This window comes from Canis lupus, chromosome 3, assembly GCF_011100685.1.
Source record: "Canis lupus familiaris isolate Mischka breed German Shepherd chromosome 3, alternate assembly UU_Cfam_GSD_1.0, whole genome shotgun sequence".
NCBI lineage: Eukaryota > Metazoa > Chordata > Mammalia > Carnivora > Canidae > Canis > Canis lupus.
The window spans coordinates 7,863,152-8,939,681 of record NC_049224.1 but is presented as its reverse complement, the minus strand read 5'-3'; the positions used below and the strand labels follow the sequence as shown (position 1 = coordinate 8,939,681).

The 1,076,530-nt window shown below is 38.0% G+C and overlaps 8 protein-coding genes, 6 long non-coding RNA genes and 1 other non-coding gene across 72 annotated transcripts; 7 read left to right on the top strand and 8 right to left on the bottom strand.

Moving 5' to 3' along the window:
* Positions 1–104,570: 104,570 nt before the first annotated feature.
* On the bottom strand, positions 104,571–180,724 carry SLCO4C1 (solute carrier organic anion transporter family member 4C1). Its single transcript, XM_038532243.1, has 13 exons — positions 180,406–180,724; positions 176,489–176,752; positions 137,054–137,236; positions 132,511–132,607; positions 130,062–130,183; positions 128,616–128,734; positions 126,430–126,574; positions 125,832–126,027; positions 120,734–120,887; positions 118,181–118,371; positions 116,848–116,912; positions 114,828–114,965; positions 104,571–106,605 (listed from the first exon to the last, which is right to left on the bottom strand). The coding sequence occupies exons 1-13, from the start codon at positions 180,722–180,724 to the stop codon at positions 106,445–106,447; spliced, it is 2,154 nt and encodes a 717-aa protein (XP_038388171.1). The 3' UTR covers positions 104,571–106,444.
* A 26,103-nt stretch (positions 180,725–206,827) lies between these two features.
* SLCO6A1 (solute carrier organic anion transporter family member 6A1) lies at positions 206,828–301,011 on the bottom strand. 4 transcript variants are annotated; one of them, XM_038532241.1, is made up of 13 exons: positions 300,486–301,011; positions 288,470–288,730; positions 285,778–285,960; positions 283,415–283,511; positions 279,149–279,270; positions 278,207–278,316; positions 265,383–265,527; positions 252,135–252,179; positions 237,511–237,545; positions 228,671–228,858; positions 212,287–212,351; positions 209,837–209,974; positions 206,828–207,086 (listed from the first exon to the last, which is right to left on the bottom strand). In XM_038532241.1, the coding sequence occupies exons 1-13, from the start codon at positions 300,796–300,798 to the stop codon at positions 206,950–206,952; spliced, it is 1,839 nt and encodes a 612-aa protein (XP_038388169.1). In that variant the 5' UTR covers positions 300,799–301,011; the 3' UTR covers positions 206,828–206,949. The 4 variants fall into 4 exon arrangements, with proteins under 4 accessions (XP_038388169.1, XP_038388167.1, XP_038388170.1 ...); XM_038532239.1 differs by having other exon boundaries at positions 237,511–237,664; positions 251,984–252,179; positions 300,486–301,010; XM_038532242.1 differs by lacking the exon at positions 252,135–252,179.
* LOC111095116 lies at positions 300,171–335,702 on the top strand. Of its 3 annotated transcripts, none has more exons than XR_005356604.1 (5): positions 300,171–300,274; positions 307,771–307,934; positions 311,650–311,813; positions 334,025–334,301; positions 334,890–335,702. It is a non-coding gene; the product is annotated as an uncharacterized LOC111095116 (long non-coding RNA). The 3 variants fall into 3 exon arrangements; XR_005356605.1 differs by lacking the exons at positions 334,025–334,301; positions 334,890–335,702 and adding exons at positions 325,238–325,321; positions 325,939–327,257; XR_005356603.1 differs by having other exon boundaries at positions 334,025–335,702.
* A 46,438-nt stretch (positions 335,703–382,140) lies between these two features.
* Positions 382,141–436,574, bottom strand: LOC111095346. The gene is made up of 4 exons (XR_005356606.1): positions 436,443–436,574; positions 383,754–383,891; positions 383,202–383,423; positions 382,141–383,081 (listed from the first exon to the last, which is right to left on the bottom strand). It is a non-coding gene; the product is annotated as an uncharacterized LOC111095346 (long non-coding RNA).
* Positions 436,575–436,836: 262 nt separating this feature from the next.
* LOC111095345 lies at positions 436,837–437,890 on the bottom strand. Its single transcript, XR_005356284.1, has 2 exons — positions 437,445–437,890; positions 436,837–437,080 (listed from the first exon to the last, which is right to left on the bottom strand). It is a non-coding gene; the product is annotated as an uncharacterized LOC111095345 (long non-coding RNA).
* Positions 437,891–455,609: 17,719 nt separating this feature from the next.
* Positions 455,610–488,007, top strand: LOC119870733. Its single transcript, XR_005356283.1, has 4 exons — positions 455,610–456,588; positions 459,669–459,718; positions 484,657–484,757; positions 486,850–488,007. It is a non-coding gene; the product is annotated as an uncharacterized LOC119870733 (long non-coding RNA).
* Positions 488,008–492,118: 4,111 nt separating this feature from the next.
* Positions 492,119–515,144, bottom strand: LOC111095344. Its single transcript, XR_005356602.1, has 5 exons — positions 514,696–515,144; positions 513,078–513,271; positions 499,343–499,409; positions 498,252–498,416; positions 492,119–493,532 (listed from the first exon to the last, which is right to left on the bottom strand). It is a non-coding gene; the product is annotated as an uncharacterized LOC111095344 (long non-coding RNA).
* Positions 514,653–640,469, top strand: LOC119871051 (collagen alpha-2(IV) chain-like). 5 transcript variants are annotated; one of them, XR_005356601.1, is made up of 4 exons: positions 516,138–516,198; positions 523,891–524,180; positions 561,636–561,742; positions 640,355–640,469. XR_005356601.1 is itself a non-coding variant. In XM_038532238.1 (2 exons), exons 1-2 carry the CDS (start codon positions 514,879–514,881, stop codon positions 640,413–640,415), a joined length of 504 nt encoding a protein of 167 aa, XP_038388166.1. In that variant the 5' UTR covers positions 514,653–514,878; the 3' UTR covers positions 640,416–640,465. The 5 variants fall into 5 exon arrangements, 1 of the variants encoding a protein (XP_038388166.1); XR_005356599.1 differs by lacking the exons at positions 516,138–516,198; positions 523,891–524,180; positions 640,355–640,469 and adding exons at positions 514,658–515,321; positions 588,366–588,469; XR_005356598.1 differs by lacking the exons at positions 516,138–516,198; positions 523,891–524,180 and adding an exon at positions 514,665–515,321.
* LOC119871404 lies at positions 600,563–600,669 on the bottom strand. The gene has a single exon (XR_005357500.1). It is a non-coding gene; the product is annotated as a U6 spliceosomal RNA (small nuclear RNA).
* Positions 640,470–640,507: 38 nt separating the features above from the next.
* PAM (peptidylglycine alpha-amidating monooxygenase) lies at positions 640,508–790,855 on the top strand. Of its 11 annotated transcripts, none has more exons than XM_038532228.1 (25): positions 640,508–640,618; positions 642,269–642,389; positions 674,953–675,010; positions 686,096–686,183; positions 698,110–698,195; positions 699,950–700,033; positions 724,678–724,726; positions 726,043–726,110; positions 727,159–727,239; positions 727,530–727,606; positions 727,946–728,049; positions 734,887–735,071; positions 736,166–736,234; positions 747,493–747,816; positions 757,741–757,870; positions 767,113–767,229; positions 769,207–769,279; positions 770,210–770,420; positions 770,843–771,043; positions 773,044–773,159; positions 778,106–778,205; positions 780,464–780,517; positions 785,969–786,172; positions 789,106–789,159; positions 789,824–790,855. In XM_038532228.1, exons 1-25 carry the CDS (start codon positions 640,515–640,517, stop codon positions 790,003–790,005), a joined length of 2,940 nt encoding a protein of 979 aa, XP_038388156.1. In that variant the 5' UTR covers positions 640,508–640,514; the 3' UTR covers positions 790,006–790,855. The 11 variants fall into 11 exon arrangements, with proteins under 11 accessions (XP_038388156.1, XP_038388155.1, XP_038388157.1 ...); XM_038532227.1 differs by having other exon boundaries at positions 789,103–789,159; XM_038532229.1 differs by lacking the exon at positions 789,106–789,159.
* Positions 790,856–815,929: 25,074 nt separating this feature from the next.
* Positions 815,930–843,706, bottom strand: GIN1 (gypsy retrotransposon integrase 1). Of its 5 annotated transcripts, none has more exons than XM_038532222.1 (9): positions 843,552–843,692; positions 841,698–841,956; positions 833,463–833,608; positions 831,861–832,054; positions 829,838–830,143; positions 823,784–823,975; positions 823,513–823,689; positions 822,751–823,036; positions 815,930–816,615 (listed from the first exon to the last, which is right to left on the bottom strand). In XM_038532222.1, exons 3-9 carry the CDS (start codon positions 833,602–833,604, stop codon positions 816,341–816,343), a joined length of 1,572 nt encoding a protein of 523 aa, XP_038388150.1. In that variant the 5' UTR covers positions 833,605–833,608; positions 841,698–841,956; positions 843,552–843,692; the 3' UTR covers positions 815,930–816,340. The 5 variants fall into 5 exon arrangements, with proteins under 5 accessions (XP_038388150.1, XP_038388152.1, XP_038388151.1 ...); XM_038532224.1 differs by having other exon boundaries at positions 841,729–841,956; XM_038532223.1 differs by lacking the exon at positions 841,698–841,956 and having other exon boundaries at positions 843,552–843,706.
* Positions 843,707–843,813: 107 nt separating this feature from the next.
* PPIP5K2 (diphosphoinositol pentakisphosphate kinase 2) lies at positions 843,814–942,449 on the top strand. 29 transcript variants are annotated; one of them, XM_038532195.1, is made up of 33 exons: positions 843,814–843,969; positions 849,285–849,641; positions 854,051–854,246; positions 856,567–856,657; positions 858,266–858,351; positions 859,644–859,798; positions 861,024–861,125; positions 862,674–862,835; positions 864,553–864,674; positions 866,358–866,459; positions 867,613–867,699; positions 868,435–868,510; positions 868,706–868,815; positions 869,755–869,840; positions 871,784–871,909; positions 872,050–872,171; positions 872,459–872,641; positions 880,108–880,249; positions 881,009–881,232; positions 886,960–887,087; positions 887,668–887,782; positions 892,915–893,022; positions 893,110–893,226; positions 896,665–896,832; positions 898,321–898,437; positions 899,097–899,270; positions 900,558–900,630; positions 902,177–902,296; positions 903,159–903,221; positions 904,995–905,054; positions 906,688–906,828; positions 910,548–910,673; positions 941,910–942,449. In XM_038532195.1, the coding sequence occupies exons 2-33, from the start codon at positions 849,528–849,530 to the stop codon at positions 941,978–941,980; spliced, it is 3,867 nt and encodes a 1,288-aa protein (XP_038388123.1). In that variant the 5' UTR covers positions 843,814–843,969; positions 849,285–849,527; the 3' UTR covers positions 941,981–942,449. The 29 variants fall into 29 exon arrangements, with proteins under 29 accessions (XP_038388123.1, XP_038388122.1, XP_038388121.1 ...); XM_038532194.1 differs by lacking the exon at positions 941,910–942,449 and adding an exon at positions 916,820–918,575 and having other exon boundaries at positions 872,053–872,171; XM_038532193.1 differs by lacking the exon at positions 941,910–942,449 and adding an exon at positions 916,820–918,575.
* An 11,594-nt stretch (positions 942,450–954,043) lies between these two features.
* On the bottom strand, positions 954,044–958,808 carry LOC119876118. The gene is made up of 4 exons (XM_038532129.1): positions 958,735–958,808; positions 956,195–956,603; positions 955,712–955,771; positions 954,044–954,303 (listed from the first exon to the last, which is right to left on the bottom strand). Exons 1-4 carry the CDS (start codon positions 958,806–958,808, stop codon positions 954,193–954,195), a joined length of 654 nt encoding a protein of 217 aa, XP_038388057.1. The 3' UTR covers positions 954,044–954,192.
* Positions 956,258–975,536, top strand: MACIR (macrophage immunometabolism regulator). Of its 6 annotated transcripts, none has more exons than XM_038532190.1 (3): positions 956,258–956,297; positions 964,414–964,504; positions 972,747–975,536. In XM_038532190.1, the coding sequence occupies exon 3, from the start codon at positions 972,770–972,772 to the stop codon at positions 973,385–973,387; it is 618 nt and encodes a 205-aa protein (XP_038388118.1). In that variant the 5' UTR covers positions 956,258–956,297; positions 964,414–964,504; positions 972,747–972,769; the 3' UTR covers positions 973,388–975,536. The 6 variants fall into 6 exon arrangements, with proteins under 6 accessions (XP_038388118.1, XP_038388115.1, XP_038388117.1 ...); XM_038532187.1 differs by lacking the exon at positions 956,258–956,297 and adding an exon at positions 957,047–957,120; XM_038532189.1 differs by lacking the exon at positions 956,258–956,297 and adding an exon at positions 957,411–957,462.
* A 6,143-nt stretch (positions 975,537–981,679) lies between these two features.
* Positions 981,680–990,569, top strand: LOC106558536. 2 transcript variants are annotated; one of them, XR_005356281.1, is made up of 4 exons: positions 981,680–981,807; positions 983,747–983,837; positions 989,770–989,933; positions 990,106–990,569. It is a non-coding gene; the product is annotated as an uncharacterized LOC106558536 (long non-coding RNA). The 2 variants fall into 2 exon arrangements; XR_005356282.1 differs by lacking the exons at positions 989,770–989,933; positions 990,106–990,569 and adding exons at positions 987,149–987,243; positions 988,638–988,961.
* Positions 990,570–1,076,530: the final 85,961 nt, after the last annotated feature.

The window sequence follows — 1,076,530 nt, the reverse complement described above, 5'->3', positions numbered from 1 at the left end:
TTGATCAGAGCTTTATTCATATTTGCCCAAATGTGGAATCAACAAAGGTGTCCTTTAGTAAATAAGTGGATAAATATCTGTGGTACATCCATGTAATGGAATATTATTCCACACGAAAAAGAAATGAGCTATCAAGCTCTTAAGGTTATGGAGGAAACTGAAGTGCATATTACTAAGGGAAGGAAGTCCATCTGAAAAAGCTACATACTATATGAATCAACCATATGACATTTGGGATAAGACAAAACTATGGAGACAGTAGAAAGATCAGTGGTTGCTGAGAGAGAGAGAGAGAGAGAGAGAAGGATGGATAGACTAAGCACAAAAGATTTCTAGGGCCATGAAACTACTCTGTGTGGTGCTCTAATGGTGGACATATGCCATTATACATTTGTCCCAATCCATAGAATGCACAATACAAGGAGTGAATCCTAATGTGAACTATGGGCTTTTAGTGATATTGATACATCAATTAGTGATAATTGATACATCAATTATCTGATACATCAGATAATTCATCAACAATAAATTAATAAGTTCATTAATTTCAACAAATTCACCACTCTGGTAACAGATGTTACTAGGAAAGGCTGTGGATTTGTGGGGAGAAGAGCAGGGCATGTGTGGCAAATCTCTATACGTTCCATGAACCTGAGATTGCCTTGGAAAAATAGTCTATTTAAAAAAAAAAAAAAAAAAAAGGTCATTCAAGAGGCACAGAATAAAATTTTAATTGGAAGGAAATTGTATGTTATTAAACACGGGCTCTTAGTAGTAATTATAAGAAACAGAGAATATATTTTACAATTTTTATAAAACACATTTAAGCCACTATTTATATTTCATTACCCAGTGTCACTTGGTGATGCCCCACCTAAGAGTTTTGTTTCTAACTAGGTTATCGAGAAACGCTAATCTCCTTAGCAATAGTGGTACGCTGACTGGTAAGATCTGGCCTGGTAAGACCCTTCCTAACTGGTGGCTAAGTCACAGTCCAAGGTGATAATCACAATAATGATATTAGTCTCTCAGACTTTCAGCATTTTACTTCGCTATTTTACGTCCTTAGCTTATTAGTTTAACTTTAGGAAAAAAGGAAGTGTTGAAAATTGGCAGTTTTATTAACTTGGTATTCACTATTTTTGCATTAGTATAAAAATCTTAATTAGAAGGTATGCCTTTATGACAATATGAGAAATAACACTATTGTTTACTGTGAGATTCTGCACATAGAACAGGGTTTACTTTTATCCACATTTGAAAATATTAATATGTTAAGGCTTCATCTAGTTAAAATTTATTTATTTCCAGTGTTTCCAAATTAATTACAGCATTATTAAAAAATTGCTATCCTAGGGTTACAAGAAAGTTATATAGGTGTGGGGGAAAAAAAATCCGTGGCCTCCATTCTTGCATCGTTTTTCAACTGGACATTCTTGGACCTTAAACCACTACCATAAAAATAAAGCTCATCATTTTCTTTTATATCTTATGTGAGAGACCATTATGAACATATCAGGTTTAAGACAGAAACATCTAAAGCCATGTGACATTAGTTTTCCGGTCTCTGTATAATATCCAGTGGACAGATGTCAATATGTCATAATCACTGCTGTCATTAATAATAGGCCTCAAGTAGGGATGATGAACCAGGTGAATCTGCAAAGTGAAACCCAGGGTGAAAGCTATAGCCATTAATTCTGTTTTATGATGTTCTATTTTTCACTATATTTGATGTTTAGAATGAGTTTGCTTCCACAGTATCAGCTTGTGGCAATAGGGGAGGTTAGTTTGTCCCAGGAGCCTGGAAAACACACTCAAAAAAATAATAATAAATAATCAAAATGTTTACTTAAATCTTAAAAATAGAGTTATAAACAAACAAGTCAATTCACCAAGGACCTGAGCTGAAGGGTGTTGGCGGCATTAAAAGGGCTTGAAAATAGTTCTTCCCTAAGAATTTGGTAAAAGTGCCTTATAAATTGTGAGGGATCACAATCCTACAGGAAGAGTCTGCCTCGGTATACCACTTGGAACCACTAACCGGGAGCTTTAGAGACTAAAGTTTCCAAGCAGAGGACAGAAAAAATATGGTATTACCTAATGTCAATTTTCTTTCGCTTTTTCTTTTTTTGAGGAATATCTGATTTTCCCTAGTTTATTGAGACATAATTGACATACAGCATTATTTTAAGGTGTACAACATAATCGTTTGTTGTGTGTGTGTATTGGAAAATAATTACTGCAGTGAATTTAGTTAACAAGCAAGTCATTTAGGTGTGGGGGAAAAAATGGAGAAACCTCCATTTTTACACTATTTTTCAACTGGGCATTCTTGGACGTTTAATCTCATATAGTTACCATCTGTTTCCTGGGATGAGGACTTTTAAGATCTGTTATCTCAGTATCTTTCAGATACGCAGCATTGCTAATTATAGTCACCATGATGTACATTACATCTGCAAAACTTGATCTTATAACTGAAGTTGGTGCCTTTGGATCATCATTACTCATTTCCCTCACCCCTCAACTCTCGCCTCTGGCAACCACCCATCTGTTCTGTTTCTATGAGTTCTGAGTGAGTGTGTTGTTTAGGATTCCACATGTCAGACCATAGAGTATTTGTCTTTCTCTGACTTATTGCATTTAGTGTAATGCCTTTAAGGTCCATCTCTGTTGCTGCAAATGGCAAGATTCCCTTCTTTTTAGAGCTGAATAATATTCTGTAGTATCATGATATAATAAATTTATGTTATATATGTCATATATGTAGTATCGTATGTTCTATATATCTATATATCTAATAATATATCCCATTTGTTTTATAGATTCATCCATTGATTGACACTTAGGTTGTTCCCATGTCTTGTCTATTATTAACAACACTGCAGAGATCATGGAGTGCAGAGATCTCTTCAAAATAGTGATCCTTCACTATTTTGCATCCTTCACATATATACATCCAGAAGTGGAATTGCTAGATCATATGGTAGTTCTGTTATTATTTTTTTAAGGATCTTCCATACTGTTTTCCATAATGGCTATACCAATTTACATTCCCACCTATATAAGAATGTTCCCTTTTCTCCACGTTCTCACTAAGGCTTCTTGGCTACTTGTTTTTCCAAAGAAAACAAAGATGGTCAACATCTAGTCAGTTCTTCTGCTCATGTTCTAATTGGATTTTTTTTCTGTTGAGTTATAAAAATTCTTTACGTATTTTGAGTTAACCTCTTATCAGATACATGATTTGAAAATGTTCTTTTCCCCATTTATTAGGTTGCCTTTTATTTTATTGGTTTCCTTTGCTGTGCAAACCAGTCACACTGGTTTGTGTTTGCTCCTTGTCTTTGTTTTGTGTCAGATACAAAAAAATCTTTCAAGACCAGTGTTAAGGAGCTAATCTCATTTTTTTTAAAATAAGTTTTATGGTTTTGGGTCTTACATTCAAGCTGTTAATCCACTTAGAATTTTTTGTATGGTGTAAGATAGGAGTTTCATTCTTTTGCATGTGGGTACTCAGTATTCCCACCATAACTTACTGAAAAAACCATCCTTTCCTCATTGTAAATTCCTGGCTCCTCTGTCATAAACTGATCGACCACATAAATGTAGGTTTGTTTCTAAGCTTTCTATTCTGTTCCATTCATCTGTTTTTATAACAATAACATATTGCTTTTATTACTATAGCTCCATAACACAGTTTGAATTTAGGAAATGTAATGCCTCCAACTTTGTTCCTCTTAAGAGTACTTTGGTTATTCACGGCCTTTCCATACAAATTTGAGACTTGTATTTTTGTATTTTTGTGAAAAATGCCATTAGAATTTTGATAGGGATTGTGTTAAATCTATACACTATTTTCAGTAGTGTGAATGCTTTAATATGAATTGTAATCCATAAGCATAGATCTTTCCGTTTATTTGTGTATTCTTCAGTTTCTTTCATAAATGTCTTAGAGTTTTCAGTCTACAGGTATTTTACCTCCTTGGTTAAATATATCCCTAGGTATTTTATTTTAAAGCAAATGTAAATGAGTCTTCTTCATTTCTCTGACAGTTCATCATTATTGCTCTGAAAAGAACTGATTTTTTTATTGATTTATACACCCTGCAACTTTACTGAATTTATTGGTTCTGAGTCTTTGCGGTTTTCTCTATATAATATTGAGCCATTTGCAAATAGAGCCAATCTTACTTCTGTCCAACATGGATGTTTCTTATTTCTTTTCCTTGTCTAAGTGTTCCAGTACCATGTTGAATAAAAATGGCCGGAGTGAGCATACTAGTCTTATTTCTTTTTTTTTTTAATTTATTTTTTATTGGTGTTCAATTTACTAACATACAGAATAACCCCCAGTGCCCGTCACCCATTCACTCCCACCCCCCGCCCTTCTCCCCTTCTACCACCCCTAGTTCGTTTCCCAGAGTTAGCAGTCTTTACGTTCTGTCTCCCTTTCTGATATTTCCCACACATTTCTTCTCCCTTCCCTTATATTCCCTTTCACTATTATTTATATTCCCCAAATGAATGAGAACATATAATGTTTGTCCTTCACCGACTGACTTACTTCACTCAGCATAATACCCTCCAGTTCCATCCACGTTGAAGCAAATGGTGGGTATTTGTCATTTCTAATAGCTGAGTAATATTCCATTGTATACATAAACCACATCTTCTTTATCCATTCATCTTTCGTTGGACACCGAGGCTCCTTCCACGTTTAATGCAATCCCTATCAAAATACCATGGACTTTCTTCAGAGAGTTAGAACAAATTATTTTAAGATTTGTGTGGAATCAGAAAAGACCCCGAATAGCCAGGGGAATTTTAAAAAAGAAAACCATATCTGGGGGCATCACAATGCCAGATTTCAGGTTGTACTACAAAGCTGTGGTCATCAAGACAGTGTGGTACTGGCACAAAAACAGACACATAGATCAGTGGAACAGAATAGAGAACCCAGAAGTGGACCCTGAACTTTATGGGCAACTAATATTCGATAAAGGAGGAAAGACTATCCATTGGAAGAAAGACAGTCTCTTCAATAAATGGTGCTGGGAAAATTGGACATCCACATGCAGAAGAATGAAACTAGACCACTCTCTTTCACCAGACACAAAGATAAACTCAAAATGGATGAAAGATCTAAATGTGAGACAAGATTCCATCAAAATCCTAGAGAAGAACACAGGCAACACCCTTTTTGAACTCGGCCATAGTAACTTCTTGCAAGATACACCACGAAGGCAAAAGAAACAAAAGCAAAAATGAACTATTGGGACTTCATCAAGATAAGAAGCTTTTGCACAGCAAAGGATACAGTTATTTCTGATCTTAGTTTTCACCACTGCATTTGATGTTAGTTGTGGGCTTGTCATATATGCCCCCTTATTATGTGGAGTTCTGTTTCCTCTATACTTAGTATATGCCTATTTTTAAAATAAACATAGACCATTGAATATAATTCATTTCAATTGTATAAATTTGACATTAACAAATGTTCAATAGTTTCCTAGACCCAATGACAGTATCATATAGTGTTTTTTTTTCTCCATCTGGACAATTTATGACAATATAAACATAATGGTTGTTAGAAGTCCGTTATCTGTCCTCTGAAAGATTTTAGCACTAAAGCTGAATACAATCTACGTTGAGTTCCCACACATTCTAGGAAAGGGTATTATACATGCCACTACAAATTTGAATAAAAAGTGTCCAAGATGGTTCAATGAGTGCCACTCTACCCAGACTAAATAAGAGATGCCAGATATCCAGCAGAACAAAAGAGGATGCTTTCAAGTTTTTGTGGAAGTAGAGAATGCTAGGGTCAATATAAGCTTGTTGTGACTGCACCAAGCCGCTGTTCCGAAGAGACATGGGTATTTTCTTCCAACTCAAATATTTGCTGAGTTGCAGAAATGAGTGACACTATAGTTGAATACAATGAGAGCGAGCTTAGAAAAGCTGTCACAGTTCTTTAGGATTTTGAAGAACATCGAAGACTGAGAATGGAGACTTTCCTGAACTCTGAAGAAGAGGAGCTGGCTAGAGCTTCCCATATCACAGGACAGGAAAGAGGACATCAGTGGGAGTGACTTACATTTCCAGGTCTGGCTGGAGCAATAATGAATGAATTCCGGGGGTATTGAATAGTTTTGTAAAGACTGGGCCCACAATATTTTTCTTCCAGATCTAGGTACTCCAGTAGAAAGAACAGAAGCATAGAAGCTTGGAAGGAAATACAAAAGGCTATGCAAAAGGTATCATTAACTACAGAAAAGAATAGTACGAGAGAGAAGGATTTTTTTTTTAAGAACATACTAAAGAACTTCCTGAAAAAGAGAACAAGAATCTGGCCACCAAGGAGAGCCCACTGATAACCAGATTAAGTCAGCCACAGACCAGGAACATCTTTATAATTCTCCCTGATCCACCCCTCCCTTTATCCTCTAGGGAGAAGCCAGAGATAGCAATGAGATAGCATGGGGAATTGGAACAGGAACCTAAGACAGACCTGTGTCTTTTCCCCAGTATAACTCTAAGAATTCTAGGAGGTACATTGGGAGAGCAGGTTTGAGTTGGTTAAAAGATTAAAATTTTTATTTAGGCTGGACAGAACAGAAAGATGGAGTTGCTTTAACATCTGAAAAAATCACTGAAAGTACAAGAGATAGTCTTGAAATGCTGCCAAGAGACATAAGGGGATCTGGGAGACAGATTGTGCAAGTGACATTGGGGGAAAAGGGGGTAAAGCTATTTCCATATTGTATTTATGGAGACCAGGTTATTATATAAATGAGACATGTAAGTGAGGAAAATAGTAACAGAGCCAGTCTTGTTTAAGTATTTGGTATTCCTGGCCCCCAAAGCCCTCTGTTCCCACCTAAGCTTCTAATCATTCCCTAGGCTATAAAATAACTCACATTTAAAAGCACCTATGTGTGTCAACAGTCTACAATACCCAACCACAGACCAGCATCAGTCCCTCATAAGGGTTTTATTGGGTCCACCAGAAAAAATAAAGAGGCTATGGTATGCTTTATTTATTTATTTTTAATTTTTATTAATTTATGATAGTCACACAGAGAGAGAGAGAGAGAGAGGCAGAGACACAGGCAGAGGGAGAAGCAGGCTCCATGCACCGGGAGCCCGATGTGGGATTCGATCCCGGGTCTCCAGGATCGCACCCTGGGCCAAAGGCAGGCACCAAACCGCTGCGCCACCCAGGGATCCCCGGTATGCTTTATTTAAAGGACTATACTATATTCTCCTTTCCACTCATTTTAAAATACCAATTATTTTACAAAATGATGACATGGAAGAGTAAGAGGGAGTTTTTGCTTGTTTCTTTAGTAATAGTTTTTGGTAAAAATTAAAAACTGACATTTCTATATCTAATACCATGCCATTTTATTGTTGTTTCACAAAAACCACCTACTAAGCCTAAAATCCTCTACTTAACATTTTTCTATTCTTATTTTGTTGATTTAATACACACATACACACTCAATGTGGTGATATAAACCTGAAAAAAAAAGAGCATGAAACTATGCTAACAGATTTCAAAGGTAACACAAATAGGCCATGACTTATCTTCAAGCGATAAGCCTGAAGATCAATCTCACCGTGCAGTAAACTTATGTTCATTCTGTTTATTTCCTCTTCCTCAAGATTCCCAACTTTAGTTGAACTATGCTCTAATACTCCGTAACAGAATTCTTGGTAGCATATTTACACTCCATTTTTACATTTAACGTTACCAGGTGGGTGAGTACCTAATACCATGGTTAGAACGATCCAGTTCTCATTCCACAAAAACCATTTTACTTCAAGGAGAAATTCAGGTTTAACATTCCTAGGTCACTCTCCTACAACACATTACATCTTACCTTCATTTCCCAGATACCATGACATTTTTGTTCTTTGAGCACAAGCTAGATAATTGATTATTGCAGAGAAAACTGAATCATACGGCGTTGAATGAGTCACTTTCAAAAACAAACACCAATTAGCTACAACTCTCATTTTTCTTTCTACCATCATTTCATAACCCGGTGATTAATGCCATTATACATACCTTGTTTATGATGCCGCAGTGGGGATAGAGGATCAAAAAAATTTTTCAATTAAATTGACATATGTAAATGCACAGTCTTTAATCAAATCTCCTTGTCCCTATTGTCCCATGGGTACATTATATACTGTGCATTGCCTCATTATTTTCCTAAAGGATAGGATTTCTCTTCTTCCAGCCTCCAACTATAATTTCCACCTTGAATGACGAACTCCAGATTTCTTTTAAAAAGCTATCTTTGGGGGCACCTGGGTGGCTCAGTCCGTTAAGGGTCTACCTCTGTTCTCAGGTCATGATCCCAGCATCCTGGGATGGAACCCCATGTTGGGCTCCCAGCTCAGCAGAGAGTCTGCTTCTCCCTCTTTCTACTCCTGTGCTCTTACTCATACTCTCTCTCACTGCATGTCTCAAATAAAATCTTTTTTTTAAAAAAAGCTATCTCTGTCTATTCTAATGTTCACTACCTACCTGTCTTTAATTCTTCAGCATTTGCAATTTGTGCCACCCGTAGATCTATAGTCATCAGGGACTACTTTAGGCGTGTTTGTGGGTTATCTCCACAACAACAAGGTCAGGCTTTATTTTGAGGTTCTGTTTGTTTGGACAGAGAGTGAAATATTTTCTTAATCCCCCTAATAAGGCGGTTCAGCAGAGTAGTAAGGACACAGGTTCTACAGTCAGCCTGCCAAAATCTGGATTCTGCCCAAAACAAAGGCTAACTGTGTGGTTTCAGACAAGTCACTTGACCTTTCTAAATCTCATGTTCTTTTCCTGTAAGATGAGAGCTAACTTAATTTCTACTTCTTAGGTGTGAAGTTTAAATAAACAAATTGACTAAAACAAGGGAGAGTACCTGACATCTAATCTTCACCCCCACCAAAGGCTGCTTCTTTGTTTTCCTCTTTCATCCCATAGAGCTTAACATAATATTGATGACTTAAGAGTTATGTGGTAATTACTGAATTCCATATTTTATAAAGAGTCTATAGTATTTCACCCATTTATTCAGTTTTCCCCACCCCACTCCCACTCCACCCCCATCAGACCACCGCTATCTCCACTTTGGTTTGAATTTGAGCTCAACCTTCATTCATCCACTCTGTTGCTGTGAGTATATATTTCTTATCTCTCATCAAAAAGTTCAATCTGTTCCCCTCTACCTCGTTTTAAAAAGTTGGTGTTTGTGCCAGCTATTGATTTATTATCTTTCAACTCCTGATTCACCCCCTTTTAGCTTCTTCAGTGAAGTGGATATTGACTCTTCAAATACTTTTTTCCTTTATCCCCTGGCACCAAAGCTTTAACAACAGAAGACACTGGGTGGGCATCACAGTCCCTAAGGGCTTTGCTTCCTAGTCCCCATGCACCTCCTCCACACACACCAAACCCAGCTCTTGTAGGGAACAGAGGCCAGAGGCATGCAGCTGCCAGCAGCTTTCCCTAGCATTCACTGGGGGGACATTCCAAGTGGAGTCAATCAATAAGACAATTCCCTGTGAAAAGCATCCCCAGTTACCCACAGGGTAGGTTTCCAGCATCCTTTGCTATAAATAAATTATCAGCCAACCAGTGAGCCTGGGCTGTGCTTTCCTCCATTTGGGTCTAGATCTTATCACTTTCAGAGGAGAGAGTGTGGGGCTCTCTCTCAGCCCTAAATTTAGTGACTGTTCCTTAGAGGTTCTTGGTAGCGAACCCTTCATTGTTTCACTGTTATTATAAGTAATAATACTTTATATTAAACTTCCCTTTTTCAAACTGTTGTTTCTGTCTCCAGTTGGACCAAGACTGTCACAGTCCACCATATTTTAATTTACCAACTTATTCCAAATCATCTTTGCTTTTTCAATGATATAAAATCATTAATGACAAATATGAGATACTATACACACAATATACACAAAATTGATATTTTCAAATGTTAAGAGAAAGACAATTCTCCAAAAGAAAATGATAGTCACTACGAAAGCAGTTTAGTTCTGAAATATGTAGCTCATTCAAAGGATAAAATAACCACCTCCAATCTTGTATTTTCTATCATGAGTAGTCACTTATTTTTTGAACATTTTACCACTTGTGATTTTTTTTAATAAATTCACACCACCTTTTAAGCAGAAGTTCAATTTTTTAATAAAAAATTCCAAGTGATATACTATACTTCTAGTCAACCAAAGTAAAGAAATCAGATTCCAGGTGCAAATGAATTCACAAACCTAGATTTCCTGGGTGCAAGGTGGAAAGAAAAGGAGGAAGAAGAGGCAGAGGAAGAGCAGGAGGAGAAAAGTAAAGAGAACTGGGTTTCCTATTCTCAGACAAGTGCTATCTGTTGATCAGAGCATTTCTTTGTTTCCATGCTCCTTGTATCTTGTTTTCTACAGTTTATTTAAAAGTCCTTTCAAATAGGGTTTTTCATCCTAACAATACATAATGTAGTGCTTTTTTGAAACTTCTGAAGTAAAATTATATGTAAGGAAAACACCTGCTTTCATCTTTTTTTCTTGTGTGTTTAATTTAAAAGAGCAGCAGGCACAAAGTATGGGTTGCAGTGCTTTGTTGTTTTGTCTTTTGCCATCCATCATATGCCACAGCAGCTCTCCAGAAAGCATATTCTTTGGTTTCTAAGTGTCCTTTTTTGGAACCCATTGGCTTTAATGCAATGTGTTCATGCTTCTTTATCAAACAGTCTTCTAAGTGCCAGGAAACGGTAGGTAACTACTGTCAGGCAAAAGTGCTCCTAAGGTCAGGAAAAAGAGGTTAAAGTGCAAAGTGGGCAATCTCATCTTCTCTTGGAGGAAATGTGTATTTCTTTTCAGAGACAGAGCTGTTCCAGTAAATATGCTACCATATATATATATGAGAGAGAGAGAGAGAGAAAGAGAGAGAAAATCTTCCCTCAAAGCACAAAATATGCAGGGCCAACTCCTGGAACAAATTCACCAACTGACTACGTATTGGTATATTCAGATGGTTCTGCATATTCACTATCATATGTCTTTTAAATCCAACAGAATTCCGCTTTCACACAAGAGATCTTAGCTTTTATAAGGAAGAATGGACATACACACAAAACAGGCCAGATCAGTAGGATGATAATAATGCCATTCCTAATAAATCTATGTCCACCCTCAGGATTTAAATCTCTTTAGTAATCTAGAGATACAGAATTACCTTTTAAAGCTTCAGGATTTAATGAACTCATGAAACAAAACAAGAAGAAAATGATAGATATTTAAAAGAAAAGAAAAAAATACCCAGAAAGCCCTCTCCTTACTTTACTCTGATACCTAGGCTTTCAAACAGTGAAAAAGCACCTGACAGGAGTCCTCGTATCATGTACATGGTTCCCACTGTCTTGGGGAAACGTACTGTTAGAACAAAAGGATCTGCCAGGAAGTGTAATGGTCATTCCCCAACATAAAGAGGCACTAAAGATTCTGGTAGAAATGCTGAAAATATTAATTAAGCAGTAAGTACTAAAAAATGTCCTTTAAAAAGTGTTGATTTGAAACTCAAACTTTTATCTTTAAACAGTACCCCAAGGAGAATAATTCTATTCACAAGACAACTTAACACTTTTCTGCTCATGGCATTTTAACCTAACTTTGCAGATCAAGTGAGTCCCTACACCCTACAGCCACACCCACAGACAATGTATGTTGCTCATTTTAATGGATGTATTCAAATATATCTTAAAATATCTCCAACTGGTGAAGATACTAGTGCCAAGTTAATATACAAATAGTATTTGAACTTAATTAACGGAGCCAGCTGTTATTATGATTAAATATTTTTGCCAGACCACATGAAATTAAATTGGAACAGAAGCCCAAAATAATAAAAAAACACTTTGGAATTTCAAAAATATACATTATCGATTATCTGTTTGCTAGTTTTTTTTCTGCTTCTGTTGTTACTTTCCTGCTTCTCTGAATTTTAATGCCAGAATTATTTCATGAATATTCATCAGGATTATTTCCAGAATCGTATTTGCCTACTCAGGTACCTGACAATAAAACAGAGGGTTCAAGTCAGGCCCCTTACTGGTCAGACTCAAATTCAAACATGGCTTGTTCCAATATGTAGTAACTTTGAATAAAGGCAGGTATCTGTTAGGAATATACTAAAATCCGAAATTTGTATGAGCTACCCTGATGGTCAGCTATTTATAAGCCCCTACTACCCTGTAGTAAGTTGTAAAGCTATAGATTGATACAAAAATGAACAATGCAGTTTTGTGTTTAATTTCCACGTCCTCAAGTAGATTCGACTTGTGACAGTGACTGGCATGTAAATAGACAACAGTAACAGTGCCATGAGGTATGGGATGGGAAGTAGCAACCTGTCTACGCAGAGGACATCTGAGTTGGGCATGCACATATATGTAGGAGCCAACCTGGCAAGGAAGGGGGGGTTCAGGCCAAAAGGAACAAGTATAAAAAGCCCTAAAACAAGTTCAAGAATTCAAGTGACTACCACAAGTTAGGTACCTAGGACAGGGGTGTAGGGAGCGCAGTAATAAGACACAGACATGAGGTGGGAGAAGGCGAGGCAAGGATAATATCACAAAAGCCCTGAAAGGGAAAAGCTAACCATTATTGGCAGGGGCCACCAACAGATCACTCAGGCAGTCAGTGACAATTGGATAAGCATGTTAAAATTAGCTAATTCAGACTTCACAGTGTTTACAGAATGAAGAAAGTCAAGGAGGGCGGTCTGGAAGCTCTCCTATAATCTTGGGGCAAAATGTTGAGAGTTTAAATTGGCACAGTGGCTGATTATTAAAGTCAGTGACACAAGAGACATCAACCCAAATTAATTTCCACTCTCTTAATGAACTAAGTATCCCAATGTCACAGATTTACGAACTCAGACAAACAAATGGGAAAGAAAAAGGACATGAAAACTCAAAGAAAATATGACGACGATACTGAATGTATGATATGTTTCACTCCTACTTGGCATTCGTATAAATTCCTAATACAAACTAAGAATCCATGTGTGCTACTTCTAACCCCACCAGTTTTCTGAAAGGGTCAGTAACCTCCCTCTAGATTATTTTTCCCCACAATTAAAACCAAATCTTGATGAAATTCACAAAGCAATGTAATAGAAAAAAAATTTTAAAGTACTCTAATTCTGGTTCTTAATTAGTCATCAGTTCATTCAAAAGAAGAGCACATATTTCTAACACAAAATTGTCTCCCAGAGTTAGGAGTCTTTAGGTTCTGTCTCCCTCTCTGATATTTCCTACCCATTTCTTCTCCCTTCCCTTCTATTCCCTTTCACTATTATTTATATTCCCCAAATGAATCCTAACTCTGGGAAATGAACTAGGGGTGGTAGGGATCCCTGGGTGGCGCAGTGGTTTGGCGCCTGCCTTTGGCCCAGGGCGCGATCCTGGAGACCCGGGATCGAATCCCACATCAGGCTCCCAGTGCATGGAGCCTGCTTCTCCCTCTGCCTGTGTTTCTGCCTCTCTCTCTCTCTCTCTCTCTCTCTGTGACTATCATAAATAAATAAAAAATTAAAAATTAAAAAAAATTTAAAAAAATGTACTAGGGGTGGTAGAAGGGGAGGAGAGCAGGGGGTGGGGGTGAATGGGTGACGGGCACTGAGGGGGGGCACTTGATGGAATGAGCACTGGGTGTTATTCTGTATGTTGGCAAATTGAACACCAATAAAAAATAAATTTATTATTAAAAAAATAAAATAAATTAGACCCCCTCCAAAAAATTGTCTACATACAGGATACATTGTGTGTTAGATTGTTTAAATTTTAATATCAGATTTAAAATATTCCCACTGAGTTACATCACTTTTTGTCACATTCAGCTTTCCTCTTGATTTGTTGATGAGTAATGAAAGATTGCTTCTCAGAAATAAAGAGCTATTGAATCCGCAGACCATTTTATTTTTTCCCATCTTTCCCTCCATCATACAGAAATCATTTAAATAAGCTACATCTATAATGAGAACTGCCAATCAGGATTAAAGCCATTTAACCACCAGGTTACAGAAATTTAAAATCTACCAACCAAAGCCCAATATCCCGGTTAATGGGATTCAAACTGTCTTATACTATAATTGGGAATGTGCGAGGGCTATTTACTGAGAAATAAAAAAATGAGCGTCTTGTGAATTAAGTTAAATATGATTATAAATCTGCATCACTGAGAAAGTCTGTCCTTGTGTCAATACTTTGACACAGAGTATAGACCTCTACAGTAGCCTATGTTTTAGATGGGGAATTCATATAGGATACCAATGTAAACACTATCCTATTTTCAAAATGATGTCACTTTTCATTGCTCATCTTTTGATAATTGCCTGTCATGTTCTAGCTTTTGAAGATGTAATATTTATGACATTTTAAACATTTTCTCTTTAAAATAAGTGCATTTTTTTAACTGAAGTATAGTTGACAGGTTACATTAGTTTCAAGTGTACAACATAGTTTGTACATTATGCTGTGGCCACCAGGTGCCACTAATACCACTGACTATACTCCCTATCGCATATCTTTTATCCCTGTGACTTATTCATTCTATAGCAGAAAGCCTCTATTTTCCACTACCCTTCACCCATTTTACCCATCCCCCAAGCTCTCCTCCCTTTCAGCAACCACCAGTTCTCCTTATTTATGGGTCCATTCTGCTTTTCATTTCTAAATGGGTTTTTAATATTCAAATGATCAAAGGACTTTTCTACGAGTACCACACCCATCACCACCAACAAATTTTCTGATTTTCTTCTGTCATTGTTTTGTATTTTAAAGCAAGTACCTGAGTTTGATAAAATGTATTGAGGCTGGGGCAGGGCTATACTTAAGTCCTTTGTATGTGTATCCCTATGTGTATCCCTGTAAGTTCACAGTAAGAGCTCTCCAAAGAAAACCAGCGTAAAATGAAAAATTCAAGAGTCTAGCATAGTGTCTCTTACTTGTATAACATATATAAAATCACTATTTTCCCACAATCATAAAAATGTGTTTGCTCAGATACGATTCTATTAAAAAATGACAAACATAAGAATCTAAGAACAGCAGACTACCAGACCTCCTATATGTTTACAAAATACAGAATGTTTTAGTTCTTTCCGTGGGGCAAAAATTAGTCAAAATAACTTTTCCACTTTCTATGAAGGAAGAACTTAAGAAATCAGAGGATAACATTTATGAGTGGTATTTGGGTTGTCCATTTAAAATTTACTGAGAGAAACACTGTCAAGTAATGTAGAGGCCCATTTAATGAGCATCTACTCAGGAAGAAAACAAAAAGTTCTCAGTACAATGACTCTAAAGTTATTTTTTAACAAGGTATAGAGCATAGAGAATATAATTTTCTTCTGTACAACCCTACTTTTACTATGGAAAAAATAAAAATGTTTGTGTGTAGGACTTTTTTGCTCTTAGGAAAGTAGAAAAACAGCTAAAGTCTTGGAACAATCTCTATTGTTCTACCTATTTGTAATCAGATGCATCCTCCAATGAACTCTCAGTCAGGAAAAGCCTAAACTCATATTGGCCTAAAGCCTAATGCATTGGGATTTTCGAGAAGAAACCCAAGTCTGAAATCTCTTTCTTGTGTGAGAAGTAGTTTCCTAAGTGAGAGGTGACATAGGACGCTGAGGGAGAAGAATGAATTGAATTAAGGTAATGGAGAAAGCCATCAAAATTAAGTTACAGTGCAAATTCTAAGGCTGTCCATCCCTTAACTCCTTCTTATAAGGAAGCATACTTACCAGTTAGTGTCAGTCCTATCCTATAATGCCTTTAAGTTGCTCCCCTGTCAAGTAAAGGGAACACCCAACACCCGCCAAGGCTCCCCATGATGTCAGACTAGGGAAGACAGAGTGCAATGCCATTTCAATGACAGAACCCATTACTTATTGATTTGGTAGAGTGCAAGTGGGGCTTACAAGGAGCACTACGCCAAGGTCACTGCAGACCAGTAGGCAAGTCCCTGAGCATGAGAGGTCACAGGACCAATCCTCATCTTTCCCAATGACCTATCCTGTATCATGGAACAACCTATTCATCCTACCACTGGCCCTGGGTCAGAAAGGATAGAGGTAGTTCCTTGATGTCTTCCCTGGAAAATACAAACACTAATTTTACCCTTAGCATCCTTCTTTATCTCTGTGAGGGGTGAATGTTTAAGGAAAACTGGGTGAAAAAAAGGTCACCTTGATTTTTTCTAAACTCTACTAAAATATTTTCCTGAGGCCATGCTTTTCCCTGCAGTACATGTGTTTTCATTATTAAAAACATATGTCTTAGTGGGAGGGGGTATTTTCACGAATGCCATATCTACCCAAGAAAGGAAAGGATAGTGTTCCTTAGAAAATTTCCATGAGGATTATTTACTTTTGTAAAATTTTTCCTGAGATGATGCTTCCTTCAGCCATTATATTGGTGACTCTAGATCATATACTTGAACATTTCCAACATCCAATGGCAGCAAAATGGACAATAGGAACATCCTCCCTCTAGATACACAAAGCTAAGAATTCCAGGCAGCATTATTTGTAAGGGTTCTATTTTAAAAGTGCTCTATATTTAGCTAGGTATAAAAATATGTATCAAAGATAAAAGTACTTTAGTGGATGATTTCTTGTATTCCTTTGCAAGCTAATGTATAGTGTGATGCTGCAAGAAAGACAAATGGTATGCCATATTCCCCAAATGCACATGGCTCCAGAAACTTGTTTTGGATCAGGTGATGAATGAGTGTTTACCTTTTTTTAACAGATGTAGAAAAGAGTAATAGTTGAGGAAATATAGTTTAGGTAAAATAATCCTGGGAGAGGGATCAAAAGATGTGGATGTCTATTCTAGGAAAGATATCCAGGCTCCAATGCTGGAAAGAGTCCATAAATGAAATAAAAACTAACCCAGTGAGGTAAACTCACACTCATTAGAATAGCTATTCTCAAAGGCAAGAAATATCAAATATTGGCAACAATGTGGAAAAAAGGGAATGCTTTGTGCACAGTTGATGGCAATATAAATTGGTATGGCCACAAAGAAAAAAAAGGAGGATTCTCAGAAAATAAAACATGGAATTACCATATGATCTAGCAATTCCTGGTATTTACCCAAAGGAAATGAAAACGCTGACTGGAAAACATGCATATGCCTCTATGTTCACTACAGGATTATTTATTATAGCCAAGACGTGGAATCAACCTAAGTGTCCACAGATCGAAGAATGCATTAAGAATAGAAAGAAAATGTATATAAACACAATGGAATACTATTTAGCCATAAAAAGGAAATCTTGCCATTTGCAAAAACAATGATGGACTTTGAGGGCATTATGCTAAGTGAAACAAATCTGACAGAGAAAGACTTTCTAATCATCTCACTTATATGTGGGATCTTAAAACAAATAGACAAAACTCCTAAATCATAGATATAGAGAACAGGCTGGTGGTTGCCAGAGGCAAGGGGTGAGAGGTAGGCAAAATGAATGAAGGTGGTCAAAAGGTATGAGCTTCCAGTTACAAAATAAACACCAAAGAGATTTACTGTATAGTACGGTGACAATAGTTAATAATGCTATATTGTCTATTTTAAAGTTGCTGAGACTGTCTTACAAGTTCTAATTACAAGAAAAAAACAAATGAAAAGTTACATCATCTCCCAACATAATGGGATTCAATTACATTCCCACTTTGCAGAGGATGTAATTGGGCCTAGTTTTTGCTATGGGATTTACAGGCCTAGTTTTGGGGCTCTTGCTGAATATTTTTCTTTTGGCTTTACTGTTGATTTTATAACTGAGGCAGTGCTGCTTTGGTTTAAAATCATTAAGGTCAAAATCCAATTTGGCAAACCTGAGTTGTGATGTTGTCTTTATAGGATCCATACCTTAGCATGAGCTATAATAGAGCTAAGAAGGATTCATTCAAAAGCATTGCTACAGATTTTAAAAATAAAGGCTGTGATTATTTATTGTTGGGGTGTGTAAAACTGTTGGCCATACCTGGATCTTTCCAATCCTAACTGCCACATGGTGGTCCTGAGACTCCTAAGAGTGGAAACAGAAACCTGTTGCTTAGGAACCATTATCAGCCTCCTATGAGAAAGCAAATTTGAGAAATGAATTCAGTTGTGACACATTTCTAACCCTGCTTTAATGTGGATGCCCTTCCAGCACACTGCTTTCTACACTCACAGAATTACACGGAAACGATGAACACAGCAGAGATACCGCTCTCATGGAAACAGACCTGGAGCATGAGAGGGCATAATTTGCTAAAGAAAAGTTAAGTGACCAAATCACAGAAAGTATTCAAAACATTTTTGTACCTGATTGCCAGGCCTTCGATTTTATTCCAGTATGACAAGAATCACATTTTTCCAGGTTTGGAAACTTAGATCTCATTTAAGTATATTGCCATTTATATTCTCAAAACTGGCAAGTGCTCCATAAAAATAAATAAAAAAATAAATAAATAAATAAATAAACAAACAAACAAACAAACAAACTGATGTGGAAAAAAAAAACCACAAAGCTTGCTAGATACAGCAAGAGGGGGACAGATCACAGAAATTAAGCCCAACACTATGGTTATTTCTGGGGTGTGTTGAGAAAGCAAGGGAATAACTTGGAAGCAATGTAGGGGGTGGGGCAGTGCTAGGTAAAATAGACGTTTGTATAAGCAGGATTATTAGCAATGGAAATTCCTGGTCTAGAATCTGGGCTCAGTATTTAGGGCTGTTTCCACCACTGGCAGGTTAGGTCACTGGGTCACGCAGGCTATGGGCTGCACTAAAGCACCCATGAGGTATGATGAATGCGATTTCACCTACAGTCTACTTACTGGGCAAAGCACTCTGGCTTAAGTTACATACCCAGGGGGGAAATTGGAAGTTTTGTCTTACACACACACACACACACACACACACTCAGAGTTCTGCTATCGACAAGACATACTTGTGTGGGGATCCATCTGTCCTCCAAGGAGAACCATATTATAGCTTACACAAAGGTTCATCAATGCCAACAAAGGCCTTGAAACTATTTGGGTGGCCCTGAGTTCCTTCTAAATGTTAAAATTCTAGAATTTTAACATAAGCTTGGTATAGGTCCAACTGGGTCTGTAGCAATAATTTGTAAAGCACTGAAATCAGTTACTAGATATGGATCCCATCACCACAAATCACTCCAACGCTCAGTCCTCTCATCAGCAACATAATGAAGCTGCCTATTTACCTACCACAACAGGTAAACATATGCCTCAAACGAGATAAAGTAATCACGTCACAAGCTACAGAGTACAAAGGAATGTAATACATGGGTGAAATGGGAGAAGTAAACCTGGAGAAGTAAAGACAACCTCTGCCTAGATACTATTTAGGCATCAGCAGAGTAAGATTTGTTTCCCCAGTAAAAAGAAAAATCTACAGCAAAGCAAAAAGCCTTTAGGTTCCCCACATTCCCCAAACTTCAATGATTCAAAACCAGAAACTGACTTGTGAACAGTCTTGGATGGAGGCTTGAAGAGTCAGGCCAAGTGAAGGCGTTTCCTTCTTACGTTTAGGGCCTCATCATATATATTCTGAAATTAATGAGCCCTCAAGAAAAAGAACAAGAACAAGAGAGAAGAATTTAAAAGGTATGGGAAATGTCCTGATGCCCTCAATGAGCACAGACTTCATAGTGAGCTTAAACAGTAAGATATAAATTGCTTTTGTTCCAATGTTCTTCTCTTAGTATAAGCACCTCACCAGAAGGAGTAAAGATTTAGAGATGCGTATGGCAGCTACTTAGTTGATGCTCAAAAAAAAAACAATAACAAAAACTACCCAGTGTTCTTCAAACTTAGGGTTAAACACAAATCTGCTGGATTCTGTGCTCAAATGTGAACAAAAGGAAGAATATTCCAGAGCAATGTTTATTATTTGAATTGTACTTTTTGCATTTTAGAATTTAAATCAGAAATTTTGATTTCAGTCTTACATTAAATAATTCTAAACACTATTGGAATGGGTTCCTAACTAATCTCCCCTGGTTCTAACCTTGGCCCTTCTCAACTAACCCTTGAACAGCTACCAAAGTGATCTTTCTAAAATGAAAATAAGATCATCTGTCTCCCCTGATTAAAATCTTTCCCAATAAAGTTTTATTACCAAGAGTAAATGCCAAGTTACTTAGTTAGACATAAAAGGTTCCCCTTGATTTGACCCCTAACTGTTCATTTTCAGCTCATTGCACCAACCATTCCAAGCTAACACTCAATACTCCAACCAGACTGAACAGCTTATCGTTTGTTCTAGACATTTATATACACAAGCTTTTCTCAATGTCTCTAATACTTCCACACCTTCTTTTTCATCTGCGAAACTATTCTTCATCTTTCAAAAATCATCTCCATATCACCTTGCTTAGAAAATCCTGCAGGGGCCCCCAGCAAAATTTAAACTTTCTCTTATCTGTGCTTCATTTATACATTTGCATACTTGTAGCATTTTTTTAGTCCTACACTAATAGCATTTACTAGACTGAGAATTTCTCAAAAGTGAGAGTTATATCTCTACTTTTCCAGGGCCTGTTACAAAAGTTGATTCACAGAAGGTACTCCATAAATCGTGTATAAGTGAATCAATAAAGTGCTACTACATTAGCATCTCAGTTTGAATCCCAGTGCCAACTAAATCCCTTTACCATTTTTTTTCTCCTCTACGGTCAGAATACCTTTGCTTGTTCTCACTCTTAATTCAAGATTCTCCATAATTTCTCCTCCAAACCTAATCCCTGTCAAGTTGATTTACTTGAGTCCCTAGAACTGATTCTATTATTGCAGGATGTTCTGTATTTGTTAACTTTGTAACAAAGTTTACAATCTAAGTGGCTCAGGACAACACCCGTTATTCCCCTCTCACACTAAAGGAGAGCTGCAGGTTGACTATAGGACAGAGACCTGCTCCATCTTCTAATTACAGGATATAAGCAGAAGGGGCAGCCCCTATCTGGTACATTCTGTTCTCTGGTAGGTAGAAGAGACAATAAAAAGAGACAATATATGAAGTGCAAAAACACATTCAAAGTTTGTGCTTAAATCCACTCCCAGGCCACTGCAAAAAATGAGTCATCTATCCTAGTCTGATGGACAATAGGGCAGGGAAAGATCCTCTTTTCTATCTACAAGGAGGCATGGCAAAAGCAAAGATGAATAAAACTTCTACATGGAAGAGAACAATTGGTCACAATAAAATAATTTTCTGCAGAATCTTTGTAACATGTCATACCCTTTTGATGAAATTTGACCGGATCATGGACTATCAAATGACAATCAGACTATATTCAACCCACTTCTTGGCCCCCAAAACTCTAACTTATATGGATTGAATATGGACAGTAACAGTGCCCACAAAGCATAAGGAACCTCCTTCTGTTGAATTTGGGCAGATAGGGCAAAAAGGCTAAAGGAAAAGAAAGCACCAAAAAAATCAAGTTTATAAATTCCCAGCAAGGAGACCTCTTTAATATCTTCTTTTCAAATATTTGACCTCAGGAATGGTCAACAAAGAGAATAATCACTGTCAAATGGTTCCTTTTTGAAAGTATATCCTAAGAAGAGCTCTAATTTTTTTTAATCAGGTCTTTATATAACTAGAACAAGTAAAATGGTCTCAACTACATTTGTCCTGCACTGAGAGTACACAGTGCTGTTTCCTTGTCCTTGCAAAACGAAGAGGGGCACCAGCAAGATACCTATTTCTAAAACTTGCTTTCCTCATGCAGGAGAGCTTTACTATAATTGCAGCCTCTTTTTATTTAGCAGTAAAATCTTTTATCCCTATCTAAAATTGTATCCATATCAACAAAAGCTAATTAAAAATGACTATGAATCAAACTTGTTAGAACAGAGAACTCCTTCCACTCACTAAATCCGATTTAAAGCACTTGTCCACGATGAACTAACAAATGGGAAAGAGATGGACCACCTACGCCTCAATGGCAAGAGTCATCACATCGAATGGTGAGTATTTAGAGGGGATACAATGTGTGATTTTTATTAAATATGTCAACTGGTTGGCATAGAAGTCTGGAATTTTTCTTTCCCGTATAACATAAGCTAACTAAGTTGGAAAATCCTCCTCTGCTACTAGATAAATGGCTCCCTTGATGATATTTCAGATCAGTTCTATTAAGGTTCAGGCCCTTTCAGTTAAGAAAACAGAATGTGTTCATATATATTCTTAGAATTTATAACATATCTGATTAAATATGTATATACTTTGATACGGCCTAGACTTATTACCCTACTGGCTTGGTGTAAAGGTGTGTTGTCTTCACTCCTTCATCCCTCCATCCATCTTAACTGGCCTTAGGGTCTAATATTAGGTGAAGTGGGGAAGAGGCAAAGGGGAAATGAAATTCATTTATGTAAATGCCCAAGAAAAGTTTGCTTTCTTTTTTATGTTGACATCACCACTAAGCTAGATCCAGTGGCAATCACAAGAAACTACCCTAATCAAGACTTCATGTCTTCAAGATAAACCATAATGCCCCAAACCCACCCCTCCCACCCACACAGAGACACATCTCAAACTCACAAAGCATTCTTCTGGCACGTGTACTTCCTTGCTCTGCTGTTGTGAGTCCCAGCAATCCCACCGCTACTCTCTTATTTAACATCTGTGAAACATACCTGTGAAACATAGTGAAAGTCATCCTTCATAGTCTGTAGGGCCAGGAATTCAAGGGGGAGTCTCCGTACTCTCACCACCAGGCCCATTGCCACACGTATTACCCTGGTATCTTTTCCAAGTATTTTTTCTCCAGTTCTGGGTATGAGTCACATAGACATGTTTATCACCCAAGCATTGATTCAGCAAAGAAAAGAGCTCTGTCTCCTCATCTTGAATATAACCACAAATTTTCTGAACAATTCTTTACCTACCCCATTCCCTTAATTTTGGAGATGAGAACCAATATCATAGCAGATCTTCTCCCCTTTCCCACAAAAGAGGAAAAAGAGGCGACTGTTGACTTCCTTAAACCATGTACTCCATAAAAATGATCTGTCCTATCTCTCAGTACTTTTTTTTCCCCCACATTAAGGAGGAAAAAAAGGTTATTTTGACTTATTTACAAGCTAGGAAATCATCAACTTCAAAAACTGGACCTTCTTTAAAACAGCCTTTGGAGAATTTAGTAACTGCTTTTATAAGGCATTTCTGCTATAATTGCCCTAAATAATTTGGTAATTTTAGATAAACTCTCTACCAGTGACCTATCATATTGTTAGGTGACGCCTTATGAGGTGGCATTCTGTAAATTATTAAATGTGAATTTAAATGCACACACTGTACACCGTATCCTCTTGGCAAGGGAGCCACTTTTCCACAGGAAAAGTCCTGTAGTTGAAATTCCTCTTGTCATTTGGTTTCAAAAGCAGCACCAGGTTTATTAATATCATGACTTCAGTGCAGTAGTTGCACATTTAGAGAAAAGAAATGATTCCCCTGACATAGCAATTAGAACTTACCACTTCTTGGATATTCTCATAAGTTGTGTTCCACAGAAGAGATGCCAGAGAACCACATGAAAAAAGAAAACAATTAGTAATGAGGAATGTAATTTTGACCGAGCATGAGCTCTATTCAACAGTAGCAACAGAAAGCATATGTATTACAGGCTTGTTTCAAATTAAGGAGACTGAGGCATAGAGAGCCATTCATCACTAGCATGATTTGCACTGAGAAATTAAGTGCCTAGAAGGCATGGTTTTAGAGAAGCTCAGAATGGGGCATAACAACAGATTTATAGTCACTATTTTAACCTTTAAATCAGTACTTGATTACTAAAAGCTCTATAGGAAGTACTTATAGAATATTCAAATAGCATTTAGGAATTTATAGCAAAAAATTCCATGCATATTTTCAAGTCATAAACAATATTCTCATCACCAGCTTTAAGTGAGAACATGTCCATGCATAATATTCAGTAGTAGATCCTAAAAATTTTTTATAAGCAGTAAGTTATTTTATTTTCTAATTTCCTCTGAAATTAAATGCTGATTGTTTCCCTGAATCACAGCTCTTAAGAGCAAGCCTAGAAACCACTGTCAGCATGTTTATTGCCCCATGATCTCGTAAGAAAAATGAGCATCCCCAGAATATACACATTCGGAAGTACTTTTGTTAAAGCTAAATAGAGTTTCATAATAAAACAAATAAGTAAATCTACCAAATGAGACAACATGCCTGGAGAGTGCTCAGGATAATCTTCAGTTACTCAACATCACAACTTCCCTTACCCTCAAAACTTCACAGCAAGACATGAAGAAAAATCAGAGCATCACAATGGATGATGTATTAGAGTTTTCTCAAAGTCTGACATCATGGGCATCAAGTAACTTTAACATAATTCTGAACTATATCTTGAAAAATATACACTCCTTGTTCAGTTTTCCACATAAGAAAAACTTTACTGGCATTTTTAATTGTGGTTTAATACGATTCTCTTTAAAAACAAAAACAAAAAAAAACTTCATTGAGGTTTAAGTGACTTTCTATTTTCCCTCTCAGTTTTGATTTAAAGATTTACAAGTTTTTTTATTAGTTAATTTAGAGTTGTTAGGTCTTCTAATAAAGTGTCCCTTTTATCATTATGAAATGGCACACTTTACCGCATTTAATATTCCTTGTCTTAAAATCTGTTTCCAGTAGCAATATACCATGTTTTTTTGTTTGGTTGTTTGAGCTCAGCCAGACCTAAGTTTTACATGGTACATGGTTTACCTGCTCTTAATTTTAGTCTATTTGTATCTTTATATTTGAAGAGCATGTTTTGCAGACAACATATATTTGGGTCTTGTTTTATATCCAGCCAAACGATTGCTGCCTCTTAATATATGTAGTGAGTGATGTGCCTGGGTTGATGTCTACCATCTTGTCATTGCACATTCTCCATTTCTTCCTATCATATTTCATTTCCTTTTTGGGGACAATACAGTATTATTTCAGATTACATTCATTCTCTTACCAAAGTTTATAATTAGTCTTCATTTCATTAATTCATATTTCATACTTCTTGCCTCTCATTTTATACTTCACATCTCAAAATGTGATAACCTTAAAAAAGTATAATTCCATGACCTGCATTTGTCCCTTACACTATTTTATCATTACTTATCTGTCTATATATTACAATAATCCAACTTAAAATATTATTTTAGCTTTATGTAATTTTGTGGCTTTTAAACAAATTATAAGAAAAGTATTTTGCATTTACCTACATATTAATTACCTTTATTACTGCTTGTAGATCTGTCAATGTAAATGGTAGGTGTTCAGCCTTTTTGATGGCTGAGTAATATTCCATAGTGTGTGTGTGTGTGTGTGTGTGTGTGTGTGTGTACACCACATCTTCTTTATCCGTTCATCAGTCAAAAAAACATCTTGGCCCCTCTCAGTTTGTCTGTGGACAAATCATGGACATTGCTGCTATGAACATTGGGGTGCAGGTGTCCCATCATTTCACTACATCTGTATTTGACAAAGCAAGAAAGAATATCCAATGGAAAAAAAATCTCTTCAATAAATGGTGCTGAGAAAATTGGACAGCCACATGCAGAAAAATGAAACAAGACCATTCTCTTACACCACACACAAAGATAAACTCAAAATGGTTGAAAAAACCCAAATGTGAGACAAGAATCCATCAAAATCCTGGAGGAGAACATAGGCAACACCCTTTTTGAACTCGGCCACAGTAACTTCTTGCAAGGTACATCTACGTAGACAAGGGAAAAAAAGCAAAAATGAACCATTGGGACTTCATCAAGGTGAAAAGTTTCTGCACAGCAAAAGAAAGTCAACAAAACCAAAAGACCAAAAGACAACCTACAGAATGGGACAAGATATTTGCAAATGACGTATCAGATAAAGGGCTAGTATCCAAGATCTATAAAGAACTTATTAAACTCAATAGCAAAGAAAAAAACAATCCAATCATGAAATGGGCAGAAGACATGAACAGACATCTCTCCAAGGAAGACATAGACATGGCCAACAAGCACATGAGAAAATGCTCCACATCACCTGCTGTCAGGGAAATACAAATCCAAACCACAATGAGATCCCACCTCACACCAGTGACAGTGGTCAAAGTTAACAAGACAGGAAACAACAAATGTTGGAGAGGGTGTGGAGAAAGGGGAACCCTCTTGCACTGTTGGTGGGGTTGCCATTATTTCTGATGAGAAGTTTAGTCATTAATTACGTAATTCTTATATGTGTGCGGGGTCTCTCCATATTTCTGAATCAACAGCTCAAATCACTTTAGAATTTTAAATATTATGTCTTTAATTTCTTCATTAAAAATAGATGGGCCACATACAAAGAAAAAGCTGATGGTTATAAATCTTAGAATCTTTTATAGTAAAGACATAAATAATTGGAAAAATGTATGAAAGCCTCTTAGAAGTTAAGTCAATTAAACTAGATAGGTTAAAAAAAAAAACAGGTTGTCCCTCACCTATGTATATTTATAAAAGAAAGCTAACTGGGGCTAAGTCAATTATTAAAGAAATATGGTGGCTTGTTTTTTTATTTGAGATTTTGGTTTCTTTAGGAAACATAGGAATGGATTCCCATTTTCTTCATCCACAAAATGGTTAAGTAAAGCCAACAGAAGAATTTTTTTTAAAAAACATAATGTGTGGTGGGGATATCAATTCAGGGGTCAAAAAGCACTCAATGATTTTCTGTAGCTTCTGACTTGTTATGGAAAGCAGAAGTGATTGTGTGGGATCTGGTATATTTTACATACAAAGTGTTTTGTTACATGATGTTCTCCCGTATGAATTGGTCTAAAGAGGAGGGATTAAAGAAAGATAATCTGCAATATTTTTAGATATTTCAAGATAAAAATGTAAGTTTCCCTTCTTGATTGCAACCAGAGTGGATCTAAGTAATTACCTGTATACAAAAAGAAAATGCAGTGGTAAATATGAACTATGGAAAAAAAAAGTTGTTAGAGTGTTTATCTTTTGATTATCAATTTCAAGATTTTAGATGAAGTGAAAGTACACAGAATAGTCATATATAAATCATCAACAATTACAAAGCATGGGTAAACCATATTGTCTATATAGCTCCTCTAATTCCCTGGCATTTGGAAGAGAACTCAATATAGTATGTATTGAAAAAATCATTAGAAGATAACTAAACCAAATTCAACTCTATATGCTACTTTCAAAAAATTACCATTGCCTCAGGTATTTTGGGAATTTAACAGAAATGTCTGAATTCTATTATTGTCAGCCTCAATTTCTACTTTGCTTTAAAAAAAAAGGGGGGGGGCAATATATCCACCCACTGGTCACCTACCTTTTTTCTACCCTTTACAACTGATTTGTCAATACTTTACGCCCATGTCATTTTATTTCTGTATCTTTGACACTAAACATGGTATTTAGATTACAACAGCTTTTGATAATTACTGGACACAAATGCATATTTTTTCCTTATCCTATCCTTCCTAAGGCTGTAACAAATTACCATTGATTAAGATGATGTGCTTTGAACTGTAGACCTTGAATAACCTATAAAGTTTTTTACTAGTTATATCTTAACTTTTCATTTGTTTTATAAGGAAGCTGGTCTGGAAGTATCATTTAGGTAATGGTTCTTCTTGTTGGAGTTTATGGGGAGAAAAGGTGTTCAATGGAAAAATTGCACGCTACTTAAAGTATTAAATATTGTTAAGATATCTCAGAACAAGCCAAATTCAGCATTTGCCTACTGGTAATTACCATTACAGATTGAAGAAACATTTGTATCATACAAAAGACTTAATGGAATCTCAGCAGGGAAATGCTCTGTTTATAGTAAGACTCCCCAAAGGGTTTTTTTTGTTTGTTTTGAAATTTTACTTGAGACAGAGTGAAAGACAGAGAGCATGAACGGGGGTGGGGGAATGAGAAGCAGACTCCCTGTGAGTGGGAAGCCTAATGTGGAGCTCAATCCCAGGACTCTAGGATCATGACCTAAGCCAAAGGCAGGAACTTAACCAACTGAGCTGTCCAGGCACCCCTTCACAAAGGTTTTCTAACTATTAACTTCCTTCACATCACATTTACTGACAAAAATTGTTATGTAGAAACATATAAATAACTTGTATGTTATTTAATAAGTATGGTTTTGTTCATGCTAGATAAATTCTAAAGAATGGTGTGCAAATGAACACACTCATCAAATTGCACACATCAAGTATGTAGTCATTTTACATCAACCTCAGATATTATAATAATTTGCAAACACCTCACAGTGCAAATACTTTCAAAAGTTATTTCACAAACTCTTTTATAACATTGTAAATTATAAGTGACATATTTCATTCAACAAAACCCTAAAACAACCTCAATGATTTTACAAATGTATCTAACAGTAATGTGATTTTTTCTCTAATATTTCTCACTTTTACTATGATGTGTTTGAGTGCATGTATACACACACTCATATTGACCTTAAATGTTTTTACTCCATAATAAATTTCCTCAATACTTCCACCTACGAAACTATCAGAGTATTATACAACAAATGAAGTCTCTATGGCAATGACCACAGAACTGAAATGATTAAACTCATTAATATGGATCAAAATTCTCATGATTTTCTTCCCAGACACTTTTATAGGTCATACTTCCTTTAGCAGGCAGGAAAGAACTATTTTTTTTTATATGTTCCTAAGAAAGCAGAAGGTAAAAAACAAACAAACAAACAAAAACAAAAAAACAAAAAAAAAAAACAAAAAAAAAACAACATGAAAAATAAAAAGGAACCAGGTTCCTGTGAAGGAAGTCTTGGTGCAAGGAGGTCAAAATCAGCACTGCCATTTAGGTCCTGTAAATATTCAACAGATATTTTCTAGGTGAATGAGGCAACGAGTGTGTCAGTTTTAACAATCCATTTATTTAATCACAGCAAAAGTTTACAGATGAAAACAATGGTAATGTATTTATGGTTCTGTGGGTTTACTAATTCTGCTCCTTGTCCATTTTCTGGGGTCAGTAACGTGATCATGTTAGTGTGACTGACGCCATCTCAGTTCTACACGTATTTTCCCTGCCTTTCTTCTTCCACTCAATTTTCTCTCCCCTCCTGGGGGCGCCTTCTTGTGGCTTCTGTCTACAGTTCTACAGCTTGGGCTTCCTTAGAGTAGGGAAGCTGTATTTCACTGGACTACGGCACGAACAAAGTGATTACTCAGGGATGTTTACAAACAGATTTTTAAATTATTAAATGTTTGTATGGGGATTAATCAACTAATATCCAAAAATACATTGCATTTCGAAAAGACAGGCACAACACCAAGGTATGCCACAATGGTAGGGGTAAGACATACTATTTAGCTATTTATTCTGACCCATTATAAATTTGAAGTGCCTATATTTTTAAAGGTTTTTATTGTGGTAAAATATATTTAGCACAAAATTTGCCATTTTAACTATTCTTCAGTTTACAATTCAATGGCGCTCAGTATATTCACAACTTTATGGTAATCATCACCACAATCTATTTCTGAAAACTTTCATCACCCCAGAGAGACACTCTGTCTCCATTATGTAACAACTCCACATTGCTTCTTATTCTCAGTCCTTGGTCACCTCTAATCTAGTTTTTTTCTATAATTTTGCCTGTTCTAGGTATTTCTTGTAAGTGGACTCGTGCCCTATGTGTCCTTCGGTTTCTGGTTTCTCTTAGTATTAGATTTCCAAGATTGATTGTCATTGTGGCATTTACCAGCACTAATTCCTTCCTGTGGATGAATAAAATTTCACTACATGTTTACCACAACGTATGTAACCAAACCTTTTGGCTATGGTGAATAAGGCCGTAATGAGCACTGGCATACGTGCAATGTTCCAATCCTTCATTTTCTATTATTTTGGGTATATACCTAGGAGTAGATTTTCTGGGTCATATGGTAATTCTGTGCTTAACTTTTTGAGGTGCCTATTTCATAGTACATCCAATAGTCTTTCCATTTAAACACATTCGTACAAGTTTTGTGTGTGTTTTTTCCTTTAAAAAATGTGTGGTTTTCATCCATACATATATTCACTGCCACAGATGTTTTCTGCTGTGCTTTTGTTCTTTGACTTACTTTTTATTTAATAAGTAAATAAAACTTTATCACACAGTTGAGAACACAGCAGTATACATTTCCTTTCACTTGACTATCTTCAGCCATCCCCCAAACTGGTTGGAGTGCTTAAGATCTCTTTTGTCTTTACCTCCATCCATCCCTAAACCTAAGCAGCCTGTTATCCTCTGCAACTTGTTGCCTCTAGTCACATAGGCTCCTCTAATAGAGTTTTTATACCCAAATTATGGTACCTGAATTGAGATGTCTCACAAATACAAATAGCAGTATTTTATCATTCCTTTAAGGTAACATTTCCTTATATTACTCTTAAGTAGTCTGAATCCATTGCCACTTGTTTATTAGTAAATGCAATCAAATGGAAAAATGAATAAGTATCTAAGGAACAAAGCAGAAAAGTCAGAAGAGTTTATACATATAAAATATATATACTTTTGATCTATATATAAAACATTTTTTAAAAATGTATAAATATATATACATATATAAAATATATATTTTACATATTCATTTCTATTGACATGGTGTGCTGAGTACTTATGTGTATGATTTTTATTAAGATATATAATGTATTTTGCCCAAAAAAATTAAATTCACGTCTAAATGCTAAAACTCAACCCATGTTTCACCCAGAGCTCCTTGACTTCCAGAACCCCACACTTGAACATACCTCAAAGCCCTGAACTTGGAACATTAAAATCATTATGACTCTTGACTATCTGGCAATTCATAAGATCAAGGAAAATGCCATCAGAGAATAATTGGAGAGCAGGAAGGAGACAAATCAGCAGAGCAAATCCATATGCCAAATGCAGAGTCACTTGCAGCCACCCAAGACTGAGACATTCAGGCAGTGTTATAGGACAACTTTTTTTTTTTTTTTTTTTTTTGGCTCTGTTACATGTTAAAAGACATCTTAATGAAAGAGAAATGATTAATGAGCAGCCATGCAAGACCTCTGCTAGGATTAATAAATGGGAAACCCCTCTCACCAACCCCATCTAAGGAGGCACTGATCATAACTTGTCATCTTAATAACATTTTAATGCCAACTTTAGATTCATTGCATTTTTATGGAAATTTAAATCATGCCCAAGTGTGGAACACCTCCAATAATGAGCATGAAAATGCAAAGAGATTTTGATTAATATCAGCTACTGAAAAACCAGAAAATTTTGTGGGGAGCTGAGGGGCTTCACAAAATGTTTTGAGGGTGTTTTAATGACATCAGTTCAGGAAAAGTTACTATATTTATGGTATTTATGTGCATTAGGCTCTGAATCTGTGAATATTATTTTTTAAAACTAAGATTTAAGACAGGATTTTTTTTCTAATTATGAACAGTTCTTGTCATGAAGCATTCTAAGAAGCTTTATTCAACAGCACATTTTGCACATATAGGAAATTACTCCTATAGCTGCACAGAGTGGAATACAGCACAAAACTTCTCAACTTCAGATTATGGAAGGCAAGAAGGAGATGAACTATGGTAGTCTTACTTGAAAAATTACATCAGAATGTACATATGAGATATCTTCAGGATCTGGCCTCCAAGCTACATGACTATCATTTAGAATACACACCAACATGGCATCGCTAAACAAGTTATATCACACTGACACTCTGAGGCACTGGAAACATGAATATTCTCAGTATTTTACAAAACAATGTATAACAGAAAGGTCAGAAAATAGACCGGGCCTTTTGGCATCCCTGAAGCAGAAAGGACCTGGAATGAGTAACATCTACTTTACAGATGACAAAGTCTAAGTAATATGTGGAATTTTTATGACCAGAATACATTTTCCCTTTTTCTTAGCATACATCTATAGAAAGTTTGCCAATACTTTTAAAAACAATATTAATCTTGTATTTATGCTTAGGTAAATTCCAAATGAAACAATATGGAATTAACTTTAAAAACTAAAAATACTATTTCTAACTTCTTAGCTATTATCAGGCATATGACCCTTATACAGTATTAAATAATTTCACAGTGTGAATAAAGTGGTCAGACAGGTCTTTGCTTGATGGAATCCATGTCAGCTGCAAGGGCACAAACTTCATCTCTCTCTCTCTCTTCCCAGCAACACTGCCATCACGGCTCTACTCCACACTCCAGCCACACCAACCTCTTTCTTCTCCTTTCTCACCCGTTTTATTAATTTTAAATATTAAGATGCAATGCATAGGGCTAAAAGCTGGGTCTTCAAAAATGATCAAGCCCGAAATGACCACTACCATCATGAAAGTACTGAAGTGTTTCCAGATTTTTGGATGTGTACTTTCCTCTTTTTGGAATACTCTCCTCCTTTAGCTCCTGCATAAATTACTTCTACTCTTCATTATCATCCAGGTCAGGCAGAGATTTTCTTTGAAGCCTTTCTTACTCCTTCTCCAAGAAAGACTAAACATTCTTTCTTCAAAACTCTCATTACTTCTGTTACTTTCCTAACTCTGCTCCTTGCTCCTATTCATAGGGAGTATTTCTGTCCATCTTCCACCGGAATGTAAGCTTCTTATGAGCAGGAACCATGACTAACTCACCATAGTACTTAGTGCAATCAGTATTCAATAAATCAGTTGGTTTGATGAAGGAATAAGAATGAAAAAGCTTCTTTCATTTACCATTTTTCCCTAAAAAGTTTGTTGTTCTGTATCTTCAAATATCTTTCCAACTCATAGGTACATATTTAACATCTTGATACGGGCCAAGATTTTCTAAATTATGGAAAATGCCACAAAATATATTTTACTATAGAAATACTAAAAAAAAAATGTAAGAAAATATCACCAAAAATGTAAAAGATAAATGATGAGTCAAAGAATTGATTCCATAGAACGTGATAAGTAGTCAACTTCACTAAGAATCATTAATCAATGGAATGTCAACTACAATAAGATAGAATCCATCTTCCAATAGAGAAGATTTTTTTTATGCCACTGAGAATGTAGCCAAACAGAAACTTGCATACGTGAAGAGTAGAAGTATACTTTCTATAAAGCAGAAGTGAAAAAAATGTCAATCATTTTACCTCTGCAGATTCTTTCACATTTCTCTCATTGAATATATCTTTATAAGTTATCTGAAAGTAAGATTACATAGAAAGATTCTATAGACTTAATATTTTATAACCTTTTAAAACGCTTACAGTATTTGCAATGATAATATAACCAATAGTTATCAAAAGGGAATTCTCTCATTCTGAAAGTTAAACTATGACTTTTCTCTGACATGAATGCCACCATTCAAAATGACACAAATAGACATCCCAATCTCATGGATAATAATAAGTATTGTTAAAATGTTTATACTACCCAAAGCAATCTACACATTTTATGCAGTCCCTATCAAAATACCAACAGCACTTTTCACAGAACTAGAACAAACAATCCTAAAATTTGTAGGGAATTGCAAAAGACCCCAAACAGCCAAAGAACTTCAAAAGAGAAAAAGTAAAGCTGGAAATATCACAATTCCAGACTTCAAGTTACATTACAAAGCTGTAATGATCAAATCATAATGCTACTGGCACAAAAATGGACACATAGGGATCCCTGGGTGGCGCAGCGGTTTGGCGCCTGCCTTTGGCCCAGGGCGCGATCCTGGAGACCCGGGATCGAATCCCACGTCGGGCTCCCGGGGCATGGAGCCTGCTTCTCCCTCTGCCTTTGTCTCTGCCTCTCTCTCTCTCTCTCTCTGTGACTATCATAAATAAATAAAAAAATTTAAAAAAAAAATGGACACATAGATCTATAGAACAGAAACCCAAATATGACCCATAATTATGTGATCAATTAATCTTTGACAAAGAAGGCAAAAACAGGCAATGGGAAAAAGTCTCTTCAATAAATGATGCTGGAAAAACTCGAGAGCTGCATGCAAAAGAATATAACTGGACCACTTTCTCACACTGAATACAAAATAAACTCCAAATGGATTAAACATCTCAATGTGAGACTCGATACCATAAAAATCCTAGAAGAGAGAATAGGCAGTAACTTCTATGACATTAGACATATTAACATCTTTCTAGGTATGTCTCCTGATACAAGGGAAACAAAAACAAAAATTAACTATTAGTGGCTACATCAGAATCAGCTTCTGAACATCAAAGGAAACAATCACCATAACTAAAAGACAAATTATGGAATGGGAGAAGATATCTGCAAATAATATGTCCAACAAAGAGTTAGTGTCCAAAATATATGAAGAGCTTACACAACAACAATAATAAATAATAAAAATACAATTAAAAACTGGCCAGAGGACACGAACAGATATTTCTCCAAAAAGACATACAAGTGCCCAGGAGATACATGAAAAGATGCTCAACATCACTCATCATCAGGGAAATACAAGTCGAAACCACAATGGGATATCGCCTCACAGCTGTCAGAATGAATGGCTAAAATCAGAAATTCAGGGAACAGCAGGTGTTGGTAAGGATGTTGAGAAAAAAATGAACCCTTTTGCACTGTTAGTGAGAATGCAATCTGGTGTAACCAGTGGTGTAACCCATTATAGAGGTTCCTCAAAAACAAAAATAGAACTACCCCATGATTCAGTAACTGCACTACTGGGGATTTACCTAAAAAATACAAAAACACTAATTCAAAGCGATACATGCACCCCTCTGTTTATTGCAGCATTATTCACAATAGCCAAATTATGGAAGGAGCCGTGTCTACTGATAGATAAATGGATAAAGCAGAGTGATATATGTGTACACACAGAAGCCATACATACATTATTGCTACTATACATTATTACTATTACTACCACTATATGTAATATTACTCAGGCATAGAAGAGAAATCAATCTCCTCATTTGCAAACACATGGATGCATCTAGAGAGTTCAATGCTAAGCAAAGTAAGTCAAATGAAGACAAATGTCATATTGTTTCACTCATATGTAAAATTTAAGAAATCAAACCAAGGGAGAAGAAGAGACTAACAAAAACAAAAACAAAAACAAAAACAAAAAAAACAGGCTTTGCTCTACAGAGAATAGATGGTTACCAGAAGGGCGTGGGTTGGAGGACAGATGAAATAGGTGAAGGGCATTAAAGAGTATACTTACCATGAGTATTGAGTAGTGTATAGAACTGTTGAATCACTATATTGTACACCTGAAACAGAACTGTGTATGAATACTGAAATTAAAATTAAAATATGTCTATCTTTCTGCAGCTTGTGATAAAAAAAAAAAAATCTTGGAAGCTGACTAGTACCCTGGCTTTCTTTGTGACACCATAGAAGTAAATAAAGGTATTAAATTCTATTTGTTGTCAGTTGTTTACTTTCTAGCAGTACAGGAATAAATTCTGTCCCCCAAGGTGATATGTTGAAATTCTAACTTAAAGCACCTTTGAATGTGACCTTATTTGGAATTAGGGTCTATGTAAATGTGACTAAGTTAAAATAAGGTCATCAGTGTAGTCCTTCATCCAATATGGCTGGTACCCTTTTAAGTACAAAATAGGAAGCAGAGAAAATTATGAGAAAATAATGAGAAAATTACAATTTGGTTAGACCATTGGTCGAAAACAGTTGCTCATTGAGCTGAAAACCAGGTATCAGTGACACCATTTGTACCTCTTTCCTTCTATGTCCGTATTTTAACCATATTCATCTTCCCTACTAAAACCTCCTCTTAAACACTGTCATATCAAATGGGAGCAGTTGGAGTCAAGTTGCAATCTAACAAAGGCCAGTTGGCTTTAACTGCTAGCAAAGAAGCTTGGTAATACTTTTTCTTTCCCCTGAGATACTAACACATTTACTAAATGCTAGCGGTACGTTATGTTTACCTGATTTTTCTTATTGAAGTATAATTAATACACAGTGTGATTTAGTGTCAGGTGTACAACATACTGATACAACAATTCTGTACATTAAGCTATGCTCACCAGGGTAAGTGGAGTCACCATCTGTCACCACATATTATTTGCAATATCATGGACTATATTCCCTGTGCTGTGCTTTTGGTCTCCATGGATTTATTTTATAACCAGAAGTTTGTACCTCTTCTTTATCTATTTCACCCATCCTGCCCATCTACCCCAGTTTGTTCTACTTAAAAGCCTGCTTTTTGTTTTTGTTTTGTATTTTAGATTCCACAGATAAGCGAAATCTTATGGTATTTTCTTTCTCTGACTTACCTCATTTAGTCTAACAACTTCTAAGTCCATCCATGCTGTTGCAAATGGTAGTATCTTTTTTTTTGCACCTGAGCAATATTTTTTTTACATATTTATATATCAAGTATTTATATACAATCTTTTATATCTCTATTCATTCACGCACTGTTGGACACTTTCCTGTTTCTGTATCTTGGCTATTGTAAATAATGCTGCAGTAAGTGTAGGGTTGTATATATCTTCTTGTATTAGAATTTTTTTTTCTTTTGATAAATAATCCAGTAGAAGTAATAGGTCATAAGTATTCCTATTTTTAGTTTTTTGAGGAATTGCCATAGTTTTCCAAAGTGGCTGCACCAAGTTACATTCCCACCACCAAGAGAATTGCACAAGGTTTCTCTTTTCTCCACGTCCTCACCAACACTTGTTATTTCTTATGTTTTTGACTTGAGCCATTCTGACAGATGTGAGGTAATCTTTCACTGTGGTCTTGATTTGCATTTCCCTGATGATGGTTAGCCCTATTTACCTCTCATTTTAAGAAAATGCAAAGAAAATCACAAACTCTAATCATATATAAATCCTAAAAGCTTTGAGATATAAATCATACCACAAATTAAAACCACAATGATTTTCTAAAAATGTAGTATCATATTCTTATATATGAATACACATTTTGGATTAATTCCTTAAATCATTTAGTAGACTAGTCGTTCTTCTGATATATTAATGAACTACCATCATTCTGGTTCCAATAAAAGTTTTGCCATAGTAGATCTCAGTAAGGAATAACTTTGGCTGATTTTGGATAAATTCAACTGAAGTTATTACCATTCAACACTAAAAAAAATAGTTTGGGCAAGAACTTCTTCTCATTGTACACATTTTATCTAAAGCAAAGCCATCTACTACTTCTGCCTCAATCTTCATCTGTGCTTACGATTCTTTACATCTACTTGTTAGCCTATACCTGCCTTTGAATTTTAGGCCTATAAAAACAAATACTGGATGTTTCCATGTACAGATCTAATAATTCAGATTTATCATATGTAAAATCAAATATTTCATCTCTCTACCATCATTGCTTCTTTTTCTTTCCCTGTTCCAGGAACTCGCATGACCTACATGCAGATGTTCACATCAGAAACCGGGACCTAGACTTGCCCAATTCATAGCCCTTATCCAAGTATTAGTTAAGTCTTAAAGATTTTGTTTAGCATGTTTCTAAAATTTTACTTTCTCCCCATTTTTCCTATTAATTAGCCAGTCTGGATCCTCATCACCAAAATTCTGGCTTATTGCAACAGTCTCATAATTGATCTCCTAGCCTCCACTTCTGCTCCTCTGTAATTCACGGCTACATATGGACTTACCTAAAGCAAAAATACTGAGGTCAATCCTCAAGCTCTTTTTTACATCTATCAAAAGCCCTCACTATTGAGCACACAATAAAAATTAAAATCCTTATATGATTTATAAACCTTTGATGGTCTACCTCTTTGATTAACCCTTCAGTCATCTCTACCACCACTCCTCTCCCTTGACTTCTACAACCCCACTCACACTTCCCCATTTCTTCTTTAAAAAACATGGCTAGATTTTATTTTGCTTCTTCCTCTAAGCTTCTGTATATATCCTTTACTTCACAAAAAAAAAAAAAAATTTTCTCCCTTCTCTATTCTTTCCCTAGTTAGCTCCTATTGTTCTAAGTTAGCTTAGCCAAGTCTTTCTCATTACTTTTACCAACCATTATTTACTTGCTGGGTCAGAAACTCCAGTTCTGACCTCATCACAGTTCCCCAACTGTGTGGTCAATGCCTATGTATTACCTTTTTCCCCCTTGTATGCGAGCTCTGTGTGGGACAAAAATCTATTTTGCTTGACTTTATTATCTCTATCCCTTGGGAGATCACATGACAGATTTTTAATAAATACAGTATAAAGCATTTCATGTTCATATATGGGCATTATCTTCTCAGCAGCCCATATCCTGTGGTTGAACGGCTTCTCCCAAGTAGCTCAATAGGTACTTATGTTGACAGATTTGAGATGGAACCTTGAAACTTCTAGAGCAGCCCTAGTCACAGAGCTAGGAAGGAAAGGGGAAATTTCAAGCAACATCAGTTAAGATTTTATAGTCTATTCTGTCATAGATGGTCTCTGAAGGTACAGCTCCATGTCTTCTATTTGTAGTTCCTTCTATTTACAAAGTGATCATCTGCCTTTGTGACTGTCCCTCAAGAAAAAGCCCTATAAAGATCTGCTTTTTAGAAGGATGATAGGCTGGTGTTTCTCAAATGAAGAAAATCTATAGATTAAAATTTTATTAAAAAAGAACACAACCAATAGCTGCTAGTACCCACCAACTCTATCTGGTTCCAGCTTATTTTGGTAAGGGCCATGCAGTACAGCAGTTAAATGTCATTAGATAGTCTCCTCATCCCAATTTTCACTGAAGATCCCAGGCAATCATGGTAATAAATTGAATGGTCAAATTTGACACACCTTCCTACCTCTACTCCTCTGAATTCTTCTTTAGCTCTCTTCTTGTCCTCTCAACATAGAGATGAATGGATGGATAGGTAATTAGGAAAACAGATATATAAATAGCTAAAAGTGAATAAATGAAGGCAGAGAAGCTGATAGAAACAAGATACTTCTGGGGCACATGCATGGCTCAGTCAGTTAGGCATCCAACTCTTGTCTTCAGCTCAGGTCATGATCTCATGGTCTTGAGATGGAGTCCCATGTGGGACTCTGCCCTCAGCGTGGGGTCTGCTTGAGATTGTCCCTCTCCCTTAGCGCCCCTCCCCATTTGTGTGTACTCTTTCTCTCAAAATAAATAAAATCTAAAGAAAAATGCTTCTAATGATGCAGATAACCTGAGAAAATAGTTTTGTAGTATTTCAAAATGTCACTGGGCCCGCCTCACGTTTGTTAATGATAACATGAGGTACAAGGACTCATACTTTTTTCCTTTCCAGACAAATTATAGTACTCTTTATACTACCCTGAGGAGTACCTAGAATGTACAGTGCATTGACTTAAGGATTTCCAAAACAGCATTTGTAATTGAACAGGAGATTATGGCCACAGATTTCACGATTGATTGATTGATTATTTGAGAGACAGAGTGAGCACGAGTGGAGGGAGGAACAGAGAGAGAAAATCTCAAGCAGGCTCCATACCCAGCACAGAAACCCATGTGGGGGTCCATCTTATGGCTCACAAGATCACAACCTGAGCCAAAACCAAGAGTCAGACACTTCACTGATTGCAACACCCAGGTGCCCCTCACAATTATAATTTAGATGCTATGTTGGTAATCGTGGTGAAATATTATTATGCGACAGAACAACAAAGAAGAGACGAAGGGAAACAGATACTCTTGTTGGTATCATTTTTAAGATCTTATGGGGGAACATAACAGATTCTGTGCAGCAATATACATTTTTCTTACAAAGACAATCTCCTGGACAGCTTTCTCTTTTATTTTGCCATCAGGAACTTCACTAAGGCAGCGCAATAAAAATGGTAGCAGTGAGTTGGGTCCCTTGCTTATCCGCCACTGTGGTAGTTCGAGCCTCTGTGTCATCTCGTTCATGGTATTCACAATATCAACTCAAACTAGTCTTTTAAAGAATCATTTCTATACACTAAGAAATTCACATGTATTCCTACATTAAATCATCCTAATCTGGAAACTATTATCTTCATTTTACAGATAAGGAAACAAGGGCTTAAAATAATGATCTTCCCCAAAGAGATTAGTAAGTGATAGGCACAGAATCAAGCTTATTATCTCTGACTCCCAAGTCCAGTTTCCTTTAAAGAAAAATCTTAGCTTTAGAATATTCTGAAAACCAGGATGAGACAAAAAGGGACTGAAGCAAGGAGTGAAACATTAAAGCCAGCAACGTCAAAGACCCTCTATTTAGAAGGTATCCAGTAACAGTGTTTTAGGAAGACATTTTTGTTAACGATCATCCATTTTCAGAAAGTACATAATTGTTTTCATTACAGAAGTCTCTGCTATGATCTGCCCTCCCTGTGGATGCTGCGATTATTCTGGTAACAAATTATTGCCCGAGAATGCCACAGTGGCCTACGTATACTACACACACGGCAGCAATTGCCCTTAGGACAACTTCTAGAAACTTCAAATGATCAATGATTTATATAACAATTTGTCTATTTTGATTGTTTCACTGGGACTGAGGTTCAGAAACTTTCTCCTAAAAACTGCAGCCCCCATACTTTTCTTTTTAATGCAAAGTCTTAGTAGTTTTTTGTACAGAAATATGCACAATGTTTTTTTCAGATTTTTCACTGAGGTACAATTTTAATGCAATATGATGCATAGATCTTAAGTATTCAGGATAATGGGCTTAGACAGCTGTATTTTACTTGTGTAACCACTACACAAGATAAAACAATTTCTTACATCTATCACCACAGGTCAATTAGCATAGGATTGGTTTCTTTTGCTCAGCATAATGTTTGGGAGATTTGTCCAAGTTGTTGCATTTGCACTTAACATTTTAATCTCTGACTTTTTGGATTTATTGAGGAAAAATTGAACTTCACATTGTTACTCAGGGAACAATAAATATTTCTTTGGCAAGATCATGAATTATTCTTTCTGAATGAACCCAAAACATCTACATTTGAATAAGCGGGTATTTCCAAGCACAGTGATAACTTTGGGAGAAACAGCATCAGGACAGGAATAATAGGCCAGTTATTGGCATCAAGGATACTTAATTCAGGCTAAACTTTGGAAAACATTCAGACTTCACTAGATCCTTTAGTACAGTATATTCAGCAAGGCTACTTAATTTTCTTCTCTGTCTTATAATAAACCAGTGCTCCCAAATACAATATTCAGTAGGAGTTTACCTCTACTATTGGAAAACACAGTGATCTTCAGAAGACTTTCATTTTACTCACACAGTCACAATTTAAGTACTGATTTCTGTGACCCGCAAGAAGATCCTTTTCTTCTCTCACTGGGTGCAGCCATCTACCCACAATCCCCACTATAACATATATATTTTTAAATACAAAGTGTTAAGAAGCACCAAAAACTCTATTTCACTTACATCAACCAAGGACGCTTTAAGACCTTGACTACCTCTGTAACATTGGCATAAGTAGCTGAAAATGCATTCGTGTGATGATGTAAAATATGTCAAGAGTTACAGAGATGATCATCCCCTTGATATATGTGGTCCTTTAGGTATAAAGCTATCAAGAGCAAGTTGATATAAAGTACAGGGTCTACAGCAAGGTATGCATACACTATTTCTCATTTTTTAAGGAGGTAGCAAAATGTATTTTAAAGCAAGCTCATTGCTAAGGACTCAAGAGTTCAGCTGAGGTTTGAATCCTTTATCAAAAGCCATGGGAGAATCATCCAACGTCTGACTGCAGAGGACCTTAGTATTCTAAATGTCTCATTGTACTGATAAATAAATCAAGTCCTTTAGGTCATGCTGTTGGTCAATGGCAGAGCCTACAGTTGAAGTCTCCTGATCCCCGATCCTCTGCTTTTGCTAGGACAGTATATGGCATTTCTCTGAAAATTCTTCTACAACTACCAACTCCCACAAAGTTTACTTTGATCCTTATTCTTATTCCTTTTAAAAATGTAGTGACTGTTTCCTGGGCTCTTTGGGTTAGAGAATTGTAGGTAAAACCCCTTCCAGAGAAAAAGAAAACCAGCATTTTTTCTTGAGCCCCAAATAATAAAACTGGAATCTCCAGCTGTTTACCATCCACTCCAGCCACTAGCCAGTGTTATTTCTGATAACTTTAAGATGCAAAAAAAAATTATTTTAAAAAGATAGGGGGGACGAGAATGGTTATTTCAAAGAGCCATTACTAGAGATGTAAACTGTGCAGGTATCTTCTGCTATTCCATTAGCTTTGACCCCAGTGCATTTTACAGCCAACACCAATGCTACACGCATACCAACCAAGGTGTATTTATCAGATCAAGTTTCCGGTCTTCACTGCCTTACTATTGCCAAAGCTAATATCATGCTGCTGACTTAACAGTGTAAACACAGCTCCTTATGCATGTGGGCATGGGCTTCTGGGATTTGAGATGAATCTAGATCAAATGTACAGGACCCCTGTCCCAGGCTAGGGAATCAATATCTTACTGGTTTCTCTTTTTTTCCATCTTCACGATAGTGATGACATCACAAAGGCTCGTGTTTGTTAATAGGCTCTTCTATCTCTGTGCATTGTCAAGACCCTTACTTTTAACTGGAATTCCTAGTTTTTAAGGAGCTCTAAGCTCACAACTCCTGTAATATTATACACCTCTCAGACTAATAGTAATAGATCATATCAACCAGGAACTCAAAGAATAAATTAACTACTATACTACATTCAAGCAACAAAACAAAGTCACTTACTTTGCCACTGAAAATTTAGTTTCAATATTTTAGTGCAGGCTAATCTCTGGATCTGATGATTCACCAAAACTGTGGCATATATACTTCACAAATATCAACAGCTTTTCAAACCTTAGACAAAATGTTCATTCAGTCTGCAGATATTTATAGAGTGTCTACTCTAGCGCTAAAGCTAGAGTCAGGACTTAGCATAGGAGGTCACAAGCAAGAGAGGCAAACCAGAAGTTTTGAAACAATCTAAGGATCCAGTTTTGTCCCATCAGACATAACTGATTTCAGTAAATGATTTTTCAAAGGTAAAGGAATCCTACCAAATTAAAGGTGGTAAGAATAAAAATCTTACAATATTGTGAAAGATGATAATATTAACAACAAAAGCACAAACCAACATAGAAAAATCATTGTCTTTCAGGCATTCAATACAATCAAAATTAAATTTTTAAGTCAATATGAGAAATTAAATTTTGTTAGATAGCACTTTCTAGAATAGATTGAACCAGCCACTTTAAATTCCTTTTTAAGAAAGAAGAGAGACATGTTTCTTTAAAGTTTATTTTATATTAAACTTTTATTGTTGTGCTGCTCTTTTGCACTCAAATAATTTTTACTATTTGTCTAAACAAAAATATTGCCTTTCCATGGATCCATCTGACTTGACAGCATAATCTTTCTCACTATAACAATCAAGCTGGAGCTTGATTTTACCACTTAAGTGGAAATTGGTTTCCTAATGGAAAAATGCATCAAAATTGTGTCAGTGTAATTTCTGTGCAAAGTCATTTAACAATGCAAGATTCAACACCAACTCTTCATTTTGTAGAATTCCTCTACAAATTGTTTCTCAGGACATCAACCACTCTGTTTCTCTTTTTTTATTTATCTGTTTTTTTTTTGTTTGTTTGTTTGTTTTGTTTTTAACTAGCTAGTGTCTTGTTAGTTCATTCTAGGAAACTGGACCTGGCTATTCAATGTAAGTACTAGTAAAACTGAGCCCTGATAATAGAAAATGTTTCATTTTTTAATATTTCAATTTTTTAGTTTTTTTAAATTACAGTTAGTTAACATGCAATAGTAATTTCAGGTGTACAATATAGTGATTCAGCACTTCCATACAACACCCGGCGGTCATCATAAGTGCCCTCCTTAATCCTTATCACCTGTTTAACCAATCCCCCCACCTCCTTCCTCTATAGTAACCATCAATTTGTTTTCAATAGTTAAGAGTCTGCTCCGTGGTTTACCTCTCTTCTTTTTCCCTTTGCTCATTTGTTAACAAATAAACATTTTATTTATCTATTCATCAGTCAATGGACACTTGAACTGTTGCCATAATTTGGCTATTGTAGATAATGGTGTTATAAACACTTTTTTTTCAAGTATCACAATGTTTATTGATAGATACAAGTATATAAAATCAGGGCATGAACATGACTTGATAAATTAAGTAGACTTAATTTCAATACTATAATAAGAGGGACCAATTCAAATTCTCACCATTTGTTTCACACCCACAAAACCACTTCAAGGGCATTAACAATCTCTCAAAACTGATCAGTTTTGTGCAAGTAAACCATGTTTCTTTTAAAAAGACATGTGCACTTGCCCAGGCTCAAGGATATTAAAATCTAGCACATAAAGCCCATTACTAGAGGTAGAAATACAGGCAATATACTATTACGACAACAACCATCAATTACAGTTAAGAATTTTTCTGTAACAACCAAATGGATAATCAAATATTGCAACTTTAGCATCTATCCCTCTGAATTAGTATTTTTGTATTCGTTAGGTAAATATCAGTAGTGCAATTGCTGGATCGTAGGGTAGTTCTATTTTTTTCAGGGTAGTTTTATTTTTAACTTTTGAGGAACCTCCATACTGTTTTCTACAGTGGCTGCACCAGTTTGCATTCCCACCAACACCACGATAGGGTTCCCCTTTCTCTGCAGCCTCACCAACACCTGCTGTGTCCTGTGCTGTTGTGTTCAGCCATTCTGACAGATAGGAGGGCCTCATTTAAATTTTGATTTGCTTTTCCCTGATGAGGAGTGTTTGTTGAGCCTCTTTTCTTATGTCCGTTGGCCATCTGGATGTCTTCCTTGAAAAAATGTCTATTCCTGTCTTCTGCCCATTTTTTATTATTTTTTATAATAAATTTATTTTTTATTGGTGTTCAAATTACCAACATACAGAATAACACCCAGTGCTCATCCCGTCAAGGGCCCCCCTCAGTGCCCATCACCCATTCACCCCCACCCCCCGCCCTCCTTCCCTTCCACCACCGCTAGGAGTCTCTCATGTTCTGTCTCCCTTTCTGATATTTCCCCACACATTTCTTCTCCTTTCCCCTTTATTCCCTTCCACTATTATTTATATTCCCCAAATGAATGAGAACATATAATGTTTGTCCTTCTCCGATTGACTTACTTCACTCAGCATAATACCCTCCAGGTCCATCCACTTCGAAGCAAATGGTGGGTATTTGTCGTTTCTAATGGCTGAGGAATATTCCATTGTATACATAAACCACATCTTCTTTATCCATTCATCTTTCGATGGACACCGAGGCTCCTTCCACAGTTTGGCTATTGTGGACATTGCTGCTAGAAACATCGGGGTGCAGGTGTCCCGGCGTTTCATTGCATCTGTATCTTTGGGGTAAATCCCCCAGCAGTGCAATTGCTGGGTCGTAGGGCAGGTCTATTTTTTTTTTTTTTTTTTTTTTTTTTTTTTTTTTTAATTTTTTTTTTTATTGGTGTTCAATTTACTAACATACAGAATAACACCCAGTGCCCGTCACCCATTCACTCCCACCCCCCGCCCTCCTCCCCTTCTACCACCCCTAGTTCGTTTCCCAGAGTTAGCAGTCTTTATGTTCTGTCTCCCTTTCTGATGGCAGGTCTATTTTTAACTCTTTGAGGAACCTCCACACAGTTTTCCAGAGTGGCTGCACCAGCTCCCATTCCCACCAACAGTGTAAGAGGGTTCCCTTTTCTCCGCATCCTCTCTGCCCATTTTTTAATTGGATTATTCACTCTTTGGGTATAGAATTTGTTAAGTTCTTTACAGATTTTGGATAGTAGCCATTTATCAGCTATATCATTTGCAAATACCTTTTCCCATTCCATAGGTTGCCTTTTATAGTTTTATTGATTATTTCCTTTTTAACATAGTACTGGAAATCCTAGCCATAGCAGTCAGAAACCAAAAACAAATAAAAGGCATCAAAATCAACAAAGAAAAAGCAAAATTTTTACTATTTGCAGGTGACATGATATGCTATATAAAGACCCAAAAAATTTCACCACAAAAACTGCTAGAACTGATACACAAATTCAGTAAAGTCACAGAACACAAGATCAATATACAAAAATCAATTGCATTTCTATACACCATTAATCAAACAGAAAGAGAAATAAACAATTTCTATTTGCAAATGCATCAAAAACAATAAGATACTTAGGAAAAAACTGAACCAAAGAGGTAACAGATCTGTACTCTGAAAACTATAAGACCCTTGTGAAAGAAATTGAAAACACAAAGAAATGGAAAAACATTCCATGCTTATGGGTTGAAAGAACAAATATTATTAAAATGTCTATACTACTCAGCAGCACTTGGGTGATACAGTTGGCTGGGGGTCCAGCTCTTGGTTTTAGCTCAGATTATGATCTCGGGGTCATGAGATTGAGCACCGTGTCAGGCTCTGCACTCAGTGCAGAGTCTGCTTAGAGCTCTCTCTCTCTGTCCCTTTTAAAATAAAAATAAGTAAATCTTAAAAAAAAAAAAGTCTATATTACCCAAAGCAAACTACATATCAATGCAATTCCTATCAAAATACCAATAGCATTTTTTTTTTTTTTACAGAACTAGAACAAACAATCCTAAAATTTGTAGGGAACCACAAAAGACTCCAAAGTGTCAAAGCAACCTTATAAAAGAAAAGTAAAGCTGGAAGTGTCACAATTCTGGACTTTAAGTTATATTACAAGGCTCTAGTGATCAAAACGGTGTGGTATGGGCAGAAGACATAGACACATAGGTCAATAGAACCAAACTGAAAACCCAGAAATAGACCCACAGCTATATGGTCAGTTAATCTTCAATAAAGCAGGAAAAAATATCCAATAGGAACAAGTCTCTTCAACAAATTGTTTTGGGAAAATTCGACAGCCACCTGCAGAAGAATGAAACTGGGCCATTCCCTCACACCACACCCAAAAATAGATTCAAAATGGATGAAATACCTAAATGAGAGACCTGAAATGATAAAAATCCTGGAGAACACAAGGAGTAACTTCTCTGACACTAGCCATAGCAACTTCCTTCTAGATATTCTCCTGAGGCCAGAGAAACAAAAACAAAAACTATTGGAACTCCATCAAAAAGTATTTCTGTTCTGAAACTAACCATGTATACTTCTGACATAAAGGAGTATGTTACCTCTAGTAAAGCTGAGGCACTTTGTTGGCAAACATCATTAGTAATTCCAAAGAATTCCAAGGGGAAAACACTTCATCTTTTTTTTTCCTGTGAAATTTTTGCTTCTTCTACATTTTCATATTTTCAGGTACTTGACAGTTTGACAGAAAATCAAAAGCACTGAAACTCAAATTCTGCACTTTCCTAGTTGTGTATTAAGTTAGGCACGCATGTGCTCTCTAAAATGCCTTAAAAAAATTCAAAGTTATCCTGTTCATCAGCTAAGATTTCAAGTTGTTCACTGGGTATAAAGAGAAATTTTTGCAGAAACAGTACCATAGATATTATACAACCAAAGACGCTCAAGTTAACCAATATTTAGTGATCTAGAATTATTTCTCAGAAACCTTAAATTCTTAATGAAGTTTTACAAATGCCAGGAGAGTCTTCATTAAATTAAGGAGAAACGCACTCCACCTTATAAGGAACTTCCACAAACCATGAGAGACGGCTCATTCTAACATTGTTAATAAAGGGTTTTCAAAGTTTCCATGCGAGGTCTTCCTATCCCAATATTGTTTTTCAAATCCAAAGAGATAAAAACTACAACAAAAAATTCTTATTTATGTTAATTTAATATCGGAAAAAATGGTTCCCCTCTTAAAGGATGAGGACTTCATGTAGAGTCACATGCAGTTACATTTTAGAAAATGTTTATCAGCTTGCTCTTCAAGGGGAAGGAGGGAGCCTTGATCCGTATAATTTGCTGATTTCTCTGAATTCCCCCCATGGGTCAAATGGCTCACTAGAATGCTTACTCTGAATGAAAAGTTAGAAAAAGATAAGCAGTATCACACTATTACATGATATTGCCATCATACAAATATAATGGATACAAACAACTTCAAAAGCACAGATAATAAAATGTAGTAAGATGATTGATAGGGCTTAAATATTTAAGTTTCTTAATTTATGTTTTTATACTAATTTTTAATAATGGCCCTGATTGGAAAAACATTCCTGAAAATTTAACAGTTGGCTCCAAAGAAGAAGTGTCAGCTCCAGCACACCATGGTTTGCGAAGAAAGAGGGAGGATGTTAGATTACCAGGACAGAGGCTCAAGAGAAGAAATTTTTCCAAGCACGCTTATGTAACCCAGCTAAATATATTAACAGTTAAAGACTAGGAAACTGGAAATTTAAGGAAACAATAATGACTGAATCTACATTTCCCAAATTATTTATGGCAGAGCAATTGTCTAATGAGATAGTCCATTAAATAGAAGTTCCATAATTAGGTACAGGCTTTAGTTTCTCCTGCTGGCAGGGTATACATTCGGTGGCAAAAATACTGAGATCGGCCTTGGTGAGTCAGATCCCATAGTGTCAGGTCCATAAATGGTCTCCATTCCAGCAACAACCACCACCATAGTAGCTATATGCTTCTGATACTAGAAAATGCGATGGCCTTTGACAAGGGCCGACTGACATACACCTGCTGAGTTATCTAACCCACTTAGTTCTAATGCCGCTGCTCTAATGAACACACTCCAGGGGGGTATTATCATAAGATACAAAGATCTTTAAGTTGTCTTCCTTAACTGAGGCAGTAACATTTGCCACCGGCCAGTAGTCCACACATTTTCTTACTTTGAGATACTCTCTATACAAAAATGAATGACCAGGCCTGGCCCCAGAGCTCTGCCTATCTTGAGGATTTTATGTCCTTTTATGTCCTTATTTCTACCCTCTACCAAGGGCACCACTACATGGTGCGCTTTAACTCAGTTAACTTCCATTTACAATTTATACTCACATATTCAGCCAACCCATTCACAACCAAAGCTTAGGCTTGATCCTGTCCCATCAGCTAGTCTAAGAGATTTCCCAGATGGTGTTCTATGTGACTTGAGGGAGGTTCAGGGTCTGAGATGCTAGAGAAGCAAAGGGACCAAAAGCCTAAAGCTTTGGAATTTAGCAACCACCCAAGAAGTGAAAGCTACAACTTTAATGACTTATCACATCAGGGTCAGGACTTGAGGAGAGTCAGGACTCAGATTAAGCAGGGAAGTTGCAAAAAGGGATACACTGGCTTACTAACTAGCACTTCCACACGTATGAATGGACCTCAGACATGACTGGATCTAGGCTTTCCAACAAGGTCATCAAGAATCTGTTTCTTCCCTCGCCCCCATCTGTCACTTCTTTTTCCCCTCCTACATCTTCTTTATTTTGAAGTGTGTTCTTTCCCCTTTGGTGACAAGTATTTGTCATCATAAGAACTTTGTTAAATCAACGTTTCCAAAAATGACTGGATTCACCTGGCTTAGGTCACGAGCCCATTCTTCAATCAGACCTTGTGGATAGACAATGTGAGAGATTCTTACAGAGAGACCTAAGAGCGCTAGGAGACAGTCATCATCAAAGCAGGGAAAAAGGAGTTGCCCATGAAATACAGGTGTCCCATTATTTCAACAACAACAAAAAAATATCTGATGGATTAAAATGAACAAAGGGGATTACATATATTTTTGGGAATTTTGTCACCACTTCTCCCAGTTTGTATCACATTCTTAGGCTCTGCTGAGGGATGTAAGGGTCACAAAGTGTCTCACATTTTCTCCTAAGCCTCTTTTATCTCTTAATATGCAACCCCTGGTAGCCAATTTTCCTCCAAGAATGAGCATGTCGGGGCACCTGGGTGGCTCAGTCCATTAAGCACCTGCCTTCAGCTCAAGTCATGATCCCAGGGTGCTGGTGGTTCTTCTCCCTCTGCCTGGGTCTCTGTCTCTACCTCCCACTCAGGCTCTCTCCCTTGCTCTATCTCAAATAAATAAAACCTTTAAAAAAACGAGCATGCCAATAAAATTTTTCTTCTCCAGATAAACTGTAGCTTGAATTTTCTACCTTACTCATTATCAGTTTTCTGTACAAGTGCCCTACAGCAGATACAGAAGTAAACATAGAAAAATTACTGACTGTAATTGTAGTCCTCATATGAGTTACTTGATTGGCAATTTGTTTGCTCTTTTCTATACGATTTCAAATATCCGGACAATACTGTCAGAAGCACTTACTGCCCTTTCTCTTTCTTGGCCTCGCTGCTAAGCTGCTGCTTCTGGTTTTATGTTAATGTTTGCATGTTCACTGGAAAGTTTTCATTTTGGCCACCACTGGCAGTGTCACTACCTTATTGCATAGCAGCTCCCTAAAGTGGCCTGGAAGGCCTTACTTCTCAGTTATAATAAAAGAGGTAAAGTAACTTTGGCATTTCATATAATCCAATTTACCAAGACACTTAGTTCGGCAAATCCTTAATGATACAACCATTAACAAGATTTAAGGAAGACATTCATTATACCATTTTAAACTGGTGCCTCAATATTGGACCACACTGACTAGAGTGACTGCAATTAATATTCTTATACTGCGAGTAACAACTCCACTAGAGTCCATTATATGCAAGGGAATTATAAGATGTGTATATTAAAGAATATTTGTATATTAAAGGTGTTATTTTATTAGTTTTGTTTAACCAATCACAATTTTTAAATTATGATTAGCAATTCTTCATTTTTTAAAAAAGATTTATTTGACAAAGAGAGGAAGCACAAGTAGGCAGAGCTGCAGGCAGAGAAAGAGGGAGAAGCAGGCCCTCCACTGAATGGAGAGCCCAATGCCAGGCTCGATCCCAGGACCCTGGTGCTTAACCAACTGAGCTATCCAGATGCCCTGCAGTTCTTTTTTAATAATCCTTTTTTTTTCAATAATTTAAGATTTTCAGCGAAGACATGGAGTAGACAATTCACATATGCCACTCGTGTAGTTTCAAGACTTTCTTCTGTAGGCTGAGGTTCAGACTTGGAGAGCTTGATATAGACCTACACAGTGGGGACAACAGAACCCTTAAGCAACAGAGACCAGATGCTGCCCTGTAGTCCTCAGAAGCCATGTAGTTTTACAAGAACAGGCAAGGTCAGCAGGAATAGAGGGATTACATGATGATGACTAACGGAATCTGAGGTCTCCAATATATGGGAAACCAACAAGGATATACATCTACAGGCATCATCAAGACAAAAAGGGGTAGTCAGGAGGCTAAAGGTAGGTCACCCCAATAAAAGATCTTCAATTTTCATACCAGTCTGTTTTCAGATGTGGACCTACTGACTAAAGGAGAGGCCAGTTTCTCAGGAAGCAGCAGCTATCAAGACCCTGGTCAATGTTTATTATAATAATTTCCCCAATCCTTCTTCAAGGAGACCTGCGATCACTTACTGAAGGAACTAAACACTCAGGGAAGACCATGCAAACATATTGAGGATTGTTAGATGCAGGATTCAAACCAGTATTTGCGTATCGATGCACACAGGGCTCAGATCTGAACTCAGAAGCCTCATTCCAGAGGGGTCTGCTCTTAACTGTTACCCTGTATGGATTTTTTGCCAATTGAGCAAAGAATTCTCTGTCCTTTCCTGTCCTTGTTCTTCCCTCTTGTTTTCTCACCGTTTTTTTAGCACCTTGCTCTCATTCTCCTTGATCCTGGATTAAGCGGCCATGTGGAGAACAGAGAAACTATCAGGCTTGAATAGTGATCTTGCTTCAAGTGCGGTCTTGGGTATTTTTGTATATATTATTTAACTTTATATCCATTTATTGAGGTATAGGTTGTTTACTCCACTGCATAAAAGAACTACAGATCACAGTTAAGGGTTGAGCCAAGCTTTATGGGCTCAAATCTTAGCACTGTACCTTTTCTCTCAATAGAAATAATGGCCCCAAAGCCTGGGCACTTTGGGATTCATTATTCCCATTTTCTAAGTCGTCTTCTTTTTTGAATATATACTTCATCCTAAATGCTTTATTTAAAATAAAGGTAGACTGAAACGTTGCTCTTTCACTGCTTTGCCCAGAGCTGTGACCATCAATACCAATAGCGGATCTTTGAGGTATTGTCCTCCTTGGTTCAAAGCATGAGGAAGACCGAAAAATGGCCCTATAGATGTCCATATCCACATTCCTGAAATTTGCGAATATCTCACCTTACACGTTCATACTTGCCTGTGTTATTAGGGGTACAAAATTTGAGAGATTACTCTAGGTTATCTAGGTAGGCCCTAAAGGAGTTCTAAAATTCAGAGAACCTTTCCTGTGGAATGCAGGTAGCCTCTAGAAGGTGGAAGTGACAAGAAAATGAACTCTCCACTAGAGTCTCTAGAAGTCTACCAAGGCTCTGACTTTAACCCCATGAGACCAATGTTGGATTTCCAATCTACAGGACTGTAAGAAAATAAGTGTGTACTCTTTTAAGCCACTAAATGTTTGCTAGTTTGTTATAGCAATGATAGACAAAGAATACAAAAGTTAAAAGGAAAGGTACAACTTCCAAGTTCACAGCACTGCCAGCAGTAATCACAGGTAGAAAAGGACTCCTTTTTTTTTGTTTACCTTTAGAATAAACCAAAGCCAAAGAAGAAAATCTTACCAGCTAAGAAAGGGCATTAAGCGCATCTATTTATATCTGTATAATTATTGCTCCTTAATTCCATTGTGGAGAAGAATCCATTTCGTGCTAAGGGTTCAGCTATCATTATCTTTTAAATTTGTCAAGGTTTGGATAGATTTAAAAAACTGCAAGCAGGGTATCTCTGGGTGGCTCAGTGGTTTAGCGCCTGCCTTTGGCCCAGGGTGTGATCCTGGGGTCCCGGGATCTAGTCGGGCTCCCTGCGTGGAGCCTGCTTCTCCCTCTGCCTGCGTCTCTGCGTGTGTGTGTGTGTCTCTCTCTCTCGGTCATAAATAAATAAATAAATAAATAAATAAATAAATAAATAAATAAATAAATCTTTAAAAAAAACTGGAAGCATTATTCTTTAATTTTTATAATAAGAAACATCAGGATTTGTTTTTAAATCAACTTCCAAAGCTGCTTGCTAACTGTATAAAGTTACTCAAAATACAGTAATGTTACCAGGAGGAATTTCGACATGCATGGACACATTTATTAGCCATTTACCATTATTCGACTCTGATCTCTTTGAGTGTAATAGCCTTCTGCTGTCCTGATGGGAATGGATCCAATTGTACAGAGTATGTGTCAGGTCATTAGAGAAGCACTTACTTTAGCAAATTTTAGTGTGCTCTGCACTCCATTTCAAGCAAAAACTAAATATGCATAAACACAATTTTGTTCTTTATGGAAGCTTTTATATGATCATTATTAAAGTTTCTAGTTAAGGCCTCCTTAGGCTCTATAGTCAAAAAAATTCACTTCAGTAATTTGTATGTCGATGTTATAACAACTTGAAAATAATGACAATGTATAGTCTCCCTCTGTTAATTAACAAACCAGTTTCATAAAAACAGCTCTTCTCTAGGGAAAACAAAACAAAACCTCATCCAGTATTTATACTAATTATAACTTTTTAAAACTGAAAGAAATCACATGCAATAAAAGACAAAAACACCTTTTTTATTTTCCCTTATATGTGTATGTTTTTCATTTCCTTTAAAAATGTTAGAATAAATTTTTATCCACAAAAGAGAAAATAGAAGAAATCTTGATGGTAGAATCTTAAAATTTAGATCTTCCAGAGTTATCAGCAGATGGAGATGAGAAAATTGCAGAAAATTGCAGCTTTTAAAAAATAGATAATTCTAAGAGTTTCAATTTACTGATCACCTACTTTGCTCCAGTGTATTTTAGTCCTTTAATTTCATTTTAGTTACTTTTTTTTTTTTTTTTTTTAGAACACAAAAAGTTAGGTGAAACTATATCCAGCTTACGAATTAGGAAACTGAGGTAGGATGTTGTAAAACATGACTCAGGGTCACCAATCAAGTATTTCAATTGTACACTGAACATGCGAAGATACACTCCAGATCTACTTGACAGCAAACACAATGTGCTTCGCACCATAAAACAGGAGAGCACTTCCTAGCAGTTTATGTTATGGTCCTTTTCTGTTATTTGGCAAGAGACAGACATTGTGCTAGAGTGATATAAAGTCTCCTTTTAAATAAATCTTTTAAAATACGTAAGATTTTTTTAATAAAATTTACAGAGCAAACAGGAACATAGGAGATATGCAGATATGGTCAAAATTATGATCGTGAAACTCAAGAAATCTGGGTCACACTTCAATATGTGGAGCCATTCAAAGCACCCCAGACCCTTTAACATCCAGTGCTCTACACCAATCATAGTTATATGAAGTCTAAGATGGGGCCTGGCCTCTAACATGAGACACTTCAGCATCAGACAACTTCACACCAAAATTAACTCCTGACTTGTGTTGACACAAGACATCTTTGAAAAACTGAATGTGTCTTAAGTTTATAAAATTGTTCAGGACACTACTGCCGACATTCAAAGAAATCAAACTCTGTTCTACCATTTGATATTTCTGCAGACTAGAAATTTACAGCATTTTTTTTGGAGATCCAGCATTCATGCTCTGCATTTCTATACTGTTCTAAACCATGGAATCCATAGAGGTCATGGACTTTAGATCATGGGACCCTCCTCTTTTCATTTTAAGAAAAATAGATGAATTTCTTTTTCAGGGAAGGGAAACGGTGTATTCTTTTGATAAATATGATATTAAATATCAACTGACCCTTACATACACTTGGGTTATGGTGTTAGAGTGCCTATCAGAGCTACTCAAAAAAAAAAAAAAATCAAAATAAGTCTTCAAGCCTTCCTAGGGTTACTTATAGTTTCGCATAAAATGCAAAAACTCTTGTGGGTTTTCCTCATCCACTAGAGAATATACTCTGTGGCCCTCAATGCCACCAACGTGAGGCACACACTGTTAAATAAAGTTGTTCACAATAAGCTCAGTGACTCATCTACCACTGGGGGATTTGCCTGTTGAGTACCTAAGGAACCATGACTTTCAGCCTGAATCTTCTCACTGGAACATCACCTGAAAGTGTTCCTTAGTCACAAATTTGCCTGGGATACTGATAATTCAATCTTAAATTATAGGCTTCTATTATGAAGTCAAGAATCTTTAGTTTTTTTGAGAAGCACCCTTAATAGTCCCAAATGCACACCATAAACAGAAATAATAATTACTTCCTCTCTATTTCTCTCTCTTCCTTTCCCCCTCTCTCTCTTTCTCACATATACACACACATATGTACTTACCCCTGGAAGAAATAACTTCTAACAACCATGATAAGGAAATCTGATGCCAGGGTTTAAAATGTTCATTTTTCTAGAAGTTGATCACTTGACACCATTTAGTAAAATGATACATGCATATTTTAAATTGTACCTTCAGATTAAAAAAAAAATCAATAAATTACCAAAGTACAGCATTTCTTCCATAGAGTCAGTGAGCAGTACGATAATCCCTTATCTTAACAGCTAAGTATACAAATAGGACATCCCTGAGGCTGACTGGATCGTGTAACACCCAAGTTTCTGAAACCTTTGGAAAGACCAGAGGGAACGAGGAGATGTGATCTAGGGAAATCAAATAATTTCAGTTTCTAAGTGACTATTTTTGAGTAAATGTAGGCAAAGTATTAGTATGACCATAGATGAACTAGACCAACTTTCTGTCTTGCTTGCCTTTGCCACAAGTCTTCAGTGACTAAAGGGAATACTTGGAGATGCACAGGCCATTAAGATTTAGTGAAGCCTAAAAATACCTATGTTTCTTCCTCTAAAACTAAATTTATCATTTATATAAATCCTATTATGGGAAAGATACATTCAAGTTCCACCACACATTCCATAGTCCCACTGTTGTCATAAAATACTTTCATTAATCTAGGATGTAATATAAAAGTAGTGTGTTACGATTTCTGGGAATTTACTACTTTGAATATTAGTATATAAAATCTATTTTTTCCTCATTAAATGATCACTGAAAAATCTTCAGCTAAAATTACTAATTGGCCTCACAGGATGCACCCATCTCTTTATTACAGCAAGAATAACAAGACACAGAATGTAAGTTTCAATTAAGACTACCAAAAACATTTCCTATTTTTAAACAATCTCAAATTTTTAACACCCCAAAAATGTTTATACTGTTTTAGTTGACATGCTACTCTTCCCCAAATACTTAAGTGTGCTCCTCACCTATGAAGACTTTTTTTTAAACATGTTCCAATATGGAAAGTGAAGAAGGAAATTAACAATTATGTATAACTGATGCTATGTCCTTTACTTTGCATCCTATCCAGAGTCTCAGGATTTAAAATTGTCCCATCATTTATAATGCTCACTTTGATCATTTTATTAAAATAGTGTTTGCCAGGAGTCACTGGGTAGCCTTCGGCTCAGGTCATGATCTCATGGTCCTGGGATTAACTGTAAAAATCCCATTCTAATCAAACACTCAAATTACTAGCTTGCTTATATCAGTAGGAGCATAAGGATACCTATTTTACTCAATAGGTCATGATCCTTATTTTTACTATTTAAGTCTCAAATTTTTCCAGTTTTGACCTTTAGAAACCCATCAAAGCCAGCTCTCATGTACTTTCAATATATTCCCATTGTTCTTAAACACTTATTTTTATGGTTAAAAACAAAGTCCCAGTCTCCTCTGGTTTATCTCCTACCCAGCCCTGGCACTTCTTCATGGTACTTTGGTTCCTTTCTGGTGGAGTGATGTTTAGAAATCAAGGATACTATGTTACTAATTGTCATTGAGGTGAAGTTGTAGTCAGTCATTTTCAGGGATAAGAACTAGGGAACATAGGCAGGCGAAGACCTATACATGCATTTGTATACCTGTACATGCAAACATACATATACATATTTCCACATCCCATATTGTGCTTTTGTCATCATTACTTTCACATATCCTATAAAAACCAAAGTATTGTTACTTCGTCTTTTTGCTTTACTCATTTACTTTTTATAGCAATTAAGAACAAGGACATTACTTGTTCTTTTATCTCTGCCTCATTGCCAGCAGGCAGTATGGTCAGATTTTTTTTTTTTGTCATACCAATAAGCACATAAGATCTCACTGCCACTTTAATTTCAAATTTTTCAAATGATACTGTTGAACATCTTTTCATATGCACACTTGCCATTCATATATCTTCTATTGTGTTCAAGCCTTTTGCTCATTTTCTAAAAATTAGGTCATTTTCTTGAGTTTTAAGAGTTCTTTACATGTTGTGGTTATGAATCTTTTAACAGGTGATTTACAAATACTGCTCCTACTCTTGTCACGTCATGCTTGCAACAGTTGTTTTTTTCACAGCATTTTTTTTATTTGATAAAGTCCAATTACCTTTCTCTCTCTCTCTCTCTCTGACAACACATTTTAATTTGAGGTCTAAAATTGATCTTTACTTGTGCCCTTGAGGGTTGCATGTCTGCTTTTCTCTCAGAAACTAAAGCTTTCATTTCACGAGGGAGTGGAAGCCCCTAAAGCCTTTCACACAGTGCTGGTTGTTCTTTTCAGGACTTCATCACAGAGGCGGGCTTTCCTTAGTCTGCCCTCCTACCTGCAACCATTCTTAGGCGTACCTGTTGGAGCCCATAGGTAAGATCCTGAGAGTGGGTACAAATATTCCTTTTGTTTTCAGTATGAGAATGGGTTATCTTCTCACTGGTTGTCTACATTTAGCCTCTAGCAATTTGTTTCAAAGTTTAAGTGGATTCTTACATAACTTTAAAGTGTCCAGGATCTCCCCCTCCCATACTGTGTACAGTTAAGACTATTCTTGGATCCTATATCTCTAGAGGGACGTGGGATTTTTGTTTGTTTTTGTTTATTGTGGGGTTTTGGTATCAGGTAATTTTTCCTGTGACAAAAAAAGTTGTGACTTTTTAGGTTTCTTTTTAGCTTGTTCTTATATTTTGTTGAAAGTAACCCACTGTTTCAAACTTTCTATACCCCAAGCAGTAGCAAAACTCTGAATCTTTTATTTTTTTTTTGGATTTTTATTTTTATTTATTATTTTTTTTAATTTATTTTTTATTGGTGTTCAATTTACTAACATACAGAATAACCCCCAGTGCCCGTCACTCCCACCCCCCGCCCTCCTCCCCTTCCACCACCCCTAGTTCGTTTCCCAGAGTTAGGAGTCTTTACGTTCTGTCTCCCTTTCTGATATTTCCCACACATTTCTTCCCCCTTCCCTTATATTCCCTTTCACTATTATTTATATTCCCCAAATGAATGAGAACATATAATGTTTGTCCTTCTCCGACTGACTTACTTCACTCAGCATAATACCCTCCAGTTCCATCCACGTTGAAGCAAATGGTGGGTATTTGTCATTTCTAATAGCTGAGTAATATTCCATTGTATACATAAACCACATCTTCTTTATCCATTCATCTTTCCTTGGACACCGAGGCTCCTTCCACAGTTTGGCTATCGTGGCCATTGCTGCTATAAACATCGGGGTGCAGGTGTCCCGGCGTTTCATTGCATTTGTATCTTTGGGGTAAATCCCCAACAGTGCAATTGCTGGGTTGTAGGGCAGGTATATTTTTAACTGTTTGAGGAACCTCCACACAGTTTTCCAGAGTGGCTGCACCAGTTCACATTCCCACCAACAGTGTATGAGGGTCCCCTTTTCTCCGCATCCTCTCCAACATTTGTGGTTTCCTGCCTTGTTAATTTTCCCCATTCTCACTGGTGTGAGGTGGTATCTCATTGTGGTTTTGATTTGTATTTCCCTGATGGCAAGTGATGCAGAGAATTTTCCCATGTGCATGTTGGCCATGTCTATGTCTTCCTCTGTGAGATTTCTGTTCATGTCTTTTGCCCATTTCATGATTGGATTGTTTGTTTCTTTGGTGTTGAGTTTGATAAGTTCTTTATAGATCTTGGAAACTAGCCCTTTATCTGATATGTCATTTGCAAATATCTTCTCCCATTCTGTAGGTTGTCTTTGAGTTTTGTTGACTGTATCCTTTGCTGTGCAAAAGCTTCTTATCTTGATGAAGTCCCAATAGTTCATTTTTGCTTTTGTTTCTTTTGCCTTCGTGGATGTATCTTGCAAGAAGTTACTATGGCCGAGTTCAAAAAGGGTGTTGCCTGTGTTCTTCTCTAGGATTTTGATGGAATCTTGTCTCACATTTAGATCTTTCATCCATTTTGAGTTTATCTTTGTGTATGGTGCAAGAGAGTGGTCTAGTTTCATTCTTCTGCATGTGGATGTCCAATTTTCCCAGCACCATTTATTGAAAAGACTGTCTTTCTTCCAATGGATAGTCTTTCCTCCTTTATCGAATATTAGTTGCCCATAAAGTTCAGGGTCCACTTCTGGATTCTCTATTCTGTTCCACTGATCTATGTGTCTGTTTTGTGCCAGTACCACACTGTCTTGATGACCACAGCTTTGTAGTACAACCTGAAATCTGGCATTGTGATCCCCCCAGATATGGTTTTCTTTTTTAAAATTCCCCTGGCTATTCGGGGTCTTTTCTGATTCCACACAAATCTTAAAATAATTTGTTCTAACTCTCTGAAGAAAGTCCATGGTATTTTGATAGGGATTGCATTAAACGTGTATATTGCCCTGGGTAACATTGACATTTTCACAATATTAATTCTGCCAATCCATGAGCATGGAATATTTTTCCATCTCTTTGTGTCTTCCTCAATTTCTTTCAGAAGTGTTCTATAGTTTTGAGGATATAGATCCTTTACATCTTTGGTTAGGTTTATTCCTAGGTATCTTATGCTTTTGGGTGCAATTGTAAATGGGATTGACTCCTTAATTTCTCTTTCTTCAGTCTCATTGTTAGTGTATAGAAATGCCACTGACTTCTGGGCATTGATTTTGTATCCTGCCACGCTACCGAATTGCTGTATGAGTTCTAGCAATCTTGGGGTGGAGACTTTTGGGTTTTCTATGTAGAGTATCATGTCATCGGCGAAGAGGGAGAGTTTGACTTGTCTTTTCATTAAAAATCCAGCAATAAAGTCCTCAAAGGACCAAGTGTGCTATATAGGTGTTTGTATATGTATACATATGTATACATGAAAACGAGAAAAGTTTCCATTTTATTCTTACAGTAAGTTACAAAAAGGTTAATGAAGATCTTCAAAAACTCTAAAGTGTAATGCAATTTATTACACAATTTAAGCTAATTTCATAGTTGATTTATACATTGGCATTTTATATTAGATGCCAGTGAGCATAATGAGATATAAAATTACGAGACTGCATAAAGCTTGTGAAGAGGACAGGAATATATATCAAATATAAGTTACTGTTCAAGGAATTGCTGATTACCTGTCCTTTACCCTGGGCTATTAAAGATTAACGTTTTCAAGCATAACCTCAGAAAAATATAGTCTGGGGATCCCATCTCTGCTTGCTCTATATACTAAATGAACAAATAGCAATACTTAATGAATTTTGCTCTTCATTGTGCTTTCAGTATTTTGCCTCATAGCATAAATTTTATAGCTTTACCTAAGCCAACTACTGAAATAGAACCTCCCTCCAGAAACAAAATTCTTTTAAAAACACACCAAAAACCCATAAAGAAATTAAAAAAAAATAAAAATTATGGTGTCATCTCCTTGAAAATGCAGTCAATGATAACGTCAACACAGCATTGGCTATAGATGGCAGACCAGCAATGGGACTGCCCACTGCTCATATGCCAAGTAGAAAACCCAGTGAGAAAGACCTAACCATCAGAATAGATTGAAAGGTAAAATAAAGAGTAACATGAGCACTCAAACTTCCTACGTGAAGAATACAATATAGTAAAGGCATGCTTTGGGGTCTTGAATCATTCCTCACACAGATCAGTGGGATTCCAGCCTGACTTCCAGTGACAGCTGTATAACACATTCCATCGGCTAAAATAAGTTGTTCATCAGATCTATTTCATAGCTAACAACTCTTCATTGTGACCCCTCCATAAAACGCCAGTTTAAGTCATGAGAGAAAAACCAGCATCTTACCTCATCACAAAGAACTTTTAAGTATGGAAAAGTATGTGGATTTAGGATTATACAACAGTTTATCCAGGGTGACAAAGATCCATATACAAAACCCACTGAAGGAGAGCTTCATTCTTCAACTCTCTTAAGTTACATAGAATTCATGAAATTTAACCTTTATTTTTCCAGTTTAGTTCCTATCAATCCTGTTTCTTTCAAAAAGAACACCTTTTGTCCAACTCTATCTTTTTTATTCCAACTCTATCTTTTAAACGGTCTCAATTTTCAAACTTTTTAGAGTCTATCAGTAGACTCGTCATCGTCATTCACTGAGTTAATCCTTTCTCATCAGACGTGCATCTTCTCCCCGTTGGGCTGCTGTCTTCTTTAGATGTTCCCTTTCTTAGAATCAAACTTTTGTTTTCCTCTTAACTCCCTAGATTCTCTATTGTCTGCCTCTTTTGCCTATCTATCCAAAGATGCTGATGTTTGAAACTGGAATGAAGTGTAGCCTAGATCACTGCTGAATAAATAGGAAAGAAAAATTTTCCTGAAAGTTAAAGAGTTGAGGACTAGGATGGAAAGGCAGCCCTTATGGAGACCTTAGACTCAGGGATTGAGTTTACTTTGGTTCAATGATGGATATTTAATCTATTTTTCTCAAACCAGAGGACTTCAATCTTATTACATTGCTAATCAAATAAAATTATTCATAAATTGTAGTATTCACCAATTAGGCTATTGTAGCTTTAAATTCAACCCAGAGAAAAATCCTGTATTACTATTATAGCAAGTTTACAGACACTAAGAAGTCGCCTTATTTTCCTGCAAACCCTGCCTTCAAACACACTGTTTAACCCCTATCCCGTTTCATATATCTTCCAGGACTTTTTTTTTAAATAATAAATTTATTTTTTATTGGTGTTCAATTTACCAACATACAGAATAACCCCCAGTGCCCGTCACCCAGCCACTCCCACCCCCCACTCTCCTCCCCTTCTACCACCCCTAGTTCGTTTCCCAGAGTTAGCAGTCTTTATGTTCTGTCTCCCTTTCTGATATTTCCCACACATTTCTTCTCCCTTCCCTTATATTCCCTTTCACTATTATTTATATTCCCCAAATGAATGGGAACATACAATGTTTGTCCTTCTCCGATTGACTTATTTCACTCAGCATAATACCCTCCAGTTCCATCCACGTTGAAGCAAATGGTGGGTATTTGTCGTTTCTAATGGCTGAGGAATATTCCATTGTATACATAAACCACATCTTCTTTATCCCTTCATCTTTCGATGGACACCGAGGCTCCTTCCACAGTTTGGCTATTGTGGATATTGCTGCTAGAAACATCGGGGTGCAGGTGTCCCTGCATTTCATTGCATCTCTTCCAGGACTTCTGAGTCATTTTAGGGAATCAAAATCCACATTCAGCAACTAAGATTCACCTTCAGGTACTAAAAATCTTCATCTGGTCTAAATGAAAACTTTAACCTCCCATTCAATCCGAAACTTTCCTCCTCCAGCACAAACCTGAACTATTGTTCATATCCGTAGTGGGAGACATACAATCATCTTTCACTTCCACTGCACTCCTTTCCCCTTTTTCTGGCTTTTCTAGCGCCAATGAGAAACTTGAGAAACCAGATACAATTTTATATTTACACTTCTCTGACTCCTACTGGATGACCTCCAATATTCCAAATGGTAGATAAAGAACTTAGTCTTTTTTGTGCAGGATGGATAAAGTTCCTTAAAAGTTCCATGAGGACTTGGGCCTTTCACTTTTTCTAGGTATAGGCTATCACACTTGACGTGAAGTCTTATGATCCATCCCTGTTTGACACTTGCAGAAGCATGTGATACAAACTACTTTTGGACTGTCTGTGACCCTGCAGGTTACCATCTATGGCTTTTAAAGGACTATCTTTGCCAGAAAGATTAAAGGATGAGGCAGTCCTTTTCCATTATGCCACTCAATTCAAGTGGATTCCTGGTTTTTAAGCTTCATGGTAGGTCTTGAATAAATTTGTTTATTAAAGATTCTCTTATGTGAATCTGGTTATTAAAGATTCTCTCATGTTGGGCTCCTGGGTAGCTCAGTTGGTTAAGCATCTGCCTTCAGCTCAGGTCATGTTCCCAGGGCCCTGGGATGAGTGCAGCATCAGATTCCCTGCTCAGAGGGAGTCTGCTTCTCCCTTTCCCTTCCCCTGCTTGTGTTCTCCCTCTCTTTCTCTCACCTTCTCTCTCAAAAATCTTTGGGGGAAAAAAAAAGATTTGCTCATGTAAAGAAAGTACGATGATAAAAAAGGATTGATACTGGCATATTCTAAAGACGCAAAAATTGGTTATTCTCAAATATACCACTGTAGTAAATAAATGCATCATTGAACAGAGTCCGCCCCCTTTTCTTTTCTTTGAAAGTATTTTATTAATGTTCATCTGTAAAACATCTAGAAAGATTGAAGTCTTCAGCTCTTTACAATCTAGATCTATCCTTCCAGGATACTGAAAACACTACCAATGTCAAGGAGAGTCTTCTTTGACAGTATTAAATGTAAATACACAATCACAAATTCCCCTTACCTAAATTTACCCTCCTTGTAATTTTTATATATTTTACTTTGTAACTTACCAGCCGAGACCTTGAATGTCAATTGTATTCAGAATAATGAATTTGAAATTGCCAGTGACAAAAGTTCCCACTGTCAACTTCTATTTACATACCAAAAAAATAGAGGGTGGTGAATTTTACAGACCTGACACGGAAGCTTTTTTTTTATTGCAGACTCACAGCATCGTACAAAGCAAAAATGCCAAATAATTCACACATGGGCAAATATACGCCGCAATAAGAGAAAACAAAATCTATTCATGCAACCATTTTCTACTTAAATGCTTCTTTGCACATGCTGGAGTTTGCCTGAAGTGCCAGACTCCACAACACCAGGTAAATATATAAATGCAATTTGTATACTAGATTGAATACAGTTAACCAATATTTAGCTTTGTGTTATTCTATTTGTTTGTAAAATGCTTACTTCAAAGAAAAGAAGGTCTTAAAAAAAAAAAAAAGAAAAAAAGGAGGATGTGGTCCAGGGCTGCTTCTAAGGCAGAAATGACAAAGGGTGGAAAAACAAAATCCCAATATAGTAGTTCTTCTCCCCATCCACACTACCCAAGTTGAAACAAACACTACATACGTTTTGGAAAGGATAAACACATGCACACACATAGAGAGAAGTGCCTGGGGGTTTCCTGGCATTCTCTATACCTCTTGTATGCTCCTGCCAGTTAACTCTCCAAACTTCTGTACTAGGTCTTTTTGGTCCAGGATGAGCATCTGAATAGAAAGCATCATAAACACTGCCCCCCATGCCTTCTGCCCTTTTGTTTGGTTGGGCTAACTGAGAACCCAGTGGGACACTGAAGGGAAGGATAGAGCAGAGAGGTGGAAGTGTAGTCAGGATATTTATTCTTCAGCTCGCTCTCTGAGAAATCACCACAGATTGGCAAGATCTTCCACCCCCCACTGAAGGTCACAGCTTCACTCAAGGTGGCTCCCCTCCACAAGGTGGTCTTCTTCCAGGTTGTAGAAACCATTCCCTTTCCTTGTTTCTCTAAGTCAAGAGTGACAACATCTGTTACTCCAGGATACAACCTTCAACCACTTTTAAAAATATTCCTTTTATTAAGCCATTATTGAATCATCCAATTTGGGATGTGTCACGGTTTCCTGCTGGAACCCTGGCTGCCAGACATGCGGGTAATCATTATAGCTGCTTCATTCTCCATCATACGCTAAGTTGTAGGAACAATGCATGACAAGGGCACATAGGAATTGTCTAAATCAAGAAAGGAAAGAAGGAAGAAAAGGAACTAGAGAGAGAAGAAAGAAGAAACCTGGATTTACGTTTACATTTAAGATTAACAATGGAAAGACTTACCTGCTTTTATGTTCCCTCTTTTAGTTATTACCTGGGAAGAGCATCCAGACTAATTTAGTGAGTCTCTGTCTTAAATCTTTCCTCCAATATCTCACCTGGACTCTTAAGATAGCTTTGACTGCTTTCTCCTTTTTGACTTTAGATCTACAATTCATTCTCTGTATAGCAATTGGGTTGGTTTCCCTAAAAATGCATACTTTACCCCTGCAGCTTTCAAGCTACTCCAAGGCTTGTAGGTCAAGTCTAAACTCTTGAATGTGCCACATAAAATTTGCTCTCTCTAGTTCCTACCATCCACCTTAGATTTATCAAATTATTGTCAACCCTCAAACCTTGTTCCAGGATACAAAAGATACCACATGAAACAGCAAATGTCCACTGAAATTATATTTAGTCATTTTTCTTAAACAGGAAGTCCAAACAAACAAAAAGTACATATACTAGTAAGAAAGATTAGGGACTTTAAAATGTGGGCCATAGAAATAAGCTGAGGTTGAAGAAGGACTAAAAGAATAATTTAAGAATGTCTTTTGGATCACAAAATCCCATTATTCCAGATACAAGTTACATACCAAAACTAAAATTTCCTTGCATGCTTAAATTTTTATAGTATAAAATACAGTTCCAATTTTAGGGGATTATTTTTTCATTTAAATATTTTAAAATTACTTTTCTTCTCCCCCCTCTGTAGTTACCTATTTCAGTGGAGGAACCCAGCTAATCCAAGGGGAAGCCCAATGGCATGAATTTGATATACCAAAAAAAAAAAAAAAAGTTATTAAAGGAACTGTTTAGAAAAACAATTAATCAACAGAGTAGGACACACTTATTGTGTTGTTCTTATCGTGATGTTCAAGCTAAACACTGTGCTTTTTGTTGCTATTTCACATATCTTGCAGAACATAATTATAGAATTATAGACTATCTACTCAGGATGGAGGTCTAATCTCCAACAGATCACATACATCTTGTCCCATTTGTTTTGCTCCCCTTTCATATCCATTACAATGACTGTCAGTTTGACACAATTTTAGAACAAAGATTATAAGATTATACCTGGTTATCTATCACCCACAGAAGGAAAATGCAATGTTTCTCATCTCTATTATACTAGCCTTTTTCCATCCGCCTTCAACATTTATAGCTAAGGAAAGGAGGTGCCAAATTGATAAGGTCCTGTCAGTGAATACCACAATAAGACAGCTGCACACTTCCATGTATAAGCTCCTCATCTATTGGTTGTACTTAGGATCTTCTTGACTATAAGCCAATTCACACAATCTCAAGTCAAAAGGCAATTGCTCACTGTAAGAATGTTGAGCATGACTTTGCATTTTGCCATCAAATCGTTGACTAGGACCCCAAATGAAAATCAGATGCTTTAAACATTCCCCATTTTCCTACAATTGACCCAATTATTCGTCAATGTTAGAGGTTCAGTTCTCCCAGAAAGTAGATTCTGAGACAGAGTTCAGCACACAAGGTATTTAGAAAAGATCACTGCCAGGATCTCCAAATGTGGAAGCCAGATGAAGAATCAGAATTGAGCAGAGGAAGAGATCAGATTGCCATACAGGTTTTAGAGGCTCACCAGACCCAAGAGTCAACTAGAGCTAAAGGGATTCTTCAGAGTAACCCTGCTTTGGGAACAAAACAAGCGAGCCTTTATACCTCTGTCTCCATCACTTACTGCATGTAAATGGACCCTGAAAGGATATGCCTTTGGGTGAGACACCTCTACAGCTGAGACTCAACCTATGCTAGATTCCCCCTCACAGCTCCTACCTCTGCTGGTCTCCAGGGCTTATCTGGAGACAGGACCCAAACTCTCATTCCAAAGCAGATTAGGCCCCAAATTGGCATGCTGTTTTCAAACTAGAATTACTGTAACTGTTCATTTACAGTTAAAACAAAAACAATAAACAACAACAAAAACACCACACAAGGCAAGGCAACAGGAATATATTAATCTGTTCAGGCCTTCCTAAAAGACTGTCACAGACCAGGTTTGAACAATAGATTTCATTTCCTATAGTTCTGAAGGCTGGAAACCTAAGATCAAAGTCCAGTAGGGTTGATTGATGGTGAGGCCTTTCTTCCTGGCTTGCAGACAGCCACCTCCTCACCAGGGCTTCACATGGCCTTTCCTCTTTACATGTACAGAGACAATACATACTCTGGTAGCACAGCTCTTCCTCTTCTAAGGATACCAGTCTTGTTGGGTCAGGGCTCTTCTTAGGGGCTCACTTAACCTTAATTGCCTCTGAGTACTCTTTCTCCAAGTGTAGTCATATTGAGCATTAGGGCTTCAACATAAGCCTCGGGGGAAGGAATACAATTCAATCCATAAGGAGGAAGACCCAAGGAGTACCTAAAGACTTTACATTGCCCAGCCCAATTGTGTATCAAAAGCCCTACTTCCTTCTGATGGTCAGGATTATTCCTGCCAAGATGTTATCTCCACCTCTTATCTATTAGTCTCTGGACATAAAAGTCCAAAGTGCCCAGCTGCCTGATGTAGATTGCAATCCATTTGGAACCAGGCAATTACTGCTCACCAAGGGGACAAGGATATCCAGCCCTGAAGTCTAGAGTTGCACGGGTAGGAAGCACCCAGCCTCACTCAGGTAATTATGAGTAACAGTAACTGAGATCACTCCTGCTTCTGCTCTTTGTTTCTGTCAAAAATAAACATAGCTAAGCATTGGTTAAAGTGGTGAAAACAGACTGTACTCAGTGACGAGTGACAGGAGGATAAAGGGTTGAGCACAATTCTGATTTGCACAAAGGTACTTTGGGCATCCTAAGTGAGAATGAGGGAGGGAGAAGACATTATGCATATAAAACACATTTTAAAATTTTAGTCATGGGGTTGGGTGGCTCAGTGGTTGAGTGTCTACCTTTGGCTCAGATCATGATCCAGGGTCCCAGAATCGAGTCCCAAATCAGGCTCCTCACAGGGATCCTGCTTCTCTCTCTGCCTAGGTCTCTGCCTCTGTGTCTTTCATGAATAAATCAATAAAATCTTTCAAAAAATAAAAAACATACCTGCATATCTCAAACTGCATGGTCCTAAATATATTCAATATTTCTCTGTAATGAATCCCACGTTCTACAATGCAGATTCAAGCACCTAAAAAATAAATTTTTCATAAAGTAAAGCTCACCATGTATTCTCTCACTGAGAAAAACAATGAGCTTTTGATGAATTGTTAAATGACTTAGCTATAAAAGAACAAGATTCATTGCCCTACAAAAGCTAACTCCTTGATGGAATTTACTCTGTCTTCATTTCACAGAAAGAAAAATAAAATCAAAGTGTCTGCTATTGTCCTTCAGTACCTGTCAATGTCATTTGAAACCTCCTCATTACTGTGTAAAGGCCAAATGCATGGGGTTGCATCAACCATTACACTAAAGTATGTCAGAGGAGAAGAGACAAAATGTGTGGTTACAGAATCCTATATTGCCCTAGCTTTCATCACTCTGGTCGGAAGTCATCCATCTCCTGAACCATGGCACAAATATTAATATGTTGAGGGATATAGTTTCTAGTTCAACTTAAGCATTTGCTTAAAGTGGATTCTGGGATCTCTAAAATTCTCTGAACTCAGTAAAATAAACCTCAATAATTTTTTAGTTTAAATTGTTGCATTGCCCTCTTGTACCTGCAGAAGAAGAAATTGATGATCCCTGGGAGCCTCTCCCTCTGCTTGGAACTTGGGTTATAACCACCCCCCTGACTTATGTGAGGATGAAAGGGCTCTGTTGCTGACTGGCAACCATTGGACCTGATAGAGGACAGAAATATAAACTGGGGATGTGACTGCTGAACAGGAAAAAAAAAAAAAAAAAAAAAAAGCATCTCCTAAATTAAGGGTAAAAGTAGAAACCAAGTGAAAATCTGAAAGGGTCTTGGTATGAAGGATCATGCAGTGCTCCATAGAAGACAAGGAAGTCACATTTGCTCAGGAGCCTCTACTGTTTTCTCTAACTTGAGCAATTTCAGAATGAATGCTTTCAATAGCGTAACAGATTGAACATCCAATTCATGCAGTTAGATATCAACTTTAAGCAGAAACCACTGTGAGCAAAGGGTCCCTGTGTGGCTGATTTGAGAGCTCCACTAAGGCCTGCATCAAGGCAACTACTACCTATTAGCTGCTCCACATATATGGTATTTATTTCCAAAATTCTGTTCATCATGGAAAAATGCTACTGATGAAATAGTTCTTGCTCCCTTCAGCTAGTCCCAACCAAACTGTGGAAAACACCTGAATTGCTTATTAGCTTCAAAGTACCATTTTCCACTTCCTTTAAATCCCTAAATGTCTATAGATCTTAAAAATGCTACATATTTTCTTACTACAATCTCCCACTGGCTTGAGATATGTGGATTTTTATAAACAGCCGAAATGTAGGTCTAGCTCCACTTCAATAAAAGATATCTACCCCCCTGTATTTATTTTATTGCCTGTTAACGGGTAGGTATTCAAGATTACTATTTGGGGAAAATGCACTGTCCTTATACACATGGATGCTCACTTTAGATGCTAGCAGAGCCATCACTCCATCTCAGATAATGGTCTACATTTGAATCATCTGTAATTGCAGAGTGGTCAGCAGATCTCTACAGACATTTGGAAATGCACTTACAAAATTGCCTTGCTCTTGAAATAGAAGGAAACAATAAAGAGAAATCATTTTCATAGGAATCAAGATTGTACTCAATTATCAATCCTCTGAATACTGATTTTAAGGAATCCTTGTAGAGACAAATATCATTTCAGGAATTTTTAACTCAAGGAAATAGAAAATAATTTATAAAGAAGAGCTACGTGGCAAGTCAAAACCTTGGTTTCAATTTTAATTGACACCTTTACTCAGGTGCAAGGATTGATGAAAGCAACAAACTCTGGTGAGACTACTGGGTCACTGTAAAACTTGCAGTATAAAAAAAAATCTACAAAATGCCAGCTTGGGTCAAAGTTTAAGAAGCATTTGTGCACATTTCTGTTATTGTGTTGCAGAGGACCCAGCTTGAGTCTTTTGCTAGAAATCAGAGTTAACCAGGCCTGATAGAAGTTTCCTGAAGGAGGTGTGCAAGCAGGTTAACTTTTGCACCCTGCACAAATCTTTAAGAGACACAGATGCATGAAGTCTTAGTCTATTCTGAGACTGGAAACTGGGCCAAATGGTAGGCGAGGCTGCAGGCATGTGTAATTGAGCTATTGTCACGACATACTAGACTTGGTACTAGTCCTAAGAAAACAGAAGCTTGAATGAGAAGATGAACATTCTCGGCCGCTCTGCTAAATACTCATCAAAGCTCTGCAGGCTGTAGCACCTGCCACCTGGGTCCCATTTTGGAAAGGATCAGAATCCAGGCTCTGGCATAGACACTGGCATTGTCAAGGGGGGGCATCAGCTCTAGTGATAGACACATACCCATGCTTTTCACAACCAACAGCCACCACAGAAAGGGCCAGAGCCACTGAGGAAGAATACAGCAGATCTTCACAAGGTAATTGGAGAGAGATGAGCCCGCTACCTTTTCTGCCCTCTCTTCCTCTTCTGAAGGGTTGGCATGAGCACCATAACGAAGAGCAAGGCTTCTAACATATAGCAGTAGCCTTTGGTTATCTGTTAAGGTAAAAATCCAGGCCAGAGAAATCCCCTTACTACCAACCCATAGTCTGTTCCCTCTTAACTGCCTTATAAAGGTATAGAGCAGTTGTGTGCAAGTTGTTCACCTCAAGTCTTTACCGAGAGAAGATGGAGTATCGCCAAGCCAGACTAGCCTTTTGTGTTCTAATCTTTATGTATCAGCATAATTGAAAACTTATTCAGACTTCAGGATTTTTATTGTTGGTGATATGTATTAATTTGAAAGCATGCAGCTTGATTTTGTGATAATCAGTTGATCTCAAAGTACAGGCTCCGAAAAAAAGAATATGCATTTAATGTGACAGCACAATTGATGTGAAAATTATAATTGGTTAATGAATACAGAACACTTGGATAATATTCATTTTTCTGACTACCTTCATGGGTTTCCTTCAATTATGTTTACTATCACATACTCCTTTTCATTTTTAACTTCCATTTACCACAATAGGAAAATATGCACATTAACTGGAACAAACCTCAGAATAACAGGAGAATATACACCCACAAGTGTCCTGGACAACAATGAGCATGGGGGGTATTGTTCCTCAAGGCCAACATTCTTGAAGCCTTAAGAGAACCAGATCAGAAATAAGGTCACTCTGACAGCTCCGAGAAAATCCTAAAGCCTCATCAATTTCTAGCTCTAACTCTAGCATCTTGCTTGTACTCTCTTGTACTCTCATGTTGCCTTTCCTTCAGCAGCAGCCTGAATTGGCCTGGCACGTGAAACAGTAAATACAGGAAGAATAATGAAGACAAGATTTGTCAGGAAGACAATAGAGTCAAAGAAATTTGGCCTTTACTTCAGGGAACCACTAAACTAACATGCAAAGGCATGTGTGATTGAAGATTAAGAGTGATTCACCTATCCCAGGAAAGCTACAGAAACCTATGAAACTCTCAGTCTCTCCACTCTGGTCTGAAAGAACAGTCTCTTCCCCTCTATCCTCTCCACAAGGCTTAGTAGGCCACCTCATGCTTTCCAAATTCCACATGAGCTAGCCCAACACTTTTTTTTTCCTCCAAATTTCACTCAAGATATACTGTATTTCAGTAAGAACCATCCAACCAAATAGTTCAAGGAAGTAGGGGAAAAAATCTGAGCCTGGAAATTATCTCAGACTGTCTAAACATATAGACTGAAAGAAATATAAACTGAATTACAACAAAAAAGCCGATTTGGTTTCCATGATTACAACAAAAAAAAGCAGAAACACTTTCTCATTTACATCTAATATAAAGAATATACTTTTTTTTCCCCAATTAGATTTTCCTTATCTTTTTTGATAATACATTTCCCCTGGTTATTAAGAATAACAAGTAGTTTTGAAGACATCTGTAGCTCCTGAACATAATTAAAACTATCATTTCACAATGATTCTTGCTGCATTTTGTTATCCATGTTTATTTTATATCCATGCTTTTATTTTAATTGAATTCAGTTAACTACATCTGTCATTGTTACCCACTACTTTTTCAAAATCTCTTGATGGCAAACGCCATGTTGTTGAGTCACACTGGTTTCATATAATCAAATCTGGAACTCTTCATCATTAAGCACAAATATTTAGACTACTCTTATCTCCATAATTAGATTAGAATTGATGTCAGTTTCCTATTTATTACTTTCTACTTCACATACTCAAGACAGTGTCACACTTTGTCCTGAATGATGCACTAGAACATATTTCTATTTTTATCATTCTTTAAAAAGAAAATATCCTAGATTGCTTTGCTAAGATTTTAAAACATAGTTCACAAATATTTTTAATAAGTGATGCATATTTATAGTCTAAGAAAAGTTACTTGTAATTTACTTTTATTAATGGCTACTATCAAGAATTAAACTTGAAATGAACACTGGGTGTTCTATGCAACTGATAAATTATTGAACACTACATCTGAAGCTAATAATGTACTATATGTTGGCTAATTGAATCTAAATTAAAAAGAAACTGCTCTGGCACATATTATAATAGATCAACAGAAAAAAAAGATCAACAGAAATAATGTGTTGAACTCAGGCTAGCTAAATTTAAGACTGATTTGCCTTATTGTTGATCTCCATCTTTGGAAAATAATTTCATATTCATAGAAAAAACCATTAGCATTAGTATGATAGAGAACTCTACCTTCTGTCTTTCTTGGTGTTTACCATAGTTTTTTAAATATAAATTCATCTATCTAGTCATGCTATTGGAAATAGATCATTTTATCTTCATTCCCCAATTATATCCTATTTCTCTCATACAACAATGATTGCCATGTTCACTTTACTGCTCCGTTTCTATTTGATTAGGCAGCTGTTGCTAAATTATCCTAATTCTCACATTCATCCTACACAAAGGAAATCAAAAGTCTTTTGAACTTCATTTCAAATGGCTGATACCATGTATAGTCCTATGGTTGAGGAGTCTATCTTTTCCAAAAGTGCAAATAATCTTTCCACTATTAAAATTTTAAAAATGACGATCAGCCTTACAAAGTCCCTGAGCAGACAAAACCAATTTAGTCACACAAAGCTTTATTTAGCTTATTTTACAAGATCAACTTTGACCTACATCATTGCTTGTTTATGCCTCTAGAAATTATAAGCAAAACTCAGACTGTTTCCCAAGACTGAAACGAGGTAACCACGAACCAATTTTCTATCATTTAAGAAAATTCTAATATTAGATCCAATCACTGGAGTATCACCACTGCTTTCTCACCATATAACCTGCTTTATAACAATATACACCTGAGCCTCATTCCATGTTTTGGTTTCAGGGCTTCTGGTTGTGAACTATTTTCTTGTCATCCGCACAATAAATTCTTACGATTATGACTTCACTTATTCTTTTTTTTTTCTTGAACTTGTGATACCACCTCCTTCAAAAATTCAGGTTTTAAAAATATCACTATAGGATATCTACATCTAGAGAAGGAGAATTGGATTGTACCAAACCAACCTTCCTAATAAAAACAAGTCAAAACTATGAAGAAAAAAAAATTTATTCTATTTGACGACATGAAGGACCTACAAAAGCTTTAAGGTATTTGTGGTAGATGAATTTCCAACATGTCCTCAGTTCTCCACTCCTCCCTCCCTTGGGCGCCCACCCTCTTTGCAATTTGAGTTAATAGATCAAAGATGGGATCTCTTCCAAAGATGGTGTCCCCGCATACAGGTGGATCTGTGACTTGCTTTTAGCCAATAGAATGTACATAGTAGGTTGTTCCAGGCTTCAACTTTTTCTCTTTTCCCTCATGGATCCCTACCAATGCCAAGTGAACAGGGCTAGTGAATGAGACACCCAGATTTAGAGCCAACCAAACTTCAGGAAGAGAACCATTTAGTTACTTGTTCTTGGTTTAAGATAAATGAAGAAACCCAACTGAAACAAAAGAAGTCCTCCGCAGCATCCAGACTAATGTACAAATCTACAAAATCAAAGTTACATAAATGTTTGTTATTCGATGCTGCTCATTTGCAGAGTGGCTTGCTTTACACAAGGGGCTAAAATATCCCAAGAAAGAAAAGTACCACAAACTCAGATCCAGTGACTCCATCCCTCAACAAATAAAGGAGGAATAAAGACATTCTCAAACAAAGGAAGATCAAAAGAATTTGTCGCTAGACCTACCGTTGAAGAATGGCTAGGTGCACCTGTCCTCTGCTTGCACTCCAGCTGCCACCGCATGCCCACCCCAGGCCCTCCGCATCAAGAGCCTGGGTTACCTGTGCACCATGGCCTCCCCCGTCAAGGTGACCAGAGTTGCCTCTCTCCTGTCCTCCCGGATGCCAGTGAGTAGCTTCTGCTCGCAGGCCCTGTCCCCCGGCAATGTGCCTCTGTGGCCCCCCTGCAGTTTGGTCCTCTGGCTGGGCCTGGCCTGCACTGCGAGCCGCCTCCCGTATAAGATCATCTGCATCAACGAGGGGCAGCTGCAGGGGCTCGAGGACCTCTCTGCCCCATGGACCTCAAGAAGTTGTACCAGCTGGAGATGCAGAGCATTGCAGTTGGCCTCTAAGGAAAACTCTGAGAAAGGGGAAAGTTTTGAAGAAATATTGGAGATAGCAACATCTACTGAGGAAACAGGAATCAAACATAAATGAAAAAAAATTTTCAAGCCAAAAAATATAGAATTCTGTTGCCAAATAATAATAATAATAATAATAATAATAATAATAATACCTAAGAGGGAATAATATGCATTGGGCTTAGTAAACAGACTACTCCTGAACCAAAACACCTGTCACCACTGTAAAATGGCTTCAAGGCTTCAGTCCCATATTTCACACTGAATACTTCACTTTCTCTAATGAGAAAATATACCGTAGGTTGGCGCTAACTGCAGTCCTAGAGCAATCTCAGGGAAGATATCTAAGGATGTTGCTTTCTCATCTAAAGCTCAGGTCTCACAGCCGTAGATGAATCAAGTACTGGGGAAGTACAAAGTAAGTTGCTAAATTGTGATCATGGTCATTTGCTGTGAATCGAAATTAAAACCTGATTTTGACCCATGACCCATGACCCATGACCCAGCTAAAGAATCCCACTCTAGACACATCAAACATAAGATCACTGCCAAAGAGAAACCAAAGGTCCAGAGGTGAAGCTAGAACTGCTTCACAAATGATAGGTGTCTATTTAATGGACACTTTCCCTCCCATTCTCCTCAATTCCATTATCCTCTTCTTCCATTCAGGAAAATAAACAAGCGATTAGTGTAGTTTTCTTCCTCTTTAAACACATTTAATTTCTTCTCAAAAGAACTTGCCCCCCTTTATCTCTTTTTGCTTAATAAATATAATTAGAGGGATCCCTGGGTGGCGCAGCGGTTTGGCGCCTGCCTTTGGCCCAGGGCGCGATCCTGGAGACCCGGGATCGAATCCCACGTCGGGCTCCCGGTGCATGGAGCCTGCTTCTCCCTCTGCCTGTGTCTCTGCCTCTCTCTCTCTCTCTCTCTCTCTCTATCGTAAATAAATAAAAATTAAAAAATATAATCTTTAAAAAATAAATAAATAAATATAATTAGATACACGTTGACCATTTCTATGACCACACTATTAACTTCCTCCTGCCCATTTCATACTTCTAATTCTGTAGGCTTAAAAAAAAATGGCAGCTATAAATTTTAAAGGTTACTCCCAACAAATAAAATCATGAAAAGAGTTTCTAGATTTTAGGCTTACAATTTATCCAAATCCATTTAATTAGGAAAAAAAAACTACTTTTTTTTACAATGTAACATTAATTTTTGCCTTAACCATAGAAGCTCAAGAGTAGTTATCCCATATTATGATTTAGCTGACCTTAGGTTGAGTAGCGTAAACTAGAAGTGAGTATTTGTATGAATGGAAAATGGTGTAACTTATAATCCAATCAAAAATATCAAATATCTATGAATTAAACAATGAAAGATCTATAACACCTCTATGCATAAAGTTACAAACCATCACTGAGTAGAATTAAGACATAAATAAGTGGAGAGATAAAACACTTGTGAATCAGAAAACCCAATGCTGTGAATATATTATGTCTCTATTCGTTGATTTGTAGATTCAATGTCATACCAATCAGAATCCAGGCAGGTCTTTTGATGGAAATCGTACTGAAATATTTTATTGTCAATATGTCAATAAAGCCAAATGACACACATATTCTCAGTCTCCCTTCTATGAGACAACTCATTTTTAGTTATGGAAACTGAATTCACATTAAGCACTAAATAAGCATGTATCTACTAGCTTTTTAAGAAACCCATTGACAGAAAGAAATGAAGTCAATGCAGAGATTCCTGATCTCAACCCCTTTGGATGGCTTTGTTGATTTTATAATTGTTTTAAATTTGAGAGTTTGTATGTTTGTATGTTGTTGTGTTTCTGCGTGGCCTTAGGCAAAGAATTAGAATCTGCAGGCCATTTATCCCTCTTTTGTGTGTGGTTTTAAAGCCAAGAGTATAAAATATACTTGGTATTTTGCTTTTCATAATGAAGAGAGGTGCAATCTGTGCTGAAAGGGTTAAGTTCAGGGCACATTTCACTACAGATTATAAAGCACTTATGGGATAATAACCATTTCAATTATATCCAGTCAAGGAATAATACTCAAAAATTATTTTAGTAAAATCTCATTTCTATTCTTCCAAATAAGCAACTCTTTCCTTCTAAAGCCATGTTTTTCAAAGTGGAGTCAAAACTGTCCATGAACATATGAGCTTTTGCCAAGGCACAGAACTCTGAGGCAGGCCTGTATCCTCAATTTATCAACAATTTGTATTCTTTCTGTCTTCTCATTTTGCATTGCTCTCATAGATATCTTTGTTGCTTTGCTTTTTTTTTTTTTTTTTTTTTTAGTTTCTCCTTCTCTCTTCTTTTATTGGTATTGCCTTACTATCTTTTCTCTGCCTTCCTTCTTGTCCTTCTCTCTACTCCCTCTCTTCTTCACATATAGCCACAAGTGTTATTTCCCTCATTTCTCTTCCCCAGAGCCATTCTTCAGGATGGTTGTTCCACTGATACAGTGAGATGTTGGGAGCAAAAGGAAGCTACTCACGAACAAATAATGATAATTTTGCAGCAACAGCAGTTCTTATTATCCAGATAATTTGTGGTGAGCAGATATGGGCTAATATGCACATGGCTGGGCCCATAAGAACGTCTCACTCTGCAGTTCAAACAGGGCCAAGTGTTGGACAAGGTACGTGGACCAGACTATATGGAATCTGGTGATTTTTATGTTGCTGTTAATGGAAAAGACCTTATACCTCTCTCAGGATGTTCACTAGACAAAACTCCAGAGATACTCAGGACCATGAAGTCTTGAGGCTCTTAAAGTCTTCACCTGATTGGATGAGGCTCATTTACATGATGATGAGTGTTCTGCTTTCATTAAAGCCTACTGGTTGTAAATATTAATCATATTTTAAAAATACTTTCCTGGCAACATCTGGACTAAGGTATAACCACAAAATTGGGCATCATTGCATTGTCCAGTTGACATATAATATTAACCATTGCAAAAGGATGTGAACAACTGTTTACAGATGATTTTAGTTAAGACATTGATAAACTTTCTGAAATAGCTATTTGTATCATGTTTTAATGTGACTTAAAGAAGCATAACTGAAATACTAAATCCATGATATTAAACATATTATCACAAAGAATAATTCCAAGGTTATTTAAAGTAAAAATAAATGTATTTATTAAGTAATAGTACAAGTTGCATGCATCAAAAATTTGAAGGTAGGACTAAAATGACTGAAGTTTGGAAAATCCTGGCCTAAGAAGACCTGGTACCATTACAGATGAAAATATCCTTTAATGTTAATAAAACTTGGGAAGCCTGAGTGGCTCAGTGGTTGAGCGTCTGCCTTTGGCTCAAGTTGTGATATCAGGGTCCTAGGATCAAGTCCCTCATCAGGCTCCCTGTGGGGAGCCTGCTTTTCCCTCTGCCTATGCCTCTGCTTCTCTCTCTCTCTCTTTCTGTCTCTCTTGAATAACTAAATAAAATCTTTAAAAAATAATGTTAACAAAACTAGTAGATATTTTCCAAAGAGTAAATTTTGATCAATGAAAGCCATATGCTAAAGATAACATAGGAGATACATTCTTTGCAGTTAGAAATGACCAATGAGGTAAAAACAGAGATTGGGTATGGCTTCTGGGAAATATTTTGCCCTTTGCCCTTCCTCTTTTCTATAGCTTAGAAAAAGGCTACAACCTCAACAGCCATACTGTTCTACAAGTCAAGCATAGGATGAAAGCTACATGTTAAGGGTGGCAAAATAGAAAGACAGAAGTAACCAGGGGCCCTGTTGTTCTTGACACCAACATACTATTCTGTGACTGCCCACCTCTAATTTCTTATACATAAAGAAAGAAATAAACCTTCCCCTTATTGAAGCCACTTTAAATGGATTGCTGCTCTGGCTGCTGACTGCATCCTAACTGCTACAGGAAGGTCTTTCAGGAAATTGAAGAAGGAAAAACGCTTAACCAGCTGGAAAGTTAGAATGAGATGTTAGAAACAGGACATGAAAACAACTGCTAAAATCAGTTCTAAAACTGACAATAGCTCAGGTAAGAAACTGACAATTTTTGAAGTATTTAAGACTAGTTGACAATGTTATCATGGTATTTTTTTTCCATTTTAAGATTTAATCCTTCTTGAGTCTTGTTTTAGTTGTACTGTGGTATAGAAATGTGAGTATGGCCCCCTCACAATCAATAAGCTTCAATGTTGCACAGTTCTGGGTAGGGACAAGCCAAGACTGACAAACTGCAAAAGGAAACATCAGAGGGTCTATATGAGCTAAAGGATTAAAATGCAAATTATGAGGACACAGTAAAAAAACTAAAGAAAAAGATCACTAAAGAAAAATGAACACTATTCTTCCAGTTTATGGATAATTTAATAATTGTTAACCTTTCATGGTCTTTACCATTATGTTAAATTCAGAATAATAAAATCTGAATTCGGGCAGCCTGGGTGGCTCAGTGGTTTAGCGCCACCTTCAGCCCAGGGCCTATTCCTAGTGACCCAGGATTGAGTCCCACATCCGGCTCCCTGAATGGAGCTTGCTTCTCCTTCTGCCTGTGTCTCTGTCTCTGTCTCTGTCTCTCTCTCCCTGTCTCTCATGAATAAATATTTAAAAAAATAAAAAAAATCTGAATTCACCAAATAGGCTTATTTATATTTTCCTAATGACTTCTTCACTTTCCATAATAAATTATTATGAATACTTTAATAATGAAATTTTCTTGTGTATGGAATATCAAACAAAATAAGTAAAATGAAATAATTTTTAAATAAGTACCCACTGGACAATTGAAGAGTACAATACTTTACTACACACAGAGTGATTATAAGCAGTTTCTTAGTTGGAAATAAGATACGAGGTTAAGATAACGACTCTATAAATGGTAACAGCTATGAGGACAAGCTATTTCAATACTAAAACTTCCTCCTCTTTAGTTTTTTTTTTTTTTTTTTTTTTTTTTTTAATTTTTATTTATTTATGATAGTCACAGAGAGAGAGAGAGAGAGGCAGAGACAAAGGCAGAGGGAGAAGCAGGCTCCATGCACCGGGAGCCCGACGTGGGATTCGATCCCGGGTCTCCAGGATCGCGCCCCGGGCCAAAGGCAGGCGCCAAACCGCTGCGCCACCCAGGGATCCCTCCTCTTTAGTTTTTAAAGCAAAATATGTCCTCCTTTTTGAAGAGATTTTATTTATTTTTTGAGAGAGAGAGAAAGCATGAGCAGGGGGCAGGGGTGGAGGGAAAGGAAGAAGCAGACTCTCTGCTGAGCAGGGAGCCCTATGCAGGGCTCTATCCCAGAACTCTTGGATTGTGATCTGAGCTGAAGGCAGGCACTTAACCAACCAAACCACCCAGGCACCCTTCTCCTCGTTTTCTATAATGTTTGAGATACTATCTTGCTGCCCGGGATTCAGTGCTTATCCTATACCCTGTTTCTCAGTTTTCTTTCTTTCTGTCTGGTTGCTTCTCAGGTTCTAACCTAAGGAGGTCAAGGAGAAATACTTGAGAAATGAAGGAGTTTTAAGTGAGATGTATCATTTAAAATTATAGGAATAAAGAAAGTCAAAGTTCTTAGCACAGAGCTCTCAAAGAGGACCATATGCCTGGAAGGAATTGAGAGTAGTGGAGACATCTTCAGAAGCTCTCTTTCATGGATTTCTTCACCACTGCCTGGGGCCAGATATCAAGATGATTCACCTCAATGATTCAAAACCTCATCAGAGATGGATTATCCTAACTTGTTTCTAGTGGAAAAACAGATCATTCAGGATAAATCGGAATGTGTGAAAGTACAAGAAAGTACAAGAATGTGTGAAAGTACAAGAAAATACTTACCCAAAGTAAGTAGATTGGATCAGAATCACTATTGCCATCAGAAGGGAGCCTGGTGTATCAGAGCTTTTCATGAAATGTAGACACAGCATCCTGGGAGTAATTGCGTGAAGCATTTGTCCTTATAGTGGGAAAGTTATCCTAGAGAAGTAAAAATGTATTGATTAAATATATATATTAATTGCTCACACTTCACATAAACTTTAAAGTGATGCCCCACCTTCACATCTTACTTGTCATATTTAAGTCCAGAAACCTTTTCTTCCTAAATGTAGCATAAACAATGTAGTATTTTTCCCCTCAACTCTATAACTTAAATCACTTGGAACACTGAAAATTATTATTGAATGGAATTTCTGTCTTAAATCCTACTAGGGTTTGTAGGAGGGTGTGTAATACCCTAAATCTAAAGTTATTCAAGTCATAAAAAATAAACTTTCATCCTGAGTTCTCATATATATAACATCAGAAGTTAATAAGTATCGTCACAAATGACCCTGTCCCCTCCATGTTTATTTTTCCGCTTTGCCTTACTCATACATCTTCTCCTAGTTAGCTGAGTTACCTAAAGTTCTTGTGGCACATTAACTGACTTTGGCTGAAGCTGCTACAGTACTCAGGTGAGAGGCTATGTGGCTTAGGCCAACATGGCAGCAGTGGAAGAAAAATTGGGAGTTAATCAAGTTCAGGGTATCATTTTGAAGATCGAGATGACTTCATCGCTCATAGTTTGGTTGTGAAATACAAGGTATCACTGATGGTGACTGAGGGATTCTCAGGTTTGTGGTGGGGGGAAAGGGTTAGAATAATGGAATTTAATAAAGAGATCTATTACACATTCAAGTATAAAAGTCAAGCAAGCATTTGATTACTGAAACCTGAGTTCAAGAACACAATCCGTATTTGAGATACAAAGTGGGGGATTACAGGTATAGCTCTGAGATTAGATCAAATCGCCCAGGATGTGAGTCTGAATAGAAAAAGAAAAAGAAAGTTGTGCAGAGAAGCACCAAGTGCTCCAAGATTTAGTGATTCAAAAGAGAAGCATAAAGTGTATGCAGTATACTACACGAGTGGCAAGTCTTTCAAATCACCATGGGTCTCTGGCCTGATAAGTAGAGTTTGACAGTAGTACTTGCTACAAGTTTAAAAAAAAAAAAAAAAAAAAAAGGAGAAGAAACCAGAGAAGTCTGAAAAGGAGCAATCCATGAAGTAAGAGGAAAAGTGTGCAGGGTTCTGAAGAGTTGTACTCCAGAAGTCAAGTACAGAAAGTATTTCAAAAAGGTAAGATAAATCAATGGTGTTAAACATTAGCTCTAGAAGAGCACTCTGTGGATTGTCCGTTGGGCTTTGGAGATAGATATCTTATGATATCTTTATACAAGAATAATTTCAGTGAAGCAGTAGAAATGAAGCTGATTAGAGTGGGTTGAAGAGAGACTAGGAAATGAGTAAACAGAGAGAATGAGTATAAAAAAAGAGACTCAGTATCTGTAGATAGTGGTTTTGATCCTCACTATAGCATCAAATTATAAATTACAGTGAAAAATAAGTACATATTGTGGCTACTGGAAAAACCTCATTCAGATCTTTCCTAAATGATCTGAGTCACAAACAGGCATAAATAAAGATATTTACTACCCTCTCAGCACTGAAGTCTGTTATAGTATTCTATATAAATCACCCGAAATGTAATTGAATGTCTACTCCCAAATTGTGTGGTACTATACAATTTAGAGTTGAGAGATAGAAATAGAGATAAAATAGATATATATCCGAAAGTGTGAAGAATGGAAAGAGAAGAGCTGAAGGAACTCCATGTGTGGCAGACACACAGTTTTAGCATTCCACACGGTTGCCCATATCACAGTGTTAATTCTTAAAGTGTCTTTCTTGTTTTTCACTTATCTAGATCATTCAGACTCATGATGTTTTACTTAATTTATTTGAGAAAGGGAGAAAGAATATTCATGTGAATATTTTAGCATTACTAGGAAAAACAAAATGCCAATCTACTCTTTTTTCAAGGGCCTATTTATTGGCATTTATTTATACAAGTAGGAAAATAAAAGCAGGCCATGTGTAACAAGTACCACATTTATTGAATATCTCCTGATTTCTATTCTTCTCTTCATAAGCTTTCTTCTCCTCCCAATCTCTACCTACCACCGTAAGAGAAAAGAAGCAGGACAAATATCATTACAGAAAGGAAACGCTGACTTGATTTCTCTAAGCTTAGATAATTAGAATATTGTGTAAAATGAAAAGAAAGGATCCCTGGATCCCCAAAGTTATGGGTAACTAATAGTGTATGAAAGGATAGGGACAAATAGTCAAAACAAAGAATGAATGCCATATTATTATTATTATTATTACAAAGAATATCATATGATTATGGTAATTAATACCATATTTAATAACATAAATCCATATTTTTTCTCACAATTTCTAATTGAAGGGAAGGCAAGCAGCGTGCAAGCATCCAGGTTCTCATCTTCAGATACTCTTAACAAATCCTTTAAATCTCACCATTAAATAAAGGATGATAACTACACTTAAGAGCTCCTTTTATTTATGGACATAGTTAATTAAAAATAAAAGGGTGCATTAATTGAGGATTCCATTTCCTAACATTTATTCCTACCTAATTCCACAGAGCATAATGTGTCTAATCATGAGGGGAAAAAAGAGAAATCAGCAGAACTTTATTTTTCAGTTTGAATTTGTATTTTCAAGCAACTTTGTTCTCATACATAAGGAAACACAGGTGAGAATATTTGTGTTGTCTATAGTTTACCCTTTTCAATTTCAAGGCTTTACCCAGCTCTTCAGTATTTTCTCACTAAAAGAGTTTTGCACGGCAGGAAAACGAAATCTTCTTGAAGCCAAGTCTTTGTTCTATCCTTTGAAGATCATTAGTCTAGTAGAAAGATTATTTTAAGTGTGATGGGGTTGGGGGGGTGGGTTGGAAAAGCCAAATCTTCCAGAGGTTACAACCCTCCATACAGGGAAGTAAACCAAAGGTAAAAGGAATCAAAATAATGCAATTTTCTTCCTCCTGAGAGGACAGAAATCCTGAAGAGTATTTTAAGCATTTTTCAACATTTCCCACCTCTTCATATTTGCCAGTAGTGATAAAAGCCAAGAGAATGGATTGAGAGGGTGGTAAGAAGGTCAATTGGAGATTAGAGGAAGATAAAGAGGCATCTAGGGGGGAAAGGAGCGTTTCTATTTCCATTCGAAATTCCTTGCCAGTGGCAGCCCTGGCCTGGTAATCCTTGACGTGATATAACTTCGTTTCTGATTTATTTTGTGAAGAGAAGTAAAAGTCATAAAAGGTAAATAGTGATTAGAATTGATTTATTTATACAGCTGTTTCTTTCATTTGATTTATCAGGGGCAAAAAGGTCAAATGTCAAACGAGCTAGATGATTTCCTATGGTCCTCCACTTACCCAGGGTTTCTGTTAGCATTCAGAAAATTTAAGATTCATTCTATTATTTCTAAGTATTGAAACTCATTTCCTGGACCATGTTTACTTACAGGCTGTTCAGAACAATTATTTACCGGATCCAAGGCTGCCTCATAAAGATACTTTCTGCATCTGCTTTGTGCAGGGAAGAGAGGGTGCGCTTTCATGTTACTGTCCCTAAAGTGTATCCTTCATCATTTTTTAGTGGTTAATTTGAATAACAAACAGTCACTTAATCTTCTCAAATCTCCATTTCCTCATCTATTAAACCCACCTGAAAAGGTTATGTGGCCTCAAGAATTTAACATATGTGAAGACATTTGGACTGGTTTTAGGAACATAGCGGGTTCTGAATACATCTGAAATGTATTGATTTCATTAAGTGCCAACTAGGAGATTAAGTGATTTGAATTCGTGCCTGTCCTGGACTCTAAATTTCTGAGGCACATTGAAGCTTAGGTCAGTAGCAGACCAATACAGCACAACCAATAAGCTTTTTACATATTAGGATTCTGTCCCTGACAATGACTTAGGAGAGGTGCCTTACGTTCTTGTTCTTCCTGTCTGGGCTATCGGCAGCCTTTCTACCAGGAGCACGGAATTCTTTCAGCACTTTCTGGTCAGCACACCAGCACTGTTGGTAATACAGGAAGGACCGGGGGTCACTGGGCTAGAAGTCTGCGTCGGCACCGTGGATCCAATCCCCCATGCTCTCTTCTCCCCAGCCATGGTGCTCTGTCATCACTTAGTCATGACCTTGCTCTGTTGCTTAGGGAAAAATTAGTAACAGGTCACACATAAGCCTCAGGGAAAGTAGCAGGCTCATAATAAATATATCATGGAGCAAAATGACTGGCATATAATGCCCTGGTATGGGAACTAGGTGGATAGGGGACACATTCACTAGATTTGTGTGACAAGGAATGCAATTTTTATGATTTGTTTAAGGCAGAGATTTCCACATCTTCTTTAAAAGAATAGGCAATATGATAAAAGAAATGTATGTTTTATGCTAGCACTATGAGGACACGTTGACATTTCTTTCCATTTTCTGACAGCTGTTTTTGCAAGTTTCTCTATAATACTTCCATAAATCAGTAGCCGAGTATATAAAATTATGCGGTCTCCATAAAACCACAGAAAACCTTCTTTAGGCGACTAACTTCAATATTTTCAAAGTCTTTGTTTTATACATTTTAAATGTTAGTTTAAAATGTTGGTTTAAATTATGAGCAGTCAAAAAAAAATTATGAGCAGTCAACTTCCTGGTACTTTCAGCCTGCTCCATATATGGACCAAACCTGCTCCCATGATCAGAGACTTCCCTCATGATGCCAGCAAGTAGGGCAAAAGTCTGTGAATCAGAAACCTAGAATGTGCTGAAGGGATGTAGCTGGGCATCAGCATATCTTCGCACAGTAAGAAATGCTAGAGTCCAAAAGACTTAAGATGATTTGAATTTGTGTGATTTACAGGCAAGGAACAGAATAAGTATAGTCAACAAGAAGAGCAATGTGTAGACTGTAAATCCAGTTTTGGTAGCACTGAGTATGTGATTTTAGTAGGAGAATCAGAAATGTGTGTCTGGGACTTGAGAACTGATTCAGGCAACTTGTATGCAACATAAACAAGAAGACAGGTTGGGAACAGAGAAGAAGTGACATCCAGGAATCAAGAAGAAAAGCCAAAAAATAAAAAAACAATAATAATAATAAAAATAAACTTAAAAGTTTGAGGAAGAACCAGATGTTTAATGGAATGTTATTTTTATTGGCATTGCGCTAGCTTTGCAATATTAGAATTTTTTTATCCAAGATAATTTTCCTCTCACATTAATTTGCCAAAAGTTTATGGAATATTTGGTTTTCCGATAATAAGTTTCATCCATCAATGCTTTAGGGGTGGCTGTATGAGGAAATTTACAAACTAATATTCACAAAAATAGATATATATTCCAAGACCTTAGTTATCAAATATTGCTGAATAAATTCTTTGGCTTTCAGACAAAATACCCTCAGAAAAGCCTGAGAACAAATGTCAAAAAGCTTAAGTCAAAACTAGGTTTTATTTCAGTTAATTCCTAGTGATTGAAAACAAGATTTCATTGAAAACTAGTTTGTAACCTCAGTTATTTGTATCCACTATCATATACCCCACTCTAGTCCTTTGGTCCAAATGACTTTCCCTTGCCTTTGTTTAATAGAAAAGCTGTTTCAATAGTCACTAATTCAGAAGTAACCCGGAATAACACTGCCACTACAAAGTTTGCCATTGTTGGGATTGCAAGTGTTGCTCTTCTAAGCAGTGTCATACTTCAGGTCCGGGAGCCTTGTATTTTGTGAGTAAAGAAAATATGATGTAGTAAAGGCATGTCAGAAATGTCCTAGCAGGAGGAAAGAGAAAAAAGACTGTGAGGTCTTTTTTGGGAGATTCTTCAGGCTTGTCATCTCTCGTGGTTGTTCCTTAGCAACAAAATGAACCATTTTTCTTTTAGTTGAATGTTAAAGCTTTGATATCTAGATATTAAATGAATTCAGCAGGTGATTTCTCATTTTCTCCATCTTAAAGCTTAAGACTTGATAAAATGAAGGAGATTTTCAACTTTTAATGTGTGTGGGCCCTGACTATGGGGTCCCAGAGAAACCACACTTTTACATTTACCAGAGTCCGCAAAACCTCACTGAAGGTGAAGCATCTGCTTCAGTAACAAATAACCTAAAAAGAGACATTCAGAACATAAAGATCAGAGTAAAGACTCCGTAGTTCCCCTAAGATTGGAATCAAACCGTTGGGTACCTGCTACAAGCTTAAGATAAGGTCTGTAACTTTCTGCAAGGTCTTTTGTCATGATGATTTGTAACTCTTCATGTAAAAAGGGTGTGTGACCCTGTCCTAAATGGTCCTTCCCAGAAATACTTTGCGAAGACTGTATACCCTGGGCAGCTGTCCTAACTTGGGCTTGAATTAAACTCTTTTCCTTTTTCTTTAAAGTTTTTGAAAAAGGTGCTCATTTGCATAACGCTTAAGACACACATTAACCTGAGATGTGTTCCACGTGAACAAATCATAGAGTCTTGCCTTTCTGACCGAGTCTAATTGCTTGTATGCCGGCAGCTGCCAATATTCACTTTTCAACAAGAATACTTTTATTGCTGTGGTCAAAAAACTTTTCTTAAAATTCAAGATTTGATGTTTCCTAGAAAAAAAAAAAAAGAATGAGTGTGTGTGCACCCACACAAAAACTTGGAGTTATATATAACCATTCCATAGCAAATGTATCTAAAATACTTTTCTATAAACTCTGGAAACCACTGAGTTTGTATCCATACAAGATGAGAAAAACTTGGCGATGAATCAAAAAAGACTTTTTGCATTGCCCTGACTGCCTTCTTCACTTTTTAGCTAATTATTCTGGCAACATGCACAGACATAGAGTCAGTATATATTCCATATTTACAGACAAATCCCAAATCTCAGATGTCAGGACTTTGAACAAAGTTCTCCAGCAGTGTGCTTCCTCTTGAGATGTATCAATTCCTGGGCATCTTTTTCATAAGCACATGGTTGGAGTTGCGTGAAACAGGATATGCTATCAAAGCTGTTTCAAAATTTAAGAAATTGTAACTGAAGGAGAATTTTAGGCATTCCACTAAAATACCCACAAAACCTTTTGTAAGTCAGTGTTTTTTTTTCCTGAAAGTAAAAAGTTTCCCTGCATAAATCAAGAAAGTTTTAACTTTAATTGAACCACACACACACATGCACACACACAAACACACACAGTTTGAAATGTCAAATAGTTCTGAGAGCTTAATAAACACACTAGTTTCTGCTAACACTGACCTCCTTCCCCTACTCCCCAGACCCGTATGCCAATCTACTGACCAGAGGTAACTATCTTCAAGTCTGTTTTCTGTTCTTTCTTATTTATTTACTTCTTTGTTACTAAATAATACTATTTGTTGTAAATTCGTTGTCAATTTTAGACGGTATCGATTAACTTCTTATGTAGGCAGATGGAAATATCACATGACTTTTGTTGCAGTGACATTGAAACCAGGGTTACATTGGTTTCAGGGGTACAGCATAGTGATTCCACAAATCCATATGTTGTGCCGTGCTCCCCATAAGTGTGGCTACCATCTGTCACCACAATGTGACAACACCATTGCCTATGTTCTCTATGCTGTGCCTTTCACCTTCATGACTTAATTCATTCCATAACTGTGTACCTCCCACTCCCCCTCACTCATTTTGCCCACCCCACCCCAAAGTATTATATATTTTTTTTAAATATTATATTTCTTATAATGCGTTTTGCCCTACACTCATTACCCACTGTAATAATTTTTCTTCGGCCTCTATTCAGTCATTTATTATTTGTATTATCACATGTTTCTAAATCAAGTTTTATAATTATGTTTCTATCTATATCAATACTTGTGATGGTGGTATTTTTCTGGCAGTTATCTCCTCTTCTTTCCTTTTCTTTTTATTTGTATGTTGCTTATTTCTCAATCTTGGGCTGTTTTATCCATCACTGTGTCCATCAGGGTCTAAAACACATTATTAGATTTTATATGCCAGGCTCATATTTTTCAGTTCCAGTCTCACAAGTTAACTATGCTGAATTTTGTATGTTTGTTTCCTTATCTTCAGCTCAGCTCCTCATCTCTGCCTTCCTCTTTGACTAGTTAGGATCTTCTCTGGTTAAATTTCTCTGGAGAATATACCTCCCTTATTCTGATTATTTTTGAAATACCTAGTTGAGGCTATTAGAACCTACTGTAACAGAATTTTGAAACAAGTCAGGAAATGTAAACAATTCAGTTAATCAATTTAGAGGAGTCAATTTCTCAAAAGCCTGCTTGATATTCTGTGGGAGAGAATGGAAGGAATTTGTTGGACATGCTCAGCTGTATAAATAATAACAATGATAGTATCTTTCTCTTTAGTTCTAAAATGTACTACCAAACACCATGGTAAGCACTTTTCAGGAAGTAGAATTGGGTTAAAAAGCCATCTGTTCTGAATAAACATTAGGGTCCTCATTTAAATTAACAGGTCTAGGAATAAATCTCAGACACAGCATTTTATATATCATCAGGAAAATCTAATGTACGAACCAGGTATGGAATTTGAGACCACAAGAACCTGGATGTGGATATCAGTTCTATGACTTAATTGCTGTATGACGTGCTTAAATTGTTTTAGTTCTTTCATCCATTAGAAAATTATATTAATTACATCTTTGAGTAATTTAAGAATCATATCTGAAATACAAAATAATGATTACTATTTATTGAGGATAAACATGTGCCAGGCACTGAACTAAGTAGTTTTACATTTAGCTTTTAATATACATCCCAACAGTAAATGGCAGATATCTATCTGATTCAAATTTAAAAAATAGAAGTTTAGAGATGTTGAAGGTGTGACCCAAGATCACACAAATAGTATTTTGAGAAATAGTCTCCAAACACTGCTCTTATCACTGTAGAACTTAAATTCTTAGGTACTACATTGGCGGTAATAGGCACTAAATAAGTACTGGCTATTTTTATTTTATTTAAAGAAGTTAATTGGATTATTGGGATCTTCGGCTAATTTGTCACCCTCCTAGAAAGAGAACGCCCTGGAAACGTCCTCTATTCCAAAAAAAATAAAGGGACCTCCTGTTACACTAGCAGTGTGTCCCCCAGAGGACTCCCCTGCCAACTATTGAAGCTTCTGGCTAAGATTGGATTATCCTTACTGTTAAGCTTCAGAATGACCAGTTCCTCAGTCAAGTTCTTAAATGTAAAGCACTAGAAGTGATCTGAATCACTCCTAATGGAGCAAGTCATCTAAACTCTCGGAGCCCGAATTTAAAAGAAAATTTTAAAATAAGGTTTGCCTAAACGATTTTACTTACACAAAATCTCCATCAAGTTGCATGATTTTCTATCATTTGTATATTTTCTTTTGTCTTACTTAAAAAAAAAAAAAGTATGCCTCACAGAAAGTGTAGAAGTTGGATCAGAGATCCCTTGGCGCCTACGTGTTGGCGTTCAGTTGATGCATTGGGGCATAACATTGACTTATCTACCCTCAGGTTGATGCACTTCGTAATAGACTGAGTCATACACTTATATTATTTCACTGTTCTTCAGTGCAATTTAAAAATATCTTTAACTTTTATACTGCACGAAATAATTTGTCATAGACAAGTGATTGAAAGAAGAAAGTTCTAAATGAAAAACAATTTCATAACTTTTTTTCATAGCTAAAAATTTAAATCACACCTGCAAAATAAAACCACCTATAATACTTCCAAGTGATGATAAACAATTTGACATTATTTTAATTCTAGAATCAATTGGGATGTAAGACATCTGAGGTTAAAAAATACATTATTTTGGAGTAGTTCAATTCAAGAGTAACCCAAAATGAAAAAACCCACAAATTTTTGTGTTCTGATTACTATGCCATACCTGCTTATAACTGAAGTTTTACATTGTATTTCAATAAAAATGGAATATGGAAATGAATTGGTTATTCCTAAGGAACTATTACAATATTTATTCAATAAGAAAAGTTAATAGTATCTCTTTGTTCCAGAACCTACCTTGTAAATGAATTCCTGCATATTACAAACTTTAAAAACCCAGAAGTTTTTTTCTCACATAACTTTTTTTTTCTCCCATAACTTTTAAAAGACATGAAAATCATGTGCACTTTTTTAAAAACTTAAAATTTTCTGTGTCATATTTGGATGTAGTTTAACATTTCAAACAATTTGTTTTATTTTCAGTTTTGTAAAGATACATGATTCAAGTTATACAATTTCTTTCAAAATTAGGGGGATCCCTGGGTGGCGCAGTGGTTTAGCGCCTGCCTTTGGCCCAGGGCGTGATCCTGGAGACCCGGGATCGAATCCCACGTCGGGCTCCCGGTGCATGGAGCCTGCTTCTCCATCTGCCTGTGTCTCTGCCTCTCTCTCTCTATGTCTATCGTAAGTCAATAAATCTTAAAAAAAAATTATACAATTTTGAAAGTTATACAATTACTTTATACAATTTCTTTCGAAATTATACAATTATACAATTTCTTTCAAAATTTGTCTAAGAGATCTTTTCCTATTTACTGACTACCTTAAACTCATGTGTCTCTTGGTATTCTATCTATATGTTATTTTTTATTATTTATTTTTCAAGTTATTTAAATTCTAGTTAGTTATATATAATGTAATACTGGTTTTGGGAATAGAATTTGGAGATTGATCTAATGCTCATCACGAGTACTCTTCTTAATGTTCATCACTCATTTAGCCCATCCCCCACCCACCTTCCTCAATCAATGCTGTTTGTTCTCTATAGTTAAGAATCTGTTATAGTTTGCTTCCTCTTTTTTCCTTTCCTCTATGTTCATTTGTTTTGCTTCTTAAATTCCACAAATGAGTGAAATCATATGGTATTTGTCTTTCTCTGACTTATTTCACTTAGCATTATATATTCTAGCTTCATCCATGGCATTGCAAATGGCAAGATTTCATTTTGATGACTAATATTCCATAATATATATATATATATATATATATACATGAACATTTTGAACTCTTCCCATAATTTGACTGTTTCCATATAGTTGATAATGTTGCTATAAACATCAAGGTGCATGTGGCCCTTCAAATCTGTATTTTTCTATCCTTTGTATAAATACCTATCAGTGTAATTGCTGGATCATAGGGTATAGGTCTATTTTTAACTTTTTGAGGAACCTCCATACTGTTTTCCGGAGTGGCTGCACCAGTTTGCATTCCCACCAGCGATATAAGAGGGTTCCCCTTTATCCACACCCTTGCCAACATCTGTGTTTCCTGTATTGTTAATTTTAGCCATTCTGACAGGTTGTGAGGCAGTTTCTCATCATGGTTTGATCTATATTACCTTGATGATGAGTAATGTTGAACAACTTTTCTTGTGTCTGTTAGCCATCTGAATGTCTTTTTTGGAAATTTGTCTATTTAAGTCCTCTGCCCATGTCTTAACTGTATTATATGTTTTTTAGGTGTTGAGTTTTGTAAGTTTTTAATCTTTATTTATTCATTCATGAGAGACACAGAGAGAGAGAGGCAGAGACACAGACAGAGGGAGAAGCAGGCTCCATGCAGGGAGCCCGATGTGGGACTCCATCCTGGGACTCCAGGATCACGCCCCAAGCTGAAGGCAGACGCTGAACTGCTGAGCCACCCAGGTTTCCCGTTTTTTTTAAGTTCTTTATCAGATATGTCATTTGCAAGTATCTTCTTCCATTCCATAGGCTGCCTTTTAGTCTTGTTGATAGTTTCCTTTACTGTGCAGAAGCTTTTTATCTTGACAAGGTTCCAATAGTTCATTTTTGCTTTTGTTCTGTTCCCTCAGGAGACATGTCTAATAAGAAGTTGCTATTCCCTATGTCAAAGAGGTTACTGCCTTTACAATTTTGATGATTTCCTGTCTCACATTTAGCTTTTTCATCCATTTTGAATTTATTTTTTTGTGTATGGTGTAAGAAAGTGGTCCAGTTTCATTCTTTTGCTTGTAGCTGTCCAGTTTTTCCAACACCATTTGTTGAAGAGACTGTCTTTTTTCCAGCGGATATCCTTTCCTGCTTTGTTGAAGATGAGTTGACCCTATAGTTGTGCATTCATTTCAGAGTTTTCTGTTCTGTTCCATTGATCTATGTGTCTGTTTCTGTGCCAGTGTCATACTGTCTTGATGATCACAGCTTTGTAATACAGCTTGAAGTCTGGAATTGTGACACCTTCAGCTTTGCTTTTCTTTTTCAAAATTGCTTTGGTTATTCGGGAGCTTTTGTGGTTCCATACGCATTTTAGGATAGTTTGTTCTAGTTTCGTGGAAAGTGCTGGTGGTGTTTTGATAGGTATTGCATTAAATGTGTAGATTCCTTTGGGTATCATAGACATTTTAATAATATTTTTTCTTCCAATCCATGAGCATGGAATGTATTCCCATTTCTTTGGGTCGTCTTCAATTTCTTTCATAACCATCTTATAGCTTTCAGAGTATAGATCTTTTACCTCTTTTGTTAGATTTATCCCTAGGTATATTATGGGTTTGGGTAAAGTCGTCAATGGGATTGAGTCTTGATTTCTCTTTCTTCTACTTCATTATTGGTGTATAGAAATGCAGCAGATTTCTGTATGTTGATTTTGCATCCTGCAACTTGGCTGAATTCGTTTATCAGTTCCAGCAATTTTTTTTGGGAGAGTCTTTGGGTTTTCTACATAGAGTATCATGTTGTCTGCATTTAGTGAAAGTTTTACTTCTTTGTCGATTTGTATGCCTTTTATTTCTTTTTGTTTTCTGGTCACTGAGGCTAGGACTTCTAGTACTATATTAAGTAGCAATGGTGAGAGTAAACATCCCTGTCTTGTTCCTGACCTTAGAGGAACAACTCTCAGTTTTTCCCCACTGAAGCTGATATTGGTTCTGAGTCTTGTATATATGGTCTTTATAATGTTGAGATATCTCCCTCTATCCCTAGTTTGTTTAGGATTTTTATCAAGAACGGATGCTGGACTTCATCAAATACTTTTTTTTTTTAATCTATTGAGAGGATCATATGATTTTTATCATTTCTTGTACTAATGTGGTGTATTTTGTTGACACAGACAGGGTGAAGGCAGGGATCTGATAAACACCTGGGATACATGAGGGGAGATTGTTCGCTCTTCTACAAGGGATTCCCGGACAGGGGCCGGCATGAACTCCCCTCTCCAGGGATGAGGGAGGGGCTGGCACCATTTTTCTCCACCACATCAGCACAGACTGAGTTCAGAGAGCAGAACAGCACCAACAGTGGAGGCCTCACCTGCTTACACCAAGTCCCACCCTCCTGTGCTCCACAGGTGCTTCTTCACTAGGGTGAGCATGCCGAGAGTCAGTGGGGTCTTTGGTTTTTATCTGCAATCAGGATAATACTGGCCTTGTAGAATGAGTTTGGAAGTTTTTATTCAATTTCTATTTCTTGGAACAGTTTGAAAAGACTAGGTATTAACTCTTTAAATGTTTGGTAGGATCCCCCTGGGAAGCCATCTGGCCCTGGACTTTGTTGAGAGATTTTTGATTCCTGATTCCATTTCTTTACTGGTTATGAGTCTTTTTAAATTATCTGTTTCTTTCTGTTTCTGTTTTGGTAGTTTGCATGTTTCTAGGAATTTGCCCATTCCTTTCAGATTGCCCAATTTGTTGGTATATAAATTTTTGTAATATTCTTCTATCATTGTATTTCTGCGGTGTTGGTCATGATCTCTCTTCTTTCATTCCTAATTTTATTTTGGGGATCCCTTCTTTTTTCTTTTTTGATAAAACTGGCTAGGAGTTTATCAATTTTGTTAATTTTCTCAAAGAACCCACTCCTATTTTTATTGATCTGTTCTACTGTTGTTGTTTTTTTCTGACCATATAAACACAATCTTATTCTCTTCGTGTTATGCTCAAAATGCGTTATTCCTTTGAAATTTTTCTAAGATACCAATCTCAGATCTATGAAGGTGAATGACATGGTTTTAAAAATATTGACAAAGAAAACTGTTTATCTATTCTTTCAATTTCTTTCTAAAATCACTTTATGTCCTAAAGTATCAAATCTATCAGGAAGATCATGTTATATACCACCGTGTAAAATTGTTTAGTCTTCAGGTAACTGATAGACTCATCAAATTCATATCCTATATGACTAGAACTACATTCAAACCTAATTAAAGGTATTGGCCTGCCATAAGGAATGGTAAATCAATCATCATAGTCATACATTGGAAATCTATGAGGATGTCTAAATGCTGGGTTAGATATACCTAGAGAGACAGTGACTATGCCCATGACATAATAAATGAAAGGGGAGAAAAAGAAGTGGTATAAAATTCTGTGTAACACAATTGTGTTTCCTAGTTTTAGAAAATGAAATAAGCAAAGATTGAGAAAGGACTAAAGGGATGGTAGGATTATTTGATTTGTTTCAAAAGTCATATAACAATGTTATACTTTTAACTAATATGAAAAAATATCAATAAACTATAATCTCCTGAAAGGAAACTTCCAGAACATTACTTGAACATAATTTTTTAAGTATTACAACTTTTAACACTTAATTATGAGTTTTTTCTCATAATTTAACCATATTTCTTTTTTATCAATCATTTACATTTTTTTTCTTCTTTTGTAAGGCTATGGAAAGTACAATGAGATATTGAAATTTAGGTGAATTTGACTCTCTGGGAAATCACATACTCTATGTTTGTTAAGTAATGTAAAAAAAAAAAAAAAGTATCATACCTACCCTAGGTACTAACATTGGCATTTTCCTGGCATGCCACATAATCCCTGTTAGATTGTTCTTCATCTCTAAAATAAATTTTTAAAAATGAGTGTGATACCTGCAGTCTGACTTTTAGAAGGTTATGGTAATGTTATGGAATACAAATCATTTATTCAACCTATAAAAAAGTGAAAATGTCTTTAAGTGTAAATCTATAATGATCATAATTTATAATATTTGAATAGGTCAAAATTTGGAGGAAACTTGTGTCTGGGATCATACTCTAAAACAAAGGCCAAAGCTTCAGGAAATATAATTAAAAACAGAATCTCCTCTCAATAGGAGGAGACAGAAAGAAACTACAATTACAAATTTTCTAAAGTAACTGCTCAAAGAAAACAGAGAAAAGAAATTATTTCCCTTGTTTTCCACAGGAAGCATTAAGCCTTTTATTTTCAACTTGTATTTGCCTTTATATATATCTCAGTAGGCCATAACAAATTCACAAAGGTCCTGTGGAATATTTAAAAAAAATTTTAAGTTTATCTTTTAACAATCTCTACAATGTGGGCCTCGAACTCGCATCCCCAAGATCAAGAGTCAAACATAGCAATACTCAGTATCGTATTCTATATAAACTGCTAACTTGAGGAACTCAAAATCTTAACATTTGACTACACTATATTCCTTGAGATGATGTCATATATTTGCAATGGTAAGTTTTCAGCAATCACTACAATAAAAAGTAAATACCTATGAAAATCATTTTGAGATGAGAAAGAAAAGGATGACTGTCCAATCTGATTCAAAGGTTTGAGAAGTTGTGCAATGTCCAAAAGGTGCATAATTATGTTAATGTGATTAACAATGAAATAAAAATAAAAGTTTTCCTTCAATATATGTGCTGTTTCTTTCAAGTAACTATTAAACTTTTCAGAATAAATATTTATTAAATTTTTGGGCCATTTAACTAACATTGCTGGCCACTTCTTTGAGTCTAGATGTGCCATGAAAAAATTACTGAGACACTAAGTTCATTGTGAACTAAGAAAGTTTGGGAACCCCTCCCCTGGACCAATACTTAATTTCTGCAAAACTACTGTGCAATATAGGAATGCAGTAAACTCACTTCAGCCTGTGCCTCTTATCTTCATTACCTTAATGATAGAAAGATATTTGCTCCCTCCCACCACTTAAGTGGATACTCATTAGAATGAGAATGATTCCAATACTTTTTATCTGGGATTGCACCAGATTTAGGTTTTCTTTTTTTTTTTTTATTTTAATTTTTATTTATTTATGATGGTCACAGAGAGAGAGAGAGAGAGAGAGGCAGAGACACAGGCAGAGGGAGAAGCAGGCTCCATGCACCGGGAGCCCGATGTGGGATTTGATCCCAGGTCTCTAGGATCGCGCCCTGGGCCAAAGGCAGGCGCCAAACCGCTGCGCCACCCAGGGATCCCGGTTTTCTTTCCTCTCCCTATCTTCAGAATCCAATGATGTCTTGTCATAGGAATAATAGGAATCATTATTATAATGGGAATAAGCATTTTGTTCAGTTATGAGAGCATGAGAATGAATTTGCCACCAAAATGGAAGCATCTGCTCCATAAAGGGCCAGACTTCCTGGACTTCGAATTCACTGAAAATTGGGAAAATGCTGGCAATACCTCCTTCATTTAAACAATTATTAATGTATAAGTCCAAGCAGGTGTGTGACTGGCAAAGAAGATGACATTGGAAAAGCCTTGTCTTCAACTAGATAAGCACAGCCTATTGCATCTCCATTCTTTTAGTTTCCATATATATAGATTGTGTATTTGCAGTGTAGCTCATTATCTAGGCATTAAAGAGAAAGGGAGAAAAAGGCCAAAAGGAGTTAACCTGTATGCCATTGTATGCGTCTGTGTTCTCTTATAAATACTGGATTCATGAACCATTGCCAATGAAGGTCATTCACTTTAACTGGAATGAAACACAATAGCAATGTAATTTCCTTAATCTCCTGTATGACTTTCCTTCCATGCATTACATTTCCATCCCTCATTTCTTTTGTCTCATTTCATGTCTTCTATTATAGTGGCTTTAATATGCTTACTCCCCAGTCTCTTATTGGCCCACATTCAAACCATTTACTGTAGGTAATTAGCTTTAGTGTGTCTGAGCCTGTGTTATCTCTGCCTGTTCCGTTCACAGCAGCCTTTTATGAGTATTCTTCTTATATCAGAATTTAAAAGAGTCAAAATAGGATCAATGTCTATTGAGGACACTGTGGCTTACTTTTTCACAGTTTCTAACAACTAATTGTTCTGTTATACTCTTTTGAGTAAGAACACAAATCATTGACAGATGCACTGTTTAATTAAAAAAAAATAATAGGATAAGTCAGATCAAATTTAAGAAGGGCTACTTTATTACAAAGTCTCTAAATCCAAAATCAAATACCAAGCAACCACAAAGATATGCAATATAATAAATGTGCTCAGAGAGGCTCCAGGGCAAATTGAAATGAAATCAAAGAATTTGCATCCCCTTGACCACGACAGCCTTAACATTTTTCTCAGCTTAACTAAACATTAGGAAATCTTCCTGACTCTGGGCCCCTGCCTTTACGTTACTGAGAACATTGAGAATACTGGTCATTAAACTTTCTCCTGGCCCCTATGAAATGTAAATAGTTTTAGAAGCTTGCCTATTTCACAACCTAAGAGTGTCTTTCTCAAGACTTGGGAGCCATCCCTTTGAAATATAGTTATCTAGAAAGATAGCACCCCTATCCCCACCATTTCTGTGGAAGGATGGAAGTAGGCTCCCTGATCTGAGTTGTAAAACTTCCTCCTGTTGTGAACATATGATTTCACTTATATGTGGAATCTAAAAAACAAAAACAAATGAACAAACAACAAAAACCTAGAAACAGAGTCATAAATACAGAGGATAAACCAGAGGTTGCCAGAGGTGAGGGTAGGGGAGCATGGCAAAAAGGTGAAGGGGATTAAGAGTACAAATTTTGAGTTATAAAGTAAATAAATTACAGGGATGAAAAGTAGAGCACAGGGAATATAGTGAATAATACTGTAATAACATTGTGTGCTGACAGATGATGACTACTTATCCTAGTGAATATAACTTAATATATAGAACTGTCCAATCACTATGTTGTAAATATGAAACTAGTCTGACACTGTCAACTATACTTCAACTTAAAAAAAGAGAGAGAAAGTTTACTTTTCCTTTGGTGAAAACCGGGTGGCAAACACAGATGGCCTATGAGCTTTCTCTCCCCCCCACCTTTTAAAAACCATACTGTCTTTTGTTTCTACAGAGTTGAGTTCAGACTGAGCTCTGGTCTCTCTTCCTTATTAGAACAACCTGAACAAAGTCTTCCTTTTCTGTGAAACTTTGCCCAGTGCAATTTTTGCTTTGCCACACTAATGCTTGATAGAATTATTTTTTAAAATATACAAAACCAGGCAGCCCAGGTGGCTCAGGAGTTTAGCGCCGCCTTCAGCCCAGGGCCTGATCCTGGAGACCTGGGATTGAGTCCCACGTCGGGCTTCCTGCATGGAGCCTGCTTCTCCCTCTGCCTGTGTCTCTGCCTGCCTCTCTCTCTCTCTCTCTCTCTCTCTCTCTCTCTGTCTGTCTCTCATGGACAAATAAATTAAAAATCTTAAAAAAATAAAATATACAAAACCATCAATCTAATCTCACAGGTTTTCCTAGGGCTTGTTCTGGTCAATGAATTGGTATTCTAAAACTGGAAAAGAAGAATTCAAGAAAATAAGCATTTTCCTTTTCCAGTTTGTATCAGCAAGTTACTCACCTCGGATTATTAAATTACCATAGACTCATGAAAGAATGTTTGAAAATAAAAATTAAGCCAGGAAATGAAATGTAATATTTTATCACTCTTGATTTTTTTCCTCAATTCAATTGCTTCTTGACAATAAACAATGGTAATGGAGAAATAAAAAGGTCATCTAGATCTAGACATGACATTATGTTGATTCTGCTCTCATGTAATACAACCCAATACATATTTACTGAAGAAATTTAAAACTATGCTTACATGTTACCTTTTCGTTGAAATTATAGCCATTGTATATAATATTTGTTGCTGGTTTATAGTCAATCATCAACAAGGGGATTGTTCATGGGTTTGGAGTAGGATAGCTGATGGGCTTGGAACACAAAGGCAGGGGAGGCTGGTCAGCTGGGTACAGACATTCATCAAAATGGAGAAACAAGAGTGGGAAGAAAAGAAGTGGAAGAGGGCTGGGGCAGAAGGGTACGTGGTGAGTTCAATTACTGACAAATTGAGTTTTGACGCCTGTGATTTAGCCCAAGAAAGATGTCCACCGTGAACCTGAATATGGCGAGGCCGATCAGGGCTGGTGCTGGGCATTTGGAAGGCATGAGGGAACAGAAAGAATTTTCTACAGAAGGAAGAACCGTGAACTCTTTAGATGTGAAAGGCATGAAAGAGAGCAGAGATTAATATATTCTACAGAACAGAAGGAAATTGATTGAGCAAGATCCTGAGAAAGATCAGGGGGGTTGGGAATGGATGAAGGAACCAGGTTGGTAGTTCACCTTGAAGAATGAAGATGTCTTTCCCACTGAGTTGAGATGAAAGACAGACACGAGTTAATTTGTAAGCAGGATGTAAAGAGATGTGAATAGAAGCTGAGAATAGTCTTATTCAATAATCTCCCTCTTCTCTGTAAAGTATGAAAGCAGTATTACCTGTGGAAAATGAGGTTAGGTGCATAATCAGGGCTTCTAAACGTCTGTTCCATTACAGAGGGAGCTCTGACTAAACCAGTTTGAGCGTGAGCTGTGCAAGTCATTTGTGATCCAGCATTGCTTTGTAACATCACGTCAATTCATCACTTTCTGAACCACTAACACAGCTGTCACCCTCCTGCAGTAAAATCCCAGATAGAGTTGTTGAGTCACTTCCATTGTGTGTTCTGGAAACAATTTGAACCCTCCATATTATATTTCTTTGTAGATTTACTAACTGTAAGCGCTGGTCTGAGAAGTGGACAGGAGGGGAGGGACTATATTTCCATAATAATGATCAGTGCTATGCTTGACGCCAGCTCCTCTACGAAAGAAAAATAAAATGTCTGAGGATAAAATCAAACTGTATTTTAATAAAACTGATTAAATACAGTTCTATTTACAAAAGTCCATGAGTCTCTGAAGAATACAGAGTGCCGCTCACTCTGTGTCCTCTGTGTCTCCCTATCTCTTTTGTCTCCTCATTGTCACCCAATTTTTGGACCTCAAACGCCTGGCATTAAGTAAAGGATCAATACATGTTTCTGAAGGCTGAATGTTTTGACATTTTGTTTAAATATTGAATTGCTTTATTCATTAACTTTTCATATACTTATGCTCTACTTTGTCAATTAGATACTAAGTTTTTGAGGAGAGTAATTCTAGTCACAACAGGGCATATTAAAGCCCCAAATGACTTAAAAAGAAAACTCTAAGAAAGGCAGTTTTGTAAGAAAACTAGCAAATGGGTTTGGGAATTATACAGTTGAGGTCTCCTTTTAATAGATTTTTAATAATTTTAATCTATTTTGGTCTTAGGGAGACGGATGGGAGGAAACTAATATAAGAGTGAACAATGTTAATCGTTTTAATATGCAAAAAATTCATGCTTAACAATGGAAAGAGAAACCTGGTCAAAATTTTGAAATTTATTTTTTCACATTTCTTTTCTTTTTGAAGGATCAATACTTTTTTGAAAGGTAACTTTAATAGCTGCTTGCTCTTTAAAAATAAAATATAGGTTAATATGAAAAATCCACTCTTGGTCAATATCTAGAGAGGAAACCCATGGAATCAGAAATATGTATCACCCTGTTTCTAAACGAGAAAAGACATCAAAATAGCAAAGGCTGAATCCACCAAATGATTCTCATTAGTTACCAGTTTCTCTTCTAACAGGAGATCTTTCCAATGATCTGCAATGAGAAAATAATTCTGGAAAAAATACGTAAAGGATATGAAAAACGATAATGAAAAAAATGCAAATGAAATTTTTACCAAAGAGCCAGAAATCCTCCTCCAACAACAAAAAAAAAAAGTGAAAAGGCTCCTAAAGCAACACTTTCACATTGGTAGTAAAACCAATACCGCCACCTGCTGGTAAAAATATAAATTGTAACCCTGGAAAGTAATTGTAACACTTTTTCTTAACAGAGAAGAGCACATTTTTGTCTAGTGCGCCTCAAATTTACTACCCATTAGCTATAACTCCAGAAAAGATAATTTTTAGAATTGAAAGAGATAGTATAATCCCTATAAACAAAAATTGTGTTTTGGGTTTAAAAAATATACCTATATAGTTAAGCTCAGCAAATTCCAGTAAAAACAAGAATAAGCATGAGTTTTGGGAGCCACGGACACCCAGATTCAAGTTCCAGTTCTGACACTACTCTCCTTCTGGCCTTGAAAACTTATTTCCCTTGGCTTTAGTCGTCTCATGTAAGAAACAACTGGTAGGATTGTAATGAGCATGAACATGTAATATCATCTAGCACATTTCCTCATACCAAGCAGATTAGCAAAAAGCAGTATTTTCACTAGAATTACCTGGTCTTTGCTTTTTTTTTTTTTTTTTTTTTTTTTTTTTTTTTTTTTTTTTTTAATTCTGAAGCGTTTTGCAAGCAGGATTACCCAACTGGTTTTGCTGTTTATGATTTTCAGACTTCCAAATTGCCTGTCAAAGACATATGGTACTGTCTTCACAGCATTTACTCATGTAAAAGGAAAGCCAACAATAGATTGATCTAATCTAACCAATGCAGAAGCAGGATGATTTTATAAGACAGAAAAAGAGAGAGAGAGAAGTGGAAAAAAGAGCAGACATGTTTGATACAGTGATTCATTTGTTCCTTTCCTTCCGCAAGCTTCTGCTTTGCTGACAATTAGCAGAGACAAGCTATTCTATCATTGGGAAGCCAGATGGGTGAGCTGTTTCCACGTTCTTTGGAAGACCTCAAGAACATGGCTGAGGAGCATGTACCAGGATGTCTTTGTTTTATGTCTGTGTCTTCAGCATCTCCACTAAGCTATGTCAATTCTGCTCTATTTTCCTTATTAGAATTTCTCACGTTACAGTAACACAAGATGCCGTGCATTCAGCGCAACTACTGTTGGCTCTCTCCATGCAATAACCCTGTAGTGGGTATTACATGGACATCATTACTGACATAGCTGACCCATGCAGGAAAAGAATCTAGGAGTGTTCTCTGATGTTTTGCATCTGAAATTAAGAGCCGTACGAAAAATTTAAGAACAAGTAAATTTCTTACCATTGCTTTCTGCCCCCCCCCCCCCACTCTCCCAACTCACTTTACTCCATCCAGAGACATACTTCTAGAAGAAGCCCCAGTAGTATGGGCTCAACCCTCAAAATTACCCCATTATTCGTTTTCAAGCCAAAATCTCCTTCTCTAAGAGATCAAAATTGGAAATCAGGAAACATAACTGAATCACTGACAACAAAATGTGATTTCACGTCCTTCACCCACCTTCTTCAATGTGTTAGTTTATATCAGCAGTTTCCAGTCCTGATTTCACTTTAGAAAAACCTAGGAAATTTTTAACAAAGCAAATTTCATTGGTCCTGGATGAGGTTGAACATTGTTGATCACAAAGGTCTCATTTCTCATGCTCCCACGCGTGCCCATGGAGTAAAGGAAGAGGAAGACAGGTAAAAACCCTTCACCACCTGGACCTACATATTTTTTTCTTGACTGATACTGACCTCCATGCCATCCATTACAGCAGGACTCCAAAAGCTGGCTTAATCATGGGGTGCAATTGTGGGTTCATATTGACTTCTTAACTGATCAATTCCCAGAAAGATTGATGCTCTCTTGAGTTGGTTTCTTACTGACCTACCCACCTTGGTTGCTGACACTATCTAGCAGGACCTCACAGAAGGCAGATGCATGGACAGAGTCCCACCAACACTGCTCTAGAATGTCACGTTTTGTGGCACAGAAATTCTCATCTTCAGATGTTATGATTGAAGCTATTCCTCGGAGGCGTCCTTGCTCTGTATTTTGGACCCTGGGCTTAAGCCAGAAATCTAATTCTGGTTCCTTTCCCCCCTCACCGTAATGGGGGTACATACTCCATTCTGTTGGGACGGAACTGAGAAAACATTCAATTAGGGAGGAAACACCAGCCTACTTTCTTAGCAACATCCTCAACACTAGCAAGATCCTCTTAGGGCATTCTCATTAGACTTGGAAGGACCCAGCAACAGTCGCCTTCAAACGCTGTTTCTAATACCATTTCTTTTTACAAATCAACTATCCCAGGGCCTAAGTTACATATAGTAAAATGCACCATTTTAAAATATACAATTCAACAATTAAAACAAAGGTAGGCTGACATCACAGAAAATGTGATGCCCTTTTGCAGAGGTGGTATTAACTATTTCTTTAATGCTAATTTGCCGGTTTAGATCATTTTTCTATGGATGTTTGATATGTTAACATTAGAGAAGTGGGTAAAGCTTACAGAAGTATTGTGTGTACTATTCTTACAACTTTTTATTAAGTCTAAAATCATTATAGAGTTTTAAAAAGAAAGTCAAACTAAAGCTAGAAAGAAAAAATTAAAATGCCATTTCTTTGAGGATGATTTTTATAAGCTGTGAATTTCAGTAAAAAACACTAAAATGTTTTGGTCCAATTTACCCATGCAGTTTTTAAAAACAGATTGTCTTTTATGTCTGGTCACTTTCATATAATGTGTAAGTTAATGTTTATTGCTTTGGGTACAAAAACAGCTGAAGAAGCTTAAAATATGTTGTACTGGGGGTAAGGGGAATTGCCTCTAAAATTAATGTACAAACTGATTTCCTTAAAAATATTGTCATAAGTGTTTTGATAACCCAAGGACTTAAATATAACCTTTCCAAAACACATTACTTTCACAGTATCATATTTTTGACAACCAACTATCTATAACTGTATCCTACTCATATAAATCTTGTCTATCCTTCAGTCATACATGATAACTATTGTACGGAACAATTTTAGTATATATTTCATAGTGAAGGTGGTTTATATTGAATTAAACACATATGTTGAGATACCAGAAATCACTGAATTAAATTACATTCACCAAGTTCAAAAGTACACTGATTTTCCCTTTCCCAACCACCAAGTGTGTGTGTGTATTCATAAACAGATACAAATCCTATTGAAAATCTGTGCCATTTAATAAGGTTAAACATTTAACAATCTAGTACAAATATTCTCATTTTTAAAAAGATACACATATGCATTTTATACAATTGTTTAAATTAAATACTAAAGGACAATACAGCTAAAATTTTCCTTATATTTTTCAATTTACAGAATCAAATCAATTGTATACAGTTATTTCCATGTATAAGAATTTTACATTTGTATGTCCTACAATTAAGAAAATCTAAATCTTAAAAATAAGTTTTAAGACATATATCCAATTATGTACAAAAATCACTGCAATTTATAGATTCAAGCTTACTTTAAAAATCATATAAATCGTGAAAAAATATACTATGAAAAATTTTGTTCTTAAAGTAGGATATCAATACATATAACCTAGTTGATCCAAAAGTATAAATAATGTTTATAAATTATAGTAGTGTCTACACTGCCCTGTCATGAAAGGAGGTATTCTTTGTAAATATGTATGAGTCTGACTTCCTTCAAGTGTTGAAATTATTTTCACTTTACCTATTTTCATTAAGTTTGTAAAAATGTATCATCTTATAAAATTGAGTACACTGACTACAATGAAACTTTTCATAACTAAAAAACATTATGAAATGAATGCCAATTATTAAGCAACTTGCTCATTAAACTATTTGTATATATAGGGTGATTTTTTTTCTTCCCTCTAAATTAAATATGAACTTAACACTTCTCTTATTCAGTAAAATTCTTGACCAAGTAGAAGCTTTTTGTTGTTGTTCACTGATCTATTTCTTCCACATTCTGAGTCAACAACATTGGCTTAAATCTGAGCTAAAGAAACAGGAGTGTTATGTTATCCGATATGAGAAATACTTTATCTTTCAAATAAATGGATCAATTAAAGAGTTCCGTAACACTAATACATGCCTATCATGAGCAAAGCACTCTTTTAGATACTATTAATAACATACTAGGTGGCAAATTTTTAAAATGAGAAAAACTAAATTACTGAGTATATAAACACTGATCAACAGTTCATTAAGAAATCTTTCAAAGAAAACCAATAAAATGCACCTAAGCCATTAAAAAAAAAATCTTTTCATATGTAATTGGCACTTTACTGAATCTGGTACTTTGTCCTGGAGGATGTATAATTGAATAATACTGTCTTGGAATCATTAAAAGAAAGTGTTAAAAATAAGCAAGATCAGCAAATTACCTCCTGGAATTCTTGAGTAAAGTGAAAATACGCATATACAACGCTATTTCTGAATTCACTATAGATTGGGACACAAAGAAGATGATTATATTTTAATTGTTCTGTAAACCTTTTGTAATAAAGGACAGACTAAGTGTATATAAATTTAAAAACAAAATGTCTAGTTTTAAAGTCATGAGTTTTCAGTAATAGTTCTCAAAAATCATCACGTAAATTTAATTAGTTTACATTTTTATACCAGATATTTTCTAAATAAGCTCAAACTACTGGCAATGATAAGTAAAATAAAACAAGTTGCAAGAAGAATAGAAATATGATTATTTTTAAAATGTAAACTTTTAACTAATAATTGGCTTTTTTTCTAATTTAGTTTATTAGTTTGTTATTTCATACTTGGACAATGGGAAACGTGTGTGTATGTGTGCACATGCATGCACATGCATGAATGCATGTGTATTCTGAGGTTTTCGGTGGGCTCTGAAGGCACAAGTCTGTTTCTTACATTAAAACAAAACAAGTCCATAAATGTACAGAAAACACATTTAATTATAAAATGACAACTTTTAAAATATGATTGTCCATATTGGGTAGATAATGCTGCAATGGCAATGTGCACTCTTGGAAATGATGGCCAATTTCCCAGCTGTAAAACAATCTCCTTTTTCTATTTCATCCTTCATTTCCTGCATTGTTGAGATCACATTCTACTGAAACAGTACTCACAACTGTATTCTGATTTTGAAATGATACATCTGTGTCTAATGGTGGAGGCTTATACAAAAAGACTGCAAACCCATTGAAGAAAATGGTGATAGTTTTACAAGTAACACCTAAATATAAAAACAAAAATTAATCATGCATTTAGGCCTTTAAGTATCACAAAAATTAATTCTGAGAAATTCTTCGCAGAAACCCACTTTAAAGAGCAGTAGTAGATAGGCATTATAGATCTATGTTTTAAATTTTTAAAATTTTAGAAAGGTGGTATTCTTCAGTAAAACATTTCTATACAACCCAATGAAGCAGGCTTTAATTTTCTTTCCAAACATTAAAAATGTACAATAATTACTCTTTTCTTGGTTATGATTGTACATTCTAATAAAATAAGTATTGCATACAATTAAATAAATCTATGTTCCACTTCTAATTTTATTAACACATCATATGTATAAAAGTTGTAAGAAATGAAGTCAATGACAAAATAAAATAGCTTATAATATCCTTGAACCTAAAAAATTAGTTGTGGAATGATCAAGTCCATGATGGAAAATAATTCTAAAAATTAAAAGGCTTTGGGGTTCTTAGGAGAAAGCCTCCACAAAATGTATCACATTGAGTACTCAACCAAATTTAAATATTGACTAAAAATGTGAACCAATGAGATTCACTTCACAAGCTTTGTTTTCAAAGGACTGTGATTTTGAGCTTGGCTTTATGAAATCTGGCCAGAGTATAAGCATTTAAGTGACAGCTGAATAAACTAAATGGCCTTGCAGTATAGTTTCTGCAGTACCTAATTTGTGTTACCATTAGTATTTTACTCAAAATGTGTATTTGAAAAAACAGGAATTCTCATTGAACTAAGGCATCTATAGATTTACAGGAAAATTAGTTACATAGGTACTATCATGACAATGTTTTTAGAAAATTTAAAGGCATATATGATTTAGGGGAAAAAAATCTCACATTCATCACAGAGTAGGAAAAGGAACAATTCATTATCTCTATCTTTTGGTCAAAAAGTATACACAAAACCAATTAATTTTTAAATTCAAAAACACAGTGAATAAAGAGTGTTTCATATGTAAAAGCGTTAGAAAGATTAATTTTGCCTATTCTAGTCAATTTTTTCCCTCCAATTATATTTTTGGATTTACATATTTATTTCTTCAGTGGGTATTTCATTATTCTATCATCAAAAATTCCGACATCATTCTCTGGGTTGAAACACATTAAGATTAATAAGCTATCTTGATACATATGCCAAAATACAATCATAATCACCATGAAAATCACACATTAAGTAATAATACATACATGTATGTTTGTGTGTATGTTTATTTAGAACATCTGTTTTTTTTCTTGAATTATAATTGGTGTATAATTTATATTAGTTTCAGATGTACAAGAGTATTTTGATATTTTTAAACATTATGAAATGATCACCATAATAGGTCTAGTGACCACCTGTCTCCATTCAAAGTCCTTACAATATTACCATTTTTCATCTAAATTTTATCTTATTTTTTTAAAGAGAGAGCATGGGGGTGGGACTGAGAGAGAGGGAGAGAGGGAAACTCCAGCAAGTTTCAGAATCAGTGCAGAGCCCAACAGGGAGTTCGATTTCATAACCTTGAGATCATGACTTGTGCCAAAATCAAGAGTTAGATGCTTAACTGATGGAGGCGCCCCTACAATTTTACTGACTATACATCTTATGCTATAGGTTACATCACTGTGACCTATTTTATGACTGGAAATTTGCACCTTTTGTTCCCTTTCATCTATTTTGCCCGTCGGCTCAATCATGCCCCTCTGTCAACCACCAGGTTGTTCTCTGTATCCATCAGTCTGTTTTGTTTTGTTTCATTTCTTTGGCTTTTTTTAAATTCCATTTATAAATGAAATCATATATGACTTGTCTTTCTCTACTTGACTTATGTCACTTAGCATAATACCATCTAGGTCCATTTATGGAATCACAAATAGTAAGATTTCATTCTTTTTATTGCTGAGTAATGTTCCACTGTATATATAAACCACATTTTCTTTATCCATCCATCTACCAGTGGACACTTAGATTACTTTCAGATATTATTATAAATAATGCAGCAGTGAACACAGGGGTACATACATATATTTTTGGATTAGTGTTTTTGTTTTTATCAGATAAATTCCCAGAAACATCCAGATGTAGAATTACTAGATCGTATGGTAGTTCTATTTTTAATTTTTTGAGGAACCTCCACACTGTTTTCCATTCCTACAGTGGATGAGAGAGATTCTTTTTCTCCAAATCTTTGCCAATACTCATTTGTTCTTTTTGATAATAGCCATTCTGACTGGTGTGAGGTGGCACCTCATTGTGGTTTTGATTTGCATCTCCCTGATGATGAGGGGTGGGGAGCATCTTTTCATGCGACTGTTGGCCCTCTGGAGGTCTTCTTTGGAAAAATGTCTATCAGATCCTCTGCCCTACTTTTAATCAGGTTGTTCACTTTTGTTGTTGTTGTTATTGAGTTGTGTAAGTTCTTAATAGAGTGTGGATATTAACCCTTTATTGGCCATCTCATTTCCAAGTTTGCCTTTTCATTTGTTGATGATTTCCTTCACTGTACAAAAAAGCTTTTTAGTTTGATGTGGACCCTTTGTCTATTTTTGCTTTGGTTTCCCTTGCCTGAAGAGACATATACAAAGAAATATTGTTAAGGTCACTGTCAAAGAGCTTACTGTCTATGTTTTCTTCTAGGAGTTTTATGGTTTCAGGTCTTGCAGTTAAGTTTTTAACATATGTCAAGTTTATTGTTGTGTACGGTGTAAGAAAGGGGTCCAATTTCATTCTTTTGCATGTAGCTGCCCAGTTTTCCCAGCACCCCATTTATTGAAGAGACTGTCTTTGCTCCATTGAATGTTCTTGCCTCCTTTACTGTGGATTAACTGAGCATATAAATGTGGGTTTACTACTGGGCTCTCTTTGGTGCAATTGTAAAAGGAATTGTCTTAATCTCTCTTTCTCATATTGTGCTGTTAATGTAGAGAAATGCAAACATTTCTGCATATTAATTTTGTATCCTGCAACCTTACTGAATTAATTTTTTAGTTGCAACAATTTTTTTTGGTGGATTTCAAACTTTATGTTGAATAAAAGTAGCGAGAGGGAACATCCCTGTCATGTTCCTAATCTTGGAAGAAAAGCCTTTAGATTTTTACTGTTGAGTATTATGTTAGCTATAGGTTTGTCATATATGGTCTTTATTATGTTGAGGTATATTCTCTCTATACCTACTTCAGTAAGAGTTTTTATTACAAATGGATGTTGACTTTTTAACAATGTTTTTCCTTCAATTTCTAAGATTGAATTCTTTAAAATGTTGAGTTTTTAAAGATGTTTTTCCTTTGAATTCTGAGAAAAAACATATGTATTTTTTATCCTTCATTTTGTTAATGTCATGTGTCACGTTGACTGGTTTGTGAGTGTTGAACAAACCTTGCATCCCTGGAATGAATCCCACTTAGTCACATTGTAAGATCCTTATAATACGTTGCTGAATTAATTTTGATATTTTGTTGAGGACTTTTGCATCTGCATTCATTGGGATACTGGCCTCTATTTTCTCTTTTGTAGTATCTTTGTCTGGTTTTAATATAAGGGTAATGCTGGGCTCACCAAATAAGTTTGGAAGTGTTCCTTCCTCTTCAATTTCCTTGGAATAATTTGATAAGGATCCACATTAATTATTTAAATCCTTGGTAAAATTCACCTGTGAAGCCATCTGGAACTGGACCTTTGTTTGGCAGTTTTTTGATTATTGATTTAATTTCATCACCAGCAACTGGCCTATTTTCTATTCAGATTTTCTACTTCTTCAAGATTCAGCCTTGAAGATTATATGTTTCTAGGAATTTATCCATTACTTCTGGGTTGACTAATTTGATAGTGTATAATCATTCATAATATTCTCTTACGATCCTTTGTATTTCTGTGGTGTCCATTGTAATTTTTCTTCTATCATTTCTGATTTTCTCTGTTGGGCTCTCTCTCTTTTTTCTGATGAGTCTAGTTAAAAGCCTGTTGATTTTGTTGATTTTTTCTAAGAACCAGCTCTTAATTTCACTGATCATTTATATTGCTTTTTTAGTCTTTATTTCATTTATTTTTGTCTTGATCTTTATTATTTTCTTCCTTCTAGGAAGAAAGCCAAACTTTGGGCTTTGTTTTTTCTTCTTTTTCTAGTTCCCTTAAATGTAAAATTAGATTGTTTGAGATTTTTATTGTTTCTTAATGTAGGCCTGTATCTGTATGACTACAAACTTCCCCTTTATAACTGTGTTGCATTCCAAATATTCTGGAACATTGTATTTCCATTTTTATTTTTCTCCAGCTATTTTTTAAATTTTTCTTTTGATTTTTTTCTTTGATCCGCTGGTTGTTCGGTAGCATGTTTTTAAATCTTCACATATTAGTGTATTTTCTAGTTTTCTTCTTGTAACTGATTTCTAGTTCTATATTTTTTGTCAGAAAATATGCCTGATATAATTTGAATCTTCTCAAATTTATTAAGACTCATTTGTGACCTTGCATATGATCTATTCTGGAGACTGTCCCATGTGCACTTGAAAAGAATGTGTATTGTGCTGTTTTGGAATGGAATATTCTCTATATATTTATTAGGTCCATCTGATCCAGATAAGGCTATAGTTATCTTATTGATTTTTTTTTATTTGGATGATCTATCCATTGATATAAGTGAGGTATTAAAGGCCCTACTATTATTGTATTACTGCCTAGATCTCCGCTGACTACTGTTTTGCTTTATGTATTTATGTATTACTATGTTGGGTTTATAAGTGCTGTTACGTTGATCCCTTTATCATTATGTAATGCCCTTTTTTGTCTTTTCTTACCATCTTTGTTTTAAAGTCTATTTTATCTGAGTAAGTATTACTATTCCAGCTTTGTTTTCATTTTCATTTTCATGGAATGTCTTTTTCTATCCCTTCACTTTCAGTCTTTCACCAGCTTTAGACTGTGAGTCTCTTCCAGGTAGCATATACAAGGGTCTTGTTTTTTAATCCATTCAGCCACTCTGTCTTCTGATTATAGAATTTAGTTCATTTATATTTAAAGCAATTATTGATAGGTATGTACTTATTGCCATTTTGTTAACTGTTTTCTGGCTGTTTTGTAGTTCCTCTATGATCCTTTTCTTATTCTCTTTCTCTCTTCTCCTGTGGTTTATTTTCTTTATTGTTATGTTTACATTTCCTTTTCATTTTCTTCTTGAATTTACTATAATTATTTTATGTGTGTGGTTATTATGAAGTTCACATACAACATGTATTTAACAATCTCTTTTAAGCTGATAATTTTGAACACAAAAGTCTGATACTTTCACTTGTACCCCCCATGTTTTAGATTTTTGATGACACATTTTATATATTTTTTAAGTTCCCTTAACTAATTATTGTATTTTAAACTAACTTTACTAATTTTGTCTTTTACCCTTATAATTTGCTTTATAAGAGGCTGATCTACTACCTTTATTATTTATTTACCTTAACTGCTGAGATTTTTATTTTCATGTGTTATTAGATGCCTTTCTTTTTTAGCTTAGAGAAGTCCCTTCGTTTCTTATAAGGTCAGGGGTGATAAACTTTCTCCTTAGCTTTTGCTTACATGGAAGACTCTTTCATCTCTCTTTCAATTCTGAATGATAACCTTGCTGGGTAGAGTATTCTTGTTAATTTTTTTTTCCTTTCAGTGTTCTGAATGTGCTATTCCACTTCTTTCTGGCCTATGCAGTTTCTGCTGAAAAATCTTCTGATAGCCTTATTGGGTTTCCCATATATGTAATTTTTTCTGCTTGCTGCTTTTTAGATTCTCTCTTTATCATTTTAATTATGATTGGTCTTGGTATATTTCTCTTTGGGTTCATCTTATTTAGAACTCTCTGGGATTTCTGGACCTGGATGTCTGTTTCCTTCTCCAGATTAGGGAAGTTTTCAGTCATTATTTCTTCAAATAATTTTTGTAGCCCTTTTCTCCCACTTCTCCTTATGGGGCCCCTAGAATGCAAATGTTATTCCACCTGATGCTGTTCCAGAAGTTCCTTAAGGTATCTCATCTTTTAATTCTATTTTCATTTTGCTGTTGTTTTTCATTACTGTCTTATAGCTCACTAATTCATGCCTCTAATTCATCTATTCTACCATTGAACCCCCTAGATTGTTTTTTAGTTCAGTTATAACTTATGTTTGGTACTTTCTTTTTTTTTTAATTTTTATTTATTTATGATAGTCACCCACAGAGAGAGAGAGAGAGGCAGAGACACAGGCAGAGGGAGAAGCAGGCTCCATGCACCGGAAACCCAATGTGGGATTCAATCCTGGATCTCCAGGATCGCGCCCTGGGCCAAAGACAGGCACTAAACCGCTGTGCCACCCAGGGATCCCTGTTTGGTACTTTCTTATATTTTCTACCTTTTTTTTTAAGGTCTCACTGTGTTCATCCATTCTTTTCCCAAAATTGGTAAGCATATTTATGACCATTGTTGAACTCTTTATCAAGTAGATTGCTTATCACCATTTCCTTAAGGTTTTTTTTTTTTTTTTCTGAGATTTGCTTTGTTCTTTGGTTTGGAATCTGCCTTCTCATTTTGCCTGTCCTCTCTGTCTATATGTATTAGGTATAATGACTACCTCTTTCAGTCTTGAGATAGTGGACTTTTGTAAGACCCATTTCATGTTGCCCAAAACCGCAAGATCCCCTGGTTACAGAGCCAGGCTCTCTATGGATGATATCCCTCATGTAGTCTGCATGTCCTAGCTACCTATAATAGGGACACAGCTGCTGTGTGGGGTAGGTGGGGCTCAGGGTGCTCAGCCAGCCCCCAGGGTACTCAGTTTCAGCTTGGTGGGGTTGGGGTGTTCACCTGACCCAGTTGCAGCTTGTCTGCTACATTGGGAGGGTGGAGCTCAGGGAACCTACCCATCTGTTTGCATCTTGGCTGCTGAATGAGGATGGGGCTCAGGAAGCTTCCCCATACTAGTTGTGAGGTAGGTGAGCTACAGATTATTTGCCCAGCCTACTTATAGTATAGGGTAGACAGAGGATGCCCTCTGGTGCTATCAGGCAAAAGAAGTGCATGGAAAATGGCAGTCATTGATTCTGACACCATAAGTTAGGATGAGACTGTAAAAATGGTGCAAATCAGGGCTTCTGTCTCTGGATAGAGTCCCTGTAGGCTCCTGCCTCTCTAGTAGTCACTTTAAAATTAGTAAATGGGTCTTCTGTCTCATGATCTGGATGTTTTTCATTCTATTACTTTTGTGCTGGATCTCAGGATAAGTGGGTTTGCACATGAACCCTTTAAGAGCGGGACCTCTGTTCCCTATAGTTCTGCGTTTCTCTTGGTATTAATTCCTATTGATTTTCAAACCCAGATGTTTGGAGATCTTGTATTTCTAGTGTCAGTCCTTTGGGTCAGGGTGCCTGTTGTGGGACTCAAACCTTTCATTCACTGAGGAAGTGCTCTTTATTTTTGGGATCCCTCTCAATTGTGGAGTTATGTCTAGGGCAAAATGGTACACAAAGCCATGTCTCTGCCTTTCCTACTTCAGTGTGGGGTTTTTTTGTCCTTGGTTATGGGGTGCTGTGTCCAATGTTGAGATCCTTTTCTTTAGAAATTATTCTATATATAGTTATAAATATGTTGCCCATGAGAGGAGATGAGTTCTGGGTTCTCCTGTGCCACTGTCTTGAAACCTCTACTTATATTTCAATTGAAATATATTAATTCTTTAGGTTGTTTTAAATTTTTAGATATTAACTTTTACAAAATAGATACATTGGTCTACTTCCTCAATTTTCATTGTCATTTATTGCTTAACCAAGACTATCCAAGACAGACCACGAAGGCAAAAAGGGTTAAACATCACAGCTAACCTGTTAAGATATAAAATAATTTCTTACAACACACTTTAGAGCCAAAGGGTACTTCTCTACCTCAGCTCTAAGTGCCTTCCAAAGCCCAGGTAACTAGATGACAATCATTCCAGAGAGTTTCTCAGGATTGTCTTTTAAATTTTTGTAGAAGTTCAAAAAAATTTTTGAAAGAGGTTGTTAAAAAAAGTGTATGTGATTTAATGAAAGCTAAAATGTTATTCTCTTCTACTTTAGACTGAGCCTTATAACTCATTAAAGCCTTTCATAACTTGTTGTGATAACTGATTTCTGCTTCAGAATTATAGGATAGCATGGACTCAACATTACAAAACTTAAAAGTACTTAAGTATTTCATCAATCTAAATTTATCAAGAAATCACCACTTACTTATAGCTACTAGCATATGGGCCATCTTGATGTTATTATAAATCCAGCAAGCTCCTTTAGCTCCACATTCATTAATATCCCACAGAATACATGTGCTGTCTATTGTGACACCAAATATAATTGGTCCAGGTATTGTGCCTAGAAGAATTATATGTGACATAAACAATCAGTAAAGATTATAGTCTATAGTTAACAGGTTGTTATACACATAGTTATACATATATCTTATAAAAATAAGACTAGGAATTAATCTGCCCATATACAAATCGATCAGGTTATATACAAATAAAAGAGATAAGAAGAAATACAGATAAAACACTCTAAATAATTATATAATTACTATATACTTCTAATCAATTCAAAGTTATTTTAATAAAAAAATTGGCATATATTGGGTTAACACTTAGCTAAGTAAATATTTTAATCCGCTGTTTTTCTAATTTAATGAATGTGCCTTTGAAATTAGCTATTCTCCTTTTTTTTTGAGATTTATTTATTTTAAAAAAGAGAAAGAGAGTGAATGCAGGGATGGGGAGAGGGAGAGAGAAACTTTAGCAGACTCTTCATTGAGCTCAGAGCCTGACATGGGGCTTGACCTCATGACCCTGAGATTAGGACCTGAGCCAAAAACAAGAGTTGGATGCTTAGCTGACTGAGCCACTCAGGGGCACTAACTATTCTACTTTTAAAATATCAAAAGTATTGATGTATAATATAAGTGCTGAACTACAGCATATATGTGTATGTGCATGTGAATGCATGAGAGTGTACATGTGTATGCACACATGTACACACAATCATACTAACATATCTGGGAATATATCTTAAATCACACATCCTTTCCCTCACATGAAGTCATGAGGCACTAAACTTTAACATATTTAAAGAGTTTCCAACTGTTACAAGTCAAATATATTTCTTAGACAAAGATTTTAACTACTGGAGCACCTGGGTAGCTCAGTTGATTAAGCGTCTGCCTTTTGCTCAGGTCATGATCCCAGGATCCTGGGAACTAGCCCCACATCCGGCTCCCTGCTCAGTGGAGAGCCTGTTTCTCCCTCTCCCCTTGTTATCCCCTCTGCTTGTGTACTTGCTCTCATGCTCTCTGTCAAATAAATAAAGAAAATCTTAAAAAAAAAAAAAAAAAAGGGTTTCAACTACCTCCAGCATGACCTGCAGCATGATAGTGTCAAAAGAGCACTGGTGAGATTAAGGATATCATTTCCTAGTCTCATTTTCACCAAGAATTGTGTACCTATGGGGAAATCTCTAAATCTCTCAGAGCCTTAATTTATTCATCTGAAAATGGAGAAGTTGGTCCAGATGATCTCTAATGCTCCTGCTTTTGGTTTTCGTTTTTATAAATGATCTCAATATTATGTGTATAATATTGTAGGTATAATTATATAATTTTATGTATAATACAGTATTTCTGTCCTTCTATTTCTTCCTACATCTGGAACCTTATAATTTTTTTCCATAAAAATCTTCCATCAATTCTCAACTAGCCATAATATCTATACCAAATTTTCATTAAAATATTTCAACTCACTAATTTTCATTGTTACAATATAATTATGTCCCAAATGGAGATAAATGCTGGGAGAAAAGGAATTACCATAGTTATAAATAAGATTTCATCATAATTTATGTTGGTAATAGGTTTTACATGAATAGAAAAGATTTATGTATTTTACTATGCTCTATTAAACAAATGTTCATGATCTTATGTTGTATTTTAAATAAATATGATATACTCTTTAAAGTTATGTTTGTAACATAATTGAAAACAATAGTTAACCAATCAGGTAGGTGAAAAGTAAAGTCATTATTTTCTTATGTGATACATAAATAATACATCTTGAATATTAGAAAACAGCTTTCTTCAGTGACAATTATGTAGTTTTCCATGACATTTAAATTAATTATTTTCTTGGCATACACCATAAATGAGTAAACCAATAACACTAATGGACAAAAATAACCAACATTCACCAACGAATTAAGAAAAATGGCATACCTAATAATCGAAGCAGCATAAACTGTATTCCCAATGCTAGGGACCGTTGCTTGTGATGAACACACCTGGAGATATCAAATACATATTAAACCAAAAGCGGCCGTATAGTATATTTGCTCTTTGAGCAAATTTATTTCTATGACAGCTTAGCATTTCTACATTAAAGTAAATGTTATGTCCATTAAATAAACTATTTGTAACAGCTTATATACAGTTCAACCTTTCTGGAATTGTAAAAGAAGAAAAATGTTATGTGACCTAACACACTACAAATAATACCGAAAAATAGTCAGATAAAGTTTAACAAATATATTGAACATGTATGGATTGTAATATGTAAAAAAGAAAAGACATTTATTAATAAGACTTATTTTTTACTATCCTTTAAGTCACAAGCAAATAATTCCTATTCTAACTTACTGACTTTGAGACAGAGATCATATCTATGATATAAGGTACAAATTTGGGTCAGTGCAAAACAGTTGCTGAGGCTTAATCTGATTCAACAAGGATTCTTTAAGTAATGATTATCAAAGATGAATGCTACATGATGCTGGCACACAAGAGTTAGGAGATAAAAGAGATCAACATGCAGTTGAAAGGTGATGTAGATAATTTTTCATAAACAAAGTTTTAAAAAAGCATTTTCTCAATTCTCTAAATAACTTGTATGTCCATGTAGGATAATATTAACAGACTATTTAATACTTTTGGACAGAATTTCTATAATTTCTATTTGACAAAAAAGTATGTGAAAAGGTAGTGTAAGGGAACGAAAACTGAAGAATAAAAAAGCTAGAGTTTGTTAGGAAAGACAGATAGGCTGATGACCTTACGAAAAGGCAGACAAAATATTTTTATCAAGTGATGTAGAAGGAGAAAGAGCAATTTGAAAGCTTAAAACACTGCTCAGAGCCAGGAGGCAGTTAGCTTCTCATCTAGTAGATCACTGTTTACAGGAAGGCTGAATAAAATTCTGTCATTCTGACTCTGACACATGTGGAATGCACTTTATTTCCATCATGCTTAAATACAGTCAAACAGCTTAAACTGAAGCCTCATGAAAGTGGCAGAGAAACTAAAATCAGGCATATTCCATGTAGGCAATATTAAGACATTTTCATATGATCATATTTAAACCTCATTCACCTAGGGTTCAATGAAGTAGAACTTCATTAGGGTAGAGTCCAATGCCATAGAACTAGTGACCTTATAAGAACCAAATTACGATTGGAACCAATGGTCAGTAATAAACCCCAAATGAATCCTTGAGTCCATTTTCTATTCACCCAACATGTCTTAGGAATGGCAATTTTCACAATATAATATATACCTTAGGATGGACACAGTTATAGGAGTACCAGCCATAAATGTAAAAACAATTGTAGCAAACAAAATGCCAAGGAATATAGGCAAGTTTGCACAGCGATTTTCACATTTTCCAGCTTTAGCTTCAAAATCAAAACTTGCCAAAGTAGGTGTTATTTCTACATTCCTCTCAATACAGGAACAGTTGTGATATACCTAGAAATAGTAGACAAGAAAATATTGAAAGTACTTATCTTGAAAACATATATTTTTAAAATATTTATTTATGTTAGAGAAAGAGAGTGTGAAAGGGGGAAGGGAAAGAGTGAGAAGGAGAGAGAGAATCCTCAAGCAGACTCCTCACTGAGCACAAAGCCCAACATGGGGCTTAATCCCAGAACCCTGGGATCATGACCTGAGGTGAAATCCAGAGTCAGTAATTTAACAGATTGAGCCATCTAGGTGCCCCTCTTGAAAATATATTTTATCATTTTAAGTGATCTCTATACATGGCAAACACTTTACATAGTCTTGATCTATACATAATAAATAATGCTGGGAAGGAATAATTAACACTTAAAAATTAAGCAAGTGAAAATAAGGGGTCATATTTTATGGCCCGTATTTGAGTTTTGTGTTCATTGTCTCAAGTTGTAACCTATTATTGACTCTTGACTTATGAAATAAATTGACAAGAATAAAAAATTATCAGGTCTCACATTCTAAACTACTTTTAATGGATCATAATTGTTCAAATAGTTTTCCATTATAGAAGACAAAGAAGCAGGGAGAGTGACAATCTATCTACACTAGTTTCAAAGGACAAACACTGTAATTTTAACAAGTGCACAGTAAAATAGACTAATACATCATAATTCTCTGGGGGGAAAAAAGTCCTACTTTCAACTAAATCACTATAACTTTCTGAACTTTTTGTAACTGCTTTACTAAAAGCAAACTGTATGTCTTCTAGGATGACACTTATGACAATCAAAAACTTGAAGTTATTACTTCATTATCCAAAAGGTTATTTTATATATAAGCATAAAATATTAACTATTTAATACATACATATTTAATTAATAATATAAAGTGTTAGAAGGAAACATGTAAAAAGATCACAAGTATAACTTTCAAAGGAAAAGAACTGAGAGTTTAAGTTCATTAGGCATAACTATTTTTTAAAGATTTTTTATATCTCAATTCTATCCTTACTATAAATATTTTTACAAGTCTAACTCCTCAATAAAAGTCATACTAAAGCCAAAGAAGTCAAAGGAAATCATTCCTTTATTATTCTGAAGGCCAGAAATCTTTTTTTTTTTTTTTTTTAGTGCTAAAGTCAGTCTAGGGTCCTGGGATCGAGTCCCGCATCAGGCTCCCTGCGTGGAGCCTGCTTCTCCCTCTGCCTGTGTCTCTGCCCCTCTTTCTTTTTTTTTTTTTTTTTTTTAAGATTTTATTTATTTATTCATAGAGACACAGAGAGAGAGATCTGCCCCTCTTTCTCTCTCTGTGTCTCTCATGAATAAATAAATAAAATCTTGTAAAAATAATAAAAATCTGTAAGTTAAGTAATATGAAAAAATGTACATTGTTTCTCATATTCTCACACCTGCAGGAAGGAGTGACGAATATAGTAGGAGTACCTAACTGTATTTATTGCACATAAAATCATTAAAGATATGTGTATATGTGTACACACATACACACATAGATTTATGTGTGTATGTATGAACATGCAAACGTGTATAACCACACGTTGTAACCCACAAATATATCCATGTTGGTTTTAGAAGAAATCTAATTTTATGGATCATTCCAATTATCTATTTATACTTATTTACATAGAAATCTTTTCCTGCAATCTCAAACTTCTCTTTGTATGGGAAAAGGAATGCGGTTTCATGATTCTACATTTCAAATAGTCAAGATTGTGCTCTTTTGTCATGTATTTCTTATTTATCTTATTCATTGTGATCCCTTACACTATAGCATGTATGTATTTCCCTCAGGCCTTCTCAAAGTTAACACATTATCTATTAATGTATAACATTATGTGCTACCGATAATTTGAATGCCATTTTTCCCCAAAATTCTTAAATTTAGCTAACATGAAATCTTTAGATTGTAGATGTAGTACAATAAAATTCTATTGGACTCTCTTAAACCATTTCATTTTTTAAAAAATCCTATGTAGGTAAACTAATATGCATTCTAATCTAGAATTAAAAGTAAATTTGTATTTGAGAATTAATTAATTTGGCTGAGAAAAAATAAAATATAAAAAGGTAAATAATATTTCACTCTTATTTCACTCCACTTTGCCTGAGCTCTACCCTCTTAACCAATTTAAAGCATTCAATACATTATTGTTGACAATAGGCACAATGTTGTACAGCAGATCTCTAGAGTTTATTCATCTAACTTGACTGAAACTTTATGTCTGGCTTCTGAATGGCCCCTCCTGGGCAGCAAGGAAGAACTAGAACCACTAAATTCCACTAGAGGGATAAAGATGGTCGTCCATAAATATACAAAGACACTGCCTCATTAAAGTAAAGCAGAAGACACGAGTTACCTTTGGATGTCTTTTTGAAGTAGAATTTGCACAACCTGCAAAGCAGGGAGAAAAATACTGGATTCCATCTCCTCCGCAGATAGGATAATAATATGATCTCAAGCAGTGACAATTGCTATTACAAGGAGCGGTCAAGTTTCCCAGATTTCCTGTCCTGTTAACAAGAAATTAAATGAGGGCAAATTATCTGTATTGTAACTTTTAATGAACAGTTCAGAAGCCTTGCTACATCTTCCATTCAGTCATTTATTTACTCACTTAACACATATTTAATTACTGAATGAGTAAAACAAATAAAATGTCTGTCTTTTCACACAGAATTTAATTTCTTATGGGAGAGAGAGGAAGTATGAGCAATACTTGTATAATGCGTGCCAGTGATTAGAAAAACAGGCAGAGAAAGCAAATAAAGCAAGGTTTCTCATTTGGTACATTACTCTTTTTTTTTTTTTTTTTTGTACATTACTCTTTCAAGGGGTGGTAGGGAGGAGAGTGCTGATTTTGTGGATTGTAGGATGCTTAGCAGCATCCCTGGTCTCTACCCACTAGATGCCAGTAACACTCCCTCAGTTATGACAACCAAAATTTCTACAGACGTTGCCTAATTTCCCTGGGGTGTAGGCAAAATTTTAAGTCTAGAAGGATGAATAAAATAATGGTATTCAGCATACTCATTTTATCAGTGGGAAAACTAGGGCCCAGAGAGATTAAATCACTTTTCCTGTCTTTGCCAAATATTCCTGGTTCCCAGGCTCAGTTGTGTTCCAGACTGCCTCTTATTAGGATGCAATATGTTTGTTAATATAAAGGGTTACCCTAATCAAAGATACTTCTCGAGTCCCTATTTATTCATTCATTCAACCAATAAACTGAGCAAATGCTAGACTGTATGCTAGGTATCAGGAATACAAAGCTGAGTAAGGCAGTTGCTGTCCTCAAAGATTTCACAGTCTAGGAGTAGAGATGGACACAGATAATTATACACTAATATGGTGAGTGATTAAAAGCTTTTGCAAAATACACTTTAGAAGCATGGAAGAAAGAAAGGCAAAATTTGAGTGAGACTCTTTAGGAGCAAGGCACCTGGGTGGCTCAGGGTTGAGCATCTGCCTTTGGCTCAGGGTGTGATCCCGGGGTCCAGGGATCGAGTCCTGCATCAGGCTCCCTGCAGGGGCTTGCTTCTCCCTCTGCCTGTGTCTCTGCTTTTCTCTCTGTGTCTCTCATGAACAAATAAATAAAATCTTTTAAAAGAGAAAAGAAATAAAGAGATAGAGACAAAGACATAGAGAAAGGAAGGGAGGGAAGGAGGGAAAGGGAGGAAGAAGAAAAGGTGGGGGCAGGGGGAGCAGAGCGAAAGGGATAATAAAACCCCTCCTCATAGTAACCATGAAGCTAACACTCCTGCACTGGGAGGTCAAAATCAGTAAATGAGTGATTTATCTAAAGATTAGAAGATAATAACCACTATGTTGGAAAATGATGATATTTAAGGGGTTGGTGGAGAATCAGGAGCTCATTCATGAAAGAAATAGACTGAAGGATAGAAAAAAAAATGGAAACAAATCAGTCCAAGTTTGAAGGAAAGGTGATCAGAGTGTAAAATGTAAGTAATTTGTCACTCTGCCTGGAGTCTCTTCTAATCTATTCCATAGGCTGCTGCTCAATTTCTTTATCAAGCACTGTTTTACTCGCAAAAGAAAGCATTCTGAACTACCTATACCTAGCTTACAATATAGATATAGGAGTACAGTGACTAGAAAAATACTACCCCTTCAATTCCAGAAACAGCCTCTACACGGTTTTTAATTTAAATTTTCCAATATATAATTCTCATACTCTCAATAAGTGACTATTTCATTTTAAAACATGAAAACATTATGATACAAACTTCTCTTCAAGAAACAAAGAAACAAAGAAATATAGCATATATCCCTTATTATCAAGCCCATATATGCCACTTAAGCCTATATATTTTATAAACCTTTACTGCAAAAGGTAAAGGAAACTATTATTAGGAAAATAGCCAAAGCTTGCAAAGTATATTAAATGGACTTAATATATAGTATTTTAAAAATGAATAAGTATTTTAAATTTTAAAATTTTTGAATATTTAAAAAATAGATATATGCACACATCTGTCTATATGAGCAACATGTGTATGACAAATAGAATTTAAATGCTGATTTCTTATTTGAATCCAAACTACTCTATAATTATGCCTCTACCATAAGCAAAGATTTCCCTAAATGTATTACAACATCCTAATAGGTATGCTTCTTTAAGGTGCTGTTTCAGATAAGAAAAGAAATTCTAGCTATAGACCAGATAGAGAAAAAATATTGTGTGTACTTGGTACAGTATTTCATATTTTATGAGATGCTAAGTATAAAGTAAAACACAAATCACCATTATTAGCACTGATTAACAAAACAGACTCAAATTGCCTATATTGTCAAGGCAGTAAAAGAACCATAGGGATTTTTAATAACTAATAGACTTTTAGAAATGACAGTCTCCTTTCAATTGTTGTGCCCACATTAAACATTTAAGAATTAATTCATGTAACATATTATAAATATTATTAATATCCACTAAAATAATCAGTATTGTTGTTCTTAAGTTTTTTATGTATATCGTTTAACAGGGTTTTAATTAAACTTATCAATAAGCCTCACTAAATAATTCATAGTCAAAAAAGCTGTTTCTAACCACCTGTGATTACATGGCATGGGGAAAGCCTACAGCAATCTACTAAAAATGTTCCATTTTCATAACTTCTTTCACTAACAAGTTATTTCTTGAGCTTCTTTTTTTTAAGATTTTATTTATTTATTCATGAGAGACACAGAGAGAGAGGCAGGGACACAGGTAGAGGGAGAAGCAGGCTCCCCACAGGGAGCCCGATATGGGGCTTGATCCCAGAACCCTGGGATCATCATCTGAGCCAAAAGCAGATGCTCAATCACTGAGCCAGCCAGGAGCCCCATATTTCTTGAGCTTCTTAGTCTATTCTTTATTCCATATACTACTTTTTCTTATACACGTTTTTTTTTTTAAGATTTTATTTATTTATTCATGAGAGACACACAGAGAGAAGCAGAGACACAGGCAGAGGGAGAAGCAGGCTCCATGCAGGGAGCCCGATGTGGGACTCGATCCCAGGACCCTGGGATCAGGCTCTGAGTCAAAGGCAGATGCTCAACCGCTGAGCCACCTAGGCATCCCAATACACGTTTCTTGAATGAGGCTACCCATAATATGTACATTTTAATATGCAGCACACAGAGCTAAAACTGAAAATTTGGGGCCACATACCGCTCAAACTAACACCTTCTCACTTGTCTTCCTTCCTGTCCATAGACTAAGGACAATTTATCTGGTAGTAACTCTTGTTTAAGGTAAAACAAAACAAAACAAAAAAATAGATTCACATCTACATTATTCATTTTTCACGAAGATTAACAAGTGTTAACCTATCCAGAACTTTCTGTTCTTCTAAAAGGAACATAAAAAAAAAAAAAAAAAAAAGTAGTTCCTCGGGATATGTTTGGGTGAAGTTTGTAGATATTAAAGTTAGGTCTGCAGAGCTTACCTCTACCTACTTTTCAGCATCTCCAGAAACTCTGATTTACAGTTACATAACCTAAGTCTCATTCAAACTGGTTCCTGAACCTAGCCTTTACTTTCTAGCATTTATGGCTAACATATTCCCCCTCAGCCTTTCTCTCTTCCCAAAACTCTTTGTATCCTTAAAGGATATGTAAGCCCATACTCTTCTGAATCTAATTAAAGGAAACTGAAAAGCCCTCCTTTTGAATTTCATAGCCTTTTGAATGTCTCTCATTACCTAATGCATTGTTCATTTACCTTTTTGTTTCCCCCATCTCTCCTGCTACATTGTAAACTCCTTTAGAGCAGGGATTTTGTCATAAAAGTCAGCCAGAAGATGTAGTCAACAAATGTTGAATAAATGTAATAGAAATGAACTTAGCATTGCTTCAGAATGCTCAGCATCTCATTAATGTAAAAGAATGACAGAAATGAACAGCAATTGCAAATCATAATTGTTACTGGCAAACTCATGCAAACAAAGTACATTCTATTTAGGTTACCTGAATGTCATATTCTAAAAAACCGTGGAGTCCTTGACCTGGATGGAGTACTAGCTCCCTCATCTGCCTCAAACACATGCAATGAAACAATGAAAGCAGCAATACAGGCTATAAATGCATCTCAGTGCAATGCCAACCTGCCTGATCACCTAACTCACAGTTTGGGATTTCAAAACCAAACAAGGCAAAGAAAGATAAAATGATCACATCAGTTACAGGTAAAAATATGCTTATGGGTCAGAACAACAAGAAGGCATTTCTTTCTCTCCAATAAACATGAGCTTCTAAAATAGAAAAAAAATAATAAACAAAAAAATAGAGTAGAAACAATAATAATTAGTATAACCTAGGACTAGTTTCATTTAATTTCTCTCCTAGATTATTTTCAACCCACCTAATACATGAATTTCACCATAGGGAATCACCTCTATTTTTCAAGACTTTCAATAGCAACATCAGATAAGAAATTCCCCCCTAGGATGTGAATCCCTTCAGCACAAAGATTCCGTTATACTAATCTTTGTATCCCTCAACACGGTATCCAGGATAGAACAGATGTCCCTTAATTACTCTCTGAATAAATATCCAACATTTAATAAGATGTCAGTTATTTAAACTACAAAACAAGGGACACCTGGGTGGCTCATTGGTTGAGCCTCTGTCTTCGGCTAAGGGTGTGATCCCGGGTCCTGGGATTGAGTCCTACGTCAGATTCCCTGTGGGAAGCCTGCTTCTCCCTCTGCCTATGTTTCCACCTCTCTCTGTGTGTCTCTCATAGATAAATAAAATCTTTAAAAATAAATAAACAAGCAAACTAACTAAAATAAAAAAAACAACCTATATATCCTTACATAGGAGAAAGCCTTCCAATTTAAAAAAAAAAAAAGCCAATCTTTCATTAATTTACTCAAGAAAGCGTGTACTCTGAAATATACACATAGTTTATTACCCTTACATTAATATCAAAAGCACTGAAATATATTTACCCATTATATGATTCAGACACACCAGCAAATGGCTCATTTTCACAGTTGGCATAAACAAATACAAAACTCAGAGCAAATGCAACTAAAGATGTAAGCAAAGCAAACTTCATTGTGTTTTTACATGTCATTTTGAGTTTTGAAACAAGGACACCACCTAAAATCTGACCAAGAGCAGCTCCAGGAATTAAAACAGCCCCTGATGAGAAAGAAGACACAGAGAGTGAGAAAACATACATGCGTACTCAATTACTCATATGAGAATTGGAAAACATCAAAAACAAGCACAGTATTAACATATGAATATTATTTAGCCATTTAGAAACACCTGAATAAATGATATAATGGTTATATCAAGAGGTTAATAAAATTAATGTTTTGAATATTAAGATTGACAAATATGCTCTTTAGCTCTACAGCTTCTGTATTTCTCATTCATAAAACAGACTGTCAAATGTCAGAAAATTAGAAACTTGTATCAAACTAATATAGTAAATTTTAAAAAGAGGGCTATCAAAAATGATACACTATTCTGATAAGCATTTAATGTGGTAAAGTAAAATTATTAGATTAAATTCGAACAAAGAAGAAAATGGTTTACCTGCAAGGGTGGCTGCAAAGCTGGAAGACAATCCAAACTGATTTTCTATAAATTTAGGTAAAAATGTAGCAAACCCAGTAGTAATTAAGGCTTCTGAAGAAGTTGAAAGAACTAAACACATAAAGACAGTATTCCCCATCAAATTCTAAAGAAAAAATATAGTTCACCAAATGAATAACTATGCTTATATTACAAAATGTAGCATTAGAATCAGCAGCATGATGAAATGGCAAATTTTTAATAAATACAATATAATTATAAATTTCAGCATTTTCTCCAGTACCAAAGCATAAGTACAGAATACTAATAGCTTTATATATACTACAACGAGAACATTTATACATGCAGCACCCAGAGAATTGATAGGTGATTCATCAAGAGGGTGACTGTGCCTTATCATATGCAGCGACTGGGTAAAGAAGGTAAAAGCCAGCTTGGAAAGTTTCCCTTTCCCAGTCGATTATAAATCTCCATACATTAAATCTATCCCTTGCCTGATTTGTTTTAGTGTGCTCTGAATCTCCATGTCTAGTAAGCGAAGAACTCAATTACAAGTACAGATGAGAATGGTCTCTAAGTATCAAATCTGTAGTGTTCCATGGGTAAAGGACTCAATAGTTAAGAACCTTAGGTAGTAATAATTTTAAAGAGAGGTCCACATTGCTTGGTCTTTGAGAAAAGATTCTCAGAATCTTTTTTAATCTATTGGGGGAGAGAATAGAGATTAATTAGGTCAATTTAATCTAACCATAAAGTGAAAATCAAATTATAGTGCTGGAATATTAAGTGCAAAAGAAATTTCATTAAATCAAACAAAATACACACATGCACAGACCCACATAGATGAGTCACAAAAGGGCAAGATAAGAGAGTTTTAAATCAGATTCAGATGATCTAACATAAGAATAACAATAATGACAAAAGGAGAAAAAGTACCCAAATGAAAACATTCAATACTTTTTAAAAAGGATAATAGCAGAAAGTATTTAAATCATCAGATTAAAAAAATAATGGATTCCTAGAAAGGATTAATGAAAAAAATCACCTGACAAGGATTAATGAAAAAACACATACATAGAGGCATAACCTAACAAATTGACTGAAATTGCAAATAAATGAAAAAAAATGTATAAATTTGCAGATGGAGATGAAAAAGAATCACACTAACATGGAACTTCTTAACTACAATACAATTAACCAGAAAAGAGCAAGGTAACACCCACAGATTTCTGGGACTAAAAGAATGTGATCCAAAAGTGTCCATCCAGTCAGAAGTATCATTCAGTATTCAAGGATACTTAGATGGCATCTTGTCTGAGGAAAACTAGCAATATAATACTCTACCCAGAGGGTTCTGAATCAGAATCAAGACCATGAAGCATGAAACCTTGAAGCAGGAATTTTAAAAAGCAGTGGTGAGTTAACCCTTGATAGTAATACACACAAGAATTTATAAAAGAAAACAGAAGTTGGAATTAAAAATCATGAACAATCTCAGCAAAACACAAGATTGTGCCTACCTGGGAGAAAACAGAGAGTTGAAAAGTAGGATAAATGGAAATAAGAACATTTCAGGCTTTCATTTGAGGAGGAAAATGAAAATAATTGAAAGGTAAATAATTTTCAAATCTTGAAAAGGTGAAATTAGAGACTCCTGTATGTACAAAATTTTTATGATGCTATATGGGAAGAATGTCATTCTTAGGAGTACGACAGAATAGACCATACCATTGTTTCTTTAACCTCAAATTCAAACCAAGTAACCACTAACTGCCACTTCTTTCACAAGGGAAAAATATCGGTTTGACATTCTCAAATAGGTATTAACAATTCAGTGATAACCAATTGATTCCACTACATTAGGGAAATGGCATAGAATAATGATTGGCTGCAGTCCTAAGGAGGAACCACTGAATATTGATATTGCCAAGAAGATAACTCATGTTCTTTCAACCATTTTACCCTGGAATAGCTCTCATTTACTCCAAGCATAATAAAATTAAATCTGAAGAGTTATTTATTTATAAAAGCTAGAACCATAGTAAATAGGCAAATGAAAATGAATTGTGAAATATTTGTCTGTGAATATGTATATATTTACTCGTGTTTATGTAATACATATATATATCTACCTATTTAAATGTGGAGGGTGTGCGTGTGTCTATGCATACACAGTGTTATTTTACCTTTAGAGCAGTTGGAAAATCTTTCAAACTTGTTCCAAAATTCTCCTCTGTGTCTTTTAAGGAACTACTCTTTTCCTTATGAGTCTGGCAAGTTCTTTCACTATGAAGTTTTGCTGTACCTAAAAAAAAAGTAAATGTACTTGTTCTATCACTTCATTTTTCACTTTTTATTTTTTCATTATCTTTTAAATTTTTTTCATTCTCATTTTTTAAATGCTTACTTTTTAACTGACACGTATTTCTACAAATATACAAATTCTGTAACGTAAGAAGCCAGTTTCTCTGTCAACAAAATTGCACAAATATCTATGTATGTAATTTGTCTGTCCTGAGAGCTAGTATTATTCCTATTGGCTAAGGAGGTTCCAGCAAGTCTAAATATTAAGATGAGACATTTTTGTTCCAATGACATATTCATTCCCTTTATTTAAAAATATCTCTTAAATTCTCTTCTTCCTCTAGAATGGATCTCTTTTTTTCATCCATTATATATGAAACAAAGTATGTTTGAGGCTTTTTCCCTTTACTCTCTTTAATATACTTTGCAGATGAAACATTTACCATGTATTACCATATCCCTTTGATTTTTAATAATGGCACCCTGAATAAATCTGAGAAAAAAGCCAATATATGGAATTATAAGTTGGATGGTCTAGGGTAGAAAAAAAAAAAATCAATGAATTCACCTACTTCTACTCTGCTAACTTTTCTTTTGCCCATTCCGAAAAATTAATCATCTATCCTTCTGCATATGACAACAGAAAGAACTATTTAACCTTCTGCCTAGAGAAAAATATTTCAACAGATAATGTATTTGAACTATATGATTATATAGAAGCAAAATTTTACAAAGAAAGGAATGGATATTCTTTTCTATTAACCTTTTCTTTTTAGGAAACTAATATTGAAATATGGTGATAATGAGTATACTACAGTATTACTTTGATGACAAATGAAAAAAAAGGTACTGGTACTCTCATCAACAAATATCAATGATTTAAGGCAGATTGACTATTGGTGAGTGAGGAACTGAACGCAAACTAATAGTTTGAAAGATCTCGTATCTTGCATATACATAAAGCAAGATTCCAGAAAACACACAGGAAACAAATTTATTATTAAGTATATTTATAATGATATATTATTACTCATATTACATATTATTATAGTATTATATATGTTATTACTATGTTATTAATATATATTATTAAGTATATAAATATAATAAGAAAGTGAATACATATAGTTTTATTGCTTTTATTAATTGGAAATAAAGGAAAACCATGAGTATTTCGATAGCTACCCAGTATTTCCTAAAGACAAAAATATCCAAAAGTTTGCATAGGCAGACAAATGAAATTCTATAAAACAATGAATTTTCTAGGTATCTTACAAATTATAAGCAACCCTTGGCCTAACAATTGGTTTTAAAGAAGATATGTTTACCTGGTAAATGTTTTGGAAAACATAAAAAAGGTATTATCAAAGACCAAGCAAAGATCCAACACAGAAGAAATCCGATCCACCATGCCCCCAGCCATCGTGGATCATCTTCAGAGATACCTATGCTATGTGATAGAAAAACAAAATATATAAAAAAAAAGAAAAACAAAATATAAAAGTTAACTCTACCTTGTTCATTAAAATGCAGTTATGATAAGTATATACTTTGCAATTCAGCATATATATAGGGGAATAGTATTATAATATCCGACATTTAAACTGAGTCATTGCAATGAATCAGACAACAGACAGCAGGCATAAATGAGAGCTATAATGGCTTACAAAGCATTTCAAATGGCAATGTGACATAGAAATATAAAATATTTAATAGTAAATATAAGTATGCTAAATATCTGGAAGCATACATAGAATTTCTGAACATTCTTTACCTAACTTTGGCTAAGTTTTTCTTCTCTACTATACTGAATACATCTTATAGCAAATCACTGATCTGTGTTAAAAGTCCGTACACTGTGCTTCAATTAAGGCATTCATTTAAGCGTAAAATTTCTTTATTTAATTAATGTATTTATTAAAGTATAACTGACATACAATATTATATTAGTCTCAGGTATGTAATACAATGATGCATTATTTCTATATATCACGTTATGTATTTCTATATATTACAAAATGACCAACACATTACCTGTCACTGTATTTATAGAACTGTTTTTCTTGTTTTGAGAATTTGTAAGATTTACTCTAAACAACTTTCAAAAATGCAGTCCGATATTACTAACTATAGTTTCCATGTTGTATATTATACCCCATGACTTAATTATTTTAAAATTAGAAATTCGTAACTTTTGACTCCCATTACTCATTTCACCCATTCCCCTACCTACGGTAACCACAAATTTATTCTCTGTATCAATGAGCTTGTTTTTTGTTGTTGTTCACATGCTTTTTTAGATTCCACATACACATGAAATCATATAGTATTTGTCTTTCTCTGACTATAAAGTTCTTCTTAAAATAATTTATTAACAGTGTTGTACAATGATTCCCATATTTGTATATCAACCGGTTTCTCCCCAAACACACCAACCCTAAAACTCATGTAATTCTCCACTGAAATTAAAAACTTTTCTTAAAAACCCAGCTCTCTGTTTCAAGGACTTCCTTCATACATCTTTTATATACTATCTAAAATAGTAAACTGGGACTAACAGCTCAAAGAACAAATCACATATCTATAAACACATTTTCAGGGTGCCTGGGTGGCTCAGTAGGTTAAGCGTCTGACTTTGGCTCAGGTCATGGTCCCATAGTCTCGAGACGGAGCTCCACAGGGGGCTCCCTGCTCCATGGGGAGTCTGCTTCTCCCTTTCCCTCTGTCCCCCTCATTCCTAGGCTCTCTCTCTCAAATAAATAAAATATTTTTAAAAAATAAAGTATAACCACATTTTCTTATTCATTATGCCCAATCACATAGGAGTGTACAGTTTTAATTCCTAGTGGTAAAATGAAAAAATATGGTTTCACCAAAAGTTACTAACTTCTCTATATTCAGGAAAAAGAGAAGGTAACTTAGTGGTTAAAAGGAGGATTTTGTAGTCAAAAAGACCTGCTTGAATTCATGTCTTAGGCGACTTACTAACCTCTGTGTATCAATTACCTTATTGGATTATTAAAAGGATTAAGTTAAGGGGTATGTAAATTACGTAACATACAAAACCTATGTTATCTAGAAAATAGCATGGGATAAGTAAACATTACCTATTATTATCCTCTATGGCTACAGTTAAAACCATACACCTGTGATTCCTATGACCATATCAGAACTACTACAGAACTTAATCTGAGAATCATAGACTCTTGAGACTTTTCAGACTAGCCATACCCAGTTAATCTACTAAAAGCACAACTAATTTTATTTATTTTTTTTTTTAATTTTTATTTATTTATGATAGTCACACAGAGAGAGAGAGGCGCAGAGACAGAGGCAGAGGGAGAAGCAGGCTCCATGCACCAGGAGCCCGATATGGGATTCGATCCCGGGTCTCCAGGATCGCGCCCTGGGCCAAAGGCAGGCGCTAAACCGCTGCACCACCCTGGGATCCCTGGGTGGCGCAGCGGTTTAGCACAACTAATTTTAATTAAATTCTTCTTTCTGAAAAATGCATGGGATCCTAGATGTGTATTTTGAAAAATTTCACAGGTGACTTTTAATCATTCTTATTTATGAATAAATGCATTATACTAGGGGGTGGTATGGCATTAATTCATGAAGTAGTGCAGCTGAAACATTATGTAAAAATTGTGTGTGTTCAGTTTTGTTTCCTGAAAAACCCTCATTCTATCTGAAGAAATACTTTGAAAATGTTCTATGATATTAACATTATTAAAATAAAATAAATTTAAATAAAAGAAAAAGATATTGCCTTGCCTTTTTCCCATATCCACATCAATATACAAGGTTAGCAGCTGTCCTCCCAACACATAGCCAATAGCAGGGCCTAATATTGACATAGAATAGCCAATTCCTAGAAGAACAAAGACATTGAAAATGGTCAACTGTACAACTTCGTTATGAATGTCTTACAGTAGTGAAGAAATATTTTACTGTAGAAAAATTGAAATGATTAGAATTACAACAAAATTACACATATTTTCAATAAAAAATACAATTTGGTACCATTTGTTAAGTAAGGAGCTTAAAAATATTTTTAAAAACAAATATAACTATAAAATATATTTTAAATGTAAATATATATGTAATTCAATGTAAAAGTTGTTAGACTATAATAATAATTGCAATAAATCCAACAATTACATATTCATGGAAAGTTACATATGTTAAATAGCAACAGAAGTAGTACATCTGCTATTACCCTTCAGGGATGATGATAATAATTACTTTTTACAATTGTTATGTAAGAAAATAATGTGAAATGAGAAGTCTTTTCTACTCTGTACACATTCCAAATGCAATATGTATTTTGCACTACAGCAGCTGATTTTAAAACCTGGATGTGATGATTAGCCTGTTTCATAAAAGTAAGCCATTAATTTAAAGTCCCATACTTAGTGAATCTTCCATTTCCACTTGCAGCAGAATTAAATTGACCTTATTTCTCTCAGATATTTAAAATTTTGCCATGCGTTGTAACATTCAAATTTTTGCAAAAAATTATGCATATGTTAGTATCTTCATATATTACCACCTTCTGAATTTTTTATTAACTACTAAGATTTTCATTCACATACACAAAAGAATGAATATCATATCCAAAGCTAAGCATATGTCAACGGCAGAAATGATTTATGTCCTTGACTAAGTCTCCAATGTAGAGCTCATGCAAAATGATCTGAAAACATAAGAACTTTTGAAGGACCACGGAGTCAAAATTCTGAGGAGAAAGATCTAAAGAACTGGGACTGGTATTTTTCCTGAGTGTATTTGCTGATTCTACAAAATACACTGGGAAGGTTAGCAATCCTTGCTAGTCTCCAGGAAAGTAGGGAAACCAAAGTTACAGCCCAGGGTCTCTAACTTGGAAGTTATACCTTATAGACTTTGCCCACCTTACATTTTATGTTGGTACCAGGAGGCCATACTCTAAAAGTAACAGTGAGTTAGAAGTTAGACTTGCCCACAGAGTACGTACAGCTTTGCTTCAAATAAACTCAATCTGTGAAGTTAGATAAAGGGAATCTCAGATTCCAGGGTTCCCCAAATACATCAGAGATAGGGAATTTATGAAAAAACAAAAAGGAGGGTTTGGAGAAATACTGTCAAATAAAACACCTTTGTCAAAGTTAACATGAAAGATACATAGCAGATTACTCAGGACTAAATTGAGGATTACCAAACTGGAAAATCAATTAAGTCAGTATATATTTACCGAGAAGCACAAAAAAATAAAAACAAAGGATAAAAAAATACAGAAAAGAGTAATATATGAAGAATACATTTTTCAAAAAAAGGCTTAGCATACATGCAATGGGAGTCCTAAGAGAGGAGATAATAGGAAGATGTTATATTTGAATAAATAATCATAGGAAATATCCTAAAGTCAATAAAAATGTCAAAAAATATATTTATGAAGTCATATAAAATCCACAAAAGGTTAAATAAAAGGAATTTTGCACCTATACACGTGATACAAACTAAACTGATGAAAATCAAATGCAAAGAGAAAAATCTTAAAATGGCAAACATATAAGAAACAGTGGAAGTGAAAAGACAAAGGAAAAGTATTTTTAAAGTACTGAAAAAAAAAAATCACTGGCCAGCTAGTCATATGCCTAGTGAAAATATTCATCAGGGAAAGGGGTTAAAAAGAACATTTTTAGTTAAAGGATCCTAGAACATTTGTGATGATCAAGTATGTGGTAAAAGTACTGATTAACATTAGAATTTCATAAAATCATGTTTACGTATAAGGTCATTAGCAGATGAGAAGTAAAAGAGTATATACCCAGGAAGTTAATAGAGAGAAGAAATGAAATAATATTAAATTAGCCAAAAGAAAGAAAAAAAAGAGCAAGAAATAAGGACATAGAGTAAATAGAAAGCATAGGAAGCACATGTTAAGATGAAAGATTTAAACACAAAATGACATTAAATGAATTAAAAAGTTCAATGAAAGAAAAAAGATTGTTAACCCAAGGAAAGCATCAAAGAAGTAGAGGAATAAAGAGTGACTGCCTGGAAACATTTGTGAGGATAGAGATGTTGCATTAACCACTTTTTAAAATTTATTCTAAAAGGTAGCAAATTTTGACCTTTTTCATTTTGCCCATTTTTGCATTGTTATGAATACAGTGTATCTCATAGAAGAATGTATGCCACCAGTAATAGACACTGTTTTAAAAGAAAGAAAGAATGGAGGAAACATTTTGAAAGTGAGGGAAATAAAAATATATAAAAAGGAAGGATTTTGTGCAATAAAACCTAAATATCTGGTGAAAAACAGTAGTTATCTGAAAGTGAAAAAAATAAACGTATATAAGATACTCTGTTTGTATCTTCCTTAACAGAAAAATAAAATTAAGATAAGTTTCCCAGTTTTGTTACTTTTTTTGCCCTTTACTCTCAAAAACTACCATTTGATGACTTCCTACAGGATGGGAAAGAGTTAACACAGGCCTGTGACTGCTAACTTCAGAAAGACCTGTTGGCAAGGTTGGCCCTTAGCTGGCATTTGGGATTTATTGAACTGCCCAGAGGGAGGCCACCATTCCATAACTAATAAGGTTAGGGTGCCTACACTGTACAATGTGCTTTTGCTGACCCCTTGTATTCCTTTTAAGAATCTAGAACTTTGATATATGCAAGGCACAGGGTCCCTATATGATCAACCTCCAGTGAAATCCTTGGTCACTGAATCTCTAATGAACTTGTAGAAAATATTCCAAACTCATTGCTGGCAGGATCAATTGCTAGCTGTATGGCTCCACTAGGAGGAGCTAAATCTTGGAAGCTTGCACCCAGTTTTTGGCTGTACTTTGCCTAATGCACCTTATCCCCTGGCTGATTTTGCTTGGTATCATTTTGCTATAATAAATCATAGCTATGACCAAGATAATATCTAAGTCAGTCCTCCTACAGATTTATGGAATCTGGGATGGTCCTATGGGCCTCTACCCCACCAACTGTGTTTAAATAATTTTTGAGAAACTTCCTATTTTTGTGCTACTATGTTTTAGACAATTAGACAATTTTAGAATTGGAAAAAAAAAGCACTCTTAAATTAGTAAATACAAGAAAAATTGTACAGATTAGCTGTAACTTACAGGGAGAGGGAATCAGACCTTGCAGAGAGACTAAGGCAAAACGAGTAGAGAAAACAAGTAGAAGTGTAGTGGTTTTCACATTACAGAAGAGTCTAGGTAGATCTAGTGGTCTCTATTAGGGCTACATTGAACATATTTGACTTCCAGAGACTATGGCAATAATCCTTACTACAGACTGAATGCTTGTGTCCTCCCAAAATTCCATTGTTGAAACCTAATCCCTAATTGATGGTAGGAGGTGGGACCTTTGGAACTGATGACATCATGAGAGTGGAGACTTCATTAAATGAGATTAGTGTCCTTATAAGAAGATGCCCCAGAAAGTCCTCTCTTCCCATCTGTCATATGAGGACACAGGAAAAAAGATGAATGATTATGAAGTAGTAAGTGGGCCTCACCAGACAATGATCTGTGGGTAGATACCCTGATCTTGGACTTCTCAGTCTCCAGAGCTGTGAGAAATAAATGTCTGTTGTTTATAAGCCAAGCGGTCTACAATATTCTGTTAGAGAAGACTGGAGGAACTAAGACAGTCCTCTACATTAGAATAATAAACTATTAAAATGAAAACTGATAAAATGAAATGTGAAACACATTGATTTAACGGAAGGCCATGCATAACCTAGTGAGCTCTACCTCGCAAGAGTATTAGAGAAGGAATTTAAGAGAAACTAGAAACTTAGGTTACCAAACATTAGATTCCCTCCCCACCACAAGAATTGAGCCATATATAAAAAGAATTCATCTGAAATGAAAAACTCCACAGAATTTCTGGGTGGTTTATTTTGTTGACTCTAGTCAGGTCCATGTAGGATGTGGTAAATCAGGCGGAGTGGCACAGCTCGATCTCCCCACCCTGTGTAAATTAGCCTAGAATTCAAGTAATCTGGACAGCCTACTGCTTGGATGGCACTGCCAAGAAGGCTAGCATGCCCAGAACAGGAAACAGAGCAGGGTGTCAACCAAACTCATAACCACATTCAACTGAAGGACATGTGTCAGTAAATAATGAAACACAATGAAGAATATTGCTAGACCGAATATTTACTGGGAATCTAATGGAAATACCTAGGAAATTACAACTAACTTTTCAATAAGCATGCATTATGCTATGCTTTTACGTATAAATTAAAAAGCAATAAAATGAAATGATCCTGAAACATTGATACGTTAGGAAAGAGAAAACTTACCTATGTAGAGCGAAGACTTGTGTGTGGGCACAGAATCATCAATAAAAGCTGTTCCCAGAGTATAGAGAGGAGTTCCCCCAGTTCCCAGCAACAGTTGACCCAAGATGAAGACATACAAGTAGTTAGAAAGCGAAGAATTTGAAGAGGTACAACTGCTTCTATCCCTTGTTGTTATGCAAGTATCTTTGGGGGGGAAAAAAAGTAAATTGTGAATTTACAGAAATTTAGGTAACAATTGAAATATCTATTTTTATGAATTATACTTGCCTAACAGAACCTTATATTTCCTTCAATCATTTCTCTTTGATTAAACTATTCTTAAAACATAGACATTACTAAAGAAAATTTTAGAAATATTACCATGTTAAAATTTAGACAATGGAGAACAAAATTGAGAAACATTACTTTAACAATCAAAATTAACAAGTTTTGAGGATAAACTAACACAAACACGATTTGCTAGGGAAGGAGTTTTCAGATTGAGGGGAAAAAATCCAAAAAGTAGCCTTTATTTTTCTTTCCAAGTCATAAATATAGCATGACTACCATACCAAATTTATCAACCAATACCTTGAACACATGTGAAAAGTTTACTTAGGTTATAGGATATTTTGGTTAAAACAGTAATTTCTTAATATTCACTACAAAGCCATCATACTTGAAGTTCTGTCTAGTTATTTTTTGAAGTCAAATTATTTTATTAAGTTTATTTTTGAAGCAACCTTTGACTCTATATTCTTCCGAATATCATCAAAAGAAAAATGGTAATTTTTAGGTTTTTATTAAAATCTTTTTAAAAACCACACCCGAAGGCTAAATATTATAGTAAACCCATATTGCCTCAATTCACCTGATAATATTAATGAATAAAGATGCTTGTAAAATATATATTCACAGACCTTTCCCTTTGAAGCTAGAGTTTCCAGGAAACTGAATTTTAACAATAGCTTTAGCTGATTCAATTTTCATTTCCTTAATATCAGATCAAGATTTATTACTTCCTGAATGATGAGACGAGTAAGACCTCAAAGCACAAATCCTGAAGACTCTTAACTGGTCCATTGGTCATGCAATTTTTAGATGCAAATTTTATGCATATTTTTTTATTTAAAAACTTAAAATATGCCCTCTAATTTTGTACATATTCATATTAAAAGAGGTTGATGAATATTTTAGCAGATAATTTGTATTTATAACTGGGCTAAGTCTGTATTATTTGTCTTACACACCCAGCCATGTCAGACATTTGAATTGCAATTTTTAGCTTCAATATTCACTTTTTTGGAGGTAGTAGATTAGATTAAGAATTATCTCTTATTATTTGATATGTTGCAAAATTAAACATACTTACATGCATTTCTTTTTTTATTTCTTTTTTTTTAATAAAAGATTAATATCTTTTTGTAGTAATCCAGGAAATATCTTGACCATGTGAATATTCTGTGGGGTTTTGATGTTTATTGTTTCCCAAGGGAAGTAATCCATGGAGTAAATTTTAAATAGCACAGAACAAGAGAAATATAAAACTCAACTTTCCTCCTTCTTGTCTTCTCTACATGTTCTCCATGTAACTCAGATGGGGGTAATGACCACTGTTAACACTTCCTTTTATTTTTTTTCAGACATGTCACGCATTTACATGTTTTATATCCATTTACTTTTTTTACACAAGCATGGTCATACTGATGTAGGAATGAGTTAGGGGTGGGCAGGGCTAGACAGGGAAAGATAAGGGAAAGGCCCCAGAGTCAGGCTCCTACCCATCCCAGGAAAACAGAGATAAGACAATAAAAACAGAAAAAATAAATAAATAAATAAACTGGCTCCCTAGCTCCAAAATGTTAGGGAGTATCCTCCTTTAGTGGCTCCTAAGTAATCACAGAAATCCCAGATATGGGAAATATTATGGAGGAGATATTAACTCAGAGAGAAGGGAGCACCTTGTTTGGGTTCATGATATGTAGAAGGACATCTTGTATGTTACTATGAGAGTTACCAGTCCACCATGTTTGTTCTAAATATCCACCCTGATATTGACAGAAATTTACCAAGTTCCCCGAACAGTTTCCTATAAAAGACAGACCATAAAAGCCCTCAATGGCCACCCTGTCGGGACCCCTCTCACACCTGAGACCTTTCTCTGTATCTCTGCTTAATAAACTTCTATCACTTTGCTCTCTGTTGTCCATGAGATTCATTCTTCGACTCCATGAGACAAGAACCAAGCTCTCCAGTATCATTTTGTTTCCCAAACCCAGGACCACTCCCATCAAACTCTTTTAGTAACACACAGCAAAACCCGACGACACCTGTTGGTCAGCTTAAAGGTGAACAGCAGGGCTGCAGTCTTAAGACTCAGGTGAGAGGCTTCTGGAGAAAGGTTTGGTCAATCCTCCTTCCCCAAAGGAAGGGAATGTTGGCCTAACCCTAATCAGTTCCACTTTTCATTTTCTGGCTTTCTGAATCGGCTTTTCCCCACCTCAAGGACTTTGCTTACTGTGGGGCCATGCTTACCAATGGGATCTCAGGTATTGGAATAGAAATGTAGCAAAGGTGAGACAAGGAAAACTGAAATTGGCCAATGATCAGCCTGACTGATGAGGCACCCTGGGGCTAGAGATGCAAAGGAATCTACATGACCTATGGATGAGGGCTCATGCAACAGAGGTCTGAAGAGTAAGGTCATCTATAGGATTCCCTGCTAGCCTGATGTTCATCCCAACGGCACACATAAGGACTGGCAATCCAGCAAACGGAGCTGCCCTTCGGTTACCACTGGTGGCCTTGGAGTCGCTGAGACAGGTAAAAGGATGGAGACCGGCCCTGGGGGGGGGTCACACCCCGAGGGAAGCCTCATTCACAAGCAACACACGTGTCCCACTGACAGACTCTCAGTGTTTTGCTTGCTTCCTCAGCCTTCTAAAAGGAATATAACCAATCATCATATGGTTTCACTTATATGGGGAATATAAGAAATAGTGAAAGGGATTATAAGGGAAAGGAGGGAAAGTGAGTGGGGAAAAATTAGAGAGGGAGACAAACCATGAGAGACTCCTAACTCTGGGAAATGAACAAAGGGTTGCAGAGGGGAGGTGGGTGGGGAGATGGGATGACTGGGTGACGGGTACTGAGGAGGGTACTTGATGGGATGAGCACTGGGTGTTGTACTATATGCTGGCAAATCGAACCTCAATAAAAACAAATTTAAAAAATAAAAATATTTTAAAATTTCAAGTGAAAATATTTTAAATCCATATGATCCTGTTATTTTATATATATATATATATATATATATATATATATATATATATATAGTCATCCCTGTCCCTCTCAAAAAAATAAATAAAATAAAAAGAATATCATCATTTAAATGATTTACCTCGCTAAGTTCTATGATTAGGTCAGGTTTTTTTCCCAGAAGATCCAGAGAAGGCAGGAGGATTAGGTGGCAGGTGGGTAAAAGTGGTCACTCCTGCTGGCCTGATCCCTCTTTATCCCAAGCCATTAGGCCACTCTATCGCCTTGGGTAGGCAGCAAACAAGGGACACGTTGGTTTAGGTAAGAGCTGACTTGTATGGACGGCTTCAGTGGTCACCTCTCTGTAACAGATTCAGGGTAAGAGATTCCAACCAGGATTCCAAGATGGGAAACAACCCATCCTCAGCAGAGACGCCTCTGGATTGTGCTCTGAAAAATCAGGAACGATTTTCACCTGACGCTGAAAACGAGAGGTATGGGGTAAAAGACTCCTGCCAGGATCGCAAGATGGGAAACAAACCATCCTCCGCAGGGACTTCTGTAGATCGGTATTGCAAAATTGATTGTTTTCCCCTTGTAAAAGTGTTCTAATGTTTTCCACGGGTTAAAGTCGGCAGGTTCCTCAACGCAAGCTAAAATAAGGTGTGACCTTCACAGCAAGGCATGGTCTCTTCTTCAGTTCCCAAGGACTCTCTCCCTTGGGTCCTTGCCTTTTAACTCACTAGAAACAATTTGGATTGCAAAATTTAAGGAAGGACTGATCTCCTGTTGCACTTGCATGGCCTCAGTGGTACCCATCAGCTAGATCTTCGGGCAGGCACCAGGACCCCCACCTAAGGGCCTCTAGCAGAATGTGTTTGCCTGGGCATGTGGCTAGCAAACTGCCTCCTGACATGTTGGATAATTATCTAAATAGGTCCCCGAATAAACCCAGGCCACTGGAGGAAACACAGGCCCTCCCTCCAGAGGGGATGCTGACTCCCTCACTGCTCCTCCCAATATAGGCTACTCTTAGGGGTACATGGGGAGCTCCTCCCTCATACATTTCCCAGGTTAATGGTGATAACAGGAGCTACCTGTGGTTAGTCTACCTCAGGACGGGGACTTTAAGGAATATTCCCAAGCAGATGCCAAAACTCTCTCTGTTTTGGGGAAATTCCCGGTCTTCTCTGGCCTCACATGGACCACCTCATTCCACTTGGTGGAAAATCATGGCGTTGGCTCATCTATCCAAATGGATGAGCTTTAGAACTGGGAATCCTTTTCCTCAGCTCAGCCTTCTAGCTGCACTTTGCCTCTTCTGTCCCCCCTCCCTCTGCTCCTGTTTCTATGCTCCTGGCCTGCATACACCACTCACTTCAGATTTCCCCACCAGTGTCACAGGTAAAACCTGCCCATGGGGTCGCACTGACTTTAAGTGTGGGCCCTGGTGAAACATATTCAGTTTTTAAAGCTAAAGTTCGTTGGGTTTAAAATAGGCATCTTTAAAGTTATCAGTATTAAGTATGAAACTTTTATTCTATCAAGGTTTGATAAAGGTCACATAAGCTCGGGTTATGTGTTGCAATTTGTCAGCAAAAGATAACTTAAAATGATGGTTTTCATGGGTAATTGTTAAGATAGCTTTCAAAGGTTTTGGTAACCTACTACTTTAAAGTTTTGCTTTTATGGTAAATGAGATTGAATTCATTGGACATTTAGGTCTTTTCAAAATAGGATATAGTGCTAACACTTTAGTTACTAAACACAGGTTTGTGCTTTTGACTTATTGCAGAGAAATTAAGGATATTTGAATCTGTTGGTAAATGTGCTTTGTGCTTGATAAGTTCATTAGTTTGTCTTAGTTTTGGTATAACAGTTCAAGTGGTTACTACTTAGTTTTCACTGGAAACTAAGGTTTCTGCTAAATGTAATTAAGACTGATGGAAAATAAAGGAAAATCTCTGTATGTAGAAAGGTTGGAGAAATGTAAGAAACATATAAGAGATGGGAACGCGTTTTTGAGAAAGGTAAAGGAAGGTAATTTTGTCCTAAATAAGACTGGTTGTTTGAGAAGAAATAACTTGGGACAAAATCTGTATGCACAAGAAAGTTGTAGGTTTATGAAGGGTAATCTTTGGAAAGGAATTTTAAGTGCGGATAAGATTGAAATTGAATTGAATTTTAAGTGTGGATAAGATTGAAATGAATGGTTTTAAAAGTACACAGGTATAAGATAAAGTGCTTTCTCTCTGTTAAAAAGACAAGTTTTCTTAAATTGCTCAGCTCTTGATAAGAAAATGTAAGCAGTTGTTTTCTCTTTGCCAACCCAGAAACACCAGTTTCTATGTTTTGCCTCTATCAGCACTTTAACATCCCTAATCCTATTCAGGCATGTGCTTTAAAACTTTCTAAGGTTTTAACAAATGTCCCAAGATTTAAATTGGAAATGGAATCTTTTACTCATTAGGCCTTTTATTTGATATGTTAAGTTACTCTGAAAGTAACTGTTAAACCAATCATAAGCCTTAGGTTATATTTGGGCAAATGCTCTAACTATTCCAGAGATGCAATTCCTACAGTTTTAATATGTTTTAATATAAGGTCATCCCATGATATTTAGACCATTGAAGTGTTATATGTTACAATTAACTTGAGTTTCCTTGTCAAGTGCATCATGACTATTAACTATGTCCATTTCTAAGTTTTTGTCATTTATCATTGTTCTCATGCTCTTGGAAAATGAATTTCATCTTCAAGGAGGTTCATATAAAGGATCTTTAGGATGAATATACATTTTAATACCTTTAAGATCAAAGCTGAAATGGCTAAGGATTTCCAGAACTAAAATTGCACTCAAATTAAACAAGAATAGTAACATGGGACTAAATAAACCAAAAGGATGATTATAGTTTTGTGACTCTTGTTTGAAACACTACTGGTTCTCTAATGTTTGCTCTCCTAGTTTAAAACTTTCCCTTAAGATATCTGATTTACATAAATATGAGAAAGTATTTATTTGTAAACATTCAAGTGTTAACTTTTCTCTCTACGTGAACCCTCTGAAATCCAAAAGGTCTCCGTAAGTATTCTTTCTTCCATGGCAACATAGTCATTTTAAGTTCAATAAGAATCTGTTTTTGTAACAGGACACCTTTGGAAGTATTGGTTATTTTACCAAGGCTTTGACTGGAATGTCATATTTGAGAGACAAACATAGACTCAAATATGACTAAACAGCTCTAGGGAACTGAGGTTGACTTCATGAAACCTGAAGCCATAAAACTACTTGGAAATGTTGGCCGGGTACCTTGCTTACGGAGTTACCAGCAGCCTCACCAGGTGAGTAAAGAATGTCACTCCCTGGAAGGTGCAGGAACCTCAGGATACTTTGGGGACCTCACGAAGAGGAATCTGCCCAAATCTACAGGTATTGTAGGTAGGTCTGATGGCAAGTACTTGGCTTGGCTTCTGGCCTTGGAGGACTACTAAAAATTCAACCTAAAGATTCCTTATAAAAAATTCCAGCAAAGCAGATTCTAAAAGATCGGTACGATCAATCATTATTCTGCTGAGCTTATGTAAATAATTAAGCAAGTCTGTTAAAACTGCTCTTGTTTTGCAGACAGGTCAGTCCTGACATGGCTACTTCTGATTAAAAATGAAGGTTATTAGAGAGAGAAACTGTCTCAATAACACATCTCTGGATGTTCAATTATAACTCTGATCATTTTAAGTGAATGTTTGCCAAAGCTAGACTACTTGAGGTAAACTTCAGAGAAATAGCTTTTCTATTTCTGCACAATAGCTCAGGTGTAGATAATCTTTATGGCTTTTATTCTATGGGAATACTAGGATCCCATGGGTTTATGATTAAACAAAAATGGAATCCCTGGGGCGGCCCTGGTGACGCAGTGATTTAGTGCCGCCTGCAGCCCGGGGTGTGATCCTGGAGACCCAGGATCGAGTCCCACGTGGGGCTTCCTGCATGGAGCCTGCTTCTCCCTCTGCCTGTGTCTCTGCCTCTCTCTCTCTCTGTCGCTCATGAATAAATAAAATCTTTTAAAAAATCTTTAAAAAAAATGGAATCTCTCAGCAATTGTATATACAGCTAGCACTTTGACCAATTATATATGGCTGGGATGACAAAATCGTTCCTTTAAAGCCAGAACATACTGCACTGCATGGGGTTAACTATGGACTTGTGAAGATAATGGATGATCTCACTTTATGACTGGATTGGATGATGTACTTGGGGATGCCTTTATTTCTTGACAAGTGTTCTCCTACTTGCAAGTGATTCGTTGTAATTATAATACTGTTCAGGCTAGACCTCAAATCAAGAGGGCTTTTTGATGGTTTTCTCCTTTAGTCATATTTATCCTAGAAGCCACCTCTACTGAGATACAACTGCAAACAAGGGATATAGCCAAGCATACAATGGCCCTCCTGGTAAAAAGAACCTCAAAGCTCACTATGGGACTTGCAGGACTTTAAATAGGAGGACTGCAATATAAAATAAGCAAAACTTATTTTGCTTGCTAAGCAGGGCTCTAAATAATACTTGCCAGGCACTGGATACACTCAACCAAAAATTAAATGAAGTCAGTGAAGGACTTCTCAAGGACCACACTACTATTGACTGTCTATCGCTACACCATTTGGGGTGTGAGGAGTTTCCTCACATGTTGTTTTAAAATTACAGATAACTCTTCCAAGGTGTTCCAATTAATTGGGGGACATTTGTGATACATTAAAAGGATAAAAAGTATCTACTTTTTTGTTGATCTCTTCAACAAAATTGGTAATTGAAGATCTTAAGTAACGTAATCATAACTTGTTTTATGTTTATCCTTTTGCAAGTGGTGAATTGTTGGATTTTATCTTTTCCTCTGTGTTTGTTGGTGCCTATGTCACTTCATGCCTTCTAACATCTCTCAAGAGCCATTCTGTGGACCTCTTGACCAACCCCTGAGAATAACTCCCGTCTATGCCACCCCTTTTCAGCCTGAAGCGGCCAGAGCGGTCATCATCCCATTCCCTAAGGACAGTGAGGGTTACTATTCCAGGGGGAGGAATAATGTAGGAAGGAGTTAGGGGTAGATGGGGCTAAGCAGGGAAAGATAAGGGAAAGGTCCCACAGTCAGGCTCCTACCCATCCCAGGAAAACAGAGATAAGACAGTAAAAACAGAAAAAATAAACCTGGCTCCATAGCTCCAAAGTGTTAGGAAGTATCCCCCTTTAGTGGCTCCTAAGTAATCACAAAAATCCTAGATGTAGAGAAATATTATGGAGGAGATGTTACCCAGAGAAAAGGGAGCACCTTGTTTGGGCTCATGATATTCAGAAGGACATCTTGTTATTCTGAGAGTTACCAGTCCACCAAGTTTGTTCTAGATATCCATCCTGATATTAACAGAAATTTACCAAGTTCCTTGGTCACTTTCCTACAAAAGACCATAAAAGCCCTCAGTGGCCACCCTGTCGGGACCCCTCTCACGCCTGAGACCTTTCTCTGTATCTCTGCTTAATAAACTTCTATCGCTTTGCTCACTCTCTGTTGTCTACGAGATTCATTCTTCGACTCCGTGAGACAAGAACCAAGCTCTCCCATATCAATACTAAACATACTATCCTTAAACCCAACAACTTCCAGTTTTCACTGTGTCCTGAACATCTTTGATGTTGGAATTTCACTGTATTTCAATTTCTTTCTTGGCACCGCCATACATTTCACAGCAAAAATGTCTTATGATTTACTTATTAATACACAACTTATATTTGATCATTAATATCATAAGGTTTATCATTATCATATGTACATATATTTAGGTCATTACAAACATGTTGTGATAAGAACTTTTAAAATTTCCTTAGTATATTTATGCAAGCTTATCTATGGTACAATTTCTAAAAAGTGGAACCAATGGGTCAAAGTGTATAAATATTTATATTTTGTTCCTGCCAGACTGCCTTATTAATAAGCTAAACAACTATGCAATCACACCAGGAACACAGAACTCTGCATAATTAAATTAAATTACTTCTAATCACTCTGGTTCAAAATATAGGCACACTCATGTGTACATTCATATGAGCATTTTTTTTAATTCAAGTTTTTAGGGTCATGAATACAATTAAGCATTTCTTATGTGTTTATTGCCACTTACATATACTTTCTGTTAATTTTTCAGATTTACTTCATAGGTTCTGATTTTGATATCTGACTTACAAAAGTCTTCCCTTCTCCAAGATTACATATAAATTAACATGATTTTATAAAAACATTTTTCTTACTTTACAAATGCTCCTAGAACAATGAAAGAGTTGGGGTGCCAATCCCTGCACAGTCGAAAATACATGTATAACTTTTGTCTCCCCTAAAACTGAACTACTTATAACCTGCTTTTGACAAGAATCCTTACTGATAAACAGCTGGTTAACAGCTGGTTTTTTTGTATGTTACGTGTATTATATAATACATTTTTACAATAAAGTAAGCTAGAGAAAAGAAAATGTTAAAGTCACAAAGAAAATATATTTGCAGTACTGTACTATATCGGGGAAAAAATCTGTATATATAAGTTGACCCACACAACTCAAACTCATGTTTTTGTTTTTCAACTGTATGTTTAATTCATATGTAATATAGTTTAGTGGGAAAACACTGGGATGCAGCCTTCTGTTGGATTAACCAAAGAGCATCTTTTATTAAATTTCTTGAGCATGAGTTTATTTTTGGGTATTCAGTCATATGTCATTGATCTTTATAGTCCTTCTCTGGCTCAAATCTCTTGTAATTACTTATAACAGTTAACACCATATCATTTTTCCCAAGTAAACAAGGCCTAAGATCTACTTATGAAAACTACTGTATCCAATATATTACTCTGTGTATTATTTCTGAGTAATTTCTTTCTATTGCTTTTCTTAGAATTGATCAAAAGAAATAACATATCAAGCCACAGAAAGGCTCGGGTGAACCTTAAATATATATTACTAAGTGAAAGAATCCAGCCTGGGGAGGTGGGGTTAAGACCACATAGTAGGAGGAGGACCCTATGCTTGCCTCCTCCCTGGGACACAGCTAGATAAATATCAATTCTGAATACCCAAGAAATCAATCTGAGGACTGAGAGAATGAACTGTACAACTAAAGGGAGAGAAGAGGCCACAAGGTGGAAGATAGGAGGTTCAGAGATGAGACCTGAGCTGGGGATGAAAAGGATCACAGGTGTTGCACAGGGGAGGGAGCCCTGATCATGGAGAATGAAGGGTGGGGGGGAGAGACAGTGCAAGTGCACACAGCATTCGGGGGATCACACTTCCCCAAAAACAATAACTGAGAAAATGAGAGGGGCTAATCATTGTGAGTTTTTACAATGAGTGGAACTCAAAAACTGGAATTTTAGAAATCCTTGCTATGGTCAGTGTAGACTGGGGCAGGCATAGTGGTGCTCCTGTGGGAGAGGGCAGGGGCCTGGGAGCAGACAGCATGAAATGGGGATCCCCTGGGACACAGTGGACACAGTCCCCCTCTCAGGGGACAAAGGAGCTGGTGGGCACCATTGTGCTGCCCAGTTCCTTAGCATAGGGGCAGAGACATGCCTGCTGAAAGCAGCTAACCTGAATACCAGCCTTTTGCTGTGCTTTACTCTGAACTCCAAGTTCCTGTGAATTGGTGTGACCGCCCTTCTGGGACAAACTGACACCAGCCACAGGATGGTAAGACCCTCGCTCAGAAGCCCAGCATGGTCTGTGCTGAGTCAGGTCCCTAAAGTTTGGACTTTTGAAATGCAGCTGGCATGCCTGAGATAAAACACAAGTGCACTGTGCTGCTGGGAGGGCAGACAGTCTGGACACAGGCAGGATGGAGGCAGGGATCTGAGAGATGCCTGGGACACATGAGGGGAGATTGTTCACTCTTTTGTGAGGACTTCCTGAACAGCACTGGGCACAAACTCTCCTCCGGAGACCAGGGAGGGGGCTGGCTCCGTTCCCCTACCTCCACCCCACCTCTGTCAGCTCAGACTGACCTCAGTGAGCAGAACAGATCCAACAGTGAAGGTCTCAGCCCCTTACACCAAGCCCTACCCCCCTGTGCTCTGCAGGTGCTTCTTTACTAAAGCAAGTGTGCCTGAGAACCAGAGCCACGTGAACCTAGCACCTCTCCCCGAGAAGACCACCAAGAACCTCCCATAGGCACAAAGTCTACTGATCAAAGAGTGCCACAAGGCCTCAGCTCTAGTGGAAATAGGATCTGGTCTCTTTCAAAACCTTCGGGATGCAGCAAAAGCAGTCCTAAGAAGGAAGTGTACAGCAATACAGGCCTACCTCAGGAAGCCAGAAAAATCTCAAATACACAACCTAACCTTACATGTAAAGGAGCTACAAAGTGAACAGCAAATGAATCCAAAGCCAGCAGAAGGGAAATAATAAAGATTATAGCAGAAATAAATAATACAGAAACAAACAAACAAAAAAAGAATAGTAGATCAATGCAACTAGGAGCTGGCTCTTTGAAGGAATTAATAAAATTGATAAACTGCTAGCCAGACTTATCAAAAAGAAAAGAGAAAGAACCCAAGTAAATACAATCACAAATGAGAGAGGAGAGATCAAAACTAACACTACAGAAATACAAACAATAATAAGAGAATATCATGAAAAATAAATGCCAACAAATGGAGCAATCTGGAATAAATGGACCAATTCCAGAAACATAAACTACCAAAATCAAAACAGGAAGAAATAAAAAATTTTGAATAGATCTATAACCAGCAACAAAACTGAATTACTAATCAAAAATTTTTCCAACAAACAAAAGTCCAGGGCCAGATGTCTTCTCAGGGGAGTTCTACCAAACACTTAAAGAAGAAGAGTTAATACCTATCCTTCTGAAACTGTTCAAAAAAAAAAAAAAAAACCGGAAATGGAAGCAAAACTTCCAAACTCATTCTATGAGGCCAGCATTACCTTGATTCCAAAACCAGACAAAGACCCCACTTTTTAAAAAGGGAATTACAGGCCAGTATCCCTGATGAACATGGATGCAAAAATTCTGAATAAGATCCCAGAAAACTGAATCCAAGTTTTAACATAAAAATAACTATTCAACCATGATCAAGTGGGATTTATTCTTGGGCTGCAAGGGTGGATCAATATTCACAAATCAATCAACATGACGTACCAAATTAATAAAATGAAAGGATAAGAACCATATGATCCTCTCAATGGATACAGAAAAAGCATTCGACAAAGTACAGCATCCATTGATAAAAAACACTCCACAAATCAGAGATAGAAGGAACATACCTCAACATAATAAAGGCCATATATAAAAGACCCATAGCAAATATCACCCTCAATGGGGAAAAACTGAAAGCTTTTCCTCTAAGGTCAGGAAGAAGACAGGGATGCCCACTCTCACCACTGTTAGTTAACATAGTACTAGAAGTCCTTGCCTTAGCAATCAGACAACAAAAAGAAATAAATCGACAAGGAAGGAGTGAAAATCAATTCAAATCGACAAGGAAGGAATAAAATGTTCACTCTTTGCAGATGACATGATATTATATGTAGAAAACCCAGAGTCTCCCCCAAAAAATTGCTAGAACTGATAAACAAATTTAGCAAAGTCACAGGATAGAAAATCAACATACAGAAATCTGCTGCATTTCTAGACACCTATAATGAAGCAGAAGAAAAATTAATCAAGGAATTGATCCCATTTACAACTATACCAAAAACCATAAGATATCTAGGAATAAACCTAACCAAAGAGGTAAAAGATCTATACTCTAAAAACTATAGAACAGTTGTGAAAGAAATTTAAGAGGACACAAAGAAATGGAAAAACATTCCACGCCAATGAATTGGAAGAACAAACATTATTAAAACATCTATACTACTCAAGGCAATCTACAAATTTAATGCAATCCGTATCAAAATGCCAGCAGCATTTTTCACAGAGCTGGAACAACCCTAACATTTATATGGAACCACAAAAGACCCTGAATAGCCAAAGCAATCTTGAAAAAGAAAAGCAAAGCTGGTGGCATCACAATTCTGGATTTCAAACTCTATTACAAAGCTGTAGTCATCAAGACAGTATGACACTGGCACAGAAACAGACATGTAGATCAATGGAACAGAACAGAAAACCTGAAATGGACCCACAACTACAGCGTCAACTCATCTTCGATAAAGCAGGAAAGAATATTAAGTGGGAAAAAAAAGTCTCTTCAAAAATACTGTTGGGAAAACTGGAGGACAACATGCAGAAGAATGAAACTGGACCATCTTCTTACATCATACACAAAAATATATTCAAATGGGTCAAAGATCTAAATGTGACACAGGAAACCATCAAAATTCTAGAGGAGAACATAGGGTGGCAACCTCTTTGACCTCGGCCACAGCAACTTCTTACTAAACACATCTCCAGAGGCAAGGGACACAAAAGTATCAATGAACTATTGGGGCTTCATCAAGATAAAAAGCGTCAGCACAGCAAAGGAAACAATCAACGAAACTAAAAGTCTACAAAATGGGAGAAGATATTTGCAAATGACATATCTGATAAAGGGTTAGTATCCAAAATTTACAAAGAACTTATCAAAATCAACACCCCAAAAAAACAAATAATCCAGCTAAGAAATGGGCAGAAGACATGAATAGACATTTTTCCAAAGAAGACATCTAGATGCCTGAGAGACACATGAAAAGATGCTCAACATCAGTCATCATCAGAGAAATACATATCAAAACTACAATGACAAAAAAAAAAACTACAATGACCTCATACTTGTTAGAATGGCTGAAGTAAACAACACCAGAAAAAACAGATGTTGGCGAGTATGCAGAAAAGGGGAACCCTCTTACACTGTTGGTGGGAATGCAAACTGGTGCAGTCACTCTGGAAAACAGTATGGAGGTTTCTCAAAAAGTTAAGAACAGAACTACCCTAAAATCTCACAATTGCTCTCCTAGGTATTTACCCAAAGGATGTAGAGATACTGATTTGAAGGCACACATGCCCTCTGATATTTACAGCAGCAGTTTCAACAACAGCCAAATTATGGAAAGAGCCCAAATGTCCATTGATTGACAAATGGAGAAAGAAGATGTTGTATACATATACAATGAGATATTACTCAGCCATCAAAAAGAATGAAATTTTATCATTTGCAGTGTTGTGGGTGTAGCTACATGTATTATGCTAAGCAAAAGAGAAATGCTTAGCTTATGCTATGCTAAATCAGAGAAAGAAATATTGTGTGATTTCACTCATCTGTGAAATTTAAGAAACAAAACAGATGAACATGGAGAAAAAATAGAGAGACAAACCATAAGAAACTTGTAACTATAGAGAACAAACTGAGGGCTGCTGGAGGGGTGGTGGGTGGAGGGATGGGGTAAAAGGGTGATGGGTATTAAGGAGGGCTCTTGTGGTGAGCACTGGGTGTTTTATGATAAGTGATGAATCACTGATTTCTAGTACTGAAACTAAAATTACATCATACATTAAACATAATTTAAATAAAAACTTGAAACATTAAAAAAAAATCCTGCCTGAAAAGGATGCATACTTTATGACTTCAAGTATATGCCAATCTGGAAACGCAAAACCATACGCATAGTAGAGACAAGGGGTTCAGACGGAGGGGATGAAGCTGAATAGAAGAAGCACAGAGGATATTTTTAGGGTGGTGAAATTATTCTAGATGATAGTTTAATTGCTGATATATGACATGAAGCATTTGTCAAAATCCAATGAACTTTGCAGCACAAAGGTTGAATATATACAATTTTTTGAATAATTCAAGAAAATCAAAACTGTCCAGAATGAAATGGAGAGTGTGACAAAAAGATCTGACTACAATACAAACGTATGAAACCACCTCACTAAAGAAGGCAGAGGGAAAGATGCTGACCTATGTACTATTGAAATGAGTGGAGACTGCAAGACTGAAGGCAATAGAAACTGAACATAATCACTGTATTCTAGATGATAAGGTTTTTTTTCCCATTTTCTAATGAAAGAAACCAAGGACCCTTGGAGAAATGGTTGATTCTAGAACTGGAGCAGGAAATATACAGAATAAGCCTGGAGCATTTCATAATGTCAGAAAGTATTAAACTGCTCAAAACAAACAAACAAACAAAAAAACCCCACAATAATGGAAGTTTGTCAAAGGGATATAGGAGCCAAATGAAAGAACTCCAGGTAACAAAAGCTGGAATAATTTGAGCACCAAAATTAAGTAGCACTGGATTATAACCTCAACTATAAAAGGCATGCTTATCCATTTGCACTGAAAAAAAATTATTAAGTAAGTAAATGTGGGAGAAGAGACAAGTTTCTATTGCAAAATTCCAAGGAATTTATATAGATAGTGCACCTTCAGAGGTGGGGCATCACAACCCTCTTCTGAAGTGTGGGGTGCATCATGACCTTCCCCCAAAGAGTACAGGATGGAAAGTTGGAATAAAAAGAGTGAGTACACATTGGGTTAACCCGACAAACACTACCTCAAGGTAATCAAGGTCATCATCGCAAGTGGTACGTGATGTTGATAGTGTGTACCTTGATATGCTGTGATGAAAACGGCATTTTTCCTGTGTGGTCTTCCCTCCCAAACACCAATAAGCCCAGCCTAATCATAGGAAAAGCATTAGTTAAATTCAGTTGAGGCATATTCTACAAAATATTTCACCAGTACTCCTCAAAACTTCCAGTCATAAAGAGAGAGAAAGAAAGAAGTCGAGACATTGTCGTAGCCAACAGGAGCCAAGGCAGCATGACAACTAAATGTAATGGGACATTCTGGATCAGATACTGGAACAGAAAAAGGGCGTTAGAAAAAAGTTAAGGCATCTAAGTGAAGCATGCATTTCAACTAATAAATATAAGAAAAAATAGATGATATACCAATATTAGTTCATTAATTATAAAAAATGTAGCATACAAAGTAAGATCTTAATAATAGGGGGATATGGTTGTAGTATATATGGAAACTCTCTAAACTCTCTAAAACCTTCACAATTTTTCTGTAAATATAAAATTGTTCTAAATATCAGGTTTAGTAAAAAAAAAACTTAACTACAGAATAAAACAAACAACTAAAGCCTTAAACTTTCATAAAAATTAAAAATAAATTAAAAATAAAAATGTATAGCAACAATTTTAATTAAGTGATACTACTCGAGACATAAGAACAGACAGAAAGGGGCACCTGGGTGGTTCAGTCGGTTGAGCATCCAACTCTTGATTTCAGCTCAGATCATGCATGATCTTGGGGTCTTGGGATCAAACCTCGAGTAGGTCCAGGTTCACCAGGGAGTCTGCTCAAGATTCTCCCTTTCCCTGTGCCCCTCCTTCTCCCTGTGTCCCTCCTTCTCCCTCCTCTATTTCTCTCTCTCTCTCTCTCTCCCTCTCTCAGAATGAATAAATAAATCTTAAAAAAATAAACAGAAAAACTTAGAACATGAGACTTCAATTTTCATCTTTCTCACTCCAAAAGAGCAAATTATTAAAAGTAAACAAGGATAAATAAGACCTACACAGTATTATTAAAGAGATTTGTGTTTAGGAAAATATGTCAAATTTTATTCTCTGATTAAACTATGCCTTCCATTTTTAAGAACCAAGGAAAATTTTTTTTAAAAACTTGACCATATATTATGCTTCTAAAATATCTACAACATAGTCCAAAGACTAAATATTAATAACATTCTATGACCAAAATTAAATAAAACTGGAACTTAATAACACAACAGAAAATGAAAATGAACACAACACAACCTAGAAAAAAATGGAATTCAAAACACTGAAACTATTAAGTCATTTTGGATAAAAAATTTTGGAATTATGAAAATTTTCAGAAATGATGACACTCGAAAGAATACGCATCAAAAGTCATAAGCTATAATTAAAGTAGTACTTATAGGAAAGTATCTCATTTAAACAGAAAGGAAATAAAAATTAAAAATATATAAAAATAAATCACGCATTAGTTACCCCAACACTCACATAACTGGAGTAAGATGAACTTAGGATAGAATATCTGGATATTCTAAGGATAGGAAATAACATGTAAAAAATCTAGAAAAAAACACTGAAGAGAGTAAACAATGAAGAGGCCTCTTTAATTATAACAATAAAGAATTAATGAATAGAAATCTGATTAATGAAATAAAAAATAAAGTGAATAAAATGTAAATACCTTGAAATAATCAGTAAAATAAACCACTAACATATTGAAAAAGTAGAAATCCCATCAGCATAAATAATAAATGAAAAAAAAAAGGAAATGAACTATAAAGTGATGACTATTTTTTAAAATTCACAAGAGACTAATTTAGGGCAGATTTCTAGCAAATAAATTTGAAAATCAAAAATGATTCATTCTCAAAACCAGATAATTTCAGAGATGAATTTTACCAAAACTTGAAATATTAAATAATTATAATAATGACAATAGCTATAATAATAATGTATCTAATGCTACTTAAAATATTCCAGAATATAGAAAAATGATTAGAAATTATAATATTTCTATAAATTGAGTACAAATGGATACCACCACGAAACAAACTCATAGACCAATCTCATATCTGAATATCAATGCAAAAAAATAATATAGTGACAAAATCCAGCAACATATTTATGAAATATAGGACAACTTTTTAAAGATGCATGGTAGGAAATCTATTCAGAAAATTTAACATATTTGATCTAACTAGAAAAGTCAAACAATCACTTTCACAGATTTTAAGTAGACATATGACAAATGTCAACAACAAATCATATAATCAACATAAGATTGTAATAGATATTTCTCTAACATGATCAAATATATGGGCATATGGCCATAAATATATGGGCATGTATGTATAAAGTGTACATGTGTACAAATATGCACACAAACATACTGCTAAAGTCAGAAGTAAGATAAGGATGCTCACCGTCTTTGCAACTTTTCAGCATTGTTTTAGAGAGGGGGAAAGAAACTTAAGGCCCACAAATCAGAATCAAGAGGTAAAACCATCTCTATATGCAGAAATCGCAACTGTCTCTGGGACAATGAAAAAAATCAATGGAAACACTATTAAAACGGTAAGAAAACAAGTAATAATTTATAAATATAAAATTAATAAATAAAAGATCAGTAGGCATCACATATACAAGTTAGATGATGAGATGGAAGGAAAGAAAACAACTTACAATAGGAAAAATAAATTGAAGACACTTAGACATAAATGTGAACATCCGATGGGAAGCTTACGGTCTACCTAGTATCACAGCGAAGCAAGTGCAGTGAGGCTGAACAAAAAATACAGCTTGTCACAGAGGTGAAGTGCCAGGGAAAGAGTCTACCTACATTTGAACAGCAAGCTCTGGGTGTGGGAAGAAATTAAAAACTACATCATGATGAACATCCATCTGCAGCAGAGAGAATCCCGACTTGTCCAGAACAGGGTGCCAGTCCCTATGCTGCATTAATATTATATGAGAACTCCAAGGTGGTCCCCGAGATCCCCCATCCTAATTCACTTTTGATTCTGTTACTGTGGCGAAGAGTTTCCACACGGAAAGTAATCAGGTAATCAGGTAACTTAATCAGATCAGTAATCAGGTAACTTAATGAGAAGGGAGATTATCTGGTTGTGTTCAATCCAATCCTACGAGCCCCTTAAGGCGTGGAGGTTTTCTTGCTCTCGCAGGAGCATCAGTCATTAAAGTCTGAAGCCAAGGAGGGATTCTGTGAGCTGTTGCTGGTTTTAAACATGGAGAAGACCACGTGCCAAGGAATGTGAGGAGCTTCTAGAAGCTGACAGCCACACTCAATGATGATCATCAAGGAAACGGAGATCCCAGTTAAACAACCCCAGAAAACCATCACTTCCAACAGTTTAATGAGCCTGGCAAAAGGATTCTTCTCTAGAGAGAGCCGCAAATGGGAATGTAGCCAGTGACACCCCAAGTTGCAGACTCCGAGCAGAAAGCTCAGCTGAGCTATGCCTGCCTCCTGACCCACGGACACAGTAAGATACCTGCGCTGTTTCAAGTTAAGTTCGCATAATATGTTATGCAGCAATAGAAAACTAATAAAGCATCTTACAAAAAGTTAACCAAGACATCTTACAAAAAGCTGCCTCATTCGAAGGTGAATAATAACCAAAAAGGAAAAGCAAAACACATGGCAGCGCGGTCTCCAGAAAAATGACACTATGATGTTGATTTAAAAATTACCATATTGCCATAGTTTAAAAGTGATGACAACAATCGCTTCTTAAAATCAAAGACTGAAAACAGGGGATCCTTGGGTGACTCAGGGGTTGAGCGCCTGCCTTCAGCCCAGGCGGTGATCCTGGGGACCCGGGATCGAGTCCCACGTCGGGCTCCCTACATGGGGCCTGCTTCTCCCTCTGCCTGTGTCTCTGACTCTCTCTCTCTCTCTCTCTCTCTCTTTCTCGGTCTCTCATGCATAAATAAATAAAATCTTTAAAAGAGAAAGAAATGAAGGCTGATCAATAATTTAAAAAGGCAAAGAAAAAAAAGGCAAAGAGCATCTCAGGAAAAAATTTGATGCAGAACTTTCAAGACTATTCTCTTATAAGGTTATTGGATTTTAAAGATGAAGAAGACTTATTTGTATGTTCTAGAAAAAAGACAATCACTTATTAGAGGAAGTAAAAAAAAAAAAACAGGCGGCGTCAGACTTCTCTAGAACAACATTAATCTTATAAAGCAAAGGAATGATTTAAAGAAAGGAATCAATGAAAGATAAGGTGACTCATAAATCTTATACTCAAACTATCATTCAAGTATTTAGACAGACGACAAATATTTAAACATATTACAAATCTCATGGAATTAACCTTTCCTGAAGACAAAAACTACTAGAGGGTTCATTTCAGCCTATCAAGAAATACTTCCTTCTGAGATGCCACGGAGACCTGAAGGAGACCATTCATCGTAAGTAATGTTAAATTATAATTTATTAATTTGCACCTGTCATAAAACAGATTTTTAAACAGCTAGGCTTACCTATTACGTGCATTCTGCAGTATCATTAGTTGAGGAAAGTAAGTGAACCTAGAATTTCAACATCTAATGAGAAATCTAAAAATTCTGGACAAAATACTTCCCACACTGATTTAAAAGCATGTGATTTGACAATACACCACAAGAGGGAGCGCCTACGCTGTTCGTAAACGGAGTGTTTCCACTAAAACTAATGCTCAGAACTTGACGTAAAGGACAACCAGGGTCCAGACCTACCCACTACCATGTGCAGAGACTAAAGGCAAAAGGGAAAATGAAAAATCTCTATACCTAGCTATTTATAAGTTAAAGATAAAGCTCAGCCCAACCCACCTTCCCCCTTCAGAGGCCCAGCGCCTACTCCTTCCCAGGCTTTTACCTTCAAAACCTACAAGTTAAGAGACCATGGTTTCCTCTGGGCCCATCCTCTGCCAAGGGCAGGTCAGAAGGCTGTAGTCTGCAACGAGATTTCACTCCCCCAGTCACACTTTTTTTTTCTTTTTGAATTTCTAGGAGGTACCCACATCTCCTGAGAAGCAGCATGATTTTCTAAGGAACCCAGTCTGCATAAGTACCTGCGCCAGGTACTCTGAGGTGGCTAACATGAAACAAAAACAGCTTCTCTACCTCCCTTCCCAGGGAATGACTAATTTTCTTCCCCCCATGCCCCCCACCTCATCCCCTAGTGACTGCCCTGAAGGAGAAAGGGAAGTTGCTTTTCTTTCAACTTGGCCAGGCCCGAGTCTAAGCAGCATCTTTTGGCCTAGAGAGTATATAGTTCATCCCCACATCCCCCTCCTACAACTTCTCTTCACTAATCTTGTTACCAAACTTTCCACAACCCTTTTTTTTAAGTTTCTTTAAAGAGAAAATCAAGTTATGTTTGAGTTTCGGTGTCTGTGGCGGGGGGGGGGGGGGGGGGGGGGGGTTCTCTCTCTGCACGTGGCTCAGGGCAGGGCCTTCTTGCCCAGGGCTAAGGGCAGCTGGTAACAGAAGATCAGAGAAAGGAGCAAGACAAATACTCTTCCTGAACGTGAGGAGCCACACTCTCAGGTGCACATTTACCTTGCCTGCCACAAGTGATATAGGAACAGGATGTGAGCCAGGTGATAGAGGGACTTCTTGGGCTGCTGCTGTTCATAAAAATTGAGGGTTGAGGGGGTAGCAAGATGTTGCCCAAGGAATCCCAGACAATTCAGGACTCTATCTTTGTGGGAGATGAAAAGATCAACCTGCCTAGGATGCTAGCCTGCTCACTCACCTCCTATGGGGAACCGGAGTCAAGACAATGATTCTCTAAAAGAGCTGTAACAGCATCTATGTAAAGATGCTGGAAGCGAAAAGAGCAACCAGGCATATAGTATAGAAATGAGGAAAGTGAGAGAAGTAAATGATAAACACAGGAAATTTTAATCACATAAGGTGGTTGAAGGAGATAATTTAAGTTTCTAAAGAAAAGACTCTAACATCATGGAATAAAATACTCAAAGATTTAATTTTTAAAAATGGGGATACCTGGGTGGCTCAGCGGCTGAATGTCTGCCTCCGGCTCAGGGCGTGATCCTGGAGCCTCGGGATCGAGTCCCCCATCGGGCTCCCCGCAGGGAGCCTGCTTCTCCCTCTGCCTGTGTCTCTCATGAATAAATAAATAAAATCTTCTAAAAATAATAATAATTTAGAAAATGCCCCTAACATCGAAAAATATGTATGGAAATCTATATACTTCAATCTCCATAACTGGGTGCCAAGAAAGCATGGCATCAACAGTTGTCACCAACATATAACTTGGACTGGACTTCGAAGAGACACTCCAAATTGCACAGACCTATGGACTTTTGGCAATATTCTTTGTAGAGAATTCCAACACTATAATATACAAAGTGTTACAAGGACTTGGAAATGACTTCAGAATACACAGGTGGCCAGAGGTTACCTGTGTACTATGGGATGGATACGAAATTCCAAAAATGTTAGTGAGCAACTTATGAATACACAAAAGGGAAACAACTGGAGTTACAAATATGAATAACACCTTCTGACAATATGCTAACCTTTCACTAAATATATCCTTATTTATTCAGACTGTATTGTTCAGGAGAGAAAAAAAACTATATAAACAAATACCGTTATACTTTCTGGTGCTTCTCAACACTCAAGGCTTTCACAATCATTTCCTAACCTAATCTTCACAACAACTTTCTTTAATCATTTTTAAATGAGGAAACTGAAGCTCAAAGTCACTGCTGTGCACAGGTAGGTTTTTCTAACGTAACCCAATAATCCGATTCCTAGTCTTCTAATCCCCCAGTGTACGCTCCATGATCTCTGAGCCACAATTCAAGGAGCTGAACTATCACCCAGGGAGCTATAAAGCAAGATTTCCCCAAGTATATTTTATGGAACCCTAGGCTTTTGAGCATCTCCGTGAACTCTGGGCTTCTATGTCAAATTAGCGAAGGCAATAAATACCTATACTCTTTATTATTCCCTCCTCTTAGAAAGTAATAAGCATACATTTATACATAATATGATAGAGTTTTCACAACATATCATATATTTAAGTTACCTTTTTTTTTCTCCATCAATGTGCAATATCTAGTAGAACAGGCTTATAAAACACACTTTGGAAGAATACTGGTTTCAAGTATGGTAAAGGGGGATCCCTGGGTGGCGCAGCGGTTTGGCGCCTGGCTTTGGCCCAGGGCGCGATCCTGGGGACCCGGGATCGAATCCCACGTCGGGCTCCCGGTGCGTGGAGCCTGCTTCTCCCTCTGCCTGTGTCTCTGCCTCTCTCTCTCTCTCTGTGACTATCATAAATGAATGAAAGTTAAAAAAAAAAAAATCAAGTATGGTAAAGGGGCCAAGGGAAACAAAAAAACCTTAAGTAATTAAAATGTCTTTAATTTAACCCTGGCATGGATAGACTTAAAACTTACAGAGTCAGTTTTATCAGTGATCTCTTAATGATTCCTATTGCCAAGATTTAGGATTTTGCCTTTCACCCTCTCTCATTTCTTCTCACCTTTGGGATGAACATCCACTATCACAAATGTAGAAACTGAGAAGATGAGATGCCTGGGTGGCTCAGTGGTTGAGCATCTGCCTTTAGCTCAGGGTGTGATCCCAGGGTCCTGGCATTGAATCCCACATCGGGCTCCCCACATGGAGCCTGCTTTTCCCTCTACCTATATTTCTGTCTCTCTCTGTATGTCTCTCATGAATAAATAAATAAAATCTTTAAAAAAAAAAAAAAGAAGAAGAAACTGGGAAGATGACTCCCATTATCAATTTTAAACTTCCAGTGTCTCTCACGCTACAGAACTATATTTCTGATGTCAAACTTCTACCTCAAATGTCTAAAATAAAACTCATCATCATTCTCAAAACACCACCTTCTTTGATTTCCCAATATCTGTTTATACCATCTGTTTTCTAGTCATCAAGCTTATAACATAAGAATCATTCAACATTGTATTCCTTGCCTAAAAGGAATATGGCCACATCATATGCTTTTCCTAATCATACCCACTGTTCAAGTCCAGCTCAAATTCCACTTCCCCTGAGACGCTCAAGGGAAAAGCTTTCTTCACTTACTACTATCCTTCTCCAGTCTGTGACTATGTACTCTGAAGTTCTAACTGCCTCAATGACTCACCAGGTTCTCACTAATCATGCCTTACTTATATTTGATCCTCATTTATGTTAATAGCAATAACAGTAATATTTACTGAGTGATCATCTTATGCAAGATCCTTCCCTATCATGTATAATCTAATCCCTAGAAACGACCTATGAAGGAAGTACCATTACTTTTCACATTTTACAAATGAGCAAAATCAGGATTAGATTAACTGCTTCCAAAATCTCTAAGACTAAAGAGCCTAATCTTTTAACAGATTCATCACATGGTTAATGGTGACATAAAGCGAATTGGTTACTTAGATCTTTGGAATGAAAATTCAAAAGATTTCTATAAGGGATTCTATTAAGATGAAATAAAAAGACAAAAACTTTTAATATAATTTCTAACAGTCTACTTATCTTATCTAAGATAAGTAGATTGCATCTAAGATTGTATCTAGGATACAAACCCCTAACCTAAGTGGCCACAACTCACAAGATAAGAAAAGTAGAATCCAACATACTGTGGAAGTAATAGGAATGACCACAAATGCATAAAACCTTTTTTAAAACATTAGAATATCCTATGTATAATCTCATACCAAGAAATTAGAAAATGTCTTAAAATAAAAATATTGATTTAAACTTATATATAAAATTTGTATGAATCCATGACTGAAATAAATTGAAATGGAAAGCAAAAGTCTACTTCTAAATGTCTTTTCTGGAGAATTGACATCAAAGCTCAATCAAAAATAATCAACCCTGTGTGTTAAACGGTTTCAATATAGAGAGGAAAATATAAAGCTTCCCCAGTTGTTATAAAGTACTAGCACTAATTCATTTCAAAACAGCAGTCATTTGGGGGCACCTGGGTGACTCGGTTGGGGTCAAACTCTTGGTTTCAGCTTGTGTTTTGGTCTCAAAGTGGTGAGACTGAGTGCTTGGCCATGAAGGTCCGCTTGGGATTCTCTCCCTGTGCCCCTCCCCCTGTTCTCTCCCTCTCTCTCTCTCTCTCTCTCTCTCTCAAATAAATAAAACCTTTAAAAAAAATAGCAGTCAGTTATAAGGAAAAACTTTAAGTCAAAATATTTTTTAAAGACAAATGCTAGAAAATATATATGGACTATTTTTTATGTATCAGCTAAGATTACAGTAGAAGACAGACAAAAGGGATAACTGACGGAAATTTAACATTTTTTTTTTTTCTAAAAGAGAGTTAAAGGAACAAACAGTAGGTGCCAGTATCCCTAGGCAATTACCAAAACAGTGCAAAAACTGTAGTGTAGGTAAAGGCACAGCGACTTCTGCACCAACTCTAGTGGGGAACAGAGCAGGGAAATAAGCTTCACAACCTCTTTCTTTCCAATAGGCAAACTCTCATTGGCTAAACCCAACTAGAAGCCAGGTGGCAAAAGTGCCAAGGCAATACAGTCCATGGGGTTTATTCTATTAAACAGGTTGATAAAACAAGATGATAAAATGATTGACAGACCTGAAAGGACAAACAGATCATATCCAGCATTGTCCATTTTTTTGTTTTTCTGGTAGCTTAGCATTCATTTTTAATCTTTGTCCAGATTGAAAACATCTCCAACACAAGAAATCCACAAGAACCTATCACCAAAACATCACCCTGGGGTAATGTCAATCCAGTTACTCTGCCACCTGAACCCAACGCTGAAATGTTGGTCATCACCAGTGGTCTTCATATAATGGGCAGAGGAAGACAAGAACAATGGGACAATTAACAAGCTCTGCAGTGCTTCCTTCCGTAGCTGGTCAGAAAGCCTGAGTTGACAAACATCGCTTGTTTCCCATCATCCAGGTTGTGTACCCTTTAGTACCTGCCTGTACCTCAACTGATCTGGGACTTTACACAGCATCTGCAAGTCTTCAGCTGCTTTATCTCTCTCTGGTTGCCATAGTTATCCTTTTAACAAGTACTATTGGGTGTGAGAGTGTTAAGAAGCACCCAAATGAATTCCCTCAGTCCAAAACACATTTTTTTTTTTTTTTTGGATACTGTATAGAAAGAAAGAACGCAATATCCCTTTAGTAATCTAATTTCAGCCAGTTCAGTGACCATCTTCTCTTCCTGTTGAGTATTTAAATAGTTCTTTAAAAATATAATTAGAGTCGTCTCAGCTTTAAGGGAATAATGACTGAGTTATCTGATGGAAGCTTTCATCCTGTGGGGACTAGGACTCAACAAGATCAAGGCAGAAAGCCAAAATTCTATAAATTTCTAAAAATTTCAATACAGAAGGAAGAGGCACTAGTCCCTTGCCACTTCCTAGCTCCTTACTCTATGCATTATAACTATAAAGGATGCAGAGTGGTTTCTGTCTTATTTAACATATATACCATGTTCTATAGGGAAGAGAATTTTATGCTGCAAATTATAATACAATGGACATCATTCCAACAAGTCAGTAGTTTCTGGGTTTAGGGCACACAGTAAGACACACAGATGAATTTCATAAAAAAGGACTTTCTTACTATACTTCTTTTGCTGCATGTAAGTTTCTTGGTCAGAAGTGATGTTGTATAGGATATAATAATGATGAATAGAGCATTTTGTAAGGCAAACAGTGTTGAGTGTTGGTAGAGGCTTTGGGGGCAATGAAAAGAAATTCACATCTGGAATATACAATTGAGTCAGGAGGATAATTTGCAACCAGGAAAGATACATTTTAACTGCCTTTGGGAATATTTGTTGCCCTGGAGAATACTGGCATATCAGAAGCTCTCAGAACTGGCCCCTATGGTTAAAAAATAAATCAGTCAATCTGTAGTGGGAATAGCTAGCGTAGTCTTGAGGAGGGAAAGGCATGTTTTTGAATCCATGCTTATGTCATTATGGCCACTTTTGACATGGTACAATTCCACAAGACACTGAGTGACATTCACTATCCAGACCATCTTTTCTTCCTGAGAACTTCTTCCACAAAGGATATACTCAAGTGAGCATTAACAAGTTGCAAAAACATCTTTACATTCATATACAAGGCAAGCAGAACAAGGAGCATGCAAATCTGAGATGCTTGCCTACCTAATTACTTGTGCTTTCCAAACCTACTTGTGGGGGGCTTTGGTTTCTGTCCATGGGACTTAGAATTTCCCCATTTATAACATGTCAACTCGGTCTCTGAAACTTACTTGGCAACCTTGCCTCTGAAGGGTAGCACAGCCACGTAGTTTCTATCCAGTACAAATTATATCCTACAAGTCTTTTTGAATTTGCAAAAAATAAGGGTTACCATAAGAATGTAAGATTCGGCACATGCGTGTGACTCAGTCCGTTAAGCGTCCAATTCTTGGTTTGGGCTCAGGTCATGATCTTGGGATTATGAGATCAAGCCCCGTACCAGGCTCCATACTCCACGCAGAGTCTGCTGGCGATTCTTTCCCTCTTCCTCTCCCTTTGCCCCCTCCCCACCTCACTCTCCGTGTATTACTTTCAAATAAATATATAAATAAATACATAAAATCTTTTTTTTAAGAGTATATGATGAATTAAATTTCATAGCAAAATATCCTGGATGTTAATTCAATTCATAAAAAAAAAAAAATGAAAAAGTAGCTACTGAAAATGATGAACAAATTATAACCCTGCATTCCTCCCCCAAAAATCAGTCTCATGTAGTAATAGTAGTACATAATATAAAAATTAAAATTAAAACCTGACAAATACAAAATATATATGCACTAAATATTATAGTAATAAAAATTTTTAAAGAAATTAAGAATAAGTGCCAAAAATGAATTTGAAATGTCAGAATATAACAGATTAATATGAAAAACAATGGACAGAAATCATAGACTAAAAACAGTAATAAATGAAATTTAAATGCTACATGAGGTCTACAAAATATGTTTCAGTTTGCAGTAACCAGAACTCTGTCACAAAAAACTGTATCCTGGAAAATTTCATATTTAGCAAATGTAATATATTTAGTTATTATGTCCTCTTCTTAATACCACGGAGTCTCTTAAAAACTCAAGCAGGTAAAATACTTTTTATTATAACAATTAACTGCTTTTACAACACTGAAATTGGAAACATGACCAGCTTGATAACAAAATGGAGATAATAGGAAATATAATCTACAAAAAAAAAAATGGCATGGCTACAGATAATTGTTCAAGAAATAAATGTTTTTCACATTATTCCCAGAGACTCCATGAGCAATTCAGTATTACTCAAGATCCTCAGAATTATTTCAATGAAGAAATCCTGTAAGTTTGTTTTTTTATTAACTTTTTGAAACAGTTCCTTCTTCCCATCTGCCCTCTTTTATGTGATGGGCTCTTCTGTGCCTTAGAGAGTGTCCCTCTCTATTCAACAAGTATCTACCAACTGTCTACCCAATGCCAGATAATATGCTGAACAATGATGCATTATCTCAACGCTGAAACTCTTTTTTTAAATAATACATTTTAACATGCTACAGAGCTTTATGGGACATTGCCTTTCTGACCTCTTCCAATAACTCAAATAACAGACAGTAATGACATTGTGAGTGGCCAGTGGGTCTGTGCAAAGTATTCTGGATGGAATGAAAGGGGATAGGATGATTAGAACTTTAGAGGTGGAAGAGACAACTGCTTCTCATCCAAATCATATAAAAGATAAAATTCAGAAGTCTTCTCTGAGCAACAAAGGTCAATTAAAACATACTGTGGCATGGAGAAAAACAAGGCTCTGGCCATACTCATTGTTAATACCCATTAAATGAATTAAGACGGTACCAAGCAAATACTTTTAATTGGAAAATGTAGCTTAGAGAGAAGTACCTAAGGGTATGGCTCTCCCATTAGTCCAATATGCTTAATTAAGTCCAGAGAGAGTCATGAGGTTAAGAAAGATAAGACATACAACAAAACTAGGAGTGTGGTAATTGGCACATATACCTGAAACAATTAGATAACAAGCTGGTTTTTAAAACAGTTATACTACCAAATGAACCACTAGCCTCTTCTCAGGAGAATATGACTGAATGAGTATGAAAATGACCATTAGCTCCCAAATTTCTATAGGTAAGAAATAGGCTACTACAGATTCTAACCATCCAAGGAGTATATTCTCCATTTGCCCTCTTCAAATATAGCCAAAGCCGATAAAAAAGTACCAACAGAGAACACTGAGACCCTCCCAAGAAGCAGGTTTACTCAAGGAACAAGCATAACATCTTCCTAGTGGGATCTCAGGATTTCTCTGAACTAGTGACTGCTATGTATTTTCCCCTTTCCAATCAGTCTGATTATTGTGACAAATACATTTCTTATGTGTTTGGATTATTAAAGGAAAAAAATTAGTGCTAGTACTAACAGGAATATAAAGAGAGTCAAAATTCAAAATATATCACAGATGAAAAACTTATTAACATTTAAAAAAATAGAAACCCATTAGGATCTAGTACTAGGTATAGAATTCTCAGACTTGACAACAAAAATGAAATCCATCAAAGGAAAAATTGATAAACTGAACTTCAAAATTAAAACTTTTGGTCTTGTGAAAAAACCCTGTTAAAAGTAAGATAAGCTACATATTAGATGAAAATATTTGCAAATCATCTATCTGACAAAGATCTAGGACTTAGAATACACAAGCAGCTTTCGAAATTCAACAGTAAAAATTAAACAATCTGGTTAGGAAATGGGCAAAAAACATGAACAGACATTACATCAAGGTTAAACAGATGGCAAATGAACACGAGCAAAGATGCTCAACATCATCAGATATCAGGAAAATGCAAGTTGAAGCCACAGTGAGATTTCTTTGCAATCTATCAGAATGGCTAAAATAAAAAATAATGACAGCACCAAAGGATGGCAAGGATGGGATCACTCATACTTTGCTGGTGGGCTATAAAATGGTATAGTCCCTCTGGAAAATAGTTTAACTGTTCTCAAAACAAAAACAAAAACAAAAACAAAAAAAACTGAACTATTACATGACCCAGTTGTTTTACTCCTGAGCATCCAACCTAGAGAAATGAGAACTATGTTCACACAAAAATCTGTACAAATGTGCATAACTTTATTTGTAACAGCCAAACAACAGATCAGCTAAGATGTCCTTTCATAGGTGAATTGTTAAACAAACCATGCATAATACATCCATAAAATGAACTACTTAGTAATTAGCAATAAAAAGGAATGAATAATTGATAAATACAACTCCGATGAGTTTTTAGAGAATTATTCTGAGTGAAAAAGCCAATTACAAAATGTTATATACTGCCCAATTACCAAAATATAGTAAAATCTTTAAATGTAACAATGTTAGCATGAGGTAATTTACAATAAAAAACTTTTTAAATATAAATACTCAACTTTATGAGAATGGTTAAAGTTTAAAATGGAATGTTATGCAAGAATAAGAATGCTCAAAGGTTACAAATTATACAAAATATTATATTAACTCTATAAGAAATAGGCATACTAAAAACATTAACAGTCTCAACATTGCTTTCCTTGAGAAAAAATAATGAATTGCTTTTTTCTCTATTTCTTAGTATTATCCAAATTGTCCGCAATGATCCATATGTCTTCTCCAACCAGAAAAATGTGTTAATAAAAACACAACAAAAGAGGGCTGATTAAATAGGCTATGTATAAAATGAATATAAAAGCATAAATATTTTGAAACTGTTTTTTAACATATAACCATGTCCAATATATATTCTTAAACAAAAAGTAGGTATCTAAAAATTCAAAATGATGTTTCCTTAGAATGTATATTTAAATGCATAATGTAAAAAAATAAATAAATGCATAATGTATAAATGTGATGTAAGATGTATAAATGTTGGTAAGAGTATGTGGATGTGAGTGTGCATGAGTATGTGTTAATGACTGTGTAATTTAAGTGTGTGTATAATATGTGACTATGAATATGTATATAAACATATATATACATTAAGAAGGCTAAACAATATCAGCAGTGGGTAATCCTAACTTGTGTTAGGAAAATTTACTTCCTTCCTTTCTAGTTGCATTTATGCCATTTTTCCCCTTTTATCCCATTTCTTTTTGGTTTTGTTTGGTTTTAATCTTCTGAAGGGCTTGCAAAGGATGTGCCATGTTTAAAAATAGATAAGAAATTAAGGATAAAGAAGCACTTTGACTACTTAAAAAATAATATTTTAGTATAGTATTTTGAGTAGATTCATTTAAGCTGAGCTATACCAAATTTTCTTACCACCTAAGAATATAGCTAAAACACTCCCTAAATATATTATTTTGGAAGTGTTGAGCCAGACTTTAGAGATTTACCAATATCAAGTGAAACTGACCAAAAAAAAAAAAGTATCATTTTGAAAAATTTTTAGTTGTTCATATGATTTTGTAACTATCACTGCTAATAACTAAACAAAACCAAGATAGTTTTTTGCTATCTTAAACAGTTCTCAAAAAAAAAAAAAAATTTTGAACCATTACATGACCCAGTTGTTTTACTCCTGTGCATCCAACGTAGAGAAATGAGAACTATGTTCACACAAAAATCTCCATTACTTAAATAGCCATTACTTAATAATCATGAGATTATTATTATTCATTGCTACCATTTAATGAGCATTTACCATGCACCAGGCACTACTTTATCACTGTATGTGTACAGTCTCCTATGAGGTAGGGGTTATTATCATCATCATAATTTATAGTAAAGCTTGTCCAGGGCCACATAGCTCTATCACACCGCATTCAAGTAAAAATTTAAATTCAGCTTTGTCTGACCCTAATATCCCTGCTCAACTGCTGCATACTTTTACTCAATGTGATGTGCTCATAGTATTAAAATAAAGGGAAAAATACATTAAAACACACAATGGCTAACTGATGCATTTTTAAGAACAGTGACTTAGAAAATAGAATTTCCTCATTTCTTTCTTGCCACAAACCACATTCTTACCAACCTTTCTGAGGAAGCGACAAAAAGCATTGCTTAATAATTACCTCCCATACAGTATACCAGTAAGACACAACTATGCCTCTGGTCGACTTGAATGCCTTATCAGAGCATTTCCTTTTATTTTATACATGAAAGCAAATAAAGGTAATCACTATCACTCTGCCATTTTAGCATCACCTTAGAAGCATGGTAGCTACACAGCGAAATCAACAGTTTAGCAAGCAATTAAGACAAAAAACAAAAGTAGAGTATCAAAGCATTGTGTTACTATTTCTGAATATGCTTCTCGTTTTAGCTTCCTTTTTCCACACTGCAAATTTTTCAGATCCCAAATCTCACCCATAAAGACCGTCAATGCTTTGCCTCTGATACCTCTGATAACACAATTCCCCCCAATTCAGTGGCCAATGAAAGAAAGAAAAAAAGAAAGAAGAAAAGAAAGAAAGAAAAAGAAAAAGAAAAAAAAGAAGGAAAAAGAAAAAGAAAAAGAAAAAAAAAAACTCCCCATTACTCTTTAGGCCCAGTTTATATTAAAATGTGAACAGAGCATCCAAACTGCCTCTATCTGACATTAACTACTCTACTGCCTTCTGTGGAAGGGAAGTCATTAGACTCCTACTATGCTTTCGCTGAAAGGATCCATTCATTCATTAATATATTTGACAACTCAACAAACCTTTGTTGAACACCTGCCATCAATCACAGGCTGTGCTAATGCTGGCCATAATGAAGTTTCTAAATTCAACACAGCCTTTCAAAACGACATAAGACAGCATGGAACAGAATTCCCAAAGCCTGTTCTCCAAAACACTTCTTTGGAGCAGAAAACATAAAGTGAGCAGTAGAAGCAGAGTAAAAGAGGCAAGTGTTAACAGTGGGGTCTTTTGGTACATATCACATCCTCTAGCTAAAGATTCACAAACTGCATCAACTTTTACAGAGATGCATCAGAGACACTTAACTTCCATTTTCCCAAACTCATTGAACCATGGAACATATTTTTAATATATGTTTAATAGCTTCAGAAAATGTGCTCTGCAGATCATACTTGGGAAATGCTGAGACATTATATTCCTTTGCTCAAGGGCATGCACTTATAAATCTCTATCTACAAATTATAGCTCTGAGCAGAAATGAGTTTGTGCTAACAAGTCACTGACACATGCTTTCCTACTTAATTTTCTCTCTTAGTTTCCTCTATTTTAGAAGCGTGGTCATTTGAAGTCCAACAAAACTGGCTACATTAAAGTATCTAGTATTCCATGACAGTTGTGAGACTTCTATTTTAAAGGAATTTATAAAGCAATAATCTTAAAATGAAAAGTAACCTCTTATGTGTCCACAGCTGAGACTTTACAAAAATAATTAAGCACCAATTTGGACATATGTTTCCTCAAATGGACTGATAAGATAACCTGGGTAGCTTTAAAAAAAATAATAAAATCCTGAGTCCTCCAGATTTGCTGAATCAGGATCCCCAAGGGGCATTAAATGATGGTAGCAAGCATCCAGGGTAACTCATATAATCCAGGAAATTTGGGGAAGACGAAAGTGCCTTGAATATTAAAAACTGTGCTAGTTTCATCTGGAGCACTGACTACCCCTAAAACTTAATTCTAGCTCTTTTATTGTATGTACAGAATTTATAACTCTTTTGAATCATTTGTTTTATTACATCATTGTATCTCTAAGATATCTTTTTGCTTTTTATTCATTTGTTATAATAAAATTGAAATATAAGAAAAATAAAACTGATTTTTTATAAGGAAGAAGTAATATTAAGCAAGAAGAACACTCAGAGGCTCAGTGAAATTAAAGTGCACTGTATTAAGTTAGCGATTGTAAAATTAGAAGATTCTTGGCCCTATGTCTTCTCCAATCTAGGCACGTATTCCATATTAAAAAAAATCCTTATGAAAGAAGATAAAATACAAAATAGTAACTAAAATTAAATCACATATTGAATCCCAAGCTAATTATTTTCCTAGCTCAACATTTTAATAGTCACCTTGCTTAGCAAACATCCTTTGGTACAGAATTCTTCCTGAAATACCAATCTAAAACATTAGAAATTTAATGTTGAAGCAAATGGAAAGTGTTGAGAGCTATCTTTTCCTAAGGGGAAGGAATGGAAAAGAGAAACGTGAAAATAATACAACTTAGGAAAAGTTATCCAATTATTGGTCAATAGGGAAAAAGAGTTTCACTGGACTTAGTAATTACTTCTCCATAATTTCTAAGTATTTACTAATGATCCCCACCCTCTCAAAGTCTCAAAGAGACAAAAAGATTATTGTCCATAACACCATTAAATTAACACTCATTTACAAGGAATTAAAAAGTGGTTGGATGAAAACAAAATGTTATGTGGTAAAGATCTACTTTTACATGTTTACAATACCTGAAAGTTATATTAAAACATGTTAAAACAAATTGATATATCAAAAGTGAATGTCAAATATTATTTACTTGAAAATATTTTATGACACTATTCTATTTTCAGGCTACCATATATAAAAATTAGTCCTGAGAAGCATTTCTCTCAATTTTAATTCTTCCTCTTTTTTGTAACCAATAACCACCAAAACTTCCTTTGATAACTGTTATTATCTCCAAAGTTAATCACCCCAACCCTTAGGTCATCATAAAAGTTTCCCTTAAAACAATACTTTCCTGAACCTACTTAAATTTATTTTTTACAGAATAGAAAATTCAAGCTATTTCAAACACACTTTTCTACCTTTTGCTGACTCTTGACCTCCTTTTGTGTTTTTCTCACACCTGTGGAAGTTATACATGCTTATCATATTTCACATTTTGTTTTCCTCTACTTACCAACTATATTATATTACCTTGATCTCCTCTTACAGAGATTTCATACAAACTGAGCCCTGACTTTTCTCAAGTTTAAACAACAACAAAAAAGCACATAAAGGAAAACACTCTCTCAATGTCCTTTTCAAATTAAATTACATGTACGATTTCAACTAATAAAATGATTTGTTAGTGTGAGGCTCTTTGGGTTATTTATTTTATATTACCTAACAAGATTGTACATGCCCTTGTTTCTAATTTATTTACAGAAAGTTTTCAACTCCTTTGTTTCCTTTTCCCACTGATCTCCAGTTTTCTTACACACTCTTCTTAGACTTGAACAAATCACTAAGAATTTTAGTTATAGAGTCTAAAATATGCAAAGGTGGATTAAGTTTTTGAACAGACAAGTTATTATTATTTTTAAAGATTTTATTTATGTATTTGAGAAAGAGAGTTGAGGGGGAGGGAGTAGAGAGGGAGAGGGGCAGAGGAAGAAGTACACTCTCTACTGAGCAAGGAGTTGGATGTGGGGCTAGATCTCAGGATTCTGGGATCATGACCTGAGCTGAAGGCAGACGCTTAACCGACTGAGCCACGCAGGCATCCCATGTAATTATGTTTTTAAGAAAAGTACAGATTATTATAATGGCTATTTAAAATTGGGGGAAATGGTTTAAATTCATAAAAAAATCATGCAATATGTAAACACTTCAAAATGAATAAATTCATAAAAATATTGAAACTGTTCAATGTAGTTAATAAACCTATGAGAAATAAAAATTTAAAAACATTAAACAAAGCATAAAAACTACAGTTAGTTTTAGCTATTATTGAACTCTCTATGAAATCAGTATGAATCATTCACTTCACCGCTTGTCCTAAGGTTCTACATTGTAAAAGCAGGTATTTATGATATTTAGGATTCCTTCTGTTTCCAAATACCTGGGTTCCTTTCCTTTAGATATGTAATGTGGTTTCAGTCCTGAGTTTTGTATCTACTACATTGTAAATACCTACATATTAAAGAAAACCTTCAAGGGAAAAAAATGCAAAAATTCAAAACAGCAACAAGGCATTTTTACATATTGACTCTGAGAGTACCATCGCTTCCTAAAAGTCAATGTGGCATTATCTACCAAAAATTAGAATGAGGAAGCCCTTCAAACCCAATTTGAGCGCTTCTAGGAATGAAAACTAAAGAGTAACTCGCACACTTATATAAACATGTTATGTTCAAAAACATATATTATAACATATATATAATACGCAGTTCACACTAATTCCAAACCTGATTTCTCAACTTCCACCACTAATGCCATTCTTCTACATTCTAGTGAATGGCCCCAGCTGGTCAAGCCAAAGACCAAGGAGTCATTAATCACTCCTCTTCTGTAATCAATCTACCAAAAAGTCCTATCTCTTTGTCCTTGAAAATATATTGAGAATCAGTCACTCCTTTAGATCCATACTGATACCAACCCAGTCTAACCACCTTTATCTCTCACCTGGACTCTAGTAAAAAAAAAAAAAAAAAAAAAAAAAAAACCTCCTAGCTGATTTTCTTCCATTTACTCTCATTCTTCAGAACAAAAGAAGCTAAAATGATCATTCTGAAACATAAGATCATGCACTTTCCTATGGAAAACTTTCTCTTTCTCTGGGCTCCTGGGCGGCTCAGTTCATTAAGTATCTGCCTTCTGCTCAGGTCATGATCTTGGGGTCCTGGGAAGAGCCCTGCATAGTAGTAGTCAGTAGTTGAGCTCCCTGTTCAGTGGGGAGTCTGCTTCTCCCTCTCCCTCGGCCCACTCTCCACACACACACACACACCCACCGCCGATCATGTGCTTCCTGCCCTCTCTCAAATAAAAAAAATCTTTTTTAAAAAATAAAAGGAAAACTTTCTCATGACTTCCCACTGCACTTGAAAATCTTAATCCCTCATGCTGGTGTCTACCTATCTCTCTAAATTCATCTCATGCCGTGTCGTCCCTTTGCTTTGGTCATGCTGGCCAAAGTGATGATTCCTAAAACCTACCAAGCTCTTTCCTCCTCCAAGGCCCTATATTATGTTTTTCTCCAGCCTGGAAAGCATCTTTGAAAAGTGGGTCCTCGTTATCCAGTTATTATCACAACGGCCTTCCTTTGTCTATGTATCTTCCCTTTTATACCCTATTACTCCATATTATTTGTTCCCTTAATCTTCAAATATCTTGTTTATTTGCTTATCAACTTTGTATTTCTTCCCACTACTGCATAAAATCCTAATGGCATGGAACTGTTTTATTAATTTGTTTTATTACACATGTACGGTCTGTATCAATAAATATTCATTGCATGAGTTTTGATTTCCATTTGCCGATGATAAGCTATTATTTAAATTATGAGTCTAATGTAGACTAAAAACCTCACATATTAGCCAATCCCTCTATCTAATCTACTTCAAGTAAAATAATAAAAAATATCACTAAGACATATCAAATGGAACTTGATGAAAACTTGCAGAGTACACCATAATGTACTAAAAGTTTGTGACCTGGTTTTAGCAATCTTCTTGGCTTTATCTCTAGCCCCCTCCCACACACCTTAATTTGTGGTCATTTCCCATTGGGAAATAGAAATTGTTCAGATTAGCTGCAATTCAAAGTGTGTACAGCAAAGACATGAAGCTAGGAAGATTGCTGAAGGAAGATCAGCTTTAGTACTCGAACAGGTGTTATGTTCTTGGTTAGAGAGTCAGAGATTTTATCAAAGCTCATATAGTTAAAGAACAAGTAGGGCATCTGATCAACTGCAAGAGTGAGGACTTTGATTTAGTACAAAGATTACCACGTAAATGCTACAAACACGGTATTTTCGCTATTATGGAATTGGTATCATGTTTCTTATGTGACAGACTCAAGTTTAGATTTTACTTTACTGTTGAATTCCAGAGGTGTCTTACTAAAACCTAGTGTGCCTTGTTCCTAAAACTACCTCCAGTGAAATTATGTGACATTGGCCTGACACTGGCCTTATCTAAGATCTTGTCGATCTTAGATAATGTACTAGAATCTATAGAAGTGATCTTTCCACTGATAACATACTTTCCTTATCTCATGTACTCCAAAGTCTACCACACTTTGAAAACACCCTCTATTGGAAAATAAATAAATAAATAAATAAATAAATAAATAAATAAACCTCTATTGGTCCTATTTGCTTGCATATTCTATTTCTATTTCCAAAATAAAGTCAGCTTACTTAATAAGCATACTCCCAAAACCACGCTGCATAATTGTTAAAAATATTATTGTTAAGTTGTTAAAAATATTTTCCTATTTGTTGTCATTCTATAATTTGGAAGTTGGTCTTAGGAATGTTAACACTTTAGGGGCACCTGGGCATCTGCCTTTGGCTCAGGTCGTGATCCCATGATCCCAGGGTCCTGGGATCAAGTCCCACATCAGGCTCCTCCCAGGGAACCTGCTTTTCCCTCTGCCCATGTCTCTGCCACTCTTTCTGTCTCTCTCATGAGTAAATAAATAAAATCTTTAAATAAAAAGGAATGTTAACACATTAATATGTGGAGGCCAAGAAAAATTAAGGCCATCCCACCTAAAGTTTAGCATTAGCACAAGTACAGCCATCTTAGGCCCCTGTGAATAAGAGCTGAACTTTAAGGGGAAAAAGTGCAGAATGTCCTCAATGTCCTCGGCAGGTAATCCCTTATCAGAAAGACAACAGAGCCCAGGCCCATGGTAGAAAGTCCCATCTTAGAATTCTTCCATCCCTTCTGGAAATCCCCTAGACCAGGCTATAAAAAACCCAGCTGTAACCCACTTCGGGGTCCAACTCCCTGCTCCGCTGTGTCGGATATACTTGGACCCAAGCTCGAGCTTGTAAATAAACCCTCGTGTGTTTGCATCGGTGTCGGCTCCTTGGTGGTTTCTCGGATTTGCGATCTTGGGCACAACAAATATTAATTTTCAATATTAAAACTCACAAATGTAACAACCTTAACCTTTTAAAAAGAATGCCTATATTGCGGCAGGCCTCAATTCTCCTTTCTTCTTACCCTAAGCCTTTTTCTTCACTTACCTAACTCCTGAAAAGTTCATTTTATAGCTCTCTTTTTCTCAATATTTGCTATTAATAGTCCCAGGAAAGACAATAAAAATGTTAAGGACTTCATTAGCATATCTCTCTGGCTCTATGTAATTGTTTTCCCATTAAAAATGATTCTTTGGCAGGGAGGAGGAGTAGAAATACAGTCAAATTTCCTTTTGAGCCTTTGAATAATGTACTTCTCAACTAACCAGAGCAACACATTAGATAACTCATGAAGTTCTGAGTCTCTAAACTACAGTCATAAGTACAGCTAGCTTCAGTTCCTAGAGAAAGCTTCAGTTCTCCTATAAATTTCACCTCTCTTTAACTCAGGAATCAGGAATCAACATGTCCAGGGGCAGACCTGTAAGCTCAGCAAATAAAACCACAAAGGGGAAGTCTATAGGTCTTAGAACCCCAATGAGGTTACAAGCACAAACAAAATCGATCATTGCTTTTTGAGGAGGACTGCGTAATTTGGGGAGTGAGTATCAAAGGATTAATAATGCGAATAAATTCTGAATAATGAATTCTCTGTAATCTCCTATTTTACACAATTCACATCAAAACAAAGCAGTAAGCAGTGGAGGAGACGAAATCCGTACCCTACTTACCTGTACAAAGTAGTTGGAATACAGAGTTAAAAGCCTTATTTTACAATACTTCTTAAATTAAAACAAAAACACAACAGGAACTTACCTTCAAAAAAGGACCCCAATTGGTATCTTCCACTAAAAAATTTTGGCATTGAAAATACAAGGGCTCCCAGTCCTATCATAAAGGATGCAAATGCAAGCCATCTTGGTTTGTGTCCTCTTTCACCAAAGAATGACACAAATAAAGATAACAAACAGAACGAGATATCATAGCTTGATGATATCAGGCCCGTCAGAGAACTCTTCATTTCATAGCGCTTCTCAATAGTGGAAATGCTAATATTTACGAGGCCGTTTACTACAACACCTAAAAAGAGAGAAAAGAAAACATAAGTGGGTGATTTTTATTAACTTTATCATATGGGTTACAATTTTTAACACAGCATACTAACGTTTGGTTGCGACTGAAGTTTGGCTATGAATTTATTTTGACTTTTTTTGTTGTTAATGTACCAATTCTGAAAGTCTCAAAGTTTCAAGGCTAGCAATGCAAACATACTTCCTTAAAAATCAGTTTGCTTTTAAATGGTATACTTGTGAATTTTCAAGTGTCCATAAAATCGACGCTTACCACATACTAAATTGTAGCTAAGTTCATTTTTTCTCTATATGACAAATAAAAAATCATGAAGCCAGTTCACTAGAGAGACTCCAAGAGTAGCATACTCTCATAGACCTCACCCAGAAGAGTATAAAAAGTTCAAGGGACTCAAGAGGTCATTAAAGTAATGCCCAATTGTGTCCCAGGTTGTTCAATTATTTTAAACAATTTTTTTTAATTATTTATTTATTTATGATAGTCACGCAGAGAGAGAGAGAGAGAGGCAGAGAGAGAAGCAGGCTCCATGCACTGGGAGCCTGACGTGGGATTCGATCCCGGGTCTCCAGGATCGCGCCCTGGGCCAAAGGCAGGCGCCAAACCACTGCGCCACCCAGGGATCCCAGGTTGTTCAATTATTAAACATGTTTATATATAACTAGAAATGCTTCACTTAGTCTTATGAAAGGTGAAATTGAGCTCTCACACCTCTTTTCCTCTAACACTTTTATAGACATGAAAATTATAGTTTAAAAGATCTGAGAGCAAAAATAAACACACGCTATCTAAGAGTCATTTCAACCACTGGCAGTCTAAATCATATGCAAAAAAAATTTAAAAATATACACTTCATTGCTAATTACAACTCTGATGGAAAATACAAGGTACACAAGAAAAAGCTGGAAATCTAATTGTGAGTGGCTTAACAAAAATATCTCCTCCATTAAATTTACAGGAGTTTAAACATCATTATAAATTGAAAATAAAAAGCATTGGATCAAAATACAGTTTTTAACTAGTTACCCATTTACTTAAGAAGATATCATGCATTTTCATTCATTCCTTAACAGAGTACACACAAGCCATGATTTCTACATCCTCTTTAAACTTTGCTTTATCAAGATTGTAACTGGAAATATATGTCAAGAAAATTGATATAATAAATTCTAAAAGTCCTAACATGATTTTACTTTTTTTTTCATGATTTTACTTGTATGCCAGTTTAATAAGTCAAAAGCCAATTTGCAATTCTTGAGATTTAAAAGTGTCTAATGTACCTGGGAATGGCATGCTTATGAGATAAATTTACCTAAGATTATGAAAATTTTCCCATCCAAAAATCACCTCCTCCCCCCCCAAAAAAAAATCAACTCTCCAACACACTTGCTATACTGATTAAAGGTCCGTCATGAAAAACTCAGTTATGATAAAACTTCTCTAAGTAAACTTATAAACTCTTGGTGGGGGGGGGGGGATAGCATTATAAGCCTAAGCATACCACTCTGAATTCTATGTTACAGAAGTTCTAAGAACTCTCCCTTTTAAAAAGGAATTTCATGAAATATTGCATACTACATGTCTCTATTGTACATATATGAAAATAGGACGCACGTTAGAAGGTAAGGTGCTAAGAGAAATCCTGTTTATCTTTGAGAAATTCTGAGTTAAGTAAACTACCCTGACACGTTTGGGGTTTTTGTTTTTCCCCAATCAAATGCTTCTTAATATACCATGGAAATGGACCTCCCAAGGATCATGTCTGAGAAACGTGGTAATGATCCAAACTTAAATGGTAATAATTCAACTTTAAACTGAAACAAGAACTTATTGGGTCACCTTCATCTAGGATTATGCTTCTTAAATTGGGAGCCTCTGGGTAGATGCAGCTAGTGGCTAAGGGGCACAGTTTTCTAGGAGTGCCAATAACCTTTGCTAATAATCTTATTTTATATTACATGGAAGTGCTCTGGAACAAATCATGTATTCTGGAACACAGAAATTTCAGAATATGTTTTAAGGTAAGACAAAGTTTACTTGTGTCCAACTTCTTTGAAATTTGCATTCCTTTGGCACTGAAATGTCTCACCACAGATTTTGGACAACTAAGACCAAGGCATTGAGAGAAGGCGAACTTGCGTGGGGACCAAAGAGGTGGAAAGGGAAATAACTTCTTGGCTCAAAGCAATTGTTGGCAGAAGAGCTGCAGTTGACTTGCAACCAACGTTAACTTCCTTAACACCTATATGTGCAATAGCGAGGGGCCCTGAGTAAGGGGAGCAGGAATAAGAAGAGAGAGAATGTATTTAGATTTACTCTTCTGTTAATCTTTTAAAAAGAGCGTCTCCAAAAAATAATAAAATAAAATAAAATAAAATAATGAAATAAAATATAAAGTAAAATAAAATAAAATAATAAAATATAAAATAAAATAAAATAAAATAAAATAAAATAAAATAAAATAAAATAAAATAAAATAAAATAAAATAAAATAAAAAAATAAAATAAAATGGGCATCTCCAACTCCTCCCTCTCCCCAAAACTATTTCCCGGATGACTTTTCTTCCAATCGGCTCTGGGTAGCCTCTTTAACCAAATACTTTGAAACTAGGATTCCACTGACCCAAGAAAACCTACAGGCCATCAGATTCTGAGTTGCAGCATTTATTTCCTTCAGGGTGCTCCATCTGGTACCCCCTCTCCTCGGGTCTGTCACCTTAGGCCAACTGCCCATTTCTTTCTTTGATCCCGTGCATCAGGCAACTCAGCAACACCTGCACCTTCTCCAGGCTTTCTTTCCCGGGAGCCGCTCCTCCTCTACCACTCACTCCTCCAAACCCAGGTGTAGACCGCAAACTCCCAAGGGTATAAACGTGGACTTTATCCGTCACTCCCAAGGGACCCTAAGGAGCTCCCGGAACAAAACAGATCCTGCCCGGCTCCTCCGCGTTTCAGAAGCCTCGCCTTTCCGCGAGGTCTGCAGCCTCTGCTTGAACATCCCGGGGCTGCACCTGCACCTGCACCTGCACCTGCACCTACGCTCACGCCTCAACCTAAACACACTCGCGAAGCACGAACGCTGCCCCCGAGCCCCTTCCCCAACTACCCTACGCCCCCTGCAAATTGACCCTTCCTTTCCAGAAACAATAGATTTACACACACACCCAAAATAAGTAAATAAACGAATATCCCTTTAGCGAGGAGTTTTAGCTAAATCGATAGGCGGCCGTCGCACAGAACGGTTACCCCAAGTGTAAACCGACCATTCCCAAGCCGAGGCTCCGGTAATTTCGACCTTCCTGGAAGGAATCGAATCGGGGAAACTGAGGTAGAACAGAAACGCAAAAAGGGGAAAAAAAAAAAAAAAAAAGTCGTACGGCCAGTGTGAAAAGTCGCTACTGAGGAAGAGCTGCCCCGCTGGCGCCCCGCCCGCTGCACTTCGGTGGCCGGCGGCCGCAGGTCCCCAGTCGGGGCTGCCGCGCACCTGCCCCCTCCCCGCGCACCTGCCCCCCGTGCACCTGCCCCCCGCCCCCGCGCACCTGCCGCGCGCCCCGCACCTGCCCCGCGCTCCTGCCCTCGCGGACCTGCGCCCCGCGCGCCCCCTCGCCCCGCCGCGCCCCTCGCCCCGCCGGCGCCCGCACCACCTTGCGTGAGGGCCAGGAGGCAGTAGTAGAGCAGGAAGCCCGGAGGCGTGTTGCAGCGCTGGAGGCTCCGCGGCTGCAAGTCCCCGCACCCGCACGGCCCCTCCTCAAACTCGGCCGGCGGCTCGGGCCCGGGCGCCTCTCGGGAGGCACGGGGGCCGGCGGCCGGCGACGGGGGCCCCGGGGGCGGCGCGGTCGGCGGCCGGGCGGTGGGCGACAGGTCCGACACCTCCACGTGGGAGGGCGACGCCAGCGGGCGGCGCGGGGGCTCCGGGCTGGAGGCGACGAAAGCCGGGTTCTCGATGCCTCCGCCGCCCTGCATGGTCGCGCCGCGCTCTCCGCGGCCCCGCGCGTCGGGGCGCCCGAGACACCGGGCCGCTGGCTCCGCCCCCGCGCAGGTGGCAGCGCCCCCCTGCGGGCCCCGCCCCGCCCCCAGGCCCCGCCCCCCGACCTAGGCCCCGCCCCAGGCCCCGCCCCCGACCTAGGCCCCGCCCCCGCCCCGAGCTCGGCCCCGCCCCCGTCCCCCGCCCGCAGTCCGCGGGCCTCCAGAGCCCCCTCCGGTGCCGCCGTTGCCCCGGGAGGTCCTTCCAGAAGCTGTCCCGCGGGTCCTCTTGGCGGGCCACCGAGCCGGACTGGCGCTGCGCCGCCCGGAATCCCGCGCCCCGGCTGCAGTGCTGGGGACTGGGAGGGAGCTCCCCCGTCATCCTCCCTGGAAACAGAAATCCCCACCCGCCACCTCGCATTCCCGGGGTCCCGGACCTCGCAGCGTCGGCCGGTCTGACGTGACTACCCCGAAACTGAAGATCCAGAAATTCTGAATCTCCAAAAGCCCCACGTACAGGGTATGCTTTCGGATGTAGACTGCATAGCTTAAGGTCAGCAAAGCTGATGTTCATGTGATCATGGCTACCTGTGGACTATATTTAAAAACACACGCTGGGAACAACCTAACACCGTTAGGCAGTAGTTACAATTCACTCGTTCTTTCACTCATTCATTCATCAAAAAATGGTAGATCAGGGAGGGGCGCCTGGGTGGCTCAGTCCTGGGGTGGGCCTTTGGACTCAGGTCATGATGTCAGGGTCCTGGAATCAAGCCTCAGGTCGGGCTCCCTCCCTGCCCGGCGGGAAGTCCGCTCCTCCCTCTCCCTCTTGTGCTCTCCGGCTCTCTCTAATAAAAAAATAAATAAATTTTTTAGATGATGGTCAGGAAAAGCCTCATTGAGTTTGAGCAAAAACCTCAAGGGGATAAAGGGGGGAGTCCCATGTGCAGAACAGAGTGGCTGGGGTGAATGAAATGGTTGGAGAGCAATAGCAGTTGAGGCAGGGGGAGGCATGCTGTTGGTGAAGAAGTGACTGGGGGTAAACCTCGGAGGCCGTCATAAGGACTTTGGCTTCCATGGCCAGTGGAACAGGAAGGTTTGAAACCAAGGACTGACATGATCATGACATGATCAGGCTTTCAAAGGACCCACGCTCTTTGTTTTCTAAAGATATACCAATATATTTAAATATATTAAATACTAAAGTAATATATTTTAAACGAAGACATTTTTAAAACTGCATCAATATCTCAAGATGTTGATCTTACCCTAAATGAAATGTTGATTGCAATAAGGGACATAATATAAAGTCACATAAATCTCCTTTTTGCTGGGTAATCAGGGCTACACACGCAAAGCTCTTATGTTTCATAAGACTGCAGAGTATTAAGGAAGCTACTTCCTCAAACCTAATTATTGATTATAAAAGGAACTTCAAAACAATGTGTCTGGACTACCTTTAGCAAAGTGGAGAGGTCTCAGATGCTCCTAGATACTTTACATGCTGAATTATATTGTTTTCAATACATAATACTATTATTCATTTATAAGGGTCCCTTCATTAAAAGATGGAATGAGGCTACCCCTCATCCTAAACCAGGATGTGCTTATTTCTTTTTACTTTAGTCCCTAACCTTGTTTAAAATAGTCTAGAGGAAGGCTTTCAAGCACCATCACTTAGTTATGAGATAGACTAGAATTCAGAAGAAAATACACAGTGCATGATACATGATATCTACTATTTTGTGAAAATTGTATTTCAATTATATCTGTTTTATTTACTGAGCTCAGGGATCAAGATAAAAATTACATGTATCTTACTTTGAACAGACATACATCCTGTCCCTAGATCCCTGACAGTCTAGACTGGCCAAGAACATAGAGATGGAGTAGAAGTAGGAACTATTATTTTTTAAATTTCTTCTCTATATTCCATTATGTTTTTAAAGATTTATTTATTTATTTATTCATAATAGACAGAGAGACAGAGAGAGGAAGAGACCCAGGTAGAGGGAGAAGCAGGCTCCATGCCTGGAGCCCGATGTGGGACTTGATTCCGGGACTCCAGGATCACGCCCTGGGCCAAAGGCAGGCGCTAAACCACTGAGCCACCCAGAGATCCCCTCTATATTCCATTATTAATCCTTACTAGAGCAATACCTATTATCAACATGTTACATATTAAAGAATCTATACTTCCAGAGAGGATTGGTAACTCTCCTAAAGTTATACAGCTAGTAAATGGCCTGACACTTGTGCAGTTCTCTCAGTCAGATATCCTCCCTCAACCTTGCATTTTCTCTCTTTGAATTGCTATAGCCTATCACTGTCTGGTAGATTTTTTTCTAACAGTTCTAAGAGATCAACAGTCATGTGATCTGATGTTGATAAGGATTGGAAGACTAAGTCTGCTCTGAACTGCAGATATTCAGATTTTGCAGATATGCAAATTAGGCTTGATATGGAATCTCCATAGCCTTCTATTGTAAAAAGTTTCCACAGAAATGGACTTAGAGTGATGCCTAAATGTGTAAATATATGTATTATCACCATTTCATCTATGAAGTAATTTAAACAACCAGCAAATTTTGCTTTGACGAAATATGATTAAACACAGCCATGGCTTAAGAACTCTTTTGCAGCTTTGAATTAACAAATTCAAATACACTACCAAAATCAAAGTAGCATAATCATCGTGCACTTAAATTCATCCTGAGTAAGGAGAAATCTGCACTCTTGCAGCGCTAGAGAGTAGAACTTTATTTAAAGATTAGTGAAAGTGCTGTTGCTTCATCTTAAATACTTCTTGCTCTTACTGAAAGTGTTATCAACACCACTTTCCTGTTCCCTTACATCTTTTGTGCTGCAATGATGGAAGGAAGGGGGTTCATGTTTGCCACAAAGACAAAACGAAGCAAAATAAGTTTGTATTGATTTTTTTCCTTATAATTCTGTGGATAGTTGTTTTTTAATTCTTTGGTCAATATAGGGTAAAGTCAAAATACACCATGTTAAATTTCAGAAGGTAATTAATAAATTTCTATTCTTTTACTGGATTTCATTTGCTGAATTCTTAAAGGGTAGAGAATGGAATAAAGAATAGTATCCAAATTTTATGGTAAAGCTTCAACACTGTACACAAGAGCAGATGTCCTTGCCTAGGGACCATTCTCTGGAATGTGCCATAGGTCTTTCCCTTCAGGAATTGGATAACAACAAGATAAAGTGGCTTCATGACAGAAGCTATCAAGATTATTCACTAACTCCCCTTGCCCTGATTCCATGCCTAAAAGAAATCTTATCATTATATGTTGGCCTTCCAGGTAGATATACCTATAGGATGGAAATATACTAATATGCCTATCTTGAGCACTTTACCATTTTTCTTTCTGTGTGCTTTTAATAGTCCATTAGTTCCCTTCCAATTGTAAACTGGATGTAAATCCTTTAGTAGTAAAACACTATGATGCTCACAGAATATTAAAATTATAGGACCTTGAGAGAGCCTGAATACAAAGATGGTCAAGTGCAGATTTTACTGAGGTGATTAAAAATCCCACTATTAAGGACTTATTAATACCACTGGATCTTATATTTATTAAATAAAAGAAATTGCACAATCTAAGAGATCTTCTTAGTATTATTCATTTGTCTTTTTTATTTTAAATGCCCTGTAAAATGCATAATTAAAATAAATCATATCTAAGAAAAAATTTAATGCTGAACTAGATTATTTTTAAGACTTTCTGATTGCAGTCACACAGAAAGATACATTTATGTTTCAAAAATATTACAATTATATTTTCTTTAGTAATAGTAATCATAAATCTATGGAAAGATGAATATCCGTAAACATGTATGATTATAATTTTAAAAAGGAAAACATGTAAACATTTTATACTATAATCCCATAAGAAAGATAACCCAGTAGGCAGTGAAAAACGCATACTAGTGTAAACTTTACTGTACAGTATCGTTAAGCTTTTTACTGATAAGTGATTATTATTATAATTTACTCAAAACACTGGGAATTTTATAGGAGGATATTTATGATACAAATATCACATTCGGTATAGTGATAATGGCATAGTTGGGTTTATATATAAATCAAGAAATGCTTTAAACTGAAGAAATTATCCTATAGCAAATGAACAATTAGGGTAATATTATAAATTATATTTCTTTGCTACCCAAGATCTGATTTTGATGCCAGGAAAACAGTCTTCAATATTATCATTTTATATAATTTGCATAATCACAATGTCATGATCATGACAAAATACCAGCTTTACCAAATAGAAAAACAGCCATGCTGCCTCTCTAATCCCATCATTCCTATAATTTTACCACTACTGTTTCTTAACAAAGTAGATGATGGTGGTTATTAGAATTTAGATTTATGGAACTACAAGGGACATCAAGATGTTGTTTGTTCCAGCAGCCTATTTCTAGGCAGATTAATGTTAAATGCGCCTAAAAGCTCAATGCAATCAGAAGCAGGAAAAAGGCCATTAACAGGTGGAGTGATAGTGCTGAGTGAAGATATTCTTTCATAGTAGTCTTTTTACAATTTGTTGGTAGTTGGTAGAGGTCTAGTATGAGGTTGAGAGAGTTAGCAGGCTACTGTTAATTGATAAAATAATGTAAATACAAATAAGAGCTTTAATGAACAGAGCTCAAGTTGTAGACATGAATAAAACAAAGCAAAACCTTATTTAAAAACCTTTACATTTCTACTTTATAGCTTGTGAAAGCTCTCAGAGCATGTTCCTAAAGGACAAGGACAAAGATTTTATACCCTACACAAGAGATAAGAATATAGAAAATTTCTTAAGTGGGCATCAGAGAAAATTCCCAGAATCAAAGTGTCTTCTTTGATTGAAGAGAAGACACAAAGATCTCCATACTTCAACTTATCAGAGGAGAGGAAATTTTGCTAGACTAGAAAGAGAAAAGAATACTAAAGAACTGCAGGAAGTAAAACTTCTGAGGCAGTGGTGAAACAAAGGCATATTTGCAAGAAAAAAAATTTAAATGGGCATTAAAAGTACAGCCAGGGGAGGGACTTCCATTTCCAGACAAGATAGAATAATAGCAGAGACCAGATTTAACTTCTATTTGAAATACTTAAAAGAAGAAAAAAGTAGATGAAGGAAAAAAAGTTTCAAGACACTTAGATTTCAAGTAATAGAAAAAGTAGTCTTTAAGAGACAGGAAGTGAACTAAGTGAGCAATTTACTGCCTTGAGCAAGTTTTCAAGTGACAGTGTGGGAAGGGTGGGGCTGGACGTGAAATGTGCAGAAAACCCAGCAGATTCTGAGTTGAGGAGACAAAATTGAAGGTTCAGAGTCACCAAGATGGCTAAAATGTGCAAAACAATACTAGAGAGGAGAAAGTTGCAGAGTTGCTATGCAGAGTGTTCCCTCAAATATTCAGCACAGTACAGATAGCATCTTCATATGTAGAAAGCATCCTAGACCACGGAGAGATTCATATGAAGGGGTTAGCGAGACAGTGGCCAATGTTCAGAAAAGAAGGTAAAATAATGAAGTTTTCAGACATTAAAAGCAAAAAAAGAAAAGCAAACTGGAATAATGTAATACCCAGACCCCCCACATACATACACACACGTTAAAAGAAGTCCTTCAGGCAGATGGAAAATGATACTCTGTGTAAATAATGATTTATAAATCATACAAAGGAATAAAGAGCACCAGAAACGAAATGTAGTTCAAGATCGATAACATATGTGATTTTTAAAATTATCTCTGTCTCTTTAAAAGATAAATTGCTTAAACAAAAAATTTAAAGCATTGTGGTATTCTTAAGTTATGTAAAGCTAAAATGTATGACAGGGGTTCAAAGGCCAGGTAAAGAGAAATGGAAATACATACATACATACATACATATATGGAAGGATATTATTATAAATATTTTATATCTGAAATGACATATTTATACATTTATATGTGCACTAATATGTCAAAGGTAGAATATTAAAATGACTTGTAAGTCCTAGAGCAACTTCTAAAATAGCAACAATAAAAGAGCCGATAAGGGGATAAAGTGGAGTGATAAAAAATATTCCATTAATCCAAAAGAAGGCTGAAAAGTGGAACAAAGGGAACAAAAATGGATAAGACAGAAAGAAAACATGGAACAAGGTGATGATTTAGGCCAAACTATATTAATAATTACATTAAATGGAAATAGGATAAATGTTCTACTTCAAAGGAAAAGATGATCAGATGTCACATAAAAAGCAAGAGCCAATTACATACTGTCTACAAGAAATACACTTCAAATGTAAATGCTAATAGGCTGAAAGTAAAAAATTGAAAATGATATGTTTACGCTAATCAAAAGAAAGCTGGAATTACTGCATTAATAGCACTCCAAGTGGACGTCAGAGCAAAGATTATTATCTGAAATAAAGAAGGTTTGCTTTGGCCAAGCAAATGATTGGACCGTGTTGTATTTTAACTGGAACATTCATGAGTTCACTGACTAAGATGTTTGTTGGTTAGAACTACTTTCCTTTCTTAAAACTCCTTGACTGAATAGACTAAAGATTTCTCAGGCTTCTGATATACTGTTTGGCTAAACTCTTGTTCTCCACAAGTGTCTAAGGCATTGAAAGTACATGTTTGCAAAGAAAGAAAGATTCAGTTCTGGGATGTGGGTGGAAAGTGAGAAAACAAGAATGTAGCCAGATGAGGAGACTACCTGCTTTTGAGGTCATTCAGGGAGTGGGATGAATCATAAAACAGTAAGGCATACACAATTGTACACCAACAAATACTCTCCCAAATAATGTACCTGAATATAAAAGGTAGATTGAACAAATGCCGCGCAACATTTACCAAAGGATAATAAAACAGTAAGTGTGGTATGCTAAAAACATGAAGATACTGTAAGCATAAACATTATTTGGTTACTATAATGCATGTGTTATGACATCCAAGCATCATAGTTGGTATCAAAGCTTTGGAATCATTTACGCATTCTTTTATAATGTCCATGGTTCTGAAAATTATACCTGTATTTCCTTGTCAAAAAAGAATTAAAAAGTCAAGAGTAAAGGCAAACATCCTAAGCTAAAACTCAACCAGCAAATAAAATTGCTTGTGGGACACTTGGAGTGACACAAGACAATAGAAGACGATCAGGAAAATAGTTTCCCATTGGCCAATAGGTACCAATCTGTGGCTGTCCTAAACATAAACACTACAGACAATTTTAATAGTTCTCCCCCAACATTTTTTTCAGTTATTATCTAAAAATTTAAAGAGAATGGGATCTAATTATTATTATTATTTCCGGTTCTTATATAATAGGATAGAAATACTGTCTCTTTTTTTTTTTTGAATCCTAGAAAAGTAAAGGCCAGTATACCATGTTAGATGTTTTGAATAAAATAGATTTGATCAGAAAAATACAAAGCTGGCATTGTCATATAATTTTCACCTCATGTGAAGGGTGTATGGAATTTCCTTGCACTACTCTTGCAAGGTTTCTATAATTTTGCAGTTAGACCAAAATTTGTAAAAATAAGATCTTTTTATTACCTTTCATAAAACTCTCCAATACTTTCCATCATACTTAGAGTAAAATGATGTTCTTCGCATGGCCTACAAGGTCCTATTTATTTTAGCCCCTGCCTACCTCCAACATTAGTCCACGGCACTTTATCCCTTGCTAAATATGCTTTAGTCATGAGGTTCTCCTATTTCCTTCACATAGCAAACTCTTCTCCACCTTGTGGCTCTCGAACTTGCTTTTCTCTCTTCCTGGGATGTTACTTTCCAGGATCTTGTAAAGCTGATGTTTTCTGAGCATTCAATCTCAGCATAAATGTCATCTCAGGAAGGCTTTTTCTGTTTGACTGAAGTAGTCATCAGGCATGCACACAGATACACATTCTGTGTTGCCTTGTCCTGATTGCTTTCCTTATATCATTTGTTATCATTCACAAATATTCCCTTTAACCTGTTTATTATTATCCTCCAAAACCAGAGTTTTGTATTTCCAGTTCTAGCCTAGTAAGAGTTCCACGAACATTTGTTGAATGAGTCAACTTGAGAGCCACAAAACAATTATTGTAATAATTATCATAATAGCTACCTTTCATCTTGACAGAAACATGTTGCGTCATTTATGTACATTATTGCATCCTTACCTTACCCACTACATCCTTACCTTACCTACAACTGTATGCCTGCATTTCCTTTCATAGTATGATGTGCGGTTTCTGAAATTGCTCTCAATGAACCCTGTCTTCTGGTACTTAGGCCATTATGTCATCCCCTTCCCTTGTGTGTACTGGCTAAAAGTAACAACTTGTCTCCAACATACAAAATATTCCAAAAATGGCAGGGGTGAAATGATAAAAAAAGGAACTTTGCTGGACTGAAACCTGGTTTATACAAACTTGACCAAATCATCAAGGTTAACAATACTAGTGATGTATAATGACATCATGTATCCATGATATGATCCAAAGCAAAGGGAAGATCACCTCTGTGTGAAATCTTTCCCATAATGTAAAACTTCAGCATAATCATGAAACAATATCAATTAAACCCAAATTAAGGGACATTCTACCAAAAACCACCAGTTATTCTAAAAAAAATGTCAAGTTCATGAAACGCAAGGATAGAATGATCACAGATCAAGGAGACTAAGGAGGCATGACAAAACACAATGTGACATATCGAATTAGGTCCTAAAATAGAAGCATATGGGTGGGAAAACTTGTGATATCAGAATAAAGTTATAGTTTAACTTTTTAAAAAAGTATTGAGATATGGGGTGCCTGGGTGGTTCAGTCAGTTAAGCATCTGACTCTGGGTCATGATCTCAGAGTCATGATCTCAAGGTCCTGAGATCACCCTCATGTGGGTTCCAAACTCAGCAGGGAGTCTGCTTGAGATTCTCTCCCTCTCCCTCTCTCTGCCCTTCACCTTCTGTTCGCTCTCTCTCTCTCTCTCTAAAATAAATTTAAAATGTTTAAATTTTTTTAAATGATGTTGCCTTTCAGCCAGAAACACCATCTTCCAGTAAGTCACCAAGATGACTAACACAAAGGGAAAGAGGAGAGGTGCCCATTGTATGTTCTCTAGCCCTTTTAGGAAACACTTAGTTGTTCCTTTGGCTTCATATATATGAATCCACGAGAAAGGTGATATTGTAGACATCAAGGGAGTAGACACTGTTCAAAAAGGAACACTCCACAATGTTACCATGGCAAACGTTACCATGTACAGTGTTACCCAGCATGATTTTGGCATTGTTGTAAACAAGTTAAAGGCGAGATTCTTGTCAAGGGAATTAACGTACATATCAAGTGTATTAAGCACTCAAAGAGCCAAGATTGCTTCTTGAAGTGTGTGAAGGAAAGTGACCAGAAAAAGAAGGAAGCAAAAAAAGTATTTGGGTTCAACTGAAGTGCCAACCTGCTCCACCCAGAGCCGCATACTTGGTGAGAACCAATGGAAAGGAGCCTGAGCTGATGGAATCCATTTCCTATGAATTAATGGCAAAATAAGTGTAAAAATTAAGACTTCAAGACTACAAAAAAAAAAAAAAAAACAACCCTGATGTGATGTCCATTCTGAGACTAGGCTATAGAAAACTATTTTGCTTGTACTTACTCTGTGGCTCTTTTAGCTTGCTGCTCTAATGAAGCAAGGTCTATAATGTGAGCCCACACGGACAGGCCCACATGACAAGGAACTGAGAGTTGCATCTAGTCAAAAGTTAGTGAGTCACTGAGGCCCTTGGTCAAACCTCCCTCAAAAAACTGAATCCTAACGACAACCATATGATAGATAGGTGATATCACTCAACAGCTGAGCAGGAAGTCTGGATCACAGAGCTCCACAGGGCAGCAGTAGCTTGCAATGTTTTATACCTACAGAGTGTAATTATGGCAAGACGTAGTTTTCCATGATATGCAAAGCAAACCAGCTCAGAATGAATAAAAATATGTTTACTTGGGCTATGCTAAAAACATTGGATGTGTAAAAATTTTAGTTTGGCACCTAGTGGTCTTTGGGTTGATAAGCTCCCGGGCTCTGTGAAGAAATATACAACCTATGGTCCACCTTCAGTTAATTTACATAACAAATTCACACTGAAGTTCTTCTATAATTAACTGGATCAAACAGCAACAACTTGCCTTTAAAAACTTCCAGGCTAAGATAAAGTCATAACTCTTGGTTTTTAGAGAACTCTTAACTTCTAAAGAAATAGTTGTTCAGGCATATGAGAGGCTTAAAGCTCTTTAAGAAAAATGCTGGGTCATCGCCAGGCATTACAATAGACCCTGGTTCAGGCACTTTCATGAAAAGATGGGATTACCTCTAAGCAAAAATAAAACACCATCTTTAATGTGAATAACTGCATCTTATTCTGCTACTGACCACGACCACCATTCATAAAGAAGGTATGGCTTTTTTTTTTTTTTTTTTTTTAAGTTTTTTCAGGAAGATACCCGGTCTTCCTTTTAGTCTGTAGCCAGAGAGCACAATTTGGAATTGGAAATCTTGTGCTAAAACTGTAGATAGGATGTAATAGACCATGTAGATAGGATTTAAAAGACCATCTTTTAAATACTGTAAACTCTATCTTTAAGCCAGAATTGTAGAAATCAGAGAAACTTAGTCCCTGATCTTTACTAAGCTATAACTTGGTATCTGTATTTTTTTAAAGGATGAACTATGTCCTATTGCAGAAACAAATTGCCACTCCAATTGTGGGGGCTTAACATAATAAAAAGTTTTTGTGTAGCTTCACTATATGTTCAATAAGGATTTGAGAGTGGTTGCTCTACGTATACACTCTGTGGCCCCGGGGTGATCAAGAACCTACCACTTTAGTTGTACCATCTGAACCATACAAGCAGAAGAAAATAATCTGATCTGAAAGAGACCCATTGCACTTTTTCTCACATTTCATTGGCCAGAATGAGTAACATCTAACTTCGAGGTGACCGGAAAATGTCAGCGAGGGGAGGAAATACAATATTTGACGAACATTATATCTATGATAGTGTCATTCCTTTAAGTGTTTTTGAAGGCTGATATGGATAGGTGTGATTAGTTTCCTATAGCTGCTTTAACAAATTACCACAACTAGTGACTTTAAGACAATAAAAATCGATTATTTTACAATGTGAAGGTCAGAAATGCAAAAGAGGCCTTGCTGGATTATAATTAAGGTGTTGGCAATCTTTGTCTCATAGCCCCCCCTCCCTCCTATCTTCAAAGCAAGAAATAGGCAGTTCGGTGTTTATCACATCACATCATTCTGACTGATTCTCCTGCTTCTCTCTTCCACATTTCAGGATCCTTGTGATTACATTTATCTTAGAAAATCCAGGATAATCCCTCTATGTTAAGGTCACCTAATTAGAACCGTAATTCCATCTTCAGCCTCCAGAGATCAGGAGATAGATGTTTTGGAGGAGCCATCATTTTGCCTACACAATAGGATATGAAAAACACTTGTGCAGCTTTAACATACCTGCTATTTAAAATAATGCTTATTATATTATGCAATGACTTTTATATAAAATTCACATTTGAAAACTTTAAGAACATACTTTCTTTTATTAGTTCATGAGAATGAAGTAACATAAGATGTTTTCTTTTTAGTCTTAGAGACAAGGAAGAAATAACTCAGTAATACTCATTTCAGTATCAGTTTCCAGAACAAGTAAATCCTGTTTTCCTAAGGAGTCCTATAAGTTTTTTCTCCTTAAAAGAGAAAATGCTACTGGCTGTCTCCAATGCTTTTAGAAGCAAGAAGTGCTAAAAATCACATTAATCAAAAAATAGTAATGATGTCAGCATTGCTGAAGAAAAATTATAGAATACAGAATACAAGTGAAAGGGAAAATAATATTGAACGTTATTCTGAAGAGTAAACATTTTCTTATATTTTATTTACAAACAGAGAGAGAGCAAGGCATCTATGTACTTGGAAGAAAGAAAATTTAAAGGAATAAAAGAGAACCCCTTCCCTTAAGGAGTATGACATTTACTTAGAGTGGCAAAGTCATACACATGAAGACAAAACTAGCTACACCCAGCATGAAATGAGTCAGGAAGAAAAGGAGGGGGAAATGAGTAATTATATGGGAAAAAATAGTCTTATATGTCAGGAGTAAATTCTTTATAATAGATTTTATTTTTTAGGGCTGTGTTTTAGGTTTATCACAAAAAAATGAGAGGAAGCACAAGATTTTCCATGTAAACCCTAGCCCCTGTCCTACATTCACATGCGTAGCCTCCTCCATTATCAACATCCCTCAGCAGATTAGCACATTTGTTACAAGTGATGAAACTACACTGACAAATTATTATCACTCAAAGACCATAAATTACTTTAGGTTTACTCTTGATGTATATTTCATGGATTTGAACAAATTTCTAATGATATGTATCCACCATTATAATGTCATACAGTGTCATTGCCCTAAGAATTATCTGTGCTCTGCCTATGCACACTTCCCTCCCCGTTAGCCTCTGGCAACTATTCACACTAGTAATATTTCCACAGTTTTACCTTTCCTGGGATGTCATAGTTGAAACCATATGGTTTATAGCCTTTTCACATTGGCTTCTTTCACTTACTAATGTATATTTGAATATACCTATAAATATAAAATATAAATATATAAATATATTTAATAATATATATTTAATTTCCTCCATATATCTTTTCATGGCATGATAGCTCATTTTTTTTTGGCACTGAATAATATTCCGTTGTCTGGATGTACCAGTTTATTTATCCATAAGCTTGTTTGCTTCCAAGATAATTAACTCTGGATAATCTGCTGTAAACTTACGTGTACAGGCTTTTGTGCAGATACAAATTTTTGACTCCTTTGAGTAAAAACCGATGAGTATGATTGCTGAATCTTATAAGAGTATGATTACTCTTCTAAGAAACTGCCAAACTATCTTCCAACCTGGCTGTGCAATTTGGAATTCCCACCAGTAATTTCTTTTAAAGACTTTATTTATGTATTCATGAGAGACACAGAGAGAGAGAGGCAGAGACACAGGCAGAGGGAGAAGCAGGCTCCCTGCAGGGAGCTCAATGTGGGACTCATCCTGGGACTCCAGGATCACGGCCCTAGGTTGAAGGCGGCGCTAAACCGCTGAGCCACCGGGGCTGCCCCCACCAGTATTTAATGAGAATTCCTGTTGCTTTCATTCTCTCAGAATTTGGTTTGTCAGTACTACAAATTTTTGACCTTCTAATAGGTATATAGTGGTTTCTCATTTTAATTTGTATTTTCCTGATGACAAATGATGTGGAACATCTTTTCATAGGCTTATTTACCATTGTATATCTTTTTTGGTGAGATATCTGTCAAAGTTTTGGCTCATTAAACCAGGTTGTTTCCTTATTGTTGAGTTTTAAGGGTTCTTTTATATTTTGGATATCAGTACTTTATCAGTCCTTTTGCAAATATCTTCTTCCAGTCTGTGGTTCATCTTTTCATTGTCTTTTACAGAGCAGAAAGTTTTAATTTTAATTAAATCCAGCTTATCAATTATTGCCTTCACGGATTGTACCTTTGATATTTAATCTAATCTTAAAAGTCAACAATATACCCAAGATAATCTAGGTATCCTTTATGAGTTTTGTAGGTTTGCATTTTACATTTAGGTCTGTGATTCATTTAAAGTTAATTTTCATAAAGGTTATTTAGTCTGTGTCTAGATTAATTTCTTTGCATGAGGATGTTCAGTTGTTCTAGCACCGTTATTTGAAGAGATTATCTTTGCTCCATTATACTACATTCGCTCCTTTGTCAAAAATAAATTTATGTAGCTCTACTTCTGGGCTATTATGTTCCACTAATCTTTTGTCTATTCTTTCACCAATACCACACTATCTTGATTACTTTAGTTTTATATTGTCTTGAAATCAGATAGCATCAGTCCTGCAACTTTGTTCTTCTCCTTCAAAGATTCATTGGCAAGTCTGAGTCTTTTTGCTCTCCATGTAAACTTTAGATTCTGTCTGTAAGATCCATAAAATAGTTTGTTGAAATTATATTTAATCTAAGGATTAACTTGGGAGGAACTGCAATATTGATAATGTTGGGTCTCCTTATCCATGTACATGGGATATATCTCAGTTTGTTCTTTCATCAGAGTTTTGCAGTTTTCCTCATATGGACATTATACATATCTTGTTAGCTTTATACCATAGAGTTTCTTTTCTTTTTCTTGGTAACATACATAGTATTGTGTTTTTAACTTCAGATACCACTTGTTCATTGTTGGTATATAGAAAACTGATAAACTTTTGCATATTAACCATATTCTGTAACCTTGCTATAATTGCTTATTAGTTCTGAGAGCTTGTCAATTCTTTTGGATTGTCTACATAAATGAGTACATCATCTGTGAATAAAGACACCTTTATTTCTTCCTTCCCAATCTGTATACTTTTTACTTCTTTTTCTTGTCTTATTGTATTAGCTAGAACTTGCAGTATAATGTTGAAAAGCAGTGGTGAGCCTTTCCACTTTGCAAGAAAAATACATCCCTAATTGGCATTGTTGTTGTTATAGTCACGATTCCCTGACTCTTTCATTTCATGATCATATACATCCTATGTTCTCTGTAGTGAAATTCCACTTACAGAAAATGGGCTCCAGGCTTTACTTCCAGCTAGACCAGATGTTTTCAGTTATTTCACAGAAGAGCCTATATATAGTAAGTAGTTGTCCTAAATCAGGTTTCTAAATTCACTGTTCCCAAATTCTTGTTTGAGATTGATACTCCCAAGGACATCCATAACCCTTAAGACATTACAAAAGGTTTTAAGAAATGTCTGTTAAACTGTGGTGCTGTTTCTCTTACCTATTCTTTTCCAGTTCAAACTCTTATCTAACTTTCTTGATTCAAATCCCTAGGATAAAATTAGCCATTAATTGTCTTAAATATAAAATGAGAAACCAAAAAAAAAAAATGAGAAACCATAAAACTCCCACAAGAAAACATAGGGAGAAAGCTCTTTGACAGTGATCTTAGCAATGATTTTATGGATATGACACCAAAACCTTAAGCAACAAGAGTGCAACTACATCAAACTAAAAAGCTTCTGCACAGTGAAAGTAATCAAAAAAAAATGAAAAGGCCGCCTACAAATGAACAAAAAAATTTGCAATCCATACATCTGATAAGAGATTAATATACAAGATAGATAAGAAATTCATACAACTTAATAGCAAAAAAAGCAAATAATCTGATTTTAAAATGAGCAAGATGACCTAAATAGTTATTTTTCCAAAGAGGATATTTAAGTGACGAACAGGTACATGAAAAGGTGCTCAACGTTACTAACCATCAGGAAATGCAAATCAAAACCACAATGAGTCATCTCAAACTTGTTAGAATAGTTATTATTAAAGAGATAAGAAATATGAGGATGTGGAGAACCCTTGTGCGTTGCAGACAGGAATGTATGTAAATTGACACAACTACGATGGAAAACAGTATGGAGCTTCCTCAAAAAATTAAAAATAAAACTACTTTATGAACTAGCAATCCCACTTCTGGGTATATGTATATATCCAAAGGAAATGAAACCACTACAGGTCTTCCGCAATTTATGATGAGGTTACCTCCGCATAAACTCATTATAAGTTAGAAATATCCTAAGTCAAAACTCTGTTTATGACACCTAGTTTACATCATAATTTATCTAGCCTACCTTAAACATGCTTAGAAACCTATATTTGTTACATTAGAACTACATTTGGGCAAAATTATCTAATGCAAAGCTTATTTTATAATTATGTGCTGAATATCTCATATAATGTATTGAATACTGTACTGAAAGTAAAAAACAATGGTTGTCACTGTATGGGTTGTTCAACTTTATGATGGCATGGCTTACTGGGAGCTATAGCTCACTGCCACAGCCCAGCAGCATAAGAGAGTGATACTACATATCACTAGCCAGGAAAGATAAAAATCCAAAGTATGGTATTTATTTTATTTTATTTTATTGTAGTTTCAAGTTTTTATTTGAATTCCAGTGAGTGAACATATAGTGTGATATTAGATTTAGGAATAGAATCTAGTGATTCTCCACAGTGAAGGAAACAATCAACACAACTGAAAGTCAGCCTTCAGAATGGGAGAAGATATTTGCAAATGACATATCTGATAAAGGGTTAGTATCTTAAATCTTTGAAGTGTAGTTTTTATTGAATGTATATTTTGCACCATAACAAAGCAGAAAAAGTCAAACCATTGCAAGTCAGAGACTGTATATTCAAGAGGTATCTGCATTTCTATGTTTATTGCATCATTACTTACCATAGCCAAGATATGAAAACAACTATTCACCAATGGAAGAAAAAATAAAGAAAATGTGATATATTTGTATTATTATTTTATATATTTATATGCATATATATTAACTCATACATATTTTTATATATAATGGAATTTTAATTTACTCGCAAAAATGAAGGAAATTCTGTCAGGGAATATGCTAAGTGAAAAAAGTCAAAGACCAATACTGTATGATCTCACTTACATGTGGAATCTAAAATAATACAACTCAGAGATGCAGAGAACAGATTACATTTTTACCTACTTTAAAATGATAAAATATGAGCAGCCCAGGTGGCTCAGTGGTTTAGCACCACCTTCAGTCCAGGGTGTGGTCCTGGAGTCCCGGGATCGGGTCCCACATCGGGCTTCCTGCATGGAGCCTGCTTCTCCCTCTGCCTGTGTCTCTGCCTCTCTCTCTCTCTCTCTCTCTCATGAATAAATAAAAAAAATATTTAAAAAGCAAAATTATATATTAAAAATAGTATATGACAATAATCACTTTAGATAATTCAGCACCATATATTGTAAGATGAATTAACTTGTAATACTTTATAGTAAGTGAAAAACCAGAAACCATATCTCTTGTTGGTCTTTATTATCCTTAATTGCCTTGGTTCATATCACATGACTAAATTTAACAGTGATTTCATTTGCCAGCTCATGACATAAAAGTTCAATTTATATTCATTCTTTTGAAACGATTTTGCATACATTGAAATATACCCATTAAAACTTAGTTAAAAAGTTAGGTGTTTGTTCTAATACAATCCCAAATGTTTACTACTGAAAAAAGGATTACATTTTTACATATTTTAAATTGATAAAATATCTTTAAAGAAATACTAACGTGCCCTTTTATTGTCTTTAGGTTCAATAAAAGTAAGACAGACATACCTTTGTAGTTTGAAAACAAACTCTCATGGAAGGGTTCTTTTGTTTTGTTTTGTTTTTGTTTTTGTTTTTTTGTAAGCTTCCATAGTGAAGTAGTTTGAAGGTCAGAGGTTTCACAGTTTTATTATCTTATGACTCTAATGAAATCATATAACATGGAGACTACATTGTAAAATTTCTTTGTGAGGTCCATGACTGGTGGCAGATCTTTCCCACCACGTACTTAGTTGTAGTTTCCTGAGTTTTAAACATAGCAATTTAAACAGATTAATTGGAACAACAACATTGAAATAAAAAAGAAAGTCATAGAGGAAAATTTTAAAAATTAAAAAAAGCCCAGAGCCTTGGGATTAGTGCATTTTTGTTCTAAAGATAATAAAGTTATTGCAGTGTTGTTGTTTGAACTTTATGTTGTAATAGGAAAGAATATCTCCCTGGATGGATGAGTGAGAAACTTTCATTCAAGAAGTGCAAAGACTTACCTAAGTTGGAAGTTTCATAAGATTCCTGAAATAAATCTAATCAAGAAAAATAGAAAAATTATATATATATATATAGTATATTAGATTCCTAGGGCTGTCATAACAATGTACCACAAACTGGGTAGCTAAAACAACATAATTTCTCTCACAATTCTAAAGGCTAGAAGTTCAAAATCAAGGTATCAGGAAGGCCATGTCCCTCTGGAGGCGGTAGGGAAGAAGTTTTCCTACCTACGCTTGGTGTTCCTTGGCTTTTGGATGTATCACTCCAATCTCTCCCTTATTCATAGAGTGTTCTCCCCTGTGTGTTCTGTGCCCAAATCTCCCTTTTCTTAGAAGGATGCCAGTCATTGGATTGGGGCCCACCTTAATCCAGTACAATTTCAACAATTTCATTTTAACTTGATTCCATCTTCGAAGACTCTATTTCCCAGGATGCCTGGTGGGCTCAGTCAGAAGAGCATGTGACTCTTGGGATGCCTGAGTGGCTCAGCATCTGCCTTCGACTCAGGGCGTGGTCCTGGAGTCCAAAGATAGAGTCCCACATGGAGCTCCCTGCATGGAATCTGCTTGTCCCTCTGCTTGTGTCTCTGCCCCCTCTCTGTGTCTCTCATTAATAAATAAATAAAATCTTAAAAAAAAAAAAAAAGAAGAGCATGTAACTCTTGATCTCAAGATCATAACATAAGTTAGAGTCCCACATTGGGTGTAGAGATTACTTAAATAAAACAAAAAAATTTTTAAAAAGGTCTTCTTTCCCAGGAAGGTCAGATTTACAGGTACTACAGGTTGGGACTCAAATATACCTTTTGTGGAGGCACAATTCAACCTAAAACTCAATAAACTTTGCTGAAATAGGCTTTTAAATAGAAAGTGAGGGAGACTTGAGCAAGTGGGGAAGTGGCTTTGAAATGAAGTCCTTCATATCTTAACTGTGAATTCTCAAAGTCCTGCAGATTTTTTTTAAGATTTTATTTATTTATTCGTGAGACACACCAAGAGAAGTAGAGACATAGGCAGAAAATAAGCAGGCTCCACTCAGGGAGCCCGATGTGGGACTTGATCCCAAAATTCCAGAATCACACCCAAAACTCCAGCTGAAGGCAGACGCCCAACCCCTGAGCCACCCAGGTGTCCCACCCACAGAAGATTTTATACTTGTATTCAGCAATCTATCTTTCTGATAATCTCAATAAAAGACAAACACTTTAGTGCCAATGGCATTAGAGATAAAGTCACCAGCCATTTATTCACCCAACTAATATCTTTTGAACATTCATTACATAAAAAAAGTCTGAGAACAGAGTAATGAACGACTCAATACTTCCCTTCATAGTCTCCTTATCTAGAAAAGAGCCAGGCACGTAAACAATTACAACTCATTGCATAACATGATCAGACTGACATTTTAAAAAGACTCCTTTCACAACAGGGAAGAGAGTGTGTTGGAAGAAGAAAAAAAAACAAGAGACTAGTTAGAGAGGTATCATGCTGTTTATGTAACAGAACATAGGTTGCAAAGGTTAGATCATGAGGAAATGATTGTAAGGAGAGGAGACACATTCAGAAGATTGCACGAGCTCAAGTTCCAGCCATCAAATCTACAAAATTACCCACAGTTGCACCCATCCCTTCCTTTGTGCCCTCTGTCGCAAAGGAAGAATTCTTTTCTCTTTACTAAAGCTAATCCTTTGTCCTGTGCTTTGTAACCCATCCCACCCCCTCCTTAGTGATCTTGCTCTACTAACTAAATTCTTGTTCTTAGACCCCAATCTCTTCCTATCAGCTTTTGAACATGCTCCAGCCATCCGTCACAACGCTTATAGCAACAATTACTTCATCGGCCACCCTCAACAAACCTGAGCACTGCAGCCAACTACAGGCTTGTATCTTCTGTTCACAGCTATACTTTTTTTTTCACAGCTAAACTTACAGATCTTATTTACATTTGATGTGTCCAATTGCTCATCTCCAACACATTTCTTACCCTATTGCCATCTGACTTCTGCTCCTATAATTCTCTGAAATTTCTCTCATTGTACTTTCCAACAAACTCTTGGTTGCTAAATCCAGTAAACATTATCATTACTTCCCTTGAATTCTCAGCAACATGTGGCAATTTTGACAGCTCCCATCATCTTCATATGCCCTCTATCCTTGCCTTTATTGTACTGACTTCAGCTCTGGTTTTCTTCTTGCGTTTCCTTCTTAGTCTCTTCCTCTAGACATTTATTACATGTTATATTCTTCAAAATTCCTCAGTTTGTAGTAGACAAATTTTTGAGCAAATTTTTTGAGCAAATTTATCTTTTTGAGCAAATTTATCTTTTTTTTTTCCCATGGATCAAATAATTATTGTTGTATTGATGATCCCTAAATATGACTCCAATTGAGATCTCTCTCCTTAGCTTTACATCTTTATCTTCAACTGCCAAATGGCATTTGGCTGTCTCATTGGTACCTCAAAATCAATATGTTCAAAATTGAACTCATCTCCTTTTCTAAATCCTCCATTCCTCCTATGCTTCACTTATTAATGTTAACACCCTAAATAAAAGCGTACAAGCTAACTACAAGGGTACCAAGTTTAATCTCCCTCCCTCCCTCTCTCTCTCCATCTCCCCATCCACCTCAATTCTTTCTTTCTTCCCCTTCTCTCACTCCCTCACCTCTCATCCCTCACCATTCACCTTGTATCCATAATCCATTACTACTATAGTCTTGGTCACTGTAACACTTAATGCCTCTCCCAAATTTCCTGTGGACCTGGAGAAGCTGATTTCACATTCAATTCCAGGGCTAGGGCGTGATTAAATCATATAATCATAGCAATTATATTCACCTTGGAAAATAATTTAGGAGCTCAAATTTAAGTCAGTCTGGTTATTATTACCTTTGCAACTGTTACTGTTCCAGGTGTGGGCATAGAACTAAAATCTGTCCAACCGGACTAAAGCAAGTCAGGTTGAGCTTTTTTTTATATTATTTTTCAAATTTGAGGAAAAAGTTTATTTTGCTCCCACTAGATAAGCAATGCAGCATGTTAACTTTGCTGCTAAATCTGATGTTTTATCATTCCTTTAAATTTTTTATAAGTCTATTACAGATGTATATGCCCATAAGTAATACTGAATATTATAAATATACATATATAGTCTGCAATTTGGCAGTTTTGACAAAATTTTGTAAGGCTTATTCATTTTGATAGCAACACATCAATTTCATTCATTTTCATAGTAGTATGGTTTCTATTACAAAATCATTAAAAAGTTCAAAATAATGGTCATAAAGATGCACACTGAGGTCAGGAGAACCATCCATACAGTATGGTGCTGCTATAACTACAAACACATAGACTAATGGAACATAATCAAGCACCCAGAAATAAACCTATGCATAAATGATCAATTAATATTTGACAAAGAGTTCAAGAATACGCAATGGACAAATGAGTATTTCTCCTCATTTCATCATTTAATGATGCTGAGAAAATTGGATATTCACATATAAAAAAATGAAACTAGATCTCTACTTAACACCACTTTTAAAAATTAACTTAGAATGGGTTAAAGACTTGAATGTAAATCCAGAAACTATAAAACCCTTAGAAGAAAACATAGAAAAAAAGTTCCTTGAGATAGGTCTTGGCAATGATTTTATTGCATGTGTAACCTAGAGCATAAGCAACAATATTAAAAATTAAAAAGTGGGACTACATCAAATTAGAAATCTTTTGCACAGCAAAAGAAATGATCAACAGAATGAAAAGACAATTTACCATTTGGAAAGATATTTGCAAATTATATAATTAACTGATAAGGGATTAATATTCAAAATATAAAAAGAACTCATACAACTCAATAGCCAAACAAACATTCCAATTTAAAAATGGGCGGAGTATCTGAATAGACATTTTTCCAAAGAAGATGTACGGATAGCAAACAGATACATGAAAACATGTGCAACATCATTAACTATCAGGGAAGTGCAAATTGAAACCACACTGAGGTATCACTTCATGCTTCTTGGAATGGCTATCGTCAAAAGATAAGAGGTAACAAATGCTGATGAGTTTGTGGGGAAAAGAAACCCTCGTTCACATTAGTACAATTATAAATTGGTACACCTACTATGGAAAACAGTATGAAGGTCACTCAAAACTTAAAATAGAACTACCAGATGATCCATAATTCCACTCCTGGAAACATATCCAAAATAAGTAAATACACTCTCAAAGAGGTATCTGCTCTCCTGTGTTCATAGCATTATTATTTCTAACAGTCAAAGCATGGAAACAAGTGTCCATCAATGATACAGAGGCTGTGTATGCACAATAGAATATTATTCAGCCACAAAAAAGGATAGCAATCCTTTCATTTGTGATAACATGGGTAGACCTGGAGAGCATTAGGCTAAGTGAAATAAGACAGAGAAAGACAAATTCTTTTTTTAAGATTTTATTAATTTTTAGAGAGAGGAGGGGGGGGAAAGGGAAAGGCAGAAGAGGGAAAGCGAGGGAGAAAGAATCTCAGGCGGACTCCACACTGAGCACAGAGCCTAACGTGGGGCTCAGTCCTATAACCACAAGACCATGACCTGGACTGAAACCAAGAGTTGGGCACTCGACCAGCTGAGCCACTCAGGCGCCTCTGAGAAAAACAAATTCTTTATAATCTCATTTATGTGTGAAATATAAAACAAACAACAACAACAAAAGCCACCATCCTGGGCACCGGAATAGCTCAGTTGGTTGAGCCTCAGCCTTAGGCTCAGATGGGATCCTGAGACCCTAGGATCAAGCCTCATGTCAGGCTCCTTGTTCCAAGGGACATCTGCTTCTTCCTCTTCCTCTGCCTCTGCCCAACTCATGTGCGCTCTCTCTCTCTCTTTCTCTCTCTCTTAAATAAATTTTTTTAAAAAACAAAACAAACAAAAAAACCCCCACAATACTCATAGGAGGAGAGATTAGGTTTGTGCTTACCATAAATGGGGGAGGGGTATGGAAATCTGACAAAAATGGTCAAATATACAAACTTCCAGCTGTAAGATAAGGAAGTACTGGGGAAATAATCTACAACACGATGACTACAGTTAATACTGCTCATAGGATATTTGAAAGTTAGGAGATACTAAGAGTTCTCATCATGAGACAAAAAACATTGCTTTCCTTTCTTTTTTTTTTTTTTTTTTTTGTATTTATACGAGATGATGGATGTTAACTAAACTTATTTTGGTAATCATTTCACAGTATATATAAATCCAGTCATGCTGTATACCGTAAACTTATACAATGCTGTATATCAATTATGTCTTAACAGAGATTGGGGAAAATGAGTAAATTCTTGTGCTGAGAAGGGAAATATGCCATTAATAAATCAAAACTTGATACTTTTCTAGACTACATATGGAAGATTGCTAGATGTTAAAGCAGGAAATCTTCAATATTAATAAGAATTAATTTTTTAAAAGATTGAGGAACTAGGATTTTCATGGTAATTATCCTAAGATTTTGGAGAACATGCAATTTGCAGCTCTCGATTCTAAAAATATTAGCATTTCTGCTATGATATCACGTGCATATTCCTTTAAAACATCCCTTTAGGCAAAATCAAACACCAGAAATAACTAGTCTTCTGGAGAAAACAATGTAGAGTAAACCACTACAACTTTGTAATCAGAGTTCTAACAAAAACAACCACAATTCTAATACATTTTAGCACAATTAAATCCACACTAGGTTTTCACTCAGTACTGCGATACCTTTCCTATATTTAAACACAGAGCTCACCTTCTTCTATTAAGATATCGCTCTTTGAGGACAAAAATTCCCAATACAGATCAGTCTCATTTAAAAAAAAATAGAAATATCTTTGCAGCATCTTCACCTGAACTTGCAGCCTCACTGGATATGTTAACATTGTAAAAAGCATAATGATTCTTGATAACATTAAACTATTCAAAACTGATTTCAAAGGAAGTTGCTCCTGTATGATTTTTAGCTGTTTTTTCTTAAGATTTTATTTAATGATAAGATCTTTTCTTTAATAGTAAGAAAGATTCCCCTGATGGTTTCAAAAGCTGCTAACTGGGGATCCCTGGGTGGCTCAGCAGTTTGGCACCTGCCTTCGGCCCAGGGTGTGATCCTGGAGACCTGGGATCGGGTCCCACGTCGGGCTCCCTGCATGGAGCCTGCTTCTCCCTCTGCCTGTGTCTCTGCCTCTCTCTCTTTCTGTGTCTCTCATGAATAAATAAATAAAATCTAAAAAAAAAAAAAAAAAAAAAAAAAAAAAAACGCTGCTAACTTGGTGTTAACCAGTGAAACTTCTGGGTTATAACTTGTATCATTTTTCTATTTACCAATCCATTATAAACTAGCTTGTGACAGAAACAAATGTTCTGTAGTATCAAGAAGCTATAATCAAATTTAAAGTCTTAACACTACTCCCCAAATTATTATGATTTTTGTTTTACCTTTGTTTTTTGAAAAAAGACAGATATATAGATAATATATACATACACACACATGTGCAACAAGCACTTGCAAAATGGATCTGAGTATTATTGTTTTACCCTATTTTCCTGGTTGTATAAATTTTCAGTCAGTATCTTTAGACAAAACAATTAAAATTTAAAAATTTTAAAAAATCTTTACACAGAGAATATTAAGCTTATGAATAACTCAAAATTATTAAACTTTAATTTTCCTAGAAAAAACTGTTATTCACTGATATTTGAAATCCTATACACTTTAAGAACATGAGAAATGCTTCCTAAGAAGGTATTCTGAAAATGCAGATCACCATAGATACATTTCTACTACTTAGGTAAACATCATGTGTGGGGTTTTTTGTTTGTTTTTTCTGAATGTAGGGCACAGCAGTAGATCCTTGAGAATCTTTCAAGGAGAAACTCCTGTTTTCGCACTCTGATCAACAGATATCCTGCAATCATACTGGTCCCAACAGAGAAGAGTCAAGCAGCCAAGCAGAATTTCACATAAAGACTAGTTTATAGGTTTTCATAAGTGCACGTTGAAGTTAAGAAAGAAATATATATAGTAAAATACGAATACTCACTGCTTCACCTTTTCTCTGACAGCCAATACCATGAATAGGCCCTTTGTAGTGACATGGATGAGGCTTGAAAGTATTATGGTAAGCAAAATAACCTGAAACTAATATTACACTGTATGTTAACTAACTGGAAATTAATTTAAAAATTTGGAGAAATTAAAAAAAAAAAAGAATAGAGCAATGTCTATCTACCCTTACATGCAGGGTCAGTGACTAATGTACATAATAAAGGAGAAATTTTGTCAGTTGTTTCTTCTCCCAAGAGAACAACAGAAACAATGTAGAGAAGTTTTTGTTTTATAACAATCTGATTTTTATTCCAGTATTTAGAAAATTGCTATATAATTTGGATGGATGTACAATGATTTATGAAATAATTGTAATAAAAACTCTCTAGAGAAACACATTTAAGCTTAAGAAAAATTCCACAAATAGTTGACAGTTTCTACATTTAAATTTGAGTATCTTTTCACATGAAATAATTATAATTATCATACAATGAAATATAAAAGCACAAAAATGGAACTCAGTTCAGGTATCAGATAGTCTTTATCAATAAAACTCAAGTCATAGTAAAAATATATGATCATACTGAATCTTGCATCTGATAAAATTAAAGGAGCATAAAAATATGTATTGCACATTGGCCAGCTGACCAGAGAAAGTTTCCAAAGAAACCTCTCCATGGTGAAATAAAAGATAAAGAAAATGGTAATTTTTAAAAGGTTTAAAGCTGTCTTCTTTTGGAGAAATAAATAGGACATTAATTTCTCCTTATATGAATCAAATTGATAAATCTAATGTTATCTTGAAAAATTACTGAGTTTATAAATAAACATCCACAGCCCAAATGAAAAGTAGTACGAATAAACTATATGAAACCTAAGTAGTCCTATATAAACAAAGGCTAATAATTATTACATATTTTTGTAGTCATAATTAACTTATGTGTATTTTCCCACTTCTGCTTCATCTTTTTTTTTCATAGTATTGTCTTTCTATTTAAAGTATTAAATGTGGGGACAACTGGGTGGCTCAGTGGTTGAGCGCCTGCCTTTGGCTCAGGTTGTGATCCCAGGGTCCTGGAATCAAGTCCCACATCATTCTCCCTCTGCCTATGTCTCTGCCTCTCTCTTTCTCTCTGTGTCTTTCATGAATAAATAAAATCTTAAAAAAAAAAAAGAAAGTATTAAATGTGTATTTTACAATATCTTTTAAAAATCCAAACACAGAGACCATATTATTATACTTGTACTCAAATTATAATAAAACTTACGGGGTCATATGAATCACATTCATTTATTAAACATGTAACTATATTGTAATTATTTCAAATTTTATTAATATAGCATTCCATTGATGGACTGACAGTGTATAATTCTTCATTTCGATCCAGTTATAAATTAGTTCTTTCCCTTTCTTTTTACTTTTAGATTCTTCACAGGTATATGCAGCGTGTCACTGTTTTCCTCTGATAAACATTTATATAGGCAAAATGCAATAGCAGTGAAGAAGATAGTGATTAATTTGCAAATAGAACCTGAATTAAAAAAAAAAATACAAGCATCAGATGTGTCAATCTATTTAGAGCAAAATTGTTTGTAGAGAATGACATATACCAAAGAAAAGGTAAGTATATTTCCTTGCTATAAAATATCAATTTTCCAATTGTAATATGTAATTAGTATCATAAATTTATATTACTCAAAGGAGATATTTTTAATGTTTACAAAAACTTAGATTTCTTGAAGATATATCCCAAGAAAATGCAAGGTGTGTTATTATTTCATAGAATGAATTAATTCTAAAGCTTAAAAGTATATTTCTGCTTTCAAAATTTAAATATCAATAGGGACTGGAACCTATATAATTCATTTCATGTAGTCTTTTTGAAATATATACCATTTTCCAAATGCAAACAAATATGTTAGAAAAAGTAGTTGATTACGTAGGGTTTTTATTCATTTTCAAGTTTCAGAAAATTAATGTATTACAAGCATTATATAAAAGTACTTGAGCTTAGGATGAAAATAACCCTGAAAATTAAAATAAAAATTATTTTAGGGGAACATCAGTTATCTGACAATATCAATTATAATGGTTAAAAAAGATAAAGTAAGAAACATTAATTAATCTGCCATTTATAAGAACACCATTTTCACACATTTAGAATAGCCCAACACTGAGAATGGATAAATTGTAATATATTCACAAAATGAAGTAGTATTCAGAAATTATTAAGAGCACAAACTACTGCTATGGAATAATACAGCTGAATCTCCCCCAAAGCATAGTAAGCAACACAGAAAAAAAGCAATAACAACAGTATATACTGCATTCCATTTGCATAAATTGCTAGAACATGCAGAACCAACATAATAGAAATCTGAAAGAGATTTATCTGGAAATTGACTGAAAAGAGACACAGGGGAAATTTCTGCTTGGACGAGGTGCTGATTCCACAGGTGCACTGAATTATGAAAGGCCATGAAACCAAACACTGAGATCTATGCTAATTGTATCTTAATTACATCTCAATTTTTTAAAGGGTACTGTTCGATAAATTTTTCACCAACTAAACACAGTGTGACCAGCATCTGAATCAAGAATGAAACACCATCAACACCCAGAAAGCCTTCCTTCGTGTTTTCTCAGTAACTAACCCAAGGGTTAGTTCTGTTTGCTTCTGAAGTATATTTAAAACAGGTCAAAACTATGTAAGTGGAATCACACGCTGCATAATCATTTGTTTCTTCTTGCTTTCCTTCAACATTATGTTTGTAGGATTAGCTCATTATTTATGCAACTGTGTAGCTTTCATTTTCATTGTTGTATACTCTTCCATTGCTGATTTTATCACAATTTATCCAAGCCATTGTTTATTGACTGTTCCATTATCCACTTTTGTGAAGAGTTCCTTCAAGTCTTTGGTCTATTTTTCCATTGTCAATCCTTTCCCTATTACTGATTTATGGGAGTTCTTTATATATTTTGAACATTGATTCTTTTTCACATTTTACCTTCTACACTGTGGCTATCTTTCAATTATTTCTTTTGATGATTAGAACTTTAAAATGGACTAGTTTACACTAACTGCCACAAAAGCATATTCCTATTGCAGTTTCCTCTACCTTTTCTGACATAATTCCTTATTTTTTTTATTATTGCTATCTCCTTTTAGGAGCTCCTTAGCAGGATCCCCAGCAGTTCACCAGCTTTCTCAATTATGTGCTGTGTTTGAAAATAGATAAGCATGTTACAGTTGTATCTAAAATAAAATTTAAAAGACTCAGCAGTGTCTTAAGAGGACTTCGTCATGAACAAGCCTAGTTTTGTTGAACTATCTCTGATAAATTAATTTTGACTACTTAAATGTCATCTTTTTACTTTTTTAATAGTTTTTTTTTAATTTTACTTTATTCAAGTGTCAGTAGACTTGCTGGATAATTGACTTTTGGATTACAAGGAACCACTGTACGATATGTCACAGAGGTGTTTGTTACTATTAAATATTAGCATCTATTATTATGTGTTTCTTTGAATGAACACACTCATTAAAGTCACAAAACATATAAACACTTAAATATTTATCACACCAACATCTATACAATAAAATCATTAAATGTTAGTACTGATTAAAATTTCAGAAATTGTGTAGTCCAACATCCTCACCTTACAGATGAATAAATTGAGATCCAGAAAAATCTAGTGAACTTTCCAAAGTAATACAAGAATATTTAGACTTTCTCAACACTGACCATAACTCATACCACCATAGTATCCTAATTCCCTGTATCTCTTATTTATTCAACAAATAATGAATGCTTGCTATGTAGATTGTTATATCATTAAGCAAAAAAAATAAAATAAAATAAAATAAAATAAGTGAAACTTAATGAAAGTAGGGTAAGAATATCTTGATGCTTTTTAGGGGTGTGAAAAAATATTTTTAATTATCTAATCCTTTACTATGAAATGGAAACGGGCATAAGGTCAAGCAACTTGTTTGTGTTTGTATATGGACAAAATTGATTTCTAAATTGAAACTTTGCTAATTACCACCCTTTATTCAAGACTAACATGAAACAATTGTGTACTTAATGCAGTGACTCAAATACTCAAGTGAATACTATAATACTTACATTTCTAAAATATTTTCTATATAAGGCTTCTTTAATCATCAAGGTATCCATTTGTCCACAATTTATTATTCTTGCACATTACCGTAAACAACTATACATTTTTAAAACAATTATACTTTTCTATATTCCTTCAATAGGTGTCACTTACATATTCCTACCATAAGGTAGGCCATTTTTAACTTATTATAGATCCAACAATTTCCTTTGTTTCCACAGTATTCAGTCACCCGAAAGATACAAGAAGTGTCTCCTGCCATTCTAAAAAGTATTGGTCCAGGTATAGTCCCTGTGAAAAATGCATTAATTGTAAATTCTCCATAAAAACACTACAAGTAAGGATAAGAATGCTTTTATTCTAAAATTAAACATAAATTTAGTCATCATCACATTTAAATATATCATTTAAAATTAGCTATGAATTTATTTATAGGATTATTAATAACGAAGCAATGACTGTATTTTTAAAAATCCTTATCTCTGTAGGTATAAAAAATTAGTTACTTTCATATTTTTAGAATGGTGTACATGTTATTTGATATCTCAAAACTTTTGTTAATTTTTCAGATAAAAATTTAGGAGGAAGTATTTAAAACAGATATTAAATATTATTTTTGTGAATTCAGTGTGCCTCCAAAGATTTCAAATTGTGTCATTTTCAATCAATGAATAGTTTTGTATTGCAGTGTACATCTGTTATCAAGATATTGAGAGAAATACCTGAAAATGAAAATGCTTTGGTATGTTTGTAAGCACCCTTAGATTCAGAGGACCTCAAATCTAGAGGAACAGTTGTACACTGCCTGAGGGAAATCTTTATATACTCCCAGAGACAACATCTACTCAGCAACAATTTCAGCTAAAAGTGAATTACAACTGATTTTTTTAAAAAAGCCACTCAGGTGCCTGGTTGGCTCAGTCATTGGAGCATGTGACTCTTGATCTTAGGGTTGTGAGTTTGAGCCCCACTTTGGGTATGGGGCTTACTTAGAAATAAAATCTTAGGGAAAAAAAATCCCAAAGGCATTAGAAAAGAGGCCCTAGAACTAACATGTCTTAACCACCTTCCTTCTGTCAGGACCCTCATGCTTTACGACTTTTGATTCCTGCCAAAGATCACTATCCATTACTGATTTCCCCAATTTCATTGAGTGCTGGCACTCTGTTTATAACTGCTCAAGGTGACACATTTATATGTACTATTCATGTTTTTCTGTTTTCCATCATATTTTTCCAATCCATGATAAATCTTTGTGACACTAACTCCAAACATATCTTGGATATGTTGATTTCTCTGTGTCTTTTACAAGTTCCAGAATCCAATTTAATATAATTCCCACTTAGACTTCAACAGAAGCCTTTTTTCCCTCCCCACATTTATCTTCTATAAGCATTTCTCCCTCAGAAGCAGAGTTATCTTTTAAATGTAAATCAGATAATCTCTATCTTCTGCTTCAAATTCTCTGTTGGCAAAATCCAGTTGGATATAGACCCAGTCTCTATCTAAAATATCATATTCCACCCTTTTCCATCAAAAATGTATTAGTCTCACTGGCTTCCTTTCTGATGCAGATACTGTTAATAATACTTGCTGTTTCTTATGTTCCTTCTTGCATTATAAATCTGTTCTTGGGGATGCCAGACTGGCTCAGTTAAGCATCTGCCATTCCCTCAGGTCATGATCCCGGGACCCTAGCATCAAACCCCCATGAAGTCCCTCTCAGCAGACAGCCTGCTTCTCCTTCTCCCTCTATCCCTCCCCCGGCTCATGCTCCCTCTCTCTCTCAAATAAATAAACAATTTTTTAAAAATCTCTCCTTTCTATTGGGTCATTATTCACATAAAAATATGCTCTAATTTTTCCTTATTAAGAAAGCTAATTTCAACCTACATATTGATCTAGATATAGAATTATTATTTCTCTGATTCCCATCAAAGCCACGCTTAAATTTTTCTACATTCTTGACTCTATCATATGTCTTTCAATCTCCAATCCAGTTCAATCTAGTTTCTTGCTCCATCAATATTTTAATCAACTTTTGAAAAAAAAAAAATAAAAAAAAAAAAAAAAAAACTTTTGAATCAGGGGTGCTAATATAATGTAGGTTTGAAAGCTAATTTTTGCTATTTTAAGAAAGCCTGAAATACACAGTGCATTATTCTCAGCAAGACCAATTTGTTCTTTGAGTATAAACTCTTAAAAACAGATTTAGAGTCTTTGAAAATGAAAATGTTTAAAAGCACTAGTTTAAGTTAGTGACTTCTCAAATGTGCAAGCAATGCTATGGTTATGTGTTTTGTTTCAGCTTATGAAACTAGTTGTGTAAGCTTGATGAATATATCTCTAATCAAATAGATTGTCCCATCTAATCAAATTTAATATTAGTGCATATTTTATATGATAGTTAGGATAGGCTTTGCATTAGGTATTGTCTTTTTACATAAATATTGTCTCCTAAATTCTGCAAAGTAGCTCCCCCATTTGCTTGTTTTGTGTCAGTTAACCATTATTATTTATCTGAAATTCCAAATATGCATGTAGACACACATATCAAAAAATGAACAATTCATTGTAATAAAAGATTGCCAAAAGTTCCATACCAAATATTCTCAAAATCACATAGGTCAGACCCAAGGCCAAATAACGCTGATTGTCTGGTACAATCCTGCAAGCAAATAGTAATGATATTACCAAAACATCATTATTATTAGCTATAGAGAATTTATGTTAGGTTCAAGGTTATTTTTTTTCCTATGCATCAATTAAACTAAGAATCTTTAGACAGTTGACAAAGTTAAATCTGAGTGAATAAAAGAAGTACAACTATTTCAATTTCTTCATATCCTGCCCCTTGGCAACTGATCCCAAAGCTTCTAGCTCTTCACAAGGAGGAAGCATTTAGGGACCAAACCCTCTGGCCCAACCTATTTTTCCTTTGCTGAAAAAGACTTAGCACTAACTCTCACACCTACCTTTTTCCATTTTGACGTGCATACCCACTGTTTTAGATTTTTCCCTTTTGCCCTTGGGAGATCCACTCCCTGCATTTCTCTATATATCTCTGTCATGGGAGGCTGACCTAAATGTAGTACATTAATAGGCTCTCTTGCTTTCTGCCTTCTAGTTAGGGTTTGTGAATTGGGTGCTCCAGAGTTAGGAAGAAAAGTGAAGTCAAGGTGTTCATGCCTAGACTCTCCCTGCAGAGTTATATCAGGTTGCCTGGGCCCCTAGGCAAAGCAGTTACCTCTACAGGTCTCTCTCCTTCCTACCTCTCTTTTCTTTTTCTTTTGGTCAAAAACAGACGGAGATACACTACCACATGATTCCTTATACTCCACCCACATTTTAAATAGCCATTTTCTTCAACCTTGCTCAAATTGTCCTAACTGGGGAGAAGACTTCTCTTTCTTACTGGACCTCTGACTGTTCCTCTCACTATTCAAAACGAAAAATAAACAAAAAATAACTTTCCCAAATATTAAAAAAAAATGAACCTTTCTGTACTTCCTATTGGTCAAAGCAAGTATTTGTTCAAAAAAATGCATAATGGAGGGTATTATGCTGAGTGAAATAAGTCAATCAGAGAAGGACAAACATTATATGGTCTCATTCATTTGGGGAATATAAAAAATAGTGAAAGGGAATAAAGAGGAAAAGAGAAAAAATAAGTGGGAAATATCAGAAAGGTAGACAGAACATGAAAGACTCCTAACTCTGGGAAACAAACTAGGGATGGTGGTAGGGGAGGTGGGAGGGGGGTGGGGGTGACTGGATGACGGGCACTAAGGTGGGCACTTGACAGGATGAGCTCTGGGTGTTATTCTGTATGTTGGTAAATTGAACACCAATAAAAAATAAATTAATTTAAAAAAGCATAATGCCACATATTAGTAGTTTGGAAAATAAATTGAAAAATACAATAAAAAATAATCAAGCTTTGAACATTTTAGAAAGTAAAAAAATAAGAGCTACATTTTATTTTATTTTAAATAAACTCTAGGCTTAGCCTTTGTTTCCTTATTCTAGAATTTGAACAATAAACTAGTATGACCAATATTTTCATCCAAACTGACTCAATTTACTAAAATGTAGCATATGTACAATATTTTGTGACTATTTTGCAAAAAGTGAGATAATTCTACCCATATCAACCTGATAAAAATATATATTCTTTCCTCAAATGTTTACTACTAGGAAAATGAAAATAAATTAACCAATCTTCAAAAGATAATGATACCTTTAAATAAAAAAACAATTTACACTTCTATAATGACCAGATTCTTAAGGTAAGAAAAAGGAAGTATCACATCTGAGAACCACACTTTAGCATAGGTCTTGGCATAATATGGAAATAGTAATGATATACCTAACTATAATTTGAACGTTCTGCTTCATTTAGTACATGTAGTTTTCTTACATGGATTATCATTGCTTTCTGAAGCATAAATAGAGCTGACCATAACTCAAAAGTATAATCCTTAAGATGTATTTATGTATCTTCAGTTTGATTATAACCATCTTTCTGATATACAAAACAAGATGAAAAAAGTAATGATTCCCAGGATTTTCCATAATGTTAAATGAACAGCACAAAATAAAAAAAGATATTTATTAAAATATTTAATGAAAAATGAATGTATTTTAACAACAAAGTGAATATTTTTGTATATTGCCTAATAAGTCTATGAGAGGCTGATTTAAGAATTTCATGGAATAAACAAAAAATTTGTTAGTAGTCTTCCAAATTGTAAAAAAGCAGCTTCTACTGTCTTATGACTTCTAAATTTATGTTTTTCACTCCAAATATTTCTTAAAAGACATCATTTCTACACTTAAGTTCCTGTTTTGCACAAAAGCTGCTCTTTCCCTAGTGTTCCCTGTCACAAGAAGTAGAAATGCCATGCACCATCATGCAATGCTCAGGCCCAAAATGTGAAAAGAGGCATCATTGATACCATCCTTTTCCTCTTTGACTGGAATTAATAACCAAAGACTGTGATTTTTTTTTTTAAGTATAGCTTTTTCATATCTCTTTCTCTGTTTTTTTTTTTAATTGTTTATCTCTAATTCCACTGGCCTATTGCAAGGTTGTGTCTTGCTCCTTAAAAAAATGAAATGACTACATATTTTACCTCCCAAAATCTATCCTTATACTTTCAATCCACTCTCCACAAAGTGATATTTTTTTACTGTAAAATTATGGTTATTTCACTGTCCCCTTGTTCTTATGATAAAATCTAGAATTGCAGAAAACTTTACAAGGGTCAGCCTGATTGAATCAGTCTCTTTGCATGCCATCTCACACCTCATTTTTGCCTTTATCATCCTCCTTGTTCATGACATTCTATAACACAACAATCTTATGAAGCTGCTTCCCCTACTCAGAATCTTTGCATATGTTGCTCCCACTGTGTGAAATACTCAGCCCCCAACCTTTAGGACTCAGGTTAAATGTCAGTTCTTCAAGAATGCCCTCTCTGAATCCTTGGACTGAGTTAGATTGTCCTATAATTTTCTCGTTGTATTTGCCTGCATTTTCTTTGTACTGTGTTTTAATATTATAATTGAATACTTATTAGTAGAAACACTTTTTTTTGCTGTTTTTCTTGCCATTCTCCAACACCCACCAGTATAGGAGGAAACTGACACTTTTAGCTTTTATTCCACTAGTGCTCATCTAACTTCTTGCTTGAATCTATGATGACTATCACGATTGAGAAGACATAAACATTTTTCTAAATGATGGCTGGGAGGAAAGAAACTAAAGAACTAGTCTTTCTTAATGAGCACCTTGATGGAGAGAGAAAGACAAGTCATGATACTTTTTGTTCAGACTTCAGCCCACACAGCATCAAATTTCAACAAATTTCTCCAGAGAAACAATAATTTTGTTAGTGAGTCTCGCAGTCTCACTTAGTCCTATGTGATCACCAAAACCTCTGCCAGTTTACTTGCCCTCAGTAGTGATCCTCTACTTTGACCTAGTCCAGACTGTCAGTACCTAGCCTTCATCAAGAATTGGCAAGAATCTCAGGGACACCTTGAGATCTCCAAATCACCTCTAAAAACATCTGCTCTCTCTGAAATTTTAATCCCTATAGTCCTCTTGTCATTTTCTGCCTTTAAATACATGGTTTAAAAATAAATAAATAAATAAATAAATAAATAAATAAATAAATAAATAAATAGTTTTTTATCATTTAACACAGCTTTTCTAGTTGCCTCGTGTGGGACCATTGCCCTGCTACAAATTACTTCATCCCACACCTCTTCCTTGACTTTATCATTTATTTGCCTAAGATTTCACAATTTGTGTCTCTGGCCTTGAGTCTTATCGTAGTTTTTAAATTAAACTTTATTTGTTGAATTTGTAGTATAAAATCATGCTTTGGAAAGCAAAACAAAATAAATTATGAGAATATGCTGGAGAAACTTGCTTGCTTCTACTTCTGCCTTCATCTACCTCTATTTCTACCCCATTCCTTTAGGCTACCTTTAGATTACCATTTTAATTACTTTCTTGGTTATACCTGGTGTTCCTTTACACAAATACAAGTAACTGTAAATGCATATCTATTACTTTCTTTCTTCATAGGACGTAGTATACTATGTTCACTGTTCTGTATCTGATTTTTTTTTCATGTAACCATATGCTCTTAAGATCCTTTCCTACATGAATGTAGAGCTCCTCCCTATTCATTTTTTTCAGTTGCATTATATCTCTTTGTACAGAAATGCAATAATTTATTCAATCAGTCTGTTGCTCCTTCACACTTAGGTTTTTACCAGCGTTTTGTTATAGATAAATAGATATGGAGATGGGTATATATACCCTCATGTTATATATATACGATATAGGTAATCATACAGATGTAAATTTATCTGCTTGCAGGATATCTACAATAAGTATTTCAAGAGGTTTAAGTGCTGGCATAAAGGATAAGCACATCTGCAAATTTTTTAAGTTTTAACAATATGTACCTTCCATAGGAGATGTACTATTTTGTGCTCTTTCAAGAAATATTATTAAAGTACTTGTTCCTACACAGCCACATAAGCAGATTCTACAATTAAAGCTTTATTCCAGTCACCAGACATATGAGAAATATTATCACATTAAAATGCTAATTTCTATGTCCCTTATTATGAATGAGACTGAACACCCTTTCATATTTGTATTTGTGCTTTTTCTTTGATACTTTTCTACTTTTCTGTAGGGCTATTAATGTTAAGAGAGTTTCACTTATTAGAGGGATTAATCTTTTTAAAGGATATGAGTTGCTTATATTTACTGTTGCTTGACTTTTGACTTTGGTTATTATTTCTAACTTTATGAAGTAAATTTTATCAATGTTTCCCACTTTTAGATTTTGAGTCATAGTTGGAAATACCTTGCTCTTTTAAAGATCTTAATGAAATTGGTGAATTTGTTTTTCTAGCACTTGTTTAATTTTTTTACATTTATATCTTTGTTCCATCTTAGGTTTTCCTGGTATGTTGTGTGGGCTCTGGATATATTTTCCCCCCTGAAGTATATTTCATTATACTCAAACCACTTTCTAAAAGATCTTTGATTCACCTATTTAAGATTTCACCTTCATTTTATATTAAATTCCCACATGAGTTAAAATCTATTTCTAGACTTACTGCTATTCTATTTATAAATCAATACTATATTGTTTTAATAATTGAAACGTATGGTACATTTTAGCTTATAAGGCCAAGGCTCCATTATTGTGTTTCTTTGCTTAAGATTCCCAAACTACTCTTGTTTGTTATTCTTCCCTAAGAACTTTAGAGTCAGATTTTAAATTTCAATAATTGGTATTTTCATCATCATGTTAGAATTATCAATTAACTTAAGGAGAACTGATATATTGGTGATGTTAGGTCTTCTATCTATAATATGGGATATATCTTTCCCAAATGTTTTTTTGGGAAAGTCAGTCTGCTTTTGTGACATTCATATATGTGTGTTTCATTTTGTTTTTTACTTTTTATTTTGAAATTATTTATTTTTGAAACTCACAGGTGGTTGTAAAACTAGTACAAAATACCATGTGCTTCTTTGCCCAGCATCCTTCAATGATGAAATCTTACATGACTATTACATAATATTAAAACCAGGAATATGACATTGATTTATTTCTATTGACCAGACTACTGAACTTAATCTGGTTTTTATTTTTCAGTTAATTCAGGTTAAAAAAAATATTTTTAACTGGATATGTATGTGTGTGTGTGTGTGTGTGTGTCCATGAGTGTGTGTAGCTCTAGGTGTATGTTATTTTTTATATCCTGGAGGTTACTGAATTTTTATCTAAATGTGTTAGCTATTATTTTCCAATACAACATAAAGAGAACTGGTAATATTTTTCTTGGAAGTTATATTTTAACTGAAAGATAAACACTGGAGTTCAAATCTCACCAAGAATGAAGGATCCTATGTTTAACATACCTTTCTTCCAATCAAGACTCCTTGAAAGACTATGCCCTAGGATAAAGGGCAATTTGGAAACTGATAAGGTCTTTTAGAGGCTTAAACTTATCCTCTAACTAAGTTTTTGTCTGGATTACAGTGAACTGTCTCAATTCTGTACATCTTAATAAAGCTATTGTAAAAAATTTTGGAGTTATTAAGGTCTATAGCCTCTATTGTTGATATACAAAAATCTCACATATGATTAAAGATAACTACAGGAATTATAAAAGACAGAGACAAAGGAAAAATACAATATAATAATTCTACAGAATATTCAGATACTAGATGCCTGACATAGATTTTAAATATGGGGAATTAATATATCCAAGAAAGCAAATGATTAAACAGAGAACTTTATCAGAGAACTAGAATCTATTAAAAAGAAATGAAATTCTGTAACTGAAAAAATACACTACTTAGAATTAAGAACTCAATAGATTAATTTAATAACTAAGTAGAAACAGATGAAGAAATTATTAGTAAACTAGAATATAGCTCTAGAAAAGCAGATGGAGATAAAAATACATCAAAAATTAGAAAAGTGAAGAAACCTTTAGTCTAAAGCACAGAGCATAAAAACAAATAGAAATAGAAAGCAAAAGACAATGATAGATACATGGACACAGCAAAAAGGGTATGATATGTATAATTAATATCCCAAAGATGAGTAAAGAAAGAATAGAGCAGAAGGAATATTTGAAGAAATACTTAAAATTTTTCCTAAATCAATGAAAGGTATTGTGGTAGGTAATCACCCAAATTGGCAAGCATCAATTACTTTTTTTTTCTTTTCTGTGCATGCTAGTTGCTCCTGACATCAAAAACCTAATAACCCTCTTCTTGACACATAATGACTTTTTTAGCAAATAGAATACAGAAAAGTGACATTCTTGGACTTCTAGCCTAGGTCAAATAAAGCCTGGCTGCTTATGCTTCTGTCTCTTGGAACACTAGGACTGGGGACATTCCCTTTCAGACCTCTTGTACTTTGTTAGCAGAAGTACAAGTCACATAAGGAGGCTACTTATGTTCTATCAGCCTCAACTAGGCTCCCAGCAAAAAGTTAGCCTAAATTGTCAGTGGTCTGGGAAATCCAGCCCAGTCATGCTATCAGAAGACTATGAGTGTCATGTGGAATCTGACCACAAGCTCATGAGAAACCCCAATTAAGAACTATCCTATTGAGCTCAGCCAACTCAGAGCTATGAGAAAGAAAATAAAGTGTGATAAATTTAGGGGTTTTTTTGTTTTTGTTTTTTACTGCTATGGGCTGAATTGTGTCCATGGCAGCCTAGCAAACTAATACACTTACCATCATAAAAGATAACAGGAGAAGACAATAAGCCTATCTTTAAAAGCTACAAGAAAAATTACATCTCCTTGCAACATAAACACAAACAAAATCATATGAAGAAATATCATAGTAAAATTGCTGACAACCAAAGACAAGAAAAATCTTAAAAGCATCTAGAGAAAAAGGCATATTATTCAAAGGAATAATAGAATGTTCTCAATAGAGGTCAGGAAAACAGTTAAATATTTTTTTGTAAAATACTAAAATTGCCACCAAACTTGAATGAAATTCCATACACAGCCAAAGTAGAATTTTATAAAAAAGGTGAATTAAAGATATATTTATAAATTTTTTTAAAGCTATATTTAAACAAAAAGAACAAAATTCATTTCCATTAGACCCACAGTATAACAATTTTTTAAATGAATGGTTTATTTATTTTTTATTTATTTATTTATTTATTTATTTATTTATTTATTTATTTATTTATGATAGTCACACAGAGAGAGAGAGAGAGGCAGAGACACAGGCAGAGGGAGAAGCAGGCTCCATGCACCGGGAGCCCGACGTGGGACTCGATCCCCGGTCTCCAGGATCGCGCCCTGGGCCAAAGGCAGGCGCCAAACTGCTGCGCCACCCAGGGATCCCCAACAATTTTTTTTTTAAGAGGAAATGATCTCTGAAGAAAGCAAGGAGACAAAAGTTCAGGAAGATATAAAGAGAATCTGATGATATGATATTAAATATACATAAAATTATATCACTTAGGTTATAAAATTTGTCTAACATCAAAATCTATGGCAACACTAACAAAAGTATGGGAGAGTTTTAATGGAGTTAAAGTATTCTCAGGCCATTGAAGTGGCAAAAGTACTAATTTAATATGACTCTAGTGAACCATATATTTTCTTATAATGTCTTGACTACTACAAGAAGAAAAAATAATAATAATTAGCAAAATAATAAAAGTTAATTCCAAAACTAAAAATAATCAATGCAGAAGAAGGACTAAAAGAACAAGTAGAAAATATTTTATTTTTTTTTAAAGTTTTTTTTTTAATTTTTTTTTTTTTATTTATTTATGATAGTCACAGAGAGAGAGAGAGAGAGAGAGAGGCAGAGACACACAGGCAGAGGGAGAAGCAGGCTCCATGCACCGGGAGCCCGACGTGGGATTCGATCCCGGGTCTCCAGGATTGCGCCCTGGGCCAAAGGCAGGCGCTAAACCGCTGCGCCACCCAGGGATCCCTAGAAAATATTTTAAAGCAAATACTAAAATGAGACAAAAATCTAAACATATCGACAGTTATTTTTATTTTTTATATTTTTATTGGATTTCAATCTGCCAACATATAGCATAACACCCAGTGCTCATCCCACCAAGTGCCCCCCTCAGTGCCCATCACCTAGTCACCCTATCCCCAGCCCACCTCCCCTTCCACTACCCCTTGTTCATTTCCCAGAGTTAGGTGTCTCTCATGTTTTGTCACCCTCACTGATATTTTCACTCATTTTCCCTCCTTTCCCTTTATTCCCTTTCACTAATTTTTATATTCCCCAAATGAATGAGACCATATAATTTTTAGTTATTTTTAATTTAATAGTCTGTACTCTAGTTTAAAAACTGGAGTATATATACTTTAAATATATATAATCAATGAATGATTGAAAGTAATAGAATGGAAAAGTATATATTATGCTAATAGAAATATAGCTGATAAAAATATTAAAGTGAGAAAAAGTATAAGAAAAGTAGTTACTAAAGATAAAAAAGATTTCAAGGGATAAAGAGTCATAAAGCAACAAATTGTAGCAATTCTAAATTTGTTTTCAACTAATATAGCCCTAAAATATATATAGCAAAAATGACAGAAATAATGGACAAATGCACCATAATAAAGATTTTAAATAATTTGTAAGTCTAAATAATTTTTCAAGGAAAAATCAAAACATGTTCCCTGAATACAGTGGACTCCATCTAAAAATAAGTGGAATATTAATTATGTTTATATTATATATGATATAAAAAAGAAAATTTCCAAATGTTTAGAAATTAAACTATACACCTCTAAATATATGGCTAAAATTTTAAAAAATACATTGAAAGACATATTTGAATTGAAAATGAGAAAAATACATATTAATACTTTTGTATTATAGCTATATACATATTTGGATAGAAAATGAATATATATCAATATACAGAAGATATATGTGAATAAAATAAAAATATAATGACAGAACATGGAAGACTCCTAACTCTGGGAAACGAACTAGGGGTGGTGGAAGGGGACGAGGGCGGGGGGTGGGGGTGACTGGGTGGTGGGCACTGAGGTGGGCACTTGACAGGATGAGCATTGGGTGTTATTCTGTATGTTGGTAAATTGAACACCAATAAAAAATAAATTTATTATTAAAAAATGAACATAAAAGTAAAATAATGGAAATTATAAATTAAAATAAAAAAGATTAGCTTCTTTCTCTTTGTTTCTCTCTCTCTCTCAAACACACACACACACACACACACATACACAGGTATTCCATTTTTAATTTAAAACCTCACAAAGAAATTTCCAAGGCCAGGTGGCATCACAAGTAATTTCTTCCAAAGATTTAATTAAGAAAATATAACCACACCTTCATAAAATAGTCCAGATACAAAGAAGACAGATGTAAAAATACTAAACAAAATATTAGCCTACTGAATCAAGCAACTAACCAAGTCCAATTTATAAAGTAGAAATATGATACTGTGATCTCAATACATCATCAAATGTATTTGATAAATTTCAAAATGTATTCATTAAAAAAGTGAAAGCAAAAGTCTTAGTGAATGAGGAATGAAAGAAAACTGGCTTATTCTGATAGATGGTATCCTTCAGATATCAATTTCATATCTCACAATGAAACGTCAAAAGCCATCATCATGATGAGCGTAAAAAACAAGGAGAGTAACTATCACTACTTCTATTCAGCATTGTAAAGGAAAACTTAAGCAAGGGAAAAAAGATTAAGGCTTAGAAAAGAATAAAAATCATTATTTGCAGATCATGATTATGTACATAGAACATCTCAAGTTAAATTACCAACCAACCACTAGTAATTCATCTAAGTATTGTCACAAATACAAACCCAAGGCACAAAAAGAATAAATTGCATTCTTCATACCAGCAAAAACTATATTATACACGTTATACTAAGTATCAAAAATATTAATTACCTAGGAATGAATCTAATGAAGGAGCTATAAAACCTCCATCTTGAAAGTGCAAATTATGAAAAATTATTGAATAAATGAGGATTTAAATAAATGAAGGAATTATATCTCATTGATTGATCAAGAAATTCAGCACATAGGTATAGCAATTCTCTCAAATAGATTCAAACGTATTCTGATCAAGATCTCAGGACGTTAGGGGCATCTGGGTGGCTCAGTTGGCTAAGCATCCAATTGTTGGTTTGGCTCAGGTCATGATCTCATGGGGTGAGATCCCCCTCAGGTCAGGCTTCCTGCTCAGCGGGAAGTCTGCTTGAGGATTCTCTTCCTCTGCCCCTCCCCCTGCTAGCTCTCTCTCTCTTTCTTGCTCTCTCAAATAAATAAATCTTTAAAAAAAAATCTCATCATGCTACTATGAACATTGATTAGTTTGATTTCAATCACCTCAAAATAGAAGAATGGCCAAGAAAAATCTCGAAGATGGACTCATGACAAAAGACTGATACAAATATTCACAATAATTATACAGCAATTAAGACAGAGTAATACTCCTGCAAGGATGCATAAATAAACCAATGGAACAGAAAAGAGTACAGAAATAGATCCACTTATATAGTCTATTGTGCACTGCTCTAGAGCAAGTGTAGCCTTTAAGTAAATTGTGGGGAGTCTCTTAGTATTCATATAAAAAAAACTGGATCCCTACATTATATTAAAAAAGCATTTCCAGCTGAATTACTGATTTTATAATTTTTATTAAAGTTATGTAGTAAATGTCCTCATGATTCTGCTTTGGGAAATATTTCTTAAATAGTACATTAAAACTAAAAATTTATTTCACTCTAAAGATGACATTATCACAGCTGAAAAAGCAAGCCACTGAGCTGAAGAAGATATTTGTTATGAATATATATGACAAGTGACTCCTGACTTAGGGTATGTAAACAAAATAGAAAGAAGTCCTGCTGCAAATCAATAATAAACAGACAATCCGATGCAAAAATAGACATAGGAATCAAACAGATATTTGACAAAATTGCATATTCATATAGCTAATAAGAAAAATATGTCCAATAACATCAGTCCTCTGAATAAGGAAATTAAAAACAGGATGAAATAAATATTAACATGCACACCCATCAAAATTGCTCAAGTTAAAAAAACAATAACAGACTGTTAGAAAGATGAATTTGTGCAAATACTTTCAAAATTAAAAAGCTTAATGTATGTAAACATTATGACCCAGCAATTCTGCTATTTCTTTATCCATGTCTTTCCCAAAAGAGAAAAATGTTCATAGAAACAGCAATTCTAACCTGGAAACAATAACTGTAGAAAAAAAGGACAAATTTTAGTATATTCATACAATGGACTACTATACACTATGGTATACAATATGGTAGCCATTAGCCATATGTGCCTACTTAAATTTAAGTCAATTAAAACTAAATAAAAATTAAAGTTCAGTGCCTCATTCACACTTAACTGCATTTCAAATATTGACATGCACATGTGGCGAGAGACAACCATTTTGGACAGCAAATATATAAAACATTTCATTATTTTAGAAAATATGATTGGACAGCACTGCTACTATAGGGCAATGAAAATGAATTTCTTTTATATGCAACAATGACTCCTATAAGCACACTGTTGAGCAACACAACACAAACACAAATGACTACATGCCATAATCTCCTAATACATAAAGTACAAACAGTACAAATTTCCAGAACAAATTACCACTTCTATTCAGCAGAGAAGTCAGGATAGTGGTAATCTTAAGGGATGAAGGGCTTAACAAAAAAGGAGTTTGTGGAAGGACTTTGGGAATACTTGTAATGACTGATTTTTTTTTTAACTAGACTGTGGTTATGCTGGTGTCTTCACTTTATAAAAATCCATCATACTGTACACTAGTGAGATGCACACTCTTCTGAATATATATTATACTTCAGTAAATTGTCTAGAAAGATGATTTCCCTGACTCCCCATTTATTATCTATTAGGCATCCAACAAGTTTGTCCTTTTGCTCTGTTGTCTTCTCCCATTTTTGCTAGTTGTGTAATTTCTACTTCATCAAAGCGTATCACATTGCATTCTGCTTTGTCACCTTTAGGCTCAGCATATTTGTCTTAGTTCTAGCATAAAATTAATTATATTTAGAAAATATAATAGTTAAATATAAGTAGTTAAATCAGTTTCGTTTAGCTTATCCAATGCTCACCAACAGACCTTTTATCAAAATTTTCCCTATCTTATTCTGGCTAGTTACAACCTGTTTTGCTGCCAGTTCTTAAGAAGTATCTCATAACAGCATCTCCTGGGTTCTGTTACATCAAAACTGTTTATAATTGTGGGGCAGTTTGTTGATACAATCATTAGCTCACATTTTCTTCCTCAGAAATCTTTTAAGTGCCTCTCTAGTTTTCCAGAGGAATGTTGCTGTACAGAAATCTGGTGCCAAGCTTTTGCTTTCCTCTTTTTTTAGATGACAAAAAGACAATTTCTTCACCTTTAAATATAACAATTTGACTATTACATATCTGACTGTTGATTGTTTTGGGTCAATTTCCTTAGGTGCTCGATGTGCCATTGCAATATGTAAATACAAATCAATCATACTTCAGTATTTATTCATTATTTATTATTATTGCTTATTATTTCAGTGTTTATTAAATATTATTTCAGTAAAGTTTTACTCAAAATTTAGATATTTGTAGTGGGAATGTTTTGGTTTTGTTCTTTGGGGACTTCAATTATGTTTATGTTGGATCTTCACTTATCTTCTTTTTTTGTCCCTTTTCTCTAATACTTTTTTCTCATTTTTATTCTATATTCTCTATTTCTCCATCCCTCTCTGTTTCTCTTACTTTTATGCCCCACACTTGGTTTTTATGTTGTCTTTTCTTCTCTGTTTGCTTTATAATTTAGTTTTCATTTCTGAATTTTTTCCTTTTAATTTCTTTCCTGAGTTTTCTTAGTTTACATTCCATAGCCTCTTTCATCTAGCTATTTTTCTCATGTTGTGGCCATAATTATTTAACTTTTTTTAGCTTAAACTTACATATAGCTACATTTGTATTTTTATCTGGTTCATGGTGACAATTTTCTATTGAGTTTTCAATGTGTGTAATAAAGTAATGCTCAAGAACTTTCATTTCTTTTACTATAGTAATTTTGTATGTAGGCATAACCTTTTCCTTTCTCACTTACTCATATTTTAATGACATGAACTTTCTTAAATTAGAGGTAAGTTATGAGAATGGAACATAAACCAGGATTTCCATGCTTCAAAACTGAAGTTAACTCCTCTGTTGATATAGAGGAGGACGTAACTATAATTCCCATGTGTGGTTCTACCTCCTATGCCTCTCCAATTCCGGTGTGCTTTCTTTTTTTCTTTTTTTTTTCTTTTTTTTTTTTTTTTTCTTTTTCTGGTGTGCTTTAAAAGAACTTCAGCAAGCTATGGGCTTCTGAGATCTCTTTACATTTCTTGCTTTTCATGGTTATGTATTCAATTATAAGATGTATATTTTGCTGGCACTTTTTGAGATCTGCCATGTCTTGACCTCCTGGGCATTTTCCAAGTCTTTTCTCTCATTTTTTCTGGAGGGAGTCTACCCTGACTTATCCACCTATGTTTGTTCCCAAAACTTCCATTATAAGGTGGGGCCCCCACCTTCTGAGCGGAAATACATGCTGGCAACACAGGAGATCTGCCAATCCTGAAATCCTTTCCATATTTCATGTCAGTCTTTGTAATATCTCTGTGATAGCTAGCTTCCAGTTCTGCTTCAATTTTGGGAACATTTACATGCAATTTCAACTTTGTGATTTTTAAATCTATTTCATAATTACATGGAAACTATAACATACATGCACACATGCACATGTGTTTTCCTTTTCTTATTTATTTTATTTATTTTCCTATTGTTCTGTATAGTTACTAGAAGTGAGAAAACTCAGAACTAAACTTCTGGAATATTACTATCTGTCTCACCTCACTGCTGGAAATATTTGTTTGGGTGTTTTACATGAACTTTACATAAGGTATGTTTAACATTGTACTGATTATCTTTGACCTAAGCATTCTCTTCTTGAATTTCTTATCTCAGTTAATGGACTGTCAGGCATTTAGTTCCCTAGACTGGAAACCTGCACATAATCCTAATTCTTTTTATATTCTGTATGAGGAACATCAAAGTAATAATCTTGCCCTTATATCCAAACTAAATGTTTCTCAAATATATTCTATCACCTCTATCCCTAAATACCACTATTAAGTTCAAAGATGGAATCCTAAATATCTACCTTTTTTCTGGTTTTCCCCCCAGCTTAATCTTTTACAGTATCTTCAAAGTACTCTATCTAACATGCATAGCTGGTCACTTTTAATTCTTTTTTTTTTAAGATTTTATTTATTCATGAGAGACAGAGACAGAGAGAGAGAGAGGCAGAGACACAGGCAGAGACACAGGCAGAGGGAGAAGCAGGCTCTGTTCAGGGAACCCAACGTGGGACTTGATCCTGGGACTCCAGGATCACGCCCTGGACCGAAGGCAGGAGCCAAACCACTGAGCCACCCAGGGATCCCCCCACTTTTAATTCTGAGGTTTATTGTTTTCAACGGCCTCCAGGTGCACACATTATAAAATCATTCAGGTTAATATGGCAAAGAAATCTTGCCATGATCAGGCTCTGATGGAATCCAAATCTTCCTGTCCCTTTTACTATCATGCTACTCTGGTCATAACAAACTCTTTGCCAAGATATTTCACACATTTTGGCCTCTACTTTTACTGCTCAGTTTTCCTGCTAAGAATGTTTCCCTAACCTGCTTGTATTATGACAAATCACTTATCTTCATAACTCAGTTCAAGAACCATGCCTTCTATAAGCATTTCCAAATCATCCTATCTAGATAAAAATTACCATTTCTTCCACCTTTTCCTGGGTCAATGTCCAAGCTTTAACTAAGGCACTTCTAAGTATCCACTCTACTTCTTATGTGTTTTTCTCACCCTTTTATACTCCAAGCAACTTGAAGACAATATACATATCTTATTGGTCCCTGTAATTTTAGTCCAGACACAGATGAATGAATAAAAAAAGCTGCTTCATTGTAGTGATATATGCAACTTTTGCTCCCATCTGAATTGCAAATTAATTGAAAGCATAAACTACATGTTCCCAAGTTCTCAGAATTGTTTTTGCATATATATGTATTCATGTTTTCCACTCTGCTTTCCTAGGGGACAACAAATTACTTCTCACAACTTAAAGTTTTATGCTAGCCTCCTGAAAAACAATAAAAAATAATAACCAACTATTTTGCTACTACAAAAAAAGAAATATTAAATATATTTCACACATTCAGAAAGAACAAATAAATAGCAAATGTTGCCTTAATTTAGAGTAAACTTGTGTACTGATTTTCTAATAGTTTTTAAGTTTTCATGTTCCTTCATTAGTGACACATGTTTTTTCATAGTCAAATTGGTTAGTATACAAGCAAATATTCTATAAATATCTGTAACTAATGAATCAACATGATAATCACATTTGTGTTATAATTAAGAATTTTCCTATATTTATGAATTTTCCAGGTGTATTAAATTAAAAATTTAGTTTTAAAGTTAAGCTAAATGTGATATCTATATGTTTTATGTAAATAAATTAAATGAGAGCAAATTAAACATATAGATGAATTTTGACAACGTAACAATTTTCCTGTATATGAAGGTACCAAATTGTAAGTTAAATTTAATTAAAACTAAATGTGATAGTTACAAACTTTAAGCAAATAAAATTAGTTAAATCATAGAAATAAACAAATATATGAATTTTAACAATACAGCAATTTCCCATCTTATAGTTGCTACCTTGAAACAAAAGAGAAAATCATTTATAGCAATATTCTAAAATCTTCCTTAAATTGACTTTCTCATATATTAAATGAACAACGATTTTGAATAATGTATACATACCGAAGGATGGTCAGGGTGCTTGGTATCCGAGAAAAAATAGAAAATAAAATCGTAGAGAAGATAAAAGCAACAAACAAAGGTAATTTATAGCACTTTGTATCACATGTCCCAGGTCTAGCATCAATAAAATCACCTTGATCATCTGAGGTTGTTAATCCTTCTTGAATGCAAGAACAATTGTAGTATGCCTACGAAAATGAAGATAAGAAAACAATCTTGTAGAAATATAAAGCAAAAACTCGTTATTGTAAAATAAAACAAAATCAACAACTGCAGGGACACGAGCTAGCTTTATTAGTCAATATTCTTACATTAAATCCGCCATTCATTATTTAGAAATGAAATATTAATGATAAACCCTAAGTTTTTGATGTAACAAAATATGTTTATGTGTTACTAGAGTGACTTAGGATAAATTCTATTAATTAAAAAAATTTCACCAAAAATATTTACATTCAATTGCACAAATAATTGTTAGAGAGTAGAATAAATTGAGGACAATTAAGATAATGAATAAAGTGGATTTTTAGCTGGGATTGGAAAAATGGACAGTTACCCAACTGTAGAAGGTGTTAGAATCATGAGATGATGACAGGGCTGTTATCTATTAGGCAGAGTAGGCACAATGCATAGGGCTCATAATACTTTAAGGGCCCCCTAAAATGTTTTAGTTTTAGTGTCTCCTAAAATTAAAGGAAAAATGAATATGATAATAATTAATCCAGCTGGATCAACTTGTTTTCATAACAAAGAAGTTCTATACTAATTTTTTTTAAGTGAGGAAAAGGGCTTACAATGGCAAAAGAATCTAAAGCCAATTACAGTCACAATGCAGCTCCAAATGAAAATTTTGGGTTGTTCTTGTCGGGTTGATAAATCAAAGAAGATGAATAAGTAATATTTTCTAAGAAGAACTAAACAGAGTTTAGAGATATAGAGACCAGTTAGCAACTTATTAATCTACTGAAACTATTCTAACTTTAAAAAAAATAATAAACTCGACAGAAATATGGTACTAGGTTACTAGTTAAAGGATAAGAAGAAATGGAGATGACTTGAATTTGAATGATTCATAAAATCGTGATCCAAAAATCATGTCTGCTTCTTTGAGGTAGTTGTTATGTGATTACTGGATCTATTAAATAACAAATGGAAATATTCAAATATCCGAATTGCACTTAATTCATTCCACCATAGTCTTTTTAGTATCTATGTGCCAAACACCATTCTAAGTGCTAGGAAAGCACAGTAAGCAATACAATAGAAATCCCTGACATCATGTCAATAACTCAGATAAAACAGGTAATTTAAGAAAAACACTTTATAATGAAACACATGGTGACAAATACTTTGGGAAGAAAATTAATGAAAAATAGAGGGATTATAGAAGTAACTTTAGCATGATCTGGGAATGCCTCAGGGATACAGTGATATTTGAGCAGAGATTAGAAGAAGGCAAGGAAGTGAGCCATGTGGTTATCTGAAAGAAGTATATTCCAGGTAGGAAAAAAAAAAACAGAAATTGAAAAGCCATGGGATTAGAGGTTGCTTGATAAGCTCAAAGAAAAAAGCTCCCCATTTTTCTGATTTTCTACTAGGATTTCTTATTATCTTAATCCATCCAGAAGCTAAGGAAGCTCTCATCCCCTTGTTCAGTCTCCTTGAACAATGAGGACTGTAGAGAACAGTGCCAAGTGGACCTGGAGGTCAGACAAAAGATAAATGCACAATAAATGGTTGCAGACAATAGAAACTAGGCTGACCCAGGGGGAAATGAAAATATGAAGAAGGTTTAGTGAGCAAATGGTAGAATTACAAGATATAAGGCCCAGGAAGGGTTGAAAGACAGTGGAGTTATACTCTATAATATAATCAAAATGCCAAAAATTACCTTAATATGAAATAGTAAAATATATTCAATTCAAATAATAAACAAGAAGGTAGATCTAACTCACTATATCAATAAGTACAATAAATTTATATAGCTAAAAACTCCAATTAAAAGAGATTAGCAGATAGGCACCTAGGTGGCTCAGTTGGTTAAGCGTCCAACTCTTGATTTCACAAGAAATTGAAATTGGTGGCTCAGGTTATGGTCTCAGGGTCATGAGATGGAAAACCTTGTCAGATTCCTCACTCAGTGGGGAGGCTGCTTGAGATTTTCTCCCCCTCTTCCCGTGCCCCTTCCCCCACTTGCACATGCTCTCTTTCACAAGAAATTGAATTGAATTCTTTTCTCTCTCTCAATAAATAAGTACATCTGTTTAAAAAGAGAGATCAATAGAATTGAAGAAAAAGCAAAACCATATTACATGCTGGCTACAAGAAACACTTCAAATGTTAGTCACAAATAGTTGGAACATAAAATGATAGAAATAAGATAACACATGGAAACAGTCAGCAAGAGAAAGCTAAAGTGACTATTTAAAATATAGATGTTAAGACAAAACTATTAGCACAGATGGAAAAAGACACTTTATAAAGATAAAAGGAACTCAGCAATAAGATATGACAATTATCAATGTGTATACACATAATGGCCTAAAAATACATGAAGCTGAAATGAAGAGAAATAGACAACTGTAAAATTTTATTGGGAGATAAAATAATTGGCTTATGATTAAGAAAAAACCAAGTAAGACTCCTAGATGATCCACATATTGCACCTAAAAGCAAGAACTTTAAAATAGTGATGATTAATAATTTCCAAGAAATAGAAGGGAAAAGGGACAAAATATTTTAAATGATGTGGAATTTCACCATGGGTTTGGATCCTACAAAAATATAAATGTTAGAACTGAAAAACATGTTGAATAGACAGTGGAAAAGCCTCTTTGTAGTTGTTGTGAGGCAGAAGTCTAAGATGCCACCTAAGATTTCCACTCTCTCTTCCATAAGCCTGCATGATTCTGAGGACTATGAAATGATGAAATTTTCTCCCCTTACTAAATTATGTTATATCCAGATGACTTTACAAAAGAGAAGCTAAGAGGACACCTGGGTTGCTCAGTGGTTGAGCAATGATGGCCTTTGGCTCAGTGTGTGATCCTGGAGTTCCAGGATCCAGAGGAGCCTGCTTCTCTTTCTGCCTATGTCTCTGCCTCTCTGTGTCTCTCATGAATAAATAAAATCTTAAAAAAAAAAAAAAAGAAAGAAAGAAAGAAAGAAAGAAAGAAAGAGAAGCTAAATGTCACCTAACTAGGTGAGCCTTAAAAGGTATTTCATTTTTTTCTGAAATTAGAGATTCAAAGCATGTGGCCTACTAGTGATTATCTGCTACCAGCCTTGAAGACAGAGGGAGCCCTGCAGTAAAGAATGGGAGTGGCCTTTAAGAGCTAAAATTGGTCTTTGGCTGACAGGTAGGTTCCTTGCTAGGAAACACAGATCTCATTTTTTTACATCCCAAAGCAACTGAATGGCCAAATAACCCCAATGAACTTGGAAGATTCTTCCCCAGAGCCTCCAGAAAAAAGCACAATGCAGCCAACTCCCTGACTTCAGCATGTGACACTCAACAGAGGACCCAGTCATGGTGTCTGGGCTCATGACCTTAGAACTGTGAAATACAGGGATCCCTGGGTGGCGCAGCGGTTTAGCGCCTGCCTTTGGCCCAGGGCGCGATCCTGGAGACCCGGGATCGAATCCCACGTCGGGCTCCCAGTGCATGGAGCCTGCTTCTCCCTCTGCCTATGTCTCTGCCTCTCTCTCTCTCTCTCTGTGTGACTATTATAAATAAATAAAATTAAAAATAAAAAGAACTGTGAAATACATAAAATTATTTAAAGACACTAATCCTGTGGTAATTTGTTAGGTAGCAATAGTAAACTAATATGTGGTTACCCACCCCCCTTCAAAAAAGAGGAGAGTAAATGAGAAACAACAGCTGAGAATTTTCAAATAGATACACAAAAATCTACAGACTAAAGATGTCCTGTGAAAACCAAGAAAAATAAATGTAATGAAAATCCAATCTAGGCCTATCAAAGTAAAACTGCTGAAAACTAAGAACAAAGAGAAAAATCTTAAGAGCCACCAAGCAGTAAGAGATGTAAGGCAATCAAATGGCGTCTTTTACATGCCGGGGTGGCAGGGTTGAGGGTGGATAGGTCACTGTCAATATAGAATTCCAGGCCCACTGACATAGTTTTTTCCAAAAATGAAGGTGAAATATGGTTCTTCAGGAAAATAGAAAATAATGTCATATGAAAACATAGAAATGCAAGGAAATGAAGAAATCTAAGTGTGTATTGCCTTTAAAAAACAATAATAGTACATGTCATTTAAAATACATGAAGAGGGATCCCTGGGTGGCGCAGTGGTTTGGCGCCTGCCTTTGGCCCAGGGCACGATCCTGGGGACCCGGGATCGAATCCCACATCAGGCTCCCAGTGCATGGAGCCTGCTTCTCCCTCTGCCTGTGTCTCTGCCTCTCTCTCTCTCTCTCTCTCTGACTATCATAAATAAATAAAAATTTAAAAAATTAAAAAAAATAAAAAATAAAATAAATAAAAAAAATAAAATACATGAAGAAATACAACATATGGTAAAAACAACACAAAGGTGAGGAGTACATGAAATTAAAATATTTTAAGGATGTGTCAATGGAAGGAGACCTTGAAGCCTGGCTTCTTACAATCCTTAATGTGTTATGTGAGATTAATATCCCCTTCCACAGATAATTAGAGTGAGTCTCCTATTGTAATAGGGCAACCTCTGGAAAATCACCATGATCCTATGATTTTATATGAAGTCTCTATCAGCTGGAAATGGATTAGTCTCAATGACAAAATCATGAAGAAAAGCCCAAGATTTCTTTGTTATCTATATTAAGGAAATTGGAAGATCTCTGGTAGCACAGATAGGAAAAATGCATGTGGGTCTCAATGAGGCAAAACTCCCCAGGAATATTATCAATACAAAGAACAGATAGCAATTTTCAGCTTTCAAAAAGCTCTAATTTTCTATAGAAACTATTTTTTCTAATTTTCTATAGAAACTAAGAGTAGAGAGTTTCTAAGAGTAGAAACTTAGAAATCTTCAGAGATACAATATTTTCTACCACTCAAACTTTCACATTAAGTGTAATTGAAGAGCATCCATTTCTGATCCCTTTGACTCTGATGTTTTAAATATAAACATTTAATTAGAATTATTTCAGAGCAAAAAAATTCTTTTAACTAGGCTCTACCTTCGGGGTGAAGCTCAACACAGGGCATGAACTCACAATCCTGAGATAGAGACCTGAGCTTGATTAAGAGTGGGACTGTTAACCTACTGAGCCACCCAGCTGCCTCTTAATCAGAATTGTTTCCAAGTTGACATATTTTCATTGAAAAAAATATTTTGGTGCCACTTAAAAGGAAGAAGCTAGGAGTGCTAGGGTGGCTCAGTCTGTCAAGTGTCTGCCTTCGGTTCAGCTCATGATCCCAGGATCCTGGGATGGAACCCAGTGTTGGAGCCCTCTGTCGGATTCACTGCTCAGGAGAGATTCTGCTTCTCCCTCTCCCTCTACTATTCCCTTCCCCCTGCTTGGGCTCTCTTGCTCTCCCTGTCAAATAAATAAAATCCTTAAAATTAAAAAAAAAAAAAAGGAAGATGCTGAAGTTATAGTGCTTTATTTAGCCAAAAGCAGATTAAGACATAAGAAAATTAACATGAAGTCAAATAAGAGTAGTCAACTGTATCTGACAAAATAAGAAAATTTGTCTGGAGGTTGGTAAAAGGGAAATAAAGAATTCTGAAGGTTATGGCCAACATATGAGCAAATATGGGAATTTTAAACTGAGTCCTCATAGATACAAACGACAAAAGACAAAGAGGGGTAAGTCATTCAATTGTAAGTCATTTGTATTGCTGTTTTCTATGTGTAGTGTCATGTCACCTGCACATTGTGAAAATTTTACTTCCTCCTTAACAATTTGGGTGACTTTTATTTCTTTTCCTTGTCTGATTGCTGTGGCTGAACTTCCAGTACTATGCTGAATACAAGTGGTGGAAGTGGATATCTTTGTCTTGTTCTTGATCTTAGGGGGAAAGCTTTCAGTTTTCCCCTTTGAATATGATGCTAGCTGTGGGTTTTTCATATATGGCCTTTATTATATTGAGCTATGTTCACTTTAAATCTACTTTGTTGAGGGTTTTTTTTTTTTTATCATGAATGGACATTGTACTCTGTCAAATGTTTTTCTCCATCTATTGAGATGATCATATGGTTTTTAACCTTTCTCTTATTGATGTGATGTATCACATTGAAGTGTGAATACTGAATCACCTTTGCAACCCAGCAATAAATCCCAGTTGATTGTAGTGAATGATTTTTGTAATGTTTTGTTGTGTTTGATTTACCAATATTTTGTTCAGGATTTTTGCTTCTGTGTTCATCAGAGATAATAGCCTATTGGACTGACTCACTCTCTGTCTCTCTCTTTCTCTCTCTCGGTAGTATTTTTATCTGGTTTTGGTATCAGGGTAATATTGTACACATAGAACGAATCTGGAAGATTTCCTTCCTCTTGTTTTTCAGAAAAGTTTGCGAAGAATGGGCATTCACCCTTCTGTAAATTAGTAGAATTCACTGATGGAGTCATCTGGTCCTGGTCTTTTGTTTCTTGGAAGTTTCTTTTTTTTTCCTAGTTTTTATTTAAGTTGCAGTTAGTTAACATACAGTGTAATATTTGTTTCAGGTGTAGAATTTAGTGATTCAATACTTACATACAATGCCCAGTGCTGATTACAAGTGCCTTTCTTATCCCCATCACCTACCCAACCCATCCCCCTGCCCACCTCTCCTCTGGTAACCATCAGTTTGTTCTCCATATAATTACTGATTAGATTGTATTACCAGTAATTGGTCTGTTCTAACTTTGTATTTTTTCCTGACAAGGTTTTGAGAGGTGATATGTTTCTATGAATTTATCCATTTCTTCAAGGTTATCCAATTTGTTGGCCTATAATTTTTATAATATTCTCTTATAACCCTTTGTGGTGTAAAATTTCTTACAATTTCTATGATGTTAGTTGTTATTTCTTTTGTTTCATTTCTGATTTTGAGTCTTCTTTTTTTTTGATGACTCTGGATAAAGGTTTATCAATTTTCTTGATCTTTTCAAAAAACTAGTTTCATTGATCTGTTCTGTGGTTTCTTTAATCTCTATTTTATTTATTTATAATCTTTATAATTTCCTTTCTTCTACTGACTTTGGGTTTTATTCTTTTTCTAGCTCCTTTAGGTGTAAGGTTAGGTTGTTTACTTGGGATTTTTCTTGCTTCTTGAAGTAGGCCTTTGTTGCTATGATCTTCCCTCTTACAACAGTTTTTACTGCATACCAAAGATTTTGGACCATTGTGTTTTCATTTTCATTTGCCTCCATGTAATTTTTTATTTCCTCTTTGATTTCTTGGTTGACTCATTCATTGTTCAGTAGCATATTATTTAATCATCATGTATTTGTATTCTTTCCAGATTTTTTCTTGTAATTGATTTCTAGTTTTACACTGTTGTAGTCAGAAAAGATGCATGGTATGACTTAGGTCTTTTTGAATTTGTCGAGATTGTTTTGTGGCCTAATACATGTTCTATTCTAGAGAATGTTCCAGGATGAAAAGAATGTATATTCTGCTGTTTTATAATGGAATGTTCTGAATATATCTGTTCGGTCTATCTGTTCCAATGTGTCATTTTAGCCCGTGTCCTTTGTTAATTTTTTGTCAGGTCTATCCATTGATTTAAGTGGATGTTAAAGCCCCCTAATATTATTGTATTACTATTGATTTCTGCTTTTATTATGTCTGTTAATAGTTGCTTTATGTATTTGGGTTCTCACATGTTGAATGCATAAATATTCGCAATTTTTTATGTTCTTGTTGGATTGTTTTATCATTATGTAGTGTCCTTCTTTGTTCCTTGCTATAGTCTTAAAGTATATTTTAAAGTATATTTTTTCTGATATAAACTCTTCCTATCCTAGCTTTCTTTTTGCTCCATTTGCATGACAAATGTTTTCCTATCTCTTCACTTTCAATCTGCATGTGTCTCTGAGGTGAGTCTCTTGTAGGCTACATATTGATGGGTCTTGCTTTTTTAATTCAGTCACCCTATGTCTTTCAATTGGCATTTAGTCTTCCTACAGGTAAAGCAATTATTGATAGGTGTGCCTTTTGTTACTTACTGCCATTTTGTTATCTTTTTTTTAAATAGTTGTTTTTGCAGTTCTCCATTCCTTTCTTCTCTTGCTCTCTTTCTTCTGTGGTTTTTTGGCTATCTTTAGTGATATCCTTTAATTCCTGCCTCTTTTGTTTAGTTTTTTTATTTGTTTGATTAGGTTCATATATAACATCCTATATATATACTCATCAATATTAAGTTGATGGCTAAGTTTGACCTGTTCTAAAAGCATCACATTTGTTTTTCCCCTCCCCCATTTTATGTATATGATACCATATTTTATACCCTTTTATTTGTGAATCCCTTGACTGATTGTTATAGATCTAAGTGGTATTTCACTGCTTTTGTGCTTTAATCTCCATCCTGGTTTTATAAGTGACTAATCTAATACTTTTATTATGTTTTTATTTACCAATGAGTTTTTTCCTTTCATAATTTTCTTACTTACTGAGGCATGTTTTAATGTAGAAGAATTTTTTTCCACTGCCAATTCCCATAAGCCCTTAGTATCATGGCCACATAAGACAAATACTCTTTTTCTGTTCCTTTTTTTTTTTTTTTTTTTTTACTTTATGAGGAAAAAAGCTTTTATAGGGAGCTAGGAGTAAAATGTAAACAGCATCTACAATTTGAACATCTTATTAGAGAGAGAGAATCATAGTGAAATAATAATTACCTTGTGATAATTAAATGTTTTGGATTGTGTACAGCCTGCAAAGCAAGGAGAAAAATATGCAATATTATCTCTTCCACAGACAGCAGAATAAAATGAAGATGAGCATTTACAATGAGAATTGCAAGGAGCTGTCAGGTTTCCCAAGTGTCCTGTTCTGTAAAAAAAAAAAAAAAAAAAAAAAAGAATTAATGTAATTATACCACAGTATTATACTTATAATGTATATATCAGGATATCAATGAAATCCATAAAAATATGATTATTGAAATAATTTCTTTTTAACAGGTATATTAAGGACTAACTCAATATGTACAATGAACATATACAATCTGAAATTTTTTGATATATGTATACACTTGTGAAATCATCACCACCCATCACCACAATCATGTTAACAAATGATCATCACCTCCAAAATTTCATTGTGCCCCTTTGTAATACCTCTGCCCCTGCTTCCAGCATCTGCTGGTTTCTGTCATAATTCATTAATATGAATTTTAAAGCATTTTATGAAATGGAATCATACAGTATGTACACTGTCTGTCTGGCTTCTTTCATATAGTTATTCTTTATATGATCTTTGTATGGTGATATGTCTCCATGTCTCAGTAAATACTAAGGTGGAGGAGTCATACAGTAGGTGTTCATATAACTTTTTGAGAAACTGCCACTTTTCCAATTTGGTTGTGTTATTTTATATTTCCACCAGCAGTGTATAAGGGTTTCAGTCACTTTCAACATTCCTCATCAACACTTAGTATAATGAGTCTTTTTAAATTTAGACATTCTTACAAGGATATAGTAGTTCATATTATGGTTTTTAATATTACCTTCCCTGATGAATAAAGATGTTGTCCATCTTTCCATATGCTTGTTTCTCATCTGTATATATTTGGTTAAATATCTGTTCAAACCTTTTGCCTGCTCTTATTATTTTCTTTTATTAAGCATTTAAATTTCTTTATATATTCTAGAAGCAAGTCCTTCATCAGATTTATGATTTTCTTTTGTTTTAGATTTATGACTTTCAAATATCTTCTCACAATCTATGGCTTGTTTTTTTCATTCCCTTTAACAGAGACTTTCAAAGAGCAGAAATACTTTACTTTGATGTAGACCAATTAATCAATATATTTCTTTATGGATCATGTATTTGGTACCATATTTAAGAAAACTCAGCTGAACCCAAGTTCACAAAACATTTTCCTATATTCTTGATATTTTATATTTTATATTCAATCTACAATCCATTTTAACTATTTAATCTACTAAATGATATAGACCAAAGTTCATATGTTAACATATAGATATCTAATTGTTCCATCATAGTTTGTTAAAATGACATATGTTCTCTACTAAATTGTATATGCATCCTGTCAAAAATCAATTATCCATTTATATATAGGCCTATTTCTGGACTTTCTATTCTTTACACTGATATATTTGTCTGTATTTACAAAAAATACTATTTTCCTTATTATATTAGCTAAAACTCTTGAAATCAAATTGTGTTGGCCCTCCACTTCTACTCATCAGAATTGCTTTTTTTTTTTTTTCTAGGTCCTTTGTATATCATATGAGTTTAAGTTACTTATATAATATCTAAAAGAGAAAGCCTGTTGGGATTTTTTACTGTGATCACATTGAATACATACATCAATTTGAGGAGGATTAACTTCTTAATATATTGAGTCTTCCAACTCATAAACATGGGATATCTCTCTAAAAATTTAGGCTTTTAACTTAGCTCAGGAATATTTTTTAGTAATTGTGAATTGGACTATCATATCTGATGTTTATCATTAAGTATTTCTGCTTCTTGATACTACTACTAATGGCGTTTTTATGTATTATCAATTTCCAGTTATTGGTAGGTAGTATATAAAAACACCATAAATTCTTGTATAATGATCTTTTCTTCTACAGTATTTCTTTTTGCCTAATACTGTTAGAACTGGGGGAGGGGGGGTTGACACTAATTTCTGCTTATTTCTAGGTTGTCTGTAGAAATACTCTGAATTCTTGCATATTGACCTTGTGTCCTACAAACTTGCTAAGCTCATTTTTTCAGTTATAGTGGGTTTTGGATTTTCCATATAGACAATTGTGTCACCTTCAAATAAATACAATTTTACTTCCAATTTTCTTATTGGGATGACTTTTCTTTCGCTTACAGTATTACAACGGTTAGAATATCCACAATAGTGTTAATATAGAAGTGCTGAAAGTAGATATTCTTATTATACTCCTGGTCATTCAATGTTTCACCATTGTCTTTGCTCAGGCTGCTGTAGCAAAACATCATAGATTGAATTAAACAACAAACGTTTATTTCCCACAGTGTCTGTGTGAGCTCTCTTCCCAGATTGCAGACCATCACCTTCTCTGTGTATCCCCACATGGCAAATTGAGGGAAGTCTTTGGTTTATTCCCCTCTCTTACAAGGACACTAATCTCCATCATTATGGGGAGGTTGGTCTACCTTCATGACCTTATCTACACCTAATGATCTCCTTAATCCTAATCCTACCACAGTGGAGACTAAGACTTCAACATACTATTTTGGTAGGAGGGGAAGCATATTCATTCCATAATAATCACTAAGTATAGTGTTAACTATATTTTTCATAGTTCCCTTCCATTCCTAGTTTCCTACTTTATCAGGAATAGATGTTGTACTTTATCATGGGCCTTTTTGGCATCTATTATGATAATGGGCTTTTTTAGTTTATTAATATGGTGGATTATACCAACTGATTTTCAAATATTAAAGCAACCTTGCATTCTTTTTCTTTTTATAATTTTATTTATTTGACAGAGAGAAAGCGAAAAAGAAAGTACAAACAGGGGAAGTGGCAGGCAGAGGGAGAGGGAGGAGCAGGCTCCCCGCAGAGCAAGGAGCCCAATGCAGAACTCAATCCCATGACCTGAGCCAAAGGCAGACACTTAAGTGACTGAGCCACCCAGGCGGCCACCTTGCATTCCTTTCATAAGTATTGCTTGATCATAATTTATTTTAATATGGAGGAGGTTTCAATTTGCCAGAATTTTAAGAGTTCTTGTATTTATGTTCATGAGAGAAATAGGTTTATAGTTCTCTTTTCTTATAATGTCTTTGTCCAGGTTTGATGTAAAGATAATGCCAGTTTCATAGAATAAGTTGGAAAGTATGTACTCCCTTTTAATTTTCTAGAAATTGTGCAAAATCAGATATTGTTTAAATATTTGGTTTAGTTCTTCAGTAAAACCATTTGGGCCTGGAACTTTCTTTGTCAGAAACTGTTTAAGTACAAATTTGATTTATTTATTAGAGACATATTATTTTTTTCTTAAATGAGTTTGTGTCTTTTGAGGGATTTCCCTATTTCATGGAAGCTGTCAGATTTATGGGCATAAAATTGTTCATAATATTACCTTACTATCTCTTTAATATTGGTGGAATCTATAAAAATATCACATCAGATCTCTAACTCTTGATATCAGTAGTTTTCTCTATCTAGAGGTTGAACAATTTTATCAATCTCCTCAAAATGTGACCTGATTATAATTCTTCCATGTTTTTTCATCTCTATTTCATTAATTTCTATTCTAATTTCTGTTGTTTCCATCCTTTTACTTACTTTGGGATCATTATACTTTGATGTTTCTAGTTTTTTAAGGTAGAAGCAAGTGTCATTGGATTGATACTTTTTTCTTTTCTGATATTAGGCAATATACATTTTCTCCTAAGTACTGTCTTAGCAACACTCCATAAATTTTGTTACATGTATTTTCATTTTCATTCACTTCAAAATACTTTACAATTTTTCTTTTGAAAAAATTATTTGAACACAAGTTATTTAAAAGTTTGTTATTCAGTTTCCAAATATTTGGGACTTTTCCAGAAATCTTTTTTTATTCATGTAGTTCTAATTTAATTTGATCATGGTCAGAAAATTCCATTATATGATTTAGTCATTTAAATTTATTGATACTTGCTTTACAGAATATGGTTTACTTTGGGTTTCCAGTGCTTTTAAAAAGAAATGTATTCTTCTTTGACAGGTAAAATTTCTACAAATGTCAATCATGTCAAGTTGGCTGTGTTATTCAAATCTTTTGTATGATCACTGAGTTTTTTTGGCCTACTTCTATTATTAAGAAAATCAAAATATCTGATCACATTCAGGAATTTCTATATTTCTACTTGCAGCTTTTGCTTCACATACTTTAAAGCTCATTCATGAGGTTCACAAAGATTAAGACTTGCTTGAATTCTTAATGAATTGACCATTCTAGCATAACATAATCACCTTTTTTTATTCCTAATAGTATTTGCTCTCAAATCTACTTGGTATAATATCATACTCCAGCTTTCTTTAGATTTCTGTTAATGTGATACATCTTTCCCCATCCTTTTACATATAATCTACTTGTGTCTATAGTTGAAGACATTTCTTTTATACAACATTGATAGCTGGGTCTTGCTTTTTTTAAAAAATCAAATTATACAATCTCTGCCTTTCAATTGAAATATTACAACATTTACATTTTATGTGATTACTATAATTGGTTTGAATCTATCCTTTCTGTTTTTCTCTTTTTATCCCTTCTTTGTTCTCTTTCTTTTTTTGCCTAATTTGAGATTAAACAAATGTTTTTGTAAAATTCTATTTTAATTCATGTGTCAGTTGGGCTTATTAATAACTGTGACTGTTATTTTAGTGGTGCTTCAAAGTTTATATTATACATATTTAACTTAACACAATCTACCAATGTGTGATATAATGGCTCTTCAAGTAAATCCATATTATATATTTATCTGTTTTAAACAATTATTTTTAAAGGGATTTAAATAAGAAAAAAATACCTAGATAATTACCATTTCCTTTGGTCTTCTTTGCTTTTTGTAGTTCTTATCTGGTATCATTTTATTTCAGCCAGAAAGACTTTTAGACATTTCATGAGGTGTAAGTCTATTGTTCAAATATTATTTACATTTTTAATGTGTAAAATTATTTCTCCATTTTTTTTATTTTTTCATTTTTTATAGACATTCTGACTTGGTACAAAATGTTGTTAATTTTTTTCTTTCAATACTTCTAAAATATTTTCCTACTGTCCTCTTATCTGCATTGTTTCTGATATAAACTATACTCTTAGTCTTATCTTTGGTCATTTGTATATAAAGTATCACCCCACACACACTACTTTTAAGATTTTTTTCTTTACACTTGAGAGATTTATTATGTAGTATGGTGTAATTTTCTTCATGTTTCTTGTTCTGAGGGTTTGCTAGGTTTCCTAGGTCTGTAGGTTTACAGTTTACATGAAGTTTTTAAAATTTTTACATTTCTTCAAATATTTTTCTTTCTCCAAGGCCTCTCCTCTGGAGATTCCAACTATATATATATGGTCAGCCACCTGAAGTTGTCCAACATATTGATGTTTTGTTTTGTTAATTTTCTTGTCTCTGTATTTTCCATTGGATGTTTATTGTTATCGATTTCAAGTTTATTTAATCTTCTGCAAATGTCTGTCATTAATCTCATACGTAGTATTTTTCTCAAACTTCATGGCTTTCATTTCTATATGCTCAATTTGGGTTTTTAAAAATAGCTTTTACTTAACTTTCTGAACATATGGAATACTTATATAATAACTATTAACTCTGGCAATATTAGCATCTACTTGCAGCTTTTGCTTCACACATTCTAAAGCTCATTCATGAGGTTTACAAACATTAAGACTGATCAATTGATTTAGCTTCTTACTCTGAGTTGTATTTTTCTGCTTCTTAAAACATTTTACTGGATATTGAACTTTATAAGTTTCAATCTTGGATGTAGAATATTTTTTTTTAATTTTTTATTTATTTATTCATGAGAAACAGAGAGACAGAGACACAAGCAGAGGAGAAGCCGGTTCCATGCAGGGATCCCAACATGGGACTCGATCCCAGGATCATCCCTGGGCCAAAGGCGGTGCTAAACCGCTGAGCCACCCAGGCTGCCTGAATGTCGAATATTTTTGTATTTTCATGAGTATTTTTAAGCTTTATTCTGTAATGCAGCTAATTTACTTGGAACACTCTAATCTTTTTTAGTTTGATAGCCATATTTGATAGGAAGGGCCAGAGTTTAGAATTAATCATTAACCACTGTTGAGACAAGATCCCTCTGTATACTTTATGTACTGTGATTTTTGAGGTTTCATAGTTTGACGAGAATGGAAATTATTCCCAATCCTGTGTGAATGGTGTATACTATAATTCTAATTCTCTTGATGGATTTAGACTCAATAACTTTCTTCACACATATCCTAGTTACTACTTTGCTGAATACTTGAGGTCTTCTGTATATTTGTCCTCTAGTACACAATCTTGTGAATTCTAGCTGTATTGGTCTCTCAGAACTCTCAGCTCCATTCCCTCAACTCAGAGAACCAGCCAGAATCTGTTTCATTCCCATTCCCTGTGCTTTGATCTTAAAACTGTGGAAGCAGTAAGCTGGAGGAACTGCAGGCTCACCTTGAATGCTTCTCTCATGTACCACTGCCCTTCACTGACTGATTCCAATGTCTTGAAAGCCACCATTTCTATTTTTGTTGAATTTTTGGTTGTTTTGGTAGGAAAGGAAATCTGCTATTCCATCTTGGCTGGAAGTGAAAGCCCAGAACAATTTCCAAATATAAATTTAGAATGAAGCCAAAGGGTCTTATTTTATATTACTAATCATTTGGAAAAGTACCTATAGTTCAAAATCATTTTAGATTATTATATTCTGATTTATAAACTATATATTTGAGCAACTTTAGGTTTACAGAATAATTGAACATAAAGAGAGTTACCATATACCTCTTCTCCCTCTACACACAGTTTCAGCTATTATTAGTAAATTCCTTAGTGTGATATATTTTTTACGATTGATCTTATCATATCAGTTATTACATCAGTATTCCATATGTTCAAAAGGCTAAGCAGAAGATATTTCTAAAAATTCAAATCAAATATGCAATGTTGCCAATAATTTTGCCTTATCCAGAATGTCATATAGATGGAATCATACAATATATAACCTGCAAAATGGCTTCTTTCGCTTAGCAATATATTCATTTAAGCTTCCTCCACATCTTTTTGTGGCTTGATGGCTGATTTCTTTTTATCACTAATAATAGTCTATGTATGGTATACTACAGTTTACCTATACACCTACTGAAGGGTGTGTTGAGTGGTTCAAATTTTAGCCATTATGAATGAAGGTGCTGTCAACATTCACTGACAGGTTTTGTTATTCAGTTCATTTGATTAAATACCTAAAACCACAATTGCTGAATTGCATGGCAAAACTATGTTTAGCTATATAAGAAACTGCCAAAATGTCCAAGTGACTTACCATTTTATATTACTAATTGCCGCAAATGTCTTTGTTACTCCACATACTCACTAGCATTTGGGTTTGTCAGGTTTTTGGATTTCAGACATTTCAATAAATGTTCTGTGGTATCTCATTGTTGTTTTAAGTTGCTGCTCCTTGATGGCCTATAATACTGAACATATTTTCATATGCTTATCAGTATCTGTACAGCTTCCTTAGTGAGGTGTCTGTTTAGACCTTTTGGCCATTTTAATTGGGCTGTTTCTCTATAAATTGATGACTTTTAAGAGTTCTTCAAATATTTTGGATATATACTGTACCAAATATGTATTTTTCTCATGCTCACTTTGGCAGCATATAAACTAAAATATGAATTTTTCTCCCAATTTGGGCATTGACTTTTAATTCTATGAACAGTGTCTTTCACAGAGAAAGGTTTTAATTTTAATAACATTTAACATGTCATTTTTTTTTTTTTGCACCTGAAATGTCATCACAAAGCCAAGGTTACCTGAATTTTATCCTATGTTATCTTTCCGAAGTTTTTTAGTTTTGTGTTTTATATTCAAGTCTATATCCATTTTTAGTTCATTTTGATTTAATTTTCGTGAAGGCTGAAAGTCTGTTCTGTCTGTAGATTTTTTCTTTTCTTTCTTTTGTTTTGTTTTTTCATGTGCATATTCATTTTTCTAGCACCATTTCTTGAAAAGACTATCTTGGTTGCAGTCCAAGATGGTGACATAGGTGCCTCCAGAACTCATCTCCTCCCAAGGACACACCAAATCTACAGCCACACAGAGAAATTCCCTCTGAAAGAAATCCAAAAACTAGCTGAGTAAATCCTACACATTGGGCAAATGAGAAAATACCATCACCCACACTGAAATAGATAGGAAAGCTTGAAACACAATTTTACCATAAACCATACCCTAGGCACAGTGCCTAATAATCAGGAAGGACCTCCCAACTAACAACTTCTCCCTAAGGAGTAAAGAGTATGGACACCACATCTAGTGTGCCAACTTTTAAGACTCACACCTGAGTGTTGGGTGCCCAAAAACACTTAGCTCAAAAAACCAACAGGCTTGTATCCAAAAACAGGACTGTAGTAAAGAAGAAACATTTAATGGGCTCTGCAGATTCACCATGGCTATCCTCCCAAGGCTCAACACAGAAAGAGAAGGCAAAACATGTCCATCTGTATCTTTGCCTGAAAGAGGCTATTTGCATACTTTAAAAATCACTACCTGAGGGTCAGACTTCTAATTTAATACATATCCAGGAACTCATCACAATCCTCCCAGGGAAAGAGCCCCTTGATGGTCTGACTCATAACCAACAGGGCTTGCAGAGTTGCATAGTACTGAAACAAACAAAGAAATGGTTCTAAATCAGCTATTCCCACAGGGCTCAGTGCAGAGGGAGCAGGACCTACCAACATTTACAGAACATTGCATCCATAACAGGAGAATACATATTCTTCTCAAGTACATAGGGAACATTTTCCAGAATAGATCATATAGAAGTCTACAAAATAAGTCTTATTACATGTAAGAAGACTGGAATCATATCAAGCATCTTTTTCAACAATAGTATGGAACTAGAAATCAATGTCAACAAGAAAACTAGAAAATTCACAAATACGTGGAGATTTAAAAACATGCTACTGAACAACCAATAAATCAAAGAAGAAATCATAAAAGAGATTTTAAAAATACTTTGAGATAAATAAGGTGGATATTGAACATACCAAAATCTATGGGATGCAGCAAAGGAAATTCTGAGAGAAGTTCACAGTGATAGATGCCTACATTATGAAAAAGGAAAGATCTCAACTAAATAACCTAACTTTACACTTCAAGGAACTAGGAAAACAACAAACTAAGCCCAAAGTTAATAGGAGGAAGGAAATAACAAAGATCAGAAGAGAAATAAATGAAATAAAGACTAATAAAACAATAGAAAAGATCAATGAAACCAAGAGCTGTTTTTGTTTTGTTCTGTTTTTTTAAGATTTATTAATTCCTGAGAGACAGAGAGAGAGAGAGAGAGAGAGAGAGAGAGAGAGGCACAGGCAGAGGGAGAAGTAGGCTCCTTGCAGAGAGTCAGATTCAGGACTCGATCCCAGATCCCGGGATCACACCCTGAGCCAAAGGCAGATGCTCAACCACTGAGCCACCCAGGAATCCCAAGAGCTGTTTTTTTTTTTTTTTTTTTTTTTTTAAGATAAATGAAATAGACAAACTTTCAGCTAAACTTGCCAAGAAAAGAAAAAACAAGAGTCAAACAAATGAATTATGAATGGAAGAGGAGACATCACAAATGACACAACACAAATACAAATCATAAAACATGACTATAAACAATTACATGCCAATGAGTTGTTCTTTCTTGCTTTCATCTTTTCCTCTTTTTTTTTTTTTTTTGTTTTTGTTTTTTTGTTTTTTGTTTGCTTCCTCTGGGTTTATTTTATGACATTCCATTTTCTCTCATCTGTTAGCATAGCAATTATACTTTTTATTATTTTTTACAGATTTATTCACTTGAGACAGAGAGGGAGAGAATGTGCATGCACAGGGGAGAGGAGCTGTGCAGAGGAAGAGAGAGCACCTCCAAGCAGACTGTCTGCCAAACACAGAGCCCGACAGGAGGCTCAATCCCAGGATTCCGAGATCATGACCTAAGCCAAAGTCAAGAGTCAGACACTCAGTCGACTGAGCTACCCAGGTGTCACAGCAATTATATTTCTTAAAAATGTTTTAGGGGACACCTGGGTGGCTCAGTGGTTGAGCATCTTCCTTTGGCTCAGGGCATGATCCCAGTTCAAGGATTGAGTCCCACTTCGGGCTCCTTGCATGGAAACTGCTTCTCTCTCTGCCTGTGTCTCTGCTTCTCTCTGTGCCTCTCAGTAATAAATAAATAAAATATACTTTTTTAATGTTTTAAGTTTCCCTAGAATTCCCAGAATACAAGCAGGTTAAGTCTGCTTTCAAATAACACTATACCACATCATGGGTAGTGCAGGTACCTCAGAAGAGAGAATTTTCAATTTCTCTCTCATCTTTTATAAGGTTTCTGTTATCCATTTCACTATACAGCAACTATAAACATTTAACATCTTATCACCATTATTATTTTGAACACAAGTTCTCTATTACACCAACTAAAAATAAAAAATGAATAATTATACCTTCATTTATTCATTCTCTGGTGTTCTTTTTTCTTTATATAACTCAAATTTCTAACTCATGTAATTTTTCTTTTTTCTGAAGAACTTTCTTAAACATTTCTTGCAAAGCAGGTTTACAATCCCCATATATTTTTGTTTATCTCAGAGTATCTTTATTTCTACTTCAGTTTTGAAAGACAGTTTGATTGCATACAGCATTCTAGGTTAATGATTTTTTTCAGTCCTTTAAATATTTCATTCCACACTCTTCTTGTTTGTATGGTTTGTAAGATAAGTCTGCAATAAATAATCTTCAATCCTCTACCAGTGAGGTTCTTTCTTCTGGCTTCTTTCAGGATTTTGTCATTATTTTCTGATTCTATAGGTTGAATATGCTATGCCTAGTTGTAATTTGGGGGGTATTTCTCTTTCTTGGTGTTCTCAGAGCTTCCTGGATCTGTAGTTTGGTGCTTGCAAATTTTAGAAAATTCTGTCATTATTACTTCTATTCTCTCTTCTTCTACTTCTAGTGTTTATGTCATATATTTGTTATACCTTTATAATTACGGCACAGTTCTTGCATATTATATTCCAGGCCGGGTTTTTGTTTGTTTGTTTTATTTTGTTTTTTTGTTTTTTCCCTCTTTTTCTCTGTATTTTTCAGTTTGAGAAGTTTCTGCTGATCTATCTTCACAGTCACTGATGCTTTCCTCGGTTCTCTCTAGTCTACTGATGGGCCCATAAAGGGATTCTTCATCTCTCTTAAAGAGTTTTTGCTCCCTTAAACTTACTTTTTTGTTTGTTTTTTCTTAGAATTTTTCTCTTACTTACATTTACCTATTTTTGCTTTCATGTTGTCTACTTTTTTTCCATTGGAGCCCTTAGCGTATTAATCATAGCTATTTTTATATTCCTAGTCGGATCATTCCCAAACCTCTGCTATATCTAAGTTTGGTTCTAATGCTTTCTGTGTTTTTCAGTCCGCATATTTTCTTGCCCTTAGAATACCCTGTACTGTGTGGTTGAAAATCAGACAGTATATATCAGGTTTTAAAAAAAGAGGTAAATAGGCTTTTATGTATGAGGTTTTTATGTTTATCTGTCTAGGAGTTAGGCTGTGTTTAAAGATTGTTGTAGCTATAGGCGACAAAGGCCTCAGTTTCCCATGGTATCCTCATTCCGTCTTCCCAGTTATCTTTGGGTTTCCCTAGAATCTTTTTACTAAATAGAGTGTGCCTTGCAGCTCTCTCAGTTGTGCTTCACTGTTATAAAACTAAATACCTATTGATGTGGTGGTAAAATATTGTTGAGGGAAAGCACTCTAAAATCATATGATTAAATCTTAGATTTTGTGTCTTTTCCACCCCAGTGGGCCTGATCTCTAAGCTGTCAACTTCAGAAGTTTCTTAGCCTTTTTTATCCCTCCCTATGTGAGAAAGGAAAGTTAGAAAAGAAATGACTTGTCTGATTATCTTCCTTTTTAAAGTTTGATGGGAAAATTCTGGAAAGTAGTTTCCTACAGGATAGGCTTTTGTTACAGACAGCAGACTTCTCTTGGGCATATTTCAAATGGTTATTTTCCCTCTCCTGCCCAAAACACAGGACAATTTTTTCCCCTGCTTCCACTCTGAAAACCTAGTAGAGCACCTGGATGTAAACGACATAAAAGTGTGTGGAGTCCTACAACTGGGTCGCCAGGAGATTTCAACTCTCAAGTTATCCCATGTTCCACCTCCAGTAATTAATCAAGTACTGTTTAATACTCAGTTCCAATGGCTTCTGCTCCCAGTAAACAATTCTATCTATTTGCCTATCTCTCCATTTAGGGGGACAGCACTTTGCCTGCTCTGCCTCTGCTCTTAATTTTTTGTTGTTGTTCAACTCTTTTCTTATTGTGAGGATAGGAGTGATGACTTACAAGCTCTTACATATTGGAGTAGAAACCATAAGTCCTACTGTTCTTTATTGTAACTATAAGTCCTACTGTTCTTTATTGTTTTTCACAATACTTAATAATATAAAAACAATCTTAGTATGCAGACCATATAAACACAGGAAACATAGATAGATATGTACCTAAAGTATATATACATACTTACTTTTCTACTTTGAGCTGATATTTTACCACTCTATTTAAATTGTATAAGTCTTATAAACACAGAGGTCCTGTATATAGATATAGATATAGATATAGATCTTTGAAAAACTATACCAATGTTATATTTCTTTGCTTTCAATAGTTACTTATATTTTAAACTTAAGATGAAAAATTAGTCTACTTACTAGTGTATTTATTACTTCTTTTACTCTTCCTCTATCCTTCAAGTTTTCCTCTAGGATTGTTTTGCTTCAGACTTAAAAAATACTTAATAATTTCTTTTAGTGCTAATAATAAATTATTAGTTATCCTTCACCTGAGAATATCTTTACTTCATTTATATTCTTAAAGGATATTTTCACTGGATAATAACTTATGAGTCATCAGTTTGTTTTGTTTCATTTTTGTCTTTCAGAATTGTAAAGATATTGTTTTACTCTGTTCTGAACACATGCTTTCTGAAGAGAAATTCACAGTCATTTGTGTTATTGCTCATATCAAAATTGTTTTAACATTCTTACTTGATAATGATGATATCTGGATCCCCCAAGGTCTGTTCTATTATTTGTTTTGTCTCACAATTTTTGGTATTATCTTTTTTTTAGAGTGTTGGGTCTTTCTGCTGCTGGGTAAAGTGCTGGATGACCAAATTCATCTAATTAGTGGCCAAATTAACTCCTGGCTAGGTTACAGTATGTTTGGAATGCCCTCCAACGTCTTAGCCTTACGTCTTAGCCTTACGTCTTAGCCTTAAAGAGATATCAGTTGAGAATACCTAGTGTCCATCATGGTTCCTCTCTTCACTGTATCCTAAACTCACTCTTATCTACAGAGTATCACAATAGTGCTAGAATTTTCCTCTACTTTTTTTAAGATTTCTGCTTGATTTCAGCCTCTTACAAATGTATTCAGCCTCAACAAATGTATTGAGTGAAAACCCAAGAGCGTTGTCTCATTTGTCTCTCTCTCTCTTCTGATATCCTGCTCGACCCTGTTTTCAACTCTAGGTTGACACATCAGTCACAAATGTATGCTGATTTCTTGTCATCTAAGTAGGTGATTTTTGTCCAGACCTTTGCCCAAATTCTCAGCTTCTTGGCTAGTATTGAGAATTAGCAAATATCTTTAAAAGTATCCAACTGCAGAAAGATACTTCTTAAGGGTCTGCCTCATTCCAGAATTTTGGCCTTTGAATTCCTATTTGCCTAAACAATCCTCTGATGCCTTTAGACAGGTCTTTAAACTTGACTCAGTATTTTTATAGTTGATCTCAGTGGGCCTATAGACCTGCCACAAGCTACTCCATTGAAGATAGAACTGAAAATCTTATTCCCCTTACTTATTTTACTTGCTCAGTCCTAAGGTTTTCTATTTGAATTCTGTTCCCCTGTATTAAATATCAATCTCTGCCAAGTTCTTTGAATTTTTGCATGGTTACCTTAAAGGAGACATTACTAATACCATACTTTCAGATGTACTTCATTTCTATTCTTTGATGTCTATAAAAAGGCAGACATACCAATTCAGGAACACAAGGTAAGGCTTTGTATAGATAGTATTGTCTCCTAGTTGTTAGCCACTTTAATACAGAATATTATTTCTAGGTTCTGAACCATTTCAGTGCTTTTTTTTATTAGTACTTTATGAATACATAAGCAACCATATCACAAGCTAACATCATGATATTTCTGCCGTTATTATGAAAGGTGAAAGTATGCTTTATATTTCTTTTACATGTTGAATAATTCCAAGAATGGTATAAACATATTGGGTTACTAGATAAATAATTATTAACTGAGAAATACATTGTTTGTTTAAATGTAAAAATCAAATATACAAAATAATATTTACCCGTCATAATCTTCATTGATCCCAGCAAGTGGTACTGGACCACAGTGTACAAAAATTACAAACCCAAAGAATATAAGTGATATAACAGATGTAACCATTACAAATCTCATAAGGGCTTTACAAGACATGTGTAACATGGAAGCAATGATACCTCCCAGAAGTTGGCCAAGTGCACCTCCTAGAAGTAAAACAAATCCTAAAAGAAAGGAGGAGGAGGAGAAGAAAACAGTTAAAAAAAATAGTCAGCTAAAGATAGTACAGAAAATTCATATGTTGATGCAATCCCTCTGCTCTAAACAACATAGATTTAAATTAAAAGACAATGAAAATTTAAAGGCATGATAAATACCTCAATGAACCTGAACCTTAAAAGAGGTACTAATTTGGGAATAGGGTTGAAGCTAGAGGCCTAATGGAATGATGGAGAAATTTTGCTCCTTTGTGGTAATGGCATCTAAGATAAACCCAGAACTTAATCCATGCAAAACAGAAGACAAGAACTGTCTTATTCAGAACTATTATTGGATAGCTGCCTGGATTTATAGTTTATAGCAAGAGACATGCCCATGTCTCCATGGCATGGCCCATGATAAGAGTTCAGAAACAGATTCATTACAAAGAATTAAACTAAGCCACCCACTGGTTCTGTGAATGGGTGTACAATATTAGAAATCTCACAACAAAGTGGGATTTCAGAATAGTCATTATGAGAAATAGTTTTCTTTTCAATCAAGCATAAAGGGTTAGATAGAGGCAAGCAGGAGGAGTAAGAGGAGGATGTGGAGGAAGAAGAAATATAATTGGAAAATATTCAATCATATGAAGGTAGCACAGTGAATGCATATATCAATGTAATCTCCTTTGCTCTAAACATAAAGTGGTAGATTTACATAGTAAAATAGCAAAAGAAATATAAGGCAAAAAAAAAGAGTCCTATTAACAGATTAAATTGATATCATTGAGAGTCTATGGGAGACTTGTAAATACTAATTTTAGGATGCTCAAAAAGATAAATGACAGTATAACTTCCATAAAAATGAAAAATAAATAAAAAGTCAAAGGAATTAAATAAGAGCATATGAACAAAAAACAGTAAATCTAGACATTTAAAAATATAATTGTTAAAATAAAAATGGAAGTCCCAGACCAGAGACATTTGAAAAGCTTATAAATTGGATAAGAACATCATTATTCATCCCCTATGTAATAAAAGAGAGAGAGAGAGAGAGAGAGAGAGAGAGAGAAACAAAAGAGAATAACCAAAACAAGTAGTTAAAAGACAATGAATATAGTGGAGAATATGGTAAACATGACTCAGTTGAACAAGGTCAAATTCCAAAGTAATAAGCCATGGTGATAATATGCACCCTTGAAAAGATTTGGTGAAAATGTCATTTTACTTCTGTGATCTTCCTTCTAAAATCCATAACCAGGGGCAGCCCTGGTGGCTCAGCAGTTTAGCCCTGCCTTCAGCCCAGGGCCTGATCCTGGACACCCAGAATCCAGTCCCACATCGGGCTCCCTGCAGGGAGCCTGCTTCTCCCTCTGCCTCTCTCTCTCTCTCTCTCTCTCTGTCTCTCGTGAATAAATAAATAAAATCTTTTAAAAAAAAATCCATAACCAGGGCGCCTGGAAATTTTAAAAAATAAATAAAACCCATAACCACTGTCTAATCACAGGGTGGGGAAAAATCAGGCAATTCCCAAAAAAGGAACATTCTAAAAAATACCGGACCAGCATTCCTCAAACCAGCCAATGTCATAAAAAACAATGGAAGACTTAGAAGCTGTCAAGCCCAATAGAATTCTAAGTGACATGACAACTAAAGATAATGTATCCTGAGTGAGATCCTCGAATAGAAAAAAGGACATTTTGTAAAAGCTAAGGAAATAAAAATATTGACTTTACTTAGTATTATATTGGTTCATTAATTATAACAAAACTACTATACTAATGTAAGATGTTAATAAAAGGGGAGACCATGACTCAATGGTTGAGCATCTGTCTTCGGCTCAGGGCATGATCCTGGATCATGGGTTGGGAGATCCAGCCCAACATTGGGCTCCCTGCAAGGAGTTTGCTTCTCCCTCTGCCTGTGTCTCTGTCTCTGAATCTCTCATGAATAAATAAATAAAATCTTAAGAAAGAAAGAAGAAAGAAAGAAAGAAAGAAAGAAAGAAAGAAAGAAAGAAAGAAAGAAAGAAAGAAAGAAGAAAGCAAGCTATGGAAACTAATACTCAATGTGAACAGTTATCTAAAAAGAGAAACAAAACCATATATTTAGAAACTAAAAGCTTTTCTCAATAAATATGGCTTAAATGAAAAAATGATAGTTATAATTTAAAAATACTTAGAACAGAAAAATAATGAAAATTATACCTAAGTGGATGAGGTGCTACTAAGGACAATCTGTAAATAATTATACAACCATGATAAGGTTATTAGAATTAAGTGAGTCAATATTTAAACATAGAAAAGTATCTGGCCACAAAGCAAATATATGAGTATTTGATAAAAGGTAGACATTTACAAACAAATTCTTTAGAAAGCAAAAAAGTACAAATAAATAGAGTGGAGACAGTATTTATCAAGAAAATTGTAGGAATTGGAACTGAGTCAGCAGACTTCAGAGAAGTAAGCCTGTGGGTAAGGAAATCAAGAAGTAAACCACATTTTACCCTAGAGTCTCAGAAATTAAGGGCAATGAGCTACCACTAAAAAGAAGGGGGATAAAGGTAAAACAAGGGGAATGGATGGCAGTCTATATAAAATGTTAGCTCCAAGTCCTATCTCCATCTCTACGCCATATAACTGACCCAGGAAAAGACCTTTGGTTTATTCAACTTGAACCAAACAACTATCAGATTTGGGGAAACCAAGCACATTTGTGAGCAGAAAACTGAGAACGTAACTCAGCTAAGAAAATATTGGCTGTCAGGCCAATTGCACTGGGCAATAAGAAAATCCGGATGCAGAGATTTCAACAACTAAATGGCCAGCTCTTTGAAGCCTCTCCCAAAAGGAAACTAAACAGTTGAAAAATCAACCAATGCACAGAACCTCCAATCAACTTTTTACGTAAAGATTTCACTGGTATATAGAAAAGTACACAAATCACAATTGTACATACTTATGAGTTTTCAAAGAGAATGTTCCTATGAAACCACAACCCATATAGAAAATCCAACATTGCCAGAAGATTAGAGGTTCTTTCATGCACTTAGAGGATTTTATAAAATATGGATCGTAAAGTCTAAGTACATTAAAGCTTCTTTTATTTGGTATGATCGTTGAAAAATTCACCCACATTTTTATATATGACAATAGATGATACCTTCTCATTGCTAAATAGCATTCTAGAATATATATACACCACAATTTACTCACTGTGATATTGTGAATTGTGATGCAACTTTAAAAATTCACGTACATGTCCTTATTTAAAATTATGCATTTCTTCTAGGTATGTTCTTAAGAGACAAACTTATGTTTGGTATATAACTAGGAGTGGAATTCCTGAATGAGGGAATATGTATATGTTCAGATTTTTGTGATATTGCCAAACAGATTTATAAAATGATTAAGCCATTTACACTTTTACCAGTAGTGGATAAAATGCCACCACTCCAAATCCATACCAACGTGTATTTCTCTTTTTCATTTTAGCCATTGTGGTGAATGAATAATGGTATTGCCTTGTGGTTTTAATATGTGTTTCCTTAAAAACCAATGAAAGTGAACCCACTTTCATATGAATAATGTCCAGTGGATATCATCTTCTATAGAATACTTTTGTCCATCTTTATTGGATTACTTGACTCACTACTGATAGATACTTTTACATATTATAGACTTAAGTTCTTTGTAGAATATTTCTATTGAAAAGATTGTCTGCTTTCATTTTTACTCCTTATGCTGACATTTGATGAACACAATTCTTAAATTTTAATTTAATGCCATTTTTTCCCTTTATGGTTATTATGTGGTTTCTGTCCTATATAAAAATTTTTTATATAAAAATTCTTTGTCTTCTCTAAGGCCATTAAATAATTTCCTATATTTTATTCTAAAAAGCTTTATAGTCTTACCATATACATTTAGATCTACAATACATCTAGAATTGATACTTGTGTTTGTAGTGAGGTAGAGGTCAAGATTTACCTTTTGCATAAGGATACCTAATTGACTCAATGTCATCAAAATCTAAGTGATCTATTTGTTTTATTTATCTTAAATCTACATTGTTGAGGGTATGCCCATGTATAACTGTTTCATCTGCCTCACTGGCTGACTGTCCTGTCATTATAAATGATCTTTTCATAACAAGTAATGCCTCTTGCATTGGAGAATATGTTATTTAAAATTTCTATAGTTATACCATCTTTCCTTCTGGTTAGCATTCACATACTAGAACTTTTTCTATCCTGGACTTTCTACCTTTTCATTTCCTCATATTTAAGGAGTATCTCTTGCAGGTAACATACTGAATTGTCAGACTAATCTGAAAATCTTTATTCCTATGTAATATAATTACTATTATATTTATCAGGCAGCAATTCTCCATGTATCTCATGTTTATCTATATCTAGCAAGCAGAATCTCTGATCGATCTTTGTTCTATCTTTTCAAGGATATGGGTATAGTGAAAAAACAGCCTTGGATAATAGAGATAGTGTTCTCCTCAAGAGAAGAAGGCAAGTTTGCTCATAGTTTTGGAAAACAGATTATCGTGTCCCTCCTAGAATTAAGAGAAGATACATTTACTGTCAAGTATAACAAAGATAATGTTTTCTTCTGGATCAAAAGGTGAGCATGATTACTGTCTATTATAAGATTATGTTCCCCCAGAGTTGTACCCACATTCATTACCTAACTTGCTTACACCATGCCTTGAACCCCTAGACTTCAGCGGATCCACCCTTTCCAGTCATATTTACCTCAGTCCCAGGGCTGCAGGTCCCTTTCTCCAGAAGACTGGTACAAATCTTGACAACACCATACCTTCTAACTCATATGTTTTAAGGGCCTCAGCTCTAGCAAGAGGAGTAGGCCCTGTGGAAGCCTGAGGTGTACCTAGTTAAAACTGTTCCCCACCTCGACTGGGGACTGTACACTGCACACAACAGGCAAAGAGAGCCTCTGCACTTGACTAAACTGAAGGGAAAATTAGCCAGGACACAATAGCTGAGTACATGCAACACACACAAGAAGCACTCCTGAAGTGCCAGGTTCTGGTCAACATAAAAGGACTGTGCACTGCAGAGCACTACAGGACCTCTTCTTCATAAAGCCATTACTTTCAAAACTAGGGGGCAGACATAGAGAAACAGACACAGAGAGTTAGACAAAATGAGGAGACAGAGAAATATGCCCCAAATGAAAGAAGAGGAAAAAACAAAACCACAGCAAGATATCTAAGTGAAACAGATACAAGTATATGCCTGATAGAGAATTTAAAATAATGATCATAAAGATACTCCCTGGATTTGAATAAACAGTGGAGAATATCAATGACACCCTTCAAAAGTGATAGAAAACACAAAGAAAGAACCAATTAGAGATGAAGAACACAACAAATTAAATTAAAAATACACTAGATGGAATAAATAGCAGGCTAGAAGAAGTGGCAGAACAAATTAGAGACTTGAAGAACAGAATAATGGAAAGTAACCAAGCTGAGCAGGTGAGGTAAAAGAAATCATGCAAAACGAGAATAGACTTAGGGTACTCAGTTACTCCAACAGGCATAGTAACATTCACATTATAGTGATTCTAGAAGAATAAAGAATAGTTGAATATTCCCTAATCTGGGAAAGGAGTCAGTTATCCAGATCCAGGAGGCACAGAAATTCCAAAAAAAAAAAAAAAAAAAACTACTCAAGATGGCCACATCAAGACACACAGTAATTAAAAATGCAAGAAACAGTGATAAAAAGAGTATTTTTAAAAGCAGTAAGAAGGGGCAAGGGGAAGCAGTAGGAGAAAAGAAGACAGTTACACACAAGGAAAGCACCATAAGGCTATCAGCAGATTTTTCAGCATAAACTTTGCAGGCCAGAAGAAAGTGGCATGAAAGGAAAAAATCTACAGTCAAGAATACTCCATCTAGCAAAGCTAACATTCATAGTAGAAGGAGAGATAAAGGGAATCGCTGGGTGGCTCAGCAGTTAAGCACCTGCCTTCAGCCCAGGGCATGATCCTGGAGTCCTGGGACCAAGTCCCCCATCAGGTTTCCTGCATGGAGCCTGCTTTTCCCTCTGCCTGTGTCCCTACCTCTCTCTCTCTCTCTGTCTCTCTCATGAATAAATAAATAAAATCTTTTTTTAAAAAAAGGAGAGATAAAGAGTTTCCAGACAAACCAAAGCTAAAAGAATTCATAATCACTAAGCCAGCCCTACAAGAAATGTAAAGGAGATTTTGTGAGAGAAAAACAAAAACAATAAGAGTAAGAAAAACAGGAAGTGTAAAAAGCAGTGAAAATAAACATATCTGTAAAAATCAGTCAAGGAACACACAAAATATAGAGATGTAAATTATGATACCTTACCAAAAACATGGGGGGGAGGAGAGGATGAAGAGTAAAGAAGAAGCTCAAACTTATGTGACCATCAACTTAATATAAACTGCTATATGCAGAAGACGTTATATACAAACCTAATGGTAACCACAATCAAAACCCATTAATATGAAAAAAAATAAAGAGAAAAGAACCCAAGTACGAACTGTGAGAGGAGAGAGCAAAAAAGAGAACTGATCAGATGAGAAATACAAGAAAAACCACAAAACAAGTAATAAAATGGTGATAAATTTATATCTATCAATAATTACTTTAAATGTAAATGGACTAAATACTCCAATCAAAAGACTCATCTATATTCTGCTTACAAAGACTCAGGTATCAGATGGGTATCAGATGTAAAGATACTCACAGATTGAATGTCAGGGGATAGAGAAATATTTATCATGCAAATGGGTGTGAAAAGAAAGCTGGGGTAGCAATACTTTTTTTGGACAAAATAGACTTTAACCTGTAACAAGAGACAAAGAAGGACACTCTATAATAATAAAAAGTAAAGTCCAACAAGACCTAACAATTGTAAATATTTATGCATCCCACATGAAAGCAGTCAAATAAATACCTAAAAGGTTAATAAAAAACATACGGGAAATAAGCGATAGTAATATGGTAATAGTAGGACACTTTAACACCCCACTTACAGCCCTGGACAGATCCTACAAACAGAAAACCAACAAGGAAACAATGGATTTGAATAACCTGCTGGGCCAGGTAGAGTTAACAGATATGTTCAGAATATTCCCTCCTAAAACACCAAATTATAATTTTTTTTCAAGTACACATGGAACATTCTCCAAAAGAAATCACATATTAGGCCACGAAACAATCTCAACAAATTCAAAAAGACTTAAGTCATACCATGTATCTTTTCTGACCATAATGCTATGAAACTAGAAATCAACTACAAGAAAAAAATGTGGAAAGACCATAATACATGGAGGCTAAATAACACACTACTCAACAATTAATGGGTCAAGTAAGACATCAAAAAACAAATCAAAAATTACATAGAGAAAAACAAAAATGAAAACACAATAGTCTAAAATCTTTGGGAGGCAGCAAAAGCAAATTTAAGAGAAGAGTTCATAGTAATAAAGGCCTACATCAAGTAGCAAGAAAAATCTCAAATTAACTCCCTAACCTTACACCTAAAGAAGCTAGAAAAGAACAGCAAACAAAACCTCAAACCAGCAGAAGGAGGGAAATAATAAAGATAAGAACAGAAATAAATGATACAGAAACTAGAAAAAAAAAAAAAACAAGAGAACAGATCAATGAAACCAGAAGCTGGTCTTTTGGAAAGATAAACCAAATTGACAAACTTTTAGTCAGATGCAACAAAAAAAGGACTCAAATAAAATCACAAATAAAAGAGGAAAAATAACAACCAACACCACAGAAATACAAAGGATTGTAAGAGAATCTTATGAAAAATTCTATGCCAACAAATCATACAACTTATACAGGAAGGACCAATTCCTAGAAACATACTCTAACAAAACTGAAACAAGAAGAAAAAGAAAACTTGAACAGACTGATTACCAGCAATGAATCTGAATCAGTAACCAAAATACTCCCAAGAAACAAAAGTCCATGGCAGGATGACTTCACAGGTGAATTCTACCCAACATTTAAAGAGTGAATACTTGTTCTCAAAATTTTCCCAAAAAAATAGAAGAGGAAAGAAAACTTCCAAATTCATTCTATGCAGCCAGAATTACCCTGATACTAAAACCAGGTAAAGAACTATGAAAAAAGAGAACAAAAGGCTAACATCCCTGATAATATAGATGCAAAAATACTAAACAAAATATTGGCAAACTGAATTCAACAATAAATCAAAAAATTATTCACCACAATCCAGTGGGATTTACTGCCAGGCTGCAAAGATGATTTGATACTCACAATTCAATCAAGGTGGTAATCACATCAATGAGAAAGGATAAAAACCATATGATCAAAAAATAAATTAAAAAACCATATGATCATTTCAATAAATGAGGAAAAAGTATTTGACAAAGTACAACATCCATTCATGATAAAAGCCCTCAACGATGTAGATTTAGAGTGAACATATCTCAACATAATAACAGCCTTAAATGAAAAACTCATGGCTAACATCACCTGCAATGGGGAAAAACTGAGAGCTTTTCCCCCAAGGTCAGGAATAAGACATGGATACCCACTTTCACCACTTTTATTCAATATAGTATTGGAAGTCCCAGTCATAGTAATCGACAACAAAAAGAAATAAAAGGCATCCAAATTGGTGAGGAAGAGGTAAAACTTTTCCTATGTGCATATGACATGATACTATATATAGAAAACCCTAAAGACTCTACCAAAAAATTATTGGAACTGATAAATTCAGTAGTCGTGATATATAAAACCAATCTACAGAAATCTGTTGCATTTCAATACACAAATAACAAAGCAGCATAAAGAGAAGTTAAGAAAATAACTTAATAAAATAAAATAAATAAATAAATTGCCATTCCAATTGCACCAAAAATAATAAAATACTAGGAATAATTTTAAATAAAGAGGTAAAAGACCTGTAGTCTAAAAACTATAAAACTTTGATGAAAGAAATTGAAGATGACACAAAGAAATGGAAAGACATTCCATGATCATGGATTGGAAGAACAAATATGGTCAAAATGTCCATATTACCCAAAGCAAACTACATATCTAAAGCGATCCCTGTCAAAATACCAACAGCATTTTTCACAGAGCTAGAATGAACAATCCTAAAATTTGCATGGAACCATAAAAGATCCCAAATAGCCAAAGTGACCTTAAAAAATAAAAGCAATGTTGGAGGTATCACAATTCCAGACTTCAAGTTACATTAGAAAGCTGTAAACAGTATGGCACTGGCACAAAAATCAATATATAGACCAGAAGAGAATAGAAAACCCAGAAATAAACCCAAAACTATTTGGTTAATTAATCTTCAACAAAGTAGCAAAGAATATGCAATGGGAAAAAGATGACAGTCTCTTCAACAAATGGTGTCGGGAAGACTGGACATGGATGTGCAAAAATATGAAATTGGGCCACTCCCTTATACTATACAAAAATAAACTCAAAATGGATTAAGGGCTTAAATATGAGATCTGAAACCATAAAAATCTCAGGTCTGCCCATTGTAACAAACCGGTCATAGATGGACTGCCTGTGGGCTCGATTCCTCCTACAGTCTATTATGCCAAACCTGGATCTATTCTAAGACAAAAGTAAAACATCTCAGGGTTGTTTTGCTATAACATTGTCACCCTCTCAGCAAGATACTCTAAGAAAGACATTTTCCTGTGTAAAATCATAGATGAGGCACTACAGACTTTGGATTCTTAAAATGCCTCTGAAAAGGAGGCAAAGTGACCTTGTATGTGAGGATTTGGACAATTTCAATGTGCTTTTGCTATTGCTTCAATATACTAATTATGTGGCTTTCAATTGTATGTTCAATTCTAAAAGGTATAATTGGTAATTACACTTAAAAACTTGTACTATACATGCTCCTAAACTTCAAAAGTAAAGATGAAATACATTAAATTGAAATACCCAAAACTGTGCCCCTGTCTCTTCTTGCCTAACAAAAGTAACATAGAATCCTAGGATGGGAAAGAAAAATCCCAGGCTTACTTATGGACTTAAAGGAAGCAGGGCTAGTAAGAGAGTAAGAATTGGGCAAGAACTCAATTCAACAGACCTTATGCCACTGAAAACGGTTATCAGAGAATTGAGATTAACAGATTAACCACCAATTCAATTTAGTTGTTACTCCTATATCCCTTGAAGTTCCAGATATTGTGAAGTAACTAAATTTATGGCACACATGAATGGCACTTTGAGACGCTGTCTTGGACATTGTCAAAACCTTCTTTTGAATCCCATTAGCAACCAAAGACAAAGACCAATTCTCATTCACGCTATAAGGCCACGAATAATAAATCTGCAGTATTCCCTAAACTCCCCTAACATTTCCTACTACAAAGAGGTAGGTCAGGATTTATTGTGAGTACATCACCCACCAATGCCAAAAGTTTTCAATGATAGATAAATATCTGGTTGGATGGAAGGTCAGAAGTCTCAGCCTCAAATTAATTCATTAATTACTTTGGTGTAACCATATCTTCATCAGCAAATATGACTGATAAAGCTCAACAAAATCCAGAAGACAGCTCATCAAGTTTTGGGGGACCAATGCAGACAGATTCAAAATGCTCAACCGCTCTGGCAATTAGGGACAAATTATTGTCCTTCTTCCCCTCAACCACAAGGTCACAGGGCATCACTTTGGACTCTTGAGTATTACAGAGAATAGATGACTCATATGGATACTCTATTTCAGTGGTCTTTTCTCTCAGCTAACCTGCAATGGGTGTAATCCGGACCTACATTTAAAGCCAAGCAACAGGCTATGGCATACTTCTTGCTTTGAGGTACACAAACCTAATGACCCATTTGAGCTCCAAGTCTCTATAACTGATGATTTAGTGTACTAGAGCCTCTGGAAGAGGGAGCCAGCCTCAGTTCAGAAGCATTCCCTGGGATTCACTGACTCCCTAAAACAGCTAAGTTGGAAAAACAACTCTTAGCTTACTACTAGCCTCTTGTCAGAACTGAAGCCCTGATGCAAGCAGGCTTTGTGACTCTGTGGACTGATATTCTCATTTTGGGATACACCAAACCAGATTCACAACTATTTGACCAGTCTTACTTACTCGTCAAGTGAAAATGGTATATTCAGGCCATAGGGATATTCATATTCATAATTCATAAGTGCTTAAAGAAACACCAACCAAATAGTTACATAAAGCAACTAGTTACATAGAAGGGAAACCCTGTAAGGTTATCTCCTGATTTTTCAGTAGAAAATTTATAGGCCCTAAGGGAGTAGCCTAAATATTCAAAGTGCTGAAAGAAGAAAACTACAACCAAGAATACTCTACCCAGAAAGCTTATCATTCAGAATTGATGCGAGAAAAAGAATTTCCCAGACAGAAGTTAAGAATTCATCACCATTAAACCAGCCTTATAAGAAAGGTTAAAAAGACTTCTTTAAGTGGAAAATAAAAAGCCATAGCTAGAAGAAATTATAAAAGGAAAATTTCCACTGGTAAAAGCAAATATATAGTAAAGCTAGTAGATCACTAATAAAGCTTGCATGAAGGTTAAAGGACAAAAGTAGTAAAAATCAACTACATCTAAAAATTAGTTAAGGGTTTCATAAAATTTAAAAATGCAAAAGCACTATATAAAACTTGGAGGGTAGAGAATGAAAATAGAAAGCTTTTAAAATGCGTTCAAACTAAAGCAACCATCAATCAAATATGGATTGTCACATACTTAGGATATTATATATAAACTTCATGGTAACCACAAACCAAAAACCTATAATGACATATAAAAGATAAAGTGAAAGCAATCCAAAGATTAAAAAAAAGTCATTTTTTACACTAAAGAAAGTCATTAATTACAAGAGAAGAAGAAACAGAAGAATTACAAAAATAGACAGAAAACAATAAACTTCATGGCAATAAATATGTACCTGTCGATAATTCCTTTAAATGTCAATAGTATAAATGTTCCCGTCAAAAGACATAGGGTGACTGAATGAATTAAAAATAACATGTATGTCTTTCTCTAAAAAAATAAATAAATAAATAAAAATTAAAAAAAAAAAGCAAGGGTAAGGGGGTCACTTGGATGGTTCATTTGGTTAAGCATCCAACTCTTTATTTGGGCTCAGGTCATGATCTGAGTCATGTTGTCAAGCCCCATGTCAGTTTCCATGAAGGGCATGGAGCCTGAAAGATATTCTTTCTCTCTCTCTCTCTCTCTCTCTCTCTGCCTGTCTCTCTTTCTCCCTCTCTCTTTCTCTCTCAGCCTCAGTCCCTCTCCCCACCTCTCTCTCTCTCTCTCTCAAATAAATAAATAGCATTTATATGCTGCCTACAAGAAACACATTTTAGACACATGGAAAGATATTCAACATCACTCATTACCAGGGAAATGCAAATCAAAACCACAATCAGGTATCACCACGCCTGTCAGAATGGCTAAAATCAAAAACAGAAGAAACAGGGTTGGCAAAGATGTGGAGAGAGAGGAACGCTTGTGCACCCACTGGTGGGAATAGAAACTGGTACAACAACTGTGGAAAACAGTGTAGAAAAAAATTTAAAATAAAATTACTTTATGGTCAAGTAATTCCACTACTAGGAATTTATCCAAAGAATACAACAACACTAACTTGGAGGAGAAATATGCCTCCCTACGTTTGTTGCAGCATTATTTACAAAGCCAAATTATAGAAGTAGCTGAAGGGTCCATTGATAGGTGAATGGATAAAGACAATGTGGAATATATAAACAATGTAATATTACTCAGCCATAAAAAAGAACTTAATCTTGCCATTCACAACAGCGTGGATGGTCTTAGAGGGTATAATGCTGAGTGAAATAAGTCAGAAAAAATAAATACCATATGATTTCACTCATATGTGGAATATGAGAAACAAAACAAACAAAGAAAAAAAGGGACAAATACCCCAACTCTAAATACAAATAATAAGCTGGTGGTTGTCAGAGGCGAGGTAGGTGGGGAAGTCGGTAAAATAAAGGGGATTAAGAGTATATTTTATTGTGATGAGTACTGAGTAATATATGGAATCACTTTAAAATAACGATAAAATAAAAGTTGAGTAAATGCTCTCACTCCTACTTTATGCTTATTTGAAATATTTCATAGATGCATACAAGAAAATTTTACATAAAAACTTCAAAATAAGTACAATGAGCAGAAAAGGTCTACCTGCAATTTTAGTAGCTGTAGAGTGTGTTAATATAAACTGATTTTCTATATATATAGGCAAAAATTCAGAAGCTCCAATATAAACTAAAGATTCTGAAGCTTTGGTCAGAGCTAGGCATATAAATAGTGGACTCTTCAACAGAACCTGAAATAGAAATAAGTTATACTCAAATTATTTTGTTAGGCAAAGAAGAGATTTTTTTTTTCATTCACATAGTAATGACCAATCAGCAAAACTTTTACCTCTCCCAATCTAAACTGAAAATGCACATATATAGATAGATGATAGATATAGATATAGATATATAAATCAAAACCAAAATTTGCAATTCACCAATATATAAATACTGTTAAAGACATGTATTAGAACCATTTTTAGGGGCAGCCCAGATGGCTCATCAGTTTAGCACCGCCTTCGGCTCAGGGCATGATCCTGGAGTCCTGGGATCAAGTCCCACGTCGGGCTCCCTGCATGGAGCCTGCTTCTCCCTCTGCCTCTGTCTCTGCCTCTCTCTCCCTCTGTGTCTCTCATGAATAAATACATAAAATCTTTAAAATACAAAACCATTTTTATTTGTAATTTGACCTCCATACCACCTATAATTTTTATTTGTAAGTCTGGCAGTTTTCCGGAAAACTTAAGGAAAAAAAAAGATATCATTAACCAGGTGTCTAGAATGTCCTTTTACTTTAGTTAATCTATTTTTTTCTTAATAAATCTTTTTACCTAAATAAAAAAACAAAGATAAGCAACATTCAAGGAAAATCACTAGTATTACTATTAAGATTCTACAACATTTTACTCCTGGGAATTCCATATAGAGTGAAGTCATTTACATTTTGCATTTTAGTCAATTTTTTTTAACTAATTCAGAAGCCTTAGCAAGGATGTATAGTGATGCTGTACTATTACCTATTATACTATTACACTATACATAGTAATTAACATGACAGTAATTGACATGAAAATATTAACTTTTTAACGGCTTTCTCTATTTTCTATATACCTATATATCTTTGAAAATTTCAGTGGTGCTTTATGTTTGTATATACTGTTAAATTAATTTTTTTCTAGTCCTAAATACCATTTTGAAAATTCTAAACAAATTCTCTATATTGATCTAATTCATCTTCTGAGGGTTGTCTAACTCCCACAGGGTTAAATGCTCAGACTCACTTCAACTCCCATTGTTACAAACAAGGCCATCTTAAACATCCCTGTATGTGCACCGTTACGGACTAGGGTCAACTGTCTTTGGAACTATATATCCATACAAGGATTGCTGGGCCATTAGGATCTACTATATACCTCCTTCCACTATTTCTCTAGATTTTTTTCCCCAAATGTATCAGTTTACAATCGGACCATAACGTAGGAGAGTTACATATTCTTCATGGAGCAACTTATACTTTATAAAGTTCATCACAAGCAGTATTTTCCATTCCACATTCCCTTCCAGAACTTTGCCATGCTCCCGTCAGGAGGCATTGACCTTGGAAAGTCCTTTATGACTGTCGCAACAAAGCAAGAGATGCTGCATGACATCTGACGTTGGGTCATAAAACGACAGTACGACTCCTGCTGTATATTCTCACTCTCTCAGGACTTTGGCTTTGAGAATCTTTCTGCATGTTGTAAGAAAGTCCAGGCCATATGGAAGTCCAGGCCATGCATGGGTATTCCAGCAAACAGTTTCAAAAGCTAGTATTTGAGTAAACAAGCCTTCAGGTTATTTTATTCTCCAGACTTCACTTTAGTTGACAAGTAGAGCTGAGCAGAGCAAGCCCTGACAAAACTGCAGATTAATGAGCAAAATTGTGTTCTATTATTTTAAGCTACTAGGTTTGGGGATGGTTTGTCACATAGCAATAGATATGTGGTAAACCCCCACATAATCACAAATCCTTGATATTATTAGCTGGCTTTTAAAATTTTGCCATGCTGATGGATGTACAATCATACCACACATGCTTTGCTTGGCACTTTTCTAAATTCAGATCCAACTGAGCACTTCTTCACGTCACTCATAGCTATTTCAGGTTAGTTATTATGTGTGAACTGCTTTTCGTATTTTTATTAGGCTTCCTGAAATTCCTATAGAGATTTTTCAAGACTTCCTTGTTTATTCTAAATACTAATCTCTTGTTAGACTAAGAGATCTCTTACTCCTCTTTTAACATAGTCTGCAGTTTCCTTCACAGAACAGAAATCTTGATTGTAATCTAGCCCATTAATTTTTACTTCATATTTTCACATTTGCAAACTTGTTTAACCTTTCCTACCTTTATGTCACAAGATATTTCTTTCCTGGTTTAGCATTAACTGTGCTAGCATTTTTCTTTTTTTTTTTTTTATTTTTATTTTTTATTTATTTTTTATTGGTGTTCAATTTGCTAACATACAGAATAACCCCCAGTGCCCGTCACCCATTCACTCCCACCCCCCGCCCTCCTCCCCTTCTACCACCCCTAGTTCGCTTCCCAGAGTTAGCAGTCTTTACGTTCTGTCTCCCTTTCTGATATTTTGTGCTAGCATTTTTCTAATCACATTACATTAACCTAGAAATCACCTTTGTATGAGAGGCCCAACTTCATTTCACCATAGAGAGAATCAAATTTGTTCTCACACTTACTGAGCAGCTATCCTTGCAGAGCCTTCTCTATCATATAGCAAGATTTTATATGCATTAACCTGTTGCTGAGCTCTGTAGCTTTTGTCCCATTGGTCTATACCATGATTTTATATGAAATGGCAGTCTGTATTAGATACAGCAGGGATCCCTGGGTGGCGCAGCGGTTTGGCGCCTGCCTTTGGCCCAGGGCGCGATCCTGGAGACCCGGGATTGAATCCCACATCGGGCTCCCGGTGCATGGAGCCTGCTTCTCCCTCTGCCTGTGTCTCTGACTCTCTCTCTCTCTCTCTCTGTGACTATCATAAATAAATAAAAATTAAAAAAAAATAGATACTACAGGCAGAATGAGGAACAGAAAACCTAGCTTTTTCCTCCTTTCTGCAACTGATTTTTGGAACAACAACTAGTAAATCACATCTCTACATATCCTATTTTTTAGGCAGTATTAATAGTAGACAAGGTAATTATGTTAGAGTCAGTCACATGAGATATTTTTATATTGTTAACCTCAATTAAGCCACCTATATGTGTATGTGTGCGTGTGCCTGTGTGCACATCCAAAGATACACGTGTCTTTGGAAAAATTACTCATTTTATTTCTTTACTCGTCCTCTTTAAATTACTGGTTCATCATCTGTAAGATAGAAATTACAATATCTGTATCTCCAGGTGATCATGAAAATGCAATATATGCAATAATTTGGTTTCTGGCATATAGAAGGTACCTAGGAAAGCATACACATCATTTTCATAATTTATAAAATAAGAGGGTCACGCTAGATTATCAGATTTGTTGGTTGCAAACTCTAGTGTGCTTTGAATCATTTGAACGGTGTAAAACACAGACTGCCCGGTCTTACTTTCAGAGTTTCTGATTTAGCAGGTCTGGAGTAGGGCCCGAGAATTTGAATTTTTAACAAATTCCCAGGTGATGATGATGATGATGATGATGATGATGATGATGATAATGATGGCCTGGGAGCCACACTGAGAACCACAGCACTAGATAATTTTTGTGTTTGGACTCTTTAGAATTAAAATGAATAGATTCAAAGGTTAATCCAGTTGATGTTACTCAGTAAAGTAAGAAAGCCAAAAACATTTTCCAAGTAGCTGAATAATTCAGCACTCATAAAGAAACAGAACATGATTCAGAATCAAATGGCAGCTTTGGTGTCTGCTCCCTAGTGAGCATTCCACTGCTTTCTCTTAACTGTTTCAAAGGCCCAGATATTCGGCTTCTTTCTATCAGCTTGTTGTGTCTATATCTACGTCTATTACGGCCTCTGACTACATTGTCTCTCCATTTGCTCCTCTTTCTCAACAGCCTTTGCACATTCGTTCTATGTCAGTTTATTAAGGCTGTGTTGTTTGAGTTTCCCAGACTTTCTCCTATTTATACTCTCCCAAGAAAGAGAAATTATCAAGTCAGTTTTTAACAAGTGTCCCTATTGGGTATTTTCTCAAGCTATTTAAGAGGTTTTTGGGAAATCTAAGAGTTACTATCTGGGTTCAAGTGCTGATCCCAGACCTAGTTTTAAGTAGGACAGTTGAACTACATCCCATAGAGCATGGCAACTAATGCATAAGGAACCACTTCTGGGCACTTTATTCAGAAAGAAACTGTAGGGACACCTGGGTGGCTCAGTGGTTGAGGCTCAGGGTGTGACCCTGGGGTCCCGGGAATGAGTTCAGCTTTGGGCTCCCCATATGGAGCTTGTTTCTCCCTCTGCCTGTGTCTGCCTCTCTCTGTGTGTCTCTCGTGAATAAATAAATATTTTTTAAAAAGAAACTGTAACCATAACACTCAGAATACAACAGACCTTTCTAATAGAATGTCCAGGCTCTCTTCTTTAAAAAAAAATCTATTTTTAAAGGGATTTCATGTAATGAAATCAGGCTGAATTATGGTAGGTTGAATTATGATAGGTGTAAATGTACCAAAGGAGAAATCAAATTAGGTCTTCACAGTAGCAGATAAATTTAAGCAACAGCGTGTAGCACTGTGGCTCTTAGCCCTAGTCAATCACAGGGTTTGTCTAAAACCAAGATCTTTGGACACACCAGAGGAGGCTCGTGGTGGTCTGGGAGGTATGGTTTCAAGCCAGACTAGGTACTCCTGCAGGTACTTACTTAGTATGAGTGTGAAATAAGAACAGGATCAGCAAATATCAGCAAAATATAAAGTAAATTATCTAGTGAACACAGACAAGTAGACTAAGATTCAGGACAGGTCTCGAGTAGCAGCAGGAAACAAATGTTAATAAGGGAGCTATTGCATGAACCAAGGTTCATTGAATATGGGATGTGTAGTGTCCCAATTAATTGCAGAACTTTTTCTTTTATGTGGGAGAAGCATCCATCTACTTCCTACCCTAAGCAAGGTAGCATAACAGGAGACAATGACCTTGCCAGTAAAAGGTAAAAGGCCTTAGTGTCTATAGACAAATAGGAGGAAAATATAAGTTGAAGAGGAGACCAATAAGCTCCTTTGAATATTCCAAGTGTTTTACTTGATCATTTAACTTCTCCCTTTCTCTGGTCTTGGTTCCTCATGAAGAACATGTATAATTAGCCACAGAAAATAAGTAATGGTTATCTTCATTAAATCTGTCAAGATGAATAAAAGACCTCACCGAGAAAATGTTGCTTGTTCAAGCTGAAAAATGTTTCAGCCATATATCCTGAAACCTCCTCACTTACTCTGCTTCTACAAATATCAATTTATTCCACCAAACCTAGGAGACAATTCAGAGACCGAAACTAGTACACGTCATCCTGATATAAATACAAATGATAAATATATTTTTTAAAGAATCATGTTCCAAAAAAAATAAATAAATAAAAAAATAAAGAATCATGTTACTTGTGTCAAATGTACATTGATTGATTCTAGTTTCTATGATAGCAATTTACCTGCTTTCAAAGAACATTAATATTTTGACCACTCAGAGTGTAATATCTAAATAATGTGGACACTAGCCTTTTTTTATGTACTCTGTCATCCATTTCTAGCCACACAGGCAACGAATAATGCTTTATATTCATTTGGTTCTACAGAACCAAGTTCTGTAGTTCAAAAAGTTCTTTCATATCAAAATAGCTTTGATCTTTTGATTTGAAATTTTAAATTTCTTTTCTTTGTTCACTGGAATTCTAGTATATAAATGTCTTCCCCACTGATAAGGTATGAGACTTAAGGCAGGAGATGAAGAAAAACGAGGTAAAAGTGTTCATCTCTCTGATCCATACATTTAAAAACAGTTTTCTCTTATAAAATTTTATTCCTTATCTGCTTCTCGCCAGTGCTAATTTCATTGTTTTTTCTTTTCCCTAATTTATTTCCCTAACTCCCAAGCTTTCTATTTTTACTCTTTTAAAATATACTTCTAATTGATTATATTCTGATAGCTATAGTTATTCATTGTTCTACTTTCTATTCTTAGCTTAAACCCATAGACATTTATAACTTTTTGCCTCATGGATTTTATAACTTATTTTTTACTTGTTTATTTTTTTCTTCAAATTTTTATTTAAAGTCTAGTTAGTTAAAATATAGTGCAATATTGGTTCAGGAATAGAATTTGGTGATTCATCACTTATATACAACACCCAGAGCTCATTGTAACAAGTGCCCTCCTTAACCCCATCACCCATCTAGCCCATCGCCCACCCACCTTCCTTCATCAATCCTGTTCTTATCACTAACAGTCTCTTATGATTTGTTTCCTTGTCTTTTTCCCCCTTCCCATATGTTCATCTATTTTGTTTCTTAAACTCCACATATGGTTTTTGTCTTTCTCTGACTTATTTCACTTAGCATGATATACTGTAGCTCCATCCACATCATTGCAAATGGCAAGACGTTGTTTTTGATGGCTGAGAATATTTCAGTGTGTGTGTGTGTATACACATCATCTTCTTTATCCATTCACCAGTAGATGGACATTTGACTTCTTTTCCATATTTTGGCTATTGGTGATTATGCTGCTAAAAACACCGGGGTGCATGCACCAAATTGAATCTATATTTTTGTGTCCCCTTTGGGTAATACCCAAGAGTGCAATTGTTGAATTTTAGTGTAGTTATATTTTTAACTTTTTAAAAAAGATTTATTTACTTATTTATTTGAGGGAGAGAGTGTGTGAGCAGAGGGAAAGGGAGAGGGAGACAAGCGACTCCCCGCTGAGCAGGGAGACTGAAGAGGGACTTGACTCATGACCTGAGCCGAAATCAAGAGTTGGATGCTTAACCAAATGAGCCACCCAGGTTCCTCTATTTTCAACTTTTTGAGGAGCCTCCATACTGTCTTCCACAGTGGCTGCACTAGTTTGCATTCCCACCAACAGTACAAGAGGGTTCCTCTTTCTCTGCATCCTCACCAATAACTGGTATTTCTTGTGTTTTTAATTTCAGCCACTCAGACAGGTGTGAGGTGGTATCTCATCATGGTTTTGATTAGTATTTTCCTGATGATGAGAGATGTTGAGCATCTTTTCATGTGTCTGTTAGCCATCTGGATGTCTTCTTTGGGGAAAAAAAAAATCTATTCACTTCTTCTGCCCATTTCTTAACTGGATTATTTGAGTTTTGGTTGTTGAGTTTGATACGTTCTTTATAGATTTTTGGATATTAACCCTTTATTAGATATATCATTTGCAAATATCTTCTCCCATTCTATAGATTGCCTTCTAATTTTGTTTCCTTTGCTGTGCAGAAGCTTTTTATCTTGATGAAGTCCCAATAGTTCATTTCTGCTTTTGTATTCCTTGCCTTTAGTGATATGTCCAGTGAGAAGTCGCTACGGTTAATGCCAAAGAGTTGCTGCCTGTGTTCTCCTCTAGGATTTTGACGGTTTCCTGTCTCAGATTTTTAAATCATTCATCCATTTTTAATTTATTTTTGTGTATGGTGTAAGAAAGCGGTCCAGTTTCATTCTTCTGCATGCTGCTGTCCAGTTTTCCCATCACCATTTGTTGAAGAGACTGTCCTTTTTCCAGTGGATATTCTTTCCTGCTTTATTGAAGATTAGTTGACCAGATAGTTGTGGGTCCATTTCGGGGTTTTCTGTTCTGTTCCACCGACCTATGTTGTCTGTTTTTGTGCTAGTACCATACTGTCTTGATCACTACAGCTTTGTAATATAGCTTGAAGTCCAAAACTGTGACATCTCTAGCTTTTTCTTTTTCAAGAAAAATACTTGCTTTGGTTATTTGGGGGCTTTTGTTGTTCTGTACATATTTTAGGATATTCTAGTTCTGTTAAAAATACTGTTTTTTTTTAAATGCTGGCATTTTGATGGGGATTATGTTAAATATGTAGATTGCTTTGGGTAGTATAGACATTTTAGTGTTTTTTCTTCCAATCCATAGGCATAGAATGCTTTTCTACTTATTTGTGGAAATAAATAATTTGATTTCTTACATCAGTGTTTTATAGTTTATATTTTTTACCTCTTTGGTTAGGTTTATTTCCAGGTAGTTTATGGTTTTTGATGCTATTGTAAATGGGACTGATTCCTTGATTTCTCTTTCTCCTGCTTCATTATTGGTGTATAGAAATGCAGCAGATTTCTGTACACTAATTTTGTATTCCGCAAATTTGCTGAATTCATGTATCAGTTCTAGCAATTTTTTGTGGAGTCTTTTGGGTTTTCTGCATAAAGTATCATATCCTCTACAAATAGTGAAAGTTTACTTCTTCCTTGTTGACTTGGACACTTTTCATTTCTTTTTGTTGTCTGATTGCTGAGGCTAAAACTTGCAGTACTATGTTAAATAGTAAGGGTGAGAATAGACATCCTTGTCTTGTTCCCAACCATACAGGAAAAGCTCTCAGTTTTTCCCCATTGAAGATGATATTAGTTGTGGATCTTTCATATATGGCCTTTATAATGTTGAGATAAGTTTTATCTATACCTACTTTGTTGAGGGTTTTTATCAAGAATAGATGCTATATTTTGTCAAATGTTTTTGCTGCACCTATTGAGAGGATCATAGATTCTTATCATTTTTTTGATTAATGTAGTATATCATGTTGATTGTTTTACAAATATTGAACCACTCTTGCAGCCCAGGAATAAATCCCACTCAATTGCAATGAATAATTCTTTTAATGTACTATTGGATTGGATTTGCTAATATCTTGTTAGAATTTTTGCAAATGATAGTATAATTTTATAAATATGTTAAATATTTTGTTTCTGTTTTGGCTTTTTATCTTTTCTTTATTTCCATCTTACCTATTTTAGAATTAAAATTATCTTTACTGACATTTGGGTAAAACTCTTTTCTTTCCTTAATTGATGAATTTTCTAAAATATATAAATAAGGACCAGAAAGAAATATGGTAACAGTAGAGAGAATAACATTCTAAAAACAGCTACTTCCCTGGCTCCTTTTAATAAAAATTGATGACAAGAAGACTCTTTAAAAAAATCTATGCTTAAAAGATCAGATGTGTTTTTTAACTAGCTATTAGTCAGCAAGTCTTATAATGACGGTGATAATTTTACCAACTGGAATAATTTGCTTGTTGGAATGATTTTATGTCAGTCCTTACATCAGGAGTTTGTGAACTAGACATTGAACCTCAAACAATATCAATTAAGTGTCATGAACCAGGAGGTACTGAACTATAGAGTTAGTAGTATAGGAAGACAATAGATCTTTCTTTATTCAATCAAATTCTTCACACTAGTCTTTTAAATTTATCTTCTAGTTGATAACCCACTCTTCTTATCAAGATAAAAGGAAAATCTTATGAATTTTTCCCCTATTTTTTATATACTTCCCCTCCCTAATCTAAAAGTAGAAATATCTCTCAAGTAGGTATTCATATTAATTATGTATTTATTGAGTTTTTACCATGGGATATGCAGTAATCTATACACCCTACATTCCCATGAGGAAGATACCATTACTGTACCAATTTCTTATTTGAAGAAAGTGAGCAGACAGGCTAAAACACCATTATTTCGTTTAATATAAAATACAATCAACAGTAAGAAACACCATCATTTTATGTACCACTAAGAAAAAAAACACTGCAACTGACATAATGAGATAATGCTCTAAGGAAAGTCCTATACTATGTAGGTATTAGTCTCACCAGCTTTTGAAATACATTAGATCTATTAAGAAGGACTTGCCAATTTCTCCTGACTCAGCTGTACACCTTAACATGTGGTAGGTATCCTTTTAAAGGTATCTCAATAAAAGAACAATAAAGCTATCTCTACTTGTGGGACTCCTTTACTTAAGTTTCATAAAATGCCTGGATGTTACTTTACAAGAAAATGTGAACTAGTGGTCATTCCTTCAACATCAAATATTTGCATATATGTATTTATATTATACATATACATATGTATATGTATAATACATATATAAAAACTTTATAATCCCATGCTTGAATACTGCATTCATCTTTTTTGAAAAATTAACCCAGCAATCGCACTCAATAGGGACAGCACCACTAAAGTATGTAATGTAAAGTAATGATAATATGAACAGCCATGACCAGTTTACCCATACTCAGGCATTATCTACTATGTCACAATTACATCCTCCTTTACAGTTATTTCAAGACTCCATCAAATTAATACTAACCCAAGTTTAAGGATGTTAAAATGTGAATAAAAAAAGTATGTCTCAGAATCAAAGAAATATGGAAGTTTGCATAATGTATCACCTATAGGGAGGGCTATATAATGTCCCTGATGGGTAGGCCTACTCACAGTTAGGCCTGCTAACAGATCAGAATCTATGGATAGAGAGAGGGAGCTGATGCATCATTAGCCTTTTACCCCTTGGATAACCACAGAGCACAAAGAGAAGGCTAGAGCTTGCTCTCTTTAAAACTTTTTACCAAAGAAAAAAAGGAAGCTACTCTTGGGTGGCCAGTCTCTAGCACATAGTCTCACTTTTGGCCTTGGGCAAAAAGTAACAAACCCTTACAAAGAAAATTTTTCTGCCTGTGAGATCTACCACAGAGAAGCATAAACTTACCCTTAGTTCCACTTTCTACTCATTCCCAGAAAGTCATAGCATCTCTAGCTCTTACCTGATGAGGGATTATAACCATTACTCACTGCTCAGCTCCATTCTTCCTTGCATGAATTCTTTAATAGCATTGCTAAACTGACTCACAAGTAACCATCAACGTAGTAGAAAACACGGGCTGACTCCCTTATCATTGGAGAAGACATGCTCAACTTAAATTTTGTCAACATTAAAAATAAAACAAAGTAAAATAAAATAATTTCACCAACATGGCTCAGTAGATATACTTTACTGAGAAATTCAGCTTTGGCAGGTGCTAAGCCATGAAACAAGGCAAACAGTGGGAATTTTTCTAATCTAGAAGGTTCCCTAATGTATGGCCCACTATCCCTCTCTTTTCTTTCTGAACTCAGCCTGCTAATTGTTAAAGTCAAGAGTGTAGATACATAAGCTTTCTAGTGGTTCTTAATATTATATGTCTGTGTATAGACTTTAGAACATTTGCTTCCCCACATCTTAGGTTTTAATTTATTTTCTTTCTTTTTTAAGGCTCCAGAAGCTCAAATAATGTTGCCATGTGAAAGGTTTACTTTTTCCTTCTTGGAAAAATCATTGTTCATAGCTCTGAACTTTATAAATGCCAAGTAATTCTTTAATTGGTTCTTGCAACTTGGTCTCATATACTACAGCTGAATAAAAAAATAACTATTTATAATACCCAGAGAAAATTCCCTGTAATAACACCCAAATCATACCGCCTTTTCAATTCTTACCCTACTCTAATCCATTTTTTACAAAGTCATGTTTTAAAGTTCTTAAAACATCATTTTATTATTTAGATTGACTTCCTATTGCATTCAAAACAAACTCTAAAGTTCTCACCATGTCCCACAAGGACCTTCATGAGCTAGCCTTTGCTTGTGTTTCCAACCAAGTGTTCTTTCACTCTCCTCTCCAAGCAACTTTGCTTGAAACGCACAAGTCTTCTCTAAATTGAACATACCCAAAACTTCACTGTCTCAAGATGTTTCCGCATGTGTCTCTTATGCCCAGAATTTTCTTCACGACCATTCATCAAATGGATAATTCCTTCTTTTGCTTTAGGGTTTTCCATTTAAATGCTCTCTGTTCAGTGATGCTTCCTTTTACCCCATATCTAAACTACATTTTACATGGAATTTTCTCTACACAATTGTTAATCCGTTTTTTTTTTTAATCTCTGCACTTTTTAAGACCTGAGATCCACGCAAGAATATAGCTCCATAAAGGCATAGGTGTTAGAATTATATCTTCAATACAGTTCTGCCCACAATGTACAGGAAAAGGAGAAGAGAAAGCAAATTGAATATAGAATCACTTAGGAGCTGGAGGTATTTTTAGGGCACCTGGAAGGCTCAGTTGGTTGAGCTTCTGACTCTTGCTTTCAGCTTAGGTCATGATCTTAGGGTCATGGGATTGAACCTCATGTCTAGTTCCATGCTAAGCAAGGAATAGGTTTGAGATTCTTTCCTTCTCCTTTCCTCTTTCTACTTCTCCCCCTCTGCTCCCATCCCACCCCCACTTTCTCTATCTAATAAATAAATACAATCTTAAAAAAAATTTAAATAGTTGAATTTTTTAACCCCACTATGTCTTTTTTGTAGGCCATGTTTCTCAGAGGAGCAAAGAATTCTTTTCCATTTGATATTGAGAGAGTTTCCATAAAATATGATGTTTGAGAGAATATTTGTTAACTTCTAGAGTTCTCTGCTAAGTCATTTAAGCATAATAAAAAGATGTTATTCTGTATGTTAGTAAATTGAACACCAATAAAAAATAAATTAAAAAATAAAAAATAAAAATAAAAAATAAAAAGATGTTAACACCTGTAAGCCTTCTCATTAAATGTCTTATTTATTTCTTCAGGGAAAGAACAAACACAAAGTAAAATAAAAGAAATAGAAGGAAAACACTAGTACCATCCTCTGACATTAGCCTGTTTCTGTAAATGCCACTTAGGTAAGGATGGGTCCTATTTTCCATTATCTATAAAATGAATAAGTTAATTAAGACTTCAAAAATCTCCCTCAGATTTTTTTAATCCCTCTCAGATTTAAGTTGGACACTTTATGGTTATTTTCTTAAATCCATTGTTAGAAAAGTATACAGGTCAACTTATTTGGCTTGTTCATGTAAAATATTACTTTACCCAAATAGTAGAAAATAAATCCTTGAGACTGGTTCCAAATTCCTGATCTTTAATTTTTAATTTGAATGGATTAGGCTGTTTACGCTTCTCAGCTTTTATCTTTGCTGTACCTATATGATAACAAGTAAAAAAATCTTATGACATGTTTAAATAATTAAAACATATATACAAACATATGCACATATCTTAATAAACCCAATTTTTCTTTAAATGATAAGTGAGCTATTTGTGAACAAACTAAAGCCAGTCTAATTAAGCAAAAAGCACATTCTCCCAAAACAGTGCTGTCAAAAAGAACATTCCATGATAATGAAAATTGTCCATATCTGTACTGTCTCATATTGTAACCATGAGTTATATGTGGCTATTAAATACTAGAAATGTAGCTCCTATGACTAAGTGTTTCTAATTTTCATTTAATTTGAAATTTAAATATCCACATGCTGCAAGTGACTAGTATTTGACAGCAAAGCCCTAAAATGTAAAAGACTAATCTTTGACACTGCTAAAAATATGCTGTGCCAGTAAAATGTACTGCCATTAGGAGAGTGTTTGATTTCTCTAATGTTGCATGTTAATTTTTTAGTGTTTCCAAAAGAATTTTAATAGTTATTATTTATCTTACAATAATTCTTTCAGAAAGTACATGTATTAAATAATGCTAGGTAAATAGATTTAAACATGTTTCATTTTAAAGAAAACTTATGAACTCTAGCACTTAAAAAATGACAAGAAGCAAAGATACATACTAATGAAAGCCTGGCACATAAATAAAATATTTGGCCACATGCAGCTTCATTTATTCAAATAACATTAGCATATCTCCCCATATCTCCATGACAAAAATAAATGTAGTTCAGCCATATTCTGACAATGGGAGATGGGGGTGAGGACAAGGAATCTACCATCTTTTAATTTAATGAATTATATTTTTATAGTCACCTCGTATACTGTGTGGAAAGCATGACAATGGTATTAATGTAGACCATGCAATAAGTGAGACCAAACCAAAATAAATCCACCATTTCTGCATCCATCTTTGATCACCATCAGTGTCTTCACCACTTAAACAGAGAAAAATTAAAAATTTCAACTTTGTGTATCCCATTACAAATAAAGCCATAATCAGAGAGAAAAACAGAGAGAAGCATTTTTCTGTTAATTTGTCCCTATTGTTTGTTTTGCTGATTGTAAGTCCTCCAATCACGTAGTTTTCTTTTATCCTGCAGGATTCTAAATTTTTCCCTTTTCTTTCTTTTCCCACGTCTACTCAGGTAGCAAAAGTAATTCTTTGTTCTTCTTTTTTTTTTTTTCTTTGTTCTTCTTAATTTTTTTTTCTCCAGCAGAAGTCATGTATTTGGAAGACTACCTGTTTAAACCTCACCTATTCTTTACAATCATTTTTGCTCCTTTAAATCATGCACACCTTTTAGGGTGACTCTTGTCATTTAAGATGCACAACCAACCCTTTATCTGGCATCTGACTCTTTAAATCACCTATGTTTGGATATCTCTTTCTTATAGTTCCTTCTCTGACTCAACTCAGATGGAGGGGTAATTAATTACCCTTCTAGTGACCACCTAATGACCCATAGGACCCTTTGTTAGGCTTTGTCTTCCATCTTCGCTGTAGTTTTCCTTGGTCTGCCTTTGCAGACTTTGCGGTGAATGGGGTGGGATAGGAATGTGAAGGATCCTGTGCTGGATTTGATGATTTTCTCTTTTTACTCACTGTTCATTTTGCAGTTTCAACATTCTTTGTCTTTAGTCATGCTAAGGCCATTATCTTGGAAAAGTTTCCATAGTTGTGAAGTTACTTTGTATCATTTAGGGAGAAGATTTGAGGGAGTTCATTACCATATAGTTACCACTGTCTTTAGTTCCACAGGCATGTAAGACCTTGTCCAACCACCTGTTGTGGGAAAATATCCACATACTCAAGAACCACAGTTTTGAAGGTACTGGTTTCTCACAGGCAATTCTGTTGTCAACAGAGACCTGATGAGGAGCTTGCATATAGACCTTGCCTTTCATAGAAGGTGGAGAATATTCCCAGTTTTATTCATTTATGAGACAACTCCTCATCCATTGCTACATTATTCAGGGATACTAGTTCTAACTTGCAATGCTACAAGGTTGCAATCTTGAGTTCCATTATCCAATAGGTATATATATCTGGACACGCTATGCACAAGGAGTTTCAACTCTAGATTGTCACTAGGGTTATGTGTTTCCTCACTGATTATAATATTTAGAAATTTTCTTTTCTCTTTTTGTTTTTTAATCCAGCTAAGTACTATAACCATATGCATTATGCTACATACAATTGTTACATATGTGTAAATAATTGATAACCAAGAAGAATGAGGAAAATAAACTAAAAGTGTAAGCAAAGAACAAAGAAAAAACAAAGAGCAAGCAAAGAATCTCCTTCTACTAGAAATAATTAGAAAGTGTAATAATATAAAGATTCCATGCACAATACTAACAAAGAACTTTAAATTACTAGGAATAAGCTTAATGGAATAGTCCCAATAAAGAAAATTATAAAACTTTTTTTGAAGGGCATAAAAGAAGAAGAGCGAACACAGAGCAACATATACCATATTCTTGCATAGAAAGATGACAATTATTCCCAACTTGATACATTAAGTTCAAGTATTTCAAATCAGAATGTTTTAATTATAACCTGAGATTATTATATTTATCTGAACGAGTAATGTTGCACAAATAACCTCTGCTCTTTGGTAAATCATTTTGAGGAAGGATTTATCCAATCAATGCTACAATCATATGGAAAGGTGTACTTATTTAAAAATTGTAGTATTGGAATGAGAATAGAGAGATAGATCAGACAACAGATTAGAGAGACAAGAGATAAGAAGGAAATCCACGTATATAAGAAATTTATGATATAGATAATGTATAATATCAGTAAAACATAAATTAATTTTAAAAAATGGAATGATCCATAAGTGTCATCAGTAGAATGAGATATCCCTTTGAGGGGGAAAATGTAAGCTTGATTCATTTGTCATATAAAAAAATAAATGGAAACTGGACATTGCATTTAAGTGCACAACTAAAACCAGACAAGGATATTATAAGAAAATTATAAGCCAATATCCCTGATGAGCAAAAATCCTCAACAAAATATTAGGAAACCAATTTTAACAATACATTAAAAGGATCATAAACCACAATCAAGAGGGATTTATTCCAAGCACACAAGGATGGTTCAATATCTGCATATCAATTAATGTGATATACCGCATAAGCATAAAAGATAAAAATCCTTTGATCATGTAGAAACATCATTTGCCAAAAGAATAAAAACTTACAACAAATTAAGTTTATAGGGAATATACATCAACATAATAAAGACCATATATGACAAAGTAAGATCAGGAGCAAGGCAAAGATACCTACTTTTAGTCGACACAGCGCTAGATATACTAGCCTGATTAATTAGGCAAGAAAAAGAATAAAGACATTCAAATCAGAAAGGAATGAGTAAAATTATCTCTGAAGACGATATGACCCTAAATAAAGAACTGTTGAGGGTACCAAGTCATGACATCATTCTATCAAGTCAGCTATTTCTGAATAATAGGGGACAGAGAAATCTATAGTTGTCATACTGTCATTCTTTATTGTCTTATCAGATGTTCCCTAGTCAGAGGCAATACTGTATGAGAAACCACAGGGATGAATATGGCATCTGTGTCTTTGAATGCTGTTGCTAGAAGAAGCACTATATGTAGATAACTAAATGTTTAGACATTTCCCCAAAGAAGACATACAAATAGGCAAAAGTAAATGAAAAGGTGCTCAACATCACTGATCATCAGTGAAATGAAAATCAAAACCGCAATGAAGCTTTCACTTTATAACTGTCAGGATGCCTATTTTTAAAAAAAGGAGAAAGAGAAAGAAGAAGAAAGAAGATAGAAGAGGTGGGGAAGAGGAAGAAGAAGAAAGAAAATAACAAGTGTTAGCAAAGATGTTGAGAAATTAGAACCCTTGTGTACTACTAGTAGGAATGTAAACGGTACAACCATATATGGAAAGTAGCATGGAACTTCCTCAAAAGTATCAAAAATAGATGATTTAACAATCCCACTTCTGGGTATATATATCCAAAAGAAGTTAAAATAGAATTTTTTTAGATTATTTATTTATTGGAAATATTTATTTATGTATTTATTTATAAACATATTTAAAAATATATTATTTCAATATTTGTTTATTTCAATAGATAGATAGATGATAGATAGATAGATATTTGTTATTTATTTGAAAAGAGAGCACAAGCAAGAGGGAGAGGGAGAAGCAGGCTCCACACCAAGCAGGGAGCCCGATGTGCAACTAGATCCCAGGACACAGGGATCATGACCTGAGTCAAAGGCAGATGCTTAACCAACTGAGCCACCCTGGCACCCCTGAAAATAGAATTTCAAAAAAAAATATTTGCTCACCCATGTTAATTGTATTATTATTCACACTAGACAAGGGGTAGACATGTTATGTCCAAGGGGTGGACAAAATAAGTTAAATCCACATAGACAGATAAATGAATAAAGAAGTATATACATACAATGGAATATTATTTAGCCTTAAAAAGGAAGAAAATACTAGCATATGCTACAACATGGGTTAACCTTAAGGACATTATGCTAAATGAAATAAGACAGTTATAAAAAGACAAACTGCATGATTCTGCTTATATGATGTATAAAATAGAGTCATAGAAAGCAGAATGGTGGCTTTCAGAGATTGAGGAGAAGCAGATAAATGGAATTTACTGTGTGATGAATATAGAGCTTAGTTTTGCAAGATGAAAAATTTCTAGCGATCTGTTGCACAACAATGTACACATGGTTAACACTCCTGTGCTATACACTTAAAAGTGATTAAGGTGTAAATTTTAAGTCATGTGTTTTCTCCACAATTTTTCAAAAACATATATGCAGAATTAGTAATAAGGTTGTCATTATAGTGTTTTTAAAATTATATTTCAAACAGTAAAAATCAAAGTGTACATTCTAGATTTACATGTACCCACATGTGCATATCAGTTACATTACATATTTTTCCTATAAATATGGTTATTAAAAATTAAATATATGTGTTTATAGGTACAGTATCTATCCAATAAATATTTTATACAATGTGAACAACAACAGATAAGGAAATAAAATGGCTTACCTAAATGCAAAAGTACTGTTCTCAGTGTCCTTAATAAGGAGTGCTACTATCATATAACTCAAAGAATATCCAAGCACTACTGAAGATTCAATTAAGCCTGTAAAATGAATACTGATTATAAAACAACTACATAAGCTAGTTTTGTCACGATAAAAATTATATCACTGAAATAGATTACTTCTGAAAGCCTCATAGCATACTTTATCATATGAGTCAGGGTCCTCCTGAGAAACAGAACCAATAGGATATTGAGAGAGATTGTTAAGGAATTGTCTCATGCAATTTATTGGCAAGTCCAAATTTGTAGGGCAGGTTGGCAGGCTTGAAATCCAGGTAAGAGTTAAAGTTACAATATTGAGTCCATAATGAAGCTTAAAATCCACAAGGTCACCCAGAAGGATGGGAAAACTGAGGCAGAGTTTCTATGTAGCAGTCTGGAGAAAGAATTGCTTCTCTTTTGGGAAACCTCAATTTTTGCTATGAAAGCCTTCAGCTGATTAGATAAGGCTCACTCACATAATGTAATCTGCTTTTTTTTCTAAAGATTTTTTTTAATTTTTATTTATTTATGATAGTCACACAGAGAGAGAGAAGGAGAGAGAGAGAGAGAGAGAGTCAGAGACACAGGCAGAGGGAGAAGCAGGCTCCATGCACCGGGAGCCCGACGTGGGATTCGATCTCGGGTCTCCAGGATCACGCCCTGCGCCAAAGGCAGGCGCTAAAACGCTGCGCCACCCAGGGATCCCCTGTAATCTGCTTTAAACAAAATCTACTAATTGTGTTACTCAGATCTAAAAAAAGTATAGCAGAAACATCTAAACTGATGTTTGACCAAACAAATCTAAAGAAGTTAACACATAAAATCAACCATCATATGTATCATCCAATGCACGTATTAAAGAAACTTAGATAAGGCAACTATACAAATCACTGTATCTCATTTAATCTGTATATTTAATGTAATATAAATATATTTTCATTTAATATAAATATAAATTCAATATACCCAATTTCACTTTAATTTGTGGAAGCTTTGTTTACTTCACCTTAGCTGCCATAGTGGCAGGGGGAGGCAATAAAGTAGATTTCTTTTTGCAGTGTGTAGATGTGCATTTTAATTACCATGCAGTAGAACCAAAAGAAAAACAGATTTGTTGCCACCCTCAGCTAACACTAATAAATCACTACAAATTTTTTTCTAAAAGCAGACATAAATATGAATATCATCTATTTTAATTTATTGACATAACTTTCCTTATTTCTGGTGGAAAAAATATTATTTTGGGGCCACATGCTATTTACTCTTGTCATCTTCACAATACTTTAAAAAATTTAATTATAAAAACATGATAGATAACTCTGTACAGATAAATGATCTACCAAGACCAGGGCTATTGTAACATAAAGAAATACAGATCATTGTGAGATACGCCCCTGGCTAACTTACTGTAGGATATCATGGCATAAAACACTGGAAACAGAGGGTACTACACTGCAGTTAATTAAACAGCCTATCACTTCTCTACTTGATAGGATGAACAAGATTATACTTTCATTAACTTCAAAATATCTGAGCTCCTCAAAAAGATGAAGCGAGTTAATGTACATAAAGGGCTTAGTACAAGGATGATGATGATTTCAATACCACACTGAATCAAGTACTGAGGAGGCATGAAACAATACTTCTATCCCCTTATGAACATGATGGCAGCAACTTCCCAACTATGTTCCCACTTTAAACATATGACTATTCAGGCAATTCAAACAATTTGAGACTTTTTCCTAGAGAAATGAAATGTGGCGTGTACAGTTTGATATGAAAACATATGTATAAATGTTATGTGTATTATATACTAGACACATATAGAGAGAGAGAAAGACTATAGTTTTTATTACTTAAGAAAGTATGTATTTGGGATGCCTCGGTGGCTCAGTGGTTGAGCGCCTGCTTTCTGCCCAGGGCGTGATCCTGGAGTCCCGGGATCAAGTCCTGCATTGGTCTCCCTGCCTGGACCCTGCTTCTCTCTCTGCCTATGTCTCTGCTTCTCTGTGTGTGTCTCTCATGAATAAATGAAAAATCTTTAATAAAAAAATATTTATTTTTCCTATTTCCCTTTATCTCTTTAATGACTTTCAGATGACTTGTCTACAATTCCAAAACTTCAAGAAGTTCCTCAGAATTAGGTAGTCCAATGTGATTCTGAAGTCAAACATACCAGTTATCATTTATTATAATTATTATAGGGCCCTTATAGGGCCAGCAATTAGCATTTGCGTATCAGTTTAGATAGGTGCACCAAGGTATAAAAGCTCAATAAAAAATCAAAATAGGCCAATCATATTAGAGAGGAAAATAAACTTACCTATATAAATACCAGCTGAGTGTGTGGCAACACTATTGCCAATAAAGACTACTCCAAGGACATAAAGAGGCATTCCTGCTATTCCCTGCACAGTCTGCCCCAGGATGAAGGAAGCTATATATTTTGTTGAGAATGATGAGGATTTCTTGCAAATCTTGGAAGTCTTCATTTCTTGGCAAATATCTTTTGAAAAGATAATTACTTTTTTGTTAAATGAGTCAAAAGTCAAACATACAAGAAATATGCAATATCTCTCATGAAATATTTTACCTTTTACAAAGCTATTTCCACCTTATTTTTTTTTAAGTTAACATTTCATTTATACTCAATGTAGCAGTTCTAAAATCAACCATCACATTCTCAGAAAAAAAAGTTATGAAAGGAAATTTGTGGGAATACTGGAAAATATGAACATATTATAAACCAAATATAAGTGTATGCACAATAACGTATATACACAATGATGTGTGCATACCTATGCATACATATATATATATACACATATATTGTGTATATACACACACACGTTTCTCTTAAATTTGGCATCTGGCACCCCTGACTTTTGACACCCAGGGAAAAAATATTTCTAATGTTCTATATTATATGTATTATCAGATTATCAAATTCTGCATTATCAGTTTAGTTCTATATCTACTTTTTCAGCCATCTTCACATTAACTTTGTGTCACTCTGTTTAAATAATTTACCTTTTCAGACCCACTAACTTCTTGAACATGGGTTCATAAGGAGAAGGCATTATACAACAAAAATTTATTTCTGTTAGTCATTACATAGTAATTCACGAGATTTTAAATTCGTTTAGGTGGCAGTCTATTTCTTATGCTTTTCCTATTCACATGCTTGTAAAACAGTAGTAAATGACTATTTCTTAGAATTGCATTTGTTATTAGATTGGTAGATCCAGGCAATGCTTTTAGATCATTCTGAATGTGTTCATTTTGATTGGAATTTAACAAATGCTCTTAAAATATTTTCATGGAAAACTGGCTAGAATGCACACAGCAAAATAGTATGCTAATGGAAATTTTCGTCTGGTTCAGTATCCATATCGAATGCTAGTTGACGCTATGTCAAGTGGGAGGAGGTTTTAGAATTGTGATTCAAAATACTGAGGATTCAATTTTACACAGATACATTAAACTTGTGGTGACATCAGTATAAATGTGATAGTTTAAATTCCCTGATCTCTTAGTCCCTTGAATTCTTCTCCTCCCAAATATATGTGTTCCACTTAATTCTAAACTTTCAAAACCAACAACTACAAACCCTTCTTAATTGCAATTTCAAGCATTCCACATTCAAAACACCCCTATCTTTCTGGATCACTTCTAGTAACCAATTCCAACAATCCTTACAACCCACTAGGGTTTTGATCCTGCTCCTTTTCACCATCCTAACTAATGTCCTCTCATGTCCTTAATTTCTCCCATTGACATCTTAGCACTTTTAAATCCTTTGCCCTCTTATCATGCAATCCCTTGGTAAAATTGCAACCTTCATCAAATTAAATTCTTCTCCCAGCTTCACTATTACACTTATAAAGCTGAATGTGGCTGGAGGAAAATAAACAACGATGCAAATCTCACTTTCAATTCATAATTATGAAACTCAAGGGTGTCATTCAGCCTTCTGATAATCAAATATGTCCCTAGTGTGCTACTCTTGACTTCTCCTATAAAATTCAATTTGTGTGTTTCCCTTCTCCTAGTGATCAAAGTCCTGAAATCCCCTGCTGTCCAACATCTGAAAACAAATGTTTTCCACCAAGGGAACAAAACATTATAAATGTATGTGAATATAATATAGTTCATATTTTGATGATATATCAACATACTGTTTAATATATGAATTATATAGCACACAAATATATAAATGCATTTAATATGAACTATTTACTTATATTGTGAGCACACATCATAAGCATACTTTTAAATATCATAAGCATGTATATACACATATATACACACATTGACTTTTTCCACCATGTCTTGCTAAAGTCCAGTTTAAAGTTGCCAAAATGGTTAAATACATTTTAACATTGTTATGACCTATACATAGCAAGAAAGAAGCCAACACAACCAGAGTCAGAAATAGTTCTGTGAAACTTCAAAATAGCCTTTAACTACAAGCAATAGCAAAAAGAGTGTGGAATAATTTTTTTTAAATGAACAAAGTGAAGAAGCCACTAATATTTTTAAATTCCAAGCCCTATGCCAAAGTGCAGCTCCCATTTTGAAATGGTAGGAGTCTGATCTTTCTTTTTCTGTGTGTTTGTTTACGTATTTATTTGTGCTTTTATGTATGTGTGTTGAGGTCAAAATAAAGGATTAGGGAAAATATACTGTGGGAGATATAAGGAATTACCAAAGTTCTCAAGAGGTTTATAATACATATGAAAACTGACAAAAGAAAAACAATTTTATAAAACAATTATCCCAAAATATTCTTTCTTCTTCCTATGCCTATCTCTTACTTGAAAGTATATATGATCATGAGAAGATGAGAGAAGGGCATACATATGTTAGTAGGGAGCTACAATTAATTATCTTAATAAACTTGGTAATATACATAGGTACAGATGGGTAGATGTACAGACCGATATTATAAATTAGTTTAAGTTCCTAAGCCAATGGTTTAAATGAATAATAAGATGTACCTTTTATAATCTTACCTTCAATGTTTATACTTGATTGATAATTTCCATCACTAAAGTATGGAAAAGCAAATAAAAGTGATCCAAATCCTACCAAAAAGGAGGAAAACGTAATCCATCTTGGTATGTTTCCTTTTCCTCCATAGTATGATATAAACACTACTATCAGGCAAGATGAAATATCATAAGTCAAAGATAACAATAAATTCTCAACATTGCTCAGATGATAGGCCTTCTGAAAAGTATCAATGCTTAGATCTATGAGACCAAACACAATACCTAAAATATAAAAAGAAAATAAAAAGAAAGCAATATGCATTTTAAGAAACAAAACAGAACACCATGATACTCATTACAAACCAAAACAATTTGCATTGATTTAAGTTTATTTTACAGTATTCTGACTGTTTAAGATCTATAAGCACACAATTTGACTTCTAAAACACTAATAGGCCTTAATCAATAATAATATTTGCTAATTGAATTTTTGTACCAATTTTGTATTTATTTATTGAAAAATACTGATCTTTTTTAGTCATCTTACTTAGTATTCATCTTTATTTTAATGTATTATATTTCAATCATAAAAATGAATAAATAGCAATCTAATGAATATTTATCTACAAACCAGAACAGGAAATAAAACATCAAAATATTTGAAGCCTATCATGTGTTCCCCAAACACATTCCCCTCTCTCTCTGTAACCCATATCCTATATTTGAAGTTTATCATTTCTGACCCTTTTAAATGCTTTTTTTGGACAATGTGTATATCCTTGAACAATATAGAGAGTTTTCATGTTCTAAACATTAAGTAAATGATATCATATACCTGTATCTCTATCCCTCTCTAACCAACTAGGAAAAAAAATAATCACACTAAATATTTGAAACATAAAGAATTTAATATAGACATTGGTTACAAAAGTAGTACGTTTGTTGGAGTGAAAAGGGAAAAGAGTTACTCATCAAAACTTACACATTTGCAGAGCCAGAGCCATAAGCCTTGGCTGCTGAAGCACCCACTGCTGCTGCTGATGGAGCTGTTACAGTGATGCCTGAGCATAAATCCAGGAGTTCTTATTCACCTGCATTGGGCTATTGCCAAAAACATCACCAGAGACAGGAAAAAACAAAAAAGAGGCTTTCCTTTGCCCCTTTTTCAAATCTATTGCCATAGCCTCTCAATGGCAACGCCTAAGTGGAAGCCAGTGAGAAAGACTGGGAAATGTAGTTTATAGGCCCCTTGGCCCCTTGTAAAGAAGAATAAGTCCAGATCATGAATAATGAAGTTTATGGCCAAAAAAAAAAGTAAATTGCTGAGTTCAGCCTTTAGACTACTCAGGACTCATTTTCACCCTTCTTCCTCTATTTCATCAACTAGCATACCAAACTAATAGCAACATTGTCATGCTTCTAACATTGCATGATTCTCATTCTTATAAAAATATTCTTACTCTTTCAAAAAAAGAATAAAAACAAGGACACAGAGTCCAGTCATCATAACCATCTCAACGTAATATTAACCCATCATCTAGGTTAATCATAAATCTGAATGGATTTTCTTAATATAAAAAGTAAATTGCACAGGTATAAATTGTATAAAAAGTATAAAAGGTAAAAACAAATAACTTCTCAAACATATCATAGACCTAACCAAATTGGTAAGGGAATTTTACTGAAAAAGAAACTGTAAGTCAGACTTGGAGCAACAACAGTCTGACAGATCAAGACCAGCAGGAAACAACATATAAAAACTTTGCTGCATCAAAAAGAAGAATTTTCTTCAACTCTCATTTTAGATGTGGCCAAGAAGAACAATGGCCAAAGCAAGAAACGTCCTGTCAGCTAAATTCAAATCCTTCAATAGTTACTCTGAATGTGAATGGGCTAAGTGATCCCATCAAAAGACTCAGGGTGTCAGACTGGATAAAAAAGCAAAAGCCATCTATATGGTGTCTACAAGAGACTCATTTTATACCTAAGAACACCTCCAGCCTGAAAATGAAAGGGTGGAGAACTATTTACCATTTAAATGGTCCTCTAAAGAAAGCTGGGGTAGTTATCCTCATATCAGATAAATTAGAGTCTACCAAAGACTGTAATAAGAGATGACGAGGGATACTATATAATACTTAAAGGGTCTATCTAACAATTATGAATATTTATGCCTCTGATGTGAGAGCTGTCAAATATATCAATCAATTAATAATAGCCAAAGTAAAGACATAGATAATAATACACTAATAGTATAAGACTTCAACACAGCACTCTCAGCAAAAGACATATCTTCTAAGCAGAACATCAACAATGAAGGGCCTTGAATGATACACTGGACCAAAAAGATTTCACAGACATAAACAGAATATTCCATCCCAATGCAACTGAATACACATTCTTCTCAAGTGCACACGGTCTCCAGAAGAGACCACATACTGGGTCACAAATCAGGTCTCAACTGAGACCAAAAGATTGGGATTGTCATCTGCCTCAAACTACAATTCTTTGAAACTAGAAATCAATCACAAAATGAAATCTGGAAGAAACTCAAGCACATGGAGCTTAAAGACCATCCTACTAAAAGATGAATGAGTCAACCAGGAAATTAGAAAAGAATTTAAAAGATTCATGGAAACTAATGAAAATGAATATACAACCAATCAGAATCTTGGGGATACAGCTAAAGCAGTCCTAAGAGGGAAATACATCACAATACAAGCCTCCCTCAAAAAATTGGAAAAATTCAACACAAGCTAACTTTGCACCTAAAGGAACTGGAGAAAGAACAGAAAATAAAACCTAAACCAAGCAGAAGAAGAGAGATAATAAAGATTAGAGCAAAACTCAATGAAATAGAGACCAGAAGAACTGTAGAACAGATCAACAAAACCAGGAGCTGGTTCTTTGAAAGAATTAATAAGATAGATAAGCCATTAGCCAGTCTTATTAAAAACAAAAGAGAAAAGACTCAAATTAATAAAATCATGAATGAAAGAGGAGAGATCACAACAAATACCAAGGAAATAAAAATGATTTTAAAAACATAAAAACATATTATGAGCAACCATATGTCAACAAATTAGGCAATCTAGAAGAAATGGACACACTTCTGGAAAACCACAAATTACCAAAATGGAACAGGAAGAAATAGAAAACCTGAATAGGCCAATAACCAGTGAGAAAATTGAAGCAGTCATCAAAAATCTCCCAAGACACAAAAGTCGAGGGCCAGATGGCTTCCCAGGAGAATTCTACCAAATGTTTAATGAAAGAATAATACATATTCTACTAAACCTGTTTCGAAGGATACAAAGGGAGGGAACACTTCCAAACTCCTTTTATGAGGCCAGCATTACTTGATCTCAAAACCAAAGACTCCACCAAAAAGGAAAATTATAGACCAATATCCCTGAATGAATACGGGTGCAAAAATTCTCACCAAGATACTAGCCAATAGGATCCAACAGTACATTAAGAAGATTATTCACCATGACAAGTGGGATTGATCCCCGGGATGCAAGGTTGGTTCAACAGTCATAAAACAATCAATGTGATAGACCACATCAACAATAGAAAAAACAAGAACCATGTGATCCTCTCAACAGATGCAGAAGAAGCATTTGACAAAATACAGCATCCATTCCTGATCAAAACTCTTCAGAGTGTAGGGATAGAGGGAACATTCCTCAGCATCTTGAAAGCCATCTACGAAAACCCCACAGCAAATATCATTCTCAACGGGGAAATACTGGGAGCCTTTCCCCTAAGATCAGGAACAGGACAGGGATGTCCACTCTCACCACTGCTATTCAACATAGTACTAGAAGTCCTAGCCTCAGCAATCAGACAACAAAAAGAAATAAAAGGCATTCACATTGGCAAAGAAGAAGTCAAACTCTCCCTCTTCACAGATGACATGATACTGTACATAGAAAACCCGAAAGACTCCACCCCAAGACTGCTAGAACTCATACAGCAATGCGGCAGTGTGGCAGGATAATCAATGCCCAGAAATCAGTGGCATTTCTATACACTAACAATAAGACTGAAGAAAGAGAAGTTAATGTGTCAATCCCATTTACAATTGCACCATAAACATAAAATACCTAGGAATAAACCTAACCAAAGAGGTAAAGGATCTATACCCTAAAAACTACAGAACACTTCTGAAAGAAATTGAGGAAAACATAGAGATGGAAAAACACTGGAAGAATAAATATTGTGAAAATGTCTATGCTACCCAGGGCAATTTACACACTCAATGCAATCTCTATCAAAATACCATGAACTTTCTTCACAGAGTTGGAACAAATCATCTTAAGATTTGCATGAAATCAGTAATGATCCTGAATAGTCAGGGGAATATTGAAAAAGATAACCAGAACCGGGGGCATCACAATGCTGGATTTCAAGTTGTACTACAAAGCTGTGATCATCAAGACGGTGTGGTACTGGCACAAAAACAGACACATAGATCCATGGAACAGAATACAGAACCCAGAAATGGGCCCTGAACTCTATGATCAACTAATATTCGACAAAGTAGGAAAGACTATCCACTGGAAAAAGGACGGTCTCTTCAATAAATGGTGCTGGGAAAATTGGACAGCCATGTGCAGAAGAATGAAACTGGACCATTCTCTTACACCAGACACAAAGATAAACTCAAAATGGATGAAAGATCTAAATGTGAGACAAGAATCCATCAAAAATCCTAGGGGAGAACACAGGCAACACCCTTTTTGAACTTGGCCACAGCAACTTCTTGCAAGACACATCTATGAAGGCAAGGGAAACAAAAGCAAAAATCAACTATTGGGACTTAATCAGGATAAAAAGCTTCTGCACAGCGAGGGAAACAGTCAACAAAACTACAAGACAACCTACAGAATGGGAGAAGATATTTGCAAACGACATATCAGATAAAGGCCTAGTCTCCAAGATCTATAAAGAACTTATTAAACTCAACACCCAAGAAACAAACAATCCAGTCATGAAATGGGCAAAAGATATGAACAGACATTTCACCAAAGAAGACCTACACATGGCCAACAAGCACATGAGAAAATGCTCCGCATCACTTGCCATCAGGGAAATACAAACCAAAACCACAATGAGATACCACCTCACACCAGTGAGAATGGGGAAAATTAGCAAGATGGGAAACAACAAATGTTGGAGAGGGTGTGGAGAAAGGGGAACCCTCCTGCACTGTTGGTGCGAATGGGAACTGGTGCAGCCACTCTAGAAAACAGGGTGGAGGTTCCTCAAAGAGTTAAAAATAGACCTGCCCTACGACCCAGCAATTGCCCTGCCAGGGATTTACCCCAAAGATAAGATGCAGTGAAATGGCAGGACACCTGCACCCCGATGTTTCTAGCAGCAATGTCCACAATAGCCAAACTGTGGAAGGAGCCTCAGTGTCCATTGACAGATGAATGGATAAAGAAGATGTGGTCTATGTATACAATGGAATATTCCTCAGCCATCAGAAGAGATGAATACTCACCATTTGCTTTGACATGGATGGAACTGGAAGGTATTATGCTGAGTGAAGTAAGTCAATTGGAGAAGGACAATCATCACATGGTTTCACTCATATGGGGAATATAAGAAACCATGAAAGGGATTATAAGGGAAAGGAGGGAAACTGAGTGGGAAAAATTAAAGAGGGAGACAAACCATGAGATATTCCTAACTCTGGGAAACGAACAAAGGGTGGCAGAACAGGAGGTGGATGGGAGGATGGGATAACTGGGTGATGCACACTGAGGAGGGCACTTGAGGGTGTTATGTTGTATGTTGGCAAATTGAATTTAAATTTTAAAAAATGTTTAACAAAAAAAATAATAAATCTCCTGTCAGTAACTATGTCTATCTCTGGGGTTGGGATATTAAATTCCTCTTCTCAGGGTCATTTTGTAACCCAGAGGTGGATTTGTAACAATATATCCCACAATATTCTTTTATCAAACAGTAAGGGAGAAAGAAAAAAATTAAATACACACACACAAATGTGTATATGTGTGTGTGTGTGTACACATGAAACAAATGCTAGAAAAATTCATAGTTGCTGCAGTTTTAAATGGTTATGGAAACACAATTGCTATTTACAGCCTTCTTTCACTGTTCAACCCCTCTTCTACTTCTTGATCACACATGACATATGCAGGTTTCTATCTCAAAGCATATGCCTCACCTTACAGAAAAGCATTCACAATTTTTTTAATTGTTCTCTCCTAACTGGGCCTTACCTGAGTCTTCAGCAGGACATCATAATTTTCTATAAAGCCAAGAGTTTCTGGTTATTGAGATATGTGGTAAGACCATGATGAATATGAACTTCCGGATGACACTTTTTCTCTAATAAAATGAACTCCTTCATTTAAAGCAATGTGATAATAAATAAGACAACCATGATGGTGTGTGTATAAGGTATTTAATAAGTACAATAGCCACACCAGCAGTGGTAAAAATAAATCCAGGCCTTCAGTTCTTGCCTAACCTCCGTTCCTGATGGGATTGTCACTGTAAATATGAGCTCGCTGAACAAGACATACAATGACTGGGGGAAGATGCTAATTTCACAGGATGACTACTTATCTCATCGAAAGCTTCCACTGTGATGTTTTTCTTTTAGTGAATATCCACATAGGATAACTCTGCCTATTGAAAGGAACATGCCACTCACCCAGTTCTCCTAGTCATCAAATGGTCAAACCATTGGGCAGTTGCAACATGGTATTGAGGCAATCTGGACCATCAGACGTATTGCTCGATGGTCTGCCCACTAGGAAGATTTCCTTTACCTCTATTTTTTCAGAGCTGCTCCTCAGTGAAGCTATAGTGCTACCATAACACACTTCTACTTTCAAAAACCCACAACTTCACTGAAGATTATGCTTAACAGTGAGTAAAACAAGAAACTTTTCCTTCATTTTAGAAGAGATAGCCCTCATACTCGAAGCCAATTGTTCCTAGAAATATCACTGAAGTGGCAGGCAAATTTGTGGTGTAGAGTATCTCCCAGGATAGATTTTATGTTAGTCATTCTGGGAAGGCTGGGATCTAATTATAGTTATAAGTCTAGCGGCAATAAGGGTTGGTGGGGTGCATCATAAGGGCAATCAGCACTCCCTTAACTTGGGTGAGGTCAGTTTGGTGTCTTCAAGAAAGGAATTGCTCTCTTTAGAAATAGTTGCTCCTACCGAGAGAGGAGGTTTAGGATTTGGGGACTTATGGTCCTCAGATTCATTGAATTCCAGCCAAATGCCCTTACCCCAATTCTTACAGTTCCACTCTTCTCCAGTCAATATCTCAACTCTAGCAAAACTGGTCTGGTGAATCTGTGCATTGAGCTTAGGTTGTAATTCTGGGTTGGAACTGTTCAAGACATGCAGTGTGTGGCTAAAAATGATGAGAATCTCATAGAACCATCAGAGAAGCTCACACATTTCCCTGACCATGCCCTAACCTTCTTATTATCTTTCTGTAAACTTCCCAGGGAAGTTGGAAGCAGTCAATCAACCCCCGAACCCTTCTAGTCAAAAATCCTACCAAAGAAGTCAGTTGAAGAAGCTATTCATCTCCCATAGTATTGCCTTCAATAAGAACTTCATTCTAGGCAACATTTTAAATAACTCTTATTACTACATGACATAAACCTCAAGTATACCTTTTTCACGGGCACAAATACTGCTTTTTTTCATTGCTTTCAAGCCTAATCACACCAGATAACCAACTTTAGATTCTATCTTTGATGGTTTGTTCTTTTCCTGGTTCAATGCCTGTTATGTAGTAGTATATTTAAAAATCATATAATTTTTGTAATTTATAGGCAAATTAGTTATATTACATTAATGAAGCTAAGTTTATTCAAAAACTTTTCAAACACCTTTATATTATATAACTTTTTAAAAATATGATTCTTGATATGTACTCACATATCTTAATTTCTTAGCCATATTTATTGCTAATAAAATGTTATTCATACTTTTTTCTGAAATATATTCTAAAAGTATACTTTTAATATGAGCTTTTTTCTAATTGTTCTCATCATATTAGCTGCAAGTCATCCAAGTGGCTTTGTGTAGTTTTGCAGCAAAGCATTACTTCAGCAGGCCTTGATGCTCAAAGAATCCCTATCTTCAAGACTGGCCTTTGGTTGGTTCCTGGAAGATAACTCTGAGCCCTTGGAATATTCTGCTTGAGGCCTTGGACCACACAGAACCCTCTGATCTAACCGTTTATATTAAACAAGTGATTCAAGGTGAACATGTGTTGTTGTATGACTGAGGCCTTGGGCCACGTATCAGTGTGATCACATAATTTATGCTAATAATATGATTTCTGGTGAATGTATTCTTTGTTGTGCGTGCAAGAGTGGGGTAATGGTGTCTGAATAGCTGAGGTCAATCACACAGATGCTACATGCTTAAGTGACTGATCAAAAAAAAAAAAAAAAAAAAGCCCTAGACACCAAGACTCACATAGTCTTCCTTGTTTGGTAACTGTTTGCATCTGTTAACACACGTTGCTGCTGGAAAAATCAAGCATGTCCATGCAATTCCACTGAGAAAGGATACATGGAAGTGTGTGCCTGATTTCTTCTGGATTTTGTCCCATGGGCCTTTTCTCTTTACTTATTTTAATCTGTATCCTTTTGTTGTAATAAGTCATAGCCATGAGTATAACATCTTCCTGAGTCCCATATCCTTCTAGTTAATCATTCAGCCAGAATGAGGAAGTGGTACGGATCTCCAATTATATAGTTAATAAATGTGAAGCCCCAAATGACTCTTCACTGTAGGTCACATTTTAATTGAGAAATCACTCTCTAGGGGTTTATAAATATCTAGTAAGCTTAAGGAAACACTACTAAATAAGTTTTTTTGTATTGAAATATTTCTGCCAAAATACTCTCAGAGAATTTTTGACAAGTACCTTGTTGAAAGACAAAACTCTTCAAATAAGTTGCCTCTGTTTACAATTATTTTGAATGTTTCACCAAATTTAAAAGTGCAAAAGCCATGGGGCTTCTTAATTTCATACCAAAATATGAAAACAAATCAATGTAATTCATTATATTAATACAATAAAGGAATGCCAAAACAACAACAACAACAAAAAAGCAATTAACAAAACCCACCACATTTTCTTAATAAAAATACTCAGTAGAAATGGAAGGCAACTTCCTCACACTAATAAAACACATATATGAAAAATTTACACACTTAAAAAGTGAATCATAGTCACCATAGGACCCAGCAATTCCACTCCTGGGTATAAAAATCACTTCTCTAAATGAAAATATGTGTCCACACAAACACTTATATACTGTTCCAGTTCTACATGTAAGGAGCTCAGAAGTCACCACCCTGGCCTAATACACAACAAACTTAATGGACTAAAAAAAAATTAATAACTCTTTTTGGATACTTAACAGAAGACAAGATGCAAGACAAACTTGACTAGATTGTGCATTCAAATGCCATTATAACTCATCAACCCATACGCTTAAATTTGTGTTTGATTTCCAAAAATATAAGCTCTATGGTTAAAAGAAATGAGAACTTCTTTTAGGGCTGTGAGGGGGGCTCCAGCATTCTCAGACTTGAGCTGAGAGTTAGCAGAACTGAATTTGTCATTTTCTCCTCATAAGAACATTCAAAAGATTCCATCCATCACCAGCACCCTTACTTACAGTCATTACCACTACCAGAAGGTAAAGGGTAGAGCCAATTGGGCTTCTAAGATACATGTTTCCACCTGTACCTCATCGCAATCAAACACAAGTGGTAGCTTGATTCGTTACAATGCTACTACATGCCAAAAATGACTACCCATCTCTCCCACGGCCCAAACGGCTCAGAACCTCAAGACTAAAGGCATAATAAAACCAATCCTAAAATCCCACCTTTATGGCTATATCTTCTGGCATTATGCCCGACACCAATTTCATTATAGTCTGGATGCAATCAGGCAGGCATGCCCCGAGTCTGGTCATAAGGACACATCAAACTATACCCAGGTTGAAATTCAACATACAGAATGAAAGACCCATATACCTTAAGATTTGCATGGGCATAAGAAACAGGGGGGAAAGCGAGGAACTGCTACAGATTAAAGTCTAAAATATTACAGCTAAATCCAATGTGTGTTCCTGGATAGAACTTGGGACCAGAAAGGAAAATGAGATAATAGTGAGGCAGCTGGCAGTATCTGAGTGGGGCCACCAATTCCTAATTTGATGGTAGTGTTGCACTGATATTCCTGTCTGAAAAGTGGTTAGTGAGAAAAGTGTCCTCACTTTGGGAGAACACACCCTGGAATCTTTAGCAGCAATGGGCACCATGTCTGAAAAAGTCTGTACGTATTATGGTGAAGGAACAAATGTGGTAAAATGCAGACAACTGGAGGATGCGGGTGAGGGGCCACCTGTATTCTTTGTATCACCTTTGCACCCTTTCTGTATGTTTGAAATTACTTCAAAATTGTTTAAAAAGTAACAATAAATAATAAATAGATCAACGGATAGGATAAGTATACATGAAGAGATATATTGTTTTTATGAATAGAAGGCTCAACGTCATACCCAAACTGAGCTAATGATCTATATGAAGTCCGTTAATAAGTAGTGGAGCTAAAAACATTCACTGCAAACCACTTCTTCAAAAACCTTCAATGGCTCCTCATTACCAACCTAGTGAAGGGATTATATTTAGTGAGATAATACCTGTAAAGCACCTTACTCATCACCCAGTACATTAGTGAGGTGAACACCTTTTAGTATCCTCTCAAAATTTTCGGACTGGTATTTATTTATAGACCTTCATAATATGCTGAAAATTTGTCTTTTCCTTCTTTTGTATTCACTTATGCATTCAATACATACTTAATTGAGTGTCTTAGTCACTGTAATTGGAGAGACACGATGAACAAAACAGATATAATTACTCTTTTTGGTGCTTAGGTGAAACCATCATCCAAGCCAAAGTCATCACTCACCATTCTGAAACAAGGCTTTCCTGTAACTGAGTGGTTTTTTATCCAAACATTCATTCATTCATTCATTCATTCATTTCCTTTTACAGTAAATACTCCTTATCTACATTCCAGCTATTACAATTGTACCCTATTAATTAGGGTATAATTAAGATGCCCCTTCCCCAAGAAAGTTCCTCTTTAAAATCAAGATAAACTGATCATTATTTATGCATTCTTCTCATATGGTTCTTATCACATACAGCCTTTTTTTTTTTTGTACTTATTTAGAAATAACATTTTAGAGCAAAACCAGATCATGCTTGGCAAACTTCAATACCATCAGTGTAAACAGCATAGTAAAGGATTCTACGTGTAATGGGAGTGGTAAGGGCTGTGGCCAAGTAAAGAATGAATACCCTCTCTAAAGGCATTCAAATTCACAATCTTTGTTTAACTGTGTGGACAAGGATAAACACCTTCCAGTTTGACGTCTCTAACATGGGTTGTTTGAGGTTCCACTTCACCTCCTCAACTCATACACAAGGATGCCAAATCCAGGCGGGGAGCAGCTTGGCCAGCATGTCTCCAATTTGTGAGCAGAAGTAGAAACAAATGGGTGGTCACAGACACCATATTCAATTTTATTTTAATCCCCCGAATAATTTAACCTTGAACTTCCCAGGGTTGGTGACCAAACAATGTTAAATGACTCAACACCACCCTCCCTCCGGCTGCTCTCTGGAGGCCAAGCCCATCTATGGCCTCACACTCCCTAGGGTGGACTGGCTCCCTCAGGCACCTGCTGAAGTGAAGCGATGACAGGTGCACAAACCCGAGGTAATGGCCCATTTTTAATCTGTTTTGATTCCAGGTAGACCTTGAGAACCTTGAGAACGTGAGAGTACAGCTGCTTCAAGCTGGGGCACCCCAAGGAGTCCTCCACTCAGGCCTCATCCCTCTCCTGGCCTCCTCCTCCACCAGGTAGCAACCCCAAGGGTCCCTGAGGGCTGCCCTCACCAGAATGACAGCCACTCCCACTCAGGCTCACCTTGAGAGGTGACCAGGAGGCAGTAGAAAATCATGAAACAATAGATGTTGTTTAAACGCTGGCAGCAGGGAATAACCATGCAACCCAAGCCGCAGCGTCCCTCCAAACTTTCATTCCGTTCTCGATTCTTCTTCAGATTGGCCTCAGGCTGACCTCTCCCTTTTTGGAAAGCATGGAACTTGATCAGGCTAGTGGGAACTGTCCTTATACGCCAGACTCGCTTCTGGTCCTTCCTGTCCTCCTCGCCCTGAGCATTCTCAGCAAGCTGGGCCGGCGCCACCTCGGGCTCCACTTCTGCTAGGGCGTCCTGCATGGTGGGGGGCTGGGGTCACACGGGGGCGGCGGCCGAGGGAGGTGGGCCCTGCTGCTCCCAGGGGCCTCCCGCTCCCCCCGCTCCACCGAAGAGCCAGCAGGCCCGGACGTCAGCCAACCGGTGGCCACCAGAGGCCCAAGCCTCCAGAGGGAGCCTTTCTCCTTGAGCAGAAAGCAAACGTCCCTGCAAGGTTGACAGTTGCCCAAAGAGAACTTCCAAGGCTGCTTCCTTCTCTGCTTCCACGTGGGGAAGAGGAGTGGGGGTGGGGAGGGAGGGAAGCTAATACTACTGGATTCTAGCTGGAGTAACCCTAATGGAAGTCAGAAGATGCTAGATTTAATAGTTTTTGCTAGGACGCAACGAAAGACAACTGTGCAGCGAGGCGACAGTGGAACTGTCCCCCAGTTTCCCCACACTTATCCTAATTTTTTTTTTTGACCTGGATGATCTCACTGTAAACAACCCGAAAATTGCTGAAGGACCCGGGAGAAATCAGAGACATGAAAAGAAGACATTTCTGCCATATTTGGAGAAAAATCAAACAAAAAGATGGTAAAACCAATATCCCAATGAATGCTCTTATGTGAAGTGTTTCCCAAAAAGAAATTATTATCAGAGAAACTATCCTAGACCAAAAATAGAAAGGATTATTCTTTTTCTCTCTAAAGAGGGGGATGGGACCTAGGGTGTGATTTACTTTCTCAGGTACAAAAAAAGTTTACTGAACATAAAGAATTTAGGAGAACAATAAGAGAACATGAAATGTGTATATTTTTATGGTAAAAACTCACCTTCCTTTCGGCTTTTTTTTCTCAGACAGAAATATAAGTTATTCAGGCCCTATATACAGGCTAGATGTTTTTACAGGAGAAATGAAACTATCTTCCTTCCAGTGGATGAGACATTGTGTTTCCACAAACAATCCAGATCTTCAACAAAATTTTGTGCAGCCAGCAAGTGCTAGGCCTGGTAGACCAGGAGAAAAACCACTGAGAAGAGCTGGGGAGAAGGATATCACAGACTCCACCTTCAACCTGAGCCTTTAGCTTGCCTTACTATATGCCCATCAGGGAGTGGAAAAGTCATTTGCCTCTATTAAGAGACCTAGTTTGCCAAATATATGGTCACTACGTAAATAGAAAAAATGCCCTAGTTTTTCCATATTCATCATACTCAACTAGGATACCCATTCACAGGGCTTCATGACATTAATAAGCATAAATGAAATAGGATGCCTAGGAGGAAGGAAAGTAGAAGGACTCTGATTCTTGTGCCATGGTACCCAACTGGGCACTACATGAGAGCAAAGGGAAAAATATGGGTCTATTCAAAAGAAATTATTCTAAGACTTTTGCTTCTACTCAGAATATAGAAAGCCAAACAGAATGTTACCTGGCTCTAACAACTATAACCAAAAAAAAAAAAAAAAAAGAAAACCTGGATAATATAAAAAAGAATCACTTTTTAAGCCCATTGGAGAGCTACATTTGCAAAGCAGCCAGGTGAATTGCTTCCAAACTCCTAGGAAGAAGGATAGGACACAGACTCTTTCATCTTTTGTTGAACACAGAAGGAAGAGATAGCAACAATAAAATAAGATTAAAAGAAAACATTTGAAATATTAATTCTTAAAGGACAAGTGAGGGCTAGCATAATAGTTTAGAAATCCTAGGAACCTCAGAGACAAGGGGAATCCATACCCACGTATCAGATCTCTGCCATTTGACAGAGCAAGAGAACCCTCCTTAACGAGGAACACATTGGGTGATGATAAACTGATGCTGAGAGAGAAGCAGGGATCCTTGCTTACCTTCCTACTCCAAAGTGTTATGTTCCTGGGCCTTTGAACAAGCAAAGCCAAAGTAGTTCTTCCCTGGCATTGAGGCAGGAAACTCTCCTGCCCCCTAATCACTGCAAAGCAAGATGAACAGAACAAAAGCCATGTATCATTAAGAGGTGGGAAAACATTCTGTTCTGTGGCCCACCTGAAGGTTGGCTACCACCAGAGGGAAGGGTAGAAATACAAATCATCTGACAAAGCGAGAGGGGCAGGAGCAGCATCTTTCCAAGACTTGCCACCAAAACAAGGCAAAGTCCAACCATTGAGGCTCAGATCCTCAGGGCCTAAGTAAGGCTAGGGCTGTCCAGGAGAACCTCTCCTCTGTTTCCATTTTGAGCTTTGCATGAATACAAAGTCAATGGCACCACACCAATATAAGTGGTTCAAGAGAGCAGAGAGAGACCCCCTCTGTAGTTACAGGCATACTAGACCTGCTGAAAGCTGAGAGTGGAGTAGTTACACTGACAAAAGACTCTCAAGGTTTCAGACAAAGCATAAGGAAGTTTCAATCCCCATTAGAAGAATTTTAAGCCTGTGGTGCACTAAAGAGAAATAGAGCAAAAACAATATCCAAATCCATCTCTATTCCTATTGACACTGACACATCTACCCTAACAGTCAGATAGAAGAATCATCAATCCCAGGTATAAATACATTGGTATGAAATATATTTTCATATACAACATCTGAACATTAGCATTGAGTGGTCTGACACATGTATAACTGAGGTACCGGAGAGAGACAATGAGGTAGAAGAATTATTTGAAGATAGAAGGGTCACAAATTTTACAAAACTAATGAAAAATGTAGAAACACATAAGCAACAATCTCAGAAAATGCCAAGCAAGATAAATACAAAGAAAAATACACTTAAACATATCCCAGTCAAGTTGCTAAAAATCAAGCCCTATTAGAGAAGTTTGAAGGAAATGAGAGAAAAAAGAAATATAATTTATGGAAAAACAAATTTTTAAAGTAAATTACACTAAAAATACTTTAAAAAATAAATCAGGGGTGCCTGGATGGCTCAGCGGTTGAGCATCTGCCTTCGGCTCGGGCCATGATCCTGGGGTCTCGGGATCGAGTCCCACATCGGGCTCCCTGCAAGGAGCCTGCTTCTCCCTCTGCCTGTATCTCTGCCTCTCTCTCTGTATTTCTCATGAATAAATAAATAAAATCTATAAATAAATAAATAAATAAATAAATAAATAAATAAATAAATAAATAAAAGTGAATTATACTATGAGAAACTATGCAGTCCAGAATATAATAAAACTATATCTTTAAAGTATAAAAGTCTCCGACCAAGAACTCTTTGTCCATCAAAATGTCTTTCAAAAAGATGTCAGGAATTGTAAAAAAAAAAAAAAAAAAAAAAAGAAAAGAAATCCTCAAAATGTTAGCAAATCAAATCCAACAACATATAAAAAGAAGTATATTCCATGATCAAGTGGAATTTATTCCAGGAATACAAGGTTGGTTTAACATTTGAAGATCATTTAATGCAATTCACCAGATTAACAAAAGGAAAATCGATCTGCTCATTTTAATAGACGCAGAAAAAGCATTTGAAAATACTCATCACCCTTTCATGATACAAATCACAAGAAATTTAGGAAACAAGGGAACCACCCCGAACTGATAAACGGCATCAGACCCATTGACCTTTAACTTGTTGCCAGGGTTAGTTGAGGAATCCTCTGTGCAAGAAACAACTGTGTGAATGTGTAGCCATATTTTCAATAGCATTTAAAATACCCATCGAGAAAAATATGATTTGGCCCTTTAAGAAAGTAAGTCTGGAAATCACTACTGGAAGCATCAGATGACAGTCCTAAAAAGATATGTCCTTTTCACTTTAACAGAGAGCATGCGCTGGAAGGTCAGGGCAGCCACACCTGTAGTGATGTTTACTAACATAATTGCAAGCTAATAGAAAGACAAGGTTCTAGAAGCAGTTCTGCCCATGGCCATTTGGCTTTTTTATGGTGGTTGTTTTGATCCCAAAATTTTTAAAGTCCAAAGGAGTGTGAAAATGAAATACTAAGTGGTGCCTTACTAATTTCGTTTTAGTTTCAGCCAGAAATGAGGCCCTTGAAGTTTTTGAGTCTTTAAGAGACCAAAGCAACAGAAGAGTACTATACAATAGAAATAAAATGTCAGCACATATATAATTTCTAGTCCCGACCACAAAAAAATAAAAAATAAAAAGAGACAGGCAAAATTGAATTGAGTAATATTTTTTAACCTAATATGTCCTAGATATTAGCATTTCAACATATAATTAATATTTTTTTAATTTTTTTTTATTTTATTTATTTATGATAGTCACATAGAGAGAGAGAGAGAGAGGCAGAGACACAGGCAGAGGGAGAAGCAGGCTCCATGCACCGGGAGCCCGACGTGGGATTCGATCCCGGGTCTCCAGGATCGCGCCCTGGGCCAAAGGCAGGCGCCAAACCGCTGCGCCACCCAGGGATCCCTGTAATTAATATTTTTGAAATCATCAATTATTGATGGAATATTTTCTATTCTTTTATTTCCGCTAAATCTTTAGTATTTAGTTTGTATTTCATACTTACAAGACATCTCAGTTTGGACTGGCCACATGGCAAATGCTCAATAGCCATATACGGCCAGGGGCTACCACAATGGAGAATGTGATCATAGAGGATCGTTTTCAGTTCGTAGAAGTTAAGCATATAAGTTATGTGGGGGCTAAAATTTGTTTAAATCACAGAATTAATAGCAATTATTTTAAAGCTAGCTAAATGATTTCATTCTGTCTTTTTTTAATAACAGCATTTATTTGAGTGGAGAAATGTCTCATCACAAGGTTTTTATTGTATATAGAGGGCACTGCCATCCAGCTACAAGGATTGTAGCCTAAGTATTTAAGAAGAAATAACAGATCGTTGTTCGCCTTGTACATTTAACCTTAGTAAACATCACACCAAACAATCCATGGTGGCTATATTTATATGATGGTGCAATGTTTGCACAGAATCCCATTGTATAGATTTACTACAAGTTAGCCACTCCCATATTGATAGTATGGATTATTTCTAATTTTTGCTTTGACAATACTGAAACGGACATCTTCACATGTAGAGTATTTTTCTGAAAGTCAGATGTAAAACTTTTCATAGAAAATGTAGACCACCATTTGCTTCAACGTGGATGGAACTGGAGGGTATTATGCTAAGTGAAGTAAGTCAGTCGGAGAAGGACAAACATTATATGTTCTCATTCATTTGGGGAATATAAATAATAGTGAAAGGGAATATAAGGGAAGGGAGAAGAAATGTGTGGGAAATATCAGAAAGGGAGACAGAACGTAAAGACTGCTAACTCTGGGAAACGAACTAGGGGTGGTAGAAGGGGAGGAGGGCAGGGGGTGGGAGTGAATGGGTGACGGGCAATGGGGGTTATTCTGTATGTTAGTAAATTGAACACCAATAAAAAATAAATTAAAAAAAAAGAAAATGTAAACAAAGTTATAAGACACATCCCAATTTTGGAAATACCAAGTGTAGGAAAAACTGTCTTTGAATTTGCAAACAAATTTGTAAACAAAAAAATAATTTTGCATGGTTTCTGGAAGTTAACAAGTGACTGTCACATAAAATTTCAATATGGGCAGTGAAATATATCTACCAACTAAAGCAGTCCCTGAGAAATTAACCAATTCAAGGGCTTAAGATATTTCAAGAGATGAGTTTTAATTAAGCAATGAATGTTTATGAGATACTGTGAAATATCCTCCATATAATATCTATTTCAGCTAAAACCTCTAAACATATATGTAGAAAGAACAAATCACTAAAGTAACCTATTGAGGGTATTTCATTGAACTCTTTCTGGCAAGTGAGTCAATAAAGCAAAAAAAAAAAAAAAACCATGATGGTACAAATTACTATAACGTAGCTGAATACAGGGGTGACTTTCCTATTAATAAATACAGAAGACTTTTCAGAAGTGAATCCTATATTAAGGAATGTAGAACTTCCCTTTAGTAAATGGCTCTGGTTTGCTTAGTTGCCCTGGTGAATGATTCTAGATTCCTCTCTGATTGAATGTAGTGACAGTTTCTAATGTTGCTTCCCATAATTACACAAACTTATTACATATTCTGCACTAACTATAAGATCTACAGGCGGTAGGCTGAAAGGGACTGCAATCGATTGCTAAAAATATTAAGTATATGGGTACCGAAAGTAGTAGTTCTCTCAACGATTACAAATATTTTACTTTATTTTATCTATTTATTTTTTGGCTTCCCGTGAGCCTCCAGTTTCTGAGGTTAAAAGTCTAACTGCTAGATAAATGAAATGCTGAGTGATTTTTAAACTCAGAGGAAAACAAACATGGGGGCATGAAGGAAGCATTATAAATGGAGAATTAAACCTAGACTTTAGACCCAGATCTTCTGCTTAGTTACTATGTCATGTTGGAGAATTTTTTAAAACATTCTTACCCTTAACTCTTCATTTGTAAAATGAAAATAATAGTTAACTCATTTGTAAGAGAATTGTGAGGGTTAGAAGCAATATGCTAAAAGTATCTAGCATGGCTCCTGGTATATAGTAGATACTTAAACAATGATGATTATTTATCAAATTGTTACAATTATAAACTGTATATTAAAAAGTACCTACTATGCATAGCCCTCTATAAGTCAGACCCTCAAGCAATGGGTAGCACTTGAGGGCAAAATATATCAGTGTATGACCTCACCAAAGGCCACAGTGAGAGGACAACACTTGAGAGCATCCTTAATAAACTTGAATAAGTGATGGTTTGTAAGAAATATAACATCCAAAATCAATGTTTACTATGAAGTACATTAGACATGAGGCTGAAAACACTTAGAGATAAATTTAAAAGCAGTAACAAAGAGTTTTTAGGCTTCCTGAGGCAACTTTCCAACAATAAATGACTCAGAAAGGGAATGAGCTGAGAAGAAAGGAGGTAGAGGAGAAAGAAGAAAGAAGAAGTTGTCATCCAGGAACGACTTCCTGACTGACATCTTTGTAGAAAGAGGGGGCACTCAGAAGTATCTGGGAGAGCTGAGTTCTACGATTTAGAATGTGTGATGTTGAAATAAACATAAAGTAATTTTTACTCATTAGCTAATGAAGCCTAGGAATTCAGTGTGCAAATGGCTGAGAGGATTGAAGTTGGAGACAGTAGAAGATTATTTAGGAGGTCAATCAATGAAGTAAGAAGCAGCTGAATGAGAAGATAGATGGTGAAGATCTTTGGAAATGAATTCATGTCGGAGATAATGCACTTTGTAAGTAACCCCAGATTTAAAATCATTCAGAATGATTGCTAGATTACACGTTAAAGTTTTAAAAACAAATAAAACATTAAAAAAACAAACAAATTATTAAAGAGAAGTGATTCTGACACTTGTTAAAACATAAAGGAAGACTTGGCAGGATGCCTGGGTGGCACAGTTGGTTGGGCATTCGACTCCTGGTTTTGGCTCAGGTCGTAATGTCGAGCTCTGTAATGGGCTCCACACTTGGAGAGGGTTCTGCTTGGGATTATCCCTCTCTCTCTTCCCCTCCCACTCATGCTCTCTTTCTCTGTCTCTGTCTCTCTATCTCTCGAATAAGAAGATCTTGATTTAAAAAAAAAAAAGGCTTTGCAATAACGGTGAGAAATTGTGCTCAACTCCAAATACAGCAAAGCAAGTGGGAATTTACAGCTAAAGAGCAGACTGCAGGGGTCAGTAGATAGAAAATAATTAAGAGGAAAGAGACTTAAAGCATGACGGGATTCTTGCTAACAGGACTCTTGCTAAAAGCAAGCCAAGGACTTCTATATCAAAGATGGGGACAGAGAACTTGATCAGATATGGAGGGTGATCTGATATCAAGGGTAGGAAGATGATGTCTTAGCAGGATTCTTTGATAAGACTGGTTTAGACTAGTTGAAAAGAAGGCTCAGGGGAATCTGTCTAAAGTTTGGTCAAGGAGAAAGTCTTTGGAAGGATATTTGGTGCTTTGCTTCTGCTATGTGGATAAGACTCAATTTCTGCTACCTAAAACACATCTATTTTACTTGTTAAGTAGGCTCCATGCTAGGCATGGAGGCCCAACACAGAGCTTGAACTCGCAACCCTGAGATCAAGACCTGAGCTGAGATCCGAGAGTTGGATGTTTAACTGACTGAGCCACCCAGGCGGCCCGTAACATAAATCTATTTTAATATGAGGGGTATTTTAAAGATTATCCCTTAACAAGTTTGAAAATAGCATGTATCATTGTTGTATTAAAGCTCATAATCAACACAACCAGGAACACCTCTACAAACCTCACACCTTTGTGCATCTAACCCCTCTAGCAAGACTGAATAGCGAAGGAAGGAGGCAGGAAAGGAAAGGTACGGAAAGGGTTGGATGCTAGATTAGTCACAAGACTGGTCAGAATTTGTAAATTAGGTGAGTGTCTGTCACAGTCGATGATTGCATTTTCAGAACTCGTCAGACTGGAGGGAATTAGTTTGTCTGTGGTGTGATCTTAGGACATTATCTATGCGTCCAAAGGAATTGATATTGAAAGAGCTTGACTGTAGGAGGCCAATGTAGATAGTCTATAATCACAATTTGCTTGATAGTTTTTATGATTTGCTAGTGTATTTTGCAAGTCATGGTTTCTGCCTAAATTCCCAGTTCCCAGTTCCCGTCTGCCAACTTAATGATCAGCTCCTTAAAACCGGTGGTTTTAAAAGATTTAATTTGCCGCCATCTAGTGGGGGTATCCTTTCATTTTTCTATTAAATCTAAAAGAAATGGATTTAGACATTTTAAAATAGAGTTCACAGTGTGGTTTTGATTTGTATTTCCCTGATGGCAAGTGATGCAGAGCATCTTCTCATATGCATGTTGGCCATATCTATGTCTTCCTCTGTGAGATTTCTGTTCATGTCTTTTGCCCATTTCATGATTGGATTGTTTGTTTCTTTGGTGTTGAGTTTAATAAGTTCTTTATAGATCTTGGAAACTAGCCCTTTATCTGATATGTCATTTGCAAATATCTTCTCCCATTCTGTAGGTTGTCTTTGAGTATGCTGAGTGAAGTAAGTCAGTCGGAGAAGGACAAACATTATATGTTCTCATTCATTTGGGGAATATAAATAATAGTGAAAGGGAAAATAAGGGAAGGGAGAAGAAATGGGTGGGAAATATCAGAAAGGGAGACAGAACGTAAAGACTGCTAACTCTGGGAAACGAACTAGGGGTGGTAGAAGGGGAGGAGGGCAGGGGGTGGGAGTGAATGGGTGACGGGCACTGGGGGTTATTCTGTATGTTAGTAAATTGAACACCAATAAAAAATAAATTAAAAAAAAAAGAAAATGTAAACAAAGTTATAAGACACATCCCAATTTTGGAAATACCAAGTGTAGGAAAAACTGTCTTTGAATTTGCAAACAAATTTGTAAACAAAAAAATAATTTTGCATGGTTTCTGGAAGTTAACAAGTGACTGTCACATAAAATTTCAATATGGGCAGTGAAATATATCTACCAACTAAAGCAGTCCCTGAGAAATTAACCAATTCAAGGGCTTAAGATATTTCAAGAGATGAGTTTTAATTAAGCAATGAATGTTTATGAGATACTGTGAAATATCCTCCATATAATATCTATTTCAGCTAAAACCTCTAAACATATATGTAGAAAGAACAAATCACTAAAGTAACCTATTGAGGGTATTTCATTGAACTCTTTCTGGCAAGTGAGTCAATAAAGCAAAAAAAAAAAAAAACCATGATGGTACAAATTACTATAACGTAGCTGAATACAGGGGTGACTTTCCTATTAATAAATACAGAAGACTTTTCAGAAGTGAATCCTATATTAAGGAATGTAGAACTTCCCTTTAGTAAATGGCTCTGGTTTGCTTAGTTGCCCTGGTGAATGATTCTAGATTCCTCTCTGATTGAATGTAGTGACAGTTTCTAATGTTGCTTCCCATAATTACACAAACTTATTACATATTCTGCACTAACTATAAGATCTACAGGCGGTAGGCTGAAAGGGACTGCAATCGATTGCTAAAAATATTAAGTATATGGGTACCGAAAGTAGTAGTTCTCTCAACGATTACAAATATTTTACTTTATTTTATCTATTTATTTTTTGGCTTCCCGTGAGCCTCCAGTTTCTGAGGTTAAAAGTCTAACTGCTAGATAAATGAAATGCTGAGTGATTTTTAAACTCAGAGGAAAACAAACATGGGGGCATGAAGGAAGCATTATAAATGGAGAATTAAACCTAGACTTTAGACCCAGATCTTCTGCTTAGTTACTATGTCATGTTGGAGAATTTTTTAAAACATTCTTACCCTTAACTCTTCATTTGTAAAATGAAAATAATAGTTAACTCATTTGTAAGAGAATTGTGAGGGTTAGAAGCAATATGCTAAAAGTATCTAGCATGGCTCCTGGTATATAGTAGATACTTAAACAATGATGATTATTTATCAAATTGTTACAATTATAAACTGTATATTAAAAAGTACCTACTATGCATAGCCCTCTATAAGTCAGACCCTCAAGCAATGGGTAGCACTTGAGGGCAAAATATATCAGTGTATGACCTCACCAAAGGCCACAGTGAGAGGACAACACTTGAGAGCATCCTTAATAAACTTGAATAAGTGATGGTTTGTAAGAAATATAACATCCAAAATCAATGTTTACTATGAAGTACATTAGACATGAGGCTGAAAACACTTAGAGATAAATTTAAAAGCAGTAACAAAGAGTTTTTAGGCTTCCTGAGGCAACTTTCCAACAATAAATGACTCAGAAAGGGAATGAGCTGAGAAGAAAGGAGGTAGAGGAGAAAGAAGAAAGAAGAAGTTGTCATCCAGGAACGACTTCCTGACTGACATCTTTGTAGAAAGAGGGGGCACTCAGAAGTATCTGGGAGAGCTGAGTTCTACGATTTAGAATGTGTGATGTTGAAATAAACATAAAGTAATTTTTACTCATTAGCTAATGAAGCCTAGGAATTCAGTGTGCAAATGGCTGAGAGGATTGAAGTTGGAGACAGTAGAAGATTATTTAGGAGGTCAATCAATGAAGTAAGAAGCAGCTGAATGAGAAGATAGATGGTGAAGATCTTTGGAAATGAATTCATGTCGGAGATAATGCACTTTGTAAGTAACCCCAGATTTAAAATCATTCAGAATGATTGCTAGATTACACGTTAAAGTTTTAAAAACAAATAAAACATTAAAAAAACAAACAAATTATTAAAGAGAAGTGATTCTGACACTTGTTAAAACATAAAGGAAGACTTGGCAGGATGCCTGGGTGGCACAGTTGGTTGGGCATTCGACTCCTGGTTTTGGCTCAGGTCGTAATGTCGAGCTCTGTAATGGGCTCCACACTTGGAGAGGGTTCTGCTTGGGATTATCCCTCTCTCTCTTCCCCTCCCACTCATGCTCTCTTTCTCTGTCTCTGTCTCTCTATCTCTCGAATAAGAAGATCTTGATTTAAAAAAAAAAAGGCTTTGCAATAACGGTGAGAAATTGTGCTCAACTCCAAATACAGCAAAGCAAGTGGGAATTTACAGCTAAAGAGCAGACTGCAGGGGTCAGTAGATAGAAAATAATTAAGAGGAAAGAGACTTAAAGCATGACGGGATTCTTGCTAACAGGACTCTTGCTAAAAGCAAGCCAAGGACTTCTATATCAAAGATGGGGACAGAGAACTTGATCAGATATGGAGGGTGATCTGATATCAAGGGTAGGAAGATGATGTCTTAGCAGGATTCTTTGATAAGACTGGTTTAGACTAGTTGAAAAGAAGGCTCAGGGGAATCTGTCTAAAGTTTGGTCAAGGAGAAAGTCTTTGGAAGGATATTTGGTGCTTTGCTTCTGCTATGTGGATAAGACTCAATTTCTGCTACCTAAAACACATCTATTTTACTTGTTAAGTAGGCTCCATGCTAGGCATGGAGGCCCAACACAGAGCTTGAACTCGCAACCCTGAGATCAAGACCTGAGCTGAGATCCGAGAGTTGGATGTTTAACTGACTGAGCCACCCAGGCGGCCCGTAACATAAATCTATTTTAATATGAGGGGTATTTTAAAGATTATCCCTTAACAAGTTTGAAAATAGCATGTATCATTGTATTAAAGCTCATAATCAACACAACCAGGAACACCTCTACAAACCTCACACCTTTGTGCATCTAACCCCTCTAGCAAGACTGAATAGCGAAGGAAGGAGGCAGGAAAGGAAAGGTACGGAAAGGGTTGGATGCTAGATTAGTCACAAGACTGGTCAGAATTTGTAAATTAGGTGAGTGTCTGTCACAGTCGATGATTGCATTTTCAGAACTCGTCAGACTGGAGGGAATTAGTTTGTCTGTGGTGTGATCTTAGGACATTATCTATGCGTCCAAAGGAATTGATATTGAAAGAGCTTGACTGTAGGAGGCCAATGTAGATAGTCTATAATCACAATTTGCTTGATAGTTTTTATGATTTGCTAGTGTATTTTGCAAGTCATGGTTTCTGCCTAAATTCCCAGTTCCCAGTTCCCGTCTGCCAACTTAATGATCAGCTCCTTAAAACCGGTGGTTTTAAAAGATTTAATTTGCCGCCATCTAGTGGGGGTATCCTTTCATTTTTCTATTAAATCTAAAAGAAATGGATTTAGACATTTTAAAATAGAGTTCACAGTGTGGTTTTGATTTGTATTTCCCTGATGGCAAGTGATGCAGAGCATCTTCTCATATGCATGTTGGCCATATCTATGTCTTCCTCTGTGAGATTTCTGTTCATGTCTTTTGCCCATTTCATGATTGGATTGTTTGTTTCTTTGGTGTTGAGTTTAATAAGTTCTTTATAGATCTTGGAAACTAGCCCTTTATCTGATATGTCATTTGCAAATATCTTCTCCCATTCTGTAGGTTGTCTTTGAGTATGCTGAGTGAAGTAAGTCAGTCGGAGAAGGACAAACATTATATGTTCTCATTCATTTGGGGAATATAAATAATAGTGAAAGGGAATATAAGGGAAGGGAGAAGAAATGTGTGGGAAGTATCAGAAAGGGAGACAGAACGTAAAGACTGCTAACTCTGGGAAACGAACTAGGGGTGGTGGAAGGGGAGGAGGGCGGGGGGTGGGAGTGAATGGGTGACGGGCACTGGGGGTTATTCTGTATGTTAGTAAATTGAACACCAATAAAAAATAAATTAAAAAAATAAAAAATAAAATAAATAAAATAGAGTTCACAGGCTGTTACATTTGGTACTTACATTTTCCTTCAGGAAAATATTCTCGGTTATCAGCTACAGAATTATTTATGTTTCCAGGACTCTGTGAGAGTTGGAGTTACTATATTCGGTGTGCAGTAGTTTTTGTTTGTGCTTTGGTTTATGTTGTGCTTACTTTCACAGCAGTGCATAATATATTTATAAAACAAGTTCCAACACAGAAGGGTTTTTTTTTGTGTGTTTTTTTTTTCTTTTTTTATTCATGAGAGACAGAGACAGAGAGGCAGAGACACAGGCAGAGGGAGAAGCAGCTCCATGCAGGGAGCCTGATGTGGAACTAGATCCTGGGACTCCAGGATCATGCCCTGAGCTAATGTCAGGCACTAAACCGCTGAGCCACCCTATTTGTGTGATCAGTACTAATTACAGCAGTTCTACTTCTGCTATCGCTGCCTAGTACAGCTATGGATTCGTTCGTAATTAGAGTTAGCTAAGCAGAATAGTATTGATGATGTTAAACCATGGGCAACTATTAGCCGAGGGATCCCCCCCAACACAGAAGTTTTAAGGAAAAATGTTAAACTTTAAATCAGATGGTAAAATTTTCTTAACTAGGCATCAGGAATGCCTGATTTCCAAGCTTTTGAGGCTGGGATTGATTACACACAAATCGGGAACCAGGAGGGGGTGGTTAAACTGGCCCATAGACAGTTTTAGCAGATTGACTGACATTTTATGTAGGTAGTAATTTGACGGAGAGGGACATCTACTTCTCTCATTTCTGCAAGGCAAGAGGCCTTCTCCTATGTTACCCAGAAAGGCACACTGGGGACTCTTTCTGGTCACCCCATCTACCTCATCCCCAGGAGGGACTGATTTATCAAATTGGTGAAAGTGGTCAGGATCGAGCATGTGGACCCCAGGCCCACAAGTTATCTGTGCTCTTTACCTATGACAACGTGGTAAGTCTGATTCAGTGGGAGGAAATGTATTATTTCAGCTCCAAGCGCCAGCTGTGCTCTTCCATCTAGCCTTGCCAGCAGTACAGCCGATATTTTACTCCTCACCTTAAATGTTTTCAGAACTCAAAGGCACAAAGGGGGTTTAATTAGTATCACCATGGACCCCAGTATTTTTGCATATGGATACGTGAAAAGGACAATTGAATTAGAAGTAAAATAAACAGTGAAAGGTCCGGGGGGGGGGGTGCTTTGTGGGACTTGGGGATTTATCATAAATGGAGAACGAATAAATAAATAAATAAATAAAATAAATGGAGAATGAACGTGTTGGAGGGTCAGGCAAAAGAGAGAGATACTAAAAAGGTATCGAAGTAAATACAGGGGCTGAGGGAGTGACTGCTTACTTAGCTTGACCAAGTTGATTTTCTTCAAAGTGGGGTAGTTTCAAGAAACTCAGAGCAGGACACCTGTTTGTATTCATAGATGTTTCTACGTAATTCAGGTCCTGGGGCATATTATAAAAGCACTTTGTGGAGTGCTTGGGTGGCTCAGGCGGTTAAGCGTCCTACTCTTGGTTTTGGCTCAGGTCATGATCTCCTGGGTTGTGAGATCCAGCCCTAGTTGGTCTCCAAAGAGCAATTTGCTAGAGATGCTCTCCCTCTGCCCCTCCCCACATATGGGCACCCACTTGCAGGTGTTCAATTGTATGTGCAAGCGCGCAAGCATGCACACTCTCTCTCAAATAAATCAATCTGTGGGTGGAAAAGCCTACCTTTCTTTACATCTCTAGTAATCAGATAAAGAATCTAAATGACCAATGAAATTGAAAACTGGAAGAAGTGGGAATTTAACATTTATTGATCTACTGTGGGTCCCACTAAATAATGCATGTATATTTGGTGCACCTCTTATCCTCCTTCACTCTTCTGCTGTTCTTTTCTCCTCTCAAAGGGGCTGGCCCTGCAGGCTGCAGTTCCCAGGCTTTGTAAGCAACAGCTCCCTGTTAGATTGGCCAGTGGGAAGGTGGAAAGGTGGAAGAAATCAGGGTGTTTCTCTCCCTCTTTTTGTCATGGCAGCTTCTCTACCAACAGATCCATCTTCCACATGGATCCATTTCCTGCCATTCAACACCAGCCAGTGAGCTTCAGGAACACTGCCTTCTCTTTCTGTGTCCATCCAGCAGGAATGGTGGAGCAGTTTCTTGCTCTTGCTAATTTCTGGAGGGCCTCACTGTTCCCTACTTGGTTTTTCAATCTTTCCATTATCTATTACCAATTCCTGGTATTAACTTCTTTTTGTAAAACCATGTACAGTGGTCTCTGGTTTTGTTTTCCTCTTAGGACCCTGACAATATATACAAAATACATATATATGTGTACATATAGTTCGATTCTGATTCTGATTCCATCTCCAACTCCTTCCTAGGAAAGCGTCTTTGGCAAGACAGAGGGAAGTGACGCAGACTCTTTTAGGAGCACTATGTTATGTGATATAATTGAGCTTTAAGAAGAGGTCTATATTAGTAAGAGAAAGTGTTGACTTACGGTTGCTTTGGTTTGAGTGCTCTGAAGACCTGCCCTACCTAGATAGCACCATAGCATCACTAATAGAAGTCTCTAAGAGGGGAGACTTGTAGGTGGGGAGAAAGATGAAGTCCTGAGGGGGCTGGCAGGGAGGATGGGGAGACAGGAAGGTCTCCTCACTCTAGGAACAACTGATCTCTTATCTATAATCTCATGTTCATTGTCTCCTCAGCCCTGGGATTGAGAGAGAGGATGTGGGAAACCCAGACTTTTTTACTTGGAGGTTCTCTCCTTCCAAGAATTTTTTGGGATATTTCTTAGCACATTCTACAAATCTCTACTGTCAAAGTATGATTTTTATGATGAAATATAAAGTGAAAATGTTGAAAATATTGCTCACCCAAATGAAGTTAGCAGTATCAAATATTTAGTTATCTCATTAATAAGGGAACCAGCAAGATGGTGACACTGGTTCAAAAAACGAATTGCAAAAAATCAAAGTGTTTATAGTGGCTTAAAGGTAGGAGAGTAGAATAAGAATAGTAATTAAAATATAAAACTTGTTAATATTCTGCAGGGCACTAAAACTGCAACCCCTGGGGTTCATCTCTTTCTATCAGACAGAAATCATTTCATCTCTTGAACAAAATTCATTTGTACTGCTATCAGAAAATAATTATGCATATCAGCTTCTACAAGTTAATAACAACCTTTATAGAGACATGAGTTATCATTATCATTCTTAAAATAACAAGTCAAGCCAAAGTACTCACCTCTAGAGAATTAGATAATATTTCTGTGAACTTCAGTACCTACCATGACACTGAAGTGAAGCCCAGTAATCTCTTTTGCCTATTTCAAAGATTTGGATACCTCTTCTGAACATTTGCTTGAAACCTGAACTGACCTCTGATTCGAGTATGGCCCATCTCTTACGAAGGTTGCCACTGACTGACCTGAAGCCAGCTTTCCCCAAGCTGTCACACTTCTCTCCCAACAAGTTAACCTCCAATGTTGATTCCAGCTACAGTGACCAATCATCCAGATTCTCCTGGGTCTGAAAGATTTCCTGAAATATGGGAACCTCAGGAGTAGAACCAGAAAATTCTGGGCAAACCAGGACAAGTTGGTTATCCTCACATATCCTCACAAAAGCCCATTCCCAATTCCACAAAAAAAAAAAAAAAAAAAAAAAAAAAAGATAATATAAACCAAAATTCTACTGTAGTCTTCAGCGTATTAGAAGACAGAGTTAGTAAAACAAAACAACAAAAAATTCTCAAAACTAGACATTACAAATAACCGTTCCAAGAATCCCCACCAAACTATTCCAACATAACTGCCTGTGAACTTCTCTACCCTTAGTTCCCAGCATCCTGCCATATTATATTTAGCTCCTACTCATATGAGTCTCCTTCAGCATGACTGTCCTGCTCAGAATTCAGGACCAGGACTCCCCCAAGGACTCCATAAGAAGTTAAAATGGAGAGTTTTTCATTTTGAAAGGGAACAAACTTCAGAGATGTGGCTCCATTTCTTAGTAGGAAAAACCTTTATTTATAATGCAGAGTAATTTCCCTCCTCACTATACTATATTCCTTCATTTCAGGATGGAATATTGGCTTACCATAGGAAAAGCCCTACTAAACTGTTTAGATTTCTCCCCTAAAACAAAAGAAATAGCTGATCTCAAATCTTCCCCATTTATAGAAACAACAACAACAAAAAAAAAAACTGCTTGTAAATTTAAAATTGTAGGATTTTCCCTTCTCACAATATGTAGTATTTTATATTTTTCAAAGATGGTTGCAATAATACATACCACCCAACAAACTCTATCACAATGTGTCATTGGCAGCTCTTCACCGAGAGGTGGGATCTATGTATCTTCCCCCTTGAATGTGAGTGGGCTTTGGACTACATCCAGAGTGAAGCCTGCTACCTTCTGAGACTGGATCCTAAAGCAACTTGATACCTACCATCCCCAATACAAAAACAAAACAAAACAAATATACATCTATATCATATAAATATATATATGTACAAAATAAATATATAAATACATTAAAATAATTTTTAAATGTTGACCAGGTACACATAACAAGCTAAAGAACTTGTTCACATATAGAGGTAGATAGGGATGCAGAATCAATCCTCTCATCATCCTTAATTATTTCTAATGATCGATCAGCTGAAAACTTAATTAAGTCCTCCTTCAATTCTGTTGAAAGTAAAGAATGAGAAATTACCAGACTTGCAGAAAAACATAATTTAACTCGTTAGTGTCACTCATCATCTCAACACTGACAACCCTGTTTTAGATAGTCACTTTATTTGGCACTGGAGAATTTCCCTCAAATAAGGAATGACCACTTTACTTACACTTCATCAGCTCTAATTTATTGCTTTTTCTTAATCTTGCAACAGAAGTTTTTATTAACTACTTCAGAAAGAATCCATTAAAAGTGTCAATAATCCTTAGAATATTTGAGTAGTTAAACTAAACTAAGTTTCCACTGAGAGTATTTTTTTGTCTATTTTATAGTAAAAGACAAGCTGGCTTTTGGCTTTTGGAATTGTGCTCTTTCGGTTCATGCTTCCATTAATTTCTGAATCTGTGTTTTGATTCATGAATTTTTAAGAGGGTGTTGAGAGAAAGAAACCAGAACCTTGCCTGAAACCATGCCATAAATCTAGGGTATTCCACAGTGAAACAGCACCTCTGGGGAAATCTTCTTACTACAAATAATATTAACCTTCAGGAAACGCCATTTTCTACAGTCTTGAGGACAGCAGGTTTAACCACCGTCTATTGCATGTCATAGTAATTCAAAGGGGTATTGCAAAATTTTGCTAGAAATCAGTTCTCAGAGTTGCAGTAAAGACCCACTTGTCCAAAATAATGGGGAAAAAATGTACAGTCATGGTGGTATGAGCCACAAAGAGGGAGGTATTGCTGGTACAATCAGCCTGTCTTCTTGGCATTTCAGGCCATGGCCATGCCTGGACAAAGGGAGGGAGAGAGTACCGGTAGGTGGGAAAGAGACAGAAACATTTTGAGCGGGAAGTGGGGAAATGTTAAAAGTTTAGTGAGTTAAGGGGTGCCTGGGTGGTTCAGTCAGTTAAGCAGTTAGGTGTCTACCTTTGGCTCAGGTCATGATCCTAGAGTCTCAGGATCCAGTCCTGCCTCAGGCTCCCTGCTCTGCAGGGAGTCTGTGTCTTCCTCTGCCCCTCCCCTGCACCTGCATCTGCTTGCTCACACACTCTCTCAAGTAAATAAAATCTTAAAAAAAAAAAAAAAAAAAAAAAAGTTTAGTGATTTACATGAAGAAAGAATTAGGCGCATTATTGTGTTACTTTAAGATTTGAGGTACTGTTGGTCATTGATGTGTCCAAAAGGGCAATAAGTCTCTTTGTCTACAGACAATGTAAATAGAAACTTCTATTCATTGAATTTCTTTTTTGTCTTTTTATATTTATACCTTTGTCCTAGCTTGTTACAGCATTAATCTTGTCAGTAAAAATTCCTGCCCTGACAATATAAATATTTAACATCTCTGAACTTCCATTTCTTTATTTGTAAAATATGGAGATTAATGCCTAATTCGGTACAAGGTAAAAATTAAAATTATGGGTATTAAAACCTACTACAGCCCAAACACACTGTAGGTGTTTGGTAATTGATGAAAACAATGGTCATTATTAGGGTCAACTAGAAATTCGTAGGCAAAATCCCTCATGCAGTACATAACACAAAAAGTTGGAATTCATAAGGAGTTATTATCCCCGGGCAGAGTACTTCTTGTTCAAGTTATTTCAGTTGAACGCATAAGCTACACATGAACCCATGTGTAGGTAAGCATTGTTCGTTGTTGTTGTTGTTGTTGTTGTTGTTTAGCATTGTTCTTTTGTGAGGGGAAAAAAGGCAATTCTACTCTCCCACCTTGCCAGTCCTCTACTACTCACATTCCTACACATGGGCAGATCACCAGAACCAGGCCTACATCTCTCACCATGAAGACAGGAGTAATGGTGTGATTAAGGCAAGGTTTAGGAGGAGTCCTGTAAATATAAACCAGGAAAGGTAGGTGGTGAACAGAATTGTGACGATTTCTTCCCTCAAAGGAAACTTGGTTGGGAGTGTAGGAAAGGCCTATCAATAATATTAACAGTTCAGGTCTGAAGAGTTGCTTCAGCTCTAAAACCTAGCACTAAAAATACCACTTGACATTAGTGATCTTTCTGACCATTGGCTTCTAGATACAGGCTCTGTTGAGTTTGGGGAATTTGTCAAATGGTAATATTGTAATTTTGGAGGGTTGATATGAGCTCAAGTTGGAGGACTTTAAGATTCCCATCAATGTCTGCGTGCATTAGGATCAGGTCTTCCAAGTCTGTGTTAATTTTCTAGGGCTGTTGTAACAAAGTGCCACAAACTGGATGGCTTAAGCAACAGAGATTTATTGTCTCACAGTGCTGAAGACTAGAAATCTAACACTAGAAGTTTGTCAGCAGACTTGATCCCTTCTGAAGGTTGTGGAAAAGAATCGATGCTACCAGTCTCTCCTAGCTTCTGATGGTTTGCTGACAATCTATGGCCTTTTCTGAATTGTACCAGAAGCCTCAACCCTATCTCTGCCTTCACTTTCACATGGCATTGTTCTGTGTGCATATCTGTGTCTAAATCTCCCATTTTTAAAAGGGCTCCAATCATAGATTAGCGGCCACACTACTTCAGTATGAACTTATCTAAACTAATTACATGCACAATGACTCTATTCCCTCTAAGGTTACATTCTGAGGCGCCAAGGGTCAGGACTTGAACATATAAATTTTGAGGGTGTAAAATTCAGCCCTCAATAGGATCCTTTTAATTATCATCTGTAGCTGTAGTCTCCTAGACAAACCCGTGTCATTATAGAGAAAGGAGTGAAAGGCCACTGAAATAGGAATATGTGAGTACACTGCAGACAGCCAGCACCAGTTTATTTTTCCGTGGGGTGAACTAGTCAAAATAATAAGGGATTCATTGGAGAAAAGAGTCGCGAGGGTTAGGAGACAATTATTCATGAGTCTTTCTCATTACTCTGTATCTTATGTAAAGTGAACAAACTGAAGAGGGCGTAAATGTTGAGGAGTTTTAACGTGTTAAGGATTTAGAAACATGATTCTGAAGACCTGATGTTAAGTATTTTATGAAGATGGTGAAAAAAGTACCCAAGACAAAGGTAAAATTATTTTTCCATGACTATTTATTTGCAATTGATCCCCAAATATATAATATGGAAAGTCAAAAATAGTGATTTGCCTAAAGAATAAAGGACAGGCGATGAAGTGCTTGGTAGTGAATAATGGAATTGAAGGGACAAAGATTCATCAGGTAATTGGCAGAGTTCAGATAAAAATAGAAACATTTAGTATTATCTTGGGAGAGACCAATAAATTGGAATGAATAATGACCTTTTAAATGAGGAGATTAAATTTGACATTCTATAAAGATACTTGTTACATGGGTATCCGAGAAGGTTCTCCTGGATATGGAATATAGTGAGACTACTTTGCTATTTGGAGTCTAAAACCTATTAATTTTCAGAAACAAATTCTGCTCCTGCAGAGACCATTGGATTGCTCTTAAGAATTGTTTGGCATTGTAGGTTTGGTTTGGCTTTGCATGGTTCCATCAACTCTTCTTTATTTCCCCTCCCCATCTTATCATTATCCAATACATTCAAAGTGGTTGCCTTCAAAGTTAGGGCTATTTAGGCAAAAGTACACGTGGCCAGTTGTCAGTAGTTAGCTATATATCACACCTCACTAAACACGGCTGAATTTCCAATCAAAGCAGTTACTGATTCAGCAGCACTATCAGAAGCCTTTGCCCTGACATGTCAAAGGACACATATGAAGTGACATTTTGTGAAAGAAAAAAATAAATGCATGTATGTTACATAAGCTTGACTCTTGCCTCAAGGAAAAAATTAAATATTAAATGCATATACTGAATTTACAGGTCATCCTAGAAAAGTGGTTGTGTGTGTGCACATGTGTCTGCACTTGTATGTTAAATCAAATGCTTTGATTCTAATAGATCGAATTTTTCTCCAAGAAACAAATCTTGCTCCACAAAAATACCTCACATTATTCTAAAAGCTCTGATCAATCAACATTGCGTTCACACAATGTGGAAGGATTGGCTTCTCTGTTTCTTTTTCAGTGAATCTAATAACAGTTTTGTTTTTCTTATTTTTTTAAATTTTAACTCATTTTTTCTAGTCAGTTGTGGCATAGTATTAGGGCTAGTTTTCAATAACCATTAATCCATTCGCTCAATAAGCATCCTGAGTGAGAGAAAATAGAGTGATTAAAAATATGCGTTTGGACACTAATCTTGACTCCATCATGATCCAACTCTGAAATGTTTCAGTGCCTTGGTTTCCTCAAATGTAATTTAAGAATAACAATACTACCTCTCTCATAGAGAGGTTGCTGTATTAATTGAGACATGCATATTCCCTAGTCTAAAAAGCTATTGCTGGAGCAGTGGGGTGGGAATAAGGAGTTAGGTCAATGCAAGGCTCTAAGGACTGCAGACGGAGTAGATTTCCTTAGAATCAAGAGTATGTTTGGCAGATAAGGACTGACACTGCAGTAAGAGAACAGCACATAAATGCATGCCAATATATAAAATGAGAGCACATTTGGGGAAATTCAATACATTTTCCTGGCTAGAATAAAAGTGAGTCTAAAGAAAGAGTGAAAAAAAAAAAATAAGCATGGAGAAGGGGTGAGCTCACTTATCTTTAGGCATGTTTTATATACAGTATAATATATGTTGCAATAAGGTTATATTATACTATTTTAACTTTAAACAGCTTACTTATATTGATCACCTGAAACAAATTAAGACTCATCATAAATAACCAAAAAAACATGTTTTTATTTTGCTCCTTTAATGAAGATGATAATGAACAGGTTAACTACTGTTCCTCTTCACTATCTTGCTTTCTGGAAAAATAAGAAAATAGGGTCCAGCAATATCTATTGCAGTTACCATTGTCATGAAATACCTGAAAGTACCTGAAGATTTTGGAATTTCAAACAACTGTGACTTATGAGGGACACACATTGCTTTTCCTCCTCTGGCAGCTGAATCCTCTGTTTCTTGGGGGAATTGCATGGTCACCCACTTGATGTGATTCCAACCACGTGTAAATCCCAACCAACCCAGGTTGGTCAAGCAAGCACCACAGTCCTCTGGAATTAATGATTATTCCAGGAGCAGACACTCGACCCAAGCAGAGCACTTAGTTCTTTTCTGGCAATTAATATGAACCCTGGATGATAGGAGCTCTCCTTCCAATTATACAACTCTGCTGTCTCCAAGGTCAACATTGACACCACATATAGAAAGCCTGCCTGAAGGGAAAAATAGAGAAGAGCAGAGACAAGAGATGGAGAAAAAAAAAATGTCCAGCATAGAATCAAGTCCTAAACCAGCACCAATCATTCGGATTATCAGTTATATTTGCCAATAAACTTACTTTTTGTTAAACCAATTTAATCTGGGCAGCCCTGGTGGCTCAGCAGGTTTAGCGCCGCCTTAAGCCCAGGGCCTGATCCTGGAGACCCAGGATCGAGTCCCACGTTGGGCTCCCTGCATGGAGCCTGCTTCTCCCTCTGCCTATGTTTCTGCAACACTCTCTTTCTCTGTGTGTCTCTCATACATAAATAAATAAATCTTTTTTAAAAAAAAATTAATCAAACTTCTGACCCTAGCAAAAAAACAATTTAATCGAACTTCTGACCCTAGCAACCCAAAGACAATATAGATGATCTAAAATATGAAAATTTTTATCAGGACAACTGAATAGATAAAATAAAACAGGCATCTCAGAATATTTTATCTGTAGTAGCCCATTTCATGTATCTTATTAAACATATCAATAAAAAGTTCTACTATATACACTTACTTAAAGGAGTCTTGGGAGAATCCAACAAAGAAAAGCCCATCCCTAATTGGAATCACCTGTGCTTAGTAAACTCAATAGGAACTCTGATATTTTTCTTTCAGAATTCACCTAAGGCAAGGTGATTAAGGGTAAAGATTTTAAAGCCCTACCACAAAGTTTTGCCACTTACTAGCTATGTGACCCTCACCAAGTCAATTAACCTCTTTGTACCTCGGTTTCCTCTTTCATAAAATGGGTATAATAATTGTTCCTATCTCAGGGCACCTGGGTGTCTCAGTAAGTTAAGCATCTGACTCTTGATTTCAGCTCAGGTCATGACCTCAGGGTTGTGAGATCAAGCCCCATGTCAGGCTCTGAACTCAGTGGGAAGTCTGCTTGAAATTCTCTCTCTGTCTCTCTCTCTGTCTCTCTCTCTGTCTCTCTCTCTCTCAAAACAAACAAATAATAATCATTCCTTTTTCAGAAGGCTATTATAAAGATTAAACAAGTTAGTATACATAAGATTCTTAGAGCAGGGCTGGGCATATAATAAACAAAATGTTTAAAAAGAAGATGATGCTACTTGTTAAGCTGTGGTATAGAACTGCAAAGCACTTTTTAAATGAATACAAAGAATAGTCTTCATAAAATTAATATATTCACTAACATTCCTGTTGAATGGTGAATTTTAGATTAATGAAGTTTATATATCTCTGTTTCTCTTTCAATTATTACCTGTTTTGTATACTTTTTTGTTACTGAGGTAGTCCAAAAATTAACATCTAAATTTGCGTACTTAATCTGAATCATTTAACAACTAAATTGCTTCCTAAGAACTTAATTTAAGGCAGACTATAGGAATCGTTAACTCAATTAAGATCCAAAAGTCAGTGGAAGTAATTACACTGGTCCTTCCATAGTGAACTCTGGCATGGGAAAATCACTTGGCAAGGCCCTGCCCTATTCTCAACACTGGACAGGGAAGGAGCTACTCACCAAGTTCAGTAAGTAAACAGATATTAGTCCACTGTAGTTAAGCCTTGAGCTATAAATTGTATTTGTAAGTAAATTATAATTGGCAAATTATAGGCCAATTTAGCAGTTTTAATATTTACTAAAAACTTTTTAAAAAGCAACACAAAACTAAACACTTAAAGAGGCAGAAAACCAGCATTGTCACTTACTAGGTAAGAGACTTTAGTCAAATCATATAATCTCACTGTGTCTCAAGGTCCTTATGAAATAAATACAATCCTCACCCGTAGTCAAAGCAATGACTGCTGTATGGTTCAACAGAAATAATTTTGATCAGCTTTTTTAAAGCTACGTGATGCGATTGCAAACCAGCTCTTCTACGTGACTTAGAATCTTCCAGGCAATTTTAGCGGTGCTAATAAGCAGCTCCGTTGCTCTGACACACACACAGAACTATTTCCATTTTACAATGAGTAAACTGAGACATAACAATGATAAAGAATGGTTCCAAAATGACTCACAGAGCAAGTTAGGAGTCCAGATTCAAATCCAGTTTGAACTGTCATAAAAATGTTGTTTGCCAAAAAAAAAAAAAAAAAAAAAGTGTTGTTTGCCTAACCCAGATGCCTTCTCTCGTTTTCTTCAGGCCTCACCACTAATTCCAGCCATGGCTCTGGTGATCAGTTAAGGATTTATTTGACTCACTCATGTTGACAACACCTTGCCTCAAGCAACACCCCCCCCCCCCCCAGAGCCTTCCAATTCTGTGCCCTTAGAGTCCTGCAGGATCAGCACACACCCAAGTGCAACTGGGGAGTAGTTAACCCCCAATTACCCTCCATCAGTGCAGTATGAGAGCAAAGGGCAAAGGCTTTGTCCTGTGCACCCTCAGGTAGACAGTGCTGGGATAGTCTACACTTCCTGGGAAGGATGGAGCCCTTGGGACCTCAGCCAATGGCCATCTCAGTAACTCAGCTTTGTCTCAGCCTTCCCTGCCTCCCTGTTTGGTGTCACCCTCACTGCTATCATTCTGCCTCCCAAACAACCACGGACACACAAACCCTTTCCTCAGACTCTGCTTTTTTAGGAGATGTCAAATTAAGATATGGATTAACTGAGGAATTATAGATCAAATTTCAACCAAATTAAGAACACTAATACCAGGCACTAATAATAATATAAAAAATGAGCCTTATTATTTTAGGTGTAGTACATAAAACAAAGAAAGACAGACTTGGCAGAAAGGACTCACAGTTCTGGTCACAGGAGAATGGATTTCGCCATCTGGATATTCTTACTCAGGGTGGATGGGATAGTGATGAATATTACAATCATGAGCCTCTTAGGCAAAACTCCATCTCCACCGGGCTTCCTTATTAATGATTTATCTTATTTTTACAGAGAATACTAGCAGACAAGTAGGGCCTCAAAGCATAATTAGATCAAACAAAATATTCTCAACACCTCTACACTCACGTAAGTGCCTCCCTTGCACGTGTTCAGGCTCCCAGCTCCTATTAATTAAAATAGGCCTGCTTGTGATGCATCTCCTCCGAAGTCGACAAAGCAGAGAGAAATGGAGCCAAAGTACAAAGGGACGATTGTTTCTCTTTGCTCATTTAAGATCCAGTTGGTCCATTCGGATTACTTTTCTTAGGAAAAAGTTTGACCAAAGTTAGAAATCAAATTGTGTCTGTGATGGGGTCATTCTGGCCAGCACAGTGGTCCTTCCCTCAGGTCTCTCGTAGGTTTGGGGGCCACCATTCTGAACATCTCCACGTCACTTTCTCCTCTGCTTTCTGAATAAGGAGAGAGCCTTACTGCTGCTCATGGAAATATTCCCACATTTGCTGGACTTCCCTTATCTTAGGCTCTAACATTAAAAAATCACAAGGAGAACCATATGAAATATTCCACATGATGCACTACTATCTCCTATTGTTTAAATTCTTATGAAGGCAAGAGTTTGTGGGGATTCATTATTAAGGTGGTTGCTGCTAAACTATCAATAAAAGTGCTCACTGGCATAAAATTAGGATGTGCTGTTAATCTCCCTGTCATGAGGGTTCCATTTATAAAGCTGGGATGATAAGATCTACTTCACGCAAGATGAAATGAGAAATCTATATAAGACTCTTGGCCCAAAGTTTGATATATTCTCATTGTTCAAAGTATGTAATAAATATTCAATCCTCTCCTTGATATACAGAAATGAGAGCCTTTTGTTACTCCTGATTCTAGCAATGTGCATAGTATTACTAAAATTGAATAACAATGGCTATCACTTGTACTTATTATTTGTCAGGCACTTTGCAAAGCACTTTTCATGTGCTTTGTCATTTAACTCTATACTCCGTGCATTAGACATACATATCCCACTTTTGCAGATATAGAGAAAAGGAGGCAAGAGATGTACTTAATTTACAAAGAACGCACAGCTAACCAGAATTCAAGCAGATCTAACACAAAAACCCAAACTACTAACCAAGCGGATACTTATAAATATCACTAAATTACCAGTTGGTTAAAGACTTAACACAACTTCCAACGAAAAATAACCCAGTGATAACCACTAGAAGAGCATTCTAATAATACAAGCTGAAAATCCTGTCAAATTAATTAGAAATTCTGTTCTTTCATAGATACTGATTAACAAGTGAAACCCGTTGGTAGGAATGTAAACTGGTACAGCCACTGTATAAATAGTATCAAGTTTCCTAAAAAAAAAAAAAAAGAACTAGAAATACCGTAAAATCCAGTAATTTCACTACTGGGTATTTACCCAAAGAAAAAGAAAACACTAATTTGAGAAGGTATATACACCCCTATGTTTATTGTAGAATTCTTTACAACAGCCAAGATGTGGGCAACCTAAGTGCCAACCTATAAGTGAATGGATAAGGAAAATGTGATACACACACATACATGTACACACATGCAATGGAATATTATGCAGCCATAAAAAAGGATGGGATCATGCCATTTGAGACACATAGATGGACCTAGAGAGGATTATACTAAGCAAAATAAGTCGGACTGAGAAAGACAAATACCCTATATTTCACTCATAAGTGGAATCAAAAAGAAAAAGAATGAATAAACAAAAAAGCAGCACTAAAGGTATAAATACAGAGAACAAACTGATGGTTGCCAGAGGGGAGGGTGGTGGGAGGTTTGGCAAAATAGGAGAAAGGGAAATAGAAGAGGAAGCAGTCTTCCAGTTCTGGACTGAATAAGTCACAGAAGTAAATGGTACAGCCTATAAAGAATGCAGTCAATGATATCAGAATAGCAATTTAACAAGACAGAGGGCAGCTACCCTCGTGGTGAACACAGCACGGTGTATGAACGGCCAAGTCACTAAGTTGTACACTTGAAGCTAATGTAACATAGTGTGTCAATTATACTCAAAAAGGAAAAAATTTAAAATGGATAAATACTGATTACTCAACATGCTTAATCAATACAGATGTTTCATATGTTAGAAAGTTCACAAAATTTCAAGCTCGAAATTAATTATGTCTGGTAGAGAAAAGGGGCAAATGTAGAACTGACTGGTAGGGCATTGAGCGTGATGTTGACTAATAGGATGGTTTCAAATGTGTTCCTATACCCTTTAGCACCACCACCCAGAAATACCCTTTTTAACACAAAGCTGTAAGAAGCTGCTTGCCTGTTTGTTGCGGGGCAGGGGGTGGGTGGGTAGGGTGGAAAAGGGGAGGTTCTATTGGTATGTTTTACCCATTCTGAAATATTCTATTGTTTTTCTAAGTGACATCCTACTGCACTGAAGTCAGTTTATTCCTAAAGAGTGGTTCTCAGCTGTGACCACATACTGTAATTCTCTGGGGAACTTTAATAAATGCCTGGGTCTCATCCTTGGAGACTGCGATTTAATTGGTGTGGAGTGTGATTGGGGCATTGGGAATTTTTTTTTTTTGAAAGAGAGAGAACATGTGTGTGTGTGTGTGTGTGTGTGTGTGTGAGCAGAGGGTGGGGGGAGAGGGGCAGAGGAGAGAGAGAGAATCTTTAGCAGACTCCACGCTCAGCACAGAGCCTGACACAAGACTGGATCTCACCACCCCGAGGTCACTACCAGAGCAAAATCAAGAGTTGGAGGCTTAATGGAAGAGCCACTCAGGTGCCCGTGGGCATCAGGAATTTTTTTGAAGCTTCCAGATGTGTGCACTGTGCAGCCAACGTTGAGAAGCATCGTCCTAAAGCCTGTTACATTCCACTTACCTTTGTATAGGTTGGCTTTCCCTAAGGAAAATAACATTCTGGTTGACTCAGCTTTACTCTCCAAGTAGATGCGAGGAGCTATGCACTCTGCAGAGCTCCTGCCCTTTTTGCTGCTCTGTGCAACACACCTGCTGGTTACTTGGCCTTGGTCCCAGAGGGGCTTCACAGAGACGTGCACTGCTTTACTTACACGAGATGGAATTGCTTGCGACATTGCTCTGCTCACCAAACGAGCACTCTTCCAATTTACAATGCCAACTAAAGGAGTCAGCTGGTTTTCCTCAGAATAAATTGGATACTAGGGATGAGTCTCCTAAATACAAGGGTCATGCTACAGCAGAGCTCGTTAGCTCCAAACACCTGGGTTTCTCAAAGCCAAGAGATATGTTCTAAAAGTTGAAATTCCACATCTTTGTAATTATCTAATGCACATTCATTGAATCCAAGAGTTGTTAACCTGGTAACCAATAGCCCTATGACAGAAGATATTCATGGTATACTCAAGTTTTAATGACATTGCTTCAGAACCTTGGAACATTTCAAATACATGATGACAATTCAGCATTTCTGCTATCATGTGTACTTGTATATTGTTTCAGAAAGCTGAAATGAAAAAATATATCCTTTCTAATTTCTTCCGGGAGCTGGTTAACAGAAGGAAGTTCTTTTTAGATATTCTAACTGCTATCCACCTATTGAATTTCTGCTTTCTAAAGGAAGGTGGTAAATGATCTGGAATAGTTTAAAATAGTATAGGAATTACCTTTTGTCAATTCCCAGCAGTCAAAAATCACCTAGAATACACCTGCATTCAGCACAAGTAGGTGCTTCACTAATGACCTGCAAGACTGCATACCTTAGGGAAATGGGTCTATCAAAAGTAGGAAGCTGGGAAAGAATTTTGCAAGGTTTGGGAGACTGGCATTAGAAATAGGATGGTGTAGGCAAGATTGGTCAATTCATAAACTAGGGAATTACTAGAGTAGTCAGTGGTTCTTCTTTAGAGAATTCCTGAGGAGTTGCTATTGGATCAGATTGCCTGTGGTCTTACCCTTAAATGTAATGGGTCTGAACAAACTGGTGTTATATCCATAACAGACCTCATAGTTTCACTCAGAAGCAAACTTATCTGTTTTGCAAGGCATGATGCAGTATCCTTCGAGAAGTTGTGGTTTCTGTTTCAATTCTCAGTTCCACTATCACAAACTAGCTGTCAGCAGGGTCATTTTCACTATAAACAGATCAGAGCCTTATAACCATCTAGTCGAGGCCTGATGATTTTTCAATGGTAAATCTTTAATTACATTTCTGATCTCCCCTTTGGATATAGACGTTGTACTTTCCAAAACACTGATGAAAGAGTAAATTAAGTGATTCCTGATGGTATTAATGCTTCAGAAAGGCCTTTCCTGACTAATCTAAAGTAGTCTCATTTCCTAAACCAAGGATCTGAGGTTCAAACGTGAGCACACACTATCCCATTACTCAACTTTATTGTCTATACCGCATTTATCATCATTTGAAAGTATCTTATTTATTCATTTACCTGTCATCTGGAAACCTAAGATCCACACAACAGATGCTCATGACTATGACTGTGATCCCAGGGCATCAATAGGACTTACCACAAAATTGGTGCCCAATAAATATTTGTTAAATGAATACAATATTCATGTAACCTGATCATTTATTAAACAGACTTATTTCAGGGAGTTAATAGACAATCTAAATATACATTTTATATTATCTTTAAATAGTTTTTAGGAAGCTACATTGTCAGTATTATTGAAAAGTATATGGAATATCCTTCCTAAAAATTTTTATTTTCCTTTTTTTGTAGCTACAAAAGAACCAGAGTAATTTGATAAGATCTCATGAAGTTATTGGGGCAAAAAATAATTTCTGGTTCAATAGATTAATCATGAGAAATATATTAAAGTTAGATGGATCTAGCAGCATCACCAAAATAAAATAATTAGAGGTTCATGTGACTACAAAAGTCCATTTATATATTCTGAAGAGTTTCTTCATTAGGAAATATATATACTTTAATAGAAATATTATTTATTATAAATGTGAAATTCTACATCAAAAGAGAAACAAAATATGAGGCTATGCAGCTGTCAGTTTTCACTTAATTTTTTTTTCATGGACTAAGGAGAATAAAAAGAAAGCAAGCTTTCCTTTCTGTCACTTTCTCTTTTTTAAATTGAAGTATACATTGACATATAATGTTATGTTAGTCTCAGGTGTACAACGCAGTGATTCAACAATTCTATACACTGTACAAGGTCTGTAATAATTTTGTATGGTGACAGGTAGTAACTATACTGAACTTTTTCTCTTAATTCACAAATTAGTTTTTAAATTAGAATTAGCTATCCCAAGGAGGAAGAATATTCTTCTTCCTAGACTTTCAAAATAAGTTGTATTTTTTAACTATTATTTTTTTAAAATCTCTGGTGAATCTTAATATGTATTTCCCTCCAGTTCACTAATGTGTATGTCTTTTAATATCAACAAACTTGGTGCAAAGTTGGCCCTGAATTTGTTAAAATTGTTAACTTCTAGATAGACACTTCTAGAAATCACCTTTTTCAACAGCTGAAGATTGGTAACAGCTACTGAGAATAACAAATATGTGAACCGGTAATATTACCTGTTGTCTATGACCTAGGTATAAAACCTTCTCTGTAAAATAAAAAATTAAATTAAATTAAATTAAAAATCTTCTCTGTAAAGACTTAATCAACTTTTTCTAATTAAGGGTTAGAACATATATACCTCGAAGATATGTCAAATCTCTCTATATACAGATAGAAGCACAGGTTTCAAAATCTGTTTTTAATAATAATTATTAAGTAGATGCAAATTTTAAAGGAGAGCAGCTGCTCCGAGGACTTACCTTCATTTTATGTACCCTGACCGTTATTGGGACAGCCCTATCATTTTGGATGTTGAACATCAGTGTGCTGTAACCACAAATCAGAATCAATAAGCTTCTGTTATGAAAACTTTATTTACATATACATATTGCTGCCACTTGAGTCAGTTAATTGAAATTGCCATACTTTTCCTTCAATGCCATTTGTCTTTAAGAGTTGCAAGTGTAGTCACATTCAAATAGTTTTTATTTTTTAACTACTCAAAATTTGTTTTGTTTTGTTTTGAGAGAGAGAGAATGCAGGTGAGTAAGGAAGCAAGGAGGAGAGGAGGGAGAGAGAAAGAATCTTAATTAAGCAGGCTCCACTCCCAGGGAGCCCTAACACAACCCTGAGATCATGACCTGAGCCAAAATCAAGAGTCAGACGAAACCGAATGAGCCACCCAGGCATGCCAACTACTCAACAATTTATAAAGAAGATTGAACACGAAGATCATTAACAAGTAGGCTACACCCTCTTTCCATTTTACCTGTAATTATAAAATATATTTTCTATGGTATTTTGCCAGTAAAGTGGCCTCACTTAATTACAAAAACAAAACCAAAAACTAAACAAAACCATGTTCATAAATTATCTTTTCCATCACACCCAATTAAAAATATTTAATTAAATTAAATATTAAAAATTAAAATTAAAAATATCACTATGAAAAAAATAAAAATAAAAATATCACTGTGATAGGGAATTTTTTGGTTTGCCTGCTTAGTATTTCTTCTCCCTTCCGTGGTAACAGCACAAAGTTTTTGCCCATGTGTTCTGGTTTGGACTGTTCCACAGCACTCTTCCTTACTTCAGAGTGGCCACATAACCGAGGCGGGCCCAGGGTGTTTCATAAGACTCGAGCAGGAGTGTTAAGAATTTGGCACTCATCTAGAGATATTAAGACTTTCCCCACTGAGAGTCTATCTGGCTGGATGTTAAGTTTGAGCTAGCAGCAATCTTCTTCCCGGCCATAAGAGAAAAAAAAAAAAATCTATTTCTACAATAAAACCTACGCACAAGTAGAAACAAGAATGGAGACAAAAAGCATTCTGATTATTTTAATTTCTTATATCTGAACCATCTCTCTTCAATCCCAGGAATGTGTGCCAACGAATCTTGTTGTTTTCTTTAACTAGTTTGACGTGTGCTTTTAACACTTACAACTTCATGATTCATGACTAACATAGCTTTGAATCCTTTAAACACAGTATGGATTCCAGTTCTCCAGCGCAGTCCTTAATTACATGTGAGCTTCCTTTGTAAATCCCACTCCTTTTTATATTTGAGTATTTTTAAAATTCATGTGCTACTAACATTGTGGGGTAACTATGTTGGAAAAGCTTTACATCCAAACTATTGCAAATTTTAAAGAAAAAAATATATATATTATCCTTAATGTTTAACTAGTTTGTTATTGCTCTTAATTTCATCCCTAGTGTGGACGAAATTTATTTTCTTCTGAATAAAGTAACCAGTTACCATCTTACTATTTGTTTTTGTTATTCTGAATCCTCTGTCACAACTTCTCCATTGTTAGATTTTTATCTATGTTTTTGTACCCAGATCCTCACGATGCGGAACAAATGCAGGACTATTGAAAAACTTTCTTCTGCTGCTTGTCTCCTTCCAAGCATCACTTCCAGTCCTTTATCTGGGTCCCTTCATCTCCATGGAACCCTTAAACCAGGCTGGGCAGAAATATAGTATACCAAGCAGGGAAGACGTGGCAGGAACCAGTGGGTCTGGGTCATTGGCAGGGGAGGATTTAAGCTCCCTAAAGCCCAATCTGAGGAAGGATGAAAAGAGAGTTGCTGGCTGGTTGCCCCTCTTGGGCCCTCTGGTGGGTACAAATGTTCACAGCCAGATTTGACACACTTAAACCTCCCTACCTGGTTATAGTTGGTATGCATTGCTACATGGGCAAGCACTGTGGAGAGATGGCGTGTGAATGATCTCCCAGAAGAAAGGACAAAGGGCTAAGCAAAACTCCTGATTAACTGCACTGAGTCTGCCGGGCTGTATCTCCTGGGCAAGGAAAACAACAGGCCAACAGGGGCTACCCAGCTCTTCTTTTCAAAACAAGATCATTAAGAATGTTTACTGAATGGCCAGGATGCGTTATTTTAGAGTCTCCATATTATGCCCTAAACCAAGTAATGTTGTACCTTGTGACAAATTATTTGGGAAAACCATGAAACTTCAATATTAACGTAGCTCTTCTTTAACCTGCCACAGGAATGCTGATGCAAGCAAAGTAAATTTATGGGATGGTTAATGTTCCTCTCGAGGACTGAGCAGAGAATAAGAGGAGATTTTTACCAAGTCCCTTGCATTTCGTAATTTTCATTACACTGCAAATTGTGCCTCAAGGGGATACCTTTGGATGAGGCTATTTCTGTTTACATTTTACCGTTTTGTTTTTTCAAAGCCCAAGTCTATGGAACAGGGACTAAGAAGACTTGTAGGACGTTGAAGTCAGATACACAGATGAAGCCTTCTGAACTCGACATATTCAGTTTGGCCTAACTGAAGTAACAATCCTGGATCACCAACTAGGAAAAAAACAGAGAAGACGGCCTAGAATATCCCAAGAGAAAGCAAAAATAAAACCACTACAAATGTATACGTTCAATACACCCTTAAATTCAAATTCAGCCTGGAGATTTTCACCTAGATGTTCCTGAAGTTATGATATAGGATTTTCTTATCTTCCACTTGTCACTGTATTTTTTAGGATGGCACTCACCACTTAGAACCTGCATTCTTTGTACAGATGATAGTTGCTAGGCCACTGGAAAACTAAAATGCACAACCCTTGAAGAAAAAAGAAATAGGTGATAGACATAATGTAAAGGAAAAGAAAAAAAACAACTGTCTGTGACTATATATCTGATTCAGTTGAATGAATGAGAATCAGAGTTTTAACAACTGAGATTGTGCCCACCTACAAGACACAGTTTAGCTACTTTCTTGAAAATAACCTGTCTCTCCAGTTGGCCAAACAGTTAATTTGCTTTTAAAAGAGAGATTTCTCCATTTTAAGGTTGAACTAATTGCTTGTTTGGCTGAACTATTTTGGTTTAAAATGATCAAATTAAAACTATATGTACCAAGTTGTTGTTTGAACTGCTTTATAATCCAAGCACTTCACCCATGCTCCTAGGACAATGGCTAAAATGGGTGGGTCCCCATAAACCCTTGTTCAGTATCAGCACAGAGACTTCATATTTCATCAAACAGTGCCTGGCCAGTAACATGACCCATTCCAAATATTAGTGAGGAATAAAAACATCAAAACGTATTTTAAGTCCTGCAATATGATAGACCATATTTAATTACAGTGTCATACTTATAATATCCAAATAGTTTCAAAATAGCAATCACTTAGTTTTTCATTATTATCAAGTCATTAAGAATGAGAGAGAAATTATTACAGGGCACTTTCAGTAAGGAGACCAGGAGCCCCTTTAAAATGAGTATGTATACGTCAGGCCTAATAGGAATCACTCAGGAGATGATTCTGTTCACAATGAGCTCACGCTAGGCTAGTGCTTGAGACAGTGCTGCACAGCCTTATTGTCTAGCCTGCCTGGTTTAGACTATTTAAATGTTTTTAGCACTTTCATTGGTGACTTTTGAAAATAAGAAAAAGGTATTTATAGCAAGAAACCTTAACATCTTAAATTTTACCATATATTTCTCTAATAAATTTGAAGTAAATTATAGCTGTATAGTTTATAGCTTTGTGTTAATTTCCTATCTTTCCTCAAAAAAAAAAAAAAAAAAAAAAGCTTCAGTCATGAAAGGTTAGAGAAATGACTTTGTCTGGTTCTGGGTTCCTTTTATCTTTCGTTCTACCTTTGAAACATAGTGCCCTCTTCTGGAGAACCCTAACTGGATCATAACAGCTGAGCCATTTTCTTCCCATCAATTCAGAGAAATTCCAATCTCTCTCAGATATCAGAGTTTAGGTTATTTGCTTCCACCACAAAGTGTTTATCAATTGTCCAAGAACTTCTTTATCGGTTTCTGCCCCTATTACACAAATCTGTGCAATTAAGACGTTTTCTTTAGATAAAAACGATCCTACTCAACCCATTGAAGCTGATGCCCTTCCTCTGTCACCAGCAGGAAAAAGCAGATGATGATTCTGATGACCAAGCAGATGTCAATAAAAGGAAAAGTCATATTTAGCAAGATAAATTTAAACATAAAACTTTAGGAACATGCTGATTACCTCCAAAACACTGCCCTATAAAACATGTGCAGAAAACTCAATCTCTTCAACAGTGTCACATTTATTTGCATATTGATTTGAAGAATTTAAATAATCAGAAACTCTGGAGCTAAGGAAGCAAAACAGGGATTGCTATGATCCTGCTTTGTGTCAAGAATGTGGTTTAAGTTAAAGGAGGTGGAAGTAAGAGTCAGACCTGAACCTCTGAATGACTTTCGTTAAACCACTTAACTTCAACATACATCAGTTTCTTCATGTTTAAGCTGTAGAAAGCAAGTTTTGCCTCTTACGTTATCAGAATGTTGTAAGGGTGTCGTAATGAAATGTACACCGAGTTCCTCTGGGTGAAGAAATTTGTAAAACACAAATTCACATGGCTACAAACTCCTTTCCATTAGAAGAGCTGAAATAGGATATAGATGGGACCAAGCCACAGTTCCTAAGAACAGAGATTACCAAAGTAGCCACATAGGAACCATGGGTCTATAGCCTATTAGAAGCCATTTGTTTTTATACAGAATTTTTACTACTAAATGGACTCAAACTTATTTAAAAAATAGGGTAAAGGCTTATGGCTAAATCTCCTATACTTTGTGCTAACCATGCCTAATGTATGCTTAATGGAAAGTTTCTTCTGTTAATAGGTCATAGAAATTATTCTCTAAAAGCTGAAAATTGCATTTTTATATTTAGCTATATTACGAGTTGAACCAAAACTGTGCTAAGTAGTTTTTACGTAAACTGACATGCTGTAGAAAAAAATATTCCAAAAATTAATTAAAGTTAAGTTTCTTAATATGCTCTAGATATTTGATATAGTTCTGCAAAATTAAGCATAGGCAATATACTCAATAGATTAAACGAGATATTTTAAACAAGGTGAGAAACAATTTAGCCTTTGAATACTACTCATGGCCACAGTGGGAATGACATCATGATCTTGGCCCGCACTGCTCTTTGGGGACCCACGCTGCTAGGCGATATGAGAAACCTAAAGCTTTCCAACCATTTGTCATGACTATTCTAAATTAGGCATAAAACCAGTTCCTGGTTGCAGCAAGCCTTAGAAAAACAACAGAACAGCTGGTCACTGATAAGAACAGGTCCAGACCCAAGAACAGCTTTCCAAGGACTTATATTAATGTTCTTCTCTCTCAAATCCAGTATTTAAATGTGGGAATTTTGTGTGTATCCCTCTTACAAAGTTTTTAACTCAATTTATGAAACCCATTGAATATTTTTTAAATCTTCTGGTGTATAGAATTACAAATGCTTTTATTCTTCAAAGATGTCTTCTAAAATGTAATTTTCCTAGCACATAGAAGAAAAACAATGATATGCTCCTAAAGGACCAAACTCCCTGATATCTGCTACTACCCAAATGTTTCTGCCTTATATGCATAATTGAGTGTATGTGTCCATTTAAGAAAATATTCTGTTCACTGAATCAGAGAGCTTTATGTTAAATGAATTAAAGAAGTACCTTGAAATAAACGTCTCTCTCGTTCTTAACATTGCTAGTTAAGAATAACTTAAAACCTTTTTTAAAATAATTTTTAAAAGCATATTCTTTTACTCTCAAATTCCATTCAACTTCTTATAAGTACTAAAAGTATGTAGCACCTTGCATGCTGTAGCAAATGTTTGTATTCAAACTTGTTCTACAAAGTTAATTGAAAATACTGAGTTTTCAAGATAATTTAAGAATCTTTATTATAATGTGCATATGGAAACTTTATCCCTCTTCTAAATTTACACAGGGCTCTCCTGTAATTACACAGTTGAGATGAAACACAGATTTTATGTAAATAAATTTTTATCAGGTAGTTAATTTTTGAGGACCAATGTAGCTACAAATGTACTGCTGTTTGTACAATTTCTTCTTTCATGCTTTTTGTTATTTTTATTTTTATGTACAGTTCCTGTCATTCCCAGAATATATGTGAACTCCTAGAAGATAGAACTATGCTTCATATTCATATTTGCATCTGTTGGGCTTCATATTGGTCTGGCACATGTTAAATGCTGAATTAAAATTTGAAGGATAAATAAACAAACTAGTAAAATCAGAGCCCTACATAACCATCTCCCCATATATTCATTTTACATATTCATACTACTACTAATATACAAAATGAAAACAAAAGTTTTTATTTAGAAGCCTAGGATGTCCTTGCTTTCTCACTATTCTATTCCAACTTATCATTTTATCTTCGAGAAAACAAGGTTTTTTTTATTATACAGTGTCTGGAATTTATACAAGATTATATAGCACTTCCCCCCTTTCTTCTTTTAATAGTGTGTGGCCCCAAAAGAGAAGTACTAACTATAGACATGATGGAGGTGTTAGCTAATACTAATATGATCATCATTTCACAATATAAAAGTGCATCAAATCAATACACCTTAAACTTACCCAATGTTATATGTCAATATCTCAATAAATCTGGAAAAAGAATAAAATATCACTTTTCAAATGTATAGAAGTAGAAATTAGAATAGAGGTAACCAGGAGTTGGGGAGAGGAGGAGGTGGGGAGTTCATGTTTAATTTGTATGGGTTTCAGTGTGGAATGAAGAAGAGTTCTGGAGACGGATAGTGGTGATGGCTTTACAACAGTGTGAATGTACTTAATGCAGCTGAACTGTACACTTACAAAGAGTTAAAATGGTAAATTTCATGTTATGTGTATTTTACACAATAAAAAATGTACTTGTGGTATTTTTTAAAGAAGAAAATAGTATGCCAAAAAATTTTATTTTATATATTAAATTTTTTTCAGAATTTCCTTCCCTTGATTTCACAAACTACCACACAGAAATCAGATTCAAAATAATAAGAATGAAAAAAATAATAAGAATGTCTAAATAAAAAATTGGGCAAAAATTGTCATGCTGTAATTCTTCCAAATTAAATGTCGATTTTATAAGTGTTTTTCTCTACGTATACACTAGGTGGAGCCATTTACTTAAACTGGTTGTAGGAAAATTGGGAGAATTTATGTTTAATTTTATAAGAAAGTGCCAAAACGCTTTTCCAAAGTAACTATACCATTTTGCATCCCCTCCGATAAAATATTAAAGTTCAGTTAGTTGTTTTGTATTATCAGGCCCTAGACACTATTTTAGCCACTCTAGTGGCTGTACAGTGGTATCTCACTGTAGCTTCAATTTGCCTTTCCTTGATGACTGACATGTTGAGCACTTTCTAATGTGCTTATTTTACTGGTTCATAATTTCTTCACTGAAGTGTCCATTCACAAATCTTTTACCCAATGTTTATTGGGTCCCTCGTTGGTTGTGGTAGTGTTAAGCTGTGAGAGTTCTTTACGTTACTATCCAGCAGCTCACATCTTTCCATTTATCCAAGATAAATGAAAACATATGCCCGCACCAAGGTCAGTGTATAAATGTTCACAGCAGCTTTATTTACATTTACCAAAACTGAAGAAAACCCAGCAATTGGAGAATGGCTGAATTAGCTGTGATATACCTGTACGATGGAATAGCGTCTGGAAGGAAGGAATGAAGTGCCCATACATACAACCACATAGATGAATCTCAAAAGTGAAAGAAGCTGAGTGAGAGTTCCCAGGCACAAAATGCTACATACAGTAGGCTTGCTTTCATATGACATTCTTGAAAAAGAAAAACTACAGGAACAGAAATGGGATCAGTAGTTGCCAGGGCTGGGAGAGGGTTAAAAGGACTAAATGTAAATGAGCATTAATAAATCTTTTGGAGAGATTAAAGTACTACTTATCTTGTTTTTGGCAGTGATTATATGATTATGGACATTTGTGAAAAATCGCTGAACATGTACCTAAAAATGCTGACTTTTAGCCTTCATATCCTTTGTCCAATTTTTATTTTCTTCTTATTAAATGTTTTAATACTCAATTAACTTGACATACAAAAAATACCCATGAGAAGGCAATTATGATTATGAACACTAAACAATTCTGGTAGGTTTTACTTTAAAGATTTTATTTATTTATTCATGAGAGACACAGAGACACAGGCTTAAGGATAAGGAGGCTTCATGCAGGGGACCTGATGTGGGACTTGACTCCCGAATCAGGACCTAGCCAAAGGCAGACGCTCAACCACTGAGCCACCCAGGCATCCCTTCTGGTAGGCTTTGTAAAAGTCTCTGTTAATGTGCAAATCTGAACTTTTATTTCTCTGTACAACCATATTTTTTAAATATGCATTGATACTTTTTAATAAAAATGCATTTATTTAAGAGGCTCAAAGACATTGATTTGATAGGGATTCATTTTTTTTATAATTAATAGTCCAAATACAAACTGGGAAATAACATAATAGACATCCTAGTGATCTATACAAACCAAGTAATAATACATGTTGTTCTTTCATAACTCACTACTCTCTTTTACATATGCCTAAAAATTATTTTACTATTAAATATGAGAAATCAAATAAGTATTTTATTAGACAGAAGAGGATTCTGAGATATATACATATATATGTAAATTATATATTTCTCTTAAGATAAAAATATATCATCATCTACTTGGAAGTTACTTAGTAAATATATTTAGTTCTAACTTTACTATGTTAACCTAATATCTATAAGTAAAATAAATCTCATCTTTAAAGATATTCTATAGAAATCTCCATCTTGTATTTTATTTGGAGTAACTAGACTTGGGTTTCCTAGAGGGATGACATCTAATATATCTTAAAAAAAAAAAAATCATGTTTTTTCAGGACTTTTTAAAGTATACCCAGTGAAGTCTCATATTTAATTCATGTGATGAGAAAGGTCAGGATTTTGTAGCCTATAAGGTGGTCAAGAAGAGAGGTTGGCAGAAAAGTCTCAATAATGTGACGGAATATGAAAATATTTTTGAGTGAATTTGGCCTTGGGAATTGTAATAGAATTGTAGTCGTTAGCTCCGTAGAGGAACAAAACTGGATTATAAAGTAGGTTCATAGTTAAAAAGTAACAGAATAGCAGCATGCCTATGAGGTCTCCTGGTCACTTTCTTCCTCTCGGTTCTATGTTTTGAGAAGAATGCCTAACACATCAAAGAAATCAGATTTCACATAAAAGACTTCAAAACGGCCATCACAAATGTTCAAAGAACTAAAGGAAACCATGATTGAAGAAGTAAAGGAAGGCATGATGTCACTGTTCCATCAAATAAAGACTGTCAATAAGAAGATAAAAATAACAAAAAAGAACCAAATGGAAATTCTGGAGCCAAAAAGTGAATGTTAAATCTGTTATCTGGTCACTCTCATAGGCAGTTTCTGCAATTTGGGGGTTTGTTTTTCTAGTTTCTTTGCACATCTTATAATTTAGGGGAAACTGAAAATTTTAGATAATATTGTAGAAATTCCGGGTACTGGTTATTCCACTTCCTAAGCATGTTATTGCCATTTTAAAAAATGAGTTTAGTGAATGGCTGGATTATTTCAGCATAGTCTATTCCCCATGCATACCCCTCCACACATAATATTGCGGATCTGTTTTTGCTCTGTAGGAAGTTACAGCTTTAGATATGCCCACAGCTACTCTAGGATGACAGCAGTATTTATAAGGTGCTCTTCCTCTCCTTCAGTGACCACACTTAGCCTTTAAACTCCATTCATTGCCAGCGGACTGCTCTGTGGTTTCAACACATACAAACTAATCCAACCAAATGGTGCCTCCCTAGAATAAATGGATTCTGTGGTCAGTGTCTGATATTTGTTAGAACCCCAGGAAAGCTTCTTCCAGCTATCTAATTCTCTAGTTCTCTCTTACAAACTTGGTGGCCAATAGTCTAGGTCATGTCTTCATTATATTCAAGAATCTCCTCCCAATTGCCTTTTACCAACCTCCAGCATTCATTAGAGCACTTTTAGGCTTAAACTTCTCCATTATGCTGCTGCAAATGAAGTGCAGTCCTTTGAGAAGAGATTAGGAATTGGTTTATGGCCCCATTCCTCCCTCCAGGAAAACTGTTTCAACCAGGGCTACGGAGCTGGGTGTGGTGACCTTACAGTCTACCTTACAGTCTAGGCTGCCTCTTCATGAAATCAACAAATCTCTTCTCAGTTGCCCTTCACCACAACCTCCACTGTTCCTGAGAGACCCTTTGTTTGAATTTCTCCATGCTCCATTGAAAATGAAGTCAGTTCCTTCAGGAAGAGATAAGGGGCTGTCTGTTTTACAGTCCACTTCTCTTTTGAGGCAAAAATCTGTGAAACAGGACTCTAGGGCTGGGGGTGGGTAAATGGCAAGCGTCTCTCTGCGTGACCACCCACTCTGGAAGCTCAACACTCAGCGTAGGGGGCAGCCCCTAAGGCTCTCTTGGTTAGTCTCTCCTGGGTGGTACCTCTACCTCACAAACTATGGCAAGTAAATCAGTTACCACAGTAATTCTCAGGACTCCGTACTCAGAGTAGAGCCCCATTATACAAGTGGGGACTAGATGGAAGAAGAGAGTCCCACCTCTCCCTCAGGAATCTCCTGGGGCTTAGCCTCAGCAACAGGTAGCTGTGGGGCAAGAGACAAAGAACTGAAGGCCTTTCTTCCATGGGAAAAAAGCCTTCGTCAGAAGGAGGTGGCCAAGAAGGGGGCCTGTGGTCTTAGCTGCAATGATCTGGAGAGGTTTTTCCACCTTGCAGAGCTAGGAGAGAGAAAAGGAGGAAGCACTCTTGGTTCAAATATCACATGCTCATCTTTCTTATTATACTTTTATAGATTTCCTTGAATAGATGTTTCTTCATTTGTTGTTTGTCCTTAGGGTCATTTCTGAAAGCTTTCAGCAGCTAGCCTTTCTTTCTTTCTTTCTTTCTTTCTTTCTTTCTTTCTTTCTTTCTTTCTTTCTTTCTATTTATTTATTTATTTGTCATTGGTTTCACTAAAGAACAGGTAAGCAGAGCTGTGGACACTGTCATCCAGGAGATTGGATCAAATTTTCTGCATCTGACTCATCAGCATTGATGCTGAACATAGTGCCATGGATATAAAAATAAAGAGGGCAATATTTCTGTTCTTGAAGAACAAATGATCTAACGGAAGATATGAACAAATAATTACAACTCCGTATGATAAGAGCTACACAGAAAGTACAGTGGAAAAACAGAAAATCAGGTGATCTCTATGGGGTTGGACGTAGAAACAACATGGAAGATCTCATGAACAGAGGTAGATAGAACCGAAAGGTAATTTGGGAAGTTTTAGCACTTGAGCACTACTAGATTCTTTATCCCAGAAGGCCATTTTAAATAAAACAGTGATTATTATTGTAATACAATTAATAATATAATTTGATATTAAAACTAATGGTTTTAATCTTTGAATGAAAGCGCTTAAGAATTTTTGCTATATTAATCAATAATATATAACCTAAGTTAATCACAGTGAACAAATACAGCTTCAAATCAAGTTCTCTAGACTCTGACTTCCAATAATTCCAACCTGTTTGTGACCCTCAGCCCTTTTATATATATATATAATTTTTTTTTAAATCAGGTCAGCACGGTGTGGGGATTGGGGAGATACATTAATAACTTGGGTTAAAAAAAAAAAAAGCTGCCCCCTGTGTACCATAGTCGCCTGCCATGAACAAGGGCGAAGGAAACGGGTACAGACGGAAGCACCTGTTGAGTGCAGTGAATCCTTTCCACAGTTGGAGCTTGCCAGTTGTGGGTGCAAATGAAATGCAGCTTTTGATTAGAAGGGAATCTTTTCTAATTAACACATATTTATATTTTAAAAAGAGCCAGCCTTGAGATCAAATGAATGGAGAAAATTAATTGAAAATTGAGGAACTCTCCCACAATTTCTGCTAGAGCCCCACTGTTTGTGGAGGAGAGGATATAGTTCCATATCACTATGACAAAGTCTCTGAGGAACAAAGGAATAGGAGACAGGTTTATTTGCTTTCTGGTAGGCCCTGGAGATTAGTCTTCCATGGACAGTGCCTATTCTTGTTTCCTTTTTCCCATAAATATCCTCCATGTTCTAAAATCAACTCAAGAAAATCAAATGCCTCTCAAAACAAACAAAACAACAAGAACAAAAAATAAAACAAAGAAAACAAAACAAGATTTGGCAAAAACTGAGTCATCCTCTGCCTTGCTCCATCCCCTGAGCCAGCACATGAGTTTCTCATTCTGATGTAGGAGGGAGAGTCTGTTGGCTTTGCCTCAGTTGGACTGGACCAATGCTCAACAGAAACATTAAAAATTTTATGGCTTTGGCTAAAGATCTTAGGGCCATTGAGATCTGGAAAGCCACAGTAACTATTGGATGCTTAGGATATGAACGATAACCTGGCTTTTACCTAAGAAATGGAGTTATTCATTCTATCCCTCAAGACTCAATATTCTATTTGAATATACTATGTACACATTTATGGCCAATGGTCTTAGTGTTATGACTATGGACTCTCCAATTTAGTTCATGTTTCCTGTCCTTTCTTTTGTAACTTTGAAAAGCATTGTTATGGGATCACTGTCTTAATTGATACCAGTAGTATTACAAATACTGTTGCATTTCGACATTTGGTCTCTGACACAGACATCTCATATGGTAAATAGTTCCACATGGCAAGATGAAATGATAGCTTTTCTTCACCACACACACATATATGAATATAGATTGACAAGAAATAAGTCAGAGTGATGGAAAAGAATGAGGTTGTGTAGTTTCTATAGCATATTATTTTTGTTTTGTTGTTTTCACTAAGATGTCATCAAAGATCATAATTCCCTTGAGATTAAGTGATGGACTCTAGTCTTCTTGTCAGAAATAACTGAGAAAATGTCATCCTCTTTCCTAGTGAAGTCTCTCTTTGTCTCACAGGACTCCCAATTATGCTATTGTTTTAGTATCATTTTTGAATTATGTCAGAGAGTCACTGAAATCTTCTGGCACCACATTTTGAAAAAGACAATATGCTTAACAGTGAGAAATGGAGGAGAGGTGTGATTAATTGTCAAAGGAGAGAAGCATAGAAGCATAACTCTTTCTTCTGACAGATGCTCGAGCCGATGACACAGAGTCAAGTAATAGCATTGTTATAGAAATTTGGCCAACTGCTTTAGGCACCATCTGCTCATTTTCTCCTGGAAGAGTAATCCTTTTCAAAGATTGAAGAAGTTTAAAAGGCTACTCAGGCACTTTGTAAATTCTCATCAATTTTCAGTATTACGAGTCACTCAAATGTAATCCAAAGAAAAGTTAACCCCAAACAGGGCAAATGTTCTCAAAGTAGGATCAGATCAGGAAAAAAAAAAAAAGAGAGAGAGAGAGAGAGAGAGAGAGAAGAGAAGAGGAGAAAAGGAAGAAGAAAAAATAAGAATTTTTTTAAATTATGAGTGAAGTTTGTCATATCTCTTGCACGTTCTTTTATAGAGTATGAAGGGTGGTCTGAAAAACAAATTGACTGAATCAGCTAAAATCCGTATCTTAAGCTAAACATTTATCTTTCTGAAATGAACTCCTTTTAACTCTCCTTATGATTGAAATAGAGGAATGTAATAGGTTAAAGCAAGTTTGAGGAAGAAGTAAGACTCTTGATTATCCGAAAGGAAATCCACAAAGATGGTACCATTGTTTTTCCTACAATATTACCTACAACCTCAAAGATACATTTTTCTCTTTGCTGATGATTGAGATCTAAAAGCAATTAAAGCAGTTTAACTGTGATATTTTAAGAGCATGAGTTTTGGTATCAAGTAGATCAGTGCTCAGTTCCCAGTTCTATGCTTAATAACACTGTATGTAATCTTGGGCAAATTACCAATCTAAACCTTACTTTCTTCAGGAGTTATTGAAAGATGCCTTCCAAGGTAATCACATCACACAACTCCAGGAATGATTCATTCATAGCGAATTCCACATGAATTGTGCCTCTTGCAATCATGCAATGTGACTGGCCCTGTGCCTAACATACAGTGAGCATTAAAAAAGGCAGTTGTTAAGGACCTGAAATCTGGTTTTCTTTTGCAAACGAATGAGGAAGTTCTACAGATATCAGTGTAGCATAATGGATAGGAACATGAACTACAGAGCCAGATCGTCAGTATTCTAGTTGTGAGTCACGTCACTTACTAACCACGTGATCTTGGGCAGTTTACTTAATTTCTTGATGCCTCAATTTTTTCTTTAACAAAAGAGGGACAATAATAGTATTTACAAAAAAAAAATAGTATTTACCTCTTAGGGTTATTGTTATGATTTAAAAAGTTAATACATATGAAACTCTAAAAACAAAATCTAGTCCATAGTGAATACTAAATAAACATTAGTTACAGTTAGTTATACATTATGTGGAAAAGTATCCTAAATACATTAAGGTAAAAAAGCAAAGTGTTGAATACCTTTTAAAAAATATTATTTAAAAAATAATTAAAAATAAAAATAAATAAAAATAAAAATAGGATAATTATAGACATGTTTTAACTTATATATACATAAAGTTTCTCTGCAAGAAGAGCTAAGAAAATTTTTTAAAAAAGAGTATCTAAGATATTAACAATTTTTATTACCTATCTGGAGAGGAATTGAGTGGAAAGAGGAGAAAGGAGAGTTATCATTGTATGGCTCTTCCTGTTTTTTGAATTTTGAGCCCTCTGAATATATAGATTAATTATTTAGAAATGATATTTTTAAATATAGCTATTATATCATTATTATAATCAATTTGATATCATTTACCTTATCTAAGGCCATTATTATCATAACCAAATATTATTGGGTACCAGCTACTGCATACCGTAATACATTGTATATTGCACAAAGGAGATACTGACCCTGTCCCTCAAGAGCATTGAACTGGACACAGACAAATACACGGAGGCCCGCAGCATGACAGAAAACATCATGAAAGGAGCGTGAAGACCACATTCTGTGGGATGAGGGAGAGGTCAAAGTACTAAGAGATCACTTCTGGCTTGCACTATCAGTGAAGACTTGCTGGATGAGTAAGGTTCAAAGGCATTTCAAGTAGAAGAAAAAGTATGATTTAATTACCATAAAGTAGTACACATGATTAGGAAGTACCAAAAATTGTACAAGTGTAAAAGAACAGAGGATATGACTGATGCTGGAATCTGAGAAGGAAACAACTTCATTCCCATTTTAGCCAAAAATATTTTCTGCTCACTGGGATAATCCATGTGTGTTGTGGTGGTGGTGGGGGGGGGACACTATTTAGGACTACATACTGAATGGGAGAGGTAATTACTCAAAAGAAGGGAGAAACTGCTTTAAAATGACCACACTGATTGACTAACTGATCAACTCTACAATTATAACTTTCAAACATCTTATAGAATAGCAATTAATAATCAACATCTTCCCACAGAAGTTTGAAGCTTTTGGAACATGAGTTTGTTATTTCAAACAGTTTGCAAAACCCAAAACAATTTAATTGCGAGTCATTAGATATATCTTCCTAATATTTTCACAAGGTCGTTTGTTTATGATTTTCTGTGGTTTCCTCCACGTATAGAAGCTGAAAACCACCCAACCCTTTCCATTTATATACTGTTGTTGCAACAGCCTTGGAGTTAGAAATTACAAAGGATTTGAATTTGATAAACACTTACTTAATGTCTAAGATGAGCTGAATTTTCACAAACAGTATTTTGTGATCCTGACATAACTATGAAGATATTTTAATTCCTACTTTACAAATAGGCAGATTAAGTTTTAGAGAATTATGAATCTATCTGTGCATGCACGTAGGCAGGTGGGGGGCCGAAGAAAGAAAAGTTAGAGCCAAAGTCAATGCAAACTTTCCCCATAGCATTACTGCCTCAGAATCAAATTCCAATTAAATTAGAATTAAATAGTACTAGTGGGGAAAACTGTCAGAGGAATACATATAATGACATTTATTGACATCTATATAATTCTCTCAGGCAAAGAGAAATTAAGATTATCATTTTCCTTTGCCAATTTATCTTCCACTTATCTTTGGGGCAGTTATCAATGTATTGCCTCTTGGATCCTGATATATCCTTCATTATCTGATTTGTGACAATGGTGCTAGACCCTGTAAGCAATTCTTTGTAGTGAATACAATGTTTAGCTTTTTTTTTTCCTTACAGAACCCTAAAAGGATATTACGGGGAAGGGAGACTTTCTTCCTGGTTCTTTTATGGTTCTGTTTCTTTCTTCTTGTCCATATCATGTTGCAACCAGAGGCAAATGGGGAGTGGGGGGGACATCCAGTGGACATCCTGCCCCTGGCAAATGTCCAGAGCACGGAGCCACTTGGTGAACTCACAGTTCCAACCCCACTCCAATGGTCAAACTGCTGAGACCCTCCTGACACAGATATCAATATCTTGAAGCAATATTTACCTTCTGGCAGCTAAAAATGAGAAATTTTAGAATTGCTGTCCAATCTTGCATGATGTTGACAGACAGGATTTTAGGAAAGCCTCACTTATGGATTGATCTAGAAGGTGACATCCCTTTCAAACATTCTAATTTCACTTATCTCTTTAATTGTTCACATCATCAATACAAATGTATCTGTTTTGTCTGTTGAGAGGAAGAAAAACGATCACAGACTTCAGAGCATGATGATGCAAATGGCTCATATGGGTCTGTGTGAAGGAGTTTGCTTCCTTGAATTAACAACAGGAGTTATGAAGTAAGCTTGCTGGAATAGGATGCTGCCCTTTGGAATGATATGTAAATATTCTAAAACTAATATAAATGAGCTATTTAAACCAATCGCATTCAAAGTGTTCTAAATAGCTGGCAAATTATGAAATACATAGAACAGTGTAGAAAAGACCCAAAAACTCGTTCTCAAATCATTTAAAAATATTTTTCTAAGCTGTGCCACAAACAGATGGACACAAAAGTATTCCACTTTCTCCATTCATAGCTGCTCTGGGGGAAAAAAAACTCTTTCTTTCTTTTCTTTTTTTTTTTTTTTTAACACTTTCTTAATATAGAGTCATTTACAGCTGGTGTTACACTTCTTGGGATTTTGACCATCTCTGCTTTTCATCATCAGCTGCAATATAATAAGCATCTCCACACTTGCCATTGTGGCAGCAATATTAAGGGTTGTTAGTGCTAAACTGTCTCCACCCTTTAGAAGCTTAAAAATGCTAATAGACATGTGCAATATGCCTACAAACTAGCTGGTTATTGACTCATTAAAGTACAAGAACGAAACTCTGATTATAGGCTGAAAAGCTGCAGTCACTCATCACAAACCTTTCAACCCAGTGTGAAAGGTGATCAGGAAAATAAAGATCAGTAAGGTGCACAGCTGTCCAATGCTCACCATCTTTTGGCGGGTGCAAATGAGCCAAGAAATGACTGGAAAAGATATATCAATGTGTTCATCAGGTCACAGAGTTGCCAGACATTCTAAATTGGAAATGGATTAACAACCCAAGAAAATGCAGCCATAAAGAAGAAAATGGTATCCATACATCACATATGGAAGAGTCGAGGCTTCACACTAACATATCCTAAAAATAAAGCATTTTCTAAATTGCACAGTTGTCCAGAAGAATGTTTTGGAACAGACATTTCAAAGCCTCATATGAACTGGCCTCTGCTTTCACCACATGTCCCATAGTGTTCCTCGCAGCCGTACAAACTTTTGTACTTTCTCTCCCTCTGTTTGCTTGGGGAGAGGAATGCTTGCTCCTGGAACACACTGTCTTTGGGGCCTGTGCACAAGCTGTTAACTCCATTTAACTTCACATACTGACTATCTGTCATTCACATTTTAGCTTAATTTTCACCTCATCAAATAGTATTTGCCTTCTAAAGAAATTACATTGACACCTCTCCCTACTCTATCTTATGAGTTGTTTGGGTTTTTTGTTTTTTGTTTTTTAAGATTTTATTTATTCATGAGAGACACACAGAGAGGCAGAGAGGCAGAGGGAGAAGCAGGCTCCCTGCAGGGAGCCCAATGTGAGATTCGATCCCAAGACCCCGGGATCATGCCCTGAGCCGAAGGCAGAGGCTCAACCACTGAGCCACCCAGATGCTCCCTATATTATGGTTTTTATTGCTACTTTAATTTCTTATTTGTTCATGTGTTTACTTGCTTGCTTGCTTGCATGTTTTTACTTTTCCATCTCCTGCCAATAGAAGATGAAGTTCTATGAGAGCAAAATTGTTATTCACAGCTGGGAAGCTGACCATGGCATTCAGTAAATACTAGTAGAACTAATGCTGCTTGTTTACGTACCCTTCATGAGAAACAAAGAAAAAAAAAAAAAGCAAAGGAAGCTAATGACAAGTTCCTCGTTTTCAAAAAGCTGTAATTAGCATCATCTTATACCCGATATTAGTCCCTTCAAATCCCTTCAGAGATTAGATGGAATATAAAGACATAAATGTAATCTAACAAATCTGTATCTCAACTGGCCCACCCAAATACAAGTAGAACATACAGGAATTAAAGATTTCTTAATCTTTAATTCTTAAGGATTAACTTAAAGAACTCCATTAAAGGAAAACATATATAATAATCTACTTTCCTACCGTAGAGAGAAACAATAACCTTCCCCTCTGCATATGCAAACATACATAAAAAGCAATTAAAAAAAAGAAATAGAGCTAAACATTGTAGCACATGAACTAATTAAAAAACACCAATAACCTGGTTCATTTAGTATAATATCCTAAAGGAGAGTGTATTATGAACCAGGGACTAAAGAAGCATCTAAAAGCACTAAGTAGGAAGAAAATCATCTGCACATCTGATTTGGTTTCATCAATCCGTTTAATGATTGATTAGAATCGCATCAACATCAATTGGCCACAATGACTGCTATTGGGATTAGTGTGTGAATTAAGCAAATCTCCTATTCTAGAAGCTGAAATTGTGTGCATTTATCAGTGCTTGTAACCAGAGGACCCATGAAAAGAGTGTCTCAAATTGATATTTATTGTATTTTTAATTAGTGTATTATCCATGCCTTCATCTCACAACCAGAAAATGAGTAAGAGGAAGAGGATTAGAGGCTAAATTGGAAAAAATGAGAACATTGAGAATATGTTAAAAAGAGAGTTTATAAAAAAGAATGACTTAAACAGACAAATCTCTCATATCTATAGTGTATACAAGACCATGAGCTGAAAAAAAATATTGACTACCCTTAGAGACAAAGAAATCTTATCTTTCAAAAAATGTCAACATAGATATTAAAATTTATTTCAGATAATTGGCACAATGATTGAGCGGAGAAGTCCACTTATGGCTATAATGGAATAATAGAAATTTAATTACCTTCCCACTTTAAACAATTAGACAAATATAGATTAATTTTTTTTCAGACATTGGACTTAAAGCAACATAGAAATGTGATCTCTGAAAAAATCAAAGCAGATGAATCTGTTCCATAATTGACTAACTTTCTTTTCACAGGGATATTCTGAGCTTTACAGCAAGAAATAGCATCCCAAGCAAAATATGGAATTATTCAAGAAGCCAAAAATCAGAGGTCAATGATTGAGGCAGGGCACAGTATCAGAGAGGAAAGAGCTACATAGAAAACCCAAGAAATCTGCAAAGGCTACAAAAGAGCAACTGCAGATTTACGAGATAAATTATTTCAAAACTCACTCAAGAATGGAGATGTTTGAGGTCCAAAAGTCCAGTTTTTTAGTAGTGGGACTAAATTATTCAAGGACCAAGACAACCCTAGACTCATATAAACAAAGTTTAAAAACCAGCCATACATGGATAAAACTAAAGTGGAACTAAATAAACTATCAATACAAAAACCAATTTTCTTTAAAGAAGACAACAAAACCTAGACATTCAACAAAGCGAGATCCAAAATGTCCAGCATCCAGATATTCCAAGAAGCAGAAAAACGTGACCTACATCTAGGAGAAAAAGCAGCCAACAGAAACAGTTGGACAAACAGAGATGAAATTTGAAGGCAAAGATGTTAAAATAGGTATTATGACTATCTTCAAATGTTTAAAGACAAACATTGATATAATGAGGAGTTAAGTAGAAAATATTTTAGAAGAACCAAATGGAGTTCTAGAGGTGCAAGTTTTTTTTTTTTTAATTTTATTTATTCATGAGAGACACACAGAGAGAGGCAGAGAGACACAGGCAGAGGGAGAAGCAGGCTCCATGCAGTGAGCCTGATGCGGGACTCGATCCTAGGACCCCGGGGTCATGACCTGAGCTGAAGGTAGATGCTCAACCACTGAGCCACCCAGGTGCCCTGAGAGGTGCAAAGTTTAATAACCAAAATGAAAACGTAACTGGAAAGGATTAATAGCAGCTTAGACACTGCAGAAGTAAGATAAGTGAATTAGGAGATACAGCAATAGAAAATGTCCAAAATGAAAGAGAGAAAAAAGTACTGGACAAAAGCAGTATCAATGACCTATTACTAATACCATGCATTCTATTAATCACATAATTATAGTTCTACAAGTATAGGAGACAGAGGCAAAGAAAAATCATGTGATGGAGGAATAATTCAAAATGTCCAGATTCAATGAAAACTATAGATCTACATATCCAAGCAGCTCAACAACCACCCCCCCCCACCCCCCGCCAACAAATAAAACAAAGAAACAATACTAGGGCACATCATAATCAAACTCTTGAAACTAGGTATGTAAATAAAATCTTTAAAATAGCCAGATGTTAGAAACTAAGATAACAGAAATATAAACCTGTAGTCATCCCTTGTTACTACGATTATAGACTACTCACATCTATTGAAAAAAAAATAGCAGAAAACCCTAGTATCTGAAAAGCTAAACTGGCTAAGTCAATTGGCATAGATTACTTAGGTCAATTATAGTGGTTTAGGTCACTTAGGGATTAGTGAGCAGAGACTAGCTAGATGGCCACCAAAATTGTTTTTTCTTTTTTTAAAGATTTTATCCATTCACCTTACAGAGAGATAGAGAGAGAGAATGAAGCAGGGGGAGCAATAGGCAGAGAGAGAGAGAAGCAAACTCCCCACAGGGTGGGGATCCCAATGCAGGGCTCCATCTCAGGACCCTGGGATCATGCCAGAAGCCAAAGGCAGACGTTCAACCACTGAGCCACCCGACCTGTGTTTCTTCTTTTTTTGAGCATACAGCTAGTCTATTTGTATATGTGGCCATATGACTGGGTTTGGCTAGTGGAATGTGGATGAATGTGATTTATGAAACATCCAGTCCTAGCTCATTAAGACCACCCCTTGATTGATTCTTCACGCTCTCTGTCTCCCAGCCAGCAGAGGATTCTCACATACTGAGGAATGGCACAGCCAACAGACGTTCCCCCAACCCAATGACTTATGTCTGTGACATATCAAGAAATAAGCTTTTATTGCATTAACTCGCTGAATTTCTTTTCTACGTGTATCAGTTACCCTACCATGAATTATACAGTTTTGCAACAATTTAAAATCCTACATCTTGACTTGTTCCCATTTATAGACAAATCTTACATCTTAATAAGCTGTTTTATATATAATATTGACCAAATCCACAGATAAGATTGACAGTTAATAACTTCTCTGATTCCAGACTCCTGTGTTCTCTTCACTGCATCACATCACACAACCCCCATTACTTATGTCAACGCAATGAAAACTAGAAAGTGGAGTTAGTATGGATTTATGTCAAATTAAGATAATAAAAAAGAATTTCAGGTTCATCATTATTGAGCTCTGAATAATTAAAGTATATTCTAGGATAGTAAACCAAATTAAAGCTAAATGCGGTTTATAACAAAGCTGCACATCTGAGAATTAAATACACTAATTTAGCTATTCTTCACATTAACACAATCCAGTATTTATAGTCTCATATTTGGTTTATTTCCCTCATATAGAACGAGATAATAACCACTGATAAAACTTCATTTTCATAGCTCTGCAGCACACAGCCCAATACCCCTTCTTCAATATTTCATGCTTACATTTAGCAGAGCTTATTTCATCCATCAAAAGGTACTCGTGTATCAACTTAAAACAAAGGCATACTACTATCCCTTTTCACATGGATGCAATATAGTACAAAACTACCAAATGTGTTATTTTCCTCGCTTTTAGTTTTACATCAATTCTTTTTTTAAAAAAAGATTTTATTTATTTATTCATGAGAGACACAGAGAGAGAGGCAGAGACACAGGCAGAGGGAGAAGCAGGCTCCACGCAGGGAGCCCAATGTGGGACTCGATCCCAGGACCCCAGGATCACACCCTGGGCCAAAGGCAGGTGCTAAACTGCTGAGCCACTCAGGGATCCCCTACATAAATTCTTTATAGTTAGTAGCACAGCCTCTGAATGCAATGCATATTCTTCAACACTTCTCTTTTCCCCAAGATGCAATATATTATTAATAGCAAGGAAATACCTTTTACCTTTCTTTAAAACTCTTATTTTTTTGTATATTTTCTAGATACAAATAAATAGGTCTGAAAAATGCCCACCCTTCATATAGGGAAATAGTTACCTCATACAATCTACAGGAAGCATAAAATAACTAAAATTTTCAGGCATATGCTTCATCCATTTGTATTCATTGATTCAAATACGCATAATTCTGCTTCTAAAGTTTACCTAAGGAAATTATTATTCTAAGGAAATGAATATGCCCAAAGATTTACCCTTAACTTTATTCATTGCAGAATGTTTTTATTGTATATAACTCACCTTGTCATTGAAAAATAACTATTTAAAAACTAACAACCTAAAATCTCCAAACTTCTTTTTGCAAGAGGGAGGGCACTAAATATGTCAGTCCTATTTCCTTCATTGGGGATAGGACTTGAATTTTGTTATGACGCAGATAAACTAGAGTTACTTAAACAAATCAAGGACTGCTATAAATGCCTCTGTAGCTTAACACCCCAGCAAATCAAAGGTAGGATAACAGGTATTTTTTTCAAAGTCTGATATTATGTAGTGCACTGGCTAGAATTTATTTCAGATTGGAAAAAAAAGTGTTATCATCATAGATTGAATTCAACTGATTAAACCCATTTAACTGAAACAATCTAGTTTAACTTCTTATCTGCACAACACCTCTAAGTCGGTATTTAATATTGTTCAGAGACTTCTCTGTGTCCTTAGAAAGTCTATTATCCCCTCAGGAAATGATTGGTCAAAGGGACTTTGACCCTAACAAGGTTAAATGTGCTTCCTTGGTTACGTAGTTCAATGGTTGAAATGTCTTTAAGTAGTAGTGATCATGACCGCTGAAAATTCTTCATAAATCATTAGGTATCTTAACTAATTTCCAGAATCATAATTACTTTTATTCTAAATGATATATTTTAATATCAATTCCTTAAATATGATGATTAATTTGCTTCCCTGGCTATATTGCTCATAAATGACATTAATTAAGGAGCAAAAAAAAAAAAAATACAACCCTAAAATCCCCCCAAACAGGAAGCATCCATACCTTATGCTTAAGTAATTCTAATCTTTTTTCTTCTTCAAACAGCTATTAAATAATATTTGTAAGATAATTATCCTGTTATTTTACATCATAAAATAATTATTAGGCAAAAACAGAGTTTAAAATACATTTTTTTTGCAAACTAGAAGGACCTTATATCACTTTATCAAACATAGACATTTACAAGGAAATCAGAGGAGAAATGGGTAAGTGCCCAGGGTCTTTGCTTCAGATTCAGGTATACTCAGGAGTCTATTTTCCTGAACATTTTGAGGAGGCATTTATTTTTTTTTTTTTATTTTTTTTTTTAAAGATTTTTTTTTTATTTATTTATTCATGATAGTCCCAGAGAGAGAGAGAGAGAGAGGCAGAGACACAGACACAGGCAGAGGGAGAAGCAGGCTCCATGCAGGGAGCCCGACGTGGGATTCGATCCCGGTTCTCCAGGATCGTGCCCTGGGCCACAGGCAGGCGCCAAACCGCTGCGCCACCCAGGGATCCCTTGAGGAGGCATTTAGAGAGACGAATGCTTCACATACTTAGGCGAGGCCTAGGCCCGCTCAGTGATAAGGAAGAGGGAGGGATCAAGTAAGAAATGAGAGTCCACCCTCAGGGTGAGAGTTTGCCACAGAAGCTCAACCAAGGGCCTTTGCAGAAGAATCATCCTACATTTGTTGAATGGAAGAGATGTTATGATTCAGTTCCTTTGGAGCATGTCAAAGTCTCTTAACAAGTTCATGCTATAGCAGCTAATTGCAAGAGAGCCTGGACCACTTGCCTGGGGACATATTCTAAATTAGGCAGCAAAATAGAGAGTAAACTTGGGTCCCATACTGCCAGGTAGAGCCCGTGCTAGTGCTAAAGACCGCGAGGGGCTGACAGTCAACAAAGGGCCTCAGATACAGCCTCTCGCCATTAACAAAGAGGGTGTTATGTGTATAACCAGGAAATTGTTCTTGTGTTAAAAGTCTGCCTTAGGGTAATCTGAGCATGTAAAACACATCACAATTTTGTTACCCTGTTGCAGTAGCTCTTCAATTTTTAGATACCAGGGACTTCAAAGAATGGCTATTATCCCAATTTCCTCACAAATTCTCAGAGGCACTCGACATGTTTACTGGTTTAGTTAGCAAGCTGGGAAAATCTTGATCAGATTTCAGTTTATATTCTTCAAGATTCCTTTTCCAAAATAGTCAGAACTCCGTTAATTCTAAATTTTTAGGGAATTTAGCCAGGCTTATAGCAATCTTCTTATGGTTATTGAAGGCTGAAATCAGCTTCTTAAATAATGGTAGAGGTTTGAGTTAATTCCCTCTCTGTAGAGTTTAGGGAAATAGCTGGCTACCTGGCATTTTACAGGAGTCCCCAGAGGAGCTGCTCCTGCACCCAGGATGCAAAATGCTCTAGCACCACCTGGAGGGTGCTTGTTTGGGTGCCTCAGAGAGACCCATCATATGACCTAGTGTGTTCATGCACGAAGGACCAGGTGAGCGTTTTGTGGACCTGTGCTTGCAAGATTCTGCAGAATCACATCGGAAAAATGATTCAACTATTCTGTAGAAAGGAAGATAACAGACTCTGCTTGAGAAGCAGCTTGATCGGGAGTGAAGGATAATTTCAGGTTAGAGATTACTGAAAAAAAAAATTATTAAATGTTTCTCTTTTTACCAAAAGGATATGGCTACCCTCTGTTAAAATTAGGACAATTTGAGTGTGAAAGATGCAGAAACACTGAAGAATAAACTGGGTGGTATCTCCTAAATGGCCACAAAATTGTCACTGCGTGAATGCATGCGTGCTATATTAATTAACTAGTAATATGTTAATATATATATGATATCACTGTGGCTTCTTCAAAGAGTGGAAACCTATTCACATGGTCTCCTTAGTTCTTTATACATGATCAGATTAATCTTTCATGTGATTTTTGCTTTCTAACGTAACAAGAAGCTATATAATAAATTTGTACATTTCCTGGAATGTACCATTGATGTACCAGTGACCCAAGCTTGGAATCTGCCATTTTCCCCAGTTGCTCTGTTTCCTTTTAGTGGACAATTGTGCTGAGAAATCATAATCTGGGCACTAGAAAAATCTATCATTACCAGACTGATCATTGTTTCTACAAGCTTGCTGCAGACACAGCTAGAGATGTTTTTTTTTTTAACAAAAATATATTTCAGTTCATACTGATAACTTCAGTTCAAAATCCTAGATGTACTGACCTTAAATCTAGATATACTTTCTCATGCCAAAAATCCTAGTTCTCAAAGCAAAAATTATACATTTGCTTTATCCAACACCATATACTCAATAACCACCATGATAAATTGCGAACACTAGAACTTCTTTCCATATATTTTGTTCTCAGTGTATCCTCTAATGATGTATGATAATATCATTGTGTCTTACAATTTTTTAGAATAGTTCCTACTTGTATAATTATGTCACCAACTAGACAAAAATTTAAGCTCATTTGTTTTTACTATTTTTTTATTTAACAGTTTTATAATTACCTAAAATACTTACATATTTTCTCTGGAGAAATGACTCTGAATCCACAAAACATGGTACAGCCTAAGAATTCTAATTTCTACCCAGTCTGTCCACCTAATGCTATCTTTATCCATATTAATACTTGTAATTTTATGGTTTACCCTTCCGTTGCTTTATTTTAATGTAAACAAATGTGTTTTTGCATATAACTGATAGCATGCTGTGCATATTTTATCTTACTTTGTTTCCTTCACTTAATACATCCTGGAGATAAGATTTCATAAGCCCACTTAAATTTATTGATATGACCAATATTTGGGTTTCTCTTTTGTCATGTTATTTTATAGATATACATTTTCATATATATGTACACATATTGTGTGTGCACATATATATTGTGCTTTATATACATATTTTTTACTATGTGATCTATTTTATTCTTCTCTTTCTCTCACAGTATATCTTTAGTATTTAGAAAGTTTGTCATTTTGTTCTAACAGTTTACCACATTGGGATTTTTTATTGGAATCACATGAAATTCATGGCTTAAATTGCAGAGAATTGATTTGTAATACAGAGTCTTCCAGTCTTTATGATCATCATTTATCCATTTATTCATGTCTTACTATAATTTATTCAAAGTTTATATTTTCCTTAAGTTCTTACTATTAGACATTACTTAATCGATTTCTTCTTGCTGCTGATGTTATTATAAATGAGATATTTCTAATTGATTATTTACAAATAGGTAAGCTATGGATTTTTCTTTGTTGATTTTGCATTTTATCTTGTTGGACTCTCTTATTAGCACTAAGTTTAATTAAATTTTTTATTTTGAGATAACTTTAAGTTCATATGCAATTGTAAAAAATAATACAGAGAGATCCCTGTATTATCCTTTTACTTAACTTCCCACTAGGAAAATATCTAAAATTCTAGAACTAATATGTTTGCAGTTTAACTACACATTTGCAAAATCTATTCTTGTTATAATTCGTTATCACTGTCTATATATTTTATTATCTAAAATAAATGTAATTTATTAAGTTTTCTCAATACATTCTCTGTGAGCACTAAGAATTTCAAATTTTAAACTATTAAACTAAAATGTAAATAGTGAAAATAATGCAAATACTATTCTTTTGACATAAAGTAAAACAAAGCATTTGACTGTTTATCAGGGACCTCTTAATGTTTAAAGTGTAGACACTGTGTGATGGGTCTATTCTTAAATTCTTAAATAAAATACACTGCATGATCCATATGCTATCTGTTCACCAAAAGTCATGGTGCCCAGAAATGATTAGAAAACCTTCTTAGGGCTGTTTGATTTCTGCTCATTTCTAGTACACAAATACCTTGCAAGCACATAGGTTCAAAAGACAGCCTAAAGTATCACTCTCTCATTGACTTGGTAAGCTGAGGTATGTGGAATTGGAGGCCATAATTTCATATCATATCCTATCATAATTTCATGTCTCAAAAATGACACACTGACAACACATATGCTAAATTCATTGAGATGTGAATGGAATATATAAAATGTGACTGAACTCATTATACTTTCCAGACTTTTGCTTTCATTTAGAAGGAAAAGTGTAAGTACATTACTATTCATTTCAGGCATTATTGGTACATGTAAGTTAAAAATAGAAGTGAGCATAAATTAAGCAATCAAATCTAAAAGAGTGCCATTTGGTTGGAACCTTTCAACAGTTTCCCCTTCAACCATCAACCCCCTTTCACAGATATCAATTCTGGCATGACAACATACAGAGTGAATAGGAAGGAAAATTCTATTTATATTTTTCACCAGAAGAAATTTCACAGGACTCTGGAAATCAATAAAATAAAACATTTATGTCAATTTTACCTACAGTGTTGAGACATTTGTATATACTTAGACTTACTTGAATAAAGAATAGAAGTTTCATTTATTTCATTTTTAAAGATTTATTTAAGAGAGAGAGAAAGCACCAGCAGAGAGAAGGGCAGTGGGAGAGGAAGTGAGTGGGAAGCCCAAGTGGGACTCAAACCTGGACCCTGAGATCCTGACCTGAGCCAAAGTCAGATGATGCTTAACCAACAGAGCCACCCAGGTGTCCCCAGAAGGGTTTTGTTTTGTTTTGTTTTGTTTTTAAGAATCTGTCCAACTCTCTGCATGTTTCTCTATCCTCTCTGCATAGATTTTTAAAAATTATATACAGAGACTAAGAAGCGATTAGTATCTAATAATTAACTCTATATATGTAGTGATTTTTTTCATAGACTCATATTTTATCAACAAAATACAAGTTCTATATTTATTCAACAGTATGTACATATCCATATTATTTCTATTCTCTAGTATTCTCTAATGACATAAAAACATAAAGATGGTTTTAAGCCTGTCTTACAAAAATAAAATACTTAGAATACTTTTTAAATTCTATCAGAGTTTATTTTAACCTTCAGTCATGCTAAACTTTTCTATAATTTCTGGCTCAGCATTGTTTAGTAAAAATACAATGCGAGCCACAAATGTAAATTTAATTTTTTAGTATCCATTTTTTTAAGTTTGGAAAAAAACTAAAAAACAATTTCAATAATATATTTTTATTAATTCAATATATCCAAAATATCATTTCAACATTTAATAAATATTCCAAAACTCATCATTATGTTATTTTATATCCTTTAATTTTCATGGTGACTCTAAAATTGGTTGTGTACTTTACACCTTTAATGTGTCTCACTTCAGACTAGCCTCATTTCAAGGGTCAATAACCACATACAGCTAGTGACTACCATACTGGACAAGTAGAGATGGGTCAGGTCATTATGCATTTGAACAGTTTATGGGTAGATTCTACAAATTATAAGGTGAAGATGATGCCAGTATCACCTCAAAAATATACCACATCTCTAATATATGCCTGTTATAAGGTACAGAATTATTAAGGCACACCTAATTTGATTATACCTAAGGTAAGTGGATATAAGTCAGCTGAGAGGTCCACAAAGTATATATGAGCATAAACCAACAGTATAAGACTGCCTACCATTTGGTACCATCCTTAGAATCACATTTTTATCCAGAGATTTTTATCTGTTAGTTTTTGTCCATTTCAGAAAAGACAGAATGCTTATGGAAAAGGGAAGGGAAAAAAACCTTCTCTGAAAATCTTTAAATTGTTTAAAAAGAAAAAGTTCCTTTAAAAAAGTCTGTTTCAAAAGCGATTAAAAGTTGGCAAACTTTCTAAGTAAAGGGCCATATTGTAAATGTTTTAGGTTTTGGGGGCCATATAGTCTTTGTCATATCTGCTCAACTCTGTCATTGTAGTGGGGAACAAAACACAAAACAAAACACAGTACATCCATGTAAACAAATGGATGTACTTGTGATTCAATAAAACTTTATTTACAAAAGTAGATGGTGGGGAGAAGCTTGTAACCCTTGGTCTCGACTACTTTCCTTCCAAGTAAAAGAAAACCAGGTCAAAATTGTTGAATAAATATTGATGGCAAGAGCAAAAAAAAAAAAAAAAAAAATCTTGAAATTGAAGTGTTCAAAAGGTATTCTCATTTTCTCACCATGTCCTCACCAATAGCATCTCCAGATTTAATTACCTTTACTGCTCATGATCTCAGAAGGAAAGAGAAAAACTCTCTCTAGCAACTATATCAATCTCAAAAAAAAAAAATATATATTGAGGCCTTTCTTAAGGCAATTTTCCATCCTTGGATCAACTGATGCTCCCAGTAGAAGGTGGTCTTTCAATGGTCAACACAGCTCACATGCCCACACACATAAAATCAGAAGTTAGAGGAGAGACACTTGTTTGCTAGTCTCACCAGATGAGAGACAGAAACTTAAAAAATAATGATAATAACTTATAAGGAAGAAGGAAAGAAATAGAGTGCAGAGACAAATTAAAGATACTCACCAAGAGTATCTTACCTCAGGACATTATCACTCCTGATACATTAATTCCAGTGAACAAGGAAATACTAAAAGAAATAAGGAAAAAAAAAGAAATAAGGACATTTTCATCTGAGAGCATTAGGCACTGGGGTGGAATGGGGGACAAAATCAGATTGTAAATATAATGATAGCCTCATATTAAGCAGAAGACAGTATGTACAGATTAAAACAGAAACATCCAATGCTCTATCTAGACTGGCGGAAAATCACCAGAGTGTGGATTTCTAATAGGCAAGTCAAGCACTGAGTCAGACAATCTGAATCAAGAGACTGTATCCCGACACACGTCACTGGCAATTACAAGGAAGGCAGTCCCATCTCACAGCATTTGAGTTACCATCTAAGTTCCTAAAATATTGCAGATAATCAGATACAGAAAGAATGATGGATATTGCGTTTCAGAACAAAAAGCATGATACTGAGAGGCAGTATCATGCTACTAACCAATGCCTGACTGTTGGTCTGGAGTTCCTTCAACTCTCCTACCTAAGGTCAGGATTTTGCTAGAACATGAGACAAAGCTGAGCCTGAAACTGATGATCAGTCCTTGAACATCTTATTTCCGTGCAGAAATAAGATGGAGAAATAGAGCAGAGTTTTGAGAACAGAGGCAATTTTTAAAGATTATAAGGAAAGTTTCTGTTAAGACAGGTACCCTTATGTTTTTGTTTTATTATAATTTGAGTTCAACAGGCAATGCATAATAATGTTTGCATATGATGTGAGAAACTTGATAAAAATCCTTTCGTTCAGGGACTCCTGGGTGGCACAGTGGTTGAGTGTCTGCCTTTGACTCAGATCACGATCCAGGGTCATGGGATCAAGCCCCATGTCGGGCTCCCTGCAGGGAGCCTGCTTCTCCCTCTGCCTATGTCTCTGCCTCTCTGTGTGTGTCTCTCATGAATAAATAAATAAAATATTTTTTAAAAAGCCTACGAAAAAATATTTTAATTTATCATTAATAGTATATTTAAATGTTTCTCATGACATATTTCTAGGGCATACCCTAAATACATAATAAAAATGGAAACTATTGTCTCTGGTACAAAGCTGAGAAAATAAAGCTTCAGTATGATGGAAAAAAGTTTCCATTTAATAACATGTAAAATTATTAATAAATGATCTTTTGTAGTAATGGTTAACAGCTATGATTTACTGTAACAAAGAGACCCCAAAATATTGTGGCTTAAATAGGACAGCAATTTATTTTTCTTTATTATGACAACCCAGAATGGGGTCGTCTGACAGCTCTAATCACCAAGTGTATGTAGGTGCCCAGGCTGTCAAGGCAGCTCAGTCAAATTTAAATTACTTTCCATTTCTGGCTTCAATAGAGTGCTCAGTTCTTACCATTTCCCAGTCAAGGGGAAGCTAGAAAGATTAAAAGCAGCAGTAGCAAGCAGCAACAGCAGCAAGGGGAAGGGGAAGAGCGGGCAAGCAGTGTCTTAAGAGGAAAGCAGCAAGGAAGTATCACATATCTTGTCCAATCACATCTTCTTGGTAAGAAATTAGTTATATGGTTATACCTATAGAGGAACCTATAGAGAGGTTGGAATGGGTTTGAGTCTATTAACTAAGAGAGGACATTGGACTCAAGTGTCCATCAACAGAGGGATGGATAAAGAAGAAGTGGGATATATATATATATCTATATCTATCTATCTATCTATATATATATATATACATATATATAATGGAATATTATTCAGCCATTAAAAAGAATGAAATCTTGCCATTTGCAATGACATGTGTGGAACTAGAGAGTACTATGCTAAGCAAAATAGGCAGAAAAAGACAAATACCATATGATTTCACTCATGTGTGGGGGAGAAAAATGACCAAAGGGGGAAAAAAAAGAGAGAGAGAGACAGACAAACCAAGAAAAAGACCTTAACTATAGAGAACAAACTGAAGGTTATTGTCGGGAAGATGGGTGAAATAGGTAATGGGGGTTAAAGAGGGCGCTTGTGATGAGCACCAGGTGACATATGGAATTGCTGAAGCACTATATTGTACACCTGAAGCATGCTAACTATACTGAAATAAAAATAAACAAACAAACACATATCTTTTTTAAAAAAGAGAGAGGAGATGGGATACTGAAGCATAATCACCACCACCTATCATTCATGTCTTTAACAAGCATTTAATAATTGCTTAATGGGATCAATTATCACTCAAAATAGCACTAGGTTCATAGTGGAAGTAGCGTTTGAGTTGAACCTTTTTAAAAGATTTTGAGGTCACCAGGTAGCATAAGAAATGTCATCTTTGGTCAGCAAAGCCTTGGAAGAATAGAATGGCCTTGGGGGATGGCAAGTAGCCTTGTAGGAGCAGACCTATCCAGAGTTCATGCATGTGTGTGTGTGTGTGTGTACGTGCACACGCACACACATGGATATATGTTTGTATTAGGACAGAGAAGTGAGGGAATGTGAGAAGATGATCAAGAAAGGTTCAGAGGGACCTTGCAAGGAGTTTGGACCTGATTATGAAACCCCTGAAGGATTTCAGGCAAGGCAGTAGTGTGGTAGGTTGGTATAAGAAAAATTTCATTTTGGTTGAAGTCTCCTCTTAGGGGGGCCACAGGGGAAGAAGCATTCTTCATTTTAATTTAAAAAAACATTTATTGAACACTATCTTTGTGCCAGTCCTAGTCGCTGTCCTCCCAGAGAAAGACAATTTTCAGGGAAATCAAAGATAGAGGAATCAATCTTGCTGCCTGGAGACATTTCCCATTTTGAATTTCTCTCCTAGGACATAACTTAGTCTTTAAAAGACAGAAAAAATGAGTAAAATACAGTTTTTCATTTACAGTGGTCTCCATCTTCATCCCCATGGGGCAGCAAACGGCAGGTTCCTCAGGCTCTTATGTAAAACACAAACCTACAAAAACACTTGTGGCAAGTCTACCCCTGTGGGTTTCAGATATAACTGGATACCAGAGGCAGGCGAAGTTTAGAGAGAATTGGTAAAAGCATCATATCTCTTCAGACAGTTGGTCCATCACCCATAGGAGTAGCCTCGAATTTTATGGGTGGGTCTCATTTTATTTACATGTGGATTATGTGTGACCACAGAGGAAATAACATCAGATCCCGGGAAATTATCACTCCTAATTAACCAAGATGAGAACCAACTCCATGGCTTTCCACAATTACCTTCCTTCCTTTATGGCAAAAAGAACTTTTGAGTTGGGAATTTTGTCACTGTATAAATACTGCAAACTATTTATTGCTATCTGATGTTTAGAATCTTCTTTCTACCTCCCAGTGATCTACATCAACTCATTAAAAATTATTACAATAATGAAACTGTAAGAAAGACAGTAAAAAAACTCTAGAAATATCATGCAGATAGTAAGGTATTTATTTTCACCACCAGGTGGCATTATTTAGTTTTTTAAAGGTTAAAAAAAAAAAAAAAAAAAACCTATACTGACTCAATACCAGTAGCAAAGTATTCAAAATAATGTAATTTAAGAATGAATAATCTTGCCCCAAACAAAAGAATCATCAAAGAAATGGATTAATGTTTTCCCTTTGTTCTAGCACCATCTCTATAAGATGTTGTTTCTTTTGAAATCAGCTGAAGATTAATTATGTATATGGGACACATTGAGGGGCATGGAATGAGGAGAATTGGGCCACAAGTGCTCATATTTGGAAACAGATGGTTTGAAAATGAATAAAGGTAATTAATAATAATGATGTCTTGACTGCATGGAGCAGCTGTCCTCCTCAGAGCTCAAAAAGCTTCCTTCGTTATCTCATTTATCCTCCCTATGCTTAAAAGCGACATCAGGAATTGCATGCACACATGCAATGTGTTATTGTTTTGTCAGGTTTTGTATTTTGGGGATGCCAGACAGTAAAAAAATCTCTCCTGATACAACAGATCTACATTCATGGTTACAATTGCAACATGCATAATACCCTGTAGGTTGTTTTAAATAATGGAACAAAAACATGAATACCACAAATAGGTAAAATTGTCTGAGCTGGCAGGGAAGCAAGGTAGAGGAACTTGGAAATATCTGTTACAGAAATTCAAACCCAAGAACACTTCCCTATGTATCAGATAGTTTTTAACATGCGGATTGAGATGGGGATGAGTTATTTATATAGAATGTGAAGCAGAACGTAAGGTATCTGGGGATCCCTGGGTGGCTCAGCAGTTTGGATCCCTGGGTGGCTCAGTGGTTTGGAGCCTGCCTTCAGCTCAGGGTGTGATCCTGGGGACTGGGGATCGAGTCCCACGTCGGGCTCCCTGCATGAAGCCTGCTTCTCCTTCTGCCTGTGTCTCTGCCTATGTCTCTCTGTCTCTCTCTCATGAATAAATAAAATCTTAAAAAAAAAAAATATATATATATATATATAGTATCTGATGATTAAATCAGAAGATACTTTTGGGTTTTTTTCTTACTGACACTATGCCAACTCCTTTCTAGAATCCAAAGTCTTGTAAATATTAAAGAAATCTAAAATACTCTTGTTTTCTAAGAAATCCTGCAACTTAAAAGCATAACTTTTTAACATGGTAGCCTAGGGAGAAACGTAGTTTTTGAAAAACCTGTTTACTGAGAAATTGTAATCTGATAAAAATATGTCCACCTGGGAAGGAAGTCTTTTAAATAAGTTAAAAATGTATTTTAGAGGAAGTTAGCTTAAAACTTGCATTCCATACTGTATTATATTTGAGAATTGTATATCAAAAAGCAGAAACTAGGAGTGGTAAGGGCCTACCACTAATTAGTAGATGAGATCTGAGCACCCTCCCCTCCTTTCTTCTTTTACTTCTGAGTGGATCCTTGCATCCATGATCTCTTCTTCCATTTTTGGCTGCTTCCAACTTTTTTATTCCAGCCCTACTTTCCCCTCCTGCAAAACTACCTATCAAGAATGTCTCCAGATGATGACAGCAGCCATCAATCACTGTCTCTGTGTTTCTTCTGCTTTACTGGGTAGGGATTATAAGATGTTTCAAGGGGAAATATGATAGGACTTTTTCAGAATCTATGTCCAAGCAGAAAGTCTTCTCTTAGGCAGCGCCCTTGATGAACTTCTTACCACTTTCCATTAGAATTTCTCTCAGTATTTTGGAAAAGTATTAGGATTTCTTTTTCTTGATCCACAGATCCCCTCCTACAATGAAATTTCAGGAGAGCAATACGGTATTTCCCCATAAACTGTTTTATCTACTCTTTCTCTTTATTTCTGATATAGGTACAATTCTGAGCGCATCTCCACAGCTTGCTCATGGCATTATTGGCCTGGGACTAACTTGTACCATGGAAACCAGAGGAGTCACATGCATCAGAGAATCAGTAGCAGTTTGACAAGAGATATCAAAGAAACCCAACACATCACAAAATCTGCTTCAGATATAAGCTAGTTTCTAGGCTGACTCCTGGTATAAGGAATCTTCGGAATGACCTAGCAGTTCTGAACTCTCTTGTTAAGTTCTTAGGAATTTTTGGAGAGTCATGTTTGATCCCATGGTCAGTACTCATTCTTCATCTCTTGGGCAGTTGTAGGCCCTATTCCCTCCCTGCAATTCCCAAATCCTCACTGCCCACCTGCACATGGAATCATTAATCATTCAAAAACCTTTTAGTGAAGTTCTAATATGTCCCAGGCACTGCGCTTCATACATTAAAAATAAGAAGAATAAAGAATAAAACAGATCTCCCCAAAGCTTATATTTTTTTTTCAAGCTAAAACAATTTTAATAGAACTTTCCTTTCCAGAAACAATAATAACAAAGCTTATATTCCAATGACTCTTGGGGAACCAGCAGGTAACAAGCATCAAGCAAGGGGTGTGTTAAGTAACCTGGATATGAGGACAAGAGTCCAGGAGAGCTCCAATCTAGTCCTTGCTTATGGCTCCTTAACTTTCTACCTCAAACCCAGAGCCAATGCAGGCTAAAGGAAAGAGTGTTTCTTCGGATGAGTTCAAATCCCAAGACTGATACCTACTGTTATCTGATTCTCTCAGCATTCATTTCCTTATCTGATTCATGGGGATAAACAATAGCTCCCTCACCAGATGGCTGAAGGATAAAATAAAATGGTATCTGGAAAGCACTTAGCACAATGTCTGGCCTCTATCAGTAGCCTACTAAGAACATGATAGGATTAGCATTTATTGAGCAGGGTTTTTTTGGACCAGGATCTTTGCCAGGTTATTGCTCATATTCCACCTCATTTCTCCACAGCAGCCTGAGAGTAAATAAACCTTATTATTCTCATTTTATAAGGAGACTCAAAGAAAACTTGCCAAATTTTAAACAGTTATTAAGTTGGGAGATGAGATTCAAAATCATGTCTTTTCACATTAGGCTCTAAATTTTTCCTATGTACATTTCCAAGGACGACACACGGTCTTGGAAGAGACATCTCGCAGAGGACTTTTGCATGGTGCTCAGAGTTATTTAGTCCAGTTCTGCTACCCATGGGTTAAAAGTGTGCCACTGAAGCATGTTCTTGTCAAGTTCATGTAGGGGAAAGAGAATAAAAAAGCTTCCTCCCTCAGGATGAAACAGAGAGTTTTTATGCTCTCCCCCACCCCCACCCCCACCCCCCACAGAGGACATGTTGGCCACAGTCTGCAGAATAAGAAGGGGAAAAGTGAGCTGATTGTTCTTTGTGCAATAATGAGATGGGTGGATTCTCAAAGGTAATGGTACCCCAAATGTGATGGAGCAACTGGCATAGCCAGCTATGTGGAAATGTTTCTCTAAGCCTACTCCTTAGAACAAACCTCCAGAGAAGACAAAAGCTTCCCCATGAAAGGCAAGAGCATAGGCAGAAAATGCCAGAAGCCTATCAAAGGACTCCGAAGCCTTGGAGAGTCCTTAGCTCTCCTTTAGAAGCCGTTCTCTGAACTGAGGCCAGGTTCTACCCACATTTGCCTTTGGAACTGAGTCACATGGTGAAAGGTAGATGTGTCAACATTAATGAACTCAGTGCCTGGCATTTGTATTCATACATTTTTGGATCTGAAACAGTATTGGAAACAGAGTACCTAATAGGTAAATTACCACTTGGCTTTATTTCAACACTGTAAATTCATCATTCATGTGTAAATAATAACCTGGTAGTGTTTTGGTCCATCCACCATATTAGGTTGGAGGTTACTCTTTATTCCACTTCATTTTCAGTTTTACTATGTAACCTACTTCCTGAGTCTTATATCTCATTCGCAATATTTCTAATCCACTGGATAGGAAATTTGATTCTAAAGTCTATATAAAACTCTATATATTTTAGCATTTTATAACATTCTTTGGAACTCTTTCAGCTAAGATTTAAATTTTTAATTATTTTTGTGTACATACATTGTTCGACATCAATGCCCTTAGACAATGAGAAATTCTACTGTTTTTCAGAATTTTAACATCACTCATACTACCTGTAGAATCTGAGGTATTGCTGTATATACACATGCACATGTGTATGTGTGTCTAAAGATTCATAATGCATTAAATCCCCCAGAAATACAGTATTCCCGGGGATTTATTTATTTATTATTTATTTATAATTTTTATATATTTTTATAATTTCATGTACTTTATATAACTTATAATTTATATTATTAAAAAATTATATATGTTATATATATGACCTCTGCTTATTCCTGATCCACAGCTTCTTCAATGCTGTTCTCTAAACCAGTTATTCTTGACCCAAACTTTTTACCTCAGTTGCTTTCCCTAAATACTTCTCTGAGTCAGTCCACATACAGTTTACCCTTGTCCTATTTTTGCCCAAACCAGTCCTCAACACAATTTTCCATTCCCAGGGCCATTTAAAAGTCATGAAAAACTACCTTCTTCAGACTTCTCATTCTTGAAATTTCACCTCAAAGCCTTCTAACAGTACAGTTTTTTCTTGATCACTTTCCCAAACATCCATCAATTACCTTTGTAATGACAATGTTGCCTTCATATTTAATTTTCACAAACTTCTTTCACCTTACTAAATCACATGGTACTTGGCTCACATTTTTCCTCCCATCTATATTCCTTTGCCATCATCCTAAGTAATATATAATATATACACGAATGAAGAATCACCTCTACATCATACTATTTTTGCCCTTCCTATACCAGGAGCGTACATCTACTTCTACCACAGGACCCCTAGATTTCAGGAGGACCACATTATCAAAATGTACCACTCTATGACCCAAGTATCTAGCTCCCTGCTTTCTTTTTCAACAGTAGCCTCTTTCCCAAACATCTCTTATTTCCTTACCAGCTCTATAATCACTCAGTTCCCTACACTTCTCCCAAATTTTGATGCCCTTTTGGCTTTATTTGATCCCTTTGTGAACTGAATCTGTGAGCGAACTTTTTTGAAGATTCACTTTTCCACCTAAGTACCCAAAAATATGCTAAGATCAATGAGGTGCAGAAGAAAAGTAATATGCAATCCCTGCCCATAAACAGTTAACAACTTAATATAGGAGGCAAGAAATTCTTGTGTGGATGCTTCTCTTACTTCTTCAGATAAGTGACAATAATTTTTGTCTCAATTTAGCTCAGAGACAACATAGTCTGCTTTTCCAGTCATCTGTCCCCCTAATTTCAAACTCCATTTCCACTACCTGAAGTGGGAGGATTAACATGACCTCAGTACCTCAGTTTGGTTTTCTTTTCATATGAGATCTTAAAAAATTGTCTTGCGGGATCCCTGGGTGGCGCAGTGGTTTGGCGCCTGCCTTTGGCCCAGGGCTCGATCCTGGAGACCCGGGATCGAATCCCACATCGGGCTTCCGATGCATGGAGCCTGCTTCTCTCTCTGTGTCTCTGCCCCTCTCTCTCTCTCTCTGTGACTATCATGAATACATAAATAAAATAAAAAAAAAATTGTCTTGCATCCATTCTGGAAAGTTATCCTTGCTTTAATTATTATGAGCACTGTCTTTAAATTTTGTAGTGGATTTGGAAATAATTCACAACTGGTTAAAAATATTATCATTTGTGGTTAATTTGATGTGTCAATTTGGCTAAGTTGTGGGGCCAGATGTTTGGTCAAACACCAGTCTAGATGTTGCTATGAAAGTATTTTTTTTTAAGATGTGATTAACATTTAAATCCACAGACTTTGAGTAAAGCAGATTATTCCCCATACCATGGGTGAGTCTCATCTAATCCATTGAAGACCTTAAGGAAAAAAAAAAAAAAAACACTGAGACCTTCCAAGGAAGGAGAAATGCTGCCTCTATAAGGCCTTTGAACCAGAGCTACAACATCAACTCTTCCCTGAGTCTCCAGGCTGCCAGTCTACCAGTTTGCCCTACAGAACTGGGACTTAACCAGTACTCATAACCATGTGAGCCAATTCCTGAAAAATAAATCTCTTTATATCTATGCACACATCCTATTGGTTCTGCTTCTCTGGAGAATCCTGGCTAATGCACTGTGCTAGATTATACGAGTAAACCAATACCATAAAATAAAGGTCTTTGATGCAGAAACATCTCTTGTTATGAATACTCCAAGAAACAATCTGCTGCTTGGTTTGCTTAGTATATCAAAGTAATTCTCATTATTTAAATGCCACTAGAAATATAAAATACTAATCATGGCCTTAAAATCAAATATTTGGCAAAATTCAGTGTGTTGGCTCCATTTAAATACATTAAGTTGACTGTTGTTTCCCATTGGGGAGTGGAATTCTCAAGACAAGTAGAGAGTTTCAAATATTGCAGGAAGTAATTTACATAAAAATAAAACTCAAAATTGACACCTAGCACTCATCTATAATTCATTCGCCTGTGAGTCACCGATACCTATTTTTTCCCAACATATTATAGGGTTTCTATTTTGTATTTGTGGGGGCAAAGGATCAGAGCAGCATTAACACATAAGGGTGAGAAGACATTTTTTTCACTACTTAGTGCCAGTCACCAGCAGCATAAGAAAGACAAAGATTTGCTATATAATAGAAAATCATGACTCTGGCTCAATATAATTCACTTTCTCACTGTAGGAAGGTCAAAAGACATATTGTTTTTTTTTTCTTTGCTATAGTGCAATAGAAATGTGATCACAGGTAACACTCAAAGATTATGTTAATAAAATGAACTGCAACTGAAAACAAGAAAGGTCTCGCAGAAGATGGAAGGACAAGACATCAAGCCACAATAGAAAGATACCTGGGAGTAAATTCAGTGGGTTTAAGTCTAAAATGTCTGATTATTCTCATACCAAGGCATTTATAAAATTATCAGGGTCCATGTGGGTCAACTAGCTGTTGTTTTTGAGAATTTGAGCAGGTTTCGGAAGACAAGAAAGGTGATTCTATTTTAGAGAGGAAAATTTGGATAATTAGAGCAAAAAAATTACTGGCACAGAAAGAATACCAAGAAGAAATGGAGGCCAAAATGCTTTGCAAGATTTTTACAGAGGACAAGGTAATGGGTATTAACCAGTTTGTTTTCTTAAATAAGTTTTAAGACAGTAATTTAATCTATGCTAAGGTAACAGCCCTGGTATGTTAAGGAAGAGCTACAGATTTTAATCTCTTACAAATTTATTTAAGATTTTGCATGATAGTCTCTATTAGCATTACAGGAAAATAAGTCCACACATGACAGTTATAGTACCTGCTAATTTACCAAACATAACTGGAAAATGAGACCTACTCCCTCCCCACCCCCTGTGAATTTTCTAGATAAGATAGGAAAGGATACTGGGAAGGGATCCAAGTGTTCACAGACATTATGGCACAGTTACATGTGTAGACTTGCTATTCAAACACCTTAAGTTTAAATCTTTATCCTATTTCTTAAAAGTAATGAGATCTTGGGCAACTTACACAATCTCCCCAAGATTCACTTTCCTTATCTTTGAAATGGAATAATAGTAGCATCATCTTATGAAAAGAAAATGAGTTTATAAAAATAAAAGACTTGTTAGCGAAACTATTCAACTAATGATAGTTCTAGGAAATTTAATAATCGATCGACTTATCTATTTTTCCTACTTAATTGTGAGATCCTTAAGAACAAGAATTACACCTTGCTCTTATATGTGTCTACTGTATATAATAGGAAGCCTAAACAGTGAGTGGACTTTTGATAAATTCAATATTTCATATTTAGTATTCATATTTTATAGTCAGCCATTTCCATGGGGCAGATATTCTAAGTAAGGATAAAGAAGAAAAAATAGGACAGTGCATGCTGGACATGAGACAGTCTGGAGGGGGCAGGAAGTGAAGAAATATGCCTGGTCTGACTGGAGGAAAGGGCTGATCAGCTCTCCGTTGGTCAAGGCAAGTAAGACATTGGAGTCAGCCATCCCAGCAAGTAGATTATTAAGATGGCACCAGAGGCAGGAAGGTAGTCACGAGCCCTATTCTTAACACAAGCACCTTCTACTCCAGCTTCTTTTATGCATGGGGTTGAAATCATACATACTCACAAGAAGGAATGAAAAAGCTGCTGGGAAATATAAGTGCCTGGGCATTTTCATACTTCAGAAGAACTGAAGGTGAATTCAAATAACCATTTACTCATCCCTTCAACACTGTGGAATACTTATGTACAGGATGTTAAGGACACAAATAAGACCTAAAACACAGTCCTTGACTTCTACCTTTTTGTTGAGATGGGCTGATAGGCAGACGTGTAAACAAAATAGTACAATAAAGTTAGATTGAAGCTATGTGTATTTATATATATATATATGCAAGTTCTTGTCAGTACACTGAGAATGAAGGTCTTAGAGTCGATTTTAAAGAGGGAATGGTGTTTGGAGTGTCAGTATACAGGGTGGTGAGGCTATTCAGAGCAAAAGGAATAGCATCAGTCACTGACCTGAGTCCCCACACAATGACAACATTGTCCACTCTGACCTAGTACAGCTCCATGCTCCAACCTGATATTTAGAACCATATATAGCTTTTATGGTACCTCTCAGTCACTGCTCACTGAGGTTTTCTGCACTTTCAAATTTAAGCTGTGTCAGGTAGTTGAGGATACTGAGAGGCTGTCATCATGGTATTATATGGGTTAACAAATGGCTGGAATGTCCAAGGGGATAGTTATCAGTAGGTCATTATCAACCCTGGAGAAACGACCAGTCCTGAAGGAGTATTTCATTGTGACTAATGCTGCATTCAAGCATGCTTGCATTTTATGTTGATTTGGATAATGGAAATAATTGTGCTTAATGAATCTAGAGGTGAAAGAGAGCCCACAGGACTGAATTAGACCTTTTACAGTCATGATAAAATCTGACTAGTGATTAGAATAAACATGGCTACTAGGTAGGGGCAGGTAATAACATACTTAGGAAGAAAATTCAAATTAAGTAAAAAGAAGCTAGACTTGATTGTGTATTTAAAAATATGGTGGAAAATGTAGCGGAGTCACACTCTTAATGTTTATAAGCATTGTTTCCTGTTAATTTTCTGTCAATTGTTATAAAAGCCCAGTGTCCCACTTAAACCAGTGCTTTCTAACCAGGTGGCTGTGTTGACAAATTGATTTTCATTTTTAATCCATTAAAGGCCAACTATAGTGAAAAAACATATTTAAAAGGATGCCTGGATGGCTTAGTTGGTTAACTGTCCAACTTAACTTTGGCTCAGGTCATGATCTCATAGTCCTAAGATCAAGCCCTGTGTTGGGTTCCACACTGGGTATGGAACCTGCTTAAGATTCTCTTTGTGTCTCTGCCTCTCCCCCCCACCTCCATCCCTCCCTCTCTCGCTCTCTCTCCATATATATATATTTATTTATTTAATTGATTGATTGATTAATTAATAGCAAGACAAAAGAAGACAGTTACATACAAAGGACCTCATAAGGCTATCAGCAGATTTTTCAGCAGAAATATCCAGGCCAGAAAGGAGTAGCATGATATATTCAAAGTGCTGAATGGGAAAAACCTGCAGCCAAAATAATCTATTCAGCAAGGCTATTATTCAGAATAAAAGGAGAAATAAAGACTTTCCCAAACAAAAATCGAAAGAGTTCCATGACCCCTAAACCAGCCCTACAGAAATATTAAAGGGGACTCTGTGAGTGGGAAGGAGAGACCAAAGATGACAGTATGAAGGTGGGAAATACAAAACCAGTAAAAATGAATATTTCTGTAAAAACAACAACAACAAAAAAATCAGGGCAGCCTGTGTGGCTCAGCGGTTTAGCCCCTGCCTTCAGCCCAGGGCATGATCCTGGAGACCCAGGATCGAGTCCCATGTCAGGCTCCCTGCATGGAGCCTGCTTCTCCCTCTGCCTGTTTCTCTGCCTCTTTCTCTCTCTGTGTGTCTCTCATGAATAAATAAAAATCAATCAATCAATACATAAAATAAAATAAAATAAAATAAAATAAAACAAAATTAAATTAAATTAAATTAAATTAAATTAAAATAAATCAAGGAACTCACAAAATAACAGGCTTTAAAACATGACACTATAAACCTAAAACATGGGTAGGAGAGGAGTAAAGAATGAGTTCAAACTTAAATGACCATCAACTTAACGGAGACTTTTATATGCAGAAGATTTTTATACAAATCTAATGGTAACCATAATCCAAAACCATTAATAAATATACAAAGAATAAAGAGAAAGAGAGAGAAATCCAAATATATCACTAAAGAAAACCAGCAAATCATGAAAGAGAAAGGATCTGAGAAAATCTTCAGAAACAACCACAAAACAATAAAATCTATCAATAATCACTTTGAATATAAATGGACTAAATGCTCCAATCAGAAGACAAAGGGTGATAGAATGTATAAAAGAGAAAACAAGACCCATCTATATGCTGCCTACAAAAGATTCATTTTAGACCTAAAGTCATGTGTAGGCTGAAAGTGAGGAGATGGAAAAACATTTATCATGCAAATGGATGCCTTGGCTTCTGGCTCAGGTCATGATCTCTGGGTCGTGGGATGGAACCCACAGTCAGGCCCCATGCTCAGTACAGAATCTGCTTGTCCCTCTTCTCCCTCTCTGCTCCTGCCCCTGCTCTCTCTCTCTCATTCTCTCTCTCTCTTTTTTTCTCTAAAATAAATTAATTAATTAAATCTTAAAAAAAAAAAACTGGAGTAGTAATACTTACATCAGACAAACTGGACTTTAAAACAAAGACTGTAACAACAGACCAAATAAGACACTATATAATAAAAGGGACAATCCAACAAGAAGATATAACAATTGCAAATATGTGCATTATGCACCCAACTTGGCAACACCCAAATACATTTGCAGTTAGCAACAGGCACAAAGGAACTGACAGTAATAGAATAATAGTAGGGGACTTTAACACCTCACCTACAGCAATGGATAGATCATCTAAGCAGAAAATCAACAAAGAAACAATGGTTTTGAATGACACACTAGACCAAATAGATTTAACAGATATACTCAGAACATTCCATCCTAAAACAGAATACATTCTTTTTTAAGTGTACATGGAACATTCTCCAGAAGAGATCACATGTCAGGCCACAAAACAAGCCCCAACAAGTTAAAAAGACAGAAGTCATATCATTCATCTTTTCTGACCACAATGCTATGAAACTAGAATTCAAACATAGGAAAAAAATCTGGAAAGACCACAATACATGGAAGTTATGTAATATACTACTAAACAATGAATCAGTCAACCAGGAAATAAAAGAATTAGAAAGCAAATAGAAACAATAAAAATAAAAACACAATAGTTCAAAACCTTTGAGACGCAGCAAAAGCAGTTCTAAGATAGAAGTTTATATGAACACGGGCATACTACAAGAAGCAAGAAAAATCGCAAATAAACAACCTAATCTTATACCTAAAGGAGACAGAAAACAAACAAACAAACAAACAAGACCTAAAATCAGCAGGAGAAAGGAAAAATAAAGATCATAGTAGAAATAAGTGAAATAGAAACTAAAAAAAAACAAAAAACAAAAAACAAAAACAAAAAACAGAAGAGATCATTGAAACCAGGACCTGGTTCTTTTGGGGGGGGGGGGGGGGGAAATCAATAAAATTGATAAACCTCTAGCCAGGCTTATCAAGAAAAAAGGAGAAAGGACCCAAATAAATAAAATCACAAATGAGAGAGGAGAAATAACAACAAACATCACAGAAATACAATTATGAGAATATTATGAAAAACTAGATGCCAAAAAATTGTACAACCTAGAAGAAATGGATAAATTCCTAGAAACACATAACCTACCAAAACTGAAACAAGAAGAATTAGAAAATTTGAGCAGACTGATTACTAGCAAAGAAATTAAATCAGTAATCAAAAAATTCCCAACAAAGAAAAGTCCAGGGTTAGATGGCTTTACAGAATTCTATTTAATATATAAAGAAGAGTTCATTCCCATTATTCTCAAAATATCCCAAAAAAATAGAAAAGAAAGGAAAACTACCAAATTCATTCTATGAGGCCAGCACTACCCTAATGCCAAAACTAGATAGAGACACCACAAAAAACAAGAATACAAGCCAATACCTTTGGTGAACATAGATGCAAAAATCTTCAACAAAATACTAACAAACCAAATTGCATGATACATTTATAAAAATATTCACTATGATTAAGTGATATTTATTCCTGGACTGCCAGGGTGGTTCAATCTTCACAAATCAGTCAATAGGATACATCACATTAATAAAAGAAAGGATAAGAACCATATGATCATTTCAATAGATGCAGAAAAAACAGCTGACAAGGTACAACATGCATTTCTGATTTTAAAAAGCCCGACAAACTAGATTTAGAGAGAACATACCCCGACATAGTAAAGGCCTTATATGAAAAACCCAGTGTGAACATCATCCTCAATGGGGAAAGAATGAGAGAGCTTTTCCCCTAAGATCAGGAACAGGACAAGGATGTCCACTCTCACCACTTGTAGTCAACATAGTACTGAAGTCCTACGCACAATGATGACAAAAAGAAATAAAAGGAATCCAAATCAGTAAGGAAGAAGTCTCACTGTGTGCAGATGACATAATAGTATATATAGAAAATTTGAAAGACTCCATCATAAAACTGCTAAAACTCATAAATTCAGTGAAGTCGGATACAAAAATCAAACTACAAAAATCTTTTGCATTTCTATACACCAATAATGAAGCAGCAGAAAGAGAAATTAATCAACAATCTCATTTAAAATTGCACCAAAAATAATAAGATACCCTGAATCAACTTAACCAAAGACATGAAAGACTTATGCTCTGAAAACTATAAAACACTGATATAAGAAACTGAAGATGACACTAAGAAATGGAAAGACTTCCATGGTCATGGATCAGAAGAACAAATTCTGTTAAAGTGTCTACACTACCCAAAGCAATCTACACATTTAATGCAATCCCTACCAAAATATCAACAGCATTTTTCACAGGACTAAAATTTGTGTGGAACCACAAAAGACCACCAAAGCCAAAGAAACTTTGAAAAAGAAAAGCAAAGCTAGAGGCATCACAATATGGACTTCAAGTTATATTATAAAACCACAGTGATCGGGGATCCCTGGGTGGCTCAGTGGTTTAGCCTCTGGTCAAGGGCGTGATCCTGGAGTCCTGGGATCAAGTCCAGGGTCAGGATCCAAGCATGGAGCCTGCTTCTCCCTCTGCCTGTGTCTCTGCCCCCCCCCTCTCTTTCTATGTCTATCATGAATGAATAAATATAATCTTTTTTAAAAATAAAAATAAAACCACAGTGATCAAAACTAGTATGGCATTGACACAAAAATTGACACATAGATCAATGGAACAGAAAAAAACTAGAAATAAACTCACAATTATATCTCCAATTAATCTTCAACAAAGTAGGAAAGACTATGCAGTAGGAAAGACAGTCTCGGGACATCTGGGGGCTCAGCGATTGAGCATCTACCTTCGTCTCAGGGTGTGATCCTGGAGTCCCAGGTTGGAGTCCCACATCGGGCTCCCTGCAGGGAGCCTGCTTCTCTGTCTGCCTGTGTCTCTGCCTCTGTGTGTGTGTGTGTGTGTGTGTGTGTGTGTGTGTGTGTGTCTCATGAGTAAATAAATTTTTTTTTTTTAAAAAAAGGACAGTATCTTCAACAAATGGTATTGGGAAAACTGGACAGCAACATGAAAAAGAATCAAAGTGGATCACTTTCTTTCACCATACACAAATAAATTCAAAATGGATTAGAGACCTGAATGCAAGACCTGAAACCATTAAAATCCTAGGAACGAGTGCAGGCAGTTATTTCTCTGACACTGGCCATAGCAACTTTTTCTAGAGAGGTCCCCTTAGGCAAGAAAAACAAAAGCAAACAACAACAACAGACCTTTTGGTACTACAACAAAATAAAAAGGTTCTGCACAACACTCAGCAAAAATAAAACAATACAATGGGAGAAGGTATTTGCAAATGACACATATAATAAAGTGTTAGTATCCAAAATATATAAAGAACTTATAAAACTCAACACGCAAAAATAAATAAGCCAACTAAAATTGGGCAGAAGAAATGAACAAACGTTTCCCCAAAGACATACAGATGGTCAACAGATATATGAGAAGATGTTCTTCATCACTTACCATCAGGGAAAGGCAAATCAAAACTACAATGAGATATGACCTCACACCTGTCAGAATGGCTAAAATCAAAAACACAAGAACGAACAAGTGTTGGCAAGGATATGGAGAAAGGAGAATGCTCTTGTACAGTTGGGAATGTAAGCTGGTGCAGCCACTGTGGAAAATAGTATGAAGATTCCTTAGAAAGTTAAAAATATAACTGCCCCATAATCCAGCAATCACACTCTGGGTATTTATCCAAAGAATACAGAAATATTAATTCAAATTCAAAGGGATCCCTGAACCCCTATGTTTATAGCAGCATTCGTTACAATAGCCAAATTATAGGGATCCCTGGGTGGCGCAGCGGTTTGGCGCCTGCCTTTGGTCCAGGGCGCGATCCTAGAGACCCGGGATCGAATCCCACATTGGGATCCCGGTGCATGGAGCCTGCTTCTCCCTCTGCCTATGTCTCTGCCTCTCTCTCTCTCTGTGACTATCATAAATAAACAAAAATTTAAAAAAAAATTCTTAAAAAAAAAAAAACAATAGCCAAATTATAGAAAGAGCCCAAGTCTCCAATGATTGATGAGAAGATAAAGAAGAGTGGTACACATACCACACGAGCGCGCACACACACACACACACACATGCACGCTAGCACACACACATTAGAGTAATATACAGCCATGGAAAAGAATGGAATCTTGCCATTAGCAACAATATAAAGGGAGGTACTGAGTACAAGGCTAAGTGAAGTAAGTCATTCAGAGAAAGACCAATACTACAGGGTTTCACTCATATGTGGAAAACAAAAAAGAAAACAAACAAGCAAAGGGAAAAATAGAGGGTTAGAGAGACAAATCAATGGGGCATCTGGGTGACTCAGTGGTTGAGCATCTGCCTTTGGCTCAGGTCATGATCCTAAGGTCTGGGGATCAAGTCCCCTTTCAGGATCCCTGTGGGGAGCCTGTTTCTCCCTCTGCCTGTGTTTCTGACTCCGTCTCTCATGAATAAATAAAATCTTTTAAAAAAAGAAAGAAACAAACCAAGAAAGAGACTCATAACTATAGAGAAGAACCTAATGGTCACCAGAAGGAAAATGAGCATGGGGATGGGTGAAATACGTGATGGGCATTAAGGAGGGCACTTGTTGTGATGAGCACTGGGTGACTAAAATAAAATAAAAAAAAATTAATGGGCAGAAGACCTGAAAAGACATTTTTCCAAAGGAGACATTCTGCTAGCCACAGACACATGAAAAGATGCTCAACATCACTTATCTGAGAAATCCAAACCAAAACCACAGTGATACCTCACCTCCCATCTGTTAGGATAGCAACAATCAGCCAGATAAGAAATAACATGCATTGGTAGGAAGTGGAGAAAAGGGAACCCTTGTTCATTGTTGACCAAAATGGAAATTGGTGCAGCTACAATGGAAAACAATAACGGAGCTTCCTCAAAAAAAATATAAAACATAAATATTATATAATCTAACGATTCCACTGCTGGGTATCTTCTAAAGACAGGAAAACACTAACTCAAAGACATTTATGCAATCCCATGTTCACTGTGGCTCATTTACAACAGCCAAAATGTGCAAGCAATCCAAGTGTTCACCGATAGACGATTAAATAAAAAAGATGTTGTATACACAAACACACACACCATGGAATATTAGTTATAAAAAGAATGAAATCTTGCCATTTGCAACAACATGGATGGACCTACGGGGTATTCTGCTAAGTGAAATTAGTTAGAAAGAGAAAGACAAAATGCCATATAATTTCATTTATACGTGGAATCTAAGAAACAGAATAAACAAACCAAAACAGACTCATAAATACCAAGAACAAACTGGTGATTTCCAGATGGGAGGAGAGTGAAAGAATGGATGAAGGGGATTAAGAAATCCAAATTTCTAGTATAAAACAGTCAGAGGGACAAACAGTACAGCATGGGAATATAGTCAAAAATATTGCAATAATGTTGTGCGATGACAGAGGGGGACCACCCGGTGAGCACTGTGCGATGTATAGAATTACTGAATCGCTATGCTGTAACCTGAAACTACTCTAACATTGTAAGTCAAGCATACTTTAATAAAATTTTCTGAAATTTAACTTTCCTACATGAACAAAAGAAATCATAAGTCCAAAGCATTTTATTACTACATTGAACAAATTAGTCTGCTCATGTGTCAAGATATTTACAAAAGTTTCTAAATGTTTGCTTTCACTTTTTTTACTTGTCCCATCACGGACCAGCAACACTCAGCCGTGAATCTACACAGATCCACAAACCACAGGGCAGCAAAACCATGTGGTGAGAAAGGCCCAGCAAGTCGGGAGGCTTATGTTCTAGATCAGCTCATTTACTAACAAAATTCCAACCCTCCAGTTTTCTCACCTGGAGAACTGTCAGATATCCAGATGAGTTTAGCTCTAGAATGTTCCTTGTCTACAACTAAAGATTTAAAAATAAAGATTTCTGAAGAAAAAAAAAGGGGAGGGGGGCTACATGATTGGCTCTGGGGAAGAGAACACCGGAAAATTTGTAATGAGATTGGTACTCTGGTTGCATGGATGTGGTTTATCCAATTCTTCATGAACCTCAAAAAATTTCATATGCAGATAGAGACCTAACCATACTGCCCCCCAAATGACCACTTTCACCGCCCACCAGCCATTGGAAAGACTGCAGTCAACTTTAGGCAAAATCTAAATCTTCTAATGCTTATAACTCCACTGCTGGTAGCAGTTGTCACATACACCAAGTTTTATAACGAGAACCAGGGCCATTAGTCTCACATCTATGAAGTATAGAACAAAAGGGCCTGGTCTTTAATTTCACGGCCAGGTACATGCGCAATGTCCATCTTTCTCTGTTTAAAGCACATGTCACTCAACTCGGGATTGGTGTGCCAAGAAAGGGTCTGTGCTCTCCTTCTTGGAGGATCATTAAAAAGAAGGCGCTCTTGCTTTCCTGCAAGGATGTGGTAAGGACCTATAAAAGCAAAGCAATGAAAACAAGAGTGACTTCAGCATTGGGATTTGCTGCTGTTGTCGAAGCTTTAACTTAAGGGGAAAAAAAAATTAAGTGATGGTAATCTTTCATTTAATTCACCTGGAAATAATGATATTCCTATTCTTCAGCTCCAGAGTTTTTTTGTTGTTGTTTTGTTTTGTTTGTTGTTTGTTGTTTTTGTTTTTGTTTTCCCAGGCCGGGTGTGCTTCTCAAGTTCTCTGTGTGTTCCATTAATTAGGTCCCAGAAGTTTCTCTCTTCCACTCCACTTCTGGTCCTGAGTTTAGATTCCTTGCTTTCATGTGCCTTCCACCAGATTAGTCCTGAGGACATAAAGGCATCAGAGTTCGGGAACTGCTTTCCCAGATCACTGAATCTATTCTGTCCCGTGGAGAAATTACTCCAGCTCAGCCTTTCTAACAAGAGCACATCATAGCCTTGAGGGTTCAGAGGTGAAAACAGTCCTCCTCTGCTGTCTTGCAAGAACTTCTAAGACTTTCTACAGACAGAAAACTGGAAAAGTATTGCCTAAATATCCACACTACTGAGGTCCACAAAGCAGAACTGAAATATGTGCCTTTACCTGCACAAAATGAAAATGTCACACGGGGAGAGTTCTGCAAGGGGACTCAAGTCCACTGAGTCTGACTCACCAGTGTCTTTCCTCTCCAAGTTCCATAGACACTTGGAATCAGAATGTTTGCTTGCGGGCTCTGTACTCAGGCGTAGGGTGCATGGAGTTGATGCTGTCCAACTAGGTCCATTCGATTCAACAAAATGTGTCCTCGCATCTGTGAAGAGCAAACCACTTGTGTTGAGTCACAAGTCACTACACTCCAGAGCCTTCAATCTAGTTGAGGAGAAAGATGCACAGACACAGATCATGTCAACAGAGGTCAAACTCTGGTAAGTGGGAGGAGAGAGTCTCGGACCCCTCAGGGAGTCAAGGTAGAAAGGGATTCAACACGAGAAAGGATTTTTAGATGCTAGGGCTTAATGAACGAGTCAAGATCCTTTTCATTTTTCTTACTTCAAAAGTAATACAGCCTCACAATAGAAAATAAATGAAAATGAAAATCACATGCAATCCTATCACCTGAAAATAATTCCTTTTCACATTCAACATTTTTATCTAGACATAGGTAAGCATGAATGCTCTTTAAAGAAAATGTAATCATCGGTGTGTACTCCTTGGTAATCTACTTTTTTCCCTTAACAATACATAAAGAACATTTTTCTATGTCATTAGCTATTCCTCTAAGGATAGGTATGGCTCATAAGTTTCACGTTTCCTTTTATTTCTGATCCTGATTATAGCTGCTTAGAGCTTGATATTAAAAGGATTCTGAGACCATGTTCTAAGCGAGAAGAACTGTTTCAATTCATTTAGCAATGTCTCACAAGTTCAGATTAGGGAAGCTGTGCTACAAACCCCATAAATTTCTGGTTTGTTCCTATATCACTCTTAATACCATGTGTTATTATATCATATAATTGTATGATATTTTAATCAGTTCTATCTATTTAGACACTCAAGTTATTTTCAATTATTCTATGTTACATATAACCCCATGATGAACGTCCTTAGATGTATATTCTTACCCATTTGTGTAACTCTACTCAACAAAAATCTCCATAATTGTTATTACTCCATATTACCAAAATATATGAAAAAAATCCAAAGATTTTTTAAAATGTTCCCAAATTATAGTGAAGAGAGTCTATACCAATTTCAACAGCTTGAATCTATGTATGAATATACTAATTTCTGACTGTTCCCTGTGCTAGGTATTATGAATTTTTTGGTGTTTTATTTTGTTTTGAGTCTGCTCACCAGTCTGAGCCGGCACATGATTTGTTTTATAAATGTCTGAGGCAGCTCCCAACTGCTAAGGATGGAGGAATGTTCCAGAGACCTCCTTGCCCACCCAGCAATCACAAGGGTGAGGACAGTACTTTAGCACACCTGTACACAGCCCATGGAATTCACAAAAGTTCTGCTATACACCATCATCAACTTTTGGTCTGTTACACACTAGCAGACGTTACACACTTATGATAAAATACCTTTGAATCTCTTACTATGATTGTGGACCTACCCAGTCGTCTCAAATTCTATCAACTTGGGTTTTATATATCTAGAGGCTACGTTGTGAAAGAAAAAAATCATAATAATTATTAGATCTTCTTGATAGGCTATTCATTGTATTATTATATAGTGCCATGTTCCTAGTCATGCTTTTTGCTTTAAATTATATTTTTTGTATGCTATGCAGCTCTCTTTTTGTAAAGTAGCATATACCTGATTTTTAAAAAATCTAATCCAACCATTTATCTTTAATAGAGGAGCTTAAACCATATATGATTTCAGGCATATTTGAACTTATTTCTGACATCTTTATTTTACATTCTGTTACTTTCCTGTTCTTTTCTTTTTCATCCTTTGCCTTTGGGTGATTTGATAAAGTATTCTTTATTTTCTACATAAACTTCTGCTGGTTTTTAATCTTACGTCTTAACCTTAGATTTTAACACATAGGGAAATATCAGAAAGGGAGACAGAACATGAAAGACTCCTAATCCTAACTCTGGGAAACGAACTAGGGGTGGTGGAAGGGGAGGTAGGTGGCAGTGACTGGGGGTGATGGGCACTGAGGTGGGCACTTGATGGGATGAGCACTGGGTGTTATTCTGTATGTTGACAAATTGAACACGAATAAGAAATAAATGTATTTAAAAAAATTTAACACATATAATCAACCATAAATTCTTCTCGCAAAACCTATAGTTATTCCACAATTTCTTCTTCCTCCTGACAATGACAAGGATCTTAGCAGTCTTTTATGTCAACCACTCTCATCTAATTATTTTGTTTAAAATCCTAGGATCAACAACTTTCAAAACAGAATTGTTGGGTAATCTTTTTTAACTGTACTGTAATTTTAACAAATTTTGGTATTTGACACTATTTCTTGTATCCCTCTCTTTCAGTTGATTTTTTTTGTCTTGAAAAGTTAACTGGACTCCATACATTTAAGGCTTACAATGACTGAAAATGTCTTATATTTGCCAACAACCTTGATTTATGTCTTAGATAGAAGTTCTAGATTGAAGATAATATTCTCAGTTACACTGAGAAATACACTGACAATATTGTATTTCATTCTGGAATGTATCTGTCCAGGTTTTATTTCTCATTCCATTGATGGGTAACTAAGAGCTTTAAATAATTCTTTTTTACTTTGACATTTGCAATTTCATTATAGTATTCCTAGGTCTAGATTACTATTTGTGTTACATGCTATCCAGAGTTACTGTGATCTTAGGACACATCATTTCTTCAGTTTTGGAAAAATTTTTAGCAGTTATCTCACCAAATATTGCTTCTTTGTCCTTCACTCAATTGTACCTATCAATCTATTCTCTTAACGGCCCTTTAATTTGGTTTGTATCTTTTCTTCATGTTGTTTCTGGTTAATTTCTCAATCCTATCTTCCAATTCACTGTTTTTCTATAAAGTTTATTCAGTCAACTATTGTGGTAGATTGTGTTTCCAGAGATTACCACACACTATCTTCCATCCCACATGTTTTTTGCCATGAGACTTTGCTATTCTTGAAAGAAATAGACTGAATCTATGTCTAACCCCATGAACCTGGGTTAGCCCTATGGCTTGTCTGACCATAGCGGAAGTGACACTGTGCCAGTTCCAGTTCTTTAAAAGGCCAACCACATCTGTTTTTAAACTCTCTGAGGAAAACTAGCCACCATGCTTTAACAAACCATGAACCAGACTAATGAATAAGTTACAATGTGGATAGAAAAGAGCCACACATGGTAAACCCCTGAGACTTATGAATGAAGACTTCTAGAACCTTCTAGCCCAGCTGACTATAATCAAGTCATCCTTGCCAGTGCTACTAATTAAGTACTACCTAAGGTCCTGAACCAGAATGCTGGGAGAGCTGTTGATTTAAACCACTAAGTTTTGGCATGTTTTTTAAAGATCATAATATGTAACTGAAATAATTATTTTCTTATTTCAATAACTGTATTTTTCATTTCTAAGAATTATGATCAATTCTATTTCATATCTATTTTGTTTTGGGCTGGTGTTGATTAGTAATTGTTGCCTTTTTTTAAAGATTTTATTTATTTACTTGAGAGAGAGAGAGTGAGATAGAGCATGAGAGGGAAGAGGGTTGGAGGAAGAAGCAGCCTCCCCACTGAGTAGGGAGCCTAGTGCAGGGCTTGATCCTGGGACTCCAGGATCATGACCTGAGTGGAAGGCTGACTGAGCCACCTAGGTAACCCTAATTATTGCCTTTTTAAAATGGAAACCATGCCTTATTCATTTCTTTGAATCCCAAGCACACTCATTTTAAGTCTTTTCATTGGAATAAATTCTTGCTTTGACCATTGATTTTGTTGTCTGTCTATTCTGACATTAGATTTCTTCAGGATGATTAAGGGAGGGGGGATGGGCAGATTATAAATACATTGTAAGAGGCATTTCCTTTTTTCATTTTTCAATGCTGCTCCCCCACCATATCCCTATCAATCTACTGATTTTTCATTTGCTTCATGCAGCCCTCCAAAACCCCAGACCAGAACCTTATCACAATGATTTGGGGTCTCTATAAGGGATACTGTAAATTTTGTAGATTTGGTCACAGAACAAAGGATCCCTTGGTTAAGTTACTGGTTCTATGGTTGTGTCTGTTACCGTCTGCTGCACTAAGCCCAGAGCTTTGTCAAAGCCCAAAGGTAAAGTGTGTCCATTTTTATTTTTAACCTTCCTTTTTAAAGGGAGGCAGTCAGGGGATCCCTGGGTGGCTCAGCGGTTAAGCGGCTGCCTTGGGCCCAGTGGGTGATTCTGGAGACCCAGGATCAAGTCCCATGTCGGGCTCCCAGCAGGGAGCCTGCTTCTCCCTTTGCCTGTGTCTCTGCTCCCTCTGTGTGTGTGTGTGTGTGTGTGTGTGTGTGTGTGTGTCATGAATAAATAAAATCTTTAAAATAAATAAATAGATAAATAAATAAATAAAAATAAAGGGAGGCAGTCCTACCCCAATCTCTGGCTTCTGACTTCCCTTCTCCTATCTTTTAACCTGCAAGATCTCAGGCAAATCTCATGCACAAATGACTCAGGGACCAATGAATGGATGATTCAGCCCTATTCACTGAATCACACTTCTATTACCTTCTTGGTTCATAGAGGTGATTATTTCATTTTTGAAATGGGTTCTTTCCCTCCTTACTTTTATATTCTTTTGTTCCTATATGTTTGGGCCACAGGGAGTGAGCAAGACATACATTTACCATGCTACTTGGGCTAAAAGTACAGAATGTCATTGGTCAAAATGTCTTCGTCCCACATCAAGATCCTTCATATTCTTGGGTCTTTGGCAGGACTTTCTATTCCATTGACCTCTGTTTTTCAGATCTCATGTAATTATTTTGGGCCCACTTGGATAATCCAGTATAACCTTCCTATTTTAAGCTCCACAACACTAATTACATCTGGAAAATTCCTTCACAGTGGTACCTGTATAAGTGTTTGATTGAATAATTAGAGGATGGGAATCTCTAGGGGACATTTTTGGATGCTACCTACCACAGCAACTGATGACTGAAGAAAGGATGTAATAGGATGAAAAAAAAAATGTTGTTGAAAACCAGAATTGAATGTAGGAACTTCTGTCTTCTAAGGGCAGTAGGGGAAAGGAAAGAGGCATGAGGAGACGCAATTTATGCCAGAGGAAAAAAATTAATCTACATACTATCCTATTCCATTTTTAAGACAGTAGTTTAAAAAGACTGCTTCTAAGAGGTGTCAAAGGGATGGAAATCTAAGTTACTTAGAATATGAGGATAATTAAGGTGCAGGAAAAGTTTCGAGGCAAAAGCAGGCTCATGTATGTGGCCAGAAGTTGGGAGTCTATATAGAAACTGCCCTTATCTATTTGCTTTAATATAAAACTCTTACATTGACCCAAAACCTTTATATTGATCCAAATCTTCAATAAAGGCAGCCATCATAAAACTGCCTTCTGTATGTGGCTCAGGGATAGACGGAAAGGGGCCCAAGTTCTACACAGTGACTTCTGTAGAGCCAGAGGCAAGAGAACCAATTGCTTTAGGAAACTAGATGCAGATAATACTTGCAAATAATACTAAATGTTCAGAAAGTTAGGAACTTGGAACCAGAGGGGACCAGTGACAATGTTACCCCTCAGAATTTGCAGTTACTTGAAAAAGAATCTGGGCCTTCCCATGAGATGGGACCTCTAGACAATTTTGTTTGAATTTCAAAGAAAATAATAGAAACCCCCCCCCCCAAAAAAATCTGAATTCTTATAGTTTAACACAATTCTCAATCTTGGCAAAGTGTTGGAATTACCTGGGGAGCTACTAAGAAAAACTCCCAGTACTCAAGATACACCCCAGAACAATTAACTCAGAACCTCTGAGAGTGGGACCCAGTCATCAGTTTTTAAAGCTTTCCCGGGTGATTCTAATGTACAGCCAAGGCTGGAAACCACTGGTTTGGGCAATAGAAAAATCTTGAAGGAATTCTCACTTTTGAATATGGGCATTAGAAGAGAAGGGACTCTATCAAGCATTCTGAGAAATGGGAAAAACCCCACTGAATCAAAGATAATGAGTAGAAGATGATTCAATTCTGCTGTGAAATTGAATGAGTGAGAATAGGGAGGAGACCTTCAAATTTGACTAATAAGAGGAGACGTTACTGCTTTGAGAAGCGTATTAGTAAAATGATGGGGACAAAATTTGGATTGCAAAATTTGAAAAGTGAATGGGAGACAGGACATAAAAGTAAATGTAGACTAATTTTTCAAGATAGTAAAAGAGTTGATGAAACAAAACACTGACACCATGACAGAGAAAGAGCACTGAAATAACTAGGAAGCACAGAAGCTAGAAGGAGCTTCATAAATCAAACACAAATTTGATAGCGACAACAATCTGACTATTCTGACTCCACACATACTCTTTTATAGTCCTAAGGGAAAGGATTGGGAACAATCCTTATACAAGAATGAAGAACACTCCGTTACTTTTCTCCTGAGGAGGATAGAGAATGAACATTAATTACAGCACAAAGTATGTTTAGCTAGAATTTGCATTGCCGTAAGCATCATTTATAGGTGCCAGTGGTTTACTCTTCTATTCAATCCATCACACATCTCTGATAGGTTTCATAATCTAGACAAACAGGCAGTAATAACTGACTGAATTCAAATAAGCAATCCATGCCAACGTGTGCATGACCTGAGTTTCTAGATCCCTTAGAGAGATTTGCCTTTTAAAATAGAGAAAGCCTATCGGGGCACCTGGATGGCTCAGTCGGTTAGGTGTCCGACTCTTGATTTGGGCTCAGGTTATGATCTCAGGGTTGTGAGATCAAGCCCCACATCAAGCTCCACATTGAGGCAGGGACACTCAGTGGGGAGTCTGCTTGGGATGCCTTCCCTCTGCCCCTCCTCTCTGCTCTCTCTCTCTCTTCCCCCCCTCAAATAAATAAATCTTTAATTATCAATTAAAAATTAAAATAGAGAAAGCCTATTAATGTAAATGAAGCCCCATTTGGCAATGTGATAAAGAAATGTGAAGGTCTGGAGCCAAGTCTGCCCTTTGGCTAGATAGGAGTCCTGTAAAGTTGACTTCTGTAAACTGGCCCTAGCTCCTCCCTGCCTCCACTTATGAACCTCAGGTTGTCCAAGAATGCCATTTCCTCCCTACTACTCCCCCAGGTAGCTCTGGGCCCTGCAGGAGATGATGGAGGGAGGCAGAAATGGTAGTAGCTGTTCTCATGTGTGAGTCAGTGGTACAACTGTATTCAGTAAACCACTGGCACCTATAAATGATGCTGGTTAATCAGCAATTTTATTTCAAGTAATTTTCAGGGAAATACATATATATCTTTATCTCCTTACAAACTATGTAACATGTTTGTATTTCACTATGTTGTTGTCTCCACAAAAAACTTCAGAAGTCCCTCAGCCATCCAGGACTACCTAGATCTTGCCTACCTGGAGGAGTTTTCTGTTTTCCTCTTGAATACATACGTCTTTATGGATTAGAAAAAAACTTGTCACTAGATTTCCTATTCCTCACTGATCTTGCTAGAGTTTTATTAAAAAATTGAGAAAGCCCTTGCGGACAGCAACTATTTCTCACAGACCCTAGAGGAGTGACACCCAAGGTTTCCGGAGGAGGTACCGAGATGGGCTTAGTGAACAACCAGTTAGCTGTAGCAGACTTTCCCTAAGGGTCGGAAAATTCCCCAATAACTGAGTCACAGGTGACCAGTGGATGGAGTTTCTAGGGGAAAAGTGTGAGAGATTTCCATTGTATGAAAAGACCCTCCAGTTATATAATTAATTAGGAGATGCTATTTGAAGATTATCTAAAGTGATCTGAGCTTTGATGGGGACATTCTTAAACAGAATTTAAATAGAATTTTAGACTAGAAATAGTGTCCACAATACCAGAGTTGCTATTTTATAATGATACCATGCAGACTCTAGAGTGGCCTCTGTCTCTGAGATATACAGTGTGTTGCTCTCTTCTTCTGTTTTATAATCATATCCACCATTTATTGAATATCCTCCATGTGCTGGGTACAATACATAACTTGTGTTATTTAATTGCCTCATATAACATCATAAGGTGAAATTTATGTCCCTAATTAAAAATGAGTAAGTAGACATGTTGAATAGCTTACTGAAGGCCATACAAAAAATTATAACAGACCTCAAATTTTGATCTCAGATCTGTAGGTCTCCAAAGCTGGCCTTTTTCACTATACACATTACATTAATTTTCTATATTCTTAAAGGAGCTTAACTACATAAGAGATATTTTCAATCCTCTGTGCTAGCAGAATTTCAACTCAGCACTGCACAAAGCAGGGAGCTTATCGAAGAGCTAAGGAAAAGCTGAAGCAAAATGCTGGTAAAAATAAGGCTGTATCAAGTATAAGTAACATCATACCTTAGCCTTAAAGGTATATTTCTAGAGAGATACAGATGGCACATCATTATTCTGGTTAAAAGTAACAGGTCATTCACAATCCCCTAGCTTTTGACTCAAGAAATAATTTTAGAAATATTAGGCTGAATTTATAAGGTTGACATGGAGGCTCAAAATAATAAAAGCCATCTTACCAGATGACACCAGAAATAAGAAAAGAATCACTGTTCTTTTCATCTTGTGACTCTCAGGAGAAAGTGGCAGTAGAGATTTAGGATTTTGAAATTGCTGCCATTGCGGGGGTGAGGATAAGAAATTGCAGAAATTTAACAGGGTAGATGAATTTGAGAGGAAAAAAACATCAAGTCTTCTCTTTTATTTTACACAGATTATTACTGAATTCCCTTTATATTGTCAACACTGTGCCAGGTGCTGTGTAGGTGGAAAAGATAAGTACAGCATAATACTGCCCCTTCAAGCGCTTATAATACAATTAGGAAACAAGGCATAAATATAACAATGTCTAATTTAGTGCCAAAACAAGTGATACTGATAATAAAAGCTATAAAACTCAGACAAGAAATAAGGAAATGAAAACTGGAGTGTGCATTCACTCAATTAATATATTTACTGAATATGTCCTGTAGGCCAAGCAATGTGATAACTAATGCTACAGCTCACTGGTAGAAACATAGGAGAGACTCGTAAAGACAGGAAATATTTAGTCAGGCAAATAAAAGAGCAATGAATTTGTAAAGAGATTAAAAAAAAATTAAAGCAGCAAACAAATACAGATATAAGCACTTTCCATATATTAATTCACTTAATCACCATGAGAACTCAAGGAGGTAGGTGCTGTTAGTATTCCTGTTTTACAGTTGAGGAACCCAGGGTGAGAAAGGCTAAGCAACTGACTCCTTAAGACACACAGGTCAAAAAGAATACAACAGATCACCTGGAAAGATTATTAAAACACAAATAGCTCAACCCCACCCAGAGGGTTTTCAATTCAATGGGTTGGTCCTTAAGGCCTCAAAATTTGCATTTCCAAGTAAAATTCCCCTGTGGTGCTGATGCTCTGTGTCTCAAGACCTAACTTGGAAGCCACTGATGAAAAAAACAAGTGCCCAACCTCCCTGACAAATGTCATACCTGGGGCCTCCCATCATTAAGCACGGAATTAGACATCTTTATTTTCACATCGCAGAAATCTCAAACTCAACTCAACTCTCAGTCTAGAATTGAAATCAGTATCTTCTCATTGAAAATCTGCTGTTGCATTTTCCATCCTAAATGATGGCACAAGTTCACTCTTAGTACTTTGGAAGCATCCCTGACTCTTTACTCATCTGCCCTCATCCAATGAGAGCACCGTGTCATGTTGATTTTCTCTCACTGCCTATTTCTACAAATTTTAAGCACCACTGTATGCTAGTCTAGGCAGCATTAAGACTAAAAGATGTTTAATAGCTCAAAACATCACCACCAGACAACGTCCTTTCCTATTCTAAAGGAGAACATCACCTTGATAGAGTCTTAGCCATGGTCACCAAAGAGCAGATCTTCATAGAAGTTAGGGATCTAGGCAGAAATGGTTCAGGAAGGGTCTTTTCAAAACAAAAACCTATTGGGATTGAGCAGTGGTCATGACAGAAGAGTTTACAATTAGTAATTACAGCAAGATGAAGGTCCTTGCTGTTGATAAGTGAGCCATTTGCCTGGATGAGCAAACTGCTGTCTCAGATACACTGATTTGCAGGTATTACCTGACACAAATAGTGAGACTACTTATTAGTTTGCAGTCTCATCTTTTTTGGGCAAATGTGTCCTGGAACAAAACCCTAATTCACATTGACACAGGTGGTTTCTGTTCCTAGTCCAGGTAACTATGTCACGTTCATGTAGGTGATCACAGTTCTCCAAGACATTGTGCCCTAAATCTAAGAAACTTAAATTCCTGTGAGCAGTCAGACAGGACTACCTATTTTATGAAACTACCTCCTTATGAAAATTATAAGATAAAAAGTATACAAAAAAGAATACTTGAATCTTCTCATGGAAGATTCCACTGTGGAGGTAACATTGAATTCGAGTGGATACATGAGTGAGGGCACCCTATCCAGTCCAGGTGAAGCAAGAATATGCAAAACCCCAGAGACATGAGATACCATGAAGCCATCTCCTTTCTATCCATACACCCAAGCTTGAGTTCACGTCCTCCTCCTCCCTCAAACTAGTACAAAAACTGATGCCCCCACTTCCATCCCCAGTCTTATATGTGCATGTCTCAATTCACTCTGTACTTTGTAGTCAGTGACTTATCTATCTACAACCCAGGCACTTTATCTTCAACCCACAGTGGGAGTGGTGCATAGTGCTCCTCTGGGAAAAAGAAAAGGAGGTCAGGGAAGCACGCTGCCACCGTCCCTGGTTGTATGACATCCACCAGGTTCTCCTTTTGCTGCCTGATTTCTAACAGGAAAATTATAGATGCCTGCCATTCCAGGATGATGCAGGGGGTGGGGGATAGTATTTTCGTTCCTTCTGACTGGTGAACCTAAATGCATGACACAAGGATACAGACAGATCTTTACATAAGGTTTCAGAGGATAAAATGCAAATTGTATAGAGTGGGAGGGTGGACTTGGAATAGCTTTGTATCCCTACTTTATCTAATTCCCATCCTTCAAAGTCCCTTCCTAGATGTGCTGCATGTCTACACATGGATGTTCCCTCCAACGGTAGGGTCTCCTCATGGACCCCTTCCTCTCCTTTCCTAATATTATCTTCTTCTTGCCTTCCCTGTGCTTAGAGCTTTTACTACTTCCTCCTCCCTTCTTGGGTAGCGGGCATTCACCCAACAATTATCAAGCCTCTGGGCTCTTTTTTGGGTCTTGGATATCTTTATGGTGTCCAAGTTGTATGCTGAGGTTTGCTGGTTGTGAGTTCTTTATCCACCATAGACATTCTCTCTCCATCCACTCTTGCTGGTTAAGGGGATAAGGGGAGTTTCCAGTTTTGAGAAGAGGTGAGAAAAGACATTGGGAATGGCTGCCTATTTTATATTGCCACTTAATTTTACTTTTTGTTTTTCTTAAGAGATATATTTTAAAAAATCAGATATCTTATTCTGCTAGGGTTATTGTCCAACCAATAACAATCACTGAGTCCATATATGACATTCCTATCCCCTCTCCTAATCTTTAATCTCATTTTGCTTAAAAAACAAAACAAAAACAACCCACAACTATCTACCAACCTGAATAACAGTACAAGTCCTTCCTCCATTAACCTAGTCCTGAAAGGTGTCATGCTCAATACCGCTCTCAATTTCTGGCCTCCTCTCCCACAACTGCAGATAAGGACAGTTCTATGACATTCCCTGCTACAAAACCAACCTGCTTAAAACCTCCATGTTTCCTCACTGCTCATCAAGACGGCATATATCTCTTTGAGGGAGCAGCCTTCACTCAGCTTCAACCAGTCGTTGCCATGAGCAAATGCAGATTCTTTGTGGTAAATCTCCAAAAGAAGTCAGAATAAATCTGAGGTTTTAAGTGAAATCTATTTTTAAACACTGGGGGACATAAAAATAAAACAAAACTGAAACAGAAAAAAAATTATAGAAAAGTACATCTTCAATCTCTGACCTAAAGGATCAAGTCCAAACTTAACAGAGTCCAGGCTGTGATGAGGAGCCAACTCCTGCCTCCTCTCCAGCACCATCTCTAATTGCTGTGCACAAATAGTGAATGAACAATATTAAACTTGGGATGCCTGGGTGGCTCAGCAGTTAAGCGTCTGCCTTCAGCCCAGGGTGTGAGCCTGGAGACCCGGGATCCAGGCCCACATCGGGCTCCCTGCATGGAGCCTGCTTCTCCCTTTGCCTATGTCTCTGCCTCTCTTTCTCTGTGTTTCTCATGAATAAATAAATAAAATCTTTAAAAAAAAAAAAAAACATTAAACTGATTTTTACAGTTTCCCCTGCATAGGCATTTGGAAGTCTTATTTGCTCTACCCAGAGTCCATTCACAAATATTATCTACCTAGAGAATTCCTATTCCTACCAAAACAATCTCCACTTGGAAGCATTCTCTCTCCTTTATTATCTCTGTACCAATACATAGTTCTAATTATTAACATTAGCTTCCATTTGTTGAATGCCTATTTTGTACCACAGATGATAAAACAAAGATTGGTTAGGAAAAGTAAACTAGTTGACTTAAAGCCACAAAATCAAAGCAAGACCTGGGATTGTAAATAACCAAAGTCTATCTGGCTCCAATGTCTATATTCATTATCCCTGCTACATTCCACCCCTATTTCTACACATATTATTTGTTAGATCAGTTCCCTCAACCCCTTAACTGGGATTAAGCAAAACATAAACAATGTTTTATTCATCTTTGTATCACCAGTACTTGGAATATAATATACATTCAGTGTGTTTGTTGAGCTGAGCTGAACTGTGTTATAAATGCAAATCACATCCGTGTTATTCGATACTGCTCTATCTTCTTTTCATTGACTAATTCTTGATATTTATCTAAATTTATCTTCAGTTGGATCATTAAAGAGAAGTTCAATGTGATGTTTTTCAAATTCACTACCTTCCAAAAGGGTAATGAGCCAAAAGTTAGGATTGCCATCACTTTAATAGTGATGTAGTTAATTCAAGCAATCATCTCTGGGCATAATTTGAGAAGCATAATATTAGTTCTCCAGCTTCCAAAACTCCAATTCCTGACTTAGCAGGAAGAAGCCCAAATTTGGGAGAGAATTTTTGACTTGGCAAGCAAACATATTTAAGCTACAGTTGGCATCTCCTCTCCATGTCCCAAAGGATTTTCACAGATGGAGTCTATTGTAATTGTCTTCCTCTATAAGCTTTTGATGAAGATATGTGTTTTCTTCGTGTATGGAAAGGTGACCTAATTTACCTATAGTTGATAAGGCATATATGCACTTTGAGTTATTTCCAGCAAGGAGAAACAATTTGTGCTCAACCACTTAACTGTCTCCCCAAGATTCCCACGAGATAAAAACATGGCCTGAGGGAAAGACACAGCCTGACTTGATAAAAACCCTCAGTGGATAAAATCTATGAATGTAATCTTAATACACCAGGCTCAAATCCAGTATTTAATTACCTTTTCTCTACCCCGACATCCTGAAGGAATCCCATATATTTTCATCCACAAGGTTGGCTACAATTTTCAACATGGAAGGAAAGGGAGTTGGGGCGGGAGAGAGACTCACCTAAGAGCCACAACAGAATAACAGGAGGATGTGTAGCATTTGGTTCTAATGTGATTGGGATCACATGAATTGTATCAACCATGTGATTCTAATCAATCTTTCCCATGATGGATTAATTCCCAACCTCCTGCTGAGAAGATCCTTCTCACAGGTTTTATTCCAAAGGAGGATTTGAATACAGAGTTCCCTTAGAGAGATTCATTTCTGAGATTGAACTGAAATGCATATGAATAATTACTACCAAGAGATTTACTTTGAGGTATTCTGAGAATAACTCTCCTGAGATGCTGAAAATACTTCAGCCTCCACATTTTGGTTAAAACAGATAAGTATTCCATTCCAAAACACAACCAAGATGGGGTTCTTTGGGCTGTTTTAACTACCCTCATTAAATGTCACAACCAAATGCCTTCCTTCTTTTCCTTTACTCACAGAGCCTAAGTCAGGTAATAGTGTGTCCCCAGACACCATTTAGTCACCCAAACGGGTGAAGACAGCGTCCTACTCAGCCTTTTATCTTCTGATGCCTTCCTGCAAGTCCTCAAAAGAGAGATTATCTTACATATAATGAGTCATGCCTGGACACTGTTTTTGTTTTTGTTTTTTTTCTAAATTTTATAAGCCAAATGTCAGGCAAAGTTATCTTGCTCTTTGAGATTCAAATAAAACGTGGTTTGAACAAAATAGAACATGTCTCCAAATGTCTCCAGTGATCCTGTGGACTGCTAGAACTGTCACTGTTGTTGTTTAAGAGTACCTCAGTCTGTCTGCAAATTGGCTATGTCCCAAAGCCCTGACTGACAGACTCCATGGACTCCTTACACAGTGCTGGTGACTCTCCTTTAACACCATTCTTCAGAGCAGTGGTTCTCAAAGTGTGGTCCAGCACCAACAGCATCAGCAGGACCAGGGAACTTGTTAGAAATGCAAATTCTTTGGCCCTCACCCAGACTACTGAGTCAAAATACCTAAGGGCAGAGCCCAGCAATGTATGTTTTTAAAACTCCTAGTTGATTCTTTTTTTCTCCAAGTTTTTATTTAAATTCCAGTTAGTTGACATGCAGTGTAATGTTAGTTTCAGGTGTACAATTTAGTGACTCATCACTTGTATACAACCCCAGTGCTCATCACAACCAGTGTTCTCCTTGATCCCCATCACCCATTTAGCCCATTCCCCACCCATCCCCCTTCCAACAATCCTTAGTTTGTTCTCTATAGTTAAGAGCCTGTTTCCTGGTTTTCCTTTCTTTTTTCCCCTATTTTTGTTTTTTAAATTCCACATGTGATCATCAACTCTACAAAAAGAAAAAAAAGTCTACATCAAATCATCAAAACTATGAGGTATCACCCCACCAGTCAGAATGACTAAAGTTAACAACAGAGGAAACAACAGATGTTAGCAAGAGATGCAGAGAAAGAGGAACACTTTTTACACCGTTGTTGGGAAACCACATTGATGCAGCCGCTCTGGAAAACATTATGGAGGATCCTCAAAAAGTTAAAATTTGAACTACCCTAAGATCCAGCAATTATACCACTAGGTATTTACCCAAAGGATACAAAATTACTGATTCAAAGATACATGCACCCCAACGTCTATAGCATCATTATCTACAATAGCCAATTATGGAAAGAGCCCAAATGTCCCTCGAGTAATGAATGGATAAAGAAGACGTAGTATATATGTACAATGGAGTATTAGTCATAAAAAAAGAATGAAATATTGCCATTTGCAATGATGTGGATGGAGCTAGAGATATTACACTAAGTGAAATAAGTCAGAAAGACAAAAATCCTAGTTGATTGTGATGCTCAATAAAATTTGAGACTCACCACTTTAGAACAGAACTGCTCAAAGTGTGGTCCTTAGATCTACAGCATTAGATGAACTGAGAGTTTATCAAAATTCAAAATCTCTGGCCACATTCTAAACTTACAGAACCTGAGTCTCAGAATCCTGTTTTTACAAGCTCTCCAGGTGATTCTCCTGCTTTCTGAAGTTTGAAAAGCACCCCCTTAGAGCATGTCCCTTCACTATATTACTGTCTCCTGGTGCTTCTCATGTAATCTCCTTTTAGTACAGGAACATAGAGGCAAGAGACCCTAGTAACACAGTTGTTTCACATTTTCCCCTTCCCCTCCTTGCCAATGCCTACAGGTGCTGCTAACAGTCTAGATGTGATGGGTTGAAAACTACAAGGACTTGTTGATGAGTCTAGCCTACCCTGACAGATCATTTTTTTCCGGAAAGGAATATTTCTCTCAAGCAGCCGAGAGCATCCCCAAGGATTCAGTGACAGTTAAAAAGGCTTTGCCTGCACAGAGCACAAAGAAAAAACAAAAATTACTTTTGGAATAGGTGCTAGAGAAAGTTTGTCAAACCTCATACGAATAGCATTGATAAGTCTCAGCACTGACTCAACCAGAACAGCCCGTTAACAGATTGCAGGATGAAAGAAATACTCAGAAAGAAATGACCAAATGTGAATATGCTGGGCTTGGTTTGTCTTTGTAACTGTATTGCATTTTATGGGATGGGATGGCAAATTTTCAACAGAGGAGGGAAATATAAAACACAATAAGGTATAAAAAAAGAACTCACTGTGTCTCCAATTTTTCTGTCCATAAAGGCACAAATGGAAATGATAGATTCAAAATAAACCAGGAGGCCTTACATACACCAGGAATATAAAAGATTGCTTTGGAAGGCTGGGAGGCCTGCTTTGAGAGCAGGTATCAGAAAATGATGAAAAAGATGGGGCAGGAAGACGATGTAGTCGGTAAAGAGGCCACACAAAGATTGGGATCGGGTCAGCATGGAGAATTTCAGTCCTCAGGTGCAATTTAACAACAAGGTCATTGCAAGTCCTTTCCTAGGACTTAGTTTCCATTACAGTAACCTCAGAGTCAGCATCATAGATGGCTAACAGCTACATCCCATCCTTTAGCTATTACCAAGGTTCTAAGAGAGAACTTGAAGGGAATCTGACAAACCAAACAATACTTGGCACAGGCAGTCACCTGGAGAACACATAAATTTGGGCACCAGTTTAAATGCCACATTGTGGGCCCCAGCAGAGTTCTGTGCACATGTTAGGGGTATAATAAATAGCTAAAAGTAAACCAGTATTATTTGAGTTTTATTGAAATATTTAAATTTATATTTACTTAAATTTTATATATCTATATAATATATTTTTATAATATATTTTTATATTATATATATTTAAAATATATATTTGTATATATTCATCTAAAAGAGGTGTAAGTCTTCTAAGTATTTTATTAAACTTTTCTCCATGATTCTTTCCCTTAATTTTTTCCACATTGATAATGCTTCTCTAAAATTTTTCAGCGCCCATTTCCTTCTCCATGAAAAAAAATCTTTATTACATTTAATATGACTTTAGGAAAGCAACAGTGTTTCTTATAGCACATGATAGTAGAGTCTGTGGCCTATGTAAATGCAGTCTCTTTTTATTAGCACAGTAATTTGATTATTTGAGGTAGAAGAATGACTAAAATGTGCATAATTAAACTAAATAAGGCAGAGATGGCTGATTAGGATACACAAATTATTTTCCTGGAACTCAAAAGAGATAGGACTTATTAAAAACAACCATAAGAGCAAAATGAACTGCTAATAACCAGATGATAGAATGACAGACCATAAACATGGGCTGGGCATCCCTGCAGCCTTCAAAGCATGTGCTCTCCTCCTGTCCTTCCTTCTTTTGGATGCTATGTGCAGGTACACCTTTATAAACCTTTCTTTTTAAAATATACATCAGTTCCAATAATTTAGTTTCCCCTGAACCTCATATTCATTTCATGGGAGCAGCAAGTTCATATGCCATTGAAAATAGAGAATTGGGCAGCCCCAGTGGTTCAGTGGTTTAGTACCACCTTCAGCCCGGGGCCTGATCCTGGAGACCCAGGATCGAGTCCCACATCAGGCTCCCTGCATGGAGCCTGCTTCTCCCTCTGCCTGTGTCTCTGCCCCCACCCCCCACCCCCGTTTATGTGTGTGTCTCTCATGAATAAATAAATAAAATCTTTTTTTAAAAAAAAATAGAGAATTAAAAAAGGGAACACAAGATAAATAAGTCATAGAAGGAATTTATAGTTTGTCAGGAAGTGAATATGGGCACCCACTTTTTAATCCTATCCACGCCCCTAAAAATGTTTTGCATAAGGACCTAGGATTATATCCAGTATTACACACTGGGCTCTATAACCCAATATTTAGACAGCTCTTAATCATCAGAGATAGTAAGACACTTACTGTGACTTGTCAAAGCTCAGAATTCTTTAGGGGAGTAATGAAAGTTTAGAAGATAACCCAATGAATATTTTTTGGATTGGCGACAAGTAAGTTTTGATTTCAACATGTTCCACAGCTCCCGAGACGTGAAAAACTAAAGAGAGTTCTACAATATCATATTTCCAAAGCAGCACAGGCCCTAGCTGCTAAAGATGTAAAGTGGTTTTTGTCTCAGAAGCATAGGACATCGTGAATAACGTTGCCATCCAGAAGCAATGAACCAGTGGCCACCACTCCGTGTGGTAGGGAAGCAGGCTAGCTTGATTGTGGATCGTGAATGCAGACCTTGCCTATTCCACTTAAGTTGACATTTTGTACAGACTGGGAGAAATGTGTGCTATGAGATCAATAAAGAAGTAATTAAAAGTAAAAGGCTCTTAATGATTGTAAATGAAGCTGAGAACACAAACTTGGATCTCGGTAACCTAGAGTTACGACTCTAGGGCCATGGTCTGTTAACATCTGCTTGTTGGATAAGAATGTTTTTCTTTCAAAATAGCACTGCTACATGAATCAACAGCTTCCAAAGGAACTATTTCATGCTATCCAACCTCAGGTCTCAGCCTTGAAAAATCTCATTGATCTTTACTGAAATCTCAGTTATATAAGTAGGAAGTTATTTTTAAAGTCATACCAGATGCTACAGTTCCTCCTCATTGCTCCCACATGGATGTGTGCTGTTTATTTAAAATTGCGCCAAAAGCCCTGAAATAAAAAAGTTAAGTAGAACTCCCTCACAAACCTAAAGAACAGACTTGCATGCAATGGATCTGTAAATATTCCTTTTAGTTTTATTATTTGGCTGCTGGCTTTTGAGCTGCCCACACTCACACACACAAAAAGAAGCCTCAGAGATTTTCCTTAGAAGGCACATGGTTTTCATTCTGGAACTGACAGCAGGATCTCTTCTTAATTTAAATCATTTTTACAGTCTCCTTAGTGAGACTAAAACATTAACAAATAAACTACAACCCTAGCTCATCAGTTTGCCAAAAGAAATATGAAGTAGTCTAAGCCATCAGAAAAAAAAAAAAAGCTTTGATAATGTAAAAATGGCACTTAATTTAGTCAAATTGGAGCTCAAATTATTTTTTAAAAGATTTTATTTCTTTTTTGACAGAGAGAGAAGGAGGGAGCACAAGCAGGGGTAGAGGGAGAGGAAGGAGAAGCAGGCTCCCCGCTGAGCAGGGAGCCTGATGGGATTTGATCCCAGGATCCTGGGATCATGATCTGAGCCAAAGGCAGACACTTAACCGAGTGAGTCCCCCAGGTACCCCAAATTGGAGCTTAAATTAAAAGAAATTTTTATTACCACACTGCATCCATGGTTCAAAGGGTTTCTTTCTATTATATGTTCTTTTTTTCTGTAATTTAGGGTTAAAATTTGATCACTAGCAGAGAGAGCTAAAGAAACAGAAAGTTCAATAATCAGGTCTCACTAAGAAAGTAAATGTGTTTGGAATATGACAGAGATGAAATGTCAAAACTATGTAGACTTATCTTATGTTTCTCCAAAGAATGTTCTCTCTTCACTGTTGGGTCCCTAGCACCTAGAATAGTAGCTTGGAAGTGCTCCATAGATGAGTAAACAAGGAACTGTGCCTGAGTTATCAGAAGAATCTCAGTTTTGAAAGCCATGACTATCCCTCTTTTATTTTCTTAGTCACCTGGTGAGCATCCTTGCTTGGTGATTAAGTCATCAGTATTATTATCCACTCTTAAGTTTTTTGTTATGTCACTTATTACTGCCCCAGACATATCTTTTATGATTAATATCTTATCCAATATTACTATTTGCCATCTATTTCCATGTAGAACTACCAGTACTATTATTTACCATATGTTCACAAAGAACTACCACTGCGTCTTTAAATAAAATGAAATAACTCCTTAAAATTCTCTAGTGCCTATTTAATGCTTAGAAAAAACTTTTGATATCCTTGCTAAGGCCTACAAAACCCTGCATGATTAAATTCTTGTTTATATTTTCAACCTTATCTCCTACCATTCTTCCTTGGGCTCTATATTGCAACTCATTTCTACTTTAGAAATGTTGGGTTTTGAATAATGGTAAAGTAGCTTGTTTTGGACTAGCCTTCCTGCTCGTAACAATTAGAAAGTCTGGGGGGAAGTACTACTGTCTGAAGGCAGGCAGAGTGACAAAATCAGCATAAAAATTCAGTGAATGCACACTGTAGAGAAGTCAGATTTTGGAATTAGAGTTCATAAATATATCAGGATTCCCATTAAAGCCCCAGACGGAACATACTCTAGGATTAAAAATTTCAAGCCAGGGAGTGCCTGGGTGGCTAAGTCAGTTAAGTGTTCAACTCTTGATTTCAGCTGAGGTCATGATCTCAGAGTCATGGGATGGAGCCCTACGTCAAGCCCCACATCAGGCTCTGCGCATAGCCGGAGTCTGCTGGAGATTCTCTTTCTCCCTCTCACCCTCCCCCCCTGAGTTCTCCCTCTCTCTCTCTCTCTCTCTCTTTTTCACTCTCTTTTGTTCCCTCTCAAATAAATAAAGAAATAAACTTAAAAAAAAACAACTACAAACAAGAACTAAATGATTTACCAACAAGTTAACTACCTGATGGGGAAAAAAAACACTACACTGTTCAGAGAAAGATAATGGAATCCAAAGCCTCTATAGTGTATCAATAATTATCAGTATGCAACCAATATGAACACATTTAAAAATATGACTCATGATTAACAGGAAGAAAAAACACAGTTACTAGATGAAGACAAAACCAAATATTAGAATTAATAGATAAGGAACCATAGCAAATATGTTGGAGAATCTTTTTTTTTTTTTAAAGATTTTATTTATTTATTCATGATAGCCACAGAGAGAGAGAGAGGCAGAGACATAGGCAGAGGGAGAAGCAGGCTCCATGCAGGGAGCCCGATGTGGGATTCGATCCGGGGTCTCCAGGATGGCGCCCTGGGCCAAAGGCAGGCGCCAAACCGCTGCGCCACCCAGGGATCCCTATGTTGGAGAATCTATGAGAAAAATTGGATATAAGAGATGAAGAGTCGGGGAATTTCAGAAAAGATGTGGAGACTATGAGATATTAACTAATAATAACTAAATAAAATCTTGAAATGGAAAAAAAATCCAAAATAAAAAAAGTACAATGGATAAAATTCATAGTAGATTGGGTACAATAAGAGAAAAAATCTCTGAACTTGGAGACAGTCCAAAGAAGTCACCTCTATGAAAGCACAGAGGGAAGAATGATTGACAAAATAATGAACAAAGCCATCATTACCTTGAAACATATAGTAATTGGAGTTCCAAAGAAAGAAAAATGAGGGAGAATGGGGCAGACAGAGAGGAAGAAGGCAGAAGTGGTTCAATTCAATTTTTAAACTCAGTCCAATCTGAAAATCTAGTTTCTATAGGTAGCAGCTTGTTTTGTCTCTTGGGCAAAAATGCTTCACTTTGCAAACATTCACCCTTTCTGCAGGTTCTTTTCCGAAGGAGATGCCTAATGTATGCTGGGAGCAGTTGGTTGAACTTCTCAGGAGAAGCATCTGAGTCCTCAGGCACAAAGTCTTCTGATCTCTGGGTCCTTATCTACCTGAAAGCGGCTGCCCCTCCTGGCACTCACAACTAAAACTTGCGTTTGGTGGAGCTCAGACAAGGCCTGACTGGACTTCATCTTAGCTCCCATTCCTACCAATTCTCAAGTGTCTGTCACATTTTTCTTCCAACCTCTAAGTCCATTGGCTCAATCCTCGCTTCTGTGACTATAATAGACTCGTTGCCTTAATTCTGCATTAAAGCCACATTGGAATCCTGAGCTTTACAGTCTCTTTCCTCACTGCTGAGAAGTCTCACTGATGTGGCCTAGCTTCCAAAACAATACAGAGTCAACCCCAGAGGTGATCACTTTCCAGAGTTCCATGTGGGAAGCAAGATGATACTTTCCCCTATTCCCCATCCCCTCTTAACTCTCCACTCCCAAACCTATGGGTACTCTCTGACTCATCTCACACCCTCTGGACTTGGAGAGAAGAAATCCTTCTTGTTTTCTCGGCAATCTCTAACAAAATTTCCAGACCAGGAAAGGGTAATCTCTTGTAGTTTATATACTTCTTCTGTTGCTAAGAACCATCTTATAGCTCTGTTGTCAAAGGCAAAAGGAGATACTGCTCTATTCTACAGAAGAATACTCTAAACAGACTCCTACAACCTTAATACCCTAGTATTAAGAACATGAAGAGAATAAAGAAAATTGGAAAATTCTGTTTTACATCAGTTGCCTGGCTATCGTGTTCCTTTATAATCTTATTTGACAAAGCAGAAGCTTCTTCTTCTTTGTTTTTGCATTCCTTTTCAGCTGACTTTGATCTTTCCCTAGACATTTGGACTGTTGAAGCTGACTAGAACAGAAAGGGGTGGGGTACAGTCATATTTTTCAAAGTATTATAGTATTACTCCATAATTTATTTTATTTATGACCATGCACTATGGACAGAGCTGAAGATATATATCCATTTTGGGGTAACTTTGAGAGTCCTGTGAGTCTAGAAGCCTCTTCATTTCAGACAGAGTTTGTTAGTGTGGATGGTCAGATTAGGGAAGGTTGTAGTTCTGGTCACAAGCCTCATAGTAATGCTTTATAAAAGTGACTCTTGTTTTCCAAAGTCTCCAAATGTGTGTCACCATATCAAATTTAAGGTTCTCAGGATAGACATAAGAGTAATTTCTGAGAAAACAATATCTCAGCCCAGAAAGTCCCAAGTTGATTCTTTTCTCTATCGTTCATTTTATCTCCTCTGGGTCATTATAAACTGCATCAGATTCCATTTGTATCAAGCTTTGGATTATGGGTCAATTATCACATTAAATTACAATTGGTTTTAATCCCCAATTGTGTGTTTATTACTTAAGGAATTCTCAATCTTCTTTTAAAAATATGTTTTCAAAAAAATAAATAAAAATAAATAAAAACAAGAATTTTTCAGTTAAATCTAGTGATAAACTTCCAAATATACTTGTGACAATCAACAAAAGATTTAGTGTAATGATCAATGGCATATTCATCTGGAGACAGGTGTTCATGCAATTTAATTCAAACAGGAAAGTTTTCAGACTTCCACATTTTGAATACATATATATGAGTATATGTATGTATGTATACATATTTGTCCTGTGAAGAACAAATCCCTTCAGGAGCAGTGAATTTCAAGTGTGTTGTCTCTACTGGTTTATTAATAACACTGTCTAGTGGGCATTAATGAGTCACACAAGGGCTGTAACAGATTCCTGCCTTTCCTTAAATATCTTATTCTAGTTTATATCAATACAGCAAGGTAGAAAACAAATCACACATATAGACCTTAGGCTGATGTAGCATCTGAGTTTTATGTGTACAACTAAAGTTCTAAATATTAATGTACAGAGTTCTTTCTAATTTCAGAAGAAATGTGAAGGCAGTGTTCCCGAAATCCCACAAGCTAGTCTATCATTTCATTTCCAAAAGTGAAGGATTATGGTTCAAATGACTTTAAGTTACCATTAGATAGTTCAGAAAAAATAAAACCACTTCAGAGAAAACCACATTTTTTTCTGGAAGGAAAAGATGAAATTTTTAAATGTGTATTTTATTTTCTAAATGGTAGCCATAATATTTTCCATGATCAGGAAAGCATGACATAAAGCTTAATAACACTAGGAAAAACAAATTCATTCCTCAGAAATGAGGTGTGATATTTTTTCTTGGACAACTTAGAATTATTAGAAAATATTAGAAATATTTTCCTATAATAAAATTAATATAAACTTAATATAGTAATTAATAAGATAATTTCAAATAAATATATTATATTGTGTAAAAATGTTAATGTTATTAAATGTTAATATTTAAGTACAAAATACATGTCCCTAAGTACAAAAGAGGGACATGCACATAATTTTTAATATATATACAGTTTCTGTCTTCCTTAAGGTTTTACATCAATCATAATGTGTAATCTACTTCCATATGTTTACTTTTACAATAATAGAGTATGAAAAACATAAAATATTTATTGGACAAAGGTTATAGGGTCAGCTCTAAAAATTGCATAGTCAGAAAGAGAAAGCATGACAGATTTGAACCTCAGGAAAATAGCCATACATCTATATTACTAATATATATATTATATTAATATATTATTACATATAATATATTGTTATTATATATATTGATATATATTATTAGCATATACATGTATTACTTTTTGGTCTCTTAACTGCCTACATTGAAAACCAAATCCCCTAAAACTTACGTTACAAAAATATGTTAAAGCTGTTTAGAATTATTAAATGTGAAAATCCATGTCTCTTCAAGGTAATAGGGACTGATTAGGCATAAAAAGTGCCGGAAGATAGCCAGCTTTTTTCTTCTTAAAAGATTATCAGAGTGCAGAGCCTGAGGGATCTTTGACTAACACATTCAAAATGAGGATTTATTTTGGTAACATCAAGCCTATCTATTCAGATAATACTAGGGCATTTGGGGTGGACAAACATTCCAGTGTTTTTAAAAGGAAATACTCACATTATTAGAAGCTTGCAGCTCACAAATAATTCATGAACTAGTTTTCCACATTTTTCTTATATTACATTTAAGGCACTAAATCCTACAAATAAGTCTAATTAACATAAAATGAACACAATTTAATGACATTTTAAATATAAAACAGCATTGGAATCTCAAGCCTAGCCAGATACAGACTTAAAATTGACTAAACTGTTTCAAATGCTATGTCTTTAAATTAATTTATGTTGAACACAGTGGGTACCAGAGTCAATTCTGGTTGCTATGACAACAGACACTGAAAATTTAAAGATCCAGCAGCAGGCTCAATTCCCTGCAAAGAGGGCAATTTTACATTAAAATTACATACCACTGCAACAGTTTTGATGAAACATGTTAAACAGATACATATGCAAGCCATCTTTTTTTTAAGACAATTTCATTAGTGTATGTTAGATACCATGTTTATCATTTTAACTTAAATTTCCTCCTAGTTAGATTTAAAGAGTGAATTAGAATCTAAATTTCAGAAAGCAAGCAACCAATTATCAAAATGCTACACTAGGGAAAGGAAAGATATCTAAACTAACCATGTAATAAAAACACTATAGAGTATAAGTCTATATTATTTGCTTTGCAAATGTATCCTTGGCTGGTGGGCCATGCTTATAAGATGGAAGCTTTAAAAACTAACAACAAAAGAGGGACATGCACATGCATTCATACGAATCACTGACTTTTTCAGCTTGATCAAATGCATTATGTTTTCTCTAAAGAGTCTTTTAATTGGCTGTAAAATTACTGGATTTGAAAATGACTGTGTTTTGTATCATTCCCATACAGTTTTTATGAGGTCAGGGCTCATCAATTCTACCAAACAAACATACCCACTCATGTAGCCCAAAAAACTGTCACCTTGTGTATATAAACCAAATGGAGGGAACCGAGATATGAGGGGCTGTCAATCAATGTGTCTTCAGGATGAGAGGAAGGTGGAGATTTCAGGAAGTGACACTCCTCCCTGTGTCTCCTTCCACCAGAGCACGAAGGGCAAGGAACATCACTGCTGGGTTATAGTTAAGTGCACATCATGATAGCCCAGGATCCCAATCTGTCTTCAAAAACACTCACAGGCACACATATTTTCAGGACAGGTCATTTTCTACTTAGTTTACTCTGCTAAAGTGTAATTCAGTCTGCCAAAGTGTAGTACTTCTCTTGAACTGGCTCATCTGATTAAAGTTGATTCCCTTTGGGGTGTCTCTGATGCCAAGAATTAATTCCATTTGAAATAGAGAGATTTCCTTTTTTTGTGTTCATGTTATAATTTTCAAATTAGATTATTTAATCAAGTTTCATGTTTTCACATTTAATTTGAAGAAGAAACAGGCGATAGGGAAAGAATTATTCTCCTCTCCCTAAGTACACCCCCTATACTAAAGATTTCCCTGACATAAAGAATTCTGAGTCTATAAAAGATCTCAAGTGTCTAAGGAATATTTATTCAGTTCATTGATCCTATTTTTACAATTTAGAGGGATGCCTAAAAGTCCCATTTTATTGGCCATCTAAACTTTCTTATTCCACAAGGCAAGAATTAAAAGGAAAGGAAACACTGTTTGAATCCAAAATATGCAGTATCCTTGGAACAGAGTATAGAGACAAAAATCAATGAGAATGTCCACATTTCAAATAAATTTTAAAGAGATGGAAAAATCAAACTATTTTAATATGTGAAATCCAATATTGCTTCTCCAATTTAAAATTATAGGATATTAGTTATGTTGGAAACATGTTCATCCTCAGGGTAAATATTACCTGTGATGAATCAAAGGAAGAACACTTTTGTATTAAAAAAAAATACATGGGGAAAAAATACATGGGAGCAAAAATATTAAAATTCATTCATGTTATATAAGTTTTCATTTGTTTCTTTTCAAGTGGTTTAAAAATAAAGACTATTAAGATCCAGTGGGTAGAGAACTACAAACATGATTCTAATTTTGTAGTTTTAAAACAATGTGTTTATATAATCTTCATGGAACAATGTGTTCCATTAAAACCACCCTCAATCTTTAGGAGTCCTCTTTAGGTATTTATAGACCTTGGGATAAGCTCCAACTGTTAGTGTTTGCAGTGACTTTTCACACATTCCTGTTTAACTTATCAGCAACAATAGAGATGTGTTACATGGCATAAGAAATTATTTTTACTTAATTTGTACCTCTTAAAAATCATTCAGTGTCCATGCACAGTAAATAATACAAAGGTATTTAACATTACTAATTCAGTGTTATAGTTAAAGAGATTTATTGCCTCCCTTTAATAATTCAAGAAAATCAACATATTTTGAACAACTGCCATGAGCAAGGCATATAAAGGATTTCGTCTAATAGGTGGGATAAGACTCATACGCTGATTTAACATGCATGCAAATAATGCTGACATCAAGTAATAAAAATGATTTTTGCCTGACCATATCAGAAAAGATTTTCTGGAAAAGATGGCATTTGTTCTAAAGCTTGAATTTGCAGTCTACAGGGAACAGATGGGAAAGAAGGATGTCTGGGGAAATAGGAACAGTACAAAGACACAACAAGGGAACATGTACTGTGTTCCAGAGATCCTGAGGGGATCTGTTGATAGGGCGAGACCCTAAGAAAATTTCAAATCCCAGTTGGAGGGGCATGGAATTTGTTTTTTAGGCAAGAAGATTTCGGAGTAATGGCAAAGTGTATGATGTTCTTCAGTAAAATTCATACGGCAGCAGACTCGATGGACTGCGGTGGGAAGACATGAGTTGAGAATACAAGTTAGAAGGCTCAGTCTAAGTGAGGTAAAAGGAGATGAGGAATAGGTTGGTAGTAGGAAAGACAGACAAAGGGCACTTAGAAACATTGCACAAATCAAATGAAGAGGAATTAGTAAAGGCCAATTTGATGTCCCCATCTCCAAGTTAAGAGATTTGACATGTTAAAGAACATGAATGTATCAGAGTAGAAAATGTTCCATCACGCTACATTTTGGAAGTACAGAAAAATAATAATCTCTTAATTTTGTCTTTAAATGATATAGTCCTTTCTTTTTATTCCTCACCCACCCATTCCTTTGTTAACTAGGAAACAGGTGAACTAAATAGACAATTGTTTAAAGCTTAATAAAATCCAGTAATTTAAATAGTCCTTTTAGGTGGTACACATGCTCCATAGGATTTTTTTTAAGTGTTCTTTCTCTTAGATAATCTCACTTAACTCTCTTCTTTAATCCATAAGTGGTGAATGGATGTATGAGTGAAGGAGTAAAAAGACCTTGTTACATGACTTTGTAGTGTTGAGAAATTATGGGACCCTACGCTATCTTTTAGTCCTCTGGTCTTTGGGTGAAGCCTCTGGTCTGTTTTGTCTTGTGCCCTGCAGACCCCCAGTGCAGAAGCCCAGGAAAATTTGAATTTGGATCTAATCCTCTTGGCTCAAGTCATGCTCCAGGTAATGGTTCCTGGCTATGCCGATCTCCCCTAAGCTTCCACTATAAACCCAGGGGATGTCTGCCTTGTACCCCCATGCAGTCCCATGCACCCCTAGCTCAGGCTGTCCACTCAGCCTTCTTATGAGCCACCTTGCCTCTGCTGTACCAAAACTCCCTGGAAAGCTGCTATCTTAGGCTCTTATTTTTACCTTGAGGAAAACAAGGATAGGCTGGGAAAACAAAATGCTGGGTCCTCAGCATCAGGACCTGAGTGACTGAGTGTCATGGCAGAGACCATCAAATTTAACTGAATCTAACTAGGTCAATACGAGCCATCTGCTAGATGACATGGGGAAAAAAGAGTCCTCTTCCAAATGTACCCATCCTTCTCTAGGCCAACTCCAAATAAGTGAAAATCTGGGCAGACATCTAAATGTGTCTGCTCCTGGCTTGTCTGTCTTATTCTCCTTATAACTTTGTAGGGCCAGAGAGACACAGCTTTCATTTACATGAAATGTAAATGTCATTTTATGTCATTGCCTCCTTCTCCTAGGCACAATTTAAGCCCCATGATGGACAAAGGCTGAGGCCTCCAGCTCTGTTGTTAACACGGTAGCATATTAACAACATGATACAAGAAATTCTGTGGTTTATATGGCAACAGAGGAAGGAGTTTAGAAAGTTTAGAAGTTCTCAATGATATTAATTGCTGTGTAATCTCATTTTGCACGTCAAAAGCTGAATGTTATCTGGATATCTTAATCTCCTGAGAGATGGATGCCTCAGGTAGACCAGTTGGAAAAATCCCTCTTAGGAAAAACAATAGAAAAATTACATTAATATCTTTCCAAATGTTACTCATGTTGCCAATGGATTTTTAGTAATCTATGCAATTAATATTACATTGTATTTCTAAAATTAATAATCATGGAGACCTCAAAAATGTTCACAGTAGGTGATGGTATATGCCACCTGAAACTGGATATTTGTTCAAGACTTTAAATAATGTCTATGTTTGTTCTATACAAAGAATGAATAAACACTGTTGTGCTGTGTCTATGACCATGTGTGAAAAGAGGAATAGAGGGTTTGATGTTTTATTCAGTAGGTGAAGTAATTTAGTAAACTTCAGTTAGGGGTGCCTGGGTGGCTCAGCCAGTTAAGCCTCTGCCTTTGGCTTAGGTCATGATTTCAGGGTGTTGGGATGGAGCCTTGAGTCAAGCTTCCTGCTCAGCAGGTAGTCTGCTTCTCCTTCTCCCTCTGCCCCTTTCCCCCACTCATTCTGTGTGTGTGTGTGTGTGTGTGTGTGTGTGATAAATAAATAAAATCTTTAAAAAAAAACACTTCAATTACTAGTGAATTAATTGACCATGTGATACACATATTAAAGTTAATAAAGAAGAAAAAGAAAAAGGTTAGCAATGAAAACAGCTAATTCATGTTGATAGCACTTGCCTTGGTGCCTTTTCCTTTCTTTGTTCTGTTTTCTTCCTATACGTCTCCATTTCTTTTTCATTCAAGCTGGGTACCCACAAATCCAGCTTCCCTAATTTCTCATTTACCCGTGATTCCCTCCAACACAAAGATATACAACACCACTCCAAATGCGAACTTTAATTGTACAAGTCTCCACAAAATCCCAGTGGGGTATAGGAAGTACAGAGTATCCATTCTATTTTTTAAAAAACAAACAAACAAACAAATAAATAAATAAAGTTCAACTTCCTTTGGCTGAAAGTTTCCATATCTTACTAAATACCCCTGAAGGAAGAGATTCTTACAATTTGATGACATATAAGACATAAATTTATCTGCCACTGCATTGGAACACAGTGGGATGGAAAGCGAAACGAACTCTAGGTCAGAAGACGACCTGTTACTCCAGCCCTGTTACTTACACTGTGTGTGACCATGAGCAACATACTTGGACTCTCTGTGCCTCCATTTCCTCTTCTGTAAAATAAGAATGACGGGATGTGTCCTGACTTCACAGGATGGTTGACAGAATCAAAAACTAAGACCAGGTGTTGCTTCTGAAAATTCTGTTAAACCACAAAGTGCGACAGGGGTAGGTGAGCATTACTATTTTGACCTCAATGCCTGTAGCTGGTGTTGAGGTATGTGGCTCCACAGCGCCTCATCTCCAGTTGCTTCATGCCCAAGGCTGCTGACTGAAAACCCCGGTGATTCTTCAGCCATGGACAAAGCTTGGCCCACTCTGCACACCCAAGAAGTACCAGTTACTGATCTTGGGAATCGCCATCAACCAATGATGAAGGAGATGCCCCTCTGCTGGAGCAGTTTGAGGTATATGTTCTCCAGGACCTCCCAGAGTGGCCCAGAGGGAATGAGCACCAGTGTCACCATGGTAGTCACTTGCTTGGTGAAAAACTCTATTGGTTTCTTTTCCTTCCCTGCCTGACTTGCCCACTCCCCTGCTGCTATTTCCTGGGATGACCTTGAATCAACCACTTACACTAGAATCGCAAACAAAGGCAGTAACTCTTGACCAGGCCTGGCCTTCTTTGTCTGTCTGGGAGAAATCTTTGAAGCCTGGCAGCCTAAATCACATAGGAATTCAAGTCTGAAATATTCTCATTTCTCCCTTTTGATCCTTCAATTAAAACCAGAATGACAAATTTTCCATTAAAACAGAGTGGGTGATTCCCCCCCACCCCATGACTGGCCATGCAGTCTAGAAGGCAGAAAGCGTTCCCAGACCATTTTGAGGTCAGCGAGTTCTGACTCAACTTATCCTACTACGCTCGATGGCTCACATTTAGAATCAGCAGTTACTTCTGCCCAAACCTGTTTTATACAGAACAATAGCTTCAACTAAATAACTAAGGATCTCCACTGCCTGAGGGCCACAGGATTTTCAAAGTACCAAGTTCCCAAGAGCGATTAGTCTAAATCTTGCCTTTGCTTCTGTACAAAAAAGTGGTATCACGAAGTCTTTCTTTTTTGATTAATAAAACACACTTTCTCAAAGGACATTTTTTAAACTGTTTATTTTAACTGAAAAAAAATCTCTTCTCTAACTATGATGTTAGCAAGACCCGAGTTCAAATTCTGACTGCAATTCTCACTAACTGTGACACTAGGCACCTTATTTACCCCTCTCGGCCTCCATTTCTTCTTCCCCTCAGTTAAAAATAATAAAACTCCCTAGGCTTTACAGTGGCCCTACATGAAGTAAGCTTTGTACAGCTCAACACATAGTAAGTTTTCATGGTCATTAAAAAGGAATCTGGAACTATTTCATTCACTTATTCAATTAACATTTATTGAGCATCTGTTTATTGCTAGACTGTGGTGAATAAAATACAATCTTTCTCCTGGCCTTCAGGAGCTAACAGTCTACTGGGGAGACAGATATACTTTTTAAGTGAATAATTAAAATATGTGTAACATACTATATCATATTCAGTATCTTATTGCCTGTTAGTATTAAATTGGATGATTATAATAGAAACTATTTTTTCTTGTAAATAGCAACAGTAAAAACACTCTCCATAAATTCTATGCTTAATAGACCACACTAGTATTCAGATACTTGGGCCTACTTATCTTATATTCAGCAATGAAATTTCATAACCTTGTAATTCTTAAGAACCATTCTCTGTCCATTATCAGAATGTTAACGTTTGAATGGTTAATACTGAGGAAAATGAAATCGGGAGTGCTGTTCAACCCTGGGTCATGGTAAATGTGAAGAGAAAATTACAACCATGTAGGGTTTGCAGTGGGTCCAAGAGGAATGAATTGCTGGTCTGCCTAACATATCATGTCACTCCAGTAGAATCACCATCGGTGTCATAAACCGCTATCGATTGACTAAGTGCTTTGAGGCCTGGGAAGTTTAATATTCCCCTGCCAAAAATACCTAGTAATATGTTTTGTTGATCACTGTAGCAAAAGCTCACCCTCCTTCCTGTTCTACAACTTTCCAGCATATTTTATTCTTGCCTAAGAGAGTGTTTTGTGTATATATTGCATGCTCTTGACCCAGCCTACCCCAAACCTGTGAATTTCCACAGCCCATCCTCGCATGCCATTCCTCAGATGGGAAGCACACAGCATGTGCACCCTCTCAGACCTCTCTCACACCTCTTGAGGATGAGCAGGGTGCCATTTGCTGGGATTACTTGTGAGAGGACGAGTCTGTTGATGAAGTGGCTCAGGCTCTGCCAGCAGGGTTAGTGAGGTGTTTAATTGAAATAAGAGATGTGGCTGACGCTCATAACCCAACGATAACGTGTTCATTCTGTAACACCCGGCTCTCAGAACCAGTTTTTAAACTGTTTATGCGCAGTACCCTACAAGAATATCAGCAACTTTCTTAAAAGAATGATAAAAGGATGTCTCAGCACTCAAGGGTCAATCAAGCCTTCATCTTCACCTTAGCTTCTCATCTTTACAAAATGTTTATTTTTTTAATTTTTTTAAAGAACCATTTGCCTATAAGACAAATACATTTTTAATAATTAATTATTCCTGCTTTAAGAACAATTATAACCTCCTTAATCTTAGTTCCTCAAATCTCAGAGATACCTTTCATAATAACAAACATGACTTTATTTCCGCTTTTGAAAGCATTTTCTTTCTTTTTATGAAGAAGGATCAATTCTATAATTAAACATTATGCCAACCATATTATTTTAATTATAGAAGGAGTTTTCCTGAATGATTTTCGAATAAGGTTCTTAGGTTTGGAGACAATTCAGGATTAACATTTCCAGTATGACTTACCCTTTCATATTATAAATTCAACCAGCTATTTATCGGGGTGGAAAAATACTAAAGAGCAAGGAAGAGTTGACAAGAAGCCAAAGAACAAAAACCACTGTGTTTTTGTTTTTGTAAACCACAAGAAAATCAAGGACACAGAGCTCTGAGTGACTAAGGGCCAGGACATGCTAGTCTGTTGGCATGGCCCTCGTCTTGGTTTGCACCTCCAGAATGTCTTCCATGGAGTCATCAGTGTGGCCTTACTCCCTGGTTGGTGGAGGTTCAGATAAACCAGGGATTAGCCCAGTTCACGCAGAAAGACAAAATGGAAAACATCTGAAAAGTTTACATAGGTGCAGGAAAGAACCCTGATTAACTGAAACAATTCAAGGTTATGACTAGCAACTCGAAGACGGATAAATTGTTAGAGGCAGAAATAAAAAGTGATGGCAAACCATAGATATTAAAGAGGAGTGACTGTTGACTGATTCCTCTGAGAAGTACGGCTTCCACCTAGACAACTGCTGGGACCCACTCATGGGATTGGCACTGCTTAGAGTCAAGACCCATCCACGCAGGGAAAAAAACCTTCCTTTCACAAGCTAGAAAACTCATCCTCCAGTTTTGCAAGATAAATTCCTGTTTAGTGACAGAGCTGGATTAGAATCGAAATGTCCTCCCTCCTGCCTCAGTTCCCTTTTCATTCCATCATGCTAAAGTACATCTAGGAACTGAACAGTTTTCTCGTAATTAAAAATAATTTCCTGTTTAAAAAAGTAATTACCTTTTTAGTTTATGGAGTACAAGCTATGTTTCCAGCATGATAGTAGGAACTTTATCTAGAATTTACCATTTAATTTCACAGTGACTTCAATGAGACAAGTACTGTTATATCTGTACTGCACGAGTTAAAGTCATGCTCAGTGACATTGAATTATGTGCAGCATAAACTCGAGCACCTCATAACTGACACAGCCACCACCTAGATCTATGTCTGTCTAAATTCCACCAGAAGGGGCAGATTGAGAAGATTCACTGCAGTGAAAAGATCTGCATCTGCACCCTCTTTCACCTCCATTACAATGGTCTTTGTTCCAGATCTTCTTGTTGTTTAGACTATTCCAACAGTTTCTTCACAGTTTGGTACCTTCCCCTCCCAGTCCGTCTTCTACGCTTACAACAGAATCATTTTTATTAATTCCAGTATAATTAATGTAAGTGTGACATTAGTTTCAGTGTAAAATATAAGGCCTCAACACTTCTATACATGACTCATTGGGTTAAGTGGACTCTTAATCCCCACACCTACTTCACCCAGCCTCTCACCCGCCTCCCCTCTGGTAGCTCTCAGTTTGTTCTCTACAGATAAGAGTCTGTTTTCTGGCCTGTCTCTTTTTGTCTTTGTTTTGTTTCTTAAATTCCACATTTGAGTGAAATCATATGGTATTTGTCTTTCTCTGACAGACTTATTTCACTTATAGCATTATTCTCTCTATCCATCCATGTTGTTGCAAATGGCAATATTTCATTCTTTTTTATGGTTCATGTTCTATTATATACAGATATAATAGAAACTTCATACATATGTATTCTTTATATATATTCTTTTACATATATTCATTTATATATATTCTTTATTCAACAGAATTATATTTTTAAATGCATAAATCATCATAAAATTCTCCAGTTATAGGAGTGCCTGAGTGGCTCAGCCAGTTAAGGCTCATGATTTTGGCTCAGGCCATCATCTTATAGGTCATGGGATCAAGCCCCACACTGGGATCTGTGTTACGCAGGAAGTCTACATGGGATTCTCTCTATCCCTCTCCCTCTGCTCCTCCTCCCACTTGTGCATTCACTCTCTCTCTCTCTCTTTCTCTCTTTCAAGTAAATAGGCAAATCTTTTTTAAAAATTCTGTTATACTCAAGCCCACACAATTAATAAACAAGTGTCAGAGTGAGAATCAGAGAGGCTGGGCGTTTTAATTTTTAGTTCTCTTAGATCTGGGGCTCTTTGACTCTTCCTTATTAATTAATAGCAATATAATAACACATTCTAATCACTCCTGTGACATTCTGAATTCTAAGAACAGTTTCTCAAATGTTATATAGTTAGAAGTTAAAGTCGTTGGCCTAATCGATGATACTAAAACCACTGCAAATACTTGGAGAAGAATCAGTGATTAATTTTTAAAAAATCGAGATAAGGACAGCACAAGAAACAAAGTTACAAGATAATCTCCTTTATAAACATGGATATATAAACATTAGCAAACTGACAAAAAAAATACTCGTGACTAAATTAGGCTTATTCCACAAGTGCAAAGATGGTTTGATTTAGAAAGCCTAGTATTGCAATTGAACATATCAGAATATTAAAGAAGAAAAACCATCTGGTCATCTCAATAGGCAGAGAAAAAAAATCTAAGATTCAACACATGATTATAATAACATTTTGAGAAACCTTAAAATGAAACAGAGTTAATGACAGGGGATTCATTAACAGAGTTAATGACAGGGGAAACCTGACTAAATAAATTATTACATGCAATCATGTAGCACTCTGTGAGTCTGTACAGTCAAAAAAAGCTCTCCTTTCCATCGTAAGTCAGTTTCCAACCCCCAGGGCTTCAGTTTAATAGAATAGTTATGAGCTCCAGGCTCTCCTCTCTCCTCTTCCTCTTTTTGGCCTCACATCCATTCAATTATATGATAAGATTTATTGTTGCTATTGAAATCATATAATATATACACATAACTATACTGAATACTCTTAATGAGGTAAAATCACACAGATTATTTTTATCACTGCCTACTCACTATCTCAATAGTAACAACATCTTTACTTTTGCCTTCTGAATAATAAATTCCAACATAAAGACATCAAAAATTTCTGAAATGTAATCTTCTGCAAGAAGAAAGGAGAAGACACCATCGTGTTTATAGTTATAGGATCATAACCCAATTTGCTAAGAAAACTTAAGAAATTATACGATAAGTTTGACTTACTATGAGAGATGAAGAAATCTTAACCTAATTTGGTCATTTGGGAGAGCCTTTATGTTGCCATATGATTTAATTATGATGACAAATAGTGGCAATGTATTATTTCTGTGTTTCATATACATAAGTTTATGAGAATAGCATATTTTATGGGAGAGGGTATTGCACACAGACAGCACATGTCTATAAGGTTAGAAATAGAAATACAAGCACTGTGTTAGCAGAACAATAAATAAAATATTTTGGATTGGGTCAAGGTGTTTGTGCATAGAATAATCAAGAAGTAAATAAGGCCAACGTTGTGGACTGATTGTTTGGGTCCTCCCCAAATTTATATGCTGAAATCCTCACCCTCAAGGTGAAGGAATTAGGAAATGGGCCCTTGGGAGATGATTACATCATAAGTATGGAGCCCTATGAATGGGGTTAATGCCCTTATAAAAAGATACCCAACAGAGCTTTCCCTCTCTCTCTCGCCCCACCATGTGAGAGTGCAGGGAGAATGGGAAGAACAGCCATTTGCAAACCAGGAAGGTGGTCCTCACCAGACACAGGATCTACCAGCACTTGATCTTGGAATTCCCAGCTTCCAGAACTGAGAGAAGTAATGTAAGGTGTTTAAGCCACCCAGTCTGCAGTATTTGTTATAGTAGACCAAACTGAACAACAGCTTCAAGGGGACCTTGCAAACGGGGAGTTAAAACACTTTGAAAAGTTTACAAAGCAAATGAAAATATTACTATGTATATATATTTTTTAGCTGTTTTGTTATGTCTTTCCAGAAAGGACATTCCCTGTGGTGCAGTACGAAGCTTTGCTTCTGTCTCCGCCAAATGATCCCTATTCTGAAACTTCCTAAACCCAGGCGAAATAAATTTGTCCTTCAGAAGCTGGAAGCTAACAGAAGTGTCTGTAAGATTGTGGGTGGACAGAGCTTAGAGGGATTCCCTAAAACAACTAAATCTGAAAGGAGGGAGTCATTTAAGGACCACATAACCAGGTTTATTCCTATAATCCTGATCCTTTATTACTAGCATTCTCTTTATCTATCAAGAATGTCCTAGTTTAGACAATTTATATGGCTCTCCTATTTACTGGCTGCCCACAAAGCACCTATGGCTAAGCCCTTGGGTAAGGAAGTCAGAGTAAATCGAGTTCAGGCTGAAATTGTCTAAAGTAGAAAGATATCCAGGGTACCCTCTAAACTATATTGTAGATATGTTTTAAAAGAACAAAGAGATTATATGAAGACAGAGCAGAAGCAATTATCTATAAAAGTATTAATTCAGCTTACTGCAAAAATGTAAGAAGAGCACTCCAAAAAATAGCCTTGGCATGATTTTTAAATATTTTTATATACGACCTCCCACAATACTATATGGAAAATTTGGGGAGAATACATTAAATGGAGTAACAGCTCATGTTTGGGGAACTTTTTATGTGACAGACACCACACTAAGCAACAACAGTCTTATATGTAGATCCACCAGTTTCAGAGGATCTGGCATTTTTTCTAAGAAATTTATATGTATCACTTTGAGGTAGGAATGAGTTAGGGGCAGATAGAGCTAGGCAGGGAAGGATAAGGGAAAGGCCCAGAGTCAGGCTCCTACTCATCCCAAAAAAACAGAGATAAGAGATAAAAACAGAAAAATATATACCTGGCTTCCTAGCTGCAAAATATTAGGGAGTTGCCCCCTTCAGTGGCTCCTAAGTAATCACAGAAAGCACCAGACAACAAAGAAATATGTCATTAAGGTGTTATCAATAGTCCCTGCTCAAACCAAGATGGCACAAGAATTTCAAGGCCATGGGCTCCCTGAGTAGGCCCACAGAAATCCCAGATGTGGGAAACATTATGGAGGAGATGTTATCCAGAGAGAAGGGTGCACCTTGTTTGGGCTCATGATATGTAGAAGGACATCTTGTTTGTTATTGGGAGAGTTACCAGTCCACCATGTTTGTTCTAAATATCCATCCTGATATTGACAGAAATTTACCAAGTTCCCCAGTCAGTTTCCTACAAAAGACCATAAAAGCCCTCAGTGGCCACCCTGGTGGGACCCCTCTCACTCCTGAGAGCTTTCTCTGTATCTCTGCTTAATAAACTTCTATCGCTTTGCTCACTCTCTGTTGTCCACGAGATTCATTCTTCGACTCCGTGAGACAAGAACCAAGCTCTCCCTTATCAACTTCATTTAATCCTTGTGAAAATCCTGTGAAGTAGGTACTATTATTCTGCTCAATTTGCATGTTAGGAAACAGAGATACAAAGAGATTTAGTTCACCCAAGGACTCATAGCTGGGAAGTGATAGAATAAAAAACCAAGCAATGAAATCTCATAATCTGCTTTTCTTAACCACTACAGAATAGACTCATACTATAAACAAAAGCCAAAATTCTTCCATTTTATGTTCATTAGGTGAATGCTTCTGTTAGAAATAGTGATTTTTGGTGCCAGTTCCAACCTAGCACTTCCCAACCTAGAATGGGTGCCATTCCGGTTCCCTGAACAAATACTGGCCCTTGCATCTCTGATATGTATTCTGAGATAGCTCTAAGGTAATTTTGTCTTTGAGGTGTGTCCGTAAGGTGGCAGGATATCTAAGAAAAGAATTGTCACCACTCTCTAACAGGTTTCTAACTGTAGATTTTACTTGTTGTTTCTTGGACCTATAAGAAACCTGATACCAATCCCTAAAGATACTGACACTGGGATTTTATCTAACCCTTATTGTCCAGGCAAATAACAGAAATGGGTCTAACATGGTATCAGTTAGGAGAGCTTTCAGCTACCAGTATCAGAAATCCCAAATGACAGTGGATTAAACAAATTAGTGTTATTTTTCCACAACCCACAAACCCAGGGTTATGTTGTTCTGGCATTATTTTTTGCTACTCAAAAATATTGTCCAGGGTCCAGGCTCTTCCTGTCTCCTGGCTGTGTATCTTGAATGTGTTGGTCTCCACCATGATCTCAAGAGAGACCCTCCAGTTTCAGATCGTGCTGTGTTCAATATAGGAAGAAGAGGAAAAGTAGCTTATACAAAATGCATTTAACCTATAGAGAAGCAAATTTTATTTTATTTTATTTTATTTTATTTTATTTTATTTTATTTTATTTTATTTTATTTTATTTTATTTTATTTTATTTTTAGAAGCAAACTTTAAAATACAGTTTTTGGCCCCCTCTGACCAAAATGAGTATGTGGTTTTCTAGCCTCTGACAGGGGAACAGTAGAGATGGGGGTTTGGATGGGGGTGGGGTTAGCCAACGAAACATGTGCCAAGGTGTGACTTGGAATCTACCAGTTGGTATGAACGCTACCCTTCCCTCTGCACTAAATGTGGAAATGTAAGGAATAGGAAGGAATCTGCATTCTTCACATGCTTAGAGACGCAAATTTTTGTCCTCATTGCTGACCCAGTATGTCTTTGGTCATGGAAGTTTACTGTTATCTCCAGCTCTGGAGGAATTAAAACACCTTTTTTTTTCTCCTTTCCCTTCCTCCCTTACCAATATGAAAAGCTTTGGATTTGAATATCAGTACTAATGAAGAGCTTTATTAATATATGGATGGTGGGGCATGGTGAGGCAGTGTGAAATAATATATATATTATTGATGATTGTTGCTGGGGGACAATAGGGGCTCCTGTCCACATATACATTTATTACTTGAATTTTTTCATACAGGCATCTATCACACTTTTGACCTGTAGAAGCAATGAAGATAGAAACAGATAGTTATTAAACTTCTCAGTAGCTTTTCATGCTTTAGGCAGAATAAATCCAATACTGTTCATCTTCCTAAAGGTCTTATTTTCTAAACAACTGTGGGGTTTATCCCTGAATCTCCAACAAGTTTTTCAGATATTCTTGAGTAGTGAAAACGTTTGCATGACTCAATCCACCTAAGTCTGATTACTACATTTTTAAAATATTCATAAATGTTCCTGACTCCTGCATGTGAAATTGACTGGCTTGCCCCTGAAGAAGTGCCCAAGCATGCGCTTACCCTCTATCTGTCAGGTACTACAAGGGCTGGTTTGTGAAAAGTGACTTCATCAGGCTCCAATACAAAGCCAGTGCCTTCTATTAGGAAGCATTCAAAATTCTGTGCATCAAGCGAGATATTTGTCTTTTGATTGATAAGGCTGGTCATTTTTCCTAGAACTTTTCATTTCAGTGAATTACATCATCGCACGTCCACAAGCCTTTGTTTTAATATGATAGAAGAAAATATAAATTTTGCCTATTTTTTTTTTCCTAGAGACATGCTATGACAGGTCCACAAAGTCGCAGACTGCCTAAAAGGTGAGGGTAAGCAAGAAGAATGCTGTCTACCACAATATCGAGTTGTAGCTTATGTATTCAGCTATAAATTCACAAGGTTCACAAGGATCCTGACCAAGAACCATGCCATGGTTTTGTTCGGGAGGCTGTTCTTAAATTTGTTAGATTATTTCTCTTTACTGCCCATACTCTAAGGATGACTCTAAGGTTTCTCGCTTGTATGTCTAGGAGAATAATGAATGAATATTTATTCATTGAGATGATAAATATCAGAAGAAAGGAGAATATTGATTGGGGGGCTGTCCCCAACTTGCCAAGAAAAAGAAGTTAAACAAGTTCTCTACCCTGTACGTTCTTTTGTATCCTATAGAGAGAGAATGCTTTTCTGTCCTCGATAAATAATACTTGTCCTGTGATGATCTCCAGGAAATTTTTTGTCTTTCTTGGAAACTATGTAGATGAAAGTGTGATAATATATTTCCCGTCAACTGGAGGGTATGATGCTGAGTGAAATAAGTCAATTGGAGAAGGACAAACATTATATGGTCCCATTCATTTGGGGAGTATAAAAAATAATGAAAGGGAATAAAGGGGATAGGAGAAAAATGAGTGGGAAATATCAGAAAGGGAGACAGAACATGAAAGACTCCTAACTCTGGGAAACGAACTAGGGGTGGTGGAAGGGGAGGTGGGCGGGGGGTGGGGGTGACTGGGTGGCGGGCACTGAGGTGGGCACTTAACGGGATGAGCACTGGGTGATATTTTATATATTGGCAAATTGAACACCAATAAAAAATAAATTAAAAAAATAAAATAAAATAATAAAAAAAATAAAAACAAAAAAATAGAAAGGAGGGGAAATGAGTGGGAAATGTCAGGGAATGAGACAGAACATGAGAGACTCCTAACTCTGGGAAACAAACAAGGGGTAGTGGAAGGGGAGGTGGGCGGGGGTTGGGGTGACTGTGTGACGGGCACTGAGGGGGGCACTTGACGGGATGAGCACTGGGTGATATACTATATGCTGGCTAATTGAACTCCAAAAAGAAATATACAAAATAAAAGAAAATAAAATCCTTGCAAATATATATATAAATCCTGTCACTTTAACTATCCTAAACTGGTCGGAAAATAGTAATTAGTGGAAGAAGTTTTGAGTGCCCAAAATGGATACTCCAGGGTTCAAACACCAAAACTCAAGAGTCTCCTCTAGTCAGGATCTTTGTCTTCACTCACAGGCTCTTTGGTCTATCTCGCCACCCAGTTCTAAAGATCTCGATTAGTAGTGATGACAATCATTTAGAAGATAATGATGATAGATAGCCTTGGCACTAACATAGGAACATTACATTATTTCTAATTATCCCTATAATCATTTTAACTATCCTAAGGGTAGATAATATTTACCCTCATTTTATAGATGAGAAACCAAGAGAGAGAGGTTATGTAACTCACCCAAGCTAGTAGGGGGGAAGCTAGGCTCCAAAGAGCTACCATAGTGCACAGCCTTCCTGAACAAGAGTATTATTTATGTTCCTCAGGGTTGCATCTTTAGCCTTCTGCTTTTCTCACGCAACATTTACTCATAAAATAAGTGATCTCATCCAAATTTATGGCGGTGACCATCATCAGAAGCTAATGACTCCTAGAATAATCTTCCAGTTCAAATTTCTTTTCTGAGTTCTAAAGCTGTATATCTTACTGCCCCAGGACATTCTTACTTCAGCGTCCAACAGTTACCTCTAGTTTAACGTATCCCAAATTAATACTTCATCTTCTCCAGCCCCTCCCCATATCTGTTCCTCCACCTCCAGTCCTTATCTTCCTAATGGGCAATATTATACGCGTAGTTGCCCACGCCAGAATGTATGCTTGACATTCCCTCTCCTTCAACCCTCACATCCAATTAAAACCTGAATCCTATTGATTCTATCTCTTTAATGGTACTTGAACTGTCAACCCCATTCTCTCCTCTCCATCTCCACTGCCAGCACCTTATTTTGCCTACTTTATTGCAACAGTGTCCAAGATTCTAATGCCACTCTAGACTTAGCCTGTACTTTATAAAAATCTGTTTAACTCCTCATGTAGATGCCTCCATCTCTTAAACCCTGAAAGCGAATTGGGACAAGCAAATTTTCTGATTTGATTTCATAAGCTAAATATAGTGAACACAACTGTATTATTGCTAGATTTCAAGTGTTTTAAGTGAAATCTTAAAATTCTTTTCTTTTACCTATTATTCTTAGACTGTATACACTGTATACATTTATACTTCCATCAAACTATCAATGTTTTATTTCTTACGGTACCTGGTTTCTTATCTCCCCACCCCTCAAAAGTCCATGGCCCAAATGGCTGCCATAATGACCTTTTCTACAAAATAAATCTGATTCTCTAATGGTCTTGCTTAAAACCTTGCAATGGCTCCTTACTGCCTCCAAGACAAAAATCCAGAATCTTTACCTCAGAAGTAATCTGAGACCATTTTCTTGAAAACTGACTGATAACCAGCCCTATGTATCAGCCCCTTAGGACATGGCTAGATTATATTAAAACAATGACCTAAAATTATACAGTAAAACTACTGTTCTACCCACCGTATTGGATTTTAAGAGTTATGGAGATTCCATTTGAAGAGATTTCCTAGAAGAATGTTTATATATGAGTGCTTAAATAAATAAATGCCAGTAAGTTAGGAAACTATGTCACTGTATTTTCAGATTTTACAAGATGGAAAAAGTTAAATGAATTATTTAAAAAATACAAGATTAGTCTGGAGTGGCATGAGGTGTTGAATACAGGCCATAAGGGAGATTTAGCATGAAGACTTCAGCCAGGTTTTCACAGTGCAGGAAAGACAGACCAAAGTAAGGAGCATAAGAAAGTACAAGTTCCCCAGTCATTACCTAACTCAGAGGTCACAACTGGAGACTGCAGCTCAAATTTTGCCTGAATTTAGAGTCCATCTGGTCTGTACGTATTTTTAAAATTTCTACATTTCAGGAGCACCTGGGTGGCTCAGTTTGTCAAGTGCCTGCCTTTGGTTCAGGGATCCTGAAACAGAGCCTCATGTCCAGACTTCCTGTTGAGCAGGGAGCCTGCTTGTCCCTCTTCCTCTGTGCTTTCTCCCCAGCCCCCTAATTCCACTTGTGCTCTCATTCTCTCTCTCTCTCTCTCTCTCTCTCTCTCTCTCTCAAATAAATAAATAAATAAATAAATAAATAAATAAATAAATAAAATCTTTAAAAGAAAAAAAACCTTCCAGGGATGCCTGGGTAGCTCAGTGGTTTAGCACCTGCCTTTAGCCCAGGGTGTGATCCTGGGGTCCCAGGATTGAGTCCCATGTCGGGCTCCCTGCATGGAGCCTGCTTCTCCCTCTGCTTGTGTCTCTGCCTCTCTCTCTCTGTCTCTCATGAATAAAAAATAAAAATCTTAAAAAAAAAAAACTTCCAAATTTCAATATTCTTAACAATTAGTTTCACCAACAGGCTAGTTGTCAGCCCATGAACTGGTATTGGTTGGCAAAAACTACAGAATTTGAGCTTCAGCTTTTAGAAACTTTTATAGCAATTTGGCAACCTAATCACGTATCTGTTGAATCCAAATGGGTAGTTTAAAATGCATATTTCTGGTTTACCACACTCCCCACCATCCCCTATTCTTATTTTAAGCCAGATTCAATCAAATGCTAGGTCCCTGGTGGCACTTTAGTTTAAGCCTCCTCTCATTCATTAAATTCATTCACACATGGGGCAGGAGATCTACAGCAGTTATGGTGCCAAAGTCTCAAGAAATTTCACATGTTTACACATATTAGTTAGTCACATTTGCCTGGTGCTTTAAAACTTCTAAGCCTCCGCCACCAAAAGATGTACAGCAAAACAAACGTCTAGTTGAAAGCTGTTATTAGTACCTCGTGCTGTACTTAGATACACATCATGTTCTACCCTTTTTCAGGCAGATTGAGAGACTGGAATTCATGACGGAGCAAGGGCGTACGGAGGGGGCTAGAAGCAAGCTGAAATAGCTGGGGAATGTTGCATCCAGCAAGTAATAGTTCAAAATCATTCTAATTCTTCTCTTTTTTTTTTAGTTTATCCATCCTTCATACCAATGTGATTATCTGATTCCAGGGGCCAAGCGTTTGGTTCCCTTTAACAATTTTCTTTACAATTTCAGCTTACTGAAGCATATCATAGCTCTGAATGCTACAATGCACAGAGCAATGCCCTGATCTTCTAGAGCAATTACCTCACCCATACCCAAGACACATCTTGTACTTACCTAGAAGTAGAGCTGAGAGCAGAAATATTCCCTAGTGATTTCCAAGTCTTTTCAAATGTGTTAAATACAAACTTGATCATTCAACTTTTCTCCCTCACCTGTCATCATCATAATTTTTAAAGGCCTCTCCCCACACACACTGATTCATTCCCAGGCAAGTAATGAGAATGTGGAGTTGATATTCATGACCATCCATATGTTAGTTGGAGGCATAAAATCAAAGCTCGGAGAGTGTGAGCATAGCTGAAAGGCTAATCCTTCATGCTTAAGTCCAAATTTAAACCCATGAGTGTTTTAGAGATGGCTTATACATTTTAATCATGGACACTGTTATAGAAAACTTGGGCTCTCAATTCAGAATGAAGCCACAAAAGGGTGAGTGTTCATACATAATACTTCTAGATACACTAACGCATGGTGACACATGAGAAATATTTATTTGGTGAATAAATGTACAAATCAACAAATCAATCAGTGAACTTACTCTAAGACTCAGTTAAAAGATTCCCTGTGAGGTGATTCTTTTCCCAAACCATTCTTGTTCCCCTAAGCCCAGGTTCTGTGAGGGCCTGCCTCACAGGCACTTGCTGCATAGCACCATCAGTCAGTGGAGTGCCCACGGTGAAGGACCATAGACCTGCTGCAATGGCGGTAAATAGGACTCTGGTATGTCTGGTGGGGGACTTTACCTGGGAGCTGACGACTACATGGACTTGACTGACGAGCTTCTGCAAGTAGGTACAGAGCCTATAAGACCACATTACTCAACCCTGCCGAGGCAATGTAGAGAAGGGATACAGCCAATTAAGTCAACAACAGATAGAGAAATTTCCCACATCTGGGTTCATGTTCTTCATGTTCTCCACACAAAGGTCTACCTTCAAGGAGCCATGATATAGGGGAAATTACTTCATTTTCATTGTTCTCCATGAAACCCACACCTTGAGGTAATTCTAGATTGGGTAAATCCAGGAAGAGTCACCCAAACTAAAACTGGTTGAATCAATCCTGGCCATCAGAGGAGTAACAGATGTTATGGCCAGGCTGCCCTCACATTTTGCCAGAAATTTAAGTCATGATTTCAGACAGACTGCAACACTTTACGGAATATTCCAAATGGAGTCATTCTTATCTCAGCAACTAATATTGCAGAGCTGCTTGGAAGTGGCAAGATTGTTTTACGTCGAGAACAAAGAATTCCAATACAGGCTAGGTATCCTGCAAAACCAGACATGTTCTGGTGGACCCCAAGAATAGGACCACAATGTATTGAGGACTACAAGTAATTTCCACACTTCCACACTATGACTGTATCTCTGCAGACTGGTACCAAATAACCACAGGGAGGAAGGTAAATTATTTGTTTCCAGCTTGCTACAAAGTGTTTTTATTACAAAGGCACTGGTAAGTGGTGAGATATTTACTCAATAACATTGCTTATAGCCAGCATGGCATGTCTGATGAAGGTAGGAGGTAGATTTTCCATTGTCCTTCATGCTTCATACAGCATTTATGAAATTCTCTCCTACATAAAATGTTGCCCTGAGCCCTGAGCAACAGAATAATTTATACCAGCAGCAGCAGCCTAGTGTTACACTCTGCAGCCCGATCCATGGTTGAGGAGGCTCCTATGAAGTGAGATGAGGCTTCCAAAACTCCTACACCATAGTTGCAGATGCTTAAAATCTTGAAATTTGTTATTTTGTGCACTACACATAAATTTCAAGAAAAATCAGGAGTGTTAAGCCATGACCTGTTACAAAAACCTCTCAACAGGATATTGCCTTACCATTTATAACTCAGAGTTCCTAAGTTCCCAGATTCTTATCTAAAAGTTGGTATTATTGACTCAAGAAGAGACCCTGAGAATGTTGGTCACCAAAGTGGCTGTTGGTCACAAAAAGAGGAGAAAGGAGAGGTTGGGCTGCCAAAGCCAAAATAATATGCCCACCCCAGATTAGCTGTGGTGCTAGTGAAGAGACGTGTGGCCAGGATCTCCAAACCCCAAATCCTGGCACCATGGGTGCCCCAGAAGCACGTGCATGGAAGACACTTAAGGAAAATGAATTCTGAATTATCAGCTAAGACTACAGTGTCAAGCCTCTGGGTGATCTCACATCTCAGCAAGCCCAGAGCATTGAAGCCTCTTTTTGACCCTCCTGGTACACAGCATGCTCCAAGCCACTTCTACCTTGGTTCTACAAGTCACTCAATGAGTGGACTCCCAGTGCTGGGAAGGGAAGGTCCCAAGGTGAAGCAGTACAGAATCACCTCGCTGCACCTCATGGGAAGGAGCAGAGAAAAAAGGCCCCAAAAAGGGATCACTCAAGAGACACAGATGAAAAAGGGACCTGCAGAAGAGAGAAGGTTTAACTTCTCTTCCACACCCCATTCTCAGAAATTGCAATTCCAACTCTGTGGTTAGGAGGTAGCGAAGGAGGAAAGAATGGAGGCTGGAGCCGACTTCTCCCTCTAAAGATCAGAGTGTGTCAATAAACGCTTTGCATATTGACTGTAGATAAAGCTCACAGGATGCAGAGCTCTGGTTTACTCTTCTCTTTCTGTTCCACTAATACAGGCTTGAGAGCAAACACTCCATACTTGGCTTTGCCACAGAATAAAACTAATGTATTTTCCTCAATAATTATAATGGACAAGAGACAACTGGCTTAAAACTTGCTGACCTTGGGGTATCTGGGTGCCTCAGTGGTTGAGCATCTGCCTTCAGCTCAGGTCGTGATCCTGAGGACCTGGGATCAAGTCCTGCATCGGGCTCCCCACAGGGAACCTGCTTCTCCCTCTGCCTGTGTCTCTGCGTCTCTCTGTGTCTCTCAGAATTAAAAAATAAATAAATCTTAAAAAAAAAAACTTGCTAACTTTAAAGTTTGCTGAATGAACCCATCGGTTCATTAAGCAGTGCCCAAATAGCTCTAAGCATGGCTTCTTGATCTGTAAAAACAGAACGTGTTGCATAAGTATCTAAAAGTACTTTTTCTTAATTTCTTGATTTATAAATTAATAATTGATGTTAATTATTTTAAATGTATAATTATATACAAAATAATTTTGATAACTTGATATCATAATTTAGAACTTTCTTAAATCTGTGATTGTGGAATATTATGCAACTACACTTCAGTTGTCTATTACTCAACCTAAATATAAATCTTTAGAGGTTGTGCTTCTTTATCGACCTCTCAACCATAACCTGATAAATGCTTCTTCTGTAATTGGATCTTATTAGGGAAAGACTTTAATATATGCAAGACTTTTTGAAAATCATGATATATTTACCAAGTTTCCAGTGAGTATTTGGACCATCATTTTATGGTTTAAAGTGCGGGATTTAGGTACAAGGTCTACAAGGGAAGACACTGATTCCCCTACCACCTTCCTGATCTTTGAAGAGCTGTATGTAAATGATATGTAAAGTATTTCTAAACCTGCCTTTGCCACGTGATCCAACCACAGAGGCAGCTCTTCTGGTAACAGAAAGAATGAGAAGTTTTAACAGAATTATTTCAGCACTGTTGTCAGGAAGCCTATTTGAAAGAATCAGAAAGGAAAAGGACTGTAGCATTAGTACCCTCACATTTTAGCTTCTTTTCTACAAGGATTGCTGTGCGATACAGTAATATGTGGACAGAGACAGAGATGGCAGGACAAGCAGTGGCTTTGTGGGTACTGCCCCTCTCCTGAGGCAGTAGCTGCCACAGGAACACTGTAATCAGAGTGAAGGTACAGATTGTATAAAAACTTCCCAAAGTCCTCTGCACCATTCTCTTAGTGAAATAATAATGCTTCGCAGTATCCCACAGAAGAGCTTTGTGTAGTGTTTGGCATTAAGCTTTGGGTAGACCCATTTAACTCATTTCAACTCTGAATAGCTGTGAAAGGATTTGTTCAACTCCAGCTGTTCATATTTCTCATGACCTAAAAAGAAGAAGAAGAAGAAGAAGAAGAAGAAGAAGAAGAAGAAGAAGAAGAAGAAGAAGAAGAAGAAGAAGGAGGAGGAGGAGGAGGAGGAGGAGGAGGAGGAGGAGGAGGAGGAGGAGGAGGAGGAGGAGGAGGAGGAGGAGGAGGAGGAGAAGGAGAAGAAGGAGAGAAGGAGAAGAAGGAGAAGAAGGGAAGGAGAAGAAGGAGAAGAAGGAGAAGAAGGAGAAGAAGGAGAAGAAGGAGAAGAAGGAGAAGAAGGAGAAGAAGGAGAAGAAGGAGAAGAAGGAGAAGAAGGAGAAGAAGGAGAAGAAGAAGGAGAAGAAACAACTAGGATGTTTCGTTACGCATACGTGAACCCCTCCAGCCTAGCAGTCTAAGCTATTCCTTAGGAGAAAGATGGGAAGATATTTGTAAAGCTAATGAAACTTCGATCTTCAGAGCCCTTCATTTTTGTGGGTACCATCGTGACCCTGACAGGTTTCAGTAAAGCCTTGTATTTGAAATTTTGCAAAATAATTTTAACCACAACCAATTAATACTGTTGTCCCTTTCCACTCCAACTTCCTCTCCATCACATGTCCTGGGTGTTTGGTGGCACTGGAGTAGCCATGAGCATAGTGAGATCCAGCTAAAGGAAATTTGAGGTGCAAAATCACTTAACATGGGTTTAGCCTGGCCCCCAATGACTTCTGTACATAGGTTTGGGCATTGCTAGTCATTCTGACGCAGGAATGGCTTCCAGGAATGACTAAATGATGATTCATCTCCAGGAAGGTACAGGGACAAAGGTTTTATTGTCATTTAAGTAGATAAGTTGTTGAGAAGTGAAGTTTGAAAATCCAGACCCAGAAACTAGCCTACAGAAAATTCTTCTCATCATCAGACATGTAGAACTGCAATAAGAAGCAATTCTCATCAATGACTGATGAAAACTGAAATTTTCTCTTCTCAGAAAAAATAATCAATAATACAGCCTATACTATTATAAATGCACATTTTTATAGAATGGTCCAAAAAAGAACTTATCAGAATTTCTGACTTTGTAATGGACAAACCTGAAGCAATACTTCAAAATATAAATATAGCTATATGTAAAGTCACATTTTATTAATTTTGATGTATTAGATCACATATTAGTATTTATAATTCATTGTCCTGATAAGACCAGAGGTTCCAGACGAAATGGCATGCAAAAATGCTATGAAGGCAACAAAATGCCCTGAAGATGCAAAATGTTTCTATGACCAAGCACCTACCTTTATTTATTTAATGTATATTCTATGAGTAATTTGATTACAAAATTATGTGGCCCATTACAACATAGCACTAAATCTAGCATACATTCGGCTTGCTCTTGTGCATTCCATAATTTCAGACTCCTTTTATTATTTTTTTCAGAATTACTGTTCATACCAAAATTTAAATGTATTAAGAAAAAAGTATCCATCCAAGTAGAAGCAAAAACCATAAACCTAAAAATGTCTTTGTGATATTTGTTCTCTGGTTTTTAAAAAAATATTTAATTCATTGTGATTTATCATTCTAAATAAATATTCATGTTCATGCCTAATTTTCTATTTGTAATTTCATATTCTTTTTCTTTTCTCAGCAAATGAAGTTGCAGGCTGCACAAAACTTGCATCTGCCATTGAATTAAACCAACTGCAAAGGCATTGATTTACCTAGTCTACTGGATAGAACATGACTGACTTTTGGGAAAATGGGCTCAGGCCATCAGCGTTCCAAAAGCCCTTATCTCAATGATGAAATTCGAAAAATTCTGAAACCTTAAAGATATGTTTATTATTTGGCATCAAAACTCATTTGGCAACTGAGCTTAGCTGGAACTGACATGAGGCTATTTATAAATTTAATTGATCTCACTTAGTATGAATATTCATACATTTTATTGTGGAAATATTAAGCATTTGAATTTAAGATGTTGCACAAATCCCATGAGAGGTTTTTCAGAATTAATTTTTTAATTAAAAAAATTTTTTAATTCTAAAAACACATGTAGTTCCAGGATTTATGGATGAGGACGTGGGATCTGTACTTATTTTCTCACAGTTGCCTCCCATGGGCAGGGACTTGGGGAGTCAAGTAATCTGTTGAGGACTGTGATAAAGTTTTGAGACTACTTGGTAGAATATGACTGGTGGACTCCAGGATATCCAATCCCTGCCCTGGATTCCAGAAGATGCTGTTCACAAAAGAAAACTGATGGAATAGAAGGCAAAATTTCATTTGATTATTGGGGGATGTTGACGTAACATGAAAACATGGAAACCCAGATACATAACATGTGACATGGACTTGAAATATACATTAGATCTGCAACATCTCTAAGCCCAAAGAAACGATTGGCACTTAGGCATGTACTAGTTGTGTGACCTGGAGCAAAACCGTCTCTGTGAAAAACATGCCATCCCCTATAAAATATGGTTTTATATCATCTATTTTATATTTATATGTAACATGGGTATAATATAAATATATTACCTATGGCTGATATTTAGCTAGTACGTGCCATTATGGTCGTGCAATTGATTAAATATTGAAACGATCTTCATGGGTTCCATATAGCTGCTGCCCTATGACCCTGAGCACTTTCTCCTGCCTCCCCAGCCGTCCTTCTTGGACCCCTCAACCCTGGCACAAATCCATCAACTGGGAGCTAGCATATGGCACAACCAGTGCATACAAGACCATACAACATCACTCTAAGCCAGTGTTCACTCTGATTGGCCAATGTTTTGTCTTACTGGTGGTTAAATATTTTGAAATTACCTCTGGGTGAACTAGGCTGTTAGCTGGCTCCATGGTCTCAGAAATTGTCCTATTAATTCACCAGATATGCTCCACTTCATTAATCACCGAGGAAAAACAAATTAAGACTACAAGGAGATACCACTACCCATCCTACAGAATGGTTAACATGCAAAAGACAGAAAATACCAAAAGTCAACAAGAATATAGAGCAAGTGCTACTCTCATACACTCCTGGTGGGAGTACAGCTACATGGGGAAATCGGTTGGTGGTACTTACTAAAGCTGAACGTGTGCATACTGGCATCAGTCATGACCCAGGAATTCTCCTCTAAGCAGTAAAACTTTCTCTCTCTCCACACTCCTCATTAAACAAGGAGACATCGCCCAGGGTTGTTGCCTCAAGGAGACCATAGATGCTGATTGCATTCCTTCTCAGATCCACAGTGGGGAAGCGTTTTGATGTGCATGGGGTTAGCTCAATCCTAGTGCCTCAGAGGTATTTTTGTAAAGCAGAGCTCCTCTACCAAAGTAAAATTCTCTACCTCCTCTCCTGCCTGGTTCTGATTTAATAAAGTTTATAAAAATACCAGCATCCAGCATGGATTGCTGCCAAAGTTTTTTTTTTTTTTCTGCCAAAGCTTTTTGTTCCATGTTCCACTTGTCCTCATCAGCAGATTCAATGGGTGCTGCTAGTTCCTCTGTCTCTTTCTGGATGGAAATGTGAAAAAGGGACGAGCATTAGAGTCATAAAAATAAAAAAAAATTTAAAAAAAATTAAAAAAAAAAACAGAATTCCCCACATTAGAGGAGCACCTGAACTACTTTCTGGTGGGTGGAGGCCGGGATCAGTGTGTAACCTTGCTATTTTTTTCTCCATCCAGCTCTAGCTTCTTCTTATTGGTTAGAAACATATCTGCGATTCTGACATTAGCTTTTCTGACATCTTAGCTTTTGGTAGAAAGTTCTTCTGGGTCTCTAACAACATTTAGCAGGTCTATGGGGGAAACTGCATCAAGTGACTCAAGCCAGACACCATTTCAAATCAGAGATCTTTCCCTTTTTAGATAACCCTGCAAAAGATCACAAATTCCTGTCTTACACATTTAGGTATTCCTCCCAATATATAAAACCTTTCTGGTAATGCTGACCAAGTCTTTTCTGACTTAGTTTTTTTTTTTTTTTTTTTATTTCACCACCCCTCGTTCATTCCTTGAGTGATGCCTCCTCCTAGCCATCCCTTGTCTGGAGGATGATCTTTTACAATATGAAAACACCTTCAAGCCACAGTAGCAGCAACAGATTCAATTTCCATGAAGAGACAAAAAGAGTGTCACCCTTGCCTTTAAGAATTTCAATATCTGGCAGGAACCTAGCTCTTTAGCTATTCAGGGTGGCACTTTTGTCTTCTGGTGGTTACAAGAAGCTGTAATTAATGCCTCCAAAGGTATTAATATCGCACAAATAGGCCTTTCTGCAAAATAGTCAAATCCAGATACGACAGGCGGAAGAAGACCACTTGGACGTGTTAGTCCTCACCAAAACTTGCTTTCGCATACACAACTTAGAGACCAAAGTAGAATATTGGCTTCCACTCTAAGGCACGGTCATGTTCCAATACCTTGCTTTTAGAAATCTGGCCTCACCGTTTGAAATCAAAGTTGGTATGCAGGTGGTGCCAACGAAGTTTTCCCACCAGCCAACTGTGCCTGTAAGGAAGACAGGATTCAAATGAAATCTCACCAGCTTTGATTATCCTCCAGTGCCTGTGCCACATAGCTGCCCTTTCCTGCTTGTCAGCCCTCCAAGGGACACAATGACTTCCACAGGCACCAGCAGTACCACAACAGTTATTACAGGGAGGGAGAGACCTTCATCACCGGAATATTTTAGCAAATGAATCACACCAGACTGATGGCATAACTCACGTTCTAAGGCCAAGAACAAGAATTATATGGTTTATTTTAAGACAGCAGAAGAGTAAAAAAAAAAAAAAAAAAAAAAAACAGATTGAAAAACATATGATATCCCCTCCAGCTCCGAGCTCTATAAACAGCAGTGGCATTTGCAAAGTTCTGCGTGTCTTCTCAAATGTGGTTTCAGTTTTAATGTGTGTTGACATCTTCCTCTGTGTGCAGATTTAACTGGAAGAACAACAGTTTGTGCTTTTTTTTTTCTTTTGCTGCAGGATGAGAAGAATGGGGAAAGAACCCAGCAATCTGTATTTACATTGAGCAGCTATATACGCTGAATGAACACTGAGATATGGTTTTCCTTCAGGAATTCCAAATTAGTATGATGAAGCATGCTTCTCCCCCAAGCCATTCAGGTGCACAATGCAGAAGAGACGCAGTAGCCCTGGTGTCTCCTTCTATTCTCTTCTGGAACAGAGGCAAATGGAATAAACAAAATGAGATGACTGGAAAGGCATTTCCTTTTCCGAAACAAATAAATGTCAAAGGGACCCACTGAATGCCCAGCTTCAGAGAACCACACAAAGAACCGGAGCTTCAAATTGTTAAGTTTAAAAATAATGGAGTGAAAAATTAAGGAGCTCTAACATGAAACAAATTTAGGAAGAAAGAGAGGGAAACAGCATGCCAAGAACTGTGCTGATTAGGAAGTGGGCAATTTAATTTCTTCAGGAGAGTAAATCTCCAACATGAATTAATTTGCTTCACGCTGAGTCCTGCTGGGTTTTCTTCTTTCCTCAATCACTGTTTATTTCACAAAATCAGCACTCACCTATCTTCTTTGATTATTTAATTTCAGGAGGATTTTCCTTTCACAAAGCAGTTAGCACAGCTAAGCTTGCTCTGCATGCAACGTGGAAACACTGGCCCGCCGAGGTGTGGGGATTGTGTGTCCATCTGGGAGGCAGTGTCCCCTTGCTCTACTTCCCCTCCAGTGCAATCTCTCGGTGACATTCCAGAATCTACTTCCCACAGGGGGTCTCTTTGGTTGACATTTACCAAATGCACAGGCTCTGATACAAAAATCAGCAAAGCAGTGTTCATACCATGACATGTACATTCTTATTTCTGAGGAAGTGGGTCATGGGATGTGGCCAATAGATCTTGTCAATAATACACAAGATGCCTTTTTAAAATGAAAATGGGCGTTGACTTCTTTGTTTGCAACTTCTCTGGGGAAGTCTAAACTCTCCTAAATTTTCATTGTACGCACGTAGGTCAGCCTAACAGCGAGGTTTATTAGGATTCAAGGCTATGACATTTTTTTTAAAGACGAGGCTGGTATCTCAATGGATTTCTTTGGACAGAATATTTAGATAGAGATTATTAGAAATATGACACAAACATTTAGAAGTAAACAACTAAAGATCCCCTAAGAAGTGCCACACTGTTTGTTTTTAACTTTGCCTCAAGGACAAGCATGACGCATGTAGCCTTTCCCTTTTATCTCTATTTTGTCTTTACTGCTTCTGATTAGTGACCTCAATTGAGACTCATTGCTCATGGCAAAGGCTGCTAATGGATTGTTTGAGCCTGAGTGTGTTAGGATGGAATATTCCTTCTTCCCAGCCCCAAGGCCAGGGTTTTTCCACCTCCAGGACATTCTATTCAGTTCTAGATAATGACGGTCAGGTTATTCAAACTAAGTGCTTTTTCACTTTTTAAAACAAAGTTCCCTTTTATCACAGTCTATATAGGGATATTTGCAGTCATTAGATTCAAAAGCACCCTGTTGAGCTGCCTCAATTCGAGCCAAGGTGTTTTCTTATTAAAACCCATCACAGGAGAGATCAAATCATGAAACCAAAGATTCGTATGGATTTTCGCAGTGAACTTTAACCACGAGGTAACCTCTCCAATTATTAGCCTATTGTAATTACATTTATGTGTTTTACTCACATGCTTTGTCACTTAAGAGACATGAAAATGCTGTTCATTGTTGCTAGGAGATGGGTGACTATGGCAACAGTGTGGGATGGAGCCAGATGCAGTGCCTAAAGCATAGTCAGGTTTAGGCTCCTTTTTGATCTCTGACTGACTCCATAGCGGTCCTGAGCAAAGAAGCCCCAAATCACTGCCTCTTCAGCTTGCTTCAAAAGATATGCCACATGGCTTCTTCTCGCACATCGGTTCTCCCCATTTAACAAGTGTCTTTTCGGTGCTAACTATACACCATGAGGCTGTCTGGAAAAGAAAAAAGCTGGATAACAAGGGGGATTATCACAATTTAGCTGTGTTTTCATACTGTTATTAATTTAGTTCAGATCTAGTGCCATATGCTTGTCTTCATCATTCCCCTGAACTCCTGGTGACTTTCATAGAAGTTCCATGTGAAGAATGAGAGCAACATATGGTTCTAATAGTAGTTTGCTCATTCCTCAAAGATTTATGGGTGTTTTAAAGTCATTAATCATTATCATTGAGACACACTTCAATGTCTTCGGAAGGAGTACTTTCACTGCTTTAAAGGAGTCCTTATCACATGGCCATTTATAGTACAAAGAATAATGCTTATTTTTTCTTTAAAAACTCAGGAAGAAGAGAAAAATACTGATTTGTCTCTCTTATAATCAAGTAAGATGGCAGCAAACTGTAGTCATAAATGGTCATATTAAATGGAATATCTAAAATAATTTGCTATTGGATCATGAAAGTCTTAACCGATTTTCTCATTGTTTTCGTGATGTCACTCGTCTTCACAAAAACTATGACTCCCTGTTGCCCATCACATCAAATCCAAACTCCTTCTCCTGGTCCTCCTCTTCCTGTGCCCTAACAATCCATCCAGCATAACTTATTCCCCTATATAAATCTTTCCTCTGATCAGATGAGAGGAATCTCTCATAGACTCTTCCTTCCCACTGCCTCCTCCACTGCCGTTCACACTGATGATCCCTACTTCCATTTCTGTGTCTTTGTTGCTGCCATTTCCTAAAATGCCGTCTCTATCTCGAATGCTCATTTTGGTTCAAATATTTATCAGGTACCTACCATGTGCCTGGCCCCATATTACGTGCTTGTATGTGAAGGAAAGCATGATGAGAGCACCATACTATCTAACAAGGGCAACAGATCCATAAAAATTAACAATGGACATCATTTTTGAAATGTTCACTACATGTAGGATGCACTGAGACACTATTCCCTATTTACTGTCCAGAATCTTGATATTACCATCTCCAGCTAACAGATGAAAGACCTGAGACCTTGTTCAAACGGTCAAGTATAAATGATTCACCTAAAGTCAGAGAGCCAGTCAGCAGTAAAACTGAGACTAGAACCTAGATCTGTCTCCTTTCAGAAACGATACTTAATCACCCCAGTGTTTCCACACAAAGAGATACCTTCAATAATGCAAATATATATATTTTTAAGAATAGGAACCACTAAGGGAGAGAGTGATCATTTCCATTCGAGAACAGAGAAGAGTTCCTAAGGTTCAGAAAGAGGTTAACTTAAAAATAAGGAGTTTGACAGTGAATATAGCAGGTAAAGGACATTTTGGGGAAAAGGTTGAACTTAGAATTTTAAATTCTTTTCAGCTTCTTTGAACGTCAGTTCTCTCAACTCCACCATTTCCCTTCTTCAAGGTGCAGCTCAATGCCTACCTCCTTCCTAATGTCATCAGTCTGCACATTAACCCTTTCCCCCTTTCATTCTCCTCTAAACTCTGACGGCACTTCTTTTGCAGCAGCCCCCTTAGGTCTTGATTAGATAGTATCTTATGCTGCTCTCAATTTTCTGGGCCATTCAAACATTGAAGACAGCAGCCACATTTCTCTCTTTAGTAGCTTCCAAAGCACCTAGAGCTGTGTTAGAAACACCCCAGGTCATCTGTGTGTGCCACTTATTGACAATAAGTCTTCACACCTGTATGATGTTTAAGTTTGTAAATTCTTTCATTTGTGCAATGTTCTTAGATATTCACAATAACCCAGTGAAGTAAGCCGGCTTGCTGTTTTTAGTCCCCATTTTGCAGATTAAAGGAAACTATGATTTAGTTCATTGGAAAACCCAGAAGCACCCTGGCAATAAATAAATGAGATTTTCAGTAAAAGAATCTAGGCGCTGTCTCCACTATACAATTCTTAATTCAGAGAATGATTGATTGATGGGTTAACTTCATATTCGGGCAGATGCATCAAGTCTCATATCCACATTATCACTACTAAGCCTGTAATATAATTCTGTCTTCATATAGTAAGTGTCGAACCAGGTTTACCTCAGAGAGGGAACTGCAAAATATTTCACTCAACCTATTCAACCACTTGATTGTTGAACCAAGAGCAAAAAATGGGATTTAGAAAATATGCTTAAGGTAGCATGGTGGTTACTCTTGTCCACATGAGGTTCCTGAAATAACCAGCTTAACAAGCCTCATAAGGGCTGCAAACAGCAGGTGGGTATTTCCCAGCCATCTGCTGACTTCTCCAATTGAGAGCCCTTGAGAAAGTCACTAACACGATCATGAAAGGGATGAATGGTCCTGCTCATTAATCAAAGACTGTGGGAAAGTAACCAAACTTGATTCATCCCACAGAAGGCTGGGCACACTGTCAAAGCCCAGAGGGAGGGTACAACACAGGGTAAAATGTCTCCTCTACTCAATGCAGAACTTGCTTTCCCTACCATGGGAAGACCCTCAGCGAGCGGCCCTAGGTGTAGCCACTGTGAGCACATCTCCTAAATGAAGGTAGGAGCCCTCAGTGAGCCCTTTACAGGGCCTCCTTGGCAGAGCACTGTTTCATCTCATCACAAGTCAAACTTGAAATTTTCTTGACACTTTTAATTGATGAGCCAGCAGATAAGCATGTTATAAAGCATTCACTGAGTCTCCAAGGGCTTCTTGGATCTTCCATCTGGCCTGCTCTTCTGCCCCTACACCCAGAGATAATTTTCCAATATTGACCCCTGGGACAGAATTCAAAAGAGATATATGAGTTCCACTCACCAGTGGTTCCATTTAGAAACTTGAGGCTAGCTGCTTTGAAGTGTGTCTGCATTTAGCGCTCCCTACCCTCTTCCTCAGACTCGTCCTTCCCTCCTTCACATTATTCTGTTGCACATACACCCAAGTGCATGGCTTTAAGAGAAGAGATTTGTCATACTTTTCATTTCTCCACTGCCACCTCCAGAACATTGGCACCCTACTTTACATGTAATACGTGATCAGTAAACAGGAGGTAAATAATATTTCCTGAGGGGGAAAAAATAAGATTAATTGAAACAGCTGTGGAAAGTTTTCAATCTCACTGGTAAACAAGCTGTATACCACTTCCACCTATATACGTGGCACAAATCTTTTCAACTTCATTTTTCTTCCTTTTTAAAAAAATGTATTTCATATTTTGTAATGAGATTTCTCGGTGGTTCATACAAGAGTACCATGGCCCAGAGGCTGTGAGAGTCACTGTGTATGTAAATTGCCAAAAGTTATTCATTCCTGATTAAATCCTTAATGGCATGCTGTTCTCTTCTTCATGACCAGCTTCCCAGCTCAGAGACCTGCCCTCTTATTCTTGACCTTGCCCCAAAAGTTTCCAAGGTTCCCCTGTTCTGATCTCTCTTGATCCTAGTGATGATTTCCCCCTCTCTATTGGCTCTCTCAGCTCTCTGGTCCGCAACAACTGCACCATGGCACAAGTGAGTTTAAAGCCACCCTTCGGGCACGGCCTTTCCAGGATATCGTCTTCCACTGGCCATGGTGCCCCTCACACTGCACTCCTCACACTCAGCTTCTGATGTGACTACAGGCTCACTCATTCATCTTGAGTTTCCTCTACCTTGCTGATTAAAAGGTAGCTCGTGTAAAATATTTTTGATATTTAAAAATACCACAACAATTTTTGTTCGATGTATCCCAGTTTGAGAGGGGAGTTGAAAATCTGCTCACAAGTTATTGGCAGAAAAGCACAAACTTGTCTCAAGAGCACTTCAATTAGTTCTCAAAGTACATCTTTCTTACACTGCCTTCTCTCCTTTCATTTCCATCAAAAATACATTATCTTCTTCCTTGAAAGGCTATGGCAGTAAGAAATGAGATGAAAGAAGCACACACAGTAGGCAGCCACATTACCCTGGAAGTTATTGAACGTGCTTCCCCCAAATTCTCTTTCTTTGAGTTTCACGCTGTCATAAATGTTACTTTCTATAGACTACTGGAGATTCTTTTTAAAGTGACCTGGGCACTTGCAAATCAATCAAAGTCTGTTTTTTAAAGATGGCAGGAATATTTTGTCATAACATTTAAAAATACATTTAATAGGGCCAACATTTGTAATGGTATGGATAAATTTATAAATTACATTGTCAGAGCCTAGATTTTATTTATGCCAAGTTGAAAACACAAACCGCATGAACGCTTAGAAAACCCAAATCCAATATTATGTACCTGTTTCCACTTGTTTCCCTACCACCATCATGTGCAAGGACAAGGTAAGCCCTGACTGCATTCCTATTTCATTTCCCTACCTATTTCTGTTCTCCACCACTATAAACAGAGAGGATTACTCAAGGGCAGGTAACCAGAAGGAAAATAGGCAGAGCAAAGAACTTATAGTATCTTCATATTAGGGCATTCATGCTGAATAAGTGAATAATCAAGAATTAACAATATATTTCTTATTGCTTTTCTAGATTAGCATTTCGAAGAAAATAACAATGCTTTCTAAAGCACGCATCTAAAGAAAACACATTTTTAAGTTATTAAGCTTTATTGTTATTATTCACATTAATTTAATGTAACTTGGAAAAACAATCACACTTTCTATTTTAAGCTTTTTTGAAAGTGATATACAAAATGGGCTTCTCTGCACCAAAATGGGGATTCAAACTGGTCTTGGTTCACATAGATGATTTTAATTTAGAAAATAAGTCAGGGCATTTGCTGATTTCAGCAAGATTTGTTTTTCCTTCCCTTCAGTATACTGCTTAGGCATTCTTACTGTTAAGAATTCCAAGACGGTCTACATATTTCCTAAGAAAATTAACTTAGCACAGGAGTCACTAAATGAATTTTTATTCTACAACTGATAAAGTAATAGTTTCTGTCAATTGGTCACCTGATTTTCTCTTTATTTCTCAAATTTAAAAATGGGCAGAGTCATTCAGTAAAACATTATGTTTTACATATCCTCAAGTACATCTACATTACGTTTCACATCCTCAAGTGAATCTACAGTTAAGTTTAATTGAGAAGAAATACAAAATTATCCTCTAACACATAACTGGGTAATCATATATTCTGGGATAATGGGACAGCCATAATTTCAAATATTTGGTCCATTGGTGTGTCCCAATTTTTGGTCGAAGATGTATGATTACTCCAACCATATGACTGTGTGGGTTGACTTTGGCTGGCTTACTTTGAATTAGTGCAAAACTATTCATTTCCAGGGGTTAGTTGGAATGTTACAAATGCCAACTATATGCTGGTTGCCAGAGAGGAAGTAGGGGAGGAGGTGAAACCTTGATGAGCACTGAGTAATGTATAGAATTGTTGAATCATTATATTGTACACCTGAAACCAATATAATACTGTATGTTAATCATACTTCAATTTAAAAAAAGAAAACAATGAAAGTATTCTATGAGAATCAAATGACTATCTGGAATGGACAGTAGTGTTGCACTTAAAAATAAAATCTGTGAGAAAAAAGCATATGCCAACTATGTATGAGGGAGTTCTTGAACAACCTTATGATTTCTGTATTATAGCCTCTCCATCCTGATATAGACGGTTTCTGACCAAAGAAATGAATTGCAAATTTTTCTGAAGGCAACTCATCTTGGTTCTGCATAACAAAGACCAGCAAGGTGCTGTGTGTGGTGCAAAGTACATGCCATTCTGTGATCACAGGAATTTAATTCAAAATGTTCAAAGCAAATTTTTAATAGAACAAACTAAATCAGACATTCAAATGTCATGTACTCTGACAACTTTTGTCTGCCCTGCACCAAGATGATGGACTTCAAAGCCAGAGGGACATGGCTTCCTCATTTCCTCGCTGCAGGATATTTGTGAAACTTAGTTAACCTCCAGAACTATATTTCCTCGATGGCAAAGTGGGGTGAAGAGTTTACAGAATTGCTGGCAGCCTTAAATAAGCTCACGAAATGTGAGGATGCCTGGCACATTGCCTGGCATATAATGGACACCCAATACATATTAGTTTGATTTTCACATCGCCAAGATACCTTACTAATCTGTCCCTTAATTGCAGTTCTGACCTCTCATCTTACATAAATCCCTAATTTTGGGAAACTTTTGCAATTTAGATACCAATCTTCTCAATAAAGAGTTCAACAGCAACAGAAAATCTCCTTAACTTCAAAAACAGATCCTTTGCTATGCTCATGCCTAAAGCTTCTAAATTTTATAGAAGACAAAGGCATTTATTCCAGAATTATAGATAAATCCAAAAATATAAATCCCCCAGAGAGAGATAGCACCATGACTTAAATTCATACCAGGTTCTACATGACTGATAACAAACACTTTATTTGATGAATAGGGAGAGCCAGAGTGAGAGTACAGGGAAATGCAGTAATCTGGCCTGGGAAGAGGCTCTGCGAAGGGAGGAAAAGGGAGGAATAAGAGACAAAATCAAAAACAAATTTCAACCACACAGTTGTTCCTCTAGACCAGATCCTGCAAAAGGAGATAGGATTTACATCACAATTTCTTTAAAAAAAAAACAAAAACAAAAACAAAAAACTTTTGCCTGATGCTGATGGTGATAGAAAATCCAGTTTAAATTATAGATTTATTTTGATCATGGTGATATTTTCTGTTATTACTGATAAGCCCAGGGCATGTATATGATCAAAGATGTTGTAATTAGAAATATGTCAGTGTCCACAGGGTGATAGGCTCTGCCCACAGGTGATGCTAGTAGGTAGAGCTGCGTGTGTCTTTAACATTTATAATTTAGTGTTATGAATTGTTTTTCAGCCCTGTTTTCCCAATGGGTGGAGGAATGAATGAGTGAACTGTTGAGTGGAACTTACAGAGAAGCTATAGGAAGTATTAAATATCAAGGTTTTCAAACCAATTGGTGTTTCCAACCCTTCGCCTTCTGGAATGGCTAAGGGCTCCACTGGATGCTCTGAAACGATTCTGGACCTCGCAACCAATCAAAGGAAAAAACAAAGGGAGGAAGAGGTTTCTTTGTTTTGTTTTTTTCCCTAAACTTAACATGAATGACTTTGCAGTATGCTTCAGCCCAAGACACCTAACCCGCTGCCTTAGGAGTGGTGGGAAAATAAGAGAAGTTTAAGCAAATTCTGGAACCACTAAGTTGTCAGACTTGAGTATTATGGTCTTTGATAGCAAACTTCCAAAGAACAAAGACCATGTCATGTATATTCTGAACCAGCACTCCATGGATACTCAGGGAATGTTAAATAATAACACTTTATGTAGAAGGCCTTTAAATGTCCTCTCTGACAGTCAGGCCAGGCTCCTCGAACGGTACTGCATATTTTGTATTCATTCTGAAGCCAGAGCCTTCCTTGTGGTAAAATGCTCTTACTCTTACCCCTCCCTTGAAGTTAATAAAACTCCACATATCTTTCAGTAGGAGGCTAAATACAATTTCTTCCTAGAAGCTTTCTCTGGTTATTCCAGTCCACACTTGGAACTTCTTTCATGATTAAAGGCTGTATAATGATTTAGTACTTTGAACTCTTACTGTTTCTCCTTGTTTCAGCCTTGATTTGATTTCATTTTCTCAGTTGTGTTATCTGTTCACCGCGGTAAGGATCACTTCTTATCATTCTAATACTAATCTCTTTCCCTTTTATTCTTGACCCTTGGTATGAGATTTTTCTAAAAAGTAATTTGATGTATTAGTTGAAAATCAGTTAAATTGTTAAAATCCACATATCAACATTTGCTATGTTTGTGTCTGTACACCCCGTCCAAATGTATATGTTGAAGCCCCGATCCTTTATGCAGTCGCATTTGGAAATAGAGCTTTTGAAAGGGTGATAAGAGGTTAAACGAGGTCATAGGTAGAGTCCTCACTTACTGTTCTTATTAGAGGAGAAAGAGACACCAAAATTCCTTAGCTAGAAGCCAGCCGTCTCCAGCCAAGAAGAGAGCTCTCATCAGAAGCCAACCCTTCCAGCCTCCAGAACTATGAAAATACATGTGTATGTGTAAGCCACCCAGTCTTGTATTTTGTTAGGGCAGCTCAAATAGACTAATCCACTAGTCGAATAAACTGTTTTGAGGAAGCAGTATGCAGGTTCCATATGTGTGCTTTCAATTTAGAGAAAGAACTACATTCAAAGCCATAAGAAATCAATTCTTTGGGGGCACCTGGATGACTCAGTTACCAGTAACTCAGTTACTCAGTTGGTTGAGCATCTGACTCTTGATTTCAGCTGAGGTCACGATCTCAAGTTTGTGAGATCGAGCCCTGTGTCAGGCTCCACTCAGCACAGAGTCTGCTTGAGATTCTCTTCCTCCCACCCCCCTCTCTCAAATAAACCTTTTTGTTTGTTTGTTATTAAAGAAATCAATTATTTGGTGTAACTGTACAATGAAAGAAAATCCTAATACAATTCTGGTGTAAAAACTTTTCCCTCATTTTCACTAATGGGGTGCCAGTTTTAGCAAAAGAGCATGAAAAGAACTGAGAAATGTATAAATTTCTAAAGGAAAACAAAGTCAAAGTAAACATTTTTTTAGACTCACTAATTATAAAGTAGCATCAATCACTACGTAATATTGACATACATTGAAAAAATTATTTTATAGAAAGCTTCACAGGAGGAAGTACTTCTCAGAAGTTGGCACTAATTTAAAAAATGTAGGATGGTCTTAAAAGCCCAAACCCAAGTCTTTTGTAACCAGTAGGGGGCAGCAAGGCACCCCAGATCCCTCAGTGTCTGAAACTTGAGGGACTGCCAGGTTAGCCAAGGAAGTGTGGAGGGGCAACAGGAGGCAGGGTAGCAACAGATATGTAAAAAGGAAGAACCTGGAAAGTCAAGACAAGGCACTAGAAGTAGGAGAGGGTGGAAATAAACAGGTCAAAATGACCTGCACACCAATGGAGAGCTTTGAATTGGAACTGAGAATATTTATGCTTCTAGAAATCAGTATGTGTCAGCACTTCCTTAATTCCCCCATCGTCAAATTCACCAAAATAATACAGAAGGTTTGAAACTGTCCTGCCCCTATATCTCACAGTTACATCTGAGCACTTGTCCTTTCTCTTCTACTCATTGCAGTTAAGACTGCATGGAAAGTAGCCCTACATTTTTAATAGCTCGGTGGTTTCTGATGAAGGGTGGGTTGACTGTTTCTCCTCTAGGAAAAGAGAAAAGGGAGTTTCAGTCCTGCATAACTGTAGAAAAAATAGTTTGCTCCAAAAGTAGACTAGACTTTGCCTATTAAAATATGCCCAGAGAATTAGGCCCTGGAAGAAATTAAACTAGAGCTAAAAGATCTCGGGTGATGACAAAAATTTAGAATTGTTTCATTCCTTACCATTTTCATTCGAACATGGCACTTTTTCGTAGTTACAATGCATTTGATAAATGCAGAGAAAGTTGATAAATTGCTTGCTGGTTTGGCAAAAAAGATTGCGAGATGATCCGTTTTCTCACTTAGCCACAGAGTAAGAGGTTACAGTTTTCCCAACTACTAGGTAACTTTATACTGTTTCTGCAAAGAATGTGTCAGTAATGAAGATTATAAAGAGCCAGAATGAAAAGGAGCCCAGAGCTTTTTTTCTGATGAATGTTCCTACAAATCTGACTTCTTTGCTCCTTCTCCACTGAGCAACGTCCATATGTTGATCGCGTTAGAAGGATTAATTTCCAGGAGGACCACAATACAGTAGGAAAAAGAGAGGGGAGTAGGATGAGAGGGGGTGCGGGGGGTGGGAGGAGGAGGTAAAAGAAGAAGAAAAGGCAAGTCAACAAACAAATAAAATACCAACAACCCCAGGATTGGTGGTAAAATTTCAGAAATGAAAATTTTATATATTAAAAAATAATCTTATACATAATCTACCTTTCCTGGCCTCTGACCATCTTAGTCTCAGAAATATGAACAAACTCTTCTGTTGAGATTAAGAAAAAAGACTTCCCCTCAAGACTTGATTTCAGCCTGCAGCGAATTTTTATGACCAAGTTATTAACCCCTGAAAAATGGGATTTATAATGGAAATACTGATAGATTCTTAGTGGTAGCTGTGCTGGCAGGCACCTATATATAAGCCTTAATAATGTCAAATTGTAAAACTAAAGTGATGGAAAACCTACTAACTTACACTTACGGAATCCCTGCTTCAGTAGTTTTTGATATCTCCCTCATTTGAATGATTTTTCAGGCTGTTCTAAAGACGAGTGTCTCATATTTGTGAGAATGAGAGTTGCAATCCTATAGGATTTTGTGAACATCATAAACTTAGAATGGCATATTTATTTCTGAATGGCTTAAGACTCTGTGGTCTTTTTCTATTTAGGAAATTCACCTGCATAAAAATCTTGAGTTCTCCAGCCATGAATCCCATAGCCTGAGGCCTTTCTCCTTTTCCTCCCGTTTTTATACATTTTATTCTTCTTTCCAGTAGCTCATTGAACAGCTGAAGGGGATAACAATGTAATTTCAGGAACAGTGACCAAAGAGAAAAAAAAAATACCCTTGACTTGGGTGGATAAGCAGACTCTCCACACTGTTAGTGGAATTACAGCTGGATGCCAGACTTTCATTGGCTTAATCTCATTACATAACCTATTCCCTGCAACTGTCTTCTGTTATGGCCTGTTTTATGTGACCTGACAGCCATATACAGATGTAGCAGGAAATACATGCTGCCAATGCTTAAACAAAAATTTTCCCTATCATCATGTTTATCAGGATAAATGTGTTGCCAGATATATTCTTCTTCCTGAGCTGATATTAGCCGAGCATGGCTAATGTCATCTCTCCCTCCCCAAGGGGCTCTTCTGAAGCTCTCATCTGGCATTCAAAAACATTGACCATGGTTGAACAGATCCAGATGCAGTCTCGAACAGAAGTTATAGAAACATGGAGAACAGCTTCATCCTATCGAGAATTACATTATTCCAGGGCTATTTTGACATGGAGTAGGAAATTCAAAGTACTTTTGCCCTGAACCAGTTGTAGCACACAGCACAATAGGGAACATCAAATCAATCAGAGAAAATTTTGAAATCCTATGCTTTACAGCTTTGGGGATGCGGGAAGCCATTTCTCACTGATTGTGTGTTTGTCAAGAACAATCAGAACAAAATCATGTAAACATCATAGATTTAGAACCATAATGCTGGTTCTCATTTCAGATGTATGTGTTTAAAGATCAAACACTGTATATATATATATATATATATATATATATAAAATAGCAATAGTACCAGGGTGCGAGCAGTACATTTTTATGCAGTTCCATTACAAATACTATCCTAAACAGAATTTGCATGGATGGAGTTTTCCTTTTAGCCTTTATAAACCACTAGGAACAATGCACGAATTTTAAGTAACCACCCAGCTTTCCATTTTCCATCACTGAAAGGCTTACCCTTCGCGTGCAAATCTCTAGCTGTGGCTGACAGCTGTAAGCCCATTATATTTCAACTGCCATCTGGCCGCAGAGATTCAATCCATTGCTTCAATCACAGTGGCCTGTCTTCTCTAGCTCTGGGAATTGCACTAAAGTGCGTGATTTAAACGTCTTCACTGTCAGATTATTGTTGTTAAGTTCATCAAGATAAATTAAAAAAAAAAAAAAAAGAACCCAAATAGGGGGAAATATGCCCGAAAGAGTATTATTTGTTGTAGGGAAGAAAAAAGTATTTGAAAATCAACAGTTGCTGAGAGACCTCAAATTAGTTTCATTCATAATGCTAGGTTTTCTAAGTGTGAGGTAACAGAATAATAATTACCAAATAAGCCACATGCTTAATGTATAAAAGGCCCAATTCAAACATTTGGGTAGAAAAATGCAGTGTTTTAAATAATTAGAAGTTTACACAATCTTTGTCTTTTTTGCTCACCACCCTCCCAAGATCATTTCTTATTCATTTTGCAGTACATTTGCTGGGCGATTGTTCTGTACCAGGCCCTGTGAGAGGTGGTGGGAAGAGTGAGATAAATAAGACATGGTCCTTGCCTTCTAGACACTAGTGAAAGTGAGAGAACAGCCTTTGATTTATGACTTACTATAAGTAACTCCTTTGTCACAAAAGAAAACACAGCTGACAGTGGGGAACTGGGAGAAACATGGCTGCCAACTTCACAGAATCATGCCTGGCTTCTGGTGGGTTTCCCTGCACGCCACAGCATACACCACCGGAGGATGCCTACTGTGGTTCTCAACTCGCAGGCACCCAAGGGATGTGACACATTCTTACCAGCAATTGTAAAACTCACTTTGGCAGTAACTCTCAATGGGGAGGTGTCAGTGGCCTTCATGGTGCCCTTCATCCTGCCCCCACCCTTGAGAATCAGTGCTTCGCCATGCAGAGTTGAACCGTGCACGGGGGATGAGTTTCTATATGTGCCCCATGTATAACTAAGACAACTGAGAAGCTGACTATGAGCTTTATGTATAAATTGGCCCACTTCAGCCTCTCCACTCCAGGGAGCATAGGCTTTCTATTTATGAAGAGCAGTTTCCCTCTCTTATCTCCACACATTACTCTCCCAAGTTCTTTGCTTTCATTTTTTTTTTCTAGGCATTACTGCAAACAATATAATTTTGAGATTTGGGATTTGTGGATTCTTATTTCACCTTGGGGAGAAATCCAACAGAATATCTGGTAAAGCCCAGGACCCCTAAGTTTACATAAGCCAGTTCTCTGGTGGCTAGACAGAGAAGGAGGCCCACTCAGACATTACTGTAAAATAGAAGTCTGAATCAGATTAAACATAAGGAGGGAGGATTGAAAAAAAGAACCAAGGGACAGAAGCTATCATAAGTTACCACATTCTAGGGTATGAAATTCTAATCACCCCTTTGGATTGTAGAAACGAAAAGCAGAGAGAGAAAAGAAAGGGAAAAAAATAAGTGATTGAAAAGCTTCCATAAGGGATATTGTTTGATAGAAGGAAATCCAGGAGATAAATCCAACCCCTGTCTCTGCTCCACAAGAGAACTGCAGGGAGAGCTGACCATTTCACTTCTTCGTAAACCCTTCCAAAGTCCCCACCATCTACAAAATGACAGCCCACAGCCCAAACTCCTCCATGAAGGGGCGGGTGGCCGTGCATGCCCAGAGCCCCTTTGTCTGCTCCTGTTACAGCTCCGACCCACGTCCATCTACATCCGGCAAAGTCCAACTGCTTGCAACCCTGAGCATCTTACAATTCTCTTGCAATTCTCTCCTCCCACACCCTATGCTGTTTTCTGCCTCCATGCTTTAGCTCCTGCTCTTCCATCTGACAGGAATCCCCTCTTCACCTTCCTGGGTCTCGCTGGGTTTTCCTGCTTATCAAGACTTACTGTGGTCATCTCCTCTAGGAAGCACCCTGTTTTCCCAGGTTGGCCAAAGACCTCCTTCTTTATAGTCCCACAGCATCCCAGTACATCTACTTTTTTTTCCTCCTGCCATATTTATATTTCAGTCATCTGTGTATGCCTGCGTTTCTTCATCTAGCCTGTCAACGCTTCAAAGCTAGTAAGCTAAGTACAATGCCTAGAATATAACAACAGACTCCAAACAAGTTGGTTTTCTGTTTGCTTACTAAACTGAAAAGCAAGCATTAAGGGAAAAATCCTATTTTGATATCAGGGCAAAACTTGTGAATAAGATAATGGTGAGCACATTAACGAAATTCTATAGAGTTCTATTTCTAGGCAACATAAAAATTCAAAAAGAAATATCATCAAAGCTGAAGATTCTCAAACGTGTATACCACACACCTGTGACTTTGTCATCACCTGGGGAGGTAGTCTGGACTAGAAGCTAGGATTAGGCTCAGGAGACTGCTCATTGATTTCATCTGCTCCACCAACTGCCCCTGCAGAGCCTTGTGTAAATTACTGAGCTACTTTTCCCTCAGTTCCTCATCTGTCAAATGGGACCAAAAACTGCATTAATTGAGTCCTAAGACAATATATGTAAAACACTTATTAGAGCTTATTACTATCACTATTGTACCCTTTCCACCTCCCTCACCATGTTGTTTTCGCCATGTGTTATTTCCATCCATTGGAGCAACCAGCTACTGAGTCATAAAACAGACTACATAAATTACTACTAATCCTTGCAACACTATAACGGAAGTATTGTTAGTTGACATTTTATGGATGGCGATATTAAAGCTCGGAAAGATTAAATTTATTACCCACAGTCACATCATTTGTAAGTGGTGGATCCAGGAAATAAAGCCAAAACTGGCCAGCTGGTTAGAAAAAGACCAGCCCTTTTTCACAACACCAAGATGCTTTCTCAATACCCCAGGAAAAATAGAATTTGAGTGTGGCTTTTATACATTCTATGGTCTTCTGGAATGTGACTCCATGATTTCAAGCAATCTAGAAGAATTTCCGACCCAAAAGTACCACATCTCTCACTTCCTAAAGCTTGATAGTCCCAGAACAGGCATTAACACGTTTAGTTCCACAGTCAGAAGTCAAACAAAGAAAAGATTATTCCTGAGAAGAGACATGTTAAAATTGACACTAAGGTGTTGATGACAAATACGAAGTCCTTTCCTAAGAGCAATCTCAGTATAAAGCAACAAAGGAATGTGGGGAGTGTACCAAATTACTGCTAAAGGCAGAAAAAAAGTGAAAAGCAATTTTTAATACCAAAGTAGTTGTTTTCTAACCTATTGGGGGCGGGGGCATTTCTGTTGATTTGCTAGAAGCCATAAAAACCTTTTCAGAAACATGCTCAACTGTGTACACACTCATTCATTCCAACTTTTGAACGTCTTGTCAGAGAATTCACAATCCACAAAGCCCAAACCTAGATTTCAGCTCAAAGATCTCTGGCTGAGGGCCAATGAGGCCAACACAATGATTTTGCATCCGAGACCAATATGAGGAAAGGAAGGATTAAAAAATATCAAGGAGGCCAATACAAGCTGTTTCCGTACCTCATAGATGTACTGCTGATGTCACACTCTCTTCTGTTAATTTTGAGAGGCCTCCAAGTTTTCCACATTATCTCTAGTTTAAGAACTAATGGCCTGGGGCACCTGGGTGGCTCAGTCTGCCTTCAGCTCAGGTCATGATCCTGGGCTCCGCGTTGGGCTCCTTGCTCAGCAGGGAGCCTGTTTCTCCTTCTCCCTTTGCCTGCTGCTCCCCTTGCTTGTGCTCTCGTTCTCTCTCTCTCTCTCCCTCTCTCAAATAAAAAGGTAAAATTTTTAAGAAAAAAAAAGAATTAATGGCCTAAAACATTAAGCAGTAAGCACTTAGCACAGCCCTTAGCACTCATTTCACCATGCTCTAAAAGGTGGAGCAGAATTTGTTGTAAACAAGGCTTTCTTGACCACGTGCAACACATTCTGATGAAGCCAAGGAAAGGGAGTATAGCACTGGGTTGGGGGTTACAAATATTGATTGTCTAGAAAATAGGAAAGAAGCATCAGGGTTTTCTCGGTTAACGGAAAGGGGCGATGGAGCCCTCTCACCATGAGACGAGCCCGTTTCAGGCTGCACCTGCTACATTATTGCCAGCCACGAGGGGCCAATGACTCACTCTTCTGTACTGCTCTGTGCACTCTGAATTCTGAGAAAGATCTCCATTTATCCATTCGTTCCACTGGACAAACTGAGTACATATGCCGTGAGAAGATGCTGCTAGCTTCTTTTCATACAGTCTTGCTTAGAGACTTCAAAACTGAATAGTTTGAGACAGAAACTACTCAACATTTCAATATCAGGTCATGGTGTTTGTCTAGGGAGCACCATTGAGGGTTATGGTGAAGCTACTGATCCCAAATATAGCATATTATTCTTCATATGGCTTTCCTACCTATCCTTAGCCACCAAAAACTGAGCTACAGGCTGGCACAACCATGGTAACCAGAGGCCAGGCTGTAGGAAAAGGAAGGCTAACTATGTGGGGACTCTGCAGCACAACTTTTCAATCTTCAAATCCTAATAAATAGGGTGGATCCATTTTTCTTAAGCATTCGTGACTTTAGCTGTGAACCAAAAGACAGATGGACTGAAATGTAAGAAACAATGGAGCCACTGAATAAATGAAATGGTATCAAAACGTGTGCTCGAATTTTGCTTGTGACCAACACTTAGAGGAAGCTCTCACAATGTCACAAAAATAATGCTCCCTCAATGTGTTTTCTTTTTAAATCACAGTTCAAAAAGCTATACCAGCCTGTCAATGAAAGAAATACCAAGCAGATGTTTTCCTTATTTCCAAATATATTTAGAATTCTCGGGGAAATACCACAAAGGGTGTTTTTATTATGCACCTGTCGTGGTCAACATCTGGCACTAGCTCTCACCAATCCATCAACCCCACGATGTTGTGTCTCCTTCCAGCTCACCAAGAGACTGTAAATAAACCCACAGTGCAGAGCATGCCTTTTCCTTTTCTTTTTTTATTTCTCTCTTTCTTTTTTGCTGCCTTTATTTCTGTTTGTTTTTCATAGCAAGAAGGGAGGAGCACAGAAAACAGAAAAAGTCTATTTGTACCATTTATAAACTGAATAATAAATATGCCTCCTACAGAAGGAATTACACATACAGTAGGATGAGAGAATTTAAATTTTGGGAGGGAGAAAAATGAGTTGTCTGATTTCTGCCAATCTTCTATTCATTTGTTCATTTAACAAGTACATGTCACTAACTACTAGGACATGGCACATAGCCCAGTGCATTAGGCCAAATTAAAAATACACTTGCACAATTAAAAAGTCCTAGCTCTCATGCAAGACAGGGGATGCACTCAAAGAGCTATTATAAAAGTCTGTAAGTGAGGAGTCAAGACCTGCTGCTGATCTTATTTATGAGAATTTCATTCATATAAACTGGGAGGAATATTTTCCGGCCCCAGCATAGGAAACAGGAGAAAACTTTCTACCAATCATTCTGTGAAAAGAAAGATAGATCAAATTCTACTATGAAGCATATAGATATCATTCAAATTATTTTGTTACTTTTAGACTTTGGATAAGAGGGTCATTGACTAAATATTGGAAGTTTATTCTTATAAAGAAATAAGTATTTTGTTATCACCCTTGTTATACTGGATTTTTTTTTTTTTTTTGCACAAAAGATTCTTTTAAACCACTTTTTCTTGATTGACTAAAATCTTGCTGAAAAATTCAAGTACGTAAACAGACCATTAGTCAATCAAGTTCCCACTTAGGGGAACTTACACACACACACACACACACACACACACACACACACTCATATAATTGTAGATAGAAGTTCAGGGTGTGTTGTTGGACTTGACTTCAAGGGAAGACTCATTTTGAACTAGGGCAGAAATAGAGACATCGTTAACTCATAACAAAGGAATGGGCAAGAGCAGCTGGAACAAGGGACTCCTACATCTTCAGGACTCTTGTCCTCATAACTCTGCTCTCTTCTGTATGTTAGTCACTGCTTAATTTCTCCTGGGGCATGCAGAGCTTTCCATGCTGTGAAGGACTTGAATGTTGGCAGCAAGTCTGGATTCAAATCATTCCAGATTCACTCTCAGAAAGAAATTAAAAAAAAAAAAAAAAGAAGAAGAAGCTCTTTTCCTCCATTCTCAATTCTTTCTCACCCCAATCTTAGTCTAAAGCCTCTCTAAAATGGACAATGGAAGTGTGCAGTTCTGACTTCTCACTAAAGCCAGTGAGGCCGTGTCAGGCGGGAAGAAAGGAAGCTCCAATTGAGACCATGTGGTGACAGCTGGGATGGGGGAGCACAGGGAGGAAAAGAAGAATTCCAAAAAGAGGAATGCTAGACATACAGGTAATTAATGAATTCAAACGTGGCTTAGATATCTTCAAATATTTCATGCTCTTGTGATTGGCTTTTAATCAAAGCTTTGTAGTTCCTGTGAAGAGTATATGTTCATTTGTTATTGATAAAGGATTTTAATTTGTTTTGCTGTTCTAATACAAAGTACATTACTAGTGATTGAAAATACTGGAACAATATCTGGGGTTATTATTTGATTTTGTATTCTATAAAATTTTTAATGATTATTTAACCTCAACAACAGTGTTACAATACTTAGCTATTACAATGATAGTTGTGTAATCACCAAAAAAGTGCTTAAAATATCATCATTAAGAGTAACATATTAGAGATTTGGCCATTTCTAGTACAGCCTATTTCTTTAAACCCTTTACAGTGACCATAGATTTCTTTTGAAGTGCTTCTAATAAGTTTAGACAGATCGCTTCTTAGAAGGCATTTCTTTCTTATTGTTACAATCAAAATGTCTTGCTCAAACTAACCTACTTCCATGGTTTAGGGGGAAAATGTACTTGTAGATAATTTTAGCCTTTTAAGTGGCAATTCCTATTCAAGTTCAAATTGGAATTGACTCAAATGAGTGAAAATCAGTTCCATTACTTTTATTTCCTACAATGCCCTTCACTCCCATTTTTTCAATGCCATGAGCTATTCATTCCTTACTTTCTTCACTTGTCTTCCAAGCAGAATTCAATGCATAGCGTCTAACTTCCCAGATCTGCTATTTTAATTTCTTAAGACATAGATTAGATTCCCAGTTTTGAACCTAGTAGCATAAAAACTTAGACTGGGTCAGACAGCTGAATGTAATTAAGATTGATTGGCCAATTCAACAATAAAAATAACTAGCCAGATAAGGGGTTAGTGATTGTGCCAAGCAAGTAAAAAGAATCAAATTACCTAGTAGCTGGAACGAAACCCTTGAATTTTGAAAGAATAAAGCCTGGTGATAAAATAAACTTGAAAGTGCACATGTACGACAATGTACTCTCTTGAGCCAAATGCAATATGCCTGCTAGAAAGATCTGTGGAGACTTGTTCAACCACAAATAATAAACTGAAACTTACTCCATATTGGTGGGGGACCATATGATATTTCAGTGTAACCACAGAGCCCATATCTCAGAGTAGTGTAGAGCAGAGTTTTCATGAAAATTTCAGGCACTATTTCATAAAACCCAGTGGTCATGTGAACAGTTTAGATGTTTCAGGGAACATTTCCTCTTATTTTCACTCAACTTTTAAGACATTTACTTTAATATACACATTACAATTATTAATATATTGGATAAAATACAACACATATCATACATTTCAATGGCTATTTGTTAAGATTAAGCTTAAAGGAGGTGTTTAAGATAAAACAGTGATCAATTTGAAGAAAAATATCCAGTACTCAGTTGTTCATTCCACAAGTATTAAGCAGGTGGTCAGTGCTGACCTCTTGGATAAGCGATGTGAGCGGACTTGGAGAAGGTAAAAGAGTGAGCCACGTAGATACTGGAGACGTGTTCCATGCAGAGAGAAGTTAGAACAGATGCCCTAAAGTAGGAAAGACTGACATATGGGAGGAATAGTAAGAGGCCAGTGTGGCTAGAGAAGAGAAAGAGAGGAGGCCAGAAGATTCTGGGGAACCAGATCACACAGTACATTCTAGGTGGGTGACTGTAGAACTTATCATACAATCTGGGACACTTATGGAATCAAGAAGATGTGTTTGTTTAATAATGATACCAAAATGGCATGTGTACAATGGGAGTTGTCACAGGCGAACTGGAACATAGGGTCACCCTACTTGTAGGACAATGTAAGGACTTTGGCTTTTACTGAGAGTAAAATGGAGAGCCATCGCAGATATTTTTAAAGAAGTTGTCCCTGCTGCTATGTTGAGATTCGACTGTAGTAGGGCAGGTATAAAAACACACCATAGATGCTAATTGAGGTGATAGAAGCATAGACTCTACAAGTCCAGAGAGCACTGCTCTAGCGTACATGGTGTGTCAATCCACCCTGATCCAGGATACGTCTGTCAGGTCCTGGAATAGGTGGTGTCAAGAGAAGCCTAATGGGTTTGTTCCACACCCCCAAGACATTAGTACTTATTTTCTATAGCACTGTGCTAGGTTCTAGAAATAGAATATTGAAACCATACACTAAACTCAAGAAATTTGATTAGAGAGATGGAACGTCTCTTTATGTAACAAATAATAAATCCTCAAAGATTATGAATGATTCATCCTGGTGGGTGATTCTCCTGATGTTAGAGGAAGAACAAGAAAAGGCATTCTGGGGAGACAGCATCAGCTGAGTTCAAACATCTCATATCCCATTTCTCTTCTGAAACTTCCAATAACCCCCCCCCCCCAAAAAAAAAAAAGTGTGTCTAGTTTTAAAGTTTGTAAAACCTCTTTGGTGATTCAAATGTTAGCCCTTAGGTTGAGAAGCACCGACCAAAGTGACAGCACATTGAATTATGGGATATTCTTCTGGGACTTGTGTTCCTTGTTTCAGAATTAAAAATCAGTGCACAGTTAAACCCGACCATGAGGTGCCAATTGTAGAAAAACGTGGAAGAAAATAGGCAAAGAAAATGGCTTGAATAAAGTTTTCAATTGTATAAGGAAATGCAACCAGAGAGATAGAGAAATGGAGATGACAGAGATGACCCTTGAATAACACAGATTTAAACTGTGTAGGCCCACTTACACGGGGATTTTTTTTTCAATAAAATATATGCACAACTGCAAATATATTTCTTCATCCTTATGATTTGTTTCATAAGATTTCCTCTCCTGTAGCTAACCTTACTGTAAGAATGCAGAATATAGGACACATAACTTACAAACTATGTGTTAACTGTCTGATATTAGAAACTTCCAGTCAACAATAGGCTATTAGTAATTAGATCTCGGGGGGAGTCTAAAGTGCTACATGGATTTTCAGCTGCACTGGGGTGACGACCCTAACCCCTCCATTGTTCAATGGTCAACTATAAATGTATTAGTTTGCTTGGGCTGCCATAAGAAGGTACCACATACTGGGTGGCTTAACTAACATTTATATCCCTACAGTTCTGGAGGCCAAAAGTGCAAGATCAAGGTGCCTGCAGTGCTCATTTCTGGTAAGAACTCATTTCCTGGCTTGTATGTGGCTGCTTTCTACTTTTTATGTATATTTTTTTATTGGAGTTCGATTTGCCAACATATAGTATAATACCCAGGGCTCATCCCATCAGGTGCCCTCCTCAGTGCCCGTCAGCCAGTCACCCCATCCCTTCAGCGGCCTCCCCTTTCACTATCCCTTGTTCCCATTTCACAGATTTAGGAGTCTCTCATGTTTTGTCACCCTCTCTGATTTTTTCTCACTCATTTTCCCTCCTTTCCTTTATAATCCCTTCCAGTTTCTTATATTCCCCGTATGAGTGAAACCATATAATGATTGTCCTTCTCCAATTGACTTATTTCACTCAGCATAATACCCTCCAGTTCCAACCACATCAAAGCAAATGGTGGGTATTCGTCCTTTCTGATGGCTGAGGAATATTCCATTGTATACATAGACCACCTCTTCTTTATCCATTCATCTGTCAACGGACATCAAGGCTCCTTCCACAGTTTGGCTATTGTAGACGTTGCTGCTGTGAATATTGGAGTGCAGGTGTCCTGCCATTTCACTGCATCTGTATCTTTGGGGTAAATCCCCAGCAGTGCAATTGCTGGGTCACAGGGTAGCCCTATTTTTAACTCTTTGAGGAACCTCCACACAGTTTTCCAGAGTGGCTGCACCAGTTCACATTCCCACCAACAGTGCAAAAGGGTTCCATTTTCTTCACACCCTCTCCAACATCTGTTGTTTCCTGTCTTGTTAATTTTCCCCATTCTCACTGGGGTGAGGTGGGATCTCATTGTGGTTTTGATTTGTATTTCCCTGATGGCCAGTGATGCGAAGCATTTTACCATGTGCTTGTTGGCCATGTATAGGTCTTCTTTGCTGAAATTTCTGTTCAGGTCTTCTGCCCATTTCATTAGATTTTTTTGTTTCTTGGGTGTTTAGTTTAATAAGTGCTTTATAGATCTTGGAGACTAGCCCTTTATCTGATAGGTCATTTGCAAATATCTTCTCCATTCTGTAGGTTGTCTTTTAGTGTTGTTGACTGTTTCCCTCACTGTGCAGAAGCTTTTTATCTTGATGAAGTCCCAATAGTTCATTTTTGCTTTTGTTTCTTTTGTCTTCATAGATGTGTCTTGCAAGAAGTTGCTGTGGCCGAGTTCAAAAAGGGCGTTGCCTGTGTTCTCCTCTAAGCTTTTGATGGATTCTTGTCTCGCATTTAGATCTTTCATCCATTTTGAGTGTATCTTTGTGTCTGGTGTAAGAGAACGGTCCAGTTTCATTCTTCTGCACATGGCTGTCCAATTTTCCCAGCACCATTTATTGAAGAGACCGTACTTTTTCCAGTGGATAGTCTTTCCTACTTTGTCGAATATTAGTTGACCATAGAGTTGAGGGCCCATTTCTGGATTCTCTATTCTGTTCCACTGATCTATGTGTCTGTTTCTGTGCCAGTACCACACTGTCTTGATGACCACAGGTTTGTAGTACAACCTGAAATCTGGCATTCTGATGCTCCGGCTCTGGTTTTCTTTTTTCTTTTTCTTTTTCTTTTTTTTTAATTTTTTCTTTTTATTATTTATGATAGTCACAGAGAGAGAGAGAGAGAGAGAGAGAGGCAGAGACACAGGCAGAGGGAGAAGCAGGCTCCATGCACCGGGAGCCCAACGTGGGACTCGATCCCCGGTCTCCAGGATCGCGCCCTGGGCCAAAGGCAGGAGCTAAACCGCTGCACCACCCAGGGATCCCCTGGTTTTCTTTTTTAATATTCCCCTGCCTATTCGGTGTCTTTTCTGATTCCACACAAATCTTGAGATTATTTGTTCCAACTCTGTGAAGAAAGTCTGTGGTATTTTGATAGGGATTGCATTGAGTGTGTAAATTGCCCTGGGTAACATTGACATTTTCACAATATTTATTCTTCCAATTCATGAGCATGGAATGTTTTTCCATCTCTTTGTGTCTTCCTCAATTTCTTTCAGAAGTGTTCTGTAGTTTTTACGGTATGGATTCTTTGCCTCTTTGGTTAGGTTTATTCCTAGGTATCTTAGGCTTTTGGTGATTATAAATGGGATTGACTCCTTAACTTCTCTTTCTTCAGTCTCGTTGTTAGTGTATAGAAATGCCACTGATTTCTGGGCATCGATTTTGTATCCTGCCACACTGCCAAATTGCTGTATGAGTTCTAGCAATCTTGGGGTGGAGTCTTTTGGGTTTTCTATGTACACTATCATGTCATCTGCGAAGAGGGAGAGTTTGACTTCTTCTTTGCCAATGTGAATGCCTTTTATTTCTTTTTGTTGTCTGATTGCTGAGGCTAGGACTTCTAGTACTATGTTGAATAGCAGTGGTGAGAGTGGACATCCCTGTCCTGTTCCTGATCTTAGGGGAAAGGGTCCCAGTGTTTCCCCCATTGAGAATGATATTTGCTGTGGTATTTTCATAGATGGCTTTTAAGATGCTGAGGAATGTTCTCTCTATCCCTACACTCTGAAGAGTTTTGATCAGGAATGGATGCTGTGTTTTGTGAAATGCTTTCTCTGCATCTATTGAGAGGATCACATGGTTCTTATTTTTTCTCTTGTTGACGTGATCTATCACGTTGATTGTTTTACGAGTATTGAACCAACCTTGCATCCTAGGGATAAATCCCACTTGGTCATGGTGAATAATCTTCTTAATGTACTGTTGGATCCTCTTGGCTAGTATCTTGTTGAGAATTTTTGCATCCATGTTCATCAGGGATATTGGTCTATAATTCTCCTCTTTGGTGGAGTCTTTGGCTTTGGAATGAAGGTGATGCTGGCCTCATAGAACGAGTTTGGAAGTATTCCCTCCCTTTCTATCCTTCGGAACAGCTTTAGAATAGGTATTATTTCTTCTTTAAAAAAAAAAATCAAAAAAATAAAAAAATAAAAAAATAAATAAACATTTGATAGAGGGACGCCTGGGTGTCTCAGCCATTGAGTAACTGCCCTTGGCTCAGGGCATGATCCCACGGTCTCAGGATCAAGTCCCACATCAGGATCCTTGCCTGGAGCCTGCTTCTCCCTCTGCCTATGTCTCTGCCTTTCTCTCTCTGTGTCTTTCATGAATAAAACAATAAAATCTTTAATATATATATATATATATATATATATATATATATATATATATATCATCATTTGATAGAATTCCCCTGGGAAGCCATCTGGCCCTGGACTTTTGTGTCTTGGGAGGTTTTTGATGACTGTTTCAATTTCCTCCCTGGTTATCAGCCTGTTCAGGTTTTCTATTTATTCCTGTTCCATTTTGGGAATTTGTGGTTTTCCAGAAATGTGTCCATTTCTTCTAGATTACCTAATTTATCAGCGTGTAGATGTTCATAATACGTTTTAAAAATCTTTGTATTTCCTTGGTATTTGTTGTGATCTCTCCTCTTTCATTCATGATTTTATTAATTTGAGTCTTTTTTTCTTTTTAATAAGGCTGGCTAATGGTTTATCTATCTTATCAATTCTTTCAAAGAACCAACTCCTGGTTTTGTTGATCTGTTCCACAGTTCTTCTGGTCTCTATTTTATTGAGCTCTGCTCGTATCTTTACTAACTCTCTTTTTCTGCTGGGTGTAGGTTTTATTTGCTGTTCTTTCTCCAGTTCCTTTAGGTATAAGGTTACCTTGTGTATTTGAGTTTTTTTCCAATTTTTCTGAGGGATGCTCATATTGTATTTCCCTCTTAGGACTGCTTTTGCTGTATCCCAAAGATTTTGAATGGTTGAATCTTCATTTTTATTAATTTCCATGAATCTTTTTAATTCTTCTCTAATTTCCGGGTTGACCCATTCATCTTTTTAGTAGGATGTTCTTTAACCTCCATGTGTTTAAGTTTCTTCCAAATTTCTTCTTGTGATTGAGTTCTAGTTTAAAGCATTGTGGTCTGAAAATATGCAGGGGACAATCCCAATCTTTTGGTATTGGTTGCAAACTGATTTGTGACCCAGTATGTGGTCTATTCTGGAGAAAGTTCCATGTGCACTTGAGAAGAATGTGTATTCAGCTGCGTTCGGATGCAAAGTTCTGTATATATCTGTGAAATCCATCTGGTCCAGTGTATCATTTAAGGCCCTTGTTTCTTTGGTGATGTTGTGCTTAGAAGATCTGACATTTGCAGAAAGTGCCGTGTTGAAGTCTCCTACACTTAGGGTATTATTACCTAAGTTTTTACTTTGGTTATTAATTGATTGATATACTTGGCAGTTCCCACATTAAGGGCATAAATATTCATGATTATTAGGTCTTCTTGTTGGATAGACCCTTTAAGTATGATAGAGTGTTCCCCTTCATCTTTTACTACAGTGTTTGGGATAAACTTTAATTTATCTAATATGAGGATTGCTACCCTTGCTTTCTTTTGAGGACCATTTGAATGATAAATGGTTCTCCACCCATTCATTTTCAGGCTGAAGGTTTCCTTACATCTAAAATGAGTCTCTTGTAGACAGCAAATAGATGGGTCTTGCTTTTTTATCCAGTCAGAAACCCTGAGTCTTTTGATGGGATCATTTAGCTCATTCACAATCTGAGTAACTATTGAAAGATATGAATTTAGTGTCATCATAATACCTATTCAGTCCCTGTTTTTGTGGATTGTTTCTTTGGCTTCCTCTTACTTTTACAGAGGCCCCCTTAATATTTTTTGCAGAGCTGGTTTGGTGGTCACATATTCTCTGTTTCTGCCTATCCTGGAAGCTCTTTATCTCTCCTTCTATTCTGAATGACAGCCTTGCTGGATAGAGTATTCTTGAATGCATGTTCATCTCATTTAGGACCCTGAATATATCCTGCCAGCCGTTTCTGGCCTGCCAGGTCTCTGTGGAGAGGGCTGCTGTTAACCTAATACTTCTCCCCCTAAATGTTAGGGATTTCTTGTCTCCTGCTGCTTTAAGGATCTTCTCTTTATCTTTGGAATTTGCAAGTTTCACTATTAAATGTCAAGGTGTTAAATGGTTTTTATTGATTTTAGGGGGAGGGGACCTCTATCTCCTGGATCTGGATGCCTATTTCCCTCCCCAAGTTAGGGAAGTTCTCAGCTATGATTTGTTCAAATATGCTTTCTGGCCCTCTAGCCCTCTTGGCATTTTCTGGAACCCCAAGTATATATAGATTCTTCCTTCTGAAGCTGTCATTTATTTCCCTTAACCTTTCCTCATGGTCTTTTAATTGTTTTTCTCTTTTTTTCCTTCAGCTTCCTTCCTTGCCTTCAACTTGTCTTCTGTGTTGCTCATTGTTTCTTCCATTTCATTAACCCCCATCGTTAGGACCTCCAATTTGGACTGTATCTCATGGAATTGATTTTTAATTTCGGCCTGATTAGATCTAAATTCTGCAGTCATGAAGTCTCTAGAAGCCTTTATGCTTTTTTCCAGAGCCACTAGTAGCTTTATAATTGTGCTTCTGAATTGGCTTTCTGACATTGAATTGTAATCCATATTCTGTAACTCTGTGGCAGAGAGTACTGTTTCTGCTTCTTTCTTTTGTAGTGAGTTCTTCCTTTTAGTCATTTTGCTCAGTGCAGAGTGGCTGTATGAGCGGGCTGCATCAAGAATATCAACCATGGCCTAAGTAAATTTCACCCTAGATGATTCTGACCAGGTCAGAGACCAGAAAATGAAAACAAAGATCAGAACAAAGTAAAACAAAAGGACCACTAAAGTGAAAAACAAATTTTAAAACAAACTAGTAAAAAATAAAAGTCAAGAATCCCAAAGAAGAAAAAAAGAAAACAAAAGAAAAAAGAAGAGAAAAAAGTAAAGAGGAAGAAAAGAAAAAAGAAAAAAAGAGAAGAAAGAAAGGGAGGGCTGGAGATGGTGGTAACAAAGCTGTAGTGGAGGGAGAGAGTAGTCTACCTGAGGGGTCCTAGAGGGTGATCCTCTTGGTTCTGAGTATATTCAGTTCTGTGTGTTAGGAGACGCTCAGTCCCAAATTTATATAAACCCAATACTTGTAGAGAGCCCCACCACTGAGCACTAAAACATACAGGAGATAAAAGAGGGGGGCAGGATGGGAAGGACGAGAGAATATAACCTCACAGAATGAACCAGCAGGGTGTTCCATCCGGTTCTGGGTGCTGCTGGTCATGTTTTAGAAGGTATTAACTTCCCCCATCGTAGAACAAAGTGAGGCAGAGAAAACAAACACAAAACAAAATCCCATGTCTCTTAATCTCCCAAAATGAAATTGACTGTGTTGAAGGGAATCTAGAAGTGGAAAATATATCTAGGACCTGTAATTGTCGAAATATGAAAGTCAAAAAGGAAGAAACTTAAAAATGAAGAGGCAGTAAAATATTGTAGTTAAGGTGTGAAAAGAAAAATAATACTGGAAATGTTTAGTCTGATATAAAAAGGAGTTGTAATGGAAAACAGAAAGAAAAAAGGACCCTCTAGTTCTGTACACTCGTTTCCCTGGTTTTCCCTGGGTCCCGGAGCTTCTCAGCGCTGCTGGGTCGGGAACTTGCTCCTCCCCGACCTCCCAGCGGGTCTCTGGGGGAGGGGCTGCCGCGGACCCTCAGGTGTGTGCACCTGGGGAGATGCCCCGCCCCTGGGGTGCCGCTCAGGTGAGCTGTGGACGCGGGAGGCCCTGAGCCCTGGGGCCCCGCCCTCCTGGAACGCGAGGAGCGACCACACCGGCCCGGGCTCCAGCTCCGGGGACAGCTCCCCGCCAGTAACGCCCTGGCCTGGTGCTGGGGGCCGGGGTGCTGCTCCGCACAGCGTGGGGGCGCCCCGTGGGGGTAGGGTCCTCCCCGACCTGTGCCCTCCCGCCTTCCCCCCCAGGGTCCTCCCTATCCCGCACCCTCCCCCCTCCCCCCTCCCAGGGGAGCGCAGGATCCCGGCTGTGTGCCCCCAAGCGACCTGGGATCCGGGCCCTGTGCTGCTGGACCCGCTCGGTGCCGCCTCTGCCGCCTCTCCCTCCGCCCGGAGGCCCCCCCAGGGATCGGGGCTCAGCCCCCTCTGCCCGGAGTCCCCTCAGGGATCGGGGCTCAGCCCGCTCCGCCCGGAGCCCCGCCCCCAGGGATCCGGGCTCAGCCCCCTCCGACCGGAGCCCCCCCCAGGGATCGGGGCTCAGCCCCCTCCGACCGGAGCCCCCCCAGGGATCGGGGCTCAGCCCCCTCCGACCGGAGCCCCCCCCCAGGGATCGGGGCTCAGCCCCCTCCGCCCGGAGCACCCCCCCAGGGATCGGGGCTCAGCCCCCTCCGCCCGGAGCACCCCCCCCAGGGATCGGGGCTCAGCCCCCTCCGACCGGAGCCCCCCCCAGGGATCGGGGCTCAGCCCCCTCCGCCCGGAGCACCCCCCCCAGGGATCGGGGCTCAGCCCCCTCCGCCCGGAGCCCCCCCCAGGGATCGGGGCTCAGCCCCCTCCGACCGGAGCCCCCCCCAGGGATCGGGGCTCAGCCCCCTCCGCCCGGAGCCCCCCCCAGGGATCGGGGCTCAGCCCCCTCCGCCCGGAGCCCACCCCCGGGATCGGGGCTCAGCCCCCTCCGCCCGGAGCACCCCCCCCAGGGATCGGGGCTCAGCCCCCTCCGCCCGGAGCCCCCCCCAGGGATCGGGGCTCAGCCCCCTCCGCCCGGAGCCCCCCCCCCAGGGATCGGGGCTCAGCCCCCTCCGACCGGAGCCCCCCCCAGGGATCGGGGCTCAGCCCCCTCCGCCCGGAGCCCCCCCAGGGATCCGGGCTCAGCCCCCTCCGCCCGAAGCCCCCCCACTTCTTCCCGGGCCCCCCCACTTCTCCCCGGGGGCCCGGGGCCGCGCTCCAGCCCTTCACCGAGACCCCGCGGGGTGGGTGTGCTCCCCCGCGCCCTCCTCCCCTGGTGACCCGGGGCTGGAGGCGTCACCCCCTCCTGGGCCCCCCCATTTCCCCGCTGAGCACTGTTCCGTCGGGGAAGAGCCGGGAGGATTGTTAGAGCCCCCGCGGCCCGGCCCGGCCTCCTGCCCGACGCCCCCGCGCCGGCTCCTCGGGGCCCCTCCCCGCTTGCTTCTCATTTATCCATTTTGCCCGCGCTCCTCCCTTGTTGGCGGCGACCCCGTCCGTGTGGCGTCGGGGCGTCCTCCTGCTGCTCAGGTGCGCTGCCGGGCGTCCGGGAGGCGGGGAGTGGGGGTGGGCCGGGCTGAGGAGCCGGCGGGGTGAGGCCCCTGCTCCCCCACGGTCTGGCTGCTTTCTGAGCGTGGTGTCATGTGGCATCTTCTCTGTGTGGAGAAAAAGAGAGAGAGGAGAGAGAGGGAAGAGAAGAGAGGGAGAGGGAGAGGGAGAGGGAGGGGAGAGGGGAGGGGAGGGGAGGGGAGAGGAGGGGAGGGGAGGGGAGGAGAGGGGAGGGGAGGGGGGAGGGGAGAGGAGGGAGGGGGGACGGGGAGGAGAGGAGGACGAGAGGAGAGGAGGACGAGAGGAGAGTAGAGGGAGGAAGGGGGAGGGCAGGAGGGAGGCGAGAGGGGAGAGGAGGGACGGAGAGGCAGAGGAGAGGGAGGAGAGGACGAGGGAGAGAGGAGAGGAGAGAGAGGAGAGGAAGAGGGGAGAGGACGAGGAGAGGAGCAGGCGAGAGGAGAGGATAGGGGGAGAGGGGGAGGGGGGAGGAGGAGGAAGGGGGAGGGGGGGGAGGGGAGGGGGAAGGGCGGGGAGGAGCGGGAGAGAGGAGGAGACGAGGGCGGGGAGGAGAGGGGGAGGATGAGGAGAGGGGAAGGGAGAAGAGGACAGGGGATGAGCAGGAGAGGGGAGGGGGGGGGAGGGGGAGGGGAGAGGGGAGGAGGAGGAGGAGAGGAGAGGAGGAGGAGAGGAGAGGAGGAAGAGAGGAGGAGGGGAGGGGAGGGGAGGGGAGGGGAGGGAGAGGAGGAAGAAGAAGAGAGGAGAGATCTCCCGAGTCTCTTCCTCTCCTTATAGGGACACCAGCCTTTCAGATGAAAGCGCCACCCTTATGACCTCATTTAACCTTAATTACCCCCTCGAAAGTCCCTTTCTCCAGTACAGTCACATTGAGCTTAGATTAGAGCTTCAACATATGACTTTTGAAGAGACAAAATTCAGTCCACAGCAATGTAGATCTCTCAGTGCCTGTGTACCTATATCTGTATTTATGTACGAACCTTCATCTTCTAAACTGCTGGCTACAGGTAGCTCAATAGGGGAGTAAGTGCTTTGAATTGCTGGGTCCAAGCTAATTGTCGGAGCTCTTCTGATAGACATCAGGCCTGTCACTTTGAGAGGGAATTGATTTCACCTTGACTGCATTTAATTAACACAGACCCAAAAGAAAGATATCTTTTGTGTATGTTTGTCGAAGAGCTAATTTTGAAATAGGAGCTCTGACTCAGAATGGTTGCCACATTATATAGCTTGGGTACACCTCCGGAGTCAGATTCAAGCAAAAACATCCTCGTCTGTGTCTCAGAGCTCTTACCAGTTCTGGAAAAGTGTGCAATGACTAAGAAAGGCACCAGCAGGAATTCTTGGTAGAAGTAAATGTGCCTCTTCTCATCTTTCTCTAGCACAAGATGATCATTTCAGTGACCTCTGTCCCAGTCTCCAAACCTGTTTCCCAATGGCTGTGCTGTATGATTGTACAGGTTCATCACCTTTTCCCCAATTTGGGCTTTAGCTCTCACTTTAATTAGCTTATGTTTTACTAGAATGAACTGAACTTGTCACCTTTAAGCTCTCACTTTAAATTGATCTAAACTCGTTTGCATTTTACATGCTATTCCTCTCTGTTTTTTCCAACTGAGTTTTACAAATTGGATATCATCTGCATACTTGAAAGAAGAATTTCAGTTCCTCTCTCTGCAGCTCTCCTGTCTTGTGGATAATAGTGATTCCAAAATGTGTTTGTGATAAATCGTCTTTGAAAGGAATTTAGGGAATTTGCTAATAGGAATGCACATTAAATGTAAAGTGTAAACTCTTCATTTTACAGAGGAGGAAACTGTGGTCTACAGAGATTCCATGATCGGCTCAGAATTACTCAGTTAATGTCAGAGCAAAAACTAGGACCCAGAGAACTTAATTCCGAATCAAAACAATGTTGTACTAAGGGGAGGATCTTATGAAATGTTTTAAGGAACAATTAATTATTCATTTATTAAATTAGAAATCCAGACACCAATGCCCCATCCCCATTAATAGATTACCACTGGGAAATCAGATCTTCTTTTGTTATGTATTTATTTTATATGCAAAATGAAAGAAATTCTCTTCTCAAACACCTTAAAGGGATATAAAAATTCACAGTACAAATATTATGGACCAGCAATAGTCCCAAGTGATATTCTGCGATGTTCTTTGATACGCATCTCCCAGAAGCAGAGTTGATAGGAACAATCTTCATATATTTTCAAAAATGGAATGCACTGCCAAACATATAGAAAGTCATTCAGGCAAATAGCAATGTAGAACAAACCAAGAGGTAATAGCCTGTCCAAATAAAAGTCAATTCGGAAATAAATATGTCTAGAAATTAAAATTTCAGTCAGTTTAAGTCTCTAATTGTATAATGTGATTGTTGTAATGAGTAACACGAAACATTGATGATGATGATGATGGTGATGATGATGATGATGGAGATGAGAACATCTCCAAGAGATGAGAACAGTTACCATTAACATGGCACAAAATGCTAGCCACCTTTTCAAGCATTTTACATTTATTTGATCCTTGGAAAAGCCATATAAAACAGGTACTATTATTACCCATTTTAAAAACTTCTTTCAAAAAAAAAATACATAAATAAATAAAAATAAAAACTTCTTTCATAAAAGGCTTAGGTGTATACGGAGGGTGGACTTTTATAAGATCAATGAAAAAGAGAAAGAGTAAGAAAGTAACCTTGATGAGAAAGCCTATTTCTGGCAAGGACTCTTTTGGCTACATGAAAAGAAAATCCAGCTTACAGTGGTGTGATTAAAATGGAGATTTATTGGTTTACATAAACCAAAAGCTGGTGGATCCAGGGGCTCAAATGGTGTCCTCAGCATTTGGTCTCTTCCCATCTTTTTGTGTTTGCTTTCGTCTGTGATGGTTTCATTCAGGTCATTTCTCCCTGGAGGGCTAGAGAGAATCAACAACAGCACCACACTTCAGATCTCATCACTTTAGCAATCCCATCAAAACTAGAACTTTTCCATTCCACTCATCAAAATCATCTTACGATGCTGGAGTTTCACTGAACTGATGCCCATCAAATTAGGCCCACTCCCATCACTGCAGCCATGGAGCTAGAATAGGATTCACCCAAACTAGGTCATATGCTATATTCCTAATGCTAATCATCCTCCAAAAAAATCAGTTTCTGTTACTAGATGAAGGGAAAATGACACTAGGACAGTAAAAGTCAAAGCTGTCTGCCAAATCATAGAAATAAGTGCAAAAATGAACTGAACAAGATAGAAATCATAAAACAGTCCTGAAGGGAGCTCAGGTGAGAAAGGTCCTTGAGGAGGTAAAGAAAAGCATATAAGAGAGAAAAGAAAAGGAATAGAGTGTAAAACTGTTCTTCTCATTACGCACGTAAGAAAATCACAATGGGGTTTAACTTTTATTATGACTTTAATTGCGTATTGAGCCTTGCCCTAATACCCAGGCTCTATGGGAAGTAAAAGACTACATCCAACCGGATTCTGCATTAAATAAGCTAACAGGATATAGCGCTGGCTCCCAAATCTAATCCAGCGCAACAGCCAAGCTATCTGTGAAGTTCTGTGTTAAGCCATAACAGACTGATGAAAAAGACAGACTCATAACCAACTACAACTCAAAATAGACCATGGGAAGTACTATAAAAGAAATTCTGACAAAGTTCTTTGGTGGGGGAGGGGGGGGGAGGGAACAGTTAGAGGTTATTTTTTTTTTTTTTTTCAGTTAGAGGTTATTAAAGAGGGACAGAAGGTCCCAGAAGAAGCCACCATGGAAGAAGTGGCATCTTCACTAGGCCCTGAAAGATGGGAAGCATCTTGATGTGAAAATTGATGGGAACAGTAACTAATGGTAAGAGAACAAAGAGAAAGAGGGTGAAAGTAGTGTCTAGAGATGTGAAACCAAAACTCTTGAAAGAATTATAAAAGAAGATGAGGTTATAAAAGTAGTTGATGAAAACTGTATGAAGGCCATATTGGGGGGTTAAATTCTTCAGGCAAAGACATTCAACTAAAGATCTTCAGTTATCTGCAGAGTGTCATGAGTTTTTTTTTTTAATTTTATTTATTTATGATAGAGAGAGAGAGAGAGAGAGAGGCAGAGACACAGGCAGAGGGAGAAGCAGGCTCCATGCAGGGAGCCCAACGTGGGATTCGATCCCGGGTCTCCAGGATTGTGCCCTGGGCCAAAGGCAGGCGCTAAACCGCTGTGCCACCCAGGGATCCCGTGCAGGGCCAATAGAGTTGTCCTACAGAAAGAACATTCTGGCTGTAAACGTGTCAGGGATAGATCGGAGGAAATGAACCAGAGGCATGGAATCCCACTGAGAGTTTATGGCAAAATTCTGAGTGGAATAGCACTGGAAATGAAGGAAGTAACAAAGGAAAGAAATGAGAAATTGAAGCAAGAAATAGTTTGGAATAGAATCCAGAGAACTGGTCAATAACCAGTTTGTGAGAATTGAAAGAAGAGATTTTTTAAAATGTCAAGACCTGGGAACTTAGGAGAATGGTGATGCCATTAATAAAGCTAGAGGTCACAGAGAGGAAGCGGGTTTGTGTGTGTGTATCTGATTTGTGCAAATGAGTAGAGTGGAGCAGAAGGTACATGGGGAAAGGGTGAAGAATGACTTCCCAGCAGAGAGGAAATAAACCCATGATTGGAAGAATGGTAGGATGCAAGAGAAGGAGACAACCATAGGGTGTGCATGTTAAGACATAATTTGATATATTTAGACTTTTAAAATGTCATTTATGATCTCTAGTCCCTAACTCTGAATCAGACTCATAGCAAATGAAAGTTTGAAAAATATCAGCTAAATTGGTCTTTATTTCCCTGACTGTACCTTACGAATAATCCTGAACCCTTGCCATGGAGATTTGCTTCTTTTTACATTAAGGAAGCCTAAGCTTTTAAGAACCGATTCCTTAATCTGTACAAAGTTTAGGTCATTTTCTGTCATTTTCAGAAAACTGATTCTTGCACAGTCTCCAGTTTCTTTTCTCTAAAGACATTGGAGAAGTAAATATTTAGTGAATATCCCCTTTTCCTCTGACACAAGTTCTCTAGTCTGCTTTTAAAATACCTGCAATTCTTTCATTTTAAAACTAGCCAGGGGGAAAGGAAGAAGTTGGAGGTGATTGCTTGAAATCAAACATCATTTTTTGGGCAGCCCGGGTGGCCCAGCGGTTTAGCACTGCCTTCAGCCCAGGGCATGACCCTGGAGACCCTGGAGACCCTGGAGACCCTGGATCAAGTCCAACGTCAGGCTCCCTGCAGGGAGCCTGTTTCTTCCTCTGCCTGTGTCTCTGCCTCTCTCTCTCTGTGTCTGTCATGAATAAATAAATAAAATCTTTAAAAAAAAAAAGACAACATCATTTTTTGGAAAATGCTAAGCACTTGTTTTGAGATTCTAGGTGGACAGAAAAGGGAAGCAAATAACCTGACAACAGCACTCTTATGGGAGGGCCTCAATGCTGATAATACCCAAGCAATTCTTTTATTTTGGCCTCTACATTCCTCAAATCAGGCATATTCCCTGAAGAACTCACACCAGATTTAACATGATAAACAACATGCACTGAGATGAGGATGCATCAGGGAACCTGAAGTGACTCTTAGTTAACTATCAAAGCTAAAAATACTCGTTAAAGCTGTAACTCCCTTCCTCTAACTCAAGATGCTGGGGTATTAACTGAAGGCTCAGTGAATGGGAGTACAGCAGCAGCAAAGACAAGTCAACCATGACAGGAAGAAAGAGGGCTGGGACTGAGGTAGAAGGTGAGATAAAGGATCAAATAAAGCCAAATGCTGTCCTTAAAGATAAAGTGGTCACATAAAAAAGAAAGAAAGAAAGAAAGAAAGAAAGAAAGAAAGAAAGAAAGAAAGAAAGAAAGAAAGAAAGATTACACATTAGCAGATTTGCCCTCCTATCTTTTCCTTATTTATCATGGTTCACAGAACTCTATTTTTTTCCATTTCTCATCAGATGACCTAAAGTTAAGTCTTAATAGAGTTTACCAACGTCAAGAAAAAAATCCCATTGTTCTTCCCAGGGATTGGCTTAAAAATGAATATGCTATATAATTCTGGCTAACTAGGTGAACAAAAGTCTGCTGAATGGTCTCTGGGTGAAGTTTCCTTGCTGCTGTGAAGAGGAACACACAAAAGGATGCCCATTACCCTGCTCCCCATGTTCTTTGAAATGGTGTCAAGTCTGGATTGGGATCACACCTAGATCTTGAGCAGCTCTCATCTCACTCCCATGAAGAGTGCTAGTCAAAGACAGAGTCAGATGGCAGGACAGACACCAGGGGAGGCTACATTCTTGAGGATTTCATTTAATTGCTGAATTAACCAATCTGGAACCCACTGGTAAAATTATTATAATTTACTTGAAAATACTTCAGCATATACATTGTGATATTATGTGAGTGTAACTTGGGTTGAGCTCTACGCGTTGTAATTAAAGGTTCCCTCTCCCAGAGTGATCAATGACTATGGCAATCAAGAACACAGGAGTGGTCTGCTGGCATTCTCATCAGGACATCTGTACTTCAGAAAGGCACTTCCGTTACCTGTGTTTTGCTCAATAACCTGCACTTTGCTAATTAGCATACTAAATGTCAGAAAAGGGCTTTTAGTGACAAAAATAGCAGCCGGTTGACTGGCATGATGAATGTTAAAATCGGGCTCTCGCTGGTGAAATTGAAGGTATTCAAGTTGTATGGATTTGCTAAAATCATTTTCTAGATACTTCTTACTCTTGCATGAATAGAGAATAAGAAGGAAGCAAGATAATAAGCCCATGCTGTTCGAGATGTTGCACCAGGCTAAATACCTGAACCAGAGAGTCACTGGCCGTGGAATCCACCGACCTGTTAGCCCGCAGCCGGCTGTGGGGACAGCAGAATCTTATCTCAGGAATCTTAGTGATTGCCTTCAGTGACCGTTTCCTACAAGATGGTTTGAGACTCTGAAAAGATAAGAAGGTGGGACTTCCTCAACCCTAGACAACAGATGATATGAACTCTTTTCATTCACTTGCCCACTAATAAACATTTAGTACAGTAACTATCCGGAGCAGCGTCACTGTACTTAAGACTTTTTTGCAACATGACCCACCATAAGGCTGCTTCTTTTGAGAACAATACATTTTATTTATTGTCTAAGACAGCTGAGTCAGGATTTTTTATTACTTGCTGCTGACAACACCCTAACTTATGTACCCCACTACCTCTACCAGTTCAGCCATTATCTCTGCAATTTAGGTAGTAGTTCGAGGGGTATATATAATTTTTTCTTTTCTTTTTTTTTTTTTTTTTTACTATTTTTACTATTTTTTTCCTTACTCAGAAAATGTGTTGTAGGAGAGAGAACAATGGAATAGGAAATCATGAGATGAAGTTTGAGACTCCACCCTGTGCAGGCCTTGGGTGTATCATTCAACCTCCTTAGGGTTGAGTGACAGTCAAAGTAGCAAATGAGGATGAGTAAATCAGACAGCCTGGGTTTAATCCCACTTATTAGCTGTGTGAGCTTTCTATGCCTCAATCTCCTTATCTATTCAACGGGCTAGCACCTACTTATAGTTGTTGTAAGGATTAAATAAAACATACCATGTTCAACCCCTAGCACAATGCCTGGCACGGTACCTGTGAAATCAATGTAATCATTATAATCTCTAAAATAAGATTATCAGTCTGAATGGCCCCCTCATTCCTCCTCTAAGACTTTGCAATTTTACCTTCATGATTGTATGCTCCAGAGAGGACATTAGTGAAGAAATGTAAAATTCACCTATTTTAAATGCAGCTCTACTCCTAGTGTTCGGGAATGCCATCCGGTCCTTTACTTACACAAACATTTACTGAGTGCCTACTGTAAACAAGGCACTGTGTAAACATGGGCAGTATCTCTGAGGAGCTCCTAGCCCTGCAGAGAAACCAGGAATATCTGTTTTTCCCCCAAAATGAAATTTCTGCTTGCCCCGCTATCTTCAACTTTAATAATAGAAACTTTCTCAAAACAGATCAGATGTTTGAATGAAAGACTCCAAAAAAAAAAAAAAAAAGAAAGAAAGACTCCTAACTCTGGGAAACGAACTAGGGGTGGTGGAAGGGGAGGTGGGCGGGGGGGGGGGGTGGTGACTGGGTGACGGGCACTGAGGTGGGCACCTGACAGGATGAGCACTGGGTGTTATTCTATATGTTGGCAAATTGAACACCAATAAAAAATAAATTTATAAAAAAAAACAGGTGTTTGATACAAATTCGTGTTCCATGTGATATAAATCTGTGTTCCAACTTTGAGTCCCTCACCCAATGTGGAGATTAGCATTTGTCCCTTTGGCAGTGGTGAAGAAACGATAGCGAGAACCAATGAAAAGCCTGCAGAGTTAGAGAAAACCAAGACCCAGGCGATTCTACAGGATTTTGGTGCCATTATTGATGAAAGAGCCCACTCCTGAGAACTCCTTGCTCATGAAAACAAGTATCAAAAAGGAGGATCTGAGACAAGGAGATTCTTTAAAATTAGGAACTCTTTCCCCCTCTTCTCTCCATAGGCCTGTTTAAATTTGCTCCTTAATCCAGAAAGCCAATATTTTCCCCTCTCATCATGAAACATTGCTTATGAATTGATCTCCTCTTATGAGATGCATGCTACCATGTGTGAGAGCACAGTGGGTTTGGCAACCTGAACAAAGCCCCCATGTGTTTGGACCCACTGTATAGCACACACTTGAAACACCATCTGCAGGCGGCCTTTCCGCTCCAACTTGTCAGGGTGAGCGGCAGGAGAGAATCATGAGTTGAGCTGCTTCGTTAACTGTCAGTAGTGCTGCCAGTACGAGGGGAACATCTGTACCAGCCAGACTTGATGAAAATTAAACAGTTAACTAAGTCTGGAGATATATGCAAGGGAGACTCTCAATGTCCTTCACATAAAAACTGTGCCTGTGAAACCCCTAAAATTGATGTCTTCATATCTTAGCATTCACTGCAAGCACCGGGGTCACTTGAGGGTCGTTTAAAGCTGTGAAAACATCTCTGAGATGATTCTTGGATCTTTTCACTTGTTAGTGTCTTACGGGGAGCGTGGGAGGAAGCTGAGAATCAGTGAGCCTTGTCCTTGTCCTGATCTTTCTTCACCTTTCTCCGTGGTGAAAACAATGAATTATCTCAGCATGGACAGTATTTCAAAATCTTCCCCTGAAATAGTCTCTAAAGAAAAAAGTGTTTATGATAGAAGGTTTTGTGAACCACAAATAAAAAAATTTTTTTAATCAAAACTCTCTACTTCTACACAAATTGAAACAGGTTGGTACCCTCAGCGTGATTCCTGAGTGTAGGTCTGTTGAGAAGGCTGGCTGAAGAATTCTGAAGAAAACTGGCATGTTCACCCGGAGCAAATTGGACAGATAGAATGGTAGCCAGCCAGCGAACAAAGGAGACACCGTCTAGGTGGGCTTAACCACGAGGCATGCTAGGACTTCAGTTAATAATAGCTGCTGGAGGTGCACATGGGTGGCTCAGTCAGTTAAGCATCTACCTTTGGCTCAGGTCATGATCCCAGGGTCCTGAGATTAAGCCCCGCATTGGGCTCCCTCTCCCTCTGCCTGATGCTCCCCCTGTGTGTGCTCTCACTCATTGCCAAATAAATAAATAAAATTAAAAAAAATTTTTTTTTAAATAAATGGCTGTTGGGGAGAGGAAGTCAAGAGTTGGTGGCTCAAAGAGCGACCAACAGTCTGAACCATGGCTGCCCAAGTGTCAGAGCAAACGCCAACCAGACCAGAACTCACACCTACCAGGGAAGTGACATAGGAGACAGGAATTTTTAGGTTGTGGGTGCCAATTCTGGTTGAGAAAAAGATCGGAACCAGCAATCGCAGGTGCAGAAAGCAAGGAACACTCAGAGATGACCAAGACATTCAGGCTCCAAGTAAGTGAGTTGATGTTAGGTATGTACTTGTCATGTGGACAAGAGTATCTGATAAGCTAAGTAGTTCACTGTGTAGTTAGAGAAGAAAGCTGCCACAAGGTGATCAGGTGACTGGGGGCTCATCTCAGGAGTCTCCAGCTTCTACACTGACACAAGATCATTACAAATCCTCTGTAGGAGGCAGAAATATCCTGTTGTATATATTCGCAGTATATACCTAGCTAGTCTTGGTTCAGGAACTGGGCGATTTGAACCTGTCTACAGCCTTCGATGAATGCTACTGAGCAGGGTGTGGAAAGGCAAGGACTGGCATCTGGTAAACCTTGTTCCCGGATCTCTCTTCCCACGAGCCTATTGCCCTTGACCTAGGTCTTTCTTTATCTCCTCATTCTTGGTACTCAGCCACCATTCTCCAAGTTAAAATGTGTTGTATTTTTTCAATTTGAGAGTTCTGACTAAATCTATACACACAACTGAGAGGACTGTACTTACAAAGTTACCCATCATCCCCATCCCAGCTCTCAGTCCATAATTATACTGACCCCACTCTCAGCATGAATATAATTAAATATCTAGCGTAACCACTAACCTGACACAACTACCAGTAAATAGGAATAAATTAGGGTGACAACTTGCTTTAAGACGTCACAATCACCATTTTCTTTTCAAGTAATTAGAGAAGAATAGAAAAATCTGGAGATAAAACCAGTGGATTGAATAACATTTCCATGAGTCATCAGCATACTCTAAAAATGACTCATAATCATAAGTTATGAGGTCTAGAAATGTTCACCTATTTAAGCAAATGCTGGAAAAACATCAGAAACTCTTGGGATGAGGTCAAGTCCCTGTAACTATATTGCTCCTGCATCCACTGATCTGGTGATGATTTAACAGTGTGAGTTAGTTTAAAAAAAAAAAACAAAACTGGTTTTAGTTTGTAGTTCATTACTACTCACTCCCAAAAGGAGAACCCAGTGTTCCCTAAAAGTCCTTTTACCACAAATTGCATTGATTAGCTTATGAATAGAAAGGCTGGGGAGTCAGTTGCAAAAAGAAAAGGTATGGGGAGGTTCATCTGACATGGGTTTAGGGAAGTTGCATGGTTCCTACTCAGGGTAGCTGGCGGGGCCCTGAAGAAGGGTTGGGTATCTCCCCCTCATGCCACCAGAAAAGCTGCAAACTAGGCTGAAACTAACAGCCTCATCACAGATCCCATGCACAAGCAAGGGAGGTAAGGAGGGCAGGTAAGGAGCCAAAAGCAGCTGAGAGTAAGGGCATTCACGATGATGGGGGGGGGGGGGAACCAAGGTAAGAACCCTCTCTCCTCCTCTGGACTCCCTCAAGCCCTCTCCCTTTAGCATGGACCTGAATAAAAAGGAGTCACGTTCATGACTGAGATTGAATGTCTAGCTCTCCCTGAATAAAATATAATTTTACTTTGAAAAATGAAGGATTGTAAAATTTTCCTATCCAAGTTTTGAGGATGGTAAAATGTGTACCCACTGCTCACACAACAAGCCAAAGACTATCATCGGACTTTATGTGTATATAAGGAAAGAAGAATATTAAGGAAATATCCTAATAGGTAATGGGAAAAGGTCTGGAGAAAAAGAATTAGAAAATGTAGGGTAATGGCTCCTCCCTGGTGCCCTGGCACAGATCCACATGGGCCCCATGGGCAAAGGCTTGAACCATAGGCTCTCTGAGTCATGACAGGAGGCAGCGTGATCCTCAGAGAGCAGAGGCGATCACCTGGGAGGCTGGGGATGGTCTGGAACCATCTCGCATTTGCTTTTCTACCTCCCCCAGGAGACTGTCATGAGACAGCTTCTCATGGCCTCTGCTGAAGTATGAGATTTCGGGCCGACCTCCCCCAAAGTATAGTCGCAGACCATGAAACCACTTAGCTACAGTCTAGAATGGGCAGCTCAACAGCCAGGTATCCCAGGACATGCACTCCATTCAACCCCTGTGGTTTTGGGAACATCTTTTTTGGCATGTGGGAATAGGACCTGACAGTTGGCAGCCTTAATTACTCTTACTTTGACTATGTGAGTAATTAACTCAGAAAAAAAAAAATCAGAAGTGGCTTGTTGTCAAATTAGGGTCAGATCAATTAGGTCTTGGCTTTGGGCCTTGCCTTGTATTGGTGTGCAACAGGAGGGGGGAAAAGCTAGGAAGGACTACCAAAGGCTAGAAAGAAGCATGCAAAGCTATTCACGAAAACTTATCTTACAATAAATTCCTTAACAGTAGTTAGGAAAAAAGAAATGTAGTAAAGGAAATGGTCCTTGTTTTAAACTCCCACTGTGTTGGGAACAACTGGGTGGTCCAGTTGCTTAAGCATCTGCCTTTGAAAAAAAAAAAAAAAAGCATCTGCTTTTGGCTCAGGTCGTGATTAGGGTTCTGGAATCAAGCCTCACATTGGGCTCAGCAGAGAGTCTGTTTCTCCCTCCTCCTCTATCCCTCTGTGCGGTGTGCATGCTCTCTCTTTTTCTCAAATAAATAATTACATTTTAATAAATAAATAAATAATAAATAAATAAATAATCTCCCACTGTATCTATACACATGAAACATATACTCCACACATCCCCAAGTGAACTCTCAAGTGGGCCATTGAGGACAGTCAGCTGAGCAATGGCATGCCTGCCACCACCAGGACCAAAGTTTGCGACGTCCGCATGGAAGGACTGAGTGCCCTCCTTATGCTTAGATTCTTTTCATTATTGGTTTTTCTATTTTGATGTTCCATGTAATGAAATAGAAACATGTTTTATTAAAAGTGGACTCTTTCCGCTCTCTTGTTCCTATAGTTCAGGTGAAGTAATGAAGGTTGAGATAACGACAGGGGAAAAAAAAAAACATTAAGCCAGGAAGGAGTACGAGTTTCTGAAACTATGCTTCCTCTTTGGCCACATAAACAGAGTCAAATTTCTTGGATTTGTCTTGGATTTCCTTTCAGTATTCTCTCTGCGGAGAGGGTGCAATCACAGTGAAAGGGCAGGACTACATTGACGTGCTATTAATATTTCCTACATTGTGCCAGAACAAGACAAAAAAAGAAAAAAAACCTGCAATTTTTTAATCCTTATGACTATTTTGTGAAATAGTTGAGGGTAGAGCCTCTTACCATATTCTTTCACATTGATTTCATTTAACTGGTAGTAAGACTTACAGAAGAAAACTAGGAAATTTAGAGAGAAAAATCCTAGAATACACACACACACACACACACACACACACAAACATAAACTTTGGTACTTTTTCCAAAAAATAAGATGTAAAGGAAAAGTGTTAATTGATTTAAGAACACATCTAGAATAATATTTCTTTTTTTTTTTTTTAGAATAACATTTCTATTAAAGGACACCTTAGGTTGCTTCCATGACCTATGCTTTCCTAAAGAAAATGTGTATGTACACTTCTCTTCCATATAAAACAGTATTCTTTCTTCTGAAGTACAGTCTCACATGCTTTTATATACTGAGTGACAAAGAGTAGACTTGTTTTACACTTTGATTATTCCTTTAGGAAAATTAATTTATGGCCATCACTCAATAAAGGTTTGTAGCAAGTTTGCTTTCACTTGTACTGAGAAACAACATTCAGAAATGACTATTGCTTCTGTATATATCACCTATCCCCCACCCCACTTCCAACAGTGACTAATACATGTTATTATGCAGTAAATGGAAATTAAAAAGGTAATGAGGCCAAACAAAGCCCATGAATTCTTTTCACCCCGCCGTTAGCGACCTAACCTCCATTAATTAATAATACTCTGACATAGAAATGAATGGTAAAATATTACATCTGCCATTAAGTGGGTATGAAATTTCTTTACTTTTAAATCAGATGTCTTAGAATAGTCAATCATATGTTCAGTCACCAGCAAATATTTATTGAGCCTTTACTATATGTCAGGCTCAACCAGTTAAAAGATCTGAGTATGGGTTATCCACAATAGTTCTAAGGCCATCCCAAGTAGCTGAAGAAATTAGAAAATATTTCTAGAAAGCTGAATTCTCTATCTTAAATCCAATGAATTTATAGGAAAACTACCATGGGGAAAAAAACCCTATTGTGTTCTTAATGGACTTTCTTCCATTTTCTATTTGTCACTGAATAGAGGAAAGGCAGCTTAACTTCATTAGTGAGTCAGCTGGTTAGAACACTTAAATATTCCTAGGTGGGCCCAAGGACCCATGACAAAGAAAACAAAGTGCTATTGCAAATAATTACAGAGTGTGGGTGGTACTTCAGATTTTGAAAGTGAATAGTTTTATAATCTATTAATAATAAAAGTGCAACAATAAAAGTAGTTATAGTTTATTAGACATTTTTTATGTGCAATTCACTAATACCTAATTCACCCTTTTCCTTATTTAAAATCTGGAGTCCATTGTTTTCCTCTTGGGAATATTGAAGGGAGATGACACATTTTATATTGGATATGGTGGATTTGAAACCACACACACACACGCAAACCTAGAATTATTGCTATTTCTCAGCATATTGCTTAAACCACAAATTACTACCCTCATGACCCTCACTAAGATCCAATTTTTTTATGTTACATGTGTTTCTGTTGCCTAACTTCAGAATTTTAGAACTAAGAAGTAATAGGGACATTTGGTTTCTCTCTTTTTTTTCCATTTGTAATTAGAGGAAAATGTATACTTCCATTTTATTTTTAATTTTGAATATTACTTAACAATATGAAATAAATTTGCTAAGCCTACTTGAAAAAAAATAGGAAAGAAAGCACCATTTCCCTTGAAATAGTGTTATCTTCAACTCAGGCAGATTATATGATTCCTCAGGTTAAGTCTCCAAAAAAAAAAAGGTAGCATTTGAACTTTAATACAAGGGCCTAATTTGTTTCTGAACTTCAGTCCAGCATTAAATATGATACAGTGTCAGGCATCATATTTTCATTCTGAAAATATTGGTTTTGGACATATTCCAATAGATTTAATGGAATATTAGAGATTAAGGGAGATAAGAATCACTTCACGTATACTAGAAACTGGAACTGTGATAACCTGCTACAGAAACACGAGTGTTCTAATCTTTTTTTCAGATACCACTGTATACAAATTTCATACATATTTAACAAAGATTTAAACAAATATTTAGCCAATAGTAACCAATATTTGCTAAAAAGATTATCATTTGTTAAACTGTTAAGTGACCCAGCTAAATAAATGACTAATTTTTCAGAATATTTATACATGTCAGGCCTAGTATATAACGCATGCAGTACAGTACATTAATTCTCCCAAGTGTCTCCATAGGTCAATGGAATAATAAACCCCAGTCGTTCATTATAAAGATGGAATGCTGATGCGATTTTCTTGTGACTCGAAGCCATATGACTTCTACCCTGAAAATATTGAAAGATTTATACTTCAAAGATAAATTATCAACACATAGATTTTGCTTCCCAGTGTTGGGAAATGTGAAATAACAATAAGGTAGTGGTCAGAAAGCCATATTTCTCTATTTCTCTATTTAGATTATGTTACAGACATGAAAAAATAAACCCTAGGACTTAAAGAGAAATTCAGACAGCTTTAGAACATTTTATCTGTGTCTTTTTTTTCTGCTCCAGTTTATTTGGTTTTTCATAAGATCCTGTTTATGAGATTCTGTGAGTCTTTGCTATAGAATGTCTTTTGTTTCCTTGACCTAGTGGCATGAAAAGTAGATGAATATAAAGGATATGATGAGGGGAAGAAGAAATGCCATTTATTCAAGATAATATAAAATCTCTTGTTCTAACAATTTACAGGATTAATGATTTTTTAAAAAAGATTTTATTTGTTCATGAGAGACACAGTGAAGGGCAGAGACATGGAGAGAGGGAGAACCAGGCTCCCTGCAGGGAGCCCAATGCGGGACTCAATCCCACGGCTCCAGGATCACGACCTGAGCGGAAGGCAGACGCTCAACCACTGAGCCACCCATAAGCCCCTAAAGATTTTTGACACTAATTCTAAGGCTAAAGAAATAATTTAAGGGATAATAAGAAAAAAAAGTGTCTGGTTGCTTAAGTTAATTCATCACTTAGCACAAATGCAAAGGTTCTGACTGTAAAGGATAGACTTTTTTAATTCTACAAAATGACATAAATCACTGCCTCTAACATACCCCCCCACCACAAGCACTAGTATGAAACAAAGTAATAAAGCTCAACACTAGCACATCTTACTACCACAGAAATTAAATAGATTTCTAAATCACTCGTGTAATTTTTTTAAAAATTTCTTGACTTTTTAAAAAATAAATTCAATTAGCCAACATACATTACATCATTAGTTTCAGATGTAGAGTTCAGTAATCCATCTGTTGCATATAACACCTAGTGCTCATCACATCATGTGCCCTCCTTAATGCCTTCCATAATATCCGGTTACCCCACCCCCCCCCACCTCCCCAAGTCCATGTAATTTTAAGTATATTCTTTTCACATGTATTGCTATTGTAATAGTTACCAGCTTATAAACACTCCTTCCACAAACATTGATAAAACACCTACAATATGTGTTGGACATATTGGTAGTCTTAGCAGAGCATGGCTTACCTCTAACCCAGTACTTTTCATACATTACAAAAGTGATTCTCAGAATGCCTGGGTGTCTCAGTGGTTGAGTGTCTGCCTTTGGCCCAGGGTGTGATCCCAAGGTCCCCGGTATTGAGTTTCACATTGGGCTCCCCACAGGAAGCCTGCTTTCTCCTCTGCCTGTGTCTCTGCCTCTCTCTCTCTCTCTCTCTCTCTCTGTCTCTTATGAATAAATAAATAAAAATCTTTAAAAAAATGATTCATTCTCTTATCTCTTTTTTCAAACAGACTTATATTCTTTGAAAGCCAAATACTGTCAGTAGAATTCTTGCCAGCAACAACTCCCCAGAGAAGAAGATACTTGAACAAAATTCTGAGAACCACTAATGGTAATTATAATATTAATAATAATTACAATATTAGGAAAAAAGAGAAAAAGGAGAAGGGGCAATAGGAAGGGATTGCTAATCACCAGTATGTTCTGTTTATTTTTCCACTTATAACTCTACAAAGGAGGTAACATCATGGATCACATTTTATACATTAGAAAGTCAAGATCCAAAAGTGTTAGCATCAAGAGGCACCTGGGTGGCTTAGTTGGTTAAACATCTGTCCTGAGAATTGAGCCCCATGTCAGGCTTTCTGCTCAGTGGGGAGCCTGCTTTGCCCTCTCCCCTGACTGCCACTCTCCTAGCTTGTTCTCTCTCTCTCTGACAAATAAATTAATAAAAAAAAATTTTTTTAAGTGTTAGTATCAGGGTATTTACTTGATCAAATTCATCCAAGAAATAGAAATACATAGGTGCAGAGCGGTAAATGAAGGAGAGAAAGAGAGCCGTCTGTGGCCCATCACTATGTATGAGGCATGGATTTTGGCAGACAGGGGTCTGAGTTGTAGACATAGATTTAGGAGTCCTTGACTTGTACGTGGCAGTCAAATGCTTGCACATGTATAAAGAGGACAACAAAGAAAAATATCAGAGGGAGAGTATTATGAAAACAAAGGAGGAAGTGATGTCAAGAAAGAGTGACCAAAGTGTTAGATTCTGCAGGAGAGATAAAGTAGGATGAAAAGGGAAAGTGCACAATCATTTGAGAACTTGGGTGGGGGAGTATTCATAATACTCAGAATTCGTAATGCTCAGAATTGAGCATGTGATGGGGCAACAGACAAGGCTTAGAGCTCTGAAAAGAAACAAAAGGCACATGCACCCCAATGTTTATAGCAGCCAAACTGTGGAAACCACCCTAGTGTTCATTGACTGATGAGTGGATACAGAAGAGGTGGTACATACATACAATGGAATATTACTCGGCCATGAAAAAGAATGAACTGTTGCCATTTGCAATGACGTAGACGGAACTAGAGAACATTATGCTAAGTGTAATAAATCGGTTAGAAAAAGACAAATACTATATGATTTCACTCATATGTGGAATTTCAGAAACAAATAAGCACAGGGGGGAAAGAAGAGAGAAGAAAACTAAGAAACAGACTTTTAACTGTAGAGAACAAACTGATGGTTATGGGTGAGGGGGACAGGGGTCTGGTTAAATAGGTGATGGGGATTATAGAAGGCACCTGTCATGATGAGCGCTGAGTGTTGTTGTATAGAAGTGTTGAATCACTAAATCGTGTCACCTGAAACTAATATTACACTGTATGTCAATTAACTGAAATTTAAATACAATCTTTTTTTAAAAAAGTAACAATGGAGACATGGCATGAAAACTGTCAAGGAGCTTGGCTCTAAAGGGAAAAATACAGAAGCAAGGGCAACATAAGGTAAAGGAAAGATATAAAGATATTTTACGTCTTTAGATAGAAGTTAGGTAAATATGTTTCTGAACTGAGGATAACTTAGTAACTCCCTATAACAAGGGACATTTGAAATGGAGAAAGGAGATGACTGATGTAGGATTTTGGGGATTATGATGTCCAGAGCAAAGATGGAGCAATTAGGAAAAGCTGGGAAAGAAGGGCCTCTGAAATAAATGTGGGTGAGTTAAGCCACAAACTAAGTCATTAAACCGACGTACTGGAGAAGAATATTTATACTTCATCTTATAGACAGCTAATCTCCCAATACACATATAGGGCTCCTCGAACTCTGTAAAATATGACCAACAATCAATAAAAATAGCCCTGTGATAAAGGCAGCCAGTTCACTGGAAAGCAAATAAACCAACACATACGAAGATAATAACTCATAACAAGAGATATGCAAATGAGGATATTCAGAGATACTTGTTTTCACTCATCAGATCGTCAAAAAATGCAGAAGTTTGGCAACTTTGAACTTTTATGTTACTGTCACAACCTTAAAGGAGGAAAATTTGCAATATGTACATTCATAAATTTATTTACCCTTTGAACAATCCCACTTCTGGAGTTTATCTCATCCTGAATTTAAGAAGGGTTTGGTCTTTCAGGATTCCTTTTCTTTTTTTTCTTAATATTTTGTTTATTTTGCTTTTCAGATTCTGAACTTCTTGGACTCAAAACCTCTATGTCATTTGAAACATTTATTTTTTAATTAGAAGGTATTTATATCACTCACAAGATAACATATATGCAAGGTTATTTGTTGCAGCATTCTTTATAACAGCAAAAGATGAGAACCTATCTTAAGTATCCATCGATGCTGGGCTGATTCATAGCTCATGGTATAGACGATGTAGTTGTAAAAAAGAAATATATGCACATATATATATATACATATATATATTCTGTGTGGTGATATATTATACTACACATATAGACTACCCTAGGATAGGTTTCAAATTTAAAAGAAACATGGTGCAGGACAATGAATATAGTAGCTTTCACTTGTGAAAGAAAAGGGAGGAGGGAAATAAGATATATATATATACACATTTATATTTACATGAAGAAATGCAAGTTGGAAATTAAAAGCTAATACTTACCAAAAGGGGCCAGAAAGGGAAAAGATATGACTATGAGACTTCTCAGTGTATATCTTTTTATACAAAAATCATTCTGATTTTTAAATAATTTAACCATGTTAGCTATTAAAAAAGTAAGAGTATTGAAAGAAAAATGAAATAAAATTTATTGTTTGTACTAACCTTTTTCATGATTAAATCACTGAATGCTGCAGGAAAGCTGTTCTCAGCCATAATGCTCTGAACCATTTTGTCTCTATCAGAGGTGAAGTATTCTGTATACTAAAATATCAAGGTTAGGAATGATTTTTTTAAAATAAATTATAGTAGAGCCAATGTTTTTCCCAATACTCTCATGCACTTAATATCCAATGTGCATCCTTGAATAGGAGAGAAATAGAAGTTATAACTGCTTGCCGGGAATTTGGAAGCGCAGTACAGTAGTCCTGCCTTTATGCACAGGGGATCCTTCCCAAGACCCCCAGTGGATGCCTGAAACCAAGGACAGTACCAACCCCTAGATTACATTATGTTTTTTTTTTTTCCCTATACATATGTCTGTATGACAAAGTCTAATTTATAAGTTAGGCACAGTAAGACATTAACAACAATAACAAATAATAAAATCAATAAAATCGAACTATTTTAACAAGATGCTACAACAAAAGTAATGGGCATGTGGTCTCTCTCTTTCAAAATATCTTATTGTAGGGATGCCTGGGTGGCTCAATGGTTGAGTGTCTGCCTTTGGCTCAGGGCCTGATCCTGGAATCCCAGGATCGAGTCCCACATCGGCTCCCTGCATGGAGCCTGCTTCTCCCTCTGCCTGTGTCTTTGCCTCTCTCTCTGTATCTCTCGTGAATAAATAAATAAAAAATCTTAAAAAAAAAATCTTATTGTACTCACCTTTCTTACGATGACACAAGAGAATAAAATCCCTAGATGATGAAATGAGGCAATGCGAATGATGAAGGCATTGCGACGTAAAGTTAGGCTACTATACATCCGAAGGATCATCTGATGTCCAACTGCGGTTTACCAGTTGGCTGCAGGAAATCTCAGAAAGTGAAACTGCAGATAGACTACTTGCTGCTGCAAACTGGCTCCAGGGCACATTTACACAGGACTCACAGGTGAATACTATGGTCACATTCTATCTCAGAGAAGCAACTCACTCAGCAAATGCTGTTCTGGGATGCAAAAAAATAAAATACTTAAACTAGAAATATCAAATTTATTTGTCTCACGCTGTTAAAACGTGAGAGACAATTCCTAGGAATTTCTACTATCAACACAGGAAGTATAAGCACTTATCAATACATTACCCGGAACCCAAGAAGGCTGCCCAGTTCCCTTTTGCTTGGGTTCTGAAAGTCTAAGACACAGAAGTCCAGCTCTTTGGAAATATATATTTTTTTCTTTTTAGTAAGAAGGATATTTACATTTGAAACCCTAAAGTTCCACAGGCAAATAATTTTTGTTTTCAGTCTCGTGTCCATATACATTCTGAGGGAGAGGAAAAGAATAATTTCTCATGGAAGTTGCTTGTATATTAATCCCAGAGAACAAGCACCTTCAACTCTGCTTATACAGCTCTCAGCTGGTGACATTTCTGCAGCAGGCATTTTCCTCTAGAAAGCATCAAATAAATAAACAAAACCTGTTGCAATGTGTTTGGCGGCTTCAATTCTAGGCTGTCTTAGAGTTACAAATTAGCTTAGCTCTGTAAATCCAAAACCTAAAGGAAATTGAACTGTGGAAATACATAAAGAAGTAAATAACTGTGAATTTGCCCCCAACCCAATGGAAAAATTGATTTTGTTTAAAGATTTTATTTATTTATTCATGAGAGGCACAAAAAGAGAGAGAGGCAGAGACACACAGGCAGAGGGAGAAGTAGGCTCCATGCAGGGAGCTCGATCCCGGGTCTCCAGGATCACGCCCTGGGCCGAAGGCGGCGCTAAACCGTTGAGCCACCCAGGCTGCCCAGAAAAATTGATTTATAGCACCAGTTCTGCATTGGTTCTTTAATAAGTAAAATTCAGGAGTTGGGATTAGATTGAGCCTATAGCTCTTCCTGCCTTAAGCATTCTGATTCCCCCTCCTCTTGGTTGGGCCAGGAAACAAAGCTGCATTTTCAGGTGGTCCTTAGTCTGAGACCAACATCTCAAATCATGCTACTTTCCATAATAGACAAGAAAATCTAAGGATACTTTCTGCCAAGAAAAATTGTCAGAAACATGTTCTTGAATGTATGGGAGCCCTCTACAATGCAGAGCTCTGAGAGGTGAGAATCTTTTGTTCCAGAACTTCCTGAAATTCAGAAGCATCTTCATTGTTTCATAGCTCAGCTGAACAATATAAGGCTTCTTTCTACAATCTAAGTTGAGAAATAACACATGGAAAAAAAAAATCAAAGTAGTCTAACAGTGTTCCTCTAAGGTGGTCTGCAACTTTTGCCCTTCCTTAACTGAATATTGAAAAATCTGAGAACAAAACAAAACAAAACAGCTCAAAGAAAATAGGCTTTATCTCTTTATTAACTTTAGATGTTTCTCCCAGGAAAGAGAGATGGTTGGTAGGAAATAATGAAAACACAAGGGCTTGTGCTGTTTGCTGGAAAAATTGCTCCTGAGACGATAAAGGTGAAATGCAGATAAGGACCGTCAAGATGCAATGTATTTGCTTTTTTTTTTTTTATTTAAAGAAAATTGTGTTTCCATTCCATTCCTATCCATCCCAGCTATGAAGTAATTGTCAACCTAGAGATCTAGAAGCTCCAGTTAAAAAATGTGCACTTAATTACTTTTGTGCCCTTTAGGTATCTAATGCACACTATAGATGATTGCTCTGTCATTTTATCACTGGGAAGTACAAAATAATAGGTCCACCTTCAAAAGATGTGGCCTTAACAGGACTAGTTTTGTTTTTTGTTTTTTGTTTTTGTTTTTTGTTTTTTTTTTACTTTTAGGATCCAGTTACTAGAATAAAGAAAATCATTAACTATAACAGAAAGCAGAAACGTGTATATATTTTAGTCACTGCAAGCACTAAGTCCATTTAGGTATTTCTCTCAATGCTGCATTTTAATACAACCAAATTTACCTGAAATAAGAACCTTATCATAGTCATATTGTTAATGGAAAAGGAAGAAATTTCTTGGGCCGTCTCTGTGCCATGTGGTCCACTGAAACCACAATTTTAAACATTTCACCTATTTTGAGACACGTTTTATCACATTTAATCATTTATCAAATCAAAACCCATCTTACAGGGCACGTGGGTGGCTCAGTCGGTTAAGCAGCCAGCTCTTGATTTGGGCTCAGGTCATGGTCTCAGCATCCTGGGATTGAACCCAGAATCAGGCTCTGGCTCAGCTGGGGAGTCTGCTTGTGTATTCCCTGTCTCCTCTCCCTCTGCACCTCCCTCCCCCTCTCTCACTCACAAATAAATATATAAATCTTTTTTTTTTTTTAATGCACCTTACATTAAGTAGTGAATCAATTTAACTGGCAGTGTTTTCCTTTTCATTGGTACATAAAATAACAATGCAACTCCATGATCATGAAGAATGGTAAATTACTGATACTTTTGTTGTCTCATATGATAAGAGCCATTCATAAGAGAGCATTACTTATTTCTTGGAACGGGCCAAATAAGTAAGGTATTAAATCCGCATGTGTTTTCTGCAGACACTAAGGGAAGCTAAAAGCAAAGCACATAGTAAAGACCATAACATCATCCTCTGGTGACCTGAAGAATGTCTTCAAGGATGTCCACATCCAGAACCCCAGAATCTGTAACCATGTTGCCTAACATGACAAAAGGAATTTTCAGATGTGATTACATTTTAAGCGCCTTATTATCTTGCATTATCTGGGCAGGCCTAACGTAATCATAAGGGTTCTTATAACGGGAAGGCAGGAGGATCATAGGGAAAGATTTAAGGACAGAAGAAGAGTTTGGAGTGATGCATGTTGAAGCAGGAGGAAGGGGCCATAAACCGAGGAATGAAAGGATCCTTTAGAAGCTAGAAAAAAAATAAGCAAACCAGATTTTTCTCTAAAGCCTTCAGAAAAAATTTAACTGTGCTGACACCTCGATGTTAGCCTGCAAGATTTCAGATTTTTGACCTCCAGAACCATAAGATAAATACATTTATGTTATTTTAAGCCTGCAAGTTTATGTGGCTTTTCTTTTTTACAGCAGCAAATAAGAAACTAATATAATCCTTCTAAGAAACACAGTCCGAAAAATACAAAATATTTTTTACACTCCTTCTGGTTAGTCTCCAGATATATACACATACTAGTAATTCCATTCTTATTTTATAAAAAGATGCAGAGCTAAGAAAAAAAAAGATGGAACAATAGCCGGATAGAAGGATGGGTCAATCGTATAGGTATATAGGTATATAGGTATATAACAAAGCAAAAATAGCAACATGCTAGTTATAGAATCGATGAGGTAGGTATATGGGTATTGGCTGCATACGTTTCCTTTCGACATTCCTATACATTCTTTTAACATTTCGTAATACAATATTAGGAAGGTGGTAATGATGCAATTTTGACACCATTAAGACAGAGACAATGTCATTCTTTAAAAGAAAAAATAAGCCTTTAGCCAAATGGCTCTCCAAAACCAGAAGCCCCTGCATGGCTCGTACTGTGTAATTGGGTTAAATGACAATTTTCATATTAACCCTCATTTTCATTTATGAGGTTTTTATACAGATATAAAGAAGAAAACTTGAATGGAAAACTAGTTCTCTTTCTTCATTAAGAATATCTTTTTATTAGAGAATGACTTTTAAGATGGTAAAAGAATCACAAGCGTAATTTAACAACATGTACTGAAGATTATGCTTGTTGCCATTCTGATGTCAGCAAAAGAATTCTAAAATGACCTTAATATTTTCCAGTCCTGGGGAAACACGTGAAGCAGAAATCTGCCTGTAATTCTCTTCCACCTCTCCACCATTACCCGCTCTCCTCACGTCTCCCTCTTACTGCCTCTCTGCCCAGGGATGTGCTCCAGATCAGAGTTGGAAAATCAACACCTAGGTTGTTCTGTACCAAGACGGTTTTGTTTTAGCAGGCTTCTCTCAAAATTTTTAGTGCTTTTAGTGCCTACAGTGAATGAATAAATAATGGCAGATTTCCAAGCCCTGTGACATGCCACAGAGTATCTGTGAATCTCCAAAAGATAAAGCTGGGCTTGCTTCCAGAATCAGTTCGTGAGGTTAGCACGGCAACCTATACATGGTGAATAGCTCCTGCTAGCTGGTTAATAAGAGAAATCAAGTAGGAACTGTAAAGGAGACTATTGTTTTCTAATTATTCCCATATCTTTGGATTCACAGGTATGTTCACAGTCCCCAGCACTGCTTTGAAATTTTAGGAAAAGTAAAACATAATGAATAGGAACAATAGCGTATAAAACTTTTATCCCACCTTTAAATTCCATGACTGATTTTCATTATCACACTTATGGCTCAATTGGTTAATTGTATTTAAATTTTTTTTCATATTCCTGCTACTTGTTTCATTATATCTATTATCCTCTTGAAATTGCCTATAACCTACAGTATCTTCAGAAATTAGCCAATTAAACAAAGGCACAGACCATTAAGTTACTTAATTGTTTGTTCAATGGACTTTGCCAGTTTACTTTAGATTATCCTATTTTAAAAATTCACTTAGATGTACTGCCAACACCTAAAGTGCTCTGCTTGATTTCAAGTGGAAACCATACTGTTATTATACCTCTTCGACATCAACCTTGATTACTGTTGATAACATTTTTCTCTTTTTAGGTTTTAAACTGAGCTCCTCCAGGAAAGCCTCTCTTGTATCTTCATCTTTTTTATTAGTAATGTAAAGAATAGAGCTTTCTTTCTTCTTTCTTTTTCTTTCTTTCCTTTCTTTCTTAATTGCATTGGATTGCATTCCTCAGCTGGGCCCCAAGTGCTACTCAGCAATTCTTTTATTTAACTCTAATTGATTCCCTATTGCACTTGCCACAGCAACTGTTTGAAAATGCATCTCAAGGCTCCTAACCCACACCTGTCATCCTTACTTTCAGTAAATAATTTTGCCATCTACCTAAATCACGAAGACGACCAAAGCCCTCAGAAGGAAATTCCTGGTCTGGCATATATCCATCATTTGAAATTTTCTTGGAAATGTATTATTTCTGATTCTTCTGTGGTCTGAAGGCAGGAATGTCATTCTCTTCCAAGATTAAATCTTCCCCTACATAGGAAAAAACAGTTTCATTTATAATATTTACCCTGTACTACCAAGTAGATCCCCCCAATTTCACCCCATAGCACACCAGAAACAAGGTTGATTTTTTTTTTTTTTGACAGAGAGAGAAAGGGGGAGAAAGAGAGTAAGCCAAGAAGGGGGGCAGAGGGACAGGGAGAGAGAGACTCTTCAGCAGGCTCCATGCCCAGTGCAGAGCCCAGTGCGGAGCCTGAGGGGGAGCTGGATCTCACACTATTGAGATCATAACCTGAGCTGAAATCAAGGGTCAGATGCTTAACCAACTAAGCCACCCAGGCATCCCAAGGCTGAAATATTTAAACCTGACTTTTCTGAAGACTAGAGGGTAATGCAAGTGAAAACATTCCAAAGAAGTATGTGTAACTGGAAGATCTGATTTGCAATACAATTATCTCATCTTCAGTTTATGGCTCACTAGAGGATCCTATCTTCTTGGCTTCCTCAACTGCCTACACAGAAACTAACCACATGCAGGAGCACACATCTGGATAGATGTCCTCCTCAGCAAGAGGCCAAAACAGTGGGATGCAAAGAGTGATAAGTATTTCTTTTCTTGGCTTCCTGGGGGCCACCGTCAGAGTTTTCTTTTCTTTTCTTCTTAGGATGGACACTAGGAATGTCCACTCTACCATAACAATTACAATGTGTTCTAGCTACATGAAATTTTTGCTCAAGTTCCATAAATACCTTCCCTAACCTGATTTATACTCTCTTTGTTCCTGGAGTATATTTCTTCTGCTTCCCCTTCTGTGAATTATCTATCCATTCCTTAACACAATTCCAACTTTCATTTCCTCCATGATCCTCCTTTTCCCTAATTGCACCTATTTGTTTTTCCTCTAATATAGATGACTCTTGGCTCATAGGATGTTTGTTAGTCATGTATTTGGCTGCCCCTTTCACTGGACTGAACTCTTGATAGTAAGAAATCTTTTTCATGATATCAAGAATTCCATTTAATTTATTCTTATAATTTATAATTGCTGGGCAGCCCCAGTGGTGCAGCGGTTTAGCGCCACCTGCAGCCCAGGGTGTGATCCTGGAGACACAGGATCGAGTCCCACATTGGGTTCCTTGCATGGAGCCTGCTTCTCCCTCTGCCTGTGTCTCTGCCTCTCTCTCTCTCTCAATCTCTCTCTCTCTCTCTCTCTCCCTCTCTATGTGTCTCTCATGAATAAATAAATAAAATCTTAAAAAAAAAGATTTAAAAATAATAATAATTTATAATTACTTGTCTTAGTCCCTTTAGGCTGCTCTAACAAAAATACTATAGATTGGGTAGCTTATAAACAACAGGAATTTATTTCTACAGATCTGGAGGTTGGAAAGTCCAAGATCAAAGGGCCATCAGAGTCTGTGTCTGTGAGGACTTGATTCAAGATTTATAGGTGTTTTCTCACTGTATCCTCACCTGGAGGAAGGAGCAAGGGAGCTCTCTAAGGTTTCTTTTTATAAGGGTTTTTATAAGATTTCTTTTATAATCCCATTAGTGCCCTCATGATCTAATCACCATCCAAAGGTCCCACCTCCAAATACCATCACATTGGAGATTAGGTTTCAACATGTGAGTTTTTGGAGGACACGGTTAGAGAGTCTATGGCATTCTGGTCACCTATGTATCAGATGGGGTGCTAAGCACTTTCAAAGTGTTATCTCATTTAATCTTCACCATAACCTCAAGAAATAGATTCTCTTATTAGCTCCATTTTATAAATGAAGAATAGGCAAAAAGAGATTTGATAACTTGCCCAAATTCCCACAGATAGTAAGGATTGAGCCAGGCTTTATGGGTAAGCACTTAACTCCAGTGATCTTGGTCTTGCCTCTTACATGACCCGCCACGACAATCCCTTTCACTTAAAAGCACTCCATAAATGCAGGTTGATTTTAGTATTGAATTGGTTCTTCCATTTAAAGCAAAATAAGCTTTGGCTCTCAACTGTATTACATGAGAAAGAAAGAATTGAACTTTAAAAATAAAGTATATCAAAAAGCTCAAATCAAAGACCTCAACTCATACAATTTACAGGAAAAGGTTTGGTTTGGGGTTCATTTGGGATATCAACATGAGAGTTATTGGACTTTGTTTTAAAACTTTTTAAGGGAAAATAGTAAATAAAAACCAAGAGACCATGTGAAGCCACTTACATTTTCTTTACACACATATTCTTGCACAACTAAGTTATGTAACCAAGTCTGGTTGAACAGACTGTTACCATAAACATGTCACCATTTTTTTAACCCTAACAGTAAATAGCAGTGCTCTCCATACTACTTGCTTTTCAAGTTTTTCTAAGTTAACTTAGAGCTATATCTTTGAAATGAATTATACGTAATGTGACATTCTTGGTGAATGCCCTCCTGTTGGCTAATACGAAATAAATTATTTTTTCTAACAAAAATAAAATATAATACCGATTTTTGATGGACAATATGAAAAACAAGTTGTATCCAGGCAGGACCAAATTGTTAGTGAAACTTGCCATGTCTTTGAACACAAAGATTCCAGGACCAACTGAATTTTTCTTCCTCAGCTAACTAGGAATGTACATAATACCAAGACGGTAGCTGTCAAGTCCTTCCACCTAAATTAAACTTATGAGGCTAGAATATAAAATATATATAAATGAGAGGCAGTAAAGTATTTTATTGGATGGGCTATTATAATTCAATATCAAATATTTTTTAAATAACTTCTCATATCCCAATTGTTTCCACGTAATTGTTTTTGTTTTCCTTTGAGTGCATTTTAAAGCAAGACTGAAATTGTGAATACTACCCTACTAGCTGCTGCACAGTAAAAAATTTTGTTCTGATTTATAGTAGATGTAAAAGATGTGAGGTATTACATCCTTTTCTTTAGCTTGTTCCAATACCACTGAACTTTTTCTACTGAGCCTTACTTATGCAGATACAAAAATGCAATACAATATAGAAATCCTAAACACTGCTTTTGAATTCATATGGTTTGTATTTTATTGACTTTTTAAAATCAATTTGTTCCTTTCCTTAATATTAGTAGCTCAGCACATCAATTTAAGAGAACTGTGCCCTGATGGATAGAGAGTCTGGATCTCAGCAGGATTTTCTTTTTGCTAGAAGCATTGAAATGTGGGATGAGCTATTACGATTGGGGGTGGGGGGTGGTCCAGGGGAGCATGGAGGGCAAGGGTAAGGGATTTCCAGAAAAAATATCATGAAGGGCTCTTAAGCCTGCAGGAATTTATGGGATAATTTCCAAACTTAAAAGAGATCTTTGAAGATTTCCATGCTTTCTTGTTGCCAGCAGTGTTTTTCTGTTGAAATGAGATAATTTCTGTAATTGTGTACTTCAGAAAAGCAAGAGGAGAAAAAATACAGACATTAGCACATTTTTTCTAACATACCAAATTAAACAGAATGACAGCCTGAGTTAAGGACAGAGAAACGTAGCAAGCTTTGCACATGCCATGGCCTCAGATATTCTGGCATATATTCAGTTATATGGATGCAGTCTATATGCTTTAAACAAATATCTGTGTGCAACAATTACAAAAACACAATAAAGGTAACCAGAGTTTACTGACGAAATACCTAAGGGAGCAGAATTTCTTTTACGAATTTCTGATTAGAAGTAATTTGCCAATTATATGAAGAATAGTACATGGGTACAAAAATTTTCCAAGTTTTCATAAAATGAATAATAATGTCTACTGTCGTCTGAGGAAACAGAGTTGAAAGACCAAAAAAAGCAGGGCAGGGCATGAAATGATGATGTTGCTAACTAGTTTCATGAAATAAGAAGCTTTAACCTTATATAAGATTTTAAATATATTTAATCTATCTATATAGACTTAGATTTTATATATTTATGCATGTAAATATATATTTCACAGATTTCATTATTCAAACTTCCTCATATGGTATAATTTTCTTTAAAAATTGAGAGGCACCTGGGTGGCTCAATCGGTTAAGCATCTGCCTTCAGTTCACAATCCCAGGATCCTGCATCAGGCTCCCTGCAGGTGGGAGGGAAGTCTGCTTCTCCCTCTCCCTCTCCCTCTCCCCCTGCCCCCGCTTCCCCTCCCCCTGCTCATGCTCACACTCTCTGTCAAATAAATAAATAAAATCTCTTGGGAAATGGGTTTTTGTTGAGTTTATTATTCAGATTTATATCCCCATGGGATTTGAGCAAAGGCTGAGAAATTTTATTAATGCCTAAAATATGGTTCATCTTACTACAGTGACATGAATGCCAAAAAAAGAGAGCCAGATATTGCATTTTTCATCAAATATTGAAATAGAGATTATCTAGTAAATGCAATTTTTTTTCTAGGAGCTTATGGGAAGTGATCTGTATGTATGTGACAGCTATCTGCGCATCCTTCCATTTGTGTGTGTTTATGTATATATTTGCACCTATTTTAACCACAATGCTGTCCTACTTTCAATGTCCTGAGCCTCAGGCAAACTGACCAGAGCTCCTCCACTGTCTAGACATCACTCAGCAGGCCACGTGAGGCCATGTAAAGCATGGTGACTTGACAATCAGAAAGCAGACACCCATGACCACATACTCTTGTTTCCCCCTCTCCTGCTGTCTTAGGCGTCCTTTGATGCCATTCATGTAAAAATTTTGGGCTTATTCTTCCAGAAATTCCACAGGTTTTTAATCATCTCCCTCTCCAATAGCGTACACCTGCTCACCTACTTCCTTACAACGAAGATGCTGCCTTCTGTCTCTCATGAGCCTGTCACCTTGACAACCTTCTGTGCCTCCCCTGTTCCTTCCCAGTTTCGTATAAATTCCCAGCTGCTCAATACAATGTGAGGGATGACAGTATTTCATGTTGTACGAATTTCAGCGTAGTCCTAGTGAGAATATTAAAAAAAAAAAAAAAAAAAAAAACAAGGATACAGGTTAAAGCAGCAGTTCTCAAAGGTTTGGGTTCTGTACCCCTCCCCACTCTTAAAAACCTGCTGAGGATCCCAAAGAGCTTTTTATTTATGTGAATAATATCTACTGATTTTTTTTTTGGGATTGGAAAGTAAAACTAAGAAATGTTTAAAATATTTATTGATTCATTTCAAAGATAACCATTGTAAACCCATACCTGGTAACATTAATAATATATTTGTGAAGAAGATATATTACATTTTTCCACCGTGAAAGAAATTTAGTGAGAAGAATGCCATTGTTTGCAATTTGGCAAAAAGGTTTAATGTCTGATTCAAAAGCCAAAATTAAATGTAACTTCTTGATTCTCTTCCCTGCTTCTGCAGTTAATCGCTTGTGATATCACTTGTCATACAGATTCTGGAAAACACTATGTGCTTATGAGTGAAAGTGAAAGGAGAATATGGTCTCACAATTTAACCTCACTGATTGTGGGTTCTTTTATACTTTGTGTGGCGTAACTGTGAAAACATCTCAGCATCCCTCAGCCATCCCTGGATTTCATTGTAGGAGTTTCTAGAATAAAGACCCTGAGAAAGGAACCAATGAGAGTACAGTGCAATGCCTCCTAAAGGTGAAAAACAGAATTCTTCCGAAGTAAAAATAATTTCAGGGACTCTTCAAGGATTACTTAAATTATCTCCAATATAGTGTAAATAAAAACCAAAAAGTCAGTGGAAACTTCATTGCATAAGCACATGGACAACTATTAAATTGAAATTTAAGATTACAAAGGAAATATAAACAAAAAATAAAATTAAAATTCTTAACACTGACTTAATGTGACAGATGATTTTTGCTGAGACAAAATCATCCCTTCTCACACAACTATAATACTCACTGTTCCAGCAGCAATGTTTGTCCGCACGTATGTCCTATCATGTGCCGTGTGTAACATCCTCCCCTCTCTCTCTCACGGCGCACAAAATTGGATAAATCACATCATTAGTTCAGTGCACATTCTCATCATTGATCCATTCCTAGCCCTCTTTTATTTAGTTAGGCGTTTCATTTCCACAGTGTTACAAATGAGAGTAAACCCCTCACTCAAAAGAAAACCTAGGATTCTAACAGTTTACTCTGACAATACAACCTCCTGTGCTTATTTCCTAGGCTCCTCCTACCTGTGGCAACCATCATCCAAATTTCTGTACTTATGATCATTTTTGCCTTTTAAAAGATGGTTTTATTTCATATGCATAGTTTTATATATTTCTAAAGAGGTTTATGTATTTCTAAAAACTACATATTTTATTTCTTATTGTTTTTAATTTCATAGAAGGGGAAATACAATATACATATAATATTTGGAGACATTTTCTCCTTTAATGTTATATTGCTAATATCCATCCATATTATGTGGATGGATTTTTGCTGCATGGTGCTGCACATTATTCATTTTAACTACTGTATAATATTCTATTGTATGAATTTCACAGCAGTTTATCCACCCACTTTTATATTGACAGGTATTGGCTTATTTCCAGTATCCTCACTATCAAGAACAGTACTGCTTTGAACATTCTTATTCACATCTCCTACTACCATTTTTCACTATTCAAATAAGAGCAAAATTATAGCATGTCTGATGTTACATCCTCTTCATTTGGCTCAAAAACATTTATATAATAAAGAGTAGAGATTTATTGAGCATTTATTAAAAGGCAGACAATTTTCTAATATCTCAACACATATCAACTCCTTCAATAGTCACACCAACCTTATGAGTTTGGTAGTATCATTTTCTCTATTTTTTAAACAAGGACACTAGCAATTAAAAGTTAGAATGAGTTCTATGAGATATCGCCAGGATTCAAATCAAGGCAGTTGGGTTCCAGAGCATGTTCTTTAATTACAACCAGCATTAATTCTTTTTAACTCACAAAAATAACTTGAGGCAAAAAAAAAAGAAATGAAATTTCAAGGCAGTCCTCAATTAATAAGGGGGTCATCCAGATAAACCAGACTATTTTTATGATAATTATTTTAAGTTAGAATTGAAATGAAAGTGAACATTTTAAAATTTGTATATAGTTTTCTGAACATTCTGAAAATATGTCTGTAGACTCCAGTTTGAGAAAAATGTTATCAAAAAACGACTGGTTGGACCGTCACTGTAATCTAGGACTTAAATTAATTGTAAGTGGTAGAAATGCAATGGGAAGTGGCACATCAATAAGGTAATTTGTTGGCTCACAGACTTGGCAGGATGTGGAGTAGTCAGATTTAAAAAAAGAAATATTGCAGGAGAAACAGTCAAATCTGCAACAATAGCTGCAGACTTCAACACCCTTTCAACAATTAATAGAATAAGTAGACAAAAAAATGCACAAATAAGGAAGAATTCAACAGCATAACCAGTTAAAAGGATCTAATTAACAGGTATAAAACACTCTTGTATAAATTATTGTATAAAATACAATAATAATTCTTCATATTAAAATCAACTGGTCTATTTTGCATTTTATATTAATTAATCTTTCACTGAAGAGTGATTCCATAACATCATGGAAAACATTTGAAAAATGTTGATTCATTGAGTTATCCAAATCTTCCAAATGTTGATACATTTCATTGTGCAACAGAAAAAATTACATTTGTTATTATCAACCCCAACCTTTAAGCAAAGTCTTTAAGCTCTGGCAAAGATACATTTTCCAAAATTGTAATTTTGCTTCAAATGTTGTTATTTATTACTGGCAACAAATACTGTTATTTATTCTCCTTGAAATCACAGCCCCACATTGTTCATTTTCTAGAAAATATCTGCCAAATACCTAAGTCTACATAACCACATTTTCTCTGCCAGTAATTTTTTTTCAAGTAAAAAGGGAGTTGCATGGAAAACAGCAATTTCAGCTCACAACTTGAACAATTGCACAAGTGCTTTTCCACATGACAATAATATTTGAGTTTGCAGAAGTGCTTCATGAGTGCTTTGCATTTGGTCACACAGAACGTGAAAAAATGGGTTTTCAAATATCAAATGTAATAAAGTTATTTTTATTGATAATCTGTGACATTCTTAAGTAAAAATGGCATTAAAATTTTTATACTGTGAGTGTATGGCTATAAAAAAGACAATGATTATTAATACAATTTGGTTCCTTTATTCATATCAATGAAGTTAAAACCAACAGTTTTATTTATGATTTCTTTTGTGCCATCAATACAAATGGCAACACAGTGAAAAGGGCAAATAATCTCTTAGTATTATTTATTAGTTTTGACTTCATGAACCCTGTGAAAAGGTAAGAGATGGTCAGGATTCTAGGGACCACATTCTTGACAGCCCCTGCTCTGTTAGAACAGATATATTTTGCTTCTTTAGTTTAACTAGTGTTTCCAAGCTGTTAGAACAGTAACCAGCACATAGTAGGTAGTCAATAAATATTTGCTGGAGAAAGGATGAATGGATGAATGAATTATCCTGTAGACATTTGGTTGAAATTTCTTTACCACTCTAGAAACATACAAAGACTAATAATTCATCCATAAATTAACTAATTTATCTTTTTAAATAGTGACTAATCCCTGAAAGGAGAATGAAGAAATAGTTCTAGTTTGAGCTCTAGTCTATAAAGTTGGATGCAGATAAAGAAGTATATATAATACGAATACAAAACAGATATATCCACAAGGAATCATAGAAATGGTGGGGGTTTTTTCTTATCTCAAACTTCCATGCAAACCCAAAGGGAGATGGTAATAACACTTTTATATTAAGGTGAACCAGATGATAAGTTCATTATTAAAAACATGGGCTTTATGGTTACTTTACAAGAATCTGTTAAACCAGATCATTTCAGGGGAGAAAGAAAGAGAATATTCATAACAGTATTCCTTTGGGATGATTACTCAAACTTTGAATACAATTATTATGAATATCTTTATTTTTGTTATAGATTAAATGCCAATAAACAGCACTGCATGATATTTTATTCTTTAATAAATTTTGCTCATATTTTTATTATAAAACATGCCACTTCTTCACCTAAAACATAGGGTAAGTCAGTTACATAAAGTAGCTATAAGAATAAAAAACAGGGGAAAAAAAGAATAAAAAGCAGGATTCAAAATCTTCTCCTTTGAATAGTCATCTATCATTCAGAGGCAGCAGGATATAGTCAAGAGTTTGGGGTTAGAAGGAATGAAATCAGAATTGAATCCCAGCACCATTCTTTTCCAGCTCTCTAAGTCCTTGGGTGAGGTTTTGTTGTTGTTGTTGTTTTTGTTTTTGTTTTTTTTAATCTAATCCTGAGTTCCCTCATATATAGAAGGGAGATCACAAAATTAATTTCATTTCAAAGAACTTTTGTGAATTTCCAACGAAGTCATGGATGTGAAAGTGGCCTACAAATTGTAAGGAAAAATCAATTGATAGTATTGTTTATAACTATTTTTCCAACTCAAATTAAGTGTGGTTGTACTTAACCAATCCTCTTAAGTCATAGCAATATCAGAAAAGAGAAAAGGTTTTAATTATGAATATTAACCTAGAGGGAAATGTCTCTTATCTTTGATAATAAAGTATACTGACAATTTAAGTAATCATTTCCTATCTCCAAACTGATGAGCTCTAAATCATGCATGTTCTAAGGCTTCTAATCAAAAGAGGAAAAGAGAATAGTAAAAATCATGATAGCAGATGAAGAAAGGATTAATTGCAATTTACAAGCCACTGGGAAAAAACACCTATTGGACATTTAATAACTACCTACTAAATATGACCACATTAAGGTAATACATTTTATTCTCCCTTTAAAATATCCTTTGCATGTAAAGTATATCTATCTTCCACTTAATTATCTTCCACAGCATGAGATAATTCTTAACATATGCACATGAGAGTAATAACATAGTATACTGTTTATTTGAAAGTAATAGGTACACTAGAGGAGTCTATCATACCGACATACTTTTTAATGTCCAGTGTTTAAAAAAAAAAGGTCTAGAAGATCGTGAATTAGCAATAGTCTATGAATGCTCCAAATACAGTGCTGTTGCAATTACTTAGGATGTCAAATGCATTGGAAATCTTTGCTTTTATTTTATTTGCCTCACAAATGCAGGAGAAAAAGGCTATAGGGATCATTTCTTGTCTTAGTCTGAGCACCCCTGTGGAGAGGATCCAAGCGTGATGTTTCCTTTGAAGTGAATGGAATATCCCCCCTCAGATCAGCTCTGAGGATATATAGAGGAGAACAAGAAGCTGGCTGAATGAAAACTGACATTAGCATTTAAATAAGGCTAGGCTTAAAAGAAAATTTATGCATCAAAAACTACTAAAATCTGAAAACTAAGATACACTTTTTCAGTAATCCTAGGTCAAACCACCTTACATTAGAAGTAGGTCTTTCTTCAGTCTAACACAAAGAAAATAACAATAGAAAATGTTCAAAAAGCTTAAAGCTTAGGTCAGATAGAGGGGATCTACATCATATTGAAATATCCCAGATGCCGAGTATTCCTACTATGGATAAACATAAAAGTCTGGCAACATCCATGGATTGTATGTGTCCCAAATCGTGATTTTTCATTCTGTATATAATACTAGTAGACTGGCAAAGAATAAGACAAAGCACAACAAAAATAACCACCACAAAACACTATTCCAGTTAAGAATTCAAGCATAAATCTTGCTGATGTGAGTAAATACAGCTTAGGAAATATCATCTTTTTTGAATGCAAAATGTATCTGCCATCTATAAAACCAAAATAGAAACCCAAATCAGTTATTTCAGCAGTATCCATCATCTGTCAATCAAACTAGTATTTGAATAACACCAGTGTTCTCGGTGTGTTCAGCTGAGTTTCCTGATTTTGATGTTTATATATAAAAAGATAGCTAACTATATAAGGCAATATATGTTGAACATCAAAAATTCTTTGAAAGAGGAGGATCATAGTAAATTAAGAAGGAAAGGCTTCCTAAACAGTTCTTGAAGGATGAAGAGCATTTACCTCAGCAGAGTAGAATGTTGAGGTCCTGTGTATAGTGGGAAATACCTGAGCAAAGACTTGGAAACAGGAAAGGAGAGTGAGTTTGAAGATAGGTAGAAGACCGAAGGGACTACAAAAAAGGATCCTATCAGATCAAGGAGGAAAGGAAGGTTGGGATTAGAATGAGGCAGTCTCTCTGGCCAGATCTCTCATGCCAAGCTATAGATCTAAAGAATTATAATTGGAAGGGCACAGTGGTGTTCATCAGGTCTAAACTTACCACGTAACTCTTGATTGCCTCTCCAAGCACCCATGGCAAATTGTCATCCAGCCTCTGCTTGAAGAATGATGAAAAATTGATGGCCATATTGTTCTGAAATTGAACTCCTTAACTTTTATTTTTTTAAAGATTTTATTTATTCATGAGAGACACACAGAGAGAGGCAGAGACATAGAGAAAGAAGCAGAAACCTCACAGGGAGCCTGATATGGGACTCGATCCCCAGACCCGGGATCATGCCCTGAGCTGAAGGCAGACACATAACCTCTGAGCCACCCAGGGGTCCCGACTCCTTAACTTTCTTAAGTCTCTGGTCATTACCCCTTGCACATATTATGAATTCATACACTGTGAACTCCCAAATTGTGTTCTAATATGACTGAATAACATACTCTTGGTGCTAGAAGACTTCAGGGAATGGAAATGGAGATAGCCAGGAAAGGAGGACATCAGTGGGCTTTGAAAAATGGGTAGTACTTAGGAAGCAGAGAGGAAGGGGATGGATTCTAGGCAGGAAGATATTAGGAGCAAAAGTTCCAGGGCAAAAAAGAACATATATTAGGGAGAAAAAACTGCAAAGATTAGCCCTATTTTAGCCTAGATTTTTCAGTGAGAAGTGGTAAAATTTTTGACTCTAAAAAAGATGTCAGAAGAGTTTGGATTTGTTGATGTAGACAATAAGTCACTATGGTAAGTTCTTGAGTAAAATTAGCACTTAGAATGTGAGGGAAACAGGCTGAAAGTAGCATTTTTAGGAAGACCAAGTTAATGGTAGTGGACACGATAGACGGATTTAGAGAAAAACTGGAGGCACAGAAACACCATTTAAGAGTCTTTCTAACTAGAAAAGCAGTAAGGATGAAATTAGCATAAGCACTTTGGAAAACAATTTGGCATTATTTGGTGAAGCTGCACGGCCCAGTGTTTCTGCTCCTTGGTATAGTCCCTAGAGAAACTTCACATATGCACCAGATAATATGTAAATGAATGTTTGCTGCAGTATCATTTGTATCAGTAAAATCCCGGAAACCTCTCAAATATTCATTAAGAGTAGAATAAATGCATCTTAGCATATTCATCAGAGCAATGAAAAGGAGTGAACGATAGCTTCAATACAATTTTGGTGGTAAGTACCACCAAAATACAATATAGACTGGAAAAAATAATTCACAAGAGAATTTTATAGATTATCTTGCTAATTATATATACATATGTATTTATATATCCACATGCGTGTACATAAATTCTCTTGTGAGAATTTTATATATTACCTTGTTTATTATATATACACATATTTAAATATGTGGTTATGTGTGTATACATGCATAAATTCTTTTCTGAACTGTTTGTGAGTTTTTATAAATTTAAAAAAACATATAAAGCAGCTATATTTTGTTTAGGAATGCATAAAAGCATGGAATACCTATAAGGGATGGTAGAAGAATGATAATAAAGTTCAGGATATTATTTACCTCTGGAGACAGGAGAGTATGGCTGAGGAGGGCCTTCCTGAGGTTCTGGCAATATTGTTTCTTAATGTGGGTATGTATATCTGAGTTAATTTGTTATTATTTAACAGTATAGGTATATTTTAGGCATCCTTCAGCGGTTGTGCTATATTTCACAAGTTGAAAACTTGAACACAAATAATAGGGATTTGGTCTAGGGTGATCATAGTGAGTATGTAAAGAAATACGTGCATGATGAGATTCACTATTCATTTGTAGGATTACAACAAGAGTTAATTTTGTACTACTAACACCAGTGCAGAGGATAAATCATGCAAACGATGCTGTAACACTATTACACCTGGATTTGGAGTGAATGAATAATAATTCTCAAAGTCTGTTTTGGGTTTTCTGTCAAAGGGTGGCTTGGCAGATGGGATAGAAGTCATGAACTGTTGAGGCGGGCTCAAACATTGTCATCCACTCTGAAGTATGATGCAAGAAGGTTCTCCAAACATGAGCTGCAACATGTTGGCTTTCCATTCTACTCCTCTTCTGTCTCACCAATTGCTGATACCTATTATCGACTAGTTATAAACATTCTCTTTCACTTTTCCAAATTATTGAAAACATGACAGAAATATTTCTGAAAAAGGAAGATTTATGTTTCCCTGTGATATTGTGGTTTGCAATAAGAAATATATATATTATATGTACATATTATATATATTGTACATATTGTACAATATACAATATATGTATTGTATGTATACATATAATGTATGTATATACGTACAATATATGTATATTTGTACATATTGTATAATAAGTACACATTATATATAAATATTATATATATGTGTGTGTATATATATAATAAACATATATACTGTCTCTCAGGTGACCAAAATATATTTCTCATATTCTCATATATGTATGTGTAGTCTTCATCCACAATTCCTGGCTCACGGCTCCCCAAACCCTCAAGCATTTTCTGAGCAATAACAGCAATGAGAACATCTTGTAATATTTGATCTCTCGTCCTCAGTTCCTGAAGATGCTGCAGAGCCATGAAGGTGAAATAGGTGTCTTGTCACTCACAACAAGCCCCTTTCACCACAACTGAGTTTATGTTAATTCAGTGATGTTTGGAAAGTACTTCAGGATGGGGGCTGGTTGCCAGGAGGACCAACCATGATTAGAGGGTTGGAACTTTGAGTCCCACTGCTTAACTTCTGGGATGGGAGAGGGGATGGAGGTTCAATCAGTCACCAGTGACCAATCAGTTAAATCAACCATGCCTATGTAATGAAGCCTCCGTAAAACCCTAAAAGGAAGGGCTTCAGAGAGCTTCCTGGTTGGGGAGCCAGAATGTTTCCTTGTGCCACGTTGCCAGGTCTCAAGGACAGAAGCTCCTTTGTTTGGGATTCACCGTATATACCTCTTCATCAGACTGTTGATTTGTATTTGTTAATATACTTTGTAATAAGTCAGCACTATAGCGAGTAATTAGATTTCCTGAGTTCTTGCAAATTAAGTGAATCCAAGCTGGGGGTCACTAGAACCTCTCTGATTTACAACCAGTTGATCAGAAGCACAGGCCAATATGGACTTGTGATTGGCATCTGAACTAGAAGGTGGTCTTGTGAGAATGAGCCCTTTATTTTTGGAATCAGATGCTAACTCCAGGTAGACAGAGTCAGAATTGAGTTGAACGGGGCTGAATTTTCAGACACTTGTTGAGAATTGTTTGTTGGTATGGGGAGGACTCCACATACACAAGTTGAATTTGGGGGTCCAGGAACCTAATATGCTCTTTCCTTCTCTCTCTCCCTCTTAATGTTATTTTCTTCATCCAATATTTATTCAAACTAAATATCGATTCCATACAAGGTACTGGGAGCCAAAGGTAAAGGGACATGGGTCTTAGCTTTCATTCAAGATCCAGTGGATGTATTGCTTTTCCATCATTGGTTATAACGAATTACCACAAGCTTAGGACCCTGCAATACAAAATTATTTTTATCTTATAGTTTTATAGGTCAGAAATCCAAAGCGGGTCTCAGCCCAAATCAAAATGTGGCAAGGCTGAGATCCTTTTTGAAGGCTTAGCGGTGTATCCATCTTCTTGCTCCTCAAGGTTATTGACAGACTTCAGTTTCTTGAGGTTGTAGGACTGGGGATCATATTTCCTTGCTGGCTGTTGGCCAGGGCTCATTCTCAGCTTCTAAATCCATGTGCACTCTTTGGCTTATTGCTCCCTTCATCTTTGAAGTCCGAAATGGCAGTTAAGTCTTTGTCATGGCTCATCTCGCTGGCCTCCTCTTCCATCCTGGAATCTCTCCAGCTCTCTTGCCTTCCTCATCCACTTTGAAGGACTCATGTGATTAGACTGGGCCAACTCAGGTATCCCAGGAAAATCTCCCTGTCTTAATCATATGTGCAAGTTTCTTGCCATGTAAGGTAACAGCCTCCAGGGTTTATGGTGTGGACATTTTTGGAAGCCATTATTGTGCCTACCACAATGGATTTTTAAAAAATTATAAAATGAAAACCAAAAGCCACATACTTCCCAATGTGTAGCCATGAACTAGTGATTAATGGTGCAACCATGGTAAGAAAGGATAAGAACTATCATTTGATTCAGTACATTTTTCTTTTCTTTTCTTTTTTTTTTTCTTTTTTTTTTTGGCAGGAAGACAGAACAATGCAATTAAGTGCAATTAAGTGAGGGGCAGAGCACAGTGCCGGACACATAGTAAGCCTTCAACAAATAGGTGATCTCTTGTGACCCAATGCTGTCAAATCCCATCCTCAGATGCCTTCTTTTTAGTACTCAAATGGTTGGCCAATCCCCCACCTCGCTGGAATGGTAGGAAGGGCTGCCTTTTACTATGTTTCCCTTCCCAGACAATTTAATGGTTATTCAGTATTCCACACTCATTCCTCAGATTCCTTCTTGCCTCTCCCTCTGCACTGCCACCCCTGGGTGCTCTGCAGGTCACACCACCATCATTTCCCTGCTTCTGTAGCTCTTACAGATGTCTCTCATAGCTGTTTCCTAAGCATTAACCCCTTCATTCTCCAAAACTCAGCAAAGTTAGGACATGGAGATGAGGAAATGGATACACTGCAGACAGGGAAACTCATAACTGGATCCATTACCTGTACAACTACACGATCATCCACCTCCTGACCATCTCCCTTTGGTTGCTTTGCTTCTGGGCCCAAAGTGACTGCCACTTCGACCAATCCTTCCCTCCCTGCTTCAGGTGTCCAGGCATTCAGTGTTTCAACTGTCCTTTCCTGAGGAGGTTCAGGCCTTGATCTCAGGAGAGTAAAATACCCATTGATGCCTCTTCCCAACAGCAAATGCTTCCACAAAGGGCAAAGGCAGAGTGTCTGGCTGCCCAGGCCTCAAGAAAATGCTGGCATTTAAAAATACTTGGTTTTGGGGCAGCCTGGGTGGCTCAGCGGTTTAGCGCTGCCTTCAGCCCGGGGTGTGGTCCTGGAGACCCGGGATCGAGTCCCACGTCGGGCTACCTGCATGGAGCCTGCGTCTCCCTCTGCCTGTGTCTCTGACTCTCTCTCTCTCTGTCTCTCATGAATAAATAAATAAAATCTTAAAAAAAAAATACTTGGTTTTGGTAGCCATCAATATTTTAGAAACATAGGGGGCTGATCCCAAAGTACTTCCTTGAATGAATTTGTGCACTTTTTTTAATAACCTCATGATATTTTCAAAGAAAACTTGCAGTCTTGGCTAACCCCTCACTGTGTACCAGAAAAAGACCCAGAGAGGGGAACTGATGTGCATGTCACACAACTCAGGAGCAATAATGCACAAAATGAGAATCAGGTATTCTGACTTCCTGAATTCTACTTTGAAAAGTTGGGTTTTTTGTTTTTTGTTTTCTTCTGTTCAGGATAAAAACAAAAAATATTAACACCCTCTGTAGTTTTCTTGCTGTTAAATCAGACTGGAAAATCTATGGCATTCTTTACATACGTGGGGATTTTTCTTATGGGAACCAGATCTCCAATGCCATCTCACTAGGAACCTAAAATAGAGATGCAAATCTACAGGTGCAAAATGAAAAGAAAATACAAATTTGGGAAAGAAAACTATTCGTGTAGTAAATATATTTCATGTTCAGTTTTGAAGTCACTGAAAAGAACCAAAATGCTTAACAAAGGATGCAGACTATGCCTTTTGAAAATAATATTGATCTTTTCCCAACAATATTACATGCTTCTTTTGAAAAGTTCAGAAAAGTATAATGCATCTTTTTTTAATTCGGTAAAAGTGAGATCGTATACTCATATTTTCAAAGAATCTCTCAGTCTTTTAATTTCATTTACATGTACTAATAACCCTTCGTATACCTTCTACCTGAAAAATATGTGGGATTCCCACTTTTTTAAATTAAGAAATTGAATTAGTCCATCAGGTGAGAAATTAACTGAATTTCTTATTTAGAAACATCTAAGCTGGTGGAGTCATGTTGGAATTATTATTTTCCAGAAATTACTAGTGACTCAGTGGTTATTCCAGCTTTCATCTCTACCATACCACCTTTCTATACAGCTAGTAACCATTCCAAATAAGGCTTTGAAGAAAAGCAGTATTGGCTTAAATTTTACTTGACGCTATAATCTCTAGTGTCCAGTCAAATACTATGAGTTTATTTAACTGCCCCAGTATATCAATTTCCTATCAACTGATTTCCTCCCACATCCGCTTATTGTGCCTTGCTCTCTCTTATGCCAACAGGCTGAATTGTGAGGGGAAAGTTTTTATGGCTTAAATATGATGCTGTATATAAAACCCATTGTGTATTTTCTTCCAGGTTAAACTATTTTAATTCCATAAGCATATTTAAGATACTAAACTACTTACAGGAGATTGCTGGCAGCATTTTAACACTCCTTTTTCTGAATCAAATATTTTGTTCTTCATTAGTGCTGAATCTACTTAAAATTGATGATCCTGGCTGTCCTTGTTTCCAAACCCTGGATTTTACAGAAAGAATTAATTATACCATGTATCTGTTTTTTAATGGCTAAATTGGATAATGGTTTAATAGCTCAAGGGGATTACTTGTGGGAATTTCAGACTTGTAGGATTCAATTTCCCCCAAGTCTATTTTCTTACAGTGATCTATGGCTTTGATGCCAGGAACAAACTCACCAAAACCAGGGTAGGTCAGGGACTTTTCACCTTGAGCTGGCCTCGCCATCTTAGCCAGAAACAGGTAGAGACAACATAACTTGGTAAGAAAAACTTACCTTGTCGAGCCAGGTTAACAACTTTGAGTTGAAAAAAAAGAAAAGAAAAGAAAAGTGAACAACTGCACCTATCTGGGAGATCAGTTCATATTAAATAGTTTATTTAAAAACAATAGCTTTCTTTTTATTTGCTAGGTGTTTACACTCTACCAAGGGCTGCCAGGCTGCAAATAAAAACCACTTAGGGATTTACCTGAACGCCTGTCCTCAGGCTCCACCCCCAGAGAGTCTTGATTATGTGGCCCGAGGCAAGTTTGAGGCAACAGGATTTTTAAAGCTCCCCAGGTAATTTTAATGTGCAGTCAGGGCTGAGAATCACTATGTCAAGGTAGTAAGACTGAAATGTATTTTTCTCCTCCGAATAAAGGGATTGCGTGAAATTAGAGGGACCAGTTCCTGGGGAATGTGGGATATATGAATCATAATTAGGCCCTCTAAGTGTCAACCACAGTCTGGGCAGGGAACACCTGTGGAGCCGAGGATTAGAAATGAATGATGCCCTTTGTACTGCAATGATAATACATTCTACTCTCTGAGAAGCTATTAAGATATTTCTCTTCAGAATTTTTTTAAAAAATCTATTTTAAAGGGTCTCAAGTAATATGAGGTATTCAAGAAAGCTCTGTGTACTTAACCTGGCAGGGCTTTCGGCAAAATATTTGGCTTTTTTATTTATGTGTGCATCATGCAGCGGAAGAGGGGAGAATGGGAGTTTTCCAGAGAAATGAAAAAGAGGTTCCACATTTGCATTACATCAAGAAAGTTTGATTTGGCCTAACTATCTCTTATTGCACTTTTCATATCTTGAGGTCTATTCGATGCATAAATTTCATTAAAAGTCTAGCCTCATTTAAATGATAATTTACGTCCTTAGAATGCCATTTCCAGCCTTGTTCTTCTGCACACCCCTGGAGCTGATCAGACTGTGGTGATCCCTTTGTTTTCAAAGGAAACTTCATGTTCACGTTCTCTCTACAGGGGTTAGTAGAGGAAGACAAGAAAATAGTTCCATAGTGTTTCTGCCAGTTAACGGGGAACATTTTCCCTCCTCCATATATCATGATAGGTAATTGAATTAGTACTCCAGTAGGAAAGGGTTTGCTATTTCATACTCCTATAGTTTTTTCTTAACACCATGAAATTAAAGACATGCCAGCATGAAGCTGCATATTCCTGATCACTTTCAAATAAGCAATGTAGTATATTATTTCTTTTATGTGCTTTTATAGCACATGCTGTGCAAGATAATTGACTCCGTGACAGATGTCTGTATTTCCGGGGAAAATTTATTTGTGAAAGCACACACACATATTACTTTAACATGGCTCTATCCATTACGTGGTCCACAAGGTGCTTTTCGATGACTTGAAAATTGAAATTAATATTTTCTCTTGCCATTCTGTATATGCAGAAGCAAATTTGACTATTTGATATGGCCAATTTGAAGCTTATTCCATTAGGGAATGTAACCTTCTGTTCTCAATCAAGGCTGGGTGCCCTTAGATCTTGCTTGAAGCGCTACAGAATGTGGAAGGATATAGTTTTCTTTCTTTTCAGTGAAGCCCGTAGGCCTGCACATTCCCCATCCACCCAGGATAAGCTCTGTGCAGACTCACCTTCACAACAAAACGGCTATCAGAAAGGTGTAAACTAAAGGAGTGCAGGAAAGATTCTCCATGGGTCTCCCTTTACGCTGCCACTTTCGATCAAAATGCCACTCTTTTCCAAGACCAACTCTGGTAGGCAACGGTATCTGATTTGGTTGAGGTGGACTGGCTTGGAAACCGGCGATATTAGGTGGATGAGGCTGCTGGGAAGGCAAATCGAAAACAGGAAAGATTTATAGAGAATGTCCACTCCACCCGCTCTGTAATCCTGCCTGAGACCAACTCTGCTTCCTTTAAATACACTCTCCCATTCTTTTTAGCTACAAGAACTTTTCAGGGGGAAAAACTGGACCTTTTATCCTCACCGGGTGAGTGGACACTTTTTTTGTCATGAGACTGTACCATTTAGTTAAAATCAAAATGACTAACACCTACAGAGGGATTACCATTTTCAGAAAGGATGTTAAGTTTAACAAGGTTCCATTTCACAGGTCATTTTTCTTTTAATGAGCAGACAAGGAGAAACTTCTCATTGGGGCAGGTCTCTACTAGCTGCTTGACCTTCCAGTAGCTTAGCCTTTTGTGTCTTAGAAGAATTAAGGGAAGGAAAGGAGATTTTTATCATTAAACTTTTATTTATTTATTTATTTAATCATTAAACTTGACGCAGCCTCTCCAAAACCCAAAGTGGGACACTGGGGACTGCTTCTGTAAGGACACTTCTGGAGTGTGGAGCCAACCTCAGTGAGGTGGAGCCCTGAGGTCAGGAGAAAGGAGTCTTTTCACCTACCAAGTGTGGGTGGGTGGTTGGCTCCCCTCCAGAAAGACATGCTAAGCTTGTGTGTGCCGGGTGGCCTGACTGCACACAGACTAGAACACCCTAAGGCTGTAATGTCTGACTTCTGGCCTTGTGGGGGCTTCCTCACGCAGACTGGTTCTACGTCAGCGCCGCTGAAGCTGTGGCCGTGCCCACCAGAACCTCCAGAGTGTGAGAGAAGGTTGCCAGCAGATAATATTGAAAGTGTTGTCCCAGCCGTTCTCCCACATTTTAGGCCAAAAACGTGGCCACTCACTGAACAGAAAATTTTTATCTTGACCTAAAAATACATCAAATTGGGCAGGCCGGGTGGCTCAGAGGTTTAGCGCCACCTTCGTCCCAGGGCATGATCCTGGAGTCCCCAGATGGAGTCCCGCATGGAGCCTGCTTCTCCCTCTGCCTATGTTTCTGCCTCCCCGCCCCCTCTGTGTCTCTCATGGACAAATAAATAAAATCTTTAAAAAAAAAACACATCAAATTGAACTTAAAAATAACAACAACCACAGTCTTAGGACTTCTGTCCCTCCCCACTTCCTTCTTGTCTCATCCAAAGTGATTTACTAATTTAAGGGAGGGTTCCCAGGGCTGGCTTTAGTTAATAGGCCAGGCCGGGAGGGAGGGGTGAGGGAGCCAGACGGTGCCTAGAGGGAAACGGCAGCCAGGCCAGCTGTAAACTGACTCAGCTCTACTTTCCAGCGACTCCTCAATGACCAGTCACTTTCCAGGATGGCTGAGAGCTTGGGGTCATCGGCCTTCCCAGGAATTTAGGTTGGGAAGTGGGACTGGGGAAGGCATGCGCTAGGTCCTGACCTTTATCAGTGACTGTCCCTGTCCACCGCTTCCTGGGGGGAGTCTGGTGGCAGGTGCTCCAAACTTTCCAGTCTACCCACTGCAGGCAGTGGTGGGGTCCCCACGGAGAGCTGGGTTTTCCTTTCTGGGAGCTCCCCTCTGGCCAGAAGCCTTGGCCTCCAGTCCTTCCAGCATTTTTCGGGCATGTTCATTGGGTTTGCACTTCCCTGCGCTGCCCTCGTGCACTGGCTTCTCCTTCACCTTCCTTATGGTTTGTCCTCGCAGCTCGCCCTTCGCTCCCCAGCTCGCCAGCCCCCCAACCCGAGGCCCCCGGGGGCGCTCGGCTATCCGGAGGAACCAGAACCCGGGTCGGGATCCGCGCTGTTAGCAGGGATGGGAGAGGTCGGGGGAGGGAGGCTGGGATCTGGGGAGGAGACACGCGGCTGGCGCTGGGGAGAGCACCACCCGGGGCCACCGGGGAGCGACCTGCCGGGGGCGCACGGCGCCAAGCGCTGCCCTCGGGCGGGGCGCGCCCCGTTCGCGCGTGGGGTCAGTCACACGCAGCACGCCGCCCGCCGCCCGCGGGTCGAGAACCTTCCAGCTGGAACTTCCCAGATTCCCGGCACCCTGTCTTCTCCCGCTTTCGGGTGAGGCTCGGGGGGAGTTGGCCCCGGAGTTCCGCACCCGCATTCTCGGGGCGAAGAAGTCGGAGGGCGCGCGCTGGGCGCGCTGCGGGTGTCGGAGGAAGCTTTGGGGGTGCGGGAGGATGCGCCGGCGGACGGGAGGAGCTCGGCGGGGACGCGGGGGCCCCCGGGCTGGGGTGCGGGCAGGAAAGCCCCGCGAAGCCCTGGGCGAGGCCGCCTGGATGCAGGGCCGGGGCTGCCCCTTCCCGCAGGTCAACCCCGGCCCGTCTGCACGGTGCGCGCGGTCCCCGCGGGGTTCCCGAGCGCGGGGGGGGTCCCCGGTCCCCCGGGAGGGTCCTCCCCTGCTCGCGCCGGAGGACGACAGTCGGACATTTTCCTCGGCCTCGCTCGCGGCAGCCGGGGTGGCCGCCGGGCAGGGCTGCGTGAGGGGCCCGGGGCTCGGGCGGAGCCAGAGGACACTTCCCCCCGGCCCGGGCTGCCCGGCCGGTCCGCCCGCAGGAGCCCCGGGAGCCGCGCGCGCGCCCCGGAGGTCGCCGTGCGGGGGGACCCGCTCCCACCCCCCGCGAGCCCGAGGGGGCGGGGCGGGGGCGGGGCGCGCGGGGGGCGGGGCGGGGGGCGGGGCGCGGGGGCGGGGCGCGGGCGGCCGGGAGCGCGGAGCCGCCCCGCGGGAGGGCCTGCGAGCCGCGCCCGGGAGCAGAGGGCGAGCGGCGGACCCGGCCGGGCCCGCGCGCCGGGAGGAAGGCGCCCCGCCGCCGCCGCCGCCGCCGCTCCGCGTGCTCAGCCCGTCCCCGCCCCGGGAGCCCGCGCCCCCTAGCTCCGCCCGCCGCTCCGCCGCCCGCAGGCTCCGGCTTCCGTCCCGGACTGCGCCCGCGGCCGCCAGGTGGGTGCCGGCGCCCTGGCCGCCGCGCGGGGTGGGCGGGTGGGGTGGGGGCGCGAGGGGCTCGCGAAGTTGGGCAGCTGCTGGCCCGGCCGGGTGCGCGCCCCCCCCTCCGCGTCCCCCCGTGTCCCTCCGCTTCTCCCCGCGTCCCTGCCTCCCCCCGGCTTCCCGGCGCGTCCCCCGCGTCCCGGCGCCCGAGGCGGCTGTGGATCCCCCGGCTGGAGCGCCGGCAGCCGCGCGCCTCGGCCCGGGAGGGTGGCGGGTCCCACCCGGGTCCCACCCGCCTCCCCCGCCCCCGCGGCCGCCTCGGGAGGGGACCCTCGCCCCCCGGCTACGTCTGTGCCAAGTTGGGGAAGTCGCGGCCCCGCGGGCCCCCGAGGACTAGTCTCGGGGAGAGGAAAGGGGGAGACCTGGGCCCGCCGCGCGGGGAGGGGCGCTGGAGCCGGGGAGCGACCCGGTGCCCCGAGGTCGGTGGGGAGATACCCTCCGTGCGCCCCGCCCGCGCCCCCGGGGGGACCCGCGCCCCTTCCCGCCCGGGTGCCCGTGAGGGGGGTGACCCGCGCCCCTGCCCGCCCCGGCGCCCCCGGGGGGACCCCGCCCGGCCCGCGGCTGGAGTTGCGCGGGGACGGGGACGGGGACGGGGACGGGGACGGGGACGCGAGTCTGCCCCCCCCTGCTGCTGGCGCGGCCCCGGGACGAGCCTCGGGCGCTGGGCGCTGGGCTCTGGGCTCTGGGCGCTCGCCGCGCCTGCACCTGTCCCTTGGGAGGACCCCGAGGGCGGCCCCGGGGGTCCCTCGGCGGGGGCCGGTCCCGTGCGCCGCCCGAGCTCAGGTGTGGGCTGAGCTGGCGTTGGGCCCCGGGGTGGTTCGGCGGGGAGTCGGTTGGCATCAGGGCTCCCGGGTCCGCACCTGGTCACTAGCGTCTCAGAGACCAAGTGGTTTCTTCCCCGCGGGACCCAGAGGGCCAAGCGCGCCCCCGGCTGCGGGTGGGCCTGGGGTTCACCCGGCAGAAGCCCGGCCCGGCCCGCGCCGCGTCGGGGACAGCCTGGGTGCTTCCGATGGTCGCCAGCCTTCTCAATCTCTTCTCCTGAAATTTAAATGTTTTCTCCTGATTTTAACAGTTCAGGAAGCAGACCTTCATGCTCGTGAGTAAGTTGAGACGTTGAGCTCGGACAAACGAGCTGTGCCCCATCGTTTGCAAATTTTCAGTTTAAAATCCTAGGGGAGAGGGAGGGGGTAAAAAAATAAAAGAAAATAAAATCACAGGCACCAGAAGCTGTGTTAGCACCGTTCTAAGTACCGTGTGAAGAAAGCGACTAAAAGGGCTAAGAAAGTCAGCTTTAGACTTGGTTTTATTTTATTATTTTTTAAAAGATTTTATTTATTTATTCATGAGAGACACAGGCAGAGGGAGAAGCAGGCTCCATGGAGGGAGCCCAATGCGGGACTCGATCCCAGGTCTCCAGGGTCAGACCCTGGGCCCAAGGCAGGCGCTCAACCCCTGAGCCACCCAGGGATCCCCTAGACTTGGTTGTAAATGGTGAGTCCTGTCATTCCTGAATTCCTCATTTAATAGAAATTTCATAAGTTCCTGTATTGTACAATATGTTGTGCCAGGTGCTTTCAAAGACAAATGTAAACTATATTCCTTGTGGTAAAGAGGCTTCCAATCTAAATTAGAGAATAATGTTTTTATTTCATGCTCTCATATGAACATTGCATAGAGTCTAATGATGACATACGACAGGTGGAATGATAGCAGGAATATGTTACGGGAGGCCCTTTAAGATCATTATTTGGGGGATCCCTGGGTGGCGCAGCGGTTTAGCGCCTGCCTTTGGCCCAGGGCATGATCCTGGAGACCCGGGATCGAATCCCACGTCGGGCTCCCGGTGCATGGAGCCTGCTTCTCCCTCTGCCTGTGTCTCTGCCTCTCTCTCTCTCTCTCTCTCTCTCACTGTGTGCCTATCATAAATAAATAAAATTAAAAAAAAAAAAGATCATTATTTGGAAAAAAAAAAAAAGATCATTATTTGGTGAATCTGCCTAACAGATTGAAAGAAAAAGTTTGGCTAAACAAGTGTTTTCTGAAGTGAAATCTGAAAGGCTCCTTCAAATGGGAGGCGTTCTTGGTAATTAAGTAAATTCTGCATTTTTTGGGTGAAAACTCAGAAGAGCATCTGTACATGTGTGATTTGATCATCAAATGTTAAAAGCTATAGAAAAAAAAAGCTATAGAAATTTCCGTTCTAATTCACTTTTCTTCAGTGAAGAAGTCCATTTATGGCATGTTTTTCTTGGTTCTTTGAGAAAGGAAAATATATTGTAATGCCTAGAAAAAAGTACAGAGATCGAATGTAATATTTTTTAAAGACTTTGTTAGAAAGAACACAAGACGGGGAGGGGCAAAAGGAGAAGCAAAGTCCGCAGGGAGCAGGGAGGCCTATGCAGACTGGATCCCAGGACCCTTGAGATCACGACCTGAGCCAAGGCAGGTACTTAAGATGACTGAATCACTTGGGCACCCCTGAATGTAATATTTTTAAATAACTTGACGCTTGAACACTTGAAGCCTCATGGGCCTTGGCAATTCCAAATCTCTGGAAATTTGACTGCAACAGCTACAAGATTCTTAATGAGAGGTTTTTTGTTTTTTTGGTTTTTTTTTGTTTGTTTTTCAAGATTTAAAAGTTTTTGGCTTGGCATGAAGGACGGGCAAGATTTCCATCAGGAAAAGACTGACTAGGTGCATTTGGTGCAACATCAATGACATCTCTGACTTCCTGCTCCTAGGAGGAATGCATCCATCTGCTGGCCGTGGGTAGAGTTTCATAATACCGGTCCTGAGCTCTGAGAGCTTTGAGTCAGCTCAGTCAGTGAGGCAAGCCAGGTTGAGGGAGATCCTGAGAGAGGTGAAGTTAACTTTAAAACACTTGGCTTTTTTTGCTTAGTACCTTTGTTTTTGTATATGTGAATTGAGATTAAAGATCTGTCACTGCCCTGGAAGCTGTGTGGTTTGGTAAGTAGCCATGAGTCTCAAGCCAGAAAGCTTCTTATGTAAGAACTTTCTTCAACCTTTTAACTCCTTTAACCAGTAAAAGCTAATTGTTAAAACTACACCAAATAGCTTTTTTAAAAAAGGCCCTCAGTTGAAAGTGTATTTAGTCAGCAGTGTTTATTGAACTTCTCTCTTTTTTAAAGATTTTATTCATTTATTTGACAGAGAAGAGAGAGAGCACACGCACAAGTAGGGGGAGAGGGAGATGGAGAGGGAGAGGGAGAAGTAGGGGGAGAGGGAGATGGAGAGGGAGAGGGAGGAGCAGGGAGCCCGATGCGGGGCTTGATCCTGGGACCCTGGGATCATGACCTGAGCTGAAGGCACTTAACCAACTGAGGCACCCAGGCACCTCTGTTTATTGAACTTGTATGTGTTGGACCTTTTCCTAGGTACTGGCGTACAAAATAGTCACAGTCGCTCTCTCATGACCTTAAAAGCCTGGGGAGGCATCCAGACTGTTACACAGAAAATTAGAATCTTGTGTCATTCACGCCATGATAGAAGTAATGCAGAGAACCACAGAAGATGGGATGCTGGGGGCCTAGGCTGGTGGGGGCCCTACAGTGCATCACCCCATCGTAATGGGTTGGTGGTGGTCAGGGAAGACTTCCCATGACTGCAATAAGACCTGAAGAATGAGCGATAGTTGGCAACTGCAGAAGTTGGGGATTGAAGCATGTTCCAGACCAAGGGGAATAGAGCCTGATGCGTTAAAATGGAAGTCAGGCAGGTAATGTAAAAGAATAAACACATGAGAGCAGGAAGGAGAGGTATGGAACCCCGAGAGCCCAGGCTTTGTTTAAAGAAAACAGTGATACTCAGCTCCAGCCAAGTGGTATCAGGTTGGGATGCAGACCATGTATCACCAGATGCCCTGTTTTTTTTTTTTTTTTTTTTAAGAAAAGCTAACTGTCTAGTGTAAGAGATTGGGGTACTCTGAACTCAAGGTTCCCCTTCTGTAATGCAAATCATTAAGTCTATAGGTATCCCTTTACCCTGTGTGCATCATACTGTGGGAGCTGGGCTTCAAAGAGCTGGTACAACTAGGTTAATACTCCTGCTTCTGCTCGTTTTGTGAGAAGTGTAGCCCCTTGTCCATACTTAGAAGTCTCAGGTCTTCTCCCAGCATCCCTGGAACTGTGGCACGCTTATTTGTTAGCTTGCAAGTAGGGCAAGATCTGAGATACTTTACAATTCTTTAAAGCCACTAGGTACGTTTACATTTACATTTTAGTTCATTAAAATAAAAAATGTTAATACCCCAGTCACACTAGCCCCGTTTTAAGTGTTGGATAGCCGTCTGTGGGCAGTGGCTACTGTTGTGGGGAGAGCAGACACAGAGCATTTCCATCCGTACAGAAAGTCCTGTCAGGTGGGGCTGGTTTCAAGCTTCAGAGTTTTTTTGTGTTCTTGGGTGGGTAGAGGCAAGAAGTTGTTGATCTGGACAGCATAGAAATGATACCTGCTAAATTCTGTATAAAGGAGTTCCTTTATACAAAGGGAATATTCCAGTTTTGGATCATCAATACAGTGTTTAGGCTTCTTGGGACAATAAAAGTAGAAAACGATCTGCAGTGTCGCTTTGGAGACCGGACAGACCAGGACCACGTGGCAATAGAAATTCTGCGTCCGTGGGGCATTGCTCAGTATCACATGGAGAATAGGATCTGTGGCCAAAGGAGCTGGCTTCGGCTTCATCTATCAGCCATGCTGGCCATGGAAGGGACAAGAGCTGCACGTTTGCATGGAGGTCCCGAGCACAGCCAGCCCACCGACACCCGGGCAGGACCTGCTGCAACCCAGCTGTGCCTCCTGGACTCCCGTGGAGGGTGGAGGATGGAGGGCAGCAGGAAGATTTCCCAACTGCTCTTGTTCAGGGAAATTAAGAGGACAGCCTGGAGAAAAGGGAGCTGGCCTCCAAAAAGTCGGGGGAGGGGGGTTGGCTTAGTTACTTGACAGCATAACATTAAGTGACACGACAGGGGTTGGGGGGAAAATGCCAGGAAACAATAAAAACAGCAGGTGCCCTTGGTTCTCAGATGAGGGAAGTTCATCCTGCGGAGCTCCTGGACCACAAGGGCTGGGAAGTGAAAGCGCGACATTATTTCTGTCATTCTTTCTGCCATTCCACAGGCCCAGCCAACAGCCGCTGCAGCCACAAAGGACAGGGTTTTGTTTTGTTTTTAACCCACACTGAGTGTGCGGGTGCCTTGACCATGTAGGTACAGGGTGAGCAAAGCAAAGGATGGTGGGAGGAATCTTAAAAAGTGAAAGTCAAGGGCGGCCTGGGTGGCTCAGCCTTCAGCCCAGGGAAGTGTTCCTAGGGTCCCAGGATCGAGTCCCACGTCAGGCTCCCTGCATGGAGCCTGCTTCTCCCTCTGCCCGTGTCTCTGCCTCTCTCTCTCTCATGAATAAATAAATAAAATCTTAAAAACAAAAAAAGAGTGAAAGTCAAGGCCCTTGTGGAAGAACCATATTACCACCTGCTCTTTCCCTGGATGAGATGCCCTACTAACAATTTCAGAGACTGGGAATTTCATCCACCCGTGTCAGAAGAAACTCACTTTAAAATGCTGCACGTTTCTAGGCTGTACGTAGATGAGGACTAATGCAGATGTTTAAAAATTTGAGTTTTAGCATGTTTTCAAAAGTGAACGTATCCTTCGCAAGCGCTTACGTACACAGTCTGGCCCGAGCCGTGGATAGTCCTACCTCTTGGAACCCTTTCTGAACACAACATGCCTTGAGAGACGTGTTCATGCTGAAGTAGCCTGACGACAGGGTGACGGTTTGCATACAACTGGGGGGCTTCTGCACCGTTGAAAGGAAATTTGTGATGGCTGCACATACCCCTCTTGCTTACACAGCTCAATTTGTTGGCCGACCCTCATTTTCCCGGGTGCTCCCCAAGTTCTGGTGAGCCTCGGGAGAGCCAGGTCAGGGGCTGTCAGGGGCCTTGCATATGTGGCCCACCTAGTGAGATTTTACTCATTTTGGGGTTTTGGTGTTCCTTTGCTAAATGTCCTCTTTTTTTTTTTTTTTTTTTTTTAAGATTTTAGTTATTTATTCATGAGAGACACACAAAGAGAGGCAGAGACACAGGCAGAGGGAGAAGCAGGCTCCATGCAGGGAGCCTGATGTGGGACTCGATCCCGGGACCCTGGGATCACGACCTGAGCCAAAGGCAGACACACTCAACCACTGAGCCACCCAGCCGCGCCCCCCCCCCCTTTTTTTTATTGTGAATTTTGACATCTTAATTCTGTAGGGATGAAAAAGGTTAGTTATCCTCCCTATAGTCAGTCTCCTTACCCCCTCCCATCAGTCTGTTACTGTCTGTTTTTTAGCCTGCTTTCATTTTCCCCTTTCTGTTTTGTTTGCCACAGTTCTTACACACGCTGCAGGCTTGTGCTTCCTTGTGCCCCCATTCTCCTCATATAAGCAGCATGAAATTGGAAATAATCATCGTCTGTTGTATTTCTGAAGATCAGAATTCTCCCCTGTTTCATGCTGCCCTTTCTCAGGCAGGGTGTGGTGAATCATCTTTGGAAAACTGGCTCCAGTAAACCTGGTGGACGCAGTTGAAACTGTGGTGGTGTCCTTCTCAGAAACAAATCCAGGAGACTTGCTGTTTATAGCATGAGTCATTGATGGGTTCAAATGAAAGGAGGTGATAGCAGCTTTTCTTTTTCTTTTCTTTTTTTTTTTTTTTTTGATTTTTTAAAGATTTTATTTATTTATTCATGAAAGAGGGAGAGAGAGAGGCAGAGACACAGGCAGAGGGAGAAGCAGGCTCCATGCACCGGGAGCCCGACGTGGGATTCGATCCCGGGTCTCCAGGATCGCGCCCTGGGCCAAAGGCAGGTGCCAAACCACTGAGCCACCCAGGGATCAGGTGCCAAAGTCAGCTTGCTTTTCATGCACGCCAGTGTTACATCACCTTTTGAAAGAACCCTGGGATAAAGCAAAATAGACAAATGCCCTCTTCCTGAACCTCGGAGAACTTAGGGTGACACAGATTCTGGCTTCAGGTGATTAAAAGGACAACAGTGGAGGCTTGCAAATCAGGCCTCGTCCCGTAACCCCTAATTTCCTGCGTTGTTCCAGAATTTTTAGTGTGTACGGCTCCTGAAGTCATACATGAGTGACTTTAATCAGGAGCAAAAGTGGGTTCTTTCTGTTATATGGCATCCCCTCCCTGGCCCTTGCCTCACTGAGCTATTGGTGTACACCTATCGGACCACAGTAAAATGTATTTAAAACATTTTCCGGGGCGGGGGGGGGGGGGTGCTGAGGACTCTTTGGGAGAATTTTTATAAATGAAAACGCCAAGAAGAAGGCAAGCCTGAAGAGTTTCTTTGCAGAGGCAAATGTTTCCAGAAAGACCGATGAGTCAAGGAGTCCTTAATAGGATATGGAGGTGTAACCTTTCACCTAGTTACCATCATTCCCTAAGTCATAACTCTGTAGTTTTAGCCAATTGTTTGACTGGTTCTGGTCTAGTTCCTTAATGACACAGACTGTCTTCGTCCCATTCTTTTCCAGTCTGCAGGCAGTGCCCTTCCAGGGTTTGCATTGCCCTGAGCTTCCCTGGGTTTCCTTCTGTTTAAATAGCGGTTTATCATTCGTATCTTGCAGATTTTCACCCGTATCTTTGTCTTCAGCTCTTCTTCAAGTACGTGTGGGCAGTCTTGCTACGTGGATTTGATGCCAACTTCTAGCTCTTTGCTTCCTAACAAGGTGCCGCCTTTTTCACTCACTCAGCAAGTATTTCCTCAGTGCCAGCCGGGCCCAAGCACTAGTCTTGCCCCCAGAGATTTGCCAGTGCATGATCTGTGCTGTCTTGGAGTGAAGAGTCCCCCAAATGAGGACAATCATTCATTTCCAAAAACCCACCAGGACTGCTGATTACAGAATTACACTTAAAGGTAAATGTTCCCGAGTGGAGCCACCCAGTGTTATGGGCGTGGGTGACGGGAACCCCAGGAAGTGACACCTGCTTGGTATCTGAAGCAGGAGGTGGAGAGTTTGAGGGACGGTGAGGAGGCGAGCAGGCCGGACAGCAGAGGACGTTTGTGCAGAGGCCCGGCCACAGAAGGGAACAGTGAAACCAAGCGGTGGGGGAACATCAAGAGGCCGGTGGAGTGAGATGAGGCCGCACGCCAAGGCTGAAGCCAGTCCATACCGTGTCTTACTGGCCCCAGTAAGAATTTGGTCTTTATCTTAAGAACCATGGAGAAGGCTTTAAATAGGAGCTGGTGGCTCCATGAGAGCCGTGTTTTGATAAAATCACCTGCCAGGGGGATTCTTTGGAGGAGGACACAGGGTGGCGTTGGGGAGAAGTTGGGTGGCTGCTGCTTTAATCCAGGTAGAAGTGGCAGTGTGTACCAGGCCTGTTGTGTCTACTGGGAGTGAAGCGGCAGGGAAGAGGGATTAAAGAGTGTTTTGGAGGATAACCTCAGCCTTGTTTGGGAATAAGATTCTTTTATTCACGCAACACATACTTCGTGGGGCCCTGCCTTATGCCAAGATTTGTGCAGGCTCTGAGAACACAACCGTGGCCTGGTGAGACGTGCAACATCCCTGTACTTGCGGAGTTTATGTATTAATGAGAGTAATGGCTAATCGATAAGTAAAATAAATATAGTTTTCGGTAACAGTAAGCCTTAACGAAGAGAAATGAAGTCACGTAAGGGAATGGAGAACAACGGGGGATTGTCTTCTCATGAAAGAGTGATCGAGGAAGACCTTTCTGAAGAGAGAGCATTCAAACCAAGACCCAAATGAGGTAGAGGAGCTAACTATGCAAAAATCCCCTAGCCAAAAAAAAAAAAAAAAAATCCTCTAGCCAGGCAGAGGGAATCACAAGTACTTGGTCCCGAGGCTGGAGCAAGGACACCCCCCTCCCCCCAAAGAATACCAAGAAGGCCAGTTTGTCTAGGAGTGTGGGAGGGTGGGAAGAGAGGCAGCTGTCCAAGGTGTCTTGCTAGAAGCATCCAGATAGATTCATTATCATGTCTTCAGTCGTGACCACTTTTTCCAGGCTGTACACAGTAGCATTCACAATCCCAGATTGCTTTGCCACTGAACTGTTGTTAAGAATGCTACAGGGAGGGATCCCTGGGTGGCTCAGCGGTTTGGCACCTGACTTTGGCCCAGGGCGCGATCCTGGAGTCCGAGGATCGAGTCCTGCATCAGGCTCCTGGCATGGAGCCTGCTTCTCCCTCTTCCTTTTGTCTCTGCCTCTCTCTCTCTATGTCTATCATAAATAATAAATAAATCTTAAAAAAAAAAAAAAGAATGCTACGGGGATGGCTCCTTTAGTGCATCGCACCCTTGCTAAGAGCCTCACGGTGGTAACTGCTTGTCCCCATCATGTCGATGATAACCTTTTGGCCCAGTGGAAGGGCCCCTTTCTTATTTTAACCCCATTTTCCATTACGATCCTCCCTGGACTTCTCCAATTAGTCAGTTGAAGGGCTTTCACATAATTTATGGTTGCTCGCCTTTTATTCACCTGGGCCTTTCTTTTCTTTTCTAAGTCTGTTTCCATTTCTCCCTTCAAGGCCAGGTTCACAAGTTAGCAGTTACCTTTCATACCAGGTTTTTTTCAGATTTAGTCCATCTGTCCTGGGTCTCTGAGCCCCTCACCCAACTCAGTCCGTGTGATCCTGTTTTTTCCTTTCTTCCTTGAGTCATCGGAAGAGGCACTGCCTTAAAGCGCTCCTGTTGTTCCAAGTTAAAATACTGATGATCACATTTTTTCTTCCTAGAAAAGACTGGGCACCAATACTAGCTCTACCGTCTGCGTCTATGATTTGGCCAAAACACTCAACCCTGTGAGGTTCAGGTTCTTCGTCAGGGAGATGAAGATAGGAAGCCTCCCTATTTCATTCCCGGTGTGGTTCTGAGTAGTAAAATGAAGTAAGACGCAGGAAATGTGTTTTAAACAAATGTGTCATTATTTTAAATATTTTAGACGGGAGTAGTTCATTCTGTCTAAATTGTAGGTTTTTTACACCGGTTTCCACGGTGGGAACCTCCTGTGTTTACAGGAGTTCTGTGAGGCTTCTTGAGCTTCTGGCCACACTCCCCAAGCTTGGGGCAACTCAGTCCATGGCCTGTGGAATAGTGTCCTGGGCCTGCTGTAACAAAACACCATAAACTGAGTGGCTTAGAACCACAGAAATACATTGTCCCATGGTTCTGGAGGCCCTGAGATCAGTATATTGGTAGGACTCATTCCCTCTGGGTTGTGAGGGAGCATCTCTTCCCTTCCTCTCTCTCAGCGTCTGGTGGTCCTTGGCTTTCCTCTGCTTGCAGGTGGAATTCTCCTTGTGTCTTCGCATTGCCATTCCTCTGTGTCACTGTGTCCGTTTCCTCATTTTATAAGGACACAGTCATTGGGTTACAGCCTCTGCTTATGTCCTGATCTTAGCTTGATCACTTGGAAATATCCTATTTCCCAAATCAAAGGACGTTCACAGGTATTAAAGGTTAAGACTTTAACATCTTTTTAGGGGATGCGGCTCCACCCATATCACTGTGATTCAGCACACATTAAGAAATGGCAATCACAAACATCAGGAATTAGGTGTGTATCACTAGAATGACTCACAGAGGACGTGGATTAGGTCTGTGAGAGCTAATCTTCTGTATGACAGAGGGCAAAATAAGTGAAATACCCGATTAAAGTCACAGGTGAAATTCTGGACCTACATATATGCTTACTTTAGAATTCTGCAAGTCCTATTAATTTCTAATTTGTATATATAAGAACAGAGAGGGCCAGACAAAAGAAGGAACAGAAGAACCCAGTCACCTTTCTTTCTCCTTTTCTTTTTTCTTTTCTTTTCTTTTCTTTGATTTTCTTTTCTTTGATTTTCTTTTCTTTTCTTTTCTTTGATTTTCTTTTCTTTTCTTTCTTTTCTTTTCTTTTCTCTTTCTCCTTTCCTTTCCTTCCTTTCCTTTCCTTTCCTTTCCTTTCCTTTCCTTTCCTTTCCTTTTCTTTTCTTTTCATGCATTCATTCATTCATTCATTCATGAGAGACACAGAGGGAGGCAGAGACACAAGCGGAGGGAGAAGCAGGCTTCATGCGGGGAGCATGATGTGGGGATTCGATCCCAGGACCCCAGGGGCACGACCTGAGCTAAAGGCACTGAGCCCCCCAGGTGCCTGTCACTTTTCTTTTTAATAGTACATTCTTTTTCTTTCAACAGTACATTCAGATATTGTACTGATGTTAATGAGAAAAATATGTAATCCTTATACTTATTCATATTCATATAATCTTTATGTAGACTTTTTTTATGTGTGAAGAGTTTTATCACTTCAATTGCTGGGTTTTTTTTTTTTTTTTTTTTTTTTGCCCAGCACGCTTCCTTTGACTTTCTGGACGACCACCTGTGGTCCCCTGACACCGACTAACCACTCTCTGCTAAATGCCCAGAGAAGTCTGTGCTTTTTATCTTATGAGATGCCTCAGCCTCGGTTGATTAAAAACTCACTTATCTCTTAGCCTGAAAAAGTCTCATGTTATTTGTTTTCTCACCAGTGTCCTTTTTGTTTGCTTTTGTTCATTTATTTATTTTGATAGCATAGAGAAGAGTTTAATACGTTTCTACCTGTTGATGTTGGAGTATACCTAAGGGCTACTCTTGCAGAGTTTTATCAGATTTGGCATTAACGTGTTCCATTTTATGCGTTAATCTTCCAGTGGCCTCTTCTCGTGTTTGTTTTAGGGACACTGAGGGAAGGTCCCTGAAGCTGATGTGGTGGTATTTTCCTGTGTCCCTGGCTAACCAGTTTAAAAGTCTAACCATCTTCTATTTCCTAACAGTCTAGCATGGAGGTCACATCCACGAAGACTATTGTAGGAAGCCATTCACGTTTAGTGAATAGAAATTGAATACTTGACCTTTACCTACCAAAGTGGCTGTTTTTCAGTCAACCAGAGGAGCTTTCTTAGTGCAACTCTTACATTCCAAATAATTATGTCGTAGAGAACGGTTTTAATTGTTGCACTTTAATTACTTTGGTTCACTATTATTGCTGCATTGAGATTTTCACCAAAGAAAAAAACAGCCATCAGTTATTTCTGGTTATAGTCTTTTGTAAAAAAAAAAAAAAAAAAAAAAAAATTTAAAGGGAAACAATGAATTTCAGATTTCACTGTTAACTGCAGAAATAAATATCCTCCTGGTACCCAATCAAGTAGATGTTACCAGGAGGAAAAAAAAAAAAAAAGTTTGATCTTAATCTTCAAAAATCTAATAGAATACCTTCTTTCTGAAGCTAGGAAAGATTGCAAAATCATAGGAGAAGGATAAGATAATTGCAAGAGTTTAAATTTATTGCTACTTTAATCTTCATCATTTGGAAATTTTGATTTTTCTTTGTTCATAAGTCAAGTTTTTGTCTTATATTTTCCTTCCTAAACATGGATACCAGCAGGTCAAAACAATGACTGAAATGATAACATCAAACAAAAATGGAAATAGAGAACATGTTGAATAGAAAATTTCATGGATTGAGGAGTGGGGCAGGCAGAGCAGGACATTTTCTTTTATTTTCTTTTTAAATTTTTAAATTTAAATTCAATTTTCCAACATATAGTATAACACCCAGTCCTCACCCCATCGAGTGCCCTCCCCAGTGCCTGTCACCCAGTCACCCCATCCCCTTGCCTCCTGTCTTCTGCAACCCTTTGTTCGTTTCCCAGAGTTAAGGGTCTCTCATGGTTTGTCTCTGTCTCGAATTTTCTCCACTCAATTTCCCTTTTGTCCCTTATAATCCCTGAGGGCAGGACATTTTAAGGAAGTGTATTTGTTCCTGGAGTTAGGAAAGACCTTTTTCTGGTCATTTTATTTTATTCATTTTTTTTTCTTTTACTACTTATGTTTTTGCAATTTTCCAGTGTCATTCCAGTTTAAAAATATTTATATGTATATTCTTTCTCTGTAAGACATGAGCTTTAAGCCATACCTGGGACCATCTCATGTTTCATGTAATCTCAGCATCCCGTAGAGATATTTGACCCAAGGGGTATTTAGTCGCTATGTTCTAGGGCTGTCATCCCAGGGCATCCACAACTTCACCGATACCAGTTGTATTATTTAATGAATTCTCTACACTTGAAAACTGCAGTTTTTTGCGCTTTTTTTTGAGATGGTTAAGAGGATGGACTTGAGAGTCACAAGGCCTTAAATTCAGACCCCAGTTCTGACATTTCCAAAGCGGATGAGTTCAGACAAATGACTTCTCTATGCCTCAGTTTCCTCATCTCTGAAATGAAATAATAATAACAGTAATTCACAAGCCCTTGTGATATTGATTATGTGCCACACATTGTTCTAAACCTGCCACATATTTTTAACACATTTAATTCTCACAGCAACCTAATGAGATAGTGTAGGTATTATCTCCAGTCATAAATAAGGAAAATGAAGTAAGTACACAGTGGTCAAAGTGATTTGCCCAAGGTCACACAGCTATGAGTTAAGTGGTGGGGCCAGTATTTGAATCCAGGGATTCTCGGCTTGGGGACCTGTGTCACCGTGGAACAAACGAGATACTCCTGCGCTCAGGTAGCCTGGAGTCCGGCACACCTCGAACCCTGTCCTACTGCTCATCGCCTCTTAGAACCACTACCCCTCCTGCCCACATTGCCCGCTCTCATTCATGCCTGGCTACATTTCAGCAATGATCATTTTCCCAAACACTCTACAGACTGAAAAATGGCTTTAGTGGTGTCTCTGTTATTTTTATTTTTTTTATTTTTGGGTTATTTTCAAGGCTTTCATTCTCAAAGGAGTTTATATTTGTGCTTAGACCTAATATTTTAACATGTCCATATAATAAAAGCATTTTTTTTTTTTTTTTTTTACAGTGGAACCATTTGAAGATTAAGGGCTATGAAGGGAAAAAAAAAGCCACAGGGTTTTGGTTAAGCTCTTGGCTGTTATAAACTCTTGATACCCATTTTAGATTCTCTTCGAAGAAGTTAGGCCCCGTAGCAATTTAAAACCTTTATATTTCAGTGTAATGTATACTTGATTCGGGGCTGGGGTGTGGGGCTTAAGATCTGAGGCTAGTTGGGAGCTAAATCTTCTAATAACCTTTTTTTCTCCCATTTGTAAAAATTAGAATTCTGTTGTAATCATGTTGGATGCTTTTCTTTTATTTTCTTAAGTAATCTCTACCCCCAGTGTGGGGCTCAAACCCACTGACTCCGAGATCAAGAGTTGTCTGGTATCCCGGCTGAACCAGCCAGGCGCTCCTAGGATGCCTTATAACAGTGAAAATAAAACCCATTTGCCAGTTGGGAATGTAATTGAAGATTTTTGTCATTAGTGCTACATTCTAAGCTGGGGAAACAGAAAATGTCAAGAAAGTAGTTGTATTTTTTAAAGTATGACCCTTTCTAGGGTTTAAGCTCACCAACTTTGTGATGTTAACCAAGCCTTTCTGTTTTTTGTTTTTTTTTTTTTTCAGTACAAAAGCCTTGGTGGTGATGTCCTTCCCACAAGCACTGTGTACTTAGGCCTAGTGGCTTAGTCTACAGTTTTCTACCACAGGAATACAAAGGGAGGAAAGACTGGGGGAGGGACCCTGGAGAATCCTAAGAAGAGGAAATTGTTGTTTACAGTGCTGTTGGCTAGAATTTTGAAGCTTTTCAAAAATAAAGTTGCATCGTATGTCCCAGATTCTGTAGAAAGACTTAGGCCAGAGGGAAAAGAGCATTCTGGAAAGGGTTACTAGGGGAGTGGCTGGAGGCCCCTTCAGAGGCCGAGCTCACTCGAGGGTCTGTGGCTGGGTTTCAAAGAAGAATGTTTCTGTGGACATAAGGATCATAATAATTGCTCCCATTTATCGAGGTAGTTTTGTGTAAAGGAGAAGAAAACCAGCTTCGTGGCATGAAACATTATGGTCAGGTCTTGGCTCAGCTTTTTACTAGCTACGTGACCTTGAGCAAATCACCGAACCTCTCCGTGCCTCGGTTTTATCTTCTTAAAACAGAGATATGCTGGTACATGTTCCATACAGTGTGGGGTTATAATCATTCTTTGAGGTGATGCATATAAAATGTTATGTGCGTGTAAAATGCATACAGAATGCCTGGCACATGGTTAACTGCTTAGGAAATATTAGCTATTATTAGTATTATTATTATTTTCTATACCTTACCTCGAGTACCTCTCACACTTTCTTTCTGTAGTCTTGCAGTGCAAACTATTATCCCCATTTTACAGAGGAGGAAATCCAAGTTCACAAAGGTCAAGTGTTCTGTTTTGAACGTGGAGTCATGTGAAAATGGGCTTTCCTTTGCACTCCTTTTCATCCCTTGGTTTGCTCTGCTGTTGCCCTTCAGTACCAAGCTTGTGAGACCGAGCAGAAGGGGATTGCGATTGTTTTTTTCTCAAAATTATGTGCTAGGTTGGGTATGGAACCTACAAGGTACAGCATTCTCAAACTTGCGACATATAAAGAGGCCTTTTTCAAAGGAAAACATCCTCTCTTCCAGTTTGACTTAATTATGTTTGTCATAATGTTATGTAAATATATCCCAGCATGGAATAAATGTCTTAGCTTATAGCATTTATACAGCTAGAAAAAAATAAAGCAGATTTACAAATTAAATGCCAACAAACTCCAAAGCCAATAAAATCCAAATGATGACATTAATTTATGTGACAGATGTGTTATTCCGCTGAAAGTAAACTGGGGATTTGGGGTTTATCCATACTCAAGATGGATTTTATGTTTAATCCCTGTCTACCTTTTGATTTAATACTATTAATGTATCATAAACCCTTGAATATCTACAGTTTCATGTGTTCCAGCTCAAGAAACAATGTCTTTTTAAATGAATGTTTTATGATTTGGTAGTAATTTCAAGGTGGTGTTTGACAGTTTGGATTAATGGGACTTCAGGAGGCCCAGCTTTCTGGGGGTGTTACTCGACAGACCTGAAAAGCTGTTTTCTTCCCTTCGGAGTCAGTATTTAAGTGTAGCCTTGACCCTAGTCCTGGCCCTGAGATTGGGGCCTGGAGTCAGCCTTCCTGGGTTGACATTGCCGCAACAGTGTTTTTTACATAAAACTGAAGGTAAATTTTACATTTTTCATGATACCCTAAAATTACTGAGTCAACTAGTATGAAGATACATATATTTTCCTTTGCTTTGTACTTGATTGCCTAAATTTACAGTGACAGCGTAGAAGAGAGCCCGGTTTACCGCATCCCATGTTGGGAGACAATAGACTCTTTCTGCAAAGGGCCAGATGAGGGGACTGTTTTAGGCCCTGCAGGCCACTTGCGGTCCCGGTTGCAGCTGCTTAACTCTCCTGTTGTTTTGTGGACGTTGAAATTCAACCTCATATAATGTTCACATCACAAAATTGTCACCCACCCCCCAACAACTGAAAAATACAAAACCCATTCATTCTTTGGCTTTGCAGACCATGCCAAAATGGGCAGCAGCGCATTTGACTTGAGAACCTAGTTTGTCCCAGCCTGCCCCAGATGACATTCGATGGAGTCAAACGTATCCCATTTTTCCTTTAGTGGAATGTGGTGATTAACAGAGGGGCAGTCCAGTGGGACCACTTGCCCTTGGGACATGAATGACCTTTTTGTTGACTTAGTTTCCTCATATGAAAAATAAGGGAATTTTTTTTCTTTGTACCTCACCTTCAGGAGATGAACTAAGAAACTGGATGTAGAACATGTAACATGTAGTCCGTAGCTTTTAGCTCTTGTTATTTCTTTAATTACTGATGAGGTCACACAGTTTCTTCATGTGCTCATTGGCCATTTTAATATTTTACTTGTTCTTTTAGGACTTCCACAATCATATTTATTATTACTTATATTTTGATGCAGTACTTTATGTATTAAGGTTATCAACCTATTGCCAGATGTTTAGTGATTTAGTTTGTTCATCTGTTTGCCTTCTGGTTTTGTAGCGGTGGGTTTTTTAAAAAACAAAATGATCTTCAGTTTTATGTATTTCAGTTATTGAAGAAACTATTTCAATTATCTCAGTTATTGAGGTTAAATTCAATATATTTATCTTCTCCATTGTTTTCATTTTTATAAAAATGTTCTCATACTAAGGTCAGATGATATTTTCCTATATTTTCAATCTGGTTGTTTTGTCATTTCACATCTGAACTATTTAATTTTGGAATTATATTTTATATATGACATGATATAAACTTCTAAATGTATTTTTTATATAGATTTTTACAAATCAGTTCCATGTTAATTGAATAGTTCTTTCCTCCCCACTGCTTTCAAGTGCCACTTTTATCAGACTCTTAGTAATTTGGTTGCATGGAATTGGGTCAGAAAAACATTTTTTTTTTAAATTTTTATTTATTTATGATAGTCACAGAGAGAGAGTGAGAGGCAGAGACACAGGCAGAGGGAGAAGCAGGCTCCATGCACCGGGAGCCCGACGTGGGATTCGATCCTGGGTCTCCAGGATCGTGCCCCGGGCCAAAGGCAGGCGCCAAACCGCTGCGCCACCAGGGATCCCAGAAGAACATTTTTTAGGGGCACTTGGTTGGCTCAGTTTGTAGAGCCTGTAACTCTTGATCTCAGGGTTGTGCCTCTGAGCCCCATGTTGGGTGTAGAGATTACTTAAAAATAAAATCTTTAAAATAATTTTGTTTTTCAACAAGGCTGTCAATATGACACTAATCTCTGGCCTTCAGTATTAGTACTTTGTCACAATATGAAGCATTCATTTTATATTACTTTAAGGATTTTTATCTATCTTTTAATTGTGATAAAAAAAACACAGCATGAAGTTTATCATCTTAACCATTTCTCAGTAGAGCTAAGTATATTCATTTGTTGAGTAATGGATCTCCAGAACCTTTTTTCATCCTACAAATCAGAAGCTCTGTACCCATTAGACAACAACTCTCCACTTCCTCCTCCCCTTGCTCTGGTAACCACCATTCTACTTTATGTTTCTATGAACTTGACACGTTAGATAACTCATATAAATGGAATCACACAGCATTAGTCTTTTTGTGACTGGCTTTGTTTAACCTAGGATAATGTCCCATCTTTGGAACTTCTTAAAAACATTCTTGTCCCCCCCTCCTTTTTTTTTTTTTTTTGTATCTTGCTAATTCTGGGTGAAATGTTTTAAAATCTAGTCTCTTGATCTGATGGGATTATGGATGTGCTTTATGCCTTGTAGCTTTCATATTTAACTTAAAAAGCATACATATATTTTGTAGGAAAAAGATGCTTGCAAGAATACTGTTGGTCATTCAGGCTGTTTCTGCTGATGTCTTGTGGTTGGACCTGCAGCTAGCTGATCGACAACCCTTTTCTGGCTCACTGATACAACCGTTGCTTACCAGGTCTTCTCTGGGTAACCCAGCAGAGTACCAAATCTGATTATCCTGTTATCAAAATTTGGTTTAATCTAACAACCACTTTTATCAAGTACTTTTAATTGTTGCAACATATTGCTGTGATTGGACATTTAATTATTCCAACTTTTGAAAAAAAGATATGATCTGCTTGAGCAGGAATTTTCAGCAAACCGAAATTAATAAGAAAAAGCAAAGCCATAATTAGGATAAAACACTTTTTAAGATGAACAAAACACTTAAAAACACATATAAAGAGTTTTAAATCTATCCTCTCATGTGCCCAATTTCCCATTATGTGAAAGGAATCAAAGAACACATTAACTACATAGCTTTGAAAAATAGATACCAGTTTTAAAAAATTAAAACATACAAATTCATTGTATAACATCAGGAAACTGAACACAAACTAAAAGGGAAAAAAAATTAGCCAGAGTCAACTATTGTTAACATATGAGTAGATAGCTTTACAAATATGTGTGTTGGTAAATATAAAATAGAATCATTCTGTACTTACTGCTCTGTAACCTCTTACCTGTTTATCATTCTTTGTGTTCTCATCTAACTTGTGGATCCATGTCTCTTGCCCCTTTTTCTTCCTCTCTAGTGATTTGGTAAAAATCAACTAAATTTTCTTCTTCTTTTTCTCTTTTTCAATAATTCATTTTGCTGTCTCTCCATCCCCCACCTTGAGAGTTTTGGGTTGGGTTTGGTATGGTTAAGATAATTTAAATTTTTTTGTCCAGATGTACAACATTATAATTCGGCATCAGTGGGTACTACAAAGTGATCACCACTACAAGTCTAGTTACCATCCTTTCCATATAGGTGACCCCCTTAATCCGCTTCACCCGCCTCTTACCATCTCCTTCCTCTCTGGTACACATTCGTTCTCTGTGTCTATGACTTTATTTATGTTTTCTTTGTTCATTTGCTTCATTTTTAAAGATTCTACATATTAGTGAAATCACATGATATTTGTCTTTGTCTGATTTATTTCACTTTGCACGATACCTGCAAGGTCCATTCATGTGTTTGCAAACGGCAAGATTTCACTCTTTTTTATGACTGAATGCTATTCCTTTGTGTGTATATACTACATGTTCTTCATCGATTTGTCCACCTGTGGACTTTTAGGTTGTTTCCATTTCTTGGCTATTGTAAATAATGCTGCAGTGAACATAGGAGTACATATATCTTTTTGAATTAGCATTTTTGTGTTCTTTGGGTAAATATCTGGAAGTGGAATTGCTGGATCATATGGTAGTTCTAGTATTAAGTTTTTGAGGGATCACCATACTGTTTTCCACAGTGGCTACACCTATTTATACTCCCATCAGCCATGCACAGGGGCTCCCTTTTCTCCACATCCTTGCCAACACTTGTTATTTCTTGTCTTTTTTATAAGAGCCATTCTAACTGGCGTGAGGTGATGTCCATTGTGGTTTTGGTTTGGATTTCCATAATAATTAGTGATGTTGAGTATCTTTTCATGTGTCTGTTGGCCGTCTTTGTCCTCTTTGAAAAAATGTCTATTCAGATCCTCTGTGCATTTTTTAATTAGGTTGTTTGGTTTTTTGTTGTTGTGTGAATTCGTCATATACTTTGAATACTAATCTCTTTTTGAATACATGACTGGCAAAAATATCCCTTTCAGTTGGTTACCTTTTCATTTTGATGATGGTTTCTTTTGGTGTGCAGAAACTTGATAGTTTGATGTAAGCCCATTTGTTTATTTTTGCTTTTGTTTCTTTTGCCTTTAGAGTCAGATCTACAAGAATATCACTAAGACTGACGTTGAGGAGCTTACCACCACATTTTCTATATGTAGAAAAGCTAGAGACTCCACCATAAAGCTGTTAGAACTAATAAATGAATTCAGTAAAGTAGGATACAAAAGTCAACATATAGTAATCTGGTATTTCTAAACAATAATAACAAATTATCAGAAAGAGAAATTAACATTTAAAATTGATGCATTTACAATTACATCAAAAAGAGTAAAATACCTAGGAATAAATTTAACCAGGGAGTTAAAAGACCAGTACACTGAAAACTATAAGATGCTGATGAAAGACATTGAAGAAGACACAAATAAAGGGAAAGATATTTTGTGCTCATAGGTTGGAAGAATCAATATTACTGGAATATCTATACTACCCAAAGCAATCTACAGATTAAATGCAACCCTTATCAAAATTCCAAAGGCATTTTTCACAGAACTAGAACAAATAATTCTAAAATTTGTACTGATCCACAAATGATCCCAAATAGCCAAAGCAGTCTTGAGAAAGAAGAACAGAACTGGAGGTACCCTGCTCTCTGATTTCCAACTATGCTACAGAGTTAGAGTAGTCCAAGCAGCATGGTATTGGCATAAAACCAGACACATGAATTACTGGAACAGAATTGAAATCCCAGAAATAAACTCACACATGTATGAACAATTTATGACAAAGGAGCTAAGAACATGCAATGGAGAAAGGATATTCTTTCATAAATGGTGTTGGGAAGCCGGACAACTCCCGGCAAAAGAATGAAACTAGACCGCTAACTTACATCCCACACAAAAATTAACTTGAAATAGATTAAGTATTTGAAGGTAGGACCTAAAACCACAAAATTCCCTTCAGTTTTTTAATCCGCCTGGTTGTGTGAATTTGTGTGTGTGTGTGTGTGTGTGTGTGTGTGAGGTATAATTGTAAGTTGGCCCCTTCCCCAGTTTTCTTAAAATAATTTAGAAAACAGTCTATTTCTTCTCCATTGATTTGTGATTTTTGTTTTATCATGTATGTATACAGAACATTACTTCCTGGGAAGTTGATAAGTTTATCCTTGAGAAGATGTATCTATTCTTCAAGTACCACATTGATCTTATTTTTTTAGCTTGAAGATAGGTTATAAGGACTGATAAGTCATACTTTCTAGTCTTTCTTTTGCTTTCAGTTAGCTTTCCTATGATTTATTATTCCCAGCCGATGATTCTTAACCAGTGTCATGCCTCAGAATTATCTGGAAAGCTTTGGCTACACGTATGCAGCCTTTGTAAGCTATTTTAGTAAGTGTAAGGTGAGATGCACGCATGTGCCCTGAGAAAACTCTGATGGATTCTGATATATGTCCACGTTTAAGAACCACTGTTCAGTGGCATTAGCATTGTTCCACTCAATTCTGCTCTACCTTGAAATTTTTAGTAGAATTGCATTAAGTCCACCAATTAATTTTAGAAGAAAACATTTTTATGGTATTTAGTCTTGTCATACTGGGTAACAACATTTATTTCCCATTGTTGCATAATTGTACTTACTGCTCTCGGAAAACTTTTGTTGTTTTTCTTTGTCTATCCCATACATTTAAAAAATATCTTATTTATTTATTTGACAGAGAGAGAGCACAAGCAGGGGTAGAGGCAGGCCAAGGGAGAAGCAGGCTTCCCACTGAGCAAGGAGCCCCACCCGGGGCTCCATCCCAAGAGTCTGGGATCATGACCTGAGGCCGAGGCAGATGCTTATCCAACTGAGCCACCCAACCACCCCTCCCACACATTTTTTATTAGAGTTATTCCTACATATTTAGGTTTGTTTTCTTTTGCTTTGTGAATGGGCATGGCTTCCTGTTTGCTTCCTCATATTTTTTTGTTTTTGTGGGTGTGCAGAAAAGTTTTTGTGGGAGAGAGGGAAGGAATGTTTTAATTGTAGGGCAGCGTTCTTGACAAAGTTTCTGGAACTTTATCTTAGTTGAAATGGGCCTTTTTCAAAATCACCTTGTAGTAATAAAAATAGTAATACAAAAAATGGAAAAAGTGAGGCAACACATGAATTGACTTAAGATCTAGAGAGACAGGGGATTTTCTGTGAATTGAAGACTGTTCAATTTACTTTCTCATTGAAACCTACCTTAACTATGTGATCTAAATTTGCAGACCTTTCCCTATAATTCCTGATCCTTTGCCCTGCTCCTTTTTTTTTTTTTTTCCCCATAGAACTTCTTATTGTCTCACATATCAAATATCTTACTTAAATAGTTCCCCCTCATTGTCTGAGCCCACCAGAATTGAAGCTTCACTGGGCTGGGATTTTTAGAACAGTGCCTGGAACGTGGCAAGTGTTCTATAAATTTTCGTTGAATGGATAAAACTTTAGTTGGAGTAAAGTCAAGTATTTAAGTGAGGGTTTCTGAAAATAGTGACCTAGTTGTCTGAGTAACGGTGAGAAATCTGTTCTGCTGGAGAGTTTAAAACTTAGCCAAATGAGGCTTTTTCTTTGCAGAGGATTCTGTAGGTATAATGTGCAGTAAGAAAGCAGCCCTTCAGCTGAGAGGTCAGTGATTTATATTTGAATATGTGAGGAACTGGGGATGCTGTTTTTCATGCCCAGGCCCTGTTTAGCATGTAGAGGCCTTCTGTTTTCTTTCAGAAATGGCCAAGAAGCTTAGCTCCTCTTTCATTTCCCCTACAAGAGAGAGGTCATTGAAGTTATCTTTCTCCATTTTTAAAGATGAAAATAAGTGGGTGAGAAAAGTTGTTTTGCCAGATTAGAGATGAATGTGGAACAGTTCTGTTTATTTCTTCTGTGGGCCTATCAGTGAAAGGTCATCTGCCACATTTCTGTCTGCCCTTGGGAGACCTGCAGTCCTCTCGTCTGCAGGAGGAACTGTGTTAATTGTGACTCAGCCACTTGAAGGGCATCGTGCCATCTTGGGATGAGCAGACTGGATATCTGCTTTATATACGTGTATATGTGTGTATTACCGTTTCTCTCCTGGTAGTAAATATAAAACAGCAATACAAATCAAGCAGCTTATAATAAAAAATAACATTTCAGTACGTAAAAGCTTAGTTACACTTAAGGAGAAGATGGAATGAAGTGTTCGGAAGCACCTCTTGGACACCCCCCACCACCACCACCAGATGGGAAAAGTTCAAGGAAGAAAGCCCACATCACAGAAAATTAAAAAGGAGACTTAAGAGGATTGCCTTTTAGCTTCTCAGCTGCCACAGGTTTTTTTGGTTTGTTTGTTTTTTAAGATTTGATTTGTTGGGGATTCCTGGGTGGCTCAGCGGTTTAGCCCCTGCCTTCAGCCCAGGGCATGATCCTGGAGTCCTGGGATAGAGTCCCCCATCAGGCTCCCTGCATGGAGCCTGCTTCTCCCTCTCTCTCTCTTTCTCTCTCATGAATAAATAAATAAAATCTTAAAAAAAAAAAAAAAGATTTGATTTGTCTTCCCCTTTAATTCTTGCCTATCACTCCTCAGCAGGCTCCTTGATTTTGCCCTATACTTGTGTTCATGTTTATGTTAGATGATAATGTTTTCTGTGGCACACAGCTTGTCTTCTACTTCATAATGCCCCAGAGCATTCTGTGCAGTGTTTTAAACAAGAAGCACTCAATTAATGTTTGCCTCACAAGTAAAAAAGAGGGAAAATTAAGGTTTCAGGAAGGAGATTGTAGTATGACCAAAAATTATATTAAGGAGTTACAATAATCAAAACAGGCATTTGGTCTCTCTGGCATTTAGAGGGAGATGAAAACCGGGCTCCATATGAATGGGTAAAATGAGTTTGGGGACTGCTCAAGTAGATTACTGTGATCGTTTCCTTCCAAAGCCTGGTCTGTGGCATTTTTGTTCCAGAGGAAATTCTAGTCCTGTGGTGATTTAATCTTGCCAAATGAGAAACCTCTGAAATGAGTCATTCTCATTTTCATCCACTTTGTTTTCATATGAAAGATCACACAGGCAACTGACCCGAATGAATGAAGCTTTGCTTTCTGATGGGTTGGCACTGACAGTTTTCATAGTTTGTCCTTGTCCTGGTTCCCGTAGTAATATTTTGTGAGTGGATGCGGTACAGGGCAGGTTTATAGTGTATGCGTGGAGGGAATCGTTTGTGGGAATTTGAATCAGGCAGTCCCTTCTACCCAGAGATCTTTTGATAGCATGGATCCAAGATCAGATTTATGTGTTGTGGACTTGTCACGAGAAGAACCTTGCTCCTTTCTGGGCCTCCAGCTTGACTTCCATAAAATGAAGGAGTCAAATGAGGTAATCTGTAAAGCCAAGATGCTCAACCCTATAATACCCAGGGCCTCTTTTTTTTTTTAAATAACATTTTGTAGTACCCTCTTTAGTACCATGAAATGAAATTCATATATATCATAACCTGCCTGCATGTGTAATTAAAAAATATATAGATAAAATCCCTGTCCTATAAAAAAACAATGCGAATTAAATAATTTGTATTGAAATACTATACATTTTAATATGTAAATGTTTAGTTTCAGTTGTGCAGGAAGACATAGGAAGTATCCAGAAGCCTGTGCCTGTCTGTAAAATAACAGGGTATGTGGTGGCTGTACACAAAGATTGATGTTTTTGTTGTCTTGGGCACTCAGATACTATGAATGGCATCGTTGGTGATGTTATTTTTCCGGAATGATGAGCAACTCTTGGCAGAGTTCCAGATCAAACAAAATAATGTCTTCTCTTGATTTATGTAGTTTCAGTTCTAAACACAGAAGTTTTTAACCCATACAAAAAATGTTGTGTGTCTGTATAGAAACCGGAATGAGGTTCTAGGCTTAGACAATCATAAACAAGTTTGTCACCATTGTGGTTCATGGGACATTTGAAGGTTGAGTAGGATATGGTGCAGTCCTTCATTAAGAGGTAATGTCTTATGCATTGCATTGCATGATGTATTTCTGGACCTGGCCTGCTAGTAATGCTGGTAGCCCACTTCTCACCCCAGCCCTGATGACCAGATATCTGCATTGCCCTCTAGGGGACTGTATTGTCCCCATGCTCAAGGACAGGGATTCTTAACCTCTGTACTTTTAACATTTTGGGTCAGGTAATTCCTTGTTGTGTGGGGCTGTATTGGAGGATATTTAGCAGCATCCCTGGCTCCTACCTACTTGACACCAGTGCCTTCCCCTAGTTGTGATCACCAAAAATGACTTCTGACATTACCAGTATCTGTTGGGGGGTAAGATTACCCCAGGTTGTGAAGCCCTACCCTGAGGTTTTTACCTGTTCCAAATATCTGTCATTAAAATAATATATTGGTATGTCTGGGTGGCTCAGTGGTTGAGTGTCTGCCTTCAGCTCAGGTCATGACCCCGGGGTCCTGGGATCTAGTCCCATATCAAGTCCCACATCCCTGTAGGGAGCCTGCTTTTTCCTCTGCCTGTGTTTCTGCCTCTCCCTGTGTGTCTCTCGTGAATAAATCAATAAAATCTTTAAAAAAAATCTATTAATACAATATTCGTTACTGTGGATAAAAAACATTGCATACCACACTAAAAGGTATCATTAGTTTTTCTGTCAGACTCAGATAGAAATGGAGGCTTTTGCCAATTTCTCATTCTTATTTTTCTGGTCACTTAACAGAGGGATGATTTTATTGCCTGTCTTTAGAGGGGTGGGAAGTATGTACAGTAGAGGATGATAGATTTCATAGTATGAGAGAAGGAGAATTTCAAGAAAAACTACCTTAAGAAAGCCCTTTGATAAGTAGAAGTTCGTAGAATTCCTTTCTGACAAGTTTGACATTGATGTGAAAGGTTACAAAACTAGAATTTTCGTTCTGCAAGAAATATTAGATATTCTCTGGGTACCTACTCATCTTGCACATGAAAAAAGGACTAAAAGCTAAAGTGCAGTTACAGTTGAGGTTGAACCAGGACTTTAATAAATCTCTTGGGTGTCTCCCCGCCGTTCTTTGTACATTGCCATGTCTCTCAACCAGGCTCTGTTTGTAAAATAGTTCTGGCTTTTTTGCAAGGTCTGTCTCTTGATGGGGAAAAAAAGACAAAAATAATACTTTTCTTTACAGCCTCGATATCCATCATGAATGCCAGGAAAAATAAGTGAGAAGGTTAGCTGTTACATACAGGGCATACAGGGGCTGGTTTTCCTAGATTAACCATCAGTATTTTTATTTTATTTTATTTTATTTTATTTTATTTTGTTTTGTTTTGTTTTGTTTTGTTTTATTTTATTTTATTTTATTTTATTATTTTATTTTATTAAAATATTTATTTATTTATTTATTCATGATAGACATAGAGAGAGAGAGAGGCAGAGACACAGGAGGAGGGAGAAGCAGGCTCCATGCAGGGAGCCCGATGTGGGACTCGATCCCGGGACTCCAGGATCGCGCCCTGGGCCAAAGGCAGGTGCTAAACTGCTGAGCCACCCAGGGATCCCCATAACCATCAGTATTTTTAATATCAATGTTAATAACAACACTTCCATGTTTTGTTTTTTTGTTTTTTTGTTTTTGGACAAGGCCTTCTTCCAAGAACTGTACCTTTTGATGCTTACAGCAGCCCTATGAACTAGACACTGCCAGTAGCATCCCCCTGGTGTAGGTGAGGTGCCAAGAGCCCAAGAAACCTGTGCAGGGTCTTAGGGTTCGTAAGTGGCCATGTGGGGATCTGAAGCCAGGCACCTGCTGCCCCCACGACCATGCTCTTGTCTGCTCCCCTCTCCAGCTACCACTGGCTTCAAGCCTTAAGCCCTGACCCAAGGAAGTAGAGAGAAGTGTCCCATCCGGCTTGTGAAATCGATATTCTTAGGAGCTAAACGTTTGGAGAATTTCAAACCTGAGCACGTTCAGGACACATTATGTTTTCTTCCAAGATTAAATCATTCTTCATGCTTCTCCAACATGTACACCAAAGGTGAACTTCCTCCTTATAGACTCTAAGGGCTTCTTTCATCGTGTCCATATCTGGAGCACAGTAAAGCAGAACTCTGGCCTGAAGTTCAGAGCAGGAAGGAATGAGGATCTGAAATGAAAGGATTATATAAAGTCATCTTCCTTGTTGGTTTCGCCCCTTGTTATTCCCCCAGAGGAAGGAGAGAGGATTTTGAAAACCTTTATTGCAAAATGAGTTTGAAGTAGACGCAAATAATATATGTGATTGACAGCTATAAAAAAAAAAAAAAAAAGAAAAATCTGCCCTTCACTTCGGTAAGACACCTGAAGGAAAAACATCTATGTTTATTGAGAAGTGAATGCAAACCTTTCAAACATAATATTTAAAAATCAAAATAGCATCACAGGGTTTAGAACTATTTCCAAAGTCAATATTAGGTTTGTAAGTGCCAGGTAGGAAAAAGGCACAATCAATTAAGTCTTATATTCCCAATGCTCTCTCTCTTTCTCCTCGATTTTATTTATTAGTGGTAATACTGGTATGGACAACACATTGGCTCCTTTTTTTCCACTTACCTTTTTTTTTCTTTAAGAAATTTGTGAAAAATATTTCCAAAATTTTCATTCTTTGTTACACTCTTCATATTGTCGGTGTGTCTAAATCCCCAAAGGGCTTTCATTTCCAGGTTTTTATTTCCTAGTTGGCAGCAGCCCTTTTATACCTTCGTGCAGATAAAAACGTGGCAGGAAAGTTGCACATCAGAGTTTGTTTCTTTGGGGGATTCGAGGGCAGGAAAGGAAGATGCTCAAATAAAAAATAAGAAAGATTTTCATTCAGTAAGGTCTCAGCTGGTGGTGTATATTACTCAGCTTCTTCATTTGCCTTATGAAGTTAATGTTTAAATTTGTTGTCATGATCAAGAGGGGTCCCACAATATGCAGAGCCCAGTTTGAGATGAGAATATGGGTTGGGTTGCCAGATTTAGCAAATAAAAATAGAGGACATTTGGCTACATTTTTCTTTTTCCAGTGTTATGAGGTATAATTGACAAATGAAAACTGTGTATGTTTAAAATGTACAACCTGAAGTTTTACTCTATGGGTACATTGAGAAATGATCACACAGTCAAGCCAACTAAAGTTTCCATCAGGCCATATACTTTGTGTGTGTGTGTGTGCACGCGCTCGTGGTAAGAACACTTAATATCTATCCTATAAGCAAATTTCAAGAATACCAGTCACAGTACTTTGCAAATCAGGAATCACCTACAGAACTGAAAAAAAAAAAAAACAAAAAAAAACAAAAAAAAAAAAACAAAGCAATCAAGCCCTGCATTTATTTGGTTTAGGGTGTGGCAGGGCGTTTTATAAAACCTCCCCATGTGGTTTTGCACAGTAAGGTTGAAACACTAAAATGTGGTCTCTGGCCCCGCAGCATTAGCACCACCTGGGAACTTGTAGGAAATGCAGATTCTTGGATGCTTTTTGAGTCCTGTTGAATCGGAAAGGGGGATGGGTCCTTTAGCCTCTGAGGTACAGGTTCAGGGGGTAAGAAAATGGGACTAAGAACTGGAGCAATGAATATAGGGATGAAGGCAGGTGACAGATGCAGGACACATGTCAGAGGCAGAATTAGTGGAATTTTGTGATGAATTATTGTACTGAGGTGATTGAAGGGAAGAGTGGAGTGAAAAAATATAAAGTTTCTTTTTGAGTTGATGAGATGGTATGTAATTAAGTAAGGTAGAAATGTGTTTAGAAAGCGTAAGCTTGAGAGAAAAGATAAAACTATTGAATATGAGGCAAATAGAAATGTGTTTAGAAAGTATAAGCTTGAGGGAAAAGATAAAATTATTGAATATGAGGCAACCTTAACCATTCAAGAGATGTCTTACCTAGTCGAAAATTTGGCTCCAGAACTTTGAACACCAATGGAAATTAGGGTGATGTTGGGAGTTTTTACCATGGTAGTTACATTTTTAAACTCATTCATTTAGAAAGTTACATATGTACTAAATTATTTTTAAACATGTCCATTTCATTTCAGATTGAACCAAAGATGATGAATTTTAAACACATCTATAAACTCTTATATTTGGATTATTTACATGAAGTTATTTTTAATCATTAATACATTACAGGGCACCTGGATGGCTCAGTGAGTTGAGTCTGGCTCTTGATTTCTGCTCAGGTTATGATCTCAGGATGGTGGGATCCAGTCCTGTGTTGGGCTCCACTTTCAGGGGGGTGTCTGCTTAAGATTCTCTCTCTCTCCCTCTGGCCTTGCCCTGCTCATACACACTTTTCTATAAATAAATAATTCATCTTAAAAAATGGAATCTGTAGACTATATTAGCAAAATTATAATAAAGCAAAAGTTACTTTTTATAAGTTTACATTATTCCAAATTGATGGGTCAGGCATACATGAAACGTTCATTTTCAGAGAAAGAACTAAGATAGGAAAAACAGAATTCTTTTTGCAGCTCTTAATGCAAGGAGGTGGTTGGTGTCATGAGGAAGCCCAGAGGTTCTGGAGCCAGACTGTGTTCCACCCACTGACAGGAGGTATGACCTTGGATACTTAAACTCCCTGAGCTTCAGTTTCCTCATCTGCAGAATGGCTTAGCTGGTTGATAGTACCCCCTTTTTTTTTTTTAATTTTTATTTATGATAGTCACAGAGAGAGAGAGAGGGAGAGAGAGAGAGAGAGAGAGAGGCAGAGACACAGGCAGAGGGAGAAGCAGGCTCCATGCACCGGGAGCCCGATGTGGGATTCAATCCCGGGTCTCCAGGATCGCACCCTGGGCCAAAGGCAGGCGCTAAACCGCTGCGCCACCCAGGGATCCCTGATAGTACCCTTTTTGTAGGGTTTTTGTAATAAGCATTTAATGAATTCATACTTGTAAAAATATTTTGGAAAGTGGCAAGCATTTAGCTAGCAATCATCAAATGTAAGCTCTTACTAATCTTGAAAACGAATTTCCTCACTCTCTATTTAGTCTTACTTTGTACTTTCTAGATTGTTGCTATGGACAGTTTCTGAGTCTTATTTCTGTCAATTTTATGAACTTCGGAACATTGAAGGAAATGGTTACAAATGAGCAAATTGCTAGCAATTAAATTCTGAATCATTCATGGGGACAATGTAGAAGTATCCCGATAACGTAGTGTAATTTCTATATATATGGACACTAGAACTTGCGTTTCAGGTTAGACACATTTAAGTTTGTTACCTACAAGTTGAGGGTCAGGAGGACCTAGGCTCCACATTCTTTACAATTTTAAATGTATTTCATTAATCTTCATTCTGAGTAGTCAGTAGCAAATCAATAATTCACTCTGAACAGGAATAAGTAAATTACTAGTCTTTCAGTGCATGGTATAAAGGTCAAGAATATATTGTAATAATTTCTACATCGAAAGTTATGTGAGAGAAAGCTACCAAGCAGAGTGTGATTATAATTAGGCATAATAATGATAATTCCCTGCTGCAACATTTGACCCTTACAGCACAGTGAGAAGAAGGCAGCACCTCTGGAAACAGAAAATCATCTTACTCTTACATCTGAGATTTGTAAATTAAGGCTGCTCATCACCACTCTTGAATTATAATCTGAATTTCCCTTAAAATCTGCCCTTAGTTTTGAAATCATTCTGCTGATGGGAAGGCCAGAGAGAAATGCTTCATCTTCAACGTTTTACTTATCCTTCTCAAAAATAGTTTTATGATTTACATTTTTCAATCCATTTGAGGTAGGGAGCTGGCAGGAGAAGAATAGATATAGTGCTGGGTATTTGTTTGTCCAGGCCCTACCAGACCCACAGAGCTCTTGTGACTTGGCCATATGCCCAAGTAGATCCTAAATATAGCTCTCACTAACCTGTGATACTTGGAGTTCTTGTGCTTTTGGAATTGCCCATGGTTGGACAGACTTCCTAGGCTCAGTAAAAACTACGGGAGAAATGCCACATTATGGTCTAAGCGCCTAAAGTCAGACTGGACCAGATCCCACTCACCTTTACTTCTAGAAGAGAACTATTGTGCAACTCTAATCAAGGAAATCCAAACTCCTGGTGCTCTTGGGGGGCCAGTAGAGTATGGCTTCTTTGGTGAATAAATGGAAACATATAGAGCTTTGCAATTAAAACTAATGTTGGATATTCTCAGGAAATATTGGTTATTTCCAATATTTATTTATAGCCTCCCATCTAAGGAATTGGAGTTCTCTTAAGTCCTGATTTGGCGCAGATAGTGAGTGCATAGTTGGGATTTATTAAATGATGGATGTGTTACAGATATTTCAAGGTTATTACTATCATTGATGACCAGTTTGGCAAAATGGGTTCTTTGTTGATTTAAGAACTAAAATTGTATCACATCTTTGAAAATTTTTTGTCCTTCCTTGCTGTAAAAATATTTGAGGAAAGTCTTATCCTATTTCAGTTACTTTGTATTTCCACAGCTCTGACTGACTTTAGTGCCAATCACTGGACCCTAGTAACAAAAATCATATATTTAATGTCTTGAATGAGAAATGAACAGATATGAAATAATTTTCTTTTATAACTTAATCACATAATTCAGCTTGCTTCATATTGTTTGTTAACAAAGTGTGACAATTTATGTATTAAAGATAAAAATTTATAATAAGGAACTGCCCACATACTTTACTTGAAGGGTAATTACCCTTCATATACTCCATAATTCACCAGCTTTGATGAAGGTGGCAGTGAGTTATGATGGTCTTTACCTTGTCAGAAGGACTTTAATAACTTCATCATGCCACTGGTGTCTTAAAATTATGGATTGTATGCAAGGCATAATAACTCTCTTTCTTTTTGATAGAAACTACATTTCTCTTCTCAAGTGGTCAGTAATTCACAGGAATTCAAAAATGGCTTTGTATCTCTAGATTATATTTCCATTCACAATAGTGATGAAGTGCTTTACTTATATTTTCATAAATCTAAAAACCACTCACATACTAATGTGAGTAGAATTCTTGCATATTAATTTTTTTTTATATATAGCGGAATCCTTTTGTAACACCACTGAAGACTGGATAGTAATATTTGTATTATGGGCCAGCTGTGTTACATCTGGTTTTTTTTGGTGGTATGAAATGAAATATTGTGTTGAGGGAGAGTCACAGTTTGATCTGAAACATACTACTTTGTTCTTGCTCCATTTGGATACTGGAATTCTTCCTGTTAATTAACTATTAGCTTAAAATTGTGAGCATTGTGGTGGTATTATTAAAATATGTATGTGTTATTTGGAAGTGGGAGATGAGACTGTGTTAATAGTTGAAGGGGAACGTGTCAGCTACAAGAACAGAAGGGCTTGGTGGCTAAGTGTGCTGATAGTTGACCCTGAAAGGCAGAGGATCCAAGGTGTGGGGAAATAAGGGTATTTATAGGCGACATCACCAAAGTGATGCATTTTGCTACAGAAAAGTTGGCTAACACTGGTATTACCAGGAGATTTACCTTTAAGTCCTAAGTGTGAAAAGCACTTTTATTTTTAGTTTGTGTTTTTAAAGTATACAATGTAAGACAACAAAATAGCTATTTTGCGGTTAAAAATTCAGTATAGAGGGGTGCTTGGGTGGCTCAGTTCGCTAAGTGTCTGACTTCATCTCAGCTCAGGTCTTGATCTCACAATCTCAGGGAGATCAGGCCCAGTGTGGAGCCTACTTAAAAAAAAAAAAAAAAATTCTGTCTAGGTACCAAATTTGATGATACTGATTTTTTTTTTTTTTTTTAATTGAGAAATAGGGACATTTGGGTGGCTCAGTTGGTTAAGCCTCTGACCCTTGTTTCGGCTCAGGTCATGATCTCAGGATCTTGCAGCCCTTCCTACCGCTCCCTCCTCAGGGTGGAGTCTGTTTGAAATTCTTTCCCCTGCCTCTCCTTCCCCTTTTGCTCCTCCCCCTGCATGTTCTCTCTCTCTCTCAAATAAAAATCTTTTTAAAAAAATCAAAAGATATGTTTATTGCAAGTTGGAATTTCTGAAAGCAAAACTTGTCTAGCAATTCCACTTCTATGTATATTCTCAAAAGATTAGAAATCAGGGACTTGAATACATATTTGTACATTGGTGTGCTTAGCAGCATTATTCACAATAGCCAAAAGGTGGAAGTAAACTGAATATCCATTGATGGATGAATGGATAAAGTGAGATATGCAATGCATATTACTCAGTGTTAAGAAAGAAATGAAATTCTGAGACATGCTAACATGGATTAACATTGAAGACATGATGCTAACCGAAAGAAGCCAGACATAAAAGGACAAATACTGTATGATTTCACTTAGATGAGGTACTTAGGTAGTCAAATTCATAGAAACAGAAAATAGAATAGTAGTTGCCAAGGGCTGGGTGGAATGGGGGCAGAGAATGGAGAATAATTGTTTAATGATACAGAATTTTGGTTTGGGAAGAAGAAAAAGTTCTGGAGATGGATAGTGGTGATGGTTGCACAATAATGTGAATGTATTCAGTGCGACTGAACCGTACATCTGAAATTGGCAAAAAGGTAAATTTTGTTATGCATATTTTACTGTAATAACAAAAGCAAAACTTACTAAAATGGTTATCATAAAGTAATAACACAGTTCCAGTTAGAGAATAAACTAACAATAAATGTATAAGGGTTAGCTAATTATTCATATTCATAAATATTCAGTAGTCATTATTAGACTGAATTTGGGGAAGTAAACTCTTTGTCTTTTATATGATCTAGGGAATGATTTGCTCATACCTAAAAATATTTTCTTTCAGTACTTGGCAAGATTCATGGAACATGGAAGATGCTCAGTAAATATTTGTTGATGGATATTTGTTTATTCAGGAAATTATAGTCGTATCTTCATGTGCAAAATAATCAGCATAACTGTTACTTGTAAAGCCTACTTATAAGCTCAGTGAACAGATAGAAAATATAGCCTTTAAAATCTAGACAATAAAAAATGGAGTGTACAAAATACTAGGTTCTGGGGACTAATGTATGTTAGTTATTATAAAATATGCCATGAATTTTTGTTGATATTAAAAACAGTTTTAGTATTATTATCTTGCAGAATGGAGAGTTCTCTGCCTGAAAGACTGCCTCTAGGATCGATAGTGCTATTATCTTCATTTTATAGATGTGCAAAAATCACTGTGGGTCCTGAAGCCATTTTGGTGCTTCTTTTACTAAGACAATAGCTTCATTTAAGCCTGTGGTTCTTATGAGGGTGACTTGATTATTTTCCTGGGAAGGAAGCTAAGTGGTAGTACAGGAAACCTGTCTAAATAGTGCGGTATTGGGTTATAGGACACTGCATATGGCTGTTTTTGCCAGGTAGAGAGTTATACCACCCTTTTCATTTCTGTGGGCAAAGAGTCGATTTTAGTCTTTTACAGGAACATTTTTTTCATCATTCTGAACAGTATTATTCTAGTTAACAGAAACTATCACATACATAGGAACTTAGAGTTTTATTTTTCTGAGTAATAATGTTCCCCCCTCCATTGTTTCTTGAATTACATTAATTCATTAGGGAGCATTGGCAAATCCAAAAAAAAAAAAAAGAAAGAAAAAAACACAAAGGTGACAATATTTTTTAAATTACCCATATTTTACCATTCAAAGATAAACAGGGATGCTGTTTGTTTACATGTCAACAATTCTGTACTGCGCATATGCGCACGCATGAACAGAGATTCAACACTGGGAGACATAAAATTAGGATTGTAATGATCACTCTGTTTTATGTAACCTGCAATTTTTTTTCCATTGAGCATTGGATAGTGAGCACTTTCTCATGTCACTGACTTTTCTTGTACAGCTTCTTTCCAAGTAACCACATTGCCTTTTATATTATACTTATACCAATTCTCTGTTACTGGGCTTTTAGAATATTACTTTTTTTTTGTTGATGTTATTATAAATGGCGCTATGATGGAAATACTTGGATTAATCTTTTGCCTACTTCTATTTTTTTTTAAATAAATTCCTAGAAGTAAATTAAGTAAAGACGTATGAACATTTTAAAAGGCATTTGATCTGATACGCCAAATCGTCCTTCAGAAAGATTACTGGTTTATACTTCCCTAACACTCTATATGAGAACAGCCATTGCCCATCCTGGAATTGGTTTTGTGTTTTGTTTTGTTTTGTTTTTAACTGCCAATTAGAGAAGTAAAGAATCATAATCATTTATTTTGATTTTCATTGGTGACTTGAGCATTTTTTATCTGATTTGAGCGTATATTTTTCTCCATGTTGTGGTTAATCCTATGTGTTCCTCTTTTCTATTAATAAGACTTATTTATGTATATAAGACATTAACCCAATTTTTCTCTAGTGGATTTTTCTGTTTTCAACACTTTGCCAAGTGTTAACAAGGAAAAAAATAAATTAAAAAAAATCCCTTTAGATAGATTACTTAACTTTGAGTTTTGTTTCTGGATGCAAGATAGAAGTGAATTCCTTTCCTTCAACCCCAGATGAGAAAAACTTCCCCTGTCAATTAGTTGTAAAGCCTTCAGTCTTAAAATAACCAGATAGCTTCAGATAGTTTGTCTCTGAAGGGCTTCGTCTCTGGGAAAGGGTTTTTATCTAGGTGCTAGGAATTTCTTGAAGGAAAGTGCAGCTACAATGAATTTCCATTTGGGTATGCTCCATTACACCAAGTATTGCTGAAACACAACAGCAGTTGACATTTTTGCTGGGTAATATGCAAACATTGAGGGAAGGTGTAGTCATGCTAATAAGAAAGAGAATTTGACTTGCACAGAATCATGTTTCTTCCAACAGAATGTTTAAACAATGCTCTGACTCTTTTTTCCATGAAGGAGATTAAAGCTACTTATTATTTGGGGGGTATAATTTATATTTAAACATGATATGTATGGAATTTAAGAAATTCATTTCAGATATGTGAAAGTTAACATTGGTATGTGTATACACACGTGCACACACGCACACATGGGTTTGTGTGTATGTCGGAGAGGATCCAGGGTGACAAAAGTAATGCCAAAATCATAATGTTGAGAAAAATATGAAAGGTAAATCAAATCTTTATTTTCATAAATTGCTCTCCAATCCAGTAGTGATAAAGTGCACGTGAAAAGACTGTAATGTCACTTTGAAAAAAATATTTACCAGTTTTCAGGAAATGAATGTGTTTGCATAAAACGCACTTGGCAATTACGTAAGTTTTTTTCTTTATCTGTTTATCAAACAGTTGACCGTTAAGGTCTCTTTGGTTGTGCTGGGGCACTTGATATGCAGGCTCTTAAGCTTTCAAAAACATGATACATGAGCACCTACTTCCTGCTGACTGGCATTATGAAGAGTTAGACTAGGGGCAGTGTAATAACCTACTTTGATGGCAAATTACATTTTTGTAATTTGAAATCAATTGTATTTTTTCTCAGATATTTCTCAGATATTCTAGTTAGTGAGCATATAGTGTAATACTGATTTTAGAAGTAGAATTACATGATCCATCACTCAGTGCTCAACATAACAAGTGCCTTCCTTAATACTCATCACCCACTGAGCCCATCCCCACCCACCTTCCCTCTAACAGCCTCGCTTTGTTTAGTTAGTGAAGAGTCCGTTTACTTCCCTCTTTTTTTCCCCTTCTATATTCATCTGTTTTGTTTCTTAAATTCTACATATGAGTGAAATCATATGGTATTTGTTTTTCTCTGACTTATTTTGCTTAGCAAAGTACACTCTAGCTCCATTCATGTCGTTGCAAATGGCAAGATTTCATTCTTTTTGATGGCTGAGTTGTGTGTGTGTGTATATACACACACACACACACACACACACACACACACACACACCATGTCTTCTTTCTTCATTCATCAGTTGATGGACATTTGGGCTCTTTCCATAATTTGACCATTGCTGATAAAGCTGCTTATAAACATCAGGGTGCATGTGCCCCTTCAAATCAGTATTTTTGTATCCTTTGGGTAAATACCCAGTAGTGCAATTGATGGATTATAAAATAGTTCTATTTTTAACTTTTGGGAAGCCTCCATACTGTTGCACCAGTTTGCATTCCAACCAGTAGTGAAAGGGGGTTCCCCTTTCTCCACATCCTTGCCAACATCTATTGTTTCCTGTGTTGTTAATTTTAGCCATTTGACAGGTGAGAGGTGATACCTCATCAGGGTTTTCATTTGTGGTTCCCTGATGATGAATGATGCTGAGCATCTTTTCATGTGTCTTTTGGCCATCTGGATATTTTTGGAAAAATGTGTATTATTCATGTCTTCTACCCATTTCTTAACTGGATTATTTTGGGGGGTTGACTATTGAGTTTGGTAAGTTCTTTATAGATTTTGGATACTAACCCTTTATCAGGTATACAACTTGCTGAAATCTCTTCTAAATACATTAGAGGTAGGGGCACCTGCATGGCTTGGTTGGTTAAGTGTCCAACTCTTGATTTTGGCTCAGGTCATGATCTCAGGATCATGAAATAGAGCTTCATGTCAGGCTCTGCACTCAGGAAGGAGTCTGCTTGAGATTCTCTCTCCTTCTGCCACCTCCACCCTATTCTTGCTCTTTCTCTGAAAATTAATAAATAAATCTAAAAAAAATATAAGTACATTAGAGGTACTCTCTATTTAAAGGAGCCCTGCAAACCATAATTTTGTCAAGTGAAGAATTTGTAATATCTAATTACCATTGGTTTAACCTTCTTGCGAATCAGAGTGTAGCTTCACAGTTTATGAGGTTTATGGTAGTCTTAATTTGATCATGAACAGGAAAAAGTATTTTCTATAGCCATCTTAGAGAAAGAAAGTAAAATGGAAGTCACAGGTAGCAAGTAAGTTAGTAGTGCTGCCAAGTGGAGTTTAATGTTAATCAAGAATACAGAAATAATTTAATTTCTCTTAAAAAATCTGCCCTTTGCCATCATGGTTGGTTAGGTCATCTTGGTCCTCATAAGAGCAGAATACAATTCTTTTCATTCTACACTCAAATAATGTTTTAATTCGACTTTTTCCTTTATAGATTATGTAAGATAGCTTCTATGAATTTGTGGATTTTTGTAGAACACCTGATTCTTTTATTTTTTTAAGATTTTATTTATTTATTCATGAGAGATGCAGAAAGAGAGGCAGGGACACAGGCAGAGGAGAAGCAGCCTCCCTCTGGGGAGCCCGATGTAAGACTTGATCCCAGGACCCTGGGATCACGACCTGAGCCAAAGGCATATGCTCAACCACTGAGCCACCCAGGCACCCCTATTCTTTGCTTTTAAAATTCTTAGAGGAAACACCTAGATACGTATTTGAATATCTGTATAAATTATGTCTGAAGTATCTAGGCTTTTTCATTTTTTTTTAAGATTTTATTTATTTATTCATGAGAGACTCAGAGAGAGGGAGAGAGGGAGAGAGAGAGAGAGAGAGAGAGGCAGAGGCACAGGCAGAGGGAGAAGCAGGCTCCATGCAGGGAGCCCGATACGGAACTTGATCCCGGGTCTCCAGGATCATACCCTGGGCTGACGGCGGCGCTAAACCATTGAGCCACTGGGACTGCCCCTACTTTTTCATTTTTAATATTTAAGTCAAAATCTTTTTGTACGTGGAAATTTTTAAAACTTTGAAATTACTGCAAAATCTTCAAAACAGTTGTTGCTGGTTCAATGCAGTATTTTAAACATATTATATATATATAATATATTTAAGTAGATTAAGTATAGTAAATACTGATTTTATTTTAAAGGTCAGATTCAGTGATAGAGTAATATCTTTTCTCATTTGAACTAATAAAAGATTTTTAAACATTTTGGAAATATCAAATGTGTTAATTATAGCAACAATTTTATCCTAGACTTATATACAAAATAAATTCATGAATTTTGTAAATTGATCACAGAGTAGATTATTTTTACATTAAGAATTAAAAACTTAAAAAAAAGAATTAAAAACTTAAATTCAGCAGTATGTGAAACATATTGACTATATGTCGTTGTATTTACCTGAGACTTCCTAGTTTACCAAATTAAATGCAAATTTCTTTCTTAAAAAATTTATTAAACATCATCATTCACTGATCTCTATTGAGGAATTTTAAATAAAATTTATTACTTATCTAACACTTTTGAATTTATAACATCCTCAAAATGGTTTAATTTATCCTTGGCCAGTTAGTCCTTCAGACTCTTAACTTTCTTTTTTATAAGGCTGGTTTAAAAGACCGTTTAAACGTGTTTTACTGTTACTGGTTATATTCTATTTCTGGTATATTGAGGGTCATGAGGACTGCCTATGATCAACAGATCCCATGAAGATGGGAGTGGAGACAGGATACTCACCTTAATAAAGGCCAGGAATGACCCCCCCCTGAAGCAGAGGTGCGATTTGGCAGGTGGAAATGACTATTTTCCTGGAATGAGTTGACAGAGGTAGGTTCTTAACTAATTTGGATTTGGATATATTTTCAACCAACTAAACGGAGGAATTCTTAAATCCAGGATTGAGCAAAGCATTACAAGCATTTTATAAGAAGTGATTAGATTAGGGGGATTTTTCTGTCCTACTTAACGTCAGAGAGAAGATATTAGTATTATTACATTAGCAGATTCTTCTTAATTTGTAGTACTTCCAATGGAAACTTGGCCTAAAAATTTGACTTTTGTAGAAAACTGAAGACATTTTTGATTAAACACGAAATTTAGTGAAATTTACAATTATTTAGTCCAGTTATTCCTCACCAAAGAATTATTATATAAATTAATAAATTATTAAAGATAAAGATAATCAGCTTTAAAAATACATATCAATTGAACGTGTAAAGTGTAACCATGAAAATACTGATGTTGAGTTTTTGCTTAATAACCATGTGCTTCCTAATCTGACACCATTTTTCACGAGAGGCCCAGGTTCACATTTCCACTGTGTTAATTCTTGTAGGTCCTGTGGCTCTTCACAAAATTAAACAGACGTCAGCCAGTTCCTCAAACAGGGAAAAATAAAAGAATAGAAAAGTGGTTAGAAAGGAAGAGGAGTTACATCGCCTGATAGGTTTTCCCTTTCCTCTGTCTACCGCCCTCTTTCTCTGCACATCCTTCCATCGAACTCAATACTTCAATACTATTGAAATTGTTGTGGCAGCCAAGTGAGACAAGAAAAAAATTGTCCAACTGCTGCTTGACCCCCAAGTACTAGCGACACTCAGTTTTTTGACTACCACTGAGAGTTTAAAAGTGCTTATCAGAGCAACTCTTTACTGCCTTAATTTGCGTGTACAGATTGCTGTTAGTGCTGCGACTCTGCTTCTTATCAAGGCTTGCTAGCTAATTTCCTTGTTTATTAGCTAAGTGATTTTCTTAATGGCTACCCTTTTGACAAAAAGAAATCTTAGCTGCTCTGCCAAGAAAAACTGAATTAAAAAAAAGAAACAGAAAAGAAAAACTGAATTTAAAAACTCCTGGTGACAGGGATAAGGAACATCTGTATTCACGCTGCTGCTGTGTTGTTGGTATGGGGGAAAATCTGGTGATTGACCTTGATTCTTGACTGAAGTCACAAAAATATGCATAATTTGGCCTTTATCCATAAACCAAATAGCAACAGTCTCCAGTTAAAGCAGGAAGTCAGCTTCCTTTGTTTTGGGCGTGGAAAACAGAATCTTTTCCGACCTTATTATCAGACGGTTTAAGGAATTTTTTCCTGAAATATTTTTAGAATCTTCATTTTGACAGAAGCATTTTTGTTTGAGTTAATGTTTTACTAACAAGGAGGTATCTTGTTTATATTTGAAGATTTAGAGCCCTCCAATGTTGTGTTTGAAGGATAATTTTTTTTTATTTTTTATTATGAAATAATAAAAGAAAATCCAAATACGTAGTGGCACCAACAAAATCTCTCATGATCTGATGATAGCTTTTGGATTAGGGCCCCTGGAAGGGACACTGGGCATATATATATTTGGGAACCAGTTTAAGATTTCTTACAAACAAATTTAGCATGGCTCTCGTCAATGAGGGTAAGACCACTGGAGCTGAGATCTCGATAGCTGACAGCCTGGGGACCCCACTGACCCTCCAAGGTTGCCCTTGGTCCTCTTCGGCACCAGGTTTATCGGTGAACGTATAGGACTCTTGGAAACTCATCTCTGCCTCTATAGCTTGTGAATCTGACATGATACCAAAATGTGTATTTGCCCATCAGATGTCATCTCCGAGCTTGAGCGGTGAGTTTGGGTGTTTGCAGCCCACACAGTAGAAATCCATCTTTAAGCAAGACGAGAAAAGGTGACTTCCTAGGGTTTAAGGAGAAGTCATCTTGCCCTTGCAAACTGGATTACAATTCTGTTGCCTCTTTATATTGTTTATTAAGCACGCCGCAGTCAGTAAGACTAGAGAGGATAGCAAACAGAAAGAAACAAAATCAAGAAAAAGAAGACGCCTTTGTTTCTATTCCATCCTTTCTTTTGACTGGCCTTGACTTGGGCGTCCTTCGTTTTCTTTCCTGTGCTTGCCCATTGCATCAGGACTTCACATTTTATAAAATGAGGGTCAGTTTCCCTCATTGAAATGTAGCCATCTGCTGCCTGCATAACTATGAGCCAATTGCGTCACCTCTTTGTGCCTTGATTTCCTTACTTGTGAAATACTGATAGGATATCACCTACATCCATAAAGCTGTTGTGGGGATTAAGTACATTAAGATGTGTCACGCATTTAGCTTCGTACCTGGATGTACAAAGTGCCATGTAAACAGTCATCTAATAATTACTGATAGAATCTATGAATAGATTAATGATAGCAAGCCATATACTTCATTGCCAAGTTTCAAAATGTTACACGAGGCAGGGTTGTGAATTCTTTATGTGCAGTGGCACAGAGGCTGGTGTTTTGCTTCTTTTATTTCAATAGATTTGTAGAATGTCTTCTTGATACAAACGGATGGTTGGGTTAGTCCCCAGAAGACTACCGAATGGCGAGAGATAATGTCCTAGGAATCCCAGGCATCGTATTGAGTCTGTCACTTTTATTGGAAGAGGAGACAGCAGTGGCCACTGTGTCGAGCTAGGTGGTTATTTTATGTTTTCATTTATGTACTCATTTCCCTCATAGTAGACATGATGCTTTCATTACCTAATGTGAATATTCTAAATTATATGACCCTTATTAAATCTTATTTTGAAATTAACTTCTGGCATGGTGAGTATATTTCTTTTTGAGGCATCACATTTTTTGAACACTTAGAATCTAACTTTACTCATTTTACACTGAGAATATTGTATGCAAAATAATCTTGAAGGACATTTTATTTCCTAGTATGTATTTTCAGCAGGTGGCTAATGGCTTTTGACCTGCTCTAGCAGCATACAGAACTGAATGTCAGATAGAATATTTTTTAAAGTCTGCATTTTCATCTTGCATAATGAGCACAGGAATTCTTCTTAAGATAATTTTGCATATATATTTTTCCAGGTAGTTATTGATAGAGATGTGTCAGTTTGATAGGAAGGAGAAAATTGTAATGTTACAACATTTAGGTTTAACATTATTTACATCTGTTCGCATTGGTAAACAGAAGTATCTTAATAAATAATACCAGGACTAACATATTTACGTGTTAAAAGCCATTTAAAGTTCATGGTATCGGCCTTCCACTTTTCCCATATCTTTGAACCATTGTGAAGAAAAATCACATATTTTAATCCACTCGCTTCCCTTTTTTAGTAATTTACATTTTCTCTTGAAATTTATGCAGGATATTCCATGGCCTATTTTCACACAGCCTTTGAGAATTATACATATTAAATAACAATTCTCAATTTTTGTGTGAAAATAGACCACCACATATGCTATATAAATGATACAGATTGCTTAGGACCCTAGGATTAGCAATTTTAGATCATGGTCAATGTTAGTCTCAGTTTAAGTGGGAGCACAAGTTTTGATACAACCATAGTCTTTGCAGTCATTTGCCACGTAGTTTGTATGTTGAGTGACACTCTGATTTAAACTTTGTTGAATTTTTTATATGAAGTTGTGCATGCAGCTTGATTAATGCCCAGACTAGCTTGTGGAGTGGTGACTCGGGAAATGACAACATAAAGAGTTCTCTTTCCTGTATGAGCGTATTGGGGTTGGCATTTTGCCCCTGAACGGTGTGTTGAGGGAGGAATATTGTTTGTGTGCTTTGCATTTAAACCTTAATTTCGGAGTTCTAATCTTATTTATTCCCTCAGGTAATTACTGGTTTTTCAAGATGCAAAAGAAGTATATCATTGGATTTTTTTATTCCAAAGGGTTAAACTTGTATTGTAGATGTCGGTTCTTTACATTTAGGCGTTAAAAATTCTCACACATCAAAGTAGCTCGTGATTCTCATCTGTGGCTAGAGAGTTAATCATCTTTCAGTAGTGCTTTGAAGTTGGCTTTTCTTCTCCTTTTTTTTTTTTTTTTTTTTTTCCCCTTAACCCAGCATGGGATCATGAATAAAACCAACCACTCTGTTAGGTATAGTGCATTATTGCTTTTGCCTGTGGCTCTTGCTAATAAAAATTCAAATTCTGGTTAGTTTGCTGGAATCAAATCAATGTGGTATATGCAGCATACTTTTTTCCTCTTAGGAAGCCCTCTCACAGAAAATAGGTGTGTGTGGGGGGAAGCATGGTGGTGAAGAGAAAAGATAAGGCAATTCAGGGTTAAATATACTTATTTTCACTTTTCTGCCTATGTTGTGGTTAGTCTGTAACCCATATCAGAGTTTTTACTGCCTGGTGCCCTAGAATCCTTAAAATTAAAATTCCCATAACTTAGCAGTAAAATTCCTAAAAATTTCTATTCTTCAGTCAAAGTGCATGGATCTGCTTTTGTGTGTGAGGATTTGGACAGTATCAGTAGCAGTGACTTAATTTGATAATGTGTGTGGAGGGGCTTTTACATGTAATCAGATGAGAAGCCATCACCTGAAGAATAGGGTAAGTGATGAAGAATAGGTAGGTGATTCCTAAAAGATCTTGGAATCCTGACAGGTGCTAAAATCAAGTCATTTTGCTTATAAAATTACCTAATAACTGAATCAAATGGGATTTGGTATCTTTACAACTAGGATTTTTTCCATGAACATGGACGTGGAAAAGAATTGTGCCTAGATGATTCCTTCAGAACGTGACACATGAATTTAGAAACCAGCGAACATGCCCGAACCACAGAGATGATTGAACAAGACTTTCCATCCTGGAGCCAGATGTACTAAGCTCAGCTGGAAAGACCCTTAAAGTGCAGTTAGGGGAATACAAATAAGGAGCTTATTTAGCAAATTTACATGTATATGTTACCGTGGGTAGGAGCATGGTCTCAAGAATTAGAGATGGCCAGATTTTCTCGGTTTTGACTTTGAAGGCTGGTCACTTTGGGCAAACAAATTATTCTCTCTGAGCCTCAGGTTTATTAACTATAAAATGGAAATAGTCATGTTGTCTAATTTATATCATTATAGGAAAAAAGTACCCAAATTTAAAAATTTAAATAAAACTTACAGTGAACAAAAACTGCCAATTCTTTAGAGCCTTGGAAATATGCTACCATTTATGTATTTTGCATATATTGGAACACATTGTTGTACAGGCTCATACTTGGCCTCAGAAGCCTGCTCAACACGGAACGCCAGGAAGCTCCTACTATTTTGTAGAAGCTGGCAGTCAATGTAAAGTATATTCATTCTTCCTAAATTAATCCCATCCTACCAGTCCCCTCTCTTTCTGTTTTGCTGACAGTCTCCCTAATGCAAATGTCAATTCAGTTGCTTAAAAAGTGGGAAGAGAGAGATTAGTTATCCATAATCTAATGTTCAGGCACCATGCTGGGTGTTAAGTAGGTGTTTCCCATTTGTGTTAAGTAGGTGAGTCCCAAATTTACGTTTCCAGCTCTGTCCTTTGCCCCAAGCTCCACTCATGAGTTCATTTATTACTTGGCTCCTTCCCTTAATTGTCTGACACGTATCTAAACTGACTGCTCACTGCTCACTGTCCTCCAGCCACGTTGGGGCTAGTTTGTCTTCTTCGAACATTATAAGCTCGTTTCTGTCTCAGGACCTTTGTTCTTCCTGTTCTCGAGGCCTGGAAGCCTCTGTCCATTTATTTGATGCATCTTGCTTCTTCTCCTGATTCGAACATTGTTTCTTTGGAGGTTGAGGTTTCTCTGAGAAATGTGTCCTTAAGTCATCCTCCCATCCGGTCAGTTTCTTGTCTCATCGTCCTGTAAGTTTCTTCAGAGCCCCTTTTCATGTGTATAAAATTATATTACTTATATAATTTTTTATTGTTTTATCTCCCAACCCAGATGCACGCTTCCTGAGAGCAGTGGCCTTGTAGGCGTTGTTTAGCACTGTATTCTCACTACCTAAAACTGAGACTGGTTCATGGAAGTGCTCTCAGCAACTTTCAGAGGTAGGAATGTTCTTTCCTTAATTGGTAGATAACAAAAGTGAGGCCCAGGGAGGATAGGGTGAAAAGCTTGCCCAAGATCACAGGGAATGGGAGTGACAGAGCTGGGATTCAGACAAATGCTGTGCTCTAAGAAGCTGTCCAACAATGAATGCCTCCCTTTTCACCCCTGAAGGTCAGGGGCATTAATGGGCGGGAGGGGGTTTTCCTGAGTTCTTGGACTGTCCTTCAAGTCTCTAGGTCACAGTCCTTGTTCCTATGGCATTTTTAGGCAAGACCTGGTCCTGATCGCTAAACTCTAGTATCCCTGGCTGACCTCTTCCCTTTTCCTTCTCAACTCAGTGCCCAAGACATGCATGATTAATATTTCACAAGAATGCATTCAACCCCTTCCTGCTTGGGAAAAACAATGAAACACTGGATTTTAAAGAAGCTCCCAAAGGGCTCCCATTGATTGTTTTGAATTTTCCACTTGGTGTGGGTAGATAGAATTTTCCACCTGATGTGGGTCTTCCTTTTTTCATAAATGCTATTTTCTAAACATTTATTACCTGACAGTGGCATTGTTACAGCTATAGTTTTTTGTGTGTGAGTTTGTGTTAATAGCACCGCTAATGCTTTGGTTGTCCTTGCCTCCTACTGACCAGACGGGAATAGTTCTGCTGCTGTCCTTTTTCCTGCCCCATCCCCTACCACTCCCTGTGCAAAAATGTGGTGCCGAAGCTGGACTATTTAGTTTGTTTTTAGCCAGAAATGCTGTAGAATCAGGCAGGCAGTCTTATAATGTAGATAGATAGGTATATCATTAAAATGTATAAATCTGTTTCAGCTTTAGGGGCAAAAAAAAAAAAGAAAAAGAAAACCAGGGTAGTTGATTAAAAAAGGATAGCCCACAGTATAATAAGTCACACCCAGCAAATTATAGAGATCGAAGTTATTGGTGCTTTTCATTCTAGGGCATCTGGTGTGTGCGGCTGCATTTGACCTTTTAGAAGCTATTGACATCATTTGGGAACTGCCTGTAAACCTGCCTAAATCAGTTAAACAGAAGGAATCTTAGCATTGTGGAACTGACCAGTTGATTAATTTAAATCCAAACACACAGTCCTGCCTGGTTGCCCTTTGCAAGACCCTTGCACAAAAGGATTTCATTCAGGAGCGTTATAACCCACATCCTGCCATCAGATCCTTTCAGCTCTTTTGGTCTTCTTAGGCTGCAGCGGCGTCTTTAACCCCTCTTAGGCTCCCTTTTATTTCATGAAAACAATATCTGTGCTGTGCTTCATACAAATGCTCTACATTTCCTTCAAAGTTCTTTATTTGTTCTAGGGAAAAGGTAATTTAAAGTTCCACTAATTGAGAGACTAAAATGGGAATTTATTTTAAACTGGCTTCTTTAGAAGAAGTCTATTAGAACTTAATCCAGTGCTTCCTCCGGGAATTATAATCAAAATTAGAATCATGAAATGTTGAAATAACTTTTTGGTATTAAAGTAAGCCATCATCCATAATTCCTTTGACTTTTAGATTCAAAACATTGAAGGCTTTATAATCTGTGTTTGGCTTTGGGAAAACAGTAATTGACTCTTGAGTGAGTTCAGAGGTAGTATAAAGATCTAGTCTGGGATCTTTAAATGGAAGCAAAATTAAAATTATTTCTGGGCAAAACTTTGAATAATTTCAGCCTGTTACATGAACTGAGAAAAGTATCCCCATATTGGGCACTCCGCTGGGCTTGGTTGCCAAAGAGGGCCAATATTTGTGTGGGGGAGAAAAATGAAAAACCTGCTACGGAATGCTTCATAGCACATAGGATGTTAGCCTGGGAAAGACCAGCACCCTCATTTTAAACACCAAAAAAACTAAGCCCCCTCTCCCACCCCCCACTTGGTTATTCAAGCTCTTAAACTGGCGTTGGTTCGTTTCTGCTTCCTCATGACCAAATTACAGCGCTTTTCTGGAATACAAAGGAAGCCTTTCAGAGTTGGTGGTATCATCTGATTCTCTGTGGTTTTGTTCATTGTCATTAATTTTAATAACCGCTTTTTATCGAGTATTTGTGATGTCTATGCCCTATCTCTGTCTTCATAACTACAGTGTGAAGTGGTACTATTGTTCTTCCCCTTTTGAAAATGAGGAACTGATGTTTAGCACAGTCTGGGTCTTGCCCAGAGTATGAGCTACTCTGAGGAGGGGTGAAGCAGGAGCAGAAGCCTCTCTGGTGGCAGCCAGATACCAAGAAGAGAACAAGACGTGTTTCTCCCAAGCCTCATAGGTTGACTTGAGAATATTATGGTCATATGAATGACTGTGCCATGGGTCATTGGTAGAAGAGAAAAATTAAGGCCATTTTGGCCCGAATTCCTCAGAAACAGTGGATTCACGGAAAGGGAAGATGATGGCACCCCCTTTCTGGCTGCCATGAGAAGCCGTGGGTGTCCAGGTGAGGGACATGCTGGGGAATCAGGGAACCTGGAGACTCTGTGACACAGGAGAACTCATGCTGTCCTTTTTGAGCTTCTGCTTTTTATTTTCATTTCTAAAAGTGAAATTCCAATTTCTCCTTTACTAGCTTGTTTCAAAAATTAAGTGATATAACTTAATCATAAACACTCTGGAGAATGAATAAAATTGGGACATAATTTTTTTTTGTTCATTTATCCCGGAAGTATTTATTGACTGAATGCCAAATGCAAGTTACAGTGCTGTAAAGAGAATAAGAAGCAAATGTAGACGTTGTCTCTACCTTTCGGAAGATTCCATGGGGCAGGAAAATAAGATACATGCTAATAATTTGGGCCACCGAATGTTTTAAATGTAGTTAGTAAGGTAGAGGACACTGGTATTTCTGAGGAAGAACCCATGCCAGGTGGAAGGGGTTTGTGGAGGATTGGTAGGGTTTAGGTTTGATAGGAGAGACGGGAGGAGTGGTGTGTGGGGGGAGGATTAGGGAGGTAGGTCGTGGGATTTAAGGAGGAGGAGGGAGAGGAGAGGGTAAGAGCAGAGGCCTGCAGGAGGGAAAGGACAAGGGCATATTAGTGTATCAGATTGTCTTATTGGCTCCATGTAGCTCAAGGAGGTAAGCAAAAAAAAAAAATTTTGTTTTGTTTTGTTTTGTTTTTTGGCAAAAACGGGTTTATTTCGGAGCTGTGAAATCTGCACTTGATTCAGTGGCTCACAGGGGAGCCTTTTAGGATTTTGGATTTTTTTTGTGGTATCATAGTAAGAAAATGTTTTGTGATGACTCATGAAGGACAAAGTGATGCATAGAATGATTAAAAGAGTGAGCAAGACGCTGCAGTCAGGGAGACCAGAGACCACAGCATTTTGGGATGACCGATGCAGAAGACTGAGCTAGGGGAGCATCTCTGGAACAAAAAGGGGGTAGATCACTGAAATTTGGCCACTTATTGGATTTGGAAGTTCTTGTGATACTTTTTTTTTTTTTAATTAAATCAGTGTGAATTTGTTTTAATGAACAAATTTAAACCCAAATGCTAATAAAATCCCATATGCCACTGCCATTTTTCATTGTTTTTTGTACTTATATTATGCTTAACTGGAATTAGGAAAAGTGTTGGGTTAAGACCAGAGGAGGCAAGAATGTTGCTCATCTGGGCTAGGGAGAAATTTAATGTAAATTATGAGGCAAAGCTGGTTTAGAGGATTAAGAACCTTTCTCCTTATCATCAGAAAAGTGACTTAGGGGGAGGAGGTAGGCTGGCACAGTAGCCGACTATCAAGGCTCTAGAAATCCTGGCCAAATAGCCCCTCAGAAGTGGCACTTTGACTCCCGTTTGCTTCCGAATCAGTACTTGCCAACACGAATTTACTTTAGTTTAAGAAACAAGGTAAGCCCAGGGCCTTGTTGAACCCTAAAAACTTCAAGGATTCAGGTGGTTGTGTGGGGATTAGATGAGATTGATAATCCTTTGTAGTCAAGGGGTGACTTCTCTGGGAAAGATGCTGTTTTCCTTATGAAAGAGTATTTTTCATCTAACTTCGGTTGTCTTTCAGTTTGAGAAATTAGACTATTGTTTGGATATCTGAAGCCTTGGGATCTACTGGGGAATAAGTGGATCTTCTGAAGTTTGAGAGTGTACAGTTATCTAGCAAGACTACATCAGAGCTTGGTGGAGTGGTGTTATTGGTTGGTTTCTTCCCCCTCCTCAAGGTGCTGTGCTGCTTACCTCGCAGGCCCTCTCTGTGCCATCCTTAGGGATCAAAGGAAGAGGTGGCAATTTTTGTACAAAGTCATCAATTTAGGAGGGAGTTTATGGTCTTCTCTAAGAGGTGGTGAGACTGCACTGATCACAAAATGTATTGGAGTGGCAAGAGGAAATAGAATACTGATGAGCATGTGATTTATAGATTCAGGGGAGAACAAAACTCCGTGTAGCTCAGAATTAGGGAGTGGAGGCTGGGGAGCTCAGGCTTCTTTTCTCTAAAGCAGGGATCTTTAACAGGGCTCATAATCTGGCCACCTGGGGCCATTTGTCTCGTGATACTTGGCTCCTGTTCCTGTTGGTGGTCTTCCATATTCCGCTTAGCCCTTTGGTCAGAGATCTCTTGGTTTGGCCTTATTTTTTGAATAGGCTCTTTGTTCAACTGTACCTTTACCAAAAAAAAAAAAAAAAAGTAACAAATTAGCTTTACCGTGGAACTATTCCTTTATGACTGTCACATCTCTGCAAGAGTCCTACACCTTTTCGCTTTTGTGTGTGTTGTCCAGATAACCTTTATTTGCTTTTCCCATCCTAATTCTGTTTAGACAGGTGGATCATCTCCCTTCTGAGCATTGTTTAAAACAACCTTAAAGTAATCTGGCTAGACTGTTGGGATGTAGTTCACTGAAGTGGTCACTGATCTTCTCTGAGAACAAGGAAACCAGAATGGCAAGTTCAGGCACATTGAGATGAATTCCCATTTTTTGACTTACAATAGTAGTTCATATCCATGGTTAAGAAAAAAATCTTAAAAAAAAAGAAAAAATCTTTTAGAAGTATTAAAACTATAATATAAAATAAAAATCGGAGTGCTCTCTCAGTCTGCAGTTGGGTGTGTATCTTCCAGACATTTTTCAGTGCATATTAAGGCACATAAACAAATTTATTTTAAAATTTGAATCCTATATAATACGTATACACTCTATATTATCACGTATAATGTATATACATGTTGCATATATACTTATATTCTCATGTTTATAAAATGTGCATATTTTTCCTCTCCCAACTGAGGATCTTGGGAAGAACACATGAGAGGGAAGGCATAATTCCATTTTGTTGGAAAGCTTTTACCTCTTACCAAAGTGAAGGTACCCTGAATTTTGTGTTTTTGTGAGGGCTGACTGTTTTTCCCTCACGAATGTCCCTCACCTTTGCAGTAGTGGAGAGTCCAACTTGTCAATTATGTTCAAATTCTCCAGTTTTTTTTTTTCCAGACTGCAAGCTGGTGTTGCTGTATCCTATTTTGCAATTTTTGTAAGCAGTACTATCGTTACACATTTGTACACTGTTTACTCACAAGGGAAACATTAAAAGGCAGGCCTATAGCTTCATCTAAATTGAAACAGAGATAATAATAGTTTCTTTGAAATAGCTTAGATCTAAGTATACTGTACAGAATGACAACCTTCATTTTTTATTGTGTTATGAATATCTTAAAGAGGATCCGCCAAATTCCTTGCTTATCTTTACAATTACAGTATTTGCACTAGAAAAATTAGACCACGGTGTGGTTTAAAAAACATGTCAATCCAATATTCATGGAGAAGAAAACAATGGTTTTTACAGCACAGATGAAAAATTATATACTTATTAGAGCATCACAGCTGATCGGATAAGCGTGGTATATCATCACAGACTCAGTCTGATGCTGAAGCATTGTTCTTGGAAGCAATGACCGGAAACCTGGTATTTTTCAAAGGGGTGGTATTCCTATGAACGTGGGTGACAGACGCAGGGGAGGACATATAGTTCAGAGGGGGGATTTCAATTATGTGTAGTTTTAGGGGTTGTTAGAAGTAGAAGTAATTCCACTTGTGATAGAAGAGACTTCATCGTCAAAAAGACCGTGTGGCAGCAAGACAGCAGATTTCTTCTGATTTTTATCTGGGTGTCATAATTAGGCATTTCGCTGGAGGTGTTTGCTGGGTAAGTGCTGTATTGGCTGGGCTTTACTGGAGCTTGGAGATAGATGCAGCGGGCAGCTGCTGCCTCCTGGAGAAGTAGATGGAATCCGTTTTCATTGTCATCAGTTCCCTGACCTCCGAAGGCACAGATGTGAGCTTTCTTGCTTTCTTTTCAAAGGGAATCAAGTATTCCTCCTCAAGGAGGAGGAGGTTCGTAATGCCATAATATTACTGCTTGTTAAAGGAGAAGAGCCCTCTCTGAACACTGACACTGTTGCTACCTGGGAGCATCCTGTACTGACCTGTGACTTTGTCAGAGCTTCAGCTGTGAGAGGAATATTGCTGATGGAATCATATAATGACGCTTGTCATTAAAAAGTCACATCGCAATGGAAAGATTCAGAATTCATTCAGTCCCCTTGCTGTGTGTCACACTCTGGTGACTTTGGTGACAACCTTCACTTCCTACTTAGCAAATCCAAGCCTGGTAGCTGGAGCCCCAGGAAGTTGTCAAAGCAATTAAAGGCTTCTGTCTCCCAGCACATTGCTTGGTTACCATAGTATCCTCTTCCTCCAAGTCTCTCCTGATGATGTCAGTATGCATACAGGGGTTGTTCAGAGCATCTACGTGGGGATGATTCACCCCGCAATAAAGCCCCTCTTCCCCGTTGCTCGGTTTCCAGCTCAGTTTCAGACGTCCCTAGAAAGGGGAGGTAAGTGCCTTGTTTTGCATATCAGAGAATTACCAAATGCCTCTGTTATTTTGTTTTAGGTGTATGAATGGTTTCTTCTTTCTAAGATACACTAATAACTGAAATCCTAGTGCATGGGAGCACTGCATCCCATTACCTAGAAAATAGACTTACAGTTTGTACCTAAAGTGTGTGTGTGTGTGTGTCTGTATGCGTGTGAGACAGGCTTATAAAAATAACTGTGAATGCACAATGTAATGCTTGCTACTTTCCTTGATAAGCAGCATTAGCAAACACAGTAGAGCTTTTTATTTCAAATTATTTGAAATATATAAAATCCTTAAAATATTTTGACAAGTGTCACAGGTCAAATGGGGCTTTTTTTTAGTGTGCAAATTAGATATTTTTTATTGATACTTTATATATTTCATCCAGTGGAAATATTAACATTTTAAAGGTCAAGATGACATGGGCAGATGTTAGAAAAGAGCTCCAAGCTACGTGGAGAATTTGCATGTTAGAGAAATTAAAACTTAGATTATAATAGGACAAGGATTCAGTTACAGGGAGATGTATGAAGTTTAAAGTATATAAATAACTGTCATTTCATACTTATTTTGTACTTTTAATGCTTTTCAAAATATCTTACAATTTGCTCCCGTTATTGTGATAAATGAAATTAGTGCTTTATAAAAGTTTTCTTTTGGGATCCCTGGATGGCTCAGCAGTTTAGTGCCTGCCTTCGGCCCAGGGCGTGATCCTGGGGTCCGGGGATCAAACCCCACATCAGGCTCCCTGCACAGAGCCTGCTTCTCCCTCTGCCTGTGTCTCTGCCTCTCTGTGTCTCTCATGAATAAATAAAATTTAAAAATCTTTAAAAAAAAAGTTTTCTTTTAATACATATTCATGCTTCTTAAAGATGAGCAAGCTGAGTTCAGCTTTATGACAAGAATACTTTAGAACCACTTACAAACATTCACATAGAAGATCCATGAACAGATATTTCCTTTTTAAAGTTAGTTTTCTATCTCAATTCTTCTACTACAGTATGCCTCATCAGTAGACAGTAATGATGAGGCCCACAAGCCAGGTTTCTCCCTAGCAGCCTGCTTCTCAGTCTCACTGCAATAGGAGAGTGCTGCCCATATGACCATATTAATCTTGCATTTATTTCCTCTTCTGGATTCCCACCCGCCTGCTTGAGTGTGTCTATGCAGAACATGCTGCTGTGTATAAATGAAGTTGGTAGGTGAGAGCAGTTTCTAATTAATTCATTAATGGATAGGTTTGCAAGAGAAGAAAAGATTAAGGGTAGAATGGATGGAGTAGGGAATCCCATCCCCCCCCCCCCCCCCCCCCCCCCCCCCAGTTTTTAAGTAACTGAACCTTTATTGTGTTGGAGGTAAATATCTGGCTCTTTTGAGATGTGGGTAGATGGTTTAGTCTGTCCATTTCTAGAGAGACCATTAAAAGTGGCATTTTTGTTTCTTGTATTTTTGGACTCTTCTAGAATATACCCTCCTTTGTTTTAGTGGGAAACTTAATGGAATGGTGATACTCTTCACTCACCTTTCTACAGAGAATCAGTAAGAAATACAGTTGTGAGAGAGTGTAAAAAAAAGATTAAAAAATTTAAATTTAGTTACTTGTATGTGAAGAATATGTCTTTTTTAAAAAATATTTTATTGGGATCCCTGGGTGGCGCAGTGGTTTGGCGCCTGCCTTTGGCTCAGGGCACGATCCTGGAGACCCGGGATCGAATCCCACGTCGGGCTCCCGGTGCATGGAGCCTGCTTCTCCCTCTGCCTGTGTCTCTGCCTCTCTCTCTCTCTCTCTCTCACTGCGTGCCTATCATAAATAAATATATATATATATGTATATATATATTTTATTTATTTATTCATGAGAGACACACACACACAGAGAGAGAGAGGCAGAGACACAGGCAGAGGGAGAAGCAGGCTCCATGCAGGGAGCCTGATGTGGGACTCGATCCCAGGACCCGAGGATCACACCCTGGGCTGAAGGAGGCGCTAAACCACTGAGCCACCTGGGCTGCCGAAGAATATCTGTCTTAAATATCATAAGTGCTTATTTGTGAGTTTCTTCTACTCTGAAAATATGCTAAGATACTTTGACTTTTAATTACTCTATATTTAGAATACTTAAGCCTATTTACGTGTTTGAAAATTTGCTAGTTAATTGGTATTTTAAAAAGTTCCTGGAAAGTAGAGATACTATGATATACTTACATATTAATATGTATATTACATATTACCTAATCACATTACTATATATATTATGTGACTTAGATTATGGTAGGTTAAATATTAAAAAGAATTAAGTCAGTGTAAACAGTTTCCATACTTTTGAAAATCCTTTTATTGAAACACTTTTAAAATGCTTGTGTTGGAAAGAAAACTGCTATATTCGAGGCTATGTTCCATCACATTCTTGTACCTCGTTATATTAACGTTTTGGATGATATAATTTAATCTATTGAGTAGCTAACTCTGCATAATTAAAAAAATACTTCTGTATATTTTAACCCTCAAGATATCCATGAAAATATTCTCCTGCTGACTTAACTGATGCAGGTGGCAGTTTATGTAGGGGGGACTGTAAAGATTACAGTTTCTTTCATGCCGGAGTCAAGAAGGACTTCTAAGCAGTTTGAAACACAGAGATTTTAAAAATTGGCTTAGGGGAGCTTTCATTTTGCTCTCATGTCGTAATAAGAATGTTTTAAGTCTTACAGATACTTAAACTTGTGCCTGCTTGAAATATGGAAATGGCAAGTCGGTAGAGTTGACCAGTAGGAACCGATGAAACATGGCAGAGAAAGCATCACTTTGGTTCTCACTAGAAAGACCACAAGCTAGATCAAGATAGCGTCCACAAGAATTAGAGGAAGCCGTATGGAGAACATAGACCTGGAAGTGAACATTTTTTCTGGTGAGAGGAAAGAGGCTCCGCTTGCGAGGGATTGGTTAAGGGCTTTGCCCAGCTCTGTTTGGGTCCTGGCCAAGCTGGGCGTGGAGCCTGGACCCTCACACCTTCACAGGCCCCTTTGCATTTTCACGGCAGCCTACTCCCTAGTTGGAGCTGAGTGCTTTTTCCTTTTTATTTTTTATTTTATTATTTTTTTTTATTGGAGTTCGATTTGCCGACATAAAGCATAATGAGTGCTTTTTCCTAATCAACCTTTCAGTTTACTTTCCTCCTACAACAGGAAGGATTAAAACAATCCAACAGCTAGAAAGTGTATTAGTTTTCATTTGTTGCTGTAATACATGACTGCAAACTCGGTGGCTTAATGAATAGGGAGTCAGTGTTTTGTAGCTCTGTTGGTTAGAAGTCTCTTGACCTCTTGGCACAGGTCTCCGTGGACCACAGGGTCAAAGTGTCAGGAGGGCTAGGTTCCTTTCTGGAGGAACAGCGTAGAGCCCATTTCCCTGTCTTTTCCACCTTCCAGGCTGCCCTGTACTCCTCGGCCCATGGCCTCTTTCCTTCCTCTTTACAGCTAGCAGGTGCTGACCGAGGCCTCGTGCAGCCCTCTCTGGCTCTCTGCTACCGAGAAAGATTCTCCACTTTTTAAGAACTCAGTTTTTATAACCCAGGACAGTCCTATAACCCATTTTAAGGTCCTTAACCTTAATCGCACCTGCAAAGTCCTTTCTGTCATGTAGAGCAACATATCCACAGGTTCTGGGGATTAGGAAAGAGGCATCTTAGAGACCATTATTCTACCAACCAAAGAAAGATGACAAAATGCCTGGCTGGTTTTATCAACATTACATCCTCAAGTCAGACTAATATATATATATATATATATATATATGTATATGTATTTTTTTTTAGATTTTATTTATTTATTCATGAGAGACACACAGAGAGAGGCAGAGACATAGGCAGAGGAAGAAGCAGGCTCCCTGCAGGAAGCCCGATGTGGGACTCGATCCCAGGACCCTGGGATCATGACCTGAGCCCAAGGCAGACGCTCAACCAACCACTGAACCACTCAGGTCTCCCCACAAATCAGATATTTTTACCGAGACCTGGAAGTTAAACTGGTAATTGCCAACAGACCCTATGAAATTTTGACCTAATTTGGTGGGTGCAGCCAGCCCCTTGCATAATTAATCAGGGAAAAAGAGATGAGAAAGAAATGTTTCACCAACTCAAACATTTAAAAAACTCCAAGGTACAGATGTGAGCCTTATAAAGTGACAGTATTCTCAGTTTAATATTTTTAGTGAGAGGCTCACGTCAAATGAAGTTAATTAAACAAAGCTGATTTGGGAATGTGAAAATTCCATTAGTTAACTCGTTTGTGAATCAGCCTGGGTTTCCTTAGAAACTGAAGAGACCCAGAGGTGGGCACTAGTAACCCTGAGGTTTGAATAACACTATCATTCATCGATCTGGCCTGAAGCCATCTCCGTCAAAAGACCCAGCCGTGAATTTGGGGGGTGCGTGGTTTCCTAGGAAAGGCACAATGTTAGCATCATCAATAACACTAGGCTTGAGGTCAACAGCTGCAAAGATAGTTTCTTTTCTTGTTCACCTCTTGTCTTTATCACAGATTTGAGCCAGTTCATGGCACATGGATCTTCCAGATTCCTAGCAGTAGTCTTAAAGACTTCTTTGCTAAACACTAATGATAAAAGATGTAGAGGAGAAACAACTCCAGCCTATTACTTTTGGACAGAAAACCAGAAATTATTTTTGCTGTGGTTCTCTGAAGGAAAAAAAGAAAAAAAGGAAGGAACCAAGGGCGGGTGGGGGGGGGGGAACGGAAGGAAAACCAAGTGTTTTCTTGCTCATATTCCTTTTATTTTTGGAATCATTTTCTAAGGAAAATTGAACAGTACTTTAGGACCCTTGCTTAGAAGACAAGAGCTTGTGGAAGGCACATTTCTTTGCAAGAAGTAACTATGGGGGTGGGGGGGCGTACCTGCCTTCAGCTCAGGTCATGATCCCAGGGTCCGGCTCCCTACTCAGTCTCTGCCACTCCCCCTGCTTGTGGGCTCTCCAATAAATAAACACAATCTTTTTTTTTTTTTTTTTTTTAAAGTAACTGTTGAGGGCAGCCCAGGTGGCTCAGCGGTTTAGCGCTGCCTTCAGCCCAGGGTGTGATCCTGGAGACCTGGGATTGAGTCCCATGTCCGGCTCCCTGCATGGAGCTTTCTCCCACTGCATGCGTCTCTGCCTCTCTCTTTCTCTGTGTCTCTCATGAATGAATAAATAAATAAATAACCTTTAAAAAAAATAAAGTAACTGTTGGTCCTTTTGGCACTAAAGAGGTACAAGAACCTTAAGATTCTATTTAAAAGCATAATCTCATTTTATGCCATCATGGAATTTATTTGTCAATAAAAATATCATTACCAAAAGGAAGATGTTGGTTGACAATGAAGTTGCAAATCAAAATCAGCTAGACAATTTGATAAACAACAAAATAACTGTGCATTTGTAGGAAATGCCTCTATAAACAAAAATATATATTTAGTTGGTAGTTTCTTCCTTTATGTACATATTAAACTCACTTCAATGTTTAGTTTCTTTTATCAAGAGTATGTGTTTTTTAAGTGCTAATATAGATGAAGGAAATCCAAACTTTTAAATATTAAAAAATATATGTATATACACACACACACACACAGTATTCGATTTAATACTGAATTTCCCCAGCTACAGTAAATTAGAGATTAAATCTCTCTGTTTCCTTGAAAAAAAAATCACGGAGCAGCTGTCTTCTCTGATAGAAGACTATTTAATCTTTAAATCATTTTGAACTGGCTCAGTTGCTTTACTGATCCTTTAACTTTGTCAAAAATTATCTTAGAAGCTTATCTTTGAGAGAAATCAGAGATAAAGGAGCTAATTAATGGAGATGAGAGTTCTGAGGTTCTGAATCATATGTGGTCAGTGAATGGTGGATAAGGTGGAAGGAGACTTCAAAATGAAAACTTCAAAGATTGTTATGATTTCTCATGGGCTGTTTTGAAAACTAGCTCATTTTTATTGCTAGGGGGATGTTTGCAGGGAAAGGGAGTAAAGGCAATCAGCAAAGAAATGATGGAACTAGAAAGTTATCGCAAACCTTTGTTTCTCTGAAGGCTTTGTAGATCAGAGAACCACCTCAAGCTCTACTCACTTTCTCACTGACCTTGCATTCCCTTGTTTTCCTTTAATTTATTGCTGTGCTAATCTGACTTAAAATGGGCAAGACTTGCAAAAAGAAAAGCAATTATTGAAGTATCTATGAAGAAAGTTCTGTTATTTTAATGTGTGGGATGCCCCCATTTCTCTCAACTACTGCTATGGAAGCAAGATTTTATGTAACTGGCCCACCAGTCTTTTTCATCAACTCCTGCTTTAGAGTGAGTATTGATGGGAGCAGAGGGCACCCAGTCTGTGGCCTGGGGCAGATAGGGAGAACCAAGGTGGAGCCGCAGTAGTTCAAGGGCACTGAGACACAGGGACAGAGGCTTGGCATCTTCTGTCGGGGGCTGTTGTGAGCACTGCAGTGCAGGACCAGCCAGGAGGTGGGAAGGCAGGGAGGGAACCATTCCCCATACTTGGTGCTTACTGTGTCCTAGATGACTTCACAAAGAGTAAGCCTATGTTGGGGGCAGGGGGTTGGTTCCCTGGGTTTCAGCCACAGTCATGATGTGACAGGCTCTCTCTTCCTTTAGTGCCCACGGTTCTTGGTCACGTTGCTTCCAAGAAGGAAGAGGTAGGCCAGACAGACGCAGAGTGGTGGGCAGCAAAACATAGTTTATTCGCCATAGTACAAAGATCCTGAAGGGGGAGGGGGCCCGAGAGGGTCGCCATTTGGGCCTTAAAATCTAGGTGGGTGGCAGTTATGGCTCTTTGGTGCGGGCTGTATTAATCTGATTGACTCTCCTTGTGCCTGTAACCCAATCAGGTTTTTGTCCACATGCTCATTTTCTTTCTTTCTTTCTTTCTTTCTTTCTTTCTTTCTTTCTTTCAAGATTTTATTTATTTATTTATGAGAGACACACACACACACACAGAGAGAGAGAGGCAGAGGGAGAAGCAGGCTCCACGCAGGGAGCCTGACGTGGGACTCGATCCCAGGTCTCCAGGACCACACCCCAGGCTGAAGCCGGCGCTAAACCGCTGAGCCACGGGGCTGCCCCTACGTGCTGATTTTCCTATCTAGTGGTTGTTCACGCGGGAAAGGCTGTATTTCATAGCCTCCCTGATCAAGAGGCTTGCAGCCACCACTGCCCTGAGGCCTGTCTGGCCTGCCCAGGCCACCAAATCAAAATCAGTCTTTGTTTATACATCCTACTGCTGTTGAGCTGCCCTCCTCACCCCCTACCCCGGGCCTGGGTTAGGACACTCAAGGCCCAACCCTTCCTTTCTGTCACAAACAAGTTGTAGGTCCTCCCAGTAGGAGGACTTCAAGCTGGGGTGCTGGATAAAGCCTAGAATGACAGGATGGGGACTTCCTTTTCACAGTAGTGTGCTCATAGGATGGGGCCCCATTGCCCCTGCCTTCCATCTTCCATTAGTGATGGGAAATAGAGCTGCTCTCAGGTGCTTCTTTGCCACACCAAAGATGCAGGGGAGGGGAGGCCACTGCAGACCGGCCTGCAGCCTCAGTAGTCGTAAGTAAGGGAATGAGCTCACCAATGATTTTGTGAAATTGAAACCTGATAACAAGTACATGCCGCAATTTAAGCTCAACATTTTTCCAAGAGTCTTAGAGAAAAGTGACAGATGAATACGACTTACCAGTTGGAATATTGGAGTATGCTAGAAGTCAGGCGGCCTTGCTTCCCTTTATTGGCAAAGGTCACTCGTGTCCTCTTCAATCAAAATGCAATCTCAGTAATTACTATTGAATGCCTTCACGTGCATGATGGTGCACTAAACACAATGCCGGATTAATGAAGGACGACGTGACCTTGGATTTCAAGGAGTTTTCAGCTCAGAGAGGAATTACTTACGGAAAGGAACTTTCTTATCATTTAATAACTCTCGTGGTTTTATTTTCATGGTAATTTTTGCCAAGTGGCAAAGTCCAGTTGGAATTTGATAAAGTCATCTTATTTACGTTCTACCGAAGAGCACATTTTTCCTAAAATACGAAATGAATTGATGCATTTACTTGGTGGCAGACCTATTGTTAAGCTGTTAAGATTTTTATCTGCCCCTCCCTTTCTTAGTCCTACTTGCCTGACTTCCAAACTCTACTTTCTCTGTATTTCTCCTGTCGTAGGCTGTCTTTCCCATACACCTACACGTGCAACATGCACACACAGACACACAGGGAATCACTTGACACTGGACACTCCAGAGGTTAGTTCTTCTCTTTACTGCGGTTTGCATCTTCCTTTAGTTTCCCTCTAACTCAGTGTAAGCAGCCGCACTCCTGTTTCTTTTTTTTTTTTTTTTTTTTTTTTTTTTTCGCACTCCTGTTTCTTGAAGCCCTTGGAGTGTAAAGCGTGGTGCTGCACACCTAGGCCTATGCCCCTCCTTGGCTCCTACGGCGGAGCCTTGGTTGTCTGCTTCTCAGAATCTCCTTCTGGGGGTGGAAGGCAGGTGAAATTAAAGGACAGAGTGGTAAGGAAGGAAGGGACATGGGTGGTAACAGTGGGAAGAAATTGAAGCTAGAATTTGTAAACCAGGAAAAGGGGCACTGAACTAGAGCACTGTGATTGTGTTGAGAAATTGGAGTCTTGTGACGTCAATAGGATGAGGTAAAGAAGCAGCACCAACAGAATTACTTCGAGGGTTTCCTAAGGCATTTTGTGGTGAGCAAAACAGACTGTCGTATTCACACATTGAAATTTCTGCACTGAGTTCCCGGTGTAGCTTCTGAAATGGCTGAAACCCGAGTTTAAAAACCTCTGGACCTGACATGTCTTCGAGATCACCGCAACTATTCCTTTGGCCTGTTCATTCTCTGCCCATCATTCTTCTCAATCCCAGGTGCTAGCGTCATAGAATGAATTCTCTACTTCCTATTTAGAAAGGACTTGTGTTTTCTAAATGGAACTTAAGGAGGCAGATACTTTTATGCTAATAAGCAGCATATATTAAACTTGATTAATAGTTGTCTAGAATTACCTCCTAATATGTTGGCTCTATGAGGATTTTCCAGGAAGACTGAACTATTGTTGAAAGGCTGATTGTTTAGAAACAATAGCTTGGAATTTGCCCAGACTTAGTAAAATGTTGGAAGTTTAAAGGATAATGGATTTTTGTAGTCACCATATTCTTCATTGTAACAGTCTCCCATATTGATTTGGTTTACAGTCTACGGTCTTTTTGTGTCATAGCAGATAACTCATTGGTTATCTGCCTGAGGTTTTGGTATTTGGGATTTTGTCATCATTGCAGTAATGTCAAAGAAATGAGTGGTCAGTTTTAAACTTGGGATTTGGCAAAAAGAAAAAGAGCATTCTTCATGAAAGCTTTTTTTTTTTTTGATAAAAGCTTTCACCAAGAAATTCATACTTAGGCTTTGTGACAGCCAGTAATTATCAGATTGCAGTTACTTTTCAGAGGTGTTTACCCTGAGTCAAGGTTTTCGCCATTTGATGATCTGAATCGTGAATTAACTCTGATGTAATCCATTGGTTTACCTCAGCGTTCAGTATGCCAGCCTGTGTTAAATGATGATAATTACTCCTAGGCACCTATTTTTAATTCTTTGCCGCAAAAGTAGTACTGGGCTGGGAGAATCAAGGCATTCCCTTGTTTTAAGAAACTCACATTAGAGTGGGAGAGATAAGATGAGAACGCAGAAATACAATTCCACACTGATACAAACACTGCATTTCTTCACCCCCTTTCATAGCAGAGTGCTCAAGTGTGATCCATGATTTTTTTTCTGCAGTTCATTTTCTCTCACTCTGTCTTGAATCCACTTCTTCCAGAACCCACTTCTTCACCCAAACTGCTCATACTAGAACCATGACTGGCTTTCAGAAGTGCCAGTATCTTGGTCAGTTCTCAGTTCTCCCTGGATGTGACTTGCTGCATTCTTGGAAAGAGGTGGTCATTCTCTGCTTCTACATGTAGCACATTCTTCTGGTTGTCTTTCAACCCAACTTGCTTTTCTTCCCTGTCTTGTTTGTTGGTTCGTCATCATCTTCTTTAGTCTGAAAGTTGGATACTGTAGCACGCGGTCTTTGGTCCCGTTTTTTGTTTTTTTTTTTGTGGGTTGAAAGCTACTTTCTTTGTGATCTCATGTGATCTCTTGCCTTTAAATTCCATCTGTACATTGACAGTTCCCAGATTCCTATTACTGATCAGAATCTCTCTCTTGACTCTAGGCAACATATCTACTTGGGGTATGTAATAGGCATCCTGAATGTAGTACGTTCAAAACTCATTGTCTTCCTCTGTCAAAGCTACTCTTCCTACAGTTTTTCCTCCATCAGTTATTCCAGAAATGATCGATATTAACACTTTGACATATGTGTTTCCACGTTTATGTGTGCACACTTATTTCTCTTCTTTAATCATGAGATCATTTTGTGAACACTGTTTCTTCTTCTGGCCCTCCCCCAAACCCCTCTCTACCCAGTATTTATGGATATGTTTCGCATACTCTTAAATACTCTTCAGGAACATAGCTTTTAGGAGCTACTTGGTTATACCATAATTTGTTAACTCTCCTTATGAGTGAATATTGGATTGCCACCCATGACTTGCTATTATAATTTAAGCTATAAGTAATATCCCCATTACTTTTAGTATTCCTGTTACAAAAAAGAAAGAAACACTTCATCATTCTAGTTTTGCACAATCGCGGTATGGTAGCCACTAACCATATGTGGTTGTTGAGCACTTAAATGTGACTAGACTGAACTAAATGTGCCGTAAATGTAAAATACGCACCAGATTTCAGAGAGTTTGAAAAAAATGTAAAATCTCTTACTAATAATTTTTATGTTGCTTAATTGTGGAATAATAGTTTGTTTTTTTGGGCTAAATAAGCTATATTTTAAGAGTTGGGTTCATCTTTGTCCTTTTACATTTGTAAATGTGATTGTAAGAAAATTAGAAGTTACTTGTGTGGCTTCCACTGTATTTCTTCTATTGGACAGCAGTGTTCTAGTTGCTCAGGTCAAAAACCTTGGAGTCACCCTTTCCTTCTCTCTTATGTTCCATATCCTGTTAGTGGTACCAAGAGGCTGACTACTTTTCCCACCAGCACTACCCCACTTGGACCCATGCTGGTCCAAGCCATCATTATCAATTCTCGCTTTGATTCTTGCAGTCTAATTTTAATATATTGATCCAGGTGATTGTCTTAAAACATGTCAGATCATGCCTCTCCTCTCCTGAAAACACTCCAGTGGCTTCTCCTTGTGTTCAGAGTAAAAGTTTAGTCCTAAAACAAGGGGTCTCCATCTACCCCTTTCACTATATTTCTACAGTCTCACTGTGGTAAGCCAAACAGTGTCTCACTTGAAGTCTTGGCATTTGCTCTCCCCCCACCTCGAGTGCTCTTCATCCTTTTATCTCTAGGGCCCGGTCCTTCACCTCTTTTGGGCATTTGCTTCTCTGTGAAACTTTTCTGAACATCCTATTTGAAATTATGAGCTCACCCCAGCCAACTGTACCCCAATAATCCATAATTCTCTTTCTCGCTTTTCTCATCTTCTTAGTGCTTATCAGTAGCTAACATATTTGTCTTGTTGATTGAATTTATTTTCTGTCCCCACAAGAACATAAGTTCCACGAGGACAGGAGCCTTTGTTTTTTTCGCTGCTGTACCTCCAGCTCTGAAAACAATGTTTAGCACATATTATGCAATAAATGACTATTTGTCAAATAAATGAATAAATGAATTTATTAATACCACACGTGCTCTGTGGACTTAAAGAGGAAGATTACAGGTGTTTAGTAGATACGACACCTGCTGCTTTCTATACTGAAGTGAACTAAGAGAAGGTAAGACTGGGTAGTCAGGGTGGGGGCATGGTTAGAGAGGACCTTAAATCTTAGCCTGAGGGATTTACATTTAATTCAGTGGAAAATAAAGAGCCATTGAAATTCTTTAAACAGAAGCACAACAGATTGGGGTTTTCTTTAATCTTATAGCTAAAAGGATAGAGCTAAAGGACGGAGAGACGGTTGATAACAGTGCATAAAAGAATAATTGATCCAATCATGGGAAGACCAGAGGCAAGAAGGCCAGTTGAATGGGTAATGCATTCATGCAGTTGAGAACTAAGGATTTACTTTAGCAATCTATAGGTGTTGATGATCAATTGTATGTGAGAAGGGAGGGATAAATAGATAAAGATGACTGTTCTCCAATCCCCAAAGGGAGATGAGAAGAACTAGGGAAGACTGAAGGAGGCAAGTTTGGAGGGAAGTTGAAGATTTCAGTCTTGGGAAGTCTGTAGCTTGAAGAGAGATGAATTCATGTAGTGTTTTCAAGGCATTTCAAGTCTCTTCAATAATAAGTGCACATTTAACCCAACTTGGGAGCTTGCTGTTTCTTAAATTCATGCTATGAAGGTGTTCTGGGAAAGATAATAGACAGAGGACCCTGCTTTAGCTAGTATTTGCCAGTAGAAATCTAGTGAACTCAACTCTAGATTTGCATACTGCAAAAACATTAATTGCTCCCAAATCAATCTGGGCCTAACAACAACCTGGAGCATTGGTGAAAGAGATAATGTCAAGTGTAGAGTGTTTGCTTGCTGCTAATTAGCTATGTTGGGATTGGCATATATGGAGCAGTCATTAGGACTCAAACTATTATTTTAGTTGTGTTTGCAAAGAAAATCACAGAATGCATTACGAATTACTTCGGTTATGAAATACATTTTCTGATTTCATATAGTCTCTAGGAACCGAAGTTTGAATGTCCTTGTTCATTTAGAAGCTTTCTGTAATGACATCAAGAAGCCTTAAATAAAGGTGTCTTAAATGCTTGGCCAGTGTTTATGGCCATTTATCTGTAGGGCCGGGTCCTTCACCTCTTTTGGGTATTTGCTTCTCTGTGAAACCTTTATCATCAAAGATAATCTCATCAATATCTTTTGGTTATTTAAGGATAGATTCAAATTATTGACCTCACCATTGACTTTATCTCTTATTTTTGATTATTGGTGCCAGGTCTTTATTTAAGATGATGACTCTACCTCAGAGGTAGCTTGTTATGTGATTTTTCACCCAAGATTTATGTTTTAAGTTAAGAAAACTTACAGCAGGGGTGTCTTTGGCTCAGGTCATGATCCCAGGGTCCTGGGATTGACCCCCACGTTGAGCCTGCTTCTCCGTCTCCCGCTCCCCCTGCTTGTGCTCTCTGTCAAATTGATAAATAAAATCTTGAAGAAAAAGAAGGAGAAGGAGATGGAGAAGGAGATGGAGAAGGAGAAGGAGAAGGAGAAAGAGAAGGAGAAAGAAGAAGAAGAAGAAGAAGAAGAAGAAGAAGAAGAAGAAGACGACAACGACGACTAACACCAGGCTAAACTTTTACCACTGTCCAAGAAATGAAGAGATTTATGTATCATTAGCAACTATCTGTTCCTGGAGCTATCTGATTTGATTCAACCATTCAGCAGATATTTTTTGTGAATCAGCTATGTGTCAAGTACTGTTAATTCACAAATGAAAATTCCTCCCTTTATGGAGTTTGTATATTCTAGTTGTGTAAAACTGACAATATGTAAATAGCTAAAATATTCTGACTGATAAAGGACGGTTAGCACCAAGTAGAAATATAAAGCAGGATGTAGAGTTAAGAAGTGAGGTTTGTGGTTGGGTTTGCAATTTTAGTTTGGGTGGTCAAAGAATGACTCACTGAGAGTCACATTTGAACAAAGACTTTGGAGGTGACAGATGAAAAAGCAAGCCATGGAGAGGGCTGTGTAAAGAGTGTTTCAGCCACAGGGAAGAAGAGCAAAGGCCCAGGCCTTGGGGCAGGTTGTGCAGATGTATTTGAGTAACAACTAGGAAGTCACTGTGTCTGGAATGGAGTGAATGAGGATGAGTTGGAGATGAGATCAGACAGGTAGTGGGGTCCAGATGGCACAGGGCCCTCTCTGTCTTTGCAAGAGCAGAAACCACTGGGAGGTTTGGGCCAGGAATGGAAATGGGGTGATCCGTTGGGAGGAACTGTGGGGACCTTGGTGAAAGGTGACAGGGGCCAGGTAGTAGTAGAGAGATATTTTGGATATACGTTGAAGGTGGAGTAGAGAGGAAGGATTGGGTATGAAAGAGGGAGTCGGAGGAGAACTCCAGTTTTTTGGCCTGAACAACCGACAAGATAGAGAATGTATATAGCCAGTTATAAAACATTCTGTGATGTTTCCTGATTGTTTGCAATGACACATAAATTAGTTTACTTGGTTGGTTTTTTGGTAACCTCTGCAGTCATTTCTTAGTTTCCAAGGGTTATGAATATCGAAGAATTTCCTTTCAGTCACCTGTCACTCCTTAAGAGTTTTCTTTTTTATTCTAAATTCAAAATTTTCACCTTTCCCCATGTAAAGAATCTTCTCTTTCCTGAACCTTTTACCCATTGCTGTAGTGGACTATAGCTGCCTCCTCACCATTTTATTTACTTGGATGACTGGCTGCAGTTATAAATCTATCAAGCCATGTACATTTCCTTGTGTGTGTGGGGAAAAAACCTTCAACATAGTAGTATAGCAAAGATTATAATGTATTTTGTTCTACTCCAAATTTAGTAATTTGGCCTAATAAATAACTTCTTATATGGAGAACACATTTACTTTCAAAAATAGCCATGATTTTTTGAGCAGGGAAAAGGAGTTGGGTGATGTGGCTTCTAGTTTTGTAAGAGTTTAAAGTTAAAAAAAAAAAAAAAAAGGAAAAAAAAGGCATCTAGTTGTTAAAAAGTCTCATTGTTTTATATTAGATTGGTAACTTAATTAACTTTTATAGGTGGATGAGGTAGCATTTTATTGAGGATCAAGGTTCTGATAATTACAAAATGGGGTGATTTTAAGGTTATAATGGTAATGTGACCTATTTCTAAAAGTTTTTTCTTTTAAAAACATTTTGAAAGTGTCTCTCTTATATGCTCAGTTCTTAAATCATCCAAGTTATGGAGAGTCTGATAATGAATTGATAATCTGAATTCCATAACAAATAGGAACATTGACTCAAGACAGGACTAATTTTTTTACCCATGCTATGAAAAGGTGGCTCACAGTAACTATCTTGTCACTGCATGTTCTGAGGATAAAATTGAGAAATAAACTTATGAGAAGGTAGGTATCATAAGGACAATTTGGACAAGAAAAAATAAACTGGGTTGGCAAAAGGTGGGCATTTTGTTTATGATTGTATAAACCTTTTTGATTTTTTTTTAAAGATTTATTTATTTACTTACTTATGATAGACACAGAGAGAGAGAGAGAGAGAGAGGCAGAGACACAGACAGAGGGAGAAGCAGGCTCCATGCAGGGAGCCCGATGCGGGACTTGATCCCGGGACTCCAGGATCGTGCCCTGGGCCAAAAGCAGGCGCCAAACCGCTGAGCCACCCAGGGATCCCCAACTTTTTTGATTATTTAATGTAAAAAGAAATCATTCTTTAGCAGAGACTAATTCAGTAAATAATTTTGAAGGAACCAAATTCTTTGATTAATTATAAAAATAAAGCAAACTCTACATAGTCCCACTAAGAGCAGCCATTTCTGTCCTATTTCAGCATGATTAGGTCTTCACACTTCTTTCCACTCTGTCTCCTCTGCAAAATACCCCTCTCCCTCCATCTCCTTTTCCTCTTCTCTTCCCCCCTCGCTGCTGAACTGCTACCCACTTCTTCACTTCCCATTTATTTTGAAACCTGCTTCAAACCTAAAACTATGCTATAAAAAGTCACCAATAACTTTCAAATGGCTAAATGTAATATGCCCCTTTTAGATCTTATTCCAAATAACCTCTTGGTAGTATTTGATCCTGTAGATGACTTCCCAAGAGATAAGCTGGCGTGAGGAGACCCTATGCACTGTCAAGGGTCCCTGCCTTTCTGCATGCTGTCCTCCATCTGGAATGTGCTTCGCCCACCTTTGCTTTGTCTCAGTGAAAGCCCACTTACCCTCTGAAAGTCTCCTTGAATCCCAGCAAAATTAATCCTTCCCTCCTCCACCAGGCCTGCACTTTAGTCACATGTCTTATTATATGTGTTTCTTGTCTTGCATTCAGTTACTTATGGGGTTGGCCACTTAGCTAGGCGCTGAGATCCTTTAGGGCAGGGACCATCTTTTATTCATCTTTACTCCAACTCACATAATAATAGGCACTTGATAAATGCTTATTGGATGAATGAAATTATTTTGTTATTATGCACGTTTAGAGTTTAGAAAGCCTTTTACTGTCAGTATTTGCATCTGCTCAGTATTTCTTCTCAAACTTCAAACTGTAACTGAAACCCTGAGATCACTGTGAATCTCTGAACTTCCTCTGTAATCCCTGATGTCGAATATTCAGTGCTCTTGAAAGGGTGTCAGGGAAGACTGAGTTGGAAGAGTATAAAACGAAAAGACAAAGGAGAGCTCTTTCCTTTTACTCCCTCCCTGAACTCCTCCTGCTTCCTTGCACACCCCAGTCCTAGAGATCCCCTGAAAGCCTCCTGGGTGGGAGTATAGACCAGATAACGTCGGTACTCCCACACTCCCTGTCCACACCGTGATGAAATGAGGCGGGTCCCAGGATAAATTCACCTCTGAGAATAATAGAACAACCAACCAACCAACCTAATATCATCAGGGAGGAACTGAACACTTGGCACTTGCCAGAAAAGTTTTGAAAGCTTAGGTATTTCTTTTAATGACATGAATTTTTATAACATAAGGGTATATTAACGAATATAATATATATATACTACGTAATTACAAAAATACAATAACAGAAATTTGTATATGTATACATTTTCCCATTTGATTGGATTTTACTCTTTGGTGTCTAGATAGTTGGATAGTATTTTACTTTTCAAGGACCTCTTTGTGTTTTTGTATAGGATTCTCTCATCCACATTAGAATTGCCTTAGAGGAAGAGTGAAATAGAGCTGCCGTGAAATAGAAATATTTTTGAGAGGATATTCCTACTGTCACTAGATTGTGTTCTTAATTGACAGTGCTCTTTTTTTTTTTTTTTTTTTTGGCTACTACTGTATATGGCAATTTCTACTTTGGTTTTTGAAAGAAAGTACGTGTTATGTCTCTTGTACTCCATGAAAATGTGCAGCTCTGGCAGTTACACTGGATGGTTTTGCTGTAGTAATTAAAACACAGATGGAGCTCATTTCTTTCCCAAGTGTTTGATTGGCAGCTACTCTGTGATCAACGCTTCCCTCAGCTGAACATGTCGGCACCATCTGCCTTCAGTCAGCGTGGAGAGGGTGGTCGCAGCAAAATTTCCTGATCATCACATGAGCCTGCTCAAATTGAATGTATTCCTCTTGCTGAAGCCATCAAATGATTTATATAAAATTACATGTAACCTATAAGGGTTTTCATGACAGTGGGTCTGCAGCTTGTTGGAATATTCATTAATTGATATATATATTTTTTAATTCCACCACTTCCTTTCTCCTATTACAATATTTAGAGCATAGCATAAAGTAGTGCCCACATCTTTAAAAGTTAAAGTTCCTAAACAAATTGAGCTGATGGGGCATTTTGTTTTTAACAAGGTTATTAGAGATGGTTTTAAATCAGGGTCTTGTGTTTTGAACCCTTAGCGCCAGCACTAGTTACGAATAAAGAAAAACCTCCAGTATGCTGTCTCCTAAACCCAACACTAAAATAGTTTAGAAGAATATGCTAATTTTAAAAAATTTGTATATTTATAACTGTTAGAAACAGATTATGATGAATGGTACTTATTTACATATCAGGGTAAGAAATGGATAGAAATTTATGCTCATCTGATTTTGATGCAGATAAATGAATGGGGTTGATTATTATGTAGAAAAACACACATTTTAGATACTGGAAGCCCTGAAACAAGGACATATTTAAAAAGAAGAATAAGATAGTTATTTCATATTCCTGGAAATGTATTTTGAAATCAGTGATACTTGTGCAAACATATAGTCTAGATTTGTAAAGAATACACATGTATTATGCATAATGACATGAATTCTATATATAGTTAAATAAGGAGAACTGATTGGAGTTTCCCATTCCCAGTCTAAATGGACAAATAGTTATGATTGCCAAATGAAAACATGCTTTACAGTATTTGGGGGGAAAGCAATGAATGAGACAATTGCTCACAGAATGTTAGAACAAAGAATGAAGAAATTGGGTTGAAAGACATTCTGAAGAACCCGAAATACACTCCTTGCTTATGATTCCTGTAGAAACCCACTTACGGTACAGGGCAAGAGTGGCTTTTGGCACGTTGGCAAGACTTTGAAGATTAAATTCGTAAAGCTAATCACTTCCCAGTTGGAGTGAAAAATTCTGATGAGTTCTGGAAGAGAACCAACAGAAAAGAAGGAAAATAATTATGAATGTTTAGAAATTTATCATCTTCTATTACCAGACATTTTTGAAGATAAGTCGTTGAATTAGTTTCTCATTTTGTTTAAATATATAATCACCTCTATTCAAGCTTGGTGTTGTTCAAGCCAAGGAGTAGGGGTGGGAAGGACGAGAAGAGTGTTAATTTCAGTTACTTAAGATGCATTTTAGTTTCTGTCGCAAACGTTTATCCCCAGGAGCCTACATTCTCAATGGGAATAATTTGCATACAACAGAGCAGATTAGGATAAGTACCATAAGCAAAGTGCCGTGGAAATGCAGAGAAGGGAGTTCCCAAATTGATAGGGCACCTGGACATACATACACTCCTTTGCTGAAGCTCTCCTTCTCTTCCTTAAGTTGTCTTCTTTTCCAACCTATTTCTCCTTTCTGTGTCAGTTTTATTCTGTGTCAGTATTGTCTATATTATTTGCATTTACAAATACCCATTTTATGATTATATACCTAGTGTGGATCTCCAGGGAACTTTGGCAGATGTCAGTTGGCTAATAACAACCCAACACTTATTGAGGACTTCCTGTGTGCCAGTTTCCTGAGTACATTCATAGTTCACTCTCACAGCAGCCTTGTGAGGAAAGTTCTGTCTTTATTACTTTATTTTGCAAATGAAGAAACCAATAATCCAGCTAATCTAGTAGAAGGATGGGGATTACTCTGGGCAGACAGGTGCCAGATTGCTGTTCCCTTGTGCCGTCTAAATCCACCTAGCTCCTGGAACTGTCTTGAGTGTGGAGAGTCTATGTCCCCGCCAACCTCATCCTCTCCAGATGAAACCCAAGGAAGGGGCAGCAGAGGGAGACTGAGAAGATCGTGTCACAATGAGAAGTTAAACTAAAAAGAGGGAAGAGGAGCTGAAAAGGGGATTTTTTTTAAAGATTTTATTTATTTATTCATGAGAGACACAGAAAGAGGCAGAGAGACAGGCGGAGGGAGAAGCAGGCCCAACGCAGGACTCGATCCCAGGACTCCAGGATCCAAAGGCAGATGCTCAACCACTGAGCCACCCAGGTACTCCTGAGAAGGGGATTTCATCAGGAGAGGCTGGGTGGAGAGCAGACTTCTCTGGACATGCACCCACGCTGGCACATAGCCACCTTGGCTGGGAACAAACTTCCTGTCACACTTGTCCACCTAGCTTCCTCCTCATCCCAGCACATGCCCCTCCATCCAGGGCCAGTCCAGAGGCTGATAGACAACTGAGAGACAAGGTGAGGAAAAGTTCTTCTTAGTGGAAGAGAAGTAACATTTTATTAATTATTTTTTTTTCCCAGTTGAAAGGGATCTCCGAGCACCTGGACAAGGTATTGAATGGGATGTGGAAAAGTGAATCTCTTGCTTCAAATATGATAGAAACTATACTGGTCTGAGAGAACGTGAGTTCCCTTGTCTTAGTTCCAGGATTCACACTAACTTTCCCTTGTTCTTTGTTTCCCTATGGGCAATTTAAGGAACTTGGGCCAGTAGTTCTAGAATCCCTACGAGCTCTAAGAAAAGTTTGTGATGATAAGGAGCTTCCAGTGTGAGCAGGCATGAGGAGTGTCTGTAAAAAGTTAAATACAGGGAAAACTTAAATATAGGGAAATAAATAGAAACCATTGGTTGCCTATGGTGGTGTGGAGATTGGTTGGAGTGGAAGTTGCCTACGGACATGGTGCACAAATCCTTAAAATTCATTAAATTTGTATATTTAGGATGCACATATCATTCAAGCACACAGCAAAGATAAAAGAGTTAAGTGATATAATTTTTTTAAGGTACCTCAAATCAGTGTAGAGTTTCCATATAACAAACTCTGTAAGTGTGGTCTAAACATTTTTAGAGAGGTGCTATGTATCAGGAAGGTGGAGGATGAAAATGTGATAAAGGTACAGGATAAATGTATAAAGGATAAATGTGACAGATTGAAGGTAGCCTCTTAATAAACCCTGCATTTTTGCATATGATAAAATACTATTTTGCTTCCCATAACTATTTTCATTTCATTTTTTAAGACTTTTTTTTTTTACTTTGTATTATTTTTAAGTAGCCTCTCTATCCAGTGTGGGCCTTGAACTGACAACCCTCAGATCAAGAGTTGCATGCTCTGCAGACTGAGCCAGCCAAGCATCCCAGCCATTTAATTTCTTAAGATAGTTTTGAGACTTTGGGATATTTTCTTTTTCCTTGTCTTTTTTAAGTTGCATCACATTTTCCTTTATTCTTTCTTTAAAAAATTAGCTCTACTATTTCTTCAAATTTGCCTCCTTAGGTTGTCGTTTTTTTTTTTTTTTTTTTTTTTTAATCTATTACGTGTGAGGCTTACCTGTCTGGGCAGTTCCTTCCACATAGTTAACACCCCATAAATATTAGTTACACAGAACTGTTGAGTTTATATCCTTATATATTTGTGTCTTAGGATGCTATGTGATTTTGCGTTTAACCAATTAAATATTTCCCTACATTTTCACCCTTTTTCTATAGAGATGATGTGATCTCTGTTGGACTGTACCTTTCTTATTTAAAATTTTGTTTTAAAAATTTTAGCAGAAAATTTCTTTTAATCTTTGGTCACAATCCTAAACTATTATTCCACCATCTTCTTTCACCTAGCTTACCCATATGTGCAAACAGCAAATTGAGCGACACTGATTGAAATTTTTTGTTGTTGTTATGTCCAGTCTGAAAGTTAAAAAAGTGGTTGGTGATGTACAATCTGCTGTGAGATGACACAGGGATTAAAAGATAATATAATTAAAACTATATTCTACTAAAATGTCTTGCATTTAAGCAAGATGAGAAGCTTGAAGGAGGAGCACATGAAAGAAGTTAGATTAATGCTTAGCTTAAAAGATAAAAGTATTAGGCATGGAAAAAGCATAAGATAAGGGAAGGCCACAGCTCCTGCCCCACTCCTGATGCTCCTTAGTCTCTATACTATCCCAGTGCCATTATCTGAGTTAGCCAACCTAGATTTTTGCTGGTTGGAATTCATTCTGATTTACTCCTGGTTATTTTTGGTCTTTTGCTTTTCTTCCTCAGTCCCTAAGTGCTTAAAGTCCATGCCAATGTTAATTGTTTCCAAACTCCAAAAGACAAAACTGACCCTAGAAGGTGCCCTGGCTCCCAGGAGAGTCTAACTCAAACTGTCCAGCAGGCTTCCTTTGAACTCATTTCACTATCAAAAGATGTCCAGTCTAAGAGTTTTGATAGAGCAAGAATACGTAGTTGACCACAGTAGTGTCTAAAGTCATGGGGATGAAAGAAGTAGGATTAGAAAACTTTATGAAGAAAATAAACGTGTCTAAGGGACCCTGTAAAAATTTCAAAAGCTCCATTCTTTGTAGTTCAGCGGGAGGCCAGATTAGATTCTAAGCCCCAAGGTGAATGAATCCCCAAGTGGGCATTAACACCAGGGTCTCTCTGCAGTGAACAGAAGCCCAGAATCACTTCCAATTTTTTTAGGCTCATCGATTAAAATCTGAATGCCAAAACCAGGTTACAAAAGCTGTAGTGTATCGTCAATATTTACATTTAATTTGTTAAGCTTCTCTTAACACAGTCACAAAATACAGTGGATTGTATGTATAATATAATTTAAGGACACATTAGTAGTTTGAATTTACTGTTTTTCTGTTTTTGAATTTACTGAATTTATTGTTCGGTTAGCCAAATTGCTGTTTTCCCATTGCTATCCTTGTGTACTTTCTGACTAATGAATACTTAAACTTTTCCAAATGGATGTTATAGAGAATATTTCCACAGAATTGTACGATATGGAGAATAAAAAAATTCTCAAAAGTTATCTCTTTGAAATAGAAAACTTTGGTGGAGAAGAGAATCAATGACAAGTGTAGAATTACAGAGGAGATAGAGAGGATATAAGGAAAAAGCATTAGCTACTTTAGAATTAGACCTCTCAAACTTATGTTGTCAAATCAGAGAGTTTTAGGAATATGGGAGGTTGTTACAGATCAGAATAAAATCATGATGTATATTTAGCAGCATTGGATTGAAACAGTCACAAGTTGCTACAAAATCTTACCTGACTTTAGGGACGAGAGTTACAGGAAAATTAAAAAATATATTTTTAAAAATGTAAGTAGTGGGGCTCCTGGGTGGCTCAGTCATTTGGGCATCTGACTCTTGATTTTGGTTCAAGTCATGCTCTTAGGGTTATGAGATTGAGCCCTGCTTTTGGACTTCAAGCTGGATGTGGATCCTGCTTCTCTCTCTCTCTCTCTGTCTCTAAAATATGCATATATATGTGTATATATATATATATATTATATATATATGTAGAAATTAATGGTATATCAATCCCCTAATTTTAAAATCAAGGCCTAAAATATTTGTTTTCTCTTTAGAACATTTTTTTTTTAAAAGATTTATTTATTTATTTATGAGAGAGAGAGAGAGAGGCAGAGACACAGGCAGAGGGAGAAGCAGGCTCCATGCCGAGAGCCCGACGTGGGACTTGATCCCAGGACTCCAGGATCGCGCCCTGGGCCAAAGGCAGGCGCTAAACCGCTGAGCCACCCAGGGATCCCCTCTTTAGAACATTTCATTTTAAGTATATGACCATCACTTAGAACTTTCATGTGGGAAATAATTAGACAGGAAAGACTGAACAACTGGTTGATTGATTCTTTCTTACATCTGAGACTTGCTTCCTGGAAGGAGCATTGGAGCAGATGTCAAACTACAATCTTAGAGAACAATTAAAACCAAGTAGTCTTAGAGCATATGGATCCTTTCTTTTTCAATGGGCATTTTTTTTTTTTTTTCTAAGAGTGGCCATGAAGAAAGAAACTGAATGATCCAGAATCAAGCTTTAAACTCCAATGACCCTGAGTTTAAATTTACCATAAATCTTTATATTCCATGCTTGTAGGTTAGTTTTTAATAGACCTATTCTCACATATACTTTATAGAGCAGAATCTAAATTCGGGGTAATCCAGTTACTGAAAGGGAACTAACTATATATCCAATAGACCCTGACCATGAACAAGATAGCAGTTCTGCTCCCCTTCTCTGTTTAGAAGAAAAATACTTAACCTTTCATTACTTAGTTTTTTCTTTGTGTTTTCCTAGTCTATTAGGCATTAATTTAACTTAACACTTTATCTTATTGTGGTTAGGAGCATTGGAAATGGGAACATTTAAGATGACATTTGGTTTATTAAAACCTTACAAAACTAGCAGATGGTTTAGAAAAGCAGCATTAAAAATGCTACTTGATCCTTAATTCAAGACCATACTTGTTGCTGCATCTGGAAGAAGTGCGATGCCAAGAAAAATGCTATTGAGTTAAAGACTATGTTATTCATAAATATTTAGGAAAATAAGAGACAAGTGTTCATGAGCATAGCTTGTGAAACCCAATAGATATTCCATTGGAGAAGGGTTCTGCAAACATTTCCAAATATGTAGTATTTATCCTTACACCATTTTAATAGACCTATGGAGAATAGAACTTTATAATGAATCCAGGCAAAACTTTCTAGCTACAGTGCTTTATCTTATTCATTTTCTGCCCAAATGGAAGTTGTCATTTGTTATAGTCACTAGGATGAATAGTCACTGTGTATTTAAACTCCCTCACACCAAATATAGAATCCTCCAAGTTTTAGTCTTTAAATATTTTCCCAACACTTACGATATTAAAAAGCTGAGTGTAATTAATTGGTGCCATATATAACTGTGATAGCTGGCATCTGGATACTTTTCCTGTTATTAAGTTTACCGTTTTGCTGTAACCACTGTATCGGTGAAGTCGGAATGCTTCCTGCTTAATACCTGCTAAATGTTTTTTTTATCTTCCACAAGGAAAAGGAAGCTTTAGAATTGTTAAATACAGTTTTATGGGAGTTGAAATAAATGCTTAAAATTTTATGAGCCCTTTTGACCTTATCCTTTTATTAAGAAATATAAACTTTATGGAATAAGGGCTTTTTAAAAACAAACACTTTTGTGTTCTAGTCCATGTAGTTAAATATAGTTAGCATATTGTTGCTGATCTAAAAACCTATGTCTGGATGGCAAGTTAGACTTCTTCAGACTGCGTCAGATGCTGAAATGGTCAGGAATAAGAAATTACCCACTACCGATACGGGTACCTATTTGACAGAAGGCCTCTGTGGGCTTTCTAAGGCTCAAGAAGCTCAACAGCTGGAGAGCAAATGCTTTTTCTTCTTGAGCAATGATGCTCTTTGGGAGCCCTCAGGCTCCCGACTGGTAACATGTCAGCCTCTTGTGCAAGTTAACAGAAAATGTAAGGATCTAATTTAAGCCATCCTCAAATATGTGAATTAAATGGCTAATAATTTTATTTTAAATATCAAACCTTCCCGTATAGGACTTCTGAGAAGAAACCTCAGATAATGGATCTCCCTAGATACAAGTGGTTTTTAGATTCTGTAATGCTGTTATCTTTTGTTCAACATTGCAAAATTTAGATCTAAGCCTTGGGTAAGGAATTAAATATTACCTCAATCAAATATATCCTTAATAGTTTAAGAGAACAGAATCAGAAGAGAATCAATGGCATGTTTAATAGGAACCTGGCCATTTACTGTTTGCTTTTGTAAGAGATCAAATATCTAATGCCAGATTTTAACAGCAGCATGATATGCTAGAAAGACCATCTAAAGTGGTGCCAGGAGACCCGTTTAATGTAGCCCAGAATTCAAGTTCCAAGAGTATAGGCTGTGTGAACTTGACCAAGTCATGGAACTTCTTTGAGTCTCAATTTCACACCACAGGTAATAAGGGTAAATATGGGAATAAACCACTTTCTAGGGTTAGAGTCTTATGAGAGATGAGGTTGTGAAAATGATTTATGAATAGCAAAGCCTGGATTTGAATTCTCACTTTAGTGCTTTCTGGAATTGTAGTTTTGGATAAATTACTTAACCCAATAAAACCATGTTTTTCATGATTTAAAATAAAGAAAAAAATCCAATATTTGCAAACTATTACAAAGTAGGAAGCTTCAGAAATGTTACTTGCTGTTATAACTTACTATTTTTGCTAAGTGTCTACAAATCTATTGTCCTCTGGAGATTTAAAATAATGTCATAAAATTTTATTTTAAGATATTTGAAGTCTATTCTAGTAGGTCCTTATTTTCACTTGAAGATTTGTTACTGCTCACACTTCCTTGTAAATTAGAGTAATTTTTAAACTAAGAATTTATGTAGAATGAGCAGCTTTCTTCCTGAAGACATAATGTCCCCTCTGTATGTAATTTTTTAGCTCTCTGATGCAGGAGACTTTAAAAGAGGAATGGATGTCCAGGATTTTTTCATCATTTACAGTGTGCCATAATTAATTACAATTTAAATTGTTTTGTTGGTGTATTTGGCATAAAATAAGGGAAGCTTTTTTGACTCTATAGATATAAGGTCAATTTTTAAAAATAAATTCTGCAATGAGAAAACATTTGAAGCCACTGCGAGCTCTTGGTGCCCTTTGCAGAGAACATGTTTGAGAGGCACCAGTGATTGCCTGCCTCTTACAATCCATTTAGAGAGTCAACCTCAAACCTTTCCTTAGGTAATGGGATTAGCACTCTGTTGGGACTGCAATCCTTACAGATACAAATTTGTTTCTAAATGTCCTAGCTAGTAATCCTATGCTCTTTAACAGGTTTTATAATGTAATTGACACTCTTGGAATGGAAAACATAGATGGCAGACTTCTTTCTACTGGATCAGGAAATTCAGAGGCTTTAACAGAAAGTACTCTGGAGGAAGTTAAAATTAGTTGCTCCTGGTCTTTGTTCTTCAATGATAGTGTCATTGAAGGAAAGTGATGAGTAAGCTGAATTTAGAATACAGTGATCCATAGATGCTTTTTATAAGCTGTTCAACCATACATGAAGAAATTTCCTTTTAATGTCCTTAATTTTTATTATTTCAAGATAAAAATATATTAAGAAATATTTTCAGTTTAAGCATAGCGCTTGATACTTTAAAAACCTTCTGAGCCAGTTAGTTTTAATATAAAAGGAATAAAAGTCGGGCAGCCCCGTGGCTCAGAGGTTTAGCATTGCCTTCAGCCCAGGGTGTGATCCTGGAGACCCGGGATCGAGTCCCACACCAGGCTCCCTGCATGGAGCCTGCTTCTCCCTCTGCCTGTGTTTCTTCCTCTCTCTCTCCTTCTGTGTCTCTCATGAATAAATAAATAAAGTCTTTAAAAAAAAAAAAAGGAATAAAAGTCAAGAAGTATTGGGTTCTTCTCTTCCCTATCCTCTTTCAGCAAGCCATCTTTTACTTCCCCAGAAGGATAATACAGGTATATTGAGACATTATGATCCTTGGAAAATAAAACAAGATAAAATCTTAGTAAACTTGCTGTATAACATATTCCTGATCAAATTCTAATGTTTTTATTCCCTTTTACTGTTAATTATATCATAACATGAATAATGACTGAACATTGTAAACAAATATTATTACTTTGAGAAAATGCCTAAAAATAAAAATATACCAAGTCTGTTTTGTGAAGCATATTTTTTAATAGCTAGGATTCCAGTGAACTATAAAATTTGAATTACAATATCTTTTGAAGATCACTTGAGTTTAATATAAATACTAGCCTTGTACTACATTGAGAAATTTAGATTAGACAGCAAGTATTATTGTATAGCAAACTTTGACCTGATAATTGTTGTAATATTTTTCTTTTGAAATTGTGCTCAATTTTTTTCAAAAATGTTCTGTTAATTTCCCTTTCATCTTCAATATATGGTGTTGACTATAGCTTTCTTTACCTTGTCCTGATGGCTTCTGATCATAACCTTGTATATGAGTTGTGACTGTGCTGGAGAAATCCTGGGGTACACTGTTGGGAATAAGGACTTTGGCATCAGAGTCCTGATTTACTACTCGCTCTCTGACTGCCTGGTGTAAGTTCCTTGACCATTCTGAGCCTCAATCTTCTCATCTGTAAGGTGGGGCTGGTAATACAGATCTAGGGTAGTGGTAAGGGTTTCATGAGATGGAATTGCATCTAACAGTGTGTGGCATGGAGAAGGCATTTCCTAGTTTAGTAAGTTTAGTTCCTAGGTCATAGTAGCCAGAGATGGAAATGCAGATGATTGGGTTTGGGTTTGAGTTGGGGTTTGGGTTTGGTCAGCTTCATGTGTACATGCTGACTGCAGCCGTGGCCTTGATATTCATCATTGGTTATTTCTTTGTTTGCTTTTTATTAAAAAGAAGAAGACAAAGAAGAATGAAGCTATGTAATCTCCAAGGTAGTATAATATGGCTGTCGGCATCGGCTGAAAATATGTATGACTTAAATCAACTACATTTGCAGATAAGAAATTCCTACCTCATAGGATTATTTTAAAGACTCAAAGATATATAGCAATTCAAAGAGCTTTAGCACATGCTAAGTGCTCAGTAGAAGTAAGCTATTACTAATATAAAGATGTGACTCCTGTGATGGAGGTTAGGAACTCTGAATTTTGGCTGAAAATCATATGTGTAAAGCATTTTCTGTGTATCTCAATATAAGCTAATCTTTATTTCATTTTTTTAAGGCTAAGCTTTTAATGGTTATAATTAACAATTAAAGTTGCTAAATTTTGGGAATATATTTGAGTATATATTTATTCAAACAAACAATCCCTTTTGGGTTTTTTATGTATAGTCTTTAAAAGAGTCAAAAATTAGCAGACAGGTGTTTTTTTTGTTTTGTTTTGTTTTGTTTTGTTTTTAGAAAATCATACCTGGGAGAAATAATTCTAAATATATCTTATATCTTATCCAAATGTATGCAGATTGTGTGTGTATATTCCCTTTAGAAATCTAGAATCTAGAAAGAATTTACTTGGTCCCTCTTTCTGGGTCCTGGCCTTATATCATGTCAGTAGCCCACTGGTCTAGCAACATATATAGAGTTCTTTCAATCTGGTGGTAAATATTTGCATGTAACCCAGGCTTATGTCCAGTTGGCATACACTCATCTTCTACTAATTAAAAATACTGTACATAACAAATTAAGCATTTTTGCTTTGAAAAAAATGGAGGGCCTAAAGCAGTCTCACAGATTTTAGAGGAATGATGCTCATCAGTTGTGAGACTTCTGACTCTGCTTTTTTTGATAATCTGAGTGTCGGGGTCGCAAGGGAACTCAGAAGCCAACTATCTCAATTTATAGTTTAGAATATGAAGCTCAGGGTAGTTAAGGTATTGGCCTAGGGATGGGTCAGTTTTAACTTCTTTTTTTTTTTTTTTTAAGATTTTATTTTATTTATTCATAGAGACAGAGAGAGAGAGAGAGGCAGAGACACAGGCAGAGGGAGAAGCAGGCACCACACAGAGAGCCTGATGTGGGACTCGATCCCAGGTCTCCAGGATCACGCCCTGGGCTGCAGGCGGCGCTAAACCGCTGGGCCACCCGGGCTGCCCATTAACTTCTGTGTCAACTCTGGTCAATTGGTGTTGTGGCTGTTTGGAGGCCATAGATTTGACATTCTTCAGTTAGATCAAGATCACACAGATAGTTTGTGGCAGAGCTGGAACTAGAACCTAGTTCTTTCGGTTTCTAATCTCATTTTCATTTCTCCTGGTCATTTTATTGTAAAACTCATGGAAACCTTTATATTGAATATGTCTTTATAACCTTCTAATCCATTATGTAGGCATGAAAAGTTAAGATTCTGACATTTTTATTATATGCAAAGGAAGTGAACATTACCTTGTTAAAAATATCATGCTTATTATTCAATTTTGAAACTGCAGACAAGATGTGTGAAAGAGAAATGTAGCTTCATATGCATATTTTTTAAGTGTGACCCTTTGTTACTGCGCCGTTTTACAAAGTATGCCATCAGCCTTTTTTAAGGACACATTTCAACATGGATTACATTTTTAGAGAATTAGCTTGAATTATTTTCAGCTAATGGCCAAAACATGTATGTATCTGTATGTGTGAAGTAGAAAATACATTATCAATAGCTAAAAGTGATTGTGATATTATGAATAATGTGATTATATTTCATACAGTTTTTTCTTTTTTTTAAAGCTTGTATTTATTTATTCATGAGAGACACAGAGAGAGAGAGAGGCAGAGACACAGGCAGAGGGAGAAGCAGGTTCCATGTGGGGAGCCTGACGTGGGACTCGATCCCAGGACCCTGGGATTACGACCTGAGCTGAACCACTGAACCACCCAGGCATCCCTATTTCATACAGTTTTTGAGACCAGTGGATGTAGTGTGTGTTTTTCCCTGGGTAGCAATGTTAGCACACAGTAAATATCTAACAATATGGTAACTCTTCCCCCATGTAGTCTTCACTCTAACTGGAAAAAATCAATTGCTATGCTAATATGGTACAGTTCGTAAGTTATGTTAAGATGCTAAGTGAAATTCAGGCATTTTGATATAACTATCATTTTTTATAGGAACTAATCTGTCTCTCTTTCTCTCTCTCTTTCTTCTTCTTATACACACACTACCCTTCCTTCCAGTCATCCACCTTTCCTGTGGCGTGCGCTGTGTTTTCCTCTTTCTGCCTTAGTAGCCAGTGGGCTTAAAGTTCTACATTACCTTGAAACCCAGGCTTTAAAGATGGGCTCAGGGCTGTTCCCTTTACTTCTTTTGTCCAGTAGTTCTTTATAACCTGAAAGGTTGATAAATGTCTGAATTGAACCATGATTACAACTTGCCAAACTTCTCTCTGTCTTGATAATTGAGTCCTCCTTTACCTACCTAGCAATGTACTGATTATTTGGGGATATACAGTAATTTCTTTTAACAAGAATATTGAGGGATCCCTGGGTGGCTCAGCACTTTAGCACCTGCCTTCAGCTCAGGTCGTGATCCTGGAGACCCGGGATCGAGTCCCACATTGGGCTCCCTGCATGGAGCTTGCTTCTCCCTCTGCCTGTGTCTCTGCCTCTCTCACTCTCTCTCTCTCTCTCTTTCATGAATAAATAAAATCTTAAAAACAAAACAAAACAAGAATACTGAAATATTATCAGAGCTAACATCGTTTTAAGGCAGGCCTGACACTGACCCATGCCCATAGCCAGGGCAGGGCCAAACTAGTCTAGTATAGTTTCAGGGGCTTGCATGTCCTCTCCCTCCCAAATATTATCCTCCTTTTCTTTTATTCTTACATCCTGCTCTTTATTCTATAATTAGACATACAGCTTCTTTGCAAGAACAGTTTGGAGGGATAAGTTGTGGGGAACTCATTCACAGGAAAGTGCACAAACCACAGAACTGCCTACATAACCACTTCTCGACCAGTGGGAGGCAGAGCTAAGTCAAAAGGAGCACAAGCTTTGAATCAGAGGGCCCTGGAATTAAGTCTTTTCTTTCTTTTTTTATTTATTTATGATAGTCACACAGAGAGAGAGAGAGGCAGAGACATAGGCAGAGGGAGAAGCAGGCTCCATGCACCGGGAGCCCGACGTGGGATTCAATCCTGGGTCTCCAGGATCACGCCCTGGGCCAAAGGCAGGCGCTAAACTGCTGCGCCACCCAGAGATCCCAAGTCTTTTCTTTCTTTTGAGACATTTTGTCGCCTTGCACAACTTAACATTTGTCACCTCACTCAGACCACTGTTTCTTCACAGTGTAAACTGAAGATGATAATGTTCCATCGACTGTAGATGAATAAATGGGAGGCTGAGGTCCCTACAGGCCCATGTTGCGGGGATTGTATCTTTGCCAGGAGTCCTTTGTGTTGACTTCTAGGAGTTGAGAAAATGTAGGGGCCCTGTTGCTTGCTTACTGCTGTGCTACTTGTTATGTAGATGCATTTTTTTTTTGCTTGTTTTTCTTTGATGATGTCATAACTGGATCCATCCTCATTACCCTGAGTATTCATTAATCGAGGATTTCTGCCCTCACGCCTCTCTCATGTAGAAACAAGATGGACACGCAAGAAATCGTTAAAGTACCAAGCTTGTTATAAAAGGTCACCCGTGCTACAGATGTTGGGGAGGGTAAGAACACACTGTGGGGAATCCAACACCATAGGAACAACAGCTCCACTTTTCTGGTGGTGTGGCCATTTAGGTAAATGGCATAAAAGTATGTTTGATGCCAGGACACAGGAAGGTTAGTCCTGTAAAAATCATAGTTTTTGTCAAATCTTGTTTTCAGGATTTGGTTTCATAGAAGAAATGAGCATTTCTTGTAAGAGTATCTAATTTGCAGCTTGGCTTCTTCACATTCCAGTGAGTGGAGGCAAGAGTTAATGGGGTGAAGGTTACTGGGTTCCCACACCTGTCCCCAGGGGCTCACATTTTCTGAGAACACATCCTACATTAAATTTATGATTATCCAAGAAGCCATTATAGAGTAATGGCTGAAATAGAAGCTTTGTTATGTGTTCGTTTTTTAATTCTGTATTGACCGTTTCATTAGGTAAAATGTCTTATGCGTATGTTGGAACTCTCATGAGTTTAAGGCCAATTAATTTGTTTTGGATGATTTTTTAAAATCTCACTTTTGTCCCTCATTTTTTGTATAGGTTTTTCCCCTGCTTTTGGGGTGTCATCCTTTCACAAGGGCCATGCTAATCTTCTCTGTATCATTCCAATTTTGGTATATGTGCTGCCAAAGTGAGCAGTCCTTCTTTTTTGGAACATTTCCCTTGAACCTTAGTTCCTAAGAGTTTGTTATAATACTGTAATGGTTTACAGGTAGCTGAAGCATGTCTATCTGTGAAAGTCGTGTTATCTGTTACAAATATTTGCTGATGTCTTGCTATGTGCCAGGCACTATGCTAGATATTGGGGGTACAGTAGTGAAAGCATACAAAAATCTCCGCTCTTATAGAGCTTACAGTCAGAAATTAAAGTGATAAGAAAAATAGGTCATATTGTAATGAGATGGAATACTTTGGAGTAGTAAGAATGGTGGGTCATCCCAGGAGCATGGGAAGGTTGCAATTCTAAATATCAAGGTCAACGAAGAGCTCACGGAGAAGGTGGCAATTGAGCAAAGACCTGGACTGAGCAAGGGAGGAAACCCCATGGATACACATGTGGTGTGAGAGTATTCTAGGCAGGGGAAAGAGCAAGTGGGAGGACGCCTGTGTAAAGAATAGCAAGGCCAGTGTGCCTGGGTGACATGGAGCAGGGGAAAGGGTGCAGCGGGGAGGGACCCATGAGGAGGGGTGAGGGTTAGAGAGGCTGGATTTGTAAGGCCTGGCATGCCAGGATGGTGACTCTTACTTTTATTCCGACCCAAATGAAGGGGTGTTAAGCAGCAAGATACGAGCTGCTTTCCTAAAGGCTCCCTATGATTGCTGTGCATTGAGAACAGATTATAAGGTGGCGGGGGCAAAAGCAGGGTGCTGAGTTAGGAGGCAGTTGCAGTGACCCAGGCATGAGAAGATGGTAGCTAACTACTTACTGTGCGCTCAGTGCTGCCTGTAGTGTATACAGAGCCCTCCCTCCCCCCCGTGCAAAGGGACCACTTCTGTATATTTTTCAGCCTCTGCATTTTTCCCCTTGTAGCTCAGATCTTACGTGAAAGGGAAAGAGGAATCAGTGACATCCGTCATACTGTTTGAGTCATGACTGTGATCATATGAATCCTGTGTATGTGTGTGCAGCATTTTTATAGTTTTCAAAGCATTCTTGTATGTCTATTTTGCCACACGTAGCCCTCACTATAGCCTATTTTGAAAGGGTAGCAGTCCCCAGGTTTATAGGCCATGGCTAGAGGCATCCAGCTGGTTCCTTCTCTTTTCAGGAGGGTGCATATTGGCTTCTGTGAATATGTATAAGCTAAGCAATAACCAATAACCATCTATTCATGGAAGATGGGGTTTGGGTACACTTAAAGAAATTTACTCAGCTGCCGGCTCATTAAAGAGTATATCTATCATTGGTGGTGGTTAGGTTGTCAGGCTGAAAAACCTTCCTTGTTATTGGAATCGGGTCTGTAAATCGTTCAGACGAGATTCTTCATCAAACAAGAACACACACCATTTTCTCCTTTTAAATCCAGCATTTCTTTTGGCAGGATTCATATATCTAACGGTGAAGTAGAAAAAAGTGTACTAAAACTGGGGGAAACCCCCAATCTCCCCACAAAAAAACCCCAGGAAGAATTATAATACCCAAAGATACTTAATTTTTGCTAAGCAGTGTTACTAGGTACAGTGTTACCTTGTGTATGTCAAAATATTTCAGGCAGAGATGGTTTTCATATATGGAATTTAAATAATAAGGCTCGTGACATTTTACTTTTAACCTGCAAGATACATCGAATACAATTAAAATATTCAAGTTAATGTCAAAGAAAATAACAAGTAACTTCTCTCTGTGATTTAATTTGAATTTCAAAGACATTTTCAGCGTTTCAGACAAAGGACGAGGGAATTGTAGAAATTGCTCTACGTTATAGTAGTTGAGAAAGCAGAGTGTGTATGTTGTGTGATGTAACAGCTTTTGCCAGATTTGAATGAAAAAAACCTCTGAATGGGAAAATATACCTTTGTAGTCAAAGGGAATAATATATCACTTGAATTGTGTTCCTGAATTGCCATTTGTCTAGGAAATTGAATTTTTGAATATAACAGCAGGAAAATGCAAAGAAGGCAGATTAATATAGTGATGACTGAAAAAACTTAAGTGCTCAGGGAAGGAATTTGAACTTATGGTTCACACAATAGTGCTCTATTTCTTTCTTACAAATATGATTATTGAAAGGATTAATATTTTATGTTGGAAAAGCTACTTATTTGAATAAGCTCTCAATTATAATACTCCCCATTAAAGTTTTTTTTTTTTTTTTCTTTTTTTTTACTTTGCACTTGAAATAGCAGTATGTGTAAAATGCAGTTGACGTTCTGGCTTCTGATCTGACAAGCTTTTGCAGTACATGATAGGTATAGCCTTTTCAAAATGTTCTTTTTGAACATTCTGCTGGGTAATGGTTTCCCAATTTGCCTAGGGATCGGTGCCCTGGGTACCATCTGAGACAGTGGCTCATTGTTCCCTGATCCTGTTCTTTTCTGTGTGGACCACTCTTCACATTCCTTCTTCCTCCCTCCTCTTCTCTTTTCTCACTGATTTAATGCCTCTGTTCAACTATATTATCAAGTGCCTACGATATGATATGCCAGGCATTCATTATTCCAGGACCTGGAAATACAGCTCCTTGTGCTCTTGAAACTTACCTTCTTGTGAAAAAGGTGAACAAGAAACAACTGGAACAAATGAAAGCATTCAGTCTGAATAAGCCCAACTAGCAAGTAGTGAGAGAGCCGTGGGTGCACCACTGAGGTAGGGGGTGAAGGCCACTCACTTCATGAGGAAAGAGCTGAGCCTTCCTTCTTGTGCCTTTTCCCATTGACCCTCTCCCTGATCCCTGGGAGCCTGGCTGCACTCACAACTTTCATGTACACAGAGGTGAGGCCAATGCCACATTATTCCTCTTCCACCCACTCAGAGATCTTCCAGATACAGATGGGCTGTCCCTAACATGCTTTCACTTTCTTATTTCCTATTAAGAATTCACTCAGGATTACGCATATCAGAAGGCTTTCCTGATCCTTCCATCACGCCCTTGCTTCATCCTCTGCAGACCACACATGCTGGATTTGCTATGATTATAGACCTTCTCACATTGCCTTGTAAGGTTTGTCTTCCATCCCTTACTATGCCACCCCCGACTGCTCCAGTGAAAGCCAGGTCAGCATGATTCTGTTTATCTTTGTTTTTCCAGAGGCTAACACAGTGTCTGGAGAAGATAAGTTTCAATGACTTACTTTAGATTTTTTTTTTAACCAAATTAATGAATTGTTTAATCTTACAGTACTTGCTCTTACAGTAATTTCAAGCCTCTAATGTACTTCTCTTCTAAGACATGACTGATTAAATGAAAGCATAAAAGGTAACATAGTAGGGGATTCATTTAAGAAACTAAATGCATTCTTGTCAGTTAAATAACATGTGAAAAGTACATTAATAACTGGTTTCCTCTGTTTTACTATTTATATTTTTCACAGCCGAAGAGAGCAGGATTCTGAACCACATTTAGAATTAATCAGAAGAAACCTAACAGGCATACAGAAAAACAACATAATTATATATGTGGTTTTATATATGCACTGGAAAGTGAAATTAGATAAGTCATTTGAAGAGCTGTATGATTCATGATAATGCAATCCATTATGTGGCTCACCTTAAATTATACTGTATCACTGAAAAAACATGCCGTGGCTCTAAAATATTTTATATGGGTGGTGTCATCATAGATTTGAAGGAATAAGTATAGATATTTAGAAGTTTTCATGGGAAGATTTTTAAACATTTTTAAAAGTTTACATTTTCAATAGTGACACGTTTTTATTTGCCCACTTCTAAGATGAAAAGAAAATGATTTTATCAAGTTCATTCTTAAGGTTTTAAAACTGTTTGCCATCTTTTCCAATAGTTTAAAAAAATAAATAAATGAGTATCATCCAGTTTAGTGGTCATCGACTTTAAACATCATGGCATTTTTGTATTTTAGTACAGCCTTCTTAAGTCTATGTATGTTTTTACCCTCTTTAGTCATAGCAGTTTTAAAGAATGGTCATTAGGTTCCTTGGACACAAATTATTGCCCCCAAAAGGGTAAGAATATAAACAACACAAATACTGAAGTCTATTTTTTTTTTTTGTTAAAATAGGTACATTTCAAGATCCTTTTATGTTGTTCTTCTGAAATGTCTATTAGTAGATGGTAAAATGATAAATTCAGCTGAATATAAAGGAGAGGAGGGAAGAAGAAATGCAACTCTGAGTTAATAATTTCTTTTTTTTTAAATAATTTCTTAACTTCTGTTTTCTTCCTATGTGGCAGAGAAACTTAGGTAAATTCATTAAGTTTTAGTTGAATGATAATTATTATTTATAAGAGAAGCGTAGCATCATTGTAATTATACTGTCAAAGTGGATGTTTGCTTTTGTTTTAATTTATTGTGAGTTCAGAAGGAAGAGTTGTTTCATCACGAGTGTCTATGATCAGCACATAAAAAATAACAAGAAAATAGTGAGCAGAGCCCAGAGTTGCAGCTTCTGCTTCATTTGATAACCTGTTACGATAACATATATGTCGTGAATATTCTTAATTCTTGGTTGAAAATATTGATTAAGATGAAAGGGTTTCTGTTTTTTTTTTTTTTTAACCTTTAAACATTCCCTAATATAGAGAGCCGGCAGTGATGGATGGACTAATATGTAATAAATATAGAATCAGAGGTCTGGAATAATCTTTGGAATAATCAGAGGTCTGGAATAATAATCACCTCCTACTCCCTGAATCTCAGAAGTAGTACGCCAAAGGATTTGACCTCCTAAAGGTCTTTGAAGAAAATTTCATTACTTTTTTTATTGTGATATAGATCATACATACAGATGCATACGTAAAGCTTAAACAATGTAAAGAACAGCCATAAATTCCTATAGGACCACCACCCACCGCAAGAAATAGAACATTACCCTTGCCCCAGAAGTCCTCTCTATGTGAAGTTGCATCTACTTTTCTATCAAAACTGGCTCCAATTTTCAAAATTGTGTTCAGAGATTACATGTAGAATCACTGGGTTTGGCTTTCCCCCCTCCCCCAGTGTCAGGAATTCATTACTGGAAAGAGTTAAACTCCACAGAGACCCTGTCTAGACCAGAAGTATTTCTATTTCCGGTACTTTAAAAATGCATCTAGTGGCTGAAAACAAAATTGTATCATTTAGGTAATTGTGCCGGGTGATGTTTGTCAAATTAGCTGTGGAGAGCATCCTTTTCTCTGTCTTTGAAATGAAGAGGCTTAAGATGAAGAAACGTTGTTAGAGGTTTGGGTGGATGGGGTTGGGAAGAGACTCTTGGATTGACACCAATTAATTCCATCTTTCCTGATGCTGTAACGAATCCAGTGGTACTATAACCAGTTGAAATAGCAGGGTAGAAAGTGGCTACCAGAAGGCAATTTTCAGTTAAGACGTCAGACAAATGATTTCACAGTAATCAAGTATTTCAGAAGAAAAAAAAAATTGTACTGCCATTCTTGACTAGACACTAGATCTTTAAATACACACCTCAATGCTCTGCCCATAAAAATGTTGCTTTTCTTCATTTTGATATGTGCAACATTATGTCCAAACTTATTTCTTATGCCACTTTCTTACGTTGGGCCATTTGTTTGGTTTTGTCTTACCGTATTTTGGATTATTGATCAGTGAGCAGACACTTTATTACTGTTAAAAGAAGTTATAAATACCATTGAAATGGTGTTGGTGTTGAGCAGATGGGTGCTGATTTCTGCAGTTTTTTGTTTTTGTTTTTGAATATTTTCCCCTGGGATAGCTGTTGGCAAAGTGTAACAACCTGCCATTAGATTACTGGAACAGAAAGAAAAAAAGGAAGGAAAAGTAAATTAACCATACGGAAGTCTACATATATTTTTTTTCTAAAAAGAGAAAAGCACCCAACACTTTTAAATATATTTATTATAATTAAAGGGTGTAAAAATACTTGTCAGATTTAATATTACATCTAACTTTGTTTCTTTATTTTAATTTTCCCTTACCCTCCTGTTTATTTCTATGCCCTGTAGCAGATCCATTTAATAATCATTGCTGCCAGCACAGACCTGCCATCAGCCAGAGATGTGACAATTCACAAAGAGAGATGTTTGGCATTCTAGGACACAGAGGACATTAAATTTGGTGTGAGACAGAACAGGTCTTTTTTATTTTGACCTATAAAACATAGATGCTATTGTAAAAAATATCACTACACAAAATATCTTCAGCCAATAGTTCTGGATGATATCAATCTTCATGGTTTGCCCTGTGTTTTATTACTGTATTTTTTTTTTTTTTTTGCCTCCTCCTCTTATATTTTGAAAGGAAAACCAAAGGGATTCACTATACTATATATCAATTTTGAAGCAACTTGTCTGGCTTCAGAGGTGTCTCTGAATGGAGCGTTCCATTTTTTTTGTTGTTGTTAGGGTATATTCTGTAACATGTTTAAGGATCAGAGGTTTTATTATCACTAGCTGGGGCAAAGAGCAAGAACTAATCAATATTCTTCCGTAGATCTGTCTCTGGGTTTCTTACCACCCTATATGTTTCCTGTTTTTCCTTTACTTCTGCTTGAGAGCTTTTCTAGTTAAAGTCTCTCACATCTCACGCACAATCCATTAGGGTTTTCCACTTTCTCTACCTTTAAAATATACTCAGAATCTACTAACCACTTGTTACCTCAACTGCTACCACCTTGAACTGAATACTGGGATTAGACAGAAAAAGATAAAATTATATAAAAATACTATATAAATAATAACATAATAATTTATAATAAAATAAATTTATAATGACTTCATAAATTAATAAAATGAATTTATAATAATTGCATTTTTAATAATATAACATATAAGAAGAATATACTTTCCTTGCTTTATACTTTTGCTGCCCTATTCTCCCCCCAGTCCAATCTCAATAAAAGAGCCAAAATGATTAGTTCCAAATGTTAAGTCCAATCTTGTCATTCTCCTCAGACTTCAGTGACTCTGTTTGACTACAAGCCATAGTCCTTAATAGAGACCCATAGAGCTCTACTCATCCACTCATCTGAGCTCCTCCCCTGACTTGATTCAAGCACTTTTGCCTTCTCGTGGGTGCTTACCTCCAGCTCTTTCATCTGCGTGGACACATCTACAGACAGCTACTGCAGCTACTGTGCTCACTCTTGTCCACCTATGAGTCTGGTCAAGTGTCACCTTTATAGTCTCACAACTTATTGCACACCTTACCCAAGCATTCTCACTCTCTATTACTCTGCTTTACTTTTCTTTCTCTGTTATGAACATCATTTCCTAAAATGTAAAATTATTAACTTACTGTATGTTTATTATCCATTTTTCTGCTAGAATGTGAGCTGCATGAGGGCTGAGATCTTCACCTTGTCAGTGGTGTATTTTAAGTACTTAGAAATCATGTATTGAATAAATGAGTAGGTATCTGTAAGATAAATGATTGGTATACCCCCTGCTGGTTCTTATCATGTTTCTTCCTTCCAGAATCTCACAGCTACGCTTATCTGTAATTGGACAAATGGGTGGCATCTTAGTGAGCTCTCTTAGATGCAACATCCCAAACCAAATATTAGAACCAAAATTGTAAAAGGCAAGTAACTTGATTCTTTTTAAGTGACCTAACATCCTTATTTTTGTCTCTCTCAAATCTACAAACCTTCATTTTCTCTTCTGGTTCTAAAATATTGTGAAGGAAAAGGAGAAATTTTCAGTATAGATTTAAATCCTTCTTTATAGCTATGTGACTTAATTTCTAGATGGTCCTCTGCCTGTGTCTCTGCCTCTTTCTCTCTCTCTCTCTCTCTCTCTCTCTCTCTCTGTGTGTCTTAAATAAAACATCTTTAAAAAAACAAAACAAACAAACAAACAAACAAAAAAAACAAGAATCCGGGCAGCCCAGGTGGCTTAGCGGTTTAGCGCCGCCTTTGGCCCAGGGCCTGTGTCTCTGCCTCTCTCTCTCTCTCTCTCTCTCTCTCTTTCTCTCTCTCTCCCCCTGTGTCTCTCATGAATAAATAAATAAAACATATTTATAGATGGGAGTGAGGAATGAGAATCTTGGAATAAGTGCAGAATAGGATCAGATAAGAAAATAGATCATTGTCTAATTTTCTTAGTCTATTTAGGCTGTTAAAACAAAATACCATAGACTGGGTGGCTTATAAACAACAGAAAATTATTACTCTCAGTTCTGCGGGCTGGGAAGTCTAACATCAAGACACCAGCAGTTTTAGTGTCTGGTAAGAACCTGCTTCCTGATCCATAGATGGCCATCTTCACATTGCATCCTTACATGGAAGGGACAAAGGAGCTCTCCAGGGTCTCTTATAAGGACACCATGTCCTCTTCATCTACCACCACCACCTAATCATCTATCAAGGGTCCCACCTCCTAGTGTCCTCACATTGAGGGTTAGGATTTCAAACATCTGAATTTTAAGGAGGGACACAAACTTTCTGTCTAGAGTGCCTCTCTATTGCCAGATTTAGAAATAAAGCTATATGAAGATTAAAGAAGGAAAGTTTTTGGAGGAAGTTTGGCATTAAAATCCACAAAAACATGAAAAAATTCATTTCTGGCAATATATATATATATTTTTTAAAAGCAACCACTGTACATATCATGGCCTAGTTGTAAAGAATCATTATTTAGGTTGGTATATTAAAATAGTCTGGGAGAGCTCACAGGATAACATTTGAAGACAATATGGGTTCTGAATGAAAGGGTCAAGATCCCATATAAATTAATGAAAAATATAGATCCACAGAAAATGTAGTGGAAGTATCGGTTGGGTGCTAGAACAAAAGGTGGATTAAAAATTTTACCAAGCTTTGGCTGAAAAATTTTAACAAATGCTAATCAATGAAAAGAGGAATCCTTTAGTTCAGTTTTACCCCACAAACAGATCACAGTGTCATACACTAAAAAGCTGGAAGGGACAGCCAGGATATTTGATTAGAGAATCAAGGTCCCAAACATTTGAGATGGGTTGGAGCAAAACAAATACAGTTTAATACAGTTGTTGAGGACTTCTCTCTTTAGTCCAAAAAAAAAAAAAAAAAGGCAACTGCATAATCAAAGGATGGTAAAGCTATATAGTATACAGGGATCATTAGAATTCTAGTAGCTACCAGAAAAAAAGTCTGATGTGAAGATGTACTATTTTAATGAACACTCAGGGTACATACAGGGACATTTCCTAGGATTTTTCACTTTTGGAAACCACGTGTTAAGAGGGATTTGGATAAATGGGAACTCTTTCCAAGAATGTTGGTCAGAGTAGTAAATGAAGGAAGAGGGATGAGCTATCTGGGAAGTATACTGCCTAGGCACTGCTAATGTATTTCATTTAATCCCCCTTAACTCTCTAAGTGAACTCATATCAACTATACAGAAAATTTATATTGCTCTTTTTTACTAAATAGAAATTATCAATGAAACTTTCAAATGGACACAGTCTTGGGAAAATATTTTGACAGAACTAGCTCAAGAAGAAATAAAAAAACTTGAGAAGGTCTCTAACCATTAAAGCGATTCAATCACTTGTTAAAAACTTATTTATAAAAATATCTCAAAAGGCTGAAACATTTTTGTATGAAAGTTCTATGAACAGTTTCAAGCATATACAAACTGCACAAAATAGAGTCTTAGGAGAATATTTTATTCCCAAGTCATTTTGTAAGGCTTGGATAATCTTTATGTCAAACCAGAGAAGAGAGTATGATAAGGGAAGATGAAAGGTAAATCTTACTTGTAAAATTAGATGCAAAAATCCTCAGTAAAATAATGAAAACTGAACCCTGCCACGTATTTAAAATAATGTATCATGTCTGAAGATGTTTTATCCAACAAGTTAAAGAGTGGCTTGACATCAGAAAATTTATTAAGGTAATTCCCCACATTAATAGTAAAGGGAAAAAAATTTGCTTAATAATTTCACACAAAAACTTCGATAAAATACAGTGTCTTATTGTAATAAAAACTCTTAGCAAACCAGAAATACAAAGCACCTATTTCTGACTAGATAAAGGGGAGTCTACCAAGACCCACAGCAAATGTCATACTTGATGCTGAAACATGAGAAGTGTTTCCTTTACATGAGAAACGAGACATGCCTACTCTCACTACTTCTATTCACTGTTGTACTAGATGTCCTAACCAGAGCAGTAAAACAAGAGAAATGAAAATGGAAGTATCATATACATATATAAATTAAAATTAATATATTTATGTTATATATAAATTTACAGTTAGATGAATATACAATAAAACCAGTATACAGTCTTTTCTTTGAAGCAACACTGATCCAAAATGTTTTTAAATGATGCATAAAGACTGAAGAAAATTAGATTATCTTTATTTGTCATGTATGGGTTTTACAAATATATTTTTTGTTTCTATTGAGAAGTGTTGATATTAATGGAAAAAAAAAAAAACATGGGCCAAAGTCTAAAGAGTCTTTGACATAAAAATTCTTCAATTAAAATGTTTTGACTTAGATATAGTATATTTTTGTAACAATGATAATTTAAAGAGAAATTTCTGTATGAGAAATAGTTTAATACGTTGGGTCCCACAGACTTTAATCTTGCTGGGCAGTAATGGTATATGATTTGCGAGTGGCTTTCAGCTGCATGTAACAAAAGAAATGAAAATGTTTTCAATAAGATGGAAGTTAATTTCTTTCATAAAGGCTAGAGATTTATCTGTTTTGGAGATTAGGTGGTCTGGCTTTTCCATATACTCAGCAGGGACCCAGGCTCCCTCCAGGCTACCACTCTTACATCTTTAGGTATAACCCTTGTCCTCACGGTTCAGAACAGCTGTTAAACCTCCAGCTGCCACATGCCCTCCTTAGCCAGCAGGCTAGAAGAACGGGCAAAGAAGGCACACGAATAATATTTTGGTTTTACCTATCGGCAGTTGAGTTTGAGACATGTCATCCTCTAATTGAGCAGTAGTGTAACCAGCTACAATTAGGGTTCTTGTGATGAAGGAGGAAGGTAAAAAGGGATATTGTAAGCCTAGTGGTCCCTGTTACAGGTGGCTATTTGACTTCAAATAAAGCTGGTTTAATTGTTGGAAGATTAGAGGAGATATACTCATTATTTAATTTCACCTTGTCCCTTTCAGTGTAGGAATAAGTGTGTCATTGAGCTGTTTAAGACAATTTTGTCATTGGGAATAGTAAACAAACTTGCATAGAAATCGGAAATAACACACCATAATAAGCTTCATTAAAATTCAGTTATTTGGAGTGAAATTGCCTAATTCTTTCGGACAACTCATGCTAACAAATTCTACTTAGCATAATTGCTGGGTTAATACTATCTCTTTTTCCAGATTAAATATTTTTGATTCACATTTATTATGGCAGTTGTCCCCTGCTCTTGGAGTAATAGCACACTGTTTATTTATATATTCTAGGACACAGAACCAAGTCTTGTTTTTTCTACCATTTCCACCTGCTCACTCTCAAACTGTTATATATTTTTTAAAATTTTTATTTATTTATGATAGTCACACACACAGAGAGGCAGAGACATAGGCAGAGGGAGAAGCAGGCTCCATGCACCGGGAGCCCGACGTGGGATTCGATCGCAGGTCTCCAGGATCGCGCCCTGGGCCAAAGGCAGGCGCTAAACTGCTGCGCCACCCAGGGATCCCTTTTATTTTTATTTTTATTTTTTTTTTTAATTTTTGTTTATTTATGATAGTCAAACTGTTATAAACACACACAGTGAGACTGTTGTTTCTGTACTTTGTAGTGCAAGCATCATTATTTCCTCATTATTAAAAAAAAAAATCAAGACTAAGTAGTCATCAGAACATGTGCAGCCTGTGTTTTCTGCCCTTTAAAGATCATGGCAGTTTTGTTGTGTGTACATAAAGACTTCAACAACTTTAAAGGTTAAGAGTGGGAGGTGCGAATTTTAGTGCTTCAAGTAAATTTAGAGAGTATTCCCAAGTATTTCTCTCACTTGGCATTTCTTGACTTTACCGAGGGGCAAAAATGAACATTTGCAAAAATATAGAGCATTCCTTACAAATATTTATGAATTTGGTCAGAATCTCACTAGGACTGTTATTTTTATTTATTTATTTTTAAGATTTTATTTATTTATTCACAAGAGACACAGAGAGAGAGGCAGAGGGACAGACAGAGGGAGAAGCAGGCTTCATGCAGAGAGCTCGATGCGGGACTCCATCCTGGGACTCCAGGATCACACCCTGGGCCGAAGGCAGGCTCTAAACCGCTGAGCCACCCAGGGATCCCTTAGGACTGTTATTTTGAGCTTGAAAATACAGATTCATTAATTTGCCTTGAAAAATTAGCTGGAGATAATAGCCAGTAAAGTATTGACAAGTCAAAGGGAACTTTGTCATATGTCAAAAGGAACTTATAAGGTTAAAATCTGACCAAAAAAAAAAAAAAATAGTTAAAAGAGTAAAACAGAATAAACATCTGAAGATGTGTTTAAATTTATATAGGTACTAGTATGTGTCTAGACTGTCTAGGGTAGCATTTAATATGGCCATACACAAAATTGGCTAATAATGAAAAATAAAAGTTGATTCCTATTACATGTCATACACAAAAATATATTTCAGATGGATTCAAAAGTTATTGACAAAAATGAAAGCAAGGCTCACCTAATCTCAGGTTTGGTGAAGGACTTAAAAATGAGAGAAAAACACAAAGGAAAAAATATTTGATTTCACAAAATATAACATAGATTTATTTATATCACACAGTGTAAGTGCATAGAACAGAGAGATTTGAGAATACACACAAAATAGTTATTTGAAGTTACATTATTTAAGGAAGTGAAATTAATGACGGGGTGTCCTGTGAGGTAGTACGCTTTGCTGTGTTTCTCTTTAAGTTTATTTATTTTTTTAAGTAATCTCTACACCCAACACGAGGTGTGAACTCATGACCCTGAGATCAAGAGTCACATGCTCCTCTGAGCCAGCCAAGTGCTCCTCCTATGTTGCTTTAACTCTTTTTTTAGATGATTGATTGATTGATTGATTTGAGAGAAAGAGAAAGTGCATGCGAGAGTGTGGGAGGGAGAGGCAAAGTGGGAGAGAATCTCCAGCAGACTCTGTGCTGAGTGCAGAGCCTGTTGTGGGGCTGGTCTCATGACCACAAAATAATTGGAGAATTCTATATGCTATGCTGTGCTCACCACAAGGATAGCTACCATCTGTCACCATATGTGGCTACTACAGTATCATTGACTATATTCCATATGCTGTGCCTATTTATTCCCATGTCTTATTTGGTCCAAAACTAGAAACCTGTATCTCGCATTCCCTTTGCTCATTTTGCCATACTCTAGCTCTCTTCCGCTCTGGCGAGAATGTGTTCTCTCTGTTTCTGATCTGATTCTGATTTTGTTTGTGTATTCTTTTGTTTTGTTTTTTAGATTCCACATATTGTGACATCATATGGTATTTGTCTTTCTGTTTATGTCACTTAGCATAATACCCTCCAGGTCTAGCCATACAACAAAGGACATGATCTCATCCTTTTTATGGCTGTGTAGTATTTCATTATATGCGCTCCACATCTTCCTTATCACTTAATTTATCTAGGGACCCTTATGTTACTTCCATTTCATGGATATTGTAAATAGTGCTGCAATAAACATAGGGGTGCATATAGCCTTTCAAAATAGGGTTTTTGTTTTCTTTGGTTAAGTCCTCAGTAGTGAAATTAATGGATTATATGGTATTTCTATTTTTAATTTTTTGAAGAACCTCCATACTCTTTTTCACAGTGGCTATACCAATTTACTTTTCCACCAACGGTGTACCAGGATTTCTTTTTTCCCACATCCTCACCCATACTTGTTATTTATTGTGTTTATTATCTTACCATTCTGTCGGGTGTAAGGTGATAGTTCATTGTGATTTTGATTTTCATTTTCCCTCTTTTTTTAAGATTTTATTTATTTATTCATGAGAGACATAGAGAGAGAGGCAGAGACATAGGCAGAGGGAGAAGCAGGCTCCCTATGGGGAGCCTGATGCGGGACTCGATCCAGGACCCCAGGATCACGACCTGAGCCACCCAGGTGCCCCAATTCTTATTTTCCTGATGATTAGTGATGTTGAGCGTCTTTCCATGTGTCTGTTGGCTAGCTGTATGTCTTCTTTTAAAAAAATGTCTCTTTTGGTTCTTTGCCCAATTTTTAATCAGGTTGGTTTTTTTTTGGTGTTGAGTTGTGTATGTTCTTTATATATTTTGTGTGTTAACCCCTTATCATTTGCAAATATATAGGAGAACTCCCATTCAAGAATTGCCTTTTTGTTTTATTGATAGTTTTCTTTGCTGTGCAAAAGTATTCTATTTTGATGGTAGTCCCAATAGTTTATTTTCACTTTTGTTTCCCTTGTTCTTAGGAGACTTATCTAGAAAAATACCGCTATGTGATGTCTGAGAAATAACTGCCTGTGTTTTCTTCTAGAATTTTTGTGGTTTCAGGTCTCACATTTAGGTCTTTAATTCATTTTGAGTCTATTTTTGTGTATGAGGTAAGAAAGCGATCCAGTTTCGTTCTTTTACATGTAAGTGTCGGTTTTCCCAGTATCCTTTATTGAAGATTGTCTTCTCCCCATTGTATATTCTTGCCTCCTTTGCCATATATTCATTGACTATAAAAGTGTGGGTTTATTTCCAGGTTCCGTATTCTATTCCAGTGAGCTACGTGTCTATTTTTTTGTGCCAGTACCATACTGTTTTGATTACTACAGCTTTGTAGTATGTCTTGAGATCTGAAAGATCCCTCTGGCTTTGTTTTTCTTTCTCAAGATTGGAGAAAAAGCAAACAATTAACATACAGGCTGCTTTGAATAACTTTATGAGCCAGACTTGGAGCATGACATAATTTCTCCATTGGCTATGCACAGTGATACGAGGATTTGGGTAGTTCCAGAATCCAGAAACATTCTTATTCCACCATCAAGGGCTGTTCTAAGGGTGGAGGAAGGTGGGGAGGGGATAGTGCATTCATATGGTTCTAAGAAGCAAGTCAGCGCAATGCCTGGGGATAGGTCTTACAGCTTAGTCATGGTATTGTTGTACAGTGTTCTGCCCTCAGGCCTGATGTTTTAAAGAAACCAGTACAGCCTAAGGGCTTGCTGATCCATGAGCAGATGTACCACTGTATGTGTTCTAGCACATGATAAAACATTTTAATGTTTCTAGAACTGTGCTTTCTTACATTTGATATGTACATTTAGTCTGATGACTTGTTTTTTTTTCTCCTTGTGAAGTTTCTCTTAAGTTGAGGGTATACTTAATAACTGATGGTTGGTCCAAGCAGATAGAAATTCAAAGGCAAAACAAAACAAAACAAAACTTCAACCTAAACCTCACAGTTTTTTATTTTTATTTTTTTATTTTTTAGAAAGATTTATTTTTTTATTCATGAGAGACACAAAAAGAGAGGCAGAGACACAGGCAGAGGGAGAAGCAGGCTCCCTGCAGGGAGCCCGACGTGGGACTCGATCCTGGGACTCCGGGATCAGGCCCTGAGCCAAAGGCAGACACTCAACCGCTGAGCCACCCAGGCATCCCTAAACCTCAGTTTATTTTATTTTTTTTAAATATTTTCTTTATTTATTCATGAGAGAGACACAGAGAGAGAGGCAGAGACACAGGCAGAGGGAGAAGCAGGCTCCACGCAGGGAGCCCGATGTGGGACTCGATCCCAGGTCTCCAGGATCACACCCTGGGCCGAAGGCAGGCGCCAAACTGCTGAGCCACCTGGGCTGCCCCTTAAACCTCACAATTTATACAAAAGTGAACTTAAATTGGATCACAGTTAAATGTAAAACATAAAATTACAAAACTTTTAGGAAAAAACATAGGAGAAAATCATCAGGACCTATGGCTAGGTGACAAGTTCTTAGACTTGAACTAAAAGTGTGATCCATAAAAGGAAAAATTGATCATTGGAATCCTCAAAACTAAGAACTTTTTCTCCAAAAAAACCCCTGTGAAGAGTATATGAAGACAGGCATAGATGGAAAGATATATTTGCAAACTACATATCTGACAAAGGCCTTATATCTCAAATATATATGTGTGTGTGTGTGTATATATATATATATATATATATATATATATAAGATTTTATTTATTTATTCATGAAACACAGAGAGAGAGAAAGAGGAGAGACACAGGCAGAGGGAGAAACAGGCTCCATGCAGGGAGCCCGACGTGGGACTCAATCTTGGGACTCTGGGATCCTGCCCTAAACTGAAGGCAGACGCTCAACCACTGAACCACCCACGCATTCCTATCTCGAATATATTATAAGCTTTCAAAATGTAACAGTGAAAAACCCCAAGCAATCCTATTAGAACATGAATCCCTATCATACTTGCTAAAATGTACAACTAGTAATAACACCAAATGATAGCCAGCATGTGGAGAACTGGATCACCCATACATTGCCCCTAGGAATCTAAAAATGACATAGCAACTCTGGAAAAGAGTATGACTGTTTCCCACAAAATGGCCATATCACCCAGCAATTGCATTCTTGAGCGTTTATCCCAGAGAAACAGAAATTTATGTTCACACAAAAACCTGCACATGCCTCTTCATAGCAGCATAATTTATAGAAGCCTCGAACTGGAAACACTCCAACTGTCCTTCAAAAGGTGAATAGTTAAACTATGGTACATCTATACCACGAAATAAGATTCAGCAGTAAAAAGCAATGAATTATTGATACATACAAGTTGGATGGGTCTCCAGGGGATTGTGCTGAGTGAGAAGCCAATCGCAGAAGATAACCCACTGTATGATTCTGTTTATAAAACATTCTAGAAATGACAAACAGAGGAGATGGAGAACAGATTTCCTCACTGTGTTGTGAACTGTAATTGTGCAGGATGTTACCATAGGGAGGAATTGGGTGAAGGGTATATGGGATCTCGCTGTATTATTTCCTCCACTTTTGGGTGAATCTATGATGATCTTAAAAGCAAACAAACAAAAAACTAAATGGTTCCTTCAACCCGAGGGAAAAAAGACAAAAGTCTCCAGCTTGTAGTTAAGTCACCTGCCCAGGATCCCACAGCCTGTGGGTAGCAAAGCTTAGACTTGAACTGAGAGAGCGGACTTTAAAGCTTGCCTCTGTTTCTACAGCCCATGCCCCCTTCCTGGTCTCACTCAAGGTTGACAGCAGTAATTTTTACATGCAGGCCTTGGTGGCCATTTCTCCAAAGGAAGAAATGGAGAAAGGACAAAAGAAAAATTGAAATTAAAGAAATTCAGAGAAAATTAGGGTCAGGTGTTAGGTTGTAGTCAAACTCCCCTCGATTGTGTTTCCCCCCAAAAATCCCTGGCAGTGCCTCTGAGTATTTCAGGACCACCTAGGGATCTTGATAAAAGACAGATTCAAATGGAGGCAGTCTGGAGTGGGGCCTGAGACCATTTCTGATAAGCTCCAGGTGCTGCTAAAACTGAGGTTGTCTACTTTGTACATTTGTGTGTAAGAGAAATTATTGATAATGCAGGAAGCTTATTGTGCCCACAGCCTGGGCCGTCATCAGACCCGACAGCTCCAGTGCCATCCACTTAAGTGTTTTGGGATTTAATTTGTCCTGTTATCTAAGCTAATTAAGATTAAAACGTCCAAAGCTTCCATTTATTCCAGGGTATGCATTTTTAACTTTTTGTTGTTGTTGTTGTTACTGAATAGCACAAATAAATAAAATTGTGCCAAAGGCTTTGAGATGCCCTTCTTTCAAAGTCAGTCTTTAATTATTGATGCTTTTATCAGGCTTTCTGAAAGGTGCCATGTTTCCTGAAGTAACTAAAGCTTGATGTGGCTTTACGTTATGATGGGAAATTAATAAATGAGTATGAGAACTGAGGAAATGAAGTGTGAAATTGTGTGGTATTTCAAAGTGTGAGCTGCTTTTGTGATCTATATTTTATCACATACTAGGTCACATTTGCTCATGCGTTTGCTCATTGGTCAGCAGGCCTGGAGGCTCTAGTTGTTTCTTTAAAACATCAGGGCCTGAAGGGTAGAGCTCTGTGCAGCTGCAACGCTGGCCAGGACTCTTTCATTTCATGGAGTGTTGTGCTGACTTGCTTCTGAGGAACAAGTTGATGCCTTTTTCTTTTTTCCTCCTCCCTAGAACAGTCCCTGATGGTGGAAATAATGACACACAAAGATGCCCTTGAGAAGCTCACTTTCTCGGTAGTCTCTTGTCTCCAGTTTCCTCCACTTCAGCCTCCACCCCACAGCCAGAACAGTCTACGACACCTCTGATCCCATCACCTACAGGATAAAGACCAGATATCTTGGCATGGATCCCAGGTCCTCTTGTGAATTGGTCCCTACCTTTCTCGCCTGCCTCATTTTCCGACCCTCCCACCCTTCCAGTGTTCCTCGAGCTCTGGCTATACTAAACTACTTGTAGTTCTTAGAACTCAGCTTGCTCACCGGCCTCAGGGTTGACCTATAAGCTCTGTTCTCTATTTGGGATGTTTATTCTCTCGTGGCCACCTGATGGACGGTTGATGCTAGCTCAGTCACTTCCTCCGTGAGCCTGCCTCAGTCAAGGCTGTTTGGTTTCAAGGAATAGAAACCCACTGAGGTGATCACAGACAGAAGTGTTTATATAAGTTGAGAAAAGTAGACCACTTCACGTTTTCCTGAACAGAGAAGGAAATGTGCTAGGATTTTGAGATAGAACCCAGTTAGGACCCAAGGTTGCTCCTGTGGTGTTGCCTGGTTCCCGTCACTTCTGTGTCTGCTCCATTCTTCTCTTCTGATTTGTGAAGTCATGTTCTGGCTTCTCTTTCCTGTCACTTCAGCTTGCTAAGGGCTTTGCTGTGGCTTCTCCTGATGTCGTTTTGGCCCTTCAGCTAATATCTCATTTTTTGCAAAATCATTTTCAGGAAGAGATGTCTAGATTGGCCCAGTTAAGTCAAGTGGCTAATAAGCAACAGCTGAAGAATGGGTCCCACATTTCAGGGCTGGGGGTGGGGGTGTCCTGGTCCTGCTGCTCTGGTTCCACCACTCAGTGGCAAATGGCCCTTCCTCTTTCACCCAAGTCCCACTTTGTGAGCTCTTACACACAGTTTGACTTCCCTTTCACTCAAAGGGTATATGGTTCTGAGCTTTTTGGGCCTAGCATTTCAATTCATATGAAGAAGCCCTGGTTCAAATTCTAGGGTGGTTTTACCCTCTCATGGTTTTCTTGCCAAGTACAAAGAAGAAGTTGACTTTTTGGACTGGGTGCATGCTCTCACTGATATTATCTAAAATCTGGTGGTGCTGGCAGTGCAGGGGACTCAATTGTGTTTATTTGGGGGAGCAATTACAATTAAATTTAAAAGAGAGATTTTTCTTTTTTTTTTGATCTCTTGCGCTATGAAAATGTATCTACTTGAGGGAGCTAAAGATAGCAAAATTACATTTAGGTTAATATCATTCAGCTCTCTAAACTTCCTGACTATTCCAGCGAGAGTGCTTTAGATGATAAGGGGCAAAGTTTTTCTGGGAACTTATTTAAGTGGAAATATCCTAAAGAAACTCAATTAAAGCTGAAATCACTCAGAGAATTATGGAGTTTTCTCTTTAAATACACACCGCATCCTACACATTCTTCCATAATGCCCCATTTTGAGAATTTGTCTTACAGAATACCGGTTCTATAATGGGGAAGATAAGAACATGGTGAAGATTTTATTGATTATTGGCAAGAAAAATAACTGTTTTTGAGGGGTTTATTCCAAATAGCCTGTGTGATCCTCTTGACAAACCTCTTACTTCATGCTGGGACTTGAAAAATATATAGAGTGATTTCCCACTGGGAGTGTCAGAAGGAGGAGAAGAAGAATTGGGTATAATTTTTTGAATTATAAAATATGTTCTCTTTTTCTCTCTCCATTACTTTCCTTCTCTCTCTCTCTCTTTTATTCTTTATCCGGGAGCCATAGAACCTGCACGTGCCTTGTTTTTCTCACCTATAAGAAGAGGCTGTTGATGCCTGTCATCTTTACTTATCATGATTATTTTGGAGGGTCATGGGCATGTACCTTATAAACCGTTATGTTGTAGAAAGGTGAGACACTGTCAGGGTCTAGTATGTGCAGTGGGGGGAACAAAGATGCCTGACATGTGGCCCCTACCTCAAGGGTTAGCAATTAGCTTGGGAGTCAGGCAAATCTAGTCTCCTCATCCAAACAAGAGTCTAAGGATTTGGAGTAGGATCTGCTACCATTGTAAGCCCCCTCCTCCTGCCTCAGATGATTCTTATTATTGGATAGGTTTGGGAACTACTGAGGCAAGATTTGACTCTCATTTCCTAAATTCATGAAATGAGGGAAGAAATGCCTACCCCAAAGATTGTGATGGAGTATGAATAAGGGGACATTCCTGAAGGTGCCCACATGGTACTTAGAACATGATTTGATAGGTGCTTAGTGAATGGTAGCTCTCCTTCCTTTCCACAAAATGAAGAAAGAATTGATAGAACCTGAATGAAAGTACAAATGAAAGGGTCCTGGCAATTGAGAGCAGTGGGAAGAGGAGCTTGTTTCCACTTGGGAAGGAGAGAGGAGTTCCTTCTGCTGGCCTGTCACTATGAAGCCTGATGTGTGCAGCAGGTTTCGTGGGTAGGCTTTGGGATCTCCTGGTTCTACAAGACAGTGTTTCAAATCCTGCATTTTCATTGAAGAGCTGAGGGACCTGGAACATGTCAGTTTTCATGTTTATATACTAAGAATAATTAAAAAAAAAAAAAAAAACCCTAACTCATAGGATTGTTGTGAGGCAGTAAAGCACTCATTCATTCATTCAACAAGCATTTTTGAGCATTTTGTCAGTTTTCATGTTTATATAGTAAGAATAATTAAAACTAAAACAAAAACAAACCCTAACTCATAGGATTGTTGTGAGGTAGTAAAGCACTCATTCATTCATTCAACAAGCATTTTTGAGCACCTGCTATCTGTCAGGCATTGTTCTGGATGCTCGGGATGTAGCAGTGAACAAAGCAGAAGAAGGCAGGAGAAGCAGAACACTGCCATATAGTCAGTGCTCAAGAAATGAGAGCCATTATTAGGCGCAGGGGCCACAGAATCAAAATCATAGGTCGGAGCTGAAAGGAGCACCAGAACTCCTGTGGGATGTTGTTGATGTTGCTCGTTGTATACACATTCGGTAGCTGTTGATGCACTGGAAGTGTGTACCATCATTTATTTTTTTCTAGAAGTAGTGATTGATTGATCACTGTGTGATCTGAGTACATGCTCCTATTAAATCCTTCTTGTGAGCCAAGGCTCAAATTTTGAAGCAGTTTGTGGTAGTTAGACTTGTAATCATTGACCCTAGGATATGATAAATTTAACAAGTCCCCATGATGTGCGTATGTATGTTTTGAAGGCAGGGCATTGATAAGGAAGAGGAAGGAGAGGACAGGAGTAAGGGTATATACCACCTTGACTTCATTCTCATTAGCTACAGTTGGTCAACAACCTGTTCATTATGATCAAGATTAACATATTAATAGATTGTGCTGACAGTTTTGTTCCTAGTCTCAGTCTATTGCTTATTTATTTTGCTGGAGACCCTCTTTGTATACACGCATTGATAGCGCATCAAAACCTTGCATCAGGGTTTTGGCAAAGTACCCAAAAGCCAGTTACTCCTTGTCAAAAGTGTTGTGATAACAGAAATAGTCAAGAGAAGCAGGCAGGAACGTTAAGATGGCAGGAAGAGAGATGCCATTGTTATATTTTAGAGGCATTGTTGTTGAGCACAAGTGCGTGCTGTCTTCATAAATTAGCAAAGCTGAGGATTAGCACTGAGCTTTTGTGAAAATTAGTGCTGTTTGTGCAGTTTATTGATGGTGTAGATGCTACACTAAAGATATTTACTGCTTTCAAAAATAAGAATTCTCTTTTTTAGTTCTATTTTTAGTCATTTATTTGGAGAAACAATTTTCTTCTCCTTAACATAGTTTCAGTTTGGGATAGAAATTTAAATCCATTTTTATCAAATTAGAGTCACTAATATACACACTATTTATTAGGAAAAAAAAGTGTTGCCTTCAGAGTAGACATATGTACATTAGCTTCTAATTAAAAGGTCCTTTGTCAGTAGTCCACCCCTCTGTACTTATCAGCTGTCAGAAGACCTATTTGGACTTATACTGATCTGTTTTTAACATTTGAGATTGTTAGACAAATATCCAAGTTTACCTTATGGTCATTTGACTAATAGAAGAATTTCCTGCCTTCCGGGAACAAAAATACTGAATGGAAAATTTTTTTTTAAAAGTGTGAAAAACAAATGGTGGCTTTTTTGTAATTCTGCAAGCTGGCGTACTCCCTGACATCTCATGTTTCTTGTGGTCCATGTGGAGCCTCTGCTCTTCCCAAGAGTGGAGAGAGAGCTACAAAGGCTCTACTCATCCTTGAAGATACTGTGATCTGGACTAAGGAGAGGTCAGATGGAACTGAAGTGCACATGAGGCCTTCTCTTGTCATCTCGCTCTGTTTCAATCGCAGCCACTGACATCAAGAGATTTCAGTGTATCGTTATTGGAAGGGCAGGGGAGTGGGTATAGTGGACTGTGAGTAGAAGACTATCCAGTTGTCTGCTTTCCCTCATACATCAAAAGCCCACCTGTGCCCTCATGGTAGCCTCTGAGCTTTTTATTTTCGTCTATATCCCATATTTAGAAACAAGATGTAGAATCCTAGATTAGTGCAAGTGGAATGGTTTTCCCATACACGCCCCACACCCTGTGTGTTATAGGTCAATCTAGATGTGGTTGACCCAACAAAGTGAAGCCCTAAGGAAGAAAAGTCAAAGAGAGAGAGATTCGTGGAAATAACAGTCAGATCTTGATCCTAAATGGCTCTGAGGGGAGCCTGTTGGTTTTGGGATCTCACCATTATGGTAGCTTGTCATGCAGCAGATTTAAGATGATGGTCAGTTTTCTGCAAGATCCTGGAATGCCATGCCTGCTGCCGAGTGATCAAAACTCCCAGGCTATGGTTTCAAAATTGATCCTCACCCCACCTGCATCAGAATACACATTTCAGGGCCTTACCAAAAACTGTTAAATCTGGATCAGTAAATGTGTGCTCTGGAATCTACATTTTAAAAATAATCTTATTGAGAACAAGGAATTTAATTACAAAAAAATAATCAGTGGCAACTTTTTTTTCTTTAAAAATTTTTTAATGATATCAAATTCTCAAAATTAATTTACCCACAGTTTACTTAATTTAAAAAAATATTTGTATATACTACTTGAAGCCAAACAGACACTATTGTGATGCATTTTTTAAATTGAATTTAATTTTTTTCATCCTGATGAATGTGCTCTTTAATCCTCATCCTCTATTTCGGTTATTGCCCCACCCGCCTCCCCTGTGGTGACTATGTTTGTTCTGTATGGTTAAGAGTCTGTTTCTTGGTTTGTCTTTCTCTCTTTTTTCCCCCTCTTTGCTCATTTGTTTACTCTAAAGACGTTTTGCACAGCGAAGGAAAAAAGCAACAAAACTATAAGGCAACCTACTGAATGGGAGAAGATACTGGCAAATGATATATCTGATAAATGGTTAATATCCAAAATATATAAAAAACTGATACAACTCAATACCTAAAAACAAATAATCTAACTAAAAATTGATTTAAAAAATCCAACTAAAAATGGCAGAAGGCAAGAACAGACATTTCTCCCAAGAAGACATCCAGATGGCCAACAGACACATGAAAAGATGCTCAACATCACTCATCATCAGGGAAATGCAAATCAAAACCATAATGAGATATCATCTTACACCTATCAGATTGGCTAAAATCAACAACACAAGAAAGAACAAGCGCTGGAGAGGATATTGAGAGAAAGGAACCCTGTTGTATTGTTGATAGGAATGCAAACTGTTGTAGCCTCTTGTTCCTCAATATAGAAGTTTCTCAAAAAAAAATTAAAAATAGTACCTTACGATCAGTCATCACACTACTAGGTATTTACCCCCAAAATACCGAATCCCTAATTCAAAGGGATACATGCACGCATACATTTATTGCAGCATTATTTATAATAACCAAACTATGGAAGCAGTCCAGGTGTCCATCATAGATGAATGAATAAAGGAGATGTAGACACACACACACACACACACACACACACAATGGAACATAGCCAGCCATAAAAAAGAATGAAATCTTGTCCTTTGCAACAATATGGATAAAGCAAGAGTGTATTATGCTAATCGGAGTCAGAGAAAGACAAATACTATATGAGCTCACTCATATGTGAAATTTAAGAAACAAAACAAATGAGCAAAGGAACAAAGAGAGACAAACCAAGAAACTGTGAACTATAAAGAATGAACTGATGGTTGCCGGAGGGAAGGTGGGTTGAAAGATGAGTGAAATAGATGAGGATTAAAGAATACACTTACCATAAGGAAATAAAATTGTGTTAGTTTATTGTAAAGCTGGTGGTACAAGAAGAGGGGGTATATGAGTCTTAAATCCTTGTCTTCCGAAGTAAGTAGATAATAGAACTGTGAATCATTAAACCAGAACATTAACACATTTGGAAAAATGTGGCTAAATACCAGAATACCAGAATAGCCTTCTAAGAGTTGAAAAAGAGTAGCATCTGAGGAGTAGGACTTGAGGTAGCTGGGCAGGTGACTGCTATTTTCATTGTAGGATTTCAGTACTAGTTCGACTTTTAACTATGTATGTCTACTACTTTGATTTTAAAAATTAAAGTTTATTTCCAATTTTCTGAAACTTAATATATAACCAAATTTAAGTATGATAATTTTTCTCAAACTTTACTATGAGACCCTAGAGAACTGTGTGATGTATTTCTTTGTATCCCTTGTTCCCATTCATTTGCTTAACATTTATTGAGTTTGTCAATGTTGGAACAGGTAGGAGGAAGTTCCAGTCTGAGGGGATTGGGAAAACAAAACAAAACAAAAACAAAAAAACCCAACACACTTTTTTCTACCTGGAGATGAGTATGAGGCCTTAGCAAACATAACGCATTGGGTAGGAGTAGGCATGGGAGTGTGATTGAAAATCACACCCTTTCTTCTCTGTAACTCAGATACAGGTCTTAACATCTATCCTACTGGGTAGCTGGGAAGGAATTAAATTAGCCCATTGAAATTACCTGGTTCTTCAGCTTTCTATTTATATGTAAATATTTGGGTAATTTCTAAATCCAAGTCTCTATAAGGGTAGCTGTTCCTTTTATTGCCCTCAACCTCCCTCAAGGAGGATCTTGGTTCAGGCTGTTGGGGAAGCCTCCCTCTGACACCACTTGTCACTGAGTAGAAGGGCTGTGAGTATTTCTCTCAGTAGGTAACACAGAAGGAAAAGAGGGAAAGAGAGTGGTGAATTACCACAATGGCTTTTAAAACTTGAGTTTGGGTTAACACAATTCACTGCTTATTCCCCTTTCATTGGTTAAAGGAAGTCACATGCCCATTTGGTGACCAGTCCTGGGTGATTTCCCCTTATGGCTACTGGTATCTACTTATCCCTATTTATGGCTTTTTTTTTTTTTTAACTATAGGTTTATTTTTATTCAAAGTTACTGTCTCAAGACATAAATATGGATCAGAAAACAGTACAATTCGGACAATAGAATGTGTAGGGCGACAGGTTAGAGTTATATATAAAACATTTTTAGCTGGTTGAAAACAAAGCTGTAAGAACTGGTTTCACAAAGAAGTAACCCTTTTAAAGAGTGAGAAAAAAGAAATCAACTTAGGTTTGAAATCATATATACAGTCCTCTCAGCAGTTCTAGTAAATGCAGTGGTGTGAAAAATACCATAGACGCTACTTTTTGCACATAACAGTATTTGTAGATGAAAATCTGTTAGACAAGTCTGGTTTCATTTGTTAATAACCATGATTTACTAAAACAATTGTATCATGATCTTTTAGCTAACCTATGGTTTTTGGTTACCACAACCCAATGTTTGTTGATGCTGACTCTAAGAACTAAGAGCTATAAGCTACCCAGCTGTGGGGAGCTGCGGTGTGTCTCCTTTAGAGCAGGTGTGGTTTCTACAAAATTCCGACTCAGGAAATTTTGATATGAAGAATTGAGAAAAAAGAATTGCAAGTGTAGATAAAAGAGCGGCAGTAGCCAAGGACTACCGTTAGGTCTTGGGTTCACAAAAATTAATTTGTGGGGCAAATATGAGGGGACAGGAACTTAAATTAGTAAGTCCCATTTTGGGAAAGCAAAAGGCAGGATAATTTACTGTTCGGATCAGTGTGGAGAAGTAGGAATGTGGGATGGAGAGAACTTGACAATAAGTATGTACGGAGAACTCCCCGCAGTCAGATGCATTCTCCAGTTTATTATATGCATAAAGGTACAATTGCTTCTCCTTAGAATTTTTCCATAATTTTATTAATGTGGACTTTCTCCTTAGGAGAAGAATTCAGAAGGTTTCAGGAGTGAATGAAATACTTGTGTGTATGTATGTATTTTGATTATGTATTGGAACATATTGCATAATTAAACCTAAAAATTTTAATATTATCTTATTTGCTATATCCTAGGGGGATAATTGTAACTCAGTAAAGAATTTCCCCTCCAGTGTGTTTTTTTTTACATAACAAAGGCTGCCTAAATGAACCTTTATCTCATTATAATGTAATGCCAATAGTGATTTAAATATCAAAATGAAAGGGAAATTTTATCACAGTTTTATTCTTTCAGGCAAATGAATACTGCTTAATCCATTTACTTTTCTAGTTTTAATACTAGCGTTTGGTTAAGATAAAGCCTACTGATAAAAAAATACGTTGACCTCTTTGATAACAAGCAAATTTTTGATATTTTATGAGAAGATAACAAGACAATTACCAAGTTTCAGGAACAAGGACTAAAGCAGGCCATCTGAAAATGTTAATTTGGCTAAACCAGAATGAAACAGTTTATAATATATTTTTTAATATCTTAAAACAATTCTGTGGTCTTAAGATCAAGAAAAGCCAGTGCATGTGAGTGCTATTATTATTTATGGAGGGAGAAATTTCAGCTTTTCTTTCTTAACCTTGACTTCATTGATCAAATATTTTAAAGTGTATTTTCCCATTGTTTGAATGAACTCCGCTCATGTTTAATAATACTATTCTTTTGCTTCTGTCATTCAACTTCTCTTTCATCATAGATAAGGATATCATGAAATAAAATGCTAATTCTGTTATACCCAAAGAGCAGGAATCAGTACAGTTTTTTCCTAGGTGTATACCAGCAGGACCAGCCTGGGAACTGCCTTCCAGTTGGTATCCATCCCTGTATCAATGAAGCAGTTATCTAGCTGGCCATTATGATAGTGGGAATGACCAGCTGGTCAAGCATAGGCCATTAACTTTGAACACATTGATAGAGACATAAATTTCCCGGGAAATCATATTGAAAGATAAAATGGTCAGCTTCTTTTAAGTATATTCTGATATACCTCAGGACTGATTATGTGAACCACTGATTAGTTTATAGTTTTATTTTGTTAAAAGGTTTGATGATGCCCTTAATGTATTTTAAGGTAATAATAAATATGATCACTCTAAATCTGTAACTACTATACCTTTATGAATAGTGTATTTAAAGGCCTAAGGTCCGGTTTGTTTTTCTTTAAGTTGGCTTCTATTTTTACTAAATCTTTAGGAGTGTGCTATTTCAAGAGAGATAAATATTTTGGTGGGATTGCTTGACTGGCAGTACATTGTTTGCTATATCGATAGAGTTTTCCATATTGTCCTGAGTTGTATTATGACCAGTTTTTTTTTTCTTTTTTTCTTTTTTTATCTACATGATTTCTTTGCTATTTGAGAGACTTAACCTTATGGTCATAGAAATTCATTATAATGGGAAGCAGATTCTTAAGAAAATAAAATTTGTGCCTGTATTCCAGCTGTTAAAATTTGAAATTCCATTTCAAATGCTGAAAAAAAATGTTTCAAAAGAGCCATCTTCCAGAAAGTAATTCACATAATCCCTCTATTTAGGAATAAATATTGAATTCAGTAGAATCAAGTAAATAGTAGTAAACTTGATAACACATAAAGCATTTAATACTTGTGTAGTGCTTAGTAGTTATGCAGCACATTTCATCGTCAAAATGCCTTAGCAACAGTAAGTTAGGTTTCTTGTCAATACTCCTATAAAGAGATAGGCAAGCATTACTAACAGGAATCTGTCTCACTTAAATCCCTAGCACCTATTTGGGTCTACCATTTTATATTTATTTGTTCCCAGAAGAAAATCTAACTGCTTGTGTAATAAAAATTCATGTTATTTACCTCCACCACTGATTTCTTTGGACAGCTGGTTCTGCAAGCCTGCCTCTGTGTGGTTTCCTAAGTCATGCGACACAAACTCAAAGGCCATGACATACTGTACCTGTCAGAGCCTGTACCCAGTAAATGATTCCTAATAATCTCGACAGAACATTGGTAATTCCCTTGAAACATAAATGTTCTTCCTGATTACTGGAGCCCATTTCAAATGATTTAGGTTAAGATTTTAGTTCTTTTTTTGCTGAATGACAGAGTTACTATTTTTGCTTTTATTTTTCTTGTTGGGAAGAGTGTTTAAATTTGGATCTTTTAGCCCTATTTTTCCCCTGACTTTCCAAGTATAATTTCACAGTGTCTGCCATCTGAAGATGTTCTAGTACTCTGAAACTTTACTCAAAGATGATGTATAAGTACATTCAGAATGAACAGTGCAATATTAGAAAAATTTAAGAAAGAATTTTAAGTTTATCCATTGATAAAGCTGAACCTGAAACACTAACAAGGACTTATGTCTCTATGGCGCTTTTGTCATTTCAGAATTTGCTCAGATTATTGTGTTTCTCAAGGTAGCCATTTGATAGTGCGTTTATCAATTACCCCTTATTGGTACAGGAAGAAACCAAAATTCAGAAATGTGAAATGAATCCCTAAAATGGGACTTAAAACCACAACTTCTGATTTCAAGTGCAAGTCTCTACTCCCAATTTTACACCAGTGGTTTCCACCTTTTGACTCAGAGTCCACTGGAGGAGGGAGATTGGGGTGGAGCCTGGAATCACTGTTTGGAAGCAGGCGTTGTGTGATGTGACATTTCATGTCTTATGTGTACTATTGGTTTTAGTTATATGGGGGATAAAATACAAATTCACTGAGAAGCATTACTGAATCAGTAATGGTTTATTTAGCCTTTATGTATTTTCTTAATAAACAAATACCAGACTTACTGTCTCTATCAAGTGTAGCCTGGAGTTTAATAGCTGCTATCTCTGAAATCAGCCATTGTCGATGTCAAGCAAGTTCCTTGACCTCGCCATGCCTCTATTTCCTCATCTGTAAAATGGAGATAATGCTCTAGTTCAAAGCATATTGTGAAAATTAAGTGAAATAAATAATACATGAGAAGTACTTAAAACACTGTCTAGCATATAGCAAGTGCTCAGTAATTGTTAAATATTATTTTTATCATTGAAAGTGTCATTATGATCATGGGTAGGTCCATAGAATGTTGTGATTTTAGAAAGAGGTTTTCTTACTTCAAAGATGGGAACCAGTTTTCCTTCTGATACTGTTGTGGGCCTCTTTATTTTGGTTAAAATTGGCCAATACAATTGGGCTATTTCACATTTTTCTGTGACTTAAAAACTCAACTTTAAGTTACAACATGACTCGAGATTAGAACATAGGACTTCCACAATGGAGAGAGAAGGCAAACAAAATCAAATGGGTGTGCTCAGGCCTCACATCCTTGGAGTAGGACCACCAGGACTCCACCCAGAGTGTTCTTTGCAGCCTGGAAGATCATGGGTCTCATCCTTTTTTAGCTTTCATTTTCAGGTCCAGAGTGTAGTGCAAATCACTATGGGAAATCTTGTAAAGAAGATTAAAAATGGGGGAAGAGCAAACTGGCCTCTAAGCATCTTGCTAAAATAAACCACTTCTTCCTAAGCTCAAGACAGCAAGAAAGAGTTTAAGAGCATTGAAATAAATTCACCACCTGTTTGTACAGCAGAATCAAAGAGTTCTAGCAAACATAAGAATGCTTTGATCCTTTGCAACCAGAAGAAAATTATGAAGCTCTTCATTGATAGTTCATGAAGAGTTTGGGGACACTGATCAAAGAAAACTATTATTATAGACTGGAAATTAAAATAACCTGAATATAAGCTACTTCGGTACATTATACTTCTTTCAATGGTGAATTGCATATTTAAAAATTCAAAGGCCCTGCTTACGATTAAGTTAAATGTTATTGTGACTTCTATGCCATAATATAAAAAAAAAACCACTAAAATGTTTTTAAGCAACTGTGTTCCTCTTGTTAGTGGCTTTCCAGTTACATAGTTGAGATGGGCTGACGGGGGCAGTGTGTAGTGGAGATTTGATAGAATCCCTCCAGGTTATTGTAAACTCAATTGAGCAGAATTATATAAATGAGAGAATGTTTTGGCATTGTTTTATAATCTTTATGAAAAATTCCCATAAGTTTTTCAATCGTATAATAGCATTATATGATTACAGAGTCCACTTTTTCAATATTGTAATTATAGAGCTGAGAGGCTTGAAGAGAAAGATAGCCAGACTTATGGAAGGGAACAGGATATGTTTGTGGGTATTTTATTGTGAGGACTTGGACATTTGAAATGGAAAACATGAGAATCATTTGGAGATTTGGTTCTGCTCTGGGAGAAAATGCTTCTGTGTGAGTATCACAAGAAGCAGAAAGATAAAGTTAAGTGTATTTTTTGAATGAGGATCTGGATATTTTCCTGTAGATTTTTTACTTATCAAGAAAAAAGAATACTTAATTTAAATGTATTTTTAGCATGTTCTGGCTCTGAGCCAGACTTCATGAGTAGTTAATAGCTCCTGCCTCTGAAGTCATCAGGAAGCATTTAACAAAATATGTAGTAAAGCGCTTTCGAAATAAGCAGGCTTAAGGATGTGGAATCAAAGAGGGAAAAAAAAAAAAATCCCTACAAAAGAGGACATCTCATTAAAAAAATGTGTTGATTATTGCAAGAAAGACAGGAGGAGAGGCAGATCCCAACCTTGAGACCAATTCCTTCTAAGCCCAAAGCCCAGCACTAGATATTTGCACTTAACTAGGGCTACCCTCCCAACCCCCATTCTATGCCAGCTTCCTCTTAAGAAGGTGAGAAAATAATAGTGCAAAGACCCACAAAGGAAGCAGTACAAGAGTAGGGGCAAAACACCTTTCAGAAGCAAAATCAGCGGGTCTTTCGGTGATCCACACTTTATTGAAAAACACCAGACAGTGGAGATTTAGTTGGTCTTGTCTTGGGTATTCATTTCAAACTAGTTTCTGAGAAACTTCGCTGAAGAGGAAGAAGAGAGTTTGTTAATTTTTGAAGTGACCTACTGTGGAGATAGCCTGTAATCTTAGGCCTGCATCTCTGATTTACACCAGGAGTTCGGACAGAAATCACTGAGGGCTCTTCACCTTGCTAAGTGTCTCTGCAAGACAAGGCTGACACCCTGTTCCCTGTCACTCAGCAGGAATGTCTAAAGGAAAAAAGTGGTGATAGCTGCAGAAGTGCTTTGTGCTCTTTTTCTGAAACTAAATTCTACATGCTGTTCTGAGCTCATAAATAAGTAAGATACCTGCTAGGCCAATGAGTAGCATACAAAGGAGCTGTTGTACGTCTCTGGCATCATCAGCAATGCCTTGCTCTGCGGGGCACTAGTGTCTTAAGAACTTCCCAGTTCAGTCCTTAGAACTAAAAGATGTGTGCTGATTGGAACTCAGGGATCTGTTTTATCTTATATTAAAGCATGCCAGCACTGACTTCAGATACATGTGTTATGAAGTAACATTTGTATTAGTCAAAGCTGAGAAATTTAATTAAGAATAATGTCTCTTGTTTTTTTTTTCCCCATGGAAGTATTTACAGGACTGAGCGATTTGATGACTAATGAACATATTTAAAGGGCATCTGGTACTGATCATGGAAACCAAAAAATAAAGTAAAATTTGTTCCTGTTGGCAACTTGCTATTCCAGTAGAATCATATGCTGAATGGTACTCCCGAGATTTTTTTAACATAAATATTCTATAGTTACCCAGCCAATTTTCACTTGCAAGGGGAAAATACTTCAAATTGGCTACATATTAAAAAAATGAGTCCCAAATAAATCCACGTGCAGAAAATACCACTCAATTTGGTATGCCTTGGTAATGAAGAGATCCTTAAAAAAGAAGGAAGGAAGGAAGGAAGGAAGGAAGGAAGGAAGGAAGGAAGGAAGGAAGGAAGGAAAGGAAAGGAAAGAAAAGAAAAGAAAAAGAAAGAAAGGAAGGAAAAGAAAAAAGCAACTACTATGTGTATATCAGAAAATGGCAAAATCTATGCTATGTGTAGGGTGAGGTGTACCTTCTTGCAGAGAAAGGGTATACCTCTGGGGCGCCAACACAGACGATTTGAGGGTACCATTAGTAATGATAATGAGCAAGGCTGGACAGGTGTTAAAAACAAAACAAAATAAAGACCTCAATGAATACACAGACAACAACTGTACCTTGTGCTGGGTGGCAGTTAAAATAACCACTCCTAACTCTGGAAAACAAACAAGGGGTGGTGGAAAGGGAGGTGGATGGGGGGTGGGGGTGACTGGGTGATGGGCACTGAGGGGGGGGCACTTGAAGGGATGAGCACTGGGTGTTATGCTATATGTTGGCAAATTGAACTCCAATTAAAAAATATGTAAAAAAAATAAAATAAAAAAATAAAAATAAAATTAAAAAAATAACTACTCTTGTCCTCAGGATCTGGGATAATAGGGAGCAGTGGGGACTGTGGCAATCTGCAGACTGCTGGCCCTGCCTAAAAAGGAAGACACTACTTGGCTCAGTTAATTGTTGCCATATGGAAATGTGGGTCCAATGATGCCAGATTTTACAGTTCTTCAGAAGACACTTTTTACGTGAAAGCTTTTCATTTTGAAATGTTTTCTCAGAATTCAGATTCAGTTGGGAAAAGTTCATGCAAGCCAAACAAAACCTACACTGGGGCCAGATTTGGACGTTAGTCATAAATCTTCAATTTGTCCTTCCTGAATTAGCTGAGTAATATTAGTAGGCTTGCAGAGGAAATATGAATGCTTCCTAATATGTGAATGAAAAAAAAAAAAAAGACTAGGTTACCTTGATAACTGAATAGTTAAGTGTGGCGTCAAATTGCCCGTGTTAAATCCCAGCTACGTACCCTGGGCAAATTACCAGTTCTCTTTGTGTCCAGCTTCTACTTTGTAGAATGGGAATGATAATGGTGTGAACTTCATTTGAGGATTCAGTTGAGCTTTATTATTAGCACAGTGCCTGTCATGTAATAGTTACTCAAGAAACATTGGCTATTATTTTATAATAAAATGATATTCAGAGGACTTGCCCTTTTGCACTTGAAGAAAACACCACCTGTGAATAGAGAGAGTCTTTTTTATGTTGAAAAACAGGGGCTGAGAGAATATATTCCGGAGTCAACAAGCCAGGATCTGAATCCTTACTCTACTGCTGAGGAACCAGAACAAGTTAATTATTTTTCTAAGGCTTAGGTCCATCATCCATAAAATGGGAATAGTAGCCTGTGCTTCAAAGTCATAAGAATTCAGTGAGATAATATGTATAAAATCAACCCCTGGCACATAGGTCAATAAACATTACTTGCTTTTTTGATTGTTATTTTCGAAGTTCCATATCTGCAAGTTTTTTGGCAATTTATGCCTCATATATATTTGAAGGGAATTGCATGACATTTGATTTACAAATTAAGCTTCATCTTAATGAGCCATATGACAACACTGATCCTCAACCTAGGTGATTTTTACCTTCCAGAAGACACTTGGTAGTGTTCGAGACATTTTTCTTGTCCACGACTGAAGGAAGTACAGCTGGAATATAGTGGGTAGAGTCTAGAGATGCTGCTGAATGTCCTGTAATGCACAGGCCAGTCCCCTGCAACAAAGAAGTATTTGGCCCAAACTGTTGCTGGTACTGAGCTGGAGAAACCCTGCATTACAGCTATAAAACCACCATAAAATTTAGTTCGTAAGGTGATTGCCAAGAAAGGAGAGTCATTTGTTTTTCAAAGCATCACCTAGCTCAGATAGAAATTAACATGTAAATTGAAATATATAGCTTCACATCCAATAAAATATTTTATAATGCGTATCTACATCCATATGTGTATCTGTATTTTTCTGATTACAAAAAGTAATACAAGCTTGTAAAAATTAAAAGACAGCAAAAGCATATAAATGGAAAGTGAAAGTTTACCTTTCCCCCCCACTTATCCCCGTAGAAAAACCATTGGAAATCCAACGGAGTCATACTACTTCAGATTTATAAATATATGTGTATACTGTTTTATAATGTGATTTCTTTTCTCTTTCTGGACATTCCAGTCCTACAGCTGTTATGTGGGGCTGAGCAGGATAGGCATTCAGGAAGGGCAGCCGGGCATAGGGTGTGGAACGCACCTCGGGTTAGGAGGGCATCAGTGTGGAGCATGGGACGGGATGTGTCATAGTCCAAATGAGGTAAAGAAGGCATCCGTGTGTGGGGACAGCCCACTGTAGGATGTCAGCAAAGTCCAAGGGGGAATGAGGAGCACAAAGACAAAAGCCTCATGTGGGGTTTTGAACCCAGATGGGAGAAAGGGCCAAAAAAGCCAGAAAGTGCTGAAGGGATGATGGGATGTGTCAGAAAGATGCAGAAGCTACCTTCAAGAGGCCGCAACTGAGACAGTTGGAGCATCAAAATAAATAGTGTAAATACATGGAGTTAGTAAGAGATTAAAACCCACTGAATAAAGAAACAATGAGTCCCTAATGGTGTAATAAATAACTGAATAAAATGAAAGTCGACTAAGAATTAGAATATTTAGGGATATTTAGGGGCGCCTGGGTGGCTCAGTGGTTGAGTGTCTGCTGGCGGCTCAGGTTGTGATCCCAGGGTCCTGGGATTGAGTCCCATAGCGGGCTCCCTGCAGGGAGCCTGCTTCTCCCTCTCCCTGTGCCTCTGCTTCTCTCTGTGTGTCTCTCATGAGTAAATAAAATCTTAAAAAAAAAAAGTGAAACATTAAAAAAAAAAAGAATTAGAATATTTATTAAGTCAAAAATGACTTTTCCATCAGAAAAACATTAGCTACCAAGGGAAAAATGATATCTTTATAGTGGAAAAGCCTGGAAGACACCACCTTAATCAAAAGATTAAAATTAACATCAGTAATGGAACAAATCAGAATTGCATGCCACCTCATGAGATGCTGTTGTAGCCAGGCTTTGAGAAGATAATCCTTGCCTCTCGGTTTTCCTGCCCTTGGGTCGCCTTTGTCCACGCTAGTGGGGCTGACCTGGTAACACAGCATGTTATAGAAGTGATGGCATATGACTACAGATGCTAGAGGCTAAAAGACCTTGCTCACTCTGAGGGAAGGCAGCTGCCGTGCTGTGAGGGTCCTTAAGTCGACTTAGAGAGAGGGCTACAGAGTGAAGAGAAGCTGTTTCTGGCAACAGCCAGCGCTGACTCACCAGCCCTGTGAGTAGGCCACCTTGCAAGCAGATCCTTCAGCCCCAGTCAAGCCTTCAGATGACCGTAGCCCTTGCCAACATCTTGATTGCAACCTCATGAGAGAATCACCCAGCCAACCTTTTTCTTGTCCACATGCACAGAGACCATTTGAGGTAATCTTTGTTGTTTTCAACTACTATGTTTTGGGATGATTTGATATGTGGCAAAGGACAACGAATACAGAAAATTGAGAAGAACATAGCATTACTTCTGTGATATTCCTCCCAGAGAGGCATACCCTGAATCTAGTCCTTATGAAACAGAAAACAAATACTAATTAAGAGGCATTCTACAGAAACAACTGGCCTGCAGTCTTAGAGTCAAGGTCAGAAAAGATAAAGACGGAACGAGAAACTTGGAATGAAGGCAACTAGACACGCAACAACTTTACACACAACGCTGGATTCTGAACTAGATTCTTTTGCTATAAGGGATATTGTAAGGCTAGTTGGCAAAGTTTGGAGCCTGAGGATTGGATGGTAGTAATGTGTTAATGGAAATACGTTTATTTTGATGGCTATCTTATGATTGTGTAGTGGAATATAATTTAGGAAATGCACACTGAAGTGTTCAGGGATGATGAAGCACCACATCAGCAACTTACTCTCAAATAGTTACAAAAAAAAATTCTTTGTACTTGGAACATTTCTGTAAGTTTGAGATAGTTTAAACATGTTTTTTTTTTAATTATGGAAGAAGAAAAAACATTATGTCCTCGAATATGACCTTTCCTACAGAAAAGAGACGCATCTTGTCCTTTTTTAAAGCGATGCATAGGATTCAAGTTTTTATATCCAAAAAAAATTTCTTGCCAATCTCCCATTGATGAGCATCTCAATTGATTCCAGTTCTTTGCTATTATGAACAAATGGTTCTTTATTATTATAAACAGTGTCAGTAAATATCACTTTAAACACTTTATCAATTTTTGCCTAAGAATAAATCCCTAGAGTTGAATCGCTATGATATGCAGCCTTTCATCGGTTTAATCATAAGTCATTGTAGGAAACCACATAAAATCGCCTTAAAGGAAGATGAAATTTATCATTTGGTAGTTATTTCCATTGTTTTTTTTTTTTTTCCCTCCCACTAGAAAGTAAAGACTGAGAACTCTCTCTCTTGCTCATCACCATCCCTAGCATTAATATACACTTAGGCACTCAATAAATACTTGTTGCAAGAATAGTAATAGCGAACATGTATTATGTGTCTGATACTGTTCTAAGGATATGAATGCATGCACTTCTTGTAACAGCCCTACAGGTGGTGGGATCATTCATTTTACTTTTGAGGAAATTGAGGCAAAGGGAGGCGAGGCACTTGCCCAGTTTCACAGGGCTATTCAGGGATGGAGCCAGGCGTCCGGGCAGTTTTTCTTTGGCTTACAAGCTCTTAGCCACTATGCTATCTTGATTCTCTCTAGTTGAATAAATGAATTTATGAATTAGTGACCAATATAGTTATTTGATTCTTTGATCAATTACAAATTTCAACTACCTTCTTTTTAAAAAAAAAAACAAAACGAAAATTGAGAGGAATGGAATGCTTGCTTCATGAAAGCCAAATTAGTTTTACGGTCCTCTGTACTAGGCTGTACTTACTACGTAATATTACTGTTCCTGAAAATAATACCTGTACTGCTATCAACTATACATCATCCTTCCTAAGAATTTGTGGATGTAGAAACAATTTTTGCTTTGTATTACAAATGAAATAGTAAATCTGCACTTGCCCACCACTTGGGCTCTATCACTTGGGCTCCTCTGCCCCTGCCATTCCCTGAACCTGAAGTATACACTGCTCATCTCCCATGGTGAAAACCCAACCCTCCTGCTTCCACTGACAACCACTTTACCATTTTCTTTTTCTTACTTTCCTCTTGAAGGTTAAAATGATCTTTTCTTCCTCAAAATCCCAAGTCCTTTATATAGTACTGGAGTGTAGGAATACTACATTCTAAACATAGTTTCTATTAATTGTGTTAAGTCCTCATCTCCCTTAATAGACTATATTCCCTTTCAGTTTAATTCATTTTCTAAAACCCAACAATATTTTGAACAGAATACGATACGACGAAATAGGTTTTTTTGGGTGAGGGAGTGGATTATCTCAAGGAACTGTATTTTGAATTTTTAAAATCCTGAGTCAATTGGCCACTAAGATTTGAATATTGCATATTCCACAATGATCAAGAACTATAACAAATGAAATGGTGACTCATGATTTTTTTTTTTCCTATGGTGATTGGTATTTTGTCTTTAGTTTACAAGGCATGGAGCACCAAGAAGCAAAATTAGCTTTCATTTCATTTCATAGGACCTTCTGTTCAGCTCATGGCTGTAAATATCAACTTTGCTTCTACCCACAACTTCAGTTCTTTATCTCTTAGTGGGTGTTTTAGGGACATCAAAGGTAATAAAATCAATCCGAGATAAGTGGGATATTTTTTTCAAAGGCTAGTGCTTAAGGATGTGTTCCTGTTAGAGAATTTTAATACTAAATTTGTTTCAAGTGTTTGGTCTAATACCGTATCTCCCTGCCAACTGGAAGGACTGTCCTTGAATCCTGTTCTGCATGAAATAATAAAATATAATCCCTTCTTCACATATATTGGAAAAAAAAAGGAAAAGAACTTCAGGGAATGTGAGGTATTGTCATGAGACAGGATTATATTTTGTCGCAAAGGCAATAGTATAGCCTTCAGGCCAGTTGTTTCTCTTCCCCTACAAGGACTTCTTTCCTTTACCCACAGGATTCAGACAAAGTTGAAGGTTTTTGTTGCTGGAAGCTCAAAGAGCAAGCCAAAGACAAAATTCAAACAGATATCATCAGTCTTTTAAAAATGCCATTGCTTATGTAAATTAACTGTGGTCTTTGGGAGCTGGTGGGCCCAAGCACCCTTGGATTGGTTGGATAGTCAGTCATGTGTTATTTGTATTTGATGTAAGGCTTGTTTCTCCTAGAAAGCATTGACCATGAAGTTTTTTTAATTTAATTTAATGTTCATGCTTTTTTTTTTTTTTTGCATATTTGTTTATTTTAGATTAGCCTCAATATACTGTGAATTCCAAAAGATATTTTAGAGGCTAATGTATTATTATGATGCACTTCTGTATGATCTTCCTGATTTTTGGTTTTTACTTTTATTCCCCTGGCTAAGGCATTTATTTGAGATTTCCTCAAATCATGGTTAATTATCATTAGTGATTGAAATAAAACTTTCAGACATATGGTTCTTTGAAACTATTTTCATATTATGAATGATACATCTTAAAATAATATTTTGTAACTAAAAGTCACAAACTTGATAAGTAGCCTGAAGCATATTCCGAAAAATAGTCAAGTCAAAGCGAGCCTATTTCAAAATTTAGCTTCCTTGAATCTTCTAAAATCCTGAGTTCTGCATGGCTTCTCATGTATATTAAATTCTTGATCATACCTTTTGTAGATAAAAAATTCGTTTGGGGGCCGGCCGAGCTGCTTGCTCCCCACTGTTTGTAATTGCATTGCATCCGGAATCTCCAAACTTTTTTCAGCAAAGACTCTCTTTGGGGATGCATGTGCAAGAAATTATTACTTTTGGGTATCCAATAAGGATTTTTAAGTAGGCATTTACATGCCAGATACCACATTAGCTGTAGGTCCTGGACCTGTTTTAAAATCATCCTGAGAATCCCAGAGACCACTTCTTGGGTGATGATCCTTGACCGGGGGAGGGGCCTTTCTCCTTAAATCTGCGGCGCGGCCGGTGCACGAGTGTGAACCCGCCTGTGTTCAGTCTTTTTCGGTTTGGTCACTGTTGAGCGCAAGGGCTCCGTCTCTGCCCCCCTTGGTTGTGGGGTCCCCCCCCCCCCCCGCCCCCGCGCCTGAGTCTCTCGCGTGCAGAACTTTGCATTGAGCGGAGGTCCTGAGTGCGGTTTGGGTGCCGGGAGGGGGGAGGGAGGAGGAGGGGGAGGAGGAGCGGGAGGGCGGGAGCGGGGAGCCGGGCAGTGGAGCGCGGGGGGCGCGGGGCGCGGGGCGCAGAGGCGCAGAGGCGCCGCGTGGTAGCCATCCGTTATCCGCTTCTGTTTTGCAGGTTCCGAGCGATGCCCGACGCGGGTGGGAGCGAGAGCCCGCGCGCTCCCCGGCGGGCCTGAGCCCTGAGGGTGGCGCGCGGCCCCGGAGGCGGCCCCGGCCCCGGCCCCGGCCCCGGCCCCCGCGCCCCGCGCCCCGCGCCCCGCGCCCCCGCCGCCGCCATGGGCCGCCCCCCGCGCCCGCTGCTGCTGCTGCTGCTGCTGCTCCTGCTCCTCGGCCTCGCCCGCGCCCTCGGCTTCCGGGGCCCGCTCTCCGTGTGGAAGAGGTGGGTGCCCGCGGCTCCCCCGACACCCCCCACCCCGGCGCACCCCCGACCCCGGACCCCGACCCCGAGCCCGAGCAGACCTCGAGCAGACCGCGGACCCCGAGCCCGAGCAGACCTCGAGCCCGGACCCTGACGCCGAGCAGACCCTGGACCCCCGACCCCGAGCAGACCCTGGACCCCCGACCCCGACCCCGAGCAGACCCCGAGCCCGAGCCCGAGCAGACCTTGAGCCCGGACCCTGACGCCGAGCAGACCCTGGACCCCCGACCCCGAGCAGATCTCGGACCCCGAGCCCGAGCCCGAGCAGACCCCGACCCCGACCCCGAGCAGACCCTGGACCCCCGACCCCGAGCAGGACCCCGAGCCCGAGCGGACCCCGACCCCGAGCCCGGACCCCGAGCAGACCTCGAGCCCGAGCCTGACCCCGGACCCCGACCCCGAGCCCACCCCGGACTCCGAGCCCGAGCACACCCCGAGCCCGGACCCCGAGCCGACCCCGAGCCCGACCCCGGACCCCAACCCCGAGCCCACCCCGCACCCCGAGCCGAGCCCGAGCCCGGACAGACCCCGACCCCGAGGAGCCCAGACCCCGACCCCGCCCCCCACCCCCCGACCGAACCCAGGACCCGGAGGAGCCTGGGCCCCGACCTGGACCCCGAGCAGACCCCCGACCTCGACCCCGAGCCCGAGCCCGAGGAGCCCAGACCCTGACAACCCCCCCCCCCCCCCGACCAACCCGGGACCCGGAGGAGCCCGGACCCCGACCCCGACCCCGACCCCGAGGAGCCCGCCCCGCCCCCAGCCGCGTCCTGCGGCCCGCGCCAGCATCCTGGACTTTCGGGGCTCCCCCTGGCGCCCCCCGGAGCCGTACCCCGTACCCCGTACCCCGTGGGGAGCCCCTTGCAGAGCGGCCCGCCCTGCGGAGCCCAGCTGCCCGGCCGTCCCGAAAACTCCCATTAAAGTTGCGGTTTCCCGCGCTGTCCGCTCCCTGCTGGGTCCTTCAGGCCCGAAGCAGCTCCAGGGATGAAACAGCGACACCGATACGCGGTGGGGGAAGGCGATGGGGGGCCCGGGAGAGCTGGGAGGGACCCCTGAGCGGGGCGCACGCTCCTCCTTAGCACCCTATTAAGTATTCATGTGCTTGGACATTTGTAATTCACACAGCAGGCCCCCGCCCCCCCCGCCCCCCCAGCTCTGCCTCCTAGCGATATTGTGGGTGTTTTGTTTCTGGTTAGTGATGCTGGACACTTAGGAAATAGTTATAAAAATCTCCCTGGGCTTTGGTTAAGGTTTATGCCATTAGAAAACTGGCATGCCTGTGTTAATTTCTAATTTACCAATATTGCATTTTCATCTATTTGATGAAATAGAAGTTTTAAATATGATGAATCGAGTTTTAAATAGAGCCTGCCTGCTTGCTTTGGTGATATTTTGCTTCCAAGTTGGGCATACGTGGCTCCTAGACTAGAAAATGCAATTCTGAGGGTTTAGAACATTATATAGTCATTGTATCTTGTAGAGATGTGTTTGGATCTAAAGCGATAATCTTTCATCTAAAGGTCTTAGGATTCTTTTTTTTTTTTTTTTCCTTCTCGTGTTAAGATTCCATTATGTAAGTTCAAGGATATTGAAACGTTCCTCTTTTTTAAGGTTTAAGGAAAATACCAGGTCATTTTCCAATGAATGTCTTGGTACCACCAGACCAGTAATTCCTATTGATTCATCAGATTTTGCATTGGATATTCACATGCCTGGAGTTACACCTAAACAGGTGAGAGGAATTTTCTATTTCCTTATCCCTTGTTCTGTGTACTGTGATTGAAGTGGGGAAACTGCATTTACCGGAGTAGTAACTTCTTTGAAAGTACGCACTTGCTTTCAGGACTCCTCAGATAGGACCAGAATAATTGAATTTCTATAAAGAGGAGTAACTCTTTCAAGGTAAATCTTTCCTTTTAAATTTCTTGTTAAAACATTTACTCATACTATTATTTGTGTTTTGAAATGGAACCTTGGAAATCCATGTTTTGGAACTCTCAGTGGACTAATAGCCTTTGTAATACGGCGCGTAAGGATGTATTAAAATATGAAAAATTATTCTAATAAAGGGAAATGATATTGAGCAGCTGCATCTGAGAAATACCCTTCTATCGCAGTCACAAATTGAGAAATAAAAGCACGTGTTTACTGCCAAGAATTTGACAAACAAAACATTGCACACTTTTAAAACTTATGAAAAACTCTTCAGACAGGTGGTCGATTGTGAGTTTTCTTTGGTGTGTTTTGCTTGTTATATATAAGAGGTCTATTTTGAAGAAATAATTGGCAGAGCTCATACAGTTGTGACCTACAGAGCATTTTGAGGAGAACTAGGTTGTTGCTAAGGCTTTCCCTGTCTTAGAAGAAGCTCGAACTCACTGCTGTCATGTGTGCAAGGTGTTTCATTAAGCATAAAAAGGCCAGAATTAATTACGCTTTGCAGCCAGGCACTGCAGGGATTTATGTGTGTCATTAAAAGATAGTCTTCTCCTTTTGAAGGGCTGTGGAGACAGGGGAAGACCGGGTGTTGTAGAGCTGCAGTGGCTGATGTCATTGTTGCAAATAACATTGTATTTTCTTTCTTTCTTTCTTTCTTTCTTTCTTTCTTTCTTTCTTTCTTTCTTTCTTTCTTTCTTTCTTCTTTCTTTCTTTCTTTCTTTCTTTCTTTCTTTCTTTCTTTCAAAAACAAAAGTATTCTACTTATTGTAGAGAATTCCTTGGAAATTGACATCCAGATGCTCTAAGAAAATACACATGGTCCTTTTGTGGGGACTAAGGATGGACATTCATTTCTCTGAAAACCTGGGTATTATCTAGCTATCTATAAATAACTACTTCACTGTTGTAGTGAATTCCCAAATAATCAGGCGATGACTTTTCTGTACATTCAGTTGTTTACTATTCTGGCCTTTACTTCCATAAGCTCTGGATTCAGTATTTAGTCAGAAGAGGTGTAATGAGATTGAGAGTGGGAGAGACCAGTGATGGTTCCTCACCTGTGAAATGTGCTTCTTCTCATCTCTTCTCACTTTTTACAAGTGGTTTTTTTCACCTATATTTGCTTTATGTTAAAACTGACATTATAACGCTTTTAAAAAAAAAAAAATCTGGGATGCCTCAGTAGTTAAGTGTCTGCCTTTGGCTCAGGTCATGATCTTGGGGTCCTGGGATCGAGTCCCACATTGGGCCCCCTGCATGGAGTCTGCTTCTCCCTCTGCCTGTGTCTCTGCCTCTCTCTTTCTGTGTCTCTCATGAATAAATAAATAAAATCTTAAAAAAAAAGAATTCTGCTAATATGTCATTAAACACTTTTCCCACAGGAATGTTAATATTTTTTCGAATAGTCATTTGTCAGGGTTCATTATTATTCTGTTATTTTTTCTTCTAGTTATTTTGCAGTAATAATATTTAAGTTATTTAACAGTAATAATAATAGGTAACTGTGTTGGAGCCAGTATTTTCAGAAAGAGTTCCTAGAGGAATTGATTATTAAAAAAATAGAGAAGCTCAATTTTCATAAATTAAAATGTGCTTAAAATGTTCATGAATTAAAATTTTTTATGATTTTATAATTACCAAAACAACTCCATGGCAAAAAGAACCCCCATGAAGTTACAGCTCGTTATTTTCCGCCATCTGCATACAGCTTTGCCTCACGCAATGGACATTTGCCTGTTGCCTTCCCAGCAGACACTTCCTCATTGCTCCTTCTCTTTAAAACAGGTGGTTTCTAGGAGCTTCCTAGCCAGGATCTGGAGGTGACGCACGTGGATGAGGATTAGGAATCACTGCCCCCACCTCCCCTTCCATGCCCATGGGTTCAGAGGAAGGTGTGTGACCTAGACCAGTACCATTAAATCTTAGGACTTTTGCTAGGAATGCGTTGTTCTGTTGCATGTGTGCACAAGGCATGTAGTCCCCGGGTCCTGCCGTGTTCATGAGGATAAAACTAAATACTGTACAAGGCAGTGTAGAGACACTGAAAGAACAGATGTTCTTGGTGGCCTTGCTACCTAGGGAGTTTTCACTTATGTTAGGCTTTTTTGTCTCTACCAGGGTGAGTTGGGTTTTCCCTGACTTGTAACTGAAACTACCTAACTGGGTACATGATTCAGTTGTGCGGCCTTGTCAGCTCAAACTGTTGTTTCCTCCATCACGTAAGTGCCAGGAGTAATTTACTGACCTGATCCAGCCCGCCTATAGCTCGGAAACCTTCATGAGAAATGATAGTCTCTGTGTGAGAAATGATACTGCCTGTGGGGTACAGCCAGGAAGAGATGGGACTCGGAAACCCACTTCCCTCCTGAACTTGGCATCCTTGGTGACGAAAATGCAGAGCTGTGGTAGAGTGTGAGGACTTTGGGGGAAGAAAGTATTCTTTTTGCAGAGCGCAGATGAAACCAAATTTAACACAGATCCCAAAGGGGAACAGAGAACGCAAGACAAGAAAAGAAAAATGAGACATATTAGAGGAAAGAAATAAAAGATAGAAGGGAATAAAATGAGGTAGTTCTCCTCCAACCCCTCTCCCCCTAAATCCAGGAGAAGAGAATGATCAAGGACAAAAATAAAGAGCAAAAGAAAAAAATAACTATAATATGAAGAATAGAATATTTAAAAAATCGTATAAAGGGGCACCTAGGTGGCTCAGTCAGTTGAGCATCCAACTCTTGTTTTCGGCTCAGGTCATGATCTTGGGGTTGTGAGGTGGAGCCCCATGTGGGGCTCTGGGCTCAGGTCAAGTCTGCTTGAGATTCTCTCTCTCCCCCCCTCCCCCTCTGCCCCTCCCCTTGCTCACACACACTCTTTTTCTCTCTAAAAATGAATAAATGGGTCTTTAAAAATAAATCAATAAAAGATCAATTTTTAAAAATCTTGCAAGAAAACCAGGAGTAAGAAAACCTAAAATCAAGTAAAGGCACTGAGTTAAAATGTTTTTTGTTTGTTTGTTTGTTTTTTTGTTATTTTTTTTTGTAACGGCAGGAGGTCAAGAAGGAAGGAACTGAGTTAGTAGTTGAGGCAGACACGTTGGTCAAAGAGATAGGTTCACTCAACAGAGTTTTTTTCTAACACATATCGTTAAGTTTTGGCAATAACGAGGCACAACAGTGAATCTGCTCTGAGTCCTTGCCTTGGGAGATGTGAGATTGTTTTTTTTTTTTTTTTAAGATTTTATTTATTTGTTCATGATAGTCACACAGAGAGAGAGAGAGAGACAGAGACACAGGCAGAGGGAGAAGCAGGCTCCATGCAGGGAGCCCGACGTGGGATTCGATCCCGGGTCTCCAGGATCGTGCCCTGGGCCAAAGGCAGGTGCTAAACCGCTGCGCCACCCAGGGATCCGGAGACGTGAGATTGTTAGGTAGGCTTGAAAAGAGAAATAAGCAGATGGAGGACAGAGGTGGAGAGCATGTCGCTCTCGTCCAGATGCAGTACGAGGAGCTAATTTTGCTGGTGGGATCCAGGTCTAAATCAGTGTCTTACCACCGGGTATCCAGTCATGTCAGGCCTCGGCGCTGCAGTCCATTCTGCTATATCACAGACTTCAGAGCAGCCTTTAACAATTGCTCTCATTAAGCCAGCTCTGGAGAGTCTGGGGAAGGTAGCATAATTATCTCTTGTAATATCAGTTTTATATTCAAAGTAAGCTCACTCTCTTCAGTGACTTGAAATTTCAAAAAGTAATTTCTGTCCTCTTTAATAAATTTCTCCTTAATCAGTGTTTTCTCAGGCTTTGGGAAGACAGGGAGAAGAGGAAGCAGCTAAGTAGAGTAGACGTAAAGGAAACAGAATCTTGTGTCAGATGGCACGGGCTTCAAATCCAGCCAAGCCACGGACTGCTGGTATCTTGAGGCTCATAGCCTCACTTTTTCTTCCTCATTCGATTCCCTTCTTCATCAGAGGCCCTGTGAGCTTTTGCTATCACCAGTTCATTTCAACGAACAAAACAATTGGATAAACCGCCAGTTCCTGGTCTTCATAAGGTGCAATCATCAGTTTGATGTGTTAACTATCCTGTGGACGTTTGATCTTAAAATGAACGAGGTGTAATTATGATGATTTTTACATAAAGTCTATTGTCTAAATCTAAGCCAAATCTGGTGGGTTGTATGGGCTTCAGGGCCAAATTGAGAGCATTCGTGGCCTAGCTCTTGCAGTGTCAACTCGGGTATCGTTTTGAACCAGCTGGTTGTGCTCCTTCATCTGTGGACAGAATGATAATAGCACCCACCTGGGACTGTGTTGGGGCCTGGGCTGGGTCATCCCAATGGCACGTTGAGTTGCCCTGAACGTGAGAAGTTCTCGTGAGATGTGAACTCGTATCATTATTGTTATTTTGTGTGCTGAGGACAATGTGAATGAGCCGTAGGATGAAAAAGAAATGGCCCACCTTCATGCTTTCAGAAATAACTTCCTGGAGAAGGTAAGACATAGTAATAATTTTGGAAGAGAGGGAATTTAGCCAAATGAAGAACGATTGACAGTAAGAACCTGGGCAAGAGAAACCTGGAGAAAGTAAGCAGGGAATGTGCTCATTCCTCAGTAATTCCTATTAAAAATGACTCTCCTAATCAGATAATGAAGGGACATTGAGAATGGTTGTTTTTTCTCAAAGCTACTACATGTCTTTCAACCTGCTTAGAAAAGAAAGTATCAAAAGTCGTTTCATCAGTCGAAAGCGTTAGTGGTTTTTTTTTTTTTTTTTAACATTAGTTTGAAATTAACCTGGATTTCTCCACTTTGCTGGGAACTTTGTATAATAGCCTTATTAAAAAATTCTCATCTAACGTAAGTCTTTAAAGATCCTAGTTTTTTTTTAAGGATTTATTTATTTATTTATTATTTATGATAGACACAGAAAGAAAGAGAGAGGCAGACACAGGAGGAGGGAGAAGTAAGCTCCGTGCCCGGAGCCTGACGTGGGACTCGATCCCGGGACTCCAGGATCGCGCCCTGGGCCAAAGGCAGGCGCCACACCGCTGAGCCACCCAGGGATCCCCAGATCCTACGTTTATATAGCGTTTTATTTGTTATTTGTACCACTGAGATCCTCTTCTGTCTTGGCTCAAGGACTTACTAATGTAAACGAATTGGTAAAAAATAGAATTTTATAGAATCAAATATTTTCTCTGAGCCCAATAACTCGAAATCGTGTAACAATTGAATGTGTTTCCATTAGGGTGTGTTAGGCTGTCGTTCATGTGGGGTTTCCCTCCTTTATTTTGGGAGCATTTTGAGAACTATAAAGGAATATGCCTTTTCCTTTTTTGAACCTCTTGCAGATTCTTGTCTCATTCTGTATTTGTCTTTTGAAGAGTCACAGATTATGCTTTGAAATCAGAAAGCTGCCCTTCCCCTGTGTTCCTGAGCACAAGCGTCTATCCCCAGGAACACCAGGAAATGGAACCATTCTGAGTTTAAAGATCACATCAGATATCCCTGAACAGCAAGTTGAAATACCTTGAATTAGAGTCTTAAGTTCTCACTTATTTTACAATAACCCTGAAAGAATGTAGCTTGGAAATTTAACCATAGGAACAAAGTACTCCTATGACATTTTCTCAAAAGCTTCCCACAGTGTTTCTCTTTGCTTTTTCTCAAAAAATGGACAACTGTTAGAAAATGTTTACTGATAAATTTTAACTTTTCATTTTCTGACATCAAAAGGAAGAGATTCCCCTTGCTTTCCCTGCGCATATAAACATGTAAGAAGAACCCAGCTTTCACACGTGTTTCCTACTGCACCTGTTTAAAAGATCAAGCCACTATCATAACTTCACTCATTAGTGGCATTTGCTTCTGGAACCTGTTTATCAGAAGTAGTATATGAGGTGAATGCGGAGTTGCTATGGTGCCTTGATTTTCTTAAGTTCAAAATGCTGATTAAATTAGACTTTTTCTTGTAGTTGGTTAGCTGTACAAAGTTAGGCTTATGGCCTATTTGGAGGATATTATGTTAAATACTTATAATGTTATAAATGCATAACATTTATAATGTTACAATATTTTTAATCTAATCATTACAGTGGGGGGGTGGGTGGAGAAGAAATCCCAACCAGTGCTTAAAAATTCAGGACAGAATTAGCAAGGATACTTCCCCCGCAAATGGGTTTTTACTGGAATAGTTTTTAATTCTTTGGGGGTTGTGATTTACTTTCTTTCTTTCTTTTCTTTCTTTTCTTTCTTTCGCATGAGACTAAAAGGAAGGGAGATACCCCATATCCCATTTTAAGATTAGTTTGACTTTCAAATTAAGCCTTATTGTGTAAGGGCAGAAAATTAATCCCTGGGTACTGGCGACCTTCTGGGCACCAGCGGTAGGTTATCTGTTATACTCATTGGGGAGAATGGATTCAGGCTCTGCCCAGAGCAGCTGGGTGATTGCTGGGAACTGCCCAGATAGATCTCTACCCGACTCTAGAGTTTGTGTGTCTGGAACCCCCATAGATTCCCTGACCACCTGTGTGTGGTCAGTGGCCATGTCCTATCCTACCTTCTCTAGTCATCTGCCTTTCTGTTGCTGCATGCTCATTCTCTTCTGACTCAGTCTGTACAATAGGACAAATGGCAAATGGGTTTCTTTTTGAGGCAATTCCGGTTGATTGAGAGGAGCTGCCTAGAAAAATGTTAAGAATAGTGAGGCCATGAGTGTAAAAGACAGTAGTAGTGGCTCTAGTAGCTGGTTCTGTACCAGCACATTTCTTTGCTAGAAAAAAAAAATGGATCAAGGGTAAAGGTTGATTGCATTAAGTCATTGTCTTACGATGAAAAGAACATGAGTCATGGCTTTTAGCATGTTTTAGTTCTTAGTTTTTTTCTCCCTCCACAAAAAGATTAAAGGAATATGGTGGTCTTGCGATTGAAGAAGGAAAATCGAAAAATATCCTAATTCTGGACTAGTATTTGCTTTTTATTCAGGAAGACTTAGGCAATGTATGTAAAATTTCAAGATTTAGAGGAAGAGCAACAAAACAGATTAAAATGCTATACCCTTCCCCTTCCCCAGACCAAGGGAGTAATATCCCAACGAGAGGCTAATAGCGAAGAAAATTCAGTGATTACTAAAAAGAATGGTCACCAGACCCTTGTTTTATTTATTTAGTAACCCAAATTGTTTTTCCCACTTTCTTTTTTTGAAAGTTCGGGATTGCTGTCTTTTAAGATGCTACATGTCACGTTCATTGGTTATTTATTTGTACAATTACCCCCTTGCTTCATCAGCAAGGCTCAATTATGTGAATTAAACAGAATACAAAAACATTAAATGGACTTGTAAACTGCAAATTAAAGTCATATGTAGTTCATTGCTAATTGTTTAGATTTAAATCATGACATTTCCTCTTTATTTTTACTAAGACCTATGTAATGCCCACTTAGGGAAGTTATGATTGAGCTATTAAGAGTGTTTTCTTCCACGAGAATAATCTAAGCATGTCATATAAATCTGGGTTCAGAGCTGTAAATGCACATCGACCATTTTTTTTCTTTCTTTGTTGAAAATGAGAAACAGAAGGGACTTTTTTGTTTTTGATTATTTTTTGACATTTTTATATCAATATGATACTTGAAAATAATTTGAAAAGTAAATATAGGGGGATGGGGTAACTGGGTGACAGGCATTAAGGAGGGTGCATGATGGAATGAGCACTGGGCGTTAAATGCAACTGATGAATCAGTGAACTCTTTCGGAAGCTACTAAAACACTAAATTAATAGAATTTACATAAAATAAAACCTAAAAAGTAAAAGGTAACTACAGTCCAAGAGAATCCCTTATGATCACCTATTTTCTCAATAAGATTTTGAATTCTTTTTGTTTTGTTTTCTAGTAAATATTTCAAAGGAGAAACTATATTTGTTGAGTACTCATTATATAACAACATCGTACTAGACACTTTACAAACATTATCTTTTGAATTCTCATAAAAACTTTGTGTTTAGGATACTAGTATTCTCATTTTTTATATGAGATATTGAAACTCAGAGATATTAAATAACCAGTGTATTGCCATGTAGCCGGTAAATAGAAGAACATGGACTTAAATACAGGATTACTTGTATCTGAGACCATATTTACTTCATAGTTCTGTGCTGCCAAACTGTTAACGGTCTATATGCATTTTCCAGAAAACATTTCTGCATATTTTTTATGTTTGCATATGTCTGTGCACTCAAACCTATATTTTTTATTACATATATCATAAAATACAAGCTTCCTTTTGTTATACAAACGAAATATAGATCCCTGGTTCCATCCTAAACCCTTGAATGACTTTTTTCTTTTTTTTTTTTTTTTGACTTTTTTCTTATATTTCCTCATGTCCATCCAGAAGGAAATGTCACTAATCTGAGTTCTGATCACGTATTTCTGATCACCTGGCTGTTAAAAGACACCTGGTTTGTAGTCAGCCTCCTTCAGTTTAACCCAATTTTGGCTTATCCTTCCCTAAATCTAAGAGATGAGCAAATGATTTCTCACAGCATCAGACAGTAAATATTTTCAACTTGCCAGCCATCCGGCCCCAGTCGTAACTGCTATAGTTAGAAAGCAGCCCTAGACAATATGGAAATGAGCGGCTTGGCTATGTTCCAGTAAAAAAATTTATTTACTAAAACAGGCAGCCACCCATGCGCTGTAGTTTCCTGATCCCTGATCTGAAACCATTGCATATGCCAGTTAGGCTAATAAATGGATTTAACCTTTGACATCTCATGAACCCTGTCTTCTGACTTACAGAACAAGGAGAATAAAAATACCGATGCAAGGTGAGCTGAGCTTTGATCTTTGTTCCTTAGTTACCTATTTAGTTTTCATGAGGTAAACGGTCATGCACAAGGGCTTTCTTGTTTGGAAGACTGTGAGTTAGTCTTCTCCATCCCAGTGAATAGCAGTCCCTGTGTTAATATAGTTCCTCTGGGCCAAACAGCCTGGAGTCTTTCCTGGTCCCTCCTTCACACACCCCGTGGGCCATATGCCAACGACCTCTGTTGGTCCTCCTTCCAAATATATCCAGAATCCAATCCTTTCTCACCACATCCACCTTTCCTACTCTGACCCATGCACTGTTCTCTCTTTCCTGAATTATTTTACCGTAGCTCTCCTAACTGGTCTTCTCGTACCCTTGAGTCCTAGAGTCTGTGCCCCATCTGGCAGACATCATGAGATATCATTCTATAGAACATTGTGCAGTAAGTGAAAGATGGAGCTAGGTCCACGTGCGTTGCCCTAAAAGTATTGTCCTTGCATGTTAAATGGGAGAAGCAAGCTGTAGCCATATGCAGAGTGAGATCCCATCTTCATAAAAATTAGTAATAACAAAATCCTTATATAAGTGTGTGTCTGGTTACATATTTTTGTGCAGCCATGGAGGAGGTTACGAGGCACATTAAGCTGTAAACACAGGCTCCCTCAGAGAAGTAGCAGTGAAGGAGGATGACAACAGATTTTCCTTCGCATGCATCAAAAGTTGTTTTGTCATTAAAAAATCATTTATTATTTTGTTACGGATAAAAGTTAATAAATAAGCAGCATCACCCACAAAAAGAATACAAAACGACAACAACAAAAAGATCTACCTTTCTGACATAAACTCTAATGTTCTAGAAATCTCCAGAGGAGTTTTCCACACAATGCCTCTAATTGATAAATTTTTAATTCCTTTTCCTCTGCTTTGCAACCGTGCTATTAAGAGAGCCTTATTAATTAAGAATTTAGGAAATTGGTACACTTTTAGAAACAAATAGAGCCAGATTTGTAAGGGGGGGGGCATTCTTTTGGTTGATCTGAAGATATTTGTGGAAGGCAGTCATGCATATCTTTCCACATTAGCAAGAAAAGTGATTCTCTTTGCACTTATTAGCCACCAGAAAAATCCTCTTTGTTTCACTTATTTTCAGATTTGTGTAGTCTGGATTAATATTTCAATAACCCCGTTCAAGAGGAGCATTTGGAACCATTCCACATGAATGTTGTGTTCTTAAAGCAAAAGTGCAGAACACAGTCTTTCCAGGCACAGATTGCTTTTCACAGATAATGTATTCTACTTAAACATACATAAAGGGACAAATCTGAGGCACCCATGAAAGGGAGAGCCTTGTCTTAGTGTGCAAAAGTCACCTCATCCAGCAAACCTCAGTGCATTTTTGAAGAGGAAGGTGTATAAAAATAGCCAGTACATTTCTGCTGTACCTTGTGTCGTACTCCCGCCCTCAGCTTATCCAGTATTAAATGAAAACATTTGCCATGGCAACATCGATTTACAAAGGGCAAATGATGTTTCTGAGAGGTTGGAGTGTTTCCTTCCGTAGACTGCAGATGTGCGCGCAAGTTAACACTTTAACATCCTTATTTAATAATTTTTATGTGTAACTGAAAAAGCCTTACGTGAGGATTTTTACATGTCCTAATTTGGAAATAGAATCTAAAACAAAAACAATAAACTCTCAACAAGAACTGACAGCAAGTTAAAGACAAGCTGGAAGATACCACTGAACTATTGCGGCTTTCGCTCTTTGTGGAAACCAAAATTATTTCACGCAGGAGGCCGTGCTGAGCTATGGGTAAATCATCTGCTTGCAACCGAATGAACATTTTGCTATGAAAATGCAAATTATCTGTTTACCTCCCTTCCTATAATTGATGTTGTTAGTTATAATATTTAGCCTCTGCCGTTTGGACATGTTAAAATATTAATATTATCTCCCTTAATGTGTTTTTCGTAAATGCTAAGGCAGTATTCCCAGATATTTCACTGTTGTGGTTTCATCCACTTGCCTCACACTTCGAAGGCAGACACGGGAGCTGTAAGAAGCAGATGGATGGGTAGCCTGGGTAAATGCAAATATTACAGAGGTGACTGGAGTGGGGTCAGACGAGTTTAGAAGTTAACAAATAGTCTCGGTATTGTTTTTCCACTGTCGTAACCAACTCTGTTATATAAAATGGAAAAACTGTGCTCAGGGGTGAGGAAATTAAGCTCCTGCCCTAAATAGCTCAGAGCTCAGGGTAAAAAATTCATCTTACTCAACAGGAGTTCTTTGGCTCTGCCAGAGGTTGAGCCTGTTCTATCTTACACCTGTCATTGGTTCAATCAGCACAGCGAGTTTGGGCCTAGAAGCCCACGCTGTGTTGGGTGTAAGGGGACTTTCAGTCCCTCCATCAATTATGGTGGGAGTCAGTTGAGATAAACAAGGTATTTCGTGCGGTTCCTGCCCACAATAGTCCCTTTTCACTTTGGTTTGTGATGACCTGAAAACCTCCTATAATAGCCAAAGAGATTTGAAGTACCGCAGAAGCAAATAAAAGCCAAATCTAGCTCTTTTTTAAATGCCTTCGAGGCTGCTGCTGGGGAAGGACCCTAAGTTTGTTGGAAGACCGTGTATCATTTATTTCCACTTGCATCACTTCTTCAACATGTTTTCCCCAAGATTCAAAAATGTCAGCTTGCCCAAAAGAAGTTTACAAATACATGAATCAGAAGTTGTTTCCTTGCCTTTAAAACAACAACAAAAGAAACCTTCCAGAACCCATTTATCATTAAGAACTTCATAGAGAGAGAGAAAAAAAAGAACTTCATAGAGAACAGAAATATGCAAACCTGTGAAACACCGTGTTAGGAAGGAGAACGTTAATTAGAGGACAATCTTGTCACCCCATTGTGACAGGAGAAATCATCGACTGCCAGTGATTTTTTTCTTTGAGGTGTGTTCAGAGCTAGTAAATTCCAAACATATGCTCCTATACACATTCGTAGGATTAATTCAGAAACGTGTCTGAAAATGTTTTAAGTAGTTTTGAAATGTAGACAAGACTGACGAGATTTTGCCAATTCTTTCTATATCCGTGTGCCCAACCATTTCTCCCTCAGGCTCTTTATAAAATAATCCCCTGTAAAACCACCGTGACAGCAGCATCCACCTGTCGTTACAATATACCTATTGTGTCTGGTAGGTTTAACATACCTAATATTGTAGATATTGCTGTGAATACGACTGTCCTGCTAGCTCGCCGCTCTTCACACAATTCCTTCCATGGGTCGGGGGCAGAAGTCTGAATTCCATCTGAGTGGCCACCACTCAAGGAGCGAATCTCCACTTCATGTCCATCTGTTGAAGAGAATAGAAGTGCCTTGAGAGAAGAGACCTCTCTGTCTTGTTCCCTCTTGCATCCCCTGGGCCCAAGACCATGCCAAGTGTCCAATAAAGATTAGTTGAATACATATTTTTTTTCCAAAAGAGGATCTAGTTACCTTCACACTAAGAATATTCCCTGCTGGCGACTTCCCTGACTCAGGCCACCTTCCGAGTCATGGAACCTCACCCGGGAGCGCTCCCCATTAAAGCACTCTCGAACCTTAGGAAAAAAAAATTCACACACACACACACACACACACACACACACACACACCCGTACCCGTGACTGCCTATTGTCTATGCCTCTACCTGGATCATATGTCCCCTGCCTCATGTGAGGCTCCTGCTGCCAGGTTCTTAATATGTAAGAAATATTCTTCAGCTCAATTTTTTTTTCAACTGTTATCTAACGTTTTACCCTTGCATGATTTTTTTCCCCATTTTTATCCGCTTACTTGAGATATAATTTACTTAAAAATTAAAAAAACATTCACTGATTTAAAGCGTACAATTCAGTGAGTGCTGACAAACATACTGCAGTGGTGTAATTGCCCCCTGAGTCATGGTAAAGAACATTTTCATCACCCCCATGGGTGATGATCCCTGTGGGCTCCCTCCCATTCCTTCCCTGTCCCCAGCCTCTGGCACCTCCTAGTCTCTCTGTCACTAAGGTTTGGCCTTCTGTAGATTTACATAAAAATGTAATCACAACAGTACGGAGTCTTTGGCGTCTGGCTTCTTTCACGCAGCATGACACATCAGCGACTCATCTGTGACATTGTGTTTATACATAGTTTGTTCCTTTTGATGGCGAGGCGTAGCCATGAGGGAGTCTGGAGTCTTGACTCAGGCAGGCCGGCTCCAGATCCTGTGCTTTTAACTGTTAGGATGTTTTTCAGTCCATATAATCTTAACACTCCTCTCTGATAATGCTGTTCTCTTGCTCAAAACTCTACAGCGACTCCTCATTCTGAGCAAATGTGTTTCCTGGTCCATATCCAGGTTCTTAAATTCTCTGTCCTGGGGTCCCCATCCGTGCCACCTGAATTCTTATCCCCTGCAATGCTCCTTCCTGACTTTTCCCATTTTCTGCCACACTGAGCCTGTTTGCCATTCCTACAAGAAGATGCCCTCCAACTGATGCTGTTCTTTCTGCCTTTGCCCTTCTCATCCTCACCTATTGAAATCATCCCTTATTAAGTTACAAGAGTACCAGCACCTCTCCCTGTGACCCTACCCCCTTCCCTCAAGCCCATCTGATGTGAGTGCCATAATTCTGTAGACCACCTCTCGTAGACCTCTTGTATTGTCACAGTGACTCATTCTCACATTTCAAATCTCTCCCACTGAAGGGTCTTTGAAACCAGTGACTGCATCTTATTCATCATTGTGCATATTTTTGTCATGCCCAGGCTGAACAGACACACATCACAGTCTGTATTTAAGAGAAACCAGCTCATCCCTGTTGTGTAGACCAGATATTTTTTTTTTTTTTTGCAATGTTTTGTATTGTGTCTTGCACCTACAAGGTACTTGTTGAATATTTGTTGGTTGATAAATCTCCCTTGAATCTGTGCCCAGCTATTCTGCTCTTGGGTCCATGTAGGAAAGCAGGTTGGCTGATGACTCATAGGATGTAATAGAGATTGTCTGGTTAAGGCTCTATTCCCAGTGCCTTGCAGAGTGCCTGATAAATATTTCTTCAGAAGAGAGATTTATTTGTTGCGTTCTTTGGTCAAGGCATGGAGCGCATTAGCAAATATAGACTGACGAGGCAGTTAAACATCTCATCTCCTTGGTTAAAAATGGTTGGTCTAGACATCTGTGGTTCTTTTCATGTCTTCCTTTGAAATGTCTTTGAGATTTGTCCCTTTGCCTCTCTGTCCCAGTGACACTGGTTTCCTTCATTGCTTGTGCTTCCCTCTTCCATCTTTGTGCTTTGCTGTGCCCTACCCTGCTTGCTTCTTCCTCTCTCTTTACCTCGGATAACATCCTCCCAACTTCCCACCTACGTATCTTGGCCTGATCATCACTCTTTCCGAGGAGCTTTTCCTGACCATCTTGCATTCCCTCCACCCCTCCTACAACCCTACCCCACCTTCCAGAGGGCCGCCATAGCTCTCGTAGTTCCTCGTGCCTTTTTAGGAGCTGCGTCCCAGCTTCAGTTTTACACTTGCTCGTGTCACTACTGCCCACCTGCCCCTGTGTGCACGTCTGTGATACTCACCAGTCTGGCCCTAGTAGACTCAATATATGTTTGTGGGATAGATAGATACATGGGATGCAATGGCCAGATGAAGGGACAGATGTCACTGCTACTGTCCTGTTATAGACTTGACCTGGGTTGAGAGCAGCATGCCCTGGTTTGTGTCCAGACGCCACTGCCTTCCCCTGCCATTGTCTCCTCATTGCTTATGGTCAACATGGTTCCGTCACCATGTTCTTCCTAAAGGACAGTGCTCCTGATTTCATACCCTCACCCCTCACTCACTTGCCACAACTAACATCACATCTAAACAGATCAAATCGAAATTCACCTCGTCTCCCAGGCCCTTTCCTTTGCATAGGCCCTTTCCTAACTGCACTCACATTATCCAGCTTCCTTTCGCAGAATTCCCTGAAATGTCCCCTACATGCCTCTTCATCCAGTTCACCACACTGCTTCTGCTTCCGCCACACTTGGTCCCATCTCGGGGTTTTGGTCAAACTAATTGACAGCTTACAGGGTCTTCCTCTTACTTTTGTTCATCTGAGTTCTTCCCTTCGTCCACAGCGACTCAGCTTCTCTGTCCAGCCCAGAAGCCTGGAAAGCAGCAGGAAGGTGAAGGCAGGGAATTTATTTCCTTGGCTCTTTCTCTGTTGGGCAGCAGGTTGGCAGTGACAGACTTTGTCTCCCTCTGCCATAGTTGCTATTATCTCTCAGGGCTAAAGCAGTTTCTGGGTTGACAAGTCCTCCTCTTCTGGCCTTCTGTGTCCTCGGGTGGTAACAGCTTGCTACTCAGCAGACCCCTAGAGTGTTTCCACATCACCTCCATGCTTCCTCTAACCCAGCCCACAGCTTTATTCTTGGTCCCTTGGTTACATTTTCCTCAGTTGTCCCCTTTATTTTGCCTTCTGTCTCCTAAAGGAAACTTGACTGATCTATTTTAATATTAAATATAGCAAATTAGAACGTTTAGTATAGAAATGGTACAGTGCCACCCACAAGAAAATGACAAGATTTGTAAGGATTTGTAAAATATGTTAAGTCTGTGAATTTTAAGTGGTGGACAAGCTGAAATTTGAAAGGTAAATGCCGTCTTTTCTCTCTCTCTCTCTCTCTGTCTCTCTCTCTCTCTCTCTGTCTGTCTCTCTGTCTCTCTGCATAATCTTGCTAGGAGAAAAGGTGCTCCAAATGTTAGTCCCAGCTAGAGGCCCTCCTCCCTGTCCCTGGACTGGTCTGTCTAGGATCAAGGCATCACTTGGCAGGCTTCCCCTTCTCTGTGCTCCCCTATCACTCTTCTCACCCTTAGCAGTAACCTTGACACTACACTCTTTCCTAAGGGTGGGTTTTGTCTTCCTCATTAGATTTCAGAGTTTCTGAAGGAAGAGAGAATTATGATTTTTTTTTTGAGAATTATGATTATCTCTTTTTACGTCCTAGGATCAAAACATTTTGGAATTAAGATACGTTTGTAGTTCAGTTTGTTGGTTATTGTGTAAGATACGTTTGTAGTTCAGTTTGTTGGTTATTGTGTTAAGTTGGTTGATAGGTTGGTAGCAGATTCTCAGTGACAAACTGTATCTTTTTAATATTTTGAACATTTTCAATGGAAAACTTCTAATATGCACAAAATTAAACGGCTCGTATAATGAACCCCCACATACCCATTCGCGATGATAAGCTCATGGTCAGGTTTCTTTTATCTGTAGTCCCCCAACACACACTGCATTCCTCCCCCAGCACACACACTGAGTTATTTTGAGGCATCTGCTAGACATCATTTCATTTCAGTGTATCTTTCAGTGTGTATTTTTAAAGACAAGCACAAGTACCATTATATCTAGTCAGTGTCAAGTTTCTCTGTTATATTTTTTAAATGTTGGTTTGTTTGCAACAGAGTCCCCGTGGTACATCTTGTTGATATATTTCTTTTATAGGGACTCTTGAGATTCCTTTTGTCTCTTTTTTCCCTTGTAATTTATTTGTGAAGAAAACAGTATTTGTCCTATTAAACCATAGGAAACATATAACCTCTGATTGTCTTTCTTCTTATGATGTAAATCCTACTTATTAAGAATTAGGAAATTAATTGACCCAAAGTTTCTTATTAGCCTTTCACCTATTGGTTTTAGCAGCCATGAGTGTTTATCATTGCCTAGATTCATTAGAAGTTGCATACAATGAGTATTCATTTCTTCCAAATTTGTCAGTGGAAATACTTTTATAGAAAGAAACTTTCCTCCAGACAAACTCTCTCGTGCATTGTTGGTGGGAGTGTAAATTGGTATAATGGCTATGGAAAAAGGTATGGGGGTTCCTTTAAAAATTAACAATAAATATACCATATGATCCAGTAATTCCACTACTGGGTATTTACCCAAAGAAAATGAAGGCACCAATTGGAAAAGATACATGCACCCTTAAGTTTATTGTAACATTTTTTTTTTTTTTTACAATAGCCAGGTTGTGCAAACAACCCAAGTGTCCATCAATAGATAAATGGATAAAAAGGATGTGATACATATACCTATGGCATATGTATATATATATACCATAAAATATTACTCGGCCATAAAAAATAATGAGATCTTGCCATTTGAGACAACATGGTGGATGGGACTAGAGAGTATCATGCTAAGTGAAGTAAGTTAGAGAAAAGTGCCGTATCATTTTACTTATATGTGGAATCTAAAATACAAAGCAAACAAACAGACTTTTAAATGCAAAGAACAAACTGGTGGTTGCCAGAGGGGAGAGGAGGCAAACTAAATAGATAAAGAAGAATTAAAAGGTACAAACTTCCAGCTTAAAATAAGTAAGTCATGGGGTGCCTGAGTGGCTCAGTCAGTTAAGCATCTGCCTTCAGCTCTTGCGGTCCTGGATCAAGCTCTGCATTGGGCTTCCTGCTCATCAGGGAGTCTACTTTCTCCTCCCAATCCCTCCATCATGCACTCACTCTCTATCTCAAATAAATAAATAAAATATTTTTAAAAATAAAAGTAAGTAAGTCACGGAGATGCAAAGTTCAGCATCGAGGATGTAGTCAGTAGTATTACGATAAGGTACTATGTGACAGATGATGACTACGCTTACAGTGGGGAGCACAGAGTAACTTGTAGAATTGTTGGACCAATATGCTGTACACTTGAAATTAACACAGTATTGCGTGTTGATTATACTTCAACAATAATAGTAAGAAAGCTTTCCCCCCAAACCATTTGATCACTCTTAAATTCAGTTTATGATGTTTATACAGGTTATGTTTTATAACTGCTGGATAGAAAAGGTCAAATTTTCTTGTAATACCTACCAAGGAATACTGAGTACATAAACCTAATTATATAATGATGACAATTTGAGATTGTTCCATTTTGTTCTTACTATGCTGTGTGTGTGTGCGTAAGTCTAAAAAAATGTCAAAAACTGAAGCTGATTTTAAAATACTGAGTTTACTCTTTCATTTAGAATTAGGTATTTCTCTAATTTCCAAGCTGGCTTGAAAGAAGGACAATAATAATGAAGTGCAGTGTTTATGTTTATAATGTAAAATCTACTGATGACAAGTAAAAACATATCTGGAAAATGGACATTCTACAGCTATTTGGTTCATTATAATAATAACTCCATTAACTATATGACAAGTGTCCACCCCTGGGAGTTGAGACACAAAGAGAAGACAACCTTTGTAGAGTCATTCCTTTTCTTGAATTATTAATATTGTCTTTCAGTGGAAGTTGGAAAATTACAGTGGGATAAATTTGGTTTGATAGACTTTAAAAAAAAAAAAAGCATAAATAAAATCCTAAAAGGAAAAAAATGACTCAGTGCTCTGGAGCTATTTTTGTAGGAATAGGCCCTTTATGAAAGGGTATTAGTCATGTAGTTTAAAAGAAATTCAACAAGCAAATTCAACCAACATTCACTGCATACCCAGTTCTGATGCCAAGTGGTCTTTGGGAATATAAACAAGAACAAATCAAGGCTTCAGCCTTTAAAACACAATCTAGTAACAAGAGACAGACTAGCAAACAAGGAGCTTTGTTCTAACTGCCTAATGTTGAAATAGAGATGTTTATGACGTGCAAAGGAAAAACAAAGAGCATTCCAAAGAATATTTTTATATTTGATTTTATAGTTCGTCTTAGAAGTTCGAGGCAAAGGATGCAAATCCATTGTAATGTTTTCTTTATGAGCTGGAAGTCTAAGGAAAATGAATAGGTTGCAAAATCACTGTGAGGGACGTGGAGAGAGAATGACTTTGCCCTTGATCATTATAGTTAAATAGATGACTTCATCATTAAACCTAAGTACCCCATGCCTGCGGTACCTCTTCTTTTGAAGAAAAAAAAAAAAGCGCATTTTTCAGAAGGCACAATTGTCTTTTCTTAAACTTAGGATTAAATTGACTTTCTATCTCTTATTTCCCTCAAGATCATCAGGTTTGCCAAACTGGGAATTTGGCATTTTACCCACTCGTGGCCTCTAAATCTTAATGTATTTTGACATCTAGTTAAGAGATGGAGCAGAAAATGTCTAATTGAGTATACATTTAGTTGACATAATTATTTCACTAGAAAAGAAGGCAAGGATTTAAAAAATTCTGAACATCACAGATCGATACATTGGGATGGATTGTCCACCACTGATTAAATTTAGAATTATGAGGGTTTTGGGTTTTGTTCCTAGGAATATTGTGTCAGGACCTGTTGGTTGCCTACATCACAAGCATTTTTCTCCCTTTCTTTGTTGACCTTCCCTAGCCCAGAAAGTGACCTTGATTAGACTAAGCCAATCATGGTGATTCCTTTAACCTTAATATGATTGGGTTAGAGATGGCATGTGATACAGTTCTGGCCATTTGGGTTGAAGGAAATTCTGCTGGAAACAAGTGCTTCTGGGAAAGCTTCACTATTTAAATGGAACTGAAGGAAGAGACTTTACTTCCTTTGGCCTTTGGGAATTAGTTTCTGAGACTATGATACTGGGAATTAGTTTCTGAGACTGTGGTTGCTCCTGCAACCATTCAGTAATCATGATGGAGGAATCCTACAGTTGAAAGGCAATATACTGAATATGGTAAAGCTGATAGATGGAAAGAACCTAAGCCCTTGATGACATCCCTGAGTTGCTGGATGAAATAACAGTTCCTGCATCTCTCCTACTTTTGGACTTCACACCCCACCTTATGTGAGAGACATCTCTGTTTAAAGCCATTTTGAGTTGTCGTCCTGAAGTTTGCAACCCAATGTCCTCTTAGTGATCACAAACATGTTCTTAAACCTCTTACATATGGTAGATAGTATGCATTTAATATGGTCTTTGTGATAGGTCCTGGTGGGTTTCTCATCATAAGGAGAAAAGGGCTGTTTCTGATCAACACTTCCATAGCCCTTACCATGCATTGCCATTTTGCTTTTTTGAAATGTTTGTACCAATTTTAAGTACTAGCATCAATGAAATAAAAAACCATTCATCTTTCAGGTCAGAAATTCTGCTAATCATTGCCATGAGTACATAAATATATTTGAGCCTTACGATATTATTTGCATATTTTACACCTCTTCCATAGGAAATTTATCAGGTACTGGTATACCATACAGATGCCATTTATTAATGCATAACAAATACCAAAAAGTACAAATAATAAATTGATAACATTCATTTACAAATTGGTCTTTATGTATGTAGCAGAGTCACAATTCACACACTACTCTTCAAGTATGCAAAGAAAAATAAAGATTTTACTTTTAAAAAACGGATCCAATTTAGCTTCTTAGACTCCTGGCCCTCTGAGTAGTAAGGGAAGAAAACTTTAAACATATCAGTTGAGGGCATCCTGCTCCTTTTAGGTTCAAGCAGTCACCCCAACTTTTGATTAAACTTTTCCCCTTCTTCCTTCCTTTTTTATTTGTCGAGATAATATCTGGGTATATGAGAAGGAGTGGTCTTAACATGAGTAGCCTTGGGCACTGGAAAGGCTTTCAAATGAATGGAGTTCTTGGGCTCAGTTCTCTCCATTGTTAACAACTCAGACATCTCATCTCTGACTATGGTGTTAACTTTCTCTTGGCCAGAGATGTGTTTTCATTTCCTCCTCCTGTCTAGAAGAATGTTCTCTCTCTTTCCTAGCCAGCCTTAACCCTGCCTCCTTCTTTGGAGCCATACTAATAGAATGGCTTCTTGGGAACCAAATGTGATTTATTTGGGAGAGAAATGTGACTACAACAGCTTCATATTTTCACAGTATTAGTCTCATTACAAATATATGATACTGGAAGACTCAGAACATTTATACATTTATACAAGTGTGCTGGATTATTACTAAAAGTTGCCTATTTTAATATTATAATGCTTGTACTTCTCTAATTTTTTCTTATGTACAAAGTATGTACTTTTACATTATATCATCTAACTAGTCCTTACTAGATGACAAGAAATTAAGGTCAGCGTGCTGAAGAGGCATTCAGATTAAATCAGGCATTCAGAGTCCTAGGTTTTGTTAACATCACTAGTCTGTGGAATAGAAGTCGTTTCTTGGGTGGAAATCAAGCAGGTGTCGAGAGATTCATTACTTGGTGGTAGTATACTCGGTTGAACTTATGTAATGCCAGTATTGCTTCAAATAATTTCCCTTATATTGTTTTATTTTGAATATTTGGAGGTTTTAAGTTGACTTTATTGACCCATCTTTTTCTTCAGCCTTCTAAATCTATGTTTTTTGTTGCTGTTGTTACTTTTTTCCTTTCTTTTTCTTAAGGTTTATTTTATTTTTTAGTAATCTCTGTACTCAACGTGGGGCTCAAATCCATGACCCTGAGATCAAGAGTCTTGCGCTCTTCCAACTGAGCCGGCCAGGTGCCCCTGTTTGTTTTTTTTCATTTTCCTTGTCACTGATGTCCTTTCTCGTTTCCCAAGTTGGTCTAGGCCCTGTGACCATCACCAGTGGAGCTGGTGGGACAACTTCGTGGTGACTCTACTGTGTCCTGTTGCTGTGGGCATTTCTTTATTGGGAGGCAGTGTAGCTGGCCAGCACTAGAGGGTCTGGGGAATTTGGATTGTGAGTGTGGTGGGAGCTTTATATAGTCCTGAGAAGACCTCAAGTCATGAGACCAGAGTATCCAGAGTCATCGTCCTTGTAGGAGGAACTACTAGACAGATCTGGGTTCCTTAAAGTAAGTTAGAATATTAACACACAAAAGAGGACCTGTCCGAATGTGTAACTATTGACTTGTAAGCATCCCTGTGAGAACACTGCTAATATATGGATTTTAAGTAGGGACATTGTCCACCACTTCCTCCTCCTTGAAACCTTCCCCTTTTTCAGCTTCTGGATAGCACACACTCCTGGTTTTTCTCTAACCTCCGTGGGTGCTCTTTCTTTGGCCAGCCACTTGGCAGCTCAGTTGCTTGTCTCTTCTGTTTTCTACTCTCACAAAAGAGCTTCGTCCACACCATTTACCTTACATGTGGCATGAATTTACACTTCTAGGCCTTTCCTCTCAAAGGAATTTTGGCCCAACTTCCTATTTGACATTTACTTATAGATTTTTCAAAAACTTCTTAAGTTCAACATGTCCAGTGCCAAATCTGTCTTCTTCAAACCTGGTCTTGTGTTTTATGTCGACTGCTACTACCCGGGCATTCCGTTATGCACACCAGAAATCTAGGAATCATCCTTGGCACTGCCTCCTTCCCTTCCATTCAAATCCACTCCCAAGTCATGTCTGTTATACCATTTGTTTACTTATTTATTTATTTAAGGTGTGTTTTGTTTTGTTTTTTGTTTTTTGTTTTTTAATTTGAGAAAGAGCGAGCACCAGCAGGGGGATGGGAAGAGACAAGCAGACCCCCACCGAGCTGGGAGCCAGATGCAGGACTCCCTCCGAGGACTCTGAGATCATGACCGGAGCCAAAATCAGGAGTTGAACACTTAACTAACTGAGCCACCCAGGGGCCCCCATGTTACCTTTTAACTATCTCTAAAATCTGATCTCTTTTCTCCTCCTTTAGTGCCAACACCCAGTTTCAAGCTGATAGCAGTTTTCTGAATAACTACATGGCCCTTTTACTCCCCTCTCTAATTAATTTTTTCCTCCATGTCAGTTTCCTACAAAAAAATTCCACTGGCTTTCTGTTGCTCTCAAGAAAAACAAAATAGGGGCACCTGACTGGCTCATTTGGGAGAGCGTTGAACTCTTGATCCCAGTGGGGTTGTGAGTTCAAACAGCGTGTTGGGTGCAGAGATTACAAAAATAAATAAACTTAAGAAAAAGAAAAAAGGAAACAAAACCAAACAACCAGAGTCCTTAACATGCACTACAAGGTTTAGCAGTGTGTACTGCGTCGTCTTTTCCAGTCGAACTTAACTCATTTCATTTCCCCTGTCTATACACTCTGACTTTTGTTTTCTCAGCCACATCAAATTCTCTCCAATTATAGGACTTTTATTTTCAATACTATTTCCTATGCCTAAAACTTTGCTAATCCTCCTTCATCTTGGCTGTTTCCCCTGAATTCCTGGCTCCTACAGCAACCTTTACTTCTCCCATGTATTATTAAACAGCAAGAATTTGACATTTATTTGTGTGATTATTTGTCCGTTCTGCTGGCAGACTGCAAGCTCTGTGAGGAGAGAAACCATTTTTGCTCACAGTTTTATGAGAGTTGCCCAACAAATATGAATGAATGAATGGCTGGGTGGAAGAATGGATTTCTACCCAGACATTAAAAGAGATTTAGAGGTAGGCAAGTATTAATGAGATGACTACGACAAGACATGAAAGGAACAGCCCCAGGAGGAATGGAAATTGTGTAGACCACTTTGTTTTCTGATGGTTCATTTTTAATTTCAAGAGAGTAGAATGCAGCTCAACTAGTAAAGTTAGTTGACAGACTTGTTCAATTCTGGAGCTTTTCTCCCACGATGCCATATTGTCCCAGAATCAAATGTAAGCCACTTAGCATAGAAATACGGTGCTTGAGGGTATGGGTTGTGGGGACTTTACTGTTCTGAAGTATCTCCAAACAGATTTGATGTAGTCATTTTCCAATCTGCTGCTAAAAGAGAGGAAGGAATATGGGTGTGACTAGTGAACATTTGCACAAGGTTCAGAAAGCTTTCATTTTGGGGAAACTTTTTTTTAATGATTTTATTTATTTATTCAGGAGAGACACAGAGAAACAGAGACATAGACAGAGGGAGAAGCAGGGGGAAAGACTGATGTGGGACTTGATCTCAGGACCCCAGGATCACAACCTGAGCCAAAGGTAGACACTCAACCACTGAGCCACCCAGGTGGCCCAGGGTCACTTGATGAAAGGCATGAAAGCTTGGGGAAGGTACATAGTAGAGGTCATCAGCAACCTCTCCCTGTTCAGAACAGTAGTTTCCTCTCCTATTGCTTCCCCATAATCAAGAATCCAAGGAGGATCCCTCCACTGTCACCACTTGTTGTGCCATAGGTGATTCATTATAGACTGTTATTAGAATGTCCCTTTCTGCCTTTTCTTAAAGTGTGTGAAAGCTCTAAGACAGATGTTCACTCACCAAAATATTTTTTTCCTTCATCATTTGCTCATACAGATTTGTAATTCCCAAGGAAGAGCCCTTGCCAGGAAGTAGCTTCCACTTGAGCTACTTGGCATTAAGAATCTTGTCATCATCAGCCACAGTGTGATTATAGTTTAAAAATGCAAATGGGATTCTGGGATGAATCAACTGAAGGATAAAATTCATATGAGAAAGGGATGCTGTATAAAACCCTCATTAGGTAGCGTCTATAATACAGGTTTCAGTTCGGCCTTTCTGAAATTGTCAGTGTTTTGCCACCAAAGGAGGAAGGCACATGCAAAGTTCAGCAAATATTTAGAGAGCTCCCGGTATGTGCTAGGCATTATTCTAAATGTGTAAGATGCAAGACAGACGTTATTACAAGATTACATTCTAGATTGGGCTAAACATCCAAAAAATTGGTGGGGCTGGAGCTTATAGCTTAATGGTTAGGACAAGAGTGGAGTGTTTTGGAGAATACTTATTTTTTTAGTCAATTTAAGAATGTTTTATTGTAAAATCTTAACTATAATGATTTCTTCCAGAGCCTAATGAATATAAACATAGGTATGTATTGTTTATATATTTGTTAAGGGAAAGACAACAGCAGAGGGAAAATTAGGATAAACTACATGCAAAGTGACAATTTAAGGGATTTTATCTGTAAGTATCTTAAGTCCTGGTTTTAGAGAGGTAGGCCTTTTTTTTTTTTTTTTTTGGAATTAAAATACTTTTTGTTCCTCATTTTCTCCCACCTTCGGAGCATAATTATGTATTGCTGAAGAAGTTTAATAGCCTGTTACGCTTATAGAATACAACATCTAAAATAGAAAGTCTTATTTTGTTTCTTGATTCTTTTCTTCTTTCAGGTTATTTTTTTTCCTCAGAATATTTAAATTCCAGTTAGTTCACATGCAGTGTAATAGTGGTTTCTGGTGTAGAATGTTGTGATGCATCCCTTACATACATCACATCCAGTGCCCTCCTTAATCTCCATCACCCATTTAGCCTATCCTCCACCCACGTCCCCCTCCAGAAACCCTCAGTTTCTTCTCTATAGTTAAGTGTTTATTTTTTTGGTTTGTCTAGAGAGGTAGACTTTTTATTTTATTTTTTTTAAGATTTTATTTATTTCTTAGTGAGTGAGTGTGCCCATGTGGGGGGAGGGACAGAGCGAGAGAATCTCAAGCAGACTCTCCACTGAGTGTGGATCCTAGAGCCCAACATGGGGCTCTATCCCAGGACCCTGAGACCATGACCTCAGCTGAAATTAAGAGTCAGACACCTAACCCGCTGAACCACCCAGGCACCCCGAGAGGTAGACTTTTGAAACCTGACGTTTTTGCTCCTAGAAAGCATTTGTGCTCGGCTATAATTTCCCTTTGCTTTAGCGTTCTTTTATACTATGATGGTGTTGCAAATACAGACCACGGTGTCCATTTAAGCTTCATAAGAATGCATTAAAATCACTTTGGGAAATAGCAACTGGATTCCATTTTCCAACCAGATCAATTCAAAGAAAAACTTTGGAAAACAATTTTCCGATTGCTTTCTTTCTCTCCTAATTCAAACTCCTTGCCAAAGAGGGTTTCCACCAGTTCTTTGCAGAACTCAAGTTATTTAAACCCAAAGTGGGTACTGTCTGCAGATGAAGGGCTTTGTGGATCCTCCACAGTTGGTCTGGACCAGATTTAAACTGTGCGTGATCTGGGCTGATGAAGAGATTACTCCTTGCTCTGCAAGCAATGACTCAGAGGCACAATGTCACAGTTGCTGCCGTGAGATGGTTTCTCTGCTCTGATTACTGGACAAGGGATGGCTGCGAAAAGTTGCCAGAAACCACGCCATACACAATGTAATATCTCTACAGGTTGTGGCCTATTGACAGAAAACAGCCAATTTGCTAATAGCCGCAGAAATCACTATATCCGGGTAAAACTGGGTTGTGTTGTCTATTTGTGTCACCACATAGGAGGGTCTCCTTGAGAAGGGTGGTCTGCCGGGAATCCTGTAAGTCAGTATGAGGGCAGGGAGGATGTTATCTAATCCAGATAAAATCCTAGTGTTCAGCACTAGAATCCGAATGGTACCTCTGGCTTCCCCAAAACAAAAATGACTGGTGTCCTGCAAACAGATGGTTTTGCTTGTCCCATATTAATTAAAATAAGCAGTTGATTTTATTAGCTGCTTGTCCCATGGAAACCACTGCCTCTCTGTCTCACAAACAACTAAATGGAAACAGAGAACCCCTTTTAAATAAGCAAGGTGTTACTGAACCCTATTGTCTACATGAGAACTCTGGGTTTAATGTGGGTAATAATAGGGACGCCTGGGTGGCTCAGTCGGTTAAGCATTTGCCGTCAGCTCGGGTCATGGTCTTGGGGTCCTGGCATCGAGCTCCCTGCTCAGCAGGGAGTCTGCTTCCCCCTCTCCCTCTGCCCCTTCCCCTAGCTTGTGCTCGCTCTCTCTCAAATAAATAAATAAAATCTTTTTAAAAATGGGTAGTAATAGAATATAATAGGAGTTCTTTAGCAATAAACCCTTTTCTCTCATGTCTAGCATACTTCTTTTGTCAGAAAAAAAATGTGCTTTTCTTGGATAGTTCCCAGTAGCAGCAGTAAAGAGGCATCAGCACTATCCTATCCCTCTTGATTCAGATTTGGCTGATGCGCCATAACAGAGCCCTGGGAAGCATGGCTATGTAGATTCACATTATTTCTCCCTTTTTGTACATCTGAGCCTTCCGTTAGCAGTTTGAATCCACACTATTTTACAGACAGTCCCCTGGCACCAAGCTCAGATACGATGTTCTTCCCACAGAGAGAAAAAGAGGATTCATGATGATGATATATGGAAAATTGTGAAAGGTTGTACTGGTAGTTTGGGTTGAATTATGGGAAGCCTCCTTTCTGGGACGGTGTGTTCAAATGAAGAAACTATTATAACGGACAGTAAGGCGCTGTTTTTGTGTCTTCAGAATGTGTTAGGGAGAAACGTTGATCTGAGTTATGTATATGCTTTCAAATAGCTTTACTTTGCAGAAACAAAATAATGGCAAAATTACACTGCTGCGGTTCTAGTCTAGTTCTTTGCAGTTTGTCAACAAGCTTTCGTGAGATGCTCTCAGACGCTATTGGAAATGGAGGGGACGTGGACTAAAACTTCTCATTAAATTTTGTGTGCCTTTGATTCCTTTATTTCTCCCCTTAATCGAGTAGACAACTAACGTTGTGTCTAAGAACTGATGTTTTCTTTTCAAATACTAGAGAGATTTGGGGGAAAAAAAAGCCTTTTTTTTAATAGTCTTCTAGTTGTGGACAGAGAAGCGTGTTAATGGGCTGTGTTCAAATTCCATTTCATCAGTTTTGAGAATTTTGTTTAATCATAAACAAATGACTTATCTGTTTGGACTTCAGTTTTACACCTGTAAAACAGTGTCTCTAACACCCACCTGGCATGTTCTCGTGGGAAATAACTATGATGGAAAGCTTCTAGAATAAAGTAGGAGGCTCAGTAAGTGCTTTCCCTTTGACAAAGTAGCATATGCTTAGTATTGATCGTATGTTTAAGTCCCTTGAATTTGTTTGGTATTGTTGAGTGATGGGGGTGGGATATCAGGATACTGATAAGTAGTGTTCTCAGTGGTTACCTGCAAAAAGGAAAAACATAACTGGTTAAACTTGTTCGTATCAGTGATATCATGGTTTTATTACTTTGAGAAATGTGTTGTGCCAGTTTTCTTAATATTGTTGTCTCAGGAGGCTTTGTTTTTGTTTTTTTTTTTTTCTTTAAATACTTTCTTGATCACAGTGTTAGTGGTAGTTACCATGTGATTACATGTTTTTACAGCCTTAAATTCTTACATTGGCTACTGCTTACAGCATGGAGTTTAAATTTAAAGTAACTGTCTCTTCTTGGTGACCTGCTATAGAAATTAACCTATATTGATGAAATGGTAATTTGTAGTCATCTAAATAATCTTCCTTTCCCTGTGCTATAATGAGTTCATAATAGTTTGGCAAAGGCCATTGTCTGATCTATTCTTCAGCAAATTACCTGTCTTGTAAAAAAAAGAAAAAGTTATTCATTTACTTATGAAAAGCCTTACATTTAATTTAAAATATAGGATTTAGTATCATAGAGAAAAAGAGGTCTGAGGGTTCAAAGGACTCTCCAGGATCACAGTTTAACTAAATTAAAATGGCAAGAAACTAGATTAATGGCCAGAAAGTGACAGGGAAGATACATGGTTATCTCTAATCATCATGAAGGTGTAAACTTGAGAACTTTTAATCCTTATTGTGACACCGACTACCTGAATGGCCTTAGGTAGACCCATAATCTTTCTGTGAATCAGTTTCCATTTCTGTAAAAAAAAAAAAAAAAAAAAAAAAAAAAAATCCAGTGCCTGTTAGTTCTATTCACAGCATAATTGTGAGAAGAAAATGAAGTAACACGCACACACACACACACAAACACACACACACACAAAACAGTGCTGCTCAGCCAGCCTAAGGGAGACAGAGCTTGGCTGAGACCTCTTCAAGATGTGGCTTCTCCAGGTAAACCCTGTAAATGATCCTTGGGGTCATACCTCCCTTACATAGATCTTGAGCTCTCAACTTAATTGCAGGAACCAAGCTGTTTTACCAGAATACTGTAGAACAAAAGCCCTGACACCTCTTACACTTGGAGAGAAAAGAGTTAAATTCCTTCTTGTTCTTCTCTGTTCTGCTGAAGCCCTCAGAGCTTCCAGCTGAAGGCCGTTGATTGGCTACACACCATATTTTTTTAAGGTGCTCATTTTTAGAAAAAGAAATATTTTACCTTCTTTTCTTCTGACAGAATTATTATCTTGAAAAATGGGGCATCAGTAAAGTCCTAAGAGTATGATGGGACATCAATGATGTGATATCTAATACAGACTTTGTTTTCCCAAAATAATTTTGCCAAATACTATTTATTCTGCAGAGGATCTCCTCCTTCTGAAGGAGATCTCTTCTTCTTTTTTTTCTTTTTTTCTTTTTTAAGATTTTATTTATTTATTCATGAGAGACACAGAGAGAGAGAGACACACAGGCAGAGGGAGAAGCAGGCTCCCTGCAGGGTCTCCAGGATCACACCCTGGGTCAAAGGCAGGCACTAAACTGCTGAGCCACCGGGCTGCCCTCATTTGTTTTTTCTAAACTGGCTTCAACAGAACAGAAAATCATTGAAATCTGAATATATTTGCTTTATCAGATAAGTTATGAGCCAAGAAATAAAAATTGGTAGAAGGAAGACATTCCCAAGCGCCTGGGTGGCTCAGTCAGTTAAGCGTCTGCCTTTGGCTCAGGTCGTGATCCCAGAGTCTTGGGATGGAGCTCCAGATCATGCTCGCAGCTCCGTGGGGAGCCTGCTTCTCCCCCTCGCTCTCCCTGCCACTCCCCCTGCTGGTGCTCTCTCTTGCTCTCTGTCAAATAAATAAAATCGTAAAAAAAAAAAAAAAGAAGACATTCCCAAGTTACTCTGTCCTTTTACATTGTGCAGCTGCTGCTAAGAGTAAGAATACAATATGGATCTGATCATTCTGAGTCTAACAGTAGTTTCCTATATTCTGTATATTGTGCTTAGTTATTTCTTTTTAATCAAAAGAACCAACTTTTTGAATTTCATATGTGTGTTCATTACTATAACTTAACCATTCCAAGAACAACTTGAGGTGACTTGTAACAAAATGAGAGAGAAAATAAAACTGAAAACTCTTAAGTCCAAATACAAAAGAACTTTTGTTTGGCTTGCATTTCATTTCAACCTTTGATCCTTTCTTATTGTAAATATGTACTTAGCTACTTTAAATTGATTTTTGTTTTTATATGTCCTTTTAAGTCATTAATTGTCCGTATTGCTTTGATCGGTAATGCATTAGTCAGACCTCTGCGCTTGTTAGTGTCAGATGGCAAACCAGGCGGACCTGAGTTAAAGACAGATGTTCTTCAGAAATAACCATCTTGATGGGATGAGCACTGGGTGTTTATTCTAGAAGTTGGCAAATTGAACACCAATAAAAAATAAATTAATTAAAGATAAAAAAAGAACAATAAAAAATAAATTTATAAAAAAAAATAGCCATCATGGGCAGCCTGGGTGGCTCAGCAGTTTAGCGCCGCCTGCAGCCCAGGGCGTGATCCTGGAGACCTGGGATCGAGTCCCACGTCGGGCTCCTGGTACATGGAGCCTGCTTCTCCCTCTGCTTGTGTGTCTGCCTCTCTCTCTCTCTCTCTCTCTCTCTCTCTCTCTCTCTCTGTGTGTCTCATGAATAAATAAATAAAATCTTTAAAAAACAAAATAACCATCTTAATAGCGAAGGGAGCCTAGTGTAAATTGAACTCAGTTCTGCCAAAACACAGGACCGAAGACCTTTGAAGTCTGGGAGGTGCTCAGGGGAAAACACTGAGGAGTGTTCAGGGGCTTGGTGCCTCTACTAGGCCGTCTGGGTTTGTTCGTTGGCACCTACCCAGAGGAAAAACAGGCTCCTCGCATCTTTATGACAGGAAGCAGTGATGTAAGTTAGAGCAAGGCATCCACTGGCTGGGACCCAGGGCAGAACGATCTCACTGAATGTGAGAAGACAGTTCTGGGTTATAGAAGATTTACATCTCACAGAGGCAGAGCAAAGATTTGCAGGCGGCAGCTTTCTGAAGCAACTGCACTAGAGGGGATTCAACAGCCTACCTCCCTGTTGCCAGGTTTGGGCTAGAACAAGCAGAAAAGTTACTTAACCTTGATTTCCCCATCCGTAAAATGGGGAGAACAATAGTATTATATCATAAAGCTGTGTTTTGAGGATTAAAGAAGTTAATACCCATGAAGCGTTTAGAACAGTGCTGGCACATAGTAAGCTCTCAATAAATGTTAGCTCTTATTCTTACTGTCTTTAGAGTGGAGTTTGTAAGAGTATCTACCATGTTTGAATGTTTTAGTTATTAAATGATATAATACGTTGAGAACTATGCCTGGCACATAATAAGCATTGAGTAGCTGTTGGCTTAGCGATAGTAACGGTAGCAACAGCAGCCATTAGTGGCACTAAATATCTTCTAGTTCTGAATTACTTGTAACTCAGGATGGCCAAATAGAAAAGAATCTTAAACTTATTATTTTTTTTTTTTATGTCACACTGGAGCTTTGTGACAGTGGTAATTCAGAGATTGGAAAAATATTTATGAACAATCTTGTACATGATTATAAGATCTTTAAGCATTATTTTGCCATTGGATTTCCCAGGTTCTGGATACACGGTCCACATTTCCATTTTTTTATGTACCTCAACCTCCTTACTGCACAATCTGAAACATTTTCCAGCACATTTCCTTCTTACCAAATGTGAATCTAAATAATTATGAAGTCTTTTAAGAAACAAAACAATTTGCTCAATTGAGAAAAAATGGCATATGTAAAGGTAGTAATGAAGACTGAATCTTATTTCTCTAACTTTTCAAAATTTAAGATGGTTTGAGGTGTATTTGAACCTCGCACCCAACATAGAATTTTAAAAGAGGTACAAACTTCGCAATTTTTCAGTGCCAACCAGTAGTAGGTTTAGAGATAATGCAGATGATCTCCATCCGTGTTTATGGAATCTCTTGATTCTGGCACTGTACAGTAATAATCCATGAAGTGTGAATTATTAAATGAGTTTAGTCTATATTTGTATTGCGTATGTTACCAACCATGGCATGTACTTCACTGCATAGGGTCTTCCTCTAAGGAAGTGGAATGCAGAGATCAACAGAAGCCCATTGTCAAAAATCTTAATGTTTCAAAAAATATTTGATGGTGGAAAAATGCCCATTTAGATAAAAGACTGCTGGAAAAGAAAGAGTAACTTGAGTTAAAGTTGATTTCTTCAGTGTACTGCCTAAAAATATTAAAGTAAGAGAGAACAGCCAAATATTATATTTTAAGACCAACTTTTATTCACTGTACTTCTCTAATTAATATTTGAGCAGTTGTAAAATGATTCAGGAAATTAAGTATTTAATTATGTATATAGCAAAGATGGTCAATACTAACTCGTCCCATTTTTAAGTCAAGCGCATTGAAGTGTTTCCCTCTTTTTATAGAATCATGTGAAAATGTTACCTTTTCATACGGTAGTACTAGAAATGTCACCCGTGACAACTGGTCTTAGATATAATATTTGAAGTCAATTAGGAAAGAATCTTAGAAAACTGTTTGGGGTACCTAAGTTTTATAAACTGGGCCTGTCCATTAACTTGGTCATACCCAGTTGGCAGAGAACTTCACCTCCCTGGGCCAGTAGTTCTTTTTCAGTCATACAACCCATGCTTTACTAGTTTTTTTTTTTTTTTCTTCGTTTGACTAGCAGCAGATTAATTCGGATTTTGTACCTTTCTTTCTCTAATAGTCTGATACATACCTCTGCATGTCAATGCGTCTGCCGGTGGATGAGGAAGCCTTCGTGAGTAAGTATTAATTGGATGGTGTGCTGGGGTGGGCGGTTGAAGGGAGGGCAGCTATTTGAAGTCAGTGAAAGGTTCTCTGTGATGGTTATGAGCATATTAATCTTTTACTGACAGTCTCTAAAATGCATTTATCATGCCTAATGCAGAAACAAACTAGAGAGAGCCGCTCAGAGACAAGATTACAAACTGTATCTGGAGAGATTCATGAGTAATAGTAGTTAAGGAGTTGCATGCAGATGTCGATGGTTGCCAATACCATGTGGTCCCGTTTGTATAGTATCGGCTTTCTGTCTGTGGCTCGATGCTTAATTCCGCTCCACTCAACAGACTGTTTATTTACCTGCTGGTTCATGCTATAAATCGACTGTACTTAGACTCAACATCAGGGAATTTCAGATTTTACCTGCCAAACAGTAGACGGATAGAAAGGAAGGAAGGAGAGATTGAGAGAAGGAGGGAGAGAGGGGGGCCAAGGAAGGAACATTGGTCCTATCTGTTTTTTTTTATTATAGGATAAGAGGCCCTTCCCCGGCTGAGACTTTATATGAGATAGGAGAAGTGACAGCCTGCCATCTGTTTTCATCTAGGTTGCTTTCATTGAAATAACCCTATGACAGACTTTTAGCTATTTCGGGAGGAGGTGTGATTGGCAAATTATTCGTGGATTTATTGTTGTTGTTTTTTTTTCTCCCACTGCTTTACTTGTCTGGTTTGAGATGTTGATTTTGGAGAAAGTAATGGTAATGAGAGCTGTGCGTTGGTCCCATGAAACTAATCTTCAAGTGGGCTGTCTGAAATGGCTATTATGTGAATTATACAATGTGTACAGTCTCTTTAGGGCCATCCGAGAATGAATTTTCATGAGGTGTTCCCACAGGAATATACATTATAGACCTGAAAAACCGGAGCAATGTGCATTTTTTCCCCCTCCATACTTTAGTGGCAACCTCACCAGAAAATACAACTTCTAACAGCCCTCTGAAAATTTGTTCCCATAGTTAATTCCTAAGATTGAAAGTCAGACCTTGGGAAGTTGGAGTGTTGCCTGCATGTCCTTATTTTGTATAACAATTGAATATTACCGAGGGAAAAAAAGTAGAAAAGACAGTTGCTCCCAGATCCTGAACTTTAAAGACAGAAAACTAAATTCCTGATTGTAGTGCCTCACGTAATGCTAAGTGTGATTTAGGATACAAATTCATCATTAAAATACCAACGGTAAAGCTTTCCTCAGTTTCATATCCACATTTTTGGCAGCTTAGGAGAAAATAATATTTACTCACTGAAAGGCGTTTTTACATGAAGTTTTTTTCTTCACTGACTTTATATTTTCTTTCCAAGTTCCAAGAGAGTCTTGATTGCTCCTGTTTCACATGTGCTTGGAAGAGAAGGCCAGTCTCCATCCCTGTATAAATATGACAGTCGTGTCTCACAGAAACATTACAGGTCTCATATTAATAGGTTACTGATTTGTTTTCTTGATGAAAACAAGAGTGATGGTAGCATATGGTTTCAGAGCCGGTGACTCTAAGGACTGTAAATATATATCCCGGAAAGCATTATTGCTCTCCTAATATAAATGTGTTTGCTTTCACATAAATTAAAATTGAAAAGCACAAGTGAATATATTCAGTCAAGGAAAATATTCATAGGAAACTCATGAAGGGCTGCATTAGAACTAGGGGACTAAACGTCTCTGCGTTTTCTCAGGCACTTCCCATCTACGATCGAACTGTTCCCAGTTCTAAGGTCCTTAACGGAGCTTGTAAGATTAATAATTATTTCCAGTGTTTTTTTTTTTCCTTTTCTTTATTGCTGGGAGGATTGCATGAATACTAAAGATTTTGTCACTTGTTCAAGTCCTTTTTGGTACCAGCCCCAGGCGACGTGTGGTTACCATCAGTCTGCGTAAGCCAGCAACCACAGGTGTTTAGGTGTAAGCAAATAAGAACTGGAAAATTGCAAAAAAAAAAAAAAAAAAAAAAAAAAAAAAAAAAAAGAGAAATACCAATCACTTATATAAGGGAATAGGTAAGGGGAAGTTTGCGTGTACTGTCTCATTAATTGTTAGAACAAGCCTGCAGGTAGTCCCATTTTATAGTTAGAGAAACAAAGACAGGAACATCTCTTTCTTTGATTTAATCAAATAGTAGGGCAATAGTTTATACAGAATCCTTGCTCATATCATCAGCTCATTGCTACCTGTTTACTAAGGGCTACCAGACACTAAGATACTTAGAGCTCTCTCTGTAAGAAAGCCGTCTTGTAGAAGAGGAAACAGAGGGTGAGAGAGATCAAGGAACTTGCCCACACTTTTTACTAGCTATGTGTTACTCTACCTGTATGCTGTTATAAAATCACAGTAGATTTGGATGTGGGGATAGTGAATAAAGGAAGAAATGAAAGAAGTCATCAAATGGATAGATGGAGCCAGAGTACAGCAGGAGCACACGTCCGCCTTCCTCACATCAAATTCAATTATTCTTCCATTCCCTTACCTTCGCTCCCTACTGAGGACACTCTGGTCAGTTTTGACAAAAAAAGACCAAAGCTCAAACCATCTTACAAAATGAAATCCAGTACGCATGAAGATTAAAGATATGCAGAAGGAAGAGGGTTTGGATGCATAGGTTGTATGTTGGGGGGCGGGGGGTGATAAGGCATAACCAGATTCCCAAAGTGAAAGTTTCGCTAGTGGTAACCGAGAATTCACCAATGAATGAAGAATATGAGTTGTCCCAATTTCTAGGTCTCAGGATGCCTCACTGTAAGATTAGATATGGTTAAAAATGAGGTCTTGTGAAGCCTTTAATACTTTATCTTTTTTTTTTTTTTGAGACGTGTATCAATTTTATACTTTCTGCTTTCATTATCTGTGCCTTTTCAGTTTTTGAATGCCAGCAGGACGTGTGCACCTGGGTATGGTGGGGACTCAATATCGTTAGCTTAATACCTGAGTGAACACTAAACAAGTGTTTTGCTTGGCCAATTTTATGGCAGTATATCATATAGTAGACAATTTACCTTTTTGCCTTTAATTATGCTCTTATTTGAATATAAAGGAATAATTATTTTTTAACAAAAGCCACTTGTTCGTAATTTCAGCAAACTTTAAAAATTCTGCTGTGTGCCAGTTCTTGGGCAAGGCAGTGGGGATGTGAGGTCTGATACAAAATCAAAGAAATTATAGCCTGGCAGGATTCTAGAAGACAAGAATACAAATATTATAATGTCTGAAAAGAACTTTCTCCTTTGGCTTTTCAAATTTCTGAAGAAAATCACAAAAGGCAGAGTACAATTCAGACTGCTTATTAGGACTAAAACAAACCCTCTTGATGGTGTTAAAAGCCAAAATTGCATTTGAATAATTCATAGCTTTGGCTCTCTGCTTGTGTGACTAGTTAGGTAATTCATTTTAGATAAACACACTTCTTAATTTTGAGAAGAGACCATCACAGTTGTCGTAGAATTTATACGTGCATACGCATGCCATATCTACGTATGAGCATACGCGACATCTTTGATGCATCTGTGTGTCTCTACTGAATTATTAAATGTGAATTAAAGTTGTTGTTTGGGGAAATACTCTGATGAAGTTAAATATAATTTTTGTATTTTGAACGAAATCATAGCTTTCCCTAGAGCATTGCTTTTGTTTATTGTTTTAATAAGAAATCGCAGATTGAAGTGGGTGAAGGTATGATAAAATCTGCATTTGACCACTGAACTGTGATGCTGTCTAAAAGGTGTTTTACAGACACTCAGAGGAATTGACTCTGACAGCAGCCCACTCAGCCAAGAAATTTGACTGTCATCTTCATCCACTTGCTTTCCCTCACATGGATGACCAGTAAATAAATGTGTCTTTTCCTTAGTGAATGATGGCAGGTCCCTATCTATCAAATTGCACTATACAAATGAGATAGAAGCCATTGAATTTAGAAATAGATGAAATTAATCTAATGATTCATTGCTTTTCATTTTCTTGGGCTTCTCTCTTGAATGTAGAACAATGTCTACTGCAGCACAGCCCAGTTAGACTTGAGCATTTCCAAATGTGACCTTTCCTAAACAAAGCACATGTTCATGTGATATTGGGTTACTTCAGAAAATACAGGAACAATCTCATTTGGATCATGCTTATGGGTCATTACATAAAGTCATTATGTGACTGTAAAGACCAAGGTCTGGCAGGATCCAGTGCTCGGATAATCACATTCTGTGGCTCGACAGCAGTAAATCGAAGGGTGTGAGTTGGGTGCATGTGCCCGTGTACATGCCGTGAGCCTCCATCCCCATGCAGGCACTCTGTCACCTTTCTGCTCCCCATTAGTTGACTGCACATCCTTTCCTTTCTCTCTTCACCTAGGATTTTCTCCAACGTGAGAAAGGTAGCCTGTCTCTCCACAGGACCATTGGATACCTCCCCCCCATTGGATCCCCTCGGAAGCTTTTCTAATTTCTTAGTGAAAGTTACTTGGACAGAGAGCACAAATAAGGGCTACGCTTACAGATGATGAGCGGATAAAATCTGATTTGCTTGGTCATAATTGGGAAGGAGACGCTGTTGCTGTCTGGCTTGTCTCAAGAGTATTTCTAGGATGCCCTCTGTGGTTTGGTCAATCAAATGCCACATTTCCAACATGACAACCCCTGTAAACCCCCAGGGTATTTTCAGGTGATAAAAAACAAAGGGAGAGGGAGGAGTAGGAACCATCTCATTATATTTTATAAAGCTGAGAGTTAGGAATGCCTTCAGTTAGGTACATTTGGAGATCACCAGAAAGTCAGTGACACGCTGACAGCGCTGTTTTACAGTAGTGGGGTCAGAATGCCACGAGCCCCCCCAACTCTCCGAGGAAAATGGCCAATTCGGAAAGCCCAGGTCTGAGTCTGATTTGATGCGTGAATGATGCTTTTTATTAGCCAGGGGTTCATGGCATTTTGACAGTCATTCTGAAGTAGTCATTTCAGTGGGGCCGACTTCAGGGGCCAGCTCTAAAAAAGTGAGTCATGAACAGTTCTGGTCACACAAAAACATCATGTGAGAGACAGGGAGGAACTCTGTCTACATCTGGGAAGATGATCTATTTGGATCTGCAGGGGGAAGGAGAATATTCCAGTAGTCAACAGTATGATCAGTGAAGAAGCACATTGGGCTCAAGCGTGAGCCTTCCCACCTGCTGGCCACATGGCCATATGCATGTTGCTCAGCTTCTGTCCTCAAGGCTGGGCTGTTTGAGAGGAAAGGACCAGACCCCTAGGGTCACTGTGAGTAGTAGGGAGCCTGGCATGGGGTAAGCCCTCATACATGTGAATGGTTTGGGATGTGGAGATGTGGGTTACTAAGTGGAGAGGGCCGCCCACCGGGGTGCAGAGTGGGTGTAGGGAGCTGTCATGTGGAAACGTGGTGGGCTGGGAGACGCTCACTGTTACACAGGGCCCGGAGAGGCAAGAAGGGGCAATGGATTTCATTCTGTAGGAAATTAATAGGGGACTACTACAGGGATGACATTACAAATGCAAGGCTTAATGAAGCTTATGCTATTTTATCTTGCACAGCCTGGCTGATAAAAAAAGTCTATGTATTGATTACGTAGTTGGTTCTGACATATACCAAGAAGTTCCATTTTAAGAGGTACGTCGCCCAGAAGTTTAACTCTTGTTTGTGCTTCAATTCCTTTATTCGGAGGCAAAGGTTACTTCATTTCAAACTTGTGTTTCTCTTAAAGGCTTGCTCGGGTGTCTTACGTCTTGGTTAATTTGGCAACAGTGGCATCAAGCCCTCATAAACTGTGTGAAAGACTCTTTCCGAAGCGTGTATCATTGTCTATGCTAGCGAGAATTAACTACAATTTCTCTATGAAACTTTCTGATTAACAATGTTCAAGCCGGAGGTCTTTATTTTAGTGTAGGATTGCTTCATGGTTTTGCAGGCAGCCAGCAGAAGAGAACACAATATGCAGGATTGCTGTGGATTTTTAACATGCCGCTAAATGGGCTTTGCTGCTGTGAGCTTCACATGTATCTGAACATTTCGGACCCCGCTGCTCGAAGACGAACACTGAGGATGATCCTATCCTCCACTTACATGACAATTTACAGCATTATCTTCAATTTCTTTGGGTGGATTTTTGAAAGATAATCTTCATTTTGGGGAAGACAAAGAAATGTTGACAGAAGTGATACTAAGATCTGGGGCCTGTCATTTTTTTTTTTTTTTAAATGATAGCAACTCTTTTACATAATTATGTCTTAAACCTTACATCTCTCTGGCCTCTCAATATTGTGTTTGGCGGCAAAGCACTAGTCAACACGGACACTGCACAGACATAAGCGTAAGCACCCAGGCTTACCCGGGGAGCCTGCTTCCAACCTCAGCCTTAAAATGACTTGAGGTGATAAATAGGAAAGCTGCACGATGATGCAGAATTCCACTGATCTCTTTCCTTAAAACGATTCTGATGGATCAACCAGTTTTACCCTCAGAAAACGTTTTTATAAATTTATTTTAAAAGAACCTTTGGTTTTACTGTTTGTCCTGTATGTTTAAGAGAGCAATGCAATCCAAGCTAACTAAGATGAGGTAACTGAGCTCTAAGCACACTCACGTGATACGTATTCAGCCAATAAAAATGTTGACTGGCGTCAGAATCAAACTGGGTTTCATCTGTGAAACTTTTCACATGTGCACTTGCCTGGAATGACCACCGAGATTTACATGAAATATTGATGGAGGAAGGTCTAGGACTGATCCGGGATTGACCTTAAGCATCTGTATTTTTAATAAGCTGCATAGGGTAATTCTAATGCACAGCACTAGATGAGAAAGAACCACTGACAAAATTGTTTAATAACATATAAAAATATCCACAGCATAGGAAATAAACCGTTTACTAGGTATAATATGATTCTACTGGGAGAAAAAGGAAACAAAGCCAACAGTAATGATCCCTAATGATATATATGGGCAATAATTCCAGAATGCCTAAGTTCTGAAGATCTAAACTTGGATTTACAAGTCTGTTCTTTTTTTTATCTGATAGGTTAATTATTCATGGTCTGTAGTATTCCTCTAGGGCAATATATTTAGCTAAAAAGGGTGTTTCTCTCATGTGCAGTGGTAATTTTGGGTTGATTGTATATGCATGGATATCTCCTAAATCTCTAGTTCCTACACTTGGCTACGTGGGTTCTTCAAAATCTTTCCACATCCTGCATCTGGCAGATATATCAAAATTTGACATGCAGACCTGGATATCCACTTGAAGAGGAAAAATGGAGAGAAAGCCAAATGCTAAATGAAATTCTATCCTAGGTCACATTCTTAGAGAATTTTATGGCCCTCATTGTAGTCTAATGTTACCTAAAAAAAGCCATACATTTCAAACAACCTCATGCAATTAGTACAAATTTTCCTTAGAACTCCAGAAAATAGACCTCAGTACCTCTGCCCAGTATGTCACCCACACGGACCCTTTCAGGTCTTTCATTTCAGATGACATTATCCTTTGAGAAATCCTCCAACCCGTGCACTTTCAGCGCCCTTACATCCCTTTAATTAATGTGCCTGAGTTACCATTTCTGGAGTCTTGGTCCTTCAACAATATTTGATTCCCAGGACTTAGACTTAGGTGCCCATAAACTTTTCCCCGATCTTATACACCAGGCAGCCCACTGATACTCAAGTTCCATTTCCACATAAGCAGCTGCCATCCTCTTACTGAGTTGGAAGAGTCGGTGGCACTTTTTAATCCTATAGGATGTAATATTCCCACGCGTTCTCACAAGACTGTGCTTCTGCGCGTTGGTCGCCATCCCAAGGCTGCCTTTGTTTACTCAGCCTGTCAGTTGTTTTCATTATTATCCCCTGGCTCTCTCCCCTTGGATCCTTTATGTCTTTGGTGTATGATGGGGGAAAAAGAAAGTAGGGGGAGAATTTCTTTTAAGATGTGACTTGGAGATACTTGCCCGTATTTTTGCGTAGCGTAGAGTTCTCCAGCGTGGTCACAGGTGCAGCTTGTGCCCAACAGACTTCATTCTTTATTCACCAGGGGTGGGATCTTGTTTGGCCAAGCTAGGGGGTAATAAGTCGGAATGGGACGAACCCATCAGCCTAATCTTTTCCCAGTTGGCCCCTCCCTCCCCACCACTGGCAACAGGCCCTTCAGTGAACTGGTCCAAGGCCTGCTTTGTTTTATGGCACCTGCTATTTGTTGTAGATTTACATTTTGATATGACCTTCCTTCTGCAGGCAGTCTTTTTCAGCTCACAGTGGATTTTACCTGGAGCTGTAATTATATAAATACTTGGATATTATACCCGCTTTAAGATGTGAGAAAGATGGTTCTCTACCTCTGTGTACCAGTGATTTACTCAGCATTCCAGTTAGATCTTGAGATTCTGGAGGAATGCGTGAGTCACCGAGAGTAGTTTCTAAGAGAGGGAACTCCCAGGAATGTTCTTTTACTACCTCTTCAAGATACTGGCTTGTTTCTAATTATAGAAATTACAATTAAATGCTTAACTGTTGAGAGTTCAATGTGGAGCGAATAAGTGGTTTTAAAAACAGTATGTCAGAAGGAGAAAAAAAAAATCAGAAAATGGATAGAGAAGTTACACGTTGAATAACTTTTGCCCTTTATGGAGGACGGTTAGAAGATCCTCTTGAATAAGCAGGGGCCCCGGCAAAACATTTGGCTTTCCTTCCGAATGAAGAGCCACAGAGATTATATGTCTTCATGATCTATTTTTGTCTCAACAGGTCTCCTCCCTGTCCTTCCCTGAGTCTTTTGCTTGATATTTCATTTTACAAATTTAATGACAGCCCACTCTTTTTTTTTTTTTTCTTTTTTTTTTTGCCTTGTTCCACAGCACTACACACACAGCATTAATATTTTAACAAATTGCTGGGGCCTCCTGCATGCTGAGCTTTCCCTGACACTGTGTCCCGAGTCTTTTGTTCACCCTCCTGGCTTCAGGGTTCAATTTTTGAGTGATTCCCAGATGCCCAGTTCTCTGGCCTCTTTCTTGAACAAGAGTAACAGAATCTCAATTTCCTGCTGGGTATTTCCACCTGGATTTTGAGCTGGCACTTGAAATCCATGTTGCTTTAAACCCAGCAGTTTAATTCTTGACAAAATGCACTTGGCCATGTTGGCTTATTATCAAAATTCCCAGAATGACTCGAACGTAGGAAGAAGTCCACTAGTATAATATTAGTCCACTAATATGTCACTCGTAACAAATGAATTTAAGGGGAATGGGAACCATATGATCATCTGCATAGGTTCTGAAAAGGCAGAGGAGTTATCCTCTTGTCTGACAAACCCTTTGTGGATATTGAAACCCTCCACAAGGGATTGAGGGATATTGTAAATAGAGAGTGGGAGGGGAATATAGTCAGATCAAAAAGTTAGATGTCCGTGCAGTGATAAAAAGCCATTTGATAAAAACAAATATAACAATTTTGCATCACATACTAAAATAAATGTAAAGTGATTAAAAAACAGAAGCCTGGTACTCCCACCTTAGAGTTTTTTTCAAATTTTCTTCTGCAAGGGATGATACCATGGGAGGATTCTGGAAGGGAGGAAGGAAATCCTGCACTTGAGAGTCAGTCTTTGGAGATAAAATCCTTCTTGTTCCTTCTATTTCTCTTGGTAACAAATTTAGGCTTGTTAACAGTAGGATTTCCTAGGATTTGTGATCTGCTGTTACTCCCAATTGATTCTTTTCCTTCCAGAGTATCTCCTTCAACCTCGTAGGCTTACTGTATTCTCTGACGGTTGAAGACAAAGCCTCAGGTTATTGCAGGTCCTTTTTTTTTTGCAGGTCCATTTTCCAGCCGTCCTCTCTCTCTCTATTATTAGCCTTTGAAATGGTGACATAAACATCTTATGATGGGATTTTTAGGCTTTAAATTCTAATTTTTCTAAAATTAATTCTAATTTTCAGTGCAGGAAGTGAAAGACTTTATTTCCCCTGAAAGTTGGGAGTCACAGTGGCTCATAACAGGCTCCCTGTGTTTTCTAATCAGCCACACTTTGCACTGTAGTTTGATGTAGACCCATCTTGTATTTTATGAATACTCACGTGCTCAGGCACACATTTTAGCAGTAAATGATGTTCTGTTAATTTTATCAGACGGAAAGAGCTAAAAGATGCAGCTCTGCACGCCACAGAAACTTAAGATCATTTTTAGACTGTTCAGCATTTTTCTATGTAAAGGTGATTCGGAAACTGCCCTTATAGCACGGCATTTTGAATGCAGGCAAAAGTAGGTGAGCCAAACTCAAACCAGGAAAGGGGAGCTCATGCTGAATATTGACCACACATACTAGTATAACTTCTCCATAATTTTTTCTTTGTTTTCTCTCCGAACTCATTTTTGTTTATTTTACTATCTTTCAGCCACTATTATTAGGAGAGAAAAATGAAAAAATGACATTTCATAAGTTCTAGATCCCTCTAACAAATGCACAGTGCTCATCGAGGACAGTGGTTTTCTCTCTCCGGTACTTTTGTAAAGACACATTAAAAAAAAAAAAAAAAGATGCATTTTCCATTTTTATTTTATTTTCTAGTGAATCATCATACTGTATCCTAGTGGCTACTGTTATTTAGAGATGGTAATTCATTTGTGTTATGCATCCTTTTGCTCACGTTCAGACCACTCACTGTGGTTTCTGTTCCGCGGTGTTTTATGGCACTCGGCATCCTCCTGAAATCTGGAAGGGAATGTATTGTGGACACATAGCCGGGAGCTTTCATTCTGTACCCGCATACTGCTCGCAACACTTTTTTTTTTTTTTTTTTTTAAAGGGGTCTTCCCTTAAAACGTGTGTGGCCATATGTGGAGTTTCAGCCTATTATTACCTGCTCTTTTCATTATACAAATTGTCAAGTCATGCTCATCTTAAGGAATTAGATCATCTATACGTCATCAGGGCCTTCTATCATAAGAGCAACAGAACTTCTTTGTCATACAGCTGTTGGAACTGTTGAAAGATGTGGCCTCTTGTGACAGTGTGTGCACAGAAGTGTAACTTGTGTTCACATCCCCGTGTCCTTTTCTCTTAACAGTTGACTTCAAACCTCGTGCCAGCATGGATACCGTCCATCATATGTTACTTTTTGGATGCAATATGCCTTCCTCCACTGGAAGTTACTGGTAAGGGATACTGGGCCCACAGTCAAAAGGGGTGTAGAAAATGTCTTTTTGTTTGTTTGTTTTTATAAGCGCGGATTGCATCTGTGCGAGTATTTTATAGCTGATAGATAAACAGGAAGAATATTTACTTATCAGGGAAGAACACGGTTCTTCTGCATCACGTGGTTACCTGCACAGCCTGATTATCACCATTATTTAGTCTGCTAGGGAGCACATCCATCAGTCTTTGACGCTGACTTAATAAATTTATGTCTGTTGTCATAGCGTAGCAAGGTACAGTTTATAAAAAAAAAGACTGACAATTTAGATAATGGATGCTCCAATGTTTACTTTTGGAAGATCATACTTCGATCCAAAGAGCACCATGGCTCTGTTCACCGAGCACTCTTTTATCCCAGACACTGTGCTAGGTGATCTGTATATGCCATCTCATTTATTCCTAAAGTTTTTGCAGAGCAGTTACCACTGTCCCCACTTGGCAAACAAGGAGCCTGAGCCTCAGAGAATCAGTATCAGGCTTCAGCTAAACTTCGCTGGTTGGTGTCAGACCAGAGCCTTGAGTTGTCACATTCCAAATCCAAATTTATTTCCGTTTCACCACGCTGCCTCCCATTGATTCAGGTAACCGTTGTGGTCTTCAAATTTATTTTAATCACTGGGATGAGTCTTAAGATCATGTTATGAATGGTCAGTAAGCATCGACTGAATGCCTGTTCCATGCCAGAATGATAGCAGAGGCTCTTGAAGATTCTGGAATAGATAGATGTGCTTTATTTGTCTCCAGAAGCTCACAGCATAATTATGGCTTAAGATCTGTCCTTTCATTTTGTTCCTTGGCGTTCACGAAGATTGGTGAGTTTTGAAAATAGCCATGCATTTTAAGCCTCCCATTTTGCAGCAAGAGCCAGCATCCCGGTTAGGTATGGAACAGTCCAGAATGACTAGTGTTTGCTTGCATTGGAGAAGGGTCTGTTTGGTGCTCCTGTCCCTGCATAACCACATACCCAGATAATCCTTTCTCCGTGCATCCCCATGTTAGTCAGGCTGGCACAAGGCACACAGCAACTGCAATCTAGTTGTTTTTATAACAAACAATTGTAATATATATTTGGAACTGTTAAAAGCACAGGGCAATTAGTGGAAGTCTCCAGGGACCAAGTAGCATCAAAGCATTTGTTAATAGGCTTAAGTTATTTGATGAAAGGAGCCCATCACATAGGAATCCAGTGCACATGACTGGGCTTATGTAAAAATGCAGCCAGGAAAATCACAATTAATACCTCTTGCTATCAACATTCCAGTTTTGGCTCTTCGGTAAATTTTTGTAAATAAAATTTGGGATTAAAAGATTATTCTGTGACAGCTTTTTCTGACTCTTATTCACCAAATCACGTTCTCTGGCTTTATGTTTTAAAAATATTTCTTCTGAAATTAGTAATATTTATTTCTAGATTAGAATTAGTGAAAGTAGCTAGAAGGGATGTAATCTTTTAAAACCTGCTTTACCTTTAGCTTGGCTAAAGAGAATGAGTGAAAAAATAAAATATCACTACATGATATTATGGTTTTAAGAAAAATCTTATTATAAAATGAACAAAGCCTCGTTCACTGTTCTCACATCGAGGGAACATCAGAGCAAACATTCTTTTGGGCCCATAAAAATATTTATTAATATTCTTAAATATACCGTTTTGAGATTAAGTCTAGTTACAATCTGTTTTCCAAAAGACTTCCAAATAGGGGAAAGAGAGAATTCAAAGAAAATGTAAACGAACGTGGAAATAGCAATTTTGAGTAAAGTCATTGCTACACGTATTCTTATTACTTGAAAGGCAACATAGTAGAGTGAAAGAGTAGTGAACTAACCAGCCAGACTCCCTGGGTAAATTACTTATTTCATGTGAACCAGCCTCAGTTTCTTCATTTTAGCAAGGGCCTACCCCTAGATCCTGTGTAGAACTCCTCCAGGCTCTAAAATTCCATAATTCCATGAATACAAATTCCATGCAGATGCTGAGTCAGACTGGAAAGTCGTCATTATAAGATACGTGCACTGGTGGACTCGCCTCAAGCAGGCAGCCCGCTGCATTTTGCCGTTCATTGGCATCCCTGAGTGGTTCGAGCTCTAAACGGCATGATCTGTGTGTCATTTTAAATGGATTTTTAAAATCTGCCTCGCAGCACATGTTCCCACTTCATCTCTAGGTTTGTTCTGAAGGACTTTATAACCGTACCAACCAGGACAGTGATTGATGGTGATATTTATCTCCTTTTAGCCAAACCCAAAGCAGTCAACTAACATTGAAAAGTAGCATCTTTTTAATATGTACGTATCATGTCTTTTCAATACGTAAACTGAGAGGTATGCAGTGAGACTGTTCTAGTGACTCTGACATTCTAGTGACTCTGACATCTCCCATCCAGTCTTCGTCTCTATTTAGCGATGGTATAGACCTTTTTAGCCCCCCACTATTTGGCAAGACCCGTGCTTCTTTTAAAGCATTGGAGCTCAACAGGATCTTTCATGGACTAAACTTTTCAGTTGCTTCACCGAAACATCTCGTGCTCCCTGGCCCCAAAGCCACACAGGCTCAGCCGTGGAAACAGTCAGCGGATGTTTTCCAACCGCTCGGCCTCTTATCCTCCCACCTGAATTACGATGCTAATAACAAAAATCTATCAGTGTCAAAGGCTTGCGTTATTTTTTGAAGAGGTTTGAGTCATGAAATTTATCACACTCATTTTACAGCTACAAATCTATTCTTCAGCTGCTCCAAAATGTAGACAGTAGTTAAATTAAGATCCTCAAACTTTCACATATATTTTTGGCTGTGATACGTATAATGTTTTTTGATGCCTGAGAATATCAAGAACTCGTTCACGCTCTGGGGAAATCTTTGCGGGAATACAAAGCTGTTCTAGCGAAAGACGAAAAAGCTAATAGGATATCTTAACACCAAAACGTCAAGCTTAGAGTTCCTCTTTTTTCTGTTTGTTAGCAAGGATTGCCCCCCTGTCTTCACTCGAGTGTTCTATTTTCATTGCCAGCAGGTTGGCAAATAGGTATGTGTCTCTAATAAAGTAAACATTTTCCCCCTGAAATTATGAAGTTATAATTCTTCCCCTGTCTTCAGGCAGCACTTTTAATTTGAAAGCAGAGAGCTCTTCTGATGATGTTTCACTGTTGTGCTGCCCTCCTTTGCTCTTTGTAATTGCCTCTTTCTACTGTTCATTAAAATATATTTACAGTTATATTAAGTTTACATGAAAATAGTAGACACAGCATGAAGCAGTTTTCATTATGTAGTCATTTTAATTTTGAAGGTTTTTTTTTTTCCCCTACACATATTCCAGTCTTTTGTGTCTCATTCCAAATTAGCAGCTCACACTGGTAATGTGTCTAGTTAATTATATGCATGTGCATTTAAATTGCATACATTGATGTGAACCTTTTAATATACTATGGGGTGGTCCCTTTATAGTTAGAGTGGGCCTGGTGCTCAGTTCCAAATTAACATACCTCTCGAGGATGCAAATAAGGACCAGCTGGATGGAAAAGCAGCAGCTCTGCTGGCCCATGTGAAGAAGGCAGCAGTACCTGTCAGATGTAACCCTCAAACCTTCTTTCCCAGGCCTTTATAGGAGGAGACGCTTAACTGTCTGGGGGGGCGGGGTGCACAGAAAGTAAGAGTACCAAGAATGGAGAGAGCATAGCAATAGGATGATTTGTTGGATTCCATTGGTGCTTGCAGACTTAATTCAAAGCATAGCAGTTCTAAGTTCCCCAGATTTCTTGGCTGACTATGAGCCATAAGTGAGTAGTAGATGCTTTGGGGGGCTTTTTTAGGGTAAGGAAATGAGGTGCTGAAAACTGGGTAATTTAGACATAAAACATACGACAGCTCCTCACTAAAAAAAAAAAAAAAAAAATACAGTTTAGGAGAGCTTAGAAACCGACATGCTGCTTTTGTTTATTCTATGAACAGCTTTATTTTTATTCTAACCATCAGTTTAAAAAAAAATAATGCATGGTTGGCCATGGAGAGTATTTCAGGCTTTGAAAATCAGGATGTTTTGTTCACACAAGTTCTTTGACATTTGGGGTGATTCGGGAGCACCGCTTTTTGTAACATGAGTTTGTACAGGCTGTGTGCACTTTTATCTGCTGAACGCCGGACTTAGGGTTTAAAGCAATTTATGACTGCCAACTGCAAGATTGTGCGCCTGCAATATTGGGTGATTAAAGCGGTTGGGCTTCTTATGTAGCCTGCCTTGTACTTAGGCGTCATCTTCTGTGCATAACTAACATTATTATGTTCAGTCTAAGCAATTAATATTTGACCGAGCACTCTTTCTAATGATGCTTGTGACCGGCTACTTTTTACAAATCAAGGATGGCTTCCACAGGTTGTTTGATCTTTTTTGGAAAAGAGGAATCCCAGCTGGTTAAATGAGGCTCTCTCCAGCTGTTCCAATGTGGAATCATTCTCAAGCTAAAGCAGTCCTGCTTTACCATCCTATGAAGCTTTAGCTTAAATCCCTTTCAACTGCTTCTATTTATTAACCACCTGCTGTGTCTTTTTAAATGCCACCGTCTCCACAGGGTTACAGATGCTGATGAGGGGAAAGAGAAGAGGAGCTAAAACATATCAATGTATCTACATAGCAGCCAGTATGTGAGACACCCTGCTTGGTTACTCATTTAAATGACTGTTTTTTTTTAGGGTGAGATTACGTCTGCAGCTTTGCTGCCTCCCTCATGATGATAACGATTCTTTGGTTGAGAATGGTATTTGCATATGCTGCCTTCATGCACCCTCTCCATCACCACCGAGCTACCTGTCATCCCTACCCAGTTTATCTTCTGCAGCCCCCTCTGTTTCTTCTGCCACAGCCAGACTTCTAAAGTCAAACATACCAACAGCCTTGTTGGTATAAATAAAAATAACACAATCTCCAAAACCTGTGCTTTACCTTGTTCTGAACGCTATAAAATGTGCCTTTGATTATAGTAGAAAATTTTATTTATTTTTTTCTTTTTAAAGACTGTATTTATTTATTCATGAGAGACACAGAGAGAGAGGCAGAGACAGAAGCGGGCTCTGTGCAGGGAGCCCGATGGGGGACTCCATCCCGGGACTCCAGGATCTGGCCCTGAGATGAAGGCAGACGCCCAGGCGTCCCTATAGTAGCAAATTTTAGGTATAAATTCCTGCTAGGCTGAAATTGATTGTATCCATTTTCTTTTTCTACTGTAATATTATAATACAGTCATAGGACAGTCTGCATCATGGTAGTATGAGGGATCTTTGTTTAAATGAGATACACTTGGTACTTATTCCCCTAAATCCTTGGCTAGTTTTTTTTTTTTGTCTTTATTTATTTATGAAAGAGAGAGAACAAGTGGGGGGCAGGGAGAGGGAGGGGGTGAAGCTGACTCTCCGCTATGCAGAGACACCACCATCCCCCCAACCGATCCTAGGTCCCCAGGATCACCACCTGAGCTGAAGGCAGACACTTACCTGATGGAGCTGCCCAGGTGCCCCTTCTTGCCTAATTTATAGAAACCTGCATTAGCACCATTGGTAGAGATTCCTTAGCAACTGACCAATTCTTTTTTTTTTTTTATAATTTTTTAAATTTTTATTTATTTATTTATTTATTTATTTGTGATAGTCACACAGAGAGAGAATGAGGCAGAGACACAGGCAGAGGGAGAAGCAGGCTCCATGCACCGGGAGCCCGACGTGGGATTCGATCCCGGGTCTCCAGGATCGCGCCCTGGGCCAAAGGCAGGCGCCAAACCGCTGCGCCACCCAGGGATCCCACAACTGACCAATTCTTAGTAGATTAGGGTCAACTTTAAAGTGGCATGACTGTAACCATTTTTTTTTTAAGATTTTATTTATTTTTTCATGAAAGATGCAGAGAGAGAGAGAGAGAGACCCACGCAGAGGGAGAGGCAGGCTCCATGCAGGGACCCCAATGTGGGACTCGATCCAGGGTCTCCAGGATCACACCCTGGGCTGGAAGCAGATGCTTAACTGCTGAGCCACCCGGGCTGCCCGACTGGAACCATTTTGACAGTTCCAACGGAAACAAACATCTTTGAACACTGGCTCTTTCCTGGCAGACTAGTATTTATGTTAAACAGAATAGCAATATTCTAGCATAGTGCTGTAACATGTAGCATAGAGCCAGTTGTAATAAACATTGGTCAAATTCTTTATCCTGCATTGGTCTGTTTCCTCATCTGTAAAATGGGGCCACTAATCCCACCTGATGGGGCCATCGTGAAGAGTGAGCGGAGGGATGTAGATAATGGCGCAGTGCCTAGCACGTAGATGTGCTTAGTACATGGTAGTTGTTACACTTGTTTAATTAGTATAATATTTCTTAACCATTGACCATGTGCCAAGCACTTTGTTAGGCACTAAAAATTTGGTGTGAGCAAAACAGACACACCCTCTTTTTTATGAACTTTATAGCTTCTTTAATCTCACTGGGAAAGTGGAGTGTGGGGACCCCCCAGGTGGCTCAGCAGTTGAGCATCTGCCTTTGGCCCAGCGTGTGGTCCCAGCTTCCGAGGATGGCTCCCTGTAGGGAGCCTGCTTCTCCCTCTGCCTGTGTCTCTGCCTCTCTCTCTGTGTCTCTCATGAATAAATAAATAAAATCTTAAAAAAAAAAATCAAGAAAGTGGAGTGTGGACAAGTGGAGTGTGGACATCATAGGGATGTTTATCAGGCTGGTGCCTTTTAATCACCACTCTTACTTACCTTTCCCATTAAGTATCCTTGTAATTACTATGTTAATAGTAATACCTATTCCATACCCATTGCACTGACATTCATATAAGATTTGTCTGAATTGGGAAGCATGTTCTGTGGGTTTATGGAGAGTTAATGAAATTTGAATTCCTGACCCATTCCTGATGCAGTTTTGAATGATAAAGATATTCCATATATGCCGCTGATTATATATTGTGTTTCTTAAAGAAATGTTCTCACTTTGGATTAATTTTCCTGGGGTCCTGATACTTAATTTATTAAAATTGGAATTTAAGGCTGTATAGACTTAACTTGAGGGCATGACAATTTTGTTTTAAAAAAAAAAATTTTTTTAGACCAAAGAAGAAATGACTTGTCAGTTCTGATCTTCCCTGAGTAACCGTGGATTTTAAATAGCATTTAACTGATACAACTAGAGAGTACTTTAACAGTCAATCATGGTTTATTTGGATAATTCAAAATGACAGTTTAGCATTTTTCAGTGCTTGGCATAGTTTGAAAATATTCATGCCATCTGAGTGGTTTCCCCATAGATTATAGGTGAAAAGGTTCTAAAACAAAATTCCAAGAATCCAGAATATTTTTCCTTTTAAAAGTTAATTCTCATCACTTTTACTGCAAAAACTAAGAAACCACAGGGAGCTGTGTGAATCTTCTCACAATTAATTGGCTTAATCTGGAGGAGCCTTTAGGAGAAGCTGCTAGAATTATAGGACTAAGAAACTTGGTTGATGAGGCCTGAAATCACAGCAGCCATTGATCAAGGGTTACATTGCTTCCTAGCCTGAAGACTTTTCTTATTAATAAGAGTGGTGGGATCCCTGGGTGGCGCAGCGGTTTGGCGCCTGCCTTTGGCCCAGGGCGTGATCCTGGAGACCCGGGATCGAATCCCACGTCGGGCTCCCGGTGCATGGAGCCTGCTTCTCCCTCTGCCTGTGTCTCTGCCTCTCTCTCTCTCCGTGTGACTATCATAAAAAAAAAAAAAAAAAAAAAAAAAAGAGTGGTAAAAATCCTATTTTTATAGTACCCTTTGAAAAAACAAAATACCATCTTTATCCCTTTGTCCCTGTAGTCCTTTTTTTTTTTTTTTTTAAAGTAATCTCTATACCCAACTTGGGGCTTGAACCTACCACCCCAAGATCAAGAATCATACACTTGACTGATGAAGCCAGCCAGGATCCCCTCCTGTTGGTCACATTATGTAGAGAAAATATGATGTATTTTTCACTTAAAAGGAAAAATAGGAATCTGAAAATGAAAAGGTGCAGGGAAAAAAAAAAAGTGCAGGGAATTTGTTCAAATGCTCTTTGCCACTTTGTAGTATTTTCCCATTGTACTACTATCTGTTCTAGAACCCATTTCTCTGAGCCTCTTCTTTTTTGCTCCTCTCCTCATCCTCTCACATAATAAGTTTTAGGATTAGTTTCAATATCCCAGTGCCTTCCTGTGAGTCATTCTTTACTGTCTTGAGTTGAATAACTTTCTTAAAAATTATAAAATAGGATTTTAAAGAAAATCAAAGTTTGCCTTTGGAGCTCTTCTTTGACCAGAGCTGATAAGAAAATAAAATGTAAAATCATCGTCTCCTCTTAGTGAATAAATGAAAACAATTATCTAGAATTTGTTTTTTTTTAATTATCTGGAATTTGATTTTAGAATTGTGTACACTTATTGCAGCTTAGTTGAGATGGTATAGTAGTGTAGTCATCAAAGCTTATCTTCATAGGATATCATTTTCTGCCCATAAATCAATCTCATGAATTGAGACAGAAGGGAGTGTGACAGGCCGAGCTTTGACTCATAACTTGAATAGGTGACCTTTGGAAGTTAAACTCTCTGAGCCTATTCAGCTGTAAAGCACAACCTATTTGCAGTGTTCTTGTGAAAGCTGATTCCTACGGAATACCAGGCAAATAATCATTCAGGCTCACTGTTATTTAGATATTTTAGTTAAAACTTCTTGAGGAAATTAAAAACAAAAAAAACCTTTTTATTATACTTGGCAGCACAATAAAATTTAGGCCAATTCAAATCTTTAAGTGTTTGTATATTGAAAAGTTTAAGACCTACTTGGAAGTTAACTTCCCCAGACATTTCTTGAATATATACTAAATGCCAGGCAGGCGTGCAGGTGCCGGGAGTGTATTAAACCACAAAATACGCACAGTCTGGTTGGAGAGGAGATAAGGAAGCTGAAACGTAAGATGAGCCCTCTGGTTAAGGAGTGGAAAGTGGCTGGGATGAGGGGCAGAGAAAGCTTCCCTGAAGAGGAAGCCTAAAGGGAATCTTTTCTTTCTTTTTTTTTTTTTTTTTAAGATTTTATTTATTTATTATTTACTTTAATTATTTATTATTTTAAGATTTTATTTACTTTATTATTTTAAGATTTTATTATTTTAAAAGATTTATTTATTTTAAGATTTATTTATTTATTTTTTTATTTTAAGATTTATTTATTAGAGAGGCAGAGACACAGGCAGGAGAAGCAGGCTCCCTGCAGGGAGCCCGATGCAGGACTCGATCCCAGGACCCTGAGATCACAGCCTGAGCCGAAGGCAGATGCTCAACCGCTGAGCCACCCGGGCACCCCTTGAAGGGTATCTCGAAGGGGAAAGTAAATACAGGTTTGTCAGGCAGAGAGTTGAGGAAGGGGTGTTGCAGGCAAAGGGAATAATATGGAAGAGAGACTTTATTTTTTATTATTTTTTTTATTTTTGGAAGAGAGACTTTAAAAACTGGCAGAAACTTGGCACGACTAAAATGGGATTTTTTTTTTTTTTCTGATCTATAAAAGGTCCCAGATAATGAAAAGCCTTATGTGTTACGCTACAATGTTTGGATTTTATTCTCATGTTATTTTTGGGAGGCACTGCAAAGACCTTGTGCCAGCAAATGACCTAATCCAGCATGCAGCTTCGAAAAACTTACTAAAGCAGTTTTCTCTGTTGTGTTTCACTCTGGTTCCTTCTAGTCATACCCTGAGTTGACTTCCATATCAGAGGAAACAATTACCTTGTTTAACCCAAGACTGTCATCACATTGGTGTGAGGCCCTCTTGTATATTTATGATCTTTGTTTGAAAGCTGTGAAAATTGCTGCCCAGATCTTGAAGTCTTCGTAGCTCACAGTAGTGCGATGCAACGTTCATCCCATCGGACAGTCTTTCTTAAACAATCGTGGCACGAGGCCCGGGAGGAGAACCTGGCTGTGGGGCGCTGTCCAGTACCCTAAGCCGTGCAGCGCGATTGGCACAAGGGTGTCGCAGACATTTGCTCCCACGCACAAGTGTCCCAGGATAATGATCCTTCACCATGAGTGTATCGTTCTTGACAGTGAGCACGAAGGAGCCCCTGGTCCATGGGTTTTACACTGCGCAGGACCCAGTTTCCTTCCACATCCTGAGTGATAGAAGCAGAAGCATTTGCTAAATATGACCTTATGGGGACCTCCTGGCTCCTGGTCCCCCCTCCCCCTTCATGCAGACGTAAGACAGTTGTCTGTCCTACCGCCTGTGCCCCCACCCATTTCTGGCTGTGAGCAGAAAACATGTTAGGGGTCCGTGCCTCTGAATTGGAAGGTACGTTTTACCGGTGATTTTCTTCTCTGTGACCCGGGTGGTGTCCAGGTTTCCGGCCTCAGTCCCTAACCTGTTCAGGAAGCTTCCATGGCTGTGGGCAGTGTCCTCTTTCTCCTGCATGAGCCAGCCTCCTGCCCAAGAAGCTGTTTGTCCCTGTCCTTGTCCTTGGTAGCGCTCAGACCTTTCAAGCCTTCCCAAACTCCTGCCCCCAACCTTGCTCGCTGCCACTTTCCCCAAACACAAGCAAGGAGGTGCAACATAGAAACATCACCGAATGGTGTTTTGAGCAAACCCAGTTCTAGAACAGAGCAAACTAAGAGATCTAGAGTAATGGGGAAAGGAAAAAAAAAAAAAGCGGTACGGCTTGGACTGAGGAAGCTGCCGTTCCTGAAATGGGCTCCCCCGGTGCAGGTGCCAGCGTGCCCGTCGCCGCGGCCCGGGCAGGTCGGCTTCCGTCCGGGGCCTGTCCACGGGGCAGGGGGCTGCGGGGGGTTCTGGGGTCCGGTCCAGCTGCGTCTGTCTGTCTGCCTGGGATCCTCTGACCGCACAACCCCGCTTCTGCGTAGTGAATCTCTAGGCGAAGCGAATGCTTTCAGGGCGCTTGGAGGTTTGTGAAGCGCCCCCACCACTTGCACCTCCCTCGGTTTACAGAATGACCGTGAGGTAAGTGGAGGTAGCCCTGTTTGTACAAGAGAGGAAACTGAGGCTCGGTAGATGAAGGGACTGGCTTGATGAGAGACCCCTCGGAAGCGGCGCAGGCGGGGTCACAGGCGGCCGTGCGGATGCCCAGAGGGAGATGCCGATGGCGTGTCCTTCAGGCCACTTGCAGACCACCACGGTGTCAGCGTTGGTTCCTGTGCCGCCCCCATCCCACCCGAGTGCGCAGAGCCCGGTCCGCGGGGGAGCACGGCCGATCGGAGCCGCTGCAGGTCGGCCCCACAGGACGGTCTCCCTTGGCGTCTCCTCTTCTCCCATATACACAGTCCTTCTCTGCTCTAGGCCTCGTTGGGGTCTTTTTTTTTATAATAGATTTATTTTTATTGGTTTATCAGTTTTATTGGTGTTCAATTTGTCAGTATACAGAGTAACACCCAGCGCTCATCCCGTCAAGTGCCCCCCCAGTGCCCGTCACCCAGTCACCCCCACCCCCCGCCCTCCTCCCCTTCCACCACCCCTAGTTCGTTTCCCCGAGTTAGGAGTCTTTATGTTCTGTCTCCCTTTCTGATATTTCCCACACATTTCTTCTCCCTTCCCTTATATTCCCTTTCACTATTATTTATATTCCCCAAATGAATGAGAACATAGAATGTTTGTCCTTCTCCAACTGACTTACTTCACTCAGCGTAATACCCTCCAGTTCCATCCACGTCAAAGCAAATGGGGGGTATTTGTCGTTGGGATCTTAAAGCTGGTGTGGCTACGATCGGGACCCGGCGACTGATGGATCTACCTTTTTCTCCCTCCCCTAGTCTCTCCTCCAGGCCCCCAGTGAACACTGTTTGCATTTTGCTGTTTGATTCTTCGTTTATGCCACTTTTTTTTTTTTTTTTTTTGTCTTCAGGTTTTGTGATGAAGGAACCTGTACAGACAAAGCCAATATTCTATACGCCTGGGCAAGAAATGCTCCCCCCACCAGACTCCCCAAAGGTATGTCTGAGGCCTCTTGCGTGGCCTTCTCTACAGCTGTTTAGTTTCTGACTCGAAACTACTCTTTATCATCTGTCCTTTCCACAGTCGTCGACAGCGTTCCGTTTTGTAATTTCACGCTAAAAATTACCTGTATTGCTCGCTCTGTATAGAAAAGGTTTGGCTTAGGTAGTTAACTCTTTGGCTGCCTCTCTCCGCTAAGTAACTTGCCCCCACAACAGCTTAGAGAGAATTCGAAGATGGACAAGTACACCTCGAGCCACCTTTGGCCTATGGCACATTGGTTCTCGACAGCAGGAGCATCTCGTGAGCCAAGAGAGCTAGGAATTAAGTAAATTGCTGTTTCAGCAAACAGATTTTTTTTTAAATTTATTTATACATAGAGACACACAGAGAGAAAGGCAGAGATACAGGCAGAGGGAGAAGCAGGCTCCATGCAGGAAGCCCGACGTGGGACTCGATCCCAGGTCTCCAGGATCACGCCCTGGGCTGTAGGCAGTGCTAAACCGCTGCGCCACCAGGGCTACCCCAGATTTTTTTTTTTTTTTAATAGCCTTGGTACTTGGGTATTTGATGTAATGCCAGACCTCAGCTGGCTTTCTGACATCACTTGAATCTGTTCCTCAGCTTCCAATGAGTGCATGAATTACCAGACTCTTTTATCACCTCGCTGGCTCTTAACGTCAGAGGGAATGTGCAGTTCTGTCCCAGGATACGTCTGCCTTGGTCCGAGGCTGGCGTCTTGTGATGCACGTGGCCCTCTTTTGCCTCCCTACCTTTGCAAGTTCTCATCGATATGTTTTGCTTTGCTTCAAATGAGCTTCTGAATCCTCTCAACAGTTTAGCAGGCAGCTGCTGCTAAACAAATTTAGAAACTATTGGGGTGGTGGGGTGGCAGGGCGATGGGGAAAGGCTGTTACAGATTCATTGACATTTTTAAGATTCATTAGTTGAGGCAGGAAAAAAATGTTTCTCTGCTTGTAAATATTTTCTCTCTAGATTTTTTTTTTTTTAGCTTTCTAGATAACTCTATAGAAACCCTTTGGATTCCAAAAACATATTGACACGCTGCACTTTGTAATCTCACTGATAACCGATTTCTACAATAACATTTTTTTAATTTATATTTTTATTTATTTATTCATGAGAGACACAGAGAGAGAGAGGCAGAAACTTGGAGGGAGAAGCAGGCTCCATGCAGGGAGCCCGAGGAGGGACTCGATCCCTGGTCTCCAGGATCACGCCCTGGGCTGAAGGCGGCCCTAAGCCGCTGAGCCACCCAAATTGCCCCTCTCAGTAACATTTTTGCAGATATATGTTTTCATATGGAAATAAAAGCATGTCCCCCTAGATGCTCCTAAGAAGTCTGTTTTCTGTATTGAATCAGAAAATAAAAAGGAATGTGAATATGTCCAAAGCAAAATGAAAGAATGGGCTTCTGTATGTCTGTTACCTAATCAACAAGGATAGAATGCTGCTTTCTTCGATTTCCCCCTTAAAGTGTATGTGGTGCCTCTGGTTCCGAAATGGGAAGTAGGAATAGAATTGTATCAGAGCTTTGAGAAGGAATGATAGATTATATTAGAAATTATGTGTTGAATGCCTGACTCATGTTCGTTTTCATAGAACATAGCTTCGTGTGTTATATGCTATTTTACTTCCCTTTGGATTTCATAGATCCACGACCTGAGATTAAATGCTCTACTTGAGACTGATTTCTAAAATTCTGATTTACCTTCTTTATGGATCTTTAGGTGTTGGCTTCAGAGTTGGAGGAGAGACCGGCAGTAAATACTTTGTACTCCAAGTGCACTATGGGGATATTAGTGCTTTCAGAGGTAAGTTTTGAAATGTTGGAACTAAGCACAACTTTAAATACTACAAACATATAAACTATATGTGAAAAATGCAAAATGTACATACTATAGACCTCACTTCCTGCCCACCTGGAAATGACAATTGCTTTTGTTTCCTTTAATTGGGGGACCGTTGAAGAAACAACTTTTACTTCGAAAGTTATATTCTCTTATCCGTCCCGTGTGCTGCTTTCTCTTATTCTGACGTCAGGGTTCTTTTGCTTTCCAATGTGTCGCCTTATCTACCTCCTTCTACTGGGGGATTGCTTCCAAGGAATGTTATCAGAGGAATAGGGATTTAGCAATGTATTTCCGTTACTATAAGCAAGGCACGGGGAGAGTCAACCTGTTTTGCAGTACCGGGGAACTTCTCAAACACTCAGGCCCGTGTCAGTGCTTCATCTGTGATCTACGCTGACCGCTCCGTGGACTCTTCCATCGTCCACTGACTGATGCACACACCCTGCCTACTCCTTTGAAACTGCTAAACACCCTCCCCACCCCCAACAACTCACTGGTCTGCCCATGATTACCATATGCACTTCATATTTTTTTTAATTGACGTACAGCCAACATACAATATCCTGTTAGTTTCAGGTGTGCATCACAGTGATTCAATATTTTTATATACTCTAAAATGATCCCCATGATAAGTCTAGTTACCATCTGTCACTATACACAGTCATTACAATACTATTGACAGTGTTCCCTATGCTGTACATTAATCCCCATGACTTGATTTTATAACTGGAAGTTTGTACTACGTACTACTCCCTTTAAGTCCTCCTCTTCTTATTATAGAATCATTAGCATGAGAAAGGGGCCCTGTTCCCAAGGCAACCCACACTGGTACTTGGTCTTCCTGCTGTATTTAGTCAAATTCCAACCGCCTCCCAGGTTCACACTGCGGTGTTCACAGGAGTGTAAATATTAAGCAATCTTCTCTTTGGCTTATCAGCTTTTCCACTGTGTTTTGCTGACTTACATGTATTGCCCCGAGTTCTCTAACATTAGATTTCTGCTAACCAACCTGATACATTTTCCTCTCCAGACACATTAGCTTTCCATCCGGCAACTAGGTCTTGAAGCACGAGTCCATCTCTGCCTATAAAGTATCCTCTGGGGCCTTTGCGGAGAGTGCCTCATGTGGTGATGGGGGCTCCACAGATTCTCAGTATTCAGGACTGGGGCAGTAAATACAGTCCTCCTCTGGAAAAATATATTAGAATCATTTCATATGATAGAAAGATTATTCTGAGCACTGCAATCAGATATGTTATCAATTAAACAAGTCCCTGTGGACCAGCCCATGAACCCAACTTCCAAATAAAACCTGTTTCTATATTGAAAATAAGAGTAAAAGGGATCCCTGGGTGGCTCAGCAGTTTCACTCCTGCCTTCCACCCAGGACGTGATCCTGGATCCCAGGATCAAGTCCCACATCGGGCTCCCTGCATGTAGCCTGTTTTTCCCTCTGCCTGTGTCTCTGCCTCTCTCTGTGTGTGTGTGTGTCTCTCGTGAATAAATAAATAAAATCTTTTTAAAAATAATACTAAAAAATAATAAAATATAAAATAAAATAAAAATAACACTCTGAGTTATAGTATACAAACAGCTGTCCATCTTGGGAACCGAACCTGAAACCTTGTTCGCTGTAGTGTGAAGGCAGTTTCGTTGAAAACAATGGAATAAATGTTTGCGTTGGAGGAACAAAGACAGAAATTCTCTGCTCTAAAAATTTAACACATTGGATTGGTGTCATTGGAACAGACAGGTGCCAACACTGCTGACTTGCAAAGCATTGGCGACAGTCTAGGAGACAAGGAAGGCCTTCCCTGACCACCACAAGGGAAGTCCCGGTTGTACCCATGCTCACTGCCCCCCCCCCCACCCCCCATCCCTCCAAAGAGCCCCCTGGACTTCCCTTTTCAACCGGATTCCTCCTAGCTTTGTAGTACATCCTAACAGATACCACCTCGACACCCTAGGGAAGATGGATGATACAGACTAGTTTTAAAATCTATTACTGTCACGATTTAATTTATCACTGGAGAGGAATTCATTTTGTTTTGTAATTTATGTTTAATCTAGGGACAATTTAGAAGTTCTGAGATTTAATATGTAAATACATAGTTATTCTTTACTGTAAGAGACCGATGAGCAACTTTCATAGGAATTTTGCATTTTTCATTTTTTTTGAGAACCATTTTTCTTAAAGAAGGTATATATGAGGCATGAGTTAGAAGGATTACTCGTGCTATAATTCCAAGGACCCTGTTGTAATATAACAAAAATGTGAACAAAAAAATCTCACCCGTGTAATTTTTTCGGTAGTATTAGATATGGTCTTGTGCCTTAAACCACACATGACTTACAAAATAAACACATGGGAAAATATCAAATCTCACTAAAATTAGAGAGCATTTTACATTTATTAAATCAGGGGTGAGTGGAGATTGCATTATAAAACCAGAACTGCCAGGGTTTGAACTAATTGGGCACAGTTTGGGAGCTTTTTTAAATGAGTGCAGTATTTTGAAAAGCAAGCTTGTCATATTATATGCATTTTATACAGAACATTAAAATCTCACTCAGGGCTTTTGTCCTAAAGAAAGAGTTGTTGTTTTTAAACGAGCTACCTACCCATGGTTGTTTACGCCCCATTAACTATTGATATGAAAAACTGGAAAGTTAACAAAGGTCCCTTAATAGGGGACTAGTTAAATAAATGGTATAATAACAAGTCATAAAAATTTATATAGAGTATGTAATAACAAATCATAAAACTCTATGTATGCTCACGTTTCCAAGTATTATAAAGAACAAGAAAAAAAATAGTCAATAACATGAAAGTCAGAATTGAGTGATTTTTTTTTCTTTCCAAATGTTGTAATATTATCTTGATGTTTTTAAATCCTACAAGTAGGGATCCCTAGGTGGCGCAGCGGTTTAGCGCCTGCCTTTGGCCCAGGGCGCGATCCTGGAGACCCGGGATCGAATCCCACGTCGGGCTCCCGGTGCATGGAGCCTGCTTCTCCCTCTGCCTGTGTCTCTGCCTCTCTCTCTCTCTCTCTCTGTGACTATCATAAATAAATAAAAATTAAAAAAAAAATTAAAAAAAAATAAATAAATAAATCCTACAAGTAGAAGTAGTATGTTAAGTCTTTCAGTACCTACCAGTTAATATGCTACATTCCCAATTATACCCTCTTGACAAAAAGCTCAGTATAACTCTCTACACGCCTGGTTTGCAAGGAGTGACTTAGACTGTATAAAGGTTCTATATTGTGATGGCACACTTGCCGCTAGAAGCACCTAGAAGTGAAAAATAATCATGCCATCATACCTTCTAGTGATTATAAATTATATATTTTATTGCATATCATACATATGTCTTACATACTTTATCTACACATACACACATAGCCAAATCATATTAGTGTCGGGCACAGTTTGAACTTGATGTTAAAACTGTTGATTTTTTTTTTAATGGTTTTATTTATTTATTCACGAGAGACACACACAGAGAGAGAGAGAGGCAGAGACACAGGCAGAGGGAGAAGCAGGCTCCATGTAGGGAGCCCGATGTGGGACTCGATCCCCGGACTCCAGGATTGTGCCCTGGGCCAAAGGCAGACGCTAAACTGCTGAGCCACCCAGGGATCCCAAACTATTGATATTTTTAAGTATAGAAATTAAACATCAGGGATCCCTGGGTGGCGCAGCGGTTTGGTGCCTGCCTTTGGCCCAGGGCACGATCCTGGAGACCCGGGATCGAATCCCACGTCGGGCTCCCGGTGCGTGGAGCCTGCTTCTCCCTCTGCCTATGTCTCTGCCCCTCTCTCTCTCTCTCTCTCTCTGTGACTATCATAAATAAATAAATTAATTAATTTAAAAAAAAAGAAATTAAACATCAGAAGAACACCAGAAGAAAGTTATGGCACTTATGAAAAGTAGGAAAATGTTTGGCTTACAGGTGTTGTGGGTATTTTTCCTTACAGAGAGTGTTTCTCCTTACATAAGAAGCCTAGGACTTCTCCTTAATAAAATGCCAACAGTGAAGGTAAAATTTGTTGGAATATGATAAAGTATCAGAAGCCAGATGAGTGTGTCTTGGACCGTGATCTAGATTAGTAGGAAAAAAAATTGAGCGTGATTTTCGAGGGGGTTCTGTGGGATCGCATGAAATATTTGTTTTGGTTTGGTCCTTGTTTGTTTTGGAAATTGTGCAGCATGTGAAGCCACTAAAGCATCATTTATAAACACCCATCTTTATTAAATGCCATGCCAATCACAGTTATCAGACCCATGCTGGGGGGCTGGGTGGTCTAACCTTCCTGCCCACTGGCATTTTGTATATGCTAGCTGGAGAGACAAGCACCAAATCTGCCTTTATAGACAGTACTAGAACTGCATACCCGATATGGGGGCCATGGAGAGGTGGAGCAGGGAGGGCCATGTCTGGGGAAGGCTTCTTAGAAGATGGAAACTGAACCAGGATTTGAATAGTGATCAGAGTCCCCAGGTGGGCAGAGGGAGGGGAAGACACGTCCCAAACAAAGGTAAAAGCATGTGCATAGACACAGGGAAGTGAAAAAGCCTCATGTCCACAAGGAACTTTCAATAATTTGGTACTACTGGAGTGTGAAATGCAAAGAGAGAGGTGGCAAGAAACGAGAACATTGGTGAAGGGTGGGGGCCGGGCCATGCAGAGCTTTGTTAGGACTTTATCATCCTGAAAAGCACTCCGAGTGCTTATTAGCTGGGCAGTAACCTGGGCTTCCATCCTAGGCTTGACTGCATGGAGAAACTACTAGCCTTTGAAGAAAAGATCGGGGCTTTTGCAGGCCAGGGTGACCCAGGGCTGAGGCTCCGGAAAGCCAGAATGAGTTCCTAACTTTGTATAAATTAATAATCCGTGGAGAAAATAATATAATATAATTAGAAATGATTGTCCCAAGGAGGCTGGCTGGCCTGGATGGTGGAGCATGCTATTCTTGATCTTGGGGTTGTGAGTTCGAGCTCCACATTGGGTGTCGGGGTTGCTTGTGGCTCAACGGTTTAGCGCTGCCTTCAGCCCAGGGCCTGATCCTGGAGACCCGGGATCGAGTCCCACGTCCGGCTCCCTGCATGGAGCCTGCCTCTACCTCTGCCTGTGTCTCTGCCTCTCTTTCTGTCTGTGTCTCTCATGAATAAATAAATAAACAAAATCTAAAAAAAAAAAAATCAAATATAAAAAAAAAAGAAATGAATATCCCATATAAGTAGTAGCCTCGTGCAGGGGTTAGGTGATCAGACCCTAAAGCTTGATGGCCTGGAGATGGCACTTGCTAGTTTTGTCACCCTCACAAAGTTTCTGGACCTCTTTGCCTTCTTCCTCATTGATAAAATGGAATCATGATGGTTTATAAAAAGATATCTGGTAAGTGCTCAGTACATGTTAACAGGCATCATTATAGTCCCTATAAAAGGCTTTAAGCGGACCTAAATTGCCCTAAATGCAACCTTTTGGTCATTGTTGCCCATAATATAAAGAGTATGTTGGTTGCTTTTTCAGGGGGTTAGAATTCCTGGTTATATTTTGAGACAGAGCTGTTCATAGCAGTCACGTTGCTGCTAGAAGTTTCCTAGTTCTGCTGTTTCCTGTTCTCCATGGCAGTTTTTATTATTCATAGTTCATTTATGAGAAGATAAACTACAAGACTGTCCCTGCCTTCAAGGAAATTAGAATAATGGGAGCTAGAGATTCCTTCTGGTCCTCTTTCCCCGCCCCCCCCCCCCCAAATTTTTTCAATAAAGTCTTGTTCCAAAGAGAAACAAAACTCCTGAGATTGTTGCAGAAACTATATTTCTTCTGGATATTTTGGCCCCTGGGGGAATCTTAAGAAAACCAGCTTTTCCTTTGCAGAGTTACTGGTATTAGCTTACTGGGTTTCAGCGTTAGCTCACTTCTCAAACTGGGAAAACCCATTTACTCACCAGCTGAAGTTGGAACTGATATCCTTGAAGTGGAGGTAAGGACGTCCGCCCAAGTGCATGAGTTCCGACTCCCTTTGGGTTGGCCGAGTTTCCGAGCTGGAAACCACTTACTGTCCTTCAGTTCTTGTTGCTTATAGGAAAACTATACCGGGTATTGTCAAAGATACGGGCCCCCTACCCCCCGACACGTGCTCACGTACACCCACGTCCAGGGCTTGGCTCCAGCCCTCAAAACACACATATATTTTAGGATGTTCCCTGCAGTGTTGCTGAAAGATTCATTTTCCTTAGGGGGGGTGTGTAATCTTTAATTCTAAATCAGCTGAATGAAACCCCGGGGATCCTGTTTGCAACTCTTCCTTATGTGGACTCTTGGAAATGTAGCCTCCCAATTGCTGGGATCATAAGTAAAATCAGATCATGAAATTCACGTTAGTAGTAGCCTTAGAGAATTGATAAATCCGTTTCGATAGGCACACTTTCCAGAAAGCTTAAGCTTTTAACTCTGCAAGTACCGTAGCTTTACAACATTTTGGACAGAAATCTTTCCCAAAGATATTACATGTCTTTTGAAATTAAAACAGGCGGCAGGTGCTGAATGCCTGTAGTAGCTGTGTCCAGCATCGCTGACGGGCCTTAAACATTAGTTTCCCTCTCTACCCGCCCCCCCCCAGTCCCCCCCACCAGATTCCCAATTTGGGGATATCTTCCTGAATGTCAATGACTGCACACTGATTTCCCTCAGAATTTTAGGACTGCATGGAGTTTTTCTGGTACTGGGGCTGTGGCCTTCGTCTCTCTGCTTTTCTGTTTTCTGTATGTTCCTCTTTGCCAAGCTACCATTTCAGCTCCCTTTAATTCAAACAGAGCACCGTGTGGAGGCCCTGAGGGGTAAGCTCAAAACTCTGCCCTCGTGGAGCTCACCAGCCAGTGGCGGCAAATAAAAATAAAAAATAGCAATAATCATGTGAGTCAATACACAGCCCTTGGGGTTAGAGGGGATGGAGAGGCAGGCAAGACCCTACCCAGTTTAGACAGAGATTGATTCCAAATAGGCCTTGTTCTCCCTTGTTCTAAGTTGCTGAGTTAGATGCGGAATCTGGGTGGCTCCACTTCATGACTCAGAATTAAAGCCCTTACAGGGAACTTTTTGAATAAAATGGTGAGGACACCAGTGCCTGGACCTGGTGACATTGCGATTTACTTCTCCTTGTCGTCCTTGTGTTATTCCATCCTGTGATCCGTTAGGTGTGGCCTCTGAACAGCTTAGTTCCAGGCAGGTGGGTGTCCCTAGACACCGGGTGTGAGGTCAAGCCCGCACCCTCTACACTGGTCCACATTTCCCCCTTGAGGGTGCCCGGCTCACCACCACTGCGGGAACAGTGGGAAGAGCGTGCGGGATGGGAACAGCGGCAGGCAGGAGGGAAGACAGGGATTCTGACTCCACTGTGACTTCTGTTACATCTCCGTCTCCTACAAGACCACTGCCCAGAAGCTGTTGGAGAAAGCTTTGGCATTGTGAGCCCAGGAGAAGACCCCTTGTTGATGCATTTTTGTGCAGGATGGAGTGTAGGTCAGTGGCAGGGCAGGTACACTCAAAATTCTATGGTCCTGGTGTCCAGCAGGTCTCTGTGGCTCCAGTGCAAGCCTGAGAGTGCTCCTGACTCCCCGCTACCTGCTGGGGGAGACAGTGGGAAACTGTGGGGACGGTCACGCCCCACCACCTCCTCTGCTGTCTCCTCTAAATCCCACTCAGGGCCTTCCTCCTGTGCGCTCGCCAGCAAGATGCCCCATGCCTGCTTTTACTCCTCTGCAAAGTGAAAGATGCCGTGGGTGGGGTGTTCGAATCCCACGTAGCTTCTAGCATTCCAGATGGCCAGGAGCCTCCTCACTGACAGGGAGACCTAGTGGCACCTTACTAGCACTCAGCCTGGCCTTTCCTGAATAGGCCTCTGATGTACACGTACGTCGGGAAGCCTAATTGCCTTCCAGAATACAGGTCCTGGAATCGAGCCCCACTTTGGGCTCCCTGCTCAGCAGGGAGTCCACTTCTCCCTCTCCCCCACCCTGCTCATGCTCTCTCTTGCTGTCTCTCTCTCAAATAAAATCCTAAAAAAAATATATGTTTGTGGACACACACACACGAGGTTAGTTCTCAGCACGGTCTTTCATTCCAGGGTGCAGATAAGGTGTCCAAGTCTCACCACCAGGGACAGCAGCCCTGCTTAAACAAGCTTATCCTCAGCACATACAGAAATGTGGTTCCAAGAAGGATACGCTTTGCCTCAGTTTCTCTCTGCTCTCCCAAGGCTGCGATTCCCATGCCACTCAGCAGGTCTCCTCCTTTCTTCCCTCCCCCATGTCCATTTTTTATTTCTCTATTATTCCTTGATATAAGGGCACAAACTTCTACCCAAATGCTTTGGGCCACATGTGGTTTGGAAGTAAGGACTTTCAACGTGATAGAAAGGTACTCCAACGCAAAAGTTACGTATTACGTGATATCACCTTTGGGATTCTGGAGCAGCAGCCCTAATCATATATGCTTGTGTTCCTATGGAAAAATGTTCAAATAGTCACACTGCAAGGGATAAAGACCATAAATAGCATCACATCCGTTCAGACCAAATTTTGCTGCCAAACGTTTTTTTTTTAATTTTTTTATTTATTTATGATAGTCACAGAGAGAGAGAGAGAGAGGCAGAGACATAGGCAGAAGGAGAAGCAGGCTCCATGCACCGGGAGCCCGACATGGGATTCGATCCCGGGTCTCCAGGATCGCGCCCTGGGCCAAAGGCAGGCGCCAAACCACTGCGCCACCCAGGGATCCCTACCAAACATTATTTAAACTACAACAACCACCACCACCTTAGGCTTCCAGAGCTTTTCAGATTTCAGAGTTGCAATAAGTTCTATTAGAACAAAGAAACCTGAGTCATCAGTTAAAATAATAACAAGGATTGGAGGACTCTGGATATAGCTGAATATTTTCCCATTAAAACATTCTCTCCCAAACTTTCATTTTTCATCTTTTAGAAAATACAGGAAAACATTAAAAAGAAAAGTTTAAAACAAAAATCACCCACAATACCTTACTATTGAAAAATCCTATGAGGTGATGGCTGTACATCTCTATGAAAATACTAAAAACCAATGGATTATACACTTTAAAGGGGTAAATTGTATGGTATGTAGATTATGTCTCAGTGAAGCTATTGAAGAAAAGGCATATAGATCACAAAAAAGAATCTATAGCACCCTCTTCATTTCCAGCTCCCTTTCTCCCTGGACACCCCCCCCCCCCCGCCCCCTGCCAGGTAACTATCATTTATATCTGCCTAACTTTTCATAATGCTTATCCTGACTAATGTTTCTGTATAAACACAGAAACCACGGAGGTGGATATATGCACTTTTTCTTTTTTTGGACAAAAATCGGACCACTCGCTTCACAGATCTGCATCTGCTGTTGTTTTGCATTTACCAGTGTGCCCTGAGCATATTTCTAGGGCAGACCATGTAAAGCTCTTCCATTATTTATAACGGCTGCCTAGTGTTCTGTGGTGCAGACATACTATGATGTATATAGCCCGCTCCCTATTAAAGACATTTAAGTTCTGAGATTTTTGTGCTATCACAAGCGATGCTGCAGTGAACTTTAATGTAAGCAGTGTTTTAAGTAACGATGTTTTGCTACTGCAGGGTAAAGTTCTAGAAATGGGATTTTTGGTTCGTGTAGTGTTTAAGCCTTAACAGATTTCCACCCAATTACCCGACAAAACAGTTTTTCCAATTTACAGTCCAAGGGAGTGAGTGAGCCTCATATCCTTACCTCCACTAGATGTTTTCACACTTGAAAAATTTTACCCATTGTTTACTTAAAACAAAGAAACTCCTCTTATTATTTCATTAAAAGGATTGGAATTAGCTGAAAGGTCTTAATAGAATTACCTCTAAAGTACATCCTCTTTACTAAATTCTGGGAAAGTCAGGATTTCTCAGAATCTGATCTGAGGACTTGCACCAGAATCTCCCTGCGGTGCTTTTTAAACGGAAAATTCCTGGTTCGAACCAGATATTGAATCAGATTAAAAAAAGGTAGAGGTGAGGCACTGGTGTACTGGAGCTGGCTCATATGGACTCAACAATGCCCACTTGTTAATTTTCAGATTTTTTTTTTTGAGCTGTTTGCTAATTATAACCATCATTAGAAATGAAGGCAATACTCAAAAATTTTCATCTCCTAATTATTTTGCTACATTTTATTATCACTGCCCTTGAGTCATTTATTATTTCTCTTGTATCAATATGGTGGAAATACTGTAAAATGTTCAGTGATGACGCATTGCAGCCATTGCCTGAAATCGACCACAGTGGGAAAATTTACATTGTGGAAATTGACAAATGCTGCAGATCAGTGCTTGAGAAATTATTTTGTGGATTGTTTAGACTTTAAAAAAAGATAGAGGGGTGCCTGGATGGCACAGTCTGTTAAATGTCAGACTCTTGGTTTCAGTTCAAGTCATGATCTCAGGGTTGTGAGATTGAACCCCAAGACGGGCTCCACACTCGGCCTGGAGTCTGCTGGAGATTCTCCCTCCCTCTCCCCCACCCCTCCCCCTCATGCTTGCTCTCTCCCTGACTCTTTCTAAAATAAATAAATATTTCTTTAAAAAAGAGAAAATTACGGAGAAGTTGTTAGTGATGCATATTACTGTGAAGAGTCCAAAAGTTTGAGGAAGCATTTTTCCAGTATTAAAAACTCCTAACCAGGACAGCAGAGATTTTGCCCACATCACTGACAAGCAAATGCAGTCCCAACATGTATCTTTGTTGTTCCAATAAATAAGAACATCAACAAACATTCTTAGCTGAATTACTACTCATCGTTTAAAACCATACTTCGGCCATGGAAAAAGCTCGGCAAAAATTAAGGAAAGAATTCTGTGACATTCAACTGGTGATGGGGAGTTTACAGTAAAGAATATTATATTATTATTATTAATTGTGTGGTACACATCATTCATATTAACAAAAACTATAATCGATTCATATGTGCACGCACATATGCATTCTTTTCCCCAGACACAATGTGTTACCAGTACACCAGTGAGTCCAGAATTTGAAATTTTAATGAGCTGCCCTGTTGATTTTGATGCAAACTAAACTTTAAAAATCAAGGCTCAGGGCACCCCAAGTGGCTCAGGGGTTTAGCATCCGCCTTCGGCCCAGGACGTGATCCTGGAGTCCCGGGATCGAGTCCCACGTCGGGCTCCCTGCATGGAGCCTGCTTCTCCCTCTGCCTGTGTCTCTGCCTGCCCCTCTCTCTCTCTCTCATGAATAAATAAATAAATAAAATATTTAAAAAATAAATAAAAATAAAAAAACAAAATAAAAATCAAGGCTCAGATTTTCCTAGTAAGAATTGAAGTTACTTCTGCATTTTTTCCCCAGTACTGCGGGTGTGTCAGGGCCATCTCCTGGGGCTTGGGACATGAGCGGAATAATTTGCACTTACCAAAATAAGTATAATTAAATCTCAATTCTCTTAAGAAAGGAGGAGCTTTGAAAGAGAAAAATGCATTTAATTACTGCCTGGTATTCTAGCACTTTCTTGATTTCACTTAGAAATTTGAAGGAGAGTTTATTCTTAACTTTTTCACAAAATTTGGTGTTTGCATTTCAAAAGGGTGTAATAGTAGAAGCCCCTTACAATGCATAGATGACTACTGGATATCCCCTCCCTATATATAGGTGGGCAAATGTTCCTTCTTTAAATCTAGATGAACCTATGTGAAGGGTGAGCAAAAATAAGTTATATTTCCCCCCACCTATTTTTTACATTTTTATTTTTAAGTGGAATGTGTGAAGTGACAGGGACGAGGAAGTGAGAGAAAGGCAGAGACCTTGAGACCAATTCTGAGAGAGAAATGATAGGCACGCAGGTCACATTCCACTTACCTAAAATCCTGTAGCTTCTTAGACCTTTTCAGATAAAGAGAAGAGATGGAAATATGACCGAGAAGGGTTGTTGAAAAGAAAAGCATCACCTCCTTTTCTTCTGAGAAGAAGGGAGTAAAAGCCATAGATCTTTAAGTGTTGTGTCCTAACATGTTTTTAAAGTGCTTGTTTTTAATGCCAGAGACGGAGTCTTCAGGGTGATGCAGTAGGAGCAATGCCCTGAAGGGCTCATCTAGCCCAACCCCTCCATTTTACAGAAATGGGGATCGATGCTCAGAAAGGTTAAGTGATTTGCCTAAGGTGATGTAGCTACTAGACCAATGCTATTAAAAACCAAAAAAAATAAATTAATTTGTGTTGGATTTCTCATTTGTATATGAGCCACAGTTCATGTCTTGACTCTATAAAACAAATAATGGAGTCAGGGTTTCTAATAGTCCTTGAACCACCAGCAACCGGGAGGAATGAGCTCATTCGTGCACAACAGAATACATATGAATAAAGACGGAGTTGTTTACCTCTTCTCATTTTTGCCTTTTCTTCCTGATGGATGAAGTAATCCACTTCCCTTTATCAAGCAGGGATGTATCTAAATCAGATTGCTTGATAATCCCACTGATTTCAGAAGAATTGAAATCGGATGTTCTTCACGTTCTTGTGTACCCTTCATTATACACAAGCAGCTTGATGTGAGTCATGGGAATGATTTTAGGTCTATTCAGTACCTCTCAAATGATCCAAAAGAAGCCTATTATCCTGCAATATTTTTTTTTTTTTTTGCTCTCGCCAATCTCTTCACATAAATGTGAGCTCCCTGCTTCCCTAGCTTCCTGCATTGCAACTTTGTTAATCATCCTCAGTATGGAAGACTAATGATCCTTATTCATTTCATTCATTCCATGGGACACCTGTTTATTTTAATACCTAAATATGGCCATTAAGGGTCAGAAATTACATTTTCATTCATTTGGTTACGGGAAGGCCTGTAAAGCACTGCAGCATTATTTCTTTTTTAAAGGATATATTCAGAATGTTTCTTGTCCCCGAAATGTATTTTTAAAGCAATTTAAAAAAAAATAAAATTAAAAAAAAAATAAAGCAATTTAACAGTGAACAATATAATATTTAGCTTAAGTGATGTCTTTTTTAGGAAAAAAGAACGTTCCCTAATACCATTTAGTTTGTCGTATTTCAAATTTATTTTCTGGTGGTTTTTCAAGAAAACCTTATACTTTGCCTCCATTTACTCCTTCGCAACTCATGCTTTTGTAATCACTCGTTAATTATTAACTCCTATTTCAAAGTTAGTAACACTGCATAGTCCCAACTAATTAATTCCCTTTAAATTAACAGCAGATAACATTTCATTTTTTAACCAAAAGAAATCAAGAGGAGGAATAAAGTTACTTGCCATCAGCTCACATAAAAATTAGAAGATGCAGTTAAGTTTCAGTGACATCTAGTTCAGGGCATTGACACTCTCTAAGACATTTTTCTCATATTTCATCCATATTCCAGCTGGTTTCCTACCCCTCACCCTGTCCCTCACTGCTCCCCTCCATTGCCGTAGCATGTTTATGTTTGTTTACTACGTTCTAGGAATTCCAGCAAAAGATAGAAGTTCTTAAAGAGCTATGCAAGAATTTGTATATTCCATTTCCCATTTGCTCTTAATTCTCTTTTACGGGAGTTGACCGTCTTACTTATAAAATGGGGAAGATGACCCTAAATAAATCCATGATCAAAAAAGCATTTGATGAAAATGATTCAATTATAATATTTAGTGATATTTACAAAATATTCTATTAGAAGAATGTAATCCAACCTACCCTGGGCCTAGAGGAGACCCCACTAACCCCCTATTTCTGCCAACAGGAACATTAGTCTCCTCTTTATCCAATTTGGAAACTCTTCATCCTGCTCTCCATTTCTTTTCATTACATATTAATTCTCATTTTCTCTGTCTTTGAAAACCTTTAGGAGATTTTCTTATTGTAGGAATATTTCTCGCCCCCACACTTCTTAAGCCCCATGTTTTGGGGCAAGAATTTCTTATTCTTGTTTCCCCGACTTAAGTGTAGTATACCTCCTATAAATAACTGAAAGGAGGATAAAATCTGGTCAGTAACCACAGTTCCTTCTACACTCCCCCTTTATCTTACAGTGAAAAGACTTGCTTAAGGACTGAAGGAATTTTGAGAGATAACTTGAGTCATCAAGGGCTTTCAGTGTTTTTTTCATTAATGTGGGAGGGATACTTAGCACTTATATAGTACCTCTGAACTCGAAAGTGCTTTATAAATGTTATTCTATTCACATTACAACATAAACATACTGAATGACTGAAAATTAATGCTAAATCAAATATATGAGCTATAATGTTCAAAGTGTATTCCCTAATTAATACCACAGACTACATACATGCATAATTACATGTAAATTAGATACTTTAGATTAATTTTTTCATTGAAGAACTGAGCACAATACACAATAGTATTTTAAGTTGATGAAGACAATTGGGTGGAAAATGCAGACACTGATTTTAGATTGAGCTTCAAAGGCATATATTGCGGTTAAATTACTGCTTTTGCAGAATATAAACTTCCTGATTTCAAAACAAAGAAGGCTAGTGTTGCCTCTTTTTGTGTGTCATTCGTGAGCAGTAAAGGTTTAAGTTAAATAAAAGAGGGAGAACATGTTGCACAAAAGGGTTGAGAATTCCAGAAGGAGTGAAAGGTTACATACATAAAAATACTCTCAAAATGATTTAAAATCCATAATAGTTTTATGTGAGAAACACTTTTAGCTTTATGTTTCAAATTGAATTTAAAGCAGTATCTTTGAGGCACCTGCGTGGTTCAGTCAGTTAAGTGTCTGCCTTCAGCTCAGGTCATGATCCCTGGGATCCAGCCCTGCATCCAGCTCTCTACTCAGTGGGGAGTCTGCTTTTCCATCTCCCTCTGCCCCTAACCCTCCCCCACCCCACACACACTCATGTTCTCTCTCTCTCAAATAAATAAAATCTTTTAAAAAAGAAAAATGTAAAACAGCATCTTTGACTATAAATATTAAAATACCTTTTCATTCCATTATTTAATTTACCTAACACTTTTTGTATGACTCCTAGGCTTTTGCAGGTGCATTCAGCCCTCAGTGGGGAGAACAGACAATAATTACTGGGAGACTGCAGAAGAAAACTTAGATTATCATTTTTAAAATGAATATAAAAAATAGAGATACAGAAATAGCAAAAGTTGAAGGACTTTCACTGAGAGAAAGGGGAAAAAATATTTCGTAGTAACCAGGTGTGATATCTAAAATAGTCCAACCAAAGCCCATGAAGCTAGTGGACAACTGGTTAAAGGTGCCTGTTTTTAGCTAAAAGGCAACTCCAGAAGGACAAACAAATGTTTACATAGAGCATATCCATAACGTAAAGATTTAAAACTTAATGCCTCAGGAGTGGAACACAAATGGAAGGTTTTGCCTCTTGATCTGGGTGTGTTTACAAGGGTGTATATATGTTTTAATTCCTGAAGCTAGCTGTACCTTCTGTATTTTATAGTTCAGCAAAAAGCTCAAAAACCAATCAATAATTTAAAAACTCAGGGCCATTAAAAAATATATTGTATTTACCTAGGACTGGGGGGGTATCTTTTACTTCCTTAGAAGTATGATTCTGGAGCGGTTCATAATTGAGGGAAGGATTTTTTAAATCCTAAACTTTACTGTAGTTTAGTTCTGTTTTTTTGTTTTTTGTTTTTGTTTTTGTTTTTGTTTGTTTTTGCATTCGTGAAAGATGGAAACAGGAAGGTGCTCTGACATTAGTCACACCCTCCGCACAGAATGATCATAAAAGCACATTGGTGAGCTGGCCTGCCTGCCTTCCATTTGATCTCTTTTGGGAACAGAACAGGCCATCCTTTGTGAAAGTCGTCTTCTTGCAAGATGGATAAATGCATTTTCTCTTCCTTGCCACAGGACAAATGGAAGCTAGTAATTTCTAGTCCCATAGCAGTGAAATGAATACAAAATCAAAAGAGGCTAACTTGCCGCAGTGACAGCTTCAAAAGGAATTCCTTTTTGAAGTTTTTTTTTTTTTTTTTTGTAGTGCTGGTTTATTTAGCGCTGGAGCTTGTCTGCTCAGCCAGCTTTCCACAGCCTCCAGGAAACCCTCTGTACAGGCTGTGTCTGCATTAGCGGTGCTCCTCTTCCAGTGATATTTGCTAAGCAGACACACATTTGCCATGACAGCTCAAGGTGTGAGTGCTCTTTGAGTGGAGATTAACTGGAGAGCCCTGATACTCTGAGATGCTGATTTCAAGGAACTACGAATTCTCTAGGGGAAATTTGGTGACTCGGATTTTGTTTGGAAGGAACTCTAATCAAAAACTCCCGGGTCTGCATTTTCTGGTTAATTTGGAGGGTCGTGTTTTTACTGTTTACTGTCAAGTAACTTGAAGACGTGCCTTTATGGGGCACCTGGGTGACTCAGTTGCTTAAGCATCTGCCTTCCGCTCAGGTCTGGGCCTGCATGCAACCCCAGGTTGGGCTCCCTGCTTCCCTGGTCTGCGGGGAGCCTGCTTTTTCCCTCTCCCTGCTATTACCCTGCTGTGCTCTCTCTCTGTCCCTCTCTCTGTCTCTCTTTTAAATCAATCAATCTTAAAAGAAAAAGACCTGTATTTATAATGCAGGTGGTACCCCCCCACACGCACACACACAACATAAAGGAGCTGTGTCTTAGCCTCATTAAAACCAAAGCAAACGTAAGAGAAGACCCCAGCCTGCCGTTCCCTCTGCCCTTCCCTATTTGCCTTTTGTGCTTGTGTGCAGTGCTTCTGCTGCAGCATCTCAAATGTACAGAAATAACCTTTTTATATAACCACACAGTCCAAATGGATAGAAATAACTTTTTTTTTTTTTTAACAATGTGGCGCAGCTGACAAAACTGACAGCACTCTGTTCCAAGGCAAAGGAAACTGGCTGTGTTGAATCTATTAAGAGACTGCATGCTCCACTCTCCCAAAGGAATTTCCAAGTAATTTTGACTACATGAAAATTTCCCTGACTTTAGAAATGAATCCCCAAGTAGTCTCCCATTGTTGGTCACCTTGGGAGCCGTGATGTAATCCCAGCAAAACCTCATCTGTCCCATTAACTTAATATTGTTCATTTAGAGCAAAGAACCATAAGGTAAAGATCAAGCCAGCTTAATAGGCAAATACTCATTACACTATCTATGTACATGCATTATTGCAAAATTATTGGTGTGTACTGTGGTCTCCTTGATTCATTTTTATCGGTTCAAGACAGAAAGTTGGGAAGGTGGCCTTTAACTTATGTTCAGAACACTCCGAGGGCACGGAAGCTTATGATGCAGTTGACTACTTGCTTACAGATTTTTGTGGAATATGTCTTTATCATTAAACATGTTATTTCTCGGTTTTGTTTTCTATAAGATCTGGCAATGGTTCCAGGCATGCTTTGTCAGTGCTTCCATAAGGAAAGGATCCATTAGCCAAAACTGTGTTTGGAATAGGAGATAATGGGTATGCTTTATCCTTTACCTTCCTAGGAGAGTGCAGTGAATTGAAATTCACTCTACGACTGTCTTTCGGAAGGACTTTTCCAATTAATGGAATGTAGTTTATAACAATACGTTGGTTCCCCCAGGATTGATGGTTAACCTTTTTTTTTATTTTTTATTTTTTATTTTTTTTAATAGAAGCAGGAAACAACCAGGACAAGATGAGCTCATGAAGTGTAGAAGGCTATCTCTAGAGGGAAAGATTAGGAGAGACCAGTAGTCTTCTAAGGACCTACAATCTAATAGGTTATTATCATGCATTATTCCACATCGTTACTTTACTACTTAGCCATGTATCCAAGCAGGAAGGACAAGCTATTATTAGAAAAGCAAGCTAAATAGTTTGGAATGGATAACCTCATATCCCATGCATTCAACCTCCCATTAAGAGAAATGAACTTCCTGCTTAAGTGGAGGTCCTTAAGTACCACTGGTTACTTATCCCTTCTTGCTTAATTCCTTTATCTTAGCTTTAGGGTATTTCATAGATAAAGTGCTTTGGAAGTATTGTAGAAATAGAACTCTTTTTTCTTTCAAGTAAGTAAGGTTTACTGAATATTAACATTGGAGCATTAGTTTTGATAGCCAGGTGTGTCCCAGTTAGCTGAATTACTTTGGCCAATGCTCTTAATCCCGGTAGCCTCTTTTTCCCTATCTGTAAAGAAAAAAGTAAGAATTGAACTCCATCATCTTCAGGGTTCCTTTCAATTCTGAAATTCTGAGTCTGTATATTTGATAAAGTACCTTGCTGTGGTTATACATCTCTGCCTCAGCAGAGGAGAGCAATTTCTCAAAAAAAGGCAAGCTTGAGACCCTTGTGGAGTGGTCATCCAGTTTTCATCTTGCTCAAGATTAGATTCTGATTGAATGCTATTTTCAAGTCTCATCCAATGTCTGGAAATACTTGTTTCTTCTGTTATCAGACTACTCTGTAGAAGTCTTACCACTCAACTACCAGTACTACATTACAGTCCTATGCTGCGAGGTGCTTCTGAGACATGATTCGACGTTCTTGATTTGTATCTCTTCCTAAAAATAATTCTCCTAATTTCTCCACTGTTAATACCTTCACCATTATAAAAGCTTCTAGTTCATACAGATGCCATTATAGTGGAATATAATGACATGTAATGAAATCATTTGCCATGTCATCTGATACCTATCTAGTGAATGAAGTTTCATCGCCATATCTTGAAATCCATTAGGCTATAATGATGTCTTACTAAAAGAAAACAGGCATCCCAAAAGATCTCTTTAACCTGGATGTCTTGGGTTCAATCCTCAGTGAGTACAGAACATTAATAGCTAAGAGTTAAGTGTTCACCAGTGAACCTTGAAGAAAGAGTGAACCTATAGCACAATCCAGTGAAGAAGAGAATGATTTACTTTGGAATAAGAAAAGTAAAATAAGGTAAATGAAGCTAGCTGGAAGGAAGAGCTGTCAAGATTTTTGGATGAAGACAGTTGTGCGGGATAAGTAAATGTAGATTTAAAACAACAATTTCAGTATCAGGATAAAAAGGCCTCACTCTCTTTTTTCTACAAATGTAGGATCTGTTGAACTGACCTCTACTCTGGACCGCAGAAAGAAGCAAATTGTCTTGGGTCTGATCAAGGGGAGCTTTATTATTAAAAGTTGTGGAGAGACCTTAAAACAATGCTTTATCAGCTTTTTCACGGTCCTGTGGTACCCAATCCAAAAATTTTGTTTTATCAGACTGTGGTACTTACGACTTACTAGTATTTCTGTATTTCACTAATGACTGTGTATCTATCTGGTACAGACCCTGATGAATCAGCATTTCTATTCCCACTTTGAGAGTATCCCTATTTTGTGTGATGTCTTTAAAATACCATGTCAATTCTGATTCCCTTTTTTCACCATCTCTTTACTCATTTAATATTCCCATGTTCTCTCTCCTTTTCTTCTATCCCTGTGTTACTGGTTGAAGAAATTTTATGTGTTCCAGTTTCTTCGATTAAAGAAATTCCATACCCATGACTGAAAATATATTTCTTAAAAGAAAATATTCATATGTTGAAAACTTTGGAATCTACCAATAAAAAGAATAGTAATAACTGATATGTATTGGATTTTTACTATGCTCCATTTAGAGTGCTATATTCTTTACATAGATTATTTCATTTGTAGACTTTGGTTTCTTAGTGGCACCCGTATTGATCACAAATACTAATTTACTCAGTGTTAGAATCGGTAACCTTCCAGATCCTACTCATTTTAGGCAGAGGAACTCAGTAAGCACCTAGCTGAAACTGATAATGATCTTATAAGGCATTATGGTCAAGTAACTGTGTGATTAAAATGCACAGATTAATTTCAGACTTTCCACCCAACACATCCTACATTTACTTGTACAAATGTACAGTATTTGTATGGAAATACAAATTGGGGACAGAGTCTGTTTCCTGTTCTACCTTTCAGACAAATTCAGTCCCATAATTCCAGGCCTTTTTAGTTATTTGACTCATTACAGTTCCCATCTATTTTTAAGCTATGGAATTCCATTTCTCTGGTCTTCTGCCCTGTGTTAACCTTCCCATCTATTTCCTCGCCTCTCTTCTCTCCTGTTTACTTTCATTCCAGTCACAGAATCAGCCTTTCCGACCAGCTTTTTCAGCTGGCGCATGATTTTTATATTCTGAGTTCATTTTCTATACACTTCTTCACTATCTCAGCCCCGATTTCATTTTCTTTTGTTTTACATGGTAAAATATTAGCAAAGGCATTGATGTATATTTTTAATGACAGTGAACCTTTTAAGTTGTCATCCGTTTTTATGACGATGCATGTTAGAGACAGATTTCATATAGAGCCTGGTGAATTGAAATGAATTAATTCTTAGGAGGCTTCGCATCTTGTGGCTGAAGCACCGTGTTACAATAGAAGGGCAGACAAAGAGCACACTGGAAATCATCGGTAAAATTTGCAAAACTAGCAGAAAGTTCCAAGTTCACCAGAAGCAAGATCAGAGTAGAGACTATGGAAATAATAATGCATCACTGTGGCAAGGATCACATTGGGAGTGAGAAGGTCATAATCTTCACACCAGATACTAGGCTGAAACATGCTTCTCTCCAAAGCTCCTACTAGCTGTAGGAATATCAGTGGGTCCAGGAGCCCTGCGAGGCCCCAGACCACCTTGCTTGAGGGAGATCATTTTCCTTCTCCTGGGGCTTCTCACTGTGTGTGTGTGTGTGTGTGTGTGTGTGTGTGTGTGTGTATACACACACACACACAAGCATATGTGCTCTTCAGGTCACACTGAAAAGTTGTACTGCACACAAGGAGTCACAATCATTTACGGTAATAAAATTTGACTGAAATAATATATATGAAGCAATTGACTCTAATAATGTCTAAGATGTCTATACATATGCTTTATAAGTATCGTTTTCACAACTTCTAGAATTTTGTTCAACTTGAGTTGTTAAAATGTGTACTTACCTATTACTAGGTAATAGAATTTCTTAAAGTCACACAGAATTATAACTGTCACCCCATGATTAAGTAATGATGATAATCTGAAGTTGTCCATAACCTAAAGTATAATATCTGCATGGTTACACACATACCCGCGCGCACACACACACACACACACACACGCAGCATAGTTTTTAGAAATGCCTCGTTTCTTGCTGATTCAGTGGATCAAATCTACTAGACGAATTTGATGTAAACAAATTCCTTCAGCAATGACTCAGAAATTCGATCTAGTGTGGTTTTTAAGTGATCTTGTAACTAATTTCCATTCTATATATTTTTTATTTCTTTAGCGTTTTATAAAACAGGCGTGATGTTTACTTTAGATCCTTGTCTTTCCAGTGGAGTGAGTGGTGCGACTGTGACTCACTTTTAAAACTCTAGGGACACCAAGTGGCTCAGCAGTTGAGCATCTGCCTTTGGCTCGGGGCGTGACCCTGGAGTCCTGGGATCGAGTCCCACATTGGGCTTCCTGCATGGAGCCCGCTTCGCCGTCTGCCTATGCCTCTGCCTCTCTCTCTCTCTGTGACTCTCATGAATAAATAAAAAAAAATTTTTTTTAAAAAAATCAAAACTCTAGAGTAAAGCACATGTACAACAATTACATAGCTATGGCTATTATATAATTTGGAGAAAATTATGGTGTGGTTATTAAAAAAGTCTTCATATTAAAATTTGATATATTTACTAACATACATAAGTTTTTGGCCTATTTTTGAGCTTTTGTGTAGAAAGCCACTCAATTTAGGCAAGTCTAATGAAGTACATTATCTAATAGACAGACGCTGTAATGTCGCTGGCAATAGGTGACGTGTTACTATTAGTAGCATTCCTGCTGCTCTTAATTTGGTGACAGTTTGTCTTTAGGATAAACTTCTTCAGTAGTTGCTGAAATGTGTTAATTGATTTATTAATTGTTCCCATTTAACTTCTGTAAAGTCGTGGTTACGAATATTAGCCAAGTTGGATATCAAAACGTGATTCACTTGGTTCCTTCAACGTAAAGATGTAATGGAAACCCCAAAGCAATTCTCATTTCACATTGGCCCTTTTGCTTGGATGGATGTTGTATGGGGAAAAATCTCTCTCCTGCTGTATTAGTAATGGCATTCAAAGATTACAAAGCCTAGCAATCAGTAATTAGTCATCTGTAAGTGCCAAGTACTGTGCCAGGTGAACACTTTATGTGATCCTGCCACTTTGCTTAAAACCATCCAATGAAAATCATCTTTTACCCAGAGAATAAAACCCAAACTCTTAACACACTCTGCATGGCGTGCACAATCTCTAGTCTCATAGCCGCTCCATCCTTCTGGGTCCACAGTAGATAAAATGGCTGGCCCGCCATCACATTGCCTGTTGAGTTTACTGTGTGACATTATCTTGTTTATATATTCAGTGTTTTGTTTTTCCATATCTCTCCTCCCTCCATTTGCATTAGAGCAAAAAGTGCCATGAGAGCAAGAAACTTGACTATTGTCTTTCACTGTATTCCCAGTGTATGGAATAGTGTCTGGAGATAGCAGTTGCTCAATAAATATTAACTGAATGAATGACTGCCATTTCTCAAAACAACCTTGTAAGATAGATATGATTTTTTTATACACTTGAGAAATGTTTCCTAAATCGACTAAGCAAAATCACTCAGTCTCTGGAGTTTAGAATTCATTTGGCATGAATGAATGGTGTTCTTTCAACCATTCATTTTTGATCAGTGGATATTTACATAATTCATTGGCTAATCATTTCAAAAATAGTACAATCTGGGCATATTTACTATATCTCATGCAGTACACTTAGGAGACCTCATTCTTAAAAATAATTTTTTGATAAATTAAAAAAACAGTACTTAATTATCCTTTCTATATTTGAAAGCATAGACAAAAAATTAAGCCTGTTATTATTACTACTATTACTTTCTCATCTCTTTAAAACTCATTTTGAAATTTCATTTTATTTTTTAAATTTTTTTTAAGATTAATTTATTTTAGACAGCGATAGTGAGTGTGCTTGCACAAGCAGGAAGGGCAGAGGGAGAGAGAATCTCAAGTAGGCTCCACCCAGTACTGAGCATGGAGCCAGAGGCGGGCCTTGATCTCTTGACCCTGAGGTCAGGGGGAGTGGCAGGAAGAGGGAGAAGCAGGCTCCTCACTGAGCAAGGAGCCCGATGCTGGGCCAAGAGTCAGATACTTAACTGATTATGCCACGCAGGGACCCCAACTCACTTAAAATTAAAAACCAAAACAAAACAAAACAAAAAAACACCTTACTGAAATTATTATGAAAACAACACCACACTGGAATTTGATTTAGAAGTTTGGAAAGAGATCCGTTTGTAAAATGACAAAAACAAAGAAACCTGATTAAATATAAAATGTGTATCATTGCGTTTATTTCTGTCCTATCTTTGTTAAAATCAAGCTTAATACCATACCCAGAAATTTCCTTTGTGTTTTATTGCCAAAGTATTAAATATGATTTGTTACACTTTCTAAATTTTATCTCTGGTAAATCAAAACGTGTATCTTGTTTGGTAGGTTACCTGTTCCTATACATCACTGTGTGAAGCTACCTTTGTTTGTTTTCCTCGCAAGAATTAGAGCTGAAAGAAAAGAAATTTCCTTAAAACCGTTCCATCTGCTGTTATTTATTAGCACACTTCACTTTTTAATTTTGAGTGTCAATCTGTCAATCTTGCACACACATGCTAGTTATTTAAATTTAAAGGAAACTCAAAATTGAGATACAATGTTTTATAAATACTTCGAATAAAATGTGAAGTAGAAAGAATTTAGCATACACAGAAATGGAAGGAATGAGTAAGCATGAGTTACTGCTCATGCAGTAACTCTGTGGTCACAGATCAGCAGGTTCAACAGAGATAAAACATAATAAAAATAAAAAATTTAATAATTTTTAATAAAAATTAAAATTTTTACCTTCTTTCTACTTGGGGAAGGTAAAAGGGAGAGGATTTGTAAGAGGTCTCTGAAGTGTCCTTGGCAAAAATAAAGAGATACTCACAGGCTTTCTGTTGAATTTGGGGTGAAAATTAGCATCAGGTTTCTATTTAGAAGGTGGGAATGGGCAAGGTTCAGAAACCAAACAAGGTGATCCCTGGACATACATCAAAGACATTTCAGACTCTAAACATGGTCATGTCTTGAAAGCTCAAACTATGGACGACTTCTGTTTTTGAAAAGTAGAGAAGCTAGTTGTTTGGAGCCAGCATGAAACAAACCATTCAGTTAATAGCCTTTTCTGGATCTTTCAACCATGCAGATCATTCATAGGGAGTAGCAACAGCTTTCTTCTGTGAGCTGTGACCGGTAGCACTTAGTATGGCTGCAGGAAGGCAGATGACTAGTCAGTTTGATGAGTCCAGAAAAAAAACCACGTACTGCTTGAAGTGATAGTTGTTGTTGCCGTCATGATGCATTGGAGATTCAGTATGTTTGTGAATATGAAAGTACTGTGAAACATAGTTTTGGGTTTTTTTTTTTAATACTGAATTTAAATAATCATTTAAAATTTAGTAGTCTGAAATCCGCTTTTCACATTTTCATATTTAAGATGTGTATTTTGTCTGTGTTTTCAGATAATCACAAAGACTGTTCCGGTGTGTCCTTACACCTCACACGCCTGCCGTAAGTACTTCCAGTTACCATAGCTAAGTGACAACTTGAAGATCTTTGAGAACTTATAAGTGGGAAATCCACCCTATTTATTGTCTATTGCTGTGTAACAAATACCCTAAACTTAGTGGCTTAAAACAACAAATACTCTGAGCACAAGCATTAGCTAGAGGCTGTGGCTGGCGGTCTCACACAAAGGCTGCAATCAAAGGCTCAGCCAGGGTTGCAGCCGTCTCTCTGGGGGCTCCACTGGTGTGGAGCCACTTCCAGGATCATTCACACAGCTATTGACAAGGTTCAGTTGACTAGTTGGCCGTTGGCTGGAGGACTCCATCATTCTGTGCCCTGTCGACTCTCCAGGGCAGCGCACAATATGGCATCTGGTTCCCATCACAGCCAGCAAGAGGAAGCAAGAGAGGGCATGCAAGATGGAAACCGCAGCCTTGTTGTCGCCTGATGCCAGAAGTTTGTGGAAAATGTGGAAATCTGATAAAGAGTTGCCACAAATCTTCATACTCTGACTCCTATGGAAAAAAGTCAAATTGCTTTTGCCTTAATCTATGTGTTGGAAATAACCATCCCTAAGTCCAGGTACCATGCCCAAGAGAAGAGGAGTAGACAGGGGCACGGATGTCAGAGCTAGAGAATCACTGAGAGCTTTATTAGCCAGAATTCTGCAGAGAAACTGAACCAGTAGAATGAACACACACACACACACACACACACACACACACACACACGAACACACATACGTACAGAGAGAGAGTTACTTCAAGAAGTTGGCTTACACAGCTGTGGGGGCTGACAAGTCTTCGATCTGCAAGGCAGGCTGGAAATTGTGGCAGGAGTCCGTGTGGAGTCCTGAGTCCAACACAGTCTGCAGGCCTAATTCCCCCCTCTTCCTGGGACCTCAGCCTTCTCCCTTATGAGAGCCACCCACACGGTGAGTGGTAGTCCGCTTTACTCGAAGTCAGTAATTTAAATTTTGGTCAGATCTAAAAAATACCTTCACAGCAATATCTAGGCCAGTGTTTGACCAAACAGCTGGGCTCTATCACCTAAACACGCTGACATGTAGGATTAGCTATCACAGGAGCCATTCAGAGACTGCTGTCCACATGCACCATGCCATAAAAATGTCTTTTTTAGCTATTTTGCCCAAGAAAATGTTATTTTAAGGAAAAAAAATCTATTCTAGCTCTTTTTCCTTATTTTCATTTTCACATGAATCATAGTTTATAGACCAATGTATTGAAGTATATCTTATTTTTCTAAGGCTGTAGTTTTGATGTTCAAATGGTTGATATAAATGTTACTGTTTTGTGCAGACAGCCTTTAATTGCTGGCATGTACCTTATGATGTCTGTTGACACTGTTATTCCACCGGGAGAGAAAGGTAATTATCTTTTAATATTTAACCATTATCTCATTACTTAACCTATAGGAATGGATTTACAGTATATTTTTTATAAAATTTTGAAATGACCTCTATCCCTGAAAACCAAACCAATTCTTTATTATCCTTAGATTTTTAAATAGATTTTTCTATTATTCCAAGCCAGTAGTTTATTATCATCCATTCTTTTAATGGGATGCTAATAATTGAGGCCCATGGGTAGGTAGTAGTTTATGTAAATGAAAGAATAAAATCTTGAGTATTTTATAAACCAGTCACCCACCCTTTAGATGCGAAAGACAGACCTCGTAACATACTGCAGAGACTATCCGGTTCAAAAATCAAGAGATCAGAAAATCCAAGACCAACTCAGTCATGAACTTAGATAGACTGAGCTTGATTCCCTATTTGTAAAATGAAGATGATAATAGCTGATTCATCTAAACTTACAAAAAGCTATTGTAATAAGTATGATACTATTTACCAGTCTGTATGTTCAGCTGATGAAAACGCTGTGTTAAATATTACCCGTTTGTTTTTACTGGGAATCTTGTAAAGTTAGTGACAAGTAGGGTCTCATTGTTCCTGTTCACTTATCAAAGACATTATTTACTGAAGAGCTATATAGTGTTTTAGACTGAAAGGAAAGAGAAGTATATGCAGTGGTTCCTTCTCAACAGGAGTCGTCAATGGAGTTATCTGAGGTGTTTGCAAGCAATTGTTAAGCCTTTTCAACTGCATAAATTTCATGATAAAAGTAGTAAATTAGGCCTACATTTCCACTGACAAGAGTATCTTGTTTTGGCCCTAGTCATTTTGTTTATGAAAGAAATTAGATGGGAGGGCAGGAGGTTGTTAACTCATCTTCGTAAATTGGCTGGCAGGTAATAAGCGCTTAATGCCTGCTGAATACCTGAGTGCATGTTTACTTTATAGGGAAACCCCCATGCCTAGCATCTTGTGCATAAACTATTACATACTTTTAGGCAAGAATAATGTTATTTTCCAGTTGGATAGTAACCTTTTCTCCGTGTTTTATTTCTAACAGTGGTGAATTCCGACATTTCATGTCATTACAAGAAGTATCCAATGCATGTCTTTGCTTATAGAGTTCACACTCACCATTTAGGTAAGAACTTCAAACTACAGCTTAAATCATAAATATTTACCTTTGTGCTTGCTAATGCTATAAATGTAAAATGTGAATTATATTTGACCTTAAATCTGTTTCAATGGAAGATTTTGCATCATACCTTGAAATTCTGTATTTTTTTTTATCATATTGTTTTCATTAAAATACCTAGCACTTGGGGTTCTGACAATACTCAAATTTTATTTTGGAAAAAAAAAAGCAAATAATGCCTTTTATTTTTCTAATACTTTATGACATTATATGATTATAATTTATGTTCATTCCAGGTAAGGTAGTAAGTGGATACAGGGTAAGAAATGGACAGTGGGCATTAATTGGACGCCAGAGCCCCCAGCTGCCACAGGTCTGTAGAAACTGGTTTAATTTTGAGACAAAAAATATTAATCAGCAGATAGAAATCTTAGAAATTTTCATAGAATCCTTGTGAATCTCTCTAGAATCCTAGCATCTGTAAGTCTACCTCTGTCATCTAACTGTGTATAACCTCCTTTTTTTTTTTTTTTTACCGCTTTTAACTTGATGGTCTCTCTTAACATTCCTAAATATGGTGGTAAATTGTGTGTCTGTATATGTAGTGTCCTTATTTCTACCCAGAGAGGGCCAAGCCTCGCATTATTAAAGCATATGGTTCTGGGTTTTTGTTGGTGATTTTAATGAATCATTGTGTTTATCTTCTTGGCAGGCTTTCTACCCTGTGGAACACCCAGTCGATGTTAGTTTTGGAGACATATTGGCAGCAAGGTGTGTGTTCACTGGTGAAGGAAGGACAGAAGCCACGCACATCGGGTATGGTTTTATAAATTCCACTATTGAAAAATATTTTATTGGGGCAAGGCATGATTAAAGGTGACAGTTATCTTTGTGAATGAATTGCACTTTTTTTTTCCATCATGAGCAATTATAATAAACTGTGTATCACATTTTCCCACTTTAGAACTGAATGATTGTTATTATTATAAACTCTGGAACATGTGTTTAATTTTTTTATGCTTCCTTTCCTCCTGTTTATTCAAAACCTTCCATATCACACTTGAATATATTGTAGATCCCACAAGAGTGTATATTACTTCCTCAGGCTCATTTAATAAAGAAAAATATAATTGATTATGAATTCTTTTTTCGAATGTCCTTTTGCCCTAGTTCAAATTTAGGCAGATATTTAATCCACATTTAGTGGTGTCCATTAATTACTCAGAACTGTGGTTTTTTTCTTTCTGCCTGTTAAAATGTCCATGTATTCATTGTTTTCCAGTTGTCTGGTCTACCAAGTGAGAATGATAATATTCAGCACTTTTCCAAAAGAGAACACTGGACATTAAGTAATTTTTAAAATACTGAGCCTCCTTTAAATAAGCTTATTTTATAACACTAAGTAAAATTTTCAAAGTACTCTGAACTCTCAGTAAAGATTTGCCTAAATTAAAAAGGTTTGCCTAATTCTGACATTATCTGAAAGATAAAGTCTCTTATCATGTGTTTTTATTTATTTATTTTTTTCTCAAAAGAGAACAAGAAGCCTTCTTTCCATGTTAAACTAGGTTATAAAATGTTTACTGATGCGACCTGGAAGCTGGAGTCCTAAACCATTTATCTTTGATCAAAGAGAAGTTACAGAAAGTTGGCATCTGAAAATAGGCATTAGATTATAAGGATGATTCTTAGGATGACAACACTAGCTGTTGGTTGTCAGGGGAAAGGGAAAAGATGCTGAAGCAAGTAAAAGAGAAAAAAAGGCATTTGAGACAGCAGAATAGGATTTTTTTTATGTCACTCTAAAGGGTTTTTATATTAATAAACATCAATTTTAAGTCTAAAGATAGAATAAACAAAAAATTATCAAGTTCTATTAAACAAGAAGCTTCTGAGAGTTTTGCCTTTGGATAAAGTTTGTCAGTGAGGGAAGAGACTTGAGGAAAACAATAAAATTATAGAGTTACATGAATGGTAACTGTAAGGAAAAGCTTGACGAGATAGGACAAGATAGACAAAATTAGATTTAAAGGAGTCAGACATTCACTTCTTAACATTTACTTAGTAGTATTATTATAATTATTATTATAATTTTAAACATTTTATTTTAAAGTGCTCTCTGCACCCAACATCAGGCTCACACTCACAACCCTGAGGTCGAGTGGCATGCTTCACTGATTGAGCCAGCAACATGCCCCCTTACCAGCCTTTAAATACATGAGTCACAGGGTATTGATTAGCTGTTTTCCATTCTATGTTAGTGTAGACCCTCCTAAACTTTTCTTAAGTGCATTGGTTATTTTTTATATATAAATTTATTTTTAATTGGTGTTCAATTTGCCAACATATAGAATAACCCCCAGTGCGCATCCCATCAAGTGCCCCCCCCCCCCAGTGCCCGTCACCCAGTCACCCCCACCCCCCCGCCCATCTCCCCTTCCACCCACCCCTAGTTCGTTTCCCAGAGTTAGGAGTCTCTCATGTTCTGTCTCCCTTTCTGATAAGTGCATTGGTTATTTTATTAATCTTTGAAATAGGTAAAGTAGGGGAAAAAATCCTACTATTAGTGTACAAGTTCAAGTGTGGAATAAGTTGAATTTTTTTTTGCTTAAAAGTCCCCTAACAATTTGGAAGGGCTTGTAACTCTGACTGAGTTGTATCCTTTGAGTATCCTCTGTGAAGCAGTATCAAACATAGAAATTAGTGACTTTTTAGAATGCTGTGATGAGAGGCCAAAATAATCTCTGGAAGCCTCTTTCAGTTTCAGGAGGTCCAGAATAATTCAGTCTTTTAAAAAATGTGCATTTTGCTTTAAAATAACCTTGAAACGACTGTACCAGTCCCTTTCTGTAAATCTCATGTGAGCTACAGGGAATGCCATTTTGAAATACGAATGAAACAGAAAGAAATCACGGGAAGTTCTTGAACGAGTCCATTTCTGAATATTTAATTTCTACCACAGTTGCATTTTTCCCCTCAGTGGAATGATCAACTAATAAGACAGGTTTGAGTAAAATTTAAATATGAATAAGAATTGTCACACTAAGGAACAGTATTCCTGTAGCACTTCAAGTGCCTTTTAGTTCTAGAAAGGTTATAGCATCAATGCATCTGTTTTATAAAATCAGAGGTACCACTTCCATGGGGAACTATAGAATTACAGTGCAGAAGGTAACCAGTAAAAAAAAGAAAACTAGCATTTTAGGAGTCTGTTAAATGATACTCTGCAGATCGCCTCTCCTTTTTCACCCCTCCTGCTTAACCCCCAAGCCGCATACAGGAACGTGTACCCCACCACCACCACCTTTTACCCCCACCCCCTTGGGCACAGGTTGGAGCTCTGAGCATGCAAACTGCCCAGTTTCAAAGCCCCTTGTGCACAGGGCCTGGGGGGCCAGGAGGGGCCCCTCCGGGCCCTAGAAGAACTGCCACCGTCAGCTTTCTTACTCAGCGGCCACCTGGAAACGAGGTTTTCCAGGAAACTTCTATCTGAGGCCTGCCAAGCAGATTTTCAGCCGAGTAATCCTTCTACTAGTCCGACCTTAACTCTGCATTGAGCTAAAAATCTTAGGCCTGGAGAAAAATCTTGCTTGATTGGGACAATCATAGTTAACTAAGAAAAAGCGCTTTTAAACACAGGGACTGGTTTTTTCATAGCAGGGCCGCATGGCAAAGCACAACCATCAAAGGATGGGTGGATTTAAGACCAGACATGGTAATAGAGTCACCTAACGGAAATATTGTTTATCTGGATATATTAACTTTCTTCTTAGGTAGTAAATGTATAATATGTTTTAGACAAAAGTTGCACTAGTGTTTGTACTGACAACGTAGTACTAATTAATCGGTGTGGAAGCAGTGTTTTGTGCCTGCCTGGCTGCAATATATGTTTAATATTCTGTATGGCACCTCTCAAAATTCATTCCAAACATTTAGTTAAGTTTAAACAAACAAACAAAAAAAGAATTTTATTAAGTCAGCCAATTAAGCTAATTAAGTCAGCTAATTTGCTAAAGCCTTAATTTAATTCAGTTGGTAGATAATATTTACCTATTTGGTCAGTTTTGTTAGTCATATTTTTACTTTTGGAAAAAGTAAAAGTACGGTTAGAGCATGTACATATGAGAATGTTTAATGAATATTCAGATACCAAACACACCACTGTAGTCAACATTTCAAAGTATATTATAAACAAAGATAAAGTTCTATGGCCAAAAAACCCCTCAGTGTATATATTAAAGCTCCAGGGGAAAAAAATGAAAAAAAAAAAAAAAAAAAAAAAGCACTAGGAAACCTTTTTTTTTTTTTTTTTTAATTCATGAGAGACACAGAGACAGACAGAGACACAGGCAGAGGGAGAAGCAGGCTCCATGCAGGGATCCCGACTTGGGACTGGATCCCAGGACCCCAGGATCATGACTTGAGCTGAAGGCAAACACTCAACCACTGAGCCACTCCGGGGCCCTGCACCATGAAACCTCTTAAGAAACAATTCAAAATTTTGAAAAATAAGTCCTTTAAAGTGTTCAAATTGCATTCCAAAATTAGTATCTCCTGTCACTGTGTTTTTTTTTTTTTTTTTTTTTTTTTAAGCCCAGCATCTGTCAGGTGCCAAGGGCCGATGGGTGAAGGGATCAACAGAGTGGAGACAGTATCTGTCTGAAACATAGTCATCATGTAACAAGATTTGGGTTTTTTAAATGGTACATTTAAAAATATTTGGTGCTCTTGTAAACCTCGGTTACATTTCTTTATAAAATGAAATAATACATTTTACTAAAACCCTCAGAGAACACGGATAGATGAGAAACAGGTAGACAGATAAACAGATATAAATAAATATTTTTCTGGCATGCCATAGACTGAGTTCATAAAGTCGACCTGACTCAGCAGTATGATATATTAGGGCGTAACAGGTTATGCCATAACAGGTTGTGAACATTTATTAAGATAATTTATTCCTTCTTCCTTCCTTCAACAAATATTTGTTGGGGGCTTACCTAGTTTCAGGCTCATCACAGCTTGTCACATTTAGAGCTAACTGATATAAAAAAAAGTAGTTATCAAAAAAAACAAAAAAAAAGTAGTTATCACATAAGCACTTTATTTTGCATGAAGATGGAAGAAATGCACCACTGTAATTTTGGACTATAAGTGATGCCAGCAGGCATCATTTAGGGAATCGCGCCGGCGGTAGGAAACGCCGAGAGGTCCATTCAGTGGGGCCAGGGCCCACGTGTGAATGCAGCCTCCCTCAATATTTTCTCCTATTAATAATCATTAGATTGACAGCGTTGAACTGCATGTGTTGACCTCCTGGAAAATAAAGGTGGATGTGTCAAAATTCTCCCTTAGGAATACAGAGAGCAGTTTGATTTAAAGTCAGCTTTTTTTTTTTTTTTTTTTTTTTGAGTGAAACATGGATGTGGAATAAAATCAGCAAACTGGCTCGCTGCTACGAAAGGAGGTTGGAGTCCTGACACATTTCGGATGTGATAGGAACTCAGCGTTAGCTTCACCACAAGTTCAGTTATAAATGGAAAGGCGTGAAGCCTGGCTCTTGTCTCTTCCTTCAGCTCTTCGGTGAATTTTTCTTTGTGATCAATTCTGAGATTATTTGATCAGCTCAATTTTGTATCATAGAATCAGTACCTTAAATAAACTGTACTGGGGAGCTGATCACTCTCTCTCACAGAGTCCCGTGTCTAGAGATGAACATGGGTGAGGATGTTCCCAAACAGGTAAAGTGGGGAAGGATCTGTGTACGGATTGGCTGCAAGTTTCCCTTATCACTCTATGAATTGACTGATTTTTTTTTTTTTTAACTTTCACTAATGGGAGAAGCTTGCATGATTATTTTGCTTTCCCTCTCTGCACGATGATCCCAGGTCTCTAAGCTAGAGCCACATCTTAAATTCCTTTTTCCTCATCTCAGTCGCTTGATCGACATGTTTTTTCTTCATTTTGAACAGGGGGAGGGTGGACCATGTGGTGAGGGCCTCTGGCCTGTGACTCCGGCACCAGCCATTTCTTTCATAACACACAGTTTTCTTTTTTTTTTTTTTTTTAAAGATTTTATTTATTTATTCATGAGAGACACACACAGAGAGAGAGAGAGAGGCAGAGACACAGGCAGAGGGAGAAGCAGGCTCCATGCAGGGAGCCCGACGTGGGACTCGATCCCAGGTCTCCAGGGTCAAGCCCTGGGCTGAAGGCAGGTGCTAAACCGCTGAGCCAGCCCCCCGGGGATCCCAAGCACACAGTTTTCTGACCCACTCCAGTGATGTTAAAATGCAGTTCCTAGGAGTGGTGTTTTGACACGTGAAGACGCGTGTAGTGAACAGGTGTTTGTTTGGGATTGCACCTCACTCTTTGCTCACACTTCACAGGAGAGGCAATTACCCTGACGGGGACCAGCTTCAGAGAACGAGAAGCCAAATGACTTTTAAAGCATGAGCAGAGCCCCCCAAGGCAGGGCTTCATTCCCGTGGTCTCTCAGGGGCTCTACATTTTCAGAGCTTACAGAAACCACATCCCTGTTTGGAAAATATGTTTTTTTTTTTTTCCTTCTCCTGCTGATGTCATTACTGTTGCTATGGAGAGGAAGTGAGTGCCACATGACATTGCTGGAAAAATCAACACTGACGTATTTTTGTACAGCAAACAGTCCCCTTCGTAGCTTGTTTTTTATTAGCAGAGGCTTGCTAAAAATTGTCAGAACCACCAGAAAGGAAAACACTCGTTTGCGCAAACTACCTCGGAAATGAAAGCCTTGTGAAGGTGTACCAAAGTAATCCCCTCTAAATGACAGTGAAGAGGATGCAGCACATGACAGAGCAAAGCGTGTGTTAAAAACTATAAGGCAAAACAACAACAACAAACCTATAAGGCATTACCTTGTATGATTTGGAACTTGTATCTTAGAAATGTCCATCCCACTGTCTTAAAATCTATTTTTAACAACTGACTGTCAGTTGTGCAGCCCTACCCCTACTGGGGCCCGAGCCTTTAGAGGAGATTAGGAGAGTCATTTTGTATTGTCCTTGAAGCTCTCTCTTCTTGCCTGCTGTAGAAGCCAGGGTGCCAGGTCTTCGTGTCCCAGTGCATCTGACCCTGAAGGTAGAGCCACTTACCAAAAACAAGATCCTAGAGTCTCAGGGTTTAAATGGAAAAAGCCATTTTTTTTACAGACTTGTAAATAATAGATGATGTCTCTGTTAAAGTGTTCTGAATGTTACCATAATCAAGTAAATAATTAAGATTTCTTTCTGTGAGGAAAGGACTTTGCCCAATCTGCGAGTTTTAGCAAATGGAAGAAGGCCCGAAGCATAAAAGCATTTAGAAGCGGAAAGAAAGTATCTCGCTGCCACTTAGGTGCCATTTCCATCTCTGGTGTTGGTGATGTCCACGGAGACATGGGTGCACATGGGTGCTGCATCATGAAGTGGAAATATGCCTTCGACAATGCGCTTTCGATGCTGAAAACTGTGGTCGGTCTTAATGAGAGCTATAAGATAAATGCACAGTATTTCTACCTCTGAACCTATTGCTGGCAGATTTACTGGATGTATTTTTCTTGCATGGAAAATGTGTTTTATGTGAGTGGCTGGTTGGTTATATGTCTTTTTTTTTTCCTTCTTTTTCTGCTTGCAGTGGCACATCTAGCGATGAAATGTGCAACCTATACATTATGTATTACATGGAAGCGAAGCATGCAGTTTCTTTCATGACCTGTACACAGAATGTCGCTCCTGATGTGTTCAGAACCATTCCTCCAGAGGCCAATATTCCAATTCCTGTGAAGCCCGACATGGTTATGATGCACGGGCATCACAAAGGTAAAAGTGGGATTCATTCAAAGTGAAATACAATTGCACATTTTACATTTTCTTGTGGGTCTCGCTTGACTGTGTGATCAATATTTAAAATCATCCTCCATCTGCCAAACAGTCACGTGTACACATAATCTGATTCCTGCTTTTTCCTTCTTTTATAACCTGTCTACCCTCCTGACACGCCCTCCTCAAAGCAGTTAAAGTGAAGAATCTCACCTGGCGATAAAACCAACTTGTGTGGGACCAGTTCGATAGATACAGCTCCTTCTTCATTTAATTCATGTTTTCTAGTTTCCCCCACTTGATTCCTTCCATAGCTGGTAATGACTTAACACAATTTATGAATTTTACCGTGTTCTAAAAAGTGCTTCAGTTTGCCATTGAAAATGGTTATCGTCTCCAGCCATACCCTGAATTATCTATTTTAATGGGCTCCTCAAGCAGAGGAGAGTTCTTGATTTATGAGGCATTACTAATCTTGGCCTTTTTGGTCTCATGCTCAGAATTGCTGATGAACTTACTCTTCATCTGCAAAATGATCATACTGATTGTCATTTCATTAGTTTGAAATTGCAAAACCCACGCCCTGTTTTATTGGACTGAAGTATGCTGAGACTTTACTGAGTTTTACAAATCCAGTCTTAAAATGCCAGAGCAGCTTCTTACGCCTTTCTGTTGGAAATTTTATGAAACAAGTTACATAGCAGTTAGGTCACTTACTAAGATCTTAATATATTTATAGAATGTGCCTTAAAGTGTTCTTAAAGTATCCTAAAAATGTCACTAAAACACACTATAAATGTATTTTTAGAAATACAAGCAGTTTTATTAATGCATTTAAAAAAATTCTGTATCATGTATATATATTACTGAGAGGTTAGGTGATCTAGTTCTTGAGTCAGAAGTCCGATAATTGGTGGTTATGCTGGAGTCTTTTTGTAAATTAGAACATTTGTGCCACACGAATTCTTACTACTGTTTTTATGAAACATGAGAGCCTAAAAATATTTTTATGTTGATGGTATATTTCCAGCCAACAATTTAACGTATATGACATATCCCACAAATTTATGCTCAACTTTCTTGATCCTTTACAGAAACAGAGAACAAAGAGAAGACTTCTTTACTACAGCAACCAAAAGGAGAAGAAGAAATGTTAGAACAGGGTATGTACGTATAGCTTTATAACTAGACCTGAAAACGTTTTCATGTTCTAATTAGGTAACCAAATTTTAAAGTTACCGAGACATTTTGGATCTTTATCAGCCTCCATCCCTGTGTATTGCTGTTTTTATATAATGCATACTTCATTAGAAAATGGTGGGTTGTTGTGCTTTAGCTTTGAAAGTAAAATTCCTTGATGTAATTTAGACCCATTAGGTTTTTCTGTCTTTGTTTTAGTTTTTTTAACATGGTGACTTTCAGGCATAGTGCAAATATAATCATTGGAAACAGTCGGTGGGCTGCTTTTGAAATCTAAAGGACTTTACCATTTAAAATCTTGTGTACTTTGGGTGGTGTGTTCATTGACTGTATTTGAAAGAAATTAAGACTTACCCTTCATCTTGCCTCTCTTGCGCCATGCTTCTCTGCCTTCAGTGAAGTAGAAGGGATTATCAACTTGGTCATTTGTAGTTTTGTATTAAGTTGCCATCTGATGAGTTAAGAAAGCACCATTCTTCCTCTGATCTGTTTCTTTGAAGTAGTAATACTTGATCCTTGTATGTCATGTACTGCATGTATTGGCACTGAAAAATTATTCTTCTCAATCTTGCTTTCTTCCCAGTTATCTCAAAGATGATACTTTGTGTTAGGGGTTGGAGTATGTTATCTTACCAAGTCATTTTTTGGCCTAGATAGGATATATTTTAAAACATTAGTTTAATGTTAATGCAAACACACTTCTTAGGACAACATGAACTATACAGGAAATAGATGGGATTTTTCTGTTGGCAACAGATAGAAATTTCTCCCCTGGGATATTGTAAACTATTCTTGGAATTCTTCAAAATGTATTCTATTAGGTCTAGGTCAAAGATAACACTCTTACATTAAGAGCATTGGCAAAATTAAAGAATCCAGACTTTTTAAAGGAAGACATGCTCTCTGAAAGGGGATTAGGGAAAACTATAATATAAAAAAAAATTAAATTATACAAAATTCCATAACATTTCATTCTAACAAAGTGGCCTCTGGGGAAAAAAAACCAACAACATTAACTCTGAGTTAATGTTTCTACTTTTCTGTTAAGTCAAAAAAAGGGAGATGATTTTATATTAAATCATTTATATACTAATGGTTCAATCTAAACTACTGAGTATGATTTAAAACAGCTAAATGAATCCATCTGTAAGGAAGTCAGTAATGATAGACTACATATAGCAGTATTAACAGTGTTTGCTATACCTGTACTGAAATTTGATCGGACTTAAAATAAATTATTTTGATATTGAATGCACTGTTTGAGATATATGTCTTTCACATAATTTGAGTCGTCTTAGTATTTTATTTTGAAATAAATACATAGTTAATATTAATAATATTAATAAATACTTAGTATTTTGAAATACTAACATGTGATAAAGGGTAGAATGAGACCACCATTTAGTAGATGCATCTTATAAAATGGTAAGCTCCCCTGGACACTGAGGCTGAACTGTTTTCATTTTCAAGTTATTTGAGTTGATCAAGGGAGACATCAAAGCTTCTGAAACATTAGAAACCCAGAGGTTTCATTAGCGGAAGAACCTTAATTATTAGGTTTAATCTGTTCTTCCCAAATAAGATTTAGGAGGTGTCACACATACCTAAAAAAACAAATCCTTTTAAACACTTTAACATTTTGCCAATTCATTCACCCTTTCATGTTTGATAGTATCTGTACATATATATATGTATGTATATATATATATAGAAATATATATATTTTTTATATATAGAAAAAATATGTAAGAAGTTTAAATATACCCAGAGCCTTCCTGCTTCCAGAGAAGAATTCTGTGGACACAGGAGAAATTATTTTCTCAGAGTTACTGTTTTATTCTACTTGTGAATAAATATGCTGTAAAGTGATTTAACTTGGGAGAAAAAAAGCATTCTGACTACCTTTACATACTGCAGAAAATAGGCTAAAATTTAATCCTGCAGAATAACATTCATATGTTGAAATTAGCGGGCCCATCAAAATGTCACCTGCTAGGTTATGTAAAGACAGATAACAACCAAAATCCATTTCACTGTCCAGTGTAGCCCACATATTACTCTGCTGGTCTTTGGGGACCACCAGCCTAGACTTTTAGAGAAGAGAGAAATATAACAAATGCATATTTCTATACATAGTCTATTTGATTCGCCAATGAGATCGATCTATCTCCTTGCAGTACACAGAGCACATCTACTCATTACTGAGAGAGTATCCCATCCTTCTCAGAGATATTTGTTTGCACAAAATATGTATTTGTATTAATTCCCTGGGTAGATAAATTGACCAGGTTGCTAAGAAGAGGGCTCTAATTATTCAAATAAATCATGCCACATCTGCTGATTTTTAAGGAAGCCCCCCAACTCAACCTTTTGCCTTATTTTGGTATTCTGGCCAAAACAACTTATGTTCAGGTACTCCTCCAGCTTGTATTGATTCTTTTAATATTTTAAATCCCCAATAAATAAAAGCTGTGAATCATTTTGGTTGTGCTAGCCACAGGTTAACAGACCGTAACTATGTTGGTCACACAGAGGACTTCAAACCCCCCCTGGAAATAGAACAGTTGTGGAGCAGGAATGAAAAGACCCCAAACGTCAGAGGACATGTACTCAAAGGCAAGTTCTGTACCCATCAGTGGCTAAATAATAGAGAAGAGTTCTTCCTGGATAACACAAACTATTATTTTTACTTCCTATCTTAATATGTTGGAAAACATATAGGAAGATAATGGTCAAGATATGTAATAAATTCTCTTTTGGAATGAAGGGATGACTTTTATTAAGGTAGTAAAAAAGACAGAAAGAGATTAATGCGATCTAGGCTGAAAAAAAGAAATGTAGCTGTGTCGCTTTTTTTTTTTTTTAAGATATTATTTATTTATTTGACAGGGAGAGAAAGCGAGAACACACAGGCACGGGGAGGGGCAGGCAAAGGGAGAGGGAGAAGCAGGCTCCCCAGGAGCAGGGAGCCTGATGTGGAACTCGCTCCCAGGACCCTGGGATCATGACCTGAGCTTCATGAAGGCCGATGCTTAACTGACTGAGCCTCCCAGGAGTCCTCCATCACGTTATTTATCTACTACTCTGTTTCTCCAGGAGGAATAGAAGTTTGGGTTTTTTAAAATTCTAATCACAGAAATAGCTAGCTATTAATTGTCAGAATATTAATCTTGATGGGAAATTTTGCTAAAAGAGACAGTTGAGTTATATGAATCTATGGAGTGTTGCCCAGCCTGTGCTTTAAACACGCTTACCTTCAGTATTCTTGTCTATATTTGCTTCCTGAAGAACAAAATTTGGTGAACGGCAACTGTATCTTAGAGCTATCTCAAAAGGTGTAATTGTGAAGATAAGAGAAGAGCCGCATTATACGACAGCTTTACCTATCATGCAACAATGGGACACATTTTAATGAGGCTTTAATTAAGTCTGTGGAGGTTTTTAAAACATAATGCTTATTTGACTGACGTGTGGAATAATATTCATTTAAAAAGATACGGAATTTACAGAAAAATACAAAGACGCAAATAAAAAAATCATCCATAATCCCCAGGAATATGGATATAGATGTACATCTCAGTGTGAAATGTATATTATATGCACATTATTATAATAACATATAGATCGTGTATGCACAGTTTTGTATCTTTTTTTTTTCGACACCATATATTGAATATTGCATCCAACTGGAAAGTTATTGGCAAGTGTGATTTGTTTTGCCTGCATAATATGTGCGTGTGCCCTGCCTGTACTGCTTTGAGACTAGCTTGTGCATCTGTAGGTGAGCTAACCTGTGATCGAGTTGATTGTGTTCGCCTCCAGGCAGAAAAACACTACTAGGTAGTCACAGTGGACTGAAGCATTACTATCCTTTGAAAAAATTTTTAAGTGAAGAATGACCTATGTCTGTCATGAATGCAATAAGCTAAACAGTATGACTCAATTCGACATTGATTCTAAGTGGAGGAAACAATCCCCGAAGACTACAGAATGAGAAGGGTGGCATTAAGGTTTTTCCAGAGCAGACACACAAACCTATCCTTTACCTATGTCTTATGATTGGCACTTTGGGAAAAGTAAAGCGTGTTTTGTTAAGTTCTCTTTATTTCTTATGTGTTACAATTTCTTATATATACTGCTGGCACAACCTGAGCTTTCTGTCAACATTCTTCGAGTATAAGGATTAGGGGCTGAAACCAAGAGGTTTACCAGCTTCGAGCAAGAATCTATACAAAGACACTTAGGAGTCCTGATTTTAAGTGTTTCCTTTATAATTCAAAGGGGCAGTGTTGAAATTTATGCTAGTTGTATTGGGAAGATTTGATGTCTTTAAAAAAAAAAAAAAACTCATGGAAGAATTGGAAGCCAAAATCTACAATACTAGTTGTCTTTGTTATTTTACATTATGCTCTAGACAGCGTTTCTTTTGCTGCAGAAAGGGCCTTTTACATGTTTTATTCAGTTTGCTCCCAACTCTTCTCATTTTAGTCTTCGTGCCCCCATCTAATCAATCTTTCTACTCAAAGGTCAGTGTGAGCGACTATATTCCCAAGGCAGGGAGAATATGACAAAAATACAATTTGTAGAGGGAAAACACTCCATGACCCCAGATAGTTAAAGGTCTTCAGACACCTTCTGTGAAACAGAATAATTTCACAGTAGTTTTATGCTAACAAAAATGAATTACCATTGGCATGTTTTATCAAATAAGCAGAATCAAGGGAACAGGGTTGCAAGTTAAAAAGACAATAATCTACTGTAAAAACTTGTTAAAGTGACAGCTGGTAAACCATTTATGAAGGGATTAAAGCAAAGGCCGGGCTTAATAACTAAAATTTCTGTTTCTTTGCTTTGTTGAAAATAGAATACTCCTTTCATTCTCTTGTAAAGTACAGATGATTTTAGTAGCATCCTCTTGGCTGGTTCCAAGCACCCACAACGCCACTTTGCTGTTTGAAAGAGGATACAGTTATTTTTTGTATTCCCATTCGCTAAAAATTTATCAGTTTGTTATGATTTATGAGCAGCTCACAAGTCTTTATATATTGAACTCATCTATCAAACACAATTCTAAACACCTCCCGAGGCTCTGGGAGGAGGAGTCGGTGCTGTTTTGAATTGGTTTCCTAATAGCAAAATAGGCAGATGAGAATGATCATTTATCACACAGTTGTGCTTGCTGATACACATCTGTGTGCGTGGTAGTTGCAAAAGCCATCATCTGCTAACTTCTCTGTCTTATGTTTGTCTCATTTCTATAAGAAAAGGAGAGGGAAGCCCGTTTTGATTGTTCAGTTCCCTAAAAGGAAAAATAATAATAAAGTTTTGACTTCATTTGCGATCCTTGAGCTGGTCACCACGATCGTGTTTTATTTCACGAAGACTAGTAGGATCAATGTTAGTGATAAGTAAACCAAATCAACTAACCAGAAGGGAAAAATCAAGCATGACTCAGTTCTAAACCAAAATGTTAAAATCTGAAAAGAAAAGCTTTTATTTTTCCATTCCTCATATCTCTTTCATTAATCAGGTATGTTCCATGTTGCCGTCTCATTAGCTTGGCTGCTTGGCACCTCCTATTTACTTTCCATGTACCATAGAAATCACAGAGCAATAGTGGAAGCTGTTTGCTGTAGGTAATAAAGAGCTAGTGATATGTGTGGCAAGTGGGACTTCATATTCTGAAGATTTACCAAAATGTTCCTGATCATTTTTTTTAAATGCCTCAACAAATAAGTAGAGAACCTTATTTTTTTTAATTCAATAATCTTAAGGCATTTGAATTAAAAAAAGAAAACTCATGGGGTAATTTTTCAATGTGTGTTTCTATTTCAGTTTATCTCCTGATAAAGTAAAACCAGAGAAATTTTCATGTTGATGGCAGGGAATAGTAAATGGTCCCTACAAAAAAGAAAAAAGTCCATTGAGTCGGGAAGTAGTTAATGCAAGAACGCAATTTAACAAAGTGGGAGTCTAACTGGTAGTGTTTTAGATTTCCTCATACTATGCTGTGTTCTTTTCCCTGGCATATTAGCTGCTACTGCAGTTATGTTTTCCAAATCCAGACGCTCTCAGCCAAATAACTTTAAAGAACTAGAACATTTCTGCATTTTATAAGAATCAAAAGTTTGGGTGAGAAAAAGAAATGAACTCACTGCAGCCTAAAATCATCAAAGAGATGTTTTTGTTTCTACTGATGGCAGAAGCGAAGGATGACATTTTTAACGAATTATTATTCCTTGCAGATTAATTTACTGAGTATCTGCTGTGATAGGAATAGTACTAATCACTGAGAATACAACAGTAAGAAATGAGGATTTTTATATTTTTTCATATAAAATAGCATTTATCCCTTTCCACCTGTCCCTTCCCAGATAATTTAAATGTACAAAAGTTTTTTGAGAAAATCTTATAGAATCTGATGATATGAAGAAGACAGGCCCGGAAAAGACAAAAAGAAACTTGCTCTGTTAAAAAGGTCACGCAGGAACTGGGCTCAAAGGACAGTTAATTTACATAGAAAAAAATTAAATATAATAAGATTGACAGGTCCAAGGTAAATTCACAGGAAAGAGTTTATTGACCATTATAGAAAAAAGAGGGGCAGGGAAGCCTGGATCCAGTATAGTGGTCAGTGAGGAGGGTGGGCCTCTCATTCAGGTTGCTCCTTCACATCCCAGCTCGGCTTCCTACCGCATGTGCAGGTTAGTCCTTTACCATTAATTTCCCCATCTAAAATGAGGACGATGAGTGTTTTGTAGATAATAAATGTGTTGAATTGTATAAAGCAACTCAGCAAGGTAACTGAGTGATGCTAAGCTCACAAGAGATGTTAACTATTAACTATTATCATCATGTGTGGTTTATAAACTACTTGTTTATCTGTTATCTCTGTCAGCAATAGGTAGGGTAACTGTATCTCCCAGTTTTTCCAAGATTGTCCCACTTTATGCCTAGTATAAATATTTACAACACTCTTCCTTCTCAAATATGTCCCAGTATGGGAAATAAATTACATGGTCATCTTAGCAGTGGGAACCAGAATAAAATTAGAGAATGTCACTATGAAATACAAATGTTGACAGAGCTGGGGAAAAGGTGGGGTATAACCAGGGAGTGTCCAGGGGACATGGGCTACGATCAGTCACAAGTCAGTTCCACAGAAGTAGAGCAGCTTTAATATTATTAGAGGCAGATTTGGACGTTGAAAGCAGGGATGAAAATCTTCTGAGGAAGGAGGGGAAGAGTCTTCCAGCATGCGATCAGATGATAAGAATCCCACATGAGTCCTGGTGGTAGGGAGGGGGAAGGTGATGTTGACACGTCAGCATTGATGAATCAGTTGACTTTGTGACTCACTGGTGGGAGAGGGACAAGTCCCGTTTTCTGGATTGATTAACCCAAAACACATTTCATCATCAAGAGAGATACTATAAAAAAGATGAAGTATGGGGAGGAGATGAAGAGCTCAGTTTTAGGCATGTCGAGTTCAAAATTCTGATGAAACAGACATCCAAGTCTGTTTGGATGTTTTGAGAGAGTGGTTTTATACATCAGTTTGGTCCCAGGAGAACTCCAGATATGAGGGCCATTTGTCTGGAGGCAGCAGCTTAAGCCTCATGAATGGCTGATATTTATAGGAAGAGGCCTTCACCGGGGGAAAGAAAGGATGCCAGGGATAGATCTCAGAAAACACCAGCATTTTTATATGTTGGAGAAGAGTAAGAGAAAGCAAAGATGACGGGTGGAGAAGGTCTGGAAAGAAGAATGCCATAAGGGCAAGAGTTTCTGAAGGGACCAGTGGGCAAAGATGAAGGGTCTATTGCCTTTGGCAACTAGGAGCTCTTGAGCAACTGGTGAAGAAGCCATAAAGGAGTGAAGGAAGAGGTGGAAGCAGATGCCTTTGGCTTAGACAAGAAAGGATATGAGGAAGGATGACGTCTCCTTGCACTGTCCAGTATGGTAGACACTAGCCACGAGTGGCTATTTGAATTTGGGTATAAATTAATTAAAAGCAAGTAAGAGTAAACATTAGATCCCTCAGTCACACTAGCCACATCACAAGTTCTCCGCAGCCCCCTGTGTCTGGTGGCTTTCGTGTTGGGCAGCTGTTACCTTAGAGAGCACCGTTGGACGGTGCTGGAACTTGGTGAAGGAGAAGGGGAGGCAGTAAAGTTGGAAAGACGAACTGCGTCAAGGAAGGTCTCTCTTTCCTCCACGACCACCCAAGAGAAATGCAGAGTGGGTGTGCTTGTAACCGGAGCCAAGTCTTGGGCAAAGAAGCTGTGTTAGAAAAGAAAAGAAAACAGGAGAGGTTCCAGGGGGTACTGGGAGGGCTGGCATCCAGAACACTGGAGTAGGGATAGTGCTTTCTCCAAAAATGGACTGAGACAGAGAGAGAGAGAGAGACAGAGAGAGACAGAGGGAGAGAGAGACAGAGAGAGAGTGCAAGCACCACTTCCTTTGGCAAAGCTAGGAAGCAAGTCACTACTGCAGCCATAGTGACGTGGTGAGAAAATATAGGGCTGTGAAGTTAAAGGGACTTTTTTTTACCCTCATTATGAAAATCCCAACACTTGAATACGAAATAAGAATTGAATTTTTTAGTTTGAGGTAAACAACAGATCGAAACAGACACACGTGCATGTGGCAACCAGAGTTTAGGTCTGTTTTGCTGGCAGTTACAATAGCTACGGTTCAGTGACACCTGCTTTACCGTGTGCACTGGACGGGGCCTTTCACAGTCACTTTTGAAACCCACAAAACAACTCTTAGAGGTTGTAGTCGTTACCTTTACAATGTTAAGCAACTTGCTTAGAGACACAGAAGAGCCACTAAGTACCAGGGTGGGATTCAAACATGGGTATGAAACATGCACCAGACCTTGGGCGGTCACCACCCCAGGAAGGACCTGAGTGCTGCAGGGCCACGGAGCTGAGACCCCTGCTTGGATGGTCAAGGAGGGCTTCTGGGACGTAAGTGACACTTCAGTATCTGAAAACTTGGGAGCCGGGTGGTTACTGGGGAGAGCGTGTCCCAGGAAGAAGAAACCTCTTAGATTGACATTGAAGGAAGGGAAAGCCATATGGCGCTACCATAAAACTGAAAAGGAAGGGAATATCGAGAACTAAAACTGGGGTAGAGACCATACGATGTCCTGTTTATTTTCTCCTCCATCCCCTGCACTCAAGGTTAGATCTATGTGGCTCAGAAAAATACGTAACATTTCAAGATTCCATATAATCCAGTCCCCAGAAGAGAAAGGAAAACTCTTTGGTTTGTGCCTGAGAACGTGAGAGATAGCCATCTAGTGGTCTCCCCTCTCTCTCTCTCTCTCTCTCTCTCTCTCTCTCTCTCTATCTCTCTCTCTATCTCTATAAATGAGCTGCAGCTCTGAAGCTTTGTTTTCCTAAGGCCAATGCAACCTTTGTGCAGCCAAGCCCATGACTTTGCTGAATTGTTGTTTTCCTAACCCAATGATGATTGAAAATGACCATTTCAAAGGAACCAGAGCATCATGCGTTTGATGCTTCATCACAGCTTTTAGATTTTTACTGACCCCCCTGAATAAACTACGCATAGTGGCAAGTCTGCGTTCCTCCACCAACATTATTAGCCTAATGACATGGATTCAGGATTTAAGATGCTGATTTTTGTTCCCGAAATAATCTTGCATTTCATTTTCTGTGTGGATGTTTCATTGTCTAACAGCACGGTAAGCTATTTATATTTGGGGGGGGCGGGGAGTGCAGGAGGATTCAGCGGTAATGGATTCGTTTCCGTGCAGCAAAATGCCACCGTGGCCTAACAGGTTTGGTTGAGGTGTAATTTGCTTTGTTCGTTTTACTGAGATTGGCCCTATTACTTGGCAATTATTTTCTGATTGAAGATTTCACCTGGGAGAAGCTGCTTTCGTGGGCAAGAATGGAAAACCTACTTTGAGTCATTAAACCAAGACTGTTTGTAAACATGACAGGATCTCTTAGCATCATTTTGGAAAGACTTCATGTCCCCTTGCACCAATTTTTAAATAATATATTCTTTAGAGGAATGTGTCGTCGTTAAGCCAGTTATCATTTTCATTTCCTACTGGTCATAAAAAAGATTTTACAAATGTTAACCGATCATGCTGTAGATGTAATTAAAGTTAAGCAATAGGACTCCGCAGTCCTAACTGATTTCATTAGCAGCACTTAGAGTGAGGAAAAAGAAGAAATGAGTGTTTGTTACCTCTGGGTTTGGCTTAGAAAAGCAGATTTATGTTTCTGTTGAGAATGTAAACATGTTTCCCATTCACATAGCTGATGTACATGGATTTAAAGCCATAGATGTAAATGATGAGGGTTAAAGTGCTTCATGAACCTTCCGTAGTCCTATGGAAGTCATAATGCTTTATAAATAATTTGCTTTCATGGAATTAAATTATCAAATCCAAGTTTCCTTTTTAGTAAAAAAAAAAAAAAAATAGACATGAAATGTATCTTAGTGATGCATCATTCCAATGATCGTTTATTAAAATCTTCTCTTTTGTTTGCAAGTGATTTAATTTATTCTTTTCTCGCAAAATTCTTTTCCTGGAATTTGTTTATTTCTTGTTTAAAATGAACAACTGGAGCTACTTTACAGTAGCACTGCTGACAAAATAATAATAATAATAATAATAATTAATAATAATAATAAAACTTTGGTTTTCCACTTGCCAAGAAGATGCGCATACCTGTTAGGTATCTTGTGTTTTATGCATATGCTGAAAAATACACGTTTAATTTCTCGTACGTTGTACTCTAATAGGCTTCTGGAGACAACTCCAAAGCGTTTTCCTCAAAGATGGCTGTTTTCTGATGTAGCTGTTAATAATATTTTTAGAAATCGAACTTCCAAATCAATCCAGCTCTACCGTGAAAACCATTTATTGAAACATGCCGCGCAATCACATGTGCATTGTCTTGTGTCCACTAATATGCAAATAGAGGTTATCTCGTGTTGTTGGCTCCTGAGATAAAGAAATAGGTGGTTTATGAAATGAAATGTGAAGCCTGTCCTTTTTTTCCTTGTTCTGGGAAATCCTCTTTTTTTCCCCTCACGCTTGAACATCTGAGAGCAACCTTCTCTCCCACTCACGACGACGAACCAGGAGATGGTATTAGTAAGGCACAAAATGTTGTAAAGTTTGCAATCTTATCAACCCTCCACCCCTTATCTCTTCTCTTTTTTTCCACAGGTGATTTCTATTCACTGCTTTCCAAGCTGCTAGGAGAGAGGGAAGATGTGGTTCATGTGCATAAGTATAATCCTACAGAAAAGGCAGAGTCAGAGTCAGACCTGGTAGCTGAGATTGCAAATGTAGTCCAGAAGAAGGATGTTGGTCCTCCTGATGCCAGAGGGAGTGCAGAGCGTGAGGACAGGGGCAATGCCGTTCTTGTTCGAGACAGAATTCACAAATTCCACAGGCTAGAGTCTACTCTGAGGCCAGCAGAGAGCAGAGTTCTGTCATTACAGCAGCCCCTGCCTGCTGAAGGCACCTGGGAACCAGACCGCTCAGGAGGTGCGTGTAGGGCTTCTTTTAAAGAACAAACTATAACACGCTGCAATCCACATTAGCAGAATCTGAAGGGAATAAAAATGAATGGGTGAAAAAATAACCATCAAAAGAACTTAGCAGGAAAAAAAAAAAAAAAAACAACCAAAAATGAAAAACCACATTACTCAGACCTGGGTTATGAGATATCACTTTGGTTTGAGCTTTTCTTTCTGTCTTGGTCCGAGGCTACATAAATTCAGTTTCCGTTCAGTCGATGAGCCGGAATTACCGGGACCAAGAAGATCTAGATCATGTTGGGGAGGGGGCGGCACATGAAACTCAGGGCAGCAAATTCTTACCAAATCGGTGTTCTCTGTTCTGCTCTGTGGAAAGAAATGGGAAGTTCAACACCCGATACGTACAGTCTCAGTATATGAAATGCCTTTATGCAACCTTCTTTTTTAAGGGAGTTAAATTCCCATGAAAGGAATCTTATCCTTCCAACATTCTCTTCCAGTTGACTTGTAAAAAATAAAAAAAATAAAAAAAAATAATAATAATAACCATTTTTGTGACTGTAGTTTCTTAAGTTCCATCATCAATTACACTCTTAATTGGAAAATTGAGTAGTTATTTCTGGGGGGACCTCCAGCAAGTCAGAAACTCTTGAGATTTATCTTTATTTCTAACCAGGATTGGCTTCCATATTTAGAGGACAATACTTATTCCCTTCAGGTTTCTGTACCAGCAAGCTATGGATGCCTCATCTTTGTCTTTAATTGTGCTGTGGCCTCTGTCCCATCGATTGTGTTTCATGTTCCTTGCTAATGTGGAAAGCCAGATGATACAGCATGTGGAGATAATCTCCAAAAAAGTAACGGATATGGGTGCATGGCAGCTGTCCACGCGTGGGCTGGAATGGCTCAGGCTGCCAGCTTGGTGTTTTCAAAATACAGCTTTGCAGGAAGCCATAAATTATTCAACACCCAGCTGATTTTTATTTATAATTGAAAAAAAATTAGCATGAGGTGCCTTTTTTGGCTCACACAGAAGTTTCAAGCACCGTCCGTTGGGACTGATCTAGTAGTTTCCATGGGATGTTAACTGGGACCTGGATTTTTACATCTTGATATTTAAATAGGATCAGCCCTGCTCTAACTCCTGATGTTATCGGATGAAACTGTGTTTCTCAAGAGGGGTCCCCTGGACTGCAGTGCATCAGAATCACCTAAGGTGGGGCTTAGGAAAAATCGCGACTCCTTAATCCCACCAAAGAACAACCGAATTGACATTGCCGAGTGTGGTGCCTAGAAAATCTGCAGGTCATCGTGGCCCTGTCCACTTCATAGATAGGCTCAAGTGTCTTTCTGAACCTCTGCATTCGGGACCGTCAGTGGGAACCCACACAGAATGAACATATACGAGGCACAAGGGCCTCCCTGGTGAGGACACAGCTCTATTCAAGTGTGAAATGTTGGCGCTGCATCATGCTTTATTCCGTGACTTCTCTTTGTTACTCCTGAATTTGAAATGATGTAGTGGTTATTTATGGGTATCGTAAGTGCCCGTGTAAAAATCATAGTTTAACTTAAGGCACGGTGTTCCTAAAACTTATTTAGCTTTTTAATGAAAGAAATATTTCAAATACCCCAAGTGCATTTTCTTGCTGGATCGTACACTTTCCGTGGTGGTCAGAATGGCAGTGTCCAGGGAGAAAATGTTTCCGCAGGATCTTGGTCAGGAAATTTCCTTTCATTTTAAATATGTGGGTAAAGGTCACTGAATGAAATAAAACAATGAGTCATAGAAACATACAGCACAAATCCTAATTATAGAAAGGAAATGTGCATGTATTTCCTTTCTGAGATGATTTATTTTAGTGTTGCTTCACTACTCTGATTCAAGACCTTTTTAAACATTAAATGCAGACTCGCGAGACTCATTTTTAGATAAGCTGTTTCTGAAAGCCTTTCCTTTTTTTTTTTTTTTTTCAACTTTCATTGTTCATCATGACACAATGTAATAGCTAACCTTAACTGGAAATATTTCATTTCTTTCTGTAAGCCAGAGAAAGACCTGTCCTCAGGAAGCTTCCATCAGCAAAAAAAGAAAGTAGGGAGTTAGTAGGATACAATACCCCAGTGAAACAGTAGGCTAATTCATGTATATTTCCCAGGGGATGAATAAGGGGAATAAATTTGATGGATAACCTTCCACTGTTTTTCTCATTCCCTTTCTTTATACTTCAGACAAAACTGAAAATGGTACCCTCATGGTCCGGAGGAATGAACTGTCTCCCTAAATGCCTAATGTGCTGTAAGGAATTACATTAGCTTCAAAGAAGAAGGTGGCTTTTCATCTGAGATTATTACTAAAACAAAAATGTAAGGCTGTCATGCTGCTTAATATCATAGCTCATACTCATTTCATGTCTCTTTGAGACCTATTTTAATTTTCAAACAAAGAAATGGAAGCCTAGAGAAGTTAACCCGTTTCCATGAGGTCACAGAGTCTGAATTTAAAACTTGGACACTATGACTGAACTTAAAAGTAGAATGTGCACCTTCTAGTTCTTTACACTTCGTTATGGTCGTGCACGAAATACTGGGCTAACTGGCTTGCCCAGTTAGGATATACCTCCCTGGAGCTCTGGACCATCACTGCTTAGAAGCTGGAAACTTCTCCTTGGGACCATGTTCTGATGTCCATGGTTGATAGCACTAGCACAACCCGGTACAGAGGCATTTTATGCTGCAGCTCTTTAGATCTCATTGACTGGGCCATATTTTGGAACTGTCACACAGTAATGGGTCCTAATCAGCCGAGTTGAGGGGTCAAGGGTGACATACTGATCAGCTCAAAAATCTGGATGTGACTGTGTGGGGTAGGCCCAGGACTGCCTGAGGGTTTCAAAAGCTGTACCATTTTGTGCGCTTCTAGATGGGTCTGAATTCCACGTGGTCCCACAACCAGGCAACTGCCCCTTTAAAATTGAGTTCCCACCGCATAGTGGGTTGAGGATCAGTGGACACAAGCTGCGTGAATGATGTCTTCCAACTTTGCTGTGAAGTCTTTAGCATTCCCAAGAACAAGATGGTTAAGTAGTGTGTTTTTAGTGTGTCTGTAAAAGTGCAAAGATCCGCAAATAGCACCGACCTTCGTGACCTTTGGCGGGTCTGTTCTGAAAACTCTTCTCCCAGTAGTCCTGAAACAGCACTAGAAGCACAGAAATGTCCTGGAGAGGTGCAGCTAGACTAGTCCAGAGGTTTCCAACTATTGCTGGAAAGGGCATGCCTCAAAGGGGAAGCAGTGGTTGCGGTCTCCATGCCCCACACATGCACGCACACAACACACACATGTGCATGCACTGCATGCACACAATACAGCTTGCCCCAGAACGATTGATTCTGCATTTGGCTGAAATAAAATTTGAAAACCATTCCATGGAGGTAATATGATGTGGAACGCTTCAGGCCCTGGAGACCAGCTTCCTGGCTTTGAATCCTAGCTACACCCATAACTATGCGATCCCTGGGAAGGTTTACAAAAGAAATTCTCTGGGCTTTAGTTTTCTCATCTATAAAAATAAAGATCGTAACAGTACATTTCTCATAGGGTTGAAAATGAGGGTCGAATAATATTTCCATGTATCCGATAATACATGGAAAGTTTTTTGAACAGTTTCGGGCGCACAGAAAATACTTAATAAATGTTGTAGTACATTAACAATAATTATGATTCTAATTGCCACCATTAATGTCATACTGTATTAAGATTTCAAAATTTTAAACACCGAAGTAATAGAACTAAATATTAATTAACTTAAGCAGCATCCATGAGAGAATTTTCTTGGAATGTGTAGGAAAGCTGTAAAATTTGGCGCTCCCAATTTGATAAAATCAGAAAATGACTTGGCGTGGTGTTCCATCACAATGGGAGTTTGTGGCTCTTCAAATCTCCCGATCACTTACATCCATCTGCCTTGATGTTTGCCTGTGATGTATGATGGGCCGTGTGAAAATCTTCAGCTAGGTAGACTGAGGAGCGGATACACTCCTTTTTACACTTAACAGTCATTTGGGTTCTACCATTAGTTTGGTATCTGCGTGAAACAATATTCGTAGGATAGGTGTAAAATCTTAGTTTCTATTCTTCTGGAAACCAGACTCATTGAGAAATCAATTTAAAACTACAGATTGAAAAAAATAAAAAATAAAAAAATAAAACTATGGATTGCTATTCTCAGTGGCAGATACGATTGGACTACTGTTTGCTATCAGGAAGCCTGATTCAGGATGCAATTGCATACCTCTGGGCATCCAAAAATAATATCTACATTTGTGTGACGCTTCTTTATCAGTTAAAAGAACTCATAAGCTCTCTCAATATTCTTACAAATATTTGGATTTTACTTAAATTCTATGGACAACTCACAGAGTCCACACTTCAAACGTATTTCAGTCATGTGCTTACCTCTAGTTTCACATCTTGTAGGATTTCCCGGGTAAAATAAAGCATTCAGTTGGCTGGATTTTCTCTCTGGAGGGAAGGAGAATTATAAGAACAGAGACATAGCCCTGTGAGCCAGGCTAGGTGTTTGAGGTGCATTAACTTATTTAATTCTCGTAACAACCCTATTTATAAACCCATTTTATCGGGGAATACACTGAAGTGTAGAAAGGTTAAGTCACATGCCTCAAGTGCCATAGCTCAAGGAACCAGGATTCAAAGCCAGTCAGACTTGCTCCAAATCTGGGTTTTTTTTTTTTTAATTTTTATTTATTTATGATAGTCACAGAGAGAGAGAGAGAGAGAGGCAGAGACACAGGCAGAGGGAGAAGCAGGCTCCATGCACCGGGAGCCCGATGTGGGATTCGATCCCGGGTCTCCAGGATCGCGCCCTGGGCCAAAGGCAGGCGCCAAACCGCTGCGCCACCCAGGGATCCCCCAAATCTGGGTTTTTAATCACTTCGTTATTTTGCCTCTCACCATGACATAAAATAGTAGATAAATAAGTAGATAGGAAGAGAGGGAGCGAAGGAGGGAGGAAAGAAGGCAGGCAGACCAGAGGGAAGCCTGATGATTGGTTTTGGTCCAATTGTCCCATCATCATGTCTCATCTCATTGTAGTAACTCCAGGTGTAGATTACTTTTGATCGTACTTTCTCAGTCAATATCCAAACATTTTGATCAAGTGGACGATCTCGTTTGCAGTTAAATCTTAAAAAGAAATTCTTGCTAGTGCTGTTGAGCCCTCGTGACGTCTCACTTCTCTCCCTCACTTCATCTCCATTCAATGAAACATTATAATTTAATTCTTGTTTTCTTTCTGACTTGAGTATAAATATTTCTCCTGTAGTTTCAGTTAATTATAGTTACTGCTGGCACTTCTGGTGAATAGCAATCCCTGACCAAAATAAGGCATCTTTTCTCACTAGAAGAGAATTTCCCTGTTTCTGTTGAAGCTGTCTAGTGATTTCATCAAGGGTCTTTTACTTAAGGTTAAGTGTGAAGAGCCCCTGTTCCACTGAAGTGAAGTCACAGCTCTGGGTCGGAAATTACATTTTTTTTTTCTCAGCTTTATTTAATTCTGTTAGTTCTTCTGTAACACAGATGAATGAATGCCCTTTTAAATGCCTTTTAATAATTTCATATGAAAGCAGCATTGATCACTAACATTAATCTCCCTCATAGAGAGGTGTAATTCATTAATTCTTAGTGATTTATTGATACCATTTTAATAGTAATGTTGAATTTTTTTCTGAAAGTAGTAACTTTTTCCCTAAATATACAGCAGAATATGACTGCACATTTACCTTTATATAATGCATGTAAGAATTCTTCTGAAATAATCCAGTTATTTGACATCTGAATTTAGAGCAACTGACACTTAGATGTGGGAATGATTTGCCCAAGGTCATGTCTAAGAAATTTGTATTAATTTTCAAATTAAAACCGTAAGGCTCTCCAACATTAGTCATATCCTGAATCACTTCATAAATGAAGAAGGCTAAGAGAGATCTGAACTCTAATTTTTAACTCTGCCATGATTGAAAATGTTAAGTTTAAGTGAGAACCCAAATACGGTTTATCGTGTAATTTCTCTAATAAGGATTTGAAATATTTCTTAATTGGGGATTAGAAAATAGTCATCCTCGATATTGATGGTTGAAGTCTGGCCCAAGCCTCCAGTTCCTTTCCTGTGAAATGAGCCAGGATGAGCCAGCACGTCACTGGCACTCTGTGATTCTCCTGTAACGACAGGCCGGGCAAGGAAGTACCTCAGTATTAATTCCATATACACGTACCACCGGCCCTAAGTGACTGCCCTGATTCTCAATCACTCAGTCTTAACAGGCACAGCCTTTAAAACCCTAATGACGAAAAAGATGGTGACGCTGGAAGTAAAAACACCAATTAACCAAGCTAATGTTCCCAGAAGAGAACATGAACTCAGTTTTCCTTTAACTCCTGTAGAATCTCTAGTTAACACAGAGACCTAGACCCTGAGGAGTTTGAGGTCTTGGGCAGGTAATCTTCATAATTGTGCAGCAGTATTTTAAAATCACACTTAAAATAATATGTATTATCTAAATAACATATAAATAGAGTCTCTCCAAAAATTTTGCCATGCACGGAGTAGTTCTCTTTTGCATCGACTCAGTGCTAGAAGAACCAGGTTGCTCGCAGCGTTAGCTTTTTTATATATTTCCTTACCTACTACCTTTACTGTTTTGAAAATTCACCAAAAGTATACGTTTTAATAAGTATGTTCCAGATATTTACACTGCTTTTTCCTTTTTGAAAAGTTCCAACCTAAAGGGATTCTCATATGTAATAAGATAGACTGTTCCCAATGCATCCACTCAGTGCTTTTTGCAGACTTCTGAGTGCTTCCCAGTCTAAGGTCAGTGATAATTGGGATCATTCCTAGCCAGATTAAAGTTTCTTACACAGTATTTCCAATATTTTATGAAACTCACATTTGTCCCCAGTGTAGTTATTTTGGACACTGCGCATATATATTTTTTTAATCAGAATTAGTATCTCTGAACTATCATCAGCCCCTAGCATCCAGTTCCTGCTGGTCAACCACTGAATAGAAATGTTCTAAGAAACATGTTTGTTTCTTTTCTTTTTTCTTTTTTTTTCTTTCTTTCTTTCTTTTTTTTTTTTTTAAGGATTTTATTTATTTATTTGAGAGAGAGTATGAGAGAGCACGAGTAAGGAGAAGGAGGAGAAGCAGGCTTCTTGCTGAGCAGGGAGCCCGATGCAGGGCTCAACCCCAGGACACTGGGATCATGACCTGAGCCGCAGCCTAAGTGACTGAGCCACCAGGCCCTCCTGTTTATTTTCTTTAATGAAAATAATTAACCAATTACCATTTTTATTGAGCCTCTTATCAGTGTCTTCAGCACAGTGGTGAGGGTAAAAAGAGGTAGTGCAAGTGAATGACAAGATCATAAGGGTGTTTGAGTGCTAGTTGACAACTTAACTAGAGACCGGTTAGTGCATGGATTAGGCCACTACAGGGACCCCAGGCCCTGTGCAACACTTGGTGAAAATAGTAAATATGACACGATCCTGGCCCTTTTAAGAAATTCCATCTGGTGGCAGTGGTGCTGGGCTCTGAGAATCAGATGAAAGCCATTAAGTGTCTCTGTTGTCATGAGGTTCGAGGTTCCCTTGAAGCCCATCCAGACTCTTCAGGAGCTGATGACTGCTGCCAGGAACCTGACCACCAGGTGGGCGAGCTGTAACAGGCGTGAATGAGCGACCTGTCACCTGAGATTCAAGCAACTTTAAAATAATTTCAGACCTTTTCTTTGGACAGTGACTTAGCTACTGGTTGACCTCTCTAGACTTCTCTGGTTGGCATGCTTGTACCACTATTTCCAGAGTTCTCTTTTGAAAACACAGTTTTAATCCTTGTCGCCCGTGCTTAAGAACTTTCTGTGGCTCCCGGCCGCCAGTAGCAGCAGTTTGCATCCTTTTTTTCCCCTTTATGACAAGTGTGATAGATGATGAGTGCTATTCATCTGGGCAGCCCCATTCACGTCCACTGCTTGTGCCCAGAACTGCTTGCAAGTGTAAGCGTGCCCGCTGTAACCCTGTCGCCCTTCTCTTCCACTCAAGAAGGCGTCTCAAAACACGTGAGTGAGAATGACATTCTCGTGGGCTCTCATGTATTTCAAACGTAAATTATTCTCAAACTCTGTGCTCTCCTGCTACTAATACTGTACTTGCAGCGGGCCTCAAGATGAATCCTCGTAGAGATCAAGACCCCACAGCTCAGACTCACAGTCATTCGTTGTTAGAGCCATACTCCTTCCGTGGTTTAAGGTACATTTTCCAGTCTAAACTAGATCTCCTGCCTGCTGCCCCCCGAGCCCTGCCTGGCCATACACAGGTGACTCTGCAGATTTCCTAAAGGCCTTGAAACTTTTCCTGCAGTCATAAATGTCCCCAGTTTGGACCTTTCTGACCAAAATATTCTCTACCCGCTTCTGTACCCGGTGAGCCCTGACCCCCCTGTGAGTGCAAACAGGGGATCTCCCAGGTCTGGCCTTGACCCTACCCTCTCCCACCCAAGCCCCAGCGAGGGTTACAGACCCTTTCCTGTCTTCCAGCACGACACTGTGTCCTAGGTATTTGGTTTCTGGTTTGTTTTGTTTTGTTTTTGTTTTTTTCTCATTTTATTCTACATGTCCTCCAAGGTCAAAAACCATCATTTTATTTCCTTGAGTTCCCAGAGTCGAGCATAATGCCTTAACGTAGACCGTACACTTAGGGAATGCTTGTTGAGGATGCTTCTAGCAAAAGTGGTAGCCAGAACTGATCCAGGCATTCGGGTGTGCTGTCTCATTAATTTTTATTGAAGAAAAAAAAATTACACGTGCAAAGGTAAAGAGACTTCGAGGGAAGCGGTACTATTTCCCTAAGTACAGTTGAGGAAATTGCTTCTAAGTGTTTATTCTCATAGCAGCATCCTCTCCGGCTTTCAGAAGCTGACGACACAGGCCCTGCCGTCTGCAGTGCCTGCCTCTGGGGATGCCACGGCCTGTTGCCACGTCCTCCGGAAGATGGGAAGGAGGAACGGGGCTCCAGGAGCTTCCTTTCTACCTCTCGGGGTCCCTGCCGAAGCTTTCGACTCTGCTACAGTAGATCTCACAGTATCTTCAAAATTTTGCATCCTCCATTAGTACAGCTAACCCGCAGAGCGCGCCTCTTTATTCACCAGCACGTTTATAGAGGGAGATCGCACACCTGCACCCAGATGGTCTCTAAGCCTGGGTGTCTCCTGGCCAGAAATGAGAGGAGCTTGCAAATCATCCAGCCACGGACTTTGTGTTCCCCTGGCCTTCTGCTAGGCAACGGTGAAGTAAAGCGAGGAAAGAGTGTCTTCCCATTCCACTCCCGTTTGGAGAAACGCGGTGGGTCTCCTTTACAGGTTCCTGGGGCAGGAGATGATCCGCAGTGGCGTATTGTAGGGCCTGGAGTACGTTAGACATGCATACAGGGTCCTGCCCGTGTTGCTCTTTATTCACCTACTGTAAAGGCTTTGTATTCAAAGGAGGCCGTCCATGCTCCCGTATTTCCCCAAAATAGGGATTTCACAGAAGAATCTTGTCAAGAAGAAAGGAGTCTCAGGTTGGTCTGTTAACAAGAAACCAACTGAGGGGAAGCTGTGTGTGCAGGCATGTTTGATCCACAGGACCAGCGGACATGCAGTCCCCACACGGGTTCGCAGGCACTAACTTTGGCTCCTGGTTCGGGAAGCTGCCCAGCATGTGCATGTGGTGTATCTATGCAGAGCACGGCTTGGTTTTTGTTTTCCTCGCATCTAGTGACGTAACTGCATGAGTTTCTTCCAACCCCCGGTGAATCTTCATGAGCTTATTATACTAGCTTTCCTTTTTACACCAAATGTGTGGGTTTTTCTTTTAGATTTCCATGTCGAAGAAGCACTGGATTGGCCTGGAGTATACCTGCTGCCAGGCCAGGTTTCTGGGGTGGCTCTGGACGCTAAGAACAACCTGGTGATCTTCCACAGAGGCGATCATGTCTGGGATGGAAAGTAAGTAATATTTTTTTCCTTCAAGGAGTGGGACCTGACAATAAATACAGCATGCATCACTCTTTGTGGAGCTAAGCATAATCCTAAGGGAGCTAACCCGGGTTCTTTTTGAGCTTCGTTTTTGTGAGCAGACCACATTTACTCTTTGAGTGCCTGACTGTGCTAAGTAGAGAAAGGAGGTCCTGTGCATTTAAAAACAAATGAAAATAGTTTCGCCAACTAGTTTGTGGAAAGAAGGCAATAACAAACCGTCTGTGATCCTGCCTGCTGCTTATTTTACTCCCTCCTCCTTGGAGCCACCTTCAGATTCGTAGGGAGAAGGGAAGGTAAGTCAGTACACTGCTGAGGCATTATAAGACGTCAGAGAAAATGCATCATGAGAAACGATCCGCCAAGAAAAGTTGTCAGTTGACTGCAATACAGCACTGTGCTATTTCTGGGTATGTGCGACGTCAAGAAGCATTCTAGGACGATTGGACTCTCCTTCTCCATCAGACCCCGCTCCGTGGCAGTGGTGACACTTGGCCCTCTGAAGATGATGCTTGAACCAGTTTGGCCACCACGTGTGTAGAGAGAGAGTAGCTTGGCCTTCACATTTTCAGAGATTCGTTTTATTACTCAAATTTTCTCTTTTTAAGAGCACCCAAGACTGAAGGACTAATTTCCCTGCTTTTCCTTCTGGGTGTCTCTTTCCGAGCTTTTATTTTACCTTCCGCTATCTCCTTGGAAGGATTTTTGGGAAAAATGTCCATCTATCTAGCCTTTATTTTCTTCTGTGGGCCTGCCACTCTTCTAAATGTTTACGTAAACCACCTCACGCAGCCCGGCACTGTTGCTGTCCCTATCATGCACATTTTCCAGATGAAGAGATCAAGAGAAGGGAAGTGTTTCTTGCCCCACATCTCAGAGTTAGCTAGTGGCAAGGCCATGCTTTGGCCCCTTCCTGTCTGACTCCAGGGTGGGCCCCGGTACCCACTGTGTGATACTGCCTTTTATGGGATTCTGAGTACATTCACATGATTATTTTGTTAAAAGCTTGCTCCCCAATTTAGCAGGTTGTGTTAAGTCTCCCGAATAGTGAATATCCATTTATTTATTTGTTTGTATCACAAATTTACATATGAAGGTAAAATCTCAAAATACCAATTAATTGCAACGAATCTTCTCCTTTCAAGCGTATGGCCTGTAGGGTCTCACTCATAAAACGGAGGACCTCCAGAGAGTTCAGTTTTTTTTTTTTTTTTCCTTCCATTTTCAGAGATACTGATTAAACTTCTGCTAATGCTAAACCTGCTCTGCCTCTGTACACGGATGGAGCTTTCTTTGTGCAGGTGGAGATGGAATGCAGTCAGCATCTCACAACAGATTGCTAGCTTTGGTATTGTTTAATTGTCCTTTCCCATTGTCACACTGGAAAATGGAATCTGAGAAAGAAATCACTTCAGGGTTCAAAGCAATCGAACTCAATATTCCTATTCATACATCTTTGTTACATCTTCTTAGTCATTATTGAACATCTAATGGTATTTTAACAAGTGCTTTTTAAAAGCAAACTGTTTCTATTCATTGTAGCATATTCTTCGTTTTAATGAATATTGCTACATTTTCTGCATGGGTTTCTAGCCACATTTTACCAGAGGAGAAAATTACAGCGTCATTTTCTCCCATTGATACTGTTTCAGCTGGCTAAAGCTGAATTGGATAAAGTCCAATTCTCCATTTTCATGTGATACTCCCTCCAAGCCAACAGCAGAGGCTGGAACAATCTAATAGGAGAAGAGATCGGGACAGGCCAGCTCGGGGTGGATGATGATGACCTTGGGGTAGGAAGTGAGAGCCACAGATAGACCATTTTCTGTGACTTCCATGTTAGTCCTCGCCAAAGAGCTGCTTTTTCCTGGCATCTGGCTTTCATCTAGAGAACCAATATCATGGGCAAATAGATTCCGGTTTCATTTGCCAAAGCCCTGGTGTGTTTATCCCAATAATAAATAATAAATGGCACCAACAAAAAGGTGTTTGTTAAAAATACAAGACTTCTTCAGAGCAGATGCACTGCTTTAACTCATTAACATCTCTGTTTCTTCTTTCTCAGTTCGTATCTTTCACATGTAAGAATTTTGTTACCTCTCTTTCCTTGCATCTCCTATATTGCCCGTTGGCCTCCAGCAGCCTTTTTAAGCCATGGTTGCCGGGAAGTTCCTCTTCCAGAACTCACTTCTCTGCTTTTTAACCACTGTCTGCTTTATTATTCTATGAGGAGAATTAGAAGTGGATGACTCTGTTACATTTTAGAAAAATAGATTTGGATTTGTGGGTTCTGCTCTTTGAACTGACACGCGTGGCCGTCCTGCATACATAAGGCCCATTATATAAAACAGACAAAATACATAGTTTTTGTTCTCCCTCACTAAATATCCAAGGATTGTAAAAAAAGAAAAAGTGCCTGCCTGAAGAATTTACAATGTGCTGGTAAGAGACAGTGGACGTTAACAATTGGGTGGAAATTGCGTTCTTGTTGCTACCACTGTTTGAAGAGAGTAGTGAGAAATCCTGTATTAATCTCCCTTAGAACTTTTCCCATCCTGATGCATCGCATGTTCACAAAATTCTAGAAGGCCAGAGCTTGCTCTAAATCAAATCTAAGCACTCTGTATCCCCTGGTTTTTAGTATGAGATCATTCTTTAACTATCACGTAGCGCTTGGCATTAATAATCCCTAATTAATACTTAGTATCCTGCGCTCTTTGCTATCATCGTAGCAACTGTATTTTTAAGTACTGTCTTTCCCTATTGCTGCCTGTTTTCCGTGATCACCCCCATACTCTTCTGTTTGACCACACTAATTAAGCATGGCAACCAAACTGAAACAATAATAATAAAAATAATTTAACCTCCTGAAAGGTGATTGTCATTCCCTTTCTTTATTTGATTTCCATTCTCTTTCCGGTCTGTCCCTTGCTTTAATGTGGCTTCTGTAAGAAGCTGCTTCTCGCTGAAATAAGAAATGCCTATTAGCAGCAGGGCGTAATGAAACTTTTAAGAGCCTCTGGTCTGTCCTGGTGTTAGGGCAGCATCACAGCTAGAGCACTTTCAAGTTTAAATGCCTCCCAGCAGGAGTGGGGTAGCTCCTGCCTCAGTACCAGCTGTTCCTGGGTCTCTGTCTTAAAATCATGACTACTGTCAAGTCTTGCTTTTTGGCCTTTCTTTTATTTCTCTCAGCTATGGTTGTCGTTCCACTATGCAGGACTCACATCGCAAACCCACTTAAGTAAACCATGGGTTTTACTCTTAATTTTTAGGTGTTAAGAGTTGTTTCCTTTATGTCATTTTTTTTTTCTCGTGGAGTTGGACCCATCCAAAAGGGTCCCAAAGATATTGGAAGCTGTACCACTTGGAACTCCCCGACACAAACTAGCTTAGGAAAAATGGAAATGTATTTTGTAAAGTAATTGTACTTATTATTGTAATTGTAATTTGTATAAGTGAAAACTTCAAGGGTGTGGTAGTCCAAAGGACATCACCAAGATCCATTTTTTAACACATTTTTCTCCTTCCTGGGAGAAATGCTTCCTTCCTGGGCCCTGATTTGATCCCTCTCTCTGCTTTCAGCTTCAGAATCACATTATCAGACTAGTCTCACGGAAGAGGAGACTTGTGTCCCTGACAGGTCAACAGAAAACCCTTCCATTGAATCTTCTAGCATATTTTTGGTCTGCCTTAGGTCAACACATCCTCCATCTCCAAATGGGTCATTGTGGCATAAGAATGATATCCACTCTTTGGGTTTAGCCTAAAGTTTTTTATTCTGTGCCTGGAATGTGAGCATAGGGTTGACATCATTGGAAGCAAACGGGCTGAGAGTGAGGCTCAGAATGTTGGGTTGACCACGCAAACATTGAGGTTTCATTAGCACCACGTGAGGGAGTAGCCACCGGACACCCAGAAAGCATCTGTGTACCAGAGAGCTCCTCTGCCATTTCCCGCACAGCCATCCAATGCTTGAGCTCTCAGTGCTGGGAAAATCCACGTATTACAAGACATTCCAACTGTGGGGCTCACCTGGGTGTTACAAAGTTCTACACTATGTTAGGCTCAAATCTGAGCCTTCTAACTCCACCGTCGTGACACTAATGCAGGATGAACTTACTCCCATTTATCCGCGGCAGTTACTTACATATCTGAAGGAAGTCTTATCTTCTCCAGCCTAAGTATCCTCAGGTCCTCAACCAATCTTTGTGCTGACATGATACCATCATCTGAAGGCTCTCTAATTGATCATCCTTTGAAGTGTTTGGTTGAGAAGTAGCCACAGTACGTCACGTATTACCTGATCCACAATGCAATTACTGTCCTTACTGTGTATTTTAGATATCGATGAGTGTAAAAGGATTGTATTCACTTTCATTCAACTCTCATTACCATGTGTTGAATCCACTAAATTCTTCCAGTATATTGCATAAAATTGTGCTCAAGTTTTTTGCTGGAAATTTAAACTCACGTAGTGTTTTTTAAATACTGAATTTAAGACTTTATTGCAGTCACATTTCACCTCATTAGATTTAACAGTTTACAGATATTATTTTATTCTTAATTACCCTGAGAATGAGCGGTCCCCTTCAGCCTTGTATCAGGTCTTGTTTGAGGAGCATGCCTTTGAAATCTTCATAAACATTGTTTATAAGACTTGAGTAGTTGAAAGGTTGACTTAGCGAGTTTTGTTCTTGGAGGTGTGGTCTTCTGGGAATCTGTCCCCATTTGCCCCCCAGACAGCTTACAAAACATCCCTTCACCAGTGGTTTATGGGATCTTGCTGAGATCTCTTGTCTCAGAGATCTGTCTGCATCGTAACTTTCAGAAAAATCAGCTCAAGATTTGCCCCACTTTAAAATAATGCCTCAATTATAAAGTATTTTTCTTAACTTTGATATTTTTACCTCAATTCACAGGAATTTTTTGTATTGTATAACAGGTCTACTTAGGCAACTAAAGTTTTCTGGAATCTCAGTTATCTGCTTGAGGTTCTGCTTTTACATCCGCAAATTCTTTCATACTTTAAGAATTGAGTGAGCCTGGAAAACAGAACTCAAAGTGACTGAACGGTACCTTGGTACCTTCATAGCTGACAGAAAATTATCAGGAGTTCTATAGAAAGACTGTTTCCATATTCTAGCTTTCTCACTCACGTTGCCATATGCCTCTTATTACTCAATCCATTTTCTTCCAGGCTTTTGTCACTTTCTCTAGTTCTTCGTTATGTGACTGTTCTTTCATCTCTTCTGCATGCACACATTAAATTTGATAACTGGCAGGGAGATTTCCCATTCTAGTGACATCGATCCTAGGAAGAGAAAACCATTTTTTTTTTAAAGACAGGAGACCTGGGCTTGAATCTTGGTTACCATCTCCTAGTTCTGAGATGTGCATGGAGATGTTTGCACTCCCTTACCAGCAGCTCCCTACTTCAAAAAATGAGGTCTTTAATAAGTGCCTCATTCTGTTGAGTAACAAAAAGCACTTTGTCAAGCACCCGGTCCTCAGTGGCTTTACTGACCCAGCAAAGCCCAGTGCCATAATACCTAGTTCTGTGTTCTTTTCATCCCTATTTGTTTTGTCTCCAGTGCTGGGTCCATTGGGCGCTGAAGTCATACTGGTTTCTTTGCTGTTTACCTCTTTTCCTCATGACAGGGATTTTTTGCAATGTGTACATTTCCAGAACTAAGTGTTCTTAACCTAGTATTTAAGAATATTGCAGTTAAAGTCTCTGGCCTTTATATAGTATATCTTTGCTTTCCTAACATTGAGGGAACCTTTCCACTTATTTCCTCACTTGAAAACTTATGATTCTAACAAACCATTAGAGAGGGTGGGTGGTGGGGGAATGGGTGAAATAGGTGAAGGGGCTTACAAGTGTACTTACCTTGATGAGCACTGAGTAATGTACAGAAGGGTTGAATCACTATATTGTACACCTGCAATGAATATAGCGCTGCATGGTAATTACCCTGGAATTAAAATTAAAAAATAAAGAAAAAGCAAAAGAAAACCTATGGTTCTTTTATACAATATATATAATTACGACACTGTATTATTCTCTCCTCCTCGGTTGCTGTTACTTATTTGGCATTCCCATAATTTTGATTGATGGCACAAAAGTTTATTTTCTCCTTACTCTCATTTCTTTCTGTGTGTGAATATAGCAAAGCATTTCTTCTCAGCCTTATCTAAACTGTTTGATTAGCTGCTAATGTGCAAAATCATTAAGGGGGGATTCAAACTGCTAAAATAAGGAACCGATGAATTCCAGCCTATAGGCCGCAGTTCAGACTCTTAGGCTGAGTGCTTTTTCAGAGAGGCAAACAAAAATCAGCAGGGCTGCGGGCACTGTGTGAAATTTGCAGGGTACTATTATATTCTGTAAAAAAGTTAAATGTAGTTGAAATAAAGACCTCTCAGCAGCATGTAACGTGGGGGTAGCTGCTTTAGAACATGAAATAAACAGCATACCATAGCAACGGTATATCCAGCTCTGTAATCTGACATCCATTTATGAACTGTTCAAGGGGTATCTTTCTTTGAATTATAGAACTTTATAAACTACTTTGAGTTGCACGAAGCTCCAACTATCCCAAAGGAAAAGATTAAGACTGGTCAGCCGGTCAATTGAATGGCTGTGTCCTGATGTGGGAGCCAGGTACTGAAGTATGGTATGCTCCAGTTTTATCAGGCTATACAGTAGGTACTATTGCCACGCTACAACACCACTATTATTAGCTATCAGTAGTGGGTCAGAACACTATCAGTATATCAAGTGTACAGCCCTTGGGAAGAACTATGAGGACTTGGTAACTGTCCATATTACTAACTCCCAAGTGGGAGTGAAGTACAGAAACAATATACTAATATGTTCCATGCCCAAGCACATAAACTGCAAGAAAAATGAAAATTTTAGGAACTACAACAGGGAAACAGAAAGCTAAATATGATCAGTGGATTTTTAGTCGTATCAATATCCTGGTTGTGGTGGTGTACTGTGGTTGTGCAAAATGCTACCTTTGAGGAAACTTCTCTGTGTTATTTCTTGGAACTGTTTGTGAATCCACAATTATGTCAAAATTTCAATTCAAAAAAAAAAAAGGAAATGTTTTAAACTCCTTAAAAACATACCTCTCATTATTTAGATTGCCATTGTGCTATTATAAAGTACTGAAATGTTCTTGAAAAATGAGAAATATAGCATAAGCCTTAAAACATAATGAAAGAGGAGACTATGACACATCAATGTGAACCTTATAGCGTACTATGAGTCTTAGATATGTAGAACTCAAGTTATCCAGTATCACAGACAAGTTGGCAAAAAGAGAACATTGGTGGTTGAATGCAGTGCCATTGTTTTCTAGAATAGTTATTTTTTTAGTACAGAAATTCGTGTTTAAAATAGTTTCAGATACAAAATAAACTCAGTTTTCATAGTTTTAAAGAGTTATGTCATATTTGTCCTTTCTCAGTCTCGTAGGATTTAATAAGACCTTGTATATTCTTACACTGGGTCTAGTAAAATTTCACATTTCAATTTAAAAACGATCCCATAAATAGCCTATGAAATCTGCTTTGTCAGTGATACTACTTCTATTTCATAAACTCTGGTATTTTTTTTTCCCTAGGGATTGCTGTGTGGTTTTAACTACACATAATAGCATATGTAAACAGTATTACTTAAGTTTTAGGTTGACAAAGCTGAATCAATATTTTGTTTTCAATTGAATGCATCATTAATAAGAACTACTTCAGGGACTTACTGTTATCTTTCATGAAAGATGTTCCCAAAAGGCTGTAACAGTCAAGAAGTTCAAATAATTGTGTGATGTGTATTTTTAATGGCAAGAGAATGTTATTTTGAAATTTTTATTCTTCCGCCGGGACTCTGTGTAAGTTCCACAAAAATCACAACCCACCAATCAATCAGTATGTGACAGATTTGGTCACTTTTTTGCCTTTACAAATTGCAAATGTATCTCCATAAATACAATATTTATGTATTATGGAGATACAATACAATAGATAAACAATATTTAATATTGTTCAGATTCTTCTTTTGCTTATGCAATTGAGCTAGAAAATAGTAATAGCTTTTTTCACAGCTTTGTCCCATTCTATAAAGGAAATTCTGTTACAGAAATATTCATTGATCATCTGCAAAATATAAATATTTTATGTATATTCTTCTATAGACACACAGATACATGTGATTCAACTTTGTTTTTTGAAATATAGTCTCTTGATGTTTTGTATATTTCTCTCACTGTTCCATAAGCTTAGATTACAGGATTTTTATCTTTGTCACTTATCGCAAACAGGAATGGAAATAAGTACAGTATCTGTGATCATTATCTATTTAAGGACATATATTAGCAATTCATGTAGAAATATAAATTAAAAAAATATACAAACATGTATGTTCATAGTATTTTATAACCTGGAAGATAGAGTTTAAAAAGCAGAAATTGTCATGTTTGTTTAGTTTTTATTATATAGTTGTCCATTTTGTACCTATAGAATAGCTGCTTTATGGAAGTTTTATGTTTCTAAGCATATTTTTGTTTCAAGAATCAGTTGTGTTTTATATTTTTAAAATATTTTGAGCATTGTATCCTACATTTTTATATAATATGTAATTGCACGTTGTACAATGGCAAACATATTTTTGATCACGACCATCATTTACACTTTCCTTATTACAGTATAAGTTAAAGTATGTTATGCTTTCTTTTGTAGTTTGGAAGAAAATAGCTACTGAGTTAAAATATTTTGCGGAGCTCTGAAAAAAAATAGTTGAGAGTTCTTGGTAGTATTTTTTAAACTCTCATGTGAATAAGAATCCCCTAGGGGGAAAAAAAAAAAAGAATCCCCTAGGGATCTTTTGAGAGTACGGATTTCACATTCGGTGGGTGTGAGACCTTACATCTCCAGGCAGTTTTGTGTTGTCGCTCCACTGACCGCTCGGAGTGGCACAGCTCTACAGGCTAATGGTATTTACGTGATAACATGTAGACTGTCATATATATTGCTGTACGTTTGTGTAACCAAACAGAAGTGTGAAGGACAAACCATGAAATCAAAGTTTAAGCTCTTGATTCTGTATTTCCAATCAAGTGAATGGTCTGCATTTCTCAAGTTCGTTGACATTTCTCATTGACTTATTTTCCAGTCTAATGCCTTTTTCTTTTCTTTTCATTTCTAAGCTCTTTTGATAGCATGTTTGTTTACCAGCAAAGAGGACTTGGGCCCATTGAAGAAGACACTATCCTTGTCATAGATCCAAATAATGCTGCAGTACTTCAGTCCAGTGGAAAAAATCTGTGAGTGAAATTACTTATGTTGTTATTAAGGCTTGTGCTACATGCATTTTGTTAATATGTAGCATTGGTTCTGGTTTTGGAAAGGGTGTATCCTACAGTGCTGGTGGAAAAACAAGAGACTGATTGGGCCCTCCCATCTTTCATTTTCTAAATAGATGGTTCTAAACCCAAATGAAATTAGAATCACCTGGAAAGCTTAAAAAGAAAACTAGATTGAGATTTGGTCTGGGATGGGGCCCAGGCATCAAATTAGTACTTTTAAACCTCCCCCAGGTGATTCAAATATGTGCTCAAACTTCATAGCACCATAGATACTCATAGCTAATGAAGTGAGTTGCTGGTCAGCTTAGATCTGAAGATTCAAAAAATTTTTTCAGCATAAAAGTGACATAACCAAAATCATCAAGTAATCGACATTAAGAAAAAAGTCTTCTTTCTTCTGATCTCAAAGTGAAAACTAAACAAATGTTATTTCTAGCTTTCCTTAGCATGCATAGGTAATTTGGCTTTGAAAGACTTACTATTTGGTCTTATTCCTAGATGACATTTGGCAACCAAAAAAAATATATATATATTGGCTGATATTCATGGTCACTGAATGGGGCACCTGCTTACAGAGTGTCCTCAACCATTTTAACCTGGCTGCTTCAGGAACTATCCCCTGCTCCATCTGCTTAGGCAGAGGAAAAGCCAGGGAGTCATCCACTCTGAGCACGGCTGCATATGAAGATGATAATAATTAGATTTTTTAATAGGATTCTAGGATGGCGAGTCAGGGGCCAAATCCTAATAGGAGCTCTACCACTTAGTGTGTCTGAGCCTGTCTTGGGGCTTTACCCATGAATCAGAAGCATTCTCTTTCCAGAAAGGAATCAGAGGAAGGGAGAGCAACTGCTGCCAAATGAACCTGCCCAGCGGTGGGGTGTCTGCTGAAAGCAAATCATAACCCTCGCATCCAGTCACCAACACACAGAATCTAGTTCAGTTAATTAGTCAAGATCAGTGTGTTCCAGTCTTGGCTCATGCGGAAAAAAATCTGCGGTGTCAACGCCATGGTTAAGGCTAGAAGACAGACAGCTTGTGGATTGTCAGATGTCACTTGATCACAACCACATGAAGATCTTGCCCATGTGTTTGTTAATTCTAAGTTCCTTAAGCCTGTGAGTTTATAGTTAATTCTCGTACTCAGATCATCCCAATTAATTTGTTAAATAGATTAACCTTCTCTAATGATTATTCAACACACCACTCTGCTTAGATGAGCATGTCTGCTGGAAGGTGTTTCCTTTGGGTTTTATTGTCTTTAATATTAATAATTTAATATTTTATATTAATACAGCATTACGTTACCTTGAAGTATGTTGAAGCTATTCAAACTATATAAACCCATTTATATTTTTCTAGACAATTTGCTTTATACACATTTCTAAAAATGTTTATATGATTTTTGAACTCATTTTGAAATTGATGTTATTTGTGTTGTTAATATACCATACCTTGGGGACGCCTGGGTGGCTCAGGGGTTGAGCATCTGCCTTCGGCTCAGGTCATGATCCCAGAGTCCTGGGATCCAGTCCCCCATCAGGCTCCCACAGGGAGCCTGCTTCTTCCTCTGCCTATGTTTCTGCCTCTCTGTGTGTATTTCTCTCATGAATAAATAAAATCTTTAAAAATACACACACACACACAAACACACACACACACCATGTTTTGTAATGACTCTTTGTAATTGTAGGCTTCATTTATAGATTTCTCAAAGATTAAATAAATACCACCTGAGACGTGTCAAGGGCTGTTTCTATTATAACAGGTATTTTCATTTATTTTATATTGGTTATATTGGTCTTTAGTAAGGTGGGTACACATTTATCAATTCATAAATTTACGTTACCTTTATAGATTAATTAGCAAAAAAATTCCTCTCGTGTATACTTAGGGAGTAATTATATAATTAAGACAATGGTTTTTATTTTTCAGGTTTTATTTGCCCCATGGCTTGAGTGTAGATAAAGATGGAAACTACTGGGTCACAGATGTGGCTCTGCATCAGGTAATCTTCCATTTGGCAGCTATTCAAATAGAAGTTAATGGAGTTATGCTTTTGAAACGCTCTGGAGCTGTCTGGGCCTTTTTCTGTCGCCCAGTAAGTGGATAACGAGAAAATGGAACTGCCACATCTGAATGTTTCTTTTAGAACTCAGGGCTGGAAGAAGCTAATATGTAAAGAATCAAGTCACCCTGCTGTGTGGGGCTGGCAGGAGGCTTTGGGCCAGATGTGAGGCTTCCCTCTCTTTGCTTTTCTGTGTCCTCAGGTCTTAGTTCTGTTTTATCCCTTGTGTTGGATGTTGTTGTTGTTGTTTTTCCCTAAACCACCTTAATCTCCTATAAATCCAGGCAAGATCTTCAGGTACATGCACGTCTATATATAAAACATCACATTTTTGTTGTTTTTAAAGGAGGTTATGTTTCCACCACAGAATAGCCAGAAGGTCTTCCTCTCAAAAGATGAGCTTTAATATCCATTTTATGAATAGGTGGCAAAGGAGTATGAAAACTAGGGAAAAACCCTGGAACTGAAAGGGCGTAACTACACTGGTCTTCAGACATTATCTCAGTGAACATTAATTGCTCCTGTATTAGCTGGAGAGCATTGTACTGTTAGCCAAGGAGAGACAAAAAAAAAAAAAAAGGAAGTGTGAGGTGGGTAGAGCGAGACCTTCAAGTGCTGGTTCCATTTGCCATGAATTACCTGGATGACCTTGAGCAGATCACTTCTGCTCTAAGAGCCTCACTTAAAGAATGAAGGAACCAGACCAAGTGATGATTTTCCGAGTCCCATCCAGTTCTCCGAAGTATCTTCTTCTAAATAAATCCCCTGAAAGCTTACACTCTACTCGCCTGTGAAAGTAGTCTAAGCCAGTCAGTGTGTACCTGTAATAACCATGCAAATTGGTTAAGATTTTTGTTCCTTGTAAAAAAGGTGTTCAAACTGGATCCAAACAGTAAAGGGGGCCCACTGTTAACCCTGGGAAGGAGCATGCAACCAGGCAGTGACCAGAATCACTTTTGTCAACCCACTGATGTGGCGGTGGATCCAGACACTGGAACCATCTATGTCTCAGACGGTTACTGCAACAGTCGGATTGTGCAGTTTTCACCAACTGGAAACTTCATCACACAGTGGGGAGAAGGTAACTCAATAAGACTCTTGATCTCTGATTGTTATTCTTCGCCAGTTATACTAAGAACTAAGGACGGCCACCCCTCACATTCTTGAGGATATAACTGTACTACTGTCCCCTGCAGTGGGAAAAGCAGGGCCTCTGTATACATCCAGTTGGCTATTTTCTTATACACACCCACACACAGTCTTGCAAGAAGAAAAATGAATGCTTCAACCCAAAAGTGTTGTCCAAATAGGGAGAAAGTCCATAATGCGTTTGTGGGTAAGAGATACTATGGAATAAACTTATAAACTGCTTCACCTTATTTTCCCCCCTGGTTCCAGACATTTCAAGGTTTTACTACCGTGAATTTAGAAAATTAGAAAACCTTAAAGTCAGACTGGGTGATTTTACAAATTGTATATCTGAGGTTTTTCTTTGTTCTGTAGAGTCTTCTAGAAGCAATCCTAAACCAGGCCAGTTCAGCGTTCCTCACAGCTTGGCTCTTGTGCCTCACCTGGGCCAATTATGCGTAGCGGACAGGGAAAATGGTCGAATCCAGTGTTTTAAAACTGACACCAAAGAATTTGTGCGAGAGATTAAGCATGCCTCATTTGGAAGAAATGTATTTGCGATTTCATATATACCAGGTACTTCATCTTTATTTTTTGTGTTTTGCCATGTTACACTACTCTGTCCCTAAAAATTATTTGTCTTATTATTTGTGTATATATGCTCATTTAATGAATTTTTTTCTAAGAGATAGAAGATGCCTTATCAGATGCCTTATCTGATGCATATCAGATCTTAATTATTTTAAAACTGTTAGTGCCTTGTAAATCATTTTCAACTCATGAGACCCCGTTCTTTAAATGGGAATGGGAAAGAACTCAAACTTAACTGTTTGTAATAAATTCAAGAATTGTTCCCAAACATTGATTTTCACTTTTCCTTAATTATGATCATTTGCTCTAGTTATTAAATGATTCATATTATGTCTTCACACATCATCCACAGATGGTGTATCTGTGAAAAAAAATCAGCATTCAAAATCCTTCTGCTTCACATTTTTTTCAAAAGCGGTGGCCAAGTTTCTTTTTTTTTTTTTAAGGTAAATATGGAAAGTAAATGAAGCTTGTATTTAAATGCCAAGAGGAATGACCAATAAAACCCGGAATTTTTTTCTCCTTTTCAAAATAGATTTTCTTGATTTGAAGAAAATCAGAAAAATGATATAAACTTATAGGCTCCAGTTGATTCATATTACAAAATAACTTGCATAAGAGTTTTCTTTAAATCACGAATACTTGAACAACCGAAAATATATTTCTAAAATGCACATATAATTTTTACAATATATTTCATAGATATAAGTGCACCTCTATTAAAGAGCATAGGCTATCTGTAGTCATCACTATTATATTTACGTTTCTCATACTATTAAGGTTGCATATGCCTGCAATCTTCCTAAGCAGCCCCCAGGATATTTAGGAAGTGGAATTTAAAGGACTCAGGTGACCAGATAAGGAGCAAGTTTGGCTTCCACAAGGAATAGGTTATAAAGTAATGAAAGACTCTCATTAATGTCAGTGAGAAAGAAATTCTCTTGTTGGTTTTTACTTCATACTTACAGAATAAGCTTGTCAAGACCATTCATTTAATAAAGAGGGTGGTCAAGTTCATAAGTGAATAAAAATAAATATGAGGAGAAAAACATTAAGAGAGAAGATGAGAGAAAATCTGGTTAAAAACAGAATCTAAGCAAAGACAAAGTGTATTACACAAATTGGGCTTCTCTCTACAATCTTGCACAATAGTAATTGATGCAGACAATGCTGATTTTTTTTTCTTAGTATGTTATGCTAAAGAACCTTTTCTTGAAATACTGAAGAGAAAAATTAAAAGATCTTCGATGGCAGTTCAGTTTGATGTTTATTTTATTGTGTTTTAAGTCTTTAAGACATAATGTTCAATCATCCGAAGTGTTTATTTAACCCCACACATCACAGTTTCTATTATTTTGTATAAGCACTACTATATTAAGAAATAAAATTTTGCTACAAAAACTATTCACAGAATCAATATTAATGGTCTGATTGTTTTAATTAGGAAAAAATAGGTCTTTGAATATCTGAAGTATGCATCTCACAGTTTCAAACTTCAGTTATCTGAAATCAGATGATTCTGTTTCTACAGTAACTTCACTTCCTGCCTTTGTGTATTTTTCTCTGATTCTCCTCATGTCGATAGCATAGCACTTATTTTTTAAACAATCTGCTGTCCCACAATGATTGACTCACTAGGGTGTCTGTGATATCCATGTGTCTCTGTATCTGTATCTGTTCCTAAACCTGTATCATCTGTATCGATATCACTACCTGCGCATTTCTGATTTTACAGGCTTCCTAGGTAGAAAAGGCCTTGCAGCTCCTGGTTTTCTTATTATAAGGGGGTTTGTGCCTTACCAAACCTGTTTGCCCCGTTCCTATTTCTCAAGATAGATTTGCTTAGTGTTTTATTTTTTACTTTTGTTTTCGATTGTAAGGATTAGGCCAACCACCTGAAGTTAATTGTGTAATATACATGCATATATTTGAAGGCCAGTCTTCTCCATATTTTATAGAAAGATTAACTGGATGTATCATCACAGGTTTGCTCTTCGCGGTGAATGGGAAGCCTTACTTTGGGGACCAAGAACCCGTCCAGGGATTTGTGATGAACTTTTCCAGTGGGGAAATCATAGATGTCTTCAAGCCAGTGCGCAAGGTATTCACACACATTGCCTATGTATCAGTGGTTATGGGAATGAACTAAAATATGAATCTTGGCATTCAATTTGTACTTGGATAACTTTTTAAAGCTGTAAGGAAATGTGATAACTTTCTTAGCTAGGTTGGTAGGAGCTTCCTGTAACTATGTTTTATGTAGAATAAATACCCTTGCCCGTTCTTAGACCAGTTTCTTCAGATGCTAAGTAACAGTGTCTGCATTTCTAAGGTTCTTAGTAGACTTTGCACACCAGAGCAGGGTGAAATTCACTGGAGTTGGAATACCAACATCCAAGAAGAGAAGGTACCACAATATGTTAAATTGTACTTTTGTAGTTCTCTCGGATGCAACAGAAATCCCGTTTGCTTTTTGTATGCTTGTTACTGCATTGAGCAACAAGACTTGAAAGTATCACTTTCTGGAATTTATTCAAGTCCTGAAGGGTTGGTTTAGGACAGAGACTAAAGGCTAGTTTTGACTTCGTAAATGGATTACTGGTGCTTATTCTAATAGTGCTTTTTACAAAGCACTGACTAGTTTGGTGTGCCCATTGCCCGCTGTCTCTTCAGTGTACTTTCTGTGCAATATGATTGCCAGAGTGATGAGAACGTTTGCATACGCTGCCTAAATGTGCTTGTGGCAGATCATTTTAGAAAATTCAGCCTGCTAATATGCTGCAAATAAGAGTTATTTTTCAAAACATGTAAAGATATATTGGCTTTACTTGAATCAAAATGTAACTAGAATGAAGCCCGGGACAAACTGTATCTCCATATTCATGACTCTTACAATATTCTTTAAAATACCAAATCTGCTAAATTAAAAAAAAAAATCTTTAAAATGCCTCAGAATTTGAGACATCTGTCTTTAGAATACTGACAGCTAGTCTGGGATTTGTCAGAATTCATTCTAGAGAGATTTCTTAAGTATCTACTCTGTGCCCGGCACCATGCTAGATAGACACTAAGGATATGACGGTGAATTGGGTCAAGGTGTATGTAGCCTGCACAGCCTCTCCCTCAAATGGAATTTCAGCAAAAGTTAGAGTATCTGAACTGAACCCAACTGAATCTGAACCAAAGATTGCAATACAAATTCCTTTTTTTTTTTTTGAGTTTCTATTCATACACAACAAATAGGACTTTTTCACACTGTATCACCTGAAAAAGCAATGAGGAATCAAGTATCTAATCATAGTACCCCTGCTGAATGAAATTCATCACATTGAGAACATATATTTTACTTCAGTAGTGTTTCAGATCCTTACTGATTCTCTGATCTTCATTGTTGTGCCCCTTTAAGTTTACTCCCTCATACCTATTAATAAAGCGAGAGACTTAACTTCCTTTCGGGTCTTTGCTTTGTCCTGGCATGCTGTTTGCCTTGATTTTTCTCTTAACGGTGATACACTGTGTCAACGAGGACGTTAACTTTTCATTCAAATATGCATCTAGAAACCAAAGCGATGTGCTACACGAGAAGCTAAATTCTAAATGAGCCTTATTCTCATAAAAATATGAACAGCCATGAATGAAAACCTCAGAAAGCATTGTGCCTGAACACTAGCCCTCAGCACTCAGCGATGAATAAGTCACAATTTGTCAGTCAGTACAGCAAACTTGGAGTCTAACTCCAAGGTGATATGTGCTTTTCCTTTCAATAAACAAGACTTGATATTACGCCAAATGCAGAAATGTGTTCTGTGTTGACTCAGTGAGCTAAAATCCGTTTGTGAATCTCAGAACGGCTGTTTGGTTACCTTCTCAGCACAGAGATTTAATTGGGGTGAAGGAAATCACATGGTGTATCGACTCCTACAAAAGAAGAGATTCTTCCTTCAAAACAAAAGTCAAGTATTCCATGCTGTGTCTGCACCTCTGTTTGTGCCTGCCCACCCACCACTTACTTCCGTGTGCACTTCAGTTCTCCCTTTTCTATTATGTTCTTTAGGAAAGTTTATACCTGAATGTATGAGCTCCCTTTTTATGTCTGTGCAGGGAGGCTAAGACAGTAGGACAATAAGGAGGATGGTTCTATCAAATGGTATCACAGAGGTATGAGGGCAAAAGATTCATAGTCACCTCCCACTTTTGTCTCCCCATAGTCACAGGAAAGACTATGGTCCCTAACATCTGCTTGCATGCACACCCTGCAGGCTGGCATTTTTTTGCCTTCTTACTTTTGCAAGGCAGCTTGTTTGGAAAGGAATGATCCCTGCCACTCCATCTCAAAAAGAAAAGAAAAAAAAAAAAAAGTGAGCCCAGATTTATGTTGCTTCTCCAACCAGTGAGCCCAGATTTATGTTGCTTCTCCAACCTTAACAGTGGAGATTAAAATTTACAATATTTGACAATATTTGAGGTCAAAGTTTCACATAAGCAAAATTATGTATCCAAAGCTACAGAGTAAATAGCACAGCTCGACCTTATACACAAGTCTTTAGACCCTAAAATGTGTCTTACCTTTTAATCCCCTGAGGTTGCACGTTGGTATAAACTACAGCATAACTTGGTACAACTTCTTAGAGAACTGTTTTTAAAACTTAATGTCAAGTTTAAACATTATTTGGTGTTAAAGCTAACATAATTAGAATTATGTTAAAGCTAACATAATTACGTTACAGAGAACGCAAATCCCTTATGCATTTTTAAGACAAAATAGAAGATTTTGAGAGCAGGTTGCCATGGGCTGGGTCACCAGATGCCCCAAGGGGGATGCCGTCATTCTTGTCAGTTTTACTTTGTCAGGGAGAAGAAAGAGAAGAGAGAAGAAACCCCAGAAGAGTTTACAAAGCTTGGATGGAAGATCTTTAAATCCATTCAACTCTGAAATCCTCAAGCTTAATCCTAAAGTTTACAATGTGATTTTCTGTTTCAAATGACACAAAGCAGTAAAAAAGTTCATTAGAAAGATTACAGTTGAATGCTTCTGACTACAGCAGAAACAGAGGTCCCTAAGTCCTATCCACTGTCCTCCCTCGGAGCCCCCTAACAGCCACAGAATATTTCCAGCAGAACCCTTGGCTCCCTGGATCAGTTTGAGAACCACAGACAGAGGTTTATTGTGACTGTAGACTTGAATTGACCACATACTCCGATTTATTTAAAGGAAAATCCTTAGCCAAAGAGTAGTTCACACACTTCCTCCGCCCCTTACCTTTGTTCTATTGTACTATGTTTCCTATCAGAAAATATGAAGCACTTTACAACCACCAATTTTACAAAGCAGTTCCTAAGAACAGGTTTTTGGTACAGGGGAGGATCTGCCTAGAATTTGCAAGTCTGCTGCCACCTATTGGTTGAACCCAAAATAAGGATGAACATTGAATTGACTGGCTTGTGAGATTCCAACGAGGCAACATTTTGATTTCTGGCTTTCTGTTCTTCTCATGCACATTTGTCGCAGCTCATTTGAAAGTACAAAGGAATGAGCCTCCTTGGCATGGCTGTCTCATTTTTCTTCTCAGTGTGACAAACTGTTGATGATTTTCAAAGTAGCGCAGTTATCTCCAACAGCGTGTGGTCTGTCCCGACTCATTAGTGCGCTCTGTCCTCAAGCAAACTGAAGTGGGCAGATGTGGTCTGACAAGACCAGAGTCGGGATCTGGTCCTGTTCGTACGCACTGGTCATATTTTTGAGAACTGTATACTCAGGCCTACTATCCTCAAAGGTGAAAGAAATCATCCATGTCCTGCCAACTGGAGGACATGTGGCACATTTGAAAGCTTCAGTAGCCAGAAAAGAAATGGCAGCAGCATGACATTTTAAGCTTCTCTTGCAGGAACTAGTCTGGTGACCTTGAGAAAGTCACAGAAAGTGCTCCCTTATCTCTTGTGTCCTCATGACTGAGATGGTGGTGATTGGGAATGGAAATATGTCATGAAGAGGGATCCCTGGGTGGCGCAGCGGTTTGGCGCCTGCCTTTGGCCCAGGGCGCGATCCTGGAGACCCGGGATCGGATCCCACGTCGGGCTCCCTGCATGGAGCCTGCTTCTCCCTCTGCCTGTGTCTCTGCCTCTTTCTCTCTCTGTGTGACTATCATAAATAAATAAAAAATTTTAAAAAAATATGTCATGAAGAAAGACATCAAAACACTGCATATCTGAAGTAGGCGAGAAAGCCCAGGAAGTACTTGGTGCTCAGTTTGTTTCCTTATGCTGACTGAAAATGCTGCAGACCCTGGGCCTCATAGTCACCAAAGCCCACAACGGCTGCCCATCTCCTTGTGGGCCCTTCAGAAATAGTCTGAATGCCCCGACTCTTCTCATCAGAAATATATAATTAGTTTTTCAGGAAACACGTAACAGCTTGATGGGAATAATAACAAAAAGTAATACTGAGCCTTTTTTGCTTACATAGGTTAAAACGGGCAATGTGATAGTGATTAAAAGAAAAAAAAACATGAAGGCAAAAACATAAATACATAGGTAGATAAACGCCAGTATACAAAACTGAAAAACTAAATCTTATAAACATTCACTTTTAAAAGACTTGAAGGTGGGGCACCTGGGTGGCTCAGTCGGTTAAGTGTCTGCCTTCAGCTCAGGGTCATGATCCTGGGGTCCTGGGACCAAGCGCCTGCCTCGGGCTCCCTGCTCAGCAGGGAGTCTGCTGCTCCCTGTGCCCCTCACCCCACTCATGCTCTCTCTCTTGTTCGCGCTCTCTCTCAAATAAATAAAATCTTTTTAAAATAAATAAATAAAGACTTAGAAGTCAGTGCTGAAGGTCCCTTTGCATTTTCCATCACATCAAATTATGAACGCTAGAGTTGGTGCCAGTGAATGTGTGAATACCTCTTCTTGGCCTAGAGCTGCTGTGACAGAGTTATAGTTTGTTTGGTTTGATTAACAGGCTTATTGTGTGCTTTGCTTTGTTTTTCTGCTCTCTCATGAAGAATTCAGGTATAGGCTCACCACCCTCATGTGTGCTTCTTATTTTGGCAGCACTTTGACATGCCTCACGACATCGCTGCATCTGAAGATGGGACTGTGTATGTCGGGGATGCTCACACCAACACCGTATGGAAGTTTGCCTTGACCGAAAGTATGGTTTTCACAGTATTACTGTCTGTACTGTCCCTCAGTTTTATTGCTTAAAAGCATGTGACAAAATATTTGCATTTCCTTCTCTTTTTATTGATAGGAGTGGGAAATCAAAGTATAATTCGTAGTTGTTAAAAGACCTGTTTGGTTTCATTTCAGGGATTAAATTAATTTTTAAAAAGTAGAGAGAAACATTTTTTTTTTTTTTCCTGGCAGTTATCCCCTTGTTTCCACAGATACTCCACAGGAAATTCTTGATGCCTGGAGTAATGTCTGTTACATTGAAAGCCAGTGTTAATTCCCGCTTAGTTCCAGAGGGAGATGATGGCTTTGGCAAAGCAGAGGGGCTGACTGGCTTCCACATTGGTATCACTCCCCATGTGGCTCTTTAGCTCTCAGTACTGCTGAGCATCAAGGCATGCCAGTACTGGTGTCAGACACATATTATCCCAAGCAGGAAGCACTCTGCGTTTTCCCTTTAGACTTCATCTTTGTTCAAAATACCAAACTATTATTTCATGTAACTCAAAAGTATGTCTGGGGACAGAAGAGCTTCTCTATTGGGACCAAGCCAGCTAGTGTGGGGATTTTCTAATTGTAATTTCCAACATTATTTCTAATTCGTGAAAAGCATACTAACCCAGCCTCTGCTATCATACTAAAAAACATAAGCTTTCTAAATTCAACAGTAATAAATGCTTAGTAGGTCACAAAACCCAAAGTCCAGAGGTGCTCTTAAAATATGGCAGGGTCCAAACCATAGGAGAAGATAGGAGTTAAGCAAAGGAATTGAAGATGGTAAATGTGAGGCATCAGGAGCTGCAACAGGCAGTTTTAGATAGAGAAATAATAAGGGAATTTGAATTGATGAAGATAAATAACAATTATAACAGGGAAAAAAATGTAAGTCATAACAAAGAAAAGTAAAATCAGGGGTCCAAAAACTTTAATCAGATACCATACAGATCTTTGAGCCCAAGTAAATTTGGTAACTGCAATCTTCAGAATTGTCCTTTGAGTAACTTTTGCTATTTTGTAGTAAGGACTCAGGTAAGGGTGATTGCACAGAGGTGTGCATGGCCTGTTCTACTTCAGCAATAGCTTCCCATTCCCCTGGCAAGTATAGCTTTCTCACAACCTGTCTCCTCAAACAGGAACCAGAGGGTATGGGCAGACAGGAAAGTAAGGAGAAGAGTGGATAATTCCCAATTTCAAGACTAAACCCAGGCTTTTCAGCATAAGAAAAAATGAATAAATACTTCTCAAGCTAGAAAAGATCTCAGAAATCTAGACAGCATCTTCATTTTGTAGGTAGCAATAATGCTTAAACTCATTAAGATTCTGGTCTAAGGATCTTAATACCACCCTAGTGGTCTGTACTCAACAGAGATGTATATCCAAGTCCTCTGGAGAGGGCTTTTATAACACACATGGCCAGATCCTACTCATGATCTATAGACTGAAGAAGGGTAATAATATGTGTCTTCTGGAAAGGCTTCCCAAGTGGTTTTGACACATCCCTTGGTTGAGAAGTGCTGCAACATAGTGTTCAGCTTTGAAAGAGAAAAACCCTCTGGGTACAGTCCAGAATGAAACCAAATAATAAATCTCAAAAATAGTACTTTCGGAACAGTCAAGATTGCCATTGGAAGCTACGCAGATGTCTTAAGTATTTGCATTCTAGTATTTAACTAGTCAAATCTATTTATGTCAGCCAGAAGACTGATGACCAAACATGGAAGATTTAGCAATCAGTCTAGATGTCCACATGAAAACAGAACCACTTGATATTTCAGGAATAATAAACTATTATGAACTCCAGAAGGAAGATCTCATTTTAAACAGGGAGAGTTTAGAAATATTTCAGCTTTTGCTAGGAGATTTTTATCCAGGATTCATGGGCCTGGCACCTAATTAGTGATTTGTCTTAAACTCTTTTTTTTTTTTTTAAGATTTTATTTATTTATTCATGATAGAGAGAGAGAGAGAGAGACACAGGCAGAGGGAGAAGCAGGCTCCATGCCGGGAGCCCGATGCAGGACTCGATCTCAGGACTCCAGGATCATGCCCTGGGCCAAAGGCAGGCACTAAACCACTGAGCCACCCAGGAATCCCCTCTTAAACTCTTTTGTAATATGATAATGCATGTGATGAATTAAGGAAATATTTTCTACTGAGCAGAAGTAATGCCAAAATTAAGTTTTCAGGTTTTTTTCAGAGATTCTGACTTTCTTTTTCCTTTGCTGTGCTATGTTACAGAAATAGAACATCGATCAGTTAAAAAGGCTGGCATCGAGGTCCAGGAAATCAAAGGTTGGTCTCTTCTGACTCTGAAACCCAAGGCTATTTGTGCTGAATTCTTTCATGGCTCTTGATTTCACTTAAAAAATGATCAGACTAAAAACATAATATAATCTGGTAAATTATCCATAACTTCTACTGTGTACGGAGCCTTTAAACCTGTATGTTGCCACTGTTTTCTCTGATAAATGGAGTGGTAATAATGAGCTCAAACTCACCGATTTCAGGTGCTAGAAAGTGATTCTGTACAAGTGGGCCAAAGACATTCAGGGAGAAAAAAACGTCAGTCACTTTTAGAAGTACGTTAACGTCAGGCAAGCAGAAAAATACCCTCCAGTATATTGGAAAAGGCCTTCCTTAATGGGCTCTAGTCTAAATGAGTGAGTTACTATGATAGGGGCCTGAAAAGATGAGCTGCTCGCTAAGCTCCAATCTTAGCACCATTCACTGCCAGCATAGACCGAGGGCTATCTAAGGATAAGGTACTCTAACAGGCTTAGGGGGAATGAAACTGTGTCTGACTTCAGAACACTTACAACCTATAAGGAGAGAGAGAGAGAGAGAGAGAGAGAGAGAGTGAGTGTGTATGCGCGCACACATGTGTGCATGTATGTGCATATATACAAGTAAGTATAGCTCTAGTATAGAACAGTTGGGAATGGGAAATGGAATTTAGCTAGTAGTAAACAACCACTGGTTTTATTAGGAATCCCAGTCGAATTATTTTCTCCCTTCCTTAGGACCAGTGTATACGTGTACATGTTCTGCTATCGGCAGGGTTTTGACGTGGTCATGTGAAATCAAGAACTGACTAAAGGCGCTCCTAATGTTTAAGTAGCAAAGTGATTCTGTTACTAGTACTTTACAAATGATTCACCTAGATATTCAGACCTAACCCTAGGCTTACTTGTTTTCCTTTTTCATGAAAGCAGGTGGAAAGAGATGCAAAGAAGCAAGAACCAAGAGGGAGTTTAGGGATTTTATGTAGGCAGATAAGAGAATATAGCCGGCTCAAGGTTGGAAGGGGTAAGATAATATTATACAATAAGTAAATAGCAATTGTTTGACATTTGTAGAGATTCAACCCAGGTGACTCTACTGAGTGGCATTCATGCCACAGCCCTATTGAAGAGTTCCTGATCCTTTATTTTTCTATGATTGTTACATACAGAACTATTGGTAAGTTGTTTGCTCTAAAGATATTGTTAGTAGTAATGGCTTTCATTTATGGAGCACAAACAATGAGCTGTACAAAAATGACTGAGTTAACAAATCCTTACACCAACCGTGTGATAATTGCTATTATCCCCCATTTTACATATGAGGAAATTGAGTATCAGAATTACTACTAAGATAGAAAGTGGTTGAGCCAAGTGTTAAGCCACAGCTGTCTGGCACCAAAGCCTGTGCTCTTAACCACTCTTCCTGTACTACTGAAGAGAAAGGAATACCACCAATCCATTTATCATAAATTCTTCCAAGAGATACAGGTTGGGGATGGTTCTAGTTTATTCTGAAATCTTTGGGATTTCGAAGTGGCCTCAGACCATTTCTGTTTAAATAAATCCCACCAAAAAAAAAAAAAAAATCCAGATTATACTGCTTGGCTCATTGAGAGCAGCTCAAGCACACTGATCTCTTCTTGCCTGGCCAATGGCCAATGAAGGATGAAAAGTGCTCTCCCCAGGCCATTTCCTCTTTCCTCAGCGCACATCACTGACTGCATTTGGTCAGAAAACCTCCCACCCTTGTGGTAGGATAGTAAATGTTATGAAATATCTTGTCATGACAGTCCCATGTTAATAGGAATAGCCAAATGCAAATGAAGTCTCTCCTAGTCCACTTTGAACCCCTAGGACTCTCTTAAATCTTCCTTTTTTTCAAAGAGTATTTTCTTACTACAGAAAGGGAATATAAATCATGCTGAATCTCCAAAAGTTTGTCTTTTATCAAAATCTGGAAGCTTGATTTACACCACTTCTTACAAAAGAGAAGAAGAAACACCCCAGATTTAGCAACCTTATAAATTTCCAACTTTGAGTAACCTCTGATGATACTTGCCCCCACTGTGAATGGTCCTATAACTGATGAGTAAGAGCCGCGCTTTGGAACCAGTGTTGTGTTCACAGGGAGTTGCAGGGATAAGAGAATTTGTGATGATAAGAAACTTAGGAAAGGGATTTTCCAATAAAGTCGCTAAGCACAAAACAGGTATGCTGGTGTCCCACCAGAATCATAGCCTTCAACTCTCCCTCCCCAAAATAAAAGATGGTGATGGTAAACCAGTCTCAATAAAAGAAAAACTCTCCAGCACAGTTAGCATCTTAGGCCCTATAGAGAACAACACGTTATAGGGGCAGCACATTGCATTAAAAAGAAAGGAAGGAAGGGGGGAGGGAGGAAGGAAAGGAAAGGAAAAGAAGAAAGAAAGGAAGAAAGAAGAAAGGGAAGGAAGGAAGAAAGAAGAAAGGAAAGGAAAAGAAGGAAGAAGAAAAAGAAAAGAGAAAAGAAAAATCTCATCGGTGCTAATTATATTTATTTCCAAGTATCTGTAGGGATACCAGATGAGCTTGTTTGAAGACATTTTTGTTTTAAATGGAATACATCTGGCACCTTACATGATGGAAAACACTCTATGAGGTGCCCTCTATCTTCCAGAAGACCCAGCTTCTACCCGATGTTAGAACTTCTTCACCGCTCCTTTATCAGGGATGATCCAAATTAAAGAATTCAGAGTAAAAGTGGCAGAATTTGAATTATTAATGCTTTGGGTTTTTTTTTTTTAAGATTTTATTTATTTATTCATTAGAAACAGAGAGAGAGAGAGAGGCAGAGACAGAAGCAGGCTCCACGCAGGGGGCCCGATGTGGGACTCGATCCTGAGTCTCCAGGATCACACCCTGGGGCCAAAGGCAGCGCTAAACCATTGAGCCACCCAGGCGTCCCTGAATTATTAATGCTTTTGAATGAAATTCCTAGAGTCTTAAATCATAACTGTTTCCTCCACTTACAAAGTTTCCTCAGAAGGAACAACAATATTCCTTTTTTTTAGACTGAGAAATTTAAATTTTGTATCCTGTTTCTTTAAAATGTAGAGTATCTTTTAAAATCTAAGCATACTTCAGTGAGGTCCAGAAGTGAGAATGTTCACGTATTTTTTTAGTAGATGACACTCACAGTCCCAGAAGGGGTATGGAATTCAGGGATTTCTAAAGTGCCGTGCGTGTATGTACCTTGGCGAGTTGATTACCTTGTTCTCAGCACACTCTCTGAAGGCTAAACTGATTCTGTTGGTTGGCTACCTACTTCCAAGTTCTTGTTTCCTTTTACTGGAGCCCAATCCTAGCTCTGCCTTATAAAGGAAACAAGAGGGGATCTTGCCTGGGTGGCGCAGCGGTTTGGCGCCTGCCTTTGGCCCAGGGCACGATCCTGGAGGCCCGGGATCGAGTCCCACGTCGGGCTCCCGGTGCATGGAGCCTGCTTCTCCCTCTGCCTATGTCTCTGCCTCTCTCTTTTTCTCTCTCTGTGACTATCATAAATAAATAAAGATTTAAAAAAAAAAATAAAGGAAACAAGATACGAGCTGGTACAGCCATTGTCTTTGGTGTAGGTAAACCCACTAAATGACAGAAAATGCTGTGTAATTACCCCGGTTATAGTCACTTCAAATAGAAACAAATCCTTCCTTATGGCAACAAGTTCTTGTCTACCAATCCACATTTTTGGTCTATTTTTTTTTTTTTTTTAATTTTTGGGTGGGTTTTTTTGGGTCTATTTTTGATTCTATCCTTATGTATTGTTATTTTCCTACTTAAATATAGAAGGAGCTTAAATAAAACAGAACAATTTACATATCTCTTCCACAGTAATGAAGAAAAAGACAGGACAGTGGGCAGGAAAAGTAAGAATCATACATTCCTCTTGGAAACAGATGTAGACAGGTTAAATTTGAACCATCTATATCTATCAACCAATCCCTTTCCTTCTCTCCTGAAGTTTGAAGAACCACTCCAGTGGACAGAGAAGAGGAATGATGGCCTTAACCATAGTACAGGGAAGGAAATGAGGACTATGAGGTCATCTGTAAAATGGTGATACTAATAGTGCCTACTCATAGGCTTGGTGTAATGATCAAGTGAGCACACTGCCTGAAACAACACAAGTGCTCAGGAGATATGACTGAGACCACGAAGGAAGCTGGCTCAGAACATGGAAGCAAAAAGCTGGGACCTGCCATTTGTGTGCATCACAATTTGTGTTTATAGTATCTTAAGTAATTTGAGAAATGCTTCCTTGGAGAAATGTCCAGCAAGCCACTAAGCTGTGCCCATGCATATTAACCAGAGATTTTCCTGATTGTGTTAGACCACCTATTCCTGCCATTTGGTCAAAGTTTCCCTGAGGCCATATGATTCACTCTGTATTAGGGGGCAGGAGAGTACACCAAGAAACTGAAGTTCTAGAAACCTTGTGAGCCTTTTGGCAAGCATTTGATTGCAACTTGTAGCCTTTGCACACTAGGGTTTTTGTACACGTACACATATGTGCTTCTGGAGGGCAAGAATGTCTCAAGGCCCAACTTCATTTTCAAGTCTGTAGTTATTAAGATCCCTGAAGCAGCTTATATGGTTTCATTATCTCGGTTCGCAAAATGCCACTTGAGGGCTAATATCTACCCAATACCAGTCAATATCAGAGAACTGTTCTATAAGCTGTTTTCATCAACAACAAAATGATATACAGTGCACATCCACGTACACTTAATGGCTTACTGGGAACTGTATAAAAAGAACCTGAAAAGAACGCAGTTCTTTTCCCAGTTTGTAATACCGGAATTAATGCGTGCAACTATGCATGTGATGTACCATTGAACGTTAACAGGATTCAAAAACTAAATATTAAAAAAAAAAAACCTAAATATTCAAAACATACTTAGCACCTTCTGTATAATAAACATTTACACTCAACAATTTTATGAAGGAGATGTTTATTTTTACCATCACAGTTCTAAAGATGAGGTTCTTAAGGCCCAGATCATTTAAGTAACTTGCCCAAAGTTATACAGCTAGTTCTATAAGAGAACTGGGATTTTAGCCCAGATTCATTTGATGCCAGTACGCACACCAGTTCCTTTGCCCTGTACCATGCTGCCTGGGTATTTTAACTTTGAAAAAAAAAATGCAGGAGGAGGCTATATATTTTTTGCAGAACTATAGCTCAAGAGGGAATAAAGGGCAGAGTCAAAGAAAACCAATGTAAAGATACGAAACCACTGGATGGAAATAATTAATCACAACAGTAACTGTAGCTTGGTAGATCCAGATATTGAAATGTGAACCCCACATGCACTGAAACTCAACAAGTTCTTCATGAGCGGTTGTTGATTTGCCTGGGTAGGGGTGGGTGGGGTGGTTTTGGAGTCGTTGAGTCAGTTGAATATTGTGAACTCTTTTTTCCCTGAAGAATCCGAGGCAGTTGTTGAAACCAAAATGGAGAACAAACCCGCCTCCACAGAGTTGCAGAAGATGCAAGAGAAACAGAAACTGATCAAAGAGCCGGGCTTGGGAGTGCCCATTGTTCTCATTACAACCCTTCTGGTTATCCCGGTGGTTGTCCTGCTGGCCATTGCCTTATATATTCGGTGGAAAAAATCAAAGGCCTTTGGAGGCAAGTAAAATGAGCCCCTTGAACTTGGAACCTACCTTTGAAAGAGTGTTTGGCCTGATTATCCTCAAAGTCTTGTCGTGATTTTTTTCAGTGTTTTTTTTTTTTTTTTAAGTGCTCTCTGCCTTTTTTTGGTGTTACTGTGTATGTTCCATATATTGTCTATAATTAGTATCACAGTGGAAAAAGATATATGAAGCCTCAGAAATTTGGATAGTTACATTAAAAAATATAACCTTTAATACTGCCTTTTATCAATTGGCATAAGCCCAGTTAATATCTCCATACAAAACGGTATAGATAAGTAGGCAGTATAAACTAGGTCAGGAAGGAGGAGATCCTTGATGTTAGAAACCAGCTCACTCGTCAAAATACTTGGGTCAGTTATTTGGGAGCTATATTTTCCCCTCCTAGTCCTGGCTCAGCTCTTAGCTACATGACCTTGGGCAAGTTACTTAATCTCCCCAAGACACAGTTTCCTCATTTATAGAGTTGGGCATAAAATACTCACAAGGTTGTGTGAGAATTAAACGAAATAATAAACATAAAGCATTTATCACAGTAGCTGCCACATAGTATGTGCTCAGTTAATACCACCCATCATTCTGAGGAACAATCATTGGTGATAAAGTAATACAAGTCATAAGTCGGAGAGGATACTTGTCTTAAACCTCAACTTTCTCAGGAAAGCAACTATTTCTATAATAGATCATTGGGTAGTGTTTAAATAGTCACAACTTTTTGTGAAGCCATCAGCCTTCCTTTAGCAGGCAAGGCAGGGTACAGTAATGGAGTCAGTATTTTATCAAATCATAATTGTATAGGACCCAGGAGCTGAGTTCCTTTCAAGACATTCACATAAAAGAAGAAATAATCTGACCCGTGACTCTCACCTCTCAGGAGCAGTCTCTTGGCTGAGTCCCCAGGTCCTAAGGCAAGAGTCCACAGCTGCGTCTGGGAAGGAATCCATGGGCCAGGGTGGGAGGCAGCATTTGATCAAGAAATAGCATCTGATTCTGTTTCAGGCCAAGGCGGCCATGGCAGGGATTCAGTGCCCATGGCAAAGCCCTGACACAAAAAAGGACACAGAAATATAAAACAGAGGATTCCATTTAATAAGTTGTGAAAGGGAATTTTTCTAGCTGGTTTGCTTTTGATCTGCAATCGATAAAGCTCTGCAAAAAATACCGTAAACTCTTCAAAAAAGAAATTTTGAGCCCCTGTTATAGGCATGGAACTGTGGTAATAAGCAGGGGCAAAAGGTAACACAGCCATTGTCTACCTGGAGTTAGAGGAAAGCTTCAAAAAGCAGGAGTCTTTCATGTTTGCTTGTTTACTGATGTATCCTCAGCACAAGTAACAGTTCCTGGCCCTTGGGATTTGATAAAATAGTTGTTGGGAAAATGACTGAATGAATAAATGGAGCTTCCATAATAGGTGACACATAATGAAAGAGATGACATATCAACGTAACAGTAGAGGGTGGTTTAAGTGCAGTGATAAATACACAGGTTATCAAGAACACATGGGGTTGGGGGTTGGGGGGGCAGAAGGGAGATGGGAGGGCAGGCAGCAGGAATGTTGGTAATCCACCCACGCTGGGAGGAGTGGCTGGGGAGTCAAAAAGTCTCTCCTGTTTGTTGTTAAGCACATGTGACGTGGCGCCGTTAGAGAACCCCGAGTTTACGGGAAGGTGTTGGGAAGGCAGAGACCTAGGTCACACTGTATGAAATTACCATTATTCAATCATGTGTAATTTAGGAAAATAGCAGTGTTATGTGGTTCTCTCTAATGCATTTGATTCTAAAAGTAGACCAGCCTCTCACCCATTTTCAGCATTTGTTCTGGATTGCTCTTGTCCGCTGCATGAGGATTTTTAGTCAACCTCATAAAAGACCTTCCATATTTACTCAACACGTGCAGCTATTTCGTGTCTGCTCCACGTCAGACACTGTGCTAGGCACAGGAGATAAGAGGTCAACTAAGGACGGTCCCATATCCTCATAGAACTTATAGTCTGGTTTGTTGGCCCTCCAGCGCCCTCCCTAGATCCTTCCCTTCTTGCCTATTTCTCTCCACACCGACTCTCCTACCTTTCCTCTCTCATCTGCTTGCTAGCTTTTCTCACGATGCTGCCTCCACTCCTGGTCAGAGGCCCTGGGAGAGTCCCAAGCCTCACTTCCATGACCATAACCCTGAGGCGAGTAGCCATCAAGGGAAGACAGAAAGTGCAGAGAGCTATAGAGCAAAGGGGAAAAAATAAAGCCCACTGGGAGTTCTGCCTCCCGAATAAAGAAAGAAAGTCCGACCTTCATGGAGATGGGCAGCACCATGGTGAGAATGTGGGTCACCTTTATGACTGAAGATATCCAGCATTTCAGGTCCTTCAGTCAAGTCTTATACAAAAGAGAAGTGATCTACATGAATCCAAAGCTTTCTCAATTGATTCTTAATAGAAAGACTAAAATCCAAAACAAAAACTCTTAAATGATGAATAACCAGAGCTTCCAGATGATTTCAAATTTTTGGCAGTTTAATTTTGTCCTAATAAAGATAACTGATACTTACTGGCCACTTACTGCGGATGTACCAGGCGCACTGTTCTCAGCACATCCCATGCAGTCTGCCATCTAAATCTTGAAGATAGGTAGGGATTGCCACTGGTCACTCTTTTCTCTAAATGAGGCTCAGAGAAGCAACTTATTATTGAGATTGCCCCACCTGTAAGAGACACGGGCAGGACTCAAACCCAGCTCTGGCCCTCAGATACATCACAAGAATCTATTGCCTCCTTTTCTCCTTAGAACTGCATTCAGACAAGATCCAGGCCTTGTTTTTGATCATTTTTGAATTCCTGATTTTGTACTGAAAGTTGAGCCCATGGTTGAGGAGGGTAATTGGGACTCGTTTTGAAATGTGCCATCTTTCTCTAGCAGATTCTGAACACAAACTTGAGGCAAGTTCAGGAAGAGTGCTCGGAAGACTTAGAGGTATGCCTGTGCCCTCCAGAATCCTTCACATTTGGCTCCAAGCCCACACACGCTCATGTCCTTTACAGAACAAAGAGATATTTCTTATTTTCTCTCTGAAAATGAAATCCCTCACGTGCGGTGCAGCGTTAAGAGCAGAATACAAACCATAAACTAAACCGAAGTGTCAATCTAGCAGCCGATTTCCCAGTTTCGGTTTTTTTCTGCTTTGCCTTTCTGTATTATCTAATTCTCTTCCCCTGCCTTTTCTCTGGCTTCATTTGTCTTCAGTAAATTTTCTGCCACTCGGTCGGCCTGTCAGTACTTGTCATAGTGAAGATGACCTTTTCATCTAGTCATTGAAATGAAGAGCCCCTTGAGGGATGCCAGTTCCAGAGAGCCTGGAAAAAAAGCAGGAGCTGAAAAGCGAATCTGAAATAATCCTACAGAAACACATAATCCCGGGGAGCTTTTTTTTTTTCTTATTTATTTAAATAAATGTGTGGAGTCATAGCTGACTCTGGAGAAGTATCTCTCTCTCTCACTTTTATTTTTTTTTTTCCCTAAATCTACCCTTTGGCATCACAACTTCTAATTTGTTTACCAGTTAAGAATTTACAGGGAGACAGAGAATCATTTGTGCAAAACTTTACCTGAGTCCTGTGTCATTGTGTGCTTTCTTCAGGAAAGGGCAGTGGAGGCTTAAACCTTGGAAACTTCTTTGCAAGCCGGAAGGGCTACAGCCGAAAAGGGTTTGACCGCCTTAGCACAGAGGGAAGTGACCAAGAGAAAGATGAGGATGATGGAAGCGAATCAGAAGAGGAGTACTCAGCACCCCTGCCTGCAGCCTCAGCTTCTTCCTCCTGAAAACCGGGCTTTGATTTAGGTTGATGAGAATTTCCAAGAATGCCAGATACCTTTCCCTTTAGCACGTTTAGAGTTTTGCGTATTTAATTGTAAACTGTACTAGTCTATGTGGGACTGTACACATTTTATTTCCTTTGTTTCGATTTAGTTGGCTTCTGTTTCTAGGTGAGGAGTTTCTTAAAAGTTCATAACAGTGCCATTGTCTTTCTATGAACATAGACTAGAGAAACAGTCCTCTTCTTCCATCACACTACTAATCTGATGGAAGGTTTGCTCATTTACATTTTCGAGACTCTTCTGTATATGTAAATAACCTCCTCTGCTTGAACACAGTATTTTCCCCATAGCACTTCATTGCTGATGTCTGTCTTTGGTGCCTTTCCTGGTCAGCATTCTCAGCCTGTGGCAGTAAAGAGAAACTTTGTGCTGCGTGAGGACAAAGCTGCTAAATCTCCTTCTATTTTTTTAAAATCACTAACATTATATTGCGACGAGGGAAAGAAAAAAAAGTCTCTATTTAAATTTGTTTTTTTAAAATTTTCCTCTTCAGTTGGTGTGTTTTTGGGATGTTTTATTTTTAGATGGTTACACTGTTAGAACACTATTTTCAGAACCTGAATGTAATTTGTGTAATAAAGTGTTTTCAGAGCATTAGCTGTCAGAGTGTATTTTGCAATTTTTGCATATTTGCACGGTTTTGTAGACAACTTTTGTAATAATTACACAGACCACAGGTACAGTGAGAACTACTCAATGTCTTCAACGGAAAGAAATATGTTGTATTGTATTAAAATGAAGATGATATTTTGTGATGTAGCTGATATAAATTAAAAGCCAGCATCAGACTTTACATACATGTGTAAACCAGGCTCTCTTTTAAAATTCAAAGAGACTTTTTGCCTGTACATCAATCAGGAGGTAAATCATTTAATAAAAGGTGATCTAGGGGATCCCTGGGTGGCTCAGTGGTTTGGCGCCTGCCTTCGGCTCAGGGCATGATCCTGGAGACCCAGGATCAAGTCCCACATCGGGCTTCCTGCATGGAGCTTTCTTTTCCCTCTGCCTGTGTCTCTGCCTTTCTCTCTCTCTCTCTCTCTCTCTCTCTCTCTCTCTGTGTGTCTCTCATGAATAAATGAAATCTTTAAAAGATAAAATAAAAATAAAAAAATAAAAGGTGACCTAGATAAGAGGAAACCTTTGTCTCAAATTATGTATGCAAAAAAGTCCATAAGTCTAGGTTAGTGCTAATAGTTTTCTTTTTAAAGAATAATGTCATTCAGATTCCCAGGTATTCATAGGAATGCTCAGCTTACAGTGACTACAAATTGCTTTTATAACACCTTTTCTCATAATCCATCTAGGCAGTTTAGTAACCGATAACTTTCCTTTGTATGATAATCAGACCCTAGAACCCCTTCTTCAAAATGCCTACTTGCAATTCAGGCATCTCAGTATGTGGCTTGGTAGAGATCCAATTGACCAATCATGACAATACAGAGTGCTTTGCAAAAAAGTGTATCAATTAGGATGTCTTTCAGCTATGTTATTTTTAAAAATCTAACTTAGCCTAGATTTTTGTCCCCTCATAATTGATACCAAAGATGATCTGATTGAAATATTTGTCACTTCCCATGTATTCACCTTCTTGTTAAAGCTTACTTTGGGCATCCTCCAAGTGGAAACTTCACCCTTTTTTCATTCCTATGATCTTCCTTCTCAAATGAGAAATACATTTTCCTGCCTTGACCACTCCTTTATGCCCCTTTCAATACATCAGTGGTAAATATGTAAATATAGAATGACAACACTATTCTGAGATATATGTGCCTGTTCATTGTATCACACATATTTTTATTTTAACATGAGAATTAGTCCAGTACCAAGATACATGTTCCAAAGGTTGACTTTGATGCTATTCAAGTGTGCTTCCACAGAGGAAATTAGTTGACTTGCCCTACGGTCATCTTTTGTGGTGCAATATTTGACCATCTGCTCCCACTGGCTACTTTTTAAAATGTTATCTACACCTAATCTTGTTCCTAAACAGTTTATAGTGACTTAGTGGATGCATAAAATGAATAAAAATGATAAGTCATGAGGAGGTGAGAAAGAAAGAGGAAGAACAAAGATAAAAATGGAAATATTAATACAGAAGTATTTCCTATTACACCTGCTCAGGGAGAGAATTTGGCTCTAAACTTTCTAGCAGCTCGTTAAATAAAACTTTGTTACATAATTCATGAGTCTATTAAACATTTAGAATTTCTAATTTTAAGGCCAGAAAAACTTGCCCCCAAGTACCTTTTGAAAGCAGCAAGATGTCATTAAAGTCTTCAACAAAGCTATAGAGTAGACGAATACATTTTGCAGGTCTGTTTTTACATATGTCCCTCGATATAGCATGAAGCATTTTATGCCTAATATAAACAAATGGCATGATTAGAAATGAAGATTCAAAAAAAGAAAATCTGCAGGGGCGTTACAATCCTGTCCTACTACACTACCCTTATTCTACTAACGTTTAATTAAAGATGGTTAGACAAGAAATGAATGAACTGCATCTGCCTGCAAGCAGGACCTCTGCTGACTATTGTTCTTAGCTGAATTTCACTTATTGAGACCCTTATGGATTGCACTGCCTGGGAAACGCCTAAGGAAGTGGACCCCATCCCTGGCTTCAGACCAGAATCATCTGGAGACTTTAAGAAAAAAAATGGGCATTCCTTCCAGATATCCTGATTTTGTTGACTTCGAGTAGGATATTGGCATAGGTCATGCTTTTTCATTTCTTAGGTAATTCTAATGCACATCGAGAATTGAAAACCACTGCCTTTGAGAATGGCTATTCTACTCTGCCAATTTCTATGAGTAGACAGCTAAATTTTCACACAAATTATGGTTTATAGATGTTTGGAGAGAGAAGATAGGGTCTGAGGTATCTTGATTTGACCATTAGGACCAAGATCTGCAGTGCCTTAATTATTCAATGTTTTTTTTTTTTTTAAAGATTTATTTATTTATTCAGAGAGAGAGAGAGAGGCAGAGACACAGACAGAGGAGAAGCAGGCTCCATGCAGGAAGCCTGACGTGGGACTCGATCCCGGGTCTCCAGGATCATGCCCTAGCTAGGCTGCAGGCGGCGCTAAACCGCTGCGCCACCGGGGCTGCCCAATTATTCAATGTTTTAAATTGGATAATTAAGATAGGCATATTGACATTAAAAAGGCAAAGACAAACAGCTGGGCTTTGATTTTTTTTTTACATTAATTTATCTAGAGAGTATTAGTATTATTTGGGAGGTAAAAGAATAGCATTGTCATTTACTGAGTTAGCCCTGAATTACCATATGCATAAAATCTTTCGTTCTAAGCTTGCTTCTTAGTTTATTAAATCAGCATATTCTTTTTCAAAATTCCCATGCATTTTTAAACTCTCTCTCGAATGCTATATAAATTGAGTATTTAAGTAGCTAAATGACAAGGGAAGTCATAGACTACGTTTTGGGGCTTATTCCCCAGACTGTCATCTACAGTCTGGGATTAACTCAAAGTTGATGCCCAAGTTGATGTTGCCTATAGCATACATCTCAGACTTCAGTGAATGTAAGTATCAAATGTGAGTACTTATTCTAAGAGGACTAACTCTTGGTCTCATTCCCAGAGTTTCTGATTCACTACATTAGGTGGGGCCCATATCTCTGCATTTTTAAGAAGCACACCTGGTGATTTGGACCCAGGTGTTCCATGAACCATCTCCAGGAAATAGAGTCCTATAGAGAGTAAGCCTTAAAACAATTACTAGGCACACAAAACCATCTTCTCAAATATAGTCTCTCTGTAGAGTGAGAGGCCCAGAAGTCATTGACCCCACTTCCTCAAACCCACATCACAAAAACTGCAGGTGCAAATTATCTTCATGGCCAGAATTTACCTACCACCAACTTCTCCCTTCAGTTTCCTTAATACTGATTATCCCAAAGACAAAATACAAGTGATGTCCTCCACAGGCCACCATGCTAGTCTTATTTTCTCTCTTTTTTAGGATTTTATTTGTCTATTCACGAGAGACAGAGAGAGAGGCAGAGACATAGGCAGAGGGAGAAGCAGGCTCCCTGCAGGGAGCCCGATGTGGGACTCAATCCCAGGACCCCAGGATCACACCCTGTGCCAAAGGCAAATGCTCAACTGCTGAGCCACCCAGACATCCCCCTGCATCATTATTTACTTAAGGGAATATATTCATTCTATGGAATATATTAATGATGATAAAAAGGACTCCTCCTGATAGCCTTAAGACTTTTGAAACACTAAAGCACAAAGATGTCAATCATATATCTAAACTAAAGGAACAACAGAAGAAACATGTATTTTCTATGCTCCAAAACTGAATACACAATGTACCATCATAGGGAAGGGGTTTACCAATGAAGACTTAATAATAGAGTGCTCAAGTTCAGACATATGAAGGAAGACTATGAAATAGACAAGTTTATAAAAACAAGTTTGACAACAGAAGAGAACACTTTTCATTTCTAAGCAAAAATGCATTTTGTCCTACACATGTAGATACATAACCTGAATAAATCAGTCATTTGAGAATGCTCTATTTATCTCCTCTATTATACTAATATTATTGTTTATGTCTTTAAAAATAAGTATTGTCCAGGAACTGAAGTAAGCATGCAAATGGATGAACAGCACAAATGCACTGGTTCTTACAATTAATTTCCAGATAAGGAGGTAGTGTTATTCAATAGCACAGCCCAGTCTTAGCCAATATTGAGTTTGAAAAGAGCACTGGGTTAAGATCAGAAAAATCTGAAATTCCAAGTACTAGATTTGATTACATACCATTGTATTAGTCAGGCTTCTTTAGTCATAATTGCAACTCAGTTTTAAGAACAATTCATACTAAGTAATAATAATGATAAATAATAATGAAAATAATGATCAAAAATTAATTTATCAAGATGTAGTATTATTATTTATTAATTCACGTAACCAAAAAGCTCAAGCATACCTAGATCCAGAGACTCAGAAGATGCTATCAGCATCAGCAATTTGCCTCCCATGCTATCAGCAATTTGCCTCCCTTCATTCCACAGTTTGTCTTTCTTCCATGTAAGATTTCACTTCAATGTGCATTCTCCACCCATGTGGCAAAAAAAGGTGGCAACCAGCAGCTCTGGGTTTAAATCCTACCAGCATTAACTCAGAGTGATATCTTCCCTTTCTAAAGAGTTCTAATACCTTGACTCACTGGCATGATTTCATTCCTATGCAACTTCAGAACCAATCACCCTAGGCAGGGAAAGTGTGATACATAGAACTAGGGCAGAGTTGCATCCCATAGTAACCACAGTGATGATTTATAGAGAATTTTGTTTCCCCAAGATAACTTCAGATACTATTGCCAGTTGAATAAGGATAGATTCTGGTTAAGGAAAAAATAGGCATTAATGTTACATTAAGACTATAAATCACTTAACCATGTTTTTTAGATAAAGAGGTTTACAGAAATGGCCATTTGTGTGGTGTTTAAATTATTACTAAAAAGGGCCATTGAGTGATTGTTTGTACCAATGTATAAATGAAGATAGTGTCAAATTCCAACAAACAATACTGAATACAAAGAGAAGTGTTCAATTTTGACCTGCTACAATAACAATGACAATCAAAAATATACAAAAAACCAAGAGCAAAGATTTGAGACCTAAGAGCTATATTTTATACTATCATTTTTACTCATCTTGGGTTGATAGAAACAGGTAGCTTTCAATCAATAAAAGGGATAGTTGCCTTACTTAGAAAAGATAAATTACTGATGTTCAGTCAATACTACTCATTCTGAAACAAACAATTATGATGTCCTCTGAAAATTTCAAAGCTGTAGAAATACTGAAGACTATCATATTGAACACGCATATACCCTTCACTTAGTTACCAGAAATTAACATTTTGCCATATTTGCTTTCTCTTTCCTGCAGGTGCACACACATGCACGCGCCACACACACACTCACACTAATTCATCTCTGTTGAACCATTTGAGAGTAAGTTGAGGACATCATAAAATTTACTCTCAATACTTCAACACGTATCACCTAAAAACTAGGCATTCGCCTACATAATCACACCACCATTGTTATGTGCAAGAATTTTTTTTTATGTGCAAGAATTCAACACTAATTCCTTACTATCCATCAATATGTAATACACATTTGGACCCACAATGTTCCTAAAATACCCATTGGAGCTCTCTATTTTTGATCCAGGATCCAATTAATATTCACATGATGCATTTGTTTCTTAAAATTCTTTTGTCTTTTTAATCTAAAGGAATTCTTTTGCCATTCTTTTTCTTCCAAAACATCAACACTTTTAATAGCGTAGGCCAATAACCTTGCACAAGGGCTCCCAGTGTAACTTCATCTTTTTCCTCAGGATTGATTTATAACTTCAATAATGCCTACCTCCCACTGCCTCATATTTGAGAGGCACACAATATCAGTTCGCCCCATTATTGGTGATGCTACATTGGATCACTTAATTTTTTTTTTAAGATTTTATTTATCCATGAGAGACACAGAGAGATGCAGAGAGAGAGGGAGAGATACAAGCAGAAGGAAAAGCAGGCTCCATGCAGGGAGCCCGAAATGGGACTCGAACCTGGGTCTCCAGAATCACGCCCTGGGCTGAAGGTGGCACTAAACCGCTGGGCAACCTGGGATGCCCTGGATCACTTAAATAAAATGATGTCCAGGGTGCCTAGGTGGCTCAGTTAGCTAAGTGTCTGCCTTCAGCCCGGGTCATGATCCCAGTGTCCTGGGATAGAGCCCTGCATCACACATGCTCTCTCAAATAAATAAAATCTTTAAAAAAAATAAAAATAAAAATAAAATGATGTCCAACAAATTTCTCCATTATATATGTTCCATTTCTACTTTGCCTTTAGAAAGTGTTTCTGAGAGAAAACACTTTTAAGGCCATGTGTATAGCTATTCCCCAACAAACTTTAACCCAACGGTTTTTGTATCCATTGATGATCTTTTTCTGAATTTATAATTTGGGGGGAGTTCTTAAAAATAATGACTTTTTAATTGCATTATTCTGTCTTCATTTATTACCTGGCATTCTTCTGTAAATGACTCTTACTTACTCTCACCTCAATAAATATCGGTAGTATCTACTCAAGAACATAAAACAATCCCCTCATTTTACTTACAATCAATAGGATACTTTCTCCAAACTCATGGCACAAATATAGTCAAATACCTTTCATTATCCTACTTAAACTGCTTAGGTCCTTACCTTTCTTATTGACAAACAGGAAGCTATCAACCTTTTGATGATTGGCTTCCCTCTCCTTTCCTTCTCTGAAGTGGTCAGAAAAATCCAGATCCTAAAAGGAGAACATGGAGCATGGAATCAGCAGGTTTGCACATGTACCGGAGCCTTATTCAAGTCTGAGTTGTCCACACTGTAATTGCTTCTTGCTGCCTCATAATGTCACTGTAGAATATTGTCTTCTATGTCAGTCCTAAGAGCTGTTGCTCCCCAGCTGGCCCAAGGCTGCTCCAATCCAGATCACACCCCAAGATTGCTATAGTTGGCCTTTGAGTGCCCATGTTTTTAGTGCTGGGCATTTTTAGTTCATGCACACAGCCACCTTTCCAGCTGCTGATAGGCCCACAAGTCCTGGGTCAGGGCTAATCCTCCTATCTATGCCTACAGCCACAGAACCATCACCTCCCTCTCTCCCTATAATCCATACTAGAGGTCAGGAGTTCTTCCTCTTAAACTCTCAAAGTCACAGAGTTCCATCAGCCCTTTTGTTTTTCTTTAATGTGCTAAGAACACTTAACATGAGATCTATCCTCTTAAGAAAATTTGCATACGTGACATAGTGTTGCTACCTATAGGCACGGTGTTGCACAGATCTCTAGAACTTATTCATTTTGCATAACTGAAACTAGATACCCACTGAGTAGCAACTCATCATTTCCTCCTCCCTTAGCCCCTGACAACCGCCATTTTACACTCTGCTTTGTGAGTTTGACTATTTTAGATACCTCTTTACAGGGAATCATTCAAAATTTGTCCTTCTATGACTGGCTTATTTCACTTAGCATAATGTCTTCCAGGTTCATTCATGTTGTTACAAATGGCAGGATTTCCTTTTTTTTTTTTTTTTTTAAAGGCTGAATAGTATTCTATTATGTATTTATACCACATTTTCTTTATCCCTTCTTCAGTCGATGCACATTTATTTGTTTCCACATCTTGGGTATTGTGAATAACCCATCAGCTTCTTTACCAGATATGGGGACTGACTGTTGGCCATCTATCCCTTTCTAAGAGAGACTCCCTGCTGAGTCTTAAGTGTCCCAACCCGACCTAGCCAGAGTAACTTCCTTCCATGATTCAGAAGTAATTTCTGACAACTATTTGTCATTAGTAAGCACTTTTGAATGTCTAACAAGCAAACAGCTCTTAAGTTCTCAGGACACAGTGGTGAAAGGCAACATCCCAGCTCTGCTGGAATTTACACTGTAGTGTGTACATTGTTTTCTCTTTTTTCTTATTGAAGAAGAGAAAAAGACAAATGTATCCCTGGCTACATAACCTATCACATACATTTATAGATAATTTTTTTTAGTAAGAAACAAAGAAAGGCATTGGCCAGTCTAGTTATACTAATCCCAATGCCTCTTTACATTGATTTAATTCCTGGAAATTTGATTTTTTCCATTTATTTTCTCTTATGCCATTATATTTCCTAGATGTCACAGAAATCTTTAATAAATAAGAGTTTCACATTTCCAGGGCCTTGTTCTGAGCCTTGTCTGGTCTTCATTAAAAAGGAGTGGCTCCTTCCTTAAAAATATTACTATTGTTCTCAAGTTGTCATAAATGTGTACCCAAGTAATCCATTAAAGATTAAATAAATGAAAAGGCAAAAAAATTCATTCAACAGGCATTGATTAAGCTTCAGTATGTGCAAAATGCAAAGATAAAAAAAAGGCCTTTAAGGATTTGTAATCTAGAGAGGGAACTAAAATAAGCCTGTCAATAATTGCAGTATAAGACGTATGAGGAATGTACGCAAAATGCTATCAAGCTTCTGGCAGAAGAACAGAGAGTTTTCATAAAAAAGGTGAAATTTGAGTAAAGAGAGGAGAACTAAAGGACAATGCTGGTTATATTAGGGGATTAGCAATTGGCTACAGCTTAGAGTAGTTTAGGGGTACAGTGATAGAAGGGCTGGAAGCCAGGCTGGCTCAACAGAGGGTTTCAAAACCATTAGGAGTAATTGGGATTTGACTACATTTGATATACTTGATTTTATTACACATATGAATTTACTCAAGACTGCTAGTAAAAGTAAAAAATAATTACATTCTTATTGAATAGGACAAAGAAAACAGATTATACTTGTAATGAAATCTCAAGTTATTCCAAATTCATGTCCCTTACCAGATATTTGATTTGCAAATACTTTTTAAAGACTTTTTCTAAAAATTTCATTTATTTATTTATTTATTTAGTTAGTTAGTTAGTTAGTTATTTAGAGACTGAGAGAGCAAATGGAGGAAGGAATAGAGGGAGAAAGACAAGCAGACTCCATACTGAGTGGGGAACCTGATACGGGGCTGGGTCTTAATGACCCTAAAATCATGGCCTGAGCCAGAATCAAGAGTCAGATGCATAACTGACTGAGACACTCAGGTGCCCCAATTTGCAAATATTTTATCTCACTAAATGAGTTATAACTTTTCATTCTCTTAACCTTGTTTTTCAAAGGGTTTTTAATTGTGATGAAGTAATTTATTATATTTTCCAACAGGTCACAAAATTTACAGAAATCTTTAGGAATTTCACTAAGGGGGCAGCCCCGGTGGCGCAGCGGTTTAGCGCCACCTGCAGCCTGGGGTGTGATCCTGGAGACCCGGGATTGAGTCCCACATCGGGCTTCCTGCATGGAGCCTGCTTCTCCCTCTGCCTGTGTCTCTGCTTCTCTCTTCGCTCTCTCTGAATGAATGAATAAATAAAATCTTAAAAAAAAAAAAAAAAGAATTTCACTAAGGCTCTGAATTTTGTTTCAACTTAGAAAAGGATGGCAAACACTAGCAGTCCCCAGGGGCTGCTGACTTCTCCAGCCTCATCACAGCCCCATCCCCAACTCCAACTCACCTCATCATCCTCACTCCAAGAAGCCACATTCCACTTCTTTCTCAAATTGCCATGCTCTTACTGTCTTTCCAGGCTCTAGACATGTTTTCAGATGCCTAGCACATTTCCCCTATCAGAATTCTTACCTCTCTGGGTATAACTGTGTAAAAATAAGAATGAACATTATTGGCTCATTGGCTCATAAAAGAAGATCTAGGGACAGAAAAAATAACATGAGATTTCTCTCTCTCTCTCTCTCTCTCTCTCCCTCCCTCCCTCCCTCCCTCCCTCTCTCATCTGCATCTGTTTTCCTCTATGTTGTTTCATATTCTAGAATATTATTTCTATGTGACATGAAAGATGTCTCTGGTAGGTGTCTGAAAATTTTCTCCATATCACCACCTCCACAAAAAGATTCAGAAACACAAGAAAACTAGTGTTTTCTTTTTCAGAAATGACAATAGATTTGCAAAGATACATCCTTGTAGTCCACTCTGTTAGGAGTGAGGAAAGTCTTCCTTGGACCGTGGTCATTTCCATGCTAAGCATTAACAAAGGGAATGGGATTATTTTTATACCACTCAAGCTCATGCATAAAGCTTGGTGGGATGAACTTTCTAAGTTCCATGACTCCAGAAGAAAAGTGTTACACATTGAAACCAAAGTCAGATACAAAGAGAGATAGGAGAAAATGGTTGCTAAGGAAATAACCAACAATCCACTATAGTCTACCTGTAAAAATAAGTTTAGAGAATAAAATTCATTTATCAATAGATACCTGCTAAGCTCCCAAACCTCAAATAGCTCACAATATTGAGGAAAAAGAAAGCATAAATTCATTGTATTAAGCTCAGTGATGGAAGTAGAGCCAGGAACTTGATAAAGTTTGAGTTTGTAGTCATGGAACATAGAAGGTATATGTTAATGCTCAAAAAAGCTATTAATAGAAAAAAATTAAATAGAAGTTGTTGGTAGAGGAAAATTCTTTCTGCATAGTTCTTCCATAGTTAGTTAGCTTTTTAATCACATAAAAGCATCTCTAAAAATCAAATATTGCATATTTGTTCAATAGGTAGTTGATAACTCTTCAGTAAGGATACAATTCCAGAGTTACAACAAAAATCCAATAAAAATTCCAAAAAGCAAAGGTTCTGGGTGGCAGTTGAAAGTATGTTCTGAAACAAAGGCTGCAAAATATTGCCTTGGTCCCAAAGTTCCTAGACTGAAAAGAACCTGAATTCTAGACCAAAGTTTAAAAAACATTTTAATGTCTTTTTCACATTTGTATACAGTATTTAAATTCTATATTGTGTTAGTTTTCTTAAAATATCTAGTATATCCCTTTCATTATTTAGATAGATTAGAATAGATATGTGTATTATAAGTAGATAATAGGTCAATTGATAATTGATTGATAGACTGAGAGTCATAGCAGGAAGGGGTGAAAGAGGGACAGAGGGAAGGAGAGATGAAGGTGACGTCCACATAGATTTCTCAGAGTTCTTCAAGGTTGTTATTACCAGTGCAGTGAATGGCTGACATCTGGTGGTAAAACAGTAAACATTTGCATGGATTTGTGTACTCATAATAAGAAGATACTCAGTGAATAATGGCTGTGTTTTCAAGAAGAATAATTTAAAATGCTGCTAGTCATCCAGTTTTTATGTCTACATCATGCCAAGCACTCAGGTACTTGAAAAGATCTATAATAGCAGGTATCACATAGATAGATACTGACAGTATCCATGTCCTCTTCGCTGGAGTCACTATTCTCTAACCAAAGAACAGAAAACCATGAAATTGTTTAGCTACTTTTTTTTTTTTTTTTACATGAGCCCTTAAGGAGTCAAAAATAAACATAAATAATGTAATTCAAAATCACTTGCCTATTTTGTTAACCTAGTGCCATTTTAAGAAATAAGAGAAAATTAAAATTAGGTTCAGAAAAGTAAAAAAAATTAAAAAATAAATAAAAAATAAATTGGGTGTTTGGTATTGATCCCTGGAAAAGAAGACATAAGCAATAATTCTGCCAAAGGCCATTGTATCATTGGCAAAGAGATTGTTGACCTGGACTGGATCTGAAAACTGGCAGATCCAGTGTATGAGGCTATGGGAATTGCTCATGTTGCACAGCTTTGGGGGCGGCACTAGCTCTGGGTTTGTGCCCCTGCTCATGAAACAGCTCTTGGTGGTCTATGGGAAGAAGTCCAAACTCCAATTTGCCAGTCTTCCAGGAAACACAGCCATAGTGAAATCCTACAATTCCTTACTGATCACCCATATGACCCTGGATCATTCTCACTGTTCCTTCATGGTCACTGAGGAAGCCATCTACGACATATGTCAGTGTAAGCTGGATATCATACATACCAATTTCAATCATTTTATTGGGAAGATCACCACCTCTCAGCAATTTGACAATACTCGGAACTTGGTCCATTACCCCCGCACCCACTCTCCCCTGGCCACTGACCCTCAGGCATCTCAGCTAAGAAGGCCTATGATGAGCAGCTGTCTGTAGCCAAGATCATCAATGCCTGTTTCAAGCCAGCCAGGCAGATGGCCAAGTACGACCCTTGCCACAAGTACATGGTTTGCAGCATGTGGTATGCGGGGTGGAGGGCAGGGGGACACATCAACGTCAACGCAGCCTTTACCAGCATCAGGGTGAAGTGAAACACAAAGTAGGCATCAACCACAACAAGCCCTCCAGTTGTCACCTCGAGGAGAGAGTATGTGTACTGAGCAACACCATGGCTGAGGCCTGGGCCTACCCTGAACCATAAGTTTGATCTCACATAAGCAAGGTGAATGTGTATGCACTAGTACCAGGGAGGAAGACCTGTAGGAAGGAGAGGTCTCTGAGGCCCAGGAGAACCTGGCAGCTCTGGAGGACTGTGAGGATTCAAGAGAAGAACAGGCCAAAAAAGGTGAAGGATAGTAGAGTGTGGCTGGCAGCATGGCTGGTGTCAAGTTGTTTACAATTAAATTTCCTGTATTAATTGATCAAAATTATAACACAATGAATACTAAAAGCCATTGAATTTTCACTTTAAATGAGTGGATTTTATGGCATGTTAATTCTATACACTTACACATACACACAATCATATTCAAGCCTGGTAAACCACATGTATCCTCAAAGCCTGAAGAATCCCAGTTAGAGAGAGGCCATTTAGAAATGGCTTCTTATCTTCCAAATAGGAGTCATCGTTCCTTCAAATAATGAATCATTCCCTACCAGGGACCTCACTCATGAACTCCCTAGCTTCACACTTGTGAAAATGCCCTATCGATGGCCCGCTCTATACCCTTCCCCAAGGTGTCCTGCAACACTGCCTTCCTTGCTTACGTAAAGGCCCACAGATATGGGAACATTTTTGTTGTATGTGGAAGTCTGTGTCCCCACAGCAGAATTTCTCTGCCTGGTGCTGTCCTCTTGCTGTGTCTTGTCTCACCATCAGATAGATTTAGTGCCTACTTTGGATTCCTCAGCTCAGGGAACCTCAGTCTGTGAAATTCAAAACCTAAAAGACAGAAGGCCTCCCCATGGGGAAACAGGTGAATCTAGCTATGGAAGGAACTGAATATGTGTGGGAGGAGAATAGAAAACATTCGGCTTTCTGCTCCTTCACTACCTTCAGTGCCCATTCTGGCTTCCCTACTTACATATGACCAGTCCTTCATCACAGTTGGAATAAAACTCTTTTACCACTGAAGCCAAACACAGCTTCCTCTCCGAGTGAACTGAAATGTCATACTGCTTCAGCAAAGCCCTGTATTCCAATGACCTTGGCAATGTAGGTATCTTAGTAAAATTATAAACGATGCTAAGACTTTCAGGTTCTATTATGTCCTGACTGGAATTCAAAGGAAGATTTAGAATTGAAGACTAATAACTTCAAGTTTGTGAGGTAGGATAGGACATATTCCTAAGAATTTCTGATACTTATTCTGGGGGCGGGGGGGGGGGAGTTCTCTCTTCAGTTTTCAAATTGAAAATGGAGGTAAAAATAGGAAAGTGATATTCTATATAAATTACACCAGATTGTCAATTCCTGAGCAGAGACAAAGTGCGATTTGATTACAAAATAATATGTCACTGCAGACTTATGCTCTGTCTCATTCAGTTCCTACTGGCAGATGAGACTAAGATTCTTGAGAACTTGCATGCTTTATTTGTAGTCCCCTAGATGTGTTGTTAGCATCAGCTATATCCATCACAAGGGGGAAGGGGGCCAAGTGCTCTGCTGCCATCATTCATAAAGCTAGGAAACTTGCTTGAGCATGTGTTTGATCTGCCAGGTAATATAAATAACGCCAGAGAGTATGTACAATCAGTCACAGATGCTTTGGATTGCTACCTCAGCAATGATTACCAAGAAATGGGGCAGGTCCATGGCAAGTGCAGGTCTCTGTAGCAAAGAGAATATCCTGGCCTCTCCAAGGGACACATATCAATTCAAAGTTTATTCTGGAGAGTTCTGAGCTGTGTATAAATGAATGCTGAATTCCTATCCCCTGGACTCCAGACTCTACCCAAATGCCTACCCAACAGATCTACTCGAATGTACAACACGCATCTCAAATGTGACGTGTTCAAACTGAACTCTTCTTTTCTTCCCCGAATTGTTCTTCCTAGTCTTTTTCATCTCAGTGGCTTCCAGTCCTGCAAGCCTAAAACGTTTAGAGTCATCATAGATTCCTCTCTTCCACTGAACCTCTACTTCCAGGGTCAGCAGATCCTGTGCACCTTCAAAATACAACAGGTAACTAACCATTTCTCACCACCTCCACTGCTCAGGGCCATCATCTGCCACCTGAATCACCACAACAGTCACGTAACCAGTCTTCTAATGCACTTTCTCGGTCCATTCTTATTCCAGCTCCCAGAGTGATTATCTAAAAAAATAAATAATAAGTCAGATCATGTCACTTTTCTCAAACACTTTCAGTGAGCTCCTGTATTAGACTAAAGCAGAGTCCATACAATGGCCTACATGGCCAGAAATAATTTATTCTACCCCTGAGCCCCTATGACCTCCTGTTCTACTCCCCCTTACTCTGTTCTAGGTCTCCTGGGTCCCTTCCTATTCCTCAAAACACCAGACACAGAAACACTGCAGCATCTTTGCACTTGCTATGTCTTATCTCCGGAATGTTCTTCCCCAGGTATCCACATGGCTCCTTTTCTCACTTTATTCAAAACTTTGCCCATGTGTCACCTTCTTCTGTGAGTTGATTTTCTGTGCCCTATTGTGTTTCTGACTTAATCCATGTTTTTTTTTTAAATGTAGCTAGAACTTACTCATTCTCACTATTTAATATTCCATTATATTAATATCACAATTTATTTATCCATTCTATTGATGGATATCTATGGTGTTTCCAATGTTTTGCTATTATAAAACAAAATCCTCTTATAAACATTCCTTAACATATCTCCCAGTGCAAAATTGTGGGATCATGGACATGTGCATTTTCAGCTTTGCTATATAATGCTAAATTGTTTTTCTGAAATAGTTGTATCAATTGATACACTCACCAATCATGTATAACTGTATTATCTGCTCTATATCCTTGCTGATATTTTTACTTATTCCCAATATGGTAGGTTTTAAATCATCTTTAATGATTTTGATCTGCATTTTTTTCTGGCTATTAATATGTTGATTGACTAAATCAGGATTCCAATAGGGAACAAATGACAAGTTAGGATAGTCAAAGGGAACTAAGTACAAAGATGTGCATGGAATGTAGGAGAACCCAGACTGTCCAGAATAGAGTTTTTTCCACTCCTAGATCCAATAGGACAGGAGGAGGAAAAGGTTACTGGAAACCTAGAATAGAGAATAAAAAATAAATAAATAAACCTAGAATAAAGCAGGAACTTTTGCTTAAAAGAAACAGCTAGAGTGAGGAAGGGATCAAGGAGAACAAATATCTCAACTTCATTCTCCCCCCGCCCCCTCCTTCTGATCTTTAGTCAGGAATCCTCACTGGCTAAATCCAACTGGAAGTCAAAGGGAATGGGAACTCTGCTAAGGCCAGGATCCTAGACAGAGTACAGGATAAAGAATGTAAAGTTGGTATGTAGGACAAACAAAGGATATTTGCAGGGGCTAGTCATGCTCACTTTTCTATCCTATGAAGTACTTCTTTCAGACTTTTGCCCATTTTTATATTAGGTTCCTCGTAGACCAAATCCAGGCCACATTTAAAAAATATATATAGCTTTATTGGAAAACAGCCACACACACTTGTTTAGTACACATGCTTTTACCTCAGTGGCAAAAATGTGTAGTTCTATGGCCTGTAAAGCTAAAAATATTTACTATCTAGTTAGTTCTTTGTAGAAGTTTGCCAACTAGATGATTATACAACTTCCCTTTTTACTTATGATCATATGGTTTAGCTGGCTATTCTCAAAGTCAACACCCAAATCCATTCTCTGCCCTTTACTGCTCTATTCCCTATAAGGCCTATTTTTATGCTTGCATCCCCAAGTTCCCTTGCCACTGGTTTTTCATGGAGGCTGACAAATGATAGACAGTAACAGAAGATGGAAGAGTGGCAGCCCTCATTGGTCATAGTTCGGACTTATGGTTCTGGCAGAGGATGCATTCTTCTATGGCTACAAATACTGATGGGTAAATCTTCTTCCATAATTCCATCTCTCACTAAGCATTTCCTTTCCTTGCCCTTTCATTCCTAGAGATTTCTGGTTACTACTGGTCACCGAAGGGATGTCCAACTATCCCTTATGGGTTCCATTAATCCTTCTTTAAGCTGTTCCTTAAGTTTCCTTCAGTTACAACTATTTTTTCTGTTTCATCTGTTTCTTGCTATGTCTGTTAGAAATGTAGCCATTCCACAGCAACTTCTTGCAAGACACATCTATGAAGGCAAGGGAAACAAACAAAAGCAACAATGAACTATTGGAACTTCATTGAGATAAAAAGCTTCTGCACAGTAAAAGAAACAGTCAACAAAACTAAAAGACAACCTACAGAATGGGAGAAGATATTTGCAAATGACATATCAGATAAAGGGCTAGTATCCAAGATCTATAAAGAACTTCTTAAACTCAACACCAAAGAAACAAACAATCCAATCATGAAATGGGCAAAAGACATGAAGAGAAATCTCACAGAGGAAGACATAGATATGGCCAACAAGCACATGAGAAAATGCTCTGCATCACGTACCATCAGGGAAATACAAATCCAAACCAATGAGATCCCACCTCACACCAGGGAGAATGACTAAAATCAACAAGACAGGAAACAACAGATGTTGGCGAGGATGTGGAGAAAGGGGAACCCTCCTGCACTGTTGGTGGGAAGGTGAACTGGTGCAGCCACTCTGGAAAACTGTGTGGAGGTTCCTCAAAGAGTTAAAAAAAAATAGAACTGCCCTACGACCCAGCAATTGCACTGCTGGGGATTTACCCCAAAGATGTTGATGTAGTGAAATGCCGAGACACCTGCACCCCAATGTTTATAGCAGCAATGTCCACAAATTATACAGACATAATATGTTATACATACATAAAAAGTTATACGTACATTTATATCCACAATGGAATATTACTCAGCCATCAGAAAGGATGAATACCTACCAATTACATTGACATGGATGGAACTGGAGGGGATTATGCTGAGTGAAATAATCAGAGAAAGACAATTATCATATGTTTTACTCATATATGGAATATAAGAAATAGTGAAAGGAACCATAAGGGAAGGGAAGAAACTGAGTGGTGAAAAATTAGAGGAAGACAAATCATGAAAGACTCCTCCTAACTCTGGGAAACAAAGGGTCACAGAAGGGGAGGTGGAGGAGGGGGAGGGGTAACTGGGTGACAGGCACTAAGGACATGATGAGATGAGCATTGGGTGTTAATACTATATGTTGGCAAAATGAATTTAAATAATTTTTTACATGTAGACATTAATTACACAAATTGTTTTTTAATCTTTTTTTTATTCATGAGACACACACACACACACACACACACACACACACACACACACACAGAGGCAGAGACACATCCAGAGAGAGAAAGAAGCAGGCTCCATGCAGGGAGCCTGATGTGGAACTCCATCCAGGGTCTCCAGGATCACACCCTGGGCTGAAGGCAGCACTAAAGCACTGAGCCACCTGGGCTCCCCTACAAATTGCTAACACTAAATCAACCTTTAATTTTGGGGATCTATTCAATTGGTATAATGCATATTGTTATAGGTCACTATATTCAGTTTGCTTTTTTTTCTTTTGGGTCTTTGTGTTTATCTTTATTTTTTAAATTTTATTTTACTTAAATTCAATTAATTAACAGAGTGTATTATTAGTTTCAGAGGTAGAGTTTAGCAATTCATCAGTTGTATTTTTTTTTTAAGATTTTATGTATTTATTCATGAGAGACACACAGAGAGAGGGAGCACAGAGACACAGGCAGAAGGAAAAGCAGGCTCCATGCAGGGAGCTGATGTGGGATTCCATCCCAGGTCTCCAGGATCATGCCCTGGGCTGAAGGTGGCGCTAAACCGCTGGGTCACCCAGGCTGCCCTGTATTTGTATTTATGAGAGAATAACCTGTTATTTTCCTTTCTCATTCTGTCTTTTTCAGATTTTGATCATCATGATTATGCTACACTCATGCCGAAATTTAAGGAGTGTTCTTTGTTTCTAGACTCAATAATTTGTGTTAGATATCATTATGTGTTTTTAAAACTTGTTATAATTTTTTGGCAAAATCATCTGGCTTATTCTTTCTTTTTGAATCACTTTTGCAAGTTAAATTTTTCAAGAACTTATCCATTTTGTTAAGGTTTCAAGTTTATTGAAATAAAGTTGCAACATCTTTTTTTTTTTAATGTTATTTATTCATGAGAGACACACAGAGAGGCAGAGGGAGAACTCCCCCAGGGAGCCCCATGTGGGACTCAATCCCAGGACCCCAGGATCACAACATAAGTCAAAGGCAGATGCTCAACCCCTGAACCACCCAGGTGTCCCTATCTTCTATATTTTAATTATATGCCTCATATCAGGTTCTGATCCTTTTTACCTCACAGTATTGTTTATTTATAAATTCCCTAGGCTTATTTCTTCTTAGTAAAATTACTAACTCTTGCCTCAGTTCGTGTCATTATATGTTTACTTTCTATTCCATTAATTTCTATTCTCATAATTGCAATCATCCTATTTTCTATAGGCCTATTCACTTGTTCTTTCTTATATCATATTGAATTAGATTAATTCATTACTTTATAATCCTTATTTTTTCCAATATAAGCACATAAGTCATAAATTTGCCTCTAAGAAGTTGAGTTGTGTCCCACAAAATTTCTTAAGCAGCTTTAATGAGACATAGTTCACATACTGTACAATCTACCCAGTTAAAGTGAATACATTAAGAGTCTTTGGTATATTACATGATTAACTTTATGGTAAAATATAATATAGAAGTTGTCATTTTAGCGGTACCTGGGTGGCTCAGATGGTTAAGCATCTGCCTTTGGGGCAGGTCATGATCCCAGGTCCGGGGATAGAGCCCCACATTGGGCTCCCAGCTGAGCAGGGAGTCTGCTTCTCCCTCTGCCTCTGCCCCACACCCCTGCTCATGCTTGCTCTGTCTCTCTCTTTCTCTGTTTCAAATGAGTAAATAAGATCTTTAAAAAAAGTTGTCATTTTAACCATTTGAAGTATACCGTTCAGTGACATTAGTTACATGTACAGTGCTGTGTAATCATCACCACTATTTCCAACATGTTTTCATTACTTTAAACAGAAGCTTTGTAATCAATAACCATTAACTCTCTCTTCTCCCCCTCCGACTCTAGTAACTACAGATCTACTTTCTATCTCTATAAATTTGTGTATTCTTACATTTTCTTAAATGAAATCTTACAATATTTGTCCTTTTTGACTTATTTAATTTAGAATAATGTCTCTAAGGGTCAATGGTGTAGCAGTACACCATTGTACATCAAACTCCTTTTGATGGCTAAATGATATTCCATTGTGTGTATCTACCACATTTTGCTTATCTATTCACCTGCTGGTGGATACTTGGGTTGTTTCCACCTATTGGCTATTGTGAATAATGCTGTAATTAACACTGGTGTACAAATATGTCTTCTAGCTTTCAATTCCTGTGGGTATATACCTAGAAATAAAATTACTGGGTCATTTGGTAATTCTGACTAGCGTTTTGAAGACCAACCAAACTGTTTCCCTCATGACTGCACCATTTTACATTCCTATCAACAATACACAAGGCTTCCAATTTGTCTGCATTCTCAATACTTGCTATTTTCCATCAAAAAAATATTACGGCCATTCTAGATATGAAGTGATGACATTGTGCATTGTGCTTTTGATTTGCTTTTCCCCGGTGACTAATTATGTTGAGTATCTTTTCCTGTGCTTTCTGGCAATTTGTATATCTTCTTTGGAAAAATGTGTAATCGAGTCCTTTGCATATTCTTAAATTGGGTTGTCATTTTGAGTGTTGAATTGTGGGTTTATATATTATTATTTTTTACGTTATATTACATATAAAGGAGCCATTACCTCTTCAACCCATAACTACTTCAGGTAAAATTAGAAATTGTTAAACATAACTTGTGATGGGTATGGCTTAACAGAGGTCTAACTCTAAGTCCTATTCTGAAAGCCTAGGCATATTTGCCATGGATTTATTTCTAGCTATGACCAAGTCACATAAACCACCACTATGATCATTTTATCATTATTTACCACATAAAATTGAAAAATGAATAATACATGTATATATTTGTAAGGATGAAATTCTAAATAGAAAGAGCAAAACCCAGAACAAAATACTGCTCATAAGCTCAGAGACTATAACTTTTGTATTATGATGCAATAGAAAAATGTGATTCTGGAGAAAGAGAATCACTCCACTTAATATTTTTCCCTCCACAGCAGTATGAAAATGGTATAGGGGAAGGACTAAAGTCAGACTCCTTTTCCTTTAGTTTCTTTTCCATTCTCCAATTACTGAGACCTTTCAGAACTAACAGAGGCTTCTTTGGGCTATGGAGGAGGAAGAATGAAGTTGTCTTTGGCTATCTGGTCTCCTCCAGTGACCCACCAGGCCAAGGAATTGGCCCTCCTGTGTACTCCTCACAAGGACCTTCAAAGTTTGGACCATGAGGTGGTCAAATAAGAGAAGTCCCCTGGTCCCAGTGCTGCTTAATTTCTAAACAAGTTATGGGTGGGTACACAAAGGAAGTAACATTAATGGGCATAAGGGAGCAAGAAAGGGGGTGAAGAGAACGTTTAGGGATTAGAGGAAGCAAAAGAATTTTGCCTGGGCCTCAAGGCCAATTTAGATACTTTTTAATTTGATGTCACTGAATTGATCTTTGCCTGCTTAACGCTAATTGTTAACACTGCATAAGGCTAGCATTTCCCACTTAATAAATGCACTTGCAGAAAACAAAAGTTTGAAATATGTTTGCCTTTTAAATGCTTATTTTTTCTTTTATTTACTAATTATACTGTTCAGAAATTCCCACTGGAAGTGACATAGTCCTTTTAGGACCTGTGAACAAAACCGTTAACAACTTTCTATGCAGTCCAAAATAAGCAGAAGAGAACACTTTTTTTTTTCTCAAGGTTTAACATAGGGAGCCAGACAAGATGCCTGTGCAAAAGGCTACCAGTGAGATGGTAAGATTTTTAAGATTGGATGTGAGTAAACAAATGTATTCATTAAGAACTACGGGTTACTACTTTATTATATCCTATTGGAATGTAACTCTAGGAGGGTAGGGAGTTTTGTTTTTCACTAATATAACCTCAGTGCCAGAACAGTACCTGGAGCAGAGCGGGCATTTGATACATACCTTTTCTGAGTGTATAAATGAATCCCAAAGCTAAATATGTAGTAAGTTGTCTTTTATAAATCTTAGTGGTTTGCTTTTTTTCAGATGGTCATATAAGAAAATTTTTTTTACATTGAAAATGTAATATTTAAAAATACCTTTTCAAGCCAAGATTATTATTCTCATTTAAAATACATTTTTTTTAAATTGTAGCTCAGCATCTCCTTTTTCTACAATATCATGTTATTAAGTGTTCATCAAAATACCACAAGGTGGCATACAAAACCTCAAAAAGACATTTCTGAAATTCTGTCAAAATTTTACTACATACTTAATAGAAAAACCTCCCTAAAATCCAGGCAAGAGACCCCCAGCCCTGGACCCTTTGCTTGAGGGCTAGGTTCTATGCCACTCTAGCATACATCCCTACCTACAGGGTGAGAACACCACAGAGCCCAGGGGCATGTCCCTCCACACCTGGAAAACCTCTTCCAAGGCCTTGCCTTTCTGCTCCATCCCAGGAGGACAGATGAAACTGAAGAGCACATTCCAAAAGTCTGGACTGCTCAAGCAGCACCTCTGCAGGAGCTGGGGTGGGTTGTCCTTGGGAGATGGCACTGGGACAAGGAGGGCTCTCGGAGTCCATCTCTCCCTGCTTTGAACTCCTTAGTGCAGGGCTTGAGGAGTCCAAGAATCCTGGGAACCTTAAGAAGGCATGTTTGCCAAGGTAGGAACAGTTTGTTAGTGTGATTTATGACTTCTGATGATTTTGATTATTTATGACCTCCATTTTCAGTGACCGGGCCCTGCAAACATTAGAATCAGGGCTGTGGTATATAATTTGTTGATATTTTTGTGTATATTTGCTTACTTACAATCTGTACTTGGAATCTCTGCATTAGAATTCTGAAATTTCAGTAACAAAATCAGTGGCTTATTTGAATGGCTTGTATTGGCTATTTATCAGGGGGTAAAAACAACTTTCATCAAAATGGCCTACAATGGAATTTGTAAACAAATGTTAAGTACAGCAGCTATTGCAGCTTTCTACCACTACTTCAGTTTTCCTCCTTCCAGGAAATAGAGTAGGACTGTACTTACCTATCCCTTGGTGTCAGTTGTGGCTATGCAGCTAGTTTTGTTGTTGTTGTTGTGTTAAAACTCTGGTTTAGATTCTTCTTCTAATAATTTTGAGATGCAACTCTCAGATCATAAAATTCATCCTTTTAAAAGTGTACAATTCAGTAGATTTTAGTATTTTCAGTTATGCAAGTAACACCATTAACTTTACAACTTTTGTACCATTGTCACAAAAAGCAACTGGTACCCGTTGGCAAAGTATGACTAGGTTTGACCATTGCAATTTGAGTATGAAGGTTGTGCGTCACGCTCAGCAAGTCTTTTCACAGCTAGTGGTAGGTTCCCCACATTCTCCTCTTGCCATGGTGGGTGGTGTATTCCATAAACGAGACTCTATCAGCCTGCATCTTGGAGGATAAAAACAGAGCCAAGCTCTTAACAAACCAAGAACGTGGCTAAGAGTTTCACTGTGTTGAGTCACTAAGATCTCGGGGTTCTCCGTAAACACAGCATAGTATGGCCCACGTGCACTGGATTAATGATCTGATCAGAAATCAGAGAGAATTTTTCAAAAGTGCTTAGAAATTGTAATTAGAAAATGACTCACTACTCATTACCGTCTTACAATGAAAAAGAGGCTGATTTTGAATGATTATTGAAGGAAAGCCACTTCATCTGAGCTAAGAAAAGGACACTTCGCCAAATATATTTACCATCGAGGATCCAATATAACTCCATCACGAATTTTGGTCTGCTGATGGGAATGTGATAGTTACCACTATTTGAGACAACTATGCTTTAAGGTTTCTTTTGGAATCCTACCTGTAATTTACTTGGTCTCTGGCATAAGATAAAACTCCAGAATGAATTTTTTTTCTTTCAATCGTTTATCTTTTAGCCTGTGTTAAACATAATTTAATCTTTCTTAAGTGAGTAATTGCAATATCTCAGGTCTCTATTTTCAGTATCCCATCACTGTTCAGCATGGTTGACATATAAAATGAGATATTCTGTAGATCTTAAGGTATGTTCTATTGTTTTTAAAAGATATTATTTATTCATGAAACACACAGAGAGGCAGAGACATTAGGCAGATCATAAAATCCATCCTTTTAAAGTGTACAATATAACGTGTAAAGCAGGCTCCCTGTGGGGAGCCCGATGTGGGACTCGATCCCAGGACTCCAGGATCACAGCCTAAGCCAAGGTAGATGCTCAACCACTGAGCCATCCAGGTGCCCCTGCTCTATTAATAATGCTACTAGCATAGTTTAGGTTCCCATTACTCATCATCATTGCACAATCATATCAACTAATCCCCATTCTTTTCTTCTCTTCCTCTAATCTTTATTAGCTGCCAGATTAAAAATCCTAAAACGTAGTTCTGCTCATGACTTTTCCCTATACAAAAACCTTCAGTAGAAGCTCTTGGCCGGCTCAGTGAAGCATGTGACTCTTCATCTTGGAGTAGTGAGGTCAAGCCCCAGGCTGGGGGAAGAGCTTACATAAAAAAAAAAAAAAAAAAAAAAAAAAAAAAAAAAGCAAAAAGCAAAACCAAAACCAAATAAAAACTTTTAATAGCCCTCAGAGAATAAAAAAAATAATTTAGCTAGGTATTGTATTGCTTTGCTAGGACTGTCATAACAAAGTACCACAGACTGGATTGCTTATATAAAAGGTTATTTATTGCCTCACAGTTCTGGAGGCTGCAAATCTGACATGAAGCTATTGACAGAGAGGATTTCTTCGGAGGGCTATGAGGAAGAATCTGTTGCATACCTCTTCCTTAGTTTTGGGAGGTTTGATGGCAATCTTCGTCATTCCTTGGCTTGTAGACGATCATCCCAGTCCCTGCCTTCTCTTCACGTGGCACTGTCCTTGAGTCTGTGTCCAAATTTCTTCCTTTTATAAGGACATCAGTCATATTGGATTAGGACCCAATTCTACTCCAATGTTACTTCTTAACTAACGTTTACACCTGCAATAACCCTATTTCCAAATAAAGTTACATTCTGAAGTACTAGAGTTTAGGACTTCAACACAGCAATTTTGAGGTGCACAATTCAAACCGTGACAGTATTCAAAGCCCTCCACAAGGTTCCTACTTCTCTTTTCAGCTTTATCCTCCCCTGTCTCACTACTTCACCTTATACCTGAGGTACTGCAGACAACAAAAAGCCCTGCCTTTCTGTGAGTCGTTACTTTTCTGTCTCTGTTCATTTTTCTTCCTCTAATTCTTTTGTATTCTCATCACATCCTGTGCATTCTTCAAGGTCAAGCTCAAGTTTTCTATCTAGAAGTAATTTCTCTCTTTTGTGATTCCCTATGTGTATTCTTTATACTTTTCTCTAATGGAATTCGCCACGTAATTTGTAATTGTATTATACATGGCTTATGCAGTCTATAATCCTTATCAGACTGTAAGCCCCTTATGAAGAGGAGACACATCTTACTCATCCTTTAATTTTCCCACAGAATTTTTCAAAGTGCTTTATAACAAATATTTGTTGAATAAAGTTATAAACATCATAGAGCTTATAGTTTAAAATCTCTGGTATTAGTTATTTTATCATTATTACTTACTCCTTTAAGATTGCAGAAAAAATCTTATTAGTGGGTGCTTTTGACTTTAATATATATTATGGAAATGCACAAATGTTTTCAAACTAATATATAGATTCAGATACAAATTATGAGCCTAGAAGGTGAAATTATCAATATCCTGTAAGAGTCCATTAAACAACTCCAAATTCTTTCCTACAGTATTATTTTTAAAAGTTGCAATGACACAGAAAGAAGTTTCACTTAATTCATTGTTATAGTTGAATAAATATTTATTAATCCCATTCTGGGTAGTTCAAACTTTTATTTTAAAGGGGCAAAATATTCAAAAAAAAATATATGGTACCAATACAAGAGAAAGATCTGAGAGTCTTGAGCTAGAATTTAGTTTCCTTTCTAAGAAGCAGTCACGCTCTATACATTTATATGCTTCCTTTCCATATATACATACACACACACACACACACACACACATACATACTGACATTCAAACATTACACAAGTTTAGATAAATTAAGAGTTATAAAATAAACCTTCAGGATTTAGTCATTCTGAGCGTATCAAAACACTTCTACACAACTTTTTTTTGAATGCAAAAGATAAAGATCCAAGGAGTCATACTTTCTAAACAAGCACTTTAAATGAATTTTGATATTTACTAACTTAAGTACTCAAGGACTTGGTTTGAAGAGTCCAACAGACTGAAAGTCTGCTTTTCAAGAGTACTATGATCTTCTATCAATGGAGAGATTTTGGCATTTCTAAATTCTAATAGTTCACGATCTTTGCTTGATGTCAGTAATTCATTATCGACTACGCCAATAGTTGCATCTTCTACCAGAATATTCGCTTGGTATGCTCCAATTGGAATTTCAGGAAATCCAATGTAGTCATGATCTGCCACTACTGAACCTTGTAAGAGATAAAGACTATCTGAAAAAAGAAATATGTAAGTTTACCTTTTAGAATAATTAAACATCATTTTAAAATTAAACAATGTTAAATGGGGACAAAATTCCAAGTAATAAAAATTAACTCTAAGATTAACTGCTGGTGAATTCTCCTATCTACTAATACACATGTCAAAGGATGAATAAAATGATACATACATTTGACAGCTCATATACATAGAATTCAGGAAAGACCTAAGATTTTAAAAGAGCCAAGTTTTCCTGTTCCCTTGATCTGTCTTTGGCAGGTATACATGAGTGGTTAGAAAGGGCTAAAGATCATGGTAAAGATTAAAAGCAGTTATAAAAACTCTATTTTTGATGTTCATGATACACTTATTAATAGGCTTCTGCAAGGTACTCCTGAGTAAATTAATGGGATCTTGAAAGATATTTAATAAATAAAATCCTTACATTTATAACTTTAATCTTCACAGAATCCATATAAGGACAATAATGTCCAGTTGTTTAAAATTAGGACAATAATATCAAGTTGTTTATAATATGAAATTATAAACTAAAATGAAGTTAATAGTATCAGGCTTATATGACAGTTACTAGAATCAGGCTTATGTGATACAGGTTAAGTGGGCAGGTTTACGTGTAAGTAGGCAGTTTACAATGCTTAGCTTATTTAAGTGTAATTTAATACCAAAATGCTCATGAACTTCTAAAGTGTAGTTAAATTCATACCGAAATACTGACAAGGAATTTCCCTTGTCAGCATTTTATTCTACTTTGAGCAAAATTATCATCGCTATCAGAAAAAAAAATGCTTAATATGAATGTTAACCTGATGGTAAAACAAGTACCATCTTCATGAAAAAGGTTTATGTACATAAAAGGATTTTTCCCTACCTGATATTTTAATTCATTATAACAAAGAACTCTTCTACCACAGATGATTAACTTCATGGACCCCAGCCTTCTTTTTCTGCATTTTTTCCCAAAGCATTAATGATTATCTCTAAGATTTTAATAGCTTAAAAAGCCCTCAAATTTTAAGTTCAAGAAATAGCAAAAGGAAGACTAATTGCCCATTAGATTAGAGATTGAAGAAAGTTTCTCAGAGCAGATAAATTTCCTAATAAACCCTAGAACATGATCTTATTCTACCCATTCTCCTACTAATATGTGAAAAGCTCACTGGGCCTATTCTAATCCCATAAATTTACACACTTAAGAACTTTGGTTTAAAAAACTTAAAAAAATCAAAGCCATGATGCTCTCCCATAAGTGGACTTGGGTTTGCATGGGCATTTAGTTTTGACCATTTTGTTCTTCATTAGGCAAAGTATATTTGGTATTTTAATTTTGAGAGGTTTTCCAAGTTTTCTCCCACCAATTCTTATTCATGCAAAAATAGTAATTAGATTGAAAAAGATGGCAAGATATAGGTATTTATGATGAAAACAAAAGTATAGATAATTGAAGGTGGTAAGAAAATGATTTTTGTATGTTAGCACGGGATGAACTGCTGGACAAGTGAACAATTCTGAAGGATAAAAACCAAATTGTGCAACTCATGAGAAGTGCTATTGTCCAAGAACAGCAAGAAAGAGCAAAAACATGATCAATGCATTTCAAACACTCAGAATGTGTTGCTAAAGGTTCAACATCAAAGTTCACTCTTAGGCTCTTAATACTGGAGAAGGCTAGACACTTAGAACTTCCAAAGGTTAGGTATGATAAATGTATCACTGGTGAAATTTTTCAAATAAGCCATGGGAATTCCACAGTTTCAAGGCCTGCACAGTGCTCAAAGTATTGGTGCTTGCAGATACCATAAATTTAAGGTATTTCCAAAGATCCTTGCAAAAATTCTTTGATGCAGTTTTCTCAGTTTTTTTTTTTTTTTTGAAAAATATGTCCAGTAAACATGGTATCAGCAGGGAAAATGCACATAGCATAGACATGAAGCTCTTAGAAGTTGCCACATTGATGTCCTGGATATACATTGAGAGCTTGAGCTTAAACACCTGTTAGTTATACTGGACTTCAAAACCAATGCACTTTACCAACCGCACTTGTTTCTAAGAGGAGAGCTTCTATGTGTCATATGTGTACATGACTTTATACAATACACAAATTTTTTCTTTTAAATAAGTGATAAATTTTAAAGTACCTATTGTAAAAAAAAACCTACTGTAATAAAACTGTAGAGAACAAGAACTATACTTGGCAAATTCTACACAAATCACTTTACATGCAATGGAAAATTACTCTGGAGATTTCAAGCTATGTTTGTGTAGAAAAAACAACAACAACAACAACAAAAAAAAAACAAAACCAATTCTCATTTATCCAGAAGGTCAAATATGTTTCAACTCCAATATGGTCTAGATCTACTGGAGCCAACAGAAATGCTCTCTAACTTCAAAACAAATTACCAGGAATTATCAGAAGAGACTTTTGAGGTCCTACACATATTATTAAATAATAACTAGATAGAGCAGGTTATATCAAATATATTTTTAAAATTTTCACATATTTCTTGCCTACTTTAATGTGGTTACTAGAAAATTTAAAATTACATTACTATATAACTTTTGCATTTTATATATATCAATTGGACAGTTCTGGTGTAAAATAATCCTGAATTAGGGATGTAAAAAAGAACAAGTTTTGCCCCCAAGATACAGAGGTAAACATATCATATTCAAACATTTTTCTATTCAGCTGTATTAAAGGATAAACTTTTTTATTTTCATTCTATTAATTTAATTATCATTATGACATCTGTTTGATGAAAGCATTATTTCAGCTTTGGCCAGACTGAGTAAGTAAGCCTTTAGTTTTTTCCAAGTGGAGGTAAGGTGTTATCACAGCAGTTTAGACATACTTTTCCTTATGTAGTTTTAAGGAGTTAAAAAAAAAAAGGAATTAAGAAAAAAATTTTTAAGTTTCTCTAAGGAGAAAAATAAGTTGAAATTAAAGTCTCAGAAAAGTCTGAGTGATTTGGATTAATTTATTTCGTTAAACATAAAGAAAAGTACATGGTTTTAGAATACTAAATTTCCTTATTCTGAAGAGGTGATCAGACTAATTCTATATACAGCCAGATAATTCTAAAACTTTTAGAATGTGTTGATACAATAGATTATCCATCCTTTCTTATGATAAAATCATGACAGATTACTGTAATTTGGTATTACATAATTGCCACATTTATAAAAATAACCAATACTAACAAAAGAGAACTGAATGACTCTCAGTTTAGAGATTACACAACTAAGAGCTCAAAGGGAGGTTCTTTGGATAAATTATATTAATAAAACAGTAAATATAATGGGCTTAATAAAGATCTAAAGTTTGTTTTGTTTCATGAATGGAAACCATAATAGTGGGAGGGAGAATAATGGGTCCCTAAAGACGTCCATGTTCTAAAACTCCCTGGACCTGTAAGTACAGTACCTTACATGACAAAGGAGAATTTGAGAAGTGATGGAATTAAGGTCGCTAACCAGCTGACCTTAAAACAGGGAGATAATTCTGCATTATCCAGGTGGGCCTAAGGACAAGGGTCCTTAACCATGGAAGGGGAGGGAAGAGAGAAGGTTGTAGTGACTGTGACGTGAGGAGGACTCTATCTGTCATTGCTAGCTTTGAAGACAGAGGTAGGAGAACACAAGCCAAGCAGTGTGGGTAGCCCCTAGAAGTTGGAAAAGGCAAGGAAACAGGTTCTCTTTTAGAGCCTACAGAAAGGAACAAAGCCCTGCCAATGCCTAATTTTAGCCCAGTAAGGCCTATCTATGTTGGAATTCTAAGCTAAAGAACTGTAAGGTGTTTTAAACCATTAAATTTATAGTAATATGTTATAGCAGCAGTAGGAAACTTATAAAATAATGAAAACCATTTCATAAACTTTGAAGAGCAATCAGCAGACAGAAATCTATCACAACTCCTACCCAAAATGAAACAATAAAATTACTCAAAATCTATGCTGGATAGAAGAGTCAGTAACATTGTTCTTTTCAGAAGGGAACATTAGGATTATAAAGAGATACTAAGGTATGTCATAAAACTAACTAAAATAATTAGTCTTGAAAAACAAGTACCTGGCATTGAACCAGACAAAATGACATAGGCCTGCTTAAAATAGCCATGAGAAATATTGTTGACCTAGTACTGAATGTGCTCCCTCTACATTATGTTCTAGATAAGAATGGATAAGAAGTTGGAAACAGAGCTTAACTGCTTTGGACAGTGAGTCTTTAAAATAGCTATGCGATCTCACACCTGGTAAGAGTAGCAATGACAAGTACAGACAGAGTCTTTTGGATATACCTCTTCTAAATTTATGTCAAAGAATAGGATTTAAGATGTTCAAAGACATTTAGTTTGCATGACATTCAGCTCAAGGACACTTTAAAATCAGCTTCTGAGGTAAAGATTTTCAAGAGAATATGTAATACTGAAGAAAAAGATGGCAGAAATCACATTTATTTTGAATTTCTATAAAGAAAAGAAACACAAAATAAGGAACAAATAGTAATCAAGAACCAGATTCCAGGATGGTTGGATCACATTTCCTTTGGTTAATAAGAAAACACAATTTTACCCATCTAACTCAGATCTCTTACATGTACACTAGTACTAATATTAAAATTTTCCTTATATTACTGGAAGAAGAAATATCTGCAGAGAATTCAAGCATGAGGGAAAAATTAGACTGCCTTTGTTTAGAAACTGTTCTACTCAATTGGATTCTGAAATATGCAGGAGTAGCAAAATGTTTGGCCTCCTTTCTGAGAAAGTCTTTGGCAAGAGTAAATTGCAAAATGTTGAAGCAGATGTAGCAACATTTTAAATGTAAATTTTGTATTAACTAAGGAAGGCTAACATATTAGAAAGGAGAGAGTCCTGAATGCTGAGATTAGGGAAACAATCTTGCTAGAGAAGAAAGGACAATATGTACCTGTATAATTTTTTTTTTCTACTTAACTTACATAAGAAAGAAATCATAAAGGGCAAGTAGTACAAAGAATGAAAGTACCATCTTTCAACAAGGACAGTGAAGAGACTGTGAGCTTTCAGAATTAGAACAGTGCAGGGTAAGTTTACTAATTGAGCAATCAGGCTGTTACAAGCAGAAGGAAAGATACTAAGAGGTTTTTTGTTTGTTTTTTTGATACTAAGAGTTTTTAAACTTGACAGTTTTGATCCAGATCAGAAGGAAAGTTGAGCTATTTACCAAACAGCCCTTAAGGGCTTCTTTACCCTAAAGAAATAAGGTTAAGTATAAATACTCTGTATAATATAAATAAGTATAAATATTATCTTCAAGTAATATTGATGCTTTATTTTTCTTTATAGGAAAAGCCAAATTAAAACTGGCTGAGGTACCAATTCACTACCTCTGTTATCCACCTCATATAAACTCTAGGGAATGGTTACAATAGGACAGAACAAACCAGTCTCAAGTAAGTGGGATTTAATCTGAAAGCCATAGCAAAAAGTCATTTCTCTCTTAATCTCTCAAAGAAAAGGTTAAAGAAATCAGGATATCCTTCTGACTGTTCAAAACCACATCTGGGGGCAAGCATAACCATGTTCAGGCTTTCACCTCTCCACATAGCACCTTACAGCATTCTGATTACACCCCACCGTGCACCTTCCCTTGCATCTATCATAACCTGACTATGGCATAACATAAAAAAAACACTTTTAAAAAAGTTCTCTAGTATATTTATCGCACAACAGAATTCTGGATAGTATGTTTGGTTTTGGCATCATTTACCTTAGTGGATATTTTCTTATGCTAAGCTGAGGCACAAAGTGACAAAATGTTGTGAAAGCAAAAATAAAGAAGACCTAATTCTTCCTTCTGTGAAATGGGTCCAATAACTCCTACATGAACTATAAGGTAAATGTATGGAAAGTACACTAGAAATCAGAACCGTATCTCTTAGAAGCCTGACAGTTTCAAGAGAGTCATTCTAACAGAACAGAATACCTGGGATCTAAAATTATACCACATTTTATAAAAATGAGAAAGTAAAAGAAAACCTAACTGAGAAAAGAGGTTTTGGTTGGGTGGAGGGTGGATTCTTATATTACTTTTAACTTCCCTCCTCATTCACAAAAAGTAAAATGTAAAGAAGTAACAGATATTTACCTTGCTCACTGGACTCTCTTACATAAGGCTTAAGGTGGGACATTTTGATAGGTCTTTTAAGTCTCGTCCCAGTGTTGTCTCTTAGAACAGCACATCCACTTTCTGTAATATAGTCTATGACACAAGGACCAACCCATTCTGACTGGAAACGACCATCCTTCCACCAATTTTTTCTTTGTCTTAAAACTTCATGACCCACTTTTAAATGAAATGGATTTAATTGCTTTGGTTTCTTTTTAACAATGATTTTGCTTTTATTTAGTTCATCAAGATTGTTGTTCTCCATCTATAAGAGCAAAATAAAAAAGAGAGAACAAAGGGAGGAAAGTTATAGTTTCTCCAAAGTAAATGCAAATAACAAAATGGTTACTTACTAAGATATTATTACAATGTAGACATGAATCTCTATTTAATTCTGAAAAATATTTCAAAACCAGTACCATTACCCCAACTTTGCAAAGAAATTAAACTGAGATAGGTTAAGTAATTTGCCCAAATCAAACGACCAGAAAGCAACAAGACCAGGAATGTGAATTCAGTTCAACCTAATTCCAAAGAACAAGGTATTCCCATTACCGTCTCTCAGAACTTTATAGTTAGTAAGCATACTATGTAATCAAAACAAGCAGAATTTAATAGAAACAAACTTGGCTTATATAACATATGTATGTGTGCATCCATGTGTATGTGTGTGCATGGTGAAATTTTTAAAATTACTTCATGGATTTTTAGGTTATAGAGTTTTCTATTAAATAGAATCACCTGTCCTGCTGAAGTTGTCTTATTCTCCATTATTTTATCAGCTTCTTTAATTGCACCTAGAATTTTGGCAAACATACTTGTATCATTACCATCTGCTTCATGGAGAATATCTGAAGTCTCAGTCATGTATGGATTTCGATTAAACATTTGAAAATACGGTATATTTTTAGTAGGCTCCTATTTTAAGGAAAATGAACAACAATTTGTAATTATTTATGTAGCCAAGAAACAGTCATAACTTAAAAGTACAGAATAATAAAAAGACACATACCAAGTGAGTTACATTGAAGGCAAATGAAATAGCTGATAGGTGATCATCCCAGTTGTTTGGGTGGTCAGCACAGTGTTTAGAAAGAAATGCCTTTATTGTGCTCGGTGTACTTTCAGTTGGATTAATGGTTTGGGAGCTATGAGAAATTACAATTTGCTTTGTGCCAAACAATCCATACAGTTCAACATTGATCTGAAAAGTATATAAAACAAAGTGGACTTTAAAATTTGTATTTTACTTTTCCCTGACCAAAAGGTTTCAAAGAATTTGAATCTTGCCTTTTTCATTGACCATAGCCATTCTATATATAAAAATACACATACTGTATTTAAAACAGCAATTACCATTTACTGAGTGCTTATTATCCATTGTTCAATACAATAGATGCTTTACATTGCTGTTGTTATACCTTACAACAATCATGAGTTACCATTAACCCCATTTTAAAGATAAAAGTTTTGGGAGGCTAGGAGCCTTGCCAAACATACATATACAGCAAGCAAACGGAAGAACAGAATTTAACACTAACTCTGAGTTCATGTAACATTTTAATTCAGCAGACAATTTCTCAAACACATACTAGGTCACATAACCCAGTTAACAGTTATGAGACTGGCAAATAACTAAACTTGTATACTCAGTTTCCTCATGCGTAAGATGAGGATAATTCTGCCCAGGATTCTTTTGAGAATTATGAGTATATATCTGTGAAGCACCTACAACAGTTCTTGGCAAGTAGTAGGCACTTTGTAACTTGTAATGTTACTATTATTATCATAGTTATATTTATTATCTGCAGGACCTAAGAAAAGTCAAAATGAGTTTAGAAAACTTCTAACTATAAGCCTATAAAACATAAAATAACTTATGTTTCCTATCTTATGCCTCAGACTATCTTTTCTTATTATTTTTAACTGGGTAAACTTTTGGTTAATAAACTAGGTCTTTTAAAAGACTGTATTCTTGTTGCCTAATTGTAAGAAGACAAATCATATCACAGTAACTAAAAAGGTAAAGCTAATAACCACCAAAACCAAAACCACATTTCCCAACCTACCCTGCAGGTAGGAGTAGCTATGTGATACTGTTTTGGTCAAAAGGAAATGTGGAAGTTGTTCGGCTTTTAAAAGTTGTTGGGTAGACTCAGTTCATACTAGGTTTTTTTGTGTCTGTTGTCCTCTCCATTTTTTTGTCTGAATTATAGACTTTGTGGCGTAGGCTCTGGTACCCATCTTGTGAACATAAGACTAAGAGTCGTATCTCAAAGATGGTGGAACAGAAGACTGGAAGATTGGATTCCCAAAGACATTCAACCTTGGACAGTTTAGCCTTCTTGTAACTTTTGGGCAGAATATATATTGGGTAGAAGACAGCAGTTCTCTTCCTTGCAACTAATAAAGTTCCTAGCTGATATATGTACTAATTTTGGCGACCTCCTTTTAATTTTTTTAAAGATTTATTTGAAAGAGAGAGAGAGAGAGAGCATGAGTTGGGGGGAGAGGGCAGTAGAAGAAAAGGGAGAGAGAATCCCAAGCATACTCTGCACTGAGCGCAGAGTCCGATGGGGAGCTCAATCCCATGACCATGAGATCATGATCTGAGCCAAAACCAAAAGTAGGATGCTTAACCAGCTCTACCCCCACCTTTCAGTCTTTTCATTCAAAAGTAATATAGGGATCCCTGGGTGGCGCAGCGGTTTGGCGCCTGCCTTTGGCCCAGGGCGCGATCCTGGAGACCCGGGATCGAATCCCACATCGGGCTCCCGGTGCATGGAGCCTGCTTCTCCTTCTGCCTATGTCTCTGCCTCTCTCTCTCTCTGTGTGTGACTATCATAAATAAATAAAAATTAAAAAAAAAAAAAGTAATATAAAAGATATACTTAAAAAAAAAAAAACAAAAAACAAAAAACACAACAACCAAATCCTAGAGGGACGCCTAGCCGGCTCAGTGGGTAAAGCATGCGACTCTTGATCTTGGGGTTTTAAGTTCAAGCCCCATGCTGGGTGTAGAGATTACTTAAAAATACAATCTTTTAAAAAAGAGACAGAAATCTCAGAGAATTGGTGTTATTTGGGTCAGCCTCAATCTGAGGTCATAATCAATGCTTTTAAATGACTGACCTCTGGAAGAGGGTCTAACAACTTCTTTGCTTCAAGAGGTTGCCTAGGAATGATCCAGTGAATTCATTTGTGGGATGCTAGCCTGATATCATAACCCCAGAGCCTTTTTGCTCCCATCAAACCCTTCTATTAGTGGTTACAATTCTGTTTTGCTAAAGACCTGTATTTAAAATCAAAGGAGGAGATTTTCCTTTGGAAATGTTTGTTTTCTTTCCTTCAGAGCTTTACTAAAAGTTCCTGCATTGTATTCAAACATTTATATTTTCATCCAACTGTGTAATACACACACTGAATTCATCCACATTGCCACATTGTAATCTTATTTCAACACTTTAGCAGTGTTTGGTATGTGTTTGCTAACAAAAGAAGACATTTCATTTTGTCACCATTATACTCACTGTATAATATTTAAGCCATTTACATACATCAGAGTAAAAAGAACAAATTTTCTCAATCATCTGTGATTTTTAGCTTTTTGCTATTAAACCTCACAAAAGAGGCTTATAAACATTGTTATCTTTGGTAAAATTTCCAAAGTCCTGGATTATTATGTGACTTTAAACATAACTGGAAAAATGGGTGACTCATAATAGTCCATATTGTCATGATTATTATCTCTAAGCACTACATGCACTTAGCATGAGGCTTTTTATTAGTTGTGGTGGAAGCAAATCAGTTTCTTGATATTTTGGATTTTGGTGAACAATTTCCTATCAGATTTAATTAGTTGATGTTTGTTTTCATCTCATTAATGTGTCTATAAAAGAATTAGTAACAGAAGTTAAGTAGAAGTACCAGCTCTATGATTTTCTTGTGGTTGATGGATGATTGCGTTATTAGTAGTACCTTGTTTTCACTGTAGGAAACTTAAGCCATCTGGCTATTCCATGAGGAGTAGTTTGATGAAAACTAGGTGATATTTATAAACACAACTACTGCTGAAAACCAAGAATGAACAAGGGAACTGTAGATAGACCTCTTATGTGTTGTGGATTCTTTCTCTTTTCATACCCTCATACATCATGTGTGACATTCAATCACCCGCCTTGTTGATTCAGAATGCTATTAATCATCTGTATACAACATTAGCAAAACTTTTCTTTCTTATTAGATAAAAAAGAAACATAAGCAAAGTTCCAACATTGTTAGCCCATAAACAGGATTGTTTCACGCACCTCATTTTGACCACTGTGTCAGTCAAGGCAGGCAAGGTTATGTGGTAGTTATAAAACACTTTCAAGTCTCAGCTTTAATGCAGTAATTTTACTGCTTGCTCCTACAAACTTGGCTATGGGTCAGTATGTCTCTTCAAGGCAACAATTCTTGACTACATGCCTCAGCAATCCTACATGAGAAAATTTCACCCCCTATAATGTAATATCTGGAATGTTCAGTCAATTCCCCAGAGAAAAAGTAAAAGACTGGGAGACTGAAGAAAGGAGCATATGGTTTTCACTACCTCAGTCTGAAAGTGGCATCCATCCATCCATTCAATTTCTTTGGCTAGATCTAGTTACTTGGGCTTGCCAACCTCCAAGAAGACAAGACAGCCTTCTACATTTGAAAGGCTAGGAGAACTAGTTATTGCTGAGCATTAGTAATTTATATTACAAAAGCAACAGATGATTGTGTATATTTTAATCACGAAAAACTGTTAAGAGCAGGCAGCCTGGGTGGCTCAGAGGTTTGGCACCGCCTCTGGCCCGGGGCCTGATCCTGGAGGCCCGGGATTGAGTCCCATGTCGGGCTCCCTGCATGATGCCTGCTTCTCCCCTCTGCCTGTGTCTCTGCCTCTCTCTCTCTGTGTCTCATGAATAAATAAATAAAATCTTAAAAACAGTTTACATGTCTTTTTTTTAATATTTTACTTATTTATTCATGAGAGACACACAGAGAGAGGCAGAGGTATAGGCAGAGAACCAGGCTCCCCGCAGGGAGCATGATGTGGGACTTGATCCCAGGATCACGACCTGAGATGAAAGCAGATGCTCAACCACTGAGCCACCCAGGTGCCCCTGTTAATTCCTTTTCTTTGTAAATATAACTTTTTTGGGTAAATATCATTTTTAATGGCCACAAAATAATCTCATCATGTGGCCAGACACAATTTTTTAAACACTCTCTTTTTTGGGATTTTAGGTTGTTTCCTGTCTCTCGCTAATATAAATGGCACTGTGGTAATCATGTCATAAAAGAGCTTTTTTTCTGTACTTTGGATAATTGCCTTAGAATAAATTCTTAGAAATAGGATTGCTAACCAAAAGACACACACACACACACACACAAACACATATATATATGGCTTTTAATGGACCTTTGGAAAACTATTTTATGAGAGAGTTAGTTTCAAGTTGCAATGCTGCCAGGAAGGTAAGGCTGTCTCATTCTACCTGTAGTCTACTTGGTATTATTACCATTTTTGTTGATTAGACAAGTTAAAATGGTCTTACTTTGCATTATTCATTCCTATTTAATTTGAACACTTTTCCATGTTTGTTATTTTTTAAAAAGATTTATTTACTTCTTTGAGAGAGAGGGCACATGAGCATGGTGGGGGGGGGGGGGGACGACAAAGAGGGAGGGAGAGGGACAACAGACTGCACTGAGCAGAGAGCCAACACAGGGCTCAAACCCAAGACCCTGAGATCATGACCTGAGTGAAATCAAGAGTTGAACACTTAACTGACTGAGCCACCCAGGGTATAGGAACTTGGATTTGGGGATTTTCCACTGTTTCCTGATAAATGTGGCTTACAGTGCCTAAACTAAACAAACAAGGTGGTTTATGCTGAATACATTTTTTTCCTTTAGGAATCTAAGATTTTGGTACAAGCCAGGCAGAGGGTGCCTATGTGACAGCTCCCAATAAAAATCCTACACACAGAGTCTCTAATGAGCTTCCCTGGTAGATAACATTTTACATGTTTGCTACAACTCCTTGTTGACAGAATTAAACATGTCTGGTTGTCTCTGATTTTTTCTTATACTAGTATTCTGTTTAATCATGAAAATTTTAAAATATACCTTAAGTGTTATTGTCACTATTACTTTTTTAGGATTTTCATATATATTCAAGTTAACTTGAAAGAATATTCTTTCATATAGATATATATATATCTATATATATGATGATCTATATAATGATCTATCTATATATATGATCTATATAATGATATATATATATATATCTATATGAAAGAATATAGAATTCTTTCATGGAATATATATACAGAATATATATAGAAAAAATATCTATATATTCTTTCTATGAAAGAATTCTTTCTATATATATAAAGAATATCTATATATATAGAATATCCATATATTCCAAGTCAACTCTGGAAAAAGTCAAAGGCAAGGAAAAAAGCTCCCTCTTTATTAATGCTGATTAGAAATTACTTATGTAAATTAATTTTGAATTGGGAAAAATCAATACCTTTCAATACTGAATATTCTCATTTATAAATATGATGTATTTCTCCATTTAGTCAATTCTCCTTCTGTATGTCAATCATAGAATGTTTCTAAAGATTTTATTTTTAAGTCATCTCTACATCCAACATGAGTTTGAACCTATGACCTCGAGATCAAGAGTCACATGCTCTTGATGCTCTCACTGAGCCAGCCCCGGGTCCCCAATTACAGAATTTTCAAGCTAGAAAACAAGGATTATTTGGTCCAACTTCCTCATTTTAGTTTTAGGAAACCTGAAGATAGATTTATAATTACTTAGTTGCACAATTAATACAAAATCCTGGTCTCTTAATTTCCAGTCCAGCTACCTTTGTGCTCTACAGTATTAAACCTCTACATCTGTAGCAATTTATATAAACTTACTAAGTTTACTCTATAATGCATTACTCTATAATGCACCAGTGTGCTAGGTACTGAAAGTAAGTAAAATATGCTCTTAGACCTAATTAATTTATCTTACCTCATGAATGAACTCTTCTCTTTGGTCCATTATTATTTTCTGAGGAGGGCCATATAAGAAAAATATATTGATAATAGCTTTAGAAATTTCTGATGCTGAAACATCACAGAGAGGCAAAATCACAACCCATTTTGTGAACAAATCTGTCATGATTATAGTATAAACATGACTTCTGTTGCTTGCATGAAATGGGCCCATCAGATCAACAGTAACTATACTCCATGGATTCTCCACCTTGAGAAGGTGCTGTTTAGGTGCTAGAATAACTGTATTTTTTGCCACTTGGCAATGCTGGCAAGCATATACCTATAAAACAGGCACACAATAAGAAAAAAAAGATACAGAGATGTTAATATATTTAACATAATAAAAAAGCAGTCTTATAAATCTCAATTTTAAAATGGTTAATAGGTACTTTGTTTTGAAGGAGAAGCTTTTACACTATTCTCAGAATAGAATAAAACCTTCTGTTCAGAATAATAAGCAAATATTACTTGCTATTACAATCCAGTGACTACCTTCAGAGGTCTTATTCACATGGAACATTAATTCTAGTTTACATTCAAAAAGAAAAAAAAATTCTAGTTTACATTCAATAAACATTATGTGAATAAATCTCAAAACAAATTTGTTATATCAAATTCATTATATTTTTAAGTCAGTGTCTGAATTTATAATCATTTCTATAAGCGAAAGATTTTTTTCTTTTAAAGTTATCATTCTAATAAATTCATTCACCAATCTGTTAGAACAGTATTTATTAAAACATAATTTTATTCAAAAAACGCAGATGCCAGAAATTCCTCAAGGTCCCAGGAAAATAGAACAAAAACAAAGCCCATGTTGTCAAAGAGCTTTTAATGTGAGTGGGATGAGAACTGAGTAACATACGGGATGGTGCCAATGCTCAATATATTTCTAGAATTCCACTTTTGAAACCACTTTCAAATCAACTTGTGAGCAAAATTTTATAAACTATATTTGCATTACAGTTACTCTTAATCAAAAGTTTTATCTTCCAATTTATGTACATACTAGCTTTCATCATAAATAATCTTATTATTTCTAAAGGTCATACCCATTCTCAAATGATAAAGATCTGACAAAGGTTTCACTGAATAAAGGAATGTGTGACAAGTTCTAAAGGCAAATACAAATACTGAGGTCTTAGAATACATGCACAGGCTACAAACTGGTAACTCTCAAATGTTATTTAGTTAAATGTTGTTTTAATTCTTTATACCTGAAATAACAGTCTTTTTGATGTACTTTTATAATTATTAAAAGGATCTCCCATACATACCAAGGAATTCCTACCATTTGTCATACAGAGTACACTACATAGAGTAGGGATCAGATGACTTATTCCTAGATGAATATCCTATAAGAAGCCGAAGGTTGTAATAGGTTGTAAAGTTTCAAACTAAGACTAATTTCATTATTTTTACAACTTGATTTTGCCTTCTTTAATTTTGGGTCTCTGCCATATTTGACATTTTCTACATTAAGATGAAATGTTAGAATTCTGCCCATACAAAAGAGTTCAATGATGAAAATCTGTCTAAATAATCTATTTAAATATGCTATTTTTCAAAGGTTTAAATAATGTTTTAGTTCAAATTATACTTCAGTAATTTTAAAAGAGAATTTTGAAAAGCTTTTTTTTTTTTTTAAGAGAGGGAGGGAGGAGGGACAAAGATAGAGGAAGAGAGGAAGAGAGAAAATCTTAAGCAGGCTCCACCCCACAGTTCATAGCCCAAAGTGAGACTCAGTATCACAACCCTGAGATCATGACCTAAGGTGCAATTAAGACTCAGATGCTTAATAGACTAAGTGACCCAGGCACTCCAAAGGAGAATTTTGATGGGAAATAAAACTCCTTTTAAACGTTTCTGTACAAACACTACTAGTACAAAAAGTATTTAACAAGAAATAATATTCAGAGTAAATCTGGAGCAATAATGAATTTTGGATATCTACCACAAAGATAGTATTTAAAATATTCTTAAAACATAAGCCATACCCACTGTTTGACATCATTGGTCACTGAAGTCCAATAATAACTAGATTCCACTAGAGTAAGGGTCCTGGATATGCCATGATGGGCTCCAGTGTCATTTTCATGGCACTCTCTTAGGACTTTCTTTTTTTCTTCTTCTGAAACAATTACCAAACGATTTTGTTTTCTGTCTTTTCCAACATAAAACAGCTTTTTTTCTGGAATAAATAATAACAAAAGATATGATTACAATTTTTAGAGATCACTACAGTTTTAAGATAATCTAATCAGAGCCTTATCTTCAAATCATTGCAATCTTTAAAATTTTTTTTGCCTCTAAGACAATATTTATTTGGAATGCACACACAGTCTGAAAGGTCCTCAGCTGTTATGCTTACTTGATATGTAGAAGGATCACTAGTTGCTATACTTCTGTAGCTATCTATACCAGTGGAGCTAGCTTGTTCATCAAAAAACATGTGATAACTACAGGAGTATAATATCTTTCTATGGGAGTATTCAAACTGGAAAAATACTTGTAGGCACCTCCTAAAAATGGCATGAATTAGCAGATAAATTATGTATAGATAAGCAACTTCTGGAATAGAATTTTCTAAAATAGCATTTCACCATAAGTACATTTTTGTAAGCAACCGCCACTGTTAACTTTTTCTAGATTTGAACAGGAGGTGGGGTTTGTAAAGCAGGAAAGTGAGAGAACCTTAATCCTTTAAGACAGTTCTCTGTTTTCCTTGGAAGGCACCTGAGAAGAATTCACAGCTAGAAAACAAGAGGTTGGGGAAAGAATCACTCTCTCTCTCCAGTGTGGATGAGATTGCTACACAAACTCCAAAATACAGCATTAAGTTACTAATATGTTTAATTAAGCATATGCTGAGTGAAAAACATTCCTTACTTGGTAAGCAACTTAAGGGCAGAAACCTTCTCTACTTTATTCATCAGTGTATTATTCCTAAGACCTAAAATGTGACTGATATTCAGTAGGAACTTAATAGACATTTGTTGCATAAATGTTTAAATAAATGAATGAATGAATCACAACTTTATTAAGAGGTAACAGGTATACTTATGAAATGTAAGAGTTATAGGAGGAGATATATACACAGAGAGATGTGAGGACGTATTTATTTATTATTTTAAAGTCTTCTTGACTTGTTTTTTGGGAAGCCTAACTTTGTACCTGGAGGCAAAACTCCCATTAATTAATAGCACCAACATTCACTTAGTCATCTGGTGACTTTTCTGCTTTATTTCACTGCAAACTTCTCTTTCCTTTGAAGGAAGAGAAGAGAGAAAAATTACCATAATCTTTCAACATAAATTGTCTACTGCCTTTCAAATATTTAATCCATTCAGGGAGATTAGGTATCCAAAAAGGAATGTGACCCAAAAAAAAAAAAAAAAAAAAGAAAATGAGTGGAGGTGGGGGTGTGTGTGTGCAAAAAAAAGGGGCAGAGAGAGAGGGAGAGAGAATCTTAAGCAGGCTCCATGTCCAGCACAGAGCTCAACAAGAGGCTCCATCTCAAGACCCTGAGATTGCGACCTGAGCCAAAATCAAGAGTCAGATGCTTAACCAACTGAGCCACTCAGGCACCCCAGTGTTACCTTTGAAGATAAATTTTTTTGCTGCTCGTCTTATGCCACTTCTTTCACTCGGTAGTGTAGTTGGATGATATTCACCAGTTCGTTTATAATATGCAATCTGTTTAAGATGAAGGTCACCATTTTTTCCACTACGGACCATCATGTACCTAGGCAATAGATATTTAAAGATAAAATTTAAATGATAAGCTCATTCAGTTGCTATTTTAGTTCAGGCTTCTGTCATATTTCTGCTTACATATGAATTGAACATTCCCGGAATATTATCTGTGATGGAGATAAATATAGTACAGAAAAGGAACTGTGTGATGTATATGAACTAATATATTCAAAAGCTATTTTTGAGATAGATACATCATGACACATTATCTTGCTCTTTCCATGTGAAAAGAAATGTTGAAAATTTTCCACATACTGGGAAAAAAGAAAATAAACAATTACGCTTCAAAAAGTTTTGCTTCAAGTCTCTCATTATCATCAAATGAAATATTACTTATACAGATGGTTCTGTTATGTGACATTTAAATACATGATATGTTATAAAGGGGAGATATAGGTTTTTTTCCTTCTAAAAATATTCATGGTCATTGTGAAATGCAAAAAAAAAAATAGTCCATTCATATAATTTATGAGAAAGATCTATTTTGGAAATGCTTCAATGATAAATGACAGAGAAGATACTTAGCTATGCTAGATCTCATATATTCTTCTCAACTACATATAAGCTTATTCTTGAACAGAAATAATTTTCGGTCCTGTACACACTTTCTCTGTTATGAAGAAAACTCTGGCTACACTGACAAAAGCAAAACAAAATAAAATTCGTCTATTTTAGACCACAAATTATAAGGGAAACCATTAAATTAAAAAGAAAAAAGCCCTTTTCGTATTTTCAACTGAAAGGAACTATTCTGTGCAGATTATTCTGCTTGCCACTACCTCTACCCATCCAGAAAATTTTTGGCCTTTCCTTTCTTTCTCTGCTCCTGTGCCCTCAGAGACTGATCCTTATGAACTACATTTAGTTTTCTGATTCGGCTTGTCCAGTGGGAGGTACCAACAGGCAAATCAGAATGCAGAAGAGTTCAGGGTATTTATTTCCCAGGTCTTTCCTTAGTTTAGGCTACAACCCTCTGCAGCTATAGCTTCTGTTGAGTAGCCCATCTTTCAGGTCTCTAAACTTCATTGGAAGTCTATAACATCATTTCTTCTGTTTGCTAATTAGAGGGCACTATTCCACCACTATTCCCTGTTGTTACTAATCTCCAGGTGCCATGTTGATTTCTTTGACTCTGTTCTTATGTCTTTAAATAGGAGCTTCATTAAATTTTCTTCAAATTTTCAGGAGAGTGTATCTTCTATTTCCTGCTAGGATTCTGATACAAATGCTTAATTAACATTTTTAATTTCTAAAAACAATATGAATGTTTACTGACCACTAGGAGATGTACGGATGAGGCTATAAAAGAGTATTACTACAGAGGGAATGTTAGAACAAAAAAGAATAGTCTGTGCCTAGGAACATACGGCTTAAACAAATAGCCTGTTCTCTTCCCCTATGACACGGTACTTTCCACATTCAATAACTATCTTTCTGATCTTTACATAACAGCCAGTGAGAATATCAGCACATTTATGTTTCTTAATCTCGGGTTGACAATAAAGTATAAGCTATTTTATGGAATATGTAAGGGTTTCTTAAACAGGACACAAAAACACTATTCTTAAAAGAAAAAGATTGTAACAAATTCTACTTCATCAAAATTAAAACCTATTTAAGAGATATCTTTAAGGAAAGGAAAAGGTAATTCAAAGACTAGGAGATCTTTAATATATATATCTAACAAAGGACTCGTACTCAGCATATATAAACTACAAAAAGAAAAGGATAAAACCTCCCTTTAAAATGGGGGGAGGAATCTTACATGGCACTTCAAAAAAGAAAATATCCAAATGGTTAATAAGTGAAAATGTGCTCAACATCATTACTCCAAAAAGCAAATTAAAAACCCACGATTTTATAACTACACACATTACAAAGGGTAAAATTAAAAACACCGACAACATTAGTTGTAAGGACACGTAACAAATCAAACTCCTATACATGGTGGGAGTTTAAAAGGCTACAGCTCCCCTAGCAAACTGACAGTTTCTTCTAATTGAACACTTGGCTACCCTAATGACTTAATTCTTTCAAGTTTATACCCCAGTGAAATGAAGACAGGACTATCAGAAGATGTGCACAAGAACATTCACAGACTTTTCATAGTCATAATAGCCCCTACTGGAAATTGTAACAGGACAGAGAGAATTTACTACGTATATACTCAGTCCTTGTCCTGTGGCCCTATTTTTAAGTTCCATGATGCTCTAAATCTTAGTTCTTTCTAACTGTCTTTGGTAAAGTACCATTCTCTTTTACCTCCACCACGTACCCAATCTGTCACAGAAGACCTCTTGATGCCTCTTTAGACCTCTTTACTTTAATGTCTCCTCACTAGTTTTTCCCCTGCCAAATGATTCTGTGACAAACTTCCACCCTTCATAGATTTCCATTTTAGGAAGACTTGTATGACATCAGGTAGGGAATAGACAATGCTGGTCTACCTATCCATTTGCCTGCCTGTCACTTGAGCTCTGTATTAAATCTCCTCAACTCTTAAACCAACAAGCAAAAATCATTTGTCCTATTTTCAACTCCAGGTTACACTGACACAAGCTCTTCCAAGTCCAAAGGCCATAAAGAATTGCCCTTTCTCAATTTAATTTTACTTTTTAGAGATTTTGCCTTTAGGTTATCTCTACCCCCACATCCATATGGGACTCAAACCCATACTTCCAGATCAAGAGCCACAATCTCCACCCACAGAGCCAGACAGGCACCTCTCCCCTTTCTCTTTTAGATCAAATCACTAGGGTCTGTGTTCTGTAAAACAGAGGATTCCAAATTACTGTTTTCTATGAATGGCTTTTCGAACAAACAATGTTCTATATCATCTAAAAGAAAATCATCTGGGAGTATGGTATCTGGAGGAAGAGAAGATTTACACAAAGAAAAAGAAAAGATTTACACAAAGATAAAATCCTCTATTGCCTCCCTTTCAGAGATCAGTGATGGTTGCAAAATCTGAAGGATCTTAAAAAGAAAAGAGAAGAAGCCTTTTCAAGCCTATAAAAAGCCCCCAGGAGCAAAAGACCAAACTTTTACACCTCAGAGAAAGTACAGGTCCCGTAACATATGGGGTATGAGCAATTTTAACTGGTAGGAAAAAACTGGCCGTTGGACAACATGAATGTCTCCATAATCCACAGTGACAGCCATATTTTGTCCTTCTACTTTAAAACTTCTCTAAGTTCCCCCAACTGCTCTCCCCGATTCTCTAGGATGTCTTAGTCCATTTGGGTTGCTGTAACAATCTACAATAGATTGGGTGGCTAACTAACAACAAACATTTATTTCTCACATTTCTGGAGTCTGAAAACCCAAGCACAAGCTGGCAGATTCAGTGCCTGGTGAAAGCTTGCTTCCTGGTTCATAGATCACCTCTTTGCTCTGTCCTCACACAACAGACAGTGCTGGGGAGCATTTGACCTCTTTTAAAAAGAGCACTAATTCTGGGGTGCCTGAGTGGCTCATTAGCACCTGATCTTGATCCCAGGACTGTGAGTTCAAGCCTCAACACTGGGCATGTAAACTACTTAAAAAAAAAAAAAAAAAAAAAAAAAGGCACTAATTCCATGGTTGAGGGCTACATCCTCATGAACTAATCACTTCTGAAATACCATCACACTGGTTAGGTTTTCAACATACAGATGAGGGGGGACACATATTCAGTCTATAGCACTGGGAATACTAGAAAATCTTTAATCAATGTAAGTGAAGCCCTCAGTACATTCAAGGATCTGTGCTATCAGGATACCCTTGGCTGTCCTATCTAAAATACATGAACCAAGATTCATGTTCAGAAAGCCTATTGGCTGAAATTAACCTGTCCACTTTCAAACCCTTAACTTTTGAAGAACTGAAAATAGATCAAAATAGAATAATTCACTCTCCTCAGAGCAAGCCCATAGTATAAAAGTCAAGTAGTAGATAAAAATCTAATAAACAGAATCTTGGAGACTGAGTTCTTTGAGATTTTTGGTTTTTGTTATCATCCTCAACACATTTTTACTTTCCAAATTAATTACTAAGAGTAGACACTATTTGACTGCCCCTGGTCATCTCCACTGCTTACTGACAAAGTCTAAAACTACTTAGCCAAGCCCCTACAACCTGTACAAGTCCTATAGTTTCTCCTCTTGTCTCCTTTATTTATTTTTTTTTAATTTTTAAAGTTATTTATGATAGGCACACAGTGAGAGAGAGAGGGGCAGAGACACAGGCAGAGGGAGAAGCAGGCTCCATGCACCGGGAGCCCGACATGGGATTCGATCCCGGGTCTCCAGGATCGCGCCCTGGGCCAAAGGCAGGCACCAAACCGCTGTGCCACCCAGGGATCCCCCTCTTGTCTCCTTTATATACCTTTGTTAACATTCCAACTATTCTCTGTACCTGATCTATGTCACCATTTCCCTCATGAATGGCCTATCCTTCTAATTCTGATTAAGTCTTAACCATTTTTCAAGGTCAAGCTCTAGCTCCTCACTGAAGCAAGCCTTCCATAATACCTGAATCTGAAGTGATCTCAACCTCTCCTGACTTTCTTTGTACCTTTGTAGAACTTCCTGTTTTACTATTATAGTTGCTAGGTTTTTCATCCATACAACTTATCATTTGTTCATTCATTTACCAAGTCCTTAAATCCTTATATGAACCAGGTTATGGGAATATAAATTAAAAAAAGAATCAAAAAACTTTTCTTTTTTTGTTAAGATTTATTTCAGAGAGAGAGAGAGAGAGAGAGAGAGAGAGAGAGAGAGAGAGAGAAAGGAAGACTGAGAGCAGGGGGAGGGACAGAGGGAGAGAATCTCAAGCAGAAACCCCCCTGAGCACCAAACCCATTGCAGGAGCTTGATCTCAAGATCCTGAGATCATGACCTGAGCTAAAATCAAGAGTTGGACGCTTAACCAACTACACCACCCAGGCACCTCTCACAACTTGTTTTTTTTAAGGGCAATGTTAAGAAAGTGAAAGGAGCAATCACAGCTAGGAGAAAATATCTGTAGCGCATATACAATAAAAACTTGTGTCTTAGAACTTGTAAATACAACTCTTGTTTTTTTCAAGTTTTTATTTAAATTCTAATTAGTTAGCATATGGTAAAATTGGTTTCAGGTACAGAATTCAGTGATTCATCAATTATATGTAACATCCAGTGCTTGTTACAAATGTGCTCCTTAATACCCATTCATTTAGTCCATCCCCCAGCCACCTCCTTCCATCAATCCTCACTCTTGTTTGTCCTCTATAGTGGAGTCTATGATTCCCCTATGTTCATGTTTTATTTCTTAAATTCCACATGAATGAAATCATATGGTTGTCTTTCTCTAATTTGGCTATAATGCACTCTAGCTCTATCCCCATCATTGCAAAGAATTTGTAAAGAATTCCTAAATCTCAATCAGCAAAAACAAACCAACTTAAAAAATGAGCAAAAGATTTAAATGGACCTTTCATTGAAGAAGATATGATTGGCAAATAAACACATGAAAACATGCTCAACACAATCAGACATTTAAAAACCCAAATAAAGGGGTGCTCGGGTAGCACAATCAGTTTAGCTGCTGCCTTAGGCTCAAGTCATGATCCCAGGGTCCTGGGATCAAGCCCTGCATTGGGCTCCCTGCTCAGTGAGGAGCCTGCTTCTCCCTTTCTCACTTCCCCTGCTTGTACACTTGTGCACACTCTGTCAGATAAATAAAAATTTTAAAAACGCAAGTAAAAACTAAGATACTATTACACATCCATCAAAGAGGCAAAATACAATAAAAAAGAAACGAAACCTGGCAATACTAAGTACTACCAAGAATATAGAGCATTGCTGGTGAGAATACAAAGTGGTATAAACATGTCAGAAAACAGTTTTAACTCAAGAGTAATGAAAGTGTATGTCCACACAAAAATGTGTATGAGACTGTTTCTAGAAGCTTTATTCTTAACAGCTAAAATCTGAAAACAAACCAAATGTTCATCAACTAGTGAATGGATAACAAACTATGGTAGATCCATATGGGGAAACACAACTCAGTACAGATAAGGAACAAACTAAAAATATACTTAACAATAGTATCTCAAAAAGATAAGTATCTCAAAAATCATGATTTTTATGCTAAGTGAAAAAAGTCAGACAGCAAAGGCTACACACTATGTGCTACTGTAGGACAACTGGGAAAGCCAAAACTACAACGGCAGGGAACAATTTTTTTAATTAAAGGAGATTTTCTTTAAAATAACTGCAAAAGCAATTCTTAAAAATTGCAGACATTTATACAGTTCTTCACTGTGATGATCCTCACAACATCATGTAAAGTGGATACTAGTCATATATCCACTTTGTAGACAAGAAAATAAGAGTTTCAGAGACATCAAATTTACTCAAAGCAACAACATGAATCTCCATTCACTTACATTTATACCTTGTTTTTTTGCTTCAGTTTCCTGCTGGCTCCCCCCTCCCCGCCCCCCTACACTGGTAACATAATTATTGTCAACCTCAGATTTCTAATACTTGGTTCAGGCCTCTGCTAAGGAGGTTATAAAATGACTATGTAATTAATAATTCAGATCACATATAAGAAACGAGAAAGTCTTATTAATTTTTAATGTTTACATTGTTTCACACAGTTTGGGATACAGTGGGCCGTTCAACTATTTGTAAATGAACAAAGAATTATTTGCCATTTCCTCATAGGAAAGATGGCAGTGAATCAAAAAAAAAAAAAAAACAACAAAAAAAAAAACCACACGTTCCAAAGATAATTGTTATCTCACTTAGGGACATATTACTCACTCGCATATACATGGCAGAGTAAGTAGGGTATGCCTAAGAAGCCATGGCTTTTGGGAGTCAAAATTGCTAGTGGATGAGTTACCTGAGCTTCAACATCCACATCTCAAAGAAGAAAATAATAGTTATCCCTCTTTTTTCATAAGTAACAGGATGAACGAGATTAAGGGTCCGAAAAAGGGGATCCCCAGGTGGCTCTGTGCCTCCTTCAGCCCAGGGCGTGACCCTAGAGACCTGGGATGGGGCCTGCTTCTCCCTCTGCCTGTGTCTCTGCCTCTCTCTCTGTGGCTCTCATGAATAAATAAATAAAATATTTTTAAAGAAGTCCTCTGCAAGTGGTTATTCAATATACAATTATCACTAAAACATTTAGGCGTTGTTATTCATACCAAGCTGTTCAAAGTAAGACGGAACACTTTCTTTTCTCAAAACCTTTATCTACCAGGAAAGATATTTGGAGATCTCCTTTTCACTGATGATCAATGTTTTACCGTAATGTCTATTTATGTTCTACTGCTAATAAGGAATCTCCGAAGACAAGAGTTGTACATTGTGGGGATCCCTGGGTGGCTGAGCGGTTTTGTGCCGCCTTAGGCCCAGGGCATGACCCTGGGGTCCTGGGATCGAGTCCCACATGGGGCTCCCTGCATGGAGCCTGCTTCTCCCTCTGCCTGTGTCTCTCATGAATAAATAAATAAAATCTTAAAAAAAAAAGTTGTACACTGAATAACGAGTTTCCCGTCTAGTAGGGTCCGCGGGCTTAAGTACAACAGGAGAAATCAGTTCACAAACAGGAGAGCCACCTACACAGGTTAAAGTAGGCCGCTAATACTCGGCCTTTATATGCAGGAATATGCAGGAATACTGTGAAGACCAGCAGGTGTTTTGTTTTGTTTTGTTTTTTTTTCCTTTTCAAAGCACACCCACGACTTGATCCCTAAAAACCTTTTGAGTAGTTAATGCGATAAGACACGACTTCACGCTGTGGTAGTATCAAAACAAACATCAATGTCTTCCTACATCCAAACATTGAACCAAAGTATCCTGGACAGCGGAGGTAAGTCGCTCAAGTCACACAAAAAAACGGAGATCAAGCCTTCCTTCAACATGCTCTTATTTTTAAGACTTTGTGTTAAAACGGGTACTTGTGTGTTATGACACGTAGGGATGAGAAAAAGGGGGTGGGGTGAAGGTGGCGGATGGCACGTCCTCATTTAGCCAGCCAGGGGGCGGCCAGGGTCGAATGTGGGGGAGGTGTGACCCCACGTCACACACCGCAGTCAGTACCTGCGGGGACACTGATCACTCAGCTCCGCACCTCGGGTCTCGGGTCTCGCGTGCGCCAGGAGGGGAGGCGGGGAGGCATCGCTTCGCGGGAGGGGCGCGCCGGGCAAAACCCCTGCAAGCCCCACCACCCGGGTCTCCAGAAGGTCGTGACCCGCCCGTGTCCCCTCTTAAGTGGAAGACTCAAAAATCCGCAACAGCTCGACAAAAGGATTTAACTCGTCGTCAGACTTTTCGCTTCTGAATTAGCCTACTCCCGTCTCTGAAAAATAAAAAACAAAAATAATAAAAAAAAAAGAGCACAAACTGTACGCAAGGCCCCCGAGGCCTGCGAAGCCTCAACCGACGGCCCCGACGCTCCTCCTCAACCTGCAGATGCCACCAACGACGATGCCTCCCCGGCCGCACGTGATAAAACGCATTTCCACCTGAAAAAAAATCAACTTCTCAGGCAGCCCGGGTGGCTCAACGGTTTAGCAATGCCTGCCTTCGACCCAGGGCGTGACCCCGGAGACCTGGGATCGAGTCCCACCTGGCTCCCTGCATGGAATCTTCCTCTCTCATGAATAAATAAATTAAAAAAAAATATTTAAAAAAGAAAGGAATTCTGACTCCTAAATCTCAGGATAGGGCAGCCCTGGTGGCTCAGCGGTTTGGCGCCACCTTCAGCCCAGGGCGTGACCCCGGAGACCGGGGATCGAGTCCCACTTCGGGCTCCCTGCAGGGAGCCTGCTTCTCCCTCTGCCTGTGTCTCTGACTCTCTCTCTCTCGGTCTTTCATGAATAAATAAAATCTTAAAAAAAAGAACTGATTTGGGGGGCAGCCCGGGTGGCTCAGCAGCCCAGGGCGTGACCTGACCCGGGATCGAGTCCTACATCGGGCTCCCTGCATGGAGCCTGCTTCTCCGTCTGCCTGTGTGTGTGTGTCTCTCTCTCTCGTGAATAAATAAATAAAATCTTTAAAAAAGAAACTGTGACTAATAAATCTCAGGACAGGGCAGCCCGGGTGGCTCAGCAGCCCAGGGCACGACCCCGGAGACCCGGGATCGAGTCCCACGTCGGGCTCCGTGCATGGAGCCTGCTCCTCCACCTCTCTCTCTCATGAATAAAATCTTAAAAAAAAAAAAAAACAAAAAAAAAAAAACCACAAAAATTACTTCTCTGCTTGGATTCAGAAAAGCTCATGGAAGGAAACCCCACGTGGAGGTAGCATTTTTTCCCCCGTTTCCTTTAAAAACGACGGGGCCAGATACTCCCTTGGGTTCGCCCGTCTCCCCCACATGGGAGACTTTTAGTTTGGGGCAAAAGGGTGACACTTCAGGTCAAAGGGCGGCTACGCTAAGGCGGGTGGGGGCGGGTGGGGGCGGGTGGGGCTGCCTCCGCGTCGGCCGAGGGCGGCGGCCAACTTTCCTCAGCCTGCCCGGGGCAGGGTCCGGCCGCTCCTTTCCCGGGGACTCCTAACGGCTCGTCGGTCGACGTCGGAGGGCGCTGACGCAGCCACGCTCGGCACGACCACCGCCGGGGAGATGCCGGGGAGACGCCGGGGAGACGCCGGGGAGACGCCGGGGAGACGCCGGGGAGACGCCGGGGCCGCCGCCCGCGCCCGGCCCGACCGCGGGGCTCCCCCTTCCCGCCCGGCGGCCGCGGGAGCCGCCGCCACGCCCGCCCACGGCCCGCCCGCCGCCAGAGCGCCTGCGCACTCTCCACGCTCAGCGAAACCCGTCCTCAAAACTAGTCGATGCAAATCATTTTGAAATTCCTGTCAGGTGGCGCCTCACTTTAACGTGATAATAATAAAGATAAAAAAAATTAAAAAAAGTCAGCCGCTACAACAAAGCACGGTGGAGCGACCACTCACCGAAAGTGGTCCTAAACGCAAACGACAGCCTTTAAGCGTCCTCTCGCGACTTATCTGGTGCTGCCGGAAGCGGAAGTGCCGGCGTCTTGAAGCGTGGGGCGCCTTTATGGGGTGGGGCGGGGTGGAGGGGCCGTGCGGCGCCGTGGGGCCCTCGCCGGAAATGGTTCCGCCCGGTGGGGTTTGTGTGTGAGACCCGGGCGGGCGGGGGGAGAGGCGTGGCGGCGGCGAGCGAGGCGCTCCCGCGGGCTCGGCGGCCGCTCGGCGTGGCCCTTCCCCGGCTTCTGGAGGCGGCGGGGCGGGGGGCGGGGGGCGGCTCCGTGGAGCGGGACGGCCGCAGTCTTCAGGAACGCTTCCGTCCCTCTCGGCCATCCGAGGGGAGCCGAAGGCCGCACGGGCTCGGCGGCTGCAGCGGCAGCAGGTGAGCTCGGAGCCCCGGGACGCACCGGAGCAGCTGCCGGAGCGCGGGGCCGCCGTGTCCTCGGGGCTGCGCGGAGTCCGGACCGCCGAGCCTCGGGGCGGGGGGCGGGGGGGGGGCGCTGACCCCCGGCCCCAGGGGCTCCGCGGCCGCTCCCCCTCCATCCTCCCTCCTCCTCCCCCTCCTCCCCTTCCTCCTCCTCCCTCCTCCTTATTCTCTCTTCCCCCTCCTCCCTCCTTCTCTTCCTCCTCCCTCCATCTCATCTTCCTCTCCCTCCTCCTCATCCTCCTCCTCCCTCCCCCTCCCTCTTTCCTTCTCCCCCTACTCCTCCCTCTTCTCTCTTCTCTCCTCCCTCCTCCCTCTCCTCCCTCTTCCCTCCTTTTCTCTCTCCCTCTTCCTTCCTCTTCCTCCTCCTCCCCATCCTCCCTCCTCCTCCCTCTTTCCTCCTCCCCCTACTCCTCCCTCTTCTCTCTTCTTACCTCCTCCCTCCTCCTCCTCCCTCCTCCCCACCTTCCCCTCCTCCCTCTTCCCTCCTCTTCCCCCTCCTCCCTCTTTCCTCTTCCCCCTTCTCCTCCTCCTCCCTCTTCTCTCTTCTCTCCTCTCTCCTCCTCTCTCTTCCCTCCTCCTCCCTCTTCCCTCCTCTCCCTCCTCCCCTCCTCCTCCCTCTTCCCTCCTCATCCTCCCTCTTCCCCCTCTCACTCCTCCTCCTCTCCCTCCTCCCTCTTCCCTCCTCTTCCTCCCCTTCCTCCTCCTCTCCCTCCTCCCCCCCACTTCCCTCCTCTTCCCTCTTCCCTTCTCCCTTTCCTTCATCCTCCTCCCCTCCCCTCCTCCCCCTTTCCCCCCCTCGTCCCCCTCGTCCCCCCTCCCCCTCGGGTGTGAAGGACCCGACAGGACAGAAGCTCGGGGACTGCCTGCCCGGGAGGACCGCAAGTGGGCGCCCCTGGAGCCTGTCTCCTGGGACGTGGCGACCTTCGCACTCCTGTGGGTGATGCTTGTGTTGCCCTGGGGTTGCTGGAAGGACTGGCGGGGGAAGCAGGAAGGCGTGGCTGGCATCCTCGCTGGCATCCTCGCTCCGCATCTGCTTTTGCTCTTGAAAATTCTTCCGTGAAAAGCACACTTTTTGTTTCAGGCAGGTTGAACTTTTTTTTTTAACGTTTTATTTATTGAAGAGAGACCCAGAGAGAGAGAGGCACAGACACAGGGAGACGCAGGCTCCCTGCAGGGAGGATGCAGGACTCGATCCCGGATCCCGCCCTGAGCCCAAGGCAGATGCTCACCCGCTGAGCCCCGCCCCCACCTACCCCCCCTGCCCCCCGGGCGCCCCAGGACGATTGAATATTAAAAATAACTGGCGTTGGGGTCCCTGGGTGGCGCAGCGGTTTGGCGCCTGCCTTTGGCCCAGGGCGCGATCCTGGAGACCCGGGATCGAATCCCACGTCGGGCTCCCGGTGCATGGAGCCTGCTTCTCCCTCTGCCTGTGTCTCTGCCTCTCTCTCTCTCTCTCTCTCTCTCTCTCTGTGTGACTATCATAAATAAATAAATAAATAAATAAATAAATAATAAATAAATAAATAAATAAATAAATAACTGGCGTTAACTGAGTTCTTAAAGTGTGGCAAGTGCTTTACATATTTTCTCCTATATGTCTTTCCTATAACAGTCCCACGAGGTAGATTAAATTATGATTATTTTCCAAGAAGTAGGTCCTGAGGCTTAGGCCACATAACTTGTCCTAAGCTTTTTTTTTTTTTTAAACTAGTAAACACGTGAGCCTGGATTAGAAACCACATTTTTCAGATTCCAGAATCTGTGTTCTTAACTGCTGTACTATTGTTGTCTTGCCATTGATGCTTCGTTGCTTTCAGTTTCTTCGCTAACATTTTTCTGTGGTTGGACGTATTCATTAAAAAAAAAAAATTCAGTATTCCTGTGTATGGGTCTGATGAAATGATGTCTGTCCTCCTGGAGCTTTCCTGTCGTGGCACAGAATCAAACAGTTCAGAAACCAAAATACTGACAGCCGCGTGGTTTGGTTTAAAGCAGGTGATGAAACTGATGTGGAGAAGATGTCAAAGTTGCACAGCAAATATCGCTCTTTTAAGTCTTAAACTCGTGCCTTTCGTGGTAGCTGGAAGGATATTACACTTGACGATTGGTGGGACATTTGTAGGTCACCCACGTAAGTGCTGTGCACCAACCGATCAAGTACTGGGAATATACAGAGGAGGCCCTTGTTCTCCAAAACCCCCTGACACAACTACATATTACTACTAATAAGGAACTATTAAATTTCCTAAGTGGAAATGATAATTGGTTATATTGGAGGATGTCCTTATTTTTAGGAGATGCATGCTAGGGTATACAGAAACGAAGTATATCCATGTCTGTACCTTTCAAATGATAGAGCAAGATTACCTGTATACGTATGTATAAGGAGGAAGTAAATACAGCAAAACGTTAGCCATCGTTGAGGCTACTAGTGGTGGATGTGTGAGTGCATATGTATGGTGAGCCATTCTTTCAGCTTCTTTGAGTATCTGAAATCTTTCGCAATAAAAATTTGAGGAGGGGAAACCCTAACTCTAATGGAAACAGGTCACTGAAAAGATATATCCCAAATGCTGTGGGTCATGGAGCGTGGGAAAGATGCTGATGTGCACGTAGGGTCGGCAGTTGTCGGAAAAGGCAGTTGTCGGAAAAGCATTTATTGAGGACTTCGGAGTTTATGAAAGGAGAAATTGGAACTCTCAAGGACAATAGTGAATTAAAAGGAGGAGGAGAAGCGGGCTCAGCAAAAAAATAGTGCATGAATGTTGAAAGAAGGAAAACATCAATTCCAGGATTTTGTGAAACTTGGCATGGACTTTTTTGTATGAACTTTTAACTGATGCTTGGCTGCCTTTGCCAGCATGCAGAAGCCTTTTTAATAATCTATTATGGAGCTATTAGTAATAGTGCCCTGGAACTGGAGTCAACATTGACAACAGTGTTTCCAGTGGAAAATGCTTTTAGGATTTCAGGAAAATTGGTCATGTGTCTGTTCCAGCTCATCAAGAGAGGAGGGTTTTGGGCAGCCCCGGTGGTGCAGCGGTTTAGCGCTGCCTGCAGCCCGGGGCGTGATCCTGGGGACCCGGGATCGAGTCCCACGTCAGGCTCCCTGCATGGTGCCTGCTTCTCCTTCTGCCTGTGTCTCTGCCTCTTTCTCTCTAGCTGTGTCTCTATGAATAAATAAATAAAGTATTTAAAAAAAAAAGGAGGGTTTTGAATACCACGTAGGACTGATGGATGACCCATGCTGTCATTTTAAGGATTGAGTAGCTTGGACCATGGTAGGTTTGTGAAGGAGAGGAGTGTTTTTACTCCAGGCAGTAGTGTTCAGGATAGTGACAAGCACTATCCAGTAGTGGTAAGACTGGAAAACATGTAATGAGGTCTCCAGCAGCAGCAGCAATGGCAAAAAAGAGTTTCTATAGCATCATTACATGGGTGGTAAGTAGGCACCCTTCTAAGTTGAGTTGTTTGTATTTATTCTGTGCCAGTTAAGTTAGGTCAGGAATCTCAGTCCTAATTATAAAAGCCAACAAGATAGATAAATAGCTAACATTTACTAAATGCTTACCTTGTGCTAGTTGCTGTTGTGTCTTCATTGTCATTTCATTTTCAGAATAATTTAGGATGTTTATCCCATTTTACAGATGGTGGCATGAAGGACGCAGAACTGAGCAACTATCAGGAAAAGCTTTCTAACTCACTTTTGTCAAGGTCTAGAGCAGTGGTTCTCAATGTGTGATTGATTTCCAGAGCAGCGGCAGCAGCATGTTGGAATTTTTCGAGTATTGAGTCCTCCTTTAAGACTTTCTAGTTTAGTATTTTAACAAGCCCTCCTGGTGATTCTGATGTATGAAGTTTGAGAACCACTTCTTTGAGTGTAGATGCTTTAGTAGCATGGTACTTTCCAATTTAAAAATCAGAATTGAGTAGTGTTTGTCTTTTGAATCGGTATTTCCTACTTTAATTTTTAAATCAACTGTTTAATATTTCATAACACTGTGAAATTTTAATTTGAAAGTTCCATAAAGTCAAGTCTGGCTATGTACATGAGGGTTTTAATATTTAACGGAGCCACCAGTTAAACTAGAATTAGATCTTTAGGAATAAGAGTTTTGGTGTTATGCACTGCAGTTTTAGCTAACCTATAATCCAACTCTTAAGAATATTTGATCAAATAATTATATTACCAGTAATCAAGTTGATTGTTATGTAGTTTCATCTTGGTAGGTAATTAGTTTTAATGTGACCAAGGAACAATAATATACATAGCTTTGGTAAAGAATATTTTGAGATATCATTATTATGTGAGTTCTTTTTTTTTTTTTTTTTTTTTTAAGATTTTATTCATTTACTCATTTGAGACACAGAGAGAGAGAGGCAGAGAGAGAAGCAGGCTCCATGCAGGGAGCTTGAGGTGGAACTCGATTCCAGGACTCCAGGATCAGGCCCTGGGCTGAAGGCGGTGCTAAACCGCTGAGCCAACCGGGGCTGCCCTAATACGAGAGTTCTTAAACTGATGTTGATAGGCATCAGTTTGTTTATACGGAAAAGCTTGGATGTCAATCACATAAAAATTGTGTGCAGAATTTATTATACATGTACATTTTTTTTCTGAGGAGAGGATCTGTAGATTTTATTAGGTTAGCCAAAGAATTTTTGACTTGTAAAAGTTTAAGAGCTGTTATAATGAAATCTTATATTTAATCTTGTTTAGTTGATTTTTTTTTTTGAGACTAGAATCCAGAAAGGTTTTATTCCATTAAAAAAAAAAAACAAAACAACAACAAAAAACAAAATAAAACCTGTTTGCAAACTGAACTTTCAAGTTAAATTCTTTTAAAAATTGATTAAAGCTGTCAGTGGGTTTTAAACCCATATTACTGTTTTTTTTTTTTCCATTCTATTCAGGTATTCCTAGAAAGGTGTTTAGCTTTCGATGGACTTTTGTTATAATTTGAATGATTTTCTCATTTGTTAGATATTTCTGGACTTAAAGAATTTAGTATTTTTTGTTATTGTTACTTCATTATCTTGTTACTATCCTTTTGTTATTTTTTTTTCCTTTTGTTATTTTGAATCAGTTTGTCAAATTGCTAAAATGTAATTATTGAAGATCAGAGCCTAATTTTTTAATTTTATGAAAGAAATGTTATTTCATTTGAAGGTATGCATCAAGTTACTGGTCCTGATTTTACGAGTGTTATTTTACTTTTACTTGAATGTTTTTGAAGTACAGTCTCCAAAATTAATTTTTCATTGCATTTTAGGTAGAAAGACTACGGCATCAACTCAGTGAAGCAGTAAACTCGCTCTTTGTCTTTTAAACATCAAGAACGAAGCAGTGGTATCTGAGACCAGAAGAACATTTGCCAACTAGCTGTCATCACAATTTCAAGTGATTGTATAAGCAGAAACAAGCTGCAGCCTATGTGTCAGCTAGTTTAGAGAGAATGGTTTATTTAGAAGCAGTTTTAGTATAGTGCTTTATATCTGTATCAAATGAAATAAAAATGAGTGAAGCCCCTAGATTCTTTGTTGGGCCCGAAGATACAGAAATAAGCTCGGGAAATTATCGGCATTTCTTCCACCATGCAGATGAAGATGAGGAGGAAGAGGATGAGTCTGTAAGTTGTTTGTTTGGTGAGAGAAGACCAATACCGTATAGGCTTCTTACTAATCACTGTAAGGTGAACTAATAAACTCTCTAAATTGTGAAGACATTTTTGCACATGGAAATTTGTTGGAAATTGCCTGTGCTGAAAAGCATATTTTTAGTAACGTTATTGAGCCTACGGTGTGCATCAAGAAATCCAGTTAGGGGTCAGACTTCTCATTTGTTTGATTATGTTAACTTCAGTGTCTTTCACAAATGTTCACTGATAGGCCCAGCATAACAGAAGATTCAGTTGAAAACATGGCAAGGAGAGAATAATCAGGGCCGTACCAAAAGGGTTTCTTGTATGTAGAAGTACCTAAAGAGTACATCAACATAAAGAAGTAAGTTGAAAGAAATAACTTTAAAGGTACTGAAGAAGGACTTCGCCAACTTTGTTAAGTTTGTCACATTGTCAGTACAAGTGGTGGTTGACCCAAATATAGTCTTATTTATTATTAACTCTTCAGAAGCCTATAACTGTGTCACTAGAAGGAGAGGCTACCTCAAGGATCCAGAGGAGTATATAAGTGCACAAATCTTATCTTTTTGATCTGATCTACTAGGATATATAGCCATAGGTGCATCTTTAGGAATAACACATTTATTATGTTCATTTTACTCTAGTTATATTAGCTCAATATTTTTCTTATTGTTTTCCCTTTAGATTTAAGATTGCTTTACTGTGAAAACTGATTTAACATACAGACTTATGTTTGTTTTTTCTTGTATTTCCAGTTGAAAAGATAATTTTTTTAAGAAAGATTTATTTACTTATTTGAAAGAGAGAAAGAGAGAGAGAGAGAGCAGTAGGGAGGGGCAGAAGGAGAGGGAGAGAGAATCCCATGCAGAATCCATGCTGAGCACAGACCCTGATGCAGGGCTTGACCTCAGGACCCTGAGCCGAAATCAAGAGTCGGACACTTAACTGACTGAATTGCCCAGGCATCCTGAGAATTTTGTTTTCAAACCAAAACCTGTTATACTTGGTAAAGGTAGTAAAAAAAAAACCCAAAAATACCTAATGGGTGATCCTTTAAATCCTTTTTCATAGCTATTTAACACTTCACAGTGTGCTTACACATATCTGAAAACCTATCCCACCCCCACCTCACCCCAGAAAAAAAAATGATTTTCAGAAAACTATCATCTGAAGTGTTATCTAGAAGTCCAGTAAATGAAACAGAAAAGCAGCTTTTCTCTGACTTAAGCTAGAAAGTACTATTGACTCAGCCTCTACTGCCCCTATCATCTGAACATACCGTAAACATCACTGACACGTCAAGTCCATTTCTTACACATAAGGACTTTTGTCTGTCCCTTATATCTAGAACTGTACATGTCTCTCCTCCTTTACCTTTTATGTTTCGGCAATATCAAATTTTTGTTTTTCACATGTTATTCCATGTTGTACCATGCCTCTTTGCTGTTGTACTCTTTTATCTCTATGAAATGCCCTTTTCTGGGGGTTACTTTGTAAACTGTTTTTCATTCTTCAGAACCTTGCTCATATTCCCTATTCTCCCTCTCCTTGTAGACTTGCATACTTCTTCCACAGTACTATTTCTTTTTTCTTTTTTTAAGATTTTATTTATTTATTAGAGAAAGAGAGTGCACGAGCAGGGGGAGAGGGAGAAGCAGACTCCCCACTGAGCAGGGAGCCTGACATGGGGCTCCATCCCAGGATCATGACCTGAGCCATCCAGGTGCCCCCTCAGTACTGTTTCTATATTTGACATACATACTTGTATTCCATGTACCATAACATACTACATTATTGCTGTGATCTTTTCGATTCATAGCACTTTGAGGTTAGGTAGTTTCTATGTATCTAACTTTAGGCACTTAGTGTAATTCTTGGAACCTTGGTACTAATTAAATTGAGTTCACATTTGTGGCGCATAGTTGTCACTTTTGAGGAACTCGATTTGGTTTATTTGGCCTATAGATTAATAATTTGTTCCAGTTCATTCTCCTGTTTTTAAGATTAAAAGTATGAATTTAAGAAAAATAAAATAAAAAAGAGGTATGGATTTCATTTTAGACACTAAATCTAACAAAATAAATCTCTTTAAAGAGTTATTTCACTTCCAAGGTTTTACCTAATAGGAAAATTCTATAATTTTGTCTTAATAATGCAGGCTTATTTGTGCATTTTAAACTTGGCAGTTTCTAGTTCATCTTAGCTAATAGTAGATATTAATTAAATAGATCTATAATAAATAAAATGGAACTTAGTAGCTTTTTTTAAATTGTAAAGCAATAGGGTATGTTAGGTTGAATGCTTTTTTTACTGAAGTATAATTGACATAATAGTTTGACCTATACAACGTGGTGATTCTGCAATTATATAAAAATGTGGACCATGATAAGTGTAGTTACCATTGTCACCTTAAAAAGTTACCGTTATTGACTATATTCCCTGTGCAGTACTTTTCATACCTGTGACTTACCTGTATGGTAACTGGAAGTCTGTACCTCTTAATCCCCTTCAACATTTTTACCCATCCCACCACCCCTCTTCCCTCTGGCAGTTTCCACTTTGTTCTCTGTATTAGAGTCTGTTTTTTTTTTTTTAAATTCATTTTGGTTTTTAGATTCCATATATAAGTGAAATCATAGGGTGTCTTTCTGACTGACTTATTTCACTTAACATAACATGCTGTAGGTCTATTCATGTTGTTGTGAATAGCAAGGTTTTATTCTTTTTTATGGCTGAGTAATATATATATACTACATATTTATCCACATATTTATTGACAGACGCTTAAAGTCACTTCCGTATCTTGGCACTTGTAAATCATGATACAATGAACATATCTTTTTGAATTAGTGTTTTTGTTTTCTTGGTAAATACCCAGAAGTAGAATTAATGGGTCATGTGTGTGGTATTTCAATTTTTAATTTTTTGAGGAACCTCCATATTATTTTCTACAGTGGTCACACCATTTTACATTCCCAGCAACAGTGCACAAGGGTACCTTTTCTCCACATACTAGCCGACACTTGGCTATTTCTTGTCTTTTTGATACTAGCCATTCTTATTAGTATGAGGTGATGCCTCATTGTGGTTTTGATTTGCATTTTCCTGATGATTAGTGATTTTGTGCATCTTTCCAAGAATCTTTTGCCCATCTGTATGTCTTCTTTGGAGAAATGTCTGTTAAGGTCCTCTGCCTGTTTTTTAATTGGATTATTTGATTTTTTTTGGTGTTGAGTTGTATGAATTCTTTTTATATTTTAAAAATTGACCCCTTAATGAATATACCATTTGCAAATATCTTTTGTTAGCTGAGGAAGTATTCTTTAGGAACATCATGAACTATGTAGAGGCTTTTGATCAGGAAAGAATTAAATAAGGGAACATAAAAGTGGATGATCAGGGTGGGAAAAATAGATCCCAGGGAGATTAGGATTTACAATCAAATTCAATACTAATTTGATCTCTAAATTGCATATGAGTCAGAAGAGGCAATGGAGAAATCTAATTTTAGGTGTAAAGAAGAATAGTAGTTTAAATCTGATGTTACCCAATTTTAAGATTTATAACAAGAGAAAGTCTAGGAAAACACTTTTGAGCTCAAGATTATAATATATGAAATATAAAAATATGGAGGAGGGAGAACTAAAAAAAAAAACTGGGCACAGCTCTATTTATTTGATAAAACTCTTAATTACTTGAATGCAAAGATCTCAGAATGAATCTTGAGTAATTTTGTAAATCTACGAGCTACTCATAAGGTATTTCTATATCCTGCTTTTTTAGTTTTAGGACAAACCATAACCTTTAAGCTGTAGCACGGGTACCAAAGATGAGCAACACCATTAAATAGGAATATTGAGTATGAAGATTGGAATTTCAAAGAGCATTGACACCTTGGTTAGCAGTTTGGCTTTCTCCAAAATTTTCTTCCAGGTTGTCGTTGGTGATCAACCAATTCAAAGCCAAGCTACAAAAATAGTTTAACACTGTATAACATAGCTATATAGTCAGAATATCTTTTTTTAGGCAAGAGAATTCTTTATCTCACTCTCATTGGTCTTTTCACTTGGAGTAGATAGGTTTTGGTCTTCATTTTCCTCTTTCTGTTGTGGGGAAGGTAATTAAGTACTAGAGACAATTAAGGAAAGAGTATCTGTTTAAGTTTAAAATTAGAATGAAAATAGTAATGATGTCCTGAAAGTGAAAGTTTTCCAGACCTTTTTAGCCAACTATTATTTGTTATTTATTATAACAAAAATATAGTTTTGAAAAATGTGGGAGTTTTTTTGGTTAAGGTGTCATTTGTATTGATCACATCACTCATCTGCTTCTGAAAAACATATTTAGAGTTTGTATTAAGTCAACCTAATTTTTTTGTTGTTTTCTTTCTGTTTCAGCCACCGGAAAGGCAGATTGTGGTTGGAATATGTTCCATGGCAAAGAAGTCCAAATCCAAACCAATGAAGGAAATTCTTGAACGGATCTCCTTATTTAAATATATCACAGTAGTAGTATTTGAAGAAGATGTTATTTTGAATGAACCAGTAGAAAACTGGCCTTTATGTGATTGTCTTATTTCGTTCCATTCTAAAGGTATTAAAGAATGGGAACTCCCTTTATCCTCTCTTATAATAGATCTAATACATATTAATTGTAGAATATTAGATAAAATAAATTAATCTCCATTCTCACAGATCAGTGATGTTACCATTTTGATAAATTTCTTTTGGTCATTTTTTTGTCTGTATTTTTTAAACAAATTTATTGTTATAGTGTATATGTAACTTTATATTTCATTTTTTCATCAATTATACCAAGAAATTTTTTTCCCCTCCATTACATTCTTCCAAGACCTGATTTTTGAATTCATGAATTATTGGATATTTTAAGCCCTATACTTTTGCCCTATATAAAATGATCTATCTTTCCTCAAATGCAAATATTCATATTTTATTTTCAAAGAACTTAATATTTGAAATTTCAATTTTACTTGGTTTCTTTTGTAAATCAAACAAATATTAATTACACTTAAGTATTACTTAATGGTATAGTATGCCTTCATAATGAGACCCACTAATCAAAATCATTACTGAATATCTGAAAATTTGTAACCTCAGAATCTGTGAATTAAGTGAATTTCTAAGAACTGTAATTTAAAAGATGTGTGTATAGTTATTTTTATTCATATTAAATCACTTTGTTACCAAAATAATGTAATCTCCAGCTGTGTTAAAGTTTCACTTTAGCTAGGTGTTCAAGAAACTTTTCCTTCAGCAAGGGGATGGAGCATGGCTGAGACTTTATGTGCTCCTATAGTCTGTAGAGAAGAGAAGCCAAGGCCCTGGTCTGTTTTATTAAACTTAAGTCTTTTATTTCAGGGAATCTTAAAATTGGCTTATCCCTGAGGGTAAGGTGATCTTGCCTTACTACCACATGGTTCTTCCTTCCAAAGCTAATTTTTTGCCTGTAAAAACTAGGTGCTGTCTAAGGTCATATTCCATATACTGTCTCTTTGTAAGGAAAATGTTCCTCTTTAACAACACGGAAGCAGGGAACTGTTACAGAGGATCCTCTGTGCTGAATTCTGTTAGGATGCTTTAAATCATAGACTTGGAGGTATCTTGATGACAAGTGATTAATTCTTCTCAGAGTCTTTACAAACCTAGAAGGGTTTATAATTTGTGGAAGTGATTCTTGGTATAGAGAGCTTTTATTAAATTTTAAAAACCAAGAGGAATTTAGGGAATAAGTCTTTTTTAACTGACCATAGTTTTTTGTTTAGTTTTATTAACTAATGCCTTAGTACTTACTTCCCCTCCAACTGTTCTGATAATGATACAAGATAACAGTGTCTTCACAGGTATACTGTAATAGGCAAGGTTAAATTCTAAAGTTGTGCATGCTTACTGATTTTTACTCTTTTCCTTAGATAAGCTATTCATTAAGATATTGTCATTTAAGGAATAATGATATTTATTGGGAGCTTACTGTCAGGTCCTATGCTAAGTGTTTTATATACATTCCTTTATCAAGTTGCTCAAAAACTCTACTAGGTAAGACAAGTATAATACTCATTTACAGCTGAGAATCAGGGGCTTAGAGATATTGAATAAATTCACCCAGAGTTGCATAGCTAATGAAAGAAGGAGCCAGGATTTTCCTGCTTTGTTAGACTCTCTGGTATACTGACAAACCGTCTCTTAATAGTATGTATTGATGGATAAAATTGTCAATACAGAGAGTACAGTATAATCATTAAAATGCTTTAGAATCTTTTTAGACCTCTTACCATATCTGCCATTTGATTTGTTGTCCATGTAAGTAGTAATTTTACCAAAGTCTAGAAATTTTAGGGAGTTAATTTCTGATACCTTAACATTGACCTAGGAACAGCAAGTATGATTCTGCTCATATATTTTATATTTACGGCATATCTGTTGTATGTAAATTAACTTTTGTTTTTGCTGTTTTTAGAGATGCAGTTCTTTGAATTATCAGCAATTTTTATGTATAAATATCAAACTAAAATGAAAGAAATTACACATATTTTTTAAAAAATCACCAAGTAATTGTAATATACTTATATACAGATTTCTCTTTGTGTATGAGATAATCTTAACCTTTTATTAGGGGACTTTGAATAATTAGTCATTGGCTAAGATGTCAGTGGGTTTGAATTTGGTTATATAACCACTGACTTGTGCCTTATCAATGAAATTAACTAGGGAAAAATAAGACTAATAGTACAAGTTAAGTTTTATATATTTATTTTTCCACGATTTATATGGAAAGCAGTTATAAGCATAATGAAATTAACCTTTTATGGGAAGTGACATAAATTCAAATTGATAAAGCTATAGATATCAACTTACCTTGAGATTGTACAGAGTATGTTAATAATATGTGTTCTTAGGATTTCCACTGGACAAAGCAGTTGCCTATGCAAAACTCAGGAATCCATTTGTAATCAATGACTTGAATATGCAGTATCTCATACAAGATAGGTGAGTGATGAAGATGGCTGAATTAAGGGAAGGAAAATTAACGTTTATTTAGTGTCTACTATAAGCTGGCATCAGGTGTTTTCATATACATTAATTTGTGGTATCCTCTAAAATACTTAGAAATAGGTATTTATACCCAGTCTTATAGATGAAGAAACTTGAGAATCAGGAAGATGAATTAATTTGCCCAAAGTCACAAGTAGTTCTGTCAATAGTGGAACAAGGACTTAAACCAGGTTTGTTTAATTTCCATAGCCTACTGAACCATTGAAAATTATGAGCAACTTCTCTGCCATGTGACTGATGATGAAATTAGGGTTATACTCAATATAACTAGATTTTTTTTAATGGTAAAATGCAAGTCTTTTGAAAAATATTTCATTACATATCTTAGCACTCATATTATAAGCCAAAAGCATGAATTTCTGAGAGAAACTGGAATACAAATAAATTTATATATTTTGTTTGAGTGATGTTTCACTCTGATGGCTACCTTTATAATTTCACCAACATTCAATTTCCTTTTGTGTTAGCATTGCAGTATGAGATTACATGTGTGAAAATGCTTTATAAAGTATAAGGCCCTATAGTTTTGGGGTTTTTCCTGTTCCTCCAGGTAGTAACATTATTAGTAGCCAACATTTTATTTTTTATTTTTTTTAAAGATTTTATTTATTTATTCATGAGAGATAAATACACAGAGAGATTGGAGCAGAGACACAGGCAGAGGGAGAAGCAGGCTCCATGCAGGGAACCTGATGTGGGACTCGATCCTGGGACTCCAGGATTATGCCCTAGCCGAAGGCAGGCACTAAACCGCTGAGCCACCCAGGGATCCCCAATATCTAACACTTTAAAATATTGTTCCTAGATTTACGTATTAATAAATGCTTATGTTATAAATATATTCATAATACATATTTAAGAAATTTGAAAAATAAAAGCATTAAAGGCATTTAACCCTGATACTATATCATATTTTTTTCTTTTTTTTAAAGATTTTATTTATCTATGAGAGACACAGAGAGAGAGAGAGAGAGAGAGAGAGGCAAAGACACAGGTAGAGGGAGAAGCAGGATCCATGATCCATGCAGGGAGCCCGGTGTGGGACTTGATCCCGGGACCCCAGGATCCCGGGCCAAAGCCAGGCACTAAACCACTGAGCTACCCAGTGTCCCTATATAATTTTTTTTCATATAAAAAGCAATATGTACATACATTCACATTTTACAAAATTAGGGTCACTTCTGTCTTACAATACTATGAACATTTTCCTATGTCATTAAATAATCTTTGAGTATAAAGTTTTTAATAGGTAATAGTCTGTCATTGCCCTGTAGCAACTTTGTTTTTAACCCTTTCTTTTTTTATACATTTACATTCCCAGTTTTAAACATTAGTATTTTAATATGCCACATAAAGTGTTGTGTGTCCATTTTTGTTCTAATATGGCTGAACATTCCCTTAGACATTTTCAATATTTTACGTGATTTGTTTATTTAAAAAATAAAAGACTTGAAATCTATGCCTTTTTAAATAATACAATAGTAATAATGTACCATTAAAGTAAAGCAATAAAACAATAAAAGATGTTTTCTTTTTCTTCAGAAGAGAAGTGTATAGTATTCTTCAAGCTGAAGGTATTTTACTTCCTCGTTATGCAATTTTGAACCGTGACCCAAATAATCCCAAAGGTAAGAATATGAGATTTTGAGCAAGCTACTTTTTGTCACCAACATACTTTCGAGGCACTTCTTTTCTATAATTAAGTAGAAGGAATTCAGAGAACTCATAGTTCTGCTTACTTAAAAAAAAAAAAAAAAAAAAAAAGCCAAGTAAGCATTACATTCAGTTCAAGTTTGGCACTATAAACTGAAAGGCCAAAAATAAAAAATAAAAAAAATAAAAAATAAATAAATAAACTGAAAGGCCCACTAATAATTTAAGAGTTATCTATCCTACTTTTCTGTGGTCTACATTTGACATCTGGGAATCAAGAAGAGTTTTTAAATTACATATTTCATCATCTTGTATTGATTGGCGATAAGTAAGTGATTTATCTATGACTATTGAAGTCAGGATTAGAAACTTTATGCTAGGATACCGTAATTAAATTTCTGATGACTAGAAACTTAGAAATATTACTTAATACCTTAAAGTACCCTTTGCTTCATTTTTCTAGTTATCTGAAACATAGCATGTAAGTTATATATAACAGTCTAACAAGCCAAGATAAATGTTTATCTGCTTTACTATTTAATATTCTGGTAAGACTATTTTGGAGAATTTTGATGACTTTTTTGTACCTTAAAGCAACTTTTGTTGAAAACTAGATATAGCATTTATCATCAGTAACAGGGAACTTCTCTCATTTTTCTAGAGGTAAAAAATTAACTTCCTGATTGGATTACCTTATATAGGTTACATTAATAACAATTTCATGTTTTGTGGTATCTATGATACAACTGATTCCATACAACTTTCAGAATATGGTAGCAATCTAAAAAAATTTTTCAATCTTTTTTGTTGGTATCATTTCATATGTAACTTTGATTCTGTGGGATAAAGTGAAATGACAGGTTTGTAAGATTTTGAAGAATAACTATAGTTTTTAATGTCATGAATCATAAATAGTGGGGTATGTTGTTTGCATAAATATTTTTTTAGAATTATTTATTTATTTTGGAGAGATAGGGGGAGGGACAAAGGGAGCAAATCTTCATTCAGGCAGACTCCTTCCTCAGTGTGGAGCCCAACACTAAGGCTCTATTTCACACAGTCTATAAGATCACGACCTGAGCCAAACCAAGAGTTAGACACTTTACTAATGAGCCACCCAGCTGCCCCTGCATAAATGTTTAATTAAAATCAAATCGTACATTATCCAAGGTTTTCTTTATATAATCTATTCTAGTAAAAGCTTTTAAAATAATGTTATATCTAGACAATATGCAATATGTAATTTTTCCCACTGTTTGATTTTTAGAATGCAATCTGATTGAAGGGGAAGATCATGTAGAAGTAAATGGTGAAGTTTTTCAAAAGCCGTTTGTAGAAAAGCCAGTCAGTGCAGAGGATCACAATGTTTACATTTACTATCCCACGTCTGCTGGTGGTGGAAGTCAAAGACTTTTTCGAAAGGTAAATCTTTGTTATCCTAGGGAATGCTGTTCTTCATACTTTGTACAAATTTTTCTAAAAGTAATCAAGTATTTAGTAGAACTAAGATTAAATAAGACTGTATCATTCAGGGATAAATTAAAACTGATACCCTTCTTTGTTAGAAAAGCAAGGCATCATTTTAGTTATTTACTGTTGTTTATGCAAAATTTCTACTTACAAAATACCAAGAAAATTATTTTTCTCTCTACCTTCCACTTATGTATCTGGCTTATGAGAAATTTGGGTAAAGGTCAGTAGTCTTTAAAAAAATGGCCCCCAAGATAGAAAATTCATAGACAAAAATAGTATCAATAACTTTTACATACGTGAAATATGCTCAAATAAATGCAAATGAAGTCTAAAAGATAATGACATTGAAGTACCTTTTGGATTGGCAAGGATCAAAAACATTGAGATAGTTGGAAAACAAGCACAAACCCAAATGTTGGTAGAGATGTAAATTAATAGAGCCTCTTACCTCTTAGCAACATAATTTGACCATGCAGTAAGATTAAAAGTGCACGTACATTTACAAGGAACCATGGAAATGCAAAGTAAGAACACGGTGAGATACTACTTTATATCCATTAGTGGCAAGTGTTATGTCTAACAATACCAATTATAGACAAGGATATAGAGTGGTGGGAGCTTACATACATTGCTAGAAGACGCTGAATTGTTAAAACTGTTCATAAAATATTTGGCATTATTTTTGTCAGTTGAATATGAGCACTTAGTAATTCTGTCACCTGCTAATTCTACTTGTAGCATATACCTTAGAAATATTCTTGCACATGGAACACTTACAAGAATGTTCAAAGCAACACACTTCTCCTGGCTAAAGCTTAGAAAACAACCTAAGTACTTGTTAATAGAATGAATGAATTATGGTGTACTTATACAGTGGAAAATTCTGTAGTGGTAAAAGTGAACAAATGAGGGTTACATGCAACAACATGGTTGATTGGAACCACTCTTAGGAACATTATTCTTACTGTTCTTGGTATTTTTTTTACGATTTGACTTACATGTAAGTTATAATTACAGCAGAAAATAATCCAGTGTCAACTATATAATAAATGTCAAACATTTATTTTTATTTTTTTGGTAATATCTAAGATGGAAATACATGGTAAGAAGGTTATATTATAAAAATGAGATGAATAATTTAGTTTTTATATTTACGGATATCTTTCTTTTTCAGATCGGCAGTAGAAGTAGTGTTTATTCCCCAGAAAGCAATGTACGAAAAACAGGCTCATATATATATGAAGAGTTTATGCCCACAGATGGTACTGATGTAAAGGTAGGATTGATTACACTATATTTTAATTTTGTATTTAGTTTACCAGTGATATCAGAAAAAGTGATTAACCCCGGGGATAGACTCTATTCTGGATCTCTTTATGACTAGGGATTCTTAATCTGTTTTGTATTATAAATGCCCTTGGCAGTCTGAAGCCTTTGGACCCTTTTTTAAGAATAGTTTTCTTAAATGTTTAAAGCAGGATTGCCAGAGGAGACAAATTTTATTAAAATATAGTTAGAAAAGTATTTAAAAACCAACTTTGTGATGTAATAATATGTATATGTGCTTTTTTAAAAGGACATTAAGGGACACCTGGGTGGCTCAGCAGTTGAGCATCTGCCTTCAGCTCAGGGTGTGATCCCGGAGTCCCATGATCGAGTCCCATATCGGGCTCCCTACATGGATCCTGCTTCTCCTGTCTCTGCCTTTCTCTGTGTCTCTCGTGAATAAGTAAATAAAATTTTTAAAACAAAATAAAAAAATAAAAGAACACTAAACAATAAAATATAGTGGGTAAGGGTGTAATAGCCACTAGTTTCTAAGCATTGATTAGTGTAAATGATCTGAGATCTGCAGCAACTGTAGCGTAATATAAAAATATGTTTGATTTCCTTTGGTCACAGATAAGGTCTTAATTGTTTTGCCTTTAGCAAGTCTCTAACGACAATGTCCTTTTTTTCTAAGGTATAAACCTTATCATGAACCTCATTAAAAATTTCTCATGTGGATTTTGTTGACCATAGAATAATAATGCAGTTCATAAGGGTGGCATACAGAATATTTCACAATCTGTCCTCTGTCTGCCCTATGGACCTTATTTCTTACAGTATAAATAACACCAGATAACTTACCTGAATGCATCATGCTCTTTCATGCCTCTGACCTCTGTGTTAATTACCTTTGCTTACGGTGCTATTTGCTTTCTTGTGTCTGCCTTTCAGTATATACTGTCCCTCACCACCCCTCCCATTTTTTACTCTTTCTTTTGGCCATGACTTCCACTTATAATATTTTAAATTATTTGGACCTCCCTTTGGTTAAGCTAAAAAAATTTGGAAAAGATCACATGCCATACAACCTCATGTTCCTTTATAATGCATAGTATAATCATTCTTTGTAGAGAATGGAACTTCATGTTTCCAGGCTTTTTTTCTTTTTCTTTTTTTAAGATTTTATTTATTTATTTATGAGAGACACATAGAGAAAGGCAGAGACATAGGCAGAGAGAGAAGCAGGCTCCTTGCAGGGAGCCCGACGTGGGACTCCATCCCAGGACTCTGGGATCCCGGCCTGAGCCAAAGGAAGATGCTCAGCCACTGAGCCACTCAGGCATCCTTCACGTTACCTGTTTTGCTATGTAATCAATTACATTTCCAATGTATTAAAAATTTTGGCATGTGAAATAGAAGTGTGAAAAGAATAGTCTGAAGATTGAAGTATTTTTATTGATTATCTTTTGATTTGTTGTCTGCTGTTTTTTTTCATTTAATACATTTAAAATAATATATAAAATTTTTAATATACGTATTTTAACATTTATGAAAGGTTTATACAGTGGGTCCAGATTACGCACATGCTGAAGCTCGAAAATCTCCAGCTCTTGATGGCAAGGTGGAACGAGACAGTGAGGGAAAAGAAGTTAGATACCCTGTTATTCTTAATGCACGAGAGAAATTAATTGCCTGGAAAGTCTGCCTTGCATTTAAGGTAAGATGTTTTACAGGCCATACAGACCCCTGTAAAAGAAATTCTAATTTTCTTTTTTGAGTAGAAGAAATGTTATATGGGCATTTAATTGGAGAAGTAAAATGAGAAGATACTGTTTCTCTATATTCTTTCTGTATTAATATAAAAAGGAATTTTTCCAATTCAGAAATTGAAATGATGGAGGAAAACTTAACTAAAACAATAGCATTAACCAGTGTTTAGAGGTATTATTTAACATGGTAAAAACAACTGGTTAAGAGTACTAGTACTATTTACTCAGAATTGATAAATGATGGCTTTTTTGAATAAAAAAGGTCCTTAGCAGTCTTCTACCTTTGTCAGTACATCCTTTAGCCTGTTTGTTGTGTATTATAAAATGTGTCCATAAAAGCAATACAAATATGTTTCTTAAAGAAAATTTTTCTAACATTTGACTCATTCCCTTAGTCTATATAAATATATTAGGCTTCCACTAATGTTTGTGGTAAAGACTTATACAGAAGTAGTACAACTTGCAGCTATTAAAGGATAAATTTTACCTCTTGAAGTCTTTTCTTGGATATATAGCATAAAGACTAGTGTGTTACTGGGTATTAAATTATAAATACTTTATGTTTTAATAATTTGAAGTCACTTTTGTAGAAGGAATATTGGCCTTTAAATACATTTTAAGAGCTATATATAAATTGTTTTAGTTTTATAATATAGGATTCCAAAAGACATGACTTAAAATCACATTATACTAACATGAGGATTTGAATATAAAATGCAGAAGATAGAAAATTTTTAGAGCCTGAGCAGGAAATTCATACCTCGCAACTAATTGTTCTCTTCTCCCAAATAAAGTAAATTTATTTCAGGTGCTCACAGGGATGTAGTTGTCAGGGTTTAAAAGATCCAGAGAGAGGAATGTCTGGCTGGCTCAGTTGATAGAGCCTGTGACTCTTGATTTTTGGGTTCGTGAGTTTGAACCCCACATTGGATGTAAAGATTACTTAAAAATAAAATCTCTTAAAAAAGGATTCATAGAGATAATTGAACATTTTCTGTGGGACATATCTTTAAGACTATTTTTTGCTTTATACTTTTTTGTTTTTGTTTTTGTTTGTTTTTGTTTTTTTTTGTTTTTTAATTTGTTTTTTTAATTTATGATAGTCACACAGAGAGAGAGAGAGAGAGAGAGGGGCAGAGGGAGAAGCAGGCTACATGCACCAGGAGCCTGACGTGGGATTCGATCCTGGGTCTCCAGGATCGCGCCCTGGGCCAAAGGCAGACGCTAAACCGCTGCGCCACCCAGGGATCCCTATACTTTTTTGTTTTAAAGTGATATAATTTCAACTATCACAAAATTTAACAAAGCCTTTAGAAAGTTTTACTCTTATTTTTTAATTGTTGCTTGAAGAACATCTTATAATAGTATAACATTACTGTTATTATGTTAATAACATAGTATGTTATTTTTTGGCTCCTCTTATCTCTTAATCATTTTTGTTCTGTATTTATTTCATGAGGGAACTCAAATGATCATATGGTAGATTTTATGTATTTTCAGAGTACTCAAGTTACAGATGAATAATTTCATTTATTACTTACTATGAAATAAACTAATAAGCAATAGTACATTTTTAGGCATTTATAAAATTTGATATGTTGTAATAAGAAAAACTGTGAATCCTAATTCAATGTAACTTTAAAGTTTATAATTTATTTTAAATAGCAAACAGTTTGTGGTTTTGATTTGTTACGGGCCAATGGACAGTCCTATGTCTGTGATGTCAATGGCTTCAGTTTTGTGAAAAACTCCATGAAGTATTATGATGATTGTGCAAAAATACTTGGGTAAGGATTTTTTTTCTTTATGTTTCTCCTCTTTATCTTTGTTACAGCTAATGCATACCAGCTACTCAGAATCCAAATAATTGTAAATATCAAATGATCAGGATCTTATAAGCATTCTAGAATAAAAATCAATGTTCATAAAAATGACATCCTCAAAGAACCATGCCAAATCCTGAATTATACTTTGGGTTAGCAAAGGCAGATTGATTTGTGGCCAGTATAGATGAAGGCTTAACGATATTTTAACTTTTAGATTTAGAAGTGTTATATAATGATTATTATAGATAATTTATTAGGTTACTTTGTTCTGCAATATGATTACAGTTGAAAAGGCTTCATTTTCTTTTAAGATATAAAATGAACATTCATGAAAGTAAGCAGAGTAAAATAGAAATATTTGGAACTCAGGGTTCCTTTGAATGATACTGCTTTCATGGCGCCTCGGGTGTCTCATTTAGTTAAGCATCTGCCTTTGGCTCAGGTCATGAACCCAGTGTCCTGGGACTGAGCCCTACATTGGTTCCCTGCTTGGCAGAGAGCCTGCTTCTTCTCTCTCTGCTGTTCCCCCTGCTTGTGCTCTCTTGTTCTCTCTCTGTCAAATAAATAAATAGATAAATCTTAAAAAAAATACTGCTTTCTATTATCATATATCACTTAAAGATTATCTCATGATGCTTTCTATTATCATATATCACTTAAAGATTATCTCATGAGATTATCAAGTGAACACAAAAGAAATTACTGCATGGAGAAATCCATTTTTATATCCTTTGACCTATTTTCTTATACTTTGAAGATTCACAAGACAAATATTTTTAAACCAGTTCAAAGTATATTTGACAAAGTTGTAGGAAACTTATACTTTAAAATGTATTGTCATAATAGGAATCAGCTTTTATAGTATATTTTCGAGATTGGTGAACTTTGCCTTAAGGTGAAATTTGGGGGAGCTTACTAAATTTTAGCATGAATAAATGCTCAGTTTAAACAATATAAAAATGTTTTATAATTGCTTAACATGTTTCCATTGTTAACTGTATTAGTAAAATATAATGGAAATTTGTTTAAAAAGAGCCATGGTATTTAGAGTAACTTCAAAAATGATCAGTAAACAGGTATGAAATGATTCCTGGGGCACCTGGTGGCTCAGTTGGTTTGAGCATTCAACTTTTGGTTTTGGCTCAGGTCACTCTCTCAGGTCATGGGATTGAGCCCCATATTGGCTTATGCTCAGTGGGGAGTCTGCTAGAGATTCTCTTTTTCTCCTCCTCCCCCTGCCCCCATTCATGCACACACTCTAAATAAATAAATAATAAAATCTTTTTTAAAAAAAGAAGAAATGATCTGTGGCCATAAAGAAGAGACCATCTTGGTTTTCAGAATTGATCTGTAAGTAGATATAATGCAATTACAATGATTTATTTGCATCTAATGTAATTTATTTCTTGGAACTAAAATAATAATCCCAAATTTATGGCATTTCTTCAGTGTGTTCTAATGCACCAGTTTAGACCTGCTAATCTAATTTTTAATCAAGACTGATTCTTTGAGTTACTTTTTATTACACTATAATAGAATCACTAGTTTGACTTAAACTTTTATGATTCTGTATCATTTATCATTAAGTACTAAGTTTTGTCTTAAAGTGAGCTAATTTATAGTCTCTTCTTTTTTGTATCAAAGCAATATTGTAATGCGAGAGCTTGCTCCACAATTTCATATCCCCTGGTCAATACCCTTAGAAGCTGAAGATATCCCGATTGTACCAACTACATCTGGAACTATGTAAGTTTGGATATTTTCATTTAGAAATTCCTTGTGTTTTGTACATCAGTCTCTGCTACTACATTAGAGAGTAAATTTTTTAATGATTTTTGGACACGTTACTGTGTATGTTTTCATATGATTAACTTTGCAGTTAGAGAAATTGATTATATGCTTTTGAGGGGTCCACCTAGATTAAAAATCTTTTATATTGGTAAAAATAAAATTCTGGAAAAAAATCCTGAAAAATGCTTAGATATTATAGAACTATTGAATTAAGTCATAAAAATAAAGGAGGTGCTAGTAGGTATGTCACTTAAAGGTTCATACTCAGTGGTCATACAACTTCTGTTCTCTGAGTGTGTAAAGAAAAACAGGTATATCTTGAGGTAAATTAATTAGACCAGTATTGCCAAAGAATCTGATAACATTCTGCTAGTGAAAATAACTGCTTGAAACTTACCTGCTACTCAGATGAGTGGACCAAATGTTTCATATTCACAGCTTGGATGTTTACATTAGCATGTTAAATATTCTGAGAAGTCCCAGTTGGGGTCTTGGTATTAAAATATTTAATTTTATTTTTAAGCCAGTATTCTCAAACTATTTAACAGAATTTTTTTTTTAAGGTCGCTTATTAAAATCCTGTAGGGTTGTATTCTATGGCTTACAATTTGGCACATGTGAAATTATACCCTAGTAATATCATCTTCTAGTAATTTGTGTTTGAAATACTTGTTATTTCAAACTTATTCTTTACTTGTTATTTCATCCTTATTCTTATAAGGGCAAAATAAATATAGCAGCTATAAAGTAAAGCTTTATTTTGCTTTGATTTAATGAAATCTCAGTCTGTGATGATCTGTGCTACAGGGCAAGTACTTAATGAAGTTCCAGGATTGCTATTCGTTTACTCTTAACCCAGTGTGAGCATAGCCATCTCTAGACAGGAAGCTGATATACAGCTTCGTATTACTCCCCTTCCAGCTTCTTAAAGTCTTCTGAAGATTGAATTTGATAAAATCGACAGGTTGTTACATGTAGTGTTCTTCATGGGAAAGATTTTGAAATGGTAAAAGATGGTTCTAAATAAGTGATGAGATGCTGTGTTAGTTTGAATTACATAACACAAATCTTTGTTTGAAAATTGAGACTTTTTTTTTTGTTATTTTAGGATGGAACTTAGATGTGTCATAGCTGTGATACGGCATGGGGATCGAACACCAAAACAAAAAATGAAAATGGAAGTTAGGCATCAAAAGTATGTTTTAGGGGGAATAATATAACACTTGGGATAATTTAAGATTTCTGATAGGTGATCTAATTTGATTAACACATCATGTAGAAAAACTGGCTTCTTATTTCTTGGCCATTAATTTAAACCACTGGATACAAACAAAATTCATGTATGTTTGTATCAGCAACTGAAAATTATTATGGCAGTATCTATAAATTACTGTCTGTCTGATCTGACTTTCATTTACGGTTGTAAAGGTGTCACCATTCAGAGGTGTTCTGTTTAATCTTAGCATGTTATTCTCTTCATTACTTTCTCTGAGTCCTTAACCTCTCAACCTTCTAGAAGAAAATTAGTAGAATGTAAGTTTGTCTTACTTCTCTTCAGTATTTGATTTGGAAATCATAAAATTTAAAAATTGAACCAATAAAATAAGTGTTAAAACATTTTTTAACATGAATATGTATGTGGTGACTTCAGAAAATAATATTTAATATTATAATCATATATTCAGTTTCCATCATGAGAAAACTTTTAAAAACAATCTAGTCATTGTTACTTTGATGTGGTTAGGGGAATACTAACTAAGTTTTATCACTCAAAGTAGTGATCACTCACCTTGTATAGTGAAAGAGGACACACAGTATCTGAAATCCATAGACCCTGAGTCCCATGTCTTCATTTTTAATTGACTTGTGTAGGTTTATGGTGTTAATATTAATTACGGCAAAGAACTAACTGTGCTGTCTTTTTTATAAGATTTTTCGATCTTTTTGAAAAGTGTGATGGATACAAATCTGGGAAATTAAAACTCAAAAAGCCAAAACAATTACAGGCAAGTACATTTGTTTTCTTATTAGTTTTATTTTTTTATTCATTCATTCATTCTATTTAAATTCAGTTTGCCAACATACAGTATAACACCCAGTGCTCTCTCATCATGCGCCCTCCTTAATGCCCATCATCTTGTTGGTTTTAAATCACTAATGGCAAAGTCACATAAAAAATTCAGTTCTTTCTTATTTTATAGGAAGTACTGGACATTGCCCGACAACTTCTTATGGAGCTGGGGCAAAATAATGATTCTGAAATTGAAGAAAACAAGTCAAAACTTGAACAACTTAAGACTGTATTAGAAATGTGAGAATCTTTTTGAAATCTTTAATTTTGATAACTACTTAGAGTGTTCTTTTTTTATTATCTGGCTTTGTTAAATTTCTTTCACAGTTTGATCTTTCTGCACTTTATTGCTAAAGATGAAGAGAAATTAATGAAAGTCTAGTGAGATTTTTATTTACACCTGTAAGAAAATAGATTGTTGTGTTGAGGGTTATTGTTTTAGTTTTACTTTTTATTTTGATGAGAAGATTTTGGATATTTTATGACGTAGTATTTAGGATGGAAACCAAATTGCTAAAAGACCATGGATTAAATGTTGTTTTATTAAAAAACAGTTTTGAACTATGTTTTAATAAAGTGAAATTGAGGCCAGCCCTGGTGACTCAGCGGTTTAGTGCCACATTCAGCCTGGGGTGTGATCCTGGAGACCTGGGATCGAGTCCCATGTTGGGCTCCCTGCATGGAGCCTGCTTCTCCCTCTGCCTGTGTCTCTGCCTCTCTCTCTATGTGTCTCATGAATAGATAGGTAAAATCTTTAAAAAAATAATAATAATAAAATAAAATAAATAAAGTAAAATTGATAACACCAGTATGCCTATTATAAGCTTTACATATTTGACCACTTAGAATTTTATTTCCTTTATTTTTTAGATATACATACATTTATATTTTTTTATACTTCTGTACTTTGCCATCTCTTCAGAATTGTCCAAGTTTTATAGAGAAAATTTTGTATTTTCATTTTTAATGTGATTAGAATGACTACCTTAGGACAGATTTTCTTCTGGGATATGTTAGAGAATTCAGCAATTAATTACAAATAGAAGGTGGCACTTAAACATAGATTTAGTTTTTCTATAGATGGATTTTAGTTTTTATCTAGATGGACTTTAGTTTTTCTTTAGGAGGTTACGTTGAATACTTACTGAATATTATTCTGCTTATCATTTTGTTTTTCAGGTATGGCCATTTTTCTGGAATAAATCGTAAAGTTCAATTAACTTATCTCCCTCATGGTTGTCCTAAAACATCTAGTGAAGAGGAAGGTATATCACTATTAATACTTACTGTGTTTTAATTATGTGTAGGGACCTACCACTCATTTTACTACCTTTAGACCCTCATCTGTGTAATAATTCAGGGACTAACATGCTGAATAATTGAAAAATGAAGTTCTGTTAACTTTGACTTCTATCCTTTAAATAAAGGATAGATTTTATTCTTTATTTTTTAAGTAAAGGATAGACTTCATTGTTTTGGAAACTGCTTAGGACTTCCCTTTTAAGATTGTTTCACAAAGTTTATTTATAACTAAATGTTACTTAATGGGCCCCTTTCTTCCTCTTTTAAGTAGAAGAGGACAGAGTATATTGGAAGAAAACTCAAAAAATACAAAAAGACTATTTGAAGAAATACGTAATATACATGTTTCTGATATAGCTATTTTCTTCCACTGAATAAATCAGAATGAGCATTTAAATAGCATAGAAATCCATAAATCTATTTACCCTTTAAAAGAAAAATGGGCAAGGGTTGGAGAAACCATTTCATTGAGGAATGTGATCCCCGATAAAATAATGATAATAATAGTAATAATTACTTTTGCCTATCACACTAGTAAAGTGTTTTATTCATTGGTCAAATGTATGATGAAGAATGTTGATGAGAATGCAATGTGATTGGATTTCAGTCATATTGGTAGGAGAATAAATTGACTAACTCTTTGAAAAGTAATTTGTCAATATATATTAGAAATTTTAAAAAATGGTCATACACTTCGATCTTAATTCTGCTTGTAAGAATATATCCCAAGGAAGTGGTCAGACATTCAGGAAAAGATTGATCTTTGGGGATATTCACAATGTCAGTATTTATAGTAGCATAAATTGAAGTAGTGATTATCTTAAATGCAAGCACAGGTGTGATTATGTTATAAAGCACAGGTGTGATTATGTTATAAATTTATCTTAAAATTTTAAGTGTTGCTATTTTGTCACACTAGTGATTAATAGCAAGATAGGTCAGTTCCTTGAATTTTAATGTTTGTGATCAAAAAACATTCTGTAAATAACTATGATTGAAGAAGTGTGTTAATTAATTGTCCTTCCATAAATTAATATTGGCCTGCATAAAAAAGTACGTACAACTACTATTTAGTCCCAAGAGAAAAGTTGATTTCTTTCACTTTAATGAATCATCATTAAATTTTTCAGCACTTATATTGTTTGTTTTTAAATTACCTTTGTTTCTGTAGCCCAATGCAGATCTTAGGACATGATAAAGGCCAGATAAATTAGGTATAGAAACTCATTTGCGTGTGGAAGTTCCCTAATATCTGAGAAAAAACTTTTTGGCCAGGGACATAAAGAGACTGCACAATTCCAAATTTAAAAAAGTTGCCCTTGGGCTGCATTTTATTCTATATCTCATTCATAAACTTAAATTGTAACAAATTTTAGGCTTTCTGATCTCACGTCTTCCTAAAAATTATGCAAGTCGTTGATTCCTCATCATAAAAATGTGAATCATAAAAATGTATACATCTTCACTTCAGCTATCATTACCTTTTATGTGAGATTCTTGATGTAAAGACAAAATCTCATCCCGTGGTCAAGGAGCTCTTAATCTAGCATCACTAGCACAAGTAAATTAAATATATTGGGCAAATACTATTGGTGCCATATCACTATGAAAGCAGGGAAGGTAGAAACAATTCTTTCAGAGAACTGGGAAAGAGCCTTCTTCCTAAAGTATGGAAGAGGTTTTGAAGTTTTAGTAAGATTTTAACAAGTAGAGGAAATTAGCAAAGAGTGTTCGTGACAGAAGCAAAGGCCTAAAAAGGTAGGTATGTTCAGAGGAACAAAATAATGTATGTAAAAGCTATATTCCACTGCAGAAGATAGAACAAAGAAAAAATTCATCTTGAAATGTGTCTTTGTAAAAGAACCAAACTTGACATTTGCCTTTTATCCATTCACATGTATCTTAGACAGCCGAAGAGAAGAACCATCCTTACTTTTGGTTCTAAAATGGGGAGGAGAACTAACTCCTGCAGGCAGGGTCCAGGCTGAAGAACTTGGAAGAGCTTTCAGGTGTATGTATCCTGGAGGTCAAGGTAATTTGGAGTTTCTTTAATTTGGCTAAGTCTATGCATTATGTTTTCAAATCTTCATTTATTTTGAGATCTTACTAAATATTTATAGAAATATAGTGAGACAAAAATATAGCTTAAGTGATTTGAGTATTTATTTTCAGGAGATTATGCAGGATTTCCTGGTTGTGGTTTACTTAGATTACATAGTACCTACCGACATGACCTCAAAATATATGCCTCTGATGAGGGACGAGTCCAGATGACTGCGGCTGCTTTTGCAAAGGTATAAATAATTTTTTAAAAAATTAGTAGAAATGTTGTCTAATATTACATTTTAAAAGATATTTTGCCAAGGCAAATATTTTAAATATTTAAATATTCTGAATTTGAAATTTCGAACTCTAGTCCTGAAATGGTAGATTAGCTATATTATTAGTAAGGTTTGTTTATTGCAAATAGTTAGCTAATACCCTGTGAAATTCAGCATGTAACAAAGTAATTATTATAATACTTTCTGTTAATTTGTATACTAACGTTAAAATCTGTGTTGCCTTTATTTAATATGTTTAGGGGCTCCTAGCTCTAGAAGGAGAGCTTACACCCATTCTTGTTCAGATGGTAAAGAGTGCAAATATGAATGGTCTTTTGGATAGTGACAGTGACTCTTTGAGCAGTTGTCAGCAACGTGTGAAAGCAAGACTTCATGAAATACTTCAGAAAGATAGAGATTTTACTGCTGAAGACTATGAAAAGGTGGGTCTTAGCAAACTTTTACATTGTGAAATATCACACACATGCAGAAAAGTATATAAAACATAAGCTTAGATCCTATTGTATTTTAAAGCAAATACTCCTGTAGGTACCATCCAGATACAGAAATAGAACAGTGGGACACTTCTGACCCCTGTGTGTCCCTTCTCAATTGAAACTCCTTTCCAACATCCTAGAAATAATTACTATCCTGGCTTTATATTGCTCTTTTTTGTAGGCTTCTCATATCAAGAAAACTTATTTAGATTTAGATTTAGATTATTTAGATTTAGATTTAGATTTAGACCCAACTGTTGTGATCTCATTTTTGGCTGTTGTCTAAACTTCATGCAATAGAGTAGGTTTTCATTTATGTTTGGCTTCTTTTGCTCAATATTGTGTTTGTGATATTCACTCATATTTTTGAGAATTTCTGTGGTTAATCACTCATTACACCTATGTAACATTTTATTTGAGGGATTGGCAGACTTTTTCTGTAAAAGACCAGATAGTAAATTTTAGGCTTTGTGGGTCACATATGGTTTCTTGTTGCATATTCTTTTTGTTTTTTAACGACCTTTTAAAAATGTAAAAACTATTCTTTGCTTTTGGGCTATGCCACAGTCCACATTTGGCCTGTAGGACATAGTTTGATGACCCATGTTCTATTTTATGAATGCACTAAAATTTGTATATACTTTGTACTGTTATTACAGTTTTGTGCTCTTATGATTAATACTGTTATGACTGTCCTGTATAGCTCCTACTGCATATGAGCATACATTATCTTAGTCACATTCTAGGACTGGAATTATTGTGACTCACAGTTTGCTTATGCTTCACTTTTAGCAGACAATGTCAAACTGTTTTCCAAAGTCATTAAACCAAATTACACTTGCACCAGAAGTCCATGAGAATAATCGTTATTCTAAATGATCTCTCTTCTTGGTATTCTCAGACTATTCAGTTTTGGCCACTGTAAAGATGGATGTGTAATAGTAGCTTGGTGTGGTTTTAATATTTTTGACTGTTTAGATACCATTTTATGAGGCCTTCTCTTCAAGTCTCTTGCCCCCTTTTTTTTTTCCTACTGCTTGTCTGCATTTTTCTTAGTGAGTGGTAGATGTTCTTAAATTATTTTGGTTGTAAGCTCTTTATATGTGTTCTAAATACTACTATGACCCTTTATGGTGTCTTTCAATAAGCAGAGGTTCTTATTTTTCATGAATTCTAAGTTTAATTTTTTCCTTTATGGTCACTGCATTTTTTATGTTGTCTAATATCTTTTTTCTTTTTTTTTAATTATTTAGGTATAATTGACACACAATGTTGCATTAATATCAAGTGTACCACACAGTGATAAGACAGATAAGACTATATGTTATGTTATGCTCACCACAAGTGTAGCCATCATCTGTCACCATAAAGTGCTATTATAATACCATTGACTGTATTCCCTGTGTTGTACCGTTTATCCCCATGACTTGCTCGTTCAGTAACTGGATGCCTGAATCTCCCACTCCCCTTTGTGATTAGCATATTTTAATGTATAGCTTATAATATCTTTTTCTAATTAGAGGTCATAAGATGTTTTTATGTATGATCTTCTGTAACCTTTACTGTTTTGCCCTTCATGTTTATCTGTAATCCACTAAAATTGATTTTTGTGTGTGCTACAAGGAAAGGATGACACAGTTGATTTTTGCCCAATTGTATATACATGCTGATATTTCAGCACCACATACTGAAAGACTGTGCTTTCCCCATTAAGTAGTCTTTATAATATATATAGTGTAGTCTATTTCTACACTATATTCTTTCCTTGATCCTGTGCCACTGAATAAGATCTCCTGAGTCCTATATGGGTCCTTTTTCAAGATTATCTGGGCTTTTCATTCATTTCCATATAAATTTTAAAATAAACTATCAAAAATCCTGTTGCAGTATTGACTTACATGGATCAAATCTGTAGTTTCTGAAAATTTACATCTTTTAATGTATTTTTAATGCTGTTGTAAATACTACCTCTAAAAATTTTATCCTCTTGCTATGTAGAAATAGCTTCTTAATATTGACTTTATAAAATGCATCAACCTTATTGAGCTCATTTATTACTTTAATAACTTATCTGTGGATTTTTCTTTATCTTTTTTTTTTATTTTAAAGATTTTATTTATTTATTCATGAGAGACATAGAGGCGCTAAACCGCTGAGCCACCCAGGGATCCCCTTTTCTTTATCTTTTAAAGGCGCATGCCCCCAAGTTTTTTCTTCCTTTCTCATCTTGTTTATTATTTTTCTTGTCTGAATTCAGTAATTAGCACCCTGAAAACTGTTAAATAGAAGTAACATTTCTTGTCCATGTTCTCAAAGAAAGCTTTAATACTTGTCCATTAAATATGTTTTCTGTAGATCTTTTAATAATTATTCTTTTTTAAAATAATTATTCCTTTTTGAAATGAGGAAATTCCATTTTGTTCCTGTTTTGCTAAATGAAAAGTTCCTGATTTTTATCATGATTTCCTTTTCATCTGTTGCGTCATATGATTTTTGGGAGATGTAAAGCTATCTTGGTTCCTAGAATAAATTCAACTTATATATATGTGTGTACGTATTTTGTTGTTCTTGTTAATATATCTCACTGGTTTGGGTTTACTGTTTTTGGTTAGGAGTTTTATATCAATGTACATGAGTCAGATTGACCTTCACATTTATATTCTTATGTCTTAGTCCTCTTTCAGTATCAGGATTATGCTAGTTTAATAAAATTAGATAGGAAGTCCTATTTTGGGGAAAGAATTTGTGTACATATCTTTAATTAAATGTTTTGTAAAATTGAGGCATCTGGATGGCTCAGTCAGTTAAGTGTCTGCCTTAGGCGTAGGTCATGATCCCAGTGTCTTGGGATCAAGCCCTACATTGGGCTCCCTGCTAAGCATTCTGCTTCTGCTAAGCTCTACATTCTGCATTCTGCTCCCTGCTAGGCATTCCCTGCTTCTCTTTCTCTGCCTGCCACTCCCCCTGCTTGTGCTCACTCTCTCCCTCTCTGTCAGATAAGTAAAATCTTTAAAAATAAAATAAAATTTTGCACTCTAATTGTGGATTTTCCCATCTTTGTATTTCTTCTAATCTTTACATATTTGATGCCTGTTACTGGATAGATACAAATTTAGAAATGATGTATTTCCATTGGTACTTTTTGCCTCAAAGTTTGCAGTTAATATAGCAACAACAGTTTCTTCCCCCTTTTTATTTGGTTTTACATTGTATATCTTTTTTATCATTTTACTTTGAATCATCCTGGAATTACATTTTTAGGTGTATCTATTACAACCTGCATATAGCCAGGATTTTTAAAAATGTATTATGAAAATCTTTAGAGCAGTTTTATTTACATTATAAGTGATTGATAAATCTACGTATGAATCCACTAGATTTTCAAGTACTTTATGTTTATACTGCCTTTTTTATTTTTCTCTCTTCCTTTGTTGAAGATGGTACTTTTTATTTACTTATTTCTCTGTTAGCTTAAAAATTATATTTGATTTTATTATTTGTTTTGTCATTAACCCTAGAGATAACTGTAGGTTTCTATGACTTCTTAAAGTTAGATGTTTACATACATGGTGCTCTTACTCTTCCTGGACAATACAAGGACTCTAGAAAAATACTATTCAAATGTTAACTTGGCCTAAGAATTATCTGGAGTCTGGTTAAAAATGCAGATTCTGATTCTTCACATCTGAGATAGGGACTAAGATTCCCATTCTAATAAGCTTTCAGTTCATGCCAATGCCTGCTAGTCCTTAGACCACACATTTAGAAGTGAGCTTTAAAATTCTTGTAACATTTAGCTAAGCCTGCAACTTATATGCTCTTAATATTATTTTAATTTTGTATCTTTTAAGCTATACAATATTACTTTTATTATTTTATGCAAGAAGTTTTTTATTTAGATTTGCCCATTAATTCACCCTTTTTCGTTTTTTTTGTTTGTTTCGTTTTAATAGGTTCCACACTAGGCTTGGGTTCCATGCACGTCTTAAACTCACTACCCTGAAATCAAGACCTGAACTGAAATCAGGAATTGGGCACTTAACTGACTGTGCCCCACATGTGCCCTTTAAATTACCTTTCATTCTTTCTGAAGTTCATAGTTTCCATTTAAGACCATTTTCCTTCTGTCTGAACAACCAAATTAATTGTCAGTATTAGTCTTCTGGTGGTGAATTCTTTTTTGTTTATCTGAAGATGTTTTTATTTCAAGTTTACTTTTTTTTTAAGAAAGGGGTTGGTGTGAGGAGGAGCAGAGGAAGAAGGAGGATCTTTTTTTTTAAGATTATTTATTCATGAGAGACCAAGAGGCAGAGGGAGAAGCAGGCTCCCCTTAGGGAACCTGATGCGGGACTCAATCCCAGGACCCCAGGACCACAACCCAAGCCAAAGGCAGGTGTTCAACCACTGAGCCACCTAGGCGTCCAGGAAGAGGAATAATCTTAAGCACACTCCACACCCAGTGTGGAGCCTGACCTGAGGCTCAGTCTCAAAACCCTGAGATGATGACCTGAGCCGAAATCAAGAGATGGGCACTTAACCAACTGAACCACCCAGATGCCCCTCAACTTTACTCTCATAGAATATTTTCACTGGTTATAAAGTTCTAGGGTAACATTTATTTTCTTTCATTGCACTGAAGGTACTGCTTCACCATCTTCTTAGCTTATACTGTTTCCCTTGAGAAGTCGTTTGTTGATCTTATTGTTGTACCTTTGAAGATAATCTTTTATTTATTTTTTTACTCCTGGCCACTTTGAACATCTTTAACTTTGATTTTCAGCAATTTTTCTCTTGTATGTTTAGTTGTAGATTGTAGTTTGCTTTTTTAAATTTATCCTGCTAGTAGCTGATTAAGATTCTTGGATTTGTAGTCTCGGTTTGGGGAAGGTCTTTTTTTTTTGTTCTTTTGTTTTGTTTTTGTCTTTAATGTAACATTTGTTACCTTTTTCTGGGTCTTTAAATACATGTTTGTTAGAACTTTCTCTTCTCTTATCCTTTAAAATTTTTTTTTTTGTCCTTTGATCTCTGTACTTCATTACCGATAAAATTTTCTCACTAGTCTTCCAATTTATTAAATCTCTCTTCAGCTGTATTCAATGTGCTTTTAATTCAGCCAGTACATTTTTCAATCCTAGAGTTTCTTTTTGCTTTTTTAATATATAATTTGTCATTTTTTTCAGTAATTTGCATTTTTTTGTTTTTAGTGTTTACTTTTTTTGAATACAGAAAGTTTCCTCATTTTCAGTTGTTTTATTTTGATATTGTTTTCTTTTTAAATCCAATATTCCACTGTTTTATTAGTTCAGGTATACAATATAGGGATTCAGCAATTCTGTGCATCACTCAGTGCTCATCATGATAAGTGTATTCTTAATCCCCATTACCTATTTTACCCCCCCCACACCTCTACCCTGGTAACCATCAATTTATTCTCTGTGGCTAAGAGTGGTTCTTTTGGTTTGTCCCTTTTTTTTTCTTCATTTGTTTTGTATCTTCACTTCCACATATGAGTGAAATCATGTGGTAGTTGTCTTTCTCTGACTTATTTCACCTAACATTATACTCTTTAGATCTAACCACGTTGTTGCAAATGGCAAGATTTTATTCTTTTTCGTGGCTGAATAATATGAGTGTGTGTGAGTGTGTGTGTGTGTGTGTGTGTGTGTGTGTGTGTGTCTGTATACACCATATCTTTTTTTATCCAGTGTCTACATCTATATGTTTATACTTGGGCTGCTTTCCTAATTTGGCTATTGTAAATAATGCTGCAGTAGATATAGGGCTGCATGTATCTGTTAAATTAGGTTTCCTCATTTTTTTTTTTTTTTTTTTATCATTCTTATACCTAGGTTCTGTTCTGTTGTTTAGTCTGCCTTTTGTCATTCATATACCATCCTGTTTTCTTTCGTGCCTGAATATCTTGAATAATGGGTGCATATTTGTTTGTGGAAATTAAATTAGCTTAAGATTATACTATCTTCCAGTGAAGTTTTCTTAATTTGTTCCTGCTCCATGCCTTGTTGACATAGCAATCTAAGATTGCCTTAGTCCGGTTTCAGAACAGGTCTTTCTTTCTTTCTTTCTTTCTTTCTTTCTTTCTTTCTTTCTTTCTTTCTTTCTTTCTTTCTTTCTTCCTTCCTTCCTTCCTTCCTTCCTTCCTTCCTTCCTTCCTTCCTTCCTTCCTTCCTTCCTCCCTTCCTTCTTCCTTCCTTCCTTCCTTCCTTCCTTCCTTCCTTCCTTCCTTCCTTTCATTTATTCATGAGCAACACAGAGGAAGAGGCAGAGACACAGGCAGAGGGAGAAGCAGGCTCCATGCAGGGAGCCTGATGTGGGACTTGGTCCCAGCCCTCTGGGATCACACCCTGAGCCGAAGGCAGACGCTCAACTGCTGAGCCACCCAGGCGTCCCCAGAACAGATCTTTCTGAGTCAAGAGTTGACTTGAACATGGTCTGCAGTTTGCTCATGGATTGGTTTGCATCTGATTCCTCTTTTTTTTTTTTCAAACCTTATATGCATAGCTTTCCAAGTTCTACTTTTGGGAACCTTAGACTTGACTTTTGTCCGTTAACCTAACAAGACTGTTAAAACTCTACTTCTCTTCTGTCTATTCAGAATCAACAAATGTCTCCAGTGCCAAAGTAGACCTAAATGCCAGGATCATTCTCTGGATCTGTAACCTATAAGATTTGCTCTCCTAGTTTCTTACCGTGTTATCTCTTGGATACCTTACAGCAAAAATACAGAAGTTCTTTGCCCAGAATTTTTACTTTTCTTTGATGGTTAGATTGATCCAAACTAACTGGTTTGTAATAATAGGTGTAATTCACTTTATGAACTTTAAAGAAACTTACTTAATGGGATAAAATAACTCGCCATGCTAAGTATCAAAACTGGAATTTGAAACTATGTTGTTGTTAATAGATTTTATTAAGAAAATCTCATCACAAAGGCATTAGCATGATCTTTAAGAGGACCAGATCTATAGCCGGACCACCTGCTTCTTTTCTCCCACTCTTGACGTACTATTGGCTTGATCTTAGGCAAGTGTTAAATACCTCATCTGAAGGAAGATGGCGATAGTAATAGCATCTTAGGGAAATTGCATGTAAATATATGTCGAATGGTTAGAACCATATTGAGTCAGCAATTTGTCATTGTAAGAATAAAATTTCATTGTAAGAGTAGTTCTGTTAAATTTTCTCTGTGAGTACTCTCATGATTATTAATAATTACTATTTTTTAATGTTAAATTCTGAGATTTTTACTTCCTTTTTGATCTTATTACTATATTTTAGGGGTCATTTTCAGTTTTGATATGGAATTGGTCTCCAGCTACTGGAAAATTTTGTATATTGATCTTTTAGACAATTAGGCATAACTAGATGTAAAATTTATACTTTCCTCATTATAGCTTACTCCATCCGGAAGCATTTCTCTTATCAAATCAATGCATTTAATTAAAAATCCTGTGAAGACTTGTGATAAAGTTTATTCCTTGATACAAAGTTTGACTTCTCAAATCAGACATCGAATGGAAGATCCCAAATCATCAGGTAAATATATGTTCCTTTGAATGTGAAACAAATGAAAATTATTATCCAATTACTATAAACATTTTAAATAAGATGCATCAATCTTAAGAAATTAAGCCCCTCATACTATTCAAGGTATGAGTTAACATACGTGCAACAAAAGAATAATAGCTTATAATAGGTTATAGTTTCTTTTCCCCATGATAGCATGAAAAAGATAGTAAAATATTACTATTAATTCTGTAGCATTGCCATATAGTTAGAAGCAAATAGCATAATAAGAAACAAGCAATAGGAAGATGATCTGGACTCTAACTCTCAGATTAACTTGGGCAACTTTGAAATCTAGGATTTTAACTGATAAAAATAAATCCTCTGAGCTGTTTAATTCCTAATGTTCTTTTCTGCTAGAGACTATCCTGTTAGTTCTGTGAATATAGTAAGAAAATAGTATTTAAAATTCAGAATTGAAAATAGCCTTAAAAGAGTTTTGTTATAATTGTTATTCTTTTTCCTCTGATTATTGAAATGTGTAACATAAGGAAAGGCCTTTTATAAACCGAAGTCCTAAGCCAATTATATATATCTTTTATTTAAGTCTACAGAATATATGGTTGCTAATGGTATATGCCTATAGTATCATTCCCTTCCTTCTTAATAGTTCTACCTCTGACATTTAAAAAATTCTGATTATCAGTTTTTTAGTATATACCTTTTTTTAAGTATATACCTTTACTCTGATTCTAAGTTTAATATGTTAAATATGTTATGTTGTTTTAGATATTCAGCTTTACCATAGTGAAACATTAGAGCTTATGCTACGTAGATGGTCCAAGTTGGAGAAAGACTTTAAAACAAAGAATGGAAGATATGACATTAGTAAAATCCCTGACATATATGACTGTATAAAATACGATGTCCAGCATAATGGTTCCTTGAAATTAGAAAATACAATGGAATTATATAGGCTTTCGAAGGCATTAGCAGATATTGTTATCCCTCAGGTGAGTAAATCTAGGATCAATTTTCTTACAGTGTTCTGTAGCTTCTTTTAAAATGTCTATCACTGGATAAAAGATAGTGGTTTTCATCTCTATAAAACCCATAACTTTTAACAGGAAAGTAATTATGAATTTATAAATCAGACTTTTTTTGTTTGTTTGTTTGTTTGTTTGTTTTTTTAAATCAGACTTTTTATTGTATTAAATCATTACTTGATTTTCTAATAGTTTGATTATAATGCCTTTAAAACTTAAGAATTCATATTCCTAAAGAAAAATAATATACTAACAAGACGACTGAAAACAGGATGGAATATATTACTTAAATATTTATTGGCTACTTATTATGTACCAATTCTGTGCCATGAAGTATCTGGGGAGTGGGAGCAAAAGGTAGCTGTGGCCCTATGTAAATTTTACAAGTCTTTTTATTTTATGTACAAGCATTTTGAAAAAAAAAATATTTTTAAGAAAGAGCAAGGAGGGAGGGGCAGAGGGAGAGGAAGAGAGAGAATATTAAGCAGGCTCTATGCCCAACATGGAACTCAACATGGGGCTCAATCTCATGACCCTGCAATCATGACCTGAACCAAAATCAAGAATCAAATACTAATTACTTAGAGGTCAAAGTGTAAGTTATTTTTGGAAGATTGTAAGTCATGAGTCTTTTCATTTATAAGATTTATAAAAAAGGTGTAACCAAAGCTTAAATAATAGAAATGTAATTAGGCAGAGAATCAGCTTGATAATGAAAAGACAAGTGACAAAACAAGTGAGTTACAGAACATAGCAGAAAATGATTCCAGATTCCCTTTTGGGACTTGTTTTCAACTCAACTATTAAAGATTATTTGGATATTGTAAAGAGAAGATTGGAGTAGATCAGATATCCAACTATGAACCGAAGTTAAAAAGCAGAAAAAAAATGGAATACATGAAAAATATGAAGATGCTGAACCAAAGTAGCCTTTCTTAAAAATACAAATAAAAATAGCTAATGTATCAGTGTCCCTTTCTTAATATTCACAGAAAATTCAGGAAAAACTATAGACGTTGAAAAACTGGAAATTCAGACAGTGTACAACTTACCTATAATTATTTGTGTACAGGTTAAGGATTAGCTTATTCTTTCAGCCTGAGAACAGTATTTGTTTGGTCAGATGTATAATATAGATGATCTTAAGTATATTTTTTGATTCGGTGATTTGCAAAATGAATTATTTAAAAAGTAGATCAAAGTATCTACTTAGAAAAAACACTGACTTAGCAAACAAGGAATTATTATCTGACAACTTCTTTTTACTAAATGGAAGAGAAGTTTTATTCTGCAAAAGTAATTTAGAGGCATTCTGGATTTCAGCTCAGGTCATGATCTCAAGGTCCTAGGATCAAGCCCCACATCAGACTTCCTAGCAGGGAGTTTGCTTGTCTCCCACTCCTTCTGCCCCTCTCCATAGGTGCATGTGCTCTCTCTTTCTCTCTGAAATAAACAAATCTAAAAAAGAGAGAGATATAATTTTACAGAATAAAAAGTTTTATAGAGTAAGATATTTTAAGATTATCATCAAAGTGAACACACTTAATTCTGCATACTCAGTTTTAGCTGCAATATATAGTCATTGAGTCAACACAGGTTTGATTATAACTCTGAAGTTAATTAAGTTGGACTCATCTTTGTTAATAAAATTCAAGATAGAATTTATTCAGATTTTTCTTAACTATTCTGAAAATAGTGGTTGCTGTTTTGTTTTTGTTTTGTTTTTTTAAGATTTTATGTATTCATTTGAGGGGGGTGGAAAGAGAGAGAGAGTGAGAGTGAGCATGAGCAGGGAAGGGGCAGGAGAGGGAGAAGCAGACTCCCCACTGAGCAGGGACCCCCCCCAATGTGGGGCTCGATCCGAGGACCCTGAGATCATAACCTGAGCTGAAGGCAGACACTTAACCATCTGAGCCAACCAGGTGTCCCGGAATGGTTGCTATTAATTCTGCTAACCATATAATTAGTTTGTCTTGGAAGTACAAATAAGATCCAGGTGTTTTTCGTTGTTTTGGATTGCTTTGACATTAGTCCAGGCTCAGTGCATGTTAGTTATACTCATTCTTTCAATGAAGATTATTTAAAGGTATGCTTTTTAGGTAAACTGTAAATATGACAGTCTTAAACATTAAGTGTGGCTGTATGTATTCTTCAGAGTAGATTTTCAGTATATCCTAACTTTCCACCTCAGTGGCTAAATACACAAATGATTTGTTACCATATAATCTTGTCTGTTTTGTTACATGAATTATTTAATCTCTCGTTTCTCAGTTCTGGATACTAAATGTTCTAGAATTGGGACTAAAAAGTTGGTTTCTAAGAGTTGGGCGTAAAAATATACTCAGGTGTTAATAGGGTTTTAGATGTTAATTTCTCCTATGTATCCTGTATGTATTTCAGGTTTATTGCTTATATCCCTGAAGAAATTTCTTACTATCTCCTTATAACTTAAATATTTATAATGAATTTTTTAAAGTAGTATAATTAGAACAATCAGTAAAAATGATAATGAGTTTGGAAGATTTGAAACATCATTTATATCTTTTAAAGTAATTGTCATGCTCAACTGTTCTCAGTCTTTATTACAATAATTATCTTTGGATTCAGTTAATTTAGATATCAACATTTTGAGAACTTACTTGAAGACACCTTCAGAATTTCTTGCTTGGCTAAATTATTTATCTTTGAAATGTTAGGATATTTCAGACAACATTTTGTTCAAGCTTACAAGCATCAGTCTTATTTTTGGTAAATTCATAATTACATTTGAGTAAAGTTATAACTTTAAAAGTAAGAGATCTTTTTACATGCTTTCCTGTATTTCTGAGAGTATAACTTAAGGAGAGGACAGCTTTAGGCTTAACTCCCTAACTTTTCTGTTTGTCGTTCCTTACTATGGAAAAAGTTGGAATTTCTTCTTCTTTTAATGGAGTGTTGAATTCAGTCCAGTAAATATTGTTTTGCTTTGTTACTTTAGCCTTCATAAATCCAGAACTGTGGATAAAATGCAGGCATTTTCAATCATTTAAACTAAAAATTATAAATGTATTTATGGTAATTATAATGATAGTACAGTTTATAATGGGAAAAAATGAAAATTTTGCCTACTTAACTCTCAAGGAAATAAAGAATATTTCAAGCTTAGAGACTTGATGATTCTGTCAAATAATGTAAAATTTTGACTTGTTTAGAATATACTAATTTAGAATTAGAAAATATTATTATCTGTGCAAGAAAAATGGGTATATTCTCTGGTATACTTCCAAGTGTTGTTATGCCTCTAAAAATGTCTATGCTTACATTGAATTGATTAGTTCTTACATCTATACTATGTGAATTATATAATTCTAATCATAGTTAAGCTTAAATAGAACAGTGTTTATTATTTTATTTAACGGCTAAACTAATTTTAATTAATTACAGATACTTTTGCTATGATAGAATTAACTTTCCACTTTTTAACCAGTCTCAATTTTCATCAAATAAAGGTCATGGCTTACAAACAATACTTTAAAATAGACATGATGGGATGGTGGTAGATAAGAACTCAAGACTAAATCTCGTACTGAGGTTCTTTTAACTGCCATCACACTTATGAAAGTTTGAAGACAATTTGTTTAGTTATTTGTGGGTTATGAAATGCAGAGAAGAATGTTCATACTAGCATTTGCCACATAAAGTCCATCGATATTCTCAATAAATATAACCACATAATAAGCTTTCATATAGCTTCATGTGGTATTTTAATTAGTTCTGTTTATGGCAGAAATGGTGTAATTACATAGGAGAACTAGGATATCTAAAAATTAATTATTTGATACTAGTTGGTGTTGGCAGGTGAACAAAATACGTCAGTGTGTTAAAGGAAAAAAATTCCTTCATTACAAAATTTATATATCTTTGTGTAAAATTAGAAAATGTAGAAATAGCAACAAAAAAAATCACTGATATTACTAACTAGGGAAAAACATTTTAATGCTTTAGAAAATTCTTAAAGGATTTTTCTTTTAAATTCATGAAGATAGAATTTTTCTCAATACATGTAACAAATATATTCTTTGCAAAAATGAAACTGGGAAAAGCATACTATATTCTTTTACAAACTGATTTTTTTTTTCCTTCACTTAGCACCAAGAACTTCTTTCCATATCATTCAAGCTATATGTACCTCATTACTTCTACTGGCTAAATGGTTAAATAATTATTTGGTTAAATAATTTATATTTGAGAATTTCATATTTGAGAATCTGGATTCTTCATTTCTTTCACTCTTTTTACACATCTTTATATATACTCAAGACTATTTCTGTAGCTCCAGAAATCTTTTACCAGTTTTCTTCCAGTTAAACAGTGTTTGAGAGTACCCGTTTCCTCGTTCCTTGCTAACAACACAAAAAAAATTTCGTCCGATGATTTTTTTTTAAGATTTTATTTATTTATTCATGAGAGACACAGAGAGATAGAGGGAGAGGCAGAGGGAGAAGCAGGTTCCATGCAAGGAGCCTGATGTGGAACTCAATCCCAGGTCTCCCGGGTCACGCCCTGGGCCGAAGGCAGGCACCAAACCGCTGAACCACCTGAGGATTCCCGTCTGATGATTTTTAATTTCAACATTTTTCTTTAATTTACACATATACAATTACATATATATCTTTTTTGCATACCCATTTCACAGTCATCTATACTGGCAAGATTATTGAAGCAACCAAGCTTTAGTTTAAGGTAAATGACTCCAAGAAGTCCTATTTTCATGGGCCTTCCATCTGTAATTAGTCAGTGTTTTCTTTATTTGACAGTTTTCAAATCTATTACCCGTATAGAGTTTTTGCTGTCTAGAAAGTACCTGATACTAGGAAGTAGCCTTTAAATTCAGGTATCCTAGAATGAATTTGAAGAAAGAGGGCATGCCTGTTTCTACCCTCATCTCTACTCTCTCTTTTCTTTCTCTGTCACTCCCTCTCCATTTTCTGCTTTCTTTGCCTTTCTCCCTCTTTTTCTCTTTACCTATCACAGCTTTTTCTCTTTACATATCAGGTCATTTTCTAATCTACCTCTTTGAACTGTAATTTTTATTATAATTATTACTATGATTATGTTTTCTTAACATTCCATATTGTAATTCCTCATTGTAAAATTAATTAACTCATAATTATTATTGAAGTCATTAAATTTGATGAATTTCATTAGATTTTTGCTCACCACTAGGTAAGTCTTTAAAAGTATTAGCCAAAGTCTTTTAAATGATCTGTTAGCCTTCTTAGTCTTTGACATTCAAATAAACAAAATCTCATTGTTTCATTTATATTTCTTTTCATAGGTTTATTGAATGTTTTCTTTGCTTTAGTGTTTATATCCTTAATCCATCTTTCTTTTAGGATTGTTTCTACATTTAAAACCTTAGGATTGAGTTGAAGTACTATCCATAAAGATTACATTCATCCATTCATCCTCCCCTTCAAAAACCACTTGCTTTTTTTTCACTTCTACCAAAAAAATTTTCCAATTATACGTAATAGTTTTAGGATACTATACCTGTAGTTGCAAAAAACATAAAGTAGGAATTTTGTAATGTTCATAAAAAGTTTTCTAAAGATATTTGTCTCTTACTAGAATGTAAGAGTTAATTTAGCAGTACATTTATTAGAGTGCTTTGTCATTATATCTTTTTTCTAATAACATGTATTTTCTGCTCAGGAATATGGTATAACTAAAGCTGAAAAACTGGAGATTGCCAAAGGCTACTGTACTCCTCTAGTTAGAAAAATTCGCTCAGACCTCCAGAGGACACAAGATGATGACACTGTAAATAAACTCCACCCTGTGTAAGAGACTGTACTGGTATTTAAATCTATAGGCGTCTGTTTTTTCGTATTTCAAACCTAATGTTCCTGTGAAGAAATCAGGAATGTGTCACTTAGTGCACTGTGGAAATAAGGATTACCTAGGTACTCCAACAGTTGACTTCCCACCAAGGTTCTTGAGGGCTCCCAACTGAGGAAAAACTGAGATGAACAGGGAAAGGGGATATATGTCCTCTTCACATGGGATTGTCAGTGTTTACCCTAGTCAACAGCATAAATATTGGTGAGTTTCTTTAGGGCTATGACCTTTGTCATTGCTATTAGAGAAGCTAAAATGACCCATTTACAGTGAACTTGGTTAGTATTAACTCCTTTTAGATTAGATTAACTAATCTCAGAGGTCCCAATTAGTTCTAGTTAATCTTCATGTTAGAGGAATATCTACTAAGATAACCCCTCCATTGTGGTTGGAAGAGGGATAGATTCACTTAGTACAGTCTTTCACTTCTAGTAAGATTAAATTTTATTTTTACCAAGTAATTTCAAAACTTAAGTTTTGACTAGATGGCCATGTTCTAACATTGTCTGCTGCTAACTTTAGGTATTCCAGAGGTGTTCTGTCTCCTGAACGTCATGTTCGTACCAGGCTATATTTTACCAGTGAAAGTCATGTACATTCTTTACTATCTATTCTTCGCTATGGTGCCTTATGCAATGTAAGTAGAAAAAGCTATTCCAATCTGCTTAACAAATATGGTTCTTTGAATTTGTAATGAAGTCACTAACACTGGTTTTTACTGTGCATTTTCACTAATTGACCATTTGCCATAATTTGTCCAGGGTCTACTATATACCAAGCACTGTGCTAGATGTTGGAGATAAAGACATGTTCTCTTCCCTTTAGAGAAGTTTAATTTAAGTAAACAATAACATAAAATATTTTAGGTGATGTTATAGGCTGGTGTTAATAAGATAAAGAGAAGCTGATGAATTTGAGTTATTTAGGGATAAGAAAGAACTTGGTGTTGGGTTGGATATTGTACCTCTCATCTACTGTTAGAAATGAATCATACTACACCTTGGCTTAAAACAATCACAGTTACTTGTATCTCTCACAGTTTAAAGGATTGACTGTGATATACTTAGTTTCACTTTGGGTCTCTTATGAGGTTGTGGTTAAGACAGTGGCTGGGGCTTGAATCATCTCAAAGCTTTCCTGTCCTGTATGGTGCTTGATGCTGTATGTTGCCTAGAATTTCAGTTGGGGTTGTTGACCACAGTACCTACATCTGGCCTATTCTTGTGACCTGCTTCCTCAAAACAGGGTAGCTAAGTTATAAGATTGAGTTTCATAATGGAACAAGGTGCAAGTGCAAGATATTTTAATGACCTAACTTATGAAGTCACATGATATCACTTCTACTGAGCTATATTGATTGAGGCAGTCACAGAGTTTCATCCAGGTTCGAGGGATGCGGAAATTCATCTACATTACTACATGAGTAGAGTGTCGCTGTCACATTGTAAGATGAGTACTTGGGAGTAGATACATTGTGGTGGCCATCTTTGGAAAACAGGATCCATCATATGTCTGCTGTCTATACAGTCCATATTTCTCCCATATGCAAAATTCACTTAACCTCTTATCCAGTATTACTCCTCTTATTTTATTATATCATAAATTTGACATCCCAGGTTTCTTCATCTAAGTCAAGTCCAGATGTAGATGGGACTCCTTGGACATAACTCCTTGAATGTTCAAGAGCATTCAACCTTAATTCAGTGACGTATGAACTGAAGAGAAAAATTATCTGTCCTTGAAATGCCCAACATACAGTGGTGGGTTAGACATCACTGCTGTAGGTGAACTTTTCAAAAGAGTTTGAAATAGAAGGGACACTGTAGTCACTAGCCTGTAGCAATTTTGAAATCTGCCTAGGTCTATGTTGCCCATTCTTTAAATGGGACTCTGTCATGCTGCCAGGCAGTAGTTTCCCTTGGCTCATGTCTTCATAATTTGGGTTCTTGATTGCTTCATGGGTCATCCTTCCTTTAAAATAGAAAGTAGCTCTTGTTGGCAGTTGAGTAATTTTCTTCATCCTGCTTCCTGCTCAAAGAAGTTTGGGGTTCCAAAGGTCTGTTTATTTTTAGTTGAAGGTGGTATAATTTAAAAAACAAAACAAAATGGAGTCATTTAGAATATATTGTATTAAACGCATCACACCCAAAGATCTCTTAAGGATAAGCCCTTTTCTACCGTGGGTTCCCTCTGTGGTTACTGAGGGATGACACTCAGCAATACTTATTGCTTAATACTGAGCATCTGAGAGAGCATACTCCTAAGGTCCTGAGGATGTCTTTTGTTTCTTTGGAAGGTCTGTGAAGCACCTCATATCTTTATGAGGTCTTAGCAAGTGTTTTTATGATCACACAATGTTTTCATGGTAGAGTCTTGTGTTTCTTTCTTCCTGAAAGCCACTTTTTAATTACAGTATTGTTTGGTCCCCAAAATGTCTGGAAATGAGAAACAGTTTAATTTTTGGAGTCAGCAAGCTTCTTTATAATTGACAATTTTCCTGTAGCGTATCTCTCTCCTAGTTTATCACAGGCAATGAGAAGAATCTTGGTGACATGTTCAGTACTTTTCCTAGAAATCTCCAGAGCTAGTTCATTAGGTACACTGACTACAGTGTAGTGTTTCTACACTTTATGCCCCTACATAGCAAGAGTCGATTTTCCTGTAGCTTCCAGTAACATTTTTCTTACCTTTGTATAATCCCTTACCAACAACTTCCTCCAGCCTGTTAGGCTTTCACTAACACTCTCCTTGAGACCCCTCCAATGCTCACAGGTAGGGAGGGTGAGAAAGAAAAGAGTCAGGAAATATTTCCGTATCTCTAATGTTGGTAATTCAGCAGATGATCCTACCATTCACTGATGAAAGTAACACTTGAGGGGGGAAGATCGTATCTTAAGAAGGAAAGTAATAAGTTTGGTTTTAGCCAGCTTGAGTATGTTCGCATGTGAGAATAGAGGTTTAAGTTAAAAGTATAGAGTAAGGAAGCCAACACATTAATGACAGCTAAGGTGGTAGCTAGTAGTAAGATTCCCAGGAAGTTTGCATTTGAAATGATAAAATGACATCATAAGTATTGGCAACGGAAGTGATAATGTACAAAGAGACTTAGAGATTTTAATATCTTGTTTCTCAGTACACCCAAACCATAGATTACCCAGAATACAATGTCACTCTATTATATGTCAAAAATGTATTTTCATCCATCTCTAAAATAGCAAAAAATAAGAATTTTCCTTCAAGTTTCTATGTATATATTGCTGAATACATCAGTACACATCTATTGACAAAGTAGTTCTTAAAAGAAAATTCAGTTTTGTTTTACTTTTTTAATAAAGGGCTGTTAGATGTATAATGGAGATTTGTTATGTCTCTTGATTCTTAATTTTATTATTAGCCTTGATGAATAGTTAATATTAAAGTTACCCAAGTTATTTCTATCCTCTGTTTTCATCAAATTTTCTAATTCATATGTTCTTCCCTCTACTTTTGGTTTCTTTTTTGTCCCATTAAGAAATGGCAAAGTGACATCCCTTGCATACATATGTGTATTAGTTGAGCTTTAGTAAGAGAAATCTTTTAAAAAAATGACAGCAAGTCAAGAACTTCCATATTGAGTCATAATGATGGAATTGTTTTGGGGAGGATAACTACATCTCTTATGTGGTTCCTTTTTGGCTCTCTTACACTTATTTAGAAGGTGGAAAAACCATGGACGATGCTTCCACAGAACAGGCCATAGTGAGCAGTGGATGAGTTGGCAACAGATAAGGTTGGGGAGCCAGTGCCTTGGGAATCCTAAGGGAATTGGGAAACCATTTTTAAGCAGGGAAATAAATGGCTTTGGTTGCTGTGTGGACAGCAGATAGGCTGGAGTAGATAAGAAAACAGGAAGCTCTCGCAGTGATCTAAAGAAAGATGATATAATTGGACTGGAGTAGTGGTAGTAGAACTAGAGCTTGTTAAGTATATATTACATTCAGCTGCATTTCTAAAACAGAAGCTGAACAACTTCATTCTTTGAAAACTCTGCTTCCACAATTTCAAAAAAAAATTATTTTTTACATTAGTAAGTATATGTAAAGTCTTTAATATCAACATGATGTCTCGTTTTCTAACTTAAAAAATTTATTTGAACTGTAACTCATTGCAACTCATGTTATCTTTATAAGGCCCTGTAACTAATATAATAAAACCTTGTTCAGTCTCTCCCAGTTGAATTTTTTGATTTTTCAGTGTGAACAGGGTAAAATCTAGCTCTCCACAATAGGTTATTTTTAAAGGTGTTTGTTAAGGAAACAAGATTATAAGTAAGATTTCAGAGAATATATTTAATAAGCCTTATTTTAAAAAAAAAAGCTTTTTATGGATTCTTGCATGTTAATTGTGTTTAGGAAGATGCTACTAAATATTATTTAATTTCATATGTTCATTAGAACAGACCTAGCAACACCTGTTTGACAGCACTGAATTTGATATTAGATGGTGTTCTTATAAATAATGTAGGATCACGAAGTCTAATACATCTTTTTACCTATTGAAATTTTTTGATATTTAAATCCATTATTTATAGTAATTCACATTTAGTGAAACTCAAATGCTATGCTAATATCATTTTAAGAAAACATGTACATACATCTTAGCACCTATCCCTCCTCCAAATACATAGGCAGACGGACACACACAAACACACACAGATGCAGTTTTTTCTCTGCAGTATTGCTTAGGTTAGGAGTAGCTACTTTGATGGCTTGGCATTAGAGCACTCAGAGGTGTGGCTAGCCATTTATTAAAATGATGCTAAGCACACACTGAAGAATACAAATTATATGATGTATATTTAACTCTACTCTTCCAGAAACTTCAAAAGGGGAATGCATTCTCAGAGATGGATAATGTCTAAATGTGAAAACGTGCTGTTTTGGGTTTGTTTTTTTTAAATAAGTAATCAACATGTGTGTTAAATTTCATTTTATAAAGTAACACACATTTTGTACTGGAGTCCAAAATATCATATACTCTTACCGTATGCTCCCAAAAAAATGTTGTGTTCATTTATTTCCAAAGTTTATGACCTATGAAATGAAGAAAAGTTATCTGTGATGTAGACTCTGTTGACCATTGACTGTAGACTTTGAGTAGTTTTTCCTTTTCAGATAGAAATTTCCACTTTGAATGCTTCTAGTACATGTTCTGTAGGATCCCTTTCAGTTCTGATGGAAATGATTTATGTTTAAAGACCAATGGTCATCTATACATGAAGGAGATGGTAAGATTGATAGAACCTACATATGCCACATCCTGCTGATTTAGATACCACTGCAGAATAATGAGGCATATTTACTGTATAATGTACATTGACTTATGAGAGTGGGAGTAGCTCTACTCTTAGAGGATAGTATTCAGTTTATAAAGCATGATTCCACAATAGAGACTTTGGGACTTCAGGTTAACTAACTGTCTCTTACCCTCAGAATTTAATGACAGGTTTGTATTTCAAGAGATTTCTATATTTACTTTCTAAAAGCTATTCAAAAAGATACCATTAGACTTTCTAATACTGCTGGTAAAAGATTTTTAAGATAATTTACCTAAACATGAGTAATTTACCAAGACTTACATATAATTGAGTTATTTTGACAGGTTGAACATGTATGTATTTACCTTATTTGTGTGGTGTCACTCAGGATTAAACAAACTACCATAATGAAAATAAAGTGACTTTCAGGTAAAGCGATATGAGAAAATGCTTACCATATACCTTTTGTTTAGGAATCAAAGGATGAACAGTGGAAACGAGCTATGGATTACTTAAATGTTGTCAATGAACTCAATTACATGACTCAGATTGTGATCATGCTTTATGAGGATCCTAATAAGGTAACGAGAGTTCTTGATTTGTGTGTTTTACCAGGGTAATTAAATAGCCTGTAGCTTTTCATTTTGGAAATATTCTATATTTTTTAGGATCTCTCCTCAGAGGAACGTTTTCATGTTGAATTACATTTTAGTCCAGGAGCTAAAGGATGCGAAGAAGACAAAAATTTACCATCTGGCTATGGCTATAGACCAGCTTCAAGAGAGGTAATAAAGATGCAACTCTCATTTTCTAGATTTTCATAAGGTTCCTTTAAGAATTTCCTATTAATGTCCTTCAATTCTTGTCCCAACTACTAAGTAGCAAGATAATATCATTTCTTTATGTATGATTTGGGATAACTTTTTTTTTTTTTTTTTTTTTTTTATTTAAAGAGAGAAGGCAAGAAAGCATGAGTAGGCAGGCTGGCAGAGGGAGAAGCAGGCTCCCCACTGAACAGGGAGCCCAACATGGGGTCAATAGCAGGACCCTGGAATCATGACCTGAGCCAAAGGCAGATGCTTAAATGACTGAGCCATCCAGGCACCCTGAGCAGACAATATGCCTAAGCATGCTAAAATTTTTTTATTTTATTTAGATTTTTTCTATTTTTCAGGCCAGTATTTAGAATGCTTAACTATAGTTTTAGTTCTGGTTTTGGTTGTTGTATTACTTGAGGACTAGTGCGTGGTAAACACTGTGCTAAACACTTGGCAGAAATTATTGTATTTTAATCCTCATAATAACCTTATGAAGTTAAATACATAACTCAATTTAAAACTTTTTACTGTTATAATTCATATTGATGGATCATAGATGTATAGCTTAATGATGTATTGCAGAATGAACACAATTACAAAACAGCCAGCTAGGTTATAGATAGAATAATATCATCATTCCAAAACACCCAGATTGCCCCTCCTATCACAACCTCTGTCTTCTCCCCAAAGATACCTACTATTGTGACCTTTAGCACCATATTTTATTTTTTATTTTATTTTATTTTATTTTATTATTTTATTTTATTATTTTATTTTATTTTATTTTATTTTATTTTATTTATTTTATTTTATTTTATTTATTCATGAGAAACACAGAGAGAGGCAGAGACACAAGCAGAGAGAGAAGCAGGCTCCTCACAGGAACCCGATGTGGAACTCGATCCCAGAACTCCAGGATCACGCCCTAAGCCGAAGGCAGATGCTCAACCGCTGAGCCACCCAGGCTATCCTAGTACCATATTTTAATTATGCCTATTGTTTGAACTTTTTATAAATGAAATCACAAAATACATGCTTTTGGGGGGATGTGGGGTGGGTTTAGCTTCTTTCTTTTATTATGTTTATGAGATTTATCCAGTCTGTTCTTCACTTTTGTTGTCATGTAGGATTACATGGCAACAACAAATATAAATAAATACAGTGCAGTGTGCTCATCTTTTTCACTCTAATCATTTATTTCCAGTTCAAGCTATGAAGATGAGTGCTTTTATGAACATTTTTGTAAAAGTCTTTTGGTGAACGTGTATACACATTTCTTTTGGATATACATTAGAAAGTAAAATTACTAGGTCATAGAGTATGCATATGTTCAAGTTTAGAAAATACAATCAAATAGTTTTCTAATGATACAGCCATATCTTTGTCAGCACTTGGTATGATCACTATGGGGCTATTTTGAGGGATTTTGTTGTAGTTTTAAATTTACATTATCCTCATGACCAGTAAGGATTAGCAATTTCCATGTTTATTGGCCATGTGGATGTGCTTTTTTATGAAGTGCTCCTGGCTTGGACCAATATGGTGTTGAGTAGAAGTGTTGACACTAAACACTTAATTCTCAGGGCACCTGGGTGGCTCAGTCAGTTAAGCATCCGATTGTTGATTTGGTCTCAGGTCATGATCTCAGTGTCATGAAATCCATCCTAAGTTTGTCTCTGGGCTGGGTGTGAAGGCTACTCTCTGACCTTCTCTGTCCCCTCCAAAAAAAAGTAAATACTTCTTCATTCTCAAACTAAAGCAAAATATTCCAAAGAGAACTTTTTGGGGGATTTCGGTTGAGATTACATAAATTTTGCAGATCAGTTTTGAGGGAAATAACACTTAGCAATAGTAGATCCATTATTCTGAGGACTCAATTTATCTCTGAATTTATTTAGCTTTTTTGTATCTTTTTGATAAAATTAAGGGTTTGTATGTCTTGTATCTTTATCACATTAATTCCTAGTTCTTTATGTTTTTATGCTATCATAAAGGATTTATTTAAATTTCATTTTCTGTGGCTCAGTGATCGGGCGCCTGCTTTCGACTCAGATCATGATCCCAGGATCCAGGATTGAGTCCCACAGTCAGGCTCCCTGCAGGGAGCCTGCTTCTCCCTCTGGCTATGTCTCTGCCTCTCTCTCTCTCTCTCAGTCTATGTCTCGCATGAATAAATAAATCTTTAAAAAAAATATGAATTTCATTTTGTTTCTTATTGTATTGAATTTTAACTCATTTTTGTGTGAAGATTTTATAACTAATGACCTTACTAACATGCTGTTACTCATTCTAGTAATTTATCCATAGAGTCATTTGGATTTTCTGCAGATATGATCATACCTATGAATGATGACAAATGGTATTGAGTAGAATTAGTAATGGTGGGTTCAGTAATATTTTAATGATTCATTAACTGTGATGATTCTGTCAAGATTTTAGATATCCTTTAACCAGTTAAAGAAGGTCCTCTTTATTTCCTATACTCCTTATTTTGATGCGTGTTTTTCTGTACTTCTGCTTGACTTCTTTTGGCTGATGTTATATTTGTGAGATTCGTTGATGTAATTGTACTTACTTTTAGCCTATTCATTGTTATTGCTTTAAAATATATGTTTTAATGTATGACTATACCCCAATTTACCCATTCTATTATAGATAAATATTTGATATAACTTTTTCAAATTTGTTTTTTTATCTCGGACTCTATCCTATTTGTCTTGGTACAAACCCAGTAAATATTTAGTAAGTCATCATAAGATTATTTGTGTATGTAGTCATCACATGTGTTGGGAATATTTGGAATAGAATTTAAATATTCTGAAATTTATAAATTAAAATGGTGGGGTTTTTTATTTTTTTACCTTTTATTTATTTATTCATAGACACACAGAGAGAGAGGCAGAGACACAGGCAGAGGGGGAAGCAGGCCCCATGCAGGGACCCCGATGTGAGACTGGATCCCAGGTCTCCAGGATCACACCCCAGGCTGCAGGCGGTGCCAAACCGCTGCGCCACCGGGGCTGCCCTAAAATGGTGTTTTACTTTGTGCTCATGCCAATGACATTGCTGTATAAAAAAGCTCATCTCTGTTTTTTATTAGTGTCCTTTATTATTATTTCTTATTTATGTTGGCATTTGATGAAATATAATTAAGCATTTGGTTTTATATTCCTTGTTTTTGTCACTGTTTAGTTTTTAGTGTATTTCTTAAAGTCAGGAACTCTGTCATCTGTTTTATGGTACCCATATAATACTAGGCTATTGTAAAAATTCAATTAATATTGATTCATTTGAATCAGCAAACTTGTACATGTGCTTCAACTGACTTCCCCAATTGGTGATTAAATTTATCATAAGAAACTCTTGCTTTACCTGAATTTTAAATGTTATATTCTTTGCCCACAGAATGAAGGCAGGAGATCTTTTAAAATTGATAATGATGATGAACCACATACTTCTAAAAAAGATGAGACTGATCGTGCTGTGATACTGTTCAAACCTATGGTATCAGAGCCAATTCATATACACAGGAAGTCTCCACTTCCAAGATCTAGGAAGATGGCTACAAATGAAGTAAGTGTATGTGTCAGAGCATGTTTTTCATAAAATAAACTAACTATATTTTAATAAAACAGAAAAGAAAATACAGCTTTAATTATGGAGTGTGGAAACCTAAGAGATTTTTAATTGTCAACTTTGCCTCTTTTTCTAATAAATATTTTTAAAATATAGAGGCTGTTAAAAAAGGATTAAGAATCTGGAGCTTTATGTATAGTTTTCATAACAAAGTTCAATAGACAGAGTAAAACGAGACCTTTGAAAACTGATCTGTTTTTCTGTCCTGTCACTTTAGGTTATTCTAATAAGGAACTTTTTTAAAAGTCTGATTTAATAGGCAGAGAATAATATTTACCTGAAAGTTGAGAGGAACTGCCGGAAATGCTTCAACAACTGATTCCAATGATACTGTAGATTAAGATGAAACTCTTAAGTTTTTAGCCTGATTGAAAAATCAGTATAAGAATTTGAAAATTCAGTTGAAAATTTGCTTTTGTATTAAGATCTACAATTAAGGAAGGCTAATTCTTATGTTCTCTAGTAGAATAACATGTAAATAACTACCAAAATAAGATTTAACAGGAAAGCTGAACAGTTGGAATGTAGCTTGTTAAGTAAATCTTTAACACCAGTATACATTTTTATAATTTAAATGCCTTTATTTTAAGTTATCTATATTCTCTATAGGATGATTCTCCCAGCTTATAAAAATGTTTTCTAAATTCTCAAGTTAATGTATAGAGCAAGATTTTAAGATGGAAACAGCCCTCAATTTTTAAGTTAGAAAAATATTTTTGTTGATAATTAAATATGCTGAGTTGTAATAATTAAGTATAACATTTATCTAGCATTTGGTGAGTTAGAACATAAACAACAACAGAAGAATTATGCTCATTTCTGTAGCCCCAAATTATATAAACAAAAGTGCTTTATGACTCTCAAATTTCAAATATATATGTGAGCCAATTTAACAATTATGTAGGAAAAACACTCATCAATAAATAGATTGTGGTAATTTTATAATGGAGAATTACTTGTTAGGGTTTCTGTGATTTGTGATATTTTAAGTAAATCATAAAAGAGGATGACTAATAACTAGAATTTGGATCTATGTTTTAGTATAGCTTAATTAAAAAATGAGAAACCTGGGGTTATGTTCAGGTATCTTTAATTTCAGAAATTTGGGAAATGACATTAATATAACTTAAACTACCATCATGTGAGGGCAGTGATTTTGATGTTGTTGAACAAAGCAATCTGTAAATTAATCAGATTGTTCGAAATTTCACCATTAAACCTTCTCAAAGCACACTGATACAGCCAACTGTGTTGTGAGTCTTCATTTTGCAGCACATTTGTATTTGTAAAATCTTCAACAAAATCACTGCCCTTTGTTAATTTTTAAGACACAGAACACATTTATAAACCTTTTTCTCATAAATACTTAAATAGTTGCTTTCAAGAGATTATTTCTATGCCATGCTAAACTTTTACTTCCATAAGGTAAATTATTCAAGTAAAACCTTGAAGACTTTTTCCAGCGTCCACCATCTCCATGGATATCAGAAGTTTGTACTTCCAAAAGACACACAGAGAAAAAGACTATTCTCTTCATTTTGTGCAAGTAGATTTTACTCTGTCCTCACTGTCTGAAACCTGAACATGCAAACATGTAACTGATGATGTTTGCTGCATGTTTTGCTTACTGAACTCTATAAATAATTATTGGAGCGGGTAGACAAATAAATAGCTTGAAAGTGGAAGCAAGCGCAATTTGAATCCATCTTATCTCTCTTTTAATGTCTGGCAGACAGGTTGTCTTCTACATCATATAATTTCTTTAACCCTTTGCACGGTTCTTTAGTGCTTTGGGTTGAAAGGTTACTGAGTTATAGCGTAGAACATCTTGAATATTTAAAATTAAGCATAATGCTTTAATATTCTAAAAGTTGCTAAAACAGATAATTGTTAAATCTTTCCATATTTAAGGGAGAAGGGACAACTATTAAGCAGTATCAATATTTTGTATATTTAAGATAAGGTAATTCTTGTAATTGTTATCACATACAATTAGATTTATAAGTCATTCCTGTCAGTTTCTCAAATATTTGAAATATTTGGCTCCCAATTACTGTTTAATAGTTTCTTAAAAATTGGTAAACAAATGCAAACAAACTGTATTTTTTTTTCTTTCTGATCATTTGGCTCTGTTGTATCTAACTTTGCATGCTCTGCTTTTTTTTTTTTTTTTTTTTTTTTGCCCCCTTTCTCACTTCCAGGAAGAGAGCCCCCTGAGTGTGTCTAGCCCAGAGGGTACTGGTACCTGGCTGCATTATACCAGTGGTGTGGGTACTGGGCGTCGAAGACGCAGATCAGGGGAACAAATCACTTCTTCCCCTGTCTCCCCCAAATCATTGGCTTTCACATCCAGTATTTTTGGCTCATGGCAACAGGTTTTTAAACTTTACTTCATTAAACATTTTCCTACCCGCATTCAGAGAAACAAACAGCTGTCTTTGAGGACATCTAATCCCTTATATTTAACATCAGAGTAAATCCTTCTGTATTTTAATTTTTACATCATTGAATAATGTTTGTGATACCGGACAATATTCAAGAGGAAAAAAAACCTCTTATAGTGCATGTGTTTAGGATTTTTACTGGGAGGGTTTTAAATATCCAGGATTTAAAAATTAAATCAATAAATTTTACACTCCTGGAACTTTAGCGTGTTAATAAAAAACTTTAAAAAGGAAAGAAATCTTTTTTGACATAGTTGTCCTTTAAAACATTCAGAAACAAGATTACCTAATTTAATGGTAAGAAAATTTAATAGCCTTTTTGCCCATAATTGAAAAATTAGATTCCATTTGGAATTTGCTGAGAATATGAACATTTTTTACAGTATCAAAATTTATGTGGTCCTGTGTTAATTAGCAGGGTACATCTAATACTAATTGTTCTCTCCCTCGCTATTCCATTATCTGGAAGTATCTAATTTAAGGATACATTCAGTTTGGTGTTTTTTTGAGTTGTATATTTTAACGCTCTCTTTATAAGAGAATGCAATATATAGGTGCCCATCAGCAATATGGGCCAAAATAAAAGGACTTCAGAAGGACTTTCTGTGATGACATTTGGAAATTTAAAATACTAGGGGTTTTTTTTGGTTTTTCTGTCTTAACAATGGAAGGTCTGCTGTTATACATGACTTTTCCAAGAATTTCAGCAATTTCCTTTTGGAAATATAATGCATTTGATTATAGGAAAAGGGATTATGGTATCCATTAAGGCTGTGAATATTTAAAGGTTACTCTGATAAAGCCCGTGCATGGATCAGTAATTGTATGGTGACCTCAACAGTCTCTGTCTGTCTTTTCTTTTGTTTGTGATTGTTTTTCCCCCCTTCAAATACAGGAGCTGTTTAAGAGTGGGCATTTGGCTTCTTTTAAGAGTGAAATTATATCAATCTATTAATTGTTTCTTTTCATCTGTCTTGTTTCATACATGATATTTCATTCTGAATGCCTGCTTCGCACCACTTCATTGCAAGGACTTCATATGAAATGGACTCCCTTCAGAAGGGGATCTTGCATGATCTTTCATGTTTTATGTATTTCTACTAATATTTATCATACAGCTTATTAACCTTTGTCTGTCTGGAACAGGCTGCAAATGAAGTATGGACTTTTGAATTGATTTTACTGTTTTACCTCATTTATTTTACTTTCCTTGCACAGGTTGTATCTGAAAATGCTAATTATTTGAGAACACCAAGAACTCTTGTGGAACAGAAGCAGAACCCTACTGTAGGTATGTGGTCTAAAAGAAATTCTATTCCAAACCTTCTTCAACTTGCTATTTTGCACACATGTAAAACTCTTCAGTGATGAAAGCATGACCAAATGCTATGCTTTAGTTTTTATTTAACCTGTATTAATTTAAAAATGTGTTGTACAACTCAAAGTATACAGTAAGGTTTCAATAGAATGAACAAGAAACAGCATTTAATTTGATTTATAACTGTTTTGAATGTCTGCAGTGTAAGCTACTTAGTCCAGTTACCAATGCTAGTTTTTGTATTCTATACATTAAAATCCCAAAATATTTTAATGAGGAAGGAAATTTCATTTTTCCTGGCTGATAAAATTGTAAATATGCCATTGCATACAAAAAAGAACCTTCTGCTAAAAAGAAAAAGAAAAAAAAAAAAAGAACCTTCTTCTTTCCTGATAAAAAAAGTGGGGAGTGTTTTAAGCCCTTTCTTGGTGTGTTAATTTTCCTTTTGATTATCTCCTAAGGAAAACCAAAGCAAAACTAATGCATAGGGGCAGTTGTTACTCATTACTGACCTGTAGAACATAATTGGTTCTTTGCAAATAGTATTGCAAAGCAACACTGAAACTTATCAGTTTTAAGCTCATTGTTGATAAACTATATGGAGTAAGTGGCATAGTATTTTCTCTATAAATAGTTGTCTAAATAGTTTTAATAAAAGCATAAATAAGTTTCAACTATATACTTTGATCTACATACTAAGTATATGAACTATTTGTTGATGCCTATTAAAGATCTTCCTTAATTATATATAGTTTATGTTGACAGCTTTTAATATTCCCACATTATCTTACTTTATGTATCATAACATATTTGATAGAAATTTATTTAATCTTTACCAAGTGGTAAAAGTTTTGCTTGGGTGTAAATACTTTTCCTACAAATTAAGCGTCAGTTTATACTGGCTGTGTTTTATTTGTTAATAATGTGTTTCATGGGGTCTTATTAATTAAGATCTGAAGACATTTAAGTATTAGAAATTTAAGGTGTTTAGGCCTGGATGACCTACAAGGAATTGTTCTCACATGGTCTTCTCACAAATTAGTAAGCTTTAATTTGCTTCATTTTGTAACATGCATTAATGATTTTTAACTCAGGGGTATCAGAAAAGATTCTTCATTTACAGACACACATTAAAAAATATTGCTCTATTATGGCTACATTTGTGCTAGGAATGTTTTTTTATATGAACTGTTCATGCAAACTGACAGTATCCCTTATCAACCTAAATTAATTTCTGTATTAGTATTTTAATGCTTTTAATATATGTATGTCTAATTATGGTGTAGACATATTATTTTCTCTAAAGGCAACATTTTACCCAGTGTTAAATACCCTCATTTGTACATATGATAAGTGGTGGTAGTGATTATATTAAAGTCTACATTACAAATGAATTGTGAGTCTGTTCAAGGCACTGCCAGCTAAGTGTGGTAAGAGCCATGTTATTGCATGCTGCATGAATTCCCAATGTGAATGGAAGAACACCCGTTGTGTATGTATTTTCTCTAACTCCCATCAGGGTCTCACTGTGCGGGCCTGTTTAGCACCTCGGTGCTCGGGGGTTCTTCAAGCGCACCTAACCTACAGGATTATGCTCGTACTCATCGTAAAAAGCTGACTTCTTCTGGCTGCATAGATGGTATGTGCACACATGCACACACAGATTCATATCCACACTCCTGCACACACCCATGAGCATACGGTACTTCTCAAAGGCAAGCCTAAGTCCACTGATTCAACTGGAATTGTAGCACCCTTTGGTGACACCCAGCTCCTAAATGACAATCACTGCTCTCTTACCTATGGCTTGGATCCATGTTTCATCAGAGTTAATTGTAGTTAGACATACAGTACTCATTCAATGAACAGTTTGTCGAAATGTGACAGTTAGAACTGCATCAGGTGTACTGGTCTTTTAGACGGTCAGTAAGCCATACTATGAAGAATAAATCTTTGATCTTTTAAACATTTGTTCATTGTTATCCCTCATTTTACTTAGCGATAGTGATCTAAACGAAATAAAGTGAACAGAATATTTGTAAGTAGAAGACAATCTTCTGGTAATATTTTTATAGAAATAAACATAGGATGAGAATATTTTAGAATCCCTAGTTGGAGAGCCTCTCACTGTTAATATACCTTAAGGGTATATATTCAAATTGTCTTTTGAGGCTCATGGAAACCTGTGCCTTCTGTTAGCCCCTTCTGGATTAGATGTATTTAAAACTTTTTCTCATATATCCACAAATTTACTTAAGTCAGTAAAACATGGATTTACCAGAATTGCTGGCTCATCCTGCTTTTCTTTCTTTTGTATATTTCATTAAACACTTTGCCTCTATCATCAAGCCATTTTACTTTTAACCAGTACCCTCTTTCATTCCCTTCTGCATGTCACCTAATTCTAACCTCCTTATATATTTGTTTTTTCCCTCTTTTTTTAAGTGTCCTTCTTTTGGTAGCTGTTACGAATTTCAGGTACCTGTTTTTCTCTTTCTCAGACGCCACACGCGGTTCTGCTGTTAAAAGGTTTTCTATCTCATTTGCTCGACACCCAACCAATGGTACGTTTTGCTTTTATTTTAAAAGATACTCCCCTGCTTCATCCTTTTTTATTTTTCTTTTATTTCAAACTGTGGGGTATACAGTATCATTCATTTCTCCATTCTTAAATTTCAGTTGGCATATAATTCCAACTTATTCATCCAAAGTATTGATACTGTCTAGCTCCCTTTTTCAGTTGTAATTTACACAATCATTTAACATCACTCATCAAAGTTTTAAATGATCACAATGATGAGTATTAATATTAAATTAGCACCTAAAAATCCCTTCTAATTTCTCAAGTGATCAGTCTACACAAATTTTAAAAATACAACAATTAGTATTGTTTTCTTTTTAATTCTTAATCATTTTAATGTTTTTTCTTCCTAATTTGTTTTCTGATCACATGGTTGTTTTATTGAGTTACTTAATAAAAATACACAGCCACACTTGTCAAATAACCAAAAGAGAGGTGTCTTTGAAAAGTTCTTGGGAACCAGGAGATGCAGATTTCACTGTGTAATATCATTTATCTGTGGCTCTTTGTCTAAAGCAAAACTCAATTTGGTCTGGAGCACTCCAATAACTTCATCTAGCATTCACTTTGTTCTCATATAGCAATATGGTTTGCTGTTGTCAAGCAACCGATTTTTTTTTTTGGTACCGCTTTTTGTTAAAATTTGGAGAACTCACAATAGGAAGACGACTAAGCTAAAAATCTAGAAAGCTAGTTCAATTCAATTTCTGAGGCTGAACAGTGAAGTGTTTCATGGCCATTGTTTATAAACTGAATCGTTACACTATTACAGCTTTCTTACACAGAACTTGTTCTTCTTGGACAAGAGGGAGTATTTACAGATCATTTTTAAATAATTGAGGATCAAAGAATTTGAAAGAAAACATACAGATTTCTGCTTTTATTTGGAATGAAGATAACTTTTATCCCTGGATTTCTTTTTAACTACAAATAAATCTTTCAAAAACTCAAGTCAAGTCTTTGAAAAACTTATATGAAACTAAAGGATTAAACACAGTTTATAGTCATTGTCCTCCTTTCTGGATCCTTTAACAGTACACTTAAATAACAGTGCACTAAATATTTCCTGGAGGTGAAGTAAGAAGATCTTATCCTCAACAAGAGAAAATTTAGCCCTTAAAGCCTGATGTGCTTTCCCTCCTTTGTAGCTCTTTAAATGCTACTTTCTGAAGAAAAAGATCCTTATTTGATACAGCTGCAGCTTCTAAAGAACCCACATGCATAAGAACCTCTTAGAAGAAAAACCAAAGTCACAAGAAAAACAGAAGCCACAAAATTCTAAGAAGAGACATTGCAGGTTTAAGACTGACTATAGTTTTTGTGTGGAATGCTTTTGTATTTATAGCCAGTATTGCAAATTTTATATAGGAGAAATCTGTTGTTTACTGAAGCTTTAAAAAAAAATGGTTAAATTTAACAGAAAATAGAGTAACTTTATATTCCTTTGGCTAAGACTTTTTTTTTAAATGTGGGTTTTCCACCCGTGTGACTTAATGCATGTAAAATGCATTCCTTTCAACTCTAGAAATGTTTCTTTTGAGTTTTCAAGATTTTTTTCTCTTTTATTCTGTGTTGTCTTATCTGTCCTATGAATTGTCATTTGACTCTTTCACTTTTTATTTCCCCTAACTTTTATGTTATTTCCATCTTAATACATATCATGGACTTACCCCTCCCTTCATCTTTAGTTCAAGGAACATGGTGAAACAAGTATCTTCTGAGAGTGCTTTACCTTATTTTCTGGGCCTCTGTGCAGAACACCTACACCTCTATAGGTGCTGGTCCGTTTCCTCTGTGGAATGTCTAGGCTCCAGTGGTATGTTTTTATAGCTTCTAAACATGACAGCAGGGTGGCTTTTTAAATTGCTGCGCTAACCCTTTCATTGTGGATTAATTACAAAGTTTACTAAAGATAAATGGGGGAACAATGTAGTCCAGAAGAACTTGATTCTGTTGTTATTTGTCTGTTAAAATATCTAACAGGCAAATGCAAGGAAATAGTTGTCACAAAACACTTGCAAGCATTCTGAGGAGAGGATAAAAAAAAAAAATCACATTGTTAAGTTTAGTGTAATGCAAAGAAAGGGTTTGCGTGTATTTGCATGAATCTTGTACTTTAAAAAAATGTAATACTTGTGCAAGCCTAATTTTTTTAATGCTTATTTTAGGTGCTTTAGCTGCTGTTATGGTATATAGTTTCTGTTTTGTTTTGTTTTTGAGTATATGTAATGTTCCGTCATGCTTTGGTTTGCACCTGAAAATCAAACATACTGGTTTTATAAACTTTTTTGTTATATTCATAGGAAGATTAGGTTCTCTCTTAACCATAGTTTCCCTACTTCAGTCAATACTTAGGCAGTTCTCAGGTCACTATTTCCTCCCCAAATTTAGTAAATACCAGTCACTGTTAAAATGAGCACGTGCGTATTGAAGCAGAGGGTTTACAGTCTATTTGAGTTTGATTAATTTTTACTTTTTATTTAATAATACTAGCCTTTATATAAAATCTTAAGTATTAAAAATATTTCCTTTGGAGGAAAATTAGTTTGAATTTTGGAAAGAATAGATACAGAAGGACTTGTTATTTTAGTTGTTTATGAAAGCAATTTTAAAAGCCATTCAGTTGAATAAAGTTTAAATAAATAGGCAATTTTTATAAAAAGCAAATAACCAATATCCTATTTGTTTAAAGAAACTGTATATTTAAGGGTTTTTGTTTCACTGATGGTATTAATATATATGTGCATGGTTTGTTTCATGAAATTTTTGTATTTCTGTGCCATTGTTGAATGCAAATTTGTCTGTATTTTGTATTGCTTTTTACTTGGCCTGACTTTATTCAGCTAGCAATTTCAACAATAGAATTATTGAGTTAATTCAATAAAGGTAGGTAAAATGTGTTTTGAAATTTGATTTTCAGCATAATTGAATGAATGTTGTTTTCAGGTCACACTAAGGGAGTTATTGTTGGCCTTGGTATGATTAGAAAAGCTATTTTAAATCACTACTTCACAAGTAATTACAACATAATTATTCTTCAACAAGAAGTTAATTTTAGCATCCTGGCATCAGGGACACATCATGGCATCAACTTAATTCACCTGTCAAGTAGACCTGATTTTTTTTAAAGTAAAAACTGAAACAATATAATGTTTTCTGTTTTTCCCCCAGGGTTTTTCTTTAAGTATCATTCTTAGGTTTTACCAAAATATAGTATAAAATTGTGTGCATGCTGTACTATGTGATTACATTTAAAATGAAATCTTTGTCACATCCTGTTCCAACCCCATATCGCATAGCATCTGGTGTCATGACTTCAGAGATCTCATGTGTTTGCATGTAATAGATTGGAAAGACCTAACCCATACAGTTCTAAGCAATGGTCTTCTTTCTTCTTAGTTAATGATTTTTTTTTTTAAATATCCAAATTTTTTTCATTTTTTTTTCAGGCTTTGAATTGTATTCCATGGTGCCATCTATTTGTCCTCTAGAGACTCTTCACAATGCCCTGTCTTTAAAGCAGGTGGATGAATTTCTTGCTTCCATTGCTTCTCCATCAAGTGAAGTTCCACGGAAGAGCCCTGAAATCTGTAGGATTATTATTTTATTATTTTTATTATTATTATTATTATTGTTGTTATTTTGTGGCAGTAGATATTATCTGAACATAAGAAGAATTATGACAACAAACTCAAGTAGTGGTAATGAATAGAATTTTAGGACAGAAGGAGGTATAAAGGAGCATTACTTGCAGTGTGCCACATTTCTTGACTCCTCCTCAAAATCTTTTTCCTTCCCAAAAGGAAAAAGAAAAATCTAAGACCCAACGATAGAAGTCAACAATATAGAGTCATGGCCTTTTTTTCACATTCTTATCATGTGTCATTTTATAATAAACTTCTTAAAAATTACAAAATATCATTCATCGGTAACCCACACATGCACACATGCCCATCCCCACACCTTTGGGTGTTGAATAAATGAATAAGATGAAGCCCTTGACTAAAAACTAAAGAGAGCAAATTAGGACAAAAGGGTTTTCAAGTTCTTTAGAAAATATTCTGAAAAGGTTTATTCATTGTGTGAAGAAAAGAGATTCATGGCTCAGTAAGTTTTAGAAACCGTGTATCATATCCCACCTCCCTTTTGAGAGAGTTGCATTAGTGTAGAAACAGCTAAGGTTTCTCTGCAAGGAAAGCTGCAAACCCAGATTTTCCAAAACTTCCCTTTTGAGAAAACACGTTTTTGGTGACACGTTTAAACATTCGTTTGTGCTGTGGTGAGGAACATCATTTTGGGAAACCTTTAGGGCTACCGTTTTGGGGTATGAGAAGTCCAGTGGCTACTGTCATTCTCAGCTCTTTTGGATCCTTCAGCACATTGGATTTTCCAGTTTAGGAAGCATCAGGTTGGGGCGAGCATGCTCTGCTCTGTTAAGAATCGTGCTGGGACTAATCATATCTTTGGAAAGTCAAAAACTGTCAGTGTATACTGATCTCCTTTTCATAAAGTACATTCTGCAAATCTGTTTCTCTGAAGAATGAAAGCCAAGGTCTTGGAAAGAAAGCCACTTCCATGCCTTGCTGTTATCCTCCTTTTTTGGGCTGCCACATTGTATTATTCTATTATACAGTGTTCTGTTCACATTGTATGCTGTCTGAATGGTACCCCCTGCATTTCTGCAGTCTTGTAGCCTTCCCTTTTCTCCTACTTGTGATAGCAGAGGTCAACATTGAATCCTTAATGGTAATGGAGAGATATCTAGGCATTCTAAAATACTTTTAGGAATGGTTTTATGAAGTAGGTTTTCATTTCAAATTTGCATATGAATATCTGATTCTGAGAACCGATAATAACCAGATGAAATAACTTCTCTGAGCAGTATGAAGTCAAAGTCAGGAAAACGAAGCATGTTCGGCTCCCTTTCTTTGTTAGCTGATAGGATAGATAGTGCTTCTCCCCAGCATGCAATAGGGAACCTGAATGCATTCTCATTTACCCTTTACCCCCTTTATACTTGATGTTTCACTGCTTCCCTGGGGCAAAGATTTATAATCTTAAAAAAAGAGATCAAAGAAAGATTCTATTAAATTAGAACTTAGGATAGATATCAATGCCATTTAGACTCTAGAAGATTTTCAGTGAATGACTTAAGGGAAATAGCAGTAATAACATCTGTTTCTTTTGGAAAGAAAATTGTGAAATATTTACAAAAAGATCATCTCTGAAGGTATATTATGTGGTTCCATTACATTATGTTGGCTTTATTTCTGTGGTTAGTGAATCCAGTTCATCAGAGCGTATTATTGAAGTATATTGTTGAATTGAAGGATATTAAATTCCTTTTCCAGTTCAGATTAGTTCTTCTCTATATCATGGATGCAAGTTGTACCCCAAGGCCTCTAGCTCTCTTAAAATTTTATTTCATTACTTACTAAGGGAATTAGATGAGAATATAAATACAGTTAACGCAGCTCGTAGAGTTGGATAAAGCTTAAGTCCATGTAGTTCATTGGTCTTGGGTCTGTATTGCCAGGAGCTTTTGGAAGTTCCATGAGGAAGAGGATGTGGAGTGGTTAGGCCTTATGTCTGTGTGGCTGCTTCAACCAGAGTATCAGTTTTCATCATTTTATTTAAGATTTCATTTGAGAAAAATTTACTGTTGAAAGAAAAAAGCTTAGATACCGTTGAGGAAATCAAGTAGTTAGTGGTCAAGCAAACCCAGGTCTTCTAAAGTGTATGGTTTTTTACTTCTTTTTGAATAGTAAAGAAAATAGATGCCAATTATAATAAAAATTATCTGAGTCCTATATTTTATACTGTAACTGTAGAATTAATAGGTTGTAATCACAGTATTTTTACACTATTTATACTTACTTCCCTGAATTATCAAGGAATTAGCATTATAATATAAACTGTATTGATTTTGTACTGTTTATAACAAAGAAGCTGACATTGTTAATGCTCTGTCATTCAGAAAGGCTTTTTCCTCAGGAAAAAATCAATTTTGTGGTAACTAGTAGTAACTTACAATGGGAGACTAACCATATCAGTTGGGGGGAAAGGTGTGGAAATGCTAATTGGACAAGTTAGAGATAGAAGTTAACAAGATAAAATATGCTAGCAGGAAGGAGCTTAGTAGTGGTATAGTGTTTTACGTAGTACTTTACGGATTTTTTTTCATCGCTTGCATATTGTATCATTAATGACTACTTGGAGCTTCTGCCAATGGGATTTATATTCATTCAGTGTAGATAAATACCAACCATCTAAGGCACATTTGCTATAATTGGCCCACATATTTATTTTTTAGAGACATGCTGTTTATTGCTATCAGATCCTCCCCCAAAATTGCAAAAGTAGGCAAATGTGTTTTAGCTAATTTTTTTTTAAAGATTTTATTTATTTATTAATGAGAGACACAGAAAGAAAGGCAGAGACACAGGCAGAGGGAGAAGCAGGCTCCATGCAGGGAGTCCAATGGGGGACTCAATCCCGGGACTCCAGGATCACGCCCTGAGCCGAAGACAGGTGCACTCAACTGCTGAACCACCCAGGCATCCTAGCAAATGTGTTTTTTCTTGACTCCTCATCTCCCTTCAGTTAGGAACTAAGAAGCTCATGCCAGGAGCTTCCTGCTCTGGCCTGTCCTTCCCCAGAGGACTTCATACTTAAGAATTATCCCAGCTTTTTCTTTTTACACTTCTTAATTGCCCCACTTGATTACAAAGAAGAAAAAAAATCTATAAAATTCCCTTGCATTAAGATAAATCCCAACAGTAATATAGGAAGACAGTTTAATTTATTATTTATAATCTATTAGTTTATTCTTAAATATAATAGTTTAGTAGACCATAGTGTTTGTAAATTAACTATCCTCGAATCTTTACTTCATATTTTTAAGAAAAAAACAATTTGAGACACTTTTCTTTTTTTTTTTTTTAAACCAGGCAGTACAACTTGTGCCATCAGCTCTCTGCCATCCCTTAAGCATCTGAGATTCTATCAGGGCAGGATAAAATTATGTTTGTTGCTCTATTTCTTGTTGGCATACCTTTAGTAAATACCGCTAAATGCTTATTAATAATTTACAGTATAAACAGAACATCTATTTGGATAAGAGCACACAAGAATTTTTTATAGGAAAGATGATTTTGCTGAATTTACTCTATAAACCTTGCATTGTCTTTTTTTCACCTGTAATGTATATTCATAACTCCACTAAATATGTAATTAGAAATTTCTAAAATGTAAGGATTTAGCAAGAAATTATTGAACTGCCATATCTGGGTTTTTTTTTTTTTTTCAGCCTCTGCAGCTTCACGTACCAGTCCAGTAATGAGAAGAAAAATATCTTTAAATACATATACACCTGCAAAGATCCTCCCAACACCACCAGCTACCTTAAAGAGTACGAAAGCAAGCAGCAAGCCAGGTTAGGAGTATGTGTGAATTTATGGATTCTGTATAGCAATTGGAGGAATAATAATAGCTTGTGTTTTGAGTTTAAAATCTGTTTTTAAGAAGGATCATTATACTTCTTAGAGGTAAAAACTGTTATTGTAGTATATTGATGTATTTATATTTTTTCTCTTAATTCTCTCCCCCACCCTTGTATCTGTTAATTTAATATATTTCATAGTCATACTTTTCTGCAAACTAACTTATGAACTCTTTTTGCTTTTCTTTTGAGCCTAGGCATTATTTTAGTCATATGAATTTTTTTTCTTTCTTTACAATGTTTTTTTTTAAAAGATTTTATTTTTATTTATTCATAAAAGATACGGAGAGAGAGGTAGAGACATAGGCAGAGGGAGAAGCAGGCTTCCCACAGGGAGCCCAATGTGGGACTCGACCCCAGGACCCCAGGATCATGCCCTGAGCCGAGGGCGGATGCTCAACTGCTGAGCCACCCAGGCGTCCCTCTTTACAGTGTTTTTACTTCTCTATTCTCAGTCTAATGATGTGAATATCAAATTCAACTGTCTTTTGTCAACTTTTTCTGTTTTTTTTTTTTTTTAAGGTTTTATTTTTTTAGTAATCTTTACACCCAACCTGGGGCTTGGAACTCACAACCCCAAGATCCAGAGTCATATGCTCTACCAACTGAGCCAGGCACGCACCCCAGCTTTTTTCTATTTTTATTTTTTGATATATTTGATTGTGTTGTTGATCCTTCCTGAAATCTTATCTCATTCTTTTTTTTTTTTCTCTTATCTCATTATAACTTCCACAATGCACTCTGTCTTGATGTTCTTTCCATTTATCTGATTCTTCTACTCTTGTTTGATGGTCCTTCTTCATCCTACATTCTTATGCCAAACAAGGACATTCAACCTCAACCATTGACTTTTTTCTTACCCTATACTTTTATTCTTCAGAGAATCTGGATAGCTCTGAGGTTTTGACTGTATCCTCACTGGAAATTTCTTAATTCTTTTCCTCATGTTACTGCTCTCATATATTCTCTTGGTTAAGAGTTTGTGCTTGAGAGTGGGAGGAACCTAGATTAAAATCTCAGCTCTACTACTTATTAGCTATTTAACCTTGGGTAAGTTACTTAACCTCTCTGAACGTCAGTTTCATAGTCATAAAATCAGGGTAATAGTGTATCTTAAAGGTTATCAGAAATGAATCCAATAATATATATAAAGCACTTGACACATGTGGTAAACACTCACTAAATGTTAGCTGCCGTTGTTGCTATAGTGTTGCCAAACCGTTCTCTTTACTTCTCTCCGAATAAATCCCTGTCATTTTTCTTCTTCTAAAATATTCTCCCCTTACTGCCTATCTTCAAGACCCAACCCAGCCCCCTCCACTGGTGATATATTTATATGATTACCAAAACAAGAACTCTGATGACACTGTACTGCTGACTTGATTATTTATACCTGATTACAGCTCTGTCAGATTATCAGGCCTTATGAGTTACAGGCAATATCTTAAATATATTTAAACTTAGTACATTCTAAATAATCAGAATATGCAGGTACAGACAACTGAAAAAGTATCTTAAATATAAGTTGTGGTATATTCATTCCATACACAACTCAAAGTTAACATTTGTATAGTGTTTTTTTATGCCGCAAAGTGCTTTTTTAGTCATATTTCTAAACATGCCTCCTGGCCATGCTGTTAGGGATGAAAAAGTTGTAGACAGGTTATGACTTATCCCTGTTCACAGAGCTAGCAATTGGTAGATCTAGGATTTGAATACGCTTTGAATCACAGTTCTCTATATATTAGACACATAATAAATGCATTATTTCATAAGCATTTTTTAATAATAAAGAGGAAATAATAATATATTTGACTTTTCAAATACAGCTTAAGCCAGTCTTGCATTCCTGGGATAAACCCTACTTGGTCATGATGAATAATTTATGTATATATTGCTGGATTCAATTTGACTTTGAGGATTTGGGCATCTGCATTTGTGAAAGATAGTGATTGGTCTGTAGTTGGATTTTTGGTTTGTTTTCTTTTTTTTTTGTTTTTGTAATGTCTTCCAGATTTTGGTATCAGGTTGATGCTGGCCTCATAAAATGATTTGGGAAGTTTTCTTCTATTTTCTGAATGAGTTTTTGTTAGGTATTTCTTAAATTTTGATAGAATTAATTTTCTGTTTCATTTTAGTGATGGCTTTGGTAATTTGTATTTTTCAAGGAACGTGTTCATTTTATCTAGGTTGTCAACTTTCTCATTACTTTACTATCCTTTTAATGAATGTACTGATAATTTGTGTTCTGAAACACAAATGAAACGTTGTGTTCAACGTTTACATTTCATTTTTTTTCTTCACTACTCTCACTAGGGTTTTATCCATTCCGTTGATGTTTTCAAAGAACTAGATTTTCGCTGTTTGTTTTTCTGTTTGTTTTATATTTCACTGATTTCTGCTCTTTAATATTGTCTTCCTTCTACTAATTTGGGTTTACTTTCATCCTCTATTACTAGTTTCTTAAATCACTTTTTGTTAGACATTGCTTCTCCCTTATATAAACATTAAAGCTACAAGTTTCCCTGTAAGTACATCTCAGCAAAAGTTAACATTTTATTTTCATTCTCATGCAGTTAAAAATATTTTCTAATTTGTAATTTATTATTTGACTGATGGAGCATTTAGAAACATACTGGTTAATTTTGAAATATTTAGAGGTGGAGGTTCGAATATCTCAATATCTCGTTAACAATTCTTTATTTCATTGCGTGGCATTTACAAAACATGCGCTGTATGATTTCAGTCTTTTACATGTGAAACTTTTTTTATGGCTTCCGTTTGGACTTGGTACATCTTAAATGTAGCAAGGGGACTAAAAATAGAACTTTTGTTCCATAGTTCATTGATATAATGTTCTATCAGTACCCATTAGGTTAGAATTGCTGATAATCTTATTCAGATCTTCTTTGTCTTTACCGTTTTGAGGGGTGGGAACACGTGCAAGGAAGGAGAAGTTCTGATGGTTGTATCAGCTGCTTACAGAGCAGTTTCCACTCACAGCTGTGGAGTTATATGTCTAAATGCAGACCTTTAATTCAGTCAGTTTTTGTTCTGTGCTTTGGAGCTTTTTTCTTATGTCTTTCTTATTTGATAAGACTTTTTAATGTATTGACCCATTTATCATCCTGAAATTTCCCTCTGATTCTTAGTAAGACTTTGTCTTAAAGTTTATTTAATCTTGCTACTTCACATTTCTTACACTTACATGGAATATTTTTCCAATCTGTGTCTTTGTATTTAAGGGATATTTTTTTGTAGGCAACATATATTTATTTGGCTTTTTTAGAAACCCATTCTAACACTATCTGCCTTATAGTTGCAACGTTTACATTTCATTAATGTAATTATTGATATTGTTGGGTTAGATCTATTGGTTTATTATATTTTCTGTTTATACCTTCTGGTTGTTTTTCTTTTATTCTTTCCTGCCTTGTTTTGTATTAATTCTGTATTTTTAGCACTTTATTTTACTTATTAACTTTTTAGGTTTATCTTTTTGCACTATTCTTTTATTGGTAGCTGTAGATATATATCTCTTACTTTTTATGGCCTACTTAGAGATAATTTTATACTTTTCAAAGTAAAATGTGGAAGCCTTGCAGCTATAGGTTCGTTTACCTTCCTCTCCTCTCATCCTTAACACACGTGTGTTACTTCCACATATGTTATAAAGGCTACAATACAGTGTTAGAATATTCGCTTTAAACAGTCATGTGTATTTTAAAGAAATTAAGAAGAGAAAAAAGTCTTTTATTTATCCACACGTTAGCCATCAGTTTTTATTCCTTTTCCTAACAAGTCTTTGTTTCCATCTGATTCTATTTGCTTTCAGCCTGAATCTTTTTAGCATTTCTTATAATGCAGATCTGTTGCTGTATTTGAAAAAGTCATTGTTTTACCTTCATTCCTGAAAGGTAGTTTTGCTGGATAGACAATTCTAGGAAAAAAGTTTTTTCTATCAGCACTTTAATGGTGTTGTTCCCCTGTTTCTGGTTCCCTCTGTTTCTAGTAGGAAATCTTTGTTAATTTGAACTGTCCCGATGTATGCAATGGGTTAATGATTATTATTTTCTGCCTTTTAATATTTTAAATATTTTTTAATATTTAGTATTTTCCTTTATCTTTGACTTTCAACAGTTTGAGTATGGCAAGCATGCTTAGGAATTTTATTTATTTATTTATTTTGGTGATAATCTAGATTGATGTCCATTCTTACCTCTTCATTCTGCTGTTAACCTATCAGAGGATTTTTATTTCAGGTATTTATTCTTTAGTTTTAGACATTCTTTTTGATTTTTTGAATTTTTTTTCTTCAGAGATTTCCTATATTATTCATTATAAGCAATATTTTCTTTTGTTCTAAAGTACAGTTCAAGTACTTTAAAATTCTTGTGTAAGTAATTGATCTCAGGATTGGTCTCTATCAGTTTATCCATTCTCAAGAAGAAAGATGTTTCCCTGTTGTTTCATACATTGAGTAATTTTGGATTGCATCCTAGACATTTTGAATGAGATGTTCTATAAACTACAGATTGTTATTTTTGTTCTGTTTCTCCCAAGAGTATGGAATTGTTTGGGTTCTTTTAAAGCAAAGAGTTAACCTTGGCTGAACTCAGATTGCAAAACTGTGTTCCTTAAAGTCATTGGCAGCTCAGATTTCACCTCATTTCTTTTAGCCTCAGCTGGACTTCTTGGAGCTTACCCTGCTAATGCCATAAGTGTGATCAGAGTGTATGCAAGGAATTGGGGGCTCTCCCTTTCTGGCATCTCCCACCTAACTATCCAGCAGCTATAGTTGCTCCAATACTTCTGATTCTTAGTGCTACTAAGAATGAGTTTTATGTTGGAGTTTTAGTCATTGCCCATGGTGTGGATTGGATACTCTGGATACTGTCCTTAGGCCAAAAGCTTTTTTTTTTTTTTTTTTTCTTTTTTTTGAAAGATTGAGCTTGTGAGCTGCCAGCAAGGGGGCAGGGTGGGGAAAAGAGCAAAGGGAAAGGGAGAGAGTGCACCCAGTGCAGGGCCCAATGTGATCACAAACCCTGAGATCACGGCCTAACGAGAATCAGACACTCAAGTAACTGAGCTACTCAAGCAGCCCATCCTATTTTTTAAGGCCAAAAGCTTTTTTTAAAGTGTGTGTTGGGAGGACTGAGCATGGGCTCTCTTCTTCCAAGTGTTGATTTTCTCTGGTATATACCTCCTTTTGTTTACTCTTCATTGTCTTCAAATAGTTATTTTTCATATTTTATCCAGAGTTTATACTTGTTATTTGCAGAATTGGTCTGACAGAAGCTTCCCATCCGACCAGAAGTGTAACCTGGCTTAGAATAATTTTCTAATGATTCATTATGGCTTGACTTTGGTTTGGATACAGAAAGATGAATTCTAAGTCAAGAATGTTTATAGATTCCTAACCTTTGGACTTTTTAATTAGAGACATAAGAGATAGAGGAGAAAATAGCTGCTTATAGGAAAATGATGAGTTCAGTTTTAAACATATGAAGTTTATGTTTCCTGTCAGTTGTCTGTATGGAGATTTCTAGCAGGATATACAGGGGAAAGACCTAGGACAGAACTGTACATTTGAGGATTGTTAGCACAATAGATGGTGGTTAAAAATGATGAATAAATTAGTTTTCCAGAAAGACTATAGAGTGAAAAAAGAAATTTGTTTTGTGAGCACAGCCCATTGACATTACTTTTCTGTACTAGTGTTGAATTCTAAAAAGTTAAAAGGTTAAAAATGCTCCTTTAAATGTTAACAGTGTTTCATTTACATCACAATTATAAAGTAATTATTTTGTCACTTAGCAGTATTATTTGAACATGAATTGGGACGCATGGGTGGCTCAGCGGTTGGGCATATGGGCGTGATCTGGGATCAAGTCCCACATCGGACTCCCTGCAGGGAGCCTGCTTCTCCCTCTGCCTGTGTCTCTGCGCCTCTCTCTCTCTCTCTATCTCTCTCTCTCTGTGTGTGTCTCTCATGAATAAATAAAAAAAAATCTTTAAATAAAATGAACATGAATTGCTTGTGAAAATCTAAGCAATAGTTTTCTTTTTTTTGTGTGTAGCTACCAGCGGACCTTCTAATGCAGTTGTTCCTAATACCTCATCTCGAAAAAAGAGTGTAACTGGCAAAACAGAAATGCATGAACACAAAAAAAACACTGGGAAAAAGAAATGAAACCTTAGCAGAAGCTGGAACTCCTTAAACATATAAAAATCACGTGTTCAGTAGAAAAGGACACATAATAAACCTTGACTGAAAACTGTCAAAGCAAGTAATAATTTATGTTTTTCCGTATACATCTCTGTATTCATTTTAAAATATGTTAAGTCCAGAGAATTCTTTGTATATATTTGGGTAAGGAACGTTTCTCATGATCTTGAATGAAATGTTTAAGACAATGCTTATTAATATTTAATGAGCAGCAAAAGTTATGGTGATGAAGGTCTGTCATTCTTAATGTTAGGTTTACCATGTGCCCCTGGTAAAGACAAAGACAGAAAAGCCCGGCTAACTTGTACCAGTGTCACACCAGTAATGCTGTTTACTCAAGAATCTGTGAGGTAATCTCTCTGTACACTTTCATTTTCATGGAATTTTATCTTAGCTGGAAAAACCTATAGCTTGGGTTAGAATTTGATAGTCAGGATTACCTACTGCAGATTTTTAAAGTATATTTCCAAAGAGATTTCATTGACCATTGAAATTAGAAAGTTTTTTCCTCCTTTTGTTGGAATTACATATATGCTGCAATGTTTAATAACTGGAGTATTAGCATATGGGTTATTTTTTCAATATGTGCTTTGAGATTTTTTTTATTGTGTTTTTATTTAAAATATTACATATACAGCTGGGATAACTACACCTTTATGCACATAAATTTCTATATTAATTTGTAGAAAATACTTTCTTTATATATTTCCTTGCCATAAGGTGCTTTTGCTCATCAGGAAAATTTTGCTTCATGTATTGGGGAGAAAGACATCTTTAGTTTTGTTGTTGTTTTTTTTTAAGAGATACAGTTGACAAGTTTATAAATGTTACACTTATTTTCAGAGTTCTTTTTAGATCTAAGGAAATCAGTTCAAAAATGAATGTCATCATTGTAAGAAGAATGTCTGAATTCTGTAGTTAGTAGATATTATGTATAGCACCTCTTTTTAGCATTTCCATTCTTATCTCTAGTATATCTGTTGATCTCACTAAGAAAGCTTAAAGACTGAACATTTGAAGTAAATGCTCTTTTCAAATGATTAGATTTTGAAAGGAAATTGAGATCATTGTTTTGTGATTTCATCCATGATGTGAAAAAAAGGTATTTATTATACTTGGTGCTTTTTTCCCCCTAATGTACAAATAATTATAAGCCCCTTGAAATGACTTAAACTGTAAACCAAACAGTACAACCTGATAAGAATTCCATACATTGCCAGTCGGGTACCTTAAATTGCTAAAGTTTTAGTTTGAAGCTTACGTTTAGGAAATTACTGAATTCTCGTATGAACACAACTATTAAAATTCTTCAGAAGACTCTCCTAGCTTTAGATCATCATCTATGAATTGACTTTTAGAAAATAAGCATATTATATGTTAGTTTTAAGAGGTACCAGATACAGAAGTCACAAACTATATACAACTATATAAGTTTGTATACTTCACGTGAATGTAATTGTATTATATGGAGACATGTCTTGTAAACAGTTGAATGTACCTAAGCTTTCTGTATGTGAAAATGTTAATGTGCTCAGTGTGGGAGTAAGAAACTACTTTTATTTTTTAAGTGGAACTGAATTAAATATCGTATTTCCAGAATCAGAGAATGGCTTAAATGGCAGATTATTTTTTATTCCTATTCCTTATCTCTTTCCTTTTAGCTTTCAAAGTAGAAATAAAGGAAAAAACTATTTGAGTATTAAACATAATGCTATCTTAGATGTGAAATAAAACTTCACTGTTGGCCGCACACATTGCAATATATTCACTAGGAATCAACTAGAAAAGTTCAACGGAGCTCACTTTTTCCATTCTTACATAAGAACTATGATTTCACTGTAGTCACTAAACTCAGTAATATCTTTGTGTAGACTGGACGGTCTGATTTGAAAGAATCTTTGAGTCATTTTCTAAAACAACAAAAAACCTTATACATAAGAGCAAGAAATGATAGTTATCATGGTTTAGTGGAAGTTTGAACCATCTGTTTCTCACATGATTCTATCTCCGGAAGATATGTTTTTCATCTGTTTTAAATACTGGAAGAAATTGCTTCTTGTGGCCTAGTCCTCCAACCAGCAAGGAGATGAGAAAGCACAGCTTGGGGAACGGCCCAGACATTCTAGGATGTTAGTCTTCATAGCACATTATTCATTCTTTCCATCCTTAATCATACATCTGAACTCAGACTTAACCTTGCCCTTGAAGTTGTGCTGTTAGCTTTTGCTGCTCTGGTTCTATTGAGTTCTCATAATCCATCTTCAACACCAGGAAATATTTTGGGGGGTGTTTTACCAGCCTTGGGTTAAGGAGAAAAATATGCCAAACAGCTTATCTCATGTTTCCTTTGACCAGGAAACGGAGGCAGAAGAGAAGACATAAAGGGACAAAGAACTTGTAACAGGGTGCTTACTATATACATGCAGCAAAAGGGCAATAAATGGCAATTAAGAGAAAAATTAAATGTATAGTTCTTCAAGAAATACTTAATTGAAACTCTAGACAAAAGTCTGTTTTGAACAGTATTACCCAGATTCCCTTCCAGGTTTTGCTGACTTTCATCTGCATGTCCACTCTTACCTAATTTCATGCCAGTTTGACCTGAGATTTTACTTTTTTGTCTTGTGTTTATACCTTAATGGAAAGTCCTCAGTGTTTTCTTTTGTGCTTATCAAAGTTTGCTTTCCATGTAGTGTTCATTGATATGACATCATTTTCTCCTTGGCTTATCTGGACAGCATAAACTGTTGGGATCACTTCTGTGATGGCTCAGCAGTTCCCTCTATCCCCTCTGATTCTCATAAACTGTCCCTAGAGCCATCACCACCAGCAGCATTCTTACCCATGGGGACAATTTTTATATTCCTTCTTAAAGGAGTCGCTTGTCATAAGGAGTCCCAAGTAGAAACAGCTCTCCCTTTGTATAGAATCATGGGTACCAGACTGTTGCCTTGTGAAGTTTTCTTTATATGGGTCAATTTTTTTTGAAGATCTACTCTGTTTTCAGAGAATGGAGAACTATTTAAGGTCTATTATTTTATACCATATATAAATTATTTCTCGATTATTTTTTAGATTCTCTGTAACTTTCCTTTAGGCCATATGCTTATTCATGACTTGAGAGAGAGGTAAATGTTAACTTCCCACCTAGATATTTTCTTCTCTTTTGTCTGATTTTTATTTTTTTCTATGTTGTATGTGGCTGTGTTTTCTGTCGCATATGAATTCATGACCGCTAGCTAGACTTCCAATGTTTATCCCTTTAACATCTTTTGTTGGTGTTGTGTGTTCCGTTGGATATTTTTGCCCTGCAATTTAAAATGTCAGATATTAAGATATGACTTAACGTTTTATTGTAGCTTGCATTTGCTTTGACACACCTTTATCCGTCCCTGGATTTTTTTAATATTTTTGTCACTTTGTTTAAATATTTTAAATAGCATATAGTAAGTTTTGCTTTGTGATTCGATTTTAGGATTCCTCTTATTTCATACATCAGTGTAGTCTGTTTATATGGAATACATCTTTGCTTTTAGGTTAGTGCTTTCTATCTTTATTGCTTTTGTTTTTAATCTTTTTGTAAAAGAATACTTTTCATTGCAAGAAAGAAAAACTCCAGTTGAAACTTAAAATCATAAGGAAGTTTATTTATTTTTTAAAAGATCTTATTTATTCATGAGAGACTGAGAGGCAGAGACACAGGCAGAGGGAGGAGCAGGCTCTATGCAGGGAGCCTGATGGTGGGACTCGATCCCGGGACTTCAGGATCGCGCCCTGGGCTGAAAGCAGGTGCTAAACCACTGAGCCACCCAGGGATCCCCCATAAGGAAGTTTATTAGGTGTTTCTGTGGTGGAATGGGCTCCAGCCACAGTACTCTCAGTCATACTGTCATCAGGGACCCAGGTACTCTCCCTCACACCTATAGCATAGTACAAGCTTTGTCCCAAAGCTGTTTTCCCTCATGTTTGCAAAATGGCTGCCTGTGGTAGTCAGAGTTATATGTTCCCTTGTTCGAGTCCAGCACAACAAAACTTGAGGAAAATTCTCCCTTAACCATAGTAAATCTTTCATTTCAATGTGATGGGGCCAAACTCATTTGGTCATCTATCCACTCCTGGATGAATAACATTTTCTAGGAGAATTCCATAGGTTTGTTGGCTGTGGAGCTGATGATGGGGTTAAGTTCCCCCAAAAACCTCGGCACTGTGGTTAGCTTGGACCAATTAATGCTTTGTTGTGGAAGGCTATTCTGTGCATAGTAGGGTGTTTCGCGATATTCCTCTGTTAAGCTGCAAGAGTTGAGGTAGTCAGTTAAGACAATGGGCCAAAATAATCAAGTCTCTGATGACTTACTGTGGTAATATAAGCAAGAGGCCAAAAGGAAAAGTAGTACTGGCTCCTACTGCCCTTCCTTCCCCCTTGCCCCACCCCACCCCCCACACCGAACGGCACTTGGCAAGGGTCAATCCAATGCCGTGCAATGCAGATGGAGGAAACTGTCTCACTGCTGAGGAGCCCTGAGCAAAAGGTTCCTGTGATTTTGTGAACCCAGAGAACTAGGGACAGGGAAAGAAAGAAAGGCTACAAGTGCAGAAAACTATGGAGACAAGTACCTTGGTCAAGACCTCTGCCCAGTAGGAAGGTCTCAGTGGAGACACCTGCACATGGCCTTAGCCAAGGTCCCTGAGAAGGAGGCCTGTGGATGGAGGTGTCAGGGCTAGGAATGCAGATATGAATATGAGCATGGTGGCCTTTGGTGTCCTGAGTCCTTGACTATAACTCCCTTCAAGACTATGTGGAAAAGATAGCTTTCCCTCATAAAGCCAACCAGGCAAAGCTTTTGTAATTGCCCATGATAAGGCCTGAAAGATTATACATAGAATTTTGGCCTAAAGTCAGTCTCCTCATCCTGATCTCTAGCCTAAAGGCCAATAACTACCCCCCACACACACACACACAGAGTCAAAAGTGTCTCTAGACATTGCCAGATCCCCTGGAGAAGCAGAATCACTCCCAGTTAGGAAGCCCTCCTTTAAGCACATGAGCATATGAAGAAAGGATGACATATGCCCAAAATTAAGGTTCTGTTAGAAAGAGGAGTTGAAAAAAAAAAAAGAAAAGAAAGAGGAGTTGAGGGATGAATAAAGGGTGAGTAATCAACAGTAGACCCTACACTGCAATTTCATTATATTATCTGTGTTTGCAATAGTTCCCTTTGTTCCACTAGTGGTTTTCTTCTTAACTGTAATTTTGATTTATGTATTTCATTCTTTAGATGCTATTGACTCCCTGCTATGAGCAGTGTCCAATTAGTATATTTTTTTCTGCTTTTCCTTTAGAGCAGTTTTATTATTACCTTGGTTCTCCTTGTGTTTAGTTTTATACCCATAAATATTTTATGCCATTATTACATGGTTATCCATTTAAATGCCATATTTTGAACCCCTGATTAATCAAGATCAAATCATTTCCACAACATGCCCTCTTGGCCTTCTCTCAGTTTCGCTTGCTTCTTTTGTACTCCCTCATGTGGCATCTTTTTGGGGGATGACTTCTCCATTTCTTTCCTGAACTCTGTTCACTCCTATTGCATTTCCTTTGGTTGTGTTTCTGATCACATCTTACTTCCGGGTAAACTTTTGTTGCCCTAAGTCGAGTTATGACAGTATATATCTATTCCTATATTTAATACGCTCAGTGGATTCATTTTTTGCTGTTGAATGGTTTTGTCAACAATGGTTTCATCTGCTATTGTTTCTCCTGTTCCTGTCCTCCTTTTCTTGGCATGTCTGTGCAAGTACCATGCAGGTTCGTTTTCATTTATTACTCATCTTGAAATAAGTTTCTCTCTGGCTGACCTCTTTGCTACACATCCATATGGCAGGTAGTGCAGTATTTTGGACTAACAGTTCTTCCTGGGTAATAGAGGAGCTACTTAGGACAGAGCTGTGGTTCTGTGACAGCTGCTTTAGCCTTTTATTCTCTCCAGCAAACAATAATTGACAACTGCAGAGCCGCGCCCCTTTGGAGCCTCTTTGCTGCACTCTTGTCTCATCCACAGACAGCTTCTTGGAAGTGACATGTCTGTGTTTCCTCCTTTGGCCTTGCCTCTCTTGCCTTTCCGTGGCACCAGGCGGGATGCAGAAAACTGCCAATTGCTGGTGCTCACCCCATTTCCATTGTTTCAGACAAGAAATTGGTTGTGTCCTTCAGAAGATGCCAGCAATGTTGGAGTCTTTGGGTCTAATGACTTTGAGATGCTGCAGATAGAAGCAGCCTCTCCAGGCATCTTCCTGTTAGACCTGTATTTCATTTGTCAGCTCTTTCTCATAAAGTCGTGTTTTCTAGTTTTGTTGAAGACAGTTTATATCTCTGTTCTATGTGATTTCTCCATTTTCAAATGGAGTATCACTTCTTTTTTTCTTACTCTCCTTTGACAAGAAAGAAGAGAAGGAAGAGGAAGAAAAGGAGAAGCTTTTGTTTTCTTAACACAGTATTTTTTAAATGAAGTTAATAATGCCATTTGCCTAAAGTCCAGTGTTGTCAGAATCAAATGAAATGGTAATTTGGTAAACTGCAGAAGGAAGAATAAATTTGAAGCGTTATTTGTGTTATTTTGTTGTAATGGAGTTGTATATAGTCCAAGTGTCAACCAGGCCTCTGTTTTCAATGGCATTTCAGCATTTTTGCAGTCAAGGATGTTCAAGACAGCTCCCAATAGTCTTTCATGGTTGCTTTTGTTGCCACGGGAACAGCCTGCCTAGTAACATTCTGACAAACCAAAAAAAAAAGAAAAAAAAGAAAGAAAAGAAAAGAAAAAAATCAAGGTTATTTTGGCATCTTATCCATTTATAAAATCTTTAAAATAAGACAAAACATTCCTTCTTAAAGCAGTGTAAAAAAAAAAAAAAAAAAAACCCACAGTTTTAACAAAACAAAATGAGGGCTGCCCTCCCACCCATCCATCTCCTGTCATGTGTGGTGTGAATGACACAATTGTGTGATCCTGGTAGGATAATGGATGTATGGTTTAGGTAACCATCTTAAAACCCTTACAAGGATGTATCTTGAAGAAAGTGGGCTACTTTTCATCCTATGTGACGTGCTTCATGAGTACTTGAAATATAAAAGATGATTTAAACTACAACAAAAAAAAAACAATGTGCTTTCTGAAAGTGTTTTGCTACTTTAAAAAACTGTAGTTTTTTCTCAAACTGGTCAAATTGAATAGAATGCTCAGTGCTAAAGGTGAATGGATGGCTAGATGGAAAAGTGAAAGGAAAAGAAAATTAAGGAGAGGTGAGCCAGGATGAAAGAACATAGGTTTTTACCACTGTATTACCAAAACAACATTGCGGATGTGAAGAAACTGGAGGCCAGATAATAAAGACTGTCACTGTACGTAGAAAGGCTAATTTGTCCTATAGGAAAACAAGACCTGGGAGTCCCAAATGCTATAACTCAAAACAGTTTTGTGTACCTGATTTTTTATTGATCACTTAGAAACCCTTTTGAAAGTTTCTAATAAGCCATATGCAACATCTACCTCCTTTTGAACACTAACGTACTTAGATGGGCATAACTAACTAAAATAAGAATTAGTGGTACTGATGTCCATCATTACTCCTCCTTGCTCCCCAGATGGTCTTTTAAGGAACTGACTGTTCATGCAGTTGATGCTACAATACTTGTAATTATAATCTTAGAATTATCTCCTTGAGAATATTTAGTAGCTTTCACGTATTACCCTGAGTGCATTTACTCCTAGATAATAGTTGATATTGTAAATGCAAACTATATATTAGCCTAAACAGTATGGAATATAGTCGTAGAAATGTTTTACAGCAAGAACAAGAAACAAATTATACCCAGTTTATTGATATTGGAGTACTGTCAATCGTATGAAAGCAGATGACTAATAGGAAATCTTTGAGTGTGTGGAATATGTTATATTTCTACTACCTGTGCATTGTTACCTTGTCTGGTGGTTTAAATGGACAGCTGCAGTTATTCTGTAAAATGATCTTTGAGGTTCTCAGCCCTTTTTACAGTCTATAATGATGCGATTCTAAGAAAGTTCTTTTCATTGTTACCCTCTGCCCTCTATATTCTGACCTATACTGCAACCACAAATATGTATCTGTCTTGTTGTATGAGAAACAGTAGACCTGATACCATCATAACATGGTTATAACTCATTTTGACAAAAAAAAATTATCCCTAAAAAACTAGAGTTACTCCATGTAATCAGATGACCTCATATTACTGAGTTGTGCTAGAAGGCTACTACGTACGCAGAAAAGTTGGTTGCTAAGTAAGGGATGGGAATTTGGGAGGAGCTTATCTCCTCAAAATCTTCACCTACGTGCTAGATACAGTGTCTGAAATGTCAACAGTGGAGATCATATGGCGAAAATCATTGAGAAAGCTCAGTGAACTCCCTGCCAGACACATAGATCGCCTCTTTTAAAATGCAAATACCCTTGGAAGGCTTACATCATTAATCTGGCCATTAACCCCATAATTTATCAAATGCTTTTCTCACAGTCATCTGAGAAAGGCATCTCTTCACCAACTGTGTGCTGCATGCAGATTATAAACCCATTACTGTGCTAAGCCCCAGTGGTATGAGAAGTCCTGCTAGCATTCGTCCAGGAATTTACTGTCTTTTGGGGACCAAGTGCTCTCAAGCTACACAGAGAATTCCTGGCAGAATGCGTAATTAACTCTTAAATTCCAAACACTTAAAAATTCTGGATAAAATATTTATTTTGGAAAAGCATGTAACAGCTCAAAAGCAAGATGTTAAGACCAGAGGTACCAGAAACAAAAGAAATCAGCCGCTAAATCAAGCTTGAAGTCTTTTTGTCTGAGGGACTCAAAGGGTACCTCAATCCCCGATTTCTCAGGGATAATTTATTCGATCAGCATGAGCTATATATAGCGAAGGGTACTCTTGAGGAAGTATGACAGGGACTGAGGTTGCAAACTGTATGCACGGCAAGTCGCTGGAGCCGGGCTCCATTCATAAAAGAGAGCAGGAAAGAGGGGCTCTAACGCCGTGCAAACTGGAATTGTAAACTCTCATTACTACTCCTTGTCTGGAAAAGCCTTGCAAATCCACAAAAAGATGCAAATGCTGAATCTCACCATTGGGACACTTTCACAATCCAGGGCACGCACACTCCCACAATAGGAAATCACCCTGAAAAGAATCTCACCATTAAAAAACAACTTGCAAATCCCATGAGAAAACCACAGGAGACATTTGGCATCCTAGGAGACTTTTTATCCGAGGAAGTAGATGGTGGTGTGTTATTGTGGCCTAAAAGGAACAGAATCAGGCTGAGGCGGGAGGAGATAGTTAAAGGGGAAGATAGGAAAGGCAAACAATGGTGGCTTCATAAATGAGCCTGAGGTGGCATTGAGTGGGAGGCTTTAATTTAGGGGGCTTAAAGAATTTCATTAACATTGGAGTATAAATGACTGGAGACGGACGCTTTCCGTGCGAATACAGTCTCAGAGGGAACTCTGATGAAGTGGCATTCTGTACATTGTGGTAGCTTTTCAAAGTAAGTGACGTCGAGCTAACATTGTAACATGAAGTTTAAAAAGGTTTTAAGTCATTTTTATTCCAGTAACCTAGTAAGATTGTTCTCATTTGTTCATTGTCTCTTCCAGTTAGTATTCTTCGGTGTCTTTGCATAATTGTAATTATCGGGCCACACACAGAAAATTTTGTTTTTCCTGAGTTTTTTACTCCATATTACATGACCTTGTCCTATGAGCCATGGTATTTATCACAGTCATAATTATCACTTTAAAATCTTCACTTCATTTAATTTTTTAAAATTTTATTAAAATATAATATATATTTATATATATTGTGTATATATTATAATATATGTAATATATAATATGTGTATATATTATATATATACACACATTAGGTCCCATTAGGTCAAATGTTACTAAATGTAACAAAAAATCTTCACTTTGCTTCCTCTTTTTTTCTTTGACCTCTGCCCACATGTACCCCAAGTCTCATTTTCTAAAGACATCTCCTTACAAGTTTTCCAGTTCTTTCTTCAGATATTCACCTCCACATTTCTATATTGATGATCTTATACAACTGTGTTTTGATCGCATCAGTTTTAGATATTATCTGTTGACTTATTATGCTGGTTAAGTAAGAATTTACCTTTCTAAACTCTACTTTTCCTTCCTACTCTCTAACAATGCTGTTAAATCACTAATCGGTGCATATACCATATGTGGCTGCGTAAATATTGCTTATTGCTAAGCCAAGTAGTATGCTCTGATTGTTCCCTTTCTTGTAAAATACTTGTTTCTTCTTGAAATTTTCACTGGTTTCCATTCAGTGGATGTATTATGAGTCCTTTAAATTCTCCTGTGGCTATGTAAAGCAGAGTTCAATATTATTTTCAACAATCAGGTAACTAATTACTTTTCAGTTTTACCCCTGAACGGCTCCTTCTTGTGTCTTGTCAGTAGGATGACTTTAGAAGTTGGGCTCACAAAACCAGACAAAAAACAATGACAGATACTCTGGAGTCAATCCGATGACATCTTACTGTCACAAAGAGTTGGATGGTCCTACCAGTCAGGAAAAATTCAAAATGAAGGAAGGATTCATAAAGTTCAGTTCTTAGATTTAGGGGAATAATTATACTTGAAGAAGGGCCAACAAAATTCAAAATCCCAAGTCACATAGCCAATTACATAGAGGTGGCCAACTCACAGACTTCTTTGAAGAGGCAGAAAAATTAGGTAACGTGTATTTTCAATCTAAGAGATGCAGGCTTCCTTCTTAAGGCCATGGCATACTGGGTATAGCCACTGTGCTCATCAAAGTGGAAGGCATCAAAGTGGAAGGCAAGTGGAAGGCATCATCATCATCCCATCTTCACCTAGTCCCAGGTCTTGGAACAGAAAGAAACTTTGAACACGCTAACAAGATGACCATAAAAATGGGATACTGGCTTCAATATTTTGTTGTTGGGTAACAGTTTTTGCCTAGGTAAGAAAGAACCATTTATCTCTTAACCTTGGGAAGACTTAGAATTAAGGTAGAGGAATATTTAAGGAATCAAACTTACAGTAACTTTTTGTTGTTGTTAACAAATCTCTGCAGCTTAGAGTTTTAGGTAACTAGTACCTGAGAAGACCTGGCTAATTAGAGTTAATAAATCAGCCTTGTGGTTCTCATTTAAGGTATGTGGTTGATTCGATTTTTCGTCGAAATTATTAAATTTATAAGGATTATATGAGAACCTTGGAATATTTGTCACACATTTAAAGTATTTAAAATGCAGCTTATAAAGCTTACACAAGTCTTGCGAACCCAGCTACTAAAGGGGACTGAAGATTAATAAAAAGGATCCCTCAAAAGTGATTAAAAGTTACTAGGTTTACACACACAATGCTATAATCTTTTTTTTAATAATAAATTTATTTTTTATTGGTGTTCAATTTACAACATACAGAATAACACCCAGTGCTCATCCCGTCAAGTGCCCCCCTCAGTGCCCGTCACCCATTCACCCCCACTCCCCGCCCTCCTCCCCTTCCACCACCCCTAGTTTGTTTCCCAGAGTTAGGAGTCTTTCATGTTCTATCTCCCTTTCTGATATTTCCTACCCATTTCTTCTCCCTTCCCTTATATTCCCTTTCACTATTATTTATATTCCCCAAATGAATGAGACCATATAATGTTTGTCCTTCTCCGATTGACTCATTTCACTCAAATGCTATAATCTATAAGTCAGCTTTAAGTGCTTGGTAATTCCGGACTTGTAACTTTATTCAACTGAACATTTTATTTATTTATTTTTTTTAAAGATTTTATTTATTTATGATAGACATAGAGAGAAAGAGAGAGAGAGAGGCAGAGACAAGCTCCATGCCGAGAGCCCGACACGGGACTCAATCCCAGGACTCCAGGATCATGCCCTGGGCCAAAGGCAGGCGCCAAACCGCTGAGCCACCCAGGGATCCCCTCAATTGAGCATTTTAAAAACCAAAGTGTTCTCTGAACGATCTTTCTTGTGCTCCCACGCTGCCCTTGATGACATTACAGAGCTCAATTAACAGAGTCCCCTGCCCTTTGCCGCATTCTGGGCCCCTCCTCTTTGAACCTACCTCCTCTGCTTCCCTGCCTTAGCTCTTAAGTTTCCCACATTCTTTGCCCGGGTCCTTCTATGAATCGCATGGCCGCACAGTCACTCTCGGAGGACTCAGAGTTCCTCCAGGAAAGAAAAAGGGTGAATATAGAGGGCTGAGTAAGAAGCAGATGTATCAGAGAAAACCACCGGGGTCTGTACACAGCCTTTCCCTCCAGCCCCATCCCCTCTTTGCCTCCCCCTGAACCATGTGCCCCAAGCCCTCCCTACTTCCTGGAGTGGCTTGTTTGCTTTGGGTTCCCCATCTGCAGTGACTTGCCCTTGCCTCTGCTCTTTAAATCCAGCAACACAATGTGGTGTGCTTTCTGCTTTCCATAAATCTGTTGCCACCTCTCACCTGATGTTCTTTTCATTCATATGCACTTTCTAGCTTATTATTATATATATATATATATTTCCTTTCTTGTCCTTTTCGAGTGGTTGGGGAGGGAAGTGTGGATACATTGCCAGGGTTCGACTTTCGTTAACAGGAAATCTCATTTTCACAATAGGTTAATAGTCTATGAGATCCATCTACCATAATTTGTTTAAATGTTTGTTATTATAGAGACTTTAAAGAGTCTCCTCTTTTATAGAGTCTCCTCTATTATAGAGACTCCTTCCTTTTCTTTTCTTTCCTGTCAGCTTGTTGTTGTTATTTTGTTTTTTTTTTCTGATAAATTATTTCCTGGCAGTAAAACACAAAAGGTGGAATCATGAGGTTGAAAGTTGTAAAGTGCTACACTGTGGGGCAGTCAAAAAGTATGGGTTTTGATATGAACTATAGTTTAACTCCTGATTCTGCTCATTGCTATTTGTGTGAGAAGCGATTTGTTGTTTTGGTCCGCCTGAGTCTCAGAACCCAAATTCAGATTAAGACAGAATGTATATTCCAAAAATCAAAATGCTCTGCAAAGTATTTTACTAGTAAATAGTAAATAAAATAAAAGTAAATAAGATGTAAAATAAGTATAAATATGGCTTAAAAATAAAAAGTAAAGTAGTCTCCTTGGTGTTAATCTCCTTATAACCTCCTTAACAAATTTAATTCCATTATGGACTGTTTTCCTTTCTTAAAAAGTCTCTAATTTTGACAATTTCTATGTATCAAGTCACTTCTAAGTTTTATCAAACCGCGCACACCCTCAAGGCTCCCTAAGGCATGTATCTGAAATTTGAACAGTGTTCTTGGCACCTAATTAGACCTTTGCAAGTGGTATTATAGTAAAAACAAATTCTTTCTCTAACAGCCTTTGCAATTCATATAAAGTGATTATACCTTTCTGGACTCTTGCCAGCTCTGAGAAGGTGAGTAAAGTAAGCATGAACAGGAGGACGGTTTCCTTGCCTCACTGTCCTACTTGTGTTACTGACAAGTTGATTGCTCAGACTGCACAGAATAGGTTCCTAGCGGGGTGTGAGGGTGGCTCCCTCGGTGGCTCAGGTCATGACCCCTGGGTCCTGGAATAGAGCCCCACATCGGCTGGCTCCCTGCTCAGCAGGGAGTCTGCTTCTCCCTCTCCTGCTCCCTCTCCCACTACCCCCCTCCCTGCTCATGTTCTTTATCTCTCTCTCAAATAAATTAAAAAAAAAAAATAGGTTCCTAGCTTTTCCGTTTCCATTTTCACTTTGAAGAGACCAGTTTACTATAGCATTTTTTTTTAAGATTGAAGCCCGCCCAGTTTTTGGTTTTTGCTTCCCTGTCCTCAGCCTACAGATGAAGCATTGACTGTTTCCTTGAGTAAACATTCCGCTTTCACTTGGCACCTTTATTAGAAAGAAAAGCACAAGTGAAATCACAAGTGAGCAAACGGGGGTAGTCATGAGAGCATCCGAAAGGAATGTAAACTGAATTATATTTTTCTGAATGTTACTCGTATTGCCTGAAATGAACGACACAATTTTAAGAACACTAAACCTATATATTATTCACGTGATCAAAGAGAGAAGTCCTAGTCAAGTAATTCAACTACAGTCCTTTCATTTGAATAGAGACATACTCTTTTCAACTTCATCGTAAATTATTTTGCCAAGCTCTTCGAGGAGCCCGGGGAGGTTAGCAGAGCATGTATGATTGTTCTTACTGGACAGATAAGGAAGTTGACGTCCCGAGAGTTGGCCAGTGGAAACACAGTAAGTCAGTGACATAGCTGGAAAAAAAATGCAGGCACCCCAACTCCTGGGCATTTTTGTTGCACAGAACCGTCTCTTGATGATCATCTCTCTCACTGTTTATTGCTTCAACTTGCTCACCTCACTGGGTGGCTGAGGTTCTCGGGGACTTTCATCTGCAGTTTGTAATTCATGATGCATTTATTGAAAAGACATATATATCTCAAATCAGAAGTATTTTAGTGCACGGAAATTCTGGTAGCTTGACTGGGTTTCAGGAGCCTTCATTCAAGAAATAGATATGCTCAATCTGGTCTTTCATTTATTCAGCCTGTATCTCCACTCTGACTGCAAAGTGGTCACGGGAAGAGAACGGAGGACAATCTGGGAGGCCTGTCTGTCTCAAACCTGTTCTCCACTAGCGCACCTCCCTCGTCACCTTCCTCTAACCTCTGTTGCTTCATAGGTAAAACTCAGAATAATAGCTTCTTTTGCTGCCTTCTCAGGCTGTTTGTGATAAGCAACACTAGGATGAAATATGAGGGAACGCTTGGTAGACTGCAAAGCACCCCACCAAGGTAAGATGCTGTTCTTTCCTCAATGCCACAGAACAGGTGAAGAGATGCCTCAAAGGTCATAGAAGAGCAGAAGTGGGAGCCCATTTCAGACATTTCAGCCTGAGCTGTTGGTAGGATTTATTTGCTTGAATGATACAAGTTGACCTTTAGTAAAAATCTCCACCATGAAAGCAATTCAAGGGTGGCAGTTCACAATCAGCCGGGCGTCTCTTTACAAAGTACCAAAGTACACCAGTTAGAGCTGGTTGGAATTCCCAGTCTCTAGGGATGAGAGGAATAGGGAGCAATCTGTAAGATTAAACCTGAGTTCACCGTAATTTGGTAGTTTACGACTTGCTTTTAGACTTTCTATCTGGCTGCTGGATTTTCAAAGTCTCGTACCTTAAGTAAAGAGTATTCTTTTGGAAGAACAATAATTTAGACAACTCTACGTTTGTGTGTATCTGCGTGCATGCAGGTCCTCATGTAGGCAAGAACTAAATGTGGTATAATATAAGTTTAGATTTAGGTTTCCTGTTCCAGTTGGGTGGAGAAAAAGGAGACCAGAGCCTGCCAAGTGAATATGCATCTGAGGGCAGGTTGTATCTGGGGTGGTTTAAATGTCCCAGTGCTTTAACTGCCCTGAGGATATATCAAAGTGGCCATTTCTCCCCACTCTGCCTGACGTTTGAAGCTCCTTTACTGGAGCGTTCTGAGATCAGAAATTTGGATCAATAAGTAGGGGAATAACAGAGAATAGGAAAGAGGAAGAAAGGGAAAGAGAAATGATTTTTAAGTCAAAAAAGTGCCATAGGAAGGAACTATTTGTTTTTCCATTGGCAGGATAACTTATTTTCTAATATATGTGAACACTCTGTAGTGTATTATTAGCATCAGTGTGGCCCTTTAAGAAAATTGCATAAGCGACATTGGTCAAGTCATTAAATGATAGTGTTCAGAGGTCCCTTAAGCATCTAGCAGTTTTGCAAATGACCTTTCTGGATCAGAATAGCCCTGTGTCATGCCACTTAAGTAGAAAAATAGGCTTAATTTTTCAATTTTCTGATAGAACAATTATTTATGATTAATAAAACTGATGTGAGAAATTAATGCCACTTTCTCCGTCAAACACATTTTTTTTGAGAGTGGATTGCACTACATGTCTCACAAAAAAAGTTTAGAAACGGTTTTACTTCCATAGTATTTATAGTGTAGCAAGTCCCTGTGACTAAGAACTAAAAAACAAAAGCATACACCTATTTCTGTTCTTTTATGACTACTCTCTTGCTCTAATCTTTGCTAACCTCACCCAAAATACAGCCTGTCCACATGTAATGTTGGTAGGAGTAGCCCTTTTTGAATGGTCGGTAATATGCTGTTCATTTAACACTGGATAGTTATTAATGCAGGTCCTCTGGATGTTATTAGCAATTACTTGGGGAAAAAAGTCCAATGATTAATTAAATCTGGGAATAAGCTTAGATTAAACAAAGGCAAATGAGCTTCATTAATGCGGGCGTCCTTCAGAGCCTTTAAAAATGATAACAAGTTTGTGATTATTCTGATGGGGAGTTTAATAGACAGTGTTTCCCCAAATGCATTTGACCTTAAACTTCTTTTCTCATGAAGGCATCTCTTGGGAAGGAAAGATAAGTTACCAATTGACATCAGCATGGATATTAGGAAGGCCTTTAAAATGGTCGGCTCTGGATTAGAATCAGACAGTTCTAGTCCTAGCTCAGCTGCTTATTAACTGTGTCCCTGGACATGTCACAAAAACCTTTCTGGGTCTCAATTTCCTCCTCTGTAAATAAGAGTAAAAATACTTCAAACTATCATCAAAAGAATTAAAAAACAAAAAAGAAAAAAAAAAAAAACTGTGTCAAAGTGCCCTGTAAATTGCAAGGCATTTTGAATATAAAAACATCACAAAAATAATGGGTAGAGCATTAAAAGTTGTTCTAAGAATGTCTGACCCACTCGTTTTTTTTTTTATGTGCTTTGACATTAGATGAATTATATGTAAATGATCAGATTTCCTGATTCAACAAAGAAGAGTTATTCTCTCCCAAACCATTCAGGTAGTGAAGTATTATTAACTTTAGGAGAAATAACTATAAGCTAATGAGGCAAAGGTTTCCATATGGGTCATTTTTTAACAGTATCACATGTGAATTCTTACATGGGGCTTACTGAACTAGAAATGATAGGTGTTAAAGAGTAAGCTTCATTACCGTTGATGAACTATCAGACTAGAACTTTTCTCACTTGGATCAGCAGTAAAGTACTTAGAAATGAGGAAAAGAAAATTATGTAAGTAAATAGCATGATGGTTTTGAGTTTCCTCCTAGCATCAACTAGATGGCCGGTGGAGATCATAATAACCCCATGAAATGACAACATGCAGGTTGGAGAAGAGGAAGGAAGCAGAGGGCCTAAGATCTCTAACGTGACTGAAATAGAGGGAATTAGTTTAGGGAATTTCTCTGCTAGAGAAACAGGACGATGTGATAAGAGGTTTGGAGCTAGGTAGCCTAGGATCAAGTCCTGGTCCTCCTGCTGGTGTACAAATCATCTGTAAAATGGGTATACAAATAGTACCCCTTTCCTGCAGTTGTTGTGAAGATTAAATGAGTTAATGGACATAAAGTTTAAGAAACCACAATCCAAAAGGTGTGTAATGTTAGGCTTGCAATTCACATATTCAACACCAGATGGCAGTGTGGCCACCCAAGGTCAGGTTGCCCAGAAGTCCCACAGGTGAACCCCTGGGAGTACCTGAATTACAGGGTAACCGAATTCTTGAAGGTTTCTGTGGAAATAAGAATAATTTACAGGTTCCATGCAAATACTTTTATACACGGTCACATAAATATGTATATAAAAGAAGGGCTTTTTAAAAAAAGAAAAGCTTAAATAAAATACATCCGATGACCATTAATTGCTTTCTGTCACTAATTATTCAAATCATGGTTCCACGGTGTACTAGGCGAATAAGCTTGGACAAGTTACTTACCTTTCCTATGCCCCAGTTTTCTTATCTGTAAAATAATACATGCATTTGACAAAATTTTGTGGAGCCACCGTGTGTCAGGCATTGTTCTAGCAGCTGCAGATATATCACTTTTTAAAAGGACAAAAAATCCTGCCTGTGAGACGCTCTCTCCAGTAACTAGAGTCTAGTGAATAATCAGAGAACCTGTATCATTTAAGATCAGACACTGGTTGTATACCAGGCCGTTCGGGTGAGACTCTCTCTATCTCTGTTTTCACCAAATCCCCAGAGGCCTACAACTAAATCATAGGTTCGACGTATCTCTGCATATTCAAGAGGCCACTGACACAGTACCTGCAAAGAGTTGTCAAGCCCTGCAAGCCTCAGCTCAATATCTACCACAAGCATGTAAGAGAGCTCGGGTGTGTCTAAAGGAAGAATTGTTTTGAGAGAGAATCTATTGTTTTGAGAATCTATTGTTTTGAGAATTGTTCGAATCAACTGTTTTGAGAGAGAGACGGTTGCTGGAGGACTGAGCATCCACGGTGAAGAGTGGGCAATATTCCTTGTCACCTATGTGAGAAGGGGACCTTCGAGAGAAGCACTGGGAAGGCTTGACACCCGTCTCCCAAAATCAAAGCACATTAAGGTCATGTGAGAGGCCGTGGCCGCTTAGGCCTGAGGTGGCCGAGCTGAGAGAGGAGAGCTGAACTGCACGCAAAGTACATTTCTTTGCTGACTAGCAGAAAAGCATGAGTGTTTCTCATGGGCAAGACGTGAACTCCAACTATGTGAAGAACCCCTATCTGGAAAGATGATCTGATCCCCACTGTGAAAAGATCGCTGGAGGCCCATTAGGGTTTTCAAGAGTTTATTTGAGCAGGCGTGGACTGGCATGAAGCCGTGCAAGGAGCACTCCCCGGACAAGACTTGAGGGGAAAGGCTTTTCTAGAAGAGACCTGGAGGGAAAGCAAAGGAATTATCTGAGTGGCTACAGCTTAAGTGGTTGCCTCGTGATAGGAACAACCAGTTGGCTGTTTGTGCGTGGTTGTTCTTACATTTCATTTTCCTTGAAGGAGTGCACTTACAGGAATCAACTCAGCCTGAGGTTGCTGCTGGCTTATGTAGGCTACCAAGGCATGACAGCCGCCTCAGTCGCATGGCTTCCTTGTTTAATTACTTGAACACCACAAAGGAGATGGGCCACCAGGTAGATGGCCAGGGAGGGAGGGAGGATGGTGAGCAGTTGGGGCAAGGCGCAGTGAGCCTCACAGCGTGAGGGCACCAGCAGCAGTATCCTCGAGGAGCTCCAGCAGCTCGGGAGCCCCAGAGGCCGCATGTGTGCCAGCCAAGTAGAGCTCTTCCGCCCCTTACTTCACGCCTGGAGTGAGGACAGGAGGGGTGGCCCACACTGGGACAGGGTGCGATCTAGAAGAAAGTCTGGAACATTACTTAGTACACTGCACTGAGCATCTTCATTACTAAAGCGAGACTGTTCTTGCCCCTAGAAGGGACTAGAGAGGATGTATGTCTTTGTTCCGATTCTAAAAATGATGGTATCTGCCTGGCATGTCAACCAGGGACAGGAAAATACTTAGCTCTCCAAGTAGAGGAAAAGCGGGTTTAGCATATATAAAGTGCCTAACGCAGTAAATATTTTCCATTTTCATCACTGTTCTTCTTATCAGCCCGTAGAACTTGTCGGACTCTTGTATGACTGAAGGTTGAATGAACATTGCCAAGGACGCCAAGATGGCGAGCTGGGAAGAATGGACCGAGGGGAGCTCACAGCGCTGTTCCTTCCCCTTCCATCCACGCGTCGGGGCTGGCTCTGTTCTTGAGCGCCCCATAGGAGGGGGAATGTCTATTACCTGAATGTCTGATTCCGTTTTCTAACTTTCGGCACCGAGTCCTCGGGAGCTGTCAGGCAAGGCTCTGCAGTGCTCCCTCAGGGGCAAAGTCAGAGCTGCTCATCCAGGGCGCTCCCGCCGTGCTGGGGCCTCCCTAAATATGTGTAGAGTGAGAGCACAGGCCCGGGGGCCTGGGGCCGGGGCGGGGGGGGGGGGGCGAGTTACCTCTGGGATTGTGATGATGAGCCCATTCTGGCCACCAAAGCAAAATGGCGTCACTCGAAGGGTGTCTTCAGAAACACTTCTTCCCCGCAAGACTGTGGAGAGTTTTCACCGCCCAGTGTCACTCCTCCCAGTAAAGACGGAGGGCATTTTTCAAAGTGGTGTTCCACCCACTTTTCCGACGGTTACTAGGACTCCAGAGAGAGAACTGAGGCTTCTGTCAGGCAAATACACTCGAGAAATGGCACACGCTTTGTCCTCCCCACCGGGACACACACAGTCAGAGTCCTCAAAGCTTGCACAGATTAGTTTTGCTAAACCAGCGTGTATTTACTGACTTTTTAGGAGCTCGGAACAGAGTTTCCTTCTCTCCTAGTATACTTGTTAGCATCCCTCTGGCCAATGCTCTTTGTCACAACCATTCTAGACGCATAGGATCGAGGCCTTATGCTCCAGAAAGGCCCTGCGCAGAGGAACAGCGTGTAAACGCATCGGTGTGGATTATCCCCACCCAGGATTCTGGAAAGCAGAAAGCAGGACGGCAAGGATGCAGGATCCCTGGGAAGAGGCCGCTTTTGAGGAGGCCAAGGAAGGCGAAGGGCTGCAAACCACCGTAGCTAGAAGACGGGGAGGCCAAGAGGGAGCGGGAGCCCGGTGGGGGAATGCGGTGTGCTTCACGCTCCCGTGCGTGGCAAGATACAGAAATAGTACTTTGTGTTACTCAGGGAGACAAAAGGGACTGCCATAGACTACAATTTAGTTGTCTATTTTAATCATTTATCTATTCCAGTAAGGCTTCTATAGCGCTCGCCGGTGCCGGGCACCGTGCACAGCACGTGGCAAATCTGAACTCCTCAGATTCTCAGCACCACTGTGAGGTGGGCACTGTGGTTATCAGGCCCATTTCACAGATGAGGGAATTAGGGGCAGAGAGACTAGCTTGCCCCAAGGGCTGGGACGCAGGGCCAGATCCTGTCCTCACAGTCCGAGCTCCTAGTCTCTGCTCTGTGCTGCTTTGTGAGGCCATAAAGTCAAATGGGGCCCTGCAGGAGGCAACCTCAAGTCATCTAATAATATGAACAGCAACTGCCTGTGCAAAGGGAAAATCCCCCCCAAGCCCCCCTTCCCCTTCTAGGTCCTCGGAAATGGGAGAAAATTCTCCACTTTAATCAAAACTGACTGGCGTTAATGTTTACTCCTGTAACTTCTTGCTATGACCTTTCATATGCTCAAGATGAAACTGAATTTCATGTGAGGGACAGCGTTCCAGGTAAAACAACTTAAGTGATAAAACTTGTTACCTCGGCAATGTTGCCCGAGGGGCAGACTTCAGAGTTTTCCTGGGAGATGTTCGGCAGAAGGTCCCGATGCCATTTCATGCACCATTTAATCAGGTTTCGCTCGAGAAACAGGGAGAGATGGAAAGCTATATTTTTCTTTTTAAAAACACATAACTCATATCTTTAGTGTAAAAGTAATTCATGCTTACTGTAGACAAGTTTGAAAACACATAAATTACGATTAAGAAAATAAAAATAAAATAAATAAAATAAAAATGGTGCATAATTTTACCACCCAAAGACAACAACTCCATTCTTTTTTCTGTGCCGAATATATATGTGTGTGTTCAACGTAATTATGGTCATTCTGAATACATTTTGGATCTTACACATTTTGTTTAACATCACGTTGTGAACATTTTTGCATTTCTCAAAAAATCTTTTTTTTTTTTTCTCAAAAAATCTTTAACTGTGATGTTTGTTTTGTCTGTCACGTTGCTTTAATTTTTTAATTTTATGTTTTGTGTCATGTCCTGTGTTCTTTCTCTTTCCGTATAAGGAATACGGTTCCTTTGCTTTTGTCTTCTGCAGTGATTTGTACTATTTTCACTTCTTGCTTGAACTTGCAGTGAACAAACGGATCTCTAGTTATGCAAGCCAAGACTGAAACTATTTGTTGACTCAGCCCACCTCAATGATTGGGAAGCTTTCTCTGTTTCTATTGCTTCACACCTGTCCTCCTCCACTTCTTGATCTTCGCTAGCAGCATTTGGAATTTAAACTATTATTTAATATAATATTTTATTTAATATTATATTGTGTATATTTATATTTTAAAAATTTATTGTATTTGTGTATTCAAGTATATCTTTAGAGATGATTTGTTACCACGTATAATTCTTGTGGCCATATTTATAATGATTTTTTCTTTTTTAATTTTTTATTCAGAAATAATTTCAGACTTTCACAATACTGCAAACACAAAAAGATGTATAAACATTTGTGAAAGTACAAACACTCCTATACGAGAGTTGCAAAATATCACACTGTATACTTCAGCAAAGAAATGTGTAGATGGCAAAAAGCATATGAAAACTGCAAAACAGATTTATTAGTCCTTAAGGAGAAGCAAATTAAACTCACAGTGAGATACTACTACTCCCTGGTTAGAATGAGTCAAATTAGAAATACCGATTGTACTAAGTGTTGGCAGGGAAACCGAACCACTGAAACTCCTGTCCACTGCTAGTGAGAGTGTAAAATGTTATGGCCACTCTGGAGAAGAGCTTGACACCTGCATTAAAAAATACACACATACGTATCATATGACCCAGTCCTTCCACTCCTAGATATCCAACCACAATAAATGAAAGTGTGTGCATGCAAAGTCTTGAAACTGAGTGCTCATAGCAGCTTCATTTGTAATGTCTACAAACAGGTGAAGGGATAAACAGATTGTGATATCCATACCATGGAATACTATTCAGCATTAAAATAGAAAAAAACTATAGATGCCCGCAGTAACAGGAACGAGTCTCCATATAACTGATGAGTGTAAAAAGCCAGGCAAAAAAAAAAAAAAAAAAAAAGGATCCACACATCACACATCTCATTCCATGTATGTCACATATTAAAATATGAAAACAAATCTAATGACAGAGCAGATCACTGGCTGCCTGGGTGGGGGGTGGGGCAGCGATGCAGATCACTGTGGAAGAAAGATGACAAAGGCATGAGGCAACCCTCGAGCTGATGGATAGCTTCGTTATCTTGATTGTTGCGATGGCTTCACAAGTATGTACCTATATCAGTACTTATCAAATGGTACTTTTTAAATAAGTGTGATTTGTTTTGTTTTAATTATACTCCAATAAATCTATAAAAATTCATAATAGATACGATTTTTTTGTATATCAGGTACTGTTTTCTAGCTCCTTATAAAAAGTAGGAAAGATATGTAAAAGCATTTAGCACTCTAGCAGTTATAGCAGAGATGCAATATAATTTAGTTGAAAACAAATCTGTTTTATAAATAATCTTTCAATGAAAATGTTTGGTATGGGGTAAAAAGTTTACTTCTAATTGCATAGAGAATCCCAGTTTTCTTCTGATACATTTTTGAACTAAACAAACGAAAAACAACACAACAAATGAGTTTTTCTGGCCCATGGAACCCAATGGCAAAACAGCAAGAACAAGAGCCACATCATCTCTAAATATATGGATATAGATACATATATGTACATGTGTCTATATATGTTCATACATATTACACACTGAGAAACGTACAAATTTAAATCCATCTAAGAGGATTAGATAGATTTTTAGAAACCTATTCATTGGTAACTGAATGTCAGAGATTTCTTTTTTTTGAATGTCAGAGATTTCAAAGTCAATTTATTAAGATGCCTTAAGTACAGTTGTGTTCAACAGATACCTTTAAAAAGTAAATCAACGAACTTCTTTTTTTAATTATGTATTCATGCAAAAGTCATAATGAAAATAACTTTCAACATTGTATTTTTTGAGAGAGAGAGGCAGCACATGAGTGGAGAGCAGCAGAAGGAGAGGGAGAGAAATTCTCAAGCAGGCTGCATGTCCAATGCAGAGCCTGATGCAGGGCTCGATCTCACAACCCTGAGATCATGACCTGAGCCAAAAATCAAGATTCCAAGGCTCAACCAACTGAGCCACTCAGGCGCCCCAAATTTCAATATATATATTTAAAAGATTTTATTTATTTATTTGAGAGAGACAGAGCACAGGCAGGGGGAGCAGCAGAGGGAGAAACGGGTTCCCTACTGAGCCAGGAACCAGAACCAGACTCGGAGCTCGGGCTGGACCCTGGGGTCATGACTTGAATGGAAGGCAGATGCTTAACTGACTGAGCCACTCAGGTACCCCTAACTTTCCATATTTTAAAAATTGGGTTTTTTGGCCCCATAGCCCTAAAAGTTGCTACTATTTATGAAAAACACTACTCTTACACAGCTTCTAATTGAAGATACTAAAAAAATTAAATACTGTTTCCAAACTTATTTTGGCATTGAAGTTAGCATTATTTGTTTAACATTGATTAGAGACAACTAAAAATGAGGATAGTCAATGGTTTGAAATAAAAAATAAAAAATAGTACTTGGTTTTCTTGTTTCCTTTTTATCATTCAAATATCCTCATGCTATTATTATTTACAAACTCTGGTTTCTCAAAGGCCAGAATTCATTATAGAGCAAATAATTTTTTTTTAATAGTAAAGTGTTAAGGTGAATAAAGGTATAGAGGAGAGTATTATGAGGAAAAAGAGGTAGGGTGTTGAAAATTTCTACTATGAAGTATAAAAGATCACTGAATATGCCTACCAAATACGGAATTCCTATAGTCACCATTTAGCTGATAAATGAGCTGATATTTAATTAGTTCATCAATAATTCATTATTTATTGAACTTCTATAGTTAAGGAACTATGAGAAACACCATGATAGATGATTCTTAAAGCTTCAAGAAAAATAGTGCATGAGAAAAGTAGCATATGGCTAGAAACTGAACCTTTGGAAACATAAAAAATGTAGAAGAAGTAAATCCACTGAAAAACAGGAAAAAAGGGTAAAAAAGCTCAGAGGTGCATCTGAGCAGGGTGTCATCTTGGAAATCAAGCTTATATCATAAATATATTGACACAGCACCGAGGACCTGTGGTAGACAACACCAGTGCTCATCGATATCCAATCTCCTCTCCTTTCAGGCATATGGAAAACAGCAGATTCCAGCCCTCCTGCAGGCACACCCAGTAATTTGACTAGTTCTAGCCAATGAGCTTTGAGCGGCGGTGGCAGGTGTCAACTCTGCCCAGGCACAGAAGAGCAGATTTATGATGTCCCTTCTCGTCCTCCTCCCACCATAAGTTGGCTTATTGGAACATCCATCAGCCTGTGTCCTTGAATGACTACACAAAGCGGAGAATTTTTATGGTGACATGTGACATGAGAGAGAAATGTGAACTTGTGTGGTGTGAAAGGACTGGGCTTTGAGGGTTGAGTGTTTTTAAAGCATACGTGTAGCTGTCTTGACTAATAAGGGAAGCCAGAAGTTAGCACTGTTATGTATCAGAGCAGCGAAAGCTATTTCCGCCAGCCCGATTTTGGTGGGCCTGTGGTTGTTCACAAATAGGTAGGATGCCGTCTTAAAGGACTTTCTCTTTCTGGATCGGAACAACAAGACAATCATGCGTGTCGGATGGAAGAGATAAATAAACACGGCCACGTGTTTTGGCGGTATGCATTGATTTACCATCTCCAATCTCGCATCCTTAATATATATTATCATGGAAGACCATTTACATGCCTGAAGGTTCCACGTTGCAATTATCTGCACATTGCAATCAAGCATCTTATCGCTGCAGGCCTATACAAAATGTTAACCATTTTTATGAAGTGCTGGAATGCTACAAAGGATCTTATATGGAGTTGGAGTAAAGCAAATTTTAATCACCCCTCCCAATCTAGGCATTGTGCCATGAAGCACCATAAGATCACTCCCCCCAGATCAGGGTCAACGGAAGTAGAAACGTAAGGATAGACATGAAGCTGTCAGAAATTTCTGGGTGGCAGATGTCCATCAACAGATGGATTAATAAAGAAGATGTGGTATATATATTATATATATTATGGTGTATATATATAATATATATAATGGAAAACTACTTGGCCATCGGAAAATAAAATCTCACCTATTACAATGACATAGAACTAGAACTAGAAGGCATTATGCTAAGTGAAATAAGTCCATCTGAGAAGAGAATTATATGATCTCAGTCATATGTGGAAATTTAAGAAACAAAACAGGATCATAGGAGGGGAGTTAAAAATAAAGCAAGACGAAATCAGTGAGGGAGACAAACCATAAGAGACTCTTAATCATAGGAAACAAACAGGTTTGCTGGAGGAGAGAGGGTAGGGGGATGGGGTAACTGGGTGATGGGCATCAAGGAGGACACGTGATGTTCTGAGCACTGGGTGTTATAGAAGATTGATGAATCACTGACCTCTACCTCTGAAACTAATACTATTTGTTCATCAATTGAATTTAAATGTTAAAAAAGAACAATAAAAAAAAAAAGGAAATTTCTGGGCTGGCTGAGGGCCGTTTTGAACCGTTGTGTGAGGGCACCACAGTCCTAGTCTAGGGCATTCTCTACCTTGCCTCAGGGCCATCGATGGTGCCAGGATCCACACAGATGCAGGTGACCTCAGGTGTAAAATCTTGGCAGTACGAATATTGGTTAGGAGTTTCCAAAAAGTGAGTGAGGGTTGATAGTTCTTGAATGGTCACTTCTCTTCGTCTGCCTTCCTCACCCAAATCTCCGGGACTGGTGACACAAACTAAGATGTTTCTCGGATGTCCCCGGCACTCCACCTCCAGGCTCACACCTCTCTCCTGCCCCGTGGACAACTGAAGGACATCAGGTCAGGCCTAGCCTGGTGTTGGACGCTTGGCCTTCCTCCATCTAGGTTGCTGGACAGAGCAATGAATATTCCAATAGGATTATTAACTGATTAAAATAAGGAGATAACCAAGGAGCTCAGCTTTTTAAAAAGAAAACAGCAAACTGGATTACAGAGTCCATTAAAAGAGGAAGTTTTACAACTGATGGGACAAGGGTTCAAAATAGGCATTGTAAACACACTCAAATGGATTGGGAACAATATCACCAACATGAAACGATAAAAAGAAAATGTAAAAAGATACAGGTTGGAAACATTATGGGTAAAAAAGTATAGGAGCACCATGGATGGGATTAAAAGTAGGGTTGGTACAGCTGCAGAATTAATGATCCCATTGGAAATGTGATGGAGGCTCCTTCCCAAAGGGAACAGGTAAAAATAAGGACACAGAAAATAGAAAAGAGATGCCAAGCCAAGCAGAGGTGGAAGCAATCTGTGGAAAGGCTCACATCTGGATAGTAGGAGTGCCAGAAATAGGGGGTTTAATATTGAAGAAACAATGGTGATCGAGGCCCCAGACTGAAAGCTGAACATTTTCAGTGAAAAAAAAAACAGAGCGGGACAGACATGAGAAGTAAAGAAAAAGCCACAGTTAGGCATGGTCTATGAAATTTAAGAATGTCAAGGACAAAAAGATTTTCGGGAAAAGCAAATCAGGTCTTCCGACCGCGATTCATCTGTGTTGGTTCTGCTTATCCCTGTATGTACTGTTCATGAGAAAATGCTTGCTTTTTTTTTTTTTTTTTTTTAGTGCTCACTTTCTGAGACATCAGCTTGTGGGCAACTGAAACAAAACAGCACTTGTTGGCCAAGGTCAATTGTGAAGAGGATCCAACCTGGTTTGGGGATCTGACTAAAAGAACAAAATAACTTGTTCACCATGGCCGGGGAAAATAGATTTTTTTTCCTTGAATAGATGCAATATTTCCTTTGACTCTTTTTAAAGAGTCAAAAGACTCCTAAGCAGTCTTCTGAAGAAACGTTATTGCCATGCTATGTGACAGCTATGAAGAGGTATGCATGGATTAATACTCTGAGGGTGAGGATAAAATTATAATGAAAATCATTTTGCCTATGAAAATTGTTTATCATCATTATCATATTACAAAGCAATCTGGCTTAGATGGAAGTAGTTCATGTAAGTGATCGTAAGTAATATTATTATAACCAATCAAAAGTTAGCTCTCTCCTCATTGTTTTTTAGTCCTCCAGTTAAAAATCAGTAAGTTTAAATGCGAATTATCATCATCATCATCTCTATCATCACCACTCTCACGTGCAGATAATTTTGCCCACTGCCCCACATGTATAAGACGGAAGTCTTGTTTCTGATTGTCTGAAGTATTGGGATTTCCTTGGCCACCAACTCCTTATACCATATCTTAACATGTAAGTACCTAGTTTGGGGGCTTTCTGTTTTTTGTTTGTTTTTGTTTTTGTTTTTGTTTTTTGCTAGATTATTTGCAAAATGCTCCTTCCTTCTTTGCCTTCCTTAATATGTACTGAGTACTCACTGTGTACTAGCACCGAATGATGGTGATAAAGGAGAAGAAAAGCTTTGATCCCTGACTTGTACTTTCCAGAAGCCCCCAAGACTGGTGAGCAACTGCTCCCTGCTCAACAGTTCTGTGTTGAATATCCTGGGGTCTAGGGGATTTGAGGGAAAAGAATCTGGACCATGAAGATGTTGAAGATATTGATTGTATGTCACCGGTATGCTCCCAGGATATGGGAATGAGGAAAGTTCTGATCCGGGATTTGTAGCAATGGAAAGGCAAGGACAAAAAATGTGACTACAGAGATATGATCATGTTAGTCTAGTTTTAGGGGGAAAAGGATGATCAGTAACTCCTCCAGGAACATAGAAATGTCTTTTCTCCCTTTCTCTAGCTCTCTCTCTCTCTCTCTCTTACACCCACACACCCACACACACGCCCCAGGTTTGATGTAAGGACCAACCATAAGCATGCACAGTGTGATTTTAAGAGCCAACTCTTTCTTTCTGACTCTGATGATTTAGCACAGGAAAACAAAAGCTTTCTTTTGCCTGGTAACTATGATAAAGTAAATAATACGGCATCCCCAAGATGGCTATGTTACTGAGGAGCACGGGAACCAGAGAGCAGATTTATGATTTCTGGCTGATGAGTCAATAAGAATGGACCTAAGTTTCAAAACTAATCAGTAAAGTGATAGCTCAAAAATCACAATGCCTTATAAGGAAGTCACAGTCATCCTACAGTTTGCTTATGGGACTTAAGTACCATATGATATAATAACACGTTGAGTAAACTCACCAAATTGCGGTGGGTGGAGGTACCACTTCCTCAAAAAAACAAGAAGCTGTCAGATATTTAAAAAGAGGTTAATAGGGAGAGGCTTTCTCTCTAAGACAGGGTAGGGCTTTCCAGGTAAACACTTAGATGTTCAAAGGACAGAAAGGGTGGCTTGGAAACCTAGGCTTGAGAACCATTTGGAGCTCTTGTCTTCAGATTGTCCAGGAAAGAGAGGTCCAAAAGGGCTGACAAGAGGATCTGGATGATCTGACCCAAACCTAGGAAGGCATGTGTAGTTCTTACTCGAATTCTAAATAAGTGGCTTCTAGTATCCAATTGCTCTCCCCACCAGGAAGAAATATTTTCCTTGCGAAGTGAGTAAGTGGACTTTCTACTCCAAATGTGTCTTAGATGACTTTGGGTGGTGAATTTTTCCAGGAAATGGATAACTTGATTTTTTACAGTTGAAAGATCATCAACCGAAGCATAGGATGAGAGAAAAGAAACTGCAGGATGCCTTTTGAATATTAGTTTCTCCCTTACAGATATATACGTCTCAACATATCCAAGCCTTTGTCATGTGTAACAGAAGGCGTGTCCTCCAGTCTCCTAATAAGACTGTCATTTTCATCAATGACTATAGAGAGGGAGAGATTAGTGACCCTTGAGATTTATGCCATTCAGTGCCTAGGAGTCTTCTATTCATAAATTCTGCTGAATTTAGTAGGATGTTACTTCATTAAAGTAATAAATATAAATTGAAAATATAATTTTTAAAAAAGATTTTATTTATTTATTCGTGAGAGACACAGAGAGAGAGAGAGAGAGACACAGGCAGAGGGAGAAGCAGGCTCCATGCAGGGAGCCCGACATGGGACTCGATCCTGGGTCTCCAGGATCACACTCCGGGCTGAAGGTGGCGCTAAACCGCTGGGCCACCAGGGCTGCCCCAGAAAATATAATTTAATATCTAATGTAAATATAAAATATATAATACAATGAGAATAAATAATATAAATATAAATGAAAGAAGTAATAAAGTAGGATGATAACTTCAATATAAAAATCCCTTAGAATTCCAAGAGTCCGAGAAACGATAATCACTGGTGTCGTGGTGCATTAATGCGTGTGCAACGTTACAAACACGTGTATATGAAAGCTCTGTGATTTGATTGACCTTCTGACTACACTAGAGTTTGGACAAAGAACTTATTGTTTGCAAACTGTGCATCAGCAAGCACAGAATACTTCGGAACGAGACCGTTTGACATTACACGTTGCTGTGGGGCCTTCAGCAGGAAACTTACCAGCCGAGAGGTGTGTTTCGTGTGTCTTCTCTACCTTTCAGAAACCCGGGGAACACCTGTGGCTGTCGACACAACACAGAAATACAGAAAGATGAAGGAAATGTCCCTTCCAGATTCTCAGATTTGGGTCCAGGTACATGAGGCCACGTGTGCAGGAACCGGGGCTCTGCTGGGCCACCTTCAGTTAGGAGGTGCTCAGGTGCACGCCGGGCGCTCCTGCCGTCAGGCTGCTGACTTAGCAGCTAACCTGTTAAAGGGGCCTCAGGGTGACTTGTCTTCTCTGGTTAGATGATGACACAGCCGACGATTCTTCGACATTGGAAGTTTGTTCCCAATGAAAGGCAGCGCCAGGATGAGAAGGGGGAGGCCAAGGTGGGAACGGGGGCTCCTTGGATCAGGGGTGGTTTCCGGGTGGTGAGAAGGGCTGTGCTGTGTGTACAGAGTGTGACCTGGGTGGCGACCCCTCCCCGTTACTCTTGGGGAGATTTGCCAGGGAGAAAGGTCATTCCATAGCCGCCGCCCCCAATCCTGAGCTTGGCACCTGCGCCTCCACGCCGCATCCTCTGCACGGCTCCCCGTCCCCCAGGCCGTGTGCGGCCAGAGCTCCCTGCTTGCCCCACCAGGGTACAGGCCCGACTCACTGTTCCCCTGGTTGGAAATCCCACACTGTGTTCTCTTTAACTATGTGGTCCAACTCCCCCCAAGCACCTGCAGTCAAGGCTGCATGGGTGGAACAGTTTCCTCTAAAGAATGAGGAATAATTAAAGAAAATTAATTACCGCCAAGGATAAGAGCTTTAAATATTATACCTCAGATATGCCTGTTTCCCTAGTGGCGGGGGGAGGCAAGTTCAGCCCCTCAGAAGGGTCATTTAAGAGCACCCACTATTTCTGTCTTGTCCTTCTGCCTTCTTCATCCTTGCTGCCAATGTTCTCCATCCCCTTTTCAGTAAAACCCTACTCCCTGCCCCACGGGGACTTCTATGGCCCTTGCTTCCATCCCCTTTCTCCAAGAAGTGCAATCCAGAAAGTGGAACCGTCCCAGCCGGGTTTTCAACGAGATAATCACCCTGGAACAACATGAAGGGAATTTCAGCAGAAAGTCCAGGTGGGCTTTGGTTCTCGGGGCGGGGTGGCGGGGGGAGGGTGTCCTAAGATCACAGGATAAGATGCTTCTCAGGGGTACCTAGTGAGTAACACAGCAAGCACACGGGCCTTTCTCAGGGCCACCTCCTCCCTGCAGCGACAGGGATTGCATTCGGCCCTTCAGAAATTCCCATAATCACACTGCTGCCGTCACCTGATGTGTGTTATGTCTTTGGGGACACACTCTTCTTTTCAAGCTTTTCAATGCACCGAAAATAACGATCAGCTGACCCTAGAAGAACCTCCCGCCACGGAAATCCGCACGTACCTTCCGACCTCCTAAAACGCAGCTACTGAGAGCCTGCGGGGGACCAGAGGCCTAGCCTAACCACAAACCACTGATTAACACATATTTTGCGTAGGTAGCATTGTATCCTGTATTCTTGTAGTAAAGTCCACTGGAGAAGAGAGAATGTTAAGAAAATCACAAGGAAGAAAAAATACATTTTCGGTGCTGTACCGGATCCACATTTTAGAAAACCCCTGTATACATGAGCTGGTGCAGTTCGAACTGATGTTCTTCAAGGGTCAGTTGTATTTTCCCAGCTGTTTTTTGTTTTTTTGTGTTTTTTTTTCAACACCAAAGGAAAAAAATCAACCTAAAATGTCATTCTGGATCTGAAAGCAGTGGAATCTTAAGGTAATTATCCAGTTCTTGCCCCGGTGCTCACATAGAAGTTTAGGAAGTGGTCAGCGATAGTAACAAATGGGAACGCGGATTTTGCCCCAGACTTCTTTTTGTTCTGGAAAAGAAAGAGCATATTAAAGTGAATCTTCATAAGTAAAAAAAAAAAAAAAGGAAGGAAGGATTTGGGCTAAGTGTTTAGGAAGAACAAGAAGTTGTAATACCGCACGAGGTTACTGATTAGGAGGGTAAAAAAAGCCACTTCACGTAGTTTCTGAATAGAAAATTAAGAGATTAATCAAAACTGTTAACAACTGGAAACCATCAGGCTTTGATTGGTTGAAGAATTTCAAAACGCATATGTGAAAATCTATTCTTTGAATAGGCATTAATTTTGCATCATTTAAAATTCAAAATATACAAAAGAATGTATACTAAAAGAATTACCTCCCATTCCGGTCCCCAGACATCATCTTTTCCTCCCTGAGGGCAACTCCTATTTTCCACTTCTTGGCTCTGCTTCTCAAGATATGTTATCAAGATGCAGATGTGCTGCGTTTAAATTCCTTCGGTATTTTAAAGCTTGTTACGTTGAGTTATTTTACGGTCACAGGAAATAATACAGAGAGATTCCATAAACCCTTTACCCAGATTCCCTCTTGGTAACCTACAGTAGGGTGCCACAGGGTCCTCTCTCTGGTGCGATATCACAGCCTTCACCCCGGCCCCCCTTAATCTGTTCTCCAAGTCTATATTTTTTTTTAAACTTTATTTATTTATTTATTTATTTATTTATTTATTTGAGACCCAGAGAGAGAGAGGCAGAGACATAGGCAGAGGGAGAAGCAGGCCCCACGCAGGAAGCCCGATGTGGGACTCGACCTCGGGGCTCCAGGATCACACCCTGGCCCTAAGCCAGATGCCGAACCCCTGAGCCACCAGGGATCCCCCTCCAAGTCTATAATTTTGTCATTTCAAGAATGTTCTATAAATGGTATCATACAGTTTGTAGCCTTTTGAGATTGACTTTTTTCCTTTCAATATAATTCTCTGCACGTTGTTGCATGGGGCTGTAGTTTGTTCCTTTTTATTGATGAAGAGTATTCCATGCTATGGATGCATCACGGTGTAACCATTGGCCTGTTGAACAACATCTAGTTGTTTCCTGTTTCCGACTATGATGAATAATGTTGAGCATCATTCTAATGAAAGCTCTAAGCATTCATTTACAGGTTGCTGGTGATTGTAGGTTTTCATTTCTTTGGAAAAAGTGCCCAGGAATGTAATTTGGGGTCATGGGTCACTACATGTTTGCTTTTTTCCAGAGTGTTTTTTCAAATTGTTTTCCAGAGTGGCTATGCCATGTTCCATTCTCCTCCTCCTCCTCCTCCTCCTCCTCCTCCTCCTCCTCCTCCAGATTTTATTTATTTGGGAAAGTGGGAGAGTGAGAGCATGAGAGAGAGAGAGAGAGAGAGAGAAAGAGAGAGCAGGAGGGAAGGGTGGAGGGAGAGGGAGAAGCAGACTCTCCACTGAATAGGGAGCCTGACTCGGGGCTCAATTCCAGGACCCCGAGATCATGACCTGAGCCAAAGGCAGATGCTTAATCAACTGACTGAGCCACCCAGGTTCCCTGCCATGTTCCACTCTTATTAGCAATGGGAATGATTCAGTTTCTCCACATCCTTACCAGCATTTGGTGTTATTTCACTGACTGAGCCACCCGGGCTCCCCTACTCTTCTTTTTTAAGATTTTTTTCCAGCTATTCTAGGGACTGTGCCTTTCCATATAAATTATAGGATAATTTCATCTGTGCCTACAAAAAAACTTTGCTTGGGTTTTGATAGGGACTGCATTAAACCAGTAGATCAATTTGGGGAGAACCAACATCTTTACTAGCTTGCATCCTCCAATTCATGAACACAGTACATCTTTCCACTTATTTAGATCATTGATTTCTCTCATCAGCATTTTGTAGTTTCCAGTATACAAGTCCTATATTTCTTTGGTTAGATTTACACCGAAGTATTTCTCCTTTTTTGAGTGATTGTACATGATACTGAATTTTTAGTTTTGACTTCCATGTATTCATCATGGGTACCCAGAAATACAGTAGATTTTGCATGTACATCTTGTATTTCGAAGCCTTGCTGAACTCACTAAATCATTCCCAGGAGCTTGTTTGTTATTGTTTGTAGATTTCTTGAGATTTTCTATAGAAAATCAGGTCATCTGAAAATAGAGGTAGTTTTATTTCTTCCATTCCAATCTGTTTGCCTTTTCTTGACTTATTGTACTGGCTAGAAATTCTAGTACAACTTGAATGTGAGTAGTGAGAACAAATAATTTTGTCTTATCCTTGTGCTTGGAGGGAAAAGCATTTCACCTTCTACCACTAAGTACAATGGTAACCATAACTTTTTTACAGATGCTCTTTATCAAACCGAGACACTTCCTCTTTATTCCCATTTTTCTATGAGCTTTTTTTTAAAAATCATGAATAGCTGTTGAATTTTATCAAATGCCTTTTCTCTTCTAATTGATGAGATGACATGAATTTTCTCCTTGATTCTATTACTATATGGATAACACTGATTTTTTTTTAAGATTTTATTTTTTTATTCATGAAAGACAGAAAGAGAGAGAGAGAGGCAGAGACACAGGCAGAGGGAGAAGCAGACTCCACACAAGGAGCCCGACATGGGACTCGATCCTAGGTCTCCAGGATCACACCCTGGGCTGAAGGTGGTGCTAAACCGCTGAGCCACCCGGGCTGCCTGATAACACTGATTTTTGAATATCAAACTACCCTTTCATCCCTGGAATAAACTCACTCAGTCATAGTGTATACTTCTTTCTTTTTTCTTCTTTTTATATATTGCTGATTTTTATTTGCCAACATATTGTTGAGTTTTTCACAATTATATTCACAGGGGATATTTGTAGATTTCTTTTCAAATAGTGTCTTTTTCTGACTTTGGTATCAGAGTACTATCAGCTTCATAAAATGAATTGGAAAGTGTTCACTCCTCTTCTAGTTTCTGAAAGGGACCGCAGAGTTGGTATTAACTTCTTTAAATGTATGATAGTTTTTCAGGAGTTCTCTAGGCCCAAATATTGCTTTCTTGGAAGTTTTAAAATTATGAATTAAATTCTTTTAATAGTTACATGGCTGTTCATATTATCTACTTCATAGAGGGTAAATTGTAGTAGTTTATAGTTTTCAAGGAACTGATCCAATGCATTGAGGTTGTCAAATTTATGAGTATAGAGTTGTTCCTGGTATTTTTTATTGTCCTTTTAATGTCTGTAGGGTCTATAATGACATCCTCTGTTTTAATCCTGATTTTTGATCATTGGATTTTCTCTTTTTTTCTTAGCTTTGCTAGAGATTCGTGAATTTTATTGATTCTTTCAAAGAATCAGTTTTCAACTTCATTCATTTTCTCTATTGTTTTTCTGGTTCAATTCCATTGATTTCTGTTCTGATCTTCATTATTTCTTCTTGTCTGCTTACTTTGGGTTTCTTTTTCTTTTTCTTTTTTTTTTTCCTGATTCTTAAGATTGGAGATTGTCCTCTGATCTAATGTACACATTTCAGTGCCACAAATTTCCTTTTCCATATTGCTCTACCTGTCTCACATGTTCTGAAATTCATTTTCACTTTCATTCAGTTAAGTAAATATATTTTAAAAATTTCTCTCAAGACTTCCTCTGTGATTCACAGGCTGTGCAGGAGTTTGGTGTTTTGTTCCAAGTGCTTGGACATTTCCTGGTTTTCTTTCTGTTACTGATTTCTAGTTTGATTTTATTGTAGTTGGAGTAGATGTAGTATGATTGCATTTATTTTATTTTTTTAAAGATTTTATTTATTTTTTTATTCATGAGAGAGGGGGGGCGGCAGAGACACAGGCAGAGGGAGAAGCAGGCTCCATGCAGGGAATCTGATGCGGGACTCAATCCCGGGACTCCAGGATCACACCCTGGGCCCAAGGCAGGCCCTACACTGCTGAGCCACCCAGGGATCCCCCGCATTTATTTTAAATGTGTTCAGATTTGACTTATGAACCAGGGTATTGTCCTTCTTGGTAGTCCATGGGCATTTGAAAAGATTGTGCCTTCTGTTTTTGGGTGGAGTGTTCCACCCACCCAAAGAGAGATGTCAACTACATCCTACTGATTGATGATGCTTTTGATCCTTGCTGACTTATTGTCTAGTTGCTCTATCAGTTCTTAACAGAGGGGGGCTGAAGTCTCCACCTATAATTGTATGTTTGCCTAATGCTTGGTTCAGATCCACCAGCTTCTGTTTTACATAATTTGCAGCTCTCCTATTTGGTGCATTAGACATTAGTCTTTTGGGTATGTTGATCATTTTAATCACTTTATAATATCCCTTTCTGTCTGTCGGTTTTCTTTGATCTGAAGTCTACGTTTTCTAATATTAATGGAGCCACTAGTACTTTGTTTTCAGCAATGTGCACGAGATGCATCTCTTTTTTCATTTATGGATCATATATTTGATAAAGAACCCTAAATACAAATGACTTATAATGTGTGAGGCTTAACAGGATAGTCCGAGACCTTAGAAATATTCTTTCTGGCTCCAACTGTGGTGCTGGACAGGGCCATCCCATCTATGGACAAGTTGTACACTGTAGCGTGTGGCTGTAGGTGGTAGCTCTGGGAAGAGACACTAAAAACCTCTGTGGATGGAGGCATATAAACCAAAGGACTTCCTCCTACTCACTATCATCCCCACCTACCCATGGCCTGGCATGGAACTCTTGAATCTTTGACCCTATATGGGAGTGGGGAAAAAACGTTTAAGGACTGAAGCCTTGAAAGTGAAATACAAAGATGTGCTGACTCAGGGCCTGTTTGCCCTCAGATGCACATTCCGTGCCTTTGCCCTGAAGGGTGTTTCCCTGGTTCTCATGGTGGCTGGCGCCTACTTTTGGCTGGCAGGAGATGAGAGGGTGGGGGAGAAGAAAAGGTGTAGCACAGATCCCCCCTTCACTTGCCATAAATGTCTTCTGTGGCAGTAGCTGTTTCTCCTCTGTGGCCACAGCTCCCAGGTTGGCCATCCTGCCGGGCCCCTGGGCCCCAGTCCCTCTGTCTCCTCCCTTTCCGTTTCCAGCAAGGGGCCATGCTTGCTCATTTCTGCACAACCTCACCCACCGCTGCCCAGCTCCTGAGTTCTTGTGCCGTCTGAGGTCATTTCCTTGAGTTTCGTTGTCTGATAGGAAATACTTGAAGTGGTCTCCATTTGCCCCGTTAGCCCCTGCTGGAAACAAATGGGTTTAGAGGAAAGGCTGTGATGCATTTCTTACACGCTTGGCTTTGTAGTTTATATTCGCCTTGTGTTATTTTTGTTTGTTTTAAAGATTTTATTTATTTATTCATGAAAGACACACAGAGAGAGAGAGAGGCAGAGACATAGGCAGAGGGAGAAGCAGGCCCCATGCAGGGAGCCTGATGTGGGACTCGATCCCGGGTCCCCAGGATCGCTCCCTGGGCTGAAGGCAGGCTCCAAACCGCTGAGCCACTCAGAGATCCCTCGCCTTGTGTTATTATCAAACCTACCCATCTTATTCGCTCAGGCTGTGTGCTAAGTGACACTGTTACGTCCATATGTAATATAAGCCTTCCCAGACAACCATCACTTTCAAGTGACTTTTCTGGAAAGGATGGCTTGAGGCAAAGATGGAAGTCACACCAGGGACCTTTTGACACCGAGCGTGGGACTCCTCAGATGCAGGCCTTTCAGATCACAAGGTCTTTGCTACATTTGTGTCTATTGTTTGTAGGCATGGCGTTTTTCTTGGTAGATTGACTAGATCTTCACAGAACCCGAAGAAGCTCTGCGAAGAGCTTCTGCGTTCCCCACCTCCCCTCAGCCACAGGCCTACTGAGCCATCGTCGATCTGAACCAAGCAGTACCCCGTCCCAGTCTTTAGGTGGCAGAGACGTGTCGCGGAGGGGCCACACAGACTGTTATTATGGGTCATTAACTGCCTCATGAACTGGTTTATTAGGTAGGTGTTCTCTGCCCTACTCGGAAACCCACCGAAACTTTGATGGGTGAGAAGCCAAAGGTGGGATGGACGCACCACCCAGAGAGCAAGGCAATCTGGAGACAAGCCCTTGCAAGAGGGCTAGCCGTGAGCCTCATCAAGTTAAGGGCAATCCAGCACTTTATTGCTTTTGGCCAAAGAACATTGCCAAACTTCTAGAGCAAAGGGCAAGTACAAGTCATTGTCCCGAAAAGGTTCTAAGATTTCAGACAGGACAGTACAAAAGGACATTTCCTAATATACAATATTTTGGAAGTGGTTTTATGAGAATGATCATCAGAACAATTCCCTACTGTGTCAGACAGATTCTAATCTGAGATAACTGATGCAAAAAAAGAAAAAAAAAAAAGAAAAATCCATTCATTTATTTATTCTTTTATTTTTTTATTTTTAAAAAGATTTTATTTATTTATTCATGAGAGAGGCAGAGACACAGGCAGAGGGAGAAGCAGGCTCCAGGCAGGGAGCCAACACATAGTCTATCTGGCCAGGCCCTATATTTGCGAAGTTACATACATACCAAGTGTTGGAAATGAAGTAATTTCTGTTTTCTCAAATTGTTCCTTAGAGAATATTCTTCAAAGTTTCCTTCTCCCTCTACCTTCCCAGACTTACCTTAGGGCACAGCAAGGTGGTGTAAATCGTCTTCCCGCGTAGAAGCCCACGGGCATCACTCTGTTGAAACAGGGGTGTGCTGATTTACTTGCCTTTATGTTACCAGAGGCGTATGCAGATTTGGGGACTGTTTTGACCCAAGGTTTACTTACATTTGTATTAATTTACATCAAGTTTATGCCTTTTATGTTCAGATAAGGTATTTAGGTTTAAAAAAAAAAAAAGGAAGAAACAAACAGTAACAACAAACTCTCTTGGATTGAGACTGGAACGTGAATTAAACAACATTTATAAGCAATTCTGTGGTTCAGACTCAGCTCAGGCACTAACTAGGGGTGTGACCTCAAGGGAATGACACTTCCCAAATCCTTAAAGGGTGGATCGCATTTGGTAAGTACATCACAGAATTGTCAAGAGGGGCAAATCTGGAAAGCTTGAGCAAAGGCCGGCCACACGGTGAGAGCCAAATACTCACATTCTTACCCCGGAGTTTGCTAACTCGTTGGGCAGAGGCGACGCGGAGGACCTGAGGCTAGAAAAGCTCGGTCCAGGCAAAGCCTCCCCGTGAGAATGGAAGAGGTCGAGGGTGAGGATCCCAAGTGGTGGATTCCATCGGACTCTGAATTTGAATTCCCCTCGGCCCGCAATTTCCGAGACGGACCCTATAATGATTGGGGCTCCGGCCCGGCTAGGGTGCTGGCGCCCAGGCCCTGAGGCCGAGCCTCGCAGCACAGGAGCAGCGCAGCCGCCAGGCCTCGGGGTGTCGGACCCCTGCCCCCACCCCGCCCGCCCCGCCCGCCGCCCCTTGAGGCCTCCGAGCGCCCTTCCCTCGCCGCCCCCTGCGTCGGGGTGTCTGGGCGGCGGCGCGCGGAGGCGGGCTCGCTGCTGACGGCTGACGGGGTGCGGCCCAGGGGGGAGGGCGGAGGGAGGAGGGGGGAGGGGGAGGGAGGAGGAGGGGGGAGGAGGCGGAGGGAGGAGGGCGGAGCGCGGAGGGAGGGGAGGGGGAGGGCGGAGCGCGGGGAGCGGAGGGAGGAAGGCGGAGCGCGGAGGAAAGCGCGGGGGGTGAGGGCGGAGCGTGGCGGGCGGTGGGGGGAGGAGGGAGGCGGAGGGCGGTGGGGGGCGGGGTGGAGCGTGGGGGGCGGGGCGCGGGGAGGCGCGCGGAGGGCGGAGCGCGGAGGGGGAGGGGAGGGCGGAGCGCGGGGGGCGGGGCGCGGGGGGCGCGGAGGGGCGGGGCGGGGCGAGGCCGGGCGGCCGCTGGCGGCGAGCGCGGCGGGCGAGGAGCGGGTCCGCGGCTGGCGCGCCCGGCGGCCTGTGCCCGGATCCGTGCGCCGCGGCCCCGGCGCGCCTCCCTCCGCCCGGGGTCGGTCCGAGGCCCGGGCCCGGCGCGGCGGCGGAGCCGTGGGCCGCCGGTAGGTCGCGCGGGGCCGGCGGGGCCGCCTGCAGCCTTTTGTGCCGCAGGGAAGGCGGCGGGCGGCGGGCGGCGGGCGGCGGGCGGGCTGCGGGGCGCGGGTGCCCGGCGGGTCGCGGCGCCGCCCCTTCCTCCCTGCCTCGTGTCGGCGGCGGCGCGCGGGGGGCGGGGGCGGGGGCGGCCTCGGGCCCGGGGCTCGGCGGGCTGGTCCCGGGGCGCCGGGCGGGCGGGACGCCGGGGTGTGGGGAGCTGGGTGGGGCCGGTGCGGGGAGCGGGGTGCGGGGTGCGGGGAGCCGCGGCTGCTCGGCCCAGGGGTGGGGCCGGCGCCGTGAGTGTGCAGCGGGTGAGTGTGCGGCGGGTGAGTGTGCGGCGGGGGAGCGTGCGGCGGGGGGGGGACTGCGGGGGCGCGCGGGGGGGCGGCCGGGCCGGTGCCGGGGGGGGGTGGCGGGGGGGGGGCGCGGACTGGCCGCCGGGCGTCCCCCCCACCTGTCGCGGGCGGGCTTGGGGCGGGGGGAGAGCGCCGGGCGGGCTTGGGGCCGGGGGCCAGGCGGGCGGCCCCATTGTGAAGCGGCCAAACTCTCGGGCGGTGGAATCCGCCGACCTGGCGAGGCCGCGGGGGCCCTGCCCTGGTCCCCTTGCAGACGGGCCGCCTCCCGGGGTCGGCCTGCCTCGCCGCGCCGCGCCGCGCACCCGGGAGGGCGAGGGCTGCGTGGCGGACCCCGAGGCCGAGTGTGCGCGCGCGCGCGCGTGTGTGTGTGTGTGTGTGTGTGGCTGTGGCTGTGGCCGTGGCTGTGGCTGTGCCCACGGAGAACCGGGGCTGGGAACTTTGATCCTTGGAGAAAGCCTGGAGGCCGAAGCCTTGGACTGCACGCCCGCCCGCCGCCCTTTCGAGAGGGCCCTGCTGGCACCGCATTTCTGACGTTGCCAGCCTCTTCGACTGACATGGTTTTTCTCAGATGAGCCGCCTTAACGATTTAGAGTAGTTAGCTGTTGCATTTTTTTTTCACCCCGTAGAGGAAGTTACTAAGGGAGATGGAGATGATCTCTTCCCCCAAGTTTATTTTCTTAGAGATCTCAAAACACACTCTGGGTCATCATTGCAGAAGCTTGGGGTACTCTGCTAATTCAGGACCATGACTTAGGCCAACGCGATGATGTTCAGCGCCTGTTTCACAGATTTCAGTGTTCCTGCCATGTAGCTGTGTATGCATCCTGCATTTCATAAAATGACCAGGATGAACGAGAAGGGTTAACGGGCCCAGAGATCTCTTGATTGCATGAGATCGGTGCATAGAATATGCTCCTGTCCACATTTTAGTGCATTGCAAGCGCGACTGGTTAATAGTGACTATTCCAGGACGTAAGATGTCTGGGGTTTTTGTTAACCTTGCATGATGGTCAACGAATTTGTTCGCTTTCTCTGTATGATTTTGTATCCTCGGGAGAGCTCTTGCACACCCTTAAAAGTACGTAGTGCGGTGGGAGTAACAAAACTCTGTATAAACAGGGTTGAGATTTTCTTTGCTGTTGCTGCTTTTTATCCTGGGGTGGGGGTGGCGGGGGGGAGGAAGTGAGCTCTTTTTCCTCCAGAGAGAGCTCTGATTCCGTCACCAGCCTGTCAAAATAAGCTTCTGGATTTAAGCTTCCCGGTGGAAGGTCAGCCAGTTCCACCGTGTGCACCTGTCCCATTTCGGTTATGCTTCCTAGGAGGCAAGTTTCTTGTAAAGCCTGCCTGTAGACCTGCGGTTCCAGTTATTGGTAGTCATATTTGTAGTGAAACCAAATGTTTTTTTCTAAAAGTAGAAGGGTGACTTTTCATAATGGTGAGACAACAGTGGTGATCTAGCTTTAATTTCTACTAGCAGATGTAGAGGGAAAAAGAATGCTGTACTTTCAGGGGATTACTATGAAGAGAACTGATACTACCAAGAGAGACTTTTTTTTGGGGGGGGGGGGTCTTACTGAACCAATTGTGTGTTGTCTATACCACCTTGGTGAGGCTAATAATGATTTGCTTGTAAGATCAAGGATGGTTCCGGAAAAGTCACACCCTACCCAAAACTCTTCTTAAAAATCATTGATGATTTAGTTTTTATGAGTTACAAATGGAAAAGTGAGATTAAAGTCCTCCCTCGGAGGAGGGTGGAGGGTAGGTGCAGCTAAGCATTGTGTTGCTGTTGTGTGTGTTGTATCTTTGGCAGTTAAACCACTTTGTTGCTGCTCAGTGTTCTCTTACTTGAGAGATGTTTTGGTCTCTTATCTTTGTCTTTAGGGTAATCTTTGAGATGAGTGGTCACAAAATATTTTCATTAGTCTGAATGCAACTTTTAAAAATCCCGGTTTTTTTCCAAGTGCTTTTTAAAATTATTGATCTCTCCTCAAATAGCTACCTTGAGGGACGCCTGGGTGGCTCAGCCCAGGGTGTGATCCTGGAGTCCTGGGATCGAGTTCTGTGTGGCCTCCCTGCAGGAAGTCTGCTTCTCCCTCTGTCTGTGTCTCTGTCTCTCTTTCTCGTGTCTCTCATGAATAAATAAATAAAATATTTTTAAAAAAATAGCTACCCTGAGAAATACTGCCTCTTTCCATTTTTTCCCCTTGTGTTTGGGGATCTAGAGTTAGAACCCAGAACTTAGACCCTACCATTTTTCTTTGCCTAAAATTTATCTTCTTTCCCATCATATAATCTTCAGTGACTCGTGGGACTTATTTACCAGAATTCACAAGGGCTATTTGCTAGCCTTCATATGTATAGCCGGCCATCTGATTTGGAAGTGATAGATTTTAATTTTTTTTCTCTGGAAAAAAACAAACATTTTTTTAAAGTAGGCTCGATGGTGGAGTCCAACACACGGTGTGAACCCACGACCCTGAGGTCAATACCTGAGTTGAAATCGAGAGACAGATGCCTAACTGAGCCATCCAGGTGCCCCTAATTTTTTTTTTTAATTTTTCTTCCAATTTTTTATTTAAATTCTAGTTAGTTAACATATAGTGTAATAATGGTTTCAGGAGTAGAATTTTGTGATTCTTCACTGACATAGAACACCCAGTGCTTATCATAACCAGTGTCTTCCTCAATAGCCATCACCCATTTAGCCCATCCCCCACCCACCTCCTGTCAACCATGAGTTTGTTCTCTGTCCATTCATTGTTTCTCTTATGGCTATTTTGTCAGTGGATCTGTGCTGAAGTCTGATACTTATGGCTTTTTTGTATGCAGGGATATTGTGTGGGTGTGAACACTTCCATGTGGAGTGTGTTTGAGGGAAAAACACTCCCTTCTCTGGGTTCCCAGTACCATTCAGGTTTACTGTTCTGTGTATTCGAATTCCATGTATTGCCATGTCTGTCTGTCTGTCTCTCCTTCTTGACTGGTCTCCAGCTTCACTTTTTGTATTTGCCCCAGTGCCTGTATAATGCTGGGATATAGTAAGACTCAAGAAATCTTGTTGAATGTGAGTAAATGAATAATTGAATGGCCAAATGGATCCACCCAGTGAACTACTCAGATCTGTGTGGGCCGCCACTGTGCAAGCAGAAGGGTCTCTTTCCATTCCTTTTCTTCCTAGTCTTTTAATTCATTGCCTTTTCATTGTTAAATAATACTTTTGAGTAGGATAACAGTATAATCGTCAAACTGGGACACTTTTGAGAGATAAAGGGGGTGCTGTAAATAATTATGCCGCGTTCCTGGCTGTGAACGGAGACATATGGCCACCCTACTTTTGAAGGACATTCTTCTTTATTTACCTGTTTTGATATCTGTCACCCTGCCTGAGAAATTTGACACGCTTCCTAGTTAATGTTTGCAAACTCTTCTATTTGCAGAAGCTTCATTTGCAGTCCTCTGTTGGGTGTCTTTTGCTTAGTCACTCAAGGCTTGCCTACCCAGAGGCCTGCGGGAAGACCTTGGCCATGCTCACCTTTTCCTATTTTCATTGCTTCCGGGAGAATGTCACAGGGTTTTCTGTTCATTTCAGTTGTTTGTAGCTGGAAGCATCATATATTCTAGCTCCTGCTCTGCTTCCTAAAGTCTGTGTCTCTGCAAAGCGTTTAGTCCATCCTGTAAGCCTTTCCCATGAGTTCCTTTCCTTCTTGCTGACGACCGTCTTTGAGAGGAGATCCGCTGATGCCTTGCCAAGCCTTCATGATCAAAACATTGGCCAGAATCAGCTGCAAGTGTGAGAGATTCATAGATTTTTAAAGCATTCTAAAAATGTCATTGCCGTCTGAAACTTTATTCTAGTTTTGAACGCAGGGGAACCTTAACGTGATGATCTACTCTTGCTCTGGAGCCGAAGGGGAAATTTAGGAAATGGTGGGTACTTTCGTAGTAAACAAAGTGTATTCACTCGTCATCCCTGTTATGCCAGTGCCTGTGGGCTTTGGAGTCAGACGGGTAGGCGTTCGGATTCTTCTTCTAACTCTCAAATAGTGTGTTACTTGGTCGAATACTTTCAAAGGGGGGGTAGTATTTTCCACGCGGAGTAGCTATAAATTGCTTACAGCTTTTGGCATAAAGCAGGTGTTCAAAAATATTGGTTTCTTCTTATTAGAAAGCCCGGTCTCTGGGAACTTTCATACTACGTTATATTGATTTCTAGTAGGAGATGGGATAAAGCCTTTACTGTAGTTTTTGTTGTTGTTGTTGTTCTTGGTTTTACTGTTTTGTTTTTGTTTTGTTTTTGTTTTGTTTTTGTTTTTAAAGTAGATTCCTTTATAGGTGATCTCTTTAAGAAGCCTTGTTCTTTTTTTTTTTTTTAAGATTTTATTCATCTCTTCATGAGACACACACACACACACAGCGAGAGAGAGGAGCAAAGACACAGGCAGAGGGAGAAGCAGGCTCCATGCAGGGAGCCCAACATGGGACTTGATCCTGGGACTCCAGGATCAGGCCCTGGGCCAAAGGCAGGCGCCCAACTGCTGAGCCACCCAGGGATCCCCAAGAAGCCTTGTTCTTATACTAGTGTCTGGTCTTGTGCTTTTAATTCTTCCTTTTTTTCATCATCTTTCCTCTTCTCTTCGCCCCTGTGCACAGATAGCAGGTGGTTCCATGCACAGAAGTAAGCAGTGAGCAATGACTAAAAAATGAGAAAGGCAGTGGAGCTCCTGCACCTCGGTGCGCCTGGGTGGCTCCCTGGACTCTGTGTTTGTCTTCTATTTCTGGCTTGGCACTGCCATAACAGGGATAATCAGTTACTACACTTTGTTTACTATGAAATTACCGAGCATTTCCTAGACTTCCACAGCAGCTCCAGGGCAAGTGTTGGATAATTACTTTAAGGCTCCTCTGTTTTCAAATCCAGAATGAAGTTTTAGGTTGATTTTTCGTTTGCTGTTTGAAAAAAAAAAAAAAAAAGTTGGAAAATAATAGTTTTTCGGTGCAATGAAAAGCTTGAAAAGAAGAGCACGTCCCCAAAGACATAATACACATCGGGTGATGGCGGCAGTGTGATTCTGCAGTGTTTTCCAACACTGTTTTTTACTTAGAATTAAGACAGATCCGGATTTCTGCAGTGTTCCTGCCCCTGGGTTTTCTATGGGAATTTCTGAAGGTCTGAATGCAATCCCTGTCGCTGCCCGGAGGAGGCGGCCCTGAGAAAGGCCCGCGGCTTGCTCCCATGTTTGTCCCCGCATGGCCTGGGCTGGCCCGGGCTCCCCGCGGGCCTGGGACGGAGGGGCGACGGGTGGTGACCTGCGGGCATGTGGCCCCCCCCGCCCCGCCCCGCCCGAGCCGCCGGCTGAGACCTCGGCCCTGTGCTCCCCCGGGGCCGCGGGCCGCTTCGCAGCAGAGCGCCTCCCCGCACGCGCGGGACTCGGGACTCGGTGGCGCCTGCGGACCAGAGGGGACAGTTCCCGGCCACGTCGCTGCGTAACAAGCGGCCCCCGGGGCTTGGGCGGGCGGGGAGGCTGCACCTGGGCTGCGGAGCTGGGCCCCCGGGGGGCTGGGGGGCTGGGGAGGTGCGGGGTTGCAGGGCTGCGGGACGGGAGCTGCGGGGTTGCAGGGCTGCGGGGCTGTGGGGGGCTGCGGGACTGCGGGATTGGGGGGCTGGGGAGGTGCGGAGCTGCAGGGCTGCGGGACGGGGGTGGTGGCTGCAGGATGGGGGGGCTGCTGCACCGGGCGGGGGGGGGGGGGCCTCCGCAGGCTCCTGGCAGCTGGTCGGCAGGGGCGCCGCGGGTGGGGTCCTGCAGCGGGTGGGGTCCTGCAGCGGGTGGAGTCAGGAGCCGCCGGAAGCACACATGCCGGTGGGAGGAGCGCAGCGGGCGGGAACAGGCGGGGGGCAGGGGTGCAGGAGCTGCATCCCGGGCCCTCCCTGAGGCTCCCGGGACCCCCCAGGCCCACGGGCAGCGGGACCCCCCCTCCCCCCAGCCGCGTCTCCTGGCGCCCGGGCCTGCGGGAGCAGCTCCCTGAGCTGGAGACGCTGACGCGGTGACCCAGGGGGACCGGCGCCGGGACGAGGGGGGGGGGGCCCGGGGGAGTCCCCTGGGGTACCCCTGTCATCACCTCCCAGGCAAGGGAAGGCCCAGAGGAGATGCTCAAAACCTTAGGCGATGGGGTGACTCTACCGAAGTGGTGTTCTCTTTAAAAAAAAAAGGACGAGCAAGTGTTCTCCAAGGCCTTTGCAGTCATTTGCCTCCGAGTACTCTTAGGATGCACATTCCTTGTGGCTATTGTAGGGCTGACACGAGTAGACCCCAAAAATTAATTGCATCACAATGACATCCCCGGTCCCTAAAGGGCTTTGCAGCTCGCAGAGTGCGTCCACCTGCCTCATCTCCCTTGATCCGCGGAGCAACCGTATGTGGGAGGAAGAAAGGTTTCATCCTCCTTCCAAGTATTGCTCTTCATGCAACGTCAAGAGGCACAGTTGTCAGCAAGGCCAGGCCACGACCTGTTGTGACCCCCCGCCCCCCCCAGCCTTCGTGTTATTTTTTTTCATAGGATTCGGTGAGCCTCTCTAGTACCTGGAGGGGACCTGGGTGGTGTCACCTACATTTCAGCCCACAAATGTCACGTCTCTGTTTAGTCCAAGTAGCTGCACCTCATCCCCAGGTAGAAAGTCAGCAGCAGAATGCAGAGGAACAGACCAGAGAAAATGTATGAAGTTTGCGTTAGCTGAACAGAGTCAGACTGCTTTAATTAAATGAATTAATATTGGATCCCCTATAACCTGGACCTGATGTTGGCACCTCCTGCTACTTTCATCTTGTGTTGCAGTTAGAATTGTTATTGCTTTCTGAGTTGCGTTACTTGTTAAATTAAAGGCTTATTTTTATATTCTATGTTTAGTATCTGGAGTAGAGCAGAAAAAAATATTATGCCTGTGTTCCCTTGGGACTCATTGGACATTGTACGGTGACATCTTCTGGGATTTAGACTGGTGAGTTGTATTTTGCTTTTTCTGTTGTTAACCAGTTATGTGAACCTATTATCATCATGCATTTTAAGGACTGCGTAAACAGATGAACGTGAGATGTTGGAATATTGCTGTAAAAATATCTACTACAATTATGAAAGTTTGAATGATGAGAGCTGAAAGTATTGCTGTAGATTGCTAACATAATTATCTCAAAGGGTTGGCCTTACTGATGGTGGGGGGGGGGGGGCTTATATCTTATTCCTGTAAGATAAAGGTGGTTTTATGGAATACTATTTCAAAATAGACTAGGTAAGAGGTTATTGCTCTGATTTTGGGGAAATGTTAGTAAAACACTAATCCCTAGAGATTGGCAATAAAATCTGCAAAAAGCCCTTGTTGTGTGTTATGATCCGTAAAGAGTAGCAAACGGGTGACTTAAGGGAGCATCAGTTGCACTTGGTCATATAGCAGTTCACTGCCAGTGTGACCTTCCTCTTATTACACCATGAATTTAAACTTGTTAAAATTATGCAGTGCTGTTGTCTTTTAGTTGTTTTTTTTTTCCTGGTGTGTCATCTCTGTATCTGTGCTGACACAGTTATCCATGTGACTCCCTGTGTTTGAAGGTGAAAACAATTGAATAAGTATCTTTGTACCTTTTTAGCATTTTAAAAATTAGTGTGAGTTCATGCTTTGGGGACTCCTACTCAGGCAATATCTTTGTCGGTCCCTGCTTTGAATTAGGGTGGTCATAATCCGTGGGGTGGGAATGGGGAAGTCCTTGGGGGAAAAAAAAGTCTGGAAAAGCATCTAGTTTCATAATAAGTGACCTCCAGATTAGCAGTCAGCCAAAAGAATGACGGGGAGAACCAGACACTTTTGTATTCATTAGGTGGATACAGCATACCAGGCTTATGACAGTGCATTTTAAAACATTGAGAAAATGAGAACATTACTAAAATTTCAGTTTTGAGGAAAAAAAGCAAGACGTCTGAAAACTCGTAAGTACAAAATACATTTAGAGGATACTCAGTAAGGAATAATGTGGTGGAGTTATTAACTCATGTAATTTAAATAAAGCACAAAACCAGGAGCAGTGGGTGGAAGTTGCAGGAATGTGTGTGTGCGTCTGTATCTTTTTCTTCAGATGCGCACGTATATACAAAAGTATATAAACTACTATGGATATAATTATATCTATATCTTTATATATATCTTTTGCACAGCTGCAAAAGGTGAAATTAACCAACTCAAGAGGTAGTGAGTTACCTGTCATTGGAGGTGTTCACACGTAGACTGAACAACCATCAAAGTTCCTTCTGATTCCCAGACCACATAATTTAAAGGATTTTCAAATTAGGATGGTCAAGCGTTTGACCGAAGTATGTGACAGGCTTCTTTTTTATTTGTTTCATTTTTTTATTTGTTTCATGTTTAAAGTCAGACTTAATTGAAGTATAATTTGTATATAGTAAAATTCACCCTTTTATAGAGTCTGAAGAGTCTTGACAGATGTATCCAGTTGTGGAATGTGCCTTACAGTCCATATATAGAATATTGTAGTCACCCCCTAAAATTGCCTGCCCCCCTTTGTAGTGTGTCCCCTCTTCCCTTTGTCAATCATTGATTGATTACTGTCCCATTAGTTTTCCAGAATGTCATGTAAATCGAATCACACCTGTGTAGTGTTTCCTGTGTGCTGCTTTCACTGTTGTGATCATACTTTGCTCCTTTTTGTTGCTGAGTGATATTCCATTGTATGGATGGAGTGCAGTTTCTTTTTCCATTTCTCTGTGGTCTTTGTTTTTTTTGGTTTTCAAAAAAGTTTTATTTATTCATGAGAGACACACAGAGAGAGAGAGGCAGAGACACAGGTAGAGGGAGAAGCAGGCTCCTTGCAGGGAGCCCGATGTGAGACTGGATCCCAGGACTCTGGGGTCATGACCTGAGCCAAAGGCAGCTGCTCAACTGCTGAGCCACCCAGGCGTCCCCATTTCCCTGTTGATGGACATCTGGATTCTTTCCAGTTTTTGGTGATTATGAAAAAAAAAAAAAAAAAAAACCTTAAAAACATTCACGTTCAGGTCCAGGTCTTTGTGTGAACGTACATTTTCATTTTTCCTAGGTAAATACCTACCAGGAGGGTAAGTGAGGTAACATGCATTTATTTAACTGTGTATGTAATTGCAAAACCAGTTTTCCAAAGGGCTGTCCTCGGAACAGGCTTCTGAGAAGCTAAAGTGACTGTACCAAGGTGTGTGCAGACAGAGGGGCCTGCTTCTCAATCAGTGCTGATTTATTTTTATTTTATATCCTGTTTTAACAAGTTTGATTGCCACATACTTTTTAAGCCCCCAGTGGCTTAGACACTGTAAGTTAGAAGGCTTACGGATGGGTTGTTAGCAATTTGAAGCAGCCGAAAATGCGCCCACTAATATGACAGTAATCACTGATTTTAAATAAAACAAAACAAAAGGCAGGGACTTAGAGGAGTGACATTCTTTTATCTCATAATGTCTGACAAGTTCCCAAACATGTCCGCATGGTAGAATCTTCTGGAAGCCTTTTGAAAACCTTAGAGTCTAGACTGTGTCCCCAGATGAATTAAATTACAGATCTGAGGTAGAGCACAGGCCTCAGTATTTCCTGAAGCTCCTTGGATGATGTTGGCGTGTATACAGTTGGGGAACCATGTGCAGCAAGCGCAGCGTGAGGACGTTGATGGAAGCAGGATGCCTGCAAGGCTCTGGGCAAGCCCCTGCCTTCGTGGCTTCAGGGTCCTCTTATTCATTATCAGAAGCTTTGCACAAGTGAAATCCAAGATGATTCTGGCATTGAAACTGGGTGGTTCTAGATATTACTAGACTAATAATAGTCAAGCTTAGGAGACTCCATTTGCCAAGAGCCGGCTTTATTCCAAATGGATCATTTCTTGAAAAGGACTTTGTTCACATGGTGACATTTTTGTTCTGTATATTTAGACAGTTCTATATGTTTTCTCTTAAGTGGAATTGCTGTGTGTGACTAAGAAACGGTTCAAGCATATGGAACAAGTTTTTTGATTACTGATGATGACTTTTTTTTATAAGCCCGATTTAAAAAAAAAAAAAATTCCCAGAATGCAGTACTTCTCAAAAAGAGTTCTTTGTTAATGGTGGTTGTGAAACTTGGCTATTTTCAGAGCTGGTTGGTCTAAGGAGTCGAGGCATCTAGTCGAACGTTTTTTAAATGTTCCTTGTGCCAAACGCTTGGGAAGTTGGACCTCTTGGGGATTGTTCAAAGCTGAGCAGATTTCACACAGGAGGTCACAGTCTGGAGTGTGCTCACCGTGGTGGAGCAGATTCCCCTACATGCGTGCTGTGGTTTGGGCCTGGCGGCGTTGGTTGCAGCCAAAATTCCTAATTGCACACTGTACCCCATGTTTTTAAAATATGCACCATGCACAGTGTTCTAGCAAATATTGAGGTGTTACCTTATCTAGTCTTGTTTAGTTTTGAATCCTCCAATAGTTCAAAGAACTCCGATGGCACCTGGGGACACTGTCAGAGCTTTCCTGCTTTGTGAGTATATGTTATTACCCTTGTTACGGATCAGATTGCGAAGGAATTTGATGTTGAGGACCTCGATGTGCCATTTTTTAAAAATCATACATGTTCCTGGAACTTGCTTAAGAAGCTCAGTTTTTCAAAGTTTTAGTCAACTACAAGTGGACCTTTCTATATTCTCTATGTAGTTTTTGTTCTAGACTCTTCTATGGACAGAAATTTTTGCTGCTTCTGTTATTATACTAGCAACACTTTTTCTGCTTCTGGTTTTTATTTTTGCTTTGAGCTACATACGAAAATCACTAACGGGATCACTAAGGATCTTGTTGCTCTCTGATTTCTCGCATTCAGCAGTTGCAGAAGTTAGCATCGTGCCTAACTTCCCAGTTCGTGTTTATTCTTATTGATGCAGTGGGAGTGGGCGCCTGTTGCACATACTTGCGGTATTTGTAAGAGTTCTTTGTAATCTTTCTTCTTGGCAGTAGTCGTTTGTGAGGCACGGTTTATTTTAGGTAGGAAACAAAACGCTTAGTCACGAATGGTTTGTTAAGAATAATGAACCTATAAGCAGATTTTTCACAGTAAAATATGAAGAATATTCTGCTAAACACAGGCCATCTCCAGTTGCAGTCATGATAACCATGTTTCCTGATCCATGCTTTTATTTATTGTTCATTTATTCTTTTAGAGAAAAAAATGAGCAAGTGAGCAGGTGGGGCGGGAGGGACAGAGGGAGAGAGAGAGAATCGTAAGCAGGCTCCACACCCAGTGCGGGGCCGTTACAGGGCTCGATCCTGCGACCCCTGAGGTCACGACTGGAGCCAAAGTCAAGAGTTGGCTTAACCAACTGAGCCACCCATGTGTCCCTCCCTGGTCTAGTGCTTTCAGTAAGAAATTTTGCTGTGTGAAATACTGTATCTCCGTCTTTAGTGTCCCTTTTCTCTTTTCTTTTCTCTTCTTTCTCTTCTCTTCTCTTCTCTTCTCTTCTCTTCTCTTCTCTTCTCTTCTCTTCTCTTCTCTTTCTCTTCTCTCCTCTCCTCTCCTCTCCTCTCCTCTCCTCTCCTCTCCTCTCCTCTCCTCTCCTCTCCTCTCCTCTCCTCTCCTCTCCTCTCCTCTCCTCTCCTCTCCTCTCCTCTCCTCTCCTCTTCTCTTTTTTCTTCTCTTTTCTTCTTTTCTTTCCTTTTTCCCTTCCCTTCCCTCTTTTTTCTTTTCTCTTTTCTTTTCTTTTTTTTTCTTTTCTTTCGTAGAATTGCAGAATTAGGAAGTAGCTAGACTTCTTCACATGTGCTCCTGTACTACTTCTGCTCATTTAAGAGATCACCTGAGGAAGTTGATGCTGTAACTGCTCCCAGGGTCTTGCTCCAGGATTTAAATCCAGTCGGGAAATTCTCAGGCACTTAATAGCGTAAGAAGTTTGCTTTTGGTCACATCGAAGACTGGAGGGCATGCTGCTTAGTCAGCATTCCACCTAGCTGAAAACAAGATAGTTGCCAGTCAGCGTTCTCTTTCCTGAACGGCAGCCACCACCTAGCTTTCTTTGTCATGCGCACTGGGTGCTCTTTAGAAGGGCAATCAGTTTATAAGTAAAAAGGATCCTTTAAAAAAAATTTTAAAAAGCTAAACAGTTTGCACGAGTTGGGTGGTTGCACCGTGACTTTCCCACGTGAATATTAAGATCTCAGGATGTTCTCCTCCATTTGACAATACACTGAAGAAACCAATGAAACCACCTCACAGCTGTTGGTTTTGAGACTGTCTTACTGTTTGGAACAGAAGTACTGATGTTTTTGAAATGTGCAGACAGTTCCAGAATTCAGGGTTGTTCATGAGAAGTTCAGTAGGGTTGCAGCTGTATATGTAATACTTCAAACAAGCATTTTTCTGTCCAGTACAGTTGAGCTTGTAATTCAGAAATCTGGTGCAGTGTTGACCTTAGTTACTAGGCCAAATATTTGCTAGAGTGTATTGGAAATGCTCATTTCTTTAACTTTTCTGGTTAGGTGGTGTCTTCTCACAGGGGATGTGTTGTTTACCTCAGCAAAATAATGGTAGGTTTCTTACACCTTGGTTGAAACTTCAGAGCTCTTGCACTCCCTCCGTGTCTTTATCTGTTTGACAGTCTGGGTGAGATCATTCATTATCTGTCAGGTAGATGCCTGAACGTCCTGGTGGGTAGTCTTGCCCAACCCATGTGAGTCTTCTTACGACATCGTGGCTGCTGGAAGCTGAAGCTGCGGTGCTTGCTCACCTCTTGGCAGTGTCCTGGCATCTGTTTCATTTCCCATCAAATTGCAATTCTTTGAATTGAAGGAATTTGAATCATCAGATTCCTTTATCTGTCACTCCACCTGCTGTCTTCCATTTTCTTATTTTATGAGTGCCCATTTTCTAGCTCATACATTCTGCCTCCCTTTTGCTCTCAAACCTTTGCATCCTGACATCCTTTCTCCTCCTCCTCTAGAGATTCTGGGAATTCCTGATCTTCTGCCTTGAGGCAGCAGCACTGGTTTAGGGTAGGAGCTAACATTTAATGATCCTGCCTGCAGAAGCCCGCACCTGCTCGGCTTTATTGTGATTTTGTACACGCTTACCCTGTTTGGTGATTTTTATCCCTTGGCGGCGGGGGGGGGGGGGGGGGGGGGGGGGGGTGCACAGAGGATGACATTCAGCCTCGCCTCTGGTTGAGTTATGACCTGAATCCGCATGGGCGGAGTGTGACTGCCTGGATTGGGGCGAGTTTATAATGCGCCAGATGAGAACACAGTAAGGTGCCTGGTGGTGGTCTGTGCACTGTCCTGAAGTCCCAGATTTGGAAGACACCTAGACCACTATGTCACCTAATGTGGGCTGATTGCTTGGGTGTCACCATGTGGGTGATTCTAACTTGGGGTATACCCATCCGGGTGTGTGTGTGCACTCGGTTTGCCCCACAGCACTGGTTGTCTTAGCCTCGCTGACTCTTCCTCTCCTGTCTTTCAGAATGGCCCGTCAGAGCCTCTACCCCTGCCGCCTGTAGCTGCCTGTCAGGGTTAGGTAGCTTGGGGGCCTTCGATCTATCCTCTTGTGCTCCTTCTGGGCTGTCTAGAATCAGTGAGAAAGGAGGTACTAGACTGGTGTAAACATTTGTTTATTCAGCATAAAGCTTGACAAAGCTTGGGCCCTCGAAAGTGGATGAGAGAAGAAATCTCCAGGTGTTCGCATGCTTATCAGGGTAGCTCATGGTCCCCTACTATCCCAGTCCTTTTAACAGAGCAAGGAATCGCACGATCAAATATGAATTTATTTTTACATTAATATTATAGAATAAAGGCAGTTACTTTAAACCTGGAAGGGTGGAGGGGCTACCGTATTTTGATTAACCACAAAGAGGAAGATTCCGAGCAAGAAGTAAGTAAAGCTCTGCGGATCCCTTTGGCATTTGCTCTATCTCGGGGCTCCTTGGTAGTGTTAGTTTTCAGTTGCATTCTTGATGTGGATTGCAGTGAGGACAGGGTGCTACCCGGGGACTTCTTCATAGTCTTGGTTTATTTCTTAATGAAGGGAAGTATAGCACGCAAGTGAGGGAATAAAGCTCTTTCCCCACCCCCCCCCCTCTTTTTTTCAAGCTTTAGAATTGCTTAGATTTTAAATGAACACCCAAACTGAGAAATGCTTCAATCAGCAAAGGATTATTTGTTTTACAAAAGGATGTATAAGAATTATTTAATATAATAGTCTTTTCCAGTACATTTTTCGTTTTAAAGTTGGTTACTCTTTGACATGATTTTGATTAGCAATCTGAGATATTTAAAATTGTATTTTCTATTCCTAACTGATGATCAAGTAGAGATCAAGTTTCTCTGAAATGACGCTGTCACTCAGTTTCCCTTAGTATTTTGTTTTCCAAAATTCGGCTTACTGCCGCTTTCTAGAAACCTGGCCATTGTTAGTGGTACTTCTCGTCAGTGAGGTTTTTCCAGACTGCGTGATGGGATCATTGTGATGAATAATATCAGCATCCACTGAGAATCGTTCTAGCATCTATGAAACCGTTCAAAAGTGCAGTGTCTTGAGTGTCACAAAATAAAATAACTCGCAAATCAACGGCATATTTTCTGATATTTTATATATGTATTCAGTATTAAAACTGACCTGATTTACTGGGTTTCGGGTTTATTTTTAAACTACAAAATGGTTTGCTTCCAATGATTCAGTGGGGAATGTTGGAGGAAGAACACTGCCAACTTTTGGGGGGCCTTCCCTTAAGACTGGCATCTTGCCTTCAAAAAAAAAGTTTTTAGGCCCCTATGGGAACCTTTGCAGAAATCCATCCGTTTTCGTCTTTCATTCCGTGCCCCTCACACGCAACTGAAAGTGCAATTGTAGGTGGGAAGAGCTGAGCCCCTGCTTTGAATCCAGTGATGGGAAGCATGCAGACATGTGCATGTTCAAGTTGGGAACGTGCGGCGGGCTGGCTTCGGGCTGAGGCCCGCACCTGCTGGGCCCGGGGTCCCGCGTGGGGCCCCGTGGAGAAGTGTGGTGGCCGTGTCCCCATGGCCCGGCCTTGGGTTCTGGAGGGCAGGCGCAGGGGCACGGCCACCCCCCGGCCGCCCAGGCCCGCGCCGGATGGCGTCACAGGTGCCTGGCCTGGCCTGGCAGGTGTGCCCTGGAGGTCCCCTGGGCCGGGCCGCTCCCTGTGCGTGCCCTGGCCCTGACCGTGTGCGTCTGTTTCCTTTCAGGAGTGTGCGGCCCGGTGCCTGACATGGAGGTGGACGTCAACGGAGAGCCGCGCAGCGCCCCGGCCGCCGGGCCCGGGCCCGAGGCCTGCTCCCCGGGCAAGACGGGGCCCGAGAGGCCGCGCTGCTCCAGCACGCCCTGCTCGCCGGCGCGCCGGACCGTGGCGGGCTACCAGATCCTGCACATGGACTCGAACTACCTGGTGGGCTTCGCCACCGGCGAAGAGCTCCTGAAGCTGGCCCACAAGCGCGCGGCGGGCGAGGAGGCCAAGGGCGAGGCCGTGCCCTCCCTGCGCCCCAAGCAGCTGGACGCCGGCCTGGCGCGCTCCTCCCGCCTGTACAAGGCCCGGGGCCGCTCCTACCAGCCCTACGAGATCCCGGCGGTGAACGGGCGGCGGCGGCGGCGGATGCCCAGCTCGGGCGACAAGTGCACCAAGGCCTTGGCCTACGAACCTTGCAAGGCCCTGCACGGGCCCCTGCCCCTCTGTCTTCTCAAAGGTAAGAGGGCCCACTCCAAATCTCTGGACTACCTCAACCTGGATAAAATGAGCATCAAGGAGCCAGCCGACACGGAAGTGCTACAGTACCAGCTGCAGCACCTGACCCTCAGGGGGGACCGCGTGTTTGCCAGGAGCAACACCTGAGCGGGCGCGGCGAGGGGCGGCCAGCCCAGGTGGGCCTGCGCCCGGCTGGGGAACGCCCGCCGTGGGACTCTGTACAGGACTCTTGCATCCTAGACGGCTGTAGCAGCCATGTGTTCCCTGGGCGCACACAGTGTGCGCACCAAAATGCGAACGCGGGAGCGAAATCACAGGGACTTGGGGGGGCACATCATCCTAGAGCACGCACCTGGCGAGGAGAGCAGACTGCCGGCCGTTGGCTTGTACAGCTCTGTAGCTAGGAGGAAGAGGCCTCGGCGCCGCAATACCATCCGCAAATGATTCTGACCCTCCGGTGGGGAATGTTAATCTGCTTGGTTGTTGCTGACTTGGTATGATCCATTAGAAATTTATATCTAATGTACTAAGGTACTCAAGTACTTCTTTAATCTCTGTATTTTACTATAAAACGTATGTAATGATTTGTTTTATGAGATTTAGAACTTGAACATTGCTGAATTGGACCACTTTTTATTTTTAAATATTGAGTTTAAATATTTTATAACTGGTTTTGCACTGAAAAACTTAACATTTCAGATCGACAAGAGAATAATCTTTCTTCACTTGCCTCAATAGTATTATTGAGCAATGAATTTTTTTATTTCCGCATGGAAAGTTATTGATCTCTATGGCTGTAAAATATTTCTTTATAGCATTATTAAAGTGTGTCTTAATACAATTAAATTTGGGATACAAAGTATTTATTTTACAATGGGTGGGGGGAAGCTTTTTCCAGAAAGTTTCCAATATGACGTTTTCATAAGTTCAAAAAAAAAAAAGTTTCCTTCGTGCTTACTTTCTAAGTTAAAACTTCATCTGCGACTTTAAAATGGAAAGGATTCTTTTAATTGTGGACGATAGGCATAATACTGTTTGCATCTGAATGTTCTGTAAGTGAATGAAATTTTAATCGATGGACTCATGACTTCTGCTAACCGAATGCTTCAACGGAGTATGAAGTGACACCATTCAGCATGGCATCAGGTCATTCCGTTTCAGTTCTGTGCAGCTCACGCGCTCGTTGAAATTCCAGTTTCTGGGATTAGTGTGGGAGCCTAAAGTGCTTCTGCAGTTTTAATGGGTTAATCCTGGATTACTTAACAATTTATGTCAATTGCACTGGTTTAATTTGTTGCTAAAGAAATAACGCCCTGGCTTTAGTAACAAATACAGCTCAAACTATTCTTGAGTATATTTTGAGAGACATGTATGTAACTTAATCTTTTGTAAACATTTCTATTTCTTTTTTTTTTTTTCTTTTTTGACTCTTGAAGGTGCAATTTATTACGGAATTGGCATTTCTGGCAGCGTAGACCTGCTTATTTTAAATTTTAGTTTGGGGGCCGTGAGTTTCTTAGGTCTTAGCAGCCTTGCTTTCTGAAGTAAGAACGCCTTTTATTAATGAGTGGGTCATTCCTGGTGCAGAGTCGATTTTCCTTCTGCCAGGATGAATGGCAAACTCTGTCTAGAGCAGAATAAGTATTAGGAAACCCTAGGAACTCTTAACCAACATTTACTATTCTTTCACCGAGGCAGACAACGTGAAAGAGCCTTGGGGGTGTTGACCCGTATCTTACCAACTTGATCACACTTCTTGGGGGGCTGGAAATTTTCAGCTGTTGTATATTTTAAGGTAAATTGCACCTTTGTAACATATTGTATTGACGAATGATCACTAAGATTAACTCTATCTATACAGTCATTAGTTTGACAAGAAATAGAATCCTGTCAGATGCCAAAGAGTTGGGATTTTTACGTTTAATGATTAAACACCGTTATTTATTGATGATTTACCCTGTGGAACTGTATTATTTCTAACTATGAAATAAAAAGGGTGATGTAAACACACATTGTTGTGTGGTGCTTTAAACAAGGTCCATCATCAACAGGCTACTGTTCAAAAATTCCGCCTAAGGACTTATTTTTAGGCCCCATTTTTGTTAAAAAAAAAAACAAAAACAAACACAAAAAAAATTCCTTTTGGTGCTCATTCGCATTTCAGGGTAAAGGATATATTCATGGCAATGGTATGTATTCAGTCCCTGGGGAAACACAGCTGTGTACCTGTGAGATCTGTCCCCTGCCCATGCACCCACGTAATTTGTTTTTGCCAAATAAAAATATGTAGCTCTTTTGTTTTGTTTTGTTTTGTTTTCACTGAAAGACACATGAGCCTCAGTGGCCAAAACGAATGGGGACGGAAGTTTGAGATATGGCACGTTTGCGATGATCTGGTTTAGTAAAGAGAATTAATTTTAAGGATCAGTTTCCTAGAAAGAGAGTTTTGGAACTCCAAGTCTGTAGTTCACAAAATGCGTGGGGATAGCTCGTGCTTTCCACCTTCTTTCTCCGCAGGCCATGGCCCTGTCGTGCTCCTGTAGTAGGTGGTATCCCGCCAAGAGCAAAAGGTTAGCCTGGGTCTCTTTTTGCCCGGACTTCTTCATGGTCTTGGTTTATTTCTTTTCTTTTCTTTTCTTTTCTTTTTTTTCTTTTCTTTTCTTTTCTTTTCTTTTCTTTTCTTTTCTTTTCTTTTCTTTTCTTTCTTTTCTTTTTCTTTTTCTTTTTCTTTTCTTTTCTTTCTTTCTTTTTTTTTTTTTTTTAAAGATTTTCCTTATTTATTCATGAGAGACACACACATAGAGAAAGAGGCAGAGACACAGGTGGAGGGAGAAGCAGGCTCCATGCAGGGAGGAGCCTGATGTGGGACTCGATCCCGGGTCTCCAGGATCGCACCCTGAGCCAAAAGCAGAAGCTCAACCACTGAGCCACCCAGGCACCCTTGGTTTATTTCTTAATGAAGGGAAGTATAACATGCAAGTGAGGGAATAAGGTTCTTTCCCTGCCCCCCCCTTTTTTTTCAAGTTTTAGAATTGCTTAGATTTTAAATGAACACCCAAACTTTGAGAAATGCTTCAATCAGGAAAGGGTTCTTTGTTTTACAAAAGGATGTATAAGAATTATTTATTCTTTAGACTTTTGACATGGTTTCTGTCTACTTTAGGGCTCTTCCCCCCGCCCCCATTTGTATTCAGTTTAATATCTCCTACTGAACAGGGCGCACCTGGCCAGAAGACACTTGATGTCATCTTACAGTGTCTGCCTTTAAAGGGATTGCAGCACCACGTAAGTTTATGTGTCGGTTTCTTTTTTTGCCAAAATACCGTGTTGTAGAGGCTCGGTTGATGTATAAAGTGGCGATAGGATTTCACCCTTGGGGCCGGCCTGGGGGGAGCTGCTTTTGAGGCCCTGTCTTCTCCTTGGCTGTGTTTGTACCTCTGGCCCCAGGGCTTCTGGAGTCAGCAGTCAGGAAAGAAAAAAGCCTGTGAAGTGTGGAGGATGGATTAAAATGTACACAGGTTCAGAACCCCCAGACTCTGGACTGTTCCAGGCCCTTCCCTCTGTCACATGAGGCCCGTGTGCATGCCTTTTTCCTCCTCTGTGATAATTATTTGAATAATTTCAGTATTTGGGATTTGGGAAGCTTCTGTAAGACTGTAAGTTAACTTACAAAGGCAAACTGGCCTTTTCACTAAACAAAGAATATTTTTTGAGTTTTTGAGAAAAGCAACATATTTTTACTTTTCTCACTCTATAGCATGCTTTTTTTTTTTTTTTTAAATCTTGGAAAGATTTACTCAGAACAACATGCCCTCAATTTCCATTAAAATATAATCTGAAAAGTATATATTCCATTTTATTAAGTAAAGCTTCTGATATATAGCTATGCTTCATATAAATATAGAATAAACAAAACAAGGATCTGTCTCAATGAGACATTTTCATAAATTATCTACAGGCTAATTTCATTTTCATATTCATATTATTTCATGTTAGTTTCAGCAGTTCAAAATTTTACTTCAAGGAGGTCTCAATAAAGTTTAAACAAAATGTTAAAAAAGAAATCTTGGAAAGATTTTTGTTCCATTATAACTGTTGAAAACAGTTTTGTTTTGTTTTGTTTAACCGTTGAAAACACTTTAGGGGAACTTTTAAATGACCCCGGCCTAAGTGATTTGTTCTCAGTCGGAGCAAGCAGGAGGAGAGGCTGTGAGACAGTGTCCAAGTAGCATAAATGCTTTGCGAGGGTTGGGGCGGAGAGAGAGCAAGGCTGTGCATTAGTGCTACCTTGTAATGCAGAGGGGACAAGCCCAATTCCCTCTTTAAACAGTGTAATTTGATTAGGGAAGTGCAAGTTGATGAAGATTGCCTCAGAAATACAGTAAATTCGATTATCGAGCTAGAGGTGGAGATTGTACTTTGCTTTGTAATAACGCTTCTTTAGATAAGAATTAGGAAAAGGAGGGCAGCCCGGGTGGCTCAGCGGTTGAGCACCTGCCTTGGGCCCAGGGCCTGATCCTGGAGACCTGGGATCGAGTCCCGTGTTGGGGTCCCCGCATGGAGCCTGCTTCTCCCTCTGCCTGTGTCTCTGCCTCTCTCTCTGTCATGAATAAATAAGTAAAATTAAAAAAAAAAAAGAATTAGGAAAACGATTCTTTGATCTTTTACATCACACACACAAAAAAAAATTAAGGAATTTTTCTAGCTGAGGGGAACACTACCAGGAACAAAAGATGGATGGGTTTGATCTGTTATTTCGACTTTGCCGAGGCCATTGCTTTGCTCCCTTTGGGGGAGATTGTCACCCCTGCGTCACGACTCTGTGCAAGGTTTTACCAAATGATTTCAGAGTTTGAAAAGTCGGGGACCGAGTCTCCACTGTTCCCGCTGGGCTTGGGCTTGTCCTTGGGGCGGAGATCCACGGGAGAGCAAGGGTGAGGGGGGCTCCGGGGGCAGGAGATCGCAGCATCTACTGGATCTGACGCTCTTGCTTCTGCGGCAAAGCTGGCAGCGAGGGCAGGGAGCGCAGGCCGGGCACCGTGACCTGTAAGTCTGAGTCACCAGGAGGAGCCTTCTAAGCCAAACATTTCCTTTTTTAAAAAAGTTTTTTATTTTTTATTTTTATTTTTTATTTCTTTTTTTCGCCAAACTTTTCTATCAAAGGCTACGTAGGATTCCCTGCCTGGAAGATCTGAGCCGCCGTCTGTCCCCGGTCTAAGGCTTCGGCCAGGAGAGGGCCGAGCCGTACGTAGCCAGGCTCTGGGCAGCCCGAAGTCCAGAGTTCGGCCACGTGGGTAGAGCTAGGACGGGCCGGCTGTGGCAGGCGTCCCTAACCCATCAGGGCGCCGGCCCTCTCGCAGGCCAGCTGTGGCTTCACTGCCTTTCTCAACCCAGCGCTTCGGGCAGCGGCTCCTGAATTGATCAGAATTACACGGGAGGTAAAACCCATTCTTTCTTTCACCACCCCCTCCCACCCCCTACGTTAGGGTATAGTATGAACCCCCCAAATGGTCTGAATGTTTCTGAGTAGGAGGCTGTTCTGGGTTCTGGCTCCCTACCAGAGCCCAGAGGAGAATGGCCATCCCTGTTACCATCACCCATAGAGTTTCTTGTTTCTTTTCTTTCTTTTTTTTTTTTTTTTTAAGATTTTATTTATTTATTCATGAGAGACACAGAGAGAGAGAGAGAGAGAGACATTGGGCTCAGGAATGTGGGACTCGATCCCAGGACCCTGGGATCACGCCCTGAGCCTAAAGCAGATGCTCAACCACTGAGCCAGCCAGGTGTCCCACCCACAGGGTTTCTTTTTTTTTTTTTTTTATCTTTTTTATTTTTAAAGATTTTATTTATTTATTCATGAGACACACACACACACACACACAGGGGCAGAGACACAGGCAGAGGGATAAGCAGGCCCCAGGCAGGGAGCCAGACGTGGGACTCAATCCCAGGTCTCCAGGATCATGCCCTGGGCTGAAGCCGGTGCTAAACTGCTGAGCCACCCGGGCTGCCCCCCCACAGTGTTTCTACTGAGCACATGCTGGCACCCTGGGTGCAGAAAGGCTGAAGCTAGCTTTCAACCTCCAAGGACGTGACTCTTCTTGGAGAGAAGAAGGGCAAGGTGGCCTGAGATGCACACCAGGTCAGGTGTTGGATCGAATAAACAGCAGTGTAAGAAGAGGAGCTGAAATCCTGGGGGACCCAAGTCTGAGAAAGAACTGTCTTGTTCCTGCTCAGTAGCAGGGCCGACTTCTTTTGGATATGCTCACTTGGTTGGCCATCTGTGTGGAAGGGGAAAAAAATGCCTCCATGGGGAAGCTTGGGGAAGGCAAAAACTTAACAGAACAATTGAATCTAAGAAGGATCATGATGGGGATCCCTGGGTGGCTCAGCAGTTTGGCACCTGCCTTCGGCCCAGGGTGTGATCCTGAAGGCCCGGGATCGAGTCCTGCGTCGGGCTCCCTGCTTGGAGCCTGCTTCTCCCTTTGCCTGTGTCTGCCTCTCTCTCTCAATGTGTGTGTCTCATGAATAAATAAATAAAATCTCTTAAAAAAAAAAAAAAAAAAAGAAGGATCATGGCATGGCAGTAATGGTCACTTGTTACCTGTCCCTTTCTCCTTGGTTGCTGAGCTGTGTTCGAGAAGAGGGTAGTTCACTGAAATATTGGAATCGTGGGGGTCAGGGAAGGCGAGAGCTATGAGAGAATAAGTAAATGGATATTTGGGTGATTTGTTTTCTCTTGGGCTGCTCCTCATGGTGGGGTGCAGCCGGCTGAGGAGGTCAGAGAGAAGGTTTGCTTTAATTATTTGGAGTCAGAGGAACATTTCCAGGTGTGGATTCTTGACATCATGTGTATCGAGCTAACGTGGGAAGTGGCTTTCGCAGGGAGCTTCCTCATGACATGTCTTTGAGTGCGGCTCACCAGGACTGTGCATTATTTGGTAGGTTTCTGTATCATACTTTGTCATATTTATGACGTTTGGGTTTTGTCACTCTCAGTGTTTCACGTGCAGTTTTGGTGTCATGCTCCTATATTAAGTGACTGAAGTTAAAATGAAAAAATTTCTAAGGGACAAGGATAGTCCTAGGATTGAATATTAATTATTCTGTGGCAGGCCACATAAAGCGACTCACTGGTAGTCAGAAAAACAGTCCTTAAACATGACAAATTGATTTTTTTTTTTTTAGGGTAAAGGACATACACTATTACATTTGGTATAACGTGGCCTAGCTACACCCTACCCTGAAATTCATTTTTTTAATGTTTACTGGAGCAAGCCCTCAAAGTGAAAAAGATGGGGATTATTTTTTTTCCCCCTTCAGGTTTTCTTTAAATCTTTCCTTGTTTTGGAGGAACGCTTTGGTGCTCCCTTCAGCAGCACATAGACTAAAACTGACTAGAACAGAAATGCCAGAGGATACACAGCTGAAAAAGCCCACCTTCCCCCACCGGGCCAGGCCACCGTGCAGAGAAATCACAGGAAGTGCTGGAAATGACAATTGTTCCTAGGCTGTGACTAGAAAAGTGGGATGAGCTCCCCCATTTGTGTCGTGCTGGCTTTCGTGTGGCCGCTAATGAGAGGAGGCTCCTTTGTGTGTTGAGAACCAGACGTGGTGATCTTAGGAGGCCACAGGGTGCTCAGAGAGCTACGATTTATATGAAGTTTCTAAAAACAAACCCGGGCTGGAAATAGAACCACCAAGACCAAGCTATTATCGTGTATCTGTAGGCTTCGATGCTTCTTCGCATTCGTGGACTGAACCTTTCTAGATCCATCCACAAAATATTTATTGTGATCGTCCTCTGTGCACAGTGATCCGTCGGAATACAAAGCGAGTTAGCACGGAAAGCCATAGTCAAGAACAAACACATTTTATTTTATTATTATTATTACTATTTTTTACGATTTTATTTATTTCTTCATGAGAGACACACAGAGAGAGGCGGAGACGCAGGCAGAGGGAGCAGCAGGCTCCACGCAGGGAGCCTGGGACTCCAGGGTCAGGCCCTGAGCCAGACAGGTGTCAACCGCTGAGCCCCCCCAGGCGCCCCAACACTTGCACTTTAAAGTGAGTGCTTCTAATAAACATACCCTGCAGATCTTTCGAGGAGAAAGTTCCTAATTGCATGTTAAGTGTGGGGAGAGCTTCCCAGGGGAGCTGCTGGGATACGGAGGGTCAATGGGCCTTTGGGTGCGGGGTGAGCGCCTCTGTGCAGATACAACCTGGGAAAGGCCTGGAGATGCTTCCGTTCTGCTTTCTCCACCGTCTCCACCAACTTGGCCCGAAGGATGTCTTCCGTCTTCCTAAAAATGCCCAGGAAAGGAAATCCTGCAGAGCCACTAGCGTGTGACCCACATTCCCCGTGGGTTGAGCAGGGAGAGTTCAAATCCTGGCCGCCTGAACTGCCGAGGGGGCTTTACAGCCAGCCGGCCTCTCTCCTGAGCGGGGCCTCCCCGGCCTCCCGCCCCTGGCCCCAGAGCTTTCCCGGGGAGCCAGTGGGCATCTGTGTCTGCGGGAGCAAGGCGGCTGGGGGCGCCAAGCGGCTGGTTCAGCTCTTCTGTAAGGTCAGAGGCGTTGCTTGGAGAAACAGCGGGTGAGGCCTGGAGGCTTCAGGCCACTGCGAGCCGGGCCTCACTCGCCCGGGCCGCTCCTGGGCCTCTGGCCTCCGAGGGCCGTTGGCTGGGGGGGAGGCCGAGGGCAGCAGGTGCACACAGCTGAGACCTGGTTTTGTAAAATGAAGGTAATTTTAAATAACCAACCGTTTGTTCCTCCGGGCCTCCCTCTGCTTTCAGGAGCCAGCTGTAAATAAAACCCTGGAAGGGCTGAGACACTGGCCCTGCACATGATGTCCTGTAATTGTGACCCTTTTGATTTTGTGGTTTTATTTATTTTATTTTATTTTGTTTTGTTTTATTTTATTTTATTATTTTATTTTATTTTACTTTATTTATTTCTATTATTATTATTATTATTATTATTATTATTATTATTATTATTTTAAGACCGACTTTGTGGTTTTAAAGATACCCACCCTACCTGTACCACTTACTTGTGGGATACAGTTGATCATGAAACTTGGCTGCTGCTTCATCTTTTTTTTTTTTTCCATAAAATGGGAAAAATAATTTCTATTTTGTAGCTCTTGTGAGAATTAGACACACCGCACGGAATATAAAATGCCTGTCACATAGTAGTTGCTGAATAAAGTGCAGCTCCTGACAGTAATAAAAACTGTCTTAAAAAATAATAAAATAAAAATAAATAAAAACTGTCTTTGTAAACCCCCCCCCCAAATGCTAGCTTACGTTGCCCTACAAGTGCTTTAAGGAGGCTCTAGACAGGGATCCCTGGGTGGTGCAGCAGTTTAGAGCCTGCCTTTGGCCCAGGGCGCGATCCTGGAGTCCCAGGATCGAGTCCCACGTCGGGCTCCCTGTGCATGGAACCTGCTTCTCCCTCTGCCTGTGTCTCTGCGCCTCTCTCTCTCTCTGTGTGTGTGTGTGTGACTACCATAAATAAATAAAATTTAAAAAAAATTAAAATAAAAGAAGGCTCTAGACAGCAAAGGAAAAGCACTACATTTCAAATTGAAGTGTTTTGAATACGATATTGCAAAATCTCAAAACGTGTGTATGTGCTCTGGGTGCACGGAGGCTGCGGCTCACACCCAGTGAGTGAACTAGTTTTGTCCGAAGTGGGCTGTTGACATTCCAAGTCGTGCAGGGATCGTGTACTTGGGAAGAAAAGAGTAGACCTGCTTTAAAAAGATTGTTTATCGTCTTTTAAAGTTTTTATTGGTTGTGTGCATCATTTATACGACGTGCCGGTATAGCAGTAAATACATAAATTATATAGATAAGTATGTATCCATTGGAGTTATCAACATAATTTCTAAAAACTTTTTAAATTTATGACCGTAAGAGTGGGGAAGTCCTTGATCTAAAGGGCCCCATCCATTAGAATAAGAAAATTCTTGTTGAGTAGGTGTCTTGGAATTTCATCTTAGTAAATCTTTGAATGTGGGCTTGAGAATCAGCAAGATTAAAAAATAAAGACCCTTTCAAAAAAATGTATAGAGAGCCTTATTTTGATTCTTACTCTACATCTCCTTGCTAGTAATCTTCGGCCCTGGTCTGTATTATTCAAGTTTCTTGGTTTTGCCTTCTAGCTCCCAGTTTGAAGACTTAATACAGTTTAGGAACTAAAAGACACCATAACAGAACCCATCTGTCTCAATGGATTTCTGGAGTTTGTATTGTGACCCTCGCACACATTATATTCTTGGTTTAGGGACTACTGAACCGGTGGGGAAACACCAACAGCCCATTGGCAGGATCCATTTTTTGTGGCTCGAGTGAGGTCACGTTCTCGGTCATGGTTTCAAGTCATGTCTTTTGAGAGCACGATACTGCTTTACCGTGAAGAACCTTCTTACCCCCAGTTCTTGCAGGTAGCCATCTCTGATTGTTTGAAGACCTTTTTTTTTTTTTTTTTTTTTTTTTCCAGCTCATTAGCAGAATTCCTGATCACATTCTCCGGCTCGCGATGCCCTTACACATCACATCTCCCCAGAGGTGGACTTCGCTTGCACGGCCAGGTACATTGTGCATATGGTTGCTCTCCTCTCCTAGGGGGTTGGGGCGGGGTGGAGAGTAAAACCAGAGACTGGTTGGTGCTACATATTATTGCCAGCATCTTTGGCAACAAAGGATAAATCACAAGGACAAAAAGTCATGTAGAAAGTGGCTTCTAGCTCCCTCTTTGCCCTGATGCTGTCACAACTCCTAAGAGCTGCAGCTGACCCCACCCCCCCTCTGGGCCCAGGCTGCTCGTGCTCAAGCACGGAGTAGAAAGCAGGGGGTTGACTGTAGTTCAAGGACCCACGTCTGGTGACCCACACGTTGTTCTTTCCGTCTTTAGGGGCTGCCGGCAACTGGGGGCCTCTCCTCAACTACACAGCATAACTAGGCCGTCCTCCGACAGTCATTGGCCATAGTTAACTTGGCTACACGTAGCCACAGCTAGCTTCCCATAAGGCATCTGTGTTAGGGATACTTAATAAGACACGAGGTCCCTTTCATCATTCTCTTTCTCTCCTTGGAGAGAAGAAAATATGTCCATGTACCATGTTTACATCTCTTCATTACACCTGCTTGGCTGTCCTCTCAATGCCTGGTCCAGGGTCTTCCTTTCTCTTTCTTTCTTTCTTTCTTTCTTTCTTTCTTTCTTTCTTTCTTTCTTTCTTTCTTTCTTTCTCTTTCTTTTTCTTCTTTTTCCCTCTTTCTTTCTTTCAAGATTTATTTATTTATTTTTAGAGAGCGCAGGCACATGCACACATGAAATTGGGGGTGTGGTGGGGAAGGGGCCGAGGGAGAGACTCTCTCCCCCAGACCCCTCTCTGAGGCTCCATCTCAGGACCCTGAGATCATGACCTGAGCCAAAACCGGGAGTCAGATGCTTAACCCACTGAGCCACCCGGGCGCCCCACCCTGGTCCAGTTTCTAGTGTGTATTTTTGGTTTAAGGGTTGGTTTTGTTTTGCCCCGGGGTAAATTGAGAACCTAGAGGGGAAATTTTCAAAGACTTCTGCAGGAGTTTTCCTGACTTGCTAACAATGCCCTTATTTGTTGTCTAGCCGCTGTGCAAACTGGCTTTGACAAGATCCGCTGAGAATTTGGCTTGTCTTCTGTTGTCATATAAAAATATATATATTAGCCCTCTTTTGATCTTTTTTTCCAAAAATCTCTTGTGACCGGTACAGCTTACTTTTTCATAGCTTTGGAGGTAAACACACATTTATTTATTTTTATTTTTTTAATGCACGACTATAGATTCTTCATTCTGTAACAGAGCCTCAAATGCTATTAATTCCTCTCTTTAAGGTTTCGTGATCTATCTGAAAGATTGGGTATGCTGACAAAAAACTTAAAAGCCAACTTTTATTTGGTTGAACACGGTAGACAGAAGAGCCCATTGGGCTTAAGTCTGCATTCACCATACCTCTGAGCTGCTAGCTTTAATAAAAACATCTGAAGCAGTGGGGTGGAGGAGGGTGAGCCTGTGAGGGGACCTTTCCGAAATTATAGAAATTCTCGAAACATTATGTACCTCACGGCTTTTTAAAGCAGTGTTCCATTCATACCAATTTAGATACATAATCGAAGTTTATAATAGCCCTCTGTGCAGTTGGTTGCTCCATAAAAATCTGTACTAACAACAACAAAAAAATCTGTACTAACAAGCATCTTTATGTGGGCCATCTAATGAGCAACTCCCCATTCACAGCCTTGCATTCAGCGTACCTGGGAAGTCTCGTTGCCCCTCTGCAGGCCTGCCTCATACGTGGCATTCCTCATATGCATTCTGTCCATGTCTCGTTTTGAAATTAGTCACTGTTTTATGTATATATTTTCCCTCGGACAATTTCCCAGGTTGAAACTGCCTGGGGTCATTCAGATTATGCATTGAGAACCTACTGCGTGCACGTAGGGCATTGACCCTAGACCAAATTTTAGGAGTCTTTTAAGGATAATGGTTAATGTTCAGGAAGCCCATGAGTTTTCCTTAAATTAAAAATAGCATGCTCTTTGTTTTGTGTACGTATAACCAAAGGTATCAGGCGGTTGGGTTATCGTGCAAGATATCCTCTGTTTGACAATTTGATAATAGTCATTTGCTATCACTGATGTACTACTACTCAAGAAACTTTGAAATTACCATTCTAAAAGGAGATGAAGAATCCGCACAAGTAAATCATTTCACTTGATGTTTGAAGAAAGAGGTGAATAAAAGGCCTCAGGATGATCAAGTCAGCCCATGTGTGAGGCCTTCCGGATAATGGCTCTAGATTTGTTCAAACCCTTATGACACTGATAGTGCCAGAAATGAAAGGAGCAATGCAAACAATGTGGAAACTGAGAAATCTAACTTGGTTCAGTAACACTCACCTCTTCTCCTTTTTTTTTTTTTTTAAATTATCACCTGGTTTAGATTTAAAAATAACTTTGCAATTGTAGACTTCCAAGTTTATCCCAATGTTCTCAGTGCTGTGGGCTATATGCGGAGGCACAGTGTGTGTTAACAGTACTTTTGTAACCATCTCGGGATTTTTAAAATGACTTGTTATTTCTGTGAAGTCACCAAAAAAAAAAAAAAAAAAAAAAAAAAAAAAAAAAAAAAAAAAAAGAAAGAAAAGAAAGAAAGAAAAAAGTGACTGCTGAAATATGCAAGAATTAGAGCAAGGTGATAGAATCTGGAGCACCTTACAAAAGCCTGACCTTACACTTGATTTAACTCCCACACAATCTTTTCTCCTCAAAAGTTTAATTGAGCTGCACTTCGTTTTTGTTGATTAGGGTAATTATGCCAGAGTGACTTTAAAATCTCTTTGCATGCACCGCTTGCCTGGAGCGGGAGGACGGGAGTGTCCTGCCCAGAATCCGGAGGGCAGGGCGGTGGGGTAAGGGAGCCAGGTGAGGCGAAGAAAGCAACCACCTGTGTTCTCAGGAGGCTCAGCCTCTCAGCACTGCTAAGGTCAGTCATTGAGTTGAAAGCCCCACAACTGGAAGGAGCCAGGTCAGTCTGATTATGGGGTGGAGAGAACAGGGGCCTTTGAAATGGGACACAACCTGGATTTGAATTCTGGGCACGAACCCTGGCACTGACCCGTTGAGCTGTATGATCTTGAACCAGTGAATTGGAGACTCAGTTTCTTAAGTCTATCGTGGAGATGCGAGCTTACGTGGACATGTCTTTGCTTAGCACAGTGTCTGGTGCAGTAGTTACTCATTTTTTTCTTTCCAGCTTATGATAAAGGAAGATATCTCTTCACCTTTAGCATATAACTAAGGATGAATGCATCACTCTTTTTTTTTTTATTGACTTTTCATTTTTTTTTTTTAATCATTAGAATAATGCTATGGCATTTCACACGCTGTGAAAGTTCAGTCTGAAAACAATTTGGGGCATATTCTTCTGCTGTGAAGAACAAGCCATTCTCTCAAGGTATTTTTGATATTGTGCGCTAGAAATGATGCTGCCAACGTCAAATTGGAATTGCTTTTCCAAGAAGAGTGTCAAGCAGTTGTGCATTTGCACCTAGCTGAAATCTGAAATGCTTTTCATTTCTCTCATTTGTGTGACTCATTTTCGTTGGAAAGGCAATTCATAAAAACAATGCATAATCAAACCTGCCTTTCAAGATACGACATTCTCTAGCCCACTGATTTAATTTTCTTTAAGAACAAACAACAAACAAAAACATCCCAGCCCTTTCAAGACCAAACGTCAAAGTATTTTATAATCCAACAGATTATAAAATTAATAGGATTATCAAATTTATAAATATTTAAAAAGCATTTCTAAACTGCTTCCTAACCTAGACCTATATGTTAGTTACAAGTTAGATTTAAGTATTTTCCTGAAGTTTCCCAATAGTTAATTGGATATCCTCTTGGAATCAGATACTACAGTGTAGCTAAACCAATTAAATTGAAGATTAATTTAGAGATAAGTGTTGAGGTGGAAATGTAGCCTCACCTTGGTTTCAGACAACATCACCTTTTAAATCACCTTTTAAGTAAGATATAATAAACCTTTAGTCCTGAGTCTTTTTTTTAAATTATTACATCTGCTTCATATTTGGTTCTAGAATAAGACCGTTCAATCTTTCCTTTCCATCCTAAGTCATTAAGTGAATGCTCAGTGGGATCCCAAAGATGGTTTTGGTTCATAATTATATCAGTTTGTGAATTCAGTTTAGGAAATACAAAAACAATTGCAAATTTAATCCTGTAGATCATGGTCACTAGGTCAGCGAAGTTAATTTTTACTGACTTTATTGGGGTAGAGGATCTTGTTCTCTGTGTGACCCCCCCAACCTATTTAATTAATACTTGATGACACAGCCGTTTTATGGGTTTGTGCCATGAAATTGCTTATTTTGAGAGCAGCAGGTTTCTCTAAGGAATATTTATCTTTTTTTTCCTCTTTCTCTAGCTGCTACAAATCAGAAACTTTCTAGACCAAACTACAACTATTCTGATAAATATAACCTCATTTACACATTAAAAAAAATGTCCTGTTAGGTCTAGTCTGTCACAAGGGAAATATTTTTTTCTTAACATACAAATGAGGGAGCTGGGTTAAATATAGCAGATAATCTTAATGCAGTGAACATGCTGAGGACCCGTAAGTATGGCTATTTTCCAATTTGAGTTCCCTAAATGAGGGCAGTAGGCATAGGAACCCGTGGTCAGCTGGGATGAATGAGCAGAAACAGTGGTGACCTTTGCATCAGGGGAAACACATCCTTCTGCTTCTGGCTTTTCACAGCTTATGTGTTTGTGTTTTTAGTGTATGATTGAGCCTGAAAGTTCATCTCTAATCTTGATCCACAGGGAAATGGCAGGAATCCTAACCAGCCAAATGATACAAATTTAAATTTCCTGTGGAGGAAAGGTCAGTAATGCTCTGCTCGCTGGGACGGTCTCAGCGCAGCAAGCCATCCTTCTGATTAAAATTCCCATTGAGAGCTAGTGGTATGTCTGATTGAAAAACTAAACAAGTCCTTAATCACCTAGATAAGATGACGTCATTGGGACATCATAAACGGCCCAGGAGATGAGAAACCCCTCTCAAATACCAACTTCATTTCAAAACCGAGAAACAAAAACATAGGGCCGCGTTCCACAGCGACTATTTATAGTTCTGTGATGTAAGACCTCCAGCTTCCTATAATTCCCATTGTTCTCTAAAAATAAAGACCCATTTAACTGAGGAGGACTGGCAAGAGATCTTGTGATGGATTTCAGTTATTGTTCAATGTGCAAGACGAGGCCGAGGGTCACTCCGGCGTGTCAGCGCTGCTGGGAGCCTCCGGCTTGGTGTGGCACCCGTGGCCTTTGCCCACTGCACACACCTGTTTGCACGCTGGTACCATGCAGGAAAGAACACTCTGGTGGTTGGCTTCTGCTTCCCTAGGGGAGAGCCTCGCCCTCTAACAAGATGAGCACACAGCTGGCCTGTGTAGTTGGTGCTAAGCTAAACAAGATTTAGTTCCCTTGCCCCATCCTTAAAATTCTTAGTTTCTTTCTTTCTTTTTTTTTTTTAACCGTGGGAGCTTTGTATCTGTATCACCTACATCTAACCAGGACCCTCCTATGAAGTCTAAGATAGCCCTTATCCTGAATTTAAAATAATCTCAGAGGGGGGATCCCTGAGTGGCTCAGCTGTTTAGCAGCTGCTTTTGGCCCAGGGCGTGATCCTGGGGTCCCGGGATCGAGTCTCGCATTGGGCTTCCTGTGTGGGGCCTGCTTCTCCCTCTGCCTGTGTCTCTGCCTCTCTCTGTCTCTCATGAATAAATAAATAAAATCTTAAAAATAAAATAAAAATAAAATAAAAAACCTCATATGCACCGTTTTAACTAGAGGCCAACAAAATGATGTTTTACACCCTCGTTCATGTTCCTAATATTAGCTTTTCCTGTCAAGGAAAAGTCCCTTCTTACAGTTTACTTCTTTTCTTTCGCAGTTTCTTATGGGCACTACGGTGGTGCCTGCTGTTTCCCTTTCTTGCCAGCCAGAAGAAAGTAATACAAAATAAAAGTTAAGAAAAGACACACATGCAGACGAAGTGCCCTTCCAGTCTTGTTTTGGAATCCCATAAAGCCGTGGTATCCTTCCCACATCTGTGGGGTAAGCAGAGCTGCCAAGGGGAGCCAGGGGCAGGGCCTGCTTCCACAGAGGCCCTGGGAGTGAGTCCTGGCCTGGGCCTTCTCACCTTGTCAGGGCCGAGGGGCTGAAGGAGAATGTGGGGATTTCTCACGATCCGTAAACCCTGACATTTCGTCTTTAATCTCCTTTTCAGCGTGCACTGTGTCAGACGATCTGAGGAGGCACCCAATTACAGTCAGAGTTGCATCGAAAACGGCTCAGGAAAAGGGCTTTCTTTTCGGGAATGTGATAGCATATGTGTTTTCTGAGCTTTTCGCTTTTCATGTGAAATTATAATAAATTGTGCATGAAGGTGAAACACTGAGGGTGATGCAGCCCTTATTAAATTGAATTTAGTGGATGGTTAATTCTGATGATGCTGAAGTATTGCTCACTCTGAAGTAGCGACATCGGTGCCAGGAAAGTCCTTGATGCGTTTGGCATGGAGCTGTGACATTTAAGCTATTAGGCTGGAGGGAAACGTGAACAGAGCTGATGGGGCGACGGCTGGTCTCACTTCTAGTGCATCTGGGGAGCTCTCTGCGTGCCTGATTATAATGAAGAACTTTACAGTTTTTCTATTTAGTAAATATATACCATTTATATAATATAGAGAGAGATTATGGTGTATGTATATATAGTACAGTGTATATATAGATTATATATGTAGTATGGTATATATCTAGATTATTATATATATAGTATATACAGACTATAGTGTGTATATATAGTATCATGTATCTACATAGATTTAGAAGACTAAATAAGTTTGGGATAAGTAAGTTTGGGATATATATTTAAACATCGAAGTCAACCATTTTCTCTTACCAGGACCAACGAAGCTGAAATATATGACCAATGCTTAGTAGATTTTCAGAAGCAAAATGCTTTCAAATATTGAAATGCTTTAAAATGGACACCTGGGGGGTCCTTGGGTGGCTCAGCAGTTTGGCACCTGCCTTTGGCCCGGGGCGTGATCCTGGAGTCCCGGGATCGAGTCCCACATCAGGCTCCCTGCATGGAGTCTGCTTCTCCCTCTGCCTGGGTCTCTGCCTCTCTCTCTCTCTCTCTCTCTGATATACATAAATAAAATCTTTAAAAAAAATTAAAAAAATACAATGGACACCTATTGTAGGAAACAGTGGACACGTGGAGACAAGTTCACAGACTGAAAACTTGGTAGTTTCTTCGTGGACAGACAACTCAATAATTAAAATGGAAAAAGAATAAATAAAGTCCTTTAAACTCTTCTGCGGAGCCCGATGCCTAAGCTCACAGCGCGAAGTGAGGCTAGTGAACCGCAAGGAGGTGAGCAGGGCTTTTCCTTATTATTCCTGCAGAATTAGCTACAGACGGTTGTGTCTTAAGGGACCCTTTTGAATTTTAACCCCAATTCCACAGGCCCACTTTTAAGGCCTTGATCTTGTGAAATTACTTTGTTTTAGTACCGAGTGGGTTTTCATTAGTGAGTCTTCATGTTTCGGAGAGAGCAGGAAAGTCAAAACTGCCTTATCTGCTTGGTGGCCCTAAGTGCTTCGCTGACACCGGGGAGGTTTGTGTGTGGGTTGTGTGTGGGTGACCGACCGTGGCATCCAGTCTCCGCCTCAAATGCTACTCAGGCAGCATCAGGTCACACAAGGATGTCGGGAATCTGCAAGGGTGGATTATTTTCAAGAAGGTTCCAGATGGGATTTACTTACTTAGTTTTCATTTGCAAATACATCCAGTTTCCAAGGATCAGATATCACTATAAATAAGCAAAATAACAATAATCTAGACCTGTCTTTAGTGATTTGTAAGATAGACTCTTTTTTTTTTTAAGATTTTATTTATTGATGAGAGACACAGAGACTGAGAGAGAGGCAGAGCCACAGGCAGAGGGAGAAGCAGGCTCCATGCAGGGAGCCCGACGTGGGACTCGATCACCCGACTCCAGGATCAGGCCCTGGGCTGAAGGCAGGGGCTAAACCGCTGAGCCACCCAGGGATCCCCTACACCCTCTCTTTCTATCTGGCTTTTTGACTTGTTCCTACAATTTCTTTGGAGTCTAGAAAATCACATCTCTCATACTCAATAATATCCCTTGAATATATTTGACCAAATTTACTATATATATAGTAAATCATATATATGTGATACTAAAATTTCAAATGTTTAAAAGTAAGTTTAAAAATCTCTACCAAAAAAATAAAAATAAAATAAAAAAATAAAAAAATAAAAATCTCTACCAGGGCATTATTTTAAAAGCTTTGACGCCTTTTCCTGCCACCTTATCTAAAGTTGCAAAACTATTTCTGTCTTAATATACTTTTTTTTTTTTGCTTTATTTTTCCTCTTAGCTTTTATGGTTATCTGACATAGTAAATATCTTATCCTGTTTATTTTCAGTTTCTTTCCATCAGAATGTAAACTCCATGAAGGCAGAGATTTCGTCTGGCTTGTTCACTGTTATCTGTCTGTTGCCTAGAATGGTGCCTGACACAGAGTTGGCACCAAATGAAGATTTGTCAAATGAATAAATACATTTTAAGAGCCACAGCATCGTTCATTCGTCAGACATTTATTTGGCGGACACGGCGTGCCCTATGGCTCGTGTAAGGACCTATCTTGGTTTGCGAGTATATTTACTTATTTGTTTTGGTTTGTGAGATTTTTCATTTAGTTAACACTTTATTACATGTGCGATTTCAAGCACCCTAGTGTCTAAGGAGTCTGCAATTCTCAGTATTTGTGTTCAACAGAGCCCTACCGACCTGTAGGAATTACCACGTGCATTAAAAAGATTTCTACGGTGTAGGTTAAATACTGAAGGTATCCGCGTGAATCACTCTAAGTGAATCATGTACTTTTAGAGAATGGAAGGAACCAAAGGAAAGAGAAATCTTCAAATCCTACAATCATGCCTGCCCAAGTTAGACCACACTTTCATCACTTGACAATTTTGAGAGGACGTCAGAGCCCCGGGAGCAGGTGCCGAGGTCTGAAAGCTGGGCTCCAGCAGCTGTGTTACCTTGGGGGGCCTGTCCCTTAGCCTTTTTGTATGTCAGTGATCGAGTCTGAAAAGTTGAGTCGGGTGAGGATGAAAGGAGGTCATCCGTGTACAGTGCCTAGGACTGTGCGCGCTGGTGTCAGCGTTGGTGTGGCTCAAGTTCAAGACCATGTCTCTGCTTAGCCTGTTTTTGCATTTCTTTTTGTTTTTTGCTTTTTTTTTTTTTGCATTTCTTTTTGTATCTGAAACAGTGTCTAGAGTATTTTTCTCATGTAGTAAGTGAGTGACTAACTGAATAGAAATATATTCAATGCATTAGCATTCTTTTTCAGAAGCTCTGTTTTCTTTGTGTGTGTGTGTGTGTTTGTTTAAATCAAGTACCGTGTCATTCACGCTCTAATATTTTTGCTTTATTGGCAAAAGGAGAAACAATGATTATTAAATGCTGTCTAATTCTCTTAGCCCAGAGTTGCTCTCCCTCTCTAGGGGAGCAGGGATTTCTTTTTTAATAATAAATTTATTTTTTATTGGTGTTCAATTTGCCAACATTTAGAATAACACCCAGTGCTCATCCCGTCAAGGGGGAACAGGGATTATGTACCTTGTGAACCCTGTGTCCCAGGAATGAAAACCAAAGGACGGTAGTTTGTAAATTCAAGAAGAGTTTAGGGGGACAGTTTTATATATTTTTAAAATATTTTATTTATTTATTCATGACAGAGAGAGAGAGAGAGAGAGTCAGAGACACAGGCAGAGGGAGAAGCAGGCCCCATGCAGGGAACCCGATGTGGGACTCGATCCAGGGTCTCCAGGGTCACACCCCAGGCTGAAGGTGGAGCTAAACCGCTAGGCCATAGGGCTGCCCTAAGGGGATAGTTTTTAAGTGCACTGTACCCTTATCACCAGACTTGTATCTGGCTGGTGCTTCTGGAAGATGAACGGATGGTGCAACAAGCAGCCGGGGTCCTGAGTGCTCCAAGTTGCAACAGGATCTCCATCCGACTACTTCTTGGCGATGGGATTTTTAATAAGTCCCCTGAGTTTTTAGAGAAGCAGAAAAGAGTGAAGAGCAAGTGCAATGTAGCTAGGGGCCTTGATGTGAATCACGCTGCCAATTAAGTAGCTACAGATTTTGGGCCAAATGGCCCAATCCGTCTTAAAGTCTTGTTTTTTTTATCTGTATATTGGCTGTATATGGTTCTCTCACGCTTCTGGTGACCTAAGATGTAAATTGAATCCCTTCACACTGGTTCATGAAAAATGCCCAGTACGTTGCTGTTGCTATTGTGATGGGTAACATCAGCATCTACCATAAGATTTAGGTTTAAATGTTTTAAAAATGTTCTTACCTACTTCGTCTGTGGCGTTTCATGCAACACTCATGCCTCCCTGGAGGGCAATCTGTACCTTCTGCTCCTCCTTCTCCTCTCCAGCACCACCTCCCCACTCAGACTCTGCGAGTGATGCTCACACAGCGCACCTGCCCACATCTCTTACTTTGTACTCATGAAATGCAAGAGTCAGAGGAGGATGGCAAAACGGGCCACTTAGCGAATGCCACACATTTCATCTTTCAGAGCTCCTCCACTGAAAACATACCCACCTACACCCCTCTCTTCTCAACGATGATTATATCTACTCAGTGCTTATCATCACAGAATTCTAATGCTAACTGGTGTTTAGTCCAGGGACAGAAAACCGAGAGCCTGGGGGCCAGTGCAGCCCAGAGACATTTTCTTTCACTGCCCACGGTTGGCTTAGGTGGTGTTTTAAAAAGTTGGAATTCAAAAAAAAAAAAAAAGAATTAAAAAAAATTTTTTTAAAAGTTGGAATTGGTAATTTTTTTTTAAAGTCAGACATTTCAAAGTCAGACTCACGAATGCTGCTGGCTATTCTGGTCAAGGGGGTCCTCGACCAGATAACCCTCAAGCCCAGAACCCCGGAGGCAACACTGGTCTGGACAGTAGTCTTCCTTTATCTACACCTGCATGGCTGCTGTCCATGCAAAAATCCAGTTACGGATCACAAAGTGAGTTAGTAAAATGGGTGACAGTGCAAGTTCTAGTTTCCAGATTCTTTGACTCCTGTTCTTTTCATCTTCTTTAGCTAAAATTCATGGAAGATCATTATTCGGCTGAGGACAGGTCTTTATTTTATTTTTTTTTTTTTTATGACTAATCTTCAAACGTCTTGGCTCATTATCTCTCCTGGTTAGAGCATTAGCAAGTCTCAATGAAATCACAGGTTCCATCTTTCTCTTCAGTCTTCTTTCTTTCCTTCATTATGTTTTGTGGCTTCTAGTTGGTCCCTGGACACCCCCTCCCCCAACCCCCTCCACCACCACCACCACGACCACTGTACCCATTCCCAAGATGTAAGGCACTGGCGCTGCTTGCAGACAATATTCAGAATATAAGGTGACTTCTTTTGATACCATTCATCCAGAAATGGCAAATTTAGATGTCGGCCCTTCAGAGCCTGGAGGTTAACTTGTGTCTGTGATGGGCTGGGGACACGTGAGGAAGGAGCACAGCCATCCCCCAGGTGTCAGTTGCAATGAGGGAATCCTGGTGCTGTTGCCGCCTTTTATGCTTTTGTTTTTGAGGAGAGGCCCCAAATCAAAATCTTTTTTTTTTTAAGATCTTTTTTTTAACTTTATTTATTTATTTATTTATTTATTTTTATTTTTTATTTTTTATTTTTCCAAATCAAGATCTTATATGAAAGCTCTGACTTTAAATTTGGCTCTTAATTCCCATTTTTAAATGAAACTGTTCTGTCTAAAAAGAACAAAGGATCAAGTATGTGAGTCCTGCCAAGAAGTGTGAGTTAAAAAGAAAAAGGTGGTGGTGGGGGGTGGGGGGCGGGGGACAAAAATAATCCCTGCTACCAGAGGGGCAAAGGGAGATAGACACAAACAGCATAAACTATGGACTCGGGTTTGAATCTCAGCTCTACTGCTACTCCTCTGTGACTCTGGTCAAATTACTGACCTCTGACCTTCAAAACTGTCATCTGAAAAATGTGAGGACCAAAGGAAGAATGTAGGTAGGATGCACAGCACAGAACAGGTACTGAGTTGATCTCAGCTCCTTTCTTCTTTGTTGGTATCATCTTGGTTTTGGCAGGACAGTGTGTTTGAATTTAGAGCCATATACTTGCTGCTTTGTTATTTTTCCCCCATCCCAGAGGCCCAGGAGAGTGGTGGGTTGAAGACTGCTCCTGCTATCTTGGCTCTCTTTGTCAGATGCTCACTTTGCTCACTTTGTCAGATGCAGGACCAAAAGTCATCCTCTACGAGGAGATGGGCTCTGTTAAATGTTACCTGGTACAATTAGAAGACATTGCACACGAGTTCTTATTTATGGTATTAAAACTGCAATCAGCAATTAAAATACATTTCAAATATGATATTATAAGATAACAATTCACTGAGAGAAAACTATGCTATATTCCCAAGCAGCATTTCAGTTAAAACAACACATACATATCAGAACAATCCAGAAATGCTGGAAAATTCAGATGTTCCGCTTTATTTTTAGACATTATTTCAGTTCTCATTGCAAAAAGACATATTTTATAGTTGGTTGGTTTTTTTCTGGAAAAATCAAGATAATCCCTACTGGATTTGGATGAACTTTGAGAGACTCCTAAGTACCTTTTTAAATAATGAAAGCTTTTAGGCAGAAGGGTGAGAGGAGAAGTGCCTACCTCCGCCCTTACCGTTACCATTGGCTGCTGGGGGTGGCGAGGGAGGTTAAGTAACTAAGGACAGAATTATGAGATTTAGAGCCTCTGTCTATTGATTCTGTTATCATCCAGTTAGAAATTAATTCTTTGATTGGTAACAATTATTTAGCTAAGGTTGGAAACAAGAAAAGCCACAAGGAGAAGAATGGAGCCAGGGGTCACCAAACCAACCATACCCCCTACTGTGATGATGCCAGAGGCGGGGAATCCCCTCTCCATTTACAGAAGCATTTTACACATGCTTCTCCCCCTCTCTCTTTCTCTCTCTCTTTCTCTCTCTCCCTCCCTGTCATCTGATGCTATAGAATGGCTTTCCATCTTTTTGCCCTTAGCAAAGGATGAGTAATTATAGATACATCCTTAAAATTTTTTTTCTTTTTCTTTTTTCTTTCTTTCTTTCTTTTTTTTTTTGCCTAGTGTATGGCAAGTCTTATTTTCCCTAGGCATATCTTAGTTCAGGGGAAATGTTCCCATGGCAAAGAAAAATATTCGATAAAAATCTTTTTATATATTTTCCTATAATTTCTCTTGTAGCTTAGAGTGGTCTGGGTTGTGTGATGTAGCCGTTGCTAGGGAAACTTGCTTTTTAGTGAGCAGCAATTTTCCAAAGCAGATGCATTTCCTCTCTTACTAATGAGTGTGTAAATGGTACCTCTATTGCTTTTTGCCTCCATATTTTGGAAACAACTTGAACTATTTGCTTAGGACAGCAGACATCTGCTTTATAAAATTGAAGCAGATAGGCTCCTCGAATGTCTTATTTATATGCAACTTGTGCTGCATATTTCAAAAGCACATTTGCTGTTTTGCACTTTCTTGTTAGAAGACATTTTACACCTGTTAATGGCAGAAATAATTGCTCAGATTAAAAAAGAAAAATAGTCCTCTCTAAAAGGTTTCACTAGGTTTGGTTGCCTTGTGCATCTCATTCGCACCAAGCCAGTGGCAGAGAGGGGAGCTTTCCTGATTTGGGCTGGGCAGCGGGCTGGAAGTCGTGCCACATAATAGCAAACTGAATATTGTTATGCAAAGTTGAGTGGGAGCAAGGCTATTTCAGAGGCAATAACGTTTCCTTCCAGTTCACTGATCCACTAATTTCTATTCACTTTAAACTGCTCTTGTATTTTTCAGAGAAAAAAAAAAGCTATTTTCTACCATTTGCACTGTTCTAATCTTTGGCTTTGAACAGAATCCGTGTGGATAATAAGAGGAATGGTCACCCTCCTGCTTTTACAGGCAGCTGGTAATGGGTCCAAACACATGCAAATAAGGAGTGGGGCTATTTCCATAAAAGGTGGAGCCACATGCCCTCTAATTATGCTCTCAGATTTTAGACAGAGGAGAAAGATGGATTTAAGGAATTAGGAAAGGGAAAAGGCCAGAAGAGGAGGGCAACAGCTTGGGTAACATAAAAGATTATCTGAGCAAAAGACTATGTACTCACATTTTTTTTTTCCTAAGTATCTCCCTCCCTGAAAGAGTCCTCAGAAAGTTTCTAAATTTGGTGGCTTTTTTTAAATAGTACCACTGAAATAAAAAAAACTATTATTCTGCTTCTTAGTTTAAATGTATAAGAATGGCCCTCTGATATGAGTATACAAGATTATATATGTTTTTTTCTTTCTGTTAAATCATTTATTCATTTTTTTTTTCTTGGAAGTTTTGTACCTCTTCACAATCTTCCTTAAAGGGATTAGAGCTGCATTAGCATTGGGTATATTATGTGAATGGTTGTATGGTTTGAGATCTCAGTTTATTAAACTTGAAGCTTTTTTTTTTTTAAATCAATAGTGTACTTTCTTAAAATAATATAGTTTCAAGCTGACTTGGCCTTCTGGCTGTGGCACGTGTAAGGGAGGATAGAAAGGAATCAGTAGTTTTCTCATGTATCTCATACAAGATTATCGAGAGGATTCTAATGTACACAGAATGAGAGCCAAATTTCCCAACAAGTTAGGAACTTTCTCCGTGGGTTTGATGAGGTTGCTGCCTCTTTCCCATTCCTGTATTGAGAATGTAAATTACTTGCTTCTAGGAAATTATGAGAATTATTTTTTCTGAGTTAGATATCAGAATAAAGTTTCTATTCTTGACAAGCTTTTTTTTTTTAACTAAATTCTAGACTTCATTTGGATTTCACCAGTTTTTCTGTTAATGTTTCTGCTGGTCTTTGACAGTTCCTCAATCTTTTCTTTCTTTCTTTCTTTCTTTCTTTCTTTCTTTCTTTCTTTCTTTCTTTCTTTCTTTCTTTCTTTCTTTCTTTCTTTTCTTTCTTTCTTTCTTTCTTTCTTTCTTTCACCGCCTCCCCATAAGACTTTGATGATCTTGAGGAGTACTGGATACATATCCTGTAGAATGTGTCAAATCTGGATTTGTCTGATTTTCTTTTTTTTTTTTTTTTCAAGGTTAGGCTAGGGTGATAGGTTTGGGGAAGAATATCACAGAGATGAATTGCCCTTCTTGTCACATAGTGTCAAGAGAACATATCCACATTAGGATGGTCCCAATACAATGATTGGGTTGTTTAAACAGGAGACATTTATTTCTCACAGTTCCAGAGGCCAAGTCTCAGATCAAGGTGCTAACAGATTTGGTTACTGATGAGAGCTCTCTTCCTGGCTTGTAGCCAGCCATACCACTATATCACCACATGGCCATGAGAAAGGGAGGGGGTGTTTAAGGAAGTGGGGGAGAGAGAGAGAGAGGGAGAGAGAGCGAGCACGCCTTAGTGAGAGAGTAAGTTCTGGCCTCTTCTTCAAGGACATGAAGATCATGAAGATCTAAAGCTAATTCACTTCCAAAAACCCCACCCCCAAATACCATCTCATTGGGGTTTAGGGCTTTAACATATGAATTTGCGGGAGACACATGCAACCCATAATAGCCCTCATCCAGTGTGACTGGTGTCCTCATAAGAAGAGGAGATTGGGACATAGGGACACATAGACCAGACACAACCATGCAAGGATACAACGAGAAATTGTCCACCTGCAAGCCAGGGAGATTGATCTCAGAAAAAACCCAACCTTGCCAACACCTTAGTCTTAGACTTCCAGCCTCAGAATCTGATCCAACCTGGGCTAGTATGGGGAGAAAGGAAGAAATGGACATGGAGGTTTTTGCTGAGGAAGTCACATTTAAGCTGAGAGCTGAGAAAGCCAAAAGGCCAATGCGCTGATGGCAAGGGCAGAGCATCTAAGGTGAGGCTGGCGAGGGGGTTGGGCACATGAGAAAAAACAGGGATCTTGCCTCTTTCAGTTGACATACTGGTTAATGTGACATTAAAGATCCTCTGAGAACAGTGACTTTCAAACCGCTCCCAGAATCCTAGGTGTCCTTGGGGTGCACCACTGCCAGGACCTCATTCTAGGAACCTCAACCTACCTCAATGGGAAAGATTTGCTTTTATCATGCAAGCTTCTCTTAGCATTTTTGCTTATAGGACAGGTTCTACCCAGACAAGGTTTGAGATCTTCTTTTCTACAACGTGACTTTTATGTTCTGCGACGTGATACTTGCTCATCCATCACGTGGGCATGTTTTACTTTATTTAACCAATTCCCCATAGCTGCATATTAAGGTTGTTTTTAAAGTTTCATTAATAAAAACCCCAATGAGCTTCTCTATTCAGAGTTTTGTATACATGTAATGACTCTGTGCAACATTCTTTGCTCAGAATTCTCTCCACATACACATGATTCCATTTTTAGGAGTGGAATTAGTGGGCCAGAGACTATGTCAGTCATAATGCTGCATAATAAGTTGCCCTCAAAATTTAGAAGTGTAAAACAAAAATAATGTCTTATTGTTGGGTCAGGGATTCAGGAATAGCTAGATAGGGTCTTTCCTGAGGTTGCAGTCAGATGTTGGCAGGGCTGTAGTCATTTGAAGGCTTGACCAAAGATGGAGGATCCACTCCACGTGGCTCTACATGTGGCTGGCAAGTTGGTGCGGTTGTGGGTGGGAAAACATCGTTCTTCTCCACATGGGCCTCCCCACAGGGCTGCTTGAGTGTCCTCACACATGATGGCTGATTTCCCTAAACAAAACGTTCCAGAAAGCAAGACCGAAGCTGCATTGCCTTTCATGACCTAACAAAGTAAATCACAGCTCTTACGTCTGCCATTTTCTATTGGTCACTGTGGTAAGCAGAATAATGATCTCTCAAAGACGTCCTAAAACAGTGGAGCTTGTGACTATGTTTTGTTTTTTTGTTTTGTTTTGTTTTTTAATGGCAAAGGGGAATTTACAGGTGTTGTTAAGGTAGGATTTTGAGATGGGCAGGTTAGCCTGGATTATCCAGGTGGATCCCGTATCATCATCACAAGGGTTGTTTTAGGTAAAATAGGGAGGAAGGAGAGTTAGAGAAGGAAACACAACAGACAGGTGTGTCAGAGTGGTGCGATGGCTGGCTGGAAGGAGCCCACGAGCCAAGGAACCTGGAAAAAGGCAAGGAAACAGATTCTCCCTCAGCGACTCTGGAGAAAACATACGCCATCGACCCCTCCATAATGAGTCCACTGTGACCCATTTTGAACTTCTGTCCTCCAGAACCTGAAGACACTAAATCTATGTTGGTTTAAGTAGCTACGTTGGTTGCAATCGGTTACAGCAGCAACAGGAAGCTGCTGCAGTCACGAGGCTGTGATTCACTGGGTGGGGGAACCTACAGGAAGGAGCGAAGTCCCGGAGCCATCTTGGATGCCACAGAGGATGTGTCTGCTTTTAAGGTATTGATCTCTCTATTGTCACACTGCTCCCTAGAAAGATCTCACGAATCTCGACAACCAGAAATTTGGATAAATAGAGATTTCAGCAGGATCAGAGGAGGTGTCTTTCGAAGAACAATCTTCCCAGCTGCTGCATTCTCTGGTGGAGGAGAATACCAAGGGGCAGTAGGTTCTTTAACTGCCCAAGTTTCTTTCCTTCTGACCACATGGGAGGGTAGGTAGCGAAGGGGAGGGCGACAGCCAGAGGCCCTATCCCTATCTTGGTGTTTCCTGAGCCCCTTTTCTTTTCCCGCCACAGTTTATTCTGACCTCCTTCAATAAAAGTGGGTTCCTAGTCGCAGGACCATAAATGTCTTTTCTCCTAACAGAATTTAAGAACTCCGAGGCTTTAAAGCCAAAAAATTCCTAATTATTAGACGAGTTTTCTTTGTTCCCCTTAAGCATTATTCAGAGATTTGTCTCTCACCCAGGTGAACATTTTCATACTGTTCCAAAAAGAGGAACTTGAAATACAGACACGTGTGTTTAAGAGAAAACAAGTGATCTTCATAGCAGCTGAGGTGAGCATATTCTTTGCAGAAGGCAACGTCTCTGCTGGGGAAAATTTTTTAAAAGCTTATCTCTGGCTCCCTGTTGATCCTGCCTAATATCTGAATGTGCTTTCATAATGTCGATATTATATTATAGTCTTGGGCCGCAGTGAGTGAGGAAAGACTTATTTTTTTCCTACAGAGTATCTGCTGCCCAACAGAGAAATGCCGAGCAGGGGTCTTCCTCATTTTAGAAGTTATTTTTTTTTTTCCTAGGAGATAGGAAATGCTTTAAAATGAACTAAACCAAGAAAGGAGGTATGCTAGTAAGCTGATGCTATTTCCAGCAAGGAAGTCTAGATCCCTCCGAATGCTCTCTCAAGTTTTCCCCCACAAAACTCACACCGTTTCTCAAAGGGGATTTAGAGGCCACTTCGTTCCTTTCCTCACATGAAGGAAAAATCTGAAGGCTAGAGGCTTGATGAGCTGTAAAAACTCAGCATATTCGATTACTAGGCCGAGGACTCGACTGAGGAGAATGTATTTTATTTATTATGCAAGTGGTTTTCCCTTTACTCTCTCTCTTCTCCCTCTTCCCTTATAACCAGACAGGAACTTCCAGTTGAAAACTCTTGGAAACTATACCTCAAGCTTGTCTAAGCCAAAATGGTGTTCACTGAGTAACATAACTTTAAAGATCCCCAGGTTGGTTTGGTGCCCATGACATTTGACTCAAGTGCTTTCTCTAGGCCCTGACTTCTCTCTCTGTGCCTTGGTTCTGTACCCTCTGTGTCAGAGCCATTTTCCAATGCACTCGGTTCCTTACAGTGATATGAGCTTCTCATTCTCCAGGTTCATGTCCAGTAGGAGAAAGTGCTTGTCTCTCTCCCTGTTGCCAACCACGTTTCCCGGCATCCCATTGTCTTTGACTGGGTCCTGTGCTCATCACTAAACCAATACTGTTGGGCTGTGAGGTTACATTACTCTGCGTTGTCAGACCTTATCCATGTGCCATCACGCTAGAGCCATGGATGGGTAGAGCAACACTTCTTGAATCACAGGGAATGAGAGTTCAGGGAACTTCTGAGTATTGTTACCAAAAGAAGGGCAATGGATGCTGTCTGGTCCCCAAGTTGCAAATGGTTTTCTGTATTGACTTTTAAAATTTCTTCCTTATTGAGCACCTATAATATACTAGGAATGTAATAGGGGTAAAACAGTCAAACACATGGAGTTTGTAATCTGAGGGAAGGAGTACGAACAATCATTAAACTAAATAACCTCACAAACAGGTGAAGTGAAAAAAACCCCATCAAACATTAACGCTTAGTGTTTGTCCCTTAGAGATATATGCTGTAAACGTAGATATCATGCTGCGAGGTCTGGGATATTTTCTTCAGTTTACTGGGTGTGTGGAGGGGGTTGGGAGTATAGATGAAATAAAAATGGGTTGGTTATTGATGAAGCTAGTTGGTGGGTGTGTGGGGATCCATATACTATTCTCTCTGCTTCTGTATGTGTTTGAAATGTTCTATAATAAGATGTTTAAGAAAGTGGTCCCGAGAAAAATATGCTATTGGATAAGTGGCACGAGGGGGGAAATATGTATGATAAAGTGATATTTATATATATAACATATATCATATATATGATGTACAGGGGGACCCAACCAAGTTTCAGTGGCCAGGAAAGGGTTTCCAAGGAAGTGATGTACTTGTTCTAATCTGGAATAGGACTAGTAATGAGACATAAGGAGGACTGTACATAACCCTCCTCTCCTGCTTGAGTCTGGAAACAATTGAGAGGAAGACAAAGACAGATGGAGATCAAAATATCAACTTTATTAAGGATACAATTTAGGATCAAGCTTACCTATATAGTCAGATAAGCTTGCTAATACTTCTCTGAATTGAATTTACGCTCTGTGACTTCAGGCAAGATTGCAGACCAGAACACACCCTCATGGAAGCTGGAATCGGGAGTAAGATGAGAGCTGGGCTGGGTTTACTCAGGCCCTTCTTGCCAACATCTGCTCCTTATCCTAGAATGGAGTGAGTCAGAGTGGGAGGAAAAAGACCATAAATGTCACGATGGGAATTCGTCATGAATGGGCGCATGAGGAGTGAGAGGATAATGTTCCTGTCTTAACAAGTAGTAGTAAACCTGGTTAAGGTGGGGTGGGGTATGTAGAGAATAGAGAAGTGTTTCCTGGGTAAATAAAACAGTATGTGCAAAGGCCCTGTCGACAGCTTTGAACAAGGCCCTGTGCCCAGCGTTGGGGGATGGTGGTGGATATAGGGATGAACCAAAGTTTCATCTCCACCCTCAAGTTATCTGTGGATTTTATGGGAAACAAACCCATAAAGATTCAAACACAATAAACAGGATAAACTTAAATACTAATAATGGAGGAGTAAGTGCAATAAAGGTTAACATCATAGAGGAAGTGGAGATGAATTCTGGGCCTGTGCTAGTGGAGGAGAGGGAGAAGGAGGGGAAAACAGAGCGAAAGAGGAAGATTGGGAAAGCCTTCCTGGAGAAGCATTTATTTAAGTGGTCTTTAGGGGTGGGGGAAAATTCCCATAAGGGGAGGAGCAGAGAAGGACACTCCAGGCGGAGGGACCTGCATGGTGCCTCTTCTGGCCTATTTTTGCCCACTGTTCCCACCTGTATAATCGTCATCGTCTCCACAATGTTCCAGCTCCTGAGGGAGAGGAGGCTCCTCCCATCACCTCCCCTGGGTTCCAGGAAGCCTCAGAGCACACACCCCACATTCAGTGCCACTGGCCTCCTCCTGCCACTGTCCCCCACACGGTGATCCTACCCTCAGACTTCCTGATGCCGCTGCTTAGATGGCTTGTGTGTGGGGAGGAGGCTATCAGCGAGCCAGGATGCAAGTCCATAATTATGATGGTTTTATTAGTGGTTTGAGGTCCAGATTGCAGAGGTTCAGAATTTGTCTCAGCAGAAGGGAATATCCTTGGGTGAGTCGCAGAGGAGTGTTCATTGTATGCTTGGCTGTCACATGGAATGACACTGTCATCCTTTTCTGAGCCGCCTACTCTCTCAAGCTTTTAAAGAAACAAGCTTGAGAGAGTGCCTCTTTAGAAGTGGGAGGAATAGTGCGAGAGAAAGTTTCCCTCTCAGGAGCACATGTGACAAGTCTTTCTCTGATGTCTTTTGCATAAATAGTGGGATCCCCACGTAAGGCTGTTTTTCTTAAATAAAACAATAGATTGAAAGCACGTCTGTTTTCAAAGATTCACCCAAGAGCTAGTAGCTATTTTTAATACTTTAAGGTGTTTTTCTTGCCCTAAAAGAATTTATATGTGGCAAAAGTGCAGGTGAGGCCTTGCTGCACTGAATATTTTTGAGCCTTTTGGCATTCACAGCCCCAGTTCACAGCAGGCAGTTTTTGGGGACACATACCTACTAGGGAATGGAAGAGGCATGCTTTTCTCAGAATGCCCAAAGGGTTTATTGACAAGCTGTTGTCGACCACAGGAGACAATTTGGAACAAGTCCTCTATTACAACCTCTCGCGTTCCAGGCCCGTCTTCGGTGATTCTCCTGCAGACTCGTGGCTGTGTTCACCATGGGGTTTAAGAGTTACTAACTCCTGTGGTATGAGTCGCTGAATTTCCTCATTTTTGCCAAAATTACATCCTTTCAAACTTGGGGGTTGTGATGGTTGGTTTTGTGTGTCAACTGGACTGGGCCAAGGGTTGCCCGGCTAGCTGGTAAAAACATTATTTCCTAGGTGTGTCTGTGGGGGTGTTTCTGGATGAGATTTGCATTTGAATCAGTAGACTGTGTAAAGCAGATTGTTTTCCCCAACGTGGGTGGGCATCATGCAATACTTTGAGGGTCTGATTAGAATAAGAAAATGGACGAAGGGAGAATTCTCTGGCTGGCTGGCTAATTAGGCTGGGCAGTTGGTCTTCTGCTCTCAGACTGGGATGTACGCCATGGGTGCTGCTGGTTCTCAGGCCTTCAGATTTTGGATTGGGATTATCCCAAGGCTCTTGTGACTCCAGCTTGTAGATGGCAGGTGGTGGGACTTCTCAGCCTTCATAATCCTGTAAGTCAGTTCCTTATAAGGAACTTATCCTTATCTCTTTATTCTGCATATATATATATATGTATAGACACCTATTATTTCTGTTTCTCTAGGGAACCTTAATATTAGAGTCAATAATGGTATAAAATTGTTTGATTTTTCACAAACACATCACGGAGTTTTCTTTTTCTGGACCAAAGGATGTTCATTCTCAAGTAGAAGGACTTTTATTTTTCTGTCTGATTTTCCATGTTACTTCTCCCTTCACCCCACGGTACTGCTCATCTTCTCATTCTTTTTGTTTCAGATTACATGTTTATAGTATATCGCGGAACTTCTAAGTCTCGTCTGAGTATTCTGGTTTATTCATATCCATCCTGGTAGGGATGTTCTGGAGAAGGGTCACAGGAGTTGAAGTTTTTATTTGGTCACTTCAGAAATAAGTCGCATCTCTAAAACTGTTAGCTTAAGAGTTCCTGCACATTTTGAATTAGGAAATTTTGAGGCTATTAGAGAATACAGATTTCTTAAAAGCTTTAATTATATGGTCGATTTACTCATCCATGTATTGAGTGCCAGGGACCGAGCTAGATGCTTCAGAGAAAAGAGAGAAGATTACCATGTTGGCCATGTAGTCAAGGTTCGTATAGTTTAATGACACAGTAGACAAAAATAAACATATGATAAAGATACAGTGAATCTAGTAAGTTCCAAGCACTATAGCAGTTCAGATAAAGGAGCAATCTCTCCCAGTTAGTAGGAGCTGGGAAAGATGAAAGTGACTTTTGAATTAAGGTTGAAGAATAAATTGGATGACGATGGGGTGGGTGAGAATCACAGACAAAAGGTGTGGCAAAGCACAGACAGTACTGGGGGTGGGGTGGGTATGTGATCTGATTTAACTGAAGCATATGGTAGGATGATGAAAACAATAATGAGGGAAATTATTTACTGAGTACCTACCACGTGCACGCATTGGTTTTTATCTATAAACCCTGTAAGATAAACACCATTATTCCCTTTACAGATGAAAAGATCGTCATCTCCGAGAAGTAACTTGCCCACAGTTAGGTAGCTGTTAAGTGTTGGTGTTGGGAGTCAAATGCAGATCCACCTGTCCAAAGCCTGTGTTCTTTCTACTGTGTTCCTACTGTCCTCAACTTATGTATATGGAGGAGAAAATGAGGGATGGTATTTTGTTCAGTCAGTAGATTTTGTAGGTTAAGCAAGAAGAGACATAGGCAAGGAAAAGAATATGCTTTGATTGAAAAAAGACTCGTGAATAGGCAAGGAATGACAGAGGAATGCTCATAATTAGATGACACCATGAACATGATATTGATGATAATAAGTAGGTGTCACTTACTGGTCGCCAAAAATCACATCATTTCAGACGCTCACAACCAGACGTAGTACAGTTATATGGTTCATTACCTGATATGGTGGAAAGAATGTAGGCATAGAGCCAGAGAGAACTTGGTTATAGAGTTGCCTTTACCCTTTTCTAGACTTTAAATTAAAGTAGGTAGGTTATTTAAGTTTATGAGCCTCACTATCCTTATCTGTAAAATGAGCATATGTGCATATGTCATAGAGTTGTGAATGTAGAAAAGTTTTAAAAGCTTATAATGCACTTTATAATAACCAAAGCAGAAGAATTAGGTATTAAAAATAAAATTCTACTGTAGAGGCAAGAGTATCTCTGAGCATGTCTAAATGAAAAACATGATAATCGTATGATAAAAATATGAATATTCATACTATGAAAATTAACCTACTTTAATAAAGGTTGTTCTTTCCTTTATAAAAAGAATTATGTACCAGAACAGGCAATTGAGGATGTGACTTTGAATTAAACATATTCTAAGAACTGGGAGGATTTATGATAATGTATCTAACAGCAAAATATACCTAGAAATGATCGGTTGTAGAAGCTCATGGAAAATACAATGCTTTCTACTGTTTTGAAATAGGCTTTTACATCCATTGTGTTAATGCAGTTCTGTCTGAATTTTTAATGACAGTTTTTAATTCTTTTTGAGAAAAAAAATTCAGTACATGAAAAGTAGGTCATACTGTGCATAGATTTCTTTTACTAGCTTGATGTGTGCTAACATAGTAGACTGAGAATTAAATCTTCTCAGAATGAAAAATAGATGGATTCTGACGTGTATATCGAGCATCAGAAATATTATAAACATATTATTGAAAATATTGCCGTGGTTGTTTTGAATGGAAGAGTTGCAAGAAACAGTTGCCTAGAAGGCTTTGTTTTTGTTAATAGACTCTTCTAATTGAGACTCTTGTGTGGAAACCTCCCAGAGGGAAATCCTGTAATTGCAGAAAGCAGGGAGACAATGTACAGCCTGCCAGATAATTTCACCTTCCTCAAACCCTAGTCCCTAATGCTTTAATTGATCTCTTACCCTATCTCAGGGCACTGGACCTCCATTAACTTATCCAAAGAAATATTTGGAACGACTTTTAAGCATATCTGACTAGAAGAGTCTTGAGGATGTGTTTATGTTCATTTTGTAGAGCATCAAATAACTATTCTACAACATACGGTAGAATGTTGAATGAAGAATCCTATTGAACTCTATCAATAGCGTTATCAGATTTGCAAAGCAGAAACAAAGACAAAAACAAACCCCAAACCCCAAATTGGGAAAGCATATTCTTGGAAGAGTTCTATTCAAGATCCTAGGGCAAAATGCTAAGAAATAATTTCATCCTGCAAAATATTTCATCATTCTTGCTCTGGAGTAACCTATACACAAAGTATAGTATTTAAAAGTGGAATAAATGCATGCAATGAATTGATTAGTCTCACCCTGATTTGCAGTCTAAATCTGAGCGATTTAGCAGAGATATATATAAAAGCTACAATATCATTTCCTGCTCTTATATTTGTAGAATTCGGGTATTCCCAAGTCTTTTTTTTTTTTTTTAAGTTTTTATTTATTTGAGAGAGAGAGTTAGTTAGAGGAGGAGCAGAGGGAAAGGGACAAGCCAACTTCATGCTGAGCTTGGAGCCTGATGTGGAGCTTGATCTTATGACCCTGAAATCATGGCCTGAGCTGAAATCAAGTCAGATGCTTAAGCGACTCGAACTACTCAGACACCCCAGGCATCCCCAAGTCTTAAAAAAATTTATATGTCTTAAACCTGGGATTTATCATCTTTTAGGAATTTGTCCCATATGAGTAGCCATAAACTTAGATGCATAAAATGTACAGAAATAATCACTGTTGCTTTATGTGTAACAGTAAAAATATTGGAAAGATCCCAAGTATCTAATAATAGGAGAGTGTTTAAATACATTTGACTAGACGCATAAGTTGGAATATTATGCAGCTATTAAAAGTGGGGTTTTTGAAGAATAGCTTATAATTTCAGAAAACTCTTGGGATTTGATATGTGTTGACATTGGAATTGTAGTTACAGTACCTACCCAAATTATAAAAATATCAAAATATGTTTGCATTAAAATTATTGGAAAGAAAGACACAAAATTATAACTGTCTATTTGGGATAATGGGATTTTAAATGATTTGGTTTTCTCATTCATTCATTCATTCATTCATTCATGTAACAAGCCTTTATTGAAAACCAAACATGTAATAGGTACTATATGAGAGCTGAGCAATTAATGGAGAGTGAAAGTTAAATAGCCTCTTTCATCTTATGCTTCCAATCTATTGGAGAAGACATATATTAATTTTAAAAATAACATACAATTAAATGTAAAATTGCAACTGTGATAAGTGCTAAGAAGGAAGGTGACCATGAGAAGGTACAGTAGGGAGCCTCGCATAATGTGGGGTTAAGTCACCCTCTAAGAACTGACAAGAATACTAAAATTTGACATGTGGGTAGGTTTAAGCAGGTACATGGGGGATGATGGTTGGGAGAACATTCCTTTGCAAAGGAACAGCGTTGCAGAGTGCCTGTAGTAGGATGAAGCATGGTGTGCTTAAAGAAGTGAAAGAGGGCCGAATATAGTGGTGTGGGAAGAGGTGTTATGGATTATAATATAAAATTTGTGTTTTTAAAATTGCACTCTTTTCTGCAGTGTAGAAAGAGGAGAAGCAGAACCAGGAAATCTAACTGGGGAATTATAGGAATTAGTACAGTCAAGCGATGATGGTACATGGGTTTAGAAGTTGAAGAGGGAGATAGTCAGGTGGATGGAATCAAAATGTATTTAGGAGGCAACAATGAAATGGGCTTGATGAATTATAGATGGGAGTGAATGATCAGGGAAAACTGAAGAAGACTCCTAGGTTTCTAGCTTGAGCAGCTGGTTGGCAGTTGGTGCCAGTAAGTACTTGGGAAGAGGATTAGACTTGAGGGGGAGATAATGTGTTTGGTTTAACATGTGTTAATATGAGATGCCTTTGAGGCATTCAAGTGCAGATAACAGTAGGGGTTGGATATATGGGTCTTCTCTTTTTTTTGATATAGGGGTCTTAAACTCAGAAAAGTTCATTCACCTCTTATCCCAAGTGACTGGCATATTGTAGGCATTTAATACCTTTAATAAATTCTTTTTTTTTTTTTTTTTTTTTTTTTTTTTTTTTTTTTTCCTTTAATAAATTCTTATAGAATGAATGAATAAATGCAAGGACTGGAGAAGTAAATTTAGGAGTCCCTAGCTTATGGTTGATAACTAGAGTCCTACTGGATAAAATTCCTAAGAGCATAGACTAAGAAGAGAAAGGATGTAGGAAATTTCCATTTAATGACTAAAAAAAAAAAAGGAGAAAGAACACCGAGAAGTAGAGGCTGCAAGAAAACTAGATGTGATTCTGTCTTGGAAACCACAAGGGAGAGGTCAACCTTGTCAAAACTGCTGATAAATTGTATATGGTGAGGATCCAAAATGACCATCCTTTGGGTTTAGATTTTAAAGGCCATTAGTGAACTTAGCAAGAGTAATTTAGGTGAAGAGTGAGTGGGATGTATGGGAGAAGGGAATAGAAATGTTATTGGGGGACCTGAGTGGCTCAGTCAGTTAAGTGTCTGACTCTTGGTCTGGTCATGATCTCAGGGTCCTGAGATGGAGTCCCCCTTGGGCTTGGCACTCAGCACAGAGTGTGCTTGTCCCTCTCCCTCTGCTCATCTTCCCGCTCTCTCTTCCTCTCTCTTTCTCAAACAAATACATAAAATCTTTAAAAAAAATGGTATCTAAACTGTGATGGAAGGGCTAAAAGAGGCTATTGATTAATTAATTGATTGCCAGGAATCTGACTCTGGTTAAAGTCCACTGAGAAAGATGGATTCAAATTGTGTGTGTGTGTGTGTACAAGATTTGAAAATACAAGAAGGGTAAGAAATAGTCTGTTACATACATTTCCTGTGAAGCTCAGAGGAAATGAAATTCAATGCTATCATAGTCCTGAAGGAATATTTTTTTAGGATAATAAAGAAAAGCCAAGGAAGAGAGTTACTTCTCAAAGAGGAGAGGGGTAGTCTCTCTTTTCTGTTTTACAAGGTGAGTGGGAAGGGTGCAGAAGTAAGTTGGCATGTTAGGCCAGATGGTCTCTGTTTCTTCTATGAAGTAGAAGGATGCATCATTTCTTGGAGGAAAGACGGAGGAGAATTGAGAATGGGAAAGTTGGAGGTTTGAGAAAAATGAGGCACTTTAAGTAGTCATTTTATTATTTTATTTTTTTTAATTTTCATTTTTAAGTCATCTCAATACCCTTGAAATTAGAACTCGGAGGTCAAGAGTCGCATGCTGCACCGGTGGAGCCAGCCAGGGGCCCCTAAGTGGTCCATTGCGAGATTGGGAATGAGGTGGTCTTAGACTGAGGTCAGATAGAGATGACCACCTTTTTTGAGGTTGGTACTATTGGCTCATAGTGATGTTCGTCGGCCCTGGTGGTGGACTTCCGCTAGCATTGCTCAGCCACTCATGGCAGGAATGGGGAAGGAAAACAGTTGGGCTCATCCAGAGGTGGGATGTTCCCACACCAGTGAGATACAAAGACAGCAGAGCAAGAGAGTTCAAAATATTGACAGATTTTTTTTCTGTAACAAGGGACCACAAAGCCTCAGCTGGATCTGTGAAGAAAAGAGAGGGATCCTAATGTGCTGCTAATTAAGGGACACTAGAAGGACTCGCATTTCCACACGGGTTGGGGATAGATCATAAACAAACAAGCTTAAAATGCAGTTTTGTCAAAGAATGGAATTTTTAAATAAGTAACATTACATAGGAAGTACTGTAGGCCCTCCCCCCCCCCCCACCCCCCACCCCCAGCCCCGTCTGTGGCTTCACTTTCTTCAGTTTCCAATTACCTCCAGCATCTACAGTCAGGAAGCAGATGATTTTTTTTCCTGATGAATTGTCAGGTCAATAGTAGCCGCAGGATCCATTGCAAGCCTACGTCATCCACCTTACTGCATTTCATCGCGTGGACATTTTATCCTCTCACACCATCACAAGAAGAGGGATGAACACAGTATAAGAAGAGATTTATTTTATTTTATTTTTTTTAGTATAGTTGGTACACAATATAACATTAGTTTCAGGTGTACAACGTAGTGACTCAACTTCTCCATATGTTTTGCTGTGCCAACCACAAGGGTAGCTCCCACCTGTCACCGTATGACACTATACGGTATTATTGCCTGGATTCCCCATGCTGTGCTTTTTATTCCCGTGACTTGTTCATTCCATGACTAGAAGCCTGTGCCTCTCATTGCCCTTCACCCATTTTGCCCATTCTTCAACTCCCCTGCCTTCCTTCTGGCAATCATCAATTTGTCCTGTGTATTTATAAGGCTACAATAAGATATTTTGAGAGGGAGGGAGACCACATTCATATACTTTTATTACAGTATATTGTTAAAATCGTCATATTTTATTATTAGTTATTAATCTCTTACTGTGCCTAACTTATAAATTAAACTTTATCGTAGGTATGTATGCATAGAAAAAGGTTGTATATATAGGGTAAGGTACTATCTTCAGCTTCAGACACCCACTGGGTGCTTTGAAACGTATCCCTTGTGCTTAAGGTGGGGGGGGTGCTGATGAGTTTTAAAATATTCAACGAATTTAACTCATAAGTTAGTCTATGAGGAACTCTTTCTACTAACAAATTTTGAAGATCCCCACCCTCCTATTGTAGTAATATGGTTTAGTAGCTATTGAATGAGAGGATCCTTTTTTGAAAGATGTTGGGCCATTTGTAAATCTAATAAAGACAGTATTTGTAACATAAATTTGAGGATATGTGCATTTGAGGGGCATATATGCGGGTGGATATAATAATTTTATAATTCTAACCAAATGGGTTAGAGTTGGGGAAAAGTAGCCATTGAATTCCAGACATCTAGGATGAGGAAAAGCTGGGCCATAGTTTTTCAGTGATCAATTTTGAATAGATTTATGGGGAGAATGACACTTTCAGAGATTGGAAATTGATGGCAAAGAATGGTTTGGTGGTTTGTGAGAGAGATATGTGTTAAAAGGTTCTTGGTCTTTCATAGAAAAAGGTTTAGTGGTGGGCATAGGATGATGAATAGACTGGGGCATGCACAGGTTTCACCTGAGATAAGGCTGAGGCGACATGAGTCATCCAAGGGGAAAGAAAGTAGGAAAAACTATAAAGATCCTGACTCCATTTTCCTTTTTATTTTCCTGGCCTAGTCATAGTTAACCTTAATTCTTGAGTTGATTTGGCTTCCTGTGAGGTGATACTTTATTTTACACCCTGATCGGATGCAGTCTTGTCTATGTTGCTGTTTTCTGATCCACAGTGTAAAATGCAGAATTGTGCTCCTGGTGTGAAAGGAGTTGGGAACTCCAGGTGATTTCATATCACCTATGCTTTGGAAATATTGAAGAGAGGAAGGGAAGAAAACTAACAGCAGTATAGGAATGTGTCTTTATGGAGCGGATATGAAACAGTTCCAGGCATACAGCTATGTAGAAATGTGGTTTATACTTTGGTTTACAGGCTATATAACATGCTAGTTTAAAACAGGGGGTCTGGAGTGATAATATTTTTGGTTCAGATCCAGTATGTACCTCCTCTTGACAACTGTGACCTTGAACGTGCTATTGAACCTCTGTATGTCTCAATTTTACACTATGGAGTTGTTTGAAGATTCAATGAGATGATCCACTTAGAATCCTGTCTGGGTCTTAGGAAGAGTTCAACTGATTGATGATAGTTGTTTTTATTATTCTTTCTTGTTAGTGCAGTATTATCAGCGGTCTATACTGCAAGATATGAATGTTGGCTTTTTTATCTGTATACAACTGCTTGCTGGTTCAGTAACCTTAATTCTTGATAAACCTAACCAGTGTCTATAAATGCACATTAAATTATTATCGTGAGTGGATGAAAATCTGATTTCAGACATTGACTTAGCGCATGAAGTAAATCTGTTCATTAATGTTTTCTAACTTTCCCTATCCGATGTTTAGGTAGCATCATCAGAATCCGAATACATTCTTAGAAAACGCCCGGGAGAGCAAACTACCTTCCTCATATTCCTCATGCCTGAGCTCCCCTGCCATTGTGCACTTTGACTTCTGATGATCTCCAAAGACAGAAGAAAGAATTAGCTGTTTTTCCCATGCCATTCAGAGTGTAGTCATTATACCACCAGCAACAATTACTCATAAATGAGTGATACTCTAATGGCCTTACAAAGTTAAGGAAATCATAACCTATTGGGGTTTTTGAGGCTGTAGGTGAGTTAGAGTCAGTATTCTTGATCAAGCTGGAGATAATTTCTAACATATCACAATATAGAGAAGGCAAATATTGATTGAAACAAAGAACAGGCCTTGGGAAATTCCGGAGGGATTAGTTTGCATGCTTTATACTCGGACAATGGAATAAATATCTTTGACAATAATTGACAATCAATGCGTTCTATACAATATAGTCCAATTGATTATGCACCTAAGAATGAAATGTCTACGTACGTAGGTGCAAAGTATCCTCAACTACATTAATACCCTTTCAGCTTGTCTATACTTTGTATGATGTGAAATATGGTACTGATTGTCTGAATCCTTAATTAATTGTACTGATTGTCATTAATTGATCATTAACCACTGTCAAGTAGTACAATGTTAAAATTCTGCTTGAGCAGTTTGAAAGTCCCATCTGTACACCTCTCAACCATGTCATCATGAAGTTGGGCAATGAATTAAGGACACATTTACTGAAACTCATAAAATTCAGATGGCTTTCTTTACGTCCAATAGACTTCATCGGTGGCCACAGCTGACAATGGTTTTCTGTGCAATTACGGCATTACTGAGTCATACATGCAGTTCTCTTTTATCTCAAATCCTACCAGAGACATTATGCTTTGAGAACTTCGGTGGGGATGACTTAGAACTTGACAGAAGAATATGGAATAGATCATAGTTTGGGTTAACAAGACCTTCTTAGTGGCTTTTATTGATTACTTTCATTTGCCAAGTTGCTTAGAACATTTCTTATACTGAGCCAAGGACGGAGAAATTAGGCACATTTATCTCACACAGAGGTTTTTACAATCAACTAAATTAATTGTACAAATGGGGGGTGGCAAAGAACACAGGGTTAATAAAAATCCTCAGATGATCCTTGGGTCTCTGTATTTCAGCTTATTCCTCTTGCAAATTTCTTGAAGAGCTATCAAGATAAAACAAAAGGGGTTGACATACATATCACCATGACCTTTCTCTCTACACATGGATGAAGAAGGGTAATGAGCAGTAGAAAAGGGACGAGTGGGCAGCAGAAAGGGAAGAGGAGGCTCACGATCATTGCTAGCACATTAGGCTTAGGATAATCATAAATTAACTGCTTTTGGATAATCTCTTTCCAAATTAGATGAGGGCAATGTTTCTAGTTTTTATTTCTGAAAACACTATAAACACCCTCCTCATACCCCATAATACACACACATAATACACGCCCTTCCAAAGTGGCTTGATTACCTTCCACTGAATTATTCCATTAGTAGAAGCTCTCCTTGCTTTAGGGCAGGAGGGTGAGAGAATGTGGTCTGCTTCTTAGTTACAACATATGGCTGAGCCTTTCTTTCTTGAGTACGCACTGAGCAAAGAACCCTACAGCAGATCCTTTTGCCTAAATGGACTTGGACTCAGGAAATTTCAGGCCAAAAAATAGAGGAAAGCTGGAAGAAATGGTTACTATTAAATGTACCAGACATTTCCCTCAGAAGCTGATGTTAAAGTGTGGGTTAGTGTAAATCAGAGGCAGAGATTCTGAAATAAAAAGCATAGAGAACAGAGATGATTTTGTTGATGCTTTTTTTTCCACATTCCTTTCCTTTAAAAAAAAAAAAGATTTTATTTATTTATTTGAGAGAGAGAGAGGGAGAGAGCCAGCACAAAAGTGGGGGGAGGAGCAGAGGGAGAGGGAGGCGCAGACTCCTCTCTGAGCGGGGCTGGGGCTCCCTCCCAGGGTCATGACCCGGGCCTAAGGCGGATGCTTCACCCACTGAGCCACCCGGGCGCCCCACCCCTTCACATTCCTTTTGACTCATTTATGAGAGCTGCGTTTTGCAGTGGATTTTTGCAATGTGCCTTTTGTGACGTGTATGTGTGTGTGTGTGTTGATTGGTGTGGCCTGCGGGTGGGTATCTGTTGCTCTGCGCACTGTGAGCAGTGGCTGCGTGTGAGTGTGTGCTGGTGGTGGTGTGGGAGAATGGTGCTTACTGATATATGTGGGAGAGGCTGTTTTTGCATGTATTCGTGGGAAGTATGGGTTTAGCTTCCGGCCAGGCAGGCCACTGAATTAATACTTGGCCATTGGAACAAAGGAACCTTTGGCATCTTTAGTTTCTGGGGAAGCACAGTTCAGTGCTGAGATGCTGGCTATTTTCTCTGAAGTCTTTATTTATTTAAAAATTTTTTTTTTTTTTTAAATCTCTGGAGTCTTTATTGCTAATCTGTGCCTGTGCCGGTGAGATTCCATAGTAAGTTCTGGGGAAGTCTGGAGCCTCCTTCCAAAGCAGCTGCCCTTGAACTCTGATTGTTGGGCAACCAACCCCCAACTCCTCTCCCCCACCCCAAATATTTTTTCAATCTGCCTTAGGAAGAGAGAAGGAATGAATGCCAGAGGAATGAGAGGCAGGGGGCTAGGAAGAGACAGACGAGAGGGATTTCTGCTGTTGCTCTGTGTAGCTCCGACCTCCTAGCACACGCTTGGCTTTTCTCTGTGGGGGTTCTCCTTGACTGTGAGCGTAGGCTGGGCTCACAGGATAGTTCTGGGGGCACTAGTGATTATCTGCATCTTCTGTAAATGAGCTGAGGACTAGCTAAAATGTCGCTGGATGGCGTCACAGTCTGGCAAAGAACACCCTTTTGACCAACCTTATCTGGGACAAAATGAATCTTTTTGACTATTGACGAAAAAGCCCTGCAACAACCCAAATCCCTGATTCACACTCACACCAAACCGTAGTATCTCCCTTTGGACACAAAATAGCCTTCCTTTCCTAGAGGACGTGTGTGTGTGTGTGTGTGTGTGTGTGTGTGTGTGTGTTTTGAGAGAGAGAACAGGGGATGTGGGGAGGGGCAGATGGAAAAGAAGAGAGAATCCCAAGCAGGCTCCACCCTCCACCCTCCACCTGGAGCCTGACCTGGGGCCTGATCTCACCACCCAAGACTGCGACCCTGAGCTGAAGTGAAGAGGTAGATGCTCAACTGACTGAGCCACCCAGGCACCCCTGAGATGAGAGTTTCTTTAAATAAGCAGGTGGAAAAGGGAAGCAGATCCTCACTCTTTGTTAGCTGGTATGTGTGCAAGATGACTCCACTTCAGTGAGAGTGAGGGCCAGAGAATCACTGCTCTTTTTGATTCTGTGACTCTGTGGTGTCCTCAGAGGTGTATCCAAAAAAATCAATGTCAGCTGGCTTTAGAGGAAATGTTTTTAATGGGCCTGTTGTTGCCCAGTCTCCTGGGGTGCCTGATCGATGCCTCTGTGCATTGATAGAAGCACCATGACTTCTGCAGCCTGTTTCTGAGCAAACCATCCCAGGGGCTCAAATGCTCAGAGAGGTCAGATGGACGTTACAAATGCGTGCCACAATTGGGTGTATAACAGTGGGAAATAGGGGGGACTGTGTGAAATTGGGAGCTGTCTCTCTCCTATAAAGGACGCACCTACTAGTTCCTTTCAATTGATGCCCTGAGGGAATGAGAGCCCCCTGTTGTGGGAACATCTCTTAAGGTGTCTTTCTGTATCTGGTATAAGAAACAGACTAAGCTGGGGTCATATACAATTCAACTCGTGAATGGGTCATCCTGAAAGAAAAAGGTTAGAGAATTCTCTGATACTAAAATCTCTCAGGGAGGAGCATATTAGTCTCCTAGGGCTTCCATAACAAAATACCACAGTCTGGGTGGCTTAACCAGTAGAAATTTATTTTTTCACAGCTTTGGAGACTGTTAGTCTAATATCCAGGTGTAGATGGCCGCCTCACTATGTCCTTACCTGGTCTCTTCTCTGTGCTCTGGCATCCCGAGAGCTCAGACCTTGTGTGTGTGTCCAAATGTCCTCTTCTTATAGATACCACTCAGACTGGATGAGGTCCTACCCTACCAGTCCCATTTTAACTTAATTATCTCTTTAAAGACTCTCTCTACAAATAGAGTCACACGCTGAGGTACTAGGGGTTAGGACTTCAATATGTGAATTTGGAGTTGGGGAGTTGAACCCATAACAAGGCAGCACCCCACAGTCTGGGTTTTGCAGAGGCAGGCAGCTTGGGCATCTGCATCCCATTCTCCTCATTCAGACCAGGAGACAAGTATGTATTATAAACAAGGAGGGAACAACTCCAGCATCGCACATGCAGTGACTTAATTAAAGGTTTAAGCTTATCCCTAGACAAGAATCCCCAAAGAAACTTGTGATTAATGCAGATTATAAAGGCTTGCTAGAGAGAATGTGGAAATACTTAACTGTTGCCACAGAATCAACTTTTTTTTCATAATTGTGAACCTCACTCCATTCTGGAGATGGCATTGTCCTTAAATAGTTAGTAATTGGTACTTCAGGGCCTTCTAGCATTTGTTACAAGCACAGCTCCTATCCTCTAACACAAAGCATCTGGGGTGAGAAATGGTGGTTTATGTGCTCTGTCTGTATGTTGCCACCATCTTGGAGGTCAACAAATGCTTAGCCTTCCAGATAGAGGCTCCTACACTGATGAGAACAACTTTACAGGCTACTTTTTCCATTAAGTAAATATGGCTTTATCGTTTGTGGAAAATAAAAAAGAAAGCACAGTAGAAATTAAATATGCTAAGGATGTGCTTGGAACTCTTCACTTAAAAACAAACAAACAAACAAACGCATGTGCTTTTTGTTGGGTGGGATGAAAACCAACAATATTGATCTGATAATTTAAGAATTTGGAATCGAATATTCCCACTTCATGTTTCTATAACTTCACTTGGTTACTGGATGAATCAAAATGCTGTTGTAAGTGCTGAAACATTTTTGCAGGTCTATGGGTAGACATCATAATATGGCATCACGTCTTGAGTCCTAGGAAGTAGAATCTTCTAAAAAAGTCGTAGGTAACAAACATCAGAGACAAGCCTAAGATATTCTCACCATTTTCTCTACCTAACAATTTGGAGTTGGGTTCAGAGACTTTAGTTTATCCCTATTGGAGATGAGGGCACAAAAAGCAGGATTTGGGGTGTGTGTGTCATATTTGGGCCATTTGCCTCCCAAGGTAGAGAGGCCTATTTGCAGAGAAGGAGAAGAATAAAGGAGTCAGGGCAAGAGATATGGAAATGGGAGCCTCTTATCTTCTGGAGCCACGGTGACTGTCATCACGGTTCCTATCTCCCATGTTCTTGTTTCTTTCCTTGCCTGGTGTGAGTTAGGGATATTTTCTGCCATCTGGGTTCAGTTACATATCCATGTATCCATCATTTTAGTAAATACCACTATTTGCTTAAGAGAGGTTGAAAGAGTCTCCTTCTCACAATCAAAATATATCCCAGACCAAGAAAAGTAATAAACTGTGAAATCATCATCATCCAATACCAAGTAAGCATCCCGTTTCTTCCTTTCTTGGAGATCGCCTTTGTAGTCACTGGACCCTCGGTTTATACTCTCTCCAAGTTTTGAAGAAATTATTATATTACTTATAATCAGGTTTTCTGTGGCTTGAAAGTTTTATTTCTGAAATATGGGAGCCAGGTATGCTAATTTTTTAAGAGATGTTATTTATTTATTCATGAGAGACACAGAGGGAGAGGCAGAGACACAGGCAGAGGGAGAAGCAGGCTCCCTGTAGGGAGTCCCATGCGGGACTTGATCCTGGGACTCTGGGATCCCATCCTGAGCCAAAGGCAGGTGCTCAACCGCTGAGCCACCCAGGCACCCCTCTAATTTAATGCTATAGTATTTAACACACTGCTGGCCCATAGTAGAGCCTCAATAAATAGCTGTGGACTGACTCATTTTGCCTTCTTTTCTAAATCTCTCAGGTGGCACAAAGCTTGGTATTATTAAGTGATACAGTTGGTCTGGCTTCTAGTGGTTACTGACTTGCTCTGCTCTATGACACGACTGTTAGTATTGGTGCGATGAATCTATCAACGGCCTGAACTCAGACATCGTCAACGTATTTCAAATTCCTTACCTCTTTTCTTACACTACTGCTATGGAGGATTGCCAACTAGTCCAGTCCAGAGAAATTTAGGTCTAGATGAAGATTCATGTTCTTGGGTGAAATGTGGGATAATATGTTGTGTAACTCATGGCACCGTTTGGAGCTCTGCTGCATCTCTAAAATCACCTAGTGTATAGTCAGTGGGATAATCAGGGTCAGGCTAGTAGACTGGCCATCACTGTCAGGTGGGAAGCCCAGGGGACTCTTAACACCAGCAGTGTAGTCCCATGCGCTTGTCCTTTGGAAGAAAACACCCTCCAATTACTGTGATTTGATAGTTTTGCCTTCAGCTCTAGAAGCTGCTGCCTGGTAATTAGTGGTACAGCCTTAGGGCAGCTCCTGCATAGCTGCTGCATGTACTTTAGGCAAGAATCTAGCCGCCTTGAGTCAGAGCTTTCTTAATGCCTTTATTTGTCCTTTTTACAGAGAAAGATATAATCTTGCATTTATGTAATTAAAAGTGGCATGTGAGCAACAAAGTGAACGCACTTAACACCGCTGCACTGCACACCGAAAAGCGATTAAGGAGATAAATTCAATGTTGTATGTATTTGACTAAAATTAAAAATGAAAAAAAGATAACATGTGGCTCATGATCTTATTCTTGCCTATATGTTGCCTCAGGTCACAGGCAAGTGCTGATGTAGGCTAAAGTGATCCCTTTGGTTTTATTTTATTTTTAATTTAATTTTTTAAAAAATATTTATTCATGAGAGACACAGAGAGGCAGAGACACAGGCAGAGGGAGAAGCAGGCTCCATGAAGGAAACCCGATGTGGGACTTGATCCCAGGACCCCAAGATCACGCCCTGGGCCAAAGGCAGGCACTAAACTGCTGAGCCACCCAGAGATCCCCAGATCCCTTTTTTTTTTTTCATAAGTTATTTGTATTTTTTTGCATTTCTTTTTTCTTTATAAATTTATTTTTTTATTGGTGTTCAATTTGCCAACATATAGAATAACACCCAGGGCTCATCCCATCAAGTGCCCCCCTCAGTCACCCAGTCACCCCCACCCCCCACCCACCTCCCTTTCCACCACCCCTTGTTCGTTTCCCAGTTAGGTGTCTCTCATGTTCTGTCTCCCTTGTCTCCATGTCCTGTCTGATATTTCCCACTCATTTTTTCTCCTATCCCCTTTATTCCCTTTCACTATTTTTTATATTCCCCAAATGAGTGAGACCATAAAATGTTTGTCCTCCTCCGATTGACTTATTTCACTCAGCGTAATACCCTCCAGGTCCATCCACCTCGAAGCAAATGGTGGATATTTGTATCCCTTTGGTTTTAAATGTATATTAAATGTTTTCTTGAATTAACACTATCCCTCCATTCACCTTTTTTTTTTATTTTTTTTTATTTATTTATTTATTTATTTTTATTGGTGTTCAATTTACTAACATACAGAATAACACCCAGTGCCCGTCACCCATTCACTCCCACCCCCCGCCCTCCTCCCCTTCTACCACCCCTAGTTCGTTTCCCAGAGTTAGCAGTCTTTACGTTCTGTCTCCCTTTCTGATATTTCCCACACATTTCTTCTCCCTTCCCTTATTTTCCCTTTCACTATTATTTATATTCCCCAAATGAATGAGAACATATAATGTTTGTCCTTCTCCGACTGACTTACTTCACTCAGCATAATACCCTCCAGTTCCATCCACGTTGAAGCAAATGGTGGGTATTTGTCATTTCTAATAGCTGAGTAATATTCCATTGTATACATAAACCACATCTTGATCCATTCATCTTTCGTTGGACACCGAGGCTCCTTCCACAGTTTGGCTATCGTGGCCATTGCTGCTAGAAACATCGGGGTGCAGGTGTCCCGGCGTTTCATTGCATTTGTATCTTTGGGGTAAATCCCCAACAGTGCAATTGCTGGGTCGTAGGGCAGGTCTATTTTTAACTGTTTGAGGAACCTCCACACAGTTTTCCAGAGTGGCTGCACCAGTTCACAGTCCCACCAACAGTGTAAGAGGGTTCCCTTTTCTCCGCATCCTCTCCAACATTTGTTGTTTCCTGCCTTGTTAATTTTCCCCATTCTCACTGGTGTGAGGTGGTATCTCATTGTAGTTTTGATTTGTATTTCCCTGATGGCAAGTGATGCAGAGCATTTTCTCATATGCATGTTGGCCATGTCTATGTCTTCCTCTGTGAGATTTCTCTTCATGTCTTTTGCCCATTTCATGATTGGATTGTTTGTTTCTTTGGTGTTGAGTTTAAGAAGTTCTTTATAGATCTTGGAAACTAGCCCTTTATCTGATATGTCATTTGCAAATATCTTCTCCCATTCTGTAGGTTGTCTTTGAGTTTCACCTTGAATGCTAAATATTCTCAAACATCTCGTAAATACCCTGGCCTTTCTCCTGTCTACTTTGCTTCGATGAACATCTATTGAGCATTTATATCTGGAACCAAAGAATTCCAGAAGCAGGAGGTGCTCCCTGCCCTTAGGAAGCTACGGACCAGTTGGGATGACTGCCAAGCAAAGTGGGGCAAAAATTCTAAGGCAGATGTGTCTACATGTTTAGGAAAGCCCTAGAAGAGGCATCAGCAAAGTGTGTGGTGGGGGTAGAGGGTGGACATGCATGGCTCATGGAGGAGGTGACACTGGACCGAGTCAGGAAGAATGGGTAGGGAGTAGCTGGATGAAGAAAGGAGAGCAGGGCATTGCAGACAGAAAACAGTGGAAGAAGGTACAAAGCATGAGGGCGCATGAAAGACTGCAAAGAATTTTATATTTTGGTGACTAGTATTTATGTGAGAAGGAGCTGGGAAGTGGCAAGAAATGAGGCCAGAGAAATAGATAAGGTCAGACCCTGGTATATCCTGCTCAGGAGATTAGATTTTATCCTAAAGTTTCCCCTTAGATATTTGAGGGTAGAAGCATCAATGGAATTGAAACAAAATGACATCAGATTTTTGGTTTGAAAAAAAAAATCACCTTGACAGTGCTGCATGAAGAAATTAAAATGAAAGATCCTGGAGGACTTTTTCGGAACTCCAGATGAGAAATGACAGAGGTTCATGAACTAAAAGCGGTGGGCCTGGAGGAGAGGGGAAGGAGGTGAGGAACATGGAAGGCGACTCTGGATGGGAGGGGAGTGGGGAGCAAGAGGGAAGCATGGAGGGGGAGTAGTTCTTTGAGTACCGCTGAAGATTTGTGCATGCAGCACATGGAGATCCCCTTCCTCAAAATAACTGTAGTTAATAATGGGCATGCTCAGGTGTTTAGGGGTGAGGTGGACAGAGGTCTAAACCTGCTTTGAAATAAGATGGATCGATAGAAGGCTAGGTGGACTGGTGGGTGATAAAGCAAATATGGCACGAGATCGAGGAGAATCTGGGTATATGGATATTCACAATTCAGTTATTTAAAATTTTTTATAAGCTTGATAACTTTCAGCATAAAATAGGGGGGGGGGAGAACGTTGACCCTAAATTACTTTATGCAGTGGAGAAGTTATGATATGGTTTATTGTGTAAAATGGTTACAAAATAATTCAAGTACCAACACCATACCCAGTAACTTGAAAACCCCATCACGTGTACTACTCTCATAAAATACAGCATTTCTACACCATGACCATGTTAATAAGAGGATATTTTACTTTAATCTGTTTGCTTTTTTGAGCCATGTGTGTTTTCCCCAAAATAACTAGTAGGCAAATGACCCCCAAAACATGCCATTGCTCCTAGATACCAATAGGTAAGATATATAAACATACTGCTTGCCGCAGAATATGTTATTTCATTTAGAAACTAGTATCGACTTTGGGTACTGTGTATGGAGGGCAATTGTAAGTATTTTTGAAAAACAAAGAGCTTCCCAATTTGTTATATGACAAGGGCGATGATTGTGCCCTTAAGCAAGAGAGAGAATCTGGACAATAGAATAGACTTGGGGGGTAAGGAGGCATAGGCAGATGGACTTCTTTTAGGCTTGGACCTACTGAGTCTGAGGTGTCATGGGTACATGGTTTTGGAACTCAGAAGAAGGTTCTTCCTTTTTTTTTTTTTTTTTTTTTTTTTTTTTTCAGAAGAAGGTTCTGTGATGGAGATGGGCAGTCATTGGAATACAGCCACATAGTCACATGGATGAGACCCTGGGAGGGAGGTAGAGTGTAAGTAAAGATGCCCAAGATGAGGGCTCCAGGGAACGTTCATGGAGATACACAAGCCAAGCCTTCTGAGGAGACCGGGAGAGCACATCCAGAGCTCCAGGAGGAAAATGCATGCACATGAGGAAGAGACAGAGACATCACAGACCTGAAAGGAGGGGTGAGTCACGAGGAAGGAGTGCCTAGCAGTGCCAAGGGCTCCCCTACCCTCATGGCTAGGGACTAACTACTGGGTTTGGTGGTTCTGAGCAATCGGACACCTTGGTGAGAGCAGTTCCAGGGAAGAGGTGGATTCAGAGGCTGGGCTGCAGTGCCAGGGGGAGGTGAAGAGCAAACAGGCTAGAATTGGGACACAGCAAGTATAGATTATTCTTTAGAGAAGTCGGACCATGATGGATTGAGATCTAAAAAGATGTTTTTATAAGATCAGAACTCAGTTATGTCTGAGGGGCGGTATCCTTGGAAACAGATGAAATGAACAGAAGAGAAGTTGGTAATAATTGAGGCCAAGCACCTGGCTGGCTGTGAGGGTAAGGCCCCAGGAAGCCAGGTGAAGAGTGCAGGCCTGGACGGGGGTAGGGGACCTCCCCGGCCTCGCACCGAAACGGGGAAGGGGAGGTGAGAATGCATGCGGGTAATTTCCTTTGCTGGGTGGGGGAGAGGGCAAACAGGAAGGTGAAGAAGCTCTTGTTACTGACATCTTACTTTTCCTCTGAAGTACCAGATGAAGTCACCAGATTCAAGCGTCAGGGAGAGAGGTTGGGGTCAGCGCTTATGAAGTTGAGTTGAAATATTCTTGTGGAATTGTGCACCGGATTAGAATAGGGGCATGGAAAGGAATGCCAGGTCATTGGAAGGCAAGGCTGGGGAATTTTCTGCAGGAGCTCTCAGCTACTCACACGTGCGAGCCCTCTCTCTCTAGTCAGGTCCCCTCTGAACTCCTCGGCTCCCAGCTGCCTTTTGCTTTGGGTTTAAGCCTCACCATGTCCAGAAGTTACCAGAGGCTGATACCTTTCCTTGTGTCAAGGGCTCAATATTTTCCACCTGTACAACTCACATCAAACAATGAAAAAATGAGTTTAAACACTTTTCCCCCAGAAGCCTAATTTGAAATATACTCCTTTTTGATCTTGGTACCATAACTAGATTGGCCCATAGACGGACACGACCGCTGAAGCTGGACGTGAGCTAGAGTCTATGTTATATTTTACAGCTTGTCTCCCTGGGCGGGTGGTGTATGCTGGTTCTACAAGCCTGAATGTTCTTTTATGGCAGGACAAGTTGTCTGGTCTAACCCTCCTCCCCAGCTCCCACATATTTGGGTGGAAGTCAAGACTTTGTAGCTTTAAATCAAGATTTATTCACCTTTTATTTTCCCACTGACCACCTGTCCTCCCAGGGTACTTCCTGGACAAATCATGTCTGGTCCTCCTCTCTACCTTGTCACATGCAGTTGCAAGGTAGGGATCTACTCAAAGGCAGGGTCAGCCTCCAGTGTGTGGCTTCCTGGGGGAGTCCTAGATGCTTCCTTCTGACATCTTGCTTCTCATGTGGTTTCTTTCTCAGAAGCTTCAGCTGTAAGTCCTTACCTGCACTCCCTTGAAGTGAGGAGCCTCTCGGTTTCTTCAGGGATCGTCACCCCGATCACCCCTCATTGACACTCAGGAAAGACTACCACTGACTCTTTCCTGGGTCACTGCACTCAGGTGACAAAACTTGTTGGAGTCTCAACTAACCATCACTTGGTTTCCCAGAGAGCAAGATTAGTAAACGTTTCAGGAACAGTAGTCAAGTATTGAGTTAATTCTGAATTAGAACCCAACATAAGTTCTTGCTTGCTTTCTTTAAAAAAAAAAAAAATTATTTATTTTTGAAAGAGAGAGAGGCAGAGACACAGGCAGAGGGAGAAGCAGGCTCCCTGCAAGGAAGGTGTTATAGGACTTAATCCCAGGACCCCAGGGTCACACCCTGAGCCAAAGGCAGACGCTCAACCGCTGAGCCCCCCAGGCGTCCCCATAATTTCTTTCTTATTTCATCTCCATTTTGAAGGTTGAATGCCCTTCCTGAGATTTGGTCAGCCATTCGGTGAGTTCCACTTTCCTTACCCTCTGCTTACTCACAGGTGTTCCTCGGGGTCCCAGGCAAAAGGCAATAAAGGGACAGAGAAATCACAGTAGCGGTCATCAAAGGTGCTTACAGTTTGGTGAGAGACAAGCCAACAGTTAAAGGATAGCCGTGATTGTTAAAAGGGAGGCTGCAGACTAATCAACTGGAGGTCAAGGGAAAAATGCAGATTACTGAGCACATCCTTAGACGTAGTCTCTAGAGCTGCCAAAGAATCTGGATTTTTAATAAGCATGTAGGGCTGGGGCATGGTGGAGGTGAGTATGCTGCGGGTGATGTGAGCACCACACTTAGAAAAGCACCCCAGGATGACGTATAAGGTTTCCAGCCAGGTGTCTGCCCTCGGTGCTCTGGGGTCAAGGAGGGGCTGACCGTCTCAGCTGACGGGAGGGGTTATAGGGAGGGGAGGCTGGGGAAAGGAGGTTTTATTGTTACAACTATGTGATCCTCTCACATCATCTGGAAAGATGAAGTCATGTAAAGTCTCCTTGACCTCGGTCCCTTGTCTCTAAAACCCCTCCTACGGTATTTCCTACTGGATCTATAGTGTACGCCATTTTCTCATCGGTGTTTTTACTAAACCATCACACCGTCTGTAGCTTGGTGGGTTTCGTGTGTGTCTTCCCACTTCTACACATGTACTGTGAGCAGCGGTTTCCTCCAAAGCTGAGCTTCCCATCCCCGGCTCCGTGTTTCTCCATTTCAATCACAGCGTATGCTTTTCATCTTGAACAAATCAGCTCTTGTCCTTAACTCTGAACTGAAAATATAATCCTTACCTTGCTCAGGCTCAGGCTACTAAGGCCTTGGTTGTTTCTGTCGACTTGAATGTAGGATGTGGGGTGATTTTTTTGGTGACCCTGGACTGCAAAGAAAAAAAATGTCCAACCGAGAAGAAAACATTTTCTTTCTAGAGATCCATCAGGTCTAATGGGAATAAGTCTGTAGTTTTTACCTGCTGAGCAAGGCCTACCCAAGCGACTGGGTTAGAGTAACCAAGACAGCCTAGCACCTTTACATTTGTGTCTTTGAATTTACACTTTGATGTAGAGAAAGCGTGAGATGTATCACAGGCAAATTTTTATGTAGTTAGTCTCTCAAACGAGACATCGGTGAGAAATGAGAAACAATGTCAAACCTTTTTTATACCCAAGTATTATTTCCCTCCTAGCGAAGGGTTGAAATGTGGAGACAAAAGTTGTTGTGTTACCTAGGCAGGAAGAACGATCTGAAAAAATTGTTCCATTTTATGAAAGAAGACACTGTGAATTGAACTGTGTTCCCCTAAAATGCATATGTTGAAGCCCTGACCCCCTATGTGACTGGATTTGGAGAAAGGGCTTTTAGGAGGGAGGTAAGGTGAAATGAGGTCACAAGGGTGGTGTCCTCATTTGATAGGGTTGGAGGTTGTACATGAAGAAGAAGAGAAAGAGATTCTCTGTGCATCTGCACCTAGGAAAGGCCATCTGAGCATGCAGTGAGAAGACTGCCCTCCGCCAGCCCTGATGTGAGACCTTACCAGGACCCGACTGTGCTGACATCCTGATCTCATACTTCCTCGAGGTTCCAGAACTGTGAGAAAATGCATTTCTATCGTGTCAGCCACCCAGTCTGTGGCATCTTATCATGCCAGCCCAAGCAGGCCAGTCCAGAAGATAACACTGGGCAGGGTGGGAGTTTGGATCTGGGTTCTCCTTCTGATTCTACTAGCCTTAGATCTGGTGCTTCTAGAAGTCCTACGAGGCCTCACTCTTCTCTCTGCAGCATGAGGGAGTAGGACTGACTGACTTCAGAAATATATATTTTTTAAATTTTTGAAATCTTTGATTCTCATTACATAAAATGCACTGTTTGTTGAGGATGGTATAAGGTTGAGCCAGAGGCAAACTTTTAAAGGCCTTTTTTGCCCAACTCTCTCATATAGTGAAAAAGGAAATTAAGGCCTCAACATATTAAGGCCCCCTTCCCAACGTCACACTCATATGCCCAACAGCACCTAGACACGCCATCTCTTCTGTGTTCCTCTTCCTGTTACGCTGCTGAGTGGGGTGCCAGCTGTTAAGTACGATTATTGTTTTCTATCATGAACCTATTTTATTGGGAAAATGCTAATAAATTAGAAAATACCAAGCTTTTCAGAATAAGACTTTTTTTTAAAAATTGTATTATGGTGACTTATGATGAAAATACTCTATGAATGTTTGCTTTTAAAGTTACCTATTGTTGGGCAGCCCAGGTGGCTCAGTGGTTTAGTGCCACTTTCGGCTTGAGGTATGATCCTGGAGACCCAGGATCGAGTCCCATGTCGGGCTCCCTGCATGGAGCCTGCTTCTCCCTCTGCCTGTGTCTCTATCTTTCTCTCTCTCTCTCTCTCTCTCTCTCTGTGTGTCTCTCATGAATAAATAAATAAAATCTTAAAAAAAAATAAAAAATATAGTTACCTATTGTTGCATTTAAGTATTCTTCTCTAAATGATAATAAGTAATGCCAAGTGGCATATATAGCAATATTTTAATAAATTATTTAATAAATATTTTAATAAAATGAAAGTTAGGTTTTTAAAAAAGTCACCTGCATATGGTAGATAATTAAATAATACAGATAAGTTGATGATGAAAAGTTTCTCATCCATAATTCTTCATTCCTAATTATTCTCCCCAAAGGCAGAATCTTTTATCTTTTACCTTTTAAATTTCTTTTGAAGATTACCTTGACAACTTTAGAGAATGTGCTTATTTCTGTGTTCTTCCATAAATCAATAAACCACATTCATAGAGTTCCTAGTAAGAAAGTTGAGGTAATGACTCCCATTACCCCATCTCCATCTCCCGTGCTAAAGATTGTTAGTATTATTTTTGTTTTTGCCCAAACCTTTGTCATTTTTCAATAATATCATAAAACTCATTTTTTTGGCAGGGTGTTTGATTCCTCACTTCATAAAATGAGTACATCGAAGTAGTAGAACTCCTACTCTTTTCTCACTTTTGATTTCCTATTTGAACATCCTCCTCCTAGCAGCTACGCCTCTGTTTTTACATTGTCAAGGTTACATCCCATTCTGCAACCATAAATGTGTCTTCCAGCTTGTACAGACCTTGACTTTAAATGTCGAAAACTGATAAAACGATGTTTAATATTCTATTTTTAAAGAATGTTTTGGAAACCCAGATATTCAGTAAAAATGGATTTTGTGCAAAAAAAAGAAATTGAAAATTCGTCCCTTAGGCAATTTGGGATTAAAAATTAGATTTATTTGAATTATGATGGGAGGCAAATATGCCATTATTCTCTGCTTTGCTTTTAAAAAATGACTTCGCTTACATAAAATGTGAGAAAGGGTGTTATGAATATCATTTAAATAATTTTTTTAACTTTTAATATTTATAAAATCAGAATTTTTGGTTCAAAAGGTATGATTAGACACTGCATTAAATTGTATTGCTTTAGAAGCCTTGATAGTGACTTTTTTTGATAATTGCTTTACTCGGTAAAAAACTTTTTTTTTTTTTTTATCTCGGTAAAGTTCTACTTTTAATATGCTTCTGCCACATGAAGCTTAAAATTATTCCAAGTAACTAAATCAGACCCTCACTGTAAATCATCCTTAGAGTCACACCCAAAACACCTGTGTTCTTGTTGTTATTGTTAAAGTGTAATTATGATAGTTGGTTTGGGATGAAGGGAAGGCCTTAATCTTCATCATCTCCCTGTACTAAATTTTTTTATGTCCAGTGAAGCTTGTAGGCGGTTTCAGTGGGCTTTGGATCAAGTGTGTCTATATTTTTAATTAATTATATCAACAACTCTAATAAATTGCCTTTTTTTTTTTCTTGGTGGTCATATTTCCAATATGGTTGCTGGGGAGTTATTTGTATAGCAGGGACTACAAGTCTCTATGCCTTTTTGATGAAAATATGTTCTTGAGCTTCCTTGCCTGTTTAGCATTTCATATCTTGCAGACATAAATCCTGGAGCTAAGCTTAGCTCACACAGCTCTGTATATTTTTACTTCCCCAAGGATAGTTATATCATTTCTGAGGTAAGAGGATCAATATGGAATAGGGTTCTCTAAGTCAGGGCTAAACCAGCACCAAATATAGCACTGATGAAGCATTTAGTGGCTTCCTGGTTGTGATGTTCATCAAAGCTATAAAGCTGACTAATACCAGGATTTGAGCTCTGCAGAGGACTCTATGGTCACAAAATATCTGAGACAGTCTTCAAACCTGTCATGGTGCCTGAAGGTTTCTATTTTTATAATGGATTGAAGTGGAATTTCCTTTTAAAGCCCTTAATTCCTGATTAAATCACATTTCTCATTATGACAGAATTTATTATGAACTAATGTCACTGTGTTTCAGTAGATTCTTCTTGATTATGAACTCCCGGAGAGCATCGATTAGGCTTTATTTATTTATTTATTATTTATTTATTTATTTATTTATTTATTTATTTATTTATTTATTCATTCGTGATAGAGAGAGAGAGAGAGGCAGAGACACAGGAGGAGGGAGAAGCAGGCTCCATGCCGGGAGCCTGACGTGGGACTTGATCCCGGGACTCCAGGATCACGCCCTGGGCCAAAGGCAGGCGCTAAACCGCTGAGCCACCTAGGGATCCACTAGGCTTCATTTTAAAAATATTTTCTGCACTGTATCACAGGATGCTTCTCAGGCATGAGAGTATAGGTGAGTGCTGCTTTTCTGTGCTAATCAATTTAGATGCATTATTTTCTTTAATTCTCACAACGAGCCCATGAGGGAGGCACTGATTTCACCCATTTCATGGATGAATAACTTAAGGAAACAAGGGATTAAGCCACTTGGCTAGAGGCAAACAGCTAGTCGGATGGTGGAGCCAGAACTGGTCTACGTGCCTGAACTCATCCAGAGTGTCATACGATTGGAATACTTTTCAAATTGACTTCTTTCACTTAATAAATTGCACTTAAGGTGCTTCCATGTGCTTTCATGGCTTGATAGTTCTCTTAGCCCAGAATAATATTCCCTTGTTGGGACGTACCACGTTTCTTTATCCATTCACCTGCTCACAGACATCTTGGTTGTTTCCAAGTTTTGGCAATTTTGAACCAAAGGTGCCATAAACTTTGTTGGCAGGGTCTTTGTGGCTAGAAGTTTCCAGATTCTTTCATCGGCTATCAAGGAGCACAACTGCTGGGCTGTCTGGTGAGAGTATGTGTACTTCTGTAAGAAACCCCCAAACTGTCTTCCACAGTGATCGTACCATTTGGCATTCCCACAAGGAATGGATGAGAGTTCTTGTTGCTCCACATCCTCGTCAGCATTGGGTGTTATCAGTATTCCAGATCCGGGCTGTTCTAGCATGCACCTAGTGGTATCTCAGTGTTTTAATTTGAAATTCCATGATGTTGACCATTTTTCGTATGCTTATTTGCCATATGCATATATGCATATGTATCCTTTGGTAAGGTATCTGCTCAGGCCTTTGGCCAATTTTTTTTTTCAAGATTTTTATTTATTTATTCATGGAGAGACAGAGAGGCAGAAGGAGAGGCAGGCTCCTTGTGGGGAGCCCAATGTGGGACTTGATCCCGGAACTCCAGGGTATCCACCTGAGCTGAAGGTAGACGCTCAACCACTGAGCCACCCAGGTATCCCTGGCTAATTTTTTTTTAAGCTGGTTATTTGCTTTTTCATATTATTGAGTTTTAAGGCTTTCTTGGTACTTTTCAGATAATAGTCATTTATCAGATTTATCATTTCGCCAATATTTTCTCCCAGTCGGTGGTTTGTCTTTTCGTTCTCTTGGCATTGCCTTTTGCAAGGCAGGAGTTACTTAATTACTCTTAATTAAGCCCAGCTTTCTGATTATTTCTTATATGAATTGCTTCTTTGGTGTGGTATCTAAAAAGTCATCGCCTTACCCAAGGTTATCTAAGTTTGTCCTTGTGTTATCTTCTAGGAGTTTTATAGCTTTGTGTTTTACATTTAAAACTGTGATTCATTTCGAGTTAACTTTTGTAAAGAGTTTGAGGTCTGTGTCTAGGGTCCTTTTTTTTTTTTTTTTTTTTGCATGTGGATATTCGGTTCTTCTAGTGCTGTTTGTTGAAAAGACTCTGCTCCATTGTATTGCCTTTGCTCCTTTAGCAAAGATCAGTTTACTGTACTTATGTGGGTTTATTTATGGGCCTTCATTCTTCTTCATTGATCTGTTTCTCCATGGTTTTACCAATACCACACTGTCTTGATTACTGTGTTTTTATAGTAAGTCTTAAAGTTAGGTAGAGTCACTCTTACAATTTTGTAATTTGTCAATGTTGACTTGCCTGTCCTGAGTCCTTTGGCTCTCCATGTACTCTTTAGAAACAATTTGTTGATATCCACAAAGAATTTTAATTGGAATTATGTTGAATCTACAGACCAAGTTGGGATGATTGACCTCTTGACCATACTGAGTCTTCCTATCTATAAAAATGAAGTTTCTTTCTACTTATTTAGTTCTTCTTTGATATCTTTCATCTGAGTTTTGTAGTTTTTCTCATATAGATCTTGCACATATTTTTTTAGATTGATACCTAAATATTTCCTCTTTTGGGGTGTTAATATAGATGATAATGTGTTTTTAATGCCAGATTCCACTTGTTAATTTTTGTTGTATAGGAAAGTGATTGACTTTTATTGCATCATGTGGCCTTACTATACTCACTTATTAGTGTTAGAAGTTTTTTGTTGTCGATTTTTTTTTTTCAGATTTTCTACATAGGTCATCATATCCTTTGTGAACAAAGACAGTTTTATTTCTTCCTTCCCAGTTTGTATACCTTTTATTTTCTTTTATTGTCTTATTGCACTAGTTAGAACTTCTGGTATGATACTAAAAATTAGTGGTCAGAAGAGAGTTTCTTGCCCTGTTCCTAATCTTATCTGGAAAGCTTCAGGTTTCTTATTATTAAGTATGATGCTGGCTATAGATTTTTTTTTGTGCACGTTCTTTATTAAGCTGAGGAAATTTCACTCTATTCTTAGTTTTCTGAGAGTTTTTTTTTTTTTAATGAATTGGTGTTGGATTTTGTCAAATTCCTCTTTGCACCTATTAATATAATCATGGGACTTTTTTCTTTAGCCTTTTGATGTGCTGGATTACATTAATTGATTTTTGAATGTGGAAACTGCTTTGTATTACTTGGGATAAATACTACTTGGTTGTGGTGTATAATTTCTTTTTATACATTGTTGGATTCAATTTGCTAATATTTTGTTGATTTTTGCTTCCATGTTCATGAGAGATATTGGTTTGTACTTTTCTTGTAATATCCTTGTCTGATTTTGGTGTTAGGATAATGCTTATAAAATGAGTTAGGAAGTATTCTGCTACCTTCCAGAAGAGATAGTAGAGAACTGTTATAATTTCTTTCTTAAATACCTGGTATTTAAGAAAATAAAAATTTCACCAGTGCAATCATCTGGGCCTGATGTTTTCTGTGTGGAAGATTATGAATTTTTAAAAATGTTTAAGTGGATATGGGACTATGCAGTTGTCTATTTGACCTGTTTGAGTTTTGGTAGATTGTGTCTTTCAAGGAATTGGCGCATTTCATCTCGGTTATCAAAGTTGTGAGCATAGGGTTATTCACAATATTACTTTATTATCCTTTTAATGTCCATGGGATAGTGCTGTCCTCCATTTAATTTCATACATTAGTAATTTGTGCGTTTTTTCTCTCTCTTTTCTTACTTAGCTTGACTAGAGGCTTATTAATTTTATTGATCTTTTTCAAAGAATCAGATTTGGGTTTTGTTAATTTTCTTTGTTGATTTCCTCTTTTCAGTGTAATTGATTTCTGCTTTAATTTTTATCATTTCTTCTGATACTTTGAATTTGATTTGCTCTTTTTTTCTAGTTTATCAAAATAGAAACTTACATGATTGGCCTTAGATATTTCTTCTTTTCTAATATATGCATTAAGTGTTATAAACGTCCCTCTAAGCACTGCTTTCATTATATCCCACAAATTTTGATAAGATACTTTCATTTTCATTTAGTTGAAAACATGTTTCAATTGTTCTTGAGATTTCTCCTTTAACCCATTATTATTTAGAAGTGTGTAGTTTAATCTCCAAGTATTTTGGGGTTTTATGGTCATCTTTGATATTGATTTCTAGATAATTCCATTGTAGTCTGAAGCAGACATTGCATGATATATTCTATTCTTTTAAATTTAGTAAGGTGTATTTTATGGCCCAGAATGTGGTCTATCTTGGTGAATGTGAGCTTGAGAAGTATGTGTATTCTGTTGTCGTCGGATGAAGCAGTCTGTAGATGTCATTGATATCCAGTTGATTGATAGTGGTGTTGAATTTAACCATTTTCTTACTGCTTTTCTAGCTGCTGGATGTATTTCTGATTGAAGGGTGTTAAAGCCTCCCACTATAATAGTGGATTCATCTATTTCTCCTTGTGGTTTTTATCAGTATTTGCCTCATGTAGTTTGATGCTCTGTTGTTAGGCACACATATGTTAAGGATTGTTATACTTTCTTGGAGTACTGACCCCTTAAAATTATGTAATACTCCTCTTTATTCCTGATAATTTTCCTTTCTCTCAAATTTCTGTCTTGAAATTATGATTGCTACTCCTGCTTTCTTTTGATTAATATTATGATAGTGTATCTTTCTCCATCCCTTTACTTTTAATCTACATGTGTCTTTATATTTAAATTGGATTTCTTTTATACAACATATAGTTGGGTCTTGTTTTTTGATCCACTCTGATAATCTCTGTCTTTTAGGTGGTCTGTATTTAGACCATTGACATTTAAAGGGATTATTGATGTAGATGGATTAAAATCTACCATATTTGTTATTGCTCTCCGTTTTCATTTTTGTTCTTTGTTCTTATTTTTGTCCACATTTTTTCTGCCTTTTGTGTTTTATTTTTTAAAATTTTTTTATTTTCTTTTGCCTTTTGTGTTTTAATTGAACATGTTATGTGATTTAGTTTTCTCTCCCTTTTTAGCGTATCAGTTATACATCTTTTAAATTTTTTTTAGTTATTGTCCAAGAATTTATAATATACATTTATACCTAATCCAAGACCACTTTCAAATAACACTATACTACTTTGTGGGTAGCATAAATACCTTATAATGACAAAATCTTCCTAATCCTTCCATTAGAATATATACATTATAGAATACATTGTTACTACCATTATTTTGAACAGATTGCTATTTACTAGATCAATTAGAATAAAAAGAGTAAAAGTTTTTATTTTATCTTCACTTATTTTTTTTCCAGACTCTTTCTTTCTGTAGACTCCATTTTCTGACCTATATTGTTTTTCTTCTTCTCTAAATAACTTCTTTTAACATTCTTTTTAACAGATTTACTGAAAACAAATTCAATTTTTATATGCCTGAAAGTTTTCATTTCTCTTTTACTTTTTTTAAAGGATTTTTAAAAAAGATTTTATTTATTTATTCATGAGGGACACACAGAGGAAGTCAGAGACATAGGCAGAGAGAAAAGCAGGCTCCCTGTGGGAAGCCTGATGTGGGACTCAATCCCAGGACCCTGGGATCACAACCTGAGCCAAAGGCAGATGCTCAACCACTGAGCCACCCAGGTGCCCTCTCTTTTACTTTTGAAGGTTAATTTCACAGGTACAGAATTCTAGTAGGTTGGTGACTTTTTTCTTCTCAACACCTTAAATATTTCACTTCACTCTTTTCTTGCTTATATGGATTCTGAGAAGAAGATGGATATAATTTTTATTTTTGCTCCTTATTAGATAAGATCTTTTTCTTCTGGCTTCTTTCAAGATTTTAGAATGTTTTTTTTATTTTCTGAAATTTGAATATGATATGCCTGGATAGTTTTTGTTTGGTTTTGGTTTTATTTGGTATTTGTCTTGCTTAGTGTTTTCTAAACTTCTTGGGTCTATGGTTTGGTGTCTGACATTAATTTTGGGGAAAATTCTTAGTCATTATTGCTTCAAATGTTGCTTCTGTTCCTTTCTCACTTCCTTCTCCTTTTGGTATTCTCATTATGTATGTTGCATCTTATGTTGTTGTCCCACAGTTTTAAATATTCTGTCCTGTTTTTTTTTCCAGTCTTTTTTTTCTTTGCCTTTCTGTATTGGAAGTTCTGTTGTCACATCGCTAAGCTTAGATATTCTTTCCTCAGCTGTGTTTAGACTACTAATGAGCCCGTCATAGGCATTTTTCGTTTGTTACAGTGTTTTTGATTCTTAGCATTTCTTTTTGATTCTTTCTTAGAATATTTATCTTTCTGCTTAAATTATCCATCTGTTCTTGCATGTTGTCTACTTTTTCCATTAAATCCCTTTGCATATTAGTCATAGTTTTTAAAAAAATCCCTTGTCTGATCATTCCTGCTATATCTGACTCTGGTTCTGATTTTTTTTCTGTCTCTGCAAACTCTTTTGCCCTTTAAAATGCCTTGATGCCTTGTAATTTTTTTTTTTTTTTTGGTTGAAAGGTGAACATGATGTAGTGGGTAAAAGGTACTGTAGTAAATAGAACTTTAGCAATGTAGTGGTCAGATTTGTGGGAAGGGATGTGTATTATAGTCCTATGATTGGGTTTCAGTTTTTTGGTGAGTCTCTGCTCCTGAGCTTTGAACTTTACGGGTGCCTTTCTGTCCCCCATTGCTTAGGTATGACAGGATGGCTAGAGAAGCCTGGAGTTGGGTATTTCTCTTACCACACGTAGGTTAGTTTCTAATAAAATCCCAGCAGGCTAGACTATGGTGAAATAATTTCTCCATAAGAAACAGAATAAGAACAAAATTCTTTGGTGTATTTCAAGATACACCTTTTTTTTCTCCCCATGTTGGAACTCTCTATTATTTTCTGTGAGGCTCTAGTAAAGCTCCTAGAGGTAAAACTCTCAATGGTGGATGGGCACTCTTCTATGACAGGGTCATCCTGGAGTTTTTAAACTCTCAGTTGTCTGCACTGAAACTCCACCAATTTGTTAAGTAAAGTTCAGGTTTTCCTACTCTTGCATTGATTCTCTCAGAGGTTTCTGCTTTGGTAAGTTGGGATTCACTTTATCCACCTGGTTGTCTCTCCAGTTTGGGGGGCAACAGTTTGTTCTGTGACCTCATAGTACTGTTGGACCTAGGAAGAGTTGTTGATTTTTCGATTTGCTCAGCTTGTTTCTTGTTAGGATAAAGTGGTGACTTCCAAGGTTTTATATATATATATATATATATATATATATATATATAAATATCTTGGACCAGAAATCTGAAGTCTGCCTGAACTCTTGATAATCATTATGCCCCATATTTTCCCACTAACTATTGGTCGACTTGAAGTCTGGGGGTGTGGTATTTTAACCTGGACTATCTAGGAATCAGAACCTGAATTAAAGTCTTGTGTATTATTGTTTTATCAGAAAGTTTAATCCCAGGGAGCAAGAGGCAGGGAGAGGAGTGAAATAAGGAAAAAAAAAAAAAAAAAAAAAAAAAAAAAGGATAGCCCATGTGAAGATTTGTTATAAAACTGACCATGACCTGGTATCAACTCTGATTGACTATTAAAATTCAAGAGATCTTTGAAAAGCCTATATAAATGATTACTTTTTAGAAGAAACTATGGGGTAGGGTGATAAGAATTTATCTGCTGACTCAGTCTCACATTCATTATAGTTTTACTCCATAGTTTAACTCTTTTACACTGCACTTTTAGCTTGTCCATATATTGGCAAAAAAAAAAAAAATCATTTCCATGGTGTGTAAATTTGGGTTCCCTTGAAAGAAGAAATTGAATAAAGACTTGGGGCTTGGGTAACCTATTTGGAAAGTGATCCCAGGAACCAAGAGTCTGGGAGTTGAGAGAAAGAGGGAAGGAGAAAAAGACGATATAAAGATGTTTTATTGAGGTTCCTGCTGTCAGCATTAGGAGCTCTATTCTACTAGGAATTCCGAGAGGCAGTCAGTACGTTTCTCAGAATTGTCTATCCAGGGGATGGGAGGCTGGGACATTTATCCATTGTCTCCCATCCCTCATTTAATGAGACTTGCTCTGGGGGGCTAATAAATCTCTTCCCTTTTTAGGCAGTGCTTACATGTAGACTGAAAGGACTTCTGGGATATTGGAGAGGCCTTCTAAGTTTGAAAAGCAGAAATTTGAGAAGTCACTAGGAGCCTGAGCTTGTGTATAAATGCCCATCACAGAGGTGGGCCAAAGAACTATGCCATGGATTACCAGATGCCTCAGAGAGCAGGAAGCCTTGGGCCAGATGGTCAGAGTAGTATTTCTTTTGTGAGATAGTGTGAAATTGGGCCTCCAGAACGGTGCTGACATGCTGAATTTAAGTGGCTCACATTGTCTATTTGGTCACAGGCCTTGTTAAAAACATTTGCCCAAGACTCTATCTAGGGGGAGCCCTACTTCTGTGAAGCAAGTTGGTTGATTGCAGTAGCTGGAGCTGGAACAGAAAAGTAAAAGCAAGAGGGCTTACCATGTTGTACAGGAGGTAACTGACATCCTTGATTAGGTGCTTCTACAGAAAAATTTTTCAGAGGAGTTTAGAGCCTATGTTTTTCTATACACAGAGATTCACATTTGTGACAATGAGCGAGTGAGTCTTCATGTGGGGTAGATTGCATAGGTGGCTGTAAATTCTTTTCATTCAGAGTTGGAGTCTATTTCTTCACTCTTTTGACTCTGGACGGGCAGATAACTTTTTCCTTTTAGTCTCTAGATGGGGAGGAGTTACACCACTGGAGCTAGCCATGTGACTCCCATTGACTAAAAGAATGAAGTGGAAGTGAAATTTTGCAATTCCTGGGACGTAACTATCAAGAGGTCTTACAGCTTCTGACTTTACCCTCTCCACTAAGACCACCAGACGAGGAAGCCAGTCTAGCCTCCTGGAAGATGAGAGGCCATGTGGAGGAGAATCAAGGCATCCTAGCTGATGGTGAGCACCCTCTCCTAGACATGTGAGTAAGGCTGTTGTGAATCCTCCTAGCTCGACTACTCCTCCACTCAGTGAAATCATATGAATGAGTCCAGGCAAAACCAGATCAGACTGCCCAGCCAAGCCATAGAATCGTGAAAAAAACAAAATCATCGTTGTTTTAAGAGAATAAGTTTTGGATGGTTTATTATATAGTAACAGGTAACTAATCTAACATGGCCCAAATCCTAGGTCTTTGGAAGCATTTTTTATGCCTCAACTAAATAGATGACTATGTTAAATGATGTGTTCATAAGTTTGCAGGTACTAATAAGGTTTCCTGGTGAGTTCTGGAGAATTCTTTTTCTGTATTCAACAATTGAAGGAATCACAAAAGAGGAGTCACCATTCTGTGCCAGAAAGTAAGCTTATGAAAATTATACCTCAGTTAAATAAAAGGGTAAATAGTACCTTAAATAGTCTGTGTAACTACAAAGAATAATTTATATGTATGAATTCTTGGCTTCTGGGAGAAGAATATCATCAGTTTAGTGACTCAGAATTTGCCTGTGTAGATGGTGCAATTTTGTACTCTGGTCTGAATCTAAATGATTCTGTGGATCATCGTGGTTACTAGCATTTACTAGAAGGGCCAAAGGAATGGGGCTCTGTTGGCTGAGTAGGGACTGAGTTTGTGCTGGTAGTGTTCCAAAGAGGTTCAGAAACTGGCAGTGATAGGAAAGGGGAGGAGAAACCCAAGAATATAGATTCCTTATCTTTATGGCTTTGCTAGGCACTGCGATGTCTAAAACCCAGAGATAACACATTTTCCAATGCTAGAGAGGAAATCTCACATCCTGCATTTGTAATTTGTAGCAACAGAAATTTGAGTTTGGTTAAAAAATGGAAAAAGAGAGCTAATGGAGTTTTACAAGATCACTGATTAAAAGAAATCCTCCCTGCATGGTATTAGGTACAGTAGCTCTGGTTCTTTGACCAAGTGATACACTTGGACTTAGGTTATATAACTGGAAATTCAGGGGCCAAATTTATCTACCTTCTAGTGTATTTTGTTTAGCCTGCACTCTATATGAATGTAATGTGTGGCAATAATTGAGCATCTTTATAAAAAATCCAAGACCTCTTGAGTGAAAATCCCTGTTTTCAACATGTCTTGAAAATTAGATGACCCAGCAATAGCTCTAGAGTGAAGAATGGCATCCATCTGAGACACGTATCATATTCCTCAGCCAACAGAGTATACTGTTTACCCTGTTAGTCCTGTTGCTGTAGCATGTGTCAGCTTTTCTAGATTCATTTTGAAGGGGAATGTACCCTGGTAATCTGGACTTAATTGACTATTTAAGCAACAATAAATGCCTTGGTTTTCCACAGGTAGAAAATAATAAGAAAAAGTAATCTTCACATGAAATATCCATTTTTAAAAAAGATTTTATTTATTTATTCATGAGACACACACACATACACACAGGCAGAGATACAGACAGAGGGACAAGCAGGTTCCTATGGGGAGCCCGATGTGGGACTCAATCCCTGGACTCCAGGATCATGACCTGAGCTGAAGGCATACCCTCAACCACTGAGCAACTCAGGCTTCCCAGGAAATGTCCATTTTAAAATCATTTCCACTATTAAAAAGGCCCCAGTTCAGGTTGAGGATGCATAGGTTTAGATAAAATGCTTTCAGGGACCGCTTCACAGCTGGTAAAGAGATGCTTCCAGGCTGACAAGAGGAAGAAAAGAGAGTCACCGGTCACTGGGAGTGAAAGAGGACCCGTGTTTTACTCTCGATGTTCCCTGGGCCAAAAAGCTGTCTGCTGAGTCTGTGCAGTGAGAACCATAGGCAGCTCCTCCACAGAAGCAGCACAGATCTACAAACCTGCTGAAAAGGACATAATATACCTCGTAGGCAACCTGTGTGAACAATGTGCGAGGACAGAGTATTCTAGTCTCCACCTCTTCCTGATGTCTTGGCTTAGTAGAAGGTCTTAGAACTCGACAGAAACCTCTTAACAGGAGAGAAGAAGCCAGAGAATGGCAAAATTAAGTTTCCCACAATCTCAGTGAAATGGTGTTTGGAGTCAGTACTTATTACAGAAAATAGAAAATAGAGGATTTTTTTTGTTGTTGTTGTTTTGTTTTGTTTTAACACATCTAGACCTGCGGACTGATATTCATGGCCATTATATTGTCAAAGAACGTACTCACTTTAGGGAGGTTAAAAAAAAAAAACATATTCCACTAAGTAGAGTTAGCTTGTGTTTTCATGATATTGTGGTTTGTTGTTGTGTTTGCCCTCTGACACTGTAAAGTTTATAAACTACATCCTGTGATTCTGTACTTGATTATTGCATTGAATATTTGAGTTGTGATCGTGGGAGTTAATTGCCCTCACATGTGTTCAGTCATTGGCTGCCAGCTCAGCGTCTTTGTTGTAAGAGCCTCCTTATGTTTCTCCTTCCCACCAGCCAGAAATGTTTCCAGGGCTGTGCACAGGTAATGGCTCTCTAAATTGCCACTGCTCAGTCATCTTCCGGACAGGGTTTCTTCAAGAGTCAGCAAACCAGCCGGACCTTCCTTCAAGGACTGCTCTCCAAGGGAGTGGACCTACTTTGTAGGGACAGGGTTTGCACTGGGAAAGTGCTTTCTGTGGTTCCAGGGTTTTATTTCAGGGCATTGAGATACACCGTTGTTCAGGCTTAAACCTTAGTTGAGAGTTCCACTGGAAATTTTATCCATATAACCACTGTGTTCATTATGTATTTGGAAAATATATGATGATTGGCACTATGTGTTCCGGATAACATATAAGATCCAGGAGCTGTTCTCTGGCTTAGGAGCCTCATGGGTAGGAGATGAACATGTGCATGATTGGAAAAGGATGTGAAAGTACTGTGGTGGAGGTAGCACGAGGAAATAAAGGGCAAGGATTGGGATTTGGGAACTCAATCTAGGAAAGGGATGGGGAAGCGTTTTGGGTGAAGTGATATCCAGGGTGTGTTTTGAAGTAAGGAGGTGGAATTATTAAGGAGAAGAAACAGAGATGGTCCTTGAATGCCATGCTGGGAAATGGGAACTACTCAAACTGGGTGTGGTTTTACGTGGCACTGTTAAAGGATTCCTTTTTTTTTTTTTTTTTAAGATTTTATTTATTTATTCATGAGAGACGGAGAGAGAGGCAGAGACACAGGCAGAGGGAGAAGCAGGCTCCCTGCAGGGAGCCCGATATGGGACACAATCCTGGGTCTCTGGAATCATGCCCTGAGCCAAAGGCAGGTGCTCAAACACTGAGCCATCCAGGGCCGCCCCTGCACCCTCCCCCCCACCCTCCGTAAAGGGTTCTAAGCAAGAAAAGAGCTTGATCTGCTTTCCTTTCGGAGTGAGCACTTTGGTGACGGTGTGGAGGATGAATTAAGAGCAGAGCAAAGCCAGGGGAAGGGATATCTATTAAAAGGCAATTAAAATAACTTAGATAATAAAATATAAGAGTCAAAACTCAGGCAGTAGAAGTAGGGATGGAGCGAGTGAGAGAAAGAGACAGAGAGAGACAGAGAGAGATTCAAAAGATACTAAGAAGAAAGAGATTTATGCTTTGAAGACCAATTGTATGTGTGTGGTAAAAAAGGGAAGGAGTCAAGGATGATTTCAGTTCTCTGCTTGGGTAATTGGTTATATGATTGGATCATTCATAATATTAATGAACAAGATGGAGGAGCAGACCTGAGGAAACTGATGATGAATGAATCTTCGGCTTTGTTGACTTTGAGGAACCAGTGCAAGTCTCAAACAGAGGTTCCAGTTAGCATTTGAATATATGGGTCTGGACAGCATGGAGCTAGCTGGACTGGAAACAAATATTTTGGAGCCTTTAGCACATAGGGCTAAAACCTGGGGGATGGATGAGATCATCCAGGGATTGTTTGTAAAGGGCAAAGAGGAGAGTATCAATTATAGATTTTTAAGGCGCCTGACTTTTAAAGGATGATCATTTGAAGGGGAGTATATAAAACACTTTTGTGAAAACAAGCAACTAGGAAAGCAAGAAGAAAACAAAGAGAGGGTGAAATATGGGAGCAAGTGGAATAAATAATAGAGAGTGACCTCTTGGAAGAAAAATTAGCAAAACAATTATAATTTTATTTAATGATTAAAAAATGAAGCGAACAAGTAAACCATCTGGAAATTTAATCAGATAGCTTTTTCTTTGGGTAAATAGTAGGATAGGAGTTCAAATGTTTTTGAAGTAAATTGCTTATTAATCTTGTTTTTGGCAATTCCTGTTGCTGCATCTGAACTGAAAATGAGTGAAGACTATTTAAAGTGCCCTATGGGACAGCAAATTTTAGCATTAGTGCTATCCAGCATATCTGCTTCAGTAGCTGAAGAAAAAGAGCAGTTGTAAAATTTACCGATGCAATGACTAAAGCCCAACGTGGCTGTAGTAGTTTGCTAGGCTGCCGCAACAAAGCACCACAGACCGGGTGGCTTAAATAAGAGAAATCTATTTCCTTGAAAGACCTTCACTCCAAATACAGTCACATTTTGAGGCATTGAGCATTAGGACTGCAATGTATGCATTTTGGGGAGGCGCAATTCAGCCCATGACAATCCCAAAAACTCAATCTGCTAAGGAATTTTAATTCTATGTATTGAGAGGGAGGACCTTTTCTTACCTAGTCATATTTCGAAAATTTCAAGTTTCAGAATGTGTTTATTTTGATCACAGACCAATTTTATTTTATTATTATCAATAAAGTAGATAACTATGTATGGTGAAAGGAAAACATTTCACTGATTCACTAGTGGGTGCTGTATAGCTGTCATTGTAAATCATGGAATGATTGCATGAGAGGTTAAGGACAGTCACAGATTCTTTGACACCCTTTGAGAGGTGTGTTTGGTGGTGAGGGTGTGGGGTGCCTCATGTCAATGTCCCCTTCTTGAATCTGGTTGGGTTCTCTCTCTGCTTTGATCATCCTAGAAGTGATCCTGTTCTGGGCTTCAGCCTTGTGATACTGGCAGCTTCTATTCATGTCTCGTGATACACTAGAGGACCCTAGAGGAGCCATGAGCTGTCAGATAAGAAGTTCACTACCCTGAGACTGCCATACTGGACAGGCGATGTATAGGTGATCTGGTCAATGGTCCTCTTTCAGACCCAGTTGTCAGACATAGGATATGTAAGGGTTTGGGATCTCTCATCTGCCAACTGAATGCCACTAAATGACCTTGGTGAACCCCACATAGACATAAATACTTGTAGAAATATTTCCTACAGCCTACTTCCCATCACTGCACTGTCTTCATGAAATAGACCTTCTATGTGTTCAAGACTTTGATGGCATAGTATCAGCTGAGAGATTTTTTGTTTGTGATGTGAATTTTGGGGGGATGGTACTCTACTTTTTTGTTCAGGGCCACTGATAATCCTTAACTTGACATTGGGAGTTCAAAAGGAAATAAAGATTTGCTTCTTTGCAGAAATGCTGCACTGAGGAAAATGTATTATATTCAAGCAATATTCTGTGTAAACAGCTAATAAATCAGGGGAAAAAGGGAAAAAATGTTAACAGTAATTTAGCAGCAAATGGGGCATTTGACCTGCAGCTCCCAGATGAATTCTCAAACGACATGAATAATTTATTTTAGGAAGGTGAAATGATATGGGTTATGTAATGCTTGATGAGAAATTGCAGTCGTAATCGTGGAAATTGCTTCTACTTAGCAGGGTCACCAGCAGAGGAAGGAGCAGTCCCAGGATATCATTTTCCACCTTGAGAATCTTGGCCAAAGCAGTGCCTAAGTGCTTTCTGCCCAGCTGTGAGCCAGCTAGTGTAGCCGAAGTTAGCTTCATTTCCAGAGACCTCAAAAGCCCTTTGAATATCTAGCACCCAAATGGCCTCTGTGCTATTTTCTGAGAGATTGTGCTCCAATCACTGTTCCTCATCTTAGAGCTGCAGTTACATTTCCTAGATTTGCACAGATGCAAGGCTCTCCCAAAACTAGGATAAGCTGTCAAGTTGTAGGGCAGCTCGGTTGCTCCTTGGAATTAATGCCCTAAGGGACAAGCCCTCCATAGAGCATTCTGAAAGCTGACAGCTTAGTGTTGGCAGCTGAATTTTGACATTTCAGGCTATTATCAAAACTCTCTCTAACAGCTGAAACGGTGGGTATGTGACAGTTAAGCCTTCTGTGAGGCATGTTTATCTGGCAGGAAGAATGCTATCAGTGCCTTATTATTCTATTTCATTGTGCATTTCAGTGGCTTTCTGATAATCAACTAAAACTAGTGCATTGTTGAGATATCTAAAGGGACGGTGCAAATAAAGAGCCATGAGCCATGGAAAGAGGCGACCTTAGGATTTTAGCCTCAAGACCATGCTTAATTTTTTTTTTTTTTGAGACCATGCTTAATTTAAAGATACTGCCTTCCCGCTTCAAAATACATAGTTGGAAAAATTTACCACTGAATTTCTGAGAAATGTAAAAAACCTCACAAGATTTTACCTATTTGGTAGTCTCTGGAAAAGCTTATGCTTGGTCCTTCCCCTCAGGACTTAGAAGGATGTAATGAAACACCGTATTTCTTCCCAATCTGGAGCTGACACACTTAGATATGTTGGTGTCTGAAAACATATTGTATCAAAATAAGGAGCTGAAAGGTGAGGTTTTTAAAAAATTTCTTTAAATACAATGTGGTCCTTTTAATTTTAATTCCATTAAATACTGAAGAAAAATCAATGTCTGACAGATGAAAAAGGGCAGAGTTCGAAGAGCCATTTTGAGAGAGTCAGAAAAGGAAGAGATGGGATTTTTTTTTTTTGATAGCAAAAGGAGGAATAGTGATCCTATATTTACTACCTATACACAGTATATATTTTTGTTAACAAAGAAAAAATGAAATTACATCAGTGATGATAAAGGAATATGGCTCTTTGTTTTTGGAAGAAATGGTTAAAAACGCACTCTCCTTATTTCTTTCTTAGAAAACCACACCTCACTCCCCCATGCTAACCATCAAGTCAACTCAGAGGCTTAAACTTGGTCCCAGCTCTAGTAGAACCCTCACCAAAAAAAATGCAGCAAAGAATTCTATCTTATTTTTAATACTGGAAAAGCACAAGTTGAAATGTATCATTAAAGTGATTAACCCAACCAAATCCCCCTGGTTGCCGCAAATTGAATGTGAAATTGTAGAAATCTTTGACACCCTCTGATTCATGATCAAAAACTGAATTTGATAAAATAACTTTGATATGAGTCATTGGTCACATTTTCCATGTGTATATACAACACCAAACAGGCAGTCTATTCAGTAAATATAGCTTCTTGAAACAATTCTAAGTGAAAAAAATATATATTTAGTTGGACTTTTCTCAAAGGTTAAGTTTAACAGAGACACAGATTTTAAATCAATCAGGCCCCAGTCTGATCCATAGGTTGAGTTGTATGGTAGTTTTGCAGTGACATTAATAATAAATAATAGCAACACAGCATCTAGAACTTAAAAGAATGTGTATGATCTGCTAGGCATGGTTCTAAGCTGACACACACGCACCTCCCCTCACATATACGTATATATGTACATATATTATATATATATAAATGCTTATACATATGGATAATAGTTCATCTTCAAAACATCCTTGATGGATAGATGCTATTATTATCCCCATTTTTCAGAGAAAGAAAAGAGGCTCAAAGAGTTTAAATATTTTGTTCAGGGTCACAGGTGGTAAGGTTAATATTTAAGTGGAGACCATCTGACTATGAAGCTTATGCTATTTATTTATCATTACATGATAGTGTCCTTTGGTTGAGTTTTCAGGACATCTACATGATGAAAAATATTCATTCAAAGTTTACCTGCAGCCCCAAAATCTCAAGATTCCTTAAGAGTTTCTTCTATATAAGTGAAGATGAATAACCACAATAGAAAAGATATTTTCAATGCTTCCAAATAAAAATGTCTGGAGGCAGAGCTGATAATGGAAAAATATTGATTGTGAGTTTTAAAGGTGAGGAACTTCAAGACTGATAACAGCCAAATTTATATCCTTAAAATTTCCCTCTCATATTTGCAAATTCCCCTTTCCACATTTGAAAAGCTGGTTTTTAGAAGTGATGACAGAAGTATTACAGAGTCAGCCCTAATGACAGCTGTTAGCTCAGATTAGTGCAAGTAAAAATTTCTCTCAGTTTCTGCTGCACATCTGTTATAGTTTTTTTTTTTTTTAATTTGTGGATAGTGGGCTATAGGGTGTTGTACAGGAGCTTTTCCTATATATAAAATATTTTTTTGTACTTCCTTTTTTATGACTTTGCCTCATTTCCTGAAAGTTTTTCTGTTAATGCATTACAACCACTTGGCTTCAAGCAGACACCAAGGAGTAAATAATAGTATGAACGCTTCCCTCAAGTAAAATAGAGGTTTACTTGGACTTAAAAATATCTTAGCTTTATTTTTTTATATATAAATGATTTTTTTCTATATCATTACGTACCTCTGATTTTGTGTTTTATTACAGCTATTAATTGAAATATTAAGATAAACCAAGTTGGCGAAATAAGTTCTCTCTTTTTCCTGAGATTTCCATTTGCTTTGGTCAGAAGATTATGTGGTCCTTTCCTTATTTATTTTGTCAGGAGTTTAAAAGCAAAAACAAAACAGAGAATAAGCTAATTGGGTGGCAAAAGTATAAGGCCTTTTGACTCCTTAATTTTGTCTTTGCCAAAAGGGTTTTAGTAAATGCTTTTGAAACAGTTGTGCACATATATATATTCAGCTCCTTATTTATATTTGTCACTATTGAGAAAGAATGGAGCTTTATTTGGAATTTTTACCGAAGGGGATGACTATGAATATTATCACCATCAATCTCTTAATATCTGATCAGGGCAGCTCTCACAGCGACAGCTGCAGTGGGCCTTCCACCTCCATGAGCTGTCTTGGGTCACATGGTCATATAGAGCCGGGGAATGACTGTAATAGAGCTAATGTTTTCAATGTTTCAGATACAAAAATGTCTGGAGGCAGAGCTGGTAATGGGATAATATTGATTTGTGAGTTGAAACTCATCAGGTCCAATAATAGCCACCTTTACACCTGAAGAGCTTCCACAAAGTCTGGCTTCTGGCCAGTTCTGGCTGTACTGAGAAGGCTGCCAAGAGAAATGAAAAGTCTACGGGTTTATACTCAGGTTCTAAAAGTTCTCAAATTCCATTCCATAAGGCTCCAGAGATTGAAATTTGTTTCTAGGAATCTGACCCTGAATCTCCTTATCGTCAAATTAGGAATAATGCTATATATATATATTTCCCTAAGGACTAAAATGAGATGAACACCTATAAAATTTTCTGAGTCTCTCAATAAATGTTGCTGGGTTTCTCTTAGTGAACATACCTATTTTTAGTTTGCTAGTAGCCTAACAGTCATTTCCATTTTTACAATGGTGATGAAAATAAAAAAGTAGATATTGACCAAGATCTATTTTTGTTGAGTCAAGAAAAATTTACATTTGGTAGGACTCTTTCTTGTAGAATTTGTAACATTTAGAGTCTTTCACAGTGTGGTCCACAGACCACCTGCGTCAGAAACACTGGGAGTATTTGGGAAAAAATCAGTTACCTTCCTCTATCCCTGTGGGGAAGGTACATAAGTGAACACGTATTTAACATCCTCAGGATTTTTTTCCCTAAATTTTCAGAAACATTGCCTTACCATACCTGTATCTGTGTCTGTCTCATATATAGTGCTTTGCACTTACAAATCATTTTCATACTTAGGATGTCGTCTGATTCTCGGAGCAACCTTGTTAGATATAAGGAACATTTGATATCTCGTGTTTATAGATGAGGAAACTTGATCTAGAGAAGTGAAGTTTCTCACCCAAGGCTCAAAGACATTAAGAGGTAGACCTTAGGTCTCTGCATTCAGGGTTTCTTATCCCATTCTCTATACTACATCTCATCCATTCTCCTTCTACAAAACAGAATGTTACCTGCAGATTGGGCTGCAGGTGAGTCTTGCTACTGTACAACACCTATTCTATAATCAGTGGAGATATATCAAAATTTTTCAAGTAGTAAAATGACCTCGTGAAATCTGTGCTCTATGAAACAGCCTAGAGATTGATTTGGAGAGGAAAAAAAAGGAAGTGAATTGGAAGACCCATGCTCCCTTTTCCTCATCGGCTGTGTAGGCTGGGTTACTTAAGCCAAAGTTCCCAAGTTGCATCTTAGAAGGCACTGGAAATGAAAATTTTTTTGAAAAAGACTTGGTTGTGAAACCCAGAAAATGGTACTTTATGGTACTTCCTGAGGAGTTTTAGCATTACTCACATGAATATGGCTATCTCCTCTAGGTCATGAACTCTGTGAATATAGCCATGTGTTACTCATCTTTGTATCCATAGAACGTAGTTTGGTGTTGACTATATGGTTTAATTTAAACATGTTTGTTGTTCGTGTCATAAACTTGAGTGAGAATAAAAAATTGTTTTACATTGCCAAAGATAAATTATTGTTTATATATGTAGCTTGTCTTTGTACTCTTAATAGATGCCAACATAAGGCCGTAGGTCTATTTACTCACTTGATCATCATAACCACCCTATTAGAAAAACCCCTTTTTTTTACACATGAGAAGCACAGGGTGGTTAAGTAACAACCAAGGTCAGTTATTTGTCTAAGCCCTAGTCCTAGTGGGGTTGTGATTTGAAGTAGGTAGCTTGGTTCCAAAGCCTCATCATGCCATATGAAATTCATAAGTGTATCATTATGTTTCAAATGCTTATCACTGTTGATATCATATAATATTGGTATAAATTGGAGTTTAATAGGTGCACCATATGCTATGATAACAAACAGCACTAATATACCAGTGGCTTGACCCAATAAAAGTTTATTTCCTACTTACTTAGAGTTTGATGTGGCTTAGATGACTTTCGTCTGTGGCTCTCCTCCAAAAGATGACTCAGCGACCTGGGCTGCTTTCATCCTGTAGCTATGCCAGCTGGAACAGGTGTCTTCCAGGGTCAGCAGGCAGTCGAAGAGAAATGAAGGAGGCACATCAGCTCTTAATGTCTTGGTCTATCAGGTCACATGTTATATCCACACATATTTCATTGGACAGCAGTATTTACACAGTCCCGCTTAACTGGGGGTTATGCGGGACTAGGAAATGTAGAGGAGCATATGAATCTTTGGTGAGCACTAATAATTTCTCCCACAATAAAACAGGATGATAAATACACAAAACTAAAATATGGGGAGGAACATGTTTTATTCTGGCCCTGGCTTCACTACAAATTGGTTCAATGCTCTTGATAATGTAATTTACCTGCTTTAACTGAGTATCACCATGCATAAAATGGGTACAATGAGTGAGACCCAACCCATAGGATTGTTGAGAGGGTTAAGTGAGATGATAGAGGTAATAACCACAGCACAGTGGTGGGTACACAGTAAGTGCTTAATACTTTTTAGTCATTGTAGAAGTCAGGGTTCTTCAGAAAAACAGGATCAATATGGATTATGTAACAACATAGAATGTACATATATGTGTGTATGTGTGTGTGTGTATACACAGAGAGAAGAAAGAGAGATTGATTTAGTATCAGGAATTGGTTCATATAATAATGGAGGCCAGCAAGTTCAAATCTGTAATTTGAATTTGAAGGCCAGAAGCTGCTATAGAATCAGGAAAAGATGATATTCTAATTGGAAGGCCGTGGAGCAGGATAATTCTCTCATATTAAGGGGTGGGTCAGCCTTTTATTCTATTTAGACCTTCAGCTGATTGGGTGAGGCCCATCGGCACTGGGGAGGCCAATCTGCTTTACTCAGATTATTGGTTTAAATGTTAATCTCATCCAAAAACACTCTCACAGAAACACCCAGAGTAATGTTTGACCAAAATACTTGGGTACCCTATGGCCCAGTGAAGTTGACATAAAATTAAGCATCACAGCCATTATTATTATGATTATTATTATTACTACTACTACTATTATTAGAGATAGTCTATGGTGAGGTTCCTCGGTGAGGTTTATTTTTTCTCACCCACTTTTATTTCTTTTTAAAAGGAATTGAAAATTCCTCTCAGGCCAGCAATAAATACTCAAACAGTATGACACCAATGAGCAGAGACAAGATTTTGGTGCTTAGGGAGAGCTGACCAAGTTGGTAGCTCTCTTACTAGACCACTGCCTCTTCCAGTTGGATTCTGGAAATACCACCATGAACGATGAGCAGACAGTTCCTTTAAGAAGATACTGCCTGAAAGACTGAAAGTAAAATTGTCTCGTCTTCAGTCTTTTGCCCTTTCTCTTCCTCGTTACCATGTCTGTAGTAATCATTTTGGTGTTATTTTTTATTTGTGCACTCCTTATAGCGTTTAGTTCCGCTTTAGTTAGACTTTCACATTCCTATTAAAGCTCTTTGCTTCTATAATCCTCAGTCGCACATTTAGCAATGCCTTTATTGACACAGCCTCCAAACAATCAGCCAAGGCAAGGAGGAAGAAAAATCTGCCAAAACTGTTGGAGTTGTGCAAAGAAAGCAATCAGCTGATTGACTTAATTTCTCCCTTTTCAGCTGGTTGTCATCATAAAGACACAGATGAAGAGATATCCCAGAGCCAAGTTCATCTCCGCAATACATCGGAGAGACACAGAAAGCCTGGAAAGACATTGTGTTCTTGGTGCCCAGAAGTCTAGCAGACACAGGCTTTGTCAAAATGGTAGAGGAAATAAATCTCAGGCACATGGTGCTTTCCAGGAAAATGCCTTCTAATTTTTGGAAAATTCAACCAGAAAACTTCCTTTGAGAGAATTTATGCCAGCAATACATGGTCAAGCCAGTTAACCTGGAAGATAGAATCAACCAGTCAATTCATAATTATTATGAAGCAGTTGTTTGAATGAACAGAATGTCTGGCCAGTGAGTCCCTGAGCCCAGACAAGCAATATAGGTAATAAGGAAGGATTAATTGCTACAGTCTTGTTTCTTAGAGAGTCTCCCAAAGTACGTAGAACAACTTCGTCTATAGGTTGCTCAACTAGCATGGGTCTATCTGAAAGGAGACGTCAAAGTGCACATCTGGTTGTTTAAAAAGAAGCATCTACAATAAAGTAACCCAGAAGATTCTTGGTCTTATTTTTAAAATATTGGGAGATAAGTGTTTCCTGTTATTTTAAAATGAATTAAAAATGCAAACACTTTCCTCTGATACAAAAACAAAATAGCTTTGACATAATAGTGATATAAATCAAAGCACGTGTATTGACATATTTTGAGTTTGAAGCACAACGGGTATTTGAAAAGTCTTGTCGAAGTTACAAAGTCATGTCCTTTTGCTTTTAATAGTAGCCAAGCTCTGTTTCGTGTTTCATGATAATTATTATTGCAGGGACACAGAGCCAGAGATGCTCAAGTACCCACTTCTTGATTTGCACATTGACCTACCCTGTGCTTATTATGCCTCTAATGCAGGGTAGCACATACTTCAACTGCAGGATATATAAAAATGCGAATCATATGCCAATCGTACACTATCTACTAGCTTTGTATTTACTATGATTTAGCACAGAAAAGAGTCTTTAAAAACCTAAATGGAAAAGATTATTAGAATATGCAGATTTATTAATCTATCACTTAATTTCATCATATTCAGCAGGGGGGAAAATATGCCACTCCAAGCTATTTTCACTCTTTTCTATATGGATGATCCTACGATACATTTTTTATAAAGTTCTATGAGGACTCAGATGTAGATTATAAAATCTCTCAGAAGTTTTCGTGTAAAACCAGGTTAAATAAAGGAAAATGCTGTTTCCACTACTCATAGCACTTCTGACATCAAACGTGTGGGTTCTCCACACCAAGCAATTCTCCAGTTCTCTGTGGACACCAACTAGATGTCTTGTAATCTATAATTTAATTCATCCTGACACTAACTACCCAGAGTTTAGCACAGACCATACGTATTCAGGGCTCAATCCCACATGGCTGCCCCCATTTGAGACAGCAGGCCGAGGTCCCAACTGTGCTCGTGGGACTTGTCCCTTATAGTTCTGATCAACTGGCTACCCTTTGGGGTTCCCACGCTCCCCGACCCCAGGTTCAGTCATTTGCTGTAACAACTCCTATAACTCAGAGGAACTCTTAATTACATTGATTGGTTTATAATGAAGAACACAAAGGTTTATTAGGTGGTAATAATAGGCATACAGACTTAGGATTCAGTGACCCAGGCCCTAGCACATCCCTTTTCTTGAGGCAAAGGTAGATCATGAAGTCCTTCCAAAGCATATGGACTAAAAATGAGGGAGGAGAGTGTTTTTCCAGAGGGAGACTGGCATATAGTGACCAGAAGGAGAGTAAAAGAATTCAGGGTGGCAAATCAGCTAGGTGTTCACTGTACCTGAGGCTTATTTTTCTGCTGCCCTCACCACCCCCATTTATCTGGAAGTAGGTTCTTGTATTTTAGGCTATGACCTACATTCTCCACCTGCTTTAGTTTTATTTATGCTTTATGGGCTTCAAACATGAGGGCAGCCTGTAGTTCACAAATTGTAGTGCCTGGACTACCACACTGGTATCACCTGGGCATGTGCTGGAGTTGCAAACTCTTGGGCTCCACCCCAGACCTACCGAATCAGAATCCCCTGGAGGGTTTGCTGGCCTCCACCCCCAGAGTTTCTGATTCGGTAGGTCTCTGGGTTCCTCCATGTTATATTCTGTTCCAGTACTTTCTGTCTGGCCAAATGATAAGGGGTAAGACATGACCAGCAACCGTCCATCCTCTAGACAAGCAAGCCTACTAAGTATGTGCATGTGTGTGTCCTCTTTCCTTCGTGTCTATCCCTAACTGGCCCAGGTCTGCATTTCTGTTCTTTTCCCCAGGCCACCAGACCTGCTGGTGATACTTTGGGTGAGATTCCTTAGTGATGATGGCCAATAGCCCAGCAGATTCTGAGAATAACTCTTGTCTCTATGCCCCTACACTAGATTTGGGGTAGTTTTGTTTCCTGAGTGATTTTTTTCACTATAGTTTCTGAAGTTTTCTTTTTTTTGCGTGTGTGGTTGTTTCTGAGTTTACCATACATGTCTTCACTTGTGAGAATCAGCTTTAGATTTATACTAGCTTAATGCCAGTGACATAGAGAAACATTGCTCCTACACAGCTCTAATCCATTTTCCCTTCTTCTGTGGTATTATTATTAGACATGCTATATCTACTATTATAGAACTGATAGTACCTTACCATCTGTAGTCCTTTCCTAAGCCCAATACAGCTTTGCCCCTACCCACCTCATTTCTGCTGTTACTGGAAAATATATTACATATATGTTACATTTTCATAGTTTAGACCCTACATTACATTATATACATATTATTTTATGCAATCGTTTTTTAAAAATTATTTATTAGAAATGAGAAAATTGTGCATATATATATATATATATTTAATAATTATAGAATTACCTTAATTGGTGGTCTTTGTTTTTTGTGTGCATGGATTTGAATTACTGACCTAGGTCACTTCCTTTCAACCTGAAGAATTTTCTTTGGTATTTATTATAAGGTGGGTCTGCTAGCAATAAAATCTTTCAGTTTTTGTTTACTAGGGAAGTATTTTGCCTTTAGTTTTTGAAAAATAGCTTTGCTGGGTATAAGGTTCTTGACTGACAGTTATTTTTTAAAAATATTTTATTTATTGATTCATGAGAGAGACAGAGAGAGGCAGAGACACAGACAGAGGGAGAAGCAGGCTTCATGCAGGGAGCCCGACATGGGACCTGATCCCAGGTCTCCAGGATCACGCCCTAGGCTGAAAGCAGGCGCTAAACTGCTGAGCCACACAGGCTGCCCATTTTTTAAAATATATATAAATAAATTTATTGTCCCACTGCCTTCTGGCTTACATTGTTTCTTCTGAAGTCAGCTGTTAATGTTACAGGGGTTCCCTTGTTAAGGACAGTGGTTTTCATTTTACTATTTTTACATTTTCCCCCTTGTCTTTAACTTTCAGCATTTCTACTATCATGTGTCTGCTTATGGATGTCTTTGCATTTATCCTACTTGAAGTTCAGTGACCTTCCAGAGTAAGTTACTGTTTTTCAGTAAATTCAGGAATATTTATGCCATTTTTCTTGAACCTTTTTTCTGCTCCTTTCTCTTCTCCTGGTATTCCCTTTGTGCATGTATTGGTGCTTTTGATGATGTGCCATATTTCTCCGAGGCTCTTATTTTTATTCATTCTTTTTTCTCTCTGTTCTTTGACTTCCAACCCCCTTATTGATCTCTCTGGAGGTTCACCATTCTTCTATCAGTTCATACCAATTTTTGAGTCCCTCTAGTGAATTTTTCATATTAATTATTATACTTCCAAATTCCAGAATTTCCATTTGGTTTTTTTTTTTAAATAATCCTATCTTTATCGATGTTATCTCCTGATACAAATTTCCTTTACTTCTTTAACCATAGTTCCCTTTAGTACTGTGAACATACTGATAATGGTTATTTTGAGATTTTTTTCTGTTAAATCCATCATCTAGTTGCTCTCACAGGCAGTTTGTGGTGCCTGCCTGCCTTTCCTCTGTGCATGGATCACACTTTCCTGTTTATTTGCTTGTTCATAAGTGAGAAGACGCCAGAAATTTTGGATAATATGTTGTGGCAGCTCTGGATACAGCTTCCGCCCAGGGGCTTGTTATTCTTACTCGCTTGTTTATTTTTTAGTGCCTGGCTACTATTATTTTAGTAAAGTGTTTTTTCTACCAGCAGTGTTAAGCCTCTGATGTTGCTTGTCTGGAAGATCCAGCTTTGGGTAAACCTACAGAGACCCTGAGAAGACACTGTTATTGGTAGGACTTTCTAGACCTGGAGACTCTTTCCCTGACCTCACAGAGCTGTTGAACTGCACTAATTGCTTGATGATTGCTCTTTTGTTTTCAACAATAACCTGGGGGGCGTAATCCAATCAAATTTTGGCTCCTTTGATGGAAGTTCCTAAGATCCTTGCTTGATACTTGTTCTTATCCAGGAGGGCTCCTCCTGGCTGCCCTATCCCCTGCTTCTGTCCTAGGCTGCATCACCAGGACACCTACAAATCTCCTCTCAATTGCCTTTCAGCACAACCTCCACTGTTCCTGAGAGAGCCTTAGCTTTGGGTTTCTCCATGCTCCATTGCAAATAAAATCAATTCCTTTGGGAAGAGATGTTTTCTTCTCTTCCAGAAAAAAAATCTACGAAGCAGGGTGCTCTAGAACTGGGGGCAGGGTAAGTAACAAGCTTCTATGTGATGACCCCACGAGCTCAGTGCCTGGTGGAATGTAGAGGCAGCAATGTGAGGTCTTCTTGGCTTGCCTCTCCTAGTGTGGAACTACTATCTCATGAGCCGGGGCAGAGGCAACCAGGGCTGTCTTATTCTTGGCCTGCTGTACCCACAGTATAGCCTCAACTCCTGAGAGCATTCCCAGTGGTCAGGTGAAAGAAGGGAGCCCCCATCTCCTGTAGGCACTCACCTGGCGTTTAGTCCTAGCATCGGGTACATGGGGCAGGATGAGAAATGCTGAAGCCCTGTTTCTGCAGGGAAGAAAGCTGTGTGATTGGAGCTGGGGGAAGAGGAGTCATGTGTTATGGGCTGTGGCTGCGTGGAATGCAATCTTTGCCTGGTGGAGCTCACAGTGGGAGACAGGGAAGGATCTTGGTCTAGTCCCACAGGTTTTCACATTTCAGATTTTCTTGAACACATAGCTTATTTTCTTACTGCCCTTAGGACCATTTACAGAAGCTTTAAATGATTTTTTAAAAAAATAATTTTCACCAGGGGCACCGGGGTGGCTCAGTGGTTGAGCGTCTGCCTTGGGCTCAGGTCACGATCCTGGGTTTATGGGATCCAGTCCCACAGCGGGCTTCTTGCAGGGAGCCTGCTTCTCCCTCTGCTTATGTCTCTGCCTTTCTCTGTGTCTCTCATGAATAAATAAAATCTTTTAAAAAAATAATTTTCACCCATTTCACTGGCGTTGGGTCAATAGAGCGCCCACACTCTGGTGTGCCAGCGGTCAGTTTCCCTCTACTAGATTGGAATCAGTGCCAGTTGTTTTCTAAATTATGCCTGAAGTTAATTGCTCTCTGCATACCATGGAGTCTGTCTGGGTACAGCGGGGAGGGTCCCCCTCTTTCCAGGGCTAGATGTTTGGCCTTGCATCAGGCCTGACCTGACCCGATGGCTCGGACCTCCCCACCAGCTCCCTACTGCTGCGAGTGTTTTTCAGTATCCTGAGCCCCATGGCGGGAAATGGTGCCAGTAGGGAGAAGAGGGAGCAAGAAAGCCAACTACCTTTTGCAGTTTTGTCCAGCATCAGCCCAACCTTGTCACCTGAAGTCACCCTGGGCACCATCTCTCCCGTGTGTGTGCTGACTTCTTATAGAGGGCGCACAGGTTTTCTTGTTCTTGCTTTCCCATAGCTGTGGGGAATTTTCTGTTCTTTCAATTAGTTCTTTGGAAATGGCTATTCAGAGTTGCAACCTGCCTAGGTTTGCAACTCTCCGAGAAAGAAAAATATTGACCTCAAAGCCAGAGCAGTCTTCATGCAAGCACAGCCTGTAGGTCCTGGGTATCTCAGAGGTACAGCCCACAGAATGCCTGGGCTCATGTCACAGGCCTACGTGACTAGTCATCTGCTCATGAAATTGGAGGTAGCCACTGTGTGTGTATTCAGCCCACGTGAATTGGACAACTACAGACCCCCCACACTCTGCTAGGATGGAGGACAATGGGGAAATAGCCACAGTTTCTTCGGGGAGTTTATAGTCTAGGGGAGGAAACAACAACAAAAAAATAAAAGTGGCAGTTAGAATGTCATGGGACGTTGGGACAGAAGAGGGAAGGCTCGGGTCATCTGTTGTAGCCATTGTTCCTTGAAACTGGCATCTGAAAAGCAGGGCTGAGGCTCTTTTGTAGGGAATGGGAAGGAAGAAGCCTACAGATCCTTGTCTCCTCGGCCCTCTTTAAAGTTGAAAATGAGAAGAGACATGAAAGTGTACAGGAACTGTGTCCGGGTATGCTTGCTTTCTCTTTGATCATTTAATATAGGCAGAAAGGGAGAAGAAACATTTCTGTCATCACCAGGGCATGTTGGCGTGCTGGCAATGTGACAATCACCTAGTGAGGGAGAGTCTGCAGTCCAGAAAAATGCTCTCCTCGGCAATGCCCAGGTGAGGAGCTAAGAGCCTCCACACAAGCTCCACTCAGCACGATGGGGGTGACTGAAGACTGAGTAGGGGTTACTCTTTGAGAAGTTTGAATGCCTCTACCCTTTGGGTTATGAAGGGGGGTTGATTCCCTGCCTTGAAGGGATTAAAAGGAGACCAGATTGGCCTCACAACAGAAAGACACTCTTCTTGTAGGGCTGGAATGCCTGGTGCTATGTTACTAGAAGGAAGGAAAGGGTACATTTCCCTCTGGGTGGGACCGAGGATTTCCTCTTTGCCCCATCAGGTATTTTATGGCATTGAATTTGAGTAGCTGTAGGATGGAGCTGTTGAGGAGGGGTCAGCTCTGCAGGTTTATCTTGAAGGGGGGAAGGAATGACAAAGACCACAAAACAGGTGGGAAGCAAGTCCTCACACGTTGGCAGAGACAGGGAAAGTGAGCAAAGGCACAGCTCACTATGGCAGAGCTACCCAAGGCCAGAAGAGCAAGCCAGGCCACGGCCAGGTGTGGGTCTGTCTGGGCGTTCATGAAATGGGGCCATGAGCACACCTCGGCAGCTGGAGGACAGATGGGCAGAGAGTCGGGCTGTGGATGGCATCGCTCCACCTTTTCTCCCCTGGCTTCCATGTGTTTTAGGACATTCCAAGGTTAAGTCTGACACACTTCACAGGCTCAAAGTTGGTTGTGCCCCGTTCACAGTTGGGAATGCCCATGGTCCAGAATTGGTGGCCCGCTCTCAGAGTGGTTAAGAGACCACCTCCATATTACTTAGCTTTTGAACAACAGCTCATAAGTGTCCTCTCTCCCTTTGATCTTAATCCCTAACCCCTCTACCCACACCGTTGCCAGGATGATCTCGGGAGTGCAAACTGCCTATGTTCTTGCCCTACTCAGAGCCTTCACTGGCCTCTCAGTGCTTGTGGAATGACGCTCCTTACAGAGGACGTAATTGTCTTCTCGACCCGGCCTCTACTGGCCTCCCAACTACTAGCCATTTGCTCTCCCTTCGATGCACACACATGTAATGGTCTAGCAGTGGCAAAGTACATGCACACAATCTCCTGCTTCATGCACCTTTTCTTTGTTTATATGTGTTTTTTTGCTTGGAATACCCACTTTTTAATCCCCTTCCCCTCCTTTTTTGGGCCAGACAAGCCTCCTCGTCCTTTTCAGACTACGTTATATGTTCTGTTCCAAGGACCCTGCACTTATCACCAATGGCACTCACCATCGTGTGTTGTGGGCATACTTCTCTCTTTCTCTCACGTATCTGTGAGCGTGTCCTGGCTATGTCTTATTTATATTCGTATCAGCTGGGGTGGGGCATAATCCTGGGACATAGTTGACACTCTAAAAATACTTGGTTGCATAAGTGACTCAAAGGATCCTTAACTGCCTCCTGAATAACTAATTCTAGACAGCATCTGTTTGGATTCTGACTGCAGTCTGGAAGCAATAGGTGCCTTCATTTAACCATGGGCCCTAGTAATGCAGCATCCCGCAGCCCGCTAGGTTGAATGCACCTGAAAGCCTTAGGAAATCTTGTCACTGTGCATTTTATTATGTGACTACAACTTGAGCTGAATAGGGAGAAATGAAGCCTGGCCAGCACTGAGCATCCTGCCAGGAATAGAATAGAAGGGCCGCTGCGGTCAGTGAAACTAAAGGTTACCATGGTGTCGTCAGGGAGTGTTTTCAAAGGGTAGTGCCCTGAATGTCTCATCCCACCCAGCCTCTGCTTCATGCCGCCGCATGGAGAAGCCTTTGGCTTTCAGTATCCTCAGAGGAAGGCAGCATAGGCCTCCTCTCCTAAACCTGTCCCTGCAGACAGCTGTGTACCCGTGAGTCCCTCGGCAGGATAGTAAATGTGCTCTCAGCCCCTCCTGGGTGCTCAGGTAGTGTCATCTGATCCTGAGTGTGGCATCTAGGTGACACTACAAGAGCCGAAAGCACCGCAGGTGGTCCTCCCTGTCGCATTCCTTATCCCTAGCACATCCTGGGTGTCTCACCGCAGTATCGCCAGTGATGACTTCCCTTTCTTCCTCCAAACTGAGGGTCACCTCACTCACTGGTAGGTCAGGGGTGTCCACTGAATAATAAACTGTGTTCCTATGCAAGTGGGTGATGTTAGGTTTTTGACCCCAGGGGACCCTGAGGGGCCAAGTGAGGCCGCAACAGAGGAGAGAGAATGCAGTGTGCTTCTAGGAGGTGACTGCCACTCACATGGCTTCAGAAGAAAAGTCCATTTCCTTTCCTACTCGGTGGGAGATACTTTTTTTTTTAATCTCCCTATAATGAGGTCCTTGAATACCATGTGATTAAAAAAAACAACAACAACCCAGAAAAAACCAACTTTCATTTTGAGTGTAAACCTGTGGGAATGAAGATGATCTCACAATCTGCAATAAAAAGGTCATCTCTTGATCTTGGCTGTATCCCAGCTAAGCACATTGAGGATGTCATTGGCGGTGATGGAAAGCCTGGAGTGCCTGCAGCCTCCTCGCTGTGATTTAGTGAGGGGAGTGACTGAGGGTATTTTTGTCAGAGGAACTGGTTCTCTGCTTAGCCTCAATATTTCATAAAAAGCTCGTTGCAGCAAAATTTTCATTTGGCAGCATCTGCTGGGCTATCATCTTGATAACTTCACAGTAAGTAACAGGGACACTTCAAGGTCAAATGAAAGTCAACTGGACAGGCCTATTTAGTTAGGGAGCTTCTGTTCAGCCCCCTTATATTTTTAAAAAAGAATTTTGTTCTTTTCTATAAAGGTGCAGACAAAGCCTGCAACCAGTGTTTGTGGGACAGGTTGGGCATCTTGGAATCATAGGACAAGAAAAAAAAGCTTGAGTTTTAAGAGATGAAGGATATGGTAGGAAAATCTCTGGAATGATCTCAGTTGATTCTGACACTGTTGATCTCGAGCAAGTCCTGCAAACTGTAGATCTCAGTTTCCTTAATGACAGGTTTCTGGGATGCCCTTAGAAAGAATTTCCAAAATGTTGCAAAATACTGAATCATACTAGGGGGGAAAGGGTGTGTGTGTGTGTGTGTGTGTGTGTGTGTGTGTGTGTGTGTGTTTTCTCTATGTACTTAAGTAATAGAGTAATGGCAATTTCTTAAGTGAATAGACTGAATGGATTGGGGGGTCACAGAAGGCTGCCAAGGTCGGGAAAGGGGGCCTAGGGGACGGAGGGTCAAGAGAAGTTGGGCCTACTTGCATTTGTAGCTGAGAGCACAGGATGCCTTCACTAGAACCGTTTTAGAAGTTAGGAGATGACATGTGGCCTGTGTAACATGGTGGCCAGAGGGCGGGACGTCAAAGGCACTGGGCCTGAAACGACCAAGAAACATGTCCTTCTGAGTCAGTCTTGGGAAGAAGTTAGGTATTCATTTTGAGAATAACATGAGCATTTGGGTCTGGAATGCGGAACCCAGAGCCCACAAAAAGGTCTTAGGGTAATTCGATCAGTGTTTCCATAAAGAACACCAAAGCCACAGATTCTGTTCCTGGCAGGGCAGAAAATGCATCATAAGGGAAGACAACACTTTTCAAGGGATAGTGGCTTGGCCTGGAGGGGCTCGGGGACTTCCTGGACAGCAGTTAGGAGCAATGATGAACACCACCACCCCAAGCTTCTGGGAACCCTGCCTGAGCCAGCTCCACATGGTGTGCTGGTGTTTGCACCCCTGCTCCCTGCTCTCCCTCTGCAGCCTCTCCTCCCAACCCTGTTGGGTTGAGCTTCTTGTGACTCTTTCTTGTCCCCCACCCTTGGAGCACTGACTGGAGGAGACATTCTGTGGAAACACTGGTTTTCCGGCTCCATCATCTTCTAGGGTATCCACAGCTGCATTTCCAGAGGAACAGCACCTTTCTGGCCTTACTGTTTTGAAATATTTCTAGAATTTGTAGTCATAATTCCTCGTCTATAAGGTGGTATCTTTTTTAGCTTCTCGAAGGTGATATTGGTAACCACTGTGAGAAGGACTGCTCAGGGGCACACCCAGGTGGCAAAGCCTTGGGCTCAGGGCATGATTCCAGGGTCCTGGGATCAAATCTCATATTGGGCTCCCCGCAGGGAGCCTGCTTCTCTCTTGCCTGTGTCTCTGCCTCTCATGAATAAATAAATGACATCTTTAAAAAAAATACTTGCTCAATGCATCTGTGGCCCTGGGCCTTGCCTCCTTTGGCCTAGGGATGAAGGGAGTGTGAGGGTGGGTGAGGAGGAGAGCAAAAGCAGGTTCTAGATGACTCTCTGTGAGTTCCCTGGTTAAAGCCTGTGTCTACACTGGTAATATTGGGGGACTTTCTGTGGGAGATATTGCTGGGGAAGTCAGGAGCAGTTTTCCGATTGACACGACCCTGGGCCACATTAGGTAACAGGCTTGCTTTGCAGCTCCAGGTTCAGTGAGAGAGACGCCATGCAGGACCGCCCTCAGTTCCAGTTTCTTGGGCTGGACTGCGTTGGTTAGGTTGGGTAGAGAGTGCAGCCCTGGGGGAGAGAAGGGGGGACACCTCCTTGACCTCGGGCTAGGCTCTTTCCTTGGGATGCCATTGTTGCTGGAGAGAAATGGGGCCCTTCTGTAGTTCATGGGTTGGTTGGCCGACTGACTTACAAACTCTGTTCCATTACTTGTTTTTATAAATAAAGCTTTATTAGAACACAGCCTAGTTCTGTGTTGTCTGTGGATGTTTTTACACTAAAAGCACAGAGTTGAATGGTTGCAGCAGAGACTGTGGGATCTGTAAAGGCTGAAATCATCACCATTTGGTCCTCCAGAAAAAAATTCACTTAATTTTGCTATTGCTTTTTGCAGGTCATCTGCTCTTTGGTGTCCTGTTGTGTCAGTAGACTGGGTGTAGGGGTACAGTGGTTCCAAAAATGTTCCTGCTTGGGATTTGTTGTTCTTTCCCCAATTCTTAGGTGTAGGCTCTTTAAATAATGTCTCTTCCCCATCTCTGCTCTCGAAGCTCTGGTCAGATTTATGTGATAATCTTTCATTCTGTTCTCCATCTATCTTAATGCCCTCCTTCTTGTTTGCCATCTCTCAGGATCTCCGCTCCATGGCCTGGATAGTTCTCCAGATCTCTGAGTCACTGTTTCTTCTTTTGTGTTTCATCAGATGTTAAACGCATCATTGAATTTTTAATTTCATTATCACATTCTCCTTTTCACATTTAGAAGTACTGTTTGGTTCTTCTTCCAATATGGCTGGACGTCTTATTCATATTTAAATATCTATTTTACTTCTTTAAACATATCAAGCATACTTACTTTAAATTCCACACTGCTAATTCTAGTGTTTGAAGCTATCGTAGATCTGTTTCGGCTGTTTTATCCTCATTGGCTCTCAAGCTGCTTAGTTACTTGAAAGTTTTATGATTATCTCTAATGGCGAGATCTTTTGGATTTTTTTTATGAAAAACTCTTTGAGCATTTTTATTTGTTGTACAGAGTATATAGCATATACTTTTTTGTTATATATATATATATATATATATATATATATATATACACACACACACACACACACACACACATACAGCCAGGGAGAGTTGTTCTAAACCAGGTTATCCATACCAGCAATTCTAGAGCTTTCCACATGTTGGAGGTTATTGAGCACTTGCCTGGATCATTAATAAAGCTAATTCTTTTATGTAAAATTGCCTATCGTTTCCTAGAATTTCTTCATGCTTTTGATTTGATTCTTGAAGAGAGGAAAGTGAATCTTCTTTTTTTTCTTCAGTACCAATAAGTTTCTATTTATTCCTTGTATTTCCCAGGGTAAAGAGAGAAGGGATAAGGGTCAGCATGTGTGTTCTAAAACAATAGTGAGTGGGAAAGGAAGTACGTGGCATAGCAAAATCAACCATCAAATAAACACTCCCCAGAGATGGAGTCACTAAAGCTCAAGGGGCCTCAGTCCCCTGCAGTTCAGAAATGAGAGCAAAGGATCAGGGAAAGAACAGATAGGTACAGTCTTTCCTACCCTCCGCCCCCAAAATTCAAGATTTGACACAGAGCTTTAGTTTCTAGCAGTAAACACGCTCTCCTATTATTATTGTGGCCATTTTGACATAAATTTCTCACACTGGCATAAAGGTTTCTGAGTGACTTGGATATACATTCAGCTTCCCTTTTTTTGGTCTCCCAACCCTATTTTTTACATGGAAGGGCCCCCTCATTGCTTCTGCTTCTCTCTGCCCTGAGATTAGAGATTAAAGTAGGTTCAATCCATGCAAATACAGGTGTATTAGTCTGCATCACTTCAAGGAATAGTCTTGTCACAGGAGATTAAGAACAAGGGATGGAGTGTTCTTAGCTCTTTCAGGATTTAAATGTGTATGTATGAGGCTTTTCTTGAGGGGCATAGAAGTGGAGTTAGGGTAGGAGTCCAATTTTTAGGACAGAAGATCTGGCCCAAAATACAAAATGCGGGAAGGAGAACACAAAAGAAAGGATAGTTCAAGACCCCCCCCCCCCAACGCTTCAAGAGGGGTCGCTAAACTATGTTCTGGATTCTTTTTCTGGTGCAGGACCTTTTGTTAAAGATCTTTAGCTATTTTTTTCTCAGTACAAAAGGAAGTTTATAAATAATAAAACACCAAAAGAACATGTAGAAGACCAACACATCATATTTACACAAACCAGTTCTCCTAGCAGTCACTTAATCAGTTATTCATGAAGTCCTACAAAGCCCAGAGAAATACAATAACTAGAGGAGGGCAGCGACTGGAGGAGACAGGAACCCAGGATCAGACACACATCACATGATGCATTTTGTTGAATTTGCCCCATGAGGAAAGTGAACCTTATGATCTCACTGGGGTCTACGCTGATATGATAAAGAGCTGAGAACCATTTCCTATCTAGAAGTTCTGTTTGGTTGTTTTTCAAATCCACCTTGTTCAAATTCTCTTACTTGTGACATCCTTCAGAATTGAATGTAAATCTGCATCATTTTACTTTTTAAGTTATTTCAGGTGATTATTCCTTCCTCTTTATGAAATTTCTCCTGATCTCATGAGGCAGATGACATCTGATACCCACCTTCTGTTTTCCCTTGTTCCTGAAATCCCCCCTTATAATGATCATTTCCATTCATTCACTGAAGACTCTGGCTCTGTCTCATGGTCTTTTGTTCCATTTGTAGTTCTGACCTCATCTTGGCTGACTTCGAAATATTCTCAGATTCTTTTACTTCTCCATCTTCAGAATAACCTTCTCAACCCCTGTACCTCACAGCCTACTGCCATAGTCACAGTAAACTTCTCCGTCCTGGAAATCATATACCTAGACAGTCCTCTTCTTATAATCTCCTGTCTGTTTAAGTCCCTCACTAAGTTGTTCTAATATATCAAATCTTTGACTTCACTGAGATCTCTCTTCTGTTTATCATCTGCTTTCAGTGTTTCAAACATATCCTCTATTTTTAATTCTTTCCTCATCCAGTTCATATAATTCAAGACTTCAGACATTCTTTACTAATTCTCTAAGCTGACTTACCACATCTTTCTATTCTTAGTTGGCAAGACCCCAGTCCTGGCTCCTTTTCTCTACACCCATACCTCAGCTGATGAATGTTCCTGAAGAAATATCCTGATTTCCACATTGGTAATGGTTGACGAGAGTACTTGGACAAATTTTGAAAACAACCAAAAATACTAGGCACAATATTAAAAACATCTCTTTTGAACACTGCAGAAATTTATAAGATATTAAAGAATTACCAGACCAAAATTTAAGGAAAACCAAAAACTCCGAGGTAAGCTGTTCACCCGTCACTTGGCCCAGAAGGCATTCTAATGTTAGGGAAAATTGCACTTTGTTTTTGTTGGCCTCCTTGGTAAGAGGTTATTATTTAAGGCCCAGGGCCAATGCAAGTGGAGAATCTGATAAGAGACTCTCTTTGCATTAAGCCATTATCACAAAGGATTGGGAAGGGTGAATCAGAAAGAAACTGCTGGAAAGTTTGCCTTGAAATTACTCATACAAGAAGAAAAAAGGAAAGGAAGAAAACTTTTGAAAAGCTGTAGCCATAAGCCAAACTTTTTGTAGATTTGCAGATTAATTTCACATCTTCTGAGGGGTCTAGGGAAACTGCAAGAGAAAAATTTGTTTTTACATAGTTCTACACTGGTAGTGCCCTCCAGGCATAAGTAAATTCAGGTACTCTTTGGAGGTAGGTAACTTAGTACTAAGCTTCAAGGAATCCCTGTAAATATTTTTCAGAGAAAGTGAAAAGCATAGAGTCATAAATAAAATCATGTAAGGTAACAGAATATTATGAGAGGGAAACATTAGGAATAACAGAAGAGCAGGTCTATGAAAGCGCTACAAATTGGAATCCATGGACACAAATTGTAAACATTGATGCTCATTCTCTTTAACAAAATGGCAAACACAGGAAACTCTAAAACTTTATGTCACTGAGTTGAAAAAGAGCCAAGTAAAACTTCTAAAGATGAAAACCAAAAAATAACCCAGATTAAATTCTGTGTCTGGATTTAACAGCACATTATCCACAGAATTAATGGGAAGATGAGTGAAAATATATATGAGAAGAAAATATACAGAATAAATCATAAAGAGACAAAATTATAGGAAAGGAGACATTAAAGATCATAAAGGAAGGTATAAGGTATGTTTAATTTGAGGAGAGAGAAAATAAGGGCAGGGGCAATATTTCAAGAAATAATGACTGAGAATTTTGCAGAACTGATGAAATACACCAATGCACAGATTCAAAAGCCAGTCAAGGGTTGTGGGGACCATAAGGGAAGAATGGTAACTAGACTTCTGGCACAGTTCGTTTCTGGTGTACGTTCAACATATATTGAATTTTAATTTTGTGCTCCTGACACATAGAATGTTAATTACAAATTTTATCTCAATTAAAAAATCAGATCTTAAGCAGAATAAATCTGACCCTCATACCTATACCCTTTACAATAAACTACAGGACACCAAAGAAAAAGAAAGAAAAAAATCAAAGAAAAAAAAAAAGCCAGAGAAAAATGTCAGAATACTTTTAAAAGAACAGCAGTTAGGCTGATTGCTGACTTCTCTGTGCTGTCTTTGAAAGCCAGAAGTTAGTGGAATGGTATCTCCAATTGTCGGAAGAAAATATCTGCCAAATTAGAATTATACACCCTTAGGAAAGAAAACAACAACTTTAAAAAGTAAAAGTGAAATAAGATCATTTTAAGACAAGCAAAAATGGAGTGTTTGCACCAGATACCATCACTGAAGAAAATTCTAAAGGAGGATGAGCTCAAATGAAGGCCTAGAATGAAAGAAGGGAGAATAAATAAAATGGTAAACACTTAGGTAATTCTAAGTGAACTCTTACTGGTAAAATACCAACCATGGATTATGAAGTTACAATGCACTGTGGAAATGCATGTTAATAATGATGGATGCTGAGTGAGGAAACTCCGTGAAAGCATTTATGGTCTTGTACTATCTGGAAGGAGGATAAAGGTATTGATAAACTTTAGAAATATTTGTTCAAAAAAAATTTGTTCAATTTTCTGTATATTTTAATTCACAATAAGGTCAAAACAATTTTTAAAAATTTTTTATTTAATTTTTTATTTTTTCAAACTGATTTTGTAATCCAGTGAGACGGTCTGCTATAAGTTATGTCTCCAACTTTAGTCAGCAGGACTTTCAGTGCTTCCTGGCATATCCTGTCAGGTTCCCACAGTCGCGTCCCTAACATTCTCTGTAGGAATGCTTTCACATATTCTCCAGGGCCCTACTCTCCCTTGCTCCCAACCTTTCTCCTCCTCCTCAGCACCATAACCTTACCTCCTAACTCACAGAGCATAGGACAGCCATGGGATGAGAGCTTCCTCAACTCACTGCCACAAAAACTAAAGCTTTCTCATCGCCAGAATCATTACTCCTTTCCTGATTTTTCTCCTGGTCAAAAGACTGAGCTGTCCCTTCTCCAGTCAAAGACCAATTCCTCAGTTTCTTCTCAGGGATTTTATTCTCTCTATCCTGTTGCTCATCTATACATCTCTCTCTTTGCTGGACCCTTAATCTTAGTATTTAAACATGTTGAGTTTAAATCCTACGTATCTTAAATGATGTGTGCCTACCTGAGTGTGTACATGTGCACACACACACACATCCCTTTAGGCCCCAAAGTTCCCTTCTAAACTAAAAAACATACTATCTCCTTCTTTTTCATAGCTAAACTTCCTGAAAGCATTGTTTTTACTCTCTGTTTCCTCACTTCCTACTCAATCTGCTAGAATAGCAGTTTTCAAACATTTTGATCTCAGGACTTCTTTTAGACTCTTGAAAATTCACAAGGACCTCAAATAGCTCTTGTTTAGGTGGGTAGCCACAAGGTATTACCTATTCTGAGATGCTTAACTTCTCTTTCCAGACGGATAAATACTCTGTCCTCTTTATTTTTACCTAGAGTGAACACGGAGTAGAATTTTGTGTCTTACTAAACTTGGAATCCCTGGTACCTGACTCAGAACTTGTTACTTTGGGGTTATTATTAACTCCATCTGGTTATTTTCCTGATCTCTCAAATTCTTTGTTGGTAAATATGAAAGACTTGATGAGTATTTTTGCTGAGTTTCTTTCTTAGGTGCTTTGTGCAGATTTAAAGTAATATGAAAGAATAGTTTATGACACAGGAGTGCAAAACCAATCCACCCCACTCCTCAGAATACATGACAAAGACCACAAAAAAAAAAAAAAAAAGAAAGAAAGAAAGAAAGAAAAAGAAAAACCAGATCCAATTTCACACTCCAGCTGAATTCTGTCCTATATCTGAGAAAATCGCCCCAGGTGTCCACAATGGAGCTTCTGCTTGAGATTCTAATATGCTAAAGATGATTTCTCAGGAGATGTTATTTTTCTGAAAAGTGACTGAGAAACAGCTTTGTCAACAGCAAATTAAAATAAGGCTGAGATACGATATTATTATTCTGGCCACACGGAGTGGTTTTACTCCATCTCTAGGAAAAGAAAGAGATGAATGTCCAGGAATAAAGCCAGGTTGGTCAGGTCAGTACACTAACTGCAAGTGAGTTTATATTGGTTTGGCTCTAAGACGGGCTGCCCCTTGGTGGTGGTGGTGGTGGTGGTTTGTAACTTGGAGAACCTCAAAGTCTTTAAAAATAATATGTAAGACAAAAATGACTCACCGCAAACTCCATGGTATTTGTGAATAGTGCTGTAGCCAGATTCTGGTGTTATTTTGCACATAATGTTTGAGCTATAGCTGGGTAGGCTTCTGCAGGCCCTGAGGAGTGGGGTGTGTGTGTGTGTGTATGTGTGTGTGGTCTTTGATGGGAAAGAGGAGTGAAAGGCCGTGGTGGGAGGGGGGAGAGGGGAACAGGTAGGGGCAAAGCTGGGAAGTATATCTGAATGGGCCTTGCAGATTTAGTATCCAGGGCATCTTGGGAGACAATTAACCACATTGTATTTATGTGGTATACATGGGCTGGAATGTAGCTGGTGGTAGTGCCTCGGTAAATATGGATTTGGTGCTGAATACTACCCAAGAGGTTGCCTGCTTTAAAAAAATAAAATTAAATGTAAAGGGTGGTTTCATCCTTCCTGAGTACTCTTAGTACAAAAAAACAAAAACAAAAAAACAACAACAAAAAAAAAATAGAATTTGCTTCCTGAGTCCAGTGTTAAATCTGAAATGTGGTCTGAGGCAAAGAGAACCAGATTCCCTGCAAAGCCTTAAGTGAGCCCTTTGTGCTTGCCAGCTTTCATTGAGTACACGGGTTGCCCTAGTGATGAATGTCCTGCTTTGTGTGGTCTCAGCATTTTTTTCTGGAGAGGCTGTTTTTAATGAGAAGGTGAATAGAGGGGGCTTCTTTTGAAACCAGGATAAGAGGAGGGCCACTTCTGAAAATGCAAGCATAATGGTGCCATTCCTTATCACCGAGAGCTGACAGTCCCCAGAGACTGCCTGCCTCCCCCTAACCCCCCCCCCCCCCCCCCCCCCCCCCCCACACACACACCCTTCTCTTCTCTTCTTTTGGCTAATTGCTGTTTTGGTTTGGCCTAGGGTCTCAATCCCTGGAATCTTCTTTTGGAAGTGAAGAGTAACCAACCAATCAGATCCCGCTTTGTCCCCCTGGCCTCCCGTTCCTTCCTGCAGAAAGGGAATGTACTCCTGGTGTTTCAGGGAAGGACACACCCAGGCTCCTTTCTCCTACCTATTTTAAAATGCTGCGCTTTTTCAGATTTACCCACGCGCTGAGAATTCTGCTTCAGCCTGTTTGAACACCCTTTCTCCTTCAGGATCCATTATGCGGGGCAGGAGTGGGAGGAAACCATATAATTGCCATATTTTAGGACTCGCTTGGGGCTAGCTTTGATTGAACACACACAGCAAACTCTTGATTATCCATGCTAATGGAAGGAATAGTAATTCCGACCATACCCAGGGTTTCTGACTTTGAAATGTGTTATGGGATTTTTGGTTTTTTTCTTTTTTGCAAGTGGTAGCAGGTGGCTTACTTAGAATGATAGTGAAATGACTTTTGTGTTGCCGATGTTTTTGGTAGGCAAAAGGGTGAGAGGCGCCCTTCTCGCTCCTGCCCCCACCCCACAAACTCACCTTGCACGGACTCCTATGGCCTTCAGATTACATGATCCTTTTTATTGCCCCCCCTTTTCTTAACTAAATGAACTCTCAGGAAATGGGTGAATGGGGAAGGTTTACCTGACAGGTAAGCAGTACAAGGAACATACTGTCAGATATTTACATTTAAATAGGAGTTACCTCCAAAGCTAAGGAAACAAAACTTCCTAATATTTCTCCAATATTTAATAATTCCACAAATAGGGTAAGCTCCACTCTGGTTGGTATTGATGGTGATGATTATTCTTGTTTTGATGGTATGCATTCTTATTTGTTTTGTTTACCAGCATTTATGATAGTGCCGGGAATACAATAAGGCACTTGCTGCATTTTTGTGGATCACAAGAAAAACCTGGTAATTTTCAAAATACTTCTTCATATACCTTTCTTGGAATTCCTATCGCTCTTCTAGAATACAGGTCTCAGAGTTGTTGTGATGCTTGAGATAACTAATTCTTGGTTTAGTCCCCCCTTTGTACATAGTCAACTGCCTAATTCATTGCAAATTTTCAGTGGAACATAGGATGATGGAAGGGTTGGGTTTTTGTTTTTGTTTTCATGGATGGTCTTGTTGAACTTTTACTACTTTGTTGATTTGTCAGGCAAACTTGTCATCATCTTTCTGGAGACAACTCTCTTTTGGAGCTACGTGGCGCAGTGGCATGCTGCTCACGGGCCATTCCTACCCTGGACCCGATCCATCACAGTGTGTCCCTGTGCAGAGTGACCCCAGCTGTGCCTCACTCCAGCCTGTTCTGCTTAATAAACACAGTTAACCAAGAGGTCTTTTTCAGCCTTGCACCATGTGAGTTGAAAAGAAACCAGAAAGGAAGGGTCAACATGGACTCGAACCCCTTTTCCTGGAGGATCCTCGCAAAGGAAGCTGAGATGACTGTGGAGCCTGGAGGTGGACAGCTTCTGAGTCCACCTGGAGGAGGTGGGACGTGGCCTGGGATTAGAACTTTCTTCATGCCTGTGCTGAGCTGGGGACGTGGGTGGATGGTTGGTGGTGGAGCCAAACTAGGGCTAAGTCTGGCTCTGCCACTTATGAGCTCTACAGGTGCAGCAACTGCTTTACATCCTCTGGGCCTCATCTTTAGAATGCTGATAACAGTTGTATCCATTTTATGGTGAGAATACATCTTGAAAAGTTTGCAGAGGGCCGAACCTCATGCCTGGCGCACACACAATTGTCAGACACTCTGAGGGATGCTCCTCGAGCACCTATTGTGAGCCGGGAACTATGCTGGGTGCCTTTGGCAGGCTCTGTAGTGTCATCCCTCCTTATATCAACCCATTCTTCCAGGTGAGAAAACTGAGGCTCCCAGAAGCTCAATAACATGCTTAGTAACATGTAGCTTAGTAGTTACACAGCCATCCAGGTGCTGGAAAATCTGAACCTGTGTCTGGCTCTTCATATACACTGGGGCCTCCATGGGGTTGGAGCCAAACAGGTTGAATCCATTCCCCAGTCATGACTCTCAGTAATAAATAGCCCACCTCAGATTATGGGGGAGGGAAAATGCAAGAGCATCCATCAAGGCAGAGATGAGGTACCTCTGGTCAGTTTTCTTCTTTGGTGTTCCTTGGAGTGTGTACTTGGGCCTCGACCCTGGGGCTTGGCAGGGCACAGCTTGGCGACACTTCCTGGCCGAAGTTTTCCCTCCCCAGCCTCCCTGGGCTTGCTGTTGGTCCATACCACGGCCTCCACGAAGATGTGATCGTGGCCTGAAGGTCTGTGTGAATCTGTCTGACACTTCCTCCCAGGGTTGGCATGAGGTCTCTCAGAGAAGGGACTTGGCTTTGGTCACCGCTGGCCCTTCCACAGGTGGCATGGGAGGGACACAAATATTTGAGCCGATTTCCAAATGAAGAAGTCCATCTCTTGTGGGCAGGGTGTAGTCCTGGGATGCATGCGTGGTACACGGGCCACCACAGGGGCCCAGGCTTTCAGTGACAGATAGAGGGGAGGGTTTGGGGAGTAACAGGGGCCCGGGTGCTCTCTCGTAGGCCCGCGTTGTGCCCTTTTGATGTCAGGAGGGAGCTGTCCTGATTCTTTTGCCAGAGAGTGAGGCCATGAGGTGCAGCCTGTGGCTAAATGTGTCCCAGCTCAGCTGCTGCTTCATCCTCATTAGCTCCACTTCAGAGCCGGCCAGAGGGAAAGATTAATTTAGTGACCAGGCTTAATAAATAGATGCTTCTGGTCTTCCATTTCATGCATTGCTCTCAGAGGCGACGAGCTCATTGAAGTGCCAGTTTCAAGATGTCAAGGGCAAGCAGCTGGGCTTGGGGAGTGGGGGTGGGGGGGTGGAGCGCAGAGATATTTCTGCCGGGCCTTTGTTCCTCAGCCCAAACTGCAATCACCAAAACTGCAGCGACGACAGGAAAAGCCTCCAGTATCCATTTCCTGCGCAGCCCCCAAAACCACATTTCTGAGCTGGATTGCCTCGGTGAGGCATGGCCACCTATGTGCCTCCCCAAGCACATCCAGCCACCCTGGCCTAAGCGGAGTTGTCAGAACATTTTGATTCTCATCATCATATACAGTTTTTTTTTGGGTCCCTGCCTGGCATCTGACGTAGACATCTAGAATCTTTTCCCACTGGAGAGCGTTGGCAAAGAGTTTCCATCTTGGAGGAAGAGGCTTGTTTCCGGGCAGCCATCTCCAGAGAAAATTGAGTGTGAGGCCGTAGATGGTAAACAACCTCGCCTCCCCCAGGGCCTCGGGTGACCTGAATAAGTTCCAGAGTGAGTCCACGATCGCGGCGTGATCGTTACAGAGCGTGTGCGGGCCCGTGTCTGTGTGTGTAATTGTGATATATAATTAATACAGAGCTAAAATTAAACTCCTGCATGAGAAGACTGGCAGGCTGAAGAGGCTGAGGCATGGCGGCCTCCCAGAGGCGGCTTGTGTGAGCACACCTCGGCTTGCGGGGCTCCTCTTCTCAGTGGAATGTGTGCCATGGCTTGTCCCTTTGTGCTTGTGCTTGAGTAATGAGGATTTTGCAGCTTGCGCACTCCCCGTCTCCCCTGGCCCCAGGAAGAAACCTTTGTTTCCTTGAATCTAGTCCCCTAACCACTTAATAACTCATTCCTCTCAAGTGGGGAGACTCCCAGAAGGACATAGACATCCCTCTGGCCTTTGCTGGCCCTGACCTTGTCGCAACTCCGTGAGGCTGTGTGGAGCCTGAGAGGACTTCCAGGCCTTGCTCACAAATGCTGCTTGCAGCCCCGGCCACCCTCCTTGTGACCTTGATGACAGGTGGTTGCAATCATTGCCCTTGATTGTTAGTGAAAGTTTGGATTCCTGGAGCAGCTGTTGGTTGGAACAAGCGTCCAGGTAACTGAGCTTAGTTTGCAAACCCAGGCCTCACTTTCGCCTCTGTGTGATTTGTGCTAAGGGTTCATTACTGAAGAATTGAGAGAAAAGATGGTTTCACTTCTCTTCTTCTTCCCTAATGGGCTGTTTGAAACTCACTGACAGCCTTGAACTAAACAAGCAGCTGGCAAGACATGGCTTCTCATTCCCACTTTACTGTTGTCCACACACAGACCCTCTGTTCCTCCTCTGAGCCGAATGCTCATTTCCTGCCAAAGGTCGTACCAGTTCTTTGTGTCATTGCTAGTTGTTGCTGTTCCCCACTTGGCCATGATCTTATTTCTTATTAGTGTGAATAACCTTTGGCTCCTGGTTTCCAGGGAAGTTTTCTAGTAAACTCCCTGAGCATCTTCTGGCAAGCTGGGGTACAGGCTAGTAGCCACAGCATTCTCACATCCTCCTCCCAGACTTCCAATTGGGGCAAAGAGACCCAATTAATTCTCTTCTGTGTCAGTAGCAGCAAGTTCTAGAAGCGATTTTCAAACTCTCTTGCTTTTGTCACTGTGATCTCGAGCAAGCTGTGAAATAACTCTGAACCCTGGGCTACTCATTTGTAGGGGAGACAGAAGCAAAGTGTAACTCTCCCTGCACGGAGCGTTGGCCGAGCACCCAACACCGCTGAAAATCCTCAGTTTATTTTCTCTTTTATGTCCTTGCTGACGTAGGAAGCCCAGCGCTGAGGTTTCAAAAATAACGCATCCTGGAATTGATCAATCAGAGCATATTTTTTTCAACTGATGGGAAAGTTCACTTGACAAAATTGGTTTGAATCCTACATCCGGTCGGATGGTATTAAGCTGTGAATGTTGACGAGAGAATTCTCCGTGTGGTTTCATGAAAGCAAATGTTCTGGAAAGGGCCCAAGAACTTCTTGAAGAATTTCACGTGGCGATAATAGAAAATAAAGTCCTGAAAACAGTATCACGAAATAACACCGTCGGCTAAATGTGCTGATTATATTTTTCAGCTCACCTGTGATATTTAGAAAACAAAATAAGGAGTGATCATGGGGCCCAGCGTGTCTACAAAAGCAGACTTAGGATGACAGTCTAGGTGGAGCAAAGGGCTAGAGTTCATTTTGAAATTCTGTTTTATGTAGGAAGCCTGGTGGTTTTATCCAGGCTTGTCACGGATGACTTTGATGCTGATGGAGATGTGGGGCTTCCCTCAAAGCGCACTTGCATAGCCAGCCCAATGCCCTTGGCTTTGGGGGTACTGATAGCCACCGTGGTAGGGCTGCGATTCATTTTTGCCACCAGTGTGCCTAAATTCCATCCAAGATATATTTAGGGCTTCTGTTTTAAGTTTAATTTGTTTAAAACATAGTGTTAAGATTAGACATGTGAAGAATCCCAATGTTGCCAATTTCACTCACCACTAATTCCTAGACTTGGAACGATTTTTCTCTTTGCAGAA

Coding starts and splice junctions, on each gene's coding strand:
- SLCO4C1 (XM_038532243.1), bottom strand. CDS start 180,724: ATGCAGGGCGGCGGAGGCATCGAGAACCCGGCTTTCGTCGCCTCCAGC. Junction 132,608..137,053: donor CAAGTCTTCGCTCTACATAG/GTAAGTTTTCTC, acceptor TTGTTCTTCTAG/GAATTGGCTATTCTATGTCA. Junction 106,606..114,827: donor CCATATGCTAGTAGCTATAA/GTAAGTGGTGAT, acceptor TTTTATATTTAG/GTGTTACTTGTAAAACTATC.
- SLCO6A1 (XM_038532239.1), bottom strand. CDS start 300,798: ATGCAGGACGCCCTAGCAGAAGTGGAGCCCGAGGTGGCGCCGGCCCAG. Junction 285,961..288,469: donor ATCAAGTATAAACATTGAAG/GTAAGATTATAA, acceptor TCTTTTCAAAAG/ATATTTGCCAAGAAATGAAG. Junction 265,528..278,206: donor ATTTATTTTCTACTATTTGG/GTAAAGTAATAT, acceptor TTTCTATTTCAG/GTTCTGTTGAAGAGTCCACT.
- LOC119871051 (XM_038532238.1), top strand. CDS start 514,879: ATGTTCATTGGGTTTGCACTTCCCTGCGCTGCCCTCGTGCACTGGCTT. Junction 515,322..640,354: donor CTGTCTTCTCCCGCTTTCGG/GTGAGGCTCGGG, acceptor TCTGTTTTGCAG/GTTCCGAGCGATGCCCGACG.
- PAM (XM_038532227.1), top strand. CDS start 640,515: ATGGGCCGCCCCCCGCGCCCGCTGCTGCTGCTGCTGCTGCTGCTCCTG. Junction 747,817..757,740: donor GGAACCAGACCGCTCAGGAG/GTGCGTGTAGGG, acceptor TTTTTCTTTTAG/ATTTCCATGTCGAAGAAGCA. Junction 769,280..770,209: donor CAGATGTGGCTCTGCATCAG/GTAATCTTCCAT, acceptor CTTGTAAAAAAG/GTGTTCAAACTGGATCCAAA.
- GIN1 (XM_038532223.1), bottom strand. CDS start 833,604: ATGATGGTCCGTAGTGGAAAAAATGGTGACCTTCATCTTAAACAGATT. Junction 832,055..833,462: donor AAAAAAATTTATCTTCAAAG/GTAACACTGGGG, acceptor TATTTATTCCAG/AAAAAAAGCTGTTTTATGTT. Junction 823,690..823,783: donor CCTTCAATGTAACTCACTTG/GTATGTGTCTTT, acceptor TCCTTAAAATAG/GAGCCTACTAAAAATATACC.
- PPIP5K2 (XM_038532193.1), top strand. CDS start 849,528: ATGAGTGAAGCCCCTAGATTCTTTGTTGGGCCCGAAGATACAGAAATA. Junction 880,250..881,008: donor GGAAGATCCCAAATCATCAG/GTAAATATATGT, acceptor ATGTTGTTTTAG/ATATTCAGCTTTACCATAGT. Junction 887,088..887,667: donor GTAAATAAACTCCACCCTGT/GTAAGAGACTGT, acceptor TGCTAACTTTAG/GTATTCCAGAGGTGTTCTGT.
- LOC119876118 (XM_038532129.1), bottom strand. CDS start 958,808: ATGGGACAGGTGCACACGGTGGAACTGGCTGACCTTCCACCGGGAAGC. Junction 956,604..958,734: donor CCAGAAGCTTATTTTGACAG/GCTGGTGACGGA, acceptor GCACCCCGTCAG/CCGTCAGCAGCGAGCCCGCC. Junction 955,772..956,194: donor ACGAGTTAGCAAACTCCGGG/GTAAGAATGTGA, acceptor CTGTTTCAACAG/AGTGATGCCCGTGGGCTTCT.
- MACIR (XM_038532190.1), top strand. CDS start 972,770: ATGGAGGTGGACGTCAACGGAGAGCCGCGCAGCGCCCCGGCCGCCGGG.